Below are 1,153,433 nucleotides of genomic sequence, written 5' to 3'. Positions count from 1 at the left end.
ATTGCGCAAATAGATGTAAACGGGTATGATATAGTCAGGATTACGGAGACATGGCTGCAAGGTGACCAGGGATGGGAAATGAACATCCAGGGGCATTCAATATTTAGCAAGGGCAGAAAAAAAGCAAAAGGTGATGGATTTGCATTGCTGGTTAAAGAGGAAATTAATGCATTAGTAAGGAAAAATATTAGCTCTGACGATGTGGAATCTGTATGGGTAGAGCTGAGAAACACCAAGAGGCAAAAAATGTTAGTGGGGGTTGTGTATAGACCCCCCAAACTGTAGTGGTGATGTTGGGAATGGCATTAAACAGGAAATTAGAGACGCATGCGATAAAGGAGCATCTGTAATTATGGGTGACTTTCATCTGCATATAGATTGGACAAATCAAATTAGTCACAATACCATACAGGAGGAATTTTTGGAGTGTATTTGGGATGGTTTTCTGGACCAATACGTTGAGGAACCAACTAGAGAACAGGCCATTCTAGACTGGGTATTGTGTATGAGAGAGGAATAATTGACAATCTAGTGGTGTGAGACCCCTTGTGGATGAGCGGCCAAAATATGATAGAATTCTTCATCCAGATGGAGAGTGACGTAGTTGATTCTGAAACAAGGGTCCTGAATCTTAGTAAAGGAAACTACGAAGGTATGAGGCGCGAGTTGGCCATGATGGATTGGGAAATGCTACTTAAAGGGATGACAGTGGAAAGGCAATGGAAAACATTCCGAGAGTGCATGGATGAACTGGAACAATTATTTATTCCTGTCTGGTGCAAAAGTAAAACAGGAAAGGGAGCCAAACCATGGCTTACAAGGGAAATTAGCAATAGCATTAGATCCAAGGAAGAGGCATATAAATTCGCCAGAAAAAAACAACAGACCTGAGGAATGGGAGCAGTTTAGAATTCAGCAAAGGAGGACCAAGGGATTGATTAAGAAGGGGAAAATAGAGTACGAGAGCAAGCTTGGCGGGAGCATAAAAACTGATTGTAAAAGTTTCTATAGGTATGTGAAGAGAAAAGGATTCGTGAAGACAAATGTAGGTCCCTTACGTTCAGAAACAGGGGAATTTATTATGGGGAACAAAGAAATGGCTGACCAACTAAATGCATACTTTGGTTCTGTCTTCACAAAGGAGGACACAAATATCATACCAGAAATGTTCGAGAACACAGGGTTTAGTGAGAGAGAGGAACTGAAGGAAATCAGTATGAGCAGAGAAATGGTGTTGGGGAAATTGATGGGATTGAAGGCCGATAAATCCCTGGGGCCTGATAATCTACATCCCAGAGTACTTAAGGAAGTGGCCCTAGAAATAGTGGATGCATTGGTGGTCATCTTCCAAGATTCTATCGACTTTGGAACAGTTCCTACAGATTGGAGGGTAGCTAATGTAACCACACTATTTAAAAAGGGAGGTAGAGAGAAAGCAGGGAATTATAGACCAGTCAGCCTGACGTCGATAGTGGGGAAAATTCGAGAGTCCATTATCAAAGATTTTATAGCAGAGCACTTGGAGAACAGTGGTAGAACTGGGCAGAGTTGGCATGGATTTTCAATTGGCATGCTTGACAAATCTACCAGAATTCTAGTAGAGTTAGAGAACTAGTAGAGTTGATGAGGGGGAGCCAGTGGATGTGGTTTATTTGGACTTTTGGAAGGCTTTCAACAAAGTCTCATATAAGAGGTTAGCGTGTAAAATTAAAGCGCATGGGATTGGGGGTAGTGTACTGCCATGGATAGAAAATTGGTTGGCAGACAGGAAACAACCAGTAGGGATAAATGTTTTTTTTTCCGAATGGCAGGCAGTGATTAGTGGGGTACCGCAGGGATCGGTGCTGGGATCCCAGCTATTCACAACATACATTAATGATTTAGATGAGGGAACTAAATGTAATATCTCCAAATTTGCTGATGACACAAAACTGGTTGAGAGGGTGAGTTGTGAGGAGGATGCAGAGAGGCGTCAGGGTGATTTGGACAAGTTGAGTGAGTGGGCAAATGCATGGCAGATGCGGTATAATGTGGATAAATGTGACGTTATCCACTTTGGTAGCAAAAACAGGAAGGCAGATTATTACCTGAACGCCTATAAACTGAGAGAGGGGAATATGCAATGAGACCTGGGTGTTCTCATACACCAGTCACTGAAGGTAAGCATGCAGGTCCAAAAGGCGGTAAAAAAGGCAAATGGCCTTCATAGTGAGAGGATTCTAGTACAGGAGCAGGGATGTCTTGCTGCAATTATACAGGGCCTTGGTGAGGCCACACCTGGAATATTGTGTGCAGTTTTGGTCTCCTTATTTGAGGAAGGATATTCTTGCTATAGAGGGAGTGCAGCGAAGGTTTACCAGACTGATTCCTGGGATGGCGGGACTGGCGTATGAGGAGAGATTGAGTCGGTGAGGATTATGTTTGCTGGAGTTCAGAAGAGTGAGAGGGGATCTCATAGAAACCTATAAGATTCTAACAGGACTTGACAGGATAGATGCAGGAAGGATGTTTCCGATGGTGGGGGAGTCCAGAACCAGGGGTCATAGCTCTTGGGTTTAAAGGGATCAAAGGATATGGGGCGAAAGCGGGAACAGGTTAGAGTTGGATGATCAGCCATGATCATAATGAATGGTGGAGCAGGCTCAAAGGACCGAATGGTCTATTCCGGCTTCTATTTTCTATGTTTCTATCTTCCTTGTTACTTAGAACATAGAATATAGAACAGTACAGCACAGTACAGGCCCTTCGGCCCACGATGTTGTGCCGAAACTTTAACCTACTCCAAGATCAAACTAACTACCTACCCTTCATTCTACTATCATCCATGTACTGATCCAAGAGACACTTAAATGCCCCAAATTTTTCTGCTTCTACTACCACCGCTGGCAGCGCATTCCACTCACCCACCACTCTCTGTGTAAAGAAGCTACCTCTGACATCTCCCCGAAACCTTCCTCCAATCACCTTAAAATTATGCCCCCTAGCGATAGCCCTTTCCACCCTGGGAAAAAGTCTCTGGCTATCCACTCTATCTATGCTTCTCATCATCTTGTACCCCTCTATCAAATCACCTCTCATCCCTCTTCGCTCCAATGAGAAAAGCCCCAGCTCCCTCAATCTTTCTTCGTAAGACATGCCCTCCAGTCCAGGCAGCATCCTGGTAAATCTCCTCTGCACCCTGTCCAAAGCTTCCACATCCTTCCTATAATGAGGCGACCAGAACTGAACACAATATTCCAAGTGTGGTCGAACCAGGGCCTTATAGAGCTGCAGCATAACCTCGCGGCTCTTAAACTCAATCCCCCTGTTAATGAAAGCCAACACACCATACGCCTTCTTAACAACCCTATCAACTTGGGTGGCAACTTTGAGCGATCTATGGACATGGACCCCAAGATCCCTCTGTTCCTCCACACTACCAAGAATCCTGTCTTTAAGCCTGTATTCTGCATTCAAATTCGACCTTCCAAAATGAATCACTTCACACTTTTCCAGGTTGAACTCCATCTGCCACTTCTCAGCCCAGCTCTGCATCCTGTCAATGTCCCGTTGCAACCTACAACAGCCTTCCACACTATCCACAACTCCAGCAACCTTCGTGTCATCGGCAAACTTGCTAACCCAGCCTTCCACTTCCTCATCCAAGTCATTTATAAAAATCACAAAGAGCAGAGGTCCCAGAACAGATCCCTGCGGAACACCACTGGTCACCGAGCTCCATGCTGAATATTTCCCATCTCTGTCTTCTATGGGCCAGCCAATTTTGTATCCAGACAGCCAACTTCCCCTGTATCCCATGCCTCCTCACTTTCTGAATGAGCCGACCATGGGGAACCTTATCAAACGCCTTGCTAAAATCCATATACACCACATCTACTGCTCTTCCTTCATCAATGTGTTTTGTCACATCTTCAAAGAATTCAATAAGGCTTGTGAGGCATGACCTGCCCCTCACAAAGCCATGCTGACTGTCTCTAATCAAACCATGCTTTTCCAAATAATCATAAATCCTGTCTCTCAGAATCCTCTCTAATAATTTGCCCACTACCGACGTAAGACTGACTGGTCTATAATTCCCAGGGTTATCCCTATTCCCTTTCTTGAACAAGGGAACAACATTTGCCACCCTCCAATCATCTGGTGGTACTCCAGTGGACAGTGAGGACGCAAAGATCATCGCCAAAGGCGCAGCAATCTCTTCCCTCGCTTCCCGTAATATCCTTGCGTATATCCCGTCTGGCCCTGGGGACTTATCTGTCCTCATATCATTCAAAATTTCCAGCACATCTTCCCTCTCAACCTTAACCTGTTCGAGCATATCAGCCTGTTCCACACTGTCCTCACAAACGACCAGGTCCCTATCACTAGTGAATATTCATTTAGGACCTCCCCTACCTCCTCCGACTCCAGGCACAAGTTCCCTCCACTATCCCTGATCAGCCCTACCCTCACTCTGGCTATCCTCTTGTTCCTCACATAAGTGTAGAACGCCTTGAGATTTTCCTTAATCCTACCCGCCAAGACTTTTTCATGTCTCCTTCTAGCTCTCCTAAGTCCATTCTTCAGTTCCTTCCTGGCTACCTTGTAACCCTCTAGAGCCCTGTCTGATCCTTGCTTCCTCAACCTTAAGTAAGCTTCCTTCTTCCTCTTGACTAGCTGTTCCACATCTCTTGTCATCCAAGGTTCCTTCACCCTACCATCCCTTCCTTGCCTCATCGGGACAAACCTATCCAGCAGTCGCAGTAAGTGCTCCCTAAACAACCTCCACATTTCTGTCGTGCATTTCCCTGAGAACATTTGTTCCCAGTTTATGCTCCCCAGTTCCTGCCTAATAGCATTGTAATTCCCCCTCCCCCAATTAAATATTTTCCCATCCCGTCTGCTCCTGTCCCTCTCCATGACTATAGTAAAGGTCAGGGAGTTGTGATCACTATCACCAAAATGCTCTCCCACCGAGAGATCTGCCACCTGGCCTGGTTCGTTGCCAAGCACCAAGTCCAACATAGCCTCCCCTCTAGTCGGCCTATCTACATATTGAGTCAGGAAACCTTCCTGGACACACCTGTCAAAAACTGCTCCATCCAAACTATTTGCACTAAGGAGGTTCCAATCAATATTAGGGAAGTTGAAGTCACCCATGACCACAACCCTGTTACTTCTGCACCTTTCCAAAATCTGCCTCCCAATCTGTTCCTCCATGTCTCTGTTGCTATTGGGGGGTCTATAGAAAACTCCCAATAAAGTGACTGCTCCTTTCCTGTTTCTGACTTCCACCCATAATGACTCAGTAGACAAACCCTCCTCGACGACCTCCCTTTCTGCAGCTGTGATACTATCCCTGATTAACAATGCCACTCCCCCACCTCTTTTCCCTCCCTCCCTATTCCTTTTGAAACATCTAAACCCCGGAACATCCAACATCCATTCCTGCCCCTGTGATATCCACGTCTCCGTCATGGCCACAACATCGTAGCTCCAAGTACTGATCCATGCTCTAAGTTCATCACCCTTATTTCTGACTCTTCTTGCGTTAAAATAGACACACTTCAAGCCATCATACTGGATGCAACTTTGTCGTGTCAATTGTCTAACCTTCCTCACATACTCTCTGCACTCGGTATCTGCCTGTTCAACAGCTACCCCATCCACTGATCCGTAACTCCGGTTCCCATCCCCCTGCCAAACTAGTTTAAACCCTCCCGAATAGCTCTAGCAAACCTCCCACCCAGGATATTGGTGCCCCTCCAGTTCAGATGCAACCCGTCCTTCTTGTACAGGTCCCACCTTCCCCAGAAGGTATCCCAATGATCCACATATCTGAATTCCTCCCTCCTACACCAGTTCTGTAGCCACATGTTCAGTTGCACTCGCTCCCTGTTTCTAGCCTCACTAGCAGGTGGCACCGGTAACAATCCTGAGATTACTACTCTGCTCGTCCTGCCTTTCAGCTTCCAACCTAACTCCCTATATTCGCTTTTCAGGTCCTCATCCCTTTTCCTAGCTATGTCATTGGTACCGATATGTACCACGACCTCTGGCTGCTCCCCCTCCCCCTTAAGAATCCTGTAGACTCGATCCGAGACATCCCTGACCCTGGCACCCGGGAGGCAACATACCATCCGGGAGTCTCGTTCGCGACCACAGAATCTCCTGTCTGTTCCTCTAACCGTTGAATCTCCTATCACTATCGCTCTCCTATTCTCCCCCTTCCCTTCTGAGCCACTGAGCCAGGCTCAGTGCCAGAGACCTGGCCACTGTGGTTTTCCTCTGGTAGGTTCCCCCCCCCAACTGTATCCAAAACGGTATACGTATTATTGAGGGGAACGGCCACAGGGGATCCCTGCACTGTGCGCCTATTCCCTTTCCCTCCCCTAACAGTCACCCAGCTACCTTTATCCTGTAACTTAGGTGTCACTACTTCCTTATAACTGCTTGCTATCACCCCCTCAGCATCCTGAATGATCCAAAGTTCATCCAGCTCCAGCTCCAGTTCCCTAACGCGGTCTGCGAGGAGCTGGAGTTGGGTGCACTTCTCACAGGTGAAGTCAGCGGGGACACAAGTGGTCACCCTCACCTCCCACATCCTGCAAGAGGAGCATGCAACTGCCCTAGCTTCCATCCCCTCCGCACTAAATTGACAACAGAGATTTAAAAAAAAAATTCTTGAAAAAATTCGATTAAGTTGGTCAAACAAGATCTTCCCTTAACAAATCCATATTGACTACCCTTGATTAACCTGTGCCTTTCTAAGTGATAGTTTATCCTGTCTCTCAAAATAGATTCCAATAATTTGCCCACTACTGAGGTTAGACTGACTGGCCTGTAATTATTCGGTCTATCCTTCGCTCCCTTTTTAATCAGAGGTATAACGTTAGCAATTCTCCAATCCTCTGGCACTACACCTGTATCCAGTAAGGACTGGAAAATGATGGTCAGACACTCTGCTATTCCCTCTCTTGCTTCTTTTAACAGCCTTGGATACAATTCATCTGGCCCTGGTTATTTATCAACTTTCAAGGATGCTAATTCCACTAATACTTCCTCTCTCCCTTATGTTTATCACAGCCAATACTTCCCACTCTTCCTCCTTAACAACAATATCTGCATCATCCCCCTCTTTTGTGTATTAATTGAGGACCATACCACTATCATCCACTCCTGCACATAGGTAACCTTTTTGGTCTTTTCTGAGCCCCGCTCTCTCCTTAGTTATCCTCTTACTCTTAATGTATTGATAAAACATCTTTGGATTCACCTTGATTTTGCTTGCCAATATTCTTTTATGCTCTCTCTTTGCTTTCCTAATTTCCTTTTTGATTTCACCCCTCCATTTTGTATACTCCTCTCAGCTTTCTGTAGTATTGAGTTCCCGGTGTCGGACATAAGCTTTCCTTTTCTGCCTTATCCTACCCTGTGGGCTCCTTGACATCCATAGGGCTCTAGATTTGGCTGCCTCATCCTTTTTCTTTGTGGGAACATGTTTACTCTGAATGCCTTGAATCTCCCCTTTGAATGCCTCCTACTGTTCTGACACTGATTTACCTTCAATTTTTTTATTTTTTTTATTTAGAGATACAGCACTGAAACAGGCCCTACAGCCCACCGAGTCCATGCCGTTCAACAACCACCCATTTATACTAATCCTACATTAACCCCATATTCTCTACCACATCCCCACCATTCTCCTACTACCTACCTACACTAGGGGCAATTTACAATGGCCAATTTACCTATCAACCTGCAAGTCTTTGGCTGTGGGAGGAAACCGGAGTACCCGGCGGAAATCCACACAGACACAGTGAGAACTTGCAAAGTCCGTACAGGCAGTACCCAGAACTGAACCTGGGTCGCTGGAGCTATGAGGCTGCGGTGCTAACCACTGCGCCACCCAAGTAGCTGTTTCCAGTCCATTTTTGCCAAATCACTCCGCAGTTCAGTAAAATTGGCCTTCCCCAAATGAGAACACTAACTCCTGTTCTATCTCTGTCGTTTTCCATAATTATGTTAAAACTGACTGAATTATGATCACTACCACCAAAATGCTTTCTCACTGTCATTCCTTCCACCTGCCCATCTGCATTTCCTATAACTAAGTCTAAAACTGCGCCCTCTCTTGTGGACTTGCGACATACTGGCTAAAAATGCTCTCCTGAATGCACCTCAAGAATTCTGCTCCTTCAACTCCTTTCACACTAAAACTATTCCAGTTAATATTGGGGTAATTAAAATCCCCTACTATTACTGGCTTATTGTTCTTGCACTTCTCAGCAATTTTCCAACTGTCACTTAGAAAGGCAGGGATTAATCAAGGATAGCCAGCATGGATTTGATAAGGGAAGGGACTAAAAGGATTGAATTTTTTGAGTAGGTAACAAGGATGATTGGTGATGGCAGTGCAGTTGATGTGGTCTACATGGATTTTAGCAAGGCTTTTGACAAGTTTCCACATGGCAGACTGGTTAAAAAATAAAAGCCATGGGATCCAGGGAAATTTAACAAGCTGGATACAAAATTGGCTCAGTGGCGGGTAACAAAGGGTAATTGTTGACTAGTGTTTAAGCGACTGGAAGGCTATTTCCACTGATGTTCTGCAGGGTTCAGTACCATGTCCCCTGCTTTTTGTGGTGTATATTAATGATTTGGACATAAATGTAGGTGGTATGATCAAGAAATCTGCAGACGACACAAAAATTGGTCGCTTGGTTGAAAGAATAACAATAAATGGGAAGATACTGAGAGGTATTATTAGCCGAGGCATAGAATATAAGAGTAGGGAGGCTATACTGGAACTGTCTCAATCATTAGTTAGGCCATAACTTGAGTACTGTGTACAGTTCTGGTCGCCTCATTACAGAAAAAATGAAAAAAAATGAACACTAGAGAGGGTGCAGAGGAGATTTACGACAATGTTGACAGGACTGGAAAATTGTAGCTATAAGGGACGATTGGACAGGCTGCTATCCTTGGAACCGAGGAGTCTTAGGGAAAATTTGATTGAGAGGTACAGAATTGTGAGGGGCCTTAATAGAGTGGATGGGAAGGGCCTATTTACATGAGCAGAGGGTTCAGTGACTAGGGGGCATAGATTTAAAATGATTGGTAGAAGGATTAGAGGGGAGATAAGGAAATAAAATTCTTCCAGAGAGTGGTGGGGGTATGGAACTCACTGTCTGAAAGGGTGCTGAAGGCAGAAAACCTCATGTCATCTAAAAGGTGCCTGGATGTGCACCTCAAGTGCACCTGCAGGGCTATGGACTAAATGCTGGAATGTGGGATTAGGTTGCGTGGCTCTTTTTTTTCGGCCAGCAGAGACGTAATGGGCCAGGTAACCACTTTCTGTGCCATAAATTTTCTATGATTCTATAAAAATTAATAAAAAAATCTTTTCAATTTTCATTTAAAAAAAAACTTTAAACAAAATTATATTTATGTTCCAATAAAAAAGTATAAATATATTTAAACTTATGTTTTGATTGGAAAGATTGGAAACATATTTTATACCTTCTTACAGAGCTGTATTAGAGAAGGAGGTGCAGCAATGCAGAATACAGTCCAATTCAATGGGGATCCCATAGGCATCTAAAAAAAAGAAATAGCAAGATCCTATAAAGAACCAAAGAACACCCAGGCAGAGTCAGAGACACCGTGGCAATTTTTAAGCTGAAAGCAGTCTTACTGGTTTGATTAAGACAATCAGTTGTATTCAACTGGATTGACTGTCAGTCATATTTTCCTGTTCAAAGATTCTGCCTGCCAACTGGTTGCAGTTAAAGCTGCTACATGTCAACTGGCTCCATTTAATTCCAACTGGTTCCACTTTGTCTGCCAGCTGGTTCCAGATTAACCAATTGGTTAGCAAACTAGTACCACATGAGCCCAAATGGTTCCAGTTAAAGTCAACTGGGCAACTGGGAATACCAAATGATTACCAGTTAAGATTGACAGTTATTGCAACTGCATCCAGACACAACCAGTTGAGACCACTTGCAGTTGAGACCAGAAAAGACCAGTTAAAACCAATTGATATTTCCAACTGGTTTCAGCTGTTTTGGAAATATGGGTGGGACATTGAGACCAATTCTGGGGCAAGAGGCACCTGTTCAAAAGGGACGGGTTGCACCTGAACAGGACTGGGACCAATGTCCTCATGGGGAGGTTCACTAGTGTGATTGTGGAGGGTTTAAACTAAACTGGCAGGGGGAAGGGTACCAGTATATAGAAGTAGAAATGATGAATGAGGTGCATAAAGGAGTGAGCATGTTGGATAGCATGAGAGAAGGAAGTAGAAACATATTAGAGGGGAGTAGACAAAGAAGGACTACGAGGAATACAAAGGCAGGTTTACAATGCATGCATGTAAAAGCACAAAGTGTGGTGAATAAGATTGGTGAGCTTCAAGCACAAACAACAGTATGGAATATGTTGCAGCAGCAATAATGAAAACTTGACTTAAAAATGGTGAGGACTGGGCACTAAATATTCAAGGATACAAACGGTTCAGAAAAGATAGAGAAGGAAAAGGGAGGTGGGGTGGCAGTTATGATTAGGGAAGACATTGCAGTGATGGAAATAGATAATGTCTTTGAGGGGCAAGGATAGAATCTATTTGGTTGGAGTTGAGATGCAAAAAGGGTATGATCACACTACTTGGGGTATCCTATTGGTCTTCAAATAGTGAGAGAGGGAGATAGAAGAAAAAATCTGCAGGGAAATCACAGAGATGTATAAGAACCATAGAGTGGTGATACTTTGGGATTTTAGGGTTACCCAAATATTGATTGGAACACATCCTTCCCAAAATCCACAAACAGGACTGTCCCGGCAGACCGATTGTTTCAGCCTGTCCCTGCCCCACTGAACTTATTTCTTCCTATCGTGACTCTATCTTTTCTCCCCTGGTCCAGTCTCGTCCCACCTACATCTGTGACTCTTCAGATGCCCGATGTCATTTTGATAATTTCCATTTCCTGGCCCTAACCACCCCCTCTTCACTATGGACGTCCAATCTCTCTACACCTCCATCCCCCACCAGGACGGTTTAAAGGCTCTCTGCTTCTTCCTTGAACAGAGGCCCAACCAGCCCCTATCCACCACCACCCTCCTCCGCCTGGCTAAACTTGTTCTCACATTGAACAACTTATCCTTCAATTCCACTCACTTCCTTCAAGTAAAAGGTGTTGCTGTGGGTACCCGCATGTTATGCCTGTCTTTTTGTGGGATATGTCGAACATTTCTTGTTCCAGTCATACTCAGGCCCCCTCCCCCAACTCTTTTTCAGGTACAGTGATGACTGTGTTGTTTCCTGCTCCCGTTCGGAACTAGAAAACTTTTCTCTCACCTCCACATGGTCCATTTCCGACATTTCCCTTTCCTTCCTCGAATTCTCTGTCTCCATCTCTGGAGATAGGCTGTCTACTAATATTCATTATAAGTCCACCGACTCCCACAGTTACCTCGACTACACTTCTTCACACCCTGCCTCCTGTAAGAACTCCATTCCATTCTCCCAGTTTCTCCGTCTCCGACGCATCTGCTCTGATGATGTTACCTTCAACGACTGTGCTTCTGATATGTCTTCCTTTTTCCTCAAACGAGGATTCCTGCCCACTGTGATTGACAGGGCCTTCAACCGTGTCCGGCTCATTTCCCGCACCTCTACCCTCGCCCTTTCCCCTCCCTCCCAGAACCGTGACCGTGTTCCCGTTGTCCTCACTTTTCACCCCACCAGCCTCCAAATCCAAAGGATCATCCTCCGCAACATACAGCGTATTGTCACTACCAAACGAATCTTCCCCTCCCTTCCTCTGTCAGCATTCCGAATGGGTCGTTCCCTCTGTGACACCCTCGTCCACTTCCCATTACCCCCACCAGCACCTCGTCCCCTTCCCACGGCACCTTCCCCTGCAATCGCAGGAGGTGTAATAACTGCCCATTTACCTCCTCTCTCCTCACAATCCAAGAGCCCAAACACTCCTTTCAGGTGAATCATCGATTTACTTGTGCTTTTTTCAATGTAGTATACTGTATTCGCTGCTCACAATGTGGTCTCTTATACATTGGGGAGACCAAACGCAGATTGGGTGACTGATTTGCGGAACACCTCCGCTCAGTCCGTAAGCATGACCCCCGAGCTTCCGGTTGCTGCCCATTTCAACACCACCGCACCGCACCGCCCCCCCCCCCCCCCCCCCCCAGCTCTCATGCTCACATCTCTGTCCTGGGATTGCTGCAGTGTTCCAGCGAAGATCAACGCAAGCTTGAGGAACAGCATCTCATTTACTGATTAGGCACGCTACAGCCTGCCGGACTGAACATTGAGTTCAATCATTTCAGAGCATGATGGGCCCCCCCTTTCTATGCTTAGTTTTTTTTTCCTTCTTTTTTATTTGGTTATTTTATTTTAGTTTTTGTAGTGTGTTTGGTTTGTTTCTACTGTGCCTACCCACTGTTACTGTTTAAATTTTAAAAAAATGTTTGTGCTTGGAGTGCTTTGTGCTAACAGTCAATTCACAATCACTCTGTACTAATGCTTTGTCTTTCAACACACAATTAACATACCTTTTTCCTTTGTTCCATGACCTTCTGGTCAGTTATTCTCTGTGACCTTGTCCTATCAACACCTCTTTTGTTATCTCCTGCCCCACCCCCCGGCTTTACTTGCTTAAAATCTTTTCCATTTCTAATATTTGTCAGTTCTGATGAAGGGTCACTGACCTGAAACATTAACTCTGCTTCTCTCTCCACAGATGCTGCCTGACCTGCTGAGTATTTCCAGCATTTCTTGATTTTATTTCAGATTTCCAGCATCTGCAGTATTTTGCTTTTATTATATTGATTGGGACAATGTTCCATTAAAGGGAAAAGAGGGGGAGGAATTTCTGAAATGTGTTCAGGAGAATTTCCTTGATGACAGTGTTCTCGGTCCAGCTAGGAAGGAGGCATTGCTGGATCTGGTGCTGGGAATGAGGTGGGCCAAGTGAACCAAGTGTCTGTGGGGGAACACTTGGGAAAGAGTGATCAATGTATCATAAGGTTCAGATTAGCAATGGAGAAGAGCAAGGAACAATCTAAAGTAGAACTTCTATATTGCAGGAGGGCTAACTTCAGTGGAATGAGAGGGGTCACTGAAAGTGGCAACGCAGGTGGATAAGGTAGTCAAGAAGGCATACGGCATGCTTGCCTTTAGCGGTCGGGGCATAGAGTATAAAAATTGGCAAGTCATGCTGCAGCTGTACAGAACTTTAGTTAGGCCACACTGAGAATATTGCGTGCAATTCTGGTCGCCACACTACCAGAAGGACGTGGAGGCTTTGGAGAGGGTACAGAAGAGGTTTACCAGGATGTTGCCTGGTCTGGAGGGCATTAGCTATGAGGAGAGGTTGGAAAAACTCGGATTGTTTTCACTGGAACGACGGAGGTGGAGGGGTGACATGATAGAGGTTTACAAAGTTATGAGCGGCATGGACAGAGTGGATAGTCAGAAGCTTTTTCCCAGGGTGGAAGAGTCAGTTACTAGGGGACATAGATTTAAAGTACGAGGGGCAAAGTTTAGAGGGGATGTGCGAGGCAAGTTCTTTACACAGAGGGTGGTGAGTGCCTGGAACTTACTGCCGGGGGAGGTGGTGGAAGCAGGTACGATAGCGACGTTTAAGAGGCAACTTGACAAATACATGAATAGGATGGGAATAGAGGGATACGGTCCACGGAAGTGCAGAAGGTTTTAGTTTGGGCAGGCATCAGGATCGGTGCAGGCTTGGAGGGCCGAATGGCCTGTTCCTGTGCTGGACTGTTCTTTGTTCTTGGGATCTAGCCAGGGTAAGATGGAACCAACGATTGACAGGAAAAACTTTAATGGTGCAATGGGTGGTCTTTAAGGACAAGATATTTCAGGTACAGGTGAGGTACATTCCAACAAGTGTGAAAGATAGGCAAACCAAAGACAGGGATCCTCGTATGATGAGGGAGATAGAGAATATGTTGAAACAAAAAAAAAAGAGAATATTTGATGCATGTCAGGTGAATTCTCCAAGCGAGAACCAGGCCAAATATAGTAAGTTGAGAGGGGCAATGATGAGGAAAATAAGACTGGTAAATAGAGAATGTGAGAATAGAATGGCATTTTATCTCCTACCAGTATATAAATAGTAAACGTGTAGTAAGAGGTGGGGTGGTGCGTATTAGAGACAAAGAATGAGATATATGCTTAGAGGCGCAGGGCAAGGCTCGAACATTTAGTGAGAACTGTGTATCGGTGTTTCCTAAGGAAGAGGATGCTGACAAAGTACTGGTAGAAGCAGAAATAGTAGAGGTAATGGATAGGATGAAAATGATTAGCCATGATGTACTGGAAGGGCTGGCTATGCTTGAAGTAGATAAGCACCTGGTCTGGATAGCTTGCATCAAATCATAGTATCATAGAATGTTTAAGGCAGAAAAAGAGGCCACTTGGCCCACCGTGTCTGTGCCAGCCGAAAAACGATCCACCCATTCTAATCCCACCTTCCAGCATTTGGTCCATTGTCCTGCAAATTATGGCACTTGAGGTGCATATCCAGACTCCTTTTGAATGAGTTGAGGGTTTCTGCCTCAACTACCCTTTCAGGCAGTGAGTTTCAGACCCCCACCATTGTCTGGGTGAAAAAGATTTTCCTCATCTCCCCTCTATTCTTTCTATCAATCACTTTAAATTTATGCCCCATAGTCACTGAACTCTCTGCTGAGGTGAATAGGCCCTTCACCTCCACTCTATCCAGGCCCCTCAAAATTTTGTACATTTCATTCAGATCTCCACTCAGCCTTCTCTGTTCCAAGGAGAACAACCCCAGCCTATCCAATCTTTCCTCATAGCTGCATTTTTCCAGTCCTGGCAACATCCTCATAAATCTCCTCTCTACCACCTCTAGTGCAATTACATCCTTTCTGTAATGAGGTGACCAGAACTGCACACAGTACTCAAGTTGTGGCCTAACCAATGAGTTATACAGTTCCAGCATAACCTCCCTGCTCTTGTATTCTATACCTCAGCTAATAAAAGAAAGGATTCCATATGCCTTCTTAACCACCTTATCGGCCTGTCCTGCTACTTTCAGGGATCTGTGGACATTCACTCCAAGGTCCCTCACTTTTTCTACACTTCTCAGTATTTTCCCATTAATCGTGTATTCCTTTGCCTTGTTTAACCTCCCCAATGCATCACCTCACACTTCTCCAAGTTGAATTCCATTTGCCACTTTTCTGCCAATCTGACCAGACCATCAATATCATCCTGCAGCCTACAGCTATCTTCCTCGCTATCTACCACACGGCCAATCTTTGTGTCATCTGCAAATTACTTGATCATGCCCCCTACATTTACGTCCAAATTGTTAATATATACCACATAAAGCAGGGGACACAGTCCTGAGCCCTGCAGAACGCCACTGGAAACAGCCCTCCAGTCACAAAAACACCTGACAACAATTGCCCTTTGTTTCCTGCCACTGAGCCAATTTTGTATCCACCCTGGATCCCATGGGATTTTATCTTTTGAACCAGTCTGCCATGTGGGACCTTGTCAAAAGCATTGCTAAATCATGTAGACCACATCAACTGCACTGCTCTCATCTATCTTCCTTGTTACCTCTTCAAAAAATTCGATTAAATTGGTCAAACAAGATCTTCCCTTAACAAATCCATATTCACTATCCTTGATTAACCTGTGCCTTTCTAAGTGATAGTTTATCCTGTCTCTCAGAATAGATTCCAATAATTTGCCCACTTCTGCTGTCTCCGCCCATATTGCTGAAGGACGTGTCATAATCTTCCATATTCTCTAGATATGGGAGAGATGCCAGAGGATTGGTGAGTGGCAAATATGACACCCTTGTTCAAGAAGGGATATAAGGGCATTCTTAGTAATTACAGGTCAGTCAGTTTAACATCTGTGGATCTGTGTTGGGCCAGGTTTTAGAAACAATAATCAGGGAAAAAGATCAACAGGCACTTGGAGAGGTTTGAGTTAATTAAGGAGAGCCAGCATAGATTTGTAAAATGCAGATTATGCTTAACTAATCTAATTGAATTTTTTGATGATGTAACAGAGAAGCTCGATGAAGGAAAAGCAATAGATGTTTTTTAAATGTATTTTAAGAAAGGCTTTCACATAAAAGCTGATTAACAAAATTAAGTCTCATGGTATTGGTGGGTAAGTGTCAGTTTGGATGAAAAAAATTGGCTTAAGGACAGAAAATAGCGAGTCACGGTAAATGGTTGTTTTGCAGACTGGAGGATATATAAATAAATTGGATATCGGAATAGAGAGTAAAATGTCATAATTTGCCAATCTTACTAAATTTGGAGGTGTAACAGTGAGTATGATACCAATCTACCACAACAGGACATAGATAGGCTAGCAGAATGGACAGAGAAGTAGCAGATGGAATTTAATACAGAGAAATATGAGATGATGCATTTTGGCAGCATGGATAGGGAGAAGCAATATAGGCTTACTGGCACAGTTCTAAAGAGTGTACAGGAACAGAGGGATATTCGAGTTCATGTGCACAGATCCCTGAAGGTGGCAGGAGATATTGAGAGATTAGTTAGCAAAGCAATATGGGATCTTGGGATTCATAAATAGAGGTATTGTGTGCAAAAGAAGGGCAGTTATGCTGAACCTTTATAAAAATCTAGTTAGGTAACAACTAGAATATTGCATCCAGTTCGGTCACCACATCTTAGGAAGGATGTGAGGGTCCTTGAAAGGGTGCAGAGGAGATTTACCAGACTGGTTCCAGGGATGAGGAATTTTAGCTGCAAGGTTAGGTTGGAGAAGCTGGGGTTTTTCTCCTTGGAGTAAAGGATATTGAGGGGAGATTTGATAAAGGTGCACAAGATTATAACAGTTTGGATAAGGTAGACAAAGAAAAGCTGTTCCCATTGGCTGGTTTGGTTTAGTTTAGTTTAGAGATACAGCACTGAAACAGGCCCTTCGGCCCATCGAGTCTGTGCCGACCATCAACCACCCATTTTATATTAATCCTACACTAATCCCATATTCTTACCACATCCCCACCTGTCCCTATATTTCCCTACCACCTACCTACACTAGGGGCAATTTATAACAGCCAATTTGCCTGTCACATGCAAGTCTTTTGGCGGTGGGAGGAAACCGGAGCACCCGGAGGAAACCCACGCAGACACAGGGAGAACTTGCAAACTCCACTGGTGTTACTAGGGAACACAGATTTAAGATTTTGGGCAAGAGATACAGTGAGGATGTGAGGAAGAATTTTTTTTTACTCAATGACTGATAATGATCTGGAACCCACTGCCTTTGAGGGTGGTCGGAGCAGTGACAATGAATGATTTCAAAAAGAAATTACATGGGCACTTGATGGAAATAAATTTACAGTGCTACAGGGATAGAGCTGGGAAATGGGATTGATTGGATTGCTCCACAGAGAGCTGGCATCGACTCGATGGACTGAATGGTCTCCTTCTGTGCCATTATGACTCTATGCCTCAATCTTATTAAAAAGGTCATTTAAGTAAAATCCATTTAAAAAGTCTGATAAACCATGCAAAAAGTTACGTTTAACAAATAAAACTCAACACTTAAAGTGTCTGACCTCTGAACATCCCATCCTGCTGCTTCTGGTGCCTTTATGCCTGTTACTAGCAGCTCTAAAAACAAACACATGAAATTCGGCGTTATTTGTGGAAACTCCGCCCAAATTCTCAAAGTACGTCTCCTTGCTTCTTTGAAAAGCAGGTCCGCAGGATCGTTAACGCAGGCTTCTCCACAGAGCCCATTGTTGCGGACTGCAACTTCTGGTTTTTGTTGCAAGTGTGCACATGTGCGCACAGTGTAAGTTGCGGTGCCATTCCGATCCTCAATAACAGTGAATGTCTCAGCGTACACTGCTATTGGAACTGCAAAATACGGCCCATTAATAGACATCAAGAGGATAGAGACAGGCTGGTGGAATTGGTGAACACATGGAAGATGAAATTCCATCCAACAAAGTGTAAGTTAGGAAGAATGAGGAGAGACAATTTTAAATGGGGTGGAGGAACAGAATTGATAGCCAGTACTTGGCTCAGGTAACAGAGTAACACCAAGAATAGTAACACTGGGCTGTAGCTTTCTTTGGATTAACTTTCACCTCTGCTTTGGTGTAGCACCTGCAATACTTCCAGTTTCTTGTGCTGGTCAGCTGTTTCTGTGGTTAACAATAAATCATTGCAACAAACACTCTAGCCTGGAGGGGATCTTCACTACCTGTGCCATTCACTCATGGAAGATGGTGGGTGAACTGTGGAATCCTTGGGGTAGGTGTGTCCGTGTATATTGGTGAATGTAGTAGCAAATTTATACGTCTTCCCAGGTCACTGGAATACTTCAATACCCATTTGATATGCTTAGCATGGAGAATCACACAGCCTGTAGCAGAATCTGTGACAGCAGCGTTGGTGCTTCACACACATTCGGCAGTGAGCTCAAACAATGGCAGCCCGCCTATGCGGGTCACATGCCAAAGAGCCGCCACGATATCATATGCAGCGGCACATTTAAATAGCCTGGGCGGCCTGCCCCCCTCAATCACATGGAGGAGGTGGGCTATCCATCCCCTACAATGGCATCAGCTGCCGGGCAATTAGAATTTTTAAAGAAACACCCCCCCATCCCCCAAAATTTATTACATAAGTTTTAACACCCCTTTCCCACCCCCAATAACAATTACCTTAACTATTTGCCCTTGCACCCCACCAAAACACTTACCCTTCAAATCTGACCTCCCCCCACCAGAATGCACAAAGTTTGAAGTTCACCCCTTCCCACCATTCCCTACACTCATTACATTTATTGAACCCCATCACCCACCCACCCACACTAAAAATCGTCTCACCTCCCCCTCCCCACCAGTGTCAAGCCACTTTTCCCCAGACACGGAATTGAAGGCACGGGAGTGCCGGCCACTGCGCTGAAGATCACAGCGGGTCTTCAAGATTGCAGGTAGGTCCATTTAAATTTTGCATGTCATAATTTAAATATTGAAATCAAGGTCCCGTCATCCAACACCGGGGAGGCCACGACGGAGCCTTTCCACCACCGGACGGTACAGGACGGGCCCTTCCGATGTCGGGTTCCATGGCGGACCGCTGCCGGCATCATCTTTTGGCATCCCCTGTCACGGACCCTGACGCTGAGGGCTTGGTAAAATCCAGATCAATACGTGAGCACGGTGAAGTTACTGACTTCAGCTTTCACTAGTTGATAGACAAAAGCCACGATCCATTTGGTTAGACCACAAACCAAATTGATGAATTAGTGGTAAATGTTCCTTTCCAAATCAATCCCTGTTATTACAATCCTTTGCTAGTGGTGCAGACCATGGCCTGAATTTTCATTCCGGCGTCGGAAGCCCAATGCCTGGAACATTTCTGGGTCCGAACCCGCACAGTGTCAGCACTGCTGACGCAATGCTATTTTTAAATGCAAATGGCCTAATTGGCCAGGGGCAAATGTAGCATCCATTAATAATGCTGGGTCCAATAGGGAGGCAGGACTTGGAAAATGAGGGCCATTTGAAAAGGGTTATGGCAACTTGACTGGGCTTGCCGAACAAAGAACAAAGAAAATTACAGCACAGGAACAGGCCCTTCGGCCCTCCAAGCCTACGCCGATCCAAATCCTCTGTCTAAACCTGTTGCCTATTTTCTAAGGGTCTGTATCTCTTTACTTCCTGCCCATTCATGTATCTGTCTAGATACATCTTTAAAAGACGCTATCGTGCCCGCGTCTACCACCTCCGCTGGCAATGCATTCCAGGCACCCACCACCCTCTGCGTAAAGAACTTTCCACGCATATCCCCCCTAAACTTTTCCCCTTTCACTTTGAACTCGTGTCCCCTTGTAATTGAATCCCCCACTCCGGGAAAAAGCGTCTTGCTATCCACCCTGTCTATACCTCTCATGATTTTGTACACCTCTATCAGGTCCCCCCTCAACCTCCGTCTTTCTAATGAAAATAATCCTAATCTACTCAACCTCTCTTCATAGCTAGCGCCCTCCATACCAGGCAACATCCTGGTGAACCTCCTCTGCACCCTCTCCAAAGCATCCTCATCCTTTTGGTAATGTGGCAACCAGAACTGCACGCAGTATTCCAAATGTGGCCGAACTGAAGAAATGGATCTGCAAGGGACCGAAAGGGCCAGTGCTGTCACAGGTAGGTGTCCACAGGCAGGCCCGTGCTTCTCTGATGCCTCCCGTGAGGCATTAACCGAGGCAGTTGGGAATAGGTGACATTTTATTCCCAGCATCTGCGGGGGGAAACCCCTCAAAAAGACACAAAGAGGGCTGGGATAGTGGTAGTGATGGAGGACGCCAGCCAAACAGCGACCCAAAGAAAGTGGATGCTGTGTCAAAAAAGATTCAATGACTTGATGAAGTCTGGAAAGGTGAGTGGCATGCAGCACCCAGTTGACAGTCACTGACTCTGCATACAGCAACTTGCACACGAGCCAAACTCACAGAACTTCCATAGTTCTCCCTATCATTGTCAGATCAAGTTTCTAGTTGCATGACTGATACGGCAGTCACCCTCACGTGTGGTGCTATTCAGAAGGGGTACCACTGAGGGACACGGCAATCATGTGAATGTCTTACTGGAAGAGGTGAGCATGGGCATGATGAATCATTCTCTCCTCATCCTGCAGGAAAAGACAGTCCAGAACTCACAGGAAATGGCTCGAATGGGTGGTGGTGTGGCCAACCTCCACACTCTGACCCCGATGGAGGAGGCAGCGCTGGAAATCACCAATGCATCAGTCTGTGGGTGATGGTGAGATGGGAGGTTGTGAATAGTAGGGTCATTTGATACCTCTATCCTGAGGTGAAGGCATGCCCAATGTGTGCTGTGTCTCTTGAACAGCTGTCATATATGGGGTTGGTTGTACTGGGGCACTTGCTGAGTGGGCCATATTTTCATAACCACCTTCTTGTGTTTCCCAGAGGGCCAGTAGTAGAGGGGAAAGAGAGTGCCCATGCACAATCATCACCGCCCTCTTCAGTTGGGGGAGGGGGAGGAGACTTAATGGAACCAGGACCATCACTTCATGTCAAAAGGGGGATAGAATTTCAGTGGGTGGGTGGGTGGGTGGGTGAGTGGGTCAGGAGGGTCTGGAATTCCACTGTGCTGTTGGAGAATGTTGGCGTGGAAACCTCATTCTCCATGATCATGGTTGGCAGCGGGACACCTCAGATGTGGGTCATTGTGGCATGATTGTTCTCTGTACTGAAAGGTGAGTTATGTGGTCATCTGTCATAAGGGTTCGGAAGCGTTCAGGTGAAACGCTGTTCACCATGAGGTCTGGGATGGGATTGTCAGTGTCTTCCAATGCCTGGGCACTGGCCATCTCTGGAGTCATCCTTTTGTCTTCCTTTTCCTCGTCTCTTTCTTTCCACCACGTCGTCCTCTTCATCCAGCTCCAGGCCTCTTTGTATTGTCATGTTGTGCAGGGCACAGCAGAAGACCACAATGTGAGACACTCAGATTGGCTCGTCTGGAGGACACCACCAAGGCAACAGAAGCACATCTTCAAGATGCCAACAGCCTGTTCAGTGCAGGTCCATATTAGGAGATGGCTCTGGTTGTAGCGCCTCTCTCCCTCTGTGTCTGGGTTTCGAACAGGCATCAGACCTACTTCTGCTCCAAATTTGTCTGCTCCCATGTATCAGGAGCTACCTCCTTAGGGAATAACCCTCATGCTCCCAGCTGCCAAACGTGGAGTCGGAATATGGGCCTGAAGAGGTGTGGCAGCAGTGATTCTTGCAGGATAAAGGAATCATGACAGCTGTCGGGAACCGCGCGCAGACCTGCACGATTCACTTCCTGTGGTCACAGACCAGCTGGGCATTCAATGGGCGATAGCCCGTTCTGTTCAGGAACCTTACTGGCTGGTCTGTTGGTGCCTTTATAGCTACATGGGTGCAATCGATGCCCCCTGGAGATGAGGGAATTCATCAATGACAGCAAAGCCCTCTGTGCCTGCACAGGCCCATCTGTGTCAAAGTGGATGTATTCCCCCGCCCTCCAGAATATGGCATCCATGACCTGCCTGCTTCATGATGAGCTGCCGATTGCGAGATGCCACCTAGGTCAGCAGCTGATTCCTGGAATGTCCCGGTTGCGTAAATATTCAATGCCACAGTGATCTTGATGGCTACAGACAAGGAACTATCATGAGAGCCGTGAGACCTTAGGTTATAGTGGATCAGGGAACAAATGTTTGAGACCATCTGCCTGGACAGGTGCAGCCTCTGTCATTTGCAAGTGGCTGACTCTTGGGCGGTAGACCCAATGTCTAGGGTAGGGCTGCCTTCCCCTTGCAGCCGCCGCTGTGCTCCTCTGGCCTCCTGCTGTCCAGGAAGTTGCATCTGCTGAAGCTCATCCTGGCTGCTCTGTCCATTGTCAGAGTATCTTGTTCCCATCTGAATGTCCTCAGCTAGGCTTTGTGTGTTCATCAGGCATTCCCCTACCAACCCCAGCTGCCCCAGTAATGCCAGTGGCCTCACAGCCCTCTCCGGATTCATGCCATTCAGCACTCAGAAAAGAAAGGCTTATAGCTCCAGCAATGGCTATTCTGCGGCACTGTTTGAGCAGCTAGCTTTATTCTGCACTTCTGCAATATGTTAAACAGCCCTTTCAATAGCTCTCATGGCCTCCCACAGTGTTCTTGACTTCTACACCCTGCCATGTTCCAGACATCGCGTTTTCCCCATGCCGTTCCCTTGAATATTGCAAACTGCACCTGACAAGCCTTTCAGTGAGCTCCTCAACAAGCTCAACAGCTAATTAATTGGAAGCATTTGGATTTTCCCTTCTCCCTGCTGCCGGCATCCCTTTCAAAATTGGAATTTGCGTTCTGAAGTCAGTGAGACCCAGTGCCACTCTCCTGGAATGCAATTTTTAAATCATGCATGCACCTGCTCCTGCCCCCACTGCCATTTGAAAATTCATCCCATGGTCTTTTTTCTGGGATGGGATAGTGTTTCTGGAGGATGGGATGTTGTGTGTGACAAACAACATTTGTTGCTGGCCAGTGATATCCTGTACCTCCATGCCTTCAGGAATAGGAGGCTCATAGGTCTCAGTTTTTTAACAGCACACACTGAGTTAGCGCCTGGCACTCCCACACATTGCCCCACACCTGAGTGTACCATCCATTTGCGTAACCCATGCATGTTCCCATTTTATCCCAACTATTCTTGTTGGTCTGGCAGATGCATTAACAAAGAATCAATAACCCAAACACTGATATCTTGATCTAAAAATATATATCTTGATCATGACATGTAAACCAATATGGGCAGTCTGGTTAGGCTAGATAGGTAGCAAGCAATACTGCACTTAAGCCATAACTGCAAGGTTGTGAGGTATGTATGATGGTCGCTGATGATGTGGTGTCGACTAACATATTTTGTCACAGTCTCCATTAATACTGACAGAAATTACAGGTAGCCTGCACTCATCACGCTGGTACCTCACTACCCTCGGTATGTTGGAATCTCACTACCAATCACCCACCCTCGGTATGCTGGAACCTCACCACTGATCACCCACGCTGTGCAAGCCGGAAAAATGTCTGGAATATGGAAAGGTCTGCAGGAAACGTGACAAGACGAACCATTACCAGGCTGTTTGCAAAAGGAAAGCTCGAACACTACATCAAGTACAGAAAGTTAATAATATGTCAGATTCAGAGGATAAGACATATGCTTTGGAGGAAGTTGGAGCTCTCTACATCATGATGAAGGAAAGAAATTGACCATGCTGTTATTTTGCGGCAATCAAGTGATAGAGTGCCAAGTTGGTACAGGAGCAACATGCAACATGATCTAGCAAGACAAAGATTAGCCTTTATGATGGAACTACTATTCCTGTGAGCATGATCTTTCCTGCCAACATGAGGGTCATGAGCACAAGGTCATTTTCAAGGTAGTGGATGTGCAACAGATGCTTCTTCTGTCAAGTGTTACGATGGAGGTGGGAGGAATGCACTGTCTTTCTCCAGTTCCACTTCTCCACAGATCACAACATGTATTTAAATGTTTACCCAGTTACCGATACGGCCAATCATATACTCTATTTTTTATTTCAGAATAAAATACACCAACCAGGTTTCTTTCATAAACATCAGTTTATTATGAAACAAGACTTATTCAGTAAAGATGCAAAGCATTAACACACAGTTTGAAATATGAATGTAAATAGAGATTCCCTTCTAGATACCCAACATATGCGCACACACATACTGGCTAGATGAAAAAAAAGACACTTTCTCTGCAGAGGTCTTTTACAAAAAAAAGTCAAAAAGAATACTTTGGCCAAATACGTGTTAATTCTTGAAGAAAAAGGATAAGATATGTTGTGTCCCCAATGGCATACAGTATGGCGTCCAAGTACACGTGGACATGTAGACTGGGATCTTTTCTGAAGCAGTTCTTTTCAGGCGGCATTGAGAATTAATCTAGCGGGCTTTCCAGGAGCTTCCCAGGAGAAATGCGGCATCAGGAGTTTTAGCTATCACACACTGGATTTTTGCAGAGTTTCTCAAAGAGGTAGAGAAAGAGGCGAGTTGAGTGCTTCTCTCTTGACAGGTTCCAACTGCCTTCAAAATAGTCCACACCCCAACTGAACCAAAGCAATATCCCAAAAGCGAAACCAACTCTTGACCATCATAAATCTTGACATAGGAACATAGGAGGAGGAGTAGACCATCGAGTCTGCCCCGCAGTTCACCACGATCATAGCTGATCTTCCACTTCAATGCCTTTTTCCCACAATATCCTCCTACCTTGGACCGGAGCAGCAGCAGTCGGTGGTGGACCTGGGAGGAGGTGGATCCGGACCTGAGGAAATAAAGAGCGGGGCTCGAGGCCCTTATCTACCTTGGACCGGAGCAGCCGCAGTCAGCGGCTCTTTCGCTGTGTCGGTTCGCGCTGAGTTTCAAAAGAGGAAAAAAAAACTACAAGTCACGGGAGATCTATAAGCTGATTGGTTGGTAAGTTACAGCTGTTATTACCTGTAAATAGCTTAAAAATCAGGGGGGAAAAAGTTCTTTTTTTAAACCCTCAAATAGCTACCTTGTAAGTGATAAGATTAGTACCACTAAAGTTTTGTTTTAATTAGTGTAATTTATTAATAGTTACTAATTAGAATAGTGCTGTTTGAACACAATGAGGTTGTGAGTTGTGTGTGAGGGATTTTACTGACTAGGGGAAGCAGGGCGCAGGGAAGCAGCTGATTGGTAAGTTCAGGTGAGTTTTTCTACTTTTTCTGCTATTTATACTACTGCAGTCTATTAGCTTCAAAAGTAAAGACAAAGATTTTAGATTGTAGTAGGTAGTTTTTGGAGTAGACCCCTAGCCGAATTAAAGGGAGTAACTAAGTAATCTAAAGGTAGGTCATGGCAGGAGATCTCGCACCCGTGATATGCTCCTCCTGCGCTATCTGGGAAATCAGAGATGCTTCTAGTGTCCCTCTGTGCAGGAAGTGTATCCATCTGCAGCTACTGGCTACCCGCATTATGGAGCTGGAGCTGTGGGTGAATTTACGGTGGAGCATCCGTAATGCTGAGATCGTCGTGGATAGCACGTTTAGCGAGGTGGTCACACCGCAGGCAAATGCTGCAAAGGTAGAAATGGAATGTCTGACCACCAGGCGGAGTAGAGGAAGGCAGGTAGTGCAGGAGTCCCCTGTGGCCATCCACCCTCTCTAACAGATATACCGCTTTGGATATCGTTGGGGAGATGGCTCGTGGAAAGCAGCAACAGCCAAGTTCATGGTACCATGGGTGGCTCTGCTGCACAGGAGGGAAGAAAGAAGAGTGGCAGGGCTATAGTAATAGGGGAATCAATCGTAAGAGGAACGGACAGGTGTTTCTGTGGCCGCAAAAGAGACTCCTGGTTGGTATGTTGCCTCCCTTGTGCTGGGGTCAAGGATGCAGCTGCAGGGCTTCTGAGGGGGGAGGACAAGCAGCCAGTTGTCGTGGTACATATCGGTACCAACGACATAGGTAACAAAAGGGATGAGGTCCTACAAGCTGAATATAGGGAGTTAGGACGTAAAATAAAAAGTAGGACCTAAAAGGAAGTAATCTCAGGATTACTACCAATGCCACGTGCTAGTGAGAGCAGAAATAGCAGGATATATCAGATGAATACGTGGCTGGGGAAATGGTGTAGGGGGGAGGGATTCAGATTCCTGGGACATTGGGACCGGTTCTGGGGAAGGTGGGACCAATACAAGCTGGACAGGTTGCATCTGGGCAGGACAGGGACCAATTTCCTTGGGCGGGGGGGAGGGTGTTTGCTAGTGCTGTCAGGGAGGGCTTAAACTAGAATGGCAGAGGAATGGGAATCTGAGCAGGGAGGCAGAGGAGGAGGAAACAAGGATAGAAATGAAAGACAAAGGTAAGAAGCAAAAGTGGAAGGCAGAGAAAACAAGGGCGAGAAACAAATGGGGCCAAACTGTAAAATAAAGCGAAGATGACTAACAACGTTAAAAAGACAAGTCTAAAGGCATTGTGTCTTAATGTGTGGAGCATTCACAATAAGGTAGATGAATTAACAGCGCAAATAGATATAAACGGTTATGATATAGTTGCGAATACGGAGACATGGCTGCAGGGTGACCAAGGATGGGAACTGAACATCCAGGGGTATTCAGTATTTAGGAAGGACAGGCAAAAAGGGAAAGGAGGTGGAGTAGCATTGTTAGTAAAGGACAAAATCAATGCAATAGTGAGGAAGGATATTGGCTCGGAAAATCATGATGTGGAATCTGTATAAGTGGAGCTAAGAAACACTAAGGGGCAGTGGGTGAGGGTTGTCTATAGGCCCCCAAACAGTAGTGGAAATGTAAGTGATGGCATTAAACAGGAAATTAGAGACGCATGCAATACGGGTACAACTGTAATCATGGGTGAATTTAATCTACATATAGATTGGTCAAACCAAATTAGCAATAATACTGTGGAGGAGGATTTCCTGGAGTGTGTACGTGATGGTTTTTTAGACCAATACGTTGAAGAACCAACTAAAGAACAGGCCATCCCCTATCAGGATGGTTTGAGGGCTCGCCGCTTCTTCCTTGAGCAGAGGCCCAACCAGTTCCCATCCACCACCACCCTCCTCTACCTGGCTGAACTTGTTCTCACATTGAACAACTTCTCCTTCAACTCCACGCACTTCCTTCAAGTAAAAGGTGTTGCTATGGGTACCCGCATGGGTCCTAGTTATGCCTGTCTTTTTGTGGGATATGTCGAACATTCCTTGTTCCAGTCTTACACCCCTCCCCCAACTCTTTTTCAGGTACATTGATGACTGCATCGGTGCCGTTTCCTGCTCCCGTTCGGAACTAGAAAACTTTATCAACTTTGCTTGCAATTTCCATCCTTCTCGCAGCTTCACATGGTCCATCTCCGACACTTCCCTTCCCTTCCTCGACTTCTCTGTCTCCATCTCCGGGGATAGGCTGTCTACTAATATTCATTATAAGCCCACCGACTCTCCCACAGTTATCTCGACGACACTTCTTCACACCCTGCCATCTGTAAGGACTCCATTCCATTCTCCCAGTTTCTCCATCTCCGATGCATCGGCTCTGATGATGCAACCTTCCACGACAGTGCTTCTGATATGTCTTCCTTTTTCCCCAACCTAGGATTCCCCCCACACTGTGGTTGACAGGGCCCTCAACTGTGTCCGGTCCATTTCCCGCACCTCTACCCTCACCCCTTCCCATCCCTCCCAGAACTGCGACAGGGTTCCCCTTGTCCTCACTTTCCACCCCACCAGTCTCCAGATCCAAAGGATCATCCTCCGCCACTTACGTCACATCCAGCGTGATGCCACCACCAAATGCATCTTCCCCTGTCAGCATTCCGAAGGGATCCATTCCCTCTGCGACACCCTCGTCCACTCCTCCATTCTCCCCACCAGCTCGTCCCCTTCTCACGGCACCTTCGCCTGCAATCGCAGGAAGTGTAATATCTGCCCATTTACCTTCTCCTCACTATCCAAGAGCCCAAACACTCCTTTCAGGTGAATCAGTGATTTACTTGTACTTCTTTCAATTTAGTATACTGTATTCGCTGCTCACAATGTGGTCTCCTCTACATTGGAGAGACCAAACGCAAATTGGTTGACCGCTTTGCTGAACACCTCTGCTCAGACCGTAAGCATGATTCCGAGCTTCCAGTTGCTGGCCATTTGAACACCCCGCCACCCCCCCGCTCTCATGCTCACATCGCTGTCCTGGGATTGCTGCAGTGTTCCAGCAAAGATCAACGCAAGCTTGAGGAACAGCACCTCATTTACCGATTAGGCATGCTTCAACCTGCCGGACTGAACATTGAGTTCAATAATTTCAGAGCATGACAGGCCCCCCTTTTTATGCTTAGTTATTTTTTTATTTTTTTATTTTTAATTTGGTTATTTTATTTTAGTTTTTTTGGTTTGTTTAGTTTGTTTCTACTGTGCCTACCCACTATTTTGTTTTTTTTAATGTTCGTGCTTGGAGTGCTTTGTGCTTTACAGTCAATTCACACCCTCTCTGCACTAACGCTTTATCTGTCAGCTCACAATTAACATACCGTTTGCCTTTGTTCCATGACTTTCTGGTCAGTTATTCTCTGTGACCTTGTCCTATCAACACATTCTCCATTGTTATCTCTTGCCCCACCCCCGCTTTACTTGCTTAAAACCTTTTACATTTCTAATATTTGTCAGTTCTGATTAAGGGTTACTGAGCTGAAACGTTAACCCTGCTTCTCCCTCCACAGATGCTGCCAGACCTGCTAAGTATTTCCAGCATTTCTTGTTTTTATTTCAGATTTCCAGCATCGGCAGTATTTTGATTTTATATTAGAGAACAGGCTATCCTACACTGGGTATTGTGCAATGAGTAAGGATTAATTAACAATCTTGTTGTGCGGGGTCCCTTGGGGAGGAGCGACCATAACATGATAGAATTCTTCATTAAGATGGAGAGTGAAGTAGTTGAATTTGAAACTAGGGTCCTAAATCTAAATAAACGAAACTCCGAACGTATGAGGTGCGAGTTGGCGATGGTAGATTGGGGAACTTTAATAAAAGGCATGACGGTGGATAGGCAATGGATAATATTTAAAGAATGTGTGCATGAATTACAACAATTATTCATTCCTGTGTGCCGCAAAAATAAAACCGGAAACGTGGCTCAACCATGGCTTACAAAAGAAATTAGGGATAGTATTAGATCCAAAGAGGAGACTTATAAAATTGCCAGAAAAAGCAGCAAGTCTGAGGATTGAGAGTAGTTTAGAATTCAGCAAAGGAGGACAAAGAGGTTGATTAAGCGGGGGGAAATAGAGTATGAGAGTAAACTTGTAGGGAACATAAAAACTGACTGTAAAAGCTTCCATAAATATGTGAAGAGAAAAAGATTAGTGAAGACAAATGTAGGTCCCTTACAGTCAGAAACGGGGGAAATTATAATGGGGAACAAAGAAATGGCAGAACAATAAAACACATACTTTGGTTCTGTGTTCACAAAAGACACAAATAACCTCCCAGAAATGTTAGGGAACCAAGGGTCTAATGTGAGGGAATAACTGAAGGAAATCAGTATTAGCAAAAAAATAGTGCTAGGGACATTAATGGGGTTAAAGGCTGAGAAATCCCCAGGGCCTGATAATCTATATCCAGAGTACTAAGGGAAATGGCCCTGGAAATAGTGGTTACATTGGTGGTCATCTTCCAAAATTCTATCGGCTCTGAAGCAGTTCCTACAGATTGGAAGGTGGCAAATTAACCCCACTATTTAAAAAAGGGGGGAGAGAAAAAACAGGGAATTACAGACCAGTTAGCCTTACATCAGTAGTGAGGAAAATGCTAGAGTCTATTAAAAAGGATGTGATAGCAGAACACCTGGAAAGCATAAATGGGATTGGACAAAGTCAGCATGGGTTTACAAAAGGGAAATCATGCTTAACAAATCTACTGAAGTTTTTTGAGGATGTAACTAGTAGAATAGATAAGGGAGATCCAGTGGATGTGGTGCATTTGGAGTTTCAGAAAGCTTTTGATAAGGTCCCACATAAGAGGTTAGTGTACAAAATTAAAACACGTGGGATTGGGGATAATATACTGGCATGGATTGAGAATTGGTTGACAGACAGGAAACAGAGAGTAGAATTAAACGGGTCTTTTTCCGGTGGCAGTCAGTGACTAGTGGGGTACCGTAGGGATCAGTGCTTGTGCCCCAACTATTCACAATATATATTAATGACTTGGGCGAGGGAACTAAATGTAACATTTTCAAGTTTGTAGACAATGCAAAGTTGGGGGGGGTATGTGAGCTGTGAGGAGGATGCAAAGAGGCTCCAATGTGGTTTGGACAAGTTGCATGGGCAATTGCATGGCAGATGCAGTTTAGTGTGGATAAATGTGAGGTTATCCACTTTGGTTCTAAAAACAGAAAGACAGATTATTATCTGAATGTTGATAGATTGGGAAAAGGGGAGGTGCAATGAGACCTGGGTGTCCTTGTACACCAGTCGCTGAAAGCAAGCATTCAGGTGCAGCAAGCAGTTAGGAAGACGAATGGTATGTTGGCCTTCATTGCAAGAGGATTTGAGTACAGGAGTAAGGATGTCTTACTGCAATTATACGGGGCCTTGGTGAGACCACATCTGGAGTATTGTGTGCAGTTTTGGTCTCCTTATCTGAGGAAGGATGTTCTTGCCATGGAGGGAGTGCAAAGAAGATTTACTAGGCTAATTCCTGGGATGGCAGGATTGACATATGAGGAGAGATTGGGTTGACTGGGCCTATATTCACTAGAGTTTAGAAGAATGAGAGGGGATCTCATAGAAACCTATCAAGTTTTAACAGGACCAGACAGGTTAGATGCAGGGAGGATGTTCCCGATGGCTGGGGAGTCCAGAACCAGGGGTCACAGTCTCAGGATACGGGATATGTCTTTTAGAACCAAGATGAGAAATTTCTTCACTCAGCGGGTGGTGAACCTATGGAATTCTCGACCGCAGGAAGCAGTAGAGGCCAAGTTATTAAATATATTCAAGAAGGAGATAGATATATTTCTTAATGCCAAAGGGATCAAGGGATAGGGGAGAAAGCGGGAACAGGGTCCTGAATTAGACGATCAACCATGATCTTTTTTGAATGGCCTACTCCTGCTCCTATTTTCAATGTTTTTAATTTCACTCATATACTTTTTATACTCCTTTAGGTTTGCTGCAGTATTGAGCCCTGTCATAAGCTTTCCTCTTTTTCTTTATCCTCTCCTTTAAGCTCCTTGACATCCAGGGGGCTCTGGATTTGTTAGTCCCACCCTTTTTCTTTAAGGGAACCTACTTGCTCTGAATACTCTCTGTCTGTTCCTTGAATGCCTCCCACTGATCTGGCACTGATTTACCTTCAAGTAGCTTTTTCCAGTCCACATAATTCTATCCCAGTTAATTTTAGGGTAATTGAAATCACCCACTATTACTGCCGTATTGTTTTTGCACTTCTCAGAGATTTGCCTGCATATTTACTCTTCTATCTCCCTCAGACTGTTTGGGGATCTATCGTTCACTCCCAAGAGTCTGATTGGCCCTTTTTTGTTCTTCAGTTCAACCCATATGGCATAATTTGATGATCTTTCTACCATATCATCCCTCCTCACAGCTGAATTTATTTATTTAATCAATATTGCGACTACCCTTCCTTTTTTATCCTCCTCTCCATCTCATCTGCAAACCCTGTAACCAGGAACGTTGAGCTCCCATTCCTGTCCTTCTTAGCAAAATGATAGTCAAAGAAAGAGTGGGTTGATTTGATAGATGTTTTCAAAATGGTTTTGACAGAGTAAAAAAACAAACTGTTTCCAGTGGCAGAAGAGTCGGTAATCAAAGGACACAGATTACCGATTTAAAGTGATTGGCAATGAACCAGAGGAGACAAGGAAACAATATTTTATTCAGTGATACTTATAATATCATACTCCCATGTGTCAATCTATGCTTTCAGCTCATCTGCCTTATTCCCTACACTTCTTGCATTGAAGTATCTACCATTTAGCAGTACCAAACTCTATTGTCTATTTTCTAACCTTTGTTTCCTTTGCCTGCCAACTTGCATACTAATTTTCTGCCTTCCGTTTCCAACTATTCTTCTCTGCCTTCTGAATCTACTGTCAGTTTCCCATCCCCCTGTCAAGCTAGTTTAAACCCTCAGCACTAACAAAATTCCCTGTGAGGATATTGGTTCCAGCCCTGTTGAGGTGCAACCCATCTGGCTTGTACAGGCCACCTCCCAAGAAGCAGGATGCTAAAGCTCTCCCTCCTACACCATCTCTCCAGCCACGTATTCATCAGCTTTATCTTCCGATTTCTGTACTCACTTGCATGTGGCACCGGGAGTAATACAGAGATTACTACCTTTGAGATCCTACTTTTCGATCTCCCTGTTAGCTCCCTAAACTCTGCTTGCAGAACCTCTCCCTCTTTCTGCCTATGTCATTGGTGCTGATATGGACCAGGACCTCTGGCTTTTCACCCTCCCCCCCAACGCCTCAGAATTTCCTGCAGCAGCTCAGTAACATCCTTGGCCCTGGCTGCAGTCAGGCAACGTATCATCCTGGAGTCATGTTTGTGGCTGCAGAAGCACCTGCCTGTTCCCCTCACTATCAAATCGCCTACCACTATCGATCTTCCAATCTTCTTCCTTTCCCCTTGTGCAGCTGAGCCACCAATGGTGCCATGAATGTGGCTCTGCCTACACTCCCCAGATGAACCATCACTCTCACCAATATTCAGAACTGAATACTAGTTGGAGAGCAAGATGCACTCATGGGGTCCATGCCCCGCCTGCCAGGTCCTTCTTGTCCTTCAGGTGGTCACCGATTCCCTCTCTGCCTGCACATTTTTCAGCTGTGGGGTGATCACCTCCGGACGTGTGCTATCCACAAAGCTCTCACCCTCACAGATACCTTATAGTGACTCCAGCCACCACTCTAGCTCCAAAACCTGGAGCTCAAGCTGCTCTAGTTCCTGTACATGTTGTCATCCAGGCCACAAGAAGCATTCAGAATTTCCCACCTGGCACAGGATGTGTATTCGGTGGGGCTGAGGTTCTCTGCTATGTCTTTACTTTCCAGACTATTATCTACCAGCTATTCACCAATTGGCTCCTTTCCTGGTTGTGTTTACTGTAGTTATTTTGCAGATGTTGCTTTTGTTGTTGGTGATTTTGGCTAGAGGCTCTGTCCCCCACTTTAACTCCTTGGTTGCTGTGCTCAATCTCCACCCATCACTGCTGCCGCCGCCAATAAATAAGAGGGGAATAGAGCGTATGATAATAAATTAGCAATTACTCTAAAAGGGAATTCAGAAGGCTTTTTTAAACACATATTTAGCAAAGGGGTAGTCAAAGGAAGGGTGGGGTTCATTTGATAGCTGTGTTCAAAATTGTTTTGTTACAGTAAATAAACAGAAACTGTTTCCAGTGGCAGAAGAGTCAGTAATTAGAGGACACAGATTAACGATTTAAGGTGATTGGCGATGAACCAGAGGAGACATAAGGAAACAATATTTTACACAGTGAGTTGTTATGATCTGGAATGCACTGCCTGAAAGGCATTAACATTAAAAATAGAATTGGATAAATGCTTGAATAAATTATGTGGCTATGGGGTAAGAGGAGGATAGTGGGATTGATTAGATTGCTCTACTGAAGAGCTGGCACAGCCATATTGGGCTGAATAGCCTCTTTTTGTTCTCATTCTAAAATTCCATTGCCACAAAATTCGGTCATGTAGCCTCTGTATTTTTGGAGCTATAGGTACCATTTCTGTACCAAAATGGCTTCCGTTTCACACGCGCACCCTTTTGGCGGGGACTGCACAGGATAACATTTTGGATATGTCATTAGACATATGCAAAATAGGCAGATTGTGATGTCAGTCAGCGTGTAGTGCTGATTTGATACTAGCAATGCCATCTTTGACCTGAACACTCCAGCTAATGCCTTTTTTAAATCTTGCACAGCTGAACATGCATTGAGCAGCAGGAAGGACCATCTAACAGCTCTATTTAAAGGGATCATCAGCTATTTTCAGGTTAGTTGCTGATTGATTTCTACTGGCTGCTGCTAAAATCGTACAAGTGCTTGTACTGCTATTTAAAGTTGCTGAGGGAATGGTGAGGCATATGGTAAAGGCTTTGATTCTCACTTCAAGGGTTCCGCTCATACCACTTGCTCCCAGTCATTGTTGGTAAAGTTTCTGTCTCCCTTGCCCTGCAATATATCAAGGACAATGAGCAAAGGTGACAGAAAGGTGACAGAAAGGAGGACAAATTGTTTGAAGAGGTTGGAAGAGGAAAGTGGGAGAAGTCTCTCAGTAGGAAATCATATCCACCCAGGGTCTTTTTAGAACATTACAGCACAGTACAGGCCCTTCGGCCCTCGATGTTGCGCCGACCTGTGAAACCATCTGACCATCTTTGAAGACCATCTGTCTTCAAGGTGCACTTCTCCTACCTCAGCCCCAGTGATATGTCTAATGTTTCCACTGGAATAAGGAGGTGCTCATTGAAATCTGTTATGCGTTGCAGCAAGAACTGCAGCTTCAAAGCAGGGCAGGGACAGCATTGCCAGTGGCAATGAAGGTGACTGTAGGCATGAACTTGTATGCATTGGGCACCTTCCAGGCTGGAGCAAACATCTCCAAATTAGCTGTCCACTAGGGCTCTGTATGCAAACAGAAATGAGTACATTTCATTCCCCCTTGCTAGAGAGAAGCAAGTAGAGTGAGCACGTGGCTTCAGCAGAATAGCAGGTGTCCCCATGGTGCAAGGTGCCATTGACTGCACACACATTGCTTTATGGGCACTGCATCTAAATTCAGAGATGTGCTACAATTGGAAGTGGTTCAACTCCCTCAACATCCAGCTTGTACGCGACCAGACTGAGCACATCATGCAGGTCAATGCCCGATATCCTGGCAGCCTTTATTCTGTGGCTGTCTACTCTTCCATCAGCATTTAAGCCATCATGAGAAACTAGAGGGTTCTGACTGGGTAACAAGGGCTATTTGCTGACCAGCTGACTTATGACTCCGCGACACAACTCACACACAAATGGTTGGTTGGCATCCTTCCATCTACGAAAGATGATGGACATGGAGCAAACAATCCATTTAGGTGTGGGGTGTCTTCTCTTGGCACACCTTTGCTGATGGCTGTGAAGGCCAATCCTTGAGAGGCAGGTTCTGCCACAAGTGCTGTACATGAAGCTGCCAAGTGACGCTGTGAGTTGTTGTTTTTGACATTGGTGCCTATTGTTGTGGCAGGGCACACCAGTCCATAGGATGTGTTGCCATTTCCCTCTTTCACCAGCTAGTGACTACCAGGTGCGATAGTCAACATTTAGGGCCTTCATGTCACGATTGCAAGCATCCTAGAAGCAGAGCTTTGGGCACCCCACTGGTCATCTGGCCCCGGCTACCTCACCATACAGAAGGTCCTTGGGACTGTCTTCCATCCTGCAGACGTGTCCAATCCACTGAAGTTGCCTCTGGTTGATTAATGTCAACACACTTGGGAGATCTGCCTTTTAGAGGACTGCCACATTTGTGATCTTTGTCCTGCCAGGATATATGCATAACGTGCCACAGACAGCGAAGATGGAAATTATTGAGCTTCTTTTCCTGGTTGCTGTAAGTCACCCATGTTTCACAGCCATACTGCAAGGAACTGGGGACACAGGCCTTATAAACCATCAGCTTGGTCCTAAGGGTCAGCTTAGTGTTATCCCATCTGCATTTCGCAAGTCGGTCAAAGTAGTAGCTGGTTTCCCTATGCAAGTATCGAGCTCTGCATCAAGGGACATATTGTCTGTCAACGTGGACCCAAGGTAGCAGAATTAGCTAACCACTTCCAATGGGGTGTGATTCAGTGTGAGCAGGGGCAGAAATGCAACACCTTGTGACATGACCATGGTTTTCTTGATGCTTATAGTCAAAGAGAACAAGTTACAGGCATGGGAGAGACAGTCCATGAGTCTTTGTAGCTGAGTTTCCATGTGAATGACTAGCACAGCATCATCAGTGTAGAGGAGTTCTCTGATCAGAACACAATGAGTTTTTGGCTTCGCTTTCAGCCTTAATAGATTGTAGAGCTTGCCATATGATCTAGTATGCAAGTTGACTCCTTCCATATCTGCAGGGAAGGCATCTCCATGCTCCATTTCAGGAGCATGGAGAAGAAGACGCCAAACAGAGTGGGGGCTAGGACACAACCCTGTTTCAGTCCATTCTTCATTCCAAAACTGTCGGATGTGGAGCCATCAAACTGTACAGTGTAGTGCATGTTGTCATGGGAGGAGCGGATGAGACTGAGGAGGTTCAGTGGACAGCCAGTTTTTCCCCAAAATCTTTTAGAACCCTGTTGGTATTGAATGCCTTAGTGAGATCTACAAAAAATTAAGGTAAAGTGTTCCCTACACGTCTCTTGTTACTGGTGTATGGCGAAGATCATGTCCACAGTAGATCTGCTGGGACAGAAGCCACAATGTGCTTCTGGGTACATTCGGTCTGCAAGTAAATGGAGTCTTTTACGTATGACCCTAGCAAAGGCCTTCCCCATGACGCTAAGGTGAGATGCCCCTGTAGTTGTTGCCGACTGCTCTGTCACCTTTGTTTTTGTATAGTGTGATGATTTTGGTATCACGCATCTCCTGTGGAACAGAGCCTACTTTCCAGCAGAGAAGGAGAAGGTCATAAATGGATAACATATAAATAATGAGAGCCATGTTGCCAGATGAAATGTCATCAAGCAGACCATTGAGGTACTTAAGCAACACTTCCACAGCCTGGATTACTCTGGAGGGACCCTGGAGAACTTTCCAGAGCACATGGTTTGTTGCATTCTGCACAACATCTCCATCATGAGGGCACAGCCTTTGTCACCCAGTATACAGCAAGCTGCTGAGGAGGAGGAGGAAGAGAAAGAGGAAGAGACAGGCAATACATTCCTCTTTCTGGTCAGGTTAAATGTGATTGGTTCACCTGACTTTGGTACCAGTGAACACAAACCCAATTCCTATTCAACAACAATGTTATACCTTCCCTTCCCTTTATTACTGACCATCATGGTATCCTCTTGAAATGCTGAAAGCTGAAATAAAAGCTACCACAAAAGAAATGTTCCAAGGCAACTCTGTAAATCAAACATTCCAGTACTCCACACAAAAATCAACTCATCATCCTTGTGTATTTCCTTAATGCCTGTCTTCCATGTGCCTTTGTCTGTCCTAGTGCTCCTGTGTGATGCTACCCCAATGACTGCAGCATGGCTGGCGGAAGGCTGCTGACTTTCAGCTGAGGTGACTGCAGATGCTCTTGTAGGATGACCTTGAGCAGCTTTAGCTGCAGAAGGCCTGGCTTCAGTGTGCACTACCTCGACTGCGGTAGCAGTCTGGGCTGGGTGGCTGACAGGCAATAGCAAGGACATTGGCGGAGCAGCAGTGGTGTGAGGATAAATGCTCCTCAACAATCTTAGCAATGTGTTGGAGGATAGATTGCAGGACTGCTGTGAAACTCGGCAAACCCCTTTGAACACTGGTACCCATAGTCATGATGGCAGCAATCTGAGCTTGTGTGGCAACAAGCTAAGCTTGCATGATTTCATGAACCTGAAGTTTCACTGCAGCATTCCTACATTGGCTGGCTTCTATTGTGCTGTATTTGCTACCAGATGCTGCACCATGGTTGTATCCACAAGTGTGGTAATGGAGTTGGCCACGGCTTTGGTGCCGGTCTGCTCCATTCTCCTTGAAAATCCTGGCAATCTACCAAACATTTCTGTGTGCATATCCATCAAGCTTTTTATAATAATGAACACTGGTAAAATGGCAGCAGTGGTAGTAAGAGGCCCTTAGTTGGCCATTTAGGTAGCACAATTGACTTCTGTGTGGAAGGGCCATCCTCCATCTTCCCCACCACTGGCAGAATGCCATGGCAGCGGGAAGGCAATGGGTACTCGACCTTCTGCCTTCCCTTACCATTTTACAGGCTCCCCCCCACCACCCAACCCATCCATAGAGGACTGGTGAAATCCAGTGCACCATGTGCAAATCCCACCTCTAAGCTATGTACGTATGGTGTCAGTATCTGAGCTGGTGGCTGCTGATGTGAGATCAAGTGACAGGTTTTTTTTCATCACCAGTCTCTTCTTTGTCTTCCACTTCTTGCTGCTACACCAGTGCCTGGCCAAGCTGCAGTGCTTAGGATTCTGAAAGAAGAAAGACAGAAGGTTGTGGTGGAGGGAGAGCAAGCGGTGCATACTTACGCGATCTGTAGCCTGTAAATCAGAAGAGATTAAGGAATGAGGGTGCAGTGGGATGAGTGAAGGAGAATTATGTCTGAGCACATCATCATCTTTGATGGTTTTAGCCCCCTGACCACAGTTCAACAACAACCACAACTTACATTTAGATAGCATCTTTAAAATAATAAAACATCTTAAGCCACTACACAGTCTATGTTATTAAACAAAATTTAACACTGAGTCACATGAAACGATATAACAGGCAACCTAAAGCTTGATCAAATAGGTAGGTTTTATGGAGTCTTGAAGGAGGAAAGAGCGGTAGAGAGGTGGAGAGATTTAGTGGAGGGAATTCCAGATCTTAAGTCTAGGCGGCGAAAGACACAGCCGCTAATGCTGGAGTGATGAAAATCAGGGTTATGCAAGAGGCCAGAATTGGAGGAGTGCAGTTATCTCAAAGATTTTTAGGGCTGGAGGGTATAGGGAGGTATAGGGAGGAGCAAAGCCCATGGAGGAATTTGAAAACAAGGATAAGAATTTTAAAATAGAGGCATTGCATGACCAATGTAGGTCAGTGAGCATATGGGTGATTGGTGAACAGGATTTGGTGTGAGTTAGGATACAGGCAGTATATATTTTTGAATGAGCTCAAGTTTACAGAGCTGCAAATAATGTAATCCAAGACAGAAGTCTTGAATGCAAAAAACAGATCAATGTTTATTTCACAACTAGCTATTTAATTTGGCATCATGATAGTGATCCAGCTCCTTAAAACAGGTGGGAAATACCTGCACATTTGATGTCAGTTTTGAGAGACAAGTTAAAAGGTAAGATCCTGGTGTGCAGCCTCATTCAATGAGACCATGGATTATAAAGTTGCATTCTCTGACGTCCATTTGAGTGTTGAGTGAGGCTGCACGCTGGGTTGAAGGTTTGCACAATTTAGTCTTATATAAATATATTTTGTGCATTTTAGATAAATCACAGTCAGTGTCTGTTAATAGTCTATCCCAGAACTTCCATAAGAAATTGTGCGCTGCTATTCATTATGATTATTTTACAAAGTAGAATTTTTTTTGTTTCGTTTATATCTTTTAAAAAGAGACAGATTGAACAGACAGAGAAATTTGCCTGAAAAAATGTGGAAAAATTGACATAATGGGAAAATATAATCTATCATCTTATTGCTGTCAAGGATAAGTCATATTCGTTGATATTTCACGTTTTCTGGATTCTGACTTGTCTATGTGTTTATATTCCTTTGTAATAAAATAAAGCATTTCAAATGTATTTTCTAAAACACAATTTCATCTTACAATATTTAATAGGGACTATACGCTCCAGGGAATCTGATCAACATAGTTTAACTCTAGTCTTTTGTCTATGATTGGTATTTCCTGTTGTTGCAAACTAAACTAAAAAAAAATCCATTAACTTCCCACGCTTGTGAATGCACGTAGTCCATTTGTGAGGAAGAAGAAGGATCTTGAGACTTTTGCTTGGAATTATCTGTGACATGATTATCTATGTTATTTAGTTCAGTGATTTCCAAGATTATGGTTTCAGCCTATGGTAACAAGGACTGTTTCCTCTCATTCTCTCTTGATGGAAAGCAAGGGAACTTTGTAGGCTGGTTTAATGTCTATACCTTAGTATAAAGGAGATACTTGATAAAGATTGAGCGATCCCTGGACATGCATTTTCACTTTCTCAATATCAATTTGAATGTGGTGCCAAGTGAAGGCCATCTCCAGGCGTCCAACAACAGTGATTGTACCAAACCACTGCAGAAAAGTCGAAAAGAATAAAACCGGTGGACCATCTCGCATTGGCCTAGGCGCTGGAAATGACAAAGGCACATGCTGCCCAGTTGGCCCTACAAAGTTCTCCTCATGAACATCTGGGGATTTGTGCCAAAATTGGGATATCTGTCCCACAGACTAGTCAAGCAAACCATGACATAGTCATCCTGGAACATCCTAACAGTACTGTGGGTATACTTATACCGCATGGAATGGATCACCATCACCTTCTCAAGCGCAATTAGGGATGGGCCTTGTCAGTGATGTTCATGTCCCATTAACAAATAAAAAAAAAAAATCAGGGTAAGCAACCAATAACAGGCAGCAAACTCAGAAGTAAAATACACTAAATTTTCCACTTTATATTAACATTTTCCAGAGAGTGAAATAAATGATAGGGTCACAGAATTTCTATTTTTGTGTTAAAACTTGGGAACCTATATTTTTTACAAACTAAAGAGAAAGGATTTCATGGACAGTGAAACATCTGGAAATAGCTGAACTTTATGGATGCTTTAAAATAAAACAAGGTCAACAAGAGGTTCCTGGTTTTGACCAGTAAAAAAATACTGTAAACCAGGTGATTTCAAGTAAACATAGGAACAAGAGTAGCAGCGCATCGAGCCTGCCCTGCCATTCAATATGATCATGGCTGATCATCCACTTCAATGCCTTTTTTCTACACTATTCTCATATCTCCTTATGTCATTTGTATTTAGAAATCTGTCAATCTCTGCTTTAAACATACACAATGACTGAGCTTCCACAGCTCTCTGGACTGGAGAATTCCAAAGATTCACAACCCTCTGAGTAAATACAATTCTCCTCATCTCTGTCCTAGGTGCCTTCCCCCTTATTTTGAAATTGTGTCCCCTGGTTTTAGACTCCCCAACCAGGGGGAACATCTTAGCTGCATCTATCCTGTCTATCCCTTTAAATATTTTATAGGTTTCAATGAGATCACCTCTCATTCCTTGAAACTGTAGAGAATACAGGCCCAGTTTCCGCAATCTCTCTTCATAGGACACCATCCTGGGAACAAGTCTGGTGAATCTTCGTTGCACTCCTCTATGGCAATAATATCCTTCCTAAGGTAAAGGGACCAAAACTGCACACAGTACTCCAAGTGCGGACTAACCAAGGCTCCATACAATTGAAGCAAGACTTCACTACTCCTGTACTTAAATCCTCTTACAATAAAGGCTAACATACCATTAGCCTTCCTAACTGCTTGCTGCACCTACATGTTAGCTTTCAGTGACTTATTGACAAGGACAACCAGGTCCCTCTGTACATCTACACTTTCTAATCTCTTACCATTTAAGAAATACTCTGCATATCTGTTCCCCCTACCAAAGTGGATAACCTCACATTTTTCCACATTATATTCCATCTGCCACATTTTTGCCCACTCACCAAGTCTGTCCGAATCCCCTTGAAACTGCTTTGTATCTTCCTCACAACACACATTCCCACCTAGTTTTGTGTCATCCGTGAACTTGGAAATACTACATTTGGTCCCCACATCCAAATCATTGATATATATTGTGAACAGCTGGGGCCCAAGCACTGATCCCTGTGGTACCCTACTAGCCACAGCCTGCCAATGTGAGAATGATCCGTTTAGTCCTACTCTCTGCTTTCTGCCTGTTAACCAATCCTTAATCCATGCCAGTAAATTACCTCCTATCCCATGTGCTTTAATTTTGCTATCCAATCTCCTGTGGGGGTCTTATCAAAAGCCTTTTGAAAATCCAAGTATAACATGTCTACAGACTCCCTTTTATCAATTCTGTCAGTAACATCCTCAAAAAACTCCAACAGGTTTGTCAAACATGATTTCTCATTCATAAATCCATGTTGACCATGCCCAATCAGATCATTATTATCCAAGTGTCCATTTATTACATCCTTTACAATAGATTCTAACATTTTCCCAATGACTGATGTATGCCTAACAGGTCTGTAATTCCCTGTTTTGTCTCTCCCTCCTTTCTTAAATTGTGGGCTGATATTTGCGACCTTCCAATCTGCAGGAACGCCCAAGAATTTATAGAATTTTGGACGCTGATCACCAATGCATCCACTATCTCCATAGCTACCTCTTTCAACACTGTTGGATGTAGTATATCAGGTCCTGGGGACTTAACAACCTTCAGCCCCATTAATTTCTCCAATAAAACTTTCTTACTCATACTAATTTCCTTCGATTCCTCACTCCCCCGAACCCCTTGGATCTCTAAGTCTGGGAGATTTGTTATATCTTCCTCACCGAAGACCGACACAAAGTAATCATTTAGCTTTTCTGCCATTTCTCTATTCCCCATTATAAATTCTCCTGACTCTGCCTGTAATGGACCCGCATTTGTCTTAGCCAAACGTTTCCTTTTTATGTACCTGTAGAAGCTTTCACAGTCCATTTTTATATCTTTTTGCTAGCTTACATTCATGTTTTATTCTCCCTTTATCAGTTTCTTTGTCCTCCTTTGCTGTATTCTAAAATCCTCCCAATCCTCAGGTTTACTACTATTTTTGGCAACTTTATAGGCCTTTTCTTTTAATCTTATACAATCCTTAACTTCCTTTGTTATCCACGGTTGACTGCCTTTAAGTTTGGGGTTTTTGTGCCTTGAAGGAATGTATAGTTGCTGTAAACTATGCAATATTTCTTGAAAGACTATCCATTGCCTATGTACTGTCATACCTTTTAATGTATTTTCCGAATCCACCTCAGCCAATTTGCCCCATCGTCATAATTTCCTTTGTTCAAATTTAACACCCTGGCTTCGGATTGAACCACCTCACTTCAAACATAATGTAAAATTCTATCATATTATGGTCACTCATCCCTAAAGGTTCTTTTACTACGAGATTATTAATTTGCCCTTTCTCATTACATAATATTAGATCGAAAATAGTCTGTTCTCTAGTCGGTTCCTCAACATACTGCTCGAGAAAAACCACAGGGTGTTTTGACCTAAGAGCTACCCTTTGTGTGACGAGAATTTATGACTTTGCATGAGACTTGGAAAAGGTGGTTTCATTTTGAACGGTTAAAAAGCCAATGGGTTTGGACTAAAGCGGGCAGTTGGAATCTGCATATGGACGTGCCAGGAGATCAAAAGAAAAACCAGATAACAATTACCTCTCTTTGAAGAATCCTTGCTCTTCAAAAGCAAAAGCTTGTATGAAGTAGCACTGTTGTCTCCTGCATTTATTTGGGAGCAGAGCGGAGCAACGACTGGCGGACCTGCGTGGAAGCTGATCCGGAGCGGCGGCAGGCTCCCTGTGTCTTTCAGCGCGCGCTGAGACTCGAAAAGAGCGCAGCCCCGTGATATGCCCCTCCTGCGCTATGTGGGAAATCATGGATGCTTCCAATGTTGACCACGAGACAGAGAGTATCATGGATAGCACGTATAGAGAGGTGGTCACACCGCAGGCTCAGACCCCACAGGCAGGAGGGGAATGGGTGACCACCTGGCAGAGCAAGAGGTCTAGGCAGGCAGTGCAGGAATCTCCTGTGGCTATTCCCCTGCAAAACAGATATACTGCTTTGGGTACTGTTGGGGGAATGGCCTCTCAGGGGAAAGCAGCAACAGCCCAATTCGTTGCACCACTGTTGGCTCTGCTGCACAGGGGAGGAGTAAAAAGTGTGGGAATGCAATAGTTATAGGGGATTCAATTGTAAGGGGAATAGATAGGCGTTTCTGTGGCCGCAAAAGAGACTCCAGGATGGTATGTTGCCTCCCTGGTGCTAGGGTCAAGGATGTCTCAGAGCGATACAGGAGATTCTGAAGGGGGAGGGTTAACAGGCAGTGGTCGTGGTACACATTGGTCCAAACGACATAGGTAAAAAAAGGATGAGGTCCTAAAAGCAGAATATAGAGAGCTAGGAAGTAAGTTGAAATGTAGGACCTCAAAGGTAGTGATATCAGGGTTACTACCAGTGCCACGTGCTTCTCAGAGTAGAAATAGCAGGATATATCAGATGAATACATAGCTGAAGAGATGGTGTGAGGGGGAAGGTTATAGATTTTTGGGGCATTGGGACCGGTTCTGGGGGAGGAGGGACCAGTGCAAACTGGACGGTTTGCATCTGGGCTGGACCGGGACTGATGTCCTAGGGGGAGTATTTGCGAGAGTGGTTGGGGACGGTTTAAACTAAAATGGCAGGGGGATGGGAACCTTTGCAAGGAGTCAGAGGAGGGGGGAATCAAAGACAAGAACAAAAGACAGTAAGGGGAATAAGAAAAGTGATAGACAGAGAAATCAAGGGCCAGAATCAAACAGGGACACAGAGAAAAATATTGGGAAGAGGACAAGTAATGTTAAAAAATCAAGCCTTAAGGCTTTGTGCCTTAGCGCGCGGAGCATTTGCAATAAAGCGTATGAATTAATCGCGCAAATAGATGTAAACAGGTATGATATAGACAGGATTACGAAGACATGGCTGCAAGGTGACCAGGGATGGGAAATGAACATCCAGGGATATTCAGTATTTATGAAGGAGATACAAAAAGCAAAAGGTGGTGGAGTTGCATTGCTGGTTAAAGAGGAAATTAATGCAACAGTGAGGAAAGATATTAGCTCTGACGATGTGGAATCTGTATGGGCAGAGCTGAGAAACACTAAGGGGCAAAAAACATTAGTGAGGGTTGTGTATAGACCCCCCAAAGTGTAGTGGGGACATTGGGAATGGCATTAAACAGGAAATAAGAGACGCATGCGATAAAGGAACATCGGTAATTCTGGGTGACTTTCATCTGCATATAGATTGGGCAAATCAAATTAGTCACAATACCGTAGAGGAGGAATTCTTGGAGTGTATATGGGATGGTTTTCCAGACCTATACGTTGAGGAACCAACTACAGAACAGGCCATCCTTGACTGAGTATTGTGCAATGAGAGAGGAATAATTGACAATCTAGTGGTGTGAGACCCCTTGGGAACAAGCGACCATAATATGATAGAATTCTTTATCAAGATGGAGAGTGACGTAGTTTATTCTGAGACAAGGGTCCTGAATTTTAGTAAAGGGAACTACGAAGGTATGAGGCGTGAGTTGGCCATGATGGATTGGGAAAGGTTACTTAAAGGGATGACGGTGGATAGGCAATGGAAAACATTTAACGAGCGCATGGATGAACTGCAACAATTGTTTATCCCTGTCTGGCGCAAAAGTAAAACAGGAAAGGTAGCCAAACCATGGCTTACAAGGGAAATTAGAGATAGCATTAGCTCCAAGGAAGAGGCATATAAATTTGCCAGGAAAAAGAACAGACCTGAGGATTGAGAGCAGTTTAGAATTCAGCAAAGGAGGACCAAAGGACTGATTAAGAAGGGGAAAATAGAGTACGAGAGCAAGCTTGCGGGGAACATAAAAACTGACTGTAAAAGCTTCTACAGATATGTGAAGAGAAAAAGATTGGTGAAGACAAATGTAAGTCCCTTACAGTCAGAAACAGGGGAATTTATTATGGGGAATAAGAAATGACTAACCAACGAAATGCATACTTTGGTTCTGTCTTCACAAAGGAGGACACAAATATCATACCAGAAATGTTGGTGAACACAGGGCTTAGTGAGAGAGAGGAACTGAAAGAAATCAGTATGAGTAGAGAAATGGTGTTGAGGCAATTGATGGGATTGAAGGCCGATAAATCCCCAGGGCCTGATGGTATGCATTCCAGAGTATTTAAGGAAGTGGCCCTAGAAATAGTGGATGAATTAGTGGTCATCTTCCAAGATTCTATAGACTCTGAAACAGTTCCTGCAGATTGGAGGCTAGCTAATGTAACCCCACTATTTAAAAAGGGAGGGAGAGAGAAAACAGGGAATTCTAGACCAGTCAGCCTGACGTTGGTAGTGGGGAAAATCCGAGAGTCCATTATCAAAGATTTTATAGCACAGCACTTGGAGAATAGTGGTAGAATCGGACAGAGTCAGCATGAATTTACAAAAGGGAAATCATGCTTGACAAATCTACCAGAATTCTTTGAGGAATTGTGTCAACTAGTAGAGTTGATGAGGGGGAGTCAGTGGATGTGGTTTATTTGGATTTTCGGAAGGCTTTCGACAAAGTCCCACATAATTGATTGATTTCTTCGAGGAGGTGACCAAGAGGATTGACGAGGGCAGGACGATGGACGTTGTCTACATGGACTTTAGCAAGGCCTTTGACAAGGTACCGCATGGTAGGCTGATCCAGAAGGTTCGAACACATGGGATCCAGGGTGAGCAAGCAAATTGGATACAAAATTGGCTTGGTGATAGGAGGCAGAGGGTGGTAGTGGAGGGTTGTTTTTCAGATTGGAGGCCGGTGACCAGTGGTGTGCCGCAGGGATCGGTGTTGGGCCCTCTGTTGTTTGTCATATATATTAATGACTTGGATGTGACAGTAAGGGGCATGATTAGTAAGTTTGCAGATGACACCAAAATTGGTGGTATAGTGGACAATGAAGAAGGTTGTCTAAGGTTACAACAGAAATAGATCAACTGGGAAAGTGGGCAAGGGAGTGGCAAATGGAATTTAACGCAGACAAGTGTGAAGTGATGCATTTTGGGAAGTTAAACCAGGGCAGGATATATACAGTGAATGGCAGGGCCCTGGGGAGTGTTCTTGAGTGGAGAGACCTTGGGGTGCAAGTACATAGTTCCCTGAAAATGGCAACACAGGTAGACAGGGTGGTGAAGAAGGCATGATTGCCTTCATCAGCCGAGGCATTGAGTACAAGAGTCGGGACGTCATGTTACAGTTGTACACAACGTTGGTTAGGCCGCATTTGGAATACTGTGTACAGTTCTGGTTGCCGCACTACAGGAAAGATGTGATTAAGCTAGACAGGGTGCAGAAAAGATTCACAAGGATGTTGCCTGGTTTGGAGGGCTTGAGTTATAAAGAGAGATTGGATAGGCTGGGTCTGTTTTCCCTGGAGCGAAGGAGGCTGAGAGGGGACATGATAGAGATATATAAAATTATGAGAGACATAGATAGGGTAGATAGCCAGAGCCTGTTTCCCATGGTAGGGGTGACTAAAACTAGAGGGCATAGATTTAAGGTGAGAGGGAGGAGGTTTAAAGGGGATCAAAGGGGTAAATTTTTCACACAAAGAATAGTGGGTATCTGGAATGAGCTGCCTGAGGAGGTGGTGGAGGCAGGAACAGTAGCGACATTTAAGAAGCATCTGGACAGGTACTTGAATGAGAAAGGCATAGAGGGATATGGAATTAATGCAGGCAGTTGGGATTAGTACAGATAGGCACTATGGTCGGCACGGAAGCGGTTGGCTGAAGGACCTGTTTCTGTGCTGTCTGACTCTATGACTGTATAAGAGATTAGCGTGTAAAATTAAAGCAGATGGGATTGGGGGTAGTGCATTGCGATGGATAGAAAATTGGTTGGCAGACTGGAAACAAAGAGTAGGGATAAATGGGTCTTTTTCCAAATGGCAGGCAGTGACTAGTGGGGTACCGCAGGGATCGGTGCAAGGACCCCAGCTATTCAAAATATACGTTAATGATTTAGATGAGGGAACTAAATTGTAATATCTCCAGATTTGCAGATGACACAAAACTGCATGGGAGGGTGAGTTGTGAAGAGGATGCAGACAGGCTTCAGGGTGATTTGGACAAGTTGATTGAGTGGGCTAATGCATGTCAGATGCAGTATAATGTGGATAAATGTGAGGTTATCCACTTTGGTAGCAAGATCAGGAAGGCAGATTATTATCTGAACGGCTACAAACTGAGAGAGGGTAATATGCAGCGAGACCTGGGTGTCTCGGATCGAGTCCACAGGATTCTTAAGGGGGAGGGGGAGCAGCCAGAAGTCGTGGTACATATCGGTACCAATGACATAGCTAGGAAAAGGGATGAGGACCTGAAAAGCAAATATAGGGAGTGAGGTTGGAAGCTGAAAGGCAGGACGAGCAGAGTAGTAATCTCAGGATTGTTACCGGTGCCACCTGCTAGTGAGGCTAGAAACAGGGAGCGAGTGCAGCTGAACACGTGGCTACAGAACTGGCGTAGGAGGGAGGGATTCAGATATGTGGATCATTGGGATAGCTTCTGGGGAAGGTGGGACCTGCACAAGAAGGACGGGTTGCATCCGAACTGGAGGGGCACCAATATCCTGGGCGGGAGGTTTGCTAGAGCTCTTCGGGAGGGTTTAAACTAGTTTGGCAGGGGGATGGGAACCGGAGCCACGGATCAGTGGATGGGGTAGCTGTTGAACAGGCAGATACCGAGTGCAGAGAGTATGTGAGGAAGGTTAGACAATTGACACGACAAAGTTGCATCCAGTATGATGGGTTGAAGTGTGTCTATTTTAACGCAAGAAGAGTCAGAAATAAGGGTGATGAACTTAGAGCATGGATCAGTACTTGGAGCTACGATGTTGTGGCCATTACGGAGACGTGGATATCACAGGGGCAGGAATTAATTTTGGATGTTCCGGGGTTTAGATGTTTCAAAAGGAATAGGGAGGGAGGTAAAAGAGGTGGGGGAGTGGCATTGTTAATCAGGGATAGTATCACAGCTGCAGAAAGGGAGGTCGTCGAGAAGGGTTTGTCCACTGAGTCATTATGGGTGGAAGTCAGAAACAGGAAAGGAGCAGTCACTTTGTTGGGAGTTTTCTATAGACCCCCCAATAGCAACAGAGACATGGAGGAACAGATTGGGAGGCAGATTTTGGAAAGGTGCAGAAGTAACAGGGTTGTTGTCATGGGTGACTTCAACTTCCCGAATATCGATTGGAACCTCCTGAGTGCAAATAGTTTGGATGGAGCAGTTTTTGTCAGGTGTGTCCAGGAAGGTTTCCTGACTCAATATGTAGATAGGCCGACGAGAGGGGAGACTATGTTGGACTTGGTGCTTGGCAACGAACCAGGCCAGGTGGCAGATCACTCAGTGGGAGAGCATTTCGGTGATAGTGATCACAACTCCCTGACCTTTACTATAGTCATGGAGAGGGACGGGAGCAGACGGGATGGGAAAATATTTAATTGGGGGAGGGGGAATTACAATGCTATTAGGCAGGAACTGGGGAGCATAAATTGGGAACAGATGTTCTCAGGGAAATGCACGACAGAAATGTGGAGGTTGTTCAGGGAGCACTTGCTGCTGCGACTGCTGGATAGGTTTGCCCCAATGAGGCAGGGAAGGAATGGTAGGGTGAAGGAACCTTGGATGACAAGAGATGTGGAACAGCGAGTCAAGAGGAAGAAGGAAGCTTACTTAAGGTTGAGGAAGCAAGGATCAGACAGGGATCTAGAGGGTTACAAGGTAGCCAGGAAGGAACTGAAGAATGGACTTAAGAGAGCTAGAAGGGGACATGAAAAAGTCTTGGCGGGTAGGATTAAGGAAAATCTCAAGGCGTTCTACACTTATGTGAGGAACAAGAGGATAGCCAGAGTGAGGGTAGGGCCGATCAGGGATAGTGGAGGGAACTTGTGCCTGGAGTCGGAGGAGGTAGGGAGGTCCTAAATAAATACTTTGCTGCAGTATTCACTAGTGAGCGGGACCTTGTCATTTGTGAGGACAGCGTGGAACAGGCTGATATGCTCGAACAGGTTGAGGTTAAGAGGGAGGATGTGCTGGAAATTTTGAATGATATGAGGACAGATAAGTCCCCGGGGCCAGACGGGATATAACCAAGGATGTTGCGGGAAGGGAGGGAAGAGATTGCTGCGCCTTTGGCGATGATCTTTGCGTCTTCACTGTCCACTGGAGTAGTACCGGATGATTGGAGGGTGGCAAATGTTGTTCCCTTGTTCAAGAAAGGGAATAGGGATAACCCTGGGAATTATAAACCAGTCAGTCTTACGTCGGTAGTGGGCAAATTATTGGAGAGGATTCTGAGAGACAGGATTTATGATTATTTGGAAAAGCATGGTTTGATTAGAGATAGTCAGCATGGCTTTGTGAGGGGCAGGTCATGCCTCACGAGCCTTATTGAATTCTTTGAAGATGTGACAAAACACATTGATGAAGGAAGAGCAGTGGATGTGGTGTATATGGATTTTAGCAAGGCGTTTAATCAGGTTCCCCATGGTAGGCTCATTCAGAAAGTAAGGAGGCATGGGATTCAGGGAAAGTTGGCTGTCTGGATACAAAATTGACTGGCCCATAGAAGTCAGAGGGTGGTAGTAGATGGAAAGTATTCAGCATGGAGCTCGGTGACCAGTGGTGTTCCACAAGGATCTGTTCTGGGACGTCTGCTCTTTGTGATTTTTATAAATGACTTGGATGAGGAAGTGGAAGGCTGGGTTAGCAAGTTTGCCGATGACACGAAGGTTGCTGGAGTTGTGGATAGTGTGGAAGGCTGTTGTCGGTTGCAATGGGACATTGACAGGATGCAGAGCTGGGCTGAGAAGTGGCAGATGGAGTTCAACCTGGAAAAGTGTGAAGTGATTCATTTTGGAAGGTCGAATTTGAATACGGAATATAGGCTTAAAGACAGGATTCTTGGTAGTGTGGAGGAACAGAGGGATCTTGGGGTCCATGTTCATAGATCGCTCAAAGTTGCCACCCAAGTTGATAGGGTTGTTAAGAAGGCGTATGGTGTGTTGGCTTTCATTAACAGGGGGATTGAGTTTAAGAGCCGTGAGGTTATGCTGCAGCTCTATAAGGCCCTGGTTTGACCACACTTGGAATATTGTGTTCAGTTCTGGTCGCCTCATTATCGGAAGGATGTGGAAGCTTTAGAGAGGGTGCAGAGGAGATTTACCAGGATGCTGCCTGGACTGGAGGGCATGTCCTACGAAGAAAGATTGAGGGGGCTAGGGCTTTTCTCATTGGAGCGAAGAAGAATGAGAGGTGACTTGATAGAGGGGTACAAGATGATGAGAGGCATAGATAGAGTGGATAGTCAGAGACTTTTTCCCAGGGTGGAAAGGGCTATCACCAGGGAGCATAATTTTAAGGTGATTGGAGGAAGGTTTCGGGGAGATGTCAGTTCTTTACACAGAGAGTGGTGGGTGCGTGGAATGCGCTGCCAGCGGTGGTAGTAGAAGCAGATACATTAGGGGCATTTAAGTGACTCTTGGATAGGTACATGGACGATAGTAGAATGAAGGGTAGGTAGTTAGTTTGATCTTAGAGTAGGTTAAAGGTTCGGCACAACATCGTGGGCCAAAGGGCCTGTACTGTGCTGTACTGTTCTATGTTCTATGTTTGTTCTACCAGTCGCTGAAAGTAGGCATGCAGGTCCAACAGGCGGTAAAAAAGGCAAATGGTATGTTGGCCTTCATAGCAACAGGATTTGAGTACAGAAGCAGGGATGTCTTACTGCAATTATACAGGGCCTTGGTGAGGCCACACCTTGAATATTGTGTGCAGTTTTGGTCTCCTGATCTGAGGAAGGATGTTCTTGTTATTGAGAGAGTGCAGCGAAGGTTTACCAGACTGATTCCTGGGATGGCGGGACTGACATATGAGGAGAGATTGAGTCAGTTAGGATTATATTTGCTGGAGTTCAGAAGAGTGAGGGGGGATCTCATAGAAACCTATAAAATTCTAACAGGACTTGACAGGCTCGATGCAGGAAGGATGTTCCTGATGGTGGGGAGTCTAGAACCAGGGGTCATAGTCTTAAGGATACGGGGTAAACCTTTCAGGACTGAGATGAGGAGAAATCTCTTCACCCAGAGAGTGGTGAGCCTGTGAAATTCGCTGCCACAGAAAGCCGTTGAGGCCAAAACATTGAATGTTTTCAAAAAGGAGTTAGATATAGCTCTTGGGTCTAAAGGGATCAAAGGGTCTCGGGCGAAAGCCAGAACAGGCTAATGAGTTGGATGATCAACCATGATCATAATGAATGGCGGAGCAAGCTCAAAGGGCCAAATGGCCTTTTCCTGCTCCTATTTTCTATGTTTCTATGTGTGCAGGAAGTGTGTCCTGCTGCAGCTACTGGATACCTGCATTATGGAGCTGGAGCTGTGGGTGGATTCACTGTGGAGCATCCGCGATGCTGAGGATGTTGTGGATAGCACGTTTAGCGAGGTGGTCACACCGCAGATAATGGCTGCACAGGCAGAAAAGGGATGGGTGACCACCAGGCGGTGTAGTAGGCGCAGGTAGGTAGTGCAGGTGTCCCTTGTGGCCATCCCCCTCTCAAACAGATACACCGCTTTGGATACTATTGGGGGGGATGGCCTCCCGGGGGAAAGCAGCAACAGCCAGGTCCGTGGCACCAAGGATGGCTCTGCTGCACAGCAAGGGGGAAAAAGGAGTGTAAGCTATAGTGATAGGGGATTCTATCGTAAGGGGTATAGATAGGCATTTCTGTGGCCGCAAATGTGACTCCAGGATGGTATGTTGCCTCCCTGGTGCGAGGGTCAAGGATGTCATGGAGTGGCTGCAGGACATTCTGAAGGGAAGGTGAGCAGCCAGAGGTCGTGGTACACATTGGTACCAACGACATAGGTAGAAAAAGGGATGTGGTCCTGCAACAAGAATTTAGGGAACTATGTAGCAGACTAAAAAGCAGGACCTCTAAGGTTGTAATCTCTGGATTATACCCGGTGCCACGTGCTAGTGAGTTTATCAATAGGTGGATAGAGCAGATGAATGCGTGGCTGAGGAGATGGTGCAGGAGGGAGGGCTTTAGTTTCCTGGATCACTAGGACTGTTTCTGGCAAAGGTGGGACCTGTACAAGTTGGACGTGTTGCACCTGATCCGGAATGGGACAAGCATCCTTGCTGGGAGGTTTGCTAGTGCTGTTGGAGGGGTGGTTTAAACTAGTTTGGTAGGGGGATGGGATATCGAGTGGAGGTACAGTAAGGGGTCATATAGAACAGAAAGTGAGTCTGTCTGGAAGGCTGAGCAAATATAGACCTGGTAAGGCACAAGTGAAAAATGCAAGGTTGGATTGCATCTCTTTCAATGCAAGGAATCTTACTAGTACGACAGATGAATTGAGAGTGTTGATTAGCACATGGGATTATGATATTATTGCTATCCTTAGACATGGTTGAGGGAGGGACAGGACTGGCAGCTCAATACTCCAGGGTATAGAAGCTTCAGGTGTGACAGGGAGAGGGGATAAAGGTGGATTTGCACTGTTCGAGGCGTCAATTACTGCAGTTAGGAGCGATGATATCTTCGAAGGTTCCTCAAATGAGGCCATTTGGGTAGAACTTAAAAACAAAAAGGGGGCAATCACTTGGCTGGGTGTGTACTACAGGCCTCCAAATAGTCAGGAAGAGATAGAGGAGCAGATATGTAGGCAAATCTCAGAGAGGTGTAAAAATAACAGGATAATCATAGTATTAACTGGAATAGTCTTAGTGCAAAAGGGGGTAGAATTCTTAAAATGCACACTGGAGAGCTATTTGAGCCAGTATGTCGAAAGTCCTACAAGAGAAGGGGCAGTACTGGACATAATCTTAGGGAATGAAGCCGGTCAAGTGGTAGAAGTGTCAGTGGTGGGAGCATTTCAGGGATAGTGACTATAACCCTGTAAGATTTAAGGTAGTTATGGAAAAGGACAAAGATGGACCAGAAATAAAGGTACTGAATTGGGGGAAGGCCGATTTCAATATAGTAAACAGAATCTGGCCAAAGTGGACTGGGAGCAGCTACTTGTAGGAAAGTCTACATCACATCAGTGGGAGTCATTCATAGAGGAAATTGTGAGAGTTCAGAGCCAACATGTACCCGTTAAGGTGAAGGGTAGGACTAACAGGCCCAGGGAACCCCTGGATGTCAAGGGATCTCGAGGATTGAATCAGGAAAAAAAAGAAGGCTTACGGCAGATCCCAAGCGCTGAAAACAGTGGAGGCCCTAGGAGTACAGAAACTGTAGGGGGGGGCACTTAAAAAAGTAATTAGGAGAGCGAAGTGGGGACATGAAAAAACACTGGCGGGCAAGATAAAGTAAAATCCTAAGGCATTTTATAAGTATATTAAGGGTAAGAGGATAACCAGGGAAAGAGTAGGGCCCATTAGAGACCAACGTGGCAATCTTTGTGTGGAGCCGGAGGACATAGGTGAGGTTTTAAATGATTATTTTTAATCGGTGTTCACTATGGAGAAGAACGATGTAGGTGTGGAGATCAGGGAGGGAGATTATGATATACTTGAACATATTAGCATTGAAAGGGAGGAAGTATTAGCTGTTTTAGCAGGCTTAAAAGTGGATAAATCCTCAGGCCCAGATAAGATGTATCCCAAACTGTTAGGTGAGGCAAGGGAGGAGATCGCAGAGGCTTTGACACAAATTTTCAAATCCTCTCTGGCCACAGGAGAGGTACAAGAGGACAGCGAATGTGGTACCATTATTCAAGAAGGGTAGCAGGGATAAACCAGGTAATTACAGGCTGGTGAGTCTAACATCAGTGGTTGGGAAACTATTGAAAAAAGTTCTGAGGGACAGGATTAATCTCCACTTGGAGAGGCAGGGATTAATCAGGGATAGTCAGCAAGGCTTTGTGAGGGGGAAATCCTGTTTAACAAAAATGATTGAATTTTCGAGGAGGTGACTGGCTATGTCGATGAGGGTAAAGCAGTTGATGTAGTCTACATGGACTTCAGTAAGGCTTTTGAAAAGGTCCCGCATGGGAGATTGGTTAAGAAGGTGAGCCCATGGGATCCAGAGCAATTTGGCAAATTGGATCCAAAATTGGCTTAGTGGCAGGAGGCAGAGGGTGATGGTCAAGGGCTGTTTTTGCGATTGGAAGCCTGTGACCAGTGGTGTACCACAGGGATCGGTGCTGCAACCCTTGCTATTTGTAGTATACATTAATGATTTAGATGTGAATATAGGAGGTATGATCAGTAAGTTCGCAGATGGGTGGCACAGTGGTGCAGTGGTTAGCACTGCAGCCTCACAGCTCCAGGGACCCGGGTTCGATTCTGGGTATTGCCTGTGCGGAGTTTGTAAGTTCTCCCTGTGTCTGCGTGGGTTTTTGCCGGGTGCTCCAGTTTCCTCCCACATCCAAAGACTTGCAGGTGATAGGTAAATTGGCCGTTGTAAATTGCTCCTAGTGTAGGGAGGTGAGAGGGAATATGGGATTACTGTAGGGTTAGTATAAATGGGTGGTTGTTGGTCGGCACAGACTCGGTGGGCCGAAGGGCCTGTTTCAGTGTTGTATCTCTAAATAAAAATTTAAAAAAATAAAATGACATGAAAATTGGTGGTGTTGTAAATAGTGAGGAGGAAATCCTTAGATTACAGGACAATATAGATGGGCTGCTAAGATGGGCGGAGCTATGGCAAATGGAATTTAATCATGAAAAGTGTGAGGTAATGCATTTTGGGAGGACTAACAAGGCAAGGGAATATAAAATGGATGATAGGACCCTAGGAAGTGCAGAAGGACCTTGGTGTACTTGTCCATAGATCACTGAAGGCAGCAGCACAGATAAGGTGGTTAGGAAGGCATATGGGATACTTGCCTTTATTAGCCGAGGTATAGAATATAAGAGCAGGGAGGTTATGATGGAGCTATATAAAACACTAGTTAGGCCACAGCTGGAGTACTGTGTACAGTTCTGGTCACCACACTATAGGAAGGATGTGATTGCACTGGAGAGGGTGCAGAGGAGATTCACCAAGATGTTGCCCGGGCTGGAGCATTTCAGCTATGAAGAGAGACTGAAAAGGCGAGGGTTGTTTTCCTTGGAGCAGAGAAGGCTGAGGGGGGACCTGACTGAGGTGTACAAGATTATGAGGGGCATTGATAGGTTAGATAGGAAGAAACATTTTTTCTTAGCGGAGGGATCAAGAACCGGGGGCATAGATTTAAGGTAAGAGGCAGGAGGTTTAGAGGAGATTTGAGGAAAAAATTATTCACCCAGCGGGTGGTTGGAATCTGGAATGCACTGCCTGAAGATGTGGTGGAGGCAGGAACCCTCACAACATTTAAGAAGTATTTAGATGAGCATTTGAAACGTCATAGCATACAAGGCTACGGGCCAAGTGCAGGAATATGGGATCAGAATAGTTGGGTGCTGGATGGCCGGCACAGACACTATGGGCCAAAGGGCCTGTTTCTGTGCTGTATAACTGTATTACTCTATTTGCAGAAACCTTGCATCTTTAAAAAGGACTTATGCATCTAATGCATGTCAGAACTGACCTGTTGCTGATACCTGATGTGAAGCTTCTACAGCTGAATTTCTTTGAACACCTACCCAAAACAGACTGTTCATCAACCTCGCCTGGAAAGACTTCAAGTGGCATCCAATTATTTGACTCTGGGGCACCTCACCAAACCAAAGGACGACCATTTCTTCGCTTCAGTATAAGGTTTTTTTACTTCTTTTATTCGTTTGAAACAGCTGTAAACAAAAACCCCTTTTTCCCCCGGTTAGCCAGTTTTTGGATGTAGGTGAGGGTGCGTGAGGGCTAGGCTAATAATACGGGGCTTTAATATTTCGATTTGCATATATATTTACTTCATTATTGGTTAAGACTTGGTTTTATAATAAACAGATAATTTTGATGTTTATTAAAGAAACCTGGTTGGTGTGCTTTATTTTGGGGACAAATAGAGTATCTAATTGGTTGTTTCGGTAAGTGGTAAAATTGTGACCTGTGGAGACATGGGACTGAATTAACTGCATTCCTCCCACCTAGGTCATAACATATTAGTTGGGGACTCTTGTCGGGATTTAAACCCAATGCCGATAATGTTTTTGTGTAAGTGGAGTAATAATAATTGAAAAAGGAAAATAAAAGAACCAGGTTTCTTGTGTAATAGGATAAAGTCGATACCACCGGAATGTCTGTAGCGGTTCCTGAAACCTTTCTGGGGAAGGAGGAAATATCCCTCAGTGATTTGAAAAATTTAACCAAGGTTAAACTAAAAGATTTGGCAGCACAATTGGGGTTGGAATTGAAATCAGGGGCTAAAAAGCAGGCATAATTGAAGTATTGGCCAACATTTGAAATTAGAAGATGAAGACAGTAAGTCAGAAAGTACTGCAGTTGAATTAGCTAAACTTCAATTGCAACTGAAAAAACTTGAGCAGGAACAGGAATTGGAAAAACTTAAGCTTTACCAGGACAAAGAAAAAGAAATAGAATTGGAAAGACTTTGGCTTGAATTTCAAAGAGACAGTGAAAAAGAAGCAAGGGGATTCAAATTAAGAAAGCTGGAGCAAAGACACAGGGGTGGTCTTGACTCCGGGGAAAATTATGGTCAGGAAGAATTTGAATCCAGCCCAGGACCCAATGAAAAGCTATTTAAATTTATGCAAGCTCTCCCTAAGTTTGAGGAAAGAAACATAGAGGCATTTTTGGTTTCTTCTGAAAAGATAGCCAAACAAATGAAAGCAGGTTGATGGGCAAAGCTCATGAAGTTTATGCCTTGCTTTCTAAAGAGGTTTCTGCAGATTATGAGATGGCAAAAAAGGCTATTTGCGCTGCATATGAGTTAGTCCCTGAAACTTACCGGCAGAAGTTTCGGAACCTCCAGAGTATGGCTGAGCAGACTTATGTAGAAATTAAGAGGGTAAAGCAAATTAATTGTGATCGCTGGATATGGGCACTGCAGATGGAAGCCAAGTAGGAGAACCTTAGAGAACTAATTCTCCTGGAAGAATTTAAAAATTCATTTCCTCCAGTAGTGAGAACTCATGTAGCAGAACAAAAGTTTTCGAGGACCAGACAAGCAATGGAAATTGCTGATGATTTTGAGCTTGTGAAAAAGCCCAAACCCTTTGTCTGTCATCCCCACAAACCCGATAAGGATAGAAAGTGGGAGAGTGAAAGGAAGGCAAGTAGCCAGAAACAAGAAGGGACAGCTGTGAACCCCTCAGAATCCCCTCCTCAGGCCAGAAATGAAGGTGCTGAAGGTGGAAGTGAGGTCTGCAAGCAGAAGTGCTACCATTGTCACAAGTTGGGACATCTTCATTCAGAATGCTGGAAGTTGCGAGGTAAACCAATGGGACTTGTTGGATTACACAAAGTTGATGCAAAGGGACTCTGACTGAGAGTACAGCAGGTCAGGCTGTAGCTTTGATGGCACCTGTAAAGCCAAGTACAAAAACCCATGTGAGTGTAGGGGTTGAGAATAAGATACCTGAAAGTTATAGGGAATTCTTGTCGAAAGGAGATGGAACTCACTATCCCTCAAGTGAGGCAGGCAAACCTATCACTATGCTTAAGGGGACAGGAACAACCCAAATTCTTTTGCTGGGGAAAGGTATAACATTTCCACCAGAGAGCGCACTGAATGCTAACGTTTTAGTGAATGGTATTGGTGGGAAGTATACACCCATACCTTTGTATCAAGTGCAGCTAGAGTATGACCTAATGTCTGGGTTGGTAACTGTAGGAGTTTTTATTTTAGGGATACAGCACTGAAATAGGCCCTTCAGCCCACTGAGTCTGTGCTGACCAACAGCCACCCATTTATACTAACCCTACAGTAATCCCATATTCCTTAACACCTACCTACACTAGGGGCAATTTACAATGGCCAATTTACCTATCACCTGCAAGTCTTTGGCTATGGGAGGAAACCGGAACACCCGGCGAAAACCCACGCGGTCACAGGGAGAACTTGCAAACTCCGCACAGGCATTCCCCAGAATCGAACCCAGGTCCCTGGAGCTGTGAGGCTGCAGTGATAACCACTGCACCACTGTGTCGTCCATAGTTTGCCAGTAGATGGAATTGAACTATTCCTAGGGAATGATTTGGCCAGAGAAAAAGTGTTAGTTTCTCCTGTAGTCACAGAGAAACCAAGTGAAGTGAAACAGACAGAAGTTAAGGAAAAAATTCCAGGAATTGTTCCTTTGTGTGTCGTAACCTGAGCAATGGCTAAACAAGTTTCATTGTCAGAGGTAAAATTGGTACCACAGACAGATAGCTGAATATCTGAAACTTTCTTTGGGAATTTAGATAATCCAAATGTGATGTTTAACAAATCTTCTCTGATCACATCTCAACAAGCTGATCCTAAGTAAAATAAAGCGGCACAATCAGCTCTAACAGAAGCTGAGGCAAAAGGAGTTCCAGAAGACTATTATGTCAGAGATGGAGTTCTGATGAGGAAATGGACACTGCCTCATCAAGCTACAGATGAAGAATGGACGGTTGTTCGACAGGTAGTGGTACCACCTAAGCATCGGCAGGAATTATTAAGGTTAGTGCAATGAAATTCCTATAACAGGACATATGGGGGTCCAGAAGACCAAATCACATATAAGTCAACATTATTACTGGCCAGGTCTTTCCAAGGACATGGTGCAGTTTTGTAAAACATGCCCTACGTGCCAGATTGTGGGAAAACTGCGACCTGCCATAAAATCGGCACCTTTAATTCCCATACCAGTTATTGGGGAACCATTTAGTAGGGCGTTGGTAGACTGCATAGGACACTTGCTGGAAAGAAAAGCGGGACACCAATATATACTGCTTATCATGGATATGGCTTCTCGATTCCCAGAGGCCATTCCCTTGAGGACAATTACTGCTAAGGTAGTAGTAGAGAAGTTAACCCAATTCTGCACTAGATTTGGATTGCCAATTGAAGTTCAATCGGATCAAGGTTCCAATTTTATGTCTAAAATATTTCAAGAAGTGATGGGTAATTTGGGTATCACACAGTTAAAGTCTTCAGCATACCACCACAGACAAGGGAGCTTTGGAAAGATACCATCAAATTCTCAAAACAATGATTCGGACGTACTGTCATGAATATCCCCATGATTGCAATAAAGGGCTAGGCTTTCTTTTATTTGCCACTAGAAATTCGCCGAATGAGTTTTAGTCCTTTTGAATTAGTTTACGGACGTGAGATAAGATGTCCTCGAAAACGAATCAAAGAAAGATTTTTGGAACAGAGGGATGAATCTTCTATACGGGATTATATATCGATGTTGTGGGAACAAAGAACAAAGAACAGTACAGCACAGGAACAGGCCATTCGGCCCTCCAAGCCTGCGCCGATCTTGATGCCTGCCTAAACTAAAACCTTCTGCACTTCCGGGGTCCATAATCCCTCTATTCCCATTCTATTCATGTATTCGTCAAGATGTCTCTTAAACGTCTCTATGGTACCTTCTTCCACCACCTCCCCCGGCAACAAGTTGCAGGCACTCACCACCCTCTGTGTAAAGAACTTGCCTCGCACATCCCCTCTAAACTTTGCCCCTCTCACCTTAAATCTATGTGCCCTAGTAACGACTCTTCCACCCTGGGAAAAAGCTTCTGACTATCCACTCTGTCCATGCCGCTTATACCTTTGTAAACCTCTATCATGTCGCTCCTCCACCTCTGTCGTTCCAGTGAAAACAATCTGAGTTTATCCAACCTTTCCTCATAGCTAATGACCTCCAGACCAGGCAACATCCTGGTAAACCTCTTCTGTAACCTCTCCAAAGCCTCCACGTCCTTCTGGTAGTGTGGCGAACAGAATTGCACGCAATATTCTAAGTGTGGCCTAACTAAAGTTGTGTACAGCTGCAGTATGACTTGCCTATTTTTATACTCTATGTCCCGACCGATGAAGGCAAGCATGCCGTATGCCTTCTTGACTATCTTATCCACCTGCGTTCCCACTTTCAGTGACCTGTGGACCTGTACGCCCAGATCTCTCTGCCTGTCAATACTCCTAAGGGTTCTGCCATTTACTGTATACTTCCCACCTGCATTAGACCTTCCAAAATGCATTACCCCACATTTGTCCGAATTAAACTCCATCTGCCATTTCTCTGCCCAAGTCTCCAACCGATCTATATCTTGCTATATCCTCTGACAATCCTCATCACTGTCCACAACTCCATCAACCTTTGTGTCGTCCGCAAACTTACTAATCAGACCAGCTACATTTTCCTCCAAATCATTTATATATACTACAAACAGCAAAGGTCCCAGCACTGATCCCTGCGGAACACCACTCGTCACATCCCTCCATTCAGAAAAGCACCCTCCACTGCTACCCTCTGTCTTCTATGACTGAGCCAGTTCTGTATCCATCTTGCCAGCTCCCCTCTGATCCCATGTGACTTCACCTTTTGTATCAGTCTGCCATGAGGGACCTTGTCAAAGGCTTTACTGAAGTCCATATCGATAACATCCACTGCCCTTCCTTCATCAATCATCTTTGTCACTTCCTCAAAAAACTCAATCAAATTAGTGAGACACGACCTCCCCTTCACAAAACCATGCTACCTCTCGCTAATAAGTCCATTTGTTTCCAATTGGGAGTAAATCTTGTCCCGAAGAATCCTCTCTAATAATTTCCCTACCACTGACAGAAGGCTCACTGGCCTGTAATTTCCTGGATTATCCTTGCTACCCTTCTTAAACAAAGGGACAACATTGGCTATTCTCCAGTCCTCTGGGACCTCACCTGTAGCCAATGAGGATGCAAAGATTTCTGTCAAGGCCCCAGCAATTTCTTCCCTTGCCTCCCTCAGTATTCTGGGGTAGATCCCATCAGGCTCTGGGGACTTATCTACCTTAATGGCAAGACACCCAACACCTCCTCCTTTTTGATGATGAGATGACTGAGACGATCTACACTCCCTTCCCTAGGCTCATCATCCACCAAGTCCTTCTCCTTGGTGAATACTGATGCAAAGTACTCATTTAGTACCTCGCCCATTTCCTCTGGCTCCACACATAGATTCCCTTCTCTGTCCTTGAGTGGGCCAACCCTTTCCCTGGTTACCCTCTTGCTCTTTATATACCTATAAAAAGCCTTGGGATTTTCTTTAATCCTGTTTGCCAATGACTTCTCATAACCCCTTTTAGCCCTCCTGATTCCTTGCTTAAGTTCCTTCCTACTGTCTTTATATTCCTCAAGGGATTCATCTGTTCCTAGCCTTCCAGCCCTTACGAATGCTTCCTTTTTCTTTTTGACGATATCTTTATTTCTTTTCACAATATCCCGCGTTATCCAAGGTTCCCGAAACTTGCCAAACTTATCCTTCTTCCTCACAGGAACATGCTGGTCCTGGATTCTAATCAACTGACGTTTGAAAGACTCCCACATGTCAGATGTTGATTTACCCTCAAACAGCCGCCCCCAGTCTAAATTCTTCAGTTCCTGCCTAATATTGTTATAATTAGGTGAGGAAAGGCTCATGAAAGCTTTCAATGTGGCTCAGGAACACCTTAAAGCTTCCCAAACCACGATGAAAAAATGAGCAGACAAGAATGCTAAGTCCCAAACATTTTAACCAAGGGATGAACCATTACATTACAGGGTGAACCATTAAAAGCACGGTTCAGTGGTCCATCTAAAGTGGTCATAAGAATTGGTAATGGAAATAATTTTATTGACACCCCAGATCACTGGAAAAAGAGTCGACTGTGTCACATCAATACTTTAAAACAATATTATTGTAGGGAGAAGGATAAACAGCTAAGAATGAAAGGGATAGTGAGGATGAGGCAGAAGAAGGCTGAGACAATTCTCAAATTGAACCCTCTGCTATCCGGTTAGCTACTACTGAATTGTTAGGGAGATTAGACACCAGAGAATCATAGAAAATTTAAAGCACAGAAAAAGGCCACTTTGCCCATCGTGTCTATGCCAGCTGAAAAATGATCCAGCTATTCTAATCCCACCTTCCAGCATTTGGTCTGTAGCCCTGCAGATTACTTGAGGTGCATATCCTTTTGAATGAGTTGAGGGTTTCTGCCCCAACTATCCTTTCAGGCAGCAAGAGCCAGACACCCACCACCCTCTGGGTGAAAAGCTTTTTCCTCATCTCCCATCTATTTTTTCGACCAATCACTAAGTCTATGGCCCTCAGTCACTGACCTCTCTGCTAAGGTAAGTAGAGCCTTCACCTCCACTCTATTCAGGCCCCTCAAAATTTTGTACATTTCAATCAGATCTCCCCTCAGCCTTCTCTATTCCAAGGAGAAGAACCCCAGCCTATCCAATCTTTCCTCATAGCTGCATTTTACCAGTCCTGGCAACATCCTCGTAAATCTTCTCTGTACCCTCTCTAGTGCAATTACATCCTTTTTGTAATGAGGTGACCAGAACTGCACACAGTACTCAAGGTGTGGCCTAACCAATGAGTTATAATCACCTTCTTAATCACCTTATCTACCTGTCCTGCTCCCTTCAGGGATCTGTGGACATTCACTCCAAGGTCCCTTACTTCCTCTACACTTTCCCATTAATCATGTATTCCTTTGCCTTGTTTGACCTCCCCATCACCTCACACTTTTCCAGGTTGAATTTCATTTGCCACTTTTCTGCCCATCTGACCAGACTATCAATATCTTCCTGTAGCCTACAGCTATCCTCCTCCCTATACCACACAGCCAATCTTTGTGTCGTCTGCAAACTTCTTGATCATGCCCCCTATGTTTACTTCCAAATTGTTAATATATACCACAAAAAGCAGGGCACAATGGTGCAGTGGTTAGCACCGCAGCCTCACAGCTCCAGCGACCCGGGTTCAATTCTGGGTACTGCCTGTGTGGAGTTTGCAAGTTCTCCTTGTGTATGCGAGGGTTTCCTCCGGGTGCTCCGGTTTCCTCCCACATGCCAAAGACTTGCAGGTTGATAGGTAAATTGGCCATTAGCAATTGCCCCTAGTATAGGTACATGGTAGGGAAATATAGGGACAGGTGGGGATGTGGTAGGAATATGGAATTAGTGTAGGATTAGTATAAATGGGTGATTGATGGTTGGCACAGACTCGGTGGGCCGAAGGGCCTGTTTCAGTGCTGTATCTCTAAACTAAACTAAACCCAGTATTGAACCCTGCGGAACGCCACTGGAAACAGCCCTCCAGTTGCTAAAACAGCCGTCAACAATTATCCTTTGTTTCCTGCCATTGAGCCAATTTTGTATCCACCTTGCTGCATTTCCCTGGATTCCATGGGATTTTATTTTTTAACCAGTCTGCCATGTGGAACGTTGTCAAAAGCCTTGCTAAAATCAATGCAGACCACATCGCTGCACTACCCTCATCTATCTTCCTTGTTACTTCTTCAAAAATTTGGTCATGTTGGTCAAACAAGATCTTTCCTTAACAAATCCATGCTGACTATCATTGAATAACCTGTGCCTTTCTAAGTGACAGTTTATCCTGTCTCTCAGAATAGATTCCAATAATTTGCCCATGCTTTCATATTTTGATGCAGAACAATGAGAAGGCCCAAAAAGGCTACTCAGTGCAAGGGGCAGCACAGTGGCGCAGTGGTTTGCACCACAGCCTCACAGCTCCAGCGACCCGGGTTCAATTCTGGGTACTGCCTGTGTGGAGTTTGCAAGTTCTCCCTGTGTCTGCGTGGGTTTCCTCCGGGTGCTCCGGTTTCCTCCCACATGCCAAAGACTTGCAGGTTGATAGGTAAATTGGCCATTAGCAATTGCCCCTAGTATAGGTAGGTGGTAGGGAAATATAGGGACAGGTGGGGATGTGGTAGGAATATGGAATTAGTGTAGGATTAGTATAAATGGGTGGTTGATGGTTGGCACAGACTCGGTGGGCCGAAGGGCCTGTTTCAGTGCTGTATCACTAAACTAAACTAACAAAACTAAAAGAGTCTGTAGGGATAAGCCAGGAAGTACAACCTTAGCCACACATGATGTGGCTGTAGGGGAATCCTTTCCTATATAACAGCATCCTTACCGCTTAAGTCCAGACAAACAGGCCCAGATAAAAGCAGAAATCCCATACATGCTGGAAAGCCACCTCATTGAACCTAGTCTGATTGGGCAACCAGACTTTGCATCAACTACGGAAAAGTTAGCGCAGTAACAAAGGCGGAGTCCTACCCAATTCCTCACTTTGAAGACTGTCTTGACAGAGTGGGCAATATCATGATTCTTACTGAGACAGATTTGTTAAAGGGATACTGGCAAGTTCCTTTAACAACCCAAGCTAAAGAAATATCAGCTTTTTTCACACAAGATGATCTTTACCAGTGCCGTGTGATGCCTTTCGGGCTAAAATATGTCCTGGCAACCTTTCAGAGACTATTAAATCAAGTGGAGGCTAGTGTTTCTAACTGTGTAATGTATCTTGATGATGTGCTGGTATACAGTAACACTTGGAAGGAACACTTATAGCAGCTAGAATCTCTGTTTAAAAATTACAAGCAGCTGATTTAGTGGTAAACCTGGCCAAAAGTGAATTCACAAAAGCGAGAGTGACCTACCTCTGACTTATAGTAGGGTAAGGACAAGTGTTGCCAAGAATGGCAAAAATACAACCTTTGGTGGAGTTCCCTACCCCTAAGACTAAACGAGAAATCATGCGGATTTTGGGGATGTGTAGTTTCTACATGAAATTCCAGCACTGTAGATGCTGTACTAACAGATTTTCGACAGAAAATGAAAACCAAGGTAGTGTGCTCAGGGGAGTGCCAGGCATCTTTTGAAAAGCTGAAGGCCATTTTGACGAATGAACCAATGTCGCCTGCTCCAATTTTCACTAAGACTTACAAGGTAGCGATTGATGCTAGTGACCCGGGTGTCAGTGCAGTTTTGTTACAAGATGATGAATGGGGCATAGAAAGACTAGTGGGATACTTTTCAAAAAAATTAAATGAGAATCAAAAAAGGTATTCCACTGTAGAAAAAGAAATGTTAGATCTATTATTGGCTCTTAAACATTTTGAAGTATATGTCCACTTCAGCTACAGAGAAACACTGATATATACTGACTAGCCCATTAAGCTTTGTGGAAAACTTTAAAACCCAGAATACCAGAATATTTTAATGGAGTTTACTGTTGCAACCCTATCACTTAAGGATTGTCCACATTTCAGGACAACATAATGTTATTGCAAATGCTTTGTCACAAATCTAACTTTGTTGAGTTATATGAATTGTCATGGTCCTGTAGTTTTTTCGGAATATGCGGTTTGCCTTTAAGGCTTGCAAGGGATCAGTGTTGCTTTAAGAGCCGGCAAGCCTTAGTAGTTATAGGAAGGTGCATTTTCGTTACCTTAGAAACAGCCATTTGGAGACTGCGATTCAAAGGGTGCATTCTCGATGCCATGGAAACAGCCACTGGGAGTGAGCCTGATGCGATACATTTGTTTCATACAGTCATAGAGTCATAGTCGTACAGCATAGAAACAGGCCCTTTGGCCCACCGCGTCCATGCCGATCATAATGCCTTTCGATACTAATCCCATCTGCCTGCATTAATTCCATATCCCTCTATGCCTTGCTCATTCAAGTACCTGTCCAGATGCCTCTTAAATGTCGCCACTGTTCCTGCCTCCGCCACTTCCTCAGGCAGCTCATTCCAGATATCCAGTATTCTTTGTGTGAAAAATTTACCCCTTTGATCCCCTTTAAACCTCCTCCCTCTCACCTTAAATCTATGCCCTCTAGTTTTAGTCACAATTTTCAGTTTGAACTGGCAGTTGAAGACAGTTTGTCCTAACTGAACACAGACAGAAGACACAGACAGCTATGGTGTCAGCACTGAAAAAGAGCTCTCAATCATTTAAACTGAAGGAAATAGGACTTTTGTCTGTTTAATTATTATCTCTGGAAATTCTGAAAAGTCAAGCCAAGACAGAGTTCTCTGGTAATTTAAATTGAAGAAAGGGAAGTTAGACTGTGACAATCTTTTATCCCTCAAAAAACTCTAAAGTCAGATTGATTCTGTTGCAAGGGTTTGTAAGTCGTTAATTTTTTTTATTCATTCATGTGTTGTGGGCATCACTGGCCAGGCCAGCATTTATTGCCCATCCCTCATTGCCCTTGAGAAGGTAGTGGTGAGCTGCCTTCTTGAACCGCTGCAGTCCATTTTGGGTAGGTATACCCACAGTGCTGTTAGGAAGGGAGTTCCAGGATTTTGACTCCGCGACAATGAAGGAACGGCGATATAGTTCCAAGTCAGGATGGTGTGTGACTTGGAGGGGAACTTGCAGGTGGTGGTGTTCCCATGTATTTGCTGCCCTTGTCCTTCTAGTTGGTAGAGGTCGCAGGTTTGGAAGGTGCTGTCTAAGGAGCCTTGGTGCATTGCTGCAGTGCATCTTGTAGATGGTACACACTGCTGCCACAGTGCGTCGGTGGTGGAGGGAGTGAATGTTTGTAGATGGGGTGCCAATCAAGCGGGCTGCTTTGTCCTGGATGCTGTCGAGCTTCTTGAGTGTTGTTGGAGCTGCTCCCATCCAGGCAAGTGGAGAGTATTCCATCACACTCCTGACTTGTGCCTTGTAGATGGTGGACAGACTTTGGGGAGTCAGGATTCCTAGCCTCTGACCTGCTTTTGTAGCCGTGGTATTTATATGGCTACTCCAGTTCAGTTTCTGGTCAATGGTAGCCCCTAGGATGTTGATAGTGGGGGATTCAGCGACGGTAATGCCGTTGAATGTCAAGGAGAGATGGTTAGATTCTCTCTTGTTGGAGATGGTCATTGCCTGGCAATTGTGTGGCACGAATGTTACTTGCCACTTATCAGCCCAAGTCTGGATATTGTCTCGGTCTTGCTGCATTTCCACACGGACTGCTTCAGTATCTGAGGAGTCACGAATGGCGCTGAACATTGTGCAATCATCAGTGAACATCCCCACTTCTGACCTTATGATTGAAGGAAGGTCATTGATGAAGCAGCTGAAGATGGTTGGGCCTAGGGCACAACCCTGAGGAACTCCTGCAGTGATGGCCTGGAGCTCAGATAACTCCAGTCAGCGGAGGGTTTTTCCCCTGATTCCCATTGACCTCACTCAGTTTTGCTCGGGCTCCTTGATGCCATACTCGGTCAAATGCTGCCTTAATGTCAAGGGCAGTCACTCTCATCTCACCTCTTGAGTTCAGCTCTTTTGTCCATGTTTGAACCAAGGCTGTAGAGGTCAGGAGCTGAGTGGCCCTGGCGGAACCCAAACTGAGCGTCACTGAGCAGGTTATTGTTAAGAAGGGGTGCTTAATGGCCCTGTTGATGACACCTTCCATCACTTTACTGATGTTTGAGAGTAGGCTGATGAGGCGGTAGTTGGCCGGGTTGGACTTGTCCTGCTTTTTGTGTACAGGACATACGTGGGCAATTTTCCACATTGCAGGATAAATGCCAGTGTTGTAGCTGTACTGGAACAGCTTGGCTAGGGGCGTGGCAAGTTCTGGAGCACAGGTCTACAGTACTATTGCTGGAATATTGTCAGGGCCCATAGCTTTTGCAGTATCCAGTGCCTTCAGTCGTTTCTTAATATCACGCGGAGTGAATCGAATTGGCTGAAGTCTGGCATCTGTGATGCTGGGGACTTCAGGAGGAGGCCGAGATGGATCATCAACTTGGCACTTCTGGCTGGACATTGTTGCAAATGCTTTTGCCTTAACTTTCGCACTGATGTGCTGGGCTTCCCCATCATCGATGATGGGGATATTTGTGGAGCCACCTCTTCCAGTTAGTTGTTTAATTGTCCACCACCATTCACGGCTGGATGTGGCAGGACTGCAGAGCTTAGATCTGATCCATTGGTTATGGGATCGCTTAGCTTTATCGCATGCTGCTTACGTTGTTTGGCACGCATATAGTCCTGTGTTGTAGCTTCACCAGGTTGACACCTCATTTTGAGGTATGCCTGGTGCTGCTCATGGCATGTCCTCCTGCACTCTTCATTGAACCAGGGTTGGTCTCCTGGCTTGATAGTAATGGTAGAGTGGGGGATATGCCGGGCCATGAGGTTACAAATTGTGGTTGAGTACAATTCTGCTGCTGCTGATGTATTACAGCACCTCATGGATGCCCAGTTTTGCATTGCTAGATCTGTTCGAAATCTATCCCATTTAGCACGGTGATAGTGCCACACAACACGATGGACGGTATCCTCAATGTGAAGGCGGGACTTCGTCTCCACAAGGACTGTGCGGAGGTCACTCCTACCAATACAGTCATGGACAGAAGCATCTGCAGCAGGCAGATTGGTGAGGACGAGGTCAAGGATGTTTTTCCCTCGTGTTGGTTCCCCCACCACCTGCCGCAGACCCAGTCTAGCAGCTATGTCCTTTAGGACTTGGCCAGCTCGCACAGTAGTGGTGCTACCGAGCCACTCTTGGTGATGGACATTGAAGTCCCCCATCCAGAGTCCATTTTGTGCTCATGCCACCCTCAGTGCTTCCTCCAAGTGGTGTTCAACATAGTGGAGTACTGAGTCATCAGCTGAGGGAGGGCGGTCGGCGGTAATCAGTAGGAGGTTACCTTGCCCATGTTTGACCTGATGCCATGAGACTTCATGGGGTCCGGAGTCGATGTTGAGGACTCCCAGGGCAACTCCCTCCTACTGTATACCACTGTGCCACCACCTCTGATGTGTCTGTCCTGCCGGTGGGACAGGACATACCCGGGGATGGTGATGGCAGTGTCAGGTCCATTGTCTGTAAGGTATGATTCCGTGAGTATGACTATGTCAGGCTATTGCTTGACTAGTCTGTGGGACAGCTCTCCCAACTTTGGTACAAGCCCCCAGATGTTAGTAAGGAGGACTTTGCAGGGTCGACAGGGCTGCGTTTGCCGTTGTCGTTTCCGGTGCTTAAGTCGATGCCGGGTGGTTCGTCCGGTTTCATTCCTTTTTATTGACTTTGTAGCGGTTGAAATTGTTGAATATACAAATTGTTGAAATTCGCTGGACTTCGAACAACATTCTGCAAGGACTTCGAACAACATTGGACTGTAAATTTGCAAGGACTCTAATTTTTCTATTTTTAAATGTTCATAGTGTTTAAGAATTTAGTTCTTTTAATTAAAGAGTTATTTTGTTGATTTAAGACACCTGGTTTGGTTCGCGTCATTCGGGGGTTAATAGACAGTACATTTTGGCTGGGTCTTTCTTTAATTTGGAAAGTTTTAAATGATCTGTCAGCCGATCTGCGGAATAACGGGATTGAATTAGCATTGCGTTGGTCCCACCGCAATCAGAATTGTATATTTTGATTGGGGGCTTTGACAGGAGCGGTTGGTCGTAACAGTTGATATACAAAGCAAAATTATTTATTACAAGTATAGAGTGAATGGGGGACATGAGTGTGGAAAATGTCTTTTAAAACGTTTTCAACGTCTGTTTTTATTACATTGTAATGAAATGCATTCAAAAATGGTGTTTCATTTTGCCAAGGGCAGAGTTGTCACGGATTTTCCATTTTTGTGTTAAAACTTAGTAATCTATGTTCTTAAAAACTAAAAAAAAAAGGATTTCATGGACAGTGAAACATCTTGAGGTAGCTAAACTTTATGGATGCTTTAAAAAAAAACAAAGTCAACAAGAGGTTCCTGGTTTTGACCAGTAAACAAATACTGGAAACCAGGTGATTTCAAGTCAACCACAGGGGGTTTTGACCTAAGAACTACCCTTTGTGTGACAAGAGAGAATTTATGACTTAGCATGAGACTTTCTTGGAAAAACTGGTTTCATTTTGAACTGTTAAAAAGCCAGTGGGTTTGGACTGAAGCAAGCAGTTGGAATCTGCATATGGACAAGCCAGGAGATCAGAAGAAAAGCCAGATAACAATTACCTCTCTTTGAAGAATCCTTGCTCTTGAAAAGCAAAAGCTTGTATGAAGTGGTACTGTTGCCTCCTGCATTTATTTGAAGAAACCCTGAATATTTGCAGAACACTTGCATCTTTAAAAAGGACATTTGCATCTTATGTATATGAGAGAACTGACTTGTTGCTGATATCTGATGGAACAATTATGTGAAGCTTCTGCAGTTGAATTTCTTTCAACACCTACCCAAAACATCAAACTTGCCTGGAAAGAATCTGAGTGGCATCCAACTATTCGACTTGGGGACACCTCACCAAACCAAAAGACTTCCATCTCTTCACCTCAGTATGTGTTTTTTTAATTCCTTTGCAACAGCTGTAAACAAAAAACCCTTTTTTATTCCGGTTAACCAGTTTTTGGATATGTGTGAGAGTGCATGAGAGCTAAGATAATAATATGGGGCTTTAATATTTTGATTCACGTATATATTTACTTCATTACTGGTTAAGACTTGGTTTTATAATAAACGGATAATTTTGTTGCTTTTTAAAAACCTGGTTGGTGTGCTTTATTCTGGGGACAAATAGAGTATCTAATTGGCTGTTTCGTAAATGGGAAAATGTATTAATATATTGTGACCTGTGGAGACATGGGACTGAATTAACAGTATGCTCCTCCCACCTTGGTCATAACAATAGGGACATATACTTGGGATTAAGGTAGGAGCTGAAACATCATAAACAAACTTGAAAAAATATAGGGACTTTAAAAATATGTGTTTTTTAAATCATAATAGAGAAATTAGACATGCTACAAATATAAAATTTGTTTTCCAGGGATGGTAAAGCTTCTCAGCAGTAATTCTGAACTTTTGCCATTAAAAACCCCGTTGCATCTCATTCAACTAGTAACTTTTTCAAGGTTTTTTTTACAGCAATAGCAATATCATAAAAGGACAGTTTTTTTTTTGCCAGTTTCGGTTTTTTAAACTTAATTGCAGTCTTCAACAGCACACCCAGAGGGGAAGCAAAGAATCATTGACAGCAACCTCTGGATTATCGCATTTAACTGAACAAGCGCAGACTCCGGAAGTTGCTTCAGTTTCATCTCCAGACGGTGACTTCACTCTCAGTAATACTGCAAAAATATGGGTCATTATTAAATCTCTTTCCACCACCTTTTCACACAGTACAATCCAAATCATAACAACTTGATACATGAAAAGGTTTCTTCCCATGACCCTCTGGTTCTTTTCCAATTACCCTCAATCTGTGTCCTTTAGTTATCAACCCTTCTACCAATGGAAACAGTTTCTCCTTACTTTCTCTTACAAGAAGTTTTCGAACGTGATTTTGAACACCTGTATCAAATCTTCCCTTAATCTTCTCTGTTGTTACAAGAACAATCCCAGCTTCTCTAGTCTCTCCGCATAATTGAAATCCTACTTCCCTGCTATATTTCTAGCTAATTTTCTTTGCATCCTCTCCAAGGCTTTGATATCCTTTCAAAAGTGTGGTGACCAGAGTTGGCAACAATATTCCTACTGGGACTTGACCAGTGCTTTATAACAATTCAGCAAAGCTTCCTTGCTTTGGTACCTTTTGCCACTATTTATAATGTCATACACCTTTTCAAGAGCTTTCATGCTCGTCCTGTCACTTTCAAAGATTTGTGTATGTACGCCCCTGGATCCTTCTGTTCCTGCATTTAAAATTGTACCATTTTGTTTAGATTGCCTCTCCTCATAATTTATACCAAGATGAACGTTTCACACTTTTCTGTGTTAAATTTTCTAACATCTGTCTCTCCATTTCATCTCTGTCCTCCTAAAGTTAGTTATTATCCTCTTTACTGTTTGCTACATTTCTGAGTTTCATGTCATCTGCAAATTTTGAAGTTACACCCTGTATATCGAAGTTCAAGTCATTAATCGTTTGTCACTCATTCAAGGGATGTGGGCATTGGAGGTAGAGTTAGCATTTATTGACAATCCCTAATTGCCCTTGGGAAGATTGGCGATGAGCTGCCTTTTTGAACTGTTGAAGTCCTCGTGGTGAAGGTGAAGGTGAATCCAAGAGTGCTTTTAGGTAGGGAGTTCCAGGATTTTGATCCAGTGACGATGAAGAAACAGCAAATCAGGATGTGGTGTGACTTGGAGGGTAACTTTGAGGTAGTGGTGTTCCCATACTCCTGCTGCCCTTGTCCTTCCAGGCAGTAGAGTTCACGGATTTGGGACGAGCGTTCGAAGAAGCCCTGACAAGATGCTCGCCACAGAATATCCAGCTTCTGACCTGCTCTTGTAGCCAAAGTTTCTGGTGAATGGTGACCCTCAGGATTTCGATGGGGGAGAAAACAGTGATAGCATATATCAAAAAGAGCAGTGGTCATAATACCGATATCTGGGAACATCACTCTATACTTCCTTCCAGTCTGAATAACAGGATGCTTCCATGTCCCAGAAAACCACATGTACAGAAGTGTCATCAGCTGGAGGAGCTTGAGCTCTGGGTTTTGTAGCTTATGCAACAGCTGACATCATTGTAGTCCATCCGCAAAGATGAGTGATTTGAGGATAGCACATGTCAGGAGATGGTCACCCCACAGCTTAGGAGACTTCAGACAGAGAGGGACTGGGTCACTGCCAGACAGACAAAAAAGAGTGGACAGGTAGTTCAGTAGGTCTCTGAGACTATCTTGCTCTCTAACCAATATTCAGTTCCGGATACTGATGGGGAGAGGGTTCCTTTGGGGAGTGCAGCCACAGTCACAACCATGGCACCAATGGTGGCTATGCTGTACAGGGAGGAGAGAAGAAAGGTCAAGAGTGAGTTCCAGACCATCACCATCCTCTGGTTGAAAAAGTTTTTCCTCATCTCCCCTCTAATTTTTCTACCAATCACTTTAAATCTGTGCCCCCTTGTCACTGACCTCTCTGCTAAGATGAACAGCTCCTTCACCGCCACTCTATACAGGCCCCTCAAAATTTTGTACATTTCAATCAGATCTCCCCTCAGCCTTCTCTGTTCCAAGGAGAACCCCAGTCTATCCAATCTTTCCTCATAGCTGCATTTTTCCAGTCCTGGCAACATCCTTGCAAATCTCCTCTCTACCCTCTCTAGTGCAATTACATCCTTTCTGTAATGAGGTGACCAGAACTGCACACAGTAATCAAGTTGTGGCCTAACCAATGAGTTACACAGTTCCAGCATAACCTCCCTGCTCTTATATTCTATACTTCAGCTAATAAGGGAAAGGATTCCATATGCCTCCTTAACCACCTCATCGACCTGTCCTGCTACCTTCAGGGATCTGTGGACATTCACTCCAAGGTCCCTTACTTCCTCTACACGTCTCAGTATTTTCCCATTAATCGTGTATTCCTTTGCCTTGTTTAACCTCCCCAATGCATCACCTCACACTTCTCCAAGTTGAATTCAATTTGCCACTTTTCTGCCCATCTGACCAGACCATCACTATCTTCCTGCAGCCTACAGCTACCCTCCTTGCTATCTAACACACAGCCAATCATTGTGTCATCCGCAAATTTCTTGATCATGCCCCCTGCATTTATGTCCAAATCGGTAATATATACCACAAAATGCAGGGCACTCAGGCCTGAGTTCTGTGGAATGCCACTGGAAACACCCCTCCAGTCGCTAAAACAGCTGCCAACAATTACCCTTAGTTTCCTGCCACTGAGCCAATTTTGTATCCACCTTGCTACCTTTCCCTGGATCCCATGGGATTTTATTTTTTTAATCAGTCTGCCACATGGGACCTTGTCAAAATCCTTGCTAAAATCCATGTAAACCACATCAACTGCACTACCCTCATCTATCTTCCTTGTTACTTCTTCAAAAAATTTGATCAAGTTGGTCAAACAAGAACTTCCCTGAACAAATCCATGCTGACTATCATTGATTAACCTGTGCCTTTCTAAGTAACAGTTTATCCTGTCTCTGAGGTTAGACTGACTAGCCGAAAATTATTTGGTCTTATCCTTGGCTCCCTTTTTAAACAGAGGTACAACATTAGCAATTCTCCAATTCTCTGGCACCACACCTACATCCAGTGAGGACTGGAAAATGTTGGTCAGACCCTCGGCTATTTTCTCTCTTGCTTCTTTTAACAGCCGAGGATACATTTCATCTGGCTCTGGTGGTTTATCAGCTTTCAAGGATGCTAATCCCATTAATACTTCCTCTCTCCCTCTGTTTATCACATCCAATACTTCACAATCTTCCTCCTTAACTACAATATCTGCATCGTCCCCCTCTTTTGTGAAGACAGACACAGAGTATTCATTAAGAACCATACCAATATCTTCCGCTCCTACACATAGGTTACCTTTTTGGTTTTTTATTGGCCCTATTGTCTCCTTGGTAATACTCTTACTCTTAGTGCATTGATAAAACATAGAAACATAGAAAATAGGAGCAGGAGTAGGCCATTTGGCCCTTCAAGCCCGCTCTGCCATTCATTAAGATCATGGCTGATCATCCAACGCAGTAACCTGTTCCCGCTTTCGCCCCATGCCCTTTGATCCCTTTAAACCCAACAGCTATATCTAACTCCTTCTTGAAAACATACAGGGCAACTGCTTTCTGTGGTAGCAAATTCCACAGGCTTACCACTCTCTGGGTGAAGAAATTTCTCCTCATCTCAGTCCTGAAAGGTTTGCCCTCGTATCCTTAGACTATGACCCCTGGTTTTGGACTCCCCCACCATCGGGAACATCCTTCCTGCATCTACCCTGTCAAGTCCTGTTAGAATTTTATAGGTTTCTATGAGATCCCCCTCACTCATCTGAATTCCAGCGAATATAATCCTAACCGACTCAATCTCTCCTCATACTTCAGTCCCGCCATCCCAGGAATTAGTCTGGTCAACCTTCACTGCACTCCCTCTATAGCAAGAACATCCTTCCTCAGTTAAGGAAATCAAAACTGCACACAATATTCCAGGTGTAGCCTCACCAAGGCCCTGTATAATTGCAGCAAAACATCCCTGCTCCTGTACTCGAATCCTCTCGCTATGAAGGCCAACATACCATTTGCCTTTTTTACTGCCTATTGGACCTGCATGCTTACCTTCAGCGACTGGTGTACGAGAACACCCAGGTCTCGTTGCATATTCCCCCCTCTCAGTTTATAGCTGTTCAGATAATAATCTGCCTTCCTATTTTTGCGACCAAAATTTATCCACATTTATCCACATTACACTGCATCTGCCATGCATTAGCCCACTCACTCAACTTGTCCAAATCACCCTGAACACTGCCTCCTCCTCACAACTGACCCTCCCACCCAGTTTTGTGCCATCTGCAAATTTGGAGATATTACATTTAGTTCCCTCATCTAAATCATTCACATATAATGTGAATAGCTGGGGTCCGAGCACCGATCCCTGCGGTACCCCACTAGTCACTGCCTGCCATTCGGAAAAAGACCCATTTAACCCTACTCTTTGTTTCCTGTCTGCCAACCAATTTTCCATCCATCGCAATACATTACCCACAATCCCATGCGCTTTAATTTTACACGCTAACCTCTTATGTGGGACTTTGTCAAAAGCCTTCTGAAAGTCCAAATAAACCACATCCACTGGCTCCCCCTCATCAACTCTACTCATTACATCCTCAAAGAATTCGAGTAGATTTGTCAAGCATGATTTCCCTTTCGTAAATCCATGCTGACTCTGTCCAATTCTACTACCACTGTTCTCCAAGTGCCCTACTATAAAATCTTTGATAATGGACTCTAGAATTTTCCCCACTACCAATGTCAGGCTGACTGGTCTATAATTCCCTGCTTTCTCTCTACCTCCCTTTTTAAATAGTGGGGTTACATTAGCTACCCTCCAATCTGTAGGAACTGTTCCAGAGTCTATAGAATCTTGGAAGCTGACCACCAATGCATCCACTATTTCTGGGGTCATTCTCTTAAGTACTCTGGGATGCATACCATCAGGCCCTGGGGATTTATCGGCCTTCAATCCCATCAATTTCCCTAACACCAATACTCTACTAATACTGATTTCCTTCAGTTCTTCTCTCTCTCGAAGCCCTGTGTTCCCCAACATTTCTGGTATGATATTTGTGTCCTCCATTGTGAAGACAGAACCAAAGTATGCATTTAGTTGGTCAGCCATTTCTTTGTTCCCCATAATAAGTTCCCTTGTTTCTGAACGCCATTTGTCTTCACTAATCTTTTTTACTTCACATACCTATAGAAACTTTTACCTTCAGTTTTTATGTTTCCCGCAAGCTTGCTCTCATACTCCGTTTTCCCCTTTGTAATCAATCCCTTGGTCCTCCTTGCCGGAATTCTAATCTGTTCCCAATCCTTAGGTCTGTTGTTTTTCTGGCGAATTTATATGCCTCTTTCTTGGATCTAATGCTATCTCTAATTTCCCTTGTAAGCCATGGTTTAGCAACCTTTCCCATTTTACTTTTGCGCCAGACAGAAATAAACAATTGTTGCAGTTCATCCATGCACACTCTGAATATTTTCCATTGCCTTTCCACCGTCGTCCCTATAAGTAACATTTCCCAATCCGTCATAGCCAACTTGAGCCTCATACCTTCGTAGTTTCCTTTACTAAGATTCATGACCCTTGTTTCAGAATCAACCATGTCACTCTCCATCTGGATGAAGAATTCTATCATATTTTGGCCGCTCATCCACAAGGGGTCTCACACCACTAGATTGTCAATTATTCCTCTCTCATACACAATACCCAGTCTAGGATGGCCTGTTCTCTAGTTGGTTCCTCAACGTATTGGTCCAGAAAACCATCCCGTATACACTCCAAGAATTCCTCCTCTACGGTATTGTGACTAACTTGATTTGCCCAATCTATATGCAGATGAATGTCACCCGTAATTACAGATGTTCCTTTATTGCATGCATCTCTAATTTCCTGTTTAATGCCATTCCCAACATCACCTCTACAGTTTGGGGATCTATATACAACCCCCACTAACATTTTTTGCCCCTTAGTGTTTCTCAGCTCTACCCATATAGATTCCTCATCATCAGAGCTAATATCTTTCTTCACTATTGCATTAATTTACTCTTTAACCAGCAATGCAACTCCACTGCCTTTTGATTTTTGTCTGTCCTTCCTAAATAGTGAATACCACTGGATGTTCATTTCCCATCCTTGGTCACCTTGCAGCCATGTCTCTGTAACCCAGACAATATCATACCCATTTACATCTATTTGCGCAATTAATTCATTCACTTTTCTTAATGCTCCATGCATTAAGCCACAAAACCTTAAGGCTTGTCTTTTTAACATGACTTAGCCCCTTCCCACTATTTTTCACTGTGGCCCTGTTTGATTCTGGCCGTTGATTTCTCTGCCTATCACTTTTCTTATTCCCCTTACTGTCTTTTGTTCTTGTCTTTGATTCCCCTCCTCTGACTCCTTGCAAAGGTTCCCATCTCCCTGCCATTTTAGTTTAAACCTTCCCCAACCACTCTAGCAAATACTCCCCCTTGGACATCAGACCCCGGTCCTGCCCAGATGTAACCCATCCAGTTGCACTGATCTCACCTCCCCCAGATCCGGTCCCTCCCCCTCACACCACCTCTTCAGCCATGTATTCATCCAATATATCCTGCTATTTCTACTCTGACTAGCACGTGGTACTGGTAGTAATCCTGAGATCACTACCTTTGAGTTCCTGCTTTTCAACTTACTTCCTAGCTCCCTATATTCTGCGTTTAGGACCACATCCTTTTTTTTTTACCTATGTCGTTTGTACCAATGTGTACCACGACCATTGGTTGTTCACCCTCCCCCTTCAGAATGTCCTGTAACCGCTCTGAGACATCCTTGACCCAAGCGCCAGGGAGGCAACATACCATCCTGGAGTCTCTTTTGCAGCCACAGAAATGCTGATCTATTCTCCTTACAATTGAATCCCCTATAACTATTGCATTCCCACACTTTTTACTCCTCCCCTGTTCAGCAGAGCCAACCGTGGTGCAACGAATTGGGCTGTTGCTGCTTTCTCCTGAGAGGCCATTCCCCCCAACAGTATCCAAAGCAATCTATCTGTTTTGCAGGGGAATAGCCACAGGAGATTCCTGCACTGCCTGCCTAGTCCTCTAGCTCTGCCTGGTAGTGACTCATTCCCTTCCTGCCTGTGGGGTCTGAGCCTGCGGTGTGACCACCTCTCTATACATGCTATCCACGATACTCTCCGCCTCGTGGATGCTCCACAGCGTCCCCAGCTGCCACTCTAGCTCTGAAACCCAGGCTTCCAGGAGCTGCAGCTGGAGACACTTCCTGCACACATGCTGGTCCCAGGCACTGGAATTGTTCCTGGCTTCCCACATAGAACACGAAGAGCACACCACGGCTTTGAGCTCTCCTGCCATGCCTTAACCCTTTAAATTAAAGCTTTTTGAAGATCTTAATATCAAATAATATCTATTATTCTAGGGCCCTTCTTCCCTGGTCCTCGTTACTACAGATCTCCCTAAAAAACACTACTTACTATGTATGAAAATAAACTGTAAACCATTCTTACCTTGGATACTTACCCAGCTATTTAGAGCTATTCCCTAACAGCAGTGACTCACCAACCAATCACCTTGCAGCTTTCCTGTGACATTACTGTTGACTTTTTTTTTCAAAACTTCGGCGCGCTTGAAGAGGTCCGACTGCTCTCTGCTCCTGAAGGCCCTGAGCCTCGCGCTGGATTTATCCGCTCCCGGTTCTGGTCATTTGCACACAGGTCCATCTTTGGGTTCACCTTGATTTTGCTTGCCAATATTCTTTCATGCCCTCTCTTTGCTTTCCAAATTTCCTTTTTGATTTTACCCTCCACTTTCTATGCTCCTCTCAGCTTTCTCTAGTATTGAGTTCTTGGTGTTGGACATAAGCTTTCCTTTTCTGCTTTTTCTTACCCTGTAGGCTCCTTGACATCCATGGGGCTCTAGATTTGGCCGCCTCACCCTTTTTCTTTGTGGGAACATGCTTACCCTGAACCCTTTGAATCTCCCCTTTGAATGCCTCCCACTGTTCTGACACTGATTTACCTTCAAGTAACTGTTTCCAGTCCACTTTCGGTAAATCACTCCTCAGTTTAGTAAAATTGGCCTTGCCCTAATTGAGAACTCTAACCCCTGTTCTATCTCTCCTTTTCCATAATTATGTTAAAACTGACTGAATTATGATCACTACCACCAAAATTGTCTCCCACTGTCACTCCTTCCACCTCCCCCTCTTCATTTCCTAAAACTAAATCTAAAACTTCACCCTCTCTTGTTGGACTTGCTACATGCTGGGCAAAAAAGTTCTCCTGAATGCAGCTCAAGAATTCTGCACCCTCAATTCCTTTCACACTAAAACTATCCCAGTTAATATTGGGGTAATTAAAATCCCCTACTGTTACTGCCCTTGTTGTTCTTGCACTTCTCAGAGATTTGACTACAGAGCTGCTCTTCTTTCTCCCTCTGACTGTTTGGGGGTTTATAGTACACTCCCAGCAGTGTGATTGCCCCTTTTTTGTTCCTTAGCATATGGCCTCATTTGATGTACCTTCCAACATATCATCCCTCCTCACAGCTGTAATAGTTTCCTTTACAAAAACTGCCGCTCCCAAAATTCCCTATAGCCCCCTGTGCAACTGAGCCACCCTTGGTGCCATGGACTTGGCTCTGGCTGCACTCCTCAGGTGAAGCATCACTTCCCTCAGTATTCAGAACTGAATATGTCTGGACAATGAGTTGCACTCAGGGGTCTCCTGAATTACCTGCCTGATTCTTTTCGACTGTCTGGTGGTCACCCATTCCCTCTCTCCCTCTCTTAAGCTCTGGGGTGACCACATCTATAAACGTACTTTCCACGTAGCTCTCATCCTCATGAATGCACCACAGTGTCACCAGCTGCCGCTCAAGGTCCAAAACCCAGAGCTCAGGCTGCTTCAATTGACGACATTTCCTACACAAATGGTTCTCCACAATACGGGAAGCATCCTGGAGCTCCCACAAACCACAGGAGGTGCACTCTCGAGATTAAAGCAACCCTGACATTCCTTTATCTATTAGTTGACCCTTTGCTGCTGCTAAAGAAACCTTACTAATACTACAACAGCTTCGAATTATTCATAAAACCTGACTCGTACTGATAAATCACTACTGATAGTTCACTAGTTAAAATAAACCTTACTCAAAGAAAATGCCAGCTACTCAATTCAATTCAGGAATTCAAGTTAGGGGAGCATACAAGTGTTTCTGTGGTAGCAGACATGATTCCAGGATGGCATCTACAAACGTTCACTCCCTTTACCACCGACGCACAGTGGCAGCAGTGTGTACCATCTACAAGATGCACTGCAGCAATGCACCAAAGCTCCTTAGACAGCACCTTCCAAACCCGCGACCTGTAACAACTAGAAGGACAAGGGCAGCAAATGCATGGGAACACCACCACCTGCAAGTTCCCCTCCAAGTCACACACTATCCTGACTTGGAACTATATCGCCGTTCCTTCATTGTCGCAGGGTCAAAATCCTGGAACTCCCTTCCTAACAGCACTGTGGGTGTACCTACCCCACATGGACTGCAGCGGTTCAAGAAGGCAGCTCACCACCACCTTCTCAAGGGCAATTCGGGATGGGCAATAAATGCTGGCCTGGCAGCGATGCCCACATCCCATGAGTGAATAAAAAAAAATGTTGCCTCTCTGGTGCCAGGATCAAATATATCACGAGCAGCTGCAGAACATTCTGGAGTGGGGGAGGGTGAACAGCCAGAGGTCATGGTCCATAATCAGTACCAATGACATATGTACAAAAAGAGTTGCGGTCCTACAGGCAGATTTTATGGAGTTAGAAAAGAGATTCAGAAGCAGGTCTCCAAAGATAGTAATCTCAGGATTACTCCTGGTGACATGCGGCAGTGAGTATAGAAATAGGAGGATAAAGCAGATGAATGCACGGCTGGAGAGGTGGTGCAGGAGGGAGAGCTCGAGATTCTTGGAGTATTGGGACCGGTTCAGGGAAAGGTGGGATCCTCATGGGCTGGTTGCGAGTGCTATTGGGGAGGGTTTAAACCTGCTAGGCAGTGGGATGGGAAATTGAGCATAGATTCAGAAGGGAGAAAAGCAGAGCTTGAAATGGAAGGCAGCAAGAGAGTTTGGAAGGCAAAAAAAAGTTGCAAATTAGTAGTCCAGTTGTGCTTAATGGTACATACTTATGTGCAAGGAATATAGTGAATAAGGCAGATGAACTGACGGCACAGATTGATACTTGGAAGCATGATTTGTATCTATTACTGAAACATAGCTTAGAGAAGGGCAGGAATGGCAGTTTAACATTCCTGCTGACAGAGTTTTCAGACAAGATAGAGAGGAGGATTTAAAAAAAGAGGTGGGTTGGCGATATTGATTAAAGAAACAATTCTTCTTTGGCCTCCTTGTCTCGAGAGACAATGGGTAAGCGCCTGGAGGTGGTCAGTGGTTTGTGGAGCAGCGCCTGGAGTGGCTATAAAGGCCAATTCTAGAGTGACAGACTCTTCCACAGGTGCTGCAGATAAAATTGGTTGTCAGGGCTGTTACGCAGATGGCTCTCCCCTTGCGCTTCTGTCTTTTTTCCTGCCAACTGCTAAGTCTCTTCAACTCGCCACACTTTAGCCCCGCCTTTATGGCTGCCCGCCATAACTGGCAACTGACTCCCACGACTTGTGATCAATGTCACAGGACTTCATGTCGCGTTTGCAGACGTCTTTACAGCGGAGACATGGACGGCCGGTGGGACTGATACAAGTGGCGAGCTTGCTGTACAACGTGTCCTTGGGGATCCTGCCATCTTCCATGCAGCTCACATGGCCAAGCCATCTCAAGTGCCGTTGGCTCAGTAGGGTGTTATAAGCTGGGGATGTTGGCCGCCTCGAGGACTTCTATGTTGGAGATACGGTCCTGCCACCTGATGCCAAGGATTCTCCGGAGGCAGCGAAGATGGAATGAATTGAGACGTCGCTCTTGGCTGACATACGTTGTCCAGGCCTCGCTGCCGTACAGCAAGGTACTGAGGACACAGGCTTGATACAGTCGGACTTTTGTGTTCCGTGTCAGTGCGCCATTTTCCCACACTCTCTTGGTCAGTCTGGACATAGCAGTGGAAGCTTTTCCCATGCGCTTGTTGATTTCTGCATCGAGAGACAGGTTACTAGTGATAGTTGAGCCTAGGTAGGTGAACTCTTGAACCACTTCCAGTGCGTGGTCGCCGATATTGATGGATGGAGCATTTCTGACGTCCTGTCCCATGATGTTCGTTTTCTTGAGGCTGATGGTTAGGCCAAATTCGTTGCAGGCAGCTGCAAACCTGTCGATGAGTCTCTGCAGACACACTTCAGTGTGAGATGTTAATGCAGCATCGTCAGCAAAGAGGAGTTCCCTGATGAGGACTGTCCGTACTTTGGCCTTCGCTCTTAGATGGGCAAGGTTGAACAACCTGCCCCCTGATCTTGTGTGGAGGAAAATTCCTTCTTCTGAAGACTTGAACGCATGTGAGAGCAGCAGGGAGAAGAAGATCCCAAACAGTGTGGGTGCGAGAACACAGCCCTGTTTCACGCCACTCAGGATAGGAAAGGAGTCTGAGGAGGCACCACTATGCTGAATTGTGCCTTTCATATTGTCATGGAATGAGGTGATGAATGAGGGCGGAGTTTGCAAGTTCTCCCTGTGACCGCGTGGGTTTTCGCCGGGTGCTCCGGTTTCCTCCCAGAGCCAAAAGACTTGCAGGTGATAGGTAAATTGGCCGTTGTAAATTGCCCCTCGTGTAGGTAGGTGATAGGGAATATGGGATTACTGTAGGGTTAGTATAAATGGGTGGTTGTTGGTCGGCACAGACTCGGTGGGCCGAAGGGCCTGTTTCAGTGCTGTATCTCTAAATAAAATAAATACTTAGTAGCTTTGGTGGACGTCCGATCTTTTCTAGTAGTCTGAAGAGACCACGTCTGCTGACGAGGTCAAAGGCTTTGGTGAGATCAATGAAAGCAACGTAGAGGGGCATCTGGTGTTCACGGAATTTCTCCTGCAGCTGACGAAGGGAGAACAGCATGTCAATGGTGGATCTCTCTGCTCGAAAGCCACACTGTGCCTCAGGATAGACACGCTCGGTCAGCTTCTGGAGCCTGTTTAAAGCGAGTTGAGTGAAGACTTTCCCCACTATGCTGAGCAGGGAGATTCCACAGTAGTTGGTGCAGTCACCGCGGTCACCTTTGTTCTTATTAGAGGGTGATGATATTGGCATCGCGCATGTCCTGTGGTACTGCTCCCTCGTCCCAGCACAGGCAAAGCAGTTCGTAGAGTGCTGAGAGTATAGCAGGCTTAGTACTCTTGATTATTTCAGGGGTAATGCTATCCTTTCCAGGGGCTTTTCTGCTGGCTAGAGAATCAATGGCATCACTGAGTTCCGATTTTGTTGGCTGTACGTCCAGCTCATCCATGACTGGCAGAGACTGGGCTGCATTGAGGCTGAATTGAAAGAAACAATTACAACTGCGAGAAGGGATGCTATGTTAGAGGGATCATCAAATAAGTCTATATGAGTTGAAGTAAGGAACCAAAAGGGGCAGTCACTCTGCTGGGAGTGTATTATAGACCTCCAAACAGTCTGAGGGAGCAAATAAGCAAATCTGCAGGCAAATTTCTGATGAATGCAAAATCAAAAAGGTGATAATTGTGGGGTATTTTAATTACCCTGATATTAAATGGGATGCAGTGAGTATAAAAGGTACAGAGGGCACAGAATTCCTAAATTGCATTCAGGAGAACTTCCTTAGCCAGTATGTGGAAAGCCCAACAAGAGCGGGCGGCAATTCTGAAAGGGTGGTAAAGGCAGAAACTTTCACCACATTTAAAAAGTACTGGGATGTCTACTTAAAGAGCTATGAGCTGCAGGGCTCTGGGCAAAGTAGAGGAAGGTAGGATTAGGTTGGGGACCTCTTCATCAATCAGCACGGATACGGTGGGCCAAATGACCTCCTTTTGTGACATAAATTTTCTATGATTCCATAATCATTCACTACTATTCTCAGCTTGCTGTCTTTAAGGGCTAAAAGTTTGACAGGTGCTGGGATTGTGATGTGTGACTGCCCCAGGTCCTGTAAAAATGATGCAGGTGGCACTCAAACTTCACACTGCCTGCTTATTAGCACAATTGTGTGGTCCAACCCAGTGCTAAGTGCACTGTTGACTGCTTTCACACTCAGCAAGGGCCCAGGTACATGCGTGGCTAGCACAAGTTACAGCTAGCCTGCACCTCTTAAAGGGGAGATGCATTCGGGAAATGCATTCAGACTGCAGAAACTGGTGGAACAGTATCTAAAAGTGTTTCAGAGATGGAATGAGAGTACCAATGTTAATTAAAATATTCAAATTGCTCATTAAGTACTATTTTAATCCCCAATTTTGGATTTAACAGCCAGGAAACTTGTTTCCTGGCCTGTCAGCAACTCACCAGGATCACCGCAGCAGGGAAAGCTTCTTCAGTGAAACTGATAAGCTGGCAAGCCTTTGTTCAGTGAAACTGAAGAACTCTAGCAATGGTGAGGTGAAAGGTTGCTGTTCATAGCACTTCTTCTCTGACAGGTGATTGCCAACTTTTTGGAAGACACTTCTCCTGTCTGGCACTTCACTCATCTTCAGCATACTTCCCTGCTGCCAGCATTTAACACAGCATGGGAGCAGCTTTAACAGCTATACCTTGCACCTCTGATGTAAGGACAAGAGGAAAAGCAGCACAACCATCAAGAGCACCAGCAGCAGTAGGAGCAATAACAGCAACTGCACCTTCTCTAGCTGTCTCCTCCTCAGCCACATGCTCCTCCACAGGGGGATGACTACCAAGATCCAGCTGGAAAGAGGCAAGACCCCAAACATAGAGTCCACAGGCAGAGGATCAGCTCTCTCGACATTTGTGAGCACCAGTGCCTCAGGAGGCTTAGCCTCGCACAACACGCCACTGCTGACATCTGCAGCATCCTGGACCAAAACCTCCCTCCCAGTGGAGCAGTTGAACATGCATTGCCAATGGCCTAAAAAGTGCCTGTCACTGGAGGTCCACCTCCCCTGCCCCAGTTCTCTGCTTCTCAACAAGTTGTGTGTTCTCTTCCCCAGCAAACAGAGAAAGCTGAAAGATGTGAGTGTCCATAACAGCTGGTGTGGAAAGAAGGAAGGATAACATTTGAATGTGTGACTGTGAAGCATGGGTGCAAGAGGGCAATAAGCAGAGGGTGAATGTGAGTGTTTGCTGCTCAGGTGGGGATGTGAGGTGCCTGGAGAGAGACAGAGAAATGAGTGCAGCTGCAAGGTGTGTTGTCCTGAGTAATGCCATGCAGGAGAATGCTGGAAAAGTCAGAGTGTGGGGTTTGGCACCTGAAAGTGTTATGCCACTCACCTGTCATGTTCTCCTGAATCTTGGATCCAGTTGGTGCACTGTCTCTCGGTTGGAGAGACCACATTTCTGCTGCTGACTTCCTTGGTAACTTTCATCCATGCCTGTTTGGTTGGCGAAGCTGTCCTTTTCCTCCTGTCCTTGGGATACCTCACCTCATTGCAGCCCATTGAATCTCACAGCAAGACCTCCAGGTAAGAGTGAGCAACCTGTGGGAAGCGTTTCAAGATCTTCTCTGCATTCCTGTGCTTGCTCCAGCCTCAAAAACCTAGGGAGCAGGTAATCATGATGGTCAATTCAAGGAGTGTGGCCCTAAGGTTGTGGCTGCAATGTTGCAAAAAGTTCAATGACCTCACACAAATGGTCAAGGTCAGTGAATGCAACTTCAAATGCCATATCCTACCCACCGCACCAACAATTTCACAGGCTGTTCAGTGCACCACAGCCCAATTACTCACGCATCTGCAATCTCTAGCAATCAGGACTCAAGCTTAAAATTCAGATGCTTCACCTCACCCTCACACACTTAACATTACTGCAAGTCTCAAATGTACAACTCGCAGCTTCCACATACTTCCAGCTATTTGGCAATGACAGACATAATCAAACAAACAGCTTTTTTTATTCATTCAAGGGATATGGGCATCGCTGGCTAGGCCAGCATTTATTGCCCATCCCTAGTTGCCCTTGAGCAGGTAATGGTGAGCTGCTTTCTTGAACTACTGCAGTCCATGTGGGGTAGATACACCCACAGTGCTGTAAGGAAGGGAGTTCAAGGATTTTGACCCAGCGACAGTGCAAGAACAGCGATATAGTTCCAAATCAGGATGGTATGTGGTTTAGAGGTGAACTTGCAGGTGGCAGTGTTTTCATGCATTTGCTGCTCTTGTCCTTCTAGTTGGTAGAGGTCGCGGGTTTGGAAGGTGCTGTCCAAGGAGCCTTGGTGAGTTGCTGCAGTGCATCTTATAAATGGTACACACTGCTGCCACTGTCAGTCAGTGGTGGAGGGAGTGAATGCTTGTGGTACCAATCAAGTGGGCTGCTTTGTCCTTTATAGTGTCAAGTTTCTTGAGTGTTGTTGGAGCTGTACCCATCCAGGCAAGTGGAGAGTATTCCATCACACTCCAGACTTGTGCCTTGTAGATGGTGGACAGGATTTGGGGAGTCAGAAGGTGAGTTACTTGCCACAGGATTCCTAGCCTCTGACCTTCTCTTGTAGCCACGGTATGGCAACACCAGTTCAGTTTCTGGTCAATGGTAACCTCGAGGATGTTGATAGTGGAAGATTCAGTTAAAGTAATGCCATTGAATGTCAAGGGGAGATGGTTAGATTCTCTCTTGTTGGAAATGGTCATTTCCTGGTATTCATGTGGCGTGAATGTAACTTGCTACTTATCAGCTCAAGCCTGGATATTGTCCAGGTCTTGCTGCATTTCTGCAGGGACTGCATCAGTATCTGAGGAGTAGCGAATGGTGCTGAACATTGTGCAATCATCTGCGAACATCCCACTTCTGACCTTATGATGGAGGGAAGGTCACTGATGAAGCAGCTCTAGATGGTTGGGCCTAGAACACTGCCCTGAGGAACTCCTGCAATGATGTATGGAGTTGAGATGATTGACCTCCAACAACCACAACCCTCTCCCTTTGCCTAAGTACGGCTCCAACTGGCGGAGGGTTTTCCCCCTGATTCCCATTGATTCCAGTTTTGCTAGGACTCCATGATGCCATACTTGATCAAATGCTACCTTGATGTCAAGGGCAATCACTCTCACCTCACTTCTTGAGTTCAGCTCTTTTGTCCATGTTTGAACCAAGGCTGTAATGAGGTCAGGAGCTGAGTGGATCTGACGGAACTCAAACTAAGCGTCACTGAGCAGGTTATTGCTAAGCAAGTGCTGCTTGTCGACAACACCTTCCATCACTTTACTGATGATCAAGAGTGGACTGATGGGATGGTAATTGGCTGGGTTGGATTTGTCTTGTTTTTTGAGTACAGGACATACCTCGGCAATTTTTCACATTGCCGGGTAGATGCCAGTGTTGTAGCTATACTGGAACAGCTTGGCTAGGGGCACGGCAAGTTCTGGAGCACAGGTCTTCAGTACTATTGCCGGAATGTTGTCAGGACCCATAGCCTTTGCAGTATCCAGTGTCTTCAGTCATTTCTTGATATCACGCGGCGTGAATCAAATTGGCTGAAGACTGGCATCAGTGATGCTGGGGACTTCAGGAGGAGGCCGAGATGGATCATCCACTCGGCACTTCTGGCTGAAGATGGATGCAAATGCTTCAGCCTTATCTTTTGCAGCACACTCAGTGACACTCTTCCCAATCTCTTGCAGAACAAGATTGCACATAATAAGACAGAGTAGCAGAGAACCGTGACTGCATTGCATGAGCTCCCTTGAGGAGACAGTACTGCATATTATTGGGCTGGCAGTGAGTGAGACAATTGCAACCAGCATCACCGAGAACATCCAGATGACAGTATGGGCTGGATTTTGTGTGGGAGGTGGGGCTCCCGGTGCCAGCCAAAAAGGCAGCAGGAACCTTGTCTCGGCCTTTTCATGCCAAATACCCCACCACCCCCACCCCGGAGCAATCCTCTGTTTTTTTTGTCTAATTGTTCTGCACCAGAATCCCTGCCCCTTTAAGACGAGGATCCTGCATCCAAGAGCTGCCGGCCAATCAAAGGACTGGCAACTCAGCAGTATCAGCAGCGGCACCAGGAGTGGCGACCACTGCCAGTACTGCAGAGCCCTTGGACACTGGACCGGTGCTGGAACCCCAGACCTCAGGTCAGGCCATCGTCAGCCTATTCTGCCCCCGGTAAGATCGCTTGGTGATGGAGAAGCTGCAGGCCCTCTGTCCCCCACCACCCGTCAGGATTCTCCGTGACCCCCCCCCCCCCCCCCCCCCCCGGCCTCCAACCCCACCTTTGCGGGGGCCCATAACATCCAGCCCTATGTTCCTGCCTAATGCACATTCTCAAATCTCACTTCACCTTCATTCTGCCATGAAGTGCGAGCTGCAGATGATGTAATCATGGGCCTCCTGCTTTCCTCCCCACCCCTTTTCCCTCACCCAAACCCTCCCCTCCTCTATTAATGCTTTTAGAATCCTGAGAACTGCCACCTGACCAGCCAGTGCAGCCTCACAATGATGGGCTTGAACAAGTCTGATGAAGAAGCACTGTCAATTGATTTTTTACTTGCAGCCACCAGCTCAGATACTGGCAAAGTTTAAAGGGTAGCATGCAGGTGAAATCAGCACATGGTGATTCACCAGGCACAAGTGGACTGCAGCAAAGCCAAGGCTAACATGTGCGAGCTCCCTGAAGGGTGAGGTCGCAGACTACTTTTGCTGCAGAGGAATTCCGATGAGGATTCTGCCAGACCTGCTGAGTATTTCCACCACTTGCTGTTTTTATTTCAGATGAGGACTTCACTGGGGTGGTGGACAGGAAAAAACTGAGGGGCATTGTTATGATCACCATGGAGACCACCAATGAATTGAAACCACCGACTTACCCCAATTTAGAAAACCAAAAATCACAGAGACAAGGTTTAACTTCTATAAAGTTTAATTTAACACACAAGCCAAAACCAACATTAATTAATCTTGAACTAATGGTTAAATTAAGGTTAATATATATATATTAAAGGTTACACAAGAAATAGAGGCAGAAGTAGGCCATTCAGCCCTCAAGCCTGCTCCGCCATTCAATAGGATCATGGCTGATCTGATAGTGGCCTAACTCCACTTTCCTTCCTGCCTCCCCCGCATAACCCTTGACTCCCTTGTCAATCAAAAATCTGTCTAACTCAGCTTTGAATATATTCAATGATCCAGCCTCCACTGCTCACTGGGGAGGAGAATTCCAAACACTAATGATCCTCTGAGAGAAGAAATTTCCCCTCATCATCATCTTAAATGAGAGACCCCTTAATTTGAAACAGTGCCCCCAGTTCTAGATTACCGTATGAGGAGGAAACATCCTCTCAGCATCTACCCTGTCAAGCCCCCTCAGATTCCTAAACGTTTCAATAAGATCACCTCTCGGTCTTCTAAACTCCAATGAGTATAGGCCCAACTTGCTCAATTTTTCCTCACAGGACAAGCCCCTCATCCCAGGAATCAGCCTAGAGAACCTTCTCTGAACTGCTTCCAATGCAAGTATGTCCCTCTGTCATGAAGACCTGCCAAGAATGAGACATATTAATTTTGTCACAAGAGCATTAATTTTAAACTGTTGTTGGAGTGAAGATGCCTTGTTTAAAGAGATCAACAGTGGCTGGAAAAACATTTGCATACTAACAGACAGTGCTTGGAGAGACAAAAGAATTTCTCACTGATTTCATTAACAGAGATTGGCCTGGGCAATGATGATCCACGTCTTGTCGGCGTAAGAGAAAGCACTATACCCACCCACCAAGAGCTTTGAAATCCACAAACACAGGAGTTTGTTTAAACAGTTAGTCACATGACTAACCTGCTGGCCAAATTGGAATTTTGATGTGCTCACAGGACAGTTTGAAGTCAGAAGGCAGATTGTAACTGAAGCTAGAACAAGAGAGCCTTTCTCCTGGCTGGCTCTTTCTCGCTTTCTCACAAGCCTCCAGACCCACTGAAGACACGTAAACCTCAAGAAAGAAAAGACTCCTACATCGAAACAAGCTAAAGGGTGCAGTGGGCCCCAAAAAACAGCAAGACTTACCGGCAACCAAAGACTCTACACTGAACTCAAAGGACCGTAAATAACTACCAGATATTGCCTCAAACTTTTCCCTTTTATTATTTCTACTTTTTCTGTCTCTATCTGCGTGTGTGTTTATCACGTATGCATGCCAGCGTGGTTGCGTCGCATATTCGTAGTCATTAATCGAATTAGAATTTAAGATTAATAAACTTCCACCTTTCTTGTTTAAATCTAAGAAAACCTGTCTGATTTTTTTGCCTTACAATTGGAAAGCAGTGAACAAGGATTCACTGAGGGGAAGCTAAAAACACAGTGTTTCTAAAATTAAACCCTGTTACGGTTAGATCAGGTGAAGACTGAGAGGGAACCCCTAGACTCCTATCTCATCTGGTCGTAACAGAAACTTGGGGGCTACCGTCCTGGATTTGACCCACAGACAAGCGAGAAATTGGAAGTGGGAAGCCAAATTGATCTCAATCAAAAAGAGAAAAGATTTCAATACAGGTTTTCTTGTGGTTTTGTGTTCTAGAATACTAACATGTCACGACTGAAGCCAGTAGCTTCCCAAGCCAGGGTGAAGTAACTTGGGATAAGTTAAAAGCATTGTCTATGGAGGAGTTGAGGAAAATGGCTGAGCAGTGTGGGATCACTGTACATGGCAAGGTTAGGAAGTCTGAACTCCTAAGACCAGTGGCCAACTATTATTCACTTGAATCTGAAGAAGCAGAAACAGGGTTAGAAGTAGACTCCGACAGGGTATTGCTAGCAAAGATACAATTGTATAGAGTAAACGTGAATTTGAGGAAAGAGAAAGGGAGAGACAGGAGAGAGAAAAAGAAAGAACCTTACATAAGGAATGTGAAGAAAAAGAGAGGAGAGAGCGAAAGAAAGAACCATCCAGAAGGAATGTGAAGAGAGACAGCTGAGGTGATTTGGATTAACTAGGGGGAGACAGAGTAACCCCAATGAAAGCCTGGCCAATATGGAGGAGTGCAATTCAGGGCTGGGTACAGAATTGTTAAAACTCTCTCAACTGATCCCAAAATTCAATGAGGGAGACGTGGAAGTGTTTTTTTTTTGTGTCTTTTAAAAAACTGGCAAGGCAGTTAAAGTGACCAGCTGAGGTTTGGACTCTGCTGATACAAAGCAAGTTAGTAGGAAAAGCCCATGAGGTTTACTCCATGTTGCCAGATGAGAGTTCATCAAATTATGAACTGAAAAAAATGCTATTCTCGGGGCATATGAGTTAGTACCGGAAGCTGATCGCCAAAAGTTTAGAACCCTCAAGAAGCAAGCTGTTCAAATCTACCTAGGGTTTGAGAGAAGTAAGCAGCTGGCTTTTGACCAGTGACACAAGTACAGCTCAGCTATGAAAATCTCAGAAAAGTAATTTTGCTAGAGGAATTTAAAAACTCTCCACCACTTTCCATAAAGACACATGTAGAGGAACAGAAGGTTCATAGAGCTCAGCAAGCCACAGTGCTGGCTGATGAGTTTGCTTTGATTTATAAGTCAGTTCGCCAGGGGAAAACCTTTCCTAATCATGCCCACAAATCCAAAAAAGACAAAGGATGGGAAGGTTATAGAAGCCCAAGCAGTCTTGGGAGGGAAAGAAAAGCAGGAGACACAGGGGGTTCTCCTCCAGCCAAAAAGGAAGGTGCTGAAAGTAGCAGTGAGACCTGGAGATGTGTGTGCTTCCATTGTAATAAAGCAGGGCATCTAAGAGCTGACTGCTGGAAACTAAAAGGAAAACCTGTAGGGTTAATCAGGGCACACCTGCTCGGTGAAGGAGAAGAGACCGGGATGGAAAGCGCAGCAGAACAAGCTGTGGCTTTAACTGCAGGAAGAGAGAGACCCAGGAAGTCTACCGCTGCAAATGCAGGAAAGTTTAATAGGATTCCTGAAGGTTATCAGGGTTTTGTGTCTGTAGGGAGAGTAACCCCATATCCCTGGAGTGGGACAAGCAAGCCCATAGTGATTCTCAGGGACACAGGGACCACTAGATCCCTTTTACTGGGAAAAGGCCTGACCTTTCCCCCAGAGAGTGCAGTGAACACCAGAATGGTGGTGAATGCTATTGGAGGGCAGTGTATGCCTGTACTTGTACACCGGATGCACTTGGAGTGCGACCTAGTTTTGTGATCGGTGACCGTAGGGATTGTCCCTAGTTTGTTTGTGGACGGAGTTGACCTGCCCCTCTGTAATGATCTGGCGAGATGAAGGTAGTTGGTTTCCCAGTAGTGAAAGAGAGACCGCAGGAGGTCAGAGAGACGGGGCAGTGGCAAGAGACGGTCCCCTGCAGTTTCCCTGAATGTGTAATGAATCAGGCCATGATCAAACCAGCTTCCCCTGAGGAGACTGAATTGGCATTGCAGGCAGATGGCCAGATCTGTCTATCTGAGACTTTCTTTGGAAAGTTAGAAGACCCAGGATATAAGTTAAATGGATCTTCCCTTTCTGAGGCTCAGCGAGCTGACCCAATACTGAGAGAGTCTGCATAGGCTGCCCAGTCTGAAATTGAAGCAGAGGAAGTCCCTGATTGCTATTCTTTAAATAATGAGGTACTGATTAGGAAGTGGGGTTCTCCTCGCAGACCTGAGAGCAAGAAGTGGACAGTAGTTCACCAGTTAGTGGTGCCACAGAGGTACAGAGAGAAATATTAAGAATGGCCCATGAGATTACAGTGGCTGTACATGTCGGTATATGAAAAACCAAAGTTCACATGAGACAGCAGTTTGACTGGCCAAAATTCCACAAAGATGTGGTGGAGTACTGTAGGAGTTGCCACATGTGCCAGATTGAGGGGAAACACCAATCTATAGTGAAATCTGCACCCCTAAGTACTGTATTTGTGTGTGGAGAATGCTCCAGCAGAGGGCTGGTGAACAGTAAGGGACCCCTGCTGAGAAAAAAAAGAGGACAGGCAGGCACAAGACTGGCAAAAGGTTAGAAAGGAAAGGGGAAAAAGGGACCAAGATGGCAGGTGAAAGGAAGTAGGGAGGAATCCCAAATGGAAACCCCTACTGTCCGGCCAGCCAACCTTGAAATATTTGAAAAGGTAGATCCCACATCCTCCTGTGTAAATGCAGACACTAGAAGCACCCCACCAGAGTTGCTAACAGCATTTACAGGAACCTGTAGAGGCAAAGAAAGTCCTCAAGACTGCAGAGAAACCGTGAGAGTGATGCCTCACCTAGTTGAAGTGCCACAGGGGAGTGCAGTAGAATCTGGGCAAATAACTGCAAGCAGGAGTGTCCCAGAGGACAAAGGGAAGCTTAGCTAAGAATCCACCCCCAGGTATATTAATTTTGTCATATGAACATTAAATTTTAACTGTTGCTGCAGTGAAGAGACGACTTGTTTAAAGAGATCAGCAGTGGCTGGAAAAACATCTGCATACTAAGAGACCAGGCAACTACTGAGAGGGAACCCCAACACCCCTATTTCACCTGGTCCTAACACCCTCCTTAAATAAGGTGACCAAAACTGTACACAGTACTCTTGGTAAGGTCTCACCAGTGCCCTGTACTGCTGTAGCAAGACTGCATTACTTTTATACTCTGTCCCCTTGAAATAAAGGCGAACATTTCATTTGCCTTCCTAATTACTTGCTGTACCTGCATGCTAACATTTCGTGATTCATATACAAAGACACTGAGGTCCCTCTGTATCACAGCATTCTGCACTCTCTCTCAATTTAAATAATATTCTGCTTTCCTATTCTTCCAGCCAAAGTGGACATTTTCCCACATTTTACTTCATTTGCCAAATTTTGCCCACTCACTTCACATATCTATATGCCTTTGTAGACTCTTTGTATCCTCCTCACAACTTGCTTTCCTACCTATCTTTGTATCATCAGCAAATTTGGCAACAATACACTCAGTCCATTCATCCAAGTCATTAATATAGATTGTAAATAGTAGAGATCCCAGCACTGATCCCTGTGGCACTCCACTAGTTACAGTTTGCCAACCTGCTAATTTTCTTACATACTCCAATTTCTCCGTCTTTAATTTTTTTTCAGTCATCCCTTTCTGTTTTCTAAAATTTTCCTATCTTCTGGCCTATGTCTAATCCTCACTGGATTGTACACCTTTTCTTTCAATTTGATACCATCCTTAACTTCCATAGTTAGCCATGGATGGTGCATCCTTCTGGTAGTCTTTCTTCCTCAATGGAATATATTTTTGTTGAGAGTTATGAAATATCACCTTAAATGTCTGCCACTGCTTCTCTACTGTCTCAACTTTTAACCCATTTTCCCAGTCCACTTTAGCCAACTCTGTCTTCATACCCTTGTAATTGCCTTTATTTAAGTTTAAGACACCAGTTATGGACCCACATTTCTCACCCTCAAACTGAATGTGAAATTCTATCATGTTATGATCACTCTTGCCTTGAGGATCCTTTACTGTAAAGGTCTTTAATTAATCCTGTCTCATTGCACATTACCAGGTCCAAAATACCCTGGTATCTGGTCCATTGTAGAATGTATTATCCTAAGAAATTGTCCCAAATACACTCTATGAATTCATCCCCCAGGCTATCTTTGCCAATTTGATTTGTCCAATTGATGTGAAGATTAAAATCAGCCACAAATTTTTTTTTTAGAGATACAGCACTGAAACAGGCCCTTCGGCCCACCGAGTCTGTGCCGACCATCAACCACACATTTATACTAATCCTACACTAATTCCATATTCTTACCACATCCCCACCTGTCCCTATATTTCCCTACCACCTACCTATACTAGGGGCAATTGCTAATGGCCAATTTACCTACCAACCTGCAAGTCTTTTGGCTTGTGGGAGGAAACCGGAGCACTCGGAGAAAACCCACGCAGACACAGGGAGAACTTGCAAACTCCACACAGGTAGTACCCAGAATTGAACCCAGGTCGCTGGAACTGTGAGGCTGCGGTGCTAGCCACTGCACCACTGTGCCGCCCTGATTGGAGGACAATAAGTCCCCTGGACTTGATGGCCTGCATCTGAGGCTGTTAAAGGAAGTGGCTGCAGAGATAGTGGATGCTTTGGTTGTAATCTTCCACCTTTCTTGCAAGCCCCCAATATTTCTTGATGTATACACTGTCCTACTTTGTAGCTACTGTTAGGGGGCCTATAAACTACTCCCACCAGTGACTTCTTTCTTTTGCTGTTTCTTATCCCCAGACAAACTGATTCTATATCTTGATCTTCTGAACCAAGGTCATTTCTCTGTATTGTACTGATCTAATTCTTTATTAACAGAGATAACCCACCTCCTTTTCATTTCCTCCTGTCCTTCCAAAATTTCAAATACCCTTGAATATTCAGGTCCCAGCCTTGGCCACTTAACATCTGTAATGGTTATCATATCATATTCATTTATTTCTATTTATTTAGAGAGATACAGCACTGAAACAGGCCCTTTGGCCCACCGTGTTTGTGCCGACCAACAACCACCCATTTATACTAACCCTACACTAACCCCATATTCTCTACCACATCCCCACTATTCTCCAACCACCTACCTACACTAGGGGCAATTTACAATGGCCAATTTACCTATCAACCTGCAAGTCTTTTGGAGGTGGGAGGAAACCGGAGCACCCGGAGGAAACCCACGCAGACACAGGGAGAACTTGCAAACTCCACACAGGCAGTACCCAGAATTGAACCCGGGTCGCTGGAGCTGTGAGGCTGCGGTGCTAACCACTGCGCCACTGTGCTGTGAATTCTTTCTTCTTACCATTATTTCCTACTCTGACCTTATTTGCTGGTGCACTCTTATTGTTTATACATTCTGACCCTTCCTGTCACACTCTGGTTCTCATTATCCATATCATTAACCCACACTATTTCCTTGCCCTTTCTCTTTAACTTTCCAATCTCCCCTCACGTGAACCCTCCCACCACCCACCACTATTTCGTTTAAAGCCCTCTCAACTGTCCTAGTTATATGATTTGCCAGGATACTGGTCCCAGCACGGTTCAGGTGAAGGCCATCCCAATGGTACAGGTCCCTCTTTCCCCAGTACTGGTGCCAGTGCCCCATGAATCAAAACCCACTTCTCCCACACCAATCTTTGGGCCACACATTATTTACCCCATGCCAATTTTCTCATGGCTTAGGTAGTAATCCAGAGATTATTACCTTTACGGTTTTGCTTTTAATTTAGCCCCTAGCTGCTCCCTCAGCAGAACATTAACAGTCAAATGCAACAAAGGCAGTCCTTACTAGTTCTCTGAACAGGCTTATCAGCAAGATGGCATTGAACAGTCCCAAAGCACAACAAAATCAGGATATTCCTCAAGTAGTTTTTCAGGTTCTGTTCTCTAGGATGCAAATACAGAAGTAATGAGGCCCCATCAATAGCGAGCGATGCAAAATTCCCTTTAACGGTTTGGTTTTGTCATCTCTCAAATGACCTCGGCCTTGCCCACTATCGTCCCAGTGCCATGGTTTTGCTGATAACTTTGCAGTTGTCAAAGACAACTGCCGTAAATCATTCACCAATGGTCAGCTCTCAGTCTAGGCTCCTTTGCCTATGGTCAAACTGCTTCAACCAGCTGCTTTGTAGTCTGATTCTATTTCAAGCAGCCTCTCTAAAAGCCCAAAGGTTTGCAGCTCTCAGCCTGTCTCTTTACAACAATCTGGCTGATTTTTCCATCCACTACCGAGTTCTTCACAACTCCCCAAAAGTCTTCTTTTTACAAAACATACCCAGCCTTTTCCGAAAGCCTTCTGGTCAAACTGAAACTAAGCCCCAGTCACAAGTCCTTGGTTAAAAAAAACTGTTTATTTCTCAATCACAGGACTGTTTCCATGACTAACCTAGGTTTGACTCCCTAAAAACCTGGAAGCCTCCAGTTTCAATTTCACATCAGGGGGTTATCTCAAAAAAACAAGCTCTGTAGAATGCAGTCTACACACGAAGGCCGGGATTTTACTGAACTCCCGACATCGGGCTCCATGCAGGGGCAGCTGGAAGATCGTTCTGGCAGCGGCCTGCCTTGGAGCTCGATGCCAGGAGTGCTGAACCCGATCTTTCTGGCAGCAGCAAGGCTCCATGGAGTCCTTCCCGCCACTGAGCAACGGGACACAGCTTTCCATATTTAAATTAATTACATGAATAAATTTGAATTCAGTACACTGCGATCTTACCTTCAGGCCGTGATCTTCTGAATGGTGGCAGCGCAACACGCTTTCACTTTCCCAACCAGGGAAAGCAGGTGCCACTGTGGTGGGGAAGGGGGGAAACTTGTGATTTTTAGTGCAGGGCAGGGGAGGGGGGGAATGGGGCAAATGTCAATGAGTAGTGTAGGGGAGGGTGGGAAGGGGTGACCTCTGCAATTTGCTCAATTTGTGGGGGGACAGGGTAAATAGTGAAATTAATTGTTATTGGGGGTGGGAAAGGGACAACAGATTTTTCATTGGTACATTGGGAGTGGTGGTATTCCTTTAAAAATGTAAATGGACTGGCTACCTTTTAAAAATGGCACCAGCATCTGCGCATAGGCGGCTCACACCATTGCTGGCGTTGGACAGCCCATCCCTCCATGTGATTGGAGAGGGGCAGCCCCACCAGCTCATTATCCTGGGCCACCAGAAGGAAGATTGCGGCGGCACGGCAGCATACGTACGTGTGGGACACAATTTTATTGTCCATCGCTGGGAACGGCACTGTGAGAAGAGAATCCAGCCCAAAGACTGCACCACAGGCATGCACACAGAAACACCTGGGGCATTGACAGGCCTGCCACAGAGCCTTCTGTCACTGTAAAGGAACATGGAGGAGTTCAGCTGCAGCCTGGCACAGGGCTTTGCACACAGCCTGCGGCCTGGAGTCTATCCTTTCCAGCATGGAAGTGGTGGCAGATCTATGACAACACATGCAGCCACAGTTATGATGCAGTGTTGTCTGGCAGTTGTCTCAGCTTCCATTGCAGCACAGGAAGAAGTGTCCAATGTCTGAGTGCTGCAGTGTTAGCTCAGACTGAGGTCATGAGATCTATGGCTTGGCTGATGCATCTCAGCCAGCCAGCTCAGACCACTGCAGCCAATGCTGAGGTTCTGCAGTTCAAAGATGGGCCCTCAAGGTGCTGAAAGGCATGCTGCAGTCAGGTGCATGAAAGTCAGCAGCCTTCCACCAGCCATGTTGCAACCACTGGGGTAGCACTGTGTAGGAGCACTAAGACAGGCAAATGTACTCAGAAGACAGGGACTAAGGCAAAGCACAATAGTGACTAGTTCAGTTTTGTAGGTAAGCTTCGAAGTGTTGTTTGATAAAGTTGTTATGGAATTTTTTTTTGGTCTCTCTTATTACAGGATTTTGGCAAGAGCATGCTGTGATAGTCTATAGCAGATGGATGGAAAGGTGGGGAATTCTGTAGCAACAGTGATGTGGGGGCATTTTTAGGGGAACCAGAGTCTGATTAACCACTCATGGGCAGCCTGTCCAGAGCAATGATATCCCAGATGTTTCCTCCGTTCCTCCTCCTCTTCTTTCTTCTCCCGAGGTGCTTGTTGAAGGCCTGTTGGCAAGTACTGCGCCCTCATACTGCGCACAGCTTCCCCTCTCTTCTGCCTGTGCTCCATCACCCTGTCACCCTGTAGTCCAAGAAGGGCTGTAACTGTAACCCCCATCAATAACAGCAGGACTTCACGGAACTCCTGGGAAAAGTCCAGCATCACTCCCTTCTGGCTCTCAACAACCTGTGGGAGCTCCTCCAACAATGCAGTACACAGTACTTCCCCTAACTCTGCAGCAATGAGGAAAAGTCAAAAGCACCTCATCTAAAAGTTCCATGCTAATACCTTTAAATAGCATTTGTTGGGGGTCCCTCATGCAGCTGAATGCATATTCAGCTGCGAGTGCTTAAAAGAGGGTGTTAACAGGACCTGCAAGATCCAAAATGGCAGGTCGGGTACCAAATCAGCATTAGGCACTGAGTAATGTCACGATCTGCCCACTCTGTATGCTTCTGGCAGGTGCATGGCATGCCCACGCTAATGCCTTTCCGAGCATGGCACACCACATGGGCTGCACCAAAAGTGACTGGAAGCGGATTGGCCTGGACTCCAGCCGACCATAGTGCTTCCATACCAGCAACGCTACAGAACCCGATTTTGTGGCCTAAATGTTTCCCCAACACCAACGTTAAGGTGACTGGCCTGTAGTTGAAGGATATAATCCCTCTATCTTTTTTAAACAGATGTGCAACATTTGCAATCCTCCAATCCCCTGTCATTGCTCCCTTGCTAAAGAGAATTAGAAGATCATAGCCAGATGTTCAATTATCTCTAACCCTACTACCTTTAGCATTCTAGGACACATCCCACCTGGTCCAAGTGACTTTCCTACTTTGAGCATGTCCATCTTTTAAAGTACCCTCACTTTATCCATTTTTATCTGATCCAATTTCTTGACTATCTCCACTACTGTGACATTGACAGTGCCTTCTTCTTTGGTAAATACAGAGGCAAAGAATTTATTTAGTGCCTTATCCATGCCTTCTGCCTCCCCGAGAAGTTTTCCTTTTTGCTCCACAATCGGCTTTTCGTTTTACAATCCTTTTACTATTCATATGTTTTTTTAAGACTTTTGGGTTCTTACTTCTGTTTCCTGCTAATCTATTTGTATATGTTCCCTTTGTCCCTTTTATTTTGTGTTTTAGTTCTGCACTGTACTTTTTATGTTCAGCTTGGTTCCCTACTACAATATGAGCCTCCTTTTTGTGTTTCATTGTAATCTCCATGAAGCTCTAGCTTTGCCCTTCTTTTCCCTCCCATCATGGGAATATTTTCTTTTATCCATTCATGGGATGTGGGCATCGCTGGCTATGACAGCATTTATTGCCCATCCCTAATTGCCCTTGAGAAGGTGGTGGTGAGCTGCCTTCTTGAACTGCTGCAGTCCATGTGAGGTAGGTACACCCACAGTGCTGTTAGGAAGGGAGTTCCAGGATTTTGACCGAGCGACAATGAAGGAACGGCGATATAGTTCCAAGTCAGGATAGTGTGTGACTTGAATGGGAACTTGCAGGTGGTGATGTTCCCATGCATCTGCTGCTCTTGTCCTGCGAGATGATAAAGGTCGTGGGTTTGGAAGGTGCTGTCTAAGGAGCCTTGGTGCGTTGCTGCAGTGCATCTTGTAGATGGTACACACTGCTGCCACTGTGCGTCGGTGGTGGAGGGAGTGAGTGTTTGTGGATGGTGTGCCAATCAAGCGAGCTGCTTTGTCCTGGATGGTGTCAAGCTTCTTGAGTGTTGTTGGAGCTGCACCCATCCAGGCAATTGGAGAGTATTCCATCACACTCTTGACTTGTGCCTTGTAGATGGTGGACAGGCTTTTGGGAGTCAGGAGGTGAGTTACACGCAGCAGGATTCCTAGCCTCTGATCTACTCTTGTAGCCACGATATTTATATGGTTACTCCAGTTCAGTTTCTGGTCAATGGTAGCCCCTAGGATGTTGATAGTGGGGGATTCAGCGATGGTAATGCCATTGAATGTCAAAGGGAGATGGTTAGATTCTCTCTTGTTGGAGATGGTCAATGCCTGGCACTTGTGTGGCGTAAATGTTACTTGCCACTTATCAGCCCAAGCCTGGATATTGTCCAGATCTTGCTGCATTTCTACACAGACTGCTTCAGTATTTGAGAAGTCGCGAATGGTGCTGAACATTGTGCAATCATCAGCGAACGTCCCCACTTCTGACTTTATGATTGAAGAAAGGTAATTGATGAAGCAGCTGAAGATGGTTGGGCCTAGGACACTACCCTGAGGAACTCCTGCAGTGATGGCCTGGAGCTCAAGATGATTGACGTCCAACAGCCACAGCCACCTTCCTTTGCACTAGGTATGACTAACCAGCAGAGAGTTTTCCCCCTGATTCCCATTGATTCCAGTTTTGCCAGGGCGCCTTGATGCCATACTCGGTCAAATGTTGCCTTGATGTCAAGGGCAGTCACTCTCACCTCGCCTCTTGAGTTCAGCTCTTTTGTCCATGTTTGAACCGAGGCTGTAATGAGGTCAGGTGCTGAGTGGCACTGGCGGAACCCAAACTGGGTATCACTGAGCAGGTTATTGCTAAGAAGTGCTGCTTGATGGCAACTACACTGGAACAGCTTGGCTAGGGGTGCGGCATGTTCTGGAGCACATGTCTTCAGTACTATTGCCGGAGTACTGTCAGGACCCATAGCCTTTGCAGTATCCAGTGCCTTCAGTCGTTTCTTGATATCATGCGGAGTGAATCGAATTGGCTGAAGACTGGCATTTTGATGCTGGGGGCTTCAGGAGGGGGCCAAGATGGATCATCAACTTGGCACGTCTGGCTGAAGATTGTTGCAAATGCTTCTGCCTTATCTTTTGCACTGATGTGCTGGGCTCCCCCATCATTGAGGATGGGGATATTTGTGGAGCCACCTCCTCCAGTTAGTTGTTTAATTGTCCACCACGATTCACGGCTGGATGTGGCAGGACTGCAGAGCTTAGATCTGATCTGTTGGTTATGGGATCGCTTAGCTCTGTCTATTGCATGCTGCTTATGCAGTTTGGCATGCAAGTGGTCCTGGGTTGTAGCTTCACCAGGTTGACACCTCATTTTGAGGTATGCCTGGTACTGCTCCTGGCATGCCCTCCTGCACTCTTCATTGAACCAGGGTTGCTCTCCTGGCTTGATGGTAATGGTAGAGTGGGGGATATGCTGGGCCATGAGGTTACAGATTGTGGTTGAGTACAATTCTGCTGCTGCTGATGGATTACAGCGCCTCATGGATGCCCAGTTTTGCATTGCTAGATCTGTTCGAAATCTATCCCATTTAGCACGGTGATAGTGCCACACAACACGATGGACGGTATCCTCAACGTGAAGGCAGGACTTCGTCTCCACAAGGACTGTGTGGTGGTCACTCCTATCAATACAGTCATGGGCAGATGCATCTGTGGCAGGCAGATGGGTGAGGACAAGGTCAAATATGTTTTTCCCTCGTGTTGGTTCCCCCACCACCTGCCGCAGACCCAGTCTAGCAGCTATGTCCTTTAGTACTCCGCCAGCCCGATCAGTAGTGGTGCTACCGAGCCACTCTTGGTGATGGACATTGAAGTCCCCCACCCAGAGTACATTTTGTGCTTTTGCTACCCTCAGTGCTTCCTCCAAGTGGTGTTCAACGTGGAGAAGTACTGACTCATCAGCTGAGGGAGAGTGGTAGGTGGTAATCACCAGGATGTCTGACCTGATGTCATGAGACATCATGGGGTCCAGAGTTGATGTTGAGGACTCCCAGGGCAACTCCCTCCCTACTGTAGACCACTGTCCCACCACCTCTGCTGGGTCTGTCCTGTCGGTGGAACAGGACATGCCCAGGGATAGTAATGGCAGTGTCTGGGACGTTGTCTGTCAGGTATGATTCCATGAGTATGACTATGTCAGGCTGTTGCTTGACTCGTCTGTGGGACAGCTCTCCCAACTTTGGCACAAGCCCCCAGATGTTAGTAAGGAGGACTTTGCAGGGTCGACAGGGCTGGGTTTGCCGTTGTCGGTGCTTAAGTCGATGTCGGGTGGTCCGTCCGGTTTCATTCCTTTTTATTGGTTAGGTACAACTGAGTGGCTTGCTAGGCCATTTCAGAGGGCATGTAAGAGTTAACCACATTGCTGTGGGTCTGGAGTCACATGTAGGCCAGACCAGGTAAGGACAGCAGATTTCCTTCCCTAAAGGGCATTAGTGAACCAGATGGGTTTTTACAACAATGGTTTCACGGCCATCATTAGACTAGCTTTTAATTCCAGATTTATTAATTAAATTCAAATTCCATCTTCTGCTGTGGTGGGATTTGAACCCCTGTCCCCAGATCAATACCGGGGTTTCTAGGTTACTAGTCCAGTGATAATACCACTTGGCCGCCGTCTCCCATGTGTTTAGTTACCCAAACTATTGCCTCTTTGAGGGCCTTCCATTGCTCATTCACTGTTTTACCTGCCAATCCACTTTCAACATACTGAAATTTAGCCCCTTTTCGTTTTCCTTCCCCTTGATACAAGGACTCATGTAAGAGCCACTCCAGTATTGCAGCCAGCCCAAATTTGTCTAAAGGAAACCAACAAACTGCCTCATGTTACCCAACAGGCACTTGCATTTCACCAGAATTATTCAGTTGAGATCCAAGGCCCAATATCAGATGAGCCGAAGATTTCGAGATCCTCGTGTCTGTTGTGAGCATGGCGACCATTTTAGCCTTAGATGTTCAAGAAAAGGCACAAAAGGGCCAAATTTGGACTCAATTCGTGCACTTCTGCAACAGACTTTAATACGGTAATGTTCAATTATATGTCCTGATATAGAGTTAATTTCAATCGGTGCATATTCAATTCAGACAGACCTAATCTGAGTTGAATTCAATCTGCTGCATAAAGTGGCTGCAGTTTACTCAGTAGGGTATTAAAAAGACTGCTCTACATATACGAAATGCTCATGCATTTCCCCATTGAGTAGTCACTACAATATGTAATTTAACTGAGCTTGAATTTTAACTTCTTTTTGTTTTCATTTATATGTTTTTGCTCCTTTGTCATAAATCCAGGGAGAAAAAAGGGAATAAATGCTATATAATTGACTTGATTTCTAAGTTATTTTATCAAAAGATAAATCAAATATTTCTAACTGGCAAGTTAATTCATATTCCATTTTGTTTATTCTAATTTTTATAGGAAGAAATAATTCAGGAATAGATTTTATGAACTATCCTAGCACAAAGATGCACTGTTTTCCATCATTAAATGAGTTCTCAGTATTATCTCTCATCGTACCACATAGCTGAAATCATAAATTACCATTTAAATTCTTTGACTCCAATAAACATGTAAGTGGGAAGAAACTGAGATGCGAGTACTTTCTATTCAAAGTATGCTCCTCTCCCAAAAGCTATCTGGAAATTAAATCTGAGAAATAAATATCCATTAGAAATGTTCAGGAAATCTGATTAATGCTTAAAATGCATTTTTATTATGTGGCACCCTGGAATTTTTATTGGCATTTTTGATTCAAAGTGTCAAGTCCCCTTATTTATGCTTTCCATGGTTAAATTCCATTTCACTATATCAAGAATAAATAAGTGGCCTTGTTAGTATTGAAATAACTAATATTTTGTCCCCTCACAAAGTCATGGAATTTTGTATCTCCTTCTCTCCAGAGCCATTATCGCTTATGTGAAAGATCTGTCTGCATCCTGCCATTGATTCATTCATATCAATAAGACTGAGAATGTGCAGTAGCTTGAGAGTAGATATACAGCCATCTGGCCCTAGAAAACAAAGCAATGGCTGAATACTGCTGTATAATGTTTTCAAATATTCTCAAAATTTTGTGAATTTACTCAATATGTGGGAGGTTTTACATAAATGAAACTCGTCTTTTCTTTTCTTCAGTCACTTTTCCTGAATATTTAGCCAATGCAGAAACAGAGTCATGACCACCCAACATAAGGAAAAAAATGTATTATGATAAAAGTTTAACATGTGTCTTTTTAATTCCAGGCTGTCCGTTTAATTTATGGTCACTTGGGATTTCATACATTGAAAGCTTACAGATGTGCTCTGGCTTAGCTGTATGTTCTTGAATGACGTTATGCGCGGTAACATCAGAGTAAGTTATCAGCTGCGGCTTGTTGAGAGGTCAATCAGACATGGAAATTCTCAAATTAATCATGACCTAAGGATTGTTTCAAGGAAGAGGTTTTGTTATCCTGTGCTGATCTGGCCGCACTGATTATCCCCTTCTTATGGGAGTTCTGCTGTGGGTTGATACTACATGTCAAGAAATTACTGCATTTGCTTCACTAAACAAAAAAATTAAATTGCTGTAGAAAGTTAAGGCGAGTATATCAAAGTGTAAGGACTCTTTTAATCAAGTAATTTATATTTCCAAAGCCCTTCCATTTTGAAAGTAATGCTAGTTCTTCTACACATGCTACATAAAGCACACAACCAGGAGTAAGTTAGACAGGGGAAATTATAAAAGGAAGTAAAGCCATCAGAGAAAAAGATAAACTTTAGGGAATACAACAAAGTGATAGAAATGAAAATAAACAAAGAGCACAAATTTGAAAGTGCTCTACTGTACCTGACTATAGGAATGGTAGCGTAGTGGTGATGTAACGGGACTCATAATCAAGAGGCCCAAACTAATGCTCTAGAAGACACAAGTTCAAATCTCATGGTGCTGGTGGAATTCAACTTCAATTAATTAATAAATCAGGAATAAAAAGACGGCGTCAGTAATTAAACTACCAGATTGTTTTAAAAAACCATCTGATTCCAGATATCCTACAGGGAAGGAAATCTGCTGTCCTTACCTGGTCTGGCCTCCATCAATGTGGTTGATTCTTAACTGCCCTCTGAAATGGCCTAGCATGTGACTCAGTTGTATCAAACTGCGACAGAAAAGCTGAAAAGGAATAAAACTGGATGAACACAGTGGCGCAGTGGTTAGCACCGCAGCCTCACAGCTCCAGCGACCCAGGTTCAATTCCGGGTACTGCCTGTGTGAAGTTTGCAAGTTCTCCCTGTGTCTGCGTGGGTTTCCTCCGGGTGCTCCGGTTTCCTCCCACATGCCAAAGACTTGCAGGTTGATAGGTAAATTGGCCATTAGAAATTGCCCCTGGTATAGGTAGGTGGTAGGGAAAATAGAGGGACATGTGGGGATGTGGTAGGAATATGGAATTAGTGTAGGATTAGTATATATGGGTGGTTGATGGCTGGCACAGACTCGGTGGGCTGAAGGGCCTGTTTCAGTGCTGTATCACTAAACTAAAACTAAACTAAAACCTAGGCACCGGAAACGACAAAGACACTCACTGCCCAGTCAACCCTACAAAGTCTTTGTCTCTATCATCTGGGGACTTGTGCTAATATTGGGAGAGCAGTCCCACAGACTACTCAAGCAACAGCCTGACATAGTCATACACACCGAATTATAGAAACATAGAAAATAGGAGCAGGAGTAGGCCATTCGGACCTTTGAGCCTGCTCCACTATTCATTATGATCATGGCTGATCATCCAACTCAGTAACCTGTTCCCGCTTTCGCCCCATATCCTTTGACCCTTTAAACCCAAGAGCTATATCTAACTCCTTCTTGAAAACATACAATGTTTTGGCCTCAACTGCTTTCTGTGGTAATGAATTCCACAGGTTCACCCCTCTCTGGGTGAAGAAATTTCTCCTCATCTCAGTCCTGAATGGTTTACCCCGTATCCTTAGACTATAACTCCTGGTTCTGGACTCCCCCACTATCGGGAACATCCTTCCTGTATCGACCCTGTCAAGTCCTGTTAGAATTTTATAGGTTTCTATGAGATTCCCCCCTCACGCTTCTAAACTCCAGTGAATATAATCCTAACCGACTCAATCTCTCCTCATATGTCAGTCCCGCCATCCTAGGAATTAGTCTGGAAAACCTTCGCTGCACTCCCTGCACAGCAAGAACATCCTTCCTCAGATATGGAGACCAAAACTGCACACAGTATTCCAAGTGTGGCCTTACCAAAGCCCTGTATAATTGCAGCAAGACTTCCCTGCTCCTGTACTCGAATCCTCTCGCTATGAAGGCAAACGTACCATTTGCCTTTTGTACCACCTGGTGTACGAGAACACCCAGGTCTCACTGCATATTCCCCACTCTCAGTTTATAGCCGTTCAGATAATAATCTGCCTTCCTGTTTTCGCTACCAAAGTGGATAACCTCACATTTATCCACATTATACTGCATCTGCCATGCATTTGCCCACTCACTCAACTTGTCCAAATCACCCTGAAGCCTCTCTGCATCCTCCTCACAACTTACCCTCCCACCCAGTTTTGTGTCATCTGCAAATTTGGAGAAATTACATTTAGTTCCCTCATCTAAATCATTAATATATATTGTGAATAGCTGGGGTCCTAGCACTGATCCCTACGGTACCCCACTAGTCACTGCCTGCCATTCGGAAAAAGATCCATTTATCCCTACTCTTTGTTTCCTGTCTGCCAACCAATTTTCTATCCATGGCAGTACACTACCCCAATCCCATTCTCTTTAATTTTACACGCTAATCTCTTTTGTGGGACTTTGTCGAAAGCCTTCTGAAAGTCCAAACAAACCACATCCACTGGCTCCCCCTCATCAACTCTACTAGTTACATCTTCCAAGAATTCTAGTAGATTTGTCAAGAACGATTTCCCTTTTGTAAATCCATGCTGACTCTGTCCGATTCTACCACTGTTCTCCAAGTGCTCTGCTATAAAATCTTTGATAATGGACTCTCGAATTTTCCCCACTATCGACGTCAGGCTGACTGGTCTAGAATTCCCTGCTTTCTCTCTACCTCCCTTTTTAAATAGTGGGGTTACATTAGCTGCCCTCCAATCTGTAGGAACTGTTCCAAAGTCGATAGAATCTTGGAAGATGAGCACCAATGCATCCACTATTTCTAGGGCCACTTCCTTAAGTACTCTGGGATGTAGATTATCAGGCCCTGGGGATTTATCGGCCTTCAATCCCATCAATTTCCCTAACACCATTTCTCTACTCATACTGATTTCCTTCAGTTCCTCTCTCTCACTAAGCCCTGTGTTCCCCAACATTTCTGGTATGATATTTGTGTCCTCCTTTGTGAAGACAGAACCAAAGTATGCATTTAGTTAGTCAGCCATTTCTTTGTTCCCCATAATAAATTTCCCTGTTTCTGACTGTAAGGGACCTACATTTGTCTTCACCAATCTTTTTCTCTTCACGTACCTATAGAAACTTTTATAGTCAGTTTTTATGTTCCCCGCAAGCTTGCTCTTGTACTCTATTTTCCCCTTCTTAATCAATCCCTTCGTCCTCCTATGCTGAATTCTAAACTGCTCCCATTCCTCAGGTCTGTTCTTTTTTTGCGAATATATATGCCTCTTCCTTGGATCTAATGCTATCTCTAATTTCTCTGGTGAGCCATGGTTTGGCTACCTTTCCCATTTTACTTTTGCGCCAGACAGGAATAAACAATTGTTGCAGTTCATCCATGCGCTCTTTGAATGCTTGTCATTGCTTTTCCACCATTATCCCTTTAATGTTTCCCAATCCATCATAGCCAACTCATGCCTCAAACCTTTGTAATTTCCTTTACTAAGATTCAGGACCCTAGTCTCAGAATCAACTACGTCACTCTCCATCTTGATGAAGAATTCTATCATATTATGGCCGCTCATCCCCAAAGGGTCTCGCACAACTAGATTGTCAATTATTGCTCTCTCATTACACAATACCCAGTCTAGGATGGCCTGTTCTCTAGTTGGTTATAGTTAAAGTCTCAGATTCCTCCATCACCATCCCTGTGTATGTGCTGAACCACCAACAGGACAGTTGCACCAGAGGTGGTGGCACAGTGGTATACAGTGCAGAGGTAGTGGCCCTGGGAGTCCTCAACGTTGACTCCTGACCCAATAAAGTCTCATGGCATCAGGTCAAACATGGGCAAGGAAACCTCCTGCTGATTACCACCTCCCTCCCTTCCTCAGTTGATGAATTAGTGCTCCTCCATGTTGAACACCACTTGGCAGAAGCACTGAGGGTAATAAGGACACAGAATGTACTCTGGGTGGGGGACATCCGTGTCCATCACCAAGAGTGGCTTGGTAGCACCACTACTGACTGAGCTGGCTGAGTCTTGAAGGACATATCTGCCAGACTGTGCTTGCAGCAGGTGGTGAGAAAACCAACAAGAGGAAAAAACCTACTTGACTTTGCCCTCATAAACCTGCTTTCACAGATGCATCTGTCCATGAAAGTATTGGTAGGAGAGACTACTGCACAGTCGTGGCGACAAAGTCTAAGGACTTCACACTGAGGATACCCTCCATCATGTTGTACAGCACTACCACCATGCTAAATGGGATAGATTCAGAACAGATCTGGCGGCTCAAAACTGGGCATCCATGAGGCACTGTCAGCCATCAGCAGAGCTCTATTAAACCACGATCTGTAATCTCATGGCCTGGCATATACCTCCCATTACCATCAAGTCAGGGATTCAATGAGGTGTGCAGGAAAGGATACCAGGAGCAGCACCGGCATACCTAAAAAGGAGGTGCCAGCCTGGTGAAGCTACAACATAGGACTACATGCATGTTAAACAGCAGAAGCAGCATGCTATAGACAAAGTTAAGCGATCCCACAACCAATGCATTCAATCAAAAATCTGCAGTCCTGTCACATGCAGCTGTGAATAGCAGTGGACTATTAAACAACTAACTGGAGAAGGAGGAGGCTCCACAAACACCCCATCCTCAATGATGGGGGTGCTCAGCAGGTCAATGCAGACAAGACTGAAACAATTGCAACCATATTCAGCCAGAAGTGCCGAGTGGATGATCCATCTCGGCCTTCTCCTGAGGACCCCAGCATCACTCCTGTAATCTAGTTCAATTCACTCCACATGATATCAAGAAAGAGCTGAAGACACTGGATAAACAAAGGCTATGGGCCCTGACAACATCCGGCTGTAGTACTGAAGGCTTGTCCTTTAGAACTAGCCATGCTCCTAGCTAAGCTGTTCCAGGACAGCTACAACACTGGCATCTACCCAACAATGTGGAAAATTACCCAGGTATGTCCCATCCACAAAAACCAGAACAAATCCAATCTGACCAACTACCAACCCATCAGTCTATCCTCAATTATCAGCAAGGTGATTAAAAGTGTCATTGACAGTGCTACCAAGCAACACTTACTCAGCAATAAACTGCTGACTAATGCAGTTCCGATGAAGGGTCACTGACCCGAAACGTTAACTCTGCTTCTCTTTCCACAGATGCTGCCAGACCTGCTGAGTGGTTCCAGCATTTCTTGTTTTTACTGCTGACTAATGCTCAGTTTGGGTTACACCAGGACCATTCAGCCCCAGACCTCACTTACAGCCTTGGTCCAAACATGACAAAAGAGTTAGATTCCAAAGCTGTGGTGAGAGTGACTGCCCTTGACATCAAGGCAGCATTTGACCGAATGTTATATCAAGACCAAGCAAAATTGAAGTCAATGGGAATCAGGTGGAAAACTCTCGCTGGTTGGAGTCATAACAAGCATAAAGGATGATTGTTGTGGTTGTTGGAGGCCAATCACTTCACCTTCACAACATCGGTGCAGGACTTCCTCAGGGCATTGTCCTAGGTCCAGCCATCTTCAGCTGCTTCATCAATGACCAACCCTCCATCATAAGGTCAAAAATGGGCAGATATAAACTGATGATTGCACAGTGTTCAGTACCATTCATGGCTACTCAAATACTTTTGATAAGGTCCCGCATGGGAGATTGATTAAGAAGGTAAGAGCCCATGGGATCCAGGGCAATTTGGCAAATTGGATCCAAAATTGGCTTAGTGGCAGGAAACAGAGGGTAATGGTCGAGGGTTGTTTTTGCGAGTGGAAGCCTGTGACCAGTGGTATACCACAGGGATCGGTGCTGGGATCCTTGCTGTTTGTAGTGTACATTAATGATTTAGACGTGAATATAGGAGGTATGATAAGTAAGTTTTCAGATGACAAGAAAATTGGTGGTGTTGTAAATAGTGAGGAGGAAAGCCTTAGATTACAGGACGATATAGATGGGCTGGTAAGATGGGGAGAGCTGTGGCAAATGGAATTTAATCCTGAGAAGTGTGAGGTGATGCATTTTGGGAGAACTAACAAGGCAAGGGAATATACAATGGATGGTAGGACCCTAGGAAGTACAGAAGGTCAGAGGGACCTTGGTGTACTTGTCCATAGATCACTGAAGGCAGCAGCACAAGTAGATAAGGTGGTTCGGAAGGCAGATGGGATACTTGCCTTTATTAGCCGAGGCATAGAATATAAGAGCAGGGAGGTTATGATGGCGCTCTATAAAATGCTAGTTTGGCCACAGCAGGAGTACTGTGTACAGTTCTGGGCACCACACTATCGGAAGGATGTGATTGCACTAGAGAGGTGCAGAGGAGATTCACCAGGATGTTGCCTGGGCTGGAGAATTTCAGCTATGAAGAGAAACTGGATAGGCTAGGGTTGTTTTCCTTCGAACAGAGAAGGATGAGGGGGACATGATTGAGGTATACAAAATTCTGAGGGGCATTGATAGGTTAGATAGGAAGAAACTTTTTCCCTTAGCGGAGGGGTCAATAACCAGGGGGCATAGATTTAAAGTAAGGGGCAGGAGGTTTAGAGGGGATTTGAGGAAAAAGATTTTCACCCAGAGCGCGGTTGGAATCTGGAATACACTGCCTGAAGAGGTGGTAGAGGCAGGAACCCTCATAACATTTAAGAAGTATTTAGATGAGCACTTGAAACGCCATAGCATACAAGGCTACAGGCCAAGTGCTGGAAAATGGGACTAGAGTAGTTAGGTGCTTGATGGCGGGCACAGACACAATGGGCCGAAGGGCCTGTTTCTGTGCTGTATAACTCTATGACTCTATGATATTGAAGCATTCTGTACCCGCATGCAGCAATAGCTGGACAATATTCAGGCTTGGGCTGAAAAGTGGCAAGTAACATTCGCGCCATACAATTGTCAGGCAATAGTAATTTCCCCTTGATCTTCTATGGTGTTACCATCACTGTTACAATCTCTCATTATCAAAATCCTAGTGGTTACCATTGGGCAGAACCTGAACTGGACCAGCTATATAAATACCATGGCTACAAGAGCAGGTGGGGGCTGACAATTCTGCATCAAGTAACTCATTTTTCATTTTCTCCCTGCACTCCTTGTATTCTGCCTCATTTTCCATTGTACCTGACATTTGTCATAAATGTCCTATTTCTGTTTTATTTTAATCTGTATTTCCTTTCTCATACAGAAAGAACTATCTTTGGATGTCCCATCTTTCCTCCTTATGGGAATATGTTTTGTTTGTACCCTAATTATCTCTGCTTTGAAGGTTAAGCGTTGTTCATTTTCTGCTTTCTTGACCAATGTTTGTTTCCAATCAAGCTGTGATAGTTCCCTTCTCAAATCACTGAAACTGGCTCTCTTCCAGTTGAGTATTTTCACCTTTGATTTTTCTTTTTCCTTTTTAGTAACTACTTTAAACCTAATTATATTACGAGCACTATTACCCAGATGTTCTCCCACTGAAACACACTCCACTTGCCTTATTTCATTGGCTGGATCATAGGATTACATAGGATATATGACATAGAAAAAGGCCATTTGGCCCAACTGGTCCATGTCGATGTTCATAAAATCATAGAATCATAGAATGTTTTTGGCAAAGAAAGAGGCTACTTAGCCCATTGTGTCTGTGTCAGCTGGACAATAGAGCCATCCAGCCTAATCCCACTTTCCAGCATTTGGTCCGTAGCCCTGCAGGTTACGGCACTTATGTGCACATCCAGGCACCTTTCAAATGATATGAGGTTTTCTGCCTCTACCACCCTTTCAGGCAGTGAGTTCCAGACCCCCACCACCCTCTGGTTAAAAACGTTTTCCTCATCTCCCCTCTAATCCTTCTACCAATCACTTTAAATCTATGCCCCCTAGTCACTGACCTCTAAGGTAAATAAGCCCTTCCCATCCACTCAATCCAGGCCCCTCAGAATTCTGTAGATCTCAATAAAATCTCCCCTCAGACTCCTCTGTTCCAACGAGAACAACTCCAGCCTATCCGATCTTTCCTCATAGCTACAATTTTCCAGTCCTGGCAACATCCTCATAAATCTCCTCTGTACTCTCTCTCGTGCAATTACATCCTTTCTATAATGAGGTGACCAGAACTGCACACAGTACTCAGGTTGTGGCCTAACTAATGTTTTATATAGTTCCTGCGTAACCTCCCTACTCTTATATTATTCTTTCTTTCTTCTTTCTTCTTTCTTTTGGGCCTCCTTATCTCGAGAGACAATGGATACGCGCCTGGAGGTGGTCAGTGGTTTGTGAAGCAGCGCCTGGAGTGGCTATAAAGGCCAATTCTGGAGTGACAGGCTCTTCCACAGGTGCTGCAGAGAAATTTGTTTGTTGGGGCTGTTGCACAGTTGGCTCTCCCCTTGCGCCTCTGTCTTTTTTCCTGCCAACTACTAAGTCTCTTCGACTCGCCACAATTTAGCCCTGTCTTTATGGCTGCCCGCCAGCTCTGGCGAATGCTGGCGAGCATTATATGCCTCAGCTAATAAAGGAAAGGATTCCACATGCCTTCATAGCCACCTTATCAGCCTGTCCTGCTAACTTTAGGAATCTGTGGCCATACACTCCAACATCCCTCACTTTCATTACATCTTTCAGTATTCTCTCATTTATTGTATATTCCTTTGCTTTGTTTGACCTTCCCAAATGTATCACCTCACACTTCTCTGGGTTAAATTTCATTTGCTATTTTTCTGCCTACCTGACGAGTCCATTGATATCTTCCTGCAGTCTAGAGCTATCCTCCTTGTTATAAACCACACGGCCAATTTTTGTGCCATCTATAAACTTCATGACCATTCCCCCGTCTATTTTAAAAAAAACATTCTTTCATGGATGTGGGTGTCACTGGTAAGTCCAGCATTTGTTGCCCATATCAGGCCATTTCAGAGGACAGTTAAGACTCTTTCTACGTTACTGTTTATCCTATCCCCCTCTTTTGCTCCACTATGAACCCCGTATGAATGGGGTCAAAGTTACATCATTGGTATAGGGGATGTTGGGATGGTGGGAAGTGCTTTGGTTAATGTTTATGCACTTTGGGGAGGGGAAAGGTCAGGACGATAAGGTAAGTGTTTTGAGGGGGGAGAGGGCAAGTAATTAATTTTATGGTTATTGGTGGGGGGTTGGGAGAGGGCCAAAACAGATCTATTTTTTGTCACTGTTTCTTTATATACTAAAATTTAACGGTAGGGCTCAAAGCCCTTTAAAAATGGAATCAGTGCCTTCACACAGGCTGCTAACACCATTGCTGGGTATGGACTGCCCGCCCCCTCCACATGATCGGGAGGTAGGGGGCCAGCCCGCCCCAACTATTTAATTGAGCCACTGCGCTTAGGATTGCGACAGCTCTGCGATGTGTGGCCCGTTGTTTTCGTCCGCCGCCAGTATTGTAAAATTCAGCCCTAATTTTTCTAACCAAGGTTTGATGCGGGTTTAGCATAATTTCCCTACTTTGTAATTCTCTCTCGCGATCTAACCGAACCTTCATAAACATATAAAAAGTAAGTTAAGTTAATTAAGTTAATGGGGTGGTGGGGTCAACTAGGGACAAAGAAAGATATCAGCTAATGGAGGTAGATGGCATGTCTGAGGTACTGAATAGGTACTTTGCACGCATTTTCATAAAAGAAAGGATGAAGTTAATGTAACAATGGAGGAGTCGGGCATAGAGATATTAGCCAGAAATAAAATAGAAAGGAGATGCTAAATAGGTTGACATCAATTAAAATTAATAAGTCATCCAGTCTAGATGGAATGCAATAAAAGCAAAATATTGTGGATGCTAGAAACCTGAAACAATAACAGAAAGTGCTGGAAATGCTCAGCAGTTCTGGCAGCATCTGTGGAGCGTGAAACAGAGTTGACGGTCTGAGTCATACATGACTCTTCTTCAGAGCCAGGATGATAAAGGACTACAAATCTTACACTGCAGTTTACAGAAGGGGAAAGAGATAAACCTGGTAATTTCAGGCCAGTTAGTCTAATATCATTGGAGGAAAAATAGAGACATTTGGCAGGGACAAATTAATTGTCACTTGGAGAACTAAAGGACGGTGAGCATGGATTGTTAACAGTAAACCTTGTCTGAATAACCTGATAGTTCTTTGATAAAGTAACAATGAGTCATAGGGTTATAGAGTTATTAAGGAGGCCATTTGGCCATTGAGTCCATGCCAGATCTCTGTACAACAATCCAATCAGTCCCATTCCCCTGCTCAATTACTGTAACCCTGAAAGTTATTTCCCTTAAGTGCCCATCTAATTTCCTTTTGAAATTGTCGATCATCTCTGCTTCCACCATCATCGTATGCAGCGAGTTCCAGGTCATTACCATTCACTGCTTGGTAAAGTTCTTCCTCACATCCTCTCTGCATCTCTTGCATAAAACCTTAAATCTGTGTTCCCTGTTCCTTCCACCATCAACCAATGTCTACTTTACCTAAACCTGTCATAATTTTGTGCACCATTATCAAATGTCACCTCAATCTCCTTTGCTTCAAGGAGAGCAACCCCTGCTTTTGCAACTTAACATTGTAGCCAAATTCTGTCATCCCTGCAACCATTCTGGTAAATCTCCTCTACATCCTCTCAAGGACCTTCACATCCTTATGGAGATCAGAACCAGACAGAGAACTCAAGTTGTGGCCCCACCAGATCTTTATGAAAGTTCAGCAAACTTCCCTCCTTTTGTACTCAACACCTCTATTTAAGATCTTAAGATCTTTTATGCTTTGCTGACTACTCCCTCAATTTGTTCTGCCACCTTCAAAGATCAATGCAAATGAACCCCAGGTCCCTCTGTATCTGTACACTCATTAAATCGGTGTCTTTAAGTATAGACTGCCTCTCCCTATCCCTTCTTTCAAAATCTATCACCTCACATGTCTCTTTTTTAAATTGCATCTGCCACTTGTCTGCCCATTCTGCTAGCATGTCTATGTTTTGTTGAAGTTGATTTGTATCATCCTCACTGTCTGCCACACTTCCAAGTCTGGAATCTTTAGCAAATTTTGAAATTTACTCTGTATTCCAATATCCAAGTCATTTATGTTGTCAGGAAAACCCTATATACCAAATGGGAAATATTAATTTCATTGGTTGGAAATTTACATTAGACTTCTAATGAAAAATCCCTACAGTAACGTTTAAGAAAACGAGCAGCCAAGATGGCTACTGCCATTTACATCTGAAACACCAGGAGATTGAATTGGAGACAAAAAGTCTAACAAGAAGTCCAGCCAGAACAATGCTTTGGCTAACTGTGTAGATTAGCCAGATGATCCTCATTAATGAGCCATTCAAAGTCATCCTGAGCCATTCAAAAGTGGAGATGTCCCTCCGGTGACCTAAGAGGAGTTTGGGGCTTAAGACTTTGGACCACATTAAACACAAAAGAGATTGATAGAGCCATGTGATGGCCTGCTCATCTCTGAAGAAACTTGAACTTTTGTGACACAGACAGCAGACAGGCAGTAACTGTGTGTACAGCAGTGAAGAAGGTGGCTGCTCCCCTGTCTCTCTCTCTCTTTCCCCAGAAAATATCAAGAAGAGAACCATCTCCAAGCCTACAGACTGCTATAGCCAACAACCAGGGGAAGAGAATCAACTACCAATTCTGGCTTCAGGAAAACTCTGAGGAAAGCAGACCAACCAAAGTGCACTTTGACCAGTGAGGACTTCATTAATACAGCTTCAGCTGAGGATATTTGGGATTTACAGACTGTCCCTAAGTTCAATTTTTTCTGGGCTTTAATCCAACCACCAAATCCGTTTCCCTCTGTAATCTATTTGTGTGTGTGTAATTCACGTGTGAATGTGTAGAAATTTTTAGTATTTTTAAATTGGGTTAGAGTGTTAAATATAATAAACTTACCTCTTTCTTGTTTAAACTCAAGAAAACCTGTCTGATTGGTTCTTTTGCAATCACATTAAAGGAAAAAGGTAAAAAACTCACTGAGGTGATAAGCACAGCCACTGTTTTTTAAAAAAGGAATAAACTCTGTTGTGGCCAAATAAGAGGAAGGGCGAGATGGAATCCTGAGACCCCCTCCTCACCTGGCTGTAACAATGTATGTCAAAAAAAGCAGTGGTCCTCACACTTTCCCTTGGGGAATACCACGGTCTACCACCCTCCAGTCTGAAAAGCAACTATTTACCACGACTGGTTGTTTTCTGTCCTTACAGCCAATTTTATTTTTATCCAAGCTGAAACTGACCCTCCTATTCCATAAGCCTCAATTTTGTTAACCAGCCTTTTATGTGGTACTTTGTCAAACACTTTCTTAAAATCCATATAGACAACATCTTCATCAACCTTCTCTGTTTCTTCATCAAAAAAATAAATTAGTCAAGCATGATCTGCCTTTTACAAATCTGTGCTGGCTCTACTTAATTAACGCAAACCTCTTCACGTACCAATTGATTTTTTCCCTGATTATTGTTTCTAAAACCTTACCTATTACTGATGTTATACTGACTGGCCTTTAGATACCAGGAATGTCCTTACACCCCTGTTTGAAGAAGGGTGTCACATTTGCCACTTTCCAATCCTCTGGCAACCATCTCCGCTATCTCCACCCAAACTTCCCTTAGCAACCTGGGATGTAAGTTATCCAGACCAGGTGACTTAACCACTCTAAGCATAGTTAGCCATTCCAGTACATCCTGCCTATTAATTTTCACCCCATCCATTAACTCTGCTATTTTGTCAGCATCCTCTTCCTTAGTAAACACCAATACAAAGTACGCATTAAGTATTCTAGCCTTGCCCTGTACTTCTGAGCATATATTACCTTCTTTGTGCCTAAATCTAAAGGTAAGTCATGGCAGGAGAGCTTGCACCTGTGATATGCTCCTCCTGCGCTATGTGGGAAATCAGAGACGCTTCCATTGTCCCCGACAACCATGTGTGCAGGAAGTGTATCCATCTGCAGCTACTGGATACCCGCATTACGGAGCTGGAGCTGTGAGTGGATTCACTGTGGAGCATCCGTAATGCTGAGGACGTCATGGATAGCATGTTTAGTGAGGTGGTCACACCGCAGGTGAAGGCTGCACAAGCAGAAAAGGGATAGGTGACCACCAGGTGTAGTAGTTGGCGCAGGCACGTAGTGCAGGAGTCCCCTGTGGCCATCCCCCTCTCAAACAGATATATCACTTGAAAACTGTTGGGGGGGGGGTGGGGGGGGGGGGGGGAATGGCCTCCCAGGGGAAAGCAGCAACAGCCAAGTTCGTGGCACCACGGATGGCTCTGCTGCACAGCGGGTGGGGGTGTGGGGTGGGGGGAAAGACTGGGAGAGCCATAGTGATAGGCAATTCAATTGTCTCGGAGTGGTTGCAGGACATTCTGAAGGGGGAGGGTGAACATGTTGGTGCCAACGACATAGGTAGAAAGAGGGATGAGGTCCTGCAAGATGAATTTAAGGAGTTAAGAGCTAAATTAAAAAGCAGGACCTCAAAGCTAGCAATATCAGGATTACTTCCTGTGCCACGTGTTAGTGAGTATAGGAACAGGAGAATGGACCAGATGAATGCGTGATGGAGAAATGAGGGAGGGATTTAGCTTCCTGTGGACATCGGGACTGGTTCTGGGGAAGGTGGCACCTGTACAAGCGGGACGGGTTACACCAAGGATGGGAACTGAACATCCAAGGGTATTCAATATTTAGAACAGACAGGCAAAAAAAGGAAAGGAGGCGGAGTAGCATTGTTAGTAAAAGAAGAAATTAATACAATAGTGAGGAAGGATACTAGCTCAGAGAATCCTGATGTGGAATCTGTATGGGTGGAGCTAAGAAACACCAAGGGGCAGAAAACTTTGGTGGCGGTTGTATACAGACCCCCAAACAGGAGTAGTGATGGAGAGGATGGCATTAAACAGGAAATTAGAGGCGCATGCAATAAGGGTGCAACTGTAATTATGGGTGACTTTAATCTACATATAGATTGAGAAAACCAAATTAGCAATAATGCTGTAGAGGAGGAATTCCTGGACTACGTATGTGATGGTTTTTTGGACCAATACGTTGAGGAACCAACTAGAGAAAAGGCCATCCTCGACTGGGTATTGTGTAATGAGAAAGGATTAGTTAACAATCTTGTTGTGCAGGGTCCCCTGGGGAAAAGCAACTATAACATGATAGAAATTTTCATTAAGATGGAGAGTGAGAGAGTTGATTCTTCGACTAGGGTCCTGAATAATTAAAGGAAACTACAAAGGTATGAGGTGCGAGTTGGCGATGATAGATTGGGGAACGTTACTTATAGGGTTGACAGTGGATAGGCAATGGCAAGCATTTAAAGAGCACATGGATGAATTACAACAATTGTTTATTCCTGTCTGGCACAAAAATAAAACAGGAAGGGTGGCTCAACCGTGGCTTATAAAAGAAATTAGGGATAGTATTAGATCCAAGGAGGAGAAATATAAAATGGCCAGAACAAGCAGCAAACCTGAGGATTGGGAGCAGTTCAGAATTCAGCAAAGGAGGACAAAGGGATTGATCAAGAAGGGGAAAATAGCGTATGAGAGTAAGCTTGCAGAGAACATAAAAACTGACTGTAAAAGCTTCTATAGATATGTGAAGAGAAAAAGATTAGTGAAGACAAATGTGGGTTCCTTACAGTCAGAAATGGGGCAATTTATTATGGGGAACAAAGAAATGGCAGAACAATTAAATACATACTTTGGTTCTGTCGTCACAAAGGAGGACACAAATTACCTCCCAGAAATATTGGGGAACCAAGGGTCCAATGAGAAGGAGGAACTGGATGCAAACAGTATTAGTAGGGAAATGGTGTTAGGGAAATTGATGGGATTGAAGCCCAATAATTCCCCAGGGCCTGATAATCTACAGCCCAGAGTACTTAAGGAAGAGGCCCTAGAAATAGTAGATGCGTTGCTGGTCATTTTTCAGAATTCTATAGACTCTGGAACAATTCCAATGGATTGGAGGGTAGCAATGTAATCCCACTATTTACAAAAGGAGGTAGAGAGAAAATGGGAGAAATCTCTAGAGTGAGTGATGTCTCAGCCCATCTTTCTCAGCAAGGTATCTGTACACTGACTGGTGTCTCTCAGTTCATTCACTCACAGGGGCATACCTGTAACTTGGCGGGGTTGTCTCAGTCACCCTGTCTAAGGGAGATATCTGTACAGTGACTGGAGTCTCCCAGTCCCTCCCTCTCAGGGAGATATCTGTACACTGACTGGTGTTTCTTGTTCACTCGCTCCCAGGGAAATATCTGTAAACTGATTGGTGTCTCTGAGCCCCTCTCCCTCAGGAGGATATTGGTACACTGACAGGTATGTCTCAGTCCCTCCCACTCATGGAGATATCTGCAACTTGGCTGGTGTCTCTCAACCCCTGTTTGTCAGTGACATATCTGTACAGTGATTGGTGTCTCTCAGTACATCTCTGTCAGCAAGCTATCCGAAAACTGCGCTGTTCTCAGTCCCTTCTCTCTCAGGGCGATATTAGGTTCAGTGACTTGTGTTTCTCAGTCCTTCTCTCTCAGGGAAATATCTGTACACTGATAGGTGTCTCTCAGTCCCTCTCTCTCAGGGAGTTATCTGTAACTTGGCTGGTGTCTCTCAGTCCCTCTTTCTCAGTGAGGTATCTGTACACTTACTAGTGCCTCTCAGTTATTCTTTGTCAGGGGGATTTCGTTTACTTGTCTGCTGTCCATCAGTCCCTCTCTGTCAGGAGATATCTGTACACTGAATTGGTCTCAGTCTCCTCTGTCAGGGAGCTATCCGTATGCTGACAAGCCTTTCTCGGTCCCCTCTGACACAGGAAGCTATCAAGGACATTGACTGGTGTCTCTCAGTCCCTTCTCTCTCTCAAGGTGCTTTCTATCTACTGATAGGTCTTTCTCAGCCCCTCTCTCTCAGGGAGATATCTGTACACGGACTGGTCTCTCTTAGTCCCGCTCCCTCAGGGAGATATCTGTACACTGACTGGTGTCTCAGAGTCACTCTCTCTCAGTGAGTTATCTCTACCCTGACTGGTGTCTCTCAGTCCCCTCTGTCTCACCGAGGTATCTGTACAGTGATTGGTGTCTGTCAGTCCCTCTCTTTCAAGGGGATAGATGTCACCTGGCTGGTATGTCTCAGTCACTGTGCCTCAGGGAGATATCGGTATGCTGACCCGTGCCTCTCAGTCTCTCCCTCTCTCAGGAAGATATCTGTACACTGATCTGTGCCTCTCAGTCCCTCTCCCTCAGGGAGATATCTGTACACTGACTGGTGTCTCCCAGTCCCCTCTCTCTCAGGGCACTTTCTGTATAGCGACTGGTCTTTCTCAATCCCTTCTCTCTCAGCGAGATAACTGCACACTGATTGGTGTCTCCCAGTCCGTCTCTCTCAGGGATATATTCATATGCTGACAGGCCTTTCTCAGTCCCCTCTGTCTCAGGGAAATATCAGGTACAGTAACTGGTGTCTCTCAGTCTCTCTCTCTCAGAGCGATATCTGTAAACTGATTGGTGTATCTCAGTCCCTCTCATTCAGAGACATTTGTACACTGACTGGTGTCTCTCTGCCCTCTATCCCAGGGAGATAGCTGCACAATGACTGGTGTCTTTCAGTATCCTATCTCTCAGGGGGATACCAGTAACTTGGCTGGTCTCTCTCTGTCCCCTCTCTCTCAGGGAGGTATCTGTACACAGACTGGTGTCATTGAGACCCTCTGTCTGAGGGAGATATCTGTACACTGAATGGTGTGTCTCAGTCCTTCTGTCTGAGAGGGATATTGTACAGTGACAGGTGTCTCTCAGTCCAATATCTGTATAGTGACTGGTGTCTCTCAGTCCCTCTGTCTGAGGGAGATATGTGTACACTGACTGGTGTCTCTTAATCCCTCTGTCTCCGGGAGATATCTGTGCATTGACTGGCATCACACAGTCACTCCCTCCCAAGGATATATCCGTAAACTGGCTGCTGTCTAATAGTCTCCCTCTCCCAGGGAGACATCTATACAATGACTGGTACTGTCTGTCCCCTCCCTCTCAGGGAGATATGTGTACACTGACTGGTGTCTCTTACTCACTCTGCCCGAGAGAGATATCTGTACTTGGGTCTCTCAGTCCCTAAACTGTCAGTGAGATATCTGTCCACTGACTTGAGTATATCAGTTCCTCTTCCTCATGCAGATATCTGTACACTGACTGGTCTCTCTTAGTAACTCAGTCTGGGAAAGATATCTGTAACCTGACTTGAGCCTCTCAATACCCTTTCTGTCAACGGGATATCTGTGCACTGACTGGTGTATCTCAGACCTTGCCTTTCAGGGAGATATCTGTACACTGACTTGAGTCTCTCAGTCCCTCTCTATATGGAGATATCTGTAAACTGACTGGTGTATCTCTCTCCCCCTCTCAGGAAGATATCTGTACACTGAGTGGTGGCTCAAAGTCTCCTCTCCCTCAGGGAGATATCTGTACACTGACTGGTGGCTCTCAATTCCTCTCTGTCAGGGAGAGGTCTGTGCAGAGACTGCTATCTCTCAGTCTTTCTCTCCCAGGGAGTTATATATACGACTGGTGTCTGTCTGTCCCCTCATCTATGCACTGCTGCGTATCTCAGTCCCAATCCCTCAAGGAGATAACTGTATACTGACTGGTTTCTCTCAGTCCCTCTCTATCAGGGAGATATCTGTAAACTTACTGGTGTCTCTCAGTCACTCTGTCTCAGAAAAATATCTGTAACCTGATTTGGGTCTCAGTCCCCTATCTCTCAGCGACATATCTGTGCACTGACTGGTGTGTCTCAGCCCCTCTCCCGCAGGGAGATATCTGTACAATGACGGGTGTCTCTCTGTCTGCTCTCTGTCAGGGAGTTATCTGTACACTGACTGGAACCTCTCACTCGCCTCTCTCTCAAGGAAATATCTGTGCACTGACTGGTGTCGCTAAGTCCCTTTCTCTCAGGGAAATCTCTATACAATGACTGGTGTCTCTCAGTCCCCTCTCTCTCAGGGAAATATCTTCACAGTGACTGGTGTTGCTCAGTCCCCTCTCTTTCAGGGAGATATGTGTACACTGACGTATATCTCTTACTCCAATATCTGTATAGTGACTGGTGTCTCAGAGTCCCTCTCTCTCAGGAAGATATCTGTACACTGACAGGTGCCTCTCAGTCCCTCTCCTCTGGGGAATATCTGTACACTGACTCGTGACTCAGTCCCTCTCTCTCATGAGATATCTGTACATTGACTGTTGTCTCTCATTCCTCTCTCTAAGTGAGATACCTGTACCCAGAGTGTTGGCTCAATTTTCCCTATCTCTCAGGGAGATATCAGGTACACTGACTGATGTCTCTCAGTCGCTCTCCCTCAAGGAGATATCTGTACACTGATTGTTGTCTCACAGTCCCCTCTCTTTCCGTAAGATACCAGTGCATTGATTGTTGTCTCTCAGTCAGTCTCACCTAGGCAGATCTCTGTACAATGATTGGTGCCTCTCCAGTTCCAATGTCTGAGCGGGATATCTGTACACTGACTTGGGTCTCTCAGTCTTCTCTCTCTCAGGGAGATATCAGTACACTGACAGGTGTATCTCAAACCCCTCTCCCTCAGGAAGATATCTATACACTGAATGGTTTCTCTCAGATCCTCTCTCTCAGGGAGATATCTGGCTACTGACTGGTGTCTATCAGTCCCTCTCTCTCAGGGGGATATTTGGACACTAACTGGTGTCTCAGTCTCTCTCTCGGAGAGATATTTATACGCCGCCTGCTGTCTCTCAGTCCCTAATTACCCTTGACAAGGTGGTGGTGAATTGCCTTCTTGAACCGCTGCAGTCCATGTGGAGTAGGTACACCTACCGTGCTGTTAGGAAGGGAGGCCCAAGATTTTGACCCATAGACAGCAAAGGAACGACGATATAGTTCCAAGTCACGATGGTGTGCGGCTTGGATGGGAATCTGCAGGTGGTGGTATTCCGATGCATCTGTTGCCCTTGCCCTTCTAGGTGGTAGAGGTTGCCGGTTTGGAAGGTGCTGTCTGACGAGCCTTGGTGCGTTGCTGCAGTGCATTTTGTAGATGGTACACACTGCTGTCATTGTATGTCAGTGGTGGAGGAAGTGAATGTTTGTGGATGCAGTGCCAATCAAGCGGGTTGATTTGTCCTGGATGGCGTTGAGCTTTTTGAGTGTTGTTGGAGCTGCACCCATCCAGGCAAGTGGAGATTATTCCATCGCATCCCTGATTTGTGCCTGTAGATGGAGGACAGGTTTTGGGGAGTCAGGAGGTGAGTTACTCCCCATAGAATTCCTGGCCTCTGACTTGCTCTTGTATCCATAGTACTTATATGGTTACTCCAGTTCAGTTTCTGGTCAATGGTAACCCCCAGGATATTGATAGCAGGGGATTCAGTGATCGTAATGCCATTTAATGTCAAGGGAGATGGTCCAATTCTCTCTTGTTTGCGATGGTCATTGCCTGGTACTTGTGTGGCGCGAATGTTACTTGCCACTTATCAGCCCAAGCCTGGATATTGTCCAGGTCTTGCTGCATTTCTACACAGACTGCTTCAGTATCTGAGGAGTCGTGAATAGTGCTGAACACAGTCACAGTGTTATACAGCACAGAAACAGGCCCTTCGGCCCATTGTGTCTGTGCCGGCCATGAAGCACCTAACTATTCTAATACCATTTTCCAGCACTTGGCCCGTAGCCTTGTATGCTATGGTGTTTAAAGCGCTCATCTAAATACTTCTTAAATGTTGTGAGTGTTCCTGCCTCTACCACTCCTATAGGTAGTCCGTTCCTGATTCCAAGCACCCACTGGATGAAAAGATTTTTCCTCAAATCCCCTCTAAACTTCCTGCCCCTTACCTTAAATCTATGCTCCCTGGTTATTGACCCCTCTGCTAAGGGAAAAAGTTTCTTCCTATCTAACCTATCAATGCCCCTCATAATTTTGAATACCTCAATCAAGTCCCCCCTCAGCCTTCCCTACTGTAAGGAAAACAACCCTAGCCTTTTCAGTCTCTCTTCATAGCTGAAATGCTCCAGCCCAGGCAACATCCTGGTGAATCTCCTCTGCACCCTCTCCAGTGCAATCACATCCTTCCTATAGTGTGGTGCCCAGAACTGTACACAGTACTCCAGCTGTGGCCTAACTAGCATTTTATAGCGTTCCATCATAACCTCCCTGCTCATATTCTATGTCTCAGCTGATAAAGGCAAGTATCCCATATGCCTTCCTAACCACCTTATCTACCTGTGCTGCTGCCTTCAGTGATCTATGGACAAGTACACCAAGGTCCCTCTGACCTTCTGTACTTCCTGGGGTCCTACCATCCATTTAATATTCCCTTGCTTTGTTAGTCCTCCCAAAATTCATCAACTCACACTTCTCAGGATTAAGTTCCATTTGCCACTGCTCTGCCCATCTTACCAACCCATCTATATCGTCATGTAATATAAGACTTTCCTCCTCACTATTTATGACACCACCAATTTTCGTGTCATCTGCGAACTTACTTATCATGCCTCCGATATTCATGTCTAAATCATTAATATACGTTACAAGCAGCAAGGGTCCCAGCACTGATCCCCGTGGTACACCATTGATCACAGGCTTTCATTCACAAAAACAACCATCAACTATCACCCTCTGTCTCCTGCCACTAAGCCAATTTTGGATCCACTTTTCCAAATTGCCCTCGATCCCATAGGCACTTATCGTCTTAACCAATCTCCCATCTCCCTTATCAAAACCCTTACTGAAGTCCATGTAGACTACATCAACTGCTTTACCCTCAACTACACATCTAGTCATTGCCTCGAAAAATTCAATCAAGTTAGTTAGACACGATCTCCCCCTGACAAAGCCATGCTGACTATCCCTGATTAATCCCTGCCTCTCCAAATGGAGATTAATCCTGTCCCTCAGGTTTTTTCCCAATATTTTCCCAACCACTGTTGTTAGACTCACCGGTCTGTAATTACCTGGTTTATCCCTGTTACTTTTCTTGAATAATGGCATCACATTCGCAGTCCTCCTGTCCTCTGGTACCTCTCCTGTATCCACGGAGGATTTGAAAATTTGTGTCAGAGGCCCTGCAATCTCCTCCCTTGCCTCACATAACAGCCTGGGATACATCTCACCTGGGCCTGGGGATCTATCCACTTTTAAGCCTGCTAAAACAGCTAATACTTCCTCCCTTTCAATGCTAATATGTTCAAGTATATCACAATTCCCCTCCCTGATCTCTACACCGACATCATCCTTCTCCATAGTGAACACAAATGCAAAGTAATTATTTAAAACCTCACTTACGTCCTCCGGCTCCACACACAGATTGCCACTTTGGTCCCTAATAAGCCCTACCCTTTCCCTGGTTATCCTCATGCCATTGATATACTTATAAAACTCCTCAGGATTTTCCTTTATCTTGCCTGCCAATGTTTTTTCATGTCCCCTCTTCGCTCTCCTAATTACTTTTTTAAGTACCCCCCTCTACACTTTCTATACTCCTCTAGTGCCTCTGCTGTTTTCAGTGCTCCGAATCTGCCTAAGGCCTCCTTTTTTTTTCCTGATCCAATCCTCGAGATTCCTTGACATCCAGGGTTCCCTGGACTTGTTGGTCCTACCCTTCACCTTAACAGGTCCATGTTGGCTCTGAAACCTCACTATTTCGTCTTTGAATGACTCCCACTGGTCTGATGTAGATTTTTCTGCAAGTAGCTGCTTCCAGTCCACTTTGGCTAGATCCTGTTTTATCAGATTGAAATCGGCCTTCCCCCAATTCAGTACCTTTATTTCCGGCCCGTCTTTGTCATTTTCCATACCTACCCTAAATCTTACAGAGTTATGGTCACTATCCCCGAAATGCTCCCCCACTGACACTTCTACCTCTTGTCCAGCTTCATTCCCTTCTCTTGTAGGACTTTCTACGTACTGGTTCAAAAAGCTCTCCTGTATGCATTTTAAGAATTCCACTCCCTTAAAGCCTTTTACACTCAGACTATCCCAGTTGATATTCGGCAAGTTGAAATCCCCTACTATTATTACCCAATTATTTTTACACGTCTCCGAGATTTGCCTACATATCTGCTCCTCTATCTTTCCCTGACTGTTTGGAGGCCTGTAGTAAACTCCCAGCCAAGTGATTGCCCCCTTTTTGTTTTTAAGTTCTACCCATCTGGCCTCATTTGAAGAACCTTCAAAGGTATCATCCCTCCCTACTGCAGTAATTGACTCCTTGATCAACAGTGCAATGCCACCTCCTCTTTTATCCCCTCCCCGGTCACACCTGAAGATTCTATACCCTGGAATATTGAGCTGCCAGTCCTGCCCCTCCCTCAACCATGTCTCTGTGATAGCAACAATATCATAATCCTATTCGCGAATCAACGCCGTCAATTCATCTGTCTTACTCGTAAGACTCCTTGCATTAAAATAGATGCAATCCAGCCTTGCATTTTTCACTTGTGCCTTAAAAGGTCGATATTTGCTCTGCCTTCCAAACTGACTTAGTTTCTCCTCTATATTTGACTGAGCATCACCCCCTACTGAACCTCCACTCTGTATCCCATTCCCCAGCCATATTAGTTTAAACACCCCCCAACAGCATTAGCAAACCTCCCAGCAAGGATGTTGGTCCCATTCTGGTTCAGGTGCAACCCGTCCAACTTGGACAGGTCCCACCTTTGCCAGAAACAGACCCAGTGATCCTGGAAACTAAAGCCCTCCCTCCTGTACCATCTCTTCAGCCACGCATTCATCTGCTCTATCCTCCCATTCCTATACTCACTCACACATGGTACTGGGAGTAATCCAGAGATTACAACCTTTGAGGTCCTGCTTTTTAATCTGCTACCTAGCTCCCTAAATTCTTGCTTCAGGACCTCATCCTTCTTTTCACCTATGTCGTTGGTACCAATGTGTACCATGACCTCTGACTGTTCACCCTCCCCTGCAGAATGTCCTGCAGCCGTTCCATGACATCCTTGACCCTAAGAACCAGGGAGGCAATATACCATCCTGGAGTCACGTTTGTGGCCACAGAAACGCCTATCTGTACCCCTTATGATGAAATCCCCTATCACTATAGTTCTTCCACTCCTTTTCCTCCACTGGTGTGCAGCAGAGCCATGCGTGGTGCCACGATTTTGGTTGTTGCTGCTTTACCCTGTGAGGCCATCCCCCCCAACAGTATCCAAAGCTGTCTATCTGTTTGAGAGGGGGATGGCCACAGGGGATTCCTGCACTATCTGCCTGCGGCTACTACTGTCTGGTGGTCACCCATCCCTTTTCTGCCTTTGCAGCCATTACCTGCAGTGTGACCACCTCACTTAACGTGCGATCCATGATGTCCTCAGCATCGCGGATGCTCCACAGTGCATCCACCCGCAGCTCCAGCTCCGTAATGCGGGTAGCTAGTAGCTGCAGCTGGATACACTTCCTGCACACAGGGGCGGCACAGTGGCGCAGTGGTTAGCACCGCAGCCTCACAGCTCCAGGGACCCGGGTTCGATTCCGGGTACTGCCTGTGTGGAGTTTGCAAGTTCTCCCTGTGTCTGCGTGGGTTTTCTCCGGGTGCTCCGGTTTCCTCCCACAAGCCAAAAGACTTGCAGGTTGATAGGTAAATTGGCCATTATAAATTGTCACTAGTATAGGTAGGTGGTAGGGAAATATAGGGACAGGTGGGGATGTTTGGTAGGAATATGGGATTAGTGTAGGATTAGTATAAATGGGTGGTTGATGTTCGGCACAGACTCGGTGGGCCGAAGGGCCTGTTTCAGTGCTGTATCTCTAATCTAATCTAATGGTCGTTCGGGACATTGGAAGTATCCCTGATTTCCCACATAGCGCAGAGGAGCATATCACGGGTGTGAGCTCTGCTGCCATGACTTACCTTTAGATTAATTAGTTACTCCCTTTAAAAAATACGTTACATTAGGGGCCTTGTTCTATTCCAAACACTACCCACTACAATCTAAATTACACAAATTTGAAAAAAAACACACACTAGTAGTACTCACTTTATCACTTGAGGTCTTTTTTCAAACCAAAAAGAACAACTTTTCCCTTTTTTTAAGCTATTTAAATAGCATTGTGCAATCACCAGTGAACATTTCCACTTCTGACCTTATGATTGAAGGAAGGTCATTGATGAAGCAGCTGAAGATGGTTGCGAGTAGGACACTACCCTGAGGAACTCCTGCAGTGATGTCCTGGAGCTCAGATGATTGACATCCAACAACCAAAACCATCTTTGTTTGAGTTAGGTCCGACTCCAACCAGTGGAGAGATTTCCCCCTGACTCCCATTGTCTCCAGTTTTCCTAGGGCTCCTTGATGCCATGCTCAGTCAAATGCTGCCTTGATGTCTAGGGCAGTCACTCTCACCTTAACTCTTGAGTTCAGCTCTTCTGACCATGTTTGAACCAAGGCTATTACTCTAATTGTATTTCCCAACTCAGACACATGGCCTTATTTATTTTAGAGTCCCCCATCCAGAGTACATTCTGCGCCCTTGCCACCCTCAGTGCTTCCTCCAAGTGCTGTTCAACATGGAGGAGGACTGATTCATCAGCTGAGGGAGGACGGGAGGTGGTAATCAGCAGGAGGTTTCCTTGTCCATGTTTGACCTGATGCCATGACACTGCATGGGGTCCAGAGTCGATTTTGAGGACTCCCAGGGCATCTCCCTCCCGACTGCATACCACCTCTGCTGGGTCTGTTCTGCTGATGGGACAGGACATACCCAGGGATGGTGATGGGGTGTCTGGGATATTGTCTGTTACGTTCAATTCAGCATACAGTTTAACACTCCCCAATGACTCATAACCAACTCAGATACAGCATGTGTTCACTGCAGCATATAGCTCCCTTAGCACTACCCAATGAAGCAAAACCTCAACACCTAACTTGGGAAACATTCCCACGTGAGGTATGAACAAGTTTTATAAACATGTTCCTCTCTGCTCAGCTTGTCTGAAATGCCAAGTGTGATGACAGATGTTGAAATGCTCCCGGTCTCTGGAAACACACTCACCTCAGCAATATCCTGGACTGATGGGATTCACAGTAAAGATCCTCACCTTTGCAATCATTGTTGAAGCCTCTCGTTTTATCCCGTCTCTGACACTGAGGGTCTTGATCACAGCAGATCTGCTCTGTGAAACCAGTGACATTTCTCCAGGCCCAGTTAGTGTGGTAATCATTCATCTTCTTTCCCTCCACCTTCCTGAGATATTGCTCACTCCAAGAATCTATCAACAGGAAGATGATTCATATTACTCCCAGTGTCAGGAACAGGAAACTACATTCCCTCAGTACTGCACTGGAGTGTCAGCCTGGAGTTTTATGTTCATGTCCTGGAGTGGGACCTGAACCCAGAACCTTGTGATTAATCCCAGAATCTGTAACTGGAATACAGTGGGGCTGTTTTTGTCACTATAATTATATTTAATGTGAAGTTAATGAGTTTCATTCATTTATTTTTCTGTTCTTCACCCTGTTTCTCAGGAGTAAATTCGGGCCCAGTGTCAGCTGTCACTGCATCTCCTCCACACTGACATCCCACTGATGGGGCATAACCAGGGGCAGAGACCTGTCTCCAGGTGACATGACAACTGAGCCAATAACACAGCAACCAGGATGATGTCACAAAGCAGCTGGAGCCCCTCCCACTTGAGGTGTCACTGGGTCACATGACCAGGCTCTGCTCCTGGTGTGTAGTCTCACTGCGCATGAACATGGCTTGTACAGTCAGTCCCATGTTTATTATCAATTTATTCATATTAGTGATGTACTACAAGCATCTGTTTTGGTGCCCCAACTGTTCACTATATCTAATAATGAACTAGGTAATGCAATAGAGAGCCATATATCCAAGATTTCCAATGACACAAAAAGATTGGTGGCAAAGTGAGTACTGTGGATGGAGGATAAAATTACAAAGAGATATTTAGAGATTGAGTTAGTGGGTAAATCTGTGGCAGATGAAATTCAAAACTGGAAAATGATTCGTTCTGAGTATTTTTATATATGGTGAGAACCTAGGAATAATGGCAATCCAGAGATTATTATCTGAAAAGCTATAAACTGAGAAGGGAATATGCAACGAGACCTGGGTGTTCTCGTACACCAGATGCTGAAGGTAAGCATGCAGGTCCAACAGGCGGTAAAAAAGGCAAATGGTATGTTGGCCTTCATCGTGAGAGGATTCGAGCACGGGAGCAGGGATGTTTTGCTGCAATTATGCAGGGCCTCGGTGAGGCCACACCTGGAATACTGTGTGCAGTTTTGATCTCCTTTTTTGAGGAAGGATGTTCTTGCTTCAGAGGGAGTGCAGCAAAGGTTTACCAGACTGATTCCTCGGATGGCAGGACAGACGTATGAGGAGAGATTGAGTCAGTTAGGGTTATATTCACTGGAGTTCAGAAGAGTGAGGGGGGTTCTCATAGAAACCTATAAAATTCTAACAGGACCTGACAGGGTAGTTGCAGGAAGGATGTTCCCGATGGTGGGGGAGTCCAGAACCAGGGGTCATAGTCTAAGGATACGGGGTAAACCATTCAGGTCTGAGATGAGGAGAAATTTCTTCACCCAGAGAGTAGTGAGAGGGGCGGCACAGTGGCGCAGTGGTTAGCACTGCAGCCTCACAGCTCCAGGGACCCGGGTTCGATTCTGGGTACTGCCTGTGTGGAGTTTGCAAGTTCTCCCTGTGTCTGCGTGGGTTTTCTCCGGGTGCTCCGGTTTCCTCCCACAAGCCAAAAGACTTGCAGGTTGGCAGGTAAATTGGCCATTATAAATTGTCACTAGTATAGGTAGGTGGTAGGGAAATATAGGGACAGGTGGGGATGTTTGGTAGGAATATGGGATTAGTGTAGGATTAGTATAAATGGGTGGTTGATGGTCAGCACTGACTCGGTGGGCCGAAGGGCCTGTTTCAGTGCTGTATCTCTAATCTAATCTAATCTAAATCTGTGGAATTCGCTACCACAGAAAGCAGTTGAGGCCAAAACATTGTATGTTTTCAAGAAGGAGTTAGATATAGCTCTTGGGTTTGAAGGGATCAAAGGATATGGGGGGAAAGCGGGAACAGGTTACTGAGTTGGATGATCAGCCATGATCATAATGAATGGTGGAGCAGGTTCGAAGGGCTGAATGGCCTACTCCTGCTCCTATTTTCATTGTTTCTATGTTTCGATCAATTCTTCGCTCACTCAGGACATTAAGCATAGTATTAAATTAAAAGAGGCTTAGAAAGTTGCAAAGACTAGAAGCAAGCCGAAGGATTAGGAATGTTTTAGAAAGCTGCAAAGGGCAACCAAAAAGATGATAAAAAGAGAAAAACAGGAGAAGCGAGTAAGTTAGCGAGGAATAATTAAGCAGATTGCAAGAGCTTTTGCAAGTGTATAAAAAGGAAGAGAGTAACTAAACATTGGTCCCTTAAAAGCAGAGACAGGAGAAATTATTATGGGGAAATGAGGAAATGGCAGAGACATTGAACAAATACTTGGTGCCTGTCTACACAACAGAAGACACAAGTTGCATACCAGAAATAGAGGGTAATCTAGGGGCTGAAAAGAGGAAATTAAGGTAAATAATGTCAATGGAGAATCTCAAGGAACTAAAATCTGACAAACCTCCTGATGGCCAACATCCTAGGGTTCTGATAGAGATATTTGCAGAGATATTCGATGCACTGGTTATGATTTTCCAAAATTCTCAGGATTCTGGAATGGTCCCAGCAAATTGGAAGTCAGCAAATTTAAAATCCTTATTGAAGAAAGGAAAGAGAGTGAAAACAGGGAACTACAGGCCAGTTAGCCACTGTCTATCAGTCGTTGGGAAAATGCTGGAATCTATTATTAAGGAAGTCTTAACCACGCACATAGAAAAGCGCAGTATGATTAGAACAAGTCAACATGGTTTTACTAAAGGGAAATCCTGTTTGACAAATTTATTAGAGTTTCTTTGAAGATATAACTAGTAGAGTTGATAAAGGAGAACCACTAGGTTTAATCTCCCTGGATTTCCAAAAGACATTTGATAAGGTTCCAAACAAAAGATTAATAGGCAGGATAAGGGCTCATGGAGTTGGGGGCAATATAAGCACGGATAGAGGATTGGTTAATTGACAGGAAGTAATGAATAGGCAAAAACGGTGTATTTCAAGATGGCAAGCAGTGAATACTGGACTGCCACAAGCATCAGCGCTGGGGCCTCACTATTTACAATCTATATTAATGAATTAGACAAAGAGACAGATAGCAATTCATTTACGTTTTCTGATGATACAAAGGTCATCATAAATGCAAGTTGTGAGGAAGACACAGAGAGGCTGAAAACAAATAAAAGCAGATGAAGTGAGTGGGCAACAATTGGAAGATGGAGTATACTGTGGGGGAAGTGTGAGGTTATTCATTATGGTCGTAAGTATAGAAAAGAAGAATATTTTTTACACGTTGTGAATCTTCTAAATGTTGATGTTCAGAGAGACTTGGGTGTGCTCGCACAAGGAACACAGAAAGGTAGCGTGCTGGTACAGCAAGCAATTAGGAAATTAAATAGCACATTTGCCTTTATTGCAAGGGGTTAGGAGTACAAGAATAAAGACGTGTTGCTACAATTGTACAGGGCTTTGGTGAGATCATACCTGGAATACAGTGTGCTGTTTAATACAGTGCGCTGTTTTGGTCTCCATATTTAAGTCATTGAAGGCAGTACAGCGAAGGTTCACTAGATTGGTCCCTGGGATGAGACAGTTGTCCTGTGATGAGAGACTGAGTAAACTGGATCTTTATTTTCTGGAGTTTAGAAGAGTGAAAGGTGATCTCATTGAAACATACAAGATTCTGAAGGGGCTTGACAGGGTAGCCACAGGGTGATTGTTCCCCCTGGCTGGGGTAAGGGGAGGATGATTTAGGACTGAGATGAGAAGAAATATTTAAACTCAAAGAGTTGTGAATCCTTTGAATTCTTTCCTCTAGAAAATAGTGGATGCTCCATCATTGAATATATTTAAGGCTGAGGTAGATTTTGGTGTCTCAGGGAATCGACGGACATGGGGAGCAAGCAGGAAAGTGAAGCCCATGATCATATTGAATGGTAGAGCAGGCTCTACGTGTCGTATGGTTTTCTCTTGCTTCTATTTCCTATCTTCTTCATGCCTAATAACATGCTGTCAACCTCCCCATTACCTTCTCCAAGGCCGTGGCATCCTTCTGCAAGTGTGGTGCCCAGAATTATTCATAATGCTCCAGCTGAGGCCGACCTCGTGATGTGTAAAGATTTAACATGAGTTCCTTGTTTTTTTTTGTATGGATTGCCTACATTTACAAAACCAAATATCCTTCACACTTTCTGAACTGCTTTATCAAGTTGACCTGTCACATACAAAGATTTGTGTCTTTGTTCCCAATGTAGTTCTGCTCTTGCACCCCACTCAGAATATCACCATTTAGATTCTACTGACTCTCCATATGTTTTTTCATGTATTAATTCATGGAATGTGAGCAACACTGGCAAGGCCAGCATTTATTCCTTATCGCTCATTACCCTTGAGAAGGTGGTGGTGAGCCGCCTTCTTGAACCGCTGCAGTCCTGTGGTGTAGGGATACCTGCAGCTTTTTGCTATAGCAGTTTGACACAACTGGGTGGCTTTCTCGGCCATTTTAGAGGGCGGGTAAGATTTAACCACATTGCTGTGGGTCCGGAGTCACATGTGGGCCAGATCAGGTAAGACATTAGATTCAAAAACAAGAAATGCTGGATTCACTCAGCAGGTCTGGCAGCATCTGTGGAAAGAGAAGCAGAGTTAACGTTTCGGGTCAGTGACCCTTCTTCGGAAACATTAACTCTGCTTCTCTTTCCACAGATGCTGCCAGACCTGCTGAGTGAATCCAGCATTTCTTGTTTTTGTTTCAGATTTCCAGCATCCGCAGTATTTTGCTTTTAAGACATTAGATTCACTCCATTGAAATGCATTAGTGAACCAGATGGGAGTTTACAATAGTCTGGCAGTTGCCTGATCATTGTTAATGAGTCTAGCTTTTTAAGTTCCAGATTTATTTAATTGAATTTAATTTCCTCCAGCTTTAATGGTGGGATTGGAACCGATGTCTCCAGAGGATTAGTCCAGGCATCTGGATTACTAGCCCAGTAACATTAGCAGTATGCTACCGTCCCCATGTTGTTTGCACAAGGTAGTTCACTTCACACTTATCCAAATTAAATTACATTTTCTGTGTTCCTGACCATTTCACCAGTCTGTCTCTGTTGCATTTAAGTCTGCTTATATTCCATATACCCAAGTCCACTTATATATAACAAGATCTTCCTACCGATATATAAAACCCTGTCTATAACACACTTGGAGGATTGTGTACAGTTCTGGGCACCGCACCTTAGAAAAGATACATTGGCCATCGAAGGAGTGCAGCACAGATCCACCAGAATAATATGAGGGCAACAAAGGTTAAATTATGTGGTCAGATTACATAAACTAGGCTTGTAGCTTGTATTCTCTGGAATATAGAAGGTGCAGGGGTGATTCCAACTGATTTCAAAGTCCTAAAAACCTCAAAGTATTGAGAAGGGAGATAGAAAGTTTTCTCTGTTGGTCGGGGAGTGAAGGTCAAGGGGACATAACTTAAAATCAGAGCCAGACCGCGAAGGAGAGAAATTAGGAAACACTTCTTCACGCAAATTGTGGTCAAAGTGTGGAACTGAGTTCCGCAAAAAACAGCAGATGCGAGCTCAAGAAATAATTTATATCTGCAATTTGTAGATTTTTATTAAACAAGGGTATTAAGGTCAATGGAGCAAAGACAGGTGAATGGAGTTAGGATACAAATCAGCCAGGATTTCAATGAATGGCGATGCACATCCAGGGCATGAAATGGTCCACTCCCGTTCCTGTGTTCTTACCTCAATTTTATATGCAGTGTCAGCATCGTGAACAATGTCAGGTACAACACAGAGCTCTGTGAGATATCTATGTACTGACTGGTGTCACTCAGTCCCTTTCTCAGGGAGATATCTGTGCAGTGACAGGCCTTTCTCAGTCCTCTCTCTCTCAGGGAGATAGCCGTACACTGATTGGTGCCTCTCAGTCCCTCTCCATCAGGGAGTTGTCTCTATCTTGACTGGTGTCTCTCAGTCACTCTCCCTGAGAGAGATAGCTGTACAGTGACGGGTGTCTTTCAGTCCCTCTCCCTCAGGGAGATATCGGTACACTGACTGGTGTGTCTCAGTCCATCTTGCTCAGGGAGATATCTCTGTCTCTCTCCCAGGGAGCTATCTGTACACTGACTGGTGTCTCAGTCCCTTCTCTCTCTCAGGGCACTTATTGTATACTGAAAGGTCTTTCTCAGTCATCTCTGTCTCAGGGAGATATCCACATACTGACTGGTGTCTCTCAGTTCCTCTAGCTCAGGGACCTATCCGTATACTGACAGGCCTTTCTCAGTCCCCTCTGTCTCTGGGAGATATCCAGTTCAGTGACTGTTGACTCTCAGTCCATCTTTCTCAGAGCGTTACCTCAATAGCGTCTGGTGTCTCAGTCCCTCTTTCTCAGTGAGATATCTGTACACTGACTGGTGTCTCTCAGTCTGTCTCTCTCAAGGAGATAGCTGTACATTGACATGGTAGCTCAGTCTCTCACTCTCAGGGATCTATCTATACATTGACATGGTCTCTCAACCTCTCTCTCTCAGGGAGATATCTGTACACTGACTGCTGTCTCTATTCCCCTCTTCCTCAGGGAGATATCTGTACAATGACTAGTGTCTCCCAGTCCCTCTTTCTCAGAGAGATATCTGTACATTAACTGCAGTCTCTCAGTCCTTCTTTCTCAGGGAGATATCTGTATGTTGACGATTGTCTCTCAGTAACTTTCTCTCAGGGACATATCCGGATACTGACAGGCCTTTCTTAGTCCCTCTGTCTCTGGGAGATATCAGGTACAGTGACTAGTGTCTCTCAATCCATCTCTCTCAGGGCATTATCTCTAGAGTGACTGGTGTCTCAGTCCCTCTGTCTCAGGGCGATATCTGTACACTGACTGGCGTCTCTCAGTCCCACTCTCTCAGGGAGATATCTGGACACTGAACAAAGAACAAAGAACAAAGAAAATTACAGCACAGGAACAGGCCCTTCGGCCCTCCAAGCCTACGCCGATCCAAATCCTCTATCTAAACCTGTCGCCTATTTTCTAAGGGTCTGTATCTCTTTACTTCCTGCCCATTCATGTATCTGTCTAGATACATCTTAAAAGACGCTATCGTGCCCGCGTCTACCACCTCCGCTGGCAAAGCGTTCCATGCACCCACCACCCTCTGCGTAAAGAAATTTCCACGCATATCCCCCCTAAACTTTTCCCCTTTCACTTTGAACTCGTGTCCCCTTGTAATTGAATCCCCCACTCTGGGAAAAAGCTTCTTGCTATCCACCCTGTCTATACCTCTCATGATTTTGTACACCTCAATCAGGTCCTCCCTCAACCTCCGTCTTTCTAATGAAAATAATCCTAATCTACTCAACCTCTCTTCACAGCTAGTGACTGGTGTCTCTCAGTCCCTCTCTGTCAAAGAGATATCTGCACAGTGATTGGCATCTCTCAGTCCCTCTCTCAGGGAGATATCTGTATACTGACTGGTCTCTCTCAGTCCCACTCTCTCAGGGAGATACCTGGACACTGATTGATGCCTCTCAGTCCCTCTCCATCAGGGAGTTGTCTCTACACTGACTGGTGTCTCTCAGTCACTCTCCCTGAGGGAGACAGATGCACAGGGACTGGTGTCTTTCAATCCCTCTCTCTTAGGAAGATATCTGTGCACTGACTGGTGCCTCTCAGTCCCTCTCCCTCAGGGAGACATTGATACACTGACTGGTGTGTCTCAGTCCATCTTGCTCAGGGAGATATATCTCTCTCTCTCCCAGGGAGCTATCTGTACACTAACTGGTGTCTCAGTCCCTCTCTCTCTGAGGACACTTATTCTGCATTGAAAGGTCTTTCTCAGTCATCTCTGTCTCAGGGAGATATCCATATACTGACTGGTGTCTCTCAGTCCCTCTCACTCAGGGACATATCCGTATACTGACAGGCCTTTCTCAGTCCCCTCTGTCTCTGGGAGATATCAGGTACAGTGAATAGTGTCTCTCAGTCCATCTCTCTCAGGGCATTATCTCGAGAGTGACTGGTGTCTCAGTCCCTCTGTCTCAGGGAGGTATTTGTACACTGGCTGGTGTCTCTCAGTCCCTTTCTCTCAGGGAGATATCTGTACACTGGCTGGTGTCTCTCAGTCCCTTTCTCTCAGGGAGATATCTATACACTGACTGCTGTCTCTATTCCCCTCTTTCTCACAGAGATATCTTTTCAATGACTGGTGTCTCCCAGTCCCTCTTTCTCAGGGAGATACCTTTTTTTTAATTCATTCATGGGGTTTGGGCGTCGCTAGCCAGGCCGGCATTTATTGCCCATACCTAATTGTCCTTGAGAAGGTTGTGGTGAGCTGCCTTCTTGAACCGCTGCTGTCCATTTGGGGTAGGTATACCCACAGTGCTGTTAGGAAGGGAGTTCCAGGATTTTGACCCAGCGACAGTAAAGGAACAGCGATATAGTCAGGATGGTGTGTGACTTGGAGGGGAACTTGCAGGTGGTGGTGTTCCCATGCATTTCCTGCCCTTGTCCTTCTAGTTGGTAGAGGTTGCAGGCTTGGAAGGTGCTGTTGAAGGAGCCTTGGTGCATTGCTGCAGTGCATCTTGTAGATGGTACACACTGCTGCCACTGTGTGTCGGTGGTGGAAGGAGTGAATGTTTGTAAATGGGGTGCCAACAGAGCGGGCTGCTTTGTCCTGGATGGTGTCGAGCTTCTTGAGTGTTGTTGGAGCAGCACCCATCCAGATAAGTGGAGAGTATTCCATCACACTCCTGACTTGTGCCTTGTAGATGGTGGACAGGCTTTGGGGAGTCAGGAGGTGAGTTACTCGCCTCAGGATTCCTAGCCTCTGACCTGCTCTTGTAGCCATGGTATTTATATGGCTACTCCAGTTCAGTTCCTGGTCAATGGTAGCCCCTAGGATGTTGATAGTGCGGGATTCAGCATTGGTAATGCCATTGAATGTCAAGGGAGCTAGTTAGATGCTCTCTTGTTGGAGATGGTCATTGCCTGGCATTTGTATGGCGCGAATGTTACTTGCCACTGATGAGCCTAAGCCTGGATATTGTCCAGGTCTTGCTGCATTTCTACATGGAATGCTTCAGTATCTGAGGAGTCACGAATGGTGCTGAACATTGTGCAATCATGAGCGAACATCCCCACTTCTGACCTTATGATTGAAGGAAGGTCATTGATGAAGCAGCTGAAGATGGTTGGGCCTAGGCCACTACCCTGAGGAACTCTTGCAGTGATGTCCTGGAGCTCAGATGATTGACCTCCAACAACCACAATCATCTCCCTTTGCGCTAGGTGTGACTCCAGCCAGCAGAGGGTTTTCCCCCTGATTCCCATTGACCTCAGTTTTGCTGGGGCTCCTTGATGCCACACTCGGTCAAATGCTGCCTTGATGTCAAGGGCAGTCACTCTCACCTCACCTCTTGAGTTCAGCTCTTCTGTCCATGCTTGAACCAAGGCTGTAATGAGGTCAGGTGCTGAGTGGCCCTGTCGGAACCCAAACTGAGCGTCACTGAGCAGGTTATTGCTAAGCAAGTGCCACTTGATGGCACTGTTGATGACATCTTCCATCACTTTACTGATGATTGAGAGTAGGCTGATGGGGCGTTAATTGGCCGAGTTGGACTTCTCCTGCTTTTTGTGTACAGGACATACCTAGGCAATTTTCCACATTGCAGGGGAGATGCTAGTGTTGTAGCTGTACTGGAACAGCTTGGCTAGGGGTGCGGCAAGTTCTGGAGCACAGGTCTTCAGTACTATTGCCAGAATATTGTCAGGGCCCATAGCCTTTGCAGTATCCAGTGCCTTTAGTCGTTTCTTGATATCATGCAGAGTGAATCGAATTGGATGAAGACTGGCATCTGTGATGCTGGGGACTTCAGGAGGAGGCCGAGATGGATCATCAACTCGGCACTTCTGGCTGAAGAGTGTTGCAAATGCTTCAGCCTTATCTTTCGCACTGATGTGATGGGCTCCCCCATCATTGAGGATGGGGATATTTGTGGAGCCACCTCCTCCAGTTAGTTGTTTAATTTTCCACCACCATTCATGGCTGGATGTGGCAGGACTGCAGAGCTTAGATCTGATCCGTTGGTTATGGGATCACTTAGCTCTGTCTATCGCATGCTGCTTACACAGTTTGGCACGCAGATAGTCCTGTATTGCAGCTTCACCAGGTTGACATCTCATTTTGAGGTATGCCTGGTGCTGCTCCTGGCATGCCCTCCTGCACTCTTCATTGAACCAGGGTTGGTCTCCTGGCTTGATAGTAATGGTAGAATGGGGGATATGCTGGGCCATACAATACAATACTGCTGCTGCTGATGGTCCACAGCGCCTCATGGATGCCCAGTTTTGCATTGCTAGATCTGTTTGAACTGTATCTCATTTAGCACGGTGGTAGTGCCACACAACACGATGGAGGGTATCCTCAATGTGAAGGTGGGAGTTCGTCTTCACAAGGACTGCGCGGTGGTCACTCCTACCAATACTGTCATGGCCAGATGCATCTGCAGCAGGCAGATTGGTGAGGACGAGGTCAAGTATGTTTTCCCCTCTTGTTGGTTCCCTCACCACCTGCTGCATACCCAGTCTAGCATATATGTCCTTTTGGACTCGGCCAGCTCGGTCAGTAGTGGTGCTACCGAGCCATTCTCGGTGATGGACATTGAAGTCCCCCCACCCAGAGTACATTTTGTGCCCTTGCCACCCTCAGTGCTTCCTCCAAGTGCTGTTCAACATGGAGGAGTACTGAGTCATCAGCTGAGGGAGGGCGGTAGGTGGTGATCAGCAGGAGGTTTCCTTGTCCATGTTTGATCTGATGCCATGAAACCTCATGGGGTCCAGAGTCGATGTTGAGGACTCCCAGGGCAACTCCCTCCCTACTGTATACCATTGTGCCACCACCTCTGGTGGGTCTGTTCTGCCTGTGGACAGGACATACCTGGGAATGGTGATGGCATTGTCTGGGACATTGTCTGTCAGGTATGATTCCGTGAGTATGACTATGTCAGGCTGTTGCTTGACTAGTCTGTGGGACAGCTCTCCCAACTTTGGCACAAGCCCCCAGATGTCAGTAAGGAAGATTTTGCAGGGTCGACAGGGCTGGGTTTGCAGTTGTCGTTTCCAGTGCCTAGGTCGATGCCGGGTGGTCTGTCCGGTTTCATTCCGTTTTATTGACTGCGTACCTGTTGACTGCCTGCTGTCTCTCACTCTCTCCCAGGGATGTATGTGTACCCTGACAGCTGTCTCTTTGTCATCTGTCTCAAGGAGATATCTGTACACTGACTGGTGCCTCTCAGTCCCTCTGTTTGAGGGAGATATCTGTACTCTGACTGGTGCCTCTCAGTCCCTCTGTTTGAGGGTGATATCTGTACTCTGATTGGTGTCTCTCAGTCCAGTCTCTCACAGGGGGATACCAGTAACTTGCCGGGGGTGGCTTAGTCACTCTGCCTGAGGGAGATATCAGGCACATTGACTGGTGTCTCTCAGTCCCCTCTCTCCCATGGAGCTGGCTGTACAGTTACTGGAGTCCCTGAGGCCCTCCATCTCAGTGAGATATCTGTAACTTGACTGGTTTCTCTCAGTGCATCTCTCCCAGGGAGATTTCGATACACCTACTGGTGGGTCTTAGTCCCTCTCTCTCATGGAGATATCTGTACAGTGACTCTTCTTTGGGCCTCCTTATCTCGAGAGACAATGGATATGCGCCTGGAGGTGGTCAGTGGTTTGTGAAGCAGCGCCTGGAGTGGCTATAAAGGCCAATTCTGGAGTGACAGGCTCTTCCACAGGTGCTGCAGAGAAATTTGTTTGTCAGGGCTGTTGCACAGTTAGCTCTCCCCTTGCGCCTCTGTCATTTTTCCTGCCAACTTCATGTTCGCGACAATTTCATGTCGCGTTTGCAGACGTCTTTATAGCGGAGACATGGACGGCCGGTGGGTCTGATACCAGTGGCGAGCTCGCTGTACAATGTGTCTTTGGGGATCCTGCCATCTACAGTGACTGATATCTCTTATTCCCTCTCTCTCAGGGAGTTATCTGTACACTGACCGGTGCCTCTCAGTCCTACTCCCTCAGGGAGCTATCTGTACACTGACTTTGTCTCTCAGTCAGTCCATCCCAGGGAGATATCTGTAAATGGATTGGTGTCTCTCATCTTTCTCTCTCTCATGGAGATATCTGTACACTGACTGGTGTGTTTCAGTCCCTCTCTCTCACGGAGAAATATGTACAATGACTAGTGTCTCTCATTATCTCTCTCTCTGGGAGATATCTGTACGCTGACCTGTGTCTCTCAGTGTCGTCCTCTCTCAGGAAGGTATCTCTACACTGACTGGTGTCTCTCAGTCCCTCTATCTAAGGGAGCTATCTGTACAGTTACTGGAGTCCCTGAGTCCCTCTCCTGTAACTTGGCTGGTGTCGCCCAGTCTCTCTCTCTCTCTCAGGGAGCTATCTGTACACTGACTGGTGTCTCTCAGTCCCTTCCCTCCCTCTAGGGTGCTGTCTGTATACCGACAGGTCTTTCTCAGTCCCCTGTCTCTCAGGGAGATATCTTAAAATTGACTGGTGTCTCTCGGTCCCTCACTCTCAGGAGATATTTGTGCACTGACTTGGTCTCTGAGTGCCCTTTCTCAGGGAGATACCTGTACACTGACTGGTGTCTCTCTATTTCCAAACATTAGTTAATGAGATAGGAATAAGCAAGCTCCATTGTATTCATTATAATGTCTCTTCTGTATTTGCTAAGAATGCGATAGACCAGGCTACGAATGCTCAATGGATGCTGGCTGGTTCAATCAAATTGTTATCTGGTCTCACTCTCTTCTGCCAAATCCATCACTACTTCAAGATCATTCTGGAGAACAAAAATAACCCCAGCTTCTTTTCTCCAGTCCCACATAATGCAGCAGCCAGCCAATCAGCAGGCTGGCAGCTCTTAGGCCGAGCAGCGCCACTGGGAGCAGTGGCTGGGACAGCTGGGACTGTACCCGGCCAATGGAAGCGCAAGGAAGGATGGCCCCGGATCGAAAGTAGGTTTTTGGGGCCTCTCTGGGGACAACTGGCTGGGCCCTGGCAAGGCAAGGAGGGTCATTTCAGAGCAGGGTGGGGGGGGAAGTGCTGTTCAGTGGGGGCAGTTAGGCCGTAGGGGGCCCTCCAAGAGGCACAGGGTGCCCGATTATGAAAGCTCCCCTCAGCCTGCAAGAAGGCTGCCAGCAGCGGCATGAGGCAGCCCTTAAGTGGCAGATAATTGACCACTTTAGGGCCTTGATTGGCTCGGGGCAGGTAGGCCATTTCTTGATGCCACCGCCCCGTGTAAAATTGCATCGGGGCTGGGAAGGCATCGGAAACGGCCCCCACCCCCACCCCCACCCCCGGACTGCCACTCAATTCTTCCTCCCCTCACCCCGCCACCGGCCCGCTCAATGGAGGGCTGTAAAATTCCGGCCAATCTATCAGTTAATTCAGTTTTTGGTGTCTTAGTGAAAGGAGGAATATTGGGCAGAACCTCCTGCATTTCTTCAAACAACGTCATGAGATCTTTAATATTCTCTTGAACCGAAGAAAAGGTTCCATTTGGATTCATATAAATATATAAAATTGACCATCAGGAAAAGGCCAGCTGTTCCATCAAACTTGCCCCACATCACATGATGGCTGGAGCATCGTGAGAAAACATGTCCCACCCCCACTCTCAAATCACCTTCTCACTCCACCATGTAATGTCCTGAGAAAGATGAAAAAGCCAGGACTAAAAAGGGAAAATTCCTCTGGAAAATCCCTCTCTGATCCCCTCAGGTGACCAGAGCCAGCCAGGATATCACATGGACCAAGTGTTATCTAGAAAGACACTTATCTCTGTATGATGCCATTTCTGACTCAGCCCGGAACAAGACAAGTTCCCTCTTGAAGGTAGACAGAGAGTCAGCACCCAACACACCAGCTAATAATGTATTCCAGAGGCTCATTACTCTCAGGGGAAAAAAGAACTGCCGATCATCCAGTCCATTCCTCTGTTTACATAGTTTTAAATCATGTCACTCAATGATTCCTCAATCTGTTAAACTGGGCTAATCGATCAATCGATATGCTATCCAGTTGTTTAATTAGTTTATAGTGCACAGTCAGGTCACCGCTAAGTTTATGCTGCCCCAGATGGATGGAGTACTGCATTGAAATATCTGCCGAGGTTATGTACTTCACCCCTGGAACCACAACCTTCTGACTCTGAGGCAAGTAACATGATAACTTGAAGTTACCTTTTGATATCCTAGCATAATTGGTGAACTGGGAGAACAAGATATTGTTAAGAGAGAGCAAGTATGTGGTTTATGCGGGATAGTCATGTCTGATGAATTAGCTGGATGTCTTTGAGGAGGTTCTAGGTCTGGTGGATGAGAATGAGGCAGTGGATTCTGTCTACCTAAAGATGAGGGAGGAATTTGAACCTGTTCCACAGAACAGACTGATTCAGTCGGTCTGTGCCCATGGGACAGATGGCAATGTATTGGCTGAATTGATGCACGACTAAGAAGCAGCAAAAGGTGTGGAATCTGGTTGCCAATGTAATTCAACAGTGTTTGGTATTGGGGGGAATCAGTGTTTATATTTTTTATAAATCACTAAGAAAGGGAATTTGTCTTAATTTGCAAATGATACCAAACTGGATTGGCCAATAGTGCTGACCAATCTACCATTATCATAAGGATTATGTCCAGGTTTGATCAGTAGGTAGCAAGATGGCAGTGAAATCTGTATTATATTGTTAATGTGCTTTTAGAATTAAATGAGGATAGTAGACTTTGGGTCAAAGTAACAGGAATTTATTTGTAGGGGTCTTATCTCTAAGTTATCTACATGAACAATGAGGGTCAGACTTGTGACATCACATCCTGTGATGATGCTTAATGTCTATATGCATAATCTACCCAGCAACAGTTTATGTCCATTATACGACAGAATTTACTGAAAAAATAATGGCATGTGAATGGGGCAAGCTGTTATTAATGTGAAAATCAGCCAGCAAGTTATGGTGAGGAAGCAATACTCCATGAATTGTGAATTGCCACAAGTTGCTGGCTGATTTGTGCATTCTACGGTTGGCTTCACGAAAACAACAGCTCGCACTTAACCTACCTGATGGTTTTCAAGAAGTTGATGTATTTGCACATTAATTGCAGATTAAAGTCACCACAGAAAATTATCTTGAGTAATTAATAATTGCTAATTAAGTACCCTTTTAATGGTTGTTAATGACTGACAATCAACCACTTTGTTCAGGAAGTGTACAATTAAAACTCATTCCTTCAGGTTGTGAATTGTTACAAGAGATCAAAAAATGTCACTTTTTACTGAATTTTCTTTCCATCTCTTTTTCTCTCTCTCGTAATCCAAGCTTCTTTATTCCTCTTTCTATACCTGATTTGACATTGAATTCACCCACTTTATTTCACCCACTTTCTCCGTCCCTCCTCTGTTTTTTCTCAATCCTTTAATCTCATTGGTTAAGGAAATACACTATTAGTCCCAGTGTTCACCAAGCTCCCAGATGCCCTGTTACCCTTGCTGCACATTATTAGATCGCAGTTCCAACAAGGTCATGGTCAAAAATATTTTGAGCTGACGGGGGCAGGAACAAGTCTAGCTATCAGGGCAGAAGGTGAGATGCCCCTTGCAGTAAATACTGGGCCACAGATTATTAGACAGGAGCAGCATGAGGCTGATTCCTGCACTGAGTTGTGAGGAAATGTTGTCTGTCCTGGAACTTTATTCTTTGGAAAGAAGAAAAAAGAGATGAATCTTGATTAAAAGATCTTTAAAATTTTCACAAGTGTGGAACATTTAAATTCAGAAAAAGATCCAAGAGAAATAAGAAATTTAGACAACTCTTGCTCAGTAAAAGGGTGACAGAATTGTGGAACAGATTACCAGTGTTGCTGGTGGAGCAAAAAAAACAGGAAGTTTATAAATGGGATGCCTGGCTATTAGTTCTAGAACCACAGTAAGAATATAAGAGCAAAAGAAATAGGAGCAGGTGTGGACCATACGGCCCCTCAAGCCTGCTCCGCCATTTAATGCAATCATAGCTGATCCTCAGCCTTAACTTCGCTTTCCCACTCACTCCCCATATCCTCGATTCCCTGTGAAACCAAAAATCTGTCTATCTCAGCCTTAAATATATTCAATGATGGAGCATGCACAACCCTCTGGGGTAGAGAACTCCAAAGATTCACAGCCCTTTGAGTGAAGAAATTTCTCCTCATCTCAGTCCTAAATGATTGGCCCCTAATTCTGAGACAGTTGTCACGAATGAGGTGGAAGGAGTGCACTGTTCATTCAGTCCCGCTTCTCCACAGGTCACAACTTATTCCTTAAATCATCCCACTTACTGACACAGTGGCCTGAATTTTACTGGCGTGCTGCAAATCGCCACGGCGCGTTTAGATCTCGGCAGCTTGCTCATGTTGAGCGGCTGTCGCTGAACCCCCACGATATTTCTCACTTAAATGGAGGGGACAGAGCGGCCATCCCCGATGACGTAGAGGGCGTGGCCGCTCCGACCCCGGCAGCAGCATCTGGTGCCACTGCACCGGCACCAGCACCATTTTTAAAGGACTTCAAGCCCTTACAGATTATTTGCATTTTTAAAGCCAGCACCATCTTCTATTTGAATAACATGAGTTTATTACATTTCAAAGCCCCTCTTCCACACCCTCAATGAGGAAACAATATATTTATTTCCCTCTCACCCTTGAAAACTATTTTTTCCCAGTCCTGACCTTTCAACTCAAAACTTTGCACTCTTTGCCTTTCAACCCCTTCCCACATCCACTCAGCCAGTTGAATCGCTTTTCACTGCTCACCCCCGCTCCCGCCCTGAGAATTTCACTGCTCCCCCCTTCCCCACACTGTCACGCCTCAGATGTCCATGCGAACGTCCGAAGGCACGGGAGTTCCGGCCAGCGCTTGGAATAACAGCATGGGACGGCAGTCAGGACAAGATATGTTTATTTGCATGTTTTAGAATTAATTTTAATATTAAAATGAAGGCCCCACTGCCAAGCAGCAGGAGGTCGCACTGAGGCCTCACCGCTGCCGGTAAAATAAGGACGGGCCTTCTCAGCGTCAGGGGACGTGGTGGGCCTCTCCTGGAAGAATTTTCCGGGCCCCCCCACCATGATCCCCGATGCCGGAGGGCTAGTAAAATTCAGCCCAGTCAATCAGATACACTATTTTCCCCAGAACAGAACACACTAACCAGGTTCCTTTACTGAACAACAAAACTAACAGTTTACTATAAAACAAGTCTTAACTAGTAATGAAGTAAAACAATATTACAATGATCAAGTTTTTAAAAATCCAATATTAAATTTTTTTTTTAAATCCCCTTTTCTATCTTAACCCTTCACGCTCACACATACATATATATATATATATATACCGGTTCACCGAAAAAGTGAAAAAAGGATTTTTCGATCAGAACACTATTACAGACCAAAAAAAAAACACCCAGGTAGATCACTTGCCCACCCCTGAAATAATAAATAGCAGATAAGACACACTGCACCAAACTGGCACACAGTCCAACCTCCGAGCACATGCAGGCAGGATCCTTAGAGTCTTCCAGAATTAGCTCCCTTCAACATCCCTATCAACATCCAAGGGGCTACCATTGATCAGAAACTGAACTGGAGTAGCCATATCAATACCGTGGCTACAAGAGCAGGTCAGAGGCTGGGAATCCTGAGGCGAGTAACTCACCTCCTGACTCCCCAAAGCCTGTCCACCATCTACAAGGCACAAGTCAAGAGTGTGATGGAATACTCTCCACTTGCCTGGATGGGAGCAGCTCCAACAACACTCGAGAAGCTTGACACCATCCAGGACAAAGCAGCCCGCTTGATTGGCACCCCATCTACAAACATTCACTCCCTCCACCACCGACGCATAGTGACAGCAGTGTGTAACAACTACAAGATGCATTGCAGCAATGCACCAAGGCTCCTTAGACAGCACCTTCCAAACCCACGACCTCTACCAACTAGAAAGACAAGGGCAGCAAATGCATGGGAACACCACCACCTGCAAGTTCTCCTCCAAGTCACACACCATCCTGACTTGGAACTATATCGCCGTTCCTTCATTGTCATTGGGTCAAAATCCTGGAACTCCCTTCCTAACAGCATTGTGAGTATACCTACCCCAAATTGACTGCAGCGGTTCAAGAAAGCAGCTCACCACCACCTTCTCAAGGGCAATTAGGGATAGGCAATAAATGCTGGCCTGGCCTACTGTGAAGGCAGATGCAAAATATTTGTTCAGCGTCTCTGCCCTTTCCTCATTCCCCATTTCTCCTGTCTCTGCCCCCAAGGAACCAAAATTTGCTTCAGCTACTCTCTTTTTTATATACTTGGAACAGCTCTTATAATCTGTTTTTATGTTCCTAGCTAGTTTACTGTAATATTCTATTTTTCCATTTTTGACAACCTTTTGATGGTTTCTGACACACTCCCCATCTTCAGGCTTAGTACTGTTCTTTGCTACATTATAAGCCTCTTCTTTAAATCTAACTTTTTATTGTAACTTTCCTAGTAACCCATAGATAGATCTTGCAGAATTTTTGTTTTTTTAATGGCACATATTTTTGTTGAATATTTTGAATTGTTTCTTTCAATGTTTTCCATTGATTATATACTGTTATACCTTTCAGTCTATTTCCCCAATCAACAATCAAGCTGGCTCTCCCCTCATACCTCTGTAATTGGCTTTGTTTAAGTTTAAGATTCTTGTTTGGGACTGTGCCGGGGCGGCACAGTGGCGCAGTGATTAGCACCGCAGCCTCACAGCTCCAGCAACCCAGGTTCAATTCTGGGTACTGCCCGTGTGGAGTTTGCAAGTTCTCCCTGTGTCTGCATGGGTTTCCTCCAGGTGCTCCAGTTTCCTCCCACATGCCAAAGACTTGCAGGTTGATAGGTAAATTGGCCATTATAAATTGCCCCTAGTATGGGTAGGTGGTAGGGAAATATAGGGACAGGTGGGGATGTGTTAGGAATATGGAATTAGTGTAGGATTAGTAAAAATGGGTGGTTGATGGTCAGCACAGACTCGGTGGGCCAAAGGGCCTGTTTCAGTGCTGTATCTCTAAACTAAACTAAATTTAATATGGAATTCAACTGTATTATGACCACTTTTCCCCTAGTCGGTCTTTTAGAACCATAGAACTGTAGAAAAGTTACGGCACGGAAGGTGGCCATGCAGCCCATAGAGTCTGCGCCGGCTAATAATACTAGCCGCCCATGCTAATCCTATCTTCCAGCACCTGGTCTGCAGCCTTGCAGGTTACAGCACTTCAGGTGCATGTCCAGGTACCTTTTAAATGAGTTTATGGTTTCTGCCTCCACCACCGATCCAGGCAGTGACTTCCAGACACACACCGCCCTCTCGGTGAAAAAGTTTTTCCTCATGTCCCCTCTAATCCTTCTACCAATCACCTTAAATCTGTGCCCCCTGGTAATTGATCTCTCCACTAGGGGCAACAGGTCCTTTCTATCTACTCTATCTCGGCCCCTCATAATTTTGTACACCTCAGTTAAGTCACCCCTCAGCCTCCTCTGTTCTAAGGAAAAGAACCCGAGCCTAACCATTCTTTCCTCATAGCTGCAACTTTCAAGCCCTGGCAACATTTTTGTAAATCTAATTGATTACTAATTAATCCTTCCTCATTGCACAATATTAGATCTAAAAAAGCTTTCTCCTGAGTTGTATCCGTGAAGTATTGTTCTGTCACAGAAGCATTTTACAAACTCAGCTTTCAAAGCACCTTTGCCAATTTGATTGGTCCAGTCTATATGAAGTTTAAAGTCCCCGCAATTATGACATTGCCTTTGTACAAGCTCCAATTATTTAGAGTGATAGAGTTATACATCACAGAAATAGCACATGTCCGTACTGGCCATCAAGCACCTATTTCTTGCTTAATGCTTTGTCCAATGCTATAACTACTATTAGGGAGCCTATAAACTACTCTTCGCAGTGTTTTATGACCCTTGTTATTCCTAATCTCCACCCATACTGATTCTACATCCTGATCGTTCGAGCCAAGATCCTTCCTCACTACTTCCTTTATGTCATCCTTTACCATCAAGGCTACTCCTCCTCCTTTTCCATTCTGTCTGTCCTATTGAAATGTTGTGTACCCTGGAATATTCATTTCCAAATCTTGGTCACCTTGTAACCATGTCCCTGTAATGTTGATTGTGTACAATAATATAGGGTTGATACTGGGCAGAATATGTAAATTGACTGTGAGCATTGTGGCAGGAAGCGTACAGAATATGTACAGAACCTCATGGAGAATTGTAGTAGAAGCTTTGGGTGCAAGATGTGTGTAAATAAACTCCTGTTACTTTAACTGTTAGATTCATATATTCTGTACTGAGCCTTAATAGTTATCAGAATATTATCTGGTGGCAACAGTAAATTAGAAAAGAAGATAGAGAAAACTTTGCCCTGACTAGAAAATTTCAAAAAAGTAGCTAGACTGAACCAAGCCAAGGCCTGGCCAAAATGAATTTGAAGGTTTACATGGTATCATACTGCATTGTGGCTCACCCAGAAGCCAGGCAAGGACCAGGTCAGAGCATGCAATGGGAGAGTGTGCAGATGACATTCTCATTACTCAAGGCATAGATGAAGGGAAAGCGACATAGGGAGAGGTTAAGGCACTCGAGACTCACTTTAAGAAAAAATGACATCGTGGAGTGTGCCCAATTTAATCATTGTAACCGGCAGAAAGAGGAGAGCATTAATTCATTTCTCAAGGATTTATAAACTCGCTGAGGATTGCAAATACGACAGCTTATGGGAAGAACTGATTAAAGACAGGAGTAGTCAGTGTAGTAGACAACGCCTTTTCAGATCATCTATAGTTGAGAGATGATCTCACATTAACAAAATCTATTCAGTTGAGCAGGCAAGCAAAGCTTAGAAAGTTTAATCGATTCGTTGTTCGAGGTGACTGGGAAAGTCTGATCTCGAGAGTAGCAGACTCCATTGAATTTGTTAAGAAATCAAAAGGGGAAAATGGCAGTAAAAGACAAGAAAGGCGGGAAGAGCATCTAGAGGCAGCAGCAACTAATTGCAGTAGGTCTGGCTGAGTAAGGCACAAGCGGGAAAACTGCCCAGCCAAAGAAGCGGAGTGTTTTTCATGCAAAAAGAAGGGATGCTTTAAGTTAGTGTGTTGCAGTAAAAAACTAGCACTGCATGTAATTAAAGGGAAATCCTGAGAGAACAAAAAAGTACATGATGTACAAAATGTGGGAAAACCTTTTTTCAGGGAAATCCAAGCAACAAGTAAGAGTTTCTGAATGACAGAAATTCTTGTGGAAGGCAACAGGACTAATTTTACACTGGACACAGGAACAGCAATTTCTGTATTATCAGACACAGAACCATGACTAAAAAAGAAAACTCTCAAATCAACGGGTAACAAATTATATGGGCCTGGAGACATGGAGTTGAAGGTAATAGAGTTAAAAACATTGAGTTACTGGGGAAAGGAAAGAGCTCAATTTTTACCATATTGGATGTTAACAGCGGATTTTGACAATTACCATTGGGTGAGGAATCTAAGCTCTTAACAACATTCATAACACCATTTGGAAGATTCTGTTTTAACAGGTTGCCACTCGGAATTACGTCAGCACTGGAGATGTTTCAAAGGACGATGTTGAGAATCCTGGAAGGATTATATGGGATCATCTGCCATATAGATGACATATTAATCCATGGAGCCAACAGAGATTGGAAGAAGCAGGTCTCACATTTAATGAGAAATGTGTTTTTTTCACAGCCAAGGCTGTGATATAATAGATGTGTCCGATATTAGAGCAGATCCACAAAATACAAAAGTGAGAAGGGACTTCCCAGAGACTAAAAGCATTACAGAGCTTCAAAGGTTTATGGGAATAGTTAATCAAGTAGGGACATTTCTAACAAATTTAGCCATGATCAATGAGCCATTATGACAGTTGTTGAAAAATGACAATGTTTGGTTTTGGAAAGAAGCCCAACAAGAATTCTTCAAGAAAATCAAGAAAATGCTAATATCATCAGAGGTGTTAGCACATTATGACCCAGAGCTATCCACCATCATAGCTGCAGATACGTCATCAACAGGATTGGCAGCTGTCCTATTTCAAGTGCAGTGAGATGGGAAACACAGACATGTATAATTTGACTCTCATTCGTTAACAGAAACTGAGCAGAGATACACAGTAATAGAAAAGGAAGCATTGGCAGAAACCTAGGTATGTGAAAAATGTTCAGATTATATTCAAAGTCGAAGCAGATCATAAACTGTTGGTTACACTATTAAACTCAAAGGAGTTTGTGAAATTACCTCCAAGAGTACAGAGGTTTAGGTGAAGACCAGTGAGATTTAACATGGAAACTGAATACGTTCCAGGAAAATAGCAGATCACAGCAGATGCTTTATTGTGTATTTCAGCAGCAGGGCCAGAAAAAGGAGCTATTTTGCTTCTCGACAAAATAGAAGTTTTTGCTTTGACGACGCCAACAACTTTACCTGCTACAGCTCAGAAACTGAGTGAGATCAGGAATGTGCAGAAAATAGACAAAGGGCTTATTTCGAGCTCAAAAACTGTGCGTGCCGCATGCCAAAGAACCACAATTTAGGAGTGTGATGTAATACTTTCCACTTGCCTGGATGGGTGCAGCTCCAACAACATTCAAGAAGCTCGACACCACCTCTACCACCTAGAAGGACAAGGGCAGCAGATGCATGGGAACACCACCACCTGCAAGTTCCCTCCAAGCCACACACCATTCTAACTTGGAACTATATCGCTGTTCCTTCACTGTCACCAGGTCAAAATCCTGGAACTCCCTTCCTAATAGCACTGTGGTTGTACCTACCCCACATGGACTGCAGTGGGACAAAAAAGTGATTCATCACCCCTTCTCAAGGGCGATTAGGGATGAGCAATAAATGCTGGCCGAGCCAGCAACACACATCCCATGAACAAACAAAAAAATGACCCAATCAGATACAGAACAGGTCGATATGAAGATGAAAGATTTCTAAGATTTCAAATAGCTTCTCAGCTACACACTAAATCTGAGGCTGAGCAACTTAATACCCTATTATATCCCATGGGTGCAAATGGTGAGTGAAACCCATCCTATGTTTTTAGTAGCACAGTGGCGCAGTGGTTAGCACTGCAGCCTCACAGCTCCAGCGACTCGGGTTCAATTCTGGGTACTGCCTGTGTGGAGTTTGCAAGTTCTCCCTGTGTCTGCGTGGGTTTCCTCCTTGTACTCCAGTTTCCTCCCACATGCCAAAAGACTTGCAGGTTGATAGGTTAATTGGCCATTATAAATTGCCCTTAGTATAGGTAGGTGGTAGGGAAATATAGGGACAGGTGGGGATGTGGTAGGAATAGGGAATTAGTGTAGGATTAGTAAAAATGGGTGGTGGATGGGCGGCACAGACTCGGTGGGCCGAAGGGCCTGTTTCAGTGCTGTATCTCTAACTAACTAACTAACTAACTAACTAGACGACAGCCTGGCAAAGCTATGCAAAAGCAAAATGCTCACTAAACGTGATGTGAATCGTGGCTTTTGGCAGGTTCTGTTGGACGAGATTATTCACAACATTTATCACACCATTCGGGACATTTTGCTTCAATCGCTTACCATTTGGTATAACATCTGGACCTGAAATCTTCCAAAATGGAGTCGGCGTGTCCAATATTCTGCAAGGACTCAAAGGGGTGATGACACATGGACGACATCCTGGTCCATGGGAAATCTATCGAGGAACATGACCAGAGAGTAAAAGCAATTCGACATCGTCTTCAAGAAGAAGGGCTGACACTTAACGACAAGTATGAATTCTCAAAAACGTCCATTCGTTTCTTGGAATATATTTTAAGTAGGAACTGTAGAATGGCAGACCTGCAAAAGATGACAGCCATTAATGAGTTTCCAACTCCAACTTCAGTCCAACATATCCAAAGATTCCTTGGAATGGTGAATCGATTGGCAAAAGTTTTACCCAATTTGGCCCAAGTATCAGAACTATTACAGGAACCAACAAGCTCGCAATTACAATAACAAACATTGTACCAGAAACCTACCAATCTTAAAGGAAGGAGTGAAGGTATGTATATGAGGCATGAAGGTAGTCATCCAGACAGACAAAGTTCATCTGAGATCTTATCAAGCACTTAATCCTGAGGGTACTATACGCCAAGGACTATACTAAGGAGAAACTTTATTCCGAGACCTCAAACACAATACCCAACCAGTCATATATCTGGAAGAACCAGATGATGATTAAGAACCCAGAGACAACAGGATACTACAAACATTGGTCAAGGCCATCCAAGTCATTGAACAAGACTTTCAAGAATGACAACAGATCTTCTGAGTCCGACAAGAACACAATCAGGAGAGTCATGAAACCTCCTGATAGACTGAATCTATAATGTCAGAGACTTGGGGGGGAGATGGCGTAGTATATAAATTCAAAATGAATGACTATATGTATCAAAAATATATATGGACAAAGACTTGGGGGGGTGTAGTATAAGGGTGTGAAAGAGTTAATGTTTGAGATAGTGGGAGTAACCCCTCCAACTGTAGTGATGATGACATAGTTGTCACAGGGGTATTAGACTTGGAAGAAACCAGCATATTGAGAGGTGTTAGCTGGACTGGCTTAATGAGAGGGTAAATGGTTATATATATAAAATAAACAAAGAACAAAGAACAGGACAGCACAGGAAAAGGCCATTCGGCCCTCCAAGCCTGCGCCGATCTTGATGCCTGCCTAAACTAAAACCTTCTGCACTTCCGGGGACCGTATCCCTCTATTCCCATCCTATTCATGTATTTGTCAAGATGCCTCTTGAACGTCTCTATGGTACCTGCTACCACCACCTTCCCCCGGCAGCAAGTTCTAGGCACTCACCACCCTCTGTGTAAAGAACCTGCCTCGCACATCCCCTCTAAACTTTGCCCCTCGCACCTTAAACCTATGTCCCCTAGTAACTGACTCTCCCACCCTGGGAAAAAGCTTTTGACTATCCACTCTGTCCATGCCGCTCATAACTTTGTAAACCTCTATCATGTCGCCGCTCCACCTCCGGCGTTCCAGTGAAAACAATCCGAGTTTATCCAACCTCTCCTCATATCTAATGCCCTCCAGACCAGGCAACATTCTGGTAAACCTCTTCTGTACCCTCTCCAAAGCCTCCACGTCCTTCTGGAAGTGTGGCGACCAGAATTGCACGCAATATTCTAAGTGTGACCTAACTAAAGTTTTGTACAGCTGCAGCATGACTTGCCTATTTTTATACTCTATGCCCCGACTGATGAAGGCAAGCATGCTGTATGCCTTCTTGACTACCTTATCCACATGCGTTGCCACCTTCAGTGACCTGTGGACCTGGACGCCCAGATCTCTCTGCCTGTCAATACTCCTAAGGGTTCTGCCATTTACTGTATACCTCCCACCTGCATTAGATCTTCCAAAATGCATTACCTCACATTTGTCCGGATTAAACTCCATCTGCCATTTCTCCGCCCAAGTCTCCAACCAATCTATATCCTGCTGTATCCTCTGACAATCCTCATCACTATCCATCACTCCACCAACCTTTGTGTCGTCTGCAAACTTACTAATTAGACCAGCTACATTTTCCTCCAAATCATTTATATATACTACAAACAGCAAAGGTCCCAGCACTGATCCCTGCGGAACGCCACTAGTCACAGCCCTCCATTCAGAAAAGCATCCTTCCACTGCTACCCTCTGTCTTCTATGACTGAGCCAGTTCTGTATCCATCTTGCCAGCTCACCTCTGATCCCATGTGACTTCACCTTTTATACCAGTCTACCATGAGGGACCTTGTCAAAGGCTTTACTGAAGTCCACATAGACAACATCCACTGCCCACAAGTTACTATTTAGCCATACCAAGACTCCGAGATATCTGTAAACAATGCTGGAACTACGCTAACAACAATACACAACAGGAGAAAATATTGCTTAAAAATGGGTAGATCTAGAAATATGGTTATTGACAGCATTGATTATTTATACAGGGAAGGGCTGAAAACTCGAAAAGCAATTCTTACTGAAATCTGTTCCCACACTCCTTCCAGTGATTTGAATCTGGATCTGGCGGATGTCTGGGAGTAGGTTACTTTCTCATTCTCTTTGAATGGAGAATGGTGTATGGTAAAGAGGGGACATAAAAAGGAGAGAAAAATAACAAAGGAAAATATGGCAATTACAGAAACCAATAAACTACACCAAGGATAAATGACACAGGATTTCACATATTCTCAAATGTTAAATTAACTGACTATTCTGCTGTTTTGCTGTGAGCTCAATTGAGCTGCATTACAGTCAACTGGAATGTATTCAAAGAGAAAATCTTTTTGTAATATTTCTGTGTGATGTGGATTTCACAATATTGTTGAATAAAATGGTGAAAGAATGAAGGTTTTGCAGATTGTAATCATTGTTTTGTCAACAGATTCATTTTGAGCTGTTGTAAAGATTTTAATTTATTTTAATATTGAAATATTCAAAAGGTAGTTGTAAGCATAATTAATACAGTACAAATTCCACAAAAATGGAACTGCTGGTATATATGGTTAATGAGCAATGTGTAAGTAAATCATTGTCTGATACACCAGGCAATGTTGATGGAACTGTAGTTTACAGTAAGTGCTCTTTAGTGATGTGTAAGTACAGAATAGCACTGACTCAGTTCTGCTGGCCTAATTCATACTGGCTGCAGACAGTGGGCATTCTGACTTCCTTGAAAATTCCACCTGCTACTGTGTACCAGCAGGCACTTTGTTAGATAGAATGTTACACATTATTTCACCACTGACCATCCTTTAAGTATCTCTCATTCAACTTGAAAAACTTGAAATGATTTTGTATTACACGAGCTCAATGTTAGAATTTCATGATATATCTAATTCAGTACATTGTGGTTTGAAAACCTGAATATAACAGTCACAAAACCAAAATTATTTCAGGAAAATGAACACCACAAACCATTTTATTCTGTGAGTATTTGAGGACCTCTAGTGGTGAAGTCCAACCCAGCAGTTTGTCATTGTGGGAAGACTTGACAATTCTTTATGATCGGGGTCTGACTGAGTGGCCCAGATTTTGCTGCCAAATTAACCACAAGTTAAATGACGCTTGATGTTATTAATGTGTAAAATTTGCGGCAACTAGAGGTGAGGAAGAGATAGCCTGTGAATTGCCACAAGTTGCTGGATGATCTGTGCTACTGCGCCATTAGTCTTGTGAAAGCAGCAGCTCACCCTCAACGTCCCTGTGAGTTTCAAGAAATTGGTGCATTTGCACATTAATTACCCATTAAACTTGACACAGAAAGTTCAAGCTGCTATTTAAGAGCATAAGGATCCTTTTAATGATGAGATTTATATTCCTACAATATAATTCAACCACACCAGTCCAGAAAGGGAACAATTGAAACTGTGGATAACTTCAGGCTGTGAGTAAACAAAAGGAAGAATTCTTGTTTGAGAATTACCCCAAGAATTGAAATGGTTTAACAGTGGGATTTATCTTCAGATTGAACAGGAATAGTCACAGCAAATAAAACAAGGACAGGGAAATGGGGTTCCAGAGCCAGAAATGCCTCCTTGCTATCCTGTTTCCATGGGAACACTTGCAGGCCGAGGTTCAGGGCAAAGAAAAGCCTCAAGTAATCATGGAGTGACATAAATGGGTCATTGGCTCAGTATTAAATGTCTCCACCTTACTTCCTGTCATTAGCAGCAGGGGACAATCAGCCTTCTCATCTCCATATCAGAAGGTATCTATTAGACATTGTTGGAAGAAATGAGGGAGAAGGTTTACAGGGCATTGCTGGATCTAGTGCTGGGGAATGAGGTGGGTTAAGTGGACCAAGTGTCTGTGGAAGATCTCTTGGGTAAGAGCGATCATCATAGCATAAGGTTTATATTAATAATGGAGAAGAGCAGGGAACAATCTAAAGTAGACATTTAAATTGGAAAATTTCAATGGAATGACAAGGGATCTAGCCAGGGTAAAATGGAATTAAAGTTTAACAGGAAAAACTGTAAGAGAACAATGGGTGATCTTGAAGGAAGAGATGCTTCAATTATAAACTAGGTACATTCCAACAAGAGGGAAAGGCAGCAGAACCAAAGCCAGGGCTCATGGGATGATGAGGGAGATAAGAATATGATGAAACAAAAAAGAAGTGTATGATGTACATCTATCGATAACCAGACCAAATATATTTAGTTGAGATGGAAAGTGAAGAGGAAAATAAGAATGGCAAGGAGAGAATATGAGACTAGAATAGCAGTTAACATAAAAGGCAACCCAAAAATCATCCGCCAACATGTATGTAGGAAGAAGGTAGTCAATAAGGAATGAAACCAGATGGACAACTTGCCATCGACCTAGGCACCGGAAACGACAATGGAAAACCCACCATGCTAAATGGGATAGATTTCGAACAGATCTAACAATGGAAAACTGAGTATCCATGAGGCGTTGTGGGCCACCAGCAGCAGCAGAATTGCACTCAACCACAATCTGTAACCTCCCGGCCTGACAAATTCCCCACTCTACCATTACCATCAAGCCAGGAGACCAACCTGCTTCAATGAAGACTGTAGGAGGGCATGCCAGGAACAGCACTAGGCATACCTCAAAATGAGGTGTCAATCTGGTGAAGCTACAACCCAGGACTACTTGCATGCCAAACTGCGTAAGGAGCATGTGATAGATAGAGCTAAATGATCCCAAAAACAACAGATCAGATCGAAGCTCTGCAGTCCTGTCACATCCAGTCGTGAATGGTGGTTGGCAATTAAACAACTAACTGGAGGAGGAGGGTCCACAAATATCCCCATCCTGAATGATGAGGGAGCTCAGCACAACAGTTTCTTTTATATATTCATTCATGGGATTTGGACGTCGCTGACTAGGCCAGCATTTATTGCCCATCCCTAATTGCCCTTGAGAACGTGGTGGTGAGCTGCATTCCATCAGGGGTAGGTACACCATAGTGCTGTGAGGTAGGGAGTTCCTGGATTTTGACCCAGTGACAGTGAAGGAACGGTGATATAGTTCTAAGTCAGGATGGTGTGTGACTTGGAGGGAAACTTGCAGGTGGTGGTTTTCCCATGCATTCACTGCCCTTGTCCTTCTAGGTGATAGAGGTCGTGGGTTTTGAAGGTGCTGTCTAAGGAACCATGGTGCGTTGCTGCAATGCATCTTGTAGATGGTGTACACCACTGCCACTGTGCGTCGGCGGTGGAGGGAGTGAAAGTTTGTGGATGGGGTGCCAATCAAGCAGGCTGCTTTGTCCTGGATGGTGTCGAGTTTCTTGAGTGTTGTTGGAGCTGCATCCATCCAGGCAAGTGGAGAGTTTTCCAACACACTCCTCACTTCTACCTTGTAGATGGTGGACAGGCTTTGGGGAGTCAGGAGGTGAGTCACATGTTGCAGGATTCCTAGCCTCTGACCTGCTCTTGTAGCCACGGTATTTATATGGCTACTCCAGTTCAGTTTCTGGTCAATGGTAAGCCCTCAGGATGTTGATAGTGGGGAATTCAGTGATTGTAATGCCATTGAATATCAAGGGGAGGTGGTTAGGCTCTCTCTTGTTGGAGATGGTCATTGACTGGCACTTGTGTGGCACGAATGTTACTTTTCATTTATCAGCCCAAGCCTGGATTTTGTCCAGGTCCTGTTGCATTTTTACATGGATTGCTTCAGTATCTGAGGAGTCGCGAATGATGCTGAACATTGTGCAATCACCAGAGAACATCCCCACTTCTGACCTTATGATTGAAGGAAGATCATTGATGAAGCTGCTAAAGATGGTTGGGGCTAGGACATTACCCTGAGGAACTCCTGCAGTGATGTCCTGGGTCTGAGATGATTCACTTCCAACAATCACAGTCATCTTCCTTTGCGCTAAGTATGCCTCCAACCAGCAGAGTGTTTTCCCCCGATTCCCAATGACGTCAGTTTTGCCAGGCCTCCTCAATGCCATGCTCGGTCAAATGCTGTCTTGATGTCAAGGTCAGTCACTCTCACCTCACCTCTTGAGTTCCGCACTTTTGTCTGTGTTTCAACCAAGGCTAGAATGAGGTCAGGAGCTGAATGGCCCTGCTGGAACCCAAACTGAGTGTCAGTGAGCAGGTTATTGCTAAACAAGTGCTGCTTGATAGCACTGTCGACGACACCTTCCATCACTTTTCTGAGGATTGAGAGTAGACTGATGGTGCGGGAATTGGCCGTGTTGGACTGGTCCAGCTTTTTGTGTACAGGACATACCTGGGCAATTTTCCACATTGCAGGGTAGATGCCATTGTTGTAGCTGTACTGGAACAGCTTGGCTGGGGGTATATGTGATGGGCGACCATGTTTGTGATGTGTGACAGTGTGTGTGATGGATGACCGTGTGTGTGATGTGTGACAGTGTATGTGGCGTGCAACAGTGTTTGTAATGTGTGGCAGTGTGTCTAATGTGTGACAGCATGTATGATGTGTGACAGTGTATGTGATGGGCGACAGTGTGTGTGATGGGCAACAGTGTGTCATGGCCGATCATGGATGTTATGTGTGACAGTGTGTTTGATATGCAACAGTGTGTGTGACGTGCTACAGTGTGCGCGATGGGTGACTGTGTGTGTTATGTACGACAGTGGCCGGAATTCGTTGGACAGCAGCCATCCACTGACTGAAAAGTCGGTGGCGTTCCCGCCTCTGCCTGGCCTGGGGATCCAGTCCATCTTTTACAGTCCCCAGGACCTTAATTGGTCCAAGCCAAGACTTCCACCTCATTGAGGCAGGAAGTCCCACCTAATGGAGCTGCCGGCCAATCAGTGGGCCAGCACCTGGGAGTGGAGACCACTGCTCGGACTGCAACCCAGCTTCAAGAAGAAGAGGAAGGACGTCCCTGGAAAAGAGGTGAGTTTTTGGGGCTTCGCCGAAGATGATCGGTTGGGCCCCAGTGAAGCAAGGGTGTCGTATGGGGGAGCGGGGTGCGTGTTGTGTGTTGGGGGTGGTTGGGGCATTGGGGGAGGCCCTCCGTCAGGCACAGGGTACCAGATCATGAGGGCCCTCCTCCCCCACAGGCCATTAGACCAAATCCATCATCAGCAGACAGTCCACTGCTTTATTATATTATTATTAATATTAAGCAATCCCACAACCAATGGATCAGATCTAAACTCTGCAGTCCTGCCATACCCAGTCGTGAATGGTGGTGGACAATTAAGCAACTAACAGGAGAAGGTGCCTCCACAAATAACCCCATCCTCAATGATGAGGGTGCCTAGCACATCAAAGCATTTGCAATAATCTTATGCCAGAAGTGCGGAGTTGATGATCCATCTCGGCTTCCTCTTGAAGTCCCCAGCATCACAGATGCCAATTTGAGTCACTCCGCGTGATATCAAGAAACGACTGGAGGCACTGGATACTGCAAAGGCTACGGGCCCTGTCAACATTCCGGCAATAGTACTGAAGACCTGTGCTCCAGAATTTGCTGCATCCCTAACCAAGCTGTTCCAGTACAGCTACAACACTGGCATCTACCCCTGAATGGGGTTTACTATTGACCAAATACTGAACTGGAGTAGCCATACAAATACCGTAGCTACAAAAGCAGGTAAGAGGCTAAGAATCCTGCAGCAAGTAACTCACTTCCTGACTCCTCAAAGCCTGTCGGCCATCTCCAAGGCGCAAGTCAGGAGTGTGATGTAATACTCTCCACTTGCCTGGATGGGTGCAGCTCCACCAACACTCAAGAAGCTCAACACCATCCAAGACAAAGCAACCTGCTTGATTGGCACCCCGTCCACTAACATTCACTCCCTCCACCACCAACGCACAGTGGCAGCAGTGTGTACCATCTACAAGATGCACGGTAGCCAAGGCTACTCAGGCAGCACCTTCCAAACCCGTGACCTCTCCCACCTAGAAGGACAAGGGCAGCAGATGCATGGGAACACCACCACCTGCAGGTTCCCCTCCAAGCCATGCATCATCCTGACTTTGAACTATATCATCGTTCCTTCACCGTCACTGGGTCAAAATCCTGGAACTCCCTTCCTAATAGCACTGTGGGTGGACCTAACCCACAAGGACTCCAGCGGTTCAAGAAGGCAGCTGACCACCAACTTTTCATGGGCAATTAGGGATAGGCAATAAATGCTGGCCTGGCCAGCAACACCCACATCCCATGTAATGAATAAAAAAAAGACATGCCCTTTCATGAACCCAGTCAGCAGGCTTAATAATGGGGTGAAAGGTAAATTTAAATGATGCACGGAACTTGAACATCCACTCAGAATAAGTACATTTTGGTTCTTTAGTTTGAAGGCCAGGCTTGTCTGAATTATTAAACCACAACACCAAAATGCTTAGAGAATGTGGGAACTTGACTTTGAGTTTCAGTCGAGCATGCAGAACTGATTATGTGGAGATAATTTGACAGTGTTATTGGGACGAGGGTGTTATTTGCAACAAACTTGTATTTTCAACAGCAAAAACTTGCATTTATATAGACAGAAGGATGAAGATCTTTTTTAAATGACAGTACAGTACATTCAATGAACAGAGTGGGCAGAACAGGTCCACAGGCACAACAGAAAGGTAGAAAGGTTTGAGAACAACTGAGGGTAAAGTGCTGTCCAGAAGGACTCTGGACACTCGGGGCTGCCAAAAAGCTTCAGTTTGAATCTGGGCCTTTCCTCCTTTCCTGACACATATTCCCCAACTTTCTGCAGCCCTGAGAACGAGGGAGTCACAAGTGGCCATGAATAAAGATGGAAAGCAAAAAGCACATGATGCAATCTCAGCTTTATTTAAAGGGACAGTGCACAAATGGAAATTGGAGGAGCCAGGAATGGATGTCAGGAGTGTGGTGGAATACTCTCCACTTGCTTGGATGGGTGCATGGATGTTGGACAACCTATTGTTTAAACGGATACTAAGTAGATTATTTAAAAAGGGAATCGAGGGTTTTTTTACATCATGGATGGGCAGCTGTGACCTGTTATTTACAATTCCTGTGTCACTTGGGAACTTCAGCTGCTTCAGCTCGAGCTCAGGATTTCTGAACTTGTGGGGCAGCTGGAAGCATTGCGGAGCATCAGGGAGCAGGAGACTTTCCTGGATCGTACATTCCAGAAGGTGGTCACACCACAGACAGTAGGAGTTCAGGAAAGCAGGTGGGTGGCCATCCAGAAGACTAGGAAGAGGCAGGAAGTGCAGGAGTCTTCGAGGTGTGTGCCGCTCTCAAATCAGTATTCAGCTTTGGAGACTGCTGAGAGTAACGGCACCTTGAAGGAGTGTAGTCCAAACCATGGCACCAATGGGCATGGGAGTTAACAGGAAGGAGCAGCAAAGTGCAGAACTGCAGTTGTTATAGGTGATTCCATAGTCAGGGGGACAGAAAGGCATTTCTGTAACAGTTATCGCGAATCCCACGTGGTGTATTACCTCCCTGGTGCCAGGGTAAAGGACATAACGGAGAGGATACACTATATTCTGCAGGGCGAAGGGAGTGAGCCAGAAGTTGTGGTGCATGTTTTGGTACCAAAGACATAGCAAGGGTAGGTATTGCAGTCCTACAATCAGATTTTCAGGACCTAGTGAGGAAGTCAAAGAGTAGGACCTCGAGGTTATTAATCTCTGGATTACTCCCAGTGTTGCGTGCTAGCGAGAGTGTAGAAATAGGAAGATGGAGAGGATCGATGCATGTCTTGAAGCATAGGCTTCAGGTTCTTGCAGCATTAGGACCAGTTCTGGGGCAGGAGGCACCTATTCAAAAGGGACGGGTTGCACCTCAACAGGACTGGGACCAATGTCCTCGTGGGGAGGTTCACTAGTGTGGTTGAGGAGGGTATAATCTAAATTGGCAGGGGGATGTGCACCAGCATATAGAAGTAGAAAAGAGGAAAAGGTGTATAAGGTGAGAGTGTTAGACAGTACTATTAAGGTGCATGGAATTCTGGGAGAGATAGATAGCACTAGAGTAGGGAATAGAAAGTTATTAGGTGGGGGTAGAGCAAGTGAGGAAGGAATAAAGTCTATATCAGGGTTAGTGTGCATGTATGTGAATGCACGGGGTGTAGTTAATAAGACTGATGAGTGACAGGTGCAGATTGATATGTGGAAATGTGATATTGAGGCTATAACAGAGACCTGGCTCAAAGAAGGGCAGGACTGGGTGTTAAATATTTCTGGATACAAAGTGTTCAGGAAAGATAGGGAATGAAGAAAGGGGGAGAAGTGGTATCTATTAAGGAGAGCATTACAGTTCTTGAGAGAAAGGATATCCCAGTGGGCTCAAGGACATAATCTAATTGTCTAAAGCTAAGGAACAAAAAAGGTGCAATTACATTGCTCAGTGTCGTCTATTGGCCACCAACTAGTGGAAAGGATGAAGAGGAATAAATTTGCAAGGAAATTACAGGGAGGTGCAAGAATTATAGAGTAGTTATAATGGGGGATTTTAATTATCCAATTATAGACTGGGATAGTAGTAGTGTAAAGGGCAGAGAGGGGCAACATTTCCTAGAGTGTTCAGGAAAATGATCTACAGTAGTATGTTTCCAGTCCAATGAAAAAGGAAGCATTGCTGTACCAGATTCTTGGGAATGAGGTACACCAAGTGGATCAAATATCAGTACCAGAACAATTAGGAGACAGTGCTCATTGTACCATAAGGTTTAGGTTGGCTATGGGAAAGGACAAAGAACAATCTAGAGTAAGAATAATTAACTGGGGGAAAGCCAACTTCAATGGGGTTGAAGATATAGTTCAAATACAGTCGCGGTATATTCTCTTGAAGGGGAAAGGTAGGGCAAACAAATCCAGAGCTCGATGGATGACAAAAGATATAAAGATGAATATGAAGAAGAAAAAGTGTGCTTATGACAGATGTCAGGTAGATAATACAATGGAGAACCAGGTTGAATATAGAAGTTTCAGATGAGAAGTGAAAAAGCAACTAAGAGCAGCAAAGAGAGAGTGTGAAAAGAAATTGGCAGCTAACATAAAAGGAAATCCCAAAGTCTTCTATAGGCATCGATGTTGTGGGAAAAATAACTGGTCTCGAGTCCATGGGATTAAAGTTTAAGCAAAGGTTTATTCAAACACTGGTGCAAGGGAGAAGTATCTGGTGAAACATCCAGAGGCTTCTCAATGAAACAGAGTCTGTCGTACAAATTTATAGAATACAATAACCATTACTCATTTGTCCACACTAACCCCCGACACATTCCAAAGCTGCAGCTTGATTAATAAACTGAAGTGTATTGACTCACTAATCATCCTCCCCAGTTGCAGTGTTATCTCAAGGACAACATGTTAACACAGATGTATAGCTTCCCATAACCATTGCCATGCAGCCCATCAAAGAACAACAAAGAACAAAGAACAGTACAGCACAGGAACAGGCCATTCGGCCCTCCAAGCCTGCGCCGATCTTGATGCCTGTCTAAACTAAAACCTTCTGCACTTCCGGGGTCCATATCCCTCTATTCCCATCCTATTCATGTATCTGTCAAGATGCCTCTTAAACATCTCTATGGTACCTGCTTCCACCACCTCCCCCGGCAACACGTTCCAGGCATTCACCACCCTCTGTGTAAAGAACTTGCCTCGCACATCCACTCTAAACTTTGCCCCTCTCACCTTAAACCTGTGTCCCCTAGTAACTGACTCTTACACCCCGGGAAAAAGCTTCTGACTATCCACTCTGTCCATGCCGCTTATAACTTTGTAAACCTCTATCATGTCGCCCTAATGTAATGCACTGTTAGTTCAGTCCCACTACTCCACAGGTCATAGCATATCAAATAATGTTTCCCACCTACCGAAGACTAGCCAAATAAAACAATGACACACTGTCCAAGACACCACAATCGCCATCCCTGGGTATGTCCTGTCCCACCGGCAGGACAGACCCAGCAGAGGTGGCGGCACAGTGGTTTACAGTCAGAAAGCAGTTGCCCTGGGAGTCCTCAACATTGACTGCAGACCCCATGATGTCTCATGGCATCAAGTCAAACATGGGCAAGGAAACCTCCTGCTGATTAGCACCTACTGCACCCCCCCACCTCAGCTGATGAATCTGTACTCCTCCATGTTGAATAGCACTTGGAGGAAGCACTGAGGGTGACAAGGGTGCAGAATGTACTCTGGGTGGGGCACTTCAATGTCCATCACCAACAGTGGCTCGGTAGCACCACTACTGACTGTGTTGGCCGAGTACTAAAGGACATAGCTGCTAGATTGGGTCTGCGGCAGGTGGTGATGGAACCAACAAGAGAGAAAAACATACTTGACCTCGTCCTCACCAATCTGATTGCCGCAGATGCATTTGTCCATGACAGTATTGGTAGAAGTGACCACAGCACAGTCCTTGTAGAGACAAAGTCCCATCTTCACATTGAGGATACCCTCCATCGTGTTGTGTGGCGACTGTCCACTGTGCTAAATGGGATAGATTTTGAACAGATCTAGCAATACAAAACTGGGCATCCATGAGGCGCTGTGGACCATCAGCAGCAGCAGTATTGTACTCAACCACAATCTGTAACCTCATGGCCCAGTATATCCCCACTCTACCATTACCATCAAGCCAGGGGATCAACCTTAGTTCAATCAAGAGTGCAGGAGGGCATGCCAGGAGAAGCAACAGGCATACCTCAAAATGAGCTGTCAACCTGGTGAAGATACAACCCAGGACTACTTGCATGCCAAACAGTGCAAGCAGCACGTGATGGACAGAGCTAAGCGATCCCATAACCAACGGATCAGATCTAAGCTCTGCAGTCCTGCCACATCCAGTCATGTATGGTGTTGGACAATTAAACAACTAACTGGAGGAGGTGGCTCCACAAATATCCCCATCCTCAATTATGGGGAATCCCAGCACATCAGTGCGAAAGATAAAGCATTTGCAGCAGTTACCTTCCGGGAAAGCAGCTGACCTGCGGGAATAATATGGAGCGAGGAGCGGATAAATATAGCCCGAGGATCGCGGCCTGGAGCACTTACTTCTGGGAGAGCAGCGGAGAGGAGTGGACATGATGGAAGAACACGGAGTGAGGAGCGGATGAGTAAAGCCTGAGGGTCGCAGCCGAGAGCACTTACCTTCCGGGAGAGCAGCAGAGAGGAGTCCACGCGCGCTGGAGTTTGAAAACAAAGTGAACTGTGATGTCACAGGAAAGTTGCAAGGTGATTTTTTATTTAGAGATACAGAATTGAAACAGGCCCTTCGGCCCACCGAGTCTGTGCCGACCAACAACCACCCATTTATACTAACCCGACATTAATCCCATATTCCCCACCACCTACCTACATTAGGGGCAATTTACAATGGCCAATTTAGCTATCACCTGCAAGTTTTTGGGAGTGGGAGGAAACCGGAGCACCCGGCAAAAACCCACACGGTCACAGGGAGAACTTGGAAACTCCGCACAGGCAGTACCCAGAATTGAACCCAGGTCCGTGGAGCTGTGAGGCTGCGGTGCTAACCACTGCACCACTGTGCCACCTGGTTGGCGAGTAACTGTTGTTCGGGAATAACTATAAATAGCTGGGTTGGCACGCTACTGTTAGTGTGTGTGTGTGTGTAAATAGCTTAATAATAAGGAACAAGTGAGTAGCTGGTATTTATTTGAGTAAGGTTTGTTTTAACTAGTGAACGGTATTGATTTTTAGTAGGATTTATCAGTACTAGTAAGGTTTTATTAATAATTCTAAGCTGTTGTAGTATTAGTAAAGATTTTTTTTTAGCAATAGCAAAGGGTCAACTAATAAATAAAGGAATGGCAGAGTTGCTTCAACCTCAAGAGTGCACCTCCTCTGCTATGTGGGAGCGCCAGGATCCTCCCTGTATCCTGGGGAACCATTTGTGCAGGAAGTGTCATCAATTGAACCAGCTTGAACTCTGGGTTTTGGAACTTGAGCAGCAGCTGGCGACACTGTGGTGCATTCATGAGGATGAGAGCTACGTGGATAACATGTTTATGGAGGTGGTGACCCCACAGCTTAAGAGTATGCAGGGAGAGAGGGAATAGGTGACCACCAGACAGTCAAAAAGAATCAAGCAGGTAGTAGAGCAGACGCCTGAGTGCATCTTACTCTCCAACAGGTATTCAGTTCTGAATACTGAGGAAAGTGATGCTTCACCTGGGGAGTGCAGCCAGAGCCAAGTCCATGACACCACGGGTGGCTCAGCTGCACAGGGGGGTACAGGGAAGACTGGAAGAGCCATAGTGATAGGTGATTCAATAGTCAGGGGAACAGACAGGCATTTCTGTGGCAGCAGATGTGAATCCAGGATGGTGTGTTGCTTCCCTGGTGTCAGGGTCAAGGATGTCACTGAGTGGCTGCAGAGCATCCTGAAGAGGGAGGGTGAACAGCCAGCAGTTGTGGTCCAGATCAGAACCGACGACATAGGTAGAAAGATGGATGTGGTCTTGCAGTCAGAATTTAGGGAGCTAGGTAAGAAATTGGCAAGCAGGACTTCAAAAGTAGTAATCTCTGGATTACTTCCAGTACCACGCGCAAGTGAGTATAGAAATAGAAGGATAAGACAGATGAATGTGTCGCTGGTAAAATGGTGCAGGAGGGAAGGCTTCAGATTCCTGGGACATTGGGACCGGCTCTGGGGAGAGATGAGACCTGTACAGGCTGGATGGGTTGCACATGAACAGAGGCGGGACTGAGCTCCTTGCGGGACGTTTTCCTAGTGCTGTTGGAGAGGGTTTAAACTAGTTTGGCAGGGGGATGGGGACCTGAGGGTAGACTCAGCTGGGACAAAATCAGAAATTAAAATGGAAGGTGGTAAATTAATGGATGAGTCTGGAAAACAAAGGAAACAAGGATTAGAAAATTTAAAAAAGAGTTTGGCAGTGCTCAATGGTATCTATTTCAATGCAAGGAGTATAGCAAATAAAGCAGATGAGCTGAGGGCACAGATAGACACGTGGCAGTATGATATCAGAGCTATTACAGAAACATGGCTTAAGGTTTTCAGACGCGATAGGGAAAGGGATCAGAAAGGAGGGGGAGCGACAATTTTGGTCAAGGAAACTATTACAGCTGTGAGAAGGGATGATATGTTGAAAGGTTCATCAAATGAGATCATATGGATTGAGCTAAGGAACAAAAAAGGGGGTAATCACACTGCTGGGAGTGTACTATAGACCCCCAAACAGTCAGAGGGAGATAGAACAGCAGATATGTAGGCAAATCTCTGAGAAGTGCAAGGACAATAGGGCAGTAATAGTCTTTCTTTTCTTTGTCTTTTGGGCCTCCTTATCTCGAGAGACAATGGATACGCGCCTGGAGGTGGTCAGTGGTTTGTGAAGCAGCGCCTGGAGTGGCTATAAAGGCCAATTTTGGAGTAACAGTCTCTTCCACAGGTGCTGCAGAGAAATTTGTTTGTTGGGGCTGTTGCACAGTTGGCTCTCCCCTTGCGCCTCTGTCTTTTTTCCTGCCAACTACTAAGTCTCTTCGACTCGCCACAATTTAGCCCTGTCTTTATGGCTGCCCGCCAGCTCTGGCGAATGCTGGCAACTGACTCCCACGACTTGTGATCAATGTCACACGATTTCATGTCGCGTTTGCAGACGTCTTTATAACGGAGACATGGACGGCCGGTGGGTCTGATACCAGTGGCGAGCTCGCTGTACAATGTGTCTTTGGGGATCCTGCCATCTTCCATGCGGCTCACATGGCCAAGCCATCTCAAGCGCCGCTGACTCAGTAGTGTGTATAAGCTGGGGATGTTGGCCGCTTCAAGGACTTCTGTGTTGGAGATATAGTCCTGCCACCTGATGCCAAGTATTCTCCGAAGGCAGCGAAGATGGAATGAATTGAGACGTCGCTCTTGGCTGGCATACGTTGTCCAGGCCTCGCTGCCGTAGAGCAAGGTACTGAGGACACAGGCCTGATACACTCGGACTTTTGTGTTCCGTGTCAGTGCGCCATTTTCCCACACTCTCTTGGCCAGTCTGAACATAGCAGTGGAAGCCTTACCCATGCGCTTGTTGATTTCTGCATCTAGAGACAGGTTACTGGTGATAGTTGAGCCTAGGTAGGTGAACTCTTGAACCACTTCCAGAGCGTGGTCGCCAATATTGATGGATGGAGCATTTCTGACATCCTGCCCCATGATGTTCGTTTTCTTGAGGCTGATGGTTAGGCCAAATTCATTGCAGGCAGACGCAAACCTGTCGATGAGACTCTGCAGGCATTCTTCAGTGTGAGATGTTAAAGCAGCATCGTCAGCAAAGAGGAGTTCTCTGATGAGGACTTTCCGTACTTTGGACTTCGCTCTTAGACGGGCAAGGTTGAACAACCTGCCCCCTGATCTTGTGTGGAGGAAAATTCCTTCTTCAGAGGATTTGAACGCATGTGAAAGCAGCAGGGAGAAGAAAATCCCAAAAAGTGTGGGTGCGAGAACACAGCCCTGTTTCACACCACTCAGGATAGGAAAGGGCTCTGATGAGGAGCCACCATGTTGAATTGTGCCTTTCATATTGTCATGGAATGAGGTGATGATACTTAGTAGCTTTGGTGGACATCCGATCTTTTCTAGTAGTCTGAAGTAATAGTAGGGTATTTAATTCCCCCAATATTAACTGGGATAGTTTCAGTGTGAAAAGAATTGAGGGAGAAGAATTCTTGAGGTGCATTCAGGAGAACTTTTTTGCACAGTATGTAGCAAGTCCAACAAGAGAGAGTGCAGTTTTAGACTTAGTTTTAGGAAATGAAGATGGGCAGGTGGAAGGAGTGGCAGTGGGAGAGCGTAGTAATCAAAATTCAGTCAGTTTTAACATAATTATTCAAAAGGACAGAGACAGAACAGGAGTTAGAGTTCTCAATTGGGCCAAAGCCAATTTTACTAAACAGAGGAGTGATTTAGCAAAAGTCGACTGGAGACAGCTACTTGAAGGTAAATCAGTATCAGAACATTGGGAGGCATTCAAAGGGGTTTAGGGCAAACATATTCCCACAAAGAAAAAGGTGGACAAATCTAGAGCCCATGGATGTCAAAGAGCTTACAGGGTAAGATAAGGCAGAAAAGGAAAGTTTATGTCCGACACCAAGAACTCAATACTACAGAAAGCTGAGAGGAGTACAGAAATTGGAAGGGTGAAATCCAAAAGGAAATTAGGAAAGCAAAGAGAGGGCATGAAAGAATATTGGCAAGCAAAATCAAGGTGAACCCAAAGATGTTTTATCAATACATTAAGAGTAAGAGGATAACTAAGGAGAGAGTAGGGCCCATAAAAGACCAAAAAGGTAACCAATGTGTAGGAACACAAGATATTGGTATGGTTCTTAGTGAATACTTTGCATCTGTCTTCTCAAAAGAGGGGGACGATGCAGATATTGTAGTTAAGGAGGAAGAGTGTAAAGTATTGGATGTGATAAACATAGGGAGAGAGGAAGTATTAATGGGATTAACATCCTTGAAAGTTGATAAATCACCAGGGCCAGCTGAATTGTATCCTAGGCTGTTAAAAGAAACAAGAGAGGAAATAGCAGAAGGTCTGACCATCATTTTCCAGTCCTCACTGCATACAGGTGTGGTGCCAGAGGTCTGGAGAATTGCTAATGTTGTACCTCTGTTTAAAAAGTGAGCGATTGATAGACTGAATAATTACAGGCCAGTCAGTCGAACCTCAGTAGTGGGCAAATTATTGGAATCCATTCTGTCACTTAGAAAGGCACAAGTTAATCAAGGATAGTCAGCATGGATTTGTTCAGGGAAGATCTTGTTTGACCAACTTGACTGAATTTTTTGAAGAAGTAACAAGGAAGATAGATGAGGGTAGTGCAGTTATAGTCATAGAGTCGGACAGCATAGAAACAGGCCCTTCGGCCCACCGCGTCCATGCCGAACATAATGCCTATCTATACTAATCCCGTCTGCCTGCATTAATTCCATATCCCTCTATGCCTTGCTCATTCAAGTACCTGTCCAGATGCCTCTTAAATGTCGCTACTGTTCCTGCCTCCACCACCTCCTCAGGCAGCTCATTCCAGATACCCACTATTCTTTGTGTGAAACATTTACCCCTTTGATCCCCTTTAAACCTCCTCCCTCTCACCTTAAATCTATGCCCTCTAGTTTTAGTCACCCCTACCATGGGAAACAGACTCTGGCTATCTACCCTATCTATGCCTCTCATAATTTTATATACCTCTATCATGTCCCCTCTCAGCCTCCTTCACTCCAGGGAAAACAGACCCAGCCTATCCAATCTCTCTTTATAACTCAAGCCCTCTAAACCAGGCAACATCTTTGTGAATCTTTTCTGCACCCTCGCTAGCTTAATCACATCTTCGCTGTAGTGCGGCGACCAGAACTGCACACAGTACTCCAAATGCGGCCTAACCAACGTTATGTACAACTGTAACATGACGTCCCAACTCTTGTACTCAATGCCTCGGCCGATGAAGGCAAGCATGCCATATGCCTTCTTCACCACCCTGTCCACCTGTGTTGCCACTTTCAGGGAACTATGTACTTGCACCCCAAGGTCTCTCTGCTCAAGAACATTCCCCAGAGCCCTGTCATTCACTGTATATGTTCTGCCCTGGTTTAACTTCCGAACATGCATCACTTCACACTTGTCTGCATTAAATTCCATTTGCCACTCCCTTGCCCACTTTCCCAGTTGATCTATATCCTGTTGTAACCTTAGATAACCTTCTTCACTGTCCACTACACCACCAATTTTGGTGTCATCTGCAAACTTACTAATCATGTTCCTTAAATTCACATCCAAGTCATTAATATATATGACAAACAAAAGGGGGCCCAGCACCGATCCCTGTGGCACACCACTGGTCACCGGCCTCCAATCTGAAAAACAACTCTCCACTACCACCCTCTGCCTCCAATCACCAAGCCAATTTTGTATCCAATTTGCTAGCTCACCCTGGATCCCATGTGTTCGAACCTTCTGGACCAGCCTACCAGGCAGGACCTTGTCAAAGGCCTTGCGAACGTCCATGTAGACAACGTCCATCACCCTGCCCTCGGCAATCCTCTCGGTCACGTCCTCGAAAAACTCAATCAAATTTGTGAGACATGATTTCCCACGCACAAAGCCATGCTGACTATTCCTAATCAGACCATGCCTTTCTAGATGCATATAAATCCTGTCTCTCAGAATCCCTTCCAATAACTTTCCCACCACTGATGTGAGGCTCACCAGCCTGTAGTTCCCTGGCTTATCCCTGCTGCCCTTCTTAAATAAAGGTACAACATTAGCTGTCCTCCAGTCTTTCAGTACCTCACCCGTGGCTAACGATGATACAAAAATCTCTGCCAGGGCCCCAGCAATCTCCTCCCTTGCTTCCCATAGCATCCTCGGATACACCTGGTCAGGCCCTGGGGATTAATCTACCTTAATGCGCCTCAAAACCTCCAACACCTCCTCCTTTGTAATGTTGATATGCTCCAGGATATCGCTGTTCCCTCCCTTGAACTCACTAGTTTTCATGACCTTCTCCATGGTAAATACAGATGAGTAATATTCATTTAAGACCTCGTCCATTTCCCGTGGCTCCACACATAGATTGCCACACTGATCCTTAAGGGGACCTACTCTCTCTCTAGCTACCCTTTTACTCTTAATATACTTATAGAATCTTTTAGGATTCTCCTTTATCTTATCTGCCAGGGAAATCTCATGGCCCTTTTCGCCCTCCTAATTTCCTTCTTAAGTGTAGTCCTACATCCCCTATACTCCTCGAGGGACTCGCTCAATCCCAGCTGCCTATACCTGACATATGGTGAGGGGGAGGAATGGTTTTTGGAGGTACCTGGTTATAGATGTTTTCATAAGATTAGGAATGGTGGTAAAAGAGGTGGGGGGGTGGCATTGTTAGTTAGAAATAGTGTAACAACTGCTGAAAGAATTTTCGAGGAGGATCTGCCGACTGAGGCACTGTGGGTTGAGGTCAGGAACAGGAAAGGAGCAGTCACCTTGATGGGAGTTTTCTATAGGCCCCCCAATAGCAGCAGGGAGGTGGAAGAGCAGATTGGGAAACAGATTTTGGAAAGGAGCAGAAGTCACAGGGTAGTAATTATGGGGGATTTCAACTTCCCAAATATTGATTGGCAACTCTTTAGATCGAATAGTTTGGATGGGGTAGTGTTTGTGCAGTATGTCCAGGAAGCTTTTCTGACTCAGTATGTAGACTGCCCGACCAGAGGGGAGGCAACATTGGATTTGGTACTAGGTAATGAACCAGGGCAAGTGATAGAGCTGTTGGTGGGCGAGCACTTTGGAGATAGTGATCACAATTCTGTAGCATTCACTGTGGTAATGGAGAGGAATAGGTATGTGCAACAGGGCAAGGTTTACAATTGGGGGAAGGGTAGATATGATGCTGTCAGGCAGGAACTGAGGAGCATAAGTTGGGAGCATATGCTGGCAGGGAAGGGCACGGTCGAAATGTGGAACTTTTTCAAGGAGCAGATAGTAGGGGCCATTGATAAGCATGTCCCTGTCAGACAGGGAAGGGATGGTCATGTGAGGGAACCGTGGTTGACAAGAGAGGTTGAGAGTCTTGTTAGGAAGAAGAAGGATGCGTATATAAAGTTGAGGAAAAAGGGCACAGGCATAGCTCTGGAGGGATACAAGATGGCCAGGAAGGATCTGAAGAAAGGGATTAGGAGAGCTAAGAGAGGGCATGAAAAATGCTTGGCGGGTAGGATAAAAGAAAACCCCAAGGCCTTTTACGCGTATGTCAGAAATATGAGGATGACTAAGGGGACCGTAGGTCCGGTCAAGGACAATAGCGGGAGACTGTGTGTTGAGCCGGAAGAGATAAGTGAGGTTTTGAATGAGTACTTCTCTTCGGTATTTACGAATGAGAAGGGGTGTATTACTGAAGAGGACGATGTGAAACAGATTGGTAAGCTCGAGGAAGTGCTCGTTAGGAGGGAAGATGTGTTGGGGTTTTTGAATAACTTGAAGATAGACAAGTCTCCCGGGCCTGACGGGGTATATCCAAGGATGTTATGGGAAGCAAGGGATGAAATTGCAGAGCCGCTGGCAATGATCTTTTCATCTTCTCTGCTGACGGGGGTGGTACCAGGTGATTGGAGGGTGGCAAATGTTGTGCCCCTGTTCAAGAAAGGGAATAGGAACAACCCTGGGAATTACAGGCCAGTTAGTCTTACTTCGGTGGTAGGCAAGTTGATGGAAAAGGTGCTGAGGGATAGGATTTCTGAGCATCTGGAAAGACACTGCTTGATTCGGGACAGTCAGCACGGTTTTGTGAGGGGTAGGTCTTGCCTCACAAGCCTGATTGAATTCTTTGAGCAGGTGACCAAGCAAGTGGATGAGGGTAAAGCAGTGGATGTGGTGTACATGGATTTTAGTAAGGCATTTGATAAGGTCCCCCATGGTAGACTTATGGAGAAAGTCAGGAGGCATGGGATAGTGGGGAATGTGGCCAGTTGGATTAAGAATTGGCTAACTGATAGAAGGCAGAGAGTGGTCTTAGATGGTAAATACTCAGCCTGGAGCCCAGTTACCAGTGGCGTGCCGCAGGGATCAGTTCTGGGTCCTCTCCTGTTTGTGATTTTTATTAACGACTTGGATGAGGAAGTCGAAGGGTGGGTCAGTAAATTTGCAGATGATACAAAGGTTGGTGGAGTTGTGGATACCGAGGAGGGCTATTGTCGTCTGCAAAGGGACTTGGATAGGTTGCAGTGCTGGGCTGAAAAGTGGCAGATGGAGTTTAACCCTGAAAAGTGTGAGGTCGTCCATTTTGGAAGGACAAACATGAATGCAAAATACTGGGTTAACGGTAGGGTTCTTGGGCATGTGGAGGAGCAGAGAGACCTTGGGGTCTATGTGCATAGATCATTGAAAGTTGCAACTCAAGTGGATAGGGCTGTGAAGAAGGCATATGGGGTGTTAGCGTTCATTAGCAGAGGGATTGAATTTAAGAGCCGTGAGGTGATGATGCAGCTGTACAGGACCTTGGTAAGGCCTCATTTGGAGTACTGTGTGCAGTTCTGGTCGCCTCATTTTAGGAAGGATGTGGAAGCCTTGGAGAGGGTGCAGAGGAGATTTACCAGGATGTTGCCTGGAATGGAGAATAAGTCTTACGAGGAAAGGCTGAACATTCTAGGCCTCTTCTCATTAGAAAGGAGAAGGATGAGGGGTGACATGATAGAGGTTTATAAGATGATCAGGGGAATAGATAGGGTAGACAGTCAGAAACTTTTTCCCCGGGTGGAGCAAAGCGTTACAAGGGGTCATAAATTTAAGGTGAAGGGTGGGAGATATAAGGGGGATGTCAGGGGAAGGTTCTTTACCCAGAGAGTGGTCGAGGCATGGAATGCCTTGCCCGGGGAAGTTGTTGAGTCAGAAACTTTAGGGACTTTCAAAAGGCTTTTGGATAGGTATATGGATAAAGGAGAATGATGGGGTATAGATTAAATTGTCCTTGACAGAGGACAAAGGATCGGCACAACATTGTGGGCCGAAGGGCCTGTTCTGTGCTGTATGTTCTATGTTCTATGTTCTATATGCCTCCTCTGTTCTGACCAGACCCTCAATATCCCTCATCAACCATGGATCCCTAAACTTGCCAGCCTTGCCCTTCCATCTGACAGGAACATGCCAGCCCTGAACTCTTCCTATCTCTCTTTTAAAAGCCTCCCACTTGCCAGATGTCCCTTCACCTGTAAACAGCCTCTCCCATTCAACTTGTGAGAGTTCCTGTCTGATGCCATCGAAATTAGCCTTCCCCCTTCTCTAGCAGGGCCATCCGCATACTGCTTCAGTTGATGCAGTCTACGTGGATTTTAGCAAGGCTTTTGACAAGGTCCCACGTGGCATACTGGTTAAAAAAATAAAATCCCATGGTGGATAGAAAATTGGCTCAGTGGCAGGAAACAAAGGTTAATTGTTGACGGCTGTTTTAGCGATTGCAGGGCTGTTTCTAGTGGCGTTCCGCAGGGCTCAGTACTGGGTTCCCTGCTTTTTGTGGTTTGTATTAACGATTTGGATGTAAATTTAGGGGGTATAATCAAGAACTTTGCGGACGATACAAAGATTGGCCATGTGGTAGACAGTGAGGGGGATAGCTGCAGGCTGCAGGAAGATATTGATGGTCTGGTCAGATGGACAGAAAAGTGGCAAATGGAATTCAACTTGGAGAAGTGTGAGGTGATCATTTGGGGAGGTGAAACAAGGCAAAGGAATACACGATTCATGGAAAACTACTGAGAAGTGTGGAGGTAGTTATGGACCTTGGAGTGAATATCCACAGATCCCTGAAGGTAGTAGGACAAGTCGATAAGGTGGTGAAGAAGGCATATGGAATTCTTTCCATTATTTGCCGAGGTATAGAATATAAGAACAGGGAGGTTATGCTGGCACTGTATAACTCATTGGTTATGCCACAACTTGAGTACTGTGTGCAGTTCTGGTCACCTCATTTCATAAAGGATGTAATTGCACTAGAGAGGGTACAGAGTGGAGATTTACAAGGATGTTGCGAGGACAGGAAAAATTGCAACAATGAGGAAAGATTGGATAGGTTGGGGTTGTTCTCCTTGGAACAGAGAAGGCTGAGGGGAGATCTGATTGAAATGTACAATATTTTGAGGGGCCTGGATAGAGTGAGGTGAAGGGTCTATTCACCTTAGCAGAGAGTTCAGTGGCGAGGGGGCATAGATTTAAAGTGATTGGTCAAAAAATTAGAGGGGAGATGAGGAAAAACGAGCCCTGAGATGGACGAGGTGAGCCTGCACGCCATATCTGGGGTCACCCCTCAAGGTGATTCTATTGTGGACGCCAACCCCTCCGCCCCACTGCCAGTGAGTCATGCTTCAGCAGCCACGATATCTGAGTAGAGTTCTGTGCTGACGCAGGATTCCCCCAGCCAGCCAGGGCCCTCCAGGTCTCATGCGCACAGAGGACGACTGCCGAAGTCATCCACAGCCAAAGGGCAATCAGATCAGCAGCCTTCCTCCAGGCAGGCTGCTTGCACAGAGGTGGCACCACGAAGGAGCACCCGCAAGCGTTTCAGAAAAACACCATTACACAAATGGGTCTGCACAGGTGACACACATCACTGTAAAAAGTTAAATCACTAAATGTTCTTCACTAACACATGTGTTGCATTTACAATGTGAATGAAGTGTGCCAGCACATACCGATTGTGTCTGCTCCCATCACATCATTGGCCTTTCACAACTGCCAATTTATGGAACAACATCATTGCCGTGCCGCATTACTCATGTGCCACTCCATGGATACAGTAACATGGACATTGGCTCAGTCTGCTGATGCCAGTAATGGTGGAGACAAAGATGTTGCAGATGCGGACTGCTGCACAACAGGTGAACGAGGGTGCCATGTGGCTTGCAGAGCACATGGTGGTCTTTATGGCGAGGAGAACGGTTGATCAGTAAATCATTGCCATGCATCCCTTGCTCGCTGCTCACCCAGTATGCAGTGCCTGGATTCTCTCTGTCCTCCCACCCAAATTTCCTGATGTCAGTTCTCAGTATCTTCATCGTCCGAGGATGGGTCCTGCTCACGTCTCTCCTTATCCTGCAAGGCCTCCCCTCTGTAGAGTGTGTAGTTATGCAGAGTACAGCAAACAGAAACACTCTGAACAACCCTTTCCGGTTTGCATTGCAGGGCACCACCTGATCTACCCAGGTGGCAGAAGCACATTTTCAGCATGCTGATTGCCTGCTCAATGGCGGTTCTTGTAGCTCTGTGGCTGGCGTTCTATCTCTCCTCTGCATTAGTGGTGGAGTTTCTCATTGGGGATAGGAGCCATGTCTGCAAGGGGTAGCCCTTGTCTCCAAGAAGCCACCCCTCAATCTGAGCCAGTTCAGTGAACAGCAAGGGCACTGGGACTGGTGCAGGATGAAGGCGTCATGGCAGCTGCCTGGAAAGCGGGCACAGATTTGCATAAAGCACTTACGGTGATCACAGACTAGCTGCACGTTAAGCGAGTGGAAGCCCTTTCAGGTTATGTAAGCAGCTGGTTGCCTGGCGAGAGCCTTGATGGTCACATGGGTGCAATCCATGATCCCTTGCACCTGTGGGAATCAGCAATGGAGCCAAAACCGATGGCCCACTGGGCCTGGCTCTCAGAGTCTGTCCTGAAGCGGACATAGTCACCTGCACTCCGGTACTGGGCATCAGTGACCTCCCTGATGCAGCGGTGCACTGCTGACTGCATGACCCACATAGGTCACCGGTGGGTCCCTGAAATGGTGCAGAGGTGTAGAAGATAAGAGCTGCTGTCACTTTGAGGGCCACAGGCATAGGATGTCCACCATAGCACATTGGCTGCAGTTCAGCATTGAACAGAGCACAGAGATGTGTCATCACCTCTCTCAACATCCGTAGTCTCCTCTGACACTGGCGCTTTGAAATCTGCAGGTATGTCATGTGGGACTTCCTGTAGATGCACGGTGATCTATAGTGTCGCGTTGGCCTTGGGGGTTGCTGCTGCTCACGACTGAGGGCTTCTCCGTGGGCTGCACCTGCCTCTTGATTTTGCCTGTGGTGCAAATGTCTCCGTACGACAAGCGGATCAATGAATATCGGGTGTACCAACTCTATTGTCAAGTTGCAATTAAACTCGGTTCCCTCACTTCTTCTAAGGTACCTAACAGAGCCAGAGATTGATGTTGATTGGTACATCAGGTGCTTTCAGGCATCAACTATGTGGCGTAGCATGGCATTATCTGTCTTAGCTGCCACTAAGTGTGGCACAGTATGACCACATTCAGATTGTAGCAGTTGCACGATTGGCCCACCAACCAGATTACCTTTAAAATATCTACCATTTATGGCATCCTCCCCACACACAGGGTTCCTGGATGCCATTGCTCCTTCACTCTCACAAACATTCTGTGGCGCAGAGTGCCCCCCTTCATGGGAGGAGGGTACGCAGCTGCTCCCTATATGCCTACAGTCATGCCCTCTTTAATGCACTCCCCCTCCCACTTCCCTTCATGCCTGCAGAGTTGTGCTCCCAGTAATACCATCCCCCTCCCACCTCCATTGACACACATGCAGAGTTGAGACTGGTCTCGCAAGCCAAGCCTTCACAGACTCCGAGCCCTGCAACCTCTGTGCCGCTGGCTTTTATTCGTTGGGAACAGGACGGCATGCGAGAAACATCCGTTCACCAGAATATGCGGAACTGGCGACTAAGAGGCAGCGGGATGCATAATGAGGCAAGGTGAGTAGCGCTGTGAATATTGAAACTGGGCTCCCGTTACCGAGCGGTGGGGGGCTGCCAGGAGGCCTGTCCGCTGCCGGGAATATGGGGTAGGCCCTTCCCAGCATCGGGGAGGGTGGCGGGCCTCTCCCTCAGGCATTTTGCAGGCCCCCCACCACAACCCCAATGTCGGAAAGCTGGTAAAATTCAGCCCTCTGTCTTGCTAAGTGTTCTCCCTTACATCACCCTTCCCACTCACTCAGCTTTTAGCAGCACCCATCCTTCACCTTCTAAGCACTTCCTCACCTTCCCATTTATTTATTATGAGCCAGCCTTTAATTCTGCTTCCTGGAATGAGAAGGTCTGGGATGTTCGACTGCCTCAGTATGAATGCATCAGGACAGCTCCCAGGGAACCTGGAGCACACCTGTATGAACCTCTTCTGATGGTTTCACACCAGCTGCACATTGATCAATAATATCCCTTGCAGTTTATAAAAACTCCTGGTTGCTGCGGCGATGCAGTCGATGGTATCCTTTACATGGGGGAATCCAGCTAGACAGGCAAATCTGAGAGCTCAATCATTCAGACTATTGTCATCACCCGGGAAGTTTACATAATCACAACCTTTACAAAAAAATTCTCCACCACCTGCCTTTTGTACTTGTGACCCTCTAGATGTCTCCGGCATTGTTCTGGAAGGAACCAGGAACAGAGAAATTGAGGACAGGAAAGACCTTCACAGCGACTGGTAACGAATGGCCACCAGGTCCAGCAGGTAGCAGGTCTTCTTCTAGGAGGCTGCAGATGTCTACGGCCACTTGACATGTCGACGTCAGCCTGCGGAAGCTTTTGCTCTTTCGAGAGGTCAAGGAAGTTGTGTCTCTGTCTGTAGATCCTGTGATGGTGTAATGCCTTCTGCAACCTTGACCCACCATCCCTCCTGTGAATTTATCCCCTGTGCACCTCCCTCTTGTGCACCTCCCTCTTGTGCACCTCCCCCTTGTGCACCTCCCCCTTGTGCACCTCTCTCCTGTTCACCTCTCTCCTGTTCACCTCTCTCCTGTGCACCTCTCTCCTGTGCACCTCTCTCCTGTGCACCTCTCCTGTGAAGCTCTCCCCTGCACACCTCCCTCCTGTGCACCTCTCCCTGATGCACTTCTCTCCTGCGCACTTCCCTCCTGTGTACCTGATGATTTCACCACAATACGCCATTCCAACCGTAGATGATGATTAACCTTGTCTCATGTATTGTCAAAAACACCCAAGGTACCTGCCATCCTGTCAATGTCCTTTGAAAGCCTCCTGTCAAGAAAACATGATATGCCAAATAAGGAATTTTATTTCATCAGTTCCAAACTTATGTTAAACATTTAATGGGAAAACCCCTGCAGTTAACTTTTGAAAAGCACTGGCAGCCAAGATGGCCACTGCAATTTGCATCTGAAACATCTTTTCATATTCAAAAAGATCTACCTGGAGCCAGAGGTTTGAGCAGCATGGACCCAGGACAATGACTTGCTCTAAGTGACTGAATTACCTAAAATTGCTTCATTAGTATGGCAGTCAAGGCAAACCTAACACCTTGACTTTGAAAGAGCAAATCCCCTCCAACTGTAAATTGGCCTCCTGGGGCCTGTGGAGCCAATTCCCAATTCATAACCTTGAATTTCACTGGAAGGTTCCAGAATACCTGAAGCAGTCATGTGATGGTCTGTTCATCTTGATGGAAGCTATTTTTTTTTTCTCTTGGACAAAGCGACAAGCCAGTAAGTCAAACTGTGCAGCAGGAAAAGATTTTGTGCCTCCCTTTCTCTCTCCCCCCAGATAACACAAGTTTGAAAATTGCCTGCGACTTGTTATGACCAGGTGAGAAAGAGGTCTAGGGTTCCCTTTCAGCCTTAACCTGGTCTTACTGTAACAGGGTTTAATTTTAAACACACCGTGTTTTAGCTCCCCCTTGGTGAATCCTTATTCATCACTTTCCAATTATAAGGCAAATAAACCAGCACAAACAGGTCTTCTTAGGTTTAAAAAAGATGGAAATTTATTAAACTTAAACTCTAATTCATTTGATGCCTACGGATACACAACGCGCCCACGCTAGCATGCATACACGATACACAAGTGCAGATAGAGAAAGAAAGAAGACAGAAGAAATAAATGAAAAGGTCTGAGTCAATATCTGAGAAGATTTTTTGTGCTATGGTTCTTCGAGCTCACTGTAGTGGCCTTGATGTAGGTAGATCTTGATCTTTGTTGGGGCCCAGTATTCTTCTTAAACCTTGTTCATTGTCGGAGACTTTTCTCTCTTGGGGTTCATGTGTCTTTAGTGGGTTTTGGAGTTCCGTAAGAAAGAGATAGGAGCAGACAGGAGAGACAGGAGGTCTTCTTCAGTCCAGAAGCATTCTGCTTTTTTGCAGACTCTCAGTTCAAAACTGGACAATTCAGAAGAAAACCCCGCTGCCAAGTAGGTTAGTCATGTGACTAACTGGTTTGACCACATCTTTTTGTGGATTGTATTGGAGCAGGGAATCGCTCCTTTGTTCTATGCACTGTCTGTTAATATGCAAAAATGTCTTCCAGCCAGCAGCCTGGCAACCCCTTGTCAGAGGCCTTCTCTTCTTCCCAGCAACAATTTGAAATTTAATGTCCATGTGGTGAAATTAATGTGCCTCATTCTTGGCAGGTGGGGGCCTACATGACAGACTGTGAATCCCTCCAAGCCTACAGATTGCTACAGAGAGAGACCAGGGGAAGAGAACCAACTACAGATCAGCCTCTACAAAGTCTTGAGCCAAGTGAGCCAGCCACAAAGTGCACTTTGACCAGCCAAGGACTTTAAGAATACAGCTTTAGCCGGAAGACCACCAAATCATCCACTCCACAGAGTGTACATTTAAGTTCCATTGAGTCTGGACTCGAATTCAACTGCCAAATCTACATTTCCCTCTGTAATCTATTGTTGTGTGTTTGATTCTTGTGTGAATGTGTGTGTGAATGTGTAGCATTTTAAAAAAAATTATTTTTACATCGATTTTAAATTGTTACGTTATAATAAACTCACCTCTTTCTTGGTTAAACTCAAGAAAACCTGTCCGATTGGTTCTGTCACGATCACATTAAAGGTAAAAAGTAAAACACTCACTGAGATGGGAAACATAACCACTGTTTAAAAACCCTGTTGTGGTCAAAAGAGGAAGGACAAGAGGGGAGCCTGAGACCTCTCTGCACTTGGCCATAACCCCCCCAAACTGCTCCAATACCTGTACGCTGACTTGACAATGGAAACTTAACCTGGAAGGGAAGGGTGGGTGTTAGTGCATGCGGGGGATCAAAGCATCTAAAAACCTCGGTGTGTCGTGAACCCGACAGGAACCCGCCGACTTTCACATTTAACTGGTGCTCATTTGGAAGCATGTGGGAATCCCCCCTGGACAGTCAGGCAGGGCTTTAAATGTGTAACAAACCAGTTGACTGAAGGTTTAACCTTGCATTCTGGCTCTCACTGCCAGCACTTGGGTTTCCCAGACTGTGTGAAACTCACCAGGGTCAACAAGGTCCAGTGGGAATTAACAGGGCTGTGAAATTGACAGGCGAGAAAGCCTTTAAATAAGAATCCAGGGCAGCTGCTTCTTTGTTTAAGTGCTCACAGGTCTTGTTCTGAGAGTGCGCTGTCTCTGATTTAGAGGTGATTTGGAACACTCTGCAGGTAATCTATGCTACCTTGAACTTTTTGCCTTTGATCTGCGTTTCCCAGCTGCCACACAGCAGCATGAAATTAGCTTATGCAGCTCCACCTTGAACCTGTGATGAGGAAGTGGTGAGCCACCTTCTTGAACCACTGCAACCCATGTGGCATGTCATGTACGTACATTGACAATGTGTTTGGGAGGGAGTTCCAGGATTTTGATCCAGCAACAGTGAAGGAATGGCAATACGGTTCCAAAACAGATGGTGTGTGACTTGGAGGGGTGCTTGCAGGTGGTGGTGTTTCTATACGTCTGCTACCCTTGTCCTTCTGGATGGTAGAGGTCACGGGTTTGCAAGGTGCTGTCGAAGGATCCTTTGGGAGTTGTTGCAATGCATCTTGTAGATGGTACACACTGCAGCCACTGTGCACTAATGGTGGAGGAAGTGAATGTTTAAGGTGGTCAATGGGGTGCCGATCGAGAGAGCTGCTTTGTTCTGGATGGTGTCAATCTTCTTGAAAGTTGTTGGAACTGCACTCATCCAGGCAAGTGCAGAGTATTTCATCACACTCCTGACTTGAGTCTTGTTTTGGGGAGTCAGGAGTTGAGCTACACACTGCAAAATTCCTAGTCTCTGACCTGCTCCTGTAGCCACAGCATTTATGTGGCTAGTCCAGTTTAGTTTCTAGTCAATTGTAACCTCAAGGATTTTGATGGTGGGGGCTTCAGCAATGGTAATGCCATTGAACATCAAGGGGCGATGGTCACATTCTCTCTTGTTGGAGATGGTCATTGCCTGGCACTTGTGTTGCATGGATATTACTTGCCACTTGTCAGCCCAAGCCTGGATGTTGTCCAGGTCTTGCTGCACCTGGACAGGGACTGCTTCTTCAGCTAAGGTGTTATGAATGGTACTGAACACTGTATAATCATCAGCAAAGATTTCCATTTCCGACCTTATGATCAAGTGAAGGTCATTGATGAAGCAGCTGAAGATGGCTGGGCCGAGCACACTACCCTGAGGAACCCCTGTAGCAATGTCCTAGGGCTAAGATGATTGGCATCATCAGGATCTGTGGAGATCTAAACCATTTGTTTCCAGAATTCAGTTTCTAATTTGTCCTGAAGCTGTGCAGATCAAAAACTGTTTGTTTACAGAATTCAGCTCTTAAATTCATCAGATTAGAACTGGACAGATAATTCTTCACAATATCAGGGCAAAGTCATGTAGGATTGAGTTAATTTTATTCTAGGACTGTTAGAACTGAGTTGTCAAATCCTTAAGTACAATGGTTAAAATTGTATTCCGTGTGTAACATAACCACAAAGCATGATGGTAGCTAAAGTTCTGTACAAGTCATGACATGTCGAGTCAGGGCGGCACAGTGGCGCAGTGGTTAGCACTGCAGCCTCACAGCTCCAGGGACCCGGGTTCGATTCTGGGTACTGCCTGTGTGGAGTTTGCAAGTTCTCCCTGTGTCTGCGTGGGTTTTCTCCGGGTGCTCCGGTTTCCTCCCACAAGCCAAAAGACTTGCAGGTTGGTAGATAAATTGGCCATTATAAATTGTCACTAGTATAAGTAGGTGGTAGTGAAATATAGGGACAGGTGGGGATGTTTGGTAGGAATATGGGATTAGTGTAGGATTAGTATAAATGGGTGGTTGATGGTCGGCACAGACTCGGTGGGCCGAAGGGCCTGTTTCAGTGCTGTATCTCTAATCTAATCTAATCTAAAAGGGTTAGTTCAGACTATGTAAAGACCCTTTATTTAAAAAAACATTAGACTGTGGATTGCCCCAGGGAGACTGGTAAAGAAAATTGTCAACATGTCCAGCCATATAGCTGTGAAACGGGACAAATGCATATCAGTCTCATTAAGTGGTCATTGTTGATGAATAAACAGCAAGGAAGCATGAATCTGGAGCCCCCTTCCCCCCCTCCCCCCTCCACTGCCCAATGACAATGACAATGACCTAAACCAGGCTCAAGAAGAAGGTAGCATCATGGAAGGGCAGTTAGGTAATGACTGACCAATCAGATGGACAAAAATGAGGTGTTACCTAATATGACACTGAATTAAACTGGGAACAGTGTATAAAATAAGGATTTGTAAGATACGAAGCACACAGCATCATCAAGAAGAAGATAGAAGATAGACTTCAATCAAGAGACAAGCGCCCAGTTAACCGGAGATAGAGGACCAGTGTTCCATTGTGATCACAACTGCTGACCACTGTCCTGTGATAAGTATCTCGATTTTCTGCTTATTGTGGAAAACTTAATAAAGTCTGTGAAGCTTGTGAAAACACTCTTGTACCCATGTGGTTTTGTATCTGGTCTGAGCAGGAAGTCCCTTTTAGATCTGCTCTCCCAACTTAGTCTGTAATTTTAATTGACCTAAGTCTCACAATTAAAGCATTAAAGCAAACGCCAGATCTTACAGTCATCGAGGAGACAAAGAGTGACTTAAGACTGTGAGTAAACAAAAGAAGGAATTTTTGTTTGAGCATTACCACAAGAATTGAAATGGTTTAACAGTGAGAATTCTCTTCAGATTGAACAGGAATAATTACAGCAAATAAACAGGGAAATGGGCCAAGTAATCCTGCAGTTATGTAAATGGGTCATTGGCCCAATGTTAAACATGTTAAACCTTATTTCCTGACAATAGCAGCCGGGGAGAATCAGCCTTTAATCTCCATATATCAGAAAGCAACTATAAAAGACTCTTGAAAGAAACCAGAGAGAAGGTGTAGAGGAACATGGGTATAATAATGGCAGGTTTATATATAATCAGCCTCAATTAAAGAAATATTCCATAGCATTTAGAGTAGAAAGTGGGACGAAGAAACAAACATTATTTTTGAGATGTGTGGGGGATCAGTTTGGGAGGCTCCAGGCTTCACATATACCAGGGGAACAAAGCACTGGCATCAGGCATTCAGGGACATTGGGAGGCAATGTGATTAGAGAGACAAGTGGGGTTGACAAGTATGCAGTTTCTGCAGATAGATGGATGGGTGAGTAGGTGGGGCAGAAAAGAACTCTGCACAGGCAGGCAGACAAGCTGGCAAATATTTGGGAATAGAAGGAAGTTAAAGAGTGGGACCTTGAAACATCGAAGCACAGAAAATAGGAGCAGGAGTAGGTCATTCAGCCCTTTGGGCCTGCTCCGCCATTCATTATGATCATGGCTGATCATCGCACTCAGTAACCTGTTCCCGCTTTCGCCCCATACCCTGTGATCCCTTTAGACCCAAGAGCTATATCGAACTCCTTCTTGAAAACATACAATATTTTGGCCTCAACTGCTTTCTGTGGTAGCGGATTCCACAGGCTCAGCACTCTCTGGGTGATGAAATTTCTCCTCATCTCAGTTCTGAAAGGTTTACCCGATATCCTTAGACTATGACCCCTGGTTCTGGACTCCCCCACCATCAGGATCATCCTACCTGCATCTACCCTGTCAGGTCCTGTTAGAATTTTATAAGTTTCCATGAGATCCCCCCCTCCCTCTTCTGAACTCCAGCGAATATAATCCCAACCGACTCAATCTCTCCTCATACGTCAGTCCCGCATTCCCAGGAATCAGTCTGGTAAACCTTCGCTACACTCCCTCTGTAGTAAGAACATAATTTCTCAGATAAGGAGACCAAAACTGCACACAATATTCCAGGTGTGGCCTCACCAAGGCCCTGTATAATTGTAGCAAGACATTCCTGCTCCAGTACTGGAATCCTCTCGCTATGAAGGCCAACATACCATTTGCCTTTTTTACCACCTGTTGGACCTTCAGCGGCTGGTGTATGAGAACACTCAGGTCTCGCTGCATATTCCCCTCTCTCAGTTTATAGCCATTCACACAATAATCTGCCTTCCTGTTTTTGCTACCAAAGTGGATAACCTCACATTTATCCACATTATACTGCATCTGCCATGCATTTGCCCACTCACTCAACATGTCCAAATCACCCTGAAGCCTCTCTGCATCCTCCTCACAACTTACCCTTCCATCTAGTTTTGTGTCATCTACAAATTTGGAGATATTGCATTTTGTTCCCTTGTCTAAATCATTAATATATATTGTGAATAGTTGGGGTCTTAGCACCGATCCCTGCAGTACCCCACTAGTCACTGCCTGCCATTCAGTAAAAGACCCATTTATCCCTACTCTTTGTTTCCTGTCTGCCAACCAATTTTCTATCCATCTCAATAGGCTACCCCCAATCCCATGCGCGTTAATTTTACACGCTAATCTCCGATGTGGAACTTTGTCGAAAGCCTTCTGAAAGTCCAGATAAACCACATCCACTGGCTCCCCTTCATCAACTCTTCTAGTTACATCCTCGAAGAATTCTAGTAGATTTGTCAAGCATGATTTCTCTTTCATAAATCCATGCTGACTCTGCCTGATTCTACCACTGCTCTCCAAGTGCTCTGCTATAAAATCTAAGATAATGAACTCGAGAATATTTCCCACTACCGACATCAGGCTGACTGGTCTATAATTCCCTGCTTTCTCTTTACCTCCCTTTTTAAATAGTGGGGTTACATTAGCTACCCTCCAATCTGTAGGAACTGTTCCAGAGTCTATAGAATCTTGGAAGGTGACCACCAATGCATCCACTATTTCTAGGGCCACTTCCATAAGTACTGATTAGTAAGTTTGCGGACGACACAAAGTGTTAGCGGGAATGAATCTAGAAGAATCACTCGACACTCAGGTCTGCTCCAATGTCAAACAGTTTATTTAGTTACGCCAGCGGGGAGCAGGTCACTGGTCTGTCCAGATGCCTCTCCACCGAACAAAGGAAAATCATCCATACTTATACATTTTTCAAACAGTTACTCAGCCCATCCTGGCTGGACATGATCCAATCATAACGGTTATTGATTACATACATTACACATATTACCAATTAGATTACTCATTAGGCATCATGTGGCTACGTGATCAGCTCATAGCAAGCCCCCTAATCATCTTATGATGTTTCCCAGACCCCCTTATCAACTATCCTTGAGTCTTCACAATGAATCCTTCTACCTTTATCAAGCTTGCATTCCTGATTGCTTCGTGCAGTCTGCAGTTACACAAAGCAGCTGTCTTATACGCTGATATGAGGGGCCCTCCTTGGTCAGGCTGCAAGCTAACTAACTTGTCCCACAATGCCTTGGGTAAATACTCAATTTTGTAACAATATGTGGCTACACTTTCATCTTATATATATATATGTATATATATATATATGTGTGTGTGTATTTATTTAGCTGCATCGGCCACAATCTTTTCCTTCTACAATCCCCCCTTTCGGTAAAGAACTACCCCTAGTCCTGTTAACCGACATACCTGCTTTATTATCCCCGTTTTAACCCTGTCCGGTATTCCCTGCCTCTACGTGCTGGCCAGTCACGTGATTTCAGGAATCCCGTTAACTTAAATCAAATCAATATGACCCAAATTATCATGTCCCTTTGAGTTTAACCTCCTGTGTTGTTCCTTTACCAAAGCCTTTGCTTTCTTTCGTTTAGTATATTGTCCGCATGATCTACAAGCCAATATTACCCCGGTGGGAGCCAGTACCAATTGCACTCCCACCAACACGTGTGATATTATCCTGATCCAAGGGTGAATATTGACATTCATCCCCCAATACCAAACTCTTCCCCGCCAGCTTGTACTTTGAAGTTCCTGTTCATTATTTTCCTTGAGAACCTTTAACTTTCTTTTTAACTGATGGTAAAGCTTCACTGAGTGACCCTCTTTGTCCCATAATGCGCTCAATTTCTCATCTATGTGTGGGATTGGGGCTTGCTCTGACTCTTTATAATGCTGGAGGTGATCGTGAAGCTGATCAGTTGCATTAATGGTTTCCAGCCCCCGCTGTTGGATATAAACTATCCAGGCTAGTGCGATAGTGACTGGTTGTTGAGGGGTAAAACAGAAGTCTGGGTATGGTATGGGTCAGCGTCAACTTCCATAGCAGTATGATGTTTCGATGGTGGAAACGCAGTACTTTCCATTTCCCTGGTACCCCGACCTTGCAAAATCTCTGTCAGATAATATCGGAGGGAGGTATCGCCCTGTCGATCCAATCTGGTACCTCCCCCCTTTGGAGCTGATCGTTTGTTCCACCATCCACAGCCCATAAGTGTGGCACAATTGTCCTTGCCGGGTACGGCATCCAAAGTGATTATTAGTCTTGGCATGGGCCTCCAGCACTGCTATTCCATCTAATTGTATTTCCATTGTTCTCTGCCCCAGACCTGTTTGATTGGGTCCCCTCAGCTTGAATTATGAGCTCCCTTATAACCCTCCAGAGTTGTTCCACATTCTCGTTTACCGCTTGTGTATGTAAAGAATTGATTAAAGAAGTCCCAGTATTGATCCCTGTTACTTCATCATTTAATATTTTTTTCTCTTGTATCTATGAAATGGGTTACGCCCCCTTATCCTTGTGGCCCCTGTGGCGTCAGCAGCTTGTCGTACTATTACAGTGGCTAACATACTATACATATTCTTAGCCTGTTCTGAACAATACTCTGGCATCAGGCCCCACAGCCACTGCAGTCCGGTTCTTTCCCATTCTCCACTAGTGGTTATATCTGTAATTGAAACACACTGCCCTGGTGGTCACCAGGTGTTAGTACTTGTCCATGTTGTGAGCATCCCCTAACGAGGGATACATGTCTACCTGTGGGGACCGAACATGTCCTGGGGAATCCAGGAGTTAATTTATATTCTTATCATCTCTACTCTTTCGAAATTATCTATATGGTCCCGTTGTGCTCGGGTTTCGTTCCCCACAATCCTTGCCCAGTTAGTAACCCATCTAATAATAATCCAAATGCCTATCAATACTACCATTATTCCCTTGATTATATTTTTTCAGTTGGGACCATGTATTTCCATCGGCCCTTCCCTTTACCATTACTTTGTCTCCCACAACAGGCACCTTTGTCTGTTCCTCTATCATGTCTGTGTCTATAGAATCTCCTGCCTCAGCTCATGCAGTTGTCTGCACAGCTCCTTCACAAATCTTTTAACCCTTTCTCTCGTGGGTCCTACTTCTTCACTACCTGCTACGACATTCCTTGACAGTCTCATCACCCTTCCTGTCATTAGTTCAGTTGCTCTCCATGTAACAAATCACATCTGCACACTTACACTGGTATTCCAATGCCATGCCACATATTCTAAACTCTCAGGTGATCTTATCAAAAGATCAAATATCAGCGGTGGAGAAAGGGGGGCGCTGCTGGTGTCTATCCTTGCTTACCTCCCCCTGCAGGGTCCTGATGTCTCAGGTTATGGCCAGACTTTCAAATGTAACTCTCTTAAAAACTCATATCTCCAAGAGAAAACTATCAATTGCTAGTCTTATCTACACTTTCCTGACTTTCACTGGAAAATTCGAGGCTTCTTGGAAATTAGCTGTTTATTTCACTATTTGTTTATCCCCAGAATTCCTTTATTAGCGCTTGCATCAGCCAGATCTGATTGCAATTCCCATTAATTATAATTCTATTTCATTTTGAGCCCTGGAGAACCTTTACAATTAATATTCATAATTCCTTAAAACAGAAATCAAACATTTCCGTTTGATTCCAGACATCAGTGTATATTGTTTGTGTTTTTTTTTTAACCTTTGATGACATTTTAATTCCTTAAATAACTTGTCAAATTAAACTGGATTTTCGACATTTCAGATTATTCCAAATTCACATAACAGTAAATTTCCCTTTGAATGCTTTACTTAACCACTCATATCAATTTAATTTTGTTTATCGATTCCAAGTTCTTATGCCCAGACTTGGTGATATTGCAGTTTTTTTGAAGACAGAAGTGCTTGCAACTATTTCTCCTTCTCAAGCACTTTGTCTCATTGATAAAGATAGTTGCAGCAAGGTGAATTTCTTGCTTGTCTCCAAGGGGGCGGAGCAAAGCATTCTCCGCTGCGTCGCTTTACGTAACCCTTTTTTTATCGAAAAGAACTAAACTCCATTTTAAATGTTTTTTGGTATCCTTAGGATTTTCAAACAACAAAATCTTTCGTAACATTATCAACTTCAAAGGAAACCATCTCCATCAGGAAAGACAGCATTTTAGATTAAACTCCAATTGTTTCCAAACTTTTAGCATCTTTTGTAAGAGGTTTCTAATCCAAGGATTTTTTATATAACAAAGATGATTCCAAATTCCTATTCACTGCAATAAATATTTAAAAATCAAAACTGCCGGTGTTATATGAGTGAGTCTTATGTCCGGAACTTAAGACTCCCCCAAAACTCGACATGCTAAACTTGAAAGTTCATTGTGGTTGCAAATGACATTTCCAGTTTTTTTTTCAATTTAACAGGTCAATTAACCTTAACAGTATTAATTTAATTCAGATTTATTAACTTATAATACTTATTAACTACACACAGAACAGAATAGCACGTGCTTTTTTAAAAGAAAGGTAAATTACGTCATTTTTCTTGTTCTTTCTTCAGGCGCCTTTTCAAATGACTGTAATAAAACCAAAAACTAAAGAAAAAGTTATTTAACATTCTTATAACAAAAGATTTAACACCAGCTTTTTAAACAGACAGAATCTTTCCTATATCTCCTTTATTTATCCATCTCTCTCTTAAACCAATATCCAATTCCTGACATTTGCTACTTAAAACAGTCAGTAAAACATGTCTTTAATTTAAACTCCAAAAAAACTAGAACAGATTTTAAACTGGAACTCCAAATAAAGCAGGAGTTGTCAACTTCAAATTGGATTTCTGCCAAACATCTTCAGACCTTCAAGGCTGAAGCTTATCTCTTAGAAAATTGTTCATTGCCTTTTCACAGTTGCAAAACCAACTTTTAAAATCAAAATAAAATTTTAACTTAAAATATAATTCAATTTTATATCCCATTCCTGGCTGCACAATCTTAAATCGAAATGAACACACTCAACAATCAGTTTTCAAACTCATTCAATTCCAAACAACCTAATAGACTCATGCTTTCAACATTAAAGCCAGACAACAAAGAGTTAACGACAGTCAGTTCTACAGAACACAAGCTGTACATCCCAGACATTTAACTCATTCATGGACGTTTCCAACAATCACACATTCGAATCAAAGACAGTAACTTGTTTTTACTCTAAAACAGAGTCTTTTGTGTCACTCTGCCATAAACTTAGTGAATGTTTTTTTTTCTTTTTGTTTCTCTGCCAGTTGGCAGGTAATGGACCCCTCCGGTCCCCACTCGAGCTTCATCTTTTCACTGGCCATACTTGGGTAGGATTAGAACCTACTCTCAGAGGTCCGCTTTTAACCTAGCGCAACTTGTAGTAGACCGTCTCCTGGCTAACTGTTGGGTCACAAGTCTGCCCGTATTTCATACAACAAGCTTATGATATATACGCATACATATATTCCAAACCCTTCTCAACAGTGCCTACGTCTCTTAACGAACTACCTACCACCGTTTGACATTGGTCAGATCCTGTTCACAAACTTGGCATTCGTCTGTCGCGAAACACCACCCGGCCCCGGGATAAGCTTTAAAGATACTCACCCGGTATTCCTGATGGCATCAAGCGACTGCCGAATCCTGTTCTCAAGTTCAGGATCAGGCTCCAGCCAACTCCCCCTTGGCCCCTTCGGGGTTACAGAAGAGCTGACTTACACCTGATCCTGCCCACTACGCCAATTGTTAGCGGGAATGAATCTAGAAGAATCACTCGACACTCAGGTCTGCTCCAATGTCAAAACAGTTTATTACGCCAGCGGGGAGCAGGTCACTGGTCTGTCCAGATGCCTCTCCACCGAACAAAGGAAAATCATCCATACTTATACATTTTTCAAACAGTTACTCAGCCCATCCTGGCTGGACATGATCCAATCATAACGGTTATTGATTACATACATTACACATATGACCAATCAGATTACTCATTAGGCATCATGTGGCTACGTGATCAGCTCATAGCAAGCCCCCTAATCATCTTATGATGTTTCCCAGACCCCCTTATCAACTATCCTTGAGTCTTCACAATGAATCCTTCTACCTTTATCAAGCTTGCATTCCTGATTGCTTCGTGCAGTCTGCAGTTACACAAAGCAGCTGTCTTATACACTGATATGAGGGGCCCTCCTTGGTCAGGCTGCAAGCTAACTAACTTGTCCCACAATGCCTTGGGTAAATACTCCATTTTGTAACAATATGTGGCTACACTTTCATCTTATATATATATATATATATATATATATATACATCTTCCAAGAGCGACGTCTCAATTCATTCCATCTTCGTTGCCTTCGGAGAATACTTGGCATCAGGTGGCAGGACTATATCTCCAACACAGAAGTCCTTGAAGCGGCCAACATCCCCAGCTTATACACACTACTGAGTCAGCGGCGCTTGAGATGGCTTGGCCATGTGAGCCGCATGGAAGATGGCAGGATCCCCAAAGACACATTGTACAGCGAGCTCGCCACTGGTATCAGACCCACCGGCCGTCCATGTCTCCGTTATAAAGACGTCTGCAAACGCGACATGAAATCGTGTGACATTGATCACAAGTCGTGGGAGTCAGTTGCCAGCATTCGCCAGAGCTGGCGGGCAGCCATAAAGACAGGGCTAAATTGTGGCGAGTCGAAGAGACTTAGTAGTTGGCAGGAAAAAAGACAGAGGCGCAAGGGGAGAGCCAACTGTGCAACAGCCCCAACAAACAAATTTCTCTGCAGCACCTGTGGAAGAGCCTGTCACTCCAGAATTGGCCTTTATAGCCACTCCAGGCGCTGCTTCACAAACCACTGACCACCTCCAGGCGCGTATCCATTGTCTCTCGAGATAAGGAGGCCCAAAAGAAGAATATATACATATATATGTGTGCATTTATTTAGCTGCATCGGCCACAATTTTTTTCTTCTACACAAAGGTTGGTGGAGTTGTGGATAATGGTGAGAATTGTCAGAGGATACAGTAGGATATAGATCGGTTGGAGACTTGGGCGGAGAAATGGCAGATGGAGTTTAATCCGGACAAATGTGAGGTAATGCATTTTGCAAGGTCTAATGCAGGTGGGAGATATACAGTAAATGGCAGAACCCTTAGGAGTATTGACAGGCAGAGAGATCTGGGCGTACAGGTCCACAGGTCACTGAAAGTGGCAACGCAGGTGGATAGGGTACAGAGGAGGTTTACCAGGATGTTGCCTGGTCTGGAGGGCATTAGCTATGAGGAGAGGTTGGAAAAACTCGGATTGTTTTCACTGGAACTACGGAGGTGGAGGGGCGACATGATAGAGGTTTACAAAGTTATGAGTGGCATGGACAGAGTGGATAGTCAGAAGCTTTTTCCCAGGGTGGAAGAGTCAGTTACTAGGGGATATAGGTTTAAGGTGCAAGGGGCAAAGTTTAGAGGGGATGTGCGAGGCAAGTTTTTTACACAGAGGGTCGGTCGTGAGTGCCTGGAACTTGCTGCCAGGGGAGGTGGTGGAAGCAGATACGATAGCGACGTTTAAGAGACATCTTGACAAATATATGAATAGGAAGGGAATAGAGGGATATGGGCCCCGGAAGTGCAGAAGATTTTAGTTTAGGCAGGCATCAAGATCGGCGCAGGCTTGGAGGGCCGAATGGCCTGTTCCTGTGCTGTACTGTTCTTTGTCCTTTGTTCTTACTCTCGGATGCATACCATTAGGCCCTGGGGATTTATCGGCCTTCACTCCCATCAATTTTCCCAACACCATTTCTTTACTAATACTGATTTCCTTCAGTTCCTCTCTCTCACTAAGCCCTGTGTTCCCCAACATTTCTGGTATGATATTTGTGCCTTCCTTTGTGAGGACAGAACCAAAGTATGCATTTAGTTGGTCAGCCATTTCTTTATGCCCCATAATAAATTTCCCTGTTTCTGACTGTAAGAGACCTACATTTTTCTTTACCAATCTTCTTCTCTTCACATACCTATTGAAACTTTTCCAGTCAGTTTTTATGTTCCCCGCAAACTTGCTCTCTTACTCTATTTTCCCCCTTCTTCATCCATCCCTTGGTCCTCCTTTGCTGAATTCTAAACTGCTTCCAATCCTCAGGTCTGTTGTTTTTTCTGGCAAATTTATATGCCTCTTTCTTGGATCTCATGCTATCTCGAATTTCCCTTGTACGCCATGGTTTGGCTACCTTTCCCCAGACAGGGGTAACCAATTGTTGCAGTTCATCCATGCGCTCTTTAAATGTTTGCCATTGCCTATCCACCATCATCCCTTTAAGTAGCATTTCCCAATCCATCATAGCCACCTCGCCCCTCATACCTTCGTAGTTTCCGTTCCTAAGATTCAGGACCCTCGTCTCAGAATCAACTACGTCACTCTCCATCTTGATGAAGAATTCTATCATATTATGTTTGCTCATCCCCAAGGGGTCTCGCACCACTAGATTGTCAATTATTCCTCTCTCATTACACAATACCCAGTCTAGGATGGCCTGTTCTCTAGTTGGTTCCTCAACGTATTGGTCCAGAAAACCATCCCGTATACACTCCAAGAATTCCTCCTCTAAGGTATTGTGACTAATTTGATTTGCCCAATCTATATGCAGATTAAAATCACCCATAATTACAGATGTTCCTTTATCACATACGTCTCTAATTTCCTGTTTAATGCCATTCCCAACATCACCACTACAGTTTGGGGGTCCATATACAACCCCCACTAACTTTTTTGCCCCTTAGTTTTTCTCAGCTCCACCCATACAGATTCCACATTGTCAGAGCTAATATCTTTCCTCACTATTGCGTTAATTTCCTCTTTAACCAGCAACGCAAGTCCACTGCCTTTTGCTTTTTGTCTGTCCTTCCTAAATACTGAATACCCCTGGATGTTCATTTCCCATCCCTGGTCACCTTGCAGCCATATCTCAGTAATCCCGACTATATCATACCCGTTTACATCTATTTGCGCCATTAATTCATCCACTTTATTGCGAATGCTCCGCGCATTAAGGCCCAAAGCCTTAAGGCTTGTCTTTTTAACATTACTTGTCCCTTTCCCACTATTTTTCACTGTGGCCCTATTTGATTCTGGCCCTTGATTTCTCTGCCTATCACTTTTCTTATTCCCCTTACTGTCTTTTGTTCTTGTCTTTGATCCCCTCTCCTCTGACTCCTTACGAAGGTTCCCATCCCCCTGCCATTTTAGTTTGAACCCTCCCCAACCACTCTAGCAAATACTCCCCCGAGGACATCAGTCCTGGTCCTGCCCAGGTGTAACCCATCCAGTTTGTACTGGTCCCACCTCCCCCAATGTCCCAGAAATCTTAAACCTTCTCCTTCATACCATCTCTTCAGCCATGTATTCATCCGATATTTCCTGCCATTTCTACTCTGACTAGCACGTGGTCCTGGTAGTAATCCTGAGATCACTACCTTTGAGGTCCTACTTTTCAACTTACTTCCAAGCTCCCTATATTCTGCTTTTAAGACCTCATCCTTTTTTTTCAACCTACGTCATTTGTACTAATGTGTACCACGACCCACTGGCTGTTCACCCTCCCCCATCAGAATGTCCTGTAACAGCTCTGAGACATCCTTGACCCTAGCACCAGGGAAGCAACATATCATCCTGGAGTCTCTTTTGCTGCCACAGAAACGCCGATCTATTCCTCTTACAATTGAATCCCTTATAACTATTGCATTCCCACACTTTTTATTCCTCTCCTGTGTAGCAGAGCCAACCATGATGCAACGAATTGGGCTGTTACTGCTTTCCCCTGAGAGGCCATTCCCCCCTACAGTATCCAAAGCAGTATATCTGTTTTTCAGGGGAATAGTCACAGGAGATTCCTGCACTGCCTGCCTCGTCCTCTTGCTCTGCCTGGTGGTCACCCATTCCCTTCCTGCCTGTGGGGTCTGAGCCTGCAGTGTGACCACCTCTCTATACGTGCTATCCATGACACTCTTGGCCTCATGGGTGCTCCACAATGTCCCCAGCTGCTGCTCCAGCTCCGAAACCCAGGCTTCCAGGAGCTGCAGCTGGAGACAGTTCCTACAAACATGCCGGTCCTGGGCTCTGGAAATGTTCCCGGCTTCCGTCATGGAGCACGAGGAGCACACCACGGCACTGAACTCTCCTGCCATGACTTAACCTTTTAAATTAACCTTTTGGAAGATCTTAATGTCAAATAATATCAATTACTCGAGAGTCCTTCTTCCCCGGTCCTTGTTACTTCTGAAGTCCCTAAAAAAACACTACTTAGTAGAAATGAAGGTAGTAATCTCTAGATTTCTCCAGTGTCATGCACCGGCAAGAGTAGAAATAGGAAGATAGGGAATATCAATGTGTGGCTTGAGGCATGTGCAGGGGGGAGGGCTTCAGATTCATGGGGCATTGGGAGATTCACTGGTGTGGTTGGGGATTGTTTAAACTAAATTAGTAGGGGAATGGGCATCAGCGTACATAAGTAGAAAACAGGAATAATGTGCATAAAGGAGTTCGAGTGTTGAGCAGTACTAGAGAAGGAAGTGGTACCATATTGGTTAGGGACAAACTAAGAAGCACCAGGAGGAATACAAAGACAGGTTTAAAACGTGGTGAATAAGGTTGGTGAGCGACAATCGTAAATAGCCATGTGGGAATATGATGTAATGCAATCAAGGAAATGTGGCTTAAAATTGGTGAGGAGCAGGTGCATATTATTCAAGGATATAAACTGTTCAAAAAAGATGGGGAAGGACAAAATGGAGGTGGAGTGACAGTACTGATTAGGGAAGAGATTGTTGTTTTGAAAAGAGCAGATGTCCCTGAGGGGGCAAGGACAGAATCCATTTCTTTCCTGTTGAGAAGCAAAAGAGGTATGATGACGCTACTGGGGATATTCTATAGACCTCCAAATAGTGTGAGAGATGGTGGAGCAAATCTGCAGGAAAATCACAGAGATGTGCAAGAATAAAAGTGTGGTGATATTGGTTGACTTTAATTACCCAAATATTGATTGGAATAATGATAGAGTAAAGGGAAAGGAGGGGGAAGAATTTCTGAAATGTGTTCAGGAGAATTTCCTTCAACTCAGTCCAATTCGGGCATTGCTGGATTTGATGCTGGGGAATGAGGTGGGCCAAGTGAACACAGTGTCTTTGGAAGAACGCTTGGGTAAGAATGATTATTGTATCATAAGGTTTAGATTAGTACTGGAGAAGAAAAAAGTACAATCTAAGTAGAACTTCTAAATTGGAAGAGGGCTAATTTCAATCAGATGGAGGATAAAATGGAACCAAACTTTGACAGTTTTTGGATGATGTTGCCGAAGGGCATCATGTAGATGAGAAATAGGAGGGGGCCAAGGAGAGATCCTTGGGGGATACCAGAGGTAACTGTACCAGAGTGGGTAGAGAAACCATTGCATGTGATACTCTGGCTAAGATTAGATAAATAAGAATTATAATACTCGTTACTACTTTTACCTCAGTCTAACAGAGTTCAGACCCATGGTGGAAGAATCAACACCGGTCAAAGATTTCAGGGTAACTTGTTGATAGCATTTAAGATGCTAGGTTGATCTTTGTCTACAGAATTCTTGGAGTCTTTGTAAGTCTAAATAATAACCTGTTGATTGTATTTACACAATTATTTACACTCTTCTTAAGAATGTCTTGATAGCACCTCTCATGATGCTTCTTGCTTCTTCCAAGCTGATTATCGATGTGACTATTGCATCATCACCAATACAGTGGGAGGGGTTACTCTCACTGACTCAAACATTAACCCTTTCAGACCCTTATACTACATCTCCTCCCATGTTTTTGTCCATATAAATATATATGCATTCATTGTTTTTGACTTTACATACTACCCCATCTTCCCCCAAGTCTCTGACATCACAGACTCAATCCATCAGGAGGCTTCACGACTCTCCGTATTCATGTTCTTGTCAGACTCGGAAGATCAGTACTCTTTCTCGAAAGTGTTGGTCAACGATTTGGATGGCTTTGACTAAGGTATGTAGTATCTTGTTGCCTCGGGGTTTTCTGATACATCCAAAATGATTGTTTCTGAGGGGCGAAGGGGGGCATGAAAAAACACTGGCAGGCAAGATAAAGGGAAATCACAAGGCGTTTTAAAAGTATATTAAGGGTAAGAGGAAGGCCAGGGAAAGAGTAGGGCTCATTAAGGACCAAAGTGGTAATCTGTGTGTGGAGCCGGAGGACGTAGGTGAGGTTTTGAATGATGACTTTTCATCTGTGTTTCGTTATGGAGAAGGACGATGTAGGTGTAGAGATCAGAAAGGGGGATTGTGATATACTTGAACAAATTAACATTGAAAGGGATGAGGTATCAGCTGTTTTAGTGGGCTTATAAGTGGATAAATCCCCAGGCCCAGATGAGATGTATCCCAGGCTGCTTTGTGAGGCAAGGGAGGAGATTGCTGGGGCTCTGACACAAATTTTCAAATCGTCTCTGACCACAGGAGAAGTGTCAGAGGATTGGAGGACAGCGAATGTGGTACCATTATTCAAGAAGGGTAGTAGGGATAAACCAGGTAATTACAGGCCAGTGAGTCTCACATCAGTGATAGGGAAATTGTTGGAAGAAACTCTGAGAGACAGGATTAATCTCCACTTGGAGAGGCAGGGATTAATCAAGGATAGTCAGCATAGCTTTGTCGGGGGAGATCATGTCTAATAAATTTGATTGAATTTTTCGAGGTGGTGACTGGATGTGTAGAAGAGGGTAAAGCAGTTGATGTAGTCGACATGGATTCATTAAGGCTTTTGATAAGGTCTCGCATGGGAGATTGGACAAGAAGGTAGGAGCCCATGGGATCCAGGGCAAATTGGATCCAAAATTGGCTCTGGCAGGAGGCTGAGGGTGATGGTCGATGGTTGTTTTTGCAATTGGAAGCATATGACCAATTGTGGACAGCAGGGATTGGTGTTGGGACCGTTGCTGTTTGTAGTGTACGTTAATGATTTAGACATGAATATAAGAGGTATGATCAGTAAGTTCACAGATAACACAAAAATTGGTGGTGCCGTAAATAGTGAGGAGGAAATCCTTAGATTAAAGGATGATATAGTTGGGCTGGTAAGATGGGCAGAGCAGTGGCAAATGGAATTTAATCCTGAGAAGTGTGAGGTGACATATTTTGGGAGGACTAATAAGGCAAGGGAATATACAATGGATGGTAGGATGCTAGGTAGTACCGAGAGTCAGAGGGACCTTGGTGTACTTGTCCATAGATCGCTGAAGGAAACAGCACAGGTAGATAAGGTGGTTAGGAAGGCATATGGGATGCTTGCCTTTATTAGCCAAGGCAAAGAATTTAAGAGCAGGGAGGTTATGATGGCGCTGTGTAAAACACTGGTTAGGCCACAGCTGGAGTAATGTGTACAGTTCTGGTCGCTACTCTATAGGAAGGATGTGATTGCACTGGAGAGGGTGCAGAGGAGATTCACCAGGATGTTGCCTGGGCTGGAGCATTTCAGCTATGAAGAGAGACTGGATAGGCTAGGGTTGTTTTCCTTAGAGCAGAGAAGACTGAAGGGGGACCTAACTGAAGTATACAAAATTATGAGGGGCGTAGATTGGGTAGATAGGAAGAAACATTTTCCCATTAGCAGAGGGGTCAGTAACCAGGGGGCATAGATTGAAGGTAAGGAGCAGGAGGTTTAGCTGGGGTTTGAGGTGGTTGGAATCTGGAACACACTGCCTGAAGGGGTGGTAGAGGCAAGAATCCTCACAACATTCAAGAAGTATTTAAATGAGTACTTCAAACAAGGCTACGGGCCAAGTGCTGGAAAATTGTATGAGAATGGATAGGCTTAATGGCCGGCGCGGACACGGTGGGCTGAAGGGCCTGTTTCTGTGCTGCATAACTCTATGACTCTCTGAATAGGGATAAGGTTTCTTCGATTACGTCTTGTAGTACCTTCTGAAGTAGTTACAAAATATGATCTCTGATGATTTTCATCTCTCTGGATGGCTGCACATTTTCTTCCTAGGTGTCGTATTCATACCTTTTCTCCTTCTTTCAGCTTTGGTATGTTTCTGGTATGAAATATCTTATTGTAATTGCGAGCTTGTTTCCTGTAAGACTTCTCTTTGTCTTGAATTCTTTGATAATCCTGGACATCTAGTCCTGAAAGTAATTTCTTGGGTAGAATAGGAAGTTGAGTTTTCAGCTTCCTCCCCATCAACAGCTTTGAAGGTGATAGTCCACATAACAATGGAGTAGATTGATAATTCAAGAGTGCAGTTGGAAAATCTTCATTTTTCTTCCACAATGACTTAATAGTTCTGATTCCTCTTTCAGTAAGACGTTCAAATCCCCACTTTCTCACAAATTGTGTGAAGTATTTGTTTGTAAACTGTGGTCCGTTGTCTAACACAACCTCATCAGGAATACCATGCGTTGCCAAGATCTCCTGTAAAACTTGAATGGCAGATTCTGTAGATGTTGAGTGCAACCTTTTCACTTCCATCCATCTCAAAATAATTGATCACTAGCATTTAGGATTTTCCATTATACACAAATAAATCCAGACCTAGAAGTTCCCATGGTCTGGTTGGAAATGGTGTCGATATAAGAGGTACTTTCTGGTCTGGTCTGGTCTGTGTACTGCGCATACCAGGTAATTTGAGGTCATGTGTTCTATGTCCCTGGATATTCCTGGCCACCAAACAGATGACTGAACCCGTGCTCTGCATTCCATGATACCCATGCAGCCCTGATGTATTCCTTTCAAGATTTCTGACCTAAGTGAGATTGGAATGACCAGTCTGTCGTTCTGCACCAGTAAATCATTCATAATAGTGAAGTGGTTTCTGAATTCCAAGAAGATTTTCATGATCTTACCTCTGGGATGTTGTTGTGGTCAACCCGATGTGTAATATTGGTGTTTACAAATGCATTCCTCATCGTACTTTTGAGCGTGACAAATTTCTTGGAGCTATTATTAACTTGCCGGCCATTGTGACGCTGTGTACAGTGAATACAAATCTATCTTGTCCACAAAGTTAACATCCTGTTGTGTAGGATGGTCAACAGTTGCTCTTGATAATACATCAGCGGAAGTTTGTAGCTTTCCTTGTACATATACCATCTTGTACGTATATCTCATCAACCGCAATCGGAATCTATGAATACTTGGAGGCACGCTCACGATTTCCTTCTCATCCACTAAGGAAACTAAGCATTTGTGGTCAGTCTCAATGATAACTTTCAAGCCAATAATCTAATCTGTGATCTTCCCGCAAGCCCACGTGACTGCAAGTGCTTCTTTCTCAATGGCAGCATATCTTGTCTCAGTCTCGGACAACGTTCTAGATGCATACTAGATCGATCTGCGACCTCCATCTGGCTGTTCTTAAGAAAGGACTGCCCCTAACCCTGTAGATGAGGTGGTTGGTAGTGAAAGGTTATAGTCCGCTAAGACATTTGGCAATATGAGCATTTCTTTGATCCTTCAGAATGCCTGCACTTGATGTGCATTCCAACACCACACTTGATCATTCTTCAAGAGTTGGTTTAATGGATCAGTAACATGTACTAAATTGGGTAAAAATTTTGCCAACTGATTCACCGTTCCAAAGAATCGTTGGAGATGTTGGATAGAGGCAGGAATTGTGAATTGGCTAATGGCTCTCGTCCTTTGCGAATCTGCCATTATGCCTTTGCTACTTACAATGTGTCCTAAGAAATGAATAGACGTTTTCAAGAATTCGCACTTTTCATGACGTGTCAGCCCTTCTTCTTGAAGATGATTTAGAACTTCTCTTACCCTCTGGTCATCTTCTTCGACGGATGAATGGGATTGATACAAAGACCAGCGAAGGGTCACAAAGCAGCCTATAAGAGCTACTAAAAGAGATTATGAAAAGAAACTTGCAAGGGACATCAAAATCAATAAGAAATGTTATAGTTACATAAATGGAAAACGGGTGTTCAAGAGCAATGTAAGCCCACTAAAAGCTGAAACTGGAGATATTGTCATTGATAATGGGGAAATGACAGGCATGTTGAACAATTACTTTGCCTCAGTATTTATAGTTGAAAAGGAGGATAACTTGCCGGAAGTCCCGAAAAAATTAATAGCTGATAGGGGACAGGGACTTAATACAATTAACGTAAGTAAATCATCAGTAACAAGTAAATTAATGGAACTAAAGAGTGAGAAATCCCCAGAACCTGACGGTTTCCATCCGAGGGCATTAAAGGAAGTAACTATAGTCTTTCAGAGTTCCCTAGGTTCAGGAGTGGTCCCTCTGGATTGGAAAGTTGCATTATCTAAGAAGGATTAAAGGGGAAACCAAGGAAATTACTGACCAGTTAGTGTGACATCTGTGATGGGCAAGTTGTTGGAGTCTATAATCAAGGATAGGGTGACTGAACACCTAGAAAAATCTCAGTTAATCAGGGACAGCCAGCATGGATTCATGGCGGGAAGGTCATGCCTGACAAATCTCATTGACATTTTTGAAGAGGTGACGAAGATAGTGGACAGGGGAGTGTCTATGGATGTTATTTATCTGGACTTCCAGAAGGCATTTGATAAGTCCCACATAAGAGACTGTTAACTAAGGTCGAAGCCCATGGAGTTGAGGGCAAATTATTGACATGGTTCGAAAGTTGGTTGAGTGGTAGGCGACAGAGAGTGGGGATAATGGCTAAGTACTCAGTTTGGAAGGATGTAACTCGTGGTGTCCCACAGGGATCTGTGTTGGGGTCTCAATTATTCGCATTATTCATTAATGACTTGGATGATGGCATAGTAAGTCATATATCCAAATTTGCTGATGATACAAAGTTAGGCGGCATTGTAGACAGTCTAGATGATAGCATAACATTGCAAAGAGATATTGACAGACTAGCTGAGTGGGCAAAACTTTGGCAGATGGATTTCAATGCAGGCAAATGTGAGGTTATCTATTTTGGACCAAAAAAGAATAGGGCAGGGTACTTGCTAAATGGGAAGAGGTTAAGTACAGTGGATGTCCAAAGAGACTTGGGGGTTCAGGTGCAAAGATCTTTAAAATGCCACGAGCAAGTGCAGAAAATAATCAAGAAGGCTAATGGAATGCTAGCCTTTATATCTAGAGGATTGGAGTATAAACACAGAGGTTATGCTGCAGCTGTACAAAACCCCAGACCCCACTTGGAGTACTGTGAGCAGTTCTGGGCACCACACCTTAGGAAGGATATATTGGCCTTGGAGGGAGTGCAACGTAGGTTTACAAGAATGATACCTGGACTACAGGGGTTAAGTTACGAGGAGAGATTACACAAATTAGGCCTGTTTTTGCTAGAATTTAGAAGGTTAAGGGGTGATCTGATTGAAGTCTTCAAGATATTAACAGGAAAAGACAGGCTAGATAAAGATAAACTATTTCCACTGGTTGGAGATTCTAAAACTAGGGAACATAGTCTAAAAATTAGGACCAGACTGTTCAGGAGAGATGTTAGGAAGCACCTCTTCACGCAAAGGGTGGTAGAGGTTTGGAACTCTCTCCCACAAACAGCAGTTGAAGCGAGAACAGTTGTTAATTTTAAACCTGGGATAGATTTTTGTTAAGCAAAGATATTAAGGGATATGGGCCAAAGGCAGGTAGATGGAATTTGGCCGCAGATCAGCCATGATCTCATTGAATGGCAGGACTGGCTCGAGGGGCTGAATGGCCTACTGCTGTTCCTATCTTCCTATGTTCTTCCTATGAATGTTCAACATAGTTCTTTGGAAAATTTCAGGAGCGGATGTTATACCGAATGTTAAACGATTAAAACAAAATCTTCCAAATTAAGTAATAAATGTTGTCAGTAATCTTGACTTCTCATCCAAAGGACCCTGCCAATAGCCACTATTCGTGTCAAGTTTATATGTCCATAATGCTTTTGGATAACTTTGCCAAGCTTTCGTCTACCGAAGGCATCGGATGAGTTTCCCTTGCCACAGCTTTGTTCAGTGGCGTTAAGTCCACACAGATACTGTTATGTGTTTGGTTTGTCAGCTTCCATACTTAGTTAGACTAGCTCAGAGAGATTATTGAGTCTTCTGTACTTTGAACATTAACCTTTTATTACATTCTAACTATGTACAGCTTCACACCAGTCTGTGTGACTCCTCTGCAGCCACACTTCATCTCCCTCCAGTCTCTCTCACATGTAATCTCTCACATCATTATGGTGGGAGGCATTCTTTACACTTTCTCACTTTCAGATCCTTGTACTACTGCACCCCCAAGTCTTTATCCATATATATATATATCTACATCTTACCCCATCTCCATCTAAGTCTCTGAGATTAAAGATTCAATGTGTCAGGAGACTTGACAACTCTCCCGGATTGTGTTGTTGTCCAAAACGGAAGATTGATTGTCTTTATCTAAACTCTTGTTTCTTGACTTGGACGGCCTTCCTTGAGGTTTGTAGTATCTGGTGCTTTGTGAATTTTAGGTTCAACATCTGGGTCATCCAAATGTTTGACTGATTAACATCTTTGATGAATAGGAATAAAATTCCTCCTGTTTCTTAAAATACCTGCTGAAATATGATCGCCGTTGATTCTCCTCTCTCTGGCTGATTACTCCTTCTCTGCATCGGTCTCGTACCCATACATTTTGTCCTTCTGTCAACTTAGCTTGGTTACTGTTACAGTATTTCCTATTATAATGTTATGACCAGGTGAGAGCGAGGTCTAGGGTTTTCTTTCAGCCTTCACCTGCTCTTACTGTATCAGGGTTTAATTTTAAACACACTGTGTTTGTAGCTCCCCCTTGGTGAATCCTTGATCACCTTTTTCCAATTATAAGGCAAAGAAACCAGCACAAACAGGTTTTCTTAGGTTTAAAGAAGAAAAGTTGAAATGTTGAACTTAAACTCTAATTTGGTTAACGCCTATGGATACACAACATGCCCATGCTAGCATGCACACGCGATACACACATGCAAATAGAGACAAAAAAGAGCAGAAGAAAAATAAAATGGAAAGGTTTGAGGCAATATCTGAAGAGTTGTTGTTACGGTTCTTGCTCGCTGTAACGTCCTTGATTGTAGGTAGATCTTGCTTTTCATTGTGGCTCAGTATTATTATTAAACCTCGTTCGTTGTAGGAGACTTTGCTGTTTTGGGGTTCATGTGTCTTCAGTGGATTCAGAAGCTTGTGAGAAAGAGAAGGGAGCAGACAGGAGAGAGATCTTCAGTCCAGGAGCAAACAGACTTTCTGTCCAAACTGTTTGCACAAATTCAAAAAACTCAGTTTGCCCAGCAGGTTAGTCATGTGACTAGCTGGTTTGACCATGTCCGTTTGCGTATTTGGCCATCTTAGCAGTCAACCTGGAATGTGATCTCCCCCACTTTCAACATCTGGAGATCAAAAGTCCTTTGTGGGTTGAATGTCAGGGAATGGCTTCTATGTCCTTCCAAACAGTCTGTTAATATGTAAATGTATTTTCCAGCCACGGCTGATCTGTTTAACAAGTCCTTTCTTAAGTCCAGTAACAGCTTAAAAATAATGTTCATGAAAAAATTAATGTGCCTCGTTCTTGGCAGGTTGGGGCCTAGCCTGACACTTTCGTACCCAGCGGAATTAAATGCGATTTGAGAAAAGCGCATTTCATGAAACGGGTCAAGAGAAAAATGTAAGATACAGAAAAACCCATGCATTTCTCTCATTCTTTCCCATTCATTCGTAAATCCTAAAACTTATTACAGCCTGTCTTCTCTTGGTACCAGTGCTGCTTTAAATGCCCCCTTTTGGCATCCCAATAAACATGTCGTTCTTTTTTCTGGGATGTTTCTCTTCCATTTGCCGATTTCCATGACTGCCTAGGGTCTTTGTTCCTGCTGAGGTAATTTTTTTCTTTTAAAATAAGTCCGTAGTGGGCGGGTCTATTCTGAACTCACTTTTAGTGCTTTGCTGAGTCATGCAAAGGCTTTTGACTTCAGGGGATGGGTGGTTCACTTTATTTCTGACTGTGGGAGAGGATCTTTTGCTAATCTCCCCTTTGTCCCAGGGGACACCCCTGCCTGCAGGTATTTGTGCAGACTCTGACAAAGATGTCCTGGGGCTAATACAACTGGCTGATAGGATCTGTCTTAGGTGCCTGCCCATAAAGTGTGCAACACTATAAAAATTGAGAGGGTCTTCAATGGCAAAGATCAAAAAAAGAAAATTCTTGGTTGTTGTCATATTTATATTGATCATACTTTGAAAACATCTCGTTAGTGTGAGGCATCTGGCTAACAAAGCAGATCCGATGCTTGGGTACTTCTGGAGGATATTATGATGAATCATCAGGGCAACTCTGGAGTATGATGTGCAATTTTTGTCCACTCTATCTCAAAGAAAGATATGAAATGCTGAGAAAGGATCAGTGAAGAATGGTTAGAGAGATTGCAGGCCTCAAGGGACTGAATCATAATGCGGCATGGGCAGCACAGTGGCGCAGTGGTTATCACCGCAGCCTCACAGTTCCAGCGACCCGGGTTCAATTCTGGGTACTGCCTGTGTGGAGTTTGCAAGTTCTCCCTGTGTCTGCGTGGGTTTCCTCCGGGTGCTCCGGTTTCCTCCCACATGCCAAAGAATTGCAGGTTGATGGGTAAATTGGCCATTAGCAATTGCCCCTAGTATCGGTAGGTGGTAGGGAAATATAGGGACAGGTGGGGATGTGGTAGGAATATGGAATTAGTGTAGGATTAGTATAAATGGGTGGTTGATGGTCGGCACAGACTTGGTGGGCCGAAGGGCCTGTTTCAGTGCAGTATCTCTAAACAAATTAGGTGTGAATATACTGAATATTGAACAGCAGCAAGTGCAAACCTGAAGAAAAACAACCTGAAAAAAACAGTGGGTAAGCAAACTGAACAAACTAAGATGAAATGAAATAAATGCAAAAAAAGATTGTAAAAAATGTTAAAAAAAAAGAAGGAAGAAAAAATAACTAAAAATGACTAAAAATGAAAGTAAAGTGGGGGGCTGTCATGCTCTGAAATTATTGAACTCAATGTTCAGTCCGGCAGGCTGTAGTGTGCCTAATCGGTAGATGAGATGCTGTTCCTCGAGCTTGCGTTGATGTTCACTGGAACACTGCAGCAATCCCAGGACAGAGATGTGAGCATGAGAGCAGGGGGGAGTGTTGAAATGGCAAGCAACCGGAAGCTCAGGGTCCTGCTTGCGGACTGAGCGGAGATGTTCCGCAAAGCGGTCACCCAGTCGGCGCTTGGTCTCCCCAGTGTAGAGGAGACCACAGCCTATCACCTAGCCTATCCAGTCTCTCTTCATAGCTGAAATGCTCCAGCCCAGGCAACATCCTGGTGAATCTCCTCTGCACCTTCTCCAGTGCAATCACATCTTTCCTATAATGTTGTGACCAGAACTGTGCACAGTGCTCCAGCTGTGGCCTAACAAGCATTTTATACAACTCCATCATAACCTCCCTACTCTTATATTCTATGCCTCGGCTAATAAAGGCAAGTATCCCATATGCCTTCGTAACCACCTTATCTATCTGTGCTGCTGCCTTCAGTGATCTATGGACAAGTCCATCAAGGTTCCTCTGACCCTCTGTACATCCCATGGTCCTACCATCCATTGTATATTCCCGTGTCTTGTTAGTCCTCCCAAATGCATCACCTCACACTTCTCAGGATTAAATTCTATTTGCCACTGCTCCGCCCATCTTAGCAGCTCAACTATATTGTCCTGTAATCTAAGGCTTTCCTCCTCACTATTTATGACACCACCAGTTTTTGTGTCATCTGCGAACTTAGTGATCAGTCCTCCTGTATTCACATCTAAATCATTAATGTACGCTACAAACAGTAAGGGTCCCAGCACCGATCCCTGCAGTACACCACTGGTCACAGGCTTCCAATCGCAAAAACAAACTTCGACCATCACCCTCTGCCTTCTTCTACTAAGCCAATTTTGGATCCAATTTGCCAAATTGCCCTGGATCCCATGGGCTCTTAGCTTCTTAACCAATCTCAATCCGGGACCTTGTCAAAAGTCTTACTGAAGTCTATGTAGATTACATCAACTGCTTTATCCTCATCTACACATCAAGTCACCTCCTCGAAAAATCCATCAGGTTTGTCAGACACAATCTCACCCTGACAAAGCCTTGCTGACTATCCCTGATTAAGCCCTGCCTCTCCAAGTAGAGATTAATCCTGTCTCTCAGAATTTTTTCCAATAGTTTCCCTACCACTGATGTTAGAGTCACTGGCCTGTAATTACCTGGTTTATCCCTGCTACCCTTCTTGAATAATGGTACCACATTCGCTGAACTCCAGTCCTCTGGTATCTCTCCTGTGGCCAGAGAGGATTTGAAAATTTATTTCATAGACCCGGCAATCTCCTCCCTTGCCTCGCATAGCAACCTAGGATACATTTCATCTGGGCCTGGGGATTTATCCTCCTTTAAGCCCACTAAAACAGCTAATACTTCCTTCCTTTCAATGCTAATTTGTCAAGTATATCACAGTCCCCCTCCCTGATCTCTACACCTACATCGTCCTTCTCCATAGTGAACACAGATGAAAGGTAATCATTTGAAACCTCACCTATGTCCTCCGGCTCCACACACACATTGCCACTTTGGTCCTTAATGGGCCCTATTCTTTCCCTGGTTATCCTCTTGCCCTTAATATACTTATAAAATGCCTTGGGATTTTCCTTGATCTTGTCTGCCAGTGTTTTTTCATGCCCCCTCTTCGCTCTCCGAATTACTTTTTTAAATACCCTCCTACACTTTCTATACTCCTCTTGGGCCTCCACTGTTTTCAGCACTCTGAATCTGCCATAAGCCTCCTTTTTTTTCTGCTTATCCTATCCTCTATATCCCTTGACATCCTGGGTTTCCTGGACTTGCTGTACCTACTCTTCACCTTTACGGGAATATGTTGGACCTGAACACACACTATTTATTTTCTGAATGACTCCCACTGGTCTGATGGAGACTTTCCTACAATATCCCACCAGGATGAGTCTCCCCAACCATGGGCATCTCTTTCCTTATTTCATGATTCTTCTGAGCTAAGGTGTAATAATGCTTCTGCGACTGGTGGACGCATTTCATGAACTCTACCAAGTGTTCCTGTAGCAGTGAGATGTCGTAGCCGAGCTGAGTCACATACTGGTGCATTGCTCTTTTAACTAATCCTTTATAGTAATATTACCTTGTTATTATTACCTTATTACCTGCACCCCCTTTCCCCCCCTTCCCCTTCCCCCCCTTCCACCCCCCTTCCCCTTCCCAGCTCCACTCTCTCAGCTCACTCCCCCCTCACAACCCCATCCCAGCACCCCCCCCGCACCATCTTCCCCCTGCACCCCCTTCCCCTGCACCCCCCCCCCACCCCCTTACAGCCCCCTTCCCAGCTCCCCCTCGCACCCCCTCCTCCCACTGGCATCATCCTACACCTGTGTAGGGGCCCTAACAACCCCACTGCCTTGTGGGCGTCTCGGGAGAGACCAAGGCTAAGGGAGTAAACCCAAACAGAAAATCCGGAGCGGAACCCCGTTGGCGGTCATGTGTCACCTTTGGCATGTTTCCTGCAGTTCCTGCAGCCATACCGGTGCCAAACGTCGTGCTCTGCACTCCTTTGGACCCCACCAGCAAGGCCGAGAGGGGGGTTTTGACGATTGGGCAACTCTCAACCTCCATAAATTCGCCCAGGCATGCGCCATGGAGAGGTCACTCCATAGTTGCCTCACAGCGACTGAAACAACACGGAAGGCAGCAGTTACGAGTTATAAGTCCAGATAAATTGGCGTAGAAACTGGGCACCACGGGTTGCCTTTGTCGGTGGGAGAGGTCATCGCACCTCACTGGACAGCTACCGCCCGCCTCAAACCGGGCAGCCCCCGGTCAATAAGGTTCTGTCCCGCCACAGTCTACCTGCTTCAATGGGTGCTTGGAGCTCAGGGTCATTGCCCGAAACGTGGACTGCAACACCGCACCAAACAACACGAAAAAAGGAAAGAAGGTACCAGCCCTTCGCTTTGCAAGCTGGAACGTCAGAACTATGTGTCCTGGCCTTTCGGAAGACCTTACACAAATCAACGATTCTCGGAAGACCGCCATCATTAACAACGAGCTCAGTAGACTCAATGTACATTGCAGCACTTCAGGAGACACGCCTCCCCGCGAGTGGATCTCTAGCAGAGCAAGACTACACCTTCTTCTGGCAGGGCAAGGATCCTGAAGAACCAAGACAGCATGGAGTGGGCTTCGCCATCAGAAACTCCTTGCTCAGCATGATAGAGTCTCCCTCAAATGGCTCGGAACGCATGCTGTCCATCCGACTGCTCACCACCTCTGGTCCAGTACACCTACTCAGCATCTATGCTCCAACACTCTGCTCCCCACATGAAGCTAAAGATCAGTTCTACGAGGAACTCCATAACATCATTAGCAGCATCCCCAACACCGAACACCTATTCCTGCTGGGGGACTTTAATGCCAGGGTTGGGGCCGACCATGACTCATGGCCCTCCTGCTTTGGGCGCTATGGCGTTGGAAGGATGAATGAAAATGGGCAGAGACTGCTTGAGTTGTGTACCTATCATAACCTCTGCATCACCAACTTGTTCTTTCACACTAAACTCTGTCACCAGGTTTCATGGAGGCAGCCAATATCGCGTCATTGGCACCAGCTAGACCTCATCATCACAAGGCGAGCCTCCTTAAACAGTGTTCAAATCACACGCAGCTTCCACAGTGCGGACTGCGACACCGACCACTCCCTGGTGTGCAGCAAGATTAGACTCAGACCAAAAAAGTTACATCATTCCAAGCAGAAGGGCCACCCGCGCATCAACACGAGCAGAATTTCTCATCCACAGCTGTTACAAAAATTTCTAAATTCACTTGTAACAGCCCTTCAAAACACTCCCACAGGGGATGCTGAGACCAAGTGGGCCCACATCAGAGATGCCATCTATGAGTCAGCTTTGACCACCTACGGCAAAAGTGCGAAGAGAAATGCAGACTGGTTTCAATCTCATAATGAAGAGCTGGAACCTGTCATAGTCGCTAAGCACATTGCACTGTTGAACTACAAGAAAGCCCCCAGCGAGTTAACATCCGTAGCACTTAAAGCAGCCAGAAGCACTGCACAAAGAACAGCCAGGCGCTGCGCAAACGAATACTGGCAACACCTATGCAGTCATATTCAGCTGGCCTCAGATACCGGAAACATAAGAGGAATGTATGATGGCATTAAGAGAGCTCTTGGGCCAACCACCAAGAAGATCGCCTGCCTCAAATCTAAATCAGGGGACATAATCACTGACCAACGCAAACAAATGGACCGCTGGGTTGAGCACTACCTAGAACTGTACTCCAGGGAGAATGTTGTCACTGAGACTGCCCTCAATGCAGCCCAGCCTCTACCAGTCATGGATGAGCTGGACATACAGCCAACAAAATCGGAACTCAGTGATGCCATTGATTCTCTAACCAGCGGAAAAGCCCCTGGGAAGGACAGCATTACCCCTGAAATAATCAAGAGTGCCAATCCTGCTATACTCTCAGCACTACATGAACTGCTTTGCCTGTGCTGGGACGAGGGAGCAGTACCTCAGCACATACACGATGCCAATATCATCACACTCTCTAAAAATAAAGGTGACCGCAGTGACTGCAACAACTACCGTGGAATCTCCCTGCTCAGCATAGTGGGGAAAGTCTTTGCTCGAGTCGCTCTAAAGAGGCTCCAGAAGCTGGCCGAGCACGTCTACCCTGAGGCACAGTGTGGCTTTCGTGCAGAGAGATCGACCGTTGACATGCTGTTCTCCCTTCGTCAGATACAGGAGAAATGCCGCGAACAACAGATGCCCCTCTACATTGCTTTCATTGATCTCACCAAAGCCTTTGACCTCGTCAGCAGACGTGGTCTCTTCAGACTACTAGAAAAGATTGGATGTCCACCAAAGCTACTAAGTATCATCACCTCATTCCATGACAGTATGAAAGGCACAATTCAACATGTTGGCTCCTCATCAGACCCCTTTCCTATCCTGAGTGGCGTGAAACAGGGCTGTGTTCTCGCACCCACACTTTTTGGAATTTTCTTCTCCTTGCTGCTTTCACATGCGTTCAAGTCCTCTGAAGAAGGAATTTTCCTCCACACAAGATCAGGGGGCAGGTTGTTCAACCTTGCCCGTCTACGAGCGAAGTCCAAAGTATGGAATGTCCTCATCAGAGAACTCCTCTTTGCTGACGATGCTGCTTTAACATCTCTCACTGAATAGTGCCTGCAGAGTCTCATCGACAGGTTTGCGGCTGCCTGCAATGAATTTGGCCTAACCATAAGCCTCAAGAAAATGAACATCATGGGGCAGGACGTCAGAAATGCTCCATCCATCAATATTGGCGACCACGCTCTGGAAGTGGTTCAAGAGTTCACCTACCTAGGCTCAACTATCACCAGTAACCTGTCTCTAGATGCAGAAATCAACAAGCGTATGGGTAAGGCTTCCACTGCTATGTCCAGACTGGCCAAGAGAGTGTGGGAAAATGGCGCACTGACACGGAACACAGAACTCCGAGTGTATCAAGCCTGTGTCCTCAGTGCCTTGCTCTATGGCAGCGAGGCCTGGACAACGTATGTCAGCCAAGAGCGACGTCTCAATTCATTCCATCTTCGCTGCCTCCGGAGAATACTTGGCATCAGGTGGCAGGACCGTATCTCCAACACAGAAGTCCTCGAGGCGGCCAACATCCCCAGCTTATACACACTACTGAGTCAACGGCGCTTGAGATGGCTTGGCCATGTGAGCCGCATGGAAGATGGCAGGATCCCCAAAGACACATTTAACAGCGACCTCGCCACTGGTATCAGACCCACCGGCCATCCATGTCTCCGCTTTAAAGACGTCTGCAAACTGTGACATTGATCACAAGTCGTGGGAGTCAGTTGCCAACATTCGCCAGAGCTGGCGGGCAGCCATAAAGGCGGGGCTAAAGTGTGGTGAGTTGAAGAGACTTAGCAGTTGGCAGGAAAAAAGACAAAAGCGCAAGGGGAGAGCCAACTGTGTAACAGCCCCGACAAACAAATTTTTCTGCAGCACCTGTGGAAGAGCCTTTCACTCTAGAATTGGCCTTTCTAGCCACTCCAGGCGCTGCTCCGCACACCACTGACCACCTCCAGGCGCTAACCCATTGTCTCCCGAGATAAGGAGGCCAAAGAAGAAGATAGTAATATTTATCTGCTCATGCCAACAAATGCTTAACAACCCCCGCACAGAAAGTGCCATAGACCTGATTGGGGTAAAACAAAATGTTCCTGTTGCAATAGGACATTGTACTAGTGGTCATTGTACTAATAGTCCCGGAGTACAGTTGTAATGCATTATTCACCTTTTCCTCGATATCCAGACCATAGCGGGGGATTGCCACCTGACAGTCACTTTCATGGTAAAATTCCATTTCACCCTATCCCAAGTGTTCCACTGCATCGTAGGGGCAGATGAACATTTCCCAAGCTTGAGTGCACCTGATGAGATCTGAGGCCACCCGTGTGGTCCCATCCACTCGGGTCAAGTATTTTAGGTGTTCACCATATTCTACTAAGTGGTCTTCCCGATGCGCCCTTTGTTCTCCTCGGGGAACAGTGGACTTGGGGTCACATTTTCAGGCAGGACATGGTAATACAGCACCATTCCTAACAGGGTGATGTTCCTCTGTCTCTGTCAATCACACTTGTGCTTCATCAGGATCACCTGCACCAACCTTTTGACTTGGCAAATAGTAAGGGTAAGTTGGTAAGTGGACATTGCTGTCACATGTCGATCAGTCACCTGTGAGGGGAGTTTCCCTTCAGCAATGCATTGATGGTTTTCCCAGGCTTGTTCCACCAACTAAGAACCATATATTATACATACATTGTTCCATGTGGCCTCATCAGAGGCACTCCGGTCCTCTTTTAAAATCTGATTTATTGTCTTAGCATGGAATTCTAGATGTTTGCTACATCTTGCAGATAGATGGTTATAATTTGGTTCTCCTCCAATTCCTCTTGTTCCTCATCATTCATTTCATACAGAATTTTCCTTAAACTATCTCTGACCACATTTATGGATTGGTCTATGCTGATCAAATCATGGCTATTGGTGAGGGAGTTGCAGCATCATTCCCCAAGCTCCACTACCTCCTGATATGATTTGCTTGGATCCGATTTCCCCCATCATTTTCTCAATAAACTTGGTACCATTTTCTCTAGAAGTACCATTGGACCCACAACCATCCTCAAGGTCAATGTGGTACTTCATAGGAAGTCACCCGCACTTTAGCTCCCGTACAACTTGTTTTACTAAGACCACTAATGGATTGAAGGGGACCCTTCCGGGCGGTACTTTGAAATGATGCCATTTGGCCAATGGCAAACTGACTTTCATACCCAAAATCATCGAGCCTGCTACATGCCATCATCATTGTCTCTATTGTTATTTCGGAATAGAGCACTGGGCCACACAGCAGCAGCCACAATAATCTGCCCATCTTCCCTCACCTTGTCTTCACCCACGGGGGAAGGGAATAAAAGCAGAGTGTTATTTCCGTTACTTTTCACCCTCTCTGAGGAACAGTCCTGACGGTGACCCCGTTTCGTGCTGCTTCCTAAACAGCTTTGGTTTAGGCCTGTGCTATTCCCTCAACTTATTATTGAAACATATAAGATCTTGAGCGGACTTGATAGAGTGGATACTAACAGGATGTTTCCCCTTATGAGAGAGACTAGAACCAGGGGACAGAGTTTAAAAATAAGGGGTCTCCCACTTAAGGCAGAGATGAGAAGAAACTTTTTCTCTCAAAGGGTCATTAGTCTGTGGAATTCTCTTCCCCAGAGAGCAGTGGAGGCAGGTCATTGAATATTTTTAAGGCTGAGTTAGATAGATTCTTGATTGACAAGGGAGTCAAAAGGTATAAGGGGTAGACAGGAAAGTAGAGTTGAGGCCACCATCAGATCAGGTATGATCTTAGCAAATGGTGGAGCAGGCTGAAGGGGACGAATGGCCTAGTCCTACTCCTAATTCCTATGTTGGTATAACGATACTGTACTTGTGGAGGAGCCACATTAGGAGCTCCTTCTACCTCATCCCACTGGATAGGATGAGTCAACCTCACTGTGCTCATGATCATGGCTTATTGTCTTCTTGACTGTTGGGCTGGAAAAGTTTCATTTGGTTAAAGTGGAACCATTTAATTTGCTTAGGTAATTGCCAGCGTACACCATGGGACCAGCGTCGCAACGATGCAATATGGTCCCTTGTCGAGGCTTTCAAAGACTCCCACCATCTCATAGTTACATACCATCATCTGACTCCCTACTTCCCACTCCTGGGGTTTACAGGGAGCCAAGAACAATCAGTTATTTAGATGTGTCTTCCCAATGTGTGGGAGGCCCTCAGGTTGAACTCCTCTAAGGTTTTCCACAGACTGTTCTGGAACCTATCCCTGGTCACATCCTCAACCTGCTTGTCCATCAATGTGGGGACCAGTTGATGTGTGGGGCTTCACATGGGTCTCCCAGTCACCAACTCAAGTGGGGAGTGACCCGTTCCTTTGGACTCTTTACTGCAGATCCCCATAAAGATTCGGGAATTACCGCATCCCACCTGTTGAGGTTTTCATTCGGTTCTTTACACTGAGCCAGTTACAAGGTACAGTACATTCTCGATCCAATTCCCGATGACTGCAGGTTGTGAGCCACGTGCCATTTTCCCTCTATTTCAATCAATTTCAGTGTGGCCTGAATTATCTGACCCATGAAGTGACTCCTTGGTCTCCCCCTTGTGGGAGCCCCATCTGGAAACTACTTCCCTTGCTAGGGTCTTGGTTGCCCACAATACTGTGACAATTCACATGGAAACCTTCCACCAACTTGGTGACATTGTCCACCAGGACTAGACAATACTTATTGACCTTCTTGGTATATAGTAATGATTTGGACTTAAATGTGGGAGGCATGATTGTGAAATTTGCTGATGACACAAAAATTGGGTGTGTAGTTGATAGTGCAGAGGATAGCTGTAGACTCCAGAAAGATATCAATGCTTTGGTTGAGTGGCTCAGTGCAAGAGTTACATGTAATCAGAGAGTCGGAGAAGGTTGTATAATGTGGGGGAATCTCAGTTGGGTGTGTTACCGCATCAGTTATGGCTGCCAATTCTGCCTGTTGAGCACGAAGGATGGTGGGCAGTGAGATCTCCAATGCCACCCCTTTCTGTTGGTCATAGATCCAGAATTTTGCTTTACCGTCCACTTTCTTCATAAAACTGGTCCCATCCACATAGATGCCGCCCACCACCCCCCCCTGCCCACCAAACCCCCACCCCCACTTTACTTGCTTAGAACCTTTTACCTTTCTAATATTTGCCAGTTCTGAAGAAGGGTCACTGACCTAAAACGTTAACTCTGCTTCTGTCTCCACAGATGCTGCCAGACCTGCTGAGTATTTCCAGCATTTCTTGTTTTTATTTCAGATTTCCAGCATCTGCAGTATTTTGATTTTAATTCACGTCGATGTCTCACTCCTCTGGGTGGATCCCGGATTTAAATCCACCTCCCACTTCCCACAGCCCGTCATCAGTACAAGTGTGGGCTCTCCCTGATAATGGAGGTTTGCCGCGATCTATAAGTTCCCTCATGCTCCCACTTTCAATTCTATTCCATCCAGTTGGAGCATCCATCTAGCAATCCGTGTACTGGAAACCGATCCCTCATGGACTCCATCTTCTAACAGGATTCGGGTCGGTGTGTGATGAGTAAGGTGAGTGATGGACTGTGTCTTGGTGAATGCCACAAAATACTTCACCACCCATCAAGCAACTCCTGCTCACAGGTAGAATAGCCTTTCTCTACCTCAGATAGTATCTTAGAAATGTAAGCCACCGTTCTCAGCTGCCCATGGGTTTCCTGCATAAGGATGGCACTAAACTAGTGTCTGACCCCGCCACTTCTAGACTGAAATCCGTGTTAGGGTCCACAGCTCCTAGCACCGGGGCTGTCTGTAAATCCTTTTTTTGCTGCACAAATGACTCTTGACACTTCTTGTCCCATTCCCATTCCACTCCTTTTCTGAACAGTCTCAATAACGAAGCTACTGTGATAACATCATTCGATATGAATTCCATACAGTTGCCTGTCAGAGCCAGAAATGACCTAAGGGCGATTACTGACCCCGAATGGTGTAATTCCTGTATCGCTCGGCTCTTCACTTTGTCTATCACTTGCTCTCCCAGTCAAAGAGTTTGTCCCAGAAAATTGGACCTACTTCTGCCTTCTTAGGGTTTACATTGAAGCCCACCATTCCAACACTTCCTTCAGTAACCCCTCATGCTCTCCCTCACTTTTCGAGAACAGCAAAATGTCGTCCATGTAGTGAACAAGTATTTGACAAATTCTATCAGACACTTGGCTGTGCACTGATGAAAAATCGATGGGATATTATGGAACCCCTGTGGCAGGCAATCTCATGTATATGGCTCCCTTTGAAAGTAAAAGCAAATTAATACTGATTCTCTGGGTGTATGGGATTCAACCAGAATCCACTGGATATGTCTAGGTACCACCTCAGTACCCATTGTTCCACCAAGGACTTAACAGCCTTTTGCAAATGCCTCTCAGCCAGCTTGGGGGAAGTGTACTGTTTTTGTGGCCTGGACATTGGTTCTCCCCCACATGCACTTCTACCCCTGTCACCAGGCCACAGTCATGTTTGTGGGTGTTGCAAGCTTCCTTTCCATTCTCTGAGTGACACAGAACATGGCCTTAGTGTCCTCATTGGCCATCTCTGCCTGTTCTGCTCAAGATTTCTGCTTGGATGCCTCCTCTGACCAGACATCACACTTATTCTGGTTATTGAGATACTGGCTCACAAGGTGCTGTTCTTATTACACCATGGTGAGGGAAATCTTATGCTCTCCCCCACAGTGTATTTGGAGGTGGGTAGAGCATAAAATTGGGTGGGATGGTGGCAGGAGGGTTTCCCACCACCATCCTGCCTCCGCCAAAATTTAGTCCAGGAATAGGAAGGCCTCTGAATGGCCTACCCATCCCACCGCCAATTGAGACCCTGAACTGGGCAATTGACCCCCAATTAAGGACCTCTTCCTGCCACAGTCGCAATTAGTCATGCGGTGGATGGCCCTGTCACTGCCTTGTAAGCACTGCATGGAAAACCGTGCGGGCTGCTTCCTGGCTCTGGGTTTGGGTGGGGCGGTGAGGGTGTGTCCTTCATTAAAAGGCACTTAGTGCTTGAACGAGGGACCCAGCAATGGGAAGGTTCCAAGAATTTTTCCTTCTTGTGTTGTAACCTGAGCAATGGCTAAACAAGTTCCATTGTCGGAGGTAAAGTGAGCACCAAAGATAGATAGCCGAATATCTGAAACTTTCTTTGGGGATTTGGATAATACAAAGGAAATGTACAATAAGTTTTCTCTGATCATGGCTCAGCAAGCTGATCCAGAGTTAAATAAAGTGGTACAATCAAATTAAACAGAAGCTGAGGGAAAAGGAGTTCCAGAAGGCTCTTATATTAAAAATGGGATTCTGATGAGGAAGTGGAGACCTCCTCCCAGACCTGCGAACGAAGACTGGATGGTAGATCATCAGATTGGGGTACCAGCTAAGTCTTGCCGGGAACTATGAAGGATGGCGCATGAAATTCCTACAGTGGGACATCAGGGGGTCCGGAAGACCAAATTCTGTATAAGTTGAAATTTTTCCTGGCCAGGTCTTTCCAAGGACGTGGTGCAGTTTTGCAAAACGTGCCCTACATGCCAGATTGTGGGAAAACCGCAACCTGCCATAAAACTGGCACGTCTAATTCCCATTCCAGTTTTTGAGGAACCATTTAGTAGGGTGTTGGTAAACTGGATAGGACCCATACCGAAAACAAAAGCGGGACACCGATATATACTCACTATCATGGATATGGCTACGCTGTTCCCAGAGGCCATTCCCTTGAGAACAATTTCTGTTAAGGTAGTGGTAGAGATGTTAACCCAGTTCTTCACTAGATATGGATTACCGATTGAGATTCAGTCAGATCAAAGTTCTAATTTTATGTCTAAAATGTTTCAGGAAGTTATGAGTAATTTGGGTGTAACACAGTTAAAGTCTTCAGCATACCACCCACAAACACAAGGAGTTTTAGTAATGTACCATCAAACTGTCAAAACAATAATTGGTACATACGGTCATGAATATCCCCATGATTGGGATAAAGGGCTAGAATTTCTTTTGTTTGCCACTAGGGATTCGCCTAATGAGTCGACCGGTTTTAGTCCTTTTGAATTATTTTACGGACATGCGACAAGAGGGCCTCGAAAACTAATTAAAGAAAGGTTTTCAGAACAGCGGGATGAATCTTCTGTGCTAGATTATGTAATTGTGTTCTGGGAACAGTTCACGAGAGCTTGAAAAGTGGCTTGATGACACCTTCAAGATTCCCAAACATCTATGAAAAAATGGGCAGGCAAGCATGCTAGGACCCGAACATTTCAACCAGGGGATCAAGTGTTACTATTACTACCTTTAGAGGGTAAACCATTGAAAGCATGGTTCAATGGTCCAGATAAAGTGATCAAGAGAATTGGTAAGGTAAATTATTTCTACAACGCCCCAGATCATTGGAAAAAGAATCGGCTGCGTCATATCAATATGTTAAAACAATATTATCGCTGGGAGGAGGATAAGCAAGCGCAGGTATATCAGGTAGTTGGGACGGTGAAGGATGAAAGGGTAGTGTGGATGAGGCAGAATGAGGCCAAGACAATTCTCAAATTGAACCTTCTACTATCCCGTTAGCTAAGACTGAATTGCAAGGAAGATTGGACAATCTGCTTTCATATTTAGATGCAGAACAACAAAAAGACCGAACAAAACTACCCACAGCACTTAGAGGGTGGAGGTGTTACGCGATTGCTTCTATTTCTTTTGTAAAATATGTTTTAAGGACTTATAGTTGAATTATGGACACTGATTCATCTGGAATCTTGAAGAGGCTGAACATTTTGAGGTTTTCTTGAAAGAAGTCATCAGAAGGTTCCTGGATTTGGCTTGTAAACAAGTCTTACAGGAAAGCACATGTCTGTGGATAATCTCCCCACAAGGGGTTGTTTTTTGACTTGGGATGTGTTTACAAAGAAGTGACAGGTCAAGATTTATAGATGTCAGGAGACTTGACTTTTGGAATACTTTTAGTTTCAGTTTGAACTGACAGTGGTTTTTGCCTGCCAGAAGAAGACCCAGCTCTCTCTCCCTCTGTCTGTCTTGAAAACAAATCCTGCATACAGTGTGTCAGTTTCCTATTTCCAAAAGTGTTTGAAGAAACCTTGCATATCGAATGTATGGGAACTGAAATCTTGTTGCTGCATTTCTGCTGTAAGACCTATTTGAGTCCTCTGTCACTGCATTTCCTGGAAAACCTACCAAACTGATCTTCAACATCGCTTGAAAGAACTGTTCTAGGAAGAAGTCAGTGAGAGCCGGCGACACGCATTTGGACACCAAACCAAAACAAACGACGTCTTTCCATATTTTTTTTGTCTTTAAGTATGATGAAGTATTCAGCCTAAGTGTTTTTTTTTCTGTTTTTTAAGTGCTTTATCAAAAATACTTTTCATTTTTCTGCTTAACGTGTGTGTGTGTGTGGCGGGGGTTGGGGCTAAAATAAATACGAGGCTTCAATATTTAATTTTTTGTGTGTATGTTCTACTTCATTATTATTTAAGACTTGGCTTATAATAAACTTAATTGTTGTTTATTAAAGAAATTTGGTTGCTGTGTTTTATTCTGGGAAAAATAGAGTATATGATTGACTGAATCGGTAAGTGGGAAAATTTAAATATATGTTGTCACCTGTGGAGAAGTGAAACTAGAATAAACAGTGCACTCCTCCCACCTTGGTCATAACAATAGTCTCTGGAATTCAACAAGCCCGACAGAATCTGAAGGTAGACTCTACTTTATTCTCTTATTTTCTTGAAGGGAGCAAGGAAGATGCTTTCGAGATAATACCAAACAGCAGTGCAATGGGAGGGATGCTTTGCAGCCTTAGGACAGTTGACACCCACATTCACATGTACTTGTTATCCTTTATTTTAACAGATAACCACAAGGAATCTGCATTTGAATCTAATATCACAATGCTGAAAAAAATATAAACCATTCCTAGTTCGGAATTGAATGGCTGGGACTACTCCACTAACAAATACTTTGCATTTACATTTAGTGCATAACCCGGTATATTAAGCAAAGAAAGAATGTGCATTGACATAGCACTTTATCATTTCCTGAAGACGTCCCAATTTCTTTGCAACCAGTGGATTATTTTTGAATCGCCATTATATAAGCAATTGTGACAGCCAATTTGCGCACAAGATTCTAAAAACAGCCAATGAATGATCAGATAACTTTTTTCAATATTGTTGGCTGAGGGAATCATATTGGTGACAGCACTGCAGGAACTGGCTGGCCTGGATTGTTTGGTACGAATGTTGGTGAAACTGAAAACGTTCACTTCATTACTCCTCTGAAACTGACAGCAACATCTGGAGTCTGCACACGTGCAGATCAGTGCGGAAATCCAGAAGTTGCTATCAGTGATTCTCGGCTTCCCCAGATGGTGCATTGAGGAAGTCGCCCCCCCTCTAACACTGTGATCAATTAGAAATCACTGAACTGTGAAGAACTTGCTCTTTCACACTATTAGTCTCATTGTAAAAACCCTTGCAATGTTACACCTTGTTCAATGAGATGTAACTGCGTTTTGAACAGTGCGTAAGTTCATAATTACAGGAATGGAAGCACGGTGGTTATGTTACTGGACAACTCATTTAGAGACCTGGATTAATGCTGCAGCGACATGGGGCTAGATTGTACCAACCCCACCCCTCCCCCAACATCAGGGTCATGGTGGGGGAGGGGGGGCTGGAAAATGCCTCCGGGTGAGGCCCGCCAGGCTCCCCAATGCTGGTAAGGTCCCGCCCCATATTACCAACAGCAGCGAGGCCTCGGGGCGGTACCCCCGCCGCTCGGCAGCGGGAGCCCAATTTAAATATACAAAGCAATTCTTGCCTTGCCTCATTATGCATCCCGCTGCCTCTTACTGAACAATTCCGCATATTCTGGTGAACGGGTGTCTATAACGTGCTGTCCCGTTCCCGACTAATAATATCCAGCAGGACAGAAATTGCAGTCATCAGAGCCTGTGAAGGTAAATCTTGCGAGACGAGTCTCAGGGAGGGGGGATGGTATTACTGGGGGACAACTCTGCAGGCATCAAGGGAGGTGGGGGTGGGGGATGGTATTACTGGGGGCACAACTCTTCGGGCATCAAGGGAGGTGGGAGGGGGATGGTGTTACTGGGGGCACAACTCTGCATATGTTAATTACCCAGTTAAGGCCTCCATTGGCGGTGGGGTGGGAAGGCCATTCACAGACGTTCCTACCCCAGACTAAATTTCGGCAGACAATGAAGCATAATGTGGGAAAATGTGAGATTGTAGGATTAATCAGGGCACACCAGACGAGTGCAAGAGAAGGGGCTCTGATGGAAAGCTTAGCAGAACATGCTATGACTTCAACTGCAGCAGTAAGACACAATATCCCTACCGCTGTGAGTGCTGGAAAATTTAACAAAATTCCTGAAAGTTACCCAGATTTTGTATCCTAAAGAAAGTTGACCCCACACCCTCAAGTGAGGCAAACAAGCCCATATTCATACTTAGGGATTCAGGGGCCACCCAATCCTTTCTGCTGGGAAAAGGCATGAACTTTCACCCAGAGAGTGCAGTGAATGTTAAAGTGTTAGTGAATGGTATTGGAGGGCGGTGTAGGCCCATAACTTTATATTGGGTACACCTAGAGTTCGAGCTAGTTTCAGGACCGGTTACATAGGAATTGTCTCTAGTCTACCAGTAGATAGGGTCTACCTGCTCCTGGGTAATGGTCTGGCAGGGACAAAGGTGGTAGCTTCCCCAGTAGTTTTAGAGAGACCAAAAGAGGTCAGGGTGACAGAACAGTTGCAGGAGAAGGTTCCTGGCATTTTCCCTGACTGTGTGGTGATTCAGTCCATGGGCAAACAAGCTCCATCAGAGGAGGCTGCACTGGCACTGCAGACAGATGACCCTACTGTCTGGTTATCTGAAACCTTCTTTGGGAAGTTAGAGGACCCAAAGGATGGGTTAAACAGATCTTCCCTAGTTGAGACTCAGCAAGCTGACCCAGTATTAAAGAAGTTAGCACAGACTGGCCAGACCGAAGCTGAAGCAGAGGGAGTCCCAGAGTGCTACTACTTAAAGAATGAGGTACTGATGTGAAAGTGTAGACCTCCTCACAGACCTATGGATGAAGAGTGGACAGTAGTTCAACAAATAGTGGTGCAGCTGAGGTACTGTCAGGAAATACTACAAATAGCCCACAAAGTTCCAATGGTTGGATATGTCGGTGTACAAAAAACCCAAACTAGCAAAAGACAACATTTTGACTGGTCGAAACTCCACAAAGATGTGGTGGAGTTCTGTAAAACTTCCCAGACGTGCCAAGTTCTGGGGAAGAATCAACCTGCAATGAAACTTGCATCCTTAATTCCCATACCAGCTTTTGGGGAACCTTTCACCTGCTGTATTGTGTGGGACCCTCCGAAAACAAAAGGGGGCCTGCAGTATCTTCTCACCATAATGATGTGGCTGCCTGATTCCCAGAGGCCATTCCTCTGAGAACTATCTCTGTCAAGATAGTTGTGGAGGGGCTAACCCAATTCTTTACCCAATATGGGCTGCCTGCCGAGTTTCAGACGAATCAGGACATGAATTTCATGTCTGGGATCTTTCAAAAAGTCATGGGTAAGCTGGGCATAGCCCAGCTAAAGTCCTCAGCTTACTGCCAACAGTCACAAGGAACTTTAGAATGGTACCACCAGACCCTAAAGATAATGATCAGGGCATACTGCTATGAGTACCCCCATGACTAGGACAAAGGGCTGCGATTTCTCCAGGGACTCCTCCAACGAGTCCACTCACTTTAGTTCCTTTGAATTAGTTTATGGACATGAGATGAAAGGTCCTCTTAAACTAATCAAGGAGAGGTTTTTGGGACACAGGGATGAGTCATTCATGTTAGACCACATTTCCATGTTCCGGGAATGGCTCATGAGAGCCTGTGCAGTGGCTCAGGAATACCTAAAAGCCTCCCCAACAGCTATGAAAAGGCAGGCAGATAAACATGCCAAGGCGAGAAAATTTCAGATGGGAGACCAACGTAAAAACAAATGCGGCCCGTACGCATGGACGTCACATCATGGTAGCACTGTGATTTCAAACACGGCAGTTCATTTGCAAGGGTGCTGTGCCCAACCCCTGCGATGACCTGGAGAAGCGGGCGAGCCATCATAGGCAACGGCGTCCGGCGCCAATGCGCAGGTGCGATGCCATTTTTAATGGGCTGACAGACCTCAAAGCACATTTAAAATTTAAAGGGTCAGGTAAGTTTAAGTTTACTAAAACTAAATAAAATAAGCTTAACATGCACTCTCCCACCCTCCCTGCTCCCCGCCACCACCTCCCCCCCCGCCCCCCCCCCACCACACCACACCAATGGCAAATCTCAACATTCCTACCCTTTTCCTTCCCGGAATACAGATATTTAAAATTTGACCTTCCCCCCCTCCCCCTCGCCAAAGTTCGGCACCTTTGCCCTTTACCTCTTCCCAACATCACCGCCACCCAATCCACAGTGTTTTATACCCCAGTACCCCCCTCCCGCAAAGAGAACAATTCTCCTCCCCCATTCTCAAATGTGTCGCACCACGTGTCCCCGAATGGTGATTTGAAGTTGCAGCATTGTCGGCCGCCCGAATGAAGATCTGTGCGGCGATTTAGGAGGTGACCGGTGCCTCATTAAATCAGATATGTAAATTAGTTTACATACTAAAATGGGGGTCCTTCGCTGAGTGGTGGGGCAGCTGCCACGAGGCCTTGCCACTGCTGCCAACATCGGCATGGGGTCTATCTCCATTGGGGTTGGTGATGGGCCTCCGCCGCACTGATCTTCGTTGCCGCCTTCCACCGCCACCATTCCCAACGGAGTAGGGGCTTTAAAATCCAGCCCCATGTATTAGTACTACTCCCAATTCAGGGTGAACCGCTGAAAACCCGGTTCAGGGGCCCATACTTTGTGGCAAAAAGGAATAGCCAGGTAAATTATTTAATTGATAACCCAGAAGGAAGGCAAAAACAAAGGCTCTGCCACATTAACATTTTGAATCAGTGTCACAAACGGGAAGAGAACAGGCAAGCACAGGTCTGTCAGACAGGCAGGAAGGAAGGGGGACGAAAAGGGCAGTGAGGACATGTTAGAGGAGGGCGTGGAGGATTCCCAAATTGAATCCCCTACTGTCTGGGTAACCAACACAGAAATGTTAAAAATTTGGACACCCCACTCTCCCCTTTAACTGCAGCATTTACAGAAGTCTGCAGTGACAAGGAAAGTTCCCAAAAAGGGAAGACAAAAGTGAGGGAGATGCCTCACCTGGTTGAAGTGCCACAGGGGAGTGCAGTGAAAGCTGGGTAGCCATCTGCGATCAGTAATGTTCCAAAGGACATGGGGAAGATTAGCGAAGAGACCCTCCCCACAGTAAAGGGAAAAGGGAAGGAAAAATGCCCGAAAGTAAACAGCACTTGTGTAATTCACCAGCAAACGAAAAGTGCGGTCAGTGTGGATCTACCCAATGATCGTGTCCCAAACCCAAAGCTAATCTAACCCAACAATTTAAATTCAGAACTCAACAAACCCAGAGGAAATCTTAGTCAACTCACAGGGGCTAAAAACCAATTTATTACCCAATGACACTGGAGTGAGAAAAATTATCAAGGTGCTGAAGCCTGATTGTTAAAGCCATGTATTGCAGAAACAGCAGTTGAAGCGTTAAAGCTTGTACATACAGGAAAACTTGCCTTAAGCAGTAATGGAAATTTGCATACCTTAAGCTTCACCAACAACCACATGTTTATTGAGATGAACATTCCCAGAGTACCACAATTCAATGCCAGACATACTTTATCCCCATTTGATAACACACAACAAAAATTTCTTGATGGTACCTCATCCAAATGAAGGGTGATAACAAAGCTAAAAAAATTAAACCAGAATAGTATTATGCTTATATTTTTTAATTTTGTTTTTGAGGATTCATGTGTTAGAATTATGGAGATGGATTCATTGCAGAACTGAAGTAATTCCATCGATGTTGGACTTTGTTTTTTAGAAGAGGTCACTGGAAGGACACTTGAAGTCTTGTTTGAAAACAACCTTTACTGGAAGTCACATGCCTAAGCTCAATAAACAGAAACCTTGGTGACTTGGGGGAAATGCTTACAGAGAAGAGACATGTCATGCTTTATGAGGGTCAGGAGGTTCTGCTTGCTGTTTGGTTTTGCTTCTGTTTGCTTCTGAGATATTGTTTTGATTCACTTAGAGCTTTGAATGTGTTTGAAAGCAGTTGGAGATCAACCAGCCAAAAAACACCCAGCTTGCCTCCTTACTTTTGTCTCTGTGTGATGCTGCGTTTTGCCTGAGGAGCTCCTGGAGAGGTTACCAGTTTAATTCTTGCGCCGCCTGCAAAGAACTGCTCCAGAAAAGATCCCAGTGACCCATCTACGTGTACTCGTATGCCAGACTATATGCCATTTTGGACTCAACATATCTCATCCATTTTCATCAAGAATTAACAAGTATTTGGCCAAAGTACTGTCTTTTTGTGTTTTCTTTGGAAAAGAGCTCTGCAGAGAAAATGTATTTTTTGGTGTGTGTGTGTGTGTGTGTGTGTGTGTGTGTGTGTGTGTGTGTGTGTGTGTGTGTGTGTGTGTGTGTGTGTGTGTGTGTGTGTGTGTGTGTGTGTGTGTGTGTGTGTGTGTGTGTGTGTGTGTGTGTAAAAAGGGAACTTTCATATTTCAATCTGTGTCTTAATACTTTGCTTCATTACTGAATAAGTCTTGCTTTTGCAATAAACTGATAATTTTGTTGTTTATTAAAGAAAACTGGTTGATTTATTTTTTTCGGAGATAAAGAGTACAGTATGTGATTGATTGTATTGATAATTGGGTGAACATTTAAATATATATTGTGACCCATGGAGAAATGGAACTAGAAAAGTCAGTGCACTCCTCTGTCCTCAGTCATAACAGGTAATAGGGCGCTCTATGCGGGATAACCCAAAGCTGATAACATGCAATTGTAAATATGGAAATAATAATTGAAAAGGGAAAAGGAAGAAAAACGGTTTCTTGTTAATTGGAGTAAAGTTTACACTGCCGAATATCTTTGTCAGTTGCTGCGACCTTTCTGGAGAGGGAGGACTTATCCCTGAGTTATTTGAGAAACTTAACCATGGTTAAGTTAATAGCATTGGCAGCAAAACTGGAGTTGGAGTTAAAACCAGAAGCTATGAAAGCAGACATAATTGAAGTAATAGCACAGCATTTGAAATTGGAAGAAGAAAAAGGCAATCCAGATGGCATTCAGTTGAATTAGCTAGGATTCAGTAGCAATTAGAAATGAAAAAAAACTGGAGCTTGAAAGAGAATTGACAATGAAGAAACTTGAACTTGAGGAAAAGGGAAGAGAAAGAGAAGGGAGGGAAATTGAATTAAAATGCTGGAACTAAGAAAAATAGTGATCTTGACTCCAAGGAAAATTCTGGTGAGGAAAGAGCTGACTCCAGCCCAGCACCCAGTGGAGAGCTCTATAAATTTGTCCAAGCCCTCCTGAAGTTTGAGGAAAGGGATGTAGAGGCATTTTTCATTTCTTTTGAAAAGGTAGCCAGACAGATGAAGTGACTGAAGAAAAGCTGGACACTGCTTAAGCAAAACAGGTTGGACAGAGCTCATGAAGTTAATGCCATGCTTTCTGAGGATTATTATTTCTGCAGATTATGAGAATCCAAAAAAGTCTATTCTCGCTGCTTATGAGTTAGTCCCTGAAGCTTACTGGCAGAAATTTCGGAACCTCCGGAGACAGCCTGGGCAGACTTATATAGAATTTGAGAGGGTAAAGCAAATTAACTTTGATCGTTGGATGCAGGCTCGAAAACTAGAGGCCACATAGGGAACGTTAGAAAAATAATTCTCCTGGAAGAATTTAAAAATTCACTTCCTCCATTGGTAAGAACACATGTAGAGAACCAGAAGGTTTTAACAACCAGACAGGCAGCTGAGGTCACTGGTGATTATGTTTACAAGACCAAACCTTTTGTACGTCACCCCCACAAACCTGAGAAGTATAGAAGTTGGGAGGGCGAAAGAAAGGCAAGTAGCGAGGACTAGAAGGGACAGCTAGGAACACCCAGGGTTCTCCTCTTCAGGTCGGAAAGGAAGATGCTGAGCATAGAAGTGAGGTTCGAAAGACTAAGAGTTACCATTACCACAAGGTGGGACATCTTTGTACAGAAAGCTGGAAGCTGTGGGTTAAACCCATGGGATTCATTGGAGTGCACAAGGCCAATGCAGAGAAAGGGGCCCTGAACGAGAGTACGACAGATCAGGCTGTAGCTCTGACTGCAGCTGTAATGCTAATTACAAAAGCTGCTGTGAGTTTGGGGGACGTGAACAAGGTTCCAATTTTATGTCTAAAATTTTCCAGGAATTTATGAATAATTTGGGTGTAATGCAGTTAAATTCTTTAGCATACCACCTACAGACACAAGGGGCTTTAGAATGGTACCATCATACCCTGAAAACGATGATAAGGGCAGACTGTCATGAATATCCCCATGATTGGGACAAAGGGCTAGAATTTCTTTTGTTTGCCACTGGGGATTCACCTAATGAGTCTACCGGTTTTAGTCCTTTTGATTTTGTTTATGGGCATGAGGTAAGAGGTCCTCCAAAACTAATTAAAGAAAAATTTTCAGAACAGAGAAAAGAATCTTCTGGGTTAGCTTATGTATCCATGTTCTGGGAGCAGCTAACAAGAGCCTAAAAGTGCCTCAGGATCACCTGAAAGCTTCTCAAACAACCATGAAGAAATGGGCAGACAAGCATGCCAAGACCCGAACATTTCAACCAGGGGATGAGGTGTTAGTATTACTATCTTTCCAGGGTGAACTATTGAAACCACAGTGCAGTGGTCCACATAAAGTAGTAAAAAGAATTGGTAAGGTAAATTATTTGATTGACACCTCAGATCGCGGTAAAAGTATCAGCTATGTCATATCAATATGCTGAAATAATATCGCCGGGAGGAGGATAAGCAAGCACAGGTATATCAGGTAGTTGGGGCAGTGAAGGATGAAAGGGATAGTGAGGATGAGGCAGAAGGAGGCTTAGACAATTCTTAAATTGAACCTCCTACTATCCATTTAGCTAATACTGAATTGTTAGGAAGATTGGACACTCTGCTTTCATATTTAGTTGCAGAACAATGAGAAAACCTAACAAGGCTACTCACAGCATTTAAAAGGGTCGGTAGGGGAAAACCAGGGTGTATAACCTTAGCCATACATGATGTGGATGTAGGGGAATCCTTTCCTGTTAAACAGCATCCTTATTGCTTAAGTCCAGAGAAACAGGCCCATGTAAAAGCAGAAATCCAATACATGCTGGAAAACCACCTAATTGAACCCATTCAAAGCAGTTGGAGTTCACCAGTAGTATTAGCACCTAAACCTGATGGTTCAACTCGATTCTGCAGAGACTACAGAAAAGTTAATGCAGTAACAAAGAGAGACTCCTACCCAATTCCTCACTTGGAAGACTATTGACAGAGTGGGCAGTGCCACATTTCTTACAAAAATAGATCTGTTAAAGGGATACTGGCAGGTTCCTTTAACACTCTGAGCTAAAGAAATAGTGACCTTTGTCACATCAGACAGTCTTTTCCGGTGCCAAGTGATGCCATTCAGGACACAAAATACCCCAGCCACTTTCCTGAGACTAATGAACCATGTGGTAGCCACTGTTCCTAGCTATGTGGTTTACCTTGGTGATATGCTGGTGTACAGTGACACTTGGAAGCACCACTTGGAATAATTGGAAGCTCTATTTAGAAAGTTACAATTGGCTGATTTAGGGATAAACCTTGCCAAAAGTGAACTTACAAAAGTGCGGGTAACGTACCTCGGGTATATAGTAGGGCAAGGACAAGTGTTGCCAAGAACAGCAAAAGTACGAGCATTGGTGGAGTTCCCTACCCCGAAGACTAAGTGAGAAATTATGAGGTTTGGGGGGATGTGAGGTTTCTACTGCATGTTTGTACCAAATTTTACTGCTATAGCTGCTCCACTGACAGAATTGCTACAATAAAAGAAAACCAAGGTAGTGTGATCAGGGAAGTGCCAAATATCTGTTGAGAGGCTGAAAGCCATTTTGATTAATGAACCAACGTTGGCTGCCCCAAATTTCATTAAACTTTCAGGGTAGCAATCGTGACCTGGGGGTCAGTGCAGTCCTGTTACAAGACAATGAATCGGGCAAAGAAAAGCCAGTGGGATATTTTTCCAAAATTCTAAATCAGCACTGAAAGAAATACTCAACAGTGGAAAACGAAACCTTGGTCTTATAACTAGCTCTTAAACATTTTGAAATATATGTCCACCACGACTACAAAGGCACTGGTATATACTGATCATAACCCCCTTGCCTTTGTGGAAATATTCGAAAACCAGAATGCCAGACTATTCCAATGGAGTTTACTATTGCAGCTTTATCACTTAAAGATTATCCAAAATGCAGGGAAACATAATGTAATTGCAGATGCTTTGTCTAGGAATTTAAATCTTCTTTGAGTTATCTGAGTGCAAAGATGGTACAAAGCAGAAAGGTATTAGCTACACGTGAAGAGTGAACGAGAATGAGGGTGTAAATGTGCATTTTCATCTTCTGTTTTTCCATACTTTGTAATGAAATGCATTTAACAATGGCATTTCATTCTTCCAAGGATGCAGGTGGAATGAAGCTGCTTCAATTTTTGTTTAAGGATTCATGTGTTAGAATGATGGAGATGGATTCAGATGAGAACTGAAGTAATTCCATAGACGGTGGGCTTTGTTTTTTTAAAGAGATGAACAAGGGACACTTGAGGTCTTGTTTGAAAACAACCTTTACTGGAAGTCATTTTCCTTAGCTCAATAAACAACTTGGGCGAGATGTTTACCGATAAGTGACATGTCATGATTTATGAGGGTGAGGAGTTTCTGACTTGCTGTTCGGTTTCGCTATATGTTATGACCTGTGGAGAAGTGGAACTAGAAATGATAGTGCATTCCTCCCACTTCGATCGTAACAATAGCTGTGACAGACAATTCCATCTCCAGCAATTCTATGATTAATGTGTGAATTTGAGAAGTGAGAGTTTGAGAGTGAATGTGTGTTCTCTTTTACTCCCACAATCTTGTAATGAAATGTTCCTATCATCGCATTTCATTCCATGTGGTGCAGAGGTGTCAAGAAAAGCTGCTATGCCAAATGAGGAATGTTATTTCATTGGTTGGAAACTTACATTAAACTTGAAATAAAAAAAAGCTGGAAACCTACAGTTAATTATTAAAAGAACTGGCAGCCAAGATGGCCACCCCAATTTGCATAAAAGAGGAGACACATTATAATGGCTTGCTCTATTGATTGAGCTACCTGAGATTTCTTTCATTAGCAGGACCTTCAAAGCCATCCTGGAACATTAACATTAAAAGGGAAAACCTCTCCATGTGTAAATATAGGCATCCTAAGGCCTAAGAGATTGAAATTCCTAAACTTGAATCTCGTTCGAAGGTATCTGAAAATACACTGAGGCAGTCTTGTGACTCTGTCCATTTCTGTGAAAGATGAGAGTTTCCCATAGATAAGGCAGACAAGCTAGAGAATCAAATTGTGCAGAAGTCAGAAAGACGTTCTCTCTCCAGAAGGCCTGGTGGTGTGTGCAAAGCCTAGCTTCCGGTTGCTAGATCCAATTCAAAGACACCAAGAAGAGAACCACCTGCAAGTCCGCCTCCAAGAAAACCCTGAGCCAGGTGTGCAAGCCACAAAATGCACATCTACCAGCCAAAGACTTCAAAAACACAACTCCAGCCAGAAAATAACAGAATCACCCAACCCCACAGACTGTGCACTAATTTTTATTTGTTCTGGACTCTAATCCAACCATAAATCTATTCCTCCTCACTCTGTAACCTAGTTGTGGTTGTGTGTATGATTCTCATGTGAATGTGTGTGTGAATGTGTAGCGTCTTTTTTTATCATTTTATTTAGATCGGGTTTAGATTGTAAAGTATAATAAACTTACCTCTTTCTTGTTTAAACTCAAGAAATCAAGAAAACCTGTCCTATTGATTCTTTTACAATCACAACATAGGGAAAAGGTAAAACACTCACTGAACTGGTAAGCACAAACATTTTTAAAAAAGGAATAAACCCTGCTGTGGCAAATAAAAGAAAGGACAAGAGGGTAGCTTGTGACCCATCCTGAAGGAGGGTCACTGACCTGAAACGTTAACTCTGCTTCTTTCTCCACAGGTACTGCTAGACCTGCTGAATATTTCCAGCATTTCTTGTTTTTATTTCAGATTTCTAGCATCCGCAGTATTTTGCTTTTATTATGTGTGACCCATCCTCACCTGGTAATAACAAGTGATATACTTGCATTGGACGCAGTTCAGAGAAGGTTCACTTGGCTGAGTCCTGGGATGAGGGGTTTGTCGTATGAGGAAAGGTTGAGCAGGTTGGTCCAATACTCATTGGCGTTTAGAAGAATGAGAGGTGATCTTATTAAAACATATAAGGTTCTGAGGGAGCTTGACAGGGTAGATGCTGAGAGGATGGCTCCCCCACCCCCCTCCCCGCTCCCCCACACCTTGGGGGAATCTAGAACAAGGGAACACAGTTTGAAAACAAGGGGTCTCCCTTTTAAGAAGGAGATGAGGAGGAATTTTTCTCGATCAGCGGGTTGTTAATCTTCGGAATTCTCTTCCCCAAAGAGCAGTGGAGGTTGGGAGTTAGCCAGATTTTTGATCTACAAGGGAGTCAAGTATTATAGAGGGTAGGCAGGAAAGTGGAGTTAAGACCACATCACATCAGCCATGATTTTATTGAATGGTGAAGCAAGCTCGAGGGTCCAAATGGCTTACTCCTGCTCCTATTTCTCATGATCTTATGACCTAATGCTCCAGCCATCAGGGCCCAGCAATTCGGTGCAAGGAGAGGTACATCAGAACTGGGCTAACAGGGAGAACATTGAGGCTATCAACAGTGGCATCAAAAGGAAATATATTTCCTTCATTCATTTGGTAAGGAGCAGCAGCCAATGTATAATAAATAACCAACAGTAACAAGAGAGATCTTTACACCTACTCACTCCAGTGGGTACCAGTAATGCTGGGGTTTAGTGCGTGGTTCAGGTCATATCCTGTGATAATTTGTCTCTGACTTGAAGGTGGTAGAAAAAAACACAATTGCATCTAATTTCCAGGTATTGAGGAAAGGAGGTAGGGCTAAAATATGCTTGAGTTTTGAATCATCTCTGTAATAAATTGATTTAACAACTGTGCAGATATCAGAATTATTTTCTCCCATTCATAGTTGCATCACAAGCATTTTGGGATTTTTTTTCACATTCATGGCAAAGCTTGTTGAATGCCTCAACACTGATGCATTATCTCAAGATTATTTTCTGAATTTCCTGTTATCTTACATTGATCAAACCCGAAACAGCAGTGCAGTGAAATTCACCAAACTGATTATCTGTAAAGAAGGTCATCTCTTAATTCTGTGACACAAATGTGTCCAATAGTGCATTTTAAGGAGACTTTTTTAAGACTGCCTTCACCCTGTTGTAGAGTCATTGAGTTATACAACACAGAAACAGGCCCTTCGGCCCATCGTGTCCGTGCTGGCCATCAAGCACCGATTCTAATCCAATTTACCAGCACTTTGTCCATAGCCTTGAATGCTATGGCATTTCAAGTGCTCATCTAAATACTTCTTAAATATTGTGAGGGTTACTGCCTCTACCACCCCTGCAGCCAGTGTGTTCCAGTTTTCAACCACCCTCTGGGGGAATATTTTTTTCCTGAAAGCCCCTCTAAACCTCCTGCCCCTTACCTTAAATCTATGCCCCCTGGTATTGACACCTCCACTAAGGGAAAAGATTTCTTCCTATCTGCCCTATCTATGCCCCTCATAATTTGTAAACCTCAATCAGGTCCCCCCTCAGCCTTCTCTAGTCTAAGGAAAACAACCCTAGCCTGTCCAGTCTCTCTTCATAGCTGAAATGTTTCAGCCCAGGCAACATTCTGGTGAATCTCCTCTGTTGGCAGGACACTAAAGCTATTCAACCATTCTCAATGCAGCATTCCTTCAGTAATGCACTGGAGATTATGCAATCAATCTTCCAGTTACATTTAGTTAAAAAAATGTTTAATTGTATCACTAATTTTTATGCTGAAAAAATACTTGTGTTGTGTTGCAGGGGCTTCGTAGAATTTTTATAACATGGGCCGGGTGACCTCAGAAGCAAAAAGCAATGGAGTTACTCATTATTGGTTGGCCTTGCTTTCTTCTAACTTGGAGCAGTTATTCAGATTAGTCAAACTGACCACGATGACAGTTCTCCTCTTCATAAAATGCTGCTGGTGTTTCCATGGTGCATGTTACCCTGGTTACATAATATTTTAGCAGATAAACAATAAGTGGTAACTAAGGAAGTCAGTGAGGTCAGAAGATTATCTTTGTGATGTCATCAGACTGTAACTGTGATGTCATCAGACTGTCTTTGTGAGGTCAGCAGACTGTCATTGGCGCTGACAGAGTTTTGATGAGACTGGTGCCATTGACGGCCGTACCAGTTGTCTCTCCTCTTCTTGTTTGCTACTATTGAGCTGAGAAAAATGAGTCTGGTGAAAGTGGATGACGTGTACGTGACAACATCCCACACGACCACTAACCAAGAGCCTCGGGAGCCAAGTGGCGTTTTCCGGTTCCTCACATGCTGTGCGAGGCCAGAACCGGGGGTTAAACTGAAACCGTGCTGGTGTCAATCGGGAACCTGGGGCTGGAAGGTAATACTCTGTGCCTTGGATACAGTAACTTTCGGGGGTCGGTATTAAATTTACTTTTAATTGTCTGGGCAGTGGAGACAGGGAGCCCTTGAAATCTTTACGCAGGACTGGATTTTACCAGCCCCTGACATCGTGGAAAATACCTTGGGGAGAGGCTGCCACAGGCCTTGATGCCAGGAAGGTCCCGCCCCATATTACCAGTAGAGGCGAGGCCTCGTGACGGCCCCCCCCGACGCATGGTGACTGGAACCTCATTTCAAAACGGATATAAATGTGAATGAATGAATTAATACTTACCTCGTCGCGATGGCCATCCCGCTCCGATATTCCGGCCAATTGCTGGAAAACTGGTGGTGGGGGGAGGAGTTAAATTTTCAGGGCGAGAGGGGGAGCGGGGAAAACTCTTGCAATTGGTGGATGAGATGGTGGGAAGGGGTTGAAGGTGAAAGTGAATAAGGTTCGGGGGGGAAGGTCACGTTCAGAAGTTCAGTTTTTTTGGGGGAGAGGGCAATCAATAAAGTCTTTAATCATTGGTAGGTGGGAGAGGGGCTTGAATCATTTATTACATTTTCGAAATTAATTTTTTAGTGACTGTTACCTTAAACATGTAAATTAACTGTAAGGACTGGAAGCTCTTTAAACATGGCGCCAGCGCCTGTGCAGTGGCACCAGACCCCGTTGCCAGGGATGGAGTGCCCGCCCCCTCCATGTCATTGGGGTGGGCGTTCTGCCCCCTCCATGTAAATGAGAAGCCGCACTAAATATCGCGGCGACTCCCTGGAGTGAATCCCGGGCGTGGGCCCCGCCACTTTTGAAACTCGCCAGAGACACTTAGGAGTCCGCAAACCCCCCCATTTGAAAACTCCTGAATTATTGGAGTTACTCATTATTGGTTGGCCTCGCTTTCTTCTAACTTGGAGCTGTTATTCTGATTAGTCAAACTGACCATGATGTCACCTCTCCTCTTCATAAAATGCTGCTGGTGTTTCCATGGTGCGTGTTACCCTGGTTACACAATATTTTAGCAGATGACTAATACGTGGTAACTAAGGAAATAAGTGAGGTCAGTAGATTGTCTTTGTGAGGTCATCAGACTGTCACTGGTGCTGATACAGTTCTGATGAGACCAATGCCATTGATGGACGTAACAGCTGTCTCTTCTCTTCTTGTCCATTTTTATCAAACTGAGCGCACTGCGCCTGCGAGACTGGGCACTGTCTCCTTGATAACATGGCGCTGAACCTGATGGCTAAGAACCTCTGGAACCAAGTGGCATTTTCCGGTTCCTTACATGCTCTATAAGGCCAGGACCGTGGGCTAAAGTGATATCATGCTGGTGTCAAGTGGTGACGTGGGGGCTGGAAGTAAAGCTCTGTGCCCTGGATACAGTCACCTTCAGGGATCTGCATTAAATTTATTTTAAATTATCTGGGCAGTGGAGACTGGAAGCCATGCAGACTCCTGGGAGGGCGCAGACTCCCGTTTGAGAACGCCTGAACTATATTACCATAGCAATACCGCCTATAATACACCATATAATACTCCTCATTCAATATCCCTTCCCACTTCCCATGAGCAATGCTGTGACAGATCAACGATAACGCAAACAACTTGATCCTAGTAAAACATCCCAAGTTCAAAGATCCACAAAATATAAAGAAAAATTATATGTTTACATTTTATCCTATTTATACTGTCTACTTCAGTTGTTTTTGCTTGAATGAATGTATCCAGTAATTTGAGTTAAGCAGTGCAAATGAAACTGCACAGGACATTTTGTGCTTGAAAAATTTCTAATTAACCATTTGTATGAAGTAACTTTGAGTTAAGGATAGATGTATTTAATTTTGTGTAATTTCACAGCAGAAGAGTCAGACCAATTTATTCATTTTTCTTCCTCATCAAAGCCTAGTATTAAAAAAAACACTTATTTTGTCAGAACTGTTCTGGGTTCTGAGGAGAGGCCATCCACCTGAAATGTTAACTCTGTTTCTCTCGCTACAGATGCTGCCTGAGCTGCTGAGTATTTCCAGAATTTTCTGTTTATATTTCAGTAAAATCTCCCCTGAGATGAATTGTCATGATTTTTGGATAATAAATCTTTTTAATCTAATTCTAATCAGATACTTATAAAATGTTGAGTTTTTATGAATTAGGAATTTAACACAGTGTATGACAATACCTACATGAAGGGAGTACTTATAATGAGAGTCGAAGTATTTCCTGGTGTTGAGCACATTAAAAGTGAGAGACGGCCTCCGAAAAGATCCTATAAATCGAACAGATGAGTACATTAAAAGATCTTGTTAAAAATAATGAAGAGAATCGATAGTTAGATCGGAAATGATTTCCCTTTAGTCGGAGAATCCAGAACAAAGAAAAGGACCTTAAATTTGAGCAAAGATGATTTAAGTGAACCAGGGAAAAACATTAACCAACTGGTCATGAGATTGTGGAAAACATTGCACCATAGATGTAAAATCAATTGAGGAGTTTAAAAGAAGAATAGCTACTTGGAAAGTAATAGCATTAAGGGATATGGAGAAAGGACAAGGAATTGGATTTAAAAAGATAGGCTGCCACACCAATAAAATGATGCAGCAGATTTCTGTCCCTGTGCATCTTATTATTGCTAATCATGGTCATCTTGTGAATTTGTTTTATTTCGAAGGTTACTCCGAGTGAGCCCAAGTGGACTGTCAGAGTCTGTAGTGGACGCAAAAAACAATGATGTGGAGGACATTAAGGGACCCTCGAAACCACTAATAATCAGGGACATTGTTAAAGACGGCCTCCGAAAAAGTCCTAGAAATAGAACAGATGAGGACATTGGTGAGTTTGTGTGAAACTGAGAATCGGCAACCAGATCTAAATTTGAAAAAAGGATAAATTATTGAAGGCATTTTGAGACTCTCTCTATTGTTATATTGTGGAGGCAATGATCTGTACATAGAATTATAAAATCTGGTTCACTAATGTCCTTTAGGGAAGGAGATCTGCTGTCCTTCTCTGGTCTGGCCAACATGTGGCTCCTCGAAGGTCGCCCCGAGTGAAGCTGGGGACATGGGCCTGAGTGGACTGTCAGAGACTGTAGTGGACACAAAAACCAATGATTTGGAGGACATTAAGGGACCCTCGGAACCACTAATAATCAGGGACAGTGTTAAAGATGGCCTCCAAAAAGATCCTAGAAATAGAACAGATGAGGACATTGGTGAGTTTGTGTGAAATTGAGAATAGGCAACCAGATCTAAATTTGAAAAAAAGATAAATTATTGAAGGCATTTTCAGTCTCTCTCTCTATTGTTGTATTGTGGAGGCAATGATCTGTACATAGAATTATAACATCTGGTTCACTAATGTCCTTTCGGGAAGGAGATCTGCTGTCATTATCTGGTCTGGCCAACATGTGACTCCTCGAAGGTCGTCCCGAGTGAAGCTGGGGACATGGGCCTGAGTGTACTGTCAGAGACCGTAGTGGACGCAAAAAATAATGAGGTGGAAAACATTAAGGGTCGCTCGGAACCACTAATAATCAGGGACATTGTCAGAGATGGCCACCGAAAAGATCCTATAAATCAAACAGATGAGGATATTGGTGAGTTTGTGTGAAATGGATATTGGCAACCTGGTCTAAATTTGAAAGAATGGATAAATTATTGAAGGTATTTTGAGAGTCTCTCTATTGTTATATTGTGGAGGCAATGATCTGGACATAGAATCATAACATCTGGTCCACTAATGTCCTTTAGGGAAGGAGATCTGCTGTCCTTATCTGGTCTGGCCAACATGTGACTTCTGGAAGGTTGTCTCGAGTGAAGCTGGGGACATGGACCCGAGTGGACTGTCAGAGACTGTAGAGGACACGACAAATAATGATGTGGAGGATATTAAGGGACCTTCGGAACCACTAATAATCAGGGACATTGTTAGAGACTGCCTTCGAAATGATCCTCGAAATCGAATGGATGAGGATATTGGTGAGTTTGTGTGAAATTGCGATAGGCAACCAGATCTAAATTTGAAAAAAAGGATACATTCGTGAAGGTATTTTGATACTCTATAATATTGTGGAGGTAATGATGTGTACATAGAATTATAACATCTGGTTCACTAATGTCCTTAGGGAAGGAAATCTACAGTCCATACCTGGTCCTGGCCTACGTGTGACCCACGGCAATGTGGTTGACTGTTAACTGCCCTCTGAAAGGCCCAGCACGCCATTCAATTGTCAAAGGCAATTAGGCATGGGCAACAAATGCGGTGCACTCGTAAAATTCATCCCTGTGAGTGTGAGTAAAATGCCTCTCCTTGCATCTATCTCACATTCATTAATAGGACAAAAATACCTGTCCTCTGACAGCCATTCTGTCTCTCACAACTAGCCTCCAAATTCCCTTTCTTCTTGAGAACTTCTTTTGTCTTTATTTTATCGACTATTATAATTTATGCTTCTCAGAACCTTTCTCTCTTGTCCTTTCTAATTTGGAAAGATGCTCTCCTATACAATCCTCTCCTTTGTTCTGGTCCAAATTAACCACACGATCTTCTACTTTAATTCATTATTTTCCTTGGAGTTGAAATACCTTTAGATCCCTCAGTCTTTCATTCCACGTACATTCTGTAGGATTTTAAAACTTAAGCTTATCATCACCAAGTTGTGACTTTCTGATTGACTTCATCTTTTTAATTGGTTTTGATCTTGGTGTCCTGCAATATTGGTCTTTGCTCGTTACCTTGGTATCTCAATTTTGGAGGAAAAATGTCCAAGGAATAGTCATGTCTTTCAACACTATTTAAAATGTTCCATTTTTATTTGTCATAATATCACTGTTCAGTGACGTAAGTGATTACAATACAAAGTGAAACACCATGCATGAGAATAGGTGAGCTGCAGAGCAGGAAATTCTATAATTAGAGGTTAGGAACTGTGACTGGGGTTGCAAATGATCTGTTTCCTGCCGCCAGGGTAAGTGACATAGCTCAACAGGTGGAAACTTTTAACATCGGAACATAAGGAAAAGGAGCAGGAGACAGCCAGAGAGCTCCTTGAGCCTGCTCTGCCATTCAAGATCATGGCTGATCCTTAACCTCAACTCCACTTTTCTGCCCAATCCCCATATCAGTTGATTCCCTTAGAGAGCAAACATCGATCAAGTTACAGCCCTGAGCATCCACAGGCCTCTGGGGTAGAGAATTCCAAAGATTCACAACCCTCTCAGTGAAGAAAGTTCTCCTCAACTCGTCCAAAATGATGGTTATCCCTTATCCTGAGAGTGTGCCCCCTCGTTCTAGACTCTCCAGGCAGTGGAAACAGCCTCTCAGCATTTCCCCTGTCAATCCCTCTCAGAATCATGCTTGTCATGCTCAATGTTCATCCTGGCTCGATTATGCTTATGTGAGAGGACTGTCACTCTGAGGTGGGTAGACTGTCACTCTAAGGTCTGTAGACTACCACTGGAGCTAATAGAATGCTGCGGAAACCAGCTTTTTCTTCTCGTCTTGCATGTCACGAACGAGACAAGAGGAACATGCCTGCTGAGACTAGGTGCTGTCTCCTTGACCAATGACATACGTGCGGGCTGCATTTTTTTACACCCTATACCCACTCTTACCTCTCTGTCCTCAGCCTCCTACACTGTTCCAATGAAGCTCAGTGAAAGCTTGAGGCACAGCATCTCATCTTTTGATTGGACACTTTACAGCCTGACCTGCTGAGTTATTTCCAGCTTTTTTCAGTTCTTATTTCAGATTTACAGCATCTGCAGTATTTTGTGAAAGAAAGAAATTTATGATTTGTTAATATGAACATTTAACATCTGTAAGTTCACAATATCTTAGTCCTCTGCACCAGACAATTGGTTTCGTCCTGTGTGGACTTGCATACAGGAACAATGGGCTGACTTTTGTCAGGAGGCGGGGATCCCTGCGCTCGGCCAAAAAGGCAGGGGGAATCCCCACCTCGGCCTTTTCCTGCCTCCCCTCCTGGAGTGCTCCTCTGCACATGGTGGAGGCCCCCTCACTCTCCCCCCCCCACCCCCCCCCACCGCTGGTAAGATCCCAGCAGCAGTGGGAAGAGGCCCTTAATTGGCTGTTAATAGGTCACTTAACAACCTCAATTGGCCCCTGGATGGGGAGCCTGTCATTGGCCTATCCCATCCCCGGGAAGGTTGCTTGGTGACGGGGAGGCAGTGGGCCCTCCACTCCCCGCCATCCATTGCAATTCTCCATGCCATCCCCTGCCTCACGGGCGCTCATAAAAACCCAGTCAATGTGTGCGCTGATTCCTAAAGGGATTGTGTGAGATGATTGAGATGAGCTGCCCAAATAGTTGCTCAGTCTTTCTGTTTCCACAAGTCTAATTTAATTTTTTTGTTTTTACATGCAGAACAATTGTTGGAATTCATGCAACAGCTCCCAGCTTTTTCCAACCTGCCGATATCAATTAAAAGAGAGCTTTGTACTATGATGGTTTTTCAAGTGGTGAATCGGGCAGGCAATCTAATACTCAATATTGGTGAAGAGGTGCGTATCTTCAAATCAGTTAGCTGAATTTTGATCTCTGTTTTAATGTGCACAGATTTCCTTACACAATATAAATTTGAAACTCCATTTGCTCTGGTTAAACATATCCCACTTGCTTCATCAACTGTAGGAGAAGTGTTATTTGTCACCTCAACAAGATACATGTTGATGATTTTGCTGAATTTGATGTGCAACTTCAGATAACATTCTGAGTTAATTTTGAGCATGAGCATTATAGCAAATTAACTGAAGTTTCAAATGATTAGTTGATCCATGTGAATCTATTTCCTTTCTAGTTGCAAAACAAAGCATACATTTTCTTTACACAACTAATGATGAATAAAAACTACTGTAACAAATTGGAGAACTATAGACCATATTCCAGATAAAATAGAAAATGCTAATTTATTTTTTGGTACAAGACAACTACTGCAGGCCTCAAATGAACAGTTTCTAAATGCATTAACCAGAAACAGGAGCCTCTTAGTGACTATTTTATCTTGTGGCTGCAGTAACGTATGATTTGAAAGCTGTTTTTCTATTTTATGGAAGCAGTAAAACAATTTGTTTTCTGATGTGGTCTACCAGTAGCTGTCATTGAGGAAAAAGGTGAAGTTCTGAATTGATTAACACTGTCTATTACAAGTATTATGTAAGCATTGCTGTTATGACAGTGTGGATTCAAAAAATCAAACACAAACTTGAAGTTAAATTGAACGTTATAATAGATTTCATCTTATAAATCCACATGTGTGCCATCTGAGATGTTGGATATCACATTACCCAAAACACTGTATCAACAAGCAACTCACCAAGGCTCTTTCGACAGCACATTCCAAACCCTCGAACTCTTATCACACAGAATGACAAGGGCAGCAGATGCATGGGAACCCCACCACCTGCAAGCTCACCTCCAAGTCACACACCATCCTGACTTGGAGCTATATCGCCATTCCTTCACTGTTGTGGGGTCAAAATCCTGGAACTCCCTTCCTTCCAGTACTCTGGATGTACCTATACCCCAGGGACTGCAGCAGTTCAGGAAGGCAGCTCACCACCACCTTCTCAAGGGCAATTAGGGATGGGCAATAAATTATTGCTTTCTATCATTCTGATTTCAATGTTCTGTAATATTGTACAAACAAAGAGGTTCATTATTCAAAAATCTTTAATGGGTAAAGTGCAATATTGGAACATCTTTTATGCTACCCTGTTTCAAGTTGACATTTTTATTGCTAATGCCACTAATAATGGCCAAGGAAGAACATATATATAACTTTTTAAAGAGACTTTTATTTCAAGTGGAGTGGAACTTGTACAATCCACTAGGACTGATATTTTGCTGCAAAATGGATTGAACAAATTTCAACTGTGCAAAGTTCTGCTCTCTTTGCATTTCTTGGACAATTCATGGTAAAGGGCACGCATGCTAGATTCAGTTAATGTATTCATCGGTCTAGCTGGTCAAAGTAAGATGCTGTCTATGTTAATTATTACATATAATGGAAGAACAAGTAGCCTTTGCAGAGTGATGGACAACCTGCTGCCAAACCTTTGTCACTGCTGTGTGGAACTTGACTGTTTTGATGTATGTAAGAGCAGTTTGGAGGCCACAGCTGCGGCCTCTGTCATCGGGAGGGGTTACCCGAACAGGCCCAGGCATCTGTGGCTTTTTAAAAAATAAAAATAACTTCCCTCCAATTGTCCCTCACTGTCTCCATGTTCACATTTGCAGCTCCCACCTCAGCCAGTGGGGCTGCCAATCTCTGAGTGCTGGAGGGCCTCCCATTGGCTCTCCAGCGGTGGGTGTCTGCCCGCCATCTCTGATTAGATGGCGAGCCTGCTCCCTGCCCTTGAGTTGCCTGGAGCATTGAAGATTGCAGTGGGTGTATCTAAAGCACGTTGTGTGGGTCCTGAACTTAGAACTAGTCCCATTTTCCAGTTCAAGAACCCTGTTGAAAATCTAGCCTTAGGGGTGTTCCTCTGTTCTGGTTTAGGGTGTGGATGAGTTACAGATATCTCTGTGATCAGGGTCATTTCTCCAGTACTTTACTCGCCTGATTTATATCCCTGACAACATTGGGTACAATACTGAAAAATAACTTTTCTACAGGTTCCACATGTACTCTGATGATACCCAGCTCCAGCTCACTACCACCTCTCTCGAGTGCTCCACTGTCTCTGACTTGTCACACTGCTACTGACATCCAGTATTAAATGAGCAGAAATTTCTTCCAATTCGATATTCGAAGACCAAAGCCATTGTCTTCAGTGTCTGCCACAAACTCCATTCCCTTAACACCTATTCCATTTCCATCTGTTCAAACTGTTCGCAACATACGTGTCCTATTAAACTCAGAGCTGAACTTCTTACTATGCATCTGCTCCAACACCAAGACTACCTATTTGCACCTTGGTAACAGCACCAGACTCCACCCCTGCCTCAGCTCATCTGATGCTCAAGCCCCCATCCATGCCTTTGTAACCTTCAGACTTGACTATTCCAGTGGTCTCTGGCCCAGCCTCCCATCTTCAACAAAACAAAAACAGATACTGTGGATGTTGGAAATCTGAGATAAAAATCGTAAATGTTGGAAATACTCAGCAGGTCAGGCAGCAACTGTGGAGATAGAAACAGAGTTAACATTTCAGGTCGATGACCTTTCATCTTCAACCTTGTATAAAACTCTGCTGTTCATATCCTAACTTGCACCAAGTCCTGTTCACCTATCCCCGACCTACTTTGGCCCCAGTCCAGCAACACCTCAATCTTAAAATGCTGATCCTTATCTTCTAATCTGTCCATGAACTCATCCTTGCTCTGAAAACACCTCCAGCCCTCCAACGCTTTGAGGTCTGTGCACTTCTCCAATTCTGCCCTCTTGCGCAACCTGCTTTTAATCACTTGTCCTTTGTGGCCGTCTCTTCGGCTGCCTTGATCCAAAGGTCTAGAATTCCTTCCCTAAACATCTCTGCCTCTCGACCACTCTCTTCTCCTTTAAGATGCTCCTTGAAATCTACCTTTTTTCTGTGCCAATATCTCCTTATGTGGCTTGGTGGCAAATTTTGCTTGATAATACTCCTGTGAAGCCCATTGGGATATTTCACTATATTAAAACAGCTATGTTGTTGCTTCATCAGTTTTGGTGAAGGGTCACTGGCCTGAAACGTTAACTCTGCTTCTCTCTCCACAGATATTGCCAGACCTGCTGAATATTTCCAACATTTCTTGTTTTGATTTCAGATTTCCAGCATCTGCAGTATTTTGCTTTTATATAGTTGCTTCTTGTTGTTGAAATGAGCTTCATACCAGCTGCTATTCAGGGTGAACTACTCAAAATATGATAGTGTAACTGTTTATATTTGACTTTACTTCTAATTTCCCCGACTCACATCATTTTCCAGTGACAAAGATAAGCATGCAGCCTGCAGCCCACTGTCCGCTTGCTCCAACAATGCTCTTGATCTGACAGTCGTGCATTTCTTTGTGTTATCTCAAACAACACAATGAGGTTCGTTCCAGTTTCTTGAAGATCTCTAGAAGGTTTATTAACAGCTAAAACTAATACGCACAATACAGAGCAAACTATATACAGAACCTTTGTCCAGGGTGTAGCAGTGCAGAGTGACTATAGCGTCTATTCACATGACTACATCCTGGTACTTAGCTCATTAGCTTACTCATTGGTCTGAGTTCTTAAAGGGACATCACTCTTAAAGAGATCGTACAACACAGAGTACATGAGTAGCCTTTAAATGTTTTCCTCCTTTGCTTTTCACTCTCATCTCGGCCTTCCGCCTTTTTCACTTTGTCTCATTAATGCAGTGTCATGAGCTTGAATCAGCATCCATTTGTATTATGGGACAGTACATGCCACATCATCCAATCAGCATTAGTTATTTTAGGCGTTATTTTTAATAGGGGTAAAATAAAACATCTTAGAATTAAATAGAAGAAAGTGTTCTCACATGTGTTAAAAGGATTTCAAAGCAGTTTCCAGACAATAGTAACTTTAAAAGGCTTTGACTGTTACATAAGCAAATGAAGCCATCATAAAAAGCGATCAACATTGTTTGAGCGAGGTGTGTTTGATGGGATCCCGGAAGAGCTGCTGCCATTCTGAAATCATACCGTGGAATGTTTAAGAAGCACTGGAACGGGGTAAGCTGATGGCACCTCAGTTTAATGTCTTTTCTGATGGATGACATCTGTGACAATGCAGAACTCTCTCTACACTCTGGAACATTGGTCTGAGTTAGGAGCACTACCTCCTAAGGTTTCAAAACACAATCACTGACCAAGGGATGTGATTATGTCCATGTAAGTCAAGCTGACACACAGCTTCTATATACCACACTTAAATTTTAAAAGAAAACCAAATGTTGGGTTTTTGCGAGTAGAATCCGTTAGTAATGAAAGTGTTTTTGCTGCTTTAATTTCTTGCGTTGTAGTTTGATTCTTGGGCTGTCATTTTAAATAATTCTGTCGAAGTCAGATATTTTAATGGAAGGCTGGAAATATTGTGCATGGGCAATAGCTTTGGTGTCTCTCCTACTTTGGAGAGAGATTACACGAAAAGGGTAATGAAAACTAAGGTTGATGACTGTCAGGTAATTAAATTTATTTTACAGTGAGTATTGTCTGAGTTTTTCATTTGAAAAACAAATCAGAGTTTTATGTTTGTCATCTGATATTAAAGGAAAATTTTGAATTAATGATATTTAACGGCAAGGTGTGTTCACAACTGAATAGAAAGTTTTATTCCACTGTTGTCTACAGTAATTTCTATTAACTGTAAGCCCAACGACTTTCTGTCATCTCATTTCACCAAGTGTGGTTTCAATAAATTCTGTGTTTAGCCACTGAATATGTAATTAATCCTATTTGGGTGGAACAAATAATTCAGTCACTTCAAGTGTCTGAATTGTATAAGACATCCTTTTTGTGAAACTAATTCAATTTTCAGTAGCTAAGAATGAGTGTTCATAACAAAATTGCAATATTAAAATATATTTTTAAAATTCATTCATGGGATGTGGGCATCACAGGCTAGGCCAGCATTTATTGCTCATTCCTAATTTCCCTTGAGAAGGTGGTGGTGAGCTGCCTTTTTGAACTGCTGCAGTCCATGTGGGGTAAGTACCACCCACAGTGCTGTTAGGGAGGGAGTTCCAGGATTTTGACCCAGCAACAGTGAAGGAACGGCGATATAGTTCCAAGTCAGGATGGTGTGCGGCTTGGAGGGGAGCTTGCAGGTGGTGGTGTTCCCATGCATTTGCTGCCCTTGTCCTTCTAGGTGGTAGAGGTTGTGGGTTTGGATGGTGCTCTCTGAAGAGTCTCAGTGCATTGCTGCAGTGCATCTTGTAGATGGTACACACTGCTACCACTGTGCCTGGTCGTGGAGGGAGTGAATATTTGTAGATGGGGTGCCAAACAAACGGGTTGCTTTTTCCTGGATAGTGTCGAGCTTCTTGAGTGTTGTTGGAGCTGCACCCATCCAGGTAATTGAAGAGTATTCCATCACACATCTGATTTGTGCCTTATAGATGGTGGACAAGATTTGGGGAGTCAGGAAGTGAGCTACTCGCCACAGGATTCCTAGCCTCTGACCTGCTCTTGTAGCCATGGTTTTATATGGCTGGTCCAGTTAAGTTTCTTGTCACTGATAACCCCCAGCATGTTGATAGTGGGGGATTCAGCGATGTAAATGCCATTGAATATCAAGGGGAGATGGTTAGATTCTCTCTTGTTGGAGATGGTCATTGACCAGCACTTGTGTAGCATGAATGTTACTTGCCACTTATCAGCTGAAGCCTGGATATTGTCCAGGTCTTCCTGCATTTCTACATGGACTGCTTCAGTATCTGAGGAATCGCAAGTGGTGCTGAACATTGTGCAATCATCAGCAAACATCCCCACTTCTGACCTTATGATTGAAGGAAGGTCATTGAAGTAATGAATTATATGAAATGTATTTTGCTTGATTTTAATGAGATTAATAATTATAAGTATGAAGGATCTTCCAATGTATTATCTATTTAATCAAGCAGTTTTCTCCTTATTATAGAAGTGCTGTTACTCATAGAAATGCGAAGAACAGGTAGTTAAACTTTTTTTTTGCCTCTGAACAAATGGCTCTGCTTTTCCATCCACCTGTCCGTAAACAGATTTGTGATTGAATGTTTCCCTCCCTTAAACTCTGATAATAAATGACCGCAACAACAATACGGTTGTTAGAGTTAAATCAAAGAATTAGAGTTTATTTACATACTCTTAAACCTGGGAAGGGGTTTAACTTCACCATGCACACCTAATGTACAAAGAAAGATTAAAATGTATAAAAAAGCAAGGACATTTACTAAATAGAATGATAACCTGACATGAATTTCAATTAAAACTAGTGTCCATTTAAATTATCAAAAAGTCCAAAAATTGGAGGTCACCGACTAGAAATGCTGAATTGGGGGAGAAGCTGTTGGAGATATCTCTTCTGTTACAAATATCTTCTTCTTTGCACTCTCGAAAGTAAATGGAGTTCGCTTACTTTTGCTGAAGTCACCTTCTTCTTGATGGAGAGCGAACTAGCAGAAGGCAGGCTTTCTGTCTATTTTTTCAGACTGTGTCTTTAATCTTCTTCACTGTTTGCAGTCTCGGTCTTCTTTAATTTTCTGGCTTTTGCAGACTGTGTCTGTGAGAGAGGTGTGCAGCTGCAGGCAGCTGTGCGAATCTGAGCAAAAGGCAGCTATGGATTGAAAACAGGCTTTACCCTCAAACTGTTACAATTTCAAGCCCAGGCAGGTTGGATATGGGTTTCCTGGGTCCTAAATTAGATCGCTTCAAGTAGCTGTCTCATGCTTTCTCTCCTCCATTTTAATAAGTGGAATTCAGCTAAAACTTAACATGCTGTATAAAATGGTGGTTAACATCAATACTCAAATGCACAAAACACAATTTACAGTGGGTTCTCACCTATTTGTGACACTAATTTGTAATTCTATGCCAAATTTAAGGAAACCATATGATAGGAAAAAAAGCAGGATGACATTTCTTTGCTTGGCTCAGTTATGTACTCAAAAATAAGGAGAACTTGTAACTTTGATCTTATTTTTTATCTTCACAAATGCTCACTTGAATGATTCAATAATGCTGTATTATCAGTGCCCCCATTTCCCATGAGAATCCCAAAGAATCTTACACCATTTTGGGGAAGCCAAACCATGCCTGGTTATAGAGTTAGTAAATTGAAACAAGTTCCTAACATTTACTAAAATTGGATATTTTATTACTTGAGCACTGAGTGTGATAGTTGCAAAGAGGGAATAGCAGGAAGTAGTCACGGTTCTCCTAACTGAATAACTAATTGACTAAACTACCTCTCAGTGTGTGTACCTATATAAATATAAATAGCATTACTACATGTTGTAAATATGCCTAATGCTGTCACATTTTCTGTGCTCCTTGGCAGTCTGTGTGCACAGCCCAACAGGACCCTTGTCCAATCCTAAACCAGGTGGAAAGTAGCGTGCAGAAAGTAGAGGAGGCGGGAGAGCTTTCAATGACAAGGGAACACCAAGAGTTGGATGGCGATGTAACCAGAAAAGGACACATCGTCATAAAAGTAAGTTTGAATGTTTAAACACATCACAAACAAACATTGATCTAAAAAAACACTCATGATGTCCATTGTATTTTTTGCATGAAAGTTTATTTTGCCGATCTAGTTAGATGTAACTTTACTAAGGAAATGTTCTATTATACTATGTTCGGGAACAGCTGAGGAGTTGGAAAAACACCTGGTGGAGGAGCATTGTGGGGATCCCACGTACATCGAAGATTTTCTTTTAACCTGCAGGACGTTCTTAGCAAGCCCTTTGGAAGTTGGAAAGAAATTGCTGGAGTGGTTTGATGACCCAAATCTCAGGGAGAAGTTTACCCGAAAGAAAAAAAAATGCATGGCTTGACTTTTAACATTGTAATAATTCAGCACTTAAGTAATTTGTTTCAACTGATAAACTTTGTGCTGATCTTTTCCCTCACAAACATTTAATATGTCAAAAATCCAATAGTTACTTTTGAATAACTAAATATAGATATACATAAATTGGAAAAAGAAGGTTCATTTGTAATTATGTACTTTGATGGAATGCCGTGGATATTGTTCAGTCGGGAAACAATCTACAATGCTGCATATTTGACTTGAGCCTATTTTCATTTTTTATGACATAGAGTCTGTATATATGTAGCTTTATCACTCCTGTACAGTATTGGTGTTGATCAGTTAGTTTTATCAGTCACTGGCAGCCATTTTCAGGAATTATGCAAACCTGTTCTTAACTAATTTACATGTTTCTTGTCATTGTTGTAAAAGTTGTAGAGCTATTATTTACTCTGCACAATGATTTTAAAAATCATCAAAAGTAATTGTATCCTTTCTTAAGGCAATGTTGAATTATATCCCATTCACTTGGCACAGAGTTGGGAATTTCTAAAAACAGTGTTTACACTGTTGTGCCTAATCAGCACTTACTCTTAAAGAATCCACGGAAGCTGATTGGTGAAAGGTATATCTATATTTTACTCACACACTAACTCATCAAGTACAAGCTCTCACTACTTGCATATTATACTACCCGTCAAGGCACGAGGTGATCAGTCTCGGACTTGCGACTGCTCTTCTGTTCTTTGAGCCCTTGGCTCAGGGATATCTTCTCAAGTGTTCTTCCCCAGATTTCTCGTACCTTCCCTAGTTTCAGTCAGGGGTTAAACCTTGTCTCCAAGACCCTCCCCTCTTACTTACTCGTAGGGGTCTGGTATAATGACATAATGATAAGTCCTTATTTGGCTCAGTGAGAACCTGATTAATTTCTTTCCAGTTTCCCACTGTCTGCTGTAAGTTTAATCATATCTCGTGTTCATAGTGACTCCTTTATCTGGTACGTGCAAGGACACTGAGTCTGCTTGCATCTTTGCAGTTCCCATTTCTACCCAACCCCCCTATGTTTCGACACACTGTGTAATTACGTGTAATTAGCCCTTTATTTTAACTATTAAACCTTTATATAAACTCTTATATGTTTTTACTGTATGTGTTTTTATTGGGTCTACAGTCCCCCCCTTTGATCTTGCAGGGTTACGCCCAAGGGATCACACGCTCATGCCTCTTAGGGAGTACACTCGTACAATTACAATTTTATTTTCAAAGCATAAGCATAAGCAGTGTAATGTTAAAGAAAGCACAATTTAAGCATCACTTTTGCATAATCAATCATTTGTGTGAACATAATACAGTCGCAATTTCATTTTTAGCGTACAATGATCATTCATTAATTCATTTTAATTATCAATTGCCTTTAAGGTAGCTGTCTAACCTGCGTTCATACATCCTCTCACATTGCTTAATCAACTTCTTAAGTTTCCAAATTAAATATGTCACATATAACACCATGATAACCAAAACCACTATCAGGACATGGGAGATAATTCTACACCAGGGGTCTATCTGCACATTTGACCCCCAGTTCCATAAGTCCTCCCACCAAGTAGAATCATTTATCTCGTCAATCTCATCTTGCAGCATCTTCGACTGTTGTTCCAGATTGTAGTACACTACAGCAATGGCTTCTAGCTGCTGTCTCTCTTTAACCAAGTGTGTGGGCAATGGCTGAATAGTATATTTATATTCCCGGAGGAAATTTATCAAGTCCTCCTTAATACTTTCTGTCACAGTTATCGTTTCTGTCTTTCGTTTATGTATGTCGACCAACTCCATCTTTCCTACTCTGGTTGGTATTTGTGGGTTGAAACAGAACGTACTGTTGTTCACCAGACAAGCCCGGTTATGTCCATACTGGTACTCCTTCGATGTGGTGGTTAAGCAATATCTCCCCTTTCCCATATAGGCCACATGGGCTAGCCCTGACAATGCTTTTCTAGTTTCCATGGTGCAATTCACAGTGGCATTAAATTCACATTTTGACTCTGCTGTTTTATATATAGGATAAGGACATATGACCACCTGGTTTTCCAGACTACACTCAGACAACATTGTTCCAACTATCTCTTTTCCAATTTTCACAACACAGGGTAATATATCATAGTATTTTATGTAATCTTTTCCCCTTATCACCCCTATATTTTCTACTTCGTATAATTGCGGCCCTAACTTATCTCTTGGAATTACAGGTATTTCTAATACTACTCCAATACTCATCGATCTCGTATTTACACACTCCTGACCTTTCCATACCTTAACAAGTTTTCTGAATTGGCACCTGGTAATTTTATCATTTCTGTCACTAGCTAAGTACTCCAACTGGGTGTCATTTATCCAAACTGGCACCTGTCCGCACCAATTTGCCTTAAATTTTCCCAAGTTTGTTCTAACATCCACAAACTGTATGTACTACAAACACATTTATTATTTGAAATATCGTGGACCTCCTTTACCTTTTCTATTATATCATTAATAGTATGAGCATGACCTTCTAGTACTCTCACCAGTCCTGTCACTGTGTTTCTCAAATCCAGTCCTACTTTAGCTACACCACTCTGTTCCTTTTGCTCCTTTTTCATAATATCCTTTACGAGCTTACTGCGAGTTTTAATCTTTTGGTCCACAAGTGACTGATCTCCCTTGCCCTGCCTTAACTGCAGGACCAGTCAGGATAGTTACGGGGCTGAGGCCGACAATATAAGTAAACTTTTGAATCGCCCAGAAGACAGCCAGCAAGTATTTTGCCAAATCTATAGTACTGACAATTGAAGTTCCCGTATTTAAGACTGTAGCTGCGTCATTCACTAAACTACATTTACGTCTTTTTCCCTTTATTACTTCCTCATCACCGAATTCTTGTCTCAGCAATTGTTCTAGTAGTACCTTGTACAACTCTTGGGTCTTCTCAGGGCACCAGTCAGGTAGCTGGATATGTGAGATATTCAATATTACCGGTACCAACACATGCTGTATATTATCATATACAATTTTATTAGTTTTTATTATCGCAAGTCCATCTTCTGGTCCTGCAGTTAAGGCAGGGCAAGGGAGATCAGTCACTTGTGGCCGTTGGGTTGTAACCTTACTCGGTGATTCGGATGTGGGGGTAACCATGGTGGTTGGTGCTTCTTGCCCATTTAATCTCACAATCTGGAATAGGAACTGTCCTTTTTTATTTTTCCCAACACAATAGAGCCAATAGCTCCTATTGTTGTGTGATTTCACACATTGATTGGTTTCTGCAGTCTTTATCATCGCACTGCCATACAGAGAACTCAGGGCCCCCTGGTGGGTCCCTTAATGTGGTCCCTTTTGGGCAATCGACACATACCCACTGTCCGATAGTAACATTTACAAGAAAGACCCACCGCAATTCGTCCCTGAGCCTGGGACTTCCAGCTTCCTGTACATGTAATCCACACTCTGTCCGCATAATCCCATTCTCCACTGTAGAGCAACCGTCAACAAAAATTTTGATTGCTGGTTTGATCGCTGGCTCCTTCCCTTTTATATCCCCCAATGATTCTGACACAAAAGGTCCCTTGAGAGCCTTTGCTGTCAAAGCCTGACACTCATGGGGTTCGCCCTGGTATATTAAATTGGTCACCAGGCATGTAGTCGTCCTTGCTCTTTTTACCGGAATGTCTCTACTTTGCAAGAGCAAGGTCCACCGTGCAATACGATTCTGACTAACATTACCGTCCTTCAGTCGTCCATCCAGTAACAACTGGATAGGCGTGTGTTCAGTCAGGATAGTTACGGGGCTGAGGCCGACAATATAAGTAAACTTTTGAATCGTCCAGAAGACAGCCAGCAAGTATTTTTCACACACTGTGAAGGCCTGTTCTACTGAAGTTAACAGGCGAGATGCGTACGCCACTGGGCAAAATCAACTATGTTTTTCCTGAAGCAATGCCGCTGATAAGGTAGTATCTGTGGTAGCGACCTCGAGGGCAAAGGGTAGGAATGGGTCCGGCACCTGTAGCGCCGGGGCTGTGGCCAGCACCTGTTTTAATTCGTACGCTCTGTACGAATGACGTACGCTCTGGTGTCCATACCCACTCAGAGTTCTTTTTCAGGAGATCATATAAAGAACTGCCTTTAAGGCAAATCCATCAATATGATTCTTGCTTTACCCAACGAGGCCCAAAAATGATCTCAGAGCCTTAATATCTTGCAGTGGGGGTATTCGAGGATTGTCTGTATTTGCATCTGCTCTATCTCATGCTCTCTCTGTGTTATCAATATTCCCAAATAGGACACCTTTTCTTTCATTATCTGTGCCTTTTTAGGGTTACCTTTCACTCTGACCTTCCAGAGGAGTCAAAGGAGCTCCTCCAGTAGCTCTAAGTGCTCCTCCTTACTCCTTACCAACCGCTGGTGGAATATCGACAGACTATTATGAAATCCCTGGGAGAGACACGTCCAGATGTACTGTTGTCCCTGGAACGTAAACGCAAACTTATATTGACACTCTTGTGCCAGCGGTATGGAGCAGAACCCATTGCTAATGTCCAACATAGTGAGAGGATTCGAGTACAGGAGCAGGTATGTCTTGCTGCAATTATACAGGGCCTTGGTGAGGCCACACCTGGAATATTGTGTGCAGTTTTGGTCTCCTTATCTGAGGAAGGATGTTCTTGCTATAGAGGGAGTGCAGCGAAGGTTTACCAGACTGATTCCTGGGATGGCGGAACTAATGTCTGAGGAGAGATTGAGTCAGCTAGGATTATATTCGCTGGGGTTCAGAAGAGTGACGGGGGATCTCATAGAAACCTATAAAATGCTAACAGGACTTGACAGGGTAGATGCAGGAAGGATGCTCCCGATGGCAGGGGAGTCCAGAACCAGGGGTCGTAATCTAAGGATACGGGGTAAACCTTTCAGGACTGAGATGAGGAGAAATTACTTCACCCAGAGAGTGGTGAGCTTGTGGAATTTACTACCACAGAAAGTAATTGAGGCCAAAACATCGTATGTTTTGAAGAAGGTGTTAGATATAACTCTTGGGGCAAAAGGGATCAAAGGATATGGGGAGAAAGCGGGAACAGGTTACTGAGTTGGATGATCAGCCATGATCATAATGAATGGCGGAGCAGGCTCAAAGGGCCGAATGGCTTATTCGTGCTCCTATTTTCTATGTTTCTATGTTTCTAACACAGTAAACCACTTCGACTGTGTTTTTTTTTGTTTTCTAAAACTTTGATTGTCCTCTTAAATGTCAGATAAATTTCTCTTTGAGTGCTTTAAATAACCACTCATATCAATTAAATTGTGTTTATCGATTGCAATTTCTTATGCCCAGACTTGGTGGTATTGCATTTTTTTACATTAAAGACAGAAGTGTTTGGGACTATCTCTCCTCCCTTTGTCTCATTGATAAAGATACAGTGACATTTGATGTCTGAAATTAAGTTCTTAAATTTTTAAAGCTGCTGGATCTCTCGCTGTGGCATCAGTTCTCATGTGGCCTTGGAACCTACCATCACCTGCTTAAAAAAACACAAAGAATCCATTGTGGCTCTGCCCCTGAGCCCAAGGGGTTAATTTGTCCAATTATATCTGTTGATTTAGAAATGTAAGATTTAATAATGCCCAATATATATACATTTTACTCTCAGCAATGCAAAAATTGTGTGGTGCATTAAATGGAAAAACAACAGTTGCAGCGGGATTAATTTTTTGCCCTTCTTCAAGGGGGCGGAGCAAAACATTCTAAGCTATGTCACTTTACATAACCTTTTTTTCTGATCAAAAAGAACTACACTCCATTTTAAATTTTTTTTCAATTCTTTTGGTATCCTTAGGGTTTGAAAACAACAAAATCATTCGTAACATTATCAGCTTCAAAGGAAAGCATCTCCATCAGGAAAGACAGCTTTTTAGATTAAACTCCAATTGTTTCCAAACTTGTAGCATCTTTTATAAGAGGTTTCTAATCCAGGGATTTTTTAATGCAACAAAGATGATTCCAAGTTCCAATTCACAGCAATAAATATTTAAAAAATCAAAACTGCCAATGTTATATGAGCAAGTCTTCTGTCTTAGACTCCCCCAAAACTTGACATAATAAACCTGAAAGTTCATTGTGATCACAAATGAAACTTCCAGTTTTCTCAACTTAACAAGTCAGTTAATTTTAATAGTATAAACTTAATTCAGACTTATTAACTTATAATACTTAATAACTACACACAGAACAGAATAGCATGTGCTTTTTTTAAAATTAGGTAAATTACGTCATTTTTCTTGCTCTTTCTTCAGGCGCCTTTTCAAATGACTGTAATAAAACCAAAAACTAAAGAAAAAGTTATTTAACATTCTTAAAACAAAAGATTTAACACCAGCTTCTTAAACAAACTTTAAACAGACAGAAAAAACTTTCCCATATCTCCTTTGTTTAGCCTTCTCTCCTTTAAACCAATATCCAATTCCTGACATTTGCTACTTAAAACAGTCAGTAAAACATGTCTTTAATTTAAAATGCAAAGAAAACAAGAATAGATTTTAAACTGGAACTCCAATTAAAGCAGTGTTTTAAATTTCAAATTGGATTTCTGCCAGACATCTTCAGACCATCAAGGCTGAAGCTTATCTCTTAGAAAATTATTCGTTGCCTTTTCACAGTTGCAAAGCCAACTTTTAAAATAAAAATAAAACTTTAACTTAAAATATAATTCAACTTTATATTCAATTCCTGAGTGCACAATCTTAAATTGAAATGAATATACTCAACAATCACTTTTCACACTCATTCAATTCCAAACAACTTAGAACATTAATTCCTGTAATGGGTTATGAATTCAAAGAACCAAGATCTGTGTCAAATTCCCTGTCCCGATGCCAAGGAACACACAGGTTCAACTAGTTCACAACCAAAACATGACTCAAGGTTCCCACAAAATATACACGTGTAAAAGAATAGAACAAGTAACAGACTCGTGCTTTCAATGTTAATGCCAGACAACAAAGAGTTAACGACTGTCAGTTCTACAGAACACAAGCTGCACATCCCAAGGACATTCATTTCATTCGTGGAAGCTTCCAACATTCATACATTTGAATCAAAAGACACAATAACTTGTTTTTACTCACTTGAAATTTCAATAAAACATAGAATGTTTATGTCACTCTGCCATAAACTTAATCATTGAGCCCTCTGGCCCCCCAATTATTAATGGGCCATAGATAAGGCCAGGGTGGGGCCGAAGGCTCGATTGGGGGCTCGTGCGGTTCTGGCAGTGGTCATCCCAAGGACTGTAACCATCATCATGGTACTTACTGGCCTTATCCGCCAAGTTGGCCTGATTAAAGTAGTCATTGTCATCATCTCCCAATCTGCAAACGCGCATATTATACCCCTTTGTGCTGAGAGTTGAGACTGTAGTTTACCTGTCTCCTGCTGACATTTGGTATGATCTGCTGACTGGGACACCCGTTCCATCTGTGAGCAGTGCAGAACCGTCAATGCGGTCTGTAAGTCAGAGAATTTCTGTTCCGCTCTTGCGAGCTGTTCCTTCGCCTTGTCTGCTTCCCCCTCAGCCTTATTGCATCTGTATTCAGCCTTTTCAGCCTGAGACTGGAATTGTCTTAAATGCACCACCTGTGCTGCGCGAACTGTTTCTGCCTTCAGGGCCCTATCATGCCACTCATTCTTTTCTTTTTCTAACTTCTGCAACTCCTGCTTCAATCTTTCATTCTCCCTTTCCTTTTCATCTAATTCCTTCATACAAGCCGTGGCTTTCACTAACTTAGGTGCGCGTTTGGCCTGGTGGGTATGTGCATCCTTCCGATGCTGTACCCTAACGGACCCCTGACCTGTGTACTGCTTAACTGCAAACTCTATCCATAAGGACCACTTTCCCTGCAAATATTTTCAGTGTTCCAAATCCCAATGTGGTCTGGCCTGGGCCATAATTACTCAATCGTTCTCCTGTTTTGTCTTCTCAATTACTCAACCGTTCACCAATCCGATCCATCAAACGTGTAACTTTGTTTTTTATATTAGTTTGAACTCGGTGAGACTATTCAAAATAACTTGAAATAGCACTACAACCAAGTCTCTGTTCAGGCACCAGTTATGTTGTGCCTAATCTGCACTTAATCTTAAATAATCCACAGAAGCTGATTGGTGAAAGGTACATCAATATTTTATTCACACACTAAATCATCAAGTACAAGCTCTCACTAACGTGCATAGTATCAAAACTCATCAAAGTGCAAGCTCTCACTACTTGCACAGTATACTACCCATCAAGGCACGAGGTAATCAGCCTCGGACTTGCGGTTGCTCTTCTGTTCTCTGAACCATTGGCTCAGGGGTATCTTCTCGAATGTTCTTCCCCAGGGTTCTCATGCCTTCCCTAGTTTCAGTCAGGGGATTAAATCTTGTTTCCAAGACCCTCCCCTCTTACTCATAGGGGTCTGGTATAATGACATAATGATAATTCCATGTTTGGCTCAGTGAGAAGCTGGTACATTTCTTTGCAGTTTCCCACTGTCTACTGTGAGTCTAATCGTATCTCATGCCCATAGCAACACTGTTATCTGGTACATGCAAGGACTCTGAGTCTGCTAGTATCTTTGTTGTGCCCCTTTCTACCCAACTCCCCTATTACTCGACACACTGTGTAATTAGGTGGAACTAGCCCTTTGTTTCAACTAAGTTCTTCTATGTTTTTACTGTATGTGTTTTTACTGGGTCGACAACACATCATAGGACATTGAAGTACACAGTCATTTCACAAGTAAACTGAAGTGGATTGAGAACTTTATAGACCATCTGTAGTTTTAATTCCTGTAATGTGAAGTTTATATAATACTCATTATCCAAGAAAGAATGCACTGTTACAAATGATCTCATTGTTCTGCTTCTTCTGTTCTAAATTGAACTGCAACTTCCTTCATACCTAACCTCAAACTAAAAGATTTCACTAAACTCCAAAAGATAAATTAATGGGGTAAATTCTTCTGTAACTGAAGCTATCAAGCTCCATCTGCGCATTCTTAATTGGTTAAGTCAGCAAATTTTGCAAACATCAAACATACAATGCCTTTAATGGTGCAAACTAAATTTCTCTGAATACTTTCCAGGTTACACAGGTAGTATTACGGTGGGTATACAAGTATTTCAACGATTTTGAAGGAAATTGTGCCATGGCCATGTTCCTGGAAGAATTTAAAAACAATTTGGAACAAGAGGTGAGTTATCTCACTTAAGGTAATTAATACACTTGATTATTTTTGAAATCTGCTCTCTTCAAAAACTTCTTTCAAAAATTAAGTTGAATTTCAGTTTGTAAATTGTATATTTTTTGTGTTGTGTAGAAAATGGATGGGCACCATAAACAGCTGAACTTAGCTTGCACAGCTCAGTCCAAGTGACGGGTAATAACACTACTGAAGTCATCACAAGAAACCCCTTTGCCAATTATCATTTTGGGAGGAACTGAGAAAGGTTTTGGGATTTTTATTGAAAGCGTAGAGTCTGATAGTAAAGCCACAGAAACTGGGTTGAAATGTGGTCATCAGATTTGTCTTGTTTTAAGTAATTTTTATAGAAAAAAATAATGACATGCCAACAAAAGTATCAAAAGTATCTACATATGTTTGCACAGAATGTAAGTAACAAAGTTTCATCCCTCATTTCTGCTGACTGTTGAATAGTTCCTCAGACCTTGTTGGCTGGAACGCTCTCTTTTGCAAATGCAGCATGAAATATTTCATAGATGAAGCAGAATTATTGGAATATGAATCAGACTATAACGAATCAGAAAGTGGCACAGTGGTTAGCACCACAGCCTCACAGCTCCAGTGGCCTGGGTTCAGTTCTGGGTACTGCCTGTGCAGAGTTTGCAAGTTCTCCTTGTGACTGCATGGGTTTCCACCGGGTGCTCTGGTTTCCTCCCACAGCCAAAGACTTGCAGCTTGATAGGTAAATTGGCCATTGTAAAATTGCTCCTAGTGTAGGTAGGAGAATGGTGGGGATGCGGTAGGTAATATGGGATTAATGTAGGATTAGTATAAATGGGTGGTTGCCGGTTGGCACAGACTCGGTGGGCTGAAGGATTTGTTTAAGTGCTGTATCTCTAAATAAATAATAATAAATCTGCAATAAAAACAGAAAGTGCTGGGAATACTCAGCATGTCTGGCAGCATCTGTGGAGAGAGAAAGAGAGTTAATGTTGCTGGTCTGTGAGAGTTATTTTGGGTTCTGCGTTCTTGGTTTTTGGGTTTTTTGGCAAGTTCTGATGAAGGGTCACTGACCTGAAACATTAACTCTCTTTCTCTCTCCACAGATGCTGCCAGACATGCTGAGTATTTCCAATATTTTTTGTTTTTATTTCAGATTTCCAGCATCTGCAGTAATTTGCTTTTATTATTATTTATTGGCTTTTGGGGTTTTCTTGCTGATAAATAACAGTTCCAAAAGAAAAAATGGAAGGCAGTAATGGTAATGTTCACTTGTATGACATTGTTTTGACAATTAATTACACATTTGATGTGAATCAAGAGTAAAGGCTATCTTGTTTTTCAGATAATAGAAGTAAATGGACAAAACTTTGAGAACATTCAGCTACTTAAAGCCTTGGAAATTCTTAGGGCGAACACGCATTTGTCTATCACCGTGAAAACAAACTTGTTTGGTAGGTTTTTATGTACAGCTATGATTTCATAGATACAATTTACATCATCTATTTATTTTAATTAGTTTTTTTTCCCACAGTAACTGCATTACTTAAAACCAGCAAAGATATCTGGTTAACTGAAATAATTATGCTGTGGTGTGAAGTAACATTCTGGGCCATTGCAGATACAACAAATAAACAATAATGTTTATTTTCTGCCTCTTTTCCTGGTCTCTCTGAGCTGTCCATCATCTGTGGCTGAGTGGATAACCTGTTCCCTTGCTTTCTTTAGCTGTTGCTCCAGAATGTGGCCCTTTTGAAATTTTTTGTCCAATATTTCTTCTATTTAGCAACAGTCTATACATCAGTTGTGCCCCGATATCAAAGCTGTTCATAGTAATGTCTTTGGTGCATCCTAAAAGCTTCCACACAGTCGCACTTAATTGCTGTATTTGCAGTGCATTGATAAGGAATGGCTTCAGGATATTTCAGCAACTTTGTGTGGACCCATGAGACGGATCGGAGGCAGTGGGGGGGCACAGAGCTCCGTGACAGGTGGTTCGGTGTGGGGGTGGGGGGGGGGGGGCGGGGTGGGGGGCTCGTCGCCTTCCCGTCACCGAGCAATCTTCCCGGAGGTAGGATAGGCCAACGATGGCCTTCCCACCCAGAGGCCAATTGAGGCCCTTAAGTGTCCTATTTAGGGCCAATTAAAGGCCTCTTCCCGCCGCTGCTGAGATATTACCAGTGGCGGGGGGGTCCTCCGACACACGGGGAGCTCACCTTGTGACAGAAGGCGACCACCCTGCGGGCTTAAGGTGGTGGGAGGGGGTGTGTCCCAGTGAGGACCACCACTGGGAATCAATTCAACCCCCTGGACCCCCCTGTTCTGGACTGCGAAATCAACCCCAGCCCTCCTCGCCGGGGTCTTCCAGACAGGTCCCAGCGACTCCACCTCACCTATCTCTTGTACAGGTTTCCAGCACTGGGCCTGGTTCCGAGGCCTCTGCAGTATCAGAAGTGGCCTCCGCTCCCAGTCCCATCTTTAAAGGGATGTGGATCCCGCATCCTGAAACTTTGATCTAAAAAGACTGGAGGATCACTCCAGGGGGCACGAAAAGGCCGAGGTGGGGTTCCCACTGTCTTTTCGGTCCAGTGCCAGGAGCCCCACCTCCAGCACAAAATCCAGCCCAGGGTCTGGGTCTTTCCCATCATTTTCTATCAATATCTGGACTGGATGCTGTATTAATGTCAAATATAATTGTATCATTGAGTCATTATGACACAGAAGGAGGCCATTTATCCTATCAAGCCCATGCTGTCTCTCTGTAGTTTAGTCTAGTCAGTCCCAGTCCCCCACTTTATCGCCATAACCCTGTAAGTTTCTTTACTTCAAGTGCCTATCCAATTTCCTTTTGAAATCATTGATTGAGTTCCCAGTCATTACCCACTCGCTACATAAAAAATTTCCTCCTCACATCCCCCCTTGTATCTCGTGCCCAAAACCTTATATCTGTATCCTCTTATCCTTGTATCATCAGTTAATGGGAACAGATTTTCTTTGTCTACCGTATCTAAACCTGTCATTATCTTGTACACTTCTATCAGATCTCCCCTCAACCTCCTTTGCTCCAAGGAGAACAACCCCAGCTTCTACAACCTAATATTGTCGCTAAATTCCTTCATCACTGGAACCATTCTGATGAATCTCCACTACACTGTCTCATGGACCTTTACATCATTCCTAAAGTGTGATGACCTGAACTGGATGCAATATGCTAGTTGTGGCCTAACCAGAGCTTTTTGTAAGTTCATCATATCTTTCCTGCTTTTGTACTCAATACTTTTATTTATGAAGCCCAAGATCCCATATGCTTTGTGAGCTACTCTCCCAATATGTCCTGCTACCTTCAAAGATCTATGCACATATCCCTATGCCTTCTGCCAAAATGCCTCACCTCACACTTCTCTGTATTAAATTCCATCTGTCACTAGTCTGCCCATTCTGCTAGCCTATTGTTACGGCCAGTTGAGGAGGGAGTCTCAGGCTCCCCTCACACCCTTCCTCTTATTTGACCAGAAAAAGGTTTATTCCTTTTAAACAGTGGTTATGCTTACCACCTCATGCATTACCAACTCTGCATTCTTAAAGGGAGGATGGAGGGGGGATATTCAGGGGGCTAACATTGCATTATTAAAGGGAGGAGGGAGGGGGGATATGTAGGGGTCTAACTCTGCATTCTGGAAGGGAGGGCGGGGGATATTCAGGGGTCTAACTCTGCATTCTTAAAGGGAGGACGGAGGGGGATATGCAGGGGTCTCAGTCTGCATTCTGGAAGGGAGGGGGTCTGGGATTACTGGAGGGAAAGCTGTGTTGGCATGACGGGAGGTACCATGTACCATCCCTCTGTTAACAGTGTACGCTCTGTGTTTGTGAGGGGGCAATGGCACACTCGGCACCCTGTGTTTGGGGAGGGTGCCAGAAAGGGCAGGAGCATTAAGGTTATATGGATGGTGGAGGCAATTGATTCAGCTGGTAGGATCTTGATGTGGTCATGCTGTTCTCCTCTGAGTATTGGCCAAGATGGGCAATGCCATTGCACGCCACATAGTTGATCCAGGAAAGCAGCTGATGTACCCGTCAACACCAATCCGTGCCCTGTTAGGAACCTTCGAATACATGCAGGGTTCAACTTTATTTAACACATGGAAATAGGTGTGGCTCATCCGACATTGTGTGATCCTCTGCACATGAGGATCCGTATGAGCTAGAGGCAAGACGAACAGGCAGGTGCGATCCACGTCGAGGTCATGAGCAGTAGCCCCCAAAGGGAGATCGCCATTATGTCTGCCGTGCATCTACAGGCCCCACATGATGTGCCATCAGATGTCAGAGCACCAGTGCCAGATTGCGCATGTGGAGAGGATCATAGAGAGAAACAGCACTGAAACAGGCCCTTCGGCCCACCGAGTCTGTGGCGACCATCAACCACCCATTTATACGAATCCTACATTAATCCCATATTCCCTACCTTCCCTCAATTCTCCAACCACCTACCTACACTAGGGGCAATTTACAATGGCCAATTTACCTATCAACCTGCAAGTCTTTGGCTGTGGGAGGAAACCAGAACACCCGACGGAAACCCACGTGCTCACAGGGAGAACTTGTAAACTCCGTACAGGCAGTACCCAGAACCGAACCCAGGACGTTGGAGCTGTGAGGCTGCAGTGCGTCACTGTGTAATGTGACTGTATACTTGATATGACAATGTTAGGGAGAACTATGGTCATTCTGTAAGGTCACCTCACTTGCTTTCTGGTGCTTAGGGAGTTGGTGTCCAATGAACCGGTGGCGTAACCACTCACCTTACCAGACCGCAATAGACGATTGAACTTTTCTCTACACTGGGCCCAGGTCCTTCTTATGGGTCCCTGGCTGCTGGCCTCCATGGCCACCTCCATCCAAGCCCTCTTGGTCTCACTGGGCATATTTCTCCTTCCTGAGGCTGGTATGAACAGCTCTCTTCTCTGTGAGACTGCATCAGTCAGTGCTTCCAGGGAGGCATTAGAGAAACGAGGCTCTGCCCAGGGACGCATACCCATACCAACACAGGCCTTCTGAACTCCCTGGTGCTGCATTACTGAAAGAAATGGCAAGCCCAGTCATGTCTGCCACTTGTCTTTTAAAATTACCCTCAATGACCTGTTCCCACCTCCAGGACACTTCTGGCTTTTCTAATTGGGCGCCGGACTCAGCCCAGGGCTAATTAACTAATTTGAGTTTGAAAACAGTGTCGTGTCACCGATGCTGACACAGTGCAGGGTCAGAACCCAGAAGTGTTTCGGGCGTTGGATTCCCAACCCCGTAACAAAAATTCCGGTCTTTGTATCCGTGAATATGAATTGCCCCAATCCTTACCATTTTTAAGCCATCTTTCTGTTTTTGCTACTGCATCATATTCCCAGATGTCTCTTTGTGCTTGTAGCTCACCAATCTTATTCACCACACTTTGTTCATTTACGTGCATGCATTCTAAACCTGTCTTTGTAGCTCATAGTCCTTCTTAGTTTGCTCCTATTTAATATGGGACCACTTCCTTCTCTATGATTATCCAACACTCTTACTCTTTTATGCACCTATTCCTCTTTTTTACGAATACATACTAGTGCCCACCTCCATCTAAGACATGGTTTAAAATTCACACTGGACTGACAGACTCCATTGTTACTGCTGACTAAGGAGCCTACACAAAATGAATTTAGGCCATCTTGATTCAGTTCCCAGTCAGTCTACATCACAGAACTACCCTTCATTCACATCCTTTTGGTTAATTTTTAAATACATTAGAGGGATGTGGATATCACTGGAAAGACCAGTATTTATTGCCCAAACCTAATTACTCTTGAGAAGGTGGTGGTGAGCTACCTTCCTGAACTGCTTCAGACTGTGTGGTGAAGATACTCCCACAGTGCTGTGAGCGAGGAAGTTCCAGGTTTTGACCCAGTGACGATGAAAGAATGGCAATATATTTCCAAGTCAGGAAGCTACATCACTTGGAGGGGAACATGCAGGTGTTGGTGTTCTCAAACATCCAGTGCCCTTGTCCTTCTGAGTGGTAGAGGTTCCGCATTTTAGAGGTTTTGTCAAAGAAGCTACGGTGAGTTGCTGCAATGCATCTTGTAAGTGGTACACACTGCAGCTACATTCTGCCAGTGGTGGAGGGAGTGAATGTTTAAGATGGAGCTGAGCCAGGAGTTGAGTCACTTGCCACAGAACACTCAGCCTCTGTTTTGCTGATGTAGCCACAGTATATACGTGGCTGGGCCAGTTAAGTTTCTGGTCAATGATGAGATCCAAGGTGTTGATGGTGGGGGATTCAGTGATGGAAAAGCCTGTGAATGTCAAAGGGAGGTAGTTCAACTCTCTTTTTTTGGAGATGATCATTGACTGACACTTATGTGACACGAATGTTACTTGCTACTTATCAGTCCAAGCCTGTCCAGATCTTGTTACAACTTAATTATCTCGGAAATTAGACTCATCATTGAAGAACAATGCATAAGAAGTTGTTGAGTGCAGTGAGTGAAACCATCTAACTCATACTTGGTGTTCCATTCAATTGTTATAATGTGCTTTGCATCAGACCTTTGAACTTAAATTGATCTTTAAGAGCTTTCCGGTTTGAGTGCCCATGACGTGCAGTGCACTTGTCGTTTAATGATTATATTGGCTGTATAACTTCAATGTTTCTTGTATGAGGTCACTGTACTTTTTTGTTATTATTTCATGGGATGTAGGTGTCGCTGGCTAGGCCAGCATTTATTACCCATCCCTAACTGCCCTTGAGAAGGTTGTGGTGCGCGGCCTTATTGAACTGCTGCAGTCCATGTGGTGCTGTTAAGAATGGTGTTCCAACATTTTGACCCAGCGACAGTGAAGGAATGGCGATATAGTTCCAAGTCAGGATAGTATGTGCCTTAGTGAACTTGCAGGTGGTGGTGTTCCCATGCATTTACTGCCCTTGTCCTTCTAGGTAGTAGAGGTCGCAGGTTTGGAAGTGCTTTTGAAGGAGTCTTGGTGGGTTGCTGCAGTGCAGCTGATAGATGGTACACATTGCTACCACTGGGCTGCTTTGTCCTGGATGGTGTCGAGCTTCTTGAGTGTTGTTGGAGCTGCACCCATCCAAGCAAGTGGAAAGTATTCTATCATACTCCTGACTTGTGCCTTGTAGATGGTGGACAGGCTTTGGGGAGTCAGGAGATGAGTTACTCACCACAGAATTCCCAGCCTCTGACCTGCTCGTGTAGCCACTGTACTTATATGACTGGGGGGTCCAGTTCAGCTTCTGGTCAATGGTAACCCCCAGAATGTTGATAGTGGGGGATTCAGTGATGGAAATGTCGTTGAATGTCAAGGGGAGATGGTTGGAATCTCTCTTGTTGGAGATGGTCATTTCCTGGCAGTTGTGTGGTGTGAATGTAACTTGCCACTATCAGCTCAAGCCTGAATGTTATCCAGGTCTTGCTGCATATGTATATGGGCTGCAAATGGTGCTGAACATTGTGCAATCATCAGCAAACATCCCCACTTCTGACCTTATGATGGAGGGAAATTCATTGATCATTGAGTACAAGAGTTGGGACGACATGTTACAGTTGTACATAACGTTGGTTAGGCCGCATTTGGAGTACTGTGTGCAGTTCTGGTCGCCGCACTACAGGAAAGGTGTGATTAAGCTAGAGAGGGTGCAGAAAAGATTCACAAGGATGTTGCCTGGTTTGGAGGGCTTGAGTTATAAAGAGAGATTGGATAGGCTGGGTCTGTTTTCCCTGGAGCGAAGGAGGCTGAGAGGGGACATGATAGAGGTATATAAAATTATGAGAGGCATAGCTATGGTAGATAGCCAGTCTGTTTCCCATGGTAGGGATGACTAAAACTAGAGGGCATAGATTTAAGGTGAGAGGGAGGAGGTTTGAAGGGGATCAAAGGGGTAAATTTTTCACACAAATAACAGTGGGTATCTGGAATGAGCTGCCTGAGGAGGTGGTGGAGGCAGGAACAGTAGCGACATTTAAGAGGCATCTGGACAGGTACTTGAATGAGCAAGGCACAGAGGGACATGGAATTGATGCAGGCAGGTGGGATTAGTATAGATATGCATTATGGTCGGCATAGACGCGGTGGGCCGAAGGGCCTGTTTCTATGCTGTACGACTCTCTGACTCTATGATGTAGCTGAAGATGGTTGGGCCTAGGATACTACCCTGAGGAACTCCTGCACCGATGTCCCTGGACTGAGATGACTGACCTCCAACAACCACAACCATCTTCCTTTGTGCTAGGTACAACCAGCCAGCTGAGAATTTTCCCTGATTCCCATTGACTCCGGTTTTTCTGGGGCTCTTGATGTCAAGGGCAGTCACTCTCACCTCACCTCCAGAGTTCAGCTGTTTTGTCCATGTTTTAACCAAGGCTGTAATGAGGTCAGGAGCTGAATGGCCCTGGAGGAACCTAAAGTGAGCATCAGTGAGCAGGTTATTGTTGAGTAAGTGCCATTTCATAGCACTGTCGACGACGCCTGCCATCACTTTACTGATGATCAAGAGCAGATTGATGGGGCGGTAATTGGCCATGTTGGATTTGTCCTACTTTTTGTCACAGAATATACCTGGACAAATTTCCACATTGTCAGGTAGATGTCAGTGTTGCAACTGTACTGGAACAGCTTGGCTGGGGGGGGCGGCCATTTCTGAGGACAAGTCTATTACCTGAATGTTGTCAGGCCCATAACCTTTGCAGTACCTAATGTTTTAAGCCGTTTCTTGATATCTCATGGAGTGAATCAAATTGGCTGAAGACTGGCATCTGTGATGCTGGGGACCTCAGGAAGAGGCCGAGATGGATCATCCATGCGGCAGTTCTAGCTGAAGATGGTTGCGGATGTTTCAGTCTTGTCTTTTTCACTGATGTGCACGACTCCCCCATCGTTGAGGATGGGGATATTTATGGAGTCTCCTACTCCTGTTGTTTAATTGTCCACCACCATTCATGTGGTAGGACTGCAGAGCTTAGATCTGATCCGTTGTTTGTGGAATCGCTTAGCTCTGTCTATCGCATGCTGCTTCTGCAGTTTGGCATGCAAGTTGTCCTGTGTTGTAGCTTCACCAGGTTGACACCTTATTTTTATGTATGCCTGGTGCTTCTCCGGGCATGCCCTCTGCATTCTTCATTGAACCAGGGTTGGTCCCCTGGCTTGATGGTAATGGTAGAATGGGGGGATATGCTGGGTCATGAGTTACAGATTGTGCTTGAATACAATTCTGCTGCTGCTGATGGCCCACAGCATCGTCTAGATGCCCAGTTTTGAGTTGCTAGACCTGTTCAAAATCTATCCCATCTAACTTGGTGGGATTGCCGCACAACACAATGGAGGGTATCCTCAATGTGAAGACGGGGCTTCGTCTCCACAAAGACTGTGTGGTGGGCACTCCAACCAATACATCTGTGACAGGTAGATTGGTGAGGATGAGGTCAAGTAGGTCTTTCCCTCTTGTTGGCGCCCTCACCACCTGCTGCAGACCCAGTCTAGTAGCTATGGCCATTAGGACTCAGCCAGCTCAGTCAGTAGTGGTGCTACCGAGCCACTTTTGGTGATGAACATTGAATCCCCTACCCAGAGTACATTCTGAAGTGCTGAGTACAACATTTTACAGAATTTGTTTTCCCTGAAGTCTCTGTTGTAGCAGAAGCCTCTGGTCATTGAGTCAAAGACCAGAATTTTATTTTGGGCAGGGGACCCCGTCCACCGGCCGCAGTCGGTGGTTAGCCCACCTCCACCAGGCCTGGGGAGCCAGACCGGAATTTTGCACTCCTCAGGCGCTTAATTGGTCTTGGGCGGGACTTCCATCACCAATCAGTGAGCTGGCAGCTCTTAGTCCCAGCAGCCCCAACGGGAGCAGTGGCCACTGCTGGGATTACTCCCAGCCATCGGCAGGAAAATAAAGAATGGCCCCGGAACAAAGGTAAGTTTTTAGGACCTCACCGGGGACGATCCATCAGGCCCCGGCAAGGCAAAAGGGATTGGTTGGGGGGGGTGGGGGGGTGTTGTGCGTTGGGGGTGTTTGGGGTTTTGAGGGCGGCCCTCCATTGGGTACAGGGTGCCCAATCAGGAGGGCCCCTCCACCAGCCCACAAGAAGGCCGCCTAGTTTGACCAGGCGGGCTTTTTGAGGCCTCAGCCCTCAGCCACCCGCCAGCCAAGGGAAAAATACCCGCAGCGACGGAGGGAAGCCCTTAAGTGCCAGTTAATTCGCCACTTAAGGGTCTTGATTGGCCTGGGGCGGGTGGGCCGTTTCTCGCCACCGCTGCCCCACATAAATTTGCAACAGGGGCGGGAGGGGATTGGGAACTGCCTCCACCTCAATTTTACACTTCCCCCTCCCCGCCACCAGCCCACTCGTTTGGGAGGGGTAGTGTAAAATTCCAGCCATAGAAATGATGAATGATCAAAAAACTTCTTTGGCTAATTCAATTCCTCTCCCACAGTATTTAAAGAACTTCTGTCAAGACTCGCAGAAGACAAGAGAAATGGTGCTACACAGTTACTGAAAATTGTTGACAAGAAAGGCAAATGTTCCTCCATCCCTGATCATGCTGTTGACAGTGAACAGAGGGCTGCGTTCGATGCAACAAGTAAGAATCCAAAGGCAAACACAGGGACAGGATGGAAAAAATGGAAGAACAGACTGAACAGGAATCGAATTGGCATCCTTCCAGGACAACCAGAGGAACCGATTGATCCACAAATGTTTTTGTAATTACATTGTAATTGGCAATAGTTGTGGCTACATAACGGCAATAGTAAAATACTGAGGCAGTTCTGCAAGTTCTCAAGACCTGGTAATTGAGATTTCATGAATAACTAAAGTCTTTCGCTGGTGGAATAGAGTATGGTAAATGTTGAGAAGTTCGAGTGGAATTATCTCCAAGTATTGATCTTTCAGAGTTAATAGAATCATAGAATTTGTTTCGACAGAAAGAAGCCATTTGACCAATCCTGCTAGTTTTGCACTCCAGCTATCTACTGATTTCCCAGCCCTTTACCTATATTATTCTATACTCTATTCTGAATTCATTCAGTTTTCTTTGAAATTACCTCATTAACTCAGTCATAATCATCACTTGTTATGTAAATGATTCAATGTTATAATAAGCCTCGATTAAGCAAGAATGTCTTCCAATTTCCTCCTTCCTCTTCTATTGAAAATATCCTATCATTTCCCTAGAACATAAGAATATAAGAAATAGGAGCAGGAATAGGCTATTCGGCCCTTCGAACCTACTCTGCCATTCCATAAGGTCATGGCTGATCTGATTATGGCCTGAAATCTACTTTCCTGCCTCCCCCAATAACCCTTCACTCGCTTGTAGATCAAAAATCTGTCTAACACAGACTGAAATATATTCAATGACACAGCCTCCCTGCTCTCCGGAGAAGGGAATTCCAAAGACTAACGACCCTCTGAGAGAAGAAATTCCTCCGCATCTTCATCTTAAATGGGAGATCCCTCATTCTGAAACAGTGCCCCCGAGTTCTAGATTTCCCCATGAAGGGAAACATCCTTTCAGCGTCGACCCTGTTAAGCCCCCAAGTATCTGATATATTTCAATAAGATCACCTCTCATTCTTCTGAACTCCATTGAGTATATGTGCAACCTGCGCAACTTTTTCTCATAAGACAACCCCTTCAATCCAGGAATTAAATTAGTGAACCTTCTCTGAACTGCCTCCAATGCAAGGATACCACTATTTAAATAAGGAGACCAAAACTGTACACAATACTCTAGGTGTGGCCTCACCAGCACCCTGTACAGTTGTTGCAAGACTTCCCTACTTTTATACTCCCCCCCATGCAATAAAGGCCAACGTTCCATTTGCCTTCCTAATTTCTTGCCGTACCTGCATGCTATCTTTTTGTGATTTATGTACAAGGGCACCTAGATGCCTTTGTGCCACAGCATTTGGTAGTCTGTCCATTTAAATAATATTTCACTTTTGTCTTCTTTCTACGAAAGTAGATTACCTCATATTTTCCAACAATTTACTCTGGCCGGAATTTTACGCCACCCCAGTGAGCCGGATGGTGGCGGGGAAGGGGGTGGTGTAAAATGGAGCGGGAGGCTCCAGGAGGCCTTCCTGGCCCGCACCTGCCTCTGCCCCACTTTACGTGGGCCGCAGGGGGGGGGTGAGGGGCTGGGGGGCGGGGGGGTTTGGAAAGAAACGGGCCACCCGCCCCAGGCCAATTGAGGTCCTTAAGGGGCCACTTAACGGCCTTCACCCGCCTCCACGGGTATTTTACCCTTGGCACGTGGGCATCCAGTAGACGTGAAAGGCCGGCCAGTGATACCTGGCAGCCTTCCGGCGCACGGAGTGGGGCGGGGGCGGTGGTGGGGGGTCCTGCGCGATTGAGAGCCGCCCCCATTTCCCAACCACCCCCAGGACCTAAGACACCCCGCATCCCCCCCAAATAACCACCCTTGCCTCGATGGGCCGCTACCGATTTTCCCGGTGAGGAAAATCAAACTTACCTCGGTCCCAGCTCCATGTCCTCAGCTGGGCTGCAGTCCCAGCAGTGGCCACTGCTCCTGGTGGCGCTGCTGGGACTAAGAGCTGCCAGCCCGATGATTGGCCAGCAGCTCAATGAGGCGGGACTTCCTCCCTCAAGCGGGTGGAGGTCCCGCCTCTGAACATTGAAAACCCGGGGGCCTGTAAAATGTGGGTAGGATCCCCGGGCTGGGCGGATGCAGGTTCACCACTGACTTTTACGTCCGCCTGTCATAAAATCCAGGCCTCACTGTCTAACGTTTGCCCACTCACCTAACCTATCTATATCCCTTTGCAGTCTGTGTCCTCGTAACTTGCTTTATAATTTATCTTTGTATCTCAGCAAATTTGGTTAAAATACACTCTGTCCCTTCATCCAAGTCATTAATATAGATTGTAAATAGTTGAGACTCAGCATTGCTCCCTGTGCCACCCTGCTAGTTACAGTTTGCCAACCTGAAAATGGCCTATTTATCCTAAGTTTCCTGTTAGTTAGCCAATCTCTAACCATGCTAATATATTGCCTCAACACCATGAGCTATCTTGAGTAGTAACAATTTATGTGGCACCTCATCAAATGCCTTTTGCAAGTTCAAATACACTCTCTTCTCATTCCCCTTTATTCCCACTACTCCTTACATCCTCAAAGAACTCTCATAAATTTGTCAAACACAATTTCCCTTTCATAAAACCATGTTGACTCTGCCTGATCATATTATGATTTACTAAGTGTCCTGCTGTTACTTCCCTAATGATGGATTCCAGCATTTTCCCAATGACAGTTGTTAGGCTAACAGGTCTATAGTTCCCTGCCTTCTGTCTCCTTCCTTTCTTGAATAGGAGTGTTACATTTGTGGTTTTCCAATTCATTAGGACCTTTCCAGAATTTAGGGACTTTGAAAGAAGACAACCAATGCAACCACCATCTCTGCAGCCAGTTCTTTTAAGATCCTAGGTTAAAGGCCATCAGGTCCAGGGGACTTGTCAGCCTTTAGTCCCATTAATTTTCAGAGTACTTTTTCTCTAGTGATAGAGATGGTTTTGAGTTCCTGTCCTTTTTCCCCCTTCATTTTCTACTATTATTGGGATGCTTTTTGTGTCTTCTATTGTTAAGATAGATACAAAACATTTGTTCATAGTCTGCCATTTCCTTGTTTCCCATTATTAATTCCCCAGTCACATCCTCTCAGGGTCCAATGTTTATTTTAGCTACTCTCTTCCTTTTTATATTCTTGTAGAAACTGTTACTGTTGGTTTTAATGTTTCTTGATAGTTTATTCTCATACTCTAATTTCTTCCTCTTTATAATTTATTCCGTCATCTTTTGCTGCTTTCTAAAATTTTCCCCATCTTTTGGCCTATCACTAATCTTCACAAAATTCTCCACCTTTTCTTTCAATTTGATACCATCCTTAATTTCCTTAGAAGGCCACAGATGGTTCATCCTTCCTGTACTCTTTGTTTCTCAATGGAATATATTTTTGTTGAGTCATGAAATGTCTCCTTAAATGTCTGCCAGTGTTTATCTACCATCTTACTTTTACCCTATTTTCCCAGTTGACTTTTGCCAACTCAGTCTTAATACCTTTGTAATTACTTTCATTTATGTTGAAGATACTAGTTTCAGACCCAAGCTTCTACCTTCAAACCAAATGTGAAATTCCATCATGTTATGATCACTCTTCCTGAGAGGATCCCTTACTATCCCTTACATTCATTAATCCTGTCATATTGCACACTACCAACTCCAAAATCGCCTGTTCCCTGGTTGGTTCCACAACTTATTGTTCGAAGAAACTGTCCCAAATACACTCTACGAACTCGTCCACAAGGCTACCTTTACCAATTTGATTTATACAATCTATATGAAGATTAAAATTGCCCACCATTACTGCAGTATTACCCATTATTTCTTGATTTATACTCTATCTACAGGGTAGCTACTGTTCAGGTTCCTATAAACTACTGCTCCTACCAGTGACTTCTTTCCCTTCCTATTTCCTATTTTGCCTCATCATGTTGAGGAAAACATTCACATTTTCCTCATTCCTTAATTGATTAGTTTGCAGCAAAATGTCTAACCTTTGTTCATAATTACACTAGTCCTCTCTGTTAGAGTTGAATTTTCCCATTGTCCCAAAATATGTCTTTAGTGCAAATTTTTTTTAGTTATATACCATGCTGCAGATATACTCAGAGCAATCTTTCAAATCGCCCAAACATACTCAAAATCGACTTTGGGAGTTTCAAAAGTGCGTCACAATGCTCTTCAGACTATCATCTCTCAAATGAATGTCAAAAAAAATGTCAATTCCATCTAGTCATCATCTTTCTGTTGCGTATTCACTGAGTAAGTCTAACATGAAACTTACTGTACGTTGCCATTGTGGAACTTTTATTTACACCTCCCCAACAGAAAGGGCAGCAGAGAGGCAGGATGCAATATACAAGATGTTCAGCCATTTCTGTACACTAGCTCAGTCAGTTCAATACACTACAGTCTTATAATTTGCATCTTGAAGATTTTCTTTTGTTTCTTGGGATGTGGGGGGTCGCTGACAAGGCCAGCATTTATTGCCCATCACTAATGGCACTTGAGAAGGTGGTGGTGAGCTGCCTTCTTGAACTGCTGCAGTTAATCTGGTGTAGGTGCACCCATAGTGCTGTGATGGAGGGAGTTCCAGGATTTTGATCCAGCGACAGTGAAGGAACAGCAATATATTTCCAAGGCAGGATGGTGTGTGACTTGGAGGGGAACTTGTGGTGGTGGCCCATGTGCCTGCTGCCCTTATCCTTCTAGGTGGAAGAGTTCACGGGTTTGAAAGGTGCTGTCAAAGGAGGCATAATGAGTTGCTGTAGTGCATTTTGTGTATGTTATGCACTGCTACAACTGTGCATCATTGTGGCGGGAGTGAATATTGAAGGTAGTGGATGGGGTGCCAGTCAAGTAGGCTACTTTGTCCTGGATGGTGTCGAGCTCCATGAGTGTTGTTGGAGCTGCACTCATCCAGGCAAGTGGAGAGTATTCCATCACTGTCCTGACTTGTGCCTTGTGGATGGTGGACAGGCTTTGGGCAGTCAGGATGTTGCTTACTCACTGCAGAATTCCCAGCCTCTGACCTGCTTTTGTATCCATAGTATTTATTGGCTAGTCCAGTTCAGTTTCTGGTCAATGGTGACCCCCTGGATGTTGATCGTTGGTGATTTAGTGATGGTAATGTGTTGAATGTCACAGGGAGATGGTTAGATTTTGTCCTGTTGGAGATGGTCATTGCCTGGCACTTGTGTGGCACAAATGTTTCTTGGCACTTATCAGCCCAAGCCTGAATGTTGTCCAGGTCTTGCTGCATATGAACATGGACTGCTTCAGTATCTGAGAAGTCGCGAATGGTACTGAACATCACACAATCATCAGCGAACATCCCCACTTCTGACCTTATAAATGCAGGGAAGGTCATTGATGAGGCAGAGGAGAAGGGATAGGTACATGGGAGGAGTCAACCGAAAATGCACGTTTGGCTGCTATTCTTTTCTCATCCAAAGTATACAACAGTATCTGTCCATCCAAAAATATTCATTTAGCCCTGCTGTCTGCTTTCAGTCCCCAGACAGCTGTCTATCCAGGTGATTCTATTCTCTTTAGTACTTTGTGCTTTCATCCCCATCCCTGGGTATGGTCTTTTCCATTGGCAGAATAGACCCACCAGAGGTGGCAGTACAGTGGTATAGATTTAGTGGGGGGGGGGGGCGTTCCTGCAAATTCTCAATACTGACTCCACATCCCAAGAGGTCTCATGGCATCAGGTCAAACATGGGCAAGGAAATCTTTTGCATTTGTGTTGGTGAAAAGATTTGAAGTGTGTCGCAGAATGAGAAATGATCCAGCCAAGGTTCCTTTCATTCTATCTTCAAACACAAGGGGCTGGATATTATCGAGGCCTCGATGTCGGGACTTCTGGCTGGGCTGGGGGTGTGGTGGGTGCATGAAGATTGCCCTGGATGAGGAAAGAGTATTTTGTTTTGTTGATAGCTATAGCAAGTGAATAAATGTTGAGTTTATGTCCAATACCACAAGTGCCAAAAGTATTGAAGTTTTGAGAATAAAAGCAGCGGATGCTGGAAATCTGAAATAAAAAAAAGAAATGCTGAAAATACTCTGCAGGTCTGGCAGCATCTGTGGAGAGAGAAGCAGAGTTAACGTTTCAGGTCAGTGACCCTTCTTCAGAACTGGCAGATGTAAGAAATGTAAAAGATTTTAAGCAAGTAAAGTGGGGTGGGGCAAGCGATCACAAAAGAGGTGTTGAGAGGACAAGGTCACAGAATAGATGACCAGCAGGTCATGGAGCAAAGGCAAACAATATGTTAATTGTGTGCTGAAAGACAAAGCATTAGTACAGAGAGGGTGTTAATGGACTGAAAACTGAACAGCCACCAGCACAATATGAAAAAAAAACAGTGGGTAGGCACAGTAGAAACAAACTGAACAAACTAAAACAAAATAAAGACAAAAAAGAAAAAATAACTAAAAATAAAAGTAAAATGGGGGGCCCATCATGCTCTGAAATGATTGAACTCAATGTTCAGTCCGGCAGGCTGTAGCGTGCCTAATCGGTAAATGAGATGCTGTTCCTCGAGCTGGCGTTGATGTTCACTGGAACACTGCAGCAGAGATGTGAGCATGAGAGCAGGGGGGTGTGTTGAAATGGCCAGCAACCGGAAGCTTGGAGTCATGCTTTTAGACTGAACGGAGGTGTTCCGCAAAGTGGTCACCCAGTCTGCGTCTGATCTCCGCAATGCAGAGGAGACCACATTGTGAGCAGTGAATACAATATACTACATTGAAAGAAGTACAAGTAAATCGCTGCTTCACATGAAAGGAGTATTTGGGGCCTTGGATAGTGAGGAGAGAGGAGGTAAATGGGCACCTCCTGCGATTGCAGGGGAAGGTGTCATGGGAAGGGGACTAGGTGGTGGGGGTAATGGAGGAGTGGACGAGGGTGTTGCGGAGGGAACGATCCCTTCGGAATGCTGACAGGGGAAGGGAGGGGAAGATACATTTGGGAGTGGCATCACGCTGGAGGTGGCGGAAATGGCGGAGGATGATCTTTTGGATATGGAGGCTGATGGGGTGGAAAGTGAGGACAAGGGGAACCCTGTCACGGGTCTGGGAGGGAGGAGAAAGGGTGAGGGTAGAGGTGCGGGAAATGAGCTGGACACGGTTGAGGGCCCTGTCAACCACAGTGGGGGGGGAATCCTCGGTTGAGGATAAAGGAAGACATATCAGAAGCACTGTCATGGAAGGTAGCATCAGCACAGCAGATGCGTCGGAGACGGAGAAACTGGGAGAATAGAATTGAGTACTTACAGGAGGCAGGGTGTGAAGAGGTGTAGTCAAGGTAGCTGTGGGAATCAGCGGGCTTATAATGAACATTAGTAGACAGCCTATCCCTGGAAATGGAGGCAGAGGAGTTGAGGAATGGGAGAGAAGTGTCAGAGATGGACCATGTAAAGGTAAGAGAAGGGTGGAAATTAGAAACAAAGTTGATAAAGTTTTCCAGTTCGGGGCAGGAGCTGGAAACAGCACCAATACAGTCACCAATGTACCGGAAAAAGAGTTGGGGGAGGGGGCCTGAGTAGGACTGGAACAAGGAATGTTCGACATATCCCACAAAAAGACAGGCATAACTATAGCCCATGCGGGTACCCATAGCAACACCTTTTACTTGCAGGAAGTGAGTGGAGTTGAAGGAGATGTTGTTCAATGTGAGAACAAGTTCAGCCAGGTGGAGACGGGTGGCGGTGGATGGGGACTGGTTGGGCCTCTGCTCAAGGAAGAAGCAGAGAGCCCTTAAACCATCCTGGTGGAGGATGGAGGTGCAGAGAGATTGGACATCCATAGTGAAGAGGAGGCGGTTGGGGCCAGGAAATTGGAAATTGTCAAAATGACATAGGGCGTCAGAAGAGTCACGGATGTAGGTGGGAAGAAACTGGACTAGGGGAGAAAAGATAGAGTCAAGACCGGAAGAAATAAGTTCAGTGGGGCAGGAACAGTCTGAAACAATGGGTCTGCCAGGACAGTCCTGTTTGTGGATTTTGGGAAGCTGGTTTCCAATTTATGGGCTGTCAGAAGTGTTGCTGTCAGATAATGGTCCACAGTTGAGGTCAGAAGGATTTGAAATATTTCTGAGTAAGAACAGAATCAAGCACGCTCTCATATCACCGTATCACCCAGCATTGAATGGTGCTGGAGAAAGAAGTGTACAAATTGTGAAGAGGTCTTTGTAGAAGTATTTGCTCTGTGCCAAGCTCGGCAGTAATGCCCATGTTTCTCTTTGACACAGGCTAGACAATTTTCTGTTCACTTACAGAATAACCCCACAGTCTACAATAGGTTTCTCACCTTATGAGTTGTTTTTTAAACACGCTCCTAGGACAAGATTTAGTTTGCTTAAGCCTGATGTCAATAGCAAAATAAGGAATAAACAAGACAAAGTGAAGACGAGTCAGGATACTCGAGGCATGAAATGTAGAGAGTTCAGTACTTGTCAGAAGGTCATGGGGAAAAATCATCAAGGTGATGAGGAGTATGTGTTTGAAGTTATTGTATAAAAACTAGGTGCATTTACATATCTATTGAGAATTGGAGAGAGACTCTGTCAGTGTCATGTGGATCATTTGCTTGAAAGAGGAAATCTGACAAAGGGAGAGCATGAGAAACCTCCCATAGTCCAAGTTCCTGCAATTCCCAAGTGAAAGCCAGAAAGAAAGTGCAAGTCACAAAGAAACTAAAAGTTTGCCAGTATCACAGAATCCACCAATACAGCAAAGTGAGTCAGCGTCTTTTATTAAGACTAATCAATCAATTCCACAGTACCAACCATTACGTGGGGTTGGTAGTCAAAGTCAAAGTTCAGGGTCAACACATGTTGGGACAGCAGAGTGAAGCTAAGGGAAATGGAAGAAGATACTCGGACAGAAAGAGACAGAAGGCAGATAGGTTAATTGAAAGTATGGGGGATGGAAGAAGAAATAAGTTGTTCTTTTATTTATTTTTTATTTTATTTAGAGATACAGCACTGAAACAGGCCCTTCGGCCCACCAAGTCGGTGCGAGCAACAACCACCCATTTATACTAACCCGACAGTAATCTCATATTTCCTACCACCTACCTACACTAGGGGCAATTTACAATGGCCAATTTACCTATCACCTGCAAGTCTTTGGCAGTGGGAGGAAACCGGAGCACCCGGCGAAAACCCACGCGGTCACAGGGAAAACTTGCAAACTCCGCACAGGCAGTACCCAGAATTGAACCCTGGTCTCTGGAGCTGTGAGGTTGCAGTGCTAACCACTGCGCCACTGTGCCGCCTACTTTTTTGTCAGGGGGTCGTTTCTGTACATGGTATCCCATCTTCTATGTCCACAGTATGACAGGCTGTTGGTGTCAGTTTTCAACATGGAAACTTGTGGGTGTTTTGAGTGAATCATGCCATATGTTAAATGGGCCTTATACTAATAGTGCCCAGTGTTCATGCTTTAATATTTAGTAATATTTAATTTTCATGGATGAGTTGTTGTGATTAACCTGTTGCTTCTAAAAAGTGAGTTTGAGTCAAAAGTGAAAATCTGAAATTCCCATTAATTATTTTTGTCTTTGTTTAGTTTTGAAGATCCAATATATGAATCTATTATAAAACTGCAAAAGTCAATTGTAGTTTTTTTAATGGATCTAAACCATTCACTTCTGATCAATATTTTTACAGTTCAGATATTTTCACAGTTTCTACTATGTTAGCAATTTCATGAAATTGCAGAAATTTGCATCAACTGTTAGAACTGAGGTTTTCATTCTTAAGCTGTATTTCCTTGAAATCTCCATTGATCTGCATTGGAAAATATTTCTAACTGTAGTATTCTCTTCCAAATTCAAAGTGAATAAAAAATATTTTTACATGAATGCAGTAGAATTTCAAGGCTTGTCTGTGTGTTTTGTTTTGTTTATTTTCTCAATTTTCTCCTCCATCTCCCTTCCTTCTTTGAAGGTGCCATTGATCTTCACATTGGCTATTCTTCTTGTGTCAGCCTAAAGAGTGTGACAGGTGGTTTATAAACTGGAACATGGTTGTTCTTATTCAATATCCACACATCTGTCCATTTCAGCATTATCACTGAAAAGGAGAGTTATTGACAGTGGAAAGTCTGGCTGATTGTTTTCCATTTGCAAGTCTAGAAGCATGAAGCTAGTTGCCAGTTATTCTGGGAAAACTGAATAAATCTACTTGCATTGAGTTAGAAATTAAAAAAAACAATTCAACTTACCTGTAGACACAAAGGGGGAAATAGACAGTGGAACTTAAAGAAAGTGGCCATATGTGCTTTAGATTGCAGATATTGTGGATGTATCAATGTAGGAAAAAGTAATGAATGTAATGCCAGTAATGACTTTGTAAGTATGAATTAAAAGTTTCTGAAAGTTCAAAAGAAGCAGAATCAGATATGCCTGCCATAATAAATAAACAAAGCAATGGGGTTCATATCTGGAGGAAGAAATTTCAAAAGCAGAGAAGTTATCTTAAACTTTCATAGGACCTTGGTCAGCCCACACTTAGGGCTGGATTTTGTGCTGGAGATGGGGCTCCCAGTGCTGGGCTGAAAAGGCGGGGGATACTTTTAAAACTTAACGGGATGGGGATCCCGCCTCCAAGACCTGCTGGCCAGTCAGAGGACTGGTAGCTCAGCAGTATCAGCAGTGCTACCGGGAGCGGTGGGCACTGTCAGGACTGCAGAGGCCGTGGACCCAGGCCCAGCGCTGCAACCCCAGAGAAGAGGGAAATGAGGAGAGGGGTGTCGGGGGGATTGTCTTGCAGTCCAGGGGGAGGGGAGGTGAATTGGTTCCTGGTGGGGGTCCTCCATGGGCCACAAACTGCCACAAGCCCGCAGGGTACTATCCCAATGACGACGGGAAGAGGTCCTTAATTGGCTCTTAATAGGCCACTTAAAAGCCTCAATTTGCCTCTGGGCGGGAAGGCCATCGTCGGCCCCGGGAAGATCACCGGGCGACGGGGAGGCGATGGACCCTCCGCCCCCCTGCCTCCCTTGTCACCCTCCAGGATTCTCCGTGCCCACCACCCCCCCCCCCCACCCCCGCCTCTGATCCTGCCTCGGTGGGGGCCTGTAAAATTCCAGTTTTAGATTTCTGTGCTTAGTTCTGGTCTCCATTGATCAAAAGGATACAGCGGCATTGAAGAATGTGCAGCAATTATTTACAAGGGTGATACCAGAACTGAGAAGTTAAAGCTATCAGGAAATCCTGAAGTAACTGGGGTGCTTTTCTCCAGAAAAGAGAAGGCTGAACGGTGACTTGATGACGGTCTTCAAAATTATGAAGAGATTTGATGGGGCAGATGTGGATAATATGTTTCCACTTGTGAGGGATTCCATAACTAGGGTCTATAAATTTAAGATAATCCTGAATAAATTCAATAATGAATTCAGGAGGAACGTTGTTACTCAGAGTGGTTAGAATCTGGAAGTTGCTACCACGTGGAGCAGTTGAGCAAGTAGCATAGTTGCATTTAAGGGGAGATGAAGAAGAAAGGAATAGTAAGATATGTTGATAGGTGAGATGAAGTAAATAAGAGGAAGTCCTTGTGGAGCATAAACACCAGCGTCCTGTTTACAACCTTGTTGTCATATTTGACCCTACGATGAGCTTCCAATCACATATCACGCTGTCACCAAGACTGCTTATTTCCACCTCCATAACATCAACCAAACTCTGCCCTACCTGTCAATACAACCTGGTCACACTGCCAAAATCTATCCTTCCTAAACCTGAGGTAATTTAAAACTCTACTGCCCTTATCCTAAGTCCCTTTCACCCTCATCCTTGTGCTTGCTGATCTACATTGGCTCCCAGTTCAGTAACACCTCAATTTTAAAATTATCATCCTTGTTTTCACATCCCTTCATAGCCTCATTACCAATCCCCACACCCTGCATCTCTGTAATCTCCTGCAGCCCCACAAACCTCCAAGATATCCGCACTGCTCTATTTCTGACTTCTTGAGCATCCTCGATATTAATCGCTCCAGCATTTGTGGCCGTGCCTTCAGCTGTAAAAGCCTCAAGCTCTGGAATTCCCTCCCTCAACCTCTGCACCTCTCTACCTTGCTTTCCTCCTTTAAGATGCTACTTAAAACCTACCTCTTTGACAAAGCTTTTGTTCATTTAACCATAGACCATTTATGTGGCTCAGTGTCAAAATTTGTTTTATAACACTCCTGTGAAGCATCTTGCAATATTTTATGACGTTAAAGGCAGCACATAATTCAAAGTTTCTGTTACATAGACCTGTTGGGTTAAATGATATGTTTCTGTGCTGTAGATATTGGGGAGAATTTTACAGACCCCCAACATCGGGGGTCGTGGTGGGGGAGCCGGAAAATGCCTCCAGCAGAGGCTCGCCACAGGCCTCGACGTCAGAAGGCCTGGCCCCATATTGCTGGCGGCGGTGGATCCTCGCGGCTGCCCCTGCACCGCTCGGCGACAGGAGCCAAATTTAACTAGGTTAATTAATTTAAATGAACGAATAAATTACCTTCTCACTCCCAACGTCCATCCCGGTGTGATATTGGTGCCGGCCAACACTCCTGCGCCTCTGGATCCCTATCCGGGGATCGGAGGTGGAATACTGGTGGGGAGGGGGAGCAGAGAGGTTTGTCAATGCATTATGGGGGAGCAGGGTCAAAGTCGTATCATTGGTGTAGGGGATGATGGGAAGGGGTAAAGTGTAAAGTTTATGAACTTTGCGGGGCAGATCAGGTGCACAAGGTAAGTGTTATGGTGGGGGGGAGAGGACAGGTGATTAATTCTGTGGTTGTTGTGGGAGTGGGAGAGGATCAGAATCAATTTATTTCATTTTTAAATATCAATATATCTTCAAATATTTAAACAGAAATGTTGGGCTCGAGGCCCTTTAGAAATGGCGTCAGCGCCTGTTCAAAGGCGGCCCCTCCATGTCATTGGGGTGGGCAGTCCACCCTGGCTACTGAAATGAGTCACCGTGCTTAATATAGCGATGTATGGCCCACACGGGTGGACCGACATTGTTTTCGTCCACTGCCGATTACGGTGGTGGAAGTATAAATTACAGCCCATTATGTGATATGTTCTTTGTACAGCAGGTCTGTGATTTAGAGTTATGGTCTGGTATTTACTTGCGTCTCTTTTGCTTCTTACAGTGATATTAGTATGGGTAAGTCTCAGGGCGACAGCATAGCTGGGTCAAAGCAGTGTAACCTGCACTGCCTGTAAGTGGCACCTCGTCGACTAGGAATTCGGACCTTATGCAGGCTGGCAATCACCTTGGTGATTTTAACACCACACCAGGTAAGTGTTTGTGAGGGGTGAGGTGGAAAATGCCTCCGGAGAGGGCTGCCACACACCCCAACGTCAAGAGGGTCCAGCCCAATATTGCCAGCAGTGAGGCCTCGTGTTGGCCCCCCACCCCCGCTGATCGGCTTCGGAAGTGTTTGAGGTTAAAGTTTATGCACTTTGTGGGGGAGGAGAAATGTCAGGTGGACAAGGTAAATGTTTTGGGGAGTGAGAGGGCATGTAATTAATTCTCTGGTTATTGCTGGGGGTGAGAGAGGGGCAAAATAAATGTATTTAATTTTTTAAATTCAATGTAACTTTACATATTTAAATTTAACGGTAGGGCTCAAAGCCCATTAAAAATGGCGTCAGCGCCTATGCACAGGCAGCTGATGCCAGCTGCCGGGGACAGACAGACAGCCCCCTTCACGTGATCAGGGTGGGGTGGCCTGCCCCGACTATTTAAATGAGTCGTTGAGTTTAGGATTGTGGTGGCACTGCAACATGCGAGCATGCAGGCGGGCAAAAAAAAGGCGGCCAGCATGCACGGTCCACATACCGCCCCGCTGCTGCTGTCTTGATCCCGGAGGCTCATTAAAATATGCAGGGCGGCCGCCCCCTCAATCACATGGCCGGGGGGTGAACAGTGTCCACTGTCTCTGTGCGGGCGCTGGGGCCATTTTTAAAGGGCTGCCACCCCTGCCATGAGAATGCAGTTACCCCCATCTCCTGCCCCCCACTTCAATGAAAATAAAAACCTGACCCATCTCCCCACCCCCGCAATTCCCCATACTGAAAATGTTCTGATCCCCTCTTGCCCCCATCAGGGCGCCAGCTTTCCCTGGATGGGAAAGTGAAAGCGTGTGAGTGCCGCCCGTCACACTGAAGATCCAGAACTGCAGGTAAGATCGCGGGGAATTGTATTTAAATGTATTCATAAAGATCGTTACAATATTTAAAGTTGGCTCCCATCGTAGAGTAGTGGAGGGGCCACCATGGAGCCTCACCGCCACCAGGAATCTCAGGCCCAGCAATCCCAGTGTCAGACTCTGTGACGGGCTGCTGCCACTCTGATCTTCCCCCCACCCCCCTCACCCTGCCACGGAGCCTGACGTCAGGAGTTGAACAAAATTCAGCCCATAGTTTGGTGTAAGATAGAAGCAACTTTAAATAAAATCATTTTTGGTATTGATTGATTTTTAATCCTGAAATATAAATATATTCAAGTGTTACTATATGCAAGGTTGATTACCGTGTGTTCAATTAAATGTATAGCTTGAATTCCTGACAGCCCATTCCTTGCCAGATCTATAAACATCTCACTCCTGGTAAAAAATAAACAATGGCTCACCCTCTCAAATTGTGATGAATGTATTGTATAGAAAGTGCATGTTTTATACTGTTTTATGTTCTTACTTTTCCTCAATTGAATTTCTCCTGTTTTTGCTTTTGGATAGCAGCTGTTCACCATTCTGTCATCCACAGCTGCTCTGGACACATTCTTTTCATCTTTACCACTCCTTTTGGCCATGCACCACGAATTCTTTTGTCATTTAATCTTTTCTGTCTTCCACACTAATGCAGACCCAGCTATTTGTTCTTTTTCTCACCTTCCCCCTTTCATTTGCTTAAAACATATCACATTTCTAACTTTTCCCAGTTTTGAGGAAAGGTCATTGACCTGAAATGTTCACTCTGTTTCTCTGTCCACACATGCTGAGTATTTCCAGCATCTTCTGTTTTTATTTCACATTTCCAGCATCCGCATTATTTTGCTATTGTGTAGGTCATAAATAATCATTAGTTTTAAGGATCTTAATGCATTCTCTACTTTTACGAAAAAATAGCTCTGAACTGTGATGATTCAAGTTAATAACTGAATACAGCTAAGCCTCTCTTCACTACGGTGATGGTTGAAGATTTAGTTGAATTGATGCTACTATACATGTATTCATGTCCTTTGTGACAGTAACAGCACAGTTACTGGGGAAAGATGTAATTGAGAGAGAAAGATTAAAGAAACATAAAGATAAAGTAAAAATATATTTTTTAAACTCTGAAGGAATGAACATAAGAACATAAGAACTAGGAGCAGGAGTAGGCAACTCAGCCCTTCGAGCCTGCTCCACCATTCAATACGCTCATAGCTGATCTCATCTCGGCCTCAACTCCACTTTCCTGCCCGTTCTCTATAACCCTTCAACCCATTACGAATTAAAAATCTGTCTATATCCTCCTTAAATTTACTCAATGTCCCAACATCCACCACACTCTTGGGTAGTGAATTCCACAGACTCACGACCCTTTGAGCAAAGTAATTTCTCCTCATCTCTGTTTTAAATCTGCTACCCCTTATCCTAAAACTATGACCTCTCATTCCAGATTGCCCCACCAGAGGAAACAGCCTCTCTACGTCTACTTTGTCAATCCCCTTAATCATCTTATATACTTCAATTTGATCTCCTCTCATTCTTCTAAACTATAAAGAGTCAAGGCCTAAACTTCTCAATCTCGCTTCATGAGACAAACCCCTCATGTCTGGAATCAATCTCGTGAACCTCCTCTGAACTGCCTCCAATGCAACTACATCCCTCCTCAAGTAAGGAGACTAAAACTGCATGCAATACTCAATGTACGTTCTCACCAATGCCTTGTACAGTCGCAGAAACAGTTCCCTACTTTTATACTCTATTCCTTTAGAAATAAATGCCAAAATTCCATTTGCGTTCCTTATTACCTGATGCACCTGCATACTAGTTTTCTGCGATTCTTGCACGAGGATACCCAGATCCCTCTGCATCGAAGCACTCTGAAGTTTCTCTCCATTTAGATAATAATTTGCCTTTCTATTCTTCTTACCAAAATGGATAACCTCACACTTATCCACATTAAACTCCATCTGCAAAATTTTGGCCCATTCACCTAACCTATCCATATCCATTTGTAAATTTCTTATTTCTTTATTGCAACTTACTATCCCACCTATTTTAGTGTAATCTGCAAATTTGGCTATAGTACCTTCTATCCCTGCATCCAAGTCATTAGTATAGATTGTAAATAGTTGAGCCCGAGGACCAAACCCCATGGCACTCCGTTGTTACATCTTGCCAACCATAAAAGAACCCATTTATCCCGACTCTCTGTTTTCTGTTGGTTAGCCAATCCTCTATCCAAGCTAATAAATTGCCCCTAACCCCATGTGATCTTACCTTGTGTATTAACCTTTTGTGCGGTACCTTATCAAATGCCTTCTGGAAGTCCAGATATACTACATCTACAGGATCCCCATTATCCACTTGTTACATCTTCGAAGAACTCTAGCAAATTAGTCAAACACGATTTACCCTTCATAAAACCATGCTGACTCTGATGGATTGAGTTTTGACTTTCTAAATGTCCTGTCATTACTTCCTTAATAATGGATTCTAACAATTTCCCAAGGATGGATGTTAAACTAACTGGTCTATAGTTTCCTATTTTCTGCCTCCCTCCTTTTTTGAATAAGGGTGTTATATTAGAATTTTTCCAATCCACTGGAACCTTCCCTGCATCCATGGAATTTTGGAATATTATAACCAATGGATCCACTATCTCTGCTGCCACTTCCTTTAAGACCTTAGGATGTAGGCCATCAGGCCCTGGGCACTTGTCTGCCTTTAATCCCAATAGTTTGCTCATTACTTTTTCCATAGTGATGTTGATTGTTCTACGTTCCTCCCTTTCTATAACCTCTGCACTACCTGTTACTATTGGGATGGTACGAGTGTCCTCCACCGTGAAAACTGAGGCTTATCTTAACTTCCTTGCTTAGGCATGGATGTTTTTTCCCCTCTTACAATCTTACTTCCTCTCTGGAATATATTTTAGTTGGGAGTAATTGACTATCGTGGGATTTCTCCGGGTGCTCCGGTTTCCTCCCACAGCCAAAAGACTTGCAGGTTGATAGGTAAATTGGCCATTATAAATTGCCCCTAGTATTGGTAGGTGGTAGAGGAATATAGGGACAGGGGACAGGTGAGGATGGTGGTAGGAATATGGGATTAGTGTAGGATTAGTATAAATGGGTGGTTAATGGTCGGCACAGACTCGGTGGGCCGGAGGGCCTGTTTCAGTGCTGTATCTCTAAATCAAAATCAAAATCAAAATCTCCTTAAACATCTGCCACTGCTCATCAACTGTCCTATCTTTAATCTTCCTGCCCAGTCCACTAGGGCCAAATCTGTCCTCATGCCTCTGTAATTACCTTTGTTTAACTCCAGAATGCTAGTGTGGAACTCCAGTTTCTCGCCCTCAAACTGAATTTGAAATTTTAGTATGCTGTGATCACTCTTCCCTCGAGGATCTTTAACTATGAGATCATAAATTAATCCCACCTCAGTACATAATAGCAAATCTATAATAGGCTGCTCCCTGGTTGGTTCCACAACATATTGCTCCAAAATTCAATCTCTAATACATTCAATGAAGTCTCCCTCGAGGCTACCCTTGCCAATTTGATTAATCTAGTCTATATGCATATTAAAATCACCCATGATTATTGCCGTACCTTTCTTACAAGCCCCCAATATTTGCTTGTTTATACTTTGTCCCACTGCGGAACTACTGTTTGGGGACCTATAGATTACTCCCACCAGGGACTTCTTTCCCTTGCTTTTTTTTATTTCTATCAGACTGATTCTACATCTTGATCTCCAGTGCCCATATCATTTCTCACTACAGCACTGATCTCTTCCTTTACTAACAAAGCTACACCTCTTCCTTTTCCTTCCTGCCTATCCTTTTGAAATATTGAGTACCCTTGGATATTCAATTCCCAAACCTGGTTTCCCTGCAACCACCTCTCAGTAATCGCCACAAAATCATGCCCATTTGTCTGTATTTGCATTGTAAACTCATTATTTTTATTCCGAATGCTTTGTGCATTCAGATAAAAAGCCTTTAAGTTTGTTCTATTATCAAATTTCCCTGCTCTTGTACGATTCCTTGGTGCAATATGACATTCACACGTTCTGTTCCTACTTTTTATTTCCTGGTAACAATCAGCCTCATCACTAACCTGCACTCCTATCTTCTCATTTAACTTTGACTTCCTAATTTTCCATGCAACTGAACCCTCCCCCCACTATCTAGTTTAAAGCCTTATCTCCAGCCCTAGTTATGCGATTCGCCAGGACTCTGGTCCCAGCATGATTCAGGTGGAACCCACCCCATCGGAACAGCTCCCTCCTTCCCTAGTACTGGTGCCAATGCCCCATGAATTCAAACCCATTTCACCCAAACCAATCTTTGAGCCACACATTTACCTCTTTAAAATCATTGACCCAGTGCCAATTAGCTCGTGGCTCAGGTAGTAATCTGGAGATTATTACCTTTTTGGTTCTGCTTTTTAATTTAGCCCCTAGCTGCTCATATTCCCTCAGCAGAACCTCTATCCTCGTTCTATCTATAGCGTTGGTACCTAAGTGGACCACGACAACTGGATCTTTCCCCTCCCACTCCAAGTTCCTCTGCAGCCCAGATGAGATATCCTGAACCCTGACACCAGGTGGGCAACACAGTCTTCAGGACTCTCGATCCTGGCCACAGAGAACAGTGTCTATGCCCCTAACTCTACTATCCCCAATTACGACTACATTTCTCTTTTCTTCCCTCACTTGAATGGCTCCCTGTACCACGGTGCTGTGGTCAGTTTGCTCATCCTCCCTACAGTCCCTGCCCTCGCCCACACAGGGACCAGGAATCTCCTGCAAAACTACCTCCTGGATCCCTCTACCTGCCTCACTCATAGTCACATCCTCCTGTCCCTGACCACTGGCTGAACTCAAGGTAGTTAATCTAAGGAGTGTGACTGTCTCCTGAAACACAGCGTCCAGGTAACTCTCCCCCTCCCTGATGTGTCACAGTGTCCAAAGCTCAGACTCCAGCTCATCAACTCTGAGCTGGAGTTCCTCGAGCAGCCAACACTTGCTACAGATGTGGTCACTAGGAACCACAATGGGGTTCACCAGCTCCCACATCATACAGGTACAACACATCCGCATCTCTATTTTATTTAATTAGATTTTAATTTGTTTTTTAAATCTCCGACTGGTTTTTAGTTTTTAATCTGTAAAATATTTCTCCTATTCACCTTTACTCTGAAATCAACTTAGAATAGGCAATTCAACTAGCAGTTACTTACCAACCAATGAACTTACGGATTTCCTGTGACGTCACTCTTTGTTTTTTTTCTCTCTCTGTTTTTACTCCCTTAAAATATCCTCTCTCTCTCTCTCTGGTCTCTGACTTTGTTCCTTTTGGCGCACTTTTTAAAGCTCTGCTCCTGCTGTGTTTCCACTCTCTCTCTCTTGTCTCCGACTCTGTTCCTTTTGGCGGGCTTTTTAAAGCTCTGCTCCCACTGTGTATTCTCTCTCTCTCTCTTGTCTCCGACTCTGTTCCTTTTGGCGGGCTTTTTAAAGCTCTGCTCCCGCTGTGTTTTCTCTCAAGGGCCAGAATCAAACAGGGCCACAGTGAAAAATAGTGGGAAAAGGACAAATAATATTAAAAAGACAAGCATTAAGGCTTTGTGCCTTAATGCACGGAGCATTCGCAATAAAGTGGATGAATTAATCGCGCAAATAGATGTAAACGGGTATGATATAGTCGGGATTACGGAGACATGGCTGCAAAGTGACCAGGGATGGGAAATGAACATCTAGGGATATTCACTATTTAGGAAGGACAGACAAAAAGCAAAAGACGGTGGAGTTGCATTGCTGGTTAAAGAGGAAATTAACACAATAGTGAGGAAAGATATTAGCTCTGACAATGTGGAATCTGTATGGGTAGAGCTGAGAAACATTAAGGGGCAAAAAACATTAGTGGGGGTTGTATATAGACCCCCAAACTGCAATGGCGATGTTGGGAATGGCATTAAACAGGAAATTAGAGATGCATGCGATAAAGGAACATCTGTAATTATGGGTAATATTAATCTGCATAGAGATTGGGCAAATCAAGTTAGTCACAATACCGCAGAGGAGCAATTCTTGGAGTGTACACAGGATGGTTTTCTGGACCAATACATTGAGGAACCAACGAGAGAACAGGCCATCCTAGACTGGGTATTGTGTAATGAGAGAGGAATAATTGACAATCTAGTGGTGCAAGACCCCTTAGGGACGAGCGACCATAATATGATAGAATTCTTCATCAAGATGGAGAGTGATGTAGTTGATTCTGAGACAAGGGTCCTGAATCTTAGTAAAGGAAACTATGAAGGTATGAGGCGTGAGTTGGCCATGACGGATTGGGAAACATTACTTAAAGGGACAACGGTGGATAGGCAATGGCAAATATTTGAAGAGCGCATGGATGAACTGCAACAATTGTTTATCCCTGTCTGGCGCAAAAGTAAAACGGGAAAGGTAGCCAAACCATGGCTTACAAGGAAAATTAGAGATAGCATTAGATCCAAGGAAGAGGCATATAAATTTGCCAGGAAAAACAACAGACCTGAGGATTGGGAGCAGTTTAGAATTCAGCAAAGGAGAACCAAGGGATTGATTAAGAAGGGGAAAATAGAGTACCAGAGCAAGCTTGCGGGAACATAAAAACTGACTGTAAAAGTTTCTATAGGTATGTGAAGAGAAAAAGACTGGTGAAGACAAGGAGGTCCCTTATAGTCAGAAACAGGGAAATTTATTATGGGGAACAAAGAAATGGCTGACCAACTAAATGCACACTTTGGTTCTGTCTTCACAAAGGAGGACACAAATATCATACCAGAAATGTTGGGGAACACAGGGCTTAGTAAGAGAGAGGAACTTAAAGAAATCAGTATTAGTAGAGAAATGGTGTTGGAGAAATTGGTGGGGTTTAAGGCCGATACATCCCCAGGGCCTGATGTGGTATGCATCCCAGAGTACTTAAGGAAGTGGCCTCGAAATAGTGGATGCATTGGTGGTCATCTTTCAAGATTCTATAGACTCTGGAACAGTTCCTATAGATTGGAGAGTAGCTAATGTAACCCCACTATTTAAAAAGGGAGGTACAGAGACAGCAGGGAATTATAGACCTGTCAGCCTGACGTCGGTAGTGGGGAAAATTCTGGAGTCCATGATCAAAGATTTTATAACAGAGCACTTAGAGAACAGTGGTAGAATCGGGCAGAGTCAGCATGGATTTACGAAAGGGAAATCATGCTTGACAAATCTACTAGAATTCTTCGAGGATGTAACTAGTAGAGTTGATGAGGGGGAGCCAGTGGATGTGGTTTATTTGGACTTTAAGAAGGCTTTCGACAAAGTCCCACATAAGAGATTAGCATGTAAAATTAAAGCGCATGGGATTGGGGGTAATGTATTGCGAGGTTATCTACTTTGATAGCAAAAACAGGAAGGCAGATTATTATCTGAACGGCTATAAACTGAGAGAGGGGAATATTCAGTGAGACCTGAGTGTTCTCGTACACCAGTCGCTGAAGGTAAGCATGCAGGTGCATCAGGCAGTAAAAAAGGCAAATGGTATGTTGGCCTTCATAGCGAAAGGATTCGAGTACAGAAGCAGGGATGTCTTGCTGCAATTATATAGGGCCTTGTGAGGCCACACCTGGAATATTGTGTGCAGCTTTGTTCTCCTTATCTGAGGAAGGATGTTCTTGCTACAGAGGGAGTGCAGCGAAGGTTTACCAGACTGATTCCTGGGATGGCAGGACTGACGTATGAGGAGAGAATGAGTTGGTTAGGATTATATTCGCTGGAGTTCAGAAGAGTGAGGGGGGATCTCATAGAAACCTATAAAATTCTAACAGGACTTGACAGGGTAGATGCAGGAAGAATGTTCCTGATGGTGGGGGAGTCCAGAACCAGGGGTCATAGTCTAAGGATGCGGGGTAAACCTTTCAGGACTGAGATGAGGAGAAATTTCTTCACCCAGAGAGTGGTGAGCCTGTGGAATTCACTACCACAGAAAGCAGTTGAGGTCAAAACATTGTATGTTCTAAAAAGGAGTTAGATACAGCTCTTGGGTCTAAAGGGATCACAGGGTATGGGGCGAAAGCGAGAACAGGCTACTGAGTTGGATGATCAGCCATGATCATAATGAATGGTGGTGCAGGCTCGAAGGGCCGAATGGCCTACTCCTGCTCCTATTTTCTATGTTTCTATTTTTCTCTCTCTCTGGTCTCTGACTGTTCCTTTCAGCACGCTTTTTAAAGCTCTGCTCCCACTGTGTTTTCTCTCTCTCTCTCTCTGGTCTCGGACTCTGTTCCTTTTGGCGCGCTTTTTAAAGCTTTTCTCCCGCTGTGTTTTCTTTTTTTTTATTCATTCATGGGATGTGGGCGTCACTGGCTAGGACAGCATTTATGGCCTATCCCTAATTGCCCTTGAGAAGGTGGTGGTGAGCAGCCTTCTTGAACCGCTGCAGTCCATGTGGGGTAGGTACACCCACAATGCTGTTAGGAAGGGAGTTCCAGGATTTTGACCCAGTGACAGTGAAGGAATGGCGATATAGTTCCAAGTCAGGATGGTGTGTGACTTGGAGGGGAACTTGCATGTGGTGGTGTTCCCATGTATATGCTGCCCTTGTCCTTCTAGTTGGTAGAGATTGCGGGTTTGGAAGGTGCTGTCTAAGAGGCCTTGGTGCATTGCTGCTGTGCATCTTGTAGATGGTACACACTGCTGCTACTGTGCGTCAGGGGTGGAGGGAGTGAATGTTTGTAGATGGTGTGCCAATCAAGCAGGCTGCTTTGTCCTGGATGGTGTTGAGCTTCTTGAGTGTTGTTGGAGCTGCACCCATCCAGGCAAGTGGAGAGTTTTCCATCACACTCCTGACTTGTGCCTTGGAGATGGTGGACAGTCTTTGGGGAGTCAGGAGGTGAGTTACTCGCCTCAGGATTCCTAGCCTCTGACCTGCTCTTGTAGCCACGGTATTTATATGGCTACTCCAGATCAGTTTCTGGTCAATGGTAGCCCCTAGGATGTTGATAGTGGGGATTCAATGATGGTAATGCCAAGGGGAGATGGTTCGATTCTCTCTTGTTGGAGATGGTCATTGCCTGGCACTTGTGTGGCGCGAATGTTACTTGCCACTTATGAGCCCAAGCCTGGATATTGTCCAGGTCTTGCTGCATTTCTACACAGACTGCTTCAGTATCTGAGGAGTCACGAATGGTGCTGAACATTGTGCAATCATCAGCGAACATCCCCACTTCTGACCTTATGATTGAAGGAAGGTCATTGATGAAGCAACTGAAGATGGTTGGGCCAAGGACACTACCCTGAGGAACTCCTGCAGTGATGTAATGGAGCTCAGATGATTGTCCTTGAACAACCACAACCATCTTTCTTTGCGCTAGGTATGACTCCAGCCAGCAGAGGGTTTTCCCCCGATTTCCATTGACCTCAGTTTTGCTGGGGCTCCTTGATGCCATACTCGGTCAAATGCTGCCTTGATGTCAAGGGCAGTCACTCTCACTTCACCTCTTGAGTTCAGCTCTTTTGTCCATGTTTGAACCAAGGCTGTAATGAGGTCAGGAGCTGAATGGCCCTGGCGGAACCCAAACTGAGCATCACTGAGCAGGTTATTGCTAATCAAGTGCTGCTTGATGGCACTGTTGATGACACCTTCCATCACTTTACTGATGTTTGAGAGTAGGCTGATGGGGTGGTAATTAGCCGGGTTGGACTTGTTCTCCTTTTTGTGTACAGGACATACCTGGGCAATTTTCCACATTGCTGGGTAGATGCCAGTGTTGTAGCTGTACTGGAACAGCTTGGCTGGGGGTATATGTGATGTGCGACAATATGTGTGATGGGCGACCATGTTTTTGATGTGTGACAGTGTGTGTGATGGGCGACAGTGTGTGATGGCCGATCATGTGTGTTATGTGTGACAGCGGCAAGTTCTGGAGCACAGGTCTTCAGTACTATTGCCGGAATATTGTCAGGGCCCATAGCTTTTGCAGTATCCAGTGCCTTCAGTCATTTCTTGATATCACGCGGAGTGAATCGAATTGGCTGAAGTCTGGCATCTGTGATGCTGTGGACTTCAGGAGGAGGCCGAGATGGATCTTCAACTCGGTACATCTGGCTGAAGATTGTTTAGTTTAGTTTAGTTTAGAGATACAGCACTGAAACAGGCCCTTAGGCCCACTGAGTCTGTGACGACCATCAACCACCCATTTAGACTAATCCTACACTAATCCCATATTCCTACCACATCCCCACCTGTCCCTACATTGCCCTACCACCTACCTATACTCGGAGCAATTTATCATGGCCAATTTACCTACAAACCTGCAAGTCTTTTGGCTTGTGGGAGGAAACCAAAGCACCCGGAGAAAACCCACGCAGACACAGGGAGAACTTGCAAACTCCACACAGGCAGTACCCAGAATTGAACCCGGGTCGCTGGAGCTGTGAGGCTGCGGTGCAAACCACTGCGCCATTGTGCCGCCCCAAATGCTTCAGCCTTGTCTTTCGCACTGATGTGCTGGGCTCCCCCATCATTGAGGATGGGGATATTTGTGGAGCCACCTCCTCCAGTCAGTTGTTTAATTGTCCACCACAATTCACGGCTGGATGTGGCAGGACTGCAGAGCTTAGATCTGATCCATTGGTTATGGGATCGCTTAACTCTGTCTATCGCACGCTGCTTACGCAGTTTGGCATGCAAGTAGTCCTGGGTTGTAGCTTCACCAGGTTGACACCTCGTTTTGAGGTATGCCTGGTGCTGCTCCTGGCATGTCCTCCTGCACTCTTCATTGAACCAGGGTTGGTCTCCTGGCTTGATGGTAATGGTAGAGTGGGGGATATGCCGGGCCCTGAGGTTACAGATTGTGGATGAGTACAATTCTGCTGCTGCTGATTGCCCACAGCACCTCATGGATGCCCAGTTTTGCATTGCTAGATCTGTTCAAAATCTATCCCATTTAGCATGGTGATAGTGCCACACAACACAACGGACGGTATCCTCAATGTGAAGGCGGGATTCATCTCCACAAGTACTGTGCGGTGGTCACTCCTACCAATACTGTCATGGACAGATGCATCTGCAGCAGGAATATTGGTGAGGACGAGGTCAAGTATGTTTTTCCCTCGTGTTGGTTCTCCCACCACCTGCCGCAGACCCAGTCTCGCAGCTATGTCCTTTAGGACTCGGCCAGCTCGGTCAGTCGTGGTGCTACCGAGCCACTCTTGGTGAGGGACATTGAAGTGCCCCACCCAGAGTACATTTTGTGCCCTTGCCACCCTCAGTGCTTCCTCCAAGTGGTGTTCAACATGGAGGAGTACTGAGTCATCAGCTGAGGGAGGGCGGTAGGCGGTAATCAGTAGGAGGTTACCTTGCCCATGTTTGACCTGCTGCCATGAGATTTCATGGAGTCCGGAGTCGATGTTGAGGACTCCCAGGGCAACTCCCTCCCTACTGTATACCACTGTGCCACCACCTCTGGTGGGTCTGTCCTGCCGGTGGGACATGACATACCCGGGCATGGTGATGGCAGTGGCTGGGACATTGTCTGTAAGGTATGATTCTGTGAGTATGACTATGTCAGGCTGTGGCTTGACTAGTCTGTGGGACAGCTCTCCCAACTTTGGCACAAGCCCCCAGATGTTACTAAGGAGGACTTTGCAGGGTCGACAGGGCTGGGTTTGCCGTTGTCGTTTCCGGTGCCTAGGTCGATGCCGGGTGGTCCGTCCGGTTTCATTCCTTTTTATCGACTTTGTAGCGGTTAGATACAACTGATTGGCTTGCTAGGCCATTTCAGAGGGCATGTAAGAGTTAACCACATTGCTGTGGGTCTGGAGTCACATTTAGGCCAGACCAGGTAAGGACAGCAGATTACAGCAGATTTCCTTCCCTAAAGGACATTAGTGAACCAGATGGGATTTTACAACAATCGACAATGGTTTCATGGCCATCATTAGACTAGCTTTTAATTCCAGATTTATTAATTAAATTCACATTCCACATTCTGCCGTGGTGGGTTTCGAACCCATGTCCCCAGAGAAATACCCTGGGTCTCTGGGTTACTAGTCCAGTGATAATACCACTACGCCACCGCCTACCCTTCTCTCTCTCTCTCTCTGGTCTCCGACTCTGTTCCTTTTGGCGCGCTTCTTAAAGCTCTGCTCCCACTGTGTTTTCTCTCTCTCTCTCACTGTTCTCGGACTCTCTTCCTTTTAGCACGCTTTTTTAAGCTCTTCTCCCGCTATGTTTTCTCTCTCTCTCTCTGGTCTCCGACTCTGTTCCTTTTAGCACGTTTTTTAAAGCTCTGCTCCCGCTGTGTTTTCTCTCTCTCTCTCTCTCTCTCTGGTCTCGGACTCTGTTCCTTTTAGCACGCTTTTTAAAGCTCTGCTCCCGCTGTGTTTTCTCTCTGTCTCTCCGGTTCTCGGACTCTCTTCCTTTTAGCACGCTTTTTTAAGCTCTTCTCCCACTGTGTTTTCTCTCTCTCTCTCTCTGGTCTCCTACTCTGTTCCTTTTAGCACGTTTTTTAAAGCTCTGCTCCCGCTGTGTTTTCTCTCTCTCTCTCTCTCTCTCTGGTGTCGGACTCTGTTCCTTTTAGCATGTTTTTTAAAGCTCTGCTCCCGCTGTGTTTTCTCTCTCTCTCTCTCTCTCTCTGGTGTTGGACTCTGTTCCTTTTAGCACACTTTTTAAAGCTCTGCTCCCGCATTGTTTTCTCTCTCTCTGTCTCTCAGGTGTCGGACTCTGTTCCTTTTCGTACGCTTTTTAAAGCTCTCCTCCCACTACGTTTTCTCTCTCTCTCTCTCTCTCTCTGGTCTCTCTGAGACTCCACACTAGTAAATTTTCAGTGCCAATCAGGTTGTTTCGCAGTAATGAACATTTATTGTGCAGTTAAAAATTCACTTGTACTTGAATGCACAGGTCCTAACTTTTAGTGGCATATTCAGTAGGTAATTGGTCATTAAGTTCAGAAACTTCACTCCCTTCATGTATTTTAATTCCGAGTCTATCTGTGAGTGACTGCGATAATAAACTCTGTGGAGGTGCAGAGAAAATTGGACAGAAAATTCCAGATTTCCATGTTTAACTGCACATCTGCTGACAGTGGAAGTTGCTGTTTGATTTATTCCATAATAGTGATGAACGCTGATAACCTCACCGTTATTCTTAATGGAAAATCCAGGACATTATGTATTGGAAATTGGGTCTTCACGAAAATGAATAGATGTAAAAAAAAAGTTTACAAAATTGCTAACAAAATTGATGTATAACAAAATATATATTTATTTGCAGCAGTGTAGTCAGATATGGAAGCAGTAGCTAAATGATGCATGATTTATTAAAGGTTATCAGGATCTGAATAGATTTTAAATGGAATATTAAGTCCTATTACCTCACTGTGCCTTTAACTGACAAGCTGATGTAGTCTTTGTCCTGTCTGTAAGTGTTTACTAAGGAACAAGAAAAAATAATATTGTTGTATGATATACAATAGTGTGTGGCAGACTTGATGAGCTACCTAGTCTTTTCCTGCCCGTTGATTTCATATGTTTGTATAATCTTACAAAAGTAGCCTTCCTTTACACTACCCACATGTTCAGTTTGTTTTGTTTCTTCGAACAGAATTGCCAGGTCAGCTATTAAAAGTTTGGAAGGCAGACCAAAAACATCATCAGATAATTATCAACAGGGACACAACAGCGCAGGAGGCGGTAGTTCAAGCACTTGAAAAATTTGCCATTCCTGTTGATCCTGAAGTATACTCTCTGTGTGAAATCTCTGTCTCTGCTGAAGGCGTCATCAAACAACGACGCCTTCCAGATCAGCTGTCAAAACTCGCTGATCGAATCCAGCTGAATGCCAGGTAAGGAAGATTAAATTGCCAAAATGCAAGGGTATGTTGGATAAGAAAATACCAAGTTTGAAGTTACATTTAGAGCATTATCTATAGGTGTAACGTGTACGAGGTTAGTAGCAATGGATCAAATCGGTCACTACTTCAGGTGAATTTCTTTTAAATTATTTTTAACTCATTTTGTAAAGTTTTCTTTTCCCCCTCCAATTGGTTATTATTTTGCTCCCAGTCCTCTGTTCAGTAGCTGGTCACTGGGAGATGCAGAGAAGTCCATGAGGTCATTTAATCCCTGATTTTATTTTCATGGGCCTGCCTCTCATGGAATTCAAACTCGGTGTTGTTGCTGTGTCCTTTTCCTCAGTTAATGTAACATTGATTATTTTTTCCTCCATAAGATACTATCTGAAGAAAAACAATGAGACAGAGATCCTGTGCTCAGATAAAGACGCTGAACAACTGCTTCACGAGAGTCAGGTGACAGTGCTACAACTGAGCCCAAAGGAAATTGCCATCCAGCTCTCCCTAAGGAATTTGGAATTATTCCACAATATTGCACCCACGGAATATGTCGATGACTTGTTCAAGCTGAAGTCAAAGAGTGAATGTCAAAACCTGGTCAAGTTTGAGAGGATTTTCAATCAAGAAGCATTCTGGGTTGCAAAAGAAGTACTGCGAGAGCCAAACAAACTGAAAAGGGCGAAGATAATTCAACATTTTATCAAGGTGGTACTGCACTGTAAAAATTGCAGTAACTTTAATTCCATGTTTGCAATTATCAGGTACAAGATATTTAGCAGTAAAATCAACTTTTACCTCTAAAAATTATATGCATTCACTTTTAATTATTGCATTCATTGTAGGAACAACTAAACTATTAACTCAATATTCAGCCATGTGGTGTTGAAGCATCTCCCATGCAGCAGAGAAGTTTATGATTGTTGAAATATGATGAGGTGAATGACAGCAGGGACTCTGGAGACAAGTTTTACAGCAAAACAACTGGCATTAATATTGTGCCTTTAATATGGAAAACATCCCAAGACACTTCACCAAAGAGTAATCGGAAGGAAACCTGCCACCCTCACGCAGGCTGGCCATTATGTGACTCCAGACATAGACCAACTGCACTTTCTCATCTACAAATGGGCAATAAATAGTTATCTTGCTGGTTTCCCACATCCTGAGAATCAATTAAAAGAATGATGCTAAGCCAAAGAAGGAATTAGGAAGTGTAACTAAAGGCTTAATCAAAGAGGCAAGTTTTAAAGAGATTCTAAAAGGATGAGAAGGATGTGGAGAAGTAGAGAGGTTTAGAGAGGGAATTCCAGAGCATAGGGTCCAGATGACTGAAAGCATGGCCACCAATGTTAAAGCAAAAGTAGGGGAGGATTGCGCATGGGGTTAGTTTCGGAAGAATGCATCGTTCTTGGAGGGTGGCGGGGTGGGGGTGGAGGTGTTATATGGCTGGAAGATATTCAGGAGAGGTGAGGCTGTGGAGGGTTAATAAACACTAGGATGAGAACTTTCTCCTCGAGTTTTACAGATCACTGTTGAGCTTTAAATAAAAGACAAATAATGAAAAAGGCCAAACACACATGCTTCCAAAAGGATGCTCGGACAGAAGGAAAATCAAATTCCGATTCTTCGAAAACACAAAACACAGTATACACTATGGAAAACTTGGTACACAATATAAAAGTATAAAGGTAGGGAGATGCTTTAAAGCTGAAATATGAGATGAAACCCTTGTGTGTTTCCATTCAAGCTGGCAAGAGGAATTCAAATTATGTTCAGATGTTTTATCATTACACAGCAATTACTTTATGTACAGGATATAAAACTGAGCAAAGGCTCATGTTGGCTTGAACTGAAATCCATAACAGTCTCAGAGTAGCACTTAACGAGGTGGGTGTTGAGCAGGAGCACAAGGCCTCTTATTACCTTAGTCAGAAAAGTTGCATTTTTCTCAAAAATCCTCTTTAGTGCTTTACTGGTATCCATGGATATTTATTTTCAATTTCACTCAGTACTTTATGTGATCATTTGTAAATCTTGCAAGGCTTTATTGAATTTAACAGAGAGAATATTCTGAAAGGAGGGAGAAGTGATGCAGTTGACTCAGTAATGAATACAAATATAAGGATAGAAACAAGAGCAGGAGCGGATTAGGTAGAATGTAAAAATGAGGAAAAGGGAGGTAGCAAATGGAAAAGGAGTCATGCTTCATTGCTCATCTACTAAACATTAAACATCTATTACATGCGTTCTCTTCACATGTATAGACAAAACCTGCAACAGGAACTGTCATTTTAAAATGCATTCTTAATTATATTAAGAATTATATTATATTAATTATAGGGGCGGCACAGTGGCGCAGTGGTTAGCACCGCAGCCTCACAGCTCCAGCGACCCGGGTTCAATTCTGGGTACTGCCTGTGTGGAGTTTGCAAGTTCTCCCTGTGTCTGCGTGGGTTTCCTCCGGGTGCTCCGGTTTCCTCCCACATGCCAAAGACTTGCAGGTTGATAGGTAAATTGGCCATTATGAATTGCCCCTAGTGTAGGGAGGTGGTAGGGAAATATAGGGACAGGTGGGGATGTGGTAGGAATATGGAATTAGTGTAGGATTAGTATAAAATGGGTGGTTGATGGTCGACACAGACTCGGTGGGCCGAAGGGCCTGTTTCAGTGCTGTATCTCTAAACTAAACTAAACATATGTGGAAATAGAAAATGATTTTTACACTATTTTCTGTTCATCTTGTCATGGAAGTGTTTTTTTTCTCTCTGTTTAAAAACTAAAGGGGGTCTGTGTGCCTTTAAGACTGAGAGTAGTTTTCATATTCTCTGGGAACAGTATGTGAGCTGCAAGCCTGTTTCCGAAGCAACAGGAAAAGAGAGAGATCACATGCCATATTTTATCAGTTTGACTGTGTGTAAAGACTGGCTAGAACCAGTTTGAACTGGCAGACCAGCAAAGCATGCTCTCCTGAAGGAAGGAAGAATTTGTCTCTCTCAGCATAAAATCTACATTGGCCTACAGGCTGTGTTTCACCTAAAGAGGAAAAGACCCTTAGAAAGGAATATGTGCATTATTGGAGGTAGCAAATTCCCTTTTACTTCCAGTCTCTCAGAAGTCTCTGCCTCAGGTGTGACTTTCTGTTGCCTTTTGTATTTCTGAGAGTTCTGGAAACTCAGTAAAGTTTCTACTGATAGACTGATGATTCAAAATCTAAAAAGACCTGTTGTTATACTGCTTGTTGAAAGATCTGTGTGACACCTACTGCAGCCGAAGTATAATGAACGCCTATCCAATCCAGACTGTTCATCAAACTCGCCTGGAGAGTTCGAGTGAAATCTGACTATTCAACTCTGGGATACCTCACCGAATGGGGAATGTAACCCACCAAGACTTACGACCCACTTGTTTTATTATTTCTCAGAAACAGCACTAATTTTAAAAATATCAGTTTAGAACCACTCAAGCGTTGGTTTCTGATTGTATGGCCGGAATTTTATGCCATTCCCTGCGAGCCGGATGGTGGCAAAGTGGGGGGGGGTGGCGTAAGATTGAGCCGGAGGCTCCGGGAGGCCATCCAAACCTGCTCCCTCCTCTGCCCCACTTTACATGGGCCGGTGGTAGGAGAGAAACAGGCTGCCCGCCCCAGGTCAATCGAGGTCCTTAAATGGCCAATTTACAGTCATTTAAGGGCCTTCGTCTGCCTCCACGGGGAATTTACCCAAGGCAAGCGGGTGTCCGGGAGACGTGAAAAGCCGCCCAGTGAAACCTGGCACAGGGTGCCCGATTGAGGGCCGCCTCCACATCCCCAACCACTCCCAGGACCCGAGACACCCCACCTTCCCTCCACATGGCCACCCTTGCCTTGTCGGTATGCGACCATCACATAGACACGGAAAACCAAACCTATCTGTTGTCCTGGCTCCAGGTACTCGGCTGGGCTGCAGTTCCAGCAGTGGCCACCCGATGATTGGCCGGCAGCTCATGAGGCGGGGCCTCCTCCCTCAAGTGGGTGGAAGTCCTGCCTCGGAACAATTAAAGCCCGGGGACCTGTAAAATGCAGGTCAGATGCCCGGGCTGGGTGGAAGCAGGTTCACGACCGACTTCTATGTCGGTGGCCAGCTCCCGTCCTCCCGACGTATAATCCAGCTCGATGCTTGAGGGTTAGGAGGAATAAGAAGTTATAAAGTCTTTTCAGACACAGATTTATCTCAGTATTGTTCAAGATTTAGTTTATTAATAAACATTTAATTTGTTGTTTATAGATACCTGGTTTGGTGAGTTTTATTCTGGGGGGTAAATAAAGTGTTTAATTTGGCTAATTTCCGGCAGGTGGGAAACTTTAATGATATGCTGTGACCTGTGGAGTAATGGGACTGAATTGATCGGTTGTAATAATTGTTAACAATATTGAAAGTAGAGCTGCTTGAAAGAATATATTTCTGCTTTAAACTCAGAACAATGCAACATTTATTGTAATCGATCTTGGAAAGTATGAAATTATAATAGTATAAGTTGTGCTGTAGATCTTATTCTCTTATAAAGATGCTCTGCAGGATGTGGTCACAGTCTATATTGCTAAATGTGTGCTACACCTTTTGTTGACTGGTATTGCTCACTGATATTGTGAACTGAATCTTACCCATGATCTTCATTTCAACCTATAATGTCAAACATTCAATAGTTCATATAAAAAAAGGGAAAAACAAACATTTGAAACATTTTGTTCAAAAGAAATGAAAGATGGCAAAATTTCCAGTTAAGTTAGTGGTTTACTTCTTCAAAGACTTTTTAAAATTTTGTTGTAAATAATATTTATTGTATCTTTTTGTCTTTGCACAAAACCTAGTGGTCTATATCTAGCACCAGTGGCAAGACTACAGAATACTTGGCAAAAATTATCATGCAAGTATCAGAAGTTATTTCAGGAGCTCTTGAAACCTTCCAGGAATATGGCAAAATACCGCAATCTTTTGAACAATCAGAACCTGCAGTATCCCATTATTCCTGCCTTCCCAGTAATCAAGAAAGATCTGACATTCCTGCATGAAGGTAGGTCTGTGTAAAAAATGACTGTGGCTTCATTTTTAGAGTTTGCTCTCCTTAAAGCGTCGCTATTCTTTTCACACCATTCTTATGATTTCTCAGTGATCATTACCATTTAAATACATTGGACTGAATTTTACCAGCCCCTCAACGCTGTGGGTCGTGGTGAGGGGGCCTGTAAAATTCTGTGGGGGGAGGCTGAACCTCGACATCGAGAAGGGCCCGCTGCATATTTCTGGCGGCAGGTGGATTTCAGAGCAGCCTCTACCCTCCCCCCCGGCCACTTGGCGGTGGGGCCTTCACCTAAATATTTAAATTAACAAAAATTAATGTAAATGAACTTACTGTTGGTGGCGGCTGTCCCACACCGATATTACAGCCGCCGAACGCAGCTCACGCGCCTTTGGAACTCCATACGGAGTTCTGAGGTGAGAACCTGCTCAGGACGGGGGAGGAATAAAATTTTTAGGGTGGGAGGGGTGGGGGAGTGGGGAAAACAATTTTTATTGGCTGTGGGGATGGTGGGAAGGGGTTGAGGGTCTTAGGGAACACATTTCGGGGGGGGGAACTTTGGGATATCAATACAAGTTTATTATGGAGGAGAGGGCAATTTATATATAAGTTACCCATTGGGGGGGTGGGAGATGGGATTTAGAGTTGAAATAACATTTTATTTTTATTTCCCGGAGACTGGAACCTTTAAATATTAAAATGTTACTGAAGGGCTTGAAGCCCTTTAAAAATGACGCCGGTGTCTGCGTGGTGGTGCCAGACGCTGTTGCTAGGGATGCAGTGGCCGCCCCCGATATTTAAATGAGCCTTCGCATGTAATAAAAAATCTTTTCACCTATAGGTTTATCTCATTATTGTTTAAGACTTATTATTTCTTTTATAATAAGTAGTTAATGTTGTTGTTGTTTCAAGAAACCTGGTTTTATGTGCTTTATTCTGGGGGACAAATAGAGTGTCTAATTTAGCTATTCTTTTGTAGGTGGAAAACTTTCTTGATATGCTGTGACCTGTGGAGTAGTTGGACTGAATTAATAATGCATTACCCCCGCCTTGGTCATAACAATTACAATGTTATTGTAGGTTAGAATAGCTGCTAACTATTAATAGTTCTGCCCCAATTTACAGTGAGTGCAGTCTTCCTCCTACCAACATTCCTAGTATTGAAATTAATACTCATTGTGTAGTCTCATAATCTGACTCATCCCTTCTCAGAATTTTAGTTCTTTGGAATTCTTGGGAATTCTGTATCTTACTCAGTCTTTCCTTCCTGCTGCAATCTTCAGACATTTAAAACAACTCAAGCTTGGTGTCATCAATTCATTACTTCCTGATTTACCTTTATAACCTTAATAGGATCCTGGTCCTTCACCTGGGGTTCTCTGGAAGGTAATTAAACATTTTAATGCAAAATAGCAATATGTTTAGCTGTCCTTGTCAATAGTGTTTTTTTAATCCTCTTAGGTAATGACTCCAAAGTGGACGGCGTGATAAATTACGAAAAGTTGCGGGTGATTGCCAACGAAATTTGTCATATTGGTCGGATGGCTTCAGTGAATGTGGATCCTGATGTTACATTCAGAACAAGGTTAGTGTTATCTATTCACAGAATGATAGAATCCATAGTGGTGTAATCTGAGCTCATTAAATTATTCATTGTAGATAATAAAGTACCTTCTTAGATAGGGATGGCTGTGAACACGACGCTTTTTGTTAAAAGAATAAGCACAATTCAGATTGTTTCAATCCAGACAACCCAGCAGCAATGGTACTCTGAGGATACAAAATAACTTGCTTTCCATTGAAATAACCTGCCTGATACCACAGAACGAAGAATTACATAACCTAGCACAAAAAGCAGTGTATTATGTTAGTTATTATCTAATCATAGTTATGTTGCCAGTGTATGTTTTTGGTGTTAAATGTCAGGTATACAATGTTTTACAATTGATGTTTGGAAATGTCTCTTTTTCTTTCTGCAGTGCAATGCTCTTCAAAGGCCTTACACGAGCAGGGTGAAGAAGTCTCATATTTTATAGTAATTTAGAATAAATTAGAATAAGAATAGGAGCAGGAGTAGGCCATTCAGCCCATTGAACCTGCCCCGCCATTCAATATGATCATGGCTGATCATCCACTTCAATGCCTTTTTCCCACGCAATCCTCATAACCCCTTATGTCATTTGTATTTAGAATAGTAACATAGCAACATAGGAGCAGGAACAAGAGCTAATTAAATGCATCAAATGGTTATTATTTGTTACAAGAAATGAAGAAGTTCTGAACAGTCATGTATTTCGTACATGCACTGCTTTAGTTTTCCTAATTCAGAAGCACTAAATCAGCTTGAGTTTGTCATCCCATGATGGAGCCAAATTGAAAGTACAAACAAAACAAAGCTGTAGTAGCTTGAATAAACCAAAGCCCTCCTATAGAGTCCCTGCACTCATATTTCCAGTGAAGTGCGTCCTCTTTTAAAATAAAGTATGATAAAGAACATCTATGTGTATCATCAAGGAATTACATGAAGCAAACTAACGGTGTATTGTTTTCAAAAAAATTAAAATACATCTGCTGGTTTAAAATGAACAATTAGGCTTGTTATAATTGTGATTTTTCCCAATTGTTCTTGTCATTGTGGTGACAGAATCACTTTGCTAAACAAACCAGACAATTAATAAATAGGAAGATGAAGATTATTGATTTATAACACTGGTTTTGTAAGCAGCTCCTGTATACTGTAAATCAGGTGTTTCAGGTGCAGACCATTTTGAAAAGTAATGATCAGGTTTTCACAGAAAGCAAGATGTCTGACATTGTGAGACATCTATTTCATTGTTTCCAACCCAAGTAAATTTTACTTTTTCAGATGAATCTTACTTTTCCCATTACTATCTTTATCAGTAATTACTGCAATAATGCAAATTTTAGATTTCCTGTTGGGTCACTCAGTGGTCCTTGTGCATTTGGTTGCTTTTGATGTAAGACTGCCCATTAGCAGATGACATTTTAAAAGTATTTGGGATAGAATTAAATCAAAATAAGGCACTTTTGACAAGCAGTATTGTCACAAATATTTTAAGTTGAACAGATATTGACTTTGAATTTAGGGGTGGATTTTCAACTTGCTGCTAACAAAAATAAAAATCGACAGTTTCTATACTGGGGAGGCAATCCACTATGTCAATTATACTCTGGGTCATCAAGTTAAAAATCTAATCCATCAGCAGAAGTAATTGAAAATTCAACCTGAACTACTAAAAAAGTACATTATTTTGTATTATAAAAAAATATAGCATATTTAACACAGCTTTAGACTCGCATTCAAATGATATATTGAGATAACTATCTGGTATGTACCTGTAAGGATCATAGAAATCCAGGTTTGAGATGGATCTGTGTGTTCTAGTTATTAGAGGTTCTGTTCCCATTGACATATGATTGTATCGACAATGGACAGAATGTTTTCTGCATTTACTTGGTCTTTGTGGAGAATAATGGCAAAACAAAACCTCCAAGTACAATTACTGAATATGATTTCACTCTTAATCTATTGAAGTTTTCATTAAGTTAATTTCTGCAGTGAAAGGTAAACATTTCTGTGACTGCACTGGGAAATGTTTGTATTTAACTTAGTGGGCTGGATTTTACCAGCCCCTTGACGTCGGAGATCCAAGGAGTAACACTGGTGGGGAGGGGGGAGGAGTGACATTTTCAGGGTGAGGGGAGAGCGGCAAAAACAAACGTGATTGGTTGAGGGGACGGTGGGAAGGGGTTGAAGGTTAAAGTAACAAAAGTTGGTGGGGGGAAATCATGATCCGAAACTTAACTTTTTTGGGGGGGAGAGGACAAATAACAAACGAATTATTCATTGGGGGGGGTGGTGTGAGGGGATTGGAAGTATGGATAAAATTTTATTTTCATTGATTGAAAAAGTGTCACTTTAAAAACGTAAATGTAACTGAAGGGCTTGTAGCCCTTTAAAAATGGCGCCAGTGCCTGCGTGGTGGTGTCAGATACTGGTGCTGGGGACAGAACAGCTACCCCTCCAATTCATCGGGGGCGGGTGCTCTGCCCACTCCATTTAAATGAGCCGTCACGCGAAATATCACAGCAGCTCAGCAGCATACAAGTTGCGCGGGCAATGCACCATTTTTTCAGCTCGCTGCCGAGCTGTTAAAATTCAGCCCAGTGTGTTTGACCATGGTCAACTTTCTGTGTTGTGAAGAATGAAGTTACTGGACTGTGCTATGTCCCTTGGATTCTGTTACTGCATGTCTGAGATCTGGGAGGGTATTTTATGCAGTCCTCCATGGTGGATTTGGTGGCGTGCGGGGCGATAAAATTAGGCAGGAGGTGCTTTTTTGGATTCCCAACAGGAGGATATTTTACAGGAATTAAGTTGTCGGTGGGTTTGCAGCAATCCAGGGGTCCCCAGCGCCTTGGCAGATTGCATCTTTACATGCATTTAAATAACATGAATACCCATTACACCATGCATAGCTACAATTTAGCCCTACCTGCCAGATTAAGGGAACGGTGAGCAATATTCCTATGCCACCCAGTTCACGAATGTTTCAAATTTGTGCAATATTCTGTGCTCTTCTCTCTTTAACTCAGCCACTAAACTAATGCCAGTATTGCAATGGATGTTTGCCTCCAGGCTTGGCACCAACAGGAGTGAATCATCTCTGGGAATAGTGGTGATGGCATGGGCAGGGGCTATGTGGAGGAGCAGGGCAGGGTAGTCAGAGTGGGAAGAGTGAGGCTGATCAGGTGCTTTGAGGAGTAGGGGAGGGTTGTCGGGGAGGGAAAGGTGGGGCTGATCGGATGCAGCGAGGAGTAGGGGAGAGTGGAATGGAGCATCCAGGTTGCAGAATGGTTGATGTTGATGGTGAAGATGCACTTGTCAGCTGCGGGAGTGGTGGGTGGATTAGATCAGTACTGTGTGAAGATATTTGGCAAGGGTCTAAAGGGAGGGATAAGTGCTGTTGACATCAGGGAGCTGTGGGTCAGATTGAGGGTACTGGTTAGCAGGGGAAATGGTCACAGTCAATGGGGGCAAAAGGGCTCTGTCGGGGGGGAAGGTCAAGACTAATGTATGGGTATTCAACAGCTTCATATGGAGGGGAACAAGACTCGGCAATAATGGTCAATTCAACGTGAGGAGGGTCAAGGATATGAGTCGGCACATCCATGGGGAGTAGGAACGGGGAGAGGGATGGCATGAAGACGTTGATGATTACACTGAGCACGGTAATGGGGGAGGCTCAATGGTAATGGAGGGAAGAGTAATGGTAACATTGGATGGGTCAAGGGTGATAAGATCAAGCTGGAAGGTTACAGGAGGTTGGAAGGTGGGGGGACCTGCCCTGAATTCCACACCCACCATCTACTCCAACGACAATGGAAACCTTATGGACACTCAAGGATTGCAAGGAGAGTGGGTGGAGGCAAATGGAAGTGGCTGCAATTTGAAGGCAGATATATGGGAGCTATTCATTGCCTCAATGTTTCAGTTCACTAGCAACAGAGAGCTGAATTGCCACACTGTGCTTATTTAGTGTTCAGAAAAGCCACAGCAACATGGGTATTGTACACCTAATTTGTCTTGCACCATGGGAGGAAGAACAAAGAGAGAGACTAAAGAGGCCTCGTTTCCCTCAACTCACGTTTCCTGAGCACCAGTAACAGGCAGAACAGGAAGGTGAGGATGCTGGTAATGATAACATTGAGGAAGGGTCTTATCGAAGATGGGCACTGACATGTCATCGCATCCTTAGGACAAGGACAAATTACCTTCAAATGTCAGAGAGGCAATGTCAGATACGTCTAAGGATGTCACGTGAAATGGTCACAGAAATGTTTAGGATCCTGCAGCATGACCAGCAGCTGCTCGGCTTTGATGGGAATCCCATGCCAGTTACCCTCAAGGTGACTGCACGGGCGACATTTGTGGCATCTCGCAGGCTGTGACCCACAGGTGCATCAAAGAGGTGATCAATGCCCTTTTTTAATGTGCCAATGATTTCATCTACTTACCTGTAGACGAGGACAGCCAGGCAGTAAGGTCCGTGGCATTCAGCTCCATTGCTGGCTTCCCTAAAGTGCAAGGGATGATCGACTGCGCTCATGTGGTTTGCCCTGGGACCAGCTTGCTGTCTTTATTAATCACAAAGGCTTCCACTCTTTAAACGTGCAACTAGTTTGTGACCACAGGAGAAGAATCATGCATGTTTGTGCAGATTTCCCAGGGAGCTGTCAAGACACCTACATTTTGAGGAACTCCCAGCTGCCAGCAGTTTTCAAGGAACCAGCTGAAATGGACGGATAGATGCTGGGTGACAAGGGTTACCCACTTTGTACACGGTTGATGACACCAGTACATCATCCCCAAAGCGCTGCTGAACAGAGGTACAATACTGCACATGCATCGACCAGAGCCATCATTGAACACACCATTGGCATGCTGAAAAAGCAATTCTGTTACCTTGACCGGTCTGGAGGGGCTCTTCTGTACCCGCCACAAAGGATGTCACGAGTAATCATTGTCTACTGTGCCTTGCACAACCTTGCAATTAGACATGACAACATTCTGCGAGTGGAGGAATAGGTGGAACACCAGTCCTCCTCAGATGAGGATGACTATGAAGAGGGTGAGAAGGAGGACAACAATAAAAGCAGTGCGATCATCGATATGAGGGCAATGGAGAGACATGCAAGCGACATCAGGGAGAACATCATTTATGTATGTTTCAGCAACAAGAAGCCACGTCATCAAGGAATGTTGGGAGGAGAAACGTAACAATTCCTCACAGAAATTCCCTTCCTCATCTCTGCAATCTTAACAAAGTGTGGCTGCACTTTCATGTGATTGGCATTTGAAATCATCCATGGGCTGCAATGAATGTGAACAGATGCTATTGCAATCAGTGTTAAGCTATGACCGTAGAAAACAAATGACAGGATTGGAAAAAGTTATCAGTCATCAATAGGAAAACAGCCATCATTGAAGAGTGAAGGCTCAAAGTCCAATGAGATATGGACGCAGGATATTTCTTGAGATGCTTTGCAAGCATCATTGTGTTCCTCCCATTGGCCTCCATAAACTTCTTTGTATCCATCTGTCACCACGCAACGTATTACTGTAGGTGGATCAAATCTTGCAAGAAATAAAAAAGGTTGCAATACGTTTTTGAACATTTCAACATCACCCGTGACACCTTTGTGCTCAAAACTGTTTCAATTTTCTTTTCTCGCCACTACGGCCTTGTGCTACTCTGACATTAGCAGCTGAGGTGGAGGCAGTCTGTTCAGTGCACTGTCCCGGTGCTGTGGATGACCGTGGTGGGCGTCCTCTGGAGGAACGGGGCCTTGATGGTTCCATCCTACTGGGGGTCTGCAGCAATAGTGCTTGAGTCTCCCCTGTGTGCTCGCCTGCTGGAGGTAAGGTGGTGACGTCAGGGGGGAAGGATGAGACACTGCGTATGCTGGGGTGTCCTGAGAGGAAGGCCTGGGGGCAGCTGGCACATGCTCCTCCTCCATCTGGGTGCACAATGGCACCTGTCTGTCTCCCTGAGAGGAAGGAACACCTGGAGGGAGGTCCAGGTTCCCTGTACCCCTCTCACTTAGACTCTGCTACATGGAGCCTATGGCAACATCGATGGAGTGCAGGTCAGATCGCATATGGCTCAAGTGGTCAACCAGACGCACCACAGAGCTCACCAGACTCTCGATTGAGGAAGCGTTATGCTTAAATGCCTGGGAAATGACAGACGTCATGGCTTGCATAGGCTCTCCATGGCATGCACAAAGCCACGCATGATCTTCGGCATCTCCAACATATTTTCCACATGGCTTTGCTGCATATCCAGTAGACTTCTCATAGCAACAAACAGAGGATCATCATAACCATGGGACTGAACAAGTTCCTGGTTCCCAGCAGTCCTCCGAGTATCAAGAGACCCGACTGGCACGTATTCCCTCAGATGCTGGGACATGTCTGTGTTGTCACCATCAGCTTGTGACATGGCAAATGTTGCATCACTACCATTGCATATATGCATCCCCATCACTCATCCTGCATTGGCTTTCGCACGACATATCCAATCAGATAAACAATGTCAATCTTCATCATTTAGTAGTTGGGACCAAGGCTGCTGATGTAATTGGCTGCATTCCTTGCATACCCTCTACCTTAAAGACACAGAGCCATGGAAGAAATCAATGGAGCAGTCTCGCCAGGACCACTTACACTTGCTGATCTGAGCAAGTCATTGATTCGCTTGCGCCACTGCACCCATGTGTTTAAGAGTTACCTCACGGTTCGCGATCTCCTCTGCTACCTCCATCCAGGCTGCCTTGGTGAGGCAGGAGGGTCATTGGACTCCATCTGCAGGGAAGAGGACCTCCCGCCTTTCCCTGACGGCCTGGAGGAAAACCTGCAGGGAGCCATCACTGAACCGTGGAGCAGGACGCTGCCTCCTGGCTGTCATGTGATTCACTTTGACGATAGGAAAAATAAATGATGTGAAGTTGATGGTGATTTTGATTTAAGTAGAAGCTTCAATTTAAGTTAGTCTGAAGATACTTACATGAAAAGAAGGCTGTTAATCCTTGAGGCTGCAAGCACAGAATGTTTTATATCTGTGACGATCATGGTGCTTGGGGCAGTGACGGTGGGTTCCACCAATGAAAAGCCACCCGTCACATGATCCCACATGTGCTCCGTATCCATCGTCGCATGGCTAATTTAAATACAAAATCGCCTGGGATTCTTATATGTCTTTCTTCCAAAACCCACGCTTCAATATTCAGGAGGAAGAAATGGAAAAGTCTGGGTAAGTGGTGGTCCTGCAGGTGCCAAGGATGTTTTTTGCCATTTTGCATTTTCTCTTTCTGCTGCTTCCTTCTGGCTTTGACATTTTTCAGTTCTTGTGCTCTGGTCTCATATTGGACGATCTTTACCTACTCATAGGAATCTGACATTCTGACATTGTTTAGGTGATTTGTTTTTCAATCTTATGTGGAGGAAAACATTCCATTCTTTGGGAGCAGAAGAGATTCTACCTTCCTGCTGATCATGAAATGGTGTAGAGAAATATTGAGACAATTTTCTTTTTAATATTGTCAGGATTTATTCCAACTGCTGTTTAACATCATGACCTTTGACTCCTGCTCCAACTCTTCTGCTGAGAAGTAACTATTGGGCAGAAATAAGAATACGTGCTTATAGTGGTGTAAAGTTTGATTGTCAACTTGAAGCTGGAGAGGGTTATCTGCAGAGTAGTTGCTGGTTTTTTTAATCTTCCTTTCATTCTTCATTCCTTTTCTTTTATTTTTGTCTGTCTTACTGGAATGAAGCATGTGTTATTTTGAGCTTGAACAAGACTGACCTGAACCTGACCTTCCATGCTGAAATCAATGGCATCTCTCTCTCTCTTTCCCCTGTGGCAGGTTGCTTAGCCATGGCAGTACAAATGCTGCCGTGCCGGATGTGATACAGACAGGCGGACACAGGAAACTGTCATGTCACAGCTCGTTTCTCAGTGCAAGGAAACTCTATGAAGATGCACACATGGCTCGGAGAGTAAAACACTACCTTGCAAACCTTAACCTGGACATGGATGAAAAAAGCCTGCAGGCCTTGTCGTTGCAGCGTGAGCCAAGGACTAACAGATAAAGCATGGATCTTTTTTATATTCTTTAACAAAATGTTGTTAATTTATATTGTATCAACAAGTGGAGAAACCAGTATTTCACATTTCATTAGGTTGTGGGTTAAAGGAAACATTTGATTTCCTTTCAAAAAGAATAAATTTTAATTTTGAAATAGTTTATTAAAATACCAATAATCTTGACTTCAATGTTACATTTCATTGGAAAAGAGACAATTTATATTCTGGTTCTTTTGCACAATTACAATTCGATAATCAATTCTGAAGGTACAATTTAAAATTCTTTGTGATAGAACATCTGGAGCAACTTGTAACATTCTTTCACAGGCAGTGTTTTAACTAAATATAATGCCTGAATGTTTACTTAAAACACAAAGGTTTAAATATCTATTGAGTGAATAAGATTCATGACTAATATGCCAATCCCATTGAGAAGGTTGAAGCTGCTGTCATTGCTGTTCAATTTGCAGGTGCAGGAAAATGACAATCTCCTTGGGCCAATTGGTTTAAGCTTTCCGAACTGATATGTGCATTAATATTACAGTTGAAAGAGTTGAAAGGTTGCAACAAACTAACGCTTAAATATTTAACATAGTTTGTTTTTAATTAATTGTTATCTATGGTATTCCCACAGGGACCAAGTTTGAAGTAGAACACAAAAAGCATGTTTTTGCACCATTTTAAGGGCTGTGATAGTGCAATATAGCCCTAAGAGAAATATGGGACTGGATTTTAAGAGCCTGCTGCCGCTCCTGGCAGTGGATGAAAAAGTGGTGGGCCACATATGCCGGCCGCAAGCTGCAGAACCAACTCCATCTCCCGCGCAGCGGCTCATTTAAATAGCTGGGGCGTCCCTTCCCACAATCACATGGAGGGGGTCAGCTGTCCTTCGCTGGCAATGCCTGTGCACTGGCACTGGCACCATTTTTAAAGGGCAGCCAGCCCTGCTGGTAAATTTAAATTTTTAAAGCAATATCCACCCCCACTGTTGTAATAAAAATTCTATCACCCCTTTTCAACCCCCCAATACCAATGACATTAGGTGTTTGCCCTTCCACCCCAAAACACTTAACCCTTGAAATCTGACCTTGTCCGCCCACCCAGACTGTACAAAGTTTAAAGTTCACCCCTTCCCACCATCCCCTATACTCATTACGTCTAATTGACCCCCGTCTCCCCCCACCACACTAAAAATCTTAACTCTACCTCCACTGCGCCCCACCAGTGTTACGCCTGCTTTCCCCAGATGGAGAAGTGAAGGTGTGGGAGTGTCAGCTACCGCACTGAAGATCATGGCGGACCCAGAAGATTCAAGGTAAGTTTATGTTAATGTATTCATTTTATTAATTTAAATATGTAGATGCTGATCCCGTCGGCCAGTGACCGGGGGGTGGGGGGGCCACACGGAACCTCGCCACCACTGGAAGGATCAGGCCGGGCTCTCTTGGCATCGAGTTCTGTGGCATGCTTCTGCCAGAAACATCTTCCAGCCCTGCATGCCACCAAGCCCGATGTCGGGGGTCTGGTAAAATCCAGGCCTTGATGAGGGTGTGTATTTTGTGCTCAGTGGCAATGGAACGGCGCTTGCCGTTCACCTCGCTAACAGCTGGCCACAAAGTTTTGACCAGTTTTAGAGTGCAGACAGGCTCCAATCGAAACAACAAAAGAGACAGACAGAAAAAGTTTCTAAAAGCTGATAGCAGCTTCCAGATTGCCATGCTTAATTGTGTCTTTCTGAACGGCAGAAGTTGCTGTCCAATTTACGCTGTAATAACGGTGGCGCTGAGCATCACAATTAATTTCTTCTTAAACCTCTGGCACTAATTTTCTTCTGAGGGAATGAGACTTGTAAAATTAATTTTTCTGAGCCTGGGAAGTCATTCAACAGTAATTATAACTTATCACGCCATTAAAAGCCAACTTATTTGTGAATACACGAGCGCTAATGTTTTCAGCCGTCTTTTGTGGGGAAGTACAGCAAGTTCACACCATGCAGTGATTTCAATGCTAAGTCTTTTGGTAAGATCTGCAACAATGCACCTTGTGAATGAGTGATGCATCTCTGATTGCAATTCTGGATGTCTGCAGTTAACTGCACATGTGTGGGCACCAGCAGTTGTTGTCTGATTTACTCTGCAATAAGGATGAACACTGATAACCTAACTGTTTTTAGTACTGTAAAATCCAGGCCGGGTTTTCATGGGAAGCTTTTAAAGAAGGTTAAGATTTACAGAGTTAACAGCACAAAATGAAGTGGATTGAAAGCAGAAGGTTATAATAAATGGAAGATGCTCCTCCTGGGAATAACTAGTAGAGTTTGTGCGTGGTGTCTTTTTATTCATACATTTTATAAAATTGAAATTATCTGTTCAGCCTGCCTCTGCTACTTCCTCCCCTTGTTCCTGCCCACTTAAACAAACCTCTGGCCTGGACCCAGTCCTGCATATTTCTATATTCTCTCTTCTTTCGCTCCCATTTCCTCTTCAAGCTCAGCTGTCCATGAGACTCATCTGCTCCTTTGGTGCCATTTCAACTAAACTGATACCCACCTAACTTCCCACCTTGGCTTCCAGTTCCCCACGCCTCCAATTTAAAATTCTCTTCCTCAACCCTGGTGTCTCCCCTCCCTATCTCTGTGACATCCTCCAGAACGAAACTTCTCTCCATTCCTTACTCTGGCCTTGTGATCCCTCCCCCTCTTCCCACCATTGACAGCCATGATTTCAGCATCAAGGCCTGATGCTCTGGAATTTCTTTTTTCAAGCACTCCACTCCCTCTCCTCCTAAAAGATGCTCCTCAAAATCTATCTCTTTAACTAAGCTTTTGGTTAAACCCTTCTCATGCCTCATTTGCCTCGGCATCCATTTTGGTTTTACTGTGCCTCTATGAAGTGCCTTGGGGTATTTTGAAGATATTAAAGGTGCTTTATAAATCCAAGTTGTTGTATGAACGCAGAAATAGAGAACAGGTATGAAATCAAAAAGCTTTAAGGTGATGAGGAATCCCATTATTTTTCTTTCTGCTCACTCTCTCATTCTCTCTCTCAAGCACATGCAGCCACCCACACAAGATATGTGGAATATATTCCTTGACAATACTGTGTTGGTGAATACCTTTACGAGCAAATATGGTTCGGAAAGGGATTGATACATGTAAAGATAAGTTTAGATAAAGAAAAGATCTTGGGAGTGGAGCAGTGATTCGAAGTTAAAACTTTTGTATTCTTAAAAAACAATGTTAAAGTGCTGTAATTGGTGTGTAATTATGTTATCCTGTAATTCTAAGTTTTTAAAACACACCAGTGGGTACTTCTTATTGCTTAATATGCTGGGACCCCAGTAGTTTCCTCAATTATTACAATATTTCCTTTGCCTTTTCCAGTTGAAATTTTACACTGCCACCCATTTGAAAAGGCGACATTCATACATCTACTGCAGATGTTTCAGACCATCATTTTTTTAAACACTATCTCTTTACTCTACGTTAACATAAAAATGGCATTTATTTGATAAAGCCCTGCTGAAGAGCATGAGTTTTTATGTTCAAACCTGAGTCATTTATCTTAGATCCAGAATTAGCTTTCTACAACCAGATGGAGTGCTAAACCTGAACGGCATTGTTTTCCCTTTGTTTTTGTTCTGTGGAGATCCTTTAGTCTGATGGCTACCTCCACTATACGAGCGTACAAACACAAGAATGCACGAGCAAATATGGTCAGAGCAGGAAAAATGGTAAAAAGACAGAAATAAAAAGGCTTTTTATCGGAATGCACACAGCATTCGTAACAAGATAGGTGAATTAATGGCACAAATAGATATCATTGGTATATGATAGCAATTACAGAGACTTGGTTACAAGGTGACCAAGGCTGGGAACTGAATAATCAAGGGTATTTGACATTTCAAAAGGATAGGAAGGAAGGAAAAGAGGTGAGGTAGCTCTAGTAATCAAGGCTGAGATCAGTACAGTAGTGACAAATGATCTTGGCTCAAAAGATATGATGGAGAATCAGTTTGGGTGGAGTTAAGAAATTGCAAGGGAAAGAAATCACTCGTGGGAGTAGTTTATAGGCCCCGAACAGTAGCTACACTGTACGGCAGAGTATAAATCAAGAAACAATGGGGAAATGTGAGAAAAGTACTGCAATATTTGTGGGCGATTTAAATATTCATATAGATTGGACAAATCAACTTGGCAAAGGTAGCCTTGAGGACGTGTTCACAGAGGGTATTTGGGACAGTGGACTGGATTTTAACAAGCCCTCGACATTGTGATCCGTGGTGGGGGGGGCCTGAAGTTGTATCCGGATGAGGCCCGCCACGGACCTCGACTCTGGCAGGGCCTGGCTCGAACCTCCCGGCGGCAGCGAGGCTCCGTGGAGGAACAGAAAACAATCACTATCGCTAGAGGAAAAAAATACTAGGAGAACTAATTAGGACTAAAGGATAACAAGTCCCCTGGACCTAATGGCCTGCAGCCTAGGGTCTTAAAAGAAGTAGCTGCAGAGGTAGAGGATGTATTGATTGGAATCTTCCAAAATTCCCTAGATTCTGGAAAGGTCCCAGCAGATTGGAAAACTACAAATGTAATGCCCATGTTCAAGAAAGGAGGAAGACAGAAAGCAGGAAACTATAGGCCAGTTATCCTAACATCTATCTTTGAGAAAATGTGGAATCCATTATTAAGGAAGTAGAAGCGGGACATTTGGAAAATCACAATACAATAAAGCAGAGTCAATGTGGTTTTATTAAAGCGAAATTATGTTTAACAAATTTGTTAGAGTTCTTTGAGGATGTAACGAGCAAGGTGGCTAAGGGAAACCAGTAGATGTACTGTATTTGGATTTCTAAAATGCATGTGATAAGGTGTCACATAGAAGTTTACTATACAAGATAGAGCTCATGGTGTTTTTATTTTATACCAGTCCAGGTTTACTGAATAACATTGTTTATGAGGCAACATTTTAATACTAATGAAATTCTGATTATTTGTTTTTTCCATTTTTTCCATATATGTAACTGGTATTAAAATTTGACTATAGAGTAATTCAAATCTTTTCTATTTTCCAGGTTTTGTTTCAGCCCAAGTGCTACTGCAGATAATGTTACAGATTCTAGTCAGAATAAAAGTTCCTCCCTCTGCAGCACTATCACCAATTCTTCCACTGATCTTGCATCAGTAGATCACATTGCTGTGGATCTGGAGTCACATATCGACCAGACTGGTTAAGGACAGCAGGCTTCCCTCCCATCTGGTCCTTTGGGGCTTTTACGACAATCTTGTTATTACACGGTCCATTACTTCGGATATTAGCGTTTTATTCCAGATTTATGTATTCACTGAATTTAAATTTCCCAGCTGCTGCGGTGGAATTTGAACTCATAGCTCTGAATCATTTGTTCAGGCCTCTGGAATCCTTGTCCAGTAACGTAACCACTCTGCTACCATTCTCTTATAGGCTTACCCTGAGGTAGATGGCACCTCTTCTCCCCATCCTGGCATGTACCCAAAAATAGGCATGCCTGCACTTCTGGGTCATAGTTTCTGCCTGATAAAACTATTAAAACTTAAGTGGTGGAGCCGGGGTGGGTGGGTGGCGGGGGGGTTGATTTTGCCACGATAAGATCATTTCAGACAGTTGTGGCCAACACTTATAAACTGTTCTACTTAAATTACTACTTGCTGTTTTTAAGAAGTGATTAAGTCTCAGGAAATCACATTTAAATACTTCACAGGCGCACCTAGTTGCTCAGTTTTTACAGGTTAGTATGGCTTTTGCTGCAAACTTTGGTTCTGTAAATCACAACTTTTTGCCACGTTTCTCTGGTTTAATAGGTGGGGTGGAGAGGAAGACTATTTCTCTTCGAATTTTCCTCAGTGATTGCTTATTCTTTTACTTGTGATATGTGAAGAATGCTTCCAAAAGAAGAAGGAAGACCTGACAAGGTGGATAATCCAACTCTTCATGTTAGCCTTTAGGAACAGTATTCCAGCTCAGTATTGACCAAAATTTATTGTTACAATCATAAATTTTGGTCAATGCAATATGCAATGGTGGGTTCATCATCTAAAACACAAATGTTAACTTCAAGTTGTTTTTTTTCAGTTGGATTAAAGATATTATGTTGTCATGCAGTTGTTAGACTAATTTCTCGATTACTCTATTTTTGAAATATTAAAACAATTCTTGCCAGAAATTACTTCAGATAACCAGATCTTTATGAAAGGCCACTTGTTTCTTCCTACTCTTCCCAACTGCAGATGACCATAGAGCGAGATTGGAAACTTGTGTCGTGGAAAATCACGGGGACAGATGTGCAGACGAGTACTCTCTAACGCAGCATATTGATGCACTAGTCTATTTGGTACCTTACTCCTTTTTTAGGTTTTACTATTGTTGATGTGTGTACTTTTAACTTTATTTATCAAATTGATTTTTTGATTTAATTTGTCCTTAACAGAAGATGAGCACGTTTCTGCAGTCGGACCAGAGTTCATTTCCTGCTCCTTTTTGGTTTTTGTTGCTTCCCGATGATGCCGGTTACCTTATGGACATCACAACGGATCATCCAGATATCGGAATCTTGGAACCAAAGGAAGTGAAGTTTTTAACAGGATACAAACCATGTTAATGTTTTCAGCTAATTTTGGAACATATATTCACTTTTGATCACAGATCTTGGGTTTTCCTTTATCACTGTCTGCTCCTCTTGCTCTTCCTCAGGTCCACTCTTGGGCCTTGTTTTATCTTCATTTGCTCCTCTCGGTCCCCACACATTCTCTATCAGGACTTCCTCTTAAATCGGTTGCTCCTCTCGTTCTCCTACAGGTTCTCTCTCGGGCCTTCCCTTTTCCTTGGTTGTTCTTCCCACTCTCACGCAGATTCGCTCTCGAGAATGGGATTATCGTGAATTGCTCCATTCCTTCTCCCATAGGTCCATTCCTGGGCCATGTTTTATCCGCGGGAATGCACCTCATGCTCTCGCAGGTTCTCTCTCGGGCCTTCCTTTTCCCTCGGTTGGTCCTCTCACTCTCCCATAGATCCACTCTCAGGGATTGCTTTATCTTGGGTCACTCCTCTCATACTCCCACAGGTCCAGTCTGGGCCATTGTTTTATCCTCAGTCAATCCTGTCGCACTCCCATAGGTCTAGACAGGGCCATTGTTTTATCCTAGGTCGATTCTCTCGCTCTCCCGCAGGTCTGATCTCGGGAATTGTCTGGGCTGCTCCTTTTGCCCTTTCCCAGGTCCACTCCCACACTTCCCTTTATCCTCAGCAGCTCCTCTCATTCTCCTGCAGATTCTGTCTCAGGCCTTCTTTTACCTTCGGTTGCTCCTCTCACTCTCCCACACGTCCGCTCTTGGGCCTTGTTTCATCCTTTGCCGATCCTGTCGCTCTCCCACAGGTCCGCTCTTGTGGATTCCATTATCCTGCATTGCTCCACTCGCTCTTCTGCATCTCTGATGTTGGTCCTTGTTATAACCTTGTTTGGTCCTCTTGCTATTCCCCCACCCAACACTTGGGCCTTGTTTTCACTTCAGTTGTTCCTCTCGTTGTCCTGCAAGCCGCTCTCGGGCCCAGTTTTACTTCGGGTTGGACCTCACACACTCCCGCAGGTCAGCTCTAGGGTCATCCTTTATCCTCAGTTTCAAATTTCGCTCGCTCACGGGCCTTGTTTTATGCAGGGTCGCTCCTCTCACTCTCCCGCAGATCCGCTCTCAAATATTCCATTATCCTGGGTCGCCCTTTTGTTACTTTTCGGGTAACTATCTAATTCCCTTTTGAATATCTCAATTGAACCTGCCTCAACCACACACTCTGGCAGTGAATTCCAGATCCTAACCACTCGCTGTGTGAAAAAGTTAAAAGATATTAATAATGCCCTTAAAATAAAATAGTTTACTCAGTATACTGGTTAAGTGTAAAACTGAAACCGGGTCTTTGAAGTGATGTATTTCATTCAAACACAATTATTTATGGCATTGCACAATAGCACAAATGCAGGCACTGCTGGAGTGAATGTCAGCTTCTCACCTCTCAGGCTGCAACTGCTCTGCGTGATTGATCTAATCCAGGAAAACTGTAACAAAGGGTCAATGGACACCATCACACAGGAAAATACCAAATTCAGCTCTGCAAATTATGTTTGTATGGAATGTTAGTGGCAGATAAATAGAATCATGGAACAGGCAAAAGGGCGAGAAATAGAAACGGTGACTTAAATGACAAATTGGAAACTGGGTTACTTATGAATGTATCTCAACACTGATGGAATTAGCAGGAAGGCAAAAGGGTGTAAATAATTTGGAGTGATGGGGAGAGGGAAAATTAAAGAGGAGTAGTGGGAGTAACAGATATCCCCATTGTAGTGAGGTGACTGCTAATGTAAGGCATTCAGAGACATCCAAATCAAAATGCATTTAGATTTTTTTCTTGAGACTTGATATTGCAGTAAATTAACAACTGTATAAAATATTACTTTGAAAATAATTATTTTAACAGTTGTCTGAACAGTGTTCTCATGTGTCCTTGGGTAGAATTTTACAGCACAGAAATAGGCCATTTGGCCCAACTGGTCTATGCTGGTGTTTATGCTGCAAAAGATTCTCCTCTCATCTTACTTCATTTTTCCTGATCAACGTATCTTTCTATTCCTTTCTCCTTCATACACTTATCAAGCTTTATACAATTGTTGACTTTCAATATGAATGGTCAACACTACACACTTGAAATACCTGTACGTAGAAGTTTTAAAATGTTTCCTTAATGTTTTTTTCTATACACACATTTGTGAATTCTACATCTGTGAAACTCCCAAGATAACTCATGTAACATCATCAGAAATCTGCATGAATTGTGCAGCTTTGGTGCATTCCATTTTCTCACCAATTACAATACAAAATATTGTTTATATTGCAATAAACCCTGAATTTCTTTGTTCAATACAAGCTTACATTTTTATGTATAAAGATAAAATTACATTATTTTAAGTTTCTTATAATTACAACCTGTCATTTGTTTTTGAAAAATAGATTAAATTATATTTCGCTTAAACATAAATCTTGTTTTTGGACCAATCTCTATCAAATTAAAGGGAAATTACAATCTGCAGGTACAGAGAGCCATAACTTTTCAAAAAATACTCAGTTATCTAAGAGACCTGCCTGAAGGTGAAACAGGTGTACAGTTTGTACAGAGTAACAGAATGGACTGAAATCAGAGAGTGGGGGTAAAGGCTAGTTATTCAGAGAAGAAGGTGGAAAGTGGGGTCCCACAAGGATCAGCGCTGGGAAACAGTTGTACACAATTTATATTAATGATTTAGACTTTGAAATCAAAAACAGTAAATCTAAATTTGCAGATGACATCAAGTTGTGGGGAAATAGTCAATACTGAGGAGGACTGCAACAAATTACAAGACAATTATAAACTTACTGAATGGGCATATGATTCACAAATGGCATTCAACACAGATTAAAATGAGGTATTATATTTTGGTAAGAAAAAATCACCAGGAAAGATATAATTTGGGAAATCAGAATCTAAATGGGGTAGAGAAAAAAGAACTCCATTCCATTCTCCCAGTTTCTCTGTCTCCGATGCATCTGCTCTGATGATGTAACCTTCCACGACAGGGCTTCTGATATGTCTTCCTTTTTCCTCAACTGGGGATTCCCCCCCATTGTGGTTGGCAGGGTCCTCAACCCTGTCCGGCCCATTTCCCGCACCTCTACCCTCACCCCTTCCCCTCCCTCCAAGAACGGCGACAGGGTTCCCCTTGTCCTCACTTTCCACCCCACCAGCCTCCACATCCAAAGGATCATCCTCCGCCATTTCTGCCACATCCAGCGCGATGCCACTACCAAAGGCATCTTCCCCTCCCTTCCCCTGTCAGCATTCCGAATGGATCGTTCCCTCCGCGACACCCTCGTCCACTCCTCCATTACCCCCACCACCTCGTCCCCGTCCCAGGGCACCTTCCCCTGCAATCGCAGGAGGTGTACTATCTGCCCATTTACCTCCTCTCTCCTCACTGTCCAAGGTCCCAAACGCTCCTTTCAGGTGAAGTCGCGATTTACTTGTACTCTTTCAATTTAGTATACTGTATTCACTGCTCACAATGTAATGTCCTCTACACTGGGGAGACCAAACGCAGATTGGCTGACTGCTTTGCGGAACACCTCTGCTCAGTCCGTAAGCATGACCCTGAGCTTCCGGTTGTTGGCCATTTCAACATACCCCCCTGCTCTCATGCCCAAATCCTTGTCCTGAGATTGCTGCAGTGCTCCAGCGAGCATCAACGCAAGCCCGAGGAACAGCACCTCATTTACCGATTAGGCCTGATACAGCCTGCCAGACTGAACAGTGAGCTCAATAATTTCAGAGCATGACGGGCCCCCCTTTTTATTTTTATTTTTAGTTATTTTTTTCTTTTTGCTTTTTTATTTGTTTATTTTATTTTAGTTTGTTTCGACTGTGTCTACCCACTGTTTTTTTTTCATGCTTTTGCTTGGGGCTAGGGCTGTTCATTTTTCTGTCAATTGACACCCTCTTTGTACTAACACTTTGTCTTTCACCACACCATTAACATACTGTTTGCCTTTGCTCCATGACCTTCTGGTCAGTTATTTTTTGTGACCTTGTCTTTTGCTATCTCTTGCCCCACCCCCGCTTTACTTGCTTAAAACCTTTTACATTTTTAGTATTTGTCAGTTCTGATGAAGGGTCACTGACCTAAAATGTTAACTCTTGCTTCTCTCTCCACAGATGCTGCCAGACCTGCTGAGTATTTTCTGCATTTCTAGTTTTTATTTCAGATTTCCAGCATCTGCAGTAGTTTGCTTTTATTACAGAGGAAAAAGAGATCTCGGACTAAAAATACACATCACTAAAAACCTCCTGCCCCTTTCCTTAAATCTATGCCCTCTGGTTATTGGTACCTCCACTAAGGGAAAAAGTTTCTTTCTATCTAATCTATCAATGCCCCTTATAATTTTGTATACCTCAATCAAGTGCCCCCTCAGCCTTCTCTGCTCTAAGGAAAACAACCCTAGCCTTTTCAGTCTCTCTTCATAGCTGAAACGCTCCAGCCCAGGCAACATCCTGGTGAATCTCCTCTGCACCCTCTTTAGTGCAATCACATCCTTCCTATCGTGTGGTGCCCAGAACTGTACACAGTACTCCAGCTGTGGTCTAACTGGTGTCTTATACAGCTCCATCATAACCTCCCTGCTCTTATGTTCTATGCCTTGGCTAATAAAGGCAAGTATCCCATATGCCTTCCTAACCACCTGATCTCCCTGTGCTGCTGCCTTCAGTGGCGCAGTGGTTAGCACCGCAGCCTCACAGCTCCAGCGACCCGGGTTCAATTCTGGGTACTGCCTGTGTGAAGTTCTCCCTGTGTCTGTGTGGGTTTCCTCCGGGTGCTCCGGTTTCCTCCCAAAGCCAAAAAACTTGCAGATTGATAGGTGAATTGGCCATTATAAATTGCCACTAGTATAGGGAGGTGGTAGGGGCATATAGAGACAGGTGAGGATGTGGTAGGAATATGGGATCACTGTAGGATTAGTATAATATGGGTGGTTAATGGTCATCACAGACTCGGTGGGCCGAAGGGCCTGTTTCAGTACTGTATCTCTAAAATCTAAAAAAAAAATCTAAAAATCTTAAAAAAAAGAACTATGGACAAGTACACCAAGGTCCCTCTGACCTTCTGTACTTCCTAGGGTCCTACCATCCATTGTATATTCCTTTGCCTTGTTAGTCCTCTCAAAATACATCACCTCACACTTCTCAGGATTAAATTCCATTTGTCACTGCTCTGCCCATCTTACCAGCCCATCTATATCGTCCGTTAATCTCAAGCTTTCTTCCTCACTATTTACGACACCACCAATTTTCGTGTCATCCGCAAACTTACTGATCATACCTCCTATATTCACGTCTAAATCATTAATGTACACTACAAACAGTACCTTGCTCTACGGCAGCGAGGCCTGGACAACGTATGCCAGCCAAGAGCGACGTCTCAATTCATTCCATCTTCGCTGCCTTCGGAGAATACTTGGCATCAGGTGGCAGGACTATATCTCCAACACAGAAGTCCTTGAAGCGGCCAACATCCCCAGCTTATACACACTACTGAGTCAGCGGCGCTTGAGATGGCTTGGCCATGTGAGCCGCATGGAAGATGGCAGGATCCCCAAAGACACATTGTACAGCGAGCTCGCCACTGGTATCAGACCCACCGGCCGTCCATGTCTCCGTTATAAAGACGTCTGCAAACGCGACATGAAATCGTGTGACATTGATCACAAGTCGTGGGAGTCAGTTGCCAGCATTCGCCAGAGCTGGCGGGCAGCCATAAAGACAGGGCTAAATTGTGGCGAGTCGAAGAGACTTAGTAGTTGGCAGGAAAAAAGACAGAGGCGCAAGGGGAGAGCCAACTGTGCAACAGCCCCAACAAACAAATTTCTCTGCAGCACCTGTGGAAGAGCCTGTCACTCCAGAATTGGCCTTTATAGCCACTCCAGGCGCTGCTTCACAAACCACTGACCACCTCCAGGCGCGTATCCATTGTCTCTCGAGATAAGGAGGCCCAAAAAGAAAAGACACTACAAACAGCAAGGGTCCCAGCACCGATCCCTGCGGTACACCACTGGTCACAGGCTTCCACTCGCAGAAACAACCCTCGACCATCACCCTCTGCCTCATGCCATTAAGCCAATTTTGGATCCAGTTTGCCAAATTGCCCTTAATCCCATGAGCTCTTACCTTCTTGAGCAATCTCCCTTGTGGGACCTTATCAATAGTCTTACTGAAGTCCATGTAGGCTACATCAACTGCTGTACCCTCATCTACATACCTAGTCACCTCCTCGAAATATTCAATCAAGTTTGTGAGACATGATCTTCCCCTGACAAACCCATGCTGACTATTCTTGATTAATCCCTGCCTCTCCAAGTGGAGATTAATCCTGTCCCTCAGAATTTTTTCCAATAGTTTCCCAACCACTGATGTTAGACTCACCGGCCTTTAATTACCTGGTTTATCCTTGCTACCCTTTGTGAATAATGGTACCACATTCGCTGTCTTCCAGTCCTCTTGTACCTCTCCTGTGGCCAGAGGATTTGAAAATTTGTGTCAGAGCCCCTGCTATCTCTTCTCTTGCCTGACATAACAGCGTGGAATACATCATGTTATCCTCTACACCATGATCTTTTATTTTCTTCATTAATCTTTGATGTGGCACCTTATCAAATGCCTGAAATGTGTGGGATCTCACAGTCTGCAGCACATCAATGCACCAAGATGGTGACTGATGCCCTGTTCAAGAGGGCCAGCGAGTATGTGCATTTTCACACCAAGCCGGACAAACTGAGAGAGCCATTGGGTTTGGGACCATTGCTGGATTCCCCTCAGGCGCACGGTGTGATCGACTGCTGCATGCGGTCATTAAGGCTCTGACAGACCAGCCAGCAGCCTTCATCAACAGGAAGGGCTTCCACTCACTCATTGTACTGCAAGCACCGCAGACAGATCCTTCAGGTGTGTGCACAGTTCCTGGGAAGCAGCCACGTCGCATATTTACTTCAGCATTCCCAGGTGTCACAGCTTTTCGTGCCCCTCAGAGCCCTCACACACTTTCAGGGGTGGACACTGGGAGACATGGGCACTCACTGAGGACTACTAATGACTGTGATGAACCTATGCACCAAAGCAGAGGAGAGGTACAACACCTGGTACAGGGCAACCTGAACCATCGAGAAGGCCAAAGAGCTTCTGAAGATGCAATTTAGGAGTCTTGCCCAATCCAGTGGAGCCCTTCAATGTGCCTCAGCGAGGGTCTCACGTGTCCTGGTGGTCTGCTGTGCACTGCACAACCTCGCACTGCAGAGGGGGAAGGTGTTGACCAATGAGAATCATGTGGATCGTGATGCCTCTTCCAATGATGAGGATGTGGAAGAGGGTGCTGACCAGGCGATGCAACATGAAGGACCCCAGGGACCATGGACAAGGTGTAATGAGTTATACACAAGGTAGGTTCAGGAAACACGAATACACAAATGTTTCATATCACCCTTACTACCTCTTGGATACCAATAAAGCCTTACCATTCTGCAGCCCTGCTGTCACCCATTTACTATTCCATCGCTGTGTGCCCAATTGCTCATTGCACAGCGGCAAGGCTGAGGTATTGAATTCACGCGGCCCTGCCCCTCGCAACCAGCCCCTTGAGGGAGACAGGGTAGACCTGAAGTCCCAAAGGGCTGCAAAAAATGAAAGATGTATCAGTAATAGATTAATCCTTTATTGAATACAACAATGTGGTGAGACCACAACTGGAGTATTGTGTGCAGATTTGGTCTCCTTATCTGAGGAAGGATGTTCTTGCCATGGAGGGAGTGCAGAGAAGATTTAGTAGGCTGATTCCTGGGATGGCAGGATTGACGCATGAGGAAGGATTGGGTTGACTTGGCCTATGTTCACTCAAGTTGAGAAGAATGAGAGGGGATCTCATAGAAACCTATAAAATTCTAACAGGACTAGACAGGCGAGATGCAGGGAAGATGCTCCCAATGGCTGGGGAGTCCAGAACAAGCGGTCACAGTCTCAGGTTACGGGGTACACCATTTAGAACCGAGATGAGGAGAAATTTCTTCACAGAGGGTGGTGTACCTGTGGAATTCTCTACCGCAGAAGGCAGTGCAGCGAGATGCTCTTCTTAAATTTCTTACGCATGCTCCTATGTGGTGCTCCCCCTGCACTTTGCAGTTGAGTTGGAGGCAGGCTGTTGACCTTGCTGTTCTGTGGCTTGTGCTGACCTTGGTGGTTATCCTCTGGCTGCCTGAGGCCTGAAGGGCCCTGTCATGCTGAGGGGATCCTACACAGGTGCAGGACCCTCCTCTATTGTTGCGGCTACTTGAGGTGCTGGTGTCACTGGTAGAGGGGCTATGGAATTGACTGGGTGGTCATTCCCTCTCCACCAAACGCACCCTCTCATGTTTCCACATGCAAGCCCCAAAGGGAAAAGAAATAAGAAGTACTCACCTTGGTAGAATGAATAAGGTCATTGATGTGCTTGCAGCACTGGATCCAGGTTCTGGGGCTGACCGCACAGCTGCTGACCTCCTCTGTGATCTCCGTCCTCGCTTGGTTGGTGAGTTGTGCCGGTCTCCTTCTCTCCCTACTGCGGAAGAGGACCTCTCCCCTTGCCCTTGCAGCCTGGAGAAGAGCCTGTCACCGCGGCATTGCTCAATCATGGGGTCAGCCTTGGTCTTCCTTCTGCCATTCTTGCTGCCGCTTTCCTGCCTTTTTTAAGATTTCCAGGCAGTCCCCATTTTATTCAGTGCTGGCAGCCCTTTAAATATGACGCCAGCACCTGCTGCAGTGTGACCTCATGTCGCCTCCACTGCCTCTCGGCCCGCCTCTGCTCCCTCATTGATTGGCCCCCGTGCCTCGCAACTGTTAATTGGCCGGCCACCGGAAGATCTCTTGTAGCCAGTCGATCCCCGCCCGAGCAGAAGAGGCTGCAGCTTCTGGTCCCGACAGTGGGACCTGCAGTCGAGCTGCAAAAATCAGCCAATGCTTCCACTTGTGAAGAAGAGAAAAACTAGAGGCCATCAAGAAATCAAGTAGGTAACTCTGAAGAAACGTTGTTACCAGAGTGGTGAGAATGTGGAATGTGCTACCACAGGGTGTAGTTGAGGCAAATAGGAGAGATTCATTTAAGGGGAAGCTAGATAAGCATATGAGGGAAAAGGAGGAGGCATAAGTGGAGCAGAAACATCAGCATAGACTGGTTGGGCTGAATGGCCTGTTTTTTTCTGTATATTCTATTTAATTCTATGCATTTTCTATTCATGACTGTAAGACCCATGGGCTCAAATTTGGATATTTTTCCTATTTCGTTTCCCCTATTGAGGACACTAACACTTGCTATGTAGGATTCTGTGGGTGCAAAGACACTCAAATATCGGGGCCCAACTATTATACAGTAAGTACAATAACATTTACAAATTCATCAATTGGCATTGTGATCAAAGATTCAGGAATATGTTCAACCCCATGGACACACCAGACACAACATAGCAAGTTCAATCCTTATTGTCGACTGGAGCTTGTAATGAGTTATAGTCAACGGCCAATCTTTTGACTGTGAATTCAGAACATTTTGCAGAGTCAGTATTAGCTGCTAATAGTGTACACATGCCAAATGCACCTAACGTACCTGGCGCGGGAGGAACCGGAAGCTGGTCGGCAGCAAGGACTCCTGGGTAGGTATTTTCTTTAAAGGTGCGGAGCAGAGTTAACCCGAGACACTACACATGTAGTGTCTCCCACCCATCCTCCTCCTCTAACCTAATAATAAGACCCTTTTTACCCTCCTCCTCTAACCAAAAAGGACTGAACAGGTAAGCTATTTCACTGTTTTTGTTAATATCTATATTTGTACTTAATTAAGGGGTAATTGAGTAAAAGAAATGGCAGCCAGGGGAGTGCAGTGCTCCTCCTGCAGTATGTTCGAGGTGAGGGGAACCTCCGGTGACCCTGCCGACTTCACCTGCTGGAAGTGCATCCGTCTCCAGCTCCTATCAGACCGTGTTAGGGAACTGGAGCTGGAGCTGGATGAACTGAGGATCATTCGGGAAGCTGAGGGGGTGATAGATAGAAGCTACAGGGATGTCGTTACTCCACAAAACAAAGGCAGCTGGGTAACAGTTAGAGGTGGGAAGAGGTCAGTGCAGGGATCTCCTGTGGTCATTCCCCTCAACAACAAGTATACAGTTTTAGATACTGTTGGGGGGCACGGCCTATCGGGGGCAGGCTGCAGTGAACGGGCCTCTGGCACGGGGTCCTGCGCTGTGGCTCAGAAGGGAAGGAGGGAGAACGGGAGAGCACTAGTCATCGGGGACTCGATGGTGAGGAGTACCGACAGGCGGTTCTGTGGGCGCAAGCGAGACGCACGGATGGTTTGTTGCCTCCCTGGTGCCAGGGTCCGTGATGTTTGTGATCGCGTCTTCAGGATCCTTAAAGGGGAGGGGGAGCAGCCAGAGGTCGTGGTGCACATTGGCACCAACGACGTAGGAAGGAAGGGTGGCACAGATGTTAGAAGTGAGTTTAGGGAGTTAGGCTGGAAGCTGAAAGCTCGGACGGACAGAGTTGTTATCTCTGGTTTGTTGCCGGCGCCACGTGATAGTGAGGCTAGGAATAGGGAGAGAGCACAGCTGAACACGTGGCTGCAGGAATGGTGTAGGAGGGAGGGCTTCCAGTTCTTGGATAATTGGACTGCATTCTGGGGAAGATGGGACCTGTTCAAACAGGACGGGCTGCATCTGAACCAGAGGGGCACCAATATCCTGGGAGGGAGGTTTGCTAGTACTGTTCGGGAGGGTTTAAACTAGTTTGGGAGGGGGATGGGAACCGGACTTGTAGTCCAGGGACCAGTGGGTCCACTCAGAAAGACAAAGAGTGTAGTGAGGTATTGGGGAAGGTAGCACTGTCGCAGAGGACAGATGGGCACGGAGAAGGGTTAAAGTGCGTATACTTCAACGCAAGAAGCATCAGGAATAAGGTGAGTGAATTGAAGGCGTGGATGGGCACTTGGGACTACGATGTTGTGGCCATCACTGAAACGTGGATAGGTGAGGGGGAGGAATGGTTCTTGGAGGTACCTGGTTATAGATGTTTTCATAAGATTAGGAATGGTGGTAAAAGAGGTGGGGGGGTGGCATTGTTAGTTAGAAATAGTGTAACAACTGCTGAAAGAATTTTCGAGGAGGATCTGCCGACTGAGGCACTGTGGGTTGAGGTCAGGAACAGGAAAGGAGCAGTCACCTTGATGGGAGTTTTCTATCGGCCCCCCAATAGCAGCAGGGAGGTGGAAGAGCAGATTGGGAAACAGATTTTGGAAAGGAGCAGAAGTCACAGGGTAGTAATTATGGGGGATTTCAACTTCCCAAATATTGATTGGCAACTCTTTAGATCGAATAGTTTGGATGGGGTAGTGTTTGTGCAGTATGTCCAGGAAGCTTTTCTGACTCAGTATGTAGACTGCCCGACCAGAGGGGAGGCAATATTGGATTTGGTACTAGGTAATGAACCAGGGCAAGTGATAGAGCTGTTGGTGGGCGAGCACTTTGGAGATAGTGATCACAATTCTGTAGCATTCACTGTGGTAATGGAGAGGGATAGGTATGTGCAACAGGGCAAGGTTTACAATTGGGGGAAGGGTAGATATGATGCTGTCAGGCAGGAACTGAGGAGCATAAGTTGGGAGCATATGCTGGCAGGGAAGGGCACGGTCGAAATGTGGAACTTTTTCAAGGAGCAGATAGTAGGGGCCATTGATAAGCATGTCCCTGTCAGACAGGGAAGGGATGGTCATGTGAGGGAACCGTGGTTGACAAGAGAGGTTGAGAGTCTTGTTAGGAAGAAGAAGGATGCGTATATAAGGTTGAGGAAAAAGGGCACAGGCATAGCTCTGGAGGGATACAAGATGGCCAGGAAGGATCTGAAGAAAGGGATTAGGAGAGCTAAGAGAGGGCATGAAAAATGCTTGGCGGGTAGGATAAAAGAAAACCCCAAGGCCTTTTACGCGTATGTCAGAAATATGAGGATGACTAGGGGGACCGTAGGTCCGGTCAAGGACAATAGCGGGAGACTGTGTGTTGAGCCGGAAGAGATAAGTGAGGTTTTGAATGAGTACTTCTCTTCAGTATTTACGAATGAGAAGGGGTGTATTACTGAAGAGGACGGTGTGAAACAGACTGGTAAGCTCGAGGAAGTGCTCGTTAGGAGGGAAGATGTGTTGGGGTTTTTGAATAACTTGAAGATAGACAAGTCTCCCGGGCCTGACGGGGTATATCCAAGGATGTTATGGGAAGCAAGGGATGAAATTGCAGAGCCGCTGGCAATGATCTTTTCATCTTCTCTGTTGACGGGGGTGGTACCAGGTGATTGGAGGGTGGCAAATGTTGTGCCCCTGTTCAAGAAAGGGAATAGGAACAACCCTGGGAATTACAGGCCAGTTAGTCTTACTTCGGTGGTAGGCAAGTTGATGGAAAAGGTGCTGAGGGATAGGATTTCTGAGCATCTGGAAAGACACTGCTTGATTCGGGACAGTCAGCACGGTTTTGTGAGGGGTAGGTCTTGCCTCACAAGCCTGATTGAATTCTTTGAGCAGGTGACCAAGCAAGTGGATGAGGGTAAACCAGTGGATGTGGTGTACATGGATTTTAGTAAGGCATTTGATAAGGTCCCCCATGGTAGACTTATGGAGAAAGTCAGGAGGCATGGGATAGTGGGGAATGTGGCCAGTTGGATTAAGAATTGGCTAACTGATAGAAGGCAGAGAGTGGTCTTAGATGGTAAATACTCAGCATGGAGCCCAGTTACCAGTGGCGTGCCACAGGGATCAGTTCTGGGTCCTCTCCTGTTTGTGATTTTTATTAACGACTTGGATGAGGAAGTCGAAGGGTGGGTCAGTAAATTTGCAGATGATACAAAGGTTGGTGGAGTTGTGGATACCGAGGAGGGCTATTGTCGTCTGCAAAGGGACTTGGATAGGTTGCAGTGCTGGGCTGAAAAGTGGCAGATGGAGTTTAACCCTGAAAAGTGTGAGGTCGTCCATTTTGGAAGGACAAACACGAATGCAAAATACTGGGTTAACGGTAGGGTTCTTGGGCATGTGGAGGAGCAGAGAGACCTTGGGGTCTATGTGCATAGATCGTTGAAAGTTGCAACTCAAGTGGATAGGGCTGTGAAGAAGGCATATGGGGTGTTAGCGTTCATTAGCAGAGGGATTGAATTTAAGAGCCGTGAGGTGATGATGCAGCTGTACAGGACCTTGGTAAGGCCTCATTTGGAGTACTGTGTGCAGTTCTGGTCGCCTCATTTTAGGAAGGATGTGGAAGCCTTGGAGAGGGTGCAGAGGAGATTTACCAGGATGTTGCCTGGAATGGAGAATAAGTCTTACGAGGAAAGGCTGAACATTCTAGGCCTCTTCTCATTAGAACGGAGAAGGATGAGGGGTGACATGATAGAGGTTTATAAGATGATCAGGGGAATAGATAGGGTAGACAGTCAGAAACTTTTTCCCCGGGTGGAGCAAAGCGTTACAAGGGGTCATAAATTTAAGGTGAAGGGTGGGAGATATAAGGGGGATGTCAGGGGAAGGTTCTTTACCCAGAGAGTGGTCGGGGCATGGAATGCCTTGCCTGGGGAAGTTGTTGAGTCAGAAACTTTAGGGACTTTCAAACGGCTTTTAGATAGGTATATGGATAAAGGAGAATGATGGGGTATAGATTAAATTGTCCTTGACAGAGGACAAAGGATCGGCACAACATCGTGGGCCGAAGGGCCTGTTCTGTGCTGTATTTTCTATGTTCTATGTTCTATGTTCTATAACGTAGCCCCTAACACTTTGGTTATTTCCAAACATTAATTAATGAGATAGGAATAAGCAAGCTCCATTGTATTCATTCTAATGTCTCTTCTGTATTTGCTAAGAATGCGATAGACCAGGCTATGAATGCTGTACGGATGCCGGCTGGTTCCCATCAAATTATTATCTGGTCTCACTCTCTTCTGCCAAATCTATCACTACTTCAAGATCATTCTGGAGAACAAAGATAACCCCCAGCTTCTTTTCTCCACTACCAACTCTCCCCTGCTCTTTCCACATCAACCTCTGACAACAGTTCAAGAAGTTCATGGATTTCCTTTCATTAAGTTTGAAGGTATATCACTAAGTTTGAGTCTGTACATTATCCTGTCTCTGCTCCTTCTGCCATTCCTCTTGCCCATCAGGCCTAAGATAGCCCAGAACCTGCATCTCACTAATTTCTATTCCATCATCCCTCACGTCCTCTTCAAGCTCACCTGTTTCACAAGTCCCACATCCAGCTCCCTTGTCTTCATTCTCATTAAACTGCTCATTGAACCCAACTTCCCTTCCTGATTTGAATGCTAGCTGACATTGTAAATGGTTCTCTTTCCTCATGTTCTGATCCCTCCCTTTCATAACCATTGTTATCACTCCCTCTTCAAAAAAGCCACTGTTGGTCCATCTGTCCTTGCAAACTACCACCCCATCTTTGACCTACCTTCCCTCTCCAACATCCTCGAATGTGTTGCCTCGCAATTCCTTGCCCATTTGTCCTGGAATTCCATGGTTGAATCTCTGCAATCAAGTTTCCACCCTGCCACAGTACCAAAACAACTTGAATGAAAGTCACAAACAAGATCCTCTATAACTGTGCATTATCCCTCTTCACCTTCCTCGATCTTTCTGTGGTGTTTGACACAGTTGGCAACACCAGCCTTCTGCAATGCCTCTGCTTTGTTGTTCAGTTCAGTGAGGCTGCCATTGCCACCAAAGACAGATCAAATGATCATGCATCTCATCAGTATTTCTGGAAAAGTGTTGTGTGAAAAATGGTGCATTTCAATTTAATTTGCTGTGTTTGAAATGCTTTGAGATGTTCAACTTCAACTTTAAAAATGAGACTGCTCTTTTGTGCTTTGTAAGGTAGCGAAGACATGTCTCAATGAATGAGTCGGATTCCGGAAAGGTGAAAAGGAGTAAGTTGTAAAATTGTGACAACAGTCCTTAAACAGATATATTTTTGACGAGATAACCGGGAGCTATCTGTACACTGACTGGTGTCTCTCAGTCCCTCTCTCTCAGGGAGCTATCTGTACACTGACTGGTGTCTCTCAGTCCCTCTCTCTCAGGGAGCTATCTGTACACTGACTGGTGTCTCTCAGTACCTCTCTCTCCAGGTGAATACCTATAACTTGGCTGCTGTCTCTGAAACCCTCTCTCTCAGTGAGCTATCTGTACACTGACTGGTGTTTCCCAGTCCCTCTTTGTCAGGGAGATATCTGTACAGTGATTGGTGTCTCCCAGTCCCTCACCCTCAGGGAGATATCTGTATACTGACAAACCTTTCTCAGTCCCCTCTGTCTCAGGTGTCTCCCAGTCAGTCCATTCCAGGGAGATATCTGTAAACTGACTGGTGTCTCAGGCTATTCTTTCACAGGGGGATACCTGTAACTTAGCTGGTGTAACTCAGTCACTCTGCCTGAGGGGGATATCTGTACAGTGACTGGAAACACTCGGTCCCTCTCTCTCAGAGAGATATCTATCCACTGATGGGTGTCTCTCAGTCTCTTTCTCTCAGGGAGATACCTGTACAATGACTTTGTATCTCAGTCACTTGCTCTCACGCAGATCGCTGCAAACTGACTGGTATCTCTCAGTCCATTCTCTGACAGGAGGATGCCTGTAACTTGGATGGAGTGTCTCAGTCACTCTGCCTGAGGGAGATATCTGAACAGTGACGGGAGTCTCTCAGTCCCTCTCTTTCAAGCAGATTATTGTAACTTGGCTGGTTTCTCTCATTGCCTCTGTCTCAGGGAGATTTCGATGCACTGACTGGTGTGTCTCAATCCCTCTCTCCCTGGAAGATATCTGTATACTAACTGCTGTCTCTCAGTCCCTCTTTCAGGGAGATTTCTGTACACTGACAGGTGTCTCTCAGTCCCTCTCCCTTAGAGAGATACCTGTACACCGACTGGTATTTCTCAGTCCCTCTTTGTCAAACAGATATCTGTACAGTGATTGGTGTCTCCCAGTCCCTCTCCATCAGGGAGATATCTGTACACTGACCCATGCCTCTCAGATCCTCTTCGTCAGGGAGATATCAGTACACTGACCCGTGTCTCTCAGTCTCTCTCTCTCAGGGAGATAACTGTACACTGACTGGTGCCTCTCAGTCTCTCACTGCTAGGGGGATAACTGTATCTTCCCTGATGTCTCTAAGTCGCTCTCTCTCACGGAGCTATCTCTACACTGACTGATGTCTCTCAGTCGCTCTATCTCAGGGGGATAACTGTAACCTGTCTGGTGTTTCTCAGTCCCTCTCTCTCAGGGAGATATCTGTACAGTGACTGGTGTCTCTCAGTCTCTCTCTTTCTCTCTCTCAGGGAACTATCTCTACACTGATTGGCATCTCTCATCCCTCTCTCTCATTGAATTGTCTCTACCCTGACTAGGGTCTTTCAGTCGGTCTATGTCAGGGAGATAGCTGCACAGTTACTGGTATCTTTCAGTCTCTCTCCCTCAGGGAGAAACCTGCACAGTGACTGGTGTCTCTCAGTCTCTCTCAGGGAGATATCAGTACACTGACTGGTGTCTCTCAGTCCCTTCTTTCTCTCAGGTTGCTTACTGTATACTGACAGTTCTTTCTCAGTCCCCTCTCTCTCAGGGAGATAGCTTAATATTGCTGGTGCCTCTCGGTCCCACTCGCTCAGGGAGATATCTGTACACTGACTGGTGCCTCTCAGTCCCTCTTTGTCAGAGAGATATCTGAACAGTTATTGGTGTCTCCCAGTCCCCCTCCATCAGGAAGATATCTGTATACTGTCTGGTGTCTCTTAGTCCCTCTCTCTCGGAGATATCCGTATACTGACAGAACTTTCTCAGTCCCTTCTGTCTCAGGGAGATATCAGGTACACTGACTGGTGTCTTTCAGTCCATCTCTCACATGGAGCTATCTGTACAGTTACTGTTGTCTGTCCGTCCCTCTCTTTCAGGGCGATAACTGTACACTGACTGGTGTCTCTCAGCCCCTCTCTCTCAGGGAGATGTCTCTACCCTGACTGGGGTCTCAGTCGCTCTATTGCAGGGAGATAGCTATACAGTGACTGGTTTCTCTCAGTCCCTCGCTCTCAGGGAGCTATCTGTACACTGACTGGTGTCTCTCAGTCCCCTCTGTCTCAGAATGGAATACCTGCACTTGGCTGGTGTCTCTCAGTCCCTCTCTCTCATTGAGCTACCTGTACACTGACTGGTGTCTCCAAGTCAGCCCAGCCTAGGGAGATATCTGTAAACTATGTCTCTTAGACCATTCTCTCACAGGGGGATACCTGTAACTTAGCTAGTGTATCGCAGTCATTCTGCTTGATGGAGATATCTGTACAGTGACTGGAGACTCTCAGTCCCTCTCTCTCAGCTAGGTATCTGCCCACTGACTGGTGTCTCTCAGTCCCGTTCTCTCAGGGAGATACCTGTACAATGACTTGGTCTCTCAGTCACTCTCTCTCAAGCAGATAACTGTACGCTGACTGGTGTCTCTCAGTCCTCTCTCTCTCACGGAGACATCTGTGCAATGACTGGTGCCTCTGAGTCCCTCTCTGTCAGGGAGATATCTGTGCACTGACTGGTGTCTCCCTTTCAGTCCATCCCAGGGAGATATCTGTAAACTGACTGATGTCTCTCAATCCATTCTCTCAAAAGGGGACACCTGTAACTTGGCTGAGTGTATCAGTCACTCTGCCTGAGGGAGATATCTATACAGTGACTGGAGTCTCTCAGTCCCTCTCTTTCAAGGAGATATTTATAACTTGGCTGGTTTCTCTCACTGCCTCTATCTCAGGGAGATTTTGATAAACTGACTGGTGTGTCTCAGTCCCTCTCTCCCTGGGAGATATCTGTACACTGACTGGTGTCTCTCAGTCCATTTCTCTGAGAGACATATCTGCACAATGACTAGTGTTGCTCAGTCCCTCTCTCACAGAGATATCTGGACACTGACTGCTGTCTCTCAGTCCCTCTCCTTCAGGGAGATGTCTGTACACTGACCCATGTCTCTCAGTCTCTCTCTCTCAGGGAGATATCAGGTACATTGAATGGTGTCTCTCTGTCCCCTCTCGCTCTCAGTGAGATATCTGTACTCTGACTGGTATCTCTCAGTCCTTTGTGGCAAGGGGGGGTAACTGTAACTTGCCTGATGTCTCGTAGTCCGTATCTCTCGCTCAGCGAGATATCAGTACACTGAATGGTGCCTCTCATTCCCTCTTCGTCAGGGAGATATCTGTACACTGACCCATGTCTCTCTGTCTCTCCCTCTCTCACGGAGATATCTGTACACTGAGGTGTCTCTCAGTCCCTCTAACTCAGTGAGATATCTGTACACTGATCCCTATCTCTCTGTGTCTCCCTCTCAGTGGGATATCTGTACACTGACTGGTGTCTCTCAGTTGCCCATTCTCAGGGAGATAACGATAATTTGGCTGGTGTGTCACAGTCCTTCTCTCTCAGAGAGATAACTGTAACTTGGCTGGTGTGTCACAGTCCCTCCCTCTCAGCGCGGCACAGTGGCGCAGTGGTTAGCACTGCAGCCTCACAGCTCCAGCGACCCGAGTTCCGCTTTGGATACTGCCTGTGCGGAGTTCGCAAGTTCTCCCTGTGGCTGCGTGGGTTTCCACCGGGTGCTCCGGTTTCTTCCCACAGCCAAAGACTTGCAGGTTGATAGGTAAATTGGCCATTGTAAATTGCCCCGAGTGTAAGTAGGTGGTACGAGAATGGTGGGGATGTGGTAGAGAATATGGGATTAATGTAGGATTAGCATAAGTGGGTAGTTGTTGGTCGGCACAGACTCGGTGGGCCGAAGGACCTGTTTCAGTGCTGTATCTCTAAATAAAATAAAAATATCTGTACATTGACTGGTGTCTTCAGTCCCTCTCTCTCAGAGAGATATCTGCACACTGACTAGTGTCTCTCAGTCCCTCTATCACAGAGGGATATCTACCCATTGACTGGTGGCTCTCAGTCTCTCTCTGAGAGAGATATCTGCACACTGACCAGGGTCTCGCAGACCCTCTCCCTCAGGGAGTTCTCTCTACCCTGACATTTGTCTCTCAGTCTCTCTTTCTCAGGGATATATCTGTACACTGACGAGTGTCTCTCAGGCCCACTCCCTCAGGGAGATAGCTGTACACTGACAGGTGTCTCTCAGGCTCTCACTGTCAGGGAGATATCTGTACAGTGACTGGTGTCTCACAGTCCCTCCTCTGGAGATATCTGTACTCTGACTGGTATCTCTCAGTCTCTCTCTCTCTCACAGGGAGATATCTGTACACTGACTAGTGTCTCTCAGACCCACTCTTTCAGGGAGATAGCTGTACACTGACTAGTGTCTCTCAGTCCCTCTATCACAGAGGGATATCCGCCCATTGACTGGTGGCTCGCAGTCTCTCTCAGGGAGATAGCTGTACACTGACTAGTGTCTCTCAGGCCCACTCTCTCAGGGAGATAGCTGTACACTGACTAGTGTCTCTCAGGCTCTCATTTTCAGGGAGATAGCTGCACACTGACTAGTGTCTCTCAGGTCCACTCTCTCAGGGGGGATACCTGCAACCTGGCTGGTGTCTCTCAATCCCTCTCTCTCAGGGAGCTATCTGTACACTGACTGGTGTCTCTGAGTCTCTCTATCACAGAGGGATATCTGCCCATTGACTGGTGGCTCTCAGTCTCTCTCTCAGGGAGATAACTGTACAATGACTGGTGTCTCCCAGTCCCTCCTTCTCGTTGAGATATCTGTACACTGACTGCTGTTTCTCAGTCACTGTCTCCCAGGGAGATATCCGCATACTGACAGGTCTTTCTCAGTCCCCTTTGTCTCAGGGAGATATCAGGTACAGTGACTTCACCTGTACAGGACATTGGTGAGACCACATCTGGCATACTGTGTACAGCATTGGTCTCCTTATTTAGGGAAAGATGTAAATGCGTTGGAAATAGTTCAAAGGAAGTTTACTAGACTGATATCTGGAATGGGCGGGCTATATTATGAGGAAAGATTGGACAGGCTAGGCTTGTATCCACTGGAATTTAGAAGATTAAGAGGCGACTTGATTGAAGCATATAAGATCCTGAGGGGTCTTGACAGGGTGGATGCGGAAAGGACTTTTCCCCTTGTGGGAGAATCTAGAACCAGAGGTCACCCATTTAAGACAGATGAGGAGAAATTTTTTCTCTCAGAGGGTTGTGAGTCTTTGGAACTCTCTTCCTCAAAAGGAAGGTGGAAGCAGAGTCTTTGAATATGTTTAAGGCAGTGGTAGATAGATTCTTGATAAGCAAGGGGCAGAAAGGTTATCGGGGATAGGTGGTAATGTGGAGAAATCAATTCAGCCATGAACTTTTTGAATGGCGGAGCAGGCCCGAGAGGCTGAGCGGCCTACTGCTGCTCCTAATTCCTATGTTCATCTGTACGTATATACCTGACTTGGGTTCTCAGTCCACTCTCTCTGAGTGACATTTCTGTACACTGACTGCTGCCCCTCAGTCTCTCTCCCTCAGGGAGATATTTGTATACTGACTGGTGTCTCTCAGTCTCCACTCTCTCGGGGGAATACCGGTAACTTGGTTGGTCTCTCTCAGTCCCGCACTCTCAGGCAGCTATCTGTACACTGACTGGTGCCTCTCAACCCTCTATCACAGGGAGATATCTGTACACTGACTGGATTCTCTCAGCCCTTTATCACAGGGAGATATCTGTACATTGACTGGATTCTCTCAGTCACTCTCTTCCAGGCAGATATCTGTACAATGATTGGTGTCTCCCAGTTCCAATGTCTGAGTGAGATATCTGTGCACGGACTTGGGTCTCTCAGTCCCTGCTCTCTCAGGGAGATATCTGTCCAGTGACTGTTTTCTCTCAGTCCCTAATTGCCCTTGAGAAGGTTGTGGTGAGCTGCCTCCTTGAACTGCTGGAGTCCATGTGGGGTAGGTACACCCACAGTGCTGTTAGGAAGGGAGGTCTAGGATTTTGACCCAGTGACAGTAAAGGAACGACGATATAGTTCCAAATCAGGACGGTGTGTGACTTGGAGGGGAACCTGCAGGTGGTGGTATTCCGATGCATCTGCTGCCCTTGCCTTTCTAGGTGGTAGAGGTCATAGGTTTGGAAGGTGCTGTCTAAGGAGCCTTGCTGCGTTGCTGCAGTGTATCTTGTAGATGGTACACACTGCTGCCATTCTAGGTCAGTGGTGGAGGGAGTGAATCTTTGTGGATGGGGTGCCAATCAAGCGGGCTGTTTTGTCCTGGATGGTGTCAGGATTCTTGAGTGTTGTTGGAGCCGCACCCATCTAGACAAATGGAGATTATTCCATCGCACCCCTGCCTTGTGCCTTTTAGATGGTGGACAGGCTTTGGGGAGTGAGGTGGTGAGTTATTCGCCACAGGATTCCTAGCTTTTTACCTGCTCTTGTAGCCACGGTATTTATGTGGCTACTCCAGTTCAGTTTCTGGTCAATGGTAACCCCCAGGATGTTGATTCAGTGATCGTAATGCCATTGAATGTCAAGGGAGATGGTTTGATTTTCTCTTGTTTGAGATGGTTACTTGTCACTTATCAGCCCAAGCCTGGATATTGTCCAGGTTTTACTGTATTTCTACACGGACCGCTTCAGTATTTGAGGAGTCATGAATGTTGCTGAACATTGTGCAATCATCAGCGAACATTCCCACTTCTGACCTTTTGATTGAAAGACAGTCATTGATGAAGCAGCTGAGGATGGTTGGACCTAGGACACTACCCTGGGGAACTCCTGCAGTGATGTCCTGGAGCTGAGATGATTGCTGTCCAACAACCACAACCATCTTCCTTTGCGCTAGGTACGATTCCAACCAGAAGAGAGTGCTCCCCTGATTCCCATTGTCTCCAGTTTTGCTGGGGCTACTTGATGCCATACTCGGTCAAATGCTGCCTTGATGTCAAAGGCAGTCACTCTCACTTCACCTCTTGAGTTCATCTCTTTTGTTCATGTTTGAACCAAGGCTGTAATGAGGTCAGGAGCTGAATGGCCCTGGCAGAACCCAAACTGAGCATCACTGAGCAGGTTATTGCTAAGCAAGTGCCACTTGATAGCATTGTCGATGACACCTTCCGTCACTTTACTGATGATCCAGTGTCGACCGATAGGGCGGTAATTGGCCCGGTTGAATTTGTCCGGCTTTTTGTGTACAGGACATACCTGGGCAATTTTTCACATTGCCGGGTAGATGCCAGTGTAGCACCTGTATTGGAATAACTTGGCAAGGGACGCAGCAAGTTCTGGAGCACAGGTCTTCAGTACTATTGCTGGAATGTTGTCAGGGCCCATAGCTTTTGCAGTATCCAGTATCTTCAGTTGTTTCTTGATATCACGTGGAGTGAATCAAATTGGCTGAAGACTGGCATCTGTGATGCTGGGGACTTCAGGAGGAGGCCAAGATGGGTCATTCACTTGGCACTTCTGGCTGAAGATTGTTGCAAATGCTTCAGCCTCATCTTTTGCACTGATGTGCTGGGCTCCCCCATCATTGAGGATGGTGATATTTGTGGAGCCACCTCCTCCAGTTATTTGTTTACTTGTCCACCACCATTCATGACTGGATGTAGCAGGACTGCAGAGATAAAATCTGATGCATTGGTTATGGGATCGCTTAGCTCTGTCTTTCGCATGCTGCTTATGCTGTTAGGTATGCAAGTAGACCTGGGTTGTAGATTCACCAGGTTGACACCTCATTTTGACGTATGCCTGGTGCTGCTCCTAGCATGCCTTCCTGCACTCTTCATTGAACCAGGGTTGATCTCCCAGCTTATTGATAATGGTAGAGTCCCCCACCCAGAGTACATTCTGTGCTCTTGCCACCCTAAGTGCTTCCCACAAGTTCTGTTCAACAAAGAGGAGTACTGATGCATTAGCTGAGGGAGGGTGGTAGGTGGTAATCAACAGGAGGATTCCTTGCCCATGTTTGACCTGATGCCATGATGCTTCATGGGATCTTGAGTTGATTTTGAGGACTCCCAGGGCATCTCCCACTTGACTGTATACCTCTATGCCGCCACCTCTGCTGGGTCTGTCCTGCCGATGGGACAGGACATACCCGGGGATAGTGATGGGGTGTCTGGGACATTGTAAGGTTCAATTTAGCAGACAGCTTATCACTCCCCAATGAATCATAACCAACTCAGATACAGCATGCGTTCAATGCAGCATACAGCTCCCTTAACACTACCCAATGTATCAGAACCAACTCAGATACAGCATGTGTTCAATGCAGTTCACAGCACCCTTAACACTACCCAATGAAGCAAAACCTAATCAGAATGAAAATCCCTCAACATCTAACTTGGGAAACATTCCCACATGAGGTATGAACAAGTTTTATCAACATGTTCCTCTTCGCTCAGCTTGCCTGAAATACCAAGTGTGATGACAGATGTTGAAATGCTCCCAGTCGCTGGTTACACACTCACTTCAGCAAATACACTTGCAGGTTGATAGGTAAATTGGCCATTATAAATTGCCCCTAGTATAAGTAGGTGGTAGGGGAATATAGGAACAGGTGAGGATGTGGTAGGAATATGGGATTAGTGTAGGATTAGTATAAATGGGTGGTTGATGGTCGGCACAGACTCGGTGGGCCGAAGGGCCTGTTTCAGTGCTGTATCTCTAAATCTAAATCTAAAAAATCTAAAATATCCTGGACTGATGGGATTCACAGTAAAGATCCTCACCTTTCCAATTATTGTTGAAACCTCTCGTTTTATCCCATCTCTGACACTGAGGGTCTTGATCACAGCAGATCTGCTCTGTGAAACCAACGACATTTCTCCAGATCCAGTTGGTGTGGTAATCATTCATCTTTTTCCCTCCACTTTCCTGACATATTGCTCACTCCAAGAATCTATCAACAGAAAAATGATTCATATTACTCCCAGCATCTGAAACAGGAAACTACATTCTCTCAGTACTGCACTGGAGTGTCAGCCTGGAGTTTTATATTCATGTCCTGGAGTGGGACCTGAACCCAGAACCTTGTGATTAATCCCAGAATCTGTAACTGGAATACAGTGAGATTATTTTTGTCACTATAATTACATTTAATCTGAAGTTAATGAGTTTCATTCAATTATTTTTCTGTTGTTCACCCTGTTTCTCAGGAGTAAATTCGGGCCCAGTGTCAACTGTCACTGCATCTCCTCCACACTGACATCCCACATATGGGGAGTAACTAGGGGCAGAAACCTGTCTCCAGGTGACATGACAAATGAGCCAATAACACAGCAGCCAGGATGATGTCACAAAGCAGCTGGTGCCCCTCCCACTTGGGGGATGTCACTGGGTCACATGACCAGGCTCTGCTCTTGGTGTGCAGTCTCACTGGGCGTGAACATGGCTTGTCCCATGTTTACTATCAACTTATTCATATCAGTGATGTACAACAAGTATCTGTGTCAGTGCCCCAACTGTTCACTATATCTAATAATGAACAAGATAGTGCAGCAGAGAGCCATCGATCCAAGATTTCCAATGACACGAAAATATTTGTGGCATTTTGAGTACTGTGGATGGGAGGATAAAATTACAAAGAGATATTGATGGATTGAGTTAGTGGGTAAATCTGTGGCAGATGAAATTCAAAACTGGAAAATGTGCGGCTGTCTATTTTGGAATAAAAATGATTTGTTCTGAGTATTTTTATATATGGTGAGAACCTAGGAATAATGGCAATCCAGAGAATTAAAGATTCAGGTACACAGATCACAAAACATAGGTGTCAGATACAAATCATTAATCAAAAAGGCTGATGGAATGTTAGCCTTTCCATCTAGAGGGCTGGAATATAAGATTCCTACAGCACTTGAGGAGTCCATTCATTCCATCATGCCTGGTCTGGCTCTCTGTAAGAGCTGATCAATGTTTTTTTCCTGATAACTCTATAAATCGTTTTTCCTGATAAATCTTCAAGTACATGTCCAACTGCCTTTTGAAATTCCTATGGAATCTGATTCTCCAACACCTTCAGCTATTATATTACAGAATTTAACAATCCACCATGTGAAGAAATGTCTCACTCCTCAGTAGTTCTTTTGTCAATTATTTTAAATCTGCAGCCTCTTGCTGGTGGTCCCTTGTCATGATGGAAGAAATAGTTTCTCTCTACTTGTTCTATCAAACCCCTCATCATTTTGAATATCTCCATTCGATCTAACCTTAATCTTCTTTGCACAGTGGCGCAGTGGTTAGCACCACAGCCTCACAGCTCCAGCGACCGGGGTTCAATTCTGGGTACTGCCTGTGTGGAGTTTGTAAGTTCTCCCTGTGTCTGCGTGGGTTTTCTCCGGGTGCTCCGGTTTCCTCCCACAAGCCAAAAGACTTGCAGGTTGATAGGTAAATTGGCCATTATAAATTGCCCCTAGTATAGGTAGGTGGTAGGGAAATATAGGGACAGGTGGGGATGTGGTAGGGAACATGGGATTAGTGTAGGATTAGTATAAATGGGTGGTTGATGGTCGGCACAGACTCGGTGGGCCGAAGGGCCTGTTTCAGTGCTGTATCTCTAAATCTAAATCTAAAAAATCTAAAATATCCTGGACTGATGGGATTCACAGTAAAGATCCTCACCTTTCCAATTATTGTTGAAGCCTCTCGTTTTATCCCATCTCTGACACTGAGGGTCTTGATCACAGCAGATCTGCTCTGTGAAACCAGCGACATTTCTCCAGATCCAGTTGGTGTGGTAATCATTCATCTTTTTCCCTCCACTTTCCTGACATATTGCTCACTCCAAGAATCTATCAACAGAAAAATGATTCATATTACTCCCAGCATCTGAAACAGGAAACTACATTCTCTCAGTACTGCACTGGAGTGTCAGCCTGGAGTTTTATATTCATGTCCTGGAGTGGGACCTGAACCCAGAACCTTGTGATTAATCCCAGAATCTGTAACTGGAATACAGTGAGATTATTTTTGTCACTATAATTACATTTAATCTGAAGTTAATGAGTTTCATTCAATTATTTTTCTGTTCTTCACCCTGTTTCTCAGGAGTAAAATCGGGCCCAGTGTCAACTGTCACTGCATCTCCTCCACACTGACATCCCACATATGGGGAGTAACTAGGGGCAGAAACCTGTCTCCAGGTGACATGACAAATGAGCCAATAAGACAGCAGCCAGGATGATGTCACAAAGCAGCTGGTGCCCCTCCCACTTGGGGGGTGTCACTGGGTCACATGACCAGGCTCTGCTCTTGGTGTGCAGTCTCACTGGGCGTGAACATGGCTTGTCCCATGTTTACTATCAACTTATTCATATCAGTGATGTACAACAAGTATCTGTGTCAGTGCCCCAACTGTTCACTATATCTAATAATGAACAAGATAGTGCAGCAGAGAGCCATCGATCCAAGATTTCCAATGACACGAAAATATTTGTGGCATTTTGAGTACTGTGGATGGGAGGATAAAATTACAAAGAGATATTGATGGATTGAGTTAGTGGGTAAATCTGTGGCAGATGAAATTCAAAACTGGAAAATGTGCGGCTGTCTATTTTGGAATAAAAATGATTTGTTCTGAGTATTTTTATATATGGTGAGAACCTAGGAATAATGGCAATCCAGAGAATTAAAGATTCAGGTACACAGATCACAAAACATAGGTGTCAGATACAAATCATTAATCAAAAAGGCTGATGGAATGTTAGCCTTTCCATCTAGAGGGCTGGAATATAAGATTCCTACAGCACTTGAGGAGTCCATTCATTCCATCATGCCTGGTCTGGCTCTCTGTAAGAGCTGATCAATGCTTTTTTCCTGATAACTCTATAAATCATTTTTCCTGATAAATCTTCAAGTACATGTCCAACTGGCTTTTGAAATTCCTATGGAATCTGATTCTCCAACAGCTTCAGCTATTATATTACAGAATTTAACAATCCACCATGTGAAGAAATGTCTCACTCCTCAGTAGTTCTTTTGTCAATTATTTTAAATCTGCAGCCTCTTGCTGGTGGTCCCTTGTCATGATGGAAGAAATAGTTTCTCTCTACTTGTTCTATCAAACCCCTCATCATTTTGAATATCTCCATTCGATCGAACCTTAATCTTCTTTGCACAGTGGCGCAGTGGTTAGCACCACAGCCTCACAGCTCCAGCGACCGGGGTTCAATTCTGGGTACTGCCTGTGTAGAGTTTGTAAGTTCTCCCTGTGTCTGCGTGGGTTTTCTCCGGGTACTCCGGTTTCCTCCCACAAGCCAAAAGACTTGCAGGTTGATAGGTAAATTGGCCATTATAAATTGCCCCTAGTATAGGTAGGTGGTAGGGAAATATAGGGACAGGTGGGGATGTGGTAGGGAACATGGGATTAGTGTAGGATTAGTATAAATGGGTGGTTGATGGTCGGCACAGACTCGGTGGGCCGAAGGGCCTGTTTCAGTGCTGTATCTCTCAATCTAAATCTAAAAAATCTAAAATATCCTGGACTGATGGGATTCACAGTAAAGATCCTCACCTTTCCAATTATGGTTGAAGCCTCTCGTTTTATCCCATCTCTGACACTGAGGATCTTGATCACAGCAGATCTGCTCTGTGAAACCAGCGACATTTCTCCAGGCCCAGTTAGTGTGGTAATCATTCATCTTTTTCCCTCCACTTTCCTGACATATTGCTCACTCCAAGAATCTATCAACAGAAAAATGATTCATATTACTCCCAGCATCTGAAACAGGAAACTACATTCTCTCAGTACTGCACTGGAGTGTCAGCCTGGAGTTTTATATTCATGTCCTGGAGTGGGACCTGAACCCAGAACCTTGTGATTAATCCCAGAATCTGTAACTGGAATACAGTGAGATTATTTTTGTCACTATAATTACATTTAATCTGAAGTTAATGAGTTTCATTCAATTATTTTTCTGTTCTTCACCCTGTTTCTCAGGAGTAAAATCGGGCCCAGTGTCAACTGTCACTGCATCTCCTCCACACTGACATCCCACATATGGGGAGTAACTAGGGGCAGAAACCTGTCTCCAGGCGACATGACAAATGAGCCAATAACACAGCAGCCAGGATGATGTCACAAAGCAGCTGGTGCCCCTCCCACTTGGGGGATGTCACTGGGTCACATGACCAGGCTCTGCTCTTGGTGTGCAGTCTCACTGGGCGTGAACATGGCTTGTACAGTCAGTCCCATGTTTACTATCAACTTATTCATATCAGTGATGTACAACAAGCATCTGTGTCAGTGCCCCAACTGTTCACTATATCTAATAATGAACAAGATAGTGCAGCAGAGAGCCATCGATCCAAGATTTCCAATGACATGAAAATATTTGTGGCATTTTGAGTACTGTGGATGGGAGGATAAAATTACAAAGAGATATTGATGGATTGAGTTAGTGGGTAAATCTGTGGCAGATGAAATTCAAAACTGGAAAATGTGCGGCTGTCTATTTTGGAATAAAAATGATTCGTTCTGAGTATTTTTATATATGGTGAGAACCTAGGAATAATGGCAATCCAGAGAATTAAAGATTCAGGTACACAGATCACAAAACATAGGTGTCAGATACAAATCATTAATCAAAAAGGCTGATGGAATGTTAGCCTTTCCATCTAGAGGGCTGGAATATAAGATTCCTACAGCACTTGAGGAGTCCATTCATTCCATCATGCCTGGTCTGGCTCTCTGTAAGAGCTGATCAATGCTTTTTTCCTGATAACTCTATAAATCGTTTTTCCTGATAAATCTTCAAGTACATGTCCAACTGCCTTTTGAAATTCCTATGGAATCTGATTCCCCAACACCTTCAGCTATTATATTACAGAATTTAACAATCCACCATGTGAAGAAATGTCTCACTCCTCAGTAGTTCTTTTGTCAATTATTTTAAATCTGCAGCCTCTTGCTGGTGGTCCCTTGTCATGATGGAAGAAATAGTTTCTCTCTACTTGTTCTATCAAACCCCTCATCATTTTGAATATCTCCATTCGATCTAACCTTAATCTTCTTTGCACAGTGGCGCAGTGGTTAGCACCGCAGCCTCACAGCTCCAGCGACCGGGGTTCAATTCTGGGTACTGCCTGTGTGGAGTTTGTAAGTTCTCCCTGTGTCTGCGTGGGTTTTCTCCGGGTGCTCCGGTTTCCTCCCACAAGCCAAAAGACTTGCAGGTTGATAGGTAAATTGGCCATTATAAATTGCCCCTAGTATAGGTAGGTGGTAGGGAAATATAGGGACAGGTGGGGATGTGGTAGGGAACATGGGATTAGTGTCGGATTAGTATAAATGGGTGGTTGATGGTCGGCACAGACTCGGTGGGCCGAAGGGCCTGTTTCAGTGCTGTATCTCTAAACTAACAATGCCAGATTCTCTAATCTACATGGTCACAAATATTCCGGGGTAAGCAATATTTCGAAAAGACAGGCAGAATGGTTGAGGAAGAGGGGTAGCTCTGATCCTAAAGGATGACATAAAGGCATTAGGAACTTGGCTCAGAAAAACATCAAGTAGAATAAGTATGGGTGAAAATGAGGAAAAGCAACAGCCAGAAAACGCTGGTGAGAGTAATTTATAGGCCCCCTAAAAGTAAATACACCGCTGGACACAGCATTAAACAAGATATTATTGGCGTTTGTAACAAAGGAAATGTATTAATTGTGGGGAACTTTAAACTTCATTCCAATCAAGTTGGAAAGGGCAGCCGAGAAGATGAGTTTGTGGAATGGTTTTGTGACAGTTTCCTGGACAAATATCTTGTGGAACCATCTGGATCCAGTATTTTTGAATGAGGCAGGGTTAATTAGTCATCTCGTAGTGAAAGATTCACTGGGGAACAGTGATCATAATGCAACTGAATTCCATGTTAAGTTTGAAAGTGACATACTCCAATCACAAAAAAAAATTAAAGCCAATTAGATAGGTATGAGGAGAGAGCTGCATGAGGTTGATTGGGTAGGTAGAGTAAAAGGTATGGCAGTAAATAAACAGTGGGAAACATTTGAAGAAACAATTCAACATGTTGAACAAAAATACATTTCATTGAAAAATAAACGCTCAACAAGAAAGATCAATTCTTGGCTCACTCAGGACATTAAGCAGAGTATTAGATTAAAAGAGGCTTATAAAGTGGCAAAGACTAGAAGCAAGGCTGAGGATTAGGAATGTTTTAGAATACAGCAAATGGCAACCAAAAAGGTGATAAAAAGGGAAAAAAATAGAACAGAGTAAGTTAGCTCGGAATATTTAAGCAGATTGCAAGATGATTTACCAGTGTATAAAAAGGAAGAGAGTAACTAAACATTGGTCCCTTAAAAGCAGAGACAGGAGAAATTCTTCAGGGGAAGTGAGGAAATGGCAGTGTCATTGAACAAATACTTGGTGCCTGTCTACACAACAGAAGACACAAGTTGCATACCATAATTAAAGGGTAATCTAGGGGCTGAAAAGAGAAAATTAAGGTAAATAATATTAAAAGAGAAACTCAAGGGACTAAAATCCGACAAAATTCCAGGACCTGATGGCCAACATTCTCAGGTTCTAAAGAGATATTCAATGCACTGGTTATGATTTTACAAAATTCCCTGGATTCTGGAATGGTCCCAGCAAATTGGAAGTTAGCAAATATAAAATCTCTATTCAAGAAAAGGAGAGAGAAAACAGGGAACTACAGGCCAGTTAGCCGCCGACTATCAGTTGTTGGGAAAATGCTGGAATCTATTATTAAGGAAGTCTTAAACATGCAATTAGAAAAGCACAGTATGATTAGAACAAGTCAACATGGTTTTACTGAAGGGAAATCCTGTTTGACAAATTTATTCGAGTTTCTTTGAGGATATAACGAGTTGAGTTGATAAAGGGGAAGCAGTAGGTTTAATCTCCCTGGATTTCCAAAAGACATTCAATAAGGCTCCAAACAAAAGATTAATAGGCAAGATAAGGGCTCATGTAGTTGGGGGCAATATCTGAGCACAGATTGAGGATTGGCTAATTGACAGGAAGTAATGATTAGGCATAAACGGGGCATTTTAAGATGGCAAGCAGTGAATACTGGAGTGCCACAAGGATCAGCGCTGGGCCTTCACCATTTACAATCTATTTTAATAAATTAGACAAAGTGACAGAGAGCAATGCATCTAAGATGCTGATGATACAAAGGTCATTATAAATGCAAACTGTGAGGAAGACACAGAGAGGCCGCAAACAGATAAAAGCAGATTAAGTGAGTGGGCAACAATTGGAAGATGGAGTAAAATGTGGGGGAAGTGTGAGGTTATTCATTATGGTCGTTAAGTATAGAAGAGAAGAATATTTTTTTAACGTTGTGAATCTTCTAAATGTTGATGTTCAGAGTGACTTGGGTGTGCTCGTACCAGGAACACAGAAAGATAGCATACTGGTACAGCAAGCAATTAGGAAATTAGGAAATTAAATGGCACATTTGCCTTTATTGCAAGGGGCTAGGAGTACAAGAATAAAGATGTGCTGCTACAATTGTACATGGCTTTGATGATACCACACCTGGAATACAGTGCGCTGTTTGGGTCTCCATATTTAAGTCATTGAAGGCTGTATAGTGAAGGTTCACTAGATTGGTCCCTGGGATGAGAGGGTTGTCCTCTGATGAGAGACTGAGTAATTTGGGTCTTTATTTTCTGGAGTTTAGAAGAATGAATGGTGATCTCATTGAAACATACAAGATTCTGAAGGGGCTTGACAGGGTAGACACTGAGAGATTGTTTACCCTGGCTGGGATAAGTGGAGGATGATTTAGGACTGAGATGAGAAGAAATATTTAAATTCGAAATGTTGTCAATCCTTTGAATTCTTTCCTCTAGAGAATAGTGGATGCTCCATCATTGAATATATTTAAGGTTGAGATAGATTATGGTGTCTCAGGGAATCAACGGACATGGAGAGCAAGCAGGAAAGTGAAGCCCATGATCATATTGAATGGTACGGCAGGCTCTACGTGTCGTATGGTTTTCTCTTGTTTCTATTTCCTATCTTCTTCATGCCTAATAACATGCTGTCAACCTCCCCATTACCTCTCCAAGGCCGTGACATCCTTCTGAAAGTGTGGCGCCCAGAATTATTCATAATACTCCTGCTGAGGCCAAACTCATGATGTGTAAAGATTTAACATGAGTTCCTTGCTTTTTTTTGTATGGATTGCCTACATTTACAAAACCAAATATCCTTCACACTTTCTGAACTGCTTTATCAAGTTGACCTGTCACATACAAAGATTTGTGTCTATGTTCCCGATGTAGTTCTGCTCTTGCACCCCACTCAGAATATCACCATTTAGATTCTACTGCCTCTCCATGTGTTTTTTCATGTATTAATTCATGGAATGTGAGCAACACTGGCAAGGCCAGCATTTATTCCTTATCGCTCATTACCCTTGAGAAGGTGGTGGTGAGCTGCCTTCTTGAACCGCTGCAGTCCTGTGGTGTAGGGATACCTGCACTTTTTTGCAATAGCAGTTTGACACAACTGGGTGGCTTTCTCTGCCATTTTCGAGGGCGGGTAATATTCAACCACATTGCTGTGGGTCCAGAGTCACATGTGGGACAGATCGGGTAAGACATTAGATTCACTCCATTGAAATGCATTAGTGAACCAGATGGGAGTTTACAACAATCTGGCAGTTGCCTGATCATTGTTAATGAGTCTAGATATTTAATAGCATCTCATCTACCGATTAGGCACACTACAGCCTGCCGGACTGAACATTGAGTTCAATAATTTCAGAGCATGACAGCCCCCCATTTTACTTTCATTTTTAGTTATTTTTTCTTCCTTTTTTTTTACATTCCTTTTTACATTTTTTACAATCTTTTTTTGCATTTATTTCATTTCATCTTAGTTTGTTCAGTTTGCTTACCCACTGTTTTTTTCAGGTTGTTTTTCTTCAGGTTTGCACTTGCTGCTGTTCAATATTCAGTGTATTCACACCTAATCTGTACTAATGCTTTGTCTTTCAACACACCATTAACATATTGTTTGCCTTTGCTCCGTGACCTTTTGGTCAGCTATGTGGCCTGGTCCAATCTGCACCTTCTCCTTTGTTATCTCTTGCCCCACCCCCACCTCACTTGTTTATAATCTGTGACTTTTCTAATATTTGTCAGTTCTGAAGAAGGGTCACTGACCCGAAACGTTAACTCTGCTTCTCTTTCCACAGATGCTGCCAGACCTGCTGAGTGACTCCAGCAATTCTTGTTTTTGTTTCAGATTTCCAGCATCTGCAGTATTTTGCTTTTATTACTAGATTTTTAAGTCCCAGATTTATTTAATTGAATTTAATTTCCTCCAGCTTTAATGGTGGGATTGGAACTGATGTCTCCAGAGCATTAGTCCAGGCATCTGGATTACTAGCCCAGTAACATTAGCACTATTCTACCGTCCCCATGTTGTTTGCACAAGGTAGTTCACTTCACACTTATCCAATTTAAATTGCATTTACCATGTTCCTGTCCATGTCACCAGTCTGTCTCTGTTGCATTTAAGTGTGCTGCTGTCCTGTTCTCTATATACTACATTGTCTAATGTTGTATCACCTGCAAACTTCAAAATGATATTCCATATACCCAAGTCCACTTATATTTAACAAGATCTTCCTACCAATATATAAAACCCTGTCTATATCACACTTGGAGGATTCTGTACAGTTCTGGGCACCGCAGCTTAGAAAAGATACATTGGCCATTGAAGGAGTGCAGCACAGATTCACCAGAATAATATGAGGGCAACAAAGGTTAAATTATGCGGTCAGATTACATAAACTAGGCTTGTAGCTTGTATTCTCTGGAATATAGAAGGTGCAGGGGTGATTCCAACTGATTTCAAAGTCCTAAAAACCTCAAAGTATTGACAAGGGAGATAGAAAGTTTTCTCTGTTGGTCAGGGAGTCAAGGTCAAGGGGACATAGCTTAAAATCAGAGCCAGACCGCGAAGGAGAGAAACTAGGAAACACTTCTTCACGCAAATTGTGGTCAAAGTGTGGAACTGAGTTCCGCAAAAAACAGCAGATGCGAGCTCAAGAAATAATTTATATCTGCAATTGATAGATTTTTACTAAACAAGGTGAATAAGGTCAATGGAGCAAAGACAGGTGAATGGAGTTAGGATACAAATCAGTCAGGATCTCAGTGAATGTGTAGGGGGTGGGGGGGTGGGGGTGGTGGCGGAGACTTAAACAAGTAATTGGGAGAGTGAAGAGGAGGCATGAAAAAACACTGGCGGGCAAGAGAATAGAAAATTCTAAGGCATTTTATAAGTAGGGACCATTAGGGACCAAGTGGCAATCAATGTGTGGAGCTGGAGGACGTAGGTGAGGTTTTAAATTATCACTTTTCATCTGTGTTCACTATGGAGAAGGACGCTGTAGGTGTAGAGATCAGGGACGGGGATTGTGATATACTTGAACAAATTAGCATTGAAAGGGAGGAGGTAGTAGAACTTTTGGTGGGCTTAAAAGTGGATAAATCCCCAGGCCCAGATGAGATGTATCCCAGGCTGCTGTGTGAGGCAAGGGATTGCAGGGGCTCTGACACAAAATTTCAAATCCTCTCTGGCCACAGGAGAGGTGCCAGAGGACTGGAGGACAGCGAATGTCGGACCATTATTCAGGATGGGTAGTCGGGATAAACCAGGTAATTAAAGGCCGGTGAGTCTAACATCAGTGGTCGAGAAACAACTGAAAAAAATTCTGAGGGACAGAATTAATCTCCACTTGGAGAGGCACAGATTAATCAAGGATAGTCAGCATGGCTTTGTCAGGGGAAGATCATGTCTGACAAATTTGATTGAATATTTCGAGGAGGAGGCTAGGTGTGTAAATGAGGGCACAGCAGTTGATGTAGTCTCCATGGACTTCAGTAAGACTATTGATAAGGTCCCCACAAGGGAGATTGCTCAAGAAGGTAAGAGCTCATGGGAATAAGGGCAATTTGGCAAATTGGATGCAAAATTGGCTTTATGGCAAGAGGCAGTTTGTTATATCGAGGGTTGCTTTTGCGAATGAAAGCCTGTGATCAGTGGTGTATGGCATGGATCGGTGCTGGGACCCTTGCTGTTTGTAGTGTACATTAATGATTTAGCTGTGAATATAGGAGGTATGATCAGTAAGTTCACAAATGACACGAAAATTGGTGGTGTAGTAAATAGTGAGGAGGAAAGCCTTCGATTACAGAACGATACAGATGGGCTGGTAAGATGGGCAGAGCAGTGGCAAAAGGAATTTAATCCTGAGAAGTGAGAGGTGATGCATTTTGGGGGGACTAACAAGGCAAGGGAATATCCAATGGATGGTAGGACCCTTGGAAGTACAGAGGGTCAGAGGAACCTTAGATCCATAGATCACTGAAGGCAGCAGCACAGGTAGATAAGGTGGTTAGGAAGGCATATGGGATACTTGCCTTTATTAGCTGAGGCACAGAATATAGGAGCAGGGAGGTTATGATGGATCTGTATAAAACACTAGTTAGGCCACAGCTGCAGTACTGGTCGCCACACTATAGGAAGGACGTGATTGCACTGGAGAGGGTGCAGAGGAGATTCAACAGGATGTTGCCTGGGCTGAAGCATTTCTGCTATGAAGAGAGACTGGATAGGCTAGGGTTGTTTTCCTTCGAGCAGAGAAGGCTGAGGGGGGACCTAAGTGAAGTATACAAAATTATGAGGGGCAGAGATAGGGTAGCTAGGAAGAAACCTTTTTCACTTAGCGGAGGTATCAATAACCAGCGGGCATAGATTTACGGTAAGGGGCAGGAGGCATAGAGGAGATTTGAGGGAAATTTCTTTCACCCAGAGGGTGATTAGAATCTGGAACACACTGCCTGAGAGGGCGGTAGAGGCCCCTCACCACATTCAAGAAGTATTTAGATGATCAATTAAAATGCCATAGCATACAAGGCTACGGGCCAAGTGCTACAAAAATGTGATTAGAATAGATAGGTACTTGATGACTGGCCGGGCACAGTGGGCCAAAGGGCCTGTTTCTGTGCTGTATAACTCTCTGACTCTAATGGTGAAGCACATCTGCGGCGTGAAATGGCCCATTCCCGTTCCTCTGTTCATACCTCAACTTTATACGCAGTGTCAGCATCGAGAACAATGTCAGGTACAATACAGAGTTCTCCCTACATTACTCTGACAGTGTACCCCCACTTTATACCCAGTCTGTACCCTTACTTGGGTCTCTCAGTCCACAAACTCTCAGTGAGATATCTGTACACTGACTGGTGTCTCTCAGTCCCTCTTTCCCAGGGAGATATCTGTACACTGACTGGTGTCTCAGTCCCTGTTTCTCAGCAAGGTATCTGTACAATGACTGGTGTCTCCCAGTTCCTCTTTGTCAAGGGGATAACTTTAACTTGGCTGGTGTCTCTCAGTACCTCTTTCTCAGTGAGATATCCATTACACTGGACTTGGTCTCTCAGTCCCGTCTTTCTCAGAAAGATATCTGTGCACTGACTGGTGTCTCTCTGTCCCTCTCTCTCAGGGAGATAGCCATACATTGACTGGTGTCTCTCAGTCTCTCTCTCACAGAGATATCTGTACAGTGACTGGTGTCTCTCAGTCCCGTTCTCTCAGGGACATATTAATATACTGACAGGCCTTTCTCAGTCCCCTCTGTCTCAGGGAGATATCAGATACAATGACTGGTGTTTCTCAGTCCATCTCTCTCAGGGCGTGATCTCTACAGTGACTGGTGTCTCTGTCCCTCTTTCTCTGACAGGTATGTGTACACTAACTGGTATTTCTCAGTTCCTCTTTGTCAGGGGGATAACTGTAACTTGGCTGGTGTCTCTCAGTCCCTGTCTCTCATGGAGATATCTGTACACGACTGGTGTCTCTTGTTAAACAGGCAGATGTCCATTCACCAAAATGAGGAAGCCGATGACAGTCTCTGATCCACAACTGTCATAATTGTCAATTCATAGTTCAGTCCAAATATCAGTTCCCACTCTTCCGTTCTGGACTAACTCTCAGTCCAGAGGCAACTCCCTCACTGTGCAAAACCTTGCCCTTAAATGCAAAATTATAATGAGCGCTAACAGCTCTCTATTAACACTGAAATGAGTCCTGTTTCATTAAAGGGACCAGCATTTTCAATATTGTCAGATTCCTTTGTTTTTAAGAAAAAAACATATTCACATATGAAAAAAATTCAGATTCCCAAACGTTACGTAGAGAGATATCTTCCTTCGAGAACCATCAACAACTTTTCAGCAGAGACATCCCTCTTAGTGAAACAGTCTGATAGTTGATGACTAGTATTTACCCATCATAGCTTACAGATTTCTTTCCTTTCCAACATTTGCTTTAAACTGGCTATGTCTATCCTCAGCCTCTTTTCATTTATGCTTTTTGTCAAATGTACATTATCCCACAGGGATCGATTATCTATGTAACATTCAATTGGTATTGTCCTATCAGTCTCTCTTTTATATAACATTTCTTCCAAGATCTTGGACAAATATAACACCATATCAACAGCATCCACAAGTGCAAGAATTTCAGCAGCTTGTGTGCTCTTCACCGCTTTCTTGGCCTCCCGTGCCAATGAGCAACTTTTCCCACTCTCTCCCACAAGGAATATCACAACCCCCCCCCCCGCCCCCCACCCTACCCCTGCACCGGAAAATCCATCACCAAGTTTTGCATGAGAGGCATCACTAAATACGATTAATTTCATATTTTTGGGATCACCCAAAGCAGGTAACTTCAGCATACACTTCTCTATTTATTTTTTTTTTAAAGTTCTGTTCACTCTCAGGATGTCTTCAGCCTTCAGTTGTTTCATCACAAGACTAAGTTCTAGCACATCAAAACTTGCATCTGGTCTCGTCTGTACGGCTAACCAATTGAGCTGTCCGACAAGACTCCTCAACTGTTCCATTTCATCCTTGGATGCAGCTGTGTCTTTCTGTCCTGATCTGGTGTGACCAATTGTGATGGGAGTGATATTTTTCAAATAAGAATGTTGATGCAAAACTACATCCGACTCACCCTGTTTTATCTCCAATCCCACATATTTAAAAGCCTCAGACACTTGACTGCCAATTTTAAATTCCTCCATAATTCGATGAATAACATTCTTTTCAAACTCATTAGTACCACCCCAAAAAAATTGTCCACATGCATCATAAAGATACCCGAAAGTTTCCATTATGATGCCACTAAAGTGAACACCCTAACTGTAACCGAACTGCCCTCACCGAAAAATACCATACCAGGAAGCATCATTCAACCCATAAACACATTTATTCAACTTCCAGACCTTCCCTATGTCTGATGCTTCATTCGGAGGCTGGAGAAACACTTCCCTCTGCAGCAGGTCACCCTGAAGGAAAGCCGCTTTGATATTTATGGACTTGCACCTCCAAGAATAGGTTGCTAAAATGGCCAAAAAGACACTCAAAATCACCTTTCCTGCTGTGGGAGAGTCTACCCTGATATCTTTATCCCCCAAGCACTCCTCAAAACTTCTGGCCACCAACCGAGCCTTGGCCTTATAGGTCCCATCTGGTAGGACTTTTTCTGTACAGATCCATCTGTTGATAGAGCAGATTGGCCCCTATCCACCACCTCTGACTATACCCCAAATTCTTTCCAACTCTTTAACACTCTCAGTTTTGCCTCTCTTATCGCCCTACCTTCAAAGCTATTAGCGGCTACTTCATGATTACGGGGACTTCTGTTTCTGACCCTATCCTGAGAAGGTTCTCCACTATCCAGGCTTCACCTGCACCTCATCAGGCTGCGTCCTCCCTTACGTTGAGCTCTCTCTGGACTACCCCTGTTAAAATATCTACTAGAGGTCCTGTATGTGATCTTTTCCTCCTCCCAAACGCATCTCCTGAATCATTACCTGAACTCGAGCTACGATTTCCCATTCTCCATCCATGTACTTCTGTTTTCCAATCCATGGCTTTCACTTCTTGTCCATCTTCTTGGACATTTAACCAATTTTTGTATTTGCCAATAGACTTCCCTGCCCGTCCAACTATCGTAGCCTCCCTCCAGTTATTGGACTCTGCTGCCTGATACACCACCTGGGAACATACATTTGGGCAACTGATCCCTGGATGAGATGGCTTCTTTTTGTTCTTCATGATCAGTACGTGTATCAGTATCTTTTTCTTGATATCCTGCCCCTCTGGCTCAATGAAACAGGGTCAGTTGGATGTAGTTTTAAATCAACATTCTTACTTGGAAAATGTCACTCCCATCACAATGCTTAGATATGCGATGTACATAGTGCCTCATGATCATCATCTTCTCTCATGTTCTCTTTGTTCGAAAATTCATAACGCATCCCTATTACCCGCAAACAGTGTGCTTTTATGGTTTGATTCTCAGGTTGTATTACTAGAATTTTCCTGTCACATCCGATAGCTTTTCCCAGATCTTTCTATTCCCTATGCCCTTCTCTCTGATAATAAACAGGATCACCAAAACTAAAGTCTTCCCCAGACCGTCTTATGCGATGTCTTAATGCTCGCCGAATTTTTTCTGATGCTTCAGCTTTGATAAATAATCTCCTGCCAGCATGTAGCGCATTTTGTTGAGTGGAGAAAGTACAGCTAACAGTCATTCCCTCCAGGGCCAGAGGATCGTCACATAGTAGGGAAGGCAATTTTGAATTACAGCCGTATACCAATTGGTATGGGGCTATACCAACCCCGCACCATCTGTAAAGAATTTTTTGCATGTACTGCCCATGCCAGAGCCATTTGTAGTTTGCAGTTTGGTTGATCCACCAGTATTTTGTGTAACATTTCATCAACTATTGCATGATTTCTTTCACACAAGCCATTGCTGAATGGACTTTCTGCAGCAGCGTTCATAACTACAATTTTTAAGTTCTCACACGTGTCCCTAAACTTGTCATTTGCAAATACCTTGATCTCTGTTCCACACTTTCAGGTCCATAGCCACCACTTTATTAAATTCCTGAGTGAATGGGACACTCACAACCGGGTACGGTGTTGTTGTCCGATATTTAATACATATGTCACGTTGAGATGTGATTTGTTCAACATGGGAGCCGCATTCTTTATCCACAACTCCGGCATCCTTTAGTAGTAGCTTTAACTTCTGAGATGAAGGATGGGCAAATTGTCTGTGCAACTTACAGATAAGGCAGTGGTTAGCACCGCAGCCTCACAGCTCCAGCGACCCGGATTCAATTCTGGGTACTGCCTGTATGGAGTTTGCAAGTTCTCCCTGTGACCGCGTGGGTTTTCCCCGGGTGCTCCGGTTTCCTCCCACAGCCAAAGACTTGCAGGTTGATAGGTAAATTGGCCATTATAAATTGCCCCTAGTGTAGGTAGGTGGTAGGGAAATATTGGGAAGGTGGGGATGTGGTAGGAATATGGGATTGGTGTAGGATTAGTATAAATGGGTGGTTGATGGTCGGCACAGACTCGGTGGGCCAAAGGGCCTGTTTCAGTACTGTATCTCTAAATAAAAAAAATAAAAATAAAAAATAAAAATCTCAAAAATAATTCCCCTCTTCTTAGCCAGACTCGTTTCCAGAGGTCAATAATACTTCATGAACTTCTCGGCGAGAAACACTCGGTTTCCTCAACGGAATACAATAATGTCCTGATCCAGTGAATTGTAAATGTACCACTTTACTATTGTCATTCTCCATGTCTGATCTCATCTTTGCTTTTTGCATCGAAGATTTACTCATCAACAGCGGTATTTCACTCTGAACCACATCGGTGCTGATGAAATGACGCATCCCTGCTACTTCACACGGGAGGACCACTCTCATTAAAGACGTTAACATATTGTCGTCTCCAAACCTAAAGTAAGTAGCGCTTTCATATTCTTTCACTTTACTGCTATCTGCCTTGTCAAGGGATTCCAAGTAACAGCTTAACCAATCGAATCCACACACTATTGAGGTACAGCCACTATCTAATATCGCACAATTGAATGAATGAACAACCACAATGTTCTTGGCCTGACTCAAGTTTTCGGTCACCAATATGATATTGTCATGTCTTTCATCATTATCACATTCATCATCAGAACCGTCCATCTCATGAGTTACTTCAAATACTCGATTCCTGTTTCCAGGACAATTCCTTGCATAGTGATACTTAGATTCACACCAAAAACACCTATGAACCACTCTCCACACGTCTCGAAGATTCATTCGCCTTCGGCTATCATCCCAACCTTGCCTTCTGTTTTAATCCATAAATCTATCAAAAGTGCGACCCACCTCAAAAGGTCTTTCAGCAACTCTCTCTTTGTACAAGCGCCTGCAACTAGGCCCCATTGATTTTGAGTCAGTAATCATGGAGTCCTCCATTCTCTGTATCATCACAGAATTTCCAATTTGAAGGTAACTGGAAACAACTGTTTTTCCAAATATTTCTTTAGAGCAGCAGTCATTTGCTCAAAAAGAGAATCTTTACCATGAAATTGAACCCCTGTCAAAATTAAAAGTCAATCCATGATAGATTGTGCACAATCTAACAATTTGATCGCAAGCACAGACTCAATTTCTAGGTTGAATTTTTTTAGTCTGTTAATATAACCTATCAAATTCCATGACATACTCTTCATGGACTGATTGTCCATCTTCGTAAATTTATCAAAGGTCGACCATGCTTCATAGGCTTCCAACAAATCATCTCCTTTGTAAATCTTGTTCATAAATTGTATTAGAATTGCAATCCCTCTTCAGTATCCAAGTCAGTAATCTCCAGTTCCGAAAATACTTTATTGCTAATCTTACTTTTCCCTGATAAAGACAAAGCCAAGGCCATACCTTGCTTCCTCTTGGTTAGGAAAGTGACCCGAGTCCACATTTCCACTTGATTCTTCTATTGTTCATATGGTTCCAATTCCAAAAATACCGGTGGGAAATCACAGTTTGAGAGCCTGCAGCGTGACTCAGCCATTTCACCCAGAAAGCCACCGGGAGTCTTGCTTTGCTTAGAGAAAGAAACTATGTTTTTTCTTTATATTCCCACCTGAAGAAATCAAAGTTATCCTCTGCTACCATGTTAAACAGGCAGATGTCCATTCACCAAAATGAGGAAGCCGATGACAGTCTCTGATCCACAACTGTTTTATTGTCAATTGCTAGTTCCGTCCAAATATCAGTTCCCATTCTTCCCTTCTGGACTAACTCTGAGTCCAGAGGCAACTCCCCAAATGTCCAAAAACCCAGCCCTTAAATGCAAAATTATAATGAGCATCACCAGCTCTCTATTAACACAGAAATGAGTCCTGTTTAATGAAAGAGACCAGCATTTTCAATAAAAGCAAAATACTGCAGATGCTGGAAATCTGAGCTAAAAACAAGAAATGCTGGAAATACTCAGCAGGTCTGGCAGCATCTGTGGAGAGAGAAGCAGAGTTAACGTTTCGGGTCAGTGACCCTTCTTGGCAACATTTTCAATGTTGTCATCTCTCAGCCCTCACTCTCAGGGAGCTATCTGTATACTGACTGCTGTCCCTCACTTGCTCCCCGGGATGTATCTGTACCCTGACTGGTGTCTCTCTGTCATTTGTCTCAAGGAGTTATCTGGACACTGACTGGTGTCTCTACGTCCCTGTCTCTCACGGAGATATCTGCACTCTGCCTCATGTATCTCAAACCCTCTTTCTCAGTGAGGTATCTATACACTGACTGGTGTCTCCCAGTCCCCTCTCTCTCAGCCAGATATCTGTACACTGCCTGGTGTCTCTCAGTCAGTCCATCCCAGGGAGAATCTGAAAACGGATTGGTGTCTTTCTGTCTCTCCCTCAGGGAGATATCAAGTACACTGAATGGTGTCTCTCAGTCCCCTCTCTCTCTCAGGGGGATATCTGTGCACTGACTGGTCTCTCTCAGGGAGATATCAGTACACTGACAGGTGCCTCAGTCCCTTCTCTCTCTCAGGGCGCTTACTATATACTGACAGGTCTTTCTCAGTCCCTTCTCTCTCAGGGAGATATCTTAAAATGGGCTGGTGTCTCTCGGTCCCTCTCTCTCAGGGAGATGTCTGTACACTGACTTGGTCTCTCAGTCCCCTCTCAATGAGATATCTGTACAGTGACTGGTGTCTCTCAGTCAGTCCATCCCAGGGAGATATCAGTAAGCTGATTGATGTGTCAGGCAAACCCAATCTGCCAAGACTGAGGCACACGTTATTTTGCCACATGAACTCGGTCTGGAAGGGCATTTGCATAATACAAGACAATGTGGAAACAAAAGGAGACAGTCCCTGTTGCTCCAATACGCAGAAGTGGTCAAACCATTTCTGGTCACATGTCTAGTTAGCTGGAGCTTTTGGGTGTGAACTTCCAGCAAAGGATGTTGAAGAGACTATTCCATATAAGGAGTTAGTCACATGACTAATCTGCAGGCAACCTGGGAGCCTTTTGAATTTTAAACTCCCAACAAAGGGATCAAGAGAACGCTGTGTGCTCATGAACTGCAAACATCTCCTCTCCTGCCTGTCAGCCTGCCTGCTCATCTCTCAGGGAACTGAAACCATTGAAGACACATTAAGTCAGAGAGAGAAAAGGTATCCAACGGGAACAAGGTTTAAGACTAATACTGGGCCCCAACGAAACGCAAGCCAATATCTTCAATCAAGGATGACAGCAAGCTCGAGAAACAGGAAGAAGATATTGCTTCAAACTGTTCTACTTATCTTTTCTTCTGTTCTTTTTTGTCCCTATTTTTGCATGTATATATCACGTATGCATGCTTATGTAGGCGCACCGTATATCCGTCAGCGTGAACTGTATTAAAGTTTAAGTTTAAGGTTTAATAAATTTCACCTTTCTGCTTTAAGGCAAAGACAGCCTGTTTGTGCTCATTTCTTTGTCCTAGAATTGTGCACAAAGATTCACAAAAAGGGGAGCTCAAACAAATTGTGTTTAAAATTAAACCCTGTTACAATAAGACCAGGTAAAGACAGCAAGAAACCACTAGACACATTGCTCACCTGGTCGTAACAGGTGTCTCTCAGTCTCTCTCCCTCATAGAGATATCCTTACAATGACAGGTTTCGCTCAGTTACTTAGTTGTTAGGGGGATAACAGTATCTTGGCTGGTGTCTCTCAGTCTCTCTCTCTCTCAGAGAGATATCTGTACAGTGACTGTTGTCTCTCAGTCTCTGTTGCTCTCAGGGAGCTATCTGTACACTGGCTGGTGTCTCTCAGTCCCTCTCTGTCAGCGAGGCATCTGTACACTGACTGGTGTCTCTCAGTTACTTGGTTGTCAGGGGGAGAACTGTATCTTGGCTGGTGTCCCTCAGTCCCTCTCTCTCAGGCAGATATATGCACACCGATTGGTGTCTCTCAGTCCCTATCTCTCAGTGAGATGTCTCTACCCAGACTGGTGTCTGTCAGTCGCTCTATCTCAGGGAGATAGCTGCACAGTTATCGGTGTCTTTCAGTTCCTCTCTCTCAGGGAGATATCTGTACAGTGACTGGCGTCTCTCAGTAAAGGCCTGCTCGGGTCTGCAAAAAAAAAAACAGACCCGAGCCCAACAGAACCACATTCTGACTTCAGCCCAACCCAGCCCGAATCCTTCCATTTTTTCCCGCGCCCAACTCGACCCGACCCAACCATCAGTTAACTTACCTTCCTTTTTTCACTTTGTTGCTGATCTGCACAAGCTTAAAATAACTCTAACAAAACCAACTTTCTAGTCAAAAAATTACATTAACAGTGGAGCCACTTACCTGTGGTAGAGCATGTCCGACCCAACCCGACCCGAGCCCGAACGCCGGACTTGGAAATGCAACCCCACCCGACCCGAACCCGACACTCTCTCTGTCTCTCAGGGAGCTATCTATATACTGACAGGTCTTTCTCATTCCCCTCTCACTCAGGCAGATATCTTAAAATTGGCTGGTGTCTCTCAGTCCCTCTCTCTCACAGAATCACAGAATCACAGAATAATACAGCGCAGAAGAGGCCCTTCGGCTCATCGAGTCTGCACCGATGCATTAAAGACACGTGACCTGTCTTCCTAATCCCATTTGCCAGCACTTGGCCCATAGCCTTGAATGTTATGTCGTGCCAAGTGCTCATCCAGGTACTTTTTAAAGGATGTGAGGCAACCCGCCTCTACCACCTTCCCAGGCAGTGCATTCCAGACTGTCACCACCCTCTGGATAAAAAAGTTCTTCCTCAAATCCCCCTTAAACCTCCTGCCCCTCACCTTAAACTTGTGACCCCTTGTAACTGACCCTTCAACGAAGGGGAACAGCTGCTCCCTATCCACCCTGTCCATGCCCCTCACAATCTTGTACACCTCTATCAGGTCACCCCTCAGTCTTCCCTGCTCCAGCGAAAACAACCCAAGCCTAGCTTAAATGTTCCATCCCAGGCAACATCCTGGTGAATCGCCTCTGCACCCCCTCCAATGCAATCACATCCTTCCTATAATGTGGCGACCAGAATTGCACATAGTACATCAGCTGTGGCCTTGCCAAAGTTCTGTACAACTCCAACATGACCTCCCTGCTTCTGTAATCTATGCCTCGATTGATAAAGGCAAGTGTCCCATATGCCTTTTTCACCACCCTATTAACCTGCCCTTCTGCCTTCAGAGATCTATGGACAAACACGCCAAGGTCCCTTTGTTCCTCGGAACTGTCCAGTGTCAGGCCATTCATTGAATACTTCCATGTCACATTACTCCTTCAGTAAGATATCTTCAAAATGTCTTGTGTCTCTAAGTCCCCTCACTCTCTGGGAGATGTCTGTACACTGACGAGTGTCTCTGAGCGTCTCTCGCTCAGGGAGATATCTGTACGCTTACTGCTGTCTCTATTGCCCTATCTCTATTCCCCTATCTCTCAGGGAGATATATGTGTACTGACTGGTGTCTCTCTGTCACTCTATCTCAGGGAGAAAGCTGCACAGTGACTGGTGTCTCTTAGTCCCTTTCTCTCAAGGAGATATCTCTACAGTGACTTGTGTCTCAGTTCCTCTCTCTCAGTGAGTTATCTCTATGTTGACTTGGTGTCTCTCAGTTATTCTTTTTCAGGGGGATGACTGTGGGCTGACTGGTGATTCTCAGTCAGACCATCCCATGGAGGTATCTGTAAACTGACTGGTGTTCCTCAGCCCTTCTATCTCAGGGAGATATGTGTGCACTATTTGTTGTCTCTCAGTCCCTCTCTCTCTCACAGAGATATCTTACAGGGACTGGTGTCTCTCAGTCCCTCTCTCTCTCACAGAGATATCTTACAGGGACTGGTGTCTCTCAGACCCTTTCTCTCTCACACAGATATCTTACAGGGACTGGTGTCTCACAGTCCCCCTCTCTCTCAGGGAGATATCTCTACAGTGATTTGTGTCTCAGACCCTCTTTCTCAGCGAGTAATCTCTCTGTTCGGTGTCTCTCAGTTTCTCTTTGTCAGTGGGATAACAGTGACCTGGCTGGTGTAACTCAGTCTCTCTCTATCAGGGAGATATCTGTACACTGACTGGTGTCTCTCAGGTAGATATCAAGTACACTGAATGGTGTCTCTCAGTCTCTCCCTCAGGGAGTTATTAGGTACACTGATTGGTGTCTCTCCGTTTCTCTCTCAGGGAAATATCAGGTACAATGAATGGTGTCTCTCAGTCCCTCTTTCTCAGAGAGATATCTGTACAGAGACTGGTGTCTCTCAGTCTCTCTCTCTCAGGGAGCTATGTTTCCACAGACTGGTGTCTCTCAGCCCCTTCTCTCTTACAGGGCGCTTACTGTATACTGACAGGTCTTTTTCAGTCCCCTCACTCTCAGGGAAATATTATAAAATTGGCTGGTGTCCTCGGCCCTCTCTCTCAGTGAGATATTTGTACAGTGACTGGTGTCTCTTAGTCCCTTTCTCTCAGGGAGATATCTGTAATCAGACTGGTGTCTCTCAGTCCCTCTCGCTCAGTGAGTTATCTCCACCCTGACTGGTGTCTCTCAGTCTCTCTGTCAGGGAGATATCAAGTACATTGAAAGGTGTCTTTCAGTCACTCCCTCTCTCAGGAAGATATCGTACACTGACTGATGTCTCTCAGTCTCTCCCTCAGGGAGATTCAGGTACACTGAATGGTGTCTCTCAGTCCCCTCTGTCTCAGGGAGCTATCAGGTACAGTGACTGGTGTATCTCCGTCCATCTGTCTCACTGAGCTATCTGCACAGAAATTGGTGTCTGCCAGTCCCTCTCTTTCAGGAAGATAGCTGTCACTTGGTTGGTATATCTCAGTCACTCTGCCTCAGGGAGATATCTGTACAGTGGCTGGTGTGTCTCAGGCCTGCTCTCTCAGGGAAATAGCTGTCTACTCACTAGTGTCACTCAGTCCCTCTCTCAGGCAGATATCTGTACGCTGACTGCTGACTCCCAGTCACTCTGCCTGAGAGAGATATCTGTACCCTGACCTGGGTCTCTTAGTCCCCAAACTGTCAGTGATATCTGTGCACTGACTGGTGTATCTATGTCCCTATCTCTCAGTCTCTCTCTCTCTCAGGGAGATATCTGTACAGTGACTAGTGTCTCTCAGTCCCTCTATTACAGGGGGATATCTGCCCATTGACTGGTTTCTCACAGTCTCTCTCTCAGGGAGATATCTGTCCAATGACTGCTGTCTCTATTCCCCTCTCTCTCAGGGAGATGTCTGTACACTGACAAGTGTCTCTCAGTCCCTCCCTCTCAGGGACATACCTGTACACCGACTGGGGTCTCTCAGTCCCCTCTTTTACTCTCTCGCTCTTTCTCAGGTTGATACCTGTACACTGACTGGTGTATCTAAAACCCCTCTCTCTTATGGAGATATCTTAACAATGAATGGTGTCTCTCACTCCCTTCGCTCTCAGGGAGATATTTGTACAACTGACTGGTATCTCTCAGTCCCTCTGTCTGAGGGAATTATCTGTACAGTGACTGATGTCTCTCAGTCCCTATCTCTCCGGTAGGTATCTGTGCACTGACTGATGTCTCTCAGTCCTTCTCTCTCAGCCTAATATCTGTCTACTGACTGGTGTCACTCAGTCAATCCCTCCCAAGGATATATCTGTAAACTGACTGATGCCTCTCAGTCCTTCATTCTCAGGGGTATACCCGTATACTGACTGCTGCCCCTCAGTCACTCTCTCTCTGGGAGTTATCTATGCAATGACTGGTGTCTATCTGTCCCCTCCCTCTCAAGGAAATATCTGTGCACTGACTGGTGTATCTCAGTCCCTCCCTCTCAGGGAAATATCTGACTGGTGTCTCTCATTCCCTCTCACGCTGGGAGATATCTGTACACTGACTGGTATCTCTCACTCCCTCTGCAGGTTAAGAGGTAAATTGGCCGTTGTAAATTACCCCCAGTGTAGGTAGGTGGTAGGAGAATTGAGGGAAGGTGGGGATGTGGTAGGGAATATTGGATTAATGTAGGATTAGTATAAATGGCTGGTTGATGGTTGGCACAGACTCGGTGGGACGAAGGGCCTGTTTCAGTGCTGTATGACACTATGACTTTCTGACTCTATATCTGCACCCTGACTTGGGTCTCTCAGTCCCCAAACTCAGTGAGATATCTGTGCACTGACTGGTGTATCAATGCCCCTATGTCTCAGTCTCTCTCTCTCTCTCAGGGAGATATCTGTACAATGACTGCTGTCTCTAATCCCCTCTCTCTCAGGGAGATATCCGTACACTGACAGGTGTCTCTCAGTACCCCCCTCTCGGGGGGATATCTAAACATTGACTTGTGTCTCTCTGACCCTCTCTGTCTGGTAGATACCTGTGCACTGACTGGTGTCTCTCAATCCTTTGCTCTCAGCCTAATATCTGTCTACTGACTTGTGTCACTCAGTCACTCCCTCCCAAGGATATATCTGTATACTGACTTCTGTCTCTCAGTCTCTCTCTCCCTGGGAGATTTCTATGCAATGGCTGGTCTCTGTCGGTCCCTTCCCTCTCAAGGAGATAGCTGTGCACTGACAGGTGTATCTCAGTCCCTCTCACGCAGGGAGATATCTGTACACTGACTTGTGTCTCCTGTGAGGGAGTTATCTGTACACTGACTGGTGTCTCTCAGTCCTCTCTCTCGCAGGGAAATATCTGTACGCTGACTGGTATCTCAGTCCCTCTGTCTGAGGGAGATATCTCTACACTGACTGGCGTATCTCAGACCCTCTCTCCCTCAGATATCTGTATATTGACTGGTGTCTCTCAGTCACTCTCCCTCAAGGAGATATCTGTACACTGACTGGTGTCTGTCAGTCCCTCTCTCTCAGGGAGATATCTGTACAATGACTGGTGTCTCTCATTCCCTCCCCCTCAGGGATATATCTGTAAAGTGACTGGTGTCTCTCAGTTCCTGTCTCTAAGGGAGCAATCTATACTCTGACAGCTGTCTCTCACTCTGTCCCAGGGAGACATCTGTACACTGACTGGTGTATCTCAGCACCTTCTCTCTCAGGGGGAATACCTGTAACTTGGTTGGGGTCTCCCTGTCCCTCTTTCTCAGGGAGATACCTGTAGACTGACAGCTTTGTCTCATTTTCTTCCAAAGATATCTGTACACTGGATGGTGTCTCTCAGTAACATCTCTCTCTGGGAAATATATGCACACTGACTGGTGTATCTCAGTCGTCTGTCTCAGGAAGATATCTGTAAACTGACTGGTGTCTCTCTGTCCATTCTCTCATAGGGGGATACCTGTAACTTGGCTGGTATGTCTCGGTCACTCTGCCTGAGGGAGATATCTGTACATTGATTGAAATCTCTCAGTTCCTCTCTTTCAGGGAGATATCTGTAAATTGGCTGGTTTCTCTCAGTGCCTCTCTCTCAGGGAGATTTTGATACACTGACTGATGTGTCTCAGTCCCTATCTGCTTGGGTGATATCTGTACACTGACTGGTGTCTCTCAGTCCCTCTTTCTGAGCGTGATATATGCACACTGCCTGGTGTCTCTCAGCTCCTCTCCCTCAGGGAGATATCTGTATACTGATTGGTAGCTCTCAGTCCCTTTCTCTCAGTAGGATATCAATACAAGAACATTTTTTCTCTGTCCCTCTCTCACAGAAATATCTGGACACTGACTGGTGTCTCTCAGTCCCCCTCTCTCAGGGAGGTATCTGCACAGTAACTGGTGTCTTTCAGTCTCTCTCTCTCGTGGGGATATCTGTACACTGGCTGGTGTCTCTCAGCCCCTTCCCCTCAGGGAGCTAGCTGTACACTGACATGTATCTCTCAGTCCCTCATTCTCAGAGGGATACATTTATACTGACTGCTGTCTCTCAGTCTCTCTCTCCCAGGGAGATATCAATACAATGACTGGTGTCAGTCTGTCCCCTCCCTCTCAGGGAGATATTTGTACATTGACTGGCTTCTCTCAGTTCCTCTCTCTGAGGGGGATGGCTGTACAGTAACTGGTGTCTCTCAGTTGCCTATTTCTCAGCGAGATATCTGTACACTGACCAGGGTAGCTCTGACTTTCTCTCTCCCTCAGGGAGATATCTGTACAATGACTGGTATCTCTCAGTCCCTCTCCCTCAGGTAAATATCTGTACACTGACCTCTGTCTCTCTGTCCCTCTCCCTCATGTAGATATCTGTACAATGACTGGTGTCGCTCGGTCTCTCTGTCTCACAGTGTAATATTTGTGCACTGACTGATGTATTTCAGACCTTGTCTCTCAGTGAGATATCTGCACAATGACTGGTGTCTCTCATTCCCTCCCCCTCAGGAATATATTTGTAAAGTGACTGGTGTCTCTCAGTTCCTGTCTCTAAGGGAGCAATCTCTACTCTGACAGCTGTCTCTCACTCTGTTCCAGGGTGATATCTGTGCTATCTGGTGATACTGGTGTATCTCTGTCCCCTCTTTCTCAGGGGGGATACCTGTAACTTGGTTGGGGTCTCCCTGTCCCTCTTTTTCAGGGAGAAATCTGTAGGCTGGCAGTTGTCTCTCACTCTCTCCCAGAGATATTTGTACACTGAATGGTGTCTCTCAGTAACCTCTCTCTCTGGGAAATATATGCACACTGACTGGTGTATCTCAGTCATCAGTCTCAGGGAGATATCTGTACACTGACTGTTGTCTTACTGTCAGTTCATCCCAGGGAGATATCTGTAAACTGACTGGTATCTCTCAGTCCATTCTCTCACAGGGGGATACCTGTAACTTGGCTGGTATGTCTCGGTCACTCTGCCTGAGGGAGATATCTGTACATTGAAATATCTCAGTCCCTCTCTTTCAGGAAGATATCTGTAAGTTTTAGTTTTTTAGTTTAGAGATACAGCACTGAAACAGGCCCTTCGACCCACCGAGTCTGTGCCGACCATCAACCACCTGATCCTACACTAATTCCATATTCCTTCCACATCCCCACCTTCCCTATATTTCCCTACCACCTACCTATACTAGGGGCAATTTATAATGGCCAATTAACCTATCAACCTGCAAGTCTTTGGCCTGTGGGAGGAAACCGGAGCACCCGGAGGAAACCCACGCAGACACAGGGAGAACTTGCAAACTCCACACAGGTAAATTGGCAGGTTTCTCTCAGTGCCTCTCTATCAGGGAGATTTCGATGCATTGACCGGTGTGTCTCAGTCCCTCTCTGCCCGGGAGATTTCTGTACACTGACTGGAGTCTCTCAGTCCCTCTTTCCCAGGGAAATATCTGTACAGTGACTGGAGTCTCTCAGTCCCTCTCCCTCTGGGAGATATCTGTACACTAATCAGTATCTCTCAGTCCCTCATTGCTAGGCAGATAACTGTAACTTGCCTGATGTCTATAAGCCCCTCTCTCTCAGGGAGATATCTGTACACTGAATGTTGTCTCTCAGTCCCTCTATCTCAGGGAGATATCTGTACACTGACTCATGTCTCTCAGTCTTTCCCTCTCTCAGGCAGATATCTGTACACTGGCTGGTGCCTCTCAATCCCTCTCCCTCAGACAGATATCTGTATACAGACTGGTGTCTCCCAGCCCCTCTTTCTCAGGGAGCTATCTGTACACTGACCCATGTCTCTCAGTCTCTCTTTCTCACTCAGGGAGATATCTGTCCACTGACAGGAATCTCTCAGTCCCTCGGTTGCTAGCGGGAGAACTGTAACTTGCCTGATGTCTCTAAGTCCCTCTCTCTTAGGGAGATATATGTACACTGACGTGGTCTCAGTCCCCTCTCTCTCAGTGAGATATCTGGACACTGACAAGTGCCTCTCAGTCCCTCTCTCTCATGGAGATATCTGTGTACTGACAGGTGTTTCTCAGTCCCCTCTCTCACGGAGATATCTGTACACTAACATGATTTTCTCACTCCCCTCTCTCTCAGGAACATACCTTTAAATTGGTTGTTGTCTCTCAGTCCCCCTCCTTCAGGGAGGTATCTGCACAGTGACTGGTGTCTTTCAGTCTCTTTCTCTCATGGAGATATCTGTGCACTGACTGGTGTCTCTCAGTCCCCTCTCGCTCTCAGTGAGATATCTGTACACTGACAGGTATCTCAGTCCCTCGTTGCTAGGGGGAGAACTGTAACTTGCCTGATGTCTCTAAGTCCCTCTATCTCAGGGAGATATCTGTGCACTGACTGGTGTTTCTCAGTCCCTCTTTCTCAGGGAGCTAACTGTACACTGACCTGTTTCTCTCAGTCTCTGTCTCTCAGGGAGATATCAGGTGCACTGAATGGTGTCTCTCGGTCCCCTCTCGCTCTCAGTGAGATATCTGTTCACTGACAGGTATCTCTCAGTCCCTTGTTGTTAGGGGGAGAACTGTAACTTGCCTGATGTCTCTAAGTCCCTCTCTCTCAGGGAGATATATGTACACTGACATGGTCTCAGTCCCCTCTCTCTCTGTGAGATATCGGGACACTGACAAGTGCCTCTCAGTCCCTCTCTCTCAGGAACATATCTGTATACTGACAGGATTTTCTCACTCCCCTCTCTCTCAGGAACATACCTTTAAATTGGTTGTTGTCTCTCAGTCCCCCTCTCTCAGGGACGTATCTGCACAGTGACTGGTGTCTTTCACTCTCTCTCTCTCATGGAGATATTTGTACACTGACAGGTGGCTCTCTCTCCCTCTATCTCAAGGAGATATCTAAACAGTGACTAGTGTCTCTCAATACCCCCCTCTCAGGAAAATATCTGTACACTGACATGTGTCTCTCAGTCTCTCCCTCCCAAGGATATATCTGTGAACTGACTGTTGCCTCTCAGTCCCTCATTCTCAGGGGGATACGTGTATACTGACTCCTGAGTGTCAATCTCTCTCTCCCAGGGAGATATCTATACAATGACTGGTGTCAGTCTGTCCCCTCCCTCTCAGGGAGATATCTGTACACTGACTGGTTTCTCTCAGTTCCTCTCTCTGAGGGAGATGGCTGTACAGTGACTGGTGTCTCTCAGTTGCCTATTTCTCAGCGAGATATCTGTGCACTGACCAGTGGAGTTCTGACCTTCTCTCTCAGGGAGATATCTGTACAATGACAGGTGTCTCACACTCCCTCTCCCTCAGGGAGATATCTGTACACTGATTGGTGTCTCTCAGTCCTGTTCCCTCAGGGAGATACCTGTACACTGATTGGTTTCTCTCTGTCCCTCTCCCTCAGGGAGCTATCTGTACAATGACTGGTGTCTCTCTCTCTCTCTCACAACGTGATATTTGTGCACTGACTGATGTATATCAGACCTTGTCTCTCAGTGAGATATCTGTACACTGACTGGTGTCTGTCAGTCCCTCTCTGTCAGGGAGATATCTGTACAATGACTGGTGTCTCTCATTCCCTCCCCCTCAGGGATATATCTGTAAAGTGACTGGTGTCTCTCAGTTCCTGTCTCCAAGGGAGCAATCTGTACTCTGACAGCTGTCTCTCACTCTGTCCCAGGGAGACATCTGTACACTGACTGGTGTATCTCAGCACCTTTTCTCTCAGGGGGGATACCTGTAACTTGGTAGGGGTCTCCCTGTCCCTCTTTCTCAGTAAGAAATCTGTATACTGACAGTTGTCTCTCACTCTCTCCCAGTGATAACTGTACACTGAATGGTGTCTCTCAGTAACCTCACTCTCCGGGAAATATATGCACACTGACTGGTGTACCTCAGTCGTCTGTCTCAGGGAGATACCTGTACACTGTCTGGTGTCTCTCTGTCCATTCTCTCACAGGGGGATACCTGTAACTTGGCTGGTATGTCTCGGTCACACTGCCTGAGGGAGATATCTGTACAATGACTGAAATCTCTCAGTCCCTCTCTTTCAGGGAGATATCTGTAACTTGACTGGTTTCTCTCAGTGCATCTCTCTCAGGGAGATTTCGATGCATTGTCTGGTGTGTCTTAGTCCCTCTCTGCTCGGGAGATATCTGTACACTGACTGGAGTCTCTCAGTCCCTCTTTCCCAGGGAAATATCTGTACAGTGACTGGAGTCTCTCAGTCCCTCTCCCTCTGGGAGATATCTGTACACTAATCAGTATCTCTCAGACCCTCATTGCTAGGCAGATAACTGTAACTTGCCTGATGTCTATAAGCCCCTCTCTCTCAGGGAGATATCTGTACACTGAATGTTGTCTCTCAGTCCCTCTATCTCAGGGAGATATCTGTACACTGACTCATGTCTCTCAGTCTTTCCCTCTCTCAGGCAGATATCTGTACACTGGCTGGTGCCTCTCAATCCCTCTCCCTCAGACAGATATCTGTATACAGACTGGTGTCTCCCAGCCCCTCTTTCTCAGGGAGCTATCTGTACACTGACCCATGTCTCTCAGTCTCTCTTTCTCACTCAGGGAGATATCTGTCCACTGACAGGAATCTCTCAGTCCCTCGGTTGCTAGCGGGAGAACTGTAACTTGCCTGATGTCTCTAAGTCCCTCTCTCTTAGGGAGATATATGTACACTGACGTGGTCTCAGTCCCCTCTCTCTCAGTGAGATATCTGGACACTGACAAGTGCCTCTCAGTCCCTCTCTCTCATGGAGATATCTGTGTACTGACAGGTGTTTCTCAGTCCCCTCTCTCACGGAGATATCTGTACACTAACATGATTTTCTCACTCCCCTCTCTCTCAGGAACATACCTTTAAATTGGTTGTTGTCTCTCAGTCCCCCTCCTTCAGGGAGGTATCTGCACAGTGACTGGTGTCTTTCAGTCTCTTTCTCTCATGGAGATATCTGTGCACTGACTGGTGTCTCTCAGTCCCCTCTCGCTCTCAGTGAGATATCTGTACACTGACAGGTATCTCAGTCCCTCGTTGCTAGGGGGAGAACTGTAACTTGCCTGATGTCTCTAAGTCCCTCTATCTCAGGGAGATATCTGTGCACTGACTGGTGTTTCTCAGTCCCTCTTTCTCAGGGAGCTAACTGTACACTGACCTGTTTCTCTCAGTCTCTGTCTCTCAGGGAGATATCAGGTGCACTGAATGGTGTCTCTCGGTCCCCTCTCGCTCTCAGTGAGATATCTGTTCACTGACAGGTATCTCTCAGTCCCTTGTTGTTAGGGGGAGAACTGTAACTTGCCTGATGTCTCTAAGTCCCTCTCTCTCAGGGAGATATATGTACACTGACATGGTCTCAGTCCCCTCTCTCTCTGTGAGATATCGGGACACTGACAAGTGCCTCTCAGTCCCTCTCTCTCAGGAACATATCTGTATACTGACAGGATTTTCTCACTCCCCTCTCTCTCAGGAACATACCTTTAAATTGGTTGTTGTCTCTCAGTCCCCCTCTCTCAGGGACGTATCTGCACAGTGACTGGTGTCTTTCACTCTCTCTCTCTCATGGAGATATTTGTACACTGACAGGTGGCTCTCTCTCCCTCTATCTCAAGGAGATATCTAAACAGTGACTAGTGTCTCTCAATACCCCCCTCTCAGGAAAATATCTGTACACTGACATGTGTCTCTCAGTCTCTCCCTCCCAAGGATATATCTGTGAACTGACTGTTGCCTCTCAGTCCCTCATTCTCAGGGGGATACGTGTATACTGACTCCTGAGTGTCAATCTCTCTCTCCCAGGGAGATATCTATACAATGACTGGTGTCAGTCTGTCCCCTCCCTCTCAGGGAGATATCTGTACACTGACTGGTTTCTCTCAGTTCCTCTCTCTGAGGGAGATGGCTGTACAGTGACTGGTGTCTCTCAGTTGCCTATTTCTCAGCGAGATATCTGTGCACTGACCAGTGGAGTTCTGACCTTCTCTCTCAGGGAGATATCTGTACAATGACAGGTGTCTCACACTCCCTCTCCCTCAGGGAGATATCTGTACACTGATTGGTGTCTCTCAGTCCTGTTCCCTCAGGGAGATACCTGTACACTGATTGGTTTCTCTCTGTCCCTCTCCCTCAGGGAGCTATCTGTACAATGACTGGTGTCTCTCTCTCTCTCTCACAACGTGATATTTGTGCACTGACTGATGTATATCAGACCTTGTCTCTCAGTGAGATATCTGTACACTGACTGGTGTCTGTCAGTCCCTCTCTGTCAGGGAGATATCTGTACAATGACTGGTGTCTCTCATTCCCTCCCCCTCAGGGATATATCTGTAAAGTGACTGGTGTCTCTCAGTTCCTGTCTCCAAGGGAGCAATCTGTACTCTGACAGCTGTCTCTCACTCTGTCCCAGGGAGACATCTGTACACTGACTGGTGTATCTCAGCACCTTTTCTCTCAGGGGGGATACCTGTAACTTGGTAGGGGTCTCCCTGTCCCTCTTTCTCAGTAAGAAATCTGTATACTGACAGTTGTCTCTCACTCTCTCCCAGTGATAACTGTACACTGAATGGTGTCTCTCAGTAACCTCACTCTCCGGGAAATATATGCACACTGACTGGTGTACCTCAGTCGTCTGTCTCAGGGAGATACCTGTACACTGTCTGGTGTCTCTCTGTCCATTCTCTCACAGGGGGATACCTGTAACTTGGCTGGTATGTCTCGGTCACACTGCCTGAGGGAGATATCTGTACAATGACTGAAATCTCTCAGTCCCTCTCTTTCAGGGAGATATCTGTAACTTGACTGGTTTCTCTCAGTGCATCTCTCTCAGGGAGATTTCGATGCATTGTCTGGTGTGTCTTAGTCCCTCTCTGCTCGGGAGATATCTGTACACTGACTGGTGTCTCTCAGTTCCTCTATCTCAGGGAGATATCTGTACACTGATTGCTGACTCTCAGTCCCTCTCTCTCTGGGAGATATCTGTACAATGACTGGTGTTTCTCACTCCCTCTTTGTCAGAGAGATATCTGTACAGTGATTGGTGTCTCAAAGTCTCCGTTCTTTCAGGGAGATGTATGTACACTAACCAGAGGCTCTCTGTCCCCTCCCTCTCACGGAGATATCTTTAACACTGAGTAGTGTCTCAAAGTCCCATCTCTCGCAAGGAGATACCTGTTCTCTGAGTGGTGTCTCTCCATCCCCAGTCTGTCAGGGAGCTATCTGTACTCTGACTGGTGTCTCTCAGTCCACTCCCACTCAGGGAGATCTGTGTACACTGATAGGTGTCTCTCAGTCCCTCTGTTTCAGGGAGATATCTGTACACTGACTTGATCTCTCAGTCCCCTCTCTCTCAGTGAGATATCTGTACACTGACTGGTGCTTCGCAGTATCTTCAGCCTCTCCGGGCACTTTCTGTATGCTGACAGGTCTTTCTCAGTCCCCTCTCTCTGGAGACATCTTAAAATTGGCTGGTGTCACTCGGTCCCTCTCTCTCAGGGAGATATCTGTACACTGACTGGTGCCTCTCAGACAGTCCATTCCAGGGAGCTATCTCTAAACTGACTAAGGTCTCTCAGTCTTTCTTTCTCTCAGGGAGATATCTGCACACTGAGTAGTGTCTCAAAGTCCCATCTCTCGCAAGGAGATAACTGTTCTCTGAGTGGTGTCTCTCCATCCCCAGTCTGTCAGGGAGCTATCTGTACTCTGACTGGTGTCTCTCAGTCCACTCCCTCTCAGGGAGATCTGTGTACACTGACTGGTGTGTCTCAGTCCCTCTCTCTCAGGGAGCTTTTTGTACAGTGACACCAGTCCCTCAGTTTCTCTCAGGAGGATATTTGTAGACTGATTAGTGTTTCCCAGTCTCTCTTAGGGAGATATCTGTACACTAATTGGTTTCTCTCAGGCCCTCTCTCTCAGGGAGATATCTGCACACTGACTGGTGTCATTCAGTCCCTATCTTCCAATAAAGATACCTGTACACTGACTGGTGTCTCTCTCAGGATGTTATCTGTACATTGATGGGTGTCTCTCATCCCTCTTTCTCAGGGAGCTTTGTGTACAGTGACCGGTGCCTCACAGTCTCTCTCAGGGGGATAATTGTACACTGACTGGTGCTTCCCAGTCTCTCTCAGGGAGATATCTGTACACTAATTGGTTTCTCTCAGGCCCTCTCTCTCAGGGAGATATCTTCACACTGACTGGTGTCACTCAGTCCCTCTCTCTCAGGGAGCTTTGTGTACAGTAACCGGTGCCTCAAAGTCTCTCTCAGGGAGATATCTGTATACGGACTGGAGTCTCTCAGTCCCTGTCTTCCAATAAAGATATCTGTACACTGACTGGTGTCTCTCTCAGGATGATATCTGTACATTGATGGTGTCTCTCAGTCTCTCTCTCTGAGGGAGATATCTGTACACTTACTGGTGTCTCTCAGTCTCTCTCAGTGAGATAACTGTACTCTTACTGGTGTCTCTCAGTCTCTCCCTCTCACAGAGATATCTGTAACCTGACTGATGTCTCTCAGCCCATTCTCTCACATGGAGATACCTGTAATTTGGCTGGTGTGTCTCAGTGCCTCTGCTTGAGGAACATATCAGGTACAGTGACTATTGTCTCTCAGTCGCTCTTTGTCAGAGAGCTTTCTGTACAGTTTTTGGTGTCTATCAGTCCCTCTCTCTCAGTGGGATATTGTACACTGATTGGTCTCTCTCAGTCCCTCTCTCTCAGGGAGATATCTGTATACTGGCGTCCTTTCTTAGTCCCCGCTCTCTCAGGAAGATATCAAGTACAGTGACTGGTGTCTCTCAGTCCATCTCTCTCACGGAGCTACCTGTATAGTGACTGTTGTCTGTCAATCCCTCTTGCCCAGGGAAATGTCTGTACACAGACTTTGTCTCTCAGTCCCTTCTATCGCAGTGAGACATCTTCAAAATGGCTGGTGTCTCTAAGTCTGCTCTCTCTCAGGGAGATATCTGCACCTTGACTGGTATCGCCCGGTCTCTCTCTCAGGGAGATATCTGTACACTGACTGCTGTCTCTATTCTGACTGTATACTGGCGGGCAAGATAAAGGAAAATCCCAAGGTCTTTCATAAGTATATGAAGGGCAAGAGGATAACCAGGGAAAGAGTAGGGCCCATTAGGGACCAAAGTGGCAATCTGTGTGTCGAGCCGGAGGACGTAGGTGAGGTTTTAAATGATTACTTTTCATCTGTGTTCACTATGGCGAAGGACGATGCAGGTGTAGAGATGAGGGAGGGGGATTGTGATATACTTGAGCAAATTAGTATGGAAAGGTAGGAGGTAGTAGCTGTTTTAGCGGGCTTAAAAATGGATAAATCTCCAGGCCCAGATGAGATGTATCCCAGGCTGTTATGTGAGGCAAAGGAGGAGACAGCAGGGGCTCTGACACAAATTTTCAAATCCCTCTGGCCACAGGAGAGGTGCCAGGGGACTGGAGGACAGCGAATATGGTGCCATTATTCAAGAAGTGTAGTAGGGATAAACCAGGTAATTACAGGCCATTGAGTCTAACGTCACTGGTAGCGAAACTATTGGAAAAAATTCTGAGGGACAGGATTACTCTCCAATTGGAGAGGCAGGGATTAATCAAGAATAGTCAGCCTGGCTTTGTCAGGGAAGATCATGTGTAACAAATTGACTGAATTTTTCGAGGAGGTGACCAGATGTGTAGATAAGAGTACAGCAGTTGATATAGTCTACATGGACTTCAGTAAGGCTTTTGATAAGGTCCTGCAAGGGAGATTGGTTTACAAGGTAAGAGCCCATGGAATCCAGGGCAATTTGGCAAATTGGATTCAAAATTGGTTGAGTGGGAGGAGGCAGAGGGTAATGGTCGAGGGCTGTTTTTGCGATTGGAAGCCTGTGACCAGTGGTGTACGGCAGGGATCGGTGCTGGGACCCTTGCTGTTTGTAGTGTACATTAATGATTTAGACGTGAATATAGGAGGTATGATCAGTAAGTTCGCAGATGACACAAAAATTGGTTGTGTCGCAAATAGTAAGGAGGAAAGCCTTAGATTACAGGACGATATAGATGGCCTGGTAAGATGGGCAGAGCAATGGCAAATGGAATTTAGTCCTGAGAAGTATGAGGTGCTGTATTTTGGGACGACAAACAAGGCAAGGGAATATACAATAGATGGTAGGACCATAGAAAGTACAGAGAGTCAGAGGGACATTAATCTACTGGTCCATAGATCACTCAAGTTAGCTACACAGGTCAATAAGGTGGTTAGGAAGGCATATGGGATACTTGCCTTTATTAGCCGAGGCATTGAATATAAGAGCAGGGAGGTTATGATGGAGCTGTATAGAACGCTAGTTAGGTCACAGCTGGAATATTGTGTACAGTTCTGGTCGCCACTCAAAAGGAAGGATGCGATTGCACTTGAGAGGGTGCAGAGCAGATTCACCAGGATGTTGCCTGGGCTGGAGCATTTCAGCTGTGAAGAGAGACTGGATAGGCTAGGGTTGTTTTCCTGAGAGCAGAGAAGGCTGAGGTGGGACCTGATTGAGGTATACAAAATTATGATGGCAATAGATAGGGTAGATAGGAAGAAACATTTTCGTTTAGTGGAGGTGTCAATAACCAGGGGGCATAGATTTAAGGTAAGGGGCAGGAGGTTTAGAGGGGCTTTAAGGATAAACTTTACCACCCAGAGGGTGGTTGGAAACTGGAACACACTGTCTGAAGGGGTGGTAGAGGCAGGAACCCTCACAACATTTAAGAAGTATTTAGATGAGCACTTGAAATGTCACGGCATACAAGGCAATGGGCCAAATGCTGGAAAATGGGATTAGAACAGATTAGTGCTTGATGGCCGGCATGGATACGATAGGCCGAAGGGCCTGCTTCAGTGCTGTATAACTCTATGACAGGTCTTTCTCAGTCCTCTCCCTCTTTCAGGGAGATATCTTAAAATTGGCTGGTGTCTCTTGGTCCCTCTCTCTCAGGGAAATATCTGTACACTGACTGGTGACTCTCAGTCCCTCTCCTTCAGTGAGTTATTGTTACCCTGACTGGTGTCTCTTGGTCGCTCTATCTCAAGGAGATATATGTTCACTGATTAGTATGTCTCAGTTCATCTCTCTCACGGAGCCATCTGTACAGTGACTGGTGTTTAGTTTAGTTTAGAGATACAGCACTGAAACAGGCCCTTCGGCCCACCGAGTCTGTGCCGACCATCAACCACCCATTTATACTAATCCTACACTAATTCCATGTTCCTACCACATCCCCACCTGTCCCTATATTTCCCTACCACCTACCTATACTCGGGGCAATTTATAATGGCCAATTAACCTATCAACCAGCAAGTCTTTGGCATGTGGGAGGAAACCGGAGCTCCCAGAGGAAACCCACGCAGACACAGGGAGAACTTGCAAACTCCACACAGGTAGTACCCAGAATTGAACCCGGGTCGCTGGAGCTGTGAGGCTGCGGTGCTAACCACTGCGCCACTGTGCCACCACTGTGTCTGTCAGTCCCTCTCTTTCAGGATATAGCTGTAACTTGGCTGGTATGTCTCAGTCATTCTGCCTCAGGGTGACAACTGTAAAGTGACTGGTGTCTCTCAGTACCTTTTTCTGAGGGAAATAACTGTACACTGACTTAGTTTCACAGTCCCTTCTCTCAGAGAGAGATATCTGCAAAATGGCTGGTGTCTCTATGTCCCCTCTCTCTCTCAGGGAGCTATCTGTACACTGACTGGTGTCTCTAAATCCCTCTATTGCAGGGAGATAACTGCCCATTGACTGGTGTCTCTCGGTCTCTCTCTCAGGGAGATATCTGTACACTGAATGCTGCCTCTATTTCCCTCTCTCTCTCAGGGAGATATCTGTAAACTGATTGGTGTCTCTCAGTCCCTCTCTCTCAGGGAGCTGTCTCTACTCTGACTGGTGGATATCAGTCGCTCTTTCTGAGGGAGATATCTGTACAGTGACTGGTGTTTCTCAGTCTCTGTCTCTCATAGGGAGCTATCTGTACACTGTCTGCTGTCTCTCAGTCCCTTCTCTCTCTCAGGATGCTTACTGTATACTGACTGTAGACTGGCGGGCAAGATAAAGGAAAATCCCAAGATGTTATATAAGTTTATTAAGGGAAGGAGGATAACCAGGGAAAGGGTAGAGCTCATTCGGGACCAAAGTGGCAATCTGCGTGTCGAGCCGGAGGACGTCGGTGAGGTTTTAAATGATTACTTTTCATCTATGTTCACTATAGAGATGGACTATGTAGGAGAGGAGATCAGGGAGGGGGATTGTGATACACTTGAACAAATTAGCATTGAAAGGGAGGAGGTATCAGCGGTTTTAATGGGCTTAAATCTGGATAAATCCACAAGCCCAGATGAGATATATCCCAGGCTGCTATGTGAGGCAAAGGAGGAGATAGCAGGGGCTCTGACACAAATTTTCAAATCCTCTCTGGCCACAGGAGAGGTGCCAGAGGACTGGAGGACAGCGAATGTGGTACCATTATTCAAAAAGGGTAGCAGGGATAAACCAGGTAATTAGAGGTCAGTGAGTCTAACATCAGTGGTAGGGAAACTATTGGAAAAATTTCTGAAAGACAGGATTAATCTCCACTTGGAGAGGCAGGGATTAATCAAGGACAGTCAGCATGGCTTTGTCAGGGGGGAGATCATGTCTAACAAACTTGATTGAATTTTTCAAAGAGGTGACTAGATGTGTAGATGAGGGTAAAGCAGCTGATGTAGTCGACATGGACTTCAGTAAGGCTTTTAAGATCCCACAAGGGAGATTGGTTAAGAAGGTAACAGCCCAAGGGATTGGGGGCAATTTGGAAAATTGGATCCAAAAGTGGCTTTGTAGCAGGAGACAGAGGGTCTTGGTTGCGGGTTGTTTTAGCGAGTGGAAGCCTGTGATTGGTGCTGGGACCCTTGTTGTTTGTAGCGTACATCAATGATTTAGACGTGAATATAGGAGGTATGATCAGTAAGTTCGCAGATGACACGAAAATTGGTGATGTCATAAATGGTGAGGAGGAAAGCCTTAGATCACAAGACGATATAGATGGGCTGGTAAGATGGGCAGAGCAATGGCAAATGGAATTTAATCCTTAGAAGTGTGAGGTGATGCAAGGGGATAGCTGTAACTTGATGGCGTCTCTCAGTCCCTCTCTTTTTCAGGGAGTCATCTGTACACTGTTTGGTGTCTCTCAGGCCCTCTGTCTCAGGGAGATATCTGTACACTGACTTAGTATCTCAGTCCCTTCTCTCATAGTGAGATATCTTCGAAATGTCTGGTGTCCCCTAAGTCCCCTCTCTCGAAAGGAGATGTCCGTACACTGGCTGGTGTCTCTCAGTTCCTCTATTACAGGAAGATATCTGCCCACTGACTGGTGTCTCTCGGTCTCTCTCTGAGGGAGATATCTGTAAACTGATTGGTGTCTCTTTGTCCCTCTCTCTCAGGGGGATATCTGTACACAGACTGGTGTCTCTTAGTCCTTCTCTCTCAGGGAGATATCTGTACAGTGACTGGTGTCTCTCAGTCTCTGTCTCTCATAGGGAGTTATCTGTACACTGTCTGCTGTCTCTCATTCCCTTCTCTCTCTCAGGGCGCTTATTGTATTCTGATTGTATACTGGCGGGCAAGATAAAGGAAAATCTCAAGATGTTTTATAAGTATATTAAGGACAAGAGGATAACCAGGGAAAGGGTAGGGCCCATTAGGGACCAAAGTGGCAATCTGCGTGTGGAGCCGGAAGACGTAGGTGAGGTTTTAAATGATTGCTTTTCATCTGTGTTCACTATAGAGACAGACGATATAGGAGTAGAGATCAGGGAGGGGGATTGTGATATACTTGAACAAATTAGCATTGAAAGGGAGGAGGTATTAGCGGTTTTAATAGGCTTAAATCTGGATAAATCCCCAATCCCAGATGAGATATATCCCAGGCTGCTGTGTGAGGCAAAGGAGGAGAAAGCAGGGGCTCTGACACAAATTTTCAAATCCTCTCTGCCACAGGAGAGGTGCCAGAGGACTGGAGGATACAGCATGTGGTACCATTATTCAAGAAGTGTATTAGGGATAAACCAGGTAATTACAGGCCCTCTCTCTCCTGGAGATATACTGACATGAGTTCCTCACTGCCGACTCTCTCAGGGAGATATCTTTTAATTGGCTGGTTTCTCTCAGTCCCATTGAAACATGGAAACATAGAAAATAACAGCAGGTGTAGGCCATTCAGCCCTTCGAGCCTGCTCCGCCATTCATTACGATTATGGCTGATCATCAGTAGCCTGTTCCCGCTTTCGCCCCATACCCTATGATCCCTTTAGACCCAAGAGCTATATCTAACTCCTTCTTGAAAACATACAATGTTTTGGCCTCAACTGCTTTCTGTGGTAGCGAATTCCACAGGCTTACCACTCTCTGGGTGAAGAAATTTCTCCTCATCTCAGTCCTGAAAGGTTTACCCCGTAATCTTAGACTATGACCCCTGGTTCTGGACTCCGCCACCATCGGGAACATCCTTCCTGCATCTACCCTGTCAAGTCTTGTTAGAATTTTAATGGTTTCTATGAGATTGGTAGCAAAAACAGGAAGGCAGATTATTATCTGAACGGCTATCAACTGAGAGAGGGGAATATGCATCGAGACCTGGGTGTTCTCATACACCATTCACTGAAGGTAAGCATGCAGGTGCAACAGGCGATAAAAAAGGCAAATGGTATGTTGGCCTTCAAAGCAAGAGGATTTGAGTACAGGAGCAGGGGTGTCTTGCTGCAATTATACAGGACCTGGAATATTGTGTGCAGTTTTGGTGTCCTTATCTGAGGAATGATGTTCTTGCTATGGAGGCAGTGCAGCGAAGATTTACCAGACTGATTCCTGGGATGGCGGGTCTGATGTATGAGGAGAGATTGAGTCGGTTAGGATTATGTTCGCTGGAGTTCAGAAGAGTGAGGGGGGAATTGCATAGAAACCTATAAAATTCTAACAAGAATTGACAGGGTAGATGCAGGAAGGATGGTTGGTGGTGTCGAAAATTGGTGTTGTCGAAAATGAGGAGGAAAGCCTTAGATTACAGGACGATATGGATGGGCTGGTAAGATGGGGGGAGCTGTGGTAAGTGGAATTTAATCCTGAGAAGTGTGAGGTGATGCATTTTGGGAGCACGAGTAAGGCAAGGGAATATACAATGGATGGTTGGACCTTTCGGAAGTACAGAAGGTCAGAGAGACCTTGGTGTACTTGTCCATAGATCACTGAAGGCAGCAGCACAGGCAAATAAGGTGGTTAGGAAGGCATATGGAATACTTGCCTTTATTCACCGAGGCATAGAATATACGAGCAGGAAGGTTATGATGGAGCTGTGTAAAACGCTAGTTAGGTCACAGCAGGAATACTGTGTACAGTTCTGGGCACCACACTATAGGAAGAATGTGATTGCACTAGAGAGAGTACAGAGGAGATTCACCAGGATGTTGCCTGGGCTGGAGCATTTCCGCTATGAAGAGAGGCTGAAAAGGCTAGGGTTGCTTTTCTTAGAACAGAGAAGGATGAGAGAGGACATGATTGAGGTATGCAAAATTATGAGGGGCATTGATAGGTTAGATAGGAAGAGACCTTTTCCCTTAGAAGAGGGGTCAATAACCAGGGGGCATAGATTTAAGGTAAGGGGCAGGAGGTTTAGAGGGGATTTGAGGAAAAAAAATTTCACCCGGAGGGTGGTTAGAATCTTGAACGCATTGCCTGAAGTGGTGGTAGAGGCAGGAACCCTCACAACATTTAAGAAGTATTTAGATAAGCACTTGAAACGTCATAGCATAGTAGGCTGTGGGCCAAGTGCTGGAAAATGGGACGAGAATAGTTAGGTGCTTGATGGCCGGCACAGATAAGATGGGCCGAAGAGCCTGTTTCTGTGCTGTATAACTCTATGACTCTGTGCTCCCGACGGTGGGGGAGTCCAGAACCATGGGTCATAGTCTAAGGATACGGGGTAACCCTTTCAGGATTGAGATGACGTGAAATTTCTTTACCCAGATAGTGGTGAGACTGGGGAATTCGCTACCACAGAAAGCAGTTGAGGCCAAAACATTGTATGTTTTCAGGAAGGAGTTAGATATAGCTCTTGGGGCGAAAGGGATCAAAGGATATGGGGGGAAAGCGGGAACAGGTTGCAGAGTTGGATGATCAGCCATATCCTGCTTCTATTTTCTATGTTTCTATGTCTCTTTGTCCTCTCTCTCAGGGAAATATCTGTACAATGACGGGTGTCTCTCAGTCCAATATCTGTATAGTGACTGCTCTCTCTCATACCCTATTTCTCAGGGAGATATCTGTAAACAGATTGCTGTCTCTCAGCCCCACTCACTCAGTGAAATATCTGTGCACTGAGCGGTGTATCTCTCAGGGACATATCTGTACAACGACTGACGTCTCTCAGTCTCTCTCTCTGAGGGAGTTATCTGTACACTGAATGGTGTCTCTCAGTCACTCCCTCATAAGGATAAATCTGTAAACTGACTGGTGCCTCTCAGTCCCTCATACTCAGGGGGATACCTGTATACTGAGTCCTGTCTGTCAATCACTCTCTCCCAGTGATACATCTATACAATGGCCGCTGTCTGTCTACCCCCTCCATCTCAGGGAGATAGTTGTACACTGACAGATGTCTCTCAATCCCTCATTCTCAGAGGGATACCTGCAGACTGACTCCTGTCTTTCAATCTCTCTCTCTCCCAGGGAGATATCTATACAATGACTGGTGTCTGCCTGTCCCCTCCCTCTCAGGGAGCAATCTGTACAATGACTGGTGTCTCTCAGTCACTCTGTCTGAGAGAGTAACCTGTACCCTGAATTGGGTCTCTCAGTCCCCAAATTGTCAATGAGATAGATTTGCACTGACTGGTGTATCTCTCTGTCCCCTCCCTCAGGGAGATATCTATACACTGACTGGTGTCTCTTAGACCCTCACTATCAGGAAGATATCTGTTCACTGACTGGTGTCTCTCAGTCCCCTTTCTCTCAGGGATATATCTGTACAATGACTGGGATCTCTCAGTCCCTCTGTCTGAGGGAGATATCTTTCCACTGAATGGTGTCTCTCAACCCCCTCTCTCACGGAGATATCTGTCTCTCAGTCCGATACCTGTATAGTGACTGGTGTCCCTCAGTCCCTCTATCTCAGGGAGATATGTGTACACTGACTGGTGTCTCTCTGTCCCTCTCTCTCAGGGAAATATCTGTACACAGATTGGTGTCTCCCAGTTCCCTCTCAGTTAGATATCTGTACACTGACTGGTGTCTCTCAGTCCAATATTTATATATTGACTGGTGTCTCAGAGTCCCTCTATCTCTGGGAGATATCTGTGCAGTGACTTGTGTTTCTCAGTCTCTCTCTCTGATGGAGATATCTGTATACTGACTGGTGCCTCTCACTCCCTCATTCTCAGGGGGATATCTGTGCAGTGAATGCTGTCTCTCAGTCCATCTCCTCTCAGGGAGATTCTGTATCTGTACAGTAGCTAGTGTCTCTCAATCTCTCTCCCTCTCTGGGAGAGATTTGTGCACAGACTGGTGTCTCTCAGTCACTTTGTCTCAGTGAGATATCTGTGCACTGACTGATGTATCTCAGTCACCTCTCTCTCAGGGAGATATCTGTACAATGACTGGTGTCTCTCAGTCCCTCTGTCTGATGGAGATATCTCTACACTGACTGAACAAAGAACAAAGAAAATTACAGCACAGGAACAGGCCCTTCGGCCCTCCAAGCCTACGCCAATCCAAATCCTCTATCTAAACCTGTCGCCTATTTTCTAAGGGTCTGTATCTCTTTACTTCCTGCCCATTCATGTATCTGTCTAGATACATCTTAAAAGACGCTATCGTGCCCGCGTCTACCACCTCCGCTGGCAAAGCGTTCCATGCACCCACCACCCTCTGCGCAAAGAAATTTCCACGCATATCCCCCCTAAACTTTTCCCCTTTCACTTTGAACTCGTGTCCCCTTGTAATTGAATCCCCCACTCTGGGAAAAAGCTTCTTGCTATCCACTCTGTCTATACCTCTCATGATTTTGTACACCTCAATCAGGTCCCCCCTCAACCTCCGTCTTTCTAATGAAAATAATCCTAATCTACTCAACCTCTCTTCATAGCTAGCGCCCTCCATACCAGGCAACATCCTGGTGAATCTCCTCTGCACCCTCTCCAAAGCATCCACATCCTTTTGGTAATGTGGCGACCAGAACTGCACGCAGTATTCCAAATGTGGCCGAACCAAAGTCCTATACAACTGTAACATGACCTGCCAACTCTTGTACTCAATACCCCGTCCGATGAAGGAAAGCATGCCGTATGCCTTCTTGACCACTCTATTGACCTGCGTTGCCACCTTCAGGGAACAATGGACCTGAACACCCAAATCTCTCTGTACATCAATTTTCCCCAGGACTTTTCCATTTACTGTATAGTTCACTCTTGAATTGGATCTTCCAAAATGCATCACCTCGCATTTGCCCTGATTGAACTCCATCTGCCATTTCTCTGCCCAACTCTCCAGTCTATCTATATTCTGCTGTATTCTCTGACAGTCCCCTTCAGTATCTGCTACTCCACCAATCTTAGTGTCGTCTGCAAACTTGCGAATCAGACCACCTATACTTTCCTCCAAATCATTTATGTATATCACAAGCAACAGTGGTCCCAGCACAGATCCCTGTGGAACACCACTGGTCACACGTCTCCATTTTGAGAAACTCCCTTCCACTGCTACTCTCTGTCTCCTGTTGCCCAGCCAGTTCTTTATCCATCTAGCTAGTACACCTTGGATCCCATGCGCCTTCACTTTCTCCATCAGCCTACCTTGTCGCTGAGGGAGATATCTGTAAAGTGACTTGCGTCTCTCACTTCCTGTCTCTCAGGGAGATATCAGCACACTGACTGGAGTCTCTCAGTCGCTCTATCTCAGGGTGATATCTGGGCACTGACTGATGTCATTACGTCCTCTCTCTGAGGAAGATATCTGTACACTGAGTGGTGTCTCAGAGCCTCCTCTCTCTCAGGGAAGTATCTGTACACAGAATGGTGTCACTCAGACTCTCTGTCTCAGGGAGTTATCTGGACACTGACTGGAACCTCTCTGTCGCTTCTCTCTCAGGGAGATATCTGTGCACTGATTGGTGTCTCTCAGTCTCTCTCTCTCTGAGGGAGATATCTGGATACTTACTCGTGCCTGTCAGTCCCTCGTTCTCTGAGGGATATCTCTATACTGACTGCTGTTTTTCACTCTCTCTCTCTCCCTGGAAGATATCTGTACAATGACTGTGTCTGGCTGTCCCCTCCCTCTCAGGGAGATAGCTGTGCCCTGATGGGTGTCTCTCAATCCTTCCCTGTCAGGGAGATGTCTCTACACTGACTGCTATTCTCAGTCACTCTGCCTGAAAGAAATATCTGTACCCTGACTTGGGTCTCTCAGTCTCCAAACTGTCAGTGAGATATCTGTGCACTGACTGGTGTATCGATGTCCCTATGTCTCAGTCTCTCTCTCAGGAAGATATCTGTACCCTGACTGGTGTCTCTCAGTCTCCCTCTCTGGGAGAGATTTGTGCACAGACTGCTGTCTCTCAGTCACTTTGTCTCAGTGAGATATCTGTACACTGACTGATGTATCTCAGTCGTTCTCTCTCAATGAGATATCTGTACACTGACTGATGTATCTCAGTCTCTCTCTCTTAGGGAGGTATCTGTACACAGACTGGTGTCATTCAGACCCTCTGTCCCAGGGAGTTATCTGTACACTGATCGGAACCTCGTAGTCGCCTCTCTCTCAGGGAGCTATCTGTACACCAACTGGTGTCTCTCAGTCCCTCTGTCTGAGGGAGGAATCTGTACACTGACTGGTGTCTCTCAGTCCTCTCTCTCAGGGAGATATCTGTACACTGACTGGTTTCTCGCAGACAGTCCCTCCCAGGGAGTTATCTGTACACTGGCTGGTGTCTCTCAGTCCTCTCTCTCAGGGAAATATCTGTAAACTGATTGTTTTTTCTCAGTCCCTCTTTCTTAGGGAGTTATCTGTACACTGACTGGTGTCTCTTAGTCACTCTCTCCCAGGCAGGAATCTGTACAATGATTTGTACCTCTCAGTTCCAATGTCTGAGGGAGATACCTGTGCACTGACTGGTATCTCTCATTCCTTCTCTTTTGGGGAGTCAGCATGTCAGTTACTCCCTGCAGTATTTCTCGACTCTGACCTGCTCTTGTAGTCATGGTATTTATATGTATACTCCAGTTCAGTTTCTGGTCAATGGTAACCCCCAGTATGTTGTTAGTGGGGGATTCAGTGACCGTAAAGCCATTGGATTTCAAGGGAGATGGTTCGATTCTCTCTTGTTTGAGATGGTCATTGCCTGGCACTTGAGTGGTGCGTTTGTTACTTGCTACTTCTCAACCCAAGCCTGGACATTGTTCAGGTCTTGCTGCATTTCTACACGGACTGCTCCAGTGCCTTCAGTCATTTCTTGATATCACGTCGAGTGAATCGAATTGGCTGAAGACTGGCATCTGTGATGCTGGGGACTTCAGGAGGAGGCCGAGATGGGTCATCCAGTCGGCACCTCTGGCTGAAGATTGCTGCAAATGCTTCAGCCTTATCTTTTGCACTCGTGTTTAGTTTAGTTTATGATACAGCACTGAAACAGGCCCTTCGGCCCACCGAGTCTGTGCCGACCATCAACCACCCATTTATACTCATCCTACACTAATTCCATATTCCTACCACATCCCCACCTGTCCCTATATTTCCCCTACCACCTACCTCTATTAGGGGCAATTTATAATGGCCAATTTACCTATCAACCGGCAAGTCTTTGGCATGTGGGAGGAAACCGGAGCACCCGGAGGAAACCCACGCAGACACAGGGAGAACTTGCAAACTCCACACAGGGAGTACCCAGAATTGAACCCGGGTCGCTGGAGCTGTGAGGCTGCGGTGCTAACCACTGCGCCACTGTGCCGCCCATCATTGAGGATGGGAATATCTGTGGAGCCACCTCTTCGGTTAGTTGTTTAATTGTGCACCACAATTCATGACTGGATGTAGCAGGACTGCAGAGCTTATATCTGATCCATTGGTTATGGGATCGCTTAGCTCTGTCTATCGCATGCTGCTAACGCTGGTTGGTATGCAAGTAGTCCTGGGTTGTAGCTTCACCAGGTTGACATCTCATTTTCAGGTGTGCCTGGTGCTGCTCCCGGCATGCCCTCCTGCACTCTTCATTGAAGCAGGGTTGGTCCCCCAGATTGTTGGTAATATAGAGTCCCCCACCCAGAGTACATTCTGCACCCTTGCCACCCTAAGTGCTTCCTCCAAGTGCTGTTCAACATGGAGGAGTACTGATTCATCAGCTGAGGGAGGGCAATAGGTGGTAATCAGCAGAAGGTTTCCTTGCCCATGTTTGACCTTCTGCCATGACAGTTCACGGGGTCCGGAGTCAATTTTGAGGATTCCCAGGGCATCTCCCACCCAACTGCATAACAGTGTGCCAAAAACCTCTGCTGGGTCTGTCCTGCCGATGGGACAGGACATACCCAGGGATAGTGATGGGGTGTCTGGGACATTGTCTGTAAGGTTCAATACAACATACAACTTAACACTTCCCAGTGAAGCATAACCAACTCAGATACAGCATGTGTTCAATGCAACATACAGCTCCGTTAATACTCCCCATTGAAGCCAAGCCTTATCAGAATGAAAAATCCTCAACATCTAACTTGGGAAACATTCCCAAGTGAGGTATGAACAAGTTTTATAAACATGTTCCTCTCTGCTCAGCTTGCCTGAAATGCCAAGTGTGATGACAGATGTTGAAATGCTCCCAGTCGCTGGAAACACACTCACCTCAACAATATCCTGGACTGATGGGATTCGCAGTAAAGATCCTCACCTTTCCAATCATTGTTGAAGCCTCTCGTTTTATCCCATCTCTGACACTGAGGGTCTTGATCACAGCAGATCTGCTCTGTGAAACCAGTGACATTTCTCCAGATCCAGTTAGTGTGGTAATCATTCATCTTTTTCCCTCCACTTTCCTGACATATTGCTCACTCCAAGAATCTATCAACAGAAAAATGATTCATATTACTCCCAGCATCTGAAACAGGAAGCTACATTCTCTCAGTACTGCACTGGAGTGTCAGCCTGGAGTTTTATATTCATGTCCTGGAGTGGGACCTGAACCCAGAACCTTGTGATTAATCCCAGAATCTGTAACTGGAATACAGTGAGATTATTTTTGTCGCTATGATTATATTTAATCTGAAGTTAATGAGTTTCATTCAATTATTTTTCTGTTGTTCACCCTGTTTCTCAGGAGTAAATTTGGGCCCAGTGTCAACTGTCACTGCATCTCCTCCACACTGACATCCCACATATGGGGAGTAACTAGGGGCAGAAACCTGTCTCCAGGTGGCATGACAAATGAGCCAATAACACAGCAGCCAGGATGATGTCACAAAGCAGCTGGTGCCCCTCCCACTTGGGGGGTGTCACTGGGTCACATGACCAGGCTCTGCTCTTGGTGTGCAGTCTCACTGGGCGTGAACATGGCTTGTCCCATGTTTACTATCAACTTATTCATATCAGTGATGTACAACAAGTATCTGTGTCAGTGCCCCAACTGTTCACTATATCTAATAATGAACAAGATAGTGCAGCAGAGAGCCATCGATCCAAGATTTCCAATGACACGAAAATATTTGTGGCATTTTGAGTACTGTGGATGGGAGGATAAAATTACAAAGAGATATTGATGGATTGAGTTAGTGGGTAAATCTGTGGCAGATGAAATTCAAAACTGGAAAATATGGGGCTGTCTATTTTGGAATAAAAATGATTTGTTCTGAGTATTTTTATATATGGTGAGAACCTAGGAATAATGGCAATCCAGAGAATTAAAGATTCAGGTACACAGATCACAAAACATAGGTGTCAGATACAAATCATTAATCAAAAAGGCTGATGGAATGTTAGCCTTTCCATCTCGAGGGCTGGAATATAAGATTCCTACAGCACTTGAGGAGTCCATTCATTCCATCATGCCTGGTCTGGCTCTCTGTAAGAGCTGATCAATGCTTTTTTCCTGATAACTCTATAAATCGTTTTTCCTGATAAATCTTCAAGTACATGTCCAACTGCCTTTTGAAATTCCTATGGAATCTGATTCCCCAACACCTTCAGCTATTATATTACAGAATTTAACAATCCACCATGTGAAGAAATGTCTCACTCTTCTCAATAGTTCTTTTGTCAATTATTTTAAATCTGCAGCCTCTTGCTGGTGGTGCCTTGTCATGATGGAAGAAATAGTTTCTCTCTACTTGTTCTATCAAACCCTTCATCATTTTGAATATCTCCATTCGATCTAACCTTAATCTTCTTTGCTGTAAAGAGAACAATGCCAGATTCTCTAATCTACATGGTCACAAATATTCCGGGGTAAGCAAAATTTCGAAAAGACAGGCAGAATGGTTGAGGAAGAGGGGTAGCTCTGATACTAAAGGATGACATAAGGGCATTAGGAACTTGGCTCAGAAGAACATCAAGTAGAATCAGTATGGGTGAAGATGAGGAAAAGCAATAGCCAGAAAACGCTGGTGAGAGTAGTTTATAGGCCCCCTAAAAGTAAATACACCGCTGGACACAGCATTAAACAAGATATTATTGGCGTTTGTAACAAAGAAAATGTATTAATTGTGGGGAACTTTAATCTTCATTCCAATCAAGTTGGAAAGGGCAGCCGAGAAGATGAGTTTGTGGAATGGTTTTGTGACAGTTTCCTGGAGCAATATTTTGGGAACCATCCAGATCCAGTATTCTTGAATGAGGCAGGGTTAATTGGTAATCTTGTAGTAAAAGATTCACTGGGGAACAGTGATCATAATGCAACTGAATTCCATGTTAAGTTTGAAATTGATAGACTCCAACTACAAAAAGAAATTAAAGCCAATTAGATGGGTATGAGCAGAGAGCTGCATGAAGTTGATTGGGTAGGTAGAGTAAAAGGTGTGGCAGAAAATAGACAATGGGAAACATTTAAAGAAACAATTCAACATGTTGAACAAAAATACATTTCATTGAAAAATAAATGCTCAACAAGAAAGATGAATTCTTGGCTCACTCAGGACATTAAGCAGAGTATTAGATTAAAAGAGGCTTATAAAGTTGCAAAGACTGGAAGCAAGCCTGAGGATTCGGAATGTATTAGATAATAGCAAAGGGCAACCAAAAAGGTGATAAAAAGGAAAATAAATAGAAGACAGTAAGCTAGCTATGGATATTTAAGCAGATTGTAAGGGCTTTTACGTGTATAAAAAGGAAGAGAGTAACTAAACATTGGTCCCTTAAAAGCTGAGACAGGAGAAATTATTAAGGGGAAGTGAGGAAATGGCAGAGACATTGAACTGTCGACACAACAGAAGACACAAGTTGCATACCATAAAGGGTAATCTAGGGGCTCAAAAGAGAAAATTAAGGTAAATAATATCAAAAGAGAAACTGGAGGGACTGAAAATCTGACAAATTTCCAAGGCCTGATGGCCAACATCCTAGGGTTCCAAAAGAAATATTCAATGCACTGGTTATGATTTTCAAAAATTCCCAGGTTTCTGGAATGGTCCCAGCAAATTGGAAGTTAGCAAATGTAAAATCCCTATTCACGAAAGGGAGAGAGAAAGCAGGGAACTACAGGCCAGTTCGCCGCCGACTATCAGTCATTGGAAAAATGCTGGAATCTATTATTAAGGAAGTCTTAACCATGCACATAGAAAAGCACAGGATGATTAGAACAAATCAACATGGTTTTCCTAAAGGGAAATCCTGTTCGACAAATTTATTAGAGTTTTTTGAGGATATAACTAGTAGAGTTGATAAAGGGGAACCAGTAGGTTTGGTCTCCCTGGATTTCCAAAACATTCGATAAGGTTCCAAATAGAAGGTTAATAGGCGGGAAAAGTGCCCATGGAGTTGGGGGCATTATATTAGCATGGACAGAGGATTGGTTAACTGACAGGAAGTAATGATTAGGCATAAACGGGGCATTTTAAGATGGCAAGCAGTGAATACTGGAGTGCCACAAGGATCAGCGCTGGGGCCTCAATATTTACAATCTCTATTAATGAATTCAGCAAAGAGACAGAGAGCAATGCATCGAAGATTTGCTGATGATACAAAGGTTATTCAAAATGAGGAATGAGGTATATAAAGACAGTAGGAAGGAACTTAAGCAAGGAGCCAGGAGGGCTAAAAGGGGTTATGAGAAGTCATTGGCAAACAGGATTAAGGAAAATATCAAGGCTTTTTATACGTATATAAAGAGCAAGAGGGTAAGCAGGGAAAGGGTTGGCCCACTCAAGGATAGAGAAGGGAATCTATGTGTGGAGCCAGAGGAAATGGGCGAGGTACTAAATGAGTACTTGGCATCAGTATTCACCAAGGAGAAGGACTTAGTGGATGATGAGCATAGGGAAGGGAGTGTAGATAGTCTGTCATCTCATTATCAAAAAGGAGGAGGTGTTGGGTGTCTTGCAAAGCATTGAGGTAGATAAGTCCCAAGGCCTGATGGGATCTACCCCAGAATACTGAGGGAGGCAAGGGAAGAAATTGCTGGGGCCTTGACAGAAATCTTTGCATCCTCATTGGCTACAGATGAGGTCCCAGAGGACTGGAGAATAGCCAATGTTGTTCCTTTGTTTAAGAAGGGTAGCAAGGATAATCCAGGAAATTATAGGCCGGTGAGCCTTACATCGGTGGTAGGGAAATTATTAGAGAGGATTCTTCGGGACAGGATTTACTTCCATTTGGAAACAAATGGACTTATTAGCGAGAGGCAGCATGGTTTTGTGAAGGGGAGTTCGTATCTCACTAACTTGATCGAGTTTTTTGAGGAAGTGACAAAGATGATTGATGAAGGAAGGGCTGTGGATGTTATCTATATGGACTTCAGTAAAGCCTTTGACAAGGTCCCTCATGGTAGACTGATACAAAAGGTGTAGTCACATGGGATCAGAGGGGAGCTGGCAAGATGGATACAGAACTGGCTCAGTCATAGAAGACAGAGGGTAGCAGTGGAAGGGTGCTTTTCTGAATGGAGTGCTGTGACTAGTGGTGTTCCGCAGGGATCAGTGCTGGGACCTTTGCTGTTTGTAGTATATATAAATGATTTGGAGGAAAATGTAGCTGGTCTGATTAGTAAGTTTGTGGACGACACAATGGTTGGTGGAGTTGCGGACAGTGATGAGGATTGTCAGAGGATACAGCAGGATATAGATCGGTTGGAGACTTGGGCGGAGAAATGGCAGATGGAGTTTAATTCCGGACAAATGTGAGGTAATGCATTTTGGAAGGTCTAATGCAGGTGGGAAGTATACAGTAAATGGCAGAACCCTTAGGAGTATTGACAGGCAGAGAGATCTGGGCGTACAGGTCCACAGGTCACTGAAAGTGGCAATGCAGGTGGATAAGGTAGTCAAGAAGGCATATGGCATGCTTGCCTACATCGGTCATTGCATAGAGTATAAACATAGGCTAGTCATGCTGCAGCTGTACAGAACTTTAGTTAGGCCACACTTAGAATATTGCGTGCAATTCTGGTCGCCACACTACCAGAAGGACGTGGAGGCTTTGGAGAGGGTACAGAAGAGGTTTACCAGGATGTTGCCTGGTCTGGAGGGCATTAGCTATGAGGAGAGGTTGGATAAACTCGGATTGCTTTCACTGGAACGACGGAGGTGGAAGGGCAACATGATAGCGGCATGGACAGAGTGGATAGTCAGAAGCTTTTTCCCAGGGTGGAAGAGTCAGTTACTAGGGGACATAGGTTTGAGGTGAGAGGGGCAAAGTTTAGAGGGGATGTGCGAGGCAAGTTCTTTACACAGAGGGTGGTGAGTGCCTGGAACTTGTTGCCGGGGAGGTGGTAGAAGCAGGTACCATAGAGACGTTTAAGAGGCATCTTGACAAATACATGAATAGGATGGGAATAGAGGGATACGGACCCCGGAAGTGCAGAAGTTTTTAGTTTAGGCAGGCATCAAGATCGGCGCAGGCTTGTAGGGCCGAATGGCCTGTTCCTGTGCTGTACTGTTCTTTGTTCTTTGTTGTTTGTTGCAAGCTGTGAGGAAGACACAGAGAGGCTGCAAACAGAAAGAAGGAGATGAAGTGAGTGGGCAACAATTGGAAGGTGGAGTATAATGTGGGGGAAGTGTGAGGTTATTCATTATGCTCGTAAGTATAGAAGAGAAGAATATTTTTTAAACATTATGAATCTTCTAAATGTTGATGTTCAGTGAGACTTGGGAAGTGTTCACACAAGGAACACAGAAAAATAGCATGCTGGTACAGCAAGCAATTAGAACATTAAATGGCACATTTGCCTTTATTGCAAGGGGCTAGGAATACAAGAATAAAGATGTGTTGCTACAATTGTACAGGGCTTTGGGGAGACCACACCTGGAATACACTGCACTGTTTGGTTTTCCATATTTAAGTCAGTGAAGGCAGTACAGCGCATGTTCACGAGATTGGTCCCTGGGATGAGATGATTGTCCTATGATGAGAGACTGAGTAAACTGGATATTTATTTTCTGGGGTTTCGAAGAATGAAAGGTGATCTCATTGAAACATACAAGATTTTGAAGGGGCTTGACAGGGTAGACACAGGGAAATTGTTTCCCCTGGCTGGGTTTTGGGGAGGATCATTTAGGAGTGAGATGAGAAGAAATATTTAAACTCAAAGCGTTGTGAATCCTTTGAATTCGTTACCCCAGAGTATATTGGATGCCCCATCATTGAATGTATTTAAGGCTGAGGTCGATTTTGGTGTCTCAGGGAATCAACGGACATGGGGAGCTGGCAGGAAAGTAAAGCCCAGGATCAGACATTATCATATTGAATGGTACAGCACGCTCTCTGTGTCGTATAGTTTACTTCTGTTCCTATTTCCTATCTTCCTCACGCCTAATAACATGCTGTCAACCTCCCCATTACCTTCTCCAAGGCCGTGACATCCTTCTGAAAGTGTGGTGCCCAGAATTATTCATAGTACTACAGCTGAGGCCAACCTTGTGACGTGTAAAGATAACATGAGTTCCTTGTTTTTGTTTGTATGGATTGCCTATATTTACAAAACCAAATATCCTTCACGCTTTCTGAACTGCTTTATCAAGTTGACCTGTCACTTAAAAAGATTTGTGTCTATGTTTCCGATGTAGCTCCGCTCTTGCACCCCACTCAGAGTATCACCATTTAGATTCTACTGCCTCTCCATGCGAAGGACAGAAATTAGGAAACACTTATTCATGCAAATTCTGATCATAGTGTTGAACTGTCTTCTGCAAAAAACCAGCAGATGTGAGCTCAAGAAATAATTTAAATCTGCAATTGATAGATTTTTACTAAACAAGGGTATTAAGGTTAATGGAGGAAAGACAGGTGAATGGAGTTCGGATACAAATCAGCCAGGATCTCAATGAATGTATAGGGTGGTACTTAAAAAAGTAATTAGGAAAGCGAAGAGGGGGCATGAAAAAACATTGGCGGGCAAGATAAAGGAAAATCCTAAGGCATTTTATAAGTATATTAAGGGCAAGAGAATAACCGGGGAAAGAGTAGGGCCCATTAGGGACCAAAGTGGCAATCAGTGTGTGGAGCCGGAGGACGTAGGTGAGGTTTTAAATGATTCCTTTTCATATGTGTTCACTATGGAGAAGGACGCTGTAGGTGTAGAGATCAGGGAGGTGGATTGTGATACACTTGAACAAATTAACATTGAAAGGGAGGAGGTCGTAGCAGTTTTAGCGGGCTTAAAAGTGGATAAATCCCCAGGCCCAGATGAGATGTATCTCAGGCTGTTATGTGAGGCAAGGGAGGAGATTGCAGGGGCTCTGACACAAATTTGCAAATCCTCTCTGGCCACAGGAGAGGACTGGAGGACAGCGAATATGATACCATTATACAAAATGGGTAGTAACGATAAACCAGGGAATTACAGGCCAGTGAGTCTAACATCAGTGGGAGGGAAACTATTGGAAAAAATTCTGAGGGAGAGGACTAATCTCCACTTGGAGAGGCAGGGGTTAATCAAGGAGAGTCAGCATGGCTTTGTCAGGGGAAGATCATGTCTAACAAATTTGATTGAATATTTCGAGAAGGTGACTGGATGTGTAGATGAGGGTACAGCAGTTGATGTAGTCTACATGGACTTCAGTAAGGCTTTTGATAAGGTCCTGCAAGGGAGATTGCTCAAGAACGTAAGAGCCCATGGGATCAAGGGCAATTTGGCAAATTGGATCCAAAACTGGCTTCGTGAGAGGAGGCAGTGGCTGATGGTCGATGGTTGTTTTTACGAATGGAAGCCTGTGACTAGTGGTGTATGGCAGGGATCGGTGCTGGGACCCTTACTGTTTGTAGTGTACATTAATGATTTAGACATGAATATAGGACGTATGATCAGTAAGTTTGCGGATGACACGAAAATTGGTGGTGTCGTAAATAGTGAGGAAGAAAGCTTTAGATTACAGGACGATATAGATGGGCTGGTAAGATGGGCTGAGCAGTGACAAATGGAATTTAATCCAGAGAAGTGGGAGGTGATGCATTTTGAGAGGACTAACAAGGCAAAGGAATATACAATAGACGGTAGGACCCTAGGAAGTATAGAGGGTCAGAGGGACCTTGGTGTACTAGTCTATAGATCACTGAAGGCAGCAGCACAGGTAGATAAGGTGGTTATGAAGGCATATGGGATTAGTCGAGGCATAGAATGTAAGAGCAGGGAGGTTATAATGGAGCTGTATAAAAAGCTAGTTAGGCCACAGCTGGACTACTGTGTACAGTTATGGTCGCCACACTATAGGTAGGATGTGATTGCACTGGAGAGGGTGCAGAGGAGATTTACCAGGATGTTGCCTGGGCTGGAGCATTTCTGCTATGAAGAGAGACTGGATAGGCTAGGGTTGTTTTCCTTAGAGCAGAGAAGATTGAGGTGGGACCTGATTGAGGTATACAAACTTATGAGGGCAATAGCTAGGATAGATAGGAAAAAACTTTTTCCCTTAGCGGAAGTGTCATTAACCAGGGGGCACAGATTTAAGGTAAGGGGCAGGAGGTTTCGAGGGGATGTGGGGAAAAAGGGTAGTTAGAATCTGGAACACGCTGCCTGAGGGGGTGGTAGTGGCAGGAACCCTCACAACATTTAAGAAGTATTTAGATGAGCACTTGAAATGCCATAGCATACAAGGCTGTGGGTCAAGTGCTGCAAAAAAGGGATTAGAATGGACAGGTGCTTGATGGCTGGCGCGGACACGGTGGGCCGAAGGGCCTGTTTCTGTGCTGTATAACTCTATGACTCTAATGGTGGAGCAGATCCGAGTCGTGAAATGGTCCATTGCCCTTCCTATGTTCTTACCTCAACTTTATACACAGTGTCAGCATCGAGGACAATGTCAGGTACAACACAGAGCTCTCTCTACATTACTCTGACAGTGTACCCCCACTTTATACCAAGTCAGTACCCTTACTTGGGTCTCTCAGTCCACCAACTCTCAGTGAGATAGCTGTACAGTGACTGGTGTATCTCAGTCCCTCTCCCTCAGGGAGATATCTGTACAGTCACTGGTGTCTCTCAGTCCCTCTTTCTCAGAGATATATCTGTACAGTGATTGGTGACTCTCAGTCCCTCCCTCTCAGGGAGACCTCAGGTTCAGTGACTGGTGTCTCTCAGTCCTTCTCTCTCAGGGAGATATCAGGCATTGCGCAGTCCCATCTGTCTCAGGGAGATATCAGGTACAGCGACTGGTGTATCACAGTCCATCTCTCTCACAGAGCTATTGGTACAGTGACTGGGGTCTGTTAGTTCCTCTCTTTCAGGGAGATAACTGTACACTCACTGATGTCTCTCTGTCGCTCTCTCTCTCTCAAGGAGATATCTGTAACTTGGGTGGTGTGTCTCAGTCACTTTGCCTGAGGGAGATATCTGTCCAGTGACTGGAGTCTCTGAGTCCCCACTCTCTCAGGGAGATATCTTAAAATTGGCTGGTGTCTCTAAGCCCCTCTCTCTCAGAGAGATATATGTACACAGACCAGGGTCTCGCAAACCCTCTGCCTCAGAGAGTTATCTCAACCGGACTGTTGTCTCTCAGTCACTCTATCTCAGGGAGATATCTGTACACTGACGTGTCTCTCGGCCTCTCACACTCAGGGAGATAGCTGTTCACTGAGTGGTGTCTCTCAGTCAGTCCCTCCCATGGAGATATCTGTACACTGACCGGTGTCTCTCAGCCCCTTTTCCTCAGGGAGATGTCGGTACAATGACTTGGTCTCTCAATATCTCTCTCTAAGGGAGATATTTCTACAGTGTCTGGTGTCTCAGTCCCTCTTTCTCAGCGACGTATCTGTACACTGACTGGTGTCTCTCAGTTCCTCTTTGACAGGGGGCTAACTGTAACCTGGCTGGTGTCTCTCAGCCCCTCTGCTTCACGGAGATATCTGCACACTGACTGATATCTCTCATTCTCTCATTGCTAGGGGGATACCTGTAACTTGCCTGATGTCTCTAAGTCCCTCCCTCTCAGGGAGATATCTGTTTACTGATGGCTGTCTCTCAGTCCCTCTACCTCAGCAAGGTATCTGTACACTGACCTGTGTCTCTCAGTCCCTGTCCCTTAGAGACATATCTATACACTGACTGGTGTCTCTCAGTTACTCGTTGTCAGGGGATAATTGTAACGTGGCTTGTGTCTCTCAGTCCCTATCTCTCAGGGGGAGATATGTACACTGATGTGTGTCTCTCAGTCCCTCTTCCTCAGGAGTTGTTTTTTCCCTAACTGGGGTCTCTCAGTGGCTCTATCTCAGGGAACCTTGGATAACGAGGGATATTGTGAGCCTATTCAAAAAGAAAAAGGAAGCATTCGTAAGGGCTAGAAGGCTGGGAACAGCCGAAGCCCTTGAGGAATAGAAAGAAAGTAGGAAGGAACTTAAGCATGGAGTCAGGAGGGCTAAGAGGGGTCATGAAAAGCCAATGGCAAACAGGATTAAGGAGAATCCCAAGGCTTTTTATATGTATATCAAGAGCAAGAGGGTATCCAAGGGAAGTTGGCCCACTCAAGGACAGAGAAGGGAATCTATGCGTGGAACCAGAGGAAATGGGTGAGGTACTAAATGAGTACTTTGCATCAGTATTCACCAAAGAAAAGGACTTGGTGGATGATGAGTCTAGGGAAGGGAGTGTAGTTAGTCTGGGTCATGTCGTTATCAAAAAGGAGGAGATGTTGGGCGTCTTGCAAAGCATTATGGTAGATAAGTCCCCAGGGCCTGATGGGATCTACCCCAGAATACTGAGGGAGGTAAGGAAAGAAATTGCTGGAGCCTTGACAGAAATCTTTGTATCCTCATTGGCTACAGGTGAGGTCCCAGAGGACTGGAGAATAGCCAATGTTGTTCCTTTGTTTAAGAAGGGTAGCAAGAATAATCCAGGAAATTATAGGCCGGTGAGCCTTACCTAAGTGGTAGGGAAATTATTAGAGAGGATTCTTCGAGACAGGATTTACTCCCATTTGGAAACAAATGAACTTATTAGCGAGAGGCAGCATGGTTTTGTGAAGGGGAGGTCGTGTCTCAGTAACTTGATCGAGTTTTTTGAGGAAATTACGAAGATGATTGATGAAGGAAGGGCAGTGGATGTTGTCTATATGGACTTCAGTAAAGCCTTTGACAAGGTCCCTCATGGCAGACTGGTACAAAAGGTGAAGTCACACGGGATCAGACGTGAGCTGGCAAGATGGATACAGAACTGGTTTGGTCATAGAAGACAGAGGGTAGCAGTGGAAGGATGCTTTTCTGAATGGAGGGCTGTGACGAGTGGTGTTGCGCAGGGATCAGTGCTGGGATGACACAAAGGTTGGTGGAGTTGTGGATAGTGATGAAGATTGTCAGAGGATACAGCAGGATATAGATTGGTTGGAGACTTGGGCGGAGAAATGGCAGATGGAGTTTAATCCGGACAAATGTGAGGTAATGCAGTTTTGAAGATCTAATACAGGTGGGACGTATACAGTAAAAGGCAGAATCCTTAGGAGTATTGACAGGCAGAGAGATCTGGGCGTTCAGGTCCACAGGTCACTGAAAGTGGCAACGCAGGTGGATAAGGTAGTCAAGAAGGCATATGGCATGCTTGCCTTCATCGGTCGGGGCATAGAGTATAAAAATAGGCAAGTCATGCTGCAGCTGTATAGAACCTAAGTTAGGCCACACTTAGAATATTGCGTGCAATTCTGGTCGCCACACTACCAGAGAGGGTACAGAAGAGGTTTACCAGGATTTGGCCAGGTCTGGAGGGCATTAGCTATGAGGAGAGGTTGGATAAACTTGGATTGTTTTCAGTGGAATGACGGAGGTGGAGGGGCGACATGATAGAGGTTTACAAAGTTATGAGTGGTATGGACAGAGTGGATAGTCAGAAGCTTTTTTCCAGGGTGGAAGAGTCAGTTACTAGGGGACATAGGTTTCAGGTGTGAGGGGCAAAGTTTAGAAGGGATGTGTGAGGCAAGTTCTTTACACAGAGGGTGGTGAGTGCCTGGAACTTGCTGCCGGGGGAGGTGGTGGAAGCAAGTACGATCGCGACATTTAAGAGGCAGCTTAACAAAAACATGAATAGGATGGGAATAGAGGGATACGGTCCCCAGAAGTGCAGAAGGTTTTCATTTAGACAGGCATCAAGATCGGCGCAGGCTTGGAGGGCCGAATGGCCTGTTCCTGTGCTGTACTGTTCTTTGTTCTTTGTGATAACTGCACAGTTACTGCTGTCTTATTCTCCCTCTCTCTCAGGGCACTTAGTGTATATGGACAGTTCTTTCTCAGTCCGCTGCCTCTCAGAGAGATGTCTTAAAATTAGCTGGTGTCTCTCGGTTTCTCTCTCTCTGGGAGATATCTGTGCACGAACTTAGTCTCTCAGTCCCCTCTCTCTAAGTGAGATATCTGCACACTGACTGGTGTCTCTCAGTGTTTTCTCCCTCTCATGGCGCTTTCTGTATACTGATAGGTCTTACTCTACCCCCTCTCACAGGGAGATATTTTTAAATTGGCTGGTGTCACTCAGTCCCTCTCTCTCAGGGAGCTACCTGTACAGTGACTGGTGTCTCTCAGACAATCCATTCCAGCGAGATATCTATAAACTTATTGGTGTCTCTCAGTATCTCTCTCTCTCAGGGAGAGATCTGTACAATGACTGTTGCATCTCAGACCCTCTCACTCAGGGAGCTATCTTTTTTTTATTCATTCATGGGATGTGGGTGTCAGAGGCCAGGCCAGCATTTATTGCCCATCCCTAATTGCCCTTGAGAAGGTGGTGGTGAGCTGCCTCCTTGAACCGCTGCAGTCCATGTGGGTTAGGTACACCCACAGTGCTGTTAGGAAGGGAGTTCCAGGATTTGCATCCAGCGACAGTGAAGGAATGGCGATATAGTTCCAAGTCAGGATGGTGTGTGACTTGGAGGGGAACTTGCAGGTGGTGGTGTTTCCATGTATTTGCTGCCCTTGTCCTTTTATTTTTTTTTTATTTTAGAGATACAGCACTGAAAAAGGCCCTTCAACCCACCGAGTCTGTGCCGACCAACAACCACCCATTTATGCTAACCCGATAGTAATCCCATATTCCAGGGCGGCACAGTGGCGCAGTGGTTAGCACCGCAGCCTCACAGCTCCAGGGACCCGGGTTCGATTCCGGGTACTGCCTGTGTGGAGTTTGCAAGTTCTCCCTGTGTCTGCGTGGGTTTTCTCCGGGTGCTCCGGTTTCCTCCCACAAGCCAAAAGACTTGCAGGTTGATAGGTAAATTGGCCATTATAAATTGTCACTAGTATAGGTAGGTGGTAGGGCAATATAGGGACAGGTGGGGATGTTTGGTAGGAATATGGGATTAGTGTAGGATTAGTATAAATGGGTGGTTGATGTTCGGCACAGACTCGGTGGGCCGAAGGGCCTGTTTCAGTGCTGTATCTCTAATCTAATCTAATTCCCTACCACCTACCTACACTAGGGACAATTTACAATGGCCAATTTACCTATCACCTGCAAGTCTTTGGCTGTGGGAGGAAACCGGAGCACCTGGTGAAAACCCATGCAACCACAGGGAGAACTTGCAAACTCCGCACAGGCAGTACCCAGAATTGAACCCAGGTCCCTGGAGCTGTGATGCTGCGGTGCTAACCACTGTGCCACTTGTTGGTAGAGGTCGTGGGCTTGGAAAGTTCTTTTGAAGGAGCCTTGGTGCATTGCTGCAATGCATCTTGCAGATGGTACACACTGCTGCCACTGTGCGTCGGTGGTGGAAGGAGTGAATGTTTGTAGATGGGGTGCCAATCAAGCGGGCTGCTTTGTCCTGGATGGTGTCGAGCTTCTTGAGTATTGTTGCAGCTGCACCCATCCAGGCAAGTGGAAAGTATTCCATCACACACCTGACTTGTGCCTTGTAGATGGTGGACAGGCTTTGAGGAGTCAGGAGGTGAGTTACTCACCTGAGGATTCCTAGCCTCTGACCTGCTCTTGTCGCCACAGTATTTATATGGCTACTCCAGATCAGTTTCTGGTCAATGGTAGCCCCTCGGATGTTGATAGTGAGGGATTCAGCGATGGTAATGCCGTTGAAAGTCAAGGGGAGATGGTTAGATTCTCTCTTGTTGGAGATGGTCATTGCCTGGCATGTGTGGCGCGAATGTTACTTGCCACTTATCAGCCCAAGCCTGGATATTGTCCAGGTCTTGCTGCATTTCTACACGGACTGCTTCAGTATCTGAGGAATCACGAATGGTGCTGAACGATGTGCAATCATCAGCGAACATCCCCACTTCTGACTTTATGATTGAAGGAATGTGAGAACAGAATAATATGGGGACAATTAAGGTGAAATAATTAATCAATCATGTACTACTAATAAACTTTAGAGCTTTAGCAGACAGCTTATCAGAAATTAATAATAGCCCATTCAGTGCTGTCGGGAAAGCTTATCAGAATGACTTCATAGCTTCAGGGATGCACAGACAGCTTATCGGTAGGAGTAGACTAGCAAGCAAAACTAGCAGGACAGCTGCAGGCTGCTGAATAATAACCCTTTGTATAACAGTCAGCCTAACGGTTCACAAGCAGATAAGGGGGATGAGAAAATGAAGTAAGAAGTTAAAAACAAATTGACAAGGCAGGACCCCAATCAGGCCATGACACCAAGAAACTGCAGAGTTTGTAAACCAATTGAGAACATAAAGGGGGTGTCACTGATGTGTATGAAGAACTATAAGAAAGGCTTGATTTCCCTGCACCACTCTGGGGAGAAAGGTGGAGGCAAAGGTGTAGTTGTAATTTGCTTTGCTGATGATGTAACCAAGAAGTACTGCAATAAAGTTTCTTAAAGCTACAGTCGGACTTCGTCTCTCTTTGTGCAACTAATGGGATCCAACAGAAGGTCATTGATGAAGCAGCTGAGGATGGTTGGGCCGAGACACTACCCTGAGGAACTCCTGCAGTGATGTCCTGGAGCTCAGAGATTGACCTCCAACAACCACAACCATCCTCCTTTGTGCTAGGTATAACTCCAACCAGCAGAGGGTTTTCCCCCTGATTCCCATTGACCTCAGTTTTGCCATGGCTCCTTGATGCCATATTCGGTCAAATGCTGCCTTGATGTCAAGTGCAGTCACTCTCACCTCACCTCTTGAGTTCAGCTCTTTTGTCCATGATTGAACCAAGGCTGTAATGAGGTCAGGAGCTGAGGGGCCCTGGCAGAACCCAAACTGAGCATCACTGAGCAGGTTATTGCTAAGCAAGTGTTGCTTGATGGCACTGCTGATGACACCTTCCATCACTTTACTGATGATTGAGAGTAGGCTGATGGGGCGGTAATTGGCCAGGTTGGACTTGTCCTGGTTTTTGTGTACAGGGCATACCTGGGCAATTTTCCACATTGCAGGGTAGATGCCAGTATTGTAGCTGTTTTGGAACAGCTTGGCTCGGGGGGGGCGGCATGTTCTGGAGCACAGGTCTTCACTACTATTGCCAGAATATTGTCAGGGCCCATAGCTTTTGCAGTATCCAGTGCCTTCAGTCGTTTCTTGAGATCACGCGGAGTGAATCAAAGTGGCTGAAGTCTGGCATCTGTGATGCTGGGGACTTCAGGAGGAGGCCGAGATGGATCATCAACTCGGCACTTCTGGCTGGAGATTGTTGCAAATGCTTCAGCCTTATCTTTCGCACTGATGTGCTGGGCTCCCCCATCATTGAGGATGGGGATATTTGTGGAGCCACCTCCTCCAGTTAGTTGTTTAATTGTCCACCACCATTCACGGCTGGATGTGGCAAGACTGCAGAGCTTAGATCTGATCCGTTGGTTATCGCTTAGCTCTGTCTATTGCATGCTGCTGACGCAGTTTGGCATGCAAGTAGTCCTGGGTTGTAGCTTCACCAGGTTGACACCTCATTTTGAGGTATGCCTGCTGCTGCTTCTGGCATGCAGCAGGCATTCTTCAGGGTTGGTGTCCTGGCTTAATGGTAATGGTAGAGTGGGGGATATGCCGGGCCATGAGGTTACAGATTGTGGTTGAGTACAATTCTGCTGCTGCTGATGGCCCACAGCGCCTCATGGATGCCCAGTTTTGCATTGCTCGATCTGTTCGAAATCTATCCCATTGAGCACGGTGATAGTGCCACACAACACGATGGATGGTATCCTCAATGTGAAGGCGGGACTTCGTCTCCACAAGGACTGTGCGGTGGTCACTCCTACCAATACAGTCATGCACAGAAGCATCTGCAGCAGGCAGATTGGTGAGGACGAGGTCAAATATGTTTTTCCCTCGTGTTGGTTCCCCCACCACCTGCCGCAGACCCAGTCTAGCAGCTATGTCCTTTAGGACTCGGCCAGCTCAGTCAGTAGTGGTGCTACCGAGCCACTCTTGGTGATGGACATTGAAGTCCCCCACCCAGAGTCCATTTTTTGTGCCCTTGTCACCCTCAGTGCTTCCTCCAAGTGGTGTTCAACATGGAGGAGTACTGACTCATCAGCTGAGGGAGGGCGGTAGGTGGTAATCAGTAGTAGGTTACCTTGCCCATGTTTGATCTGATGCCATGAGACTTCATGGGGTCCAGAGTCGATGTTGAGGTCTCCCAGAGCAACTCCCTCCCTACTGTATACCACTGTGCCACCACCTCTGGTGGGTCTGTCCTGTCGGTGGGACAGGACATACCCGGGGATGGTGATGGCAGTGTCTGGGACATTGTCTGTAAGGTATGATTCCGTGAGTATGACTATGTCAGGCTGTTGCTTGACTAGTCTGTGGGACAGCTCTCCCAACTTTGGCACAAGCCCCCAGATGTTAGTAAGGAGGACTTTGCAGGGTCGACAGGGCTGGGTTTGCCGTTGTGGTTTCCGGTGCCTAGGTCGATGCCGGGTGGTCCGTCCGGTTTCATTCCTTTTAATTTATCTATCCAGAGACTGGTGTCTCTCAGGCTCTCTCAGGGGGATATCTGTACACTAACTTGTGTCTCTCAGTATCTCTCAGGGAGATATCTCTACACTGACACCAGTCTCCCAGTCTCTCTCAGGAAGATATCTGTACACTTCCTGGATCTCCCAGTCCCTCTCTCTCAGAGAGATATCTGTACACTGACTGGTGTCTCTAAGTCCACTCTCTCAGAGAGATATCTGAACACTGACTGGTGCTTCTCAGTCCCTCTCCCTTCGGGACATATCAGTACAATGACTGATGTGTCTCAGTGCCTCTCTCTCAGGGATATATCTGTGTACTGACTGGTGTCTCTCAGACCCTCACGCTCAGGGAGGTAGCTGCACAGTGACTGTTGCCTCTTGGTCCCTTCTCTCTCTCAGGGAGATATGTTAAAATTGGCTGGTGTCTCTTATTGTATACTGACACGTCTTTTTCAGTCCCCTCTCTCTCAGGGAGGTATCTTAAAATTGGCTGGTGTCTCTCAGCCCCTCTCTCTCTGAGAGATATCTGTACACTGACTAGGGTCTCGCAGAACCTCTGCCTCTGGGAGTTATCTCTACCCTGACTGGTGTCTCTCACTTGCTCTATATCAGGAAGATATCTGTACACTGACAGGTGTCTCTTGGTCTCCCACTGTCAGGGAGATATCTGTACACAGAGTGGTGTTTCTCAGTCAGTCCTTCCCATGGAGATATCTGTACACTGACTGGTGTCTCTCAGCCCCTCTCTCTCAGGGAGATGTCTCTGCAATGTCTGGTGTCTAAGCCCCTCTTTCTCAGTGAGGTATCTGTACACTGATTGGTGTCTTTCAGCCCCTCTCCCTCAGGGAGATGTCCGTTCAATGACTTCGTCTCTCAGTACCTCTCTCTCAGGGAGATATCTCTACAGTGTCTGGTATCTCAGTCTCTCCTTCTCAAGGAGATATCTGTGCACTGACTGGTGCCTCTCAGTCCCTCTCAGGGAGATATCAGTACAATGACAGGTGTCTCTCAGTTCTTCTTTCTCAGGTAGATATCTGCATACTAACTGCTGTTTCTCAGTCCCTCTCTCACAGGGAGATATCTGAACACTCACTGGTGCCTCTCAGTCACTCTGTCTCAGGGAGATAACTATACACTTACTGGTGTCCATCAGCCCCCCTCTCTCAGGCAGATATCTGTACACTGAGTGGTGTCTCTCAGTCCAGCACTCTCAGGGAGATATCAGTACAGTGACTGCTGTCTCTCAGTCCCCTTCCTCTGAATGAGGTATGTGTACACTGACTGATGTCTCTCAGTCCCCTCTTTCTCAGGGGTATACCTGTTACTTTGCTGGTATCTCTCAGTCTGTCCGTCCCAAGGAGATATATGTAAACTGATTTGTGTCTCTCAGTCCCTCTCTTTCAGGGAGATATCAGTGGCATGACTGGTGCCTGTCAGTCCTTCTGTCTGAGGGAAATACCTGTACATTTTCTGGTGTCTCTCAGTCCCTCTGTCCCAGAGAGATATCTATACATTGATTGGTATCTGGCAGTCCCCTCTCTCTCAGGGAGATACCTGCACACTGTCTGGTGTCTCTCGGTCCCTCCCGCTCAGAGAGATAGCTGTACACCGACTGGTGTCCATCAGTCTCTCTCTCTCAGTGAGATATATGTACATTGACTGCTGTCGCTATACCCCTCTCTTTCAGGGAGATATCTGTGGACTGACTGGTGTCTCTCAGTCCTTCTGTCTGAGGTAAATATCTGTACACCTTCTGGTGTCTCTCAGTCCCACTGTCCCAGAGAGATATCTGTACACTGAATGGTATCTGGCAGTCTCTTCTCTCTGAGTGAGATATCTGTACAATGATGGGTGTCTCTCAGTCCAATATCTGTAGAGTGACTGCTGTCTCTCAATCTGTCTATCTCAGGGAGATATCTGTAAACTGATTGGTGTCTCTCAGCCCCACTCACTCAGTGAAATATCTGTACACTGACTGGTGTATCTCAGTCCCTCTTACTCAGAGAAAATACTGTACAGTGACTGCTGTTTCTCAGTCACTCTCTCCCAGGGATGTATCTGTACACTGACTGGTGTCTCTCAGTTCATTCTCTCAAAAGTGGATACCTGGAACTTGGTGGTTGTCACTCTGCCTAAGGGAGATATCTGTACACTGACTGGTCTCTCAGTCCCTCTCTCAGAGAGATATCTGTACAGTGATTGGTGTCTCTCAGTCCCTCTGTCTGAGGAAGATATCTGCACACTGGTGTCTCTCAGGCTCACTCCCTCGGGAAGATATCAGTACACTGACTGGTGTCTCTGAGCCCCTCTCCCTCAGGGGGATATTGGTACATCGATTGGTGTGTCTCAGTCCCTCTCGCTCAGGGAGATATCTGTGCACTGACTGCTGTCCCTCAGTCCCTCCCACTCAGGGAGATATCCGTATACTGACAGGCCTTTCTCAGCTCCCTCTGTATCAGGGAGATATCAGGTACAGCAACTGGTGTATCTAAGTCCATCTTCTCATGGAGCTATTTGTACAGTAACTGGAGTCTGTCAGTCCCTCTCTTTCAGGGAGATAGCTATATACTCACTGATAACTGTCTGTCACGCTCTCTCAGGAAGATATCTCAAGAGTGACTGGTGTCTCAGCCCATCTTTCTCAGCAAGGTATTTGTACACTGACCAGTGTCACTCAGTTATTCTTTGTCAGGGTGATAACTGGATCCTGGCTGGTGTCTCACAGTCCCTATCTCTGAGGGAGATATCTGTACACTGACTGGTGTTTCTCAGTCAGTCCCTCCCAGGGAAATATCTGTAAACTGACTGCTGTCTCTGAGCCCCTCTCCCTCAGGGGGATATCGGTACACCGACTGGTGTGTCTCAGTCCTTCTCTCTCAGGGAGATATCTGTGCACTGACTGCTGTCCTCAATCCCTCTCTCTCAGGGAGATATCTGTATACTGACAGGCCTTTCTCAGCTCCCTCTGTATCAGGGAGCTATCAGGTACAGCCACTGGTGTATCTCAGTCCATCTCTCTCACGGAGTGATTTTGATATGCATATTGACTGGATTAATCAAATTGGCAAGGGTAGCCTCGAGGGAGAGTTCATTGAATGTATTAGAGATTGTTTTTTGGAGCAATATATTGTGGAACCAACCAGAGAGCAGGCTATTCTAGATTTGGTATTGTGTAATGAGGTGGGATTAATTAATGAGCTCATAGTTAAGGATCCTCTGGGGAAGAGTGATCAAAGCATGCTATAATTTCAAATTCAATTTGAGGGCGAGAAACTGGAGTCCCACACTAGCGTTCTGGAGTTAAACAAAGGTAATTACATAGGCATGAGGACAGATTTGGCCCGAGTGGACTGGGCAGGAAGACTAAAAGATAGGACAGTTGATGAGCAGTGGCAGATGTTTAAGGAGATATTCTTCCAACTAAAATATATTCCAGAGAGGAAGAAAGATTGTAAGAGGGGGAAAAAACATCCATGGCTAAGCAAGGAAGTTAAGGATAACATAAAGACAAAAACGAAGGCATACCATATTGCAAAGGCCAGTGGCAGGCTGGAAGATTGGGAAACTTTTAAAGATCAACAAAAGGTTACTAAAAAAGTAATAAAAAGCAAAGGTAAATTATGAACGAAAACTAGCGCTAAATATAAAAATGGATAGCAAAAGTTTCTATAAGTCTATAAAAGGGAAGACAGTAGCTAAAGTGAATGTTGGTCCCTTGGAGGATGAGACTCGGGAGTTAATAGAGGGGAAATGGCGGAGACACTAAATCAGTATTTTGCCTCAGTTTTCACTGTGGTGGACACTAGTACCATCCCAATAGTACCAGGTAATGCAGAGGTTATAGAAAGGGAGGAACTTATAACAATCATCATCACTAGGGAAAAAGTAAAGAGCAAACTATTGGGATTAAAGGCAGACAAGTCCCCAGGGCCTGATGGCCTACATCCTAAGGTCTTAAAGGAAGTGGCAGCGGAGATAATGGATCCATTGGTTATAATAGTCCAAAATTCCCTGGATGCGGGAAAGGTTCCAGTGGATTGGAAAAAAAGCTAATAGAATGCCCTTCTTCAAAAAGGGAGGGAGGCAGAAAGTAGGAAACTGTAGACTAGTTAGTTTAACATCTGTCATGGGGAAACTGTTAGAATCCATTCTTAAGGAAGTAATAACAGGACATTTAGAAAGTCAAAACGCAATCCATCAGATTCAGCATGATTTTATGAAGGGTAAATTGTGTTTGACTAATTTGCTAGAGTTCTTCAAAGACAGGATGATGTCACAAAGCAGTTGGAGCCCCTCCCACTTGGGGGGTGTCATTAGGTCACATGACCAGGCTCTGCTCCTGGTTTGCAGCCTCACTGCGCATGAACACGGCTTGTACAGTCAGTCCCATGTTTATTCACATATTTTTATTCGCTTCTTCACATCAGTGATGTATTACAAGCATCTGTGTTGGTGCCTGTGGGAGCAGTTTTGCTGAGCTTTTGCTTCTATAACTGTTATTTGAGTAAGTAGATTAATATAATCCTAGTGAATACGTATACATATATTCTTTCATATATGAGTTGAAAGTATAGCTACATATTGGTACAAAATGGAGTATTTGACTGAGGCATTGTGGGACAGATTAGTTAGCTCACAGTTGGAGCTTGGTGCAGCATAGCAGATACCAAAAGGGGGCTCCTCTTATCTGTGTAACTGCAGACTGCGCGAAACCCTCAGGAATGCAGGCCCAATTAAAAGTGACAGTTGGAAGACTCAAGGATAATTCATGGGGCCTGAGATCATCAATTGGTGATCAGGGGCTTGCATGAGCTGATCACGTTGCCACATGATGCCTAATCAGTAATCTAATTGGTACTATGTGTAATGTATGTAATCAATAACCGTTATGATTGGATTATGTCCAGCTGGGATGGGCTGAGTAACTGTATATCTGTTGTGGATTTTTCTTTGTCCGGTGGAGTAGCACTGGACCGCCTTTAGGGAAGGTGTTCCCCCATGATATCATGCAATAAAGTGTTTATTCTCAAAGTCTGAGTCCGGAGAATTTGTTCAACAATTTGGCATAATCTGGATTTCTCCAACAGTGCCCAACTGTTCACTATATCTAATAATGAACTAGATAATGTGATAGAGAGCCATATATCCAAAATTTCCAATGACACAAAAAGACTGGAGGCATTTTGAGTACTGTGGATGGGAGGATAAAATTGCAAAGAGATATTGATGGATTGAGTTAGTGGGTAATTCTGTGGCAGATGAAATTCAAAACTGGAAAATGTGCGGCTATCTATTTTGGAATAAAAATGATTTGTTCTGAGTATTTTTATATCTGGTGACAAGCTCGGAATAATGGCAATCCAGAGAATTAAAGATCCAGGTACACAGATCACAAAACATAGGTGTCAGATACATCACAAATCAAAAAGGCGAATGGAATGTTAGCCTTTACATCTAGAGGGCTGAAATATAAGAATCCTACAGCACAAAAGGAGCCCATTCATTCCATCATGCCTGGATGCCTCTTTGTAAGAGCTGATCAATGTAATACCTTTGCCGTTTTCCTGATAACTCGATAAATCCTTTTTCCTGGTAACTCTTCAAGTACATGTCCAATTACCTTTTGAAATTCCTATGGAATCTGATTCCCCAACACCTTCAGCTATTATATTATAGAACTTAACAATCCACCATGTGAAGAAATGTCTCACTCCTCAGTAGTTCTTTGGTCAATTATTTTATATCTACAGCCTCTTGTTAGTGGTCCCTTGTCCTAATGGAAGAAATAGTTTCTCCCGACTTATTCTATCAAACCCATCATCATTTTGAATACCTCCATTAGATCTAACCTTAATCTTCTTTGCTGAAAGGAGAACAATGCCAGATTCTCTAATCTACATGGTCACAAATATTCCAGGGTAAGTAATATTTCAAAAAGACAGGCAGAATGGTCGAAGAGGAGGGGTAGCCCTGATACTAAAGGATGACATAAAGGCTTTAGGAACTTGGCTCAGAAGAACATCAAGTAGAAACAGTGATCATAATGCAACTGAATTCCATGTTACATTTGAAAGTGACATACTCCAATCACAAAAAAAATTAAGTCAATTGGATGGGTATGAGGAGAAAGCTGCATGAGGTTGATTGAGTAGGTAGAGTAAAAGGTATGGCAGAAAAAAAACAGAAACATTTAAAGAAACAATTCAACATGTTGAACAAAAATACATTTCATTGAAAAATAAATGTTCAACAGGAAAGATGAATTCTTGGCTCACTCAGGACATTAAGCAGAGTATTAGATTAAAAGAGGCTTAGAAAGTTGCAAAGACTAGAAGCAAGCCTGAGGATTCGGAATGTTTTAGAAAACAGCAAAGGACAACCAAAAAGGTTATAAAAAGGGAAAAAATAGAAAAATAAATAGTAAACTAGCTAGAATATTTAAGCAGATTGTAAGAGCTTTTACGTGTATAAAAAGGAAGAGGGTAACTAAACTTTGGCGCCTTAAAAGCAGAGACAGGAGAAATTATTAAGGGGAAGTGAGGAAATGACAAATGCTTGGTGCCTGTCGAAACAACAGAAGACACAAGTTGCATACCATAAAGGGTAATCTAGGGGCTCAAAAGAGAAAATTAAGGTAAATAATATCAAAAGAGAAACTCAAGGGACTAAAATCTGACAAATTTCCAAGGCCTGATGGCCAACATCCTAGGGTTCTAAAAGAGATATTCAATGCACTGGTTATGATTTCCAAAAATTCCCTGGATTCTGGAATGGTCCCAGCAAATTGGAAGTTAGCAAATGTAAAATCCCTATTCAAGAAAGGGAGAGAGAAAACAGGGATCTGCAGGCCAGTTAGCCACCGTCTATCAGTCGTTGGGAAAATGCTGGAATCTATTATTAAGGAAGTCTTAACCATGCACTTCGAAAAGCACAGTATGATTAGAACAAATCAACATGGTTTTACTAAAGGGAAATCCTGTTTGACATATTTATTCGAGTTTCTTTGAGGATATAACTAGTAGAGTTGATAAAGGGGAACCAGTAGGGTTAGTCTCCCTGGATTTCCAAAAGGCATTCAATAAGTTTCCAAACAAAAGATTAATAAGCAGGATAAGAGCTCATGGAGTTGGGGGCAATATCTTAGCACAGACAGAAGATTGGTTAACTGACGGAAGTAATGAGTAGGCATAAATAGGGCATTTTAAGATGGCAAGCAGTGAATACTAGAGTGCCACAAGAATCAGCGCTGGGGCGTCACTATTAACAATGAATATTAATGAATTAGACAAAGAGACAGAGAGCAATGCATCTAAGATTTGCTGATGATACAAAGGTTATTAGAAATGCAAGCTGTGAGGAAGACACAGAGAGGCTGCAAACAGAAAGAAGCAGATTAAGTGAGTGGGCAACAATTGGAAGGTGGAGTATAATGTGGGGGAAGTGTGAGATTATTCATTATGGTCGTAAGTATAGGAGAGAAGAATATTTTCTAAATGCTATGAATCTTCCAAATGTTATGTTCAGAGAGACTTGGGTGTGCCCGCACAAGGAACACAGAAAGATAACATGCTGGAAACAGTAAGCAATTAGGAAGTTAAATGGCACATTTGCCTTTATTGCAAGGGGCTAGGAGTACAAGAATAAAGATGTGCTGCTACAATTGTACATGGCTTTGGTGAGACCACACCTGGAATACAGGGCACTGTTTGGGTCTCCATATTTAAGTCATTGAAGCAGTACAGCGAAGGTTCACTAGATTGGTCCCTGGGATGAGAGGGTTGTCCTGTGATGAAAGACTGAGTAAACTGAGTCTTTATTTTCTGGAGTTTAGAAGAATGAAAGGTGATCTCATTGAAACATACAAGATTCTGAAGGGGCTTGACAGGGTAGACACTGAGAGATTGTTTCCCCTGGGTGGGATAAGGGGAGGATCATTTAGGACTGAGATGAGAAGAAATATTTAAACTCAAAGCGTTGTGAAACCTTTGAATTCTTTACCCCAGAGAATAGGGGATGCCCCATCATTGAATATATTGAAGGCTGAGGTAGATTTTGGTTTCTCAGGGAATTAATGGACATGGGAAGCAAGCAGGAAAGTGAAGCCCAGGATCAGCCATGATCATATTGAATGGCAGAGCAGCTCTACGTGTTGTTTGGTTCACTCCTGTTCCTATTTCCCATCTTCTTCATGCCTAATAACATGCTGTCAACCTCCCCATTACCTTCCCCAAGGCCGTGACATCCTTCTCAAAGTGTGGTGCCCAGAATTATTCATAATGCTCCAGCTGAGGCCGACCTCGTGATGTGTAAAGATTTAGCATGAGTTCCTTGTTTTTGTTTGTATGGATTGCCTATATTTACAAAACCAAATATCCTTCACGCTTTCTGAACTCCTTTATCAAGTTGACCTGTCACTTAAAAAGATTTGTGTCTTTGTTCCCGATGTAGCTCTGTTCTTGCACCCCACTCAGAATATCACCATTTAGATTCTACTGCCTCTCCATGCGAAGCACAGAAATGAAGAAACACTTCTTCACGCAAATTCTGATCATAGTGTTGAAATGTCTCCGGCAGAAAACAGCAGATGCGGGCTCAAGAAATAATTTAAATCTTCAATTGATAGATTTTTACTAAACAAGGGTATTAAGGTCAATGGAGCAAAGACAGGTGAATGGAGTTAGGATACAAATCAGCCAGGATCTCAATGAATGTGTAGGGTGGTACTTAACAAAGTAATTAGGAGAGCGAAGAGTGGACATGAAAAAACATTGGCGGGCAAGATAAAGGAAAATCCTAAGGCATTTTATAAGTATATTAAGGGCAAGAGAATAACCGGGGAAAGAGTAGGGCCCATTGGGGACCAAAGTGGCAATCAGTGTGTGGAGACGAAGGACGTAGCTGAGGTTTTAAATGGTTACGTTTCATCTGTGTTCACTATGGAGAAGGACGCTGTAGGTGTAGAGATCAGGGAGGGGGATTGTGAGACACTTGAACAAATTAGCATTGAAAGGGAGGAGGTCGTAGCAGTTTTAGCGGGTTTAAAAGTGGATAAATCCCCAGACCCAGATGTGATGTATCCCAGGCTGCTATGTGAGGCAAGGGAGGAGATTGCAGGGGCTCTGGCACAAATTTTAAAATCCTCTCTGGCCACAGGAGAGGTGCCAGAGGACTGGAGGACTGCGAATGTGGTACCATGATTCAAGATGGGTAGTAGGGATAAACCAGGTAATTACAGGCCAGTGAGTCTAACATCAGTGGTAGGGAAACTATTGGAAAAAATTCTGAGGGACAGGATTAATCTCCACTTGGTGAGGTAGGGATTAATCAAGGATAGCCAGCATGGCTTTGTCAGGGGAAAATCATGTCTAACAAATTTGATTGAATATTTCGAGAAGGTGACTGGATGTGTAGATGAGGGTACAGCAGTTGATGTAGTCTACATGGACTTCAGTAAGGCTTTTGATAAGGTCCTGCAAGGGGGATTGCTCAAGAAGGTAAGAGCCCATGGGATTGAGGGCAATTTGGCAAATTGGATCCAAAATTGTCTTTGTGGAAGGAGGCAGTGGTTGATGGTCGATGGTTGTTTTTACGAATGGAAGCCTGTGACTAGTGGTGTATGGCAGGGATCGGTGCTGGGACCCTTACTGTTTGTAGTGTACATTAATGATTTAGACGTGAATATCGGAGGTATGATCAGTAAGTTCGCAGATGACACAAAAATTGGTTGTGTCGTAAATAGTGAGGAGAAAAGCCTTAGATTACAGGATGATACAGATGGTCTGGTAAGATGGGCAGAGCAGTGGTAAATGGAATTTAATCCTGAGAAGTGTGAGGTAATGCATTTTGGGAGGACTAACAATGCAAGGGCATAGACAATGGATGGTAGGACCCTAGGAAGTACAGAAGGTTAGAGGGACCTTGGTGTACCTGTCCATAGATCACTGAAGGCAGCAGCACAGGTACATGACCTGGTTACGAAGGCATATGGGAAATTTGCCTTTATTAGTCGAGGCAAATGCGACATGAAGTCCTGTGACATTGATCACAAGTCGTGGGAGTCAGTTGCCAGCGATCGCCAGAGCTGGCGGGCAGCCATAAAGGCGGGGCTAAAGTGTGGCGAGTCGAAGAGACTTAGCAGTTGGCAGGAAATAAGACAGAAGCACAAGGGGAGAGCCAACTGTATAACAGCCCCGTCAACCAATTTTATCTGCAGCGCCTGTGGAAGAGTCTGTCACTCTAGTATTGGCCTTTATAGCCACTCCAGGCGCTGCTCCACAAACCACTGACCACCTCCAGGTGCTTACCCATTGTCTCTCGAGACAAGGAGGCCAACGTAGTTGAGGCATAGAATATAAGAGCAGGGAGGTTATGATGGAGCTGTATAAAATGCTAGTTAGGCCACAGCTGGAGCTGTACACAGTACAGGTCTGGTCGCCACACTAAAGGAAGGATGTGATTGCACTGGAGAGGGTGCAGAGGAGTTCGACCAGGATGTTTCCTGGGCTGGAGTATTTCTGCTATGAAAAGAGACTGGATAGGCTAGGGTTGTTTTCCTTAGAGCAGAGAAGGCTGAGGTGGGACCTGATTGAGGTATACAAAATTATGAGGGCAATAGCAAGGGTAGATAGGAAAAAACTTTTTCCCTTAGCGGAGATGTCAATAACCAGAGGGCAGGAGGTTTAGAGGGGACGTGAGGAAAAAATGTTTCACCCAGAGGGTGGTTGGAATCTGCAACACGCTGCCTGAGGGGGTGGTAGAGGCAGGAACCCTCACAACATTTAAGAAGTATTTAGATAAGCACTTGAAACGCCATAGCATACAAGGCTACGGGCCAAGTGCTGCAAAAATGGCATTAGAATAGACAGGTGCTTGATGGCCGGCGTGGACACGGTGGGCCGAAGGGCCTGTTTCTGTGCTGTATAACTCTATGACTCTAATGGTGGAGCAGATCCGTGACGTGAAATGGTCTACTCCCTTTCCTATCTTCTTACCTCAACTTTATACGCAGTGTCAGCATCGAGGACAATGTCAGGTACAACATAGAGCACTGTCTACATTACTCTGACAGTGTACCCCCACTTTATACCCAGTCTGTACTCTTACTTGGGTCTATCGGTCCACAAACTCTTAGTGATATATCTGTACAGTGATACATCTGCTGTCTCTCAGTCCTCTTTCTATCATGGGGATATCTTTATGCTGACAGGTGTCTCTCAGTTCCTCTCTCTCAGGGAGTGATCTGTACACTGACCAGTGTCTGTCAGTCGCTCTATCGCGGGGAGATATCTGCCCATTGACTGGTGTCTCTCAGTCTCTCTCTCTTTCAGGGAGGTAAGTGTACACTCACTGATATCTCTCTGTCGCTCTCTCTCTCTCAAGGAGACATCTGTAACTTGGGTGGTGTGTCTCAGTCACTTTGCCTGAGGGAGATATCTGTACAGCGACTTCAGTCTCTTAGTCCCCTCTCTCTCAGGAAGATATCTTAACATTGGCTGGTGTCTCTAAGCCCCTCTCTCTCAGAGACATATCTGTACACTTACCAGGGTCTCGCAAACCCTCTGCTTCAGGGAGTTATCTCAACCTGACTGGTGTCTCTCAGTCACTCTAACTCAGGGAGATATCTGTACACTGACGTGTCTCTCAGCCTCTCACTCTCAGGGAGATATCTATACACTGAGTGGTGTTTCTCAGCACCTCTCCCTCAGGGCGATGTTGGTACAATGACTTGGTCTCTCAATACCTCTCTCTAAGGGTGTCTGGTGTCTCAGTCCTTCTTTCTCAGCGAGGTATCTGTACACTGACTGATGTCTCTCAGTTCTTCTTTGACAGAGGGATAACTGTAACCTGGCTGGTGTCTCTCAGCCCTTCTCCTTCAGCAATAGGGGGAAACCTCTAACTTCTCTCTAAGTCGCTCCCTCTCAGGGAGATATCTGTATACAGACGGGCGTCTCTCAGTCCCTTTACCTCAGGGAGATATCTGTACGCTGACTGCTGTCTCTCAGTTGCTCGGTGTCAGGGGGATAACTGTAACATGGCTTGTGTCTCTCAGTCCCTCTCTTTCAGGGAGAGATCAGTACACTGATGTGTGTCTCTCAGTCCCTCTTCCTCAAGGAGTTGTTTTTACCCTAAGTGGGGTCTCTCAGTGGCTCTATCTCAGGGAGAAAACTGCACAATTACTGCTGTCTTATTCTCCCTCTCTCTCAGGGAGATATCTGTACACTGACTGGTGTCTCTCAGTCCCTTCTCTCTCTCAGGGTGCTTACTGTAAATGGACAGCTCTTTCTCAGTCCCCTCCCTCTCAGAGAGATATCTTAAAATTGGCTGGTGTCTCTCGGTTGCTCTCTCTCTGTGAGATATCTGTGCACTAACTTGGTCTCTCAGTCCCTCTCTCTAAGTGAGATATCTATACACTGACTGGTGTCTCTCAGTGTTTTCTCCCTCTCAGGGCTCTTTCTGTATACTGACAGGTCTTTCTCTGTCCCATCTCTCAGGGAGATATTTTAAAATTGGCTGGTATCATTCAGACCCTCTCTCTCAGAGAGATATCTGTACAGTGACTTGTGTCTCTCAGACAATCCAGTCCAGGGAGATATCAATAAACTTATTGGTGCCTCTCAGCATCTCTCTCTCTCTCAGGGAGAGATCTGTACACTGACTGTTGCCTCTCAGTCCCTCTCTCTCAGGGAGCTATCTATACAGAGACTGGTGTCTCTCATTCTCTCTCAGGGGGAGATTTCTACACTGACTGATGACTCTCAGTATCTCTCAGGGAGCTATCTGTACACTGACACCAGTCCCAGTCTCTCTCAGGGAGATATCTGTACAGTGACTGGTGTCTTACAGTCTCTCTCAGGGAGATATCTGAACAGAGACTGGTGTCTTACAGTCTCTCTCAGGGAGATATCTGAACAGAGACTGGTGTCTCCCAGTCCTTCTTTCTCAGGGAGATATCTGTAGACTGACAGCTGTCTCTCACTCTCTCCCAGGGATGCATCTATAACATGACTGGTAACTCTCTGTCGACTGTCTCAGGGAGCTATCTGTACACTGACTGGTGTGTCTCAGTCCATCTCTCTAGCGGAGCTATCTGCACAGTGATTGGTGTCTGTCAGTCCCTCTGTTTCAGGGAGATAGCTGTAACTTGAATGGTATGTCTCAATCACTCTGCCTCAGGGAGACATCTGTACAATGACTGGAGTCTCGCTGTCCCTCCCTCTCAGGGAGATATCTGTACACTGACCGCTGTCTCTATTCCCCTCTCTCCCAGGGAGATATTTGTACACTGACTGCTGTCTCTCAGTCCCCTCTCTCTCAGGAGCTATCAGTACACTGACTGCAGTCTCTCGGTCCCCTCTCTCTCAGGTAGGATATCTGCAACTTGGGTGGTGTCTCTCAGTCTCCCTCTCAGGGAGATATCTGTAGGCTGACTGCTGTCTCTCAGTTGCTTGTTGTCAGGGGGATAACTATAACATGGCTTGTATCTCTCAGTCCCTCTCTTTCAGGGAGAGATCAGTACACTGATGTGTGTCTCTCAGTCCCTCTTCCTCAAGGAGTTGTTTTTACCCTAAGTGGGGTCTCTCAGTGGCTCTATCTCAGGGAGAAAACTGCACAATTACTGCTGTCTTATTCTCCCTCTCTCTCAGGGAGATATCTGTACACTGACTGGTGTCTCTCAGTCCCTTCTCTCTCTTAGGGTGCTTACTGTAAATGGACAGCTCTTTCTCAGTCCCCTCCCTCTCAGAGAGATATCTTAAAATTGGCTGGTGTCTCTCGGTTGCTCTCTCTCTGTGAGATATCTGTGCACTAACTTGGTCTCTCAGTCCCTCTCTCTAAGTGAGATATCTATACACTGACTGGTGTCTCTCAGTGTTTTCTCCCTCTCAGGGCTCTTTCTGTATACTGACAGGTCTTTCTCTGTCCCATCTCTCAGGGAGATATTTTAAAATTGGCTGGTGTCACTCAGACCCTCTCTCCCAGAGAGATATCTGTACAGTGACTTGTGTCTCTCAGACAATCCAGTCCAGGGAGATATCAATAAACTTATTGGTGCCTCTCAGCATCTCTCTCTCTCTCAGGGAGAGATCTGTACACTGACTGTTGCCTCTCAGTCCCTCTCTCTCAGGGAGCTATCTATACAGAGACTGGTGTCTCTCATTCTCTCTCAGGGGGAGATTTCTACACTGACTGGTGTCTCTCAGTATCTCTCAGGGAGCTATCTGTACACTGACACCAGTCCCAGTCTCTCTCAGGGAGATATCTGTACACTGATTCGATCTCCCAGCCCCTCTCTCTCAGGGAGATATCTGTACAGTGACTGGTGTCTTACAGTCCCTCTCAGGGAGATATCTGAACAGAGACTGGTGTCTTACAGTCTCTCTCAGGGAGATATCTGAACAGAGACTGGTGTCTCTCAGTCCTTCTTTCTCAGGGAGATATCTGTAGACTGACAGCTGTCTCTCATTCTCTCCCAGGGATGAATCTATAACATGACTGGTAACTCTCTGTCGACTGTCTCAGGGAGCTATCTGTACACTGACTGGTGTGTCTCAGTCCATCTCTCTAGCGGAGCAATCTGTACACTGACTGGTGTCTCTCAGTCCCTCTCTCTCAGGGAGATAGCTGCACAGTGACTGTTGCCTCTTTGTCCCTTCTCTCTCTCAGGGCACTTATTGTATACTGACAAGTCTTTCTCAGTCCCTTCTCTCTCAGGGAGATATCTTAAAATTGGCTGGTGTCTCTAAGCTCCTCTCTCTCACAGAGATATCTGTACACTGACTAGGGTCTCGCAGAACCTCTGCCTCTGGGAGTTATCTCTACCCTGACTGGTGTCTCTCAGTGGCTCTATACCAGGGAGATATCTATACACGGACAGGTGTCACTTGGTCTCTCACTGTCAGGGAGATATCTGTACACTGAGTGGTGTTTCTCAGTCAGTCCCTCCCATAGAGATATCTGTACACTGACTGGTGTCTCTCAGCCCCTCTCCCTCAGGGAGATGTCGGTTCAATGACTTGGTTTCTCAGTCCCTCTCTCTCAGGGAGATATCTCTACAGTGTCAGGTATCTCAGTCCCTCTTTCTGAGTGAAGTATATGTACACTGACTGGTGTCTCAAAGTCCCGCTCTCACAGGGAGATATCTCTACCGTGTCTGGTGTCTCAGTCCCTCTCTCTCAGGGAGATATCTGTACACTGACTGGGGTCTCTCAGTCTCTCTCTCTCAGGGAGATATCTGTACCACTGACTGGGGTCTTACAGTCTCTCTCAGGGAGATATCTGTACAGAGACTGGTGTCTCCCAGTCCTTCTTTCTCAGGGAGATATCTGAAGACTGACAGCTGTCTCTCACTCTCTCCCAGGGATGCATCTATAACATGACTGGTAACTCTCTGTCGACTGTCTCAGGGAGCTATCTGTACACTGACTGGTGTGTCTCAGTCCATCTCTCTAACGGTGCTATCTGTACAGTGATTGGTGTCTGTCAGTCCCTCTGTTTCAGGGAGATAGCTGTAACTTGGATGGTATGTCTCAGTCACTCTGCCTCAGGGAGACATCTGTACAATGACTGGAGTCTTGCAGTCCCTCTCTCTCAGGGAGATATCTGCACACTGACTGGTGCCTCTCCGTCACTGTCTCAGGGAGATAACTATACACTTACTGGTGTCCATCAGCCCCTCTCTCTCAGGCAGATATCTGTACACTGAGTGGTGTCTCTCAGTGCAGCATTCACAGGGAGATATCTGTACACTGACTGATGTCTTTCAGTCCCCTCTTTCTCAGGGGTATACCTGTAACTTTGCTGGTATCTCTCAGTCTGTCCATCCCAAGGAGATATATGTAAACTGATTGGTGTCTCTCAGTCCCTCTCTTTCAGGGAGATATCAGTGGACTGACTGGTGCCTGTCAGTCCTTCTGTCTGAGGGAAATATCTGTACATTTTCTGGTGTCGCTCAGTCCCTCTGTCCCAGAGAGATATCTGTACACCGATTGGTATATGGCAGTCCCTTCTCTCTCGGAGAGATACCTGCACACTGACTGGTGTATCTCAGTCGCTCTCTCTCAGGGAGATATCTGTACGGTGACGTGAGTCTCTCAGTCCCAGTTGCTCTCGGGGAGCTATCTGTCCACTGGCTGGTGTCTCTAAGCCCCTTCTCTCTCATGGAGATATCTGTACACTGACTAGTGTTTCCCAGTCTCTCTCTCTCTCAAGGAGATATCTGTACACTTACTGGTGCCTGTATTCCCCTCTCTCTCAGGAAGATATATGTACACTGACTGGTGTCTCTCAGTCCCTCATTCAAAGGTAGACATCAGTACAGTGACTGGTGTCCCTCAGTCTCTCTCCCTCTCTGGGAGAGATTTGTGCACAGACTGGTGTCTCTCAGTCACTTTGTCTCAGTGAGATATCTATGCACTGACTGATGTATCTCAGTCCTTCTCTCTCACTGAGATATCTGTGCACTGACTGATGTATCTCAGTCCTTCTCTCAGTAAGATATCTGTACACTGACTGATTGTGGGAACAGAACTATGGGGATAGAACAATGGGAACATTTAAAGTGAGCTGCAGAGGCAGCTTATCAGCAAAAGCAGACTAACAAACAGAAACTATCAGGACAGCTGTATACTGCTTAATAATAACCCTTTGTACAACAGTCAGCCTAACGGTTCACAAGGAGATAAGGGGATGGGAAACTGAAGTAAGAAGTTAAGATAAATTGACAAGGCAGTAATCCAATCAGGCCCCGACACCAAGAAACAGCAGAAGTTTGTAGACCAATTGGGAACAAAGAGTAGGTGTTACTGATTTGTATGAATAACTATAATAAGGCTTGATTTGGCGCGAAGAGTTCAGTTCAGGGGGACGGTTAGTTCAGCGTTAGTTCAGTGTGTGTGTTGCTTTTAGTTTTAGGTTAGTTCAGTGTGTGTGTTGCTTTTAGTTTTAGGTTAGTTCAGTGTGTGTGTTGCTTTTAGTTTTAGGTTAGTTCAGTGTGTGTGTTGCTTTTAGTTTTAGGTTAGTTCATTGTTAAGTTTTCTGAAGATGTAACAATTAAGTACTGCAATAAAGTTTCTTAAAGCTACAGTCGGACTTTGTCTCTCTTTGTGCAACTAATGGGATCCAATACTGATGTATCTCAGTCTCTCCCTCTCAGGGAGGTATCTGTACATAGACTGGTGTCATTCAGACCTTCTGTCCCAGGGAGTTATCTGTACACTGACTGGAACCTCTCAGTCGCCTCTCTCTCAGGGAGTTATCTGTACACCGACTGGTGTCTCTCAGTCCTCTTTCTCAGGGAGATATCTGTAAACTGATTGGTTTTTCTCAGTCCCTCTTTCTCAGGGAGTTATCTGTACACTGACTGGTGTCTCACAGTCACTCTCTCCCAGGCAGGTATCTGTACAATGATTTGTGCCCCTCAGTTCCAATGTCTGAGGGATATACCTGTGCACTGACTGGTATCTCTCATTCCTTCTCTTTTGGGGAGTCAGGAGGTCAGTTCCTCCCTGCAGTATTCCTCACCTCTGACCTGCTCTTGGAGCCACGGTATTTATATGGCTACTCCAGTTCAGTTTCTGGTCAATGGTAACCCCCAGTATGTTGACAGTGACCGTAATGCCATTGGATTTCAAGGGAGATGGTTAGATTCTCTTATGTTTGAGATGGTCATTGCCTGGCACTTGAGTGGTGCGTATGTGCCTTGCTACTTATCAACCCAAGCCTGGATATTGTCCAGGTCTTGGTGCATTTCTACACGGACTGCTTCAGTATCTGAGGAGTCACGAATGTTGCTGAACATTGTACAATCATCAGCGAACATTCCCACTTCTGACCTTCTGATTGAAGGAAGGTCAATCAATGATGGATTGATGGAGCAGCTGAAATGGTTGGGCCTAGGATACTACCCTGAGGAACTCCTGTAGTGATGTCCTGGAGCTCAGATGATTGACCTCCAACAACCACAACCATCTTCCTTTGCGCTCGGTACGATTTCAACCAGCAGAGACTTTTCCCCCTGATTCCCACTGTCTCCAGTTTTGCTATAGCTCTTTGATGCCATACTCGGTCAAATGCTGCTTTGATTTCAAAGGCAGTCACTCTCACCTCACCTCTTGAGTTCAGATCTTTTTTCATGTTTGAAACAAGGCTGTAATGAGGTCAGGAGCTGAGTGGCCCTGGCAGAACAAAAACTGAGCATCACTGAGCAGGTTATTGCTAAGCAAGTGCCGCTTGATAGCACTGTCGATGACACCTTCCATCACTTTACTGATGATCCAAAGTAGACTGATGGGGTGGGGGGTAATTGGCCAGGTTGATTTTGTCCAGCTTATTGTGTACAGGACATGCCTGGGCAATTTTCCACATTGCCTGGTAGATGCCAGTGTTGTAGCTGTACTTGAATAGCTTGGCAAGTGCTCAGCAAGTTCTCGAGCACAGGTCTTTAGTACTATTGCTGGAATGTTGTCAGGGCCCATAGACTTTGCAGTATCCAGTGCCTTCATCGTTTCTTGATATCACGTGGAGTGAATCGAATTGGCTGAAGACTGGCATCTGTGATGCTGGGGACTTCAGGAGGAGGACAAGATGGGTCATCCACTCGGCACTCCTGGCAGAAGATTGTTGCAAATGCTTCAGCCTTATCTTTTGCACTCATGTGCTGGGCTTCCCCATCATTGAGGATGGGGATATTTGTGGAGCTACCTCCTTCGGTTAGTTGTTTATTTGTCCACCACAATTCATGACTGGATGTAGCAAGACTGCAGAGCTTAGATCTGATCCATTGGTTATGGCATCACTTAGCTCTGTCTATCGCATGCTGCTTACGCTATTTGGTATGCAAGTAGTCCTGGCTTGCAGCTTCACCAGGTTGATACCTCATTTTCAGGTATGCCTGGTGCTTTTCCTGGCATGCCCTCCGGAACTCTTCATTGAAGCAGGGTTGCTCACCCAGCTTTTTGGTAATGGTAGAGTCCCCCACCTCAAGTACATTCTGCACCCTTGCCACCCTCAGTGCTTCCTCCAAGTGCTGTTCAACATGGAGGAGTACTGATTCATCAGAAGAGGGAGGGCAATAGGTGGCAATCAGGAGGAGGTTTCCTTGCCCATGTTTGACCTGATGCCATGACACTTCATGGGGTCCAAAGTCAATTTTGAGGACTCCCAGGGCATCTCCCACCCGACTGTATACCAGTGTGCCACCACCTCTGCTGGGTCTGTCCTGCCGATGGGACAGGACATACCCGGGGATAGTGATGGGGTGTCTGGGACATTGTCTGTAAGGTTCAATACAACATACAGCTTAACACTCCCCAATGTATCATAACCAAATCAGATACAGCATGTGATCAATGCAACATACAGCACCCTTAACACTATCCAATGGAGCAAAGCCTAATCAGAATGAAAATCCCTCAACATCTAACTTGGGAAACATTCCCACGTGGGGTATGAACAAGTTTTATAAACATGTTCCTCTCTGCTCAGCTTGCCTGAAATGCCAAGTGTGATGACAGATGTTGAAATTCTCCCAGTCGCTGGAAACACACTCACCGCAACAATATCCTGGACTGATGGGATTCGCAGTAAAGATCCTCACCTTTCCAATCATTGTTGAAGCCTCTCGTTTTATCCCGTCTCTGACACTGAGGGTCTTGATCACAGCAGATCTGCTCTGTGAAACCAGCGACATTTCTCCAGGCCCATTTAGTGTGGTGATCATTCATCTTTTTCCCTCCACCTTCCTGAGATATTGCTCACTTCAAGAATCTATCAACAGAAAAATGATTCATATTACTCCCATCATCTGGAACAGGAAACTACATTCCCTCAGGACTGCACTGGAGTGTCAGCCTGGAGTTTTATGTTCATGTCCTGGAGTGGGACCTGAACCCAGAAACTTGCGATTAATCCCAGAATCTTAACTGGAATACAGTGGGACTGTTTATGTCACTATGATTATATTTAATCTGAAGTTAATGAGTTTCATTCAATTATTTTTCAGTTGTTCACCCTATTTCTCAGGAGTAAATTCTGGCCCAGTGTCAGCTGTCACTGCATCTCCTCCACACTGACATCGCACAGATGGGGCGCAACCAGGGGCACAAACCCGTCTCCAGGTGACATGACAAATGAGCCAATAACACAGCAGCCAGGATGAAGTTAAAAGACAGGACCTCTAGGGTTTTAATCTCGGGATTACTCCCTGTGCCACGTGCCAGTGAGGCTAGAAATAGGAAGATAGTGCAGCTAAACACGTGGCTGAACAGCTGGTGTAGAAGGGAGGGTTTCAGATATCTGGACCATTGACATCTCTTCAGGGACAGATGAGACCTGTACAAGAAGGACGGGTTGCATCTAAACTGGAGGGGCACAAATATCCTGACTGCGAGGTTTGCTAAGGTCACTCGGGAGGGTTTAAACTAGTATGGCAGGGGGATGGGAACCAGAGCAGTAGGACAGCAAGTGAAATAAATGAAGGGGAACTAGTAAATAAGGCCAGTAAGACTAAGAGGAAGAGAAGGCAGGGAGATGTTGCGAAGCACAGTGGGACTGGTGGTCTGAAGTGCATTTGTTTCAATGCAAGAAGTATAACAGGTAAGGCAGATGAACTTAGAGCTTGGATTAGTACTTGGAACTATGATGTTGTTGCTATTACAGAGACTTGGTTGAGGGAAGGACAGGATTGGCAGCTAAATGTTCCAGGATTTAGAAGCTTCAGGCGGGATAGAGGGGGATGTAAAAGGGGTGGCGGAGTTGCATTACTGGTTAAGGAGAATATCACAGCTGGACTGCGGGAGGACACCTCAGATGGGTCATGCAGCGAGGCAATATGGGTAGAGCTCAGGAATAGGAAGGGTGCAGTCACGATGTTGGGGGTTTACTACAGGCCTCCCAACAGCCAGCGGGAGGTAGAGGAGCAGATATGTAGACAGATTTTGGAAAGATGTAAAGGTAACAGGGTTGTAGTGGTGGGTGATTTCAACTTCCCCTATATTGACTGGGACTCACTTAGTGCTAGGGGCTTGGATGGGGCAGAATTTGTAAGGAGCATCCAGGAGGGCTTCTTGAAACAGTACGTAGATAGTCCAACTAGGGATGGGGCCATACTGGACTTGGTATTGGGGAATCAGCCCGGCCAGGTGGTCGAAGTTTCAGTGGGGGAGCAGTTTGGGAGCAGTGACCATAATTCCGTAAGTTTTAAGGTACTTGTGGATAAGGATAAGAGTAGTCCTCGGGTGAAGGTGCAAAATTGGGGGAAGGCTAATTATAATAATATTAGGCAGGAACTGAAGAATTTAGATTGGGGGCAGCTGTTTGAGGGTAAATCAACATCTGACATGTGGGAGTCTTTCAAACGTCAGTTGATTAGAATCCAGGACCAGCATGTTCCTATGAGGAAGAAGGATAAGTTTGGCAAGTTTCAGGAACCTTGGATAACGCGGGTAATTGTGAGCCGCGTCAAAAAGAAAAAGGAATCATTCGTAAGGGCTGGAAGGCTAGGAACAGACAAATCCCTTGAGGAATATAAAGACAGAAGGAAGGAACTTAAGCAAGGAGTCAGGAGGGCTAAAAGGGGTTATGAGAAGTCGTTGGCAAACAGGATTAAGGAAAATCCCAAGGCTTTTTATACGTATATAAAGAGCAAGAGGGTAAGCAGGGAAAGGGTTGGCCCACTCAAGGACAGAGAAGGGAATCTATGTGTGGAGCCAGAGGAAATGGGTGAGGTACTAAATGAGTACTTTGCATCAGTATTCACCAAGGAGAAGGACTTGGTGAATGATGATCCCAGGGAAGGGAGTGTAAATAGTCTCAGTCATCTTATTATCAAAAAGGAGGAGGTGTTGGGTGTTTTGCAAAGCATTAAGGTGGATAAGTCCCCAGGGCCTGATGGGATCTACCCCAGAATACTGAGGGAGGCAAGGGAAGAAATTGCTGGGGCCTTGACAGAAATCTTTGCATCCTCATTGGCTACAGGTGAGGTCCCAGAGGACTGGAGAATAGCCAATGTTGTTCCTTTGTTTAAGAAGGGTAGCTAGGATAATCCAGGAAATTATAGGCCGGTGAGCCTTACGTCGGTGGTCGGGAAATTATTAGAGAGGATTCTTCGGGACAGGATTTTCTCCCATTTGGAAACAAATGGACTTATTGGCGAGAGGCAGCATGGTTTTGTGAAGGGGAGGTCATGTCTCACTAACATGATTGAGTTTTTTGAGGAAGTGACGAAGATGATTGATGAAGGAAGGGCAGTGGATGTTATCTGCATGGACTTCAGTAAAGCCTTTGACAAGGTCCCTCATGGCAGACTGATACAAAAGGTGAAGTCACATGGGATCAGAGGGGAACTGGCAAGATGGATACAGAACTGGCTCGGTCATAGAAGACAGAGGGTAGCAGTGGAAGGGTGCTTTTCTGAATGGAGGGATGTGACTAGTGGTGTTCTACAGGGATCAGTGCTGGGACCTTTGCTGTTTGTAGTATATATAAATGATTTGGAGGAAAATGTAGCTGGTCTGATTCGTAAGTTTGCGGACGACACAAAGGTTGGTGGAGTTGAGGACAGTGATGAGGATTGTCAGAGGATACAGCAGGATATAGATCGGTTGGAGACTTGGGCGGAGAAATGGCAGATGGAGTTTAATCCGGACAAATGTGAGGTAATGCATTTTGGAAGGTCTAATGCAGGTGGGAAGTATACAGTAAATGGCAGAACCATTAGGAGTTGTGACAGGCAGAGAGATCCGGGCGTACAGGTCCACAGGTCACTGAAAGTGGTAATGCAGGTGGATAAGGTAGTCAAGAAGGCATACGGCGTGCTTGCCTTCATCGGTCGGGGCATAGAGTATAAAAATTGGCAAGTCATGTTGCAGCTGTACAGAACCTTAGTGCGGCCACACTTAGAATATTGCGTGCAATTCTGGTCGCCACACTACCAGAAGGACGTGGAGGCTTTGGAGAGGGTACAGAAGAGGTTTACCAGGATGTTGCCTGGTCTGGAGGGCATTAGCTTTGAGGAGAGGTTGGATAAACACGGATTGTTTTCACTGGAACGACGGAGGTGGAGGGGCGACATGATATAGGTTTACAAAGTTATAAGCGGCATGGACAGAGTGGATAGTCAGAAGCTTTTTCCCAGGGTGGAAGAGTCAGTTATAGGGGACATAGGTTTAAGGTGAGAGGGGCAAAGTTTAGAGGGGATGTGCGAGGCAAGTTGTTTACACAGAGGGTAGTGACTGGAACTTGGTGCCGGGGGAGGTGGTGGAAGCAGGTACGATATAGATGTTTAAGAGGCATCTTGACAAATACATGAATAGGATGGGAAGAGAGGGATACGGACCCCGGAAATGCAGAAGGTTTCAGTTTAGGCAGGCATCAAGATTGGCGCAGGCTTGGAGGGCCGAATGGCCTGTTCCTGTGCTGTACTGTTCTTTGTTCTTTGTACAAGCATCTGTGTTGGTGCCCCAACTCTTCACTATGTCTAATAACGAACTAGATAATGCAATAGAGAATCATATATCCAAGATTTCCAATGACACATAAAGATTGGTGGCATTTTGAGTACTGTGGATGGGAGGATAAAATTACAAAGAGATATTGATGGATTGAGTTAGTGGGTAAATCTGTGGCAGATGAAACTCAAAACTGGAAAATGTGTGGCTGTCTATTTTGGAATAAAAATGATTCGTTCTGAGTATTTTTATATCCGGTGACAAGCTAGGAATAATGGCAATCCAGAGAATTAAAGATCCAGGTACACAGATCACAAAACATAGGTGTCAGATACATCACAAATCAAAAAGGCGAATGGAATGTTAGCCTTTACATCTAGAGGGCTGGAATATAAGAATCCTACAGCACAGGAGGAGTCCATTCATTCCAAGAGCCTGGTCTGGCTCTTTGTAAGAGCTGATCAATGTAATACCTTTGCCTTTTTCCTGATAACTCTATAAATCCTTTTTCCTGATAACACTTCAAGTACATATCCAATTACCTTTTGAAATTCCTATGGAATCTGATTCCCCAACACCTTCAGCTATTATATTATAGAACTTAACAATCCACCATGTGAAGAAATGTCTCACTCCTCAGTAGTTCTTTGGTCAATTATTTTATATCTACAGCCTCTTGTTAGTGGTCCCTTGTCCTGATGGAAGAAATAGTTTCTCCCTACTTATTCTATCAAACCCATCATCATTTTGAATACCTCCATTAGATCTAACCTTAATCTTCTTTGCTGAAAGGAGAACAATGCCAGATTCTCTAATCTACATGGTCACAAATATTCCAGGGTAAGTAATATTTCAAAAAGACAGGCAGAATGGTCGAGGAGGAGGGGTAGCCCTGATACTAAAGGATGACATAAAGGCTTTAGGAACTTGGCTCAGAAGAACATCAAGTAGAAACAGTGATCATAATGCAACTGAATTCCATGTTACGTTTGAAAGTGACATGCACCAATCACAAAAAAAATTGAAGCCAGTTAGATAGGTATGAGGAGAGAGCTGCACGAGGTTGATTGGGTAGGTAGAGTAAAAGATATGGCAGTAAATAAACAGTGGGAAACATTTAAAGAAACAATTCAACATGTTGAACAAAAATACATTTCATTGAAAAATAAATGTTTAACAAGAAAGATGAATTCTTGGCTCACTCAGGACATTGAGCAGAGTATTAGATTAAAAGAGGCAAAGACTAGAAGCAAGCCCGAGGATTCGGAATGTTTCAGAAAACAGCAAAGGGCAACCAAAAAGGTGAAAAAAGGGGAAAAAATAGAAGACAGTAAGTTAGCTAGGAATATTTAAGCAGATTCTATGAGCTTTTACAAGTGTATAAAAGGGAAGAGAGTAACTAAACATTGGTCCCTTAAAAGCTGAGACAGGAGAAATTATTAAGGGAAAATGAGGAAATGGCAGAGACATTGAACAAATACTTGGTGCCTGTCTACACAACAGAAGACACAAGTTGCATACCATAAATAGAGGGTAATCTAGGGGCTCAAAAGAGAAAATTAAGGGAAACAATATCAAAAGAGAAACTCAAGGGACTAAAATCTGACAAATTTCCAAGGCCTGATGGCCAACATTCTAGGGTTCTAAAAGAGATATTCAATGCACTGGTTACGATTTTCAAAAATTCCCTGGATTCTGGAATGGTCCTAGAAAATTGGAAGTTAGCCCCAACTGTAAAATCCCTATTCACAAAAGGGAGAGAGAAAACAGGGAACTGCAGGCCAGTTAGCTGCCGACTCGCAGTCGTTGGAAAAATGCTGGAATCTATTATTAAGAAAGTCTTAACCATGCACTTAGAAAAGCAAAGTATGATTAGAACAAATAAACATGGTTTTCCTAAAGGGAAATCCTGTTTGACAAATTTATTAGAGTTTCTAGGTCTTACTAGTAGAGTTGATAAAGGGGAACCAGTAGGGTTAGTCTCCCTGGATTTCCAAAAGGCATTCGATAAGGTTCCAAACAGAAGGTTAATAGGCAGGATAAGGGCTCATGGAGATGGGGGCAATATCTTAGCACGGATAGAGGATTGGTTAATAAACAGGAAGTAATGAGTAGGCATAAACAGGGCAGTTTAAGATGGCAAGCAGTGAATACTGGAGTGCCACAAGGATCAGCGCTAGGGCCTCACTATTTACAATGAATATTAATGAATTAGGCAAAGAGACAGAGAGCAATGCATCTAAGATTTGCTGATGATACAAAGGTTATTAAAAATGCAAGTTGTGAGGAAGACACAGACAGGCTGCAAACAGAAAGAAGCAGATTAAGTGAGTGGGCAACAATTGGAAGGTGGAGTATAATGTGGGGGAAGTGTGAGATTATTCATTATGGTCGTAAATATAGAAGAGAAGAATATTTTTTAAACATTATGAGTCTTCCAAATGTTGATGTTCAGAGAGACTTGGGTGTGCTCACACAAGGAACACAGAGAGATAGCATGCTGGTACAGCAAGCAATTAGGAAATTAAATGGCACATTTGCCTTTATTGCAAGGGGCTAGGAGTACAAGAATAAAGATGTGCTGCTACAATTGTACATGGCTTTGGTGATACCACACATGGAATACAGTGCGCTGTTTGGGTCTCCATATTTAAGTCATTGAAGGCAGTACAGCGAAGGTTCACTGGATTGGTCCCTGGCATGAGAGGGTTGTCCTGTGATGAGAGACTGAGTAAACTGGATCTTTATTTTCTGGAGTTTAGAAGAATGAAAGGTGATCTCTTTGAAACATATAAGATTCTGAAGGGGCTCGACAGGGTAGACACTGAGAGATTGTTTCCCCTGGGTGGGATAAGGAGAGGATCATTTAGGACTGAGATGAGAAGAAATATTTAAACTCAAAGTGTTGTGAAACCTTTGAATTCTTTACCCCAGAGAATAGGGGATGCCCCATCATTGAATATATTGAAGGCTGAGGTAGATTTTGGTTTCTCAGGGAATTAATGGACATGGGAAGCAAGCAGGAAAGTGAAGCCCAGGATCAGCCATGATCATATTGAGTGGTACAGCACGCTGTATGTGTCGTATGCTTTACTCCTGTTCCTATTTCCTATCTTCTTCATGCCTAATAACATGCTGTCAACCTCCCCATTACCTTCCCCAAGGCTGTGACATCCTTCTGAAAATGTGGTGCCCAGAATTATTCATAGTACTCCAGCTGAGGCCGACCTTGTGACGTGTAAAGATTTAGCATGAGTTCCTTGTTTTTGTTTGTATGGATTGCCTATATTTACAAAACCAAATATCCTTCACGCTTTCTGAACTGCTTTATCAAGTTGACATGTCACTTACAAAGATTTTTGTCTGTATTCCCGATGTAGCTCTGTTCTTGCACCCCACTCAGAATATCACCATTTAGATTCTACTGCCTCTCCATGTGAAGGAGAGAAATTCTTCGCGCAAATTCTGATCACAGTGTGGAACTGTCTCCTGCAATAACAGCAGATGCGGGCTCAAGAAATAATTTAAATCTGCAATGATAACTTTTTACTAAACAAGGTGAGTAAGGTCAATGGAGCAAAGACAGGTGAATGGAGTTCGGATACAAATCAGCCAGGAACTCAATGAACGTGTAGGTGGTACTTATAAAAGTAATTAGGAGAGCAAAGAGGGGGCATGCAAAAACATTGCTGCGCAAGATAAAGGAAAATCCCAAGGCATTTTAGAAGTATATTCTGGCAAAGAGAATAACCAGGGAAAGAGTAGGGCCCATTAGGGACCAAAGTGGCAATCAGTTTGTGGAGCTGAAGCATGTAGGTAGGTTTCAAATGATTACTTTTCAACTGTGTTCACTATGGAGAAGGATGCTGTAGGTGTAGAGATCAGGGAGGGGGATTGTGATATACTTGAACAAATTAGCATTGAAAGGGAGGAGGTCGTAGCAGTTTTCAAGGGCTTAAAAGCAGATAAATCCCCAGTTCCCAGATGAGATGTATCCCAGGATGCTGTGTGAGGCAAGGGAGGAGATTGCAGGGGCTCTGACACAAATTTTAAAATCCTCTCTGGCCACAGGAGAGGTGCCAGAGGACTAGAGGACAGCGAATGTGATACCATTATTCAAGAAGGATAGTAAGGTTAAACCAGGTAATTCCAGGCCGGTGAGTCTAACATCAGAGGTAGGGAAACTATTGGAAAAAATTCTGAGGGACAGGATTAATCTCCAGTTGGAGAGACAGTGATTAATCAGGGATAGTCAGCATGGCTTTATCAGGGGAAGATCATGTATAAGAAATTGGATTAAATATTTTGAGGAGGTGACTCAGTGTGTAGATGAGGGTACAGCAGTTTATGTAGCCTTCATGGACTTCAGTAAGACTTTTGATAAGGTCCTGCAAGGGGGATTGCTCAAGTAGGTAAGAGCCCATGGGACTGAGGGCAATTTGGCAAATTGGATCCAAAATTGGCTTAATGGCAGGAGGCAGTGGGTGATGGTCGATGGTTGTTTTTACGAATGGAAGCCTGTGACCAGAGGTGTACGGCAGGGATTGGTGCTGGGACCCTTGCTGTTTGTAGTGTACATTAATGATTTTGACGTGAATATAGGAGGTATGATCAGGAAGTTCGCAGATGACACAAAAATTGGTGGTGTCGTAAATAGTGAGGAGGAAAACCTTCGGTTACAGGATGATATAGATGGTCTGGTAAGATGGGCAGAGCAGTGGTAAATGAAATTTAATCCTGAGAAGTGTGAGGTAATGCATTTTGGGAGGACTAACAAGGCAAGGGAATATACAATGGATGGTAGGACCCTCGGAAGTACAGAAGGTTAGAGGGACCTTGGTGTACCTGTCCATAGATCACTGAAGGCAGCAGTACATGTTGGTAAGGTGGTTATGAAGGCATATGGGATATTTGCCTTTATTAGTCGAGACATAGAATATAAGAGCAGGGAGTTTATGATGGAACTGTATAAAATGCAAGTTACATTACAGCTGCAGTACTGTGTACAGTTCTGGGCACCACACTATGGGAAGGATGTGATTGCACTGGAGAGGGTGCAGAGGAGATTCACCAGGATGTTGCCTGGGCTGGACTATTTCTGCTATGAAGAGAGACTGGATAGGCTAGGGTTGTTTTCCTTGGAGCAGAGAAGGCTGAGGGGGGGACATGATTGAGGTATACAAAACTATGAGAGCAATAGCTAGGAAAATACTTTTTCCCTTAGCGGAGGCGTCAATAACCAAGGGGCACAAATTTAAGGTCAGGGGCAGGAGGTTTAGAGGGGATGTGGGGAAAAATGCTTTCACCCAGAGGGTGGTTGGAATCTGGAACACACTGCCCGAGGGGGTGGTAGAGGAAGGAACCCTCACAACATTTAAGAAGTATTTAGATGAGCACTTGAAACGCCATAGCATACAAGGCTACGGGCCAAGTGCTGCAAAAATGGCATTAGAATAGATAGGTGCTTGATGGCCAGCGTGGACACCCTGGGCTGAAGGGCCTGTTTCTCTGCTGTATAACTCTATGACTCTAATGGTGGAGCAGATCTGCGACGTGAAATGGTCCACTCCCATCCCTGTCTTCTAACCTCAGCTTTATATGCAGTGTCAGCATCGAGAACAATGTCAGGTCCAACACAGAGCTCTCTCGACATTACTCTGTACACTGGTGTCTCCCAGTTCCTCTTTGTCAGGGGGATAACTGTAACTTGGCTGGTGTCTCTCAGGCCCTCTTTGTCATAGAGATATATGTACAGGGATTGGATTCTCTCAATCCCTCTCCGTCAGGGAGATATTTGTATACTGACAGGCCTTTCTCAGTCCCGTCTCTCTCAGTGAGATATCCGTACACTGATTGCTGTCTCTCAGTCCCTCTCTCTCAGGGACATGCCTGTATACTGACAGAAATTTCTCAGACCCCTTTGTCTCAGGAAGATATCAGGTACAATGACTGGTGTCTCTCAGTCCATCTCCCTCAGGGCATTATCTCTACAGTGACTGGTGTCTCAGTCCTTCTTTCTCAGCGAGCTATCTGTACACTGACTGGTATCTCTCAGTTCCTCTTTGTCAGGATGATAACTATAACTTGGCTGGTGTCTCTCAGCCACTCTCTCTCGTGAGATATCTGTACACTGACTGGTGCCTCTCAGTCCCGCTCCCTCAGGGAGCTATCTGTACAATCATTGGTGTGTTTTCGTCACTTTATCGCAGGGAGATATCTGTACACTGACTGGTGTCCATCAGTCCCTCTCTCTCAGCGAGATATCTGTACACTTACTAGTGTCTGTCAGTCGTTCTATCGCAGGTAGATATCTGCCCATTGACTGTTGTCTCTAAGTCTCTCTTTCTCAGGGAGATATCTGTACACGGGCAGCTGTCACTATTCCCCTCTCTCTCAGGGAGATATCTGTCCACTGACTGGAGTCTCTATTTCCCTCTCTCTCGGTAAGATATCTGTACACTGACTTGGTCTCTCAGTCCCCTCTCTCTCAGTGAGATATCTGTACACTGACTGGTGTCTCTCAGTCCCTTCTCTCCCTCAGGGTGCTTTCTGTATATTGACAGGTTTTTCTCAGTCCCCTCTCTCTCAGGGAGATAGCTTAATATTGGCTGGTGTCTCTCGGTCCCTCTCTCTTAGGGAGCTATCTGTGCACTGACTTGGTTTCTCAGTCCCCTCTCTCTCAGGGAGATATATGCAAAATGGCTGGTGTCTCTAAGTCCCCTCTCTCTCAGCAAGATAACTGTGTACTGATTGGTGTCGCTCAGTCCCTCTATGACAGGGAGATATCTGCCCATTGATAGGTGTCACTTAGTCCCTCTCTCTCAGGGAGATATCTGCACACTGTTGTCTCTCAGTCCCTCTATCGCAAGGAGATATCTACACTGACTGGTGTCTCTCAGTCCCTCTAGCTCAGGGAGATATCTGTACACTGACTGCGTACCTGTTCCCCTCTCTCTCAGGGAGATATCTGTACACTGGTGTCTCTCACTCCCCTCTCTCTCAGGGGGGTTATCTGCAACTTGGCTGGTGTCTCTCAGTCTCTCTCTCAGGGAGATATCTGTACACTGACTGGTGCTTTTCAGTCCCTTTTCTCTCAGGGAGCTATCTGTACAATTAGTGGTGTGTTTTTCGCAGGGAGATATCTGTAAACTGACTAGTGTCTGTCAGTCGCTCTACCGCAGGGAGATATCTGCCCATTGACTGGTGTCTCTCAGTCTCTCTCTCTCTCAGGGAGATATCTGTACACGGGCAGCTGTCACTATTCCCCTCTCCTTCAGGGAAATATCTGTACACTGACTGGTCTCTCAGTCCCTCTCTCAAAGAGATATCTGTACAGTGACTGGTGTCTCTCAGTCCCTCTCTGTCAGAGAGATATCTGTACAGTGATTGGTGACTCTCATTTCAAGCAGAGAGATCCACCATTGACATGCTGTTCTCCCTTTGCCAGCTACAGAAGAAATGCTGTGAACAACAGATGCCCCTCTACGTTGCTTTCATAGATCTCACCAAAGCCTTTGACCTCATCAGCAGACATGGTCTCTTCAAACTACTAGCAAAGATCGGATGTCCACCAAAGCTACTAAGTATCATCACCTCATTCCATGACAATATGAAAGGCACAATTCAGCATAGTGGTGCCTCATCAGACCCCTTTCCTATCCTGAGTGGCATGAAACAGGGCTGTGTTCTCGCACCTACACTGTTTGGGATCTTCTCCTCACTGCTGCTCTCACATATGTTCAAGTCTTCAGAAGAAGGAATTTTCCTCCACAAAAGATCAGATGGCAGGTTATTCAACCTTACCCATCTTAGAGCGAAGACCAAAGTACGGAAAGTCCTCATCAGGGAACTCCTCTTTGCTGACGATGCTGCATTAACATCCCACACAGAAGAGTGTCTGCAGAGACTCATCTGCAGGATTGCGGCTGCCTGCAATGAATTTGGCCTAACCATCAGCCTCAAGAAAATGAACATCATGGGACAGGATGTCAGAGTTCACCTACCTAGACTCAACTATCAGCATTAACCTGCCTCTCGATGCAGAAATCAACAAGCGCATGGGAAAGGCGCCCGCTGCTATGTCCAGACTGGCCAAGAGAGTGTGGGAAAATGGTGCACTGACACGGAAAACAAAAGTCCAAGTGTTTCAAGCCTGTGTCCTCAGTACCTTGCTCTACGGCAGCGAGGCCTGGACAATGTATGTCAGCCAAGAGCAACGTCTCAACTCATTCCATCTTCGCTGCCTCCGGAGAATCCTTGGCATCAGGTGGCAGGACCGTGTCTCCAACGCAGAAGTCCTTGAGGCGGCCAACATCTCCAGCATATACACCCTGCTGAGCCAGCAGCACTTGAGATGGTTTGGCCATGTGAGCCGCATGGAAGATAGCAGGATCCCCAAGAGGTATAGACAGGGTGGAGAGCAAGAAGCTTTTTCCCAGAATGGGGGATTCAATTACTAGGGGTCACGAGTTCAAAGTGAGAGGGGAAAAGTTTAGGGGGGATATGCGTGGAAAGTTCTTTACGCAGAGGGTGGTGGGTGCCTGGAACGCGTTGCCAGCGGAGGTGGTAGACGCGGGCACGATAGCGTCTTTTAAGATGTATCTAGACAGATACATGAATGGGCAGGAAGCAAAGAGATACAGACCCTTAGAAAATAGGCGACATGTTTAGATAGAGGATCTGGATCGGCACAGGCTTGGAGGGCCGAAGGGCCTGTTCCTGTGCTGTAATTTTCTTTGTTCTTTGTTCTTTGACGCATTGTACAGCGAGCTCGTCACTGGTATCAGACCCACCGGCCGTCCATGTCTCCACTTAAAGACGTCTGCAAATGCGACATGAAGTCCTGTGACATTGACCACAAGTCATGGGAGTTAGTTGCCATGATCGCCAGACCTGGTGGACAGCCATAAAGGCGGGGGTAAAGAGTGGCGAGTCGAAGAAACTTAGCAGTTGGCAGGAAAAAAGATAGAAATGCAAGGAGAGAGCCAACTGTGTAACAGCCCCGACAACCAATTTTATCTGCAGGGCCTGTGGAAGAGTCTGTCACTCTAGAATTGGCCTTTATAGCCACTCCAGGCACTGCTCCACAAACCACTGACCACCTCCAGGCGCTTGTCCATCGTCTCTCGAGACAAGGAGGCCAAAGAAGAAGAAGAAGGTTGGTGACTCTCAGTCCCTCCTTCTCAGGGAGAAATCAGGTTCAGTGACTGGTGTCTCTCAGTCCTTCTCTGTCAGGGAGATAATTGTATGCTAACAGGCATTTGCAGTCTCCTCTGTCTCAGGGAGATATCAGGTACAGCGACTAGTGTATCACAGTCCATCTCTCTCACAGATCTATTTGTGCAGTGACTGGAGTCGGTCAGTCCCTCTCTTTCAGGGAGATATCTGTACACTCACTGATGTCTCTCTGTCTCTCTCTCTCTCTTAAGGAGATATCTGTAACTTGGCTGGTGTGTCTCAGTCACTTTGCTTGAGGGAGGTATCTGTACAGTGACTGGAGTCTCTTAGTCTCCTCTCTCTCAGGGAGATATCTTAAAATTGGCTGGTGTCTCTAAATCCCTCTCTCTCAGAGAGGTACCTGAACACTGACTAGGGTCTCACAGAACCTCTGCCTCAGGGAGTTATCTCTAAACTGACTGGTGTCTCTCAGTCACTTATCTCAGAGAGATATCTGTACATTGAGTGGTGTTTCTCAGTCAGTCCCTCCCATGGCGATATCTGTACACTGACTGGTGTCTCTCAGCCCCTCTCCCTCAGGGCAATCTTGGTACAATGACTTGGTCTCTCAATACCTCTCTCAGAGAGATATTTCTACAGTGTCTGGTGTCTCAGTCCCTTTTTCTCAGTGAGGTATCTGTACACTGACTGGTGTCTCTCAGTTCCTCTTTGACAGGGGATTAACTGGTGTCTCTCAGCCCCTCTCCTTCAAGGAGATACCTGCACACTGACTGATATCTCTCAGTCCCTCATTGCTAGGAGGATAACTGTAACTTGCCTGATGTCTCTAAGTCCCTGTCTCTCAGGGAGATATCTGTATATTGATGGGCATCTCACAGTCCCTCTTTCTCAGGAAGATATCTGTACACTGACCCGTGTCTCTCGGTGTCTCACTCTCTCAGGGAGATATCTGTACACTGACTGGTGTCGCTCAGTCCCTGTCTCTTAGAGAGATACCTGTACACTGACTGGTCTCTCTCAGTTACTCGTCAGGGGGATAACTGTAAATTGGCTTGTGTCTCTCAGTCCCTCTCTCTCAGGGAGAGATCTGTACATTGACATGTGTCTCTCAGTCCCTCTTCCTCAGGGAGTTGTTTCTACCCTAACTGGGGTCTCTCAATGGCTCTATCTCAGGGAGATAGCCGTACAGTTACTGCTGTCTTATTGTCCCTCTTTCTCAGGGAGATATCTGTACACTGACTGGTGTCTCTCAGTCCCTTCTCTCTCTCACGGAGCTTACTGTATATGGACAGGTCTTTCTCAGTCCCCTCTCTCTCAGAGAGATATCTTAAAATTGGCTGGTGTCTCACAGTTGCTCTCTCTCCGGGAGATATCTGTGTACTAACTTGGTCACTCAGTCCCTCTCTGTCAGGGAGCTATCTGTACACTGACTGGTGTCTCTCAGACAATCAATTCTGGGGAGATGTCGACAAACTTATTGGTGTCTCTCAGTATCTTTCTCTCAGGGAGAGATCTGTACACTGACTGTTGCCTCTCAGTCCCTCTCTTTCTGGGAGCTATCAATACAGAGAATGGTGTCTCTCAGTCTCTCTCTCTCAGGGAGATGTTTAGTTCAGTTTAATTTAGAGATACAGCACTGAAATAGGCCCTTCGGCCCACCGAGTCTGTGCCGACCATCAACCACCCATTTATACTCATCCTACACTAATTCCATATTCCTACCACATTCCCCCCTGTCCCTATATTTTCCCTACCACCTACCTATACTAGGAGCAATTTATAATCGCCAATTTACCTATCAGCCTGCAAGTCTTTGGCATGTGGGAGGAAACCAGAGCACCCGGAGGAAACCCACGCAGACACAGGGAGAACTTGCAAACTCCACACAGACAGGACCCAGAATTGAACCCGCATCACTGGAGCTGTGAGGCTGCGGTGCTAACCACTGCACCACTGTGCCACCCTGTCTGTACACTGACTGGATCTCCCAGTCCCTCTCTCTCAGGGAGCTATCTGTACACTGACAGGTGTCTGTCAGTCTCTCTCTCTCTCAAGGAGATATCTGTACACTGACTGGTGTCTCCCAGGCTCTCTCAGGGAGCAATCTATACAGAGACTGGTGTTTCCCAGTCCCTCTTTCTCAGGGAGTTATTTGTACACTGACAGCTGTCTCTCACCCTCTCCCAGGGATGCATCTATAACATGACTGGTGATTGTCTGTTGTCTGTCTCGGGGAGTTATCTGTACACTGACTGGTGTGTCTCAGTCCATTTCTCCAACGGAGCTATCTGTACAGTGATTGGTGTCAGTCCCTCTGTTTCAGGGAGATAGCTGTAACTTGGATGGTATGTCTCAGTCACTCTGCCTCAGGGAGACATCTGCACAATGACTGGAGTCTCGCAGTCCCTCCCTGTACACCAACTGCTGTCTCTATTCCCCTCTCTCCCAGGGAGATATTTGTCCACTGGCTGGCGTCCCCCAGTCCCCTCTCTCTCAGGGAGCTATCAGTACACTGACTGCTGTCTCTCAGTCTCTCTCAGGGAGATATGTGTAAACTGACTGGTGTTTCTCAGTCACTGTGCCCGAGACAGATATCTGTACTTGCATCTCTCAGTCCCCAAACTGTCAGTGAGATATCTGCGCATTGACTGGTGTATCTAATTTACTATCTCTCAGGGAGATATCTGTGCACTGACTTGGTCTCTCAGTCCCCTCTCTCTCAGTGAGATATCTATACACTGACTGGTGTATCTTAGTCCCCTCTCTCTCAGTGAGACATCTGTACACAGACTCGAGTCTCACTGACCCTCTCCCTCGAAGATATCTGTACACTGACTGGTGCCTCTCATTCCCTCACTCTCAGAGAGATAGCTGTACGCTAACTGGTGTGTGTCAGTCCCTCTTTGTTAGGGAGATGTCTGTGCAGTGATTGATGTCTCCCAGTCCCTCTCTCTCAGGGAGATATCTGTACACTGCCCCATGTCTCTCAGTCTCTCCCTCTCTTAAGGAGATATCAGGTACAGTGAACTGTGTCTCTCAGTCTCCTATGCTTTCAGTGAGATGTCTGTACACTGACTAGTATCTCTCAGTCCCTCGTTGCAAGAGTAACTTGCCTGATGACTCTAAGTCCCTCTCTCTCAGGGAGACAGCTGTACAGTGACTGATGCCTCTCAGTCCTTCTCCCTCAGACAGATTAAGGTACACTGACTGGTGTGTCTCAGTCCCTCTCTGCCCGGGAGATATCTCTGCACTGACTGATGCCTCTCAGTCCTTCTCCCTCAGGCAAATATAGGTACACTGACTGTTGTGTCACAGTCCCTCTCTGCCCGGGAGATATCTCTGCACTGACTGATGCCTCTCCGTCCTTCTCCCTCAAGCAGATATAGGTACACTGACCGGTGTGTCTCAGTCCCTCTCTGCTCGGGAGATATCTGTACACTGACTGTTGTCTCCCAGTCCCTCTTTCTCAGCCTGATAAAGGGATGCTGACTGGGTGTCTCTCTGTCCCCTCTCTCTCAGGGAGATATCCGTATACTGACAGGCCTTTCTCAGCTCCCTCTGTATCAGGGAGATATCAGGAACATCAACTGGTGTATCTCAGTCCATCTCTCTCACAGAGCTATTTGTACAGTGACTGGAGTCTGTCAGTCCCTCTCTTTCAGGGAGATAACTATATACTCACTGATGTGTCTCTGTCACTCTCTCTCAGGGAGATATCTCTAGAGTGACTGGTGTCTCAGCCCATCTTTCTCAGCGAGGTATCTGTACACTGACTGTTGTCTCTCAGTTCATGCACTCACAGGGGCACACCTGTAGCTTGGCGGGGGTGTCTCAGTCACTCTGTCTAAGGGAGATATCTGTACAGTGACTGGAGTCTCCGTCCCTCCCTCTCAAGGAAATATCTGAACACTGACCGGTATTTCTCGTTCAGTCGCTCCCAGGGAAATATCTGTAAACTGATTGGTGTCTCTGAGCCCCTTTCCCTCAGGGGGATATTGGTACACTGGCACTCATGGAGATATCTGGAACTTGGCTGGTGTCTCTCAGTCCCTGTTTGTCAAGTGACATATCTGTACAGTGATTGGTGTCTCTCAGTACCTCTCTGTCAGCAAGCTATCCGAAAACTGCGCTGTTCTCAGTCCCCTCTCTCTCAGGGCGATATCAGGTTCAGTGACTTGTGTTTCTCAGTCCCTCTTTCTCAGTGAGGTATCTGTACACTGACTCGTGTCTCTTAGTTATTCTTTGTCAGGGGGATTTCGTTGACTTGTCTGCTGTCCATCAGTCCCTCTCTGTCAGGAGATATCTGTAAACTGAATTGGTCTCAGTCCCCTCTCTCTCAGGGAGTGGCGTATGCTGACAAGCATTTCTCGGTCCCCTCTGTCACAGGAAGCTATCAAGTACATTAACTGGTGTCTCTCAGTCCCTTCTCTCTCTCAAGGTGCTTTCTATCTACTGATAGGTCTTTCTTGGTCCCTCTCTCTCAGGGAGATATCTGTACACGGACTGGTCTCTCTCAGTCCCGCTCCCTCAGGGAGATATCTGTACACTGACTGGTGTCTCAGAGTCACTCTCTCTCAGTGTGTTATCTCTACCCTGACTGGTGTCTCTCAGTCGCCTCTGTCTCACCTAAGTATCTATACAGTGATTGGTGTCTGTCAGTCCCTCTCTTTCAAGGGGATAGCTGTAACCTGGCTGGAATGTCTCAGTCACTGTGCCTCAGGGAGATATCGGTATGCTGACCCGTGTCTCTCAGTCTCTCCTTCTCTCAGGAAGATATCTATACACTGATCTGTGCCTCTCAGTCCCTCTCCCTCAGGGAGATATCTGTACACTGAATGGTGTCTCTCAGTCCCCTCTCTCTCAGGCACTTTCTGTATAGCGACAGGTCTTTCTCAGTCCCTTCTTTCTCAGTGAGATAACTGCACACTGATTGGTGTCTCCCAGTCCGTCTCTCTCAGGGATATATTCATATGCTGACAGGCCTTTCTCAGTCCCCTCTGTCTCAGGGAGATATCAGGTACAGTGAATTGTGTCTCTCTGTCCATCACTCTCATGGAGCTATCTGATTGTGTCTGTCAGTCAGACCATCTCAGGGATTGGTGTATCTCAGTCCCTCTCATGCAGAGACATTTGTACACTGACTGGCGTCTCTCTGCCCTCTATTCCTGGGAGATATCTGCACAGTGACTGGTGTCTTTCAGTATCCTTTCTCTCAGGGGGATACCAGTAACTTGGCTGGTCTCTCTCTGTCCCCTCTCTCTCAGGGAGGTATCTGTACACAGACTGGTGTCATTGAGACCCTCTGTCTGAGGGAGATATCTGTATACTGAATGGTGTGTCTCAGTCCTTCTGTCTGAGAGGGATATTGTACAGTGATGAGTGTCTCTCAGTCCAATATCTGTATAGTGACTGGTGTCTTTCATTCCCTCTGTCTCAGGGAGATATGTGTACACTGTCTAGTGTCTCTTCATCCCTCTGTCTCCGGGAGATATCTGTGCATTGACGGGCGTCACTCAGTCACTCCGTCACTCCCTCCCAAGGATATATCTGTAAACTGACTGCTGTCTAATAGTCTCCCTCTCCCAGGGAGACGTCTATACAATGACAGGTACTGTCTGTCCCCTCCCTCTCAGGGAGATATGTGTACACTGACTGCTGTCTCTCAGCCTCTGTCAGGGAGATATGTGTACACTGCCTGGTGTCTCTTACTCATTCTGCCCGAGAGAGATATCTGTACTTGGGACTCTCAGTCCCTAAACTGTCAGTGAGATATCTGTCCACGGATTGGTATATCTCAGTCCCCTCTCTCTCAGGGAGATATCTGTACACTGACTTGTGTATATCAGTCCCACTTCCTCATGCAGATATCTGTACACTGACTGGTCTCTCTCAGTAACTCTGTCTGGGGAAGATATCTGTAACCTGACTTGGGCCTCTCAGTACCCTTTCTGTCAGCGGAATATCTGTGCACTGACTGGTGTCTATCCGTCCCTCTCTCCATGGCGATATCTGTGCACTGACTAATGTATCTCAGACCTTGTCTCTCAGGGACATATCTGTACACTGACTTGAGTCTCTCAGTCCTTCTCTCTCAGGGAGATATCTGTGCACTGACTGGTGTCTATCCGTCCCTCTCTCTATGGAGATATCTGTAAACTGACTGGTGTATCTCTCTCCCCCTCTCTCAGGAAGATATCTGTACACTGAGTGGTGGCTCAAAGTCTCCTCTCCCTCAGGGAGATATCTGTACACTGACTGGTGACTCTCAATCCCTCTCTTTCAGGGAGAGATCTGTGCAGAGACTGCTATCTCTCACTCTCTCTCTACCAGGGAGTTATCTGTACAACAACTGGTGTCTGTCTGTCCCCTCATCTCTGCACTGCTGTGTATCTCAGTCCCAATCCCTCAAGGAGATATCTGTATACTGACTGGTTTCTCTCAGTCCCTGTCTATCAGGGAGATATCTGTACAGAGACGGGTGTTTCTCAGTCGCTCTCTTCCTCAGGGAGATATCTGTAAACTTACTGGTGTCTCTCAGTCACTCTGTCTGAGAAAAGTATCTGTAACTTGATTTGGGTCTCTCAGTCCCCTATCTCTCAGCGACATATCTGTGCACTGACTGATGTGTCTCAGCCCCTCTCCCGCAAGGAGATATCTGTACAATGACGGGTGTCTCGCTTTCTGCTCTCTGTCAGGGAGCTATCTGTACACTGACTGGAACCTCTCACTCGTCTCTCTCTCAAGGAAATATCTGCACACTGACTGGTGTCGCTCAGTCCCTTTCTCTCAGGGAAATCTCTATACAATGACTGGTGTCTCTCAGTCCCCTCTCTCTCAGGGAAATATCTATACACTGATTGGTGCCTCTCAGTCCCTCATTCTCAGTCAGTGTATACTGACTGCTGTCTCTCAGTCCCTCTCTCCCATGGAGTTATCTATACAATGACTGATGTCTGTCTGTCCCCTCCCTCTCAAGAAGATATCTGTGCACTGCCTGTGTATCTCAGTCATTCCGTCCCAAGGATATATTTGTAAACTGACTCGTGCCTCTCAGTCCCTCATTCTCAGGTGGATGCCCGCATACTGACTGCTGTCTCTCAGTCTCTCTCTCCCAGGGAGATAACAATACAATGCCTGGTGTCTGTCTGTCGCCTCACTCTCAGGGAGGTAGCTGTACACTGACAGGTGCCTCTCAGTCCCTCATTCACAGGGGAATACCTGTACACTGACTGCTGTCTCTCTGTCTCTCTCTCCCAGGGAGATATGTGTACACTTACTGGTGTCTCTCAGCCTCTCTCAGGGAGATATGTGTATATTGACTGATGTCTCTTAGTCACTCTGCCCGAGAGAGATATCTGTACTTGGGTCTCTCAGTCCCCAAACTGTCAGTAAGATATCTGTGTGCTGTCTGGTTAATCAAGACCCTATCTCTCAGGGACATATCTTTCCACTGATTGGTGTCTCTGAGTCAGATATCTGTACACTGACTGGTCTATCTCAGTCCTTCTCTCTCAGTGAGATATCTGCACAATCTCTTGTGTCTCTCAGTAACTCTGTCTCAGAAAGATATCTGTAAACTGAATTGAGTATCTCAGTCCCCTACCTCTCAGCGAGATATCTGTGCACTGATTGGTGTATCTCAGACCCTGTCTCTCAGGGAGCTATCTGGACACTGACTTGAGTCTCTCAGTCCTTATCTGTCAGGGAGATATCTGCACACTGACTGGTGTCTCGCCGTCCCACTCCCTCAGGGAGTTATCCGTAGACTGAGTGGGGTCTCTCAGTCCATCTCTCTCAGGGATATATCTGTACACTGACTGGTGTCTCTCAGTCCCTCTGTCTCAGGGAGATATTTGGACACTGACTGGTGCCTCTTCATCCCTCTGTCTCCGGGAGATATCTGTGTATTGACTGGCATCACTCAGTCACTCCGTCACTCCCTCCCAAGGATATATCTGTAAAATGACTGCTGTCTAATAGTCTCCCTCTCCCAAGGAGAGGTCTATACAATGACAGGTGCTGTCTGTCTCCTCCCTCTCAGGGAGATATGTGTACACTGACTGCTGTCTCTCAGCCTCGCTCAGGGAGATATGTGTACACTGCCTGGTGTCTCTTACTCATTCTGCCCGAGAGAGATATCTGTACTTGGGACTCTCAGTCCCTAAACTGTCAGTGAGATATCTGTCCACGGATTGGTGTATCTCAGTCCCCTCTCTCTCAGCGACATATCTGTGCACCGACTGATGTGTCTCAGCCCCTCTCCCACAAGGAGATATCTGTACACTGATTGGTGCCTCTCAGTCCCTCATTCTCAGTCAGTGTATACTGACTGCTGTCTCTCAGTCTCTCTCTCCCATGGAGTTATCTATACAATGACTGATGTCTGTCTGTCTCCTCCCTCTCAAGAAGATATCTGTGCACTACCTGTGTATCTCAGTCCCAATCTCTCAGGGAAATATCTGTGCACTGACTGGTGTCACTCAGTCATTCCATCCCAAGGATATATTTGTAAACTGGCTCATGCCTCTCAGTCCCTCATTCTCAGGCGGATGCCCGCATACTGACTGCTGTCTCTCAGTCTCTCTCTCCCAGGGAGATAACAATACAATGCCTGGTGTCTGTCTGTCCCCTCCCTCTCAGGGAAGTAGCTGTACACTGACAGGTGCCTCCCAGTCCCTCATTCACAGGGGGATACCTGTACACTGACTGCTGTCTCTCTGTCTCTCTCTCCCAGGGAGATATGTGTACACTTACTGGTGTCTCTCAGCCTCTCTCAGGGAGATATGTGTACATTGACTGATGTCTCTTAGTCACTCTGCCCGAGAGAGATATCTGTACTTGGGTCTCTCAGTCCCCAAACTGTCAGTAAGATATCTGTGTGCTGTCTGGTTAATCAAGACCCTATCTCTCAGGGACATATCTTTCCACTGATTGGTGTCTCTGAGTCAGATATCTGTACACTGACTGGTCTATCTCAGTCCTTCTCTCTCAGTGAGATATCTGCACAATCTCTTGTGTCTCTCAGTAACTCTGTCTCAGAAAGATATCTGTAAACTGAATTGAGTATCTCAGTCCCCTACCTCTCAGCAATCTGTGCAGTGATTGGTGTATCTCAGACCCTGTCTCTCAGGGAGCTATCTGGACACTGACTTGAGTCTCTCAGTCCTTATCTGTCAGGGAGATATCTGCACACTGGCTGGTGTTTCTCAGTCGATGTCTCTCAGGGAGATATCTGTATAATCACGGGTGTCACTCTGTCTCCGCCATGTCAGGAAGTTATCTGTACACTGACTGGAACCTCACTCGCCTCTCTCTCTTGGCAATATCTGTACACCGACTGTTGTCGCTCAGTCCCTTTCTCTCAGGGAGATATCTGTACACTGACTGGTGTCTCTCAGTTCCTTTCTCTCAGGGAGATATCTGTACACTGACTGGTGTCTCTCCGTCCCACTCCCTCAGGGAGTTATCCGTAGACTGAGTGGGGTCTCTCAGTCCATCTCTCTCAGGGATATATCTGTACACTGACTGGTGTCTCTCAGTTCCTTTCTCTCAGGGAGATATCTGTACACTGACTGGAACCTCTCAGCCGCCTCTCTCCCAGGAGATATCTGTACACTGATTGGTGTCTCTCAATCCCCTCTCCCGGGGGATATCTTTATACTGACAGGTCTTTCTTAGACCCCTCTCTCTAAGGTAGATATCTGTACACTCACTGGTGACTCTCTCTCTCTCAGGGAGATATCTCACACTGACTGGTGTATCTTAAAGCCCTCTCTCTCAGGGAGGTATCTTTACACTGACCGGTGTCTCTCCATCACCTCTCTCTCTTTCTCAGGGAGATACCTGTACCTGACTGGTGTCTCTCCGTTCCCTCTCTCTCTGGGAGATTCCTGTACACTGAGTGATGTCTTTCAGCGACTCTCCCTCTCTCCCAGGGAGATATCTGTACACTGACTTGGGTCTCTCAGCCCCTCTCTCCCAGGGAGATGTCAGTACACTGACTAGTTTCTCTCTGTCCCTCTCTCTCAGGAAGATATCTGTACAGTGACATGTGTATCTCAGTCTCTCTCCACTTGGGAATTTCTGTACACTGGCTGGTGACTCTCAGTCCCTCTCTCTCATGAGATATCTGTACACTGACTGTTGTATCTTATTCCTCTCTCTAAGTGAGATACCTGTAACCAGAGTCCGATCTCTCTCAGGGAGATATCAGCTACACTGACTGATGTCTCTCAGTCGCTCTCCCTCAAGGAGATATCTGTACACTGACTGTTGTCTCACAGTCCCCTCTCCCTCCGTAAGATACCTGTGCATCGATTGCTGTCTCTCAGTCAGTCTCACCTAGATCTCTGTACAATGATTGGTGCCTCTCAGTTCCAATGTCTGAATGGGATATCTGTACACTGACTTGGGTCCCTCAGTCTTCTCTCTCTCAGGGAGATATCAGTATACTGACTGGTGTATCTCAAACCCCTCTCAGTCTCTCTGTCGGGGAGATATTTATACACCGCCTGGTGTCTCTTAGTCCCTCTTTCTCAGGGAGATACCTGGACACTGATTTATTTTCTCTCAGTCCCTAATTGCGCTTGAGAAGGTGGTGGTGAACTGCATTTTTGAACTGCTGCAGTCCATGTGCAGTAGGTAGACCCATCGTGCTGTTAGCAAGGGAGGCCCAGGATTTTGACTCAGCGACAGCGGAGGAACGACGATATAGTTCCATGTCATGATGGTGTGTGGCTTGGAGGGGAACCTGCAGGTGGTGGTATTCCAATGCATCTGCTGCCCGTGCCCTTCTAGGTGGTAGAGGTTGCCGGTTTGGAAGGTGCTGTCTGAGGAACCTTGGTGCATTGCTGCAGTGCATTTTGTAGATGGTACACACTGCTGTCATTGTACGTCAGTGGTGGAGGGAGTGAATGTTTGTGGATGCAGTGCCAATCAAGCGGGTTGATTTGTCCTGGATGGTGTCGAGCTACTTGAGTGTTGTTGGAGCTGCACCCATCCAGGCATCTCTCGCATCCCTGATTTGTGCCTTGTAGATGGAGGACAGGTTTTGGGGAGTCAGGAGGTGAGTTATTCCCCATAGAATTCCTGTCCTCTGACTTGCTCTTGTATCCATGGTACTTATATGGTTACTCCAGTTCAATTTCTGGTCAATGGTAACCCCCAGGACGTTGATAGCAGGGAATTCCGTGATCGTAATGCCATTTACTGTCAAGGGAGATGGTTCAGTTCTCTCTTGTTTGCGATGGTCATTGCCTGGTACTGGTGTGGCGCGAATGTTACTTGCCACTTATCAGCCCAAGCCTGGATATTGTCCAGGTCTTGCTGCATTTCTACACAGACTGCTTCAGTATCTGAGGAGTCGTGAATGGTGCTGAACACAGAGTCATAGAGTTATACAGCATAGAAACAGGCCCTTCGGCCCAACGTGTCTGTGCCGGCCATCAAGCACCTAGCTATTCTAATCCCATTTTCCAGCACTTGGCCCATAGCCTTGTATGCTATGGTGTTTAAAGCACTCATCGAAATACTTCTTAAATGTTGTGAGTGTTCCTACCTCTACCACTCCGAAAGGCAGTGTGTTCCAGATTCTAACCACCCTCTGGATGAAATGATTATTCCTCAAATCCCCTCTAAACCTCCTGCCCCTTACCTTAAATCTCTGCTCCCTGGTTATTGACCCCTCTGCTAAGGGAAAAGGTTTCTTCCTATCTAACCTATCAATGCCCCTCATAATTTTGAATACCTCAATCAGCCTTCCCTACTGTAAGGAAAACAACCCTAGCCTTTTCAGTCTCTCTTCATAGCTGAAATGCTCCAGCCCAGGAACATCCTGGTGAATCTCCTCTGTACCCTCTCCAGTGCAATCACATCCTTCCCATAGTGTGGTGCCCAGAACTGTACACATTACTCCAGCTGTGGCCGAACTATCGTTTTATCCCGTTCCATCATAACCTCCCTGCTCTTATATTCTATGTCTCGGCTGATAAAGGCAAGTATCCCATATGCCTTCCTAACCACCTTATCTACCTGTGCTGCTGCCTTCAGTGATCTATGGACAAATATATCAAGGTCCCTCTGACCCTCTGTATTTCCTAGGGTCCTACTGCCCATTGTATATTCCCTTGCTTTGTTAGTCCTCCCAAAATTCATAAACTCACACTTCTCAGGATTAAATTCCATTTGCCACTGCTCTGCCCATCTTACCAGCACATATATATCGTCCTGTAATCTAAGGCTTTCCTTCTCACTCTTTACGACACCACCAATTTTCGTGTCATCTGCGAACTTACTTATCATGCCTCCGATATTCATGCCGAAATCATTAATATACACTACAAACAGCAAGGGTCCCAGCACTGATCCCTGTGGTACACCACTGGTCACAGGCTTTCACTCACAAAAACAACCATCGACCATCACCCTCTGCCTCCTGCCACTAAGCCAATTTTGGATCCACTTTTCCAAATTGCCCTCGATTCAATGGGCTCTTACCATCTTAACCAATCTCCCATGCGGTACCTTATCAAAACCCTTACTGAAGTCCATGTAGACTACATCAACTGCTTTACCCTCATCTACACATCTAATCATCGCCTCGAAAAATTCAATCAAGTTAGTTAGACACAATCTCCCCCTGACAAAGCCATGCTGATTATCCCTAATTAATCCCTGCCTCTCCAAATGGAGAGTAATCCTGTCCCTCAGATTTTGTTCCAATATTTTCCCAACCACTGTTGTTAGACTCACCGGCCTGTAATTACCTGGTTTATCCCTGCTACACTTCTTGAATAATGGTACCACATTCGCTGTCCTCTTGTACCTCTCCTGTGGCCAGAGAGGATTTGAAAATTTGTGTCAGAGGCCCTGCAATCTCTTCCCTTGCCTCACATAACAGCCTGGGATAAATCTCACCTGGGCCTGGGGATCTATTCACTTTTAAGCCTGCTAAAACAGCTAATACTTCCTCCCTTTCAATGCTAATATGTTCAAATACATCACAATTCCCCTCCCTGATCTCTACACCTACATCGTCCTTCTCCATAGTGAACACTGATGCAAAGTAATCATTTAAAACCTCACTTACCTCCTCCGGCTCCACACACAGATTGCCACTTTGATCCCCCACTCTTTCCTTGGTTATCCTCTTGCCCTTGATATACTTATAAAACTCCTCAGGATTTTCCTTTATCTTGCCTGCCAGTGTTTTTTCATGTCCCCTCTTCGCTCGCCTAATTACTTTTTTAAGTACCCCCCACGACCCCTACACTTTCTATACTCCTCTAGTGCCTCTGCTGTTTTCAACGCTCTGAATCTGCCGAAGGCCTCCTTTTTTTTCCTGATCCAATCCTCGAGATCCTTTGACATCCAGGGTTCCCTGGACTTGTTGGTCCTACCCTTCACCTTAACAGGTCCATGTTGGCTCTGAAACTTCACTATTTCGTCTTTGAATGACTCCCACTGGTCTGATGTAGACTTTCCTACAAGTAGCTGCTCCCAGTCCACTTTGGCTAGATCCTGTTTTATCAGATTGAAATCGGCATTCCCCCAATTCAGTACTTATTTCCGGCCCGTCTTTGTCATTTTCCATAACTACCCTAAATCTTACGGAGTTATGGTCACTATCCCCGAAATGCTCACCCACTGACACTTCTGCCACTTGTCCAGCTTCATTCCCTAGGATTAAGTCCAGTACTGCCCCTTCTCTAGTAAGACTTTTTTTAATTAATTTTTTTTTTATTTAGAGATACAGCACTGAAACAGGCCCTTCGGCTCACCGAGTCTGTGCCGACCAACAACCACCCATTTATACCAACCCTACAGTAATCCCATATTCCCTATCACCTACCTATACTAGGGGCAATTTACAACAGCCAATTTACCTATCACCTGCAAGTCTTTTGGATGTGGGAGGAAACCGCAGCACCCGGCGAAAACCCACGCAGACACAGGGAGAACTTGCAAACTCCGCACAGGCAGTCTCCAGAATCGAACCCGGGTCCCTGGAGCTGTGGGGCTGCGGTGCTAACCACTGCGCCACTGTGCCGCCCATTTCGACGTACTGGCTCAAAAAGCTCTCCTGTATGCATTTTAAGAATTCCACTCCCTTAAAGCCTTTTACACTAAGACTATCCCAGTTGATATTCGGCAAGTTGAAATCCCCTACTCTAATTACCTTATTATTTTTACACGTCTCTGAGATTTGCCTCCATATCTGCTCCTCTATCTCTCCCTGACTGTTTGGAGGCCTGTAGTAAACTCCCAGCCAAGTGATTGCCCCCTTTTTGTTTTTAAGTTCTACCCATATGGCCTCATTTGAAGAACCTTCAAAGGTATCATCCTTCCCTACTGCAGTAATTGACTCCTTGATCAACAGTGCAATGCCACCTCCTCTTTTATCCCCTCCCCTGTCACGCCTGAAGATTCTATACCCTGGAATATTGAGCTGCCAGTCCTGCCCCTCCCTCAACCATGTCTCTGTGATAGCAACAATATCATAATCCTATTCGTTAATCAATGCCCTCAATTCATCTGCCTTACTCGTAAGACTCCTTGCATTAAAATAGATGCAATCCAGCCTTGCACTTTTCACTTGTGCCTTAAAATGTCGATATTTGCTCTGCCTTCCAGACTGACTTAGTTTCTCCTCAATATTTGACTGAGCATCACCCCCTACTGTACCTCCACTCTGTATCCCATTCCCCAGCCATATTAGTTTAAACACCCCCAACAGCATTAGCAAACCTCCCAGCAAGGATGTTGGTCCCATTCCGGTTCAGGTACAACCCGTCCAACTTGGACAGGTCCCACCTTTGCCAGAAACAGACCCAGTGATCCTGGAAACTAAAACCCTCCCTCCTGCACCATCTCTTCAGCCATGCATTCATCTGCTCTATCCTCCTATTCCTATACTCACTCGCACATGGTACCGGGAGTAATCCAAAGATTACAACCTTTGAGGTCCTGCTTTTTAATCTGCTACCTAGCTCCCTAAATTCTTGTTTCAGGACCTCATCCCTCTTTTCACCAATGTTGTTGGTACCAATGTGTACCATGACCTCTGACTGTTCACCCTCCCCTTCAGAATGTCCTGCAGCCGCTCTGTGACATCCTTGACCCTAAGCACCAGGGAGGCAATATACCATCCTGGAGTCACGTTTGTGGCCACAGAAACGCCTATCTGTACCCCTTACGAAAAAATCCCCTCTCACTATAGTTCTTCCACTCCTTTTCCTCCCCTGCTGTGCAGCAGAGCCATCTGTAGTGCCACGATCTTGGTTGTTGCTGCTTTACCCTGGGAGGCCATCCCCCCCAACAGTATCCAAAGCTGTCTATCTGTTTGAGAGGGGGATGGCCACAGGGGATTCCTGCACTATCTGCCTGCGGCTACTACTGTCTGGTGGTCACCCATCCCTTTTCTGCCTTTGCAGCCATTACCTGCAGTGTGACCACCTCACTTAACGTGCGATCCATGATGTCCTCAGCATCGCGGATGCTCCACAGTGCATCCACCCGCAGCTCCAGCTCCGTAATGCGGGTAGCTAGTAGCTGCAGCTGGATACACTTCCTGCACACATGGTCGTTCGGGACACTGGAAGTGTCCTTGATTTCCCACATGGCGCAGGAGGAGCATATCACGGGTGTGAGCTCTGCTGCCATGACTTACCTTTAGATTAATTAGTTACTCCCTTTAAAAAATACAAGTTACATTAGGGGCCTTGTTCTATTCCAAACACTACCCACTACAATCTAAATTACACTAATTTGAAAAAAAAACACACACTAGTAGTACTCACTTTATCACTTGAGGTCTTTTTTCAAACCAAAAAAAACAACTTTTCCCTTTTTTTTAAGCTATTTAAATAGCATTGTGCAATCATCAGTGAACATTTCCACTTCTGACCTTATGATTGAAGGAAGGTCATTGATGAAGCAGCTGAAGATGGTTGCGAGTAGGACACTACCCTGAGGAACTCCTGCAGTGATGTCCTGGAGCTCAGATGATTGACCTCCAACAACCACAACCATCTTCATTTGCGTTAGGTCCGATTCCAACCAGTGGAGAGATTTCCCCCTGACTCCCATTGTCTCCAGTTTTGCTCGGGCTCCTTGATGCCATGCTCAGTCAAATGCTGCCTTGATGTCTGGGGCAGTAACTCTCACCCTAACTCCTGAGTTCAGCTCTTCTGTCCATGTTTGAACCAAGGCTATTTCTCTAATTGTATTTCCCAACTCAGACACATGGCCTTATTTATTTTCGAGTCCCCCACCCAGAGTACATTCTGTGCCCTTGCCACCCTCAGTGCTTCCTCCAAGTGCTGTTCAACATGGAGGAGGACTGATTCATCAGCTGAGGGAGGATGGGAGGTGGTAATCAGCAGGAGGTTTCCTTGTCCATGTTTGACCTGACGCCATGACACTGCATGGGATCCAGAGACGATTTTGAGGACTCCCAGGGCATCTCCCACCCAACTGTATACCACCTCTGCGGGGGGTCTGTCCTGCTGATGGGACAGGACATACCCGGGGATGGTGATGGGGTGTCTGGGACATTGTCTGTTAGGTCCAATCCAGCATACAATTTAACACTCCCCAGTGGCGCAAAACCAACTCAGATACAGCATGTGTTCACTGTAGCATACAGCTCCCTTAGCACTACCCAATGAAGCAAAGCCTTATCAGAATGAAAAATCCTCAACATCTAACTTGGGAAACATTCCCACGTCAGGTATGAACAAGTTTTATAAACATGTTCCTCTCCGCTCAGCTTGCCTGAAATGCCAAGTGTGATGACAGATGTTGAAATGCTCCCGGTCTCTGGTTACACACTCACCTCAGCAATATCCTGGACTGATGGGATTCACAGTAAAGATCCTCACCTTTCCAATCATTGTTGAAGCCTCTCGTTTTATCCCGTCTCTGACACTGAGGGTCTTGATCACAGCAGATCTGCTCTGTGAAACCAGTGACATTTCTCCAGGCCCAGTTGGTGTGGTAATCATTCATCTTTTTCCCTCCACCTTCCTGAGATATTGCTCACTCCAAGAATCTATAAACAGGAAAATGATTCATATTACTCCCAGCATCTGAAACAGGAAACTACATTCCCTCAGTACTGCACTGGAGTGTCAGCCTGGAGTTTTATATTCATGTCCTGGAGTGGGACCTGAACCCAGAACCTTGTGATTGATCCCAGAATCTGTAATTGGAATACAGTGAACTGTTTTTGTCACTATAATTATAATTAATCTGAAATTAATGAGTTTCCTTCATTTATTTTTCTGTTCTTCACCCTGTTTCTCAGGAGTAAATTCGAGCCCAGTGTCAACTGTCACTGCATCTCCTCCACAGTGACATCCCACTGATGGGGCGTAACCAGGGGCAGAGACCTGTCTCCAGGTGACATGACAACTGAGCCAATAACACAGCAGCCAGGATGATGTCACAAAGCAGCTGGAGACCCTCCCACTCGAGGTGTCACTGGGTCACATGACCAGGCTCAGCTCCTGGTGTGCAGTTTCACTGGGCATGCACATGGGTTGTACAGTCAGTCCCATGTTTATTATCAACTTATTCATATCAGTGATGTACTACAAGCATCTGTGTTGGTGCCCCAACTGGCCAGTACATCTCAGAATGAACTAGATAATGCAATAGAGAGCCATCTATCCAAGATTTCCAATGACACGAAAAGATTGGTGGCATAGTGAGTACTGTGGATGGGAGGATAAAATTACAAAGAGGTATTTAGAGATTGAGTTAGTGGGTAAATCTGTGGCAGATGAAATTCGAAACTGGAAAATATGCAGCTGTCTATTTTGGAATAAAAATGATTTGTTCTGAGTATTTTTATATATGGTGACAAGCTCGGAATAATGGCTCTCCAGAGAATTAAAGATCCAGGTACACAGATCACAAAACATAGGTGTCAGATACAAATCATAAATCAAAAAGGCTAATGGAATGTTAGCCTTTACATCCAGAGGGCTGGAATGTAGAATCCTACAGCACAGAAGGAGTTAATTTGGTCCATCATGCCTGGTCTGGCTCTTTGTAAGAGTTGATCAATGTAATACCTTTGCCTTTATCCTGATAACTCCATAAATCCGTCCTCTTCAAGTCCATGTCCAATTGACTTCTGAAATTCCTACAGAATCTGATTCCCCAACACCTTCAGCGAATTACAGAATTTAACAATCCATGTGAAGAAATATCTCATCTCCTCAGGATATCTTCAGTCAATTATTTTCAATCTAACCCTCTTGTTAGTGGCCCCTTGTCACGATGGAGGAAATAGTTTCTCCCTATTTGTTCTAGCAAACCCCTCATCGTTTTGAATTAGATCATTAGCTCTAACCTTAATCTTCTTTGCTGTAAGGAGAACAATCCCAGATTCTCTAATCTACATGGTCACAAATATTCCAGGGTAAGTAATATTTCAAAAAGACAGGCAGAATGGTCGAGGAGGAGGGGTAGTCCTGATACTAAAGGATAACATAAAGGCATTAGGAACTTGACTCAGAAGAACATCAAGTAGAATTTGTATGGCGAAGATGAGGAAAAGCAAGAGTCATAAAACGCTGGTGAGAGTAATTTATAGGCCCCCTAAAAGTAGATACACTGCTGCACTGAGCATTAAACAAGATATTATTGGAGTTTGTAACAAAGGAAATGTAATAATTGTGGGGGAATTTAATCTTCATACAGATCGGACCAATCAAGTTGGAAAGGGTGGCCGAGAAGATGAGTTTGTGGAATGTTTTTGTGAGTTTCCTGGAGCAATATTTTGTGGAACCATCTCGGGATAAAGCTATTTTAGATCCAGTATTTTTGAATGAGGCAGGGTTAATTAGTAATCTCGTCATAAATGATTCACTGGGAAACAGTGATCATAATGCAATTGAATTCCATGTTAAGTTTGAAAGCAACATACTCCAATCACAAACAAAAAACTTAAAACCAATTACATAGGTATGAGGAGAGAACTGCATGAGGTTGATTGGGTAGGTAGAGTAAAAAGGTATGGCAGTAAATAAACAGTGGGAAATATTGAAAGAAACAATTCAACATGTTGAACAAAAATACATTTTATTGAAAAATAAATGCTCAGCAAGAAAGATCATACCAGAAATGTTTGGGAACACAGGGCTTAGTGAGAGAAAAGAACTGAAGGAAATCAGTATTAGTCGAGAAATGGTGTTGTGGAAATTGATGGATTGAAGGCTGATAAATCACCCAGGGCTGATGGTATGCATCCCAGAGTACTTAAGGAAGCGGCCCCAGAAATAGTAGATGCATTGCTGGTCATCTTCCAAGATTCTATAGACTTTGGAACAGTTCCTACAGATTGGTGGGTAGCTAATGTAACCCCACTATTTAAAAAGGAAGGTAGAGAGAAAGCAGGGAATTATAGACCAGTCAGCCTGATGTCAGTAGTGGGGAAAATTCTAGAGTCCATTATCAAAGATTTTATAGCAGAGCACTTGGAGAACAGTGGTAGAATCGGGCAGAGTCAGCATGGATTTACGAAAGGGGAATCAGACTTGACAAATCTACTAAAATTCTTCGAGGATGTAACTCGTAGAGTTGATGAGGGGGAGCCAGTGGATGTGGTTTACTTGGACTTTCAGAAGGCTTTCAACAAAGTCCCACCTAAGAGATTAGCATGTAAAATTAAAGCGCATGGGATTGGGGGTAGTGTATTGCGATGGATAGAAAATTGGTTGGCAGACAGGAAACAAAGAGTAGGCTGAAATGGATCTTTTTCCGCATAGCAGGCAGTGACTAGTGGGATACCACAGGGATCTGTGCTAGGACCCCAGCTAGTCACAATAGATATTAATGATTTAGATGGGGGAACTAAATGTAATATCTCCAAATTTGCAGATGACACAAAACTGGGTGAGAGGGTGATTTATGAGGAGGATACAGAGAGGCTTCAGGGTGATTTGGACAAGTTGAGTGAGTGGGCAAATGCATGGCAGATGCAGTATAATGTGGATAAATGTGAGGTTATCCACTTTGGCAGCGAAAACAGGAAGGCAGATTATTATCTGAATGGCTATAAACTGAGAGGGGAATATGCAACGAGACCTGGGTGTTCTCGTACACCAGTCACTGAAGGTAACCATGCAGGTCCAACAGGCGGTAAAAAAGGCAAATGGTATGTTGGCCTTCATAGCAAGAGGATTCGAGTACAGGAGCAGGGATGTCTTGCTGCAATTATACAGGGCCTCGGCGAGGCCACACCTGGAATACTGTGTGCAGTTTTGATCTCCTTTTTTAAGGAAGGATGGTCTTACTTGAAAGGGAGTGCAGCGAAGGTTTACCAGACTGATTCCTGGGATGGCAGGAGTGACATATGAGGAGAGATTGAGTCGGTTAGGATTATATTCGCAGGAGTTCAGAAGAGTGAGGGGGGATCTCATAGAACCCTATAAAATTCGAACAAGACTTGACAGGATAGACGCAGGAAGAATGTTCCCGATGGTGGGGGAGTCCAGAACCAGGGGTCATAGTCGAAGGATACAGGGTAAACCATTCAGGACTGAAATGAGGAGAAATTTCTTCACCCAGAGAGTAGTGAACCTGTGGAATTTGCTACCACAGAAAGCAGTTGAGGCCAAAACATTGTATGTTTTCAAGGAGTTAGATATAGCTCTTGGGTTTAAAGGGATCAAAGGATATGGGGGGAAAGCAGGAACAGGTTACTGAGTTGGATGATCAGCCATGATCATAATGAATGGCGGAGCAGGCTCGAAGGGCCGAATGGCCTACTCCTGCTCCTAATTTCATTGTTCCTATGTTTCTCTCAATTCTTGGCTCACTCAGGACATTAAGCATAGTACTAAATTAAAAGAGGCTTAGAAAGTTGCAAAGACCAAAAGCAAGCCTGAGGATTAGGAATGTTTTAGAAAGCAGCAAAGGGCAACCAAAAAGGTGATAAAAAGAGAAAAACAGTAGAAGAGAGTAAGTTAGCTGGGAATAATTAAGCAGATTGCAAGAGCTTTTGCAAGTGTATAAAAAGAAAGAGAGTAACTAAACATTGGTCCCTTAAAAGCAGAGACGGGAGAAATTATTGTGGGGAAATGAGGAAATGGCAGAGAATTGAACAAATACTTGGTGCCTGTCGAAACAACAGAAGACACAAGTTGCATAATAGAAATAGAGGGTAATCTAGGGGCTGAAAAGAGAAAATTAAGGTAAATAATATCAATAGAGAAACTCAAGGGACTAAAATCTGACAAATCTCCAGGACCTGATGGCCAATACCCTAGGGGTCTGATAGAGATACTTGCAGAGATATTCGATGCACTGGTTATAATTTTCCAAAATTCTCGGATTCTGGAATGGTCCCAGCAAATTGGAAGTCAGCAAATGTAAAATCCTTATTGAAGAACGGAAAGAGAGCGAAAACAGGGAACTACAGGCAAGTTAGCTGCCGTCTATCAGTCGTTGGGAAAATGCTGCAATCTATTATTAAGGAAGTCTGAACCATGCACTTAGAAAAGCGCAGTATGATTAGAACAAGTCAACATGGTTTTACTGAAGGGAAATCCTGTTTGACAAATTTATTAGAGTTTCTTTGAGGATATAACTAGTAGAGTTGATAAAGGAGAACCACTAGGTTTAATCTCCCTGGATTTCCAAAAGGCATTCGATAAGGTTCCAAACAAAAGATTAATAGGCAGGATAAGGGCTCATGGAGTTGGGGGCAATATCTTAGTATGGATAGAGGATTGGTTAATTGACAGGAAGTAATGAGCAGGCAAAAACGGTGTACTTCAAGATGGCAAGCAGTGAATACTGGACTGCCACAAGGATCAGCGCTGGGGCCTCACCATTTACAATCTATATTAATGAATTAGACAAAGAGACATTTATGTTTTCTGATGATGCAAAGGTCATCAAAAATGCAAGCTGTGAGGAAGACATAGAGAGGCTGAAAACAAATAAAAGCAGATTAAGTGAGTGGGCAACAATTGGAAGATAGAGTAAAATGTGGGGAAGTGTGAGGTTATTCATTATGGTCGTAAGCATAGGAGAGAAGAATATTTTTTAAACATTGTGAATCTTCTAAATGTTGATGTTCAGAGAGACTTGGGTGTGCTTGCACAAGGAACACAGAAAGGTAGCGTGCTGGTACAGCAAGCAATTAGGAAATTAAATAGCACATTTGCCTTTATTGCAAGGGGTTAGGAGTACAAGAATAAAGATGTGCTGCTACAATTGTACAGGGCTTTGGTGAGACCACACCTGGAATACAGTGTGCTGTTTTGGTCTCCATATTTAAGTCATTGAAGGCAGTACAGCGAAGGTTCACAAGATTGGTCCCTGGGATGAGAGGGTTGTCCAATGATGAGAGACTGAGTAAACTGAGTCTTTATTTTCTGGAGTTTAGAAGAATGAAAGATGATCTCATTGAAACATACAAGATTCTGAAGGGGCTTGACAGGGTAGACACAGAGAGATTGTTTCCCCTGGCTGGGATAAGCGGAGGATCATTTAGGACTGAGATGAGAAGAAATATTTAAACTCAAAGCATTGTGAATCCTTTGAATTCTTTACCCCCGAAAATAGTGGATGCTCCATCATTGAATATATTTAAGGCTGAGGTAGATTTTGGTGTCTCAGGGAATCGACGGACATGGGGAGCAAGCAGGAAAGTGAAGCCCATGATCATATTGAATGGTAGAGCAGGCTCTACGTGTCGTATGGTTTTCTCTTGCTTCTATTTCCTATCTTCTTCATGCCTAATAACATGCTGTCAACCTCCCCATTACCTTCTCCAAGGCCGTGACATCCTTCTGAAATTGTGGTGCCCAGAATTATTCATAATGCTCCAGGTGAGGCCGACCTTGTGATGTGTAAAGATTTAACATGAGTTCCTTGTTTTTTTTGTATGGATTGCCTATATTTACAAAACCAAATATCCTTCACACCTTCTGAACTGCTTGATCAAGTTGACCTGTCACATACAAAGATTTGTGTCTATGTTCCCGATGTAGTTCTGCTCTTGCACCCTACTCAGAATGTCACCACTTAGATTCTACTGCCTCTCCATGTGTTTTTTCATGTATTAATTCATGGAATGTGAGCAACACTGGCAAGGCCAGCATTTATTCCTTATCTCTTATTACCCTTGAGAAGGTGGTGGTGAGCCGCCTTCTTGAACCGCTGCAGTCCTGTGGTGTAGGGATACCTGCAGCTTTTTGCAATAGCAGTTTGACACAACTGGGTGGCTTTCTCGGCCATTTTAGAGGGCGGGTAAGATTTAACCACATTGCTGTGGGTCCGGAGTCACATGTGGGCCAGATCAGGTAAGACATTAGATTCACTCCATTGAAATGCATTAGTGAACCAGATGGGAGTTTACAATTGTCTGACAGTTGCCTGATCATTGTTAATGAGTCTAGCTTTTTAAGTTCCAGATTTATTTAATTGAATTTAATTTCCTCCAGCTTTAATGGTGGGATTGGAACTGATGTCTCCAGAGAATTAGTCCAGGCATCTGGATTACTAGCCCAGTAACATTAGCACTTTGCTACCATCCCCATGTTGTTTTCACAAGCTAGTTCACTTCACACTTATCCAAATTAAATTACATTTTCTGTGTTCCTGTCCATTTCACCAGTCTGTCTCTGTTGCATTTAAGTGCGCTGCTGTCCTGTTCTCTGGATACTACATTGTCTAATGTTGTATCACATTCAAACTTCAAAATTATATTCCATATACCCAAGTCCACTTATATTTAACAAGATCTTCCTACCGATATATAAAACCCTGTCTATATCACACTTGGAGGATTGTGTACAGTTCTGGGCACCGCAGCTTAGAAAAGATACATTGGCCATCGAAGGAGTGCAGCACAGATTCACCAGAATAATATGAGGGCAACAAAGGTTAAATTATGCGGTCAGATTACATAAACTAGGCTTGTAGCTTGTATGCTCTGGAATATAGAAGGTGCAGGGGTGATTCCAACTGACTTCAAAGTCCTAAAAACCTCAAAGTATTGACAAGGGAGATAGAAAGTTTTCTCTGTTGGTCGGGGAGTCAAGGTCAAGGGGACATAGCTTAAAATCAGAGCCAGACCACAAAGGAGAGAAATTAGGAAACACTTCTTCACGTAAATTGTGGTCAAAGTGTGGAATTGAGTCCCGTAAAAAACAGCAGATGTGAGCTCAAGAAATAATTTAAACTTGCAATGATTGATTTTTACTAAACAAGGGTATTAAGGTCAATGGAGCAAAGACAGGTGAATAGAGTTAGGATACAAATCAGCCAGGATCTCAATTAATGGTGGTGCATAGCCAAGGCATGAAATGGTCCACTCCCGTTCCTGTGTTCTTACCTCAACTTTATACGCAGTGTCAGCATCGTGAACAATGTCAGGTACAACACAGAGCTCTGTGAGATATCTATGTACTGACTGGTGTCACTCAGTCCCCCTCTCTTAGAGAGATAGCCGTGCACTGACTGGTGTCTCTGAAACCCTTTCTCTCAGGGAGATATCTGTGCAGTGACTGGCGTCTCTCAGTCCCTCTCTCAGGGAGATATCCATACACTGACAGGCCTTTCTCTGTACCCTCTCTCTCAGGGAGATACCTGTACACTGATTGGTGCCTCTCAGTCCCTCTCCATCAGGGAGTTGTCTCTACCCTGACTGGTGTCTCTCAGTCACTCTCCCTCAGGGAGATATCTGTACACTGACTGGTCTCAGTCCCTTCTGTCTCTCTCAATGCACTCATTGTATACTGACAGGCCTTTCTCAGTCCCCTCTGTCTCTGGGAGATATCCGGTTCAGTGACTGGTGAATCTCAGTCCATCTTTCTCAGAGCGTTACCTCAACAGTGTCTGGTGTCTCAGTCACTCTTTCTCAGTGAGATATCTGTACACTGACTGGTGTCTCTCAGTCCGTCACTCTCAAGGAGATATCTGTACATTGACATGGTAGCTCAGTCTCTCACTCTCATGGAGCTATCTATACATTGACATGGTCTCTCAACCTCTCTCTCTCTCAGGGAGATATCTGTACACTGATTGCTGTCTCTATTCCCCTCTTCCTCAGGGAGATATCTGCACAATGACGAGTGTCTCCCAGTCTCTCTTTCTCAGGGAGATATCTGTTGACTGACTGCTCTGTCTCACTCTCTCCTAGGAATGTATCTGCACCCTGACAGGTGTCTCCCAGTCCCTTTTTCTCAGAGAGATATCTGTACATTGACTGGTGTCTCTCAGTCCTTCTTTCTCAGAGAGATATCTGTACATTGACTGGTGTCTCTCAGTCCTTCTTTCTCAGGGAGATATATTTATGTTTTCTGGTGTCTCGCAGTCCCCTCTCTCAGGGAGATATCTGTATGTTGACTGGTGTCTCGCAGTCCCCTTTCTCAGGCAGATATCAGGTACAGTGACTGGTGTCTCTCAGTCCATGTGACTGGTGTTTCATCCCTCTTTCTCAGGGAGATATCTGTATGTTGACTGGTGTCTCGCAGTCCCCTCTCTCAGGGAGATATCTGTATGTTGACTGGTGTCTCGCAGTCCCCTCTCTCAGGGAGATATCTGTATGTTGACTGGTGTCTCGCAGTCCCCTTTCTCAGGCAGATATCAGGTACAGTGACTGGTGTCTCTCAGTCCATGTGACTGGTGTTTCATCCCTCTTTCTCAGGGAGATATCTGTACAAGGACTGGTGTCTCTCAGTCCCTCTCTCTCAGGGAGATATATGTACACTGACTGGTGTCTCTCAGTCCCACTCTCTCAGGGAGATATCTGTACACTGACTGGTGTCTCTCAGTCCCTCCTTTTCAAAGAGATATCTGCACAGTGATTGGCGTCTCTCAGTCCCTCTCTCAAGGAGATATCCGTCTACTGACTGGTGTCTCTCAGTCCCACTGTCTCAGGGGATACCTGTACATTGATTGGTGCCTCTCAGGCCCTCTCCATCAGGGAGTTGTCTCTACCCTTACTGGTGTCTCTCAGTCACTCTCCCTGAGGGAGACAGCTGCACAGTGACTGTTGTCTTTCAGTCCCTCTCTCTCATGAAGATATCTGTGCACTGACTGGTGCCTCTCAGTCCCTCTCCCTCAGGGAGATATTGATACACTGACTGGTGTGTCTCAGTCCACCTTTCTCAGGGAGATATCTCTTTCTCTCCCAGGGAGCTATCTGTACACTGACTGGTGTCTCAGTCCCTTCTCTCTCTCAGGGCACTTATTGTATACTGAAAGGTCTTTCTCAGTCATCTCTGTCTCAGGGAGATATCCATATACTGACAGGCCTTTCTCAGTCCCCTCTGTCTCTGGGAGATATCAGGTACAGTGACTAGTGTCTCTCAGTCCATCTCTCTCAGGGCATTATCTCTAGAGTGACTGGTGTCTCAGTCCCTCTGTCTCAGGGAGATATCTATACACTGGCTGGTGTCTCCCAGTCCCTTTCTCTCAGGGAGATATCTGTACACTGACTGGTGTCTCTCAGTCCCTCTCTCTCAGGGAGATATCTGTACATTGACATGCTCTCTCAGTCTCTCTTTCTCAGGGAGATATCTGTACACTGACTGCTGTCTCTATTCCCCTCTTTCTCACAGAGATATCTGTCCAATGACTGGGGTCTTCCAGTCCCTCTTTCTCAGGGAGATACCTGTTTTTTTTTTATTCATTCATGGGATTTGGGCATCACTGGCCAGGTCAGCTTTTATTGCCTATCCCTAATTGTCCTTGAGAAGGTGGTAGTGAGCCACCTTCTTGAACCGCTGCAGTCCATTTGGGGTAGGTACACCCACAGTGTTGTTAGGAAGGGAGTTCCTGGATTTTGACCCAGCGACAGAGAAGGAATGGCGATATAGTTCCAAATCAGGATGGTGTGTGACTTGGAAGGGAACTTGCAGGTGGTGGTGTTCCCATGCATTTGCTGCCCTGGTACTTGTAGTTGGTAGAGATCGCAGGATTGAAAGGTGCTGTTGAAGGAGCCTTGGTGCATTGCTGCAGTGCATCTTGCAGATGGTACACACTGCTGCCACTGTGCGTTGGTGGTGAGGGAGTGAATGTTTGTAGATGGGGTGCCAATCAATCGGGCTGCTTTGTCCTGGATGGTGTCGAACTTCTTGAGTGTTGTTGGAGCTGCACCCATCCAGGCAAGTGGAGAGTATTCCATTACACTCCAGACTTGTGCCTTGTAGATGGTGGACAGACTTTGGGGAGTCAGGAGGTGAGTTATTCACCTCAGGATTCCTCGCCTCTGACATGCCCTTGTAGCCATGGTATTTATATGGCTACTCCAGTTCAGTTCCTGGTCAATGGTTGCCCTCAGGATGTTGATAGTGGGGGAGTCAGCGATGGTAATGCCATTGAATGTCAAGGGGAGATGGTTAGATTCTCTCTTGTTGGAGATGGTCATTGCCTGGCACTTGTGTGGCGCGAATGTTACTTGCCACTTATGAGCCCAAGCCTGGATATTGTCCAGGTCTTGCTGCATTTCTACACAGACTGCTTCAGTATCTGAGGAGTCACGAATGGTGCTGAACATTGTGCAATCATCAGCGAACATCCCCACTTCTGACCTTATGATTGAAGGAAGGTCATTGATGAAGCAGCTGAAGATGGTTGAGCCTAGGACACTACCCTGAGGAGCTCCTGCAGTGATGTCCTGGAGCTCAGATGATTGACTTCCAACAACCACAACCATCTCCCTTTACGAAAGGTGTGACTCCAGCCAGCGGAGGGTTTTCCCCCTGATTCCCATTGACCTCAGTTTTCCTGGTGCACCTTGGTGCCATACTCGGTCAAATGCTGCCTTGATGTCAAGGGCAGTCACTCTCACCTCACCTCTTGAGTACAGCTCTTTTGTCCATGTTTGAACCAAGGCTGTAATGAGGTCAGGAGCTGAGTAGCCCTGGCGGAACCCAAACTGAGCGTCACCAAGCAGGTTATTGCTAAGCAAGTGCCGCTTGATGGCACTGTTGATGACACCTTCCATCACTTTACTGATGATTGAGAGCAGGCTGATGGGGCAGTAATTGGCCGGGTTGGACTTGTCCTGCTTTTTGTCTACAGGGCATACCTGGGCAATTTTCCACATTGCAGGGTTGATGCCAGTGTTGCAGCTGTACTTGAACAGCTTGGCTAGGGGTGCGGCAAGTTCTGGAGCACAGGTCTTCAGAACTATTGCCGGAATATTGTCAGGGCCCATAGTCTTTGCAGTATCCAGTGCCTTCAGTCGTTTCTTGATATCACGCGGAGTGAATCGAATTGGCTGAAGATTGGCATCTGTGATGCTGGGGACTTCAGGAGGAGGCTGAGATGGGTCATCCACTTGGCACTGATGGCTGAAGATTGTTGCAAATGCTTCAGCCTTATCTTTTGCACTGATGTGCTGGGCTCCCTCATCATTGAGGATGGGGAGATTTGTGGAGCCACCTCCTCCAGTTAGTTGCTTAATTGTCCACCACCATTCGTGGCTGGATGTGGCAGGACTGCAGAGCTTAGATCTGATCCGTTGGTTATGGGAATGCTTAGCTCTGTCTATCGCATGCTGCTACGCTGTTTGGCACGCAGATAGTCCTGTATTGCAGCTTCACCAGGTTGACACCTCATTTTGAGGTATGCCTGGTGCTGCTCCTGGCATGCCCTCCTGCACTCTTCATTGAACCAGGGTTGGTCTCCTGGCTTGATGGTAATGGTAGAATGGGGGATATGCCAGGCCATAAGATTACAGATTGTGGTTGAGTACAATACTGCTGCTGCTGATGGTCCACAGCACCTCATGGATGCCCAGTTTTGCATTGCTCGATCTGTTCGAAATGTATCTCATTTAGCACAGTGGTAGTGCCACACAACACGATGGACGGTATCCTCAATGTGAAGGCGGGTCAAGGACTCCAGAAGGACTGTGCGGTGGTCACTACTACCAATACTGTCATGGACTGATGCATCTGCAGCCGGCTGATTGGTGAGGACAAGCCAAGTATGTTTTCTCCCCTTGTTGGTTCCCTCACCACCTGCTGCATACCCAGTCTAGCAGATATGTCCTTTCGGACTCGGCCAGCTCGGTCAGTAGTGGTGCTACAGAGCCATTCTTGGTGATGGACATTGAAGTCCCCCACCCAGAGTACATTCTGTGCCCTCGCCACCCTCAGTGCTTCCTCCAAATGCTGTTCAATATGAAGGAGTACTGAGTCATCAGCTAAGGGAGGGCTGTAGGTGGTAATCAGCAGGAGGTTTCCTTGTCCATGTTTGATCTGATGCCATGAGACTTCATGGGGTCCAGAGTCGATGTTGAGGACTCCCAGGGCAACTCCCTCCCTACTGTATACCACTGTGCCACCACCTCTGGTGGGTCTGTCCTGCCGGTGGGACAGGACATACCCGGGGATGGTGATTGCAGTGTCTGGGACATTGTCTGTAAGGTATGATTCTATGAGTATGACTATGTCACGCTGTTGCTTGACTATTCTGTGGGACAGCTCTCCCAACTTTGGCACAAGCCCCCAGATGTTAGTAAGGAGGATTTTGCAGGGTCGACAGGGTTGGGTTTGCAGTTGTCGTTTCCGGTGCCTCGGTCGATGTCAGATGGTCCGTCCGGTTTCATTCAATTTTATTGACTGCGTACCTGTTGACTGCCTGCTGTCTCTCACTCTCTCCCAGGGATGTATATGTACCCTGACAGCTGTCTCTTTGTCATCTGTCTCAGGGAGATATCTGTACACTGACACCAGCCTCTCAGTCCCTCTGTCTGAGGGAGATATCTGTACTCTGACTGGTGTCTCCCAGTCAGTCCATCCCAGGGAGATATCCGTAAACTGACTGGTGTCTCTCAGTCCAGTCTCTCACAGGGGGATACCTGTAACTTGCCTTGGGTGGCTTAGTCACTCTGCCTGAGGGAGATATCAGGCACATTGACTGGTGTGTCTCAGTCCCCTCTCTCCCAGGGAGCTAGCTGTACAGTTACCGGAGTCCCTGAGTCCCTCCATCTCAGGGAGATATCTGTAACTTGACTGGTTTCTCTCAGTGCCTCTCTCTCAGGGAGATTTCGATACACCTACTGTTGGGTCTCAGTCCCTCTCTGCCTGGGAGATATCTGTACACTGACTGGTGTTTCTCAGTCCCTCTCTCTCATGGAGATATCTGTACACTGGCTGATGCCTCTCATTCCCTGTCTCTCAGGGAGATATCTGTACACTGACTGGAGTCTCTCAGTCTCTCTTTCTCAGGGAGATACCTGTACACTGACTGGTGTCTCTCTATTTCCAAACATTAATTAATGAGATAGGAATAAGCAAGCTCCATTGTATTCATTATAATGTCTCTTCTGTATTTGCTAAGAATGCGATAGACCAGGCTACGAATGCTCTATGGATGCTGGCTGGTTCAATCAAATTGTTATCTGGTCTCACTCTCTTCTGCCAAATCCATCACTACTTCAAGATCATTCTGGAGAACAAAAATAACCCCAGCTTCTTTTCTCCAGTCCCACATAATGGAGCTGCCAGACAATCAGCAGGCTGGCAGCTCTTAGGCCGAGCAGCGCCACTGGGAGCAGTGGCTGGCACTGTTGGGACTGTACCCGGCCAATGGAAGCGCGAGGAAGGACGGCCCCGGAACTAAGGTAGGTTTTTGGGGCCTCTCTGGGAACAATTGGCTGGGCCCTGGCAAGGCATGGAAAGTCATTTAAGAGCGGGGTGGGGGGGGTAAGTGCTGTTCAGTGGGGGCAGTTAGGCTGTAGGGGGCCCTCCAAGAGGCACAGGGTGCCCGATTATGAAAGCTTCCCTCAGCCTGCAAGAAGGCTGCCAGCAGCGGCAGGAGGCAGCCCTTAAGTGGCAGATAATTGACCACTTTAGTGCCTTGATTGGCCCGGAGCAGGTAGGCCATTTCTTGATGCTGCTGCCCCGTGTAAAATTGCATCGGGGCTGGGAAGGCGTCGGGAACGGCCCCCACCCCCACCCCCAGACTCCCACTCAATTCTACATCCCCCCATCCCGCCACCGGCCCGCTCATTGGAGGGCTGTAAAATTCCGGTCAATCTATCAGTTAATTCAGTTTTTGGTGTCTTGGTGAAAGGAGGAATATTGGGCAGAACCTCCTGCATTTCTTCAAACAACATCATGAGATCTTTAATATTCTCTTGAACCGAAGAAAAGGTTCCATTTGGATTTATATAAATGTATAAAATTGACCATCAGGAAAAGGCCAGCTGGTCCATCAAGCCTTCCCCACATCACATGATGGCTGGAGCATCGTGAGAAAACATGTCCCACCCCCACCCTCAAATCACCATCTCCCTCCACCATTGTAATGTCCTGAGAAAGATGAAAAAGCCAGGACTAAAAAGGGAAAATTCCTCTGGAAAATCCCTCTCTGATCCCCTCAGGTGATCAGAGTCAGCCAGGAGATCACATGGACCAAGTGTTCTCTAGAAAGACACTTATCTCTGTATGATGCCATTTCTGACTCAGTCCAGAACCAGACCAGCCCCCTCTTGAAGGTAGACAGAGAGTCAGCACCCAACACACCAGCTAATAATGTATTCCAGAGGCTCATTACTCTCAGGGGAAAAAAGAACTGCCGATCATCCAGTCCATTCCTCTGTTTACATAGTTTTAAATCATGTCACCCAGTGGTCCTCAATCTGTTAAACTGGGATAATCGATCAATCGATATGCTATCCAGTTGTTTAATTCATTTATGACGCTCAGTCAGGTCACCGCTAAGTTTATGCTGCCCCAGATGGATGGAGTACTGCATTGAAATATCTGCCGAGGTTATGTACTTCACCCCTGGAACCACAACCTTCTGACTCTGAGGCAAGTAACATGATAACTTGAAGTTACCTTTTGATATCCCAGCATAATTGGTGAACTGGGAGAACAAGATATTGTTAAGAGAGAGCAAGTATGTGGTTTATGCGGGATAGTCATGTCTGATGAATTAGCTGGATGTCTTTGAGGAGGTTCTAGGTCTGGTGGATGAGAATGAGGCAGTGGATTCTGTCTACCTAAAGATGAGGGAGGAATTTGAACCTGTTCCACATAACAGACTGATTCAGTCGGTCTGTGCCCATGGGACAGATGGCAATGTATTGGCTGAATTGATGCACGACTAAGAAGCAGCAAAAGGTGTGGAATCTGGTTGCCAATGTAATTCAACAGTGTTTGGTATTGGGGGGAATCAGTGTTTATATTTTTTATAAATCACGAAGAAAAGGAATTTGTCTTAATTTGCAAATGATACCAAACTGGATTGGCCAATAGTGCTGACCAATCTACCATTATCATAAGGATTATGTCCAGGTTTGATCAGTAGGTAGCAAGATGGCAGTGAAATCTGTATTATATTGTTAATGTGCTTTTAGAATTAAATGAGGATCGTAGACTTTGGGTCAAAGTAACAGGAATTTATTTGCAGGGGTCTTATCTTTAAGTTATCTACATGAACACTGAGCAACAGGAGGTTCAGACTTGTGACATCACATCCTGTGATACTTAATGTCTATATGCATAATCTACCCAGCAACAGCTTATGTACTTTATGCGACAGAATTTGCTGAAAAAATAATGGCATGTGAATGGGGCAAGCTGTTATTAATGTGAAAATCAGCCAGCAAGTTATGGTGAGGAAGCAATACTCCATGAATTGTGAATTGCCACAAGTTGCTGGATGATTTGTGCACTCTACGGTTGGCTTCACGAAAACGACAGCTCGCTCTGAACCTACCTGACAGTTTTCAAGAAGTTGATGCATTTGGACATTAATTGCATATTAAACTCATCACAGAAAATTACCTTGAGCAATTAATAATTACTAATTACGTACCCTTTTAATGATTGTTAATGACTGACAATCAACCACTTTGTTCAGGAAGTGTACAATTAAAACTCATTCCTTCAGCTTGTGAATTGTTACGAGAGATCTAAAAAATGTCACTTTTTGACTAAATTTTCTTTCTATCTCTTTTTTTCTGTCTTGTAATCCAAGCTTTCTTTATTCCTCTTTCTGTACCTAATTTGACAATGAATTCACCCACTCTATTTAACCCACTTTCTCAATCCCTCCTGTTTTTTCTCAATCCTTTAATCTCATTGGTTAAGGAAATACGATTAGTCCCAGTGTTCACCAAGGTCCCAGATGCCCTGTTACCCTCACTGCACATTATCAGCTCGCACTTCCAACAAGGGCATTGTCAAAAATATTTTGAGCTGAAGGGTGCAGGAACAAGTCTAGCTATCAGGGCAGAAGGTGAGATGCCCCTTACAGTAAATACTGGGCCACAAATTATTAGACAGGAGCAGCATGAGGCTGATTCCTGCACTGAGTTGTGAGGAAATGTTGTCTGTCCTGGAACTTTATTCTTTGGAAAGAAGAAAAAAGAGATGAATCTTGATTAAAAAATCTTTAAAATTTTCACAAGTGTGGAACATTTAAATTCAGAAAAGGATCCAAGGAAAATAAGAAATTTAGACAACTCTTGCTCAGTAAAAGGGTGACAGAATTGTGGAACAGATTACCAGTGTTGCTGGTGGAGCAAAAAAAACAGGAAGTTTATAAATGGGATGCCTGGCTATTAGTTCCAGAACCACAGTAAGAATACAAGAACAAAAGAAATAGGAGCAGGTGTGGACCATACAGCCCCTCAAGCCTGCTCCACCATTTAATACTATCATAGCTGATCCTCGGCCTAAACTCCGCTTTCCCACTCAATCCCCATATCCTCGATTCCCTGTGAGACCAAAAACCTGTCTATCTCAGCCTTAAGAATATTCAATGATGGAGCATGAACAACCCTCGGGGGTAGAGAACCCCAAAGATTCACAACCCGTTGAGTGAAGAAATTTCTCCTCATCTCAGTCCTAAATGATTGGCCCCTTATTCTGAGACTGTTGTTACGAACGAGGTGGGAGGAGTGCACTGTTAATTCAGTCCTGCTTCTCCACAGGTCACAACCTATTCCTTAAATCATCCCACTTACTGACACAGTGGCCTGAATTTTACTGGTGTGTCGCAAATCGCCGCGGCGAGTTTAGATCTCGGCGGCTCGCTCACGCTGAGCGGCTGTCGCTGAACCCCCGCGATATTTCTCACTTAAATGGAGGGGCCAGAGCAGCCACCCCCGATGACGTAGAGGGCGTGGCCGCTCCGTCCCGACAGCAGCATCTGGTGCCACTGCACCGGCACCGGCACCATTTTTAAAGGACTTCAAGCCCTTACAGATTATTTGCATTTTTAAAGCCAGCACCATCTTCTATTTAAATAAAATGGGTTTATTCCATATCAAAGCCCCTCTTCCACAGCCTCAATGATGAAACAATATATTTATTTCCCTCTCACCCCCAAAAAAACATTTTTTCCCAGTCCTGACCTTTCAACTCAAAACTTTGCACACTTTGCCTTTCAACCCCTTCCCACATCCGCTCAGCCAGTTGAATCGCTTTTCACTGCTCACCCCCGCTCCCGCCCTGAGAATTTCACTGCTCCCCCCTTTCCCCACACCGTCAAGCCTTGGATGTCCATGCGGACATCCGAAGGCGCGGGAGTTCCCTCATGCGGCTGGAATAACAGCATGGGACGGCCGTCAGGACCAGATAAGTTTATTTGCATGCTTTTAAATTAATTTTAATATTAAAATGAAGGCCCCAATGCCAAGTGGCAGGAGGCTGCACTGAGGCTTCACCGCTGCTGGTAAAATGAGGCCGGGCCTTCTCAGCGTCAGGGGACGTGGTGGGCCTCTCCTGGAAGAATTTTACGGGCCCCCCCACCATGATCCCCGATGCCGGAGGACTCGTAAAATTCAGCCCAGTCAGTCAGATACACTATTTTCCCCAGAACAGAACATACTCACCAGGTTCCTTTACTGAACAACAAAACTAACAGTTTATTATAAAACAAGTCTTAGCTAGTAATGAAGTAAAACAAGACTACAATGATCAAATTTTTAAAAATCCAATATTAAATTTTTTTTAAATCCCCTTTTCTACCTTCACCCTTCACACTCATACATACATATATAATATATATATATATACCGGTTCACCGAAAAAGTGAAAAAAGGGTTTTTAGATCAGAACTCTATTCAGATCAAACCCCGGGTTGATCACTTGCCCACCCCTGAAAAAATAAATAGCAGATAAGACACACTGCACCAAACTGGCACACAGTCCAACCTCCGAGCACATGCAGGCAGGATCCTTAGAATCTTCCAGAATTAGCTCCCTTCAGATGGTGTTGAAAAGTAATTTCCCAGGCCTTCTTGAAATACAGAAAACCAAATTAACTGACAGACTAAACTTTGCAGATCTTTTAGGGAATTGCGAGAAAGTGAGCTGGGTTGTGGTCTTCTGTTCATCCTTGGAATTCCCTTTTTCTTCTGCAGCAAAACTGAGTTCCAGAAGGTACCACACACACGCACTGACTGTCAACCAGAAAGCTTGACAGTTTTCTACCCACACAGATGTTCTCTGCTACTACTGGGCTTGTCCAATCAAAGGAGTGCTTGTGACCTTTCTGCCCCTGTTGCCGGGGCTTCTGCTCTCAGCCTAGCCGCAGTCATGTGACAAACAGCAACACTGTTGCCAATCTGACTCCCTCAGTCCTCTTGATTAAAAAACTGATCCATCATTTATTTAGCTTAACTATAAATTCCTTTTTTAAAAATATTTTTTGAACAAAACGGAGTCACTTTCATGACACTGTACCCCCATGTTCTAGATTCTCCAGCGAGGGGAAACAAACTCTTTGTATCTACCCTGTCAAGCCCCTACAGGATCTTTTAAGTTTCAATGAGATCACCTCTCATTCTTCTAAATTCCAGAGAGTATAGACCAAATTTAATCAGCTTCTCACCATAGGACAAAGTTCTCATCCCAGGAACCAATCTAATGAAACTTTGTTCTACCACCTCCAATGAAAATATATCCTTCCTTAAATATAGAGACCAAAACTACACACAGTATACCAGGTGTGGTCTCACCAAAGCCCTATATAATTGTAGCAAGACTTCCTTATTCTTGTACTCCAGTCCCGTTGCAGTAAAAACCAATGTGCCATTTGCCTTCCTAATTTCTTGCTGTACTTGCATACTAACTTTCTGTGTTCCTGGTATGAGTACACCCAAGTCCCTCTGAACATCAACATTTACAAGTTTCATGCCTTTGAAAAAATATTCTGCTTTTCTATTATCACGACCAAAGTGAATAATCTCACACTTTCCCACATTTTGATCCATCTGCCACCTTGTTGCCCACTGCTTTAACCTGTCTACATCTCTTTGCAGTCTCTTTGTGTCTTGCTTGCATTCCCACCCAGATTTGTATTGTCAGTAAACTTAAGATATATTACTCTCAATCTCTTCATCTTAGTCATTAATAAAGCATGTAAACAGCTGAGCCCCCCCCCCCCCACTGATCCTTGTAACATTCCACTCGTCACAGCCCACCAACTTGAAAATACATCATTTATCCCTACTCTCTGCTTCCTGTCTGTTAACCAATCCTCTATCCATGCTAATATATTATCCCCAACTCCATAAGCCCTTATCTTGTGTATTTAACTTCTGTGTCACAAGTTATCAAATGCCTTTTGGAAATCCAAATGTACTACATCTATTGGTTCCCCTTTATTTTCCCTTCTAGTTACACCCTCAAAAAACTCTAATAAATTTTCCAAACACCATTTAACCTTTGTAAAACCATGTTGACTTTGTCTGATCATACCATGACATTTCCAAGTGCTTTGTTAAGACTTCTTTAATAATAAGTGCCACCATTTTCCAAATAACTGATGTCAGGCTAACTGTATTTCCCCATTTTCTCTCTCCCTCCTTTCTTGAATGGTGGAGATACATTTGCTAACTTCCAATCTGCTGGGACCATTCTGGAATCTCGAAAATTTTTGGAAAATCATAACCAGCACATCCATTATCGCTGCAGCTACTTCTTTTAGAACCCTATTATGCAGACCATCAGGTCATGGGGGATTTGTTGGATTTTAGTCCCTTAAATTTCTCTAAAGCTTTTTCTCAGCTGATATTAATTACATTAAATTCCTAACTATTATTAGCCCCTTGGTTATCCTCTGTTTCTGCTATGTAATTTATGTCTTCTACTGTGAAGGCAGATGCAGAATATTTGTTCAGCGTCTCTGCCCTTTCCTCATTCCCCATTTCTCCTGTCTCTGCCTCCAAGGAACTAAAATTTGCTTCAGCTACTCTCTTTTTTATATACTTGGAACAGCTCTTATAATCTGTTTTTATGTTCGTGTGTAGTTGACTGTAATATTCTATTTTTCCATTTTTGACAACCTTTTGATGGTTTCTGACACACTCTCCATCTCCAGGCTTAGTACTGCTCTTTGTTACCTTATAAGCCTCTTCTTTTAATCTAACTTTTTATCTTAACTTTCCTAGTAACCCATAGATGGATCTTGCTGAATTTTTGTTTTTTTCATGGCATATATTTTTGTTGAATATTTTGAATTGTTTCTTTAAATGTTTCCCATTGTTTATATACTGTTATACCTTTCAGTCTATTTCCCCAATAAACAATCAAGCTAGCTCTCCCCTCATATCTCTGTCATTGGCTTTGTTTAAGTTTAAGATTTTTGCTTGGGACTGTAGTGTGTTGTTTCCAAACTTAATATGGAATTCAACTGTATTATGACCACTTATCTCCCAGTCGGTCTTTTAGAACCATAGAACTGTAGAAAAGTTATGGCACGGAAGGTGGCCATGCAGCCCATCGAGTCTGCGCTGGCTAAAAATACTAGCCGCCCATGCTAATCCTATCTTCCAGCACCTGGTCTGCAGCCTTGCAGGTTACAGCACTTCAGGTGCATATCCAGGTATCTTTAAATGAGTTTATGGTTTCTGCCTCCACCACCGATCCAGGTAGTGAATTCCAGACACCCACCGCCCTCTAGGTGAAAAAGTTTTTCCTCATGTCCCCTCTAATCCTTCTACCAATCACCTTAAATCTGTGCCCCCTGGTAATTGGCCTCTCCACTAGGGGCAACAGGTCCTTCATATCTACTCTATCTCGGCCCCTCATAATTTTGTACACCTCAGTTAAGTCACCCCTCAGCCTCCTCTGTTCTAAGGAAAAGAACCCGAGCCTAACCATTCTTCCCTCATAGCTGCAACATTTTTGTAAATCTAATTAATTACTAATTAATCCTTCCTCATTGCACAATATTAGATCTAAAAGAGCTTTCTCCTGAATTGTATCTGTGAAGTATTGTTCTGTCACAGAAGCATTTTACAAACTCAGCTTTCAAAGCACCTTTGCCAATTTGATTGGTCCAGTCTATATGATGTTTAATGTCCCCACAATTATGACATTGCCTTAGTTACAAGCTCCAATTATTTAGAGTGATAGAGTTATACATCACAGAAATAGCACATGTCCGTACTGGCCATCAAGCACCTATTTCTTGCTTAATGCTTTGTCCAATGCTATAACTACTATTAGGGAGCCTATAAACTACTCTTCGCAGTGTTTTATGACCCTTGTTATTACTAATCTCCACCCAAACTGATTCTACATCCTGATCGTTCGAGCCAAGATCCTTCCTCACTACTTCCTTTATGTCATCCTTTACCATCAAGGCTACTCCTCCTCCTTTTCCATTCTGTCTGTCTTATTGAAATGTTGTGTACCCTGGAATATTCATTTCCCAACCTTGTAACCATGTCCCTGTAATGCTGATTGTGTACAATAATATAGGGTTATTACTGGGCAGAATATGTAAATCGACTGTGAGCATTGTGGCAGGAAGTGATGTAATGTAATATGTACAGAACCTCATGGAGATTTGTAGTGGAAGCTTTGGGTGCAAGATGTGTGTAAATAAACTCCTGTTACTTTAACTGTTAGATTCATATATTCTGTACTGAGCCTTAATAGTTATCAGAATATTATCTGGTGGCGACAGTAAATTAGAAAAGAAGATAGAGAAAACTTTGCCCTGACTGGAAAATTTCAAAAAAGTAGCTGGACTCAACCAAGCCAAGGCCTGGCCAAAATGAATTTGAAGGTTTACATGGTATCATACAGCATCGTGGCTCACCCAGAAGCCAGGCAAGGAGCAGGTCAGAGCATGCAATGGGAGAGTGTGCAGACAACATTCTCATTACTCAAAGCATAGATGAAGGGAAAGCTACATAGGGAGAGGTTAAGGCACTCGAGACTTACTTTAAGAAAAAATGACATTGTGGAGTGCGCCCAATTTAATAATTGTAACCGGCAGAAAGAGGAGAGCATTAATTCATTTCTCAAGGATTTATATAAACTCGCTGAGGATTGTGAATACGACAGCTTACGGGAAGAGCTGATTAGAGACAGGAGTAGTCAGTGTACTGGACAATGCCTTTTCAGATCATCTATAGTTAAGGGACGATCTCACATTAACAAAAGCTATTCAGTTGAGCAGGCAAGGAAAGCTTAGAAAGATTAATCGATTCGTTGTTCGAGGTGACTGGGAAAGTCTGATCTCGAGAGTAGCAGACTCCATTGAATTTGTTAAGAAATCGAAAAGGAAAAATGGCAGTAAAAGACAAGAAAGGCGGGAAGAGCATCTAGAGGCAGCAGCAACCAATTGCAGTAGGTCTGGCTGAGTAAGGCACAAGCAGGAAAACTGCCCAGCCAAAGAAGCGGAGTGTTTTTCATGCAAAAAGAAGGGATGCTTTAAGATAGTGTGTTGCAGTAAAAAATGAGCACTGCATGTAATTAAAGGGAAATCCTGAGAGAACAAAAAAGTACATGATGTACAAAGTGTGGGGAAACCTTTTTTCAGGGAAATCCAAGCAACAAGTGAGAGTTGCTGAATGGCAGAAATTCTTGTGGAAGGCAACAGGACTAATTTTAAACTGGACACAGGAACAGCAATTTCTGTATTATCAGACACAGAACCATGACTAAAAAAGAAAACTCTCAAATCAACAGGTAACAAATTATATGGGCCTGGAGACATGGAGTTGAAGGTAATAGAGTTAAAAACATTGAGTTACTGGGGAATGGAAAGAGCTCAATTTTTACCATATTGGATGCTCACAGTGGATTTTGACAATTACCATTGGGTGAGGAATCTAAGCTCTTAACAACATTCATAACACCATTTGGAAGATTCTGTTTTAACAGGTTGCCACTCGGAATTACGTCAGCACTGGAGAAGGGACTTCCCAGAGACTAAAAGCATTACAGAGCTTCAAAGGCTTATGGGAATAGTTAATCAAGTAGGGACATTTCTAACAAATTTAGCCATGATCAATGAGCCATTATGACAGTTGTTGAAAAATGACAATGTTTGGTTTTGGAAAGAAGCCCAACAAGAATTCTTCAAGAAAATCAAGAAAATGCTAATATCATCAGAGGTGTTAGCACAATATGACCCAGAGCTATCCACCATCATAGCTGCAGATACGTCATCAACAGGATTGGCAGCTGTCCTATTTCAAGTGCAGTGAGATGGGAAACACAGACATGTATATTTTGCTTCTCATTCGTTGACAGAAACTGAGCAGAGATACACAGTAATAGAAAAGGAAGTATTGGCAGAAACCTAGGTACGTGAAAAATTTTCAGATTATATTCAAAGTCGAAGCAAATCATAAACTGTTGGTTACACTATTAAACTCAAAGGAGTTTGCAAAATTACCTCCAAGAGTACAGAGGTTTAGGTGAAGACCAGTGAGATTTAACACGAAAACTGAATATGTTCCAGGAAAATAGCAGATCACAGCAGATGCTTTATCATGTATTTCAGCAGCAGGGCCAGAAAAAGGAGCTATTTTGCTTCTCGACGAAATAGAAGTTTTTTCTTTGACGACGGCAACAACTTTACCTGCTACAGCTCAGAAACTGATCAGGAATGTGCAGAAAATAGACGAAGGGCTGGATTCGAGCTCAAAAACTGTGCGTGCCGCATGCCAAAGAACCACAATTTAGGAGTGTGATGTAATACTTTCCACTTGCCTGGATAGGGCAGCGCCAACAACATTCAAGAAGCTCGACAGCACCTCTACCACCTAGAAGGACAAGGGCAGCAGATGCATGGGAACACCACCACCTGCAAGTTCCCTCCAAGCCACACACCATCCTAACGTGGAACTATATCGCTGTTCCTTCACTGTCACCAGGTCAAAATCCTGGAACTCCTTTCCTAATAACACTGTAGTTGTACCTACCCCACATGGACTGCAATGGGACAAAAAAGTGATTCATCACCCCTTCTCAAGGGCGATTAGGGATGAGCAATAAATGCTGGCCGAGCCAGCAACGCACAGATCCCATGAACAAACAAAAAAATGACCCAATCAGATACAGAACAGGTCGATATGAAGATGAAAGATTTCTAAGATTTCAAATAGCTTCTCAGCTACACACTAAATCTGAGGCTGAGCAACTTAATACCCTATTATATCCCATGGGTGCAAATGGCGAGTGAAATCCATCCTATGTTTTTAGTAGACGACAGCCTGGCAAAGCTATGCAAAAGCAAAATGCTCACTAAACGTGACGTGAATCGTGGCTTTTGGCAGGTTCTGTTGGATGAGATTATTCACAACATTTATCACACCATTCGGGATATTTTGCTTCAATCGCTTACCATTTGGTATAACATCTGGACCTGAAATCTTCCAAAATGGAGTCAGCGTGTCCAATATTCTGCAAGGACTCAAAGGGGTGATGACACATGGACGACATCCTGGTCCATGGGAAATCTATCGAGGAACATGACCAGAGAGTAAAAGCAATTCGACATCGTCTTCAAGAAGAAGGGCTGACACTTAACGACAAGTATGAATTCTCAAAAATGTCCATTTGTTTCTTGGAATATATTTTAAGTAGTAACAGTAGAATGGCAGACCTGCAAAAGATGACAGCCATTAATTAGTTTCCAACTCCAACTTCAGTCCAACATATCCAAAGATTCCTTGGAATGGTGAATCGATTGACAAAAGTTTTACCCAATTTGGCCCAGGTATCAGAACGATTACAGGAACCAACAAGCTCGCAATTACAATAACAGACTTTGTACCAGAAACCTACCAATCTTAAAGGAAGGAGCGAAGGTATGTATACGAGGCATGAAGGTAGTCATCCAGACAGACGAAGTTCATCTGAGATCTTATCAAGCACTTACTTCTGAGGGTACTATACGCCAAGGACTATACTAAGGAGAAACTTTATTCCCATCCCTCAAACATAATAACCAACCAGTCATATATCTGGAAGAACCAGATGATGATTAAGAACCCAGAGACAACAGGATACTACAAACATTGGTCAAGGCCAACCTAGTCATTGAACAAGACTTTCAAGAATGACAACAGATCTTCTGAGTCCGACAAGAACACAATCAGGAGAGTCATGAAACCTCCTGATAGACTGAATCTATAATGTCAGAGACTTGGGGGGGAGATGGCGTAGTATATAAATTCAAAATGAATGACTATATGTATCAAAAATATATATGGACAAAGACTTGGGGGGGTGTAGTATAAGGGTGTGAAAGAGTTAATGTTTGAGAATGTGGGAGTAACCCCTCCAACTGTAGTGATGATGACATAGTAGTCACAGGGGTATTAGGCTTGGAAGAAACCAGAAGCATCATGAGAGGTGTTAGCTGGACTGGCTTAATGAGAGGGTAAATAGTTATATATATAAAATAAACAAAGAACAAAGAACAGTACAGCACAGGAAAAGGCCATTCGGCCCTCCAAGCCAGCGCCGATCTTGATGCCTAAACTAAAACCTTCTGCACCTCCGGGGACCGTATCCCTCTATTCCCATCCTATTCATGTATTTGTCAAGATGCCTTTTAAATGTCGCTATCGTACCTGCTTCCACCGCCTCCCCCGAAAGCAAGTTCCAGGCTCTCACCACCCTCTGTGTAAAGAACTTGCCTCGCACATCCCCTCTAAACTTTGCCCCTCGCACGTTAAACCTATGTCCCCTAGTAACTGACTCTTCCACCCTGGGAAAAAGCTTCTGACTATCCACTCTGTCCATGCCGCTCATAACTTTGTAAACCTCTATCATGTCCCCGCTCCACCTCCGGCGTTCCAGTGAAAACAATCCGAGTTTATCCAACCTCTCCTCATATCTAATGCCCTCCAGACCAGGCATCATTCTGGTAAACCTCTTCTGTACCCTCTCCAAAGCCTCCACGTCCTTCTGGCACTGTGGCGACCAGAATTGCACGCAATATTCTAAGTGTGGCCTAAATAAGGTTCTGTACAGCTGCAGCACGACTTGCCAATTTTTATACTCTATGCCCCGACCGATGAAGGCAAGCATGCCGTATGCCTTCTTGACTACCTTATCCACATGTGTTGCCACCTTCAGTGACCTGTGGACCTGTACGCCCAGATCTCTCTGCCTGTCAATACTCCTAAGGGTCCTGCCATTTACTGTATACTTCCCACCTGCATTAGATCTTCCAAAATGCATTACCTCACATTTGTCCGGATTAAACTCCATCTGCCATTTCTCCGCCCAAGTCTCCAACCGATCTATATCCTGCTGTATCCTCTGACAATCCTCATCACTCTCCGCAACTCCACCAACCTTTGTGTCATCTGCAAACTTACTAATCAGACCAGCTACATTTCCCTCCAAATCATTTATATATACTACAAACAGCAAAGGTCCCAGCACTGATCCCTGCGGAACACCACTAGTCACAGCCCTCCATTCAGAAAAGCACCCTTCCACTGCTACCCTCTGTCTTCTATGACCGAGCCAGTTCTGTATCTATATTGCCAGCTCACCTCTGATCCCATGTGACTTCACCTTTTATACCAGTCTGCCATGAGGGACCTTGTCAAAGGCTTTACTGAAGTCCATATAGACAACATCCACTGCCCACAAGTTACTATTTAGTCATACCAAGACTCTGAGATATCTGTAAACAACGCTGGAACTACGCTAACAACAATACACAACAGGAGAAAATATTGCTTAAAAATGGGTAGATCTAGAAATATGGTAATTGACAGCATTGATTATTTATACAGGGAAGGGCTGAAAACTCGAAAAGCAATTCTTACTGAAATCTGTTCCCACACTCCTTCCAGTGATTTGAATCTGGATCTGGCGGATGTCTAGGAGTAGGTTACTTTCTCATTCTCTTTGAATGGTGAATTGTGTATGGTGAAGAGGGGACATAAAAAGGCGAGAGAGAGAAATAACAAAGGAAAATATGGCAGTTACAGAAACCAAGGATAAATGACACAGGATTTCACATATTCTCAAATGTTAAATGAACTGACTATTCTGCTGTTTTGCTGTGAGCTGAAGTGAGCTGCATTACAGGCAACTGGAATGTATTCAAAGAGAAAATCTTTTTGTAATATTTCTGTGTGATGTGGATTTCACAATATTGTTGAATAAAATGGTGAAAGAATGAAGGTTTTGCAGATTGTAATCATTGTTTTGTCAACAGATTCATTTTGAGCTATTGTAAAGATTTTAATTTATTTTAATATTGATACATTCAAAAGGTAGTTGTAAGCATAATTAATACAGTACAAATTCCACAAAAATGGAACTGCTGGCATATATGGTGAATGAGCAAGTAAATCATTGTCTGATACACCAGGCAATGTTGATGGAACTGTAGTTTACAGTAAGTGCTCTTTAGTGATGTGTAAGTACAGAATAGCACTGACTCAGTTCTGCTGGCCTAATTCATACTGGCTGCAGACAGTGGGCATTCTGACTTCCTTGAAAATTCCACCTACTACTGTATACAAGCAGGCACTTTGTTAGATAGAATGTTACACATTATTTCACCACTGACCATCCTTTAAGTATCTCTCATTCAACTTGAAAAACTTGAAATGATTTTGTATTACACGAGCTTAATGTTAGAATTTCATGATATATTTAATTCAGTACACTGTGGTTTGAAAACCTGAATATAACAGTCACAAAACCAAAATTATTTCAGGAAAATGAACACCACAAACCATTTTCTTCTGTGAGTATTTGAGGACCTCTAGTGGTGAAATCCAACCCAGCAGTTTGTCATTGTGGGAAGACTTGACAATTCTTTATGATCGGGGTCTGACTGAGTGGCCCAGATTTTGCTGCCAAATTAACCACAAGTTAAATGACGCTTGATGTTATTAATGTGTAAAATTTGCGGCAACTAGAGGTGAGGAAGAGATAGCCTGTGAATTGCTACAAGTTGCTGGATGATCTGTGCTGCTGCACCATTAGTCTTGTGAAAGCAGCAGCTCACCCTCAACGTCCCTGTGAGTTTCAAGAAATTGGTGCATTTGCACATTAATTACCCATTAAACTTGAGACAGAAAGTTCAAGCTGCTATTTAAGAGCATAAGGATCCTTTTAATGATGAGATTTATATTCCTACAATATAATTCAACCACACCAGTCCAGAAAGGGAACAATTGAAACTGAGGATAACTTCAGGCTGTGAGTAAACAAAAGGAAGAATTCTTGTTTGAGAATTACCCCAAGAATTGAAATGGTTTAACAGTGGGATTTATCTTCAGATTGAACAGGAATAGTCACAGCAAATAAAACAAGGACAGGGAAATGGGGTTCCAGAGCCAGAAATGCCTCCTTGCTATCCTGTTTCCATGGGAACACTTGCAGGCCGAGGTTCAGGGCAAAGAAAAGCCTCAAGTAATCATGGAGTGACATAAATGGGTCATTGGCTCAGTATTAAATGTCTCCACCTTACTTCCTGTCATAAGCAGCAGGGGACAATCAGCCTTTTCATCTCCATATATCAGAAGGCATCTATTAGACATTGTTGGAAGAAATGAGGGAGAAGGTTTACAGGGCATTGCTGGATCTGGTGCTGGGGAATGAGGTGGGTTCAGTGGACCAAGTGTCTGTGGAAGAGCTCTTGGGTAAGAGCGATCATCATAGCATAAGGTTTATATTAATAATGGAGAAGAGCAGGGAACAATCTAAAGTAGACATTTAAATTGGAAAATTTCAATGGAATGACAAGGGATCTAGCCAGGGTAAAATGGAATTAAAGTTTAACAGGAAAAACTGTAAGAGAACAATGGGTGATCTTGAAGGAAGAGATGCTTCAATTATAAACTAGGTACATTCCAACAAGAGGGAAAGGCAGCAGAACCAAAGCCAGGGCTCATTGGACGATGAGGGAGATAAGAATATGATGAAACAAAAAAGAAGTGTATGATGCATATCTCTCGAGAACCAGACCAAATATATTTAGTTGAGACGGAAAGTGAAGAGGAAAATAAGAATGTCAAAGAGAGAATATGAGACTAGAATAGCAGTTAACATAAAAGGCAACCCAAAAATCATCCGCCAACATGTATGTAGGAAGAAGGTAGTCAATAAGGAATGAAACCAGATGGACAATTCGCCATCGACCTAGGCACCGGAAACGACAATGGAAAACCCACCATGCTAAATGGGATAGATTTCGAACAGATCTAACAATGGAAAACTGAGTATCCATGAGGCGTTGTGGGCCACCAGCAGCAGCAGAATTGCACTCAACCACAATCTGTAACCTCCCGGCCTGACAAATTCCCCACTCTACCATTACCATCAAGCCAGGAGACCAACCTGCTTCAATGAAGACTGTAGGAGGGCATGCCAGGAACAGCACTAGGCATACCTCAAAATGAGGTGTCAACCTGGTGAAGCTACAACCCAGGACTACTTGCATGCCAAACTGCGTAAGGAGCATGTGATAGATAGAGCTAAATGATCCCAAAAACAACAGATCAGATCGAAGCTCTGCAGTCCTGTCACATCCAGTCGTGAATGGTGGTTGGCAATTAAACAACTAACTGGAGGAGGAGGCTCCACAAATATCCCCATCCTGAATGATGAGGGAGCTCAGCACAACAGTTTCTTTTATATATTCATTCATGGGATTTGGACGTCGCTGACTAGGCCAGCATTTATTGCCCATACCTAATTGTCCTTGAGAACGTGGTGGTGAGCTGCCTTCTTGAACTGCTGCATTCCATCAGGGGTAGGTACACCATAGTGCTGTGAGGTAGGGAGTTCCTGGATTTTGACCCAGTGACAGTGAAGGAACGGCGATATAGTTCCAAGTCAGGATGCTGTGTGACTTGGAGGGAAACTTGCAGGTGGTGGTGTTCCCATGCATTCACTGCCCTTGTCCTTCTAGGTGATAGAGGTCGTGGGTTTGGAAGGTGCTGTCTAAGGAACCATGGTGCGTTGCTGCAGTGCATCTTGTAGGTAGTATACACCACTGCCACTATGCGTCGGTGATGGAGGGAGTGAAAGTTTGTGGATGGGGTGCCAATCAAGCAGGCTGCTTTGCCCTGGATGGTGTCGAGTTTCTTGAGTGTTGTTGGAGCTGCACCCATCCAGGCAAGTGGAGAGTTTTCCAACACACTCCTAACTTCTACCTTGTAGATGGTGGACAGGCTTTGGGGAGTCAGGAGGTGAGTCACATGCCTCAGGATTCCTAGCCTCTGACCTGCTCTTGTAGCCACGGTATTTATATGGCTACTCCAGTTCAGTTTCTGGTCAATAGTAAGCCCTCAGGATGTTGATAGTGGGGAATTCAGTGATTGTAATGCCATTGAATATCAAGGGGAGGTGGTTAGGCTCTCTCTTGTTGGAGATGGTCATTGACTGGCACTTGTGTGGCACGAATGTTACTATCCATTTTTCAGCCGAAGCCTGGATTTTGTTCAGGTCCTGTTGCATTTTTACATGGATTGCTTCAATATCTGAGGAGTCATGAATGGTGCGGAACATTGTGCAATCACCAGAGAACATCCCCACTTCTGATCTTATGATTGAAGGAAGATCATTGATGAAGCTGCTGAAGGTGGTTGGGGCTAGGACATTACCCTGAGGAACTCCTGCAGTGATGTCCTGGGTCTGAGATGATTCACTTCCAACAATCACAGTCATCTTCCTTTGCGCTTAGTATGCCTCCAACCAGCAGAGTGTTTTCCCCCTGATTCCCAATGACGTCGGTTTTGCCAGGCCTCCTCAATGCCATGCTCGGTCAAATGCTGTCTTGATGTCAAGGGCAGTCACTCTCACCTCACCTCTTGAGTTCCGCACTTTTGTCTGTGTTTCAACCAAGGCTAGAATGAGGTCAGGAGCTGAGTGGCCCTGCCGGAACCCAAACTGAGCGCCAGTGAGCAGGTTATTGCTAAACAAGTGCTGCTTGATAGCACTGTCGACGACACCTTCCATCATTTTACTGATGATTGAGTGTAGACTGATGGTACGGGAATTGGCCGTGTTGGACTGGTCCAGCTTTTTGTGTACAGGACATACCTGGGCAATTTTCCACATTGCTGGGTAGATGCCATTGTTGTAGCTGTACTGGAACAGCTTGGCTAGGGGTATATGTGATGTGCGACAATATGTGTGATGGGCGACCATGTTTGTGATGTGTGACAGTGTGTGTCATGGATGACCGTGTGTGTGATGTGTGACAGTGTATGTGATGGGCGACAGTGTATGTGATGGGCAACAGTGTGTGATGGCCGATCATGTGTGTTATGTGTGACAGTGTGTTTGATATGCAACAGTGCGTGTGATGGGCGACAGTGACTGTGATGTGCAACAGTGTGCGCGATGGGTGACTGTGTGTGTTATGTACGACAGTGGCCGGAATTCGTTGGACAGCAGCCATCCACTGACTGAAAAGTCGGTGGCGATCCCGCCTCTGCCTGGCCTGGGGATCCAGTCCGTCTTTTACAGTCCCCAGGACCTTAATTGGTCCGAGCCAGGACTTCCACCTCATTGAGGCAGGAAGTCCCACCTAATGGAGCTGCCGGCCAATCAGTGGGCCAGCACCTGGGAGTGGAGACCACTGCTCGGACTGCAACCCAGCTTCAAGACGAAGAGGAAGGACGTCCCTGGAAAAGAGGTGAGTTTTTGGGGCTTCACCGGAGATGATCGGTTGGGCTCCGGTGAAGCAAGGGTGTCGTATGGGGGAACAGGGTGCGTGTTGTGTGTTGGGGGTAGTTGGGGCATTGGGGGATGCCCTCCGTCAGGCACAGATCATGAGGGCCCTCCCCCCCCCCACAGGCCATCAGGCCAAATCCATCATCAGCAGACAGTCCACTGCTTTATTATATTATTATTAATATTAAGCAATCCCACAACCAATGGATCAGATCTAAACTCTGCAGTCCTGCCATATCCAGTCGTGAATGGTGGTGGACAATTAAGCAACTAACAGGAGAAGGTGCCTCCACAAATATCCCCATCCTCAATGATGAGGGTGCCTAGCACATCAATGCATTTGCAATAATCTTATGCCAGAAGTGCGGAGTTGATGATCCATCTCGGCCTCCTCCTGAAGTCCCCAGCATCACAGAAGCCAGTCTTCAGCCAATTTGAGTCACTCCGCGTGATATCAAGAAACGACTGGAGGCACTGGATACTGCAAAGGCTACGGGCCCTGTCAACATTCCGGCAATAGTACTGAAGACCTGTGCTCCAGAATTTGCTGCACCCCAAGCCAACCTGTTGCAGTACAGCTACAACACTAGCATCTACCCCTGAATGGTAGCCATAAAAATACCGTGGCTCCAAAAGCAGGTCAGAGGCTAGGAATCCTGCAGCGAGTAACTCACTTCCTGACTCCTCAAAGCCTGTCGGCCATCTACGAGGCACAAGTCAGGAGTGTGATGGAATACTCTCCACTTGCCTGAATGGGTGCAGCTCCAACAACACTCAAGAAGCTCAACACCATCCAAGACAAAGCAACCTGCTTGATTGGCACCCCGTCCACTAACATTCACTCCCTCCACCACCAACGCACAGTGGCAGCAGTGTGTACCATCTACAAGATGCACGGTAGCCAAGGCTACTCAGGCAGCACCTTCCAAACCCGTGACCTCTACCACCTAGAAGGACAAGGGCAGCAGATGCATGGGAACACCACCACCTGCAAGTTCCCCTCCAAGCCATGCATCATCCTGACTTGGAACTGTATCACCGTTCCTTCACCGTCACTGGGTCAAAATCCTGGAACTCCCTTCCTAATAGCACTGTGGGTGTACCTACCCCACAAGGACTACAGCGGTTCAAGAAGGCAGCTGACCACCACCTTTTCATGGGCATTTAGGGATAGGCAATAAATGCTGGCCTGGCCAGCAACACCCACATCCCATGTAACGAATAAAAAAAAGACATGCCCTTTCATGAACCCAGTCAGCAGGCTTAATAATGGGGTGAAAGGTAAATTTAAATGATGCACGGAACTTGAAGATTCACTCAGAATAAGTACATTTTGGTTCTTTAGTTTGAAGGCCAGGCTTTTCTGAATTATTAAACCACAACACCAAAATGCTTAGAGAATGTGGGAACTTGACTTTGAGTTTCAGTCGAGCATGCAGAACTGATTATGTGGAGATAATTTGACAGTGTTATTGGGACGAGGGTGTTCTTTGCAACAAACTTGTATTTTCAACAGCAAAAACTTGCATTTATATGGACAGAAGGATGAAGATCTTTTTTAAATGACAGTACAGTACATTCAATGAACAGAGTGGGCAGAACAGGTCCACAGGCACAACAGAAAGGTAGAAAGGTTTGAGAACAACTGAGGGTAAAGTGCTGTCCAGAAGGACTCTGGACACTCGGGGCTGCCAAAAAGCTTCAGTTTGAATCTGGACCTTTCCTCCTTTCCTGACACATATTCCCCAACTTTCTGCAGCCCCAAGAACGAGGGAGTCACAAGTGGCCATGAATAAAGATGGAAAGCAAAAAGCACATGATGCAATCTCAGCTTTATTTAAAGGGACAGTGCGCAAATGGAAATTGGAGGAGCCAGGAATGGATGTCAGGAGTGTGGTGGAATACTCTCCACTTGCTTGGATGGGTGCATGGATGTTGGACAATCTATTGTTTAAACGGATACTAAGTAGATTATTTAAAAAGGGAATCGAGGGTTTTTTTACATCATGGATGGGCAGCTGTGACCTGTTACTTACAATTCCTGTGTCACTTGGGAACTTCAGCTGCTTCAGCTCGAGCTCAGGATTTCTGAACTTGTGGGGCAGCTGGAAGCATTGCGGAGCATCAGGGAGCAGGAGACTTTCCTGGATCGTACATTCCAGAAGGTGGTCACACCACAGACAGTAGGAGTTCAGGAAAGCAGGTGGGTGGCCATCCAGAAGACTAGGAAGAGGCAGGAAGTGCAGGAGTCTTCGAGGTGTGTGCCGCTCTCAAATCAGTATTCAGCTTTGGAGACTGCTGAGAGTAACGGCACCTTGAAGGAGTGTAGTCCAAACCATGGCACCAATGGGCATGGGAGTTAACAGGAAGGAGCAGCAAAGTGCAGAACTGCAGTTGTTATAGGTGATTCCATAGTCAGGGGGACAGAAAGGCATTTCTGTAACAGTTATCGTGAATCCCACGTGGTGTATTACCTCCCTGGTGCCAGGGTAAAGGACAACGGAGAGGATACAATATATTCTGCAGGGCGAAGGGAGTGAGCCAGAAGTTGTGGTGCATGTTTTGGTACCAAAGACAGAGCAAGGGTAGGTATTGCAGTCCGACAATCAGATTTTCAGGACGTAGTGAGGAAGTTAAAGAGTAGGACCTCGAGGTTATTAATCTCTGGATTACTCCCAGTGTTTCGTGCTAGAGAGAGTGTAGAAATAGGAAGATGGAGAGGATCGATGCATGTCTTGAAGCATAGGCTTCAGGTTCTTGCGGCATTAGGACCAGTTCTGGGGCAGGAGGCACCTATTCAAAAGGGACGGGTTGCACCTCAACAGGACTGGGACCAATGTCCTCTTGGGGAGGTTCACGAGTGTGGTTGAGGAGGGTATAATCTAAATTGGCAGGGGGATGTGCACCAGCATATAGAAGTAGAAAAGAGGAAAAGGTGTATAAGGTGAGAGTGTTAGACAGTACTATTAAGGTGCATGGAATTCTGGGAGAGATAGATAGCACTAGAGTAGGGAATAGAAAGTTATTAGGTGGGGGTAGAGCAAGTGAGGAAGGAATAAAGTCTATATCAGGGTTAGTGTGCATGTATGTGAATGCACGGGGTGTAGTTAAGAAGACTGATGAGTGACAGGTGCAGACTGATATGTGGAAATGTGATGTTGAGGCTATAACAGAGACCTGGCTCAAAGAAGGGCAGGACCGGGTGTTAAATATTTCTGGATACAAAGTGTTCAGGAAAGATAGGGAATGAAGAAAGGGGGAGAAGTGGTATCTATTAAGGAGAGCATTACAATTCTTGAGAGAAAGGATATCCCAGTGGGCTCAAGGACATAATCTAATTGTCTAAAGCTAAGGAACAAAAAAGGTGCAATTACATTGCTCAGTGTCGTCGATTGGCCACCAACTAGTGGAAAGGATGAAGAGGAATAAATTTGCAAGGAAATTACAGAAAGGTGCAAGAATTATAGAGTAGTTATAATGGGGGATTTTAATTATCCAATTATAGACTGGGATAGTAGCAGTGTAAGGGGCAGAGAGGGGCAACATTTCCTAGAGTGTTCAGGAAAATGATCTACAGTAGTATGTTTCCAGTCCAAAGAAAAAGGAAGCATTGCTGTACCAGATTCTTGGGAATGAGGTACACCAAGTGGATCAAATATCAGTAGCAGAACATTTAGGGGACCGTGCTCATTGTATCATAAGGTTTAGGTTGGCTATGGGAAAGGACAAAGAACAATCTAGAGTAAGAATAATTAACTGGGGGAAAGCCAACCTCGATGGGGTAAAAGATACAGTTCAAGTACAGTCAAGGTATATTCTCTTGAAGGGGAAAGGTAGGGCAAACAAATCCAGAGCTCCATGGATGACAAAAGATACAGAGATGAATATGAAGAAGAAAAAGTGTGCTTATGACAGATGTCAGGTAGATAATACAATGGAGAACCAGGTTGAATATAGAAGTTTCAGATGGGAAGTGAAAAAGCAACTAAGAGCAGCAAAGAGAGAGTGTGAAAAGAAATTGGCAGCTAACATAAAAGGAAATCCCAAAGTCTTCTCCAGGCATCGATGTTGTGGGGAAAATAACTGGTCTCGAGTCCATGGGATTAAAGTTTAAGCAAAGGTTTATTCAAACACTGGTGCAAGGGAGAAGTATCTGGTGAAACATCCAGAGGCTTCTCAATGAAACAGAGTCTGTCGTACAAATTTATAGAATACAATAACCATTACTCATTTGTCCACACTAACCCCCGACATGTTCCAAAGCTGCAGCTTGATTAATAAACTGAAGTGTATTGTCTCACTAATCATCCTCCCCAGTTGCAGTGTTATCTCAAGGACAACATGTTAACACAGATGTATAGCTTCCCATAACCATTGCCATGCATCCCATCATGTTCTGGTTCCCCACAACTTCAGTGCTTCCATCTTCCTTCTAAGACTGTTAACGTATCCTAATGGTAAATAATCTACTCATGTTACCCGACTGATCCCACTTCATATAGATAGTAAAAAGGTGGCAAAACGTGGAGTAGGGCCAATTTGGGACTAAAAGGGGGATTTTCACATGAAGTCAGGAGGAATAGCTGACGTAGTAAATGAATACTTTGCATCTGTCGTTACAAGTGTTACGACCAAGGTGGGAGTAATGCACTGTTAGTTCAGTCCCACTACTCCACAGGTCATAGCATATCAAATAATGTTTCCCACCTACCGAAGACTAGCCAAATAAAACAATGACACACTGTTCCAGACACCACAATCACCATCCCCAGGTATGTCCTGTCCCACAGGCAGGACAGACCCAGCAGAGGTGGCGGCACAGTGGTTTACAGTCAGGAGGCAGTTGCCCTGGGAGTCCTCAACATTGACTGCAGACCCCATGATGTCTCATGGCATCAGGTCAAACATGGGCAAGGAAACCTCCTGCTGTTTAGCACCTACTGCACCGCACCCACCCACCCCCAGCTGATGAATCTGTACTCCTCCATGTTGAATAGCACTTGGAGGAAGCACTGAGGGTGACAAGGGTGCAGAATGTACTCTGGGTGGGGGACTTCAATGTCCATCACCAACAGTGGCTCGGTAGCACCACTACTGACTGTTGGCCGAGTCCTAAAGGCCATAGCTGCTAGACTGGGTCTGCGGCAGGTGGTGATGGAACCAACAAGAGAGAAAAACATACTTGACCTCGTCCTCACCAATCTGATTGCCGCAGATGTATTTGCCCATGACAGTATTGGTAGAAGTGACCACAGCACAGTCCTTGTAGAGACAAAGTCTCATCTTCACATTGAGGATACCCTCCATCGTGTTGTGTGGCGACTGTCCACTGTGCTAAATGGGATAGATTTCGAACAGATCTAGCAATACAAAACTGGGCATCCATGAGGCGCTGTGGACCATGAACAGCAGCAGTATTGTACTCAACCACAATCTGTAACCTCATGGCCCAGTATATCCCCACTCTACCATTACTATCAAGCCAGGGGATCAACCCTGGTTCAATGAAGAGTGCAGGAGAGCATGCCAGGAGCAGCAACAGGCATCCCTCAAAATGAGGTGTCAACCTGGTGAAGCTACAACCCAGGACTACTTGCATGCCAAACAGTGTAAGCAGCATGTGATAGACAGAGCTAAATGATCCCATAACCAACGGATCAGATCTAAGCTCTGCAGTCCTGCCACATCCAGTCATGTATGGTGTTGGAACATTAAACTAACTGGAGGAGGTGGCTGCACAAATATCTCCATCCTCAATGATGGGGAATCCCAGCACATCAGTGCAAAAGATAAGGCTGAAGCATTTTCAACAGTTACCTTCCGGGAAAGCAGCTGACCTGAGGGAAGAATACGGAGCGAGGAGCAGATAAATATAGCCCGAGGATCGCGGCTAGAGCACTTACATCTGGGAGAGCAGCGGAGAGAAGTGGACATGCTATCTGTCACCTGCAAGTCTTTGGCTGTGGGAGGAAACCAGAGCACCCGGCAAAAACCCACACAGTCACAGGGAGAACTTGCAAACTCCGCACAAGCAGTACCCAGAATTGAACCCAGGTCGCTGGAGCTGTGAGGCTGCGGTGCTAACCACTGCGCCACTGTGCCTCCTGGTTGGTGGGTAACTGTTGTTCGGGAATAACTCTAAATAGCTGGGTTTGTACGCTACTATTAGGGTGTGTGTAAATAGCTGAATAATAAGGAACAAGTGAGTAGCTGGTATTTATTTGAGTAAGGTTTGTTTTAACTCGTGAACGGTATTGATTTTTAGTAGGATTTATCAGTACTAGTAAGGTTTTATTAATAATTCTAAGCTGTTGTAGTATTAGTAAAGATTTTTTTTAACAATAGAAATAGGGTGGCACAGTGGCGCAGTGGTTAGCACTGCAGCTTCACAGCTCCAGCGACCCGGGTTCAATTCTGGGTACTGCCTGTGTGGAGTTTGCAAGTTCTCCCTGTGTCTGCGTGGGTTTTCTCCGGGTGCTCCGGTTTCCTCCCACAGGCCAAAGACTTGCAGGTTGATAGGTTAGTTGGCCATTATAAATTGCCCCTAGTATAGGTAGGTGGTAGGGAAATATAGGGACAGGTGGGGATGTGGTAGGAATATGGGATTAGTGTAGGATTAGTATAAATGGGTGCTTGATGGCAGGCACAGACACGATGGGCCGAAGGGCCTGTTTCTGTGCTGTATAACTCTATGACTCTATAAAAAAGGGTCAACTAATAAATAAAGGAATGGCAGAGTTGCTTCAACCTCAAGAGTGCACCTCCTCTGCTATGTGGGAGCGCCAGGATCCTCCCTGTATCCTGGGGAACCATTTGTGCAGGAAGTGTCATCAATTGAACCAGCTTGAACTCTGGGTTTTGGAACTTGAGCAGCAGCTGGCGACACTGTGGTGCATTCATGAGGATGAGAGCTACGTGGATAACATGTTTATGGAGGTGGTGACCCCACAGCTTAAGTGTATGCAGGGAGAGAGGGAATAGGTGACCACCAGACAGTCAAAAAGAATCAAGCAGGTAGTAGAGCAGACGCCTGAGTGCATCTTACTCTCCAACAGGTATTCAGTTCTGAATACTGAGGAAAGTGATGCTTCACCTGGGGAGTGCAGCCAGAGCCAAGTCCATGAAACCACAGGTGGCTCAGCGGTACAGGGAAGTCTGGAAGAGCCATAGTGATCGGTGATTCAATAGTCAGGGGAACAGACAGGCATTTCTGTGGCAGCAGATGTGAATCCAGGATGGTGTGTTGCCTCCCTGGTGTCAGGGTCAAGGATGTCACTGAGTGGCTGCAGAGCACCCTGAAGAGGGAGGGTGAACAGCCAGCAGTTGTGGTCCAGATCAGAACCGACAACATAGGTAGAAAGATGGATGTGGTCTTGCAGTCAGAATTTAGGGAGCTAGGTAAGAAATTGGCAAGCAGGATTTCAAAAGTAGTAATCTCCGGGCGGCACAGTGGCGCAGTGGTTATCACCGCAGCCTCACAGCTCCAGGGACCCGGGTTCGATTCTGGGTACTGCCTGTGCGGAGTTTGCAAGTTCTCCCTGTGTCTGCGTGGGTTTTCTCCGGGTGCTCCGGTTTCCTCCCACAAGCCAAAAAACTTGCAGGTTGGTAGGTAAATTGGCCATTATAAATTGTCATTAGTATAGGTAGGTGGTAGGGAAATACAGGGACAGGTGGGGATGTTTGGTAGGAATATGGGATTAGTGTAGGATTAGTATAAATGGGTGGTTGATGGTCGGCACAGACTCGGTGGGCCGAAGGGCCTGTTTCAGTGCTGTATCTCTAATCTAATCTACTTCCAGTACCACGCGCAAGTGAGTATAGAAATAGAAGGATAAGACAGATGAATGCGTGGCTGGAAAAATGGTGCAGGAGGGAAGGCTTCAGATTCCCGGGACATTGGGACCGGCGCTGGGGAGAGATGAGACCTGGACGGGTTGCACCTGAACAGAGCCGGGACTGAGTTCCTTGCGGGATGTTTTGCTCGTGCTGTTGGAGAGGGTTTAAACTAATTTGGCAGGGGGATGGGGATCTGAGGGTAGACTCAGCTGGGACAAAATCAGAAATTAAAATGGAAGGTGGTAAATTAATGGATGAGTCTGGAAGACAAAGGAAACAAGGATTAGAAAATTTAAAAAAAGAGTTTGGCAGTGCTCAATGGTATCTATTTCAATGCAAGGAGTATAGCAAATAAAGCAGATGAGCTGAGGGCACAGATAAACACGTGGCAGTATGATATCATAGCTATTACAGAAACATGGCTTCAGGAGGGAAGGAATGGCAGCTCAACGTTCCTATTTACAGGGTTTTCAGACACGATAGGGAAAGGGATCAGAAAGGAGGGAGAGCGGGAATTTTGGTCAAGGAAACTATTACAGCTGTGAGAAGGGATGATATGTTGAAAGGTTCATCAAATGAGGTCATATGGATTGAGCTAAGGAACAAAAAAGGGGTAATCACACTGCTGGGAGTGTACTATAGACACCCAAACAGTCAGAGGGAGATAGAACAGCAGATATGTAGGCAAATCTCTGAGAAGTGCAAGGACAATAGGGCAGTAATAGTAGGGGATTTTAATTACCCCGATATTAACTGGGATAGTTTTAGTGTGAAAAGAATTGAGGGAGCAGAATTCTTGAGGTGCATTCAGGAGAACTTTTTTGCACAGTATGAAGCAAGTCCAACAAGAGAGAGTGCAGTTTTAGACTTAGTTTTAGGAAATGAAGATGGGCAGGTGGAAGGAGTGGCAGTGGGAGAGCGTAGTAATCATAATTCAGTCAGTTTTAACATAATTATTCAAAAGGACAGGAGTTAGAGTTCTCAACTGGGCCAAAGCCAATTTTACGAAACTGAGGAGTGATTTAGCAAAAGTCGACTGGAAACAGCTACTTGAAGGTAAATCAGTATTAGAACATTGGGAGGCATTCAAAAGGGAGATTCAAGGGGTTTAGGGTAAACATATTCCCACAAAGAAAAAGGTGGACAAATCTAGAGCCCCACGGATGTCAAAGAGCCTAAAAGGTAAGATAAGGCAGAAAAGGAAAGTTTATGTCCGACACCGAAAACTCAATACTACAGAAAGCTGAGAGGAGTATAGAAATTGGAGGGTGAAATCCAAAAGGAAATTAGGAAAGCAAAGAGAGGGCATGAAAGAATATTGACAAGCAAAATCAAGGTGAACCCAAAGATGTTTTATCAATACATTAAGAGTAAGAGGATAACTAAGGAGAGAGTAGGGCCCATAAAAGACCAAAAAGGTAACCAATGTGCAGGAACACAAGATATTGGTATGGTTCTTCGTGAATACTTTGCATCTGTCTTCTCAAAAGAGGGGGACGATGCAGATATTGTAGTTAAGGAGGAAGAGTGTAAAGTATTGGATGTGATAAACATAGGGAGAGAGGAAGTATTAATGGGATTAACATCCTTGTAAATTGATAAATCACCAGGGCCAGATGAAATGTATCTGAGGCTGTTAAAAGAAACAAGAGAGGAAATAGCAGAAGGTCTGACCATCATTTTCCAGTCCTCACTGCATACATGTGTGGTGCCAGAGGATTGGAGAATTGCTAATGTTGTACTTCTGTTTAAAAAGTGAGCGAAGGATAGACTGAATAATTACAGGCCAGTCAGTCGAATCTCAATAGTGGGTAAATTATTGGAATCCATTCTGAGAGACAGGATAAACTGTCACTTAGAAAGGCACAAGTTAATCAAGGATAGTCAGCATGGATTTGTTAAGGGAAGATCTTGTTTGACCAACTTGATCGAATTTTATGAAGAAGTAACAAGGAAGATAGATGAGGATAGTGCAGTCATAGAGTCATAGAGTCATAGAGTCGTACAGCATAGAAACAGGCCCTTTGGCCCACCGCGTCCATGCCAACCATAATGCCTATCTATACTAATCCTGCCTGCTTGCATTAATTCCATATCCCTCAATGCCTTGCTTATTCAAGTACCGGTCCAGATGCCTCTTAAATGTCGCTACTGTTCCTACCTCCACCACTTCCTCAGGCAGCTCATTCCAGATACCCACTATTCTTTGTGTGAAACATTTACCCCTTTGATCCCCTTTAAACCTCCTCCCTCTCACCTTAAATCTATGCCCTCTAGTTTTAGTCACCCCTACCATGGGAAACAGACTCTGGCTATCTACCCTATCTATGCCTCTCATAATTTGATATATCTCTATAATTTCCCCCCTCAGCCTCCTTCGCTCCAGGGAAAACAGACCCAGCCTATCCAATCTCTCTTTATAACTCAAGCCCTCCAAACCAGGCAACATCTTTGTGAATCTTTTCTGCACCCTCTCTAGTTTAATCACATCTTTCCTGTAGTGCGGCGACCAGAACTGCACACAGTACTCCAAATACGGCCTAACCAACGTTATGTACAACTGTAACATGACGTTCAAACTGTTGTACTCAATGCTTCGGCCGATGAAGGCAAGCATGCCATATGCCTTCTTCACTACCCTGTCTACCTGTGTTGCCACTTTCAGGGAACTATGTACTTGCACCCCAAGGTCTCTCTGCTCAAGAACATTCCCCAGGGCCCTGCCATTCACTGTATATGTCCTGCCCTGGTTTAACTTCCCAACATGCATCACTTCGCACTTGTCTGCGTTAAATTCCATTTGCCACTCCCTTGCCCACTTTCCCAGTTGATCTATATCCTGTTGTAACCTTAGACAACGTTCTTCACTGTCCACTATACCACCAATTTTGGTGTCATCTGCAAACTTACTAATCATGCCCCTTACATTCACATCCAAGTCATTAATATATATGACAAACAACAGATGGCCCAGCACCAATCCCTGCGGCACACCACTGGTCACCGAACTCCAATCTGAAAAACAACCCTCCACTACCACCCTCTGCCTCCTATCACCAAGCCAATTTTGTATCCAATTTGCTAGCTCACCCTGGATCCCATGCGTTCGAACCTTCTGGACCAGCCTACCAGGTTGGACCTTGTCAAAGGCCTTGCGAACATCCATGTAGACAACGTCCATCACCCTGCCCTCGGCAATCCTCTTGGTCACCTTCTCGAAAAACTCAATCAAATTCGTGAGACATGATTTCCCACGCACAAAGCCATGCTGACTATCCCTAATCAGACCATGCCTTTCTAGATGCATATAAATCCTGTCTCTCAGAATCCCTTCCAATAACTTTCCCACCACTGATGTAAGGCTCACCGGCCTATAGTTCCCTGGCTTATCCCTGCTGCCCTTCTTAAATAAAGGCACAACATTAGTTATCCTCCATTCTTCCGGTACCTCACCCGTGGCTAACGATGATACAAAAATCTCTGCCAGCGCCCCAGCAATCTCCTCTCTTGCTTCCCATAGCATCCTAGGATACACCTGGTCAGGCCCTGGGGATTTATCTGTCTTAATGCGCTTCAAAACCTCCAACACCTCCTCCTTTGTAATGTTGATATGCTCCTGGATATCGCTGTTCCCTCCCTTGAACTCACTAGCTTCCATGACCTTCTCCATGGTAAATACGGATGAGAAATATTCATTTAAGACCTCGCCCATTTCCCGTGGCTCCACACATAGATTGCCACACTGATCCTTCAGGGGACCTACTCTCTCTCTCGCTACCCTTTTACTCTTAATATACTTATAGAATCTTTTAGGATTCTCCTTTATCTTATCTGCCAGGGAAAGCTCATGGCCTCTCAATCAGATTGTAGCAATTGCACAATTGGCCCAGCAGCCAGATTACCTTTAAAATATCTACCATTTATGGAATCTTCCCCACACACAGGGTTCCTGGATGCCATTGCTCCTTCACTCTCACAAACATTCTATGGTGCAGAGTGCCCCCCTTCATGGGAGGAGGGTACACAGTTGCTCCCTATATGCCTGCAGAGTCATGCCCTCTTTAATGCACTCCCCTCCCACCTCCTTTCATGCCTGCAGAGTTGTGACCCCAGTAATACCATCCCCCACAACATCACTACATGTATGCAGAGTTGTGCTCCCAGTAATACCATCCCCCCTCCCACCTCCTTTCATGCCTGCAGAGTTGTGCCCCCGGTAATACCATCCCCCTCCCACCTCCATTAACACACCTGCAGAGCTGAGACCGGTCTTGCAAGATAAGCCTTCACAGACTCCGAGCACTGCAACATCTGTGCCGCTGGCTTTTATTAGTTGGGAACAGGACGGCACGCGAGAAACGTCCGTTCACCTGAATATGCGGAACTGTCGACTAAGAGGCAGCGGGATGCAAGGTGAGCAGCGCTTTGAATATTGAAACTGGGCTCCCGTTACCGAGCGGTGGGTGGCTGCCAGGAGGCCTGTCCGCTGCCGTGAATATGGGGGTGAGCCCTTCCCAGCATCGGGGAGGGTGGCGGGCCTCTCCCACAGGCATTTTACAGGCCCCCCACCACAACCCCAATGTCGGGGGGGGCTGGTAAATTTCAGCCCTCTGTCTTGCTAAGTGTTCTCCCTCACATCACCCTTCCCACTCACTCAGCTTTTAGCAGCACCCATCCTTCACCTTCTAAGCACTTCCTCACCTTCCCATTTATTTATTACGAGCCAGCCTTTAATTCTGCTTCCTGGAATGAGAAGGTCTGGGATGTTCGACTGCCTCAGTATGAATGCATCAGGACAGCTCCCAGGGAACCTGGAGCACACCTGTATGAACCTCTTCTGATGGTTTCACACCAGCTGCACATTGATCAATAATATCCCATGCAGTTTATAAAAACTCCTGGTTGCTGCGGCGATGCTCAGATTGTCACGTGTGCAGTCGATGGTATCCTTTACATGGGGGAATCCAGCTAGACAGGCAAATCTGAGAGCTCAATCATTCAGACTATTGTCATCACCCGGGAAGTTTACATAATCACAACCTTTACAAAAAAATTCTGCACCACCTGCCTTTTGTATTAATGACCCTCTAGATATCTCCGGCATTGTTCTGGAAGGAACCAGGGACAGAGAAATTGAGGACAGGAAAGACCTTCACAGCGACTGGTAACGAATAGCCACCAGGTCCAGCAGGTAGCAGGTCTTCTTCTAGGAGGCTGCAGATGTCTACGACCACCTGACATGTCGACCTCAGACTGCGGAAGCTTTTGCTCTTCCGAGAGTTCAAGGAAGCTGTGCCTCTGTCTGTAGATCCTGTGATGGTGTAATGCCTTCTGCAACCTTGACCCACCATCCCACCTGTGAATTTATCCCCTGTGCACCTCCCTCCTGTGCACTTCCTTCCTGTCCACCTCACCTCTGTGCACCTCCCTCCTCACCTCCCTCCTGTGCACCTCGCCCCTGTGCACCTCGCTCCTGTGCACCTCTCTCCTGTGCACCTCTCTCCTGTGCACCTCCCTCCTGTGCACCTCCCTCCTGTGCACCTCCCTCCTGTGCACCTCTCTCCTGTGCACCTCTCTCCTGTGCACATCCCTCCTGTGCACCTATCTCCTGTGCACCTATCTCCTGTGCACCTCTCTCCTGTTCACCTCCCTCCTGTGCACCTCCCTCCTGTGCACCTCCCTCCTGTGCACCTCCCTCCTGTGCACCTATCTCCTGTGCACCTATCTCCTGTGCACCTCTCTCCTGTTCACCTCCCTCCTGTGCATCTTCCTCCTGTGCACATCACTCCTGTGCATATCTTTCCTGTGCACCTCCCTTCTGTGCACCTATCTCCTGTGCACCTATCTCCTGTGCACCTCACTCTTGTGCACCTATCTCCTGTGCACATCTCTCCTGTGCACATCCCTCCTATGCACCTCTCCCCGTTGCACTTCTCTCCTGCGCACTTCCCTCATGTGTACCTGATGATTTCACCACAATACGCCATCCCAAACATAGATGATGATTAACCTCGTCTGAGGTAGTGTCAAAAACATCCAAGGTACCTGCCATCCTGTCAATATCCTTTGAAAGCCTCCTGTCAAGAAAAAATGATATGCCAAATAAGGAATTTTATTTAATCAGTTCCAAACTTATGTTAAACTTTTAATGGGAAAACCCCTGCAATTAACTTTTGAAAAGCACTGGCAGCCAAGATGGCCACTGCAATTTGCATCTGAAACATCTTTCCATATTCAAAAAGATCCACCTGGAGCCAGAGGTTTGAGCAGCATGGACCCAGGACAATGACTTGCTCTAAGTGATTGAATTACCTAAAATTGCTTCATTAGTATGGCAGTCAAGACAAACCTAACACCTTGACTTTGAAAGAGCAAGTCCCCTCCAACTGTAAATTGGCATCCTGGGCCTGTGGAGCTAATTCCCAATTCGTAACCTTGAATTTCACCAGAAGGTTCCAGAAAACCTGAAGCAGTCACATGATGGTCTGTCCATCTTGACGGAAGCTATTTTTTTCCCCTTGGACAAAGCGATAAGCCAGTAAGTCAGACTGTGCAGCAGGAAAAGATTTTGTGCCTCCCTTTCTCTCTCCCCTCAGATAACACAAGTTTGAAAATTGCCTGCTACTCGTTATGACCAGGTGAGAAAGCGAACTAGGGTTCCCTTTCAGCCTTCACCTGGTCTTACTGTAACAGGGTTTAAATTTAAACACCCTGTGTTTTCGCTCCCCCTTGTTCACCACTTTCCAAATAAACCAGCACAAATAGGTCTTCTTAGGTTTAAAGAAGAAAGATTGAAATTTATTAAACTTAAACTCTAGTTCGCTTGACGCATATGGATACACAACGCGCCCCCGCTAGCATGCATACACGATACACAAGTACAGATCGAGAAAGAAAGAAGGCAGAAGAAACAAAGTGAAAAGGTTTGAGTCAATATCTGAGGAGGTTTTTTGAGCAATGGTTCTTCGAGCTCACTGTAGTGGACTTGATTGTAGGTAGATCTTGATCTTTGTTGGGGCCCAGTATACTTCTTAAACCTTGTTCATTGTAGGAGACTTTTCTCTCTTGGGGTTCTTTAGTGGGTTTTGGAGTTCCGTAAGAAAGAGATAGGAGCAGACAGGAGAGACAGGAGGTCTTTTTCAGTCCAGAAGCATTCTGCTTTTTTGCAGACTCTCAGTTCAAAACTGTACAGTTCAGAAGAAAACCCAGAGTGCCAAGTAGGTTAGTCATGTGACTAACTGGTTTGACCACATCTGTTTGTGGATTGTATTGGAGCAGGGAATGGCTCCTTTGTTCCACGCACTGTCTGCTAATATGCAAAAATGTCTTTCCAGCCAGCAGCCTGGCAACCCCTTGTCACAGGCCTTCTCTTCTTCCCAGCAACAATTTGAAATTTAATGTCCATGTGGTGAAATTAATGTGCCTCATTCTTGGCAGGTGGGGGCCTACATGACAGACTGTGAATCCCTCCAAGCCTACAGATTGCTACAGACAGAGACCAGGGAAGAGAACCAACTACAGATCAGCCTCTACAAAGTCTTGAGCCAAGTGAGCCAGCCACAAAGTGCACTTTGACCAGCCAAGGACTTTAAGAATACAGCTATAGCCGGAAGACCACCAAATCATCCACTCCACAGACTGTACATTTAAGTTCCATTTAGTCTGGACTCGAATTCAACTGCCAAATCTACTTTTCCCTCTGTAATCTATTGTGTGTTTGATTCTTGTGTGAATGTGTGGGTGAATGTGTAGCATTTTTTAAAAAATTATTTTTACATTGATTTTAAATTGTTACGTTATAATAAACTCACCTCTTTCTTGTTTAAACTCAAGAAAACCTGTCCGTTTGGTTCTGTCACGATCACATTAAAGGTAAAAAGTAAAACACTCACTGAGATGGGAAACATAACCACTGTTTAAAAACCCTGTTGCGGTCAAAAGAGGAAGGACAAGAGGGGAGCCTGAGACATCTCTGCACTTGGCCGTAACCCTCTAAACTGCTCCAATACCTGTACGCTGACTTGACGATGGAAATTTAACCTAGAAGGGAGGGGTGGCTGTTAGTGCATGCGGGGGATTAAAGCAGCTAAAAATCTCGGTGTGTCGTGAAACCGACAGGAACCCGCCGACTTTCACATTTAACTGGTGCTCATTTGGAGGCATGTGGGAATCCCCCTGGGACAGTCAGGCAGGGCTTTAAATGTGTAACAAACCAGTTGACTGAAGGTTTAACCCTGCATTCTGGCTCTCACTGCCAGCACTTGGGTTTCCCGGACTGTGTGAAACTCACCAGGGTCAACAAGGTCCAGTGGGAATTAACAGGGCTGTGAAATTGACAGGCGAGAAAGCCTTTAAATAAGAATCCAGGACAGCTGCTTCTTTGTTTAAGTGCTCACAGGTCTTGTTCTGAGAGTGCGCTGTCTCTGATTTAGAGGTGATTTGGAACACTCTGCAGGTAATTTATGCTACCTTGAACTTTTTGCCTTTGATCTGCGTTTCCCAACTGCCACACAGCAGCATGAAATTAGCTTATGCAGCCCCACCTTGAACCTGTGTTGAAGAAGTGGTGAGCCACCTCCTTGAACCACTGCAGCCCATGTGGCATATGGTGTACGTACACCCACAGTGTATTTGGGAGGGAGTTCCAGAATTTTGATCCAGCAACAGTGAAGGAATGGCAATACGGTTCCAAAACAGGATGGCGGTGTGACTTGGAGGGGTGCTTGCTGGTGGTGGTGTTTCCATACGTCTGCTACCCTTGTCCTTCTGGATGGTAGAGGTCACAGGTTTGCAAAGTGCTGTCGAAGGAGCCTTTGGGAGTTGTTGCAATGCATCTTGTAGCTGGTACACACTGCAGCCATTGTGCACTGATGGTGGAGGAAGTAAATGTTTAAGGTGGTCAATGGGGTGCAGATCGAGAGAGCTGCTTTGTTCTGGATGGTGTCAATCTTCTTGAGAGTTGTTGGAACTGCACTCATCCAGGCAAGTACAGAGTATTCCATCACACTCCTGACTTGTGCCTTGTTTTGGGGAGTCAGGAGTTGAGCTACACTCTGCAAAGTTCCTAGACTCCGACCTGCTCCTGTAGCCACAGCATTTATGTGGCTGGTCCAGTTTAGTTTCTCGTCAATTGTAACCTCAAGGATGCTGATGGTGGGGCTTCAGCAATGGTAATGCCATTGAACATCACGGGGCGATGGTCACATTCTCTCTTATTGGAGATGGTCATTGTCTGGCACTTGTGTTGCATGAATATTACTTGCCACTTATCAGCCCAAGCCTGGATGTTGTCCAGGTCTTGCTGCATCTGGACAGGGACTGCTTCTTCTGAACACTGTATAATCATCAGCAAACATTTCCATTTCCGACCTCATGATCGAGGGAAGGACATTGATTAAGCAGCTGAAGATGGCTGGGCCGAGCACACTACTCTGAGGAACCCCTGTCGCAATGTCCTAGGGCTAAGATAATTGGCATCATCAGGATCTGTGGAGATCTAAACCATTTGTTTCCAGAATTCAGTTTCTAATTTGTCCTGAAGCTGTTCAGAATAAAAACTGTTTGTTTATGGAATTCAGCTCTTAAATGCATCAGATTAGAACTGGACAGATAATTCTTCAGAATATCAGGGCAAAGTCATGTAGGATTGAGTTAATTTTATTCCAGGACTGTTAGAACTTATTTGTCATACCCTTAAGTACAATGGTTAAAATTGTATTCCGTGTGTAACATAACCACAAAGCATGATGGTAGCTAAAGTTCTGTACAAGTCATGACATGTCGAGAAACAATGGAAAGGGTTAGTTCAGACTACGTAAAGACCCTTTATTTAAAAAAAACATTAGACTGTGGATTGCCCCAGGGAGACTGGTAAAAAAATTGTCAACATGTCGAGCCAAATAGCTGTGAAACGGGACAAACGCATATCAGTCTCATTAAGTGGTCGCTGTTGATGAATAAACAGCAAGGAAGCACGAATCTGGAGCCCCCCCACCCCCCACTGCCGAATGACAATGACCTAAACCAGGCTCAAGAAGAAGGTACCATCATGGAAGGGCAGTTTGGTAATGACTGACCAATCAGATGGACAGAAACGAGGTGTTACCTAATATGACACTGAGCTAAACTGGGAACAGTGTATAAAATAAGGATTTGTAAGATACTAAGCACACATCATCATCAAGAAGAAGATAGAAGATAGACTTCAATCAAGAGACAAGCGCCCAGTTAACCGGAGTTAGAGGACCAGTGTTCCACTGTGATAACAACTGCTGACCGCTGTCCTTTGCTAAGTATCACAATTTTCTGCTTATTATGGAAAACTTAATAAAGTTTGTCAAGCTTGTGAAAACACTCTTGTACCCGTGTGGTTTTGTAGCTGGTCTGAGCAGGAAGTCCCTTTTAGATCTGCTCTCCCAACTTCGTCTGTAATTTTAATTGACCTAAGTCTCACAATTAAAAAATTAAAGTAAACGTTAGATCTTGCAGTCATCGAGGAGACAAAGAGTGACTTAAGGCTGTGAGTAAACAAAAGAAGGAATTTTTGTTTGACCATTCCCACAAGAATTGAAATGGTTTAACAGTGAGATTTCTCTTCTGATTCTTTCTTTTCTTTTGGGCCTCCTTATCTCGAGAGACAATGGATACGCGCCTGGAGGTGGTCAGTGGTTTGTGAAGCAGCGCCTGGAGAAGAATTGAAATGGTTTAACAGTGAGATTTCTCTTCTGATTAAACAGGAATAATTACAGCAAATAAACAGGGAAATGGGCCAAGTAATCCTGCAGTTATGTAAATGGATCATTGGCCCAATGTTAAACATGTTAAACCTTATTTCCTGTCAATAGCAGCCGGGGAGAATCAGCCTTTAATCTCCATATATCAGAAAGCATTTATAAAAGACTGTTGAAAGAAACCAGAGAGGTGCAGAGGAACATGGGTAAAGTAATGGCAGGTTTATATATAACCAGCCTCAATGAAAGAAATATTCCATGGCATTTAGAGTAGAAAGTGGGCCGAAGAAACAAACATTATTTTTGAGATGTGTGGGGGGTCAGTTTGGGAGGCTCCAGGCTTCACATATACCAGTGGAACAAAGCACTGGCATCAGGCATTCAGGGACATTGGGAGGCAATGTGATTAGAGAGACAAGTGGAGTTGACAAGTATGCAGTTTCTGCAGATAGATGGATGGGTGAGTAGGTGGGGCAGAAAGGAACTCTGCACAGGCAGGCAGACAAGCTGGCAAATATTTGGGACAGGTGAGCAATTGGGGCAGGAAGCGCTGACATGTGTGGGGCGACCAGGAAATATTTGATGTAAATGATGGGTGCAGAAGCATTCAGAATGGCTGAGTTGGTTGGACAATTCACAGAATTATCAAGTATACAACACAGAAGGAGGGATTTGGCCCATCGTGCATGTGCTGGCTCGTTGAAAGGCTATCCCATTACTCCTACTCCCCTGATCTTTCTCCATAGCCATCTTAATTTTTCCTCTTCAAGTATTTATCTAGTTCCTTGTAAAATTTATTATTGAAACGGCTTCCACTACACTTACAGACAGTGCATGCCAGATCACAACCACTGGATGGGGAACAAAAAATTACATGTCGCCATTGGTGTTTTTGCCAATTACTTTAAATCTGGACATCACAGAGAGGGTGTAGCATATTCTGCAGGGGGAAGGGAGTGAGCCAGATTCTGTGTACACATTGGTACCAATGACATAGAGAGGGCAGGATCGAAGTCCTCCGGTCAGACTTCCAGTACCTATGAAGGAAGTTAAAGAGTGGGACCTTGAAACATAGAAGCATAGAAAATAGGAGCAGGAGTAGGTCATTCGGCTGTTTGGGCCTGCTCCGCCATTCATTATGATCATGGCTGATCATTAAACTCAGTAACCTGTTCCCGCTTTCGCCCCATACCCTGTGATCCCTTTAGACCCAAGAGCTATATCTAACTCCTTCTTGAAAACATACAATGTTTTGGCCACAACTGCTTTCTGTGGTAGCGAATTCCACAGGCTCACCACTCTCTGGGTGAAGAAATTTCTCCTCATCTCAGTTCTGAAAGGTTTACCCCATATCCTTAGACTATGACCCCCCCACCATCAGGAACATCCTTCCTGTATCTACCCTGTCAGGTCCTGTTAGAATTTTATAGGTTTCTATGAGATTCCCCCCTCACTCTTCTGAACTCCAGCGAATATAATCCTAACCGACTCAATCTCTCCTCATACGTCAGACCCGCAATCCCAGGAATCAGTCTGGTAAACCTTCGCTGCACTCCCTCTGTAGTAAGAACATCATTCCTCAGATAAGAAGACCAAAACTGCACACAATATTCCAGGTGTGGCCTCACCAAGGCCCTGTATAATTGTAGCAAGACATCCCTGCTCCGGTACTGGAATCTTCTCGCTATGAAGGCCAACATACCATTTGCCTTTATTACCACCTGTTGGACCTGCATGCTTACCTTCAGTGACTGTTGTACGAGAACACTCAGGTCTCGCTGCATATTCCGCTCTCTCAGTTTATATGCCCTTTAGGGAAGGAAATCTGCTGTCCTTACCTTGTCTGGCCTACATGTGACTCCAGATCCACAGCAATGTGGTTGACTCTTACATGCCCTCAAAATGGCCGAGCAAGCCACTCAGTTCAAGGGCAATTAGGGATAGGCAATAAATGCTGGCCTGGCCTGGGACGCCCACATCCCATGAAAGAATAAAAAGAAAAAAATAGCCACTCACACAATAATCTGCCTTCCTGTTTTTGCTACCAAAGTGGATAACCCTCACATTTATCCACATTATACTGCATCTGCCATGCATTTGCCCACTCACTCCACATGTCCAAACCTACCTGAAGCCTCTCTGCAGCCTCCTCACAACTCACCCTTCCACCTTGTTTTGTGTCATCTACAAATTTGGAGATATTGCATTTCGTTCCCTTGTCTAAATCATTAATATATTTTGTGAATAGTTGGGGTCTTAGCACCGATCCCTGCAGTACCCCACTCGTCACTGCCTGCCATTCAGTAAAAGACCCATTTATCCCTACTCTTTGTTTCCTGTCTGCCAACCAATTTTCTATCCATCTCAATAGGCTACCCCCAATCCCATATGCGTTAATTTTACACGCTAATCTCTTATGTGGAACTTGGTCGAAAGCCTTCTGAAAGTCTAAATAAACCACATCCACTGGCTCCCCTTCATCAACTCTTCTCGTTACATCCTCAAAGAATTCTAGTCGATTTGTCAAGCATGATTTCCCTTTTGTAAATCCATGCTGACTCTGCCCGATTCGACCACTGCTCTCCAAGTGCTCTGCTATAAAATCTTTGATCATAGGCTCGAGAATTTTTCCCACTACCAACATCAGGCTGACTGATCTATAATTCCCTGCTTTCTCTCTAGCTCCCTTTTTAAATAGTGGGTTACATTAGCTGCCCTCCAATCTGTAGGAACTGTTCCAGAGAGTATAGAATCTTGGAAGATTACCACCAATGCATCCACTATTTCTAGGGCCACTTCCTTAAGTACTCTGGGATGTATACCATCAGGCCCTGGGGATTTATCGGCCTTCAGTCCCATCAATTTCCCCAACACCATTTCTCTGCTAATACTGATTTCCTTCAGTTCCTCTCTCTCACTAAGCCCTGTGTTCCCCAACATTTCTGGTATGATGTTTGTGCCTTCCTTTGTGAAGACAGAACCAAAGTATGCATTTAGTTGGTCAGCCACATCTTTATTCCCCATAATAAATTCCCCTGTTTCTGACTGTAAGAGACCTACATTTTTCTTTACCAATCTTTTTCTCTTCACATACCTATAGAAACGTTTACAATCAGTTTTTATGTTCCCCGCAAGCTTGCTCTCCTACTCTATTTTCCCCCTTCTTAATCTACCGCTTGGTCTTCCTTTGCTGAATTCTAAACTGCTTCCAATCCTCAAGTCTGTTGTTTATTCTGGCAAATTTATATGCCTCTTCCTTGGATCTAATGCTATCTCTAATTTCCCTTGTATGCCATGGTTTGGCTACCTTTCCCCAGACAGGGGTAAACAATTGTTGCAGTTCATCCATGCGCTCTTTAAATGTTTGCCATTGCCTATCCACTGTCATCCCTTTAAGTAGCATTTCCCAATCCGTCATAGCCAACTCGCGCCTCATACCTTCGCAGTTTCCTTTCCTAAGATTCAGGACCCTAGTCTCAGAATCAACTACGTCACTCTCCATCTTGATGAAGAATTCTATCATATTATGGTCGCTCATCAAGGAGTCTCGCACAACTAGATTGTCAATTATTCCTCTCTCATTACACAATACCCAGTCAATACCATCTAGGATGGCCTGTTCTCTAGTTGCTTCCTCAACGTATTGGTCCAGAAAACCAACCCGAATACACTCCAAGAATTCCTTCTCTAAGGTATTGTGACTAATTTGATTGGCCCAATCTATATGCAGATGAAAGTCACCCATAATTACAGATGTTCCTTTATTACATGCGTCTCTAATTTCCTGTTTAATGCCATTCTCAACATTACCACGACAGTTTGGGGGTCTATGTACAAACCCCACTAACTTTTTTGCCCCTTAGTTTTTCTCAGCTCCACCCATACAGATTCCACATCATCAGAGCTAATATCTTTCCTCACTATTGTGTTAACTTCCTCTTTAACCAGCAATGCAAGTCCACCGCCTTTTGCTTTTTGTCTGTCCTTCCTAAATACTGAATACCCCTGGATGTTAATTTCCCATCCCTGGTCACCTTGCAGCCATGTCTCCGTAATCCCGACTATATCATACCCATTTACATCTATTTGCGCGATTAATTCATCCACTTTATTATGAATGCTCCGCGCATTAAGGCCCAAAGCCTTAAGGCTTGTCTTTTTAACATTACTTCCCTCTATTTTTCACTGTGGCCCTATTTGATTCTGGCCCTTGATTTCTCTGCCTATAACTTTTCTTATTCCCCTTACTGTCTTTTGTTCTTGTCTTTGATCCCCTCTCCTCTGACTCCTTGCGAATGTTCCCATCCCCCTGCCATTTTAGTTTAAACCCTCCCCAACCACTCCAGCAAATACTCCCCCTCGGACATCAGTCCCGGTCCTACCCAGGTGTAACCCGTCCAGTTTGTACTGGTTCCACCTCCCCCAGAACCAGTCCCAATGCCCCAGAAATCTTAAACCTTCTCCTTCATACCATCTCTTCAGCCATGTATTCATCCAATATTTCCTGCTATTTCTACTCTGACTAGCACGTGGTACTGGTAGTAATCCTGAGATCATTACCTTTGAGGTCCTACTTTTCAACTTACTTCCTAGCTCCCTATATTCTGCTTTTAGGACCTCATCCTTTTTTTTTAACCGACGTCGTTTGTACCAATGTGTACCACGACCACTGACTGTTCACCTTCCCCCTTCAGAATGTCCTGTAACCCGCTCTGAGACATCCTTGACCCTAGCACCAGGGAGGCAACATAACATCCTGGAGTCTCTTTTGCGGCCACAGAAACGCCTATCTATTCCCCTTACAATTGAATCCCCTATAACTATTGCATTCCCACACTTTTTACTCCTCCCCTGTGCAGCAGAGCCAACAGTGGTGCAACAAATTGGGCTGTTACTGCTTTCCCCTGAGAGGCCATTCCTCCCAACAGTATCCAAAGCAGTATATCTGTTTTGCAGGGGAATAGTCACAGGAGATTCCTGAACTGCCTGCCTCGTCCTTTTGCTCTGCCTGGTGGTCACCCATTCCCTTCCTGCCTGTGGGGTCTGAGCCTGCAGTGTGACCACCTCTCTATACGTGCTATCCATGACACTCTCGGCCTCATGGATGCTCCACAGTTTCCCCCGCTGCCGCTCCAGCTCCAAAACCCGGACTTCCAGGAGCTGCAGCTGGAGACAGTTCCTGCAAACATGCTGGTCCCGGGCTCTGGAAATGTTCCCGGCATCCGTCATGGAGCACGAGGAGCACACCACGGCGCTGTGCTCTCCTGCCATGACTTAACCTTTTAAATTAACCTTTTGGAAGTTCTTAATGCCAAATAATATCAATTACTCGAGAGTCCTTCTTCCCTGGTCCTTGTTACTACAGAAATCCCTAAAAAAACACTACTTATTAGAAAGGTAATAATCTCCAGATTTCTCCAGTGTCATGCACCGGCAAGAGTAGAAATAGGAAGATAGGGAATATCAATGTGTGGCTTGAGGCATGTGCAGGAGGTAGGCTTCAGATTCATGGGGCATTGGGACCAGTTCTGGGGCAGGAGGCATCTATTCAAAAGGGAAAAGTTGCACCTCAGCAGGTCTGGGACCAATTTCCTCATGGGGTGGTTCACTAGAGTGGTTGGGGAGTGTTTAAACTAAATTAGTAGGGGAATGGGCACCAGCGTACATAAGTAGAAAAGAGGAGTAAGGTGCATAAAGGAGTCAGAGTGTTGAGCAGTTCTAGAGAAGGAAATGGCACCATATTGGTTAGGGACAAACTAAGAAGGACCAGGAGGAATACAAAGACAGGTTAGGATGTGGTGAATAAGGTTGGTGAGCGACAAGCGCAAATAGCCATGTGGGAATATGATGTAAAGCAATAGAGGAAACATGGCTTAAAATTGGTTCAAGGATACAAACTGTTCAAAAAAGATGGGAAGGACAAAATGGAGGTGAAGTGACAGTACTGATTAGGGAAGAGATTGTTGTTTTGGAAAGAGCAGATGTCCTTGAGAGGGCAAGGACAGAATCCATTTCTCTAGTGTTGAGAAGCAAAAGAGATATGATGATGCTACTGGGGATATTCTATAGACCTCCAAATAGTGTGAGAGAGATGGTGGAGCAAATCTGCAGGAAAATCACAGAGATGTGCAAGAATAAAAGTGTTGGTTGACTTTAATTACCCAAATATTGATTGAAATAATGATCGAGTAAAGGGAAAGGAGGGGGAAGAATTTCTGAAATGTGTTCAGGAGTACTTCCTTCAACTCAGTCCAACTAGGGCATTGCTGGATTTGATGCTGAGGAATGAGATGGGCCAAGTGAACACAGTGTCTTTGGAAGAACGCTTGGGTAAGAATGATTATTGTATCATAAGGTTTAGATTAGTACTGGAGAAGAAAAAAGTACAATCTAAGTAGAACTTCCAAATTGGAAGAGGGCTAATTTCAATCAGATGGAGGATAAAATGGAACCAAATTTTGACAGGAAAACCTGTAATGGATGAATAGGTGATCTTTAAGGGAGGTTTCAGGTACAGACTAGATACATTCCAACAAGAGGGAAAGGTAAGGGAACCAAAGTCAGTGCTCATTGGTGATGAGGGAAATAGTGAATATGATGAAACAATAAAAAAGAGAGGGCATGTTGCATGTCAGGCGAGTTCTTCAAGCAAGAACCAGGCCAAATGCTATTAAGTTGAGAGGGAAGGTGAAGAGGAAAATAACTGGTAAAGGAAGAATATGAGAATAAAATGGCAGTTAACATAAAAGGGAACACAAAAATCTTCCACCTGCATGTAAATAGTAAGTGGCTAGTAAGAGGCAGGGTGCAGCCTACTAGGAACAAAATGGTGATATATGTTTAGTGGCACAGGGCAAGGCTACAATACTTATGAGTATTTTGTATCAGTCTTTAGAAGGAAGAGGGGAAGAGGATGCTGACAAAATATCAGTCGAGGAGACGACGGTAGAGGTAATGGATGGGGTGAGAATTGATTGGCAGGATGCACTGGTAACGCTTGCTATGTTTAGAGTGGTTAAGTTGCCTGGTCTGGATGCCATTCATTCCAGGTTGCCAAGGGAAGAAGGGATGTAGATAGTGGAAGGGCTTGCCATAATCTTCCAGTCTTCCCTAGATATGGGCTGGTGTCAGAGGATTGGCAAGTGGAATATGTGACACCCTTGTTCAAGACAGGGTGTAAGGACATTCCTAGTGACTACAGGCTGTTTTACATCAGTGGTGGGTCATGTTTTAAAAATTCTAATCAAGGAAAAAAATGACAGGCACTTGGAGAAGTTAGAGTTAATTAAGGAGAGCTAGCATGGATTTATAAAAGGCACATCATGTTTGACTAATCTAATTAAAATTTTCGGATGAAGTAACAAAGAAGGTTAATGAAGGGATTGCAGTGGATGTTGTCTGTTTGGGTTATAAGAAAGCGTTTGAAAAAGTACCATATAAAAGGCTGGTTAGCAAAATTGGGTCTCATGGGATAGCACTTCACTCACCTTCAGCTGCAATTCCCTTCTGCCAGCTTTCACCATGGAATGGGAGCAGCTTATGCAGCTCCACCTTCCACCTCTACTGAGGGCAAGAGCAGAGGCCACACCACCACCAACAGTTCCAGCAGCAACAGGAGCAACTCCAGCAGCATCAGTTGCCTTCTGCTCAACCACATACCTCTCCATAGGGCAGATGGGATAGACACCAAGATCCAGCTGGAAGGAGGAGAGACTCCAACACAGGGACGACAGTCAGAGGATCAGCTTTCCCAACATGCCTGAACACCGGTTCCTCAGCAGGCTCAGGCTGTCACTGCAGGTTGTTGCTAACATCTGCAGCCTCCTAGATCAAGACCTCCTTCCCAGTGGACCAGGTGGGACGAATGTCAATGGCCGACAAGGTGTCTGTCACTGGAGGGCCATTGAACCCTCACCCCACACATCTCCCCACCCCGCACCATCCAGCAGGGCCTCTGCACTTATTGTTGTTGTGATAGTTTATTTGTTAGTATGTTAAATATAATAATTTAAATATATACTTATGCTAATGTGTATGTCATCACAGGAAGTGATGCAATATCACACGATTCAGTTCCCTTGTACAGTTAGCACGTGTAAGTTGAAGCAGTAACAAGTCTCCATTAAAGCTCTGAGTTCAACCTCTATTCTTGCCCTTCAGCTCTGTTTGTATTCATCTAGAGAGAGATAATACAACAATTGTGTGCTGTCTTGTGCTGCAAGGAGAGAAAGCAGAGAGGTGTGAGTGTTTGGAATGGCTGAGGAGAGAAGGACACCATTTGTGAGGCCTGGTTATGGGAGGGCAATAGGCTGAGGGTGAGGGTGAGTGTTGGCTGTTCAGATGGGGGTTTGAGGTGCTTGCAGGAAGAGGAATGAGTGCAGCTGCAAGGTGTGTTGGCCTGAGCTGTGTTGTGTAAGAGAATGCTGGGTAACTCAGTATGTTGCACTGGTGCTGCAGTTCATTGTATCGCTCTCAATAGTATTTCAAAGAGTGAAACTGTGAATTAAATTTGTTTTTATTCTACCTCAGGTGGAAGGAAAGGTTTTTTCAATCTTTTTTGCGTTTATTCCTTCTCTATAACTTGTAAAACTGCAGGCTTGTGTTTTAAATCTGTTCTTTGCAGCTGTGGGTCTTGTGACCTGCAGCATGGTGACATTGTTACATGATATTTTGCAATTCTGAAACAAAAAGCCAAGGACCAAAAATAAAAGTAAAATCAAACAATATCAAAGTGTTTGAAAATGAACCGAATTGCAGCATGTTTCATTCCCCCATTCCAAGAAATACATATCTTTCTTTATAAGTGCCAGCAAGTTCAGTGGTTTAAAAATGTTAAGTTGGAATTTTGCATTTTCAATGTAATCTGTTTTTTTTTCTTCATTGGTATCCAGTACCCAAGAGCGCAGGAGGAAAGAAAGCAGGGAAACGTTCAGATACATCTCCAGTTGCTACAAGATCAGGGACAGAGTCTCAGAAGCAGCAACAGCAGAAAGTAAATCAGGTCCTTCGGGTCCCAGCTGTATCACTGAATCCATCATGCAAGAAAGTGCACGTCATAGACCTCCTTCCATTTGGTAATTTTAAAAAAATAATTTGCTGCTCTGCTTTTGAACTAAGTCTTTGCTATTTCCAATCCACAAAGTGTGCATGAAAAATAATCCGTCTGAAAACTGATGTTCAGTTTTTGGATGATGTCGCCGAAGGGCATCATGTAGATGAGAAATAGGAGGGAGCCAAGGAGAGATCCTTGGGGTCACCAGAGGTAACTGTACCAGAGTGGGTAGAGAAACCATTGCAGGTGATACTCTGGCTAAGATTAGCTCGATAGACATTATAAGACTCGTAACTACTTTTACCTCAGTCTAACAGTACTTAGATTTCAGACCAATGGTGGAAGAATCAACTCCGGTTAAAGACTTCAGGGGAACGGTTGTTTTTTGTTGATAGCATTTAAGATGCTCGGTTGATCTTTGTCTACAGAATTCTCGGAGTCTGTGTAAGTCTAAATAATAACCTGTTGATTGTATTTACACAATTATTTACACTCTTCTTAAGAATGTCTTTTTAGCACCTCTCATGATGCTTCTTGCTTCTTCCAAGCTGATTATCGATGTGACTATTGCATCATCACCAATACAGTGGGAGGGGTTACTCTCACTGACTCTAGACATTAACGCTATCAGACCCTTATACTACATCTCCTCCCATGTTTTTGTCCAAATATATTTTTAGTATATATGCATTCATTGTTTTTGACTTTACATACTACCCCATCTTCCCCCAAGTCTCTGACATCACAGACTCAATCTGTCAGGATGCTTCACAACTCTCCCTATTCATGTTCTTGTCAGACTCGGAAGATCAGTACTCTTTCTCGAAAGTGTTGGTCAATGATTTGGATGGCTTTGACTCAGGTTTGTATTATCTTGTTGCCTCGGGGTTTTATGATACATCCAAAATGAATGTTTCTGAGGGGCCAAGGGGAGCATGAAAAAACACTGGAAGGCAAGATAAAGGGAAATCACAGGTATATTAAGGGCAAAAGGATAACCAGGGAAAGAGCAAAGGACCAAAGTGGCAATCTGTGTGTGGAGCTGGAGGACGTAGGTGAGGTTTTGAATGATGACTTTTCATCTGTGTTCATTATGGAGAAGGACGATGTTGGTGCAGAGATCAGGGAGGGGGATTGTGATATACTTCAACAAATTAGCATTGAAAGGGAGGAGGTATGAGCTGTTTTAGCGGGCTTAAAAGTGGATAAATCCCCAGGCCCAGATGAGATGTATCCCAGACTGCTTTGTGAGGCAAGGGAGGAGGTTGCCGGGGCTCTGACGCAAATTTTCGAATCCTCTCTGACAACAGGAGAAGTGCCAGAGGACTGGAGGACAGCGAATGTGGTACCATTATTCAAGCAGGGTAGTAGGGATAAACCAGGTAATTACAGGCCAGTGAGTCTACCATCAGTGGTAGGGAAATTGTTGGAAAAAATTCTGAGGGACAGGATTAATCTCCACTTGAAGAGGCAGGGATTGATCAAGGATAGTCAGCATAGCTTTGTCGGGGGAGATCATGTCTAATAAATTTGATTGAATTTTTCGAGGAGGTGACTCAATGTGTAGATGAGGGTAAAGCAGTTGATGTCGTCTGCATGGATTCAGTAAGGCTTTTGATAAGGTCTCGCATGGGTGATTGGTTAAGAAGGTAGGAGCCCATGGGATCCAGGGCAAATTGGATCCAAAATTGGCTTAATGGCAGGAGGCGGAGGGTGATGGTCGATGGTTGTTTTTGCGATTGGAAAACGCATGTGACCGTTGGTGTACTGCAGGGATCGATGTTGGGACCGTTGCTGTCTGTCGTGTACGTTAATGATTTCGACATGAATATAGGAGGTATGATCAGTAAGTTCACAGACAACACAAATTGGTGGTGCCGTAAATAGTGAGGAGGAAAGCCTTAAATTACAGGACGATATAGTTGGGCTGGTAAGATGGGCAGAGCAGTGGCAAATGGAATTTAATCCTGAGAAGTGTGAGGTGATGCATTTTGGGAGGACTAACAAGGCAAGGGAATATACAATGGATGGTAGGACCCTGGGAAGTACAGAGGGTCTGAGGGACCGTGGTGCACTTGTCCATAGATCGCTGAAGGAAGCAGCACAGGTAGATAAGGTGGTTAGGAAGGCATATGGGATGCTTGCCTTTATTAGCCAAGGCAAAGAATATAAGAGTACGGAGGTTATGATGGAGCTGTATAAAATGTTTGTTAGGCCACAGCTGGAGTAATGTGTAAAGTTCTGTTCGCCACTCTATAGTGATTGCAATGGAGAGAGTGCAGAGGAGATTCACCAGGATGTTGCCTGGGCTGGAGCATTTCAGCTATGAAGAGAGACTTGATAGGCTAGGGTTGTTTTCCTTAGAGCAGAGAAGGCTGAGGAGGGACCTGACTGAGGTTTACAAAATTATGAGGGGCGTAGATAGGGAAGATAGGAAGAAACTTTTCCCCTTAGCGGAGGGGTCAATAACCAGGGAGCATAGATTTAAGGTAAGGAGCAGGAGGTTCAGCTGGGGTTTGAGGATTTTTTTTTTCACCCAGAGGTGGTTGGAATCTGGAACACACTGCCTGAAGGGGTGGTAGAGGCAAGAACCCTTACAACATTTAAGAAGTATTTAAATGAGCAATTGAAACACCATAGCATACAAGGCTACAGGCCAAGTGCTGGAAAATTGGAATAGAATAGATGGGCTTCACAGCCGGCACGGACACAGTGGGCCGAAGGGCCTGTTTCTGTGCTTTGTAACTCTATGACTCTCTGAATAGGGATAAGGTTTCTTCTATTTTGTCTTATAGTACCTTCTGAAGTAGTTACGAAATATGATCTCTGATGATTTTCATCTCTCTGGATGGCTGCACCTTCTCTTCCTAGGTCTCATATTCAGACTGTTTCTCTTTCTTTCAGCTTTGGAATGTTTCTGGTATGAAATTGCGAGCTTGTTGTTTCCTGTAAGATTTCTCTTTGTCTTGAACTCTTTGATAATCCTGGACATCTAGTCCTGAAATTAATGTCTTGGGTAGAATAGGAAGTTGTGTTTTCAGCTTCCTCCCCATCAACAGCTCTGAAGGTGATAGTCCACATAACAATGGAGTAGATTGATAATTCAAGAGTGCAGTTGGAAAATCTTCATTTTTCTTCCACAATGACTTAATAGTTCTGACTCCTCTTTCAACTTCTCCATTAGAGCGAAGATTTCTTGGGGAACTTGTGAGATGTTCAAATCCCCACTTTCTCACAAATTGTGTGAAGTATTTGTTTGCAAACTGTGGTCCGTTGTCTGACACAACCTTATCAGGAAGACCATGTGTTGCAAAGATCTCCTGTAAAACTCAAATGGCGGATTCTGTAGATGTTGATTACAACCTTTTCACTTCCATCCATCTCAAAATAATTGATCACTAACATGTAGGATTTTCCATTATATATAAATAAATCCAGACCTAGAAGTTCCCATGCTGTGGTTGGAAATGGTGTTGATATGAGGTACTTTCTGGTCTGGTCTGTGTACTGCGCATACCAGGCAATTCGAAATCATGTGTTCTATGTCCCTGGATATTCCTGGCCACCAAACAGATGACTGAACCCATGCTCTGCATTCCATGATACCCATGCAGCCCTGATGTATTCTTTTCAAGATTTCTGACCTAAGTGAGATTGGAATGACCAATCTGTCGTTCTGCACCAGTAAATCATCCATAATAGTGAAGTGGTTTCTGAATTCAAAGAAGATTTTCGTTATCTTATCTCTGTGATGTGTTGTAGTCAACCCTATGTGTAATATTGGTGCATTCCTCATCGTACTTTTGAGTGTGACAAATTTCTTGGAGCTGTTATTAACTTGCCGGCCATTGCGACGCTGTGTTCTGTGAATATGAATCCATCTCGTCCACGAAGTTAACATCCTGTTGTGTAGGATGGTCAGCAGTTGCTCTTGATAATACATCAGCGGAAGTTTGTATCTTTCCTTGTACATATACCATCTTGTACGTTTATCTCATCAACTGCAATCGGAATCTATAAATACTCGGAGGCACGCTCACGATTTCCTTCTCATCCAATAAGGAACCTAAGCGTTTGTGATCTGTCTCAATGATAACTTTCAAGCCAATAATCGAATCTGAGAGCTTCCTGCAAGCCCACGTGACTGCAAGTGCTTCTTTCTCAATGACAGCATATCTATTCTCAGTCTCGGACAACGTTCTAGATGCATACTAGATTGGTCTTAGACGTTCATCTGGCTGTCCTTGAGAAAGGACTGCCCCTAACCCTGTAGATGAGGTGGTTGGTAGTGAAAGATTATAGTCCACTAAGACATTTGGCAATATTAGCATTTCTTTGATCCTTCAGAATGCCTGCACTTGATGTGCATTCCAACATCACACTTGATTATTCTTCAAGAGTTGGATTAATGGACATGCGCTAAATTGGGTAAAAATTTTGCCAACTGATTCACCATTCACCAAAGAATCGTTGGAGATGTTGGACAGAGGCAGGAATTGTGAATTGGCTAATGGCTCTCGTCTTTTGTGAGTCTGCCATTATGCCTTTGCTACTTACAATGTTTTCTAAGAAATGAATAGACGTTTTCGAGAATTCGCACTTTTCATTACGTGTCAGCCCTTCTTGAAGATGATTTAGAACTTCTCTTACCCTCTGGTCATCTTCTTCGATGGATGTTGTTCATATGGCATATTACTCCTTTAAACCCTTGTGGACTAAGTAGATTAGGGATAGCATAAAACAAAAAGAAATGGCTGACAAAAATGCAAAACGCAGCACAGATCCGGCTGAATGGATTGATACAAAGACCAGCAAAGGCTCACAAAGCAGCTTATAAGAGCTACTAAAAGAGATTATGAAAGGAAACTTGCAAGGGACATCAAAATTAATAAGAAGAAATTTTATAGTTACATAAAGGGAAAACGGGTGGTCAGGAGCAATGTAGGCCCACTAAAAGCTGAAACTGGAGATATTGTCATTGATAATGGGGAAATGGCAGACATGTTGAACAATTACTTTGCCTCAATATTTACAGTTGAAAAGCAGGATAACTTGCCGGAAGTCCCGAAAAAATTAATAGCCGATTGGGGACAGGGACTTAATACAATTAATGTAAGTAAATCATCAGTAACAAGGAAATTAATGGAACTGAAGAGTGAGAAATCCCCAGGACCTGACGGTTTCTATCCGAGGGTGTTAAAGGAAGCAGGGAAGCACATTGTAGATGCCCTAACTATAGTCTTTCAGAGTTCCCTAGGTTAAGGAGTGATCCCTCTGGATTGGAAAGTTGCATTTTTTAAGAAGAATGAAAGGGGAAACCAAGGAAATTACAGACCAGTTAGCCTGAAATCTGTGGTGGGCAAGTTGTTGGAGTCTATAATCAAGGATAGGGTGACTGAACACCTGGAAAAATTTCAGTTAATCAGGGACAGCCAGCATGGATTCATGACGGGAAGGTCATGCCTGACAAATCTCATTGAATTTTTTGAAGCGGTGACTAAAATAGTGGACAGGGGAGTGTCTATGGATGTTATTTATATGGACTTCCATAAGGCATTTGATAAAGTCCCACATACGAGACTGTTAACTAAAGTAGAAGCCCATGGAGTTGAGGGCAAATTATTGACATGTTTAGAAAGTTAGTTGAGTGGTAGATGACAGAGAGTGGGCCAAATGGGTAAGTACTCCGATTGGCAGGATGGAACTAGTGATGTCCCACAGGGATCTGTGTTGGGGCCTCAATTATTCACATTATTTACTAACAACTTGGATGATGGTATAGTAAGTCATATATCCAAATTTGCTGATGATACAAAGTTAGGCGGCATTGTAGACAGTCTAGATGATAGCAGAAAACAGCAAAGAGATATTGACAGACTAGGTGAGTGGGCAAAACTGTGGCAGATGGATTTCAATGCGGGCAAGTGTGAGGTTATCCATTTTGGACTAAAAAAGAATAGAGTAGGGTACTTTCCAAATGGGGAGAGGTTAAATACAGTGGATGTCCAAAGAGACTTGGGGGTTCAGGTGCATAGATCTTTAAAATGCCACGAGCAAGTGCAGAAAATGATCAAAAAGGCTAATGGAATTCTAGCCTTTCTCTCCAGAGGATTGGAGTATAAAAACAGAGGTTATGCTGCAACTGTACAAAACCCTGGTTAGACCCCACTTGGAGTACTGTGAGCAGTTCTGGGTACCACACCTTAGGAAGGATATATTGGCCTTGGAGGAGTGCAACGTAGGTTTACAAGAATGATACCTGGATTACAGGGGTTAAGTTATGAGGATAGATTACACAAATTAGGCCTGTTTTTGCTAGAATTTAGAAGGTTAAGGGGTGATCTGATTGAAGTCTTCAAGACATTGACAGGAAAAGGCAAGATAAACTATTTCCACTGGTTGGAGATTCTAAAACTAAGGGGTATTGTCTAAAAATTAGGACCAGACCGTTCAGGAGAGATGTTAGGAAGCACTTCTTCATGCAAAAGGTGGTAGAGGTTTGGAACTCTCTCCCACAAACAGCAGTTGAATCTAGAACAGTTGTTAATTTTAAATCTGAGATAGATAGATTTTTGTTAAGCAAAGATATTAAGGGATATGGGCCAAAGGCAGGTATATGGAGTTGGCCCGCGGATCAGCCATGATCTCATTGAATGGCAGGACAGGCTCGAGGGGCTGAATGGCCTACTCCTGTTCCTATCTTCCTCTGTTCTTCCTATGAATGTTCAACATAGTTCTTTGGAAAATTTCAGGTGCGGATGTTATACCGAATGGTGAACGATTAAAACAAAATCTTCCAAATTAAGTAATAAATGTCGTCAGTAATCTTGACTTCTCATCCAAAGGACCCTGCCAAGAGCCATTATTCGTGTCAAGTTTATATGTCTATAATGCTTTTGGATAACTTTGTTAAGCTTTCATCTACCAAATACATCGAATGAGTTTCCCTTGCCACAGCTTTGTTCAGTGGCGTTAAGTCCACACAGATACTGTAATGTGTTTGGCTTGTCTACTTCCATACTTAGTTAGACTAGCTCAGAGAGATTATTGAGTCTTCTGTACTTTGAACATGAACCTTTTATTACATTCTAAATATGTACAGCTTCACACCAGTCTGTGTGACTCCTCTGCAGCCACGCTTCATCTCCCTCCAGTTTCTCTCACATGTAATCTCTCACATCATTATGGTGGGAGGCATTCTTTACACTTTCTCACTTTCAGATCCTTGTACTACTGCACCCCCAAGTCTTTATCCATATATATATATATCTACATCTTACCCCATCTCCACCTAAGTCTCTGAGATCAAAGATTCAATTTGTCAAGAGGCTTCACAGCTCTCCCTAATTTGTGTTGTTGTCCAAAACGGAAGATTGATTGTCTTTTTCTGAACTCTTGTTTCTTGACTTGGACGGCCTTCCTTGAGGTTTGTAGTATCTGGTGCTTTGTAAATTTTAAGTTCAACATCTGGGTCGTCCAAATGTCTGACTGATGTTAATCTTTGATGAATAGGAATAAAATTCCTCCTGTTTCTTATAATACCTGCTGAAATATGATCGCCGTTGATTCTCCTCTCTCTGGCTGATTAATCCTTCTCTGCATCGGTCTCGTACCCATACATTTTGTCCTTCTGTCAACTTAGCTATGTTACTGTTACAGTATTTCCTATTATAATGTTATGACCAGGTGAGAAAGAGGTCTAGGGTTTTCTTTCAGCCTTCACCTGCTCTTACTGTATCAGGATTTAATTTTGAACACACCGTGTTTGTAGCTCCCCCTTGGTGAAAGCTTGATCACCTCTTTCCAATTATAAGGCAGAGAAACCAGCACAAACAGGTTTTCTTAGGTTTAAAGAAGAAAAGTTGAAATTTGTTAAACTTAAACTCTAATTTGGTTAACGCCTACGGATACAAAACGTGCCCACGCTAGTATGCATACATGATACACACATGAGACAGAAAAGAGCAGAAGAAAAATTAAGTGGAAAGGTTTGAGGCAATATTTGAAGAGGAGTTGTTACGGTTCTTTGTGCTCACTGTAGATTCCTTGATTGTAGGTAGATCTTGCTTTTCATTAGGGCCCAGTATTATTGTTAAACCTTGTTTGTTTTAGGAGGCTTTACTGTCTTGGGGTTCATGCGTCTTCAGTGGATTCAGAGGCTTGTGAGAAAGAGATGGGAGGAGACAGGAGAGAAATCTTCTCAGTCCAGGTGCAAACAGACTTTCTGCCCAAACTGTTAGTACAAATTCAAAAACCTCAGTTTGCCCAGCAGGTTAGTCATGTGACCAGCTGGTTTGACCATGTCCGTTTGTGTATTCGGCCATCTTGGCAGTCAACCTGGAATGCGAGCTCCCCCACTTTCAATGTCTGGTGATCGAAAGTCCATTGTGGATTGAATGTCAGGGAATTGCTGGTTTGTCCTTCCAAACACTGTCTGTTAATGTGCAAATGTCTTTTCCTGCCACGGCTGATCTGTTTAACAAGTCCTTTCTAAACTCCAATAACAGCTTAAAAACATTTTTCATGACAAATTAATGTGCCTTGTTCTTGACAAGTTGGGGCCTCGCATGACAATAATGATAGGCTTGTTACTTCGGTATCATTTTTCTCTGTCTGAACCTCTCTGACAACCTGGACATCTCACCCTGGAAGTCATTTTTTGGGGAAGATTGGAAGTTGTGCTCTAAGCTTCCTTCCCATCAACAGTTCTGATGGTGCTAATCTGCAAAGCAAAGGAGTAGTTCTATAGTTTAGGAATGCCGTTTGAAAATCTTGATTTTTCTTTAACAGTGATTTGAAAGTCCTAACTCCTTTCTCAGCTTCTCCATTAGTTTGTGGATATCTAGGGAGCTTGTAAGATGTACAAATACACAGTTTTCCGCAAAATGTGTCAAGTCATTTGCAAATTGTGGTCCTTTATCCCACACTATCTGGTCAGGTATATCATATGTTGCAAAGATTTTTTTGTAACACTCGAATGACTGTCTCTGTTGTCATTGTGTACAAACATTTGACCTCGATCCACCTTGAAAAGTAGTCGATGACAATTGGGTAGGATTTTCCATTAAACATGAATAGATCTATCGCCAGACGTTCCCATGGTCTGGTTGGGAACGGAGTCGAGTTAAGGGGTTTCCTCTGTTTCTGTTTGTGCACTGCGCATACCTGGTAATTTGAAATCACTTCTATATGTTTTGATATTCCCGACCAGCACGTCCTCCTTTCCATTTCGTTTTACCCAAGTGACCCTGGTGTATTTTCTCCAAGATGTCTACCCAGAGTGACTCTGGAATGACCAGTCTCTCGAAATATACCTGCAAATCATCCACAAGAGTAAAATGTCTTCTGTTATCAAAGAAGATTTTCATCCTGTTATCACTGGGATGCTGCTGTAGCCAACCTTGTGTGCAATACTGGTGGATATAGATGCATTCTTCATCTTACATCGGATCATGATGAATTTCTTGGACCTTTTTGAAACTTGCTGACCATTGTGATGTAGTGAACTGAGAATAGGACTCAATTTCATTTCTAAAGTTAGCATCCTGTTGTGTAAGATAGTTGACAGTAGCTCTGCACAATGCATCTACCCTTGTTTGCTGCTTGCCTTAGACTTAAACCGTTCTGTACGTATTATAAGGCAAAGAAACCAGCCAAACAGGTTTTCGTAGATTTAAAGAAAAAAGGTTGAACTTTATTAAACTTAAACTCTAATTGGGTTAACGCCTACAGATGCGCGACGCGCCCACGCTAGCATGCATACGCGATACACACATGCAGATAAAGACAGAAAAGAGCAGAAGAAATGAAGTGGCAAAGTTTGAGGCAATATCTGAAGATGGTTTTGGTTACTGTTCTTCGAGCTCGCTGTAGTCCTTGATTGTCTTCCTTTTCATTAGGGCCCAGTATTCTTCTTAAACCTTGTTCGATGTAGGAAACATTTCTCTCTTGATGTTCATGTGTCCTCAATGCGTACAGAGGCTTATGAGAAAGAGATGAGCAGAAGGAGAGGTCTTCTCACTCCAGGAGCAAACAGTCTTTCTGAGTTCAAAAACTCTGTGGCTAGTTCAAAAAACCCTGGACCAGTCAGCTAATCATGTGACCAGCTGGTTTAACCAGTCCTGACTTTTGTGGATTGTATCACCTTAGCAGTCTCTGGAATGCTCTTCCTTCCACCTTCAGTGTCTGGTGATCAAAATCCATTGTGGGTTGAATGTGTCAGGGAATGGTCCTTTTGTCTCCACAAGCATTGTCTGTTAGTATGCAAATGTTTTTTAGCTAAGTGTCTGGCAGCCCTTGTAACAGGCCTTCTCTTCTTCCCAGCAAGTTTGAAATCAATGTTTATGTGACAAAATTTATATGCCTCATTCTTGGCAGGTGGGGACCTGCATGATATCGGGTAGAATACATACTGAAGTCTCTGGAATGGGACTTAAACACACACCTTTGTGACTCATAGTCAAGAGTGCTACCACTGAGCCAAGGCTGACCTGGTTGCGAAGTGTTCCAATTGGGTTTACCCTATGAAATGGGCATCTGAAGTGTTCTAATTGTATCGATCAATTTAATATCATTCAATAGGGTCCCACATAGTAGACCCTGACAAAGGTCAGAACATATGGGGCCAGATTTTTAAAGGCTGCTGGGGCAGGAGCGGGTGCCAGTACAATTTGAAGATCTTGTTTTTAGAGGTCTGCACTGGGTCCTGTCACCTCTGGAACTCAAAGCCATTTTTAAAGGGATCCCAGGAGGGAAGGAACAGAAACCCCACATGCCTCCAATTAAGTGCCTGTTGAGATCATCGTGGAGTTCCTTAACAGGCTTGTCAGCAGCAGTTTACAATTTTCGAAGGAAGTGAATGTGGAAAATGCCATGTGTGGAACAAGGGGCCATGAGGGCAATGGGAAGGGATGAGCAAAATAATGCAGAGCCCCAAAGCTCAGCTGCTCCAAAGTGCCACAGAGTAGCCATTGCTGGAGTTGTAAGACTTGCTTATCTCAGTGGTGAGTGGTAGGAATCCAGAGAGGGATGTGAGGTCGCTGGCATCACTTGGGCAGTTGAAGTTGGCAGGGGAAGGCCTGGTGAATGCCCAAAGCCCAGCTAAAGGAGTTCAGATGGGAACAGGCTACTCTGACATTGGACAGAGCAGCTAGGATGGGCTTCAGCAGATGCAACCTCCTGGACAACAGGAGGCCAGAGGAGGACAGCAGTGGCTGCAAGGGGAAGAAGGTCCTACCCTAGACATTGGACCTATTGCCCAAGAGTCAGCTTCCTGCAAATAAAAGGGCGCCAGTGCCATAGGAGGCTGTGCCTATCCAGGCAGATAGTTTCAGACCTGTGTGCTCTGATCCACAATGACCTGAGGTCTCACTACCCCCATGGCAGTCCCCTACCTGCAGCCAGCAAGGACACCATCACCATTGAATTTCTATTCAACCGGGTTGTTCCAGGGATCAGCTGTGGACCTAGGTGGTATCTTGAGGTCAGCAACTAATCACGCTATCAGGCAGGTCATGCATGCCATATTCTGCAGGGCGGGCGACTACATCCACTTTGACATAGATAGGCCTGTGCAGGCACAGAGGGCTTTGAGCTTGCTGCTATTGATCAATTCCCTCAGGTCCAGAGGGTCCTTGATTGTACCCACATAGCCATCAAGGCACTGACCAGCCAGTCACTTTCCTGAAAAGGGCTATCACCCATTGAATGTGCAGCTGGTCTGTGACCACAGGAAGGGAATCCTGCAGGTCTGCATCTGGCTCCCGGGCAACTGTCATGACTCCTTTATCCTGCGGGAGTCCCAGGTACCGCACCTCTTCAGGCCCACATCCAGACTTGGTGGGTGGCTGCCGGAGGATGAGGGTAATCCCTAAAGAGATGGCTCCTGACGCTCGTCCAAAACCCAGACATGGATGAAGAGAGGCACTACAACCAGAGCCCCTCCTAACATGGACGTGCATTGAAGAGACCATTGGCCCCTTGAACTTGCGCTTCAGTTCCAGGATGTGCCAGCCAGAGTTCCCATATTATGATCATCTGCTTCGCCTTGAACAACATGACACTGCAAAGAGGCTTGGAGATGAATGAAGGGGAGAAGCTGGAACGCCGCTCCACCTCGGAGGAGGACTGGGAGGAGGAAGGAATCACGCAAGAGGTGGCCGGTACCCAGAGGATGCCTGTCATGTCATCCCAGAGCTCAGGGTGAACTGCAGGCTGGAATGCCAGCAAAAGCCACACTGATTCAACAGCACTTCACCTGGTTGACTCAGACCCCCTGCAGCTGAAAACTCCAAAACTCACCTTCCAGCATAGAGAGCTTCGTACCGTTCTAACTCTAAACTGCGAGGTTCCATTTACAGAGGATGAGGTGGAGGCAGCCTGCTCCCTACTCTCTGCCACCAGCTGAGATGCCCATGGCCTGCATCCTCATCTTGGAGGTGCCCATGGAGGCTCCTCCACAGGCCGCTGCACCTCTGTCATGGCAGGGGCTGCCTCTGTCACAGGGCCCTGGCACACAGATGGCTCCTGAGTCTGAGAGGGCGAGGGGCCAAAGGGTGACGCCAGTCCCCCCTAATGGGTGACCCCTTCGTCTTTCGTGAGAACTGTCTCAGCCCTTTCCTGGCACCCAAGGATGCTGGATGCAGCCACCGACTGGGACACAGTGGGCATCCAGTCCAAGCACCTTTGCGCCATCAGCAACACTGAGTGGTCAATGCTATAGAGACTCTCACTCTTCCTGTGCATATCAGCACACTGCTCCTGCACCCACTCAGAGTGCTGCTGCATATGGCTCTCCAAGAGGTTGCCCAATCTCTCATGGTGCTCATACAATCAAATCTCTGAGTCATGACAGAACACAAGTGCTGCATGGACTCCTCCATTGCCTTCCTATGCCTCAGGGAACTCCGACAAACAAGAACTTATCTGCCTTTTGTTCTCAAGGAAGGCCCTCCTTGTCTGTGACACCCGATGCTCAGCATCTTTATCCAGTGAAGCATTGCTGTGTCTGTCCTCCGTTCTCCGAGGTGGATTGCCCACAGCTGACTTGGCCTCACCCTCCTCCTCCTGCTCATGTGTGCTGTGAGGTTCACCCAGTGCTCCCCTTTCTATGTTAATCTGTGGCCCAACCAAGGTGAGTGGAGGATTCTGAGGTATGATGTGACAGTGCACATTCCTTTGACCCCCCCCCCCCACTGCCAAGGAGGGTGGCATTGATTCAGCAGGTCCACTTTGGTGCCGCTCTACAACTGGGTCTGTGGGAGACACAAAAAAATGGGAATGAGAACTGGTCCTACTCAACAAGTACCCCAGCACAACCAACCCCTCAGATGACAGTGGTGTAAGATCCATAGCTCGCATTGGGCAAGAGTCTCCACCGTGCCATTCACCTCAAGAAAGAGCCATCCAGTGACCCTGCTGCTCACGGCCTCCCATCTCGCCATCCCCCACTGAATGACTTGATGGCACCCTGGCGATCTCCAGCGCCGCCTTCTCCATTGGTGTCAGAGTGTGGAGCTGGGCCACTACGCCACCCATTCTGGCCATCTCCCACGTATTATAGGATCTCTTCTCCTGCAGGATGAGAGGAGAAAGATTCATCAGTAAGGCTGCCCTCCCTCATCTCTTCCAGCATGACATATACGTGGGCTGATGTTCCCCTCGGTGCTGTCCCCATCTGAATGTGAGGGTGGCTATGTCTCAGTGTAGTGACCATTGACTTACTTTGACAATGTTAGGAAGAACTAAGGATATTCTGTGAGGTCAGCTCGCATGCATTCTGGTGCTTAGAGAGTTGCTGCCCAATGAACCGGGTGCCACTGGCCACTCACCTCACCAAGCTGCAAGAGGTCATTGAACCTTTTTCTACAATGGACCCAGGTCTTTCTCTTGGGTCCCTGGCTGTTGACCTCTGTGGCCTCCTCTATCCAGTAGTCTCACTGGGCGGACTTCTCCTTCCTGATGCTGGGAAGAACAGCTCTCTCCTCTCTGACACTGAATCAGTGAGTGTCTCCAGGGAGGCATCAGAGGAATGGGGTGCCAACTGGAACACATGCCCATGGACACACAGGCCCTCTGGGCCCTCCGATCTCCCTGGTGCTACATTACTGAAGGCAATGGCAAATCCAGTCATGGCTGCCACTTGCCTTTTAAAATTGCCTTCAGTGACCTGTTCCTACCTCCAGGAGGCTTCTGGCATGTCTAATTGTGTGCCAGACTCGCCCCCAGGACAATTAATTCCCATTTGAAGATTGCATCATGTCACTGACACTGTCAGAGCATAGGGTCGGGACCCGAAAATCTTTTGGGCATCTGGATCCGGATCCTGGCCTTGGAGTCTGGGGGCAAGTGGCTAGGAAGCTGACAACAAAATAAAAAACAGAGATTAGGGGTTAAAGATATTTATTCAAACTGGCAAAAGCAGGGAAATCATGTTCCACTATGCTGGGGCCACTGTTGTTCACCATTTACCTGGGCAATTTGAACTTGGGCATTGGAAATATCTGATCATACATCTCATTGTTATTTGTGGGATCTTGCTTTGTGCAAATTGACTCACACGTTTCCTTACACTACATCAGTGACTATACTTCAGGGGCTGAATTTTACCGGCCCCTCGATGCCACGGGTCATGGCGCGGGGGCCGGTAAAATGCTGTGAGGACTGGCCCGCCTCGACCTGCGACGTCGAGAAGGACCCGCCACATATTTCCGGTGGCAGCGGGATCACGGTGCGGCCCTCCCGCCACACGGCAGCTGCCAGCTGCAGCACAATCAGCATATGACAATGATTACTTACCTTTGCGGATTATGCAGCCCGCCGCCTCTCCACTGACAGTGCCGGATTTTTCGCTGAACGGGCGGACTTCACGTGCCGTCCCGTTCACGATCCGAAAAGCCAGCAGGTCCTCACTCTGCATTAGGGAAGGGAGGAGGGAAGGCGGATGCACAGGGGATTAACTTTGCATTCTGGAAGCGATGAGGTCTGGGAATGCTGGAGGGAAAGCTGTGCTGGCATGAAGGAATGTACCATGTATCATCCCTCCGTTAACATTGTATGCTCTCTGTTTGTGAGGGGGCAATGACACACTAGGCACCCTGAGTGTGGAGAGGGTGCCAGAAAGGGCAGGAGCATGAAGGTGTTATGGATGGTGGGGGCAATCGATTCAGCTGGTAGGATCAGCTGGTAGAACTCAGAGTGTTGGCCAAGATGGGCAATACCATGGCACGCCACATAGTTGATCCAGGAAAGCAGCTGATGTACCCATCAACACCAATCCATGTCCTGTTAGGAACCTTCGAATACATGCAGGGCTCAACTTTATTTATCACATGGAAATTGGTATGGCTCATCCTATATTGTGTGATCCTCTGCACATGAGGATCCGTATGCACCAGAGACAATACCAACAGGCAGCTGCGATCCACATACAGGCCCCCGATGGTGAGCAGCAGCCCCCAAGGGGAGCCTGCCATTATGGTTGCCGTGCATCTACAGGCCCCACATGACATGCCATTGCATGTCAGAGCACCAGTGTCAGGGGAGATTGCGCATATAGAGAAGGTGGTGACATATCTCTGTGCCCTGCTCAAGGATGACCTGCAGCCCATAGGCTCCGGTGGACATCCCATGCCATTGTTCTTCATAGTGGCAGTGGTTCTCAAGCCTGGTGCCTCTGCAGCCTTTTAGGGGCCCACCAGAGACCTTCGTGGGGTCATACAGTCAGCACTGCACTGCTGCATCTGGGAGGTTACCAATGCCCTGCATCGGAGGGCCAGTGAGGATCTCCTCTTTAGGACGGGCTCTCACAGCCAGGCCCAGAGGGCCATTGGTTCTGGCACCACTGCCAGAGAACCATAGGTTATAATGTTCATAGTCTGCACTCATGTGGCTGTCAAGCCTCCTGCCAGGCTACCACCTGTAGACGTCACCGTTAAAAGAGCCCTCTCAATCTAGGTGAAGCTGGTATGTGAATACCGCAGATGCTTGCAGCGAATTTCTGACCACTTCTCAGGCAGCTGCCATGACACCTGGATCATGCGTCAGTCCTGGCCGCCACCGCTGTTCACTGAACTGGCTCAGATGGAGGGGTGGTTCTCGGAGATAAGGGCTATCCTTTGCATACATGGCTCCTGACAAAGAACAAAGAACAGTACAGCACAGGAACAGGCCATTCGGCCCTCCAAGCCTGCGCCGATCTTGATGCCTGCCTAAACTAAAACCTTCTGCACTTCCGGGGACCGTATCCCTCTATTCCCATCCTATTCATGTATTTGTCAAGATGCCTCTTAAATGTCGCTATCGTATCTGCTTCCACCACCTCCCCCGGCAGCAAGTTCCAGGCATTCACCACCCTCTGTGTAAAAAACTTGCCTCGCACTTCCCCTCTAAACTTTGTCCCTTGCACCTTAAACCTATGTCCCCTAGTAACTGACTCTTCCACCCTGGGAAAAAGCTTTTTTTTTCTGCACAATGACGCACCCAAAAAGGGCCAGGCCTGGCATGATGAGGAGAGACGTCAACTGGATTCCCCCTCGGATTATGAGGATGTTGAGAACTTACAACATAAACGACACATGGGAGGGCAGATGACACCCAGGTTCTGCACGCAGAGCTAGCAGTGAGGTAGGGATGTGTGGAGGTGGCTTATCAGACAAAGGCTGTCTGCTCCATAGGAACCCATGAGCTCTGTAAGCCACACATCACCCTCGCTCACCTCTTGTGCACCAGTCCACATCTGCAGCGTCCCTGTGTAAACCATTACAGGCAGCAGCTGACTGAGCCAATGCTCATGTCACTGAATCCGTGGAGACGCTCATGAGTAATGGTGGCATGGCAATGATGTTATTGCATATGTTGGCTCTCCTGAAGGGCCAATGGTGCGAAGGATGTGACATTGGCTCTACATGCTGGCACACATCATTCACACAGAGAAAAGGACACACATGTTGGTGAGGAACATTTAATGAAGGACGCATTTACATTGCTGTGACACCTGTGCATTCCCACTTGTGTCAGTGTGTTCTCTGGAAACCTCTGTAATACCTTTTATGGTCTATTTAGGTCTCATGGCCTGGAATGTGCAAAATTAAGATTATTCACCCAGGTGCGGCATGCCTACACTTGAGTGGGAGAAGAGGATCACAACTTCACAGGATACTGGCAGACAGCAGGGTAAGTATGTGGCAGCAAAGTGAAATGTGTTGGGGTAACTTAGCAGGTCAGGCATCATTTGTGGAGAGAGAAGCAAAGTTAACTTACAGGTCTGTGAACTTGGTCAAGTTAACTCTGCTTCTCTCTCCACAGATTTTGCCTGACCTGCTGAGTTTCTGCAGGACTTTCTGCTTTGCTGCCAGATTGACAGCAGCTCCACTCTTCAGCAGTCAGGTAAGTATTCTTTGACAGCTGTCAGGAAGCAGGTGTTGGGGCGCTTAAAATAGAGCCCCAGCACCTGCTGCACTTCTGTCAAAAACTCTCTCACTGTGCCAAATGTCTTGCCTCTCCCCACGTAATATGGGGAGGGCGGCTTGGCTCCGTAATGCTAATGAGCCTCCGCAATTAATATCGCATGGGCTTGGCGGCGGCCGGCAAATGCGTGCGCGCCACCGAGTTCAAAGGGCGCTACTGCGGACGGCGGCACCCCAATAAAATTCAGCCCCAGAAGTATTTCATTGACTGTAAAGTGCTTTGTAATGTCATAAGGTAGTGAAAGGAAGTCTTTCTTTCTTGGTCTGAGACCTGGACTATGTGGGAACAATGAGAAACAGTCATGTGGCCTCATCATTAGGGTTCCAAATGCAACTAAAATAAAATGACCACATATTTCCCAAAGGCCCACTTGATGCCTCGCAGCTTGCCGGCCCAATGTTATTGAGGCCGGTGCATGAAAATCGCAGCTGCCTTTTCACTGCAGGCAATGCAGCCGAAGAAGCCTGAATCAAGGTCTAAATCAAAATTGACCCATTCTTTCTTACCACATTGTGGCTGTTTTCCACTCTCCTTGAAAAAGACTGGGCCTCATTAACATGGGCCAACAAGCTGCAGAGTGCCAAATATGTGCTTTGAAGCTGTTCTGAGGCTTCCAAATAATGAGCCACACTGACAACCAGCAGAGTAAGTACGGCGGCTATAGCACATTCAGAATTTAGGAATCTCAGGGTGACAGCAGCCCAGTACCTTTTTGTCTGTTCTGGTGGAGTAATTTTCTAACCTGGGCCAGACAAAACTAATTCCAAACTTAAATTGGATAGGCCTCTTCGATTTAATCTGCCGTGGAACTGGTCGGAGTGTACGTGGCACATGTTCTGACCAGTTCTGACCTAAAATGAAAATTGGGATCCCTGATTTGCATATTAAAAGAAGCCTACAGCCTGAGGCAAGAGAGTGCTCCAGTTCCCCAGCCATAGGCCCCTTTAAAAATATCACCAGCCTTTTCCTCAGTGTAAACAGAACAGTAAGGCTACCAATTACATTTTGAAGTTGTTACTGTGCCATTAATATGATAGAAGTGAAAATTGTCCCTAAAGGTGCCAGAGGTGGATGTTAAACCTCGTAGAAAACTGGGACATAAACTGGAACCGTGAGATATTATTTAATTTCTCTGCCTGGGCTGTAACCTGATGGAATAAATCACTTGCCCATGATAGGACTCATATGATCTTTGTTTCATTGAATTCCAGGTGACAACTGGACTTAACTGAAGTCCAGTTGAAAATTACCTTAATAAGCTGGAGCCCTTAGTCACATAGTAGATCTTGCACTCTGCAGCTACATGTGACGCTCTATGGCCATTTTTGTTTTTTCCCTGTGCCTCTCGTCCATTCTAAATACAGGAGAGAATTTATATTCCCAAATTTGGTGAAGCCCAACTCATGTGCTATGGTGTACATTGGGTTGACAAAATTCCTGTTTTTCCACTTTGCAAAACTTATCTGTCAACTAAACACATAAAAGTAAATAATCTGATTCTATTGGCATGGATCTATAAAGCAATCAGCCAAAACCCAGAAATGATCATGTCAGTGAGTCAGGATAATGCAATTTGCCATCACCATCCCTGGGTATGTCCTGTCCCACCGGCAGGAATGTCTACATCAGACCAGTGGGAGTCATTCAGAAAAGGAATAGTGAGAGTTCAGGTCCAACGTGTTCTCATAAAGGTAAAGAGTAGGTACAGCAAGTCCAGGGAACCCAGGATGTCAAAGGATCTTCAGGATAGGATAAGGGGAAAAAAAGAGGCTTATGGCAGATTCAGAGCGCTGAAAACAGTGGAGGCCCTAGAGGAGTATAGAAAGTGTAGGGGGGTACTTAAAAAAGTAATTAGGAGAGCAAAGAGGAGGCATGAAAAAATACTGGCAGACAAGATAAAGGGAAATTCCAAGGCATTTTATAAGTATATTAAAGGCAAGAGGTTAACCAGGGAAAGAATAGGGCCCATTAAGGGCCAAAGTGGCAATCTGTGTGTGGAGCCGGAGGACATAGATGAAGTTTCACATGACTACTTTTCATCTGTATTCACTATGGAGAAGGATGATGTAGGTGCAGAGATCAGGGAGGGGGATTGTGATATTCTTGAACAAATTAGCATTGAAAGGAAGGAAGTATTAGCTGTTTTAGCAGGCTGAAAGGAGGATAAATTCCCAGGCCCAGATGAGATGTATCCTAAGCTGCTATGTGAGGCAAGGGAGGAGATTGCCGGTTCTCTGACATAGATCTACAAATCCCCACTGGCCACAGGAGAGATACCAGAGGACTGGAGGACAGTGAATGTGGTACCATTATTCAAGAAGGGTAGCAGGGATAAAGCAGGTAATTACAGGCCAGTGAGTCTAACATCAGTGGTAGGGAAACTATTGGGAAAAAGTCTGAGAGAGACAGGATTAATCTCCACTTGGAGAGGCAGGGCTCAATCAGGGAAAGTCAGCATGGCTTTGTCAGGGCGAAATTGTGTCTGACAAACCTGATGGATTTTTCGAGGAGGTGGCTAGATGTGTAGATGATGATAAAGCAGTTGATGTAATCTACATGAACTTCAGTAAGACTTTTGACAAGATCCCGGATGGACATTGGTTAAGAAAGTAAGAGCCCATGGGATCCAGAGCAATTTGGCAAATTGGATCCAAAATTGGCTTAGTGGAAGGAAGCAGAGGGTGATTGTCGAAGTTTGTTTTCACAATTGGAAGCCTGTGACCAGTGGTGTACCACAGGGATCGGTGCTGGGACTCTTACTGTTTGTAGTGTACATTAATGATTTAGACGTGAATATAGGAGGAATGATCAGTAATGTGGACTCTTCCACATTCTGAGCCAGAGCACGCATTCCCTCTGGTATCTCCGCCAGATCTTCACACTGCAGCATCTACTGCCAAACAGACACTTCAGAGGCTTGTCTTGAGCACGGGGCTCAGCACTGGCCTGGCCTCCCACAGTCCTCCATGTGTTAGCGGCCTCAGCTGAAACTGGGCCCAGCAGCTGGTCTGGCACTTGAGTGGTGCTAGAACCAGGTAATGACCACGAATCTGTGCACATAATTTGCCCAACCAAGGTGACTGTATCTGAGCTGGTGATCGGTGTGGGGCAAGGACGTTTCACTGCACCCTCTGAGGTCCCCTCCTCCTCCTCTATAACATCTCACTAAATTATGCTAAAATTGGGAGAGATATCCCGTAGACCAGTCAAGCAGCAACAAGAATCAAATAGAATCATACTTTTCACCAAATATCCCAGACTGCTCCATCACCATGCCTGGGTATGTCCTGTCCCAATGGCAGGACAGACCCATCAGAGATGGAGGCACAGTGGTATTCAGTAGGGAGGGAGTGGCCATGGGAGTCCTCAACATTGACTACCGACCCGATGAGGTCTCATGGCATCAGGTCAAACATGGTGGTGCCATATGGTTTCACACACTCATTTTGTCAGAAGCATTCCTGCAAAAGGCTGTCACAGGCTACTCTGTCAGCTAGGTGAGTGGCTGCAGATACCCTGGCCACATCAGACTCCTCCACCTTGTCCTCCTCTTCATCCACCTCTATCTCCACGGGGCCTGCACTTTCCTCCTGCTGCCTCTCTTTTCCTCTGTGCAGCATCATGTTGTGCATGGCATTATAGACCGCTACCATTCTCGGGACCCTTGTTAATACATACTGAAGGACGCCCCAGATCTGTCCAGGCACCTGATTTGCATCTTCAACAATCCAATGGCTTGCTCAATGATCGCCTCTGTGCTCATGTGGCTCCGGTTGCATACGGTATGCTTGCCTTCATTGGTCGGGGCATAGAGTATAAAAATTGGCAAGTCATGTTGCAGCTGTACAGAACCTTAGTTAGGCCACACTTAGAATATTGCGTACAATTCTGGTCGCCACACGACCAGAAGGACGAGTAGACTTTGGAGAGGGTACAGAGGAGGTTTACCAGGATGTTGCCTGGTCTGGAGGGCATTAGCTATGAGGAGAGGTTGGAAAAACTTGGATCGTTTTCACTGGAACGACGGAGGTGGAAGGGCGACATGATAGAGGTTTACAAAGTTATGAGCGGCATGGACAGAGTGGATAGTCAGAAGCTATTTCCCAGGGTGGAAGAGTCAGTTACTAGGGTTCATAGGTTTAAGGTGCAAGGGGCAAAGTTTAGAGGGGATGTGCGAGGCAAGTTTTTTACACAGAGGGTGGTGAGTGCCTGGAACTTGCTGCCAGGGGAGGTGGTGGAAGCAGGTACAATAGCGACGTTTAAGAGACACCTTGACAAATATATGAATAGGAAGGGAATAGAGGGATATGGGCCCCGGAAGTGCAGAAGGTGTTAGTTTAGGCAGGCATCAAGATTGGCGCAGGCTTGGAGGGCCGAATGGACTGTTCCTGTGCTGTACTGTTCTTTGTTCTTTGTTGTTCTTGACGTCATTGCAGGATTCTTTTGAAGAGGTAGATTTTCAGCAGGTCACGAAGTTATTTGCTTGCAGTCGCATCACTTAAGAGGTTGGTTTTCTGTGCTGGTGGACAAGAAAAGGAATAGGTTCAGAGACTCTAAGATGTTACAGTCTCCAGTTCTTTTAAAGCACGATGGTACTGCTTTATCCGTCTCTGTGCAGCTTCTGCAATCTGTATTTTAAAGATTTTTAAAAGGATACTAATATGGCTGCCCCACCATGTGACCTTTTATAGTTCCTCTTCTAAATATGGTGGGGGTCTGGATTAATTAGTCTCATCCTGTTTATTGTTCTAAGTCATTAATCCTGAAGGGGGATAAGTTTTGTTTCCAGAGAAAACCATTGAACTCAGGAATGTCTTCCTGTGGTTTCAGGATGGGCACTGACGACATTGCTGGAAAGTAACCTCTCCTCTCAGACAGTGAGTCAGTTCTTGAATACACAAGTCAAAGTCATCTGACCTTCGGTGGCCATCTTTGAAGCTCATGCCCACATTGTGCTTCATTTAAAACAAAAAGTAAATTCATTTCCAGAAGTTGCTATGCTGAATATAGTCCATATTTAAAGTTATTAATAGGACATGCCTGTACTGGGCATGACACCAGTATCTCATCACATAGAGATCCCTCCTCTATCTTAGCCTCTAAAATATGCTCATTGTTAGTGTCTGAGCTGGTGTTAATGAGAGTAAGATCAAGTGAAAGTGTCTGTTGACCTTCATTGTCTTCATCCTCTCTGGGAAGGCTCCAGTTCTTGGGTAATAAAAACAAGAAATGCTGGAACCACTCAGCAGGTCTGACAGCATCTGTGGAAAGAGAAGCAGAGTTAACGTTTCGGGTCAGTTCCGAAGAAGGGTCACTGACCCGAAACGTTAACTCTGCTTCTCTTTCCACAGATGCTGCCAGATCTGCTGAGTGGTTCCAGCATTTCTTGTTTTTATTTCAGATTTCCAGCATCCGCAGTATTTTGCTTTTATTCCAGTTCTTGGGTATCTGAAATGAAGAAGATTCAAGTATTGAGTCATGGTGAGAGAGGAAGAGAAAGGAAGAAATGTTTGGTTACACCATCTGCAGCTTTAATGGCAGAAGGGATTGAGGAATGAGAGAGAAGTGGAATGAGAGAAGGAGGATTAGGTATGCAAATAGCCTGATCATCGATCACTTCAGCCCCGCCAGTGGATGCAGCCTCAATGATGCCCCTTCCCATGATAGTTCGCACTGTCTGCTACTTGGGGATTAAAACATGCAGATGTGCTTGTCCTCCTCCAGTTCTTTGTTGCTGCCTGCTGTAATGCCACCTTCTCCTGCAAGAAGGAGGGAAATATGTCAATGAGTATCCTGCAATATGTTTGGATGATGTGGCTCTGATCAATTGAAAAATCACCAGCCAGTGACAGTTATGAGTTATGGGTGCAAAGTTTGCAACAGTGCTGATGTGTGAGGGTGAGGTAGAGCATATGAATGTTAGGATTGAGCCATGATTAATATTGTTGGTACATGGGTGATGGTGTCTAGTGTATTGAGCATTGGTAAGGCTAGTGGTGCGATTGATAGTTATGCCATTTGAAGATGAAATCATTCATCTTGACAACTTGGGCTGAATTTTACCAGCCCCTCGACGCCGTGGGTCGCAGTGCAGGGGCCGGTACAACACTGCGGGGAGAGACCCGTGTCGACCCGCGATGTTGAGAAGGGCCCGCTGCTTATTATTGCCGGCAGCAGGACCTTGGTGCAGCCCTCCCGCCGCACAGTGGCGGCACCACAATCAACAAATGGTAATGATTACTTACCTTTGCTGATTATGCAGCCCACTGCCTCTCCACCAACACTGCCGGATTTTTTGTTGAACGGCTGGCTGTCAGGTTCCATCCCATTCACGATCTGAAAAGCCGGCAGGACCTCACTCTGCATTATGGAAGGGAGGAGGGAGGGGGCACACAGGGGTCTAACTCTGCATTCTGGAAGGGAGGAGGGCGGGGGCAGGGATATGCAGGGGTCTCAATCTGCATTCTGGAAGGGAGGAGGGAGGGGGGACACACAGGGGTCTAACTCTGCATTCTGGAAGGGAGGAGGGAGGGGGCAGGGATATGCAGGGGTCTCAATCTGCATTCTGGAAGGGAGGAGGGAGGGGGTGTGATATGCAGGGGTCTCACTCTGCATTCTTAAAGGGAGGAGGGGGGATTTGGAGGGGTCTAACTCTGCATTCTGGAAGAGAGGAGGGAGGAGGGATATGCAGAGGTCTCACTCTGCATTCTGAAAGGGAGGGGGTCTGGGATTTTTTTTTAAATTCGTTCATGGGATATGGGCGTCACTGGCTATGCCAGCATTTATTGCCCATCCCTAATTGCCCTTGAGAAAGTGGTGGTGAGCTGCCTTCTTGAACTGCTGCAGTCCATGTGAGGTAGGTACACCCACAGTGCTGTTAGGAAGGGAGTTCCAGGATTTTGACCAGTGACAGTGAAGGAATGGCGATATAGTTCCAAGTCAGGCTGGTGTGTGACTTGGAGGGAACTTGCAGGTGGTGATGTTACCATGCATCTGCTGCTCTTGTCCTTCGAGGTGGTAGAGGTCGTGAGTTTGGATGGTGCTGTCGAAGGAGCCTTGGTGCGTTGCTGCAGTGCATCTTCTAGATGGTACACACTGCTGCCAAAGTGCGTCGGTAGTGATGGGAGTGAATGTTTGTGGATGGGGTGCCAATCAAGCGGGCTGCTTTGTCCTGGATGGTGTTGAGCTTCTTGAGTGTTGTTGGAGCGGCACCCATCCAGGCAAGTGGAGAGTATTCCATCACACTCCTGACTTGTACCTTGTAGATGGTGGACAGGCTTTGGGGAGTCAGGAGGTGAATTAGTTGCTGCAGGATTCCTAGCCTCTGACCTGCTCTTGTAGCCATAGTATTTATATGGCTACTCCAGTTCAGTTTCTGGTCAATGGTAGCCCCTAGGATGTTGATAGTGGGGGATTCAGCGATGGTAATGCCGTTGAATGTCAAGGGGAGATGGTTAGATTCTCTCTTGTTGGAGATGGTCATTGCCTGGCACTTGTGTGGCACGAATGTTACTTGCCACTTATCAGCCCAAGCCTGGATGTTGTCCAAGTCTTGCTGCATTTCTACACGGACTGCTTCAGTATCTGAGGAGTCGCGAATGCTGCTGAACATTGTGCAATCATGAGCGAACATCCCCATTTCTGACCTTATGATTGAAGGAAGGTCATTGATGAAGCAGTTGAAGATGGTTGAGCCGAGGACACTACCCTGAGGAACTCCTGCAGTGATGTCCTGGAGCTCAGATAATTGACCTCCAACAACCACAACATCTTCCTTTGCGCTAGGTATGACTCCAGGCAGTGGAGGGTATTCCCCCTGATTCCCATTGACCTCAGTTTTGCCAGGGCTCCTTGATGCCATACTCGGTCAAATGCTGCCTTGATGTTAAGGGCAGTCACTCTCACCTCACCTCTTGAGTTCAGCTCTTTTGTCTATGTTTGAACCAAGGCTGTAATGAGGTCAGGAGCTGAGTGGCCCTGGCGGAACCCAAACTGAGCGTCACTGGGCAGGTTATTGCTAAGCAAGTGCCGCTTGATGGCACTGTTGATGACACCTTCCATCACTTTATTGATGATTGAGAGTAGGCTGATGGGGTGGTAATTGGCCAGGTTGGACTTGTCCTGATTTTTGTTGTGCAGGACATACCTGGGCAATTTTCCACATTGCAGGATAGATGCCAGTGTTGTAGCTGTACTGGAACAGCTTGGCTAGGTGCGCGGCAAGTTCTGGAGCACAGATCTTCAGTACTATTGCCGGAATATTGTCAGGGCCCATAGCTTTTGCAGTATCCAGTGCCTTCAGTCGTTTCTTGATATCACGCGGAGTGAATCGAATTGGCTGAAGTCTGGCATCTGTGATGCTGGGGACTTCAGGAGGAGGCCGAGATGGATCATCAACTCGGCACTTCTGACTGAAGATTGTTGCAAATGCTTCAGCCTTATCTTTTGCACTGATGTGCTGGGCACCCCCATCATTGAGGATGGGGATATTTGTGGAGCCACCTCCTCCAGTTAGTTGTTTAGTTGTCCACCACCGCTCACGGCTGGATGTGGCAGGACTGCAGAGCTTAGATCTGATCCGTTTGTTATGGGATCGCTTAGCTCTGTCCATCGCATGTTGCTTACGTAGTTTGGCATGCAAGTAGTCCCGGGTTATAGCTTCACCAGGTTGACACCTCATTTTGAGGTATGCCTGGTGCTGCTCCTGGCATACTCTCCTGCACTCTTCATTGAACCAGGGTTGGTCTCCTGGCTTGATGGTAATGGTAGAGTGGGGGATATGCCAGGCCATGAGGTTACAGATTGTGGATGAGTACAATTCTGCTGCTGCTGATGGCCCACAGCGCCTCATGGATGCCCAGTTTTGCATTGCTAGATCTGTTCGAAATATATCCCATTTAGCACGGTGATAATGCCACACAACACGATGGACGGTATCCTCAATGTAAAGGCGGGACTTCGTCTCCACAAGTACTGTGCGGTGGTCACTACTACCAATACAGTCATGGACAGATGCATCTGCGGCAGGAAGATTGGTGAGGACGAGGTCAAGTATGTTTTCCCCTCGTGTTGGTTCTCCCACCACCTGCCGCAGACCCAGTCTAGCAGCTATGTCCTTTAGGACTCGGCCAGCTCGGTCAGTAGTGGTGCTACCGAGCCACTCTTGGTGATGGACATCGAAGTCCCCCACCCAGAGTACATTTTGTGCCCTTGCCACCCTCAGTGCTTCCTCCAAGTGGTGTTCAACATGGAGGAGTACTGAGTCTTCAGCTGAGGGAGGGCAGTAGGTGGTAATCAGTAGGAGGTTACCTTGCCCATGTTTGACCTGATGCCATGAGACTTCATGGGGTCCAGAGTTGATGTTGAGGACTCCCAGGGCAACTCCCTCCCTACTGTGTACCACTGTGCCACCACCTCTGGTGGGTCTGTCCTGCCAGTGAGACAGGACATACCCGGGGATGGTGATGGCAGTGTCTGGGACATTGTCAGGTATGATCCGTGAGTGTGACTATGTCAGGCTGTTGCTTGACTAGTCTGTGGGACAGCTCTCCCAAGTTTGGCACAAGCCCCCAAATGTTAGTAAGGAGGACTTTGCAGGGTCGACAGGGCTGGGTTTGCCATTGTCGTTTCCGGTGCCTAGGTCGATGTCAGGTGGTCCGTCTGGTTTCATTTCTATTTATAGACTTTGTAGCGGTTAGATACAACTGAGTGGCTTGCGAGGCCATTTCAGAGGGCATGTATGAGTTAACCACATTGCTGTGGGTCTGGAGTCACATGTAGGCCAGACCAGGTAAGGACAGCAGATTTCCTTCCCTAAAGGACATTAGTGAACCAGATGGGTTTTTACAACAATCGACAATGGTTTCATGGCCATCATTAGACTAGCTTTTTAATTCCAGATTTATTAAATTCAAATTCCACCTTCTGCTGTGGTGGGATTCGAACCCATGTCCCCAGAGAAATACCCTGGGTCTCTGGGTTACTAGTCCAGTGATAATACCACTACGCCACCGCCTACCTGTGGGGGTATGTCCTTCATTAAAAGGCACTTAGTGCTTGAACGTGAGACCCAGCAATGGGAAGGTTCCAAGAATGTTTCCTTCTTGTGTTGTAACCTGAGCAATGGCTAAAGAAGTTCCATTGTCGGAGGTAAAGTTAACACCTAAGATAGATAGCCGAATATCTGAAACTTTCCTTGGGGATTTGGATAACACAAAGGAAATGTACAATAAGTTTTCTCTGATCATGGCTCAGCAAGCTGATCCAGAGTTAAATAAAGTGGTACAATCAAGTCAAACAGAACCTGAGGGAAAAGAAATTCCAGAAGGCTCTTCTATTAAAAATGGGATTCTGATGAGGCAGTGGAGACCTCCTCACAGACCTGCGAACGAAGACTGGATGGTAGTTCATCAGAGCGGGGTACCAGATAAGTATTGCCAGGAACTATGGAGGATGGCGCATGAAATTCCTACAGTGGGACATCGGGGGACCTGGAAGACCAAATTATGAAAAAGTTAAAATTTTTCCTGGCCAGGTCTTTCCAAGTATGTGGTGCAGTTTTGTAAAACGTGCCATACATGCCAGATTGTTGGAAAACCACAAGCTTCCATAAAACTGGCACCTCTCATTCCCATACCAGTTTTTGGGGAACCATTTAGTAGGGTGTTGGTAAACTGGGTAGGACCCATACCGAAAACAAAAGCAGGACACCGATATATACTCACTATCATGGATATGGCTACACTGTTCCCAGAGGCCATTCCCTTGAGAACAATTTCTGTTAAGGTAGTGGTAGAGATGTTAACACAGTTCTTCACGAGATGTGGATTACCGATTGAGATTCAGTCAGATCAAGATTCTAAGTTTATGCCCAAAATGTTTCAGGAAATTATGAGTAATTTGGGTGCAACACAGTTAAAGTCTTCAGCATACCACCCACAAACACAAGGAGTTTTAGTAATGTACCATCAGACCATCAAAACAATAATTAGTACATACTGTCATGAATATCCCCATGATTGGGATAAAGGGCTAGAATTTCTTTTGTTTGCCACTAGGGATTCGCCTAATGAGTCGACCTGTTTTAGTCCTTTTGAATTATTTTATGGACATGAGATAAGAGGTCCTCAAAAACTTACTAAAGAAAGGTTTTCAGAACAGCGGGATGAATCTTCTGTGCTAGATTATGTAACGGTGTTCCGGAAACAGTTCACGAGAGCTTGAAAAGTGGCGCGATGACACCTTCAAGATCCCCAAACATCGATGAAAAAATGGGCAGACAAGCATGCTGGGACCCGAACATTTCAACCAAGGGATCAAATGTTAGTATTACTACCTTTAGAGGGGAAACCATTGAAACCATGGTTGAATGGTCCAAATAAAATGATCAAGAGAATTGGTAAGGTGAATTATTTTAACAACGCCTCGATCACTGGAAAAAGAATCGGCTGTGTCATATCAATAGGTTAAAACAATATTATCGCAGGGAGGAGGATAAGCAAGCGCAGGTATATCAGGTAGTTGGGACGGTGAAGGATGAAAGGGTAGTGTGGATGAGGCAGAATGAGGCCAAGACAAATCTCAAATTGAACCTTCTACTATCCCGTTAGCTAAGACTGAATTGCAAGGAAGATTGGACAATCTGCTTTCATATTTAGATTCAGAACAAGAAAAAGACTGAACAAAACTACTCACAGCACTTAGAAGGGTGGAGGTGTTATGAGATTGCTTCTATTTCTTTTGTAAAATATGTTTTAAGGACTTATAGTTGAATTATGGACACTGATTCATCTGGAATTTTGAAGAGGCTGAACATTGTGAGGTTTTCTTGAAAGAAGTCATCAGAAGGTTCCTGGATTTGGCTTGTAAACAAGTCTCACAGGAAGGCACATGTCTGTGGATAATCTTCCCACAGGGGTTGTTTTTGACTTGGGGAGGTGTTTACAAAGAAGTGACAGGTCAAGATTTATAGATGTCAGGAGGCTTGACTTTTGGAATACTTTTAGTTTCAGTTTGAACTGTTACAACAGACAGTGGTTTTTGCCTGCCAGAAGAAGACCCAGCTCTCTCCCTCTCTCTCTGTCTTGAAAACAAATCCTGCATACTGTGTGTCAGTTTCCTATTTCCAAACGTGTTTGAAGAAACCTTGCATATCAAATGTATGGGAACTGAAACCTTGTTGCTGCATTTCTGCTGTAAGACCTATTTGAGTCCTCTGTAGCTGCATTTCTTGGAAAACCTACCAAACTGATCTTCAACATCGCTTGAAAGAACTGTTTTAGGAAGAAGTCAGTGAGAGCCGCCGAGACGCATTTGGACACCAAACCAAAACAAACGACATCTTTCCATATTTTTTTTTCTTTAAGTATGATCAAGTATTCAGCCTAAGTGTTTTGTTTTCTGTTTTTTCAATGCTTCAAGTGTGTGTGTGTGTGTGTGTGTGTGTGTGTGTGTGTGTGCGCGTGTGTGTGTGTGTGTGTGTGTGTGTGTGTGTGTGAGACATTCACATGTACGTGTTATCCTTTATTCTAACAGATAACCACAAGGAATCTGCATTTGAATCTAATATCACAATGCTGAAAAAAATATAAACCATTCCTAATTTGGAATTGAATGGCTGGGACTACTCCACTAACAAATACTTTGCATTTACCTTTAGTGCATTACCCGGTATATTAAGCAAAGAAAGAACTTGCCTTGACATAGCACTTTATCATTTCCTGAAAACGTCCCAATTTCTTTGCAACCAGTGGATTATTTTTGAATCGCCATTACATAAGCAATTGTGACAGCCAATTTGCGCACAGGATTCTAAAAACAGCCAATGAATGGAGGGATGTGACTAGTGGTGTTCCGCAGGGATCAGTGCTGGGACCTTTGCTGTTTGTAGTATATATAAATGATTTGGAGGAAAATGTAGCTGGTCTGATTAGTAAGTTTGCGGACGACACAAATGTTGGTGGAGTTGCGGACAGTGATGGGGATTGTCAGAGGATACAGCAGGATATAAATCGGTTGGAGACTTGGGCGGAGAAATGGCAGATGGAGTTTAATTCGGACAAATGTGAGGTATTGCATTTTGGAAGGTCTAATGCAGGTGGGAAGTATACAGTAAATGGCAGAACCCTTAGGAGTATTGACAGGCAGAGAGATCTGGGCGTACAGGTCCACTGGTCACTGAAAGTGGCAACACAGGTGGATAAGGTAGTCAAGAAGGCATATGGCATGCTTGCCTTCATCGGTCGGGGCATAGAGTATAAAAATAGGCAAGTCATGCTGCAGCTGCACAGAACCTTAGTTAGGCCACACTTAGAATATTGCATGCAATTCTGGTCGCCACACTACCAGAAGGACGTGGAGGCTTTGGAGAGGGTACAGAAGAGGTTTACCAGGATGTTGCCTGGTCTGGAGGGCATTAGCTTTGAGGAGAGGTTGGATAAACTCGGATTGTTTTCACTGGAACGACGGAGGTGGAGGGGCGACATGATAGAGGTTTACAAAGTTATAAGCGGCATGGACAGAGTGGATAGTCAGAAGCTTTTTCCCAGGGTGGAAGAGTCAGTTACTAGGGGACATAGGTTTAAGGTGCGAGGGGCAAAGTTTAGAGGGGATGTGCGAGGCAAGTTCTTTACACAGAGGGTGGTGAGTGCCTGGACCTTGTTGCCAGGGGAGGTGGTGGAAGCAGGTACCATAGAGACGTTTAAGAGGCATCTTGACAAATACATGAATAGAATGGGAATAGAGGGATACGGACTCCGGAAGTGCAGAAGGTTTTAGTTTAGGCAGGCATCAAGATTGGCGCAGGCTTGGAGGGCCGAATGGCCTGTTCCTGTGCTGTACTGTTCTTTGTTCTTTGTTCTTGAATGATCAGATAACTTCTTTCCATATTGTTGGCTGAGGGAATCATATTGGTGACAACACTGGAGGAACTTGTTGGCCTGGATTGTTTGGTACGAATGTTGGTGAAACTGTCAACGTTCACTTCATTACTCCTCTGAAACTTGCAGCAACGTCCGGAGTCTGCACACGTGCAGATCAGTGCGGAAATCCAGAAGTTGCAGTCAGTGATTCTCGGCTTCCCCAGATGGTGCATTGAGGAAGTTGCCCACCCTCTACCACTGCGATCAATTAGAAATCACTGAACTGTCAAGAACTTGATCTTTCACACTATTAGTCTCATTGTAAAAACCCTTGAAATGTTACACCTTGTTCAATGAGATGTAACTGGGTTTTGAACAGTGTGTGAGTTCATAATTACAGGAAAGGAAGCACGGTGGTTATGTTACTGGACAACTCATTTAGAGACCTGGATTAATGCTGCAGAGACATGGGGCTAGATTTTACCAACCCCCACCCCCCCAACCCCCCAACAACATCAGGGTCATGGTGGGGGAGGGGGTGTGGAAAATGCCTCCGGGAGAAGCCCGCCAGGCTCCCCAATGCTGGGAAGGTCCCGCCCCATATTACCAACAGCAGCGACGCCTCGGAGCGGTACCCCCGCCGCACAGCAGCGGGAGCCCAATTTAAATATTCAAAGCAATTCTTATCTTGCCTCATTATGCATCCTGCTGCCTCTTACTGAACAATTCCGCATATTCTGGTGAACGGGTGTCTATAACGTGCTGTCCCGTTCCCGACTAATAAAATCCGGCAGGACAGAAATTGCAGTCATCAGAACCTGTGAAGATAAATCTTGCGAGAGAAGTCTCAGGGAGGGGGGGTGTTATTACTGGGGGACAACTCTGCAGGCATCAAGGGAGGTGGGGGTGGGGGATGGTATTACTGGGGGCACAACTCTGCTTACGTGTAGGGAGGTCGGAGAGGGGGATGGTGTTACTGGGGGCACAACTCTGCATATGTTAATTACCCAGTTAAGGGCCTCCATTGGCGGTGGGGTGGGAAAGCCATTCACAGACGTTCCTACCCCAGACTAAATTTCGGCAGACAATGAAGTATAATGTGGGAAAATGTGAGATTGTAGGATTAATCAGGGCATACCAGACTAGTGCAGGAGAAGGGTCTCTGATGGAAAGCTTAGCAGAACATGCTGTGACTTTAACTGCAGCAGTAAGACGCAGTATTCCTACCGCTGTGAGTGCTGGAAAATTTAACAAAATTCCTGAAAGTTACCCAGATTTTGTTTCCTAAAGAAAGTTGACCCCACACCCTCAAGTGAGGCAAGCAAGCCCATATTCATACTTAGGGATTCAGGTGCCACCCAATCCTTTCTGCTGGGAAAAGGCATGAACTTTCACCCAGAGAGTGCAGTGAATGTTAAAGTGTTAGTGAATGGTATTGGAGGGCGGTGTAGGCCCACACCTTTATATTGGGTACACCTAGAGTTCGAGCTAGTTTCAGGACCGGTAACATAGGAATTGTCCCTAGTCTACCAGTGGATAGGGTCTACCTGCTCCTGGGTAATGGTCTGGCGGGGACAAAGGTGGTAGCTTCCCCAGTAGTTTAAGAGAGATCAAAAGAGGTCAGGGCGACAGAACAGTTGCAGGAGAAGGTTCCTGGGATTTTCCCTGACTGTGTGGTGACTCAGTCCATGGGCAGACAAGCTCCATCAGAGGAGGCTGAACTGGCACTGCAGACAGATGACCCTACTGTCTGGTTATCTGAAACCTTCTTTGGGAAGTTTGAGGACCCAAAGGATGGGTAAAACAGATTTTCCCTAGTTGAGACTCAGCAAGCTGACCCAGTATTAAAGAAGTTAGCACAGACTGGCCAGACCAAAGCTGAAGCAGAGGGAGTCCCAGAGTGCTACTACTTAAAGAATGAGGTACTGATGAGAAAGTGAAGACCTCCTCACAGACCTATGGATGAAGAGTGGACAGTAGTTCAACAAATAGTGGTGCAGCTGAGGTACTGTAAGGAAATACTACAAATAGCCCACAAAGTTCCAATGGTTGGATATGTCAGTGTACAAAAAACCCAAACTGGCATAAGACAACATTTTGACTGGTCGAAACTCCACAAAGATGTGGTGGAGTTCTGTAAAACTTGCCAGATGTGCCAAGTTGTGGGGAAGAATCAACCTGCAATGAAACTTGCATCCCTAATTCCCATACCAGCTTTTGGGGAACCTTTCACCTGCTGTATTGTGTGGGACCCTCCGAAAACAAAAGGGGGCCTGCAGTATCTTCTCACCATAATGATGTGGCTGCCTGATTCCCAGAGGCCATTCTCCTGAGAACTATCTCTGTCAAGATAGTTGTGGAGGGGCTAACCCAATTCTTTACCCTATATGGGCTGCCTGCCGAGTTTCAGACGGATCAGGACATGAATTTCATGTCTGGGATCTTTCAAAGAGTCATGGGTAAGCTGGGCATAGCCCAGCTAAAGTCCTCAGCCTACCGCCAACAGTCACAAGGAACTTTAGAATGGTACCACCAGACCCTAAAGACAATGATCATGGCATACTGCTACGAGTACCCCCATGACTAGGACAAAGGGCTGCGATTTCTCCTGGTTGCCACCAGGGACTCATCCAACAAGTCCACTCACTTTAGTTCCTTTGAATTAGTTTATGGACATGAGATGAAAGGTCCTCTTAAACTAATCAAGGAGTGGAACACAGGGATGAGTCATTCATGTTGGACCACATTTCCATGTTCCGGGAATGGCTCATGAGAGCCTGTGCAGTGGCTCAGGAATACCTAAAAGCCTCCCCAACAGCTATGAAAAGGCAGGCAGGTAAACATGCCAAGGCCAGAAAATTTCAGATGGGAGACCAACGTAAAAACAAATGCGGCCCGTACGCATGGACGTCACATCATGGTAGCACTGCGATTTCAAACACGGCAGTTCATTTGCAAGGGTGCTGCGCCCAACCCCTGCGATGACCTGGAGAAGCGGGCGAGCCATCGTAGGCAACGGCGTCCGGCGCCAATGCGCAGGTGCGATGCCATTTTTAATGGGCTGACAGACCTCAAAGCACATTTAAAATTTCAAGGGACAGGTAAGTTTAAGTTGACTAAAATTAAATAAAATAAGCTTAACATGCACTCTCCCACCCTCTCTGCTCCCCGCCACCGCCCCCACCCCCCACCCCCCCCCCCCCCCCCACCACACCAATGGCAAATCTCAACATTTCTACCCTTTTCCTTCCCGGAATACAGATATTTAAAATTTCACCTTTCCCCCCCCTCCCCCTCGCCAAAGTTCGGCACCTTTGCCCTTTACCTCTTCCCAACATCACCGCCACCCACCCCGCCACCCAATCCACAGTGTTTTAACCCCAGTACCCCCCTCCCGCAAAGAGAACAATTCTCCTCCCCCATTCCCAAATGCGTCGCACCACGTGTCCCCAAATGGTGATTTGAAGTTGCAGCATTGTCGGCCGCCCGAATGAAGATCTGTGCGGCGATTTAGGAGGTCACCGATGCCTCATTAAATCAGATATGTAAATTAGTTTACATACTAAAATGGGGGTCCTGTCACTGAGTGGCGGGGCAGCTGCCATGAGACCTCGCCACTGCCGCCAACATCGGCATGGGGTCTGTCACCATTAGGGTTGGTGACGGGCCTCCGCCGCACTGATCTTCGTTGCCGCCGCCCCCCCCCCCCCTCCCACCGTCACCATTCCCAACAGCGTAGGGGCTTTAAAATCCAGTCCCATGTATTAGTACTACTCCCAATTCAGGGTGAACCGCTGAAAACCCGGTTCAGGGGCCCATACTTTGTGGCAAAAAGGAATAGCCAGGTAAATTATTTCATTGATAACCCAGAAGGAAGGCAAAAACAAAGGCTCTGCCACATTAACATTTTGAAACAGTGTCACAAACGGGAAGAGGACAGGCAAGCACAGGTCTGTCAGACAGGCAGGAAGGAAGGGGGTCGAAAAGGGCAGTGAGGACATGTTAGAGGAGGGCGTGGAGGATTCCCAAATTGAATCCCCTACTGTCCGGGTAAACAGGTAAGTTTAAGTTTACTAAAACTAAATAAAATAAGCTTAACATGCACTCCACGACCCTCCCTCCTCCCCCCCCGCCTCCCCCCCCCTCTCCCCACCAATGGCAAATCTCAACATTCCTACCTTTTTCCTTCCCGGAATACAGATATTTAAAATTTCACCTTCCCCCCCGCCCCCCACCCCCCGCCCCAGTGACGCAGTGGTTAGCACTGCAGCCTCACAGCTCCAGGGACCCGGGTTCAATTCCGGGTACTGCCTGTGTGGAGTTTTCAAGTTCTCCCTGTGTCTGCGTGGGTTTTCTCCGGGTGCTCCGGTTTCCTCCCACAAGCCAAAAGACTTGCAGGTTGATAGGTAAATTGGCCATTATAAATTGTCACTAGTATAGGTAGGTGGTAGGGAAATATAGGAACAGGTGGGGATGTTTGGTAGGAATGTGGGATTAGTATAAATGGGTGGTTGATGTTCGGCACAGACTCGGTGGGCCGAAGGGCCTGTTTCAGTGCTGTATCTCTAATCTAATAATCTAATCTAATCCCCCTCGCCAAACTTTGGCACAGGTTAAAAATTTGGACACCCCACTCTCCTCTTTAACTGCAGCATTTACAGAAGTCTGCAGTGATAAGGAAAGTTCCCAAAAAGGGAAGATGAAAGTGAGGGAGATGCCTCACCTGGTTGAAGTGCCACAGGGGAGTGCAGTGAAAGCTGGGCAGACATCTGCGATCAGTAATGTTCCAAAGGACATGGGGCAGATTAGCGAAGAGACCCTCCCCACAGTAAAGGGAAAAGGGAAGGAAAAATGCCCTAAAGTAAACAGCACTTGTATAACTCACCATAAAACTAAAAGTGCGGTCAGTGTGGATCAACCCATTGAAGATCCCAATGATCGTGTCCCAAACCCAAAGCTAATCTAACCCAACGATTTAAATTCAGAACTCAACAAACCCAGAGGAAATCTCAGTCAACTCACAGGGGCTAAAAACCAATTTATTACCCAATGACACTGGAGTGAGAAAAATTATCAAGGTGCTGAAGCCTGATTGTTAAAGCCATGTATTGCAGACACAGCAGTTGAAGGGTTAAAGCTTGTACAGACAGGAGAACTTGCCTTCAGCAGTAATGGAAATTTGCATACCCCAAGCTTCACCAACAACCACATGTTTATTGAGATGAACATTCCCAGAGTACCACAAATCAACGCTAGACAAACGTTATCCCCATTTGATAACACACAACACAAATTTCTTAATGGTACCTCATCCAAATGAAGGGTGATAACAAAGCTCAAAAAATTAAACCAGAATAGTGTTATGCTTATATTTTTAATTTTGCTTTTGGCGATTCATGTGTTAGAATTATGGAGATGGATTCATTGCAGAACTGAAGTAATTCCATAGACGTTGGACTTTGTTTTTAGAAGAGGTCACCGGAAGGAAACTTGAGGTCTTGTTTGAAAACAACCTTTACTGGAAGTCACATGCCTTAAGCTCAATAAACAGAAACCTTGGTGGAAATGTTTACGGAGAAGAGACGTGTCACGCTTTTTGAGGGTCAGGAGGTTCTGCTTGCTGTTTGGTTTCACTTCTGAGATATTGTTTTGATTCACTTAGGGCACGGAATGTGTTTGAAAGCAGTTGAAGATCAACCAGCCAAAAAACACCCAGCTTGCCTCCTTACTTTTGTCTCTGTGCAATGCTGCATTTTGCCTGAGGAGCTCCTGGAGAGGTTACCAGTTTAATTTTTGCGCCGCCTGCAAAGAACTGCTCCAGAAAAGATCCCAGTGACCCATCTACGTGTACTCGTATGCCAGACTATATGCCATTTTGAGACTCAACATATCTCATCCATTTTCATCAAGAATTAACAAGTATTTGGCCAAAGTACTGTCTTTTTGTGTTTTTTTTGGAAAAGAGCTCTGCAGAGAAAATGTATTTTTTGGTTAGTGTGTGTGTGTGTGTGTGTGTGTGTGTGTGTGTGTGTGTGTGTGTGTGTGTGTGTGTGTGTGTGTGTGTGTGTGTGTGTGTGTGTGTGTGTGTGTGTGTGTGTGTGTGTAAGGTAAAAAGGGAACCTTCATATTTCAATCTCTGTCTTAATACTTTGCTTCATTACTGAATAAGTCTTGTGTTACAATAAACTGATAATTTTGTTGTTTATTAAAGAAAACTGGTTGATGTATTTTTTTCAGAGATAAACAATAGAGTATGTGATTGATTGTATTGATAACTGGGTGAACATTTAAATATATATTGTGACCCGTGGAGAAGTGGAACTAGAAAAGTCAGTGCACTCCTCTGTCCTCAGTCGTACCAGGTAATAGGGCACTCTATGCGGAATAACCCAAAGCTGATAACATGCAATTGTAAGTATGGAAATTATAATTGAAAAGGGAAAAGGAAGAAAAACAGTTTCTTGTCCATTGGAGTAAAGTTTACACTACCGAATATCTTTGTCAGTTGCTGCGACCTTTCTGGAGACGGAGTGATTTGAGAAACTTAACCATGGTTAAGCTCATAGCATTGGCAGCAAAACTGGAGTTGGAGTTAAAACCAAGAGCGATGAAAGCAGACATAATTGAAGTAACAGCACAGCATTTGAAATTGGAAGAAGAAAAAGGCAATCCAGATGGCATTCAGTTGATTTAGCTAGGATTCAGTAGCAATTGGAAATGGAAAAAAACTGGAGCTTGAAAGAGAATTGACAATGAAGAAACTTGAACTTGAGGAAAAGGGAAGAGAAAGAGAAGGGAGGGAAATTGAATTAAGAATGCTGGAACTAAGGAAAATAGTGATCTTGACTAAGGAAAATTCTGGTGAGGAAAGAGTTGACTCCAGCCCAGCACCCATTGGAGAGCTCTATAACTTTGTGCAAGCCCTCCTGAAGATTGAGGAAAGGGATGTAGAGGCATTTTTCATTTCTTTTGTAAAGGTAGTCAGACAGATGAAGTGACTGAAGGAAAGCTGGACACTGCTTAAGCAAAGCAGGTTGGACAGAGCTCATGAAGTTAATGCCATGCTTTCTGAGGATTATTATTTCTGCAGATTATGAGAATCCAAAAAAATCTATTCTCGCTGCTTATGGGTTAGTCCCTGAAGTTTACTGGCAGAAATTTCGGAACCTCCGGAGACAGGCTGGGCAGACTTATATAGAATTTGAGAGGGTAAAGCAAATTAACTTTGATCGTTGGATGCAGGCTCTAAAACTGGAAGCCACATCGGGAACGTTAGAAAAATAATTCTCTTGGAAAAATTTAAAAATTCACTTCCTCCATTGGTAAGAACACATGTAGAGAACCAGAAGGTTTTAACAACCAGACAGGCAGCTGAGGTCACTGGTGATTATGTTTACAAGACCAAACCTTTTGTACGTCACCCCACAAACCTGAGAAGTATAGAAGGTGGGAGGGCGAAAGGAAGGTAAGTAGCGAGGACTAGAAGGGACAGCTGGGAACACCCAGGGTTCTCCTCTTCAAACCAGAAAGGAAGATGCTGAGCATAGAAGTGACTGTTACATTAAACCTTCAGGGTAGCAATCGTGACCTGGGGGTCAGTGCAGTCCTGTTACAAGACAATGAAATGGGCATAGAAAGGCCAGTGGGATATTTTTCCAAAATTCTAAATCAACACTGAAAGAAATACTCAACAGTGGAAAACGAAACCTTGGTCTTATAACTAGTTCTTAAACATTTTGAAATATATGTCCTCCACGACTACAGAGGCACTGGTATATACTGATCATAACCCCCTTGCCTTTGTGGAAAAATTCGAAAACCAGAATGCCAGACTATTCCAATGGAGTTTACTATTGCAGCTTTATCACTTAAAGATTACCCATATTGCAGGGAAACATAATGTAATTGCAAATGCTTTGTCTAGGAGTTAAATCTTCTTTGAGTTATCTGAGTGCAAAGATGGTACAAAGCAGAATGGTATTAGCTACAGGTGAAGAGTGAACGAGAATGAGCGTGTAAATGTGCTTTTTCATCTTCTGTTTTTCCATACTTTGTAATGAAATGCATTTAGCAATGGCATTTCATTCTTCTGAGGATGCAGGTGTTATGAAGCTGCTTCAATTTTTGATTAAGGATTCATGTGTTAGAATTATGGAGATGGATTCAGATGAGAACTGAAGTAATTCCATAGACGGTGGACTTTGTTTTTTTAAAGAGGTGAACAAGGGACACTTGAGGTCTTGTTTGAAAACAACCTTTACTGGAAGTCATTTTCCTTAGCTCAATAAACAACTTGGGCGAGATGTTTACCGATAAGTGACATGTCATGATTTATGAGTTTGAGGAGGTTCTGACTTGCTGTACGGTTTCGCTATATGTTATGACCTGTGGAGAAGTGGAACTAGAAATGATAGTGCATTCCTCCCACATCGGTCGTAACAATAGCTGTGACAGACAATTCCATCTCCAGCAATTCTATGATTAATGTGTGAATTTGAGAAGTAAGACTTTGAGAGTGAATGTATGTTCTCTTTTATTCCCACAACCTTGTAATGAAATGTTCCTATCATCGCATTTCATTCCATGTGGTGCAGAGGTGTCAAGAAAAGCTGCTATGCCAAATGAGGAATTTTATATCATTGGTTGGAAACTTACATTAAACTTGAAATTAAAAAAAATCTGGAAACCTACAGTTAATTATTAAAATAACTGGTAGCCAAAATGGCCATCCCAATTTGCATAAAAGAGGAGACACATTATAATGGCTTGCTCTATTGATTGAGCTACCTGAGATTTCTTTCATTCGCAGGACCTTCAAAGCCATCCTGGAACATTAACATTAAAAGGGAAAACCTCTCCATGTGTAAATATAGGCATCCTAAGGCCTAAGAGATTGAAATTCCTCAACTTGAATCACGTTAGAAGATACCTGAGAATGCAGTGAGGCAGTCTTGTGACTCTGTCCATTTCTGTGAAAGTTGAGAGTTTCCTATAGATAGGGCAGACAAGCCAGTGAATCAAACTGTGCAGAAGTCAGAAGGACATTCTCTCTCCAGAAGGCCCGGTGGTGTGTGCAAAGCCTAGCTTCCGGTTGCTAGATCCAATTCAAAGACACCAAGAAGAGAACCACCTACAAGTCCGCCTCCAAGAAAACCCTGAGCCAGGTGGGCCAGCCACAAAATGTACATCTACCAGCCGAAGATTTCAAAAACACAACTCCAGCCAGAAAATAACGGAATCACCCAACCCCACAGACTGTGTACTAATTTTTATTTGTCCTGGACTCTAATCCAACAACAAATCTATTCCTCCTCACTCTGTAACCTATTTGTGGTTCTGTGTGTGATTCTCATGTGAATGTGTGTGTGAATGTGTAGCGCCTTTTTTTATCATTTTATTTAGATCGGGTTTAGATTGTTAAGTAGAATAAACTCACCTCTTTCTTGTTTAAACTCAAGAAATTAAGAAAACCTGTCCTATCGATTCTTTTACAATCACAACAAAGGGAAAAGGTAAAACGCTCACTGAACTGGTAAGCACAACCATTTTTTAAAAAGGAATAAATCCTGCTGTGGCAAATAAAAGAAAGGACAAGAGGGGAGTTTGTGACCCAAAACAAGAAATGCCGGATTCACTCAGCAGGTCTGGCAGCATCTGTGGAAAGAGAAGCAGAGTTAACGTTTCGGGTCAGTGACCCTTCTTCGGAACTGACAAATATTAGAAAAGTCACAGATTATAAACAAGTGAGGTGGGGGTTGGGCAAGAGACAACAAAGGAGAAGGTGCAGATTGGACCAGGCCACATAGCTGACCAAAAGGTCACGGAGCAAAGGCAAACAATATGTTAATGGTGTGTTGAAAGACAAAGCATTAGTACAGATTAGGTGTGAATATACTGAATATTGAACATCAGCAAGTGCAAACCTGAAGAAGAACAACCTGAAAAAAACAGTGGGTAAGCAAACTGAACAAACTAAGATGAAATGAAATAAATGCAAAAAAAGATTGTAAAAAATGTAAAAAGGAATGCAAAAAAAAGGAAGAAAAAATAACTAAAAATGACTAAAAATGAAAGTAAAGTGGGGGGCTGTCATGCTCTGAAATTATTGAACTCAATGTTCAGTCCGGCAGGCTGTAGTGTGCCTAATCGGTAGATGAGATGCTGTTCCTCGAGCTTGCGTTGATGTTCACTGGAACACTGCAGCAATCCCAGGACAGAGATGTGAGCATGAGAGCAGGGGGGAGTGTTGAAATGGCAAGCAACCGGAAGCTCAGGGTCCTGCTTGCGGACTGAGCGGAGATGTTCCGCAAAGCGGTCACCCAGTCTGCGCTTGGTCTCCCCAATGTAGAGGAGACCACACTGTGAGCAGCGAATACAGTATACTACATTGAAAGAAGTACAAGTAAATCGCTGCTTCACCTGAAAGGAGTGTTTGGGGCCTGGGATAGTGAGGCGAGAGGAGGTAAATGGGCAGGTATTACACCTCCTGCGATTGCAAGGGAAGGTGCCCTGGGACGGGGACGAGGTGGTGGGGGTAATGGAGGAGTGGACCAGGGTGTCGCGGAGGGAACGATCCCTTCGGAATGCTGACAGGGGAAGGGAGGGGAAGATGCGACTGGTAGTGGCATCACGCTGGAGGTGGCGAAAATGGCGGAGGATGATCCTTTGGATATGGAGGCTGGTGGGATGAAAAGTGAGGACAAGGGGAACCCTGTCACGGTTCTGGGAGGGAGGGGAAGGGGTGAGCGTAGAGGTGCGGGGAATGGGTCGGACACGGTTGAGGGCCCTGTCAACCACAGTGGGGGGAAATCCTCGGTTGAGGAAAAAGGAGGTCATATCAGAAGCACCGTCATGGAAGGCAGCATCATCAGAGCAGATGCGTCGGAGACGGAGAAACTGGGAGAATGGAATGGAGTCCTTACAGGAGGTAGGGTGTGAAGAAGTGTAGTCGAGGTAGCTGTGGGAGTCAGTGGGCTTATAATGGATATTGGTAGACAACCTATCCCCAGAGATGGAGACAGAGAAGTCGAGGAAGGGAAGGGAAGTGTCAGAGATGGACCATGTAAAGGTGAGAGAAGGGTGGAAATTGGAAGCAAAGTTGATAAAGTTTTCTAGTTCGGGGCGGGAGCAGGAAACGGCACCGATACAGTCATCAATGTACCGGAAAAAGAGTTGGGGGAGGGGGCCTGAGTAGGACTGGAACAAAGAATGCTCGACATATCCCACAAAAAGACAGGCATAACTAGGACCCATGCGGGTACCCATAGCGACACCTTTTACTTGAAGGAAATGCATGGAGTTGAAGGAGAAGTTGTTCAATGTGAGAACAAGTTCAGCCAGGCGGAGGAGGGTGTTGGTGGATGGGGACTGGTTGGGCCTCTGTTCCAGGAAGAAGCGGAGAGCCCTCAAACCATCCTGGTGGGGGATGGAGGTGTAGAGCGATTGGACGTCCATAGTGAAGAGGAGGCGGTTGGGACCAGGAAACTGGAAATTGTCAAAATGACGTAGGGCGTCAGAAGAGTCACGGATGTAGGTGGGAAGAGACTGGACCAGCGGAGAAAAGATAGAGTCTAGATAGGAAGAAATAAGTTCAGTTGGGCAGGAGCAGGCTGACACAATGGGTCTGCCGGGACAGTCCCGTTTGTGTATTTTGGGAAGGAGATAGAAGCGGGCTGTCCGGGGTTGCGGGACTATGAGTTTGGAAGCTGTAGAGGGAAGATCTCCAGAGGAGATGAGGTCAGTGACCGTCCTTTGGACGGTGACTTGATGTTCGGTGGTGGGGTCATGGTCCAGAGGGAGGTAGGTCCCCATCCACCAACACCCTCCTCCGCCTGGCTGAACTTGTTCTCACATTGAACAACTTCTCCTTCAACTCCATGCATTTCCTTCAAGTAAAAGGTGTCGCTATGGGTACCCGAATGGGTCCTAGTTATGCCTGTCTTTTTGTGGGATTTGTCAGTTCCGAAGAAGGGTCACTGACCCGAAACGTTAACTCTGCTTCTCTTTCCACAGATGCTGCCAGACCTGCTGAGTGAATCCGGCATTTCTTGTTTTTGTTTCAGATTTCCAGCATCCGCAGTATTTTGCTTTTATAGCTTGTGACCCATCCTGAAGAAGAGTCACTGACCTGAAATGTTAACTCTGCTTCTTTCTCCACAGATGCTGCTCGACCTGCTGAATATTTCCAGCATTTCTTGTTTTTATTTCAGATTTCCAGCATCTGCAGTATTTTGCTTTTATTATGTGTGACCCATCCTCACCCGGTAATAACGAGTGATATACTTGCATTGGACGCAGTTCAGAGAAGGTTCACTTGGCTGAGTCCTGGGATGAGGGGTTTGTCGTATGAGGCAAGGTTGAGCAGGTTGGTCCAATACTCATTGGAGTTTAGAAGAATGAGAGGTGATCTTATTAAAACATATCAAATTCTGAGGGAGCTTGACAGGGTAGATGCTGAGAGGATGGCTCCCCCACCCCCCTCCCCCCCCCCTCCCACACCTTGGGGAAATCTAGAACAAGGGAACACAGTTTGAAAACAAGGGGTCTCCCTTTCAAGGTGGAGATGAGGAGGAATTTTTCTCGATCAGCGGGTTGTTAATCTTCGGAATTCTCTTCCCCAAAGGGAAGTGGAGATTGGGAGTTCGCCAGATTTTTCATCTACAAGGGAGTCAAGTATTATAGAGGGTAGGCAGGAAAGTGGAGTTAAGACCACATCACATCAGCCATGATTTTATTGAATGGTGAAGCAGGCTCGAGGGCCCGAATAGCTATTTCTCATGAACTTATGATCTTACACTCCATACATCAGGGCCCAGCAATCCGGTGCAAGGAGAGGTAAATCAGAACTGGGCTAACAGGGAGAACATCGAGGCTATCAACAGTGGCAGAAAAGGAAATATATTTCCTTCATTCATTCGGTAAGGAGCAGCAGCCAATGTATAATAAATAACCAACAGTAACAAGAGAGATCTTTACACCTACTCACTCCAGTGGGTACCAGTAATGCTGGGGTTTGGGGCTTGGTTCAGGTCATATCCTGTGATAATTTGTCTCTGACTTGAAGGTGGTAGAAAAAAACACAATTTCATCTAATTTCCAGGTATTGAGGAAAGGAGGTAGGGCTAAAATATGCTTGAGTTTTGAATCATCTCTGTAATAAATTGATTTAACAACTGTGCAGATATCAGAATTAGTTTCTCCCATTCATAGTTGCATCACAAGCATTTTGGGATTTTTTTCACATTCATGGCAAAGCTTGTTGAATGCCTTAAAACTGATGCATTATCTCAAGATTATTTTCTGAATTTCCTATTACCTTACATTGATCAAACCCGAAACAGCAGGACAGTGAAATTCACCAAACTGATTATCTGTAAAGAAGGTCATCTCTTAATTCTGTGACACAAATGTGTCCAATAGTGCATTTTAAGGAGACTTTTTTTAAGACCGCCTTCACCCTGTTATAGAGTCATTGAGTTATACAACACAAAAACAGGCCCTTCGGCCCATCGTGTCCGTGCTGGCCATCAAGCACCGATCCTAATCCAATTTTCCAGCACTTTGTCCATAGCCTTGAATGCTATGGCATTTCAAGTGGTCATCTAAATACTTCTTAAATATTGTGAGGGTTACTGCCTCTACCACCCCTGCAGCCAGTGTGTTCCAGTTTTCAACCACCCTCTGGGGGAATATTATTTTCCTCAAAGCCCCTCTAAACCTCCTGCCCCTTACCTTAAATCTATGCCCCCTGGTATTGACACCTCCACTAAGGGAAAAGATTTCTTCCTACCTGCCCTATCTATGCCCCTCATAATTTGTAAACCTCAATCAGGTCCCCCCTCAGCCTTCTCTAGTCTAAGGAAAACAACCCTAGCCTGTCCAGTCTCTCTTCATAGCTGAAATGTTTCAGCCCAGGCAACATTCTGGTGAATCTCCTCTGTTGGCAGGACACGAAAGCTATTGAACCATTCTCAATGCAGCATTCCTTCAGTAATGCACTGGAGATTATGCAATCAATCTTCCAGTTACATGAAGTTAAAAAAAATGTTTAATTGTATCACTAATTTTTATGCTGAAAAAATACTTGTGTTGTGTTACAGGGGCTTCGTAGAATTTTTATAACATAGGCAGGGTGACCTCAGAAGCAAAAAGCAATGGAGTTGCCCATTATTGGTTGGCCTTGCTTTCTTCTAATTTGGAGTAGTTATTCAGATTAGTCAAACTGACCACGATGACAGTTCTCCTCTTCATAAAATGCTGCTGGTGTTTCCATGGTGCATGTTACCCTGGTTACATAATATTTTAGCAGATAAACAATAAGTGGTAACTAAGGAAGTCAGTGAGGTCAGAAGATTATCTTTGTGAGGTCAGAAGATTATCTTTGTGATGTCATCAAACTGTCACTTTGATGTCATCAGACTGTCTTTGTGAGGTCAGCAGACTGTCATTGGCGCTGACAGAGTTTTGATGAGACTGCTGCCATTGACGGCCGTACCAGTTGTCTCTCCTCTTCTTGTTTGCTACTATTGAGCTGAGAAAAATGAGTCTGGTGAAAGTGGATGACGTGTACGTGACAATATCCCGCACGACCGATAACCAAAAGCCTCGGGAGCCAAGTGTCGTTTTCCGGTTCCTCACATGCTGTGCGAGGCCAGAACCGGGGGTTAAACTGAAACCGTGCTGGTGTCAATCGGGAACCTGGGGCTGGAAGGTAAAACTCTGTGCCTTGGATACAGTAACCTTTGGGGGTCGAGATTAAATTTACTTTTAATTGTCTGGACAATGGAGACAGGAAGCCACTGGTGGACCCCGTGAAATCTTTACACAGGGCTGGATTTTACCAGCCCCCGGCATCGTGGAAAATACCTTCGGGAGAAGCCGCCACAGGCCTTGAAGCCAGGAAGGTCCCACCCCATATTACCAGTAGAGGCGAGGCCTCGTGACGGCCCCTCCGACGCATGGCGACTGGAACCTCATTTCAAAACGGAAATAAATGTGAATGAATGAATTAATACTTACCTCGTCGCGATGGCCATCCCGCTCCGATATTCCGGCCAATTGCCGGAAAACTGGTGGGGGGGGGAGGGAGGAGTTAAGTTTTCAGGGCGAGGTGGGGAGCGGGGAAAACTCTTGCAATTGGTGGATGGGATGGTGGGAAGGGGTTGAAGGTGAAAGTGAATAAGGTTCGGGGGGGAAGGTCACGTTCAGAAGTTCAGTTTTTTTGGGGGATAGGGCAATCAATAAAGTCTTTAATCATTGGTAGGTGGGAGAGGGGCTTGAATCATTTATTACATTTTCTAAATTAATTTTTTAGTGACTGTTACCTTAAACATGTAAATTAACTGTAAAGACTGGAAGCTCTTTAAACATGGCGCCACCGCCTGTGCAGTGGCACCAGACCCCGTTGCCAGGGATGGAGTGCCCGCCCCCTCCATGTAAATGAGAAGCCGCACTAAATATCACGGCGACTCCCTGGAGTGAATCCCGGGCGTGGGCCCCGCCACTTTTGAAGCTCGCCAGAGACACTTTGGGGACCGTAAACCCCCCCCATTTGAAAACGCCTGAATTATTGGAGTTACTCATTATTGGTTGGGCTCGCTTTCTTCTAACTTGGAGCTGTTATTCTGATTGGTCAAACTGACCATGATGTCACCTCTCCTCTTCATAAAATGCTGCTGGAGTTTCCATGGTGCATGTTACCCTGGTTACACAATATTTTAGCAGATGACCAATAAGTGGTAACTAAGGAAATAAGTGAGGTCAGTAGATTGTCTTTGTGAGGTCATCAGACTGTCACTGGTGCTGATAGAGTTATGATGAGACCAATGTCATTGATGGATGTGACAGCTGACTCTTCTCTTCTGTCCATTTTTATCAAATTGAGCACCTGCAAGACTGGGCACAGTCTCCTTGATAGCATAACGCTGGATCCGATGGCTAAGAACCTCTGGAACCAAGTGGCGTTTTCCGGTTCCTTACATGCTCTATGAGGCCAGGACCATGGGCTAAAGTGTTATCATGCTGGTGTCAAGTGGTGACGTGGGGGCTGGAAGTAAAGCTCTGTGCCCTGGATACAGTCACCTTCAGGGATCTGCATTAAATTTATTTTAAATTATCTGGGCAGTGGAGATTGGAAGCCATGCAGACTCCTGGGAGGGCGCAGACTCCCGTTTGAGAACGCCTGAACTATATTACCATACCAATACCGCCTATAATACACCATGTAATACTCCTCATTCAATATCTCCTCCCACTTCCCATGAGCAATGCTGTGACAGATCAACGATAACGCCAACAACTTGATCCTAGTAAAACATCCCAAGTTCAAAGAACCACAAAATATAAAGAAAAATTATGTGTTTACATTTTATCCTATTTATACTGTCTACTCCAGCTGTTTTTGCTTGAATGAATGTATCCAGTAATTTGAGTTAAGCAATGCAAATGAAACTGCACAGGACATTTTGTGCTTGAAAAATTTCTAATTAACCATTTGTATGAAGTAACTTTGAGTTAAGGATAGATGTATTTAATTTTGTGTAATTTCACAGCAGAAGAGTCAGACCAATTTATTCATTTTTCTTCCTTATCAAAGCCTAGTATTAAAAAAAAACACATTTTTTCAGAACTGTTCTGGGTTCTGAGGAGAGGCCATCCGCCTGAACTGTTAACTCTGTTTCTCTCGCTACAGATGCTGCCTGAGCTGCTGAGTATTTCCAGAATTTTCTGTTTATATTTCAGTAAAATCTCCCCTGAGATGAATTGTCATGATTTTTGGATAATGAATCTTTTTAATCTAATTCTAATCAGATACTTATAAAATGTTGAGTTTTTATGAATTAGGAATTTAACCCAGTGTATGACAATACCTACATGAAGGGAGTACTTATAATGAGAGTCTAAGTATTTCCTGGTGTTGAGCACATTAAAAGTGAGAGACGGCCTCCGAAAAGATCCTATAAATCGAACAGATGAGTACATTAAAAGATCTTGTTTAAAATAATGAAGAAAATCGATAGTTAGATCGGAAATGATTTCCCTTTAGTCGGAGAATCCAGAACAAAGAAAAGGACCTTAAATTTGAGCAAAGATGATTGAAGTGAACCGGGGAAAAACATTAACCAACTGGTCATGAGATTGTGGAAAACATTGCACCATAGATGCAAAATCAATTGAGGAGTTTAAAAGAAGAATAGCTATTTGGAAAGTAATAGCATTAAGGGATATGAAGAAAGGACAAGGAATTGGATTTAAAAAGATAGGCTGCCATACCAATAAAATGATGCAGCAGATTTCTGTCCCTGTGTATCTTATTATTGCTAATCATGGTCATCTTGTTTGTTTGTTTTATTTCAAAGGTCACTCCGAGTGAAGCTGGGGACATGGGCCCAAGTGGACTGTCAGAGACTGTAGTGGATGCAAAAAACAGTGATGTGGAGGACATTAAGGAACCCTCGGAACCACTAATAATCAGGGACATTGTTAATGATGGCCTCCGAAAAGATCCTATAAATCAAACAGATAAGGACATTGGTGAGTTTGTGTGAAATTGAGAATAGGCAACCAGATCTAAATTTGAAAAAAGGATACATTTTTGAAGGCACTTTGAGACTCTCTCTATTGTTATATTGTGGAGGCAATGATCTGTACATAGAATTATAACATCTGGTTCACTAATGTCCTTTAGGGAAGGAGATCTGCTGTCCTTATCTGGTCTGGCCAGCATGTGACTCCTCGAAGGTCGCCCCGAGTGAAGCTGGGGACATGGGCCCAAGTGGACTGTCAGAGACTGTAGTGGACACAACAAATGATTTCACTCTTAATCTATTGAAGTTTTCATTAAGTTAATTTCTGCAGTGAAAGGTAAACATTTCTGTGACTGCAATGGGAAATGTTTGTATTTAACTTAGTGGGCTGGATTTTACCAGCCCCTTGACGTCAGAGATCCAAGGAGTAACGCTGGTGGGGAGGGGGGAGGAGTGAAATTTTCAGGGTGAGGGGGGAGCGGCAAAAACGAACGCGATTGGTTGAGGGGATGGTAGGAAGGAGTTGAAGGTGAAAGTAACAAAAGTTGGTGGGGGGAAGGACATGATCTGAAACTTAATTTTTTTGTGGGGAGAGGACAAATAACAAACAAATTATTCATTGGAGGGGGGATGGTGTGAGGGGATTGGAAGTATGGATAAAATTTTCTTTTAATTGATTGGAAAACATGTTACTTTACAAATGTAAATGTAACTGAAGGGCTTGAAGCCCTTTAAAAATGGCACCAGTGCCTGCGTGGTGGCGCTAGATACTGTTGCTGGGGACAGAGCAGCCACCCCTTCCATGTCATCGGGGGCAGGTGCTCTGCCCACTCCATTTAAATGAGCTGTCACGCAAAATATCACAGCAGCTCAGCAGCGCACAAGTCGCACGTGCACTGCACCATTTTTTAAGCTCGCTGCCGAGCTGTTAAAATTCAGCCCAGAGTGTTTGGCCATGGTCAACTTTCTGTGTTGTGAAGACTGAAGTTACTGGACTGTGCTATGTCCCTTGGCTTCTGTTACTGCCTGTCTGAGATCTGGGGGGGTGTATTTTATGCAGTCCGCCATGATGGATTCGGTTGCGTGTGGGGTGATAAAATTAGGCAGGAGGTGTTTTTTTGGATTCCCAACGGGGGGATATTTTACAGGGAATTAAGTTGTTGGTGGGATTGCAGCAATCCAGGGGTTCCCAGCGCCTTTGCATTTTCTCTTTCTGCTGCTTCCTTCTGGCTTTGACATTTTTCAATTCTTGTGCTCTGGTCTCATATTGGACGATCTTTACCTACTCATATGAATCATTTCTGACATTGTTTAGGTGATGGGAGTGATTTTTGTTATTTGTTTTTCAATCTTATGTAGAGGAAAACATTCCATTCTTTGGGAGGAGAAGAGAGTCTACCTTCCTGCTGATCATAAAGTGGTGTAGAGAAATATCGAGACAATTTTCTTTTTAATATTGTCAGGATTTATTACAACTGCTATTGAACATCATTACCTTTGACTCCTGCTCCAACTCTTCTGCTGAGAAGTAACTATTGGGCAGAAATAAGAACATATGTGCTTATAGTGGTGTAAAGTTTGATTGCCAACTTGAAGCAGGAGAGGGTTATTTGCAGAGTAGTTGCTGGGTTTTTTTTATCTTCCTTTCATTTTTCATTCCTTTTCTTTTATTTTTGTCTGTCTGACTTACTGGAATGAAGCATGTGTTATTTTGAACTTGAACAAGACTGACCTGAACCTGACCTGCCATGCTGAAATCAGTGGCATCTCTCTCTCTCGCTTTCCCCTGTGGCAGGTTGCTTCGCCATGGCAGTACAACTGCTGCTGTGCCAGATGTGATACAGACAGGCAGACACAGGAAACTGTCATGTCACAGCTCGTTCCTCGATGCAAAGGAACTCTATAAAGATGGACAGATGACTCGGAGAGTAAAACACTATCTTGAAAACCTCAACCTGGATATGGATGAAGAAAGCCTGCAGGCCTTGTCATTGCAGCGTGAGCCAAGGACTAACAGATAAGGTATGGATCTTTTTTATATTCTTGAACAAAATGTTACTCATTTATATTGTATGAACAAGTGGAGAAGCCAGTATTTCACATTTCATTAGGTTGTGGGTTGAAGGAAACATTTGATTTCCTTCCAGTTGTGAAAAAGAATAAATTTTAATTTTGAAATGGTTTCTTAAAATACCAGTAATCTTGACTTCATGTTTTTACACCATTTTAAGGGCTGTGATAGTGCAGTATAGCCCTAAGAGAAATATGGGGCTGGATTTTAAGAGCCTGCTGCCGCTCGTTGATAGGTAAATTGGCCATTATAAATTGTCACTAGTATAGGTAGGTGGTAGGGAAATATAGGGACAGGTGGGGATGTTTGGTAGGAATATGGGATTAGTGTAGGATTAGTATAAATGGGTGGTTGATGTTCGGCACAGACTCGGTGGGCCGAAGGGCCTGTTCCAGTGCTGTATCTCTAATCTAATCTAATCCTGCCGGTGGATGAAAAAATGGTGGGCCGCATATGTGGGCCGCAAGCTGCAGAACCAACTCGATCTCCCGTGCGGCGGCTCATTTAAATAGCTGGTGTCTCCCCTCCCTATCTCTGTGACATCCTCCAGAACTAAACTTCCCTCCATTCATTACTCTGGCTTTGTGATCCCTCCCCCACTTCCCACCATTGACAGCCATGATTTCAGCATCAAGGCCTGATGCTCTGGAATTTCTTTTTTCAAGCACTCCACTCCCTCTCCTCCTAAAAGATGCTCTTCAAAATCTATCTCTTTAACCAAGCTTTTGGTTAAACCCTTCTAATTCCTCATTTGCCTCGGCATCCATTTTGGTTTTACTGTGCCTCTATGGAGTTCCTTGGGCCGTTTTGATGACAAAGATGCTTTGTAAATCCAAGTTGTTGTATGAATGTGGAAATAGAGAACAGGTATGAAATCAAAAAGCTTTAAGGTGATGAGGAATCCCATTATTTTTCTTCCTGCTCACTTTCTCATTCTCTCTCTCAAGCACATGCAGCCACCCACACAGGATATGTGGAATATATTCCTTGACAATACTGTGTTGATTAATACCTTTCTGAGCAAATATGGTTAGGAAAGGGATTGATAGATGTAAAGATAAGTTTAGATAGGGAAAAGATCTTGGGAGTGGAGCAGTGATTCTAAGTTAAAAGTTTTGTATTCTTAAAAATCAATGTTAAAGTGCTGTAATTGGTGTGTAATTATGTTATCCTGTAATTTTAAATTTTTAAAACACACCAGTGGGTACTTCTTATTGCTTAATATGCTGGGATCCCAGTAGTTTCCTCAATTATTACAATATTTCCTTTGCCTTTTCCAGTTGAAATTTTACACTGCCACCCATTTGAAAAGGCGACATTCATACATCAACTGCAGATGTTTCAGACCATCATTTTTTTAAACACTATCTCTTTACTCTACGTTAACATAAAAATGGCAATTATTTGATAAAGCCCTGCTGAACAGCATGAGTTTTTATGTTCAAACCTGAGTCATTTATCTTAGATCCAGAATTAGCTTTCTACAACCAGATAGAGTGCTAAACCTGAACGGCATTGTTTTCCCTTTGTTTTTGTTCTGTGGAGATCCTTTAGTCTGATGGCTACCTCCATTATACGAGCGTACAAGCACAAGAATGCACGAGCAAATATGGTCAGAGCAGGAAATTGATAAAAAGACAGAAATAAAAAGGCTCTTTATCGGAATGCACACAGCATTCGTAACAAGATAGGTGAATTAAGATAGATGCTGAGAGGGTGTTTCCCCTTGTGGGGGCATCTAGAACGAGGAGGCACAGTTTCAGAGCTCGGGGTCTCCCATTTAAGATGGCAATGTGGAGGAATTTCTTCTCTCAGAGGGTCTTTAGTGTTTGGAATTCTCTTCTTCAGCGAGTAGTGGAGGCTCGGTCATTGAATGTATTCGAAGCTGAATTGGATTGATTTTTGATCTAGAGATGTGTCAAGGGTTATGGGGAACGGGCAGGAAAGTGGAGTTAAGGCCACGATCAGATCAGCCATGATCTTATTGAATGGTGGAGCTGGCTTGGTGGGCCTGTTGTGTGTAATCCGCAGTTACCCTTAAAGAATCCATGGAAGCTGATTGGTGAAAGGTATATCAATAGTTTATTCACACACTAAATCATCAAAGTACAAGCTGTCACTACTTGCACAGTATCAAGAATCATCAAAGTCACTACTTGCACAGTATACTACCCGTCAAGGCACGAGGTGATCAGTTTCAGACTTGTGGCTGCTCTTCTGTTCTCTGAGTCCTTGGCTCAGGGGTATCTTCTCGAATGTTCTTCCCCAGGGTTCTCGTGCTGCCCCAGTTTTAGTTAGGGGTTAAATCTTGTTTCCAAGACCCTCCCCTCTTACTTACTCATAGGGGTCTGGTATAATGACATAATGATAATTCCTTATTTGGCTCAGTGAGAACTTGGTCCATTTCTTTGCAGTTTCCCATTTTCTACTGTGAGTCTAATCGTATCTTGTGTCCATAGTGACTCCTTTATCTGGTATGTGCAAGGACACTGAGTCTTCCAGCATCTTTAGTGTTCCACTTTCTACCCAACCCCACTATGCTTTAACACACTGTGTATTGTTGTGTGACTAGCCCCTTTGTTTCAGCTAAGTTCTTATATGTTTTTACTGCATGTGTTTTTACTGGGTCTACAGCTTTAAGGCCGACTCCTCCGATTTATTATGTTTCTTATGTTTCTAAATCTGTTTTCATTTTATACCAGTCCAGGTTTACTGAATAACAATGGTTATGAAGCAACATTTTAATACTAATGAAATTCTAATTATTTTTTTCCATTTCTTCCATATATGTAACTGGTATTAACATTTGACTGTAGAGTAATTCAAATCTTTTCTATTTTCCAGGTTTTGTTTCAGCCCAAGTGCTACTGCAGATAATGTTACAGATTCTAGTCAGAATGAAAGTTCCTCCCTCTGCAGCACTGTCACCAATTCTTCCACTGATCTTGCATCAGTCAATCACATTGCGGTGGGTCTGGACTCACATATCAACCAGACTGGTTAAGGACAGCAGGTTTCCTTCCCATCTGGTCCTTTGGGGCTTTTACGACAATCTTGTAATTACATGGTCCATTTCTACGGATATTAGCATTTTATTCCAGATTTATTTATTCACCGAATTTAAATTTCCCAGGTGCTGTGATGAAATTTGAACTCATAGCTCTGAATCATTTGTCCAGGCCTCTGGAATCCTTGTCCAGTAACCACTAAGCTACCAGTCTCTTATAGGTTTACCCTGAGGTAGATGGCACCTCTTCTCCCCATCCTGGCGTGTACCCAAAAATAGGCATGCCTGCACTTCTGGGTCATAGTTTCTGCCTGATAAAACTATTAAAACTTACGTGGTGGGCCAGTGTGGGTGGGCGGCGGGGGGGGTTTGATTTTGCCACGGTAAGATCATTTCAGGCAGTTGTGGCTTACGCTTATAAACTGTTCCACTTAAATTACTACTTGCTGTTTTTAAGAAGTGATTAGGTCTAAGGAAATCACATTTAAATATTTCACAGGCGCACCTAGTTGCTCAGTTTTTACAGGTTTGTATGGCTTTTGCTGCAACCTTTGGTTCTGTAAATCACAACTTTTTGCCACGTTTCTCTGGTTTAATTGTTGGGGTGGAGAGGAAGACTATTTCCCTTCTAATTTTCCTCAGTGATTGCTTATTCTTATACTTGTGATATGTGAAGAATGTTTCCAAAAGAAGAAGGAAGACCTTACAAGGTGGATAATCCAACTCTTCATGTTAGCCTTTAGGAACAGTATTCCAGCTCAGTATTGACTAAAATTTATTGTTACAATCAGAAATATTGGTCAATGTAATATGCAATGGTGGGTTCATCATCTAAAACACAAATGTTAACTTCAAGTTGTTTTTTTTTCAGTTGGATTAAAGGTATTATGTTGTCATTCAGTTGTTAGACTAATTTCTCGATTATTCTGTTTTTGAAATATTAGAACAATTCTTGCCAGAAATTACTTAAGATAACCAGATCTTTATGAAAGGCCACTTGTTTCTTCCTACTCTTCCCAACTGCAGATGATCAGAGAGCGAGATTGGAAACTTGTGTCGTGGAAAATCATGGGGACAGATGTGCACACGAGTACTCTCTAATGCAGCATATTGATGCACTAGTCTATTTGGTACCTTACTCCTTTTTTAGGTTTTACTATTGTTGATGTGTGTACTTTTAACTTTATTTATCAAATTGATTTTTTGATTTAATTTGTCCTTAACAGAAGATGAGCACGTTTCTGCAGTCGGACCAGAGTTCATTTCCTGCTCCTTTTTGGTTTTTGTTGCTTCCCGATGATGCCGGTTACCTTATGGACATCACAACGGATCATCCAGATATCGGAATCTTGGAACCAAAGGAAGTGAAGTTTTTAACAGGATACAAATCATGTTAATGTTTTCAGCTAATTTTGGAACATATATTCACTTTTGATCACAGATCTTGGGTTTTCCTTTATCGCTGTCTGCTCCTCTTGCTCTTCCTCAGGTCCACTCTTGGGCCATGTTTTATCTTCATTTGCTCCTCTCGCTCCCCACACATTCTCTCTCAGGACTTCCTCTTAAATCGGTTGCTCCTCTCACTCTCACGCAGATCCACTCTCGGGTCAGGTTTTATTTTGGGTGACAATTCTTGCTGTTCCACAGGACCTTTCTCAGGTATTACTTTAACCCAGGTTTCTCCATTTGCTCTCCCACACGACCGTTCTGGGTCTTGTTTTACTCTGGGTCGCTACTCTCTGTCAGTCGCAGGTCCAGTCTTGGGCCTTGTTTTATCCTCGGCCGCTCCTCTCGTTCTCCTGCAGGTTCTCTCTCGGGCCTTCCCTTTTCCTTGGTTGATCTTCTCACTCTCACGCAGATTCGCTCTCGTGAATGGGATTATCCTAAATTGCTCCACTCCTTCTCCCAAGGTCCGTTCCTGGCCATGTTTTATCCGCGGGCGTGCACCTCATGCTCTCGCAGGTTCTCTCTCGGGCCTTCCTTTTCCCTCGGTTGCTCCTCTCGTTCTCCCATAGATCCACTCGTGGGGATTGATTTATCTTGGGTCAGTCCTGTCGCACTCCCACAGGTCCAGTTTTATTCTCGGTCAGTCCTCTTGCTCTAACGCAGATCTACACTGGGCCATTGTTTTATCCTAGGTCGATCCTCTCGCTCTCCCGCAGGTCTGATCTCGGGAATTGTCTTATCCTAGGCTGCTCCTTTTGCCCTTCCGCAGGTCCACTCCCACACTTCCCTTTTTCCCTTTATCCTCGGCAGCTCCTCTCATTCTCCTGCAGATTCTGTCTCAGGCCTTCTTTTACCCTCGGTTGCTCCTCTCACTCTCCCACATGTCCACTCTCGGGCCTTGTTTCATCCTTTGCCAATCCTGTCGCTGTCCCACAGGTCCGCTCTTGGGGATTCCATTATCCTGCATTACTCCATTCGCTCTCCTGCATCTCTGATGTTGGTCCTTGTTATAACCTTGTTTGCTCCTTTTGCTATTCCCCCGGCCAACACTTGGGCCTTGTTTTCACTGCAGTTGTTCCTCTCGTTGTCCTGTAAGCCGCTCTCGGGCCCGGTTTTACTTTGGGTTGCACCTCCCACACTCCTGCAGGTCAGCTCTAGGGTCATCCTTTATCCTCAGTTTCTCCTCTCGCTCTCCCACAGATCTGCTCTCGAACATTCCATTATCCTGGATTGCTCCTCTCACTCTCCTGCAGGACCACTCTCAGGCCTGGTTTTAACCTGAGCCACACCTCTCGCTCTCCCACAAATCTGCTCTGGGGCCTTGTTTTATCCTGGGTCTCTCCTCTTGCTCCTCCATGGACCTGCACTCAGGCTTTGTTTTCTCCTCTTCCTCTCTTGCTGATCCGCTCTAGGGCATTGTTTAACCTGCAATGCTCTTCTCACTCTCCCACTGGGCCACTTTCGAGCCTGCATTACTCTCAGATCCACTCTCGGGCCTTGTTTTATCCTCAGTCGCTCCTATTGTTCTCCCTCAGGTCCACTGTCAGACCATGTTTTTTCTTGGGTTGATCCTCTCTCTCACTCCTGCAGGTCCACTCCTAGACCTTCCTTTATCTCCAGACTCTCCTCTCGCACTCCCTGAGATCCGTTCTAGGGCCAACCATTATCCTCAGCTCTGCTCTCAGTTCTTATTTTATAGAGGGGTCGCGCCTCTTGCTCTCCCACAAATCCACTATCGGGCTTTTTGTACCCGGAGTCGCATCTCTCATTCTAACACAGATCCGCTCTTGAGCCTGGTTTAAACCTGGGTTGTTCCTCTCACAATCCCACAGATTCTGTCTCAGGCCTTCATCTTCCCTCAGTTGCACCATTCATTCTTCCACAGGTCCTCTCTCAGGGCCATGTTTTATCTTCGGTCGTTCCAATCGCTCTTCTGCAGGTCCTTCTCAAGCTTTGTTTTATCCTCAGTGGATCCTCTCGCTCACCCGCAGATCTGCCCTCAGGCATTTCATTATTCTGGGTTGCTGCTCTGGATCTCCCACAGGACCACACACAGGACATTGTTTTATCCTCGGTTGATCCTCTGCCTGTCCAGCAGGTTCTCTCTCAGGACTTGCTTTTCTCTCAGTTGCTCTTCTTGTTCTCCCCCAGTCTGTTCTTGGTCTATTTTCATCCTCGGTCGATCCTCTTCCTCCCCCGCAGTCCAATCTCAGGCATTATTTTATTCTCGGTTACTCCTCTCGTTCTCCCACAGGCCCGTTCTCAGGACATGGTTTATCTTTGGCCGTTCTGCTCACACTCCAGATCTGCTCTTGGGCTTTATTTTATCTTCAATCAATCCTCTTGCCCTCCCGCAGATACAATCGAGGACATTCCATTATCCTGGGATGCACCTCTTGCTCTCTCACAGGTCACAGAATGACGGAATTGTTACAGTGCAGAAGGAGGCCATTTGGCCCATCGTGTCTGCATTGGCTCTCCGAAAGAGCAATTCCCTCAGTTCCATTCCCCTGCCTTCTCCCCATAACCCTACACATGCTTCCTTTTCATATAAATGTCTAATTCCCTTTTGAATGCTTCAATTGAACTTCCCTCCACCACATTCTCAAGCAGTGCATTCCAGATCTTAACCACTCGCTGTGTGAAAAAGTTTTTCCTCATGTCACTTTTGCTTCTCTTACCAAATACTTTAAATCTGTGCCCTCTCGTTTTCGATCCTTTCACGAATGGGAACAGTTTCACTCTATCTACTCTGTCCAGACCCCACACGATTTTGAATACATCCATCAAATCACCTCTCAGCCTTTCCCAAGGAAAACAGTCCTAACTTCTCCAATCTATCTTCATAACTGAAATTCCTTCTCCGTGGAACCATTCTCGTGAATCTTTTCTGTACTCTCCCCAATGCCCTAATGTGTTTACTAAAGTGCAGCGCCCAGAACTGGACGCAATACTCCTGCTAAGGCCGAACTAGTGTCTTATACAAGTTCAACATAACTTCCTTGCTCTTGTACTGTATGCCCCCATTAATAAAGCCCCAGACACTGTATGTTTTATTGACTGCACTCTCAACCTGTCCTGCCACCTTCAATGACTTATGTACATATACACTCTGCTCCTGCACCCTCATTAGAATTGTACCCTTTATTCTATATTGTCTCTCCATGTCCGCCCTACCAAAACTAATCACTTCATATTTCTCAGCATTGAACTTTATTTGCCACCTGTCTGCCCATTCCACCAACTCATCCATGTCCTTTTGAAGTTCGACTCTATATTCCGCACAGTTCACAATGCTTCCAAATTTCGTATAAACTGCAAACTTTGAAATTGTGCCCTGTACACCAAGGTCTATGTCATTAATTTTTATCAGGAAAAGCAAGGGTCCCAACACTGATCCCTAGGGAACTTCACCACAAACCTTGCTCCAGCCCCAAAAACATCCATTAACCACTACTCTTTGTTTCCTGTCACTCAGCCAATTTCGTATCCATGTTGCTACCATCCCTTTTATTCCATGAGCTACAAGTTTGCTCACAAGTCTGTTGTGTGGCACTGTATCAGATGCCTTTTGAAAGTCCATGTACACCACATCAACAGCATTGCCCTCATCAACCCACTCTGTTACCTCCTCAAAAATCTCCAGCAAGTTAGTTAAACATGATTTTCCCTTAAGAAATCCATGCTGGCTTTCCTTCATTTACTCACATTTGTCATGGTTTTGTCCCAAATTGTTTTTTCTACAAGTTTTCCCATCACTGAAGTTAAACTGACTGGCCTGTAATTGCTGGGCTTATCTTTACACCTTTTATTGAACAAGGGTATAATATTTGCATTGTTGGACTTGGTTTTAACCTGGATGCTGTTCTCACATTCCCGTGTGTTCGCTCCTGGGCCTGTTTTAACGTTGGTTGTTCCTCTCACTCTCCCGTAAGACCACACTCGGGCTTTATTTTATCCTCACTCGATCCTCTTGCTCACCTGCAGATCCACTCTTGAACTTTGGTTTCTGCTCAGTCGATTCTCTTGTAGATCCACTCTAGAGCATTCCATTATCCTGGTTTGCTCCTCTCGCTCTCCCACTGGACACTCTTAGGCCATTTCTTCTCTTGGGTCACTCCTGTCGTTCTCCCTCAGGTCCGCTCTCAGGCAATGCATTTTCTTGGGTAAATCCTCTCGCTCTCCTGCAGGTCCGCTCCTGGTCCTTCCTTTATCTCCGGACTCTCCTCTCGCACTCCCGCAGGTCCATTCTAGGGCCAACCATTATCCTCAGTCTTGCTCTCAGTCCTTATTTTCCAGAGGGGTTGCTCCTCTTGCTCTCCCGCAAATCCACCATCAGGCTTTTTTGTATCTGGAGTCGCATCTCTCATTCTAATGCAGGTCTGCTCTCGAGCTTAGTTTTATCCTGGGTTGCTCGTCTCACATTTCTGAAGGTTCTCTCTCAGGCCGTTGTCTTTCCTCAGTTTCTCCTCTCGCTCTTCTGCAACTCTGTTCTTGGGCTTTCCATTATCCTGGGTCACTCACCTCGCTGTCCAGCAGGTCTACATTCAGTCCATGTTTTACCTCGGGTTGCACATCTTGCACTCCTGCAGGCCCATCCCAGGATTATCCTTTATCCTCGGTTTGTCCTATCACTTTCCCGCAGGTTATTCTCGGGCATTGTTTGTACCTGAGTTGCTCCTCTTGCTCTCCTGCAGGTTCTTCTCAGGCTTTGTTTTATCCTCAGTGCATCCTCTCGCTCACCCGCAGATCTGCCCTCAGGTGTTTCATTATTCTGGGTTGCTCCTCTGGATCTTCCACAGGACCACACATGGGACATTATTTTATCCTCGGTTGACCATCTGCCTGTACCGCAGGTTCTCTCTCAGGACTTGCTTTTCTCTCAATTGCTCCTCTTGTTCTTCCCCAGTCCGTTCTTGTTCTATTTTCACCCTCGGTCGATCCTCTTCCTCTCCCGCAGTCCACTTTCAGGCATTATTTTATCCTCCATTACTCATCTCGTTCTCCCACAGGCCCGTACATGGGGCATATTTTATCTTTGGCCGTTCTGCTCACACTCCAGATCTGCTCTTGGGCTTTATTTTATCTTCAGTCAATCCTCTTGCTCTCCCGCAGATACAATCGAGGACATTCCGTTATCCCCATTATCCTGGGATCACCTCTTGCTCTCTCACAGGTCACAGAATCAAAGAATTGTTACAGTGCAGAGGGAGGCCATTTGGCCCATCGTATCCGCACTGGCTCTCCGAAAGAGCAATTCCCTCAGTTCCATTCCGCTGCCTTCTCCCTGTAACCCTACACATTCTTTCTTTTCATATAACTATCTAATTCCCTTTTGAATGCTTCAATTGAACTTCCCTCCACCACATTCTCAAGCAGTGCATTCCAGATCTTAACCACTCGCTGCGTGAAAATTTTTTATCCTCATATCACTTTTGCTTCTCTTACCAAATACTTTAAATCTGTGCCCTCTTGTTTTTGATCCTTTCACAAGTGGGAACAGTTTCTCTCCATCTACTCATGATTTTGAATACCTCGATCAAATCACCTCTCAGCCTTCTCCATGGAAAACTGTCCTAACTTCTCGAATCTATCTTCATAACTGAAATTCCTCATCTGCGGAACCATTCTCATGACTCTTTTCTGTACTTTCTCCTGTGCCCTAACGTCCTTCCTAATGTGCGGCGCCCAGAATTGGACGAAATACTCCAGCTGAGTGCAAACTAGTGTCTTACACAAGTTCAACATAACTTCCTTGCTCTTGTACTGGATGCCCCTATTAATATAGCCCTGGACACTGTATGCTTTATTGACCACCCTCTCTTCAAAGACTTATGCGCATATACACTATGCTCCTGCATCCCCTTTAGAATTGTACCCTTTATTCTATATTGTCTCTCCATGTTCGTCCTACCAAACTGAATCACTTCACATTTCTCTGCATTGAACTTCATCTGCCACCTGTCTGCCCATTCCACCAACTCATCTCTGTCCTTTTGAAGTTCTACTCTATATTCCTCACAGTTCACAATGCTTCCAAGTTTTGTATCATCTGCAAACTTTGAAATTGTTCCCTGTACACCAAGGTCTACATCATTAATTTTTATCAGGAAAAGCAAGGGTCCCAATACTGATCTCTGGGGAACTCCACTACAAACCTTCCTCCAGCCCGAAGAACATCCATTAACCACTACTCTTTGTTTCCTGTCACTCAGCCAATTTCATATCCATGTTGCTACTATCCCTTTTATTCCATGAGCTACAAGTTTACTTACAAGTTAACTCTGCTTCTCTTTTCACAGATGCTGCCAGACCTGCTGAGTGGTTCCAGCATTTCTTGTTTTTATTTACTCACAAGTCTGTTGTGTGGCACTCGGTCAAATCCCTTTTTGAAAGACGGTTACACCACATCGACAGCATTGCCTTCATCAACCCACTCTGTTACCTCCTCAAAAAACTCCAGCAAGTTAGTTAAACATGATTTTCCCTCAAGAAATCCATGCTGGCTTTCCCTAATTAACTCGCATTTGTCCATGTGACTATTGATTTTGTCCCAAATTATTTTTTCTACAAGTTTTTCCATCACTGAATTTAAACTGACTGGCCTGTAATTGCTGGGCTTATCTTTACACCCTTTATTGAACAAGGGTATAATATTTGCATTGTTGGACTTGGTTTTAACCTGGATGCTGTTCTCACATTCCCGTGGGTTCGCTCTTGGGCCTATTTTAACGTTGGTTGTTCATCTCACTCTCCCATACGACCACACTCGAGCTTTGTTTTATCCTCACTCGATCCTCTTGCTCACCTGCAGATCCACTCTCGGGCTTTGTCTTCTCCTCAGTCAATTCTCTTGTCGATCCACTCTAGAGCATTCCATTATCCTGGTTTGCTCCTCTCGCTCTCCCACAGAACCACTCTTAGGCCATTTTTTCTCTTGAATCACTCCTGTCATTCTCCCTCAGGTCCGCTCTCAGGCCTTCTTTTATCTCCAGACTCTCCTCTCGCACTCCCGCAGGTCCATTCGAGGGCCAACCATTATCCTCAGTCCTGCTCTCAGTCCTTATTTTACAGAGGACTTGCTCCTCTTGCTCTCCCGCAAATCCACTATCGGGCTTTTTTGTATCCGGAGTCGCATCTCTCATTCTAACACAAGTCCGCTCTCGAGCCTAGTTTTATCCTCGGCGCTCCTCTCACATTCCCGAAGGTTCTCCCTCAGGCTTTCATCTTCCCATGGTTTCGCCACTTGCTCTCCCACAGGTTCTCTCTCGGGCTTTGTTTTATGCTCGCTTTCTCCTCTCGCTCTCCTGCTCAGTTTTCAGGCATTCCATTATCCTAGGTCACTGCACTCGCTCTCCTGCAAATCTGTTTTCGGGCCTTGTTTTATCCTCGGTTGATCCGCATGCACTCCAGCAGATCCTCTCTCGGGGATTATTTTATCTTATGTCAATCCTTTTGCTGTCCCGCAGATACGATCGAGAGCATTTCATTGTCCTGTATTGCTCCTCTCGCAGGTCCCTTCTCGGACATGGTTTTAACCTGGAGGCTGTTCTTGTATTCCTGCAGGACCACACCTGGGCCTTGTTTTACTCTTGGCTGTTCCTCTTGCCCTCCCTCATGTCTGCTCTTGGGCCTTCCTTTATCTCCAGTCTCCCCTCTCACTTTCCCGTAGCTCCATTCTCGGGCCAACCATTATCCTCAGTTGGTCCTCTCGCTCCACCACAGGCCAACTCTCAGGCCTTATTTTATAGAGGTTTTCTCCTCTCACTCTCCCACAAATCCGCTCTCGGGCTTTGTTTTATCCGGGGTTGCTTCTCGTTCTTGGGGCCTGTTTTATCCTCGGCCATTGCACTTGCGTTCCCACAGGTCCACTCTCGGGCTTTCCTTTATCTTCAGTCTCTTGCTGTCCCCCAGATACTGTCTAGAGACTTCCATTATCCTGGGCTGCTCCTCTCGATTTAGCTCAGGTCCTTTGTCGGGTCCTGATTTTTCTTGGGTTGATCCTCTCACGCTCCTGCAGGTCCATTCTGGAGCCTCAGTTACTTTTCTCACTCCCCTACCGGCCCCGCTTTGAGTCCTTATTTTATAGAGGTCACTCCTTTCACTCTTATGCAAATCTGCTCTCGGACCTTGTTTTATTCTGGGTGGCTCCTCTCATGCTCCAACAGGTTCTCTCTCAGGCCCTGTTTTATCTTTGGTCGCTCTTATCACCCTCTTACAGGTTCTTCTCGGGCCTTGTTTTATTCTTGGTTGATCCTCTCGCTCTCCCGCAGGTCCACTCTCAGGATTTCCTTTTCCCTCGGTTGCTCCTCTGGCTCTCCCACCTGGCTGTTCTTGGTCTATTTGTATCCTCGGTTGCTCCTCTTGCTCTCTCACAGTCTACCTCTCGGGTGTTGTTTAATTCTCAGTTGATCCTCTCGATCTCCTGCAGGGTCACTCTCAGGCTTTGTTTTATGTTCGGTTTCTCCTTTCACTTTCCCACAGAGCCATTCTCAGCCATTGTTTCATCTTCAGTCAATCCTCTCACTCTCCCACAGATAAGGTCTAGGGCATTCCATTACCATAGCTTGCTCACATTGCTCTCCTGCAGGTCCAGTCTCAGACATTCTTTTATGCTGGGTCGTTCCTCTTGCTCTTCCATATGTCCATTCTCAGACCTTACATTATCTTCAGTCGCTGCCCTCGCTCTCCTGCAGGTCGCCTCTTGTGCCTTCCTTTACCTCTGTCTGGTCCTCTTGCTCTCCCGTTATTAATTTAACTGTTGTTTTAAATGTGTAATTTGCCAGTTTCAGTATACAGTCAATGGACACTGAATGGATATAGGCAGACAAAAATAAATCAAGGTTATATTTAAAGGTTGTACAAATAATATAAACCTAACTGTAATTCTACAACATAGAACTGCTAATCTCATTTCAAGAAATTTGGGATGTTACGTGCAAAATATATGATTAACTGGTGATTTCCTCAAACTTTTGATTCTACTTGTTCTTGGAAGGATAATTGATAATTATCAATAATTGATAATTAATAATTGATGGAGTTTGTACCCCTTTTGTATTTTTAATACAAATAATTGTAAATAATAGTTATATTTTTGTTGAAAATGATAGAAATGTATTTTGTTTATATCGTCACATCCAGTTTAAACAGAGCTGGGAATAAATGGTGTTGTTTCTTTATGGAAGTTTGTAATCATACTCACTGGGATATACAATACGGGGAATATGGTTGTCAACCCTCCAGGATTGTCCTGGAGTCTCCAGGAATTAAGGATTAATCTCAAGGACAATGATGCAGAAAAAAGCATCGATAGAGACATTAAAACATTCAGTTTTTTCCCATTTTCTTTGAAAACTATTGTTTATTCGTTACTAAAAATTTAGAGATGGGGATAAAAGGCTGTTTGACAGTCAAAAGTCATCCAATGGGGTAATGAAGAGTCCTTTTATTTGAAATGATTGAGGGTGTTACTGTCAGTCCCAACAACGAGTATATCTTTTCAAAGTGAAGGCACCTCGCTTGAGCTTGTGTGATTGCACGAAGCATCCACCGAGCAACGTCAGTCAAAGGGAATCGGGAATCTAATGGTGACAGAAGTTGCTGCTGCTCCCACACCCAGACCATGCTATCTCCAGCAGATTAAGGGAAATAACAGATAAGATCTGCTCTGAATTGCAAAACATAGCACATCAGCAACATTTCCAAACAAGATCCATTCGAGAGAAATGAACAGTTTCAGAACTATTCAAAGTTGGTCAATTCATCAAATGACTTCTATTTACAACTCCACAATTAATGCATTCTCTATCCAATTTCGGAGGAATTTTAGATGGTTTATACAACAGCCTAATGCATTGATTGGATTTTTAACTGGCAGAATTATCCTTTTATTAAATGCAGAACCACAATTCAGCTTTAGTTGCTGTATCAAACCATGACAATAATTAGATATCACAGAATCGCAAAATTGTTACAGCACAGAAGGAGACCATTCGGCCCATCCTGTCTGCACTGGCTCTCCAAGCGAGCAATTCACTTTGTGCCATTCCCCTACCTTCTCCCAGAATCATGTATATTCTTACTTTTTGGGTAACTATCTAATTCACTTTTGAATACCACAATTGAACCCGCCTCCACCACACACTCTGGCAGTGCATTCCAGATCCTAACTACGCACTGCGTGAAAACATTAAAAGATATTAATAATGCCCTCAAAATAAAACAGTTTACTCAGTATACTGGTTAAGTGTAAAACTGAAACCGGGTCTTTGAAGTGATGTATTTCATTCAAACACAATTATTTATGGCATTGCACAATAGCACAAATGCAGGCACTGCTGGAGTGAATGTCAGCTTCTCACCTCTCAGGCTGCAACTGCTCTGCGTGATTGATCTAATCCAGGAAAACTGTAACAAAGGGTCAATGGACACCATCACACAGGAAAATACCAAATTCAGCTCTGCAAATTATGTGTGTATGGAATGTTAGTGGCAGATAAATAGAATCATGGAACAGGCAAAAGGGCTAGAAATAGGAACAGTGACTTAAATATGACAAATTAGAAACTGGGTTACTTAAGGATGTGTCTCAGCACTGACTGAATTAACAGGAAGGCAGAAGGGTGTAAATAATTTGGAGTGATGGGGAGAGGGAAAATTAAAGAGGAGTAGAGAGAGTAACAGATTGACAGATATCCCCATTGTAGTGAGGTGACTGCTAATGTAAGGCATTCAGATACATCCAAATCTAAATGCATTTAGATTTTTTTCTTGAGACTTGATTTTGCAGTAAATTAACAACTGTATAAAATATTACTTTGAAAATAATTATTTTGACAGTCGTCTGAATACAGTTCTCATGTGTCCTTAGGTAGAATTTTACAGCACAGAATTAGGCCATTCGGCCCAACTGGCCTATGCTGGTCTTCTTGCTCCAAAAGATCCTCCTCTCATCTTACTTCATTTTTCCTGATTAACATACCTTTCTATTCCTTTCTCCTTCAAACACTTATCAAGCTTTATACAATTGTTGACTTTCAATATGAATGGTCAACACTACAAACTTGAAATACATGTACATAGAAGTTTGAAAATGTTTTTCTATACACATATTAGTGAATTCTACATTTGTGAAACTCCCAAGATAATTCATGTAACATAATGGTGGGCGGCACAGTGGCGCAGTGGTTAGCACTACAGCCTCACAGCTCCAGGGACCCGGGTTTGATTCTGGGTACTGCCTGTGTGGAGTTTGCAAGTTCTCCCTGTGTCTGTGTGGGTTTTCTCCGGGTGCTCCGGTTTCCTCCCACAACACAAAAGACTTGCAGGTTGGTAGGTAAATTGGCCACTATAAATTGTCACTAGTATAGGTAGGTGGTAGGGAAATATAGGGACAGGTGGGGATGTTTGGTAGGAATATGGGATTAGTATAAATGGGTGGCTGATGGTCGGCACAGACTCGGTGGGCCGAAGGGCCTGTTTCAGTGCTGTATCTCTAATCTAAAAAATAATCAGAAATCTCCATGAATTGCACAGCTTTGGTGTATTCCATTTTCTCACCAATTACAACACAAAATATTGTTTATATTGCAATAACCCTGAATTTCCATATTCAATACAAGTTTACATTTTTTTATAGAAAGATAAAATTGCATTATTTTAAGTTTCTTGTAACTACAACATTTAAAAAAAAAATAGATTAAAATATAATTAGTTTAAACTTAAATCTTGTTTTTGGACTGATCTCGATCTAATTAAATGGAAATTACAATCTGCAGGTACAGAGAGCCATAACTGTTTACAAAAAATACTCAGTTATCAAAGAAACCTGTCTGAAGGTGAAACAGGTGTCCAGTTTGTACAGAGTAACAGAATGGACAGAAATCAGAGAGCTAGGGATAAAGGGTAGTTATTCAGAGAATAAGGTGGAAAGTGGGGTCCCACAAGGATCAACGCTGGGAAACAGTTTTACATCATTTATATTAATAATTTAGACTTTGAAATCAAAAACAGTGTTTCTAAATTTGCGGATGACATCAAGTTGTGGGGAAATAGTCAATACTGAGGAGGACTGCAACAAATTACAAGACAACTATAAACTTACTGAATGGGCTTATGATTGAGAAATGACTTTCAACACAGATTAAAATGAAGTATTACATTTTGGTAAGAAAAAATCACCAGGTCATATATAACTTGGGAAATCAGAATTCAAATGAGGTAGAGAAAAAAAGAGATGTAGGAGTAAAAATACACATCACTAAAAGTAGTGATGCAGGCTAATAAGACCACAAAAAAAATGCTCGAGTGTTTTTTTCTTGAGGGATATAATTGAAAAGGTGTGACTTTATATGGAGCCTTGGCTAGCCCACACTTGGAGTACTGTGTACAATTCTGGTTGTCACAATGTGAGGTTATACCCATCAGGAAAGGATAATAAGGTTGGGTCTGTTTTCTCTTGAAAAGAGAGGTTGAGGGGTGACCTCATAGAGTTCTTTAAAATTTTGATAGAGGAGGCACAAAGAGAGTTTGGACTGAGTTTTCCAGGCCCTGTAGGGATGGGCTCGGAGGCTTGGGAAGGGGGATGGGTTGTGGTTAGGAGCGGGGAGGATATCGGGACGGAAGACGTTGGGATGGAAGCCCGCTTCTTCATGTCATTTCTGGATATTCCCGACAGCAGCTGATATGGCAGCAGGACATCGAGCCTGACTGCGGTGGGGAGGTAAATAAACCAACGAATTGACTAATTGACAGCAATTTTACAGGGGTTTTGAATTTTATATGCGCGCACGGGAGCCACACGGCTTCAGAGCCTCACCTGGGAAAAGGAGGCGGCAAGTGGGAGCTCAGTGCTGTCTATATCCAGCAGCCTTTGTGAGAGGCAGTGTGGTGTGGCAAGGAGGGTGGAACAATGCGGGTACTGGAAAACAAAAAAAGGAACGGGTGGGATGGAAAGGTGCCAGCACTGCAGGAATGTGCCACCAGAGTCCCATCTGGGCAGTGGCACTTAAGCACAAGAAACTTTGGGGGGAGGGGGGAGGTGATAGGGGAGGGCGGTGGAGCATTTGTATAAGAGGCCTTGGAAACAGAGAGAGGCTACTTGCCATGGGTCTCATTCACCCAGGCTTTAGGGCATCAGGTAAGGAGGAGAAGCAGCAGAGCGGGAGGGAGGTCCAGCCACAGGCAGTGAGAAATCAGCAACCTCAGGGCCAACAGCAGGGCCTGCCTTGGGGTGGGAATGCAGGAGAAGGGTGCAGAAGATGCATGCACCTCCTGAGTGCAGAAGAGGCTACCCTCCAGCGAGGGTCTACCTTCCGAGGCTCAGCTACCTTCAAATGTCCGAGCAGCAGTGTCTCTGAAGACTGTGTCTCTCCAGGGAGGCCGTCACTGACCTGTGTGTCATGCTGGAGGATGAGCCAAGCACCACGGGAGGTGGTGTCCATCCAATACCAGTGGCACTGAAGGTCACAGTGGCACTGAACTTCTGCACCTCTAGATCTTTCTAGCAATCTACTGGAGACGTACGAACATACATACAAACATATGAATTAGGAGCAGGAGTAGGCCACTCAGCCCCTCGAGCCTGCTCCGCCATTCAATAAGTTCATGGCTGAACTGATTACTCCACAATTCCACCTACCCCTGATAACCTTCCACCCCCTTGCATATCAAGAATCTATCTACCTGTGCCTTCAAAATATTCAAAGACTCTGCTTCCACTGCCTTTTGAGGAAGAGAATTCCAAAGACTCACGACGCTCTGAGAGAAAGCATTTCTCCTCATCTCTGTCTTAAATGGGTGACTCCTTATTTTAAAACAGTGACCCCTGGTTCTAGGTTCTCCCACAAGGGGAACATCCTTTCCACATCCACCCTTTCAAGACCCCTCAGGATCTTATATGTTTCAGTCAAGTCACCTCCTACTCTTCTAAATTCCAGCAGATACAAGCCTTGCCTGTCCAATCTTTCCTCATAAGACAGCCCACCCATTCCAGGTATGAGTGTAGTAAACCTTCTCTGTCACTGCCTCCATGCATTCCATCCTTCCTTAAATAAGGAGACCAGTACTGTACACAGTATTCCAGATGAAGTCTTGCTGAAGAATAACCTCCCTACTTTTGTATTCAATTCCCCTTGCTATAAACAATAACATTCTATTAGCTTTCCTAATTACGTGCTGTACCTGCATTCTAAGCTTTTGCGATTCATGCACAAGGACACCCAGATCCCTCTGCATCTCAGAGCTCTGCAATCTCTCACCATTTAAATAATATGCTACTTTTTTATTCTTCCTGCCAAGGTGGACAATTTCACATTTTCCCACATTATATTCCATTTGCCAGCTCTTTGCCCACACACTTACCTATCTATATCTCTTTGTAACCCCCTTAATGTCCTATTCACAAGTTACTTTCCTACCTATCTTTGTGTCATCAACACATTTAGCAAACATACCTTCGGTCCCTTCATCTAAGTCATTTATATAAATTGCAAAAAGTTGAGGCCCCAGCACAGCTCCCTGTGGCACACCACTCATTACATCTTGCCAAGCAGAAAATGACACATTTATGCCTACTCCCTGTTTCCTGTTAGCTAGCCAATCTTTTATCCATGCCAATATGTTACCCTTTACACCATGAGCTTTTATTTTCTGCAATAACCTTTGATGTGGCACCTTATCAAATGCCTGAGATGTATGGGGTCTCGCTGCCTGCAGCACATCAATGCACCAAGGTGGTGACTGATGCCCTGTTCAAGAGGGCCAGCGCATATGTGCGTTTTCACACCAAGCCGGACAGTCAAACTGAGAGAGGCATTGGGTTCAGGGCCATTGCTGGATTCCCCTCAGGTGCAGGGTGTGATCGACTGCCACAGGCAGCCATTAAGGCTCCCACAGACCAGCCAGCAGCCTTCATCAACAGAAAGGGCTTCCACTTGCTCATTGGACTGCAATCACCACAGACAGATCCTTCAGGTGTGAGCACAGTTCCTGGGAAGCAACCATGATGCACATATACTTCAAAATTCCCAAGTGCCATAGCTTTTCACTGCCCTCATACCCCTCACACACCTTCAGGGGTGGACACCGGGAGACATGGGCTACTCACTGAGGACATGGCTACGAATGACTGTGAAGAACCCACGCACGAATGCAGAGGAGAGGTAAAACACCTGGCACAGGGCAATCTGAACCATCGAGCAGGCCATAGGGATTCTGAAGATGCGATTTAGGAGTCTTGACCAATCCAGTGGAGCCCTTCAATGTGCCTCAGTGGGGGTCTCACGTGTCATGGTGGTCTGCTGTGCACTGCACAACCTGACACTGCAGAGGGGGAAGCTTTTGACCAATGAGAATCTTGTGGATCGTGATGCCTCCTCCAATGATGAGGATGTAGAAGAGGGTGCTGACCAGGCGATGCAACATGAAGGACCCCAGGGACCATGGACAAGGTGCAATGGAGCACAGGTGCAGGATCCTCCTCTGTTGTTGCGGCTACTGGAGGTGCTGGTGTCACTGGCAGAGGGGCTATGGAATTGACTGGGTGGTCATTCCCTCTCCACCAAATGCACCCTCTCATGTTGCCACATGTGAGATCCACAGGGAAAGGAAGTATGGAGTACTCACCTTGGTAGAATGAATGAGGTCACTGATGTGCTTGCAGCACTGGATCCAGGTTCTGGGGGTGACCGCACAGCTGCTGATCTCCTCCGTGATCTCCGTCCAGGCTTGGTTGGTGAGTCGTGCCAGTCTTCTTCTCTGCCTCCTGCGGAAGAGGACCTCTCCCCTTGCCCTTGCAGCCTGTAGAAGAGCCTGTCACCGCGGCATTGCTGAATCATGGGGTCAGCCTTGGTCTTCCTTCTGCCATTCTCGCTGCCGCTTTCCTGCCTTTTTTACGATTTCCAGGCAGTCCCATTTTATTCAGTGCTGGCAGCCCTTTAAATATGACGCCAGCACCTGCCGCAGTGTGACCTCATGTCACCTCCACCGCCTCTCTGCCCACCTCTGCTCCCTCATTGATTGGCCCCTGTGCCTCTCAACTGTTAATTGGCCGGCCACTGGAAGATCTCTTGTCGCCAGTCGATCCCCGCCCGAGCAGAAGAGGCTGCAGCTTCTGGTCCCGACAGTGGGACCTGCAGTCTAGCTGCAAAAATCAGCCCAATGCTTCCACTTGTGAAGAAGAGAAAAACTAGAGGCCATCAAGAAATCAAGTAGGTAACTCTGAAGAAACGTTGTTATCAGAGTGGTGAGAATGTGGAATGTGCTACCACAGGGTGTGGTTGAGGCAAATAGTATAGATTCATTTAAGGGGAAGCTAGATCAGCATATGAGGGAAAAGGAGGAGGCATAAGTGGAGCAGAAACATCAGCATAGACTGGTTGGGCTGAATGGCCTGTTTTTTTCTGTATATTCTATTTAATTCTATGCATTTTCTATTCATGACTGTAAGACCCACGGGCTCAAATTTGGATATTTTTTCTATTTTGTTTCCCCTATTGAGGACACTAACTCTTGCTATGTAGGATTCTGTGAGTGCAAAGACACTCAAATATTGGGGCCCAACTATTATACAGTAAGTACAATAACATTTACAAATTCATCAATTGGCATTGTGATCAAAGATTCAGGAATATGTCCAACCACAGCCATGGACACACCAGACACAATATAGCAAGTTCAATCCTTATTGTCGACTGGAGCTTGTAATGAGTTATAGTCAACGGCCAATCTTTTGACTGTAAATTCAGAACATTTTGCGGAGTCAGTATTAGCTGCTAATAGTGTACACATGCTAAATGCACCTAACATAGCTCCTAACACTTTGGTTATTTCCAAACATTAATTAATGAGATTGGAATAAGCAAGCTCCATCGTATTCATTCTAATATCTCTTCTGTATTTGCTAAGAATGTGATAGACCAGGCTATGAACGCTCTATGGATGCTGGCTGGTTCCCATCAAATTGTTATCTGGTCTCACTCTCTTCTGCCAAATCTATCACAACTTCAAGATCATTCTGGAGAACAAAGATAACCCGCAGCTTCTTTTCTCCACTACCAACTCTCCCCTGCTCTTTCCACATCAACCTCTGACAACAGTTCAAGAAGTTCATGGATTTCCTTTCATTAAGCTTGAAGATATATCACTAAGTTTGAGTCTGTACATTATCCTGTCTCTGCTCCTTCTGCCATTCCTCTTGCCCATCAGGCCTAAGATAGCCCAGAACCTGCATCTCACTAATTTCTATTCCATCATCCCTCATGTCCTCTTCAAGCTCACCTGGTTCATGAGTCCCACATCCAGTCTCTTGACTTCATTCTCATTAAACTGCTCATTAAACCCAACTTCCCTTCCTGATTTGAATGTTAGCTGACATTGTAAATGATTCTCTTTCCTCATGTACTGATCCCTCCCTTTCAAAACCATTGTTATCACTCCCTCTTCAAAAAAGCCACTGTTGGTCCATCTGTCCTTGCAAACTACCACCCCACCTTTGACCTACCTTCCCTCTCCAACATCCTTGAATGTGTTCCTTGCCCATTTGTCCTGGAATTCCATGGTTGAATCTCTGCAATCAGGTTTCCACCCTGCCACAGTACCAAAACAACTTTAATGAAAGTCACAAACAAGATCCTCTATGACTGTTTTATCCTGAGTCTCTCCTCTTGCTCCTCCACAGCTTGCACTCAGGCTTTGTTTTCTCCTCAGTCGATGCTCTTACTCTCTTGCAGATCTGCTCTAGGGCATTCCACTATCCTGGGTTGCCCTTCTCGGTCCTCTCTCACATGCCCATTCTTGGGCATTGTTTAACCTGCAAATGCTCTTCTCACTCTCCCGCAGGGCCACTCTTGGCCTTCACTCAACAGACTGTAAATACCAGATATCGCTTCAAACTTTTCCCCTTTATTCCTTCTACTTTTTGCGTCTCTATCTGCGTGTGTGTTTATTGCGTATGCATGCTAGCGTGGTCGCGTCGCATATTCGTAATCGTTGACCGGATTAGTTTAAGAATCATAAACTTCTTTCTTTCTTGCTTAAATCTAAGGAAATCTGTCTGATTTCTTTGCTTTACAATTGGGGCAGTTAACAAGGATTCACTGAAAGGGGAGCTAAAACAGGGTGTTTCTAAAATTCAACCCTGTTACAGTTAAACCAGGCAAAGGCTGAGAGGGAACCCCTAGACCCCTTCTCACCTGGTCATAACAACATATAAACTGGAAAAATCAAATTGGCAATAGTAGGCTGGAAGAGCAGTTCACAGAATGCTTTCAAGATAGTTTCTGAGAGCAGCACGTTCTGGAACCAACCAGAAAGCAGGTTATATTTGACTTGGTATTGAGAAATGTGACAGGGTTAATTAATGACCTCAGAGTAAAGGCACCTATACGTAGCAGTGACCACAATATGATTGAATTTTACATCTAGTTTGAAAGAGAGAAGAGTGGGTCTAAGACTAGTATTTTAAACATGAATAAGACAACTATGTGGGCATGAGAGCTGAACTAGCTGAAGCTTGGAGTCAGATCAATAGAGAAGCAGTGGCGGACATTTAAGGGGATATTTAAGAATACTCGGAATAAGTATATTCCTACTATAAAGAAAAATTCTAAGGGGAGGACCCACTATCCGTGGTTAACTAAAGAAGTTAACAAAAGCATCAAACTTAAGGAGAAGGCGTATAATGGTGCAAAGATGAGTGGCAATTCAGATGATTGGTGAGAATATAAAGAATGGCAGAGAATGACTAAAAGGTTAATCAGGAGAAAGAAATTAGAGTATGAGACAATGCTATGTAAAATGTAAAAACGGATAGCAAGAATTTCTACAGGTATTTAAAAAGGAAAAGAGTAAGTAAGGTGATTGTTGGTCCTCTAGAGAGTGAGAATGGGGAGCTAAAAGTAGATGATAAGGAAATGGCGGATGCAATGAACAAATATTTTGCTTCTGTCTTCACCAACAAGGATACAAAAAACATTCCAGCAATAGCTGTAAATCAGGAGGTGGAAGGAAGAGAGGAACTTGGTGAAATTACCATCACCAGGGAAGCGGTACTGACCAAACTGATGGAGTTGCAGGTTGACAAGCCCTTGGGTCCTGATGGACGTCATCCCAGGGTCTTAAAAGTAGTGGCTAATGAGGTCGTAGATGCGTTGGTGTTAATTTTTCAAAGTTCGCTAGATTCTGGAAAGGTTCCATCAGACTGGAAAGTAGTTAATATAACCCCTCTATTCGAGAAGGGCGGAGGGGTGGGGGGAGACAGTAAACAGGTAACTAAAGGCCAGTTAGCTTGACGTCTGTCGTGGGAAGGTGTTCAAATCAATCATTAAGGAGGTTGTAGCTCCGCACTTAGAAAAACTCACGGTAATCGAGAATAGTCAGCATGGTTTTGTGAAAGGGAAATCATGTTTAACCAATTTGTTGGAGGTCTTTGATGGAGTGACATGTGCTGTGGATAAAGGGGAGCCTGTTGATGTACTGTACTTGGATTTCCAGAAGGCATTTGACAAGGTGCCACATAGAAGGTTATTGCACGAAGTAGGATCTCATGGTGTAGGGGGCAGCATATTAGCGTGGATAGAAGATTGGCTTGCTGGCAGAAAGCAGAGAGTATGCAGAAATGGGTCCTTTTCTGATTGGCAGGATGTGCCGAGTGGAGTCCCACAGGGGTCTGTGCTGGGGCCTCAACTTTTCATAATTTATATCAATGACTTGGATGAGGGGAGCGATGGCATGGTAGCTAAATTTGCAGATGACATAAAGATAGGCAGGAAAGTATGTTGTGAAGAGGCCATAAGGAGGTTGCAGACCAATATAGATAGATCGAGTGAGTGGGCAGAAATCTGGCAGATGGAGTATAATGTGGGAAAATGTGAAGGTGTTCACTTTGGCAGGAAGAATAAAAAAGCCGAGTGTTACTTAAACGGAGAACGACTGCAAAATTCCAAGGTGCAGAGGGATCTAGGTGTTCTAGTGCAGAAGTGACAAAAAGTTAGTATGCAGGTACAGCAGGTAATAAAGAAGGCTAATAGAATGCTATCCTTTATTACAAGAGGAACTGAAAATAAGGGTAAGGATGTTCTGCTTCAGTTATACAGGGCATTGGTGAAACCTCATCTTGAACACTGTGTGCAGTTTTGGTCTCCGTATTTAAGGAGGATGTAAATGCGTTGGAGGCGGTTCAAAGGAGATCTACTAGATTGATACCTGGAATGAACGGGTTGTCTTATGAGGAAAGGTTGGACCGATTGGGCTTCTTTTCACTGGAGTTTAGAAGAGTGAGGGGCTTGATTGAAGTTTATAAGATTCTGAACGGTCTTGACAAGGTGGATGTGGAGAGGCTGTTCCTCTTGTGAGAGAGTCCAGAACTAGGGGCACTGTTTTAAAATTAGGGGATGTCCTTTTAGGACAGAGATGAGGAGACATTTTTTCTGTCAGAGGGTTGTGCGACTTTGGAACTCTCTGCCTCAGAAGGTGGTGAAGGCAGGGACATTAAATATTTTTAAGGCGGAGGTAGGTAGATTCTTGTTAAGCAAGGGAATCAAGGGGTATCGGGGGTAGATGGGAATGTGGAATTAAAAACACAAACCAATCAGCCATGATCTTATTGAATGGGGAGCAGGCTCAAAGGGCTGAATGGCCTACTTCTGCTCCTAATTCTTATGGTCGTATCCCCAGATTACCATGCAGCAGTGATAGAACTGTGCTGGCTAGAAGCCAGCACATCCAATGACTTGCAGCATTTTAAAAATCATTTAACAATGACAATGTTATACTTTTCCCAATAGTTTCAGCCTAAGAATCAACATTTTGGCAGGTTGGTTTTGGCTCCAGGTCGATTGGACTGTATAAGGTCTGATTTTGAACCCAGAGCCAGTTTCCTTATCCCTAATCAGTTAAAAGCTTCTCCAATATCAACACCTGCGGCTATTCATAAAAGCACAGTCTATACTAACACTGAAGATTGCTATAAGCATCACCTGTCAAAACAAGTTAATGAGAAACTGTATTTTGGAGCCTCAGTTAGAACATTTTTTTCACATTTGATCACATCCACTTGAATGTGGATCAGTCTAATGTTTCCTTTTACTGCTTTACTCATGGAAGAAAAGTAAAATTGGACTGTGTCTTTCTCTCAGTTAACATGCCGAATGATGCAGCACCCATTTACAATACAAAGAACAAAGAACAAAGAAAATTACAGCACAGGAACAGGCCCTTCGGCCCTCCAAGCCTGCGCCGGTGCAGATCCTCTATCTAAACCTGTCGCCTATTTTCTAAGGGTCTGTATCTCTTTGCTTCCTGCCCATTCATGTATCTGTCTAGATACATCTTAAAAGACGCTATCGTGCCCGCGTCTACCACCTCCGCTGGCAACGCGTTCCAGGCACCCACCACCCTCTGCGTAAAGAACTTTCCCCGCATATCCCCCCTAAACCTTTCCCCTCTCACTTTGAATACCTGCAAAGAAAGATGAATAGAAAAGGTTGCATGGAGTACTATATTTTCATCTATTTTTCGCTCTCTTGGAGGTATTGATGGTTGCTGAGGTAAAGCTGTTTGGTGACGGCTGCTTTCTGGTAACTTGCTGTAGTCGCTGCTATTTATTGTTGTATCTGTTGTGAGCATAAATAGGTAAATTATTAGAAGGCAATGACCAAACTTGAACTAACCTAACATCCGTGCACTTGTAGTAGGAAAGCAACAGTCACTTTGACCTAATTTCTGTTCAATCACCTGTATATGTTATTATATTAAATGTGCATAATTGCCCTTATTATTGGTTTTATTGAATATGCAATACATCAATAAACTAAGTGGCAAGCTTATGACACCCTTCAATTCCTCTAGTGCTGGTATAAATATGGGTGAGAAATTGAAGTTGAACTGGAAATGGGTGGCAAGTCGCAGAGCATTAGTTACATCTGTGTTGTCAGGAGGGCTGCGCCAAATGCGAGGCATATCCATAGAACCAGTGAGCTGCAGGTGTAATTGGGAAGCAGCTCACAGGTTTCATCTGCAGCTTCTTAGGTCAGCTGCAATGCCAGCAATGGCTGTCAGGTAGAACCTGGGAGGAGAGGGGAGGCAGTATGTAGAATGGAACAGGGTGAAATGCCCAAAGGAGGAGAAGGTTCTAGAGGAGAAAGTGGCGACTATGGCTTGGTGATTAGTGCCACACCACCACTGTGGTTGTTGGCATTAGGCAAGTGGTGAAAAGTACAGCCAGGTTTTGGGAGGGCAGAGGGGGTTGGGTAGTTGTGGGTAAAAGACCATCAACAAAAGCACATAAAGCACACTGTAATTTTGAATAAACTCATGTTACTGTAGTGGGTGATAACTGTAATTGAATTTTGACATCCTGACAATTCTAATTTTCATCTTTCCATATCACCAAGATCAATTTTACAACTTAAATAATAACTGCAGCACTGAGTGATAAAGAAGATGGGAATCTAAGGACTGATTCTAGTACTCTGCAGTGTGAGGAACAGCATCAAACGCAACTTGCATTTGTATAGCAGAAAGAATTTTCCCAGGCAAGGGGACGCAGGTTTGGGTGCAGGGAGCTAAATCCCTTGAAATTGTCATCAGGTTGGGATCCCGACATCATGTCGCCCTCTTCCAGGTTTTGTGGGGTGGAATTGAAGGTAAATGGGGAACCCCCTTAGATCAGTTGGGTAAGTTATTAAGGTAATTAAAAAGCCAATGAAGAACTGTTTTCACCCTCATTTGTCTATTTCCCAGCATGGGGTCCTGGTTTCTATCCAGTCTGCACCTCGCCAGGGTCATCGAGGTGCATTCACGATGAAAAGAGCTTCTTCAGTGAAACAAACAAGCTGGGAAGGCTTCAGTCAGTTACATTGAAGAGCTCCAGACATGGCCATTAAGAGACTGCTGTTCAAAACGTTTCTTCTCTCAGAGAATTCTTTGACTGTGTCACGAAAACTTACTAGATTGAATGATTATTTTTTTAATCCACCGGCTGGAAACCTTAATATTAAACAGGTGGAGACAAACCTTGCAAGCTTCGAACTCTGTCTGTTGACTGTGAGCACCGAGGCATGTTCCCTGCTGTAGACTGTAGTGTTCAGTGGTTTAATTGATCTATGTTTGATTGTGTTAATCTGTTCACTGACTGATTAAGCCTGAGAGAGGAGCTAGAGAGTAGAGAACTTTCTGGAAAGAACAGAGATCACACTTGAAGGAATCAGTCACATTGCTATCTCTCGGAGAACCATTGAATCAGCATCCACTCTTCAAACCAGAAGCCTCAGGACGATTGAAGGAAAGTCACGCGACCATGAATTCAGCCTGAAACCAGCCCAGTCACCAACCTCCATGAATTGTATACCCCTTTTATTCCTCTGGACTCTAATTCGATCAAGCTATCCTTCCCCACTCTGTAACGTATGTGGGTGAATGTGTGTCTGAAAATTGGAGCGTATTTTATAATTTTTATTTAGATTGGTTTAAGTACAATAAAGTTAACCTCTTTCTTTGATTAAACTCACGAAAACCTCTCCAATTGGCTCTTTTAATGATCATGTTGTGTAAACAAGTAAACATTCACTGAAATTGGCAAGTATATCCACTTAAAAAAGAAATACATTTCTTGCGGTCAAACAAGGAGAGGGAAAAGAGGGGAGCCCTTCACCCCCTCCTCACCTGATTGTTACGAAAATTTGATGGTCGGCACAGACTCGGTGGGCCGAAGGGCCTGTTTCAGTGCTGTATCTCTAAATAAAAAAAATTTTAAAAATTAAAAATAAATAAATTTGGGGGCTCAACCGGGATCAAACACAAAGTCAAACAAGAAATTGGAAATAGGAAACCAAATTGATCCTAGCAATAATTAAAATAAAACTTTAATGCAGATTTTCTTGTGGTTTTCAGTGCTTTAGTAGTAAAATGTTCACATTTGAGGCCAGTACCTTCCTAGAACAGAGTGAAGTAACTTGGGGCAGTTTAAAAACTCTATCCATTGAAGAGTTAAGGAGTATAGCTAGGCATTTAGAGATAAATATCTGTCCAAAAGCTGGGAAACCCGAAATCCTAAAACTTGTGACCAACCATTTTGAAATTGAAACTGATGAACTGGAGACAAGCAAAGCATCGGTAGTGGTGCAGTGGTTAGCACCACAGCCTCACAGCTCCAGCAGCCTGGGATCAGTTCTGGGTACTGTCTGTGCGGAGGTTGCAGGTTCTCCCTGTGACTGCATGGGTTCCTGCCGGGTGCTCTGGTTTCCTCCCACAGCCAAAGACTTGCAGGTTGATAGGTAAATTGGCCATTGTAAATTGCCCCAAGTGTAGGTAGGTGGCAGGAGAATTGAGGGAAGGTAGGGAATATGGGATTAATGTAGGATTAGTATAAATGGGTGGTTGATGGTCAGCACAGACTCAGTGGGCTGAAGCGCCTGTTTCAGTGCTGTATCTCTCTATGAGGTAGGATAGCATTAGCCAAAATACAGCTAGAACAGCAGAGACTAGATCTAAAATTCCAACAAGGGGGAAAAGAAAAACCTTTCCTGCAGGAGAGAGAGTTAAGGCAGCTTGAACTGAATAGGGGAAGACCCAATGTACCCAGCAAAAGCACTGCTAGTGAGGGAACTACCCCTGGATCAGGACCAAGTGCTGAGCTCTTACAGTTCTCTCATTTGATACCAAAGTTTGATGAATGGGATGTGGAAGCATTTTTCATCTCAATTGAAAAGCTTGCAAAACAGTTGCCAGCAGAGGGATAGACCCTGCTACCGCAAAGCAAATGAACAGGAAAAACCCATGAGATTTATTTCCTATTGTCCAATGAGAGTTCATCAAATGATGAGATGACCAAAAATGCTATCCTGAGCGCATACAGGCTGATACCGGAGGCATACGACCAAAATTTCTGAACTCTCTGAAAACGGCCTGAACAAACTAAAATTGGGTTTGAAAGGATTAGTCAACTCGCTTTCGGCCGATGGATACGGGTGCTGAAGATAAAGCCCACCTATGAAAAACCTCAGATAGGTGATCCTCCTCGAGGAGTTCAAAAGCTTGCTTCCTCTTTCCATTAAAACCCACGTGGAGGAACAAAAGGTTCCAAGAGCAAGACAGACCTGGATATTTGCAGCATGAACTTGTTGAGGTGTTGTCGATTTCTGGTGGTTAAAACTTCAGTCCAGAAGCAGTGGTCACCTTTCATGTTCTCTGCTGCAGCAAGTTAAGTATAGTATCAACAGCAGGGCTTCTTCCTTAGCTGGACCGATCGCACAGCTTTTGCTAACCAGCTTCCTGTGATTTTTCTTGATCGCCCTCTCTCTCCAGAGGACTACCTTTTAAGGTAAAGATCCATCACATTTAAGTCTCTGTCAAGTGACACAGGGCCCTGTCCCGTGGTGCTGGATGTGGCGGGGAGGGGTTAGCCATCCCGGGTCTCCTCTCCATTCCTGTGGTCGCTGCAGCCTCAACAATCCAAGTGCTGATGCGCTTTTGTAATCCATGCTGTGGTCCCTTTAATTAGAAATCCTTCCTTTGACAAAATGGACGCATCATCCAATTCCAGCCTCCCTAATTGATCAGGCAACCTGACGACGGGAGGTTAATTCTGTAGCTAAGTTAATGTACCACAGCTAGGCCAAGCCATTAGTAAATCGGGTTACTGACTTTAAAATGGTCCTGCCATTCCAGCAGTGACTAAGCCCAGAAGATTCTTCCCAACATCTTTAATTAGTTAAATGTATGAAGGTGCTTCACAGGAGCATTATCAGACAAAATAGACACTGCAGAAAAAAAAGAGATTAGGACCAAAAGTTGATTAAAGAGATAGGTTTGAAGAAGTGTCTTAAAGGAAGATAGAAAGTCAGAGGGAATTTTAGTAAGTTTAAGGAGGGAATTTCAGAGCTTAGGGCCTAGTCAACTGAAGACCCAGCTGACAGTATGTGAAGGAATATATAGGTATAATAGGCTTGATTAAGTAGAATTTGGAAATAGTGTATTATGCCGTTAGAGGTAAAGATTAAATAAATGGTTCGTTTTCAGAGCTCACTGACGTTCCCCTTTAAGTTGGTAGAGTTAAACATTTCAAGGTCTCTGTTAGAATAGAATCTCTGTTACCAGGGGTCTCTGTTAGAATAGAATTGCTGTTGCCATGGCCTTGGGAGATAAACACAAACATTGAAATATCCTGTGTGACCTCAATAAGAGGTAGCAATAAAATTTAATAGGTTTATGGGGTCGTTGTTCAGACAGGTCAGCTCTGGAGGTTGCTGTGGGTACCATGGAAAGGGTAATTAACAATAAATGGAAGGTACTCATAGGAACAAGAGAGGTCAGGTAAACACAATTATGAACATTTTGACCAGATAAAAGCTCACAAACTGCAAATTCCAGTAAAACATTAAAGTACAGATATAGATTTTAAAAGGGAACACAGAAAGGTCACATCTAATGCAAAAGTCATATGACACTTTAGAAATAGTGTAAAAATACAAGGTTCTGCAGTAGATACTTAGGAGTGTTGGATCCTCAAACAACACTTCTCACCCCATACCTTATTTGGTGATTTAAGGTACAAGTTTACTTTAAATTTTGATGGATATTCTGGATATTCTAAGATCCTTTTGCTGTAACATTAGCAAGGTTAAACTTTTGGATTCTATGTTAGAAATAAGAATATGTTTTATATCTCTCAGTAAGGTTTGATATTGTGATATACTTATCCACTTAAGAAGTTTATTGCATGTTAAATTCTGTAATAAATGTATAAAAATTAATAAATCGTCTCATGTAGTTTCCTGTATACAACTACAAGAACCCCCTCTCTGAGTCTCTTTAAGTGGAGAGATACGTATTGATGAGAGTTTCCCGGACCCTTATAATATCTGGGACATTTATGACTTAGCCATAAGAATATTAAAAGTTGGCTATCCAAAAGATGGTAAATTTCTCTGTTGTTTTCTTTCTTTGAGGGAAAGCTAGTGCAATTCTTTGGGCCCAAATAAGTGTCTGAGAATTTGTCTGGTTTGAACTTGATTAAAGGAAATTCGTGGGGATGTGCTTCTGATTTGGTTTAGTCCCTACAAGGGATTATAGTCATAAATCCCTTTAGTTGGCACACAAAAACGTTGTCTTGTTGTTAACAGAATATTGTACTTGTATGTTAGTCTTTAATGTATATTTTAGATTTGTAAGTGTGGAAGAGTGTTTATTGTTAGTGGTATTAAGACCCAGATTTAAGAATCTAGAGACGGCAAACTCTTGATCACAGTTTGTGGATCTTAAATCAGAACTCCCTCATTCTAATTTTGAGGTTTGGAAATGTCCTTTAAAGTTCACTTTAAATCCTAGTTGAGATTAGATCCTGACGTATTCTCGTTCTTAATTCAGGTCCCGTTCCGATATAATGGCTAATGAAGAAGGAATTGTCTTAATTTTTCTGTTGGGTGATCCAACAACTTGTTTTAGTAGATTACAGAATCCCATTTCACTGCCACAGGCAGATCAGGTGGTAGTCTTTGAGATAGATCATTTTGATCCTGATGTTTCAGTTAGAGCTCATGGTATTATTGTGGCTGACCGCCAGGAGGAAGGGATAGCACGTATCCAGTGTGATAATCAGACTGATACCCCAGACCCACTACATTCCTTAATGATAAAGTGCATGCCTGCACAACTGGGTGGCGTAATGTCTCAGACACAACAGAGTGGGGGTATCCATGGTAGGATTGTAGGTTCTGGGTCTCCCTATGTACGTGGTGGCCATGGGTTTCAGATTAGATGGCTTCCTCACAATGAGGTTCGGGATCATAATTTGCGGGAGGATTATAGACAGCTTCTGATACATCACCTTCAAATGAAACAGGCACTTCTCCAGGCTTTTGCTACTGCTGGTCCTGTAAGCTTTCCTCTGTCTGTGGGACAGCCAGTGCAGTCGCAAATTCCACCCCTAGGCAATGTGAATCTTAACTCTATATATGCCATGTGTGGCAAGCCTGGTTTCAGTAATCAAAGATAAAACATGGTGGATTTTGAATAATCTTGATAGACTTGACATTGTTGTCAAGGCTGGAGTGCTGCACATTTACGGCAGCTCCTCTCCATGATGCTAAACTCTGATCTCGTCCCCCCAATTAATAAGTGTAACAGCTGGATACAAATATATTCCCACCTCCTGACCACAACTCAGGGAGGGCATGTAATGGGCTCAATCAAAGAAATCCTTCAAAGTACTGTTAAGTTGAATGGTTTGGTAGTAGCCTATCGATTAGGTAAGGACCTTACACATGGCAACTGGCAAATAGTTCACGGTTGTCTGGCTAACCAGTATCAGAATTATACTAATTAGACTAGCCTGTGAAGGGGCATTATCTGCTTATCCTGATGACCAGCAGAGGTGGGATAATGTTGAATGCATCATCCGCTCGAACCGTGCCTTGCTGGGTCTGACCTGTACTTAACCTGTGGTCAAACCGGATCATAAGGTTCACAATAATACAGACAGGGACAGAATAGGACATGGACTCCTTCTCATTCCAGTCGCCCGCAGACTCGTACCTTTGGGTTCCCAGACGGGCGCTCTGGTTGGTCTACACCGCCACCTCGCCAGGAGTGCGAGCGGCATATTTCTCCAGAATAGTGGGAATGGTCTGGCATTACAACTAGCAGAGATAGCAGGGTCAGTTGGGATCCCTATGGGGATGAATTTTACACTGGCCGTTCCTATCATAGAGTAATGGGAGGTTCCAGGGCTGACAGAGGCAGGGATCGGAAAGACTCCCAACAGGGTCAGCATCCACCCCAAGGGGGTGATAGTCATGACTGTAAGCCTTCTGATAGACCACCTAAGGGATCGGTAAAGCATGAGACTCCTAAGACGGAGGGGCAGACTTCAGTTAAAGTCATCAGAAATCAAGGCAAGGTTGATAGTCAGGACTCAGAAGCATCTGACTCTCCCCAGTGAAGGGCTGGCACCCAGCCAGGGTCTCTCGAATTCCCCTATGCCCTGGCAACACTGCCCACTGCTGAACAGGTACAGTCACTCTTTGATACAGGAGCTGATTACTCAGTCATGGATCCTATACTTATAACACCTTAGTGGTCAGGTTTAGGAAGCCCACTTTATCAGTTATCATCAGGGGATTTTACACAGTGTCAGGCACAGCGGATTGCCTTTTATGCAATTCCTGTTACTATTTATGGTATTACAGCCAGCCTGGAGGTGGGTTTGGTATCTGATTTAGTTTTCCCTCTTATAGGACAGCCTGATATTAAATACTTTCTTAAGATCACATCCAGGACTGTGAAAGTGTCAATGGACCAGGATGACTGACAGAAATATATTCAGGCACAGTGAGAGCACACCTGTCGAGAGGGGGGGTGATAAGGGTCTTTTGGAACAGCTCCTAAATAAGTACTACCCTTATCTACAGCGTCATCCGAATCAATGTGGCAAGGTAGATGTAGGACCTCACTCTCTTGATGCAGGCTGGCACAAGCCCAGGAAACAGTGGCCTATTCAGGATCATAAAGGGAAATTAGATCTACTCAACACTATTAGAGATTTAGAGGAACAAGGTGTCCCAATAAAAATGCCCTCTAGAACTAACTCGCCATTGTTTGGTGTCCCTAAACCTGATGGCAGGTGGAGATTAGTGGTTGATTACACATCCCTTGATCAAGTTTCAGTGCGAACACTGCTCAGCAGCAAAATTCCACTGCTCTTCTTTTTGGAATAAACAGAGAAAAATTTAAATCTTGTATTGATTTGGCTAACGGTTTTTGGTCACATCCACTTAAAGAATCCGATTGGCAAAAAACTGCAATGACAGCCCCTGGCGGTTTTCAATACTGTTGGTCTAGATTATCTCAGGGATTTCAAAACAGTCCCGTTCTTTTTTCTGCACGTTATCAATCTTTTAAAAGACCTGCCCAATGTTAACTCTTACGTGGATGACATTTATGTTTCACATAATAATCTCCAGGAACATTTGCAAGCTGTTGACACAGTTTTATCCTGGCTCACAGCTGTTGGATACCTGACCAATATTAAAAAGAGTCAGTTTATTCAAAAGGAAGTAGATTTCTTAGGCCTCCGTATAACTGGGAATGGTAGGGGATTAACTCAGTCCTATAAAGAGAAATTAGATACAATTCAATGTCCCCAAACTTTGAAAAATTTGAAGGCAAGTTTAAGACTCCTGACCTAAATCATTTACATCATTTGCTGAGCTTCCAGCACCTCTGTATGCAAGAGTAGGTGAGACAGTAAAAGGCTCGTTCATTTTTTCCCCAGATGATTACTTGAAATTGCAACAACTGTGCCTTGATGTACAGAAGGCAATAGATTTGGAGCAAAGGGACTTGCAGGTCACACTTAATCTTCATGTTAAACCATCCCCAAAAGTAGTAGTTGCAGTTTTTTACAATGAAAATCGAATTGTGCCGGTTCAGTTTCATTCTTATAATTTTTCCAATGTTGAAAGACAGTACAATAAAAAGGGAAGGGTTATGACGATGATAGTTCAGTGCCTCATTAAAGCACAACCCCTTCAAGGGATACACCCCATCATAATTTATACGGAAATACAAGACTTGAGATCACTTTTGCGAATGGCCTCTGACGAGAGAAGAGCCACTCAAATCCAATACGACAAATGGGCCTCCTTTTTGAATGAACCAACACTCATTTTTAAATTTCTATCCTTAGACATCAATTTAGAACACCTCCCTGTTTTGGAAGATGATGATACTGAGGAGGGACTTAAACAAGTACCTCTGAAACTATTTACAGATTGTCATCAAGTTATTTACTGTGATAGGTCATCAATGATGATTAAAAAAGGGATATCCTAACAATCCTCAGCTGGGATGGGGATAGTAATAGGTACCTTTCGGGATTCTTATTCTTTCTATCCAGAAGAATTACTGTTCATACCCCTTGGCCAACGGATAGCACAGTTTGCTGAAGCTGCGGCATTTTGGTATGCTTTAAAAAAGGCAGACCCTATTAAGCCCACTTTAATTTGTACAGATATTGACTATTGTAAACGGGCTTACAATCAGGACCTTGTGTTCTGGGAGCGAACAGGTTTTACCAATCATAAAGGTAAACCCATAAGACACAAGTTGTTGTGGGAAGATATTCTCGATTTGCGAAAGGAGAAACATAATTGCCAGGTAATTCATGTACCCAGGCATACCACTGGTTCAGTACATTCAAAGGACAACAGTCTTGCAGATGGACCGACAAAACATTCAGTCTGCATAGCATCTCAAGAGGGGCCTGCCATAGTTAATGTAATCACTAGGAGAGAACGGGTAGCTAATCAGGATGAGGAACTGATTCAGCTATTAGACCCGATGAAAGAGAATCCATAAGAATATCCATCAAAGTACTTCTATTCAGAGACCCCGACTGGTATTGTACTGGTTAAGTTACCCATGGTGTCCGGTGTACCCCCGTATCACAAACGAGAACAGCTTATTAAAGAAGCTCACGAGGGTACAGGTCAGGCACATAGTGGTGCCCGAACAACATTCTGTAAATTGGCTTTGTTATATTGGTGGCTAGGCAAGCTTAAAGCCTGTGAAACATATGTGGCAAATTGTGAGCCATGTAATTTGATCAACAAATCATCACTTATTAAACCACCACCGTTAGCTCCTGTGAAGCTGAATAAATCAATGGAGAAATGTTTTGTTGATTTCATTGGACCCCTACCCCCATCAATGGGGTATAAACATGTTTTCATTTGTGTTGATGCCTGCACGTCTTTCTGCTGGCTGGTCCCCACAAAAGCTGTTTCAGAAACCGCACTTGTCAGTGCTATTACTGACATTATTACTGTAGCTGGTGCACCCAAAATCCTACACTCTGATCAAGGCGGAGCCTTTGTTTCCAAGGTTTGTGTGCAAAGGGGAATTGGGTTTGAGCACAACACATCCCACCATCCGAAATCAGCGGGACTGGTGGAACGTAAAAATCAGGAAGTAAAAAAGCTATTGACCAAACTGTTGAGAATCAGAGGGAATAAGTGGGCCACCATCATTCCAGAAGTACAGTTATCGCTAAATAATGTGCCCATGTGCGCATCAGGGAGAGTGTTCCCTGGAACACGATACATAATGTATGGTGTTGAAATGCATACACCACTTAATCGCAGTTCTTTCATTGCCTCTGCGCTTTCTGACTCCTTGACTCGACAGCAACAATTAGATTTGAAACATGAAATAACAGATCAAATTCATGCAATTAATCAGAGGATCAGAGAGAAGAATAGACAAAAACAGGTGACTAACAGAGCTTAGCAATCTGTAACTGGGGAGTGGGTTCAGGAGAGAAAGTTTGAACAGAAACCTGGGTTCAGACATAAATGTAAGAACCTGTTCAAGTACATTCTGTTATTAATGAAAGAAATGTCAAAATATTCACTAACTAGCTGAATGGTAAGCACTCTTTTAAAATTGTCTCTATAGACAACCTGAAGAGGTGTCCTAAAGGGTACAGGAATGGAGGAACACTACAGAGTTCAGTCGTACACTGTCTTTCAGAATCCAGCCTGGAAGATGGCATTGGACACGGCGCTAATCAAACTGAAACCAACTGTGTCAATAAATGTTCCTCACCCACGCAGGACCTCACAGTGCCTGAAAGGTTGGTTTCACAGGGAGCCGCACTCAGCGCAACGAGCGATAGTCAAGTCGCAACCACAGAAGAAGGTAACACTGTGGGAATGGAATGACGTACTGCAGACTCTCAGTGCTGAGACCTTCTCTTGCGTAAAGCAAGGATTAAGGTACTGTTAGATTCGTTTGTTCAAGATTTTCTGGATGCAAACAGTGCATGTGGCATGGCAGAGATTTCTTACTGCTTGAACACCTTACCCTATGCAATTTCTTGCAAAGAAGTAGGAATAAAACATTTTACTGCATTTGCCCTGAGTGACGTTTGGAGGGGAGGTAATGCAAGTGATGTTCTTACTCATCCTAACATCGGAAGATTGTGATGGTACTAAGGAGAACATGGTGGAATGGCTTATCTTTATATCGCCAAGCTAACTTCTGATGGAAAGTACACCTATTATACAGATACTCAGGTTCTGAATAACACTTCTATCCAGGTGACTTTAGAATTCCCTGATGTTAAGCTCTTTTTATTTTATTCCTGGTATGAGGACATTGGCTGGAATGTGACTGACAATAGAATAAAGCACATTTTAGTTTAACTCAACAGGACTTTATTGGTTCAAAATCAGGCGACAGCTATCTATGTAATTTCATCGATTGTTCATTGATGTGCGACATGTCAAGCTGCGGTCGTCTTATTGGGCATTTTGCGACCTCAGATCGTGGATGCTTCACATAGTTTTATTCTGAACGTTGCACTGGAATTACAAGATTTATTTTTGGAAAATGTAGATGATCCGTGTAAAAGCATGGACTATGATTGGCAATGTACTTTTTTGTATTATTGCCCTGTTTCACATAATAGGTTATGATATTTTATTGAATGTTTATATTTTAGGCATTGTTTAGTTCAACAACCTATTTTTGTTGTTCGCCTTTATCCGGGTCGGGGGTGGTTGTGTGGGGGGGAGTGGTGGTTGTGAAGGAATATAGGTATAATAGGCTTGATTAAGTAGAATTTGGAAATGGTGTATTATGCCGTTAGAGTTAAAGATTAAATAAATGGTTAGTTTTCAGAGCTCACTGAAGTTCCCCTTTAAGTTGGTAGAGTTAAACATTTCAAGGTCTCTGTTAGAATAGAATCTCTGTTATCAGGGGTCTCTGTTAGACTAGAATTGCTGTTGCCATGGCCTTGGGAGATAAATACAAACATTAAAATATCCTGTGTGACCTCAATAAGAGGTAGCAATAAAACTTAATAGGTTTATGGGGTCGTTGTTCAGACAGGTCGGCTCCGGAGGTTGCTGTGGGTACCATGGAAAGGGCAATTAACAATAAATGGAATGTACATTATGAATATTTTGACCAGATAAAAGCTCACAAACTACAAATTCCAGTAAAACATCAAATTACAGATATAGATTTTAAAAGGGAACACAGAAAGGTCACATCTAATGCAAAAGTCATATGACACTTCAGAAATAATATAAAAATACAAAGTGCTGCAGTAGATACTTAGGAGTGTTGGATCCTCAAACAACACTTCTCACCCCATGCCTTATTTGGTGATTTAAGGTACAAGTTTACTTTAAATTTGGATGGATATTCTAGATATTCTAAGATAATTTTACTGTAACATTAGCAATGTTAAACTTTTGGATTCTATGTTAGAAATAAGAATATGTGTCATATATCTCATTAATATTTGATATTGTGATATACTTATCCACTTAAGAAGTTTATTGCATGTTAAATTCTGTAATAAATGGCTCGGTCATAGAAGACAGAGGGTATCAGTGGATGGGTGTTTTTCTGAATGGAGGGATGTGACTAGTGGTGTTCCGCAGGGATCAGTGCTGGGACCTTTGCTGTTTGTAGTATATATAAATGATTTGGAGGAAAATGTAGCTGGTCTGATTCGTAAGTTTGCGGATGACACAAAGGTTGGTGGAGTTGCGGACAATGAGGATTGTCAGAGGATACAGCAGGATATAGATTGGTTGGAGACTTGGGCGGAGAAATGGCAGATGGAGTTTAATCCGGACAAATGTGAGGTAATGCATTTTGGAAGGTCTAATGCAGGTGGGAAATATACAGTAAATGGCAGAACCCTTTGGAGTATTGACAGGCAGAGAGATCTGGGTGTACAGGTCCACAGGTCACTGAAAGTGGCAACGAAGGTGGAAAGGGTAGTCAAGAAGGCATACGGCATGCTTGCCTTCATCGGTCGGGGCATAGAGTATAAAAATTGGCAAGTCATGTTGCAGCTGTACCTGCAAAAGACTTGCAGGTTGATAGGTAAATTGGCCATTGTAAATTGCCCCTAGTATAGGTAGGTGGTAGGGGAATATAGGGACAGGTGAGTATGTGATAGGAATATGGGATTAATGTTTCTTTTCTTCTTTTCTTTTGGGCCTCCTTATCTCGAGAGACAATGGATACGCGCCTGGAGGTGGTCAGTGGTTTGTGAAGCAGCGCCTGGAGTGGCTATAAAGGCCAATTCTGGAGTGACAGGCTCTTCCACAGGTGCTGCAGAGAAATTTGTTTGTTGGGGCTGTTGCACAGTTGGCTCTCCCCTTGCGCCTCTGTCTTTTTTCCTGCCAACTACTAAGTCTCTTCGACTCGCCACAATTTAGCCCTGTCTTTATGGCTGCCCGCCAGCTCTGGCGAATGCTGGCAACTGACTCCCACGACTTGTGATCAATGTCACACGATTTCATGTCGCGTTTGCAGACGTCTTTATAACGGAGACATGGACGGCCGGTGGGTCTGATACCAGTGGCGAGCTCGCTGTACAATGTGTCTTTGGGGATCCTGCCATCTTCCATGCGGCTCACATGGCCAAGCCATCTCAAGCGCCGCTGACTCAGTAGTGTGTATAAGCTGGGGATGTTGGCCGCTTCAAGGACTTCTGTGTTGGAGATATAGTCCTGCCACCTGATGCCAAGTATTCTCCGAAGGCAGCGAAGATGGAATGAATTGAGACGTCGCTCTTGGCTGGCATACGTTGTCCAGGCCTCGCTGCCGTAGAGCAAGGTACTGAGGACACAGGCCTGATACACTCGGACTTTTGTGTTCCGTGTCAGTGCGTCATTTTCCCACACTCTCTTGGCCAGTCTGAACATAGCAGTGGAAGCCTTACCCATGCGCTTGTTGATTTCTGCATCTAGAGACAGGTTACTGGTGATAGTTGAGCCTAGGTAGGTGAACTCTTGAACCACTTCCAGAGCGTGGTCGCCAATATTGATGGATGGAGCATTTCTGACATCCTGCCCCATGATGTTCGTTTTCTTGAGGCTGATGGTTAGGCCAAATTCATTGCAGGCAGACGCAAACCTGTCGATGAGACTCTGCAGGCATTCTTCAGTGTGAGATGTTAAAGCAGCATCGTCAGCAAAGAGGAGTTCTCTGATGAGGACTTTCCGTACTTTGGACTTCGCTCTTAGACGGGCAAGGTTGAACAACCTGCCCCCTGATCTTGTGTGGAGGAAAATTCCTTCTTCAGAGGATTTGAACGCATGTGAAAGCAGCAGGGAGAAGAAAATCCCAAAAAGTGTGGGTGCGAGAACACAGCCCTGTTTCACACCACTCAGGATAGGAAAGGGCTCTGATGAGGAGCCACCATGTTGAATTGTGCCTTTCATATTGTCATGGAATGAGGTGATGATACTTAGTAGCTTTGGTGGACATCCGATCTTTTCTAGTAGTCTGAAGAGACCACGTCTGCTGACGAGGTCAAAGGCTTTGGTGAGATCAATGAAAGCAATGTAGAGGGGCATCTGTTGTTCTCGGCATTTCTCCTGTATCTGACGAAGGGAGAACAGCATGTCAATAGTCGATCTCTCTGCACGAAAGCCACACTGTGCCTCAGGGTAGACGCGCTCGGCCAGCTTCTGGAGCCTGTTCAGAGCGACTCGAGCAAAGGCTTTCCCCACTATGCTGAGCAGGGAGATTCCACGGTAGTTGTTGCAGTCACCGCGGTCACCTTTGTTTTTATAGAGGGTGATGATGTTGGCATCGCGCATGTCCTGGGGTACTGCTCCCTCGTCCCAGCACAGGCATAGCAGTTCATGTAGTGCTGAGAGTATAGCAGGCTTGGCACTCTTGATTATTTCAGGGGTAATGCTGTCCTTCCCAGGGGCTTTTCCGCTGGCTAGGGAATCAATGGCATCACTGAGTTCCGATTTGGTTGGCTGTATGTCCAGCTCATCCATGACTGGTAGAGGCTGGGCTGCATTGAGGGCAGTCTCAGTGACAGCATTCTCCCTGGAGTACAGTTCTAGGTAGTGCTCAACCCAGCGGTCCATCTGTTTGCGTTGGTCAGTGATTATGTCCCCCGATTTAGATTTGAGGGGGGTGATCTTCTTGATGGTTGGCCCAAGAGCTCTCTTCATGCCATCATACATTCCTCTGATGTTTCCGGTGTCTGACGCCAGCTGAATATGACTGCATAGGTGTTGCCAGTAGTCGTTTGCGCAACGCCTAGCTGTTCTTTGTGCAGTACTTCTGGCTGCTTTAAGTGCTGCGGATGTTAAATCGCTGGGGGCTTTCTTGTAGTTCAAAAGTGCAATGCGCTTAGCGGCTATGACAGGTTCCAGCTCTTCATTATGAGATTGAAACCAGTCTGCATTTCTCTTCGCACTTTTGCCGTAGGTGGTCAAAGCTGACTCATAGATGGCGTCTCTGATGTGGGCCCACTTGGTCTCAGCATCCCCTGTGGGAGTGTTTTGAAGGGCTGTTACAAGTGAATTTAGAAATTTTTGTAACAGCTGTGGGTGAGAAATTCTGCTCGTGTTGATGCGCGGGTGGCCCTTCTGCTTGGAATGATGCAACTTCTTTGGTCTGAGTCTAACCTTGCTGCACACCAGGGAGTGGTCGGTGTCGCAGTCCGCACTGTGGAAGCTGCGTGTGATTTGAACACTGTTTAAGGCGGCTCGCCTTGTGACAATGAGGTCTAGCTGGTGCCAACGACGTGATCTTGGGTGCCTCCATGAAACCTGGTGACAGGGTTTAGTGTGAAAGAACGAGTTGGTGATGCAGAGGTTATGATAGGTACACAACTCAAGCAGTCTCTGCCCGTTCTCATTCATCCTTCCAACGCCATAGCGCCCAAGGCAGGAGGGCCATGAGTCATGGTCGGCCCCAACCCTGGCATTAAAGTCCCCCAGCAGGAATAGGTGTTCGGTGTTGGGGATGCTGCTAATGATGTTATGGAGTTGTTCATAGAACTGGTCTTTAGCTTCAGGTGCGGAACAGAGTGTTGGAGCATAGATGCTGAGTAGGTGTACTGGACCAGAGGTGGTGAGCAGTCGGATGGACAGTATGCGTTCCGAGCCATTTGAGGGAGGCTCTATCATGCTGAGCAAGGAGTTTCTGATGGCGAAGCCCACTCCATGCTGTCTTGGTTCTTCAGGATCCCTGCCCTGCCAGAAGAAGGTGTAGTCTTGCTCTGCTAGAGAGCCACTCGCGGGGAGGCGAGTCTCCTGAAGTGCTGCAATGTCCACATTGAGTCTACTGAGCTCGTTGTTAATGATGGCGGTCTTCCGAGAATCGTTGATTTGTGTAAGGTCTTCCGACAGGCCAGGACACATAGTTCTGATGTTCCAGCTTGCAAAGCGAAGGGCTGGTACCTTCTTTCCTTTTTTCATGTTGTTTGGTGCGGTGTATCAGTCCACCTTTCGGGCAATGACCCTGAGCTCCAAGCACCCATTGAAGCAGGCAGACTGTGGCGGGACAGAACCTTATTGACCGGGGGCTGCCCGGTTTGAGGCGGGCGGTAGCTGTCCAGTGAGGTGCAATGACCTCTCCCACCGACAAAGGCAACCCGTGGCGCCCAGTTTCTACGCCAATTTATCTGGACTTATAACCCGTAACTGCTGCCTTCCGTGTTGTTTCAGTCGCTGTAGGATTAGTATAAATGGGTGGTTAACGGTCAGCACAGACTCGGTGGGCCGAAGGGCCTGTTTCAGTGCTGTATCTCTAAATCTAAAATCTAAACTTTAGTTAGGCCACACTTAGAATATTGCGTGCAATTCTGGTCGCCACACTATCAGAAGGACGTGGAGGCTTTGGAGAGGGTACAGAGGCGGTTTACCAGGATGTTGCCTGGACTGGAGGGCATTAGCTATGAGGAGAGGTTGGAAAAACTCGGATTGTTTTCACTGGAACGACGGAGGTGGAGGGGCGACATGATAGAGGTTTACAAAGTTCTGAGCGGCATGGACAGAGTGGATAGTCAGAAGCTTTTTCCCAGGGTGGAAGAGTCAGTTACTAGGGGGCATAGGTTTAAGGTGCGAGGGGCAAAGTTTAGAGGGGATGTGCGAGGCAAGTTCTTTACACAGAGGGTGGTGTGTGCCTGGAACTTGCTGCCAGGGGAGGTGGTGGAAGCAGATACGATAGCGACGTTTAAGAGACATCTTGACAAATATATGAATAGGAAGGGAATAGAGGGATATGGGCCCCGGAAGTGCAGAAGGTGTTAATTTAGGCAGGCATCAAGATCGGCGCAGGCTTGGAGGGCCGAATGGCCTTTTCCTGTGCTATACTGTTCTTTGTTCTTTTGTTCTAAATATATAAAAATTAATAAATCGTCTCATGTAGTTTCCTGTATACAACTCCAAGAACCCCCTCTCTGTGTCTCTTTCAGTGGAGAGATACGTATTGATGAGAGTTTCCCAGACCCTTATAATATCTGGGACATTTATGACTTAGCGATAAGAATGTTAAAAGTTGGCTATCCAAAAGATGGTAAATTTCTCTGTTGGTTTTCTTTCTTTGATGGAAAGCTCGTGCAATTCTTTGGACCCAAATAAGTGTCTGAGAATTTGTCTGGTTTGAACTTGATTAAAGGAAATTCGTGGGGATGTGCTCCTGATTTGGTTTAGTCCCTACAAGGGGTTATAGTCATAAATCACTTCAAGTATTGGGGTGAAGGAAGTCGGGATGCACAAGAGATCATAATTGGAGGAACACAGAGTTCTCAGAGTCAATGGAGGGGTCGAGACAGGTGGTGGCATCAGCGTACATGTTGAATTTAATGTGATTTTGGATGATGTTGTCAAGGGGAACGTATGGATGAGAATTAGTTGGGGTCAAGGATAAAACGTGGGGGGACTTCAATGGGTAATAGAAGAGAAGCCATTGCAGGAAATCCGCTGCCTATAACTGGATGTGTAAGAAAGGAACTCAGTTGCACAATAGAAGAGAGGCTATGAGGGAGCATGGTGGGGTCAACCATGTCAAAAGCTGCAGACAAGCTGGGATGAATGCAGAGGAACCTGAAGTGCTGTACAGACCGAGAGCTGGAAAGTGGGATTAGGCTGGGTTACTCTTTTTCAGCTGGCACAGATATGATGGGCTGAATGGCCTCCTTCTATGGCATAAATTTTCTATGTATCTATGAATAGTGCACCATGGTCACAGTCACGTCGAATGTCATTTGTGACTTTGATAAGGGCTGTTTCATTGCAGTGGCAGGAGAGGTTCAAACATGGAGTCCTGGAAAAAATGAGCATGGATTTGAGAGGCAGCAACTCATTCAAGAACCTTGGAAAGAAATGGGAGGCTGCAGATGGAGCAATAGCTTGCAAAGATGGAGGAGTCAAGAGTAGTTTTTTGAGGGGGGTGTGATGACGGCAGTACCAGAGGAGAGGGAACACAAGAGCTCGGAAGAGAACAAAAGTTGAGTGGCCAGCAGTTTGGTTGAAATAGGGTTGAGGAAGCATAAGATGGCTCTCATCGACAGGATGAACTTGGCAAGAGAACGAGGAAGGATAGGAGAGAAACTGGAGAAAAATGCAAATTCAGGGCTACAGCAGAGGGGGATCCTGAGAGGAATGTTGGCTCAGTGGGCTAGGGGAAGGCAAGGGAGGAAAATACTTTAGGCAGTTGAACAGATGGTCTCAATATTAGTAATAAAGAAGTCCACGAGGTCCTCGCACTTGTTCTTGGAGGTGAGGATAGAGGAGGCAGGTTAAAGGAGACAGTTTGTAGTGCAGAAGAGAATCTGAGGTTGCCTTTCCTGGAATGGTGAACACACAGAGAATCCTGATTTCACAGTCCATGTTTCTCCATTCATTAAAATAAATGGACACAAAATGTTCCAACACACTCACAATTTCCCAAGATGTGCTCCCAATGACTGTTCATGCCTCCTAGCTTTAGCAGATCGCAAAACCATCCTTTTGCACAACACTCAAAAAGTCCACAGCTTCTACTGCTGCACTGTTGTGACACAATAAACTTACCATACTATTTAAAAATAAGCTTGATAAGAAGTGGCACTTAAAAGGTATGCCCAACCGATCAGAACACCCATGCTAACTCATCAGCCACAATAAGAAGATTTCAGAAATGGTTTGGAAATGAGAACACAAAGACGAATGATTCCTTCTGTCTTTATTAGCAGAAAGATTAGTGTGAGTGTAAAATAGGATATGGCGTTGTGTTTACACCCCGAGTAGATATGGCAGAAATCATTCTAGAAGGACAGATTCTCTGAGTCTGAAACTAAGATGCTGGTGGGAAAACTATTTAATCTGCCTGTTTAAAAACTATTTTAATTGCAGTGGAGAATTCAGGAGAAAATTCTTTACCCAGAGAGTGGTTAGACTGTGGAACTTGCTACCACATGGGATAGTTGAGGCAAATAGCAGAGGTGCAATCATGGGGAGGCACATGATGGAAAATGTATTAGAAGGATATGCTGATAGAGTTAAATGAAGGGGAGTGGGAGGCTCCTACAAAGCAGGAGCACTGGCATGGATCTGTTGGGATGAATGGCCCATTTCTATGCTAGAAATACTTTATATTATTTTGTAATTTTTGTAACACCAAGTAACAAAATGCAAATATCAAACTGCATGATATTTGTACCATAGAAGCCACTTCCTGGGAGATACGCCTGTAAGGAACCTCAACATGATTCAAAAATTCAGGTTAGAAAATCATGACCAATGGAGTGGGCAAGATTCTCTCTGAGATCAGAAAATCTCTCTTATATAAGGAGAAACCCTACTGAAACATTTCTGTACCCAAAGGGATTGATTTTCACTGCCTTCAACTGGCATTAATAGGTCATTAACAGCTTCAAAATGAGATTGTTATTCTTACTGGCCCGTTACCACTGGCAATGCAGTTGGCTCCATTTTGAAAGGTACCTAATACCTGGGGCTGGCTTTTAAAGCCCCTCTGCCATCAGGAACTGTGGCGGGGGGGCAATGGAGATAGGTATGGCGGATGCCTGCCACCGACCCCGACGGCGGCAGGCTCCGTACTGATCTCGGCGGCGGCGGTGAGGCCTCTTGGAGGCCGACCCGCTGCTTGGTGATGGGACCCCCATTTCAATATGTAAATTAATTTACATACCTGTCGCCTCCTTAATCGTCGCACCGATCGTCATTCAGGCAGATGACAAAGCCATGCCTTTCAATCCCCATTCGGGGAAACATGGTGCGAACCTGTGGAGAGGGGGGAGGATGCTTTTTTCTCTGGGGGGAAGCAGGGTGACAACACTGCAGATTGGGCGGGGGGCAGTGGGGATTGATGTTTTGAAATGCCATTAGAGGGTGGGAAAATGCATGGAAAGATCATTTAATTCTTTTATGTGAAGGGCGGCACAGTGGCGCAGTGGTTAGCACCGCAGCCTCACAGCTCCAGCGACCCGGGTTCAATTCTGGGTACTGCCTGTGTGGAGTTTGCAAGTTCTCCCTGTGTCTGCGTGGGTTTCCTCCGGGTGCTCCGGTTTCCTCCCACATGCCAAAGACTTGCAGGTTGATAGGTAAATTGGCTATTATAAATTGCCCCTAGTATAGGTAGGTGGTAGGGGAATATATGGACAGGTGGGGATGTGGTAGGAATATGGAATTAGTGTAGGATTAGTATAAATGGGTGGTTGATGGTCGGCACCATCTTTCATTGACAGTCAATAGCATTACAATTGCTGAATCTCCCACTATCAACATCCTGGGAGTTGCCATTGACAAGAAACTGAACTGGAATAGCCATATAAATACCATGGCTACAAGATCAGGTCAGAGGCTAGGAATCCTGCTGCAAGTAACTCACCTCCTGACTCCCCAAAGCCTGTCCACCATCTACAAGGCACAAGTCAGAAGTGTGATGGAATTATCTCCACTTGCCTGGATGGGTGCAGCTCCAACAACACTCAAGAAACTCGATCATCACGTCTCATTGGCACCCTGTCCTCAAACATTCACTCCCTCCATCACCAACGCATTGTGTACCATCTACAAGATGCACTGCAGCAACACACCAAGGCTACTCAGGCTGCACCTTCCAAACCTCGCCCACCTAGAAGGACAAGGGCAGCAAATACATGGGAACATCATCACCTGCAAGTTCCCCTCCAAGCCACACATAATCCTGACTTGGAACTATATCGCCGTTCCTTCACTATCACTGGGTCAAAGTCCTGGAACTCCCTTCCTAACAGCACTGTGGGTGTACCTATCCCACATGGACTGCAGCAGTCCAAGAAGGCAGCTCACCAACACCTGATTATGGGCAATTAGGGATGGGCAATAAATGCTGGCCTGGCCAGCGACGCTCACATCCCCATAAACAAATTTTTAAAAACGAAAGAAATATTCATAAAACTTTCAAAGTAGAGGGATGCAAGAAGTTAGATTCACAAGTCTTTCATCAAAATAATAAACAGAGACGCTTTACTTATACAGTCATAGGACTCGATCTTAGCTTACCTGACCCACCAGGAGCCAGTGGGGGGCTGAGGGCAGAGTGGTGCTCATAAAATGTTGTGAGTGCAGAAGTTAGGATTCTCCTGCACACTGTTCAATATTAACTCCACTACGTGAGTGTTACAGACTGAGCAGTTTCCCACTCAGAAGCCAGTTTGATTGACAGATTTGGCCTCCAATTGGGCAGAAACAGTACAGGACCAGGTAGGTCCACACCTTTGGAGGAGCAATCTGGTTTTGCTGGATAGGGGCTGCCTGGGGGTGAAGGGAGGAGGGGCATCCAAGAATGGAATGGAGTGAGTGATCCTGGGGCAGGGGAGACCCCTGGTGGGGTTGGTGATTGGGTGATCCTGCAGAATGCATAGAGAGGGTGACCCCAGCTGCGGGGCAGGCTGGGTCAGAGGTCTTGGGGTGTGGGGTAGTGGTCGGAGGCTTCGGGCAGGTGGTCAGTGTTGGGATCGAAGGTTTGGCGGGAAATCGAAGGAATGTGGAGAGTGTTGGAAGTCTGGGGTGGGAGGGCAAGGAGTTCAAGAAGGAGGTCTGAGGCCTCAGGTGGGGTGTGGGGCATTGGAGACCTGGAGAGATCAACGGTCTTGAGTGGGAGGTTGGAGTCCTGTGGAGGGAATTGGAGGGTTGTGGGGGGTATTGGAGGCCTGTTGAGAGATAGGGAACCTGGCAGCGGCTTGGAGGCTGGGAGAAGGAGGTCGGGAGGGGGGAGGGCTTAGACTTTGTGGGGCACGTCAGAGGCCTGGGTATGCCCAGTTGTGGCAGGTTGCCCAAGCAGACCCTCTGGATCCAGCAAGTAAGTGAAAAAGCTCTCAACTCCTGGATCTGGCAGTCCTCGCCTGGGTTCAGCTGCTTCAGGAAACATGACTGCCCATAGTTAAATCTCAAATCTTGAATAACAGTAAGGCTGACAGCTTCACTCTAATATATAAAATGCCAACTTGGCTCCTTGGAGTAGATTGGTCACCTGCCCACCTTGCTGCCTCCATTAAAGCCAGAAGTGGACAGGTTGGAGGGTGAGATTTGACCAGGATTCAGTTTTTAACACTTTAACCTCTGTACAGATACCTCGGTGAGACAGAGGGGACTGAGAGACACCAGTCAGGGTAGAGATAACTCACTGAGAGAGAGTGACTCTGAGACACCAGTCAGTGTACAGATATCTCCCTGAGGGAGCGGGACTGAGAGAGACCAGTCCGTGTACAGATATCTCCTGACCCAAACACACCCATTTTTAAAGATAAAACTCCCCCCTCCAAGCATTGTGATGAGAGACTAAGGAAACTGTAATGCTTTTTATTAGAACGAGGATGTTAAGAGGGGGTCTATTAAAGCTGTTTAAAATTATGAGAAATTTTGCCCAAGTAAATAGGGAAAATCATTTTCTTGTGTGGTGAGTTAGTGACTAGAGGATATAAATTTAAGATCATTACGAAAGCACGAGGTCAGGAGAAATGTTTTACGCAGAGGATTGTTAGGCCATATAGGATCTGTAATTAATCTCCTTCAGTAGTGCAAAAAGTGCTTAAGGTGAATCAAAAGCTCATTTTTCATTGTGCTAGATTTTCTTTTCCAATGATTACATGTGTTAGGAGTTTTAATTAATGTAATAATTAATACAGGCTTTCATACACACTTTCAAAGGCAACTCAGGAGTCACCTAAGTGGTCTGTTCAGTTCAGGAATACTAAATAGTAAAATAACAAGCTTCAATGCTACATTTTAGCTCCAGATAAGATATTAAGATAGCAAAGCAACTCTCAACTGCTTTGCAGAAAATCATGGAGCTTTCATCAATCATTGTTCAATAATTTGGACTGCCTAAATTTGGCCTTTATGTTAACATAACGCAGTCTTATGGTTACACTGCAGGAGAGAGAATTTTGAATGATCATATTTGATTTTTTTTCAATATGTATTTAGAATTTTTAAATTATATTTTAAATCAGCTGATAAATTTGGAATATATCTGAATACGTTGAATCATAAAACTTACAACATGAAGGAGGCCATTTGGCCTATCGTGCTTGAGCTGGCTCTTTGAAACAACAGTCCTACATCCCCACTTTTTGTCTTTGCCCCTTTACGTTCCTCATCCTCAATTACCTCTTCAGCTCCCTTTTAAAACTATTTATGGAAATAGCTTCCGTCACCTATTCAGGTAGAGTGTACCAGATCCTGACAACTCTCTGAATCAAAAAAATTCTTCTCATCTCCTTTCTAGACTTTTTTCTGATGATTTTGAATCTATGACCTCCAGTTATTGACCCATTCCTCAGAGAAAATATTTGTTTCCCCTTTATGTTGTCAAAACTACTCATCATCTAGAAAATCTCTATCAGGTCATCTTCTTAAGCTTCTCTGTTCCAAGGAGAACAATCCTAACTTTTCCAACTACTCCTGATAACTGAAGTCCCTCGCCCCTAGTAACAACCAGGTAAACCTCCTCTGTACCCTTCCTACAGAATTAATAACTATCCTGCAATGTGGTGTCCGGAATTGTTCACAATACTTCAGCTGAGGCCAAACCACTGATTTATAAAGTTCTCTTTATAAAAATCTATTTATACATCCAATTTACCAATATGCTTCTTTAATCACCTTCTCAACTTGCACTGCCATCTTTTAGGACTTGTGTATATGGACACCAAGGCTCATCTCTGCTCATCTATGCTTTTCAAAATTGTGTCATTAATAGTATACTGTGTTTCCGTATTCATCCTCCCAAAGTGAATAACTTCACACTTCTCTGTATTTAACTCCATCTGCCATATTTCTGACCATTCCATCCTCTTTATATCATCTGAAGCTTATAACTATTGTCATCATCTACTACTTTGTCAAGTTTTGTATCATCTGTAAATTTTATAATGCTGTTCACTGTACGAGTCTAGATCATTTAGAAAAATTGTAAAGAGTAATGGATCCAAAACTGACCTTCAAGGAACACTACTGCAAACCACCTCCCAGTTTGAAAAACATCCACCCACCACTTTCTGCTTCCTGTCACTGAGCCATTTCACCTATTGTCCTTTAATTCCATGGGCTTCCATTTTCTTAATAAGCCTCCTGTGTGGCACTTTGTCAAATGCCTTCCGAAAATCCATATATGCATTGACTGCACTACTTTGATCCAACTTCTCTGTTATTTCATCAAAGAATTCAATCAAAATAGTCAGACACGATTTACATTTAACAAGTATGTGCTGGCTCTCCTTGATTAATTCATGCCTTTTGTTCCGACTGTGGCAGGAGTAACGCACTGTCAATTCAGTCCCATCACTCCACAGGTCACAGCACTATGAAAGCTTTCACACCTAATCGGAAAAAACAGCCAAATTAAACACTCACGTAACCCCAGAATGAAACAGACCAAACCAGGTATCTTTAGACAACAACAAATTAACTACTTATTAAAAAAAACACATCTTAAACACTATTACGATAAACCTATGTCTAAAGACCTTATAACTTATGATTTAATCTAACTCCCCCATTCACACACATACATTCAAAAACTAACAGTTAACCGGTTTTAAAAGTGGAGTTTTTAAAATTAGCTGTCTCTTAAGAATAAATAAAAATAAGCAAGTCTTTGGGCTGGATTTTACACCGAGCAGACGGGAGCTGGACGTAAAATTCAGTGGCAAATCTTCTTCCGCCCAGCCCGGGGATCTGTCCCACATTTTACGGGTCCCCGGGCTTTAATTGGTCTGAGGCGGGACTTCCACCCACTTGAGGGAGGAAATCCCACCTCATTGAGCTGTCAGCCAATCATCGGGTCGGCAGCTCTTAGTCCCAGCAGTGGCTACCGGACCGGTTGCCACTGCTGGGACTGCAGCCCAGCCGAGGCCAAGGAACCAGGAGTGCAGGTAAGTTAGGGTTACCTCACCAGGATGCGACTGATTTCCCTGGCGAGGCAAGGATGGTCGTTTGGGGGGAGGGGGGGGGGTGTCTCGGGTCCTGGGGGTGGTTGGGAAAGCGGGGGTGGCCTTCAATCGGGCACCCTGTGCCCCTTTGTCAGGGCCCACCCCCGGGGTGCTGAGAGGCTGTCAGCTTTCACTGATTGCTAACAATGCTGGATGCCATTTTGGTTAAGGCATTAGCGCGTAGACAGGGCGGGTCCACTGGAAGTATGCAGAGGAGGCTGACTGAGATGTCAGTCAGCTGAAATATTGCTTTGATACCATTATTGCCACTTGGAGCTCAACACTCCAACTAATGCCCTCTCTTAACCCAGCACAGCTGAACATGATCAGCTTGTAATTTACAACAACAATAACTTGTATTTTTACAGTGCCTTCAATGCAGTAAAATGTTGCAAGGCTCTTCACAGGAGCATTATCAAAACAAAGTTGGACACCAAGCTACATAAGGAGATATTAGGACAGATGACCAAAAGCTTGGTTAAAGAGGTAGGTTTTAAGGAGTGTCTTAAAGGAGGAGAGAAGGGTAGAGAGGCTTAAAGGTTTAGGGAGGGACTTCCAGAGCTTAGCTCTAGACAGCTGAAGGCATTGTTACCAGTGGTGCAGCAATTAAGATCGGGGATGTGCAGGAGACCAGAATTGGAAGAGGACAGGAATTTCAGAGGGTTATAAGGCTGGACAAGGTTAAAGAGATAAGGAGGGGTGTGGCCATGGAGGGATTCGAAAACAAAATTGAGGCCTTGCCGGACTGGGAACCAATATAATCCAGCAAACACAGGGGTGATGGGTGAATGGGACTTGGTGTAAATTAGGATATGAGAAGCAGAGTTCTGGATGAGCTCAAGTTTATGAAAAGTGTAAGATGGGAAACTGGCAACAAGATTTGCAGTTGTCATACACTTCTGGTCCACCATCTTATTTCATTTAATGCTTTTTATGTTAAGATTCACAATAGAAACTACCTATGTAAACATTTATACCTCCTGTATGTAAACATTTTATTAATGGAATACCATATGTGAGCATTTTGCCATTATGTTTTGCTGATGAATCAATTAAATCACCCAAAGGCCCCAAAATTCATGGCTGAGAGGCAGCTGTAATGTATCAACCATATGCCTGTGTGGTCATGAATTTCTTGTGGAGCTGATTTATGCCACAGTTCCACTGGAAAACTGCTCTGCCATAAATTCTATAAAGTTTCAGAGTGTGCTGAAGAAGTGCCAGTGGCAGGCACATGCAAATGACAGAGTTATGACTGGACATGACTATTGCCTTCCCATCCCATCCTTGAAGATGTGCACCACTATTTAAAGATGCAGTTATAGAATCATAGAATCATAGGGGAGGGTTTTATGCTAGAACAGTTGTCAGCCATATCCTCTTAAGGGAGCGGAGATGAGGGCCGTACCTGGGGGAATGGCCAGGGTAAGAGAGATTGATCTTTTTATTGGGGACTAGAGCATCAAAGGAGTCGGGGGTGGAGGGAGGGGGTCACACAAAATGGCAAAGGGTGGCATCAGGTGGTGTGCCGATGTCCTGGCACCCTGCCATTTTGTTCGAGGCAGGATAATTGAAGCCCTAAGTGCAATCACTCTCACCTCACCATTCACAGTACTGAAACAGCTCTTATCCAAGTCACAAATGACATCCTATCTGACTGTGACAAAGGTAAACGTTCCATCTTCATCCTTCTTGACTTGTCTGCAGGTTTTGACACAGTTGACCACACCATCCTCCTCCAATGCTTCTCCACTGTTGTCCAACTGGGTAGGACTTCTCTCACCTGGTTCCATTCTTATCTATCTAATTGTCACCAGAGCATCACTTGCAATGGCTTCTCTTCCTGCTCCTGCACCATTTACCTCTGGTGTCCCCCAAGGATCTATCTTGACTCCCTCCTATTTCTCATCTATATGTGCCACCTAACGACATCATCTGAAAGCACAGAGCTAGTTTTCACATGTATGCTGACAGCACTCAGCTCTACCTCACTACCACTTCTCTTGATTCCTCCACTGTTGCTAAGTTATCAGACTGCTTATCTGACATCCAGTACTGGATGAGCAGAAATTTCCTCCAATTAAATATTGGGAAGACTGAAACCATTATATTTTGTCCCCACTCCAAACTCCCTTCCCCTGCTAATGACTCCATCCCTCCCCTGGCAACAGTATGACATTGAGCCAATCTGTTCGCAACCTTGGTGGCACATTTGACTCCAAGATGAGCTTCCAAACTCATATTTGTGACATCACTAAAATCGTCATTTCCACCTATGTAATGTCTCCCAATTTCGTCCCATCTCAGTTCATCTGCCACTGAAACCCTCATTCATGCTTTTGTTACCTCTAGACTTGACTATTCCAATACACTTCTGATTGGTCTCCCACATTCTACTCTCCGTAAACTTGAGGTCATCCAAAACTCTGCTGCCCATGTCTTAACTGGAAGTCCAGTTCCCCTAATCTCACTGACCTACATTGTCTCCTGGCCAAACAATATCTTGATTTTAAAATTCTCATCCTGTTTTCAAATCCCTCCATGGTCTCGCCCATCCCTATCTCAGTAATCTCAACCAGCTCCACAACCCTCCTAGATAACTGCACTCCTCTAATTCTCGCCTCTTGTGCTTCCCTGATTTTACTCACTCACCATTGGTGGCTGCGCCTTCAGTTACTTAGATCTGAAACTCTAGAATACACTCCCTGCATGTCTCTGCCTCTCCACCTTGCTTTCCTGCTTTAAGACACTCCTTAAAACCTATTTCTTTGACCAAGCTTTTGGTCATTGACCTAATATCTCCTTTTGTGGCCTGGTGTCATACTTTGTTTTCTAATGCTCCTGTGAAGCACCTTGGGACATTTTATTATGTAAAGGCACTATATAAATATAAGTTGTTTTTGTTATTGTTAGGAACGTAGGAACATAGGACTTAAAGGAAGAGGTAGGCCATTCAGCCCTTCAAGCCTGCTCCACCATTTGATAAGATCATGGCTGATCTGGTTGCGGTCTCAACTCCATTTTCCTGTCTGCCCCTCATAACTTATGACTCCCATGTCTATCAAAAATCTAGCTCAGCCTTGAATAAATTCAATGACCTCTACTGCTTTCTGGGGATGAAAATTCCATAGACTAATGACCCTCAGAGAAAATAATTCTTCTCATCTCCGTCTTAAAAGGGAGACCTCTTATTCTTAAACTGTGTCCCCAAGTTCTTGTCTCCCCCACAAGTGGAAACATCCACTCTATCAAATCACCTCAGGATTTTATATGTTTCAATAAGATCACCGCTCATTCTTCTAAACTCTAATGGGAATAGGCCCAACTTCTTCAGCCTTTCTTCAGAAGACAAAAATCCCCAAAATTAGTCAAGTGAACCTTCCCTGAACTGCTTCTAATATCCTTTTTCAAATAAGGAGACCAAAATTGTACACAGTATTCCAGATGTGGTCTCACCAAAGTCCTGTACAACTACAGTAAAACTTCCGTACTTTTATATTCGATTCCCCTTGCAATAAACGCCAACATTCCATTTGCCTTCCCAATCACTTGCTATACCTGAATACCAACCTTTTGTGATTCATGCACCAGGACACTCAGATCTCTCTGTATCACTGAGTTCTACAATCTCTCTCCATTTAAATAGTATGCAGCTTTTCTATTATTCCTGCCAAAGTGGATAAGTTCACATATTCCCACATTCTACTACATCTGCCAAATTTTTGTCCACTCACTGAACCTGTTTGTATCCTTTTGTAGACTCTTAAGCTCCTCTTGACAACTTACTTTCCTTTCTATTTTGGTGCCATTGGCAAATTTAACTACCATACATTTAGTCCCTTCATCCAATTGATATAAATTGTAATAGTTGAGGCCCCAGCACTGATCTCTGAGGTACTCCACCAGTTACAGCTTGCCAACCCAAAAAAGACCCATTTATCCCTAATCTCTGCTTCCTGTTTGTTAACCTGTCCTTTATGCATGCTAATAGGTTACCCACTGCGCCATGTGCTCTTATCTTGTGTAGCAACCTTTGATGTGGCAGCTTATCAAATGCCTTTTGGAAATATTAGTGCACCACATCCACATGTTTCCCTTTATCAACCTTGCTTGTTACTTCCACAAAAAACTCAGTTAAACACAATTTCACTTTCACAAAACCACGTTGACTCTGTCTGATCCCATTATGGTTTTCTAAGTATCCTGCTATAATCTCCTTAATAATGGATTCTAGCAATTTCCCTATGACAGATGTTGGGCTAACTGGTCTATAGTTTCCTGCTTTCTGTCTCCCTCCTTTCTTGAATATAGGTATTACATTTGTTATTTTCCAATCCGCGGGGAGCCTTCCAGAATCTAAGGAATTTTTAAAGGTTATAACCAAAGCCTCTACTATCTCTGCAGCCACTTCTTTTTAGGCCAGCTGGTCCTGGGGACTTGTCAGCCTTTAGGTCTAACAGTTACCTCAGCACCTTTTCCCTGGTGATGGTGATTGTTTAAGTTCCTCCCTCCCTTTCACCTCTTGATTTTGAAGTATTTTTGGCAGATTTTCTATGTCTTCTATAGTGAAAACAGACACAAAATACCTGCTCAATGTCTCTACCATTTCCTTGTTTTCCATTATCAATTCCCCAGACTCACTCTCTAGGGGACCAACACTATCTTTAGTTGTTCTTTTCCTATTTAAATACTTGTAGAAACTCTTACAATCTGTTTTATATAATTAACTAGTTTTCTCTCATACTCTACTTTCTCCTTCCATATTATTTTATCGTCATTCTTTGCTGGTTCTTAAAATCTGTCCAATCTTCTGACCTATCACTAATCTTTGCAGATTTGTACAGTGTTTCTTTTCATTTGATACTATCCTTAGCTTCCTTATTTAGCCACGGATGATGCATCCTTCTCAAAGAACCTTTCATTCTCACTGGGATAAGTCTTTGCTGAAAGTTATTAAATAACAGTCTGCCACTGTATCGCTACTGTTCTATCTTTTAACCTAGTTTTCCAGTTCACTTTAGCTAGTTCTGCCTTCATTCGCTTGTATTTACCTTTATTCAGGTCTTAGACCCACACTTCTCCCTTTCAAACTGAACATGAAATTCTATTATGTTATGATCACTGTCACCTAGAGGCTCCTTTACCATGAGGTTATTGATTAATCCTGTCTCATTGCACATTACCAGGTCTAGAATAGCCTGCTCCCGAGTTGGCTTTTGAATGTACTGCTCTAAGAAATTGTCCCAAATACACTCTATGAACTCATTTTCCAGGCTACCTTTGTCAATCTGATTCACCCAATGTACACGTAGATTAACGTCACTTTCTTACACGGCCCATTTATTTCTTCCTGTATACTCTGTCCTATAGCGTAACAACTGTTAGAGGGCCTATAAATGACTCCAACAAGTGCCCTCTTACCATTCCTATTTCTTATCTCTACCCAAATGATTCTACATCTTGTTCTTCCGAGCGAAGGTCATCTCTTGTTACTGTACTAATGATATCCTTAATTAACAAAGCTACCCCACCACCTTTTCCTAGCTTCCTGTCTTTTTGAAATGTCAAATACCCTTCAATATTCAGGTCCTATCCTTGGTCACCTTGCAACCATGTCTCTGTAATGGCTGCCAAGTCACACATATTTATTTCTAACTGTGCTAATAATTCATCCATTTTGTTTCGAATGCTGCACACATTCAGATACAGAGCCTTTAACTCTGTCTTTTTACCATTTCTGCAATCTTTGGCCTTATCTGTTGGTACAGTCTTACGTTTGTATGCTCTGTCCCTTATTGCCACTACCCTGCTCTATTACCTTTAGTTTAAACCCCTCTCTACCACCCTAGTTATACAACTTGCTAGAACACTAATCCAAGCATGGTTCAGGTGAAGACCATCTCAACGGTACAGCTCACATTTTCCCTTGTACTGGTGCCAGTGCCCCTTGAATTGAAACCCATTTCTCCCACACCAGTCTTTGAACCATGCATTCACCTCTTTAATCTAATTTACCCTACACCAATTTACTTGTGAATCAGATAATAATCCAGAGATTATTACCTTTGAGGTTCTGCTTTTTAATTTTGCCCCCAGCTGCTCATACTCTCTATGCAGAACCTCTTTCCAAGTCCTATCTATGTTGTTGGTACCCATGTGGACCATGAAAACTGGATCCTCCCTCTCCCACTGCAGGTTCCTCTCCAGCCCTGAACAGATGTCCTGAAGCCTGGCACTGGGCAGGCAAAACACCCTTCTGGACTCTCACTCTGAGCTGCAGAGAGCTGTGTCTATCCCCCTGACTTATACTGTCCCCTACTACCACTAGTTTCCTATTTACCAGCCCTGCTTGAATGGCCTCCTGTACCACGGTGCCATGGTCAGTTCGCTCATCCAACCTGCAGCCCTTGCTCTTATCCATACAAGCTGAAAGGACCTCAGACCTGTTGGATAATTGCAAAGGCTGAGGCTCCTCCACCTCTGCCTTCTCAATCCCCTTACCTGCCTCACTCACAGTCACACACTGCCCGCCCCCCCAACTCTCCCTGACCATTGACCAACTCAGAAGATGCTAAGGGGTGTGACTGCCTTCTGGAACAAAATGTCCAGGTAACTTTCCACTTCCCTGATACATTACAGTGTCTGTAGCTCGGCCTCCAGCTCATCTATTCTGAGCCAAAGTTCTTTGAGCCGTAAACACTTACTGCAGACGTGGTTGCTGTGGATCACACTGGTGTTCATGAGCTCCCAGATACTGCAGCGGCAAAACACCACTTGCCCTGCCATTCTGACTGTGTGTTAAATAACTAATTAATTATTTTCTTAATTAATTTTTTTAATTTATGCCGCTCCTCACCAACACTTACTGCTCTAATTTAAACCTCGGTGATACAATAAACCTTACCACTTAAAAATGAAACTAAACAGTAGACACATCAGCTTCTCATTTCCCTTCTGCTTACGTGTTTTAATTAATTAGAAGATAGCTACTTAAATTTTAATTTTACATTTTTCTAATTTCTAGCTATTAACACACGCACCCTAACAGCAGTATCCTAACCTAACTACTTACAGATATTCCCTAACAGCAGTTACTCACCAACCAATCACCTTACAGCTTTCCTGTGATGTCACTGTCTCTAGGTTACCCTTTATTTCGGGAAGCCTCTTCTACAGCTACTGGAGGTTGAAAAAGGAGCACCTCTTACCGCTCTGCTCAAATTCCCACATGAACCAAATTCCCAGCTTCACACTCTGACTGCGTCTCACTCGTGTGAAGTCTCCTCTCCGTGCACCCCTTACTCCGTGTGGTTTGGTTGCAGCACAGAAGGAGCCCATTCAGCCTGTCAAGTCCGTGCTGGCTCTCTGCAAGAGTAATTTAGCTACTCTCACTCTCCAGCCCTTCCCACGTGGCCCTACATTTTTTTCCCCCTTCTGATACTTATCTAATTCCATTTTGAAGGCCCCGAATGAATCTGACTGCACCATACTTTCAGGCAATGCATTCCAAATCGGAGCCACTCGCTGCTTGAAGATTTTCTTCATGTCGCCTTTGGTCCTTTGGCTGATCATTTTAAATCATTGCCCTCTGGTTCTCGACTCTTCTGTCAATGTTCTCTCTAACTACTTGGTCTAGGCCCCTCATTACATTGAACACCTCTATCAAATCTCCTCTCAACCTTCTCTTCTGTAAGGACAACAGCTCCATCTTCTCCAATCTATCCATGTAACTGAAGTCCCTCATCTGTACCCTCTCTAAAGCCTGAACATCCTTCCTAAACTGTGGTTCCCAGACTTGGACACATTACTCCAGTTGAGGCTGCACCAATGTTTTATAAATGTCTATCATAACATCTTTGCCTTTGTATTCTATGCCGCTATTTATAAAGCTCAAGATCAGATCTGCCTTTTTAGCCACTTTGTTCAACATGCTCTGCCACCTTCAACGATTTGTGCACATATACTGCCAGGTGTCTCTGTTCTTGCACCCCCATTTAGAATTGTACTCTTTCGTTTATATTGTTTCTCCTTGTGCTTCCTACAAAAATGAATCGCTTCACACTTCTCTGTATTGCATTGCATCTGCCATTTTTCTGCCATTCCACCAGCCTGTCTATATCCTCTTGAAGTAGGAATATTTAGTATCCAATTCTGCCCTTCTTTGAGCTAGGTCTGTGTTGTTGCCAAGACATAATTTTCCCATATGGCTGTCTGTGCCTGCAGCTCACCAGTGTGTCAGGCCTCTTTCAACAAAGCAGAAGTGATTAGTTAGAGTGACAAGGCTCAATTGAGGTCACTTGAGGAAAGCTTCCACTATGCCTTGGGACTCAATGCAGGTATTTCATACATTTTTTTCACTCATACTCAGAAAATCTTCTCCTACACTCTGCATTCTCCTTGGAAATCATACTATTTCAAAACAATTAATAAGACAGGATCAGAAAGCTGCACAATGGGTATCCCTCTAAGGAATGCACTACAGTTGATTTATCTGTTAGAGGAGTGTTACGACCGGGTGAAAAAGGGGTCCAGGGAGTGAATCGGATTAGCTGAAGACTAGCATCTGTGGTGCAGGAGACCTCAGGAGGAGACTGTTATGACCAGGTGAGAAAGGTGTCTAGGGGTCTTTTACTGTCTTCACCTGGTCTTACTGTAACAGAATTTTGTTTTAAACATACTGTGTTTGAGCTCCCCCTTGGTGAATCCTTGTTCACTGCTTTCCAATTATAAGGCAAAGAAATGAGCACAAACAGGCTTTCTTAGGTTTAAAGAAGAAAAGTGAAATTTATTAAAACTTAACCTTAAACTCTAATTCGGTTAACATCTACGGATACACGCTGCACCCCACGCTAGCATGCATATGTGATAAGCACATGCAAATGGAGACAGAAAAGAGCAGAAGAAAAATAAAGTAGAGGTTTGAGGCACTCTCTGCGGAAGCGTTTTTGTTACTGTGCTTCGAGCTCGCTGTAGTCCTTGCTTGTAGATAGATCTTGCTTTTCGTTGGGGCCCAGTATTCTTCTTAAACCTTGTTCACTGTAGGAAACTTTTCTCTCTTGGGGTTCATATGTCTTCAATGGATTCCAAAGCTGGTGAGAGCGAGATGAGGGCAGGCAGGAGAGGTGGCAGCAAGCCAGCCATGAGAGGTCTTGTCAGTCCAGGAGCAAACAACTTTTTGACTTCAAACACTGTTTCTCTAATTTAAAACTCCCCTAGTTGGCCACCAGGTGGTCACGTGACTGACTGGTTTGACCAGGTCTCTTCTGTGTATTGGGATCATTTTAGCAGTCAATCTGGTATGCTAGCTTCTCCACCGTCAACGTCTGGTAATCAAAAGTCCATTGTGGATTAAATTGGAGCAGGGAGTGGTCCCTTTGTCCTTTCCAAGTACTGTCTGTTACTATGCAAATACCTTTCCAGTCAAGGGTCTGGTTTTTTTAGAAGCAAGTGCTTTCTTTAATTCAGTAACAGTTTAAAAATCAATGTTCATGTGGCAAAATTAATGTGCCTCATTTTTGACAAGTGGGGGCTGTATGATAGGAGAAGGAGGGCAAATGGGAAGTCAGATTAATAAAGTAACAGCCAAGGGAAGCTGAATCATCTGAGCACGAATCATTAAGCAGGATCTGTAGACCCAGCTACACTTTATGAGACCTTTCCCAGAAGCTGTGCCTCGGAAAAAGCTCTTTCATCATGAAGCTTTTGAGGAGCTATGTTTGTTGCTGCAGTCAGATCCACAACCAAGATCCACGATACCGCAGCTCTAAAAGTAATAAAGTGATCACAGCTCTCAACTTCTATGCTGCAGTCTTATTCCGGAGCCAGTGGGGTAGATCTTGATTTTGTGCAATATTATAAATAGGGTGACATCTCTCCCAATTTTTATTTCCATTGAAGTCATCTTTCTGACATTCAGATCACTGGGTGCTCAGAGCACGAGGTCATGGGAAATCCGATGGATGATGTCATCCTCCGGGCTGCTTCCCTATAAATATCAGGCAATTTATGGGTGGATGGAATTATCCTCTCTGGATAGCCATAAACATAACCTTGACTAACCCGTACTACTAGCCAGTTCCCACAGAGATATAATCTTAACAATATCATTAAAAACAGTTACTGGACCCTGGCTCATTATATTTAGTTTTCATGATTAAATTGGAAATTACACTTTGTCTTCATGTAACTGCCTCGCTAAACAGAACATATTGCCGTCAAAGCTGCATACAGGTAGAAATAAAGCTGTTGCCAGTGCTACCAAAACAAAATATTGCAGATGCTGGAAATCTGAAATAAAAACAGAAAATGCTGAAAATGTTCAGCAGGTCTGGCAGCATCTGTGGAGAGAGAAACAGAGTTAACGTCTCTGGTCAAAGACCTTTTGAAGTACAAATAAACCTAAATACAGGTGAACCAATGATTTACTTATACTTCTTTCAACTGTTTTCACTGCTCACAATGTGGTCTCCTGTACACTGGGGAGACCAAAAAAAAATTGGGTGAACGCTTTGTGGAAGACCTCCATTCAGTCAGCAAGTGTGACCCCAATCTTCCGGTCGCCTGTCATTTTATTCATCAGCCCACCCTGAATCTCACCTCTCTGTCCTTGGCATTGTACATTGTTCCAATGAAGCTCAACATGAGCTCAACAAACAGCACCTTATCTTTTGATTAGACACTTTACAGCCTTCTGGACTCAACATTAAGTTCAACAATTTCAGATCATAGCCAATGCCTCCATTTTGTTTTTTGTTTTTTGTTTTTGGGCGGCAGCTGTTGAAGATAATTCTGCTGTTCTGCTTTTCCCATTTCTACCTTCTCTAGACCCATCTTTTGTTTCTTGGTTTGTCCATTACCATTTCATTTGCCTTACACCATCATTCCTTTTGTCATCTAATCTCTTCTGTCTTCCACCTTATCACAGACCTCTCTTTTGCTCTCCCACCAAACATTCCCTGCCTCTGTACTTGTTTAAAACCTATTATAGCTTTAAATTTTTCCAGTTCTGCAGAAAGCTCATCAACCTGAAATGATGGGCTGGATTTTACAGTGGGCATTAGGACCCGGCATCAGGTCCATATGGGGTTCCTGAGCCCATCCATGTTGTCAGTGCACCTGCCGGTAAACCTTCTGGGAGGCAACCTCCTAATTGGCCAACTCTGTGCTCACTGTCCTATTAAGGATGGCAGACGAATTCACAATCCTGTCTTCACAGAGCCAGGAAAGTTCAGCCCATTAATTCTGTTTCCCTCTCGACTGATGCTATCTGATCTGCTGAGTATTTCTGGCATTTTCTGTTCCTGTTGCAAAGGTTGATTGGTGTTCAAACTAAATGGAGACAATCATCTTCTTGATATGTCAGTCTCTGAGCTTATGAAGTAATGATACTGCTAGCAAACTATTTTCTAGTAGTGAGATAGACTCCCAGAAAATGTGATACTTCAGAATTTTTCATTGCCAGTCCCTTAATTGATCAGTTTACTTATTTCAGCAAATGTTCTTTTATCTAGAGCACATTTTTCCACAAATTGTGTTTGTCCATTTTTTTAAGGCAAAAGTTATGTTTCAGACTTTGTTCACCATTTCTCCACAGAAATTATTTGAAGAAAAATGTTAAAGTTTGTTGTCCCACATTTATGAAAAACGCCTAGACAAATGATAGCTAATATTAATTGAAAGCTGAGTTCCCCAGAAACTAATCATTAAGCAATCAAATAGCAAAGCAACTTGTCATTTTGGCTATAAAACCCCTCATATCCATTATATTAGAATGCCCTTTGATTCTGTCTGTGAACAGAGTGAGATGTAAAGATTGGTCCTGAATTTACATAAGGATTGCCCCAATTCTCCTGTTGGAGATCCATGAAACCTCAATGGCTAAAAATGGTCATTAATGCCATTTTGTTAGAGGTTCTGCTGATCTTCAGCTAAAGTTACAGCAGAAATCTCTGTGAAAATTCAAAGGTAGAGTGAGATGCTTGTTCACAGTATGTGAGAGAAGTTAGGTTTATTAAAAGGAAACCTGTGAGGCCTTTTGCTAAGACACAGGGGTTAGAAAATCTGAAGGATAGTTCGAAGTCATCTTGTTTAAGTCAAGTATGATAGTCCACTAATGTGGGGTAGCACAGTATGTTCTTTTGATCCATTTATTGCAGAGATTGAATCACACAAGTGAAAAACACAAATATCCAGTCCAGATCAGAAGGAAATTATAAAATGCTGCTGTTACATCATGGACTAAGCTACAATATGGTAGATATCAGGCAGTTGGAGTCAACTCCTATTACAGTAACGCTTTCAAAACACTTACAGGAGTGACTGATACCACTGAATCCAAGAAGAAGTCTATGACAGACTTATGTAACAGATATATAGAAGTGCCTAATGGTGTGACAAAAATATTAGGTAAAACATTCAATTGCAAATTGATTATTGTAGCTGTTGTCTTTGTACGTTATTCTATCCTATCACACTACAAACAAATATAAATATCACTCTACCAGAAGCAGGGATATGATCTACTATAAATCCACTTTTAAATCATTATTTTTAATTTTATCTTTGTATTGTATTACAGGAAACAATTATTGACTGAGATGGTTTAATTTCTAAAATTCATTGATTTCCAATTCTTTTTCAATGGTTCCTGAGTCAGTGCTCCCTTGTCGCTATTTATCTGATTTCATCAGCAATTGTCCTTGAACATTTTTGAAAGAAAATATAAAAGAAAGATCTGCATTTATATAGCACCTTTCATGATTTCAGGATTTGTCAAAAGCTCTATACAGTCAATGAAGCCAATTTGTGCAGAGACTTGACGATCCATGTACATAAATCATTAAAAGGTCATGAACATGTACAGAAAATAATCAAAAAGACTAACAGAATGCTGGTCTTTATATCTAGAGGATTACAATTACAAGGGGGTAGAAGTCGTGCTACAGCTATACAGAGCCCTGGAGTACTATGAGCGATTCTGGGCACCACACCTTATGAAGAATATATTGGTTTTGGAGGGAATGCAACGTAGGTTTACCAGAACGATACTTGGATTCCAAGGGTTATGTTATGAGGAGAGATTACACAAAATAGTTTGTATTCCCTGGAATTTAGAAGGTTAAGGCATGGTTTGATTGAAGTTTTCATTCGGATATCATTCTGGTAAGCTTACACTGCATTCCCTCCAAGGCCAATATAACCTTTTTAAGCACTGGTACTGTTCACAGTACTCCAGGTGTGGTCTAACCAGGCTGTCTACAGTTAAAGCATGATGTTATGGACAGATGGGAAACGTTATGGTGACTTCCACTTTTCACCTCTCAACTGACTGCAGTTAGTTTTTTAAAAATAGTGTTTTAGTCCCTGAGTGTTTTAAGGGTCAAATAAATAGGCAAATGACAGGTTTTCTTGTATATTTAAAATAGAAAGATAACTATTTATTAAAACAATACTGAAAAGTGTTCACAACCTCACCCGCTCACTCAGGCACACACATGCACACAAACACAAGAAGAGATAGACATTAGAGGATAGCATGCATTTTAAGTCCGATTGTTGTAAAAAGAGTTCACTTTGAAACCTTCTGTGTTTTCCAGGAGTAATTCTTAACAGTGTTGCAGGCCTGATGTTCCTTGTCTTTGTTCACTAAAGTATCACAGGTTGCTTTATTTAAGATTCAATCAAAGTCAGTGCACAATCCTGTTAAAATTTCTCAGATGGGGGCTTTCAAGGTCACGTTTGGAGTCTCTGCCTCAGTGGTTTAAAGATGTCTTATCCTTGGCTGGAACGATGTCTCAGCTTCCTTGCTGGCTGGCTTTCTCTCACTCTCGCTCGCTCAGAGAAATCTCTTTTTTTAAGAAAAACCCGTATCAGGCTGGGTTTTGGTCAGGTGACTGTAGATGCTCTCCCCTGGTGTGTCCATTCAATATCTTTGAACATGGGACCATTGTTACACAATGGGGTTGGAATGTGGTTTATCTTGATAAAGTGGTGTTATTTCCCACCTATTACTTTGGCTTTGCATCTGAAGTTGTACTGTCTGTGAAGGTCTTTGTCAACCCAATTCTTGAAGATAGGAGCCATTTTGCATTGAATGACCTGTTTAGCATTTTAATGTGTCTGCCCCAGAACCAGTCCAAATGCGATGATGGGTTTTAGTCTCCAGCAGGCATGATGTATATTTGCAGTACAGGAAGGGTCACATGATCTCTTACTCCATCTTGTCTGCAGCAAAATGTTTAATTCACCAGTTCATTTTTGTAGTTTATAATTGCTCCAGTTCACTTTAGTTCATAATTGTTCCTATCGTGAGCATGACAATGACTTCTACACACTTGTACTCTAGCCCTCTAGATATAAAGGCCAGCATTCCATTAACCTTTCTGATTATTTTTTGTACACCTGCTCATGATATTTTAATGATCTATTTAGCTGAACCTTAAGTCTCTTTGGACCTTTGCTAAGAGTAGGAGAATTCCATTCCTTTACAGATGGTGGAGAAACAATCATCCTCAAAGAGTCTAAGGGTCCAGATCTCAAGAAATAGTCTTCCGAAAAGCTATACTTCGTGAGCATTGAATTATTGAATTATTGTGGAGGGAGTGAAGACAGTTTCCGTGCAGAAGGTTTCCTAAAACATATAGAACTGAAGGCAACAACAGCATACAAGGTCTCTGAAACATCAAGATAACAGTAACAGCTTCTATGAGTTGTCAGGATTGCATGTGTGGGCTTAAGTATTAGAGAATATATGGTACTTGGAAAGGAGACTTAAAGTAGCTTTGTGCTTTGGGGAAAACACCTAACCTGGGGGTTGTTGTCATAAGGTCATATAAGTTTATGCTGCTGTAGTGAGAACAGTAAACAGAATTCCACAGAAATCTTTCATAAAACACTTGTTAAATCCTTTTTAAAGTTAAAGCTGTGATTTCAAGTGTGATTCATTTCAGCCTCAGATGTGACAAGAGTGGCAACTAACAGTGCTGCCACAGATGTTTTGAACAAAACACTTTCACAGGGTTTTCTACAATTGGTTGAGATGTTTTGGTCTTGTAATGACAATAACTGGAAGCTGTGTTCAATATATGCCAAGCACCAGTGTGCTGCAAGGGTTGGATGCAAATGTCACAGTGTTTCCAGAGAGTGGTTGTGTGTTTGCTGCCTTAAGGCCCCCTCCAAGTGGCTTCTCACAAGGAAGCTTCAGACATGGTCCTGACACTCCTTGCTACAGATTCAGCTCTCTCTCTAAAACTGCTGTTTGCCTGAGATGAGAATTACCTCATGCTCTAAGGATCCAAAGGATCAATTTCATCTCACGCATCGGGCAGTTCATAGCTAAGGAACATGAACATGTAAGTTAGCTGGTGTTAAGAAGCAATTTCAAATGGGGTGAATGGATTTCTGCCAACTTTGGGTGATGTTCTTCTGTGAAGTAAACACTGCTTGATCACATAGAGTTCTGAGTTGATGTCTGTATATGTTTCCAACTTTTGGGATGATAATGGCTGTGGAAATGTAGATTTCTGCCTTGTGAAGAAAATTGTCTGGTCTTTGCCAATGAGGGACTTTGTGATTGTGTAGAGAGAAACAGGCAATTATTTAGCAACCTTTCTTGGTGTATCAACTTTAATTCATTGAAAGCAATTAGCTATAAGTTGTGCACTCCTTTCCCGGCTGCTGGCTGTCCAGTTTCGAGTCCTTTCCTCCCTGTACATTCTTTTCATGATGTGTGAATGGAGATGCTTCTCTTCCATCTTTCTCATTATCCTTTTCAGCCTTCAGTGGCAGTAAGCCTTTCTTCACTGAGGTGCTGTGTAGTATGGAGCATTTGGTGGAATCTCGTTGGGTTGTACAGCAAGGATCCATTAGATTTATTCAAGTGCAATTCCCGAGGACAGGCTCTTGGAAATGGAGCAGCAGGAGGAGGAGGAGGCAAAACAACTCCTGAGAACTCATTTAGCTAATGGAGACAGGGGAGGGCCTGCACTCTCAGTTGGTTTGTGCTGTCAAATGGCCAAAAATCAAAAATGTTTCTTTTTTTAAGTTTCATACTCTGAAGAGATTACACCATGAGCCTAACAGGAAGGTTAAACTGGACAGCAGGAAACACATCACATTTTTTATTCTTCAATGCCAGTAATTTCCATGGGGACTCCACTGAATGGTCACCATCCACTGAATGGTCACCACAGCAGATCAATGGAAACCCCAGAAAAACAGTGCAGAACCTACAGAAATTCTTATCTCCACAGAAGGCAGACACAAGAAAGGTGTTGCTGAGAGAAGGAACCAATCCCCAAACCTTCACCACGTGGTGTTGCCAATAGAAAGCGGCCCACTCAGTCTTAAACACTCTCACTTGCACTCACCAGCACAAATAGATTAATTCAGGTTGATACAGATGGTCTAGATGAGGAATGATTCATGGTGAATCATCACTTAGGAAGCTGGCTGATGGAATATTGGAGGTGAAGTATGATGTGCTTGAGTGGAGGCTTAAGAGGTGTCAGGTCCTGGCTGTTGAGCATTTAGCCGATGAACTCAGAGGGTCTTCCATGAAAATGCAAACGCTTTCAGTGCGGTTGAACCATGTTGCAGAAACTCTCTGAAGATATGCAGCAATTGGTAGGCATATTATTATAATGCAATGCCATCCTTTCCAGAACCATCAGAGAGGGTACACAGTGCAGCCTGGAGTGAAATTGAGCTGGGATAGTGCCACCACTGGTGCAAAGTGTAATTGCAGCATGACAACTTAGCACAGGCAGTTCCCATCATGAATGTGGACATGGAAATTTACAACAAAAGTTGACAGGAAGTGTAGGGAGATGTAAGATGTTTAATTTATTATAGATAGCTGTCATTCATAAACAGCTCTAGAAATTGGTATGAAAAATATTTTTGGCTAAATGCACTGTATATCACTTTTTTAGATGCAGAAGATGGAACACCACCATCTATCTGCAAGTTCCCCTCCAAGTCAAACACCATCCTGACTTGGAACTATATCACCGTTCCTTCGCTGCCGCTGGGTCAAAATCCTGGAACTTCCTTCCTAACAGCACTGTGGTGTACCTACCTTACATGGACTGCAGCGGTTCAAGAAGGCAGCTCAGCATCACCTTCTTAAGGACAATTAGGGATGGGCAATAAATACTGGCCTGGCCAGTGACGCCCACATCCCATGAATGAATAAAAAAATTGAAACAAAATACAATTTCAGTAATGAGAAAGGACAAGTTCCAAAAATGCGTCATGAAATTCTAAGTTAGGAGGAAAAATAGATGAAATCCAAAGATAGGTTTTATGATAGCCTTTTTCAAATTCCTGAGAAGGAACTGACAGGCATGGTTAAAAAAAAAGTTATAACGTGTTGATTGGAATTCAAAATCTTCAAACTGCACTCCCTTCAACAGAACTTGCTGGGAACGAGGAATTTACGCTTTGATCTATTTGTGCACTTTTCCCATGCCCTTTTGTTCTGTCAATGCCTTTTCAGCGTCTCGCTTAGTTGATTTTTGTATTTCATCCATCAGTTTCCAGATTTTTTAATATTTAATAAAACTAACCGCAGGCTATTAATAAAACCCTAACTGTAAGATGGATGTTTGTGTTTGGTGGATATTAGGTGGGCTATAGGTGATGGCTGAAAAGTCCTAACATGAACGAAAAAATAGTTATTGCCTGACCTCCTTCCAGCTTTACCTGAATCCAGTTCATAATCCCGCTTTGCTTTTATTTTAATTTTTATTATTTATGATCCCTTTAATTGGCGCTGCAGATGACTGAATCTCGCCCTATATTGCGGATGTTTTGTAAGCAGGCTGGGGATGCAATGGCTTGTCAATCTTATTTATGCTTAAAATTTGGACGGTAACAAGATAAAGCCGGCCTCCACTTTTCGTGACAAAGGTCATATCTGACTCTTGTTAAGTTTCTTTCAACATTCTCTTCATTCTGTCTAATGCTAAGAAGCATTCATATATCTTCCAGTATTCAATTTTGAGTTCACTCCCTCCTGAACATCTATTGCAACTTTGACAGAAGATCGGTGGAGAAATGGCACGGAAAGCAAAAATTGCCGTTTCTCCTCTCTGACTGGTTCGTCATTAGACAGGTGGAATTGCTCTGCAGTGACAGCAAACATCAAACAGCAGCAGTCTTCCTCTTAAAACAACAAAATGCGTCCTTGTCATCACCGCCTATGTCCCGCAAACAAATACATTAAAAACAATGGTGTCGGAGCTTAATATAGAAAAAAAGGAAGGCCTTTTCTTAGGGTAACACTGACTCATTAATATATTTGGAGTGTGAATGGAATGTGAGACAATTTGTTAGCGAATCGTCAAATTCATAACGAACCTGCCCTCATTAAGGATAAATTACATTTAAAAATAATTTTTATATAAATGACTGTTATTGTTGATGCCTAAATTTTATTATTAAATAGTACAATGTAATAGGTAATACTGTGGGCTTGGAAGTTTGACAGTTCTGTTTATAAACTCAGTGGCATACATTTTTTTGGCGGAATCTGTGCCTTTGACGCTACGCTGTCAAAACGCTGAATAATGGCAATCATGTTTGAATAAATTATTTAAAATTCGCAGACCTTTAAACTTAGTGGAAAGAAGAATCCGAATAGCACGTATTAAATCCAGAAAATAGAGAAAATTCTGCTCAGGGTAAGTAATGGGTTGAATAACGTTAAGAACATAACGCAGATGAGAAGACTTACGGGCTCTTCCAGATACATGTCTGTCGTGTTTTAGGATCATTTGTTTTCTTCACAGAGGATTTTCGAACGAGCTTTATGTTTAACGATTGTGTTTTAAAACAAAGTGAATTCAGACTGATTTTTTAAAAAACAGGCTGCAGCACTGCGTCAGAAGGGACATTGATGTGTTAACGAGCAACCTCTCCTCAGTGTTGTCTGCAAGGTCGGGTCGGGGACATTGGCAATAACATCTTGCGTTTATATAGCACCTCTAGCCAGAAAAATAATCCCAAGGCACTTCACAGGCAATAAATGAGCACCAAGCCAAAGAAGGAGATATAGGAAGGTAGTTCAAAAGATTCGTCAAAGTGCTGGGCTTGAAGGAGACTCTTAAAGGAGGAGAGGGCAGTGTATGGGTGGAGGGGTTTAGAGAAGGAATTCGAGAGATGGGGCCTAGGTGGCTGAAAGCATAGCCACCAATAATAGACGAGGGGATACAAAACAGGCCAGAGAGGAAGAGTTTTTTTTTTGAGGGAGGAGTTGTTAGGAGATTGCAGAGATAGTGAAGGGTGAGCCCATGAAGGGATTTGAACACAAGGATGAGAATTTTAAATCTGAGATGTTGGGTGACCAAGAAGGGACAAAGATGGGGGTAATGGGTCAGAAGGACTTGGTGCAGGGTGAGATATGTACAGGTAGCAGAATTTTGGATGAGGTGAAGTAGATGGAGGGTAGAGGATGGATGATGGGAGGCTGGCTAGGAGAGAATTGGAGTAGTCAAATCCACAGGCAAAGGCATGGATGAGGGTTTTAGTGGCAGATGGGCTGAGGCAGGAGATATTATAAAGGCAGAAATAGCTGGTCTTTATTATGGTAATGGGACTGGAAACACAGCTCAGAGCCTAATAAGACGTTGATGTTGGAAATGGTAGTTCAGCCTGAAAGAGTGGCTGGGCAGGGCAATAGAATCGATGGCAAGAGTTTGTGATGAGTCCAAAGACTGTGCCATAAATCTAATCATTGTTTAGCTGTAGAAAATTGTCATTCATCCAAGACTAGATGACAACACAGAATGGTTGAAAGAGGCCCCAATCACTCCTTTCAGGTGAAGCAGCGATTTACTTGTACTTCTTTCAATGTAGTATACTGTATTTGCTACTCACAATGTGGTCTCCTCTACATTGGGGAGACCAAGCGCAGACTGGGTGACCGCTTTGTGGAACATCTCCGCTCAGTCCGCAAGCAGGACCCTGAGCTTCCACTTGCTTGCCATTTCAACACTCCCCCCTGCTCTCATGCTCACATCTCTGTCCTGGGATTGCTGCAGTGTTCCAGTGAACATCAACGCAAGCTCGAGGAACGGCATCTCATCTACAGATTAGGCACACTACAGCCTCCGACTGAACATTGAGTTCAATAATTTCAGAGCATGACAGCCCCCCATTTTACTTTCATTTTTAGTTATTTTTTCTTTTTTTCTTTTTTACATTTTTTACAATCTTTTTTTTTGCATTTATTTCATTTCATCTTAGTTTGTTCAGTTTGCTTACCCACTGTTTTTTTTCAGGTTTGCACTTGCTGCTGTTCAATATTCAGTCCGTTAACATCTAATCTGTACTAATGCTTTGTCTTTCAACACACCATTAACATATTGTTTGCCTTTGCTCCATGACCTTTTGGTCAGCTATGTGGCCTGGTCCTATGTGGTCTGCCCCTTACCTTCTCCTTTGTTATCTCTTGCCCCACCCCCACCTCACTTGCTTAAAACCTGTGACTTTTCTAATATTTGTCAGTTCCGAAGAAGGGTCACTGACCCGAAACGTTAACTCTGCTTCTCTTTTCACAGATGCTGCCAGACCTGCTGAGTGGTTCCAGCATTTCTTGTTTTTATTTCAGATTTCCAGCATCCGCAGTATTTTGATTTTATTTTAGGTAAATAGGTAGAGCTGGGTCACATCAGCATACATGTGAAAACTGACCTCATGTCAGGAAATTATGCCACTAAGGGTCCTAGATGAGAATTCAAAGGCAGTCATGGCTATATGCTTGGATGAATTACAGGAGTAACAATGCAGGGGTGGGAAGAGTCATAGAGTCATACAGCAGAGAAACAGACCCTTCGGCCCATCGAGTCTGCTGGCCAGAACTGTACACAGTACTCTAACTGTGGCCTATCTAGCATTTTATACAGCTCCAACATAACCTCCCTGCTCTTATATTCTATGCTTCGGCTAATAAAGGCAAATATCCCATATGCCTTCCTAACCACTTTATCTACCTGTGCTGCTGCCTTCAGTGACCTATGGACAAGTACACCAAGGTCCCTCTGATCTTCTGTACTTCCTAGGGTACTACCATCCATTATATATTCCCTTGCTTTATTAGTCCTCCCAAAATGCATCACCTCACACTTCTCAGGATTAAATTCCATTTGCCATTGCTCCACCCACCTTACCAGCCCATCTATATTGTCCTGTAATCTAAGGCTTTCCTCCTCACTATTTATGACACCACCAATTTTCATGTCATCTGCGAACTTACTGATCTTACCTCCTATATTCACGTTGAAATCATTAATGTACACTACAAACAGTAAGGGTCCCAGCACCGATCCCTGTGGTACACCACTGGTCACAGGCTTCCAATCACAAATACAACCCTCGACCATGGGCGGCACAGTGGCGCAGTGGTTAGCACCGCAGCCTCACAGCTCCAGGGACCCAGGTTCGATTCCGGGTACTGCCTGTGTGGAGTTTGCAAGTTCTCCCTGTGTCTGCGTGGGTTTTCTCCGGGTGCTCCGGTTTCCTCCCACAAGCCAAAAGACTTGCAGGTTGATAGGTAAATTGGCCATTATAAATTGTCACTAGTATAGGTGGGTGGTAGGGAAATAGAGGGACAGGTGGGGATGTTTGGTAGGAATATGGGATTAGTGTAGGATTAGTATAAATGGGTGGTTGATGTTCGGCACAGACTCGGTGGGCCGAAGGGCCTGTTTCAGTGCTGTATCTCTAATCTCTAATCTCATCATCCTCTGCCTCCTGCCACTAAGCCAATTTTGGATCCAATTTGCCAAATTGCCCTGGATCCCATGGGCTCTTACCTTCTTTACCAATCTCCCATGTGGGACCTTGTCAAAAGCCTTACTGAAGTCCATGTAGACTACATCAACTGCTTTACTCTCATCTACACATCTAGTCACCTCCTCAAAAAATTCAAACCAGTTAGTTAGACACGATCTCCCCCTGACAAAGCCATGCTGACTATCCCTGATTAACCCCTGCCTCTCCAAGTGGAGATTACTCCTGTCCCTCAGAATTTTTTCCAATATTGCCCAACCACTGACGTTAGACTCACCGGCCTGAAATTAATTGGTTTATCCCTGCTACCCTTCTTGAATAATGGTGGAATATTCACTGTCCTCCAGTCCTCTGGTACCTCTCCTGTGGCCAGAGGGGATTTGAAAATTTGTGTCAGAGCCCCTGCTATCTCCTCCCTTGCCTCACATAACAGCCTGAGATACATCTCATCTGAGCCTGGGGATTTATCCACTTTTAAGCCTGCTAAAACTGCTGATACTTCCTCCCTTTCAATACTAATATGTTCAAGTATATCACAATCCACTTCCCTGATCTCTGCACCTACATCGTCCTTCTCCATAGTGAACACAGATGAAAAGTAATCATTTGAAACCTCACCTATATCCTCCAGCTCCACATACAGATTGCCACTTTGGTCCCTAATGGGCCCTACTCTTTCCCTGCTTATCCTCTTGCCCTTAATATACTTAAAAATGCCTTAGGATATTCCTTTATCTTGTCTGCCTGTGTTTTTTCATGTCCCCTCTTCGCTCTCCTAATTACTTTTTTAAGTACCCCCCGACACTTTCTATACTCCTCTAGGGCCTCTGCTGTTTTCAGTGCTCTGAATCTGCCAAACGCCTCCTTTATTTTCCTGATCCAATCCTCTATATCCCTTGACATCCAGGGTTCCCTGGACTTGTTGGTCCTACCCTTCACCTGAACAGATACATGTTGGCTCTGAACTCTCACTATTTTCTCTTTGAATGACTCCCACTGGTCTGATGTAGACTTTCCTACAAGTAGCTGCTCCCAGTGCACTTTGGCCAGATCCTGTTTATCATACTCAAATCGGCCTTCCCCCAATTCAGTACCTTTATTTCCGGTCCGTCTTTGTTCTTTGCATTAACTACCTTAAATCTTACAGAGTTATGGTCACTATCCCCAAAATGCTCCCCACTGACACTTCTACCACTCGTCCAGCTTCATTCCCTAGGATTAAGTCCAGTACTGCTCTTTCACTTTTAGGACTTTCTACGTACTGGCTCAAAAAGCTCTCCTGTATGCATTTTAAGAATTCCGTCCCCTTTAAGCCTTTTGTACTAAGACTATCCCAGAGAAGCCATTGGTGAACATAGGAACATTGGAGCAAGAGTAGGCCATTCAGCTCATCGAACCTGCCCCACAATTCAATATGATCATGGTTGATCTTCCACTTCAATGCCTTTTTCCCACATTATCCTCATATCCCCCTTATTTTGAAATTGTGACCCCTGGTTCTAGACTCCCTAACTAGGGGAAACATATTAGCTGCATCTACCCTGTCTATGCCTTTAAATATTTTGTAGCTTTCAATGAGATCACCTCTCATTCTCTGAAACTCGAGAGAACACAGGCCCAGTTTCCCCAATCTCTCTTCATAGGACACTCCTGCCATCCTGGGAACAAGTCTGGTGAACCTTTGTTGCACTCCCTTTATGGCAATAATATCCTTCCGAAGGTAAGGGGACCAAAACAGCACTCCAGGTGCAGTCTAACCAAGGTTCTTTTTTTTAATTCATTCATGGGATGTGGGCGACGCTGGCTAGGCCAGCATTTATTGCCCATCCCTAATTGCCCTTGAGAAGATGGTGGTGGAGAGCTGCCTTCTTGAACCGCTGCAGTCCATTTGGGGTAGGTATTCCCACAGTGCTGTTAGGAAGGGAGTTCCAGGATTTTGACCCAGCGACAGTGAAGGAATGGTGATGTAGTTCCAAGTCAGGATGGTGTGTGACTTGGAGGGGAACTTGCAGGTGGTGATGTTCCCATGTATATGCTGCCCTTGTCTTTCTAGTTGGTAGAAGTCGCTGGTTTGGAAGGTGCTGTTTAAGGAACCTTGGTGCATTGATGCAGTGCATCTTGTATACACTGCTGCCACTGTGCATTGGTGGTGGAGGGAGTGAATGTTTGTAGATGGGGTGCCAATCAAGCGAGCTGCATTGTCCTGGATGGTGTCGAGCTTCTTGAATGTTGTTGGAGCTGCGCCCATCCAGGCAAGTGGAGAGTATTCCATCACACTCCTGACTTGTGCCTTGTAGATGGTGGACAGGCTTTGGGGAGTCAGGAGGTGAGTTACTCGCCGCAGGATTCCTAGCCTCTGACCTGCTCTTGTAGCCATGGTATTTATATGGCTACTCCAGTTCAGTTTCTGGTCAATGGTAGCCCCTAGGATGTTGTTAGTGGGGGATTCAGTGATGGTAATGCTGTTGAATGTCAAGGGGAGATGGTTAGACTCTCTCTTGTTGGAGATGGTCATTGCCTGGTACTTGTGTGGCGTGAATGTTACTTGCCACTTATCAGCCCAAGCCTGGATATTGTCCAGGTCTTGCTGCACTTCTACACGGACTGCTTCAGTATCTGAGGAGTCACGAATGGTGCTGAACATTGTGCAATCATCCGCGAACATCCCCACTTCTGACCCTTTGATTGAAGGAAGGTCATTGATGAAGCAGCTGAAGATGGTTGGGCCTAGGACACAACCCTGAGGAACTCCTGCAGTGATGTCCTGAAGCTCAGATGATCGACCTCCAACAACCACAATCATCTCCCTTTGCGCCAGATATGACTCCAGCCAGCAGAGGGTTTTCCCCCTGATTCCCATTGACCTCAGATTTGCTAGGGCTCCTCGATGCCATACTCGGTCAAATGCTGCCTTGATATCAAGGGCAGTCACTCTCACCTCACCTCCTGAGTTCAGCCCTTTTGTCCATTTTTGAACCAAGGCTGTAATGAGGTCATGAGCTGAGTGGCCCTGGCGGAACCCAATCTGAGCGTCACTAAGCAGGTTATTGCTAAGTAAGTGCCGCTTGATGGCACTGTTGATGACACCTTCCATCACTTTACTGATGAAAGAGAGTAGGCTGATGGGGCAGTACTTGACCGGGTTGGATTTGTCCTGCTTTTTATGTACAGGACATACCTGGGCAATTTTCCACATTGCAGGGTAGATGCCAGTGTTGTAGCTGTACTGGAACAGCTTGGCTTGGGGCGCGGCAAGTTCTGGAGCACAGGTCTTCAGTACTATTGCCGGAATATTGTCAGGGCCCATAGCTTTTGCAGTATCCAATGCCTTCAGTCGTTTCTTGATATCACGCAGAGTGAATCAAATTGGCTGAAGTCTGGCATCTGTGATGCTGGGGACCTCAGGAGGAGGCCGAGATGGATCATCAACATGGCACTTCTGGCTGAAGATTGTTGCAAATGCTTCAGCCTTATCTTTCGCACTGATGTGCTGGGCTCCCCCATCATTGAGGATGGGGATATTTGTGGAGCCACCTCCTCCAGTTAGTTGTTTAATTGTCCACCACCATTCACGGCTGGATGTGGCAGGACTGCAGAGCTTAGATCTGATCCGTTGGTTATGGGATCACTTAGCTCTGTCTATCGCATGCTGCTTATGCAGTTTGGCACGCAGATAGTCCTGTGTTGTAGCTTCACCAGGTTGACACCTCATTTTGAGGTATGCTTGGTGCTGCTCCTGGCATGCCCTCCTGCACTCTTCATTGAACCAGGGTTGGTCTCCTGGCTTGATGGTAATGGTAGAGTAGGGGATATACCGGGCCATGAGGTTACAGATTGTGGTTGAGTACAATTCTGCTGCTGCTGATGGCCCACAGCGCCTCATGGATGCCCAGTTTTGCATTGCTAGATCTGTTTGAAATCTATCCCATTTAGCACGGTGATAGTGCCACACAACACGATGGAGGGTATCCTCAATGTGAAGGCGGGACTGTGCGGTGGTCACTCCTACCAATACAGTCATGGACAGAAGCATCTGCAGCAGGCAGATTGGTGAGGAAGAGGTCAAGTATGTTTTTCCCTCGTGTTGGTTCCCCCACCACCTGCCGCAGACCCAGTCTAGCAGCTATGTCCTTTAGGACTCGGCCAGCTCTGTCAGTAGTGGTGCTACCGAGCTACTCTTGGTGATGGACATTGAAGTCCCCCACCCAGAGTACATTTTGTGCCCTTGCCACCCTCAGTGCTTCCTCCAAGTGGTGTTCAACATGGTGGAGTACTGAGTCATCAGCTGAGGGAGGTGGTAATCAGTCGGAGGTTACCTTGCCCATGTTTGATCTGATGCCATGAGACTTCATGGGGTGCGGAGTCGATGTTGAGGACTCCCAGGGCAACTCCCTCCCTACTGTATACCACTGTGCCATCACCTCTGCTGGGTCTGACTTGCCGGTGGGACAGGACATACCCAGGGATAGTGATTGCAGTGTCTGGGACATTGTCTGTAAGGTATGATTCCATGAGTATGACTATGTCAGGCTGTTGCTTGACTAGTCTGTGGGACAGCTCTCCCAACTTTGGCACAAGCCCTCAGATGTTATTAAGGAAGACTTTGCATCGTCGACAGGGCTGGGTTTGCCATTGTCGTTTCCGGTGCCTCGGTCGATCCGTCCAGTTTCATTCCTTTTTATTGACTTCGTAGCGGTTAGGTACAACTGAGTAGCTTAGAACATAGAACATAGAACAGTACAGCACAGCACAGGCCCTTCGGCCCACGATGTTGTGCCAAACATTTAACCTACTCTAATATCAAACTAACTACCGACCCTTCATTCTACTATCATCCATGTACCTATCCAAGAGTCGCTTAAATGCCCCTAATGTATCTGCTTCTACTACCACCGCTGGCAGCGCATTCCACGCACCCACCACTCTCTGTGTGAAGAACCTACCTCTGACATCTCCCCGAAACCTTCCTCCAATCACCTTAAAATTATGCCCCCTGGTGATATCCCTTTCCACCCTGGGAAAAAGCTTGCTAGGCCATTTCAGAGGACATGTAAGAGTTAACCACATTGCTGTGGGTCTGGAGTCACATGTCGGCCAGACCAGGTAAGGACAGCAGATTTCTTTACCTAAAGGACATTAGTGAACCAGATGGGTTTTTACAACAATCGACAATGGTTTCATGGCCATCATTAGACTAGCTTTTAATTCCAGATTTATTAATTAAATTCAAATTCCACCTGCTGCTGTGGTGGGATTCGAACCCATGTCCCCAGCGAAATACCCTGGATCTCTGGGTTACTAGTCAAGTGATAATACCACTCCGCCACCGCCTGCCCTGTTTTATACAATTAAAGCAAGACTTCACTACTCCTGTACTGAAATCCTCTTGTGATAAAGGCTAGAATACCATGAACCTTCTTAACTGCTTGCTGCACCTGCATGTTAGTTTTCAATGACTTATTGACATGGCCACCCAGGTCCCTTTGTACATCTACACTCTTACCATTTAAGACATACACTTGTCATGCAGATCCCCCCCACTGCCACCTGCCAAGAATGAGGCTCATTAATTTTGTCATATGAACATTGATTTGAAATCTGTTGCTGAAGTGAAGAAAGGACTTGTTTTAAAAAAAAATCACCAGGCCCTTGGCTGGAAAGACATCTGCATATTAACAGACAGTGCTTGTGGAGGCAAAGGGGTTACTCCACTTATCCAATCTAACCCACAATAGACTTTGAGCACCAGACACTGAAGGCGAGGGAGCTCAAATTTCAGGATGTCTGCTGGGATGGCCGAATCCACAAACAGACTTGGCCAGACCAGCTGGTCATGTGACTCACCTGCTTGGCAACCTGTTTTTTCTGAATGGTACAAACAGTTTGAGCTAAGAGATTGCAGTATGCTCCTGGACTGAAGAAGACCTCTGCTGTCTGGCTATCCCTCTCTTTCTCATGGAACTCCAAATCCAGTGAAGACACATGAACCTCAAGAGAGAAAGGTCTCCTCCAGCAAACATTGTTTAAGGAGAATACTGGGCCCCAATGAAGTGCAAGACCTACCTATAATCAAGGACTCTACAGTGAGCTCGAAGAATCATAACAAAAACCCTCTTCAGAGATTGCCTCAAACTTTTCCATTTTATTTTCTTCTGCTCTGTTCTGTCTCTATCTGCATGTGTGTATCGGCTATGCATGCTAGTGTGGGCACATTGTGTGGGCATTAACTGAATTAGAATTTAAGTTTAATAAATTTCAACCTTTCTTCTTTAAACCTAAGAAAACCTCTTTGTACTGGTTTATTTGCTTTATAATTGGAAAGCAGTGAACAAGGATTCACCAAGGGGGAGCTAAAATCACGATGCGTTTAAAATTAAACTCTGTTACAGTAAGAAGGCTGAGAGGGAACCCTCGACCCCTTTCTCACCTGGTCGTAATACTCTGCACATCTATTCATCCTACCAAAGTGGATAACCTCACATTTTTCCACATTATATTCCATCTGCCACGTTCTTGCCCACTCATTAAATCTGTCCAAATTCCCTTGAAGCCACTTTGCATCTTCCTCACAATACACATTCCCACTTAGTTTTGTGTCATCCGCAAACTTGAAAATACTACATTTGGTCCCCACATCCAAATCATTGATATATATTTTGAACAGCTGGGGCCCAAGCACTGATCCCTGCAGTACCCCACTAGTCACAGCCTGCCAACACGAGAATGGCCCATTTATTCCTACTCTCTGCTTTCTGCCTGTTAACCAATCCTTAATCCATGCCAGTATATTACCTCCTATCCCATGTGCTTAATTTTGCTAACCAACCTCCTGTGGGGGACTTTATCAAAGGCCTTCTGAAAATCCACCTATATCATGTCCACCTTTATTAATTCTGTTAGTAACAGCTTCATAAAACAGGTTCATCAAACATGATTTCCCATTCATAAATCCATGTTGACTATGCCCAGTTATTATCCAAGTGTCCATTTATCACGTCCTTTAGAATAGATTCTAGCATTTTCCCAATGACTGAAGGAAGGCTAAGAGTTCGTAATTCCCTGTTTTCTCTCTCCCTCCCTTCTTAAATAGTGGGGTGATATTTGCCACCTTCCAATCTGCAGGAACCGCTCCAGAATCTATAGAATTTTGGAAGATGATCACCAATGCATCCACGACCTCCATAGCTACCTCTTTCAACATTCTGGTATGTAGAATATCAGGTCCTGGGGCCTTATCCACTTTTAAGCCCACTAAAACCACTAATACCTCCTCCCTTTCAATGAGAATTTGTTCAAGTATATCAACAATCCCCCTCCCTGATCTCTACACCAACATCATCCTTCTCTATAGTGAACACAGATGAAAACTAGTCATTTAAAACCTCACCTACGTCCTCTGGCTGCACACACAGATTGCCACTTTGATCCTTAATAGCCCTATTCTTTCCCTGGTTAACCTCTTGCCCTTAATACACATATAAAATGTTGTGATTTTCCTTTATCTTGCCCACCAGTGTTTTTCATGCCCCCTCTTCGCTCTCCTAATTTCTTTTTTAAGTACCCCCCCTGCACTCTCTATACTCCTCTAGGGCCTCCGCTGTTTTCAGTGCTCTGAATCTGCCATAAGCCTCCTTATTTTTCCTGATCCAATCCTCTATATCCCTTGACATCCAGGGTTCCCTGGACTTATTTGTCCTACCTTCACCTTTATGGGAACATGTTAGCCCTGAATTCTCACTATTTCCTTTTTGAATGACTCCCACTGGTCTGATGTAGACTTTCCTACAAGCTATCAGTCCACTTTGGCCAAATCCTGTTCTTTCATATTGAAATCGGCCTTCCCCCAATTCAGAATTGGACACAATGGCCAGGATTTCATGCAGTAGCAGTGGCTCCACCCACTGGCTGGCAAGTCGGGGGCAAGCCCACCTCCACCGGCCCTGGAAGCCATGATTGTATTTTACAGTTCCCAGGCAATTAACTGCCTGCAGTCATGGCTTCCGCCCTTCTAAAGCAGGATAACCCACCTGCAAGAGATGCTAACCAATCAGAGGGTCAGCAGCTCTCCAGTCCCAGCAGGGCCCAGCGAGGGATGGCGGGGGCAGGGGGTCGATCGCATGGGGGCGGGGGTGTCTTCCAGTGGGGGAAGCACTTGGCGCTGGGGGAGGCCCCTTCATGGGGCACAGGACCATCCCCCCTTCCCCCACCTTCCCCACATGGAAGCTGCTAGGCTTTACTGGTCTTAGGTGGTGAAGTGCCTATCTGCTGCTAGTATTGAAGAGGCCCTTAAGTGGCCATTAAATAGCCACTTAAGGACCTCAATTGACCCTAGCAGAGGTCGGTAGGTGACAGGCAAGGCACACCTCCTCCATCCCACCTGATTTTACATCCCGGCCCCCCCTTGCCATCCTCCCAGGCTGCTCCCGGGGTAGGGGAGGGGGGTTGGAGTTGTAAAATTTTGACCAATGCTCCATTTGAAGCTGAACCAGTGTTTTATTAAAGTTCACCATAGCTTCTTTGCTTTTGTTTCAAAGCCGCTATTTTAAAGCTCAGGATCCTGTATGCCTTATTATCTGCTTTCTCAAACTGCCCTGCTACTTACAAGGATTTGTGCAGCATATACCCCCAGGTCCTTCTACTCCTGAACCCTCTTTAGAATTGTGCCCTTTATTTTATATTGTCTTTCCTCATTCTTCCTACCAAAATGTTTCACTTCACACTTCTCTGCATTAAATTTCATCTGCCACGTGTCCGCCCATTCCACGAGCCTATCTATTTCTTCTTAAAGTCTATCACTATCCTCCAGGAAAGTGGAATTGAAGCCCAAGATCAGTCATGATCGTATTGAATGGCAGAGCAGGCTCGATGGGCCATATGGTCTACTTCTGCTCCTATTTCTTGTGTTCTTGTGTTCTCCTCACATTTCACAATACTTCCACGTTTTTTGTCTTCTGCAAATTTTGAAATTGTGCCCTGCACACCCAATTCTATGGTATTAATATATATCAAGAAAAATAGTGGTCCTAATATTGACCCCTGGGGAACCCCACTATATACCCTTCCAGTCTGAAAAAATAACCACCATTACCGTCTGTTCACTGTCACTCAACCAACTTTGTATCTATGCCATCAGTGACCTTTTTATTCCACGGGCTTCAACTTTGCTAACAAGCCTGTTATGTGACATTTTATCAGCACCTTTTGGAAGTTCATGTTTAGCACATCAACTGCATTGCCCTCATCAACCCTCTCTGTTACTTCATCAAAAAACTTAAATTAATTAGATACGATTTGCACTTAACAAATTCATGCTGGATTTCCTTCATTAATCTACATTTGTTCAAGTGAGTGTTAATTTTATTCTGAATTATCATTTCTAAAAGCTTTGCCACCACTGCCATTAAACTAATTGGCCTGCAGTTGTTGGCCTTATCCTTAATACGTTTTTTGAACAAGGGTGTAAGATTAACAATTCTCCAGTCCTCTGCCACCACCCCTATATCTAAGGAGGATTGGAAGATTATGGCCAGTGCCTCCACAATTTCCACCCTCACATCCCTCAATATCCTCAGATGCATCTCATCCAGTCCTGGTGATTTATCAACTTTAAGTACAACCAACCTTTCTAATGCCTCCTCTTGATGTATTTTTAGCCCATCCAGTATCTCAACTACCTCCTGTCTCACTACAATTTTGGCAAAGGCAGATGCAAAGTACGCATTTAGTACCTCAGCCATGCCCTCTGCCTCCAAGCATAAATCGCCTTTTTGGTCCCTAGTTGCCCTTTTACTCTCTTTCGCTATTTATATGCCTATAGAAGACTTTTGAATTCCCTTTTATGTGGGCTGCCAGTCTTTCACAGTCTTTCTTTGCTGCTCTTATTTCTTTTTTCACTTCCCCCTCTGAACTTTCAATTTTTAGCCTGTTATCTGTCATATGCACAATTTTTTTGCTTCATCTTACTCTCTTTCTTTCGACAACCAGGGAGCTTCAACTTTGTCCTACGTTTCCCCCTCTTCGGAATGTACTTTGATGGTCCCTCACTATCTCTACTTTAAAGGCAGCCCATTGTTCAATTATAGTTTTGTCTGCCAATCTTTGATTCCAACTTACCTGGGCCAGATCTGTTCACAACTCATTGAAATTGGCCCTCCCCCAATAAATTATTTTTACTCTAGATTGTGCCTCATTTTTTTTCCATAGCTAACCTAATCCTTATGCTATGATCACTCTCCTCTAAATGTTCCCCTACCAATACTTGACCAATTGTCCCAACATCAAGAGCACAAAAGACAGTAGCTGTATTCCATTTATTGCCAACTCTACTTCAACCACCCCCCGCAATTCTTTCTTCCCCTTTGTATCTATTTGTGTGTGTGTGTCTCCTGTATGCATGCGAGCATGGTTGTGTTGCGTACTTTAGTCATTTTTAACCGGGTTATGGTGATAAGGCTAATAAACTTACATCTTTCTTGTTCAAACCTAAGAAAACCTGTCTGATTGGTGCATTCACAATTGTAATGAGAGTGCGGTGAGCAGGAGCTTACTGAGGTGGAAAGCTAAAACTCACTGTGTTTTAAAAAGATAAACCCTGTTATGGCCAAACCAGAGGAGGGAAAAGGGGGGAACCTGAGACCTCTTCCTCACCCCACAAGGGCAGCACAGTGGCGCAGTGGTTAGCACTGCAGCCTCACAGCTCCAATGTCCTACGTTCATTTCTAGGTACTGCCTGTGTGGTATTTGCAAGTTCTCCCTGTGACTGCATGGGTTTCCGCCGGGTGCTCTGGTTTCTTCCCACAGCCAAAGACCTGCAGGTTGATAGGTAAATTGGCCATTGTAAATTGCCCCTAGTATAGGTAGGTGGTAGGAGAATTGAGGGAAGGTGGGGATGTGGTAGGGAATATGGGATTAATGTAGGATTAGTATAAATGGGTGGTTGTTGGTCAGCACAGACTTGGTGGGCCGAAGGGCCTGTTTCAGTGCTGTATCTCTCTCTGTCTCTGTCTATGAGCTGGTCATAACAGAAATTTGGGGGCTATTGTCCATGATTGGACCCATTGTCAAACAAGAAATTGGAAGTGGGAAATCAAATTGATCCCAATCAAAAACAGAAAAGACTGCAATACAGGTTTTCTTGTAGTTTATGTCACTAGAATACTAACATGTCAGCGACCAAAGCCAGTACCTCCCCAAGCCAGGGTGAAGTAACTTGGGATAAGTTAAAGGCACTATCTATGGAGGAGTTGAGGAATATGGCTGAGCAGTGTGGGATCACTGTCCAAGCCAAAGCTAGGAAATGAGAACAAGAACACAGAACATGGAACATAGAACAGCACAGCACAGTACAGGCCCTTCGGCCCACGATGTTGTGCCGAACATTTAACCTACTCTAAGATCAAACTACTTACATACTCTTTAAAATCAATTAAATCAATTTCTTTTAGTTTTGGTTGCAGCAGCTTGGACAGAAGCGGAGGTACGGAGCGAACATGCAGCTGGGAGGTCAATTTCAGTGTAAGTTAAAAGTTAATTCCCTTTTGTTTTCGGAGGACCAGGGGACTGCTGGGTAAGTAAAAACTATATATTTGGGTGGTGGCTGTACCTGAGACACTACACGTGTAGTGTCTCCCACCCACCCTCCTCCTCTAACCAAAAAAAAGGACTCTGGTTTGTTGATAAGGTAAGCTTTTTATTTAAAAAGTTCTGTCCGTCGGATTGCTAAGCTAACAAGTTTTGACTTTTTGTTTTTGGTTTTTCAGTAGATTTGTTGGGAATTTAGAATAGTGGGAATGGAGGTTAAGGCAGTTGTATGTTCCTCCTGCAGAATGTGGGAGGTAAGGGTCGCCAAGAGTGTCCCTGCTGACTGCATCTGCGGGAAGTGCACCCAACTCCAGTTCCTCGAGAACCGCGTTAGGGAACTGGAGCTGGAACTGGATGAACTTCGGATCATTCGGGCGGCGGAGGGGGTTATTGAGAGGAGTTATGGGGAGGTAGTCACACCTCAGTTAAAAGAAGTAGGTAGATGGGTTACCGTCAGGGGAAGGAGAGGGAACCAGCAGGCAGTGCAGGGATCCCCTGTGGCCGTTTCCCTCAACAACAGGTCTACCGTTTTGGATACTGTTGCGGGGGACGACTTACCAGGGGTAAGCAATGGGGTACAGGTCTCTGGCACAGAGTCTGTCCCTGTTGCTCAGAAGGGAAGGGGGAAGAGGAGCAGAGCATTAGTCATTGGGGACTCCATAGTTAGGGGAACAGATAGGAGGTTCTGTGGGAACGAGAGAGACTCACGGTTGGTGTGTTGCCTCCCAGGTGCCAGGGTTCGTGATGTCTCGGATCGTGTTTTTGGGATCCTTAAGGGGGAGGAGGAGCAGCCCCAAGTTGTGGTCCACATCGGCACCAACGACATAGGTAGGAAGAGAGATGGGGATTTAAGGCAGAAATTCAGGGAGCTAGGGTGGAAGTTTAGAGCGAGAACAAACAGAGTTGTTATCTCTGGGTTGTTGCCCGTGCCACGTGATAGCGAAGCGAGGAATAGGGAGAGAGAGGAGTTGAACACGTGGCTGCAGGGATGGTGTAGGAGGAAGGGTTTTGGTTTCCTGGATAATTGGGGCTCTTTCTGGGGTAGGTGGGACCTCTACAAACAGGATGGTCTTCACCTGAACCAGAGGGGTACCAATATCCTGGGGGGGAGATTTGCTAGTGCTCTTCGGGGGGGGGGGGGTTAAACTAATTCAGCAGGGGAATGGGAACCTAAATTGTAGTTCCAGTGTGCAGGATGTTGAGAGTAGTGAGGTCAGGGATAAGGTTACAAGGACGCAAGAGGGCACTGGCAAGCAAGAACTTGGTTTAAAGTGTGTCTACTTCAACGCCAGGAGCATCCGGAATAAGGTGGGTGAGCTTGCAGCATGGGTTGGTACCTGGGATCTCGATGTAGTGGCCATTTTGGAGACATGGGTAGAGCAGGGGAAGGAATGGATGTTGCAGGTTCCGGGATTTAGATGTTTCAGTAAGAACAGAGAAGATGGTAAAAGAGGGGGGGGATGTGGCATTGTTAATCAAGGAGAGTATTACAGCGGCAGAAAGGACGTTTGAGGACTCGTCTACTGAGGTAGTATGGGCCGAGGTTAGAAACAGGAGAGGAGAGGTCACCCTGTTGGGAGTCTTCTATAGACCTCCGAATAGTTCCAGAGATGTAGATGAAAGGATAGCGAAGATGAATCTCGACAGGGGCGAGAGTAACAGGGTAGTTGTTATGGGGGACTTTAACTTTCCAAATATTGACTGGAAATACTATAGTTCGAGTACTTTAGATGGGTCAGTTTTTGTCCAGTGTGTGCAGGAGGGTTTTCTGACACAGTATGTAGACAGGCCAACCAGGGGCGATGCCACATTGGATTTGGTACTGGGTAATGAACCCGGCCAGGTGTTAGATTTAGATGTAGGTGAGCACTTTGGTGATAGTGATCACAATTCGGTTAGGTTTACCTTAGCGATGGGCTGGGACAGGTATATACCGCAGGGCAAGATTTATAGCTGGGGGAAAGGAAATTATGATGCGATTAGGCAAGATTTAGGATGCGTAGGATGGGGAAGGAAACTGCAGGGGATGGGCACAATCGAAATGTGGAGCTTATTCAAGGAGCAGCTACTGCGTGTCGTTGATAAGTATGTACCTGACAGGCAGGGAGGAAGTTGTCGAGCGAGGGAGCCATGGTTTACTAAAGAAGTTGAAGCGCTTGTCAAGAGGAAGAAGAAGGCTTATGTTAGGATGAGACGTGAAGGCTCAGTTAGGGCGCTTGAGAGTTACAAGCTAGCCAGGAAGGATCTAAAGGGAGAGCTAAGAAGAGCAAGGAGAAGACACGAGAAGTCATTGGCGGATAGGATCAAGGAAAACCCTAAGGCTTTCTATAGGTATATCAGGAATAAAAGAATGACTAGAGTTAGATTAGGGCCAATCAAGGATAGTAGTGGGAAGTTGTGTGTGGAATCAGAGGAGATAGGGGAAGCGTTAAATGAATATTTTTCGTCAGTATTTACAGTAGAGAAAGAAAATGTTGTCAAGGAGAATACTGAGATTCAGACTACTAGGCTAGATGGGATTGAAGTTCACAAGGAGGAGGTGTTAGCAATTTTGGAAAGTGTGAAAATGGGCCAGATGGGATTTATCCTAGGATTCTTTGGGAAGCCAGGGAGGAGATTGCAGAGCCTTTGTCCTTGATCTTTATGTCGTCATTGTCGACAGGAATAGTGCCGGAAGACTGGAGGATAGCAAATGTTGTCCCCTTGTTCAAGAAGGGGAGTAGAGACAGCCCTGGTATTTATAGACCTGTGAGCCTTACTTCGGTTGTGGGTAAAATGTTGGAAAAGTTTATAAGAGACAGGATTTATAATCATCTTGAAAAGAATAAGTTCATTAGCGTTAGCACGGTTTTGTGAAGGGTAGGTCATGCCTCACAAACCTTATTGAGTTTTTCGAGAAGGTGACCAAACAGGTGGATGAGGGTAATGCAGTGGATGTGGTGTATATGGATTTCAGTAAGGCATTTGATAAGGTTCCCCATGGTAGGCTATTGCAGAAAATACGGAAGTATGGGGTTGAAGGTGATTTAGAGCTTTGGATCAGAAATTGGCTAGCTGAAAGAAGACAGAGGGTGGTGGTTGATGGCAAATGTTCATCCTGGAGTTTAGTTACTAGTGGTGTACCGCACGGATCTGTTTTGGGGCCACTGCTGTTTGTCATTTTTATAAATGACCTGGAAGAGGGTGTAGAAGGGTGGGTTAGTAAATTTGCAGATGACACGAAGGTCGGTGGAGTTGTGGACAGTGCCGAAGGATGTTGTCGGGTACAGAGGGACATAGATAGGCTGCAGAGCTGGGCTGAGAGATGGCAAATGGAGTTTAATGCGGAAAAGTGTGAGGTGATTCACTTTGGAAGGAGTAACAGGAATGCAGAGTACTGGGCTAATGGGAAGATTCTTGGTAGTGTAAATGAACAGAGAGATCTTGGTGTCCAGGTACATAAATCCCTGAAAGTTGCTACCCAGGTTAATAGGGCTGTTAAGAAGGCATATGGTGTGTTAGCTTTTATTAGTAGGGGGATCGAGTTTCGGAGTCACGAGGTCATGCTGCAGCTGTACAAAACTCTGGTGAGACCACACCTGGAGTATTGCGTGCAGTTCTGGTCACCGCATTATAGGAAGGATGTGGAAGCTTTGGAAAGGGTGCAGAGGAGATTTACTAGGATGTTGCCTGGTATGGAGGGAAGGTCTTACGAGGAAAGGCTGAGGGACTTGAGGTTGTTTTCGTTGGAGAGAAGGAGGAGGAGAGGTGACTTAATAGAGACATATAAGATAATCAGAGGGTTAGATAGGGTGGATAGTGAGAGTCTTTTTCCTCGGATGGTGATGGCAAACACGAGGGGACATAGCTTTAAGTTGAGGGTTGATAGATATAGGACAGATGTTAGAGGTAGTTTCTTTACTCAGAGAGTAGTAGGGGCGTGGAACGCCCTGCCTGCAACAGTAGTAGACTCGCCAACTTTAACGACATTTAAGTGGTCATTGGATAGACATATGGATGAAAATGGAATAGTGTAGGTCAGATGGTTTCACAGGTCGGCGCAACATCGAGGGCTGAAGGGCCTGTACTGCGCTGTAATGTTCTAATTCTTCATTCTACTATCATCCATGTACCTATCCAAAAGTCGCTGAAATGTCCCTGATGTATCTGCTTCGACTACCACCGCTGGCAGTGCATTCCACGCACCCACCACTCTTTGTGTAAAGAACCTACCTCTGACATCTCCCCTAAACCTTCCTCCAATCACCTTAAAATTATGCCCTTTCCGCCCTGGGAAAAAGTCTCTGGCTATCCACTCTATCTATGCCTCTCATCATCTTGTACACCTCTATCAAGTCACCTCTCATCCTTCTTCGCTACAATGAGAAAAGCCATAGCTCCCTCAACCTTTCTTCATAAGACATGCCCTCCAGTCCAGGCAGCATCCTGGTAAATCTCCTCTGCACTCTCTCTAAAGCTTCCACATCCTTCCTATAATGAGGCGACCAGAACGGAACACAATATTCCAAGTGTGGTCTAACCAGGGCTTTATAGAGCTGCAGCATAACCTCGCAGCTCTTAAACTCAATCCCCCTGTTAATGAAAGCCAACACACCATACGCCTTCTTAACAACCCTATCAACTTGGGTGGAAACTTTGAGGGATCTATGGACATGGACCCCAAGATCCCTCTCATCCTCCACACTGCCAAGAATCCTGTCTTTAAGCCTGTATTCTGCATTCAAATTCGACCTTCCAAAATGAATCACTTCACACTTTTCCAGGTTGAACTCCATCTGCCACTTCTCAGCCCAGCTCTGCATCCTGTCAATGTCCCGTTGCAACCAACAACAGCCCTCCACACTATCCACAACACCAGCAACCTTTGTGTCATCGGCAAACTTACTAACCCAGCCTTCCACTTCCTCATCCAAGTCATTTATAAAAATCACAAAGAGCAGAGGTCCCAGAACAGATCCCTGCGGAACAACACTGGTCACCGAGCTCCAGGCTGAATACTTTCCATCTACTACCACCCTCTGTCTTCTATTGGCCAGCCAATTCTGTATCCAGACAGTCAAATTTCCCTGTATCCCATGCCTCCTTACTTTCTGAATGAGCCTACCATGGGGAACCTTATCAAATGCCTTGCTAAAATCCATATGCACCAAATCCATTGCTCTTCCTTCATCAATGTGTTTTGTCACATCCTCAAAGAATTCAATAAGGCTTGTGAGGCATGACCTACCCCTCACAAAGCCATGCTGACTATCTCTAATCAAACCATGCTTTTCCAAATAATCATAAATCCTGTCTCTCAGAATCCTCTCCAATAACTTGCCCACTACCGACGTAAGACTGACTGGTCTGTCATTCCCAGGGTTATCCCTATTCCCTTTCTTGAACAAGGGAATAACATTTGCCACCCTCCACTCATCTGGTACTACTCCAGTGGACAGTGAGGACGCAAAGATCATCGCCAAAGGCGCGGCAATCTCTTCCCTCGCTTCCCGTAATAACCTTGGGTATATCCCGTCTGGCCCCGGGGAGTTATCAAAGAACAAAGAACAGTACAGCACAGGAACAGGCCATTCGGCCCTCCAAGCCTGCACCAATCTTGATGCCTGCCTAAACTAACACCTTCTGCACTTCCGGGGCCCATATCCCTCTATTCCCTTCCTATTCATATATTTGTCAAGATGTCTCTTAAACGTCGCTATCGTATCTGCTTCCACCACCTCCCCTGGCAGCAAGTTCCAGGCACTCACCACCCTCTGTGTAAAAAAAAAACTTATCTATCCTCATGTCTTTCAAAATTTCCAGCACATCCTCCTTCTTAACATCAACCTGTTGGAGCATATCAGCCTGTTTCACGCTGTCCTCACAAACGACAAGGTCCCTCTCACTAGTGAATACTGAAGCAAAGTATTCATTAAGGACCTCCCCTACCTCCTCCAACTCCAGGCACAAGTTCCCTCCACTATCCCTGATCGGCCCTACCCTCACTCTGGCCATCCTCTTGTTCCTCACATAAGTGTAGAACGCCTTGGGATTTTCCTTAATCCTCCCCGCCAAGACTTTTTCATGTCCCCTTCTAGCTCTCCTAAGTCCATTCTTCAGTTCCTTCCTGGCTACCTTGTAACCCTCTAGAGCCCTGTCTGATCCTTGCTTCCTCAACCTTAAGTAAACTTCCTTCTTCCTCTTGACTAGCTGTTCCACATCTCTTGTCATCCAAGGTTCCTTCACCCTACCATCCCTTCCTTGCCTCATCGGGACAAACCTATCCAGCAGTCGCAGCAAGTGCTCCCTAAACAACCTCCACATTTCTGTCGTGCATTTCCCTGAGAACATCTGTTCCCAATTTATGCTCCCCAGTTCCTGCCTAATAGCATTGTAATTCCCCCTCCCCCAATTAAATATTTTCCCTTCCCGTCTGCTCCTATCCCTCTCCATGACTATAGTAAAGGTCAGGGAGTTGTGATCACTATCACCGAAATGCTCTCCCACCGAGAGATCTGCCACCTGGCCTGGTTCGTTGCCAAGCACCAAATCCAACATAGCCTCCCCTCTAGTCGGCCTATCTACATCTTGAGTCAGGAAACCTTCCTGGACACACCTGACAAAATCTGCTCCATCCAAACTATTTGCACTAAGGAGGTTCCAATCAATATTAGGGAAGTTGAAGTCACCCATGACAACAACCCTGTTACTTCTGCACCTTTCCAAAATCTGCCTCCCAATCCGTTCCTCCGTGTCTCTGTTGCTATTGGGGGGTCTATAGAAATCTCCCAATAAAGTGACTGCTCCTTTCCTGTTTCTGACTTCCACCCATAATGACTCAGTAGACAAACCCTCCTCGACGACCTCCCTTTCTGCAGCTGTGATACTATCCCTGATTAGCAATGCCACTCCCCCACCTCTTTTACTTCCCTCCCTATTCCTTTTGAAACATCTAAACTCCGGAACATCCAACATCCATTCCTGCCCCTGTGATATCCAAGTCTCCGTAATGGCCACAACATCGTAGCTCCAAGTACTGATCCATGCTCTAAGTTCATCACCCTTATTCCTGACACTTCTTGCGTTAAAATAGACACACTTCAACCCATCATACTGGCTGCAACTTTGCCCTGTCAACTGTCTAACCTTCTTCACAGACTCTCTGCACTCTGTATCTGCCTGTTCAACAGCTACCCCATCCACTGATCCGTAGCTCCGGTTCCCATCTCCTAAGACTAGTGGCCAACCATTTTTCCCGCGAATCTGAAGAATCAGAGGCAGGGCTAGAATTCGAGTCAGACAATATTTGCAAAGATACAATTGGAGCAGAGGAAACTTGAATTAGAAGACAGGGAAAGAGAGAGGAGAGAGAAAAAGTGAATCTGCCATGGCCAAACCAGGCCCCCAGAGGAGACTGCATTGTCACTACAGACAGATGACCATGCTGTCTATCTGTCTGTAATTTTCTTTGGAAAGTTAGAAGACCCAGCAAATGAATTGAATGGATCTTCTCTAGCTGAGGCTCAGTGAGCTGACCCAGTATTGAGAAAGTTAGCACATGCTGCCCAGTCTGAAATTGAAGCACAGGGAGCCCCTGATTGCTACTATTTAAAGAATGAAGTACTGATTAAGAAATCATGGACCTGAGAACAAAGAGTGGACAGTGGTTAAACAGTTGGCGGTGCCGCAGAGGTACCGGAGAGAAATATTAAGAATGGCCCATGAGTTGACAATGATCGAACGTGAGAAACCAAAGCCCGCATAAGACAACAGTTTGACAGGCCAAAACTCCACAAAGATGTGGTGGAGTACTGTAGGAGTTGCCACATGTGCCAGTTTTAGGGGAAACCTCAACCTGTAGTGAAGTCTGCACCCCTAATTCCTGTACTGGCTTTTAGGAAACCCGCCAGCAGAGGACTGGTGAATTGTAAGGGACCCCTGTTGAGAACAAAAGGGGACAGGCAGGCACAGGTCTGGCAGAGATTTAGAGAGGAAGGGGTAAAAAAGGACCAAGAGGACTGGTTAAAGGAGGTCTGGGAGGATTCCCAAATGAAAACCCCTACTGTCCGGTCAGCCAACGCCGAAATTGCAGACTGTATTGCAGTCTTTTCTGTTGTTGATTGGGATCAATTTGATTTCCCACTTCCAATTTCTTGTTTGACAATGGGTCCAATCATGGACAATAGCCCCCAAATTTCTGTTATGACCAGCTCATAGACAGAGACAGAGAGAGATACAGCACTGAAACAGGCCCTTCGGCCCACCGAGTCTGTGCCAACCAACAACCACCCATTTATACTAACCCTAGAGTAATCCCATATTCACTACCACCTACCTACACTCGGGGCAATTTATAATGGCCAATTTACCTATCACCTGCAAGTCTTTGGCTGTGGGAAGAAACCGGAGCACCCGGCAAAAACCCACGCGGTCACAGGGAAAACTTGCAAACACCACACAGGCGATACCCAAAATTGAACCCGGGTCCCTGGAGCTGTGAAGCTGCGGTGCTAACCACTGCACCACTCCAAAATGTTGGATAAATTAGACCCCACATCCTCCTCTGTAAATTCAGACAACAGAAGCATCCTACGAAGGCTGCTAACAGCATTTGCAGAAACCTACAGGGACAAAGGACGTTCTCAAGAGGGCAGAGAAACTGTGAGGGTTATGCCGCATCTAGTCGAAGTGCCGCAGGGGAGTGCAGTAGTATTTGGACAAACACCTGTCAGCAGGAATGTCCCAGAGGACAAAGGGCAGATTTTTTTTTTAATTCATTCATGGGATGTGAGTGTCACTGGCTATGCCAGCATTTATTGCCCATCCCCAATTGCCCTTGAGAAGGTGGTGGTGAGCTGCTTTCTTGAACCGCTGCAGTCCATGTGAGGTAGGTACACCCACAGTGCTGTTATGAAGGGAGTTCCAGGATTTTGACCCAGTGACAGTGAAGGAACGGCGATATAGTTCCAAGTCAGGGTGGTGTGGGACTTGGACGGCAACTTGCAGGTGGTGATGTTCCCATGCATCTGCTGCTCTTGTCCTTCAAGGTGGTAGAGGTCACGGGTTTGGAAGGTGCTGTCGAAGGAGCCTTGGTGCGTTGCTGCAGTGCATCTTGTAGATGGTACACACTGCTGCCACTGTGCGTCAGTGGTGGAGGGAGTGAATGTTTTGCATGGTGTGCCAATCAAGCGGGCTGCTTTGTCCTGGATGGTGTCGAGCTTCTTGAGTGTTGTTGGAGCCGCACCCATCCAGACAAGTGGAGAGTTCTCCATCACACTGACTTGTGCCTTGTAGATGGTGGACAGGCTTTGGGGAGTCAGGAAGTGAGTTACTCGCCGTAGGATTCCTAGCCTCTGACCTGCTCTTGTAGCCACGGTATTTATATGGCTACTCCAGTTCAGTTTCTGGTCAATGGTAGCCCCTAGGATGTTGATAGTGGGGGATTCAGCGATAGTAATGCCATTGAATGTCAAAGGGAGATGGTCATTGCCTGGCACTCGTGTGGCGCAAATGTTACTTGACACATATCAGCCCAAGCCTGGATATTGTCCAGGACTTTGCTGGAGAGTGAGACAGAGAGAGAGCGATCTTCTCCTTGGTTTTCAAATTCCAGTCTAATCCTTTCTGTGTGGCACAATTCAAAAAACCCCAGTCTGGGCAGCAAGTAGGTCATGTGACCATCTCTTTGTTTGAAACAGCTGGGACTTTGCTGGAGAGTGAGACAGAGAGAGAGCATTTCTACACAGACTTCTTCAGTATTTGAGGAGTCGCGAATGGTGCTGACCATTGTGCAATCATCAGCGAATATCCCCACTTCTGACCTTATGATTAGCAAAGAGTCCACCCCGCACAGTCAGGAGAAAAGGGACCCAACAATATCCTGACGTGAACAGCACTTGGATGACTCACCAGAGTACTGAAAATAAGGTCAGAGTGGATCCACCCACTGCAGACTTCCATGATCAGAGCTCAAACTCAGAGCTAATGCAATCAAACAATCCCCCTGCAGACCCCAACAGGAGCAAAGGCACCCTCGACAATTATGGAAATTTGCAAACATCGAACCTTCCCAAAAATCACATATTTATTGGAATGCCCATTCCCAACTTACTGCAAGCTGATATTATTAAACTTTAAACCCCTTGGGCAACACATAACTATCTCAGACCCACCTCAAGGCAGTTTAAAGCAGCACAGCTACAAAGAAAAAGACAGGCTGAAACAATTTTTAAGACTTCTGAATGGATGAGAGCAAATGAGAGAAATGCACATGTGCTTTCCTGTATTTTCTCTTCCTTCTAACTTATAATGAAATTCTCCCAATATTGCATTTCACTCGGCAGGGGGGGGGGGGGGGGTGCGAAGATGTGACAGAAATCACACCTGCCAAATGGAAACATTAATTTCATCATATAGGGCACTATTTTACTGGACATTGCAAAGAACTTGTTTAAAAAAAGCAGAACTGACCAGCTGAAGACATGGTTGCACATTTGCATTCTGAGAGACATGAATGGAGAGACATTGGGGGTGCTCCTTAATTCAATTAACAAGATTGACCTGGACAATAGTGATGATCAAAAGACACCACAGCTTTTGACTTTATAAGAGACAAAACTCCACTCCCCACCGTGTATGTTTGGGAGCATCTGAAATCCAACCACCCTCCAAGAAGTAGTTGTTTCAAACAAAGAGATGGTCACATGACCTACCTGCTGCCCAGACTGGGGTTTTTTGAATTGTGCCACACAGAAAGGAACAGACTGCAATTTGATAACAAAGGAGAAGATTGCTCTCTCTCTGTCTCACTCTCCAGCAAAGTCCCAGGGAACCCACTGTGGCAGCATAAACAGCAAGACTACAGACAAAGCATCTCTTCAGCCTTCTGGTACCAGAGAAGCAAGTCTGAAATTGTGCACTGGGCCCCAACGAGAACTCCAAGGCCTTAACTTCAATCAAGGACATTACATCAAGAACACAAAAGACAGTACCTGTATTCCATTTATTGCCAACTCTACTTCAACTCCACCCCCAATTCGTTCTTCTCCTTTGTATCTATTTGTGTGTGTGTGTCTCCCATATGCATGTGAGCATGGTTGCATCAAGCACTTTAGTAATTTTTAACTGGGTTAGGGTGATAAGGCTAATAAACTTACATCTTTCTTGTTTAAACCTAAGGAAACCTGTCCGATTGGTACATTCACATCTGTAATGAGAGTGCAGTGAGCAAGGGCTCACTGAGGTGGAAAGCTAAAAATCACTGTGTTTTCTAAAGATAAACCCTGTTATGGCCAGACCAGAGAAGGGAAAAGAGGGGAGCCTGAGACCCCTTCCTCACCTGGTCCTAACACTATTATTGACTCATTATCTCAAAGGACATTTATGAGCTTTGGGGGAGGTGATGGTGTAGTGGTAATGTCACTGAACTAGTAATGTCACTGGACTAATAATCCAGAGGCCCAGGCTAATTCCCTGGGGACTTAGGTTCAAATCCCACCGTGGCAGCTGATGGAATTTAAATTCAATTAATTAATTTTAAAAATCTGGAATTAAAAGCATTTGTCAATCATGGTGTCCTAAAACTATCATTCATTGCCATAAAAACCCATCTGGTTCACTAATATCCTTTAGGGTAGGAAATCTGCCGTCCTACCCATTCTGGCCTACTTGTGACTCCAGACCCACAGCAATGTGGTTGACCTTTAACTGCCCTCTGAAATGGCCTCAGTTGTCAAGGGCAATTTGGGATGGCCAACATATGCTGGCCTTGCCAGTGGCACCCATATCCATGTAAGAATTTTTTAAAAAGACCTTGTGACCACTGTCAATATATGGGTAAATAGGAGGATCACTGAAAAGCATTTTGCAATGCCAACATAATTAATAAACCTTTAAGAGGACAGGCATTAGGTGCTGTAATTTCCTTGCCTGTTAGTAGTCAAGTGGGGAAAGGTTGCATGTTAACAATGGCAAGCCACAGGTCTCGGTATTTATTGCATAAATGGATTTAGAAGTTGCAGTGGATGAATTGTGAAATGTTCGCTCACATGTTCTTGCTCTTAGAAAATATTTTTTCCAATCAGGGTGGTAATTTTATCTTCCAGTTAACTACACAATAGTGGCAACAGCACCAAGGAAAACAGCTTCAATCTATCTGCTTCAATTCCCAATAGGTGAACTGATAAATGTGATGGCACATGGATTCACATCCTGCACATGTACACTGAGTTCAACCCCAAGGAGTGGGATTAAAAAGTTGCCCCATTTGTTATTTGGTTATAGAGAAGTATCACATAAATCAATGGAGTTCATACCGTTTGAATTGCTATTCAGATGCTAAGTGTACAGCCTGTCAAAACTAATCAAGAGGCATGATAAAGGAGGATTCTGCAAGAGAATATAAATGTAGTAAAGTGTATCTCCAATTTAAGATTGGGCAGGTGAGGGGATAGAGCCCGAGGTAAGCCCCTATAATGTTGTGAGGCTTGAGGCCCTCATTATACTAAATGATCGCCTGCAGAATCAGGCAGCCGATCCACATGACCCACACAATTTCCAGTTCATTCCCAAACTGTACTGAAAGCAACGAGGCATACACTGCTTCCATTTTTGTTGGAAAAATGCTGGAAACGATTATGGCAGCAGAGATGAGTTGAAGGACTTCTCCCTGCTTTCCTGATGCTTCCTTGGAGGTTCTACTGGCGAAGCTAAATGCTAGAAGGCCCTATTCTTCCCTGGAATCCATAGGAACATCCACAAGGTCACTGTCAGACAGACCTGACCACTGGTGGGGTTCAATGACTGGGTTCAATGTAGAAAGAAATTTAAAGACTTCATAATGGCAGCAATAATGCATACACTTCTTCATCTCCCTACCTCCCATCAGCGTCTCACAACACTACACTCATCCCTGCAACACTACTCTCAACTATTACCTTCACTCTATCATATCCTTCAACATACAATCACAATGATATACTAAAACACCTCTCTTTCTCATCCCAAACACATTCACCTTTTCCTTTGCTCTCATCAGACCATACACCATCACCATTTTGTTCTCACATTCTAGCACTTACACAACCATCAAGTACTCCCACCACTTTGTCCTCATTTGACTTGATGCACACTTCCCCTTACATTCATTAACTCCTCATTCTCATGTCACTTTGCCTCTTCTCTACCTCATAACACATCACTATATGCACAAGCCCCAAATATCACCACTCACTTTCTCAACTCACACTCACTCACTCTCACCCTTTCTTTCTGCAGAATAAGAGGGAGCATAATGCCAGGGAGAGGAACAGGATGGGTGAAGGAGACCCCAACATCATCACCCTCACACAGGCAGAACAAGAACTCCTGGACATCAGTGGCCCAGACAGGGCCATGAGCTTTATGAAAGGAGAGGCTGGTGGTGTACCCAAGCAAGGTGTCTGCATGTATCCTTTCACTGAACTCAGCACAGATGCAGCAAATGTCATTTCAAACTGTATTCTCAGGATTATCACTAATCATATACAGCTTCTGTCTCCCATCCACTTCTCTTTCTTCCAAGGCCTTCTCAGTACTAAGAGGAGTCTGCAGAAGAACAGACCTTGCAGTCGCTGAACTATGAGCGGATCCCTGACTTTTCTGGCTGCAAAACACTGATGCAGGTCTCCTTCCTGTGTCCACACTGGGTGGCAGTCTATTCAAAGGTGCATCAACAACAAGTGAGCCTTAGGCCTTAAACCCAGCCCTCCTAGATTAAGGGATCTTGACAAGCAGCTAGCAGCAAACAGATGGAGGTCAAAACCAGATGAATGATTATTTTTTTCCCAGGTGCTGCATACGTCCATTGCAGCTGGAATTCTTTTAGTTGCTGCTTTGGGACAGCAGCCAGAAAATTCTGCAGCCAATGGCCACAACCACTGCTCAATCCTGCAGCAGTTGTGGATTCTCCCTGTCTGCTTCCAGATGGAAGTGTTTCCGGGAAGCAGAACTGCTAAAGGGGAACATCTGACATCTTAAATTACCTGAACCAAAAAATAAAGGTGGGTAAAGGTCATGTCAGATGGAATGTACTTTGGGGGTGCTGTCCCTGACTTGTGGTCCAGGCAGTATTAGGGTTGAGGGTGGGAGAAAAGGTTCCTCATAATCCTGCTTTGTTTGAAGGTATGAAGATCAAACAAGTTCTATGAAGAGTGGGTGATCCACTCTGCCACATGACTGCTCAGATGGTGAGGATGAAAATATACAACTTAGTATTTTAAAATCTTTTCTTTAAAATTGCACTGTTAGTTCCTTCTGAATGTATGGGCTGAATTTTACCTATGGGCGGACGGGAATTCACCACCGACGTGAAACTAATTTGAGTTGAAGCATCAAACCTGTTTAAGGCTGATGCCTGTCCTGGGAAGAGCTGTTAATATCTTGTAAGCTTCAACTACTCCTACTTTGCCTTCCTGCTGGATGATATACCTGTGGTTGCTCACTCAGCCACAGCCATAACAGTTGCTTTAGACTTTTCTGGGATGCTTTGTAAGTATAATCATTCAGAGTGTGGGACTTTGTCTCCTCTTAGGCTGGTTTGGACACGAGCATTACAGGAATAACAGAATACACTCAAAGCACCAAGTCAGATATCAAACTTTATTGTTTGGCGAACCCGCTTCCGCCTAGCCTGGGGATCCGTCCCGTATTTTACGGGTCCCCAGACTTTAATTGTCCCGAGGCGGGATTTCAACCCACTTGACGGAGGAGGTCCCACCTCATTGAGCTGCTGGCAATCAGCGGGCCAGCAGCTCTTAGTCCCAGCAGCGCCACCGGGAGCAGTGACCTCTGCTAGGACTGTAGCCCAGCTGATGCCAGGGACCCTGGAGAGTGAGTGAGTTGGGCATGCCTCATCAGGGGGATTGGTCCTTCCCTGGTGAGGCTGGAGTGGTAGTTTGTGGGGGGGGAGGCATCTTGAGTCCCGTGGGTGGGTTGGTCGGTCGGGGCGGCCCACAATTGGGCACCCTGTGCCCGACTGCCATGCCCCCCGGGGCTCGGAAAGGCCGACAGCTATCATTGGGCAGCCTTTCACGTCCCCAGCATGCCTGCTTGCCACGGGTAAAATCTTTGAGGGCCTTGATTGGCCTCAGGCGGGCGAGCCGTTTCCCCCCCACACCCGACCGCCGTAAAGTCGACCAGAGGTGGGAGCAGGGTGGGTATGCCTCCCTGAGCCTCCTGCTCAATTTTACGCTGCCTCCACGCCACCAACTGACCCATTGGGGTGGCGTAAAATTCAGCCCTATGTTTTTGTTAACAAAGAATTTCACTTCAACTCTCCTGACGGTAAAGCGAGCAAATATGCCAGCAATTATAGTAGTAAGTCTGATTTTTAGCCCTAGTAGCAGTTCGGGCTCTCAAAGCTCTTTTTGCAAGTGAGGGTAAAAAATTGCCGAAGTTCCCACAAGTAATTACTTCCCAGTAAAACCTGTCTGAAAATTTATGCATGCGGGTGGGTAAGACAGGATCTAGCTTTTTGATGCACTCCACAGTCAAATTGCTGACACGCAAGAGGTAATTTTTCTCTTCATGGTTCCTGCATGGAAAATTGTGGGGAATGTGTATCCTAATTCCCAACATGCATCCCGGGGATGGGGTGTGGGGGGGGTTGTAAATTCCTGAAAGTAACTCTTCACTATCTGGGTGAGGTAGGTTATACCAGTCATAGTCAGCAGCTTCAGGAGATAAGAGAGCAGGAAAAAAAAAGATTTTCATTGTGTCATAACAAAAAGGAGATAGTCTTTGTGACAGTTTATGTGCTGTGAAAGAACAAATTAAACTTTCACTGATATGGCATTGAAGTTCATTTTGAAATAATGAGTTCAGTCAGCAGAAGCAATAATGTTCTTCAAGTTAATGGACTGGGATTCTTATTTTCTCCATTTTGAATTGCTGTCAAGTTCAGCAATGAACTGCATAAATGGAGTCAATGACTGAAACTTAAATCATCGAACCAGACTGGCTGTAATTAGTCTATTGATGCTTAGCAGAATGGAGTGTCACTGAATTGCTGTTCAAATTAACAAATTATACATTCTATTTTTTTTTCAAAATCATATGGAATGTCGCAATCTTATTGGCCTTTTTACTCATCTGATACAAGATAATTGTAAAATAAAAAGTCAAATGTTTAATTCATTGTAATTAATCTTTGTATATGGGGTGGTGGGGGGTGGGGGGGTGCTGAATTTCGTTCCATTGAATAGGTTGCTGAAAGTCATTATACAGATGGTCTTCCACACTTAATTTCCTTGGAGCATTTTCTGCCGCTGCGCAATCCCTGGAAAATGATGTGGAAGAGTTAGCACATCAGTACCGTCTTTTACATTGAATTTCAATACACTGACTGTATGAGACAGGAGCTTCCTGCTTGTGCCACAGTAGAAACAAAAATAAACGGTGATACCTAATGGCCTGGATTTTCATTATGGAGGCAGGAAACCGGAGTCGGGTCTGGTTTTGGGTCAGAAACTCGCCTCCAGTAGGAAACTGATTCAAATGGAAAAGCCCTTAATTGGTATAACAATGGCTTTCCTGTTGTTACGACCAGGTGTGAAAGGTGTCTAGGGGTCCCTCTCAGCCTTCACCTGCTTTCCAATTATAAGGCAAAGAAACCAGCACAAACAGGTTTTCTTAGGTTTAAAGAAAAAATGTTGAACTTTATTAAACTTAAACTCTAATTCAGTTAGTGCCTATGGATACATGACGTGCCCACGCCAGCATGCACACGCGATACACACATGCAGAAAGAGGCAGAACAGAGCAGAAGAAATAAAGTGGAAAGGTTTGAGGCAATATCTGAAGAGTTTTTGTTACAGATCTTTGAGCTCACTGTAGAGTATTTGATTGTCGGTAGATCTTGCTTTCCGTTTGGTCTTCGTAAACCTTGTTCGCTGTCAGAGACTTTTCTCTCTTGGGGTTCATGTGTCTTCAGTGGATTTGGAGTTCCATACGAAAGAGATGGGAGCAGACAGGAGAGGCTGTGATGAGCCAGACAGGAGAGGTCTTTTCATTCCATGAGCAAACAGACACTCTGAGTTCAAACTCTGGGGCGACTTCAAAAATCCCTGGATCAGCCAGTTAGTCATGTGACCAGCTGGTTTAACCAGTTTGTGGATTGTATCACCTTAGCAGTTTGGAATGCACGTCCCTGCCTTCAATATCTGGTGCTCAAAGTCCATTATGGGTTAAATGGTTAAGGGGAGTAACCTCTCTTGTCCCTATTGGTATGTAAATGTCTTCCAGCCAAGTGTCTGACAGCCCTTGTAAGAGGTTTTCTCTTCTTCTCTGCAACAATTTGAAATTTAATGTCCATATGGTGAAATTACTATGCCTCATTCTTGGCAGGTGGGGGTTTTAATGCCACCTCCACACCCAGCAGAATGAAATGCAATTTGAGAAAAGGCACATTTAATCAAAAGGGTCGAGAAAAAATATAAAATACAGAAAAAAAACATGCATTTCTCTCTTTCATTCCCATTCATTCATAAATCCTAAAATGTATTACAGCCTGTCTTGTCTTAGTGGCAGTGCTGCTTTAATTGCCCCTTTTTGGCATCCCAATAAACATGTGTTTTTTGGGAGGAAGTTTTTCTTCAGTTTACCCATTTCCATGGCTGCCTAGGGTCTTTGTTCCTGATGAGGTCTGAAAAGGGGTCGGCGGGGAGGGGGTGGGGGGGGGTTGGTGGGGTGGTGGGGAGGTTGGTGGTGGTCGTGGGGTGGCGGGTGGTGGTTAGATTTAATTAGCCCTATTATGCTGGAATTTTTTTCCTCAGGAGAGTCAGTAGTCAAGAGTCAGGAGAGTCAGTGGGTCTATCCTGAACTCTCTGCAAGTGCTTTGCTGAATCATGCAAAGGTTTTTGACTTTAGGAAATGGGTGATTCTCTTTTTCTGGCTGTGGGGGAGGATTCTTTGCTAATCTCCCCTTTGTCCTCTGGGCCACTCCTGTGCAGACTCCACTGCACTCCTCTGTGGCATTTCAACTAGGTGAGGCATCACCCTCACGGTTTCTGTGCCCTCTGGAGTCTCTCTTTATCTCTGCAGGTTCCTGTAAAAGCTGTTAGCAACTCTGGTGGGGTGCTTCTAGAGTCTGCATGCATGTAGGAGGATGTGGGGTCTAACTTTTCAAATTTTTCAGGGTTGGCTAACCAGACAGTAGGGGTTTTCATCCAGGGTTCCTTCCAGACTTCCTTTAACCTGCCCTCTTGGTCACTTTTTCCCCTTCTCTTTCTAAACTTTTGCCAGCCTTGTGCCTGTCTGTCCCCTTTTGTTCTCAGCAGGGGTCCCTTACAGTTCACCAGTCCTCTGCTGGAGGGTCCTCCTAACACCAGTACAGGACTTAGGGGTGCAGGTTTCACTGTAGGTTGGGGCTTTCCCTCAACCTGGCACATGTGGCAACTCCTGCAGTAGTCCAGCACATCTTTGTGGAGTTTTGGCCAGTCAAACTGTTGTCTTATGCGGGCTTTGGTATTTCGTATACCGGCATGTACAGCCACTGTAGTCTCATGGGCCCTTCTTAATATTTCTCCCCAGGACCTCTGTGGCACCACTAACTGGTGAACTACTGTCCACTCCTTGCCCTCAGGTCTGAGAGGAGAGCTCCATTTCCTCATCAGTACCTCATTCTTTAAATAGTAGCAATCAGGGACTCCGTCTGCTTCACTTTCAGACTGGGCAGCCTGCGTTATCTCTTACAATACTGGGTCGGCTCGCTGAGCCTCAGCTAGGGAAAATCCATTTAATTAATTTCCTGGGTCTCCTAACTTTCCAAAGAAAGTCTAATACAGGCAGACCTCATGGTCATCTGCCTGCAGTGCCAATGCAGTCTCCTCTGGGAGAGCTGGTTTGATCACGGCCTGATACACTACACATTCAGGGAAACTGCAGGGAACCGTCTCCTGCCACTGCCACTGCCCTGTCTCTCTGACCTCCTGTGATCTTTCTTTCACTACTGGGGGGGGCTATCACCTTCACCCCAACCAGATCATTACCTAGGAGCAGGTCAACCTTGTCCACCGGCAAACTAGGGACAATCCCTACGGTCACCGGTCCCGAAACTAGGTCGCACTCCAGGTGCACCCGGTGTACAGGTACAGGCATACACTGCCCTCCAATATCATTCACTACCATTTTGGTGTTCACTGCACGTCCTGGGGGAAAGGTCAGGCCTTTTGTGGGGTTACTTTCCCTTCAGACACAAAACCCTGATAACCTTCAGGAATCCTATTAACTTTTCCTGCACTGACCGTAGTAGGCTTCCTGGGTTGCACTCTTACTGCAGTTAAAGCCACAACTTATTCTGTGCTTTCCATTAGGGACCTTTCTTCACTGAGCAGGTGTGCCCTGATTAACCCTACCGGTTTTCCCTTTAGTTTCCAGCAGTCAGCTTTTAAATACCTTGCCTTATTACAATGGAAGCACACAGATCTCTGGCTCTCACTTTTGTTCACAGCACTTTGTTTTTGGCTGGAGAAGGGCTCCTTGTGTCTCCTGCTTTCCTTTCTCACCCAGGACTGCCTGGGCAGAGATCATCTTCTTACCGTTTGTCCTTTTCAGATTTGTGGGGGTAATTATGAAAGGTTTTCCCCTGGGAAACTGACTTAAAGCAAACCCATCGGCCAGAACGGCCACTTGCCAGTCTCCCTGAACCCGCTGCTCCTCTACATGGGTCTTTATTGAGAATAAGAGAGAGCTTTTAAATTCCTCTAACAGAATTGTTTCTCTGAGAGTCTCATAGCTGAGCTGTATTTTAAGAACCCTCATCCACTGGTCAAAAGTCATCTGCTTACTTCTTTCAAACTCCAAATAAGTTTGATTAGCTTGCTTTTTGAGGGTTCTAAACTTTTGGTGGTAGGCTTCAGGTACTAATTCATATGCACTGAGGATAGCATTTTTGGTCAGTTCATAATTTGATGAACTCTCATCTGGCAACAAGGAATAAACTTCATGGGCTTTTCCAGTTAGCTTGCTTTGTATTAAGAGAGACCAGGTCTCAGCTGGCCATTTTAGCTGCCTTGCCAGTTTCACAAAAAACACTTCCACATCTTCCTCATTGACTCTTGGAATTAATTCAGCAAGTTTTCGCAGTATTGTACCCAGCCCTGAATTCTTCTCCTCCATATTGGCCATGCTTTCACTGGGGTTACTCTGTCGCCCCCTAGTTAACTCAAGCCACTTCAACTCTCTTTGGATTCTTTCTGGAATATTCTTTCTCTATCTCGTTCCTCTCTCTCTCATTTCTTCTCCTCTCTTTCTTTCTCTCTCTCCTCTCTCTCTATTTCTTCTTGTTCCTTCTGGGAAATTCTCTCTTTCTCCCTCTCCTGCCTCTCTCTTTTTCCTGTTTCTTCCCTTCTCTTTCCTCTGTTTCAAGGTTCCTCTGTTCCAATTGTATCTTTGCTAACAGTATCCTGTCTGGGTCTACTTCTAACACTGCTTCTGCTTCTTCAGATTCAAGAGAAATATGGTTGGCCACTAGCCTTAGGAGTTCAGACTTCCTAGCTTTGTCACGTACAGTGATCCCACACTGCTTAGCCATCTTCTTCAACTCCTCCATAGACAGTGCTTTTAACTTATCCCAAGTTACTCTACCCTGGCTTGACGAACTGCTAGCTTCAGTTGCAGATATGTTACACACACAACCACAAGAAAACCTATATTTATCTTGCTCTTTTTTGATTGGGAACAATTGGGCTTCCCATTTCCAATTTCTCTCGTTTGTCTGTGGGTCAATTCCAGAGGCTAGCACCCAAATTTCTGTTACAACCAGGTGAGAAAGGTGTCTAGGGATCTTTCTCAGCCTTCACCTAGTCTTATTGTAACAGGGTTTTGTTTTGACACACTGTGTTTTGAGCTCCCCCTTGGTGAATCCTTGTTCACCACTTTCCAATTATAAGGCAAAGAAATGAGCACAAACTTCTTAGGTTTAAAGAAGAAAAGTGAAATTTATTAAAATTTAAACTTAAACTCTTATTTTGTTAACACCAATGGATACACGCCATGCCCAACGCTAGCATGCATACGTGATACGCACATGCAAATAGAGACAGAAAAGAGCAAAAGTAAAATAGTGGAGAGGTTTGAGGCAATCTCTGAAGAGGGATTTTTGTTACTGTGCTTCGAGCTCACTGCATTCCTTTCGTTGTTTTTCTTGCTTTTCGTTGGGGCCTAGTATTCATCTTAAACCTTGTTCACTGTAAGAGACTTTTCTCTCTTGGAGTTCATATGTCTTCAATGGATTCCGAAGCTGGTGAGAATGAGATGAGAGCAGACAGGAGAGAGATGTTCTCAGTCCAGGAGCAAAGAGTTTTCTGAGTTCAAATTCTCCATGGCAAGTTCAAATTCAAAAACTCAGGTAGCCCAGCAGGTTAGTCATGTGACTAGGGGTGTGTGACCACATCAGTTTGTGTAATTGGCCATCTGAGCAGTCAACTGGAATGCAAGCTCCTCCACCCTCAACGTCTGGTAATCAAAAGTCAATTGTGGATTAAATTGGAGCAGGGAGTGGTCCCTTTGTCCTTTCCAAGTTGTGTGTGTTACTATGCAAATGTCTTTCCAGTCAAGGATCTGGTGTTGCTTTCTTCTAAAAAGCAAGTTCTTTCTTTACTCCAGTCACAGTTGAAAAATTAAAATTCATGTGGCGAAATTAATGTGCCTCAGTCTTGGCAGGTGGGGCCCTGTATGACACAGGGAATGATATAGTAACCTTAGAGGGGGTGCATAAAGGTTCACTGGATTGATTCCTGGGATGAGACGGCTGTCCTATGAGGAGAAATTGAGTTGAATCAGCTTATACTCTGTGGAGTTTAGAAGAATGAGGTGATCTTATTGTAACATAAAATTCTTAGTGGCTTGACAGAGTAGATGCTGAGAGGTCGTTTTCTCTGGCCAGAGAGTCTAGGACGAGGGAGGCTAGTCTTAGGATAAGGGGTTGTCCAATTAAGACTGAGATGCAGAAAATTTGTTCACTCAGAGGTTGCAAACCTTTGGATTCTCCACCCCAGAGAGCTCAGTCATTAAGCATATTTGGGACTGAGATTAATAGATATTTGGGCACAAACAAAATCAATGGATATTGGGAAAGGATGAGAAAGTGGAGTTGGTGTAGAAGGTCAGTCTTGATCTTAGCAGGCTCAAGATGCTGGATATTGTACTCCTACTCCTATTTCTCATGTTCTTACATTCTTAAGTGTTGGGGAAAAAATTAACTTTCAGAAAATTATGTTGTGCTCAAATACATTGTGCTTGCTGGTTTCATTTTAATTAATGCTTGTTGCTGTATCAAGCCAGTATATTCTGTGCAGATTTAATGCCTGGAGTTTCTTTAAATGTAACTTGATATTCACTGATTTGTATACTATCTGAGCTTTGATAACTAATGCCAAGCAGCATGCTCTAGTAGCAGTATTTAACACTAGTGTGCAACTTTACAGATAAATAAATGCTTCACAAAATATGACCACAAAAATTTGATCAGGTTGTGTTAAAGACTCCACTTTCCCATCCTTTCCCAATATCCATTGATTTTGTTTGTGCCCAAAAATCTATTAATCTCAGTCCCAAATATGCTTAATGACTGAGCTCTCTGGGGTGGAGAATCCAAAGGTTTGCAACCTCTGAGTGAACAAATGAACTGCATAATAATAGTAACTGTACACAGGTAACCAAATTGACAGGGTAATGCATATTCAGTAGACAAACTAAATTAATATTGTTCATTGCTAAAGGTGAGGCAAGCTGAAGGCCAAAGTTTTTTACTTGACAAAAATGTAATAGCTGTCTGCTGCACTACCAATTGGTACCAATTCTTTCCTCTGACAGCTGCTGCCTGAGCCTAGATTGGATGGACTTTTCTCAAAATGATTTACTTAACTACTTACCTAAATCCAGAGAGCTTACTTCAAAATTATTTGCAAGTTCTGAGCTTAAAATCAGAGAACTCATCACTTAAGAAGCCAGGACTTGAAAATTGCCTTTCACATTGTGTATTTGAATGTTACTGCAGAGCTCGGGATGAGTTTATTTGTTTAAAAGCAATCAATCAGTCTTTGGAAAAGTTGTAAAATCACAGTTCCTGCCATTTGCAAGTTGGATATACCAAACATGAAACAGAATTTTTCACTGCAGTCATTTCCTCAATTTTGACACACAAGGCATGACGGCATAAAATATAAACCTTAGGGAAAAGCTGAATCAGATTGTGGGAGTTTGCTGCCAAGCCCCATCAAGAAATTGGTCCAGACTTTCCTCAGGTTGCTCCCACTGTGCCAGTTCTGCTATTCAATAAAATCATGGTTGATCTGCAACCCAACTCCTTGTAACTACCTTTGTCCATATCCCTTAACACTTTTGGATAACAAAAATCTATCAATCTCAGATTTAAAATTTACAATTGATCGAGCATCAATTCCCACTTGTGGAAGAGAGTTCCAAAATTCTCCGACACTTTGTGTGTAGAAATGTTTCCTAATTTCACTCCTGAACAGTCTGGCTGTAATTGTTTCACGATGCACCCTAGTCCTAAACTCCCCAACCAGCAGATTTGGTTCTCCCGATCTTCCCTATATGTTCCCTTAAATATCTTGAAAACTTCAATCAAATCACTCCTCAACCTTCTAATTCCCAGGGTATACAACCCTAGTTTGTGCAAACACCCCTCATAATTTAACCCTTTGAGTCCAGGTATTGTCATGGTCCTGTTGTTTTTTTTTCCGAGTATATGTGGTTTACCTTTAAGGCTTGCAGGATCAGTATTGCTTTAAGAACCGGCAAGCCTCAGGAATTATAGGAAGGTGCATTTTCGTTGCTTAGAAACAGCCATTTAGAGACTGCGATTCAAAGGGTGCATTCTCGTTACCATAGATATAGCCACTGGGAGTGAGTTTCATGCGATACATTTGTTACAGTTCAATTTTGAACTGACTTTGAGTGGAAGACAGTTTGTTCTAACAGAACGCCCAAACACAGAGGACACAGCAGTGGTGAGTACACCTGAAAAAGAGCTCTCAACCATTTAAACTGAAGGAAGAGGATTTTAGTCTGTTTAATTATTATCTCTCAAAATTTTCAAAATGTCAAGCCAAAACAGAGATCTCTGGTAATTTAAATTGAAGAAAGGGAAGTTAGACTGTGACAATCTTTTATCCCTCAAAAACTCTAAAGTCAGATTGATTCTGTTGAAAGTGTTTGTAAGTCGTTAATTGTTGAAATTCATTGGAGAAGGAAAGCAACATTCTGTGAGGGCTTCAGTCAACATCCTGTGAGGACTTCAAGCAACATTGGACTGTAAATTTGCAAGGACTCTAATTTTTTCTATTTTAAATGTTGTTTATATCTTTATAGTGTTTAATAATTTAGTTCTTCTAATTAAAGAGTTATTTGTTGAATTAAAGCCACCTGGTTTGGTTAGCCTCATTCAGGGGTTAATAGATGGTACAATTTGGCTGGGTCTTTCTTTACTTTGGAAAGTTTTAAATGATATGTTAGCTAATCTGTGGAATGACGGGATTGAATTAACAGTGTGTTGGTCCCACCACAATCAGAATCGTATATTTTGATTGGGGGCTTTGACAGGAGTGGTCGGTCGTAACAGTATCATAAATTTGTGCTGCATTCCCTCCAAGGCCAATATATCCTTCCTAAGGTGTAGTGCCCAGAAATGTTCACAGTGCTCCAGATATGGTCCAACCGCTGCTTTGTATAGCTTGACTTCTACCCCCTTGTATTCTAGCCCTCTAGGCATAAAGGTCAGCATTCCATTAGCATTTTTGATTATTTCATGTATTTTTTCCTGGCATTTTAATGATCTATGTACCTGGACCCCCAAGTCTGTTTGGACCTCCACTATTCCTAGCTTTCCACCATTTAGAGCATTCTATCATTTTAGGTCCAAAGTGAGTAGTGAGAAACATTATTATGTTGTCTGATGCAACATAAATGAGATGTGTGGAGTTCAGTTGATTCAGCTAACAGGTATATGCAGTGCAGAGCTAACTATTTACCTGACTTGCTGTTGGTGTTACAGTTACAGAGTGAGAGTGGCATGTAGTCACATGACTGAATCCAGGCACAGAGCTCATTAGCATACTAAGATCTTAAAGGTACATTACTCTCAAAGGCAATCACACAACAAAGTTGATGGCCTCACATCTGCCTACATTGAAGTCCATTTGCAACAGTTTCATCTATTCAAATAATCTTTCAATATCCCTCAGAAATACTATGCTTCCATCTACACTGCTTACAATGTCATCTATCTTTGTGTCAGCAAATTTGGATAGGTGGCTTTCTATCCCATCATTGAAGTTGGTAATAATATGGTGTCAGGTTGAGCATCATTGCAGAACACCATTAGTCACTTCCTGCCAATTAGAGTACCTGCCCAGTATCCTTACACTCTGTCACCTGTCGCTCAGCCAATTTCCTAACCAGGTCAATAATTTGCCATCAGTTCCATGAGCTTTAACTTTAGCTATCGATCTCTTGTCATGGCCACATAGAGAGGTGTGAGTGGTTCCCACTGTTCAACTCCCACTTGACCATAGAAAGTGTGTTTTGTTATTAGGTTTTAACCCCTTGTCATTTTGTTTGTCAAATAAACAGACAGCGACAGGTTTTCTTGTAGGTTCGAAACAGAAAATCAATTGTTTATTGATCAATACGCTTTATTCTGAAATTGTGGCAACTGCATCCATTCACACATTCGCTTGCACGCACACACATACACACACGCACACAAGAAGCGACAGATGGAGAAAAAGGTAAGCGATTATATGTTTGGGGGGTAGGCTTTGGGGGTGGCATGGTAACCTGTTGAATTCTCTTGGAAGTCACGTTATCATTGGTTGCAGGCCTGAGGTGATTGTAGATTTCTCTCTGCACAGAATCACAGAAGTGTTACAGCGCAAAGGAGGCCAGTCGGCCCATCATGTCCACACTGGCTCTCTGAAAGAGAAATTCCCTCAGTTCCATTCCCCCACCTTCTCCCCGTAACCCTCCACATTCTTCCTTTTCATATAACTGTCTAATTCCCTTTTGAATGCTTCAATTGAACCTGCCTCCACCACTTTCTCAGGCAGTGCATTCCACACCTTAACTGCATGAAAAAGTTTTTCCTCATGTCACTTTTGCTTCTCTTCCCAAATACTTTAAATCTGTGCCCTCTCGTTCTCGATCCTTTCATGAGTGGGAACAGTTTCTCTCTATCTACTCTGACCAGACTCCTCATGATTTTGAATACCTCTATCAAATCAACTCTCAGCCTTCTCTTCTCCAAGGAAAACAGTCCTAACTTCTCCAATCTATCTTCATAACTGAAATTCCTCATCCCTGGAACCATTCTCGTGAATATCTTCTGTACTCTCTCTAGTGCCCTCACATCTTTCCTCAAGTGCGGCACCCAGTATTGGACGCAATATTCCAGCTGAGGCTGAACTAGTGTCTTATATAAGTTCAACATAACTTCCTTGCTCTTGTACTCCATGCCTCTATTAATAAAGCCCAGTATACTGTATGCTTTATTAACCGCTCTCTTAACCTGTCCTGCCACCTTCAATGACTTATACACATATACACCTAGGTCCCTCTGCTCCAGCACTCCCTTTAGAATTGTACCCTTTATTCTATATTGTCTCTCCATGTTCTTCCTACCAAAATGAATCATCTCACATTTCTCTGCATTGAACTTCATCTGCCACCTGTCTGCCCATTCCACCAACTCGTCTAAGTCCTTTTGAAGTTTTACGCTCTCCTCACAATTCACAATGCTTCCAAGTTTTGTATCATCTGCAAACTTTTAAATTGTGCCCTGCACACCAAGGTCTAGGTTATTCATATAAATCAGGAAAAGCAAGGATCCCAATACCTTCCACCAGCCTGAAAAAACATTCATTAACCACTACTCTTTGTTTCCTGCCACTCTGCCAATTTCATATCCATGTTGCTACCATCCCTTTTATTCCATGAGCTACAAGTTTGCTTACAAGTCTGTTGTGTGGCATTGTATCAAATGCCTTTTGAAAACTATGTACACCACATTAACAGCATTACGCTCATCAACCCACTCTGTTACCTCCTCAAAAAACTCCAGCAAGTTATTTAAACATGATTTTCCCTTAAGAAATCCATGCTGGCTTTCCTTAACTAACTTGCATTTGTCCATGTGACTATTGATTTTGTCCCAAATTATTTATCTCGAATTTTTCCTCCACCGAAGTTAGACTGACTTGCCTGTAGTTGCTGGGCTTATCTTTACACCCTTTTTTGAACAAGGATGTAATGTTTGCAATTCTCCAGTCCTCTGGCACTACCCCTGAGTCTAAGGAAGACTGATAAATTATGGCCAGTGCCTTGGCAATTTCCACCCTCACTTCCCTCAGTATCCATGGATGCATCTCATCTGGCCCTGGTGCCTTATCCACTTTAAGTTCAGACAGCCTATCTAATACTTCAACTTTATCAATTTTAAACCTGTCCAGTGTCTGACTTACCTCCTCTTTCAACATTGCCTGGTTGAAAGTTCAGTTGAAGTCAGTGGATAACTCATAATTCACTGCTGTATAGGTGTAGATGTAGAATTCTACAGTAGAGCGTTTGCCTTCTAGTTTGTTGGAAAAAAGCTTCTTGGATGCTGCTTTTTTGGGATGTCTCTCTCCAGGCTGCTGTTTTAAGGTAAGGCTGTGTTACATCTCACCTCCAAGTAGAGGATGCTTTGCTCTCACCCCCATAGTAATTGCACAATGACTCAGGACGTTGCTACTTGACACCTTCTTTGTTTCAGAAGAACCTATTTAATTCTGGAATACTTTAAGTTGGGTTTAGTTTCAAAGTTTGCAGACGATACAAAACTTGGAAGCATTGTGAATTGTGAGGAGAGCGTAGAACTTCAAAAGGACTTAGACAAGTTGGTGGAATGGGCAGACAGGTGGCAGATATAGTTCAATGCAAAGAAATGTGAGGTGATTCATTTTGGTAGGAAGAATTGGAGGTGCAATTGATACCTCTTAGGTTTGAAGATTTTCCTTCCCTGTCAGACAGTTTGTATCTACAAACGCCAAGTCCGTTTTCTTTCAGTGGCCATTTTGGAACATAATTTATTTTTTAAAAGAAAAGTCAATTTTTTTTTATAAAAACAAAATCGGTTTTTATAACTCTTCAGATTTTGTCCATAATTTTTGTATCATTGCACTTCTTGTGCATGTGACACCTCCACCAAAAGGGAAAAATGAAATTCCTTGAATTTCATTTTTATGATTGTTTTTTGGGTTTAGAAAGAAAGAAGATATAGAGTCACACTACTGCACTTTCATTTCATGCACACCTCAATCATACAACTGCTACAGCTGACATTGCTTGTATCAGCCATTTCATGTTCAAGTTTAAATATTTTCATCATCCTTCCTATGGATGAGGCACCATTAAAAATTGCATTTCTTTTGATTGCATGTTTCAATTTGGGTTGCAGTTTCTCTAACATCAGTTTGTACTACTTTGGGAATCTTAATCTCCAGATGAATGTGGCTGTTGGTGAAGCATGTAATGTGCAAATTTCTGTTACTGCTGGTTGCAAGTTTGCCTGTCTGTACAAGTTTTAACCCCTTAACTATTGTTTCCACAATACATGGCTTTAACAATTTGTGATGCAATATAGGTATAATAGGCTTAATTAGGTAGAATTTAGATATAGTTAATATATTATACCTTTTAGAATTAAGGATTGAATTAAAGGTCAGTTTTCAAGACTCACTAATATTCTCCTTTATGAAGGTAGAGTTAAAAATGTCAAGGTCTTTCAAGGTCACTGTTACAATAGAATATGAGCCAGAAACAACATTTAAGTTGGGAAATCTATTTCAGCATCTCCACTGCCTGGGACTTGGAGGATAAACACACATATTGAAATATTCTGTGTGACATCAGTAAAAGGTAACCATGAATTTAATTAATTGATAGTGTTGGTAAATGTAGGCAGATTGACCCACAAAGAGGGTTCAACCTACCATAAAACCCAATTATAAATATTTTGACCAGATAAATGCTCACAACTTCAAGAGCATGGGGTTTCCAGTAAAACATTAGTTAATGATACTACAAAATATGGATCTTGAAAACAAGAAAAACTCACACAGAATGGTAACACCTATATGCTAAAATGTCATATGACACCTTAGAAGCAGTATAAACATGAGGGTATCTGAAGCAAAAATTATAAGTGTTGAATTCCTCAAACAATACTTCTCACCCCATGGCTTACTCGGGGAATTTAAAGTAAAAGTTTTTCAAATATTCAAAGATATTTTCCTGTAACATTAGCAAGGTTAAACTTTTGGATTCTATGTTAGAAATAAGATTATGTGTTACATCTGTTAGTAATATTTGATATTGTGATATACTTAGCCACTTAAAAGTGTATTGCATGTTAAATTCTTTAATAAATATATAAAAGTTAATAAGTCATCTCATGTAGCATTCTGTATACAACTACAAGAACCCCCTCTCTGTGTCTCTTTAGTTAGAGAGATACGTATAGAAGAGCGTTTCCCAGACCTTTATAATATCTGGGATATTTATGACTTAGCCATAATTATTAAAAATAGGCTATCCGAAAGATGATAATATTCTCTGATAGTTTTCTTTCTTTGAGGGAAAGCTAGTTCAATTCTTTGGACCCAAATAAGTGTCTATAAGAATTTGTCTGGTTTGAACTTAATTAAGGGAGATTCATAGGGATGTACTCCTGATTTGGTTTAGTCCCTATAAGGGGTTAAAGTCATAAATCACTTCATATTGAGGTTCTGGCACATTGATAGTTCTTACTTCCAGGGTGATAATGGGTGATACATGTTTTTTTCACCCCTGCGAGGCATGTAGGATCTCCTCCCTGCCCCCTTTTTCTTGCTGTTTTCTGAATCAAAATTGTTGGGTTTGATTCGTTTTGGATTTGGAACCTGATCATTTGATTGTTTAGTGGGTATATCCACACTGACCTCACTTTTAGTTTTCTTGTGATTTTAGGGTATCTTACATTTCCTTTTGCTTTTACACCAGAGATAGTTTCTTTCCCCTAATCTGCCCCATGTCCTGTGGGAAACCACCACACATAGGTGGTTGTCCAGCTTCCTTATGGCACTTAAACTAGGTGAAGCATCTCCCTCACTCTTGGCTTTCATGTTTGGGAATTTTCCTCATCCCTATTTAAATCTTTAAATAGGCACAATATCATGTAATATCGCGGAGGCTGTGTGGTGACACTTCCGTGTCAGAAGGCCACCACTTTCACAGCGCGCTGCCGCAGAGCGCGGCGCACTGATAAACCTCAGCCCCATATCTTATTCTTCTAAACTCTGAGGAATACAGGCCCAACCTCCTCAGCATCTCCTCATAGGTCAATCCCGCCATCCCAGGAATTAGTCTAGTGAACCATCATTGTACACCCACTATGCCAAGTATATTCTTCCTTAGGTAAGGAGACCAAAACTATACACAATACTGCAGGTGCAGAATAGAGGTAACAAAAGCACAGATAAGGATTTCAGCAGCCGATGAGCAAGGGCGGGGGTAGAGTTGGGCGATGTTATGGAGGTGAAAATAATTGATCTTAGTGATGGTGCAGATATGTGTTTGGAAGCTTATCCCGGGGTCAAATACAACACCAAGATTTTAAACAGGCTGGTTCAGCCTGAGAAAGTTGCCAGGATAAGAAGGAGTCAGTTGTTAGGGAGCAGAGTTAGTAGTGGGGACTTCAAGCCATCCTGACACAGTGAAAAGATGATGATACAAATATAAAACAAACAGGAAGTTGGAATCGGATCAAAATTCAAGAAATAAAACCATTAGGCTGTAGTCCCTCACATAATCGCCATTGTTGAGCAGCTTACTCTTTTTCTGCTAATATAGCAAGAGTCAGAAAATCTCTGTAACTGCTTTCTTAGGAGAGCATTTAAATCACAGCATAGGGTCAGCTGTAACTCACAGATGGGCCTCAATATTAACCTATAAATGGGAACAAGGCAGGTTGGTGGCAGGATCAATATTTCTGGCATATTAATCCCTCACCTGAGCCTCTCCCGCTTGGAATGGGTTAAACTGATGCTAAAGTCTTGTTAGAAGGTTATTTCAATATTTGATTGATGTTTGTCCCCTTGTCCAGTGGCTTGCTATAAAAGGTTTGGCAAATGCTGCAATTAAAGATTGGTCAAAGATGGAAAAATACTCCAATAAATTGTTGTCATCATTGATTTCTGTGATAGATGAGAAGTTTAAATCCAAGAATCTCATAGCAGTTAAGGTAATATCAAGTAGTTCTAAGATCCTAGATCTTCAGAATTATGCAAATATTAGTCCTATCAATATAACACTTGCAACTGAGCCTTTGTTTGAAAATCAGCATGACAAAGTGAGAGGTGCAGCATCTAATAGACTAATCTAATCAGATTTGGAAATATGCAACTGAACCTTGCATTTATGGAACACATCTAGTCCACCATAATCAGCTTGCTGCTGCATCTCAATAATAGAGCAATCTGATAATCAAGGTCTACAAATCAGTACTGAATTTGACTGGGTCAATAATGAGAGTAGAAGGTACATATAAGATGTTTCAAAAACTGTCACTGGAGAAGATCGCACCGGATTAGAAGATATATTGGAGCAATTTCTGAAAGCACATTCGCAAAATCTTGCCTAACAAGATCATTTTGTAAATAGTGTGTTGTATTGCCTTCTTCAGAAATGTATAACCTGACATTCCAAAAAGTGCAGTCATATAGGATTTTTTTCATGCATGAGTTGAGTTAGAGTATAGTTGGTAGCGTCAGCTGTGGTGCAGTTGGTAGAACTCTCAACTCTGAGTTACAAGGTCCTGGGGTCACACCCACTCCAGGGCTTGAGCACAAAAATCAAGGCTGACACGTCATGCGGTATTGTACTGTCTTTTGGATGAGATGTTAAACTGAGCCCCATCTGCTTGTTCGGATGGACATAAAAGATCCCATGGCATTATTTTGAAGAAGAGCAGGGAAGTTATGCCTGGTGCCCTCGCTAATATTTATCTCTCAATCAACATCACAAAAACATATTATCTGATCATTATCACATTGCCGTTTGTGGGAGTTTGCTATGTGTACACTGGCTGCCGTAGTTCTTGCATTACAACAGTGACTACACTTCAAAAGGTACTTCATTGGATGTAAAGTGCTTTGAGACATCTGATGGCCATGAAAGGCACTATATAAATGCAAGTTTTGCTTTTTTTAAATATAGAATGCACTGCTAGATTATTCCAGATCACACTATGAGGGTCAGACCATGTGCAACCTTTCAGAATGAAAGCAGTCAAGGTGATATGGTACCTCCACATGTTCTAGAGGCAACAAAAACAAAACTTTTGTAAAGGGGATGCGGGGTGGTGGAGTTGGAATTTGCTTGCATTGTATTTGGAAAACATTGAAAAGTCTTATCGCAGCACCACCCACAGGAGTAACAGCGCTGCCAGTAATAATGATAAGTTTTCATTGACACATCCGTACTAAACATGATTTATAATGGGCCATATTCTTCTCTAGAAGGATATTTAATAGTGTCTACCATCGGCTAGACTTGCTCCTGCACCCCTCAATTGAAACAATTTTGCCCTCAAGCCTGCTGAATGTGCAAGTTGAAAAAGACACAATGAGGGAAACAAGGCAGCTGGGACTTAAGTGAAAAGGGAAGCCCATAAGATATTCCCTTAATCGATGAGATTTAAGGATTATGAAATAGATAGTGGAAGAATTGAGAAGAAGGGTGGATTCAAAGGGGTGGTTTCGATGTCAAATCCGGTACAGAAAGAGAAATGACAATCAGGAAAGAAAGATTAAGAGAGAAAAAGAGAAGAGAAGTAAAGAAAAAGTATGAAAAATAATTTAAAACTTGACATTTTTAAAATCTCCCAAAAATTCAAAACCTGAAGGAAACTCTACACTTGTAATTCTGAATTTTCAGTGCCAGAGAAGTTGATTGGCAGTGATTAACCATTATCACATTATTAAAAGGGTACTTATGCTACTAATTGCTAGCCATAAATATGTGCAGCAGCTTTAGTTCATATGTACTGCATAAGTATTGCAACAAAGTTAATGGCGGAATAGTACAACTCAGAAATATGTGGATATTTGGATATCGGCTTTGCCACTATTTTGACACCAAATTCTGGTCCATTAGATAGGATCTGTGGCAATCCAGAAAGGTTTGATTTTTACTTGGTAAACATCTGGGACTCATTTTGGGACCTACTGTAAGTTTTCCTTTCAGGTTAAAAAATATTTTCTCCCAGAAATTTTAGTCTAACCTGCCCACTGGGAAACTGATGCAATTGGCTTGGCCATCCATTTTAAACCCCATCTGAATTTACCTTCCATTAAAGTCAGTGAAAGATAAAATTGGACAGGGTGTTAATGGGCAGCTGATCCTATACAGTAAGTTTCCCGCTGGGCATGTTAGATTAAAATTATCCCTGTTGTTATGTGTTGTGATATCACTTTAACAGTTTGAGTACTTGATACATCATCGCAGGAAGTGATGTCAACCAACATGTTATATAGCAGTAGCGCCCATGATAAAGGTTGCTTGTAAACTTGTTACTTCACAATAAAGAACCCAGTATTTAACTACCATTCAGCTCAAGATTGTTTGGTACCTTATTGAAAGCAATAATACAACAATATGGATTCCAATATAGTAAAAGCAAAATTCTGCAGATGCTGGAAATCTGAAATAAAAACAAGAAGTGCTGGAAATGCTCAGCAGGTCTGGCAGCATCTGTGGAGAGAGAAGCAGAGTTAACGTTTCAGGTCAGTGACCCTTCATCAGAACTGGCAAAGGTTAGAAATGTAATAGGTTTTAATCAAATAAAGCAGAGGTGGGGCAAGAGATAATAAAAGTAAAGGTGTTGATAGGACAGGGTCACAGAGAATAACTGACCAGAAGGTTATGGAGCAAAGGCAAACAGTATGTCAATGGTGTGCTGAAAGACAAAGCGTTAGTGCAGAGTGGGTGTTAATGGACAGAAAAATAAACAGCCTTGGCCCAAAGCACAAACATGAAAAAACAGTGGGCAGGCACATGGTAAGAAAACTGAATGGTGAAACAAACTAAAATAAAATAGAAATAAAAAATTAAAAAAACTGAAAATAAAAAGGGGGTCTGTCATGCTCTGAAATTATTGAGCTCACTGTTCAGTCCGGCAGGCTGTAGCGTGCCTAATCGGTAAATGAGATGCTGTTCTTCGAGCTTGCATTGATGTTCACTGGAACACTGCAGCAAGCCCAGGACAATATGTGGGCATGAGAGTAGGCGGGTGTGTTGAAATGGCCAGCAACCGGAAGCCATGCTTTCAGACTGAGTGGAGGTGTTCCGCAAAGCGGTCACCCACTCTGCGTTTGGTCTCCCCGGTGTAGAGGAGATCACATTGTGAGCAGCGAATACAGTATACTACATTGAAAGAAGTACAAGTAAATCGCTGCTTCACCTGAAAGGAGTGTTTGGAGCCTTGAATAGTGAGGAGACAGGAGTCAAATGTGCAGGTAGTACACCTCCTGCAATTGCACGGGAAGGTGCCGTGGGAAGGAGACGAGGTGTTGGGGGTAATGGAGGAGTGGACCAGGGTGGCACGGAGGGAACGATCCCTTCGGAAATATGGAATATGGATTCCAATACAACTTTATAGGGAAAAGCCAACATATTCCATTCAAATAGTGGATGGAGAAATGTCATCATATTGAGCATTCATGCGGTTTTGTTGCCAACTGAAAGTTCTCTCCTGTTAAAAAGGTTTAGTTTCTTGTACTGTGCATCACAATCATTATGTACTGCAATGATTAAAAACAAGTATAAAAAATGGTTTGCAGGTGCAGGCACAGAAAAATAAATTTTACACTTTCAAATAATCTAACTGAGTGTTTCTGGTTCAGAGTTTGCTATCTATTATAATCTTATTGGCGGTTAGTGTGACAATTCACATTTTCCTGTGGACCTTCTGCTAGCTTTTGCACAGTAACATCTAGCATTTATGAGCAAACAGAAAATTGCTGTCAAAGTTACTGAACATAACCAGGCAGTATGACTCACAATCAAAGAAGCCAGCAGTTTGCATCATAGATCATACATTTCCATTGCAATGAAATTAAAAATATTACAATTTTAGCTTATTTTTAAAAAGAATTAAGTAAAACTCATCACCACTCCAATCTCACTCTATTTTATTTCTAAACTATGCCAATTCCATAAGTGTGGTGAAAGAAATGCTCAAATACAACCTGCTGTTGCATTCATTCCCAGGAACATCCTTCTTATCTCAAAAAAAGCAGCTGCAATCAGTTTTTAAGCAAATAAATCTTCACTTCAGCATTCTACTGATGATGCCCCAGGAGACCCCTTTAAAGAAAACGAAAACTTTTTAGAAGTTGACCTTTAGCAGCTTGGTATATTAGTTTCTTTGGGGACAAATAGTAAATAAACATACCCTGTGACTGTGATTTATAGAAACCGTCACCTTATCATAAAACTCTTCTGCCACAAATTTGTATGCAACTAACAGTTGAAGAAAGTAATGTCTAATTGATTGGTTCCAATAACTTCAGTCCTGCCCATCAACTGATCTGAGTGGTTGATATTGAGAACCTCCAATCCCAGTGAATAAAGTTGACATTTTTCCTTCTGAAATGATACATGGGCTGAAAGACTGACAACTCAGAATCTGACTGTTGGCTTGCATGCTTTTAAAATGGAAGTGAATAGATATTTGAAAAAGAAAAATTTAAATGAATATGGAGAAAGAGCTTGGGAATGGCAATAAATAGATAGCTGTTTCCTAGTGCTAGTGCAAGCATGATGAGCCAAATAGCAATTTCTGTTATAAAGTCCTGTGGGCACAAAATTCAGTTGCAGAGCACCACTTCTATTTCTAGTGGTGCTATGATGGTCTACTTCAGTTTTTCATGTGTGCAATGTACTGCTGACCACTTCCTATGCGGCCCACGCAGCATTCCAGAAATGGAGTGGAACACGCAGGTGCATCTTCTGTTTGCAACCGAAGGCATTGAAAGTGCAATATAATGATGTCAGTGACCCAAATGGGCTAAGGCAACACCAGGACACTTAATATGTTCCGATGAAGGGTCACAGACCCAAAATGTTAACTCTGCTTCTCTTTCCACAGATGCTGCCAGACCTGCTGAGTGGTTCCAGCATTTCTTGTTTTTATTTCAGATTTCCAGCATCCCGCAGTATTTTGCTTTTACTTAATATGTTCCTTTGTTCTTCACACCTGAAACAAGAAAATGTTGTGAGGCAAGATGGGCCATGTTCTGGGGCTGTTTAAAGGGCCATTCAATAAGTTGCAGCTGAGGTGCTTTTGACTTGTGTTGAGGTAGTTTGTGAATGCACTATGGTGCTTTCAAATGCTGAAGCAATTTGGAGGCTTTAATTGTGCTGCTCAGTATGAGTATTTCACACACTCACTGTCAAATAACGCTGACATCCTGATGATAACATTGAGTACAATCTAATGTGTATTTTTCCTTCCCATTTGCCTGTGTGACCAGAGTGAAGAAGACATTAAATAGTGAATATTTAAAAGCTGTTGGCTATGACCACAGGAAGGGAAGAAAGACCAGTATCTTGCATAGGTATGAGGGCAGTTGCTGCAGTACCACCTTGCTCTGCAACATGACCAGGACATGGAGAGGAGGAGACAGAGAGGGGAAGCTCTGCAAGGAAGGAGGAGAGGGAGGGCTCTTCATAGAAAGCCTAACCCACAAGGGGTCTTCTAGAAGCACCGCTCCTACTTAGTAATGAGCTAGGATCAATGCCTGAGCAGGTTACAATTCATAAAGGAAGACATCATGCAGTTGTGTCACCTCCTTCAGGCCGACGTGGAGTCTCAAACCAGGACAAGAACGGCCTTCTGAAGATCACTGTCACCCTTACATTCTACACCACGACATCCTTCTAGGCAGGAGCAGGTGACATTAGAAATGTTTCGCAGGTCCCCATGCATAGAAACATCAGGGAGGTGACAGAGGCACTGTACAGAAGGCGAGGGGAATTCATCCTCTTCTCCCTGAGAAGGGAACACCAGGATGAAAGGGCAAGTGACTTTGTCAAGATAGTGACCTTCCCAATGGTGCAGGGCACCATCAACTGCACATATGTGGCTCTGCAGACCACCCACGTCAATGGGGAGCAATACCACAACTGCAAGGGCTACCACTCACTGAACGTGCAGCTGCTGTCTGACCAAGAAGTTCATCTCAGCAAGTGCCCACTATCCAGGCAGCACCCATAATGCTTTTATTCTGCGACATTCTGCAAAACCGATCTTCTTTGGGCCTTCAAGATGCACCATAGGATTGCTTCTCAGTGGCAAGGGCTATTCCTTCCACACATGGCTCATGACCCCCTTCTGCCAACCCACCACATAAGGTCAGAGGGCCTTCAATGAAAGCCAAGGAATCATCTGCAACATGGTGGAGCAAGCACACGGCTTCCTGAAGCAAAGGTTTCGCTGCTTAGATCACTCGGGGGGAATCACACCAGTATACACCTGAGAAGGTGTCCATATTTGTGGTTGTGTGCTGCATCCTCCACAACCTAGCAATCCTGAGGGCCCAGGGTCTACTTCCTGGGATCCGGAGGCTACCTGGGGAGGAAGAGTTGAAGGAGGAGGTAGGAAGGAGATCATATCCACCACATGGATGCACTTAGGAGTATGCAGGTGGCAGAAAGCGTCACAGACAGCAGTTTTAGAGAAGTGGTTACACCCAAGATGCAGGCAGATAGCTGGGTGACCGCTAGAAGGGGCAGGCAGTCAGTGCAGGAATCCCCTGTGGCTATCCCCCTCTCTAACAAATATACCGTTTTGGATACTGTTGGGGGGGATGGCCTATCAGGGGAAAACAGCAGCAGCCAGAGCAGTGGCACCACGGCTGGCACTGTTGTTCAGCAGGGAGGGACAAAGCACAGAAGAGCAATAGTTATAGGGGACTCAATAGTCAGGGGCACAGATAGGCGCTTCTGTGGACGTGCAAGAGACTCCAGGATGGTATGTTGCCTCCGTGGTGCCAGGGTCAAGGATGTCTCTGAACGGACAGGGGGCATTCTGAAGGGGGAGGGTGAACAACCAGAAGTTGTGGTACGCATTGGTACCAATGACATAGGCAGGAAGAGTGACGAGGTCCTGCAGGGGGTAGTTTAGGGAGTTAGGTAGAAAGTTAAAAGACAGGACCTCTCGGGTTGTAATCTCGGGATTACTCCCTGTGCCACGTGCCAGTGAGGCTAGAAATAGGAAGATAGTGCAGCTAAACATGTGGCTGAACAACTGGTGTAGAAAGGAGGGTTTCAGATATCTGGACCATTGGGATCTCTTCAGGGACAGATGGGACCTGTACAAGAAGGACGGGTTGCGTCTAAACTGGAGGGGCACAAATATCCTGGCTGCGAGGTTTGCTAGCGTCACTCGGGAGGGTTTAAACTAGTGTGGCAGGGGGGTGGGAACCAGAGCAGTAGGACAGCAAGTGAAATAAATGAGGGGGAACTAGTAAATAAGGCCAGTAAGACTAAGAGGAAAAGCAGGCAAGGAGATGTTGTGGAGCACAGCGGGACTGGTGGGTCTGAAGTGCATTTGTTTCAATGTGAGAAGTATAACAGGTAAGGCAGATGAACTTAGAGCTTGGATTAGTACTTGGAAATATGATGTTGTTGCCATTACAGAGACTTGGTTGAGGGAAGGACAGGATTGGCAGCTAAATGTTCCAGGATTTAGAAGCTTCAGGCGGGATAGAGGAGGATGTAAAAGGGGTGGGGGAGTTGCATGACTGGTGAAGGAGAATATCACAGCTGTACTGCGGGAGGACACCTCGGAGGGGTCGTGCAGCGAGGCAATATGGGTGGAGCTCAGGAATAGGAAGGGTGCAGTCACGATGTTGGGGGTTTTCCACAGGCCTCCCAACAGCCAGCAGGAGGTAGAGGAGCTGATATGTAGACAGATTTTGGAAAGATGTAAAGGTAACAGGGTTGTAGTGGTGGGTGATTTTAACTTCCCCTATATTGACTGGGACTGACTTAGTGCTAGGGGCTTGGATGGGGCAGAATTTGTAAGGAGCATCCAGGAGGGCTTCTTGAAACAATACGTAGATAGTTCAACTACGGATGGGGCCGTACTGGACCTGGTATTGGGGAATGAGCCCGGCCAGGTGGTCGAAGTTTCAGCAGGGGAGCATTTTGGGAACAGTGACCATAATTCCGTAAGTTTTAAGGTACTTGTGGATAAGGATAAGAGTAGTCCTCGTGAAGGTGCTAAATTGGGGGAAGGCTAATTATAACAATAATAGGCAGGAACTGAAGAATTTAGATTGGGGGCGGCTGTTTGAGGGTAAATCAACATCTGACATGTGGGCGTCTTTCAAACGTCAGTTGATTAGAATATAGGACCGGCACGTTCCTGTGAGGAAGAAGGATAAGTTTGGCAAGTTTCGGGAACCTTGGATAACGCGGGATATTTTGAGCCTAGTCAAAAAGAAAAAGGAAGCACTCGTAAGGGCGAGAAGGCTAGGAACAGATGAAGCCCTTGAGGAATATAAAGACAGTAGGAAGGAACTTAAGCAAGGAGTCAGGAGGGCTAAAAGGGGTTATGAAAAGTCATTGGCAAACAGGATTAAGGAAAATCCCAAGGCTTTTTATACATATATAAAGAGCAAGAGTGTAACGAGGGAAAGGGTTGGCCCACTTAAGGACGGAGAAGGGAATCTATGTGTGGAGTCAGAGGACATGGGCGAGGTGCTAAATGAGTACTTTGCATCAGTATTCACCAAAGAGAAGGACTTGGTGGATGATGAGCCGAGGGAAGGGATTGTAGATAGTCTCAGTCATCTCATTATCAAAAAGGAGGAGGTGTTGGGTGTCTTGCAAAGCATTAAAGTAGATAAGTCCCCAGGATACTGAGGGAGGCAAGGGAAGAAATTGCTGGGGCCTTGACAGAAATCTTTGCATCCTCATTGGCTACAGGTGAGATCCCAGAGGACTGGAGAATAGCCAATGTTGTGCCTTTATTTAAGAAGGGGAGCAAGGATAATCCAGGAAATTATAGGCCGGTGAGCCTTACGTCAGTGGTAGGGAAATTATTAGAGATGATTCTTCAGGACAGGATTTACTCCCATTTGGAACCAAACAAACTTATTAGCGAGAGGCAGCATGTTTTGTGAAGGGGAGTTCGTGTCTTACTAATTTGATTGAGTTTTTTGAGGAAGTGACAAAGATGATTGATGAAGGAAGGGCAGTGGATGTTATCTATATGGACTTCTGTAAAGCTTTTGACAAGGTCTCTCATGGCAGACTGGTACAAAAGGTGAAGTCACACAGGATCAGAGGTGAGCTGGCAAGATGGATACAGAACTGACACAGTCATAGAAGACAGAGGGTTGCAGTGGAAGGGTGCTTTTCTGAATGGAGGGATGTGACTAGTGGTGTTCTGCAGGGATCAGTGCTGGGACCTTTGCTCTTTGTAGTATATATAAATGATTTGGAGGAAAATGTAGCTGGTCTGATTTGTAAGTTTGCGGATGACACAAAGGTTGGTGGAATTGCGGATAGTGATGAGGATTGTCAGAGGATACAGCAGGATATAGATCGGTTGGAGACTTGGGCGGAGAAATGGCAGATGGAGTTTAATTCGGACAAATGTGAGGTAATGCATTTTGGAAGGTCTAATGCAGGTGGGAGATATACAGTAAATGGCAGAACCCTTAGGAGTATTGACAGGCAGAGAGATCTGGGCGTACAGGTCCACAGGTCACAGAAAGTGGCGACGCAGGTGGATAAGGTAGTCAAGAAGGCATACGGCATGCTTGCCTTCATCGGTCGGGGCATAGGTATAAAAATTGGCAAGTCATGCTGCAGCTGTACAGCACTTTAGTTAGGCCACACTTAGAATATTGCGTGCAATTCTGGTCGCCTACCTACCAGAAGGACGTGGAGGCTTTGGAGAGGGTACAGAAGAGGTTTACCAGGACGTTGCCTGGTCTGGAGGGCATTAGCTATGAGGAGAGGTTGGATAAACTCGGATTGTTTTCACTGGAACGACGGAGGTGGAGGGGCGACAGGATAGAGCTTTACAAAGTTATGAGCGGCATGGACAGAGTGGATAGTCAGAAGCTTTTTACTAGGGTGGAAGAGTCAGTTACTCAGGGGCATAGGTTCAAGGTGCGAGGGGCAAAGTTTAGAGGGGATGTGCGAGGCAGGTTCTTTACACAGAGGGTGGTGAGTGCCTGGAACTTGCTGCCGGGGGAGGTGGTGGAAGCAGGTATGATAGCGACGTTTAAGAGGCATCTTGACAAATACATGAATTGGATGGGAATAGAGGGATACAGTCCCCGGAAGTGCAGAAGGTTTTAGTTTAGGCAGGCATCAAGATCGGCGCAGGCTTGGAGGGCCGAATGGCCTGTTCCTGTGCTGTACTGTTCTTTGTTCTTTATATGCAACTGGAGGGAGCGGGCGGGACTGCATTGTGAGTCTCTGCTTCTGTTGAAATGAACTTCCCAATCCCAACCTAGACCCACCATTCCCTTACAGTACATTCATGTCAGACTCTCCATTGGCCAACATCAATCAATAAAGGCCAACAGAAAATACTTTCACTCAACAACTTTATCTAGCAACACATCAAGAATACAAAAAAACACAGAACTAATCAGTCTTGTGCACCCCCCTTAGTGCCTGTCATGTGGGAGCCCTTACCTGTCCTAGTTCTCCTATGCAAAGCTTCCCCAGTGGCTGCAGTAGGCTGGTGCAAGACAGGTGTCTTTCACTGGCGGAGACTGCAGATGGCCTTTCAGGATGACCTCAAGCAACGCTGTGCCTTGAGGGCCTGGCTTCAGACTGCACCAGCTTGGCATGGATGGCAATAGTCTTGGCTGGCTGACTGACAGGCTACAGCAAGGGCACTGATTGATTGGTAGCGGTGGGAGCATGATCGTTGTCATCCTGAGGGAGGACAGCAGGACCATGATCCATGGAGCCACTGCCACTCCCATGGGGTGGCACCTCAGCAATCCTTGTAATCTTCTGGAGTACAAATTGCTGGACTGCTGTGAGAATTTGCTTACCCATTTTAGCACTGGGATCTGCACCAACAATGGCAGCAGTCTGACCTTGGATGGAATAGAAAGATAGGAACAGGAGGTGGCCATTTATCCCCTAGAGCCTGCTCCAACATTCAATAAGATCATGGCTGATCTGTGACCTAACTCTGTATACCCGCCTTTGCCCCATATCCCTTAATACCTTTGGTTAACAAAATTCTATCAATCTCAGATTTAAAATTTACAATTGATATGGCATCAATTGCCATTTGAGGTAGAGAGTTCCAAACTTTTATCATCCCTAGTGAGCAGAAGTGTTTCCTAATTTCACTCCTGGAAGGTTAGCTCTCATTGTTAGACTGTGCCCCAAGATCTAGACTCCCCAAACAACATCTTGAAACCTTCGATCAAATAACTCCTTATTTTTCTAAATTCCAGGGAATACAGTTTGCCCAATTTCTCCTCATAATTTAACCCTTCAAGTCCAGGTATTATTCTGGTAAATCTACACTGCACTCCCTGCAAGGCCAATATATCCTTCCTAAGGTGTGGTGCCTAGAGCTACTCACAGTACTCCAGGTGTAGCACAACCAGGGCTTTGGATAATTGAAGCATAACTTCTACCCACTTGCGTTCTAGTCCTCTAGATTTAAAGCTCAGCATTCCATTCGCCTTTTTTGATTATTTTCTGTACCTGTTCTTGACATTTTAATGGTTCATGTAACTCGATCCCCAAGAGTCTTTGGAACTCCACTGTTTCTTGCTTTTGCAATTTAGAAAGGACCCTGTTCTATCCTTTTTTCGGTCAAAAAGTTCCCACATAAAAGGTTACTACACAAGATAAGAGTGCATGGTGTTGGGGGTAATATATTATCATGGATAGAGGATTGGTGATCAACAGCAACAGAGAGTCAGGAGGCTGAAGGTCCAAGGAGAATAGAGATGGTATATGCCTTTGAAATATGGTTCCAGCACCTGCTCCAACATCAGTTGACACTGTGAATGGCATCTCCACTGCCGCCCCCGCCACGTGATTGGGGGGACTGGGGCCGTCTCCGTTATGCTAAATGGCTGCCCGCCACCTAATCGCGGCAATGTGGCCGCTGACATCACAAGCGGAACCGCCACCATTTTGCGCACCCACCGCCAGGAGCAGCGGAGGGATAATAAAATTCAGCCAAAAGCGTCTGCAAAGAGATTATAGATAGGTTAAGTGAGTGGGACAAACTTGGAAGATGGAGTATAATGTGGGAAAATGTGAGGTTGTCCACTTTGGCAGGAAGAATAGAAAAGCAGAATATTATTTACATGGAGAGAGACTGTAGAATGCTGTAGTACAGAGGGATTAGATTAGATTAGAGATACAGCACTGAAACAGGCCCTTCGGCCCACCGAGTCTGTGCCGAACATCAACCACCCATTTATACTAATCCTACACTAATCCCATATTCCTACCAAACATCCCCACCTGTCCCTATATTTCCCTACCACCTACCTATACTAGTGACAATTTATAATGGCCAATTTACCTGTCAACCTGCAAGTCTTTTGGCTTGTGGGAGGAAACCGGAGCACCCGGAGAAAACCCACGCAGACACAGGGAGAACTTGTAAACTCCACACAGGCAGTACCCGGAATCGAACCCGGGACCATGGAGCTGTGAGACTGCGGTGCTAACCACTGCGCCACTGTGCCGCCCTGGATCTGGGTGTCCTTGTACATGCATCACAAAATGCAGGTATAGCAAGTAATTAGGAAGGCAAATGGAATGTTGGCCTTTATTGCAAGTGGAATGAAGTATAAAAGTAGGGAAGTCTTGCTACAACTATACAGGGCATTGGTGAGACTGCACTTAGAGTACTGCATACAGTTTTGTTCTCCTTATCTAAGGAGGGATATAGTTGCATTGAAGCAGTTCAGAGAAGGTTCACTAGGCAGATTCCTAGGAAGAAGCGGTTGTCTTATGAGGAAAGGTTGAGCAGGTTGGGCCTATACTCATTGGAGTTTAGAAGAATGAGAGATGAACTTATTGAAACATATAACATTCTGAGGGGACTTGACAGGGTAGATGCTGAGAGGATGCTTCCACTTGTGGGGGAATCTAGAACTAGGGGGCACAGTTTCAAAATAAGGGGTCTCCCTTTTAAGACAGAGATGAGGAAGAATTTCTTCTCTCAGAGGGTCGGTAATGTTTGGAATTCCCTTCCCCAGAGAGCAGTGAAGGCTGGATTGTTGAATATATTCGAGGCTGAGTTAGATGGATTTTTAATCAACAAGGGAGTAAAGGGTTATGGGGGACAGGCAGGAAAGTGGAATTAAGGCCACAATCAGATCAGCCATGATCTTATTGAATGGCAGAGCAAGCTTGAGGAGTGGTCTACTCCAGCTCCTATTTCTGAGCTTATGATCTTATAAAGTGGATGACTGCATATTTACCTACAATGAAATCCATTTGCCACAGTTTTTCCCATTCACTTAATCTATCAATATCGCTTTGTAATTTTATGCTTCCATCTACACTGCTTGCAATGCCACCTATCTTTTTGCATTGGACAAATTTGGATATGTGACTTTCTATCCCTTCATCTAAGTCGTTAATAAATATGGTGAATACTTAAGGGCCCAACACAGACACTAGTCACATCCTGCCAACTAGAGTACCTGACCTGTTTGTTTCCTGCCGCACAACCCATTTCCTATCCAGGTCAATAATGTGCCTTCAACTCCATGAGCTTTGATTTCAGCGAACAGTCATCCTACGACTTCTGTCTGAGCTTCCACTGCAGCACTGAGACATTGGGAAGCCTCCACCTGTGCTGCAATGGAACCTGAGACAATGACCAGCAGATGCTCATCATTGTTTGGTCTGGCAGTGCTGCTATGGAGATGTCCACGGTGGAAAGGATGGTGTTATGGACAGGTGGGTGATGGTGCAGTTGGTTTCTACTGTTCACCTCCCAACTGATCACAGTGTGTTTGTGTTACTGGTGTTCAACCCCTGTGCTTTATTTGCCAAATAAACAGACAATGACAGGTTTTCATGTAGATTTAAAACAGAAAATTAACTATTTAGTAAACAATATTCATTCCCCAAAATGTTTGCAATACCACTCACACACACATTCACTCTCACATGCACTGTCATGAGAAGATAGATAGAAGGTAAAGGGTAAGAGTTCATTGTGTAAAAGTCTGTTGTTTCAGGGAAAACCTGTGGGATCCTCTTGGAAGGTAAATTTTACAGGTGCAAACCTGGTTGCTGGTTGTCTTGTAATTGTTGGGCTGTTACAGCCTTCTGGCAGTCCACTTTGGGTTACAGATGATGCTGATGCCTTAGTTCAATTCTCACAGGTAGAAGAGTAATTTTTACAAAGGCATTCTCTTGTATCTGCTGTCGCTGGCTTCCAACTTGTTTCAGCAGGGTTCAACTGTGTTGGCTGGAACTGATCTCTCTCTCTCTTTCTCTCAGCCTTGCTGAAATTCAAGATGGCTTTAGATGTTTACCATGTGGCTGAGGAGTGACCAGCATGATCTTGATATTTGATATTCTCTACTGGCAAGACTCCCTTTTGTTCCTCAAAAGGTGAACTTACAAGTTTTACAAGTTTTAGTTTTGTCCATGTGACTTTAGGTTTCAGTTCTTGCTGGGTTGCACAATGCCCTTTTGATGGCCTTATTTTGAGGATATGTGAGCTGTTCACACTCCATTGCAGTGAAGATTAGTTGGAGACTAAAAATCTGGGGGATACCTTTGTCTTAGTTTGTTTGGGTATAGCTCACATCCACGTTTGGTTATCCGTCTTATTTCCGTGCACATGGGGTTGATTGTTTTTCAGTCTTAGTAGACAATGGATGTGGATTACACTGCAGGACGTGGTATGAGTCATGTGACTTGTCCTCCATTTTGTTGACAATGTACCAATCTTTTACAATTGTTCTCATTTTTATAACCTTTCAGTTTGTTTCTGTATTTTCTGTATTTTCATCGCTACACTTCTCGTGAACATGACAATGTACTCCAAGCTCTGCACAATGTCCTTTGCAATGAGGGAGCCAGAATCCTTCATGCTTTTAGCCAGTGACTGGAGGCTGTCTGGCAGGCCTGCCATCAGCTTTTCCCTATTGTCCGCCCCAAAGTGGTCCTCATCTACGTCTCCTGCAGCAGAACCCATCTGCCACCTTACCCTCTGTCCTGGTTGCAGCCCATTTGTGCCCAGTGATTCTCTTTATGCTGAACACAATTCTATATTAACCACCAAGGTACAAGCAATGCTGGTATCGGAACTGGTGGCTGCAAGTGTAAGGTCAAGTGATGGTGCTTCTTCCTCAGAGCTCTGCTGTTGCTCTCGTCCTTCCTCATGAGGCTGCAGTGGCTGGCCAAGTAGCAGTTCTTGACTTTCGGAAAGCGCAAAAGCATAGTGGGTGGGTAGGATGAGAAAGGGCAGATGGGGACGAAAGCAAAAGGTCCAGGTCACTCCATCTGCAGTTTCCATTTCATGGCACCTTTCAGGAGGAGGATGAGTGGTGAAGATGCATAAGGCAACAACTTACCATCCTCCTTGACGTTCTTGGCAGCGCCAGGTACCACTGGCTCTGTGGCATTGGCCCTGAGGATTCTATGACCACCCCCTTGAGAGCTCTGAGGGGATACAGACGTGCTGGTGCTCTAACAATCTTCTGGGCCTTTTGTGGATCACCTTCTCTCGCAAGAGAGAGGGCAGTCTGTCAGTGAATGCGTATCAGCAGTGTGTTTGATGGCGGCAAAGTAGAATTGCCGCTGCATGTGGTGAGTAGAAGCAAGCTTGCTCTAGTTGACAATTTAGGGCACCTTCCCCAGCAGAGAACCATGTATTAACTGTGGTTTAGGTGTTGTACTCTGGTCCATTAGTGAGAAAGTTATGGGTTCAAGACCCACTCCAGGCACTTGAGCATGTAACCTAGGCTGATACTTCCTAGTGCAGTACTGAGGGAGTTTTGCACCACTATGATGACCTTTGGCTATAGCAGCTTGGTGATAGGCACCAATGCCAAAAGCTACAACCCAAAATGTCTCTTGGCAACTTCATGTGTGGCACTTGTGGCAGAACCTACCTGTCAAGGATTGGCCTCCACAGCCATCAGTGAAGGTGCACCATATGAAGACACTCCATCTAAATGTATCATTTTCTGCATGTCCATCATCTCTCGTAGATGGAAGGATGCCAACATGAACAACATTGCACTGACAGAGGTGTCGTTTCTCAAAATGAAGTGTTAAACTGAGGCCCCATCTGCCCTGGCAGATCCCATAGAGCAGGGAAGTTCTCCGTGCTGTCCTGGACAATATTTATCCCTCAACTATTTACATTTATACAGATTGTTCTTATCACATTGCTGTTTGTGAGAGATTGCTGTGCACGAATTGGCTGCTGCATTTCCTACATTACAAAAGTGAAAAGTGAAAGATGTTATATAAATGTAAGTTTTTATTTTTCTTTCTGCCCATTTTGTCACTGCTTTCCAGAGAAGTCATGTAGAAGCTGAAGGTAGGCCTGGGAAAGCAGTGGTAACTGCTCTGAAGTGCAAAGTTGGAGGGAAAGGGCCACATAGATGCCCGTTCTTCCAGCTTGCCCCTGAGACTTACTTGGTCTAAGCAGAGGCCTTAAATGGGACATTGTTTCGGTGACTTCTCTCCCTTTAAGATACATCAACAGGTCTTCTGGTGCTGCAGTGATGTCAGTTCAGACTTAAAAAGCTCCAACACTGCAAAACGTGTCAAGGCTTGAGCAGGTATAGGAAGGCAGGCAGAAATCTTGCACTAACAAAGCTCTGCCCAAACAGGGAAATCCCCCCCTCAATGTTTTCTATTTGACATGGATATGGCTCTGTTAGTCTTAGTTATTTGACTGTTATTTATTTGGTACTATGTGAATGTTAGCCATATTATCAGAATTTAATAATGAAAAGCGGTGTTAGTTCATAATTCAGAGATACAGCACTGAAACAGGCCCTTCAGCCCACCAAGTCTGTGCCAACCATCAACCACTCATTTATACTAATCCTACATTAATCCCATATTCCTACCACATCCCCACCTTCCCTCAATTCCCCTACCACCTACCTAGGGACAATTTATAATGGCCAATTTACCTATCAACCTGCAAGCCTTTGGCTGTGGGAGGAAACCAGAGCACCCGGTAAAAACACACAGTCACAGAGAGAACTTACAAACTCCACACAGACAGTGCCCAGAATTGAACCTGGGTTGCTGGAGCTGTGAGACTGCAGTGCTAACCACTGCACCACTGTGGAGCTCCTTCTTTGAGATCTGAAGAAAAAGCTAATATATTCACTCAGCAGTGCATTGCATACTTAAAGAGAGGGGTTCGGTTTGTGCCAGTTGTTAATGTACATAACACTGGTTAATGTAATCAGTTTAAGAAAGACAAAATTTTGGGCATCTGTAATTTCTTAGGTATGAAAAGTAAATGTCCTGACAGTTATTAAATGTCTGGTGACTCACAATTAATACTCACTTGCAGAATATACAGATTTAGCTATCCACACCTTTCTTATATATTTTATTAGGGGCTTGTTCCCTGTGATTATGCAAAGAACTTTGCCTACATGTTTTTAAGCATTCTTGGGGTTGAATTTTGTTGAGCTCCTGATGTTGGGCTTCATCACGGGGGCGCTGGAAGATTGGAGCCGCAGCAGCCCGCCATGGAGCCCGACGCCGGGATATACCGGGCCCGATCTTCCTGGCGGTGACAAGGCTCCATGGTGGCCCTGCAGCTTAGCAATGGGATGGGACTTTAAATATTTAAATGAGGTGTTTGCATGCATTAAAACCTAACCCGCAGCAATCTTACCTTCGGTTCCGGATCTTCAGTGCAACAGGGGGCACTCACGCACCTTCACTTTCCAGTCCAGGGAAACCTGATGCTAACGGGGTGGGGAAGGGGGGAACTCAGGATTTATAGTGTAGTGGTGGGGTTGGGGGGGCGCGGGTCAACTCTGCATTTTTACTGTAGGGAGGGGAAAAGAGTGAACTCGGCACTTTGTGCAGTTGGGGTGAGAAGGAGTCAACACTGCAATTTCAGTCTAGTTGGGGGGAGGGATGGGGACAACTCTGGTTCCTTCCAAGGATAAACTGCTGACATTGGTGGCATCTCAAATGGCTACACACCACTGCATCTCACTGGGCACTGATGACATTTTTGTGAGAGCTGGACAATGCATTCAATTCCAGACAGATGGGGCCTTGCAGGTGCAAAGGACAGTGCATTTCACCTCCATCGCTGGATTACCCCCAGGTGCAGGGCGTCATCGATTGCACCCATGTGGCCATCAAGGCACCCAGTGAGCAGCAATGCTGTATTTGTGCTATTGCTTTCCTGGCATCTGCCATGACTCCTTCATCCTCCAGCAGTCCAGCTGCTGCAGCTCTTCATTCCACTCCCTAAACTATGTGGATAGATTCTAAGGGACAAGGGATATCCCTTGAAGATACGGCTACTCACCATTTACGGGAGCCCGAGACAGAACAACAGAGGGTCTGCAACCGAAGCCTTCTGCTCACAAGGATCACCACCGGGCAGACCGTTGAGCTTCTGAAGATGTGGCTCCAGTGCCTGGACCAGTCCTGTGGCACCTTGCAGTAAGCTCTTGCAAGGATCTCAATCATTATGGTGGTCTGCTGTGCTCTCCATAACATTGCCCTCCGGAGAGTTGTGGACCTTAAAGAGGATAAAGCGTTAGATCAACACAGCTCCTTGGAGGAAGAGGAGGAGCAGGACATGGAAGAGGAGGAGGATGAAGAAGAAGATGCAGACCACAGAGGGCCCCAGCTGCACAGAGTGGTGGCCAGGCCCAGTGCAGGACTCGTGTGTCTCGACAGGATGCCATTAATGTCGGGGATAATCTGATCCAGGCAAGTTTAAGCTCAGCCTTCTAACCCAGGTGGACAGCATGGTCTGGAATTCATTTTGAGCTGCCTTTGAGAAAATTGAAGAACATTGAGAACATTGAAGATGCAGCCTGGAATAGATCAACTCTGACCATCAATGAAGGATGCACAAGTCCAGAGGTTTCACTGTCCCTGTTCAGGGAGCCTTGCTCCCATTCATCACTTCACCTCCCCTTTTTTGTTCTACCATTAAAGAAAATTGAAGTTTACATGTTTGGTATTATATGTCAATATTTAGCTGGTGTTGATAAAGTGCTCAGATACAGGTGAAACAAAGCCCAGTAACTAACTCAGTGCTCTGCCCGGCATGGTGGCCTCCGACCTCAGCCATTTTTATGCAGTGCTCCCCTGGGCCTTGAATGAGGTGGAGGTAGCCTGTTCACTTGATTCTTCTTTCTGCTGATATGCACGCAGCGGTCATCCTCGTCATGGAGGTGACTGGGCAGGGGGTGGGGCTTGGGGGTTCCTCCACAGGCTGCTGCACCAGTGTCAATGGAGGGGCAATCTCCGTTACTGGGCCCTGCTGCACAGATGGTCCCTCAGTTAGAGGGGCCCAGAAGGCTGATGATGATGATGGCATTCTGTGACAGGTGGTGCCTTCATCCTCCTCAGTGACTGCCTCAGCCCTTGGCTAGGGCTCTGGATGGCTGGAAGGGACCACAGCTGGGACGCAATTGGCATCCCCTCTAAACATTTCTGCACCACTAGTGCCACTGAGCAGTCAATGTTTCAGAATGTGGCATTCATTCTGTGACCATCAATATTCAGCTCCTGCATGCACTCCAAGTGTTGCTCTCTGGGAGCTCATGTGCTCAAAGCCCTGAGCCATGGTGGCACACATGAGCTGAAACTGACTCCTCCATTCTTAGCCCATGACTCCACCCTGCCTCAGGAAACTCTGACATGTGAGTACACATCTGTTGCTGCTGATCTAAGTAGACCCTTCTTTCTTGTGACTCCCGAGGCTCTGCATCTGGGATGTCTTTGTCCTCCATCCTCTGAGGGTGGCCATAGCTGCCACTGCCTCTCTCACCTCCTCCTGCTCACTTGTGACATGCTCATCACCCAGTGCCACCCTATCTATGTGCACACTAGGACCCACCGAGGTGATTGTATCGGAGCTTGTGGGGAGCGCGCTTGTAAGACGTGATAGTGCTTGCTCTGACATCTCTACTGGCTGAGCTTGTCCCAGTGCAGACACAGGAATCTATCCTTCCCCCATAACATTTGAACTAGTGGGAGACACAAGAAGCGATCATGAGAGCAAGACTTGGACAGTAGAAGCCTCTGCAGTGCTGAGGCTTCCCAATGCAGCTGAGTCTTTGGCATGCTGTCAGATGGGCTGGAGTGCACTGCATCCCCTTAATCTATGCATTGTTTTCTCTGTTCACCCTCTGCACCAAGGAGACCCATCTCATCTTCCCCGACTTACTCAGGGTCAATCACGCTGGCAATTTATATTGCTCCCTCCTGCATGGTGGTGACAATGTGTACGTTGTGAACCCGTCCTCTGGTCTGCACCCTTTCCTGGGCATTAAGAGTCCTTTTCTTCTACAAGGTCAACAGTTCATTGACATCAGAAGCTGCATATATCATTGCTGTGAGGTCCTCAGTAGCACTATGGCTCTGAGTCCATGTTCAGGAGCAGCATGTACCTTCAGGCTCCTCAGCTGGAGTGTCCGCTGGAGCTTGAATACCCAGAGGCCTGTCATGAGGGTCTGGCATTGCACTCACTTTGCCAGAGTGAATAAGGTCATTGAATCTTTCCTGAACTGCACCCAATTCCTCCTGACCACATTTTGTCTGCTCAGGTTCTCAGCCAATTCTATTCAGGTCTGCATGTTCAGCGAGGGTGACCTTTTCCTGCCACCCTTTGGGAAGAGGACCTCCCTCCTCTCCCACACTGCCTCAAGGACGACCTTCAGGTCTGTGTCTATGAAGTGAGGGGCATCCCTGCCCTGGGTACCAGCCCTCTGCCTTTTCTACTCCATGTCTGCTACTGCAATTGAATCAGTAAATGGCAGCCAAAGTAATGGCTGCTGTGATCTGTTTAAATCAGGCCCGCACTCAGTCAATCCTGCCTCCATTCCCACCCCGTGGCTGCTAATTGGCTGCCCAACCCACCCTCCAGTCAATTAGCATGCCACCCCAATGAAAATCATGGTCTGTGACTGCTTCCCCCGGGGTGGGATCAGGACCAGGAAACAGCGCTGATGTTCATTTCCCAAACCCAGAAGGAAAATCAGGTCCCCCCACTTCTGACCTTATGTTGGAGGGAAGGCCATTGATGAAGCAGCTGAAGATGGTTTTGCCGAGGATATGATCCTGAGGAATTCTTACAGTGATGTCCTGGGGCTGAGATGATTGGCTTTGAACAATGACAACCATCTTCCTTTTGTGCTGGGTATGACTCCAACCAATGGAGAGTTTTCCCCTGATTTCCATTGACTTCAGTTTTACTAGAGCTTCTTGATGCCATACTCGGTCAAAGGCTGCCTTGATGCCAAGAGCAGTCACTCTCACCTCACCTCTGGAATTTAGCTCTTTAGTCCATGTTTGGAACCCAAACTGAGCATCAGTAAGTAGGTTATTGCTGAGTAAATGCCACTTGACAGCCCTGTCAATGACACCTTTCATCACTTTGCAGATAATTGAGAGTAGACTGATGAGATGGTAATTGGCCGGATTGGGTTTGTCCTGCTGTTCGTGGAGAGGACAAAGCTGGGCAACTTTCCACATTGCCTGGTAGATGCCAGTGTTGTAACTGTACTGGAACAGCTTGGATAAGGTCATGGCTAGTTCTAGAACACAAGTCGTCAGTACTACAGCTGGGATGTTGTCAGGGCCCATAGCCTTTGCTTTATCCAGTGCCTTCAGCCTATTCATGATGTCATGTGGAGTGAATTGGATTGCCTGAATACTGGCATCTATGGTGGTGCGGACCTCAGGAGGAGGTTAAGATGGATTATCCACTCGGCACTTCTGGCTGAAGATGGTTGCAAATGTTTCAGCTTTGTCTTTGCACTGATGTCCTGGGCTCCCCCACCATTGAGATGGGGATGTCGCTTGTGGTTAGTTGTTTCACTGTCCACCACCATTTATGATTGAATGTAACAGGACTGCAGAACTTTGATCTGATCTGTTGGTTGTGGGATTGCTTAGCTCTGTCTATACTATGCTGCTTCTGCTGTTTGGCATGCATGTAGTCCTGTGTTGTAGCTTTACCTCATCTTTAGGTATGCCTGGTGCTGCTTCTGGCATGCTCTCCTGCACTCCTGATTGAACCAAGGTTGATCCCCTAATTTGAAGGTAATTGTAGAGTGAGGGATATGTCAGCCCATGAGGTTAAAGATTGTGGTTGAATACAATTCTGCTCCTGCTGATGGCCCACAGTGCATCATGGATGCCCAGTTTTGAGCTGCTAGATCTGTTCTGAGTCTATCCCATTTAGTATGTATATTAATTTATTTTGGATTGTGAAAGGGATCACCCAACATTTATAACTTCTTCCTATATGCCCTATGTCCCAGAAACTTGCTCCTTGTTCTTCTTTGAATATATAGGATGCAACAAGATTCTTTCAAAGGTAGGGTGCTCAGAAATACATAGTAATGGTTACATTATTGGCCTGGATTTTGCAATTAACAGTGCTACTGATATGAATAAATCTCTGGGCAAAACTACAGCAACCCAGGGTGGTGAGAATTTGACTGCCTTGAGGAAGGATTCCTTCCTGATTGTGCACTGAGACCCAGCACTGAAGTGTAGTGTGGGTGAAAATGGCAGGCAGTTGTGTCATAGAGTCATAGTTATACAACACAGAAACAGGTCTCCGGCCCATCGTGTCTGTGCCGGCCAAGAAGCATCTATCTATTCTAATCCCATTTTCCAGCACTTGGCCTGTGGCCTTGTGTGCTATGGTGTTTCAAATGCTCATCTAAATACTTCTTAAATGTTGTGAGGGTTCCTGCCTCTACCATCCCCTTAGGCAGTGTGTTCCAGATTCTAACCACCCTCTGGGTGAAATTTTTCTTCCTCAAAACCTCCTGCCCCTTACCTTAAATCTATGCCCCCTGGTTATTGACCACTCTGCTAAGGGAAAAAGTTTCTTCCTATCTATCCTATCAATGTCCCTCATAACTTTGTATATCCTAAAGGAAGAGTGCGAAATTGGGGGAAGGCCAACTATACCAAAATTCGGCAGGAGCTGGGGAATGTAGATTGGGAGCAGCTGTTTGAAGGTAAATCCACATTTGATATGTGGGAGGCTTTTAAAGAGAGGTTGATTAGCGTGCAGGAGAGACATGTTCCTGTGAAAATGAGGGATAGAAATGGCAAGGTTAGGGAACCATGGATGACAGGTGAAATTGTGAGACCAGCTAAGAGGAAAAAGGAAGCATACATAAGGTCTAGGCGGCTGAAGAAAGACGAAGCTTTGGAAGAATATTGGGAATGTAGGACCAATCTGAAACGAGGAATTAAGAGGGCTAAAAGGGGTCATGAAATATCTTTAGCAAACAGGGTTAAGGAAAATCCCAAAGCCTTTTATTCATATATAAGGAGCAAGAGGGTAACTAGAGAAAGGATTGGCCCACTCAAGGACAAAGGAGGAAAGTTATGCGTGGAGTCAGAAAAAATGGGTGAGATTCTAAACGAGTACTTTGCATCGGTATTCACCGAGGAGAGGGACATGACGGATGTTGAGGTTAGGGACAGATGTTTGATTACTCTAGGTCAAGTCGGCATAAGGAGGGAGGAAGTGTTGGGTATTCTAAAAGGCATTAAGGTGGACAAGTCCCCAGGTCCAGATGGGATCTATCCCAGGTTACTGAGGGAAGCGAGAGAGGAAATAGCTGGGGCCTTAACAGATATCTTTGCAGCATCCTTAAACACGGGTGAGGTCCCGGAGGACTGGAGAATTGCTAATGTTGTCCCCTTGTTTAAGAAGGGTAGCAGGGATAATCCAGGTAATTATAGACCGGTGAGCCTGACGTCAGTGGTAGGGAAGCTGCTGGAGAAGATACTGAGGGATAGGATCTATTCCCATCTGGAAGAAAATGGGCTTATCAGTGATAGGCAACATGGTTTTGTGCAGGGAAGGTCATGTCTTACCAACTTAATAGAATTCTTTGAGGAAGTGACAAAGTTGATTGATGAGGGAAGGGCTGTCGATGTCGTATACATGGACTTCAGTAAGGCGTTTGATAAGGTTCCCCTTACAATTCAAGATGGCTCCTGGGCTGGAAGCTCCCTTGCTGTTCAACTCTATCCATGGCCATCTGCTCCCATCCCTAACGTTTTCTCCCCCAATCTGCCCTCTTAAACTGTTTAAATTCCCCTGGCTCTTTAAATCAGTTCATTTTAGCCCTATCTAAAAGTTAACAGTTAGTTTAGTGTATGTTACCTGGGCCCACTGCCCTCCCCCAGCCACACCTGCTCTTTGTTTTCTCAATGAAATTGATCCGGATGAAACTGACGAGAACAGCTGCCGATACTTTAATCTCCGATCCTGCTGTCTTCACAGTCCAGAGTGTCTGCAGCCACGGCATGCGGTAAGTCCATTGAGGTGAAGAAGGAGCTGCGGGACCCGAGAGAAGTCCTGTGAAAAGGTGCCCCGAACACCCAAAACATCCACGAACGGCCCCCCCGGCCGCAACTTCAAAGCGCCCGCGGGAGATGGCTCGGAGAGCATCTGCAGCGCACTGTCGGCAATGCTGCATGCCTTTATTTAAACCACTGCAAAAAAAAACCCTTAGCAAATGTAATCACCTCTAAGTCTGCCAAATGATGCTTCACCTCCCGAAGGACGTGGATGAGCTTTCCGGACGTCGATGGTGGGCACTGAGGAAATGGCTTATTACCTGCACCAGATTCCACCCCCCCTCCCCCCCCCCCTTTACCCCCCCTTCCACCCCCCCCCCCCCACCCCCGTCCCCTTCCCTGCTCCACCCTCTCAGCTCACCCCCTCACAACCCCGTCCCAGCCCGCCCCCCCCCCTCGCACCATCTTCACCCCGCACCCCCTTCCCCTGCACCCCCCCCCACCCCCTCGCTCTACCCCTCCCCCTTGCATCCCCTCCTCCCACCGGCACCATCCTACACCTGTGTAGGGGCCCCAACAACCCCACTGCCTTGTGGGCGTCTCGGGAGAGACCAAGGCTAAGGGAGTAAACCCTAACAGAAAATCCGGAGCGGAACCCCGTAGGCGGTCATGTGTCACCTTTGGCATGTTTCCGGCAGTTCCTGCAGCCATACTGGTGCCAAACGTCGTGTCCTGCACTCCTTTGGACCCCACCAGAAAGGCCGAGAGGGGGGTTTTGACGACTGGGCAACTCTCAACCTCCATAAATTTGCCCAGGCATGCGCCATGGAGAGGTCACTCCATAGTTGCCTCACAGCGACTGAAACAACACGGAAGGCAGCAGTTATGGGTTATAAGTCCAGATAAATTGGCGTAGAAACTGGGCGCCACGGGTTGCCTTTGTCGGTGGGAGAGGTCATTGCACCTCACTGGACAGCTACCGCCCGCCTCAAACCGGGCAGCCCCCGGTCAATAAGGTTCTGTCCCGCCACAGTCTGCCTGCTTCAATGGGTGCTTGGAGCTCAGGATCATTGCCCGAAAGGTGGACTGATACACCGCACCAAACAACATGAAAAAAGGAAAGAAGGTACCAGCCCTTCGCTTTGCAAGCTGGAACGTCAGAACTATGTGTCCTGGCCTGTCGGAAGACCTTACACAAATCAACGATTCTCGGAAGACCGCCATCATTAACAACGAGCTCAGTAGACTCAATGTGGACATTGCAGCACTTCAGGAGACTCGCCTCCCCGCGAGTGGCTCTCTAGCAGAGCAAGACTACACCTTCTTCTGGCAGGGCAGGGATCCTGAAGAACCAAGACAGCATGGAGTGGGCTTCGCCATCAGAAACTCCTTGCTCAGCATGATAGAGCCTCCCTCAAATGGCTCGGAACACATACTGTCCATCCGACTGCTCACCACCTCTGGTCCAGTACACCTACTCAGCATCTATGCTCCAACACTCTGTTCCGCACCTGAAGCTAAAGACCAGTTCTATGAACAACTCCATAACATCATTAGCAGCATCCCCAACACCGAACACCTATTCCTGCTGGGGGACTTTAATGCCAGGGTTGGGGCCGACCATGACTCATGGCCCTCCTGCCTTGGGCGCTATGGCGTTGGAAGGATGAATGAGAACGGGCAGAGACTGCTTGAGTTGTGTACCTATCATAACCTCTGCATCACCAACTCGTTCTTTCACACTAAACCCTGTCACCAGGTTTCATGGAGGCACCCAAGATCACGTCGTTGGCACCAGCTAGACCTCATTGTCACAAGGCGAGCCGCCTTAAACAGTGTTCAAATCACACGCAGCTTCCACAGTGCGGACTGCGACACCGACCACTCCCTGGTGTGCAGCAAGGTTAGACTCAGACCAAAGAAGTTGCATCATTCCAAGCAGAAGGGCCACCCGCGCATCAACACGAGCAGAAATTCTCACCCACAGCTGTTACAAAAATTTCTAAATTCACTTGTAACAGCCCTTCAAAACACTCCCACAGGGGATGCTGAGACCAAGTGGGCCCACATCAGAGACGCCATCTATGAGTCAGCTTTGACCACCTACAGCAAAAGTGCGAAGAGAAATGCAGACTGGTTTCAATCTCATAATGAAGAGCTGGAACCTGTCATAGCCGCTAAGCGCATTGCACTTTTGAACTACAAGAAAGCCCCCAGCGATTTAACATCCGCAGCACTTAAAGCAGCCAGAAGTACTGCACAAAGAACAGCTAGGCGTTGCGCAAACGACTACTGGCAACACCTATGCAGTCATATTCAGCTGGCCTCAGACACCGGAAACATCAGAGGAATGTATGATGGCATGAAGAGAGCTCTTGGGCCAACCATCAAGAAGATCACCCCCCTCAAATCTAAATCGGGGGACATAATCACTGACCAACGCAAACAGATGGACCGCTGGGTTGAGCACTACCTAGAACTGTACTCCAGGGAGAATGCTGTCACTGAGACTGCCCTCAATGCAGCCCAGCCTCTACCAGTCATGGATGAGCTGGACATACAGCCAACCAAATCGGAACTCAGTGATGCCATTGATTCCCTAGCCAGCGGAAAAGCCCCTGGGAAGGACAGCATTACCCCTGAAATAATCAAGAGTGCCAAGCCTGCTATACTCTCAGCACTACATGAACTGCTATGCCTGTGCTGGGACGAGGGAGCAGTACCCCAGGACATGCGCGATGCCAACATCATCACCCTCTATAAAAACAAAAGTGACCGCGGTGACTGCAACAACTACCGTGGAATCTCCCTGCTCAGCATAGTGGGGAAAGTCTTTGCTCGAGTCGCTCTGAACAGGCTCCAGAAGCTGGCCGAGCGCGTCTACCCTGAGGCACAGTGTGGCTTTCGTGCAGAGAGATCGACTATTGACATGCTGTTCTCCCTTCGTCAGATACAGGAGAAATGCCGTGAACAACAGATGCCCCTCTACATTGCTTTCATTGATCTCACCAAAGCCTTTGACCTCGTCAGCAGACGTGGTCTCTTCAGACTACTAGAAAAGATCGGATGTCCACCAAAGCTACTAAGTATCATCACCTCATTCCATGACAATATGAAAGGCACAATTCAACATGGTGGCTCCTCATCAGAGCCCTTTCCTATCCTGAGTGGTGTGAAACAGGGCTGTGTTCTTGCACCCACACTTTTTGGGATTTTCTTCTCCCTGCTGCTTTCACATGCGTTCAAATCCTCTGAAGAAGGAATTTTCCTCCACACAAGATCAGGGGGCAGGTTGTTCAACCTTGCCCGTCTAAGAGCGAAGTCCAAAGTACGGAAAGTCCTCATCAGAGAACTCCTCTTTGCTGACGATGCTGCTTTAACATCTCACACTGAAGAATGCCTGCAGAGTCTCATCGACAGGTTTGCGTCTGCCTGCAATGAATTTGGCCTAACCATCAGCCTCAAGAAAACGAACATCATGGGGCAGGATGTCAGAAATGCTCCATCCATCAATATTGGCGACCACGCTCTGGAAGTGGTTCAAGAGTTCACCTACCTAGGCTCAACTATCACCAGTAACCTGTCTCTAGATGCAGAAATCAACAAGCGCATGGGTAAGGCTTCCACTGCTATGTTCAGACTGGCCAAGAGAGTGTGGGAAAATGGCGCACTGACACGGAACACAAAAGTCCGAGTGTATCAGGCCTGTGTCCTCAGTACCTTGCTCTACGGCAGCGAGGCCTGGACAACGTATGCCAGCCAAGAGCGACGTCTCAATTCATTCCATCTTCGCTGCCTTCGGAGAATACTTGGCATCAGGTGGCAGGACTATATCTCCAACACAGAAGTCTTTGAAGCGGCCAACATCCCCAGCTTATACACACTACTGAGTCAGCGGCGCTTGAGATGGCTTGGCCATGTGAGCCGCATGGAAGATGGCAGGATCCCCAAAGACACATTGTACAGCGAGCTCGCCACTGGTATCAGACCCACCGGCCGTCCATGTCTCCGTTATAAAGACGTCTGCAAACGCGACATGAAATCGTGTGACATTGATCACAAGTCGTGGGTGTCAGTTGCCAGCATTCGCCAGAGCTGGCGGGCAGCCATAAAGACAGGGCTAAATTGTGGCGAGTCGAAGAGACTTAGTAGTTGGCAGGAAAAAAGACAGAGGCGCAAGGGGAGAGCCAACTGTGCAACAGCCCCAACAAACAAATTTCTCTGCAGCACCTGTGGAAGAGCCTGTCACTCCAGAATTGGCCTTTATAGCCACTCCAGGCGCTGCTTCACAAACCACTGACCACCTCCAGGCGCGTATCCATTGTCTCTCGAGATAAGGAGGCCCAAAAGAAGGTTCCCCATGGTAGGCTGATGGAGAAAGTGAAGTCGCATGGGATCCAGGGTGTACTAGCTGGATGGAGAAAGAACTGGCTGGGCAACAGGAGACAGAGAGTAGCAGTGGAAGGGAGTTTCTCAAAATGGAGACGTGTGACCAGTGGTGTTCCACAGCGATCCATGCTGGGACCACTGTTGTTTGTGATATACATAAATGATTTGGAGGAAAGTATAGGTGGTCTGATTCGCAAGTTTGCAGACGACACTAAGATTGGTGGAGTAGCAGATACTGAAGGGGACTGTCAGAGAATACAGCAGAATATAGATAGATTGGAGAGTTGGGCAGAGAAATGGCAGATGGAGTTCAATCAGGGCAAATGCGAGGTGATGCATTTTGGAAGATCCAATTCAAGAGTGAACTATACAGTAAATGGAAAAGTCCTGGGGAAAATTGATGTACAGAGTGATTTGGGTGTTCAGGTCCATTGTTCCCTGAAGGTGGCAACGCAGGTAAATAGAGTGGTCAAGAAGGCATACGGCATGCTTTCCTTCATCGGACAGTGTATTGAGTACAAGAGTTGGCAGGTCATGTTACAGTCGTATAGGACTTTGGTTCGGCCACATTTGAAATACTGCGTGCAGTTCTGGTCGCCACATTACCAAAAGGATGTGGATGCTTTGGAGAGGGTGCAGAGGAGGTTCACCAGGATGTTGCCTGGTATGGAGGGCACTAGCTATGAAGAGAGGTTGAGTAGATTAGGATTATTTTCATTAGAAAGGCGGAGGTTGAGGGGGGACCTGATTGAGGTGTACAAAATCATGAGAGGTATAGACAGGGTGGATAGCAAGAAGCTTTTTCCCAGAGTGGGGGATTCAAATACTAGGGGTCACGAGTTCAAAGTGAGAGGGGAAAAGTTTAGGGGGGATATGTGTGGAAAGTTCTTTACGCAGAGGGTGGTGGGTGCCTGGAACGCGTTGCCAGCGGAGGTGGTAGATGCGAACACGATAGCGTCTTTTAAGATGTATCTAGACAGATACATGAATGGGCAGGAAGCAAAGAGATACAGACCCTTAGAAAATAGGCAACATGTTTAGGTAGAGGATCTGGATCGGCGCAGGCTTGGAGGGCCGAAGGGCCTGTTCCTGTGCTGTAATTGTCTTTGTTCTTTGTAACTCAATCAGGTCCCCCCTCAGCCTTCTCTGCTCTAAGGAAAACAACCCTCGGCTATCCAGTCTCCCTTCATAGCTGAAATGATCCAGCCGAGGCAACGTCCTGGTTAATCTCCTCTGCACCCTCTCCAGTGCAGTCACATCCTTCCTATTGTGTGGTGCCCAGAACTGTACACAGCTGTGACCTAACTAGCATTTTATACAGCTCCATCATAACCTCCCTGCTCTTATATTCTATGCCTCGGCTAATAAAGGATAGTATCCCATATGCCTTCCTAACCACTTATCTACCTGTGCTGCTGCCTTCAGTGACCTATGGACAAATACACCAAGGTCCCTCTGACCCTCCGTACATCCTATGGTCCTACCATCCATTGTATATTCCCTTGCCTTGTTCGTCCTCCAAAAATGCATCACCTCACACTTCTCAGGATTAAATTCCATTTACCACAGCTCGACCCATCTTACCAGCCCATCTATATCGTCTTGTAATCTAAGGCTTCCCTCCTCACTCTTTACGACACCACCATTTGTGTGTCATCTGCGAACTTACTGATCATAACTCCTATATTCACATCTAAATCATTAATGTACACTACAAACAGCAAGGGCCCCAGCACTGATCCCTGTGGTACACCACTGGTCACAGGCTTCCACTTACAAAAACAACCCTCGACCCCTCTGCCTCCGGCCACTGTGCCAATTTTGGATTCATTTGTCAGATTGTCCTGGATCCCATGAGCACTTACCTTCTTAACCAATCTCCCATGTGGGACCTTATCAAAAGCCTTACTGAAGTCCATGTAGACTACATCAACTGCTTTACCCTCATCTACACATCTAGTCACATCCTCGAAAAATTCAATCAAGTTTGTTAAACACGATCTCCCCCTGACAAAACCATGCTGACTATCCCTGATCCTTGCCTCTCCAAGTGGAGATTAATCCTGTCCCTCAGAATATTTTCCAATAGTTTCTCTACCACTGATGTTAGACTCACAGGCCTGTAATTATCTGGTTTATCCCTGCTACCCTTAAGGGTATACTTAAGGGGCGGCACAGTGGCGCAGTAGTTAGCACCACAGCCTCACAGCTCCAGGGACCCGGGTTCAATTCTGGGTATTGCCTGTGCGGAGTTTGCAAGTTCTCCCTGTGACCGCGTGGGTTTTCGCCGGGTGCTCCGGTTTCCTCCCACAGCCAAAGACTTGCAGGTTGATAGGTAAATTGGCCATTGTAAATTGCCCCTAGTGTAGGTAGGTGATAGGGAATATGGGATAACTGCAGGGTTAGAATAAATGGGTGGTTGTTGGTCGGCACAGACTCGGTGGGCCGAAGTGCCTGTTTCAGTGCTGTATCTCTAAAATAAAAAAAAATAAAAAATACCCTTCTTGAATAATGGTACCACATTCGCTGTCCTCCAGTCCTCTGGTACCTCTCCTGTGGCCAGAGAGGATTTGAAAATTTGTGTCAGAGCCCCTGCAATCTCCTCCCTTGCCTCACATAACAGCTTGGGATACATCTCATCTGGGCCTGTGGATTTATCCACTTTTAAGCCCGCTAAAGCAGTTAATACTTCCTCCCTTTCAATGCTAATTTGTTCAAATATATCACAATCTCCCTCCCTGATCTCTACACCTACATCATCCTTCTCCATAGTGAACACAGATGAAAAGTAATCATTTAAAACCTCACCTATGTCCTCCGGCTCCACACACAGATTGCCACTTTGGTCCCTAATGGAATATACTCTTGACCTGCTTATCCTCTTATATACTTATAAAGCCCTTAATTTACTTATAAAGTGCCTTGGGATTTTCCTTTATCCTGCCCGCTAGTGTCTTTTCATGTCCCGTCTTCGCTTTCCTAATTACTTTTTTAAGTAGCCCCCTACACTTTCTATACTCCTCTAGGGCCTCCGCTATTTTCAGCCCTCTGAATCTGCAATATGCCTCCTTTTTTTTCCTTATCCAATCCTCTATATCCCTTTACATCCAGGGTTCCCTTGACTTGTTGGTCCAACTCTTCACTTCTGCGGGAACATGTTGGCCGTGAACTCTCACTGTTTTCTTTTTGAATGACTCCCACTGGTCTGATGTAGACTTTCCTACAATTAGCTGCTCCCAGTCCACTTTGACCAAATCCTGTTTTATCATATTGAAATCTGCCTTTCCCCAATTCAGTACTTTTATTTCCGGTCCCTCTTTGTCCTTTTCCATAACTACCTTAAATCTTACAGTGTTATGGTCACTATCCCTGAAATGCTCCCCCACTGACACTTCTACCACTTGTCCGGCTTCATTCCCTTGGATTAGGTCCAGTACCTCCACTTGTCTTGTAGGACTTTCTATATGCTGGCTCAAAAAACTCTCCTGTATGCACTTTAAGAATTCCGATCCCTTTAAGCCTTTTGCACAAAGACTATCCCAATTGATATTGGGGGAGGTTGAAATCCCCTACTATTATTACCCTATTATTTTTACACCTCTCTGAGATTTGCCTACATATATGCTCCTCTATCTCTCACTGGCTGTTCAGAGGCCTGTAGTACACTCCCAGCGAAGTGATTGCCCCTTTTTGTTTTTAAGTTCTACCCATATGGCCTCAGTTCAGGAACCTTCTAAGATATCATCCCTCCTTTCTACAGTAATTGACTCCTTGATCAACAGTGCAATGCCACCTCCTCTTTTACACCCTCCCCTGTCATGCCTGAAGATTCGATATCCTGGAATATTGAGCTGCCAGTCCTGCCCTTTCCTCAACCATGTCTCTGTGTTAGCAATAATATCATATTCCCATGTGTTAATCAAGGCCCTCAATTCATTTGCCTTACTAGTAAGACTCCTTGCATTGAAATAAATGCAATCCAGCCTTGCTTTATTCACTTGGCTTAAGGCCACTGCACCACAGAAACTGAAAAACAAAGGCTGCCACCATAAAAAGGCACTGGAAAATCATGTTAAAAAGGCACTGGAAAATCACATTTTTATTAGATATAATTAATTTTACAAAATGAAAACCTTAAACATAATTTTACAAAATTAAAAATGTAAATATCTTTTGTCATGCTCACGTGATGTGCAGCCATTGAAATATAGACACAAACTGAAGAGTTATAACAAATTGACTTTTCCTTTAGAAAGTGGACAATGTGCTGCAAAATGGACACCAAAAGTCAAATGACCTGATTCTGTATATTCAAACTGTCTTACTGTCTGGTAAGGACAAAAGGATACATTCCAAGCGAAGAGGTCTCAATTAAACCCATCCTGAACCCTTCAAGAGACATTTTTGAATTAAATGGGTTCTTCTGAAACAACGAAGACATGAAGTAGCCACATCCTGGGCCATTGTTGCTCATCACAGGTAAACAACACCTGAGAGAATTTATGACCTTAAAAAGTAGCTCGCTGAAGAGAGCGAAGGAAAGAACCAGAACAACATCATCAAAAGGCTGTCTAGCCGAGAGCTGAAATCTCCAGCAAAAGCCAAAGAAGGTGCCCTGCTGTGAATTCTGCACTTCAACTTGTTCAGCAGAGAACTGAAAGTGATCGCCGTCTCCAATCTGAAATCTCAACCAACAGAATAATCTACAAACAACCCAGGCCTGCAACTTTTAAAGAGAACCTGACCTCTGAGAAGATAATCTTCTGTTTAAAACCTACAAGAAAACCAGTCGCTCTCTGTTTATTCGACAAATAAAACCATCGTAACACAAACACGTGTTGTGGTCAGTTGGGAGGTGAACAATGAGAACTACCCATACCCCTTAACACCTGCCTGTAACACTTTTCAAAATTGAAAACATAATCATACTTTTAGAGGGTACAATAATAGTGATCAGATAATTCATTTTAAAAAGTGATATTTTAGAAGTCTGATAAATCATGCTAAATAGATATGACTTTTTAAACATGATTTAGAAGACTTTTAAAAGGCTTCATGTTAAAAAATCAATCTATTGCCTCCTTATTACATATTTGTGAATTGAGAGAAGGCCCTTTCTGCCTGGAAATACGTGCATAAGGTTTTAAAGTGTAATTAATTCTGAATTAGTGGGCAATTAGCCCAAATTTGTGCTATTTCCATACACGCCGTTTGAAGTAGCAAACCCTCAGTATTATGTTGATTGGCACACTTTCGGACAAACACACTATGTGCACTCTGGAAGTTGCAGAGCCTCCCCAACATTGAGTTACAGTGAACGCTGAACACATCGCCGCAACTGGAACCTGTAAAATCCTGTCCATTGTGTTTATTTCACCTGTGCAGATCTTTGCTTGGCATCGTTCCATCTACAAAAGATGATGGACATGCAGCAAACAATCCATTTAAGCAGGGTGTCTTCTCTTGATGCACCTTTGCTAATGGCTGTGAAGGCCAATCCTTAAGAGGCAGGTTCTGCCACACATGCTGCACATGACGCTGCCAAGTGACACTGTGAGTTGTTGTTTTTGATGTTGGTGCCTGTTGCCAAGCTGCTGTAGCAACTGGTCATCGTGGTAGTGCACACCAGCTCACAGGATGTGTCCTCATTTCCCTCTTTCAGCAGCTAATGAATTCCATGTGTAATAGTCGACATTTAGGGCCTTCATGTCATGCTTGCAAGCATCCTTGAAGCGGAGCTTTGGGCGCCCCACTGGTTACCTCACCATACAGAAGGTCTTTGGGTATGCGATCATCTCCAACCTGCAGACGTGTCCGATCCACCGAAGCCACATCTGTTTGATTAGTGCCAACACACTTGCGAGCTCTGCCTTGGAGAGGACTGCCACATTTGTGATTTTGTGCTGCCAGGATATTCCCATAATGCGTCACAGACAGCAAAGATGGAAATGATTTCCGCTACATAGTGGGAATTCATAATGGAAATTTGGCCACGTGTCTCATTCAGGCCTCCCATGATTTTCAGTCCATTAAATTTAATGTGCTGACGCCAGAGAATGTAAGGACTGCGAAAGTTCTCCCAGCAACTGATATTAGCAGTAAAAACAAGAAATGCTGGAAATACTCAGCAGCTCTGGCAGTATCGGTGGAGAGGGAAGCAGAGTTAACGTTTCAGGTCAGTGACTCTTCTTCAGAACTAATAAATATTAGAAATGTGGCACGTTTACTTTGAGCTTGCCATTGACTTTGTAGGATCCACACATCAGTAGCCAGCAACATTACCACAGCTCTCAAACATTATAAGAGCAGCTTTATAATTAAGTGACCTGAACATGCTTGGTATTTCTTGTCCCAATGTGTGAAACATTACATTCATCTATTTTCAAATCAATCTACACCTTCACATCACTACAACTGGCATTGAATAGGATTCATACTGCAATGACATTGGGATTTTTGACAGAATATATCACAAGGAAGTAGGAACTAATGGATGCAATTGAATAACAAAACTTGCATTTATATAGCACCTTTAAAGCATAAAAATATCCCAAGACATTTCACAGGTGTGTAATAAGAAAGAAATTGACATCAAGCCAAAGAAGGTCTGTTCAAAGATGTAAGTTTTAAGGAGTATCTTATAGGAGGAAAGACAGGTGGATAGATAGTGAGGTTTAAGAAAGCTATTCTGGAGCTTAGGGCTTAAACTGCTGAAGGCGCAGTCATCAATGGTGGGGCAAAGGAAATGGAGGATGCGCAAGAGTCCAGAGTTGGAGGAATGCAGAGTTCTTGGAGGAATGTAGGGCTGGTGGAGGTTACAGTGACAGGGAGGGATTTGAACACCAGGATGAGAATTTTAAAATTGATGTGGTTGGTAAACCTGGAGCCAATGGGTGAAGGAAACTTGGTGCGGGTTAGAGAGCAGAAAGCAAGAGTTTTGGATGAGCTCATGTTTATGGAGTTGGAAGAAGGGAGGCCAGTCAGGAGAGCATTGGAATTGTCTGATCTGGAAGCAAGCAACAAAAGTATGAATGAGAGTTTCAGCAGCAGATAAGCTGAGGCAGAGGCACAGATGAAAGATGGAAATAGGCGGGCTTGGTGATGGAAAGGATATGACATTGGTAGTTCAGGGCAGGGTCAAATAGGATGCTGAAGTTGCAAACAGTCTGAATTTGCTTGAGGCAGTGACCAAGAAGCAGGATGGAAAAGGTGGGTAGGGAACGGAGTTTGTGGTGTTTGCAGGGTCCAAAGACAATGGTTTTGGTCTTTCCAATGTTAATTGGATGAAACTACTGCTCATCCGGGACTAGACATCAGACAAGCAGTCTGACAACAGCGGAGGTAGTGGATACAACAAATCTGCAGATTCTACAGAATAACGAAAATAGACATAAAATCCAGGACTATGATAAAGATGAAACAAATTGCAGAACTGGCATTATCCTGGCAAATCCATCCTCTCGCACCCCAAATATTCTGCTAGATGATGATCCACAATGTTTGTAAGAAAATGTGGAGCTCAAGCAATGAAACAAAACACTGAACTAACATCAGGTTGTGAAAGGCTACAAATAACACAATTTGTTTCAGAGGATTTTGCATATCAGAGTCAGCTGTATTAACTGAATGTGGAATCTGATTTATTATAAAAGAATCATTATCAGGACTAAAATCATATAACATGCAAAGGGAGAACAGGAATGGTTTCTGTATATATTGCCAACAATTAGTTGATAATTCAGTCCGAGCAATAGCATGACAAGAAAGACAGAGACTAACATGGAAGGATATGACAGAAAATTAAACAAGATAATGGACTGACATTTAAACTTAGCTCTATTTTAATTATCTCACAGGATTTACATAATTATTTGGAAGGATACTTTGTTTGATGTAAAGTAGGAACCAATGCTGTGTAGGATTTAAATAGATGAAATTAAGAGTAGATCACACTGATCAGATGAAATTAAGCAGCAAAATATTCTTCAAAATGATTATGCAAATCCTTATGCAGAATAATTAAAATAAAGCTAAAGTGATAGTCAATCTTGCCTATTATAGAGTCATAGAGAGATACAGCACTGAAACAGGCCCTGAGGACCATCGAGTCCGTGCCAACCGTCAACCATCCACTTATACTACTCCTACATTTTCCCTTATCTTGTTCAATTTTCAATAATTCCTCCCATGATGATTTCAGTGCTTTATCTCACCACTCTATCAGAACTCTCTATAATGACTTCTGAAAGCCTTAAGATTGTCATTGTTTATTTGATAATTTTGGAAAATGATCCAAGTGAACACTTTTCATTCCTTTGTAAAGTATGCCTGTAATGATACTATTTTAACAACAAAGCTATTTTTATGTTTAGCTAAAGTCATAGTCATTACGGCAGAGAAGGAGGTCATTTGACCCAGTGAGTCCATGCCGACTCTCTATACAGCAACCCAATCAGTCCCATTCCCCACTCTAACCCTATAGCCATGGAATTTTATTTCCTTCACCTGCCCAGCCAATTTCCTTTTGAAATCATTCATCATCTCTGCTTCCATCACCCTCATAGGCAGCAAGTTCCAGGGCATTACCACTTGCTGCATAAAAAAGGTCTTGCCCAAAACCTTAAATTCATGTCTCCTAGTCCTTGTACCATCAACTAATGGGAATTGATTATCTTTGTCTATCTCATCTAAACCTTGTCATAATCTTGGACACCTCTTTCAATCTCCCCTCAATCTCCTTTGCTCCAAGGAGAATAAACACATCTTCTCCAACCTAACTTTGTAGCTAAAATCCCTGAACCTTGGAGCCATTCTGGTAAATCTCCTCTGCACCCTTTCGAGACCCTCACATCCTTCCTAAAGTGTGGTGTCCAGAACTTTAGAGCTTTATAAAGGTTCAGCATTACTTCCTTGCTTTTGTACTCAATGCCTCCGTTTATGAAGCCTAAGATGCTTTGTCAGATACTGTCTCAGTATGTGCTGTCTCATTCAAAGATCTATGAACATGAACCCCCAGGTACCTCTGTCCCTTCACATTCATTAGAATTGTGCCATTAAGTCTATATTGCCTCTCTCTATCCCTTCTGCCAAAATGTATCACCTCACAGTTCTCTGTATTAAATTCCATCTGCCACATGTCTGCCCATTCTGTGTAAGAAATGGTAATTTTATCTTTAATTGAAACTTGAGGTTGAGACTTGCAAGGTTATCCAACCAGGAGCATCAATAGTTTAAATGAAATACAGAAAGCTATGCTGTACACAGGTGTACAGAAAACTGATTCAGCCTGACCAGCATGCATTGTGAAGGCCAAAAGGGCTCTTTAAGCGAAATAAATCTCTTAACAGTTGCAAGCTGTTTCCATTAAAAAAAGAGTCACTGGTGAAAAAACATTTTCAGGCTATGGAATGCTTACCAAAAAGCAAAGAAGTCATAAAAATGGAGTCGAAACCAATAAGCAATGGTTCGCTTTGACGCTCAGTTAGAATTTTGAGAAATTCACGTACGCAAAAACAAGGAGCCATAGTGTCTGGAAGTATGAATATAAGAGACTGATCATGTTTTAAAAATGCTAATTCAGCTGGCTTAAGTCGTACACAGAGTGTTTTGAAAAGCTTCGAGTGACAAACTGACGCTGATTGATGACATCAGAGTTTGCCTTCTTTTGAAATGCAGATAAATTAACACCACAAGAAGCTATATTTTTTACATTACATGTGTTTTATCAGATAAACTGTCTTTAATTCATCAAGCAACAGCTTGTAAGAAACCAGTAATTTAAGGGACTGTCCTGGTGGATTTAAAATGTACGTGTGACCAGGAAAGGAAACTGCTATTGTGTTTACTGACAAAGATCTTAAAAGCATCTGTAACATCTACAAGAGGTGAATAAATTACTGAAGGAAATCTAAACATATGCCGATTATCAAGGCAGTTTCTGATACGTAGTTTGATCAAAGAATTGGATGCCTCATTGGACAATTGTAGTTTAAGGTGGATTTTGATAGGACGGTATGAAGTTATCAATGGAACATCCTGTCCACCTTGGAAAGAAAGATATGAAAAAAGTTGCAAAGATTGATTCGGTGCTTAAGTCGAGTAGCTTGGTCAGCTACTGAAGACAACAATTGGTAGGAAGGTGACTGCTCACTGGGTGATCTCATATGTATGATTCCTTGTAACATATTTGTGACTGACAGGTATATTGTTAACGGGTGTTTTGCTAACAGGTGTTTTGCAGTGTTAACTAGTATTCCTACCAAACCTAGTAAAGTCGTTACTGTTTAACTTGAGCTTTGAGTGTTGTCTGCTTATTTCTCATAATTCTCATGTTCGAACTTTAGATTAACCAATCAAAGGTAAAAGGTTACATCTTACATCTGCTAGCCTATCAATGTCCTGTTGCAGTCGACTAGTATTTCATAGAATCACAGAATGGTTACGACACAGAAGAAGGCCATTAGGCCTACCGTGTCTATGCTGGTTCTCTGTAAGAGCTGCTCAGCTTGTCCCAATCCCTGGCCCTTTCCTCATTGCCCTGCAAGTTTTTTCTGTTCAAATAATTAACCAATTTTCTTTAGAATGCCATGATTGAATCTGCCTCCACCATACTCTCAGGCTATGCAGTCCAGATTCCAGATTTTGCCAATCACCTTAAATTGGTGTCTTCTGGTTCTCGACCCTTCCACCAATGGGAACAATTTCTCCCTATCTACTCTGTCCAAACCCCTCATGATTTTGAACACCTTGATCAAATCTCCTCTCAATCTTTTCTTCTCTAAGGAGAACAGCCGCAGCTTCTCCAATCTATTCATGTAACTGAAGTTCCTCATCCCCAGAACCATTCTGATAAATCTTTTCTGCACTCTCTCCAATGCCTTCACATTCTTCCTAAAGTGTGGTGCCCAGAACTGGACGCAATACTCCAGTTGATGTTGAACTAGTGTTTTATAAAGATTCACTGTAACTTATTTTGTTTTGCATTCTATGACCTTACTTATAAAGCCCAGGATCCCGCATGCCTAATTAACCACTTTCTCAACCTGACCTGCCATCTTCAATGATTTGTGCACATATACCCTCAGGACCCTTTGTAGAATTGTATCCTTTACTTTATCTTGCCTTTCCTCGTTCTTCCTACCAAAATATATCACTTCACTCTGCATTAAATTTCTTCTGCCATGTGTCTGCCAGCTTGTCGATGTCCTTTTGAAGTTTATCTCTATCCTCCTCACAGTTCACAACACATCCAATTGTTGGGTCATCTTCAAATTTTGAAATTGTGCACTGCACACCCAAGTCTAGGTCATTAACATAGATCGAGAAAAGCAGTGTTCCAATACCGACCCCTGGGGAACCCCATTATATCACTTCCTCCAGTCTGAAAAGCAAAAAGTTTTCTTCTCCTTGTGTTCATGTTGACTATACCATGTTGACAAGTACCAACCATGCATAAGGGATCGGTTACACGTAACCTAAGTGCTTTATTGATGACTTTGCTGCACGTGCACAACTAGGAATAATCTTTGATAGGTCTGGTCTGGAGGACAACTCTTTATGGACTAACACATGGAGTAGAAGTCACATGGTATATTACATCATTTCCCTTGCACTGTTGTACATCAAAAACATAACCACACCTTCTTAAAGGTGTACCACAACATCCTTGTTTTTCCTAAATAAAAATTATCCCCCTTAGATAGATAAACCATAACTATATACAATTCGGCAAACAGTGGTAAATTACAAATATACCATCGTACAATGCTGTAAACACTAAACTCATAGACTCATAAGTCTAGATAACGCAGTGGTGCTTTAATCGTATGCCCTGACTTGGTAACTGTATATCTGCTCTCAGATTGCTGAAGAGTTTCACATGGACTCTTCTCCTTGGAAGTAGTGTGCGTAGACTTTGCTTGAGACTTGGTTTTATATCTCATCCTGTTTGCAATGGAATCATACAGTGATCCAGGATTATGAGTGTCTCTGATCTGACCTTTGTTTGATACCTCAGGGTGGCGGTGGGTCGGCCGCCCATGTGATGGATGGGAACATGCCCTTTTCCAGGCCCACTGCTGGGACTGGATGCGGGCTCATTAGACTTAGCCCAATGTGTGTCCCACAGTAGAACTAGATGTAGAACAACTGACGAATAAATTTGGAAAAATAATTGGTGACAACTGGAAAATCACCACCCTGAATGTGGAAGAGGTCAGTGGCTATTTTGGCCTATGGATAAATAGGAACTTCGTGTGGTAGAAATGGTTCCCTACACTCACTACACACTGACCGCTCCAGTCAAAGCCCCCAATCAAAACATGCGATTCTGATCCTGGTGGGAGAAACGCACCGTTAATTCAATCCCGCCGCTCCACAGATCGCCTAACATATGATTTTAAACTTTCCAAACTAAAGGAAGATCCAGCCAAATTGTACTATCTATTAACCCCCGAATGAGGCTAACCAAACCAGGTATCTTAAATCAACAAATTAACTGTTTAATTTGAAAAACTAAATTCTTAAACACTATGAAGATATAAACAACATTTAAAATAGAAAAAATTAGAGTCCTTGCAAATTTGCAGTCCAATGTTGCTTGAAGTCCTCACAGCCATCCGATAGGGAAAAAAGGTTCTTCCACAGTGGAACAGTCCAGAGTCTAATTACAGCAGTATGTGACACTTTCCTTCCTTCACAAATTTTAACAATTAACAACTTGCAAACACTTTTTAAATGAATCAATTTGACTTTAGAGTTTTTGAGAGATAAAGGATTGTCACAGTCTAACTTCCCTTCCTTCAGTTCAAATTACCAGAGATCTCCATTTTGACTTGACCTTTTTTTAGAATTTTGAGAGATAATAATAATTAAACAGACTAAAATTCTATTCCTTCAGTTTAAATGCCGAGAGCTCTTTTTTCAGGTGCTAAACACCACAGCTGTCTGTCTGTGTATGTTCCATTAGAACAAACTGTCTCCAACTAAAAAGCCAGTTCAAAATTGAATTGTACCAAATGTATCGCATGATGTTCACTCCCAGTGGCTGTATCCATGGTAACAAAAATGTACCCTTTGAATCGCAGTCTCCAAATGGCTGTATCCAAGGCGACAAAAATGCACCTTCCTATAACTCCTGAGGCTTGCTGGTTCTTAAAGCAATACTGATCCTTTGCAAGCCTTAAAGGTAAACTGCATATTCCCCGGCGATAAAAAAAACTACGCGACCACGACACCTCCGCCCCTAGCGAAATGAAATGCCATTCCTGAAATGCTTTTCATTACAATGGGTAAAAAAATACAAATTGAAAAAATGCTAACTTTTTTTTCACACATTTACAGAGATACACAATTCTTTAAAAAAATGTTTAGACTACAGCAACAAGTTCCACCAGAACATTTCAGATTTAAATTTTCAAAAGATTGTTCCAATTAACCCATTTTAAATTTCCAAGCATAGTCTTCCACTTGTTTTGTGTTTTCCTTCCTGGTGTCCCTATTGTCCATCACCTCAGCCAGATGAACTGCACAGCTAGGTGCACTGACCACTACTGGGTTTGCTATTGTCTAAGAAGTTCCTCGAGTACCCCTTAACCTATGTGGCATCACTTGACACTGGAAAACCCTGTCCGGTGTAACAGAAGCTGATTTTTTCTTACCCTGAGGTGTCAAAGGAATTTGACAGGTTTCCTCCAACACATTTGTCTCTTTAAGACACATTGTGTTGCCCACTCTGTCCTTACGGTCCTTTAAATGAAAATTTGGGTAGGAGTCTGCCTTCTTTACTACAGTGACTTTTCTCGAGTCTATGCAAGTTTGAGCCGACCCACCAGGTTTAGACATCAAGACCATCTGCGAATTCCAGCTGTCCTGACTAGGTTCAACTAAGCTGCCCTTCAACATACATTGTACCTTTGCTTCCACTTGGGCCTGTCTGTCTGGACCTAAGTGACAAGAATGTTGTTTTAAAGGAATGGCTCCCCCTAAACTCACATCATGTGTGGCTAAGGTTGTCCATCCTGGCTTATCCCTGCAAACTTTATGAAACATTGTGAAAACCCTGGTTAGGACTTCACTCTGTTTTACCTCTAAGTGTAAAAGCCTACTGTTTAATTTTCCTAGCCATTCTGCATTCGCTCATGGGATAGTTGGAGGTTCAATCTGAGAATTTCCTCGGCCTACTTCTGCCTCATCCTCACTATCTTTTTCCTTCTCAACAGTCCCGATTACCTGTCATACTTGCACTGGTTTATCCTCCTCCCTGCGGTAATATGGTTTGAGCAAATTAATGTGACACAACCAGTTCTTCTTCTGGCGATCAGGGGTGTCAATCAAGTAATCTACCTTACCTACGCTTTTGATCACTCTATATGGGCCACTTAACCGTGCTTTCACTGGTTCTCCCTGTGATGGTCACAACACTAATACTTCATCCCCTGATTTTATGGTAGGTTGTGGTTTTCCCACCATTTGACAGGTATGGCATGCCCTAAAAAATTGTCTCAGATCCTTTGTAAGACCTGGCCAGTAATAATGTTTGCTTATATGTGATTTGAAAAGGAATGTCATGTGCTAACCTTAATAATCCTTGTCGATAGTTATGTGGTACCACTATCTGTTCAATAGTTGTCCAGTCTTGGTCGGCAGGTCTATGAGGCAGTCTCCATTTCGCTCTCAAAACCCCGTTTGCCATATAATAGCCTTCTGGGACTCCTTTCACCTCAGCTTCTGACAGAGCCATCTGTGCCATTCGGTAGATCTCTGGATCAGCTTGCTGTGCTGCAATGATAGACGATCTGTTAAACAACTCATTTGGATTATCTAAATCCCCATGTAAGGTTTCAGATACTTGGCAATCAATTTGTGGTGCCCCTGTTACCTCCAACAATGGGTCCTTTTTAGCCATTGCTCGGGTAACTATACACGCAGGAAATATTCCTGGAACTTGTTCCTGTAGTTGCTCCGTTTCCTTAATTTCACATGGTTCCTCTGTTACTATAGGAGAAACTGATATTTTTGATCCCGCCAAATCATTTCCTAGGAGTAGATCAATTCCCTTTACTGGTAAACTGTGGACAACACCTACAGTTACTACCCCAGATATTAAGTCACTCTCTAGGCATACTTTATACAAAGATATGGGTATACACACCCCGCCAATTCCATTTACTAAAACTTTAGTGTTCAAGGAGCTCTCTGGTGGAAACCTCATATCTTTCCCCAGCAAGAGTGTTTGGGTTGCTCCTGTGTCCGAGTATAATGATAGGTTTTGCTGCCTCACTTACATGATATGGAGTTACTCTCCCCTTTGACAAAAAATCATTATAACTCTCAGGTATTTTATTCTTAACCTCTACACTCCTTTTAGTTTTAGTATCTGGTTTCACATTCACAGCTGTTGTTAAAGCTATAGCCTGGTCTTCTATACTTTCAGTCAGAGTCTTTTCCTGTGCACTAACTTTGCGTACCCCAACAAGTCTTATTGGTTTACCTTGCAATTTCCAGCACTCTGAACGATGATGACCCGTTCTGTTGCAATGAAAACACTTTGGCTTGCGAACCTCACTTCTACCCTCAGCACCTTCCTTTCTGACCTGAGGAGGTGATCCTGGGGCATTCCCAGCTGTTCCTTCTTGTCCCTGGCTACTTGCCATCCTTTCACTCTCCCACTTTCTATCCTTCTCGGGTTTATGGGGGTGATGGACAAAATGGGTTGGCTTATTCACAAGCTCAAAATCATCAGCAATCTCTGCTGCTTGCCTAGCTTTCAAAACTTTTAGGTTATCTATATGAGTTCTCACTACTGAAGGAATGGAGTTTTTAAACTCTTCTAAGAGAATCAATTCTCGAAGGTTCTTATATGTGGTTTCTAGCTTTAATGCCCGTATCTAATGGTCAAAATTCATTTGCTGAGATCAGGTTGAATTCCTTGACTCGAATAAATCAACCCAAAAAAATTGATCTGGTGTATGATAATCTCGCACTTGTGACTATTGAACACAAACCACTCTCTTCTTGCCACCTGCATCAGTAAGTGTAAATTGTGGTCATACTCTTGTTTGGTTTTCCCTACGACCAAAAAGACAGTCATAAAGCTGTATTTTCTTATAGCTGTTGGAGTTCACCTGATGCATTCACTGGATCGTCCGACCTTGGCACAATCAATGTTATGGTTTGCTCTGTCCCGCTGCTGATCCAGTGGCCTAATACCCAGCAAGCCGATGTCTCTACCTAAGTACCGTTTTGGCATTACACCTCTCGATGCGATGCATAGAAGGTTTGCCCTAACTTACATATTCCCTCGGTAGGTCCACAATTGCCCTGATGTACTCCTATATGTGAGTGATTTCTGATAACTCAGTGCCCTATTGGAACTGAGCCCTCTGCTCGAGCCTTTGACAGTCCAATTTCACAGCTAAAGTGAAAACAACCTTACCTTACAAAAATGCCAACACAGACTGGCGCGGTGTTGCAAATGATGCAGTAAAAAGTCAGGTTTCTCTGAGTCTTCGAGGATCTTCCGATGCCTGTGAACTGGTACCACGTTGGAGATAATGGAGTTTAAAATCAGAAAATCTCCACCGCTACCAACCACGCATAAGGGATCAGTTAACACATAACGTAGATTCTTTATTGTTAACTATGCTGCACGCGTACAACTCGAAGTAATCTTACATAGGTCTAGTCTGGACGACTACTCTCCACAGACTCACACAAGTCACATGGTACATTGCATCATTTCCCTTACACTGTTGTGCATCGAAAACATAACCACACCTTCTTAAAGGTGTATGACAACATTCACTACTATTCTTTGCTTCCTGGTACTCAGCCAACTTTGTATTAATGCTGCTGCTGTCCCTTTTTGATGTTAACTCCAATTTATGCTCTAGTTGAAAGCAAGTGACAGATTTTATACGAATGTCAACGCCACCCAATTTTATCATGCTATAACCAGTATTGACTCCAAGGGTCATAGTGTATTATCTGACTGCCTGCCAGCCATTAAAGGGGAGGATGTCCTCTTCCTTGTGCCTGGGGAATCTACCGAAGTGAAATAAAAATGAAATGCGGACAGAGACCTGTTGTAGCAGATCTTCACCCTGAAAATATTACCCCCAAATTTTCCCAGATTCTCCAAATTCATGCAACTGACACTGTCTCTTGAATAGACTTAGGCCTAGCTAAAGAATTTTAATGGTGTGGGAAGGGGTGCCCTCAGCCGCCTGTTTCACTTGCTTTCACTGCTCATGACACATCCCAGGCAATGTTGGCACAACCGCTGGGATCATCAGCCATGGAGTTTTAGGCCCTTAATCTTTTTCTCACAAACTCAGCTCTCTCTCCTCATAATGGGCCTAATCTTCATGGAAAAATAACGGTGTGCTAATGATGCTTGCCATTATTAATGTGCAAATCAATCAGCAAGCTTTGCGATGAAGAGATAGGCTGTGATTTGTGGATCTCCAGAACTTGCTGATTGATTTATGTTGCTCTACCATTTGCTTGCACAAATGCCATCTTGCCCCATCCTCCCTATTATTTTTAAGAACATGCTGGATTTGCATATTAGTTGCCAATTAAACATGCCACAGAATGTTATTGCTCATAATTAACAGGAAAATACAATTTTAATGACATAACAGTTATTAATGCAATGCCAAGTAATATCTATGACACAGCAAGGGAACAATTTAAACTGATGAGTCTCATTCCTGCATATATTACACTGTTAGAGATTTTTAAAATGTTAAATGTTATTTTTTTATTTTTCTTAATTTAACTTTCTGCCTTTTCTGCTCTTTCCTAATCCAATCTTTCTTTCCTTCTCTTTATTTCTCTTTCTCTACCTGGTTTTACTCTAATTCACCTTTTGCCTTTTGTGTCATTCCAGTTTCTCTCTCAATTCTTATATCTCATTGGTTCAGGAGGTACATTGTTAGTTCCACCATTCATTAAGGTCTCAGTGTGCTGTTGCCCTCAACACACTGTTATCAACTCGCACTTCTAACAGAAAAAATGTTGATCTGAAGGATGCAAAAACAGTTCTAACCAACACATACCCCATGAAGAGTGTGATTTGGGATGCAATTTTTTTTATTCTTTCATGGGATGTGAGCATCGCTGGCAAGGCCAGCATTTGTTGCCCATCTATAATTGCCCTTGAGAAGGTGGTGGTGAGCCACTATCTTGAACCGCTGCAATCCATTGGTGTAGGTACACCAACAATGCTGTTCGGAAGGAAGTTCCAGGATTTTCTACCAGCTGTAGTGAAGGAATGGCATTATAGTTCTAAGTCAGGATTGTGTGTGGCTTGGAGGAGAACTTGCAGGTAGTGGTGTTCCCATGCATCTGCTGCCATTGTCTTTCTAGTTGGTAGAGTTTATGGGTTTGTAAGGTGCTGTTGAAGGAGCCTTGGTGAGTTACTGCAGTACAGCTTGTATATGGTACACACTGCTGCCACCGTGTACCAATTGTGGAGGGAGTGAATGTTTAAGGTGGTGGATAGTTTGCCGATCAGGTGGGCTGCTTTGTCCTGGATGGTGTCAAGCTTTTTGAGTGTTGTTGGAGCTGAACCCATCCAGGCAAGTGGAGAGTATTCCATCACACTCCTGACTTGTGCCTTTCAGATGGTGGACAGGATTTGGGAAGTTAGAAGGTGAGTTACACGCCACAGAATTCCCAGTCTCTGATCTGCTTTTGTCGCCACAGTATTTATATAGCTGTCCAGTTAGGTTTCTGGTCAATGGTAACCCCCCAGGAAGTTGATGGTGGGGAATGCAGCAATGGTAATGCCATTAAATGTCAAGGGAGTTGGTTGGATTCTCACATGTTAGAGATGAAGATTGCCTGGCACTTTTGTGGTATGAATCTTACTTGCCACTTATCAGCCCAAGCCTGAATATTGTTCATTTCTTGCTGCATGTGGACATGGACTGCTTCAGTATCTGAGGAGTCGCACATGATACTGAACACTGCAATAATCAGTGACCATCCCCACTTCTGACTTTGTGATGGACAGAATGTCATTGATGAAGCAGCTGAAGATGGTTGGGCCTAGGACACCTCTCTGAGGAACTCCTGCAGTGATGTCCTGGTGCTTAGATGTTTGGCCTCCAACAACAACACCATCTTCCTTTGTGCTCGGTATGACTCCAACCAGTGGAGAGCTTTTCCCCTGATTCCCATTGATTTCAATTTTACTAGGGTCCCTTGATGCCACACTTAGTCAAATGCTGTCTTGATGTCAAGGGCAGTCACTCTCACCTCACCTCTGGAGTTCAGTTCTTTTGTCCATGTATGGACTAAGGCTGTAATGAGGTCTGGAGTCAAGTGGCTCTAGCGGAACCCAAACTGAACATCGATGAGCTGGTTATTGCTGTGCATGTGCCGCTTGATAACATTGTCAATGAGACCTTCCATCACTTTGCTGATAATCGAGAGTAGACTGATGGGGTGATAATTGGCCGGATTGAATTTGTCCTGCTGTTTGTGAATGGGACATACCTGGGAAATTTTTCATATTGTCAGGTAGATGCCAGTGTTGTAGCTGTACTGAAACAGCTTGGCTAGGGGTGTAGCTAGTTCTGCAGCACAAGTCTTCAGTTCCGAAGAAGGGTCACTGACCCGAAACGTTAACTCTGCTTCTCTTTCCACAGATGCTGCCAGACCTGCTGAGTGAATCCAGCATTTCTTGTTTTTGTCTTCAGTACTACAGCTGGGATGTTCTAAGGGCCCGTAGCCATTGCAGTATCCAATGCCTTCAGTTGTTTCTTGATATCATGTGCAGTGAATCGAATTGTCTGAAACCTCACATCTGTGATGCTGGGGACCTCAGGCGGAGACTGAGACGGATCATCCACTCGGCATTTCTGACTGAAGATGGTTGCAAATGCTTCAGCCTTATCTTTTGTATTGACATGTTGGGCTCCCCCATCATTGAGGAATGGGAATATTTGTGGAGCTGCTCCTCCAGTTAGTTGTTTAATTGTCCACCGCCATTCATGACCGGATGTGGCAGGACTGCGGAGCTTTGATTTGATCTGTTGTTTGTGGGATTGCTTAGCTCTGTCTATGGCATGCTGCTTCCACTGTTGGGCATGCAAGTAGTCCTGTGTTGTAGCTTCACCAGGTTGGCACCTCATTTTTAGGTGTGTCTGGTGCTGCTCCTGGCATGTTCTCCTGCACTCCTCATTGAGCTAGGGTTGATCCCCCAGCTTGATGATAATGGTAGAGTGGGGAATATGCCAGGCCATGAGGTTACAGATTGTGGTTGAATACAATTCTGTTGCTGCTGATGGCCCTGAGCACCTTTTGGTTGCCCAGGTTTGAGCTGCAACATCTGTTCTGAATCTATCCCACTGAGCACAGTGGTAGTGCCGCACAACACGATGGAGGGTGCCCTCTGTGTGAAGCCTGGACTTGGTCTCCACAAGGACTGTGCAGTGGTCCCTACCACCAATACTCCCCGCCACGGGCAGCTGCATCTACGACACGTAGATTGTGAGGGCAAGGTCAAGCAGGTTTTTCCCTCTTGTTGTTTCCCTCACTACCTGCCACAGGCCCAGTCTGGTAGATATGTTCTTCAGGACTTGGCCAGCTCAGTCAGTAGTGGTGCTAACAAACCGCTCTTGGTGATGGACATTGAAGTCCCCCACCCAGAGTACATTCTCATTTCTTTCTACCCTCAGTGCTTTTCCAAGTGGTATTCAACATGGATCTGCTGTAGCTTAGGCTTTCTTCCTAACATTTTCTCCTGAGTTCCCAAAATAGACATTTCTTGTGAGCTGAAACTTCCACCCTTATTGCTGTCATACATGTTTCCGTTATACAGTTAATCAATTGCTGCTTAATATGTGAGATCTGCAGCACATGCTCCTATTGTTTCTATGGGCTACAAATAGGATCTTCAGACCAATGCATCTGTGTAAAATCACTTGTTAAGGTTTATTTATATGCTGTATAAAATGTAGAAAGTGAAAGACAGCATAAACGCTTAATTTTGCTTTAATAATAACGATGAGGTTACAGCACTCACTGGCCAGGATTTTACCTGGCTAGCAGGAATGGGATTAGAGGCATGGGGGTGGGGGAGGGGGAGGTGAAAAATTAAGGTGGACAAGCTCGCCAAGAAACCTGTCATGAGGTCGGTTTTGGATTTTGTCAGCAGTGGGAAAGCTCCAGGGTGGAGTTACTGCCATGATGCGGCGGGACTGCAATTTGAGTTGCTGTGCAGCTGTTTAGAATGCATTTACATTGGATTGAAGCCAATTCTATGGGGGGGTTTCGGATTAAATTAGTGGCGCCTTCAATCACGTGCCTTCAGATTAAATGCGGGAAGGCAGTCATGTTGAGCAGCAGATAGGTCGAAGAGTGGGGAGCGGAGGCCATTGGCGCCCTGCAGTGCTTGGCTCTCTGCATGGTGCAAGGGTGGACACACTGTTGGGTGCAAGGTTAGGGTGGGCGCATTCTGAGGTGCACGGATGCAAGGGTAGGTGCAGTCTTGGCTGTACAGGTGCAATGATGGGCTCAGTCGCGGGTGTAAGGTTGGGCGCTGTGTCGGTGCAAGCATGGGCACGGTCTCAGGTTTTCTGCAAGGGTGGCACTGAGAGGTGTTAGCATATCATTAGAGGGGAGAATCAATTGCAAGGCAAGTACATCTCTCATAGGACAGCTCATGGGAGCGGCAAAAATCAACTTACATGGGTCTCGTACACCGCACCTTGTGGACCCCATGCCATGCAGCAGCAGCCCAGAGGAAGGGAGGACCTGCCCATGAAGCTCCAATAGGAGAGCAGCAGCAGCCTGTCACGCCAAGAAGGGCCTATTCGCACCAGAGAGTGCACCAGATTTTCCTCAGCTGTACGAGTGGCAGTGTCAGTGAAGACTGCAGTTCTCCAGGGAGGCTGTCACTGAATAATGTATCATGCTGCAGGATGAGCTGTGACCCATGGGCTTTGGTGGACACCCAATGCCTGTGGCCCTGAAGATCACCGTGGCTTTCAAATTCTACGCATCTGACTCTTTCCAAGGATCCACTGGGGACATGTATGGGGTCTCCGATTGCTGCATCAAGGAGGTGGCCAATGCCCTATTTAAGACGGCCGGCGACTATGTGCTCTACCGGACCAACCCTGACAGTCAGGCTTCAGGGCCATTGCTGGATTCCCCCAAGTGTAAAGTGTCATTGACTGCACACATGTGGTCATCAAGGCTCTGACAGAGTAGCCAGCAGCCTCCATCAACAGGAGGGGCTTCTATTCCACCAATGTACAACTGGTCTGCGACCACCAAAAATGCATCTGTCAGGTGTGTGCCCACTTCCCAGGAAGCAGCCACGATGCCTACATACTTCGACAGTCCCAGGTGCCACAGTTTTTAACCTCGCCCTCAGGGATGGATTTTCAGGGACAGGTGCAACACATTAAAGACGTGGCTACTGACGCCTGTGAGGAACCCTCGCACTGCAGCAGAGGAGAGATACAACACCTGCCAGCCAAGCGACCATCAAGCAGGCCATTGGGCTGCTGAGAATGAGATTCCAGTGCCTCGATCGATCTGGTCGAGGCCTGCAATATATCCCATTGTGGATCTCGTGAATTGTAGGGGTCTGCACAGGGGAGGGGTAAGGCTATGCATGAAAAGGACATGATTGATCCCAGTCCTCATTCGATGCGGAGGATGTGGAAGAGGCTACTGAGCAGGCAGCACTGGATCTTAGTTCCCTTGCACCGGAGGCCAGGGCCATCAAGAGACACTCAAGGGAGGCATGAGACAATCTCTGCCATACCTGCTTCCTGCCTCCATGATGGCCTCGCAAAGTGAACTCAATAAAGACTCATCTCAATGTATTCTGACTGTCACCTCCTTCCTATCGCACTTCAGTGCCAAGCGCCCAGCTTCATATGTGCTCTGACGCATCTAAGATTCTGATCAAACACGGCCTGTGGTTACAAAGGCGGCCCAATGAGGGAACAAGATTGAAGTTTGCATCTCACAAGTCAGCAATGAAAGCATAAGCCACTTACTGCATTGCATCTGGCCTCCATTTATTCGCACAATTGTAGCAACCAATGCAAAGGTCATAATTAATGCACCCGTGAAACCCCAGGTGCTCTTCTTTACATGCCTTTGTGTGCTTCTATGCGGTGCAACCCCTGTCCTGGCAGCTGAGGTGGAGGCAGGCTGCTGATTGGTCTGCCCTTTGGCCCGGAATTACTTTGGCGGGCATCCTCTGGCTGCTTGAGGCCTGGACAGCCCTAGCTGGTTGAGGGGTTCCTGCACAAGTGCAAGAGCCTCGTCAGTCGTCATGGCTGGGATGATCTTCAGAGCAGACCACCTTAAGAAGCTGTTGGTAAAGATCACCAGAGGAAGTGATGCCATGTCACACATGACCAGGGAGTTGTGGGTGTAGCCCGACAGAGTGAGATGTGGTTAGATGTGATCATGCAGTATATATCTGTATATATATGTTCTAGTTAAGTTATAACTAAAACTCTCATTTTCTTTGGATGTTACTTGATGTCCTATGTGTCAGACAATAGTTCACATATCAAAGAAACAAGTAATATTACATTGTGGCAACATTTGATATTTATTTTTTCTGAAGCTCACCAAATAGTACATTGTGAAAATGTTTGACTTTTTTTCTGAAGAATAGCTGTAGCTGAAGCCATTACTGTTTTAGTTTATCCATTTTTTTGCTTCATGGGTGGGGCCTAAGACGAAAAAAGGGCGGCACAGTGGCGCAATGGTTAGCACCGCAGCCTCACAGCTCCAGCGACCCGGGTTCAAATCTGGGTACTGCCTGTGTGGAGTTTGCAAGTTCTCCCTGTGTCTGCGTGGGTTTCCTCCGGGTGCTCCGGTTTCCTCCCACATGCCAAAGACTTGCAGGGTGATAGGTTAATTGGCCATTATAAATTGCCCCTAGTATAGGTAGGTGGTAGGGAAATATAGGAACAGGTGGGGATGTGGCAGGAATATGGAATTAGGGTAGGATTAGTATAAGTGGGTGGTTGATGGTCGGCACAGACTCGGTGGGCCGAAGGGCCTGTTTCAGTGCTGTATCTCTAAAAAAAAAGAGGGAAGAGCTCAACAGAACAGTTAAAAATCCTGGTTGTAGCAGCAGCCTGTACAGAGGGCTGCAGCCCTCTAAAAAACACTGCTTCTGATTGAAAAAAAAGCAGTCTCACAGTTTAAAAAAAAATCTGTGCAAGAACAAAGCAGCTGTGGTGTCTCACTGTTAAAGTAGCAGGCCTGCAGAAAACAAATCTGTCTAACCAAGGGAAAAAATGTGCCTGTGAAAAAGAAAATCTGTAAAAAGTATTATATTTATGAAAAAGCAGAATCATCCAGAAAATAGCTTTCTGGTATCCAGTTACAGATTGGAAGGTGTCTGACATAGCATCTGAATTTAAACTGTTTCGACAGCAAATGGGACTGTATTTCCTGGATCAAGAAGTGAATGAACCAGAGAAACAAGATATCAGAATTAAGATCGCACTAAGCAACGAGGGTCTGCAACGGATCAATATATCAGAATTGTCAGCTGAGGATTAGAAGGACCCTATCAAGCTATGGATATTGCTGGAACAGCAACTCAAAGTGAAGATAAATTTCCGAGTACATAAGCTTGAGCATTTGATCTACCAGCAAAGGCAAGATGTGTCCAATGACCAGTTTGTTGCAAGGTGCTGAGGTAAAGCTCAATAAAGTGACTTCACAGCTATCAAATTTTCAGAGCAAGTTATAGAGTTAGTAATTGCATCTACCCCACTAGAGGCCTTTCAAAAAAACCTGCTAGAAAAGATGAAAGGGCACAGCATATATGCACTACTCAATGATGGAAGGAAATTTGAAGCCATCATGGCTGGCACCAACAGTTACAAGCGTTGGAGGCAGCTATGACAATTGCTATGGTAACCAAGGCTCAGAAGTCTGCAAAGCCTTGTGGCAAATGTAGCCTGACTCACCCAATTCACAGTTGTCCAGTGTACTAGGACCAGTGTGGCATGCAAGGACATTGGGCAAGGTAGTGCAGAATGCTGAGGTCAAATACTGCATACAGAAATGGAGGCAGATCACATGCAGAGAGAACATCTGCCAGATCAGATGGCAAATGCAACAAAAGGTATGCCAACACAGAACAAAAGCCCAAGCAGGTACATCAAGTCAGCAGAGAGACAGTTTGCCAGGAGGACACGGATGATGAATGTACTTGTGCACACGGAAAGCAAGCATTTCACACAGTCAATTTGGATCAACATGTCAACGCTATTATGCAATTTGAGGCATTCGCTATGATTGGGATTATATGTTCATAGAAGTGTGGCAAACACAAGCTCAGAGTCAAAATTGACACTGGAACAAGTGCAAACATTCTACCCCTCTGTATATTGAATGACATGTACTTCAAGAAATGGGAATCTAAGGTACAACCCACCACGGCTAGGCTGACTGTTCTCCAATCAAGTGCATTGGAACAATAACCTTACAGTGCAGCTATGGGAGCTCCGAATAGTTACCACAAATGTTTTATATTGTAGACACAACTGTACCAGCTGTTGCAGGGCTTCCAATATGCTGAGGTCCATGAACTGTCACAATATATGAAGTCAGTAAAGCACCGAAGATGGTAGAAAATATTCAGGTCTGATGTATCAGGTCGGTCCATGTAAAGGACGACACAAAAGCTGTGAGTCTCGACACGAAGAGGTGATATGACCAGGAGTCTCTCCTCGGTCTTCAGGTCATTACAGCAGGCACCCAGAGGCCAGAGGGATTGCCAGTGGTTGGTCATGTTTCCAGTCATCATTTTTCTAAGTTTTCTAAACAAGGAAAGGTGAAGTCATGTACGACAGCCAAGCAGGACAAGAATTAGTTCGATTATGACGAGGACAGAAGGTCAGAGTCCTCAATTATACGTCGGGAACTTGTTATCCTGCAGATGTTGCTAGGATATGCGACCAACCCAGATCGTATGAGGTCCAGATACCCAATGATGCGATTCTCAGACAGAACCGAAGTGAACTAAGAGAGTCGTATGACATTATATGTGACGACCCTGTGATGTCGAGGACACGTTCAAAGACAAAGTTTGAAGATGAACATACAAAGACTACGAGCACAGAGGAAGAACACGCCAACCAGAGTTCTGAGTCGCCAGAGTCTCAGAGGAGTCATCAAGAAGAGCTCAGCTCTCGGAAGAAGTTTACGATAACAAGATCGGGACGAAAAAACAAACCTCCTCTACATTTAGAGCATGTTGAACTTACATACTTGCAAATAATGTTCTGTTTTAATCATGCAGTTAGTCCAAACTGCAACATCATTGTCTATTGCACATAGGCTTTTATCTTTGGACAAAGGGGAATGTTGTGGGACGACCTTAACAGTGGACCACCTTAAGACCTTAAGTGTCTGTAAGTGAAGGTCAACGGAGGAAGTGATGTCGCATCACACATGACCAGGGAGTGAGCTGTGTTTCAATCTGCTCATGCAGTAACTGTTTGTGTGTATATATATATATATATATATATATATGTGTGTTCTGGTTAAGCTGTAATTAAAACTCACATTTTCTTTGCATATTGCTTGTGAGTGTTAAAATAGTTCACAAATCAAAGGAACAAGTAATATTCCACTGGGGTCATTGGAGGAGGGGCTGAGGAGTAGCTGACTACACTCGGAATGCCCTGAGGAGAGCCCCCAGATGTGGAGGGCAGACACTTCGCCTCCCTTTCAAGGCTCACTTGAACCTCCCTGCTCACCAGAGAAGGACAAGAACCTGGAGAAGACTTGCCACTGCTGCGTTGAGCTCATGGCCAACGTGATGTTGCGCAGGTCTGCGCGCATCTGTAGGATCTGACTCTTTATGAGGGTCGCCAACCTCGCGACAGAGGAAGCCATGTGACCACATTCCTGAGAAATAGCAACACTCATGGCATTTATGGACTCCTCCATCGTCCACTCATGGCTGCGCATTGCCTCTGGCAGCTCTTCCAGTTGTTCTCTTTTCTCTCTCTGCACCTCCAGTATGTGCTGTGCTGCTGACAGCAGACACTTATCGTCAGCCTGGGGCTTAGCATAGGCTTGGCCACACACAGTCCTCCGACTGTCAGCTGCCTCGGCTGCCATGGCCTCCATCTGCTTCTTGGGTGCGCGGGTGAGGTGTTCTCACCAGCTTATGACCCTGAATCTAATCCTGAGAGCATACCCACCGACGTCAAAGTATCTGCGCTGGTGGAGGGTGCATCCTCTGACTGTTCCACTTCCTCCTACTTCTCAGAGGTCGCTGGCTGTCCCCCTGTCCCAGCAGCTGTGCTTGCCTCTGACGTGCCATGACCTACATGAGAGAACACAAACATTTGTGGGTTTTGTTGTTCAGATCGCCTCATGCCAACCACGCATGATGTGGATCTTCAGAGGTCTGGTGGAGGACACATGAACTCAATGTTTCCTCACTCTCTTGTGCGGATACTCCAGTCTCACTGTTCACGATTGCATTGCTGCCCTGGGCATCCACTAGCTCCAGAGCCTCCTCCTCTGCCAGAATCAGAGGACACACATCAGGGATCCCACCACCAGTCCTCGATGTCTCCCTGGTATAATAGGCCCGTTTCTGCTGCAAGCAATAAGGACACAGTTAGACCTTGCATGAAGAACAGGCCACGCTAGTGGCAGCCCCTCGTCCCCTGTTGGGCCCCCTCATGTCCTCTCTCCGGGAACACAATGGGGGTGAGCGGTGAATGAAGGCAGCCTGTTGCCGAGATACAGCCATGCATCTGACAGAATGTGGTTATGCCTCACCCCCTTGCCACTGCCTTTGTGGTCACTCCCTCCCCATGTAGCACTCCCTCTCACATAGCCACATGTTAGCCCCGAAGAGGAGAGGTATTGTAGGCTATCCCCCTTTCTTGGATAAGCTACTTAAGCCTTGTGGTTCAGAGACTCACTCTGGCTATCAATGACTCAATGTACACTTTACCTGCATTACCAGAAACAGCTTTAGTAACCCAAATCCCTTAGCATGTAAATCGATATCAATGTAGAAATACTGATACAAATATCTGCTGATGTATACTCACAATCCGGTTACTTGGTTTCTTGAGAGACAGAGAAGATCGGGTGGTCGGACCGTCCTGTCCTGTAACTCACGTTGATAGCTGACCAGGCTATCCTCTCTTCCACCTGCAGTCCCCACAGTACAAACCCCTTCAAGATTTGACTGAAAACTTACAATCACCCACACGGCTGGTCGTTATCGATGTTGATTGGAAGCCTGGATCTGGAGATGACTGGTCCCTGTCCTTCTTCACCTGACTGCAGCACTGGCACTCCAATATGCCCTTTTTTATAATCATTCAACTCAAACATATCAAACATATTTCCTGTTATTCATGCTGTTCAAAATGTCCAGTAGTTAACACCTCTTAGTTTATTCCACGCATAGTCCAGAAAAACATGATCAGCTCATACTGGGTTAAAACAATACAGTCATTCCATGGAAAAAGTAGTCCAGACGAATATGATCAGGTCTCACACTGTTTAAACAATCCTCCTGTTGTTTTGAGGCAATACAGTAAAAGCACCTGGCTCCGATGAAGGTGTGAATGTCCCATCTCTCTGTTTGAGAGGAACCATTCATAGTTACAAGGCCAGATTTCAATACCATTGTCTCTGCTGGCCTTGTTATCATATCGATGGCATGCTCCTTGTACCATTGTGCAGGGTAATTAGTCTATTAATTGCATTAGCCAATGGCAGGTAATGGCTTTTCCCCAATACCATTGTTCCATGATAGCACTCAGTCAATGTCTGAATCCTTTTTGATGATGCACTGTCTTTTACTAAATGTCCAAATTAGCCCCTTGCTGCCCAGCCCTGTGCTGTTGACTGCAGCTTAGCTTTTGTATTTTATGGTTCAAAAACATGAGGTCAAAACATGTCTGTGGGCCTGGATTTTTATAATCCATAAATTTCTTTATATTCCATAAATTTCCCAGTTGGAGGGATTCCGATCCTATAGTATGGAGAACTTACTTTGGCAAAATGAAGGAGGTCTTTGAACCTCTTGTGGCACTGGACGCAGTTCCAAGGATGACACCATGGCTGCTAACCTCTTCTGCAATTTCCTTCCAGGCTTATTTAATCAGGTGGGAGGATCTCTTCTTGCCAACCTTTGGAGATAGAACCTCCCGCCTTTCCCTTGCAACCTGGAGAAGAATCTGCAGGGATGCATCGCAAAACCATCAGGCCACCCGATGTCTTGCCTCAGACAAGGCTGAAGCATTGGTATCCATCTTCAGCCAGAAGTGCCAAATTGATGATCCATCTCGGCCTCCTCCTGAAGTCCCCAGCATCACAGATGCCAGACTTCAGCCAATTCAATTCACCCCGTGTGATATCAAGAAATGACTGAAGGCACTGGATACTGAAAAGGCTACGGGCCTTGACAATACTCCTGCGAAATTACTGAAGACCTGTGCTCCAGAACTTGCCGCGCCCCTAACCAAGCTATTCCAGTACAGCTACAACACTGGCATTTATCCAGCAATATGTCCTGTACACAAAAAGCAGGACAAGTCCAACCCGGCCAATTACCGCCCCATCAGTCTACTCTCAATCATCAGTAAATTGATGGAAGGTGTCATCGACAGTGCCATCAAGCAGCACTTGCTTAGCAATAACCTGCTCAGTGACACTCAGTTTGGGTTCCACCAGGGCCACTCAACTCCAGACCTCATTACAGCCTTGGTTCAAACATGGAAAAAAAGAGCTGAATCCAAGAGGTGAAGTGAAAGTGACTGCCCTTGACATCAAGGCAGCATTTGACCGTGAATGGCACCAAGAAGCCCTAGTAAAACTGAAGTTAATGGAAATCAGGGAGAAAACTCTCTGATGGTTGGAGTCATACCTAGCACAAAGGAAGATGGTTGTTGTTGTTGGAGGTCAATCATTTCAGCTCCAGGACATCACTGCAGGAGTTCCTCAGGGTAGTGTCCCAGGCCCAGCCATCTACAGCTGTTTCATCAATGACCTTCCTTCAATCATTAGGTCAAAAGTGGGGATGTTCGCTGATGGTTGCACAATGTTCAGCATCATTCACGACTGCTCAGATGCTGAAGCAGTCCGTGTGGAAATGCAGCAAGACCTGGACAATATCTGGGCTTGGGCTGATAAGTGGCAAGTAACATTCGCGCCACACAAGTTCCAGGCAATGACCATCTCCAACAAGAGAGAAACTTGACATCTCCTTGACATTCAATGGCATTACCATCGCTGAATCCCCCACTATCAACATCCTAGGAGCTACCATTGACCAGAAACTGAACTGGAGTAGCCATATAAATACCGTGGCTACAAGAGCAGGTCAGAGGCTAGGAATCCTGCGGCAAGTAACTCACCTCCTGACTCCCCAAAGCCTGTCCATCATCTACAAGGCACAAGTCAGGAATGTGATGGAATACTCTCCACTTGCCTGGATGGGTGCAGCTCCAACAACACTCAAGAAGCTGAACACCATCCAGGACAAAGCAGCCTGCGTAATTGGCACCCCATACACAAACATTCACTCCCTCCAACACCGACGCAATTCCAAATGCTGCCTTGATGTCAAGGGCAGTCACTCTGATTTCATCTCTGGAGTTCAGCTCCTTTGTTCGTGTTTGGGCCAAGACTGTAATTAGGTCAGGAGCTGAGTAGTGCTAGTGGAACCCAAACTGAGCGTCAGTGAGCAGGTTATTGCTGAGCAAGTGCCATTGATAGCACTGTCGATGACCCCTTGCATCACTTTACTGATGATCGAGAGGAGACTGATGGAGCGGTAATTGGGTGGGTTGGATATGTCCTGCTTTTTGTGCACAGGACATACCTGGGCAGTTTTCCACATTGCCAGGTAGATGCCAGTGTTGTAGCTGTACTGGAACAGCTTGGCTGGGAGCATGGCTAGTTCTGGAGCACAAGTCTTCTGTACTATTGCTGGAATGCTGTCAGGGCCCATAGCCTTTGCAGTATCCAATGCCTTCAGCCATTTCTTGATATCATGTGGAGTGAATCAGATTGGCTGAAGACTAGCATCTGTAATGCTGGGGACCTCAGTAGGAGGCCGAGGTGGATCATTCCCTCAGCATTTCTGGCTGAAGATGGATGCAAATGCTTCAGCCTAGTCTTTTGTAGGATATGCTGGACTTCCCCATCTTTGAGGATGGGGATTTTTTAGCAGCCTCCTCTTCCTGTCAGTTATTTAATTGTCCACCACCATTCACGACTGGATGTGGCAGGACTGCAGAGCTTAGATCTGAGCCATTGGTTGTGGAATTGCTTAGCTCTTTCTATCGCATGCTTCCTCTGCTGTTTGGCATGCAAGTAGTCCTGTGTTGTAGCTTCACCAGGTTGACACCTTATTTTGAGGTATGCCTGGTGCTGCTCCTGGCATGCCCTCCTGCACTCTTCATTGAACCAGGGTTAGTCCCCCGGCTTGAGAGTAATGGTAGAGTGGGGGTTATGCTGGGCCATGAGGTTACAGATTGTGGTTGAATACAATTCTGCTGCTGTTGATGGCCCACAGTGCCTCATGGATGCCCAGTTTTGAGTTGCTGGATCTGTTCAAAATCTATCACATTTAGCATATTGATAGTGCCACAAAACATAATGGTGAGTACCCTCAGTGTGAAGTCTCCACAAGGTCTGTGCGGTGGTCACTTCTACCAATACTGTCATGGACAGATGAATCTGTAACAGGTAGATTAATGAGGATGAGGTCAGGTAGGTTTTTTTCTCTTCTTGGTTCCTTCACCACCTGCCACAGATCCAGTCTAGCTGTTATGTCCTTTAGGACTCGGACAGCTCGGTCAGTAGTGGTGCTACCAAGCCACTCTTGGTGATGGACATTGAAGTGCCCCACCCAGTCTACATTTTGTGCCTTTGCTACCCTCAGTACTTCTTCCAAGTGGTGTTCAACATGGAGAAGCACTGAGAAGCCTAGGCAGCTGAAGGCATAGCAGCTAATGATCGGGCAATGGAATTCAGGGATCTGCAAGAGGCCCAAATTGGAGGACTGCAGAGTTGTCAGAGGGTTGTGGAGCTGGAGGCAGTTACAAAGATAGGAAGATCCAAGTTCATGGAGAGATTTGAACACCAGAATGAGAATTTTAAATTATAGCTGTTGCCAGACTAAAGTCAAGTTCTTGTTCAGAAGCCTTCTCATACCATTTAGAATTCACTTTTGGTCTAGTAAAAGTAGACTGGTGCAAAACCTCATTTAAAAATTGCCCACAGGATCTGTTGGACTTCGAACTTTGAATGAAAGTCTTTATCATTAGGAAAAATTGGATTCTTCCCTGTGCTGTATGTTGTTCTGTGTGCTGTGTAACAAAATTAAACATTACCTACAGTTGAAGCTTGTAGGTGGGAGGTTGATAAACACAGATAGTTTCTGATTTATTTTCCAAAGTTTCAAATTGTTAAATGGTATTTTCTCTGTGTTAGAATAAAAGTCACTTGTTATAGTTGAGCTGTCCTGTACTCTAATTGAAATTGATTCTGAAGATAACTGTCATTACAAGTCAGGCTGCTGTTTCCAATTATCTTCGATTTATAAGGTCATGGTTGCACAGAACGTGAAGAACAGCCATCTGTCATGTGTGAAGATTGAGCACTCTTCTGAATTGTTACAGTAATACACAATGATCAGACTATTTAGTTTTAAATTGACTTTCAAGGGACCTTTGCAAAGGAAGTTTGCAAAATTTTATGCTCTGAAACTCAGGAAAGGATTTAGTGTATATACTAGTGGTTTAGTAGAGGAAATTCCAGGAATACTAGGGATGAATAAGACAGATGAGCTGAGGGCACAGATTGATACTTGGAAGTACGATGGTTCAGTGATCGCTATAACGTGCCTTAAAGAAGGTTATGAATGGCAGCTCAACATTCCTGGTTACAGGGTTTTCAGATGGGATAGAGAAGGGATAAAAAAGGAGGGGGTTTGCAATACAGTTACACAGTTACAGTTGTGAGGAGGGATAATATGCTCAGAGGAGTGTCAAATAAAGCCTGATAGGTTGAACTGAGGAACAAAAAAGGAGCAATCACACTGTTGGGAGTATACTGTAGAGCCCCAGTCAGAGGGAGATAGAATAGCAAATATGTTGGTAAATTGATGAGAAGTGCAGAAACAAAAGGGCAATAACAGTAGGGGATGTCAACTACCCTAATATTAACTGGGTTAAAAGTGTAAAAGGTACAGAGGGCACAGAATTCTTAAAATGTATTCAGAAGAGCTTCTTTAGCCAGTACATAGGAAGACTAACAAGAGAAATGTGGATCCGGCCTTAGGTTTAGGGAATGAATCTGGAGAGCTGGAAGGGTTAACAGTGGGAGAACATTGTAGTGGTAGGGATCAAAATTCAGTTAGATTTAGAATAGTTATGTAAAAGGATAAAGATAGACAAAGAGTAAAAGTTTTAAGTTGGTGAAAGGCCAATCTTACTAAGCTGAGATGTAAATTGCCAAAAGTGAACTGGAAATTAATAAATCTGGAATAAAATGCTAGTCTCAATAATAATGGTCATGAAACTACCAGATTGTTGTAAAACCCAATCTGGTTCACTAATGACCTTCAGGGGAGGAAATTTGCCATCATTACCTGGTCTGGCCTACACGTGACTCTAGATCCACAGCAGTGTTTGACTCTTAGCTGCCGCTAAAATGGCCCTAACAAGCCAGTCAGTTGTATCAAACTGCTACTGCAAGAGCACTGTGGGTGTACCTACACCACATGGACTGCAGCAGTTCAAGAAGGTGGCTCACGACCAGCTTCTCAAGGGCAATTAGAGATGGGTAATAAATGCTGGCAGTGACACTCACACCCATGAGCAAATAAAAAAAAGCTACTGAAGGTAAATCAGTGTCAGATCTGTGGGAGCTAAAGAGGGTGGAAAACAAATATATTCCCACAAAGAAAAAGGGTGGGACTCACAAATCTAGACTCCCTCCTGGATGTCAAAGAGCATACAGAGTAGGATAAGGAATAAAGAAAGCTTATGTCAGATGCCAAAAGCTCAATACCGTAGAAAGCCTCGTACAGGTGTGAAATTAAAAAGGAAATTAGAAAAGCAAAGAGACTGAATGAAAAAATATTGGCAAGAAAGTCAAGGAAAACCCAAAGATTTTTAGATTAAAGAGCAAGAGGATAACTGAGCAAACAGTAAAGCCAATTAGAGATCAAAAAGGTAACTTGTGCGTGGAGGCACAAGATGTGGGCATGTTTCTGAATGAATACTTTGTGTCTGATTTCACAAAAGAGAGCGACAAAGCAGACACTGTAGTTCAGAGGGTGGAGTAATGATAATGTCACCGGACTAGTAATCCAGAGGCCCGGGCTAATGCCTAGGACCATGGCAGCTGGTGGAATTTAAATTCAATCAATAGTTTTTTTAAAAATCTGGAATTGAAAGCTAGTCTCAGTAATGGCGCCATTAAACTACCTTGTCTGACCTACATGTGACTTCAGACTACAGCAATGTGGCTGACTTTTAACTGCCCTCTGAAATGGCCTAGCAAGCCACTCAGTTGTCAGAGCAATTAGGGATGGGCAACAAATGTTGGCCTTGCCAGTGATGTCGACAACCCATAAAAAAATTGCAAAATATTAGATGGGCTGGACATAATGCGGGAGGAAATATTAAGGTTTTAAGCATCCTTAAAAGTGGATAAATACCAGGCCCAGATGAAATTTAATCCAGGCTGCGAAGCTCTGACCATCATTTTCCAATCTGCTCTGGCTAATGGTGATGCTGAGGACTGGAGGGCTGCTAACTTTGTACCATTGTTTAAAAAGGGAGGCAGGGATAGTCCAGATAATTACAGGCCAGTTAACCTAACCTCATTAGTGGGTTAAATATTGGAAAAAAGTCCTGAGAGACTGTAAAAATCATCATTTCGAGAGGCACAGATTAATCAAGGACAGTCAGCATGCACTTGTTAAAGGAAGGACGTGTCTGACTAACTTGATTGCATTTGTTGAGGAAGTAACAAGGAGAGTCAATGAAGGTAGCGCATTTGATGTTGTCTAAATGGATTTTGGTAAGGCTTTTGACAAGGTCCCACTTGGCAGACAGGTCAGAAAACTAAAATAAACGCGAAATACTGCAGATGCTGGGAATCTGAAATAAAAACAAGAAATGCTGGAAATACTCAGCAGGTCTGGCAGCATCTGTGGAGAGAGAAGCAGAGTTAACGTTTCAGGTCAGTGACCCTTTATCAGAAAATTAAAAGTTCATGGGATTCAAGGAAAAGTGGCAAGTTGCTTCCACAATTGAGTCAGTAGCAGAAAGCAAAGGGTTATGGCTGACAGGTGTTTTTGTAACTGGAAGACTGTTTCCAGTGGCGTTCCGCAGGGCTCAGTACTAAGCCCCTTGCTTTCGTGGTATACATCAATGATTTATACTTAACCGTAGGGGTCACGATTAAGAAGTTTGAAGATGATATAAAAATTGGCCATGTGGTTGTTAGCGAGAAAGAAAGCCGTAGACTGCAAGAAAATATCAATAGGCTGGTCAGGTGGGTGGAAAAGTGGCAAATGGATAAGTGTGAGGTATTGTATTTGGAGAGGATAAACAAGGCAAAGGGATACACAATAAATGGTAGGATTCTGAGAAGTGCAGAGGAACCTTGGAGTGTATGTCCACAGATCCCTGAAGGTGCAGGGCAGGTAGATAAGGTGGTCAAGAAGGCATACAGGATTCTTTCCTTTATTGGCCGAGGCGTGGAGTGCAAGAGCAGAGAGGTTATGCTAGAACTATATAAAATACTAGTTAGACCTCAGCTAGAGTAGTGCGTACAGGAAGGATGAGCTCGTATTAGACAGGGTACAGAAAAGATTTACGAGGATGTTGCCAGGAGTGGAGAATTTGAGTTATGATGAAAGATTGGACAGGTTGTGGTTGTTTTCTTTGAAACAGAGAAGGAAGGGGAGATTTAACTGAGGTGTATAAAAGTATGAGGGGCCTAGATAGAGAGGATAGGAAGGACCTATTTCCATTAGGAGAGAGGTCAATACCAGGAGACATAGATTTAAAGTAATTGTCAGAAGGGTTACAAGGGAGTCGAGGAGTAATTTCTTTCACCCAAAGGGTGGCGGGGGTCTGCAAGTCACTGCCTGAAAAGGTGGTAGAAGCAGAAACCCACATCACATTTAAAAATCACTTGGCTATGCACTTGAGGTGCTTAACCTACACGGCTAAAGACCAACAGCTGGAAGTTGGGATGAGACTAGAATGCTCTTTTTTGGACAGCACGGAGCTGATAGGCCAAATGGCCTCCTACTGTGCTGTAAATCATTCTATGATTCTGTGTTTCTATCGACTTTGGAGGGAGAGCAGTGCAGATTCACCAGATTTACACTGGATTACAGGTTACATAAAATAGCCTAACATTCCTTTAAATACAGAGCAGTTTATTAAAATGATAAAGCATTTGATAAGGTAGATAGAGATAATTATTTCCTCTGGTGGGTGAGTCCAGAAAAAGTGGGCATAATCTTAAAATTAGAGCTGGGCAGTTCTGGGGTGATATCAGCAAGCACTTCTTCACACCAAGGATATTGGAAATCTGGACCCCTGTCCTCCAAATGATAGAATCATAAGGCTGGATTTTACGTTGGGCAGACGGGAGCTGGCCACCGACGTAAAAATAGGTGGCGAGCCCACTTCTGCCAAGCCTGGGGATCCGTCCCACATTTTAGGGGTCCCCAGGATTTAATTGGTCCAAGGTGGGATTTCTACCCACTTGAGGGAGGAAGTCCCGCCTCATTGAGCTGCCAGCCAATCAGCGGGCTGGCAGCCCTTAGTCCCAGCAGCGCCACCAGGAGCAGTAACCACTGCTGGGACTGCAGCCCAGCCGACCGAGGAGGATGCCATGGTGCTGGGATCCAAGGTAGGTTTTGGTTGCCTCGCCGGTAATCAGTCGGGCCCCAGCGAGGGAAGGGTGGTCGTTTGGGGGGAAGGGGGGTGCGTCTTGGGTGCTGGGGGTGGTTGGGGAATCAGGGGCAGCCCTCAATCTGGCACCCTGTGCCCAATTGTCAGGGCCCATCCCCAGGGCACTGAGAGGCTGCCAGCTTTTACTGGGCGGCCTTTCCCAGCTCCAGGACGCTCACTTGCCATGCATAAAGTCCGCATGGATACGGGCAAAGGCCCTTAAGTGGCCATTAATTGGTAACTTAGGGCTTTGATTGGCCTGGGGTGGGCGGCCTGTTCTTTTCCCCCCCCCCCCCCCCCCCCGCCCTACCTAAAGTGGGGCGGAGGCGGGAGAGGGTCGGGAAGGCCTCCTGGAGCCTCCCACTCCATTTTACGCCACCGCCCCCCCAACATCCGGCTCGTTGGGACGGCGGAAAATTCTGGCCATAGAATAGTTACAGCACAGAAGGAAGCCATTCAATCCATTGTGTCTGTGCTGGCTCCCTGAAGGAGCAATGCACCTAGTGCCACTCCCTTGCTTTCTCCCCATAACCCTGCACATTCTACCTTTTCAGATAATAATCCAATTCCCTCTTGAATGCCTCGATTGAACCTGCCTCCACCATACCCTTAGGTAGCACATTCCAGATCCTAACCACTCACTGAGTGAACAAGTTTTTCCTCATGTCGCCATTGCTTGTTTTGCCAATTTCCTTAAATCTGTGCCCCTCGCTTCTCAATCTTTCCACCAATGGGTACAGTTTCTCTCTATCTACTCTGTCCAGTCCCCTTATGATTTTCAATACCTCTATCAATTCATTCTCAATCTCCTCTTCTCCAAGGAAAACAGTCCCAACTTCTCCAATCTACTTACATAACTGAAGTTCCTCATCCCTGGAACCATTCTCGTCAATCTTTTCTGCATGCTCTCTAACACCTTCACATCTTTCCTAAAGCGCGGTGCACAGAAATGGACACAATACTCCAGTTGAGGCCATGCAGTGTTGTATACAAGTTTAACATAACTTTCTTACTTTTGTACTCTGTGCCCCTATTGATAAAGTTTAGCTTGCAGTATGCTTTATGAACTGCTCTCGTAACTTGTCCTGCCACCTTCAATGATTTATGCACATATACACCCAGATCTCTCTGTTCCTGCACCCCTTTTCGAATTGTGCCCTTTATTTTACATATATCTGCATTCTTTGTTCCAAAATGAATCACTTCACACTTCTCTGCACTAAATTTGATCTGTCACTTGTCTGCTATTCCACCAACCTATCTATGTCCTTTCGAAGTTCTACACTATCCTTCTCAGTTCACAATACTTCCAAGTTTTGTATCATCTGCAAATTTGGAATTGTGTCCTGTCCACCAATGTCTAGGTCATTATTATATATCAGGAAGAGCAGGGGTCCTAACACCAACCCCTGTGGGACTCCAATACAAACCTTCCTCCAGTCTGAAAATGAACCATTAACAACTACTCGCTGTTTCTTCAGCTAATTTTGAATCCATGTGCTACTGCTTATTCCACAGGCTCTAACTTTGCTGACAAGCTTGTATATGTGGCACCTTATCAAATCCCTTTTGGTAGTCCATGTATGGCACATCAAAAGCATTACCCTCATCCACTGCATTACCCTCATCAACGCTCTCCGTTACCTCATCAAAAAACTCAAGCAAGTTAGTTAAACATGATTTACCCTTAAAAAATCCGGGTTGGCTTTCCTTAATTAACCCGTATTTATCCAAGTGACTATTAATTTTGTCACGAATTATCATTTCTAGAAGCTTCCCCACCATTGAGGTTAAACTGACTGGTCTGTAGTTGCTGGGCTTATCTTTACACCCTTTTCTGAACAATCGTGTTACATTTGCAATGCTCCAGTCCCTCTGACACCGACCTTGAGTCTAAGGAAGATTGGGAAATTATGGCCAGTGCTTCTGCAATTTCCACTCTGACCTCCCTCAGTATCCTTGGATGCATCTCATCCAGTCTTGGTGCCTTCTCCACTTTAAGTACAGACAGCCGATCCAATGCCTCCTCCATACCAATTTTAAACTCAAGTGTCTAAATTGCCTCCTCTTTCACCATGACCTGCACAGCATCTTCTTTCTTGGTAAAGACAGATGCAAAGTATTCATTTAATACCTCAGCCGTGCCCTCTGCCGCCATGTGTAAATTTGGTCCTTAATCGACCCCACTCCTCTTTTTACCACCTTTTCAATGTTTATATGTTTCTTGAAGACTTCTGGATTCCCATTTATGTTAGATGCCAGTCTCTTTTCATACTCTTTCTTTGCTTCTTTTATTTGCTTTTTCCATTCCCCTGCAAACCTTCTATATTCAGCCTTGTTCTCGGTTGGATGATCCACCTGACATCTGTCATCAGCACACTTTTTTTTATCTTCATCTTAATCTCTTTCTCTTTCGTCATTCAGGGAGCCCTGTATTTGTTAGCCCTACCTTTCCCCTTTGTGGGAATATACCTGGACAGTGCCAGAACTATCTCTTCTTTAAAGGCAGCTCATTGTTCAGTTACAGTTTTGCCTGCTAACCTTAGATTCCAATTTATCAGGGTCAGATCCATTCTTACCCCATTGACGCTGGCTTTCCCATAGTTAATTATTCTTACTCTGGATTATTTCCCTCCTTTTCCATAGCCACCCTAAAACCTATGATACTGTCCCCTAAATATTCCTCTACTGACACTTGATCCACTTCACCCACCTCATTTCCAAGAACCAGTTCTAGCAGTGCCTCCTTTCTTGTTGGACTGCAAACATACTGCTATCGAAAATTTTCCTGAACACACTCTAGGAATTCTTGTCCCTGTCTGCCCTTTACACAACAATTAACCTAGTATATATTTTGATACTTAAAATCCCCTATTACAACTATAATTCTTGCACCTCTCAGTAATTTCCTTGCAAATTTGTTCCTCTACATCTTTCCCGCTAGTTGGTGGCCTACAGACAACACCAAGCAATGTAATTGCACCTTGTTTGTTCCTTAGCCCTAGCCAAATAGATTCTGTCCTTGACCACTCTGGAACAGTCTCTCTCTCCAGTACTGCAATGTTCTCCTTAATCAATACTGCCACTCCTCTCCCTTTCCTATCTTTCTTATCCAGGAATATTTATTACCCAGTCCTGCCCTTCTTTGATATAAAAACAAGAAATGCTGGAAATACTCAGCAGGTCTGTCAGCATCTGTGGAGAGAGAAGCAGAGTTAATGTTTCAGGTCAGTGACCCTTCTTCAGAACCCCTTCTTTGAGCCAGGTCTCCATTATAGCTACAACATCATATTTCCATGTGGCTATCTGTGCCTGTAGCTCATCAGTCTTCTTTACCACACTGTGTGAATTCACATACACACACAGTAAACCTAATTTAGACTTTATCACTTTCTCCCTTACTCTGATCACACCTAATAACTTACTATTTCTTACTCTAATGCAATCTGTCTCTCCCAGTATTTTGTACACCTTGGTATTCCTCTTTAGTATTAACTCCTGGTTCCTAAACCCCTGCCAAGTTAGTTTAAACCCTCCCCAATAGCACTAGCAAATCGCCCTGCAAGGAAATTGGTCCCACCTCTGTTTAGGTGCAATCCATCTGGCCTGTACAGGTCCCATCTCCCCCAGCACTGGCACCAATGTCCCAGGAATCTAAAGCCCTCCCTCCTGCACCATCTTTCCAGCCACTCATTCATCCGATTTATCGTCCCATTTCTATACTCACTTGCGCGTGGTACCGGAAGTAGTACAGAGATTACTACTTTTGAGATCCTGCTTGCTAATTTCCTATCTAGCTGCCTAAACTCTGACTGCAGGATCACATCCCTCTTCCTACCTATGTCGTTGGTACCGATGTGGGCCACAACTGTTGGCAGTTCACCCTCCCCCCTCAGGGTATGCTACTGTCCAAGATGACCATCAACAGATTCAAGTTGAATAGAGCTGATGGGGATAGTCGCTCAGACTGTCTGCTTCCCTTCTTGTGTCCTTGCCTGGGTGGCCCTGGAGAAGGAAGATGCATTGACCTCTCACATGCTTGAGGCCTTCCCGTGACCAGTGGGCACTGCAAGGACTGGAGTGTGTAGCAGTTGCAGGAAATAATTTTTTTTTAATTAAATTTGTTAAAAATCCTTTAATCCTTTCCTCTTTATGATTTGGGTTTTATTAGTAGTGCCCCTCTAAAAAGGAGGCACTTTAGTTAGAGTTATTTTTTGTTCATGTCACTGGGGCAGCAGTGTTTCCTGACGAGTTCACCAGGGAACAGATCCAAGTAGCCTGATCCTGGGAATATATATTGGTGACGGATACCCATAACAGCTTCTATACATTGACAGTGATACCAACCTAGATCTGCCTGGACTAAATGTCCTGGAGTCAAAAAAATGTCCTGTTGCACTAATTGTGATATTTCTTGAAGGCCAGTATAATTATTGATTCAGCAGTCAGGTAGGGTTGTTCAGGACTGAGACAGTTTCCTTATCAGATTCTTACAGCTGCACATCGATGACTTTGTGATGAAGATACAACAGATATCATTCTCTGACAGTTTGCTGTCAGTTTTATCTGTTGTGAAGTCTATTATGTCATTCAGCAACCCTTCATATTATTTGCTAATATTTGCATGGGAAATTAATCCCAGAGAAATTCAAATCAGATAAACAACACTGGAAACTGTTAAAAAGCTATAATCATTTTCTCCTTTCATCAAAATGCAACAAAATTGATTTCTTTCACAGTCAGGTTGCAGAAAATTAATTCAGATAGTTTACATCTAATTTGGGAATTGAAATAGAAGTACTTTATCCACTGCATAACCAGCTGTGAAAAGTTTAATCATTTAGCTGAACGAAATCTCAATGTTGTATGGAATAACCTAGGTGAAGGATGGCCTACACAACAGCAATGATATTAATGCATTTATATTGGTTGCATCACGATAGAGGAACAGTACTTATTATTCTTATTGTAATATTACACACATATTAAATTTTATAGCAGCTCCAATAATAATTATTGTTAACATTGTTGATGAAATACTTCAAACATTTTTATGACTTGAAGCTGCTTTATCCACATTTCACAGGTGTAGTTCCTAATGCACACGTGAGTAACAGTGTCAAGTTTTAGTTTTAGAGATACAGCACTGAAACAGGCCCTTCGGCCCACCAAGTCTGCGCCGACCATCAACCACCCATTTATACTAATCCTACACTAATCAGGGCAGGGATCCTGAAGAACCAAGACAGCATGGAGTGGGCTTCGCCATCAGAAACTCCTTGCTCAGCATGATAGAGCCTCCCTCAAATGGCTCGGAACGCATACTGTCCATCCGACTGCTCACCACCTCTGGTCCAGTACACCTACTCAGCATCTATGCTCCAACACTCTGCTCCGCACCTGAAGCTAAAGACCAGTTCTATGAACAACTCCATAACATCATTAGCAGCATCCCCAACACCGAACACCTATTCCTGCTGGGGGACTTTAATGCCAGGGTTGGGGCCGACCATGACTCATGGCCCTCCTGCCTTGGGCGCTATGGCGTTGGAAGGATGAATGAGAACGGGCAGAGACTGCTTGAGTGTACCTATCATAACCTCTGCATCACCAACTCGTTCTTTCACACTAAACCCTGTCACCAGGTTTCATGGAGGCACCCAAGATCACGTCGTTGGCACCAGCTGGACCTCATTGTCACAAGGCGAGCCGCCTTAAACAGTGTTCAAATCACACGCAGCTTCCACAGTGCGGACTGCGACACCGACCACTCCCTGGTGTGCAGCAAGGTTAGACTCAGACCAAAGAAGTTGCATCATTCCAAGCAGAAGGGCCACCCGCGCATCAACACGAGCAGAATTTCTCACCCACAGCTGTTACAAAAATTTCTAAATTCACTTGTAACAGCCCTTCAAAACACTCCCACAGGGGATGCTGAGACCAAGTGGGCCCACATCAGAGACGCCATCTATGAGTCAGCTTTGACCACCTACGGCAAAAGTGCGAAGAGAAATGCAGACTGGTTTCAATCTCATAATGAAGAGCTGGAACCTGTCATAGCCGCTAAGCGCATTGCACTTTTGAACTACAAGAAAGCCCCCAGCGATTTAACATCCGCAGCACTTAAAGCAGCCAGAAGTACTGCACAAAGAACAGCTAGGCGTTGCGCAAACGACTACTGGCAACACCTATGCAGTCATATTCAGCTGGCCTCAGACACCGGAAACATCAGAGGAATGTATGATGGCATGAAGAGAGCTCTTGGGCCAACCATCAAGAAGATCACCCCCCTCAAATCTAAATCGGGGGACATAATCACTGACCAACGCAAACAGATGGACCGCTGGGTTGAGCACTACCTAGAACTGTACTCCAGGGAGAATGCTGTCACTGAGACTGCCCTCAATGCAGCCCAGCCTCTACCAGTCATGGATGAGCTGGACATACAGCCAACCAAATCGGAACTCAGTGATACCATTGATTCTCTAGCCAGCGGAAAAGCCCCTGGGAAGGACAGCATTACCCCTGAAATAATCAAGAGTGCCAAGCCTGCTATACTCTCAGCACTACATGAACTGCTATGCCTGTGCTGGGACGAGGGAGCAGTACCCCAGGACATGCGCGATGCCAACATCATCACCCTCTATAAAAACAAAGGTGACCGCGGTGACTGCAACAACTACCGTGGAATCTCCCTGCTCAGCATAGTGGGGAAAGTCTTTGCTCGAGTCGCTCTGAACAGGCTCCAGAAGCTGGCCGAACGCGTCTACCCTGAGGCACAGTGTGGCTTTCGTGCAGAGAGATCGACTATTGACATGCTGTTCTCCCTTCGTCAGATACAGGAGAAATGCCGTGAACAACAGATGCCCCTCTACATTGCTTTCATTGATCTCACCAAAGCCTTGGACCTCGTCAGCAGACGTGGTCTCTTCAGACTACTAGAAAAGATCGGATGTCCACCAAAGCTACTAAGTATCATCACCTCATTCCATGACAATATGAAAGGCACAATTCAACATGGTGGCTCCTCATCAGAGCCCTTTCCTATCCTGAGTGGTGTGAAACAGGGCTGTGTTCTCGCACCCACACTTTTTGGGATTTTCTTCTCCCTGCTGCTTTCACATGCGTTCAAATCCTCTGAAGAAGGAATCTTCCTCCACACAAGATCAGGGGGCAGGTTGTTCAACCTTGCCCGTCTAAGAGCGAAGTCCAAAGTACGGAAAGTCCTCATCAGAGAACTCCTCTTTGCTGACGATGCTGCTTTAACATCTCACACTGAAGAATGCCTGCAGAGTCTCATCGACAGGTTTGCGTCTGCCTGCAATGAATTTGGCCTAACCATCAGCCTCAAGAAAACGAACATCATGGGGCAGGATGTCAGAAATGCTCCATCCATCAATATTGGCGACCACGCTCTGGAAGTGGTTCAAGAGTTCACCTACCTAGGCTCAACTATCACCAGTAACCTGTCTCTAGATGCAGAAATCAACAAGCGCATGGGTAAGGCTTCCACTGCTATGTCCAGACTGGCCAAGAGAGTGTGGGAAAATGGCGCACTGACACGGAACACAAAAGTCCGAGTGTATCAGGCCTGTGTCCTCAGTACCTTGCTCTACGGCAGCGAGGCCTGGACAACGTATGCCAGCCAAGAGCGACGTCTCAATTCATTCCATCTTCGCTGCCTTCGGAGAATACTTGGCATCAGGTGGCAGGACTATATCTCCAACACAGAAGTCCTTGAAGCGGCCAACACCCCCAGCTTATACACACTACTGAGTCAGCGGCGCTTGAGATGGCTTGGCCATGTGAGCCGCATGGAAGATGGCAGGATCCCCAAAGACACATTGTACAGCGAGCTCGCCACTGGTATCAGACCCATCGGCCGTCCATGTCTCCGTTATAAAGACGTCTGCAAACGCGACATGAAATCGTGTGACATTGATCACAAGTCGTGGGAGTCAGTTGCCAGCATTCGCCAGAGCTGGCGGGCAGCCATAAAGACAGGGCTAAATTGTGGCGAGTCGAAGAGACTTAGTAGTTGGCAGGAAAAAAGACAGAGGCGCAAGGGGAGAGCCAACTGTGCAACAGCCCCAACAAACAAATTTCTCTGCAGCACCTGTGGAAGAGCCTGTCACTCCAGAATTGGCCTTTATAGCCACTCCAGGCGCTGCTTCACAAACCACTGACCACCTCCAGGCGCGTATCCATTGTCTCTCGAGATAAGGAGGCCCAAAAGAAAGAAAAGAACACTAATCCCATATTCCTACCACATCCCCACCTGTCCCTATATTTCCCTACCACCTACCTATACTAGGGGCAATTTATAATGGCCAATTAACCTATCAACCTGCAAGTCTTTGGCATGTGGGAGGAAACCGGAGCACCCGGAGGAAACCCACGCAGACACAGGGAGAACTTGCAAACTCCACACAGGCAGTACCCAGAATTGAACCCGGGTCGCTGGAGCTGTGAGGCTGCGGTGCTAACCACTGCGCATGGGCATTAAGTATGGTCTTGACAGCATTTCTCACATCCAAGTATGAAATAGTCAACCACTGGTTCATCTAGTCTACCTTCCAAATTTCCCATCAGATTACTCACTGTGTTAGTGGTTTTTGAGTAAATCATAATTATTTTGCCCTACAGTTACAAAACATGTTTGAAGCATGTCATCTTTGAGGTACTAGACAGAAGACTTAACTACATAGATAGATTGGCAATAAAAGATCACAAGCACAGAAAACAAAGGTTGCATGATACTCAAACTGGAGCAGTGCTCTCCAGGGTTCAATTCTGGGAGCTATATATGATTTGGATTTGGGTATAGCATATAATATAGACATTTCCCAACAAAGCACAGTAGCAAGCAAGACAAGAAAGAACTTCAGAAGAACATTAAAATAAAAGCAAAATACTGCGGATGCTGGAAATCTGAAATAAAAACATGAAATGCTCAGGCTTGTGACAATAGAGATCTGCGTATTTTCATTTCCAAAATAATAAATGCAAAGCCACGGAGGGCTCTGCTACACAGCAGGGGAGGAAAAGGGGTGGAAGAGCGATAGTGATAGGGGATTCTATTGTAAGGGGTGCAGATAGGCATTTCTGTGGTCGCAAACAAGGCTCCAGGATAGTATGTTGCCTCCCTGGTGCGAGAGTCAAGGATGTCTCAGAGCGGCTGCAGGACATTCTGAAAGGGGAGAGTGAGCAGCCAGAGGTCGTGGTCCATAGTGGTACTAACAACATAGGCAGGAAGAGAGATGAGGTCCTGCAAAGTGAATATAGGGAGCTAGGCAGAAGGTTAAAAAGCAGGACCTCTAGGGCTGTAATCTCAGGATTACTCCCTGTGTCACGTGCTAGTGAGGGTAGGAATAGGAGGATAAGGCAAATGAATGCGTGGCTGAAGAGCTGGTGTAGGCGGGAGGGCTTCAGCTACTTGGATCATTGGGATCTCTTCTGGTGCTGAGGTGACCTGTACAAGAAGGACAGGTTGCATCCGAAGTGGAAGGGTACAAATATTTTTGCGGGGAGGTTTGCTAGTACTACTCAGGAGGGTTCAAACTAGTCTGGCAGGGGGGTGGGACCCAAAGTAGTAGTCTCTCTGATAAGATAGTTGAGGCAAATGTAGAGGTTAAAGCAAGCAAGTCCAGTAGGCAGGCCAGGTAGGGGCAGGACAGGGAGCGTGGAATGTCTGGTAGGCTAAACTGCATTTGCTTTAATGCAAGAAGCCTTACAGGTAAGGCAGATGACCTCAGAGCACAGATCAGTACATGGGATTGTCACATTATAGCTATTACGGAAATGTGGCTGAGGGATGGGCAGGACTGGCAGCTCAATGCTCCGGGGTACCGATGCTTCCGGCGTGACAGAGGTGGAGGTAAGAGAGGAGAGGGCATTGCACTATTGATTAGGGAGGACATCATGGCAGTACTTAGAGACGATATCCCGGGGGGAACGTCCAGCGAGGCCATATGGGTAGAACATGGCAATAAGAAAGGGGTGATCACTTTGATGGGATTATACTATAGGCCCCCCAATTGTCAGAGGGAATTGGAGGAGCATATATATAGGGAAATCACAGATAGGTGTAGGAATTATAGAGTTGTAATAATAGGTGATTTTAACTTCCCGAATATTGACTGGGACTGCATTAGTGCTAAGGGATCAGATGGGGAAGAATTTGTTAAGTGTGTTCGAGATAGTTTTCTGAAGCAGTATGTGAATGGCCCTACTAGAGAAGGGGCTACACTCGACCTCTTCTTAGGAAATGAGGCTGGGCAGGTGGTTGATGTGTCAGTGGGGGAGCACTTTGGGACCAGTGACCACAACTCTATTAGCTTCAAGGTAGTTATGGAAAAGGATAGGACTGGTCCTCAAGTTGAAGTCCTAAATTGGGGGAAGGCTAGTTTCAATGGCATCAGACAGGAACTCCAGAAAGTTGAATGGGGGAGGCTATTTACAGGTAAAGGGACATCTGGCAAGTGGGAGGCTTTTAAAAGTGAGATAGGAAGAGTTCAGGGCCGGCATGTTCCTGTGAGATTGAAGGGCAAGGCTGACAAGTTTAGGGAACCTTGGTTGACGAGGGACATTGATGTCAGGGCAAAGAAGGAGGCATATGTCAGGTATAGGCAGCTGGGATCAAGCAAGTCCCTTGAGGAGTATAAGGGATGTAGGAGTACACTTAAGAAGGAAATTAGGAGGGTGAAAAGGGATCATGAGATTTCCATGGCAGATAAGATGAAGGAGAATCCTAAAAGATTCTGTAAGTATATTCAGAGTAAAAGGGTAGCTAGGGAGAGAGAAAGTCCCCTTAAGGATCAGTGTGGTGATCTATGTGTGGAGCCATGGGAAATGGGCGAGATCTTAAATGAATACTTCTCGTCTGTATTTACCATGGAGAAAGTCATGGAAGCTAGTGAGATCAGGGGAGGGAACACCGATATCCTGGAGCATATCAACATTACAAAGGAGGAGGTGTTGGAGGTTTTGAAGTGAATTAAGGTGCATACATCCCCAGGGCCTGACCAAGTATATCCAAGGATGCTATGGGAAGCAAGGGAGGAGATTGCTGGGGCCCTGGCAGAGACTTTTGTATCACCGTTAGCCATAGGTGAGGTACCGGAAGACTGGAGGATAGCTAATGTTGTGCCTTTATTTAAGAAGGGCAGCAGGGATAAGCCAAGGAGCTACAGGCCAGTGAGCCTGACAACAGTGGTGGGAAAGTTACTGGAAGGGATTCTGAGAGACAGGATTTATATGCATTTGGAAAGACACATCTGATTAGGGATAGTCAGCATGGCTTTGTGCCTGGAAATCATGTCTCACGAATTTGATTGAGTTTTTTGAGGAGTTGACCAAGAGGATTCCTCGGGCAGGGCAATGGACGTTGTCTACATGGACTTTAGCAAGGCCTTTGACAAGGTCCCGCATGGTAAGCTGGTCCGGAAGGTTCGAACACATGGGATCCAGGGTGAGCTAGCCAATTGAATACAAAATTGGCATGGTGATAGGAGGCAGAGGGTGGTAGTGGAGGGTTGTTTTTCAGATTGGTGTGCGGCAGGCATCGGTGCTGGGCCCTCTGTTGTTTGTCATATATATTAATCACTTGGATGTGAATGTAGGGGGCATAAGTAAGTTTGCAGATGACACCAAAATTAGTGGTATATAGATCAGTGAAAAAGGTTGTCTAAGTTTACAACAGGATATAGATCAACAGGGAAAGTGGGCAAGGGATTGGCAAATGGAATTTAACGCAGACAAGTGCAAAGTGATGTATTTTGGGAAGTTAAACCAGGGCAGGACATATACAGTGAATGGCAGGGCCCTGGGGAATGTTCTTGAGCAGAGAGACCTTAGGGTGCAAGTACATAGTTCCCTAAAAGTAACAACACAGTAGACAGGGTGATGAAGAAGGCGTATGGCATGCTTGCCTTCATCAGCCGAGGCATTGAGTACAAGAGTTGGGACGTCATGTTACAGTTGTACATAACGTTGGTTAGGCCGCACTTGGAGTAGTGTGTGCAGTTCTGGTCGCCGTACTACAGGAAAGATGTGATTAAGCTAGAGAGGGTGCAGAAAAGATTCGCAAAGATGTTGCCTGGTTTGGAGGGCTTGAGTTATAAAGAAAGATTGGATAGGCTGGGTCTGTTTTCCCTGGAGCGAAGGAGGCTGAGAGGGGACATGATAGAGGTATATAAAATTATGAGAGGCATAGATAGGGTAGATAGCCAGAGTCTGTTTCCCATGGTAGGGGTGACTAAAACTAGAGGGCATAGATTTAAGGTGAGAGGGAGGAGATTTAAAGGGGATCAAAGGGGTAAATGTTTCACACAAAGAATAATGGGTATCTGGAATGAGCTGCCAGAGGAGGTGGTGGAGGCAGGAACAATAGCAACATTTAAGAGGCATCTGGACAGGTACTTGAATGAGCAAGGCATAGAGGGATATGGAATTAATGCAGGCAGGTGGGATTAGTATAGATCGGCATTATGGTTGGCATGGACGCGATGGGCCGAAGGGCCTTTTTCTGTGCTGTACAACTCTATGACTGTATGACTAAATGCTGCCTGATGTGAGGAGGCAACAAATTGTGTGAGGTGTGCTGGGACTGCTTTCTTCTTCGATTTAGTTTTGATATTTAAACACCAGAGTACACAGACATCAGTTGTAGCAACCACAGAAATCAAATTTTTAACGAGCTCACGTCAAATGATCCAATATGAGTAGTCAGGCAATTCATACGACATGAATCCAGAATGATCACATGATTCTTTAGTAGGTTTGTGATTCACTATAAGAACTCAGGCACATCATACTCCACAATCCAACGTGACTAGTGTACAGTGGTTTACTCAAAACTCTTACACCAATTCTACCTTTGATCTCTGCATTTCATGCATACTAATACTAACACACATCCACTGCAAGGGAATCAAGATCCAGCGATGCCTGCTTAATAGCCTCTTCCACATCCTCTTTGTCGGTTACAGACTGGCGAGCATTCAGGTCCTCTTCCTCCCTCTGCAGTGCGAGATTGTGCAGAGCACAGCAGACCACCACGATACGCAAGACCCTCTCTGAAGCATACTGCAGGGCACCACTTGATAATTCGAGGCACAAGAATCGCATCCTCAGCAGCACAATGGCCTACTTGATGGTCGCTCAGGCGGGACTGTGGCAGGTGCTGTACCTTTCTCCTGCTGCAGTGTGAGGATTCCTCACAGGCATGAATAACCATGTCTTCAATGGGTAGCTCTTGACTCTGTGAATCCATCCCTGAAGGTGAGCAGGTGGCGGGAAAAGCTATGGCACCTGGGACTACTGAAGTATGTAGGCATCATGGCTGCTTCCTGGGAAGCCGGCACACACCTGCAGGATGCATATTTGGTGGTCGCAGACCAGTTTCAAGTTGATGAAATTGAAGCCTTTCCTATTGATGAAGGTAGCCGGCTGCTCCGTAGATGACCACATGCGTGCAGTTGATGATGCTTTGCACCCGTGGAACTCTGATGCCCTGAAGCCAATGGTCCTCTCAGCCTGACTGTCAAGGTCGAACCGGTACTGTACATAGTCGCCAGCCCTCTTGAACAATGCATTGGTCACCTCCTTGATGCAGAAATGGGCTGATGCCTGGGAAAACCCACACATGTCCCCAATAGATCCATGGTAAGAACCAGATGCATAGTAATTGAGTGCCACGGTGATCTTCCAGGCCACGAGCATTGGGTCCACCAAAGCCCATGGGTTCGCAGCTCATCCTGCTGCTCTCCTATTGGAGCATCATGGGCATGCCCAGCGATCCTGGCCTTCCCTCCCTCTGAGCCTCTGCTGTATGGCAGGGGTCTCCACATAGACAGGGTTTCTGAGACCCATGCCAATTGATCTTTGCCCTCCCGTGCACTGTTCTTGGAGAGATGAACTTTCCTTGGGACCATCCCGTTGCCACTCCCCTCTGAAGATGCATTAATGCCCTTCAGTGCCCACCTTTGCAGACAGCCCAGCACCCGAGAGTGAGAACACCCGTGCAGAGAGCCCTGTATCGCAGGTCGACAATGACCTCCACTCTCCCCTTCCCTTATCCATTGCTCCCCATGGCTGCTTTCCCATGGTGGCACAGAAGCCTCACCTTGTTGCAGCCATCTGTAAACAGCCAGGGATCTAAGGGCAGGTAATCCCCGTGCGCCAGTGACTAAATCTGAACCCCCCTACAAAACTGGCTGCAATTCAATGCAAATTCATTCTAACTAACTGTTCACCAATTCATATCGCAGTCCTGCCACATTGTGGCAGCAACGTCACCTTGGAGCTTTCCCACCACAGACAAAATCTGGAAGCAACGTTATGGTGTCGGGTTTCCAGGCAAATGCGCCCACCCTGATTTTTCGGCTCCCCCACGCCTCCACTCCCGCTCCTACTGGCCAGATGAAATCAAGCCCATTGGTTTAGTGATACCTCCCCGGAGATCAACTTTGCAAGTTGCAAAGAAAAGGCGGGAGGTCCTCTTTCCAAGGGATGGCAAGAAGAGATGCTCCCGCCTGATCAACCAAGCATAGATAGAGATTGTAGAGGAAGTCAGCAGCCATGGGACCATCTCTGGAAGTGGGTCCACTAGGACCCATGTGGGTACCCATAATACCCATCCTTGAACAGAGGCCCAACCAGTCCCCATCCATCACCACCCTCTTCCGCCTGGTTGAACTTGTTCTCACATTGAACAACTTCTCCTTCAACTCCACTCACTTCCTTCAAGTAAAAGGTGTTGCTATGGGTACCTGCCTGGGTCCTAGTTATGCCTGTCTTTTTGTGGGATATGTCGTTCATTCTTTGTTTCAGTCCTACTCAAGCCCCCTCCCCCAACGCTTTTTCTGGTACATTGATGACTGTATCGGTGCCATTTCCTGCTCCCACCCCAAACTGGAAAACTTTATCAACTTTGCTTCCAATTTCCACCCTTCTCTCACCTTTACATGGTCCATCTCTGACACTTCCCTTCCTTTCTTCGACTTCACCGTCTCCAACTCTAGGGATAGGTTGTCTACTAATATCCATTATAAGCCCACCAACTCCCACAGCTACCTCGACTACACTTCTTCACATCCTACCTCCAGAAAGGACTCCATTTCATTCTCCCAGTTTCTCCGTCTCCAACGCATCTGTTCTGATGATGCTACCTTCCATGACGTTGCTTCCGTATGACCTTCTTTTTACTCAACCGAGGATTCCTTCCCACTGTTGTTGATAGGGCCCTCAACCGTGTCCAGCCCATTTCCCGCACCTCTACCCTCACCCCATCCCCTCCCTCCCAGAACGGTGACAGGGTTCCCCTTGTCCTCACTTTCCACCCCATCAGCCTCCATATCCAAAGGATCATCCTCCACCATTTCGGCCACCTCCAGCGTGATGCCACGAACAAACGCATCTTCCCCTCCCTTCCCCTGTCAGCATTGCGAAGGGATCGTTCCCTCCGCGACACCCTGGTCCACTCTTCCATTACCCCCACCACCTCGTCCCCGTCCCATGGCACCTTCCTCTGCAATCGCAGGAGGTGTAATACCTGCCCATTTACCTCCTCTCTCCTCAATATCCCAGGCCCCAAACACTCCTTTCAGGTGAAGCAGCGATTTACTTGTACTTCTTTCAATGTAGTATACTGTATTCGCTGCTCACAATGTGGTCTCCTCTACATTGGGGAGACCAAACGCAGACTGGGTGACCTCTTTGCGGAACACCTCCACTCAGTCCGCAAGCAGGACCCTGAGCTTCCGCTTGCTTGCCATTTCAACACTCCCCCCTGCTATCATGCTCACATCTCTGTCCTGGGATTGCTGCAGTGTTCCAGTGAACATCAACGCAAGCTCGAGGAACAGCATCTCATTTACTGATTAGGCACGCTACAGCCTGTCGGACTGAACATTGAGTTCAATCATTTCAGAGCATGACGGGCCCCCCATTTTACTTTTATTTTTAGTTATTTTTTCTCTTTTTTTTTTTCTTTTTTACATTTTTTCCAATTTTTTTTTGTGTTTATTTCATTTCAATTTAGTTTGTTCAGTTTGCTTACCCACTGTTTTTTTTCATGTTTGTACTTGCTGCTGTTCAATCTTCAGTCCATTAGCACCCTATCTGTACTAATGCTTTGTCTTTCAACACACCATTAATATATTGTTTGCCTTTGCTCCATGACCTTTTGGTCAGCTAGGTGGCCTTGTCCTATCAACACCTTCGCCTTTGTTATCTCTTGCCCCACCCCCGCCTCACTTGCTTATAACCTTTGACACATCTATTGTACTTGACTGATATGGATTTACTACAATACTAGTTAATGCTCTCCAAGACCAGACAATAATGATAGATGTGATTCTATTTTCTTTCTTCTTACTCACTTTATATAGTAACCAAAAATACAAAAGCAGCAAAGCCAACAGTATTATTGAACCATGAACTTTTCTCTATCAATGGAGGTTAAAATTATTTCTGTTAGCTGGATAACCATATCTGCAGTACCAAATCTTAAGGAACGGGAGAGAAAGCAGGGAGCTACAGGCCAGTTAGCCTGACATCCGTCATCAGGAAAATGCTAGAGTATTATTAAGGAAGTCTTAACAATACACTTAGAAAATCATAGTATGATCAGACAAAGTCAGCATGGTTTTAAGGAAGGGAAATCATGTCTGAAAAAAGTATGAGTTTCTTGAGGATGTAACTAGTCAGGTAGATAAAGAGGAACCAGTCGATGTAGTATACTTGGATTTCCAAAAGGCACTAAATAAGTTGCGACACAAAGGTTAATATGCAAGATAATGGGTCATAAAGTTGGTAGTAATATATTAAGATGGATGGAGGGTTGGGCAACGGGCAGGAAGCAGAGAGCAGGGATAAATGGGGCATTTTCAAGATGGCGGGCCGCGACTACTGGAGTGCGACAAGAATCAGCGCTGTGGCCTCAGCTATTTGCAATCTATATTAACGACTTGGATGAAGAGACCGAGTGTAATGTATCTAAGTTTGCTGATGATACAAAGCTATGTGGGAATGTAAGCTGTGAGGAGGGCACAAAGATGCTGCAAAGAGAAATAGACAGGTTTTGGGCAACAAAGTGGCAGATTCAGTATAATGTGGGGAAGTGTTGAGGTTACTCACTTTGGTAGTAAGAATAGAAGAGCAGAATTTTTTTTTAAAGGTGTGAAACATGTAAAAGTTGATGTTCAGCGGGTCTTGGGAATGCTCATACAAGGAACACAGAAAGTTAGCATGTAGGTACAGCAAGCAATTAGGAAGGTAAATAGCACATTGGCATTTATAGCAAGAGGATTGGAGTACAACAGTAAGAAGTCTTGCTACAATTGTACAGGGTTTTGGTGAGACTACACCTGGAGTACTGTGTGCAGTTTTGGTCTCCATACCGAAGGAAGGATATACTAAGGAAGGATGTTACAGCAAAGGTTCACTAGATTGGTTCCTGGGATGAGACAGTTGTCCTATGATCAGAGGCTGAGTAAATTGGATCCACACTCTCTGGAGTTTTGACCAATGACCAATGAGAGATGATCTCATTGAAACATACGAGATTCTGAAGGGGCTTGTTAAGGTAGACACTGAGAGGTTTTTCCCCTGGCTGGGGAATCTAAAACACAAGGCACAGTATCAGGATAAGGGGCCGATCATTTAGGACTGAGATGAGGATAAATGTCTTCACTCAAAGGGTTGTGAATCTTTGGAATTCTCTATCCTAGAAGGGTGTGGCTGCTCCATCGTTGAATATATTTAAGGCTGGGATAGACAGATTTTTGGTCTCTCAAGGATTCAAAGGATCCGGGGAGTAGGCGGGAAAGTGGAGTTGAGGCAGAATATCAGCTATGATCATACTGAGTGGTGGAGCAGGCTCAATGACCATCTGGGCTACTCCTGCTCCTATTTCTTATGTTCTTATGATCTACATGTCCTGTCTGAAGTAATTTTCTTACTTTCTGTGGGCGGTTTTACTGATCTGAGTTCATTTACAACTCTGTCTTTGTCTTAAAACAGAAATTGGATCATCATGACCCAATATTGAATAAATTAATACATTATACTCTGATATGTAAAAGCTTCCAGAACAGTAACCAGCAGATGGAGCAGCTGCTGATACTCCGTCCCCGATTTTAGGTTTGCAATGAGCTGGGAGCGGGGAGGTCTGATAGTGTGTGGAAAATACAGAAGTAAGTTTAGATTAGATTAGAGATACAGCACTGAAACAGGCCCTTCGGCCCACCGAGTCTGTGCCGAACATCAACCACCCATTTATACTAATCCTACACTAATCCCATATTCCTACCAAACATCCCCACCTGTCCCTACCACCTACCTATACTAGTGACAATTTATAATGGCCAATTTACCTATCAACCTGCAAGTCTTTTGGCTTGTGGGAGGAAACCGGAGCACCCGGAGAAAACCCACGCAGACACAGGGAGAACTTGCAAACTCCACACAGGCAGTACCCGGAATCGAACCCGGGTCCCTGGAGCTGTGAGGCTGCAGTGCTAACCACTGCGCCACTGTGCCGCCCACAAGTTCAGTGTGTCTGTCCATGGCTCTTTAACTCATTCACCTCATTATCATTTCACTTCCGGTTTCCCCATCCAACCAGTGATAGCAGGCACGATGTGAAACCACTCGGCACGATATCAACTCTAGTATTTAAAAGGACAACGTAAATATGCAAGTTGAAGGAGTTTGGAGTTGGCAAGAGTCCGAATGGAGTCCAGACAGGCAAATGCTGTTGCCTATTTCATTGACACCTCCCTGGATGTGCTGCTGGGGGCTGTGAGGAGTAGGAGAGAGATACTCTTCCCGAGCAACGAGAGGAAGAAACTAGCAACTGAGACCAAGAGGATGTGGTTAGAGGTTGCAGAGGAGGTCAGCAGCGGAGTGTAGTGCAACACTCCTGGATTCAATGCAAAAAGTGGTTCAATGACCTAAGCCGATCAGGAAAGGTGAGTATAGTGGCACATTCACCTGCATCGTGCTGTGCTCATCACCCTACCCCCTCACTGTACCTTCTCAAGCTTACTCCGTCACATCATTCTTCACAACCACATTTCTTGAAGATGCTCCCATCCTTCTCTTCCTATGCACTGGCTCAGATCCCCATCTATACTTCCATCACTCCCACTCATCCTCATCCTTATGCAGCATCATGCCTCTCCCTTATAGTCACCCTCACGAAATACACTCCATTCATCGGATGAACACATGTCATTACACTCAATGATAGGTCTCTCTTTTCCATCCCTGCAGGAGGAGAGCACAGAACAATGGGAAAAGGGAGAGAACTGGAGGGGGCCCTCAGCAGATCAGGCAGCTCACAACTGTAGAGGAGGCACTAGAAATAAGTGGAGTTCTGGCATTCCCGGCTGTTGGAGATGGGGAGACAGGGAGCTTCCAGCCTGGTGACACAATTAAATAAAAGGCACCCACGTGTCATATGGCATTCAGTCCTGGTCGACTTGGTTTCAACAGTGAGTGAAATATGATCATCTTCATAGTGATAACTTGCAACGTTCTTACCTTGTCAAGATTAATTCATGGCTTTTAACTCCCACAGGGCCTGCATTTGTGCATCAAGAGTCAGTGCACATGGTGGGCGATGAGCCCTCAAAGGAGGTAAGACCTTCCAATAGTGCACCATCACAGGACACATTCAAACCATGTAGCAGCTCAGACACTCACACTTTGATCAGTAAGGCAGATAGTTGGGTTTTCACCTGCTGATTCACACTTCACAAGTAAGCAAGAGCAGATGATGATGGCAGGGACAGCAGCAGAGAGTCCACATTGGAGGGTAAGGCCCTCTCCAAGCTCAGCTGGACACAGATGCTGTACCCCGGAACTGTCAATAAAGAGGAGAATCATTGAGCAGCAGTAGATAATGTGTGATTTACTGACAGGCCTTCAACAGACCTTCATCACGATTGTAGAGAGGTTGAATGAGTCCACCTCAAGCAAGTGGGAGGTGATGTCACAGGCCACATAGATGAGGTCTTCTTCCATGGATAGAGTGGCCAGCACCATGAATCATCAAACATTACAATCAAATCAATGCATTCACGCCTTAACCCCACCGCACAGACTCTGGATGTCAACATGTTTGCCACCTTAAACAGGTTGAAAGATACCTCAGCCTTTACCTTACAGAGCTTCACTGATCTGTACCAAACTGTTCTTCAGCACAGTGAAATGCAGTTGGGCCATGAGAGGGATGATGGTCAAGGGAATGTGGACTTTGTCCAAAACAGTTCCACTTCTCACCTGTTGCACCCTTGCCTTCAGTCAATACACGCCATCTTGCCTTGTCTCCCGATGGCCAAGTCTGCCCCTGCACTGATGCAGGTGGAGCAGTCTTTGACAGGGCCCTCACAGGCTCCAAAACTCAGAGGACACGAGCCACAAGCATCTCAGCAGGTCTGAGTAGGGTCTAAGCAGCCTACCTCTACCTCTGCTGAAGCCACACAGGTTGCACTGCGTAGGACTAGCAGAAAAAGGAAGAGTTATTCTTTGTAGTTACATAAGGGTATGGACATGGGTGTCAGTGACATTGATGGGAGGGAAGGGGAAAAAGTGGCTGTGTAGTTTCTAGTGACATGGATTCACTGCTGCAATCTAAGTGAATCGCGCATTAATAAGGGCATCTCTTGCATCCTGGGCAGCAACATGCGCAGCTGGAGGTGCATGGACCTCATCACTCTCCTCTCTCTCTGAATTGTCCAAGGAAGGTCTGAGCTTCTCACCTTCTTCCTCCTGCCCCACTAATGTGCAATATTATGCAGGGCACAGCAAACAACAACCATTTGGAGATAATAAAAGCAAAATACTGCAGATGCTGGAAATCTGAAATAAAAACAAGAAATGCTGGAAATACTCAGCAGGTCCGGCTGAATCTGTGGAGAGAGAAGCAGAGTTAACGTTTCAGGTCTGTGACCCTTCATCAGAACCATTCTGGAGGCCCAGGCTGGTGTATTACTGAATGATGCCTCCAGATCTGTCAAGACACCTGAAGCACTTCTTCAGCATGCTGATGGCCTGTTCAATCCCATATCTGGTGGTGATATGCTATTCATTGCATTGCTTATAGGCTTCAGTGTTGGCGTTTCTACAGGTATTATGAACCAAGTTTGCAGTGGGTACCCCTTGTTGCCTAGTATCCACTCTTTAAGTCTGTTTCCAGGTGTGAAGAATTCTGGGAGCTTAGACTGCTGCAAGATGAAAGCATCATGGGAGATGTCTGGGCATCTTTTTCACCTACATAGACATTTTTTTGGGTTTCACACCAGTCGCACATTGATGGAGTTGAAACTTTTGCTGTTGACAAATACTCCTGGTTGCTCTGTGAGTGCCTAGATGGCTGGCTGGGAGGTCCTGGATATGTCTGCAGCAAAGCCATGGAAGGATCCAGAGGCAAAAATGTTGATGGGAATAGTGACTTTGACAGCTAATGATACAACATGGCTGCCAGGTCCAGCAGAGAGCAGGTGTTTTTCTAGGTGGTTTCAGATGTCGGTCAACTGCTGTGACATCCTGAGCTTCCTGTCACACTGATGTTCAGATATGTTCAGGAAACTGAAGCTCTGCCTGTAGAACCTGTTTTGTTGCAAGTGGCTCCTATGAGCTGCATCTCACTGCTGGTCCCCTTTGCTGGTCAATTCTCTGCTGGTCGCCTCTCTACTGCTCCCTTCTCTGCTGGTTCCCTCTCCGTTGCCGGTCTGTGACCACCAGGCTGTTGCTGGTGCTGCTGCTAGTCATCTTGGTTCACGTCTGAGGTCCAATCTGAGCCAACATCAGCGACACCTATGCTGATCTAATAGTGCGGAAAGTAACTTCCAAAATGTCGAAAGTAACCTCTCAGCAATAGCCTTTCTTGACCACAGGACATCCCAAAGCATTTTAGAGCCAATGATGTACTTTGACGTGCAGTCACTATTATGATCAAGCGGATTGTATTCATGTTTTAGTTGATCCCTTACCAGGATCATGTGATTGACATGGACGCTTTGAAATGGTCGGGTTGGCCATGGCCACAATTGAAAGGAGTTTTAGATGGCTTATTTCTGTGGTTTTGGCAGATAGTACATTTACTAACCAATGATTCTAGATCACTGTCTAGACCAGGCCTATAAACAAAACTTCTAGCTGTGGATTTTATACTATTTCTGTGTGTTCAGTATGGAGTTCGGCCAAAATCCTAATTCTCAAAGAACTAGGCTCTACCACTCTATGACCCCACTTAATGTAACCCTGTTCATATGGCAACTCATTGTGATGATTGTTGAACACTTTCAGTTCCTCATCTGTGCACTGGTCAAATTTTGTCCATCCATTCTATGTCTGTTCATAGACTCTTTTCAACACTGAGTCTTTCTGAGTTTCAGCTGCAATTTCAGTTGCAGTGATTGGAAAGTCATCATCTATGATTCCTATTGTGAAGATTGCATCTTCACAGCTGACTGCAGAGTCTTCATGCAGCAAACGCAACAGTGCATCAGTGATAGCATTCTCTTTTGAACTGCAATATTCAATGTTGTAGTCGTACTGTGAGAGAAGTACAGCCCACCGTTGCATCCTTGACACAGCCATTGTCGGTCTTGCAGAATTTGGATCCAGAATAGCTACTAGGGGTTTATCATCTGTTACCGGCGAAAAGTTTCTACCAAACAAAAACTGGTGAAACTTTTTGATTCCAAAGTTGATTCCAAGCTTTTCCTTTTCTACTTCTGCATAGTTACGTTCATTCTTGGTCAGAGTATGTGACATAAATGCTGTGGGTTTCTCTTGACATTCATCTATGACATGACTGATCATTGCTCCAACTCCATAGTTTGAATCATCACGTTAGCTTCAGGTCACAATTTGTGCTGTAATCAACAAGTAGTGCATCACTGCTCAAGCTTCTCTTACATGCATCATAAGCATCTTGTTGTGCTTTAGACCATTTCCCTTTCACATCTTTCTTCAACAACTCATGTCATGGAGCTAACATCTTTGCAAGCTCAGGCAGAAATCACAAGTAGTATTGGACCATGCCTGGAAAAGATCTAAGCTCAGATATATCTTTTGGCATTAGGGCATTGACTATAGCCTCTATCTTTTCTTTCACTGGCTGTGAGTCTATTTCATTGATTTTAGGCCAAGGTACACTACCTCAGATTCCATGAAAGCACACTTGCTCCTTTTCAACTTCACATTGAGACCAACTCGTCCAACCCTTGAAGTTTCTCTTCCTCTGTTGCAGTCGTGATCATCACATCATCCTGATTGCACAGGCAATACGACATTCCTTGCAAAATCTTATCTATTGTAGCTTGGAAGATTTTTGGAGAAAACTTCACACCACAGAACAGCTTTGTGTAGGAGTATAACCTCATGTGTGTGTTTATCGTGAGATACTATTGACTCTCTCGATCCACATTGTGCATAAGCATGGGACAAATCCAACTTTGTGAATAGCTTGGATCCCGCTAACTCCATATATAGGTCAGTAGTGGATACTGCTCATCATCCATTGCCTGGTTGATTGCGACTTTGTAGTCCCCACTCAGTCTTACGGCTTTGTCTGACTTGGGCACTGCTACAATTGGGGTTGCCAAATCACTGTGATCAGTTTTCACTAGCACACCGTTCCTCTCTAGCTTCTTTAGTTACTCATCAAAATGGGTTTTGGGAGCATAAGGAACCGGCCTCGCCTTGCAATATACTGGTTTTGCATCAGGCCTAATTCGGATGTACGTTTTCACACCAATTATGCCTTCATAGCTGTCCTCGAAAATGCTCCTATAACTATTCAATAGCCAATCAAACTTCTTGGTCATCTCAACTTGGAAAACATGCTTCCAATCTAACTTCACTTACAAAACCAGTCTTTGCCCATTAACGTTGGTTTGTTGACATATCCCACTATAACAATGGGTAACTTGAGGGACTGACCCTTATATTGAGCCTTACATAGCAGTCCATTTGTCCATACTTTTCCAACTCCTCACCAGAGTAGGCTTTCGAACAAACTGTGCTCTCAGTTAGCGGTAAATCACTGAATTTGCTCTTATACATGTCTCTACCCATAATGGAACAATCTGCAGCCATATTGATGCATATGTTGATGTGCTGTTGATCTATCAACACCTTTGTGCAAAAGCCTCTGTCATTTGAGTGATTGCTAGTGGCATAAATGTTGTACAGCCCTAGCTCCTCTCTGCTCAGGGACTCTGGATTCACTTCAAGATTGTGAACTCCACCCTTGTGATGTTGTTGTTTTCCATTACCAATGGAATGAATTCCTTTCCCTGCTTTGGCCTTTGCTTGGCAAGCAGTTACAATATGGCCTTTCTTTTGGCAATTAAAGAACTTGGCATTTCTGTACTGGCATGCCTCTGTGCTGTGTGGTTGCCCTTACAACAATAACAACAAACTAAACGGCTATCACCAGCACTTTTCTGACTCAGTCTCTCCATTTTAGGCTTAGCAGAGCCTTCTGACAGTGGACAGAAGTTGTACTACTCACTGACATAGGATGAAATTCCCAAGCATTCCATTTCTATAGAAAGACCAATCTTACGCGTCAGCTCAAAGGCAAGATTTTGTGTGTTCAGTAAATTCAGTTGGACTCTTTCAGTCACCAATCCACACAAACATCTGTCCATCTGTCACGTAATGCATGGTCGAAGAATGTACCAAAGTTACAAAATAGTGATAAATTCTTCAGTGCCACAATGTACTCATTAACTGTTTCACTACTTTTCTGATTTCCAGTCACAAATCTGTAGCTTTCTGCCATCTCTAGTGGCTTAGGGTTGAAATGTTCCTCCAACTTGGTGAAGATTGTTTTGAATGGCACATCTTTTGCCGTTTTGGGAGCAAGAAGGTTTGTGGGTCTACTTCAATTAGCAAAGTTACTTGCTTTCACTCAAGAATTACCTTATTTTAAGTCTTGACCTCTTCACTTTCACCTTTGAATGCAAAAGTATTATTAGCTCTGAAAAATATGTTAATTCTTTCAATACACAAACTGAATGGTTCTTGAGCCCGCTCATATGTTCCTAGCCTTCCGATGTATCCCGTGGGTGCTGCCATATTGTCCTGTTTCCAAATTTACAGTAACCCAGTAAACACTTTACTGCAGCTGTCTCTAACAGTGATACCTATAACTGGTCTACTCGGTGGTTGAAAATATTCTCTTACCCAAATCAGCACTTTGAATCTGATGCACATGAGGACCCTGCAACATCCCATTCAACTGTGGAGACAATCTGAGGCTCAGGCTTTGCACAATTTAAACAAAATCTCTACCATCCGAGCAGGTAGGTCACCGGGAGCTGGCTGATCTTGTTCACTGCAGTCCCTGCTGCTGTTTGCTGCCGATATTAATGGACTTTGAGACTATCCTTGTCACCATTAATATGTAATATGTTTAGGTGACACTAGCAGACCATGGCCAGTCCAAGGAAGTGTTTATTTACGTCATGAGCATATTATACAAATACATTACAGATAACTCCCCTGCTCTTCTTTGAAATAGTACCGTGGCAGCTTTTACATCCACCTGGGAGGGCAGACTGGACCTTGGTTTTACCATCTGATCCAAAAGAGAGCACCCCCTATAGTACTGCACTCACTCAGTACAGCACTGCAGTGTTAGCTTTGATGTTTGTGTTCAAGTCCTAGAGGGGAACTTGAACCCACAATTTTCTGACTCAGAGCTAAGAGTGCTACTAGCAGATAAGAAAGCAGCTTTGAGTACGGAGTACTTATAGGCGTATTTCTCAGCGATTGATTTCTCCCCCTCAATTGCCATGTGCACGCACCATGCTTTCACTAACCAGTTTCACAGAGCCTGGATAATCCGATATTAAGGTCAAAAATATGTTAAAATATCACTCTAATTGAACAATTAACATATGGTAATTGACAACCACCCTCTTCTGCGGGGGATTGTATGCGGGCAGATTAACGCACTCAAGTGAAATGTGGAAGTCGACTGTTTGGGACCAGTTTCCTGACGCAGTACCAATTTCGCCACTTTTAACACCTGCTTGCATCCAAACCCACATGGTCTGGCAAATTAAAGTTCAGCCATTGGCCTATCAAATAGAGTGTTAGTTCCAATCACATTTTCTTTCAGCTGGGACAGAATTTGTTGAAGTGGAGACTCTCACTGTGTGCACTGGTAGTTAAATTTATCCCTGCACCCTTCAGATCAAAACATTTTTGCCCACTACGTTGCTGGAAGTGCAAGCTAATAATGGTGCCGTGAGGGCAACAGGGTATCTGGGATGCACCCGCGATCTCTACCACCTAGAGGGCCAAGGGCAGCAGTTGCATGGGAACACCACCACCTGCAAGTTCCCTCCAAGCCACACATCATCATGTCTTGGAACTATATTGCATGCAGGTGCAGCAAATCATTAAGAAGGCAAATGGTGTTTTGGCTTTTATTGCTAGGTGATGGAGTTTAAAAATAGGGAAGTCTTGTTACAACTGTACAGGGTGTTGGTAAGGCTGCACCTGGAGTACTGTGTACAGTTTTGGTCCCCATATTTAAGAAAGGATATATTGGCATTGGAGGCAGTTCAGAAGTGATTCACTAGGCTGATTCCTGGGATGAAAGGGTTGACTTATCATTAGAGTTTAGAAGAATGAGGGGTGATCTTATTGAAAAGTACAAGATCCAGAGGGGAGGGGGGTGGGGGTTCACAGGGTAGATGTTGAGAAGATGTTTCCACTAGTGGACATAGTTGTAGAATAAGGGGACGCTCATTTAAAACTGAGATAAGAAGGAATTTCTTCTCTCAGATGGTGGTGAATGTCTGGAATTCTGTACCCCAGAGAGTTCTGGAGGCTAGATCACTGCAAGTATTTAAAGAGGAGGTAGATAGATTTTTGAAATATCAGGGAGTTGAGGGTTATGAGGAGCTGGCACGAAAGAGGAGTTGAAGTCTGGGACAGATCAGCCATGATCATATCGAATGGTGGGGCAGGCTTGAGGGGCCGAATAGCCTACTCCTGCTCCTATTTTTTATGTTCTTATGTTCTTTCACTGTCGCTGGGTCAAAACCCTGGAACTCCATTTCAAAAGCACTGTGAGTGTACTTGCACCACATGGACTGCAGCAGTTCAAGAATGTGGCTCATCACCATTTTCTCAAGGGCAATTAGAGATGGATAATAAATGCTGGCCTGTGAAATAATAAAAAAAGGGACCAACAGTGTATTTCCTTAACCAATGAGATTAATGGATTGAGAAATAAACAGAGGAAGGATTGAGAAGGAGGGTGAATTAAAGTCAGTGAATTTTTTTTTATTCATTCATGGGCGTCGCTGGCTAGGCCAGCATTTATTGCCTATCCCTAATTGTCAAATCTGGTACAGAAAGAAATAAAGAGAGGGAAGATAGATTAACAGACAGAAAAAAGAGACAGAAAAATAAAGAAAACAAAAATTTATATTTTACATTTTTAAAATCTCCAACAATAATTCACAACCTGAAGGAATGAGACTACACAGTTAGAACTGTTCATGTTCTAGGCAAAATAGCTTGATTCACTGTTATTAACAATTATCATGTTATTAAAAGGGTACTTAAGGTATTTATTTATTAGATTTAACTTGTTTTGGCAAGTTTAATGGGCAATTAATCGTCAAATACAGTAACTTCATCAAAGTCAAGGGGAGGTTAAGTGCAAGATGTCATTTTTGCAAAGCTAAAAGTAAAATGGCACAAATCAGTTAACAACTTGTGTCAGTTTGCAATTCATGGGGTATCTTTTCCTCGCCACAAGCTGCTGGCTGATTTGCACATTTATAACAATGTGTTGCTCAGATGCTGTTATTTTTTCAGCAGAACCTGGCCCAGTCTGTTCAACATGATAAGTAAATGAAACAGACTGACAGCTAGAGATATAATCACACAAATATACTGACAAATAAAGAGATTCCTATCCAGAAACATGAGCCACCTAATGTTAAAGGTGGGTAATGACAAAATAACTGCATAACTTTTCTGAATTCTATTTGTTATTCACTGTTATCTAAATTATTGGATTATACTTTGCAATCATTACAGTATATGCAGCATCATGAGATGAAGATGGTATGGTGGAAGATATTGGGAGAAAAATTGGATTAGGCTAGAAAACGGGCACGGGGATCTCAGTGTATGATTAACCTGCACCCGTTCATTGCGTCGCACCAACCCACAAATTTTGCGCTGTCTGCTAACTTAAATGATAGTGGCGTGCAGTCCAGCACTACTCAAGATACTGAGTCGCTGAATGTCTCAGCAAGGAGTCCAAGATCATTCAAGGCTAGAATACATTTAAGCTAACCTGCACTACTTAGAGCCAGTCTGCACCTCTTGAAGGTGAAGTGCATTCTAGTTGCAGCAGGTGCTGGAACTGGTTCTGAGCAGCAGACGAATAGAAAAGGTGCAAAAGGCCAGTGAGTTTTCACCACGGTTCTCTGGTGCACCACTGGAGGCCTTGGTACAGGAGGTGCACATGAGGAGAGAGGTCCTCTACCCATAGGGAGCCAGGATGCCCTCCAGACAGATGTTAAGAAGACAGTGGGAGCAGATAACCATCACGATCAATGTCACCAGTCTAGCCCTGAGCACAAGAAGACGTTTAATAAACTCACACCAGTGGTTAAGGTCAGTGAAAGCATCTTCAAATGCTATATCCTTGTAAATGAATCACTAGCTTCACACATTGTTGCATTCACCACACCGTCTTCACTCACGCACATTCTCTCCCATGCACAACTCAGATCTCCCACTCATAGCTTCACCTCAGTCTCACAAACTTAGCACTGCAGCAAGCCTCACCCCCATTTATCATGTTATTAAAAGGGTACATTTCACAGCTTGCACACATTGTCAGTTATTGAACTATAACAGGCACATCACCGAAACACATTGTATCACACTGTGTGTCAGCTGGTAGGAGAAGTCTTTTATCCTTTATCCTTCTAGATACTCAAGAACTGCCACCTGATCAAGCACTGGGAGCATGATGTCCAAATGAAGCAGGACATTGACGAAGAAGAAACACCGTCACTCAATTGCACACTCTCAGCCATAAGCTCAGTCATAAGTTCAGGCACTAGCACTGCATGTAATTTAGAGGGTAACATAGAGGCGTAATCTGCACGTGATAAGTTACCAGCATGAGTGACCTGCAGGCATGGCAAGGGGAAATGATAACGCAGGTGCCAGCTCCTCAGACCGTGAAGTCACACACGAGTTCTGCTGCTGCAGAAAACGCAGATGAGACATCGAAGGAGCAATGTATAGAAAAAGACTGATGGGCATGCACATAGAAATGCTTGGTGCCTTGGGCCTGCCAGAAAGTCTGTCACTGTCAAGGAGCATGGAGGAGTCCGATTCTAACTTGCACAAGGCTTATGCAGAGCTTGGAACCCATCCTTTCCAGAGTGTAAGTGGTGTGTACTCCAAGAGAACATTTGCAGTGTTGACCATGATGCAAATAAATTTCACATTGCTTTGTCAATAACCCCTCAGATTAACTCAAATCCTAACTACTTCCAGTTGAATTCCCATAAGAACTCAATGACAAGACAGCCATATTTTAAAATCTTTGGTATGTTTCGGGGTAAAGTCAGTCCATGGGACAACAGGAACAGAGCTGCACATTACCCAGTGAGAAAGACTACAGTGCAGAAGATGCTATGTTTAATTCTATAATCTGCATGAGATTTATTACCTATTACTATTATATATATACATCTGGGTTTTTCCTCATCGGGCTGACCGCATCCCATTTTCCTGGGGCGGGTCGTTTATCAAACAGTGTAATTCTTGCCACCAAGATGTTCCTGCCACTGCCAATTTGGAGAATTAGACAGTGCTGAAGGCTCTAAAGAGATGGTGATGGGTGTTAAAGCAAAAGAAGAACCCCGAAGAAGGAATGAAATGCCAGTTTTGTCAGCTTACAATGATGGGTGAATGTTAGCCAAAGTGGAGGGAGATGAGGCCTCCACTCAACCTCTCCTTCCATTAACTGAATATCGAGCAATCTTTGTTACTATCTCAGGTCCTCCATCTTCCAACAGGCGACAGCAAGAGGTGTGAACATGAGGGAAATGGGGCAGGAAGCCAGTCCTTACTGACATTTACATGTGGTGGGCAGGGAAGAGGTTTCTGGGGACAGTCCCAGCAGATGCAGGGAGAGGGAAATGAAGTTCAAAGCAGGGAGATTTCGGTAAGCTTCACCACCCTATCTTGTGCTGTTTTCTGCCACTATCCAAGTCAATTTCAGGTCGGACTGCAGAGGAAATTTCAGTCCATAGCATCTGCTACTGAAGAAATTACTATAGCAGTAAAATGGTATCATCAGAACAAACAATCAATTATATACAGTTACTATGATGTACCTGTAAATAATGCATTGGTGAAAGTTTGCATTTTAAGGGATATTTAAAAAACTATCAGGGTATAATGTTATTTGTTTGGAATAGTTTGGACGTTAGAACAAATTTGTACTGTGCAAAACAATAGAGCTCATACAGCAGAAAATGTTCACTGAAACTTGGCTTTACATAAAACCTGGACAGCATGGGATTCTCCTTGAATATACTCCCCTCCACTGTCATAACTTTGCCAGATGTAAAGCGAAAATCCCAGTTACATAAACATGGTTTCCGTCACAATTCTAACAAAGTTACGGTGGTAGAGTGGGATCACCTCCAAGGAATTCTCAGCCATTTTTGCCTTACTTATTTTCCTCCCTTCCTTTCTGGAGTCGTTATTCACGTCTGAACCTTCACTATGAGCATGGATAGGTTATTCCAACAAGGGGCCATCACAATCAAATCCAATTCTATCCTCAAACAATATCTACACACATTTACATTTCCAGCAGGGATTTCTGGATAGTGATCTAGAGCCAGAGCTCTGTAGAATTCCCTACCCTAGAGGGCTAATGTTGCTCTGTCTTTGAGCATATTCAGGACAGAGGTCGATGTATTTTGGGTACTAAAGAAATGAAGGATTATGGGGATAGTGTGGAAAGGTGGTGTTGAGATAGAAGATCAGTCATGATCATGTTGAATGGTGGTACCCAAAAGCAACTTGCCAGGTTCTGGCAATGAATGTTGGGAAATTTAAAGGCAGCCCAACTGACACTCAGGTAAGTTATTAGGGTTGTGGAGCAGGGTGTTGGAGATATTGTGCGAATGCAGAAGTGGGGTGGGGCAGGGTGGGGTGGTGGTGGGACAGCATCAGCCCATACTTTCTTTCTGGAGCCCAAAACAGTACTCTTGCTCCAGCAAAAATAATTTTTGGACTTACACATACAGGCTTCTGCTGCTTGCCCACCATATTTTACTGTGCAAAACGTCCACGCTGGATGCTCCTCCTAATACACTATTAAAATATCTTCAGGGTCCTATGTATGTTGAAGGACCCTGATTTGTATGTACTTATGAACTCCCACTAGAGACAGGTGGGCACCACTGTGGTGTTAAAATGATCACTGGGTGGTAAGAGGTGGTAAGTGTGTATCTTGGATTTTAACTATCATCCCATTTGGTTTCCAGCACTCAGATGGAGTTAATTCCTCCTTAAGTTTTGGCTCTTCCGAATAGGAAGCCAGAACTTGTCTAGATGCTAATCCTCAGTGTTCCATTGCAGTTTGTCTATTTGGCTGATTTAAGGATGTAATTAAAATATTTTGTCTGCAGTATGGATGAAAACATATCAACGACTCAAAACGATGTTGCCAGTCCTAAATATGCAGAATGCTAATACCGTAGGTTTCCAAACCTTACTATATTTTGTACATTTTTAATATGATATTCTATTCATTGGTTTTCTATGACCTAAAATTATCTATTGAGCTAATAGAAATGTGTGACTGGTTTTCATCTAAACATGGCTGCATTCAAACTGCAACAAAAATAGAATCAGGCACATTAACCTAGAGCAAGTTTTAATCTAGTAAATTATGCATGTAGAATAAAACCATCTGACAACAGCTTCAAGAGAAGCAGAAGAGACAAAAAAGTGAGGAAGCTTGATCCAAATATAACTAACCCAGAAAAAATACAAATTATAAATCTCATGTAACATTTCAAAATATGCTTTTAATTCTTTGTGTTACATTTCCTCATTCTATATTGCATCTCTCTTAGGCTTTTTACTTCTGTAGAAGTCTTATCAGTCAGCAACACTGAGGACAAATGTCACAGGGATTAGGTACCTGGATTCTGGTGGTTTCCAATGAATATTACGCTGCTATGTCTTAGTATTTGCTACCTTTCCTCTGGAGTATCTCTTTCTTTACCTTAATTAGATAAAGGAGGCAGGTGACTGTGTTTATAAATGACTTATTTTATTTTGTTTGCCACTAAAATGATTTCGTAATTGATCCATAACAAGTGAAGTCTTCTCTCTAAGTCTTGCTTCATTGTGGATTCCTTTTAGTAATTCCATTGCTAGATGCAGGCATCACTAATTGGAATCTTTTCTTTGCCACATCTGTTTGTGCTCAGGCAGTAAAAGATCCCATCCTTAACCTGTAACTGTCTTCATTGTATTCAAAGTCAACATTTGCACCTTGTCATACATTCTTTCATGTCACGGAGGGTATTCAACCTTTTTGAATGCATTTGAACACCATTGCTGTAGTAGTATTGTTCTGTTTGTAATGCATCATAGGAGTTAATTGGTGGAGTGTGATGTCTAGGTTGATTGAACAGTTGGACATGTTTCCTCATGTATACTAACCTTTCACTTTGCAGTGACCTCTGGTCCTACAAAGCCAGGCCCATCATTGGTCTGCTTCTGCATGCCATCAACGTTCATCTTGTTGCTAATTTCCTTCCTTCTCCTACAGAGCTAAGTGATGATCCACAGTGCAATGGAACAGCTCTTGCACCATTTCTTCTTCTATGATAGCATGAGTATTTTTCTAAATAGAATTTTTCTTGAAATTAAGAGAGTGGTGAATACTTATTTATAGGCCCACAATTCTTTTTTCACAATTTTTACTACTTTATCTCACATATTTCTTCAGAGTTTCTTTTTATCTGAAAAAATATTACAAAGTGTCATCGACATTTTTTTTCTGCTAGGGCCTCACACAGAACACCTTAAAAATACATAGGGCCAGATTTTGCTTGAGTGCAATATCTCGGGACTTCCCCTGTTATACTTGCAATTAAAACTTTAATTTATTTTACCTTTTTTGCTCACAAAATTTCTGTAAGTGCGAGCGGAGAATGACATGGCGAGATTAACAGGGCATCTGGCACCTTGTGGAACAATGGGACAGTCTACCTTCTTGACCAATGAAATTAAAGAATTGAGAAATAAACAGATGAAGGATTGAGAAGGAGGATGAATGAAAGTGGGCAAATTCAATGTCAACTCAGGCACAGAAAAAGAAATGAGAGGTAAAGAAAGATTTGATGAAGAGAGAGGGCAACGGAGACAAGAAGAAAAAGTTAAAAAAAATTACAGTTATAATTTGACATTTTTTAAATCTCCTAAAATAATTCACAACCTGAAGGAATGCTTATAATTGTTCACTTTCTGGGACAAAGAGCTAGATTGGCAGTCAAAAGGAAGCATTTGTAAGGGCTGGAAGGCTAGGAACAGATGAAGCACTTGAGGAATATAAAGACAGTAGGAAGGAACTTAAGCAAGGAGTTAGGAGGGCTAAAAGGGGTCATGAAAAGTCATTGGCAAATAGGATTAAGGAAAATTCCAATTCCAATACATATATAAAGAGCAAGAGGGTAACCAGGGAAAGGGTTGGCCCACTCAAGGACAGAGATGGGAATCTATGTGTGGAGCCAGAGGAAATGGGTGAGGTGCTAAATGTGTACTTTGCATCTGTATTCACCAAAGAGAAGGACTTGGTGGATGATGAGCCTAGGGAAGGGAGTGTAGATAGTCTCAGTCATCTCATTATTAAAAAGGAGGAGGTGTTGGGTGTCTTGCAAAGCATTAAGGTAGATAAGTCCCCAGGGCCTGATGGGATCTACCCTAGAATACTGAGGGAGGCAAGGGAAGAAATTGCTAAGGCCTTGACAGAAATCTTTGCATCCTCATTGGCTACAGGTGAGGTCCCAGAGGACTGGAGAATAGCCAATGTTGTGCCTTTGTTTAAGAAGGGTGGCAAGGATAATCCAGGAAATTATAGGCCGGTGAGCCTTACGTCAGTGGTAGGGAAACTATTAGAGAGGATTATTCGGGACAGGATTTACTCCCATTTGGAAACAAACGAACTTATTAGCGAGAGACAGCATGGTTTTGTGAAGGGGAGGTCGTGTCTTACTAATTTGATTGAGTTTTTTGAGGAAGTGACGAAGATGATTGATGAAGGAAGGGCAGTGGATGTTGTCTATATGGACTTTAGTAAAGCCTTTGACAAGGTCCCGCATGGCAGACTGGTACAAAAGGTGAAGTCACACGGGATCAGAGGTGAACTGGCAAGATGGATACAGAACTGTCTCAGTCATAGAAGACAGAGGGTATCAGTGGATGGGTGTTTTTCTGAATGGAGGGATGTGACCAGTGGTGTTCCGCAGGGATCAGTGCTGGGACCTTTGCTGTTTGCAGTATATATAAATGATTTGGAGGAAAATGTAGCTGGTCTGATTAGTAAGTTTGCGGACAACACAAAGGTTGGTGGAGTTGCGGATAATGATGAGGATTGTCAGAGGATACAGCAGGATATAGATCGGTTGGAGACTTGGGCGGAGAAATGGCAGATGGAGTTTAATCGGGACAAATGTGAGGTAATGCATTTTGGAAGGTCTAATGCAGGTGGGAGGTATACAGTAAATGGCAGAACCCTTAGGAGTATTGACAGGCAGAGAGATCTGGGCGTACAGGTCCACAGGTCACTGAAAGTGGCAACGCAGGTGGATAAGGTAGTCAAGAAGGCATATGGCATGCTTGCTTTCATCGGTCGTTGCATAGAGTATAAACATAGGCTAGTCATGCTGCAGCTGTACAGAACTTTAGTTAGGCCACACTTCGAATATTGCGTGCAATTCTGGTCGCCACACTACCAGAAGGACGTGGAGGCTTTGGAGAGGGTACAGAGGAGGTTTACCAGAATGTTGCCTGGTCTGGAGAGCATTAGCTATGAGGAGAGGTTGGAAAAACTCGGATTGTTTTCACTGGAACGACGGAGGTGGAGGGGCGACATGATAGAGCTTTACAAAGTTATGAGCAGCATGGACAGAGTGGATAGTCAGAAGCTTTTTCCCAGGGTGGAAGAGTCAGTTACTAGGGGACATAGGTTTAAGGTGCGAGGGGCAAAGTTTAGAGGGGTGTGCGAGGCAAGTCCTTTACACAGAGGGTGGTGAATGCCTGGAACTTGCTGCCAGGGGAGGTGGTGGAAGCAGATACGATAGAGACGTTTAAGAGACATCTTGACAAATACATTAAAAGGAAGGGAATAGAGGGATATGGGCCCCGGAAGTGCAGAAGGTATTAGTTTAGGCAGGCATCAAGATCGGTGCAGGCTTGGAGGGCCAAATGGCCTGTTCCTGTGCTGTACTGTTCTTTGTTCTTTGTTCATCAATAATTATTATGCTGTTAAAAGGGTATATAAACTACTAATTACTGGAAGCAACTTTCTGTGGCGAGTTTAATGGATGATTAATGTGCAAATGCACAACTTCATGAAAATCACTGGAAGGTTCCGTGTGGGATGTCATTTTCATGACGGTAATGGTGAAGTGGTGCAAAACGCGTACAACATGTGTCGATTTGCAATTCACATAGCTTGCTACAAGTTGCTATCAGATTTATGCATTATTAACAGCATGTGTCATTCTGATGCTGTTTTTCCCAGAAAAATCTGACTCCTTAAGTGGTAACATAAAGATCAAACATACTAAATAATAACAATAAAGTGGAACAGATAAAATTTTGTTTTTTGTTTTTTTTGCCAGGAGTGGGAGATGATGTGTAGCCCTTTCACAGACAGTAGATCCATTGATAACTGCAGCCGAGTTAATCTGTGTTGATTTCACCATAAAAGCATTAATCTCCAGCTGATGTGCAACAATTTCTGCCAAGAAATAATAATATCCTCAGGAAAGTAAGCTGAAAAACTTAACAGAGAGAGTCAGGTTGGTGAAAATGTTGATTTTCAGTTCCAGGTTGTGCTCTTCAGAATACAACTTGAAGTGCTGTAGCTTGCTGCATCTTTGCTGAGCTGAAGGAACAATTGTAAGGAATATACAGACACCTTGTACAGGTAAGCTGCCATCCTCGCCTTCCGCAATGCTGCTGGCTCTGCCGGGGCCAGTGATCTCCTGAGCATCCTGCTCTGCTTGGGTGAAGGCAATGTTATTCAGTAATCCTCTCCCAGTCTTGGTGAAGTGAGGAAGGAGTGGTGGGAAGAGTTGGTGGTTGTGCTATTGGTGGTCTGTGAAAAGAGAATGGTGTTGGTGTGTGGTGTGAAGAGAGGAAAGGAAGAGGTGAGTGTACTTGTAATGGAAAAGAGAAATGTTGTGACATGCACTTGTGATTGAGGAGGGGACATTGCTTTGAGCGGTGAGGGTAGGACGAGAGGAGTGCTGTGAGATGCTGTTGACAGAGCTGGAGAAACGAAGGAGTGCACTGTCCCTTCATGCTCTTCTGAGGTCATAGAACCTCTTCCTACTCTGAGCCAGGTCCTAAGGGGGATGCTGGAGGCACTGACCCTTTTAGCTATTTCCACAGCTCCTGGTTTGTGGGGAGAGTTAAAATGGGATGGAGAAGGTCACAAGCCCATTAATAATTGCTCCATTAAACTGGTTAAATGTAAGGCACAAAACATAGCGGCTTTGTCTGTTAGTTAAGGTTGAAGCCAAATAATGAATTTATTTCTCTCGGTGGAAAGCTTCTCACTTCATTTGGATTCCCTTATAGGGTTAAAGAAAATTCTCCCACGGTGAAAACAAGATCGTTTATGCAGTTTAAAAATTATTTTTGGATAAAAGTTTGCAAAGAATGTAAACCATGTAGCATGAGTCCTTTACTTGTGAGTTCTAAGTCAAGTTTTAGAATTTTCCTAATGGTAGTAAGACTGGTATGAAAGAGAGGAACAAAGAAAGAGAGAGTGAGAGGAGTGCTTTTTACAGTGCATTGATATTACAAAGCTTTTCACAGCACATGCTCTTAATGAGAATTCAGAACAGGAGGTCGCCATGCCTGACTTGCAACTATTTGATTTCCCTGTCCATTAAAATCATGCAGACCACAAATCGGGCGTGCTGACCCCTACAGCAGATTTCTAAATGTGCACTCTATCATGTCAGGCTCTGCAATAGAAGTACAAATTAATAAAATTTACCTCAGTGAGAGAGAAAGAGAGGGATAAATAGAGAAGAGATCATTTGGCCCTGATTTTAACTCTGTACCAGTTTTGGCAGGTCACTTTTGTTGTCAGTTCAAAATTCACTTGCTGCAGCCAAAAACAGGCCCAAGATATTTTAACTCCCAAGCCTCATTATTCATTGACTTACCAAGAAACCCATCCACTTCTGGAGCACAATTTCTGGCAAGTTATCCAGAGGCCTATTTAAAGCACAAATGCACCTCTTAAAGTAAGACCACGTTCCTTTTCTGCAAGACTTTGCAGTTGGAGTGATGCAGCAAGAAACCGAGGCAGGAGGAATTGCAAGTGAAGCTCCCAGGTTATTTGATGCATTTCTGGAAATACTGCTAGGAAAGGTCAAGGTGACAAGGGAAGTTCTCTTCGCAGCCAGTACCAGAAAGATTTCCCAAACAGAAGTCCGCCAGATATGATGAGAAATTGGTGAGATTGTCATCCGTAGAACAATCATCCCCTCCCTCTCTAGAACCATCACCTTCTGGAACTGTCACCCTTTCCCCTTCTAGTATCATCACCGATCATCCCCCCTCCCCTAGAACCATCACCCCGTGCCCTCTAGAACCATCAATCCCCCCAAACCATCACCTCCTCCCCCTCTAGAACCATCACCTCCTCCCCCTCTACAGCCATCTCTTCTTCCCCCTTCAGAACCATGAAGCACCTTCCCCATCATCATATCTTTTACTACCGAGAACAACAGCATACTTTACTATCTCATCCCAAATACACACTCACCTGTTCCTTGCTGCCTTCATAGCAGCCAGTAGCCGTCGTCTCTTCCCACTTTCCAGCCTTTACACAATCACCAAATTCTCTCATGACTCCTTCCTAGCTTCGCATTTCACATATGCTTTCAATTTAACACTTCCCTGTTGTGTGATCGCCTTAAGAGTGATATCCTTTTAAGATCTCAGTATGCTAATGAACTAAGTACCAGGATGTAGTCATGTGACTACAACCCAGAGTCACTCTGCAACTGTAACACCCAGAGTGAGGTTCTGTAAATAGTTTGTTCTGTACTGTATATAATAGTTTCGCTGTAATAAACCTGTTTGAGTTCTTCGACGAACTGGACTCCACGCATTTAGTTATGTTGCATCAGACAACATAAAGAACTTATTACATTCCCCATTCATTTTTTCTCTTGTTTCTTCTCATTCTCACCATCTGCACAAGAAGTAGGAGCCCTAAATGTTACATGATTCACTTGGAGACGATCAGTAGATCTAAAGGATAAGATGCACAGACCTTTGTAGCTTCTAGGCACCTACGGAAAGCAGCCAAAGCAGTAACAAGCGAGTAAAGGACCTTCCCAGTATTGTTGTGAATGTTGGTATCCTTTGGTTGTAATTTTTAAAGCAACGCCACAAAACCACACATCTGCACATCCTTTGTCGGAGACACTAACTCTTGCCCTCTTTCTGCGATGGTTAGTTTGTTCTGTACTGTATATAACAGTTTAGTTGTAATAAACCAGTTAGAGATCTTCAACGAGCTGGACTCCATGCATTTCATTTATGTTGCATCAGACTTAATCAAAAACTCATTACATTCCCCATTCAACTGAGATGGTTAAATAATTTGTGGAACCACTGATTTTCTGGCCATTGATGATATCATGGCTGTTATATCTTCCTGATTAACAGATTGCAAAGCTGGTTTGTTCATTTATACCTACAAATGGCACTATATGTCAGGGATACATGTGTCTGTGGTTATTCTGTTAGTCGAAACAGTGTAAATATATTAAATTCATTAGAATAAATTATTCAGTTTGAACTATCACATTTTGGCATGAATATTTGATAAACTGTCTGTGTAGATTAATGTTTTATTGCAACATTTATAAATCTTAATCAAAAGAATGCTAAAATAAAAATAAGCTTTTGCATTTTCCCGCCATAAATACATACCTTTCTTGCGATCTACTGATTTATATGATTTAGCTGGCAATAATTTTTTTTAAATCTAGGCCATATTTTATCAGAGTACCGTGCTCTGCGGTGGCGCACTGCGAAGTCGGCGGCTTTCCGACACAGAAACGCTGCCGCAGAGCCCCCGCGATATTACACGCGGAAGGGGGTGGCGCGGCCAGCCCCGATGACATAGAGGGGGCGGCCACCGCGCCCTCAGCAATGGCGTCCGTTGACACTGAGCAGACGCCGGCGCCATTTTTAAAGGGCTTCAAACCCTTAGAGGGCATTTAAATGATTCAAGGGACCAGTTCTTTAATAATTTAAATATTAAATTCCCCTCTCCCACCCATGGCATATCCCCCTCAAAAAATTTAGTTCTCAGTAACGACCTCCCCCGCCCCCACCCTGGACTTAATTCCCTTTGACCCTAAACCCCTTCCCACCATCCCAACAGTCAATGAAAAAAGTTTTTCCTGATCCTCCCCACCAGCATCTCACCTCGGAAACCTGTATGGAGTTCTGAAGTCGTGCAAGTTGCGGTCAGTGGCCGTAAAATCGGCATGGGATGGCCTCCGGGAGCAGATAAGTTAACTAGCATGTTTATCACACTCATTTAAATATTTAAATGAAATGAAAGCCCCGCCGCTTGGCGCCACACCGAGGCCTCACCACCGCTGGTAATATCCAGCGGGGTCTTCTTGGTGTCGTGGGTCGTGGCAGGCCGATCGCACAAGCATTTTACGGGCCTCCCCCCCACAATGCCAAGCGGCTGGTAAAATCCAACCCTCTTCTAGTTTTCCTTATGTCAGGACTAAAACACCATTGGTGAAACATAAATGCACTCTTCTGCATGGAGATACTAAAATTTTATAAAAATGGTTCTATATGATGGGGCCTGAGTAACAGACAGAATTAAACCCCTGCCTTTGATGTCTAGGACTGAAGTTCAAATCTAACGCAGACAATGGAATAAACACTGCTCTCTACAACGGCCCTGTGTTTGGACAGACTCAGACACAGTGCAAGCTGTCATTAATTCAGCATAATTTAACACTGAATTGGCAATTTCATTCAGAATAGCTAATTGAATATCCAGTGTGAGAAATGAAAAATTCACATTAGTGATCTTTGGAAATTTTGAGTTACAATAAACTGCTTGGACCATGTAATGGAGTTTTATTCTAAACGAGCCATTCCATACATTACCAAAGTGGGAAAATGCTGTCTGCCCTAACATTAGCATCTCTGATTTTAATAAAAATAAATTCCAAAAATATGAAAACAAATTATTAGGCAATTTATATGTAAAAATGTCTAAACTTAGCCCAAAAAAGGACCAAAAAATGTTTCCAGATGATTAATTTCTCTTGCAGTCAACTAGTGCAATCCTATCCAAGTCAATCCAAACGTCTAACCCTTGTAGATTTCTTCTTGTGCTAATCAAGATGAGGGATGTTAGCACTGGCGAATGGAAAACTTTAGCCACAAAATTCAGCTTCATAGCACTGCTGGTGCTGGAGCTACAGAAGCCTGGGGTTTGGTAAATAGTGACCGAACAGCATCCAGCCACTTCCGGCACAGCATGCACAGTGCACCATGCTTGTAGGAGTGCTAGCACAGGTGTGTCATACAGAGCCAGAGGCACACAGAGTACATAGATTGTGATGTCAAACAGTGCCTAATGCTGAGTCGGCACCTGACCTGCAATCTTGGCCCTCGTAGTTCTTGTTACTGATCTCTCTTAAACGCTCACAGCTGGAAATGCATTCAGTGGTATGAAGGACCCTGCACTAGCAATATTTAGAGAGATCACCACGGGACTTTCAGTTGAAGTGCTTTTAACTTTCTTTTGCTGCTGCAGAGTGAGTGGAAGAACTGTGTTCAATGTTGTTGGACAAATTCTGAAAAGTTGTTGGGCTCTGAGGGAGTGGTACTGGACTTTGCCAATGAGATCAGAGGAGTTTGAAGGCCTGTCAGCTGAAAGCCTCCTATCATACGAATGTATGAACATACGAATTAGGAGCAGGAGTAGGCCACTCAGCCCCTCGAGCCTGCTCCACCATTCAATAAGATCATGGCTGATCTGGTTATAACCTCAATTCCACATTCCCGCCAACCCCCAATAACCTTTCGCCCCCTTGCTTAACAAGAATCTATCCACGTCTGCCTTAAAAATATTCAAAAACTCTGCCTCCACCGCTTTTTGAGGAAGAAAGTTCCAAAGACTCGCCACCCTCTGAGAGAAAAAATTTCTCCTCATCTCTGTCTTAAATGGGTGACCCCTTATTTTTAAACAGTGACCCCAAGTTTTAGATTCTCCCACAAGAGGAAACATCCTTTCCACAGCCACCCTGTCAAGACCCCTCAGGATCTCATATGTTTCAATCAAGTCGCTTCTTACTCTTCTAAACTCCAGTGAATACAAGCCTAGCCTGTCCAACCTTTCCTCATAAGGCAACCCGCCCATTCCAGGCATTAGTCTAGTAAACCTTCTCTGAACTGCCTACAATGCATCAACATCCCTCCTTAAATAAGGAGACCTATGTTATACACAGTACTCCAGATGTGGTCTCACCAATGCCCTTTATAGCTGAATCATAACCTCCCTACTTTTGTATTCAATTCCCCTCGCATAAACGATAACATTCTATTAGCTTTCCTAATTACTTGCTGTACCTGCATACTAACCTTTTGGGATTCAAACACTAGGACACCCAGATCCCTCTGCATCTCAGAGCCCTGCAATCTCTCACCATTTAGATAAAATACATTTTCCCACATTATACTCCATTTGCCAGATCTTTACCCACTCACCATCTATATCTCTTTATAGCCTCCTTATGTCCTCTTCACAACTTACTTTCCTACCTATCTTTGTGTCATCAGAAAATTTAGCAACCATACCTTCGGTCCCTTCATCCAAGTCATTGATAAAAATTGTAAAAAGTGAGGTCCCAGCACTGAACCCTGTGGCACAGCACTCGTTACATCTCACCAACCAGAAATTGCCCCTTTTATGCCTACTTTCTGTTTCCGATTGGCTAGCCAATCTTCTATCCATGCCAATATGGGTACCCTCTACACCATGAGCTTTTATTTTCACAAAAGAGTTGTAGTCCCTCTTGGGCTGCTACATGACAGAGTAAAGGCCTGCTCAGGTCAGGAAAAAAAGTATGACCCGAACCTGACAGAACCATTTCAGACCCGAGCCCGACCCGGCCCAAGTCCCTCCCTTTTTCCCCACGCTCGACCCAAGCCCGACTCGACCACCGGAATGTTCACTTTACCTACCTTCCAATGCGAAATCCGTTTCCTTTGAAACAACCTTTCAAATCCAATTATTACTGTGTGTGTCTGACCTGGACCCGGCCTGACCCGGACCCGGCCCGCCCCGACCCGAGCCCGAAAGCCGGACTTGGAAGACCGACCTGACTCGAACCGAACCTAACACATGTCGTCGGGTCCTGTCGGGTTCGGGTCGGGTAGCAGGCCTTTACGACAGGGACATAAAGCACAGGCAGCAGAGAGGGGAAGCAGTGCGCAGAGGGAAGAAGAGAAGGAGGAGGGGGGCTTTCAATAGAAGGTAGTCCCAAGCAAGGGTCTTCAGGGAGCACTTCACTTGCCTCCACCTCAGCCAGGAGTAGTGTCTGAGGTGGCTATGTTTCACCAAGGATGTGCCACCTCCTCCAACTGGATCTACAGCAGCATAGCAGGGTGAGAACAGCGCTGTCAATGATCGTGCAGATCACCATTGTTCTCAATTTCTATGCAAGCAGTGCTTTCCAAGCGGGTGCCGGTGGCATAGCCAGCATTTCACAATTTGCCGTGCATCACTGCATCAAGGAGGTGACAGAGGCCCTGCACACAAGGGGCTGAATTTAGTTATGCCGGTGGGGCTCCCGGTGTTGGGCTGAAAATGTAAGGGGAACCCCACCTCAGCCCACACAGCACACTACCCAACCCCCCCCCCACACATCACCGCCCCCCCCCCCACCCCCCGGCGCAATTCAATGGCATCCGGGCGCTTAAGTGCCCAGTCCCAGGACCTACCTCCGCTCCTTTAAGGACAAGGATCCCGCCTCCAAGAGCTGCCGGCCAATCAGAGGGCCAGCAGCTCAGGAGTATTGACAGCGCCACCAGGAGCAGTGCCCACTGCCAGTACTACACCAGACCTGGGACCGAGCCCAGCGCTGCAGCCCTGAGCCCAAGGTAAGTGAGGCAGGATTTTCAGTGCCAGCCTGGTAGGGCCTGGTGATGGGGGCAAGAGGTTAGGCTTTGAAGGCAGGGGGATGTTTGCTGGAGATGTGACCTTTGCTGTCGGAGGCCCTCTGTGGGCTACAGATTACCCACAGAAAAGGCCACCCTCAAGCCCACAGGAAGGCCGCCTTGTTTTACTGGGCAACCTCCCCACGTGGTGGAGGCCCCATCCGCCACCACTGGTTTAATTCCAGTAGCGGCAGGAGGAGGCCCTTAAATGGCTACTGATTGGCCACTTAAGGGCCCAATTGGCCTCTGGGCGGGAAGGCTGTCTTCAGCCTTTCCCACCCCCGACTTAATCGCGGCACGATGGGAAGGCGACGAGACCACTACCTCCTGCTTTCCGTCACAATTCTATGGGCTACCCACCACCACCACCACCCCCCCGTCTCCTCGCCCATCTCCAGGGGGCCCATTAAATTTTGCCCAAGGAGAGAGGGGACTTCATAGTCTTCTCTCTAACCAGAGAGGAGCTGGAGGAACAGGCTTTGTCAGTCTAGCAGGATTTCCAATGGTGCAGGGTGCCATCAACTGCATGCACGCGGCTTTGAGGGCACCATATATTAATGGGGAGATCTACCACAAGGGCTACCATTCTCTTAACATGCATTTGGTTAGCTACCATGCACAGAACATCATTTCGGTGAATTCCGACTATCCTTGCAGCAACCACGATGCTTTCATTCTGTGCCAGTCTGTCATTGCCACCATATTTGAACCAGGATGAAGAACCACTTGGTGACCATTTTACACCAGGCTCATGACTCTCCACCACCACTTGAGTATGTGAGGCAGCCCGTGTACAATGAGAGCCATGCTGCTACCAGGGATGCCATGGAGCGAACTATGGGCATTCTAAAGCAATGGTTCCACTATCTAGACCTCTCCAGGGGGGTGGGTGTGGGGGAGGCGGGGTGAAGTGTGGCAGGGAGCTCTCCAGTACTCACCAGAGCGTGGCTCCAAATTCATGGTCATCTGCTGCAACCTTGCTCTCCTGAGGGCGCAGACCTCACTATCAGGCCTTCGGAGGCCACCTTGGGAGGAGGAAGAAGAGGACGAGGAAAAGAAGGAAGAGGTAAAGGAGGAGGAGGAAGGGAGGAGGCATCCAGGACTCCTTTGCTCTGGATGGGCTGTCTGTAAGCGGCTAGTCAGACACCAATTCCTCTAAAATCGCATCACCAGATCACCGCTGCTTCACAATTCCGCACCTCCATTCCTCTGCTAAAGATCATCACGGCATCCATTTGGTCAAAATCCTGAAATAAAAAACACCACAAAATATCATTCGCATAACATTGTTATTCAACAACGCGTCCAATATTGCAAACAAAACTCAACTAATCACCCTTGTGCATTCCCTTAGTGCCTCAATTGCAGGTGCCTTTGCCTCTACTTGTGCTCCTTTGCAGTGTTACTCCAGTGACTGCAGCATGGCTGCTGAATTTCAGTGGGGGGAGACTGCAAATAGCCTCGCAGAAGGAGTTCAAGTAGCTCTGGATCTTGACAGCCTGACTTCGGAGTGCGATACCTCAGCATAGGCAGCAGCAGTCTGAGCTGGCTGGCTGAAAGTCAACAGCAAGGACACTGGAGGAGTGGCAGTAAGGGGAGCATGAATGCTGTCATCCTGAGAGAATACAGCAAGTCTGTGTACCACAAGGCCACTGTAACACCCCCAGGGCAGCGCCTCAGTAAACCTAGTATTCTGTTACAAGACGGATTGCTGGACCATTCTGGGAGCCACTGGTATCCACAATCATGATGGCAGCAGTCTGACCCTGCATGGCACCATGACAACAAGCATGGCTTTCATGACTTCAGTCTAAGCTTAAGTGGCTTCTGCTTGTGCTGCAGTGGAAGGTGAGACATCAGCCACCAGACGACGCATCACGGTTGGGTCTACAAGTTCTGTCCTGGAGTTTGCCACCACTTCCACTCTGGAAAGGATGGGCTCCAAGCTCTGCACAAAGCTCTGTGCCAAGCTGGAGCCTGACTCCTCCATGCTCCTTAAGAGTGACAGCAGGCCTGCTAATGCACCAAGTATCCCTGTGTGCATGCCAATCAGCGTTCTCCAGTAGGCTTCTTCATTGAAGTCTTCATCTCCGTCCACTGCAGCAGAATTTGTCTGCAACCATACCCTCCGGTGAGCTGGCACAAAAACTTACCCTTTACTGCTGACCTGACTGCGGCCCCCTCCTGCCCAGGGACTCTATACTACCCTCTAACGTACACGCTGTGCCAGTATTTGAGCTGGTGAAAGCAACTATTAGATCAAGTGACGACGCTTCTTCATCAGAGGTCTACTCTTGCTTGCAGCCTTCCTAGTGAGGCTGCAGTGACTGGCCAGGCAGCAGTTCTTGGGTATCTGAAAGCAAAAAGGGGGTACTTCCTGATGCTGATGGGAAGACATCTTTGTGCATGCGCAATCGCCTCATGCGGTGCCTGGTGACATCATCACATACCGTATTTGAGTAGTGGCGGCACCCCATTCACCCGGTGCTTCCTCAGTGGCATGAACTCTGAAACCTCTGCTACAGCCGCAAACTCCAGCAGGGGATTTTAAATTTGAAAAACTGTGAAATTGTTTCAGAGGTGAGTATTTCTAATATTAGTATTTGATATTATTTTGATAGTATTATCAGAGCTTTTAGTGCATGGTATGTTATCTGCGAAAGATTCCATGGCTCTGGGCTTGGTGTGTTCCTTGGCTATGGATCTGAATCTGTGTCCATCCATTGCTATGTTTAACCTCTGCCCTTGCCAATCACCTCTCTGCCTTTGTCTAAGCTCCTCTGCCTCTAATAATGGGTGTATTTTAGCAATGTTTAGTATTTTAATGTTACATTCTCTAAGCATTTCTAGATGAGACTTATCTGCCCATCTCCCAAGCAAGTGCTGCCGGCTTACTAGCTTTATCTTGCTCCAGTATGTTTCATGGTCGGGAATTGATTTTCCTGCACTATAGTCCATTTCTCTTCCACTTCTGAGATAACAATCACCGGCAAATTCTGCACCATTTTTTCCACTCACACTGTCTTCTCACGAAATGCCTTCTCTCTTCCTTCATCTCATGCTTCCTGAGCTGCTAATGTCAAAGATGGCAACTCCCGTTGATACAACAAAGCAATTCCTCACCATCTTCACAACCCTGCAGTTTGACAGTTATGATGACTTCCAATGTAAACTGGAGAAGTTTCAACAGATAACGTGGTCTGCTGGCACACCCATGATGTGCCTTGGGATGTTTTACATTGTTAACAATGCTGTTTAACTGTAAATTGCTGTTGCTACAGGCAGTGGGGAGTCTATTTAAGAAAGTCAACATCCACATAATTGAGAAAGAGAACAAGTAATAGAGGATTCAAATTCCCAGCCACTTCAAGTATACCTCGCTGAACCTGTGCTGTGTCCACTATAGTTAGCCATGGTTCTGTTCCACTGGCGTGAGACTGAATCAAAGAGTTAGGTGCTGCAGCTGATATATTTCTAATAGTGTAGTGTGTTCATCTCTGTATCACTGTGCTTTAATTTTAGAGGACATTTGTTGACTGTTGAAATTAATGGGTCAAAAATGGATAGCTCCCGAAATCTGGCGTGGTGATCACGCTGCCTCCTCCTCTTCCTCCTCCTCCTCCTGAGGTCATTACTGGCAAGGGCTGTGCTATCGTGGAGAATGCAGCAGAAATCTGAATACACGCTCCATCGAAAGCTGGAGGGCTGAGGCAGCAGAATGTTTGCTTCAGCAACCAGTTGCTGCTCAATGGTGTTTTGTGCATCAGCCGTGGCTCAGTTGTTCGCACTTTCACCATTATGTCATAAGGTTCTGGGTTCAAGTCCCACTTCAGGACTTCAGCATAAAAATCAAGGCTGATGCTCCAGTGCAGTATTGAGGGGGGTGCTACACTGTCAGAGGTGCCATCTTTCGAATGAGATGTTAAACTGAGGTCCTATCTGCCCTCCCAGGTGAATGTAAAAGATTCTATGGCACTATTCTGAAGAAGAGCAGGGGAGTTATCCCTGGTGTCCTGGCCAATATTTTTCCCTCAATCAACATCAAAAGAACAGATTATCTGGTCAGTATCACTTGCTGTTTATGAATGTTTGCTGTGCACAAATTGGCTGCCACATTTCCTACATTACAACAGTGATTACGCTTCAAAAGTACTTCATTGACTGTAAAGCACTTTGAAATGTCGAGTGGTTGTGCAAGGTGCTATATAAATGCAAGTCTTTTTTGGGGGAGTAGCATGGATCTCATTATTTGGGGGCTGGCGATGTGCGTCTGGGTTGTGGAGGGAGACATCAGCCAGGTGTAAGGTGGAAAGCCATTGTTTTCTAGCATGCATCCTCTGGTTTGATGCTGTGGCTGAAAGATTGCTGGCACAGCCAACTGGCACAGGATGAAGGGATCATGCTGCTGCCAGGATAACAATCCTTTACCAGCATAATGAGCTGGGCATAGTCGCACACTAGCTGTGCTTTGAGCAAAAGTAAGCCTTGCAGTGTCAATATGCCTCAGCACTGCTGCCCACAACATCATGTGTATGCAGTCCCCTCTCCTGGCATACAGCCTATTTCATCTCCTGGATACAGAAATGAACACCAAACTGTGAAATGTTAGCCATGTCACCTGTAGTGCTGGTGGGGGTTCCCTCATGCTGCTGAACACATGTTCAGCTCTGCGTGTTTATGAGAGGGTGGTACTCGATCATCGAGATCTGAAAAGGCAGTGCTGTGTTACAACAACATTAGGCTCTGACTGACAACATGATCTGCCTATTCTGCATATTTGCGGGCCAAGCTTGTAACACCTTTGCTCCCATCCTGTGTCACACCGCAAGTGGGTGCAAGCGGCACGGGTGCCATTTCACTTTTAAACTGGCACCCATCACTCCTGAAGTACTGACACTACAAAGCTGAATTTTGTGTCCTTTATGTGTTGTGCGGGACATGCCATGATGGGATCACGGGCACCCGATGTCTTGGTTAGCATGCTAAATTCATGGCCAGCTCATGTAGAGCCAAGCAGGGAACCTTAAATTGTGAGAGGAACAGAGAGAAGTGACCTTTTATTGAAAGTGGAGAAATGAGGAGGGAAGAATCTGCGGAAAAATCTGAAGTGATGTCAGAGGAGTTTTGGTGCTTGAGGAACTGCAGCTATTTGACTAATTTACTTCATCACTTTATCAGGTGTACAATTGATTATATAATTGAGTTTAGTACTTCATGAATTTAGCAGGGCAAGATTATGAAAATAATTAAATAGAGGGCATCAGAATGAAAGGATTTGGAAGTTGCCTGAAAGTCAGAGTTGAGATGTAACAATAATGAGGATGGGTTTGTTATGACTTCAGTGAGACCGTTAACTTTAAAACACGATATATGAACTCCTCAGACCAACTTAAAGAATTACGTGACAAGATTTCACATTTTAAGACTTTTATTATAACAACTAAACTAAATCAACATAAACTAAACAGTACTTTGTAAGTAGGTAATACACTAAATTACAGAGAAAGATATTTTTCCTTCACTTATTCAAAACACTTAAAATCCCATACACATTTATACACCGCACATTGAAACGATATCCTTGCAGCTAAAAGTTCCAAACACCTCCCAGTTGCAATGGGTTGGATCTCCCAGTTCTTCTCAAAGTCAATGTCCTCATTACCCAACTCTTCCAAGCACTTTCGACATGGACATCCATGAATAAAGTAATCTCTGATGATCCTGCTGGTCTTTTCCCTCCGCAAACCTCAACTTTCAAATCGGGTTCAAGTCATTTCAACCTTTCGCTCTCTCAGTGTTCAGAGAGCAGGTGTTCCCTCTCTCTCTCTTCTGAGTCTGCCACCACTGGCCTTTGTCTTCCGTTCTTCCTCACAGCCTGAAGACTTCTCCAAGCCTGTAGAATTTATCCAAAATCAAAAGTCAATAGTCATTTGCTTATGTAATATGCAGAGCCCAGAGGTTTGGTCACAGCATAACCACCCAGGCCTTCCTTTGTTTCCAGGTGTTAGCATTTGTAACTTGCATTTACATTTTCAGAGCCATTGGCTCCTTGTTTATGATCTGAAAGTCCAGGAGGGTGAAACTCATTGTTCTTCAGGTGATAACCTTGCTTTTTGCTTTTCAAAAGTGCCTTTGATCTGGGTTCCTTGTTGTCCTGGTAACCAAGATCCCTGTCTTGTCCTTAAGCAGAATTAATGTAAAGTTACATGTGTCTTCTGACTCCATCTTTATAATACATTAAAAATCACAGTTTTTAAAACGCAATCATGCCTCAAAGTCCAGCATTCATAATAGGTTGAGTAAACAATGAAATAAAGGAGCTAATAAACAAAAAGAAAGAACAGAGAAAATGAGTGGGAGGCAGGACAGTTTAAAAAGAGCCCCAAATATTAAATTGATTTCAGTTAAGTAATGAAATCAATAAAGCAAGGGTATATATGGTTGGCAGTGCAGATGGTGTGCTGCAACTGCAGCATGTAAGGGTTTGTAGAGAGCATCGTGATTCCGAACAACCACATCTGCAGAGATTGTCTGTATTTCGAGGAACTCAGCTCAGGGTTGTTGCAACTAAATCAGAAAATGCTGAAAATACTCAGCAGATCAGGCAGCACCTGTGGAGAGAAAAACAGAGGGGAAGGTAAGACGTGTTTGGTGGTGGCATTACGCTGGAGGTGGCGGAAATGGCAGAGGGTCAGCCATTGAAAAAGAAGGCTGGCGGGGTGGAAGGTGAGGACAAGGAGAACCCTATCTTTTTTCTGGGAGGGAAGGGAAGAGGTGAGAGCAGAGGTGTATGAAATAGATTGGACACGGTCGAGGGCCCTGTCAACCAGGGTCCGGGGAAATCATCGGTTGAGAAAAATAGGAGATATATTGGAAATGCCAGCATGAAAGAGTGCATCATCCAAACAGATAAAGTGCAGATGGAGAAACTGAGAGAATGGAATAGAATCCTTGCATAAAATGGGGTGTGAAGAAGTGTAGTCCAGGAAGTTGTAGGAGTCCATGGGTTTATAATGAATGTTGTTTGCTAGCCTATCCCCAGAAAGGGAGACAGAGAAGTCGAGGAAGGGAAGGGAAGAGTCAGAGATGGACCATGTGAAGGTGAGAGATGGACCATGTGAAGGTGAGAGACAGGTGGAAATTGGAAACTAAGTCAATGAAATTTTCTAGTTCAAGGCGAGAGCAGGAAGCGGCACTGATACAGTCATCAATGTGCTGGAGAAAGAGGTGAGGGAGGGAGCCTGTATAGGACTGGAACCAAGAATGCTCCACATATCCCACAAAAAGACAGGCATAGCTTGGATCCATGAGGGTACCCATTACAACACCCTTTATTTGGAGGAAGTGAGTGGAGTTGAAGGAGCAGTTGTTCACTGTGAGAACAAGTTGTTGAGTTGGAGTCTGAGCTGCAAACACTTCAGGACATCAGAGTTTCTGAGATTATGTTTCCTGCCCCCTGGTCACAGGGCTAAGGATGTCTCCTCATGGTTGGGAATGAATTTAACGTGAGTGGAGTTGGGGGTTGGGAGGGGTGTGTGGTTGGTGTGTGGGGAACCTTGTCATGGTCCACGGAGGAACTATTGACATTTGCAGAACAAGGAACGTGGTTCTGTTGAGGGTTTGAGAACTTGGGTCTAAACCTGAATGCAGAACCTCAAAGATTTTAATCTCTGGAATATTTATTAACTTTGCACTATTTCTGCCAGATATTTCGCTATGGGCTGCGAGCCATCATCACAGTGAAATTCATTTTGAGCAAGAACAAGCTGCATGTTACTTCGCACCATCTTGTACATACCAGCCATGTCCTGGATCCAGAATGTTTACTCTTCCCTAAGTGAGTGTCAAGCAGCAGGATGCAGGCACAGTGACTGTGACTTCTGGTGCCGAGGAACACACACAGCAGACAAATGATGGCCAAGTTACCTGCTGGATTCAGAATTTGTTGCCCTCCAAACACATTATCATTGTGCAGAGGCATCTGGGCTTGTCTCTGCAGAGACCTGCCCCCAAGAGGAGGACATGGCTGCTGCAGTTATTGTTACTGAGGTGCAGTCAAGGCACCTCAACAACAATAAGAAGTACCATTTAAGTGTAGACACCATACATCGGCTACATTATATCTTGTTGTGCAGCAGAGCAGCGAGTTTCCAGTGGAGTGGACTGGCTGGAATGTCAGATTCCAGGAAGGACTTGCAGATGAGATGATTTTCTTGATGAAGGTGCTGGACTGAGTAATGTGTTGCACAATTGACATGAGGTGTCTTTGGATGGAGCAGGCACCAGTATTCCAACTGACTCGCGTGATCCCAAACAATTCACCGATGCCCAGGAGGACATCAGCCTTGTGCCACCATCCCTGAATGACAATGATCCTAACCCCTGGCCTAATGAGCTGTTGGACCATACATCCATGTGCCGGTTCACCGTTTCACCTCCCTCACCTGAGGAGCCATCTTCCCAGTGCAGTGTCACTCTGGGGAGGCAGACACCTCACAGGCCACAACAATGGAAGAAAATAATGACACTTGTATACAAACACCTGCTTCCTCATGGAGTCCCACCCTCAAAACAACCATACAGAGCCTTCTGAAGCTCTGTGGTTGTCAGCTGGTATCTGTTGGAGGATGGCTGAAGGGATCAGATGCTTGGGGAGCATTCAGTATGAAAAGGTAGTGTGCAAGAAAAGAACAGAATGTGCAGCTTGTGCCTCATAAGGGAGCCGTCAATCATTGGAGCACAGAGCCCATGATTTCTTGGGTGAAGTGTGTTTTGGATGCGCTCACTGGTTCCACCTTTGCTGCTTCCCAACTGGAGTGGGAGTGGACTCCAACACATTCTAATGTGAGTATCATGGATAATGTCCTGATTATGCCTCCGCTAACAAGGAAAATGCCATTGAGCCATTTTAATTCACGGTCCTGGGTGCCCATCACCGCTGTACTCAATGGCCTACTTTGGCTCCCAATTCAGCAACGCCTCCATTTAATAATTCTCATTCTTGTTCTCAATCTGTCCATCACCTGGCCCACACTCCTCCGAGAATTCTGTGCTCCTCCAACTCTGCACTCTTCAGCATCCCCACTTTTACTTGCCCCACCATTAGTGGCCGTGCCTTCTGCTTCCTAAACCTGAAGCTCTGGAAATTCCCTCCGGATACCTCTCCGCCTCTCCATGTCTCTTTTCTCCTTCAAGATGTTCTGCAAAACCTGCCTCTGATCAAGGTGGTGGTCAGATGCCATACTGCTACCTTTTGCATTAAAGGCCCTATGTAAATACAAATTCCTTTGTTGTTTTTAGAAACAAATGGTGCTTTGCAAATCAGTTATATTGTGAAAGACAGTAAAAATCAGTTTATTCTGATGCTAAAGTGTGTCAGTGGCTGTTATTCTGCTAACTATATCCATGTTTCTCCCATGGAGCACAGACCCATTGCATTCCATTCCACTATACTGTGACCCAGGGACTGGATGGAGTGTAAGGTGTGTCACTCATTGCTGTCCTCCCATTATACTTCCATCATATCCATCACAGGTAAGGGTATCTGTGTTCACTTAGTGTTATCATTTTCCACTCGCATTCCCCTGCCATGCCACTATCCTACCTCCTCCTGTATTCACCACTGAGGAAAAACTATACCCCAACTCACCTACAACTGCACTTTCAAACTCCTAACTTTGTCTCTCTGCTTGCCACAACAATTGTTTCCTAGTCTCCAATAAAGCCATTACTCTGTCTTACCGTCGACATTCCCCCTGATATGGCCCTCATCTCCGCTCCCTTAAGTCGAAGGGATGCAAACTTGAACAGATATGTTGGACAGCTAGTTCAGTCAACCAGTGCCAGATCCAGTTGGATCACATTGTTGCATCCTGCTGTTGTCTGCTAAAACTGCTCACTATTCCAGTATCATCCTGAAATGCACAGATAACCCCCAGTTTCTTTTCTTCACAGCAAACCATCTTCTTAAAACCCCTGTCCCCTGTTTCCTCCACCATCAGCTGAACTTATAAGGGGCCAGCCTCTGACTGTGACAAAGGTAATCTCTCTCCTTGTTCTTGGTGACCTGTCAGTAACCTTTGACAAGGGTGGCCCCAACACTTCCCTACTGTCATACAGCTGGGTGGGCTGCAGTGACCTTCTTTTATTCTGATTTAAGATAACGGACAAGACATTCCCAGTGTCAGAGAATCATGTCCAGTGACTGGAATCACTCCCAGTGACAGGAAATCATCAGAGTTTCCAAATCCAAATCTGTAAATATTTTAGTGGTGTGAAGTTATTTTAGTTGGACAGCTAACATCATTCTTAAGCACTACAGTGATAAAATTGTACAGCTGCCTAATGTTCCAGTGCAATGGAGCATGTACAGATTTGTTAAGACTTCTCCATGAGAAAAATAGAGTGTGTGGATATTTCTGGATGCCACTACAGTGTAGAGGGAGCTTTACTCTGTATTTAACCTGTGCTGTAACTGCTCTGGCAGTGCTGAGGGAGCACTGCACTATTGGAGGGGCAGCGCTGAGGGCAGCAAAGTTGGAGGGCCAGTATTGAGGGAGTGCTGCATTATCAGGGGTGCTGTCTTTCAGATGAGACCCTGACTGAGGCCCTATCTGCCCTCTCAGCTGGATGTTAAAGATCCCACAGCCACTATTTTGAAGAAGGCAGGGGAGGTACCCACTCCAACCTCCCCTCCCCCCCCCCCCCCCCTCAAGTCCTGATCAATATATATCCCCTGACCAACATCAGAAAAACTGGCCATTAATCTCATTGCTTGGGAACATCCTGTGGACGATTGTGAAAGACACTATATGAATGCATTTTTTTTGTTTTATAATCAGCAGTGGTGTTATAAAATGTGTGAGTGCTTTGAACCATGACCAATATAACAGGGCAGATGTGAAGGGTGTGTGCCTGTTGTATGTGTCTGACTCACTCTGCCACGAACATGGGATCTCGGTGTTGAACTGGAATGGACAATACCAGCCTCCATCCTCTAATGAACAACCATTGTTTACTCCCATTTCTCCAATATTATTCATCATTAGTATTTGAGAGGTTTAAATCTTGAATGGAAACCAGAGTTAATGTGGAATTACATTTAATAAATAATATAAAATATGGAAGGATTCTCTCTTAAACTCCTGACCAAGTTTTGGGCACCTGCTCTAATATCTCCTTATGTGACTCGGTATCAAATATTTGACCAATTTTTGCTCCTACGAAGGGCTTTGGGACATTTTGCTCGTTAAAGGCACTGTATAAATGTAAGTAGTTGTTGTTAATGTAGGCTGTACACTGTCCACACATTGTAATAAATTGATGGCTTTGGGCTGCAATAATCTATAGCCACCTCCCCAGAGCCCCCAGTGTCACTCTCACTCATGCGGGAAAAGTTTATAGAGATCAAGTCTCTAATGCTGTTCCATATATTGTTCATGGGTCATCTGCACATGTGCCCATTAGTAGAAACCTCAGAACTGAAGTAGGTCTTTAAACCACTCCTGTCTTTTCTGCCATTCAATTAAATCAAGGGTGATCTGCATCTTAACTCCTTACTCCCACCTGGGTTCTGTAACTCTTAATACCAACAACATCTATCCATCTCAGTTTTGAAATTTTCAATTGACCCGCAGACTCATCAGCCCATTGAGGGAGAATGTTCCAGGTTTCCACTACCTTTTGCGTGGAAAAGTGCTTCACCCAAGATCACCATAGCTCTAATCACAACACTTTGTCCCCTTGCTCTGTGTTCCCTGAGAAATTAGTTCTTTTGATCTAGTCTATTGAATATTTTAATTACCTTAAAATCTCATTATGATCATGCTTTAATGATCTATACTTGAGGAAAGTATAGTTTCGCATCTCAGGATCCCACGAGACTTTGTAACTCAACTTTTGAAAAAAAAATGGGAATTGAAATGAACCTCAGACAATGGAGTGACTTCATGAATATACTAGTCAAGAGTAAGCTGATACAATCAGACCACATAATGGCATGCGCCCATCCAGATTTAAGTTACTTATCTTGACCATTGAACTCCTGTAGCCAAACTGTAAAAGGCCCTTAGAAGCTAACAAGCTGTGGTTTCCAGTATGTCTGAGTGGATACCCACATCCCTTGGAAAGGATAATCCCAAAAACTGTTTTGTTAGTGCAAAACTCATCTACCAGTCTGATGATGCTGATAAGCCAGAGTCTTCCGCATTGAAACACTTTCATATGTTAATAGGCTATTTACAAACCCAGGATTTTTTTGTTATTCTTTCAAAGGATGTGCGCATCGCTGGCAAGGCCAGCATTTATTGCCCATCCCTAATTGTCCTTGAGAAGGTGATGGTGAGCTGTTGCAGTCTGTGTGGTGCAGGTACACCCACAGTGCTGTTAGGAAGGGAGTTCCAGTATTTTGACCCAGCAACAGAGAATGAACAGATGTGGAATTTTTGCAAGATTTAAGAAGTTACAATCAAAAGTGGGAATGGTTCACATCAGTCATTGTCACGGGTGTGATTTTTGTACTATAAGAAATGTTAGTTTAGAGACAAGGGCAGTGACTTGCAAGGATAACTGTCAGCAAACTGATCATCTGCACAGATGGGAACGTATTCCTCTGAGTGATTGACAGAGTACAGTTCGGTAAATAAGGGGCAGCGTTTGTGAGCATTGATTTAACTTGAAGGGATCAGGGAACTGATGTTTGTATTGATTTAATTTGAAGGGATCAGGGTACTATTGTTTGTAAGTTATTGGTGGTACAATAAACTGTTGAAAAGAATACCCAGTGTATTGAGTTGTGAGCCTTGACCATTTTCCCCACCCGGATGGGTTCAAGTCAGACTTTAGACTTAGGAGTATATGAGGGGAGGTATAGTTCCACCTATCTACAATACCCACTATCCTTACTCTCTATCTCCTACCTCCTAACCAATTCCCTACCCTTGTCAAAAGGACATTAGGTCATTTAAGCATTGTGTCATACTCACAGGAAATGCAGTGATGGAAACACAATAATAAACAGAAGAGTTAGAAAAAATAAAACACTTTAAAAAGACTGGTATACTTGCCTTCAACAAGATGGAGGACAAAGTCACATGACACATACCTTCCCCTGCACTGAAATACACATTCATGTCTGCTAGAACTGAAACTCATTAATCTCATCTGCATTGGAATTAAATAGCTCATCACACAAGTGTGAGCTATCCACAAAGTGAGCTACAACAAAGGCATTAGCAGATGCTCCGTCTCCAGCTACAATCACGACAATAAAGTGTGAACATCCCTCATCTTATCAAAATGAGCTGAGATCAGAAGACATTGTATAGCCCCTCAAGAACAGAAAGTCTAAACTCACATGGGGAAACTAACACTTTATGAATTTACCTTTAAAGGTAACCTTTTTGGAGAACAATGGAAGTCATCAGTCATCAGAACATCAGATATCAGTCTGAGACCTCCAGCCACAGAGAAAACATTGAAAGCCATCTTGAATTCCAGCACTAGGCTGAGAGAGAGAGAGATCAATTCTAGCTAAGACAGTTGGACCCTGATGAGACAAGTTGGCAACCAACTGAAGCAGAGAAATAAGAGTGTGCCTTTTGACCAACTCTTCCACCTGTGAAATTGAACTAAAAAATACCAGCACCATTATCGAACTGAAGTGTCATGTGCTAGGAGACTTCAGGAATCCAGCAAGGGCGACACACCCAGCAAACAGGCCTGCAACTTTAAACTTACCTTCTAGGAGGATCCCACAGGTTTGTCCTGCAAACAGCAGACTTTTACACATTGAACTCTTAATGCCTCTTGCCCTTTATCTCTATCTATCTTTTCCTGAGTGTACACGAGAGAGTGAATGCATGCGTGGATCGTGTTGCAAACACATTGTTCAATAAATATTTAATCTTCTGTTTTAAACTCATGAGAAGATGTGTTACTGTCTATTTATCTGGCCAACAAAACACAGTAGTTGAAACACCAGTTTAAACAAAAGCACTACCTGTGGCCAGTTGGGAGGTGACCAGTGGAAACCAGCCATGACATTTCCCATTGTTCATAACAATTGACTCAACTGTGTTCATCCGTAGAGCAAGACCCATGAATAATTAGCATCCCTTACATTAACAATGAGTCTACCTCATACAAAAACAATTCCAAAAGACATCCCACCATCTGTCACACAATTATAATTTCAGCTGATATGTGTTGGAGCTCACCTTGGAATCAATGAGGGAAGATATGGAGAAAGCTTTCATTCTGGATCAGAATGGTCAAAGCCCTTTCACGCACCAGTGACAATGTGGTGGGGAGAGATGCTGAGTGTCCCAGGAATCAGGGTTTGCAGAGTGATGTTGTAGTGGAGAGGGGTGCTGAGTGTCCCAGGGGTCAATGATAGGAGAGTGATGTTGTAGTGGGAGAGGTGCTGAGTGTCCCAGGGGTCAGGGTTTGGAGAGTGACGTTGGAGGGGGAGAGGTGCTGAGTCTCCCATGGGTCAGGGTTTGGAGAGTGATGTTGTAGTGGGGAGAGGTGCTGAGTGTCCCAGGGGTCAGTGTTTGAAGAGTGATGTTGGAGTGGGAAGAGGTGCTGAGTGTCCCAGGGGTCAGTGTTAGGAGAGTGATGTTGGAGTGGGGAGAGGTGCTGAGTGTCCCAGGGGTTAGTGTTAGGAGAGTGATGTTGGAGTAGGGAGAGGTGCTGAGTGTCCTGGGGTCAGTGTTTGGAGAGTGATGTTCGAGTGGGAATAGGTGCTGAGGGTCCCGGGGTCAGTGTTTGGAGAGTGATGTTGAAGTGTGGACAGTTGCTGACTGTCCCAGGGGTCAGTGTTTGAAGGGTGATGTTGGAGTGGGAAGAGGTGCTGAGTGTCCCAGGGGTCAGTGTTTGAAGAGTGATGTTGGAGTGGGGAGAGGTGCTGAGTGTCCCAGGGGTCAGTGTTAGGAGAGTGATGTTGGAGTAGGGAGAGGTGCTGAGTGTCCTGGGGTCAGTGTTTGGAGAGTGATGTTCAAGTGGGAATAGGTGCTGAGGGTCCCGGGGTCAGTGTTTCGAGAGTGATGTTGAAGTGTGGACAGTTGCTGACTGTCCCAGGGGTCAGTGTTTGGAGAGTGATGCTGTAGTGGAGAGAGTTGCTGACTGTCCCAGGGGTCAGTGTTTGGAGGGTGATGTTGGAGTGGGAAGAAGTGCTGAGTGTCCCAGGGGTCAGTGTTTGGAGAGTGATGTTGGAGTGGGAAGCATTTGCTTAGTGTCCTGGGGTCAGGGTTTGGAGAGTGATGCTGGATTGCGGAGATGGTCTCGCCATCCATGATCTTATTGTTATTGATCAATTTGACATCATCTCCTCGATGAAGATGTGTTTGAGAGGTGACCACACCATTCCTCTTAATGAAGCTTGCCCATATGGCTATTCTTTCTACCACTTGCCCCTCTCAAACAACATGGCTGGTGATATATCCTTCACCTTGAAATCTCACCTGTTTTTATTCAATCATGGGATGTGGGCATCACTGGCAAGGTCAGCATTTGTTTCTCATCCCTAATTGCCTTTGAGAAGGTGGTGGTGAGCTGCCTTCTTGAACCGCTGCAGTCCATGTGATGTAGGTACACCCACAGTGCTGTTAGGAAGGGAGTTCCAGGATTTTGACCCAGCGACAGTGAAGGAATGGCGATATAGTTCCAAGTCAGGATGGTGTGTGACTTGGAGGGGAGCTTGCAGGTGGTGGTGTTCTCATGCATTTGCTGCCCTTGTCCTTCTAGTTGGTAGAGGTCGTGGGTTTGGAAGGTACAGTCTAAGGAGCCTTGGTGCATTGCTGCAGTGCATCTTGTAGATGGTACACACTGCTGCCACTGTGCGTCAGTGGTGGAGGGAGTACGTGTTAGCGGATGGGGTGCCAATCAAGTGGGCTGCTTTGTACTTGATGGTGTCGAGCTTCTTGAGTGTTGTTGGAGCTGCACCCATCCAGGCAAGTGGAGACTGTGCCATCACACTCCTGTCTTGTGCCTTGTTGATCGTGGACAGGCTTTGGGGAGTCAGGAGGTGAGTGACTCGCTGCAGGATTCCTAGCCTCTGACCTGCTCTTGTAGCCACAGTATTTATATGGCTACTCCAGTTCAGTTTCTGGTCAATGGTAGCTCCTAGGATGTTGATAGTGGGGATTCAGCGATGGTAATGCCATTGAATGTCAAGGAGATGTCAAGTTTCTCTCTTGTTGGAGATGGTCATTGCCTGGCACTTGTGTGGCACGAATGTTACTTGCCATTTATCAGCCCAAACCTGGATCTTGTCCAAGACTTGCTGCATTTCTACACGGACTGCTTCAGTGTCTGAGGAGTCCATAATGGTGCTGAACATTGTGCAATCATCAGCTAACATCCCCACTTCTGACCTTATGATTGAAGGAAGGTCATTGATGAAGCAGCTGAAGCTGATTGGGACTAGAACACTATCCTGAGAAACTCCTGCAGTGATGTCCTGGAGCTGAGATGATTGACTTCCAACAACCACAACCATCCAACCAGCAGAGAGTTTTCCCCCTGATTCCCATTGACCTCAGTTTTGCTAGCGCTCCTTGATGCCATACTCAGTCAAATGCTGCCTTGATATTAAGGGCAGTCACTCTCACTTCACCTCTTGAGTTCAGCTCTTTTGTCCATGTTTGAACCAAGGCTGTAATGAGGTCAGGAGTTGAATGGCCCTGGCAGTACCCAAACTGAGCGTCACTGAGCAGGCTAAGCAAGTGCCGCTTGATGGCACTGTTGATGACACCTTCCATCACTTTACGGATGATTGAGAGTAGATTGATGGAGTGGTAATTGGCCGGGTTGGACTTGTCCTGCTTTTTCTGTACAGGACATACCTGAGCAATTTTCCACATTGTCGGGTAGATGCCAGTGTTGTAGCTGTACTGGAACAGCTTGGCTAGGGGAGTGGCAAGTTCTGGAGCACAGGTCTTCAGTACTATTGCCGGAATATTATCAGGGCCCATAGCCTTTGCAGTATCCAGTGCCTTCAGTCATTTCTTGATATCACGCGGAGTGAATCGAATTGGCTGAAGTCTGGCATCTGTAATGCAGGGGACTTTAGCAGGAGGCCGAGATGGATCCTCAACTCGGCACTTCCGGCTGAAGATTGTTGCAAATGCTTCAGCTTTATCTTTTGCACTGATGTGCTGGGCTCCCCCATCATTGAGGATGGGGATATTTGTGGAGCCACCTCCTCCAGTTAGTTGTTTAATTGTCCTCCACCATTCACGGCTGGATGTGGCAGGTCTGCAGAGCTTAGATCTGATCCGTTGGTTATGGGATCGCTTAGCTCTCTCTATCACATGTTGCTTATGCAGTCTGGCATGCAGATAGTCCTGTGTTGTAGCTTCACCAAGTTGACACCTCATTTTGAAGTATACCTGGTGCTGCTCCTGGCATGCCCTCCTGCACTCTTCATTGAACCAGGGTTGGTGTCCTAGCTTGATGGTAATGGTAGAGTGGGGGATATGCCGGGCCATGAGGTTACAAATTGTGGTTGAGTACAATTCTGCTGCTGCTGATGGTCCACAGCGCCTCATGGATGCCCAGTTTTGCATTGCTATATCTGTTCAAAATCTATCCCATTTAGCACGGTGCTGGTGCCACGCAACACGATGGAGGGTATCCTCAATGTGAAGGTGGGATTCGTCTCCGCAAGGACTGTGCGGTGGTTACTCCAACCAATACTGTCATGTACAGATACATCTGCGGCAGGCAGATTTGTGAGGACGAGGTCACTTGCTCTGTCTCCCTTCTCCTCTGGCAATTTATTCTCCTTTGAGCATCTCACCTTGTTCCACCTTTCACACCTCTTACTTAAAATCCTTGTTCTCTACCATTCATCCAAGTGTGACCCCAAGTTTCTCTCTTAGATATCTCCTCTGCCTTTGCACCGAGCAACTTCTCATCCTCAGTGACTTCAACCTCCACCTCCACTATTCTTGTTCTCTCTTCTCTGAATTTACGATCCTCCTTCACTCCCTAAATCTCTCCCTCCATATAAACTTTCCTTCATCTCACGAGGCCTCGCTGCTCCCATCATAACTATCATTGAAAAAGCAATCTCTCATCATTTCCTATATCGCTCTCTACCCATATTCTCCTTCCACCTCCCTACCCCATTTCTTTCACTGTACACCCCGGAGACATCTCTCCCTCAAGCCTCTTACCACTGCCCTTTCAAATTTGCAACTATCCAGTTTTTAGCATGCACTTAATCATGATATTTTAGCAGCTGCTGATTTGCTAAATCATACCCGCTCCACAATCTTTTGCCCTTGTGTCCATGAAATCCAAACCAGTCTTTCACCCCAGTTTCCCACTCCCACCACCCCCTGGTATAATCCCCATCTTCGCTCCTTTAAGTCTAAGGGACACGGATTTGAACCTCTTTGCCAGACAATTGATTTAGCCATTCATCACCAGATCTGGCTGGATCACATAAAGCACCAACAGTCATGCTTTCATCTGCTAAAACTGCTCACTATTCCAGGATCATCCCGGCTTGCAAAGATAACCACGGCTTCTTTTCTCGACTGCAAGTCGTCTTCTTAAACCCCTCTCCCCTGTCCCCTTCACCCACACCAACAAGAAGTGCGAGTAGCTCATGCTTCTTTGTCAGTAAGATCGCGACCATCTGATTAGATGCCTCTGCCATTGCCTTCTCTTCCCATGTCGTTGCCTTCCAAATCTGTTCCCATCTTTTCCAGAACTTCATGTTTGAATCCCTTCAATCAGGTTTCTGCCCCACCACACTACCAAAACGGCTCTTATCAAAGTCATCCTTTGGGGATTGTGACCATGGTAAACTATCCATCCTTATCCTTCGCAACCTTTCTGCATGCTTTGACACAGTTGATCACACTAGCCCCTGTCAACACCTTTCCACTATCGTCCAGCTGGTTGGGACTGCACTCGTCCGGTTCCATGCATATTTATCTAATCTTAATCAGAGAATCACCTCCAATGGCTTCTCTTCCTGCTCCCACAGTTACCTTTGATATCCCCCAAGAATCTAACACACTCCTATTTCACATCTACATGCTGCCCCTTGGCGACATCATCTGAAAACATAATATCAGGTTCCACGTGTACGCTGACAATCCCCAGCCCTGCCTCAACCTCACCTCTCACAACCCCTCCACTGTCTACTTGTCTGATATTCAGTCCTGGATGAGCAGAAATTTCCTCAATCTAAATATTGGGAAGATTAAAACCATTGTCTTTGGTCCCCACTACAAACTCCATTCTGTAGCCAGTGACTCCATTCCTCTCCCTGAGAATATCTGAGGGTGAACTGGAATATTCCCATACTCGGTGTAATATTTAACCCTGAGATGAGCTTCTGACTTCATGTCCACTCTATCATCAGACTGCCTATTTACACCTCTGTAATATCACCCAAATCTGACCCTGCCTCTGCTCATCTGCTGCTAAAATCCTCATCTATGCCTTTGTTACATCTAGGCTTGACTATTCCAAGGCACCCTTGGCTGGCCTCCCACATTCTACCCAATAGAAACCTGAGCTCATCCAAAACTCTGCTGCCTGTGTCCTAACTCGCATCAAGTCTCGTTGACCCATCACTCCAGTGCTTACTGACCAACATTGGCTCCTGTTCAAACAACTCTTTATTTTAAAATTCTCCCCTTTGTTTTCAAGTCCCACCGTGGTCTCACCCCTCCCTATCTCTGTAACCTGCTCCAGCCGCACAACCCTCTGAGTTATCTGTGCTCCTCTAATTCTGGCATCTTGAGTATACCCAATTTTAATCTTCCCACCAGTGGTGGCAATGCCTTCAGTTGTATGAGCCCTAAATTCTGGAATTCCCTCCCTAAATCTCTCTAACTCTCTTTCCTCCATTGAGACGCTCCTTAAAACCTACATCTTTCACTATGATGATCTGCACTAATATCTCCTTATGGTACTCGGTGCCAGACAGGCTTGACAGGTACCAGATTTAAATCGCCCAGATGGAATCATTAGCATTAAATAGCCAGGAGTTCCCGCAATTTGATGGGTGTCGTCCCCCGAGAGCAGATGGATCTCTCAGCAAACCAGGGGAGAGTGCCAGTTTTAGTTGAAGTTTTATGCTGTAAAATGCTGCTGGCAATGTTCGCTCTGCAGTTAGCTGTGCTGGAAACTGCCACACCCCACCCCCTCTGCCCACCATCGTCACTCTGGTAAAGTGAGTAGACTTGCTTCATGTGGAAGGCCGGTCTCTTGTCCAAAATAAAGCTGGGATTTCCAGGGATTTTAAGCGGGAGACCTCATTCTGTCACTCACCCACTTGGACCGACATTCTACAGAAACTACAGGAGGCACTGTCTGTTAACATGGGAACTTCCATCAGGGTTCTGCTTTGCCACAACCACCTGTCAACAAAAAGACGAGTTCTCTGAGCTCCTGTGCACTGGGCTGAGAGGACTCTACACTGATCTGCACCATCTTTGGTGCAGGCAGCTGCATAGGACGTTGCTGGCTTTGACATCACAGGCACTGCAACTGTGCATGGGCTGGAATTGTGCACAAGAAAGTTGCAACATCAATTAATGCAGCCAAGCAGAAATGCAGAAGGAGAGAACTGGGGTGATAGAAGTGGGGTGAGGTGGTTAGTAAGAGGTTGGTTCATAGTCACATCATCTGCAGCTTGCAATTCATGTCAGATAGCAGCATGAGGGTGATTTGGGATTTGAGAAGATGCATAAGGCAGAAACACATTGTTATCCTGAATGTTCTCAGAACGTCTGATGCAATGGCTCAGCCACTGCCATGATGCGGAGCACCGTCTCCTCCAGGGGCTCATGAGATGTGGGTCTGCCTGTGCCCTTCCAATTCTCTGCTGCTCCCTGTGGTTATGCACAACTTAATCCTGCAAGGGAGAGAGAGAAGAATGTCAGTGAGTGTTTTGCAATGTTTTTGGGTGATGCACTTGTCTATCTGAACAGCTGGAAGTATGTGCATGCTGCAAGAGGTGGGTATGAGGCTGGCAGCATTGGTAAGTGCACAAAGGTGAGGTGGATTCAACTTTTCAAGTTGGCAGGCAGTAAATAGTGGAGTGCCACAGTATCAGTGCTGGGGCCTCAGATATTTACAATCTATATTAATGACTTAGATGAAGAGACAGAGAGTAATATATCTAAGTTTTCTGATGATACAAAGGTAGGTGGAAAGGTAAGCTGTAGGTAGGACACAGAGAGGCTGCAAAGAGATGTAGACAGGTTAAGTGAATGGGAAACAAGATAGCAGATTGAGTATAATGTAGGGAAGTGTGAGGTTATGCACTTTGGTCATAAGAATAGAAAAGCAGAATATGTTTTAAAAGATGTGAAACTTGTAAGTGTTGATGTTCAAAGAGACTTTGGTGTGCTTGTACAAGGAATGTAGTAAGTTAACATGCAGATGCAGCAAGCAATTAGGAAGGCAAATGGTATGTTGGCCTTTATTGCAAAGGGATTGGAGTACAGGAATAAAGAAGTATTGCTACAATTGTACAGGGCTTTGGTGAGACCACATCTGGAATACTGTGTGTAATTTTGGTCTCCAAATTTAAGAAAGGATATACTTGCACTGGAGGCAGTGCGCAAAGGTTCACTAGATTGGTCCCTGGGATGAGAGTGAGGGTTGCCCAGTAAGTAAATTGGGCCTGTATTTTCTGGAGTTCAGAAGAATGAGAGGTGATCTCATTGAAACATATAGCATTCTAAAGGGGCTGGATAGGGTGGACACAGGGATTATTTCCACTGGTCAGGGAATCTAAAACACAGGGGCACAGTCTCAGGATAAGGGGCCAATCATTTAGGACTGAGATGAGGAGAAATTACTTCACTCAAAGGGTTGTGAATCTTTGGAATTCTCTACCCGAGAGGGTTTTGGATGCTCCACCGTTGAATACATTTAAAGCTGGGATAGATAGATTTTTGGTCTCTCAGGGAATCAAGGGATAGGGTGAGCGAGCGGAAAAGTATAGTTGAATCCTAAGATCAATCATGATCATATTGAATGGTGGAGCAGGCTTAATGGGCCACATGGTCTACGCCTGCTCCTATTTCTTGTGTTCTTGTGTTCTCTGAATGTGAGGAATGAGTTGTGACTGTTGAGTGGTGGGGCTGTGGTGTATTGAGCAGCGTGAGAGGTTGGTGGTGCATTGGGTAGGAGATGTCACTGGGAGATGTATTCACTGACCTTTACCACTCGGGTAAGGCCATTGAACATGCTGTGACACAGCAGTCAGGTTGGGGCTAGAATTCTGGAATTAATCTCCCTGGCCACCTGCTTCCATTCCCTTTGCAGGATATGCCTTTTGGAAATATGATCTCACTGTTTCTTTCGAGCTCCTGGACGAGGGCCTCCAGCGCCACGTCAGAGAACGTAGGAGCCCTCTCTCTGCATTGCTCCATTGGTAGTCTTCCTCCTTTCCTCAAAGACTCTCAGAAACAGTTTCACCTTGGTCCAAACATGGACAAAAGATCTGAATTCCAGAGTTGAAGTGAGAGTGACTGCCCTTGACATCAAGGCATAAGAACATAATAAGTAGGAGCAGTAGTCAACCATACAGCCCCTCGAGACTGCTCCGCCATTCAATATAATCATGGCTGATCCTCGGACTCAACTCCACTTTCCCGCCATCTCCCCAAACCCCTTGATTCCCCAAGAGACCAAAAATCTATTTCAGCCTTAAATATATTCAATGATGGAGCATCCACAACCCGCTGGGGTAGAGAATTCCAAAGATCCACAACCCTTTGAGTAAAGAACTTTCTCTGCATCTCAGTCCTAAATGATTTGCCCCTCATCCTGAGACTGTGCTCCCATGTTCTAGATTACCCAGCCAGGAGAAACAACCCTCTCAGTGTCTACCCTGTCAAGCCCCTTCAGATGTTGTATGTTTCAATGCGATTACCTCTCATTCTTCTAAACTCCAGAGAGTATAGACCCAATTTACTCAGCCTCTCATCATAGGACAACCCTATTATCCCAGGAACTAATCTAGTGACCCTTCAATGTACCGCCTCCACTGGAAGTATATCTGCCTCTGATTCCTCATAGGCAAGAAGATGAACCTGAGCCTGCAGCAACCATGGCTGAAGGAAGACCCCCACAGTTTAGCGATGCCTCCCTGCAGGTTCTCCACCAGGCTGCAAAGGAAAGACAGGAGGTCCTCTTCCCCAGGAACAGGAGGAGAAGTCCAGCCCACCTGACTAAGCAAACCCGGACAGAGATTGCAGAGGAGGTGAAGAGCCATGGGGGTCACCCCCAGGAAATGGATCCAGTACAGAAAGTGGGTCAATAATCTGATCTGGGCTGCTAAGGTGAGAACTCCAAACACTTTTGACCCTTTAAGCATTGCATGTGGCAGAGCGAGACGGAACGTTTGGTGGAAAGGGAGTGACCACCCAGTCATGTGCATTGGGGGAGGGCAGCAGAACATGCTGCCTGAAGCTTGGCTGCATCTTGGTGAGAGGTGCACGTCCATCGGTGCATAACCCCACACAGTCACTCGAGAGGGGCCGCATGCAGGAGGCATATGTGTGCCCTGTTGTGTTTTCAGAATAAAACGACATGACGTCTTAACTGGGAGCAGCCATGTTGGAAAATTTTATTTACATCTTCCAACAGAGAGGGTAGCAGAGAGGGCAGTATACAAAAGATATTCAAATATACTACACTACACTTAAAATAAAACTTATACAGTAAGTGTAAAATGGTACATATTTCCCAGAATACAATAACAGTACCCTGAAATTTAACAGGTTGAGTTGCATGCTTGTTACTGCAATCACAAAGAAAACATATATAACCAATACTTCCAGAGGAATTTACATGTTAACAAAAAATTATTTTTCCTTAACACCAGTATGTCGTTAACAAAAATACCAGTATTGACAAAACGTAATGAAAAGAACAACTTATTTCTTCTTCCTTCCTACATACTTTCAATTTACCTATCTGGCTTCTTTCTCTTTCTGTCTGGGTATCTTCTATTTGTATTAGCTTAACTCTGCTGTCCCAACATCTCAGACTGTGTCAACAATGAACTTTGGCTTTGACTACCAACTCCATTTAATGGTTGGGACTGTGAAATTGATTGATTAAACTTAATCAAAGATCCTGACTCACTTTGCTCTTCTGGTGTATTCTGTGATACCAGCAAACTTTCAATTTATTTGTGACTGTCACTTTCATTCTGACTTTCACTTGGGAATGTAGAAATTTGGACTATAGGAGGTTTCTTATGCTCTCCCTTTATTCGACTTCCTCTTTCAAGAAAATGATTAACATGACACTGATGGAGTCTCTCTCCAACTTTCACCAGATATGTGAATACACCTAGTCTTTTTACAACTACTCAAAACACATACTTCTCCTCATCACCTCGGTGATTTTCCATCATGACCTTCTAACCTGCACTGACTCTCTAAATTTCATGCCTTGAGTATCATGACTCATCTTCACTCTATCTTGCTTTTCTCTTACCTTTCTATTGATGCCTGGCTTAAGCAAACTAAACCTGGTCTTAGGAGCATGTTTAAACACTAACTTGTAAGGTGAGCAACCTGTTGCAGGCTGTGGGGTTATTCTGTAAGAGAACAGAAAATTGTCTAGCCTGTGTTGAAGAGAAGCATGGAAATGACTGCCTAGCTTGTCACCTAGCAAATACTTCTGCAAAGCCTCTTCACAATTTGTACACTTCTTTCTGCAGCACCATTCAATGTTGCGTGATATGGTGGTATTAGAGTATCTTTGATTCCATTTTTACTTAGAAATATTTAAGACTCTTTTGACATAAACTGTGGACCATTATCTGACACCAACACTTCTGGCAATCCATAAATTGCAAACCAAATTCTCAAAACCTCAATAGTTTTGGCACTTCTGGTATGGGCATAAACTCAACATTTATCCATTTGCTATAGCTATCGACCAAAACAAAATACTCTTTACCTTCCACGTCAAAGAAATTGTCATGTACTCATTCCTGGATTTTACTGTTCTTTTGACTTCCAACAAATGTGTCTCTAAGGTTGACTTCTAAATTCGCACCATAACCACAGTGTCGAGAAAGTTTCCTTAACTCAAGAATATAATCTACAATAGCTTCATTTAGCAACTACTTCCTTCCACGAAATGTAACTCGGAGCGTAATTTCATTCTCCGTCGAGCCATAATATGAGTCCAGACTCTCATTTATTTCAGAATAGTCCAAAGTACTGGGGTGTCATGGGCAACATTGGTTAAACACCACCACAAATGCATCTGGCCCCATCATGGTGAGGAAAACATTCACTTTATCCTGATCTCTTATCTTGTTAGCTTTAAGCCAAATGTGTAACCTTCGTTCATAATTTACGCCAGTCCTCTTTGTTAGGGTTGAATTTCCTGATTGTCACAAAATAAGTCTTCAGTGCCATATTTTTTAAATAACATACTCACTGAGTTGCCGCTAAACAAGAATTGCAGACACACAAAGCAATTGTCCTCAAAATCGATTTGTGAGTTCCAAAAAGTGTGTCAGAATGTTCTTCAGACTGTAATCTCTTGAACGAGAAGTAAAAAATATCAATCCCATCTTTTCATTATCATGTTTCTGTTGTGTATTCAGAGTTAAACGACATAAGGGCTTAACTGGGAGCAGCCATGTTGGAAAATTTTATTTACACCTCCCAACAAAGAGGGCAGCAGAGAGGGCATTATACAAAAGATAATACAATATACTACATGCTCCCATCATAGACTGCTGGACTATCACCATCAGAGACCTTGGGCTTGTCCCTGCTGGGAGATTAACTTTGTTCATCATTGTGGCTGCAGAAGAAGGCAGCCCACAATCAAACAGAGTGTGCCAAAACTGGCAGTGGAGTGCCTTTTTTATTTTTATCGATACAGCACTGAAACAGGCCCTTCAGCCCACCGAGTCTGTGCCAACCATCAACCACCCATTTATACTAATCCCACATTAATCCCATATTCCTACCACATCCCCACCATTCCCCTACCACCTACCTATACTAGGGGCAATTTATAATGACCAATTTACCTATCAACCTGCAACTCTTTGGCTGTGGGAGGAAACCAGAGCATCCGGCGAAAACCCACGCAGTCACAGAGAGAACTTGCAAACTCCGCACAGGTAGTACCCAGAATTGAACCTGGGTCGCAGGAGCTGTGAGGCTGCGGTGCTAGCCACTGTGCCACCTTGTCTCCATGTCTTAAGCCCAATGGAGGAGGAGGTGATGGAACTGGCAGGGCAGCAAGATGGCCACTCCATAGGTGATGGTGAGATAGGGACGCCTAGCCAAGTGAGTGAGTGGGCATCTCCTGGAGCACAAGGGTGAATCTGCTGCAAATGAGCCATGCTGCTCATGTGTTCACCACTGCTTAAATGGAACTGCACAGTCGGGGTGGTTGGAATATTTCGATGCGCAGCCCGTAATCCTTCAATGAGCTGAATTTTGTGGCACCGGCGGGGCTTACAGTGCTGGGCCAAAAAGGCAGGGAGAATTGTGCCTTGGCCATTTGTAGAGTGCCCGACACAATTCTGTGGTGCCCAGGCAATTAACAGCTTGGCACTGGGATCCCTGTCCCTTTAAAGATGGGGATCTGCCTCCAAGAGCTGCTAGCCAGGAGTGCTGGGAGCGGGGCTATTGCCAATACTGCAGAGGGGGGGTGGGGGGGGTCTAATGAGGTGAGTTGTTTGCTGGTGGGGGCTCTTAGTGGATCTCAGATTGCCCAAAGAGCAGCATCCCTCCCCAAGACCACAGGGAAGTTGCCTCATTTTACTGGGCGACCTCCCTGCGTGGCAGGAGAAGAGGTCCTTAAGTGGCTGTTAATAGGCCTCTTAAGGGCCTCAATTGGCCTCTAGGTGGGAAGGCTGTCCTTGGCCTAGCCTGTCCCTGACTAAATTATACTGCGGCAGGAAGGCAATCGGCTCTCCCCCCCTCCCCCACCCACCCCGCACCCTCACCTCCCATTGCAATTCTATGGGCCCCCCAACCTCCTAGCTCATCTCCAGGGAGTGGGGGCCATAAAATTGCATGTTTCCTCATGCAAGTCAGGATGAACAACGAGCAAAGAGCTGGTGAGACTAAGGACAGCCAGCCACCGCTGAGGAGGAAGAGGGAGCCTCAAAGGGTGCAGCATCACATCATTTACCCACACCCTCCACCAGCGCAGATACTCTCACACCGGTGGGTATCCGTTAGTGCTTAGATTCGGGCACACAACCTGGTGAGTACATATCACAGATGTACCTGAGCAGCTGACAGATACCATGAAAGCCAAGACCACCGACAGTCAGAGGACCGCTGGAGGCCCTGCCCATGCTGAGCCCCCATGCCTGTGGTGTCGCCGGCTACATGGGAAATGCTGCAGCTACAGCGAGAGGTCAGGCAACATTTGGCAAAGGTACCAGAGGCTCTGTGTGCCCAAGCACAGACGATGGAGGAGTGCATCCAAGCCTAGGGTGCTGCCATGTCTCTGACAGGTGCACGTTTGGCTTCCTCTACTGAGAAAGCCTGATCCAGCGGACCAATCAGTGGGTGCCGGAGATGTGCGCAGACCTGCACTTCATCACATTGTCCATGAATTCTATGCAGCAGTGGCAAGGCGAGAGAGGGACGAAGCACCTTGAGTTTCCACCAGGTCCATGACTGTCACAGGTGAACGGGGAGGTATAAGTGTGGCTTATAGGGTGGGAGGAATGGCTGCCTCTTCCATCTGGGGCCTCCTCTCAGGGTGTTCCTGGTGAGGGCAGTATCTCCAAAGCCCCTCTGCCAGTGACACCAACGCCTCGATCATCCCTGATGATTGAGGTTGTCCCTGCACCTATGCAGGAGCCCCTTAGTGTGCCGGGGCCCTCTAGACTGCAGGCAGCCAAGGTCATCCCAAGCCAGGGGGCAATAAGGTCAGCAGCTTGCCTCCACTTCAGCTGACAGTGCACTACATAGGAGCACCTGGAAAAAATTTAAGAAAAGCACCTAGATGCACTTGGTGCTCATGGGTGAATGTTTAGTTTGCATGGAAAGGGTTGCGTTTGATGTTATGCACAATAAAGAGGTACAATTAAGTCACATGCTCCAACTCACACTGGATTATCCCAGCTCCCACTCTCACTGCTTTATCCCAGCTCCCATACCCACTGCTTTATCCAGCTCCCACTCCCACTGTGCCATCCCAGCTCCCAAACCCACTGGATTATCCCAGCTCCCATACCCACTGCTTTATTCCAGCTCCCACTCCCACTGTGCCATCCCAGCTCCCGTTCTCACTACGTTATCCCAACTCTCACTCCCATTGCGTTAGCCCAGCTCCCACTCTCACTGCTTTATCCCAGGTCCACTCTTGCTGACTTGTCAACTAGGTTTCTATTCCTTAAAGTTTAGAAATGTTGGAAGATGAGAGGTGATATCACTGAAACACATAAAATTGTTAAGGTGCTTGACAGGGTAGAGGTTGGCAGAATGTTTCAGCTGGCTGGGGAGTCTACAAATAGGTGTCAGAGTCTCAGAATAAGGGGCAGCCAATCAGGGACTGAGATGAGGAGAAATTGTTTCTCTCAAAGGGTTGAGAGCTGTGGTTACTCAGTGGGTGTGTTCAAAATTAAGATCAATGAATTTTTGGATATGATGGGATTCACAGGATATAGAGATAGTGCAGAAAGATGCAGCTGTGATAGCATTTAGTCATGATCTTATTGAATGGCAGAGCAAACTCATGGGCCAAATGTCCTACTCCTGCTCCAATTTCTTATATTCTTATGACATTGAAGACTTACATCTCAAAAAGCAAAATACTGCAGATAATGGAAATCTGAAAATACGCAGCTGGTCAAACAGCATCTCTGGAGAAACAACAGTTAATCAGCTGGTATTTCAGATCTGAGACCCTTCTTTAGCACTGTGAAAGGGTCTTAGTCCTGAAAATACAACTGACTGTCTTCTGTTTCTTTACAGATTCTGTCTGAAGTGCTGAGCTTTTCAAGATGTAGATCACATCAGGCGCTGGATTTGAATCTCAGGACTGAGATGAAAGGCTCCTTTCAATTCCACTGCTGCACCCGATCCCACTAGTTGGCTATTAATGGGAACAATCATTCAAGTGAGAAGTTGCCAATTAATTCCTCATAAATTTATTTAAAAGGAACTCCTGGGTGAAGGGAGGATTTGGCTTTGCAAGTTGGAATTGTTCCTGTTGAAAAGCTTTTGATTAATGTTCTTAGTGCTGTGGATAATTTACCACAGGCAAAAACATTTCAATCTGTCAAACATGGGCACATTCCATTTACAAAATCAGAGCACAGATATCTTTAAATACATAGTGGCAATGGCATGAAGCACATATTTTCAATGAAGTCACTTTTTTCCAAGCTCAGTGTTGTCAACATTCAGGACTTCATTGATGACTCTCTCACTCCCTCTAAATCAGTGTATTAAAACAATATTGCTAAATCAATATATTGCTATGGTATTATAAGTATAAGCAATACTGTTAACAGAGCAAATTTAGTGAGCCAATATTTCTCTTTCCTTTCCCATATGGGCACAGGTCAAGGTGAAGTGTACCCAAAGTGGCCCGAAGCTGCCCATATTTGTGGCTTTAGGACATTATCCTAGGCCTATTGCATCACAGACCCTTGGCAATGTCTTCTGCATAGAAATGGCAGTGGAAAACAAACTATTGCTCCAGGTCTGAGAGATCTATGAGCAAAAGGTATCAAGTTTCCGCACCCAGTGACACTTGTAATACACCTGATGCCATAATGAGTTGGACAATTTTCAGGAACTCCTGGAAGTCACCTAGGAAAGGTGCAAGATCCCTTGCATATCTTAATGAGGAGCTGGCATCTGTTCTGGACCTTTCCCAGAAATTCATACAGTAGCCTGCTTTGCTCAGGTTTTTGGATGCTTCAGTAGTCTGACCTGTGATCCTTAAAGGGACTTTTGGAGATCACCTCCAAAAAGATAAATACTTTCTATTGAATGTATCTTCTTGTGAATCTTATAGGAGCGGGAAGCTTCTTCTAGCTGCACAGCACTACTGCGGGCGAATGCTGGCCTAAGCTAGTCCCCCTCCCATGGTCCTCACTTCCTCCTAGGACTTACATAAGGGTTGCATTGGCAAGGTCCTCTCCACACCAGGGAGCTGGCGTCGCAGCTCAACGGAAATATGTTGTTGAGGCTCGAGGCATAACTTCACGCAAGCTTCAGATTACCAGCATAAAGACCATTCTGGGCCCAAAATTCAGCCTCAATGAGTTTCTAGCCCTCAGTGTTCCACTGCACAAAACAGGACAATATCAGCATCAAAAAAATCTTCACCAAAATTGTGTGTCAGCAATCCTGAAACAACAACTTGCATTTATAAAGTAAAAGCAAAATACTGCGGATGCTGGAAATATACCTTTAAAGCACCTTTAATGTAGTAAAACATCCCAAGGCACTTCACAGGAGCATTATCAAACAAAATTTGACACCAAGCCACATAAGGAGATATTAGCTCAGTGACTAGGTTAATCAAGACTTGGTCAAATAGGTAGGTTTTAAAGAGCATCTTAAAGGAGGAAAGAGGTAGCGTGATGGAGAGGTTTGGGGAGGCTATTCTAGAACAGGGCCTAAACAGCTGAAGGCATGGCCGCACAGTGGCGCAGTGGTTAGCACCGCAGCCTCACAGCTCCAGTGACCCGGGTTCAATTCTGGGTACTGCCTGTGTGGAGTTTGCAAGTTCTCCCTGTGTCTGCGTGGGTTTCCTCCGGGTGCTCCAGTTTCCTCCCACAAGCCAAAGACTTGCAGGTTGATAGGTAAATTGGCCATTCGCAATTGCCCCTAGTATAGGTAGGTGGTAGGGAAATATAGGGACAGATGGGGATGTGGTAGGAATATGGAATTAGTGTAGGATTAGTATAAATGGGTGGTTGATGGTCGGCCCAGACTCGGTGGGCCGAAGGGCCTGTTTCAGTGCTGTATCTCTAAACTAAACTAAACAATGCTGCAACAATTAAAATCAGAGATATATAAGAGGCCAGAATTAGATTAGCTTAGAAATCTTGGAGGGCTGTAAGCCTGAAGGAGGTTACAGAGATAGGGAGGAAAAAGACCATGGGGCGTATTTGAAAACAAGGATGAGAATTTCAAAGTTGACGCTATGACAGACCGTGAGTTAATGTAGGTCAGCAAACAAAAGAGTGATGGGTGAGCTGGACTTGGTGCGAGTTTGGATGCAGGCAGTTTATTTATGGTGGAGGCTTGTCATAATTGCATTAGAATAGTCAAGTCTAGAGGTAACAAAGGCATAGGTTTCAGCAACAGATGAGCTGAGGCAGGAGTAGATCAGACAATGTTACAGAGGTTGAAATAGATGGCCTTGGTGATGGAGTATATACGTACTCGGAAGCGCATCTTAAAACAGAGAATGAATCATGGTGAGGCCAAAAAAAAAGGGCATGGCACAAAGAAAGTGGGAAAATGTCTTATATTTGAAAAGTTATACTCCAGTTTACATTTTAGAAATTTCAAGAAACCCTACTCAAAAACAGGCTACCCATTTTTAAGTTGGATAGGTAATAAATCTTTGCCCTGGTTTTTCCACTCGGGGCACTAGTGACAAATTGCAGCCAAAAAGCTCGTAACATGATGTAGGTTTTTCTGAGGTGAAGTGATACACAAGTTTCCACACAACATCATTAGCATAGCCCAAATGTAAAACCTCCCATGAATACACTCTATCAAGCAACACAGTTGATCAGAAGTGATTTGCGACTGAAACATGGTATTCCCCAGCATCACAAAGAGGAGTGGGATTGCCAGGAATTGGGCTATACTTCAGCTTTTAAACTAATTGATGATTCTTGCAACAGCAGGGCAGGCCTGTGGCTGCAAATGACTTCTGTACCAGAAGGGTAGATCAATTGACTGAATTTAAACAAATTTTAACTGAGTTGAAAGTAATTGTTGCAGTCGGAGAAACAATCCTCAATCAGTGACTTCAACTGACTGTTGCTCACTGCTGGCCAAGAGATTAGCACTGGATTCATGTCAGCACGGATGCCTGTGGATCAGAATTTCAGTGAATGTGATGATTCCCTCCAAACGAGCGCAATCAGCTGAAACTCTCCTTTCCATCCTGGGGACTGAGAAAGAGTATCTTTCGACACGCACCCGTCACACATCCTTGAGTAAACTAGAAAAGAAATCAGAAATATTCTTTTCACAAAAGGTGTGATCAATGTATAAAATAAACATGCAGATATCGTAGTGGAGGCAAAATGCCTAGGTTTGCTTCTAGAAATATAATGCTACAATGGGGTGATGTTAGGATTTCACTAAATGGATGAATGAAGATGGCCCTCCTCATTTTTAATTATCTTGTGACCAATCTTTAATTCTGTCAAACATTTACTGCTTGTTTATGACAAATCCCTTTAACTGCAAGAACAGCAAGAAGTCCTAGAGTACAGCAGGAATAAAAGGAGTGGCGCAGAAAGAGAGAGAGAGCGCACTGTGAGAACAGTGGGAGGCTCCAGGGCACAGTGGGATAAAAGGATCAGGAGAGAGAGAGAAAGAGAGAGCACTGCAAGAACAGCAGGAGACCCGAGAGCACTGCCAGGATAAAAGGAGCAGCGGAGAGACAGAGAGAGCACTGACGAACAGCAGGAGGCCCGAGAGCACTGCCAGGATAAAAGGAGCAGCGGAGAGACAGAGAGAGCACTGAAGAATAGCAGGAGACCTGAGAGCACTGCCAGGATAAAAGAAGCATCAGAGAGAACTGCAAGAACAATGGGAGGCTCAAGGGCAGAGTGAGATAAAAGGAGCAGCAGAGAGAGAGAGAGCACTGCAGAACAACAGGAGGCCCGAGAGCACTGCCAGAATAAAAGGAGGAGCGGAGAGAGAGACAGCACTGTGAAAACAGTGGGAGACCTAAGAGCACAGCGGAGATAAAAGGAGTGGTGGAGAGAGAGAGAGAGAAAACAGTGAGAACAGCAGGAGGCCCAAGAGCACAGCAGGGTAAAAGAAGCAACATCAACAGAGAGAGAACTCAAGAACAAATCAACAAAAAAGTTAAGGAGCGACATCACAGGACAGCAGGTAGGTGATTGGTTGTTCGGAAAGATCTGAGGTAAGGAGCGTGTGCCTGAAGGAGATCAGGGGTGGAACAGCAAAGCAGAGTGAGCACAAGCTCAGGAAGTGAGGTAAAAAGAAACTAAAAGTGTCATCAACATAAGGGAAGGTGCTGATTGGTGAGTAGCTGGTAAGGTTTTTTTTATATAAGTTTTTAATAAGTCTTTAGTTTATTTCTGTTAAGTTTAGTTAGTCTAATGAATAGAGGCATGGCAGGGAACCTGACTCCCATGGAGTGCACATCCTGGTCTACATGGGAACTCCAGGATGACCACATGTGCAGAAAATGGAGGAGTTTCAGCTCCAGGTTTTGGAGCTTGAGCAGCAGCTGGTGTCACTGCAGTGCATCTGCAAGGCTGAGAGCTACGTGGATAGCAAGATTCTGGATGTGGTCACTCCACAGCTTAAGGATGTGCAAGCAGAGATTGAGTGGGTGACCGCCAAGCAATCAAGGAGGAAGAGGTGAATAGTGCAGGAGTCGCCTGAGTGCATCTTGCTGTCCAACCATTGTTCATTACTGAATACTGGTGACAGTGATTGTTCGTTTGGGGAGTGCAGCCAGAGCCAAATCCACAGCACCACAGGTGACTCAGCTGTACAGGGGGCAAGAGAAAAATTGGGAAATAAATAATGATAGGAGATTCTATAGTTAGGAGAACTGAGGTGTTTTGGCTGCCTTAGATGTGAATCCAGAATGGTATGTTGCCTCCCTGGTGCCAAGGTCAACAATGTCACTGGACAGCTGTAGAGCACGCTGACGGTGGTGAGTGAACAGCCAGAGCTCATGGTCTATATCGATACCAACAAAATAGGTAGAAAGAGGGATGAGGCTCTGCAGGCAGATTTTAGAGAGCAGGTAGGAGACTAGCAAGCAGGATCTCAAAGGTAGCAATTTCTGGATTAACTCCTGTGCCACACATGAGTGAGTATAGAAATAGGAGGATAGAGTAGATAAGTTTGTGACTGGACAGTTGGTGCAGGAGGGAGGGCTTCACATTCCTGGGACATTGGAACACGTTCTGGGGGAGGTGAGACCTATACAGGCCGGACGGGTTGCACCTCAACACAGGCAGGGCCAATGTCCTCGCGGAGTGGTTTGCTCGTGCAATTGGGGAGGGTTGAAACTAACTTGGCGAAGCATGGGAACTAGAATGTAGCAACAGAAAGGAGAAATAGAAAGGATTAGGAGAGACAGATAGCACTAGAGTAAGAAATAGTAAGGTATTACATGGGGTCAGAGTAAGAGTGAATGCAATAAGGTCTAAATTAGGATAACTTTGCATGTATGTAAATGCACGAACTGTGGTAAATGATGGTAGTGGCACCAATAGTCACATGGGAGTATGATGTTGTGGTGATAACAAAGGGCAGGACTGGGTACTAAATATTCCTGGATACAAGGCATCCAGGATAGATAGGGAAGGAAAGAAAGGAGGAGTGGTGGCAGTATTGAATGCGGAGAATATTATAGTGCTGCAAAGAGATGTCCTATAGGGGTCTGGAAAGAATCTATTTGGTTAGAGTTAAGGAACAATAGAGGTACCATTACACTACTGAGTGTATTCTACTGAGTATTTTTACACTACTGAGGGCATTCTATAGGGGTCCAAATAGTGAGAAAGAAAGAGATAGAAGAAAAAGTCTGCAGGAAAATCACTGAGATATGCAAAAACTATAGAGTGGTGATATTGGGGGTCTTTAATTACCCAAATATTGACTGGGATAATGTTAAAGTAAAGGGAAAGGTGGGGGGTGGGTGAAATTGTTGAAATCTATTCAGAAGAAATTCCTTGACCAGTATGTTCTCAGTCCAACTAAGAAAGAGGCATTGCTGGATCTGGTGCTGGGAATGAGTGGCCAAGTGGACAAAGTGTCTGTAGGGAAACACTTGGGTAAGAGTGATCATCATATCTTAAGGTTTAGATTAGTAATGCAAATGAGCAAGGAACAATCTAAAGTAGAACTTCTAAATTGGAAGAGGGTTAACTTCAGTGGGATGAGAGGGGATCTAGCCAGGGTAAAATAGAACCAAAGACTGACAAGAAAAACGGTAACAGAACAATTGGTGATCTTTAAGAAGATGTTTAAGGTACAGACTAGGTACATTCCAACAAGGGTGAAAAATGTGAATGACAAGGGAGATAGAGATTATGATGAAACAAAAAACGGCTGTATGATGTATGTTAGGTGAATTCTTCAAGCGCAAACCAGGTCAAATGCAACAAGTTGAGAGGGGAAGTGAAGAGGAAAATAAGACTGGCAAAGAGAGAATATGAGAATAGTAGGATAGTTAGCATAAAAGGGAACCCCCAAAAATCTTCACCGGCATGTAAACAGTTACAGGGTAGTAAGAGTCCAGGTGGAGCCTATTAGGGACAAAGAGGGTAATATAGGCTTAGAGGCACAGGGCAAGGCTAGAATGCGTAATGAGTACTTTCTATCGGTGTTTACTAAGGAAAAGGATGCTGATTAAAATATAGGTAGAAGATGAGATGGTAGAGTCAATGAATGGGTGAAAATTGATAGGCAGGACGTACTGGAAAGACTGGCTATGCTTAGAATGGATAAGTTGCCTGGACCGACTGGCTTGCATCCCGGTTTGCTAAAGCAAGTGGTGGGTGGAGATAGTGTAAGGGCTTGCCATAATCTTCCAATCTTCTGTAGACTTGGTGGAGGTGCCAGAGGTTTGGAAAGTGGCAAATGTGGCAGCCTCATTTAAGAAAGGGTGTAAGGACATTCCTAGCAACTACAGACCTGTCAGTTTAATATCAGCGGTCGGTAAGGTTTGGAAAAAATAAACAGGGAAAAAATTAACAGGCACATGGAGAGGTTTGAGTAAATTAAGCATGGGTTTGTAAAAGGCAGATCATGCTTGACAAATCTAATTGAATTATTTGATCAAGTAACAGAGAAGGTTGCTGAAAAGTATGCAGTGGATGTTGTTTATATAGTTTTTAAAGAAAGGATTTGACAAAGTATCACATAAAAGGATGGTTAACAAAATTGAGGCTCATGGAATAGGAGGGTCAGTGTCAGCTTGGATAAAAAAATTGGCTTAAGGACAGAAAACAGCGAGTCATGGTAAATGGTTGTTTTTTTTAGACTGGAGGATGTTAGACAGTGGTATTCCTCAAGGTCAGTGCTAGGACCACAGCTTTTTTGGATATATATAAATGACTTGGATATTTGAATAACCAATACTTAAAATTCATTCAGGAGAACTTTTTAGCCAGTATGTAGCAAGCCCAATAGGAGACTGGGCGGTTCTGGACCTAGATTTAGGGAATGAAGCTGGACAGGTGAAAGGGGTATCAGTTGGGAACACTTCGGTAGAGGAGATCATAATTCAGTTAGATTTAGGGTAGTTACAGAAAAGGTCAAAGATAAACCTGGAATAAAAGTTCTTAATTGGGGAAAAGCTAATTTTACTAAGCTGAGGTGTGATTTAGCTAAAGTGGACTAGAAGCAGCTATTTGAAGGTAAATCAGTGCCAGATCAGTGGGAGGCATTCAAGGAAGAGATAGTGAGGGTTCAGAGCAAGTATGTTCCCTTAAAGAAAAAGGGTGGGATGATGGATATCAAAAGGCTAAAGGAGAGGATAAACAAGAAAAGAGAAGCTTATGACAGATATTGAGGGCTCAATACTGCAGAAAGCCTAGAGGAGTATAAAAAGTATAGGGGTGAAATTAAAAAGGAAATTTGGAAAGCAAAGAGAGGGCATGATAAATATTAGCAAGTAAAATCAAGGAAAACCCAAATATTTTTTATAAATACTTAAAGAGCAATACTTAGGGACAATAAGACTAACCTGGGTGTGGAGGTGGAGGATGTTGGTATGGTTCTTAATGAAACTTTGCACCTGTTTTCACAAAAGGTGAGGATAGAGCATTTGATGTAGTCTATATGGATTTTAGTAAGGCTTTTGATAAGGTCCCACATGGTAGACTGGTCACCCAAGTAAAAGTGTGTTTTTGTGACTGGAAGGCTGTTGCCAATGGGATTCTGCAGGGCTCAGTACTAGGTCCCTTGCTTTTTGTGGTATTTATTGATGATTTGGACTCAAATGTTAGGGAAACTGATTAAGAAGTTTGCAGACGATACAAAAATTGGCTGTGTGGTTGGGAATAAAGAAGAAAGCTATAGGCTTCAGCAAGATATCTGCTCAGGTGGGCAGAACAATGGCAAATGGAGTTCAATTCAGAGAAGTGTGAGATAATGCATTTGGAGAAGGCTAACAAGGCAATGGAATACACAATAAATGGCAGGATACTGAGAAGTGTAGAAGAAAAGAGGAACCTTGCAGTGCATGTCCACAGATCCCTGAAGGTGGCTGGACAGGTAGATAAGGTGGTCAAGAAGGCATACAGGATACTTGCCTTTATTAGCTGAGACACATAAGAGCTGGGAGGTTATGCTGGATCTGAATAAAACACAAGCTAGGCCACAGCTGGAGTACTGCACACAGTTTTGGTCACCGCACTATTGGAAAGATGTGATTGCACTAGAAAGGGTACAGAGGAGATTTACAAGGACGTTGACTGGACTGAAGAATTTTAGTTATGAGGAAAGACTGGATAGGCTCGGGTTATTTGTTAGAACAGATGAGGCTGAGGGGAGACCTAATTGAAGTGTATAAAATTATGAGAGGTCTAGATAGAGTGGATAGAAAGGCCCTATTCCCCTTGGTTGAGGGTCCATTACCAGGATTTAGAGTAAGAGGTAGGACATTTAAAGGGGATTCGAAGGGAATTCTTTCACCCAGAGGGTGGTGGGGATATGGAACTCACCTCCTGAAAGGGTGGTAGTGACAGAAACCCTCAATAATATTTAAAAAGTGCTTGGATATATATGCACATGCAGTGCTTTAACCTACAAGGCTATGGACCAAGAGCTGGAAAGTGGGATTAGGTTGGATGGCTACTTGTCAGCCAATGTGGAGACGCTGGGCCAAATGGCCTCCTTCCATGCTGCAAATTTGTATGATTCTATGCTTCAGAGTAAAATTTTGCCAATGATTGCAGGTGCGGTAAACAGTGATGATAATACCAATCAACAGCAACATAACATAGATAGACTAGCAGAATGGCAGACAGTGGCAGATGTAATTTAATACAGAGAAATGTGAGCTGATACATTTTGACAGAAGAAATAGGGAGACGCAATATAGACTTAATGGCACAGTTCTAAAGAGTATGCCGAGACAGAGGGACCTGGAGCTTCAATGCATAGATCTTTGAAGGCGGCAGGACATATTGAGAGAGTGATCAGCAAAGCATATGGGATCTTGGGATTCATAAACAGAGATATTGAGTACAAAAGCAGGAAACCTTTATAAAGCTCTGGTTAGGCCACAACTAGAGTATTGCATCCAGTTCTTGTCACCACTCTTTAAGAAGGATGTGAGGGTCCTTGAGAGGCTGAAGTGAGATTTACCAGAAAGGTTCCAAGGATGAGGGATTTTAGCTACAAGGTTAGGTTGGAGAAGCTGGGGTTGTTCTCCTTGGAGCAAAGGAGATTGAAGGGAGATTTGATAGTGGTGTACAAGATTGAGACAGGTTTGGATAAGGTAGACAAAGATAATCTATTCCCATTAGCTGATGGTACAAAGACCAGGGGACACAGATTTAAGGTTTGGACAAGAGTCAAGGGGGAATGTGAGGAAGAATTTTTTTCCGGAGCAAGTGTTAATGGCCTGGAACTCGCTGTGGCGGAAGCAAAAATGATCGATGAGTTCAAGAAGAAATTGGATGGATACTTGAAGGAAATAAACTTGCAGGGCCTTGAGGATCAAGTGGAAGAATGGGACTGACTGGATTACTCTACAGAGTGCCGGTATGGACTCAATGGGCCAGATGGCCTCCTTCTGTGCCGTGATGACTCTTTGACTCTACGGCACCATATAGAGGAATAAATTTGCAGGGAAATTACAGAGAGGTGCAAAATCGATAGAGTAGTGATGATGGGAAACTTTAATTGTCCCAATATAAACTGGGATAGTAATAGTGTAAAGGACAGAGAGAGGGGAAGAGTCTTTAAAATGTCCAGAAGAATTTTATTGATCAGTATGTTTCTGGCCAAATGAAGAGGGAAGCGTTGCTGGATCTGGTTCTGGGGAATGAAGTGCTTCAGGTGAATCAAGTGTCAGGACTCGAACATTTAAGGAAAGTGCTTCTTGTGTCATAAGGTTGAGGTTAGCTATGGAAAAGGAAAAGGAGCAATCGAGAGTAAAAATACTTAATTGGAGGAGGGCCAATTTCAGTCGGGTGAGAATAGATCTGGCCCAGAGAAACTGGAATCAAAGATTGGCAGCAAAACGCAACAATGGGCTGCTTTTAAAGAAGAGATGGCTTGGGTAAAGTCGAGGTACATTCCCACAAGGTGGAAAGGTAGGGCAACTAAAGCCAGAGCTCCCTGGATTAGAAGATAGAGAGTAGGATGAAGGAGAAAAAGGGTGTATATGACAGATATCAAGTTGATAATATATGTGAGAATGAGTTTGAATATAGAAAGTTCAGAGGGAAGTGAAAAAGGAAATAAGAAATGCAAAGAGAGAATATAGGAGACTGGCAGCTAGCATAAAATGGAATCCAAAAGACTTCTATAGGCATAGAAATTGTAAAAGGGTAGTGAGAGGAGGGATGGGGCAGATTAGGGACAAAAATGGGATCTACACATGGAGGCAGAGGGCATGGCTGAGGTACTAAATGAATACGTTACCAAGAAAGAAGATGCTGCAGAATTCATAGTGCAAGAGGAGGTAGTTGATACATTGGATGGGCTAAAAATTGATTTTAAAAAAGGAGGTATAAAAAAGGGCTGGCTGTGCTTAAAGTTGATAAGTCACCAGGACTGAATGGGATGTATCCAAGGATACTGATGGAAATAAGGGAGAAAATTGCAGAGGCACTGGCCATAACCTTCCAATCCTCCTTAGATACAACGGTGATGCCAGAGCACGGGAGAATTACAGATGTTACACCTTTGTTCATAAAAGGGTATAAGGATAAACCCTGCAACAACAGGCCAGTCAGTTAAACCTTGGTGGTGGGAAAGCTTTTAGTCACAATAAGCTGGGACAAAATTAACAGTCACTTGAACAAGTGTGGATTAATTAAGGAAAGTCAGCAAGGATCTATTAAAGGCAAATGGTGTTTAACTAACTTGATAGAGTTTTTTGATGAGGTAATAGAGAAGGTTGATAAGGGTAATGGAATTAATGTGGTGTACATGGACGTCCAAAAGGCATTTGATACATAATAGGCTTGCCAGCAAAGTTGAAGCCCATGGAATAAAAGGAACAGTGGCAGCATAGATACGAAGTTGGCTAAGTGACAGGAAACAGATTAGTGGTGAACGGTTGTTCCTGGACATTGAGGTTCCCCAGTGATCGGATACTCAGGCCACTGCTTTTATTAATATATATAGAGACTTAGAACAATTACAGCACAGAAGATCATTCAGCCCATCATGTCCATGCCGGCTGTAAAAACTAGCCGCCCAATCTAATCCCACCTTCCAGCACCTGGTCCATAGCCTTGCAGGTTACAGCACTTCAGGTATATGTCCAGGTACCTTTTAAAAGAATTGAGGGTTTCTGCCTCCACAGCCATTCCTGTCAGCGAATTCCAGACACCCAACATCCTCTGGGTGAAAAGGTTTCCCCTCATGTCCCCTCTAATCCTTCTGTCAATCACCTTAAATCTGTGTCCCCCAGTAACTGACCTCCCTGCCTGGGGAAACATGTCCTTCCTGTCCACTCTATCTAGGCCCCTCATAATTTTGTACACCTCAACTAAGTCTCTCCTCAGTTCCAGGGAAAACAACCCGAGCCGATCCAATCTTTCCTTATAGCTGCAATTTTCAAGCCCTGGTAACATTCTTGTAAATCTCCTCTGTATTGTCTCCAGAGCAATTATGTCCTTTCTGTAATGCGGTGACCAGAACTGTACGCAATACTCCAGCTGTGGCCTAACCAGTATTTTATACATTTCCAGCATCACGTCCCTGCTTTTGTATTCGATACCTCGGTCAATAAAGGAAAGCATTCCATATGCCTTCTTCACCACTCTATCTACCTGTCCTGCCACCTTCAGGGACCTGTGGACATGTACTCTAGGGTCTCTCACTTCTTCTACCCCTCTCAATATCCTCCCATTTATTGTGTACTCCCTCGCTTTATTTGCCCTCCCTGAATTCATTACGTCACACTTCTCTGGTTTGAATTCCATTTGATACTTTCTCGCCCACTCAACCAAACCACTGATATCATTCTGGAGTCTACAGCTGTCCTCTTCACTATTAACTACATGGCCAATTTTTGTGTCATCATTTGTGTCATATATTAATGACCTAGAGTTGGGTGTACAGGGCAAAATTTACAGATGACACAAACTTGGAAGTGTTGTAAACTCTGAGGAGGATAGTGATAGACTTCAATATATCGACAAGCTGGTGGAATGGGCAGACATATGGTAGATGAAATTTAATGCAAAGAAGTGTGAAGTGATAGATTTTGGTAGGAAAAACAAGAAGAGGCAATATAAAATGAAGGGTTAAATTTTAAAGGCAGTGCAGAACAGAGAGACCTGGGGGTTTATGTGCACAAATCATTGAAGATGCCAGGGCAGATTGCAAAAACATTTAATAAGGCCCATCCCTAATTGCCCTTGAGAAGGTGGTGGTGAGCTGCAATTAGGGATGGGCAATAAATGCTGGCCTGGCCAGTGACGCCTACATCCCATGAATGAATAAATAAAAAAGTTGAAGAGATAGGGAGGTTGGTAATGAAAATAGATTTGGTTTTAGTGAGAAAAAGGGTCGAGGATACAAGAAATCCTCACAGTAATAAGAAAGATAATCAACTTCTCTGAAAGTTTCTAATCTGGAGCCTGGAACTACTGCTTTTGTGGGTCAATTCGTTATCATTTGCCATTACTGTGGCATCCCTTATTTTACCAACTTTATGTTCTTCCAGGTGGGACCTTATTCCTGAAGGGACACTATTTTTAAATTCTTCCATTAGGACTACTTCTCAAAGGCTCTCAAGGTCTTGCTCAATCTTCATTGACCTATACCACCTATCAAAAACCATTTCCTTCTCTCTAGAAAATTCCATAAAGGTCTGGTCCTGTTTCTTTTTTAAATTCCTGAATTTTTGTCTGTAATCCTCAGTTATCAACTCATAGGCATTGAGAACAGCTGTCTTAACCATTTCATAATCACTTGACTGTTCCTCTGAAAGTGTTGAATATACCTTTAACACTTTTCCCACTAACAATCTTTGCAGTAAAATTGTCCAACTTTCTTTTGGCCATGCAACGAAGTGAATTTTTCTTGCCAAATCAAAACTAGGAGTTAAATTGGATTTATCCTCAAGTCTTTCTGCCATCCCCCGTTGTCTTGTGCAAATTTCCTGGTTTCTCTTTGTAAGTCTCTTTCTTTTTCTTCCCTATCAAGTTCAAGTTTTCTCATTTCATGGTGTAATTGTCTTTCTTTTTCCCTTTCTTTTGTTCCCAAGTACCAGTTGCCTCATTGTAACTGAATTCTAGCAAACGTAATCTGAGAGCTACCAAGATCACTCTTTTCATCCGCACGGTTAAAATGCCAAGCCAACACTTCAACAATTTCTGCCTTTTTAGCTTTTGATTTTAAACTAACCCCCACTTACTCTGCTACAGCCATTAGCACATCCACTGTTAACTCTGTTCAATCATTGAGAGTCAAATCTTCTCTCTCCGCAAAGGCCTGAACGTTAAAAGTAGACATGCTGACTTTTCTTTATGAGTACAGAAAAACTAATTATGAAATCTTGTTTGCTTAAATTCTAGCAAATTCCAGTGTACCTTTCAAAAATATTTTAACAAAAAACAGAATCACTTTCATAAAAATAGGGACTGAAAATGGTGACTTCAGTTTCCCTAATACTCAATTGTAGAAATTCTGATTCATCCATAACTTTAAATCAGATAGGCTCCAACTAGTCCCAGAAAAATAAGAGTGTAAGAAAATGTTTGGCTGATTTCTGGTTCCCCTTTAGCAGTCTCCTTTAAGGAACACTGATTAGGTTGCTCCACATAGCAACATGGGAAAAAGAAACTCCATCAAGTTCACTTTGCACCATCCTGATAGTTGCATCATATGATGATAATTGTTGACTAATCAGAGCATGTTGGTGTTCTTTATTGCAATGAAAAATTTGTTTTGGCTAACTGATAAGTATCATATAGTTCTTAGTGCTCTATTGCACATTAGCCATGAGGAGTGGCCTGGATGTGAAAGCAAAGAATGTCATGGGTCACAGGTTAAAGTGGAAGGGTTAACAGCATGAGATGTCATAAAGCAAGGAGGAGATCTATATGTTGCGATGGGCTTGTGATTGCGGCCACAATTGGGTGCCACAGGAGCCCAGATGCCAACAGTGCAATATAGGAAGCCCCACACTCAGGTGAATATTCCCTAGATGAGGCCTTTGTGGGCTTCTCTGGCATGTAGGCCAATGGGCATAGGCATCAGTGGGATCTCTGGATGGGCATGCTCTGCTGGCTGATTGTCATCTTCATCCTCCTCTTCTGAGGAAGCTGAGGAGTCATCACCCTATTCCAGCACTAGTCCCACTCCTCCCTGTAGTGCCAGGTGTGCTGAGCACAGCATAACACCACCAAACGTGAGACCCTTGAAGCATCCTATTGAAGGGCGCCCCAGAGCAGTCAAGGCACCAGAACCGCATTTTCAGCAGACCAATGGCCTGCTCAATGGTTGCTGTGGTCATCACATGGCAGTGGTTGTATCTCTCCTTTGCCTCTGTCATGGGGTTCCACATTGGCAACATCAGCCATGTCTTCAGCAGATACCCCTTGTCAACAAGAGCCACCCATGCAGGCCATCCAGTGGCCTGAACAGCTGAGGCACCCGAGACTGCCTCAGGATAAATGCATCATGGCAGCTGCCTGTAAACCTTACACACATTTGCAGAAGACTTTGGCGGTGGTTGTATACCAGCTGCATGTTGAAGGAATGGAATTCCTTCTATTTACAAATGCACCTGGCTGGTCTATTGAAGCCTTGATGGTCACTTCGGTACAGTCTATCACGCCCTGCGCCTGCAGGAATCCTGCCATGGAGGAAAAGACGCCGGCCTCTGGGACTGACTGTAAGCATCCGTTTGGAATCTGAGTAGACAGGGAGCAGTTGATGAACGCAAAGGGACTGGTGGTCTGAGGTGCATTTGTTTTAATGCAAGAAGTGTAGTAGGTAAGGCAGGTGAACTTATGGCCTGGATTAGTACCTGGGAGTATGATGTTATTGCTATTACTGAGACTTGGTTGAGGGAAGGGCATGATTGGCAACTAAATATCCCAGGATATCGATGCTTCCGGCGGGATAGAGAGGGAGGTAAAAGGGGTGGAGGAGTTGCAGTACTGGTCAAAGAGGATATCACAGCTGTGCTGAAGGAGGGCACTATGGAGGACTCGAGCAGTGAGGCAATATGGGCAGAACTCAGAAATAGGAAGGGTGCGGTAACAATGTTGGGGCTGTACTACAGGCCTCCCAACAGCGATCCTGAGATAGAGGTACAAATATGTAAACAGGTTGTGGAAAGATGTAGGAGCAACAGGGTCATGGTGATAGGAGATTTTAATTTTCCCAACATTGACTGGGATTCACTTAGTATTAGAGGTCTAGATGGAGCAGAATTTGTAAGGAGCATCCAGGAGGGTTTTCTAGAGCAGTATGTAAATAGTCCAACTCGGGAAGGGGCCATACTGGACCTGGTGTTGGGGAATGAGCCCGGCCAGGTGGTTGAAGTTTCAGTAGGAGACTACTTTGGGAATAGTGATCACAATTCCGTAAGTTTTAGAATACTCATGGACAAAGACGAGAGTGGTCCCAAAGGAAGAGTGCTAAATTGGGGGAAGGCCAACTATACCACAATTCGGCAGGAGCTGGGGAATGTAGATTGGGAGCAGCTGTTTGAAGGTAAATCCACATTTTATATGTGGGAGGCTTTTAAAGAGAGGTTGATTAGCGTGCAAGAGAGACATGTTCCTGTGAAAATGAGGGATAGAAATGGCAAGATTAGGGAACCATGGATGACAGGTGAAATTGTGAGACTAGCTAAGAGGAAAAAGGAAGCATACATAAGGTCTAGGAGGCTGAAGAAAGACGAAGCTTTGAAAGAATATCGGGAATGTAGGACCAATCTGAAACGAGAAATTAAGAGGGCTAAAAGGGGTCATGAAATATCTTTAGCAAACAGGGTTAAGGAAAATCCCAAAGCCTTTTATTCATATATAAGGAGCAAGAGGGTAACTAGAGAAAGGATTGGCCCACTCAAGGACAAAGGAGGAAAGTTATGCGTGGAGTCAGAGAAAATGGGTGAGATTCTAAACGAGTACTTTGCATCGGTATTCACCGAGGAGAGGGACATGACGGATGTTGAGGTTAGGGACAGATGTTTGATTACTCTAGGTCAAGTCGGCATAAGGAGGGAGGAAGTGTTGGGTATTCTAAAAGGCATTAAGGTGGACAAGTCCCCAGGTCCGGATGGGATCTATCCCAGGTTACTGAGGGAAGCGAGAGAGGAAATAGCTGGGGCCTTAACAGATATCTTTGCAGCATCCTTAAACACGGGTGAGGTCCCGGAGGACTGGAGAATTGCTAATGTTGTCCCCTTGTTTAAGAAGGGTAGCAGGGAAAATCCAGGTAATTACAGACCGGTGAGCCTGACGTCAGTGGTAGGGAAGCTGCTGGAGAAGATACTGAGGGATAGGATCTATTCCCATTTGGAAGAAAATGGGCTTATCAGTGATAGGCAACATGGTTTTGTGCAGGGAAGGTCATGTCTTACCAACTTAATAGAATTCTTTGAGGAAGTGACAAAGTTGATTGATGAGGGAAGGGCTGTCGATGTCATATACATGGACTTCAGTAAGGCGTTTGATAAGGTTCCCCATGGTAGGCTGATGGAGAAAGTGAAGTCGCATGGGGTCCAGGGTGTACTAGCTAGATGGATAAAGAACTGGCTGGGCAACAGGAGACAGAGAGTAACAGTGGAAGGGAGTTTCTCAAAATGGAGACGTGTGACCAGTGGTGTTCCACACGGATCCGTGCTGGGACCACTGTTGTTTGTGATATACATAAATGATTTGGAGGAAAGTATAGGTGGTCTGATTAGCAAGTTTGCAGATGACACTAAGATTGGTGGAGTAGCAGATAGTGAAGGGGACTGTCAGAGAATACAGCAGAATATAGATAGATTGGAGAGTTGGGCAGAGAAATGGCAGATGGAGTTCAATCAGGGCAAATGCGAGGTGATGCATTTTGGAAGATCCAATTCAAGAGTGAACTATACAGTAAATGGAAAAGTCCTGGGGAAAATTGATGTACAGAGAGATTTGGGTGTTCAGGTCCATTGTTCCCTGAAGGTGGCAATGCAGGTCAATAGAGTGGTCAAGAAGGCATATGGCATGCTTTCCTTCATCGGACGGGGTATTGAGTACAAGGGTTGGCAGGTCATGTTACAGTTGTATAAGACTTTGGTTCGGCCACATTTGGAATACTGCGTGCAGTTCTGGTCGCCACATTACCAAAAGGATGTAGATGCTTTGGAAAGGGTGCAGAGGAGGTTCACCAGGATGTTGCCTGGTATGGAGGGCGCTAGCTATGAAGAGAGGTTGAGCAGATTAGGATTATTTTCATTAGAAAGACGAAGGTTGAGGGGGACCTGATTGAGGTGTACAAAATCATGAGAGGTATAGACAGGGTGGATAACAAGAAGCTTTTTCCCAGAGTGGGGGATTCAATTACTAGGGCTCACGAGTTCAAAGTGAGAGGGGAAAAGTTTAGGGGGGATATGCGTGGAAAGTTCTTTACGCAGAGGGTGGTGGGTGCCTGGAACGCGTTGCCAGCGGAGGTGGTAGACGCGGGCACGATAGCGTCTTTTAAGATGTATCTAGACAGATACATGAATGGGCAGGAAGCAAAGAGATACAGACCCTTAGAAAATAGGCGACATGTTTAGATAGAGGATCTGGATCGGCGCAGGCTTGGAGGGCCGAAGGGCCTGTTCCTGTGCTGTAATTTTCTTTGTTCTTTGTTCTTTGTACCTGTTTTACAGCCTCTGAATTCATATCTCGGACCTTAGTCCCCAATTTATTACAATCTCAGTTGAGACCATTAACTTTAAAACAAGAGATATGAACTTCCCAGACCGATTAAAGAATTACACAACAAGATTTCATGTTTTAAGAACTAAACTAAAAATCAACATTAACCAAACAATACACAGCAGGTAGCTCATACACTAAGCTACAGAGAAAGGTATTTCCCATTAACATATTAACACACCACATTTATACATGACATAGTGTTCTCAGCAAAAAGGGACCCTTGCAGTTAAAAGTTCCAAACTCCTCCCTCTTGCAATGGGTTGGATCTCCCTGTATCCTTAACAAAGCTAATGTCCTCCTCACTCACTTCTTCCAAGCACACTCGACTGGTCTTCTGTTAATGAGGCAATTTCTGGTGACCCTGTTAATCTTTTCTCCTCTGCAAACCTCGAGCCTTTGAACCAGGTTCAAATCTTAGCAGCCTTTTGCTGTATCAGTGTTCTGAGTGCAGCCATCTCTCTGTGTCTCTCTCTCTGCTTAGGTTGAGCAGCTCCTAATGGTTTCTTTGTACCTTCCTTTCATCCTGTCTGCCTCCAGACTGAGAAATGCCTATTGAATTTATCACAAATCAAAGCCAGGACACTGTATGTTTTATTAACTATTCTCTCAACCTGTCCTGCCACCTTCAATGATTTATGCACATATGCACCCAGGTCCCTCTGCTCCTGCACCCCCTTTAGAATTGTACCCTTTATTTTATATTGTCTCTCCATATTCTTCCTACCAAAATGAATCACTTCACATTTCTTTGCATTGAACTTCATCTGCTACCTGTCGGCCCATTCTACCAACTTGTCTATGTCCTTTTGGAGTTCTATACAATCCTCCTTACAGTTCACAATGCTTCCAAGTTTCGTATCATCTGCAAACTTTGAAATTACACCCTGTACACCAACGTCTAGGTCATTAATATATATCAGGAAAAGCAAAGGTCGCAACACTGTCTGGGCAGATATCACCTTCCCACCATTTGTCTAATGGAATTACTGCTCTGAGACTCTCATAGCTGAGTTGTATTTTTAAAGCCCTCAGCCACTGGTCAAAAGCTAGCTGCTTACTTCTTTCAAACTCCAAATAAGTTTGATTAGCTTGCTTTTTGAGGGTTCTCAACTTTTGGCGATAGGCTTCAGGTACTATTTCATATGCCCCAAGGATAGCATTTTTGGTCAGTTCATAATTTGATGAACTTTTATCTGGAAACAAGGAATAAACCTCATGGGCTTTTCCAGTTAGCTTGCTTTGTAGTAAAAGAAACCAGGTCTCAGCTGGCCATTTTAGCGGCCTTGCCAGTTTCTCAAAAGATACAAAAATGCTTCCACATCTTTCTCATTGAATTTTGGAATTAGTTGAGCGAGTTTTAGCAATTTTGTACCCAGCCCTGAATTATGCTCCTCCATTGGCCATGCTTTCACTGGCGTTACTCCGTCACCCCCTAGTTAACTCAAGCCGCTTCAACTCTCTTTCTTCACATTCTTTCTGGAAGCTTCTTTCTCTCACTCTCTCTCTCCTGCCTTTCATTTTCTTCACATTCCTTTTGGAAGGCTCTCTCTTTCTCCCTCTCCTGCCTCTCTCTCTCTTTTTTCTGTCCCTCCCTTTCTCTTTCTCTTACTGTGTCTTCTAATTCAAGTTTCCTTTGTTTCAATTGTATCTTTGCTATCAGTACCCTATCTAGGTCTACTTCAAGCACTGCTTCTGCTTCTTCAGATTCAAGGGAAAAATGGTTGGCTACTAGCCTTTGGAGTTCAGACTTCCTAGCCTTGCCATGTACAGTGATCCCACACTGCTCAGCCATTTTCCTCAACTCCTCCATAGACAGTGCTTTTAAATTACTCCAAGTTACTTCACCCTGGCTTGGAGAACTGCTAGCTTCAGTTGCAGACATATTAGTATTCAATCACACACAACCACAAGTAAACCTGTATTGAAAACTTGCTTTTTTTTGATTGGGAACAATTTGACTTCCCACTTCCAATTTCTCTCGTTTGTCTGTGGGTAAAAAATTCCAGACACTAGCACCCAAATTTCTGTTATGACCAGGTGAGAAAGGTGTCTTGGGGTCCCTTTCAGCCTTCACCTGGTTTTACTGTAACAGGATTTAATTTTAAACACACTGTGTTTTGAGCTCCCCTTTAGTGAATCCTTGTTCACAGCTTTCCAATTATAAGGCAAAGAAATGAGCACAAACAGGCCTTCTTAGGTTTAAAGAAGAAAAGTGAACTTTATTAAAACTTAAACTTACACTCTAATTCAGTTAACGCCTGCGGATACACGCCGCGTCCCACGCTAGCATGCATATGCGATACGCACATGCAAATAGAGACAGAAAAGAGCTGAAGAAACAATAAAGTGGAGAGGTTTGAGTCAATATCTGAAGAGTTTCTGTTACTGTGCTTTGAGCTCACTGTAGAGTCCTTTTGTAGGTAATTCTTGCTTTTCGTTGGGGCCCAGTATTCTTCTTAAACCTTGTTCACTGTAGGCGACTTTTCTCTCTTGTGGTTCCTGTATCTTAAATGGATTCCAAAGCTGGTGAGAAAGAGATGAGAGCAGACAGGAGAGGCTGCAGCGAGTCAGCCACAAGAGGTCTTTTCAGTCCAGGAGCAAACAGCTTTCTGAGTTCAAATTCTGTCTCTACAACTTAAAACTCTCAGTTCAAAATTCTGCAACAGCCAGTTAGTCATGTGACTAAACTGTTCTGACCACGTCCGTTCTGTGTAATGGGAGCAGGGACTCGTTCCTTTGTTCCAACACTGTCTGCTAGTGTGCAAAAAATGTCTTTCTGGCTAGAGGTCTGGCAATTCCTTGTAATAGGCCCTGTTTTCTCCCCAGCATCAATTTGAACTTTAATGTCCATGTGGCAAAATTAATGTGCCTCATTCTTGGCAGGTGGGGGCCTGCATGACATAATAATTAAACTTATTTTTTTTAAATGGTAGTCCTTTAGCAGGATCAAGATGTACTGGGTCAGACTCCATGGTCTGTTATTAATATGATCTGATATGCTCGTTTGTTATTATTACTGAGCTTTCACAGCAACTTGTGTTTAAAATAGCTAACATTGTGTTTAAAAAGTAGAAATACAGGACATCAATGGCCATCAATGTCCTATCATATTATCAAATCACCAATGAAGCATTTATCAATTTTAACGTGCAGACCCAATTAAGACAGTGCATCTTGCATCGCTGAGATGAATTATGATGGACTACAGGATGTAATGCCATTTATTTTGTCTGTGGATATATAATTATTCTTGGAAGCTGTTCTGAGTGACCTGGGTCATTTATCTAAAGTCTGGCTTGCACACTGCTACCCATGTATTACATTTCCATCAGCTGCTATCATTTGTTTAATTAGTATATGGAATAAAGTCATTTACAACATTCCACAAAATGATCTGATTTCTTTTATCCCAAACAAACAAAAGATTTTGGTAATCCTGCCACTAACTATTTCTGTATTGTTATCCAAAACAGCAGGGCAGTTTGGCAAATTTGAAGTTTGCTTCTGGTATTGTTACATTTATAATTCTATTCAGCATCGCTTCTTGCTTGTTTGGAAAAAATGTAAAGATTCTACACATCATTTTATATTTAATAAATTGTCAGGCTGCTGTTTGCCACCGACAATCCAGCCACTGTAATACAGAACTGCAGCAGCTTTAAAATTCTTATTTCCTGAATTGTCAGACGTATCCATCAGGCTTTGAACAATCAGTAAAGAGTTTCACGACACAACATAAGATTTGTCTTAGAGGACCATTGCTAATCAAAATAATTTTGACATCTAATGTGTTGCACCATTAGAGTATGAACTCTACTGCATTTTATTTCTGGATAACAATGGATGATAAACTTGACAAAATTAATCACCAGTGTTTATATTAACATGGCTCAGCTGCTTAAAGCATGATATCACTTTTTCCACCATCACTATGAGCTTTAAGCATAGAGCTTGGTGAGAGTTTGGTGAATCTGCCAAACAGGGTGACAGCATGAATTTGGTGAGAGTGGGAATTCAGTGCAGAGGGAGGAGGTGGTGCTAAATAAGTTAAACCAAGCAGCAACAGTAAGTAAGTAAATATGTGTTATATCATTACACTAATGTCAGCTGTGGCTCAGTTGGTAACACACCTGTCTCTAAATCACAAGTTTCCCAATTCAAGTCTAACTTCAGGGTTTGAGCACAAAGATCAAGACTGACACTCCAGTGCAGGACTGAGGGTATATTGTACTGTTGGAGGTGTTATCTTTCAGATGAGATATTAAACTGTGGCCTCACCTGCCTGATTGGGTGGATATAAATGACCCCATGGTGCTATTTTGAAGAAGAGCAGGGGAGTTATCCCTGGTGTCCTTGCCAATATTTATTCTTCAATCAACATCATAAAAAAACAAATGATCTGGTCATTATCACATTGACGTTTGTGGATGTTTACTGTGCGCGTGCTGGCTGCCGTGTTTCCGACATTACAACAGTGAATAAATAAATAAAAATAGGAGTAAGGGGAAACTCAGCTGAAACATATATATATATAACTTTCACACACATACATAATCTCTTTGTAGATAGACTTTGAAGCAAAATGATGGGATAGCTGAGACCATTACCTGCAGTTCCTGTGTCATGTGGGAACTGGATAACTGCATGTACAGGAAATGCCTCCAGTTACTGAAACTCAAACTCAGGGTTTCTGACTGAGAATTTCCTGGACCACATATTCCAGGAGGTGGTCACCCCCACAGCTACAGGGAGTTCAGGAGGATAGAAAGTGGGTAGCCGTCCAGCAGGATAGGAAGAGGCAGGCAGTGCAGGAATCATCCAGGAGAGTGGCATTCCTAAACCAGTTTTCAGTGCTGAATGAATACAGGTAAGGGTGACGACATGTAGGGGAGAGCAGTCTAGAGGACGCTCATGGCAGTGTGAGGCAAAAGACTGTACAGTGGGTACAGCAAAGTATAGAGATGCAGTGGTCATAGGTGATTTGATGGTCAGGGCAATGGACTGGAATTTCTGCAACTGCCAACATGAATCCTGCATGATTTGTTGCTTCCCTGGTGCCAGGTTAATGGACATCACTGAGACGGTGCAGAACATTTTGCTGGGGAAGGGGAACAGCTAGTAATTATGGTCCATGTGGGAACCAATAAAGATTCCTGGGCATTGGGACTAGTTACGATGCACGAGGGACCTGTATAAGATGGATGGGTTGCACCTCAACAGGGCTGGAACCAATGTCTTGAGTGGTGATTAAATGGCAACTGGAGGGCACCAGGATGAAGCATTAGAGGAGCAATACAAGGTGCACAGAGGACTGAGAGAGAAAATCAGCATTAGAATAAAGATAGTTTCAGAAATAGGAGGGATCAGACAATGGGGAAATGCAAGGCAAACTACAATAGGTTTAGAATGCATGTGTGTAAATGCATGGAGCATGGAAAATAAGGTTGGTGAGCTACAGACACAAGTAACTACAAGGAATTATGATATTGTGACAATAATGGAGATCTAGCTTAAACCAGAGGAGGATTGGGCACTTAATATTCCTGACTACAATGTATTCAGGAAAGATAAGGAAGAAAAGTAAGTAGTCAGGAAGGGGGCAGTATTGATCAAAGCTAGTGTTATTGTACTTGAAAGGAGTCCTGTATTTAAGCTTTCAAAGACAGAATCTATTTGGTTAGAATTAAAGATAAATAAAGAAGCAATTATGCTGCCAGGTCTATATTGTAGACCACCAAATAATGGAAAGGAAATACAGAAAAAATTTGTAGGCAAATTGTAGAAACATGCAGACTTCAAATATCCTAATTTAGACAAGGAAAATAACAGTGTAAAGGTCAAAGAGTGGGAGGAATTCCTGAAAAATTTAAATAAGAACTTTCCTGATCAGCATGTTTCCAGTTCAATAAGGAAGGAAGCAGTGTTGGATCTAGTTGTTAGGAATGAAATGGGTCAAGTGGAGCATGTTTTAATGAGAGAGAATTTGGGAAACTGTGAGTACAATATTAGTTTCAGAGTAGTTATGGAAAAGAATAAGGAAAAAATCAAATGCGAAAATGCTCAACTAGTGGAGGGCTAATTTCAATAAGTTAAAAAGTATCAGTGAATTGGAAACAAAGATTTGCAGGTAAAACAGTAAATGAGCAATAGGCCGGAATTTCACGCACCCCTTCATGGGAGCAAGCTTGAGGTGGGGGTGGGGGGGTTAAAATTGAGTGGGAGGTGGGGGCTGCCATTCCTGTCACCTTTACAAGTGGTGAGGGAGGTGACAAATGGCCCACCCGCCCCAGGCCAATTAAGGTCCTTAAGTGACCAATTAATTGCCATTTAAGGGCCTCCTCCCATCATCGCTGGGATATTACCAGCATTGGACAAGTGGCTCAGTAAAACCTGGCAGCTTCCTTGCGGGCTAGGGGGGGCCCTCAAGATCAGGTGCCCTGTGTCCGACAAAGGGCTCCCCACGGTACAAGTCACCCCCGCTGGAGCACCTTCCCCTGCCCCTTGACCAAAACCTCCCCCAACCCCGCCTCACCAGGGCCCAGCCGATTGTCCCTGGTGAGGCCCCACACACTTACCTCAATTCCAGGACTTCCTCCATTGTTGCTTCTCTCATTAGGTGCAGTCCCAGCAGTGGCCACTGCTCCTGGTGGTGCTGCTGGGACTGAGGAGCTGTTTTCCCACTTGTTGGCTGGTAGCACTTGGGGGTGGGACCTCCTGCCTCAGAGGGGCAGAAGTCCTGCCCAAGGACAATTAAGGGCCTGGGCCATGTAAAATCACGGCGTGGCTTTGAGGCCTGATGGAGGCGGGATTGCCCCCGACTTTTGGGCTGGTGGGCAGGGCCTCTGCCCCGGCATAAAATTCCAGTCATAGAGATTACAATTAAATAAAAAAAAGCCACTTATGATGAATGACAGGTTCATAATTCAGTTGAGAACCAACTTGAATATAAAAAATACAGGAGGGAACTAAGAAAAGAAAGAAAACAGGCAAAGAACGTGTGTGAAAATAAATTAACAGGTAATATAAGGAAATACAAAAATCTTTTATAAAGTAGTAAAATACTAAAAGAGCAGTGAAAGGAAGGATTGGATCGATTAGGGACTAAAATGAAATCATCTTGAAGAGACAGAGGGTGTGGCTCAGGTACTAAATGAAGAGGATGCTGCCAATGTCACTGTAAAGAAGGATGTAGTAGAGAAATTGCATAGGATAAATCAAGATAAAAAGGAGATGCTAAGAAGGCTGACACCACACAAAGTAGAAAAGTCACCGAGTTAAGATGGGATACGCTCTACATTGTTAAGGAAAGAAAGAGTGGAAATTCTGGAGGCTCTGGCAACATTCTTCCAATCTTGCTTAGATATGGGAGTGGAAATGGAGGACTCTCGGATGGCAAATGTTATGCCCCTTTTCAAAAAGCAGAGAGGGTTGAACCAGGTGACTACAGGCCAACCAGCTTAACATCGGTGATGGGGAATCTTCTAGCGACATTAATATGGGACAGGATTATACGAAATACAGAAGAAAAACAAATAGAGGAGATTAAAAAGTCTGAACAGATATGAAGGAAGTCTGAAAAATGGTAAATGATTTTATAAAAATATAGAATGTAAAGAGATTAGTGATGAAAAAGAAACCTCCCTATGAAGGATCAAGGAATGGCAGAGATGCTAAATTAGGACGTAAATTCAGTTTTCAGAGTATAGCATTTGGAAAAAAAATGTCCAAAATTGGAGAGCAGCGATAACAATAACAATAGATAAGGAAGAAGCACTGAAAACAAATTTGTAGAAGTCAGAAAGGAAGAGATTGGGCCCTGATGGTGTGCATCCTAGAATACAAGGAAGCCAGGGAGGAAATAGTAGAGGTTTTGATCACAATCTTTTAAACATTGTGGGATGTGTAAGCTGTGCAGAAAACTGAAGAGCTGACAATGTAACATTTCTGTTTAAGGAATGATAAATCAGATCTCTGTAGATTAGTTAGCCTAACATTTCCAGTGAGCAAGACGAAAGTCATACTCACCTGGAGTGACTGGTTAACTATATCTGCTAAATTTAAAAGTTCTTTGAGGAAATAACAAAGTGTATTGATAAATGCAGTGGATTTTATGTATATGTATTTCAAAAGATAAAATAAATAATAAAAGTCACAAGCAGTCTTTGACACATCTTATATCATACACCTCCTCTGCATGTACAAGATCAGATCCTGCAGTATATTGTTCCTGACAATGAAAGCCAGTTTTGTGTCTCCAGTTGACATTTCATCATGTGGCAGCAAGTACACAACAGTTTGAATGGCTGCACCAGCATGCATGTTTTATGAATGCACAGAAAAGGTTTATGTAACATTCTTAGACATCAGGAGAGCAGTCAGATAACACAAGAAATTGCGATCCTATATTGTTTTTATCAGCAAATACTGACAAATAGACATAGCTCAGCAAGTGCTGATTGTCAGTGTGAAATGTTGATGGTTGGTGTATATGGAATTGTTTACTTACACTGGTGGGCTAATGTTGAGGATTTTTAGGACCATACAGTAAAACTGGGAAATGAAAAAAGTGAAAACATCCTCAGCCTTTTTAAGAGCCACATTGCTGCCTGATCTGCCTTTAAGCTTAAAGTCATAGTAATAGAGAACTGGTCGCAATACTCCAATTGTGGACTAAGCAGAGTTTTATAAAGTTTCAGCATAACTTCCCTGCTTTTGTATTCAATACCTCTATTTATGAAGCCCAAGATCCCATACGCTATGCTAACTACTCTCTCGATATGTCCTGGACAACAGGGAGGCGATGGGCCCTCCGCCCCGCCGACCTCCCGCCACCCGTGCGATACTCCGTGCCCCCCCACGCCCACAACCCCGCCTCAGGGCGTCTATGATACAATGACCGCTTTTACCCAGGTGTTCCCCCACAGACACTTGGTCTATGTGACCCACATTATTCCCCAGTACCAGATCCTGCAATGCCTCCTTCTTAGTTGGACCAAGAAAATACTGGTCAAGGAAGTTCTTCTGAGTTCATTTCAGAAATTCCTCCCTTTCCTTTCCCTTTATGCTAACATTATCCCAATTGATAAGTGGGTAATTAAAGTCCCTCAATCTCACCACTCTATAGTTCTTGCACATCTCTGTGATTTCCTTGCAGATTTGCTTCTCTATCTCTCTCACACTCTTTGGATGCCTCTAGAATATCACCAGTAGTGTGATGATCCCCTTTTTTCCTCTCATCTCTAATCAAATGGATTCTGTCTTTGCCCCCTCAAGGACATCCTCCCTTTCCAACACTACAATGTCTTCCCTAATCAGTACTGCTACCACACCTCCCTTTTTTTCCCTATCTTTTCTGAACACTCCATATGAATGAAGGGAGAGCTCAAGACAATGCCAACTGTGAATCAAAAATGGCATTAGGACTCATTTAAATATATTATACCATTTAAGTGAAGCTATGGCCTCTGTGAGAGATCGCTTTAGGCCAATCTAAAAGGCCTTCTGGAAAATTACATTCAGAACTAAAATGGCATAGATCTACACCGATCTGACTCAGAATTCCCAGTCCCTCATTTCCAGCTGTGTTCTTGTATCAAGTGACCACAAAATATCCCTTGCAGAGCAGCAAGATGCTAATAAAGCAGCAGTGTCCAGGACAATAGAGTATTCGCGAAAGACAAAATACCTGAACTTGTCAAGGCCTGGATAGATCGATCAAGAAAGGATGTAAATCGCAATTAAGACAGGACCCATAAAGGCCAATTGTATGAATCACTCTACCAGCAAGGTGTGTCACCCAACTGATGTGCCTATCAGGAAATTATTGATGTACTAGCCAAAATGTTCTTCCCATTCATCTTAGCGGAAGGAAAATCATGGGCAGCACTCACGGGATTTCCCGATATGCGTGGATCAGTGGGTAAGGCTCCCTGTTAGTAGCAGGCAATTGTAAAATCATCCCTATACTATCAAGCAAGCTCAAAAATATATAGCAAATATGCTGGGCTTTTCTTGGTACACAACTGGACTCCCCAAAACAGAACAGAGTATATTGCTGGGCACTATACAGGTATTTAAGCATGAACAAAATTCTTCATAGAGGGAGTAATTGTGGGCCTGTATAGGTTTGTACACAGGGCTGGTGAGTGTAATGTGGTGCTGGAAGACACTGTGACCATACATTGTATGATGAATCTTGCTAAATTGTATTTTTACTGGTAACTGATATTCTGATATCTTACATTCTTCTCTGATCCACATAGGATCTGCCTGAAAACAGCCAATTTTTACTGCTTCAGGACTTGCCATCAATAGTTTGAGGTTGTCATGATGAAATAATAGCCCTGTCAGATCACACACTCATCTGCTGCAGTGGCTTGATGGCAACTCGGTATTAATCTGTTAGGAGAACCATGCTTCTCACCTATATTGGACAACTGTTGCTGTAATTGTTATTGATTTGAAAGCCTGAGGCCTCCCCTCCTCTCCCAAGAGCCAGTTCCAAGATCTATGTTGAAGGGATTGAATGGGAAGGATCATCCATCCAACTCTCAGAAAACCCTGGGAGTTAAAGTTAATTTATTTTTGGATATTGTGTAGCTTTGATGCATGATGGGAGAAAGCTCAGCTTCCTTCCCTCTTTTAAATAATAATATTAAAAACATTGCACCTAAACATAACAGTTTGATTCAGCAGTTACGACAGTAGTGCTGTATATGAGAAATCTCTGCTCCCATGATAAATATCCATTATTAATCTGTTTTATTTAACCAGATATTATGAATATTGTGACAAGTGCGGTGTCTGCAAGCATATGTTGTGCAGATGAAACAGGAAGGGTCATTATGGCTATCTACCTACTGAGCAGTACATTGACAATGACCCCAAATAGATCACCTCAAAGTTTAGGCGTTTTTATGAAGCTATTTATAAGACTGTAACTGTCTCCCAGAAGCACTTTGCAGCTATGTTATGGGCAATCACTTTCCAATTTGGATGAACTTGATGACGTTTTCAGAGATTCCATCATCTCTTTGGAAGAAATCCAGCAAGAGCTTAGCACAGTTGGTCATATGCGTTGTCTAGTTCCAGCAGTTTGCTATATGGCTGTTAAGAAATATTAAACGCAGAACATTCTTTCAGATAAATTAAGTCCTGTATTATCCCTCTCATAGGTCTATTTAAACACTTAATCATAATTCCAAGTTTTCAGTTCAGTTATTGGCAACATGCCAAAACAATTTGATCACTGATTTAGCGAGATGTGTTGGATTTACGCGCGTGAGTTAGCTTGATAAGTGTTGATTGTTTCCACGTAATTAAACATAACTTGCCCAAAATGAATAACTCTGCCGTAGTGCTTTCTTGGATACAGGAAAGATTATTGTTGATGATTAGATTATGATTAGATTAGATTAGAGATACAGCACTGAAACAGGCCCTTCGGCCCACCGAGTCTGTGCCGAACATCAACCACCCATTTTATACTAATCCTACATTCCCAACAAATATCCCCACCTATCCCTATATTTCCCTACCACCTACCTATACTAGTGACAATTTATAATGGCCAATTTACCTATCAACCTGCAAGTCTTTTGGCTTGTGGGAGGAAACCGGAGCACCCGGAGAAAACCCACGCAGACACAGGGAGAACTTGCAAACTCCACACAGGCAGTACCCGGAATCGAACCCGGGTCCCTGGAGCTGTGAGGCGGCGGTGCTAACCACTGCGCCACTGTGCCGATGTTGTATAGAAATACCAATGAAACATGTTTAAGTGAATAGGTTTAGCACAAAGGCTTTGTTCAATTAATACTACACTGCTACAAACTTTAAAGATGACTTTGACTCTAGTAGTTTTATTTCATCTCCCACGATATGACAAAACTATCTCCTGCTGTTTTTATTCTTTGCTCTTGTCATTAAGCGTCCAGCATAAGATTTATAAAGCCAGAGAGAGTGTTCAAATTCATTCTGGTGCAATTCAAAATGGGATTTAGGATCTGTAAAAACATCGGGCCATAATTTACTGTTGCAGGGTATCCAGCAGCGTCTGAACCTGAATGAACAGAGCAACCAACTGTGTAGCGCCCTAACCAAGCAGACTGAAGGACTGTGAAATTAACAGTGCAAGGACTGGGAAGGAAGTGTAGATTAGAGTTGGTGAATTCAATGTCAAATCAGGTACAGAAAGAGAAATCATGAGAGGGAAAGATTGCATCAAGCAAGTGAGAAAAAAGAGGCAAAGGAGAAAAAAAACTACATTTAAAATTTTATATTTTTAAAATTGCCATAACAATTAAAACCTGAAGGAATAAGATGTGAAGATTGTAACAGATAATTCTCAGTGCCAGAGAGGTTTACTGGCAGTAATTAATACTTACATTGTTAAAAGGGTACTTACACGTGAAATGGTAAAATTTAACTTTCTGTGTCGTGTTTAGTTTGTATCTACCACGCAAATACAACTTCATGACAGTTAATGCATTTCAACAGTGAAGCAGAGAGTGAGATGCTGTTTTTGCAAAGCTAACAGTGGAGCAGCACAACTCAGAAAGCAACTTTTACGTATTGATATTTAACCACGCAGATGCCCCTTGCCTGGAGTTGCTGTATGTTTAAGCACCTCAGCAATCCTAGTAATCTATTGGAGTACAGATTGCTGGTGCGCCTGCATGCCCCTTTGAACACTGCTATTGCAGCCATGATGGCATAGCAGCAATCTGAGTCTGACCTCCATCTGAGTTCCTACTGAAGGACTGAGCTGTTTGGTGGCTTCTGCCTGTGCTTCAATGGAAGCTGAGACAGCAACCACAAGACACTGCATCATGGCTGAATTGGCAAATGTGGTCATAGAATTGGCCACCATTTCCATGCTGAACAGGATGGGCTCCAAGCTCTGCGTGAAACCCTCTACCACATTGAAGCTGGACTCCTCCACGTTCCTTGACGGTGACAGGAAGCTGTCTGGCAGGCCTGTAAATGCATCAAGCATCTCAGTGTGCATATTCATTAGTATTCTCCTGTGGACCACCCCATCAAAGTCCTCATCTGAGTCCACTGCAGCCTCGTCCTCCAGTGAGTTGGCGCATGACCTATCCTTTCCCCAATGGCCTGGCTGCAGCCCACTCATGCCCAATGATTCATCGCATCCAGATCTATATTAGTTTCTCAAGTTTGTGTAATGCCAGTATCCGAGCTGGTGGCTACAAGTGTATGATCAAGTGATGATGTTGGAAGTTCTTGGGTATCTGAAAGCAGAAAATCAGAAGGGGAGGATTGGTGTGAGGGAAGGTGGGGTGGGGTAGAAAAACAAAAGGGCCATGGTCACAGCATCTGCAGCTTGCACTTCATGCCAGATAGCAGGATCAAGGTGAGGTGTGAGTTGAGAAGGGACATTAGGCAGTAACATATCCTTGTCCTTATTGTACTCAGTGAGACTGAATGCAACGGGCTCTGTCACAGTCGGACCTATGACTTGGAGTACCATCTTCTCCGTGTGACTCAGGGGATGCAGGCACACAGGTCACCTGCCACTCCTGCTGCCTTCTGTTTCATGCCACTTTGTCCTGCAAGTGGGAGGGGAGAATGTCATTGATTGTGTTGCAATGTATTTGGGTGATGTGTCTGCCATGGCTGAAGAGTTGGAGATATATGAAGGCTGGGAGAGGTAGGTGTGAGACTGACATCTTTTGAAATTGTGTGAGGGTGAGGTAAAGCATCTGGCTGTTAGGCCTGAATTCTGAGCACTGGGGCCTGCTGATGGGTGAGTGATGGGGGTGTGCTGCATTAAGTAGCTTAAGAGACTGGTAGTGCACTAGGTATGAAATGTCCTTAGACAAAGCATTGATTGAACTTGATTACCTGTGAAAGGTCATTTCATGCAGCATTGCTGTAATGTCCTCAGGGCCAAATTCCAGGAGTTGACCGCCCTGGCCATCTGCTCCCATTCCCTTTGGTGGGCATTCCTTAATGGCCTCATGGACCGCTGTGGATATAAGGGCTCTCTCGTCCAGTCTACCTCCATAATTAAAGTCTCGTGTGCCCTGTCCATAAACCTGGGGCCATCTCTCTGCCCTGGTGCTCGATGTTCTTTGTTTCCAATTACAGCCAATTATCATGCTGGTTGTCAGCAGCGGCTTCCTTTCTGACAGTGCAGCTTCCCATTCAGAGGGCCAGACTGCCTTTAAGAGCTGGAGGCTAGCTGGAACACGTGCTATAGCCTCACACACTGTAATGCCCCTGTTGAGTGTTCAGCCAGCCAGCAGAGCAGGTTGTGGTCAGCTGAACTCTACAGTCAGGCAAATGAGGAGGTAGCACCAAGTTTATATGTTGCCTGCCTCAACACTTACGGGTCATAAATCACAAAACCCACACCCAAAAATGGGTGAAAGCCAATTATTAGCCCATTGTGTTGGAGATGGCATACTTGTACCACTGTGCAACAATAAAGGTTACAAAAGGTTATATTTATTCAGTTCACTATGTTCTTGATTTCATTATCTGCCTGATGAAGGAGTACCACTATGTACCACGCCATTTGTAAGAGTTCTTTGCTTGGTTTGAAAATAATCTGGTAAGAGTTTGTTAGAATAAATTGTAAAATAGCCACAAGAACAAAAACTGAGTCTGCACTTCTATCAGTATGAATATTCTCATTTCAATATTTAAATAACCTGAATGACCCCTGTAAAATTTCACATCTTCAAGCAAGGCCCTGCCTTCGGTCCGAGCCTTACTCATATGGACTGGGTGCAAGATGAAACCTGAGAGCTGGCCTTCTCTCGTTCTGAAAACAGTTTGTGTTTCCGTTAAAAAAAATTATTTTACCATTTTCATTTTGTGTTTGCTGCATTTTGCTTCTTGGATTTGTTGGTTAAACATCCATTCTCATATTGTGTTTTTTTTCTCTCCAAAAAAAAGACGAAATTTCCCTTTATTGTTCTTGGTTGTTGCGGACATTTGTCATACCACACAAAGACAAAAGGAACTTGCACTTGTCTAGTGTTTTTCATATCCTCAGGATATCCCAAAGCACCTTAGAGCCAATGCATTGTACTTTTGAAGTGTGGACATTGTTTTTATGTAGGAAACAAAGTAGACAATTTGCAATGCCCCACAAACAGCAATGAGATAAATGAACAGGTAATCTGTTTTCGGTGGCGTTAGTTGAGGAATAAATGCTGGACAGGATACCAGAAGAACTTTCTTGTTCGAATAGAGAAATAGGATTTTTATCTCTACCTGAGGGGCTAATAAATGCAGACACTGCAGCAGTTTTGGCCATTCTCCTCACTATGCCGTGGCTTGCATTAATAGAACCCTCCTACTCCAAACTTATACCAGAGGAGCTTGATGTTTAATCGCTCCCTCAATTGTAAGAATACAGGTTTGATATAACTTGACCAAATTTAAAATTGACCAATTTTTACCAGCATGCTTTGCAAGGCCAAAGCCAAGTTTCTCATCTTCAAGCAGAATGTGGAATTCTATCATGTTATGATCATATTACCCGAGTGGATCCCTTACTACGAGATCATTAATTAATCCTGTCTCATTACACCTTACCAAGTCTAAAATAGCCTGCTCCCTAGTTGGTTCCACAATGTATTGTTCGAAGAAACTGTCCCGAATACACTCTATAAACTCATCTTCCAGGCTAACTTTGCCAACTTGCTTTGTCCAAACTATACGAAAATAAAAATCACCCACAATTATTGCAGTACCTTTCTTACAAGCCCTCATAATTGTTTCGTTTATACTCTGTCCTACAGTGCAGCTGCTATTAATGGGGCCTATAAACTACTCCCACTAGTGACTTCTTTCCCTTGCTATTTCTTATCTCCAAACAAACTGATTCTATGGGCTGGATCTTGTGCTCGCCCAGAAGCCGGTTTTCATGGCAGGGACAGGGGGGAGGAGGGTGGGGGTGCTGAAGAGTTGGAGCGGCAGTGCCCGCCAAGGAACCCAATGCCAGAATTCAGGGTTCCGATTCTCCCGGAGGCAGCGAAGGTCCATGGCGGCACCTCCGCCGCTCTGCGACAGGATCATAATTTAAATATACCTTAAGTACCTTTTTGCATTCACTATAATGCAATTCACTGCAATTCTACCAGCTGTTTCCAATCTTGTGCTCAACGTACAGCACTCATGTGCCTTCACTTTCCCATCCTTGATAACCTGCTACCACCAAGGCAAGAGTCGTCACCTGCAAAGGTTATGTAAGTTTGGCCTTGCTGTCCTTCGGATTTGTCGCAAACTGGGACACTGCCGCTAAGTTGAATCGCCAGAAGTGAAGGGAGGTTGAAACTCTGCATCTGTGTATTGATAAGGGTGGGGAAGGGGTCACGTCTCTATTTGTTTTTCGATTGGGGGTCAGGGGTCACCTCTGCATCTGTTTATCGATAAGGGGGGAAGGGGGTAACTCCACATCTGTTTATTGATAAGGGGGGATGAGGGCAACTCTGCATCTGTTTATCGATTAGGTTGGGAAGGGGGCAACTCTGCATTTGTGTATCATTTTTGGGGGGAAGGGGACAACTCTGCAAGTGGATACACCATTTGGGGGGGCACAGTACAGGTTACTGTTGTCGGTGGTGCAATGCAGGAACTCAAGTGATATAATGATGGTCATGTTGGCTCACACTTATTTAAAGGTTGCGCAGGCAATGTCATGCCATACCATAGTGCTCCTGCTGGAATACTGCTGAAGCATGAATAAAACAAATCTCTGCCCAGATAGGTGTACTTGACCTTTTGAAGGAACCTGAAGCTACCAGGAGTGTAGAGATGGGTATGATCCACTCTGTTTTTCTGGATCCCCTTTCTGTGATGAGGCATTTCTGCCGGAGGCGGGTGTGGCCCATGAGGAAGTTCCCAGACATGAACACCAGAGCACAAAGTAGCCCACACACACCAGCAGATCTACAGAACTCAGATGACATACCTCCCAATGTCAGAGCACCAGTGTCAGTGTTGACTGAGGGTGACCAGAGGGGCCGTCACACAGCTATGCATACTGCTGAATGATGACCTGCAACCAATGGGCTTTGGTGGTCATCTTATGCCTGTGGCCTTCAAAATTACCGCGGACCTAAACTTCTACGCCTCTGGATAATTCCAGGGATACACCAGTGACGTGTGTGGGGCTTCTCAATCTGCAGTGCACCACTGCATCAAGGAGGTTACCGATGCTTTGCTCAGGAGGGCTGGAGATTACGTCCGTTACAGGACAGACCCTGAGAGTCAAGCCTCATTGGAGGTCATTGGATTTGGGGCCATTCCGGGATTCCCTGAGGTGCAAGGTGTCATTGACTGCACGCATGAGGCCATCAAGGCTCCCACGGAACAAGCAGCCGCCTTCATAAACAGAAAGGGCTTTCATTCGATCAATGTCCAACTCATTTGCGACCACAGAAAGCGCTTCCTGCAAGTGTGTGCCTGCTTCCCGGGCAGCTACCATGACTTGTTCATACTGTGCCAGTCCCAGGTGCCACTGCTTTTCATTCCCCCCACTCACCTTCAGGGGTGGATTCTTGGGGATAAGGGCTACCCCTTGATGACTTGGCTTCTGACGCCGGTGAGGAACCTGCCAATGATGCTGAAGAGTGCTAATATGCCTGCCATGGCTCCACCTGAGCTAACATCGAGCAGGCCATTGGTATGCTGACGATGCGCTTTCACTGCCTCGATAGATCTGGTGGAGCCCTACAGGCTTGGGTGCATCGTTGTTGTCTGTTGCGTTCTGCACAACAGCGCAGTACAGAGGGGGGACGCCTTGCAAGGTAAAGAGGCACTGGAACATGAGGCATCCTCTGACAATAAGGACACAGAGGGCACTCAAGAACAAGCATGCAGGAGAGCACAGAGAGCAGTGATGGAGGGCCGACATGGTGAGCAGTGAGCAAGGGAGGCAAGGCAAAGACTGATAATTGAGCGCTTCCAGCCTGAAGTTCAATAAATATTTCGCAAAACACAACCCAGCATTATGCATGTCACCTGAAATCTTCTGCCTCTGTAATATCCGTCTCTCCAGCATGACTGGCAACAGCTGATTGAGCCATTGCCCATGTGACTTCATTCATGCTGTGTCATATCATGCGTATTGGCATGGCAATGATGTTATTGGTTTCATTGGCAGTACTGTAAGGTTTGTGATATAATTGAAAGACACATAATCAATCCATGGTGTCATGAGGTATTCAGGCAATAAAGGCTGATGATTGGTAGGACAACACATTTAATTAAAGTAGACATGACATATCTGTCTCACCTGTGAATGTGTCAAAGTGTCTTTTTAATACTTTTTTTGCTGCTCCTTCGCGGAGTGACCTCTGCGCTAGCAGCTGTAATGGAGGCAGGCTGCTGATCTGGCCGGTCCTTGGCCTGGGAAGACTTCGGCAATCATCCTCTGGGCGCCTGAGGCTAAGAGGACCCCGGCTGCCTGAAGGCCTCCTGCACCAGTACAGGGCTGTCCTCAGGCATTGCGGCTGCTGGAGCTGGACTCACTGGCGGAGGAGCTGAGCAGCTGGTGTCAGCACTTGAGTCACCCTGAGAGGAAACTCCAGATGTGGAGTGCAGCCTCTCTTCCTCCCTCTCATGGTTCAAGGGAAACTCACTGCTCTCCGGAGAAGGACTAGGAGCAGGAACACTCTCTATGCTCGTGGTCCTTCTCTCGCCCTGCCACTGCTGAATGGACCTCATGGCCAAGGGTTTTCAGGTCATGGCACATGGGTGGAATGTGGCTCTCCAAGAGGGTTGCCAACGAGTCAATGGATGAAGCCATATGCTCATATGCCTAGGACATGGCAGCAGTCATGGCATGGATGGACTCCTCCATCATCCACTCAAGGCTACGCATGGCCTCTGGGCATCTTCACCAGATGTTGCCTTAACTCTCCCTGCAACTCCAGCATGCCCTGTGCTGTCGACATCAGAGGCTCATCATCAGCCTGGGGCTCAGTATGGGCCTGGCCACCCACAGTCCTCAAACTGTCAGAGGCCTTGTGTTTCTCAGCCTCAGCCAGCTACTCAGGTGCATATGCAGTGCTCTCACCAGCTTGTGACCCCATATCTAATGCTGATTGGATACCCACCGAGGTGAGAGTATCTGTGCTCGTGGAAGGTGCAGACTGTCATAGGATGATGCATCCTCTAAGTGTATCTCTTCCTAGTAGTGGTCATCGTTCCCTTTGTCTCCGGCAGCATTGGTGAGCATCACCCTGCAAGATACAATGTGAAGAATAGACATTTAGGTGGTATGGTACACATGTTGCAATGATGACAACACAGTGTCTGCACAGGAGATGTAATTGCGAGTCGTTCTCTGTTTGGCAATGATCACTCTGTTCAACTAGGACATTCTACATCCGATATGGCACGTGGTCCTCAGCTCCCGGCTAACTCCAGCATATCCTCTTTCAGCTTGCAACAGAGGCCTCAAGTTGGGCACCCCGCCTCCAGTCCTGGACACCTCCCTCTATTGTGGGCCCTCTTCTCCTGAAAGAGCAAGGATACAGGTATTGAACATTGCCAAACATCAACATCACGGTTCTACCAACATGGGCGCTTCATCAACAACTGGAAGATGCTTTGTACGGACTCACTCTGTCATGGGTCTGACTTGCTCTGAGGTACTAACGAGGGAGACTTGATTCACAAATGCAGCTAGTCATCTGCCATCAATCCTCCCTGACTTCCCTGCCTCTGCAATGGCAGTGGCACCCATGTAGCATACCGTGTAGTGACAACCAGATCACAACAAGCAATTTTGAAAAATGTGCCACTTACCTTTGCTGAGCGCAGGAGGTCATTGATCCTCTTCCAGCAATGGACCCAGTCTCGTCGGGTGATCCCAAGGCTGCTAACCTCCCCTGCGATCTCCGTCCAGGCTTGCTTGGTCAGGAGGAAGGACCTGTTCGTGTCATCTCTGGGATAAAGGACCTCCTGCCTGTCCCTTGCAGCCCAGAGAAGAATAAACAGGGAGGCATCAGTGAAATGTGGGGCCACCTCTGCTCGAACCTCAGTCATGACCAGAAGGATGCCCAGCAGGGTCGCTTTCTGCCTTTTAATTTCCTGGCACGGTACAGAAGTGCAGGAAGTGAATACAGGCAGGCAGCCTTTTAAAGATGGCGGCAGCACTTGCTCCTACATCAGGTGACACCATTCACAGTGTCGCCAATGCTGTTCCCGCCACGTGATTAGGGGGGCAGCCATTGTCATTATGGTAAGTTATAATCAAGTGCCTCATAATCGCAGCGGCGCTGGTCACATGCAGGACGGGCACCATATTTCGCACCCGCCGCCATGGCGGTACGACAAAATCCAGCCCTGGATCTTGATCTTCCAAGCCAAGATCATTTCTCCCTACCGTACTGATCTTATCCTTTATTAACTGAGCTACCCCACCTCCTTTCCATTTCTTTATATCCTTTTGAAATGTCAATTACCCTTGAATATTCAGTTCCCAGCCTTGGCCACTTTGCAGCCAGATTTCTGTCATGGCTGTCATATCATACCCATTAATTTCTCTTTGTGCCCTCAATTCATCCATCTTGTTATGAATGACACCCTGGTTATCATTACCCATATTGCTACCCCTTCCCAGCTCCCCCCCGCACCCCCTTCCCCCCACCTCCTCCCACCGGCATCCACCTACCCCTGAGCAGGGGCCCTAACAACCCCACTGCCTTGTGGGCGTCTCGGGAGAGACCAAGGCTAAGGGAGTAAACCCTAACAGAAAATCTGGAGCAGAACCCCGAAGGCGGTCATGTGTCACCTTTGGCATGTTTCCGGCAGTTCCTGCAGCCATACCAGTGCCAAACGTCATGCTCTGCACTCTTTTGGACCCCACCAGGAAGGCCAAGAGGGGGTTTTGACGCTTGGGCAACTCACAACCTCTATACATCCGCCCAGGCATGCGCCATGGAGAGGTCACTCCATAGTCGCCTCACAGCGACCAAAACAACACGGAAGGCAGCAGTTATGGGTTATAAGTCCAGCTCAATTGGCGTAGAGATTGGGCACCACGGGTTGCCTTTGTCAGTGGGAGAGGTCATCGCATCTCACTGGACAACTACTGCCCGCCTCAAACCGGGCAGCCCCCGGTCAGTAAGGTTCTGTCCCCCCACAGTCCACCTGCTTCAATGGGTACTTGGAGCTCAGGGTCATTGCCTGACAAGTGTACTGTAACACCGCACCAAACAGCATGACAAAAAAAGGAAAGAAGGTACCAGCCCTTCGTTTTGCAAGCTGGAACGTCAGAACTATGTGTCCTGGCCTGTCGGAAGACCTTACACAAATCAACGATTCTTGGAAGACCACCATCATTAACAATGAGCTCAGTAGACTCAATGTGGACATTGCAGCACTTCAGGAGACACACCTCCCTGCGAGTGGATCTCTAAGAGAGCAAGACTACACCTTCTTCTGGCAGGGTAGGGATCCTGACGAACCAAGACAGCATGGAGTGGGCTTCACCATCAGAAACTCTTTGCTCAGCATGATAGAGCCACCCTCAAATGGCTCGGAATGCATACTGTCCATCCGACAGTTCACCGCCTCTGGTCCAGTACACCTACTCAGCATCTATGCTCCAACACTCTGTTCCCCACCTGAAGCAAAAGACCAGTTCTGTGAGGAACTCCATAATATCATTAGTAGCATCCCCAATACCGAACACCTGTTCCTGCTGGGGGACTTTAATGCCCGGGTTGGGGCGACCATGACTCATGGCCCTCCTGCCTTGGGCGCTATGGCATTGGTAGGATGAATGAGAACAGACAGAGACTGCTTGAGTTGTGTACCTATCATAACCTCTGCATCGCCAACTCGTTCTTTCATACTAAACCCTGTCACCAGGTTTCTTGGAGGCACCCAAGATCACGTCGTTGGCACCAGCTGGGCCTCATCATCACAAGGCGAGCCTCTTTAAACAGCGTTCAAATCACATGCAGCTTCCACAGTGCGGACTGCGACACTGACCACTCCCTGGTGAGCAGCAAGGTTAGACTTAAGCCAAAGAAGCTGCATCATTCCAAGCAGAAGGGCTGCCCACGCATCAACACGAGCAGAATTTCTCATCCACAGCTGTTACAAAAATTTCTAAATTCAGTTGTAAAAGCCCTTCAAAACACTCCCACAGGGATGCAGAGATCAAGTGGGCCCACATCAGAGATGCCATCTATGACTCAGCAATGACCACCTATGGCAAACGTGTGAAGCGGAATGCAGACTGGTTTCAATCTCACTTTGAAGAGCTGGAACCTGTCATAGCTGCTAAGCGCATTGCACTGTTGAACTACAAGAAAGCCCCTGGCGAGTTAACATCTGTCGCACTTAAAGCAGCCAGATGCGCTGCACAAAGAACAGCCAGGCGCTGCGCAGATGACTACTGGCAACACCTATGCAGTCATATTCAGCTGGCCTCAGACACCGGAAATATCCGAGGGATATATGATGGCATTAAGAGAGCTTTTGGGCCAACCATCAAGAAGATCGCCCCCCTCAAATCTAAATCAGGGGACACAATCACTGACCAACGCAAGCAAATGGACCGCTGGGTGGAGCACTACCGAGAACTGTACTCCAGGGAAAATGTTGCCAGTGAGACTGCCCTCAATGCAGCCCAGTCTCTGCCAGTCATGGATGAGCTGGACGTACGGCCAACAAAATCAGAACTCAGTGATGCCATTGATTCTCCAGCCAGCGGAAAAGCCCCTGGGAAGGACGGCATTACCCCTGAAATAATCAAGAGTGCCAAGCCTGCTATACTTTCAGCACTGTACGAACTGCTTTGACTGTGCTGGGACAAGGGAGCAGTACCACAGGACATGCGCGATGCCAATATCATCACTCTCTATAAGAACAAGGGTGATCGTGGTGACTGCAACAACTACCATGGAATCTCCCTGCTCAGAATAGCGAGGAAAGTCTTCGCTCGAGTCGCTTTAAACAGGCTCCAGAAGCTGGCTGAGTGTTTCTAACCTGAGACACAGTGTGGCTTTCAAGCAGAGAGATCCACCATTGACATGCTGTTCTCCCTTCGCCAGCTACAGGAGAAATGCCGTGAACAATAGATGCTCCTCTACGTTGCTTTCATTGATCTCACCAAAGCCTTTGACCTCGTTAGCAGACGTCGTCTCTTCAGACTACTAGTAAAGATAGGATGCCCACCAAAGCTACTAAGTATCATCACCTCATTCCATGACAATATGAAAGGCACAATTCAGCATAGCAGCGCCTCATCAGACCCCTTTCCTATCCTGAGTGGCGTGAAACAGGGCAGTGTTCTCCCACCTACACTGTTTGGGATCTTCTTCTCCCTGCTGCTCTCACATGCATTCAAGTCTTCAGAAGAAGGAATTTTCCTCCACACAAGATCAGGTGGCAGGTTGTTCAACCTTGCCCATCTAAGAGCGAAGACCAAAGTACAGAAAGTCCTCATCGGGGAACTCCTCTTTGCTGACGATGCTGCTTTAACATCTCACACTGAAGAGTGTCTGCAGAGACTCATCGACAGGATTGTGGCTGCCTGCAACGAATTTGGCCTAACCATCAGCCTCAAGAAAATGAACATCATGGGACAGAACGTCAGAAATGCTCCATCCATCAATATCGGCGACCACACTCTGGAAGTAGTTCAAGAGTTCACCTACCTAGGCTCAACTATCACCAGTAACCTGTCTCTCGATGCAGAAATCAACAAGCGCATGGGAAAAGCTTCCACTGCTCTGTCCAGACTGGCCAAGACAGTGTGGGAAAATGGCGCACTGACACGGAACACAAAAGTCCGAGTGTATTAAGCCTGTGTCCTCAGTACCTTGCTCTACGGCAGCGAGGCTTGGACAACGTATGTCAGCCAAGGGCAGCGTCTCAATTCATTCCATCTTCGCTGCCTTCGGAGACTCCTTGGCATCAGGTGGCAGGACCGTATCTCCAACACAGAAGTCCTCGAGACAGCCAACATCCCCAGCATATACACCCTACTGAGCCAGCGGCGCTTGAGATGGCTTGGCCATGTTCCTTCTTTTTCTTTTGGGCCTCCTTATCTCGAGAGACAATGGATACGCGCCTGGAGGTGGCCATGTGAGCCGCATGGAAGATGGCAGGATCCCCAAGGACACATTGTACAGCGAGCTCGTCACTGGTATCAAACCCACCGGCCGTCCATGTCTCCTCTTTAAGGACGTCTGCAAACGCGACATGAAGTCCTGTGACATTGATCACAAGTCGTGGGAGTCAGTTGCCAGCGATCGCCAGAGCTGGCGGGCAGCCATAAAGGCGGGGCTAAAGTGTGGCGAGCCAAAGAGACTTAGCAGTTGGCAGGATAAAAGACAGAAGTGCAAGGGGAGAGCCAACTGCGTAACAGACCCGACAACCAATTTTATCTGCAGCACCTGTGGAAGAGTCTGTCACTCTAGAATTGGCCTTTATAGCCACTCCAGGGGCTGCTTCACAAACCACTGACCACCTCCAGGCGCTTACCCATTGTCTCTCGAGACAAAGAGGCCAAAGAAGATTTGCTACCCTGCACTATTGTCTTCTCCTTTCCCTTAAATTTTCTAAATTTCCCCTCACCTGATTCCTCCTGACTACTATTTAGTTTAAATCCCTCTCTACAGCCCGAGTTATTTGATTCATCAGTTCCCAGCTCGGTTCAAGTGAAGATCATCCCAACAGAACATCTCCCTCTTTCCCCAGTATTGGTGCCAGGGTCCCATGAATTGAAACCTATTTCTCCCACATCAATCTTTAAGCCATGCATTCAACTCTCTGATCTGATTTACCCGATGTCAATTTGCTCATGGATCAGGTAGTAATCCAGAGATTATTATCTTTGTGGTTCTGCTTTTTAATTTAGCCCCTCGCTGCTCAGCAGAATCTATTTCTTCATCCTACCTATGCCGTTGGCACCTACGTGGACCATGACAACTGGATCTTTCATCTCTTACTCCAAGTTCCTCTCCAGCCCTGAGGAGATGTCCTTAACCATGGCACCGGGCAGGCAAAACAACCTTCTGGACTTATGTCTCGGCTGCAGAGAACAGTATCTATCCCCCTAACTATACTGTGCCATACTACTACTAAATTCCTTTTTACTCCCCTAACTTGAATGGCCCCCTGCACCAAGGTGCTGTGACCAGTTTGCTCATACTCCCTGCAGTCCCTGCTCACGTCCACACAAGCTGCAAGAACTCCGTACCTGTTGGACATGGGAAAGGTTTGAGTCTCCTCCAGTGCTACCTTTTGGATCCCCATACCTGCCTCACTGATAGTCATACCCTGGCCACAGACCAAATCTGAAGTACTTAAACTAAGGGGTGTGACTGTCTCATGAAACAAAGTGCACAGGTAGCTTTCTCCCTCTCTGATGGATCGCAGTGTCTGAAGCTTGCACTCCAGCTCATCACATCTGATGATGTTCCTTCAGCTGCAGACGTGTACTGCAGATGTGGGTGCTGTGGATCACACTGGTGTCCACCAGCTCCCACTTGTTACATCTGCAACACATCACCTGTACTGGAATGTGTGGTAGCAAGAAGTTGAAAAATCCTAGACATCTCTTTTGATGATCTTTGTCTTGGGGAGTAGGCATATGCCTTACATCTTAAAATTTGCCTCAGTCAGTACGGATTCTGCAATCTGAATAAATGGAGCCAAAGAAATTGATCTGACTTACCTTCACCTGGCACTTCTTGCTGTTAAAAACGAGCCCTTTGCGATGAGCTACTGCCATCAGTGAATGAAGATTTCAATCATGTTCTTTTTTGGTTTTGCCCATTACCGCAATATTATCAGCAATGCATATACATCCAGGCATGTTCTCTATAATTCTGTCCATATGCTGCTAAAACAGATCTTGACTGACAGATAATCTGAAGGGTAGTCTGTGGAAGCAGTATCTTCCAAATGGTGTTCTGAAGGTGGTGACTTCCTGAGAATCCTTAGCTAAATATCCATGTTTAGCATCCAACCTGGAGAAGAATTTGGTTTCTGTGAACTTGGGATTCAATTCCTCTAATGTTGGAATCTTGTGGGGGCATCTCTTTAGGAAGAAGTTTAGACCTCTTAGATCTAGACACATTGATTGCTCCATCCTTCTTCAGTACACAGTAATTGAACTGCATCAGTCTGTGTGATGATGCACACAACGGATGATGCCATTGCATTCCAAGTCATCCAACTCGCGCTTAAACTTACTTGTACATGCAAACTGCACTTTCTGGTAGCATCAATTGATGGAATTGCATCATCTCTGAGGTGCAGTACAGCATCGCCTTTGAAGTTTCCTATGGCATCAAACCTGTCGAGGTACATTTGTTGTATGTCCCGGACTGACTCAATGTGAGTACCCTTGGTCACTTCTGCTGTAATAGGTACCTTGGTGATCTCGTAGATAGTCACTATGCTGAAATCCTAACACACTGGTAGTCCTGCCACTGCTGGTCTGCTCGTGTCTACCAGGTAAAATATTTGTGGTTTCCATGCCAACTTGCCATAGCTGCATTGCATTGTTAGTGTGCCACTGCAAGGGATGGGTGACCCATTGTATGCTGTTAACTTTGCAATTGGCAGTTGTATCATTAATTTCCAACAACCGTGGTACATATCCTTCAGAATTCGGACTGGTAGGATATTTGCACTAGCGACAATGTCAATCTTAGTTCTGAGTGTGTGTTTGCCAACTTCCTTTGGGGACATAAGATTAACAGTAGCAAAAGCTTCCAGTTGTTTGACTTCATGAACACAACGTGTCAGGTTCACAATGTGAAATGCCTGCTCGTCTTCTGGCTAAGAATTGCTCCACCCTATGTCTTGTCTCAGGTCTATTTTTCTGTGGACTTTGCATATTGATTTGCATTTACACAGGTCTCTGGTGCTCTCCTTGCTGCTGTTGCCCTGATGCTGCACCTGTCTTCTGTTTGTTTGTGTCCTATTATGGTTTCTGGCTGCATCTTTGGAGCCGGAAGTCTTGCATAGGTGGGCCCAGTGCCCTTTTGCACCGCACGCTTTTCACAGATCTTGAAATGAAGGACAACTTCACAGTGAGTGGAACAAGCTACATTTACCACACAGCTTGCTTGCTTTTTGTGACCTGGTTACCGTGCTGATACTGTCGGCTGCACTTCGTGCTTGCAAATGCTGTCGGCCAGCTACAATGGCTTCGTATTTCCTGTCATCTTCTAGCAGCACATCAATGCCTTTGACCTTTCGTTTTCCCCAAGAGGTCTTTTTTAAATGCCTCAATAGGTGTTGAGACAATCACCAGCTCCATTATTCACTCCGACAGCTCAGTTTCTGAAAACCCACATTCATTGCCCTTACTACGGCATCTACTAACGAATTGACCTATTGATTTCTGTGGATGTTGCTGGTAGGTCATTAATTCTAGGTGATGAATTCTATAATTCACTCTTACCCGAAGGTGATCTTCTACACTTTCCATATCTTTGTGGAATCTTTCCGGTCATCTTCAGATAAGCCAGAGGTATTGCTTCCGTATAACCCCTCATTTCCAACTGCTATCAGTATTTTCACAGCCTGCTTCTCTGGTTCTGCATCTGCTTGGTCTATGAAGCATAACTGCATTCTTTGTTTAAAAGGTTTGAACTCGGATAGGATATCAATGGTCTTCCAGTTCATGCTGGGAAACTTGATATCCATCCTTCTGATGATCTTTTGCCTTCTGGTCTACATTTAACTTTGTTCAGCTCTGCGTGTGCCTTCAGTGCTGTGTTTTCTATTTGTGGCTTAAAACCTGTTTTAAAATGTGTTCTATTAACTCTGCACTGTTCCTTCTTTATGGAACAAAAACAAGAAATGCTGGAATTACTCAGCAGGTCTGGCAGCATCTGTGGAAAGAGAAGCAGAGTTAACGTTTTGGGTCAGTGACCCTTCTTCTTTCCGAAGAAGGGTCACTGATCCGAAATGTTAACTCTGCTTCTCTTTCCACAGATGCTGCCAGACCTGCTGAGTGATTCCAGCATTTCTTGTTTTTGTTTCAGATTTCCAGCATCTGCAGTATTTTGCTTTTATTTTCCTTCTTTATGGAGTTCCTTTTTGTTTGGGCTAGCTGCTTTGATGGAGTGTACCAGGTGCTTGACTGTGTTCTCTGTTTTTTGCCTTTCAGCACTTCGCTTGTATGTGTACACAGCTGGTCTGTAGGCAGTTCAAGGATTTCCCCTTTGGTTTTTTTGCTAGAGTTTATTTATCTTCTTCACGCTTGACTAGTTAAATAATTTTTTCAGCTCGACTGCTTTCATGGAAACTCTGCTGTGTTAGGGGGTTTCTTGCACTTTTTTTTTACCTTTGAACTATTTTTTAGTTTGTGTCTTTTCAGGGTTTTCCCTTTTTTTACTCTTGCTCACACAGAGCCTTTGGAAAATTAATTTTTATATAACTCTTCAAAGGCTTTTTTTAAACTGGGATTTCTGGATCGTCAGCATAATTATGCTTCTGTTCTTTGGAGCTTTTCTCAGTCTTCTAAGGTATGTAGATTTATTTCACTCTTTTCAGATACTTGTTTTAAAGTTTCTTTACTCATGGTTTCAAATTTTCTCTTCTGTGTTCTGTACTGCTTCTAAATTTTGTTTGCTGTTTCACCCATGATCTTCAAGCTAATATCTTTTCACACCATTGCCACCATCTCATGAGTTTCATTATGTTATCTTAAGCAACACAATGAGGTATGTGGATTCCAGTTCCTTGAAGATCTCTAAAAGGTTTATTGACAGCTAAACTAATACACATAAAACAGATCAAACTATATACAGAACCTTTGTCTAGGATATTACAGTGCAGAGTGACTATGGCTTCGAGTCACATGACTACATCCTGGTACTTAGCTCATTAGCATACTGAGTTCTTAAAGGGACATCATGCTTAAAGCAATCATACAACAGTTTTGAGTTTTGAAATGTGACTCAATGATTATTTGTCACTATATTAATTAATTTCATGAGTTAAGCTATAAATTTAATACAGTACTTATACCTCCCCGGTCCTAGTTTAAACTACTGCCCTAGTTTAGAGAAAAAAAACAGTAAAACTCACCAACCAATCACCTACTTGCTCACCTAAATAATGCCTCGAGGTCTCAGCTCTCAGGTCTCACTCCCTCTCTCGGACCGCTCCTTTTTTTTTAAAGACCAGGTCGACACTTTTTCCCTCCACTGTGCTGAATTCCCTCACTAAATTCCTGAGTTAAATACTCTGTAGATGCATACTTCATCAAAATGGACTCCGTGTTATTTACTCCATGAGGGCGCCGCCAAAGACTGACCCACTTGCCACTGACTTCTTCTGGGACTTCCAGCCACACCTGTTTAGTTTGGGTGGCTGACCTCTTTCTCTTGTGCACAGGAAACAACATGTCTCTGCGGGCCCTTACCACCTGCAGCATCAACTCCAGGGAAAGGTCAGAAGGCTGGGGTCTTTGCGGGTTGGGATGGGGAAGGGAGCAGCCTTCCCACGTCTTGTTTCCATTTTTTTTTCTTGCAGAACCATTCCAATCCACTGCAGGATGCAGTTATTCTGACCCCTGCTGCAGTTCCTTTAGCTCAAAATCCTTCTATTTGACAGGTCAGCATCACACCCGCACTCTGTGATAGGCTGGGAAACCCCAAAGCTGATGATGCCTGATCTGTTAAGTATTTACAACATTTTCTGTTTTCAACTCTCCCTGTTGTTTTTCTTACTCAGTCTAGCCCACACTAGCTTTGTTGAATGCAGGGCATTCTGAGGGGGTGGGGAGGGGTGGGGGGGGGGGGGGGGGGGTGGTGAACAGCCAGAGGTTATAGTCTGTTTCAGGGCCAAAAACTGAATTGTAACATTTGATCCCAAAATAGTAGTCTGAAATACAATTTATTAAAAATAAATTTAACTATCCCAGCTGCTTGAAGTAGAGTTCTTGGTTATAGACCTTTATTCAGCTCTACATCATCACCGCCTTTCTTGACCCCTCCAATGTCTCGAAATTGATAGCTTGTCCAACATTCAGTACTGGATGTGCTGAAATTTCCTCCAATCAAATATTCGGAAGGCCAAAGCCATTATTTGTGGTCCCCACCACAACCTATGTTCGCTAGCCACTGACGCCATCCCTCTTGCCGAAAGATGTCTGAGACTGTTTGCAATCTTGCTGTCATGTTTGACCCCAATATGAGCTTCCAACCACATAATCAGAAGAAGAAGAACATAATAAATAGCAGGAGTAGACCATACTGCCCCTCGAGCCTGCTACGCCATTCAATATGATCTCAACTCCACTCTCCCACCCATATCACTTGATTCCATGAGAGACCAAAAATCTGTCTATCTCAGTCTTGAATATACTCAACAGTAGAGTATCCACAACTCTCTGGGGTAGAGAATTCCAAAAGCTTCCCAAACCTCTGAGTGAAGAAGTTTCAGTCCTAAATGATCAAGCCCGTATCTTGAGCCTGTGCACCCGTGTTCTAGATTCCTCAGCCAGGGAAAGCAACTACTTGGTGTCAACCCTGTCAAACCCCTTCAGAATCTTGTGTGTTTCAGTGAGATCACCTCTCATTCTTCAAAACACCAGAGAGTATATGTTCAATTTACTCAGCCTCTCATCATAGAAAAACCCTTTCATCCCAGGAACCAATCTAGTGAACCTTCGCTGCACCATCTCCAGCGCAAGTATATCCTTCCTTAGATATGGAGACCAAAACTGTGCACAGTACTCCAGGTCTGGTCTTACCAAAGCCTTATATAATTATACCAAGACTTTCTTATTCTTGTACTCTAATCCCCTTGCAATAAAGGCCAACATGTCATTTGTCTTCCTCACTGCTTGCTGTACCTGCATGCTAACTTTCTGTGTTCCTTGTATGAGTACACCCAAGTCTCTCTGAACATCAACATTGAGAAGTTTCACACCTTTTTAAAATATTCTGCTTTTCTATTTTTATTACCAAAATGAATAATCTCATATCTCCTCACATTATACTCCATCTGCCACCTTGTTGCCTCCTCACTTAACTTGTCTATATCACTCTGCAGCCTCTCTGTGTCCTCCCAACACCCTACCTTTCCACCTAGTTTTGTATCATCAGCAAACTTAGATACAATACTCTCAATCTCTTTGTCTAAGTTATTAATATAGATTATATGTAGTTGAGGGCCCAGCAATGATCCTTGTGGCACTCCACTAGTCACAGCGTGCCAACTTGAAAATACCTCACATCCCTACTCTCTGCTTCCTGTCCATTAACCAATCGTCTATTCATGCTAATATATTATCCCCAACTCCATGAGCCCTTATCTTGCATATTAACCTTTTGTGTGACACCTTATCAAATACCTTTTGGAATTCTAAGTATGCTACATCTACTGGCTCCTCTTTAACTACCCTATTAGTTTCATCCTCAAAAAATTCTAATAAATTTGTCAAACATGATTTCCCTTTCATAAAATAAAAGCATAATACTGCTCATGTTGGAAATCTGAAATAAAACCAGAAAATGCTTGAAATACTCAGCAGGTCTGGCACCAATATAGAGAGAGAAATAGATTTAACGTTAACTCTGTTTCTCTCTTCACAGATGCTGCCAGACCTGCTGAGTATTTCAAGCATTTTCTGTTTTTATTGCTTTTCGTAAAACCATGTTGACTCTGTCTGATCATCCTATGATGTTCTCAGTGTAGTAACCTCCTTAATAGGGTTCCGGGGTTCAAGTCCCACTCCAGGACCTGAGCACAAAAATCAAGGCTGACACTCCAGTACAGTGCTGAGGGAGTGCTGCACTGTCGGGGATGTCGTCTTTCAGACGAGACATTAAACCGAGGCCACATGTGCCCCCTCAGGTGTATGTAAAAGCTCTCATGCCACTATTTTGAAGAACAGCAGGGGAGTTATCCCTGGTGCCCTGGCCAATATTCATTCCTCAATCAACATCACAAAAACAAATTATCTGGTCATTATCACATTGCTGTTATACACAAAATGGTCACCGTATTTCAACAGTGACTACACTACAAAAAGTACTTCATTGGCTGTAAAGTACCTTGAGATAAAAACAAGAAATGCTGGAATCACTCAGCAGGTCTGGCAGCATCTGTGGAAAGAGAAGCAGAGTTAACGTTTCGGGTCAGTGACCCTTCTTCGGAACAGTACCTTGAGATGTCTGGTGGTCATCAAAAGTACAATATAAATGCAAGTCTTTTTTTTAAATAATATATTCCAGCATTTTCCTGACAACTCATGATAGGCTAACTGGCCTGTAGTTCCCTGTTTCTCTTTCCCTTCTTACCCACTCAGTACTGCACTCAAATGTCAACCTGAAAGAAATAGAGTGATAATGTACTATGGTCACAGCCACAAAAGATGACATGTATGACTTTGGAAGGAGCAGTCTTGGTATTGCAGGTAGGGTGGATACTGGACTGAACGGATTTGTGCAGAGAGTTTCGAGAGATAGAACTGGAGCTGACTTGTGCAGATATGTTCTTGGACCTTTGACAGGTTATTAATGGGGCAGTAGCTGGAGCAAATAGATAGGTCAAGGGGAGGAGTCTATGATGATGTTTTCTTAGGGACAAGGAGAGACCTGAGCAAAGCCATTTCCAATTTTGGCAATTATGGATGTAGGAAGATTAGCAAAGTGATGAGGAGTTGAGTGGGGAAAGGCTGAAGGAAACATTAGCCACAAGGAAGAGATGAGCTTGAAGACAGCTGAGTGGGGAGATAGGAGAGAAACTGCTGACTGATGACAGTGATGGAAGATTAGAGGATGGGAGACTGAGGAGAGGTCAGGGGCAGAAAAGAGGGAAGGAGGAACAGGTAATGGCATAATTAGCTAAATGAGTTGTCTCAATCTGAAATCCATGAGCTCTTCCCACTTGGTATTGTAATTGATGGTAGAGGGATGGGGCAAAGAAGTTTGCAGAGGTGGTTGGTTATAGGGCAACTATAGCTGTCCTTACCCTCCAGGATGATGTTGGAATAGTATTTGGCTGAAGAAGGTGAGGTATGGTAGTGTTCCATGATTGAATGGGGGGGATGTTCATGCAATGGATGTATGAGTTGATTATGATTGAGTGTCCTCTACGAGTAGCAGCTACCAATGGTTCTTCTGCTGCATCTGTTAGTTGCTCAAGCTCCTGACTAGTTGATCTTCAGAGGCCTCTTCAGCCAGTTTCTTCATGCCGCACCTTGTTGAAAATCAAAGATATGGAACCTGCAGTACACCATGATGATTCTGGAAACTTCATTGAGGCTGTACTGAAGGTACATTATTAAATAATTGGAGTTACTTATTCAATGTGCATATGCTGTGTTTGATAATGACTGGATTAGTCATATACCTGTGCTTCTCTACCATCTATTGATATTATAGATGGGTCATAAGCCAAGTTTGTATTAGGTGCTCTTGTTCCACCAGAAACCAACCTTGTATATTTCAATTAATAACAAATAATGGGGCCACAGTGGAATACTCCTAAATATTACCTTACAATAGCTACACCCTGGACTTTGAGAAAACTATCATGTGGAGATATCTTTAGACTCACTTCTGTTTTCTCACTTCTCATGAGGAAAGTTAATAGATTATCTTGCAAACAAGGCATCAGTCATCTGTTTTATTCACTGCTGCACAGCAGATTAGTTTTGGTTCGTGTGACTGGGTCTCTGCTGTTAGGCTGAAGAAAGGCAAGGTAAAATATTAAAGGTTGCTACGACCTTCACAACCACTAGCAATGTCATGCCTGCACTAAAGTTCTGCTGGAGGACCTCTCGAAACATATTGCACAACTCCATAACCATCTCCCTGGTGAATCTGAGTATCCATGTGCATTGTTCATCTGTCAGAGTAAGCTAGTTCTTCTATGGCTGATAAATGCAGTTTGCAGGTAATGACAGGTATTAGTCCTCCTCCTGCCTTGCTTCCTTGACATCAAAATGTTCCTCCTGGTTCTCATCTTCCCCAAGTAAAACATCTACAGTTATATTCCAAAGTGGTAATATGAGTCACCCTAAAAATCTGCTTTTTTAACCCGTTCATGGGATGTGGGCATCACTGGCAAAGCCAACAGTTGTTGCCCATCCCTAACTGAGTGACTTGCTCGGCCATTTCAGAGGGCAGTCAAGAGTCAGCCATATTGCTATAGGTCTGGAGTCACATATAGACTAGACCAGGTAAGGATGGCAGATGGGATTTTCTGACAATCAATGAGAGTTGCATGGCATGATTAATTTCAATTCCAGATTTTTGTTAATTAAATTTAAATTCCACCATCTACTGTGGTGGGATTTGAACCCATGTCCCCAGGCCATTAGCCCAGGCCTCTCAATTACTAACTCAGTGACATTGCCACTATGCCACCTTCTCCCCTACACGACTATGCAGCTCAAATACATCTAAGAAGTTTAAAATTACTGAGAAAAATGAATTACTTAAAAACTAGCACACAATGAGAGTTCCTGGCTGCCCCTTCTGGACCTAAAGGTGCAACCTTCAAACACTGACTGACCAGTTTATCAGGACATAAGAAATAGGAGCAGGAGTAGACCCTTCAGCAACTCCCCCCACCCCCCACACCCCCCCCCCCCCCCGCCCAAACCTGCTCTGCTACAGATATTCAGTGAAACTAGCATATGCACAGAAGTGAAAGTGCCCCAGAAAATGCTATTACTTCACTTCCACATTGTTTATACCTCATTTGTAAGTCCCTATTTTGTTTAAGCCACCTGCATGTTCACTTGTCAGAAATGCGTTGCATACATATAAGGAGCAGAGACCAGGCATAACTTTTTGTGCCATTATGTTCTACAAACCGTTGTACAAAGGGTGGTAATGGCAGGAAAATTCATTTACTCCTACATTCAAAAAGTAAAAGAAAACTAAAATAAGGTATTAAACTAACAGTAATTCTCTACAACTTTGTGATAAGCTTTTATGAGGTAAGGAATCATTCTTCAGTTTATTCAACAACAAAAAGTATGATAAATTAGCTGACTTCTTGCCCTGAGAAACCATGTGCAGACTTAAAAACATAAATTAAGAAATCAGGTACACATTGTCACGAAAATGTTTAATCGAATGATGATTTTTAATCCACTGGCTGGAAACCTGATTTGAATTTTTAGAAAAAGTTAAAAGGTGACTCAATGCTGATAGCTAAAGATAGCCACCTTATTTGCATCACTGTACATTCCACACTCCAACGCATTGAGATGGAGATGGCCTGCCTGCATAGACTCATCAAGAACAATGACCTGGGGAATCTGAGTGAACTGCCTATCCTGTCCCCATTATTTTTTTTTATTTGTTCAGGGGATGTGGGTGTCGCTGGCTAGGCCACCATTTATTGCCCATCCCTAATTGCCCTTGTGAAGGTGGTGGTGAGCTGCCTTCTTGAACCATTGCAGTCCTTGGGAAATAGGTACACCAATAGTGCTGTTAGGAAGGGAGTTCCAGGATCTTGACCCAAAGACAGTGAAGGAACGGCGATATAGTTCCAAGTCAGGATGGTGTGTAGCTTGGAGAGGGGAACTTGCAGGTGGTGGTGTTCCCATGCATCTGCTGCCCTTGTCGCGGGTTTAGAAGGTGCTGTCGAAGGAGCCTTGGTGAGTTGCTGTAGTGCATCTTGTAGATGGTATCCCCCAGGATGTCAATAGTGGGGGATTCAGCGATTGCAATGCCATTGAACGTCAAGGGGAGATGGTTAGATTCTCTCTTGTTTGAAATGGTCATTGCCTGGCACTTGTATGGCTCAAATGTTACTTGCCACTTATCAGCCCAAGCCTGGATGTTGTCCAGGTCTTGCTGCATTTCTACACAGACTGCTTCAGTATCTGAGGAGTCACGAATGGTGCTGAACATTGTGCAATCATCAGCAAACATCCCCAATTCTGACCATATGATGGAGGGAAGGTATCACAAGGCATCAAGGCCATTACCTGAATATTCAACTGGTGGAGACAAATCACCCAAACCTAATCACTTGAACAATGGGACCCTATTTGTGAGAAGGGAATTCCTCAACATGGACTGATTAAGTTGCAAGTAACCACCATGCTTGAATCACTGGTTGACGGTCATGTGACAGGCCCACCCTCTGTGTGCTTAAGCTGGTGTTTTCTTTGCAGTGGGCAGACAAGCAGCTTGATGCTGAAGAGAGAAGACCGAGTGGGGACCTTCCTTCCTTTCCTTCTCTCAAATTCATCTTGCAAGCTTTGAACTGTGCCTGCTGACTATGACCACCAGGCATACCTCTGCTGCAGATACAGACTCCTTGAAGGAAATCAACCACATTGCTGTATCCAGGACAACGACCAAATCAGCTATCCGCATCTTCAAATCGGAAGCCTCAGGACCACCAAAGCAAAGTTGCACGACCATCAAATTCAGCCTGAAGCCAGCCGAGTCACCAAACTCCACATAGTGTATACCCCTTTTATTTCTCTGGACTCTAATTCAACCAATCTATCCTTCCCCACTCTGTAACCTATGTGTCTCTGTGAACTTCGAGTGTGTGTGTGTGTGTGTGTGTGTGTGTGTGTGTGTGTGTGAAAGTTAGAGGGTTTTTTTTGTATTTTACTGAGATCAGTTTAAGTGTAATAAAGCTAATCTCTTTCCTTGTTAAACTCAAGAAAACCTATCCGATTGTTTCTTTTTTTGTTCATGGCATGTAACCAGTAAAACACTCACTGAATTGGCAAGTATATCCGCTTCAAAAAGAAATAAACCTGTTGTGGTCAAACAAGGAGAGGCAAAAGAGAGGAGCCCTTTGACCCCTCCTCACCTGATCGTAACAACATGGATTATTTTAGATTCAGTGAAGATATCTTATCACAGCTCAGCTGGTCTCAATATGTGTGCCCAAAGTGATCAGATCAATATAAGACAGTAAAGAAAATGAACAATAAATAGAAAGAACAATGAATAATGGAGTTAAAGTTTTGGCTTCACCAGTGGGATTTGTACCATTTAAAAGATAACAAAGTCACTGCAACAGAGTATACAGTTGAATTACTGGCAGAGCGAAACAAGTTTGACCGTAAAAATCTGATTTCGAGTTTGTACTATACTGCTCGGTCACTGCCAACAGTAAGGCTTATCGAGAGAAACTTAAATGGGTTTCAGATCATTGGAACAAATAATACTGTTCTTTTTTCCAAAAATGCAATAATAAGATGAACATAATCAGAAACCTTCCCACCAGAAAAAAAAGTGAGAAATTAAATTAGATTTGATAGTCTGCCCCTTCTGGTAATTAAGCATTTGTCATTAACTAAAGTTATTTTAATTTCCACACTAAAAAGGGCTCCGAAAACACATTGCCCTCATATTAATGTGAAGATGGGAACAAAGTAGGGATAAGGGTAATAGTGGGCAACAAACACAATATCATGGGAACATGTGGGAATGTCTGATTTCAACAGGAATGCCTCATTATCATTTTACTTTTGCGTTTCACGCCTCCCATGTGCACGAATGGGCTTGGCACGGACCCATAAGACACAATTTCACCTCGACTATTTAAAGGCCTGATTCATAGATACAATGTCATAAAGGAGATGAAGGTGGTAACTTCTCTCAAAGTGTTTGCACATCTTATTTCTTGCTCCCTGTTCCTCTCAGTTAGTACACAACATGCTTTCTCCTCTCCCCCAGCCTAGTCTGCCCCTGCACAGATGCAGGTGGAGCAGTCTTTGGTGGGCTGTCATGGTCTCCACATCAGAGGTCATTGACTATGAGCACCTCAAAAGTCAGAGCAAGGGACTCGTAGAAGTGCCCAAGATAACAAAAGAAAAGCTTTATAGTCACCAAGGGTGCATACATGGGTGTTTTCAACATTTGTTAATACTGTTAATTTGTTGGACCACATTAAATTTATTATTCTATGCTACTTTCCTATATCCCTCTTTCTTGAATGGTGAGTCCCAATTGTGCTTTTCATTTATTTGGTGCTGGATCTCGAGAAAGTAATTGACAGTTGGTGAATATGGAACCAGTAGATGGATGTTTACAGAACAAGTTATGTGAGGGTATGATCATATTGGTCCAGTGAACCTTCAAGCTATAATGACAGCAATATGATCTGCCATTGTGTACTCCACCTTCATCTTCCTCATCCTCTTTCTCACCATTGGAAACTCATCATTGAGGATTCCTGAGGAACTTCGTCTTCATGCAGCTTTGGTCCTCGTGCTATGTTATGCAGTACACAGCACACCATGATTATTCTGAAGACCGTGGCCAGTGAGTACAGAAGGGCAGCTCTAGGCCTGTCCAGGCACCTGAACACAACTTTAGTGTGCTGAATAATAAAAGCAAAATACAGCAGATACTGGAAATATGAAATAAAAACAGAAATGCTAGAAATACTCAGCAGGTCTGGCAGGATCTGTGCAGAGAGAAGCAGAGTTAATATTTCAGGTCAGTGACCCTTCTTCAGAACTAGCAGATATTAGAAATGGGAAAGGTTTTAAGCAAGTAAAGTGGGGGTGGGGCAAGAGATAGCAAAGGAGAAGGTGTTGATAGGACAAGGTCACTGAGAATAACCGACCAGAAGGTCAAGGAGCAAAGGCAAACAATATGTTAAGGGTGTATTGAAAGACAAAGCATTAGTACAGATAGGGTGTTAATGGACTGAAAACTGAACAACCACAAGCAAAAACATGAAAAAAAGTGGGTAGGCAAACTGAACAAACTAAGATTAAACAAAATAAAATAAACACAAAAAATATGAAAAAAAGAAAGGAGAGAAAAAAATAACTAAAAATAAAAGTTAAATGGGGGGCCTGTCATGCTCTGAAATTATTGAACTCAATGTTCAGTCCGGCAGGCTGTAGCGGGCCTAATCGGTAAATGAGATGCTGTTCCTCGAGCTTGCGTTGATGTTCACTGGAACACTGCAGAAATCCCAGGACAGAGATGTGAGCATGAGAGCAGGGGAGAGTGTTGAAATGGCAAGCAACCGGAAGCTCGGGGTCATGCTTTCAGACTGAGCGGAGATGTTCCGCAAAGCGATCACCCAATCTGCGTTTGGTCTCCCCAATGTAGAGGAGACCACATTGTGAGCGGTGAATACAGTATACTACATTGAAAAAAGTACAAGTAAATTGCTGCTTCACCTGAAAGGAGTGTTAGGGGCCTTGGATAGTGAGGAGAGAGGAGGTAAATGGGCAGGTATTACACCTCCTGAGATTGCAGGGGAAGGTGCCGTGGGAAGGAGACAAGGTGGTGAGGGTAATGGAGGAGTGGACGAGGGTGTCGCGGAGGGAACGATCCCTTCGGAATGCTGACAGGGGAAGGGAAGGGAAGATGCGTTTGGTAGTGGCATCACGCTGGAGGTGGCAGAAATGGCGGAGGATGATCCTTTGGATATGGAGGCTGATGGGGTGGAAAGTGAGGACAAGGGGAACCCTGTCGCGGTTCTTTGAGGGAGGGGAAGGGGTGAGGGTAGAGGTGCAGGAAATGGGCTGGACACAGTTGAGGGCCCTGTCAACCACAGTGGGGGGGAATCTTCGGCTGAGGAAAAAGGAAGACATATCAGAAGCACTGTCATTGGAGGTGCCGAAGGCTTGCTCAGTGACACATCTGATTGTCATGCGACTCACTTTGTAGCATTCCTGGTGTTCATCGGTCGTGTTCTTCAGAGGTGTCATCAGCCAAGCTTAATGGGGTTATCTGAAATAACAACAAGAAATGCTGGAAATACGCAGCAGGTCTGTCAGCATCTGTGGAGAGAGAAGCAGAGCTAACACTTCAGGTCAGTGACCCTTCTTCAGAACTTAATGAGGTTATCCTTTGTTGCCTAGCAGCTACCTTTTAAGGATCATTCTAAGTACAAACATGTTGGGGATGTTGGACTGTTGCAGTATGGAAGCATCATGGTAGTTCCCAGGGAATCTGGCACAGAAACCTTTACCTTTAGTTGCACACCAACTGAACATCGATGGAATTAAATCCCTTTCAGTTGACAAATGTCCTCAGAGGTGTCATCAGCCAGTTTTAATGGGGTTATCCTTTGTTGCCTGGTTCTGGTTGCTGTGGTGGCACTTGGATTGTTAAGTGTATGCAGTCAATGGCACACTGCACCTATAGGAAGCCAACCAGATACACAAATCCCAGTGTTTACTCATTCTGGCTCAGGAGAAATTTGCACACCTCTCAGCCCAGGCAAGGCTTGCCTTCATTGTGTATTTATGTGTAGCTGACTGTAAGACCTTAGCTATGTAACACCCTAGAAGGAACTAAGCACAAAGAAATTGAGGGTGGTGGTGACTTTTACAGCTACTGGTAATGTGTGGCCACCAAGTCCAGCAGGCAGCAGGTCCTCTTATAGGAGACTACAGTGACCACCTGACATGACCATATCAGCTCTCCTCCTCCAACAGTTCAAGGAAGCTGAGCCTCTGCCTGCAGGCCCTGTTAGGTGCATAGGACCTTTTGAGACATCGTCCTCTTTGTTGTTACCTTCTCTGCTGGCCAACTGTCGCTCCCTCCTGAGCGCGCCCTGACTGCTGATGATCTTCATTCAGCTGCTCTTTTGAAATCCATTTGAAAGTAGCCAATGATGCCCCACTTCATGATCTCTATTTAAACATCTCAAAACTCTACAGATAACTCTTTTACAACAAGTACTCTTACCAAATCATTTCCCAAAGGGAGCTGAGAAATGACCGATGGCAACTCAATCTTTATTGGCAGGGGAGTTCTTGACTTTTAACCACCCCAATAAAGTGCCAGGCAATCTCATCTCCATTTCCCTGGTGACTTTCCGAACTCTTGAGAAACCTGTGTTGTACCAGTTCATTTCAATTCAGGCTCCCAATTGCCCAGTTTAAATATGTTAAAAAGTGTCCCGTGTCTCCAAGGCCTGATATCCACCACCATTAAAGTAGAAGCGACTGTGACCACTGCAGGTTGGGGTCAGGTTCTGTTCATTTCACAACTTCACCCTTCTCCTACCCATCGTGAGGGTTACCATCAAGGTCATTGTTGTTGGATACTTTGCATTTAATTCTAAGTGGTTTCGTTGGATTGAACTTATGTGGAAATTAAAAACTAAAATACATTGTACAAGAGAGTTTATTTAGTTGTACAATCTGCGTAAACCAACAAAATGATTCATTTTAAGAAACTAGGACTAATCGTATACCTAATATCCTATGCAACAAATAATCCTTTACATCTATTTGGTGCTTTCTTGAAACAGCGATGTAATAAAGACCAGCAGTTGATTCCAACTTTCTCCAATAGGAGGTAAAGCAAACCTTATGTGTCATTTTAATTTAGTGTTACATTTCCAGGAGCAATATGTTCTCGAACAACAAGCGGACAGGCCATCCCAGATTTAGTCACGAGTAATGAACTAGTTTTCGTTAATAATCTAACAGTAGAATACAATCGGGAGTGAGTGGCCTGGGAGTCCTCAACATTGACTCCGGACCGCATGAGGTCTAATGGCATCAGGTCAAACATGGACAAGGAAACCTCCTACTGATTACCACCTACTGCCCCCCCATCCCCCCTCAACTGATGAATCAGTACTCCTCCATGTTGAACACCACTTGGAAGAAGCACTAGGGCAGCAAGGGCACAGAATGTACTCTGGGTGGGGGACTTCAATGTCCATCACCAAAAGTGGGTCATTGGCACCACGACTTGTCGAGTCCTGAAGGACATATCTGCCAGACTGGGCCTGAGGCAGATGGTGAGAGGACCAACAAGAGGGTAAAACCTATTTGACCTCGTCCTCATCAATCTATCTGTCACAGATGTATCTGCCCATGACAGTATTTGTAAGAGTGACCACCACACAATCCTTGTGGAGACAAAGCCCCATCTTCACACTGAGGATACGCTCCACTTTATTGTGTCAATACCATCACGTTAAATGGATAGACTCAAAACAGATCTAGGAACTCCAAACTGGGCATCCATGAGGTGCTGTGGGCCATCAGCAGCAGCAGAATTGCATTCCACCATGATATGTAACCTCATAGCCTAGCATATCCCTCACTCTACCATTACCATCAAGCCAGAGGATCAGCCCTGGTTCAATGAAGAGTGCAGGACAGCAAGCCAGGAGCAACATCAGGCAAACCTAAAATTAAGTGCCAGTCTGGTGAAGCTATAATTCAGGACTACATGCATGCTATACAGCAGAAGCAGCATGCTATAAACAAAGCTAAGTGATTCCACAACCAACAGATCAGATCAAAGCTCTGCAGTCCTTCCACATTCAGTCATGAATGGTGGTGGACTATTGCACAACTAACCATAGGAGGAGGCTCCACAAACATCTCCATCCTCAAAAGACAAGGCTGAAGCATTCGCAACTATCTTCAGCTGGAAGTGATAAGTGGATGATCCATCTCGGCCTCCTCTTGAGGTCCCCAGCATCACAGATGACAGTCTTCAGCCAATTTGAGTCACTCCATTTGATATCAAGAAACAACTGAAGGCACTGGACACAGCAAAGGCTCTGGACCCTGACAACATCCCAGCTGTAGTACTGAAGATTTGTGTTCCAGAAATAGCCACATCCTGAGCAAAGATGTTCCAATACAGCTACAACCCAACATTTCCCAGACATGTCTGTCCACAGAAAGCAGGACTAATCCATTCCGGTCAATTGCCATTCCATCAGTCTACTCTCAATCATCAGCAAAATGATGGAAGGTGTCATTGACGGTGCTATCAAGCGGCACTGACTCAGCCCACACAATGGGCCAGGATATAATAACCATGGCTATCGATTAACGTTTGAATGGCTACTATTCTATTTTGATGCTACTACTTCACATCCATTCATCCTGGTTTTGACCGAGAGACAGGCTGTCTCCACCATCCTTCGTTAATCCATGTCGATAAGAGTTATTAATATGCGTTAGTCCTCCTTTCAATTTCAAAGAGGTTCTCCCCAGAGCTATTTCAGACGAGGTCTGAACTTCCGTTTGGTGGCCATAATATCAGCGTGGGACGGCCGCCGGGACAAGGTAAGTAGATGTAAATTTATTTCCATTGATTTTAATATGTAAATGAAGGCCCTGCTGCCAAGCCGGTAAAATGCGGCGGGGCCTTTACGGCATCGGGGATCGTGGCGGGCCATTCCCATAAGTATTTTATGGGCCCCAGACCTCCAAAGACAAGGGGCTGGTAAAATACAGCCCAGAGTTTTCTCAAAGTCATCAATGTTCGTCATTAAAATCAGACAGTTTTTTAAAAAGAAAATAGTGCAAGAATAAATATTAGATTAGAGATACAGCACTGAAACAGGCCCTTCAGCCCACCGAGTCTGTGCCGAACATCAACCACCCATTTATACTAATCCTATATTCCTACCAAACATCCCCACCTGTCCCTATATTTCCCTACCACCTACCTATACTAGTGACAATTTATAATGGCCAATTTACCTGTCAACCTGCAAGTCTTTTGGCTTGTGGGAGGAAACCGGAACACCCGGAGAAAACCCACGCAGACACAGGGAGAACTTGCAAACTCCACACAGGCAGTACCCGGAATCGAACCCGGGTCCCTGGAGCTGTGAGGCTGCAGTGCTAACCACTGCGCCATTGTTAACTGCAATCTTATAGGTCGATTCTCTGCTGCCCAACACCTCATTTACATCTATTTCCTGGGTGCTGCAGAGAGGAAAAAAGGAGCAGACACATTATGGAATGTTTCTGCCTTATTAGCATTTGACATGCAATCAACTCAGCATTCTCAGTTGCTGGACTGTGTTGAAAATACAGTACTTTAAAGGAGCAGGGAGCAACATGAATTTGGAATCACAAATCATCTCTTGGAGAGTTATAAAACTAAAAATAAAGCTCTTTTACTGCAACTTTTAAAGAGACCTCAGTTTTTGGCTGCCGTCATCCTCATTACTACAATGGGTGGCCCATTCACAATCATACATTCTACATGTGCTAATTCAAGTAAGAAGAACAATGGGGAAACATTGCAGGAGGAGGGGTCCTAGCCACCCTAACTCTACTAACTGAATATTTTAGCCAAAAAGATTATCTGGGCCTGAAAGCGGACCAATGCCATTGGAGTCTGTATTTGCCCATGGAGACAGTGACAAGAGTTGTGCAACATACATTGTCACTAACAGAAAAACTACCAGAGCGTGGCTTTCTCCAGAGGTCAGTAAGACATTCAGTAATGTTGGTCAGTCTGCAGTGTGTTACTGCATAAAACAAGTGACTGATATATTGTTGCCAGAGCAAGCAATTACATCAACATCAACAATTTGCCCTTATTATAGTAGATTTAACATAGCAAGACAGTCCAAGAACTTCACAGGAGTGCTTATCAAAAATTATTTGACACTGAGCCACAAAAGCAAAAACTTGGTCAAAGAGGTAGGTTTCAAGGAGGATCCGCAAGGAGGAGAGATAGGTAGAGAGGTTTAGGGAGGGAATTCCAGACATTAGGCAGCTGAGGGTATGGTTGCCAATGCTGGAGAAATTAAAATTGGGGATGCGCGAAAGAGCAGATTTGGAGCAGCACAGATAACTGGGAGGGTTGTGGACCTGGAGGAGGTTACAGAAATCGAAGAGGTGAGGTCATGGAGGGATTTGAGAACAACAATGAGGTTTTTATAAAATCAAGTCATTGCTTGATCATGAGTTAATGTAGGTCAGCGAGCACAGGGGTGATGGGTCAATAGGACTTGGTACAAATTAGGATATGGGCAGAAGAGTTTTGGATGAGCTCAACTTTATGAAGGGTGGAACCTGGGAGGCCGGGCAGGGGAGCATTGGAATTTTTTTTTGATTCTTTCATGGGATTTTGGCGTGGCTGGCAAGGCAGCATTTGTTGCCCAAAATATGTGACTCTAGAGGTAACAAAGGTTTTCAACAGCAGTTGAGTTGAGACAGGGCAAAGATGTGCAATGTTACAGAGGTGGAAGTCTTGGCCATCACTTTCCGTGTGGGCAACAGGAAGAAACAAGACTGAGTCCATACTTATTTCAAATGATAGGATTTCTGAAAGTCTAGGTGTCATTGACAATACCTGTAGAATTCCAGCACACTGGAGTGCTCCATGAATCACAAGACGTTTTAGTGCATCAATATTCAATTTGTGAGTTTTTTATTCGTTTATGGGACGTGAGCATCACTGGCAAGGCCAGCATTTATTGCCCATTCCCAATTGTTCTTGAGAGGTGGTGGTGAGCTGCCCTTTTGAACCACTGCAGCCTGCATAGTATAGGTTACTCCACAGTGCTGTTGGGGGACGTGAGGAGTTCCAAGATTTTGACCCAGTGACAGTAAAAAAACAGTGATAAACTTCCAAGTCAGGATGGTGCGTGGCTTGGAGGGGAACTTGCAGGTGGTGGTCTTTCCATGCACATTCTGAACCTTGTTTCTCTAGGTGCGGGAGGTCACACGTTTTGAAGGTGTTGGCAAAGGAGCCTTGGCAAGTTACTATAGTACCTCTTACACTGCTGCCACTCTGTGCTGGTGGTGGAGGGAGTGAATGTGCAAGGTGGTGGATATGATGCTGAGCAAGCGAGCTGCTTTTTCCTGGAAGATGTTGGGCTTCTTGAATGTTGTTGGAGCTGCGTTCATCCAAGCTAGTGGGGATTATTTCATCATACTCCTGACTTTTGCCTTGTCAATGGTGGACTGGCTTTGGGGAGTCATGGGGTTAGTTACTCACTGCAGAATTTCCAGCCTCTGGAAAACTCTTGTGGCCACAGGGCTGGATTTTACCAGCCCCCCAACGTCGGACGTTGTGGCGGGAAGGCCTGGAAAATACCTCCGGGAAAGGCCCGTCACAGGCCTCGACACCAGGAAGACCCCGTTCCATATTACCATCGGCGGCAAGGCCATGTGGCGCGCCATCCCGCAGCGCCCCCCCCCCCACCCCCCTCCCCACCACTTGGCGACAGCAACTTAATTTAAATATTTAAATAAATGTTAATTAATGAAGAAGTACATACCTCTTCGTGATGGCTGTCCCACTCTGATATTTCGGCCAGTTGCCGGAACTCCCACGCCTTCGGATCTCTGTTCAGAGATCTGAGGTGGAACACTGGTGCAGAGGGGGGAAGGAGTGAAGTTTTCAGGGTGGGGGTGGGGGGAGCGGAGAAAACTCTTGCTATTGATTGAGGGGTTGATGGGAAGGCCTTGAAGGTCAAAGTTAATAAAGTTCAGGAAGGAAAGTTCAGGATCGGAAGAAAAGTTTTTCTAGCGGGGAAGAGGACAATTAATAAAGTGCTTAGTCATTGTGGGGTGGGAAAGGGGATTGAAACTGTGAATAAATTGTTATGTTTAATTTTCTCTCCCCTTTCACTTTAAATGTTAAAATGAATGCGGAAGGGCCTGAAGCCCTTTAAAAATGGTGCCACGACTGCGCGGTGGTGCCAGACGTCATTGCCAGGGATGGAGTGCCCACCCCAATGACGTAGAGAGGGTGGGTGGTCCGCCCCCTCCATGTAAATGAGCTGCCGCATTAAATATCACAGCGGCTCCACAGGGCAAATCCCGCATATGCGCCCCACCGCTTTTGAAGCTTGCCACCGAGATCGGCGGCGAGGTGTAAAAGTTCCAGCCACAGTATTTATATGGCTGGTCCAGTTAAGTTTCTGGTCAATGCTGACCCCAGAATGTTGATGATGGGAAATTCAGCAATGGTATTACTGTTGAATGTCAAGAGAAGGTGGTTTGATTCTTTCTTGTTGGAGATAGTCATTGCCTGGCACTTGTGTGGCACAAATGTTACTACTTATCAGCCCAAGCACTAATGTTGTCCAAGTCTTGCTAAATGTGGGCACAGACTTCTTCATTATCTGAAGAGTTGCAAATGAAATTGAGCACTAAGCAATCATCAGCGAGCATCCCCACTTCTGACCTTATGATGAAGCAGCTGAAGATGGTTGGACCGAGGACACTACCCCGCGGAGCTCCTGCAAAAATATCCTGGGGCTGAGATGATTGGCCTCCAACAACGATCTTCCTTTCTGCTAGGTATCATAGCATCATAGAGTTATACAGCACAGAAACAAGCCTTTCGGCCCATCATGTCGTGCCGGCCATCAAGCACCTATCTATTATAATCCCTCTAACCCTCGACCATCACCCTCTGCCTCCTGCCACTAAGCCAATTTTGGATCCAATTTGCCAAGTTGCCATGGATCCCATGGGCTCTTACCTTCTTAACCAATCTCCCATGCAGGACCTTATCAAAAGCCTTACTGAAGTCCATGTAGACTACATCAACTGCTTTACCCTCATCTACACATCTAGTCACTTCCGCGAAAACATCAATCAAGTTTGTTATACATGATCTCCCCCTGATAAAGCCATGCTGACTATTCTTGATTAATCCCGACCTCTCCAAGTGGAGATTAATTCTGTCCCTCAGAATTTTTTCCAGTAGTTTCCCGACCACTGATGTTAGACTCTTCTTCTTTGGCCTCCTTGTCTCGAGAGACAATGGGTAAGCGCCTGGAGGTGGTCAGTGGTTTGTGAAGCAGCGCCTGGAGTGGCTATAAAGGCCAATTCTAGAGTGACAGACTCTTCCACAGGTGCTGCAGATAAAATTGGCTGTCGGGGCTGTTACACAGTTGGCTCTCCCCTTGCGCTTCTGGCTTTTTTCCTGCCAACAGCAAAGTCTCTTCGACTCGCCACACTTTAGCCCCGCCTTTATGGCTGCCCGCCAGCTCTGGCGATCACTGGCAACTGACTCCCACGACTTGTGATCAATGTCACAGGACTTCATGTCGCGTTTGCAGACGTCTTTAAAGCATTAGACTCACATCTTAGACTCACTGGCCTGTAATTACCTGGTTTGTCCCTGCTACACTTGTTGAATAATGGTACCACATGCGCTATCCTCCAGTCCTCTGGCACCTCTCCTGTGGTCAGAGAATATTTGAAAATTTGTGTCAGAGCCCCTGCTATCTCCTCCCTTGCCTCACATAACAGCCGGGATACATCTCATCTGGGCCCCGGGGATTTATCCTCCTATAAGCCCACTAATACAGCTAATACTTCCTCCCTTTCAATGCTAATTTGTTCAAGTATATCACAATTCTCCCTTCCTAATCTCTATACCTACATCGTCCTTCTCCATAGTGAACACAGATGAAAATAAATAATTTAAGACCTCATCTATGTCCTCCGGCTCCACACACAGATTGCCACTTTGGTCCCTAATGGGCCCTACTCTTTCTCTGGTTATCCTCTTGCCCTTAATATACTTATAAAACGCCTTGGGATTTTCCTTTATCTTGCCCTCCAGTGATTTTTCATGCCTCCTCAGCTCTCCTAATTACTTTTTTAAGTACCCACCCCCCCCCCCCCCCTCACACTTTCTATACTCCTCTAGGGCCTCCGCTGTTTTCAGCGCTCTGAATCTGCCATAAGCCTCCTTTTTTTTCCTTATCCAATCCTCTATATCCCTTGACATCCAGGATTCCCTGGACTTGTTGGTCCTACTCTTCGCCTTTATGAGACCATGTCGGCCCTGAACTCTCACTATTTCCTTTCTGAATGACTCCCACTGGTCTGATGTAGACTTTCCTACAAGTAGCTGTTCCCAGTCCACTTTTTCCAAATCCTATTTTATCATATTGAAATCAGCCTTCCCCCAATTCAATACTTATTCAATTCAATTCAATATTTGTCCAGCATCATTCCCTAGGATTAGATCCAGTAACACCCCTTCTCCTGTAGGGCTTTCTATGTGCTAGCTCAAAACGCTCTCCTGAATGCACTTTAAAAATTCCTCCCTCTTTAAGCCTTTTGCACTAAGACTATCCCAGTTAATATTGGGGAAGTTGAAATCCCCTACTATTATTACCCTGTCATTTTTACGCCTCTCTGAGATTTGCATACATATCTGTATGACTCCAGTTAGTGGAGAGTTCTCCCCGATTCCCATTGACTTCAATTATATTAGGGCTCCTTGATGCCACACTTGGTCCACTGCTGTCTGGATATTTAGGGCAGTCACTCTCACCTGCAGTGGGGTGTTATTCTGCTACCTCAGGTCCATGGTGACAGACAATCTGTCCCTTGATGCAGAGCCCCATACACGCATAGGGAAAGCAGCTACCACCTTTGGCTGACCAGCAAAACACGCATAGGATAACATCAAGCTGACCCTTAGGACCAAGCTGATGGTTTATAAGGCCTGTGTTCTCAGTATCTTGCTGTATGCATGTGAAACATTGGCAACTTACAGTTACCAGGAAAAGAAGCTCAATAATTTCCATCTTTGCTGTCTGCAGCACATTATGGGTATATCCTGGCAAGACAAAATCACATATGTGGCAGTCATCTCAAAGGCAGAGCTCCCAAGTGTGTTGGCACTAATCAAACAGAGGTGACTTCGGTGGATCAGACATGTCCACAAGATGAAAGACGGTTGCAAATCCAAGGATCTTCTGTATGGTGAGGTAGCCAGGGCCAGATGACTAGTGGGGCACCCAAAGCTCTGCTTTACAGATGCTTGGAAGCATGACATGAATGCCCTAAATGCCAACTATCGCACCTGGGAGTCACTAACTGGTGAAAGAGGGAAATGGTGAGACATCCTGTGGACTAGAGTGCACTACCACAATGGCCCATGGCTACAGTAGCATGGAAACAGGCACCAATGCCGAAAACAAAAACTCACAGCATCACTTGGCATCTTCACATGCAGCACTTGCGGCAGGACCTGCTTCTTAAGGATTGGCCTTCATAGTCATCAGCAAAGGTGCACCAAGAGAAAACACTCCACTAAAATGGATTGTTTACTGCATGTCCATCATCTTTCATAGATGGAAGGATGCCAACCACTGAACCACTTTCACCTTACCTCTGGAATTCAGCTCTTTTGACCATGTTTGATCCAAGGCTGTAATAAGGTCTGGATATGAGTGGTCCTGTGGAACCCAAACTGGGCATCATTGAGCAGGTTATTGGTGTGTATGTGCCACTTGATAGGATTGTCGATGACAATTTCCATCATTTAGTTGATGATTTGCACTAGACTGACGGGGCAGTAATTGGCCAGATTGGATTTGACCTGCTTTGTGTGGACAGGGCATTCCTGGACAATTTTCCACATTGTTGGGGTAGATGCCAGTGTAGTAGCTGTACTGGATCAGCCTGGCTAGGGCCGTAGCTGGTTCTGGAGCACAAGCCTTCAGCAGTACAGCCAGAATGTAATTGGGGCCCATAGACTTTGCTGCATCCAGCGTGCTCAGCTGTTTCTTGATATCACGTGGAGTGAATCAAATTGGCTGAGGACTGGCAACTGTGGTGCTGGGGACCTCAGGAGGAGCCGAGATAGATCATCCACTTGCAACTTCTGGCTTATACTTCTATACATGATACTATTCTTAGCTGCACTTGTATTATACTTCTGTGCTAGACACCTCTGGTAAATACCGGATTCTCCAGTAGCAGACATGATGTATTCATTTTATAACTGTCCATGTGCCACCATTATTTGCAGATATTCAGCAAGTCAAAGCTTGCATCCTGGGAGATGGAGGTTTCCCACTGCTGCTTTGACTTATCAGTCCTCTGTGACATTACCACATAGCTGCAGAGCACAGATACAATAAGATGCCTGTTTGCAACTGTACAGTCACAAAGCAGTGCTTCTGATGCCTTGGCAAGCCTGACAGTGTAATGCAGTCAAAGGTTCTTGGATCATCATAGTCTCTAGAACTTGCTATTCAAGGAGCCAGCCAATCGGAGTAGCTGTAGCAAGAGCTTGACAAGCTCACCAAGCAGCCTGAGGAATCAAAGGAGCAGCAGCACAAGTACCTTTGACAGTGACAGGGGATGGTCAACAAGGCTTTATCGCCCAACTGATCCTTCACATTGACATTCCTGCTTGCAACTTCTCTGTGCCCTGCAATAAATTACAATGCACATTTTTGCTGCCATCTCAATTACAAATATACTGAAACACCTGTACAAAGCATTCAATTTGCTAAAATGTGAAGTATTTCTGCCTCTAGTGCATATCAGCACAGTGATTGCCCTTCCTAACAGTCTGAGGGAGTCATTTGAACTTTTATCTCTGGGCAAAAAACAGGTGATAGTGAATCAGCAGTCCTTTATACATCTTTCCTACTTCCTTTCCTAATAATGTTTTTTTTGCTTTTAATGGTTGTTTCCATGCAGCCAATGTGATCAGTTACCTTGTCCACGGAGGAGGTGACATTTCAGCCAAAGATCCGTAAGGCAGCAGTCTGAATATTTATGAGAGAACAAAGACTGGCATAAAAGCCTGTGCCATGAATGACAGTGCTGCAGACCTTACTGGAGCAGCCACTGATTTCAAAGCTGACTGCATGTTATCTATGCCATGTATGAGAACCCCACTAATGCAGATTGCCACATCCTCCACACTATGGGGGTGAAATTCAACTTTGGCTGTGGATTGGCTGCCCATTATACACCATGCATGATTTTTTCTTCCATTAAAATCAATAGTAAGGGTGGATAATGGGCAGCCGATGCACTAATACAAAAGCAAAATACTGCAGATGTTGGAAATCTGAAATAAAAACAGAATTACTCAGCAGCTCTGGCAGCATCTGTGGAGAGAGAAACAGAGTTAATGTTTCAGGTTGATGACCTTTCATCAGAACCTGATTCACTGCCATCCATTTGGACACCATCAAAGTTGAATTTCATCTCCAATGTGCTGAAATCTCCTAGGTACATCCCCCATGATGCCAACAATCTCGCATGCCTCGAAGATATTCTTCTCTTAAAGGCCAGAATTAATATGCATGCATGTGACATAATCCCCTGGCCTGATGCTTCCTGCTTCTCCTCTAGCTGTTCCTACTCCTACTTGAGCTCTGTGGATCACCCAGGGTGCTGCCCTCAAACTAACCGTTGACATTCCCTGGGGCTGACAGATCTGTGCTGCTGCTTTGAGAGTGAGATTGAATGTGGAGTGTTGTCTGCTGTGCTTGGTGACTGCAGTTAAGAGGGCCCTGAGTCACCGTCTTTTACCATACATGCTGACACAAAAACAGGAAAGAAATATTAGCAACACATGCCCATTGCAACTTGTTGACAAGCAGCCTTTACGAAACACGGAGCTGCTGACAGTGATTGCCTAAATGAATAGGATAGAGAGTAAAGGAAGGATAAGTGAGTTACTTACCTTGAACTGGAGAAATGTCTCTTACTTTTCCATCCCTTGCTTCCTCGTCTAACTCTGATCCCTGAACTTGGAGGGTCTACGGACTGTAAAAATGCATGATGTTGTTCCTTAAAGGGGTACGGAGGATCTTATATGCTGTCTCTCATGTTATGTGGTGTCTCTCTGCAAAGGTAGGAGTATGCCTCAATGAGCTGACCATAGTGACGTAGAATTTGCCATAATCCATGTGTCAGGATGCTCTATATACATATTGTGAAAGCAGTACCAAAGAGCAAGCAGATAACAATCGGGAAAGGGGTTGGCAGTGAGCTATCTTGTGGGAGCTGTTCTGAAGGAGGTAGTGCTAAGCAATTGAACAGTGTAATATAATGGGATCCTTGAAAAGGTGGAAAAAACATGAAGAAATACATGGATAGGAAGAAACAGCTCATGACGGAAATAGTTGATGCAATGCAGCAACAGATGATGTTGTGTTTCTCTTCTTTGTCCTTCCTAGTGAAGCCATTGAATTTCTTACAACACTGAATCCATATCCTCAGCACAGTACTACTTGCAGTCATACAATCTGTCATCCTCACCACATTACTCCTTGACCATGTCAGGGACAGAGGTAGTCTCTTCAGCGTTGCACTTGCTGCACCAGGACTTCTGTACCTCCTGATTAAAGCTATCTGCTTCTCTCCAGATGGCTATCAGACATGTCTTCAACTGTGCAACTCATTTTTTGAGCCAGCGTTCCAAACTGTCATTTCTTCTTTAAGCTGCTACATGCAGATTAACATTGAGGGGTGCAGGCGAATCAGCATTTTTGTTTAAGTGCAGATGGTGTTTAAGCACTAGAGTGAAGGTGAAGTTACATGGTGTCCACATTCTGTATTAAGTGCCAGGACACGTCAGCCAGTGGCCTCTGTTGCTGACTCCTCAACTCTCCCCCTGCTACCAACCTGGGTTTAAGGCCTACAGAAATTCTGGGATAGTAACTTGTAACTTTTTAGTCTGACAGATACTTGTATGAGATGATTCTACAGTAGTTAGCTATAGATGTGAAGAAAAATATTCTCTGTTCTGGTGCAAATAGACCCAGTATCTCAAGTCTCTCCTCATAAATATTATTTAAGTGGCTGAATGTAAATGCCAGCTCAACTTTTCTTTACAGCTTCTGCAGAAGATTAAGTTGAGTAACCAGTGAAGAATAATCTCTGGAGTTATGTCCACAGTAATATAAAGGCTCAGATAAATCGGGTCTAGAAAATGCAAGCAAAATGTTTGCAATATGATTATGGCAGCTGGGGAAGGGATTATCTTATAACTCCTACATGATTAGAAAAAAATGTGAGACTCACAAGCAAGACAAAACCACATGGCTCACACATAAAAAAACTAACATTGATAGAAATCTAAAAACTAGGCAGCTCTACGTTTCAGACAGTAGGGCTGACTCCACAAGCTCATGTTTCCATCAAGCTGTTCTGCTCAGAGGGAGAACAAAACAGGAAATCACAGTATTGCAGCCTAAGATTTTCCACTCATATGGGCTGAAAATAACAGGCTGCATGATTTCCCATGATGTATTCACAGCTAGAAGTGCAGTTCACGGAATTGGCCCTTCAAGCATAAAATTAAATTATGTACATACTTACTATAATGTATTCCTCATCTGACATTTTAGTTACCCTGTAACTATGACCTCTAGGGGTGTACTTGTTGCTATGATACCAAATCACAGCACCCATGGTGTTGGAAGCACTCTCTGAGCATATGAATTGAAAAAAAATCCTGTATTCACGTAATGTCTTAACACATCTCTCAGGAACATGTCAAAACGTTTCACGTATAATTGCGTTGAATTGCGGTGACTTTCATTGGCCGGGCAAACACAGCAGCTATTTTATTGACTACAAGATTCTACAAATTGCAAAGAGATGAACATAAGAACGTAAGAAATCGGAGCAGGAGTAGGTCTTTCGACCCCTCAAGGCTGCTCCACCATTTAATGAGATCACGGCTATCTGATTGTGACCTTAACTCCACTTTCCTGCCTGCCCCTTATAACCCTTGACCCCCTTATAGATCAAAATTCTAACTCAGCCTTGAATATATTCAATGACACAGCCTCCACTGCTCTCTGGGGAACAGAATTCTAAAGATTAACAACCCTCTGGGAGAAGAAAATCCTCCTCATCTCCATCTCAAATGGGAGACCCCTTATTCTGAAACTGTGTCCCCAGTTCTAGATTCCCCCACAAGAGGCAACATCCTCTCAGCATCTATCCTGTCAAGACCCTTCAGAATCTTATATGTTTCAATAAGATCATCTCTCATTCTTCAAAACTCCAATAAGTATAAGCCCAACCTGCTCAACCTTTCCTCATCAGACAACCCTTCATCCCAGGAATCAACCTAATGAACCTTCTCTGAACTGCTTCCAATGCAAGTATATCCCTCCTTAAGTAAGGAGACCAAAACTGTGTGCAGTACTCTAGGTGCAGTCTCACCAATGCCCTGTATAATTGTAGCAAGACTTCCCTACTTTTATACTCCAACCCCCTTGCAATAAATGTCAGCATTCCATTTGCCTTCATAATTACTTGCCTTACCTGTATGCCAACTTTTTGTGATTTGTGTACAAAGATATCCAGATCCCCCTATACCACAACATTCTGCAGTCTCCCTCCATGTAAATAATATTCTGCTTTTCTATTCTTTCTGCCAAAGTGGATAACCTCAGATTTTCCCACATTATACTCCATCTGCCAAATTTTTGCCCACTTGCTTAACCTATCTCTATCTCTTTGCAGACACTTTGGGCTGGATTTTGTGCAGGAGGTGGGGCTCCCAGTGCCGGGCCATAAAGGCAGGGGAACTCCGCCTCTGTAAAGGCCTGCTACCTGACCCGAACCCGACGGGACCCGACGACATGTGTCGGGTTCGGGTCGGGTCAGGTTGCAGTTCTGGGTCCAGCATTCGGACTCTCTGTTTCCTGTTAGTTAGCCAATCCTCTATCCATCTAATATTATTAACCCCAACATGAGCTCTTATCCTATGTAGCAACTTTTTCTGTGGCACCTTATCAAATGCCTTTTGGAAATCCAAATTCACTACATCTACTGGTTCCCCTTTATCCACCCAGCTTGTTACATCCTCAAAGAACTCGACTAAATTTGTCAAACGTGATTTCCCTTTCATAAAACCATGTTGACTGTGCCTGATTGCATTATGATTTTCTAAATGTCCTGCTACGACTTCCTTAATGATGGATTCTAGAATTTTCCCAGAGAGATGTTAGGCTAACTGATCTATAGTTTGCAGCTTTCTGTCTCACCAACACCACCCCCCTACCCCCCTACCCCCCAGCACCTCCAACTTTCTTGAATAGTGTTATATTTACGGTTTTCCAATCTGCTGGGACTTTTCCAGAATTTAGGGAATTTTGGAAAATTACAACCTATGCACATGAGTTTTTATGGTGGTATTGGTTGAGTGAAGAATGGTGGGCAGGACACTGAATTAATACTCTGCTCTTTTTCAAATATCGCAAACATCAAAAAAAAATCAAAGCATTAAGGGTATTTCAATATTAACACCATCCTGAAAACACACATTGCTAACAATGGTTCACCGATACTTGGTTTACCTGCCTAAACTCTAGTCCAGGTGCAGAATCATAGCAACAGTCATTGAGCAGCTGCCAAAAGTCTTCAGAAGTCATAACCAATGGACACTTTCAAACACATTCCCTGACCTGAGCTCTTGCAAAAGTAGCTACTGTAAATTCACATAAACTATAAAAATCTCTCAAGTTTGCATTTGGTTAAGAGATGAGATTTAGGACTGAAAGGAATGAGGGAAATAGGCAAACCTGTTAAATTGAGTGGAATCAATTTATCTACTTCAATCATAACACTGGAACCAGCTGATCTCACTGGTTATTTGATTATATGCATTAAAGATCACACAGCACCTAGTCATAGTGTGTTGGTTGTCTTATTTTCTTCTTATTTTGCTTGCATGCTCACAACTTGTACTTTTAAAGTTGCCCTTTTTACAACAAATAAACCTTTATCTCATCAATTCCTTCCATTCTTTCAACTCCTAAAGGTGTTGACTCCTTGCTGTGATACAATATTCCATATGCATCAGCTGTCCTCCAATTATCAACCATACTTGTATGAGCTTGAAAGTGAATGTCAGGGGAAAGACAACTGAGCCTTATCCTATGTTCACCCAAGTTCCACAACTATCAGCAGAACGCACTGGATAATGATCAATGCTAATTCTCCTCTCCCAAAAGAATTGTTGCTCTTCTTAACCCATTGAGTCAGCAAGAATGGATCTCAAAACTGGGACTTCTTGGTCCACGTGCATGAATTCTGAGCCACTAGTACGACCTTACTTATTTTATTTTATAATTTCCAATAGTGATATTTTAGTTCTGCCTTGTCAATCTTATATATAATAATTAGAAAGTATTACAAAATATTTACAGCACAGAAACAGGCCTAACAGCTCTACATCAGTGTCTATGCTCCACAAGAGCCTCCTCCCACCTTTCTTCATCTAATCCCATCAACATATCCTTCTATTCCATTCTCCCTCATGGGCTTATCTAGCTTCCCTATGCTTGTAGACCTAATTACACCTTATGGTAGCGAGTTCCACAGTAGTTTAGTTTAGTTTAGAGATACAGCACTGAAACAGGCCCTTCGGCCCACCGAGTCTGTGCCGACCATCAACCACCCATTTTATACTAATCCTACACTATTTCCATATTCCTACCACATCCCCACCTGTCCCTATATTTCCCTACCACCTACCTATACTAGGGGCAATTTATAAAGGCCAATTTACCTATCAACCTGCAAGTCTTTGGCATGTGGGAGGAAACCGGAGCACCCGGAGAAAACCCACGCAGACACAGGGAGAACTTGCAAACTCCACACAGGCAGGACCCGGAATTGAACCCGGGTCGCTGGAGCTGTGAGGCTGCGGTGCTAACCACTGCGCCACTGTGCCGCCCATTCTAACCACTCACTGGGTAAAGAAGCTTCTCCTCAAGTCCCAACTGTATTTATTAGTAACTGGTTTATATTTATGGCCCCTAGTTCTGATTTCACCCACAAACTGAAAGAACTCTATCAGGTCACTCCTCAGTCTTCTCTTTTGTAGGGAAAAGTACCCCAACCTATTCAATCTTTCCTGATTGGTATCTCAGAACTGGCATAATTCCAGTAAATCTTCTTTGCACCTTCTCCAGTGTTTGTACTTCCTTTTTATAATATGGAGATTAGTACTGTTCACGATACTCCAAGTGTGGTCTAACCAAAGATCAATAAAATTTAAACATAACTTCTCTGCTTCGCATCTAGAAATGAACTACATGTTGTGAAATTGAGAGTGGTAGAGTCCGTTGTTTGGTCACTATGGGTGCTGTTTGGGTACCAAAATCATGTCCACGGCACACACACTTTTGAGGCAAATTATGCTGGATACCATACTGGCAAGGGCGTTAGTGCACCTGCAATGAATGTCTGTTAGAAGTGTGCAGAGCAGGTAGATTGTGACATTAATCAGCATGCATCATAGTGTTTGACGCCAGCAGTGCCATTTTTAAGCTCAACATTCCAGCTTCTGGCCTCTCCAAATCTCGCACAGCTGAATACACATTCAGCAGCAGGAAGGACCCCTCACCAGCTCTATTTAAAAGGGGTGGTCAACTGTGCATTGGTGGTTCAGTGGTAGAATTCTTGCTTGCCATGTGGGAGGCCTGGGTTTGATTCCTGGCCAATGCAACTTTGCTGTTTTAGAGAGCCAGTATGGGCTGAATGGCCTCCTTCTGCACTATAGCAGTTCTGTGAACTACTTACAGGTTTGTTGCTGATTGATTTCTTCTGGCTGTTGTTTCAATTCTCAAAGTTTTTAGTGCTTTCTATAGTTGTTTAAAGCTGCAAGAGTCTACAAGGAGTGGTGTAGCAGATACTCAAGGAGTTTTTGCTGACTTCAAGGTTTCTGCATAAATCAGTTTATTTTTTATTTAGAGATACAGCACTGAAACAGGCCCTTTGGCCCACCGAGTCTGTGCTGACCATCAACCACCCATTTATACTAATCCTACACTAATTCCATATTACTACCACATCCCCACCTGTCCCTATATTTCCCTACCACCTGCCTAGACTAGGGGCAATTTATAATGGCCAATTAACCTATCAACCTGCAAGTCTTTGGCATGTGGGAGGAAACCGGAGCACCCGGAGGAAACCCACACAGACACAGGGAGAACTTGAAAACTCCACACAGGCAGTACCCAGAATTGAACCCGGGTCGCTGGAGCTGTGCCACCCAGTTGTTCCCAGACATGAATGCAAATGTAGCCATTCCCCTTGGAATGCAGCATGATTTGGAGAATGAACAGAGGCCACACGGAACAGGACAGCTACTGGAAGAGTGGGGAGGGGAAGGGCTCTCAGCAGGCAGTGTGATCACTAGGATGCAGGTGTCCCCATGGTGCAGGGTGTCAATGACTGCATGCTCATTGCTTTGCAGATGCCACATGCCAACACTGCCCTATACTGAAACTGAAAGGGATTCTACTCCCTGAATGTTCAGCTGGTGTGTCACCATAGGCAGAGAATTATGCAGGTTAATGCCTGGTATACTGGCAACAGTAATGATGTCTTAATTCTGCAGTAGTCCATTGTGTCAGCTGCATTTGAGCCACCATGACAAAGCAAACAGTGGTTACTGAACACAAGGGCTAATAGCTGACCACACAGTTGATGATTCCAATGCGCAACACACACACATGTGCACAGCATGCAAAGAAAGTCATGCTGCCATGCAAAATGTGATGGAGAATTTTGAAATAATGCTTCTGCTGCCTGGACCCCTCTGAAGACGCCCTGCAGTACTCGGCAGAGCTGGTGCCAAGATTCATGGTGGTCTGCTGCATGCCGCAGAATCTTGCAGTCAAAGCATCCACTTGGCCACAATGCAAAAATAAAAGCCACCACAAAATAAACATTCAAAACTAAATTTATAAATGAAATCTTTCCATTTTGCGTACAAATATAAACTAATTGTCTCCAGCAGAGCCCAGGAAGGATCCAGAGGCAAAGAAGTTGAGGGCGGTAGTGACTTTGACAGTCACTGGTAATTCACCACCACCAGGTCCAGCAGACAGCATATCTTCTAGAGGACTGCCGATGTCAGCCACCACCTGACACACCACTGAGCCTCCTGAAATTCTGCAGTTCAGAAATGTGAAGGACATTCAGCCTCTTCATGTACACACTTTCATAGGTAGTGCCTCCTGCTAGATGCCCCTATATGTTGTTCTCCTCCCAGCAGCTCCCCTCCCTGCAGCTCCCCTCCCAGCAGATCCCCTCTCTGCAGCTCCCCTCCCTGCAGCTCCCCTCCCCGCAGCTCCCCTCCCTGCAGCTCCCCTCCCCGCAGCTCCCATCTCTGCAGCTCCCATCTCTGCAGTTCCCCTCTCTGCAGCTCCCCTCTCTGCAGCTCCCCTCCATGCAGCTCCCCTCCCCGCAGCTCCCATCTCTGCAGCTCCCATCTCTGCAGTTCCCCTCTCTGCAGTTCCCCTCTCTGCAGCTCCCCTCTCTGCAGCTCCCCTCCATGCAGCTCCCATCCCAGCAGCTCCCCTCCCTGCAGCTCCCCTCCCCGCAGCTCCCATCTCTGCAGCTCCCATCTCTGCAGTTCCCCTCTCTGCAGTTCCCCTCTCTGCAGCTCCCCTCTCTGCTGCTTCCCTCTCTGGAGCTACGATCTCTGCTTCCTAATAATAGGTCTCTGAACAGCAGGCTGCTGCTGCTGGTACTGGTACTAGTGTTGCTGCTGCTGGTGCTGCTGCTGGCCAAATTGGTCCTCTTCCCAGGTCCAATCTAAGGCACCCATAGCACTACCCATCCTGATGTGATTGCAAAAACCTCCAAAGTGTAGAAAGTAACTTCTCAGCAAAAGTACTGTCAACAAACCCTTTCCCACTAGCTAGTCAGAAAGCAGCTGGGAGTGCTGAATATTTACTTTAGTATTTCCATGAGATTGATTCAGCTTCCTCAATTGCTGTTATTTTCTTAACTTCACTGCTGAGTTTCAGGAAGCCCAGGAAACCAGTGGATGCATCATTAAATTTATGTCAGTTTAAATATCACTTTATTTGAGTGATGAGCATATTTTAATAGGCAACCCTTATTCTCCTGAGGGGTTGCATGCAAGCAGCCTAATCTTCTTTTTCTTCTGCTTCTTTGGCCTCCTTGTCTCAAGAGACAATGGGTAAGCGCCTGGAGGTGGTCAGTGGTTTGTGAAGCAGCGCCTGGAGTGGCTATAAAGGCCAATTCTAGAGTGACAGACTCTTCCCAGGTGCTGCAGATAAAACTGGTTGTCAGGGCTGTTACCCAGTTGGCTCGCCCCTTGCGCTTCTGTCTTTTTTCCTGCCAACTGCTACGTCTCTTCGACTCGCCACTTTAGCCCCGCTTTTATGGCTGCCCGCCAGCTCTGGCGATCACTGGCAACTGACTCCCACAACTTGTGATCAATGTCACAGGACTTCACATCACGTTTGCACGTCTTTAAAGAGGAGACATGGACGGCGGGTGGGTCTGATACCAGTGACGAGCTCGCTGTACAATGTGTCCTTGGGGATCCTGCCATATTCTATGCAGCTCACATGGCCAAGCCATCTCAAGCACCACTGGCTCAGTAGGGTGTATATGCTGGGGATGTTGGCCACCTCGAGGACTTCTGCGTTGGAGATACGGTCCTGCCAACTGATGCCAAGGATTCTCCGGAGGCAGCAAAGATGGATTGAATTGAGACGTCGCTCTTGGCTGACATACGTTGTCCAGGCCTCGCTGCCGTAGAGCAAGGTACTGAGGACACAGGCCTGATACACTCGGACTTTTGTGTTCCGTGTCAGTGCGCCATTTTCCCACACTGTCTTGGCCAGTCTGGACAGAGCAGTGGAAGCTTTTCCCATGCGCTTGTTGATTTCTGCATCGAGAGACAGGTTACTGGTGATAGTTGAGCCTAGGTAGGTGAACTCTTGAACCACTTCCAGAGCGTGGTCGCCGATTTTGATGGATGGAGCATTTCTGACGTCCTGTCCCATGATGTTCGTTTTCTTGAGGCTGATGGTTAGGCCAAATTCGTTGCAGGCAGCCGCAATCCTGTCGATGAGTCTTTGCAGACACTCTTCAGTGTGAGATGTTAAAGCAGCATTGTCAGCAAAGAGGAGTTCCCCGATGAGGACTTTCCGTACTTTGGTCTTCGCTCTTAGACGGGCAAGGTTGAACAACCTGCCACCTGATCTTGTGTGGAGGAAGATTCCTTCTTCTAAAGACTTGAATGCATGTGAGAGCAGCAGGGAGAAGAAGATCCCAAACAGCCTAATGCACTGCAGTTAAACCCAGAGGTTGGTGGGTTGGAGCCAGCTTTCTAATGCAGTGACATTTCTGCTGGTTTTAATACCCCCATCCTGCAGCCTGTCCCACATGTTAAAATTCCCCTATTTGTGTCAATGTGAATTGCTTTCATTAAAAAATTTTATCACTTTATTGCCTGAAGAAGTCCATGATGTTTTAAAAGCTAATCTAATTATTAAAGATAGCAACTGTAATTCATTGTGCTACAGCTCTACATTCTGGTCTATACTGGACAATAAGATTTATAGAGGGAAAGTCAAAATGAATGAATCTGACTCTTACAAGAACAACAGATTTTAAAATGTGCTATGATGTTAAATTAATTCTTAAGTTAATTGCTAGTATTCAAAATACATATACAGTTATATAAAAGCAAAATACTGCGGATGCTGGAAATCTGAAATAAAAACAAGAAATGCTGGAACCACTCAGCAGATCTGGCAGCATCTGTGGAAAGAGAAGCAGAGTTAACGTTTCGGGTCAGTGACCCTTCTTCGGTACTGACAAATATTAAAAATGTCACAGGTTATCAGCAAGTGAGGTGGGGGTGGGGCAAGAGATAACAAAGGAGAAGGTGTAGATTGGACAAGGCCACATAGCTGACCAAAAGGTCATGGAGCAAAGGCAAACAATATGTTAATGATGTGTTGAAAGACAAAGCATTAGTACAGAAAAGGTGTTAACGGACTGAATATTGAAAAGCAGCAAGTGCAAACATGAAAAAAAACAATGGGGAAGCAAACTGAACAAACTAAGATGAAATGAAATAAATGCAAAAAAAGGTTGTAAAAAATGTAAAAAAAGAAAAAAAGAAGAAAAAAGAGAAACAACTAAAAATGAAAGTAAAATGGGGGGCTGTCATGCTCTGAAATTATTGAACTCAATGTTCAGTCTGGCAGGCTGTAGTGTGCCTAATCAGTAGATGAGATACTGTTCCTCGAGCTTGCGTTGATGTTCAGTGGAACACTGCAGCAATCCCAGGATAGAGATGTGAGCATGAGAGCAGGGGGGAGTGTTGAAATGGCAAGCAACCGGAAGCTCAGGGTCCTGCTTACGGACTGAGCGGAGATGTTCCGCAAAGCGGTCACCCAATCTGCGCTTGATCTCCCCAATGTAGAGGAGACCACATTGTGAGCAGCGAATACAGTAGACTACATTGAAAGAAGTACAAGTAAGTCGCTGCTTCACCTGAAAGGAGGGTTTGGGGCCTGGAATAGTGAAGAGAGAGGAGGTAAATGGGCAAGTATTATACCTCCTGCGATTGCAGGGGAAGGTGCCATGGGATGGGGACGAGGTGGTGGGGGTAATGGAGGAGTGGACCAGGGTGTCGCGGAGGGAACGATCCCTTCGGAATGCTGACAGGGGAAGGAGGGGAAGATGCGTTTGGCAGTGGCATCACGCTGGAGGTGGCGGAAATGGCGGAGGATGATCCTTTGGATATGGAGGCTGATGGGGTGGAAAGTGAGGACAAGGGGAACCCTGTCACGGTTCTGGGAGGAAGTGGGGCAGAGGTACGGGAAATGGGCTGGACATGGTTGAGGGCCCTGTCAACAACAGTGGGGGGGAATCCTCGGTTGAGGAAAAAGGAGGTCATACCAGAAGCACCGTCATGGAAGGTAGCATCATCAGAGCAGATGCATCGAAGATGGAGAAACTGGGAGAATGGAATGGAGTCCTTACAGGAGGTAGGGTGTGAAGAAGTGTAGTCGAGGTAGCTGTGGGAGTCGGTGGGCTTATAATGGATATTAGTAGACAACCTATCCCCAGAGTTGGAGACAGAGAAGTCGAGGAAGGGAAGGGAACTGTCAGAGATGGACCATGTAAAGGTGAGAGAAGGGTGGAAATTGGAAGCAAAGTTGATAAAGTTTTCCAGTTCGGGGCGGGAGCAGGAAACGGCACCGATACAGTCATCAATGTACCGGAAAAAGAGTTGGGGGAGGGGGCCTGAGTAGGACTGGAACAAAGAATGCTCGACATATCCCACAAAAAGACAGGCATAACTAGGACCCATGCGGGTACCCATAGCGACACCTTTTACTTGAAGGAAGTGCGTGGAGTTGAAGGAGAAGTTGTTCAATGTGAGAACAAGTTCAGCCAGGCGGAGGAGGGTGGTGGTGGATGGGGACTGGTTGGGCCTCTGTTCCAGGAAGAAGCGGAGAGCCCTCAAACCATCCTGGTGGGGGATGGAGGTGTAGAGCGATTGGACATCCATAGTGAAGAGGAGGCGGTTGGGACCAGGAAACTGGAAATTGTCAAGATCCCATAGGGCGTCAGAAGAGTCATGGATGTAGGTGGGAAGAGACTGGACCAGCGGAGAAAAGATAGAGTCAAAATAGGAAGAAATAAGTTCAGTGGGGCAGGAGCAGGCTGACACAATGGGTATACCGGGACAGTCCCATTTGTGGATTTTGGGAAGGAGGTAGAAGCGGGCTGTCCGGGGTTGCAGGACTATGAGGTTGGAAGCTGTAGGGGGAAGATCTCCAGAGGAGATGAGGTCAGTGTGTACAGTTTGTTTCTATATTATTCAACTTTGGGAGTCATATAATTTAATTGTTTACAAAAGTGAAATCAAAATAATAGTCAAAATATCATGTAGTGAAATGTGTACTACGTGCTGTTTGTCATGGAAAGTATCTGTAGATCTTTGCTTATAATATGCTTAGTTCTTTTCTTCCATTACAACATGTTCCAGTACATTTCAGTCCTTAGTGTTTATTAGGGAGTGAACAATTTAACTGTCCTGAGTCGTTCCATCAATGTTTTATTCGTGATGTCCTGTGAACAGATATGATATCGTGAGTGTATTAATGTTCACGTTATCATTGGCAACTGATAATTGAAAAGTCCTAACTCAAATTTGGTAAAGTTTAGCTCAGTCAATTTGGGTGTACGCGTGTGCAAGACTGTTAGAAGGAGTTACTGGGCAGTCTAAAAGGAGAATCTTTTTTCTCACAGAGCAGTAGATGTATGGGGCAGACTCTTATCAAAAACAGCTTAAGTTGTATGACTAAAGCTTTTAAAGAAGGACGCAGAATAAATACCTGAAAAGAGGACTTCTTCTGTACATTAGATGTAACAAACTAAATATGTTCTTTTTGAATAGGTTTATGATTTCATCACGCATCATTAGAAAGGTCATCAAATGCTGTGTGGAACATGATCGTTCTGAGCTCCGGGACTATGGAAATGTCAAAGCAGAGAAACAAATTGTCTAAGACATAACAGAGTGTGTCAGGTTGCATAAATATAAAAGTTTCATTTGATTTATTCTTGAGGGAGACAGGAATTGGGTAGAGTCCACGGCAGAATGGATGGTATGTGATTTGTGATGGGGAAAGGCTTGATCAGCCAATGGCTCCCCTGACATCAATGGAAATAAAAATGGGACGAGATGTAAACCAGGCTGCCGACTTGCTAAATTAATATCCATTTTATTCAATCGCACAAAGTTAAAATCTAGTCCGCTGTACTTGTTTTTGTCACTTAATCTGATGGTAATTGTGATAAACCTTTGCTCTTATATATGTTTTAAAAATGGAATTGTGATTAATTATGCTACAGCTTATGATACAGCTGTTGTCTCGAAAAAAAAACAGCACACAGCATTAGGCTCCAATGAAGGCAGAGACAAGATTAAACTCAGGAAGTAGCAAGTCTGAAATGCATACTTTGTTATTTTGGAATGACACCGTCAAAAAATCAAACAGATCTGATTTATTTGCATTAGAGGAACAAGAATAATTATATAACCACTTTTCGTAGAATTGGAAATAAAATTAATAGTTAATTGTAATGAATGCAAATGAGATATGACGTACCTATCGGTGACATATCAAGGCAAGCAATTCATTCCTCCAGGAAGCTAAACAGGCAAAGAGGTTCAACAACAAATAGGCCACCGGGTATCAAACTATCAAAAGAGTATCCAAGAACAGAACACTATTGCACTAATAATTTTTGACATGCAACTGTTTAAAGACAGAGTAAATCAGAAGAGCACAGCCTAGAAATTAGAAATGCAAGCATTTTCCAGGTTCAACATGAATACCTAAGCATCCAATATAACAGGCAGCAGACGCATGCCCAACCCACAGCAGAAGTGCATATTGGTTCAGCATCTCTGTAAGAATCCAGGGCACATGACAGAAGTGTTCAAAATCATAATTAAAAGATTTGAAAAACGGCCCTATGTTTTGAGAAATTGTGAAATTAAGATGAAGAAGTAAAAGTGTGCTTATGACAAATGCCAGGTGGATAATACAAATGAGAACCAGGCTGAATACAGAAGATTCATATGGGAAGTGACAAAGCTAATAATAGAAGCAAGGAGAGAGCATGATAAGAGACTGGCAGCTAATATAAAAGGGAATCCAAAAGTCTTCTATAGGCATATAAGTTGTAAAAGGGTGGTAAACGGAGAAGTGGAACTGATTAGGGACCAAAAGGGAACTTACACATCGAGGCAGGGGGCATGGATGAGGTATTAAATGAATACTTTGCATCTGTCTTTACCAGGGAAGAAGATGCTGCACAGGTCATGGTGAAAGAGGAGGTAATTCAGATACTTGAAGTATTTAAAACTGATTTGGCGGAGGTATTGGATAGGCTGTCTGTACTTAAAGTTGATAAAGCACCAGGACCAGATGAGATGCCTTCAAGGGAAGAGAGATTGGAAATTGCAGAGGCACTGGCCATAATTTTCCAGTCTTCCTTAGATTTAGGGCTGGTGCTAGAGGACTGGAGAATTGCAAATGTTACACCCTTGTTCAAAAAAGGATGTAAAGATAAACCCAGCAATTACAGGCCAGTCAGTTTAACCTCAGTGGTGGGGAAGTTTCCAGGAATGATAATTCAGGACACAATTAACTTGGGCAAATGTAGGTTAATTAGGAAAAGCCAGCATGGATTTGTGAAGGGCAAATCGTGTATAACTAACTTGTTGGAGGTTTTTGTTGAGGTAACAGAGAAGATTGATGAGAGTAATGCAGTTGATGTGGTGTACATGGACTTCCAAATAGCATTTGATAAAGTGCTATGAGCAAAATTATAGCTCATGGAATGAAAGGGACAGTAGCAACATGGATATGAATCTGGCTGAGTGACAGAAAACAGAGAGTAGTGGCTAATAGATGTTATTTGGACAAGAGAAAAGTTTGTAGTGAAGTTCACCAAGAGTTGGCATTAGGACCCTTGTTTTTCCTGCTCTATATTAATGACCTAGACCTTGGCGTACAGGACACAATTTCAAAATTTGTGGATGATACACAACTTGGAAACATTGTGAACTGTGAGTAGGATAATATAGAACTTCAAAAGGACATAGCTTGGTGGAATAGGTGGACAAGTGACAGATGAAATTTAATACAGAGAAGTGTGAAGTGATTCATTTTGATAGGAAGAACACAAAGATACAATATAAAATAAACAGTGCAATTATAAAGGGGGTGCAGGAGCAGAGGGACCTGGGTGTATATGTGCATAAATCATTGAAGATGGCAGGACAGGTTGAGAGAGTGGTTAATAGAGCATGCAGCATCCTAGGCTTTATCAATAGGGGCATAGAGTCCAAAAGCAAGGAAGTTATCAGTGCATAGAACACTGATTCGGCCTCAACTGGAGTATTGTGTCCAGTTCTGGGCACCGCACTTTAGGAAAGATGTGAAGGCATTAGAGAGAGTGCAGAAAAGATTCGCGAGAATGGTTCCAGGATGAGGAACTTCATTTACGAGGATAGATTGCAGAAATTGGGATCGTTTTCCTTGGAGAAGAGAAGATTAAGTGGAGCTTTGATAGTGGTGTTCAAAATCATTAGGGGTCTAGACAGAGTAGATAGGGAAAACCTGTTCCCATTGATGGAATGATTGAGAACACGAAGACATAGATTTAAGGTGATTTGCAAAAAAATCAATGGCAACATGAGAAAAACTTTTTCACGCAGCGAGTGGTTAGGATCTGGAATGCATTACCTGAGAATGTGGTGGAGGCAGGTTCAATCAAGGCATTCAAGAGGGAATCAGATTGTTATCTGAAAAGGAAAAATGTACAGGGCTATGGGGAGAAGGCAGGGGAGTGGCACTAGATAAATTGCTCTTTTGGCAAGCTAGCGCAGACACAACAGGCTGAATGGCCTCCTTCTGTGCTGTAATAATTCTGTGATTCTGAGATTCAATGTTTTTGTTGGTGTGACACTATATTTGTCTGCTTTCCAAACAGTTTTATTGCAATCATGGGTGGCCTAGTAGGTTTGCCTTTGGGGCCGGAGGAGAAGGAAGAGGAGCAGCACAAAAGAGAGGACAGAGCAGGAGCAGTTGGGACAAGAGAGAGGAGAAGGGTACTGTGATGGAGGTCATACCTTCAGTGGGTCTTTATGGAGCACTTCTCCAAACTGAAATTCACTGAGAAGCAGTGTGGCAAGTCTTCGGCTTCAACCACAACTGAAGCCTTGAACCAGGACATGGACAGCACTGCCTATGGATGCCAAGGTCACTGTGGCCCTTAACCTTTACACAAGTAAATCCTTCCGGGCTGGAGCTAGTGACATCAGCTACATCTCACGCTTTACATTCCGCCATTGTATCAGGGAGATAACCTGGGGTTTTTACACATCCAACTCTTACCCCATGGGCACAGCAAAGCAGGGCGACAGAGTACTAGGCTTTGCATGTATCACAGATTCCCCATGGTGCAGGATGTGATAGACTATACCCACATTGCCTCGCGTGCTTCCCATCATCATCCTGGCATCTTTCTGAATATAAAGGGATTCTATTTCCTCAACTTTCAGGTTGTTTATAAACACCAGCAGTGTAACATGCAGGTCGAGGCTTGATTTCCTGGCAGCTGTCTTGATTCATTCATCCTATGCCAATCCTCTGTGTCACCTTTATTTCAACCAGGCCATCATGGATGCTAAAGAATGGCTACTGGTTGACAAGGACTATTCCCTTCAGACTCCTTCTAGAAACCTTAGAGCAGATCCAGAGCTAATCTACAATGAGAGTCATGCTGCCACCAGAAACTCCACTGAGCAGACAGTCAGCGTATTCAAGCAACACTTCTACCTGGATCATTCAGGAGGAGTTTTGTAGTACTGTCCTGAGCAGGTATCTAGATTAATAGCCATCTGTTGCAAAATGCATGCTGCATAACTTTGCCAGCATAAGGAACCAGCCATTACCATCACATGGGCAGCAAGAACTGCAGCAGCATGAAGAGAAGCAAGAGTAGCAGCAGCAGCAATGACCATCCCTAGCTACCAGAGCTAGCAGGGAGCAGCTTATCCAGGACAGCCTCATGTGAACCATCCCTCCCCAATCCCATACACCCACAGTCCTGCATTTTATCAGCACCGTCCTTACTACCACTATCCAATTGTTTTCCTTCAGTTAAGCCTGAAAGCCCTTGCCCTCACTTCACTAAAAAGATCAACACCAACACCAAATATAGAAGAATAAATAAATCCAACAGCTCAATTCCATTTGTGTATTCTAATTCATGGAAATAATCAATAACCTGCCTTAGTCTCTTCCTTCTGCACACATTTACTTCGCCTAATGCACCCAACAAGTGTTTTTCCTGTGTCTACAGTTCAAGAGATGCAAGGCTACTGAGCTTCCATTGAGGACACTTCAGATGGCTGTGCCCTCAAGCACCTTGAGTACCCGTCTGCAGATTGTATCTCCTTGACATTAGTCCTGGCAGTCTGATCCAGTTGTGTGGCACTTACATGGGAATTGGTGCAGTGGATGGCAGAGGAGCAGGTATGTTGTTATTCTGAGGTCTCCCATGGAGCCGAGGCCACTATCCTGGAACCTCAGCACCCCTATGGCTCTGCAAAAGAACAGAGTGCAGCAGTGATGTGACATTCTGGAGGTCCCTATCAATACTAGAAAATTGGCCCCAAGAGCCAAGATGATAGCCTTTAAACATTCATGGCAGCATTAGAAGTTGTTATGTGAGCTGTCAGCAAAGGCTCCATCATAGTAGGCATCACTGTTGTGTTCACAGAACTAACAACTCTCTCCATGTTGGACAGAACAGTTTCCATGCTCTGTGCAAAGTCCTGACCTAAGTTGGAGTTGGACTCCTCCACATTCTGAACCATTGCTCACATGCTCACTGGCAGGCCTCCAACTGTACCTAGAATTTCCTGGTGTGTGCCCATCAGACTTCAACTGTAGCCTGGGTCCTCAAAGTCAGCATTTAAGCCTTTTGCAGCAGGAATAGGATGTGATCTCACCCTTTAGCGAGCTGGTATCTGATGTATCCTATCTGTCTTCTGTACATCCTGCACACTTGTGCCCGGTGAATCACCACATGAAGACTCCTGCTTTAGCCTAGCCTCTAAGGTACATCTTGGAGTCAATAGCTGAGCAAGTTCTTGCTAGGATTAGATTGAGTGGCACACATCTTTGTGAAGGTTGACCTCTTCTTCCAGAAGTGACAGAGGGGCTTCAACATTTACAACACCTTAAATCAAAGTGAGGGACAAAGGTAAGCTTTTAATGTGAAAGGTAAGCAGAAACAAAAGGAGCTGCTGAAATCAGCTGCAGTTTGTCAGGCAGAGTGTTTAGGGTGAAATAGAAGTAAGAAGGAAAAAGGAGGAGAAGATGTGAAAAAATCCTATGCAACTTTGTTTACAGCATTACCATTCATCACAGTTATGACTCAACCCCCACCAACCCCTGTGATGGCCAGCAGTTTACGGAGAGGATATACAGACTGGTTCAGATTCCTCCAGTGACAGCCTTCTGGAGTAAGCTGTGCACAGTCTTCACCTGCAAGAAAGAAGGGAATGTGTTCTTCAGTCTTATGAGATGTTTAAAGAGTGCACTTATCCTCGTGGAAAAGTTTGTATGCAATGTGTAAGCTGTGAGATGTGGAAAGCGTGGATTGTAATAGTTATGAGTGTGTGTATATCTTTCAAAGAACAGTTTTAAAAACTCCCCAACTTCAGAAAATAAAGGAATTATTGAAGGATCTTGAATTATGTTTGAGAATACTCCCTATTTTTTGAAGAAAAGCCTGGCAATTTGATCATGTCCAAGTACAGGAGTGCAGAGGGCAGGGGAGAGACTACATATACCAGTGATCATATGAAATTGACGCTGGAATCACATTTTATGGTCCCATAAAAGGACAAGAAGGAGGTGGAATGAAATGTGAGGGATTGATTGTAGTGAAGGGAAGTGGGGTTGGTGAGTGTCATGAATAGTGAGGCTGGAGGTGGTGGAAGTGTGAGCAGAGAGTAAGAGAGCCGTATTCTTACCTTGGCAGCTCTAGTGAGGTCCTTGAACTTCTTTCAGCATTACAGCAATGATCTAGTTAGAAAGCTTCCTATCCTAACCTTTATAGCATTTCTTCCCATTGGCAATGGAGAAGTTGCCTGGATGGCTTTCTGTCCCCGAGGGAACCAAGATCTCCCTCCTTCAGTCCATCATCTAGACCAGCGCCTCAAACGTGGGATCAGAGAATCGGGTGTCTTGTCTCGATCTCTTCCAACCATTTTTCAAGCTCCAGTACTGTCTGCAGCCAGAGTACATCTCCTTGTTAAAAGGTGCTGGCTGCCTTTAATGATGTCAGGAAAGTTTATTTCATGCCCCCTCCCCAACCCCAAAAGCAGGCACGCAGCCAATGAATAGCTCGGCTGCACATATGAATCATTAAAATGTGGTCCCAGCATCAATTTAGTATGATCACTAGCACCACATGCCCCTGCCTGTCCGTATTTGGACAGAATCACATTTCTAAGACCATCTTTCCACCTCCTTCAAAAAATATGCAGAATTCTCAAACATGTCAAGTCCCTTCCAATATGTCATTTTTTAAGAGGAGGAGTTCTTTATATTACTGTCCTTATATGTATGCCAACTTTCTCAATCACTTATTCCCTCACAATTATCTAGGTCTACTGGCAAGGCTTCAACAAATGTCATAATAACAGTTGGATTTCCCAATACTCCACCCAAAAATTATCTGTGGCAGAAAATCTCTCACAGTAATTTTGCACTGCTCTTAGAACTTTGTTCCTCATTAAATTCTTTTCTCACACCAAGTCCGACGTGGAAGTGAGCGAACAGTTTACAGCTTGTAAACATGTCTAACATTCAAGCTTCATCTCAAATGCCAGAAAGTTCTTGGCCACGTGGTATTTAGCATCCTTAAACAATTATTAAAAAATCATGTAATCAGCTCACCAGATAGCATGTCACTGTGCACAGATACGCAAGTGACCCTTCATCTTCCTTCATTCACGATGGGTAAAAGCACAAGTCACCAGACAGGTATCTACACTGACGAATGTTATGACTTACTACCATGTGAGCATACAGTTCGCAGCATGAATTTCCAATTATCTTTTGGAGAAATGAGTCAGTCTGCCAGAACTGTTAGGAGCCAGTAGGATTCTAATTGACCTGAACATTGGGAATGGTAGCATAGTGGTTACGTTACTGGACGAGGAATCCAAAGTTTGGGTTTAAATGCTGAGGCATTTAAATTCACTGAATTAAATAAATCTGGAATAAATAACGAGAATCAGTAATGGTGACCATGAAACTATTGGATTGTCATAAAACCCCATTTGGTTCACTAATGTTTTCTTGAGAATAAAATCAGCCATCCTTACCTTGTCGGGTCTATATGTGATTCCAGACCCACAGTAGTAATGTGCTTGATTGTTAATTGCCTCTGAAATGGCCTACCAAGCCACTCAATTGTATCAACTGTTGTGAAAAAGTCTAATAAGAATAACACCGGATGGACCACCTGCCATCAACCTAGGCACCGGACACAACAAAGGCACATCCAGTCCAGTTGACCCTGCAAAATCCTCACTAACACCAGGCGACCTGTGGCAAAACTGGGGAGAATGCATCACCAGCTTCTTGAAGGCAATTAGGGATGGGCAATAATTGCTGGCTTTGCCAGAACCTGTGAACAAATGAAAGAAAAAAAAGTCTTTTGCTCACAAATTAATTCTAATTAAATTATTGGAGCCTGAAATTTCAGATGCTGAGGAGAGTAGAAAAGTAGTACATCCCCATGTGGGGGTAGGCAGAATTTGAGTTCGACTAGCAGGAGTGAATGTTTTTTCCATTCAGTAACTACCACATCTCACTTTGGGGCATGTCTAGAGATGTTCCCAGGCTACCCTCGCATTTCGTCCCAGCTTGCCCCTGTTGGCCCCAACTGATTCTAATGTTTCCAAATCCCCCACAAAACTAAATGAGTAAAGGTAACCAGTGCCAAAGGGATAATTTTCCTTCTGAGTACTAATCCACCATGTCCTGCTAAGAATGAGAAGATTTTTATCTTAAATTTTCAACAGCCTCAGGCTCTTGCATTCTTCGTCCCTCCACCCAATGTGCACAGTGGCAAGGTACCACCCTGATATTCCCCCATACAGCAGGGTAGCTATTGGATGGGGTCACTTTTCATGCTTCCTTCGGGTGGTCACCTAAAACAAAAATTGAGCTGCCCTGAGAGGAGCAAGAATTGGACCTGCCTGAGGTTTTCCAGATGTGGATACGACCTAGCCAGTGTTCACCACCAAAAAGATAAGTAATTTTTTCAACATTCATGTGAACTCACAAGAAGTTGGAGAGCTCCTCCGGGCTCTGCAGCGCTCAATGGCCATGATCAAACACCCTCTTGCTGCCTTCACCTTCCCATCACTTACATGCTAGAGAGGCAAGCAGTCAAAATTTATCTTTCAGAGATGGGTAACATGCCTTTGGAGATGCAGCAAGCACTGACAGTTCAACCAAAGTATTGAAATGAGGTCGAAGGTTATATTTCGGGCTGGGCTGTGGTGAATCCTGCCCAAAAATAGAATCAGACTATTTTCACCCCTAGATATTTTATTCATACTGTTATGAAAGTGACTGTATTTTGTTTAAAAAAATTTAAAGGAATTTATCATTAAGATAAATAAATGTTTTAATATCAAGGGGACAGTGAGGTCTGGATTGGCAACAGTGATACTGCTTTTCACATGTCTTGGGTTAAAGATGAGCAGAAGCCATGGCAACAGGGTCAGAAAATTGACAACTCTCCTTTGATCAGACAAGCCCAGTAGCAGGCACAGAACATCTGGGTGGGAAAAAACTGCCCAGCTGTTTGGTTGTCAGTTAGTGCATGTGTCAAGCCTGGAGAAGAAGTCAAGAAAGAACAGAAGACCACAACCCAGCTTAATTTTCCAATATCTCTGAAGGATCCTGTGAAGTCCATTGTGAATTCATCTTGTTTTCTCTATTTCAAGATGGCCTGCTAAATAATTTTCAACGCTGCCTGAAGAGAAATATTGCTAGAAGATTCTAAAGATCCTAAAGATTTGTGTGCTCAGAAGTTAGACTGTATGCCAGTTTGGAACAACATAGCACATCTGCTGTTTACTTCAAAAAACGAGTAAGTAGTTAACACAAATGCTGTCTGATCTAAAAAGTTCTTTTTATTTTTCCGGTTAACCGATTAATGTACAGTAATATATATATAAATATATATATTTTTATAAATATATGTGTGAGTGTGAATGTGACGGAACTAAGGTAAAAGGGGACTTTAAAAATTGGTAAAGGTAGAAAAGAGGACTTTTTAAGATTTACTGTTGGATTCTTTAAAAATGTGATCTATGTGCTATTGCTTTACTTCATTACTAGTTAAGACTTGTTTAATAATAAACTATGAACTTTGTGGTTCAGTAGAGAAACTTGGTTAGTCTGTTCTATTCTGGGGGGAAAATATTGGACTGAATATTATGAGCGTGCTGCATTTTGCGGCGGCGCACTCTCATCTCGGCGGTCCGCTCACGTGGATGCGCCGCCGCTGACGCCCCGCGATATTTCACGTGGGGGCTCATTTAAATGGAGGGGGCGGAGCAGCCATCCCCGATGACGTAGAGGGGATGGCCGCTCCATCCCCGGCAACAGCGTCTGGCGTCCGCCGTCATCGCGCAGGCGTGGGCACCATTTTTAAAGAGCTTCAAACCCTTCATGTAAATTTAAATGTTTAAAGGTCCTGCTGCACAAATCCTTGAAATAAAATTTTATTCAAACTTTGCATCCCCTCTCTCACCCTCCAATGAGTCCTCAATAAGTAAAATTAACTCTACCCCCAGAAAACCAATTTTTCAAATAACAAACTTTAACCCCCCCACCCTCAGAATATTTGACCCTCAAACCCTTCCCAAAATTCCCACAATCAATCGGAGTCGTTTTCTCCACTTCTATACCCCTCCCGACCTGAAGATTTCACTTCTGCCCCCCTCTCCACCAGTGTCACACCTCGGAATTTGAAGGCACGGGAGTTCTGTTTGGTGGCCGTAATATTGGTGTGGGACGGCTGCTGGGACAAGGTAATTTTAAATTTAAATTTATTTCCATTCATTTTAATATAGAGGATACAGAAAACATTCCAGTAATAGCTGTAAATCAGGAGGTGGAAGGAAGAGAGTAACTTGGTGAAATCACCATCACCAGGGAAGCGGTACTGAGCAAACTGATGGAGCTGCGGGCTGACAAATCCTCGGGTCCTGATGGGCTTCATCCTAGGGTCTTAAAAGAGGTGGCTAATGAGTTAGTAGATGTGTTGGTGTTAATTTTTCAAAACTCGCTAAATGCTGGAAAGGTTCCATCAGACTGGAAAATATCAAATATAACCCCTCTATTCAAGAAAGGTGGGAGGCAAAAAACAGGTAACTACAGGCCAGATAGCTTGACATCTGTCATGGGGAAGGTGTTAGAATCAATCATTAAGGAGGCTATAGCTGGGCACTTAGAAAAACTCAAGGTAATCGGGAATAGTCAGCATGGCTTTGTGAAAGGGAGATCGTGTTTAACCAATTTATTGAAGTTCTTTGAAGGAGTAACATGTGCCGTGGATAAAGGGGAGCCCATTGATGTACTGTACTTGGATTTCCAGGAGGCATTTGACAAGATGCCATATAAAAGGTTATTGCACAAAGTAGGAGCTCATGGTGTAGAGGTAACATATTAGCATGGATAGAAGATTGGCTGGCTGGCAGAAAACGGAGCGTATGCGTAAATGGGTCCTTTTCTGATTGGGAGGATGTGCCGAGTGGAGTCCCGCAGGGGTCTGTGCTGAGGCCTAAACTTTTTACAATTTGTATCAATTACTTAGATGAGGGGGGTAATGGCATGGTAGCTAAATTTGCAGATGACACAAGGATAGGTCAGAAAGTATGTTGTGAAGAGGACATACGTAGCTTGAAGACTGCTATAGATAGGTTGAGTGAGTGGGCAAAAATCTAGCAGATGGAGTATATTGTGGGAAAATGTGAAGTTGTTCACTTTGGCAAGACGAATAAAAAAGCAGAGTAGTACTTAAATGGAGAACAACTGCAGAATTCTGAGGTGCAGAAGGATCTAGGTGTTCTAGTGCATTTGTCACAAAAAGTTAGTATGCAGGTACAGCAAGTAGTAAAGAAGGCTAATGGAATGCTATGCTTTATTACGAGAGGAATTGAAAATAAAAGTAAGGATATTATGCTTCAGTTATACAGGGCATTGGTGAGACCACATCTCAAATACTGTGTGCTGTTTTGGTCTCCTTATTTAAGGAAGGATGAAAATGCGTTGGAGACAGTTTAGAGGAGGTTTACTAGATTGATATCTGAATGAGCGGGTTGTCTCATGAAGAAAGGTTGGACAGACTGGGCTTATTTTCACTGGAGTTTAGGAGAGCGAGGGGAGACTTGATTGAAGTTTATAAGATCCTGAATGGTCTTGACAAGGTGGATGTGGAAAGAATGTTTCCTCTTGTGGGGGAGTCCAGAACTCGGGGGCACTGTTTTAAAATTAGGGGTCGCCCTTTTAGGACAGAGATGAGAAAAATTCTTTTTCTCTCAGAGGGTTGTACAACTTTGGAACTCTCTGCCTCAGAAGGTGGTGGAGGCGGGATCATTGAATAATTTTAATTTAGGGGTAGATAGATTCTTGTTAGGCAAGGGAATCAAAGGTTATCAGGGGTAGATGGGAGTGTGGAATTCGAGTCACAAACAGATCAGCCATGATCTTATTGAATGGCGGAGCAGGCTAGAGGGGCTGAATGGTCTACTTCTGCTCCTAATTCATATGTTCATATGTAAATGAGACCCCGTTGCTGCCGGTTAAATGAAGCAGGGCCTTGTCGGTGTTAGGGGTCATGGCGGGCCACTCCTACTAGTATTTTATGGGTCCCCCCCCCCCCCCGCCATGACCCCGACATCGAGTGGCTGGTAAAATTCAACCCAGTGCATCCGATTGATTGCTTCAACAAATGGGAAAACTTTAAAGAATATATTGTGACTTGTGAAGAAGTGGGACTGAATTAACAGTGCATTCCTCCTGTCGGTTGTAACCTATTTAACGGGGGGTTCTCATTTTCCGGGATAAACCCAATGCTGTCAACGTACAATTGTAAGTGGGGTAATAATAATTGAAAAGGGAAAATAAAAAAAAACAGGTTTCTTGATTAGAGATACAGCACTGAAACAGGCCCTTCGGCCCACCGGGTTTGTGCCGACCATCAACCACCCATTTATACTAATCCTACACTAATCCCATATTCCTACCAAACATCCCCACCTGTCCCTATATTTCCCTACCACCTACCTATACTAGTGACAATTTATAATGGCCAATTTACCTATCAACCTGCAAGTCTTTTGGCTTGTGGGAGGAAACCGGAGCACCCGGAGAAAACCCACGCAGACACAGGGAGAACTTGCAAACTCCACACAGGCAGTACCCAGAATCGAACCCGGGTCCCTGGAGCTGTGAGGCTGCAGTGCTAACCACTGCGCCACTGTGCCGCCCAACAGGTTTCTTGTGCAATTAATTAAAGTTTACACCACCAGAATGTCATTAACAGTTGTTGTGACTTTTCTGGAGAAGGAGATGTCCCTCAGTGTCTTGCAAAATTTAACCAAGGATTAGCAAAAGGATTTGGCAGCACAATTGGGGCTAGAATTGAAATCAAGTGCTAAAAAAGCAGACATAATTGAAATAATAGCCCAACATTTGAAATTGGAAGAAGAAAGAGAAGACAGTAAATCAGAGGGCAGTACAGTTGGATTAGCTAAAATTCGGTTACAGATGAGGCAGTTTGAACTTGACAAGGGAAAGTAAAAATAAATAGTATTGGAAAAACTTAGGCTTCAACAAGAAACAGAAAAAGAACTAAGAAAACTTGAGCTTGAGGAAAAATTGGCAATAAAAAAAACAAACTAGAATTGCAAAGAGAAAGAGAGAGAGAAGAAAGGGAAGTTGAGATTAGAAAGCTGGAACTAAGCCATAGGGGTGGTCTTGAATCCAGTGAAAATTCTGGTCAGGAGGAATCTGAGTCCAACCCAGGACCTAGCGAAAAGCTGTTTAAATTTATACAAGATCTCCCTAAGTTTGAGGAAAGGGAAGTAGAGGCATTTTTCATTGTTTTTGAAAAGATAGCCAAACAAATTAAATGGCCAAAGGAAAGTTGGACACTGCTTATGCAAAGCAGGTTAATGGGCAGAGCTCATGAAGTTTATGCCATGCTTAATGAGGAGGCTTCTGCAGATTATGAGATGACAAAAAAGGCTATTCTCACTGCATATGAATTAGTCCCTGAAGCTTACCGACAGAAATTTTGGAACCTCCAGAGATTGGCTGGACAGACTTACATAGAATTTGAGAGGGTAAAATAAATTAACTTTGATCGTTGGATAAGGGCGTTAAAGATGGAAGCCATGTATGAGAACCTTAGAGAACTAATTCTCCTGGAAAAATTTAAAAATTCACTCCCTCCAGTAGTGAGAACTCACATAGAGAACCAGAAGGTTTCAATGGCCAGATAGGCAGCAGAGCTTGTGTATAAGCCAAAACCCTTCGTCTGTCATCTTCACAAACCTGAGAAAGATAGAAGGTGGGAGAGTGAAAGGAAGGCGAGTAGCTGGGAACAAGAAGGGACAGCTGGGAATGCTCCAGGAGCCCCTCCTCAGGCCAGAAAGAAAGGTGCTAAGGGTAGAAGTGAGGTCCACAAGTCTAAATGTTTCCAATGTCACAAGGCGGGACATCTTCGAGCAGAATGCTGGAAGTTGCTGGGTAAACCTATGGGACTTACTGGGGTACATAAAGCCAATGCAGTGAAAGGGACCCTGACCAAGAGTACAGCAGATCAGGCTGTAGCTCTGACTGCAGCTGTAAGGCCAAGTACAAAAAACACTGTGTGTGTAGGGGTTGTGAATAAGATAACTGAAACCAATGGTTATACTTCGGAATACAGGAGCCAAAGCAACAATAAAACTCACATTTAATAAGTTGATCCCATTTAATAAAATTGAGTGAGAACCATAGAACCATAGAAAAATTATGGCACAGAAGGAAGCCATTCAGCCCGTCGTATCCATGCCAGCCGAGTAGAAGAAAAATTAGAAACTAGTCGCCCAATCTAATCGCACCTTCCGGCACCTGGTCCATAGCCTTGCAGCTTGCAGCACTTCAGCTGCATGTCCAGGTACCTTTTAAAAGAATTGAGGGTTTCTGCCTGCATCACTGTTCCAGGCGGTGAATTCCAGACACCCACCACCTTCTGCGTGGAAAAGCTTTTCCTCATGTCCCCTCTAATCCTTCTACCAATCACTATAAATCTGTGCCCCCTGGTAATTGACCTCTCTGCTAGGGGAAATAGGTCCTTCCTGTCTACTCTATCTAGACCCCTCATAATTTTGTACACCTTAATTTAAGTTACCTCTTAACCTCCTCTGTTCTAAGGGAAAAAACAACCCTAGCCTATTCAATCTTTCTTCATAGCTGCAGCTTTTGAACCCTGGCAACATTCTTGTAAATCTTCTCTGTACTCTCTCCTGAGCAATTATGTCCTATAAACATAGAAAATAGGAGCAGGAGTAGGCCATTTGGCCCTTCAAGCCCACTGCGCCATTCATTATCATCATGGCTGATCATCCAACTCAGTAACCTGTTCCCGCTTTCGCCCCATACCCTTTGATCTCTTAAGACCCAAGAGTTACATCTAACTTCTTCTTGAAAACATACAATGTTTTGGCCTCAACTGCTTTCTGTGGTAGCGAATTCCACAGGCTCACCGCTCTCTGGGTGAAGAGATTTCTCCTCGTCTCAGTCCTGAAAGGTTTACCCTGTATCCTTACACTATGACCTCTGGTTCTGGACGCCCCCACCATCAGGAACATCCTTCCTGCATCTACCCTGTCAAGTCCTGTTAGAATTTTATAGGTTTCTATGAGATCCCCCCTCACTCTTCTGAACTCCAGAGAATATAATCCCAACCGACTCAACCTCTCTTCATATGTCAGACCTGCCATCCCAGGAATCAGTCTAGTAAGCCTTTGCTGCACTCCCTCTAAAGAAAGAACATCCTTCCTCAGATAAGGAGATCAAAACTGCACATAATATTCCAGGTGTGGCCTCACCAAGGCCCTGTATAATTGCAGCAAGACATCCCTGCTCCTGTACTCGAATCCTCTCGCTATGAAGGCCGACATAACTTTTGCCTTTTTTACCGCCTGTTGCACCTGCATGCTTACCTTCAGCGACTTGTGTACGAGAACACCCAGGTTTCGCTGCATATTCCCCTCTCTCAGTTTATAGCCATTCAGATAATAATCAGCCTTCCTGTTTTTGCTACCAAAGTGGATAACCTCACATTTATCCACATTAAACTGCATCTGCCATGCGTTAGCCCACTCACTCAACTTGTCCAAATCACCCTGAGCCTCTCTGCATCCTCCTCACAACTCACCCAGTTTTGTGTCATCTGCAAATTTGGAGATATTACATTTAGTTCCCTCATCTAAATCATTAATGTATATTGTGAATAGCTGGGGTCCTAGCACCGATCCCTGCGGTAGCCCACTAGTCACTGCCTGCCATTCGGAAAAAGACCCATTTATCCACACTCTCCTGTCCGCCAACCAATTTTCTATCCATCGCAATACACTACCCCCAATCCCATGTGCTTTAATTTTACATGCTAATCTCTTATGTGGGACTTTGTCGAAAGCCTTCTGAAAGTCCAAATAAACCACATCCACTGGCTCCCCCTCATCAACTCTACTAGTTACATCCTCGAAGAATTCTAGTAGATTTGTCAAGCATGATTTCCCTTTCGTAAATCCATGCTGACTCTGCCCGATTCTACCACTGTTCTCTAACCACTCTGCTATAAAATCTTTGATCATGGACTCTAGAATTTTCCCCATTACCGACGTCAGGCTGACTGGTCTCTAATACCCTGCTTTCTCTCTACCTCCCTTTTTAAATAGTGGGGTTACATTAGCTACCCTCCAATCTGTAGGAACTGTTCCAGAGTCCATAGAATTTTGGAAGATGATCACCAATGCATCCACTATTTCTAGGGCCATTTCCTTAAGTACTCTGGGATGCATACCTGTCCTTTCTGTAATGTGGTGACCAGAACTGTGCACAATACTCCAACTGTGGCCTAACCAGCGTTTTATACAATTCCAGCATTACATCCCTGCTTTTGAATTCTATACCTCGGCCAATAAAGGAAAGCATTCCATATGCCTTCTTCACCACTTTATCTACCTGTCCTGCCACCTTCAGGGACCTGTGGACATACACTCCAAGGTCTCTCACTTCTTCCACCCCTCTCAATATCCTTCCATTTAATGTGTATTCCCTCACTTTATTTGCCCTCCCCAAATGCATTACCTCACGCTTATCTGGATTGAATTCCATTTGCCACTTTTCCACCCACTCAACCAAACCATTGATAGCATTCTGGAGTCTACAGCTCTCCTCCTCACTCTCAACTACATGACCAATTTTTGTATCATCAGCATATTTCCCAATCATGCTTCCCACATTTAAGTCCAAATCATTAATATATATCACAAACAGCAAAGGAACCAACACTGAGCCCTGTGAACGCCACTGAAAACAGCTTTCCATTCACAAAACAATCCGACGACTACTACCCTTTGTTTCCTGTCACTGAGCCAATTCTGGATCCAACCTGCCATATTGCATTTCATTTCACTGACCAGTCTGCCATGTAGGACCTTGTCAAATGCCTGACTAAAATCCATGTAGACCACATCCACTGCACTGCCTTCATAAATCCTCCTTGTTACTTCCTCAAAAAACACAATCAAGTTAGGAAGACATGACCTTCCCTTAACAAATCCATGTTGACTATCACTGATTAATCCATACCTTTCTAAGTGGCAGTTTATCCTGTCCCTCAGAACTGATTCTAACAATTTACCCACCACCGAGGTCAGACTGACCAGTCTATAATTATTTAACCTATCCATCGCACCGTTTTTCAACAATGATACAACATTCACAGACCTCCAATCATCTGGTACCTCTCCCGTATCTAGTGAGGATTTGAAGATGATTGTCAGCACATTCGCTATTTCCTCCTTGGCTTCCTTTAACAATCTGGGATGCAATCCAACTGGTCCTGGCGATTTATCCACTTTCAAGGAAGTCAGACCCTCTAGTACTCCCTCTCTCATTATGCTTATTGTATCTAATATTTCACACTCTTCCTCTTTAACTACAATGTCTACATCAACCCTCTCCTTTGTGAAGACAGAGACAAAAAGCTCATTAAGAACCCTGCCCACATCTTCTGCATCCACGCATAAGTTCCCTTGTACATCTCTGATAGGCTCTACCCTTTCCTTAGTTATCCTCTTGATCTTAATGTACTGATAAAACATCTTTGGATTTTCCTTGATTTTACTTGCCAATAATTTTTCATGTCCTCTCTTTGCTTTTCTAATTTCCTTTTTTACTTCACCCCTGCACTTTCTATACTCCTCTAGGCTTTCTAAAGTATTAAGATTTGCGTGATCATCATAAGCGTTCTTTTTCTGCTTTAACTTATCCTCTAAGCTTCTAGATAACCAGGGGGCTCTAGATTTGGCTGTACCACCCTTTATCTTAGTGGGGACATGCCTACACTGTGCCTGTAGTATCTTGCTTTTGAATGCCTCCCTCTGGTTTGCCACTGGTTTTCCCTCAAGTAGTTGTATCCAGTCCACTTTTGCCAGGTCACCTCTCAGTTTCTTCAAATTAGCCTTCCCCCAATTTAGAACTTTTACTCCTGTTTTATCTTTGTCTTTTTCCATGATTATGCTAAAAGTTACTATATTATGGTCACTATTTCCAAAATGGTCACCCACTGTTACTTCCTCCGCATGCCCAGCTTCATTACCGAAGACCAAATCTAGAATTGCGCCCCCTCTCGTTGGGCTTGTTACGTGCTGGCTAAAAATGTTCTCTTGAATGCAGTTCAAGAATTTTGTCCTCTCTGTGCCCTTCACACTGTTTGCATCCCAGTTGATATTGGGGTAGTTGAAATCCCCAACTATTACCGCCCTATAGTTTTTGCACTCAGAAATTTGCCCACATATTCGTTCTACTACCTCCCTTTCACTATTTAGGGGTCTATAGTACACTCCTAGTAGTGTGGCTGCCCCTTTATTATTTCTGAGCTCTACCCATATGGTCTCGTTTGATGATTCATTTAGCATATCATTCCTCCTCAAGGCTGTTATTGATTTCTTAACTAATAATGCGACACCCCTCCTTTTTTATTTCCTTCTCTATTCCGCCTGAAAACTCTATATCCAGGGATGTTGCGCTGCCATTCTTGCCCCTCTCTGAGCCAAGTTTCCGTTATAGCAATGGTATTGTGATGCCATCTGTGCCCTCAGCTCATTGGCTTTATTTACGATACTCCTTGCAATTAAATAAATAGCCTTTAACACTGCCAAATTCCTGTGCTGCACACTTTTTAACCTTTGCTTCTTCTGTCTTTCAGAATCACTCGCTAATTTTCTGCCTCCTGTTCCCTGCCCTGAAATTGTCCTAAGACTGCGCTCAGGTTCCCATCCCCCTGCCAAGCTAGTTTAAACCATCCCCAATGGCATGAGCAAACCTTCCTGCAAGGGTATTTGTCCCAGTCCTGTTCAGGTGCTGACCGTCTGGCTTGTAGAGGTCCCACCTTCCCCAGAACCGGTCCCAATGCCCTAGAAATCCCTCCCTCATGCACCATCTCTCCAGCCACGCATTCATCTGGTGAAGTTTCCTATTCCTATACTCACTAGCATGTGGCCTTGCAAGTAATCCAGAGATTACTACCTTTGAGGTCCTGCTTGTTAATCTCATTCCTAACTCCCTAAACTCAGCCTGCAGGACCTCTGCCCTCTTTCTTTATATATCGTTGGTACCAATGTGGGCCACAACCTCTGACTGTGCATCCTCCCCGTCCAGAATGCCCTGTTGCCGCTTGGTGATATCCATGACCCTTGCACCAGGGAGACAACATACCATCCTGGAATCAATCTGTGACCACAGAAATGCCTATCTGTTCCCCTGTTTATAGAATCCCCTATCACTATTGCTCTCTTGTCCTTTCTCCTCCCTCCCTGCACAGCTGAGCCACCCATGGTACTCTGGTCATGACTCTTGCTACACTCTCCAGAGGAACTCTCTCGCCCATCGGTACTCAGAACTGAATACCGCTTAGAAAGTGGGATGTTCTCTGGGGACTCCTGCCTCGACCTTCTTGGCTGTCTGGCAGCCACCCAGTCCCTCTCTGCCTGTGTTCTCTTAAACTCCGGTGTGACTACCTCCTGAAACAGGTTATACAGGGAGTTCTCTGCCTCGTGGATGCGCCACCGTGGCTAAAGTCGCCGCTCGAGTTCCGAAACCAAGATCTCAAGGTTCTGCAGCCGTTTTATTTATTCAATCATTGTTGATAAATGAGTCTGGGCAATAACTCTGGGCCGAATTTTACCATAGGTGGACAGGACTCTGCCACCGACATAAAAGTTGGTAGCGAACCTGCTTCCACCTGGCCCGGAGATCCGCCTCGCATTTTACAAGTCCCCGGGCTTTAATTGTTCCGGGGCAGGACTTCCACCCGCTTGAGGGAGGAAGTCCTGCCGCAGTAAGTTGCCAGCCAATCAGCAAGCCGGCAGCTCTTAGTCCCAGCAGCCGTGCTGGGAACGGTGGCCACTGCTGGGACTGCAGCCCAGCCGCGCCATGGAGCCAGGACCTCAGGTAAGTTGGGCTTGTCTCATCGGGGGGATGGTCGGTCGTGGCGGCGAGGCAAAGGTAGTCATTTGGGGGGGGCGTATTGTGTCTTGGGGGTGGGTTGGAAGGCGGAGGCGGGGGGGCCAGCAGCTATCACTGGGCGGCCTCTCACGTCCCCAGCATGCCCGCTTGCCATGGGTAAAATACCCGAGGAGGCAGGCGAATGCCCTTAAGTGGCCGCTAAGTGGCCTTGATTGGTTTGGGATGGGCGGGCAGGCCGTCTCCCCCCCACACCCGCACCCCCTCCCCCTGCCAACCGCTGTAAAGTTGGACGGAGGCGGCAGCGGGGTGGGAGGGCCTCCAGCTCAATTTTACACCACCCCCATCCACCCCCACACCACCATCCAACCCGCTGGGGTGGCGTAAAATTCAGCCCTCTATTTAGCAGAAATACCTCCATTGTATCCTTCAATTCATCTTCAGCATTACCACTGGTTATACAGAAATACTTCTATCTAGCTCCTCAACAGCAAAGCAATAAATGGTCACATGCTCAGGCTAAGCGATCCTTTTGTAGAATACTATTATATACCCAGTGCTAATTTTCTTGTATTTATTACCACTGCCGATTTGAAACTGCCTTGAATTATTCTCTTGAGAAGTTCAGACTGATTCAAAGATTGGAATAGTAGTAGATGGAAAGTATTCAGCATGGAGCTCGGTGACCAGTGGTGTTCCACAAGGATCTGTTCTGGGACCTCTGCTCTTTGTGATTTTTATAAATGACTTGGATGAGGAAGTGGAAGGCTGGGTTAGCAAGTTTGCCAATGACACGAAGGTTGCTGGAGTTGTGGATAGTGTGGAAGGCTGTTGTCGGTTGCAACGGGACATTGACAGGATGCAGAGCTGCGCTGAGAAGTGGCAGATGGAGTTCAACCTGGAAAAGTGTGAAGTGATTCATTTTGGAAGGTCGAATTTGAATGCTAAATACAGGCTTAAAGACAGGATTCTTGGCAGTGTGGAGGAACAGAGGGATCTTGGGGTCCATGTCCATAGATCGCTCAAAGTTGCCACCCAAGTTAATAGGGTTGTTAAGAAGGCATATGGTGTGTTGGCTTTCATTAACAGGGGGATTGAGTTTAAGAGCCGCGAGGTTATGCTGCAGCTCTATAAGGCCCTGGTTCGACCACACTTGGAATATTGTGTTCAGTTCAGGTCGCCTCATTATAGGAAGGATGTGGAAGCTTTAGAGAGGGTGCAGAGGAGATTTACCAGGATACTGCCTGGACTGGAGGGCATGTCCTGCGAAGAAAGATTGAGGGAGCTAGGGCTTTTCTCATTGGAGCGAAGAAGGATGAGAGGTGACTTGATAGAGGGGTACAAGATGATGAGAGGCATAGATAGAGTGGATAGCCAGAGACTTTTTCCCAGAGTGGAAAGGGCTATCACCAGGGGGCATAATTTTAAGGTGATTGGAGGAAGGTTTCGGGGAGATGTCAGAGGTAGGTTCTTTACACAGAGAGTGGCGGGTGCGTGGAATGCACTGCCAGCGGTGGTAGTAGAAGCAGATACATTAGGGGCATTTAAGCGACTCTTGGATAGGTACATGGATGATAGTAGAATGAAGGTTAGGTAGTTAGTTTGATCTTAGAGTAGGTTAAAGGTTCGGCACAACATCGTGGGCCGAAGGGCCTGTACTGTGCTGTACTGTTCTATGTTCTATTTACTTAAATCTGCCCAAGAACATTTATCAAGCTTTTTCCATTTGAAGAACTATCAATCACATTCAAAACTAACTGGATGTCATACATATACAGTTATACAGTCTGTATGTGTTTGAAAGTAATGGGTGGCCTGGAACTTCCTGGGGCCCCATTCAGCCACCACAAGAGTACCAGAGCTTCATGCCCACTGGGATTGAAGAGGCTGACCCTGACAGAAATTCCAGTGCTAGCTAACACACTGGTGGGAGTCTTGCCAGAAGGGGACCAGGTAGTCCAGGGGAGCCCAGAAAAATGCAGGCAGTGGGCAGAACAAAAACTAAATAAAAAATAAAAAATAAAATAAAATAAATAAAAGAACAAAAATACAATTTCTCTATTTAATGGCTCCTTGGAGTCAAAGGGCTCAGGAGGCTCTTGAAAGAGGGACTGAAATTGCCGGAGCAAAAGAAGGAAAGGAAGACTTTCTAATTTTCAGAGGCTGATGTAGACACACTACTCACACAAATTAAAAAATGGAGGCATGCGATTGATGAATTATCAGAAGCCATCTCATACAGTAACATGGGCCACGTGGAAGGATGTGGCTTTGGCTGTGAACGCCAAGTATCCACTTGCAGTGTTTGAAGAAGTTTTAATTACCTCACTAGGTTGGCAAAAGTTATCGTGTTAACAGGTGAATAAAAGGACCAATAACTGAATCACAGAAAACAGATGGGTATTCTTTAAGTACAGCAGTCAAGCACTACCATTTAGATATCACACAGCTTCATGTGTGTTGCCCCAGAAACAAAGCCACTTCCTGCACTCAAGTAATGAATCTCATATCCTCTGTTGGATGCCAGCACACTGAAGTCTCACAACCTGGGCACTTGGACCCTCCTTATCCAACTCAAAATCTGTACACCAATCCCATCGGAATCAACCTGTGGAACTATGTCAAAGGTATTTTGAAAATTAAGGTACATAATCCAATGGTGTGAAGCAAAGCACAAAGAATTTCAGTTATAAAAGAGCATCAATTAAAGTGTTATCACTTTCACTATGCCTGAATGGTTCAACTCTTAAGCAACTTTGTGCTCACAATTAATAGACTTGGGGAAAGAATGCAGCTAGCAAGAGTTTAAGAGCTTACAATTATTCACCAGTCTATTCTCAGCCAGATTAATAGATGCTTGGTGGAAATGCAGCCAAAATATTTGCTCTCAAGCCAGCAATCTGGTCATGATGTTGGACAAACTGGATCACAGATCTGCACAAGTTTCACTCAAAGGCATTTTCTTGGCAGTCCATGATACACTGAAAGCACAGGACGTCCAGATAGTACATCATTTTTGTATCGCAAAATGTACTTCCCTAATTGGATATGGAATCCTCCAGATACTACCAGAAGATCAAAAGGTACAAATTCAGAAATGCATTGGCAGTTGGTCAAAAGATGTTCACAAGAAGACAAAAACATGCATATGGTAGGCATGTATTTTTACAAAGAAATTGTAGGAATTAATTATTGTGCAACACCATGTGCATGTTTCTCTTTTAAGGACATATATTCTGTTATGTAGGTCAGGATGGTATTCTATCAATCTAATTGAAGGGTACTGTAGCTTAGTGGTTATGTTACTGGACTAGTATTCCAGAAGCCTAGACTAATAATCAGGAGATATGGTTCACAATCCCACCACAGCAGTTAGGGAACTTAAATCCAGTCAATTAAATAAATCTGGAATTAAACTAAACTAGTATCATAATTGTGACCATTAAAGTACCGGATTGTTGTAAAAACTCAACTGCTTCACTAACGTCCTTTAGGGAAGGAAACCTGCTGTACTTACCTGGTCTGGCCTTTATGTGACACCAGACCACAGCAATGTGGTTGACTCTTAACTGCCCTCAAGTCACTCAGTTGTATCAAAAGAATGCTATGAAAAGCTATAATCCAGACACACTGCAGTAGTTCAAGAAGATGGCTCACCACCACCTTCTTGAAGGCAGTTAAGGATGGGCAGTAAATGCTGGCTTTGGCAGCAACACCCACATCCTGTGAATCAATAAAAGAAATGTCAGAGGGACTGCAAAATACTCTCGATTGTATACACTTTTCTTTATATGCAGTGATTGGTCAGTACATAAATGTAACACGTCATGGTTTGACAGCCTAACTCTCTCAGGAACGTTCCATTTTCATGTCCAGATCAAATATTTAATATATTATGCGATATATTATGTGAGACAAAAGCAATCCTGGATAACTAGTTAAATAGTAATAAATGAGGAAACCCATGCAGAGAGTCAGCTCTAGTGGAACCTAAAGCAAGCAGAGCCTATCAGATTACAACTGTTTTAGATTTCAGATACAAATCAACTTCTGTTCCTTGAATCAACAAAATACTAGCTTTTACTCAGTAGTCTTTTCAGATGAGACAATTGTTATATTCAAGTGAGGTGTCTTCCCTCTTTTCCTTCCCCTTGTTTGATCAAAACAGGTTTAATTCTTTCTTAAAGTGGATGTACTGGCCAATTCAGTCGATGTTTGATTACTTACTTGCTATGATTATAACAAGAACCAATCGGACAGGTTTTCTTGAGCTAATGAAAATAATAAACTACCTGCCCTACAGAGTGGAGAAAGGTAGACTGGTTAAGTTAGAGTCCATAGAAAAAAGGGGTATGCAGTCTGTGACGTTTAGTGGTTTGGCTAGCTTCTGGCTGAATTCGGTGGTCCTGAGGCTTTTACTTTGAAGAGGTAGATAACTGGTTCGATGGGTCTCTTGGAGACAGGGATGCAGATGATTTCCTCCAACGGGGTTTCTGATTGTTGCCGGAGTGTGCAAAGATGGACAGTCAACAAGCAGGATTTAAAAGCTTTCAAGCTGGAATGGAGAGAGAGAAAGGGACCCCACTTGGGTCTGCACGTGTCAGAATTCAGTTGTTTCTCCTCCTCTACTGCAGAAAGACACAAGTTTAAAACTGCAAATGCAGATAGACACAAGCTTAAAACCACAAATGGGGAGGGGCTTTCACATGAGTCACTCAGTAATTCAAACATAGCAGTTAACAGTATTTCTCTCTTGTTAAAAAGAACAGGTAGCTCCTTTAAACTTCTTGGTTCTTGCTGGGGCATGAGCAGACATTTCGTCTCTCTCCTCACAAGCATTGCAGTGTCGGATACAGTGTTGCAAATTAGGTATCATCTTAAGTCTTCCTTTTAGCTGGTCTTTTTGAAAAAATTCAGATGTCCAGTCAGTGGCTTAAAGAAAATTCTCATTCAACAAAGCAGATTGGCATAACACAATTTATTCATTGTAGTATACATCCTTACAGATATTAACAGTTACTTGCTGCTCACTTCTAGAAAAGTTAAACAGCGGAAGAGAAAGAAGGAATGAGAAAAATAAAATGGAGACAGAACTGATATCACATTTTAGAAAGTAGGAAAAGCAAAGAGAGAGAAACATATCGGCAACATTTCATTTCATACCTCTCGGCTGTAACTTGTCAATCAAAGCATATTAGGCATCGAACATCTTCACCCTTTCCTTTCTACCAAGGACACTTGACCGCCACCCCTCCTCCACTCCCAGCTTTTGAATTTGCAATTGTCCACTGAAAGTTGGGGGATTTAGGCAATTGGCTGGTATAACATTTATTCCCTTGCATTATTATATTAATGACTGGATTAATAAGTGCCTATTTTAGAAATTAATAGGAATAATTGAGGTCTAGTTCAGTTTACTAGATTCCTAGCAATTAAGAGAAGCTTTGATATTTACAAACTTCAGCATTTATTGCTCACTATGAAACTACTTTACAATACTTACAGATGGGGGGAGGGATCAACAAGAAATGCAAACAGCCGAAATGTAAACAAAACAGGGAAGGAGAGCATAGGAAAGAAAAAAGTAAAGGAGGATATCGATGGCAAGGGAATAAATAGTTATAGAACAGGAGTCTAAAAAGATAGTTAAACATAAAATGAGAGGAAATATTCTTAGAAATGAGTTAAAATGCCTGTACAGCAGTGCACACAATGGCTGGGATTTTATGTCCGCCTCCCCCCCCCCCCCCCCACCAAGGTGGAATCGAAGATGATGGGGGGGCACAGAGAATTGTGGTTGGGGGGGTGAAGGTGGTGTGACAGAGGGCCCGTTGCCCAGCGATCATCCCAGGGGCGGTCCAGGCTGATGACGGTCTTCCCACCCAGAGGCAAATTGAGGCCTTTAAGTAGCCTATTAACGGCTAATTAAGGACATCTTCCCACTGCCACTGGGATTTTACCAGCAGCAAGGGGGCCTCCGTCGTGTAGGGAGGACGCCTTGCAAAATGAGGCGCCCTCCCTGTGGGCTTGGAGGGGGGGTCCCTCCTTCGTGGGCAATTTGCGGCTTATGGAGAACCACCACTGCGAACCAATTCATCCACCGGGAGCCCCCTCCACCTGGACCACAAGAACACTCCCCATCCCCTCACTGGGGCCTTCTGGACTGACCCCCGTCACCTTGCCTCACCTACCTCTGATCTGGGATTGCACTGTTGGGCCTGGGTGCAAGGCCTCTGCAGTTCGGGCAGTGGCCACTGCTCCTTGTAGCGCTGCCAATACTGCTGAGCTGCTGGCCCTGTGACTGGTCGGCAGCTCTTAGAGGCAGGATTCATGTTCCTTTAAAATCTTTAAAGGGACAGGGATCTTGCCTCCTAAAACATTGACAACAAAAGACCGGAGGATTGCTCTGGGAAGGAAAAAAAGGCAGAGCCGGGGTGTCCCCCATGTTTTCAGCCTGGTGCCGGGAGCCACACCTCCAGCACAAAGTCCAGCCCAATGTCTGTAAATAAAACTGCTACATCTTCTTGTTGTTTTCTGGTTCACAGATGTTGGAAATAATCACACTTTCAACTTGGAAAGGCTGGAGCCTTTGTTTAATCATTCAGCCACCATGCTGCCTGCTGTAGGACTGATGAAACTGGTTTTGTGTTACATATCCTATGACTCTCCAGTGCAGCCATGAATGTGGCCCCACTGGAACACTTGCACGTAACAACTAGTTCATAGCTAATTAGTTCCTCACACTTTACAGATAGTATAACAATATATACCATCCCTCGTTCTTAAAACACTGCGGCACAGTGGCGCAGTGGTTAGCACCGCAGCCTCACAGCTCCAGGGACCCGGGTTCGATTCCGGGTACTGCCTGTGTGGAGTTTGCAAGTTCTCCCTGTGTCTGCGTGGGTTTTCTCCGGGTGCTCCGGTTTCCTCCCACAAGCCAAAAGACTTGCAGGTTGATAGGTAAATTGGCCATTATAAATTGTCACTAGTATAGGTAGGTGGTAGGGAAATATAGGGACAGGTGGGGATGTTTGGTAGGAATATGGGATTGGTGTAGGATTAGTATAAATGGGTGGTTGATGTTCGGCACAGACTCGGTGGGCCGAAGGGCCTGTTTCAGTGCTGTATCTCTAATCTAATCTAATAATGCCCCTATATCAATATAACTGTCAATATAACGAAAGAAGATTATCAAACGACTTTTGGAAAAAATCTGAACCTCTTTTTATAGTCTTTTATAGCGTGTATTCTTTTTCTAAAAAATATTATTCATGGTATCACTTGGGTAGTAAGATGTTATGCCTCCATCTTGTAGATTTGGCATTTGTTGCTCTCAGTGGTGAGTTGGCACGCTGTGCAGGCAATGTTGTGTCACTTGCTGGTGATGTTGTTAGCATGGTCTCCCTGGATAGTGATGTTTCCGGTGTTGTTGATGGTCTTTTCTGTTGTTCCAGCTCAAGTGTAAGTCGAATATGGATTCTGTTCCTTCTCATTTGGTTACCGGTTTCGGTCTCAATGATATATGACCTTGGGGTCTCAATTTCACCACAACTTTTGCTGGGCTCCAGGTTTTCATGAGTGGATCCTATACATGTACAGTTTGTCCTTTCAACAGCTCGGGTAGGGATTTAGCATATTTGTTGAAGTGTTTCTCTCCTTTTACCTGTGTTTCAGTGTTGTCTCACTTCCTCCTGGTCACTTGAAGAATGTACTTTGCTTGGCAGAGTTGTCTTATATTTTCTTCCATTTAACAGCTCTGCAGGTGATTTCATGTCAGCCTTGAGAGGTGTGGATTGGAGTGACAATAAGGCCAGGTTTGGGTCTTCCTTCCCCTCTTTGCATTTCACAAGTGTTCTTTTGACTGTCTGGATGTGTCTTTCTATAAATCTGTGTCCCCGTGGGTAATAAGGTGTAGAGGTGATGATGTTGAACCCATACTGGTCAGCGAATTCCTTAAATTCTCTAGATGTAAATTGGGTGCCGTTGTCACATACTCACATTTCAGGAATCCCCTGCTCAGCGAACAGAATTTGTACTGCTGAGATGATTGTTGTGGTTCTCAAGTCTTTCCAGATAAAAGGGAATTTTGAGTAGTAGTCTGCGACTATGAGATACCATTCTTGATTATGTGTGAATAAATCGACCCCGACAGTATGCTATGGTCTGGGTGGTACTTCAGTAGCTATCATCTTCTCTTTTTGCTGCTTGTTTCTGTACTTCTGGCATACATTGCATGTAGACACCATATTTTCGATTTCTTTGTATATGCCTATCCAGTACACAGCTGATCTGGCTCTGAACTTACATTTCTCCATTCCCACCTGGCCTTCATGTATCTTTTGGAGAAGTTCTTCCTGCATTGTTTTGGGTCTGATTATTCTGGATCTGGCTAGCAGAACACCATCTTCTAGTGAGATGTCATCTCTGATAGACCAGTACTGCCATATTAATGGCTGTTTGTGCTGTATCTTACCAGGCCATCCCTGGATCACTTGCTGAGATAGCATCTGTAACTCCTCGTCTTTGCTGGTCTCAGCTCTAATTTGACGACGTTTCGGTGGTGTTACATTCACTAGGTGATGAATCTTTATAACTAGATCTTCTATCTCGTGTTTCTCCTGTGTCTGCCAGCACCATTTGTCTTCCTGGCTTATATTTCAGAGTGAAATCATAACTCTGAAGCCCCAAGAGTAACCTCTGCAATCTTGCTGGTGCTTTACATAGATTTTTCTTCTAGATCTGCTCCATTGGACGATGATCACTCTCCACTATGAACTTTCCCCCATAGAGATATGTGTGGAACTTCTCACAGCCATACACGACTGCCAAAAGCTCCCTTTCTATGTTGGCAAATCTTGTCTCAGCCGATGTTAGAGCTTTGGATGCAAATGCTATTGGCTTTCCCTCTTGTACCAGGGCTGCTCCCAGTCTTTTTGTGGAAGCATCTACTTGCAGAGTGACAGGTTTCTTTGTGTCATAGTACGACAGACTTGTCTCCTTGCATATTACCTTTTTGAGTTTGTTGAAACTCCTGTCATGTGACTCTGACCACTGGTACTCTACATCTTCTTTCATCAGCTCACACAGGTTTGCTGTGTGTTCCAAGATGTGCAGAATAAAGGAGCTCATGTATTGTATCAAACCAAGGAAACTTCTCAACTCTCTCTTGTCTCTTGGGGCTTCCATCCCAGAGATGGCTGAGATTCTTTCAGAGCTCAGCTTGACTCCGTCGGGTGTGTACACCATTCCGAAGAACTGGCATTCTGTCACTTTCATAATGTATTTGTCTGCATTTAGCTTAATCCCAGCTTTCCTGGTTCTCTCTATGGCTTCATGTAGATGGTTGTCATGATCTTTTCCATCTACACCATATGTCTGGATATCATCTGCTATGCTGACTACTCCTTTGCATCCCCTGTATGTCTCGTCTACTTTCTGTTGGAACACACCCTGGCTCACTTTGAGGCCAAAAGGTAGACGCAGGAATTTGTACCATCCAAAGGGCGTGTTGAATGTTGTCAACAGTGAAGATTCTGTGTCGAGCTTCACATTCCAGTAGCATTTCTGGCATTAAGCGTGCTGAAAACTTTTGACCTGCCAGTGCTGGTGTGACTCTTTCCAATATTGGAACAGGGTAGTGATCCGTCTTTATTGCTTGGTTAAGATCTTTGGGATCTTGGAAAATTCTTAGCCATCCATTTGGCTTCTCTCTCACCAAGATGGAATTTACCCAATTTATAGGCTCTGTGACTCTGGCGATCACCTTTTCTTCAATTTCTTGGAGCTCTCTTTCAAGCTTTCCTTTTAGTTCTACTGGTTCTTTATGTGGGGGATGAATCACTGGTTTCATCACTGAGCCAATAGTGATGTGATACTCAAAATCTTCAAAGCATCCAAACGTCTCATCAAAACACTCTGGGTACATTTGTACCAGATCTTCTTTGCTTCTGATCAGAGGGTGCTTTTCAATGGGTGTACTGTTTTCAACCCTCAGTGTCACCTCCTTCACCTTATGGTTTACTGAGATAATCTGCAGCTCTTCACAACTGCTCAACCCCAGGAGAGCAGGACCATCTGTTTCTGTGACGTAGAACATACAGTTAGCATATTTTCCTTTGTGTGTCCCTCTGATTTGGGTTGTTCCTAACTATCGAATTTCAGTTCCCCTGCAAGCTGTTAGCATGCTGTTGTTTGGTTTTGGAGCACCTTTATTTGGATAACTATTTTTCTCCAACTTTTCAGGAAAGATCTTCTGGTATAGTCTGAGTGGGATGATGTTACTTTGTGCTCCAGTATCAATCTTCACCTTCAGATTTATCGTTGTGGGCTTATTTCTCACCCTCTTTCTGATCTGAATGGTTGTGCGAATTTCTTTTCTCTGGGAACTGTCACATCCAGACATTTCATGCAATTGTATGGTTCCTATGTCTATCATGTTCTCAAAGCCATTGTCAACTTCCAGGGTATGGATATTTTGGTTTCTTTCACTACTCATTCGCCCTGCTACTCTGGCTCTGGTGACTTTACCACCTTCTTACCTTGTTTTCCACATCTTTTCCCAGTGATTGGTCTTTCCACAAGCTCTACAGATTGATTTATATGCAGGACATTTCCTTCTCTCTGTGATTTCATGTGGTCGCCCACATCTCCTGCACGTCTTTCTTGCTGTCTGGTGTACTTTCTTTTGTTGTTGTTTCACTGCATCAACCCTGCTGCCTTTCTCTTGGCTTAACTGAGGGCTAGCCATTTGGGTAGTCAGTGTCTTCATCTGTCTGCTCGTGGCTTCATGTGTACTGGCAGTGTCTCCAGCATGCGATATTGTCAGCTTGTCCTTTCCAATTAGAGCTTTCTGTACTTCAGGATGTGCAGAACCCCAAATGAGCTGATCTATCAGCCTTTCATCGGTGTCCTTAAATTTACATTTCCTGGCTGCATTTTTCAATCTTGTTACAAAATTGTCAATAGGTTCACCTAGTTTCTGTCTGAGGCCTTGAAATTCATATCAGTACATCTGATGATTTGATTTTGGCTGGAGATGGGTGCTGAATCTTTCAAAAATTTTGTCTGGGTTTCTGCTGTCCTCTTCACTTCGGTCCCAGATGTTAAATAAATTTAATCCTTCATCTCCAGCCCACAAAAGGATATAGCTGACCCTCTCCTCTTCACTGGTGCCTTTTAGGAAACTACTGAATGTCAATCTGCACTTTTATTCAAACTTCTCAAATGCCTCTATGACATCATCAGCTTGCCAATTCATCATGGGCTTTGGCTGTGCATTCATACCTGTCCCGGATGAGATTCCGTTTTTCATTTTCATACGAGTCAGTTTTTCTTTCTCTCTTTCTGGCACTAATCTGGATCAATTTTCTCAATCTAATTCTTTTAAGATGTTCTAGGTTTACTCACAGACACTCGCTGCCACCATGTTATGTCTTCTTGTTGTTTTCTGGTTGCCAGATGTTGGAAATAATCACACTTTAAACTTGGAAAGGCTGGAGTGTTTGATTAATCATTCAGCCACCATGCTGCCTGCTCAAGGACTGGTAAAATTGTTTTTGTGTTACATATCCCATCACTCCCAAGTGCAACTGTGAATGTTGCCCCACTGGAACAATTACTCATAACAACTGCTTTTCCTTTTTGGCCTCTTTGTCTCAAGAGACAATGGGTAAGCACCTAGAGGTGGTCAGTGGTTTGCGGAGCAGCATTTGGAGTGGCTATATAGGCCAATTCTAGAGTTACAGACTCGTCCACAGGCACTGCAGGTAAAGTTGGTTGTCGGGGCTGTTACACAGTTTGCTCTCTCCTTAAACTGCTGTCTCTTTTCCTGCCAACTGCTGAATCTCTTCGACTCAACTCTCTTCAGCCCCGTCTTTATAGCTGTCTGCCAGCTCTGCCGATCGCTGGCAACTGGCTCCCACGACTTGTGGTCAATGTCGCAAGACTTCATGTTGAGTTTGCAAACATCTTTAAAATGGAGACGTGGATGGCCAATGGGTCTGATACAAGTGTCGAGTTCGCTGTACAATACGTCCTTGGAGATCCTGCCATCTTCCATACGGCTCACATGGCCAAGCCATCTCAAGCGTCGCTGGCTCTGTAGGGCATACATGCTGGGGATGTTGGCCGCCTCGAGGACATCTGCGTTGGAGATACGGTCCTGCCACCTGATGCCAAGGATTTTCCGGAGGCAGCGAAGATGGAATGAATTGAGACATCGCTCTTGGTTGACCTACGTTGTCCAGGCCTCGCTGCTGTAGAGCAGGGCATTGAGGACATAAGCTTGAAACACTCAGACTTTTGTGTTCCATGTCAGTGCGCCATTTTCCCACACCCTCTTGGCCAGTCTGGACATAGCACCGGATACCTTTCCCATGTGCTTGTTGATTTCTGCATCAAGAGACAGGTTACTGGTGATAGTTGAGTCCAGGTAGATGAACTGTTGAACCACTTCCAGAGTCTGGTCGCCGATATTGATGGATGGAGCATTTCTGACGTCCTGCCCCATGATGTTCGTTTTCTTGAAACTGATGGTTAGGCCAAATTCGTTGCAGGCAGCCGCAATCCTGTTGATGAGTCTCTGCAATGCAGCATTGTCAGCAAAGAGGAGTTCCCTGATGAGGACTTTCTGTACTTTGGTCTTCGCTCTAAGATGGGCAAGGTTGAACAACCTGCCATCTGATTGTGTGTGGAGGAAAATTCCTTCTTCTGAAGACTTAAACTCATGAGAGAGCAGCAGTGAGAAGAAGATCCCAAACAGTGTAAGTGCAAGAACACAGCCCTGTTTCACACCACTCACGATTGGTGAAGAGTCTGATGAGGCACTGTTATGCTGAATTGTGCCTTTCATATTGTCATGTAATGAGGTGATGATACTTAGTAGCTTTGGTGGACATCCGATCTATGCTAGTAGTCTGAAGAGACCACGTCTGCTGACGAGGTCAAAGGCTTTGGTGAGATCTATGAAGGCAACGTAGAGGAGCATCTGTTGTTCGCGGCATTTCTCCTCGAGCTGGCGAAGGGAGAACAGCATATCAATAGTGGAACTCTCTGCTCGAAAGCCACACTGTGCCTCAGGATAGACACGATCAGCCAGCTTCTGGAGTCTGTTTAAAACGACTCAAGTGAAGGCTTTCCCCACAATGCTGAGCAGGGAGATTCCACGGTAGTTGTTGCAGTCACTGCGGTCACCCTTGTTCTTCTAGAGGGTGATGATATTGGCATCGCGCACGTCCCGTGATACTGCTCCCTCATCCCAGCACAGGCAAAGCAGCTCATGGAGTGCTGAGAGTATAGCAGGCTTGGCACACTTGATCATTTCAGGCGTAATGCCATCCTTTCCAGGGGCTTTTCCGCTGGCTAAAGAATCGATGGCATTACGGAGTTCGGATTTTGTTGGTTGTTCGGCCAGCTCATCCATGACTGGCAGAGACTGGGCTGTATTGAGGGTGGTTTCAAAGAACAAAGAACAGTACAGCACAGGAACAGGCCATTCGGCCCTCCAAGCCTGCGCCAATCTTGATGCCTTCTGCACTTCCGGGGTCCGTATCCCTCTATTCCCATCCTACTCATGTATTTGTCAAGATGCCTCTTAAATGTTGCCATCAAACCTGCTTCCACCACCTCTCCCGGCAGCAAGTTCCAGGCACTCACCACCCTCTGTGTAAAGAACTTGCCTCGCACATCCCCTCTAAACTTTGCCTCTCGCACCTTAAACCTATGTCCCCTAGTAACTGACTCTTCCATCCTGGGAAAAGGCTTCTGACTGACCACTCTGTCCATGCCGCTCATAACTTTGTAAACCTCTATCATGTCACCCCTCCACGTCCGTCGTTCCAGTGAAAACAATCCGAGTTTATCCAGCCTCTCCTCATAGCCAATGTCCTCCAGACCAGGCAACATCCTGGTAAACCTCTTCTGTACCCTCTCCCAAGCCTCCTCGTCCTTCTGGTAGTGTGGCGACCAGAATTGCACGCAATATTCCAAGTGTGGCCTAACTAAGGTTCTGTCCAGCTGCAGCATGACTTGACAATTTTTATACTCTATGCCCCGACTGATGAAGGCAAGCATGCCATATGCCTTCTTGACTACCTTATCCACATGTGTTGCCACTTTCAGTGACCTGTGGACCTGTACACCCAGATCTCTCTGCCTGTCAATACCCCTAAGGGTTCTGCCATTTACTGTATACTTCCCACCTGTATTAGATCTTCCAAAATGCATTACCTCACATTTGTCTGGATTAAACTCCATCTGCCATTTCTCTGCCCAGCTCTCAAACCGATCTATATCCTGCTGTATCTTCCGACAATCCTCATCACTGTCCGGAACTCCACCAACCTTTGTGTCGTCCGCAAACTTACTAATCAGACCAGCTACATTTTCCTCCAAATCATTTATACATACTACAAACAGCAAAGGTCCCAGCACTGATCCCTGCGGAACACCACTAGTCACAGCCCTCCATTCTGAAAAGCACCCTTCCACTGCTACCCTCTGTCTTCTATGACCGAGCCAATTCTGTATCCATCTTGCCAACTCACCTCTGATCCCGTGTGACTTCACCTTTTGTACCAGTCTGCCATGAGGGACCTTGTCAAAGGCTTTACTGAAGTCCATATAGACAACATCCACTGCCCTTCCTTCATCAATCATCTTCGTAACTTCCTCAAAAAACTCAATCAAGTTAGTGAGACACGACCTCCCCTTCACAAAACCATGCTGCCTCTCGCTAATAAGTTCATTTGTTTCCAAATGGGAGTAAATCCTGTCCCGAAGAATCCTCTCTAATAATTTCCCTACCACTGACGTAAGGCTCACCGGCCTATAATTTCCTGGATTATACTTGCTACCCTTATTAAACAAAGGAACAACATTGGCTATTCTCCAGTCCTCTGGGTCCTCACCTGTAGCCAATGAGGATACAAAGATTTCTGTCAAGGCCCCAGCAATTTCTTCCCTTGCCTCCCTCAGTATTCTGGGGTAGATCCCATCAGGCCCTGGGGACTTATCTACCTTAAATCTTTGCAAGACGCCCAACACCTCCTCCTTTTTGATAACGACATGACCCAGACTATCTCCACTCCCTTCCCTAGACTCATCATCCACCAAGTCCTTCTCTTTGGTGACTACTGATGCAAAGTACTCATTTAGTTCCTCGCCCATTTCCTCTGGCTCCACGCATAGATCCCCTCCTCTGTCCTTGAGTGGGCCAACCCTTTCCCTGGATACCCTCTTGCTCTTTATATACGTATAAAAAGCCTTTGGATTCTCCTTAATCCTGTTTGCCAATGACTTTTCATGACCCCTTTTAGCCCTCCTGACTCCTTGCTTAAGTTCCTTCCTACTTTCTTTATATTCCTCAAGTGCTTCGTCCGTTCCCAGCCTTCTAGCCCTTACGAGTGCTTCCTTTTTCTTTTTGACTAGGCTCACAATATCCCTCATTATCCAAGGTTCCCGAAACTTGCCAAACTTATCCTTCTTCCTCACAGGAACATGCTGGTGCTGGATTCTAATCAACTGACGTTTGAAAGACTCCCACATGTCAGATGTTGATTTACCCTCAAACAGTCACCCCCAATCTAAATTCTTCAGTTCCTGCCTAATATTGTTATAATTAGCCTTCCCCCAATTTAGCACCTTCACGAGGACTACTCTTATCCTTATCCACAAGTACCTTAAAACTTACGGAATTATGGTCACTGTTCCCAAAATGCTCCCCTACTGAAACTGCGACCACCTGGCCAGGCTCACTCCCCAATACCAGGTCCAGTATGGCCCCTTCCCTAGTTGGACTATCTACATATTGTTTCAAGAAGCTCTCCTGGATGCTCCTTACAAATTCTGCCCCATCCAAGCCCCTAGATCTAAATGAGTCCCAGTCAATATAGGGGAAGTTAAAATCACCCACCACTCCAACCCTGTTGCTTTTACATCAGTGACATCATTTTCCCTGGTGTACAGTTCTAGGTAGTGCTCCACCCAGCAGTCCATTTGCTTGCTTTGGTCAGTGATCGTTTCCCCTGATTTAGACTTGAGGGGTGTGGGGGGGCAATCTTCTTGATGGTTGGCCCAAAAGCTCTCTTAATGCCGTCATACATTCCTCTGATGCTTCCGGTGTCGGAGGCCAGCTGAATATGACTGTATAGGTGTTGCCAGTAGTCGTTTGCACAGCGCCTGGCTATTCATTGTGCAGTGCTTCTGGCAGCTTAAAGTGCTAAGGATGAGAACTCGCTGGGGGCTTTCTTGTAGTTCAACAGTGCAATGTACTTGGCGTCTATGACAGGTTTCATCTCTTAAAGTGAGATTGAAACCAGTCTGCATTCTGCTTCTCACATTTGCCAATGGTGGTCATTGCTGAGTCATGGATTGCGTCTCTGATGTGGGCCCACTTGATCTCTGCATCACCTGCAGGAGTGTTTTGAAGGGCTTTTTCAAGCGAATTGAGAAACTTTTGTGACAGCTGTGGATAAGAAATTCTGCCAGTGTTCATGCGCGGGCGGCCATTCTGCTTGGAGTAATGTAACTTCTTTGGTTTGAGTCTAACCTTGCTGCACACCAGGGAGTGGTCAGTGTCACAGTCCGCACTGTGGAAGCTGCGTGTGATTTGAACACTGTTTATGGAGACTCGCCTTGTGACAATGAGGTCCAGCTGGTGCCAAAAATGTGATCTTGGGTATCTCCATGAAACATGGTGACAGGGTTTAGTTTGAAAGAACGAGATGGTCATGCAGAGATTGTGATAGGTACACAACTCCAGCAGTGTCTGTCCATTCTCATTCATCCTTCCAATGCCATAACGCCCAAGGCAGGAGGCCATGAATCATGGTTGGCCCCAACCCTGGCGTTAAAGTGCCCCAGCAGGAACAAATGTTCAGTATTAGGAATGCTACTAATGATGTTATGAATTTCCTTGTAGAACTGGTCTTTAACTTCATGTGGGGAGCAGAGTGTTGGAGCATAGATGCTGAGTAGGTGTACTGGACCAGAGGCGGTGAGCAGTTGGATGGACAGTATGCGTTCCAAGCCATTTGAAGGTGGCTCTATCATGCTGAGTAAAGGGTTTCTGATGGCGAAGCCCACTCCATGCTGTCTTGGTCCTTCTGGATCCCTACCCTGCCAGTAGAAGGTGTGGTCTTGCTCTCTTAGTGATCCACTCGCAGGGAGGCATGTCTCCTGAAGTGCCGCAATGTCCACATTGAGTCTACTGAGCTCATTGTTAATGATGGCGGTCTTCTGAGAAATGTCGATTTGTGTCAGGTCTTCCGAAAGGCCAGGACACATAGTTCTAATGTCCAGCTTGCAAAACGAAGGGCTGGTACCTTCTTCCATGTTGTTTTGATCGCTGTGAGGCGACTATGGAGTGACTTCTCCATGGCGCATGCCTGGGCGGAATGTATGGGGGTTGTGAGTTGCCCAAGGGTCAAAATCCCCCTCTTGGCCTTCCTAGCAGGGTCCAAAGGAGTGCAGAGCATGAGGTTTGGCACCAGTTTGGCTGCAGGAACTTCGCTCCGGATTTTCGGTTAGGGTTTACTCCCTTAGCCTTAGTCTGTCCCAAGACACCCACAACTAGTTCCTAACTAATTAGTTCCGAGCACTTTACAGATAGTATAACCATGGGCTATTTTACGTCGGGCAAACGGGAGCTGGCCACCAACGTCAGTGGCGAACCCGCTTCCACCTAGCCTGGGGATCCGTCCAGCATTTTACCGGTCCCCAGGATTTAATTGTTCCGAAGCGGGACGTACACCCGCTTGAGGGAGGAAGTCCCACCTCATTGAGCTGCCGACCAATCAGCAAGTTGGCAGCTCTTAGTCCCAGCAGCGCCACTGGGACTGCAGCCCAGCCAAAGACAGATCCAGGAGTACAGGTAAGTTTGGTTTGACTTGCCAGGCGTAATTGGTCGGGCCCTGGTGAGGCAAGGGTGTTCGTCTGGGGCGAAGTGGGGGGCATCTTGGGTCCTGGGGGTGGTTGGGGAAGTGGGGGGCGGCCTTCAATCGGGCACCCTGTGCCCATTTGTCAGGGCCCACTACTGGGGCGCTGACAGACCACTTTCACTGGCCGGCCATTCCTGGCTCCAGGACGCCCGCTTGGCATGGGTAAAATCCCTGTGGAGGCATGGGGAAGGCCCTTAAGTGATCATTAATTGGCAACTTAAGGGCATTGATTGGCCTGGGGCGGGCAGCCCATTTTTCCCACACCCCGCCGCCCTACGTAAAGTGGGGTGGAGGCGGGAGTGGGTTGGGAAGGCCTCCCGAAGCCTCCCACTCAATTTTATGCCACCACCCCCAGCCACCATCTGGCTCGCTGGGGTGGCGTAAAATTCCAGCCCATATCTAACAAAACTGGAGCTGGAGGAAATCATGCATTGGGAGGAATCAGGCATAGTAGGGATTACTGAGACATGACTACAGCAAAATCAGCATTGGGAGTTAAACATTACAGGGTATAACATATTTAGAAAAGCTAGACAGAGACAAAGAGAAGGTGGAATAGCTGTACTTATTGGAGATAACATAATGGCAGTGGAGAAAAGGACACAGCTATCAGCAAAACAAAAATAAAATCCATACGGAAAGATATAAAAGATAATAAAGGATCAATCACACTAACAGGTGTAGTCTATAGACCACCTTTTGTGGAAGAGAGGTGGAGGAAGAAATATGCAAATTCAGAAATTGAGTAAAAAACATAGAATAATACTCATGGGGGATTTCAACAAACCCGATCTTAATTGGACAGAACAGGTAGGTAAAGGAGATAAGGGAATGGAGTTCCTACAGTGTGAATAGGACTCCTTTCTCACCCCATAAGTAAAAAGCCCGACAAGGGAAGATTCACATTTGGATCCAGTAGTGGGGAATGTATTAGAACAGGTAAGAAAAGTAGAATTAGGAGAACAATAGGGACTATAATATCATGCACTTTGAGATCATAATAGAGAAGGACATATGTATGATGAAAACCAGGTGAATAAATGGGAGAAAAGCTGATTTTAAGGAGCTGAGAAAAGAACTTGGGAAAATTAAATGGGCAACAATACTGGCAAACAGCAGGAGAGAGGAGGACCTGGAGACAGCAACTCCTAAATGAGCATACGAACATACAAATTAGGAGGAGTAGGCCACTCGGCCCCTCAAGACTGCTCCACCATTCAATAAGATCATGGCTGATTTGATTGTAATCTTGATGCCACATTTCTGCCTACTCCAGATAACCTTTCACTCTCTTGCTTATCAAGAAACTATCTACCTCTGCCTTAAAAATATTTAAAGACTGCTTCCACTACCTTTTGAACAAGAGAATTCAAAGGACTCACGACTCACTGGGAAAAAAAATGTCTCCTCATCTCTGTTTTAATTAGTGACTCCTCATTCTAGATTCTCCCACAAGAAACATCCTTTCCACATTCACCCTGTCAAGACGCCTCAGGATCTTATATGTTTCAATCAAGTCGCCTCTTACTCGTCTAAACTCCAGCAGATACAAGCTGAGCCTGTCCATCCGTTCTTCATAAGACAACACACCCATTCCAGGTATTAGTCTCGGAAACATAATCTGAACTTTTTCCAACGTATTTACTTTCTTCCTTAAATAAGGAGACCAATACTGTACACAGTACACCAGATGTGGTCTCACAAATGCCCTGTACAACTAAAGCATAACCTCCCTACTTATGTATTCAATTCCCCTCTCAATAAATAATAACATTTAATTGGTTTTCCTAATTACTTGCTGAACCTGCATACTAACTTTTTGCAATTCATGCACTAGGACACCAAAATGTCTCTGCAACTGCAGTTCTTAAAAGAGCGGGAGTGAGGAGGACCTGCATGACAGACAGCAGCGCCTAAAAGAACAGGAGAGAGGAGGACCCAGAGACAGACAGCAGTGCCGAAAAGAGCGGGAGAGAGGAGGACCCAGAGAAAAACAGCAGCGCCTAAAAGAACAGGAGAGAGGAGCACCCAGAGACAGACAGCAGTGCCGAAAAGAGCGGGAGAGAGGAGGACCCAGAGAAAGACAGCAGCACCTAAAAGAGCGGGAGAGAGGAGGACCTGCAGACAGACAGCAGTGCCGAAAAGAGCAGGAGAGAGGAGGACCCAGAGAAAGACAGCAGCGTCTAAAAGAACAGGAGAGAGGAGGACCCAGAGAAAGACAGCAACACCGAAAAGAGCAGGAGAGAGGAGGACCCAGAGAAAGACAGCAGAGCCTAAAAGAGCGGGAGAGAGGAGGACCCAGAGACAGACAGCAGCGCCTAAAAGAGCAGGAGAGAGGAGGACCCAGAGAAAGACAGCAACGCCTAAAAGAGCGTGAGAGAGGAGGACCCAGAGAAAGACAGCAGCGTCTAAAAGAGCGGGAGAGAGGAGGACGCATAGACAGAGAGCAGCGTCTAAAAGAACAGGAGAGAGGAGGACCCAGAGAAAGACAGCAACACCGAAAAGAGCAGGAGAGAGGAGGACCCAGAGAAAGACAGCAGCGCCTAAAAGAGCGGGAGAGAGGAGGACCCAGAGACAGACAGCAGCGTCTAAAAGAACAGGAGAGAGGAGGACCCAGAGAAAGACAGCAACGCCTAAAAGAGCGTGAGAGAGGAGGACCCAGAGAAAGACAGCAGCGTCTAAAAAAGCGGGAGAGAGGAGGACGCATAGAAAGAGAGCAGCGTCTAAAAGAACAGGAGAGAGGAGGACCCAGAGAAAGACAGCAACACCGAAAAGAGCAGGAGAGAGGAGGACCCAGAGAAAGACAGCAGCGCCTAAAAGAGCGGGAGAGAGGAGGACCCAGAGACAGACAGCAGCGCCTAAATGAGCGGGAGAGAGGAGGACCCAGAGACAGACAGCAGCGCCTAAAAGAGCAGGAGAGAGGAGGACCCAGAGAATGACAGCAGCGCCTAAAAGAGCGGGAGAGAGGAGGACCCAGAGACAGACAGCAGCGCCTAAAATAACGGGAGAGAGGAGGACCCAGAGACAGACAGCAGCGCCTAAAAGAGCGGGAGAGAGGAGGACCTGCAGACAGATAGCAGTGCCGAAAAGAGCGGGAGAGAGGAGGACCCAGAGAAAGACAGCAGCACCTAAAAGAGCGGGAGAGAGGAGGACCTGCAGACAGACAGCAGTGCCGAGAAGAGCAGGAGAGAGGAGGATCCAGAGAAAGACAGGAGCGTCTAAAAGAGCAGGAGAGAGGAGGACCCATAGACAGACAGCAGCGTCTAAAAGAACAGGAGAGAGGAGGACCCAGAGAAAGACAGCAGCGCCTAAAAGAGCGGGAGAGAGGAGGACCCAGAGAAAGACAGCAACGCCTAAAAGAGCGGGAGAGAGGAGGACCCAGAGAAAGACAGCAGCACCTAAAAGAGCGGGAGAGAGGACCCAGAGAAAGACAGCAGCGCCTAAAAGAGCGGGAGAGAGGACCCAGAGAAAGACAGCAGCGCCTAAAAGAGCGGGAGAGAGGACCCAGAGAAAGACAGCAGCGCCTAAAAGAGCGGGTGAGAGGAGGAACCAGAGAAAGACAGCAGCACCTAAAAGAGCAGGAGAGAGGACCCAGAGAAAGACAGCAGCGCCTAAAAGAGCGGGAGAGAGGACCCAGAGACAGACAGCAGCGCCTAAAAGAGCGGGAGAGAGGAGGACCCAGAGAAAGACAGCAGCGTCTAAAAGAGCGGGAGAGAGGAGGACGCATAGACAGAGAGCAGCGTCCAAAAGAACAGGAGAGAGGAGGACCCAGAGAAAGACAGCAGCGCCTAAAAGAGCGGGAGAGAGGAGGACCCAGAGACAGACAGCAGCGCCTAAAAGAGCGGGAGAGAGGAGGACCCAGAGACAGACAGCAGCGCCTAAAAGAGCAGGAGAGAGGAGGACCCAGAGAATGACAGCAACGCCTAAAAGAGCGGGAGAGAGGAGGACCCAGAGACAGACAGCAGCGCCTAAAAGAGCGGGAGAGAGGAGGACCTGCAGACAGATAGCAGTGCCGAAAAGAGTGGGAGAGAGGAGGACCCAGAGAAAGACAGCAGCACCTAAAAGAGCGGGAGAGAGGAGGACCTGCAGACAGACAGCAGTGCCGAGAAGAGCAGGAGAGAGGAGGATCCAGAGAAAGACAGCAGCGTCTAAAAGAGCAGGAGAGAGGAGGACCCATAGACAGACAGCAGCGTCTAAAAGAACAGGAGAGAGGAGGACCCAGAGAAAGACAGCAACACCGAAAAGAGCAGGAGAGAGGAGGACCCAGAGAAAGACAGCAGCGCCTAAAAGAGCGGGAGAGAGGAGGACCCAGAGAAAGACAGCAACGCCTAAAAGAGCGGGAGAGAGGAGGACCCAGAGAAAGACAGCAGCGCCGAAAAGAGCAGGAGAGAGGAGGACACAGAGAAAGACAGCAGAGCCTAAAAGAGCGGGAGAGAGGAGGACCTGCAGACAGATAGCAGTGCCGAAAAGAGCGGGAGAGAGGAGGACCCAGAGAAAGACAGCAGCACCTAAAAGAGCGGGAGAGAGGAGGACCTGCAGACAGATAGCAGTGCCGAAAAGAGTGGGAGAGAGGAGGACCCAGAGAAAGACAGCAGCGCCTAAAAGAGCGGGAGAGAGGATGAACCAGAGAAAGACAGCAACGCTGAAGAGAGCGGGAGAGAGGAAGACCCAGAGAAAGACAGCAGCACCTAAAAGAGCGGGAGAGAGGACCCAGAGAAAGACAGCAGCGCCTAAAAGAGCGGGAGAGAGGACCCAGAGAAAGACAGCAGCGCCTAAAAGAGCGGGTGAGAGGACCCAGAGAAAGACAGCAGCGCCTAAAAGAGCGGGTGAGAGGAGGACCCAGAGAAAGACAACAGCGCCGAAAAGAGCAGGAGAGAGGAATACCCAGAGAAAGACAGCAGCACCGAAAAGAGCGGGAGAGAGGACCCAGAGAAAGACAGCAGCGCCTAAAAGAGCGGGAGAGAGGACCCAGAGAAAGACAGCAGCGCCTAAAAGAGCGGGTGAGAGGAGGACCCAGAGAAAGACAACAGCGCCGAAAAGAGCAGGAGAGAGGAATACCCAGAGAAAGACAGCAGCGCCTAAATGGGCGGGAGAGAGGAAGACCCAGAGAAAGAGAGCAGCGCCTAAATGAGCGGGAGAGAGGAGGAGTCAGAGAAAGACAACAGCGCCTAAAAGAGCGGGAGAGAGGAGGACCCAGAGAAAGACAGCAATGCTGAAAAGAGCAGGAGAGAGGAGGACCCAGAGAAAGACAGCAGCGCCTAAAAGAGCGGGAGAGAGGAGGCCCCAGAGAAAGACAACAGCGCCGAAAAGAGCAGGAGAGAGGAAGACCCAGAGAAAGACAGCAGCGCCTAAAAGAGCGGGAGAGAGGAAGACCCAGAGAAAGACAACAGCGCCTAAATGAGCAGGAGAGAGGAAGACCCACAGAAAGACAGCAGCGCCTAAATGAGCAGGAGAGAGGAAGACCCAGAGAAAGACAGCAGCGCCTAAAAGAGCAGGAGAGAGGAAGACCCAGAGAAAGACAGCAGCGCCTAAATGAGCGGGAGAAAGGAGGACTCAGAGAAAGACAGCAGCGCCTAAAAGAGCAGGAGGGAGGAAGACCCAGAGAAAGACAGCCACGCCTAAATGAGCGGGAGAGAGGAGGACCCAGAGAAAGACAACAGCGCCTAAAAGAGCAGGAGAGAGGAAGACCCAGAGAAAGACAGCAGTGCCTAAAAGAGCGGGAGAGAGGACCCAGAGAAAGACAACAGCGCCGAAAAGAGCAGGAGAGAGGAAGACCCAGAGAAAGCCAGCAGCGCCTAAATGAGCGGGAGAGAGGAGGACCCAGAGACAGACAGCAGCGCCGAAGAGAGCAGGAGAGAGGAAGACCCAGAGAAAGACAGCAACGCTGAAAAGAGCAGGAGAGAGGAGGACCCAGAGAAAGACAGCAACGCTGAAAAGAGCAGGAGAGAGGACGACTCAGCCAAAGAGAGCAGAGCCTTAAAGAGAGGGAGAGAGGAGGACCCAGAGAAAGACAGCAACGCTGAAAAGAGCAGGAGAGAGGAGGCCCCATGAAAGACAACAGCGCCGAAAAGAGCAGGAGAGAGGAAGACCCAGAGAAAGACAGCAGCGCCTAAAAGAGCGGGAGAGAGGAAGACCCAGAGAAAGACAACAGCGCCTAAATGAGCAGGAGAGAGGAAGACCCACAGAAAGACAGCAGCGCCTAAATGAGCAGGAGAGAGGAAGACCCAGAGAAAGACAGCAGCGCCTAAAAGAGCAGGAGAGAGGAAGACCCAGAGAAAGACAGCAGCGCCTAAATGAGCGGGAGAGAGGAGGACTCAGAGAAAGACAGCAGCGCCTAAAAGAGCAGGAGAGAGGAAGACCCAGAGAAAGACAACAGCGCCTAAAAGAGCGGGAGAGAGGACACAGAGAAAGACAACAGCGCCGAAAAGAGCAGGAGAGAGGAAGACCCAGAGAAAGACAGCAGCGCCTAAATGAGCGGGAGAGAGGAGGACCCAGAGACAGACAGCAGCGCCGAAGAGAGCAGGAGAGAGGAAGACCCAGAGAAAGACAGCAACGCTGAAAATAGCGGGAGAGAGGAGGACCCAGAGAAAGACAGCAGCGCCTAAAAGAGCGGGAGAGAGGAAGACCCAGAGAAAGACAGCAGCGCCTAAATGAGCGGGAGAGAGGAGGACTCAGAGAAAGACAACAGCGCCTAAAAGAGCGGGAGAGGGGAGGACCCAGAGAAAGACATCAACGCTGAAAAGAGCAGGAGAGAGGAGGACCCAGAGAAAGACAGCAACGCCTAAAAGAGCAGGAGAGAGGAAGACCCAGAGAAAGACAGCAGCGCCTAAATGAGCGGGAGAGAGGAGGACTCAGAGAAAGACAGAAGCGCCTAAAAGAGCAGGAGAGAGGACCCAGAGAAAGACAGCAGCGTCTAAAATAGCGGGAGAGAGGTGCCAGAGAAAGACACCAGCGCCGAAAAGAGCGGGTGAGAGGACGACCCAGAGAAAGACAACAGCGCCGAAAAGAGCAGGAGAGAGGAGGACCCAGAGAAAGACAGCAGCGCCTAAAAGAGCGGGAGAGAGGAGGACCCAGAGAAAGACAGCAACGCTGAAGAGAGCGGGAGAGGGGAAGACCCAGAGAAAGACAGCAGCACCTAAAAGAGCGGGAGAGAGCACCCAGAGAAAGACAGCAGCGCCTAAAAGAGCAGGAGAGAGGTGCCAGAGAAAGACAGCAGCGCCGAAAAGAGCGGGTGGGAGGAGGACCCAGAGAAAGACAACAGCGCTGAAAAGAGCAGGAGAGAGGAAGACCCAGAGAAAGACAGCAGCGCCTAAATGAGCGGGAGAGAGGAGGACTCAGAGAAAGACAGCAGCGCCTAAAAGAGCAGGAGAGAGGAAGACCCAGAGAAAGACAGCAGCGCCTAAAAGAGCAGGAGAGAGGAAGACCAAGAGAAAGACAGCAGCGCCTAAAAGAGCTGGAGAGAGGAGGACTCAGAGAAACACAGCAGCGCCTAAATGAGAGGGAGAGAGGAGGAGTCAGAGAAAGACAGCAGCGCCTAAAAGAGCTGGAGAGATGACCCAGAGAAAGACAGCAGCGCCTAAAAGAGCAGGAGAGAAGAGCACCCAGAGAAAGACAGCAACGCTGAAGAGAGCGGGAGAGAGGAAGACCCAGAGAAAGACAGCAGCACCTAAAAGAGCGGGAGAGAGGAGGACTCAGAGAAAGACAGCAATGCCTAAAAGAGCGGGAGAGAGGAAGACCCAGAGAAAGACAGCAATGCTGAAAAGAGCAGGAGAGAGGACCCAGAGAAAGACAACAGCGCCGAAAATAGCGGGAGAGAGGAGGACCCAGAGAAAGGCAGCAGCGCTGAAAAGAGCAGATGAGAGGAGGACCCAGAGAAAGACAGCAACGCTGAAAAGAGCGGGAGAGAGGAAGACCCAGAGAAAGACAGCAGCGCCAAAAAGAGCAGGAGAGAGGACCCAGAGAAAGACAACAGTGCCGAAAAGAGCAGGAGAGAGGAGGACCCAGAGAAAGACAGCAACGCTGAAAAGAGCGGGAGAGAGGAAGACCCAGAGAAAGACAGCAGTACCAGAAAGAGCAGGAGAGAGGAGGACCCAGAGAAAGACAGCAACACCGAAAAAAGCAGGAGAGAGGAGGACCCAGAGAAAGACAGCAGTGCCTAAAAGAGCGGGAGAGAGGAGGACCCAGAGAAAGACAGCAACGCCTAAAAGAGCGGGAGAGAGGAGGACGCAGAGAAAGACAGCAGCGCCGAAAAGAGCAGGAGAGAGGAGGACCCAGAGAAAGACAGCAACACCGAAAAGAGCGGGAGAGAGGAGGACTCAGAGAAAGACAGCAATGCCTAAAAGAGCGGGAGAGAGGAAGACCCAGAGAAAGACAGCAATGCTGAAAAGAGCAGGAGAGAGGAACCAGAGAAAGACAACAGCGCCGAAAATAGCGGGAGAGAGGAGGACCCAGAGAAAGGCAGCTGCGCTGAAAAGAGCAGATGAGAGGAGGACCCAGAGAAAGACAGCAACGCTGAAAAGAGCGGGAGAGAGGAAGACCCAGAGAAAGACAGCAGCGCCAAAAAGAGCGGGAGAGAGGAAGACCCAGAGAAAGACAGCAGCGCCTAAAAGAGCGGGAGAGAGGACCCAGAGAAAGACAGCAGCGCCTAAAAGAGCGGGTGAGAGGAGGAACCAGAGAAAGACAGCAGCACCTAAAAGAGCGGGAGAGAGGACCCAGAGAAAGACAGCAGTGCCTAAAAGAGCGGGAGAGAGGACCCAGAGAAAGACAGCAGCGCCTAAAAGAGCGGGTGAGAGGAGGACCCAGAGAAAGACAACAGCGCCGAAAAGAGCAGGAGAGAGGAAGACCCAGAGAAAGACAGCAGCGCCTAAAAGAGCAGGAGAGAGGAAGACCCAGAGAAAGACAGCAGCGCCTAAATGAGCGGGAGAGAGGAGGACTCAGAGAAAGACAGCAGCGCCTAAAAGAGCAGGAGAGAGGAAGACCCAGAGAAAGACAACAGCGCCTAAAAGAGCGGGAGAGAGGACACAGAGAAAGACAACAGCGCCGAAAAGAGCAGGAGAGAGGAAGACCCAGAGAAAGACAGCAGCGCCTAAATGAGCGGGAGAGAGGAGGACCCAGAGACAGACAGCAGCGCCGAAGAGAGCAGGAGAGAGGAAGACCCAGAGAAAGACAGCAACGCTGAAAATAGCGGGAGAGAGGAGGACCCAGAGAAAGACAGCAGCGCCTAAAAGAGCGGGAGAGAGGAAGACCCAGAGAAAGACAGCAGCGCCTAAATGAGCGGGAGAGAGGAGGACTCAGAGAAAGACAACAGCGCCTAAAAGAGCGGGAGAGGGGAGGACCCAGAGAAAGACATCAACGCTGAAAAGAGCAGGAGAGAGGAGGACCCAGAGAAAGACAGCAACGCCTAAAAGAGCAGGAGAGAGGAAGACCCAGAGAAAGACAGCAGCGCCTAAATGAGCGGGAGAGAGGAGGACTCAGAGAAAGACAGAAGCGCCTAAAAGAGCAGGAGAGAGGACCCAGAGAAAGACAGCAGCGTCTAAAATAGCGGGAGAGAGGTGCCAGAGAAAGACACCAGCGCCGAAAAGAGCGGGTGAGAGGACGACCCAGAGAAAGACAACAGCGCCGAAAAGAGCAGGAGAGAGGAGGACCCAGAGAAAGACAGCAGCGCCTAAAAGAGCGGGAGAGAGGAGGACCCAGAGAAAGACAGCAACGCTGAAGAGAGCGGGAGAGGGGAAGACCCAGAGAAAGACAGCAGCACCTAAAAGAGCGGGAGAGAGCACCCAGAGAAAGACAGCAGCGCCTAAAAGAGCAGGAGAGAGGTGCCAGAGAAAGACAGCAGCGCCGAAAAGAGCGGGTGGGAGGAGGACCCAGAGAAAGACAACAGCGCTGAAAAGAGCAGGAGAGAGGAAGACCCAGAGAAAGACAGCAGCGCCTAAATGAGCGGGAGAGAGGAGGACTCAGAGAAAGACAGCAGCGCCTAAAAGAGCAGGAGAGAGGAAGACCCAGAGAAAGACAGCAGCGCCTAAAAGAGCAGGAGAGAGGAAGACCAAGAGAAAGACAGCAGCGCCTAAAAGAGCTGGAGAGAGGAGGACTCAGAGAAACACAGCAGCGCCTAAATGAGAGGGAGAGAGGAGGAGTCAGAGAAAGACAGCAGCGCCTAAAAGAGCTGGAGAGATGACCCAGAGAAAGACAGCAGCGCCTAAAAGAGCAGGAGAGAAGAGCACCCAGAGAAAGACAGCAACGCTGAAGAGAGCGGGAGAGAGGAAGACCCAGAGAAAGACAGCAGCACCTAAAAGAGCGGGAGAGAGGAGGACTCAGAGAAAGACAGCAATGCCTAAAAGAGCGGGAGAGAGGAAGACCCAGAGAAAGACAGCAATGCTGAAAAGAGCAGGAGAGAGGACCCAGAGAAAGACAACAGCGCCGAAAATAGCGGGAGAGAGGAGGACCCAGAGAAAGGCAGCAGCGCTGAAAAGAGCAGATGAGAGGAGGACCCAGAGAAAGACAGCAACGCTGAAAAGAGCGGGAGAGAGGAAGGCCCAGAGAAAGACAGCAGCGCCAAAAAGAGCAGGAGAGAGGACCCAGAGAAAGACAACAGTGCCGAAAAGAGCAGGAGAGAGGAGGACCCAGAGAAAGACAGCAACGCTGAAAAGAGCGGGAGAGAGGAAGACCCAGAGAAAGACAGCAGTGCCAGAAAGAGCAGGAGAGAGGAGGACCCAGAGAAAGACAGCAACACCGAAAAAAGCAGGAGAGAGGAGGACCAAGAGAAAGACAGCAGTGCTTAAAAGAGCGGGAGAGAGGAGGACCCAGAGAAAGACAGCAACGCCTAAAAGAGCGGGAGAGAGGAGGACGCAGAGAAAGACAGCAGCGCCGAAAAGAGCAGGAGAGAGGAGGACCCAGAGAAAGACAGCAACACCGAAAAGAGCGGGAGAGAGGAGGACTCAGAGAAAGACAGCAATGCCTAAAAGAGCGGGAGAGAGGAAGACCCAGAGAAAGACAGCAATGCTGAAAAGAGCAGGAGAGAGGAACCAGAGAAAGACAACAGCGCCGAAAATAGCGGGAGAGAGGAGGACCCAGAGAAAGGCAGCAGCGCTGAAAAGAGCAGATGAGAGGAGGACCCAGAGAAAGACAGCAACGCTGAAAAGAGCGGGAGAGAGGAAGACCCAGAGAAAGACAGCAGCGCCAAAAAGAGCGGGAGAGAGGAAGACCCAGAGAAAGACAGCAGCGCCTAAAAGAGCGGGAGAGAGGACCCAGAGAAAGACAGCAGCGCCTAAAAGAGCGGGTGAGAGGAGGAACCAGAGAAAGACAGCAGCACCTAAAAGAGCGGGAGAGAGGACCCAGAGAAAGACAGCAGTGCCTAAAAGAGCGGGAGAGAGGACCCAGAGAAAGACAGCAGCGCCTAAAAGAGCGGGTGAGAGGAGGACCCAGAGAAAGACAACAGCGCCGAAAAGAGCAGGAGAGAGGAAGACCCAGAGAAAGACAGCAGCGCCTAAATGGGCGGGAGAGAGGAGGACTCAGAGAAAGACAGCAGCGCCTAAAAGAGCAGGAGAGAGGAAGACCCAGAGAAAGACAGCAGCGCCTAAATGAGCGGGAGAGAGGAGGAGTCAGAGAAAGACAACAGCGCCTAAAAGAGCGGGAGAGAGGAGGACCCAGAGAAAGACAGCAACGCTGAAGAGAGCGGGAGAGGGGAAGACCCAGAGAAAGACAGCAGCATCTAAAAGAGCGGGAGAGAGGACCCAGAGAAAGACAGCAGCGCCTAAAAGAGCAGGAGAGAGGAAGACCAAGAGAAAGACAGCAGCGCCTAAATGAGCGGGAGAGAGGAGGACTCAGAGAAAGTCAGCAACGCCTAAAAGAGCGGGAGAGAGGAAGACCCAGAGAAAGACAGCAATGCTGTAAAGAGCAGGAGAGAGGACCCAGAGAAAGACAACAGCGCCGAAAAGAGCAGGAGAGAGGAGGACACAGAGACAGACAGCAGCACCTAAAAGAGCGGGAGAGAGGACGACCCAGAGAAAGACAGCAGCGCCTAAATGAGCAGGAGAGAGGAGGACTCAGAGAAAGACAGCAGCGCCTAAAAGAGCGGGAGAGAGGAGGACGCAGAGAAAGACAGCAGCGCCGAAAAGAGCAGGAGAGAGGAGGACCCAGAGAAAGACAGCAACACCGAAAAGAGCGGGAGAGAGGAGGACTCAGAGAAAGACAGCAATGCCTAAAAGAGCGGGAGAGAGGAAGACCCAGAGAAAGACAGCAATGCTGAAAAGAGCAGGAGAGAGGAACCAGAGAAAGACAACAGCGCCGAAAATAGCGGGAGAGAGGAGGACCCAGAGAAAGGCAGCTGCGCTGAAAAGAGCAGATGAGAGGAGGACCCAGAGAAAGACAGCAACGCTGAAAAGAGCGGGAGAGAGGAAGACCCAGAGAAAGACAGCAGCGCCAAAAAGAGCGGGAGAGAGGAAGACCCAGAGAAAGACAGCAGCGCCTAAAAGAGCGGGAGAGAGGACCCAGAGAAAGACAGCAGCGCCTAAAAGAGCGGGTGAGAGGAGGAACCAGAGAAAGACAGCAGCACCTAAAAGAGCGGGAGAGAGGACCCAGAGAAAGACAGCAGTGCCTAAAAGAGCGGGAGAGAGGACCCAGAGAAAGACAGCAGCGCCTAAAAGAGCGGGTGAGAGGAGGACCCAGAGAAAGACAACAGCGCCGAAAAGAGCAGGAGAGAGGAAGACCCAGAGAAAGACAGCAGCGCCTAAAAGAGCAGGAGAGAGGAAGACCCAGAGAAAGACAGCAGCGCCTAAATGAGCGGGAGAGAGGAGGACTCAGAGAAAGACAGCAGCGCCTAAAAGAGCAGGAGAGAGGAAGACCCAGAGAAAGACAACAGCGCCTAAAAGAGCGGGAGAGAGGACACAGAGAAAGACAACAGCGCCGAAAAGAGCAGGAGAGAGGAAGACCCAGAGAAAGACAGCAGCGCCTAAATGAGCGGGAGAGAGGAGGACCCAGAGACAGACAGCAGCGCCGAAGAGAGCAGGAGAGAGGAAGACCCAGAGAAAGACAGCAACGCTGAAAATAGCGGGAGAGAGGAGGACCCAGAGAAAGACAGCAGCGCCTAAAAGAGCGGGAGAGAGGAAGACCCAGAGAAAGACAGCAGCGCCTAAATGAGCGGGAGAGAGGAGGACTCAGAGAAAGACAACAGCGCCTAAAAGAGCGGGAGAGGGGAGGACCCAGAGAAAGACATCAACGCTGAAAAGAGCAGGAGAGAGGAGGACCCAGAGAAAGACAGCAACGCCTAAAAGAGCAGGAGAGAGGAAGACCCAGAGAAAGACAGCAGCGCCTAAATGAGCGGGAGAGAGGAGGACTCAGAGAAAGACAGAAGCGCCTAAAAGAGCAGGAGAGAGGACCCAGAGAAAGACAGCAGCGTCTAAAATAGCGGGAGAGAGGTGCCAGAGAAAGACACCAGCGCCGAAAAGAGCGGGTGAGAGGACGACCCAGAGAAAGACAACAGCGCCGAAAAGAGCAGGAGAGAGGAGGACCCAGAGAAAGACAGCAGCGCCTAAAAGAGCGGGAGAGAGGAGGACCCAGAGAAAGACAGCAACGCTGAAGAGAGCGGGAGAGGGGAAGACCCAGAGAAAGACAGCAGCACCTAAAAGAGCGGGAGAGAGCACCCAGAGAAAGACAGCAGCGCCTAAAAGAGCAGGAGAGAGGTGCCAGAGAAAGACAGCAGCGCCGAAAAGAGCGGGTGGGAGGAGGACCCAGAGAAAGACAACAGCGCTGAAAAGAGCAGGAGAGAGGAAGACCCAGAGAAAGACAGCAGCGCCTAAATGAGCGGGAGAGAGGAGGACTCAGAGAAAGACAGCAGCGCCTAAAAGAGCAGGAGAGAGGAAGACCCAGAGAAAGACAGCAGCGCCTAAAAGAGCAGGAGAGAGGAAGACCAAGAGAAAGACAGCAGCGCCTAAAAGAGCTGGAGAGAGGAGGACTCAGAGAAACACAGCAGCGCCTAAATGAGAGGGAGAGAGGAGGAGTCAGAGAAAGACAGCAGCGCCTAAAAGAGCTGGAGAGATGACCCAGAGAAAGACAGCAGCGCCTAAAAGAGCAGGAGAGAAGAGCACCCAGAGAAAGACAGCAACGCTGAAGAGAGCGGGAGAGAGGAAGACCCAGAGAAAGACAGCAGCACCTAAAAGAGCGGGAGAGAGGAGGACTCAGAGAAAGACAGCAATGCCTAAAAGAGCGGGAGAGAGGAAGACCCAGAGAAAGACAGCAATGCTGAAAAGAGCAGGAGAGAGGACCCAGAGAAAGACAACAGCGCCGAAAATAGCGGGAGAGAGGAGGACCCAGAGAAAGGCAGCAGCGCTGAAAAGAGCAGATGAGAGGAGGACCCAGAGAAAGACAGCAACGCTGAAAAGAGCGGGAGAGAGGAAGGCCCAGAGAAAGACAGCAGCGCCAAAAAGAGCAGGAGAGAGGACCCAGAGAAAGACAACAGTGCCGAAAAGAGCAGGAGAGAGGAGGACCCAGAGAAAGACAGCAACGCTGAAAAGAGCGGGAGAGAGGAAGACCCAGAGAAAGACAGCAGTGCCAGAAAGAGCAGGAGAGAGGAGGACCCAGAGAAAGACAGCAACACCGAAAAAAGCAGGAGAGAGGAGGACCAAGAGAAAGACAGCAGTGCTTAAAAGAGCGGGAGAGAGGAGGACCCAGAGAAAGACAGCAACGCCTAAAAGAGCGGGAGAGAGGAGGACGCAGAGAAAGACAGCAGCGCCGAAAAGAGCAGGAGAGAGGAGGACCCAGAGAAAGACAGCAACACCGAAAAGAGCGGGAGAGAGGAGGACTCAGAGAAAGACAGCAATGCCTAAAAGAGCGGGAGAGAGGAAGACCCAGAGAAAGACAGCAATGCTGAAAAGAGCAGGAGAGAGGAACCAGAGAAAGACAACAGCGCCGAAAATAGCGGGAGAGAGGAGGACCCAGAGAAAGGCAGCAGCGCTGAAAAGAGCAGATGAGAGGAGGACCCAGAGAAAGACAGCAACGCTGAAAAGAGCGGGAGAGAGGAAGACCCAGAGAAAGACAGCAGCGCCAAAAAGAGCGGGAGAGAGGAAGACCCAGAGAAAGACAGCAGCGCCTAAAAGAGCGGGAGAGAGGACCCAGAGAAAGACAGCAGCGCCTAAAAGAGCGGGTGAGAGGAGGAACCAGAGAAAGACAGCAGCACCTAAAAGAGCGGGAGAGAGGACCCAGAGAAAGACAGCAGTGCCTAAAAGAGCGGGAGAGAGGACCCAGAGAAAGACAGCAGCGCCTAAAAGAGCGGGTGAGAGGAGGACCCAGAGAAAGACAACAGCGCCGAAAAGAGCAGGAGAGAGGAAGACCCAGAGAAAGACAGCAGCGCCTAAATGGGCGGGAGAGAGGAGGACTCAGAGAAAGACAGCAGCGCCTAAAAGAGCAGGAGAGAGGAAGACCCAGAGAAAGACAGCAGCGCCTAAATGAGCGGGAGAGAGGAGGAGTCAGAGAAAGACAACAGCGCCTAAAAGAGCGGGAGAGAGGAGGACCCAGAGAAAGACAGCAACGCTGAAGAGAGCGGGAGAGGGGAAGACCCAGAGAAAGACAGCAGCATCTAAAAGAGCGGGAGAGAGGACCCAGAGAAAGACAGCAGCGCCTAAAAGAGCAGGAGAGAGGAAGACCAAGAGAAAGACAGCAGCGCCTAAATGAGCGGGAGAGAGGAGGACTCAGAGAAAGTCAGCAACGCCTAAAAGAGCGGGAGAGAGGAAGACCCAGAGAAAGACAGCAATGCTGTAAAGAGCAGGAGAGAGGACCCAGAGAAAGACAACAGCGCCGAAAAGAGCAGGAGAGAGGAGGACACAGAGACAGACAGCAGCACCTAAAAGAGCGGGAGAGAGGACGACCCAGAGAAAGACAGCAGCGCCTAAATGAGCAGGAGAGAGGAGGACTCAGAGAAAGACAGCAGCGCCTAAATGAGAGGGAGAGAGGAGGACTCAGAGAAAGACAGCAGCGCCTAAAAGAGCGCGAGAGATGACCCAGAGAAAGACAGCAGCGCCTAAAAGAGCAGGAGAGAAGAGCACCCAGAGAAAGACAGCAACGCTGAAGAGAGCGGGAGAGAGGAAGACCCAGAGAAAGACAGCAGCACCTAAAAGAGCGGGAGAGAGGAGGACTCAGAGAAAGACAGCAATGCCTAAAAGAGCGGGAGAGAGGAAGACCCAGAGAAAGACAGCAATGCTGAAAAGAGCAGGAGAGAGGACCCAGAGAAAGACAACAGCGCCGAAAATAGTGGGAGAGAGGAGGACCCAGAGAAAGGCAGCAGCGCTGAAAAGAGCAGATGAGAGGAGGACCCAGAGAAAGACAGCAACGCTGAAAAGAGCGGGAGAGAGGAAGACCCAGAGAAAGACAGCAGCGCCAAAAAGAGCAAGAGAGAGGACTCAGAGAAAGACAACAGTGCCGAAAAGAGCAGGAGAGAGGAGGACCCAGAGAAAGACAGCAACGCTGAAAAGAGCGGGAGAGAGGAAGACCCAGAGAAAGACAGCAGTGCCAAAAAGAGCAGGAGAGAGGAGGACCCAGAGAAAGACAGCAACACCGAAAAGAGCAGGAGAGAGGAGGACCCAGAGAAAGACAGCAGCGCCTAAAAGAGCGGGAGAGAGGAGGACCCAGAGAAAGACAGCAACGCCTAAAAGAGCGGGAGAGAGGAGGACCCAGAGAAAGACAGCAGCGCCGAAAAGAGCAGGAGAGAGGAGGACCCAGAGAAAGACAGCAGCGCCTAAAAGAGCGGGAGAGAGGATGAACCTGAGAAAGACAGCAACGCTGAAGAGAGCGGGAGAGAGGAAGACCCAGAGAAAGACAGCAGCACCTAAAAGAGCGGGAGAGAGGACCCAGAGAAGACAGCAGCGCCTAAAAGAGCGGGAGAGAGGACCCAGAGAAAGACAGCAGCGCCTAAAAGAGCGGGTGAGAGGAGGAACCAGAGAAAGACAGCAGCACCTAAAAGAGCGGGAGAGAGGACCAGAGAAAGACAGCAGCGCCTAAAAGAGCGGGAGAGAGGACCCAGAGAAAGACAGCAGCGCCTAAAAGAGCGGGTGAGAGGAGGACCCAGAGAAAGACAACAGCGCCGAAAACAGCAGGAGAGAGGAAGACCCAGAGAAAGACAGCAGCGCCTAAATGGGCGGGAGAGAGGAGGACTCAGAGAAAGACAGCAGCGCCTAAAAGAGCAGGAGAGAGGAAGACCCAGAGAAAGACAGCAGCGCCTAAATGAGCGGGAGAGAGGAGGAGTCAGAGAAAGACAACAGCGCCTAAAAGAGCGGGAGAGAGGAGGACCCAGAGAAAGACAGCAATGCTGAAAAGAGCGGGAGAGAGGAGGACCCAGAGAAAGACAGCAGCGCCTAAAAGAGCGGGAGAGAGGAGGCCCCAGAGAAAGACAACAGCGCGGAAAAGAGCAGGAGAGAGGAAGACCCAGAGAAAGACAGCAGCGCCTAAAAGAGCGGGAGAGAGGAAGACCCAGAGAAAGACAACAGCGCCTAAATGAGCAGGAGAGAGGAAGACCCACAGAAAGACAGCAGCGCCTAAATGAGCAGGAGAGAGGAAGACCCAGAGAAAGACAGCAGCGCCGAAAAGAGCAGGAGAGAGGAAGACCCAGAGAAAGACAGCAGCGCCTAAATGAGCGGGAGAAAGGAGGACTCAGAGAAAGACAGCAGCGCCTAAAAGAGCAGGAGAGAGGAAGACCCAGAGAAAGACAGCCACGCCTAAATGAGCGGGAGAGAGGAGGACCCACAGAAAGACAACAGCGCCTAAAAGAGCAGGAGAGAGGAAGACCCAGAGAAAGACAGCAGCGCCTAAAAGAGCGGGAGAGAGGACCCAGAGAAAGACAACAGCGCCGAAAAGAGCAGGAGAGAGGAAGACCCAGAGAAAGACAACAGCGCCTAAAAGAGCGGGAGAGAGGAGGACCCAGAGAAAGACAGCAGCGCCTAAATGAGCGGGAGAGAGGAGGACCCAGAGACAGACAGCAGCGCCGAAGAGAGCAGGAGAGAGGAAGACCCAGAGAAAGACAGCAACGCTGAAAAGAGGGAAGAGAGGAGGACCCAGAGAAAGACAGCAGCGCCTAAAAGAGCGGGAGAGAGGAAGACCCCGAGAAAGACAGCAGCGCCTAAATGAGCGGGAGAGAGGAGGACTCAGAGAAAGACAGCAACGCTGAAAAGAGCGGGAGAGAGGAGGACCCAGAGAAAGACAGCAGCGCCTAAAAGAGCGGGAGAGAGGAAGACCCCGAGAAAGACAGCAGCGCCTAAATGAGCGGGAGAGAGGAGGACTCAGAGAAAGACAACAGCGCCTAAAAGAGCGGGAGAGGGGACCCAGAGAAAGACATCAACGCTGAAAAGAGCAGGAGAGAGGAGGACCCAGAGAAAGACAGCAACGCCTAAAAGAGCAGGAGAGAGGAAGACCCAGAGAAAGACAGCAGCGCCTAAATGAGCGGGAGAGAGGAGGACTCAGAGAAAGACAGAAGCGCCTAAAAGAGCAGGAGAGAGGACCCAGAGAAAGACAGCAGCGTCTAAAATAGCGGGAGTGAGGTGCCAGAGAAAGACACCAGCGCCTAAAAGAGCGGGTGAGAGGACGACCCAGAGAAAGACAACAGCGCCGAAAAGAGCAGGAGAGAGGAGGACCCAGAGAAAGACAGCAGCGCCTAAAAGAGCGGGAGAGAGGAGGACCCAGAGAAAGACAGCAACGCTGAAGAGAGCGGGAGAGGGGAAGACCCAGAGAAAGACAGCAGCACCTAAAAGAGCAGGAGAGAGGTGCCAGAGAAAGACAGCAGCGCCGAAAAGAGCGGGTGGGAGGAGGACCCAGAGAAAGACAACAGCGCTGAAAAGAGCAGGAGAGAGGAAGACCCAGAGAAAGACAGCAGCGCCTAAATGAGCGGGAGAGAGGAGGACTCAGAGAAAGACAGCAGCGCCTAAAAGAGCAGGAGAGAGGAAGACCCAGAGAAAGACAGCAGCGCCTAAAAGAGCAGGAGAGAGGAAGACCAAGAGAAAGACAGCAGCGCCTAAATGAGCGGGAGAGAGGAAGACCCAGAGAAAGACAGCAATGCTGTAAAGAGCAGGAGAGAGGACCCAGAGAAAGACAACAGCGCCGAAAAGAGCAGGAGAGAGGAGGACACAGAGACAGACAGCAGCACCTAAAAGAGCGGGAGAGAGGACGACCCAGAGAAAGACAGCAGCGCCTAAATGAGCAGGAGAGAGGAGGACTCAGAGAAACACAGCAGCGCCTAAATGAGAGGGAGAGAGGAGGACTCAGAGAAAGACAGCAGCGCCTAAAAGAGAGGGAGAGATGACCCAGAGAAAGACAGCAGCGCCTAAAAGAGCAGGAGAGAAGAGCACCCAGAGAAAGACAGCAACGTTGAAGAGAGCGGGAGAGAGGAAGACCCAGAGAAAGACAGCAGCACCTAAAAGAGCGGGAGAGAGGAGGACTCAGAGAAAGACAGCAATGCCTAAAAGAGCGGGAGAGAGGAAGACCCAGAGAAAGACAGCAATGCTGAAAAGAGCAGGAGAGAGGACCCAGAGAAAGACAACAGCACCGAAAATAGCAGGAGAGAGGAGGACCCAGAGAAAGGCAGCAGCGCTGAAAAGAGCAGATGAGAGGAGGACCCAGAGAAAGACAGCAACGCTGAAAAGAGCGGGAGAGGAAGACCCAGAGAAAGACAGCAGTGCCAAAAAGAGCAGGAGAGAGGACCCAGAGAAAGACAACAGTGCCGAAAAGAGCAGGAGAGAGGAGGACCCAGAGAAAGACAGCAACGCTGAAAAGAGCGGGAGAGAGGAAGACCCAGAGAAAGACAGCAGTGCCAAAAAGAGCAGGAGAGAGGAGGACCCAGAGAAAGACAGCAACACCGAAAAGAGCAGGAGAGAGGAGACCCAGAGAAAGACAGCAGCGCCTAAAAGAGCGGGAGAGAGGAGGACCCAGAGAAAGACAGCAACGCCTAAAAGAGCGGGAGAGAGGAGGACCTAGAGAAAGACAGCAGCGCCGAAAATAGCAGGAGAGAGGAGGACCCAGAGAAAGACAACAGCGCCTAAAAGAGCGGGAGAGAGGATGAACCAGAGAAAGACAGCAACGCTGAAGAGAGCGGGAGAGAGGAAGACCCAGAGAAAGACAGCAGCACCTAAAAGAGCGGGAGAGAGGACCCAGAGAAAGACAGCAGCGCCTAAAAGAGCGGGAGAGAGGACCCAGAGAAAGACAGCAGCGCCTAAAAGAGCGGGTGAGAGGAGGAACCAGAGAAAGACAGCAGCACCTAAAAGAGCGGGAGAGAGGACCCAGAGAAAGACAGCAGCGCCTATAAGAGCGGGAGAGAGGATGAACCAGAGAAAGACAGCAACGCTGAAGAGAGCGGGTGAGGGGAAAACCCAGAGAAAGACAGCAGCGCCTAAAAGAGCGGGAGAGAGGACCCAGAGAAAGACAGCAGCGCCTAAAAGAGCGGGTGAGAGGAGGAACCAGAGAAAGACAGCAGCACCTAAAAGAGCGGGAGGGAGGACCCAGAGAAAGACAGCAGCGCCTAAAAGAGCGGGAGGGAGGACCCGGAGAAAGACAGCAGCGCCTAAAAGAGCGGGTGAGAGGAGGACCCAGAGAAAGACAACAGCGCCGAAACGAGCAGGAGAGAGGAAGACCCAGAGAAAGACAGCAGTGCCTAAATGGGCGGGAGAGAGGAGGACTCAGAGAAAGACAGCAGCGCCTAAAAGAGCAGGAGAGAGGAAGACCCAGAGAAAGACAGCAGCGCCTAAATGAGCGGGAGAGAGGAGGAGTCAGAGAAAGACAACAGCGCCTAAAAGAGCGGGAGAGAGGAGGACCCAGAGAAAGACAGCAACGCTGAAGAGAGCGGGAGAGGGGAAGACCCAGAGAAAGACAGCAGCACCTAAAAGAGCGGGAGAGAGGACCCAGAGAAAGACAGCAGCGCCTAAAAGAGCAGGAGAGAGGTGCCAGAGAAAGACAGCAGCGCCGAAAAGAGCGGGTGGGAGGAGGACCCAGAGAAAGACAACAGCGCTGAAAAGAGCAGGAGAGAGGAGGGCACAGAGACAGACAGCAGCACCTAAAAGAGCGGGAGAGAGGACGACCCAGAGAAAGACAGCAGCGCCTAAATGAGCAGGAGAGAGGAGGACTCAGAGAAAGACAGCAGCGCCTAAATGAGAGGGAGAGAGGAGGACTCAGAGAAAGACAGCAGCGCCTAAAAGAGCAGGAGAGAGGAAGACCCAGAGAAAGACAGCAATGCTGTAAAGAGCAGGAGAGAGGACCCAGAGAAAGACAACAGCGCCGAAAAGAGCAGGAGAGAGGAGGACACAGAGACAGACAGCAGCACCTAAAAGAGCGGGAGAGAGGACGACCCAGAGAAAGACAGCAGCGCCTAAATGAGCAGGAGAGAGGAGGACACAGAGACAGACAGCAGCGCCTAAATGAGAGGGAGAGAGGAGGACTCAGAGAAAGACAGCAGCGCCTAAAAGAGCGCGAGAGATGACCCAGAGAAGGACAGCAGCGCCTAAAAGAGCAGGAGAGAAGAGCACCCAGAGAAAGACAGCAACGCTGAAGAGAGCGGGAGAGAGGAAGACCCAGAGAAAGACAGCAGCACCTAAAAGAGCAGGAGAGAGGAGGACTCAGAGAAAGACAGCAATGCCTAAAAGAGCGGGAGAGAGGAAGACCCAGAGAAAGACAGCAATGCTGAAAAGAGCAGGAGAGAGGACCCAGAGAAAGACAACAGCGCCGAAAATAGCGGGAGAGAGGAGGACCCAGAGAAAGGCAGCAGCGCTGAAAAGAGCAGATGAGAGGAGGACCCAGAGAAAGACAGCAACGCTGAAAAGAGCGGGAGAGAGGAAGACCCAGAGAAAGACAGCAGCGCCAAAAAGAGCAGGAGAGAGGACCCAGAGAAAGACAACAGTGCCGAAAAGAGCAGGAGAGAGGAGGACCCAGAGAAAGACAGCAACGCTGAAAAGAGCGGGAGAGAGGAAGACCCAGAGAAAGACAACAGCGCTGAAAAGAGCAGGAGAGAGGAAGACCCAGAGAAAGACAGCAGCGCCTAAATGAGCGGGAGAGAGGAGGACTCAGAGAAAGACAGCAGCGCCTAAAAGAGCAGGAGAGAGGAAGACCCAGAGAAAGACCGCAGCGCCTAAAAGAGCAGGAGAGAGGAAGACCAAGAGAAAGACAGCAGTGGCTAAATGAGCGGGAGAGAGGAGGACTCAGAGAAAGACAGCAACGCCTAAAAGAGCGGGAGAGAGGAAGACCCAGAGAAAGACAGCAATGCTGTAAAGAGCAGGAGAGAGGACCCAGAGACAGACAGCAGCACCTAAAAGAGCGGGAGAGAGGACGACCCAGAGAAAGACAGCAGCGCCTAAAAGAGCGCGAGAGATGACCCAGAGAAAGACAGCAGCGCCTAAAAGAGCAGGAGAGAAGAGCACCCAGAGAAAGACAGCAACGCTGAAGAGAGCGGGAGAGAGGAAGACCCAGAGAAAGACAGCAGCACCTAAAAGAGCGGGAGAGAGGAGGACTCAGAGAAAGACAGCAATGCCTAAAAGAGCAGGAGAGAGGACCCAGAGAAAGACAACAGCGCCGAAAATAGCGGGAGAGAGGAGGACCCAGAGAAAGGCAGCAGCGCTGAAAAGAGCAGATGAGAGGAGGACCCAGAGAAAGACAGCAACTCTGAAAAGAGCGGGAGAGAGGAAGACCCAGAGAAAGACAGCAGCGCCAAAAAGAGCAGGAGAGAGGACCCAGAGAAAGACAACAGTGCCGAAAAGAGCAGGAGAGAGGAGGACCCAGAGAAAGACAGCAACGCTGAAAAGAGCGGGAGAGAGGAAGACCCAGAGAAAGACAGCAGTGCCAAAAAGAGCAGGAGAGAGGAGGACCCAGAGAAAGACAGCAACACCGAAAAGAGCAGGAGAGAGGAGGACCCAGAGAAAGACAGCAGCGCCTAAAAGAGCGGGAGAGAGGAGGACCCAGAGAAAGACAGCAACGCCTAAAAGAGCGGGAGAGAGGAGGACCCAGAGAAAGACAGCAGCGCCTAAAAGAGCGGGAGAGAGGATGAACCAGAGAAAGACAGCAACTCCTGAAGAGAGCGGGAGAGAGGAAGACCCAGAGAAAGACAGCAGCACCTAAAAGAGCGGGAGAGAGGACCCAGAGAAGACAGCAGCGCCTAAAAGAGCGGGAGAGAGGACCCAGAGAAAGACAGCAGCGCCTAAAAGAGCGGGTGAGAGGAGGAACCAGAGAAAGACAGCAGCACCTAAAAGAGCGGGAGAGAGGACCCAGAGAAAGACAGCAATGCAGAAAAGAGCAGGAGAGAGGACCCAGAGAAAGACAACAGCGCCGAAAATAGCGGGAGAGAGGAGGACCCAGAGAAAGGCAGCAGCGCTGAAAAGAGCAGATGAGAGGAGGACCCAGAGAAAGACAGCAACGCTGAAAAGAGCGGGAGAGAGGAAGACCCAGAGAAAGACAGCAGCGCCAAAAAGAGCAGGAGAGAGGACCCAGAGAAAGACAACAGTGCCGAAAAGAGCAGGAGAGAGGAGGACCCAGAGAAAGACAGCAACGCTGAAAAGAGCGGGAGAGAGGAAGACCCAGAGAAAGACAACAGCGCTGAAAAGAGCAGGAGAGAGGAAGACCCAGAGAAAGACAGCAGCGCCTAAATGAGCGGGAGAGAGGAGGACTCAGAGAAAGACAGCAGCGCCTAAAAGAGCAGGAGAGAGGAAGACCCAGAGAAGACAGCAGCGCCTAAAAGAGCAGGAGAGAGGAAGACCAAGAGAAAGACAGCAGCGCCTAAATGAGCGGGAGAGAGGAGGACTCAGAGAAAGACAGCAACGCCTAAAAGAGCGGGAGAGAGGAAGACCCAGAGAAAGACAGCAATGCTGTAAAGAGCAGGAGAGAGGACCCAGAGAAAGACAACAGCGCCGAAAAGAGCAGGAGAGAGGAGGACACAGAGACAGACAGCAGCACCTAAAAGAGCGGGAGAGAGGACGACCCAGAGAAAGACAGCAGCGCCTAAATGAGCAGGAGAGAGGAGGACTCAGAGAAAGACAGCAGCGCCTAAATGAGAGGGAGACAGGAGGACTCAGAGAAAGACAGCAGCGCCTAAAAGAGCGCGAGAGATGACCCAGAGAAAGACAGCAGCGCCTAAAAGAGCAGGAGAGAAGAGCACCCAGAGAAAGACAGCAACGCTGAAGAGAGCGGGAGAGAGGAAGACCCAGAGAAAGACAGCAGCACCTAAAAGAGTGGGAGAGAGGAGGACTCAGAGAAAGACAGCAATGCCTAAAAGAGCGGGAGAGAGGAAGACCCAGAGAAAGACAGCAATGCTGAAAAGAGCAGGAGAGAGGACCCAGAGAAAGACAACAGCGCCGAAAATAGCGGGAGAGAGGAGGACCCAGAGAAAGGCAGCAGCGCTGAAAAGAGCAGATGAGAGGAGGACCCAGAGAAAGACAGCAACGCTGAAAAGAGCGGGAGAGAGGAAGACCCAGAGAAAGACAGCAGCGCCAAAAAGAGCAGGAGAGAGGACCCAGAGAAAGACAACAGTGCCGAAAAGAGCAGGAGAGAGGAGGACCCAGAGAAAGACAGCAATGCCTAAAAGAGCAGGAGAGAGGACCCAGAGAAAGACAACAGCGCCGAAAATAGCGGGAGAGAGGAGGACCCAGAGAAAGGCAGCAGCGCTGAAAAGAGCACATGAGAGGAGGACCCAGAGAAAGACAGCAACTCTGAAAAGAGCGGGAGAGAGGAAGACCCAGAGAAAGACAGCAGCGCCAAAAAGAGCAGGAGAGAGGACCCAGAGAAAGACAACAGTGCCGAAAAGAGCAGGAGAGAGGAGGACCCAGAGAAAGACAGCAACGCTGAAAAGAGCGGGAGAGAGGAAGACCCAGAGAAAGACAGCAGTGCCAAAAAGAGCAGGAGAGAGGAGGACCCAGAGAAAGACAGCAACACCGAAAAGAGCAGGAGAGAGGAGGACCCAGAGAAAGACAACAGCGCCTAAAAGAGCGGGAGAGAGGATGAACCAGAGAAAGACAGCAACGCTGAAGAGAGCGGGAGAGAGGAAGACCCAGAGAAAGACAGCAGCACCTAAAAGAGCGGGAGAGAGGACCCAGAGAAAGACAGCAGCGCCTAAAAGAGCGGGAGAGAGGACCCAGAGAAAGACAGCAGCGCCTAAAAGAGCGGGAGAGAGGACCCAGAGAAAGACAGCAGCGCCTATAAGAGCGGGAGAGAGGATGAACCAGAGAAAGACAGCAACGCTGAAGAGAGCGGGTGAGGGGAAAACCCAGAGAAAGACAGCAGCGCCTATAAGAGCGGGAGAGAGGATGAACCAGAGAAAGACAGCAACGCTGAAGAGAGCGGGTGAGGGGAAAACCCGGAGAAAGACAGCAGCACCTAAAAGAGCGGGAGAGAGGACCCAGAGAAAGACAGCAGCGCCTAAAAGAGCGGGTGAGAGGAGGAACCAGAGAAAGACAGCAGCACCTAAAAGAGCGGGAGGGAGGACCCAGAGAAAGACAGCAGCGCCTAAAAGAGCGGGAGGGAGGACCCGGAGAAAGACAGCAGCGCCTAAAAGAGCGGGTGAGAGGAGGACCCAGAGAAAGACAACAGCGCCGAAACGAGCAGGAGAGAGGAAGACCCAGAGAAAGACAGCAGCGCCTAAATGGGCGGGAGAGAGGAGGACTCAGAGAAAGACAGCAGCGCCTAAAAGAGCAGGAGAGAGGAAGACCCAGAGAAAGACAGCAGCGCCTAAATGAGCGGGAGAGAGGAGGAGTCAGAGAAAGACAACAGCGCCTAAAAGAGCGGGAGAGAGGAGGACCCAGAGAAAGACAGCAACGCTGAAGAGAGCGGGAGAGGGGAAGACCCAGAGAAAGACAGCAGCACCTAAAAGAGCGGGAGAGAGGACCCAGAGAAAGACAGCAGCGCCTAAAAGAGCAGGAGAGAGGTGCCAGAGAAAGACAGCAGCGCCGAAAAGAGCGGGTGGGAGGAGGACCCAGAGAAAGACAACAGCGCTGAAAAGAGCAGGAGAGAGGAGGGCACAGAGACAGACAGCAGCACCTAAAAGAGCGGGAGAGAGGACGACCCAGAGAAAGACAGCAGCGCCTAAATGAGCAGGAGAGAGGAGGACTCAGAGAAAGACAGCAGCGCCTAAATGAGAGGGAGAGAGGAGGACTCAGAGAAAGACAGCAGCGCCTAAAAGAGCAGGAGAGAGGAAGACCCAGAGAAAGACAGCAATGCTGTAAAGAGCAGGAGAGAGGACCCAGAGAAAGACAACAGCGCCGAAAAGAGCAGGAGAGAGGAGGACACAGAGACAGACAGCAGCACCTAAAAGAGCGGGAGAGAGGACGACCCAGAGAAAGACAGCAGCGCCTAAATGAGCAGGAGAGAGGAGGACACAGAGACAGACAGCAGCGCCTAAATGAGAGGGAGAGAGGAGGACTCAGAGAAAGACAGCAGCGCCTAAAAGAGCGCGAGAGATGACCCAGAGAAGGACAGCAGCGCCTAAAAGAGCAGGAGAGAAGAGCACCCAGAGAAAGACAGCAACGCTGAAGAGAGCGGGAGAGAGGAAGACCCAGAGAAAGACAGCAGCACCTAAAAGAGCGGGAGAGAGGAGGACTCAGAGAAAGACAGCAATGCCTAAAAGAGCGGGAGAGAGGAAGACCCAGAGAAAGACAGCAATGCTGAAAAGAGCAGGAGAGAGGACCCAGAGAAAGACAACAGCGCCGAAAATAGCGGGAGAGAGGAGGACCCAGAGAAAGGCAGCAGCGCTGAAAAGAGCAGATGAGAGGAGGACCCAGAGAAAGACAGCAACGCTGAAAAGAGCGGGAGAGAGGAAGACCCAGAGAAAGACAGCAGCGCCAAAAAGAGCAGGAGAGAGGACCCAGAGAAAGACAACAGTGCCGAAAAGAGCAGGAGAGAGGAGGACCCAGAGAAAGACAGCAACGCTGAAAAGAGCGGGAGAGAGGAAGACCCAGAGAAAGACAACAGCGCTGAAAAGAGCAGGAGAGAGGAAGACCCAGAGAAAGACAGCAGCACCTAAATGAGCGGGAGAGAGGAGGACTCAGAGAAAGACAGCAGCGCCTAAAAGAGCAGGAGAGAGGAAGACCCAGAGAAAGACCGCAGCGCCTAAAAGAGCAGGAGAGAGGAAGACCAAGAGAAAGACAGCAGTGGCTAAATGAGCGGGAGAGAGGAGGACTCAGAGAAAGACAGCAACGCCTAAAAGAGCGGGAGAGAGGAAGACCCAGAGAAAGACAGCAATGCTGTAAAGAGCAGGAGAGAGGACCCAGAGACAGACAGCAGCACCTAAAAGAGCGGGAGAGAGGACGACCCAGAGAAAGACAGCAGCGCCTAAAAGAGCGCGAGAGATGACCCAGAGAAAGACAGCAGCGCCTAAAAGAGCAGGAGAGAAGAGCACCCAGAGAAAGACAGCAACGCTGAAGAGAGCGGGAGAGAGGAAGACCCAGAGAAAGACAGCAGCACCTAAAAGAGCGGGAGAGAGGAGGACTCAGAGAAAGACAGCAATGCCTAAAAGAGCAGGAGAGAGGACCCAGAGAAAGACAACAGCGCCGAAAATAGCGGGAGAGAGGAGGACCCAGAGAAAGGCAGCAGCGCTGAAAAGAGCAGATGAGAGGAGGACCCAGAGAAAGACAGCAACTCTGAAAAGAGCGGGAGAGAGGAAGACCCAGAGAAAGACAGCAGCGCCAAAAAGAGCAGGAGAGAGGACCCAGAGAAAGACAACAGTGCCGAAAAGAGCAGGAGAGAGGAGGACCCAGAGAAAGACAGCAACGCTGAAAAGAGCGGGAGAGAGGAAGACCCAGAGAAAGACAGCAGTGCCAAAAAGAGCAGGAGAGAGGAGGACCCAGAGAAAGACAGCAACACCGAAAAGAGCAGGAGAGAGGAGGACCCAGAGAAAGACAGCAGCGCCTAAAAGAGCGGGAGAGAGGAGGACCCAGAGAAAGACAGCAACGCCTAAAAGAGCGGGAGAGAGGAGGACCCAGAGAAAGACAGCAGCGCCGAAAAGAGCAGGAGAGAGGAGGACCCACAGAAAGACAGCAGCGCCTAAAAGAGCGGGAGAGAGGATGAACCAGAGAAAGACAGCAACTCCTGAAGAGAGCGGGAGAGAGGAAGGCCCAGAGAAAGACAGCAGCACCTAAAAGAGCGGGAGAGAGGACCCAGAGAAGACAGCAGCGCCTAAAAGAGCGGGAGAGAGGACCCAGAGAAAGACAGCAGCGCCTAAAAGAGCGGGTGAGAGGAGGAACCAGAGAAAGACAGCAGCACCTAAAAGAGCGGGAGAGAGGACCCAGAGAAAGACAGCAACGCTGAAAAGAGCGGGAGAGAGGAAGACCCAGAGAAAGACAACAGCGCTGAAAAGAGCAGGAGAGAGGAAGACCCAGAGAAAGACAGCAGCGCCTAAATGAGCGGGAGAGAGGAGGACTCAGAGAAAGACAGCAGCGCCTAAAAGAGCAGGAGAGAGGAAGACCCAGAGAAAGACCGCAGCGCCTAAAAGAGCAGGAGAGAGGAAGACCAAGAGAAAGACAGCAGTGGCTAAATGAGCGGGAGAGAGGAGGACTCAGAGAAAGACAGCAATGCCTAAAAGAGCGGGAGAGAGGAAGACCCAGAGAAAGACAGCAATGCTGTAAAGAGCAGGAGAGAGGACCCAGAGACAGACAGCAGCACCTAAAAGAGCGGGAGAGAGGACGACCCAGAGAAAGACAGCAGCGCCTAAAAGAGCGCGAGAGATGACCCAGAGAAAGACAGCAGCGCCTAAAAGAGCAGGAGAGAAGAGCACCCAGAGAAAGACAGCAACGCTGAAGAGAGCGGGAGAGAGGAAGACCCAGAGAAAGACAGCAGCACCTAAAAGAGCGGGAGAGAGGAGGACTCAGAGAAAGACAGCAATGCCTAAAAGAGCAGGAGAGAGGACCCAGAGAAAGACAACAGCGCCGAAAATAGCGGGAGAGAGGAGGACCCAGAGAAAGGCAGCAGCGCTGAAAAGAGCAGATGAGAGGAGGACCCAGAGAAAGACAGCAACTCTGAAAAGAGCGGGAGAGAGGAAGACCCAGAGAAAGACAGCAGCGCCAAAAAGAGCAGGAGAGAGGACCCAGAGAAAGACAACAGTGCCGAAAAGAGCAGGAGAGAGGAGGACCCAGAGAAAGACAGCAACGCTGAAAAGAGCGGGAGAGAGGAAGACCCAGAGAAAGACAGCAGTGCCAAAAAGAGCAGGAGAGAGGAGGACCCAGAGAAAGACAGCAACACCGAAAAGAGCAGGAGAGAGGAGGACCCAGAGAAAGACAGCAGCGCCTAAAAGAGCGGGAGAGAGGAGGACCCAGAGAAAGACAGCAACGCCTAAAAGAGCGGGAGAGAGGAGGACCCAGAGAAAGACAGCAGCGCCGAAAAGAGCAGGAGAGAGGAGGACCCACAGAAAGACAGCAGCGCCTAAAAGAGCGGGAGAGAGGATGAACCAGAGAAAGACAGCAACTCCTGAAGAGAGCGGGAGAGAGGAAGGCCCAGAGAAAGACAGCAGCACCTAAAAGAGCGGGAGAGAGGACCCAGAGAAGACAGCAGCGCCTAAAAGAGCGGGAGAGAGGACCCAGAGAAAGACAGCAGCGCCTAAAAGAGCGGGTGAGAGGAGGAACCAGAGAAAGACAGCAGCACCTAAAAGAGCGGGTGAGAGGAGGAACCAGAGAAAGACAGCAGCACCTAAAAGAGCAGGAGAGAGGACCCAGAGAAAGACAACAGCGCCGAAAATAGCGGGAGAGAGGAGGACCCAGAGAAAGGCAGCAGCGCTGAAAAGAGCAGATGAGAGGAGGACCCAGAGAAAGACAGCAACGCTGAAAAGAGCGGGAGAGAGGAAGACCCAGAGAAAGACAGCAGCGCCAAAAAGAGCAGGAGAGAGGACCCAGAGAAAGACAACATTGCCGAAAAGAGCAGGAGAGAGGAGGACCCAGAGAAAGACAGCAACGCTGAAAAGAGCGGGAGAGAGGAAGACCCAGAGAAAGACAACAGCGCTGAAAAGAGCAGGAGAGAGGAAGACCCAGAGAAAGACAGCAGCGCCTAAATGAGCGGGAGAGAGGAGGACTCAGAGAAAGACAGCAGCGCCTAAAAGAGCAGGAGAGAGGAAGACCCAGAGAAAGACAGCAGCGCCTAAAAGAGCAGGAGAGAGGAAGACCAAGAGAAAGACAGCAGCGCCTAAATGAGCGGGAGAGAGGAGGACTCAGAGAAAGACAGCAACGCCTAAAAGAGCGGGAGAGAGGAAGACCCAGAGAAAGACAGCAATGCTGTAAAGAGCAGGAGAGAGGACCCAGAGAAAGACAACAGCGCCGAAATGAGCAGGAGAGAGGAGGACACAGAGACAGACAGCAGCACCTAAAAGAGCGGGAGAGAGGACGACCCAGAGAAAGACAGCAGCGCCTAAATGAGCAGGAGAGAGGAGGACTCAGAGAAAGACAGCAGCGCCTAAATGAGAGGGAGACAGGAGGACTCAGAGAAAGACAGCAGCGCCTAAAAGAGCGCGAGAGATGACCCAGAGAAAGACAGCAGCGCCTAAAAGAGCAGGAGAGAAGAGCACCCAGAGAAAGACAGCAACGCTGAAGAGAGCGGGAGAGAGGAAGACCCAGAGAAAGACAGCAGCACCTAAAAGAGTGGGAGAGAGGAGGACTCAGAGAAAGACAGCAATGCCTAAAAGAGCGGGAGAGAGGAAGACCCAGAGAAAGACAGCAATGCTGAAAAGAGCAGGAGAGAGGACCCAGAGAAAGACAACAGCGCCGAAAATAGCGGGAGAGAGGAGGACCCAGAGAAAGGCAGCAGCGCTGAAAAGAGCAGATGAGAGGAGGACCCAGAGAAAGACAGCAACGCTGAAAAGAGCGGGAGAGAGGAAGACCCAGAGAAAGACAGCAGCGCCAAAAAGAGCAGGAGAGAGGACCCAGAGAAAGACAACAGTGCTGAAAAGAGCAGGAGAGAGGAGGACCCAGAGAAAGACAGCAATGCCTAAAAGAGCAGGAGAGAGGACCCAGAGAAAGACAACAGCGCCGAAAATAGCGGGAGAGAGGAGGACCCAGAGAAAGGCAGCAGCGCTGAAAAGAGCACATGAGAGGAGGACCCAGAGAAAGACAGCAACTCTGAAAAGAGCGGGAGAGAGGAAGACCCAGAGAAAGACAGCAGCGCCAAAAAGAGCAGGAGAGAGGACCCAGAGAAAGACAACAGTGCCGAAAAGAGCAGGAGAGAGGAGGACCCAGAGAAAGACAGCAACGCTGAAAAGAGCGGGAGAGAGGAAGACCCAGAGAAAGACAGCAGTGCCAAAAAGAGCAGGAGAGAGGAGGACCCAGAGAAAGACAGCAACACCGAAAAGAGCAGGAGAGAGGAGGACCCAGAGAAAGACAGCAGCGCCTAAAAGAGCGGGAGAGAGGAGGACCCAGAGAAAGACAGCAACGCCTAAAAGAGCGGGAGAGAGGAGGACCCAGAGAAAGACAGCAGCGCCGAAAAGAGCAGGAGAGAGGAGGACCCACAGAAAGACAGCAGTGCCTAAAAGAGCGGGAGAGAGGATGAACCAGAGAAAGACAGCAACTCCTGAAGAGAGCGGGAGAGAGGAAGGCCCAGAGAAAGACAGCAGCACCTAAAAGAGCGGGAGAGAGGACCCAGAGAAGACAGCAGCGCCTAAAAGAGCGGGAGAGAGGACCCAGAGAAAGACAGCAGCGCCTAAAAGAGCGGGTGAGAGGAGGAACCAGAGAAAGACAGCAGCACCTAAAAGAGCGGGAGAGAGGACCCAGAGAAAGACAGCAATGCTGAAAAGAGCAGGAGAGAGGACCCAGAGAAAGACAACAGCGCCGAAAATAGCGGGAGAGAGGAGGACCCAGAGAAAGGCAGCAGCGCTGAAAAGAGCAGATGAGAGGAGGACCCAGAGAAAGACAGCAACGCTGAAAAGAGCGGGAGAGAGGAAGACCCAGAGAAAGACAGCAGCGCCAAAAAGAGCAGGAGAGAGGACCCAGAGAAAGACAACAGTGCCGAAAAGAGCAGGAGAGAGGAGGACCCAGAGAAAGACAGCAACGCTGAAAAGAGCGGGAGAGAGGAAGACCCAGAGAAAGACAACAGCGCTGAAAAGAGCAGGAGAGAGGAAGACCCAGAGAAAGACAGCAGCGCCTAAATGAGCGGGAGAGAGGAGGACTCAGAGAAAGACAGCAGCGCCTAAAAGAGCAGGAGAGAGGAAGACCCAGAGAAAGACAGCAGCGCCTAAAAGAGCAGGAGAGAGGAAGACCAAGAGAAAGACAGCAGCGCCTAAATGAGCGGGAGAGAGGAGGACTCAGAGAAAGACAGCAACGCCTAAAAGAGCGGGAGAGAGGAAGACCCAGAGAAAGACAGCAATGCTGTAAAGAGCAGGAGAGAGGACCCAGAGAAAGACAACAGCGCCGAAAAGAGCAGGAGAGAGGAGGACACAGAGACAGACAGCAGCACCTAAAAGAGCGGGAGAGAGGACGACCCAGAGAAAGACAGCAGCGCCTAAATGAGCGGGAGAGAGGACGACCCAGAGAAAGACAGCAGCGCCTAAATGAGCAGGAGAGAGGAGGACTCAGAGAAAGACAGCAGCGCCTAAATGAGAGGGAGACAGGAGGACTCAGAGAAAGACAGCAGCGCCTAAAAGAGCGCGAGAGATGACCCAGAGAAAGACAGCAGCGCCTAAAAGAGCAGGAGAGAAGAGCACCCAGAGAAAGACAGCAACGCTGAAGAGAGCGGGAGAGAGGAAGACCCAGAGAAAGACAGCAGCACCTAAAAGAGCGGGAGAGAGGAGGACTCAGAGAAAGACAGCAATGCCTAAAAGAGCGGGAGAGAGGAAGACCCAGAGAAAGACAGCAATGCTGAAAAGAGCAGGAGAGAGGACCCAGAGAAAGACAACAGCGCCGAAAATAGCGGGAGAGAGGAGGACCCAGAGAAAGGCAGCAGCGCTGAAAAGAGCAGATGAGAGGAGGACCCAGAGAAAGACAGCAACGCTGAAAAGAGCGGGAGAGAGGAAGACCCAGAGAAAGACAGCAGCGCCAAAAAGAGCAGGAGAGAGGACCCAGAGAAAGACAACAGTGCCGAAAAGAGCAGGAGAGAGGAGGACCCAGAGAAAGACAGCAACGCTGAAAAGAGCGGGAGAGAGGAAGACCCAGAGAAAGACAGCAGTGCCAAAAAGAGCAGGAGAGAGGAGGACCCAGAGAAAGACAGCAACACCGAAAAGAGCAGGAGAGAGGAGGACCCAGAGAAAGACAGCAGCGCCTAAAAGAGCGGGAGAGAGGAGGACCCAGAGAAAGACAGCAACGCCTAAAAGAGCGGGAGAGAGGAGGACCCAGAGAAAGACAGCAGCGCCGAAAAGAGCAGGAGAGAGGAGGACCCAGAGAAAGACAGCAGCGCCTAAAAGAGCGGGAGAGAGGATGAACCAGAGAAAGACAGCAACGCTGAAGAGAGCGGGAGAGAGGAAGACCCAGAGAAAGACAGCAGCACCTAAAAGAGCGGGAGAGAGGACCCAGAGAAGACAGCAGCGCCTAAAAGAGCGGGAGAGAGGACCCAGAGAAAGACAGCAGCGCCTAAAAGAGCGGGTGAGAGGAGGAACCAGAGAAAGACAGCAGCACCTAAAAGAGCGGGAGAGAGGACCCAGAGAAAGACAGCAGCGCCTAAAAGAGCGGGAGAGAGGACCCAGAGAAAGACAGCAGCGCCTAAAAGAGCGGGTGAGAGGAGGACCCAGAGAAAGACAACAGCGCCGAAAAGAGCAGGAGAGAGGAAGACCCAGAGAAAGACAGCAGCGCCTAAATGGGCGGGAGAGAGGAGGACTCAGAGAAAGACAGCAGCGCCTAAAAGAGCAGGAGAGAGGAAGACCCAGAGAAAGACAGCAGCGCCTAAATGAGCGGGAGAGAGGAGGAGTCAGAGAAAGACAACAGCGCCAAAAAGAGCGGGAGAGAGGAGGACCCAGAGAAAGACAGCAGCGCCTAAAAGAGCGGGAGAGAGGAGGCCCCAGAGAAAGACAACAGCGCCGAAAAGAGCAGGAGAGAGGAAGACCCAGAGAAAGACAGCAGCGCCTAAAAGAGCGGGAGAGAGGAAGACCCAGAGAAAGACAACAGCGCCTAAATGAGCAGGAGAGAGGAAGACCCACAGAAAGACAGCAGCGCCTAAATGAGCAGGAGAGAGGAAGACCCAGAGAAAGACAGCAGCGCCTAAAAGAGCAGGAGAGAGGAAGACCCAGAGAAAGACAGCAGCGCCTAAATGAGCGGGAGAAAGGAGGACTCAGAGAAAGACAGCAGCGCCTAAAAGAGCAGGAGAGAGGAAGACCCAGAGAAAGACAGCCACGCCTAAATGAGCGGGAGAGAGGAGGACCCAGAGAAAGACAACAGCGCCTAAAAGAGCAGGAGAGAGGAAGACCCAGAGAAAGACAGCAGCGCCTAAAAGAGCGGGAGAGAGGACCCAGAGAAAGACAACAGCGCCGAAAAGAGCAGGAGAGAGGAAGACCCAGAGAAAGCCAGCAGCGCCTAAATGAGCGGGAGAGAGGAGGACCCAGAGACAGACAGCAGCGCCGAAGAGAGCAGGAGAGAGGAAGACCCAGAGAAAGACAGCAACGCTGAAAAGAGCAGGAGAGAGGAGGACCCAGACAAAGACAGCAACGCTGAAAAGAGCAGGAGAGAGGAGGACTCAGAGAAAGACAGCAGAACCTTAAAGAGAGGGAGAGAGGAGGACCCAGAGAAAGACAGCAACGCTGAAAAGAGCAGGAGAGAGGAGGCCCCATGAAAGACAACAGCGCCGAAAAGAGCAGGAGAGAGGAAGACCCAGAGAAAGACAGCAGCGCCTAAAAGAGCGGGAGAGAGGAAGACACAGAGAAAGACAACAGCGCCTAAATGAGCAGGAGAGAGGAAGACCCACAGAAAGACAGCATCGCCTAAATGAGCAGGAGAGAGGAAGACCCAGAGAAAGACAGCAGCGCCTAAAAGAGCAGGAGAGAGGAAGACCCAGAGAAAGACAGCAGCGCCTAAATGAGCGGGAGAGGGGAGGACCCAGAGAAAGACATCAACGCTGAAAAGAGCAGGAGAGAGGAGGACCCAGAGAAAGACAGCAACGCCTAAAAGTGCAGGAGAGAGGAAGACCCAGAGAAAGACAGCAGCGCCTAAATGAGCGGGAGAGAGGAGGACTCAGAGAAAGGCAGAAGCGCCTAAAAGAGCGGGAGAGAGGACCCAGAGAAAGACAGCAGCATCTAAAAGAGCGGGAGAGAGGAGGACCCAGAGAAAGACAGCAGCGCCGAAAAGAGCAGGAGAGAGGAGGACCCAGAGAAAGACAGCAGCGCCTAAAAGAGCGGGAGAGAGGATGAACCAGAGAAAGACAGCAACGCTGAAGAGAGCGGGAGAGAGGAAGACCCAGAGAAAGACAGCAGCACCTAAAAGAGCGGGAGAGAGGACCCAGAGAAGACAGCAGCGCCTAAAAGAGCGGGAGAGAGGACCCAGAGAAAGACAGCAGCGCCTAAAAGAGCGGGTGAGAGGAGGAACCAGAGAAAGACAGCAGCACCTAAAAGAGCGGGAGAGAGGACCCAGAGAAAGACAGCAGCGCCTAAAAGAGCGGGAGAGAGGACCCAGAGAAAGACAGCAGCGCCTAAAAGAGCGGGTGAGAGGAGGACCCAGAGAAAGACAACAGCGCCGAAAAGAGCAGGAGAGAGGAAGACCCAGAGAAAGACAGCAGCGCCGAAATGGGCGGGAGAGAGGAGGACTCAGAGAAAGACAGCAGCGCCTAAAAGAGCAGGAGAGAGGAAGACCCAGAGAAAGACAGCAGCGCCTAAATGAGCGGGAGAGAGGAGGAGTCAGAGAAAGACAACAGCGCCAAAAAGAGCGGGAGAGAGGAGGACCCAGAGAAAGACAGCAGCGCCTAAAAGAGCGGGAGAGAGGAGGCCCCAGAGAAAGACAACAGCGCCGAAAAGAGCAGGAGAGAGGAAGACCCAGAGAAAGACAGCAGCGCCTAAAAGAGCGGGAGAGAGGAAGACCCAGAGAAAGACAACAGCGCCTAAATGAGCAGGAGAGAGGAAGACCCACAGAAAGACCGCAGCGCCTAAATGAGCAGGAGAGAGGAAGACCCAGAGAAAGACAGCAGCGCCTAAAAGAGCAGGAGAGAGGAAGACCCAGAGAAAGACAGCAGCGCCTAAATGAGCGGGAGAAAGGAGGACTCAGAGAAAGACAGCAGCGCCTAAAAGAGCAGGAGAGAGGAAGACCCAGAGAAAGACAGCCACGCCTAAATGAGCGGGAGAGAGGAGGACCCAGAGAAAGACAACAGCGCCTAAAAGAGCAGGAGAGAGGAAGACCCAGAGAAAGACAGCAGCGCCTAAAAGAGCGGGAGAGAGGACCCAGAGAAAGACAACAGCGCCGAAAAGAGCAGGAGAGAGGAAGACCCAGAGAAAGCCAGCAGCGCCTAAATGAGCGGGAGAGAGGAGGACCCAGAGACAGACAGCAGCGCCGAAGAGAGCAGGAGAGAGGAAGACCCAGAGAAAGACAGCAACGCTGAAAAGAGCAGGAGAGAGGAGGACCCAGACAAAGACAGCAACGCTGAAAAGAGCAGGAGAGAGGAGGACTCAGAGAAAGACAGCAGAACCTTAAAGAGAGGGAGAGAGGAGGACCCAGAGAAAGACAGCAACGCTGAAAAGAGCAGGAGAGAGGAGGCCCCATGAAAGACAACAGCGCCGAAAAGAGCAGGAGAGAGGAAGACCCAGAGAAAGACAGCAGCGCCTAAAAGAGCGGGAGAGAGGAAGACACAGAGAAAGACAACAGCGCCTAAATGAGCAGGAGAGAGGAAGACCCACAGAAAGACAGCAGCGCCTAAATGAGCAGGAGAGAGGAAGACCCAGAGAAAGACAGCAGCGCCTAAAAGAGCAGGAGAGAGGAAGACCCAGAGAAAGACAGCAGCGCCTAAATGAGCGGGAGAGGGGAGGACCCAGAGAAAGACATCAACGCTGAAAAGAGCAGGAGAGAGGAGGACCCAGAGAAAGACAGCAACGCCTAAAAGTGCAGGAGAGAGGAAGACCCAGAGAAAGACAGCAGCGCCTAAATGAGCGGGAGAGAGGAGGACTCAGAGAAAGGCAGAAGCGCCTAAAATAGCGGGAGAGAGGTGCCAGAGAAAGACACCAGCGCCTAAAAGAGCGGGTGAGAGGAGGACCCAGAGAAAGACAACAGCGCCGAAAAGAGCAGGAGAGAGGAGGACCCAGAGAAAGACAGCAGCGCCTAAAAGAGCGGGAGAGAGGAGGACCCAGAGAAAGACAGCAACGCTGAAGAGAGCGGGAGAGGGGAAGACCCAGAGAAAGACAGCAGCACCTAAAAGAGCGGGAGAGAGGACCCAGAGAAAGACAGCAGCGCCTAAAAGAGCGGGAGAGAGGAGGACTCAGAGAAAGACAGAAGCGCCGAAAAGAGCAGGAGAGAGGAAGACCCAGAGAAAGACAGCAGCGCCTAAAAGAGCAGGAGAGAGGAAGACCAAGAGAAAGACAGCAGCGCCTAAATGAGCGGGAGAGAGGAGGACTCAGAGAAAGACAGCAACGCCTAAAAGAGCGGGAGAGAGGAAGACCCAGAGAAAGACAGCAATGCTGTAAAGAGCAGGAGAGAGGACCCAGAGAAAGACAACAGCGCCGAAAAGAGCAGGAGAGAGGAGGACACAGAGACAGACAGCAGCACCTAAAAGAGCGGGAGAGAGGACGACCCAGAGAAAGACAGCAGCGCCTAAATGAGCAGGAGAGAGGAGGACTCAGAGAAAGACAGCAGCGCCTAAATGAGAGGGAGAGGAGGACTCAGAGAAAGACAGCAGCGCCTAAAAGAGCGGGAGAGATGACCCAGAGAAAGACAGCAGCGCCTAAAAGAGCAGGAGGGAAGAGGACCCAGAGAAAGACAGCAACGCTGAAGAGAGCGGGAGAGAGGAAGATCCAGAGAAAGACAGCAGCACCTAAAAGAGCGGGAGAGAGGAGGACTCAGAGAAAGACAGCAGCGCCTAAAAGAGCAGGAGAGAGGAAGACCAAGAGAAAGACAGCAGCGCCTAAATGAGCGGGAGAGAGGAGGACTCAGAGAAAGACAGCAGCGCCTAAAAGAGCAGGAGAGAGGAAGACCCAGAGAAAGACAGCAGCGCCTAAAAGAGCAGGAGAGAGGAAGACCAAGAGAAAGACAGCAGCGCCTAAATGAGCGGGAGAGAGGAGGACTCAGAGAAAGACAGCAACGCCTAAAAGAGCGGGAGAGAGGAAGACCCAGAGAAAGACAGCAATGCTGTAAAGAGCAGGAGAGAGGACCCAGAGAAAGACAACAGCGCCGAAAAGAGCAGGAGAGAGGAGGACACAGAGACAGACAGCAGCACCTAAAAGAGCGGGAGAGAGGACGACCCAGAGAAAGACAGCAGCGCCTAAATGAGCAGGAGAGAGGAGGACTCAGAGAAAGACAGCAGCACCTAAAATAGCGGGAGAGAGGAAGACCCAGAGAAAGACAGCAGCGCCAAAAAGAGCAGGAGAGAGGACCCAGAGAAAGACAACAGTGCCGAAAAGAGCAGGAGAGAGGAGGACCCAGAGAAAGACAGCAACGCTGAAAAGAGCGGGAGAGAGGAAGACCCAGAGAAAGACAGCAGTGCCAAAAAGAGCAGGAGAGAGGAGGACCCAGAGAAAGACAGCAACACCGAAAAGAGCAGGAGAGAGGAGGACCCAGAGAAAGACAGCAGCGCCTAAAAGAGCGGGAGAGAGGAGGACCCAGAGAAAGACAGCAACGCCTAAAAGAGCGGGAGAGAGGAGGACCCAGAGAAAGACAGCAGCGCCGAAAAGAGCAGGAGAGAGGAGGACCCAGAGAAAGACAGCAGCGCCTAAAAGAGCGGGAGAGAGGATGAACCAGAGAAAGACAGCAACGCTGAAGAGAGTGGGAGAGAGGAAGACCCAGAGAAAGACAGCAGCACCTAAAAGAGCGGGAGAGAGGACCCAGAGAAGACAGCAGCGCCTAAAAGAGCGGGAGAGAGGACCCAGAGAAAGACAGCAGCGCCTAAAAGAGCGGGTGAGAGGAGGAACCAGAGAAAGACAGCAGCACCTAAAAGAGCGGGAGAGAGGACCCAGAGAAAGACAGCAGCGCCTAAAAGAGCGGGAGAGAGGACCCAGAGAAAGACAGCAGCGCCTAAAAGAGCGGGTGAGAGGAGGACCCAGAGAAAGACAACAGCGCCGAAAAGAGCAGGAGAGAGGAAGACCCAGAGAAAGACAGCAGCGCCTAAATGGGCGGGAGAGAGGAGGACTCAGAGAAAGACAGCAGCGCCTAAAAGAGCAGGAGAGAGGAAGACCCAGAGAAAGACAGCAGCGCCTAAATGAGCGGGAGAGAGGAGGAGTCAGAGAAAGACAACAGCGCCAAAAAGAGCGGGAGAGAGGAGGACCCAGAGAAAGACAGCAGCGCCTAAAAGAGCGGGAGAGAGGAGGCCCCAGAGAAAGACAACAGCGCCGAAAAGAGCAGGAGAGAGGAAGACCCAGAGAAAGACAGCAGCGCCTAAAAGAGCGGGAGAGAGGAAGACCCAGAGAAAGACAACAGCGCCTAAATGAGCAGGAGAGAGGAAGACCCACAGAAAGACAGCAGCGCCTAAATGAGCAGGAGAGAGGAAGACCCAGAGAAAGACAGCAGCGCCTAAAAGAGCAGGAGAGAGGAAGACCCAGAGAAAGACAGCAGCGCCTAAATGAGCGGGAGAAAGGAGGACTCAGAGAAAGACAGCAGCGCCTAAAAGAGCAGGAGAGAGGAAGACCCAGAGAAAGACAGCCACGCCTAAATGAGCGGGAGAGAGGAGGACCCAGAGAAAGACAACAGCGCCTAAAAGAGCAGGAGAGAGGAAGACCCAGAGAAAGACAGCAGCGCCTAAAAGAGCGGGAGAGAGGACCCAGAGAAAGACAACAGCGCCGAAAAGAGCAGGAGAGAGGAAGACCCAGAGAAAGCCAGCAGCGCCTAAATGAGCGGGAGAGAGGAGGACCCAGAGACAGACAGCAGCGCCGAAGAGAGCAGGAGAGAGGAAGACCCAGAGAAAGACAGCAACGCTGAAAAGAGCAGGAGAGAGGAGGACCCAGACAAAGACAGCAACGCTGAAAAGAGCAGGAGAGAGGAGGACTCAGAGAAAGACAGCAGAACCTTAAAGAGAGGGAGAGAGGAGGACCCAGAGAAAGACAGCAACGCTGAAAAGAGCAGGAGAGAGGAGGCCCCATGAAAGACAACAGCGCCGAAAAGAGCAGGAGAGAGGAAGACCCAGAGAAAGACAGCAGCGCCTAAAAGAGCGGGAGAGAGGAAGACACAGAGAAAGACAACAGCGCCTAAATGAGCAGGAGAGAGGAAGACCCACAGAAAGACAGCAGCGCCTAAATGAGCAGGAGAGAGGAAGACCCAGAGAAAGACAGCAGCGCCTAAAAGAGCAGGAGAGAGGAAGACCCAGAGAAAGACAGCAGCGCCTAAATGAGCGGGAGAGGGGAGGACCCAGAGAAAGACATCAACGCTGAAAAGAGCAGGAGAGAGGAGGACCCAGAGAAAGACAGCAACGCCTAAAAGTGCAGGAGAGAGGAAGACCCAGAGAAAGACAGCAGCGCCTAAATGAGCGGGAGAGAGGACTCAGAGAAAGGCAGAAGCGCCTAAAAGAGCGGGAGAGAGGACCCAGAGAAAGACAGCAGCGTCTAAAATAGCGGGAGAGAGGTGCCAGAGAAAGACACCAGCGCCTAAAAGAGCGGGTGAGAGGAGGACCCAGAGAAAGACAACAGCGCCGAAAAGAGCAGGAGAGAGGAGGACCCAGAGAAAGACAGCAGCGCCTAAAAGAGCGGGAGAGAGGAGGACCCAGAGAAAGACAGCAACGCTGAAGAGAGCGGGAGAGGGGAAGACCCAGAGAAAGACAGCAGCACCTAAAAGAGCGGGAGAGAGGACCCAGAGAAAGACAGCAGCGCCTAAAAGAGCGGGAGAGAGGAGGACTCAGAGAAAGACAGAAGCGCCGAAAAGAGCAGGAGAGAGGAAGACCCAGAGAAAGACAGCAGCGCCTAAAAGAGCAGGAGAGAGGAAGACCAAGAGAAAGACAGCAGCGCCTAAATGAGCGGGAGAGAGGAGGACTCAGAGAAAGACAGCAACGCCTAAAAGAGCGGGAGAGAGGAAGACCCAGAGAAAGACAGCAATGCTGTAAAGAGCAGGAGAGAGGACCCAGAGAAAGACAACAGCGCCGAAAAGAGCAGGAGAGAGGAGGACACAGAGACAGACAGCAGCACCTAAAAGAGCGGGAGAGAGGACGACCCAGAGAAAGACAGCAGCGCCTAAATGAGCAGGAGAGAGGAGGACTCAGAGAAAGACAGCAGCGCCTAAATGAGAGGGAGAGGAGGACTCAGAGAAAGACAGCAGCGCCTAAAAGAGCGGGAGAGATGACCCAGAGAAAGACAGCAGCGCCTAAAAGAGCAGGAGGGAAGAGGACCCAGAGAAAGACAGCAACGCTGAAGAGAGCGGGAGAGAGGAAGATCCAGAGAAAGACAGCAGCACCTAAAAGAGCGGGAGAGAGGAGGACTCAGAGAAAGACAGCAATGCCTAAAAGAGCGGGAGAGAGGAAGACCCAGAGAAAGACAGCAATGCTGAAAAGAGCAGGAGAGAGGACCCAGAGAAAGACAACAGCGCCGAAAATAGCGGGAGAGGACCCAGAGAAAGGCAGCAGCACCTAAAAGAGCAGGAGAGAGGAAGACCCAGAGAAAGACAGCAGCGTCTAAATGAGCAGATGAGAGGAGGACCCAGAGAAAGACAGCAACGCTGAAAAGAGCGGGAGAGAGGAAGACCCAGAGAAAGACAGCAGCGTCGAAATGAGCAGATGAGAGGAGGACCCAGAGAAAGACAGCAACGCTGAAAAGAGCGGGAGAGAGGACCCAGAGAAAGACAACAGTGCCGAAAAGAGCAGGAGAGAGGAGGACCCAGAGAAAGACAGCAACGCTGAAAAGAGCGGGAGAGAGGAAGACCCAGAGAAAGACAGCAGTGCCAAAAAGAGCAGGAGAGAGGTGGACCCAGAGAAAGACAGCAGCACCTAAAAGAGCAGGAGAGAGGAGGACCCAGTGACAGACAGCAGCGCCTAAAAGAGCGGGAGAGAGGAGGACCCAGAGAAAGACAGCAGCACCTAAAAGAGCAGGAGAGAGGAGGACCCAGTGACAGACAGCAGCGCCTAAAAGAGCGGGAGAGAGGAGGACCCAGAGAAAGACAGCAGCGCCTAAAAGAGCGGGAGAGAGGAGGACCCAGAGAAAGACAGCAACGCTGAAAAGAGCGGGAGAGAGGAAGACCCAGAGAATGACAGCAACGCTGAAAAGAGCGGGAGAGAGGAAGACCCAGAGAAAGACAGCAGCGTCTAAATGAGCAGGAAAGAGGAGGACCCAGGGACAGACAGCAGCGCCTAAACGAGCGGGAGAGAGGATGACCCAGAGACAGACAGCAATGCCGAAAAGAGCAGGAGAGAGGATGACCCAGAGACAGACAGCAACGCCGAAAAGAGCGGGAGAGAGGAGGACCCAGAGACAGTCAGCAGCGCCGAAAAGAGCGGGAGAGAGGACCCAGAGAAAGACAGCAGCGTCTAAAAGAGTGGGAGAGAGGTGGACCCAGAGACAGACAGCAGCGCCTAAAAGTGCGGGAGAGAGGAAGACCCAGAGACAGATAACAGCGCCTAAAAGAGCTGTCCAGTCCAGTCCAGCCTGTGACTCCAGAGTGGACCAACCTCATTCTCAGAAAAATCAAAGTGTGACATCGTGGGAAAATTGGGCCTTGAATGGTTGTTGAGTTTTTTTCTCATTTATCTTTCAAAACTTGGGTAATTTTAGTAATTGTAAGGTTTTATTACCAGTAGTAAGGTTTATTAATATTTGTAATGCTTATTGGATTGGCTGGTGAGTATTGGCTATTATTGTTCACTGTGGAATTTCAATCGGGGTAAGTGGAACATTTATGGGAATAGTCAGGACTAGAAACATTAGGGGCAGGACCAGAGACATTAATAAAAATTTAATCAGTAAAATAATTAATTAATTAAACGCTATAAAGATGGCAGGGCATGTGATGTGTGGCAGCTGCAGAATGTGGGAACTCATGGACACCTGTAAACACATCCAAGGTAAACACATCTGCAGTAAGTGTCTGCAGCTGCAGGGCTGTGGTTCAGAGTTTATGAGCCGGAGGCCGAGCTGCAGACACTGCGACACTTCATGGTGCAGCAAAGTTGGACTGTTTGTTGCAGCAGACTGTCACACACCTTAGGATAGGGTTGTCTGATTTGGTCCAAGATCAGGGACAGGAGGGTGTGACTGCAAGTGAGGCAGGTATGGGGATCAAGAAGGGAGAAGTGGCACAGCCTCAGCTTTTGCAATTATCCAACAGTTTCGAGGTTCTTGCAGCCTGTGTGGATGAGAGCGAGGGCAGCAGGGTGAATGAGCAAACTGATCATGGTACTGTGGTACAGGAAGCCATTCATGCAGGGGGAGTTAATAGGAATGTAGTGGTAATAGAGGACAGTAATGTCAGGGGGATAGACACAATTCTCTGCAGCAAGAGTCCAAATGGCTGTATTGCCCGCCCGGTGCCAGGGTTCAAGAAATCTGCTGTGGGCTGGAGAGGTACTTGCAGTGGGAGGGGGAGGATCCAGTTGTTGTGGTCCACTTAGGTACCAATAACATGGGTAGGACTAGGAAGCAGGTTCTTTGTAAAGAGGAGGAACAGCTAGGAGCTGAGTTAAAAAGCCTTGGGATTTTCCTTTATCCTGCCTGCCAGGGTTTTTTCATGCCCCCTTCTTCGCTCTCCTAATTACTTTTTTCAGTAACACAGCAAGTGGCCAGAAATCGCTACAAATTCAATCAGCACCACTTCAGTCATTGACATTCTAGACAAGTTGTTTACAAAGCAGGGTTTGCCAGAGACAATCACGACAGACAACAGACCGCAGTTTGTTTCTAGTCAGTTCACAGAGTTCCTGGAAAGCTATGGAATTCACCACCATCTGACATCACGATGCAACCCGCCATCGAATGGTGGTGTCGAATGTTTCAACAGGGTGGTCAAGGACAGTTTGAGAGCTAGCATGTTGGAGGGGAAAACATTTGAACAATCAATTCATATCCGACTTCACACATATCGATCCACCCCACACTCTGAACGGAAAGACACCAGCCAAACTTATGATTGGTTAAAACTTTCGCCGCCGCTGAGCATTCTTCAGCCATCACCACCATCCAACATGAAAGTCAGAGCCGAAGCAGAAGAAATTACGGAGCAACAAGGCAAAATAAAAGCATAATCCTATAAACAAACACATGTAAGGAAACCATGATTCACAGTCGAAGATTGGGTTTGCATCAAACGTCCAAATTGCAACCACAAACTTGTGTCGTCTCTATCATGACCTAAGCAGATCAAGCAGATGCTCAATATCAATGCTTATCTCTTGGATGACAACACCAAGTGGAACGCGAGATGCTTGATTATGAGCAGACCTGGAGATTTCGACAATTGTGACTATGAGGACGCATTTCCTTTTCCGATTAGTGACCGTGATGTTGATCATCCACCTAATCAAGATAATCACACTGAACCATAACCATATTTTCATCGATCTCATCGCCATTATAGGCAACCTCCACATCTCAAAGATTATTTGTGTACTTAGAAGAACAAATGGACTCTAAAAAATGACTCAATATATACCTGTTGATGCTTTTAAAGATTTAATTCAAAATAAGCTCCTTAGTGTACAAGGGGGGAAATATGTTGTGTTTGATTGCTTTATTGATTGCTCTGTGCCTTCTCACTATGCTGTCGGTCAACCCTGAGGGGGCGTGGTTCCAAAAGTGAAACAATGACTAACCCGGGCAGCCATCTAAATGAAGCCGACACGCACAGAAATTGTGAATCTAATTTATTTATGCTTAGGGTACAAAACATGACAGCCCCCTCCTATTTGTCACTATTATGACCAGGTGAGAAAAAGGTCCAGCACTCCCTTTCAGCCTTCACCTGGTCTTACTGTAACAGGGTTTTATTTTTAAACACATGTGTTTTTAGCTCCCCTTGGTGAATCCTTGTTCACTGCTTTCCAATTGTAAGGCAAACAAGCCAGCACTAACAGGCTTTCTTCGGTTTAAAGAAGAAAAGTTGAAATTTATGAAACTTAAACTCTAATTTGGTTGACAACTACGGATACACCCACGCTAGCATGCATACACGATACACACATGCAGATAGAGACAGAAAAGAGCAGAAGTAAAATAAAGTGGAATAGTTTGAGGGAATATCTGAAGAGTTGTTGTTACAGTTCTTCGAGCTCACTCTCCAGTCCTTAATTGTAGGTAGATCGGGATACTTGCCTTTATTAGCCGAGACACAGCAAATAAGATCAGGGAGGTTATGATGAAGCTGTATAAAATGCTAGTAAGGCCACAGCTGGAGTATTGCAGGTCCTGATTTTGCTTTAAGAACTTTGCTTTAAGTGACTGCACTGGAGAGGGTGCAGAGGAGATCCACCAGGATGTTTCCTGGGCTAGAGCATTGCAGCTATGAAGAGAGACAGGATAGGTTAGGGTTGTTTTCCTTAGAGAGAGAAGACTGAGGGGGGGACCTGATTGAGGTATACAAAATTATGAAGGGTGTAGATAAGGTAGATAGGAAGAAACTTTTTCCCTTAGCGAAAGTGTCAATAACCAGGGGGCATAGATTTAAGGTAAGCGGCAGGAGGTTTGGAGGGGATTTGAGGAAAAGTGTTTTCACCCAGAGGATGGTTGGAATCTGGAATACACTGCCTAAAGGGGTGGTAGAGGCAGGAACCCACACAATATTTAAGAAGTATTTAGATGAGCACTTGAAATGCCACAGCATACAAGGCTGCAGGCCAAGTTCTGGTAAATGGGATTAGAATAGATAGGTGCTTGATGGCCAGCATGGACACAATGGGCCAAAGGACCTGTTTCTGTGCTGTATTACTCTATGGCTGAATTTTATTCGGGCGCCACGCTGCACAGCAGCACCCTTTCAACTCAGCGCGCCACCTGCATTTAGGGGCCGCTGCAGACCCCCCGTGATATTATGCGCGGGGGCTCATTAGCATCACTGTGCCGAGCCTCCCCCCACCCCCGATATTACATGGGGAGAGGCAGAACATTCGGCGCAGTGAGGAACCCTTTGACAGTTGTGCAGCAGGTGCTGGGGCCCTATTTTAAGCGTTCCAGCACCTGCTTCCTGACAGCTGTCAAAGAATACTTACCTGACAGCTGAAGAGTGGGGCTGCTGTCAATCTGGCAGCAAAGAAGAAAGTGCTGCAGAAATCAGCAAGTTCACAGACCTGAAAGGTAACTCTGCTTCTGTCTCCACAGATGCTGCCTGACCTGCTGAGTGACCCCAGCATTTTCTGCCAGTTACTTACCCTGCTGTGTCCCAGTGTCCTGTGAAGTTGCAATCCTCTTCTTCCACTCAAGTGTAGCATTCCTTCTTGTAGGCGTGCTGCACCTGGGTGAATAATCTTAAATTTGCACATTCCAGGACGTGAGACTTAATTAGACCATAAAAGGTATTACAGAGGTTTACAGGGAACACACTGTCACAAATGGGAATGCATGGGTGTCACAGCAATGTAAATACATCTTTCACTAAATGTTCCTCACCAACATGTGTGTCCTTTTCTCTGTGTGAATGATGTGCCAGCATGTAGAGCCAATGTCACATCCCTTTGCACCGTTGGCCGTGCAGGAGAGCCAACATATGCAATAACATCATTGCCATGCCACCATTACTCATGAACGTCTCCACGGATTCAGTGACATGAACATTGGCTTAGTCAGATGCTACCTCTAATGGTTTAAACAGGGATGCTGCAGATGTGGACTGGTGCACAGCAGGTGAGCAAGGGTGATGTGTGGCTTGCAGAGTTCATGTCGGTTCCGATGGAACAGACAGCCTTTGTCTGATAAGCCACTTCCGTATATCCCTAGCTCACTGTTGGCCCTGCGTGCAGAGCCTGGGTGCTATCTGCCGTCCCATGTGTCTTTCATGTTGTAGGTTCTCAGCCTCCTCATAGTCCGAGGAGGAATCCTGTTGACGTCTCTCCTCATCATGCCAGGCCTGGCCCCTATTGGGTGCGTAGTTGTGCAGAGCAGCAAAGAAAGGAGTTGGCCTTTTCGGCCCATCATACAGGGCATCACCCTATCCGTACAGGCATTGGAGGCGCTCTTTCAGCATGCTGATCTCCTGTTCAATGGCAGCTCAGTGGCTGGCGTTGTATCTCCTCTGCAGCAATGGTGGAGTCTCTCATGGGTGTCGGGAGCCATGTCTCAAAGGATAGCCCTTATCTCCAAGAAGCCACCCCGCCATCTGAGCCAGTTCAGTGAACAGCGGTGACAGCTGGGACTGGTGCAAGACCCAGGTGTCATGGCAGCTGCCTGAGAAGCGGTCACACATTCGTTGTAAGCAGCTCCGGTGTTCACATACCACTTTTACCTAGATTGAGAAGGCTCCTTTAATGGTGACGTCTGCAGGTGGTAGCCTGGCGGGTGGTCTGATGGCCACATGAGTGCAGTCTATGAACATTACAACCTATGGTTCTCCGGCAATGGTGCCAGAACTAATAGCCTTCTGGGCCTGGCTGTGAGAGTCCATCCTGAAGCGGACATCCTCACTGGCCCTCACTGGCAGGGTTGTTGACCTCCCTGATGCACTGCTGACTGTGTGACTCCACAAAGGTCTCTGTTGTGCCCCTAAAAGGCTGCAGAGGCATCAGGTTTGAGAACCGTTGCCACTATGAGGAACAAAGGCATGGGATGTCCACTGGAGCCCATGGGCTGCAGGTCATCCTTGAACAGGGCACAGAGATGTGTCACCACCCTCTCTATATGCGCAATCTCCTTTGACACTGGTGCTGTGGCATCCGATGACAAGTCATGTGGAGCCTGTAGATGCGCGGCGACCGTAATGGCGAGCTCCCCTTGGGGGCTGCTGCTCACGACTGGGGGCCTCTACGTAGATCGCACCTACCTGTTGGTATTGCCTCTTGCGCATATGGATCCTCACGTGCAGAGGATCACACAATGTAGGCTGTGCCATATCTATTTCCATGTGATAAATAAAGTTGAAACATGCATGTTTCCGAAAAGTTCCTAACAGAGCATGGATTGGTGTTGACTGGTACATCAGCTGCTTTCCTGGATCAACTATGTGGCGTGCCATGGCATTGCCTATCTTGGCCAACACTCAGCATGACCACATCAAGATCCTACCAGCTGAGTCGATTCCCCCAACATCCATAAAACCTTAATGCTCCTGCCCTTTCTGGCACCCTCCCCACACACAGGGTGCCTATTGTGCCATTGCCCCCTCACAAATACAGAGTGTACACTGTTAATGGAGGGATGGTACACGGTATCTCCATTCATTCCAGCACAGCTTTCCCTCCAGTAATCCCATACCCACTCCCTTTCAGAATGCAGAGTGAGACCCCTGTGTATCCCTCCTCCCTTCCGTAATGCAGAGTGAGGACCCACTAGATTTTCAGATCGTGAACTGGACTGCACGTGACAGCTGCCTGCTCAACGAAAAATCCGGCAGTGTCGGTGGAGAGGCGGCGGGCTGCATAATCAGCATAGGTAAGTAATCGTTACCATATGTTGATTGTGGTGCTGCCACTGTGCAGTGTGGGGGGGGGCCGCACCAAGGTCCCACCACTGCCGCTAATATGTGGCGGGCCCTTCTCGACATCGCAGGTCGAGGTTGGCCTCTCCCTGCAACATTTTACCGGCCCCCGCGCCGCAACCCGCAGCATCGAGGGGCCGGTAAAATTCAGCTCTATGACTCTAGATCTTGATTTTCATTGGGGCCCACTATTCTTCTTAAACCTTGTCCACTGTAGGAGATTTTTCTCTCTTGGGGTTCATGTGTCATCAGTGGGTTTTGGAGTTCCATGAGAAAGAGACAGGAGCAGACAGAAGAGGCTGTGACGAGCCATCTAGGAGAGGTCTTTTTAATCCAGGGGCAAACAGCTTTCTGCAGGCTCTCAGTTCAAACTGTACAATTTAGAAAAAAAAACAGACTGCCAAGCAGGTTAGTCATGTGACTAACTAGTTTGACCAAATCCGTTTGTGTTTTAGTTTAGTTTAGAGTTTAGAGATACAGCACTGAAACAGGCCCTTCGGCCCACCGAGTCTGTGCCAACCATCAACCACCCATATTATACTAATCCTACACTAATTCCATATTCCTACCACATCCCCACCTGTCCCTATATTTCCCTAACACGTACCTATACTAGGGGCAATTGCTAATAGCCAATTTACCTATCAACCTGCAAGTTTTTGGCATGTGGGAGGAAACCGGAGCACCCAGAGGAAACCCACGCAAACACAGGGAGAACTTGCAAACTCCACACAGTCAGTACCCAGAATTGAACCCGGGTCACTGGAGCTGTGAGGCTGCGGTGCTAACCACTACGCCACTGTGCCGCCCATGTTTTGTATTGGAGCAAGGGATAGCTCCGTTATTCCAAACGCTGTCTGTTACTATTCAAAAATGTCTTTCCAGCCAGGGGCCTGGCAAACCCTTGTCACAGGTCTTCTCTTCTTCCCAGCAACAATTTGAAATTGAATGTCCATGTGGCAAAATTAATGTGCCTCATTCTTGGCAGGTGGGGGCTGACATGACAGTCACCTACATGCTGCCCCTCAGAAGCATTGTCCAAAAGCATAGTGTTGCTAAATTATCATAGAAAGTGCTGGAAATACTCAGCAGGTCTGGCAGCATCTGGAGAGAGAAACAGAGTTAACATTTCAGGTCTCTGACCTTTCATCAGAACCACCGAACATCAAGCCACTGTCTCCAGGAAGTCACTGACCTCATCTGCTCTGGAGATCTTCCCTCCATCGCAACCCACCTCTTGTCCCGCAACCCTGGACAACCCATTTTTGCCTCCTTCCCAAAATTCACAAACAGGACCTATTGTTTCAGCCTGTTCCTGCCCCTCGGGACTTATTTCTTCCTATCTTGACTCGATTATTTCTCCCTGGTCTAGTCTCTTCCACTTACATCCTTGACTCTTCTGACACCCATGGAATTTCAACAATTTTTAATTTGCTGACTCTAACTACCTCCTTTTCACTTCTTCTTCTTCTTCTTCTTTGGCCTCTTTGTCTCGAGAGACAATGGGTAAGCGCCTGGAGGTGGTCAGTGGTTTGTGGAGCAGCGCCTGGAGTGGCTATAAAGGCCAATTCTAGAGTGACAGACTCTTCCACAGGTGCTGCAGAAAAATGTGTTTGTCGGGGCTGATACACAGTTGGCTCTCCCCTTGCGCTTCTGTCTTTTTTCCTGCCAACTGCTAAGTCTCTTCGACTCGCCACGCTTTAGCCCCGCCTTTATGGCTGCCCGCCAGTTCTGGCAATCACTGGCAACTGACTCCCACGACTTGTGATCAATGTCACAGGATTTCATGTCGCGTTTCCAGACGTCTTTAAAGCGGAGACATGGACAGCCGGTGGGTCTGATACCAGTGGCGAGCTCGCTGTACAATGTGTCCTTGGGGATCCTGCCATCTTCCATGCGGCTCACATGGCCAAGCCATCTCAAGCGCCGCTGACTCAGTAGTGTGTATAAGCTGGGGATGTTGGCCGCCTTGAGGACTTCTGTGTTGGAGATACGGTCCTGCCACCTGATGCTCCGGAGGCAGCGAAGATGGAATGAATTGAGACGTCGCTCTTGGCTAACATACGTTGTCCAGGCCTCGCTGCCATTGAGCAAGGTACTGAGGACACAGGCTTGATACACTCGGACTTTTGTGTTCCGTGTCAGTGCGCCATTTTCCCACACTCTCTTGGCTAGTCTGGACATAGCAGTGGAAGCCTTTCCCATACGCTTGTTGATTTCTGCATCCAGAGACAGGTTACTGGTGATAGTTGAGCCGAGGTAGATGAACTCTTGAACCACTTCCAGAGCGTGGTCGCCGATATTGATGGATGGAGCATTTCTGACGTCCTGTCTCATGATGTTCATTTTCTTGAGGCTGATGGTTAGGCCAAATTCGTTGCAGGCAGCCGCAAACCTGTCGATGAGACTCTGCAGACACTCTTCAGTGTGAGATGTTAAAGCAGCATCGTCAGCAAAGAGGAGTTCCCTGATGAGGACTTTCCGTACTTTGGTCTTCGCTCTTAGATGGGCAAGGTTGAACAACCTGCCCCCTGATCTTGTGTGGAGGAAAATTCCTTCTTCTGAAGACTTGAACGCATGTGAGAGCAGCAGGGAGAAGAAAATCCCAAACAGTGTGGGTGCGAGAACACACCCCTGTTTCATGCCACTCAGGATAGGAAAGGGGTCTGATGAGGTGCCATTATGCTGAATTGTGCCTTTCATATTGTCATGGAATGAGGTGATGATACTTGGTAGCTTTGGTGGACATCCGATCTTTTCTAGTAGTCTGAAGAGACCACGTCTGCTGACGAGGTCAAAGGCTTTGGTGAGATCAATGAAAGCAACGTAGAGGGGCATCTGATGTTCGCGGCATTTCTCCTGTATCTGACGAAGGGAGAACAGCATGTCAATGGTCGATCTCTCTGCACGAAAGCCACACTGTGCCTCAGGGTAGACGAGCTCGGCCAGCTTCTGGAGCCTGTTTAAAGCGACTCGAGCAAAGACTTTCCCCACTATGCTGAGCAGGGAGATTCCATGGTAGTTGTTGCAGTCACCGCGGTCACCTTTGTTTTTATAGAGGGTGATGATATTGGCATCCTTTTCACTATGGACATCCAATCTCACTGTACCTCCAGGCCCTATCAGGTTGGTCTGAGGACTCTCCGCTACTTCCTTAAACAGAGGCCCAACCAGTCCCCATCTACCGCCAAACTCTTCCGCCTGGCTGAACTTGTTCTCACATTGAACAACTTCTCCTTCAACTTCACTCACTTCCAAATACAAGGTGTTGCTGCAGGTACCCACATGGGTCTCAGTTATGCTTATCTTTTTGTGGGATATGTCAAACATTTCCTGTTCCAGTCCTACTCAGGCCCCCTCCCCAACTCTTTTTCCAGTACATTGATGACGGTGCCGTTTCCTGCCCTCGCCCGGACTAGCAAACTACAACAACTTTGCTTCCAATTTCCACCCTTCTCTCACCTTCACATGTTTCATCTCCGACATTTCTCTTCCCTTCCTCAAATTCTCTGTCTCCATCTCTGGGGATAGACCATCCACCAATATTCATTAAAAGCCCACCGACTCCCACAACTACTTCGACTGCACTTCTTCACACCCTGCTCCCTGTAAAAACTCCATTCCATTCTCCCAGTTTCTCTATTTCTGACGCATCTGCTCTGATGATGCTGCCTTCCACAATAGTGGTGCAGTGGTTAGCACCGCAGCCTCACAGCTCCAGCGACCCAGGTTCAGTTCTGGGTACTGCCTGTGCGGAGTTTGCAAGTTCTCCCTGTGACCACATGGGTTTCCACCGGGTGCTCCGGTTTCCTCCCACAGACAAAGACTTGCAGGTTGATGGGTAAATTGCCCCTAGTGTAGGTAGCTGGTAGGAGAATGGTGGGGATGTGGTAGAGAATATGGGATTAATGTAGGATTAGTATAAATGGGTGGTTGTTGGTCAGCACAGACTCGGTGGGCCGAAGGGCCTGCTTCAGTGCTGTATCTCTAAATAAATAATAAAAAAACACCTCTGACATGTCTTCCTTTTTCCTCAACCGAGGATTTTGCCCCCCACTGTGATTGACAGGGCCCTCAACCGTGTCCGTCCCATTTCCCACTCTTCTGCCCTCACCCCTTCCCCTCCCTCCCAGAACCGCAACAGGGTTCCCCTTCTCCTTACTTTCCACCCCACCAGCCTCCACATCTGAAGGATCATCCTCTGCCATAGTTACCACCTCCAGTGTGATGCCACTACCAAACACATCTTCCCCTCCTCTTCCCCTTCTCTGTGACCTTGTCCTGTCAACATCTCTTTTGTTATCTCTTGCCCCACACCCACTTTACTTGCTTAAAGCCTATTACATTTCTAGCCTCTGCCAGTTCTGATGAAGGGTCACTGACCTGAAACGTTAACTCTGCTTCTCTCTCCACAGATGCTGCTAGACCTGCTGAGTATTTCCAGCATTTCTTTTTTTTATTTCAGATTTCCAGCAATAGCAGTATTTTGCTTTTACATCTTCCTCTCCGCTCCCCTGTCAGCATTCCGAAGGGATCATGCCCTCCGCGAGACCCTGGTCCACTCCTCCACCAGCCCGACTCCTCGTCCCCTTCCTACAGCACCTTCCCCTGCAATCGCAGGAGGTATAATACCTGTCTTTTTGCCTCCTCTCTCCTCACCATCCAAGGCCCCAAATACTCCTTTCAGGTGAAGCAGTGATTTACTTGTACTTCTTTCAATTTAGTATATTGTATTCGTTGCTCACAATGCAGTCTCCTCTACATTGGGGAGACCAAACACAGATTGGACCGTTTTGCGGAACACCTCCACTCAGTTCTGATGAAAGGTCACAGACCTGAAATGTTAACTCTATTTCTCTCTCCACAGATGCTGCCAGACCTGCTGAGTATTTCCAGTACTTACTGTTTATATTTCAGACTTCCTACATCCGCAGTATTTTGCTTTTATTTTGGTGCTAAATTATCAGACTGCTTATCTGACATCCAGTGCTGAATGAGAGGTAATTTCCTCCAATTAAGCATTATTAAACATGAAGCTATTGCTTTTGGTGACGGCTCTAAACTCTGTTCCCTAGTTACTGACTCTATCCCTCTCCCTGGCAAGAGTCTTAGTCAAAACCAGTCTGTTCACAATCTTGGTGTCATATTTGACCCCGAAATGAACTTCTGACCACATATTCGTGCCATCACTAAGAATGCCTATTTCCGATCCCGTAACACAGCCTGACCTCGTGCCAACTCAGTCACCTGCATATAGATTGGGCAAACCAAATTAGCAATAATACTGTAGAGGAGCAATTCCTGGAGTGCGTACGTGATGGTTTTTGGACCAATACATTGAGGAACCAACTGGAGAACAGGCCATCATAGACTGGGTATTGTGTAATGAGAAAGGATTCGTTAACAATCTTGTTGTGCGGGGTCCCTTGGGGAAGAGCGACCATAACATGATAGAATTCTTCATTAAGATGGAGAGTGAGAGAGTTGATTCTGAGACTTGGGTCCTGAATCTAAATAAAGGAAATTATGAAGGTATGAGGCACAAGTTGACAATGATAGATTGGGGAATGTTACTTAAAGGGTTAACAGTAGATAGGCAATGGCCAGCATTTAAAGAGCACATGGATGAATTACAACAATTGTTCATTCCTGCCTGGCTCAAAAATAAAACAGGAGGGGTGGCTCAACTGTGGCTTACAAAAGAAATCCAAGGAGAAGAAATATAAAATGGCCAGAACAAGCAGCAAACGTGAGGATTGGGAGCAGTTTAGAATTCAGTAAAGGAGGACAAAGGGATTGATTAAAAAGGGGAAAATAGAGTATGAGAGTAAGCTTGCAGAGAACATAAAAACTGACTGTAAAAGCTTCTATAGATATGTGAAGAGGAAAAGATTAGTGAAGACAAATGTGGGTCCCTTACAGTCAGAAATGGGGGAATTTATAATGGGGAGCAAAGAAATGGCAGACCAATTAAATACATACTTTAGTTCTGTCTTCACAAAGGAGGACACAAATTACCTCCCAGAAATGTTGGGGAACATAGGGTCTAATGAGAAGGAGGAACTGTATGAAATCAGTATTAGTGGGGAAATGGTGTTCGGGAAATTGACAGGATTGAAGGCCGATAAATCCCCAGGGCCCGATAATCTACATCCCAGAGTACTTAAGGAAGTGGCCCTAGAAATAGTAGATGCATTGCTGGTCATTTTTCAAAATTCTATAGATTCTGGAACAGTTCCAACGGAGGGCAACTAATGTAACCCCACTATTTAAAAAAGGAGGTAGAGAGAAAACAGGAAATTATAGACCAGTTAGACTGACATCAGTGGTGGGGAAAATGCTAGAGTCCATTATAAAAGATGTGAAAGCAAAGCACTTGGAAAACAATGACAGGATCGAACAAAGTCAACATGAAAGGGAAATCATGCTTGACAAATCGACTTGAATTTTTTGAGGATGTAACTAGTAGAATAGATAAGGAAGAACCAGTGGATTTGGTGTTTTTGAACTTTCAGAAGGCTTTCGATAAGGTCCCACATGAGAGATTAGCGTGCAAAATTAAAGCACATGGGATTGGGGGTAAGGTACTGACATTGTTACGACCGACCACTCCTGTCAAAGCCCCAATCAAAATATACGATTCTGATTGTGGTGGGACCAACGCACTGTTAATTCAATCCCGCCATTCCACAGATTGGCTAAAATAACATTTAAAAACTTTCCAAATTAAAGAAAGACCCACCAAATTGTATCATCTATTAACCCCCGAATGAGGTTAACCAAACCAGGTGTCTTTAAATCAACAAATTAACTCTAATTAAAATAACTAAATTCTTAAATGAACATTTAAAAATAGAAAAATTAGCGTCCTTGCAAATTTACAGTCCAATGTTGTTCAAAATCCTCGCAGAAGGTTGTTCAAGGTCCCCTGCAGAATGTTGTTCGAAGTCCTCGCAGAATGTTGTTCGAGGTCCTCACAGAATATTGTTTGAAGTCCAGCGAATTTCAACAATTAACGACTTGCAAACACTTTCAACAGAATCAATCTGACTTTAGAGTTTTTGAGGGATAAAAGATTGTCACAGTCTAACTTCCCTTTCTTCAATTTAAATTACCAGAGATCTCTGTCTGCACTTGACTTTTTAGAATTTCGAGAGATAATAATTAAACAGACAAAAATCTTATTTCCTTCAGTTTAAATGGTTGAGAGCTCTTTTTCACTGCTGACACCACAGCTGTCTGTGTCTTCTGTCTGTGCATTCAAACTGTCTTACTAACTGCCAGTTCAAACTGAATTGTAACAAATGTAGCGCATCAGGCTCACTCCCAGTGGCTATCTCTATGGTTACAAGAATGCACTCTTTGAATCGCAGTCTCCAAAAGGCTGTTTCTAAGGCAACGAAAATGCACCTTTCTATAACTCCTAAGGCTTGCCGGCTCTTAAAGCAATACTGATTCCTTGCACACCTTAAAGGCAAACCGCATATTCCGAAAAAAATCTACAGGACCATGACAACATGGATAGAGAACTGGTTGGCAGACAGGAAACAAAGAGTATGAATAAACGGGTCTTTTTCCGAGTGGCAGACAGTGACTAGTGGGGTACCGCAGGGATCAGTGCTGGGACCGAAGCTATTCACAATATATATTAATGATATAGATGAGAGAATTAAATGTAATATATCCAAGTTTGCAGATGACACAAAGCTGGGTGGGAGTGTCAGCTGTGAGGAGGATGCAGAGAAGTTCCAGTGTGATTTGGACAGGTTGAGTGAATGGGCAAATACATGGCAGATGCAGTATAATGTGGATAAATGTGAGGTTATCCACTTTGGTGGCAAAAACAGAAAGGCAGATTATTATCTGAACGGCGATAGATTGGGAAAGGGGGAGGTGCAGCGACACCTGGGTGTCCTTGTGCACCAGTCACTGAAAATAAGCATGCAGGTGCAGCAGGCAGTTAAGAAGGCAAATGGTATGTTGGCCTTCATAGCGAGAGGATTCGAGTACAGGAGCAAGGATGTCTTGCTGTAATTATACAAGGCCTTGGTGAGATCACATCTGGAGTATTGCATTGAGTTTTGTTCTCCTTATCTGAGGGAGGATGTTCTTGCTGTGGAGGGAGTGCAGCGAAGCTTCACCAGACTGATTCCTGGGATGGCAGGACTGACGTATGAAGAAAGATTGGGTCGATTAGGCTTGTATTCTCTAGAGTTTAGAAGAATGAGAGGGGATCTTATAGAAACCTACAAAATTCTAACAGGACTGGACAGACCAGATGCCGGAAGGATGTTCCCGATAGCGGGGGAGTCCTGGACCAGGGGTCACAGTCTAAGGATAAGGAGTAAGCCATTTAAGACTGAGATGAGAAGAGATTTCTTCACCCAGAGTGTGGTGAACCTGTGGAATTCTCTACCACAGAAAGCAGTTGAGGCCAAATCATTAAATATATTCAAGAATGAGTTAGATATAGTTCTTAGGGCTAAAGGGATCGAGGAATACGGGGAGAAAGTGGGAACAGGGTACTGAGTTTGGATGATCAGCCATGATTGTATTGAATGGCAGTGCAGGCTTGAAAGGCCAAATGACCTACTCCTGCTCCTATTTTTCTATGTTCTATGGAACCCTCATTCATATCATCTTACCCCTCGGCTTGACTATCCCATTGCACTCCTGACTAGTCTCTGTAAACTTGAGGTCATCCCAACCTCTACTGCTCATGACTGAACTCACAGTAAATTCCATTTACCTATCACCCCTGTGCTCGCTATCTTACATTAGCTCTCGTTCAAGCAACATCTTGATTTCAAAATTCTCACCCTTCAGCTTTCAAATCCCCCCATGACCTTGCCCCTAGCTATCTCTGTAATCTCCACCAGCCCCACAACCCTCTGAGATACCCGAGCTCATCTAATTCTGGTCTCTTGAGCACCCCCAATTTTAATCACTCCATCATTGCTGGCCACGTCTTCAGCTGCCTAGGCCCTAAGCACTGGGATTCCCTCCCTACACCTCTACTTCTCAACCTCGTTTTCCTCCTTTAAGACACTCCTTAAAACCTACCTCTTTAATCAAGCTTTTGGTCATCTGACCCAATATCTCCTTATATGGCTCAGTGTCATATTTTGTTTTATAATGCCTTGGGATGTTTAATTACCTTACAGGCAATGTGAAGATATAAGTTTTTTTGTTATATATCACGTACCCCAAATGCTGGTGAGGCAGAACAGTGATGATGAACACTGGGACATTGCCAGATAAATATAAAGTCATTCGTCATTAAGGCACAGAAGGAGGCCATTCAGCCCATCAAGTCTATGCTGGCTCTCCGTAGAACAATCCAGTCAGTCCCATTCTCCTGTTCTACCCCCATAGCCCTGCAAGTTTATTTCCTTCAAATGCCCATCCAATTTCCTTTTGAAATCATGAATCGTCTCTGCTTCCACCACTCTCATAGGCAGTGAGTTCCAGGTCCTAGCCACACACTGCATGAAAAAGTTCTTTCCCACACTCCCCTGCATCTCTTGCCCAAAACCTTAAACTTGTGTCCCCTAGTCCTTGTACCATTTGCCAGTGAGAACAATTTTTCTTTGTCTACCTTTTCAAAACCTGCCATAATCTTGTACACTTCTATCAAATCTTCCCTCAATGTCCTTTGCTCCAAGGAGAACAATCCCAGATTCTCCAACGTAATCTTGTAGCTAAAATTCCTCATCCCTGGAACCATTCTGGTAAATCTCGTCTGCACCCTCTCAAGGACTCTCACTGCCTTCCTAAAGTGCAGTGACCAGAACTGGATGCAATACTCTAGTTGGGGTCTAACCAGATCTTTACAAATGTTCAGCATAACTTCCCTACTTTTGTACGCAATACCTCTATTTATGAAGCCCAAGATCCCACATGCTTGGCACATTGCCTGTAACATAATTAAACACTCTCTCAATATGTCCTGCCACCTTCAATGATCGATGCAAATGCACCCCCAGGTCCCTCTGTCCCTGTACCCTTATCAGAATTGTGCCATTAAGTCTATCTAGCCTCCCCTATATCTTCTGTCAAAATGCATCACACCTCACACTTCTCTGTATTAAATTCCATCTGCCACTTTTCTTCACATTCTGATAGCTTATCCATGTCGTGTTGCAGTTGATTTATCTCATCCTCACGGTTTGCCACTCCTCCAAGTTTGGTATCATCTGCAAATTTTGAAATTTTATTCTGTGGTCCAATATCCAAGTCATTTATACATGTCAAAATAAGCAGTGGTTCTAGCACTGACCCTTGGGGAGCACCAGTGTCTACCATCCTCCAGTCTGAATGTCTACGACCTCAGTGAGACCATTAATGTTAAAAAAAGATATGAACTCCGCAGACCAATTTAAAGAATTACACAACACGATTTCATGTTATAAGTGGCTGGTACCCCAAATTTCAAAGAAAGGTATTTTCTTCACTTATTAACACACTTGAAAATCTCACACCACACTTATATGTTACTCTGTCCTCCTTAATGATGACATATTTGTAGTTAAAAGTCCCAAACTCCTCCCAGTTGCCATCAGTTGGATTTCCCAGACCTTGTACAAAGTCAATATCCTCTTCGCTCATTTCTCCGATCGCTTTCATCCTGGACTTCCATGAATAAGGTGATCCCTACTGATTCTTTTACTTCTCCACAAGCCTCAACTTTCGAAATGGGTTCAAGTCTTCACAACCTTTCACAGTATCAGTCTTCTGAGAGATGGTGTCCCCTCTCTCTCTCCTCTCTGAGGCTGCTGCTGCTGGTCTTCTTCCAGCCTTCCTTACAGCCTGTCTGCCTTCTGAAAATCTGCTGAATTTATCTCAAATCAAAAGTCAATAGCCAATTGCCCTTTTCCAAAATGCAAAGTCTACAAGTCTGACTACAGCAGAGCCACCCGGGCTTTCCGTTGTTTCCAGGTGTTAGCAGCTGCCATTCGTATTTACATTCTTAGAGCCATGGACTCCGTGTTTATGATCTGAAATTCTGGGAGGGTGAAACACATTGTTCTTCAGGTGTCACAACCTTGCAGTCTCTGCTTTTCAAAAAGGGTTTTGATCTGAGTTCTTGGTTGTCCTCGTAACCACAATTCCTGTCTTTTTAAGCAGAGTTGATGTGAAGTCGCATGATTTCTCTGACTTCATCTTACACTGCATTAAAAATCACAGTTCTTTTTGAAAATATAGCTGCAAAGTCCAGCATTCATAAGACTGTAAAACAACCATTTACCACAACTCGCTGTCTTCTGACCTTAAGCCAATTTTTTATCCAAGCTGACACTGACCCTCATATTCTCAAAGTTCCTGGTTACACGGTTTTCAGACATGATAGGGAGGAGGGTAAGAAAGGAGGGGGAGTGGCAATTTTTGTCAAAAAAACAATTACAGCTGTTAGGAGGGATGATATGTTGGAAGATTCATCAAATGAGACCATTCATCAAATGAGCTAAGGAACAAAAAAGGGGTAATCACACTGTTGGGAGTGTACTATAGACCCCCAGTCAGAGGGAGATAGAACAGCAGATATGTAGGCAAATCTTTGAGAATTGCAAGAACAATAGGGCAGTAATAGCAGGGGATTTTAACTACCCCAATATTAACTGGGATAGTTTTAGTGTGAAAGGAATTGAGGGAGCAGAATTCTTGAGGCACATTCAGGAGAACTTTTTTGGCCAGTATGTAGCAAGTCCAACAAGAGAGGGCACAGTTTTAGACTTAGTTTTAGAAAATAAAGATGGGCAGGTGGAAGGAGTGGCAGTGGGAGAACACTTTGGTGATAGTGATCATAATTCAGTCAGTTATAACATAATTACGGAAAAGGACAAGGATTGAACAGGAGTTAGAGTTCTCAATTGGGGCAAGGCCAATTTTACTAAGCTGAGGAGTGATTTAGCGAAGGTGGACTGGAAACAGCTACTTGAAGGTAAATCAGTGTCAGAACAGCGGGAGGCATTCAAAGGGAAGATTCAGGGGGTTCAGAGTAAACATGTTCCCACAAAGTAAAAGGGTGGGACGGCCAAATCTAGAGCCCCATGGATGTCAAGGAGCTTACAGGGTAAGATAAGGCAGAAAAGGAAAGCTAATGTCCAACACAGAGAACTCAATACTACAGAAAGCCGCAAGGGGTATAGAAATGGAGGGGTGAAATCAAAAAGGAAATTAGGAAAGCTAAGAGAGGGCATGAAAGAATATTGGCAAGCAAAATCAAGGTGAACCCAAAGATGTTTTATCAATACAATAAGAGTAAGAGGATAACTAAGGAAAGAGTAGGACCCATAAAAGACCAAAAAGGTAACCTATGTGCGGGGGCATCAGGTGTTGGTATTGTCCTTAATGAACTCTTTGCCTCTGTCTTCACAGAAGAGGGGAGTGATGCAGATATTGTTGTTAAGGAAAAGGGGTGTAAAGTATTGGATGTGATAAACATAGGGAGAGAGGAAGTATTAATGGGATTAGCATCCTTGAAAGTTGATAAACCACCAGGGCCGGATGAAATGTACTCCAGCCTGCTAAAAGAAGCAAGAGAGGAAACGGAGAAGGTCGGACCATCATTTTCCAGTCCTCACTGGATACAGGTGTGGTGCCGGAGGATTGGAGGACTGCTAACATTGTACCTCTGTTTAAAAAGGGAGTGAGGGATAGACCAAATAATAATAGGCCAATCAGTCTAACCTCGGTAGTGGGCAAATTACTGGAATAAATTCTGAGAGACAGGATAAACTGTCACTTAGAAAGGCACAGATTAATCAAGGATAGTCAGCATGGATTTGTTAAGGGAAGATCTCGTCTGACAACTTGTTCGAATTTTTTGAAGAAGTAACAAGGAAGATAGATGAGGGTAGTGCAGCTGATGTGGTTGACATGGATTTTAGCAAGGCTTATGACAACGTCCCACATGGCAGACTGGTTAAAAAAATAAAATACCATGGGATCCAGGGAAATGCAACAAGATGGATACAAAATTGGCTCAGTGGCAAGAAACAAAGGATAATTGTTGACGGCTGTTTTTGTGACTGGAGGACTGTTTCCAGCGGCGTTCCACAGGACTCAGTACTGGGTCGCCTGCTTTTATGTGGTATATATTAACGAATTGGACATAAATGTCGGGGGCATGATCAAGAAGTTTGCAGACGACACAAAGATTGGCCGTGTGGTACATAGTGAGGAGGATAGCTGTCGGCTGCAGGAAGATATTGATGACCTGGTCAGATGGGCAGAAAAGTGGCAAATGGAATTCATCTTGGAGTAGTGTGAGGTGATGCATTTGAGGAGATCAAACAAGGCAAAAGAATACAACATTAATGGGAAAATACTGAGAAGCGTAGAGGTAGTAAGGGACCTTGGAGTGAATTTCCACAGATCCCTGAAAGTAGCAGGACAGGTAAATAAGATGTTTCAGAAGGCATATGGAATCCTTTCCTTTATTAGCCGAGGTATAGAATATACTGGCGGGCAGCCATAAGGGCGGGGCTAAAGTGTGGCGAGTCGAAGAGACTTAGCAGTTGGCAGGAAAAAAGACAAAAGCGCAAGGGGAGAGCCAACTGTGTAACAGCCCTGACAAACAAATTTTTCTGCAGCACCTGTGGAAGAGCTTGTCACTCTAGAATTGGCCTTTATAGCCACTCCAGGCGCTGCTCCACACACCACTGACCACCTCCAGGCGCTTACCCATTGTCTCTCGAGATAAGGAGGCCAAAGAAGAATATAAAAGCAGGGAGGTTATCCTGGAACTGTATAACTCATTGGTTAAGCCACAACTTGAGTACTGTGTGCATTTCTGGTCACCTCATTACAGAAAGGATGTAATTGCACTAGAGAGGGTACAGAGGAGATTGCCAGGACTGGAAAAATGCAGCTATGAGGAAAGATTGGATAGGCTGGCGTTGTTTTCCTTGGAACAGAGAAGGCTGAGGGGGAGATCTTATTGAAATGTACAAAATTTTGAGGGGCCTGAATAGAGTGGAGGTGAAGGGTCTATTTACCATAGCAGAGAGGTCAGTGACTAGGGGGTATCGATTTAAAGTGATTGGTAGAAAGATTAGAGGGGAGATGAGGAAACATTTTTTCACCCAGAGGGTGGTGGGGGTCTGGAACTCACTGCCTGAAAGGGTAGTTGAGGCAGAAATCCTCAACTCATTACAAAGGATTCTGGATATGCATCTCAAGTGCTGTAATCTGCAGGGCTATGGACCAAATGCTGGAAGGCAGGATTAAACTGGGTGGATCATTTTTCAGCCGGCACAGACACAATGGGCCAAGTGGCCTCTTTCTGTGCTGTAAACGTTCTATGATTCTATGATGCTATTCCAGGAGCTTCAATTTTATTAACCAGACTTTTATGTAGTATTTTGTCAAATATTTCCCTAAAATTGATATAGACAACATCCATTGCTTTCCCTTCATCAACCTTCTTGGTTATTTCATTTAAAAATTTCAATTAGATTAGTCAAGCACAATCTGCCTTTTACAAATCTGTGGTGGCTATCTTTAATTAACTCAAACCTCTCCAAGTACCTGTTGATTTTTTCCCCTGATTATTCTTTCTAATTCCTTACCCACCACTGATATTAAACTGACCAGCCTGGTGTTAATAGGACTGTCCTTACAACCTTTCTTGAAGAAAGGTGTCAAATTTACCACTCTCCAATCCTCTGGTACCTCCACCATCTCAAGGGAAGATTGGAAGATTATGGCAAGCCCTTCTATTATCTCCAACCCCACTTCCTTTAGCAACCTGGGCTACATATCATCTGGACCAGGTGACTTATCCACTCTATGCATAACCAACCTTTCCAGTACATCCTTCCTATCAACTTTCACCCCATCCATTACCTCTTCCATCTCTGCTTCTACTGATATTTTGTCAGCATCATCTTCCTTAGTAAATACCAATACAAAGTACTCATTAAGTATGCTAACCTTGACCTGCACCTCTAGGCATACACCCTCTTTGTCCTGAATAGGATCCACCCGCCTCCTACTACCCACTTACTATTTACAAGCTGGTAGAACCTCTTTGGGTTCCCTTTTATGTTAACTGCCATTCTATGCTCATATTCTGTCTTTGCCAGTTTTATTTTCCTCTTCACTTCCCCTCTCAACTTATTGTAATTGACCTGGTTCTCACTTGAAGAATTCACCTGACATGCATCATACACCCTCTTTTTATTCATCATATTCTCTATCAGCTCATCATCCAAGGAGCCATGGCTTTGTTTCCCTTATTTTTCACCCTTGCTGGAATGTACCTAGCCTGTACCTGAAGCATCTCCTCCTTAAAGATCATCCCTTGTTCTATTACAGTTTTTCCTGTCAGCCTTTGGTTCCATTTTACCCTGGCTAGACCCCCTCTCATCCCATTTAATTAGGTCTCTTCCTATTTAGAAGTTTTACTTTGGATTGTTCCTTGCTCTTCTCCATTATTGGTCTAAACTTTATGATATAATTACCCAAATGTCCCCCCACAGACACTTGGTACACTTGGCTAACCTCATTCCCCAGCATAAAATCCAGCAATGCCTTTTTCTTAGTTGGACCGAAAACGTACTGGTCAAAGAGTTTCTCCTGAACACATTTCAGAAATTCCTCCCACTCCTTACCCTTTGACCTAACATTATCCCGATCAATATTTGGGTAATTAAGTTCCCACAATATCATCACTTTCTAGTTCTCGCACATCTCTGTGATTTCCCTGCAGACTTGCTCATTTATCGCTCTCTCACAATTTGGAGGCGTATATAGAATACCTTCAGTCGTGTGATCATCCCCTTTATGCTTCTTAACTCTAACCAAATGGATTCTGTCCTTGCCCCCTCAAGGACATCCTCTCTTTCTTACACGACAATGTCTCCCCTAATCAGTACTGCCACATCACCTCCCTTTTTTCTTCCATATCTTTTCTGAACACTTTGTATCCTTGAATATTAAACACCCATTCCTCACCATTTGTAAGCCACGTTTCCAATATTCCCACACAACTATTTGTGCTTGGAGCTCACCAAGATTATTCACTACAGTTTGTGTTTACATACATTCTCACATATGATTCTGTAGTACAATTATACCAGGCTCTCGCAATGTGGGCATTGGTACCAGATGGTAGTAAGAAGGACATTACAGGATTGACTAGACTGTGATTGATTGAATCATATTCTGATATGATGGCAGGATCATAACTGATAGGTGTGTCCAACTTCCTTCAACATGTTGGGAAAGAAGCACATAAAATTGTTGTTTTTCTAACTTTTTGTGCTTTGGTATAAGCAGATGAGCCTTTCAACCTCTTGAATACAAATGGCAATTTTTCTATTACCACATTATTGAAAGAATAGTTGCTGAAAAATTATAATGGCTGCTGTGATTTTCACAGCTATTGAAAAAACAATCTTTCACAGTCTCTTTACATCTGTTCCTTTCATTTCACATACTTTGAAGAAAGTCTCCCTCAGGAGCCTAGACATCCAGTTTAATGGGCCTAAGCCGTACAGATCTCTCCCCAGACTGACTTCACAGTGACATATTGATGAAAAATTTACTGCTTCTGGATCAATCCCCATTGTTCCCTCTGTGCACATTTGCCCAAAGTCAGTAATTTGCTCTTGTCTTTCAATACTTTTCCTATTAAAAAATAAATAACCACAGAATCATTAAACCTGTGATACAGAAGTAGGACACTGTTGCTGTGCCAGTGCTATCTGTCCCAATAAGGCTACCTATTCTGAACACATTTCAATGCTCAACCAGATGCAATGACAAGCTCACTACCCAATGGTAACAATGAACTCTAAGGCATCATATATCAGCTTTATTTCATGCCAAAACAATCTCTTGCATCGTAAAACCCTCAGTACTTTGTCCCCTGTTGTTCACAACTACCTAATTTTACTCCTATTCCATGGAGATTGGTTCATACTTGTTTTGTTTAGTTTAGTTTAGAGATACAGCACTGAAACAGGCCCTTCGGCCCAACGAGTCTGTGCCGACCTAAACCACCCATTTATACTCCAGGGACCCGGGTTCGATTCTGGGTACTGCCTATGTGGAGTTTGCAAGTTCTCCCTGTGTCTGCGTGGGTTTTCTCCGGGTGCTCCGGTTTCCTCCCACAAGCCAAAAGACTTGCAGGTTGGTAGGTAAATTGGCCATTATAAATTGTCACTAGTATAGGTAGGTGGTAGGGAAATACAGGGGCAGGTGGGGATGTTTGGTAGGAATATGGGATTAGTGTAGGATTAGTATAAATGGGTGGTTGATGGTCGGCACAGACTCGGTGGGCCGAAGGGCCTGTTTCAGTGCTGTATCTCTAATCTAATCTAATCTACTAATCCTACATTCCTACCACATCCCCACCTGTCCCTATATTTCCCTTCCACCTACCTATACTAGGGGCAATTTATAAGGGAGAACTTGCAAACTCCACACAGGCAGTACCCAGAATTGAACCCGGGTCGCTGGAGCTGTGAGGCTGCGGTGCTAACCACTGCGCCACTGTGCCGCCCCTACAGACTTACAACTGTATTTTTACAGGTGCCATTTATATGTCACATTGCTAAACTTATTTGGGCCACGCAGGATGTCAGCATCATTCTAAATACAAACACCCTTATGGTTTGACTGCATCATTAAAAGCAATTTTTCACTATCATTGACTCATTTTATCTTTATTTGGCCATATTATTAGGATTGATACTGTATGTTGAAATGACTCATCTTTTAATATTTACTGCTCCTTAATTTTCTTTTCCTTTAATTTCTCAGTGTGTTTCCTCCAAATAAGGACTATACTTTTCTTTCCAAGTTAGGTTTAACCAAGAAGTAGGCAATAGAAAACTGATGAGCATTAGGAAGCAGTGGTGGACCTTTCATCCATTGTACAGTAGTACGCAGCTTTGCTCCTATATTGAAGTGTGTTTCTGGCAATGAGTTAAAAAGGTACACTTATTAAGGACAACCTGGATGGGATCTTTGAAAATCGCTCAACTAATCTGTATGCACAGATTGAGATCTGTGAGTTAGAAACATGAAGGATGTCACTGGCAAAAACAAGTAATGCAGCAAAGTTTTCGTCACCATAGCACGAGTTCATGAGCAGCCACCAGCAGCAGCACTGCACCAAGACAACAGCTGTGCGGGAGATCTTATTATACAGAGCTTGTAGTAAGATTACTCGAAGCAGGACCCTTTCATTCCCAAACTCAACCAAGCATCAGGAACCACATATACACAAGCAAGGACAGTCAAAATCTATGTGGAACCAATGAAAGCACTGGGTCAGATGCTGTCAGGGAAGCAGCTGTGCTGTCAGCCCAAGAGAAAACAGAATGAGCTTTCCCATAAAGCCAATGCCATTGTCATGGGGCTGCACCTGTATACTCCCAATGCTCTGTGTGACCACAGAGTGAAGGAGTTTACTGATGCTCTGTAAGTCACTATTTGTGCTCTCCATGTTCTCCTTCATGGACTGAAATTTGAGGAGATACTAGATCCCAGAGCCATAATGACAACAATCTGAGCTCCCTGCGAAGCTTTCAGAACTGCCACAATCATTGTGGGACCCACTGCAGTGTTCCTAGGCCTGGCCACTCACTCCCTAACTGCCTGGTCTTAGGGCTATGCTAGACAACCTCACATGAGCTAGTGCTAGACTCCTCCATGCTCTCTGCCATTGTGCGCACACTCACTGGCAGGCTGCTCAGTGCATTTAAAAGATCCGTGTGTATAGTAATCAGTCCTTTAGTGTAGGTTGTACCCACTAGATCTTCATCTGTGAGCTCTACAGAAGACCTAAGAAGTAAGCTCTTCCTCCAGCAAGCTGGATCCTGGGCCATCCCAGCCTATTGCCCATTCTCCTACATACTAGTGCTGATGAAGTCATCTGGTGCAAACCCCTCTAGACTATCCTTCCTAATACACATAGTAAGAAACAATATAGGTATGGAAAAGCCAGCAGCAGGCCGGAAGGTGCAGGGAGATCCCGTCTTGGCCCTGCATCAGGCCCCCATTGCTATTTCACAGTGGGCAGACAAGTAACTATTGACCGTTCAGGACATCACTTCTTTCGTTCCTGCCTCCAAGAGTTGCCAGCCAATCAGAAGGCCAGCAGCTCTGCAGTACTGGCAGCATCACTGGGAGCAGTGGTCACTGCCATTACTGTAGGAGGCCTGCAGCATTGAGGAGAGAAAAGACCACAGGAGAGATAAGTGGGGTCGGGGTCCCGGGGCCATTCAGACAAGCCCCGGTTGATGGGGTGGGAAGGGTGAGGTCAGTGAGTTTGGGGGGCCATCTTCCTGGGGGGGACGGCAAGCACCACCAAGGGGGTCCTCCGGGACTCTGGAGTACTCCCAAAAGAGGAACCCCCAACCCCGGTAGGAGGCTGCCAGGTTTTACCTGGTGGCGTCTCCCTTCGGCAGCGGGCCCCTCCGCCTTCAATTAAATTTAAGTGAAAGTGGAAAGAGGCCTTTAAGTGACCATTAGTTGGTCACTTAAGGGCCTCAAGTGGCCTGCGGCAGGAAGGCACTTTGCGGCCTTCCCCGCTGGGACTAAATTGGAAGGCATCAAGAAGACGAAAGGCACTCAGCTCCCCACCTTCCAACACAATTTTATGCACCCCCTCCAACTCCATTCCCATCCCTAGGGGCCCCATAACATTCAGCCCACAGTTCCTAAGATTCTCGTTATTGGTAAGGCAAACTTTAATGGATTAGATGGAGACTGGTGACAGCAAACTGGTCAAAACTGTTTTCGGGTAAAGCTACTGATGAACAGTGGGAGGTGTTGTAAAATGAATTTAGCTCTTATTATAGGAGCCGTACAAACCCCAGAGGGGTAAGAACTTTACTTACCAAATAAAGTAGATATGGTCTACTGAAAAGGTGAGAGATAACAAAACTAAAAGAATTAGAATACAAAAGAACAAAGGATAGTGTATATCCAGTGGCCTGGGAGAGATATAAAGAACAGAGAAGGATGACTGAAAAGATAGTGAGAGCTGCAAAATGGAATACGAAAAGAAACTTGCAAGTGATATCAAGATTAAGACAAAATATTTTTACAATTATATTAGAAGAAAAAGTGTAGTCAAGACTTTTGTGGGCCCTTTAATAATGCAAAAGAAAATAAGGAAATGGCTGCCTTGTTTAACAATTACTTTATGTCAGTCTTCACAGAAGAGGAAAATGTACCTGACATTCCAGGGAAACTGATAATGAATCAAGGACTGGAACTCACTAAAGTTAATACAAACACGAAAAGCAATGTTCTAAAAAAAATAATGACAATAAAGACAGGCAAATCCTTACCATCTGATGGTTTCCATTCCAGGGTTTAAAGGAAGTAGATGAGGAAATTGTGGCTATTTTAGCCATAGTCTTATAAAGATCTCTCAATTCAGGAATTCCTTTAGATTAAAGATTGCAAATGTAAATCCATTGATAAAAATATGAGACCGAGAAGCAAGGAAATTATAGACTTGTTAGACCAACATCTGTTGTGGAGAAGTTATTGGAATCTATAACTAAGGACAGAGTGGCTGAAAATTTGAGATGAATAAAGAGAGCCAATGTGAATTTGTAAAACAAAAGCAAAATACAGAAAATGCTGGAAATACTGAACAGGTCAGACAGCATCTGTGGAGAGAAACAGAGTTAAGGGGCTGGATTTTCAAAACAGGGTCAGGAACCCCACGGCCGGATAATTTCCAAGTCCTGATGCCACGCCTCAACTGCATCGCTCACGTGATGCTATTTTCAAATATAAATGCCCTAACGGGGCAACAGGCAAGCTTGGTGTCCAATTAGCAGGTGCCGAGTGCCTCCAGGAAGAGGGAGGTGCCTGCATAGCGTAAGCAACAAAAGAATATGGCAGCCATGATGGGGCCTGCCAATGCCTTGCCAAAGAGAGCGGGCAGCTCCTGAGAGGGCCAGAAGCATACATGATTAAGGTGGTGTTCAAACATCTAAAACTGAGGTAATGCGGCACAGTGGCGCAGTGGTTAGCACCGCAGCCTCACAGCTCCAGCGACCCGAGTTCAATTCTGGGTACTGCCTGTGTGGAGTTTGCAAGTTCTCCCTGTGTCTGCGTGGGTTTCCTCCGGGTGCTCCGGTTTCCTCCCACATGCCAAAGACTTGCAGGTTGACAGGTTAATTGGCCATTATAAATTGCCCCTAGTATAGGTAGGTGGTAGGGAAATATAGGGACAGGTGGGGATGTGGTAGGAATATGGAATTAGTGTAGGATTAGTATAAATGGGTGGTTGATGGTCGGCACAGACTCGGTGGGCTGAAGGGCCTGTTTCAGTGCTGTATCTCTAAACATAAACACTCAGGCACAAAATCCCCAAGAGCCCTATTATTTTCAATCTCAAAAAAAAGTTTCCCTTCACCCCGCTGTAACCCCAATAACTGCGCACTAGCATGCACCAGACGCTTCAGGTTTGCCAGAATCCCATTAGAATATTGCAGTCCCGACCTCCCCAGCCCCTTAACAAGCTCTTCTATGAGCTTGAGGGGCTATTAATTGGAGGCAAACGGGTGCCCCGTTCCCTAGCCCCACCCTCACATTCAAAATTGCAGTCTATCATGGAGGCATCAGATCCAGCGATGTCATCGAGGACCGTGATTTTTAAATCGTGTCTGCACTCGGTATGTAAAAAGGAAACGTTTGACTAAGACAAATGTGGGTCCATTACAGGCGGAGTCAGGAGTATTTATAATGGGGAATAGAGAAATGGCAGAGAAGCTAAATGATTACTTCATGTCTGTCTTCACTGAGGAAGATACAAGAAATCCCCCAGAATTAGAGATCCAAGGGATTAGGGGAAATGAGGAATTGAAGGAAATTAGTATTAGTAAGAAGGTTGTATTGGAGAAATTAATGGGGCTGAAGGTTGATAATTTCCCAGGACCTGATATTCAACATCCCAGATGTTGAAAGAGGTAGCTATGGAGATAGTGGGTGCATTGGTGATCATCTTCCAAAATTCTATAGATCCTGGAGCAGTTCCTTCAAATCGGAAGGTCGCAAATATCATCCCACTATTTAAGAAGGGAGGGAGAGAGAAAACAGGGAATTACAGACCTGTTAGCCTTACATCAGTTGTTGGGAAAATGCTAGAATCTATTCTAAAAGATAAATGGACATTTGGATAATAATGATCTGATTGGGCATAGTTAACATGGATTTATGAATGGGAAATCATGTTTGACAAGTTTTTTGAGGATGTTACTAACAGAATTGATAAAGGGAAATCGGTGGACGTGGTATACTTAGATTCTCAGAAGGCTTTTGATACTGTCCCCACAGGAGATTGGTTTGCAAAATTAAAGCACACGGGATAGGAGGTAATATACTGGCATGGATTAAGGATTGGTTAACAGGTAGAAAGCAGAGAATAGGAATAAATGGGTAATTCTCACGTTGGCAGGCTGTGACTAGTGGGGTACCGCAGGGATCAGTGCTTGGGCCCCAGCGGTTCACAATATATATACATGTCAAAAGACATTTGATACAGTGCCACACAACAGACCTGTGAGCAAACTTGGAGCTCATGGAATAAAAGCGACGGTAGCAACATGGATACGAAATTGGCTGAGTAACAGTAAACAAAGAGTAGTGGTTAATGGATGTTTTTCGGGCTGGAGGAAGGTTTGTAGTGGAGTACCCCAGGGTTCAGTGTTGGGACCCTTGCTTTTCCTGATAGAAACAGAAACATAGAAAAATAGGAGCAGGAGTAGGCCATTCGGCCCTTTGAGCCTGCACCGCCATTCAATACAATCATGGCTGATCATCCAAACTCAGTACCCTGTTCCCGCTTTCTCCCTGTATCCCTAGATCCCTTTAGCCCGCAGAACTATATTTAACTCTTTCTTGAATATATTTAATGAATTGGGCTCAACTGCTTTCCGTGGTAGAGAATTCCATAGGTTCGCCACACTCTAGGTGAAGAAGTCTCTCCTCATCTCAGTCTTAAATGGCTTACCCCTTATCCTTAGACTGTGACCCCTGGTCCTGGACTCCCAGCCATCGGGAACATCTTTCCTGCATCTAGTCTGTCCAGTCCTGTTAGAATTTTGCAGCTTTCTAAGAGGTCCCCTCTCATTCTTCTAAACTCTATAGAATACAAGCCTAATCAACCCAATCTCTCTTCATAACGTCAGTCCTGCCATCCCAGAAATCAGTCAGGTGAACCTTCGCTGTACTTCCTCCATAGCAAAAACATCCTTCCTCAGATAAGGAGACCAAAAATGCACACAATACTCCAGATGTGGTCTCACCAAGGCCTTGCATAATTGCAGCAATACTTTACTGCTCCTTTACTCGAATTCTCTTGCCATGAAGGCCAACATACCATTTGCCTTCTTAACTGCCTGCTGCACCTGCATGCGTACTTTCAGAGACTGGTGCACAAGGACACCCAGGTCTCACTGCACCTTCCCCTTTCCCAATCTATCGCCATTCAGATAATAATCTGCCTTTCTGTTTTTGCCACCAAAATGGATCTCACATTTATCCACATTATACTGCATCTGCCATGTATTTATCCATTCACTCAACCTGTCTAAATCACACTAGAGCTTCTCTGCATCCTCCTCACAGCTCACACTCCCACCCAGCTTTGTGTCGTCTGCAAACTTGGATATATTACATTTAATTCCCCCATCTATATCAATAATATATATAGTGAATAGCTGGAGTCCTAGCACTGATCTACGCGGTACCCCACTGGTATATATTTTAATATATATATTAATGACCTACACCTTGGTGCACAGGGCACAATTTCAAAGTTTGCAGATGATACGAAACTTGGAAGCATTGTGAATTGTGAGTTGGATAGTGTGGAACTTCAAAAGGACATGGACAAGTTGGTGGAATGGGCAGACAGGTGGCAGATGAAGTTCAATGCAGAGAAATGTGAGGTGATTCATTTTGGTAGGAAGAACATGGAGAGACAATATAGAATAAAGGGCTCAATTCTAAATGGGGTGCAGGAGCAGAGGGACCTAGGTGTATATGCACATACGTCATTAAAGGTGGCAGGACAGGTTGAGAGAGCAGTTAATAAAGCATACAGTCGCCTGAGCTTTATTAATAGGGGCATAGAGTACAAGAGCAAGGAAGTTATATTGAACTTGCATAAGACACTAGTTTGGCCTCAGCTGGAGTATTGCGTCCAGTTCTTTAAGACTTCCTAAAGACGCAGTTTAGGAAAGACGTGAAGACATTGGAGAGATTACACAAGAGATTCAGGAGAATGGTTCCAGGGATGAAGAATTTCAGTTATGAAGATAGATTAGAGAAGTTAGGACAGTTTTCCTTGGAGAAGGAAAGGCTGAGAGGTGATTTGATAGAGGTATTCAAAATCATGAGGGATCTGGACAGAGCAGATAGAGAGAAGCTGTTCCCGCTCGTGAAAGGATCGAGAACAAGAGGGCACAGATTTAAAGTATTTGGTAAGAGAAGCAAAAGTGACATGAGGAAAAACCTTTTCATGCAGTAAGTGGTTAAGGTCTGGAATGCATTGCCTGAGAAAATGGTGGAGGCAGGTTCAACTGAAGCATTCAAAAGGGAACTAGACAATTATATGAAAAGGAAGAATGTGCAGGGTTATGGGAGAAGGCAAGGGAACGGGACAGAGGGAATTTCTCTTTCAGAGAGTCAGTGCAGACACGATGGGCTTAATGGCCTCCTTCTGCACTATAACAATTCTGTAATTCTGTGATATCGATGATTTGGAGGTGGGGAACGAATGTAATGTTTCCATGTTCACGGATGACACAAAACTAGGTGGGAATATGTGTTGTGAGAAATATGCAAAGCGGCTTCAAGGGGATTTGGACAGACTTGGTGACTGGGCAAGAATGTGGCAGATGGAATATAATGTGGAAAAATGTGAAGTTATCCACTTTGGTAGGAGGAATAGATGTGCAGAGTATTTCTTAAATGGTAAGAGATTAGAAAGTGTAGATTTACAAAAGAAACTGGGAGTCCTTGTTAATAAGTCACTGAAAGCTAACGTGCAGGTGCAGCAAGCAATTAAGAAGGTTAATGGTATGTTAGCCTTTATCACAAGAGGATTTGAGTACAGGAGTAGTGAAGTCTTGCTTCAATTGTATAGAACCTTGGTTAGACCGCACCTGGAGTACTGTGTGCAGTTTTGGTCCCCTTATCTTCGGAAGGATAGTATTGCCATAGAGGGAATGCAACGAAGATTCATCAGACTTGTTCCCGAGATGGTGGGACTGTTCAATGAAGAGAGATTGGGGAAACTGGGCTTGTATTCTCTGGAGTTTCAAAGAATGAGAGGTGATCTCATTGAAACCTACAAAATACTTAAAGGGATAGACAGGGTAGATGCAGCTAAGATGTTTCCCCTGGTTGGGGAGACTAGAACCAGGGAAAAACAATTTCAAAACTAGGGGGAAGCCACTTAGGACAGAGATGAGGAGAAATTTTTTTACTCAGAGGGTTTTGAGTCTTTGGAATTCTGTCCCCAGAGGGCTGTGGAAACTCAGTCATTGAGTATGTTTAAAGCGAGATTGGCAGATTTTGAATTCAAATGACATAAGGGGATATGGGGATAGTGTGGGAAAAGGCATTGAGGTGGATGATCAGTCACGATCATATTGAATGGCGGGTCAGGCTCGATGGGCTGAATGGCCTATTCCTGCTCCTATGTTCCTACAGATGATGAAAGGTCATCGACCTGAAATGTTAACTCTGTTTCTTTATTGTGGATTTATAAAGGGTAGGTCATGTCCAACAAACCTAGTTGAATTTGTTGAGGAATTAACTAAAGTAGTAAACAGGGGAATATCTATGGATATAGTTTACATGGACTTCCAGAAGACATTCAATAAGGTTCCACATGAGAGACTGTTAGCAAAAATTAAAACTCATGGGCCTGAATTTTATGAGGCCTCCAGCCTCGGGGGTCATGGTGGGGGAGGCCCAGAAAATTCTTCTGGGAGAGGCCCGCCACAAGCCCCGATGCCGAGAAGGCCCCCCCATTTTACTGGCGGCGGCAAGGCCTCGGTGTAAACCGCACCCCCCCCCAACCACCCCACCGCTTGGCGGCGGGGCCTTCATTTAAATATGTTAATAAAGGTTAATGTATGCAAATAAATTTACCTGGTCCCAATGGCCATCCCATGCCGATATTCCGGCTGCCAGCTGCAACTTGCGCGCCTGTCAACTTGGTTCGGAGTTCCGAGGCGTGACACTGGTAGGGAGGGCAGAGGAGTGAAAATTTCACGGTGGGAGGGGGGAGAGGTGAAACCACTTCGATGGTTTGCCGGGTGGTGGGAAGAGGTTTAGGGTCAAAGGGAATTAGGTTCGGTGGGGGAAAGGGCGTGAGTGAAACTCACTTTTTTAGAGGGGATAGGATAAAAAAATCAACTAATTATTCAGCGGGGGGTGGGAGAGGGGATTGGAAATATTGATAAAATTTTATTTCACTTTTTCACAACCCTGTCTCTTTGAAGATTTAAATGGCACCAAAGGACATGAAACACTTTATAAATGGCACCTGCGCGGCGGAGCCGGGCGTTGTTGCTGGGGACAGAACGGCCTCCCCCTCTGTGTCATCGGGGGTGGCCATTCTGCCCCCTCCATTTAAATGAGACCCCACGATAAACATCACGGGGGCTCAGCGATGGCGCATGTGCGCCTGAAGGCCACCAACTTCAAAGTGCGCTGCCGCGATGTGCGGCATGCTAATAAAATTCAGCCCGTGGAACTGAAGGCAAAGTATTGATCTGGTTACGTGATTGAAGACAGAGGGCTGGATTTTAAGAGCCCCCTGTCACTCTCAATGGCGAGCTTAAAAAATGGCAGCCCGCAAGTGCAGGCCACACACCTTAGTGCCGCCAAGATCTCCCATACGGAGGCTCATTTAAATAGCCGAGGCAACCTGCCCCCCGCCCCCCTCAAAATCACATGAAGTGGGAGGGCTGTCTAATGCCAGCAATGGCATCAGCTGCCTGTGGGCATGTTCTGGTGACATTTTTAAAGGGCAGCCAGCCCTCCCGGCACATTTCAATTTTTTAATATACACCAGCCTAACATTTATCAAATAAAATTCTAACGCCCGTTTCCCACCACCCCGCCCCCCCAATAACAATTGCATTCATTATTTGCCCTTCCACCCCAAAACACTTACCTTTTAAATCTGACCTTCCCCCCACAGACTGCACAAAGTTTAAAGTTCACTCCTTCCCACCATCACCTACACTCATTACGTTTATGTGACCCTGTTCCCCGCCCCCCCCCAAAACACTGGAAATCTTAACTCCTCCCCCCTCCCCATCAGTGTCCCACCGGCTTTCCCCAGACAGGGAATTGAAGGCATGGGAGTGCCAGCCACTGCACTGAGGATCGTGGCGGGCCCGGAAGATTTAAGGTAAGTTCATTTAATTTATGCATCTCATTCATTTAAATATTGAAATTGAGGTCCTGTCGCTCAGCGGCAGGGGGCCGGCACAGAGCCTCACTGCCGCCGAGAGGATAGGGCCAGACCCTCCCGTTGTCGAGTTCCATGGCAGGCCGCAGCCATCTTCCGGTGCCACCCACCACAGAGCCCGAGGTCGTAGGCTTGCTAAAATCCAGCCCAGAGTGTGGGGATTATGGGTATGTAGTCAAATTGGAAAGAAGTGACAAAAGCGTCCCACAAGGATCTGTGCTGGGACCTCAACTGTTCACTATATTTATTAGTGACTTAGATAACACAATAGAGAATCATATATCCAAGTTTGCCAATGACACAAAAATTGTTCGCATAGTGAGTTGTGTAGATGGGAGCATAACATTACAAAGAAACATTGATAGATTAAGTGAATGAGTAAATGCCAGATGGATTTTAGTGCAGGTTAGTGCATGGTTATTCATTTTGGAGCAGGAAAAGATAGATGCAAATATTTATTAACTGGTGAAAAACTAGGAACAACGGAAGTCAAAGAAATTTACTGGTCATGTACGCAGATCACTAAAATGTGGTAACTAGGTACAAAAATACTCAAAAGAGCTAAAGGAATGTTAGCCTTTATAACTCGAGGGTTAGAATGTAAAGGAGAGGAAATTTTGCTATAGCTATACAAGGCCCTGGTTTGATCACATGTGGAGTATTCTGTACCTCTGTACTGCACCTTAGAAAGGATGGATTGGCCTGAGTATGAGTGCAGTGCAGATTCATCAGAATATTACCAGGGCTCCAAAGTTTTAGATATGAGGAGAGATTACATAAATCAGGAAAGGAATTGATAGGATAGATAGAGAGAAACTTTTCCTGCTGGTTGGGAAGTCTAGGACAAGGGGACATATCCTTAAAATCAAAGACAGGCCATTCAGGATAGAAGTTAGGAAACATTTGTTAATAGAAACAGTAGTAGAATTATGGAAGTCTTTCCCACAAAAGTCAGTAGATGCTAGCTCAATTGAAAACTTTAAACCTGAGGTCAATAGATTTTTAGCAAGGTATAAAGAGATTTGAAGCCATGTCAGGTAGGATACAGATCAGTCATGATCTCATTGCATAGCAGAACAGGGTCCAGGAGCAGAATGGCCTCCTCCTCTCCCTGTGTTCCTATGTACCAATCTCTGAACTGGTGCTTGCTAAGATAATGTTGAGTGATGCTTTGTCTTCATAAGTGCTGTTCTCATCCAATTCCTCAATCTTTGGAAATGTTACTTTTCTACACCTGAAAGGGGCAAGGGACAAGGATCAGTATTTGATGTGAATGATAAGTAGAGACAGAACAGTGGCTGCTAAAAATAGCTGCACTTTGAAATTTATGGTTTATATGGCTGAGATTTTAGTGACAAGGTACAGAGTGTAAGATAGCCAGAAGCCCTGCTCCAGCCTCACCCCTTGCCACTCGTCACGCTGTTGATGAGAACCAAGCTTTCTACTCCGAGCTCCGTCATGGCAAAAGGCTACCAGGAGGGCAGAGGAAACACTATAAGGATGTTCTTAAAGCCTCCCTGAAAACATGTGACATTGCCACAGATTCATGGGAATCTCTTGCTCGAGACCACCCAAAATGGAGAAGAAGCAACCGCGACGGTGCCAGCCAGTTCGAACATCATCGACATGCCCAGGCAGCAACCAAGTGCAAACAGCAGAAGGCGCGTTCGGGATTTCGAGCATCCCATTCACTCACCTCACCAAACACCACCTGCCCCACCTGTGGCAGAGCATGTGGATCCAGAATTGGACTATTCAGTCACCTAAGGACACACAACCCTGGACTGGAAGAAAGTCATCCTTGTTCCCCAGGGACTGTCTAAGAAGTAAGAAGATGAGAACCATCCCCACAATTTGAATGATGCCCTCCTCGACTGGGGAGAGAACCTGAATGGGCACTCCTCCCACTTCTGTCCTTGCCTTAACCCCATTATTGTTAACAAGCTTTACCTTCGAAAGTGTTAGTGGTCACCTAGTGAGATGTTTTGAGGATGTGCAAGTCAAGATAGAATAGTGGTGCTGGTGTCTGAAGGGTGGCAGAACTGTGAGGAACTAAGGCAGTAATAATCAGGAGAACAGAAGGTGCAGAGTGTGGCGTTCAGAGCAAAGAGGCAGAGTGAAGTATGCCGCAGTGATTAGAGAATGCTGGTATTGGGGGAAAGAAGGGCTGTCAGTGCTGGAACGACAGGTAGTGCAGGGTAATGTCAAGACTGATGCACAATAGGAATTAGTTACCCTGGTCAGGTCATTACACTTTTTCCTGCGTTGCAGCCACATCCTGGAGGCAATGCCCCTGGCATTGATGGACTCTGTCACTTGTGCCCACTGCAGCCAAACAGCATGGTGAGCTACTTTCCTATGCTTGATGGGAAGAGGCGATCACTCCTCCTGTCGACTTCCTCAACCAAGACCTCCAACGCTGAATCCAAGAAGCAGGGGACACTAGAAGGTTCTCCTTGGTCTGCCATTTTCAGAGGTTGCCATCCAGATGCCTGGAGCCAAAGTGCACTTCCTCTAAAAAAGGTGCAGGCTGATGTTAAATAGTGTCAGGGCCACCCAATATTTACACCTCGATTAGGTAAGCTGCCAATGAACAGTAGGACTATTGCTGTCAGCCTGCCTATTGCATGACATGACAATGAGGGCCCCTGACCAAGTTTGCTAATTGTGCCCAGGTAATTAGACACATGCTGCCTGTGGAGTGCTAATTCTGAGCTTAAAACAGGCCCAAACCAGTTAGATTCAAGAGACCAGTCCTTTTCAAAATTAGGGTGTGCATGCACTAAAAAAAATATGGCACTCCATATGTACAGTGCCAATTTGCATGTTTTGTCAATATGTAATCCATACAAGAGTATAACCAAAAACATTTTCCATCCATGATGATATCTTGTTTCCTGTTCTAATGTACATTAGCTAATATTTATCTACATGAAAATTCATCTGTCATGCATTAGCATTAACTGAAGTCTCTTGGATTGCGGGATACAGTACCTCCCCAAGGAAAGTCACGATTTAAGCAAATTAATCGTAAACAATCAGAAAAATGGACAGAAATAAGACATTAGGATCTAAGCTTTACTGCATTAGCAGACTAATAAGAGATTAAATGTTTGAATCACAGGAATATTTGGCACTGTAGAAATAGCAGCCTCAGTTACTGAGGGTTTTCTTACCAGAGAATATAACATGGCAGCCATCACTGAGACATGACTGCAGGACAGTCAGGACTGGGAACTAAATATACCAGGTTATAAGGTCTACAAGAAAGCTAGAGAAAATGGTAAAGGGGAAGAGTAGCCTTAGTGATTAAGGATAAAATCACTTCAATAATGAGAGATATAATGAGAGGTGTTGTTCACCTTTCAAGGCAAAGATGACCATATCCATCATCTGGGGTAAATAAAAACAAGAAATGCTGGAATCACTCAGCAGGTCTGGCAGCATCTGTGGAAAGAGAAGCAGAGTTAACGTTTCGGGTCAGTGACCCTTCTTCCGAAGAAGGGTCACTGACCCGAAACGTTAACTCTGCTTCTTTTTCCACAGATGCTGCCAGACCTGCTGAGTGATTCCAGCATTTCTTGTTTTTATTTCAGATTTCCAGCATCCGCAATATTTTGCTTCCATCATCTGGGGTGTTTGGTAGGGTTCTGGTGGGTATGTAGATGACTGCTAAAGGCTAATCTCTGCCGAGAAGATTCTGCTGCAATAGGCCAGGATACTGCAGATGATTGAGTTTTAGACAAGCTGCTGGCTCGGGATTTCCTCTCCTTACATTTTCTTTCTGCCTCTGATATGAGCCTGCTTTTGAAGGAGGCCGGACCCTTTTTTCTTTGGTTATGCCAGGTGCAGCGATCCTGGGCAAGCTTCTCCCAGGACTCGGGGTTGATATCAAAACTCCTAAGCAAAGCCTTGAGTGTGTTCTTGTAGCCATTCCTTTGACCACCATGAGAATGTGCCCCAGTCTCAAGTTCTCCACAGAAGATTCACTTTGTTAAGTGAGTATCAGGCATTCATGACCAACCCAACTCAGTTGTGACTGGCCCAATATAGTGCGGATGCTTGGCATGCCAGCTCGGGTGAGCACCTGTGTCTGGTATTTTGTCCTGCCATCTGAGTTTCAGAAGTTTCCGAAGGCAGCTCAAGGGAAAGTTGTTGAGTTACTTGGCATGACACTGGTACACAGTGCAAGTCTCACATGTGTAGAGCAGGGTCAACAGGACTATTGCTCGATAGAGGTATGAGAGATAAGCAAGAAATGAAGACTTTACAGATAGATTTTAGAAATAGAAAAGGATTTAAGACTCCAGTGAGAGTTGTGTATAGCTCCCCTCCCCTCCCCCCAGCCAGTAGCATTTGTGAAGCAGTAAATTGCATACATGTAGAGATTAGATTTGCATGTGGCAAAGGCAGAATGACTTTAATGGGAGGTTTTAACTTTCATATAGATTGGGATAAACAGCCCAGCACATGTTAGAAAGGTAAAGATTTTCTTGAGTGAGTCAGGGATATTTTCTGCAATAATGTGTCCTAGAGCCAACAAGGGGGCAAGCCTTATTAGAATTAGCAATGAGTAATGAATCAGATTTAGTTAACAGCCTAACAGTGCATGAACATTTATCTAATAGCAATCACAATATGATCGAGTTCAAAGTTGTCTTTGAAAAGGAGAAACACGAAACAGTTACTATGATTCGAGATTCAGGTAAAGTTGACTCCAATGTAATGAGACAGAGACTATCCACAGTTAACTGGGCATAAAGCTTCTGACATCAATGGGAGGTATTCAAAAATAAATAATTTGATACAGAACCAGTTTATACCCCTAAGGGACAAGAACTCTACTTGCCAAAAAATAACAGCTATGGGCGACTCAAGAGATAAGAGACCACATAAAACTAAATGAAAAAGTATGCAAAAATGCAAAAACAGCACAGATCCTGGTAAATGGAAGAGATGCAAAGAACAACAAAGGATGTCAAAACAGATAAGAGCTACAAAAAGGGAGTATGAAAATAAACTTGCAAAGGATATCAAAGTCAACACAAAAATTAACAATTTTATTAGGGAAAAGAGGGTGATCAGGAGTTAACATTATAAAGAGATAGTGATAGATTAAGTGAATGAGCAAAACTGTGGCAAATGCATTTCAATGTCAGGAAATGTGAGATCATCCACTTCAGCCAAAAACATTGCACCACACTCACTGATACACTTCCCTCTCTCTTTCAGAACAATGTGGTGCACAACTGGAAGCAGCAGGTGCTAATCGCAGGGGACAGACGCACCTGCATGTCTTACTCTCATGGAGGAGATGGTGCTGGTCGTTATTAGGATGGCCATTGCTGAGGCCCTGACCAGTGGCTGGGCCGAAGCCAGTGAAGATGATGCTATCCTCATACTTAATCCTGCTTCTCACATCCCACTTCTCCCACATCTCTCACTTCCTTCTGATTTACAAGCTGCAGATGGTGGAAGCATGCACCTTTTACTTTCTCCCCTTTCCTGCAACACAACCTTATCCTTGTGTCTTTTCCTTTCAGATACCCAGAAGTCCAACCTGTCCAAGCAGTGGAGGAACACCAAGGTAGTGATGATGAAGACACTGCATTGTCATTTGATTTTGCAGTTTAAGTCACCAGCTCAGATACTGACACTGCATATCTTAGAGGATAGACTAGAGAAAGGATCTGCGTATGGTGACACACTGGGAATGAATGGATTGCAGCCAGGGACGGGTAAGCATAGCGCAGGTGCCAGCTCTCTGGAGGGTGAGGTCATATACAGGTTCTGGTGCAGAGGACTCAGATGAGGACTCTAATGGGGCAGCCTTTAAAAAGAATGTTGATGAGAATGTGCAACAAAATGCTATTGTGCATTGGGAAGCATGGAGGAATCTAGCACCGACTTGACACAGGGATTTGTGCAGAGCTTGGGGCCCAACCTTACCAGTATGGAAGTGGTGGCCAACTTCACTCGCACACTTGTGGACCCAAACCTTATGCTGCATTGGGCAGCAGATGTCATATCTCCAATGGCAGCACAAACAGCAGCCACCCAACGTCTGAGTGCCACAGTGGAAGCTCAGACTGCTGTCATGCAAGTTCAGACTGCTGTCAACTTGGCTGTGAATTACATTCTTCAACGAAGCTTGTAGAGAATAACAGCAGCCCAATTAAAGTGGCAGCCATGGCTCAGCTGGTAGCAGAGTTACCTCGGAGTCCAAAGTCCCACTCCAAAAATCAAAGCTGACACTTTAGTGCAGTACTTAGGGAGTTCTGCACTGTCTGAGGTGCTGTCTTTCAGATTAGATGTTAACCTGAGATCATGTCTGCCCTCAAAGGGGGATGTAAAAGAACCTGTGGCAGTATTTTGAAGAAGAGCAGGGGAGTTATCCCCAGTGTCCTGGCCAATATTTCATCATCGGCTGTCCCTCACTTCAAAGATGACGTCTACTCAGGGTTGCTGGTTTCTGCCATGGGTCTTCATGTGACTGAACAGGTTGATTCTCAACCCACAGATTTTTGGGCACATGGGGCAGGAGATCCCATGAGGTAGTGGGATCCAGAGTGCGGGATTTGCTTCCTTTTCTTTCTCTGCCACCGTTCTGCCTCATCATTAAGGCATTTGGACTCAAAGGATGATGCAGCTCGATGGACAAGTTGTCGCCATTTTGAATGATTGGTAGCAAGCACCTCCCAGTCATCAATGTCAATGCTGCCGCGCTTCAAAGAGAGCTTCAAAATGTCTTTGAAGCGTTTTCTTTGTCTTCCCCTGGAACGCTGACCATTTGAGAGTTGAGAAAACAGGACCTAGACAGTTTTCAGCCATTCAGACACAGTGTCCAGTCCTTCGAAGTTGGTTTTGCAGAAGTTTTGACTGAATTCTTGTGGAGCTGGCTTCAAGAAGGACACTAGCGTTTGTTTGACAGTCCTCCCATTGAATCCACAGGATGCAGCAGAGACACTGCTAATGGAATTTCTCTAGCGCTCTTATGTGTTGTTGATGCACAGTCCAGGTCTCACTGTAGTACAGGAATGTGGTGACGACAACCGGTCTATACACTAGGACTTCCATTGGCTTGCGGAGATCTTTGTTGTCAATTACACGCTGCTATATTTTTTAGAAGGCTGAGCTTCAGAAGCTGATCTGGTGTTGAACCATCTCGTCAATGGTAGCTTTTTGAGCGAGGTGGCTGCCAAGGTAGGGGAAGTGATCAACATATTTCAAAGTCTCTACTTCAACATGTATGGGAGGTGGAATATTTGCCTGACCATGTGTGGGTTGATATATGAGTTATGTTTTGGCAGCATTCAAAGACAGACCGAGTCTCTTGTATGCAGAATTAAAGAGATTAAGAGTGGCTTGCAAATTGGACACTTCAGCCATCCACTAACTGTAGATCGTGAATATCTATGGTGGTCTGTTTAGTTTTGACTCAGAGGTGACTGAGGTTAAAGAGTTTTCCATCTAGGTGGATATTTAATAATCACGTCAGAGGGCAGTTAATCTTTGATAAGGTGAATAGCCACAGTCAGGTAGACTGTAAATAGTATAGGGGCCATCACACAGCCTTGCTTGACCCTGATCTGGATTTTGAAGGTGTCTGTTTCAGATTTCCCACTCAAAACAGTTGCAGTCATATCATTATGGAGCAACTGCAGGATTGTGATGAAGTTTCTTGAACATCCAAATCTTTGGAGCACAATCCACAGAGCATCGCAATTTACTGAGTCAAATACTTTGGTCAGGTCAATGAATGCAATAAAGAGTTCCTGATGTTATTCTCGACATTTTTCTTGGATTTGTCTGGCAACAAAGACCATGTCAGAGGTTCCTTTGGAAAGTCTAAAGGCACACTGTGTCTCTGGGAGGATTTCAGGAAGTAGGCGATTCAGGTCAGGAGTTTCCCTGCTATGGACAAGAGGTGTCATAGAATGATTTATCTCCCTTCCTGAAGACAGTGTCATGCTAGGCCCCCACCTGCCAAGAAGAAGGCACAGTAATTCTGTCATGAACATTGATATTAAATTGTTACTGGAGTGAAGAAAGGATTTGTGAAACAGATCAGCCATGGCTGGAAAGATATTTGTATATTAACAGGCGGTGATTGGAAGGACAAAGGACCATTTGCTGACACATTCAACCCACAATGGACCTTGATCATCAAGTATTGTGTATAAGAGAAGCATTCCAGAGACTGCTAAGGTGATACCATCCAAGACGTGGGCAGACCAATTAGTCACATGACTAACCTGCTTAGCAACCTGGGCTTTGGAGTATCTGTTTGCTGCTGGACTGATAAGATCTCTTCTGTCTGCTCCCATCTCTTTCTCACAAGCCTCTGAATCCACTGAAGACGCATGAACCCCAAGGGAGAAAAGTCCCCTACAGCGAACAAGGTTTAAGAAGAATACTGGGTTCCAACGAAAAGCAAGATCTACCTACAATCAAGGACTCTACATTGAGCTCGAAGAACTGTAACGAAAACTCCAGATATTGCCTCAAACTTTTCCACTTTATTTTTCTTCTACTCTTTTCTGTCTCTATTTGCATGTGGGTAGCGCGTATGCATGCTAGTGTGAGCACGTCGTGTATCCATAGGCGTCAACCAAATTAGAGTTTAAATTTAATAAACTTCAACGTTTCTTTTTCAAACTTAAGAAAGCCTGTTTGTGCTGGTTTCTTCGCCTTATAATTGGAAAACAGTGAACAAGGATTCACCAAGGGGGAGGTAAAAACACAGTGTTTAAAATTAAACCCTGTTACAGGCCAGGTGAAGGCTGAAAGGGAACCCTAGACACCTTTCTCACCTGGTCGTAACAACAGTTACAATATTTATCCCTCAATCAACAGCACAAATACAGATTATCTAGTTATTGTCACATTGCTGTTTGTGGGTGTTTGCTGTGAGCAAGTTGGCTGCCGCATTTCCTACATTACAACAATCACTACACTTCAAAAGTACTTCATTGGCTATAACATGCTTTGGGACGTCCGGTGGTCATAAAAGGTGCTACGTAAATACAAGTCATTCTTTTTTCTTCTTTCAGCAATCTGTCCTCCACCAGATCACTAAGATTGCTGAGTCGCCATCCGGGAAAGTGCCAGTTGCTCCATGGAGCACAAACCTGCCATGGTCTCCCAGGAAGACAGCATTCATCCTCCCATCCTGCCACTCCACCAGAGCCCTGGTGTTTCCTGTCAGCTACCCAGCCCAGACTACTGATACCCATGCCGCGATGGTGCAGTCTGCAGTCTTCTGGGCCCAGAGCTGCTTGAGGTCGTCCTCCAAGGTCATCTTCTGTCTCCCCCACTGAAAGTCAGCAGCTTTCCACCGGGCAGGCTGCTGCAGCCACTGAGGTAGCACTGCATCAGAGCATGAGGACAGACAAAGACAGACAGAAGGCAGGCACTAAGGGAATGCATAATGGTAATTAATTGACTTTGTATGCAATAGGGCATGATTTCAATTATAAATTTGGTTTGGAATGTTTATTTTATGGCGACTTTTATTTTTGCATTGTGGCCAAGCAGATGGTCAGTGACAGAGGGAAGGTAAGGTGTGGGACTGTTAGCGAATGGGAAATTGGGTTTGCAGTTACTGGTACTGCACTCAGATGAGATTTTTCCAGACAGAAAGGAGCTCTCTACATTGCCTCCTCCATCTGAATTCCTCATTTAACTCCTCTTCTTCTGCTTCCCCCTCATGCTCCTGCTCCTTAGCTGCTCGCCATATAGCCAGTGGCAAGGGTCATCCTCTCATGATGGTGAGGTTGTGCAGTTTGTAGCAGACCATGCCAAATCTTGACACCCACGTGTTGCCAAGCTCCTCCAGAGCAGTCCAGGCAGTGGAAATGTTGTTTCAGCATGCCAATGATTTCATATGTCGGCATGACTTTTAATATAAGCATGCTGCCCTCTACTGCCTCTCCTATGTTGTCCAATTGGGTGAGACTGCTCTCACCTGGTTCCATTCTCATCTAATTAATCAGAGCCAGAGTATCAGTGCAATGGCTTCTCTTCCAGCTCTCACACCGTTACCTCTGGTGTTCCCCAAGGAACAATCTTGGCACCCTCCTATTTCTCATCAACATGCTGCCCCTCAGCGACATCATCCAAAAGCACAGCATCAGTTTTCATATGTATGCTGACGACACCCAGCTCTATCTTACCACCATTTCTCTCAATGCCTCCACTGTTGCTAAATTATTAGACTGCTTATCAGATATCCAGTACTGGATGAGTAGAAATGTCCTCTAATTAAATATTGGGAAGACTGAAGCCATTGTTTTCCACCCCACTCCAAACTCTGCTCCCTAGCTACTGACTCCATCCCTCTCCCTGGCCATAGTCTGAAATTAAACCAGTCTGTTCGCAACCTTGGTGTCACATTTGACCCCGAGATAAGCTCCAACCTCATACTCGTGCCATCACTAAGACCATCTATTTCCATCCCCATAACATCACTCGACTTTGCCCCTGTCTCAGCTCATCTGCTGCTGAAACCCTCATTCACGCCTTCGTTACTTCTAGACTTTTCTATTCCAATGCATTTCCCAGATTCTACCCTCCACAAATTTAAGGTCACCCAAAACTCTGCTGCCCGTGTTTTAAATCGCACCAAGTCCCATTCACCTATCACCCCTGCACTTACTGACCTACAAGGGCTCAGGGTCAAGAAACATCTTGATTTTAAAATTCTCATCCTTGGCCTCACCCCTCCCTATCTCTGTAACATCCTCCAGCCCCACAATGCTCCAAGATATCTGCGCTCCTCCAAATCTGACCACTTGAGCATCCCTGATTTTTATCGCTGCACCAATGGCAAACATGCCTTCAGTTGCCTAGGCTCCGAGCTCTGGAATGCCCTCACTATACCTCTCCGTCTATCCACCTCACTTTCCTCCTTTAAGACATTCATTAATACCCTACCTCTTTGACCAAGCTTTTGGTCATCTGATGTAATATCTCCTTATTCGGTGTCAGATTTTTTTTAATGCTCCTGTGAAGAGCCTTTGAATGTTTTATTACATTAAGGGCACTATATAAATATAAGTTGTTGTTATTGTGGATTGCACACCAGAGTCATCAGCCATATGGTCAATGGATAGCACTTATCGTTCAGTAACCACCCTTTAGTTTGCTGTGGTGGCTCAAATGCAGCGAGCACAGTGAACTGCCACAGAATGAAGGCAACATGCCAGGATATTGGGCACTGATCGGCATGATCTATTGCCTATGGTGAAGCACCAGCTGGACTTTTTTATTTTTTTTATTTTATTTAGAGATACAGCACTGAAACAGGCCCTTCGGCCCACCGAGTCTGTGCCGACCATTAACCACCCATTTATACTAATCCTACACTAATCCCATATTCCTACCACATCCGTCCCTATATTCCCCTACCACCTACCTATACTAGGGGCAATTTATAATGGCCAATTTACCTATCAACCTGCAAGTCTTTTGGCTGTGGGAGGAAACCGGAGCACCCAGAGGAAACCCACGCAGACACAGGGAGAACTTGCAAACTCCATATAGGCAGTACCCAGAATTGAACCCGGGTCGCTGGAGCTGTGAGGCTGCGGTGCTAACCACTGCGCCACTGTGCTGTGATAGAGTGGAATCCCTTTCAGTTTCAGTATGGGCAGAGCTGACATGCTGCCCCCGCAAAGTGATGTGCATGTGATCTGTGGCACATTGCACCATGGGGAAGCCTGCAATCCTTGTGAAACCGCATGCTCGCTCTGCCGGCTCGGCTCCGGAAAGACAGAATGAAACATGGCTCAGTGAATTCTTAATTTTGCAGAGACGTTTGTAGGTTCATTCATGACTATTTCAATGAATCAGTCTCAGTGGAAATGAAATTAAGCAGGTTTTATTAATGCCCTTTGTATTATCTAATAATTAGATTTATACTCTGCGATGGACTTGCTTTACCGAACAATATTTTCACGGGGTGCCTACCTCTTCCCTCACCCACAGTTACAGTATTCAGCCTACTTCACAAATATGAACCTAATTCTGCTTTTTTGACCTATTGTGTGATGAAAGTCTATCAAATTTGCCTCTTCAACCAGTTAATGTCCATGGTAGTTTGAAGGCTGCGACAGTTTTCTCCTGATCCTGAAATAATTCTGACTTCCTGATGCTTCATAGTTCCACAGGTTCTGACCATTCTCTAGTACCTCACCCAAGTGGCCTATTTTTCATGCCAATGTGCCAACCATCAGCATTTTACACTGACATTTGTGGCCCCTAGTCCTCCCACCATAACTTTAGAGGCTGATAACCAGAGGAGTAAAACAAGCAATCATTTTTCTCTGGTTCTCCAGATCTTCTGCTTAAGTAAGTGGCAGATCATAAGAACTCTCCCGTCTCCCATCTCCCCTCCCCCCACACACCCACCCCAAAAATGGCTGGTCCACATAGTCAGGGTTTGCTGTTGGAATTTAGTATATTTTTGACAGTGCCACTTGTTGCATTGCCACCCCAGAATGCCCTGAAATTTGTTTGTGTGCATTTGTAGAATTTGACTGATATCAGTGGTTTTTAAAGTGGTTTTCTCGGATTATCATGCATTAGATACTTTACATACAAACATACGAGCATTGAATTAGGAGCAGGAGTAGGCCATTCAGCCCCTCAAGCCTGTTCTGCCATTTCATAAGATCATGGATGATTTGAATGCGGCCTTAACTCTACTTTCCCGTCTGCCTGCTATACCAGGGCTGTACAACCTTTTCGGGCGGAGGGCCGCATTATGATTTTTTTTCTCAGCCGGGGGTGGGGTGGGGGAGCTGGTGAGCAAATTTCGAAAGATAAAGGCATTAAAAATTTATCTTACTAATAAAAACAATAACAAATGTGCATTTTTGTGAAGAAGCTTTGAATAAGAAGACTAATTTATTGACTAACTTTCCTGTTACTATATTGAAAACTGATTTAGTGACATACCTAGCATTGTTTTTGTTTGCATAAGTAGTCAATCTCTGCCCGTACACTTGATGTAGCAATGCAGAATATTCTGGATAGATGTCCATCTGTCAGCAGAGACCTTGATCTCTTGCCCCCCGACTCATCTCCCCGCGCTCTGTGTGTATGTGTCTTGTTCTCTCTCCCCCCGTCCCCCCAGGACTGGGGGACACAGATTGAAAGTTTTGTGCAAAAGATGAAGGGAAAATGCGGAAGCACTTTTTTATGCAATGGCTAGTAATGACCTGGAACTCGCAGCCTACAAGAGTGGTGGAAGCAGAGATGATCAATGACTTCAAGAGGAAGTTGGTTGGCCACTTGAGAGAAATCGACTTGCAGGGCTCCAGGGATCGAGCCAGGGAGTGGGACTGACTGCATAGCTCCGTGGAGAGCCGGCATGGACTTGATGGGCCAAATGGTCTCCTTCTGTGCCATAAGTAGATGACTCTATGACTCTCCTCCCCCCTTCTCTCCCCTCTCTGTCTCTCTCTGTTCCCCTCTCTGTCTGTCTGCCTCTCTGATTCCCTCTCCCCCTTCTCTCTGTCTCCTTCTCCCCCCTCTCTGTCCCTCTTTCTCTTCTCCCCCTCTCTCTCTCCACCCATCTCTCTCTCCACCTCCCCCCTCCCGCCAACCCCCCCCCCCCCCCCATGTTCCGCTCCACACTCAGTGTTCTCCGCTCAGTCTTCCTGGTTCCCCGCTGAGTGTTCTCTGCACTCTCTGCACCCACCCTCCCCCCCCATCCCCTCTTTCTCTCTGTCCCTGTCTCTCTCTCTCTCTGTCCCCTCTCTCTTTGACTCCCTCTCTCTCTCTCTCTCTCCCTCTCTCTGTCCCCCCTCTCTCTCTCTCTGTCCCCCCCCTCATTGTCCCCTCTCTCTCTCCCTCTGCGCCCCGCTCCCTCTCTCTGTCTCTCTCTCTGTTCCCCCTCTCTCTGTCTGTCCTCACCTCTCTCCCTCTCTTCCCCCTCTCTCTCTCCCTCTCTCATACAGTTGCAGAGAGCAGAATAATCAGCAGATAGGTGGTCAGTTCTTTAAAAAAAGATTGCTGTCAGTTTCACAGCTGACAGCTGCTGACATCGGGAACAGCCGTTACCCAACAGACTCGGGGTTTTACGGTGGGCTTTTTTAACAAAAAGTCAGAACCCTCTAGAAAACCCTGGGTCTGTTGGGAAACGGCTGTTCCCAATGTCAGTAGCTGTCAGCTGTGAAACAGACAGTGCAGTAGTTTAACAGCCGGTCTGACAATGGGAAATTTCCCATCTCCAGTCACCGACCCCTGGTGAGGATGAGGAATGGCTCAGATACAGTTTACATCCATGGGCCGAATGGAAACCTTTGGCGGGCTGGATCCTGGCCCGCGGGCCGTATGTTGGACAACCCTGTGCTTTAACCTTTGACTCCCTTGTAAAACTATCTAGCTCAGCCTTAAAAATATTTAATGAACCAGCCTTTACTGCTCTCTGGGGAAGAGAATTCCACAGACTAACAACCCTCTAATGGAAAAAATGTCTCCTCATTTCCATTTTAACTGGGAGACCCCTAATTTTTAAACTGTCTCCCCTAGTTCTAGTCTCTCCCATAAGTGGCAACATCCTTCCAGCATCCAACTTATCAAGTCTCCTCAAGATCTTATATGTTTCAATAAGATCACTTCTCATTCTTCTAAACTCCAATGGATACAGACTCAACCTGTCCAACCTTTCCTCATAAGATAACCCTTCATCCCAGGAATCAGTCAAGTGAACCTCTCTGAGCTCCTTCTAATACAATTACATCTTTTCTTAAATAAGGAGACCAAAACTATACACAGTACTCCAGATGTGGTCTCACCAACACCCTGTACAACTGTTGCAAAACTTCCCTACTTTTATATTTCATTCCTCTTCAATAAATGACAACATTCCATTTGCCTTCCTAATCACTTGCTGTACCTTTTGTGAATCATATACCAGGACACCCAGATCCCTTTGTACTGCAGAGTTCTGCAATTTCTCTCCATTTAAATAATATACTGCTTTTCTATTCTGCCACAGTGAACAAGTTCATATTTTTCCACATTGAACTCCATCTGCCAAATATTTTCCCACTCACTTAACCTATCTATATCCCTTTGCAGACACTCTACGTCCGCTTCACGATTTACTCTCCCACCTACCTTTGTGTCATCAGCAAATTTAGCAACCATACATTTGGTCCCTTCATCCAAATCATTAATATAGATGTAAATAGTTAAGGCCCCAGCACTGATCCCTGTGGCACTCCACTAGTTACAGCTTGCCAACCTGAAAGTGCCCCATTTATCCCTACTCTCTGCTTCCTGTTAGCGAATCAATCCTCTATCCATGCTAATATGTTACCCTTACACCGTGAGCTCTTATTTTGTGTCGTAACCTTTGATGTGGCACATTATCAAATGCATTTTGGAAATCCAAGTACACCACAGCTACAGTTCCTCTTTATCCACCTTGCTTGTTACTTCTTCATAGAACTATAATAAATTTGTCATCATGATTTCCCTTTCACAAAATCATGTTGACCCTGCCTGATTGCTTTAAGAGTTTCTAAGTGCCCTGCTATAACCTCCTTAATAATAGCTTCTAGCATTTTCACTATGACAGATGTTAGGCTAGCTGGTCTGTCGTTTCCTGCTTTCTGCCTCCCTCATTTTCCAGAATAGAGGAGTTACATTTGCTATTTTTCAAATTGATGGGACCTTTCCAGAATCTTGGGAATTTTGGAAAATTACAACCAATGCATCTACTATCTCAGCAGCTATTTCTTTTAAGATCCTAGGATGCAGGCTGTCAGGTTCTGGGAACTTGTCAGCCTTTAGTTCTAATAGTCTTCTCAGTATCCTTTCCCTAGTGATTGCAATTGTTTAAAGTTCTTCCCTCCCTTTCACCTCTTGATTTACAAGTATTTCTGTGATGTTACTTGTGTCTTCTACAGTGAAGACAGATACAAAATATCTGTTCAACGCTTCTGCCATTTCCTTATATCCCAATATTAATTCCCCAGACTTTCTCGCTAGAGTACTAACGCTCACTTTAGTTACTCTTTTCCATTTCAAATACTTGTACAAACTCTTACTATATGTTTTTATATTTCTAGCTAGCTTTCTCACATACTCTAATTTCTCCCTTATTATTTTTTCCATCAATCTTTACTGGTTTTTAAATTCTGTCCAATCTCTGACCTACAACTAATCTTTGCAGAACTGTACACTTTTTCTTTCAATTTGATACTATCTTTAACTTTCTTAGTTAGTCACGGATGGGTGCATCCTTCTCATAGAATTTTTCTTTCTCACTGAAATGTATCTTTGCTGAGTGTTTGGAAATATCTCCTTAAATGTCTGCCACTGCATCTCTACTGTCCTACCTTTTAACCTAGTTTCCTGGTTCACTTTAGCCAGCTCTGCCTTCATACCCTTATAATTGCCTTTATTTAAATTTAAAACACTAGTCTTAGATTCACATTTCTCATCCTCAAAATGAATGCGAGAATGAATTATGTTTGCAGACACACACTAGCAATCAGAAAGGAATAGGAAACAGCTTCACTCGTGAGCAGTGTAGAATAGGTTTTATAAAGGAGCTCAGCGTGTCATAGGTCTTTAGGGAGAAGGTAATTGCTTTTACAGCAGTGCTTGTGGACCAGGAGGAGCAGGAGTGCTTCCCCCTCCCTACCTCCCCCCCCCGCTCCCCCCACATCACACCCCCCCACCCTCCCGCACCGATACCAAGACACTGTTTTGTGATTGCCTTTAAGAGTAATGTACCTTTAAGATCTTAGTATATCAATGAGCTGAGTACCAGGATGCAATCATGTCACTAAATGCCAATCTCTCTCTGTGCTACTGTAACACCAAGAGGCAAGTCCTGTAAAAAATTAGCTCTGTACTGTAGATAACTGTTAGCTTTTTAATAAAACCTGTTTTGAGATCTTCAATAAACCTGAACTGCACACATCTCATTTATGTTGCATCAGACAATATAAAAATGATTCTCATTGCAGACGCCAGCCCAGTATCAGTGACTGGATTCTCTCCCAGGACTGGACAGCCACCAACCACCGCACCCCCCCCACCACCGCACCCTTGCCATGCTGCCCAGCCCCGGGAGCCTGGATTCAGATTCCCCCCACCACCCCGCCCCCCCCCCCAACCGCACTGATGGATGCAGTCGGACACCCCTGGTGTCAGGGATCCAACCTCCCACCCACCCGCAGGGTACCTACAGAAAAAACAATGCACACTAACTCCACAGTATGCAGGGAAATGCTCACTTCCCATTTCCTGATCAAAACTGCATCCCTCCACTGATACAATCCCCCCTGTCAAGATCAGGGCTGATACTTCTGAAAAGAAGTGTGAAGAAATGTTGTCCACAGTCACTCATCTTTTTCTATGTCTTCATCAATGTTGTGTTCAGTTGTATCATAAAGAACAGCCTTAGATTGCCTATTCTGAGAATTTTAGAAATGGGCTCCTTTTCACAGATGACATTGCTCATCAACTTCATTTACTTGATTTAAACAGCAGGTTACAATTAAATACTGCAGACCCATGTCACCCTGGAAGAGAAGTATGTTTTATTAATCATGTCAAAAATAAATAGCTTAAAAATTGCACAACTTATTCTTGAAACATGACTAGTCAAGGTATTGCACATCAGATCAAGTAAAAAAAAAACTAAGAATGAATCTGTTAACTAATCAAGACTTCCATGCGTTATTGAGTGATAAAGCCCTGCAGAGCAGAAGTAAAGGCTAAGCGGCATACAAGATAAATCATTTGATCATATCACAGGCCTGTAATTATTTTTCTCCTCGGATTAAAAACAGTGTGTGTACCTTTAAGACTTTGTTAAAAACAGTGCACCTTTAAGGGAGAGAACATTCCAGGGACACAGTGTGCCACAGCTGCATTTTTTTGTTACCCTGGGCAACAGCAGGAGAGAGATAGAAGTCACATGGTAATGTTTCCACTTGGCTATGTATGGAACTGGCAGAAACTGGCTGAAAACAGTTCTGAGGGACTTTCTAGCGAGGCGAACTGAAGCGAAAGAAAGCTGTCTTTTTCCTCTCAGCAAAAATTCTACAAGGAACTACAAGCCAAGTTAATTCCTTAGGTTATGAAGAAGAGCCTTCTTTTTCAAGAAATCATTTGTATTGCTGTTCTCATCGTTCAAAGAACTGTTTAATGCTTGCTGCAGCCGAAGACTTGAATGCCTATCTACTGAAGGACTATTTGCATCAAATCCACATGAAGACTTCGCGTGACCTTTGACTATTTCCACATTAGAATCTCATCCATCAGGAAAGTAACCTACAAAAACTTACTTATTTTATTTATTCTTAAGAGAAAGCTAATTTTTAAAACTCAACTTTTAAAATCAGTTAATTGCTCGTTTTCTTGAGTGTATGGTCTGGATTTTACCAGCCCCTCGACGCCATGGGTCGTGGCACGGAGGCTGGTAAAATGCTGCGGGGAGAGGCATGACTCGATCTGCGACATCAAGACAGGCCCGCCGTTTTTTACCAGCGGCGGTGGGACCTCTGTGCAGCACCCCGCCGCATGGCAGCGGCACCACAATGAGCATATGGTAATGCTTACTTACCTATACTGATTATGTAGCCCGTCGCCTCTCCACCAACACTGACAGATTTTTCGTTGAACAGGCGGCCATCACGTGCCATCCCCTTCACGATCTGAAAAGCCAGCGGATCCTCACTCTGCATTACGGAAGCGAGGAGATGGGGGGAAATATGCAGGGGTCTAACTCTGCATTCTTGAAGGGAGGGGGCATACACAGGGGGCTACCTCTGCATTCTGAAAGGGAAGGGGTCTGAGATTACTGGAGGGAAAGCTGTGCAGGCATGAAGGGAGGTAACATGTACCATCCCTCTGTTAACAGTGTATGCTCTGTGTTTATGAGGGGGCAATGGCACACTAGGTACCCTGTATGTGGGGAGGGTGGCAGAAAGGGCAGGAGTATTAAGGTATTATGGATGGTGAGGGCAATCGCTTCAACTGGTAGGATCTTGATGTGGTCATGTTGTGCCAATATGAGGGCTAGCAGTGAGCTAGGGATGTATGGAAGTGGCTTATCAGACAAAGGCTGTCTGTTCCATCGGAACCGACATGAGCTCTGCAAGCCACACATCACCCTCACTCACCTGCTGTGCACCAGTCCACATCTACAGCATCCCTGTGTAAACCATTAGAGGCAGCAGCTGACTGAGCCAATGTTCATGTCACTGAATCCGTGGAGACGCTCATGAGTAATGGTGGCATGGCAATGATGTTATTGCATACGTTGGCTCTCTTGAAGGGCCAATGGTGCAAAGGGATGTGACATTGGTGCTACATGCTGGCACATATTATTCACACAGAGAAAAGGACACACATGTTGGTGAGGAACATTTAGTGAAAGACGTATTTACATTGCTGTGACACCCGTACATTCCCATTTGTGTCAGTGTGTTCTGTGTAAACCTCTGTAATACCTTTTATGGTCTATTTAAGTCTCACATCCTGGAATGTGCAAAATAAGATTATTCACCCAGGTGCGGCACACCTACAAGAAGGAATGTTACACTTGATTGGGAGAAGAGGATTGCAGCTTCACAGGACACTGGGACACAGCAGGGTAAGTATCTGGCAGCAAAGTGGAAAGTGCTGGGGTCACTCAGCAGGTCAGGCAGCATCTGTGGAGAGAGAAGCAGAGTTAACTTTCAGGTCTGTGAACTTGGACAAGTTAACTCTGCTTCTCTCTTCACAGATGCTGCCTGACCTGCTGGATTTCTGCAGCACTTTCTGCTTTGCTGCCAGATTGACAGCAGCCCCACTCTTCAGTAGTCAGGTAAGTATTTTTTTGGCAGCTGTCAGGAAGCAGGTGCTGGGGTGCTTAAACCCGTCTGCGGCGGCACCCCAATAAAATTCAGCCCTATGTGTGTGAATACAGGAGTTAGGTTAAAATAAGAAGTTATAATGTCTTTAGACATAGGTTTATAGTGTATAGTGTTTAAGATTTAGGTTTTTAATAAATAGTTAATTTGTTGATGTCTAAAGATACCTGGTTTGGTCTGTTTCATTCTGGGGTTACTAACGTGTTTAATTTGGCTGTTTTCCAATTGGGTGTGAAAGCTTAATAATAGGCTGTGACCTGTGGAGTAACGGGACTGAATTGACAGTGCGTTGCTCCCGCTGTGGTCGTAACAATCAGTAATTGGTTATATGTGTCAAACACCCCCTGAGTATTTACACAAATTCTGAAATTTATTGTCAAGCATTTCAGGACTTGAGTTTCCTATGACATTACCCTGGTAGACTGACATTCATTAGCTGTGATCCACACTTGGAAATCTTTTTTTAGCGACCAATTAGAGAGATAATCTTGTCTTGATTGCGCAACTAGCTGTTGTGCATGACTTACTAGGTAGGAGAAACGGTGCTTCATAATAGATAAGGCCCTGGAAACTCATAGCATTTAAACAGCCTTCTAAGCTTCCAATGGCGGTCAGGAAACGCCCCCATATTTCTGGCCAGAATTATTATTTTGGATCAGGTAGGTGCTCTGGACGTAGGCACACTGGAAAGATTAAAATTATCAGAAGTTTTGGGCCCCAGAAAACATGCACCGCTGAGACAACAGAACGGATTTTGTGGTCCCAGCATTGAAGTAGTGGTACTGGAGATCCACAAGCTTAGCACTTGCCACTGGACCGATGTGCCAATCTTCCAGGATTTCCAGAGTCAGCCTTATTATGTATTCACAGTGGGCTTCCAGCACAGATCAGCAGAAGGCAAAAAATAGTACAGAGCAGCAGCTATTAAAGGCTATTCAAAGGGTTTGATTGATTATTTGCTTGCTTCTGTGGAGGACGGCAACACCCCCATCAGTGCAGTCACGCATAACCACGGAACAAAACTGTAGTCTACCATACAGCACTTGCAAGTCGAGGGACATCTGCAGCACAGCCCCCAGTAACTGAGGTCATAAGCCTACCATGAATGTTCAGAATGCTGCCACAGAATCTTTGGGCTTTAATCTGACACATTCATCCAACTGGTGATGGAAAAAGACAATGCTGCAAACTAGATTCAACAGGAATTGGAATTTCATAATGAGTAAAGTTTCAAAATGCACATTTTTTAAAAAGGTAATAGTTCTGGTACTGCATGTTCATCTATAACTGTGGATGACCACAGATTCAATGATTCAAATTCAAAGAGCACACTGAAAGACGGAAGCTAATATTAACATACAGAATCTTTGAAAATCATTGATCCAAACTTAAAACCAAACAGGGAAGTGAAAGTGAAATGGAAGAACTAAATATTGAGCTTCCCTCAATATGCATGTGTGTAGCAACAGTTTTTAAGTACTTCCCCTTTTACCAGTTTATGAACTATATGCTGACCAAGCAACAACAAAGCATTTATGTCCATATCGTACATCTATGAAATCTAGAAGACCAGCAAGCTACCAACCATGGTCAATGGTTGCCTAGTAGTTGAGAAATTTATGTCAAAACCAAATTGCTGCCGAGGTTGGAAATCTGAAATAAAAACTGAAAATGCTGATACCTCAGCAGGTCTGACAGAACCTGTGGAGAGAGAAACAGAGTTAACAGGCTGGATTTTATGTTGGGCGGACGAGAGCTGGCCACCGATGTAAAAATCGGTTGCAAACCCACTTCCACCTAGCCTGGGGATTCGTCCCACATTTTACGGGTCCACAGGCTCTAATTGCTCTGATGCGGGAATTCCACCCGCTTGAGGGAGGAAACCCCGCCTCATTGAGCTGTCGGCCGATCAGCAGGCTGGCAGCTCTTAGTCCCAGCAGCACCAACGGGAGCGGTGGCCACTGCTGGGACTGCAGCCCAGCCGAGGACATGGAGCCAGGAGTCCAAGTAAGTTTGGATTGCCTTGCCGGGGGCAATCATTCAGGCCCCAGAGAGGCAAGGGTGGTCGTTTGGGGGGAAGGGGGAGGGGGGGCGTCTTGGGCCCTGGGGGTGGTTGGGGAAGCGGGGTAGCCCTCAATCGGATGTATCACCTGTGCCCTGTGCCCGATTGTCCGGGCCCACCCCCCAGGGCGCAAAGAGGCCACCAGCTTGTACCGGCCGGCCTTTTCCGGCTCCAGGACGCCCGCTTGCCATGGGTAAAATCCGCGTGGAGGCGGGCGATGGCCCTTAAGTGGCCATTAATTGGCAACTTAAGGGCCTTGATTGGCCTGGGGCGGGAGGCCCATTTTTCACTCCCAGGCGGCAGCAGGTCAGGAAGGCCTCCCACTCCATTTTACGTCACTCCCACCTCCCCCCCCCCACCCCCCGGCATCATCCAGCTCGTTGGGGTGGGGTAAAATTCCAGCCAAAGTTTCAGGATGATGCTGCCTGACCTGCTGAGAAATTTATGTCCTTGTTTGGCGTGAAAATGGGGAAGGGGTCAAACTCATTTTATATATAAGCCATAACCTTCCATTTCAGGTGTCCCAACTGGCTGCTCTTCCTCCTAACAAAGCAACTTATCTGTAAGCAGTACAACCAGCTTCAGCTCTATACAAAACCAAGTAGTTCCTGTCTTCTGCTCCTCTGGCACGTACATTTAAATGGTAGCTTTGTCTCTGATTTCTGACTTCCTTCTTGGTGCCCACTGGTGATTTAAAATAGGTGTCATCTCGGTGGGATAGATACATAGAAAGCAAATTTAAAATCAGCAGTGGGAGCTGTGACGAAAGTTGGAAGGGGAGTTGTTTTGATTGTCACAACATTGCAAGAACATAGCTGCAGCTGATAGATATGTCCTGGATGAAATGTAAACAAATAAAAGATGTATTTATGGGATGCTAACCAATAAGAAGGTGCGTGTGTGATATCCACCCCTAACTGCTGTTAGGAAGGTGGCGGTTATCCAGCTTCTTGAACCATGTGATGCAGGTGCACCCTTACTGCTGTAAGGAATGGTGGTCCAAGATCTTAACGCAGCAACAGTGACAAAATGGTGATAAGTTCCAAGTCAGGATGGTGTGACTTGGAGGGGAACTTACAGACGGTGATGTTCCCATACACCTGCTGTCCTTGTTCTTCTAGGTGGTAGAGGTTGCGGGTTTTGAAGGCACTGTGAAAAGAGCCTTGGTAAGTGCATAGACCCCACTGCTGCCATGGTGCGCTGGTGGTGAAAGGAGTGAATGTTTAGGGTGGTGGATGAGATTCCAGTCAAGCAGGTTGCTTTGTCCTGGATGGTGTCGAGCTCCTTCAGTGTTGTTGGAGCTGCAGTCATGCAGGCAAGTGGAGAGTATTTCATCACACTTCTTCGGAACTGACAAATATTAGAAAAGTCACAGATTATAAGCAAGTGAGGTGGGGGTGGGGCAAGAGATAACAAAGGAGAAGGTGTAGATTGGATCAGGCCACATAGCTGACTAAAAGGTCACGGAGCAAAGGCAAACAATATGTTAATGGTGTGTTGAAAGACAAAGCATTAGTACAGATTAGGTGTAAATACACTGAATATTGAACAGCAGCAAGTGCAAACCTGTGTCAGTTCCGAAGAAGGGTCACTGACCCAAAACGTTAACTCTGCTTCTCTTTCCACAGATACTGCCAGACCTGCTGAGTGATTCCAGCATTTCTTGTTTTTATTTCAGACTTCCAGCATCCGCAGTATTTTGCTTTTATTGTATTTCATCACACTCCTGATTTGTGCCTTGTGGATGGTGGACAGGCTTTAGGGAGTCAGGAGATGTGTTTCTCACCGCAGAATTCCCAGCCTCTGACCTGCTCTTGTAGACTAAGTGTGCGAGATTTTACAGGCGTCTCAGGTTGCGGGCTAGGAGTCGGGAGGGCTGGTAAAATGCCGGCAAGGCGCATCAGGCCTCACTCAATGCAACTGTATTAGAGACTGAATATCCAAAGCTTACTTGTCATTACATGAAACATGACCTGTCACATCTTTGTCCTTCAAATTCATCTCCCTTTTCTCTTTCCCTAGGTCTGCCAGATGTATCGGAGTTGGGGTCCAGATAGAGGGGTATGAAAAGCCCCCCTGAAGGTTCATCATCACTCATTTTTACTCTGCCAAGCACTATCTAGCTGACCTGGAGGGAGTGCACTGGATGATGCATCGAGTACAAATGAACAGGAGCAGTTGGAAATGATAAAGGAGGGAAAGGAGCCAGCTTTATGGAAGAGCAGTTCATGTCCTTTCTTGGCTGAAGAGGACAGGGATGTGGGGATGCAACACTCAGCAATCCACCTTTTAAAAAAAAGATAGATTGCTGGAGTGTGTATCTTGAAGCTCTGGTTACTATTGACATCAAGGGATATGGGGATAGTGCGGGAAAGTGGCCTTGAGGTCGATGATCAGCCATGATCTAATTGAATGGCAGAGCAGGCTTGATGGGCTGAATGGCCTACTTCTGCTCCTATGTTCCTATGTTCCTTTCACCATAATACAGTTAGTGTGGAGGATTCTGCTAAATGCATTATGCAGGGTTCTGAAGAAAGATAGCAAAACATTGCAGTCCACTATGAAGCATGTGATCAATGCCATGCAGAACCTGGGCTCCACAATGGATACACTAGGAGACCATACTGATCGGGATATCAGCTCAGTGCTTTCCTCAAGTATGCTGCTCTGCAGTGGATTGAGGTAGGCATGTAATGGGCATAGATGCTGTTGCTGTTTCCCTTGATAAAATCTCTGTACCCTTGTACACCCCTCAACCAATGCCAGTGCAAGTGCCAGTAAACTTCCACAGCCAAGCCACCAAGTATCTGCTGAAGTGAAGCAGCCTGCAACTGGGCCATCTCTTGCTCTCAGAGGTCAATGACTGCCACCACCTTCCAATATTGTGATTGAGATGCAAAAGCCAGCCAACTCCCATACCGTGGCAGCGCAAGTCATAGTAATGCCAGATTAGAAACTACAATATTGAAGTCAATCAACAAGAGAAACCTCGATGTGTCAAATAGCAGCAGGCAAAAAACAAAGGGCAGTAAATGTGATAGCAATTCATTTGCAATGTGCCCAGACAGTGTTCATGTGATTGCACTGTAGATTGGAATCTGAGCTGAGGTGAATGGTCTGTTTGGTTGTGTGGCGTAACTGTTACTCATGATGGGGAGGGTGCTTATTTTCATAGAAGATGGTTGGCACAGGTTGGTATTGTACGCGGTTATTACCTCATTGCAAATGACCTTGATTACATATTCCAAATAGGTTCTGAATGGTGCACCTGTTGGTGTTTTATTAAATTTGAATTTAATGAGATTGATTCTTTTTGCCATTTGCTGAAGCAGCAAATTATTTGCTCATTGTGAATTAAATGTATTTGACATGTAATGCACTATGCTTCGCAGATTTGGAATCAGCAACTTGTCAGACATTGGGTTAAATTATAATGACACCTGATTGGGCAAGATACACAGGACAACTTTGTTGTTTAAAAGTTTTATCAGATATATTCAATTGCCGAAAGTGAGGATTTTCAACAGCCAAATGGTGTCGCTTATTTTCTGTAACAAAGAAAGAAGGGATGAGTAGGTGGATTCTTGTTATACTTTCCATCCATTCTCCAATTGGTCGCCGGTGGCAACTGTAATATGTTTGGTTCTAAGATGACATACAAATTGTTGGAATTGGAAACAGCTATAACAAGGACAAACTCTGAGCCTGGCAGTTTCCAGTGCCGCATGAAGTTCTGAAAAATATCTTCAAATGGGGTGTCAAAGGGCAAAACAAGACTTTCATAAAGCTTAATGTATGTCCAAATAATCCTGGTTTACCTATCAATGTCTATCTCTACATTCAAACTTTTGCATAGAACAGTTGAAACATTTGTGTTGATCACCTTGTTTGGGAAAGAGTCAGGTTAGAAGGACAATATTTCTTGTATTCCTGGAGATCGAAATTAGCTGCTAGAAACTCCTTGATATTTCTGCAATCATGATTTTATAGAAAACTGACAAGTACACACATCCACACATTGTTGTGGAGAAAGAGTTTGGTACAGAATAAGCTTTCTATACCTGGCCGCTGGTGTGCATAGTTTTCGAGTGCACTAAGGCCTGGAGAAATTGTACGTCTTCTCTGCAGCTTGCTAAATATAGCTTCAAAATTCTACCACTGCGTAAAGGCTCAGTCGAATGGTGAAGCTGCTAACTGTAACATAAGCATATACAGGACTGGAAAAGACCATTGTAGCCCATCTGGCCAGACCCAGTAATTACATAGGATAGGATACACAGCACAGAAACAGGCTATTCAGCCCATGACAACATTTATGCCCCACTTGAACCTCTTCCCGTCTTTCTTCATCTAACTCTCTCAGCATAACCTTCTATTCCCTATTCCCTCATATGCTTATCTAGTCTCCCCCTAAATGCACCTATACTATTCGTTTCAACCACTCCCTGTGGTAGTGACTCCACATTCCCATCACTCCCTGGATAAAAACGTTGCTTCTGAATTTCCTATTGGTTTTCTTGGCGATTATCTTATATTGATGACCTCTAGTTTTGTTCTTCTCCAAACATTCCCTCTGTATCCACTCTCTCAAAGCCTTTCATAATTTTAAAGATCTCAGTTAAGTCACTACTCAGCCTTCTCTTTACAAGAGAAAAGGGATCCAGCCTGTTTATCCTCTCCTGACAGGTATGTCCCCACATTTCTGGCATCAACCTTGTAAATTCTTTTTGCTCCCCCTCCAGTGCCTCTATATCTTTTTTATAATATGGTGACCAAAACTGCACTGTGTAGAAATGCAGCAAGACCTGGACAATATCCAGGCTTGGGCTGATAAGTGGCAAGTAACATTCACGCCACACAAGTGCGAGGCAATGACCATCTCCAACAAGAGAGAATCTAACCATCTCCCCTTGACATTCAATGGCATTACCATTGCTGAATCCCCCACTATCAACATCCTAGGGGGTTACCATTGACCAGAAACTGAACTGGAGTAGCCATATAAATACTGTGGCTACAAAAGCAGGTCAGAGGCTGGGAATCCTGAGGTGAGTAACTCACCTCCTGACTCCCCAAAGCCTGTCCACCATCTACAACGCACAAGTCAGGAGTGTGATGGAATACTCTCCACTTGCCTGGATGAGTGCAGCTCCAACAACACTCAAGAAGCTCAACACCATCCAGGACAAAGCAGCCCGCTTGATTGGCACCCCATCTACAAACATTCACTCCCTCCACCACCGACGCACAGTGGCAGCAGTGTGTACCATCTACAAGATGCACTGCAGCAATGCACCAAGGCTCCTTAGACAGTACTTTCCAAACCCGCGACCTCTACCAACTAGAAGGACAAGGGCAGCAAATACATGGGAATACCACCACCTGCAAGTTCCCCTCCAAGTCACACACCATCCTGACTTGGAACTATATTGCCGTTCCTTCACTGTCGCTGGGTCAAAATCCTGGAACTCCCTTCCTAACAGCACTGTGGGTGTACCTACCCCAAATGGACTGCAGCGGTTCAAGAAGGCAGCCCACCACCACCTACTCAAGGGCAATTAGGGATGGGCAATAAATGCTGGCCTGGCCAGTGACGCCTACATCCCATGAATGAATAAATTAAAAAAAACTCAGTACTATAAGTGTGGTCTAACAAAGGTTTGACACAAGTTTAGCATAACTCCCCTACTTTTCAATTCTATCCCTCTAGAAATAAACCCTAGACTTTTTTATGGCCTTGTTGACCTGTGTCACAATTTTTAAGTGACTTGTGTATTTGTACTCCCAGATCCCTTTGCTCCGCTACTCCATTTAGATTTTTATTTTCTAAGTAATATGCAACCTCCTTATTTTTCTTGCCAAAATGTAATCGCTCACATTTATCAGTGTTGAAATTCATTTGCCAATTGTATGCGCATTCTACAAATTTCTTAACATCTTCTTGTAATTTTTGCAGTCCTCCTCAATATTAACTATTCACACACACACACACATACAACCCCCTCCTCCACATCCAAACTTGATGTTACCTGCAAATTGTGCTTTTGATTCCAAAGTCTAAATCATTAATAGACTTTGTGAACAAGAGTGATCCCAGCACCGATCCTTTTGGATAACCACTTCCCACCTTCTACCACTCTGAATAACTAGCCTTCACCTCTACTCCATACTTTCGATCCTGAAGCCAGCTAGCTACCCATTCTGCCACTTGTCCCCTAACTGCATTCTATGACCTTATTCATTAGTCCATTATGTGGTCCTTATTGAAGGCCTTTGGAAATCTAGATAAATTATATCTACTGCAATATCCTGTCTACGCTATTTCTGTTACCTCTTCAAAAATTTCAACGAGTTTGGTCAAGCAAGACTTTTAACATCCATACTGACTATTCATTGTTATATGTTTGGTCTCTAGATGTTCTTCTATTCTCTTCTTTAGTAAGGGTTGAGCTTTTTTGGGAAGCGTATTATTTAACCACTATGCTAACCATCTATACCACTTAATTTCCCCTTTATATTTTTGACATGAATTCATAGGGTAAGACCAAGCTTCCTGACTTTTTTGAAATTAAATCTCAAGTGAATGGTTGAAAGCCTGAAATGATTCATCTAGATTTCCAAAACATATTCAATAAAGTTCCACTCAAAATGCTACTAATTAAATTCTACACTGTGAGAATTCAGGGGAAATCTTGGGAATGCATAAGAAACTTGCTAAAGTGTAAAAAATACTTTATTTGTTACAGGTGTTACATCAGTATAGGAAGGAAGTGCTAAATGGGCTGTCCCAGGGATTGATATTAGGCTCACTACTGTTTCTAATTTACCTCAACGACTGGGATTCAGAAGTTTACTCCAATTTGGTCAAATTTGCAAAAGATACCAAACTAGGAGGGACAGTTGGTTTTGAGGCAGCAACTAGGAAAATACAAAATGAACTGGCGTAAATCAGTCAGCAAACAGGACAATGGCAGATGAAATTTAATACTGACAGGATAGAATTCCAAATAGAGGGGCAAAAATGTTTGACATTCATATTTTATGAATGGTATCAGGATGGCATTGAAAGAGATCTAGGAGTTTTAATTGACCTGCTGCTCAACATCTCCAACTGCTGCAAAACAGCAATAAACATAGCAAATAGAATACTAACAATTTGGCCAAAATACAGAAGTATAAATCAGAGAAAGTTATGTTTAAAGCATAAAGAGCTATGGTCAAATCATATTTCTGCTCACTCAGGTGTAAAGGGGACATTCCGACACTCAAGACAGTTTAGAGAACAGCGATGAGACTGAGTCTAGTGTCCGAGATCTGGGGCTGACTTTTAAGGACCACATCCCCCTGCCTCCCGAAGTCGGGAACAGAGGTGGGGGAGTGCCCAAAAATATCGGCACCAGGTGACGTTTCAATTTTAAGACTCCTTTCCGGGCGCCAGCAATAATCACCAGAGCAGGAGGAGGGCGGGACAGGAATCCCGTTCTCCTCCCAATTAAGGCCAATTAAAGCTGTTTAACAGCTCATTAAGAGCTTTTCAAGCTTTGAGGTTTAATTTTTTAATGGGGGTCATGGGTTACCCGCGCCTTCAGAACAGATCAGCTGAACGCAGGTGGGTAAAGTGTGGGGATCCAGTCATGGCTGCTCCAGGGCGTCACTCCGGCCACATAAGAGAGTCAGCAGGGTAAAGTGGGCTCAGCACTTGGTAAGGGAGTGTCCCTGGCGCTGTGCAGGTGGCAGAGAGAGTAAGCACTCAGTGCCAGGGGTTTGAACAGGGTTGGCGCCCGCCTGACATCGCAGGGACAAGACAACTGATGATAATTTGGCAGCCACCTGCCCCGAAGGAAGGCAGCAATTGGCAACAGGGACATGACAGATTTTAGGCCCAGTGGTGATGAGGGGCAACACCCTCACAGGAAGGGCAAAACCCTGGGCATCCAGCTCCCCTGTGACATCTCACTACGCTCTGGTGTAGTGGAAGGCTTTGGCACAAACAATAAATCTCTCCCTCAGGACAATCAGCAGCCTCAGTGATGGCTGCCATGGGAGTCTAAATGAGCCCCACACTTCATCTGACCCAACACCGTTCCCGCCCCCATTTGTTCTCAGTGGACAGGAAACCCATATGCATAGCAATTAAGGGCTTCCCCACACGAAAATCTAAACTTTTATCAATTTCCCAATAAAGGCAGGTTTCTGACCCAAAAACAAACACTGCTCCTGTTTCCATGGAGAAAATTCAGCCCCTGATTTATGAAGAAAGACTGAGGTAACTTGGACTTTTTAGCACTGGAAGAATCACAGAATTGTTACAATGCAGAAGGAGGCCATTCAGCCTGCACCGGCTCTCCAAATGAGCATTTCACCTAATGCCATTCCCCCACCTTCTCCCTGTAACCCTGCACATTCCTCCTTTTCAGATAACAGTCTAATTCCCTTTTGAATGCTTCAATTGAACCTGCCTCCACTACACACTCAGGCAGCGCATTCCAGACGTTAACCACTTGCTGCGTGAAAAAGTTTTTCCTCATGTCGCTTTTGCTTCTTTTACCAATTACTTTAAATCTGTGCCCTTTTGTTCTCGATCCTTTCACGAGTGGGAGCAGCTTTTCCCTATCCACTCTGTCCAGACCCCTCATGATTTTTAATACCTCGATCAAATCACCTCTCAGCCTTCTCATCTCCAATGAAACAGTCCCAACTTTTCCAATCTATCTTCATAACTGAAGTTCCTCATCCCTGGAATCATTCTCGTGAATATTTTCTGCACTCTCCCCAATGCTGTCACATCTTTCCTCAAGCATGCCGTCCAGAACTGGACACAATCCTCCAGCTGAGGCCAAGCTGGTGTCTTACACAAGTTCAACATAACCTCCTTGCTCTTGTACTTTCTGCCCCTATTAATAAAGCCTAGGATTCTGTATGCTTTATTAACCACGCTCTCAACCCGTCCTGCCACCTTCAATCATTTCTGCACATATAGCCCCAGGTCTCTCTGCTCCTGCACCCCATTTAGAGTTGTGCCCTTTATGGTATATTGTCTCCCCACGTTCTTCCTACCAAAATGAATCACTACACATTTCTCCGCATTGAACTTCATCTGCCACTTGTTTGCCCATTCCACCAACCTGTCTATGTCTTTTTGAAGTTCTACACTATCCTTCTCACAGGTCATAATTGTTCCAAGTTTCGTATCATCCGCAAATTTTGAAATTGTGTCATGTACACCAAGTCTAGGTCATTAATATATAGCAGGAAGAGCAAGGGTTCCAACACTGACCACTACACTACATACTTCCTCCAGCCCAAAAAACATTCATTAACCACTACTGTCTGTTTCCAGTCATACAGCCAATTTCGTATCCATGTTGCTACTGTCCCTTTTATTCCATCAGCTATAATTTTGTCACAAGTCTGTTATGCAGCGTTGTATCAAACACCTTTTGGAAGTCTATGTACACCACATCAACAGCATTGCCCTCATCAACCCTCTCTTTAATTGACCTGCATTTGCCCAAGTTGCTATTCATTTGGTCCTGAATTAGGGGAGGTGGTGGCATAGTGGTAATGTCACTGACATAGTAATTTAGAGCTCACGTTAATGCTCTGGGGATACAAGGTCAAATCCTACTGTGGCCAATGGTAAAATTTAAGTTCAGTTAATAAATCTGGAATTAAAAGCTAGTCTAATGGTGACCATGAAGCCATTGTTGGAAAAACTCATCTGGTTCATTAATGCCCTTTAGGGAAGGAAATCTGCTGCCTCTACTTGGTCTGGCCTACATGTGATTCCAGGCTCATGGCAATGTGGTTGTCTCTGAAATAGCCTAGCAAGCCATTCAGTTCAAGGGCAATTAGGGATGGACAATAAATGCTGGCCTGGCCAGTGACACCCACATCCCACAAACAAATATAAAAAAAAATGTTTCTAGATGTTTCCCTACCACTGAATTAAACTGACTGACCTGTAGTTGCTGGACTTATCTTTACACAATTTTTTGAACTTTTGCAATTCTCCAGTCCTCTGGTGCCATCCCCTAATCTAAGGAAGACTGGAAAATTATGACCAGTGCCTTTGCAATTTCCACTCTCGCTTCCCTCAGTATTCTTGGATGCACCTCATCCAGACCTCCTATTTCACTGTGGCCTGGGTAGCATCTTCTTCCTTGGTAAAGACAAGTGCAAAGTATTCATTTAATTCCTCAGCTATTCCCCCTTTTGGCACCTAATCCGCCCTACTCCATCTTTTACCACCCTTTTACTATTTATATGTGTTAAGATGACTTTGGGATTCCCTTTTATGTTAGCTTGCAGTCTCTTTTCATACTCTCTCTTTTCTTCTCTTATTTGCTTTTTCACTTCCCTTTTGAACCTTCAGCCTGGTTCTCTATTGTATTATCTACCTGACATCTGTCATAAGCACACCTTTTCTTCTTCATCCTCATCTCCTTTGTCAACCAGGAAGTTCTGGATTTGTTTGCCCTACCTTTCCCGTTCGAGGGAACATACCTTGACTGTGCCTGAACTATCTCTTCTTTGAAGGTAGCCCATTGTTCAGCTTCTATTTTTCCTGCAACCTTTGATTCCTGTTTATTCGGCCCAGATCCATTCTTACCCTATTAAAGTTGGCTTTCCCCCAGTTAATTATTCTTACTCTAGATATCTTTGTCCTTTTCCATAACCAACCTAAACCTTATGATACAAAGATCACTGCCCCCTAAAGATTCTCCGACTGGTATTTGAACTACTTGGCCCACCTCATTCTTGTAGCGGCTCCCCTCTCATTGGACTGGAAACATACTGCTGAAGAAAATTTTCGTGAGCGCACTCTAGGAACTTTTGCCCCTCTCTGCCCTTTACACTACTACTATCCTAATCTATATTTGGATAATTAAAGTCCCCCATTATAACTACTCTATAATTCTTGCATCTCTCTGTAATTTCATTGGAAATTTGTTCCTCTGCATTCTTTCCACTAGTTGGTGGTCTAAAGACTACATCAAGCAATGTAATTGCACCTTTTTTGTTCCTGAGCTCTAGCCAAATAGATTCCATCTTTGGCCTCTCTAGGACATCCTCTCTCTCAGCACTGCAATTCTCTCCTTAATTAATATTGCTACCCCTTCCCACTTTTCTTCCTTATCTATCTTTCCTGAACACCTTGTATCCAGGAATATTTAACATCCAGTCCTGCCCTTCTTTGAGCCAGGACTCTGTTATTGCCACAACATCAGATGTACATCTAAATGTACATCTAAATATTAAAATACTTGTGTAAGGTGCACATTTCCCATCTACAAACCCTTACTTCTGTTGTCACACCTTTCTATTATAAATTGCTATGTTAGCATGTTGTATTCAATTATTTAATACAAACTGTTATGGTGTCTTGCTGGCTTTGGCCACTATATGGCTCCATGTTGCAAGTTTCTGAGGTTTCTCTTCCAACTTGTTCATCATCCTGGACATAAAACAACTTTATATTCATCAACATACTGTGGGCAGAACCATGGGTTATTTACTTGTAAAACAGATAAAGTAAATCCAGGCTGATACTTCAAACCAAATTGCAAGAATAGGACAAGGGACCAGAGGTTCAAACTAGTAGAAGGAAAAATTGGATACCAGGAAGACCAGTAAACAAAGAGTATTCAGAGCATAGGATGGATTTTTGGTGAAGTGACAAAGGCATAAGCCCTGGAATTTTTTTTTAAGATAGTTGCTGTAATAGGATGTGAATAGATCTGACTGGATGGCTGGACCAACTGGCCTTGATCAGACAATTAGGACGCTATAGTCAATGCTGAGAAGGCAAACACAATGGGCTGGATTCTCGGGTTGGGGTGGGGAGCAAGAGCCGGGATCCTTTCTGGATCACCAAGGGGGGGGAAACCTTAATTGATGGAGAAATGGGCTAGTCATTGAATTAGCAGCCACGGGGCAGGAATGGAGGTGGGACTTCTAAAGTGCAGATCCAATTTAAACAGACCTTGCTTTAATGTTTCATCCAAACGATGACACCTTCAACAACGGAGCAATACCATACTGCAGAGTCAGCCTACATTATGTACTCAATTTTCATGAACCCATGATCTTCCAACATAGAGGCAAGAATCTGATATCTGAAATGAATGTAGTGAACACATCCAGTGCACAGTTTACCACACAGGTCAGGAAGATCTTAGGCGAGAACTGAGTTTGTAGTGTGTCATGAAGACTCCCACCTGCCAAGAATGAAACTTATTAATTTCCTCATATGAACATTAATTTTAAACTGTTGCTGGAGTGAAGATATGACTTGTTTAAAAAGAGATCACTACACACTTGGCTGGAGGACATTTGCATACTAAAAGACAGTGCTTGGAGAGACAAAAGAATTGCTCACTGATTCAATTAACATAAATTGAGCTGGGTAATGGTGATCCACATCTTGTCGGTGTAAGAGACAGCACTACACCACCACCCACCCCCCCACCGAGAGCTTTGGAATCCACAAACTGCAGGACTGGTTGTTCCCAAATAAGGGATTAGTCACATGACTAACCAGCTGGCCAACTTAGAGTTTTGAATTGTGCTCACAGGGCAGTTTGGTCAGACTGCAGATTGTAACTGAACCTGGAACAAGACAGCCTCTCTCTCGCTTTATCACAAGCCTCCAGACCCACTGAAGTTGCTTAAAACTCAAGAGAGAAAAGACTTCTACATCGAACCAAGTTGAAGCATGCACTGGGCCCCAACGAGAGCAAGACATACCAGCAATCAAAGACTGCACATTGAACTCAATGGACCATAAATAATTACCAGATATTGCCTCAAACTTTTCCCCTTTATTGCTTCTATTTTTTCTGTCTCTATCTGCTTATGTGTTTATCGCGTATGCATGCTAGCGTAGTTGTTAACCAAATTAGAGTTTAAGATTAATAAGCTTCCACCTTTCTTGTTTAAATCTAAGAAAACCTGTCTAATTGATTTCTTTGCCTTACAATTGGAAAACAGTGAACAAGGATTCACTGAGGGGGAGCTAAAACACAGTGTTTTTAAAATTAAACCCTGTTACGGTTAGACCAGGCAAAGGCTCTGAGAGAACCCCTAGACCCCTATCTCACCTGGTTGTAACAGAAATCTGGGGGCTCATCTGGGATTTGACCCACAGACAAGCGAGAAGTTTGGAAGTGGGAAGACAAATTGATCCCAACCAAAAAGAGAAAAGATTTCAATACAGGTTTACTTATGGTTGTGTGTGCTCGAGTACTAACATGTCTCAGACTGAAGCCAATACACCCCCAAGCCAGGGTGACGTTCTAAAGAAGGGTCACTGACCTGAAACGTTAACTCTGCTTCTCTCTCCACGGATGTTGCCAGACCTGCTGAGTATTTCCAGCATTTCTTGTTTTTATTTGAAGTAACTTGGGATAAGTTAAAAGCACTGTCTATGGAGGAAAATGGCTGAGCAGAGTGGGATCACTGTACATGGCAAGGTTAGGAAGTCTGAACTCCTAAGACTAGTGGCCAACCATTTTCCCTTGAATCTGAAGAAGCAGAAGCAGGGTTAGAAGTAGACTCCGACAGGGTGTTGCTAGCAAAGATACAATTGGAACAGAAGAAACTTGAATTAGAAGATAGGGAAAGAGAAACAGAGATACAGGAGAAAGAGAGAAAGAGACAGGAGAAAGAAAAATAGAGACAGCAGAGAGAGAAAGAAAGAGCCTACCAAAAGGAACGTGAAGCCAAAGAGAGGGAGGAGAGAGAAAGAGAAAGAGCGTTCCAGAAAGAATGCAAAGAGGGAGAGCTAAGGTGGCTTGAGTTAACTAGGGGGTGACAGAGTAATCCCAGTGAAAGCATGGTCAATATGGAGGACCATAATTCAGGGCTGCATACAAAATTGTTAAAACTTTCCCAACTGATCTCAAAACTCAATGAGGGAGACATGGAAGCGTAATTAATGCCTTTTGAAAAACTGGCAAGGTAGTTAAAGTGGCCAGCTGAGTCTTGAACTCTCCTGCTACAAAGCAATCTAACTGGAAAAGCCCATGAGGTTTAATACCATGTTGCCAGATGACAGTTCATCAGATTATGTACTGACAAAAAATGCTATCCTCAGGGCATATGAGCTGGTACCAGAAGCCTATAGCCAAAAGTTTAGAACCCTCAAGAAGCAAGCTGATCAAACTTCCCTGGAGTTTGAGAGAAATAAGCAGCTGGCTTTTTACTAGTGGCTGAGGGCTCTTAAAGTACAGTTCAGCTATGAAAATCTCAGAGAAATAATTTTGCTAGAGGAATTTAAAAATTCTCTCGCACTCTCCTTAAAGACACATGTAGAGGAACAGTAGGTTCATAGAGCCCAGCAAGCCACAGTGCTGGCTGATAAGTTTGTTCTCATTTATAAGTCAGTTCCCCAGGGCAAAACCTTTCCTAATCACACCCACAAATCCGAAAAGGACAAAGTGGGTGAAGGTGATAGAAGCCCAAGCAGTCCTGGGAGGGAAAGAAAAGCAGGAGACACAGGGGGCCCTCCTCCGACCAAAAAGGAAGGTGCTGTAAGTAGGAGTGAGACCCAGAGACCTGTGTGCTTCCATTGTAATAAAGCAGGCATTTAAGAGCTGACTGCTGGAAACTAAAGGGAAAACCTGTAGGGTTAATCAGGGCACACTGACTCAGTGATGGAGAAGGGACCCTGATGGAGAACACAACAAAATAAGCTGTGGCTTCAACTGCAGTAAGAGTGAGACCCAGGAAGCTTACGGCTGCAAGTGGAGGAAACTTTAATAGGATTCCTGAAGGTTATCAGGGTTTTGTGTCTGAAGGGAGAGTAACCCCAGACCCCTCGATTGGGGCAAGCAAGCCCATTGTAATCCTTAGGGACACAGAGGCCACTAGATCCCTTTTACTGGAAAAGGCCTGACATTTTCCCCAGAGAGTGCAGTGAACACCAGAATGGTGGTGAATGGTCTTGGAGGGCAGTGTATGCCTGTACCTTTACACCGGGTACACTTTTGGAGTGTGACCTAGTTTCGGGACCGGTGACCATATGGAAATACGAGCAGATGAACAGACAAATTAGGGGCAGGAGTAAGCCACTCGGCCCTTTGAGCCTGCTCCGCCACTGATTACTCCACATTTCCACCTACCCCTGATAACCTTCCACCCCCTTGCTTATCAAGAATCTATCTACCTCTGCCTTAAAAATATTCAAACACTCTTCTTCCACGGCCTTTTGAGGAAGAGAATTCCAAAGACTCACAACCCTCTGAGAGAAAAAATTTCTCCTCATGTCTGTCTTAAATGGGCGACCCCTTATTTTTAAACAGTGACCCCTAGTTCTAGATTCTCCCACAAGGGGAAACAGCCTTTCCACATCAAGACCCCTCAGGATCTTATTTGTTTCAATCAAGTCACATCTTACTCTTCTAAATTCCAGCGAATACAAGCCTAGCCTGTCCAATCTTTCCTCGTAAGATAGCTCGCCCATTCCAAGTATTAGTCCTAGGGTCCTCTCCTGGCTGGCTCTCTCTCACTTTCTCACAGGCCTCCAGACCCATTGAAGTCGCTTAAACCTAAAGAGAGAAAAAACTCCTACATCGAAACAAGTTAAAGCATGTACTGGGCCCCAACAAACAGCAAGACTTACCAGCAACCAACATCTCCACAGTGAACTCAAAGGACCGTAAATAATTACCAGATATTGCCTCAAACTTTTCCTGTTTATTCCTTCTACTTTTTCTGTCTCTGTCTGCGTGTGTGTTTATCATGTATGCATGCTAACATGGTCGCGTCGTGTACTCGTAGTTGTTAACCAAATTAGAGTTTAAGATTAATAAACTTCCACCTTTCTTGTTTAAATCTAAGAAAACCTGTCTAATTGATTTCTTTGCCTTGGAAAGCTGTGAACAAGGATTCACTGAGGGGGAACTAAAAACAGTGTTTTTAAAATTAAACCCTGTTACGGTTAGACCAGGCAAAGGCTGAGATGGAACCCCGAGACCCCTATCTCACCTGTTTATAACAAGTGAGTTAGCTGATCACAGATGGGTGTGATTCTAGGGGCACTACAATTAGTTTGAGTGGTGTTTGCTGCAAATGATTTGGTACTGCAAAATCTCCCATACACAAACAGATTTTTACATTCACAACATTTGACATGGTGCTTCAAGTGGACTGAAATTTTGTATAAAATGTGCCAGAGGTGATAAAAGTTCCAGTTTCTGAGTGAATCTGATGAATAACAAATCACTTTCATAACAAATCGTTTGCCCTAGAAATGAAGAAAATCAGCCAGGTTTTGCTGCTTCTGATCATTATCAACTGACCTGAGAAGTGCTACACGGTAAGATATAATTGGACTGTGAAGCCCTCATGGTACAGATTGCACTTTTTTCATTTCCCCAGAAATACTGTAACTTGGCATCACTCGTATCACTTGTCTCATATCAGGGAAAGCAGGCAAGCAAACTGAAGTCTCATATCTTGTTCCTTTCCCCCATTATTCTGACCATCTATTTCACGAATCCTGATCTATTGTATCTACAGGATCTGGAGAATGCTACTGCCAATTAACACAATACATTCCTCCTGTAGGAGAAGACAGCACAATGCAAGGTAATGGCAGGCCACTAGGTGAGAAAGCAGCGCTATTGTGAAACGGAGTCACTGGGCGGAATCTTGCCAGCCCTGCTGAAGATGCTTTGGAGACAGAGAGCTTTGTGTTGGTAAGGCTTCCCGCATAGTCCCATCTCCTGGTGTGTTTTCCAGGAGTGGGCTGCCACGAAAATCAGCAAAATTCTTCATGGAGGCAGGCTGCAAATTAAGCCAATTAAAGCCCCAATTAAGGGTCATTTTCAAAGCCCCCAACATTTTCATGGCGTCGGACAGGCTACTCGCTGAGGCCGAAGCCCTGCAGCTACCTGGAGGTGTCCTCACAGCGGCAGGCCAGGGGGTCATTGGAGCCTCTAACTCCCCCAATCATGGAACCAGATGGCTGCAAGGGCCACAGCTATGCCCACAATCAATCCCATGAAGAGGCTTCCCCTCCACACTGATGACCCTACAGCTGTGGGCATTATTTCTAAATTTACATCAGGTTTCTGAGAGCACCTCCATTTTGAGGCACCCTTGTGATCCCCTACCTCTCTCAGCAGCACCCATCTCTCTTGGTGTGGCTGTCAGCTGTGCAGTGCTGCAGACCATCTGATTGGGCCTCCCGCTTTGGTAACCTGCCCCCTGTCCTTTATTGGACAGTGAACGTGGATGCAGAGTCTTATTTAGCCCCCTTCCATAAGATTACGCTGCAGAAGCGAGCAGTGTCGGGATCCGCAATTGGTCCTGACATCTGAAAACTTTAAAGCAGAGAAGATCCTGCCCAGTGTCTTTCATTCAAATCACTTCTGACCGGGCAATTGAGGATGAAGATGTCATAGAATCATATAGTCATTATGGCACAGAGGAGATCATTTGGCCCATTGAGACCATAATGGCTCTCTGTAGAGCAATCCAATCAGTCCCATTTCCCTATTCCATCCCCATAGCCCTGCAAGTTTGTTTCTCTCAAGTGCCCATCCAATTTCCTTTAGAAATTATTTATCGTTCCGGCTTCCACCACCTCGTAGACAGCGAGTTCCAGGACATTAAACTTGCTGCGTAAAAAACGACTTCCTCACATCCTGCCTGCATCTCTTTTCCAAAACCTTAAATCTAGTCCTTGTACCATTAGCTAATGGGAATAGATTTTCTTCGCCTACCTTTTCTAAACCTGTCAAAATCTTATACACCTCTATCAAATCTCCCCTCAATCTCCTTTTCTCTGAGGAGAACAACCCCAGTTTCATCAACCTAACCTTGGAGCTAAAATCCCCCATTCCTGGAACCATTTTGGTAAATCTTCTCTGCACCCTCCCAAAGACCGTCACATCCTTCCTAAAATGTGGTGACCAGAACTGGACGCAACACTCTAGTTGTGGCCTAACCAGAGCTTTATAAAGGTTTAGCATAACTTCCCTGCTTTTGTACTGAGTACCTCTATTTATGAAGCCTGAAATCCCATATGCTTTGCCAACTACTCTCTCAATATGTCCTGCCACCTTCAAAGATCTATGCACATGGGCCCCCAGGTTCTTCCATCCCTGTACACTCTTTAGCACTGTGCCATTTAGTCTATATTGTCTCTCCCTATCTCTTCTGTCAAAATGCATCACCTCACACATCTCTGTATTAAATTCTATCTGCCACTCATCTGCCATTCTGCGAGCCTATCTATGTCCTGTTCCAGTCAATTGGTATCATCCTCACAGTCTTCCACACCTCCAAGTTTGATATAATTGATAAATTTTTAAATTTTGCTCTGTATTCCAAGAAGCAAGTCATTTAAATATATCAAAAAAAAGCAGTGCTCCTAGCACTGAACCTGGGGCAACACATTGTTTACCATCCCCCAGTCTGAAAAACATGCTAGCTGACACTGACCCTCCTAGTCCATGAGCCTCAGTTTTGGCAACCAACCTTTTATGTGGTACTTTGTCAAACACTTTCTTAAAATCCATATATACAACACCCATTGCTTTCCATTCATCAACGTTCTCGGTTACTTCATCAAAAAATTCAATTAGATTAGTCAAACATGATCTGTCTTTTACAAATCCATGCTGGCTCTCCTTAATTAACTCAAACCTCTCCAAGTGCCTGTTGATTTTTTCTCTTATTATTGTTTGTAAAACCTTACCCACCACTGATGTTAAACTGACCAGTCTGTAGTTACTAGGAATGTCCTCACACCCTTTCTTGAATAAGGGTGTCACATTTGCCACTCTCCAATCCACTCGCACCTCCTCTGTATCTAGGGAAGATTGGAAGATTATGGCAAGCCCTTCTGTTATCTTCACCCCCACTTCCTTTAGCAACCTGGTTGCAAGCCATCCGGACCAGCCGACTTATCCACTCTAACCATAGCCAGCCTTTCCAGTGCATCCTTCCTATCAGTTTTCACTCCATGCATTACCTCTACCATCTCAGAGGTCATTCCAAATCGAAAGCAAGAACCAATGTAGTTCCCTAGATTTGCTATGCAAATTTATGTTCAATAAATTCCAAAACATGCTGGCACATTCTCAGGCTTGAGCTTATGGCAGCTGTTGATCTGCAGGATTGTTCTGAATTTTTAAATGTTCTTATTATAAAATTCTCATTTCTTGCCTGTGGTTTAGATTGTGTGAAAAACCCCAAACAGTGCAATACAATGTTACACAGAACTAGAGTCTCTTATCACTGATTATAACAAGTAAACTTTCAATTCACTGAGCTAATAATTTAAACTTCAATTAATCAACTTCAAGTTGAACCATTTTGAGCAGCAGAAGTCAACATTGATCACTTTTAGTTGATATTAATCTCATGCATGCAGAATTTTAGTATAAACCCTGCATTCATCTGATGTTCTCAAAGCTGCAATCTAAATCTGAAAATCCTTTGTAAGCCTGTATTCTGGAACATATTGCTCAGTATAGTCCATCTTTTTTATAACAGCGCAGTGAGGTGAGAGTGACTGCCCTTGACATCAAGGTAGCATTTGAGCGAGTATGACATCAAGGAGCCCTAGCAAAATGGGAATTGGGAGAAAACTACGCTGGTTGGAGTCTACGTAGCACGAAGAAAGATGGCCATTGGAGATCAATCATCTCAGTCCCGGGACATCATTGCAGGAGTTCCTCAGGATAATGTCCTAGGCCCAACCATCTTCAGCTGCTTCATCAACAACTTTCCCTCCATCATAAGATCAGAAGTAGGAATGTTTGCTGATGATTCCACAATGTTCAGCCCCATTCGCAATTCCTCAGGAACTGAAGCAGCCCATGTCTAGATGCAGCAAGACCTGGACAATATCCAGACTTGAGCTGGTAAGTGGCAAATAACATTCGCACCACACAAGTGCCAGATAATGATCATCTCAAACAAGGAGAATCTGACCATCTCTCTGTGATATTCAATCGCCTTACCATCGCTGAATCCCCCACTATCAACATCCTGGGGGTTACCATTGACCAGAACTGTATCAACCACATAAATGCTGTAGCTACAAGAACAGGTCAGAGGTTGGGAATTCTGCAGTGAGTAACTCACCTCCTGTCTCCCCAGTGCCTGTCCACCATCTACAAGGCACAAGTCAGGAGTGTGATGGAATACTCTCCTCTTGCCTGGATGGGTACAGCTCCAACAACACTCGAGAAACTCAACACCATCCACAACAAAGCAGTCTGCTTGACTGGCACCCCATCCAACGCCTTCAACATTCACTCCCTTCACCACTGACACACAGTGGCAGCATTGTGTATCATCTACAAGATGCACTCCATCAACTCACTAAGGTTCCTTCGACAGCATCTTCCAAACCTGCAATCTATACCATCTAGAAGGATAAAGGCAGCAAATGCATGGGAACACCACCACCTGCAAGTTCCCCTCCAAGCCACACACCATCTTGACTTGGATCTATATTCCCGTTCCTTCACTATTGCAGGGTCAAAATCCTGGAACTCCCTCCCTAACATCACTGTGGGAGTACCCGCACCACATGGACTACAGCGGTTCAAGAAGGCAGCTCACCACCACCCTCTCAAGGACCTTTAGGATAGGCAATAAATGCTGGTCTGGCCAGCGACGCCCACATTCCACAAACGAACAAAAAAGGTACAAAAGAATGTGGAAGATTTCATCCTTTTATATTTTATGTTACATCTGTAGTCATTTAAATGTTCAATAAATTATATATTTGACAGGAAAAAGTTTAAACTAGAACGCCTGAAAGAAATCCTGAGACAGTGAGTGATGAAGTTAGATTTTGAGTCCATTCAAGCTCATGAATGGAACATCAACATGAATCTGTATTCTCTGTAATCCATTAGTTTTCTTAAAGCCAGCAACATTCTGAGATGACTTTTGGTTGGAACCTGTGTGCCAATCACAGATCCCAGCAGGTATAGAAGGCAATAACATGGGAGGTCAACACACTGGCAACAACCCACATACCAAATAGAATGTGCAAAAGTAAGTGTCCAATTTGAATAAAAAGGACTGTTCATTAGAAATACATGTTGGAAGTTGAAAATTTATGAAAATGTTGGCTTAGTGAAAGAAAAATAAGATGAAAAATGGAAGGTGTTTAAAGCTGTACTTTGTGCCTTAGAAAATCAATGTCATATTTTCCTTTGTATCTATAAATACCTGAAGGGCAAAAGAATTGCAGGCTTTTGGGGAAAGAGTTGGGGAGTGGAAAACATTAGATAGGTCTTTCAAAAAGCCATCATGGGCAAGTTGGGGTAAATACCCTCCTTCTGTGTTGTTTGATTCTATGATTTTCAATGGCGCAAGTTAAACAACAAGGCACACTTTTAATTATGTCACAGTACTAAATATAGATGTGACTGTCAATTATTTTAGATTGTTCTATGGATGCATTCACTATATTCACTTCAGATGTTAGACTTGATTCAGTAGCAGCACTCCTGTCTCTGCCAGAAGGGCATGGATTTAAGAAACCAATTATTCATTTGTAGAAATGTCTATCAAAGGAAATTACAGGCATTCTTGTATGCTTGAATAATTTCACACCAAAATATTGCTAACCTGGGTCATAGAGAGAAGAAGGGTTCCGAAGAAGGGTCACTGACCCGAAACGTTAACTCTGCTTCTCTTTCCACAGATGCTGCCAGACCTGCTGAGTGGTTCCAGCATTTCTCGTTTTTATTTCAGATTTCCAGCATCCACAGTATTTTGCTTTTATCATAGAGAGATGCAGCACTGAAACAGGCCTTTCGGCCCACCGAGTCTGTGCCGACAAACAACCACCCATTTATACTAATTCTACATTAATCCCATATTCCCTACCACATCCCCACCACCTACCTACACGAGGGGCAATTTACCTATCAACCTGCAAGTCTTTGGCTGTGGGAGGAAACTAGAGCACCCGGCAGAAACCCACATGGTTACAGGGAGAACTTGCAAACTTCACACAGGCAGTACCCAGAACCAAACCTGGCTCGCTGGAGCTGTGAGGCTGCGGTGCTAACTACTGTGCCGCCCTTTTAGGCAGTGTCCCAGAGAAAAGGAGGTAATGAGAATATTGCTGAAGTATCACCACGGTAAAGGCCTGCTACCCGACCCGAACCCAACGGGACCCAACGACATGTGTTGGGTTCGGGTTGGGTCAGGTTGCACTTCCGGGTCCGGCATTCGGGCTCAGGCCGGGCCGGGTCGGACACACTCTATCACAGGTAAGTGGCTCCACTGTTGATTTAATTTTTGGAGTAGAAAGGTGCTTTTATTACAGTTATTTTAAGTTTGTGCAGATCAGCAAGAAAGTGAAAAACAGAAGGTAAGTTAACTGATGGTCGGGTCGTGTCGAGTCGGATGCGGGAATAAATGGAAGGATTCGGGCCGGGTCGGGCTCTGGTTAGATGTGGTTCTGTCGGGCTGGGGTCGGGTTTTTATTTTTGCAGAGCCGAGCAGGCCTTTACACCATGGGGTCAAAAAGGCCAACATGCATATTAGCAGGTGAGGAGCTAAGCTCCATAGTCCATGACAGTTACAAAGGCCAGTTTTAAATGCAGCAAGCATAGAAACCAGAGTAGGTTATTTAACCCTTTGAGCCTGCTCTGCCATTAAATGAGATCATGGCTGATCTGTACCTTAACTTCATCCATCTGCCTGGGCTCTATATCCTTTGTCTAACAAAAATCCATCAATCACAGGTTTAAAATTATTACTTGAGCTAGCATCTGCTTTTTGTGGGAGAGAGTTCCACATTTCTACTACCCTTTGCGGTGAAATGTTTTCGAACTTCTCTCCTGAATAGCCTGGCTCTGATTTTTAAGGTTACGCCCCCTTGTCCTAGACTTCTCCACCAATAGAAAAGGTTTTGGGGTGACCAGTTTAGACACTGAAGAGCCACTGAGATGGCCAAGATGTGGTCTTAAGCTGCAACCTTGGGCTAGCCCCTTCAGAATCTTAGACGTTTCAATAAGATCACCTCTCTTTCATCTAAACTTCAAGAGTATAGGCCCACCCTGCTCAACCTTTCCTCATAAGACAACCCTCTCATCCCACAAATCAACCCAGCGAGCCTTCTCTGAACCGCCTCCAATACAAATATATTCCCCCTTAAGTAAGGAGACCAAAACTGTAAGCAGTACTCTAGGTGCGGTCTCACCATTGACCTGGACAGTTGTAGCAAGACCTCCCCACAGTTATACTCCATGCCCCTGACAATAAATGTCAACATTCCATTTGCCTTCCTAATTACTTGCTGTACCTGCATGCTAACTCTTTGTGATTAGTGTACAAGGACACTCAGATCCCTCTGTACCAAAGCATTCTGGAGTCTCTCTCCAAATAAATAATATTCTGCTTTTCTATTCTTCCTGCCAAAGTGCAGAACCTCACATTTTCCCACACTGTACTCTATCTGCCAAATTCTTGCCCGCTTACTTAAACTATCTATATCCCTTTGCAGATACTTTGGGGGGAATTTTACACTCTCCGCCGCTGCGGGTTTGGAGGTGAGGAGAGCATAAAATCAGGTGGGATGGTGGCGGGGGGAGGGTTTCTGCCACAATCTCAACGCTGCCAAAATGTAATCTGTCGCAGCTGCAATTAGTCATACAGCGGCAGCCCTGTTGCCGCACGCAAAGCACAGCAAGGAAAACAATGCGGGTTGCTTCCTGTCTATTTGGGTGGGCTTAATGCCTGAACAAGGGACCCGGCATTGGGAGGAGAGGTTCTCTGAGAGCCCCCCCTCTGCCTTTACTGCTGCCCTCCCCCCCACTCTCCTGCGAGCCCCACCTGGCGAGACCCCTCCTGCCCTGATCTACCAAAGGCCTGGGTCCAGCGACACTCCTCGGCCTCCAGTAGGTGTTCCATCACCTCCGCAGTGGTGCTGCAGCTCTCCAAGGGCAGGACGTCTAGAGACAGGGTCCTTGATCCTGTGGAAGGCCCTCCACTGTCCACTTAAGTGCCTGATTGGCACTAGGTTCAATAGGTCTTCCGGAGAAGAGGCCACAGGGGGATCTCAGCATCACTTTTTCTGGACTTTGAGACCCCTGCCTCTAGGATAAAATTCCCCCCCTATGTGTCTTCCTCACACACCTGGAGTCACCACCATTCCTCAGGTGAGCAGGGAGGGAAAGATATGCCTTGAAAGGGTAGAATAGTGGCTGTCTGAAACATTTGGGGCCTCCTGTCAGGGAACTCCTTGTGTTGACAGCAGTTCCTCGGCCCCTCTGTCAGTGACACCAGCACCTCACATAGCTACAATGGCAGAAGGGGCTCATGAACCTGTGCAGCAGCCCTCAATCTGTCGGGGCCCTCCAAGCCTCAGGCAGCGAGAGGATGACCACCAAGGTCACGGAGCACAAAGGTCAGCAGCCTACCTCCACCTCAGCTGACAGCACAGGGGAGCACCACATAGGAGAGCATGTAAGCAATTTAAGAAGACTACCTGGCTGCACTTGGGGTTCACAGGTGTATCTTTTGTTAATGCCGGCATCCTTGCAAAGTTTATGTTTTCCACTAAATGTGCAATGTTGCAAGGCAAGACGAATCCTTCAATTCCTTGTGAGCCACTGGGCCTTCAGCAGTACATTGGCTCCCTCAAAGAGTGCGATGGGAAGGATCACACCACGTGAGGTCAATGCATTCCCTGTGCCGCTGTCTAATGTATTAATAGGTGCATGTAGATGGTAAGGACAATGAAGGAAACAGCAATAGGCCTGCAGAGCGGCAGAGTGGCGCAGTGGTTAGCACCGCAGCCTCACAGCTCCAGCGACCCGGGTTCAATTCTGGGTACTGCCTGTGTGGAGTTTGCAAGTTCTCCCTGTGCCTGCGTGGATTTTCCCCGGGTGCTCCGGTTTCCTCCCACAAGCCAAAAGACTTGCAGGTTGGTAGGTAAATTGGCCAATATAAATTGCCCCTAGTATAGGTAGGTGGTAGGGAAATATAGGGACAGGTGGGGATGTGGTAGGAATATGGGGATTAGTGTAGGATTAGTATAAATGGGTGGTTAATAGTCGGCACAGACTCGGTGGGCCGAAGGGCCTGTTTCAGTGCTGTATCTCTGAAACTAAAACTAAAACTAAGAAGGTTGTAGCTTTATTAAATTGAATGGATCTGTTAGTAAGGGTCGTCTGAAACATGACTGTATTAGCGTGTCGCGAGCCTCCCTTGTGCATATCTCATACTGCCTTGCCTGCAGTCCCTGGGGTTCTTTATCATCCATCACCTGATTAGTATCTTCCTCACTATCCTCATTCTCAGAGGAGGCATCATGCTCAAAGCCTCTCCCCTCTGCATGTTGTGCAGAGCTGAGCACACAACTACGATATGCGAGACCCTTGCTGGGACGTACAGAAGGGCTGCACTGGATCTATCCAGGCATCTGAACCGCATCTGCAGAAGCCCTGTGGCCTACTCAATGGTCACTTGACTTGTCGCATGGCAGCTCTTGTACCTCTCCTCTGCACCAGTGCTTGGGTTCCGCTCAGGTGCATGTAGCCATGTCTTCAGTGGATAGCCCTTAACACGCAGTGAAGGCATGTGGGGGGCCAGAATGGATCTGACACCTGAGACTGCCTTTGTATGTAGACATTGTGGCTGCTTCCCAGGAACTGTGCACAGACCTGAAGGAAGCATTTGCGCTAGTTACAGATTAGTTCTATGTTGAGCGAGTGGTAGCCCTTCCTGTTGATGAAGACTTCTGGCTGGTCTGTGGGAGCCTTGATGGCCACATGCATTTAGGCGATGATGCCCTGCAACTGTGGGAATTCTGGGATGACCCTGAACCCTATGGCCCTCTCAGCTCAACTTTCCAGATCGGTATGAAAGCGTACATACTAGCAGGCCCTCTTGAAGAAGGCATGGATAACCATCTTGATGCAATGATAAGCCACAGACTGGGAGATCCCACACCTATCTCCTGAAGATCCCTGGAATAAACCTGAAGCATAGAAATTCATTGCCGTGGTGACCTTCACAGGCATTGGAATGGCCACCACATCCCATAGGGCTCAGTTCCTCCTCTATCATGGCACACAGCTCGGTAACTGCCTCCCTGGAGGGGTGCCGTTTCCGGCGACACTGCTGCTCCAACATTTTCAGGAAGCTGAGCCTTTGATGATACACTCTTTCTGGTGAGTAACCTCTTTTATGCACAAGAAGCTGGTTGCATGCCCCTCTGCACCCTCTGAGGCTGAAGCTACTGTTGGCCCTCAGGGTGCTGCTGGCTCACTGCCTGTGGCTGCTGCTCTCTCCCTCACTGATGCTGCTCCTCACTGGAGAGATCAAAGCCTGAGTGAATGAGGCCCGTGGCAGATAGCTGCACTTATTTTTCAGGGCCTCTCACCCTGCCACTGCTGAGATGGTGCTCAGCAGTGTGCCCCTGCTGTGCTGGCAACTTTGTCCCTGCTCCTTGTTGCCACAGCCCCTGCCCACACCATTCCACCTTCCCTGCCGAGCCACACTACCATTCACAATGGCTGCCTTCTGGGGCCAACACTGACCTCCTGCTAATCCACCACCTCCTTATAGATGGCGAGGCTCTGAAGCCCCTTTGTTTCCGTGCACACATCGTAAAATTCGAATTCCCTGGTAAAAGAGGAGTTAATTGCTGGTTAAACAGGCTTAATTACCTTCCTGCCATGTTTCAGAGCGAGGTCCTCCGACAGCCCAGTCGCCCTTCGGTTGCAACGTGAGGACATCGGACTTCCCTCCTTTTGTCGCGATATTCTGACTCCTCCCACGTCCCAGTCCATCACCATATGGCTGGTAAAATCCAGCCCCTAGTAGCTGTTTCACATTTCTCACTTTCAAGCACTTGGTTGAAATTGATCATATTATGATCGCAATTGGTAAATGTTCAAGCACCTTTAGACTGTAAACTAAATCTAATATAGCATGACCCCTTGTTGGTTCTAGTATGTATCACTACAGAAAACTATCCTGAACACACTCAAGAAATGCAGCATCTTTCTGACATGTGCTAGTCTGTTTGTCCAAATCTATAGGAAAGATAAAATACCTCAGTAAAACCACTCTGCCTTTACTACATGCTTGTCTAATCACTGCATTTATACAAACTACCACTCCACAGCTGCTGCTAGAACTCCCACTACAGTATTAAATCCTTCTCTATTTCTTAATTCTATCCATAAAGTCTCCACTGCCTGCTTACCTCTCATTATATCCTCTCTTACCATAGAAGTGATTTCATCCTTAATTATTAAGGCTACTCCTCTCCCTCTACCATCTTCTCTACCTTTCCTGTAGATGGTTAACCTATTATATATATTTCCCAGACCTGACCCTCTTGCAGCTATGTCGCAGTAATGCCTACCATATCATACCCTCCAAGTTGAATTTGTTCCTGCAATTCATTCAATTTGTTCCTTATACTTTGTGTCTTTCAAGGGAGATTTAAATTTCCATTAAAAGGAACTAATGAAAAGCAGTCTAGGTAGTTCCTGTAATTTTTAAATCTGACCAAACTGGGTCTGCCAAATTGAGGTGAGCTGGACAGTGTAATGCTGGGAAAAATGGTGCAAGTGGTAATAAAGCAATTTTGGGAAAGAAGTCAGCACAACATTGGTAAAATATAAGACAAATAAACTGAAAATGCAACTCAGGAGAGTTGTCTCATACATACTCCAGGACCAACCAATGGGCTAGTAATAATCCCCACTCAAAAGGTTCTATATCATGATGTTCAATCACGAAGTTGCACTGGTAATTTTAAATTTAACAGGGTTTGGGATGCCAGACTGGTGTAAGTCTAAAACCGTGCAATTGTATGAAAGGTTGATGCGCAAGTTGATTGAGGAATTTTGGGAAAGAACCAGTGATGCACTAGCAGAGACAGATCTGAAAGCTCTGTCCCACAATGACTTCTAGGATCATCTTGGGTTTAATGCTACTTCCAAATTTTTTTTTATTCATTTATGGGATGTGGCGTCACTGGCTCGGCCAGCATTTATTACCCATCCCTTTTAAATGCCTTTGTGTTAATTAAGAATACTGAGGAAAACAACATTGAGGACAGACACATCAGAAGAAGGCATAGCTTGTTGAATGACGTTGCCACTATATTCAACACCGGTACTTCCCTAATACCCTTGATTTAGACACTTTAGAAAGCTCAGTGAAGATGGTGAGAAACTGCTTAAGGAATCTTTTGAACAAAATGAATACTTTAGAACAGGGAGAATTGCAGAAGGGCCAAGTCATGACGATACATCAAAAGAATGTGGTCAAGTATCACGAATACCATGTTAAAACAATCAATATGATTTAAGGAAAATCCTAATGCTTCCGACAAGGCCATGCAAAATGATGTGTGTGTACTGTATGGACCTTGGTTGGTGGAACAGACCAGGGAAAATCTGCAATGCATTGCTGAGGGATGGCTTCCTTCGTGGATAACTAATCGACATTTGAAGGCTATGTCCACCTACCAATTCAATTTGACTGTGTGTCAGGTCAGGAGATTGAATCAGGTGTACCTAGTAAGACATGAATACAATTGGCTAGAACAGGAGGGTATTACCCTGCTGGAACTGGTGTTATATTATCCTGTCTTGCATAGGGAATGCAGCCTCTGGTCCTTTGTTTCATGCAGAAAACATCAGGGTATGTAAGGGGAACCATTTAGTGGAATATGATAAATCCCCAGGGTATGTGACCTGGGTGGATGGGATAATGCGGGTGATCCCAGACCTTACAGGGTGTACACAAGTCATGTTCATCCACCCCAATGACATAACTGAGCATAGAATGCCAGCTTGTGGGCTTGATTGGGATCACATTGAATGAAATGGATAAGGATTATCTTCCATATTCTGGTCATCGTTCAATTGATGATTATACTTGCCAAGTCAACAGATGATGCAAGCAGCAAGAACAGATTAAGCTGCTACAGAAGATCCAAGACAAGGATGAGGATACCTCAGTGTAAGTGTCTGCCGCCCGTAATTATTGGGGTGCACAGCCACTTTGAGGAGGGACCGTAAGAGATGGTAATATTATTTTAATCAAAATTTATGGTTGAGATTTGCGAGGCTATCCAACCCAGGAGCATCAATAGTTTAAATGAAATACAGGAAGCTATGCTGTATACAGGTGTGCAGAAAACTGACCGAATCTGACCAGCATGCATTACAAAGGCTAAATGGACTTTTTGAGTTAAAGTAACCTGTTAATAGCTGCAAGCTGTTTTCATTACAGGTAAACAGAGTCATTGGTGAAAAAACATTTTAAGGCGATGGAAAGTTTAGCAAAAAGCAGAAAAGTTGTAAAAATTGAGTCAAAACAAATAATCAGATATACTTCAAATCTATGTTTTGCTTTGATGCCAAGTCAGAACTTTGGAGAAGATTCATGTAAACAAAAACACAGAGCCATGGTCTCTGGAAGCATGAAGATAAGAGATTGACATGTTTCTAAAAATGCTAATTCAGCTGGTCTAATTGGTCCAAAGTATTTTGAAAAGCTGCGAGTGACACAAACTGACATGATTGATGGAGTCAGAGTTTGCCTTCTTTTGCAATGCAACAAAACTAACTCCACAAGAAGCTATGCTTTCTTTTATATACTTTATCAGATAAACTCTGTCTTTAATTCACCAAGCAACAACTTGTAAGAAGTCAATAATTTAAGGAAATTGCATTGTTTAATATTCTTGGTGATCCTGAAATGAGTATGACCAGGAAAGGAAGCTCCTATTGTGTGTGCTGATAATGATCTTGAAGGCATCTGTAACATCCATGAGGGGTAATCAAATTAATGAAGGAAATGTAAACATATGCTAATTGTCAAGGCGGTCTCTAATATTGTAGTTTGTACAAAGAATTAGATGTCACATTGGAGAATTGTAGCCTAAGGTAGATTTTGATAGTACAGTATGAAGCTGGCAACAGAACATCCTGCCCACCTTGGAAAGAAAAGTATAAAAATCATTGTAAAGAATAATTTGTTGCTGCAGCCAAGCAACGTGGTCAGTTGCTGAAGAATATGATTAACGGAAAGTAACCGCTCGCTGGGTGATCGCATGTATAACTCCTTGTAACGTATTTGTGACTAATGGGTGTATTGCATTGTTAACTGATATTTTTCCCAAATCTCGTAAAGACACTAGGGTTTAATTTGAGTGCTGTCTCATTATTTCTCATAATTCTCGTATCCGAACAGTAGAGTAACCTGTCAAGGGGTAGAAGGTTACGTCTAACACTGGGGGTGTGGTGAATTGAACAGTGGATGAAGATAGTGATGGAATCTGGCATTTGAAGAGGCAATTCACTGATCATGACAACTCATGGGCGATCACTAAACTTCTTGCACTGCATCCAGTTCCTTGGGCCTATAGTCCGAGCATCAACCTCCGCTCTTATCTTTTCTCCCTGCCTTCTGAGCATCCAACCATCTGATGATACAGGACATCTCGCCTTTTTTGTACCATTTCCACCAAGACCTCCAGTGCAACTTCCAAAAAACTTGGTTCATTCTCTTTGCCATGATTAGCCATCGTTGATTCTTCCATAGCCCAATATTCAGAATGACCTCAGCATCACTTACAGCCACAATGCACTTCCCTTTTAAGATGTGCAGGTTAGCTTTAAGTAGGGTAAGCTAGCTTTCAGTAATTTTAGACAACCAAGGGGGATATTCCACCACCACCACCCACCCCCTCCACGCACCCACCCCCCCCCCCCCCACCACCCCCTGCCGACATGTACAGCCAATGAACAGCATGGGGAGCACTGGCTGCATGCAGAAATCATAGAAATGAGCAGACAGCAGGAATTGGTGGCCTGCCTGTATTACAATGGACTGCCATAGGTTAATCATGCATTGTGATCCCTGCGCCCGTTCTTGGGTGTTATCCAATTTAACCCCCAAGGAGTCTTCTGGCCTGAAGAGAAAAAAAAACCATTGCTGAATGGCCATTTCTTCAGTGCCTCTTCAAGTACTGACTGGTGTGCTGCATGAAGTTCCTGTTCCCTTCTTTCTTTTCCTGGTGCTTACCTTGTTGAAGTTGCTCTTTGATAAATATGTGAAAAATTCCATGGAATTAGCAATAGACACACACAGAGGCAGAACTAGCTTTGTGTTTCAATACAAATTAATGTGCTATGCTCTGTATAACAGTAAACCTAAGCTTGAGGAAGGTTTAGATCAACCATGATTTAATTGAATGTTGGAACAGGCGTGAGGGGCTGAGTGGTCTACTCTGTTCCTGTGTACACCTAAGCTAATTGTCCAGTTCCAATGTATCCCAGATGTGGCCATTCTCTTTGGCCTCCGAACAGCATCAATCTACTAACCAAGCCAAAACGATGGGAGCTATACAGTACCCTTGTGTGTATCATTCAATTTAGAGATTGGACTGTCAGAAGAAGCATTCAGCCATCAATATGCATTTTTCAAAAGTTCAAAGGAAAACTGTCTTCCTCTTGAACAGTTTAGGAACCCTCGATTCCCTCAAGATAAAGTTGGCACTTAAAGGAATCTTCCAGGATACAAGTGCATTACTGTACCAGATACTAGGAATAGACCAAATATGCTAGGCATACAAGATTGTTACACAGCCAAGACCTAAGACAATCTTCCAGCTCTTTCATTACTCACTGTGCATACTCATGCAGCTCAAGTTTCATTGGCTGATCACTTATATTTTTGACATGTTAACCTATTCAAATTTGCAAACTGGAGGCGAGATGATATTCACAATCTACAATGATAGAACCATCCAGGAAGTTTCTTTCTGGCCTAAAGACCATGATGTATTACCTTATACAATGACAAGCTTTATGTTGTCTGGTGCAACATAAAATGAGATGCATGAAGTCCAGGTTGATTGAAGATCTCAAACAGGTATATTAAACAGCTAACAACTATATACAGTACAGAGCTATCTATTTACTGGTCTTGCCTCTTGGTGTTACAGTACAGAGTGGGACTAGCATGTAGTCACATGACTATGTCCTGGCAAGTAGCTCATTAGCATACTAAGATCTTAAAGGTACATTACTGTTAGGCTGCAGAGCTGGGCTGAGAGATGGCAAATGGAGTTTAATGCGGAAAAGTGTGAGGTGATTCACTTTGGAAGGATTAACAGGAATGCAGAGTACTGGGCTAATGGGAAGATGCTTGGTAGTGTAGATGAACAGAGAGATCTTGGTGTCCAGGTACATAAATCCCTGAAAGTTGCCACCCAGGTTAATAGGGCTGTTAAGAAGGCATATGGTGTGTTAGCTTTTATTAGTAGGGGGATCGAGTTTCGGAGCCACGAGGTCATGCTGCAGCTGTACAAAACTCTGGTGAGACCGCACCTGGAGTATTGCGTGCAGTTCTAGTCACCGCATTATACGAAGGATGTGGAAGGTTTGGAAAGGGTGCAGAGGAGATTTACTAGGATGTTGCCTGGTATGGAGGGAAGGTCTTACAAGGAAAGGCTGAGGGACTTGAGGTTGTTTTCGTTGGAGAGAAGGAGGAGGAGAGGTGAATTAATAGAGACATATAAGATAATCAGAGGGTTAGATAGGGTGGATAGTGAGAGTCTTTTTCCTCGGATGGTGATGGCAAACACGAGGGGACATAGCTTTAAGTTGAGGGGTGATAGATATAGGACAGATGTTAGAGGTAGTTTCTTTACTCAGAGAGTAGTAGGGGCGTGGAACGCCCTGCCTGCAACAGTAGTAGACTCGCCAACTTTAAGGGCATTTAAGTGGTCATTGGATAGACATATGGATGAAAATGGAATGGTGTAGGTCAGATGGTTTCACAGGTCGGCGCAACATCGAGGGCCGAAGGGCTTGTACTGCGCTGTAATGTTCTAATTCTAATTCTAATTCCCATGGGTAAGTCTTGTATGCTAATGGTGAAAATACATAACAATAGATATCAAAATTATTTACACATGGCTAAAGATTATGAAATTTATAAGAATAGAGGCTCAAAAGTCCATAAGTCATCTTGGTGATTTGACAACTCTTGCTCGGAAAATTTGCATCTCATCTGTTGCTGTTCTTTCTGACGTTTCTCCCTCTCTGCATTCAGTTTCTGTTGCTCTGCCTTCAGCCTGCTAACATATTCTGTTGCCTTTCTCAAGATAACCACTTTTGGGGTCGAGTCATTCTTGCAAAGTTTCTCATCTCGAAGAACTAATAGACATTGCTTCAACTCATTCCTCCTCTGCTTCTTCAGGACATTGCGGGTCCTTCACCTCTCCTCATCCTCCAGTGTCTCTGAAGGCTTGGGGCTCAAGGTGTCCAATTGGATTGACAAAAATTGGCTTCAGGACAGAAAACAACAAATCATGATAAATGGTTGTTTTCAGACTGGAGGATGGTAGACTCTGGTGTTCCTGAAGGGTTAGTGCTAGGACCACTGCCTTTTTTGCAAGATACAAATGACTAAGATCTTGGAATACTGAGTAGAATTTCAAATTTGCCAATGATACCAAACTTGGAGGAGTGGCAAACAGTGAGGATGATATGAACCACCTGCAACAGGACATAGATTGGCTAGCAGAATGGGCAGACAAGTGGCAGATGGAATTTAATACAGAGAAGTGTGAGGTGATGCATTTTGGCAGAAGGGATAGCGTGAAGCAGTATAGACTTAATGGTGCAGTTCTAAAGAGTGTGCAGGAACAGAGGGACCTGGGGGTACATGTGCATAGATCTTTGAAGGTGGCAGGACACATTGAGAGTGTGGTTAGTCAAGCATATGGATCTTGGGCTTCATAAATAGAGGCATAGAGTAAAAAAGTAGGGGAGTTATGCTGAACCTTTAAAAAGCGCTGATTAGGCCACAACTAGAGTATTGCGTTCTTTTCTAATCGCCACACTTTAGGGAGGATGTGAGAGTCCTTGAGAGGATGCAGAGGAGATTTACCAGGTTGGTTACAGGGATGGGGATTTTAGCTACCAGGTTAGCTTGGAGAAGCTGGGCTTCTTCTCCCTGGAGTAAAGGAGATTAAGAGGAGATTTAATAGAGGTGTACATGATTATGACAGGTTTAGATAAGTTAGTCAAGGAAAAACTGTTCTCATTAACTGATGGTACAAAGACTAGGGGACACAGATTAAAGGTTTTGGGCAAGAGATGCAGGGGGGATGTGAAGAAGAGCGTTCTTACACAGCGAGTGGTAATGACCTGGAACTCACTGCCCACGAGGGTGATGGAAGCAAAGACAATCAAGAATTTCAAAAGGAAATTAGATGGGCAATTGAAGGAAAAAATTTACAGGGCTACATGGATCGAGCGAGGGAGTGGGACTGACTGGACTGCTCCATGGAGAGCCAGAATGGACTCAATGGGCCAAATGGTCTCCTTCTATGCCATAAATTACTCTATGAATCCAAGCTTGAATGTTATCCAGGTCTTGCTGTATGCGGGCACAGTCTACTTCGGTATCTGAGGTGTTTCAAATGGTATTGGACACTGTGCAATCGTCTGTGAACATTCCGATTTCTGAGCTTATGTGGGAGGGAAGCTGAAGGTGATGCATGGCCTGCTTGTCCCCTGCACTGTAAGTTCTGGACTGCTGCACGGCTGTGCACCCACACAACTTAGAGGGAACGTTATTACTGATGTACCAACTTACGACACATGCCATACATTTATTAGCATCCTCATAATAAGAGTAATCTCAACCATGCAATCTTTATTTTGGAATATATTCATATGCAATTACTAACTGAATTATTCCTGAAATTCAAATCGATTTACAAAATCTTCCTGGATATACTTTTAAATGAGATTTTTTGCAGAAGATTCAGAATAAAATGTTTCATTGATCTTATTGGAATCTTGCACAGTAGTATGAAGGGGCATTGAATAATTACACAAATTTCTAATATAAATCTCCTATAAGAAAAATAATTGTGTACATCTTGCAGATGTGCAGATCTCTTCAACCTCATGGGAGGTGCCAAGTAATGGGAAAACATAAAATGGGAGGATAAAAAAAAACTCAGGCCTTTCTTGTGCTCCTTTTAGTGGGTGGATACAGTCAGCATTGGCAATGGTTTAATAATGCATTGCCCAGTTGTACTTTCAGCCAATTAACGTGTGACTTTATTGTGAACTTCAGCAATTGTTGCTGCAGTAAGCTAGCACCCTTACACACTTGACCATTCTGCAGTAACTGAAGCTTCACTGAACATTGCCTATCTTTCCTTTCAGCCAATTATTGTGACACAAGACAAAGAAGCTTAGACACTTAAATTCTAAGAGCCAGTCCATCTTAAAGATGCCAGATGCTGCTCGACCTGCTGAGTATTTCCAGCACTTATTGTTTTTATTTCAGATTTCCAGCATCTGCAGTACTTTGCTTTTATTTAAGTCTTCAATTCACTGCCACTTCTCTTCCAGGAATGCCTAACTTGAAGACTTTCTGCTCTTCTCTCCAACGGTATTTTCATTTGCCTCTTTTACCTCGTTCACCTTCATTGCTTTCTATTTCCCTCCTGGTGTTTGACAAAGTGTCTCGCAAAACTCATTTTCACAGCCACATCTCCTTCCTCAGTAACTGTCTCCAGCTCTGACTTATTCCACGTAAATTCCAACTGAAGTTTCATTCTTCATGCTTTGAATCCACCCAGGATTACAGGTATCTCCAAGAAATACAACGTTCCTCGGACTGCTGTTCTCGCCGCATCCCAAGATCCACACAAGATCCATGCGCCACCACATGTACACACTGGACCTCTCTCTCCAGAAGCACTGCCTCACTTATCTCAAAGCTATTCTACTCCACTGTTTCATTTCATCCTTCATTTTATCCGACACATTAACAAAAATCTTTTTTTTCTTCCTTTCAGGTGTTAAGAAACGCAAGCTACAGCAGCTGATGGGGACTAATGCCCCTCCAGATCCTTATTCCCCTTCACTTTCCTCCGACCCATCCCTTCTGATCTGACCCCTTGTCGTCTATTCACTATACCCTCTGCTCTTGCCCTCTGATGCTGAACGATCTGTACTCAGCAAAGGACTCAGTTTTATTCTCTTACGCCACCACCTCAATGAACTTTGCCCTCGGCATGATGTTGAGGTCTTCTTCCATTGCCTTCGCCTCCAGGCTCACTTCTTTGACCAGGAGTCCTCACCCCGACAAGCAGACCCATTCACCCACCTCCAGCATTCTCCCTCCACCTGGACCCCTCTTTCTGGCCTCTTACCCACTTTTGATCTTTTCATTGACAACTGTCGGCTAGACATCAGCCGTCTCAATTTCTCCGCTCCCCTCACTCACCTGTCTCCATCTGAACGTGCTGCATTCCATTCTCTTAGGTCTAACCCCAACATTATGAATAAACCTGCTGACAAGGGTGATGCTTGTTGTCTGGCGTACCAATCTCTACCTTGCAGAACTGAGTGCCAACTTGTAGACACTTCTTCCTACCTCCCCCTGGCCCATGACGCCACCACCAAACATCAAGCTACTGTCCACAGGACTGTCAATGACCTCATCTCCTCCGGAGATCTTCCCTCTACAGCTTCCAACCTCATAGTCCCACAACCCCAGATAGCCCGCTTCTACCTCCTTCCTAAAATCCAAACAAGACTGTCCTGGCAGACCCGTCATTTCAGCCTGTTCCTGCCCCACTAAACTTATTTCTTCCTATCTTGACTATCTTTTCTCCGCTGGTCCAGTTTCTTCCCACCTGCATCTGTGACTCTTCTGACGCCCTACGTCATTTTGACAATTTCCAGTTTCCTGGCCCTAACTGTCTCCTTTTCACTATGGATGTCCAATCTCTCTACACCTCCATCCCCCAGCAGCTCAGTCTGAGGGCTCTCCTCTTCTTCCTTGAACAGAGGCCCAACCAGTCCCCATCCATCATCACCCTCCTCCGCTCGGCTGAACTTGTTCTCACATTGAACAACTTCTCCTTCGACTCCACTCACTTCCTTGAAATAAAAGGTGTTGTTATGGGTACTCGCAGTGGTCCGGGTTATGCCTCTCTTTTTGTGGGATATGTCAAACATTCCTTCTTCCAGTCTACTCAGGCTGCCTCCCACAATTCTTTTTCCGGTACATTGATGACTGTATCATGCCTTTCCCTGCTCCTGCCCCAAACTGGAAAATATTATCAACTTTGCTTCCAATTTTCACCCTTCTCTCACCTTTACATGGTTCATCTCCGACACTTCCCTTCCTCGACTTCTCTGTCTCCATCTCTGGGGATAGGCTGTCTACTAATATTCATTATAAGTCCACTGACTCCCACAGCTGCCTCGACTACATTTCTTCACACCCTGCCTCCTGGAAGGACTCCATTCCATTCTCCAGTTTCTCCGACACATCTGCTCTGATGATGCAACCTTCCACAACAGCGTTTCTGCTATGTCTTCCTCTTGCCTCAACCGAGGATTCCCCACCACTGTGGTTGACAGGACTTCAACCGTTTCCAGCCCATTTCCTGCACTTCTGCCCTCACCCCTTCCTCTCCCTCCCAGAACTGCGACAAGGTTCCCCTTGTCCTCACTTTCTACCCCACCAGATCATCCTCTGCCATTTCCACCACCTCCAGCATGATGCCACTACCAAAAACATCTTCCCCTCCCCTTGTCAGTATTCCAAAGGGATTGTTTCCTCCGTGACACCCTGGTCCACTCCTCCATTACCCCAAAACCTCGTCCCCTTCCCATGGCACCTTCTCATGCAATCGCAGGAGGTGTAATACCTGCCCTTTTACCTCCTCTTTCCTCATTATCCAAGGCCCCAAACACTCTTTTCAGGTGAAGCAGCAATTTATTTGTACTCCTTTCAATTTAGTATACTGTATTCGCTGCTCACAATGCAGTCTCCTCTACATTGGGGAGACCAAACACAGATTGGGTGACCACTTTGCAGAACACCTCCGCTCAGTCCAAAAGCATGACCCCGAGCTTCCGTTTTCTTGCCATTTCAACACTCACCCCTGCTCTCATGCCAACATTTCTGTCTTTGGCTGGGTCCAGTGTTCCACTGAACATCAACGCAAGCTCGAGGAGCAGCACCTCATCTTTCAATTAGGCACGCTACAGCCTTGCGGACTGAACATTGAGTTCAATAACTTCAGAGCATGACTGGCCTTTTTTAAATATTTTATTTTTTAATCATGTGCCTGCTTTTCATGTAGTCAGAGCTGCTCATTATTCCACTACTAACACTGTAACTGGACTAATGCTTTGTTTTCACCACAAGCATTAATATACGCTTTGCCTTTGTCCCAGGACAGTTTTGTTATTTAATCTCTCTTGCCCTATCAAACACCTTCCCTTTTATTCTCTCCCCCACCCTCCACCCATTCACTTGCTTAAAACCTAATTCTTTTCTAATCTTTGCCAGTTCTGATGAAAGGTCACAGATCTGAAACGTTAACTCTGTTTCTCTCTCCACAGATGCTGACTGACCTGCTGAGTATTTCCAGCACTTTTTGTTTTTATTTCAGATTTCCGGCTCTGCAGTATTTTGCTTTTATTTTACTTCCATCTTAAAGATTGTTGATTGTACTGTTGGGTGGTCTTATCAACAAATAGTAAGTTCATGAGGGTCTGCATCATTATTTAATTTTGAAGGGATGTTCTGAATAAAAGTCTTGATTGAAAACATATAATCCGTTCCGAAGAAGGGTCACTGACCCGAAACGTTAACTCTGCTTCTCTTTCCACAGATGCTGCCAGACCTGCTGAGTGATTCCAGCATTTCTTGTTTTTGTTTCAGATTTCCAGCATCCGCAGTATTTTGCTTTTAATTCAGTAGAATGTTTTGGACCATAAAGGGAGTAACTATTAAAACTTAGCGAGGGGACTGTCTTTCCACTGAATCAGGTTTACTTCCCTGCCAAAGTTGAAAGTTACCTCCTCAGTATTGTTGCAGAGATATTTGATAAAGAGGATAAGTTACAAATTAGTTTCATGTTTTATTGAAATTCATTTATTTCTAGGCATTTACCTGAAACAAATGGAAAGTAAATATAACAGGCTGAATTTTCACATGGGGGCAGGAAACTGAAGTTGGGACAGTTTGCAGGACCCAAATCCGCTGTGGGGGAGAGCAGGGAGGTCCTCATCCCGTAGGGTGGCAGGCGGAGGCCACCCATACAGATAAAGCAGGCCCAGGTTGCGATACCAGCCACTGTCAGCTCCAGAAGTGTGATCAGAAGATCCTGGATTCAGTGCCACCAAAGGTTCAGTGATCTCATGCACTCTGGCAAGGTGAGTGTAACCCCCAACCCTCAGGACAGACATCTGGGCTTGCACCCTCCAACAGACAGACTACCTGAGGACCCTCAGGGCACATGCTGCTCCTGAACATGAGCGGCACAGTGGCGCAGTGGTTAGCACCGCAGCCTCACAGCTCCAGTGACCCGGGTTCAATTCTGGGTACTGCCTGTGTGGAGTTTGCAAGTTCTCCCTGTGTCTGCATGGGTTTCCTCCGGGTGCTCCGGTTTCCTCCCACATGCCAAAGACTTGCAGGTTGATAGGTAAATTGGCCATTAGCAATTGCCCCTAGTGTAGGTAGGTGGTCGGGAAATATAGGGACAGGTGGGGATGTGGTAGGAATATGGGATTAGTGTAGCATTAGTATAAATGGGTGGTTGATGGTCGGCACAGAATCGGTGGGCCGAAGGGCCTGTTTCAGTGCTGTATCTCTAAAACGAAAACTAAAACATGGGAGGGGTGCATGATCAGTAGCATGCAGAGCGCTTAGTTTCGTTGGGTAGCCTCAGAACTGCAGCAGTTTCTGCTCTCCTAGGCTAACTCTCATGATCTCTTCTTATGTCTCCCACAGGTGCAAAATCCCAACCCTGGGCACCCTCTCCCTCTGCGGCCCCAGAAGAACATCACGAAACTGAAGAAGCGCCTTACAAGCATACCATCCATCAGCGCAGATACTCTAACCTCAGTGGGTCTTGACGTGCATTTAGGTAGGTTGGCACAGGATGAGAAACACAGCAGGAAGAGGTGCCAGAGGCACAGGAGCGATGGTTGGAATATCACGACTAGCCACTCCCACCCCCGCCACAGCCCCTCCACCTCCACCACACCCCATCCCCTGCACTCCCATCCCCACCAACCACTACCTCAACCATCATGTAATCTCCTGGGATTGTTCTGTAAATACAGCAGCCCTGAAATTTCACAGGGTTGTCTCAGACTCCTACTGTAGCTGCAATGGCAGGTAAGTGTGAAGCCCAGTGAAAGAACTGTTTTAGGCCATTTCTCTTGAGGTTTCACTGGTCTCCCAACCGAGAACACACACAAAGGCTGGATTTTGTGCTGGAGGTCTCATCGGCCTATCCCGCCCCCGGGAAAATTGTTGGGTGACTGGGAGGCAATGAGCCCTCCACCCCCCTGCCCCCTCACAGTACTCCGTGCCCACCTGCCTCTGTCCCCACCTCAGAGGGCCTCACAAAATCTGAGCCATAACTTCCAAGTCAATGTGTCTCACATAAATTCAATCAGTTATAATGGGCTGAATTTTGTGCTGGAGGCAGGGCTGCCGGCGCTGAGTCAAAAAGGCAGGGGAACCCCACCTCTGCCTTTTCATGCACCCCTGTCCCTTTAAAGAAAGGGATCCCGCCTCCAAGAGCTGCCAGTCAATCAGAGGGCTGGCAGTTCAGTAGTATCGGCAGCGGCACCGGGAATGGTACTGCAGAGGCCTCGGACCCAGGCCCAGCACTGGAACCCCGGAACAGAGGTAGGTGAGGTGGGGTTGCTGCGACCAGTATGGAGTGCCCCAGTGAGGAGGGGTGGGGGTGGTCGTGCAGTCCGGGGAGGGGGTCCCAGGGGGTAAAGTTGTTCCTGGTGGGGGGCCTCCATGGACCACAAATTGCCCACCAAGGAGGAACACCCACCCCAAGCCCACAGGGAGGTTGCCTCATTTTACAAGGTGTCCTTCCTGCCCGGTGGAGGCCACCCCCACCCCACCACCCCCCCCCCCCCCCCTCCGCTGGTAAGATCCCAGCAGTGGCGGGAAGAGGCCCTTAATTGGCCATTAATAGGCCACTTAAGGGCCTCAATCGGCCTCTGGGTGGGAAGGCTGTTGTCAGCATATCGCTCCCCCGGGAAGATTGTTGGGTGACGGGAAGGCAGCGAGCCCTGCTCCCCGCCACCCCGCCATCACCCGTCATGATACTCCGTGCCCCCCTCCGCCTCCAACACTACCTCACGGGGCCTTTCAAAATCCCGGCCAATCTTTGCCAATTCACAACATTGAGCTTCCTACCAAGTAGTTTTTCCTTTCACATGAAGCATGTCTTTTCCCCCTTAACTCTGTAAACCCAATTTCATCAAAAATTGGAATGCTGGCCCAATCTGAAGTACTTACAGCAACTTTCTTGGACAGAATACCAGAACACTTTGCCATCTGATAGCAGCTGTCTCTCATCTCTAGCCTGTAATTGCTCTCTCTCACTCTCTCTCCCTCCCTCTCTCCGGGATAAGCTCTCTTTTATTTTTTGACACTATGATGATTATTTCTCCTCTGAGCTTTCTTCTATTGTTCCTTCTAGATTACATGTGTATCATCCTATATACTCTTCCTCTGTTCTGCAAGTCACTGGAGATGAATTTCCATGGGAGCCCTTCCTCTCGAAAGCCTTAGAAAAATGGTGATCAACTCGGAGAACCCCTGTGGAAATTCAAATCAAGAATTATCATGCAATCTCAGCCTGTTATTCATTCTTTACCAGACCTGAAATCTGTGGAATTCCTAAGTTTTCCCTTGCTCTGCAATCTGTAGACTTTCAAAACCCAAGGCTGACATCACTTAGTCACTGCTACGTAACTTACCTGCTCTTCAACCCAGTCTTCTCAGTCTTAGCGATATAGTGGAGTATGGAGCAAGGTTTCCCAATTGAATAAAAATAATTTGCAACATTGAAAGTTATGGAAGAGATGAATATATAACTATATTTAGTAAGTTTATAATAAACCTTTATGCTAATTTGCTGTGTCTACAATCAAAAAAATTAAGTGAGGGGATTATATTTCTTTCCCAATATCTACAGATTTAACAGGATGGCTCAACAAGTTTCTAAAATTTTGTTCTGTTCCCAGATTTGTGGACCAAGTTGATGCCCAAGATTTCAGTCTCACAGCCCACACACTCCCTTATTTCATCCTCAGTCTGCCTGAATGCAAATGATATGATTTGCTACCTTTGATTGAGGAGATACAACGTTTCTCTTTTCCTCTCATGCTCCAGTGAACAAAAACAGCTGAATACCAACCAAGGTGGTGATCTCCTCGTCTTCTTAGTGCAAGCAAAAGTGTCCAAAATATGGGGGAAATAGTAACCAGATTAAGAAATATGGGAAAACTGGCAATTCATAGGAAAATACAAACTTATCCCATGAAATCCAGGCTGGTTCAGTGGGTTACCTACTATATGAAGGTGAGTGGGCAGGCAGATAGTCATCTTTCAAACTTTCTTAAAATATCGAAACTTCTGGCAGAGAAGGAAGCCATTTGGCCTGCCACATCTGTGCTGAGTCTTTGAAAGAACAGTCATGCTTAGTCCCACATCCCTACTTATTTTCTGTAACCTCTAAGTTTCTCATTCTCAAGTACCTGTGCAACTCACTTGAAAAATTATCTATGGAATAAGCTTCCACCACCTTTGCAGGCAAAGTGTTCCAGATCCTGACAACACTCTAAGCAAAAAACATTCCACTTATCACTCCCCACAAGATCTTCTCCCAATGATTTTAAATCTCTGACCTCTGATTATTGACTTAATCACCAAAGGGAATAGTTTGTTCCCATCTACTCTATCAAAACCTCTCATCATCTTGAAAACTTCTATTCTGTCACCTCTTAACCTTCTCTGTTCCAAGGAAAACAGTCCTAACTTTTCCAACCTCTCCTCATAACTGAAGTCCCTCATCCCTTGTAAAATCCTGGTAAATCCTCACTGTACTCTTTCTAAGGCCTTTAAATCTTTCCTGAAACGTAGTGCCCAGAGCTGTCTGCAATATTCCAGCTGAGGCCTAACCTATGATCTCTTTGGTTTTATATTCTATACCTCTATTTATAAACCCACGTATCCCATATGTTTTTTTTAAAACCACCTTATCAACTTGCCATGCCATCTTTAAGGATTTGTGTATATGGACAACAAGGTCTCTCTGGTCATCTGCACGTTTCATTATCATGCCATTTGTCCTTCTACATCAGTCCTCCCAAAGGGCATCACTTCACAATTCTCATTGAATTCTATCTGCCATACTTCTGCCGCTTTCACCATCTGTCCATGTCATCTTGAAGTCCACAACTATCTCCATCACTATCTACTACGATGTCAAGATTTGTATAATCTACAAAATTTATAATCCTACTCCCTACACCTAAGTCTTAGTTGTTTATAAAAATTGAAAAGAGGACTGAACCCAAAACACCACTGCAAACCACCTCCCAGTCTGAAAAACATCCATCCATCACCAACCTTTTCTTCCTGTCACTGTCCAATTTTGTATCCATATCACTACTTTCCTCTTAATTCAATTGGCTTCCATCTTCCAAATAAGCCTTTCATGTGGCACTTTATAAAATGCCTTTCGAAAGTCCATATATACATCAACTGCACTACCTTAACCTTTTCTGTTACCTCATCAAAGAATTCAATCAAGTTAATTAGACATGATTTGCCTTTAACAAATCCATGCTGGGTCCTCTTGATTAATCCATCCCTTTCCAAATGAAAGTTTATTTTGTCCTTGATGGTTTCCAATAACTTTGCCATCACTGCTGTTAGGTTGATTGGCCTATAGTTTCCTGGTTTATCCCTCTCCCCTTTCTTGAATAATGGTATAGCATTAGTGACCCTCCAGTTCTCTGAGGATTGAAAGACTATGACTAATGCCTCTGATATTTTTACCTTTGCTTTTTTCAGCAACCTAGGGTACATTTCATCCACAGCCGGTGACTTACCAACTTTCACGAATATTGATAGTTTTAGTACATCTTCTTGATCTATTACTATCCTGTCCATAACTTCCCCTTTCACTTTCAGTGTAACCATCACATCATCTGTGTCCTTTGTGAAGACAGATGCAAAGTGCTCATTTAATACTTCAGCCACGTCCTCTGCCTCTACCTGAAGATTTCCCTTTGAGTCCTTAATAGGCTCAATATTTTCCCCAATTAACGTCTTAGACTCATGCATGACTAGCCACAAAGAAGGGAGCAAAGGTAACCCACAGTTGACTCTACACTGGAGAATTCCTCCGATAATGAAGCTGTCCATGCCTGCCTACAGTGACATCCAGGCTTGGACTGACAAATATCAGGTAACATTCTTACCACATAAATGCAAGAAAATGATCACATTGAATAAATGAGAGCTGAGCCATCTGCCCCTGACCTTCAAAGCATCATCATCACAGATTATCCCACTATCAGCACCTTGGGAATCACCATTGGCCAGAAACTTCAGTAGAGCAGCTATATCACTATCATAGCTGCATGAGTAGGGTACAGACTAAGTATACTGTGACAAGTATCTTAGTTCCTGACCTTCAAAGCCTCTCCACCAAGGTTCAAGTAAATGTGTGATGGAATTCTCGCCACTCACCTAGCTGGGTACAACCTCAACAATGACGAAAAAGATCAACCCATTCAGGACAGAGACATTTACCTGATTGATATCTTTCCAATAGACTCAATATCCACCTCCTCCACCACTGACACACTGTAGCTGCAGCATGCATGATCTATAGAATGCGCTACAGCAACTCACAAAGGATACTTGAAAAGCACCTCCTTCTTCAGTGAATTATACCACTGAGAAGGACAAGGCTAACAATATCATAGGAACTTCATCTCAGAACTCCCCTTTAAGCCACATATCATCCTGATTTGTTCATATATCAATGTTAGGAGCATTAGCAACAGGAGTAAGCTATTCAGCTCCTTGGGCCAGCTCTGCCATTTAATTAGATGATGGCTGTTCTGCATCTCAACTCCATTTTCCAGTCTTTATATCCCTTGATATCCTTACCTATCAAAAATCTATCTATCTCAGTCTTGAGAGAGTTCCAAGTTTTAGATTATGTCCCATTGTTCTTCATTCCCCCACCAGAGGAAATAGATTCTCCAATCCTTTGGACATTTTAAACACATTGATCATGTCACACCTCAATCTCCTACATACAAGGAATACAAGGCGAATTTATACAACCTGTCCTGGCAAATATTTATCCCTCAATAAGCATCACAAAAAAAATACAAATTAGCTGGTCATTATCACATTGCTGTTTGTGGGAGCTTGCTGTGTGCAAATTGACTGCTGCATTTTCTACATTACAACAGTGCCTACACGTCAAAAGTACTTAATTGGTTGTAAAGAGCTTTGGGATGTCCTGAGGTTGTGAAAGGTGCTATATAAATGCAAGGTTTTCTTACTCCTGTTAAAATATCAAAGGAATTTCACATGAATACATGGTCTGATTACTTAACTTGAATTCAAATGTAAGGAAGCAAAATACAAGCGACAATATCTGATTGGAAATCTATGGTTCCATAGCTCTCCACCACTAGGATTTTCTTTGCCCCATGTCTGGATCTGTTGTAGTCTAATTGATAAAGATTGATTCAACAACTTTATTATTGTCGTATCTTGCAGCTACCAGGATGGTAAGCAGGCAAAGTAGATAGACTCTGGCCATTTTTTGACTATGTTCCTATGCTTTTACATATAGTAATCTGAAAAATTTCACATGAATTCATTAAGTACTTGGATGCTTAAATCACACACTGTAATTTCACTTCTGGTTTTTCCCTCCATCTCTGTGGAGAAGCACCTACTTACTCAGTGGGACAATTGTGACTTTGTGTGATAGTATAAAATGGGTGATAGCAAATCCACAGCCTGATTTACATTTCTCATGATTTTTATTTCCATTGACTTTAAACCAGGAGAGATGCTTGCTGTTCGCTGTAAAAATGGTGAGTAGTTGTTTTAGACTATTTCACAGAATCACAAAATCACAGAATCGTTACAGTGCAAAAGGCCATTCATCCCATTGTGTCCACACTAACTCTCTGAAAGAGCAAATTCCCTCAGTTCCATTCCCCTGCCTTCTCCCTGTAACCCTGCACATTCTTCCTTTTCATAATTCCTAATTCCCTTTTGAATGCTTCAGTTGAACCTGCCTCTATTACGTTCTCAGGCAGCACGTTCCAGATCTTAACAACTTGCTGCATGAAAAAATTTTTCCTCATGTCACTTTGGCTTCTCTTACCAAATACTTCAAATCTGTGCCCTCTCGTTCTCGATCCTTTCACGAGTGGGAACAGTTTCTCTCTATCTACTCTGTCCAGACCCATCATGATTTTGAATACCTCTATCAAATCAGCTCTCAGCCTTCTCTTCTTCAAGGAAAATAGTCCTAACTTCTCCAATCTATCTTCATAACTGAAATTGCTCATCCCTGGAACCATTCTTGTGAACCTTTTCTGTACTCTCTCCAATGCCTTCCTGTCTTTCCTGAAGTGCGGTGCTCAGAACTGGATGCAATACTCCAGGTAGTTCTGATGAAAGGTCACAGACCTGGAACGTTAACTCTGCTTCTCTCTCCACAGATGCTGCCGGACCTGCTGAGTATCCCCAGCACTTTCTGTTTTTATTGCCATACTCCAGCTGAGGCCGAACTAGTGTCTTATACAAGTTCAACATAACTTCCTTGCTCTTATATTCCATGTCCCTATTAATAAAGCCCAGGATATTGTATGCTTTATTAACCACTCTCTCAACCTGTCCTACCGCCTTCAATGACTTATGCACATAGACACCTCGGTCCCTCTGCTCCTACACCCCCTTTAGAATTGTACCCTTTATTTTATATTGTCTCTCCATGTCCTCCCTACCAAAATGATTCACTTCACATTTCTCTGCATTGAACTGCATCTGCCACCTGTCTGCCCATTCCACCAACTTGTCTATGTCCTTTTGAAGTTCTACATTATCCTCCTCACAGTTCACAATGCTTCCAAGTTTTGTATCATCCACAAACTTTGAAATTATGCCCTGTACACCAAGGTTTAGGTCATTAATCTATATCAGGAAAAGCAAGGGTCCCAACTCTGATCCCTGGGGAACTCCACTACAGACCTTCCTCCAGCCCAAGAAACTTCCATTAACCACTACTGTTTGTTTCCTGTCACTCAGCCAATTTCATATCCATGTTGCTACCGAGCCTTTTATTCCATGAGCTACAAGTTAGCTCACAAGTCTGTTGTGTGACACTGTATCAAACGCCTTTTGAAAGTCCACGTACACCATATCAACAGCATTGCCCTCATCAACCCTCTCTGATACCTCCTCAAAAAACTCCAACAAGTTAGTTATACCTGATTTTCCCTTAAGAAATCCATGCTGGCTTTCCTTAATTAACTCGCATTTGTCCATTTCTCATGCTATAGACATTAAACAAACTGTTAAAAATAAGGTTGTTCAATTTCCACAGGATTCTCTCAATCCCATCCTGTAACCTTTGCAGAAGATTGCTGTAGACCCCAGAGAAATGGTGTAATTGGCCATTTTTAGTCACTTACGCAGTTTTTTCTGCCATGCCCCTGCAGAATGTCCAAGCAAATTTTGTTATATATGACATTTCCTTTATCATGCTTTTATCCCCCTTATTTTCAATTTTAATATAGATTCCAAGCCAGATATTCTTACTTGAATTTTGCTGCCTTAGATTCAAATTCAGGTAAGGGTAGTCAGGCCACACATTTGGATTGGTCTCCAAGCTCCAATTGTACTGGAGAGTCATCTGCTATTAACATGACATTGGCTTGTAGACTGGCCTTTCTCTGGAAGTACTAACAAGTTATTTTTGTGTTTCCAGGTTTTTATATATAATAATGGAATAAATAAGAATGATGATTATACTCAAATCATTGTGCACCTTTATAAAAAATGTGTCCCATCTTTTGGCTCTTGATTCTACATGCTTGAATCCCTGGTTCAAACTGCCTGGTTTGTTCGTGCTTAACAGAACCTTTTCACCCAGGTTCAAATAGAGTGCAATACAGTGATAGATAATGCACACTTTTATTATCAAAAGCACATGGCCCTCTGTAAGCAATTTGCTGTTTATAAAATACATTATGTCTCTTAATAAGTTACAGATGTATATTTACAGTATCAGCCTCAGACATATGGCATAGCCCTGGGTTTCTCTGCATTATGTTGGGGTTGAAAATGATTGATGCCTTTTAGCAGGCCTTTTCCAAGACCTCTTCCAAGGTTCCTGTAAATCAGGTGTCAACAGAGTGAAGTAGCTCCAGTTCTGTGTGTTACTACCTACATTTGATGCAGCAACTGTCAGCAGCAAGTGAGACCACACTCCATCAAAGCAAAGCTGAAAGCAAACATGCAAATTAATCAGCTGAGTAATCTGGTAATGAGCCACTTGAGCTTTCCCAATAAGCTTCAGCTGGTGGCCAAACCTCATAAATGACAGGAAATAAGGGAGCTCGAAAGGCACACTTCAGGGAGAATGTAATGAAGTCTTTCATTCTGACAGAATCATATGGTCATTACGGCACAACAGGAGGCCATTCGGCCCATCAAATCCATACCGGCTCTCTGTAGAGCAATCCTGTCAGTCCCACTTACTCTGCCCTTTCCCCATAGTCCTGCTAGTTTATTTCCCTAAAGTGCCTATCCAATTTCCTTTTGCAATCATTGATCATCTCCACTTCTACCAGCCTGATACGCAGCGATTTCCAGGTACATAAAAAAGTTTTTCCTCACTTCCCCTTGTATCTCTTGCACAAAACCTTAAGTCTGTGTCCCCCTAATCCTTGTGCCATCAGCTAATGGAAACAGCTTTTCTTGATCTAACTTATCTAAACCTGTCATAATCTTGTACACCACTAACACATTTCCCCTCATTCTCCTTTGCTCCAAGGAGAACAAAACCAGCTTCTCCAACCTAACCTTGTAGCTAAAATCCCTCACCCCTGGAACCATTCTGGTAATTCCCCTCTGCACACTCTCAATGAGCCTCACATCCTTCCTAAAATGTGGTGACCAGAATTGGATGCAATACTCTAGTTGTGGCCGAACTAGATTTTTATAATGATTCAGCAAACTTCCCTGCTTTTGTATTCAATACCTCCATTTATGAAGCCCAAGATCCCATACAATTTGCTAACTATTCTCTCAATATATCCTCCCACCTTCAAAGATCTATGCAAATGAACTCCCAGGTCCCTCTGTTCCTGCACACTCTTTAGAATTGTGCCGTTAAGTCTACATTGCTTCTCCCTATCCCCTCTGATGAAATGCATCACCTCCCAGTTCTCTAAATTAAATTCCATCTGTCACTTGTCTGTCCATTCTGCTAGCCTATCTATCTTCTTTTGCAGTTGATTAGTATCATCCTCACCGTTTGCCACACCTCCAAGTTTGGTATAATCGTCAAATTTTGAAATTTTACTCTGTATTCCAAAATCCTCGTCATTTATATATAGCAAAACAAAAGTGATCCCAGCACTGACCCTTGGGAAACACCACTGTATGTCATCTTCCAATCTGAAAAACAACCATTTAGCATGACTCACTGTTTTCTGTCCTTAAGCCAATTTTTTATCCAAGTTGACATTGATCTTCCTATTTCACCAGCCTTAAGTTTGTTAACCAGCCTTTTATGTGATATTTTGTCAAACACTTTCTTAAAATTCATATAGCCAACATCCACTGCATTCCCTTCTGTTACTTCATCAAAAAATTCAATTAGTCAAACATGATCTGCCTTTTACAAATCTGTGTTGGCTCTCTTTAATTATTTCAAAGCTCTCCAAGTGCCTGTTAATTTTTTTCTTCACTATTCTTTCTAAAACCTACCTGATGTTAAGCTGAATGGCCTGTAGTTACTAGGCATGTTCTTATATCCTTTCTTAAACAAGGGAGCCACTTTTCAATCCTCTGGCACCTTCCCCATATCTAGGGAAGATTGGAAGATTTTGACAAGCCCTTCCAACAACTCCACTGAGATGCAAACCATCTGTACCAGCCGACTTATCCACGCTATGCTTCGCTAGCCTTTCCGGTATATCCAGCCTATCAAATTCCACTCCATCCATTACCTCTATCATTTCTGCTTCCATTGATATTTTGTCAACATCATCAATGCAATCAATGTAAACACCAATGCAAAGTACTCATTAGGCATTCTAGCCTTGCTCTGCACCGCTAAGCATGCATCACCTTCTTACTACCTGCTTACTATTTACATGCCGGTAGAAGATTTTTGAGTTCCCTTCTATTCTGATATTCTCTCTTTGCCAGTCTTATTTCCCACTTCACTTCCCCTCTCAATTTATTGTATTTGGCCTGGTTCTCACTTGAAGAATTCACCTGACATGCATCATACACCCTTTTTTTTGTTTCACAATATTCTCTATCTCCCTTGTCATCCAAGGAGCCCTCGCTTTGGTTCCCCTGTCTTTCCCTCTTGTTGCAATGTACCTAGTCTGTATCTGAAACATCTGTTTCTTAAAGATCACCCATTGTTCTATTACAGTTTTTCCTTGAAAACTTTGTTTCCATTTTACTCTGAATAGATCCCCTCTGATCCCATTGTACTTAGTCCTCTTCCAATTTCTTAGATCTTCTCCATCAGTAATGTAAACTTTATGATACGATGATCACTCTTACCTAAGTGTTCTCCCACAGACACTTGATCCACTTGACCCACCTCATTTCCTAGCACCAGTTCCAGTAGGACCAAGAACATACTGATTAAGGAATTTAAGAAATTTTTCTGCCTCCTTTCCCTTTACTCTAACATTATCAAAATCAATATTTGGGTAATTAAAGTGGAGAGTTATTATAAAGATGAAAGGCTATCGAGGCCACATGGGAAATCAATTCTATTTCTGCAGAGTGCCCTGAACAGCAACAACCTGCAAAACTGCTGCAAGCTTATAAATGGAGAGGAATGGTAAAGATAATAACAACATCACAATGACATCAAAAGCAGTCACATTAAATACAAAATCTGCCTTCAGAATTCTGACAAAATTATGATTATCCATAAATCTGTTCCAATGCTCAATACAGCAACTGTCCTCCAGATTCACTGTGCTATGTCCATTATTGTGAAAATATAATTTTTAAATATTAAGTGAATCTTTGGGCTCATTAAGATCAATATATATTTATAGCTGATGAAGGCTATTTGGCACATCTTGTTACGAGCAGATGCGAAAAGTGTCTAGGGATCTGTTACTATCTTTACCTGGTCTTATTGTAAAGGGTTTTATTTTGAACACACTATGTTTTGAGCTTCCTTTTTGGTGAATCCTTGTTCACGGTTTTCCAATTAAAAGACAAATAAACCAATTCACGTAGACTTTCTCAGATTTAAAGAAGAAAGGTGAAATTTATTAAACCTTAAACTTAAACTCTAATATGGTTAACGCCTACGGATATATGACATTCCCATGCTAGCACACACACATGATACAGACATGCAAATAGGGACAGAAAAGAGCAGAAGAAAAGATAAGTAGAACAGTCTGAGGCAATATCTTGTTACTGTTTCTCGAGCTCACTGGAGTCCTTGATAGAAGATATGGTCTTGCATTTCATTGGGGCCCAGTGTTCCTTTTAAACCTTGTTCACATAGGAGACATTTTCTCTCTTTGAGTTTACGTGTCTTCAATGGTTTCCAAAGCTGGTGAGAGCGAGATGAATGCAGACAGGAGAGAGGTCTTATCAAACCAGGAGCCAGGAGCTTTCTGATCTCAAGTACTGTTTTCTCCAATTTAAAACTCTCAGTTCAAACCTCTGCAACAGCCAGTTAGTCATGTGTCTAAAACTGGTCTGACCACTTCTGTGTGTTGGGGAAGCAACTACTGGGTCCTCATTGTTTCAAAATCGTTTGTTACTATGCAAAAATCTCTTTCCAGTCAGGGGCTTGCACTTTTTAAGTTTTAATGTTCATGTGACGAAATAATGTGTGCCTCAGTCTTGGCAGGTGAGGGGTTTGCCTGACAATCTTAATTCATCGATTCGGAACAACCCTACACTCCCCCATCCAATGTTGCATTTAATTGTTTCTTAAATGATTCCATGGTTTTCATCTCCACCACTCTGCCAGAAAATCCATTTGAAGCGTTTTGCAAGAAGATGAACATCATGAAATCAGTCTGAAAATTACATTTGACAATTTTACCCTGTGTCCTTAGCCCTGCTCCCACTTCTTATTTTAAAATAGAACTCCAGATTAACCTTTACTATACCAGTTACTTGATATACCTCTATAAGATCACCTTTCAGATCTCTCCTGTTCAGGCTGAATATTTCTTCATAACTCAGACCCTGACACAGGAATCAGCCTTAGAGCTCTTCTTTACACTGCCTCTGGCAGTTGAGTGCTTCCCCTGTTGGTGACCAAGACTGGACACAGTCTAAACAAAGTTTATACGGGTGCAGTCTCAACAAAGTATTGTACATACAGTTGATCGTGACTTAACTTGACTTGAAATCTATTGTTTTGGCTATGTAATTCAGCATTTTACTGAATGAACCTTTTTAGCATATAGCCTACTAAGTCTCCTATGTCTTATCAGTCCTACCCATAGCAATTTCAAAACCATTCATGCAGTATGTGTATCATCTAACTTTCCTTCCGTGTGCAGTATGTTACACTTTTCTTCTTTAAATTTCATCTGCCATTGTTTGGCCCACTAATATATTGAGGTAGAAGTTAGTCTAGGCCCTTTTTCAGGCTCAGCCAGATATGGAGGTCTGTGGCTGTCCAAAATTAAGCATCAAGCCTCAATTACATTTTCAGGGACAACATTTGTTGCCTCTCCAATGGCAGCTTGTTCCGTGAGAAAAATAATTTCAAGCTGTCAGCAGTGACATTCAGGTCAATTCCAGGAAGCAGTTTGGATCAGGCAATATAGAGGTCAATTGCCAGGACTGTGGGGTCAGGAGGAGTACTCCTGCTCCTTCCGGTTCTACATAAATGTGTTCAGTTTTAAATTTAATATACTTATTTTTGGTTGGTGACCGTGGGAGACACTAAAGAATTCTGAACAGGACAGACCCAACACCTACCACAGTCATTGGGAAATAATTTATCAAGGGTTCCATCACCAGACATTAGGCTTCTCATTTACTTAATTAAAGAACCTAATACTGGTTTTACACGTCCAATAAAATGGTCCTACAAATTTAGCAATGGACCAATACCTACGTAGATTGGGTGCAGGCCATCCCTCTAAAATCGGTATGCTTTGCGCCCATTCAATGCTCAAAAGACAGGTACAATGCATACCAATTACTGTACTTTTTTTTATATATTCTTCTGTAATTTCTTGACCATTTGCATTGTGTTTTTGAATCCAAGACATTGATGTAAGTTAGAAACAGCAGTGGTCCCAACACTGAACACTGGCACACCCACCCCAGTACTTGGCCCCACCCATCCTGCTTTAACCCCTCTAACCAGTTCCTGTTGTTTCCTACTTATCAGCCAATTCTGTATCTATATCCAGATTCCTCCCTGAATCTCCAAAGCTTGGAGCTTTATTAGTAATCTTTCATTTGGAACTTTATCCAATGCTTTCTGGAAGTACAAATAACTTTGTAGGATTAATCACAATCATCTTGGGTTGGCACCTCCTCAAATAAAGCAAGCAGGTGGGTCAAGCAGGATCTTTCTCATCTATAATTGTGTTATCTGTTGTTTTCTAGGTTATTGTTATATGACAATCCTCAAGTTTACACCTGATAGTCAATTCAATATTTTTGCATGGAATTGAAGTAAGACTAATGAGTCTGTAGTTGCCTAATGTATGTGTCATCACCCCCATTGATCTGTTTCCACTCTACTGGTACCTTCCTAGTGTTCATTGACTCCTTCATGATTGTCAGTGCCTTGCAAATCGCCTTGCTAGTCTTCCCCAACTTTCTGGGCTAAGTACTATCTAACCCTGGGGATTTATTTGTTTTAGACCTTACAATTTCTCTAGGATTTCTATCTGATTTATATTCAGAATATTTAATATCTTGTTCTCATCATTAGTTTCAGACACATTGCATCTTTTAGTGTTCTCACCTCTGCTCCAGAGTGCACATGTTACGTTTTGCCTCTGCAGCTATGCTTTTAACATAAAAACATAGAAAATAGGAGCAGGAATAGGCCCTTCGAGCCTGCTTCGCCATTCATTATGATCATGGCTGATCATCGAACTCAGTAACCTGTTCCCGCTTTCGCCCCATAGCCTTTGATCCCTTTAGACCCAAGAGCTATATCTAATTCCTTCTTGAAAACATACAATATTTTGGCCTCAACTGCTTTCTGTGGTAGTGAATTCCACAGGCTCACCACTCTCTGGGTGAAGAAATTTCTCCTCATCTCAGTCCTGAAAGGTTTACCCCGTATCCTTAGACTATGACCCCTGGTTCTGGACTCCCCCGCCATTGGGAACATCCTTCCTGCATCTACCCTGTCAGGTCCTGTTAGAATTTTATAGGTTTCTATGAGATCCCCCCCTCACTCTTCTGAACTCCAGCGAATATAATCCTAACCGACTCAATCTCTCCTCAGACATCAGTTCCGCCATCCCAGGAATCAGTCTGGTAAACCTTTGCTGCACTCCCTCTATAGCAAGAACATCCTTCCTCAGATAAGGAGACCAAAACCGCACACAATATTCCAGGTGTGGCCTCACCAAGGCCCTGTACAATTGCAGCAAGACATCCCTGCTCCTGTACTCAAATCCTCTCGCTATGAAGGCAAACATACCATTTGCCTTTTTTACCGCCTGTTGCACCTGCATGCTTACCTTCAGCGACAGGTGGTACGAGAACACCCAGGTCTTGCTGCATATTCCCCTCTCTCAGTTTATAACCGTTCAGATAATAATGTCTTCCTGTTTTTGCTATCCACATTATACTGCATCTGCCATGCCCACTCACTTAACTTGTCCAAATCACCCTGAAGCCTCTCTGCATTCTCCTCACAACTCACCCTCCCACCTAGTTTTGTGTCATCTGCAAATTTGGAGATATTACATTTAGTTCCCTCATCTAAATCATTAATATATATTGTGAATAGCAGGGGTCCTCGCACCGATCCCTGCAGTACCCCATTAGTTACTGCCTGCCATTCGGAAAAGACCCATTTATCCCTACACTTTGTTTCCTGTCTGCCAACCAATTTTCTATCCATCGCAATACACTACCCCCAATCCCATGCTCTTTAATTTTACACACTAATCTCTTATGTGGGACTTTGTTGAAAGCCTTCTGAAAGTCCAAATAAACTGTAGGTTCGCTTTCCTCTCTGATTGCCCTTTTAACTTATTCTCGCAGGATCCTATATTCATTCCAGACACTTTTTTTCCTATCTCGCTGCAAGATTTAAAGAGATAATTTTCTGCACTTCACTTTTAATTTGTTTGTTAATCAATTTGGGGCTACGCTTACTGTATGTACTCACGTAAAAGTCAATGCAAGACTTTAAGTCAAAAATCTTATATTTTTCCTCTATCTCGTGTAAAAGTTGACCTTATCTTTCAGAGCACACACAGAACATTCTAATCAGGCACTAGTATAAATACCTGAACGTTCGGCTAGGAACCCCACATTTTTTCAATATGGCGCCAAGGAGGAACAACAACAACACGGCACAGTTTAAACTAAAAGTCGTTGCGTGTGCATAGAAGGCAAATAATTGTCCAGCAGCAAGAGGATTCAAAGTATCAAAGAAGAAAGTCAGAGATTGGAGAAAGTTTTCCACACAGCTCATGAAGATGCCAAAGAATAAAAGGGAAACAAGGAAACGCCTTGCAAGTGGCCGCAATTAGATGGGAAAGTTGCAGAATGGGTCAGTGAACATTGCCGGAATGGATAATTAGGCTGGAATTTATGTTGGGCATGAAGCCCCGTACTCCAGCCAAAAAGTCGGGGGCGATCCTGCCTCCGCGATCCTGGGGAACCACGCCAGGATTTTACACTCCCCAGGACCTTAATTGGGTTTAGGCAGGACTTCCACCTCTCTGAGGGCCAATCAGTGGGCTGACAGCTCTCAGTCCCAGCAGCACCATCTGGAGCAGTGGTCACTGCTGGGACTACACCTAGCCAACAATAGGATCGTGGACGTCAGCCCCGGAAAAGAGGTAAGTTTTGGGGCCTTGCCAGGATCAATCAGCCGGGCCCCAGTGGGACAAGGGGGGTCAGTTGGGAAGGGTTGGGACTTTATTTTAGTGGGGGCAGTTGGGGCTTCAGGGGGGCCCTCTGTGAGGGCACAGGGTGCCCAACCAGGAGGGCCCCCCCCACCCAGCTCACAAGGAGGCTGCCTTCTGTCGGGCCTAAGGTGCCCGACGTCCACTGGTAAAATACCAGCAGCGGTGGGAGGAGGCCCTTGAGAGGCAGTTAATTGGCCATGTAAGGGCCTTGATGGGCCTAGGGCATGCAGGATGTTTCTTGCCGTCACCGCCCCTGGTAAATTTGCAGTGGGGAGGGGAATGCGTCGGGAATGGCACCCCCCCACCTCCCACTCAATTTTACGACCCCACAGCCCGTTCCTGTGGGGAGGCATAAAATTTAGGCCATAGTTTCCGTGCATTCATCTGACTCTGCACCCTGTCTCCATGGTGGCCATTATTTGTTCATAAAATTTCAAAAATTTGACTCCTGCAAAAGTCGACACCCCAAATTTTAGCCTCAAAAATTGGTCTCAAAAATTCGACTTTTACACAAGTATATATAGCATTTAGTCCATGCTTGCTAATCTTGGGTGTGGACTTGTCTTCTATATCCGACATTATTCTTTTAAAGTTGCTCCATTTGTCCTGATGAAGTGTTGTTAAACATCTTGTGGGATATGTTTTTCCAACACACTTGGCTATCTATTTTCCTGAGCAAAGAATCTCCTACAGATCTTCTGTGACCCATGGATTGCATCGTAGTCCAACCTTTCCCCTCTGATATTCTCACTGCATTTTCTTCCAGGACTTTGTAACCTTCTGTAGCATTGGACAGTGTCTGGTATCTATTTGCTATTGGGAGCTTCAGGGTATCTATACAGGCTTACATACCATTCCTGTTTCTTTTCCCAAGCCTAATTCATTCAATAATTCCACTTCCTTGTTTTCTGTGCTAGTCACCTCTGTCCATGGCTCTGTCCCTGGTTAAGCTGGTTTCCAGACCCACTCTCTGATGGTTTTCTCTCAAGGTCCAATGTTTGCCAGGCCAAGGCCTAAGATCTATTGTTCACTGATCTTTATTCATTTAGCAAATCTAGTACCACCCATCCTCAAAGATCCACCCCACTAGAATCTCCCTTTAGAAGTTCCTGTGCGCTTTTCCCTGAGGCCAAAACCTTTAAGGTTGCTGATTAAGATTTACAACATCTCATTGTCCTTTTCATGTATTTGCTTTTCTCATTTGTAAACATTCGACAACAAATACATTTCATGGTTTAATTTTAATTGTCTAATACTGCCCTTACTTTTTGAAAACTTTGCTATCTCCAAAGTTCCCCTGATGATTTCGATGTGTACGGTATGCTTTTGATTGAGAGAGCAGCAGCTGATCAAAAGAGCGGGAACCCCAAGCACCAGGGATTTAAAAGCAGTGGCAGCAGAGAGCAGCAGCTGATACAGATGGAGGAAAAATTTCAAAAAGTGACACTGTCGTCTGTATAGTGTGAGGATCGGTGAGAACCGAGAAAGCCGAGCAAAGTGGTTGATCTATCATTCATCTCAGTGTTAAAAGCATAGTTTTTTTTTACCTTTCAATAAACAAATAGATCTAAAATCTAAGGAAAGTGTGAGGCCCAGAGTGGCGCAAAAGAAAAATCGCTAAGTGACATCCCAGCACAAGGAGGGGCGGCGATGGTAAGTTACAGTTAATACTTAATTTAATCTACTTATAACTTAAATTAGATCAAGTAATTAGTCAAAAAAAATCAGTTAAGTTGATCAAGTACATAGCTCACAAAATTTGATGGTGTAGCACTTGTATTTCCAGAACTACAGATGCTGTTTCAGTTCCAAACTGAGATCCACACTGCGTATGCACACTTCTGGTGCACGCCATGCTGGACACCATTTTGGGTGGGCCTATAACATGGGTACTGGGACTGTGTGCCAGAAGTATGCAGAGTAGGAAAATCGTGGCATCTGTCAGCTTGTAACATTGATTTGACTCCAGTGGTGCCATGTTTGACCTCAACACTCCAATTAATGCCCTCTATTAACCTCACACATGTGAACATGCAGTCAGCAGCAGGAACCCCCCCCCCCCCCCCCCCCCAATACCTGCACTATTTAAAGGAATCATCAATCACTTTCAGATTAGTTTCCGGTTGATTTCTACTGGCTGTTGCTGAGTTAGTAGAAGTGTTCAGAGGTTTATACTGCTAGTTTGAGTTGGTGAAGTCTACAGGGAGTGATGTGACACATGCTGAAGGACTTGGTTCTACCTTCAAGGGTTTTGCTCAGATCACTTGCTCCCAGTCATGGGTGCTGTAGTTTCTATCTCCCCTGGCTTGCAGCATGTCAGGGGAAGGAGCAGCGGCAACAGTGAGGAGGACAAGCTGTTTGAAGAAGGAGGGTGGTGGAGGAGATAAAGAGCTCTCATCAGGAGGCCATATTCACCCAGGGCCTTAAGGGACCAAAAGCAAAATACTGTAGATGCTGGAAATCTGAGTCTTCAGTGAGCAATTCTCTTATCTCAACCTCAGCGAGGAACAGTGTCTGCGATGCCTCCATTGCACTAATGAGATGCTCACTGAAATCTGCCACTTGTTGCAGGCAGACCTACATCTTTGGAGCAGAGCGAGGACAGCATTGCCAGTGGCTGTAAAGGTGACCGCGGCCATGAACTTCTTTGCATCAGGCTCCTTTCAGGCTGGAGCAGGCAACATCTCCAACATCTCACAGTTCGCTGTCCATTGTTGCATAAGGGAGGTCCCTGGTTCTCTGTATGCAAAGAGAGGGGAATACATTGCTTTTTTTCTTGCTAGGGAGAAGCAGGCACAGTTTGCAATGGGCTTCGGCAGAATTGTGGACTTCTTCATGGTGCAGGGTACAATTGACTGCACACTTTGCAGGCTCTACATGTAAATTCAGAGATGTGCCACAACCGCAAAGGATTCCACTCCCCCAATGTCCCGCTGGTGCACAACCAGACTCAACGTATTATGCACATCAATGCCCAGCATCCTGGCAACAGCCATGATTCCTCTATTCTGCACCAGACCACCGTACTATCAGTATTTTCAACACAACGAGAAACCAGAGAATAGCTACTGGAAGACAAGGGCTATCTGTTGACCTGGTTCATTTCTCTGGTGCACAACCCACACACACGTGGACAGTATGCATATAAAATGAACAATGCTGCCATGTGAAATGTCATCAAGCAAAATATTGGGGTGTTTGAACAATGCTTCTGCAGTCTAGACCACACTGGAGGAGCCCTGCAGTACTTGCCAGAGCACATGTCCTGGTTTGTCATGGTCTGTTACATCCTGCACAACCTCATTGTCATGGGGGCACAGCCTTTGCCACCAGCTGTACACCGAGTACCTGAGTAGGAACAGGGGGAGGAAGAAGAGGAAGCAACCAACACATCCCCTTTCCAGCCGGGCTGTCTGTGATCAGCTCATCCAACTGCACTAGAAGTGAACACAACCCCAATTCCCCATTCACAGTCCATCTGTCACTGACCATCACAGTGTCCTCTTGGCCACAATGCTGAAATGAAAGCCACCACAAAACAAACATTCTAAACAAACTTAATCAATCAAAACACCCAGTATTCCATACAAGAGTCAACTAAGCACCCTTGTGCATTACCTTAGAGCCTGTTTTAGTGCTCCGAGGGAGTGTTCCCCCTTGGCTGTAGCATGGCAGGTGGAAAGTTGATGACTTTCAGTGGAGGAAACTGCAGATGGTCTTGCAGGATGACCTCATGCAGCTGTGGCTTGGATTCAAACTCAGCCACCTCAGCATGGGCAGCAATAATCTGGGCTGGCTGGCTGGCAAAAATAGCAAGGGAACTGGCAGAGTGGCAGCACTGGGAGGATGACTATTGTCATCCTGAGAAAGGACAGCAGGTTTGTGATCCACAGTGCCACTGCCACTCCCCTGAGGCAGCACCTCGGCAATCCCAGTAATCTGTTGGAGGACAGATTGTTGGACTGTTGTGATACCCAGAAAGCCCTTTGAACTTTGGTATTCACAGCCATGATGGCAGTAGTCTGAGCTTGCATGACAACAAGCCGAGCTTGCATGACTTCAGTTTGAGCTTCCACTACAGCACTCAGACATTGGGAGTCTTCTGCTTTTGCTACAATGGAAGCTGACACATTGGCCATCAGACCCTGCATCATGGTTGGGTCCACAAGTCCTATCATGGAGTTGGCTACCACTTCCACGTTGGAAAGGATGGGCTCCAAGCTCTGCACAAAGCCCCATGCAAGATTGGTGCTGGACTCACTGACAGTGACTGCAGGCTTTCTGGCAGGCATACCAATAGTCCAAACACGTCTGTGTGCACAGCCATCAGCCTTTTTCTGTGTTCCACACCGTCAAAATTCTTATCTGAGTATTCTGCAGCAGAACTCATGTGCAACCTCGCCCTCTGGCGAGCTGGACTCAGTTGACCCCTTTTATAGCTTTACCTACAGCTACTCGATTACAGCTTGGCAGCTCTCTCTGAATAACAATTTATTTTTCGGATGCTGTCTTTTTAAAACTTATTATTGCCAGTGCTGCCCTCCTGGTTAAAAAAACAAACCCTACTCTTTGGCATACCTGAGCACTGAACTTGAATTCTGTCGCCAAAGCTATAGAAAGTAGAGCTTTCCTACAGTGAGGCATGTAGTATCATGCACCTAGTTCGAGTTAATACCAAGCATGTATGTACCATGTTTCGTACAGATTGAAGCCTTTTGAGTGGGAAAGAGATGTAGGAGTTAGAGAACATTTGTCTCTGAAAGTGCATGACCAATGCCGAGAAGCTATTGTAAAGGTTGATAGAATACTAAGATCTATTGTGAAAATGATTCAGTATAACACAAAAAGAACCTAACCCCCAAGAGCAGGTGGGTTGTAAATGGGTCGGGGGAGGGAGTAAAAAGTATTGGTTTCGGAGCATAAGAGCAACCTGGCTCCAGCCTGTCCACTTTCAGGTTTAACAGAGGTGCGTCTGGATGCTGGCGAGAAATTGACTCACTAAAGTCAGGGATTTCTTATTGGGTACATGTGGGTACTTACTGGCTCAATTGTTTTTAACTTGGTTACAAATTTTACTTAAACAGGACAGGTTTCCCTAGGCTTGGGAAATCAACAAAGGTGACTTTTAGCAGCCATTCAGATGGGTATTTAAACTTGTCATCGTTCCATCTGAATAAAACCTCAATTACTACAGCTGCTGTCTCAGTTCCCTGTAGTAAATATTTAGCAAAGAGTGCTTGGGTAGATACAGCTTTTTGCAACCTTGGAGGATTTCAATTTGACAAGATCAGGATGGAAGGCACCTTGGATGTGTTTGACAGCCCATCAGAAGAGGAAGATCATCACTATCCACAGCAGTGACAACATGCAGTAGTAGGATCAGCATGCGCTCAGAAGAGAGGTGTACAGGAGGGAGCTGTACATAAGGGAGCTGTACAGATGAAGGAGGTCAAAGAGGCCCAGCACTCATCTTCAGATGGGGAGAACATAAAGGAGGAGGAAGAGAAGGAGGAGGAAGGGGATGAACATGGGGTACCCATCACCAGACAAGAGGCTTACATTGCTGCCAGGATGCCAGGGTTGCCCTAGCATCACAAGGGTTCAACTAGTGTGAAACATAACAAATTAAATTATTAGCCCATTCCCACCACCAGCATCAACCAGCAACACCACCCACACTAGCGTTCTGGAGTTAAACAAAGATAATTACATAGGCATGAGGACAGATTTGGCCCTAGTGGACTGGGCAGGAAGACTAAAGGGCAGGATAGTTGATGAGCAGTGGCAGATGTTTAAGGAGATATTCTCCCAACTAAAATATATTCCAGAGAGGAAGAAAGACTGTAAGAGGGGGAAAAAACATCCATGGCTAAGCAAGGAAGTTAAGGACAACATAAAGACAAAAACTAAGGCATACCATATTGCAAAGGCCAGTGGCAGACTGAAAGATTGGGAAACTTTTAAAGATCAACAAAGGGTTACTAAAAAAGTAATAAAAAGAGCAAAGGTAAATTATGAAAGAAAACGAGTGCAAAATATAAAAAATGGATAGCAAAAGCTTCTATAAGTATATAAAAGGGAAGAGAGAAGCTAAAGTGAATGTTGGTCCCTTGGAGAATGAGACTGGGGAGTTAATAGTGGGAAACACAGAAATGGCGGAGATACTAAATCAGTATTTTGCCTCAGTTTTCACTGTGGTGGACACTAGTACCATCCCAATAGTGACAGGTAATGCAGAGATTATAGAAAGGGAGGAACTTAGAACAATCATCATCACTAGTGAAAAAGTACTGAGCAAACTATTGGGATTGAAGGCAGACAAGTCCCCAGGGCTTGATGGTCTACATCTTAGGGTCTTAAAGGAAGTGGGAGCGGAGATAGTGGATCCATTGGTTATAATATTCCAAAATTCCCTGGATGCGGGAAAGGTCCAGTGGATTGGAAAAATGCTAATATAATGCCCTTATTCAAAAAGGGGAGAGGCAGAAAGTAGGAAACTATAGACCAGTTAGTTTAACATCTGTCGTTGGGAAATTGTTAGAATCCATTATTAAGTCAAAACACAGTCCGTCAGAGTCAGCATGGTTTTATGAAGGGTAAATCGTGTTTGACTAATTTGCTAGAGTTCTTCAAAGATGTCACAAGTGAAGTAGATAATGGGGATCCTGTAGATGTAGTATATCTGGACTTCCAGAAGGCATTTGATAAGGTGCCGCCCAAAAGGTTAATACACAATGTAAGATCACATGGGGTTAGGGGCCATTTATTAGCTTGGATAGAGGATTGGCGAACCAACAGAAAACAGAGAGTCGGGATAAATGGATCTTTATCTGGTTGGCAAGATGTAACTGGTGGGGTGCCACAGGGTTCGGTCCTCGGGCCCCAACTATTTACAATCTATATTAATGACTTGGATGCAGGGATAGAAGGTACGATAGCCAAATTTGCAGATGACACTAAAATAGGTGGGATAGTAAGTTGCAATAAAGAAATAAGAAATTTATAAATGGATATGGATAGGTTAGGTGAATGGGCCAAAATTTGGCAGATGGAATTTAACGTGGATAAGTGTGAGGTTATCCATTTTGGTAGGAAGAATAGAAAGGCAAATTATTATCTAAATGGAGAGAAACTTCAGAGTACTTCGGTGCAGAGGGATCTGAGTGTTCTCGTGCATGAATCACAGAAAACTAGTATGCAGGTGCAGCAGGTAATATGGAAGGCAAATGGAATTTTGGCATTTATTGCTAAAGGAATAGAGTATAAAAGTAGGGAAGTGTTGCTGCAACTGTACAAGGCATTAGTGAGACTGCACCTGGAGTATTGCATACAGTTTTGGTCCCCTTACTTGAGGAGGGACGTAGTTGCATTGGAGGCAGTTCAGAGGAGATTCATTAGATTGATTCCAGAGATGAAGGGTTTGTCTTATGAAGAGAGATTGAGCAGTTTAGGCCTTTACTCTCTAGAATTTAGAAGAATGAGAGGCGATCTAATTGAGGTATACAAGATGATTAAGGGGATTGACAAAGTAGACGTAGAGAGGATGTTTCTTCTTGTGGGGAAATCTAGAACGAGAGGTCATAGTTTTAGGATAAGGGGTAGCAGATTTAAAACAGAGATGAGGAGAAATTACTTCTCTCAAAGGGTCGTGAGTCTGTGGAATTCACTACCCCAGAGTGAGGTGGATGCCAGGACATTGAGTAAATTTAAGAAGGAGATAGACAGATTTTTAATTAGTAATGGGTTTCGGGGTTAGAGAGAATGGGCAGGAAAGTGGAGTTGAGGCCAAGATGAGATAAGCCATGATCATATTGAATGGCGGAGCAGGCTCGAGGGGCTGAATTGCCTACTCCTGCTCCTAGTTCTTATGTATTTATGTTGTTCTCTCACCCCCGACCACTTTGCACCAAGCAGCCTACAATTACTCATCCACCGATTGCACATCTGCGCAATGAGTCCCAGCATGCATTGAAATTCATCATGAAACAACTGAAAGGGCAAGTTGGCCCTTGGGTTGTAATCATGGTTAAGATGTGGAAGTGGGAAAAATCATTAAATTTTATGCAACATTATAAAACAAGAATATTTAGCAGGAATGGCCCAGAATTTGCATTTGTAACGATGGCAAAACTGTCAGCGTTCGCTGTCATTGCAACTGTGAAACTGAAAGCAACTTCTGGTATTTGCACATGCACAGTTAAACATGGAAATCCAGAAGTTGCAACCAGTGATTCGATGCTCCTCCACAGAGTGCACTGTTAAAGTTCCTACAGATGGAAATTTTTAGAAATCACTTGCATTGACATGAACTTCCCCTTCTTATGCTCTAATGTCATTGCAAAAAGCCCCAGAAAGGTTACACCTTGTTGAATGAGATGGAACTGGGTTATAATGGTGTACTAAGTCACAATTACTGATGAACAACCTCTCTAGCCCTGAAAAACTAATTTTATATTTGTGGAATGGCAAATTTCTCCATTATGATAAAAATTCCATAGTTTTTTAACATAATAAAAATTCATTTTTTAAAGTTTATGATATTTCAGCTTCTACCTTATTTCCATGTATATGTCCTAATTTTTATTTTGCTCTCTGTAAAGGGATTAAAAAGTGAAAGGTAATAAATGCATTTTATTTTGTGGTTTGCTATCTGTAAGAATTCTTCAATGTGATTGGTTACTTAGCCTGCTTGATGAAATCACAGTTACTGGACCTCAGAGATCCTCTATAATTGATGCCAGAATCAAATTAATGTTGGGAAAGGTAAAATGCACACCACAGAAATCACTAGACCGTTACTAGCAGCTTTCTTTAAGGTCAGCAGCGAATGCTGTCTCTTCACTACTGATGGCAAAATTGGGGCCACAACATTTTGTCAAATAACCATGTGGAAATTACAATATCCTCAACTTGAGCTTCCTACCACTTCTACATGGTGCATTCTGTGTGGCTTCAGCAGATGTACAGGTAGACTGCTCATATCCGTGCTGAAATGCTTTTAGCCTATGGACTATGAGTTTTGGAGACCCCTGAGAGCCCCTCTATGGGCTTTTCCACCGACAGCTGTACAGGGACAAATTTGGTCATCGGGACATGTTGGGTACTGGCTGAGGGTAAGGCAATGGGTGAGAAGTGGGAGCACGTTGCATGGAGTTCCCACTTCCATGTCCCCTTGCACCATCATCCCTATCATTGGCCTACGGCACATCACAACTATCACATTGCTGAGACCAGATTGACGAAAATCAAAGACATGGTGTAATGTAATGTAATGTAATAAGTTACCTGTCATCCAGTTTAATGTAGCAGACAAGTTGGCAGCCAAAGTCTGCACGGCTGTGGTCGTGACCTGCATGTGCTCATTTGACAGTCTTGCTTGAATCTTAGGGGAGCCTCTCTCTTCATGGCAGACATTCTTGCAATTCCCTGCTCCACTAATCCCTTCGTGATTGAGTTGAACACCTCTATCCTCTCTGCTGTTGTGGAGAGTGTGCGTGTAAAATCTTTCAGTACCTTGCTAAATCCCTGATCTACCTCTAGCATTTTCCTTCTCAATGATATCCCCCAGGGTTCAACATCTTTGTCTTGCTGAGCAGAGCTTGGAGAGGATTGCCCCATACCCCGCCCACCCCTGCCCCCCACCACCACCGCCACTGCCAAACAGATTCTCCATAGCTGTCCCTGCGCCCCCCATGTCTGCTCATGCTCACTTGTGAGGGGTGAATCGCCAGGTGAAAACCCAACTAACTTTGCAAGTGGACTCACCAAAGTGCAAATACCTGCACTAGTGCATGGCTGTAGGTCACGTGATGATGCACCTTCAGAAGGAATTTGGTCAGTCCTCTGAGGAATCATCCTCATAGTTATCCTGTAAAGCTTGCTGTACGCATGAAGGCACTGGAAGACAAAAGAGAAGGATATGATTTAGTCATGGCAAAGTCACCATCTTGACAATCATCATACTCAGTCTTCTCTTAGTCTAGTCATGATGAAATTGTTAGGAATTGGTAGTTAATTAGAGCTATACAGCACAGAAACAGGCCTTTCGGCCCATCGTAATTGATTTTTTTAAAAACAAATTTTCTCTGTATTTCTCTGCATTTAGAAGTTTAGAGGGGATGTGCGAGGCAAGTTCTTTACACAGTGGGTGGTGAGTGCCTGGAACTTGCTGCCGGGGGAGGTAGTGGAAGCAGGTACGATAGCGACGTTTAAGAGGCATCTTGACAAATACATGAATAGGAAGGGAATAGAGGGATACGGTCCCCGGAAGTGCAGAAGGTTTTAGTTTAGACAGGCATCAAGATCGGCGCAGGCTTGGAGGGCCGAATGGCTTGTTCCTGTGCTGTACTGTTCTTTGTTCTTTGTTCCCACAACCTGTCCATAAGCAGATAATGTTTAAATGTTTCCCTCCTTTGAACCCTGACTTGTAAAGAACTGCAACAACACTGTTGTTAAAGTTAAAACCAAGAAGTAGGGTTTATTAACATACACTCTTAAACTTGGGAAGGGGATTATTTTCGCAACACACGCTCACAAACAGACAAGGAAAGGGTAAAGGCATAAAAAAGGCAAGGACATTTACTAAATAGAAAATTAGCTTAACTATAAACTAACATGGGTTTCAGTTAAAACTTGAGTCCATTTTTTAAACTAACAGGAAGTCCAAAACTGGAATTCGCCGACTGAGAATGCTAAGTGGGGTAGGACTGATTAGAAATATATCTTCTCTTACACTTTCTTCTTCTTGCAATCTTGGAGATAAATGAAGACAGCTTGATCGCTGAAGTCACCTTTTTTTGACAGAGAAAAAACTGGCAGAGAGCAGGTTTTCTTCCCGTTTTGCAGTCTGTGTCTTCTTTTTAATTTTCTTGCTGCCTTTGCAGACTGTGGGCTGAATTTTATTGGGGTGCCGCACTCCACGGTGGCACGCCAGCATTCGCCGGCCACCGCTGAGCCCCCGTGATATTAATCGCGGGGGCTCATTTCTATAGAGACCGCGTGGGGAGAGGCAGGACATTGGGCGCAGTGAGAGAGTGTTTGACAGTTGTGCAGCAGGTGCTGGGACCCTATCTTAAGCGCCCCAGCAACTGCTTCCTGACAGCTGTCAAAGAATACTTACCTGAATACTGAAGAGTGGGGCTGCTGTCAATCTGGCAGCAAAGCAGAAAGTGCTGCAGAAATCCAGCAGGTCAGGAAGTATCTGTGGAGAGAGAAGCAGAGTTAACTTGTCCAAGTTCACAGACCTGTAAGTTAACTCTGCTTCTCTCCACAAATGCTGCCTGACCTGCTGAGTGATCCCAGCACTTTCCGCTTTGCTGCCACATACTTACCCTGCTGTGTCCCAGTTTCCCATGAAGTTTTGATCCTCTTCACCCACTGAAGTGTAACATTCCTTCTTGTAGGTGTGTTGCACCTGGGTGAATAATTGTAAATTTGCACATTCCAGGACCTGAGACTTAATTAGACCACAAAAGGTATTACAGAGGTTTACAGAGAACACACTGCTACAAATGGGAATGCACGTGTGTCACAGCAATGTAAATACGTCTTTCACTAAATACTCTGCACCAACATGTGTGTCCTTTTCTCTGTGCGAATGGTTTGTGTCAGCATGTAGCGCCAATGTTACATCCCTTTGTACCGTTGGCTCTTCAGGAGAGCCAACGTATGCAATAACATCATTGCCATGCCACCATTACTCCACAGATGCAGTGACATAGACATTGGCTTAGTCTGTTGCTGCCACTAATGGTTTACACAGGGAAGCTGCAGATGTGGACTGGTGCACAGCAGGTGAGTGAGGGTGATGTGTGGCTTACAGAGCTCATATTGGTTCCTTTGTCTCAGAAGCCACTTCCATACATCCCTAGCTCACTGCTAGCTCTGCGTGCAGAGCCTGGGTGCCATCTTCCCTCCCATGCATCTTTCATGTTGTAAGTCTTCAGCGTCCTCATAGTCCGAGGGGGAATCCTGTTGACGTCGCTCCTCATCATGCCAGGCCTGGCCCCTATTGGGGGCGTACTTGTGCAGAACAGCAAAGAAATGAGCTGGCCTTTTCGGCCCATCGTACAGGGCATCACCCTATCCATACAGGCATTGGAGGTGCTCTTTCAGCATGCTGATCTCCTGTTCAATGGTGGCTCGTGTAGCTCAGTGGCTGGCACTGCATTCTCCTCTGCAGCAATGGTGGGGTCTCTCAATGGTGTCAGAAGCCATGTCTGCAAAGGATAGCCCTTATCTCCAAGAAGCCATCCCTCCATCTGAGCCAGTTCAGTGAATAGCGGTGGCAGCCGAGACTGGCGCAAGACCCAGGTGTCATGGCAGCCGCCTGAGAAGTGGTCACACATTTGCAGCAAGCATCTGCGGTGTTCACATACCAGTTTCACCTAGATTGAGAAGGCTCCTTTAATGGTGACATCTGCAGGTGGAACCTGACAGGAGGCCTGATGACCACATGAGTGCAGTCTATGAACCTTACAATCTATGGTTCTCCGGCAATGGTGCCAGAACCAATGGCCCTCTGGGCCTGGCTGTGAGAGCCCGTCCTGAAGCGGACATACTCACTGGCCCTCTGGTTCAGGGTATTGGTGACCTCCCTGATGCAGCGGTGCACTGCTGACAATGTGACCCCACAAAGGTCTCTGGTGGGCCCCTAAAAAGGTGCAGAGGCATCAGACTTGAGAACCGCTGCCACTATAAGGAACAAAGGCATGGGATGTCCACCAGAGCCCATGGGCTGCAGGTCATCCATGAGCAGGGCACAGAGACGTGTCACCACCCTCTCTACATTCGCAATCTCCTCTGACACTGGTGCTCTGACATCCGATGGCATGTCATGTGGGGCCTGCAGATGCACGGCAAACGTAATGGTGAGCTCCCGTTGGGGGCTGCTGCTCACGACAGGAGGCCTCTACGTGGATCACACCTGCCCGTTGATATTGCCTCTGGTGTATACTAGTCCTGACGAACAGAGGATCACACAATGTAAGATGAGCCATGCCAATTTACATGTGATAAATAAAGTTGAACCATTCATGTATTCGAAAGTTCCTAACAGGGCAGGGATTGGTGTTGACAGGTACATCAGCTACTTTCCTGGATCAACTATGTGACGGGCCTTTCCCCGCAGCATCTTACCAGCCCCCGCGCCGCGACCCGATGCGTCGAAGGGCCAGTAAAATTCAGATCTGTGTCTTTTTAATTTTCTTGCTGCTTTGTAGGAAGGCCTCAGTGAGAAGTCAGAATGCAGCTTCAAGGCAGCTGTGGTTTGAACGAGCTGTTCCCTCAACTGCTACTGTTTCAAATCTAGACAGGCTAAAAAGGGTGGCTTCTTGGTCATGTGACTGGACCCCTTCAAGTAGCTGTGCCACCTGATCTCCCTCCTCCATTTTAACAAGTGGAACACAGAAGTAAAAACTTAACATGGCAGTTGACAATAACACCCAAGCGCACAAAAACACAATTTACAGTTGCTTCTCATCTGTTCATGACAAAATTAAGTCAACACGTTTGTCAGAAATATTCGTAATTCTGTCACCAATTATCTGTGAGCTCCCTGTTTTTCCATCTCTGACTGAGAGGGATGTAGATGTGTCACTTAGCTGCAGGGCCTCCTCCTCTGCATTAGTGAGTTGCACTATTTTTGGGGGCTACCTCCAGTCCTATCCCTCTCCCTTGCATTTTGCATTCTCTTCACATACAAGGAGCGAGAAAACAGATCTATGAGTTAATGGAAGTGAGACATTCACCCGTTGGATGTAGTGCATTCAATCACTGCGACAATGAGACACATGTATCACATTGCATAACTATTGGGGTGAATGTCAACAATGAACGGATAAATGGGAAGGTGATGAATTGAAACTGAAAGCTGGGTGCTGCTGAAAGTTGAGTTAGTGTGAAAAGTGATGTGACGGCAAACGTTTGGCAAGACTGAAGCAAGGCTTAAAGCACAGGATGGGGTTGAATCAGCAGATGTACTCACTTCTCCTGAAATAAAAACAGAAAATGCTGGAAATGCTCAGCATGTCAGGCAGCATCTGTGGAAACAGAAACAGAGTTAATATTTCAGGTCAATGACCTTACACCAGAAGTCACTTTTCCTGACCTGGTTAGGTCATTAAACCACTACTACAGGCCTATTTATTATTGAGTGCAATGTCAATCCAATTAAAATGAATAGGTATTTTCCAGTTAGATATTCAGAAACAATTGATCTTTTTTACCAGCAATTGTTAAGTTTCATCACATTTAAGGGAGATTAGAGGGATCTGGTGAACATATATGCCTCCTGCTCCTCCTCGTCTGTGCAATTGAGAGATTTGAGCAGCCTTTTTTGTTTCTGATTACGTTAATGGTAGAGGATTTAAAAGAAACAGAGCTGGGCTTTAAACAGGCAACATGTAATTCCAATAATGCAGTTCAAAAGCTGAAAGTAAGCAGAGTTCCTGCAATCCCACCACTTAATGTTGCTTTAAATCTGTTACGACCAGGTGAGAAAGGTGTCTAGGGGTCCCTCTCAGCCTCACCTGGCCTTACTGTAACAGGATTTAATTTTAAACACATCGTGTTTTTAGCTCCCCCTTAGTTTCAATCCCTCAGAATCTACACAACACCTGTCAGATCATCCCTGGAGTAATGCTTACAGTTCTGGTTGCAATCTGGGCCCCAGTAGAAAAAGAACTTGCAGTTATATAGCACCTTTTAAAGACTTCAAAATGTCACAAAGTGCTTCACAGCCAATTAAATACCTTTGCAGTGTAGTCACTGTTGCAATTTAGGATACGAAGCAGCCAATTTGCACACAGCAAGCTCCCACAAACACCAACATGATAATGACCAGATTAGGACAAAAGACCATTCCCTGACACATTCAACCCACAATGGACCTTGATCACCAGGTTTTGTGTGTAAGAGGAGCATTCCAGAGACTGCTGTAATCCAAGACGTGGTCAGATCAGTTAGTCACATGACTAACCTAGCTTGGCAACCTGGGTTTTTCTGAATTGTACAAACAATTTGAACTCAGTGTGTCTGTTTGTTCCTGGACTAAGAAGATCTCTCCTGTCTGTTCCCATCTCCTTCTCACAAGCCTCTGAATCCACTGAAGACACATAAACCCTAAGAGAGAAAAGTCCCCTACAGCGAACAAGGTTTAAGAATAATACTGGGCCCCAAGGAAAAGCAAGATCTACCTACAATCACGGACTCTACAGTGAGCTCGAACAGCGGTAAGAACAACTCTTCTGATATTACCTCAAACTTTTCACTTTATTTTTCAAATGCTCTTTTCTGTCTCTATTTGCATGTGTGTATCGCTTATGCATGCTAACGTGGGCATGTTGTGTATCCATAGGCGTCAACCGAATTAAAGTTTACGTTCATGTCTTTTCCAGTCACGGCTGATCTGTTTAACAAGTCCTTTCTTCACTCCAGTAACAGTTTAAAATCAATGTTCATGACAAAATTAATGTGCCTCATTCTTGGCAGGTGGAGGCCTAGCATGACAAATCCTTGTTTGACTGTGCTGGGAACCATCATGAAGTAAATGGAGTATGAGAAAACCCGAAATAAGTTGACTTATTACCCATAAAATTTATCACAGTCATTAAATGCATCCAAATGCAAATGTCAATAGGAAAGTAGTGGCCTTTCACGAATAGTATCACAAAAATAGCAGTCTAGAAATGTTTTACCAAATTATTGCTGTCAAAAGCAAAAACCAAAGGCTAAACTCATTCTCAAACTTGCTTTTTCTACTTTTAACATACTTCATTCTTAAATTAATATGTTACCTCTGAAGGAATTTTAATCAGAATATTCTTTTTAAATAATAGCTCTATTGTTCCATTACAGCAATTGAAAAAAATGCTCTCCCACATGCCAAACTCGCAGTTAGTCTTGGCATCTTGCAGAAATTTGTATCTTGCTACTATCTGCACTTAATCTAGAAATTAGGAGCTGCCGTGTTCCCCAGATAATGGCAGGTTTGCACAGTTGAATGCAACACCGTAACTATCAGGGAGGGAGTACAGATTGTGCTATGTACAAGTACAGAGTGTGTCTGAAAAGATACTGCTCACTCTGACATTAAACATGAAGACAATGTTCTGTGAGCAACATAAATCCCCCTGAACACGAGACTTGTTTCTACACTTTTCTCTGAACTGGCAGCTAAAAAAACAGTGCAAACTGTTGGACATATATAATTTGAAAGCATATAAGAGATGGTAGATAGGTCTTGATGTACAACAAATTAAGGATCTAAGCAGGAGGCAGCATACGTAGAATGATGTATTTGGAACTTCGGGGGAAAAAAAGGAAAGTTGAACAGAGCAGCAAGTATTGTACTGATACAAAAGAGAAAGGCAAGAGAGGTAACAGAGTGAATGAAATTTAGAGATGAGAGATTTAGGGGGTAATTTTAACTTGACAAGGTGGGTGGGTTTGTGAGCGGGCAGCAGGTTAAAACAGCTGAAATTGCTGGTGCATCAGGAAGCCGGCAGGCACCTGCTGACTTCTGCCTTTAACCTCAGTGCAATCTGCAGTGTACGGGAAATTCCTGTGAGGCAGGCAGGTCAGCTATTTATAGAGTAAACTTCTAATTATCTGCTTTCTTAACCCTGAATTCTCACTTTAACTCTCATACTTTCAAGAACTCATCAGGGAAAGCAAGGCGGGAGAACAGTAGGATTTGGAGGGGCTGTGTAATCAGAAGGCAAGAAATGCATTCAATATTGAGAACTCACATTTGCTTCCTTACCTGGATGAAAGGCTTTTGCTCACAGGGCATGTTCTGAGAGAGTGCTTTCAAAGCTTTGAAGGTGATTTCCAACAATTTGGAGGTCATTTCCATTGCTTTGGTATTTAGTGGGTTTAATCTACACTTCCCAATTGTCAACCTTCAGTTCAGCATAGGAGGCACTTATGCAGCTTTACCTCAGATGAGGAACAAGATGAGCAACAGCTGCCTTCTCCTCCAGCCTCTGCCGCTCCACAGAAGACAGGGGGTGAGTACAGAGAGCCAGCTGAAGGCAATAATCCCAACATGGGTTATACAGGCAGAGGATCAGTTTCCTGGACATGGCCGAACACCAGTCCCTTAGGAGGCTTAGAGATTCCTGTCAGGTGGTTGCTGACATTTGCAGCTTCCTGGAAGAAGATCCCCTGCCAAGTGGACCAGGTGGGTATGCATTGCCAGTGACTGTCAAAGTAACCGCAGCCTTTAATTTCTTCACCTCTGTCTCCTTCTAGGAATCTGTGGGAGACATTTGTAGAATCTTGCATCTCACAGGTGACTGATGCCGCGTTTGCCAGGGCTGGCACTTACGTGTACTCCTCAACTTGTGAGGCCAGTCAGAATGAGTAGGTGATTGGACTTGCAGCTCTGGCTGGCTCCTCACAGGTCCAAGGAGTTATCGACTGCACACATGGCAATCAAGGTGCCTTCAGATCATCCTGGAGCCTTTATCAACTGAAAGGGATTCCATTCGATCACGTCCAACTCCTCTGCAACCATCAAAAGATCATCATACATGTTTGTGCAAGATTTTCAGGGGGCAGTCATGATGTTTTTGTCCTGTGCCAGTCAAGTTCAATCAGAGATATTCACACTTTGAAGCAGAATTAATGATGTCTCCTTGAAAACAGGGACTACTCTCTGAAGACATAGCTAATGACCTGTGAAGAGCCCAGACAATGATGCCTGGGACAGGTACAATAGAAACCACCTGAAAACCACAGCGGTGATAGAGCAAGCAATCATGATGTTGAAGATGCAATTCAGGTGCCTATATTTTTGAAATGTAATCAGTGTTCTGCTGTAGGCAAAATAAAGTTAGTTATTTCCAGATTTGTTTGTCCCGTGATAGTGTTACCAGTCTAGCTGGTTCAAATGAGACATAAAGGTAGATTTCAAAGTCCTCACCAAGAGTGAGTTAGCTCATATGCTGCAAGTATGTGTTGTAAAGTACATTGCATTTATTTGGGACTTTACAGTAAAGAATGTTCAAACAGACTTCAAAGATAGGTTTAAGGAAAATAGACACAAAGTCAGAATGGGAGAGATTAGAGGGGTAATTTAAATTTTAGTTAAAGAAATGGATTTTAAGCCAGGACAGTGGCTTCACCATACAAACAGATCACCCTCCTTTATTGCATCTCCTACACAGGGCCACCAAATTATCATCATCAAAAGTATGGAATTTTTCCTACACTTTACCTTGCTCCATTATCCTTTCCAATAAATAGGGGAGGCGGTGGCGTAGTGGTATTATCACTGGACTAGTAACCCAGAGACCCAGGGTATTTCTCTGGGGACATGGGTTCGCATCCCACCACAGCCGAAGGTGGAATTTGAATTAAATTAATAAATCTGAAATTAAAAGCTAGTCTAATGATGGCCATGAAACCATTGTTGACTGTTGTAAAAACCCATCTGGTTCACTAATGTCCTTTAGGGAAGGAAATCTGCTGTCGCTACCTGGTCTGGCCTACACGTGACTCCAGACCCACAGCAATGTGGTTAACTCTTACATGCCCTCTGAAATGGCCTAGCAAGCCACTCAGTTGTACCTAACCGCTTCACTACCACCTTCTCAAGGGCAATTAGGGATGGGCAATAAATGCTGGCCTAGCCAGCGATGCCCACATCCCATAAATGAATAAAAAAAATGTTTGTTCAGACAGAATACAAATGACAAGCAGCTATTGCCTCTCTACATTTGCTCCCCTACAGTCCACCTACACAGCTAGCCAGACTCCCCAAACCTATTTTCTACAACCAAAGCCTTGTAAATTCAGTAAAGTCAGCTCTCCTTGCTGCAGGCTCTAATTTTTTAACATTGCAAAATCAGGCTTTACAGTAAGGCCAAGATGAAACCATTACAGAATGTTTCCTTGCAGCTTCTTCAGAGATATATACCAGGGCATTGCTGGACAATCTGAAAATTGGATTCCTGCTGATTTTTTTTTTTTTTTAGATATACAGCACTGAAACAGGCCCTTCGGCCCACCGAGTCTGTGCCAACCATCAACCACCCATTTATACTAATCCTACACTAATTCCATATTCCTACCACATTCCCACCTGTCCCTATATTTCCCTACCACCTACCTATACTAGAGGCAATTTATAATGGTCAATTAACCTATCAACCTGCAAGTCTTTGGCATGTGGGAGGAAACCGGAGCACCCGGAGGAAACCCACGCAGACACAGGGAGAACTTGCAAACTCCACACAGGCAGTACCTAGAATTGAACCCGGGTCGCTGGAGCTGTGAGGCTGCAGTGCTAACCACTGCGCCACTGTGCCGCCTTATTTATAAACTAAATTCTGTAATAACTGGGGACTGGCCTTGTTCAGATGTAAATTGGAACACTTAGTATTCCTCTTGCCGTCCATCATTAATTGACAGTTTTTTAATGCTATAATATGTTCTTTATTAGGCCAGGATTAATATTACCCATTGCTTACCTCATGAGGCACCAGTGTGAGCAATGCAAGAATCCAGGTAATCACTGGAACTATGCATTTGCCCTACAGCAACAACGTATATTTATATAGCACCTTTAAAGTAATAAAACGTCCCAAGGCACTTCACAAGAGCATTATAAAACAAAATATGACACTGAGCCACATAAGGAGATATTAGGGCAGAAGATGGCCAAAAGCTTGGTCAAAGATGTAGTTTTTAAGGAGTGTCTTAAATGAGGAAAGCAAGGTGGAGAAGTGTAAGGAGGGTATTCCAAAGAATGGGGCTCAGACAACTGAAATTGCGGTCACCAATAGTGGAGCAATTAAAGACAAGAATGCATAAGAGGCCAGAATTAGAGGAGTGCAGCTATCTTGTGGGGCTGGAGGAGATTGCAGAGCTAAGGAAGACCAAGGCCACGGAGGGATTTGAAAATTAGGATGAGAATTTTAAAATCAGGATGTTGCACGACGGGGAGCCAATGTAGGTCAGTGAGCACAGGGGTGATAAATGAATGGGACGAGGTGCAATTTAAGACACAGGCTGCAGAGTTTTGGATGACCTCGAGTTTACGGGGAGTAGAATGTGGGAGACCAGTCAGGAGTGTGATGGAATAGTCAAGTCTAGAGGTAGCCAAGGCAAGAACAAGGATTTCAGCAGAAGATGAGCTGATACAGGGTGAAGTTGTGTGATGTTACAGAGGTGGAAATAGGCCGTCTTAGTGACTGCACGAATATGAAGTCAGAAGCTGCTACTGGCATCAAATGTGACACCAACGTTGCAATCAGACTGTCTTAACCTAAGACTGTTGCCGGGGGAGGGATGGAGTCAGTAGCTAGGGAACGGAGTTTGAAGCGTGGACCAAATACAATGGCTTCAGTCTTCCCAATATATAATTGGAAGACATTTCTGCTCATCCAGTATTGGATGTCGGATAAACAGTCCAATAATTTAGCAATAGTTAGAGGAGTCGAGAGAAGTGGTGGTGAGGTAGAGCTGAGGGTCGTCAGCACACATGTGAAAACTAACACTGTGCTTTTGGATGACGTTGCCAAGGGGTAGCGTGTAGCTGAGAAATAGGAGGCAACCAAGGATAGATTCTTCAGGGACACCAGAGGTAGTGCTGCTGGAGCAGGAAGAGAGGTCATTGTAATTGATTCTCTGGCTACGATTAGATAGATAAGAATGAAACCAAGTGAGGGCAGTCCCACGCAGCTGAATGACAGTGGAGAGGCACTGGAGGAGGATGTGTGTGGTCAACCGTGTCAAAGGCCGCACACAGGTGGAGAAGGACAAGTTAAGCTTGTACACAGATATACATTAGTATTTATTGACTAAAACGCTAATTAAGCCATATAGAGCGGGCCGGATGCTACCACAGTACGTCAAAATTATTATCTCTTGCATTTCCTTTTAGTGCTGAATATGTGCAACAATAAATTATGGTCTGGATTTTATGCAGCCGGCAGGAGTCCCGACGCCAGACTAGAAAGGCAAGGGGAACTCCACCTCAGCTATTTGGGTGACCCTCCCGGCTGCAGTTAACCGTACTCAGGCAGTTTACTGTCCGGTGCCAGGGTTCCCGTCCATTTAAGGATGGGGATCCCGCCTCCATGAGCTCCCAGCCAATCAGAAGCCAGCAGTGTCACTGGATGTGGTGGCCACTGCTGGTACTGCAGTAGACCTTGGACTATAAGCAGCCATAGCCAGAATTTTACCTTGGGCTAGAGGGCCCATCCACCGGTCAAAAGGTTAGGGGCAAACCTGCCTCCGCCGGGCCTGGGAGCCATGCTGGGATTTTTCACTCCCCAGACCCTTAATTGGCCTTGGGCAGGACTTCTATTTCCTTGAGGCAGGAAGTCTCATCTAATGGAATGGCCAGCCAATCAGCGGGAGCAGTGGCCGCTGCTGGGATTGTACCCAGCTGACAGAAGCAAGAGGGACGATGGCCCTGGAACCAGGGTACGATTTTGGGGCCTCGCCAAGGACAATCGCCTGGGCCCTGGCGAGGCAAGAGGGGTTGGTTGGGAGGGAGCAGTGTTATCCAGTGGGGACGGTTGGGCCGTGTAAAATAGCAGAGTATTTTGTATTGGTGAGTGGCATTAAGTACTTGTAAGATATCAATGCTGACAATAATTTCTTCAGCTCCTTTTCACTTTCCCTTGCCCCCATCTTTCCTAGTCTTGTTCCTGACCTCTCTGTTTATTTTTGCAACACTTATTCCCACTTCCTACAGTGATTACCTTGTTGTTTGAGGATACTACAGAACCAGAGGCAACAGGCCGTGAAAAAAGCAGAGAGAAATCAGGAGGGTGTGCACCAAAGGGAAAGTGTGGAGAAACTGAGTTGGAGCAGGCCATGGTGGTCTCATTGGGAATAATTGTCTTGAGTCTAGCTTGGGAGGCAGACAACAATAACATATGGGTTTCTGCATGCGCCTCAGGGGGATGCCTTTTTTTATGCGTTCATGGGATGTAGGCGTCACTGGCTAGGCCAGCATTTATTGCCCATCCCTAATTGCCCTTGAGAAGGTGGTGGTGAGCTGCCTTCTTGAACCAACAGTGCTGTTAGGAAGGCAGTTTGACAGGGCTGGGTTTGTCTTTGTCGTTTCAAGTGCCGAGGTTGATGCCAGGTTATCCAGCCAGTTTCACTCCTTTTCTTAGACTTTGTGGTAGCTTGAAACAACTGACCATTTAAGAGTCAACCACATTGCTGTGAGTCTGGAGTCACATGTAGGCCAGACCAGGTAGCGACAGCAGATTTCCTTCCCTAAAGGACATTAGTGAACCAGATGGGTTTTTACAAAAATTGACAATGGTTTCATGGTCACCATTAGACTAGCTTTTAATTCCAGACTTTTTAATTAATTGAATTCATATTTCACATCTGCTGTGGTGGAATTGGAACCCATGTCCCCAGATCTTTAGCCCAGGCCTCTAGATTACAAGTCCAGTGACAGTACCACAACGCCATCACCTCTCCTGCACATTAGTTCCTTCTTTAAAAAAGTTGCAGTGGATCCTGGGAATTGCAGTCCTAGGGGCACGGACAGACTGGTTTAGTTCATGTATTGCCCATGGTGTAGCTGGAGTCTGGGATCTTCAGAGTTCTGACTGTGTGTACTACCCTGCTCATGGAAGGAGAAGGAGTTCCTGGAGTCAGGTTTATGGATAGGCTTGTAATGTTTGGGGAAATTTACATGTTTGTTATGTGGTACATTTTATTTCCAGGGTTACTTCAATTTTAAAATTCTCATCCTTTTATGTTTTCAAATCCCTCCATGGCCTCCCCCCTCCCCCCTCCCTATCTCTGTAACCTCCTCCAGCCCTACAACTTCCCCAGATAACTGCACTCCTCCAATTCTGGCCTCTCGCGCATTTCCAATTTTAATGGTGCTAACATTGCCAGACGTTCCTTCAGCTGTTGAGGCCCTAAGTTCTGGAATTCCTTCCCCTAAACCTCTCTACCTATCTACCTCTCTTTCTTCATTTAAGAGACTCCTTAAAAACTACGTTTTTGAATGAGCTTTTGGTCATCTGCCCATATATCTCCTTATGTGGCTGGGTGTCAAAGTTTGTTTGATAACAAACAAGTGCTTCCTCTGGAGCACTTGAGACATTTTACCACACTGAGGTGCTGCATAAATGCAAGTTGTTGTTATTAGGACTTGTTGCAGTGGGTGAGAAACCATAATTGTGGCCATTTCCCTGAATTTTCTTTTGCTGAAATGTTAATGGATAGAATTCTTTTGACAGAATTAAAGATAAGGATAAAGTTTAATGCAACACGGTTGATGAAAAACAAAGTGGAAAGTACTTTCTTGATTTACTCTAATCGATTATCAAATGGCTAAAGTTATCACCAACAGTAAATTATTGTATGCGAATGCAAAACATAGCCTTCTTGTAGCTCACAGTAACTATGTAATCTGACTTGATTTTATTGTGTGGATTTCTACATTCCATTTATTTTGTTTCTGCTTTTTTTTTTGGTTTGGTATTACGAGTCTATTTCACACCATCATTTGATTAATACTATAAGATTAGATGCCAAATTGCAGTTGATAAGTTCAATTTACTTCCATTATATAAGAGCCATAATAAAATGCTTATAGGAATATAGTAATATCAGTCTGCCACTTAAAAGGACATCAGCATGCAGATATCTACTACTCGGACCTCAAGGGATGATTAATCATAAATTGTTACTTGTTCAAGGTTCATTCATAAATGGAAGGCATCATGGCATTCTATCAGACAATATAAATCCCAATAGCACTAATATATAATCCATCTATTTTTAGCACCACAAACTGATTTGTATGCATTGCATGGAGTTGGAACAGCCTCCCCACACCAACCTAACCTTTAGTCCAGTTTGCAAAGCGTTCCCTAATAACCAAAATTAGAGAAAAAAACACGCTACAACATTATCACAGCAATCTAATCTATGATAGGGTCAAATTATCTGAGCCTCCATGCCACGACAGTGGTCAACTTATCAAAAAACCATGGGTGCGCTATCTGCAAGTTTTTATCCAAGTGGAAACATTACCATGTGACCTCTCTTTCTCCTGCTGTTGCCGAAGGTAACAAAAATGCAGCCATGACACAATGTGTCTCCAGAACCTTCTCTCCTTTAAAGGTGCACTGTTTTTAACAGCGTCTTAAAGGCACACACACTGTTTTTAATCCGAGGAGAAAAGTAATTACAAGTCCGTGACATCCTGCATTTGTTTTCAAAAATGTGCAAGCAAAGCCTTGCAGCCAGAAGTTGGAGCAGTTACACTGTGGAATCACCTTTGCATTTAAAGGACCAGACCAAAAGGATGGCAGAGGGGTGCTCTAGGGTGGCCCCAAAATTCAGCGATGCCTCCCTGCTCACTCTCCTCCAGGCTGTGTGGGCAAGGTGGGAGGTCCTTTTCTCCAGAAATGGTAAGAAGCGGCCTTCCCGCCTGACCAAGGCAGACTGGCTGGAGGTGGCAGGGGAGCTGAATAGCCATGGGGCCATGCGGCGTTAAAGTGTCCAATGCCGGAAGAGGATGACGATCATTCCCCCAGCCAGCCCGGGCCCTACAGGCCTCATGTGCGCAGAGGACGACCGCCAAAGTCATCCACAGCCAAAGGGCAATCAGATCAGCAGTCTTCCTTGAGACAGACTGCTAGTGCAGAGGTTGCACTGGGAAGGGGCATTTGCAAGCATTTAAAGAGAACACACTGACACAAATGACAATGCATGGGTGTCACAACAATATAAATATGTCTTTCACTAAATGTTCTGCACCACCATATGTGTGTCCTTTGCTCTGTGTGAATGATGTGTGCCAGCATGTCGCACAAATGTCACATCCCTTTGCACCTTTGGCCTTTCAGGAGAGCCAATGTATGCAATAACATCATTGCCATGCCACCATTACTCGTGAGCATCTCCACGGATGCAGTGACATGGACATTGGTTCAGTCAGCTGCTGCCTCTAATGGTTTACACAAGGATGCTGCAGATGTGGACTGGTGCACAGCAGGTGAGTGAGGGTGATGTGTGGCTTGCAGAGCTCATGTCAGTTCCTATGGAGCAGACAGCCTTTGTCTGATAAGCCACTGCCGTACATCCCTAGCTCACTGCTAGTCCTGCATGTGGAGCCTGGGTGCCATCTGCCCTCCCATGAGCCTTTTCTGTTGTAGGTCCTCAGCGTGCTCATAGTCCGAAGGGGAATCCTGTTGACGTCGATCCTTATCATGCCAGCCTTGGCCCCCATTGGGTACATAGTTGTGCAGGGCACAGTGAGCAGCAAAGAAAGGAGCTGGCCTTTTCGGCCCGTAGTACAGGTCACCACCCTATCTATCCAGGCATTGGAAGCGCGTTATCAGCATGTGGATCGTCTGTTCAATGGTGGCTCTTGCAGCTCAGTGGCTGTCGTTGTCTGTCTCCTCTGCAGCAGTGGTGGGGTCTCTCACTGGTGTCAGGAGCCATGTCTGCAAGGAATAGCCCTTGTCTCCAAGAAACCACCCCTCTATCTGAGCTAGTTCAGTGAACAGCAGTGGCAGCTGGGATTGGCACAGGACTCAGGTGTCATGGCAGCTGCCTGAGAAGCGGGCACAGATTTGTGTGAAACATCTCCGGAGATCACATACCAGCTGCACCTAGATTGAGAGGATTCCTTTAATGGTAATGTTAGCAGGTGGTAGCCTGCCGGGAGGCCTAATGGCCACATAGGTGCAGTCTATGAACCCTAAAACCTTTGGTAATCTGGCAATGGTGCTGAAACCGATGGCCATCTGGGCCTGACTGTGAGGGTCCATCCTGAAGCGTAATTTCTCACTGGCCCTCCGGTGCAGGGCATCGGGGACCTCCCTGATGCGGCGGTGCACTGCCGACTGTGTGACCCCACAAAGGTCTCCTCCGGTGAGCCCCTGAAATGCAACATAGGCATAAAGCTTAAGAGCCGCTGTCACTATGAGGACCACAGGCACAGGATGTCCACTGAAGCCCATGGGCTGCAGGTCATCGTTGAGCAGGGCACAGAGACATGTCACCACCCTCTCTACATGCGCAGTCACAACTGACACTGGTGCTCTGACATCCGCTGGCATGTCATATGGGGCCTGTAGATGGCGAGTTCCCCTTAGGGGCTGTTGCTCCCGACCGGGGGGCCTCTACGTGGACTGCACCTGCCTGTTGATTTTGCCTCTGGCGTATATGGATCCTCAGGAGAAGCGGATCACACAATCTAGGATGAGACATACCCGTTTACATGTGCTAAATAAAGTTGTTTCCTTCACTTAACTGAAGGCTCCTAACAGGACAGGCATTGTTGCTGACAGGTACATCAAGTGCTTTCATGGATCAACTATGTGGTATGGCACACCCATCTTTGCTCTTATTAAGAGTGGCACAGCATGACCACATGAAGATTTTACCAGCTGCATCGATTGCCCCCACCATCCAGGTAACCTTTGCACTCCTGTCAGTTCTGGCACCCTCCCCACACACAGGGTGACTAGAGCCCCATTGCTCTATGACGCAGAACGGACACCATTCACGGAGGGAGGGTCCACAATACCTCCCCTCATACTGACAGAGCTTTGCCTCCAGTAGTCCCACCCCCCCTCCCACCTCTCTTTAAGTATGCAGAGCTTTGCCCCCTGTAATTCCCCTGTCCTACCTCCCTTCAAGTATACAGAGTTCAGACCCCTTTATATCTGGACTTACTTTCACTGTTGAGTACTGCTGCTTCCAATGTCCCATCGGCTTCTTAGGCTCATGAAAGGGACGGCATGTGACGGCTGCCCATTCAGCGTAAAATGCGTAAGTGTGGATCAAGAGGCGGAGGGATGCATAATCAGGATAGGTAAGTAGCCATTTACATATTATAATTGGGGTGCTGCCGCCCAGCGGCGGGAGGTGGGGGGGGAGTGGGAGGGGAAGGGGGTGGGGCCGTACCAATGTCCCACTGCCGCCGATAATATGCTGTGGAGCCTTCTCAGTGTCACGGGTCAAGGTGGGCCTCTCCCACAAGTATTTTACGGGCCTCCTTGCCACGCTTCAAGATGCTGAGGGGCTGGTAAAATCCTGTCTCTCTCTCTCCAGCAAAGTCCTAGGGACCCACAATAGCAGCTTCAGCCTCAGGACGGAGCACTTCTTCAGCCTTCTGTTACCAGAGAAGCAAGTTGGAAATTGTGCACTGGGCCCCAGTGAGAACTCCAGGACTTCAGCTTTTATCAAAGAGATTTCCACCCAGTAACTGAATTCCCTCTATTACGAATTCTACTTCAACTCCCCACCCCACCTAATTCTTTCCTCCCCTCTGTATCTATTTGTGTGTGTGTTTTTCTCGTATGCATGCCAGTGTGCTTCGGTCGCGTATTTTAGTAATTTTAACTGAGTTAGAGTGATAAGGCTAATAAACTTACATCTTTCTTGTTTAAACCTAAGAAAACCTGTCTGATTAGTTCATTTGCAATTACAATTAGAGTGCAGTGAGCAAAGGGCTCACAAATCATTATGTTTTAAAAGATAAACCCTGTTACAGCCAAACCAAAAAGAGGGGAGCCTGAGAATCTTTCCTCACGTAGTCGTAACAGTAACCAAATAGAATCTCCAAGACAGGTATAGCAGGCACCACATGCTGCCACAGGCATCTTGCCTGAGGAAACGTCAGACTAGCTGCCTTACTGACAGCAGCCCTCAGGTAAGTCCTCTGGAGGCAGGGATTATAGCGAGCTGCAGTAGGTGGGCTGATCAAAGCTCCTATGCAATTAGCGGAGCACTCCTGTTCCTTCGTGTATTTTAAATTTTAAAAATCACTACCTTGCATTGCTTGGCAGCCACAAGAGCTGCTGAAGATCCCTGAGAGAGGCAGGCCCAATGCCTCCCCTGCTCATCCCTTCAACATTCATTTAGCCCCTAGTTTACGTATTGAATTACGAATTTACGTATTAAAACTTTTGTTTTAGTCCGTACAGGAGATTAAAATGAAGGGTTCCAAAGATTTACCACTGAAGGGTAAAATTAGTCTCGAATAGTAGTACAAAATGGGTGTAAAACTGCTGATAGCTGGGTTTAAAATGGGTGTTACTACCAGGTGAGATAGGGGTCTAGGGGTTCCCTCAGAGCCTTTGCCTGGTCTAACCGTAACAGGGTTTAATTTTAAAAACACCACGTTTTCAGCTCCCCCTCAGTGAATCCTTGTTCACTGCTTTCCAATTGTAAGGCAAAGAAATCAGGCAGGTTTTCTTAGATTTAAAGAAGAAAGGTGGAAGTTTATTAATCTTAAACTCTAATTTTGTTAACGACTACGAATATGCAACACGACCATGCTAGCATGCATATGTGATAAACACACATGCAGATAGAGACTGAAACTTTAGAAGGAATAAAGGGGAAAAGTTTGAGGCAATTTTTGAATTGTAGTCTGAATTTTAGTTACATTCCTTTGAATTTGATGTTGAATCTTTGGTTACTGGTAAGTCTTGCTGTTCATTGGGGCCCAGTATATGCTTTAACTTGTTTTGATATAGGAGTCTTGAGGTTTACGTGTCTTCAGTGGGTCCAGAGGCTTGTGAGAGAGAACGAGCCAGGAGAGAGGTTGTCTTGTTCCAGGTTTAGTTGCACTCTGCAGTCTGCTCAAACTGTCCTGTGAATACAATTCAAAACTCCAAGTTGGCCAGCAGGTTAGTCATGTGACTAACTGCTTAAACAAACTTCTGCGTTTGTGGATTTCAAAGCTCTTGGTAGGTGGGTGTAGTGCTGTCTCCCACACTGACAGGATGTAGATCACCATTGCCCAGACCAATCTCTGTTAATTGAATCAGTGCGTAATTCTTTTGTCTCTCCAAGCACTGTCCCTTAGTATGCAAATGTTCTTCCAGTCAAGTGTCAGGTGATCTCTTGTAAAACAAGTCCTTTCTTCAATCCAGCAACAGTTTAAAATGAATGTTCATATGACGAAATTATTATGCCTCATTCTTGGCAGGTGGTTGTTTTCATGACACGGGTAATAGCCAGGTATAAAACTGATGATAGCTGAGTATAAATTGGGCAATAGTGAGGCATGAAACTGGTAATAGCAGGGTGTAAAACTGGTGATAGCTGGGTATAAAATGGGCAATAGCCAGGTGTAGAATGGGAACTAGTGGGGTGTAAAACTGTTAATAGCGGGGTGTTAAAGAGGTAAGAGCTGAATGTAAAACAGGTAATAGCCAGGTGTAAAACGGTGATAGCTGGATGTAAAACTGGTGCAAGCAGGGTTTTAAATGGGTAATAGCGGTGTAAAACCGGTGATAGCATAGATGGAAAATGGATGATAAGAAAACACTAGCATCGTGCTAATGTTACTGGGCTCTCAACCCGGAGGCCCGGACTATTGCTTCGGAGACACAGGTTCAAATTCCACCATGCAGTAGGGGGAATTTAAATTCAATTAATTAAGAAATCCAGAATAAAAAGCTAGTTTCAGAAATGGTAACCATGAAATACTGGATTGTCTTAAAAACCCATCTGGTTCACTAATGTCCTTTAGGGAAGGTGTTATGCCAATGTGTTTTGTTGAATGATAATTTTCTTTAATCCACTAACTGAAGATCTGAATTTTAAAAAGACAAGCTGCCAGAAAAGTCATCCTTTCAGCTTCAGATGATCACCTAGGTTATTAGACTGTATCCTACATTGCTCATGCCCCAGCAAGAACCAAGACTCAGGAAGTTTAAAGGAACTACCTGTTCTCTCAGAAAATAGAGAAATACTGCTAACTGCTATGTTTGAATCACTGAGTGGCTGTCATGTGACAAGTCCCTCCCCATCTGTGGTTTTAAGCTGGTGTTTTCTCTACAGCAGAGGAGAAGCAACTGGACTCTGACATGAGCAGAACCTAAGTGGGGATTTCTCTCTCTGTCTCTCCATTCCAGCTTGAAAGCTTTTAAATCCTGTTTGTTGACTGACCACCTTTGCATACTCCGGCTACAATCAGAAACCCCATTGGAGGAAGTCACCCGCATCACTATCTCCAAGAGAACTCACCGAACCAGTTATCTCCCTCTTCAAACTAAAAGCCTCAAGACCACTGAATTCAGCTAGAAGCCAGTCGAATCACCAAACACCACAGACTGTATACCTTTTTTATGTACTCTAACTCACCCAATCTACGTTTCCCCACTCTGTAACCTATTTGTATGAGTGTAAACCTCCACAGTGCTTGTGTGAGAGTAAAATTTGGCGCATTGTTTATTATTTTTATTAGTTCAGTTCAAATACAATAAAGTCACCCTCTTTCTTTAGAAACTCAAGAAAAGATGTCCAATTAGTTCTTGTTATGATCAGAGCAAGTAAGTAATCAAACACCTACTGAATTGGCCAGTACATCTACTTTAAGAAAGAATTAAACCTGTTGTGGTCAAACAAGGAGAGGGAAAAGAGGGAAGCCCTTCAACCCCTCCTCACTTGACCATAACAGAAGAAAATCTGCCATCCTTACCTTGTCTACATGTGACTCCAGATCCACAGCAAGGTGGTTGACTCTTAACTGCCCTCTGAAATGGCCTAGCAAGCCATTTAGTTGTATGAAACGACTACAGAAAAGTTAAATAAGATTAAAACCAGACGGACCCTCGGCATCGACCTAGGTACCAGAAATGACAATGGCACACCCTGCCCAATGGACCCTGAAAAGTCCTCCTCACTAACATCTGGGACTTGTGCCAGAATTGGGAGAGCTGTCCCACTGACTAGTCAGTCAACAACCTGACATAGTCATACTCACCAAATCATATCTTACAGCCAATGACCCAGACTCATTCATCACCATCCCAAAGATGACAGCACAGTGGTATACAGCCGGGAGGGAGTTGCCCTGGGTCCTCAACATTGACTCTGGACCCCATAAAGTTTCATGGCATCCGATCAAACATGGGCAAGGAAACCTTCTGCTGATTACCACCTACTGCCCTTCCTCAGTTGATGAATCAGTGCTCCTCCATGTTGAACACCACTTAGAGGAATTACTGAGGGTGCAAGGGCACAGAATGTACTCTGGGTGGGGGACTTCAATGTCATCACCAGGAGTGGCTCAGGAGAACAACTACTGACCAAGCTGGCCAAGTCCTGAAGGACCTATCTGTCAGACCGGGCCTGCAGCAGGTGGTGAGAGAACCAACAAGAGGGAAAAACATACTTGCTCTTACCATCACCAATCTACCTGTCGCAGATGCATCTGTCCATGACAGTATTGGTAGGAGTGACCACCGCACAGTCCTTGTGCAGACGAAATCCCGTCTTCACACTGAGGATATTCACCATCATGTTGTGTAGTACTACCACAGTGCTAAATGGGATAGATTCAGAACAGATCTGGCAGCTCAAAACTGTCCATTCATGAAGTGCTGTGGGCCATCAGCAGCAGCAGAATTCTATTCAACTACAATGTGTAACCTCATGGCTCGGCATATCCCTCAGTCTATCATTACCATCAAGCAGGGGATCAACCCAGATTCAATAAGGACTGCAGGAGAGCATGCCAGGAGCAGCACCAAGCATACCTAAAAATGAGGTGCCAACCTTGTGACGCTACCACACAAGGCTACATGCATACTAAACAGTGGAAGCAACAGGCAATAGGCAGAGCTAAGCAATCCCACAACCAACGGATCAGATCAAAGCTCTGCAGTCCTGCCACATCCAGTTGTCAATGGGGGTGAACAATTAAACAACTAACCAGAGGGGGAGGTTCCACAAACTGATGTATACCACCTACTGCCCTTCCTCAGCTAATGAATCAGTGCTCCTCCATGTTGAACCCCATCCTCAATGATATGAGGGAGCCCAGCACATTAATGCAAAAGACAAGACTGAAGTGCTGAGTGGTTGATCCATGTCAGCCTCTTCCTGAGGTCCCCAGCATCACAGATGCCAGTCTTCAGTCAATTTGATCCTGTTCACGTGATACCAAGAAACAACTAAAGGCACTGGTTACAGCAAAGGCTATGGGTCTTGAAAACATCCCAGCTGTAGGACTGAAGACTTGAGTTCAAGAGCTAGCCATGCCCCTAGCCAAGCTGTTCCAGTACAGCTACAACACTGGCATCTACCCAACAATGTGGGAAATTGTCCAGTTATATCCTGTTCATAAAATGCAGGACAAATCCGACCCAGCCAATTATCACCCCATCAGTCTACTCTCGATCATCAGCAAGGTGATGGAAAGTGTCATTGACAGTGCTATCAAGCAGCACTTGCTCAGCGATAATCTGCTCACTGATGCTCAGTTTGGGTTCCGGCAGGACCACACAGCTCATGACCTCATTGCAGCCTTTGTCCAAACATGGACAGATGAGCTGAATTCAAGAGGTGAGGTGAGACTGACTGCCCTTGACATCAAGGCCACAAGTGTGGCATCAAGGGGCCCTGGCAAAATTGAAGTCAATGGAAATCAGGGGTAAAACTCTCCACTGGTTGGAGTCATACCTAGCACAAAGGAAGATGGCTATGGTTACTGGAGGCCAGTCATCTCAGCCTCAGAACATTACTGCAGGAGTTCATCAGGGTAGTCATGGAGTGATACAGCACTGAAACAGGCCCTTTGGCCCACGGAGTCTGTGCCAACCAACAACAACCCATTTATGCTAATCATACATTAATCCCATATTCCCTACCACCTACCTACACTAGGGACAATTTACAATGGCCAATTTACCTATTAACCTGCAAGTTTTTGGCTGTGGGAGGAAACCAGAGCACCGAGCAGAAACCCACGCGGTTACAGGGAGAACTTGCAAACTCCACTCGGCAGTACCCAGAACCGAACCTGGGTTGCTGGAGCTATAAGGCTGCAGTGCTAACCACTGTGCCACCCATAGGTAGTGTCCTAGGTCTAACCATCTTCAGCTACTTCATCAATCACATTCCCTCCATCACGAAGTCAGAAGAACTGAATTACCATTCATGACTCCTCAGATACTGAAGAAGTCCATGCCCGCATGCAGCAAGGCCTGGACAGCATTCAGGCTTGGGCTGATAAGTGGCAAGTGACATTCGTGCCATACAAGTATCAGGCAATGACCATCTCCAACAAGAGAGAATCTAACCATCTCCCCTTGACATTCAAATGCATTACCATCGCTGAATCCCCCACCATCAACATCCTGGGGGTTAACATTGACCAGAAACTTATTTTGACAAGCCATATAAGTACTTTGGCTACAAGAGCAGGTCAAAGGCTGGGAATTCTGAGGTGAGTAACTCACCCAATTCCCCAAAGTCTGTCCATCATCGACAAGTCACAAGTCAGGAGTGTGATGGAATGTTCTCCACTTTTCTGGATGAGTGCAACTCCAACAACACTCAAGATGTTCAACACCATCAGGACAAAACAACCTGCTTGATCGGCACCCCATCCACCACTGTAAACAATCACTCCCTCCACCACCGGCGCACAGTGGCAGCAGTGTGTACCATCTATAAGATGCAATGCAGCAACTCGCCAAGCCTCCTTCGACAGCACCTTCCAAATCTACAAACTCTACCATCTAGAAGGACAAGGGCAGCAGACATATGGGAACATCACCACCTTCAAGTTCCCCTCCAAGCCACACACCATCCTGACTTGGAACTATATCGGCATTCCTTCACTGTCGCTGGTTCAAAACCTGGAACTCCTTTCCTAACAGCACAGTGGGTGTACCTGCACCACATGGCCTCCAGCAGTTCAAGAAGGTGGCTCACCACCACCTTCTCAAGGGCAATTAGGAATGGACAACAAATGCTCGCCAAGCCAGCAACACTCACATCCCATGAACGATTAAAAAAAAATAGAAATTGAGTTAGCCTCCTCCAATGTCTCTGCTTTTGCAGGGAATGTACGTAGCACTTATGTCATGTCTTTACAATGGCTTATCTTCTTGCTCCCACACGGTTACCTCTGAAATCCCCCAAGGATCTATCCTCGTCCCCTCCTATTTCTCATCTGCATGCTGCCCTTTGGCGACATCATCCAATGACATAATGTCAGATTCCGCATGTACGCTGATAATACCCAGATCACCCTCGCCACAACCTCCCTCGACTTCTCCACTGTGTAATTATCAGACTGCTTATCTGAGATCCTATATGGGATGAACAGAAATTTCCTCCAACTTAATATTGGGAAGACCAAAGGGTCTTCCAGTCCCTGCTCCAAACTCTATCCCTAGCCACTGAATCCATCACTCTCACTGGAAACTGTCAGAGGCTGAGCCAGACTATTCACAACTTTGGTGTCATATTTGACCCCGAGATGAGCTTTCGACCACATAGCCACACCATCACTAAGATGTCTATTTCTACCTCCGTAACATTGGTCAACTTCACCCCGTCTCAGCTCATCTTCTGCTCAAACCCTCATTCATGACTTTGTTACATCACAACAAATCCCATTCGCTCATCACCCCTGTGCTGGCTGATCAACATGGGGTCCGAATTAAGCAATGCCTCAATTTTAAACTTCCCATCCTTGTTTTGAAATCCCTCCTTGGCCTCACCCATCCTGATCTCTGTAATCTCCTTCAGCCCTACAACCCTGTGAGATATCTGCCCTCCTCTAATTCCGGCCTCATGAGAATCCCCACTTTTAATTGCTCCACAATTGGTGGCTTTGCCTTCAGCTGCCTAGGTTTTAAGCTCTGGAATTCCCTCCCTAAAGCTCTCCATCTCTCTAACTCGCTGACCTCTTAAGCTTTTGATCATCTGCCCTAAATATCTCCTTGCATTGCTTGGTGTCGAATTTTTGCTTTATAAAACTCCTGTGAAGTGCATTGAGAGGTTTTATTACATTAAAGGCACCACATAAATATAAGTTGTTGTTGTTGTTGCTAAGTTGCCGATGAACCTCCAGCATTTTCCTTCTCAACAATAGCCCCCAGAATTCAACATCTGTATCCAGCTGAGCTGAGCTTGGGGTGGATTGTGTCCCCTGACAAAGACAAAGACTCCCTGTCTCCTTGAACTCACTTGTGAGGTTTGAATCACCAGGTGGAAACCCAACTAACACTCTAAGTGAACTCACCGAAGTGCAAGTACCTGCGCTGTTGCATGGCTGTACATTCTGATACTGCACCTTCAAAAGGAATGAGCTCCTCTGGGGAATCTTCCTGATGGATATCATGCAACACATGCTGCAGGCATGAAAGCCCTGGAAGACATACAGAAGGGACATAAAAGCAAAATACTGCAGATGCAGGAAAGCTGAAATAAAACAGAACATGTTGGAAATACTCAGAAGGTCAGGCAGTATCTGTGGAGAAAGAAACAGAGTTAACGTTTCAGGTCCATGATCATTTGTCAGAGCTGGAGTTAGAGATGTAACAGGTTTTAAGCCAGTACAAAGGCAGAGAAAGGGTGCAGGGGAGCGGGGATGGGGAGAAAGATGAAGTAGGAAGGTCTGTGATAGGATGGAAGGTAGGAACGATTGAACGACAAAAAGATGATGGTGCAAGACAAAGGGAAATGTTAATGAGACAACTAAAGAAACAAAAGATGGATCTGGAGGAAGTGTAAATGAGAGTAGCCGAATCATCACCAACAGCTGCCATCTGAAAAAATTAGGCAAATGTTGGGTCCAGAGGCTGTAAGTTGTCTAATCAAAAGATGAGGTTATATTGAGCTTCAGTGGAACAGTGGAGATGGCTGAGGACAGTGAGGTCAGAGTGGGGTGGGGAATTCAAATGATAGGTGACCAGAAGTTCTGGGACATGCTTGTGGACTGAATGGAGGTGTTCCACAAAGCAGTCACCCAATCTGTGTTTGTTCTCCCCAATGTAGAGGAGATCACATCATGAGCAGCGAATACAGTGCACTACCGACTTAAAAGAAGTACAAGTAACTCAATGTTTCAGCTGGCAGGAATGTATATGGCCCGGAACAGTGAGAAAGGAAGAGGTAAAAGAGCAGTGTCGCCTCCCCCTTCCTCTGTACTCCTCAATTCAGTGGGCAAGATGGTACAGCTTGCTGCCCTTTTCATGTTAATATATGGTCACCCTGCTGGGAGACATACTTAAATTATGCTCAAGTATCGCCATTCCTCGGTACTTTTTATACCCTTTCCCCAGATGGATTAACTGATTCATTATCCTGATTCACAGCCTGACACTGCAGCATTGTAGCTATGGAAACACCATAGATTAAAAACGACAATATCTTTGAAAAATGAATGTTTATCTTTATTTACTTCTGAGTATATATATTCGAAGTTCAAAGAAATTTCATTAGGCTGCATTTAATTAGTGATGACGTTGAAGAATTGTTGTCATTGTTACAGTGACACAAAACTCTGCGAGGTCCAATCTATGCTTATGATCATGATTGGAGAGTATCTGGGAAATATTAGTCAGTGTCACACAGCACTTTGAGTCAATTGACTATTATTGGGACAAAGTAAATCTGCAGAAAATTCTTTAAACCCTTGGCTGCAAAATTCCTCTTTTATAGCACACTCAGGAATTTCTAGGCCTTCTGCTTGGTTAATTTTTTTTTTATTCATTCATGGGATGTGGGCATCACTGGCTATGCCAGCATTTATTGCCCATCCCTAATTGCCCTTGAGAAGGTGGTGGTGAGCTGCCTTCTTGAAACGCTGCAGTCCATTTGGGGTAGGTAGACCCACAGTGCTGTTAGGAAGGGAGTTCCAGGATTTTGACCCAGTGACAGTGAAGGAACGGTGATATAGTTCCAAGTCAGAATGGTGTGTGACTTGGAGGGGAACTTGCAGGTGGTGGTGTTCCCGTGTATTTGCTGCCCTTGTCCTTCTAGTTGGTAGAGGTCGTGGGTTTGGAAGGTGTTGTCTAAGGAGCCTTGGTGCATTGCTGCAGTGCATCTTGTAGATGGTGCACACTGCTGCCACTGTGCGTCGGTGGTGAAGGGAGTGAATGTTTGTAGATGGGGTACCAATCAAGCGGGCTGCTTTGTCCTGAATGGTGTCGAGCTTCTTGAGTGTTGTTGGAGGTGCACCCATCCAGGTAAGTGGAGAGTATTCCATCACACTCCTGACTTGTGCCTTGTAGATGGTGGACAGGCTTTGGGGAGTCAGGAGGTGAGTTACTCGCCTCAGGATTCCTAGCCTCTGACCTGCTCTTGTAGCCATGGTATTTATATGGCTACTCCAGTTCAGTTTCTGGTCAATGGTAGCCCCTAGGATGTTGATAGTGGAGGATTCAGCGATGGTAATGCCGTTGAATGTCAAAGGGAGATGGTTATATTCTCTCTTGTTGGAGATGGTCATTGCCTGGCACTTGTTTGGCACGAATGTTACTACACGGACTGCTTCAGTATCTGAGGAGTCACGAATGGTGCTGAACATTGTGCAATCATCAGCGAACATCCCCACTTCTGACCTTATGATTGAAGGAAGGTCATTGATGAAGCAGCTGAAGATGGTTGGGCCTAGGACACTACCCTGAGGAACTCCTGCAGTGATGTCCTGGAGCTCAGATGATTGACCTCCAACCACCACAACCATCTTCCTTTGCGCTAGGTATGACTCCAGCCAGCAGAGGGTTTTCCCCCTGATTCCCATTAACCTCAGTTTTGCTAGGGCTCCTTGATGCCATACTCGGTCAAATGCTGCCTTCTTGAAGTGCTGTAGTCCATGTGGTGCGGGTACTCCTACAGTGCTGTTAGGAAGGGAGTTCCGGGATTTTGATCCAGCAACAGTGAAGGAACAGCAATATGGTCCAAGTCAGGATGGTGTGTGGCTTGAAGGGGAACTTGCAGGTGATGGCGTTCTCTTGCGTTTGCTGTCCTTGTCCTTCTAGGCGGTAGAGGTCATGGGTTTGGAAGATGCTGTCGAAGGAGCCTTGGTGAGTTGCTGCAGCACATCTTGTATATGATACACACGACTGCCACTGTGCTTTGGTGCTGGAGGAGTGAATGTTTAAGGTGGTGGCTGGGCTGCCGATCAATTGGGCTGTTTTGTCCTGGATGGTATCGAGCTTCTTGAGTGTTTTTGGAGCCGCACTTATCCAGGCAAGTGGAGAGGATTCCATCCTGACTTGTGCCTTGGTAGATGGTGGACTGGCACTGGGGAGCCAGCAGGTGAGTTACTCGCCACAGAATTCCCAGTCTCTGACTTGCTCTTGTGCCCAAACTATTTATGTGGCTGGTCCAGTTCAGCTTCTGGTCAATGGTAACCCCCAGGATGCAGATGGTAGGGGTTCAGCAGTGGTAACGCCATTGAATGTCAAAGGGGGGATGGTTAGATTCTCTCTTGTTGGAGATGGACATTCCCTGGCACTTGTGTGGTGCAAATGTTACTTGCAACTTTTCGGCCCAATCCTGAAAGTTGTTCAGGTCTTGCTGCATGTAGATACGGACATCTTCAGTATCTGAGGGTTTGCAAATTGAACACTGTACAATCCCCACTTCTGACCTCATGATGGAGGGAATGTCATTGAAGAAGTAGCTAAAAATGGCTGGGCCTAGGACACCAACCTGAGAAAATCTGCCACAATATTCTGGAGCTCAGATGATTGACCTCCAACAACCACAACCATCTTCCTTTGTGCAAGGTATGACTCCAACCAGTGGAGAGATTTCCCTCTGATTCCCATTGACTTCAATTTTGCGAGGGCTCCTTGATGCCATACTCAGTCAAATGGAGCCTTGATGTCAAGGGCAGTCACTCTCACCTCAACACTTGAATTCAGCTCTTTTGTCCATGCTTGACCAAGGCTGTAATGAGGTCAGGAGTTGAGTGGTCGTGGCAGAACCCAAACTAAGCATCAGTGATCAGGTTATTGCTGTGTAAGTGCCACTTGATAGCACTGTCGACAACACCTTCCAACACTTTACTGAGGATTGAGAGTAGACTAATGGAGCGGTAATTGGCTGGTTTGGATTTGTCCGGCTTTTTTATGGACAGGACATAACTGGGCAAATTTCCACATTGTTGGGTAGATGCCAGTGTTGTAGATGTACTGGAACAGCTTGGCTAGGGGCATGGCTAGTTCTTCAGTACAAGTCTTCAGTACTACTGCAGAGATGTTGTCAGGACCCATAGCCCGTGTAGTGAATCGAATTGGCAGAGGATCATCTGTTGAATCTGGAAGGTGGTGGGGTGGAAGCTGTGGACAAGGGGAACCCTATCCTGGTTCTGGGAGGAAGGTGAAGGGATGAGAGCAGAAGTGTAGGAAATGGAACGTACAAAGCTGAGAGCTCTGTCAACCGCAATGGAGGGGAATTCTCAGTTGAGGAAAAAGGAAGATGGCATTGTCATAACAGATGCAACAGAGACAGGGAAACTGGGAAAATGGAATAGAGTCCTTACAGGAAATGAGATGGAAGTGTAGTGAAGGTAGCTGTCCGGGTCAGTGGGCTTATAGTGAATATTGGTTGATAGTTATCCCCAGAAATGAAGAAAGGAAGAGGAGAGTTGGAGATGGGCCATGTGATGAAAAAGGAAGTGTGGAATTAGAAAGAAAGTTGACAAAATTTTCCAATCCAATGCAACTGCAGGAAACGGCAGTTTTTGATATACCGGAAAAAGAGGTGAGGAAGGAGACCTGAATAGGACTGAAACAACTAATATTCCACAAAAAGGCAAGCATAGCTAGGACCCATAGCTGGGACCCATAGCTAGGGCCCTTGGTAATACCTTTGGTTTGAAGGAAATGAGTGGAGTCAGAAGAGAAATGGTACAATGTAAGAACAAGTTCAGCCAGGCATCTGTGACCCTTCCGATGCCCTCTGCTACTTTAACAGTTTTCAGTTTCCTGGCCCTAAGCGTCCAATATTTTACAAAATTCCCTAGATTCTAAAACAGTCTGAGCAGATTGGAAGTTAGCAAATGTGACACCACTATTCAAGAAAGGAGGGAGAGAGAATAAAGGAAACTACAGGCCAGTTAGCCTTACATTAGTTGTCGAGAAAGTGCTGGAATCTATTATTAAGTCTTAACAATGCACTTAAAAAATTACAGTATGATCAGACAAAGTCAACATGCTTTTAAAAAAGAGAAATCATTTTGACAAATTTATTAGAGTTTTTTTGAAGATGTAACTACATGGTAAATAAAGGGGAGCCAGTAGACATAGTACATTTGGATTTCCAAAATGCATTCAATAAGGTATCACACAAAAAGTTAATATGCAAGATAAGGGCTCATGGAGTTGGGGGTAATCTATTAGCATGGATAGAGGATTGGTTAATGGGCAGGATTCAAAGAGGAGGGATAAACGGCATTTTCAAGTTGGCAGGCAATGAAAAGTGGTGTTGCAAAGATCGGTGCTGGGGCCTCAGCTATTTACAATCTATATTAATGACTTAACAAAGAGACAGAGAGTAATGTATTTAAGTTTTTTGACAATAGGTGGGAATGTAAGCTGTGAGGAGGATACACCAAGTAGACAACAAGGTGGCAGATGGAATATAGTGTGAGGAAGTGTGAGGATATTCACCTTGGTAGTAAGAATAGGAAAGCAGAATATTTTTTAAAAGGCATGAAACTTGTAAATGTTGATGGTCAGAGGGACTAGGGTTTACTCATACAAGAAACACAGAAAGTTAGCACAAAAGCAAAATACTGTGGATGCTAGAAATCTGAAACAAAAACAGAAAATGCTGGAAATACTCAGCAGGTCTGTCAGCATCTGTGGAGAGAAAAGCAGAGTTAGTGTTTCAGGTAGATAATATGGAGACCAAAACTGTACACAGTAATCCAGTTATGGTTTCACCAAAGTCCTGCATAACTGTAAACCTCTTTATTAATGTACTCCAATCCCCTTACAATAAAGGACAACATGCCATTTGCCATCCTAGTTGCCTCCTGTTGCATGCTAACTTTCTGATGACAGGTCATCAACCTGGAACATTAACTCTGCTTTACACTCCACAGATGCTGGTAGACCTGCTGAGTATTTCCAGCATTTTCTGTTTTTATTTGCAATGCTAATTAGGTGGCACAGTAGGTAGTGTAGATGGGAGCAGATAGTTGCAAAGGGGCACTGATAGATTAAATGACTGAGAAAATTACTGGCAAATGGGGTTCAAAGTGGAGAAGCATGAGGGCATCTACTTTAAAACCAAGAAAGAGAAATTGGAGTATTTTCTAGATGATGCAAAACTAGAACATGTGGAGGAGCAAAGAGATTTGGGTGTCCGTATCCACAAATCATTAAAATCTGGTAGAAATGTGTAAAAGTAATCAAAAATGCTAATGGTATGCTCACTTTTGGCTCAATGGGGTTGGAATACAAAAGCCAGGAAGTTATTCTTCAGTTATGTAGAGCCATGGTGAGACCCCATGTGGAGAACTGCATTCTGTTCTGGGAAACAGACATCAGGGAAGCTATATTGGCCTTGGAAGGGGTGCAGCACAGATTCACCAGAATGATACCAGGGCTTAAAGGGTTAAATTATGAAGAAAAATTGCAAAAACTTGGCTTGTATTCCCTTGAGTATGGAAGGCTGAGGGGTGATCTAACCAAGTTGCTTAAAATGATAAAAGGATCCAATAGCATAGGTACAGAGAAATTATTTTTGATGGAGTGAAGAATCCAGAAAAGGTCATTTAGGAGTGAAATCATGAAGCACTTATTCATCAAAGGTTAACATAAATCTGAAACTCTCTTCTAACAACAACAATTACAACAACTTATATTTATATAGGGATTTGAAAACAAGATGAGAATTTTAAAATCAAGACATTGCTTGACTGGGAGCCAATGTAGTCAACGAGCACAGAAGTGATAGGTAAACAGGACTTGGTGTGAGTTAAAACATAGGAAGCAGAGTTTTGGATGATTTCAAATTTACAGAGAATGTGGGAGACCAGCCAGGAGTGCAAAGGCACAAGTGAGGGTTTCAGCATTAGATGAGCTGAAACGGGCGAAATTGAGTGATATTACGGAGGTGGAAATAGGTATGTTAGTGATGGCACGAATATGAGGTCAGAAACTCACCTCAGGGTCACCAAGGTTGCAAAAAGACTGGCTTAATCTCAGATTGTTGCCAGGGAGAGGGATGGAGTTGGTAGCTAGGGAATGGAGTTTGGAGCAGGGATCAAAAACAATGGCTTCAGTCTTCCCAATGTTTAATTGGAGAAAATATCTGATCATCCAGTACTGGATGTTGGATAAGCAGTCTAATGGTTTTTTTGACAGTGGAGGAGTCAAGAGAGGTGGTGATGAGGTAGAGCTGGTTGTTGTCAGCGTACATGTGATAACTAACGCTGTGCTTTCAGACTGAAGGGGAGCATGTAGATCAAAAACAAAAGGGTGTCAAGGGTATATCCTTGGGGGACACCAGAGGTAACAGTATGGGAGTAGGAAGAGAAGCCAATGCAAGTGATTCTCTGGATAGATAAAAATGGAACCAGATAAGAACAATCCCATCCAGCTGAACGATAGTGGAGAGACATCGGAGGAGGATGGTGTGGTCAACTATGTCAAAGGCTGAAGACCGGTCGAGAAGGATGAGGAGCGATAGTTTACTTTTGTCAGTGTCACATAGTCACTTTGATAAGACCTGTTTCGGCACCATGGGAGGGGCGGAAACCTGATTGGAGGGATTCAAACATGGAGTTCCAGAAAAGATGGGAATGGTTTTGGGAGACGATTACATATTCAAGGACTTTGGAGAGAAAAGGGAAGTTGGAGGTGGGGCAGTAGCTTGCAAGGAGGGTGGGGTCAAATCTTGGTCTTTTGAGGAGAGGGGAGATGACAGCAGATTTAAAGGCGAGAGAGACAACACCTGAAGAGAGAGAACCATTAACAATATCGGTTAACATGGGGACAGGAGGGGAAGCTGGGCGGTCAGCAGTTTAGTGAGAATAGGATTGAGGGAGCAGGAGGTGGGTCATGACAAGATGAGCTCAAAGAAGGCATGAAGGGAGATAAGTGAGGAACCAGAGAAAGATGTGGGTTCAGGGCTAGGGCAGGAGGAGCATTACAGAAATAAAAACAGAAAGTGCTGTAAATACTCAGCAGGTCTGGCAGCACCTGTGGAGAGAGAAGCAGAGTTAATGTTTCAGGTCAGTGACCCTTCACCAGAACTGGCAGACCAGCATTACAGGAAGTTTGGCCAGGTAGGCTAGTGGAAGGAAGGGACATGGCAGAAGCAGCTGATTAGATGGTCTTGATCTTATTGACAAAGAAGTCCATGAGCTCTTTGCACTTATTATTGAAGATGAGGATGCAGGGGACAGGGAAGACGGTGTAGAGAAAAGAAGCCGGAGGTTATCTTTGCATTCCTGGGCCATTCGGGCTCCAGATTGAGTCCTGTGCTGAATGGGGAACACTCCCAATTCTTGCTGTAATTCAGGGCTGTCAACCACTTTCATCCAGCTGAGCACCTCCTCTCACGGGCTGACTGGTTACTGGGGAATTTTCCCAAGTCTTCTCCCACCACCTGACCAATAAATCCAGAGAAGTCTGACCTTTTGATACTCAGTCCCTCCCAAGGGTCTGAGGCCTTATCCAGCTCCTTGCCACCCACCCTTCTCACCATGTGCTGCTCACTAACGACACAACTCCCCCTCCCCATCCTTGAGTTCACTTATCTGCCAATCATAGCCATACCTTTGCTGTGTGCTCGCTCCAGCCACTCATGCTTTTGCCATTGGGGTTTTATGCACAGCCCCTTCCTCGATTCGAGTTCACTGTTGTGGGTGGCCTATTTATTTCAATGTGCAGTGCATTCCAGATTGCTACAAGGCTGTGCATGCATGCATATTAGAGGGAACATTGTATAGGTCCAAAATAAAAACATAAAATGCTGGAAATACACAGCAGGTCAGGCAGCATCTGTGGAGAAAGAAGCAGAGTTAACGTTTGAGGTCTGTGACCTTTCATCCCAGAACTGGGAAACATTAGAGATATATTAAGGTTTAAGCAAGTGAAAGGGGGGAGGGTAGGAAAAAGAACAAAAGGCTAGATCCATGTTAGAGTGGAAGACAGGAGAGATTAAAAAACAAAAGAGCTGGTGGTGTAGGGGCAAAAGGAGTGCTAACGGGACAAGTAAAGAAACAAAAGATGTGTCTGGAGAATTGTGAATGGCAGAATGGTGAATAGCTAACATTTGAGAGAGAAAAACAAGAATAAAACCAAAACCTGCAACATAAAAGGAATCAAAATGGAGTAGAGGTTGCCATCTTAAATCGTTGAACTCAAAGTTGAGTCCAGAAAGCTATAAAGTGCCTAATCGAAAGATGAGGTTCTGTTCCTGGAGCTAACAATGAGTTTCATTGGAACACTGCAGGAGGCCAGGGAAGGTGAGGTCAGAGTGGGAGCAAGGTGGAGAATTAAAATGATGGATGACCGGAAGCTCAGGGTCATGCTTGTGGACTGAATGGAGGTGATCTGCAAAACGGTCACCCAGTCTGCATTTGGTCTCCCTGTTGTATAGGTCCACATTGATGCATCGAAAAGTGTCTCAGTTCCTTAATTGTCTAGTCAATAGACTTTTGTGGTGTTATAAAATTCCTGTTATTATCATCTTGACAATAATTAGATTTGAACGTGAAAGTCTTATCAATTAATTGTTAAATATTACCATTTCTAGTTCATACTGGATCCAATCCGCTTTGGTTTGATGTGCAATTTTTCATGATGAGATTCATTACAAGAGGATTTATTATAACAGGTTCACTGTAAAAGAGTCACTTTAATTAAACCAAGTCACAGTACCACTTGCATGTCAGCCACCATGAAAATCACATAAAGAATGATGACAGAAATAGCATACTTATAATTTGCACATTTAATCAAATTATTATGCATTTTAATGCAGAGCCATTCCATCATGAATTTCTTTGACAGGAAAGAAAATATTATTAAATTCTGACAAGTTTATACCAGTAATACATAAGCCTGTACATACAACTGGATAATTGAATGAACCTTTGAAAGCTAACCAATTCCAGCATGTCATTTCAACCAGGGAGAATATTTTCTGAATTTCTCAATTCTTCTCTGGCTAGTGCAAAGAATTCAGAGAAGTGTGAAGTGATATATTTTGATGGGAAGAACAAGGAGAGACAATATAAAATAAAGGGTACAATTCTAAAGTAGGGGACATCAATTGGGGTATATGTGCACAAATCGTTGATGGTAGCAGGGCAGGTTGAGAAAGTGGTTGAAAAAGGTATACAGGATCCCAGGCTTTATAAGTAGAGGCATAAAGTACAGAGCATGGAAATTATGGTGAACCTTTATAAAACACTGGTTCGGCTTCAACTAGAGCACTGTGTACAATTGTGGGCACCACACTTTAGGAAGGATGCATAGGCATTAGAGAGGGTGCAGAAAAGATTTCTGAGAATGGTTCAGGGGATGAGAAATTTCAGTTAATACAATTGATTGGAGAGGCTGGGGTTGTTGTCCTTAGAGAAGTGAAGGTTGAGAGGAGATTTAATACAGGTGTTCAAAATCATCAGGGGTCTGGACAGAGTAGATAGAGGGAAACTGTTCTGATTGATGGAAGGGTCGAAAACCAGAGGACATCAATTGAAAGTGATTGGCAAAAGAACCAGAGGTGACATGAGGAAAAACTTTTTCACACAGTGAGCGGTTAGGATCTGGAATGCACTGCCTGACAGTGTGGTGGAGGCAGATTGAATTGTGGCTTTAAAAAGGGAATTGAATAATTATCTGAAGAGAAAAGATATGCAGGACTGCAGGGAAAAGGCAGTGGTGTGTGACTAGCTGAGTTGCTCTTGCAGAGTACCATTATGGACACGGTGGATCGATTGACCTTCTTCTGTGCTGTAACAATTCTGTGATTCTCGTACAATGAAATATTAGGAACATAGGAACAGGAGATTGTCCTTCAGCCCTTCGGGCCTATTCGCCAGTTAATTAGATCATGGCTGATCTCAACTCTATTTACCTACCTTGGTTTCATATTGCTTAATACCCTTAATGAGCAAAAATCTATCAATCTCATATTTCAAATTTTTGTTTGGTCTAGCCTCAAGCAGCTTCTTGGAAGAGTGGGTTCCAAAGTTCCACTGCACTTTATGTGAAGAAGTGTTTCCTGACATCACCATTGAACTGTCTAATCTTAATGTTAAGGTTATGCCCCCTTATTCCAGGCTTCCCATTGGAGGAATTGGGTTTTTCTCTACCTGTTCTATTATATCTTTGAATCATCTTAACCATCTCAATTATGGCACCCCTTAAACTTCTATCGGGCAAGCTATGGAATGCAAGCCTAATCTATGCAATCTCATAAAAGGCAGCTAACATAAAAAGGAATCCAGAAGTCTTCTATAAGCATAGTAATAGTAAAAAGGTATTAAGAGAAGGGGTGGGGATGATTAGGGTCCAAAAAGGGGATCTACACATAGAAGCAGAAGGCATGGTAGAGGTACTAAATAAGTATTATGCATCTGTCTTTACTCAGGAAGGAGTTGCTGTCAAAGTCATAATGAAAGAGGAGGTATTGAGACACTGGATGGGATAAAAATTGATAAAGAGGAGGTACTTGAAAGGCTGGCTGTACTTAAATTAATAAGTCACCAGGACCAGATGGGATGCATCTGAGGATAGTGAGGGAATTAAGGAAAGATATTGTGGGTAGACTGGGCATAATCTTCCAATTCTCCTTAGATACAGGTGTGGTGCCAGAGGACTAGAGAATTGGAAATGTTACACCCTTGTTCAGAAAGGGTGTAAGGATAAATCCAGTAACTACAAACCAGTCAGTTTAACATGAGAGGTGGGAAAGCTTTTAGAAACCAGGACAAGTGTGAATTTTGTTAGAGACAAATCATGCTTACTGACTTGATTGAGTTTTTTGATGAAGTAACGGAGAGAATTGATAAGGGCAATGCAGTTGATGTGCTGTGCATAGACCTCCAAAAGGTATTTGATGAAGTGCCACATAATAGGCTTGCCAGCAAAGTTGAAGCACAGGGAATAAAAGGGACAGTGGAAGTATGGATACAAAGTTGGCTGAGTGACAGAAAACAGAGAATAGTAGTGAATGGTTGTTTTTCGGACTGGAGGAGGGTATATCGTGTGGTTCCCCAGAGATCGGCACTAGGATCGCAGTTTATCTTGATATTGATTAATGACCTATGTTGTGATACCACTTTAACAGTCTGAGTACTTCACACATCATCAGAGGAAGTGACATCAACCAACACGTGATAACTCAGTTGGAGTTATGTTAGTGATCTAGTCACACGTGTATTATAAAGCTCTCTTGTAAACCAGTTACTTAATAATAAAGAACCCACTCTGATTACCTTTCAACTCATCGTTTAGTTGCTGATGAAGGCAACAACACAACAACCTAGACTTGGTGTGGAGAGCACAATTTCAAAGTTTGCAAATGACACAAAACTTGGAAATATTGTCAACAGTGAGGAGGATAGTGATAGAATTCAAGAAGACGTAAACAGGCTGGTGGAACGGATGGACATGTAGCACATGAAATTTAATGCAGAGAAGTGTGACATGATACATTTTGGTGGAAAGAATGAGGAGAGGCAATATAACAAATGGGGGGGAATTCTAAAGGATGTGCAGGAACAGAGAGACCTGGAGGTATATGCGCACAAATCATTAATGGTGGCAGGCAGGTTGAGAAAGTGGTCAACAACGCATACAGGATCCAAGGCTTTACAAATAGAGACGTAGAGTACAAAAGCAAGGAAGTTATAATTGACCTTTAGAAAACATTAATTCAGCCTCAACTGGAGTAGTAATAGTAGTGATCTCCCCGAAGACATGTCTGCTGCTCATTTCTTCACGCCTCAGTCCTATGCTTTCCTCGTCAGTTGCTTGTATGAGCCTCCCATTTTTTTTAACTTCCATGAGAAATGAGCGATATGACTCAACTGGAGTATTGTGTCCAATTCTGGGTTCCACACTTTAGGAAGGATGTGAAGGCATTGGAGAGGTTGGCAGAAAAGATTTATGAGAATAGTTCCAGATTGAGGGTAGAGTGGAGGCACTGCTGTTGTTCTCTTTAGAGAAGAGAAGTTTGAGAGGAGATTTGATAGAGGTGTTCAAAATTTTCAGGAGTATAAACAGAGTAAATGGAGAGTAATTGTTTCCATTGGCAGAAGGGTTAAGAACTGGAGGACACTGATATAAGGTGAATGACAAAAGAACCAATAGCGACATGCGGAAAAACTATTTTACAAAGTGAGTGTTTAGGATCTGGAATGCTCTGCCTGACAGTGTGGTAGAGGCTGATTTAATTGTGGCTTTCAAAAGGGAACTGGATAAGCACCTGAAGGTAAAACATTTGTAGGGCTATGGGGACAAGGTGAGTGAATGGGACTGGATGAGTTACTCTTGCAGAAGGCTGGCACAGACCTGATGGGCCAAATGGCCTCCTTCTGTGCTGTAACCATTCTATGATTCATAATTTAACACTCTAAGCCCTTCTGGTAAATCTGTGCTGCAACCACCCCCCCTCCAAGGTCAATAGGTCCTTCTAGAGGTGGAGTGCCCAAAGCAGAACACAGTTCTCCAGAAAGGGTCTCACAAAGGCACTATGCAACTCAATCATAATCACCATCCTTCGTATTCCAGTCCCCTTGAACAGTCAACAGTCCATTTGTGTTGCTGATTCCTTTTTATACCCATCTACAAGGTTTTAATACCCCCAGTGTTCACGTGGGTCTTTCCAGGCAGGAACTGGAGATATTGCAAACATGTCCCAGTAAGCTATCTATTGCAGCATCCAGGAGGTGACAGAGGCCATATACTTCAGACATGGGGACTTCACCATCTTCTCACTCAGGAAGGACAAATAAGATGAAAAAGCATGAGGCTTTGCCAGATAGTGAGAATCTTGATGGTGTGGGGCACCATTGATTGCAATCATGTGGTTTTGCAGGTTCCCCATGACAACAGGGAAAGGTTCAGGAACCAAAAGGGCTTCCATTTGATAAATGTGCAGAAGGTATGTGACGACACCAAGACCTTCATCTTGGTGATTATCCGCTATCCTGGCAGTAGCCATGGTGCATTTACCCTGCACCAGTCAGGCCTATCCACCATCATCGACCCTCCTAGAAGAACCAGAGACTGACTGCTCAGGGACAAAGACTACCCATTCTGTTCATGGCTGATGAGCCCCTTCCACCATCCTATCACATGAGCAGAGCAGGCCTTCCAAAAGAGCTATGGAGCAACTCGGAACATTATGGAGTAGGCAATCGGCCTCCTGAAAAAGTGCTTCCGCTGTCTTGACCACTCAACTGGGGGAGCATTGCAGTGCAAGCCAGAAAGGGTCTCCATGTTTGTAGTGATCTGATGCGTCCTCCACAACCTCACCATTATGAGGGCGCAGTCCTTACCTCCAGGGATCTGGAGGCCAACTCAGGAGGAGGAGAAGAAGAGGAGGAGGAAGCAGAACAGGAGGAGGCAGGGAAGAGGCATCCTGGATCCCCTGAAACTGGACAGGCTGTCAGAGAGCACATTATGAGACTCTGTTTCCACTGGGCCAAAACTTCCACAGACCAACATGAACCCATCATTCCCTACCATCACATTCATCTGAGTTGTCCCATCACAGCATCCCCTTGGCCACCATCCAGCAGTAAAAGCCACAACAAAAATATACTTGATTCATTAAAAAATTGTAAAAATGCATTACAAAACAATTCAAATTGGACATTTCATAAAATGCACTAAAGATCAGTTTCTTTCAATACAGAACATGAGGTGCCTCACTACTCTTGCCTTTCCAGTTTATATTTACACTGTACATTTTCATTATATACCAAGAAACAGTCTCTGTTGCATACAGCCCAAGGGGTTTTACACAGGTTCCAGACCTCATTACACTATGGCAGGAGCACCTTACACTGTGGTCTTTCCCCATTAAGCCTTTGCAGCAGCTACCCCAAGCTTTAGTGCATCCCAGTCCTGGACCTTGGAATGTGCCAGTCACAACACTCAGTTGTGGACAGTTCTTTGCACTGGAAGACCAACAAGTTTCGGGCAGACCAAAGTGTGTCTTTCACTGAGTTGATGGTCCTCCAACTGCAGTTGATGTTTATCTTGGTGTGCGTCCCTGGGAACAGCCTGTAGAGCACAGAGTCCTGCGATACAGAGCTGCTCAAGATGAACCTCGACAAAAACCATTGCATCCCTTTCCAGACCAGCAAAAGTGAACTATTGTGCAATCCTTTAGTGCCTGTATTGCAGGTGCCCTTCTCTCTCGTAGTGCTCCTATGTAGTACTGCCCCAGTGAATGCAGTATGGCAGGTGGAAGGCTGCTTCAGGCCACTTTCACTGGTGGAGACTGCAGATGGCCTTGCAGGACACCCTCAAGCAGCTGTGGACCTTTAGGTCCCAGCTTCAGACTGCACCACCTGTGCATGGGTGGCATCAGTCTGGGCTGGCTAGCTGAAAGGCAACAGGAAGGGCACTGGTGGAGTGACTATGGTGGCAGCATGGTGGGTGGACAGCATGTTCGTCCTCCACAGTGCCACTCACACACCTGAGCAATCCCAGTAATCTGTTGGAGAACAAATTGCTGAACTGCAGCAAGAGCCTGCATGCCCCTTTATGCACAATGCTCAATTCACCATCACTCACCTACCAACAATCTCTCTCAAGCATAGCTCAGACTTACATCACAGTTTCGCTTCATCCTCACACACTTAGCACAACTACAAGCCTTGTACCTACAGGCCATAACTTGCACAGACTGCCTGTTATTCAACCATGACAGGCATATCACCCAAATATATTGCACTACACTTACTGACACACTTTCCTCTCTCTTGTAGGACAAGATGGAGCATAACTGCAGGCAACAGCACCTGACTGGCAAGGAACGAGAATGGCTGCATATCCTCATCCTGATGGAAGTGATGATGCTCACCATCACTGGAGTGCCATGACCTAATTCTCCTTCCCACATCCCACCTGCATCTCATCCCACAATCTCTTCTAATTTACAAATTTCAGATGGTCTAAAAATGTATCTTGATTTCCCCCCACACCACTCACCGCAACCTTGTGTCTTTCTCCTTTCAGATACCAAAGTAATGCAAACTGGCCAGGCAGTGCTGCAGGAGAAAGAAATAGAAGAGGAAGAAGAGATTGATGAAGAAGAAATACCATCACTCACTCTCACACTCGAAGCCACCAGCTCAGAAACTGACACTGCAAGTACTTTTGAGAATGACATAGAGGCAGGATCTGCACATTTTGGGACACCAGGCACAGGTGAGATACAGCCAGGGAAGGGGGAAAGAGTTACACAAGCACAATTCTGTTGTAGAGGGCTCCGAAGAGAACTTGGATGGGGTAGTGTACAGCTCCTGACCTCATTACAGCCTTGGTCCAAATATGGATAAAAGAGCTGAATTCAAGAGGTGAGGTAAGAGTGATTGCCCTTGACATCAAGGCAACATTTGACCGAGTACGGCATCAAGACGCCCTAGTAAAATGAAAGTTAATGAAAATCAAAGGGAAAACTCTCCACTGGCTGGAGTCGTATGTAGCACAAAGGAAGATGGTTTTGGTTGTTGGAGCCAATCATCTCAACCCCAAGACATTGCTGCAGCAGTTTCTCAGGGCAATATCCTAGATCTACCCATCTTCAACTGTTTTATCATAAAGTCAGAAGCAGGGATGTTCACTGATGATTGCACTGTTCTCAGTTCCATTCACAACTCCTCATATAGTGATGCAGTCCATAGTCCCCTGCAGCAAGACCTGGACAACATTCAGGTTTGAGCCATTAAGTGGCAAGTACCATTCGCACCACACAAGTGCCAAGCAATGAACAGTTCCAACAAGAGAGTCTAATCACCTCCCCATGACATTCAGAGGTATTACCATCGCTGAATTCCTCACCATCAACATCATGGGGGTTACCATTGACAAGAAATTCAACTGGTCAAGTCACATAAATACTGTGGCTACAACAGCAGGTCAGGAACTGGGTATTCTGTGGCAAGTAACTCATTTCCTGACTCCGCAAAGACTTTCCACCACCTACAAGGCACAAGGCAGGAGTGTGATGGAATACTCTCCACTTGCCTGTATGAGTGCAGCTCCAGCAACACTCCAGAAACTCAACTCCATCCAGGACACAGCAGCCCACTTGATTGGCACCCCATCCACCACCTTAAACATTCACTCCCTCCACCACAGTGGCTGCTGCGCTGCAGAAACTCACCAAGGTTTCTTTAACAACACCTTCCAAACTTGTGATCTCTACCAGCTAGAAAAACAAGGGCAGTAAAGTGTGAGAACACCACCTCTTGCAAGTTTCTCTCCAACTCACACACCATTCTCACTTGGAAATATATCACTGTTCCTTCACCACCGCCGGTTCAAAGTCCTGGAATCCCCTACCTAACAGCATTGTGGATATCCCTAAACCACACAGATTGCAGCAGTTCAAGAAGGCAGCTCTCCACCACCTTCTCAAAGACAATCAGGGATGGGCAATAAATGCTGGCAAGGCCAGTGATGCCACATCCCACGAACAAATAAAAAAAAACTCTTCTACTAACACAGAAACAGCCAGTGGGAATCAATCAGCAACTAACCTGCAAGTGGTTGATGATTTCTGAGTATTGCTGCTGAGAGTGCCTTTCAGCTGCTGAATGCATGTGAAGCTATGCAACATTAAGAGAGGGCAGTAGCTGGAACGTTGAGGTCGAAAATGGCATCATTAGAGTCAAATCAGTGTCACATGCCAACTGACGTCACATTCTGTCTCGTATGCATACTTCCGATGCACAATCCCAGCACCATTGCAAACAACCTACCCAAAATAGTGTCCAGCTCGGCCTACACCAGAAGGGTGTGCAAGCAGCACAGACGCCATTTTGGATACGAAACTGCATCTGTGCTGCTGAAAATATGGGCGTGACACAACTAGCCTGAATATCTCACTAAAGGCTAGGCCTTGGGATTTTGTTTTAAGCCATATAGAACTTATTTCTGAAGAATTAAATCTCTAAGTCTTTGACTCATAGCCAGGAAGCATTTAAATATACATTGACAGATTTCTGTTCTCATATCATTTGAATTTTAGTTCAACTTCCTTCTAAAATCTTAGTAGCATTTCTTAGGAAAGAAGGAACTTCTAAAGATTAATGAGCCAAATGCAAGAACTTCCCACTAAATTCTACCTTCTGCCACCAAATGTCTAAACCACAATTACTTCTACAAGCCAATGGAATGTGGAGACGACCTAATCCAATAACTGAATCTTCCAGTGTTTCATGGTACAGCATGTCAACACCGTAAGCCACTGCCCAGCAGCTAGCTCAGCCTGAGTGTCCATGCTCCCTGATAGTTATAATAATTTTGATAATTTAAGAAGAATGAAAGGAGTTGCATTTATGTAGTGCAGTTCATGGCCTTACGACATCCTAAAACTTTTTACAATGAATTAAGTACTTTTTGATGTACCATTAGTTTTGTAATGTAGAAAACATGACAGACAATATTCAAGGACCCAAAAACAGCAATTAAATAAATGACCAAATCATGTTTTAGCTGGTGGTTGTGGGATAAATATTGAACTCTCCAACTCTTCTTCAAAAAGTGACATGGCATCTTTTACATCCACCTCAGAAAGCAGACAAAGTCTCAAATACTTTTCTATATTGACAATATATCACAATTACTGGTGACAAAGTGAGGGGCATAATAAAGCAAAAATGTGTGCAGAATGATGTAATCAGGAAATGTTAATGGGTTACCTATTTAACATCAATAGACATCAAGGGGGAAATATTATCCTGGCAACGGGGTCTTGACGTCTGGAGAAACCAATGCCAAGAACCCCGTATCGCCACTTTTCCGGAAGACCCGCCAAAT

Source organism: Heterodontus francisci, chromosome 1, assembly GCF_036365525.1.
Source record: "Heterodontus francisci isolate sHetFra1 chromosome 1, sHetFra1.hap1, whole genome shotgun sequence".
Lineage (NCBI taxonomy): Eukaryota > Metazoa > Chordata > Chondrichthyes > Heterodontiformes > Heterodontidae > Heterodontus > Heterodontus francisci.
This window is presented reverse-complemented; position numbering follows the sequence as displayed.